The sequence below is a fragment of the Schistocerca serialis genome, chromosome 3 (genome assembly GCF_023864345.2).
Source record: "Schistocerca serialis cubense isolate TAMUIC-IGC-003099 chromosome 3, iqSchSeri2.2, whole genome shotgun sequence".
Lineage (NCBI taxonomy): Eukaryota > Metazoa > Arthropoda > Insecta > Orthoptera > Acrididae > Schistocerca > Schistocerca serialis.
In genome coordinates this window covers 197,067,772-197,959,142 of record NC_064640.1, presented here as the reverse complement: position 1 = coordinate 197,959,142, position 891,371 = coordinate 197,067,772, and the positions used below count along the sequence as shown (strand labels likewise).

The 891,371-nt window shown below is 41.3% G+C and overlaps 1 protein-coding gene and 1 pseudogene across 9 annotated transcripts; both read right to left on the bottom strand.

The window, feature by feature from the left end:
* Positions 1–77,663: 77,663 nt before the first annotated feature.
* LOC126469904 (bestrophin-2-like) lies at positions 77,664–745,965 on the bottom strand. 9 transcript variants are annotated; one of them, XM_050097253.1, is made up of 12 exons: positions 745,858–745,965; positions 531,588–531,771; positions 374,165–374,299; positions 302,925–303,091; positions 292,726–292,883; positions 292,506–292,583; positions 264,646–264,798; positions 253,614–253,694; positions 211,305–211,456; positions 179,910–180,068; positions 122,221–122,376; positions 77,664–79,782 (listed from the first exon to the last, which is right to left on the bottom strand). In XM_050097253.1, the coding sequence occupies exons 2-12, from the start codon at positions 531,764–531,766 to the stop codon at positions 78,258–78,260; spliced, it is 2,943 nt and encodes a 980-aa protein (XP_049953210.1). In that variant the 5' UTR covers positions 531,767–531,771; positions 745,858–745,965; the 3' UTR covers positions 77,664–78,257. The 9 variants fall into 9 exon arrangements, with proteins under 9 accessions (XP_049953210.1, XP_049953211.1, XP_049953212.1 ...); XM_050097254.1 differs by having other exon boundaries at positions 531,588–531,804; positions 745,858–745,959; XM_050097257.1 differs by having other exon boundaries at positions 79,646–79,782; positions 179,920–180,068.
* On the bottom strand, positions 736,221–736,338 carry LOC126472087 (5S ribosomal RNA; annotated as a pseudogene).
* Positions 745,966–891,371: the final 145,406 nt, after the last annotated feature.

The following is an 891,371-nucleotide window of genomic DNA, read 5'->3' as shown; positions in this document are numbered from 1 at the left end:
TTTACTTAAAGTCTATGTGTGATACTGTTGTGAGATATTTATAAAAGTATTCAGTGATTAATTTAGAAAACATCAATTTGTTTTTGTGCCTGAAGAAACATTTGAGTGTTCATAAACTTTCATTCAATTGTAAAACTTCCATATTTAACATTATATATATATATATATTATTTTGCAGTATAATATGCATGTGATTATTGTGGCAATGCTAGTGTTTCATCTGTTGCAGTCATTGTATTAGTAAAAGAAACATAGAATAGTGGTCATATTGTGAAGGGCATTTGCATTGTGAGACATATGAATGTTTTTTTTTAATTGTGCCTTAATGAGGGTACAGAAATTGACACCAGTGCCTTATTAAAAAAAAATCTATGCAATATATTTTATATTCAACAATGTGGTCTGATAGTAACCCACTGCATCAAAACTGTACCATGTAGTTAAAGAAAAACTAATAATTTCTTTATAGACTAACAAATTTAATTTTCTTACATCACAATACCCATGTTAAATATTTTACAGTTGTACTCTTTTTAGCCTTCTTTGCATAGTCATATCCATGAGTAAACCAACCTTGCTTTTAATTTTGTGGTAGTTTAGTTCAAGAAAGCATATTTTCTGCACTATTGGACCATTTTGTGGCAATTTGGTAAAGTATGTAATTGTTAAATGAGTAATATCCATAGCAGCTGAGAAGCAGCTTAAACACAGAAATGATTTTGTCATCGGAGAGTTACCGTGAGTTGATGTCCTTGACACTAGTAGTACTGTGCTAGCTGTAAACTTCCATCTTTATTATTTCTAACACACTTAGTGTCACACCAGTAATGAGGCATTTTGAGAAAAAATCTAAAAATTGTGTGCAAACTTTTAATGTGTTCTAATTTTGTCATAGTCACAAAAGTTAATAAAGCTATATTTTGTCCTATAGATTGTGTAAACTGATCAATAAGAAGTTACTCACAAGGGTTTGAATACAGAGTATAATAAATAAATAAAACATTACTAACCATTGCTAAATTCTGTTAGCTAGGAATTGACACTTGAATTTTAGAGGATGAGAATATTTAGGCATTTGTACTCAACCAAGAAACTTGCCTGGCAGCAGTTAATGAAAATGTATATTGAATTTAGAGAGTAGAATTTAGAAAAAAAAGAGATTAGGTTTTTATTTTTGTGTGTAGTTCCTCCTGTTGCCAACTACAGTCTTCCATGCCTCTTTTGTCAGTTCTTCGTTAGTGTTGAGAAGGTTTTATGTCTTGTCAATTCGTATACCATGTGGAATAATTTTTTATTTTTGTCAAGAGATGGAACATTATGAATGAAAATAAGAAAATGGCATCCCGAGTGAAATGTGTACATATATGGACAGCTGTGTTTATAAGCTTATTATGAACTTCCTAGACTGAATAATCGTTTCACAGCACAGTTGTATTGGTATATATGTATATATATATATATGTAATATTCTGGATAATTTTCTCAGTTGTATGGCTACATGTGTAGATGATAATAGACAGTAGCACATGCTTTTGTATGTGTGATAGCTGTTTGGTTTATGAAGAAACTGCTGACAACAAATTTTTTTAAAAAAATTTTTTAAATTTTTTTTTTGAATTTTGTTAATGCATGCACTTTTCAGTTAGCAGGACATATAGTGCATACTCAGTAACAAGTCTCCAACGTATTGAGAAATGGAGACAGCAAAATTTTAATTTCTATAACATTCCAAAAATGCATCAGAAATAATTATGGATTAGAGTGTGGTCTACACTGTTTAAGTTGGCACTATATAATATTTAACTATATCATTTTACACCTTTCACTGCTATCGGTATGGAATACAAGTTATGCTGCCTTCCAGTAAAACTATATTATCACATAACTAGCTTTGTTTTTTCTTTCTATTTTGTGGCCAAAAGTCTTATAATGCTGTAATTATTCCACAAGTCAGATTTATGTGTATAATATTTACCAGCTGAAATGTCATTTCAGAATGCTGCTATTCTGAAATATAACACTGTTACTGCTAAAAGTTTGATATAATAAAATTTTATGACACACTTAAAATATTCTGTGTTAATAACCTCTCGGACTCATTGTGCATACCTGCTCAGTTCTGTCTAATGAAAATTCTTCCAATTTCTTCCTAAATTTCGATTAATTTTCCTCTTTCAGTCATAAGTCATATGTATCATATTGATCAGTATTAACTCATTTCATTATTTCATTAATCATACTGTACTTATCAATGCAGTTTGAAATGTAAGAACACTGAATAAAAAATTAGTTACCTCCAAGATATGTCATGCTAATATCATGTAACACCACACTAGGTTTGATAATGGTCTCAATTTGGCGAGCAAGAAAATTTCTCCAGGTATGCTACGAGGTGCGACAATAGAGTAATGAAACTGATTTTCTTTGCAAAATATGGCAACCCTGCAGGCTTGTAGGCCCAATATCTTTGACCTTGGTCTCTAAGCTGCTTCTAGTCCAAGCGGCACATCTATGCAACCGCTCAGTTGTGAGTTGTGCTGTAATACGTTAACACGTGCTTGTGTCACTCGTCACGGAAATGGAACCGCATAATATTGTGCAACAGTATGCCATTTCTTTTTGCGTTAAATTGGGTGAAAACACGATGACAACTTACGGTAAGCTCCAGAAGGCTTTTGGAGAGAAGGTGATGTCAAGAGCTCAAGGTTTTCATTGGCATAAAATGTTTAGTGAAGGCAGAACAAATGTTGAAGATGAAGACCGTAGTCGACAACCATCAACCTCACAGATGGATGTCAACTTGGCCAGGGTGCGTGAACTCGTATGATCTGATCAAAGATTATCCATGAAGATGATTGCAGAAGAACTGAACATCAATTGAGAAATGGTTCTTCTAATAATAACTGAAGATCTTGGTATGAGAAAGATTTGTGCAAAAATGGTCCCCAAAAATCTCACACCACAACAGCGAGAAACACGGAAAAATGTGGCAGCTGATCTGTTAGATCAATCCAGAATCGTTGAGCCGTGCTATCACTGGTGATGAAAGTTTTTTTTCAGTACGATCCAGAGACAAAACACCAAAGTTGGCAATGGTGCTCAAAGGGATCACCCAGACCAAAAAAAGCTCGCATGTCAAGTCAAAAGTGAAATGCATGCTTGTGTGCTGCTTTGATTTTAAGGGAATTGTTCATAAAGTGTGGGTGCCTCCTGGACAAACAGTTAACCAATATTACTACAAAGAAATTTTAGAAAGACTTCGTAAAAGAGTTCTTCGTGTCTGTGCCAACATTGCTGATTATTGGATTCTGCATCACAATAATGCGCCATCCCATACTGCTCTGCCAGTACAGCAATTTTTAACCTCAAAACAAATTTCACCAGATATCGCTCCATGTGACGTCAAGAGTCAAAACAGTGGTCAAGGGACATCATTTTCAAACAACATATGATGTCTAAAAAGCTGTGACGATGGTCTTTGAGGATATTACAGAAGATGAGTTCCAGAAATGTTACCATCAATGGCAGAAGTGCTGGAAAAAGTGTGTGCAATGAGAAGGGAATTACTTTGAAGGAGATAACACTAAACTTGACTAAAACGGTAAGCAACATTTTTTTTTTTTTTTTTTGCCCCCACATCAATCTCATTACTTTATTGCCGCACCCCATATATCAAACTGCAACCACTCGTTGGATCCCATAGTGTTACAAAACTGCAGGGTGTTGATTGCTTTGTTTCATCCACTATTATAAATAGTCCCAGATATTTTCCGTCTAATTAAGATCAGGTGATTTAGTGGGCCAGTTGAGGTGCAATATTTTTTAGCATTTTGGCACCATCTGTCTTCAAGTGGCATCATGTCATACTTCCTCAAACTCCTCAAGAAAACACCACCACTCAGATTACAGACACTTTTTTTCCAAAACAGAGGCAGGCAGTCATTTGAGCACTTGTATCATGTTCAGTGGATATGCCCCAATCTTGAGGAAGCCTGACTGTGGATTTCTCTCCTTGTTTTCCATGCTCTCCATCAATTTCTTAAAGAATCAGTGGTCATCCTTTGGTATTGATAAGCAGCGACTGTCGCTTAGTTTCTTTTCAGTGTCACAAAACTTTAGCAATAACATTTGACGGAGTGGAAAAATGCTACATCCAGGGGTTGGAGCAGATGTGTGGCATTGGGATGTTGTTTTTGTATCCAGTCGGAAGACTGGTTTGATGAAGCTCTCCATGCTTGTCTGTCCTGTACAAACCTTGTTATCTCTTCATAACTACTGCAACATACACCCATATGAACCTGCTTGCTTTATTCATGTCTCAGTCTCCCCAACGATTTTTCTCCTCCACACTTCCCTCCATTAGTAGGCTGGCAATGCCTTTATGCCCCAGGATGTGTCCTATCAAACAATGGCCTCTTTTAGTCCATTTGTGACACAAATTTCATTTTTCCCAATTTGATTCAGCACCTCCTCAATATTTAATCAATTTACCCAATCAATCGTCAGCATTCATCTGTAGCATCCTAAGAGCTTCCTTTCTCTTCTTGTTTGGACTGTTAATTGTCCATGTTTCACTTCTGTAAGGTTACATTCCAAACAAATACCTTAAATTTATATTTGATGTTAAAAACCTCCTCATTTTCAGAAATGCTTTTCTTACTATTGCCAATGTGCATTTTATATCCTTCGTATTTTGGCCATCGTCAGTTACTTCGCTGCTCAAATAGCAAAACATGCCTACTACCATTAGTGTCTAATTTCCCAATTTTAATCTGATAAGTCTGTTGACCCTAATTCTGATGTTAATTTTGTAATGTCTATTCAACACATTAGTCATTCCATTCAACTGCATTTCTAAGTCCTTTGCTGATTGAGAGAGAGTTACAATGTCATTGGCAAACCTCATGCTTTTTATTTATTGTCCCTGAAATTTAATTACTTTGTAAACGCAAAGCCATTCAATCTAATGTTGAGCTTAAATGAACCCCTATCAGAATTTTGTCCCCCCTTGTTTCTTCAACAGTGAGAAGCAAAGTGAAATGAACCCGTCTTCAAAATACTAGTGATTGAACCATCTGGATTTTGAGGGAGTATATTTTGTGCCTTCTGGCCCACCCTGAGTCCATATAGACAAGAGCTTTCATGCCTTGTAATTTGCATACAGATGTGTCAGATTATTGAATCATAATAGATGTAGAGGCCTTTGTTGCAGTGTGTATTTGCTCCAGTTATTTTGTCTCTCTTTAAGTCACTATCTTTTTTTTCTCTGGGTCATCCACAAGACTTGTTTCATTGTAATGCCATATACTGTATGTATGAATGCTCTCTGCTATTTTCATGAGATGGTCAAACAACATAGTCATTACTTCTTTATCTGTCGCAGCTCTGGAATAGTTTGTTTCTGGCAGTAGGGTTGAGACAATTCACTCTTAGGCTGATTTAAAAATTATTCTGCCCAGTCACATTCAGCAAAATTGTCCCAAAAACATGGTGCACACATACAACAGTTGTCCAATTATGCCTTAGCAACAAACCTCAGGTCAAACACACTTATGAGGAGTCTGTATGGCAGTGTTTATCAACCTTTTTGAATATGTGACCCCTTTCCAAGTAAAAATATTCTGGCGATCCCCAGAACCATAATAAAAGTATGATAAATGTACCAGATCTGAACGTGAGCAAATTTGTAAGGTGGTTTCAAAACACCTTGTCACTTCTGCATGACATTTATACCATAGCAGATGATCATCATGAAACATACCTTACCAGCCATGCTGTGACTGCTTTCTCCTGCGACCACGACCCCTGAGCAAGGCTTTGTGACCGCCAGGGGGTCGCAACCCACAGGTGGAAAAACACTGCTGTATGGGATACAAGAATTGCAGAGGCTGTAGGACATGTTTCTTCTGTATCACTGAACACTTCCTGCCCACCTACTGTCTTTGACACTCTCCCATTAAGTTTCAGCCATACAGTGTTTGCATGGGTGCCATACCAGTGAAATGGAGAGAAAGGGACTATTATATACACGATTGGTACACAAGTAGTCCTATGATTTGAAAAATTCGACAAACCTGTTGCCTGTTTCTCAAAGAGTGATTTGTTTGAACTTCACGGCATTCGCAGGATTCTCGTGGTGGTGGTGATATACATAATATCTGTATCAGCAAGTACCCAATCTTGTACGTTGGTAGCTATAATAGCCAGAATTCAGAAAAGAAAACAGGTGTCCCTTTAAATGGTGTCAGTATGTGACGTTGTCACTACAAAATGAAGGAAGAAAGATTAGGATTTAATGTCCCATTAGCAAGATCATTATCGATGGAGTGTAAGCTTGGAATGGTCAAGGATGAGAAAGGAAATCAGCCCCGCCCTTTTAAAGGAACCATCTCAACATTTGCCTGCAGCAGTTTAGAAGAATCACAGAAAACCTGAATCTGGATAGCCAGACATAGAATTGAACTGTCAACCTCCCAAATGTGAATCCACTGTGCCACCTGGCTTGATCCACCCCACAAAATATTGAGTTTATGGAAACATTTCGGAATGTTTGATAAATGTGAACATCAGCTGATTTAGGAGTAAGTTCACAATGAATTACAGTCTGTGAAAACTTACACAGTTGCCTTCAGCAGTTTATGAAGTGAGCTACATGGTGAAAAGTTTGCAATGTGCAACAAAAAACCCCACCAGGTTGACAATTCGTACACATCTGAGTAGCAGCCATGTCCCATAGATTACCAAGTTTCAAGCGAATTTTTGTAGTGCACTAATAACTCTGTTCAAGAGTGCTGACCTCTGAGCTAATTCGAAGAAAGTGTTCGATGAGGGGAAGCAAAAACATGATTTTGACAGTGCAGTGCCACTAGTCACAAAGTAGTACTCATTTATGCTTGCCCTGGCTTCAATTGCTGATACTGCCAGGGATTTTTCCTTGGTGGGAGGACTGGGATGAAGTGCACTCAGCCTCATGATGCCAATTGGTGAGCTACTTGACCGAGTAGCAGCAGGTCCATATCACAAAAACTGACAATGGCTGGAAGAATAGCGTGCCGAGCCCACACTTCTTCATACTTTATCTTATGATACCATTTGCACAGGATAAGACTGCATTTGTTTGGTACTGATGCTCCCTCCAGAGTCTGTGAACAGAGTTCACGTTTTAAGTAGATTAGAATATAATGGTGTAACAGGAAATGCTGTAAAACGATTCATATTGTATTCTGACACGATACAAAGGATGTCAGTAGGAAAGAGTCATGCTATCAATCATCATCCAGCTTTAAATTAATTACATGTAGTGCGCCACAAGGTTCCATTGTATGGCCCTTATTTTTTCTTATGTATATTGATGATTTTTCATTAACGTTACTAAATGTCAAGTTTCTTTTGTTCATTGATGATACAAACATTGCAATAAATAACAAACAAAATATAGTTATTTTTTCTTATGTATATTGATGATTTTTCATTAACATTACTAAATGTCAAGTTTCTTTTGTTCATTGATGATACAAACATTGCAATAAATAACAAACAAAATATAGTTTCAGAAAAATCAACTAGTAAAATCTCCATGGCCATTAATAAATGGTTCTTAACCAATTCATTGTCACATAACTTTGAAAAAACACTATATACAATTCCAGACTTGTAAGAGCCCCCCTTCCTCCCCCTCAAACAGTATATCTTCAGAATCTGATGACAAGCAGAGAGAAGATATTGACAGTGTTAAATTGTTAGGTTTGCAACTTAATAATAAATTCGATTGGGAAGAGCACATTATAGCACTGCTGAAGCTCTTAAATAAATCATTATTTGTAGTGGAGATGCTGTCAGACATAGAAGATTGAAAAATAAAAAGCTACTTTACTTCACTTACTTTAATTCCATAATGTCATATGCGACAATTTTTTAGGGTAATTCCATCGAGCCAATCTAAAATTTTCCATTTCCAAAACTATGTAACACGAATTATTTGTGGTGTGAATGCAAGAGCATTGTGCAGAGACCCATTCACAGAACTTGGAATACTAACTACTGCTTCCTAATATACACGGTCCAGTCACATTAATGTGACAACTGCCTATGTTCAACATCAATGTGCAGTAACCATTCACAGACAGCACTAGCAGTAAAGGGTATATAAAGTATGTTAGGGGACATGGAAAACAATGCAGCTGTTGTCATAATGCGAAAATGGAGCAATTTATATGACTTCCTAAAGGTCAGGTAACTGACTTTTGGGACAAGGGTGGAAGCATTTCTGAAGTGGTTAACTCTGTAAACTGTTCACTTGCAGCCATGGTTAAAATATACAATGCATGACAAAATGGCACTATCCGAAACGTGCACCAAGAGAACTGTGATGCACCATATACCATAGATGACAGGTATGAACAACGGCTGTGGAGATATGCAGGGGTGAATAGATGTGCAACTTTTGAGCAACTGACCGCCCAGATGAACCAAAGGGCTACCAGCCATGTCTCCTCAGTGACCATTAAGTGAAAATTGCTGCATATGGCTGCCCACTGCAGGTGCCTGGCTGATGCACCATACTGATTATTATTCGCCATCGATGCAAGCTGGAATTTGCACTCCATTACCACAACTGGACATCCACTGAGTGGAAACACATGGTCTTTTAGGGTGAATCGCACTTTATGCTCCATTGGACAGATGTCTGGAGGTATGTATGGCATCAAATGTCTGAAAGCAAACACCTTCAACAATCGGAAGGCTCAAGGATGGAAGAGGAAGCATTATGATCTGAATGCTTTTGTGGCATTCCCTCGATGAACTCATTACTCAGGAAGACATAATGTTTCAACACATGTACGCATCTATCCTTACAGATTATGTCCACCCCTGTTTATTATTCCTCGGCACGATGTCATCTATCATCAGGACAATGCAACATGTCGCACAGCTTGCAGTGTACATGTGTGGTTTGATGAATACGAGTATGAGTTTACCATACTCTGCCAGCCATCAAACTCCCTGTATCTAAACTCGACTGCAAATCTGTGAGATCACCTTGATAATGCTGTTCATGCCATGCATTGAAAAGCGAGAAAGCTGGCCATGGCCCTGGAGTCCATGTGGCTCCACATTCCTGTTGGTACCTTCCAGAACCTCTCTGACACTCCTCTTGCACATCTGGCAGCGGTCTGTGCTGTGAAAGGTGGTTATTCAGGCTTATGGCAGGTGGTCACAGTAATGTGACTGGAGAGTGTATTTATTCATTAATGAAATAACACAGAAGTCAGTAGCATAACTAACACCTCATTATGTTGCTAAGGACTTTGAGATTGCAGCAGTTCAAATGAACTTAAATTGCAACTGTGTACCATTTCTGATTGAGAAACTCTGAAGCATTCTACGAAGACAAAAAGTAAGTGCAATGAATTGTGATATAATAATTTGTGGTGATATGAACATTGACATCCTCATTGAAAATAGATAAAAGCACACATTATTATACTTAGTAAAAGCATATAATCAGGAAACAACAGTAGATGTCCCAACTAGTCACACAAACTCATCTAAAGTCTTAGACCAAATAATGATTAAAAAGGATGACTATACTGTCTCAGTACCCACAGTCCAGTGGAGACAAGCCCATAATACTCAGAATGGATAGTAAAGAAACAAAGTCATAAAATATGAAAAATGAGGTGAATATTGTTCAGTGAGGCTAACATAAATCACTTTAATGAATTATTGAGTAACTAACATTAGTCTCATTTGTATCAGACTGTAAATAAGTTCAGTTTATTTTTAGATACTATAGTAATATGTTTTGAATCTGCCTTATCTTTAAGCACAGTATCATCAATATGAGGAATGCAAATAACTGGATTATCAAAGCAATTATATCACATGCCAGTAAAAAAGGATACTGCATGAAACATGTAAGGAAAGAACTCTTCCAACAGGTACACCGAGATACTAAGAAAAATACATTAAGAAAAGTTATTAAATGAGTTAAAAGAATGTACAGTAATAATTATATCTGTAATGCAACAAATAAAGTAAATGCTATGCGAGAACTCATCAGGAAGGAAAAAAGAAATAATGAAAAAAGTGGTAATATTGTTTTGTCACATAATGGTGATATAAGCAGCGACTATATCCAACAATCAAGTTACTAGAATAATAGAAGATATGATACAGTGAACCAGAAATGAATCTCAGTCCTACAAAAATTCAAAGTTTATTGTTTTGAAGAGGGAATGTCGATATCGAACCTTACATGTCAGTTGTGCAGTGAGCTGGCTTCACTGCCACACCCATGTGCTTTGCTCAGGAAAGAGGCTAGGTGACATTATGGTGATGGGAACTGATAAAATACATGCTTGCCATAAGTGTATTTATTCTGCAGAAGTGAGTAAATGACAAAAATGAAATCTAATGACCCTGTCCGTTAACTGGTGGTCATGATAATGGTGTCTGCATAATAGTTCCACTCAAACAATGATCCTTGTGGGTATACACTTCTCAGTGATGGGCATATTGTCTAACCGTGTGAATGCAGGAGAACAATGGATGCATGCCTGGAACAAAGGTAACTTTCTTCAGAATCCATAGGCTGTCACATATTTCATGACAAAATGAAAATAAATGGAGATCACCAAATAAATTTTCGTGTGCAGTGGTGGGGAACTCACGTTGAGCTGGTCCGTAGCTTGGATAATCAGACTCCAGAATACATGCCTGCATGGTACTGTAGTCCTTGCTCCCATGCGTGCCACAACATTGCCAGAATTTTGGCATAACAGTAAATCTACTCGTCAGTGGATGCTGGGTGTCACATGTTTTCTGCTGACAGTAACAGTCATTCTGCAGTATCGCTAACACACAGATCCCTCCTTGGTGAGCAGAGCTCAGGAGCTGCAAGAAAGCACAGGCTTCTAGCCTTTGGCTGGCTTGTGTGACAGATTTTTGGGTTTTAAGTGCTTCATATTGACTTAGTGTGATGGTGGTGCTCTGGTCAGTGGGGATTGGACAATGGCACATGACGTCAGCATGCGGGGCTGGGCAGGTTCACAGTGGATGTATCCCCATGCAGCTGACTAATTTGAGCAGCAGCAGGCAGCACTGGCGGTGAACTCTTCCCTTATAACATGTGGCTGGCCTTAACGGTGAGAGTCACGTGAAATGATGTCCTCTTGAAGGACACTGATGCACTGATAGTTAAAACAAAATAATGCGATAATGCATTCATGAGGTGGCTTGTTCGAAATGACACAGAATAACATAGATGTTCCAGCATTCATGAGTTGCACTGTTTAGAGTTCACTGACACACAGTCACAGAAACACAGTGCAGGATTCAATCCAGCCTTGATGCTTTGACACAGCAAATGCAGAGAGACTACTCAAAGTGTCTATACTTGCGGGAGCATGGTGCCATTGCAACATGAATGCGGATTTTGGAACTGTGATGGACAAGCCTGGCTGCACTGAGGTCAATGTCCAGAGCTTGATGGGAAAGCGAACACAAAAAGTGACAGAGAAGTTGATCCGGCCTCGACATCCGATGTGGTGGAGGCTCCTGGACACAAATCCTAGTCCAGGAGCTGCTATGGAGAAGCAGCTGGTTATACAGTAGTTGGTGTCTGTAGCTCAATTGGAGACAATTTGCTGGTGAAATGGCCTGCTGGAGACAGGATCTCCACAGCAGGTGCTACATTGTAATCCATTCAGTGGCTGGGACATGGGTGGGCTGTATCATGCAGCAGGACAGTGTTATGAAGGAACACGGGTGTCTGAGGACGACGCAGTGGCCAGCACATGTGAGGTAGTCTGCTGGTGGCTGTGGTGGGGTTCGCCCAGGTGCCTGTGCTGGGCATAGTCTGCATGGCTGTGCCAGCTGGCTGGATGAGATGGGATGGGGCTGAGATGCATGTGGTGCTGCAAGGACAGTTTGTGGGATGCGGCATCACTGGTGGCCGTGGGTGTGCACTCTGTCTGACTGGAGGTGGAGGAAGTGTCATCTGTTGACAGGTATTCTGCTGGTTTGAAGAAATGGATGGGGACTAGAGCACTTAAGACATAAGCCAGCTTGATTCAGTTGAATGGCACCTTGGTCAGCTTGCTGTTGTACTCAGTGTCAAGTGTTCTCTCTCCACAGCTGATGACATAGTGTGGCCCGAAATAGAGTGGCCAAAGTGGTGGCTGTACCATGTCGGTATGTTATATGACACACATACAGTGCTGTATGAACATTTTTCCTGTGCCATGCCATGTTGGTGCATGTGTTCGGATTCTGCCCACTTGTGTGCAGATGTTCTGCCAGTGGTGGGGCTGAGGCATCATGAGGCAGTTAGCCTTCAGCCACCGAGCAGTGTTTCAGCATTGCGCAAGTAGCAGCAAGTGGCTTATTTAGCGTTCATATAAGTGTAGTAGTAAAGCTGAAAATTTGTTTGAGTGTTCTTAGCGCAATTGTTTAGTTAAATCCGTCAAATCATTGTGTAGTTTAGTAATTATCAGGGGCATATTTGCATTTTAATATCTGTGACGTGTAAAGTTACGTAATCGTCTGTCATTTGTTTATTTCTTTCATATAGTTCAAAAAATGGTTCAAATGGCTCTGAGCACTATGGAACTTAACTTCTGAGGTCATCAGTCCCCTAGAACTTAGAACTACTTAAACCTAACTAACCTAAGGACATCACACACATCCATGCCCAAGGCAGGATTCGAACCTGTGACCGTAGCGGTCACGCGGTTCCAGACTGTAGTGCCTAGAACCGCACGGCCACTCCGGCCGGCTTTTCAAATAGTCCTTGTATGTTACCGACAGTACAGTTAGCCTTCTGGCGCTGAGCAGTGTGTCAGCAATGCACAAGTAGCAGCATTACTGCATTTACTTAGGCAGTCTCGTATTTTAATAACCATTTAAATTTTGTGTCGAATTGTTTGGGCTCTCTGAAGATTAGTTCAGACGTTCTTAGCACAACAGTATTTAGCATGGATAGGGACTGACTGCGACTGCTGTGTTTGGATGTGGTCTGAGTTGGCATCCCTTTGCTCCCATCTTCAGGCAGTGTTGGCTTCGGCCACACAGCTTGAGGCTGTTGCCAATGGGCATCACTGTGGGGGTCCGGACGGGGGTATGTTGGGGATGGCCAGCTCGTCCCACGCATCCCCTGATCGGACTACGGCTGTGGCTGCCCAGGATACTGCCCACATTGAGGTTGACCCCTCACCCGTGGTAGAGTGGGAGGTCGTCTCAAGGTGTGGCACGGGGCGAAAGACATTCTGGAGGGCTGAACGGAAGGCCTCTCCAGTTTGTCTGACAAGCCGGTTCCAGGCTCTGTCTCCGGCTGATACTGATCTTCGGCCGGACATGGCTGCTTGTCCTGTTCCAGAGGTTTCCCTCAGTCTGCAAGATCCGGGCGATCGCAGAGGGTGGGCTTACTGGTAGTTGGGAGCTCCAACGTCAGGCGCTGCAAGGGAGGGGAAGAAAACCAATGTGCACTCCGTGTGCATACCGGGGGGAGTCATTCCAAACGTGGATAGGCTCCTTCCAGTTGCCATGAAGGGTACAGGGTGCACCCATCTGCAGGTGGTCGCTCATGTCGGCACCAATGATATGTGTCGCTATGGATTGGACGAAATCCTCTCTGGCTTCCGGCGGCTATCTGATTTGGTGAAGACTGCCAGTCTCACTAGCGGGATGAAAGCAGAGCTCACCATCTGCAGCATCGTTGACAGGACTGACTGTGGACCTTTGGTACAGAGCCGAGTGGAGGGTCTGAATCAGAGGCTGAGACAGTACTGCGACCGTGTGGGCTGCAGATTCCTCGACTTGCGCCATAGGGTGCTGGGGTTTTGGGTTCCACTGGATAGGTCAGGAGTCCACTACACACAGTACGCGGCTACACGGGTAGCTGGGGTTGTGTACCATGGACTGGGTAGTTTTTTTTTTAGGTTGTAGTAGTTTATCCTGCAGTGAAATAGAAGTGGATAGTTCCTGTGAATTATTATGGGTGGTGGTTATACTCAACAAACGAGCTGGGTTAATAATTGGCTCCTTTTACCGACCTCCCGACTCAGCAGCATTAGTGGCAGAACAACTGAGAGAAAATCTGGAATACATTTCACATCAATTTCTTCAGCATGGTATAGTCTTAGGTGGAGATTTCAATTTACCAGATATAGACTGGGACACTCAGATGTTTAGGATGGGTGGTAGGGACAGAGGATCGAGTGACATTATACTGAGTGCACTATCCGAAAATTACCTCGAGCAATTGAACAGAGAACCGACTCGTGGAGATAACATCTTGGACCTACTGATAACAAACAGACCTGAACTTTTCGACTCTGTAAGCGCAGAACAGGGAATCAGTGATCTATCATAAGGCAGTTGCAGCATCTCTGAATATGGAAGCAAATAGAAATATAAAAAAACAAGGAAGGTTTATCTGTTTAGCAAGAGTAATAGGTGGCAGATTTCAGACTACCTAACAGATCAAAAAGAAAATTTCTGTTCTGACCCTGACAATGTTGAGTATTTATGGAAAAAGTTCAGGGCAATCGTAAAATCCGTTTTAGACATGTACATGCCGAGTAAAACTGTAAAACTGTGATGGACAGGAAAAACCCACCGTGGTTCAACAACAAAGTTAGGAAATTACTGCGAAAGCAAAGAGAGCTTCAGTGCAAATTTAAACGCAGCCACAACCTCTCAGACAAACAGAAGCTAAACTATGTCAAAGTTAGCGTAAGGAGGGCTATGCGTGAAGCGTTCAGTGAATTCGAAAGTAAAATTCTATGTACCGACTTGACAGAAAATGCTAGGAAGTTCTCGCCCTACGTTAAATCAGTAAGTGGATCGAAACAGCATATCCAGACACTCTGGGATGATAATGGCATTGAAACAGAGGATGACATGCATAAAGCTGAAATACTAAACACCTTTTTCCAAAGCTGTTTCACAGAGGAAGACCGCACTCCAGTTCTTTCTCTAAATTCTCGTACGAACGGAAAAATAGCTGACATCGAAATAAGTGTCCAAGAAATAGAAAAGAACTGAAATCACTCAACAGAGGAAAGTCCACTGGACCTGACGGGATACCAATTCAATTCTACACAGAGTACGCGAAAGAACTTGCCCCCCTTCTAACAGCCGTGTACCGCAAGTGTCTAGAGGAACGGAAGGTTCCAAATGATTGGAAAAGAGCACAGATAGTTCCAGTTTTCAAGAAGGGTCGTCGAGCAGATGCGCAAAACTATAGGCCTATATCTCTGACATCGATCTGTTGCAGAATTTTAGAACATGTTTTTTGCTCACGTATCATGTCATATCTGGAAACCCAGAATCTACTCTGTAGGAATCAACATGGATTCCGGAAACAGCGATCGTGTGAGACCCAACTCGCTTTATTTGTTAATGAGACCCAGAAAATATTAGATACAGGCTACCAGGTAGATGCCATTTTTCTTGACTTCCGGAAGGTGTTCGATACAGTTCCGCATTGTCGCCTGATAAACAAAATAAGAGCCTACGGAATATCAGACCAGCTGTGTGGCTGGATTGAAGAGATTTTAGCAAACAGAACACAGAATGTTGTTCTCAATGGAGAGACGTCTACAGATGTTAAAGTAACCTCTAGCGTGCCACAGGGGAGTGTTATGGGACCATTGCTTTTCACAATATATATAAATGACCTAGTAGATAGTGTCGGAAGTTGCATGTGGCTTTTCGCGGATGATGCTCTATACAGAGAAGTTGCAGCATTAAAAAATTGCAGCGAAATGCAGGAAGATCTGCAGCGGATAGGCACTTGGTGCAGGGAGTGGCAACTGACCCTTAACATAGACAAATGTAATGTATTGCGAATACACAGAAAGAAGGATCCTTTATTGTATGATTATATGATAGTAGCAGTTACTTCTGTAAAATATCTGGGAGTATGCGTACAGAACGATTTGAAGTGGAATGATCATATAAAATTAATTGTTGGTAAGGCAGGTGCCAGGTTGAGATTCATTGGGAGAGTCCTTAGGAAATGTAGTCCATTAACAAAGGAGGTGGCTTACAAAACACTCGTTCAACCTATAATTGAGTATTGCTCATCATTGTGGGACCCATAGCAGGTCGGGTTGACGGAGGAGGTACAGAAGATCCAAAGAAGAGTGGCGCGTTTCGTCACAGGGTTATTTGGTAAGCGTGATAGCGTTACAGAGATGTTTAGCAAACTCAAGTGGCAGACTCTGCAAGAGAGACACTCTGCATCTCGGTGTAGCTTGCTGTTCAGGTTTCAAGAAGGTGCATTTCTGGATGAGGTATCGAATATATTGCTTCCCCCTACTTATACCTCCCGAGGAGATCACGAATGTAAAATTAGAGATATTCGAGCGCGCACGGAGCCTTTCCGGCAGTTGTTTTTCCCATGAACCGTACGCGACTGGAACAGGAAAGGGAGGTAATGACAGTGGCATGTAAAGTGCCCTCCACCACACACCGTTGGGTGGCTTGCGGAGTATAAAAATGTAGATGTACTTCCTCCATGAAACTGCGAGGGATGGTGAATGGTTGTCCATAGAACAGATTAGCAGGCAAGATACTGATCTCTTCTTTTGGTGTTATCTGGAAGCTGAATGCTTCCTTCCAGGCGTTGTTGTGGCAAGTTTGGGAGGATTTCAGTGTTTGGTGGAGCTGCTCAACCATGCCATTAAACGCTGGGTTCTAGCTAGTAGTTCTGTGCAACTGCATGCCACACAGTTAGGTGATATGTGTGAAGAGCACACACTCAAACTGGCAGCTGTGTTCTGTTGTGATGTGGCTGGAGCAGTTAAAGCACACCACCCAGGTGTCAATGAGGCAGTGGCGATCCTCTTGGTGGTGATGTTCAGTATGGGCATTGCCTCTGACCTGAAAGTGAAGTGTTCTACCATCATCAACAAGCAATACTTGACATAAGGTAGGGGAAGCGGACCCACGATGTCCATATGACATCAATCCTGGCCAGATGAAACGAGTAGCCATGAGCGACACAATGTGACATTCTGTGTATGTAGTCATAAGCACTGTGCAAGAATTTCTCTGGAAGCGATGATCTGTGTGTGCCCATTGAAATGCCACACAAAATCTTGCAAACAGGACCGGGAATGGGCATTATGTCGAGTAGTAGGCCACCAGAAGTGTCGTGGCAGAGGCTGTCCAATTGTTCGTCACTTTTCTGACCCTGGGCTACATCCTCAAAATTCACAGGAGGAAAGGTAATAGCGCAAGTGTGTGACAAGCAGTCGATATAGTACATATTTTATGGATTATAAGACGCACTTTCTTCTTACAAAAATTGTCTCCAAAATTCAGGTGCATCTTATACTCAAAATTAACATAAAAATGTTCATTGTTTGATTTAAAATTCCTGCCAGTCCTAAAAACGGCAGTATATTCGATGCCGGAGGCAACATTGGATTCAACTGGCAGCAGTAGTGCACCGATGCGACGAACATGGATTAACAAGCTTGCTAACATGATTGCCTCCCACCACGCCATCACAGACCCAGACACTGTCTAGCCTATGGTGCATCATTGCGGTCTATGGTACCAGTGAACTTGCATTGAAAGTGATTTGCAGTATCAGTAAGAGCACAATATTTTTGTTAGTAGCCAGTTTCGTAATAGAAAAAAGTAACGCGTATTCTATGATGCTGGCTATAAATTGAAGGTAATGGCACATGCAGAAGAACATGGAAACAGTGCAACTAAGCGACATTTTGGCTTTCCACCAACGGAAAAAAACCATTCGCATTAGTGGGTTAGTAAACAAGAACTGGAAAAAAATGCGCAACACTAAATGTGCAAATGGAAAACAGAATGCAAAATAGCTTCAAAGGCACTGTCAAAATGGCATTGGGATTAATACAAAAATGATTCAAATACATACTCATAAGCTAGCACTACAGTGTAACTTAACAGACTGTAAGGATGGAACTGGTTGGTGCAATAGGTCTACGAAGTGTGAACTAAAATTAAAATTTCTCAGAACAGCCAGAAGACTATAAAGAGAAAATAGTATCTTTCGATTGCATTATTATTCAACATGGAAAGAAAATAAGTGTGAAACTAACCAAATAGCGAATACGGACGAAACTCCTCTGACATTTGCTGTGCCGAGTAACAGAACTTTTACCATGAAAGGTGCTAAAACTGTAACTATAAAAACAAGTGGTCATGAAAAAATGCATTACACTGTTGTCCTTTCATGTTGTGCTGACTTTATTAAATTTAATCCAATGATCATTTTCAAGTGCAAAACAATGACAAAACCTTCTGAAATAGCTCCAGGTGTTATTCATATGCATGACAAGGGTTGGCGAGTTGAGGCTGGTATGAAATTATGGAATAACAGAGAGTGGGAGAGAAGGAAAGGTGCTTTGTTGAAGAACGGTTCTATTCTTGTGCTAGATCAGTTTAGCAGTCATTAGAAAAATTCTGTGAAAGAGAAACTGAGATAGGGGAATACAGAACTTGCTGTTATTCTGGGAGGACTTACTTCACAAGTGCAACACCTCTTGATATCTCGATAAATAAACCATTTAATGTGTATATGAGAGAGGGATGGCACAAATGGATGATGGATGAAACCCAACATAAATTCATGCTGAAGGGAGGTTTAAAACGACCTACAATCAAACAGGTGTGTCAGTGGATAAAACAGTTGGGCTCTAGAGTGAGAAAGGACATTATTGTTAAATCTTTCAAGAAGTGTGACAAAAGCAGTGCTCTTGATGGCTGTGAAGACTATCTTATATATGAAGAGGACAATGATGATCACAAAGAGGAAGAAGAAGAAACCAATTCATGGGTTTAATCCTGAAGTAAGTGATCTGCCTTCACTGTCCTGCTATCTTCAAAGTTTTTGTCAAATTGATCTGTTGGGAATTTGCAATATCGGCTAGCAGCTTTTAGTGGCTGAGGAAACCCACATTCAAAATTAGCTCATTGACTTCAGCCACAGTGAAGGTCCGCAGGAACGTGCAGCGTAGTTTGAGGTCCAGATTTTGGTGATATGTGCCGTATGTTTTACGGTAGAATTGTTCACATCCGTAAGACATCAGCCTGGGACATCAGCCTTGCTCATGGGGATAGTGAGACATCAGAACCAATGTCAACAAGGTATTTGACACTGCCAGCCCATTCTTCCACGAAGATGTGCTTTGAAACAGCACCACAGTGTGGTGCATCTAGGCCCAGTTGCAAGCGTGATACCAGTAAAATGCAGTCGGCTGCTGTTCTGACAGTGGTAGGGAACTGTTAGAATGGCTGGCGTTGCATTGCTGGTCATGCAAGCCCGGTCGCCTGTAGCTGGATCAGCTTCTACTAAGGTGCCTCCTACTACCTGTCAATGTGTGTCCAACGAATTGAGCTGGTGCTGAGTGCTGCCCCCTGGGTGGCCAGATTGTGGACTAGGTGATGTATATCAGCGTCCTCAGTGGGAGATGCAGAAGGCGTGTACTGCCAAGGAGTGAAGGCTGCTGGGGCTGGGGCTTTGCAGGCTGTCACAGCTGCAGTATTGGGCATCGTCACCAGCATGTCATGCACTCAATCAGCCCACTTCACAGTGGTATCCAGTTGCATTTCTGTCTATACTGTAATAACAGCTTGTCCTTGGACTGGAAGGGTGTGCACCCAGATTATGCACAGCAGTGAGTCTGGGACTGTGTCGGACTGTGCCACGTTCCACAGATGGTGCAGGAGCTGAGATGGACACCTGTCACTGCAATCCTGTTGGCACAGCAACTGATAGACCCATTGTTCCTGTGATGATTAAATGCCCTGGATTAATTCCTCCTCCAGTAACTTGTGCAATGACTTCAATGGTGAGGTGGTGACTATGTCCCTCACTTTGGCAGCGTACTTCTGATCGAGATGACAAACAATATGTATGAATTTGGCAAGGTCACAGTTGATGTTATTGCTAAGGAAAACTTTTCAGATTTCCTGAACTGCTTGAATGGGTCATAGAATCAAAAGGGAGGTAGCTCAATCAGCACCCAACCCATGCTTTTCTCACTGCTCCTGCTATAGTAGTATGTATCAGTATGGCAGCACTCTGCGCATGTAAGGTTTCTTGAACTTTCTCTGGGTGGGAAGGTTTGTGCGTGTGGGGCAGACCTGCACCTCTCTCTCCGGCCTCTGATTGTACACTAGCAGCACTTCTAATGTCTTTTGGAGCTCTGCTAAGGTCGATATCTTGCTTTAGACCAAAGTTCTCACAGCAAGGGGAAAACCCAAAAATAATAAAACACAGCAAGAGAGAACACTAAAAAGTTCGCAAGTGAGGCATACACAAGAAACAAGACAAAACTGCTCATACCAAAAATTTGATGATTTGTCCACTTGCAATCCCATATCACACATCAATGAATGTTTATCACCACATGTTACAGTCCAATAATGTCGAGGTCACCAGTGAAGTAGGAACATGTAGGTATCGCCTATTGCATGTCAGTCGTGAACTGGGCTGGCTTTATGTCACACCCATGCACTATGCTCAGGCTACAATGATGGGAAGAAATGAAGTGCATGTTTTTGCTATATGTGTATTTATTCTGCACAAATAAGTAAATGAGCAAATGAAAAAACGAAATCTGATTGCCCTATCCATTAGGCCTACCTGGCGATTATGGTGCTGGTGATTGTACAGTAGTTCCACTCGAACATTGATCCTGGAGTGTATACGCAAGCACATTCCCTGATCACCTGACCACACGAAAACAATGGACATGTGTCCGAAACAAAGTAAACCTTTCTCGCGACCCATAGGCACCATGTACTTCGCAGATGTGAAGAAACGATATGCAAAACGAGCCGAAAGTGCCAAATAAACTTCCGGGCACGTCGATGGGGACTGGCGCGAATTGTGCCCTCCGCCACACACCGCTTGGTGGCTAGCGGAGTATATATGTAGATGTAGATGTAGAGGTGTATGCAAGCTCCTGACCTCTACCGGGATGAGCTATTAATTACACTGTAGTAAGCAATTGCCATATAGTGGCAGAAAGACAGACGAATTACCAGTTCAGGGGTAGCAACTGCAGCATGGTGTCAACCGGCGGCCGAACTTGAAGCCAGTAAATTTTTTTTATGTAAATATAGTATGAGCAAATAATTGTATTAACGTCTGAATATTGTGAAAGACTATCTATACTGTTATGAAATTAACTATGTGGAAAAGTGTTTTTGGGAAGATTGGCTTTAAGCAACATCATAAGGGGAACCCAGTCATTCAAAGTACATTTGTCGTTGTCGCACATATTTTAGCGCAAAGACGACACTTACAGTATGGACACAGTAATGAGAACAGTGATGAGAACAATGTTGCTAGTAGGTGAAATTTAGTGAGCAAGTACCGATGTACCTCGGGCAACATGATTGTTATTGCTACTAGTAACGACTCAGAAAGGCTGTGTTTCGTCGAAAGATAATGTTGGGTTCATTCTCAATTAACGGTGTGGTTTCCACACTATTATGCAACATGGACAACACATGTTGTAAGCTTTGCTTTTTTGTGATCAACTGCTTGTGATTACGGCAAGTAATACACTGAAGAGTCAAAGAAACTGGTACACCTTCCTAACATCGTGTAGGGCCCATGCGAGCATGCTGAAGTGCCGCAAATTGACGTGGCATAGACTCGACTAATGTCTGAAGTAGAGCTGGAGGAAATTGACACCATGAATCCCGAAGGGCTCTCCATAAATCCGTAAGAGTACAAGGGGTGGAGCTCTCTTCTAAACAACATGTCGCATGGCATCCCAGATATGCTCAATAATGTTTTGTGACTAGTGGAAGTGTTTAAACTAAGAAGAGTGTTCCTGGAGCCACTCTGTAGCAATTCTGGACATGTGGGGTATCGCATTGTCCTGCTAGAATTGCCCAAGTCGGTCGGAATGCACAATGGATATGAATGGATGCAGGTGATCAGACAGGATGCTTACATACATGTTACCTGTCAGAGTCGTATTTAAACTTATCAGGAGTCACATATCACTCCAACTGCACATGCTCCACCCCATTACAGAGCCTCCACAAACTTGAACGGTTCCCTGCTGACATTTAAAGTCCATGGATTCATGAGGTTGTCTCCATACCCATACACATCCATCCGCTCGATACAATTTGAAATGAGACTCGTCCGACCAGGCAACATGCTTCCAGTCTTCAACAGTCCAATGCTGGTGTTGATGGGCCCAGGTGAGGCTTAAAGCTTTGTGTTGTGCCATCATCAAGGGTATGTGAGTGGGCCTTCAGCTCTGAAAGCCCATATCAATGATGTTTCATTGGATGGTTTGCACGCTGACACTTGTTGATGGCTCAGCACTGAAATCTGCAGCAATCTGCAGAATGGTTGCAGTTCTGTCACGTTGAATGATTCTCTTCAGTCCATTGGTACCATTCTTGCAGGATCTTTTTCTGGCTGCAGCAATGTCAGAGATTTGATGTTTCACCAGATTCCTGACATTCTCAGTACAATTGTGAAATGGTTGTACGGGAAAATCCCCACTTCATCACTACCTTCGGAGATCAAGAATCAAGAATTTTATTCACCATAGATCTTTTACAATGACATTGGTTTCGTCATACAGGATGTACTAGTACATACAGAATAATAAAATTAACAAGTGTCAGTACATTATAGAATACATTTCAAGCATGGCAGTGTATCAAATTTCACCAGGATAGCTTCTAAAAGTTAATGCAATAAGCTGTACTATAATCTAATATAATATACTATTGTATTGTTTATTGTATACACTATGTAATTACACACAACACACAATAATATGTTTAACTACAGACAACTTTTAAATGCTAATATCCTCCTCAGGCATCTCAAAGAATTCTTTAATGTCATAGAATGTATCATCTGACAGCCAGCTGTACCACTTAATTAAAAAAAAAAATTATCAATAGACTGAACATGAATTGGTAGTTAGTTGAACATTTTGAGTGGGTTAACTTTGTGGGAATTTCCTGTTCTTGCTAATCTGTGGCGTGGTATGCCTAAATTACCCTTAGTCCTGGTGTTGTGTTAATGTATTTCCCCTCTGGCAACGAATTCTGAAATATTATTTTTAATATAGAGTACAGACACATAGAAGTATAAATTTATAATTGTGAGTATTCTGAGTCTGAAAAAAAGAGGACGACAGTGCTCCCAATGACCTCTTTTACATATTATGCATAAGACTTTTTTTTTTTTTTTTTTGTAATTTCAAGACGTTCTTGATGTGAGGGGAGTGCCCCCATATAACCAGACCATTTGAAATATGTGACTGGAATAACCCAAAGTATGTCACCCTATGGTACTCTAAGCTCACTACCTCCCTTAGTTTCAAGATAAGGTATGCCACCTGAGCTATTTTTTCACATAAGTGATTGACATGTTCCTCCCAATAGAGTTTAGAGTCAATGTGAATACAGAAGAGTTTTATCGACTTATTGCCTACTTCATTTGATGTTCCCATTAAAAGTTGTTGGGCTTTATCACGATTGCACAGGAGCTTATTGGCTGCAAACCAGTCCAGGGCCTTATCAAGTGTTTCTTTTGTTAGTTTATTCAGATCTGAAATGTTCTAATGTGTGGTAAGTAGTGTTGTATCGTCAGCATAACACACAACGGGGTGGGCTATGTTTTTAGATAAATCATTGATAGCTACAATGAAGAAGAAGGATCAAAGGATAGACCCTTGTGGTACACCTGTGCTAATTTCCATTACACAAGAATTTTTCATTTCTTACAGAAACGATTTGTTTTCGGTTACTTAAATAAGAATTTATCATAGCTAAAGTGCTCCCTCTCACTCCATAAATTTCTAGTTTCCCCTAGTAGTACATCAACAGGAATGCAATCGAGGGCTTTGCTTAGGTCACATAATACCAGTGACACTATATTATTGTTTTCAAAAGGTGTTAAGGTTTGGTCAATGATTTCCAAGATGACCCCTGTTGTGTTTTTCCCTTTGCAAAAACCAAACTGATTGCTATATAGGATATTTTGTTTTTCAAAGAAGCTACTTACTTGTGTGTGTATCAGCGCCTCAAATATCTTTGAGAATATTGGAACACTGGAGACTGGTATGTAGCTTTGGGTAAGATGTTTGTCCCCTTTTTTAAAAACTGGGACAACTTTTGATACCTTAAGTACATCTGGAAAAACTCCAAATTCTACACATTTATTAAAAATAAAAGCTAATGGTTTGGCGATTGAGTGTATTGTCTTTTTAATTATGTTATTTGATAACCAATAACAGTCCATACTTTTAGAACCTGAAGATTTGGATACAGATTTTATAACATCAGCAGGTGTGACTGCTCTCCATTGAAATACCAGGTTAACAGGCAGTGGTGTTCCAACGAGGTCCATTGCAGATGAATTTGTTGCTTTAATACTGTTACTTATTTCTTTAACTGAGTTTAAAAAGTATTGATTTAATTCCTCATGTTCAAGCAGAGCTGATTCTGTACATTTTGGTGTATTCTTTTGTTTTATTATTTACCATGCTGCCTTGCATTTATTGGGAGCCTTTTCTATATAGTTTTCCACTGCTTGCTTTTTTGCCAGAAGAAATTTAGCTTTGCAGTACTTTTTGCATTTCAGATATGACCTATGAATGTTCACGTACTGTTCTGCTCCTTGGTTAATGGCTTGCTTATGTATCTGGTACAGCATATGCATGTTTCCTCTAATTTCTGCTAGCTCTTCTGTAAACCAGTTTAGCCTTTTCTTTTTCATTTCACTTGGATATCTATTTTTTTTTTTACTGTTGAACAAGAATGCCATAAATCTGGGTACTTTTTAAAGAAGCTATCAAAGGTATTTTCAGCTTCCTTTTCCAGATTGACAATTATATGTAAAATCCCAATCTGCACTTCCTAATCTGTCAACAAATATACTTACGTATTGTTCCTTTTGTCCTTGTACCATTACTACTTTAGGTTCTTCCGTTTTAACTGGCTGCCTCTTACAGAGTGTAAGGAGTATTGGCTCATGATCTGCAAGTCCACTTCCTGCAAGTCTGACTGTAAAATCTTCCCTATGGAAATTCACAACAATATGGTCTATGCAGGCATTCTTACATGTGGCACAGTTATTTGTACAATAGAGGTCTAATGACCTCAGCATATTCAAAAATGTCCTAGCAACTGGCCTCTGTGTGTTTACTATTTCTATGTTGAAATCACCACATATAGCAATTCTTGTTTTACTCTTCAATATCTTTTAATCTATTAATTCACATTTTTGAATAAACAAATTTAAATCACCATCTGGCAACCTATATAGACTAACTAACACTATATTTTCATTCATTGGTTTTACAGAACTAAACTCCCCATCTAGTTCAGTGGAGTACATAGATACATCAATTCTGGAAAACTTTATTCCTTCTTTGACAAAAATTCCAGCACCACCATTCTTTCTCTGTTTTCTACATATCATGTCTCCCACAACATACCCTTGGGGAAAAAACATATTTACTTGTTCCTGGGTTAACCAGTGCTCAGATACACATATAACATCTACATGCTCAGTGTTACATAAATGTTCTAATTCTAAAATCTTACTTCTAATACATTGGATGTTAACTTGTAGAAAAGTAAGTAGTTTGTCTGTATTCCTCTGAGAGCAATTTGAGTCTATACTTGAAGTTGCAGATTCAGTTAATGTCTTTAATCTGTGTTATGATTGTCACATACCTGTTCATCCACTTGATTACTCACTTTGTTAACTGCTTTCTTCTGTGAAACCACTGCTGATCCCACCAAAAATCCTGATCCCTTGGTTGTGGTTTCTTTCTTCAGGTTGACTTCCATATTCCATCTGTTGGTATACTCACTCCTTGAGCTTGAGTTGGTATTCTTCTTTTTGCAAGTACTTCTGTCTTATTATAGGGTGTCTTCTTTCCTGCCACATCATTTGCTGCTTCTTCTAACTTTTGCACTGATCTCTTGGGTGAATTTATTTCTTGGGTAATTGTCCTCTCCACACAGACAGAATTCACTTTTAAGGATTCTGCTGTTATTTGTGCTGGAGTTGTGTCAGTAACAATTCTCACTGATTCTTTATCTGAGACTGCAGTATCCTTCCATTTAAGTTCTATTGCTGTTTTGTACACTTCCCTGTTTGTTTCCACTGATTCATAAATCCTTGTGGCAATTAGTTCTTTACCAGTTGCATTTAGGTGCTGCCCATGTGCTGTATATAGCTCCTTGTTACTAGGAGTATTAACAAAATAAGCCTTTCACTAATTTTTTTTTTAGTTTTCTGTTTGCGCATTGAATTTCTTGGTTTACACAAGACCATTCAGGCAGGTCATGCCTGTGTAGTACACCAACTACAATCACCTTTGTATTTGTATTTTGTAATGCTGACAAGGCTTTATGTAGTGAACGAATTGCCAAGTTGGTCTCGTTCTTTGCTACGCCATTAGCCCCTGCCTAAATAACTGCAAAATCTTCATTTGTCAGTTTATGCAGGCCATTGCATTTTTTAAATATTACACTAGTGGGGGCACCTGGTTTCACCTTCCCTTCAATAACATATTTATTTGAAGCTAAGTTTAAAATGTTTTTAGATTGCTTTCCTTTTTGAACTTCATTCTGTGTTGTGGTATGCACGCAGTGTTGTGAATCATGTTCTATGTAGGATGCCTCAAATCTGTTGTTTTTACACATTTCTTTCTTGGATGATTTTCGCTTCTGTAGTTCGTTTGTTAGTACATGTATAATTGTTTTCGAATACTTAAGTTTCTTTCTTGCTATTGTGCGTTCATTCTTTAACTTTTCGCACACACACGTTTTAACAGGTCTGGTGCTGCGGCCCATCGCTCGTGCCCCGACTATAACATGATAACATCACATTCAAACTCACTTAAATCTTGATAACCTGCCATTGTAGCAGCAGTAACCTAACTTAGTATCTGTGCCAGACACTTGTTGTCTTACATAGACGTTGCCGATTGCAGCATCGTATTCTGCCTGTTTATATATCTCTGTTTTTGAATATGCATCCCTATACCAGTTTCTTTGGTGCTTTAGTGCATGTGTGAACCCAAACTACATAGTACAGCTTTGGAAGAGTGTAGCAGTCTACAGTGAGGCACACAGTAATGCTCACAGAAGTAGCAACAGACTTATGTACTACTTTTAGTTGTGTTTGTGAAAGTGGCAGATGTATCTGAGACACCATTACATACAGGATAATTAGGCAAAGGATTATTTACAATTGTGCAGCCATGTTTTCTCCAGTTTTCGTATTATTTGTATTAATAAATAATAATTTGTTTCTGAAAGATGAATTAACATCGTCTTGTCATTTCATACAAACTGTGTCTATACTGTTCCTGTGTCATAAGATGTACTACTGTGTATCCAATTTACAGTGCTACTAATGTCTGTCCATGGAATGGAAGAAAGCATGCAATGTTAAACAAGTCAATGCCATAAATTCTGACTAATAAATCTAGCTCTGTCAACATGATCATCTACAACCAGACGGTCTCGCGAGGTGCGGTATACACAACGGCATATCGAAAAATAAACAATACTGATTAATGCCGCATGTCTGGTTCCTGAAGCTCTGTCAACATCTAATGGAGAACATTGTCAAACTGTCAATACTTGACCTCATACTGTATGTATTGACAATACTGACAATATTCTGAGGTCCATCAATACTGATCATAGAATGAAGGCTTACACGGCAGGTGTTGTCTTAACTTAACATTTCTAGGCTGAGGTGCCGTGGTCCGTACATAAGACTCTCCCCTGACGTTTCGCCTTCGACTGCGGAAGGCATCCCCCGAGGACAATCGGCGAACTGCAATGAGAGCAAAAAAAATAGAGATGGGGCCCCTCCACGCCCGCACCAACGTGGTGACCAAACCAAAAGTTCTACTGTCACCTCCGTAAACATGTTAGTTATCTAGTAGGTGGATCACAGGAAGCTGGGCTGTGATGTTGTCCGTGCGTCTGGGTAAGGCTACGCATTAACACGGTCCATCAGGTGATAGATAGTGGACGAAATGAGAGTGAGGGTAGCGATTTGAAGAGCAGAGGGAAAAAAGTGCCATGGCTCGTGCCGTGGGAAGAAAACCTCTGCGACAGTGGGATGGGTAGTAAGAGCAGTAGTGGCTTACTAGCTGCGATAGCTCATGCAAGGTTGGATTTGTTAGTATAGGTATCATGCATCATTACCGTGACAAGCGATGGCGATGTGTCCCAGTTGCTGCAGCTGCTACATTCCTGGAACAATCAAGATCGTCATACAGTAGTGGGAGATCGGCCATAGATCATGTCACTGTGTGGGGGATGTGTGGAGCTTGTTTGCATGCAGTGTACGGTACGGCTTCCCTGTGTGGTGCCAGTTATTCGGCAGTGTATTTCAGCTGGATATCCAGTAAATGCGTCTGATTAACAGGGGTTCGCCTGTGCCGTTATGTTTGCGTATGCTTGGCCATAGATGTTATGTCCTTGCAAGTATGTCTTTTGGTCTTTTATGTTTCCATCTATGGTTGTGGTCGTAGTTCCCCAGATTCAGAATAAACGGGTTCTGCGAATGTCTGGAGTTTCTGTATAGTCTTGTGGTGAGTTTGTGGATTACCTCCGTGAGAGTCTCAAGTCGGTATTCCCGGTGAAGGTCCGCGATGCGTGTGTATCGTGGAGCATTGCTTATGATTTTGAGTACTTTGTTTTGTATGAGCTGCAGACGGCGCAGGCATGTAGGTGCAGCGTATCCCCAGACAGGAGCTGCGTACGTCATCAGGGGTCGGATAAGTGTCATGTACATGGACCTCGACACCCTTCTGTTCAGTGTGCTACGCCTGTTGAGCATAGGATAGAGCTGTTTGAGCCTCGCGCTAGCTCAGTTGGTCATGTGTTGTATGTGGTCCCCCCAGAGTAATTTCCGGTCCAGCCAGACACCGAGGTATTTGACTTTCTCGCGGAAACGTATTGGACGTGCATGTAGATTTATTGGTCTGCAGTATCGGTGTTTGCGCAGTTGCTTTGGTCTTCTAGTGAACAGAACGGCTTCGCACTTGTCGATGTTCACTCTAACACGCCATTTCTCCAACCAAGGCTCGGCCACTCTGAGTGCAGTCTGTAGGCGTGACGTAATGTTTGATGGTTACCAATCTTGCGCAAGGATGGCGGTGTCATCCGCGTAGATTGCCATCATTGTGTTGTGTGTGGTTGGGAGATCGTTTATGTAGAGGTTAAACAGTAGGGACCCTAGGATGCTTCCCTGGGGTACTCCCGCGTGTATACCGTGTCGTGTTGATTGTTTTCCCTGTACGTCAGTGTTGAAGCTCCTGTCTGTGAGGTATGAGTGTATTAGACGCAGCAGCCCGTCGGGGAATCCCGCGTCGCTGAGTTTGCGGATGAGGCCGTTGTGCCATAGACGGTCGAAAGCCTTTTCGATGTCCAGGAACACTGCCCCTGTAGCTTTGTTTATGTTGAAGCCATGTGTTATATGTTCAACGACCCGTAGGAGTTGTTGTGTTGTGGAGTGGTGATTCCTGAAGCCGAATTGCTCCGGTCTCAGGATGTCATTTGTTATGCAGTGCCTAGTGATGCGTTTGAGAATCACCTTCTCAACAACCTTACTGAGCGAGCTCAGAAGGCTGATGGGTCGGTAATTTTGTGGGAGGCTGTGGTCTTTCCCCGGCTTCCTGAACATCAGGACCTTGGCCGTCTTCCAAAAGGCGGGCAAGTGTTGGTGTTTTAGTATGGCATTCGTTATGTGTGTTAGGTACTCAGTTGCTTTATCCGTGAACTCCTGGAGGACACGGTTTTGAATGCCATCATGACCAGGGGCTTTCCTAGCAGCGGAATGCATTATAGCCCAGGAGACTTCGGCTGTGCTAGCATGTCGAATGTCGTCGCGCGATGGTTGGGCTAGAATGAGTGTAACCTCTTGGTCAGTAGCAAGTGTGAACGCTGGATCTGATGGTACCAGGTTCGGTGTGAATGACACTGCGAGTGTTTGGGCCATTAGTTCTGCTTTCTCTTCCGCTGAGTATGCAGGTCCGTCAGGCCCTTGAAGTGTTGGGGTGTATATTTTCTCCCTGGTGAAGTGTCGGGCTAGTTGCCACACGCCAGGTCATGTGGTGTCGAGCCCTTCGAGTTTTTGGTTCCACTGTTCTGTTCTGTGTGTTTGTATTTTATCGTGTGTGATGCCCTATAGTCTGTTAATGTGCCGTTTGAAGTACGGGCACCTGGTGCACTGCCATTGTCTCCTGAGGCGATTCCTCATTGAGATTAGGCCCAGGATTTCCTGGGGCAAGGCCGCACTGCGTTGTTGTGAGGTGCGATCAGGTATGGTGCCTGCCATTGCGTCCTGGACGGCGTTGGTGTGGGTTTCTACTGCCTCGTCAATTTGTGCTGTTTCGTTAATTTTGTGTATAGGTGGGATGTGGCTATCAAGCGTTTGCTTGAACAATGTCCAATTCGCACACCCGTAGTCCAACGTCTTGCGTTGTTCCGTGTGCTGCAGTGTTTCCTCAATGTATAGTATTACAGGTTGGTGGTTTGAGGGCAGATCGTTTTCAACGGCGACGTTGATGAGCGCCGTATATATAGGCCATCCAGAGGGCGCTGCTGTCAATCACGTGATCTCGGCTGTGCTATGATCTCTGATATTGCCAACTTTCTCAATTGAAACTAATCGATTGTCACACTGTTGCTCCAGTGTTGACATCCATATCTTATCCAGCTTAATGCCTTCATCTTTTATATTAAAATTATTGCAGTGTTTGGCAATCTCAATGGCCTATCTGTACATCTGCACATAATAACGCGGCGTCTTTGCTATGACGGTCGTCTCACTAAGCTTTATTTCATGATCACCTCCCTGAAACACATGTTCCTCTACAGCCGATTTATCAATATGTCCGAGGCGGCAGTTCCTTTTATGTTCACCCAGACATGTGTTGACGCTTCTTTTTGTTGTGCCTATATAGACCTTTCCACAACTGCACGGAATTTTCTAGACACCTGGTGTAGGTAGAGGATGTCGCTTATCTTTTGTGGATTTTAAACATACTTTTATTTTCGTCGTTGGTCCGAAAACAGTTTCCACATCGTACTTGCTTAAAATTTTTCCAATACGATCAGTGACCTTACTGATGAATGGTAAGAACTCTTTCCCCTTGGGTTGGTGTCAATCCTCATCTGTCCTGGTTGTCAGTCTAGGGCATAGTGCACAATCTATCTCTCTGTTGGAATACCCATTCTTCTTGAAGGTCGCTCTAAGGTGTTCAATCTCTTCATCTAAGTGAGCTGGTTCACATATTTTGTGCACCCTGTCTATTAATGTTTTAATCGCCCCTCTTTTATGTCTTGGGTGGTGGTTAGAATCTTTCTGCAGGTAACTATCAGTGTGAAAACCTTATGACACAATGAACCATCCTCCCTTTTGATTACAGTTACATCTAAGAAGTTCAGGTGACCATCGATTTCCTTTTTCATAGTGAATTGAATTCTTGGATTAATACTATTCAGATGTAACAGGAAGACATCCAGTTCCTCTTCCCCATGGGTCCATATAACAAATGTATCGTCTTCATAACGATACCATCTGACAGGTCTTTTTCTAGCTGTTTACTGCGCACATTGTTCAAAGTTCTCCATGAACAAGTTAGCCACCGCTGGACTAAGAGGACTTCCCATAGCCACCCTGTCAATCTGTTCATAAAAAAAACATTATTATATTGAAAATAAGTTGTTGTAAGGCAATGTGTGAATAACGCCAAAATATCACTAGGAAAAATGTCCGCTAAACATGTGATTGCTTCATTCACTGGGATCATGGTAAACAGCACCACCACATCAAAACTGACCAGGATATCATTAGACCCACACTGATTTCCCTAATAATATTGATGAAGTAATATGAATTTTTAACATGACTGTCAGTTCCACCAACATGAGATTTCAACAGAGAGGCAAGGTGTCCAGCTAATTCATGGGTGGGAGACCCTATTGCGCTGACTATAGGTCTCAAAGGTACCAGCGGTTTACGTACCTTGGGTAAACCATAGAATCTGGGCGATTAAGCTTCTGATTTAAAGAGCTGCTTCTTGTCGACTGAAGAGCGGAAGGACGCTTTCACCAATTGATTGGTCATTTTTAAAATCCTCGATGTCAGATCCTTCTGAAGTTGTTTGTAATTGTTGGGATACAAAACGTCCATGATTTTTTCATAATAATCTTTACTCTTCAATACGACAGTAGCGTTGCCTTTATCTACCGAAAGCACGATAATGTTCTCATCTGCGTTGATGTCCCTCAGTGTCTTCCTTTGTGCCCGTGATAGATTACTATTAGGTGGCTTACAAGTGCGCAAGATTCTAGCTGTTTCCATTCTTATAATATCAGCGGACTGCTGCGACAGCTGACAGATACCTGCCTCAACATTAGCCACAATATCTTTTGTTGGAACCCTTCGGGGCGTCACTGCAAAATTTCCACCCTTAGCAAGTACTGAAACTTCATCTACAGTCAAGACTTTGTCTGACAGGTTTATAACTGTCCGAGAATTATCCTCTCTTGTGCCTCTTGACGTGATCTTTAGTAAGCTATCGAACTTCCTCTTTTGTCTAACCACCAATATTTCTGCACTTACTTCCATAGTTCTAAATGTAAGGTTATCAACCTTATTCCAATCGTCACACTGCATGGTATTAATAATGAGAATATGAAGTTGAAATAGCTTACTATTGGTTTCCGCCAGCGTTCACCGCGTCTGGTGAATCGCCTCTCGTAACATTGCTGATTCCATACGGCTGTAAATTCGATGAGCGTGTGCTGAGCGGAACGTCCTCTTCACTTGCAGAAATTTCGGAACATTTGATGTGTCCCTGCAGCGTAACAGGAAAGTGAGCGAACACAGTTGTTGCGCCTTCTTCTTACGTATGCTCTCGAAGCGTCGAACCGCTGCTGACATATCCTCCCCGTAGAGGCGTTTGATCATAGAATGAAGGTTTTCATGGCAGGTGTTGTCATCACTTAACATTTCCGAGCTGAGGTGGCGTGGTCGGTGCATAAGACTCTCGCCAGACGTTTCGCCTTCGACTGCGGAAGGCATCCTCCAAGGACAATCAGCGAACTGCAACGAGAGCACTAGTGAGCGCCGTATACGCGTGGATGTACAGAGAGGCCATTGAGATTGCCAAACACTGCATTAATTTTAGTAAAAAAGATGAAGGCATTAAGCTGGATAAGATATGGATGTCAACATTGCAGCAACAGCGTGCCAATCGATTAGTTTCAATTGAGAAAGTTGGCAATATCAGAGATCATAGCACAGCTGACGTCACGTGATTGACAGCAGCGCCCTCTGAATGGCCTATATATACAGCGCTCACTAGTGCTCTCGTTGCAGTTTGCCGATTGTCCTCGGAGGATGCCTTCCGCAGTCGAAGGCGAAACGTCAGGGGAGAGTCTTATGCACGGACCACGGCATCTCAGCCCGGAAATGTTAAGTGATGTCCATCAATACTGTTCGTCAATGTTTCTGGTCTTGACTATACGTCAACACGCGCCCTAATACAGCCAAAATATTGACAGTTTGACAATATTATTGAACTTATGAGTGTCCCTTAAGCGGTATGTTTGCAGTTTCCGTACAAAGAGCACAGCTGGATGGTGGGGAAAATGTGCACTGAGACGAGAGGGGGCGGCCAGAGTGCCAAAGCGCCGCCCGGCTGCCTAGTTTCCGGTCGGCCCTGATTTTACAGAATAGTACCATAACAACAGACATTGCAACAAAACTTTTTGCATGTATTTTTGATTTTATTAGTAGTGGATGCAGTAGAGTCTATCAGTACGAATCGGCAGCCAAAGAGAAAAATCTATTTGCTGACTATAAAGATAATTCCCAAAGGAAAAGAATTCGCAGCGTGCATATCACTTTCTTTGAAGAATGGCCAAAAAAACTTTTCTGTCTATAATCAACACAAAGGGTGTTCAGTTAAAACTAATCAATTCTGACCAGTTGAGAAAAAGCTGCAAAGAATTTGCAGAATTTTATCACGAAGACATTAACGCTAATGAGCCCATGACAGAATGTTTTCATTTAAGGCAGTATTCGAAAAATATTCTAAATGAATCTACGGAATTGAGTATTTCAGTCTTACAGTCTCTAATAAAGGCGGATAAAATAGAAGAAAATTTCTTTGTCTGATAGTAACCAAATCAATGGAGAGCATTCATTTTCACAATTAAAGAGAATAAAAAAAGAATTATGAACAGCTATGTTACAGGAAATACTTACTAGTTTGTCAGTCATGTGCATAGAAACAGTTGGACTTTGAGGACACAACAGAAGATTTTACACTTCAGAAATCTCAAAAGAAACCATTAACTCCTATGTAAGCCCAATTCGCAAAACAATAATCACTTGCATTTGATTTGCATAATGTGAACTGTAATAACCAGTAAAGTCGATAAACAAATGTACATTCTGATGTGTTCATCAAAATTAACTATTTTTTGTTGCAGTCTCCCATACTGTGTGTGTCAGTCATGTGCATACAAAGTGACATTTCACAAAAACTGGGTGTTCAGGAATAACTGAAGATTTTGCATTTCAGAAATCTTTAGAGAAACCATGAATTTGATTGTAGCTCATGTTTGCAGAATTAATCACTTGTAGTTGACTTTTATAATGCGTACCAAAAAAGTCGCTAAACAAATGTACACCATTCTGAGGTTTTAATTATTTTTTTAGGTCCCTATACCTTGTGTGCGCAGTGGCCTCATACTCTGTGTGCCCAGGGTCTCCTGCATGGCTTAAGACAGCCCCGATTGCTGTTGACTGGAATCAGCAAGATCACTTTATTTGGCATCTTCACTAATTTCCTGCCACTCTCCACCAGTTTCTTGTATAAGGTCATTGGCATGGCCATTACTTCTAAACCACTGTCCAGGCACTTCCTGGTCTGTATCCCTTCCGCAGATACTTTTATGAGGGGACACCAGTTCTCTGCTGTATGAGGCATCATGGGGTTATCACAGTACTGGTCAATATAACCCTGTGGTTGTGATCTCCAGTATCAAACGCTACATATGTGATTCTCCCTGCTGGATGAAGCACTCTCTGGGAAACCACATTGTCCCTGGTCACACCTTTTATGTATATTGTATACCTCCACCTTGGGCAAAGCCTGTGTTGGTGTACTTGTTTTGTTTCTGCAGTGCACCAAGTTTTGTAATGTTCAAACTCGATCTTTCACTTCATTCATGAAGTCGACTCCATTCACAATATGCACCTCACATTTTGCCATTGTGGCCCATCAGTGCTCAAAGGAAACACTTGTGGCCTCATCTTTTGCGGCATATGCTCATCAGTTGATTTTATAGTCTCACCCAATTCTTCTTGTACCATGTCAAACAATCTCGAAATCTCAACAAATTGCTCCTTCAACTGTGCCCCGATGAATGAATGGTGCACATGGCCTGGTAAGTGTGAACGCAGAAAACTTCATCACTCCTTGTCCACCATGTTATCATCGAGCACAACATAACATGTGACAAATCATGAGCTGTCATAATTGTGCTGCATACTGCCCTCAGTAAATATTAGTGTTTGCAGTTGCCTGTGCGCAGGGATCCAAAATCTACCCAGGTGCATATTTCATACAGGAATCTTCATATATGCGACTTTCACTGACGGTAACATGATAGCAGGCAGCCTGCTACAGGTCTAGTATCATCACATTACATTTGACCAACCCTTTCCCACATTTCCACATAGATATGTATCTAAGCTTCTTAGGTACGCCTTTGGGGGAATAATCTGATTCTGGTCTAGCCTGGGCAATGTTATACTGATCCCCTGCATTGAGATCATTTCGCCAGCCGGAGTGGCCGAGCGGTTCTAGGCGCCACAGTGTGGAACCGCGCGACCGCTACGGTCGCAGGTACGAATCCTGCCTCGGGCATGGATGTGTCTGATGTCCTTAGGTTAGTTAGGTTTAAGTAGTTCTAAGTTCTAGGGGATGATGACCTCAGAAGTTGAGTCCCATAGTGCTCAGAGCCATTTGAACCATTTTTTTGAGATCATTTCAAGTGAACATGTTGGTGAGATTTGTGTCTCAGGGCTGTTTTCTTGTGGCATTGCTGAAACTTCATGTTCATCTACTGGTATCCTTTATCACGAGTTTTCATGTAATTATTAATTCCCATTAAACGTGAGTGAGTGACTCCTTTTCATGGTCAAAGTGGCTGACAATCTCTACTATTTTCAAGTGGTGGTGACTGTCCCACCTCACCCAGTCTACTTCTGCCCATAATTCTGCAGCTTCTGCCTCTAAATAATGCCTCGATTTTGCGAACTGTTCATCTATTTTGCAGTTATACTGCCTTAACTCAGGTTCCTTTCTTGAAGACACAGTGTGGCTTTTCTGCCTCATTTTTGGGAGTAAGCCAGTCAGGCTCTCAGCTGTCACCTATTTACATCTCCACAACGGAAATTTATATATTTAGCTTTCACTATGTTTTCTTAGTACTTTATGTCCTAATTTGAATGCTTGTTTTTCTGTTTAAGAGGTTTCATCCCGTTCAAAAATGATTCAAATGGCTCTGAGCAATATGGGACTTAACATCTATGGTCATCAGTCCCCTAGAACTTAGAACTACTTAAACATAACTAACCTAAGGACACCACACAACACCCAGTCATCACGAGGCAGAGGAAATCCCTGACCCCGGGAACTCGGGTGCGGGAAGCGAGAACACTACTTCACGACCACGAGCTGCGGACTTTCATCCCGTGTTTTTAGCTGTAAGTGTAAATTTAAGAAGTCTGCAACACAGTTTTCACTTCTTCTGAGCAGATAGCTACACAGCTCATTAAGGTATTTGTGTCCCTAGGTGACATGTCAGGACAGTAGCAAGTTGCATAACTAGGTTTATGTCTGCTTTTAAAGTCTACTTCCTCAGTTAGTCTTGCTGAGATGGGTAGGATGTGTGCATACTGTCTGCAGATGCAGGAGTAGCTGGCGACAGTGTGTGAACAGCTGAATGTGTTTTTGGCTGCGGTCAGTCGTCTTCAGGCTGCTGCCTCGAAGTGTATCAGTGGTGAAGAATCTGGAACGTTACATGTGGCATTTCAGGTGTCACTTGTTTTGCCCACAGTCTCTGCTGCCGAGGCACCACCAAGTGTACCTTGTGTAGTGCATCCGTCCTCACAGGAGGATGAGTGGTGGATGGTAACGTGTTCGCATCATTCAAGACAGAGAGCTAATTCGGATGCTGTCTGTCTGGCCTTGACTATTTGCCTTGTGAGTGAACAGATGGCTATTCCTTCAGCAGGGCCTGAGCAGGTAAATATGGACAGGAGCTCCAACATTTGGTGCATTGCGGAGCCCCTTAGTAAGATAACATTCAAGGCTGGAATGAAAGCTAATGTGCACTTGGTGTGTCTGGTTTGCCATGGGAGGGGGGGGGGGGGGGGGGGAGAGTGGGGAAGGGGCCTCATCCGAGATGTGGAGGCAGTTATTGAGCATGCAGGGTGCACTCATCTGCAAGTTGTGCCTCACGTCGGCACCAAGGTCACATGGGTTCTGAGTCTATCCTCAGAGTTCATACAGGTGGATAGCAGAGGAGGTGAAGGCTGCTGACCTCGTGTGTAGGGGGCTAACTGAGTTTGCAATTCGCAACATTGTTCTGAGAGTTGTTGGGGATCTTTGATTTCGAATGGAGTGGAGAGTCTCAACCAAATTCTTCATTGAATCTGTGATGCTCTTGGCTGCAGATGTCCAGACCTTCGTTATCGAGTGGGGAATTATAGGACTTTCCTTAATAGGTCAGGGGTGCATTACAGAAAGGAAGCAGCTACTCAGGTAGCAGAGTACTTGTGGAGGATACATTTCTTTTTTCTAGTCTAGGCGATATTTTGAGGTACTCTGATTAACACTCATCATTTGACATGCGTTCAGAGCAAGGATACTTCAACTGCCAAAATTCTATCAGTAAAATGTCAAAATATTGATAACGAAGTTCCCAAATTTACTGCCCTCTAGGAAAGTTCTCACACTCAAATTATTCTTGGGACTGAGGGCTAGCTGAAACCAAAAGCTTCGTGATATTTAACGAGTCATGGGATGTGTATTGGAAAAACAGATTAAACACCACAGGAGGGGCAGTATTTATTGCAGTTGACAAAAAAAGTCTCTATTGAGGTCGAAATTGAATGTGACAGTAAAGTTACCTCGTCACGTATAACAGGTTTAGATGAAACCAAGTTATTTGTTGAATGTTTTTACCAGCCACCCGATAGTGCTGTGACGGTTCTAGTCATTCAAATAAAGTCTATGGTCAGTAGTGCGTAAATATTCAGAACATGCAATACTAGTTGGAGTTGAGTTTAACCTATTAAGTATGGACTGGGATGTCTATGGATTAATTGTGGAGGGTACTGACGGTCTTGTAAAGTACTTTTGAACACGTTTTTCGAAAACTGTCTTAAGCAGCTCCTTCAGTAGCCCACATGCAATGGAAATATCTTAGACTTTGCAGCTATGAACAGCCTGGACCCTATTGACGGCGTCAGTGTAGGGATGGGTATTGGTGGGCATGATGTAATCATAGCAACTATAGTTACGAAAGTTAATAAATCATCCCAGAAACCTTGGAGACTGTTTCTGCTAGAAAGAGAAGAAAAGCAGTTGTTAGCGTCTCAATTAGATAATGAACTAACATTATTTAGTTCCTGTATGATGGAGACAGAGGAATTACTGACAAAGTGTAAAAAGACTGTAAATCGTGCTCTGGATACGTGTACGCCTAGTAAGTGGACAGAAAAGACCCACCATGGTCTAACAACGAAAACTGAAAAATGCTGAGGAAGCAAAGGTTGCTACATTCTCCCTGCAAAGGGAACACACACATGACGACAGGCAAAGGTTAGTAGAGATTCGTTTGTCTGTGAAAAGATCTATGTGTGAAGCATACAACGACTACCACTGTCATACCTTAGCAAAATATCTGGCTGAGAACCCGAGAATACTTTGGTCCTATATAAAATCGCTAAGCAGGTTTAAGACTTACATCCAGTCACTCGTTGACCAGTCTGGTGTGATAGTAGAGGGTAGCAAAATTAAAGCCAAAGATTTAAATTTCGGCTTTAAGAAATCGTTCACGTTGGAGATTCATACAAAACCTGACCACCGCACAGAGTCCCGTGTGGACGACATAGTAATAAGCATCTCTGGCATAGAGAAACAACTGAAACAGTTGAAAGCAAATAAATCAGCAGATTCGGATGGAATCCCGATTCGGTTTTGCGAGTACTCTATGGGATTGACCCCTTAGTTAGCTTACATTTATTGCAAATCTCTCGCCCAGTGCAAGGTCCCTAGCTGTTGGAAAAAATCATAGGGGACTCTTGTATACAAAAAGGGTAAATGAACAGATCACCAAAATTACAGACCAGTAACCCTTACATCAGTTTGCTACCATATATTATGAGTCTGAATATAATAAATTTCCCAGAGACCGAAAAGTTTATGTCTAATAATCAAGAGGGTTTGGAAAGCACCACTTGGATGAAAACTCAGCTTGCCCTTTTCTCACATGATTCATACAGAAATGACAGTAGACAAGGGATAGAGACATGCACTTCTACAGATGGTCATAGTACCGCGTACATAAGGTATAAAAGACCAGTGAATTAGAGGAGCAGTCATTTGTACTTAGGTGATCCATGGAAATGGTTTCCGATGTGATTATGGCCGCACTACTTGAATTAACAGGCTTTGAACATGGAAAGGCAGATGGAGCTGGACGCATGGGACATTCCACTTCGGAAAACTTTAAGGAAGTGAACATTCCGATACCCACAATGTCAAGAGTGTGCCAAGGATACAAAATTTCAATCATTATCTCTCACCATGGACAATGCAGTGATCGACGGCCTTTACGTTATGAGCGAGAGCTGTGGCGTTTGTGTAGAGTTGTCAGTGCCAACAGACAAACAACATTTTGTGAAATAACAGCAGAAATCAGTATGGTACATACAACGAATGTATCCGTTAGAACAGTGCAGCAAAATTTGGCGTTCATTTCCTGTGGTAGCTAGTGATCGCTGCTAGTGCCTTTGAAACAGCTGGACATTGCCTGTGGCTCCTCTTCTGGGCTCATGATCATATTGGTTGGACCCTATACGACTGAAAAACCGTGGCCTGGTCAGATAGGCCCCAATATCAATTGAAAAGACCTGATAGCAGGGTTTGAGTGTGCTGCAAACCCCACGAAGCCATAGACCCTGGTTATCAACAAGGCATTGTGCAAGCTGGTGGTGGCTTCATAATGGGGTGGGCTGTGTTTTCATGGAATGGACTGGGTCCTCTGGTCCAGCTGAGCTGATCATTGACCGGAAATGGTTATATTCGGCTACCTGGAGACCATTTGCAGTCATTCATGGACTGCATGTTCCCAAACAAGGATGAAGTTTTCATGGATAACAATGTGCCATGTTACCAGGCCATTATTGTTTGCAATTGGTTTGAAGAACGTTCTGGACAGTTCCCATAAATGGTTTGGTCACACAGATTGCCTGCCATGAGTCCCATCAAACATTTATGTGACATAACTGAGAGGCCAGTTCGTGCACAAAATCTTGCACAGGTAACACCTTTACAATTATGGACGGCTATAGAGGCAGCATGGCTCAATATTTCTGCAGAGAACTCCCAAAGACTTGTTGAGTCCACATCACGTCGTGTTGCTGCACTATGCTGGGCATGCTAGTGCGACTTGTTCTTGAGGATTGCTCAAGTATTTGGGATCCGCTACAGGTCGGATTAAAGGAAGACACTGAAGCAATCCTCAAGTGGGCTGCTGAATATGTAGCAAGTAGGTTTGGACAACATGCTAGTTTTATGGAGATGCTTCAGGAACTCAAATGGGAATCCCTGGAGGGAAGGCGACACTTTTTCCTAGGAACACTATTGAGAAAATTTAGAGAATAATGATTTGAAACTGACTACAGGATGATTCCACTGTTGTCCACATGCAGTACAGTAGCTTGCGGAGTATGTATGTAGATGTAGTGATGTAGTGGCGTGGACTGGGCTTTTTTTTTTTTTTTTTTTTTTTTTTTTTTACCAGAGCTCCAAGAGCTAATAGAAAGCACTACTGCTGAAATCGTTTTAGGCACTGAAAGCTGGCTAAAGCCGGAGATAAGCTCAGACGAAAATTTGCAAAAAATTTGATCTGACAATGTTCCGAAAGGATGGGCTAAACACAGTTGGTGGTGGTGTGTTTGTTGCTGTTAGAAGTAGTTTATCTTGTCGTAAAATTGAAGCAGATAGTTCCTGAGACTTAGTATGGGCAAAAGTCATTCTTGGCAACATGAATAAAATAAAAATTGGATGTTTTCACCGACCTCCCAGTTCAGATGATACAATTTCTGAAATGTTCAAAGAAGGCTTGAGTTTAATTTCAAACATGTACCCGACTCATACAATTATAGTTAATGGTGACTATAATTTACCCTCGATATGTTGGCGAAAAGACATATTTAAATCCTGAGGTACACATAAAACATCATCCTAAATTATGTTAAATGTATTCTATGAAAATTATTTCGAGCAGTTAGTTCATGAGCTCACGCGAATAGTAAATGATTGTGAAAACAACACTTGACCTCTTAACAACAAATAATCCTGAGCTAATAACGAGTATCAAAACGGATACAGGGATTAGTGAACGCAAAGTTATCGTAGCGAGATTGAATATTGTAAACCCCAAATCCTCCATAAATAAACGAAAAATGTACCTATTCAAAAAAGCAGATAAAAATTCACTTGACGCCTTCCTGAGAGACAATCTCCACTCTTTCCAAATTAACAATGTAAGTGTAAACCAGATGTGCCTTGAATTCAAAGAAATAGTATCAGCAGCAAAAAGTGGTTCAAATGGCTCTAAGCACTATGGGACTTAACATCTGAGGTCATCAGACCCCTAGACTTAGATCTACTTAAACCTAAGTAACCTAAGGACATCACACACATCCATGCCCGAGGCAGGATTCGAACCCGCAGCCGTAGCAGCCACACTGTTCTGGACTGAAGCACCTAGAACCGCTCGGCCACAGCGGCCGGCAGTATCGGCAGCAGATAAGAGACTGATACCAAATAAATTAAGGGGACATGCCCCTGAACAGGCTGCATTTTTAGCATTATCTTCACCCTCATAGTGCAACTGATCTATAAATGAGAGATAGCTCAAAATCATTACATGCAATATGGGTCATTAGTCAAAGCATTTCCCAAAAAATCATTGAGATATTTATTATATTTCGCTACTGACAACAATATTTATAATAGTATAAAAAACGGAACGCTATTTCACTGCGCTACCATTTTCTTTGGAACCACTGACTGCACAGCTTGCAAAAAGAGTCAGAGTACAGACAACATTCACATAAGTGTTTTCTGCCTACAGTTTCCTTCCCTGATGCTCATCTGTGAAAAAGAGAAGTAATTTATTTTACTACAACAAAAATATTTAAAAATGTAGCTCAAATATCACCGACATCATCATTATCATGTTATAAATTTTTCAGGAAATAGTTGGCAAGGGAGGCAGAGGAGGTCATTCTAAATATCTGTACCAATTTTTGTTAGTTAACTTCAGTCATTTAGGAGAAAAGTGTACCTGAATGACGAAAATTCAAGTTTTTGGTAAATCGCGAAAGAAGATATATAGATTTATTAACTTACCACTATGCTCGTTCCAGATATATAGATTTATTAACTAACCACTACGCTCATTCCAGCTGCACACTCCAGTTGTTCTCCTGTTTCCTTATCCTCCTTACTCTTTCTCTTCATTCTTTTCTTTATTCGTGACTCCTTGGTAGCAGCTTCGTCAGCTGTCTCTGCTTCAGTTAGCTGCCACTTATCAATAGCAGATAGAGTTGAAGCCATATTTCTTCCCGTCCGGATGTTCAATTTCTTCATGACATTGATCCTTGAAATTGCACCATCATTTAATGTTATTACTGCATCCATTACACCAATCTTCAGCTCTGTCAGCCCAACAAATACAGTTTTGGGTATTCTCTCCCATATACAGCTGTTGAAGCTTTCATTTGCATTCTGAGAGAGACCATGCGCCGGAGCTCTTTGAATGACGAAGGTCTGGGTAGGTTTAGTATTGTTTGTACTTTTTCAGGGGGCGGTGAAATGCCGTCGGCAGAGACCCAAAAACCAAGAAAACTGATGGCGGGTTGATGTAGTTGGAATTTGTCCTGGTTGGTCTCGATGCCTGATGCCACGAGAGTGTTCATAACAGTTTGCACATGTCGAATGTTGTCCTTGATGGAGGAGCTGAACACAAGCATGTCATCAAGATATGCAAAGCAGAATTTTAGCTCGAATAGCACTTCGTTGATGAAGTGTTGCCAGGTCTGGATTGCGTTTTTCAGAACGAAGGGCATCAATTGAAACTGAAATAACTCGATTGGGGTGGTGATTGCTGTCTTCTCGATGTCTTCAGGAGCCATGGGGATCTGGTGGTAGGCCCGTTTGCAATCAATGACAGAGAACGTGGTCACACCTGCGAGGGAACTGGTAAAGTCGGCAATGTTGGCTATGGGGTAGGTGTCCATAATTGTTTGTGCATTTAGTGAACAGTAGTCTCCGCCCATGCACCAGGACCGTCTTTCTTGGGTGTCGTATGAATGAGCGTAGACCAGCTACTGGCAGAGGGTTCAATGATGTTGGAGCTTAGAAGTTCAGAAATCTGCTTTTTAAGGTCGGAGAGGTGCCCGGGTCAAAGTCGACGTGGTTTACTGGAGATCGGGGGCCTGGTGTGAGGTGACGCTTGTGAACCGTGCTGTTGGTGACGACGGAAATGTTGCTGGCGGCACGGGAAGTGGTATGTTTACAATGTGTGACAGGTGGGGCAGGCGAGTCGTGGTCGTGGTGTTTGGAGCCACTCAGCGGATCCAACGGCAGCCGAGGCGGCGAAGTGTCCCAGGAGTCAATGTGACAAGATGGCCGCCGTCCCGAAGCAGTGGCACCGTGGTCGGGTGAGCTCGGTAGAGCTCGTGAAACGTTAATGAGTCCATTGTCCGAGGGCGCGGCCTGTGGCAGCACGGTCGCGGGCGAAACGCTTGGCGCGAGTGCTCCGTTTGTGTTGTCAGTAGCGGTGGCCGAGGTTCGGTGCCCACAGCAGGTTCAGTTGCAGGAGGGGGGGTGACCGCGGGAAGAGCCAGTGACGTCCCAGTTGCTTGTTTACTGCTTCCCGGGGTGAGCAGAACAGTCGGCACACTACGGCCCCGGCCGCGTTCGGCTGCAGGGCGTTGAGTCTGAACGCGAGACTTGTCAGGTAGGCGGTGGCTGGCGAAATGGAGCAGTGATGCATCTTGTAGCTTGTCAGCAATCGTCATTCTTTGCTCGACAGGTTCAGGAGGCCTTTGAGCCAGAGCAAAGCGGATGTGAGGAGATAGTTTATCTGACCAGATGGCGAGGAGAGGTGAGTCAGAGAATAGATCGACGCTGACGAGGGCACGTAGCCATCTCCAGAGCTGGGAAGGTTTGTCGTTGCCTAGTTGCTCAACGTGGAGCACTTGCCGTACTGCTGCCTCAGTTGAGCGTGCAAGCCGACGTAGAACTGTCTCTTTGGTAGAGTGTACCGGGTAGATGAGTTCTGGGCATCGACCAGGTCAGCAATCAAGACCTCCTGGTCGTGCAGGTGGGTGATGAGGCACAGAAACCTGGTTGACTCATCGAGTTTGTAATGGTCGAACACTTCATCCACAATTTTGAACCAGGTTATTGCTCTGTCGGAATTAAACGGCGACAGGGTCGGTAAGCATTGTAGAATGTTCAGAAGAACAGGCTGAGTTGAGTTCTTCATGGCACTGCCTGAATCGAGCTGTTGTTGCTGTAGTATTTCAGGAGAGTGTGCCTCCAGGGGATGTGGCAATGACAGACGTTCAGGTGGTAGCATGAAGGTGACACGTTGTGATTGAGTGCGATCCGTAGCGACGCAGAAGGCCGACGCGGGTGAGACACCATAATGTGTCGAGAATGGTAGCAGAAGCTCGACTGGAGCTGGCGCGTGGGCGACAGGTGAGAAAAAGTTCAAAGTTTTAGTCCACAGAAAGCTTGACGTTTGATCAGACCCAGGGCCACCTGTGTTGCAGGGAGGCTGCGGAGGTGTGGGCTATCCAGAAGCACAGTGTGGGAAATCGGCATAATCGTTGAGTGAGAGGCATCGTGTTGCAGTCCTGGCAGGTGTACATTGCTCGCAACATGATGCATGTCAATCACAAAATCCGGCATTAGGCGTTGGGCCAAAGTCATTGTTCGAATGTTGTGCTGATGTAATACACGCGAAAATAACCGACGCGGAGGCCGCGGACACAGTAAAACGGCGAAAACGGAAGACCTTACAACTCGGGGTCACCAGTGAGGAGGAAGTTCGAGTTGGTTACACCAAACAACACTCCCATTTTACAGTAGTTCATTTATTCACCTCTTTACACAAGCAAGGATTACAAAGAACTGGATGGGGGAACTGTACAAAGATAATGTTTAGCCTAGTTCAAAGATGATACTCAGATTGATACTGGTGTCGGCCTCATTGGCGCCACACACCCATTTTTTTCATTGGCGTCAAACTTAGTTCAGCTCAGTTCGAGTCATCATGAAAATATTATGCCATTGGGATGTCTATAGAGTATTTTAATTTTCACTTTGCCCAGTCCTTCTTTTATCTTGACAATGGTCTATTTTGCAAGTAGCATTTTATCTGGACTTGACCTTTGTTACCTGTCATACAATTACACAGGATCTGTTTTTGAGATTTATTTTGCCCTACCAGATTAATATAGGTTTTCATCACCTTCACATATTGTTTGCTTTGTCCTTTTACGTCCATCGGTTAACTACATTTTCTTTATTCCAGACTTCCATTATCAGAATGACATTCCCTGAATTCCGCCACATTTTAACTTAACTACCGACTTCTTGGATTGATAAACATTTTTATTACAATTGGATAGAGAATGTTGGGTCGTCTCCTGATAGTCACTTGAACTAATTTATAAAATAAACATGACTCCATAATTTTATTATTAATTCTCATGTAGACTTCAACTACATTTTGCTGTAGTTTATACACAGATGTATCCTTGAAAATGTGGTTCTATTGCCATGAAACTAGCTGGATTATAAACAAATATTTTCATACAGCTGAAGTGGTGGTTCTCATCATGATATATTGTATTATACGTAATTATTGAAAATGTGTGCTACCATATATATTTAATTTTTAATCGCGTATATCATATCAATGTATCATCAAGATCTTAAATATAAACATTTTGCTAAATAAAGTATTGTGTGCTCAGTTTCTCAAATGTCAGTTGTTGCAGATATGCAGCATACCCAATTATACCTCATCCTTGACCTTATATGCTCTATTACACTTCATTACTGGTTAAAAAATGTTTTTGATTTTCTTTATTCCTTCATTCAGGTAGCAACCGGTCGTAAGTGCAAAGTGGAAAGAATAGAAATATCTTATATCACAGTGCTCTCAATACCACAGTTAGTATGCCACATAACTTGCTTTAAAGAGATAAAGTGATTATAAGATGTAAGATCTACTGCACCACAATGTGAATAATTTTCCTTGTGACACACAAAGGGTGAATGGGAAAGTGTGCTTAGTTTCTCAATAGTAAAGGAAAAGTTTAACAACTTCATACAGATTTTGCAACATTAATTTGCTGGTCGCTTTCCAAAAGAAGCAAAATCCATCACTCAGATAAAGTAATGTGCCTGGATCTCAAAGAGAACTAAAATTTCTTTATGAAAGATTACTACACAAATTCAGTGACATGATGGTAGAGAACAGTGAAATATTTACCTCTTATTACAGAAAATACAAATACCTTCACAATAAATTAATTATCTGGTATTGTAATTATGTACATGATTTTTCATTTTCAGCTGTAGTGGATTATTTACAATAAACTTCATGAGGGAATAAATACACTGTGGATCAATAGTCAGAATGCCCAACTCCTTAAACAGAGGTGTACAAGGTGATTGTGGGTGAGCTCCACATATTATTTTTACAGCATGTTTTTGAGCAATAAAGACTTCCTGTCTCAAAGATTAGTTACCCGGAAAATTATTCCAAATATCAACTTACTGATCTATCTCTCCCTAAGATTTGTAATGATTCTAATAGTAAATGTGACTTAACTAAGTTGTTTTTGCTTCTCTGGTTTAAATTCTCATTAATATGGACTTCTAAAAATTTTGAAGTTTCTTCCCCATTTATTATTTTGTGGTGTAATACCCCTTTCACTTCTTTATTAGATCACAACCAACCAAAAGTAGGCATATTTCTCGATCAATCAATAGTATTCATCATGATAAATTATACATTGCTTCTTAACAAACTTGAACAATATGCATTTTGAAGTATTGCTCACAATTTGTTGAAGTGAGTTGTAGCAGTCATCTTGTCGAAATCAGTAACTCTAAATGAGCCACATCTTACAGGTCAAATACTATCAGCACAAACATCATCGGAGAGTTGTATTCATGTATTTTGATAATGTTGTATCTTGACACTGTCTGTCCAGCTGTGGCTGGTGAACGACATAGAATTGGTAATAAAGTAATAATAATAAAGGTAATATGGTGTCCTCCTGTGCTCTGTGTTTGGCCTGGGCCTCTTTACATAGTTCTTTAATGACCTTCCAAAAAAATGTTCAAATGTGTGTGAAATCTTATGGGACTTAACTGCTAAGGTCATCAGTCCCTAAGCTTACACACTACTTAAATTATCCTAAGGACAAACACACACACCCATGCCCGAGGGCGGACTCGAACCTCCACTGGGACCAGCCGCACAGTCCATGACTGCAGCGCCTTAGACCGCTTAGCTAATCCCGCGCAGCAATGACCATCCAGAAAACATGCCAAAAACTGGTTAATTTTTGTATGCAGATGACACAAATGTATTAATAAGAAGTGCTGACCATGCACTGCAACAAATAGTCCAGGCAGAAAGTTCACTGATAAATACACATAAAACAATCAACAAGATCTTCCACACATGATAAAATGTCACTCCACCAGATCAGTGAAACATTAAGCTGGAAATTGCATACAGACATATTTCAGAAAAGCTTAGCAAAATCAGTTTTTTACTGTGATCAGTAACAGATACAATCAGAACTTACACAAAGAAGCTGGTGGAGCACATGATATTTCAGTTTCTTATGAATTATAGTGTGATTTTATGGGTAAAAAGACCCGCATCACATCCCATTCTTAAATTATGAGAAGCAGGCAATGAGAATAATGTCATTTGAAAGAAATATGAATATTGTATGCCACTCTCCAAACAGTTAAAAATCCTGCTCCAAGCAAGCCTACACATAGTTATGTTGACATGTGGAGTCTCAGCACAATAACCTCAATCAATAGCCTCTATGACACCGGAAACAAAAGCAACTTACAGATCAACCCACACAATAAAAAATTAAATGACAATAGCGTAAAATGCATGGGAATCGAACTATGTAAATGTCTTCAGCAAACCTCAAATCAGTCAAATCAAGAACAGAAATGAAAGTCAAATTGAAAGAACTATTACATCATTGCTACTAGCCTGTTATGAAATTTCTGTAAATGAAGTTCTAATGCTTTAATCACCTGCTGGCCTGTATGTAACTATTAAGGGTATGTGTATTTTAAATCCAGATGAGTCAGTATGTTCTCACTCTCAGTTATTGGATTCTGTTATTCTGTAATGTTTGTTTATTCTGTGGATAGCAATGTATGTTAACTTCTGTTGTTCTATGAATGACTTATCCCATATCAACCACACAATTATGTACATTAGTGAGCTACAGGATGAATAAAGAATCAGTCAGTCAGGTACGCAGTATTAGGATCAAAGCTATATATTATTAATATGGATATAGTTGCTTTCTAGCTCCATTCTGGCTCTTCTGAAATTTCTAACATTGTCTTTAGCATGTACCACTTGTGTTACTATTTAGTTGGTTTAGCAGATTAAAGTGTTTATCAAAACAGCATCCCAACATGGCAGTGATGTGGAGTAATAGGCCCTTTAATGATACACTTACTAACTAGGTTGGGTGCAACAGAAAAATGCCTTAAAAATTGGCCCCTGTTGTTGGTCCAGTCACATCAGCCACAGCAAACATTGATATTGAATAGAAACTGTCCTCAAATTCCAAAGCCGAAGTTTCCTTACTAGCCTTTTGAAAGGTGAATTGTTCACCACTATGAAGACAGGCACCTTGATATTCCTTTGGTATATGCTCTCTGATCGTGGAATTACACTATTTTCAGGTCCTGTGTCAATTAAGAATAATCAGTTAGTCTTCTTGTCTGTGGCAAAAAGTCTTGCAGAACCAGTGGCATCAGTCACCATTGCATTCAGTTTGTACTCTTAATTGCTGTGAATGATTCTGATGAGTATGTGTGCCTACTGACACTCACTGATTATGTTTGAGTGAGTGTAGGGCCTTGCGCACTGCTTTTTTCACTGTCCCAAAACGTTTGTGATACCAGTACTATTTTGTTACCAATTAGCAGCATTCTCCTCCTGTCTGGTCAGTCTCCACTTCAGTTGTGCAACCTCATTGGCTAAGTGCTCAATAGATGGCTCTGTTGCTGTGAGCTGCTTCATGCATGACTCAATGCACCCCACAACATTAATGCTTGACTAGGAGCCTCCATCCATAACCTCCTTTATGGCTACACATAGACCTGTAAAAGGTGACAGAACTACTTTCACATGTTTTGGGAGACTTTTCATCCAAAATATTTTTAAAGATGTGTCTGCCAGAAGTTTGATACCCATCAGCATGTGTAGTGACCAAAGGCTCTGAGATGGGGTTTCACGTGAATACGTCTCACTGTCAATGATTTTCTAGAGGCACGATTCTGGTGTTAACACAAACCACTGGAGGACAGCCTCTTTTAACACTATATAAGACTGCTGGTGCAAAATTTCATCTAACTGTTCAAACACATTTAAGTCCAATTGAGAAATGATTAAAGTAAATTTCTCGAGTCCAACACAAGACAATGTAACCTAAAGAAGGCCCCAACTTGATTAAATCACAACTGTGCTCTTGTAAGGTAAAAGGGAGGCAACTTTATGTTGAAAATCCTGTTGATGTTGCCAAAGGCAGAGGTGGCAGAAACAGCAGCTAGTGGAGAAACAATGTTGCTGACTGTAGGCATGGAGGAGACTTCCGTCTTCATGGCAGTGTGTGTGATGGATTCCATAGTGTTACTCTGAAGATGCCGAAAAGTTAAGCACTGTTCAAAAATGAAATCATCATTTTGGGGACTTTATCACATCCACCCTGAAACATAAACTAGTTGATAATACAGCACTTTATTAGCAATCTAAAACAGCATTCTTCAGAGCCCAAATCATGGGACATCAACAAACTCACAAGGAACCAAGGAACCTCAGAACATTCACAAAGATGCCTCATTTTAACCTTAGTCATCCCTGATTTAGCTCCCGGCACTTGACTCAATTAATAACTTGGGTCAACCATAAGATTATAAATTTAATGAAATTGTTATATACGGTCTATAGGTATAAATTCTCATACATCAGAAAAACAATATTATTATGATAACATTTTGGCATTCTTAAAAGTGTATCATGGTATTCAGTGTCAGGGTTTGTAACACGTCTTCTTATGTTATTAGGTCTATGTTTTGCTGTTGTTATTGTTAGAAAAATCTTTGTTCAGTCAGTCGTTGAAATTTTGAAATAAAAGTTATGTGGATGTCGCATAATAAATATTGATTGATTGATTGATTTCTTTATTAATCCATGTAACAATTTACATTGTGTGGATTTCATCATCAAAATCATATACAATACAATATACCTACAATTTATACACATAAAATTAGTATTTACAGACATTTTTGAGGTATCTTACATTAGTTATATATCCTTATGTAATTTTCTTATAGTACTGTACAATTCTGGATTTCATATTATAATTATTTCCTCATGTATTACAATGCAGGCTACTTTAATTACACTACATGTTTTAATTCAGATAGTCCGTTTCCATACATTTTGAGTGCAATCATCCCCCGTGGCCTGGATAAAAAGAATTACAGGTAAATGCATTTATTCATCTTAGAATGTAAATGTGCGGACTTCAAAATTAAATGAAAAGAAAGACTGCATGTTCTGAATGTCATGGTAAATATTTTGAAATTGATGGTAGCGGCTACGAAAGGAAAAAGATGAACACATTCACGTACCTCTATTGTTGAGCAGTGTCGCCATGAAGATCGTTGTCTCCATATAAAGTGTCTGCATAAAATTAAAATAATAGTAATAATTTTACAGAATTTAAGGAGCTGGGACCCATGGTATCACAAAAGACGAATTCGCTCTGCTTCAAAATCACTTTCATTATTTAACCCAATATTATCAGTAAGAAATGGCACAATACGTCTTAACACTAGGACAAGATAACAGCGAAAGGTAACTTATTCTAAAAGTAATAAACAAAGAGCATAAAGCTTCGTTTGCTCAGCAAATGCTTTACGCATTAATCTCTGGTAGTTGAACTAGTGTCTATACATTCATAAAACATTTTTTTTATATAATTCCTTTACAGGTTGCATGTAAAGTGAACACTTGTTGGTTGCTTAACCCTTGAGTGGGCCACCGATTTTCATAACATGAGTGGGTGTGCAGCTTCTTTCGTTCACATGTAGAGAATAGCTGGCTAAATGTTACCAAGTGTGGAAAAAAATCACAGTTCAATCTTAGTGTAATAAAACAATGTGCTAAATCACTGTTTAATTAAACAATAATAAAATAAATTTTTGTATCAATCTGTTGCCAGGTTCAATTGTTATCCCACATTAATGACCCACTGGGAGCTTAAAGAGCACTGTTGCATTGGATCCCAACAAAATTCTTATTTGATTACTAATTATCTCATTGACCTCTGCGTCAGTGCGGGATTCTCCTGCTAGCTCTGAATGTGAGGAATTTTCTTTTTTTATTACCATTTGTTACCATAGCTAAATCATTCTCCAATCAATACTGGACAGACTGTATCAGTGTTACAAGATTAAGATTACACAAGCATTATGATATAGGGAAAAATTAGCATAAGTATGCATAATAATACAGAACAAATTTGCATAAGTATAGCATAACACTGGACATATAGAGCAAGAACTTTTTAACAAGTGCAGACAACCTTGTAGCTAGGGCAAGACAGACATGAGCAATCTTCTTAGATATTAATAAACTGTTTCACATGTATTTAGCACTACATTATTTTATCACTACCAGTTTTTTGGTACTAAAAGCCATATCTTCAGGTGAACATATAACTAAAACATTAAAGCTAAAGAGCTCGGAACTTTGTTCCGAACATTCATTGCCTGTCAGAACAAAACACTACTAAAAGGTGGCATGTCATGGAATAAGACAGCTGTATTTAAATACAATATGGTGGATGGTTCTACTTCTCTGGTTTAAATGTAACAGGAAACAGGGTATGTGACCGTGTGCTGTGTCTTACTGTTGGCTATCAGTTTCATATGGCAGTGCATTGTTTAGGTAGCCCAATTTGCTGTTTCATTGTCAAAGAGCTATTTAAACTGTACAGTGGTTTTTGGTGTAGATTTTGTGAAATCTTTCCTTGAAATTTAACTGAGTCCAAGGTCTGCATTTTAGTATTTAATGGTTGAACACTGCAATAGCTACTGTTGGAAAACTGTCACTTGTCATGGAGAGAGGCTTTACAGTTCCTGCACTTTTTAGGTATCCTTTGCCACTGAGGCTACATACCAATATTTGATTTTTTTCTTCACTTATTTTCATTTTGTTTATAACAAACCATTCCTCTGTAGCATCAAACAGAGCATCTACCTCTTCTTGAGCTTTGCTTTTGGGTGCAATGTTGTATCATCTGTGAATTGCAAGAACTGTTCATGAGAGCTTAAATCATTTACACTAGGAATAGGAGGGGGCCCATTACTGGTCCCTGAGACATGCCATATTCCAACTTCCATTGACATGATAGTGCTGCTTGAACTGACACAGTCTGCCTACTTCCATTGACGTGATAGTGTTGCCTGAACTGACACTATCTGCCTACTGTTTTCAAAATAAGACTTGAGGGTTGCCAGAACAGTGCCTCCAACTCCTCATGTATTGAGTATGTTCTTCCTTTGTAGCAAAACAAACCATCTACATCTTTTTGAGCCTATCTGGCATCAATACCTTTTACATACAGAGTTGTGTCATTGTGGATTGCAAGTACTGTGTGTGAGAGCTTAAATCATTTGCATACAATATGAACAGGAGGGGCCCATTACCAATCCCTGAGGCATGCCATATTCCAACTTCCATTGACATGATAGTGCTCCTTCAACTAATTCAATCTGCCTTCTGTTTTCACCATACCGGTAAGATTTGAGGGTTACCAGAACTGTGACTCCAATCTGTACTTATTGTGGGTATTTAGGAGTACCCTATGAGGACCTTACTGAGGTCACAAATTGTCAGTACTACAGATTCTTTTTCCTCAAAACTCTGCCTTATCCTAGTAAATAGATCTAGTGCTGCTGCTGTGGATTTGCCTTTCCAGAAACCACGCTGTGCATCTGTGAAGATTTCATCAATTTCAATGTAATTTTATATTTGCTCTTTCACTTAGAGAAGACTGGAATGATTGAGATTGGTCCGAAGCCTACTACCATGTCTGGGCCACATTTTTACAAGATTCTGCTGTCCATGCAAGATTCAGAAAGACTGGAAATATGCTAGGAGTGAAACACGTATTAATTACCATAGTTACTGGTTTAGCAGTTTCATAGATAATTTTCTTGAGGGCATTGGTAGATAACACAACAGAAGGTTTATAAGATTTTGAAGTCTTTATTATTTCATTTTTTTGTAATTCCCTCCAGTTCATCATGGTGCATCTTTTGTCATTTATTACAGTAGCTGCAGGGTCTATTTTGAGGTCTGGGATTGTACTTATAGTGTTTTCCACAATGCTAATGAAACAACTACTGAAGTCATTTGAATCACACAAGCTTAAGGGAGAGCTGGTTTTCCTCCTGTGTTCATTTCACTTCATTTATTATCAAGTTATACAATATGATACTGGGCAAGTCATTGTGATTTACAATACACATGTTTAAATTATACAAGAATATTTACATTTATTTAGGATTAATAATATCACAGCTGAAAATTCATCTTTCATACATAATACTTAACACAAGTAATTCAATCAGGTTTTTTTTAAGTAAAACTTTTGATTAACATTTCATTCATTCTGTTTTTAATGTTTGGCAACAAATCTTTATGTTTCAAGATATTAATCTATTTTTAGTGTTGTGTATGTGTGTTGAATGTGTATGTCCTGCTTTCTCCTTGTGTTATACAGATGGAGACTCTGGTTAGTTGATAGAAGACTGTTGCTATTTTCTAAGATTTTCCTAACAAATACTATTACTTGTAAGATATATGTACGTGGTAGTGGAAGGATGTGAAGTTTCTTAAATAAGGTCTTGCATGAGCTTCTTGAGACAGCATTTTCTACGGCTCTTACAATTCTCTTTTGGCATATAAAACAACTTTTGCTGGCAAATGCATTTCCCCAAAATATTATACCATAACACAGTAAAGATTCTGCTGGGTGAAGTATACATATTTTAGTGTCTCTTTTGATGTGCAACCAGAAAGAATTTTGAGAGTGTAACAAATGATATTCAATGTATTTGTAAGAAATTTTGTAGAGCTTACATCTTCAAGGGTTCTGGTAAACCACTCTATGTCTGGTGTTAGTGGACATTTATTTTGCACTGTGTGTAAGCGCATTGTAACTGTTTTACTATGTTTATTACTAAATTGCTTCCAGAAAACCAGTCTGTAATGTGGATGGTGCCCTTTTTAATCTCATGCAATAATTCTTCTCTGGCCCTTCCTTTTATTATCACATTTGTGGCATTTGCGAATTTTATGTAATTATGGCGTGGACTGTTCAGTTCCAAGTCATTTACAAAGAGTAGAAACAGTATTGGTCCTAGAATGGAACCTTGTGGTACACCGTACTTAATGCTCTGTTGTTTTTCTGAGCAGTAGAACTTTATCTTGATCCCTTCTTGAATAGGAAGCTCAACTACTTGCTGTCTATTTTGGAGCTATGATTTTATCTATCCATAGTTTCTTGTATGAAGGTGTAAAACTGTATAATAAACTGCCACAGAAAATGAAGAAACAGATAACATGTACTGCTTTAGGAAAAATCTTAAATTGTATTTGCAGGAACACTGTTTTTACACAATATGCGAATTCCTTAGTAAAAATGATTGTAAATAACTTTTGTTTCACAATGTTTAACTATATGTAATGTTTTGAGAAGGAGCAAAAAATATTGTAAATAACTTATATCTCACAATGTTTAACTACATATAAAAACTGTATAAATATTTGAATGTACACAAACGGACAACATCCACCCATTTTACAATGTCTATGGATGGATAAATAAATAAATAAATAAATAAATAGATGAGTAGGCTGGGCCCCTAATACCTACAGATTCAAGTTCCTCAAGCAAGACGTTGTGACTGATGACATCGAATGTTTTAGAGACGTCTATAAATATGGCTGAGATATGCTCTTTGCTGTCTATTGCATTTAAGACTTCACTTAGGAATGCAAAAATAACAGACCCAGTAGATTTAGATTTTCAGAATCCATGTTATTTGTTTGAGAAGTAATTATTTTTTTCTATGAAACTGATTAGTCTTATGTAACAGATTTTTTCAATTATTTTGGAAAAAACAGATATTTGTGAAACAGTCCTGTAGTTTGATACTTCTGTTTTTATTCCTTTCTTAAAAAGAGGTTTTACTTTTGCTGTCTTCATTTTTCTGGGAAGACCCCTTCTGAATAAAGAACAGTTACAGACGTCAACAAATGGCCTGGCTATGATTGGAGCACATTTCTTCAAGAATGTAGTCAGGGATATTTTCAGTCTAACAGAGAATTTGGGTTTCAGTTCTTTGATTATAGCAGGCATTTCCTTTTCATTGGTGGGGTATAGAAAAATAGATTTATTATTTATAGGACATCTGGACTGATTTCTGGGAGTGCACTGTAAATTCTGATTTATAAGACTTTCATCTATCTGTGTAAAGTAGGGATTAAATTTATATGCAATTTTTCAGGTTCAGTTATCACAGCTGAATTCTCTGTTAGGCAGTTAATATTATGGAAATCTGTCTGTTCTGCTGCAGTTTACTTCGTTACAATATTCCATATGGCCTTCATCCTACTGGTTGAATATTTTTTATGTATGTGATTGAATATGATGCTCCTTCAATGAACCTATCATTACTTTTCTTTTTGGCTTCTTCCACAATCTTTCTATAATTTGTTGTTGATTGTAAATATCTGTTGTAAAACATTTTCTTTGCACTGGGGGGATTTGTTTCTGTTTTGTAGTCATCATGTAATAGCAGTAGCATACATTTTATTTTTTTCAGTTCATCAGTGCATTATATTTTTTTTCTTTCACACTGTGGTTGTGTTGTGACGTGCTCACAGGGCATTTTTTGGTCTCCTGTGGATAGTTGTAGTGAAATATGGCTTTGATGATCTGGAGAAACTGTTTAAATGCATCAGTCACTGCCATTTGCTGCAATCCAGTCTGTCAGTTTAGTGCAGATACTGCTGTCTGAAAAGCATTTAATGTTTCCTTATTTAGGACCAATTTTGTGACTATTTAATTAGAATGCCGGCTAATAGCTTGTTTACTTTTATCCTTTTTTGTGTATAATTTCATTGTAAATTTTTTCTCTCCTGGCTTGTTTATTTTATATTACTGCTGCTCACTTGGACATATGACAACACAACATAACAGAGTGTTGGCTGAAACAATAATGAAGGAATAGGTATGGACTTGCCTTTGTAGAACAAGTTAAACAATCCAAGACAATATTATTTGTGGTTGGCAAACTTTATACACAGTCATGCCTGCTTGAGGGTTAAGTTCTATTATTGATTTCTAACTATAACATACTGTGTTTATTTTGGTTACACTAAAACTCAATATATTTTTTTGTAATTTAGATTCAGTTTTTTATTGCTAAACCATGTATGTAGTTGGCTTGGAGAATTTTCAGCTTCATTCAGATTCTTCTCCTTGATTAACATATTTATATCTGCAAATAGGATGGATTTCTTGTGAAATCCTCAGTAAGGTAAGAAAAGTAGCAACTCCAGAACACTTCCTTGTGTATGTTGTATTGCATCTTCTTCATGTCTGGGAGGTATTTCATCTGATACTCCTACTTTCTAGTGCCCTGTGATGTTCGCCTACTTTATTTCCTCCTTGATTGTCCTCGGTGTCGACGTACTGCATTGCTATACTGGCAGAAGAATGGAGGGTAGAAGTTCAGCACTGACTACTTTAAATGATGTAGCCAACAGGTGCACATTTGCATTTCACAGTCATTTAGTTTCACTGTTTACAATCCCCCAATATAAAACAGTTATATGGCCAGTTAACTATTGGCAAATTTTTATAAGAATCATTAATAGTTTGCAGACATATGATAGCACTGAGACGGGTGTTACGATTAATCAAGGAAAACCCCCAGTTGGGAAATGGGTCCAAAATTAGTTGGTTACTGTCGAGTTGCAATTTACAATTTCTTTATTGATTACTTCAACCATTAAAAGTCATTTCTTTACCACTTGACCAGGAAAAGATCCAAAAAAAGGTAGCAGGCATGAGTGCCTTTTCAAAACAATTTACTTTACAGTTAACAGCCAAGCCATTTACTTAAAACCGGCTTTGATGAAACATTTGATAACAAATCAAAATTTTCCAAGTAATGAAATTAAAAACTTTACTTTACCGTTAATAGCCAAGCCATTTTACTTAAAACAGACTTTGATAAAGCATTTAATAACAAAATTAAAACTTTCCAAGTAATGAAACAAAAACACCAATTTGCATACAATTTCGCTACCGAACATGTAGGGAGCCACTTCTTTTAAATTTTGGCACAACAAGATATTAAATTACAAGGGCTCGCTAACAGGGAGGCAGAACTAGCATTTTCAAAGGATGCCAAGTAGATTAAAACAATCAGAGTAAAGATACAGTCATTCACCTTTTACAATAACTAACAATTTTAAAGCCACTTAATTTTAGAAAACCCACCAATGAAAGGCAAACTTAACCTTTTTAAACAGTGGCCAAAAACAATCAGAGTAAAATACAACCATTTAACATTTTACAATAACTAACAACTTTAATACCATGTCCTGCCACAAAAATGTCCTAGGATAGAAATAATTAACCGAACAGGTGTAAGGGCAGCCACAATTGTCTCCCAAAGGATGCTCAGGCTAGAAGCGGACTAACGGGCCCACAACGCCTCACATTCAGCAATCACATTGACCTCACGTGAGGCCAGGGGAGGAGGAGGAATCAAATCAGGAACCATAATCCCTGCCCAAAAATACACTTCCTCCCAGACAGAAGTCAAAAGATCACTATCTATAATTGCACCATCAACAGGGACAGGAAATCCAAACGCAGGAGGCCACAAGGCAGAAAATATAATCTAAAACAATAATACCTGCCCAAAAATACACTTCCTACTGAGCAGTACTAATAAGAAGCGAAAAAGATCACTGTCTATAAATACACCAGCAACAGGGACAGGAAACCCAAATGCAGGAGGCCACAAGGCAGAAAAGATGCTGGTTTCACAAACCAAAATTCTTCAATTAACATCTAAACCTCTAACCAACTTAACTTGCAGTTTATCAGAGAAGCAGCAGGTGAACTCCGATGCAAAGGTTCCTCACACCCGACCATGTCCACATCGCCAGTGTACCCAACTGGGCACAGTCACGCAGCCACGCGCTCTGTCACCAGAGCCCTCGTCTTCTCTGCACCCATGGTGGTGAAATAAGACTCCTCAGGTTAGGCGAATTACTAGTCCATCATTCCCACCTCCGGATGGACAATTTAAAGACACCCGTTGCTGCTCCCACCAAGTAGTCACTCAGAACCACAGCCATGGCCCCTGGGTGTTCACAGCAAGTGCTTACAGCCTTGTCCCGTTAACTCATCGCACACGTCTTGCGCCGTCAGGATAGACCACGCGGCTTCTTGGAACAACAGCCAACTCTCCACCGCCACGCCATGCCATGGTCTTATCGTACGATATTCTCTAATTCCCGATTTTAAAAACCGACCGACCGACTCGTCACTGCTAGGCAACCAACCGGCCATCCCCCCCAAAGATCTTATTATCTTACATAAGACTAACAGGAAGCAACAGCTTGAAGATCGATAAGACCAGACACACCGCCAGAGGGGAATCTCAACAGAATCATACCCAGCATAACGATAAATATGAAAGAATCAATTAATGATGGAATGGAAGGACTCGGAACAATCTTAACAGCGCGATATATGTTGAGAGCCAACACACGGCTCAAGCATACTGCTACAGTAGTTTGCTGTTGAATGTCTATGAGCAGCAAAAACCTAACCACCCAGTTCTCAGTTCTTGCAGAATAATATGGTATGTATTGAACAGACACTGTAATTGTTTTATGGCCTATATGTATTGCACTTTAAGTTGATGCATTGTTATTGATCTAACCAATATAGGTTCCTCGTCTGAAACTCGGCCATGGACTGACTGTCTCGGGACCAAAAATTGGGCCTTTATATATCATCACAACAATAGGTACTGAAACTACACATTCTATAATGTTCAATTTACATAAATTATAATTAAAACGATACTCAGTAAATTAAATGAATACATAACAAAATTGATTCTTTTTAACAATTTCTTCTACCATGAGGGTTAAGCCGAATTCATTGTTTAAATAATGAAATGAACAGATATATACTTATACAAACAATACTTTTGACAAAACTGGTAATTACTTTGGAATGAATTAAGAGCTGGCTTTGCTAAAATGTTTTTGAATAGAGCCAAATAAATACTTTAAGAATCATAGTTATTCTTTTCCAAATATTTATCATAGTTATACAAATGAAACTTTTGACAAAACTGGTAATTACTATGGAATTAATTAAGAGCTGGCTTTGCTAAAATGTTTTTGAATAGAGCCAAATAAATACTTTAAGAATTGTAGTTATTCTTTTCCAAATGTTTATCATTGTTATACAAATGAAACTTTTGACAAAACTGGTAATTAGTATGGAATTAATTAAGAGCTGCCTTTGCTGAAATGTTTCCGAATACAGCCAAATAAATACTTTAAGAATTGTAGTTATTCTTTTTCCAAATGTTTATCATTATGACAGAATTTATATTTGTTTATAAGTCAACAATAGAATTTAAGCTACAAAACAATTACTGCTTTCACCCTATAACAAAAGGTATTAAATAGGAATAGTCAAAATAAATTAGGAAATTGATGACATACACAGAACTAAGCACAAAATTAGATCTGGTTTTATATTCTTTAAAACTGAATGCCAACCTTTCTCTTTTATGAAAATGTAGATTATACTTACATATGTTAATGATAATTAGTCAAAAATGAAAAAATGAATTTAAGGAGGCAGATAGCAAAACAAGAGGGGATGTAACATGATCCCCTTTTGCTTCGTCACAACCTGTCTCTGAAATAAGATTTAATCAGTTGGTATGCATGACTTCTAGAACCACTTAACTGTAGCTTTTCCATAAAAATCTCACAAATTATTAAATCAAAAGCTGTTTACAGGTCACAGAATGCCCAAATTGTTGTCTCTTCCCAGTTAAGTGCTTTTAGTACATACCAACAAGTTCTTGTGGATTTATTTTTTTTAATCCATGTTGACTTCTAGATGTTATGCTGTGAGCTGTAAAAAACTGTATTTGTTTTGTGTACACTATATATTCAAAGACTTTCACTATCACTGATAAAATTCTCATTGGTCTGTGGTTTTCAGATTCATTTTGATTAGCGTTTTGAATAGTAACAATATCCCTGCAATTTTTAGATTAGCAGGAAACATTCCTTCTGTCATGGATTTGTTAGTCTTGTTGATCAATGGCTTAGCAATAAAGGTAGATGCCAGTTTATTTAATGTATGATAAATACCACACATGTCTCAGATTTTAGTATTTTGCAACCTATTTATTATGCTATTTACTTCTGCCTCATTATTTAGAAATATATAAGTGGAATTTATTAGTGAGCATCTTTTCTCTTTTGAACAATTTATTGCAAGATATAGAAAGACAAACACCATCTAAATTACTTTTTTATTTTATTGGATAATTAGTTATGAGCATAATGTTCATCATACTCACTCAGATCCATTAATTACTAAAAAGGAAAGAAAAGGAGTATAATATGACAAAGAAGTGTGTTAGGACAGTTACTGTTTACAATGTGTATAAATGATGTAGTAGAAAGCATCAGAACCTCTTTAAGACCTTTTGTAGATGATGCAGTTTTCTATAAGAAAGTAACAATACCAGAAGAAAGTATCAGTTTGCAGAATGACCTACAAAGGATTGATGAATGGTACAGACTTTGGAAGTTGACGCTGAATGTAAATAAATGTAACATATTGTGCATACATATGGAAAAGTCCACTACTGCACCATCTTGCTATTGATGACAAATTGTGGGAAAGTATTCAGGAGTAACTATCCAGATGAACATTAAGTGAAATGACCACATAAAACAAATAGAAGGAAAAGTAGATGCCAAACAGAGAGTCAAAGGAAGAATCTTAAGGAGATGTAACTCATTCATGAAGGAAGGCATTTGTTTGAACAGTTCATTTGTATTGTTCATTGTCTAGAATCCTTATCAGATAGGAATGATAGAAGAGATACACAAGGTCCAACAAAGGATGGCACATTTTGTCACTGGATGGTTTGGCCAGTGCAAGAGAGGTTTGCTATTGAAATTATGAACAAGCACTTTCCAGGAAGATTTGGACAACATACTACTTCCTCTCACAAAGCCAGTTAGTTAGTTTCATGTTCCATGAGTCGTTTTGCATGATGAATCACAGTGATGTAGAATGAGTCACTTTACATTCATATTGCAAATCGATTTGCATATATGGTTACATCCTGTACATTGCTAAGCTTTTTTTCCAAATAGAGAAAGATGTACAGATGTTTTGAGTTAGTAAGTCTTACCTACCACCTTTTATGCATCACAATACTGGAAATTCTTTTACAGAATAGGAGGAGTTGTCAAGGAGAAACTATCTCAATTTGTTTTCAAATTTTACTTAACCATCTGTCATACATTTTACATCACTGGTTAAATGTTCAAACACTTTTGTTGCAGCACTGTGCACACCATTTTGTGCTGAAGACAACATCAATGTGGAGTAATCAACGTCATTTTTCCCTCTGACATTGTAATTATGTACATCATTGTTCCTTTCGAACTGTGGTGAATTATTTACAACAAATGATATGAATCAATAAATATACTGTGAAGCAGTAGTCAGAACGCCCAACTCCAAAAAGCAGCTGTCTGCAAGACAATCATGGGTGACCACCACATATACTCCTTACAACATGTTTTTGCACAAGGAAGACTTTTCTTAAAGATGATTTATACTAGAACATTATTCCGTATGACACTATTGAATCAAAACAGGCAAAATACATCAGCTTACTGATTTGTCTTTCCTCAAGATCTGCAATGATTCTAAGTGCAAATGTGACAGAACTAAGTTATTTTAGGAATTCCAAAACATGCTTATTCCAATTTAAATTCTCATCTATACAGACACCAAAGAATTTTGAAGTTTCCACCCTATTTATTATTTCCATATCATATGCTACACCTATCAGTGGTATAGTACCCCCAGCCATGCAGAACTGAATATGTTGTCTTGTTTTAAAATTGAGGGTGAGACCATTTACAGAAAACCAGTCAATGATACTTTTAAGAACTATGTTGACCATTTCTCCTGTTTCTGTTTGTATGCTCAGACTGATTACAATATATGTGTCATCTGCAAGAAGAACTGCTTCTGCTTGTTGTATATTGTATTGTATATCATTTACATATGTGGTGCCTAGAAGCCAAGGGGCCCAAATGACATTTTTGTCAGAATGGAGTTAAGTGCAGAAATGGATAGTAAAAAATCATATCTGTTGACTGGAAAAGAGATCCAAGCTCATATCTTGACAGGTGCTGCTACCTAGCATGGTTCCCCTAAATCAACTCAGGATAGTAGTTAGTCATTTGGAGTGCTAGGGGTCCAAGTTGTCATTTGGATCCCTGCACCACCAAGATAAAGGAGCAAATTGTTTTGTTGTTGATAGGTAATGCGCATTAGTCTCACACGTTTTTAGTCAAATTTATGAGTGTTATTGAAATTTAACAGTTGTTTTTAAAGTGCATTTTGGTGTTTACATTAAAACTATGATTTTTCATTGTTTTGAACCAGTTCATTGTTTTTTAAACTGAAAGAGAATTGTTTAAAACATCAAAAGTTAAAAGTTCATTGCAATATGAGTGACAAATGTGAAGATTCATCTGAGTCAGGTTAGTAACCTTTCTAGATATTTGTTTTTTTTGCTGACTAAAAAATATTTAAAAAACTCTTCTGTTAATATAGTTTGAATTTCTTAGATGCTGCTTTGTTTGGAGATGGACATGACAGGATGCAGATCCCAATTTTGTTACCAGAAGTGATGATGAAACTACAAGTGAAAGCGATGAAAGTGGTACCCCGATACTGAGAGGTTAATATTGCTTTATAGGCCTTTGGTATGAAAAATTCACAACAAAAACATGTTTTACTTTACCAGCATGTTTTGCTTTATTCATATTCCTATTCTAACCTAATGTAACTCCCTGCCTAACTTAAACCAGACTGCTTACTCTAAATGTAACTCACTTTTCTATCCTTCTATTTTCCTTTTTAGTTGGACTACCAGAAGATGAAGAGGCTGGGGGAATTATCAAGGATTTACCGGACAATGCAATAGCACCACCAATGCAGCCTGGAAAAAAATGAGTTTGGAGAGCATGACTCTGGAAGTGAGAAAAAATTAAGAAGTTATGAAACTCCGACAAGTCTTATCGTGACCACAAATCGAAATATCGTGCATCTAAGGAGTTCTGTGAGTACAACTATAAGTGTCATTTTAAGTACAATGAAAATATTCCACAAGAAAAAAGCAAAGTCATATTTGAAGCATATTGGAACCTAGCCGATTGGGAACTACAAATGGACTACATACACAATGCTGTAGAATTGAAGCCTATAGAAGGATGAAAAGAATTAGCTGTAAGTAGAAAAGACATGCTATTTACATATGAGGTGTAGAGCACCATAAATATCAATATTTGTTCAGTGTATAAGTGTGCTATCTTTGAGGAGAGGGCTTTAGGGAGGGTGTTGGCCACTAAAGGCAGTTAGCCTCCGGACTGGTATCTGTGTAGAAGCAAAGTGCTAATAAATCTGTATCTGAGAGAATTCTAGTTGTTTACCTACAACTATATCCTATTCCCTCACTGGTGACCCTGTTTTTTTGTGTAATATGCATCCGAGTTACCACCCGAAGGTTATTTACATGCCTACCATGTCGGGTTTCTTCGCGATCGCGAGGGCCGTTGTTCAGCTTCAGACAATGGCCTTTCAGCACTCACCGTCGCCCGAATTTCAGCAACATCTCTCCAGCACTCCTGCCATCGTAGTGGACATGCCGCAAGACTCTTCGGAATCCTTCAGCCCGAACATGCAGTGGAATTCATCGAGTGCCGCCAGTTTCTTCCAACCGCCAACGGTCGCGGACTCTGGCTTTGCCAGCCTAGACTTTTCCACGTGTTCTCCACAGAGTGTTGTTCAGAACATTCCTACTTCTGTGTTGAACACACAATTCAATACAGTTCATGGCATCAAGCGAAGTTTTGCTACTTTGGAAAATCCAGTAGTAAATTCAAACTCAAATCAGTTCCCGCCACGTGTGTAGCCTTCCGCGCCGGCTAGTCAGCAGGTGCTCAATGCTCGTCAAACAGCAAATATCACAACGCGTGTGCATCCTAGTGGACATGTGTGGGATCCTTGTGTTGCTTCTAATCAAGTCAACAATTCTGTGCTGGACAGTAACTACCCAGACATCTACAACCAGCCCCACCACTCACGGTCGAGTGAATACAGTGTGCATAACGGACATTCACCGGTGTACTTAAGTACTTGTGGCTTCTCTCTGAGCTACCACATCAATGAGAATGAACATTTTGACTACGATCCTCACACTGTTCGAGCGTCCGTCGCTTCTCAGCCGCCCCCCTGCGTCAAGTGAATTTCGCGATACCCGCATTACAGGACGCCAATAATTCAGACTCGCTATCTTCTGCATGCTCTACTTCCGTCCGAAGAAATAGGTGCACCTCTGCAGTGACTGCAGTGCCGAATCTACCAGACTTCAAACCCACTCACCCGGAGTTCTGGTTTAACCTGGTTTAGCAAACATTCAATGTCTGTGCTTTGGACAACGCCGCACGCTTTGCCTGCCTCATGAACCATCTTCACACCACTTCGATTTAATTTATGATCTAGTCAAAGCACCCCCCCCCCCCCCCCCTAGGAGGGAAGTATGCTGTGGCGAAACAGCCCATACTGGAGTGCGTCTCGAACACCAGGAAAGAAAAGGTGCGACAGCTCATCTACGAAGAGCATCTCGGCGACAGGTCTCTCTTCCAGCTGTGGCGGTGCATCCTTCTTCTCGTCGATGAGCAAGTTATGCCTGATGACACACTCACAGAAATCTGGACAGAAAAGCTGCCTTTGCCTGTCCAGACTGCAATCTCTGCGTATGAAGATAGGCCAGTAAATGAATTTTTATATGCCACCGACAGAACATACTCCCCCAGGCAACGTGAGCTGCGTGCACTGCATTCTGGACGTTACTGCACTAAGAAGCTTTCTGACACCACACCCTTGTCTGGTGCTGCTAATAACAAGTTTGTTGAACTAGCCGCCCTGCCTGCACCTTCAACTCCCCGCAACGACAGTGCATCGGCCCCTGTGGAAGACTCTGGGCACATACTCCATCACCTAGCAACTACCAACAGGAGCACAGGCCTGCCCAACCTTACTGTTTCTTCCACACAAGATTCGGGGAGCAAGCTCGCAAATGCCAGTCACCGTGTTCTTACCCAAACTCCAACCACAGGTAGGCTGCAGTGCCACATCCTGCGATGTAAACAATGGGTACCATCCAACGTTGCATTCCATTTCAGACAACAGCAGTAAGTGTGGTCGAGTCTATGTTCACGATTTACAATCAGGTGTACGTTTTCTGGTAGACACTGGCGCAGACGTCTCTTTGCTGCTGGTTTGCTTAGCAACCGATGAAGTGCAACCACACAAAACAGTACTTCGTGCTGTGAACTTGTCTACCCTACAGTGTTCGGGTTCTACTCTGTATACAGTGAAACTTTCGCCCTAGTGCAAGCTGGAGTGGACGTTTTTAGTGTCAACAATTGAAGAACCTATTCTCGGAATTGATTTCCTCAAGCACTATCAGTTGTCACTAGATTTTTTGCAAAATACTGTGTTTTACACCCCACTAAACAAACATATTCCTTTCGCTCCGCCGAGTGACAGTTCGGCTAACACCAAACATGTGTGCTGTGCTAAGAAGTGTTTAAACCTATCCTTAGAGCTGCAATCTTGGACAAACAAGTGGCTAGTGGAGTGTGCCAAGTCTTTGAAGTTGCAGATGGAACGTATGGAAATGCTGCTGCATCTCCGCAACATACACCATGAGTTGGCCTCCACACAACAACGCCTCGTAACACTACAAGCAGACGACTCGTTGGCTACAGACAAGGTCAGTCCATGCCAATCTGGTGTTTCCATGCCCACACACGTTAATGACAATGTTGTGAACTCTGTAAACTGTGTCAGCACCCCGTCTTGCAATGACAGTGTGTGCCCAAGTGCTCATGTTCCTCGCGTTCCGAAAGGACAATTAACTTCCCAAGCTCGTGGCAATGAACTACGGCCATCTGCTGTTTGGCCACGCCCACTCTTGGCTACAGCGCTCGTAGCGGCACGGCCCGCTACCAAGAATCAGTATACCAACCTCGCCCATGTTAACATGCGTGTTACCTTTCGAAGTGTACGAGAGGTTGGCACACACGTACTTCCGTGCCCTCAGCACCACAGCTTTGCCCATCTGCCACTGCCTGCTCCGCTTCACGGACATCTGACTATGATGCCATGCCACGTATTGAAGTAGTCACTAATGGCACAGTTCAATGGTTGCGTTTAACCAATGGGCCGCCCATATGGCAACGCCCATGCTGCCTCAAGTCAGAATTTATGAAAATTGCAAAAGAACAATTAGATTATATATTACAAAAGGGAATAATTGAACCTTCTTCTGGTTGCTGGGCTAGTCCTACCCTGTTTGACCAAAAGAAAGATGGTACTTGGCGTATGGTCAGAGACTATAGACATTTAAATGCCCGCACCATCATTGATAAATACCTGGTCGCACACATTGCGGACTTCAATCATGTGCTCGCAGGTGCATAGTACTTCTCTGTTTTGGACTGTAAGCACTCATTTCATCAGATTCCTATGGCTCCAGAGGATATTGAAAAGACTGCCGTAACCACTCCCTTTGAGCTGTTTCAATACAAATTTATGCCATTTGGGTTGAAAAACGCCCCCCAAACGTGGCTGCGTTTCATCAATCAAACATTATCCCATCTAGACTTTTGTTTCATATACATGGACAACATATTGGTTTTTGCTTCTACTTTGGATCAGAGTGAGGAGAGTGTTCAAGTCATGACAGATATTTTAGCAGCCGCTGGTATTGAACTGAACAATAAAAAGACTCAATTGCACCAGTCATCCATCACATTCCTAAGTTATGTTGTGTCATCGGATGTTCTAACACCACCGCAGGACAAGATCAAGCCTGTTCTTGAGATGCCACACCCCCAGACCTATAGGGAATTACGCAGGTTCATCAGAACAGTTAATTATTACCGTAAACATTCGCCAGCCGCTTCTGCGGTGCAGGCTCCTCTCACAGATGCTCTAGCTGGCCCACAAACTTCTGACACCCGCCAGGTCCCATGGACACCAGACATGGACAAGGCATTTAACGAACTCAAACAGCTGTTGGCCTTCGCTGCCACTATTGCTCACCCATGCACAGACACCAAAATGTTTATCACTACTGACGCTAGTGATAATGCTGTCGGCGAAGTACTGAGTCAGACATACAATGATGTTATGACCCCCTGCAGTTTTTCTCAAAAAAGCTAAACAACGTGCAGAAGAAGTACTCAGCATTCGACAGAGAATTACTTGCAGTTTACGAGGCCATAAGACACTTCAGAACTGCTGTTGAGGGACAAGATTTCTATGTGCTCACTGATCACAAGCTGTTGGTTCCTGCCATAAAAAATCCTGCGGCTGATCCACCCCCACGATGCTTTCATCACATTGATTACATCTTGCAATTTACAAATGATACTCGCTACATCCTAGGAGTGGACAATGTGGGTGCTGATTTTCTCTCGTGTGTTGGTGCTGTCACAACCTTAATTGACTTAACAGACCTACCTCGGTTGCAATCGGCAGACCCCCATACCATGCAGTTAATTCCGGACCACAGCTCCTCTCTCCAACCGGTACGCTCTACTTTCCCTGGCATATCTGACTTAGTTTGGTGTGATGAATCGACTGGTACATTGCGGCCATTCATTCCTAACCCCCTTCCATGCCAGGTCTTTGACAAATTACACACATTAGCACACCCCGGTGTCAAAGCTTCCAACCATCTGGTATCTGAACGGTTTATCTGGAGAGACATGCGCCGCGACTGTCAGTCTTGGGCCAGGGCATGTGTGTTGTGTCAACAGAACAAAGTTTCGAGGCACACTTCCCCACCTTTTGGCTGTTTTGCCCAACCGCCAGGCTGGTTTCACCATGTTCATGTGGACCTCGTAGGCCCTTTGCCCCCCTCCGAGGGTTTCCGTTACTTGTTTACAGCTACTGACAGGATGACTCAGTGGGCTGAGGCTGTGCCTATTCTGAACATTACCTCTGAGACAGTAAGTCGAGCATTCTTAGATTCGTGGATCTCTAGATTTGACTCACCTGTTTACCTCACCACTGACCAGGGACGACAATTCGAGTCTTCAGTTTTCTCCGACTTATGTAAAATGTGTGGTATTGTCAAAATTCATACTTCCGCATACCACCCACAAAGCAGTGGGCTTGTTGAGCAATGGCATCACACCTTAAAGTCTGCCTTGCATTGCCATGACTCACTATGGACAGAAGCACTGCCCTTCATGCTTCTTGGCCTTCCTGCGACTTTCAAGGAAGACCTCAAATGTTCCGTAGCCGAGTTTGCGTATGGCCAACATCGGGTTTTGCCTGGAGAATTAGTCACTCCCACCCCACTTCCATGGCCCTCTGAACTCCTTTCACTTCTTGAGCGAGTGCTCTTGCACTGCAGCAAAATTCAGCCGCCACCTCCGGCTACTAATACACCTCCGCACATGTACGTACCGCACACGCTAGACTCTTGTGAGTACGTGTTTCTCAGAGATGACTCAATCAAAGCCCCACTTCAGTCGCCCTACACAGGTCCTTACAAGGTCGTCAAACGCTCCAAGAATAACATGGATCTTCTCATAAAAGACTCTGTAACCACGATCTCCCTCAACCGAGTGAAACCAGCTTTCATTGAGCCTCAGGTAAGCCTCCCTGATTCTGCCCCTATTTCTCCCACTCCTGCTTCGAGCGGCCATCCATCTTCTCATACCATACATTTGGGTATTGATTCTCCACAACTTGCTTCTCTGCCGAGCACGGGTCCTTCTCCGCGTTCATCTAATTCGAGTGGCCAATCTTTTCGAGGTTTCATTCCTCATAGCCCTTGCAATCGAACTGCCAACCACTCGGATTCTACCATTGTGTTACCATCTTCATGCGACAGCTCTTTGTCACGCCGTTCAATCCATGCTGGCTCCTCGTCGCCTTCAGTCATGCTCCCTCATCCGTCAGCTGATCGCCCGAGGTTGTCGCCTGCGCAGTCCAGTGGTCCTGCCACCCCCCCCTTCGCAGATGCTTCCCCCTGCCATGGCTTTCCCACACCTCCCTGCCTCCCTACCATTGCTCGTACAGGTGCCACCCAAGAATTCACAACACATGTACACCCTGATGACATACATAAATTATCTGTTGTCGTAGATGGTGATACGGTGTGTGTGGTACTCACGTGTGATGATGTTGAGGAAGGAAGTGCAGAAACTCGTGCAGTGAACCGCTTTGAATTGAGCACAAGTGCTGCATATGGCAATTTATGTGCCTTTGTTAGGCCTTCTGGCAAGGTGATTCTCCGCCTGCCTGCTGACGAAGTGCTACACCTTCACTCCAGGACGGGACGTCGTCTTCAGCCACCGGCGTCGCTTGCTGACTTCGCCGTCGACGTACTGGGTTTCACCCCCTGGTCTCCTACCAGTCGACCGCTTCCGCCTGATGTGGAAGAACTGTATGTTACCTTCCTAACTTCTCACCCTCCCATTCACAGGGAGGTACTCCATACTATGGGGGGGGGGGGGGGGAGGGGGGGGGGCTATGTGGTGTAGAGAACCATAAATACCGATATTTGTTCAGTGTATAAGTGTGCTATCTTTGAGGAGAGGACTTTGGGGAAGATGTTGGCCGCTAACGGCAGTTAGCCTCCAGACTGGTATCTGTGTAGAAGCGAAGTGCTAATAAATCTGTATCTGAGAGAGTTCTTGTTGTTTACCTACAACTATATGCTATTTCATCACATACAACCGTAATGGCAACAGAGTTTGCAGAGATTTTTTTGAGAACCCTTGATGTATCAAACAAAAAAGTAAGAAATATTATTCTAAAAAAGAAAGAAAACCCATCAGGTGTGGCTCTGCGAGACAAAAGAGGTAAAATTGAACCTGCAAACAAAATTTCAGCAGAAAGAGTGGCAGTTATTGAAGAACACATTAGTAGCTTCTCTAAGTAACAACTGTCAACAAAATATTCCTTAATTCAGACTTGAACCTAACAATTATGTACAAGCTGTACAAAGAGTCACATGAGGAAAGAGGAATCATGCCTGAGAAAGAAAGCTTCTATGGAAAATTTTCAACACAAAGTTTAATTTGGGTTTTCACAGGCCTCAGACAGATATCTGTGTCACTTGTGATAGGTTCCAAATAAAAATGTTGCATGGCACAGAAGAAGAAAAAAAGTTGGCAACGAAACAAAAAGAATTGCACTTAAGAAAGGCTGAAGCTATAAAAGAATTAAAAGGAAATAGCACCAAAAACAAGGCAAAAGATACAGCATCAATCTGTTTTGACCTTCGAAGAATGATGCCAATGGCTGCAGTTAAAAACTCCAAAGCGTATTATATGTGACAACTGTGACCATATAACTTAAATGTCCATAATCTCAAAGACAGTGCTGGAAACATGTACATGTGGCATGAGCGTCGAGCCAACAGGGGGTGTCAGGAAATATTGAGTTTCCTTCTACAACACATTAAGACCCTACCTAGCTACATCAAACACACTGAGATATTTGCTGACAATTGTAGAGGTTAGAACAAGAGCCACTTGATCTATAAATTTTGGTTGTATGTAGTAAGAAACACAATCATTGAGACAGTCACTCAGCATTGCTTTGTACAAGGCCACTTGTACAATGAATGTGACCGAGACTTTGGGCACATAGAGATCAAAAATAAAAATAAAAAGAAAAGAAAACAACAGAGACCTGTACGTTCTGGATGACTGGGTGAACCTAGTAGTATCAGCAAACGGAAGTTTATTGTAACTAAAATGTAACTTTGTTGATATTGATGCCCTGAACAATTTTTTCCCCGAAAAGGTAAAAGACACCAGAATAATGCAATTTCTTAAATTTAAGAAGAGTACTCCAGGCATGCTACACTACACTACAAGTATTCAGCAGGATACCTAGAGCCATACAGTCAACATAGCCTGAAACAAAACGCCACTGGAAGACTACCTGCAAAGCTCCCAACTCCACAACCAACAACAACAAAGCCTACATTAAAATCACAAAAAGTAAAAGACCTGATTGAGCTGCTCCAGTGTGTACCACCCATCAATCATCCCTTTCATTTGGAGTTAAAAAATGTAGCTACTCAGCCTCAAGCCTAAGCAGCAAATCAGTGTGATGAAAAGGCAGAACAAAGTGATAGAGATGAAGAAGATGAAGGTCTGGACAATGTTCATGGAAATGAAGAGGATGAATGAAAATGAAAATTATTATTTTGTTCTGCCTTTTAGATTGTATGTTTCTTGACTGAACTTTATTTTTTTGTAATACCAATTTTTAATTCTTAAAAATAAAAATAAGTGATTTTCTACTTTCAAAATAATTTCATTATTGACCTACAGTCAGAAGGCAAGGGGTTCAAGTGCAGGTGCACAAGAGATCCAAGTGCAGCGTGAAAACATGGTGAACTTTCAGTATACAAAAATATGTTTATATATAATTAAAATAATGTTTTAATATGCTTCTGTGATGGACTATATCCTTGAGAAACATGATAATGTAAACAAAACTACCTAACTCCTAACATGACCTACTGGAATTTTTCTGAACTTTAACTTCAGTCTCAGAAACGGACATATGGCTGGGAGAGCGGTATACTAACTGTGGTGTCACCGCCAGACACCTCACTTGCTAGGTGGTAGCTTTTAAATCGGCCGCAGTCCGGTAGTATATGATGGACCCGCATGTCGCCACTGTCAGTAATTGCAGACCGAGCGCCGCCACACGGCAGGTCTAGAGAGACTTACTAGCACTCGCCCCAGTTGTACGGATGACTTAGCTAGCGATGCAACACTGACGAAGCCTCGTTTATTTGCAGGGAAGATAGTTAGAATAGCCTTCAGCTAAGTCAATGGCTACGACCTAGCAAGGCGCCATAGCAATTGATAGTTATCGTATGAAGCATGTCTCATCAAGAACGATGTATACAAATGATGGATTAAAGTTAAGTATTCCAGAAGCTACGTACTTTTCTTTATAGCATTCATTATGTATCCTGTTTCAGACCTCACGCCTTCCTGCGTGAGCTTATAGCGTGCATTTCGGCCTTCTCTAGCTGTATAACACTAACTACATTCCCCTCCATATGCACATCCAGTGATGACTATGGGCTGAGGATGACACAGTGGCCGGTTGGTACCATTGGGCCTTCATAGCCTGTTCAGGAGGAGCTTTAGTTTACTTTTTCAACATATTGCTATGATTTTTCTCTTGAATTCTTTGTTCCTGTGCTTTCTACAATATTTAAAAAATAACTATTAAGTAAATTTGTTTCCTCTACATCTCATAAAATGCCGATGATGAGAAAATGTGAGAAATTAGAGTTAATACGTGGACTTACTGACAATCATTCTTCCCATGTGCCATTTGTGAATGGAACAGGGAAGGGGGGATCAGTTAGTGGTGCCAGAAGTATCCTCTACCACACACCATTAGTGGATTGTAGCGTATGATGTGGATGTAGATGTAGATAGAATTTATAATTTATAACTTTATAGCTTACGATTTACATAGCATTAGTTGCAAGAGGTGAGAAGGTACTTGTAAGATTTTTATAAACATTTATGCAGTAATTATTAAATGAATATGCTACTGCTTCTGAAATACTTTGTAGAACATGTTTCCATATGATTTCTTTGGGATTATTGTTTTTACTATTTACCTGTCCTGTTTCTGAATTTGTGGTCTGACTCAATGTTTTAATCTTGTTTCCTGATTTGCTAATGGCATTTTCAATAGCCAGTTTCTTTGTTCATTTTATTACTTTCCCGTAGATTCTCTCTCTCTATTTTTTTTCTTCTTTTTTTGTATTCCCAGTAGTACTATTTGAAACTTAAGTAGTCTATTTAAGTTTACTGAGTCTTTTTATTCAATATAATGTTAAAAGATTTTATTTAAAGTTACTTATATTATTCTCATTCAGTTGTTGATACTTAATAGTGAGGTTCCCTGGTTTTGCTTTATGGATATTTTTGTTCTTTGAGATCAGACAGATTATTTTCATCTACTTTTACTCTGTTATGTACATTTGTATAATATAATCTATAGATAAAGCACAATTAACAGTGCCTATAATGTGGGCATTGACTGTATTAAGTAAGTTGTGGAAAATTAGTAGTGATTGACCTTCATCTTTCAGTTTTGATTTCATATGGCAGTTAATATTAAAACAGCTACACAGAATTATTATTTTTTGTTTACCACCATATCTGCTCACCTCACTCTCTCAGTAATTATACTCTACTAATATCAGGTAATTGATAAATATTGATGTTTATAAATCATGTACTGTTTATTACTGTATCTGTGGATCCAAATTTAAAGTATTCATCAGTACTTAATTTTACTAGATCAACTCAATTCTTTACCATACTTGTTAACCATTTTTGCAGAGATATATATAGTTATCACCATATCTGTAAACTGACCCACAAAAGTATGATGCTAGTATATAGTTCCATAAATTACTAAGAGAGACTTTCTGTTCCTGAAGCCAATGTTTTGCAAAACATGGAGCTATTGGCCTGTCCTTTATTGTTGGATATTTTTGATGCATGGCCGTCGGTTTATTTCTAGTAGTGCCACAGGTAGTTACCTAAAACAAGGCTCTCGGCTTTTTATTTTCAATGGGAATAAGTTCCTTGTGACGTGGTTATTGTATTTAATTATGTCTGTCATTTGTAAGTTGTCACTTAAACCTGTGTGAATTAAATCTATGCTGTTGCTATTTTACAATGTGTTTAGCATCTTCATCCTAAAAAGATTGTTAACACCATTTAAATGTAAAATTTGTGACCAGTACAGTTTACATCTGTCACACTAATTTTACTGAAATGCTTACATATTTTCTCTAACTGAGCATTTGCTGCATTAATTTCTGTGTTTATCCATGTGGCAGGTCATAACAGTGTGGAATATTGAATAACAGAATGTTTGTGTGTTGACTTAATCAAACACTTATTCAATTCCCAGTAGGCTGTGATAATTTTGTTCTTGCAGACATCATTTACTCTGCCAAAATGCTCATTAAAACCATTCAAAGATAACTTATTGATTTCTGACAGATTTATGTTTTCCAAGTTCACCAGATGATGCTTTTACTTTATTTTCTTACTAAAACAGCGTGCTTTAACAATAAGTTCAATAGCTAAAATTCTTCAGCTGCTAGGTAGATACTAACTTGGTTAAACAGCCAAATATTGTATGAACATAGATGTAAATCTGTCCCTCATTACACTTAGCCTTTAAATTTGGAATATTGTATGCAGTATATGAAATGCCTCATAAACATTAGGCAGGCTGTGAACTACTCAAAATTATTGAAATTGAAAAAAATGTAAATGTCTATAAGATAAAATATACTCAACATTTAACGTTCAAAATATTTTTCTTTTTCTGATGTCTACAGCTGATTTACATTTTTTCCCCCCAGATCACTATTTATTTTTCACACACTATATGCAACAAAAAGTATATTACTCTCATGTAGAAGCCTGTTGTGTGGCTATATCTGCAGATTTATATTTTAGTTATGGTAAATCAATTTAAGTCATTAACAGCTGAAAATCACCTACAAATTTCCTGAATTTGATTATTTTTCTTTTCCATGCTGTGGAATTCTGTCATTGCCACATTAGGAATAATGATGATTATTGTAGAGATATATACTGATCAGCCAGAACATTATGACCGCTGACCTACTATCAATATAAACCTATCCAGGTGACAGCAGCATCACCTGGCAAGGAATGACTGCTAATTAGACACATGCATGGTGCAAGTAGTATCAGTGAGCGTGCTGTCCATGTGTGGATACGAAAGATGCGTGATCTATCTGAGTTTTACTGAGGGCAGAGTGTCATGGCCCGGAGTCTCAGCACAAGCATTTCAGAAACTGCATGACTTGTCAGGTCTTCGAAGAGCATTGTGGTGAATGTCTTTAACATGTCACGATACTAAGGTGAAACCTTGTCCAAATGTCATAGGGTTGTGTGGTCACCCCTCATTACAGATGTTGGACATTGTAGGTTGGGCAGACTGGTAAAACAAGACAGGTGACAAATTGTGGTGGAACAAACATCACATTTTAATGCTGGGCAGAGTAAAAGTGTGTCTGAATGCACAGTGCACTGCACACTCCTAACGATGAGCCTCCGCAGCCGACAACCCATGCATGTGGCAATGTTAACACTATAAAATTAGGAACTATGACTGAAGTGGGCACATGACTGTTGGCACTGGATGTTGGTGCAGTGGCAGAGTCTTGCATGGTCTGATGAATCCCAGTACCTTCTTCATCATGCCAATGGGAGGGTGTGAATCTGTCACCTTCCAAGGGAACGGCACCTTGACACTTGTAGTGCAGGATGAGAAAAGCTATGGCGGCTCCATTATGCTCTGGAGAACATTGACATGGGTATCCATGGGTCCAGTGGAGCTTCTGCAAGGCACCATGATGGCCAAGGAGTATCGCATACTGGTTGTAGACCAGGTACACTCATTCATGACCATCACGTTTCCCAACAGTAGGAGCATTTTTCAACAAGATAATGCAACATATCACAAGGCCATGAATCTGATGGAGTGGTAAGGTGAAAACAGTGGTGAGTTCCAATTGATGTGCTAGCATCTCAGCTTGCCAGATCTGAACCTGTTCGAACACATCTGGGATATGATTGAACGTAGCATCAGAATTCATGGCCCTCTTCCCTGAAATTTATGGGAATTAGGTGACTTGTATGTGCAGATGTGGTGCCAATCCCTCCAGTGACCTACCAAGGCCTCACTGCTTTGATGCCATGATGTGTTGCTGTTGTTATCCATGGCAAAGATGGACATACTGGCTGTTTGGTAGACAGTCATAATGTTCTAGTTGATCAGTGTGTGCATACCTGGAAATCTTTCAGACATAGCAATTGTGTAATAGTATTTTTTGTAACATGCATAAATCAGATAATCACTCTTAAAATAGCTTAACAATCACACATAGTTCAAATACTGTCGAATAACAAACAGTTATTTTAAAAATTAGAAGGAATGGCATTAAATGATGCCATACTTTTTTTGTATCTTGATTAACTTTAAAAAAGAGAGAGAGGTATACAAGAGATAAACTGGTAGCATTTTCATTTTGATAGGGTGAACATACTTTCTGGAGAGTAAAGTAGACACATAAATGCAAACTTCATTTCCTTGTGATAAAAGTGTTCTGTAATGTTTCTTTCAATACATGAAAATTATTGTGAAGGAAATCACATAACAGTAAATCCATACTACTGAAAATACTTTTATTTGCAACTGATTGTAAATACCAATTCACAATTCTGCATGGTATGCAACTGGAACATTCCTAGACCACACACACACACACACACACACATATATATATATATATATATATATATATATATATATATATATATATATATATATATATATATATATATACACACACACACACACACACACACACACACTGGAAAGAGAAGTCCTTTTTCCACAAATTGAGGAATTTCATTTTGTAGTCTACTTCAATTTCTATTGCCTACCTGTTACAGTTTGCAATAGATATGGTGTTAATTTGCATTAGCTCATTGGCAATGTACCATAAAAATACCAGTTACAACAATGTAAGAATACATTCTCTGAGATGGTGTTATATGTCTAATTAGTAAAATTTTATTGTTGTGTACCCAATCAAACTTAAGAGATTCTGGAAGTAATATGCTATAAAATATCATGTTTGTGTGCCAGGTAAATATTTAAATTACATTTACTATCACAAAGCACAAAAATGTTCACAGAGGAAATTAGCACAGAAAGATTATCCAACGTACAATTTCTTCAACATGTTATCAGTCTTGATCTCTTTTGCTTGTCCTGCCCAAACAGTTTGGACAAGTAGAATGTACAAGTAGTAGAACTCCCAAAACTACAGGATGTAACTTACAATGACTGCTGTAAACATTGAATGGATGTCTGAGAGTCTTGAAGTAAAAAGCCATGTACAAAGTGTACATAAGTAAAAAAATATTTTAACATTATTTAATCATTGTTATGTATCTCCTGGAATCTCCTCATGTGACTTATCAATAACCACTTCTTCCAAGGAAATGTTTGTTGCTTCTCTTCCCAAGAAGCTGCTCGTATATTGTGGTAGAGAACTCTGACTAGATTTGAAATCTTTTAATAGAACTGACCAGTCAGCTGATCTCCAGGATTCTGAATCTTCAGAAACTACAAATGAAGAAGCTGCACTATCTCTTCTACTGACACTACAGTCTTTAGCAGCTGGCCTGATATCACAATCAGATTCAGACACACTTTTATGGAGGCAAGATTCACTATTATTATGTCCTACTGTGGGGCATTTTATCTCATTACTGTGGAGTTGCAACAAAGATGAAAACAAAAAATGACAACTTTGACTTTCTGGAGCTGAAGTAGTTCCAGTTTCGACAGAAGATTTTATTTTATCATTCTCTCTGATATCTGAAAATAATTCACTATTTCTTGAATACAATGTAACATCTGGCAAACTGTAACACTTTCTGTTCACTAGAAATGATTTTCCATTTCTATACTTTCCTTCAAAATCTGAAATTCTCCGAAGGAAACCTGAACAAAATACATGATTCTGATTAGCGGTAGTGTCTATATTTTTACATTCTGAAATGTCATGAGTTGTTTTGATAATACTTGGAACACCCATACATTTAGTGACAGAGTTTCTAATAGAAGATTGCCCTATCTCTTTTATTTCATTTGGCAGTAACTGAAACCCTTGATCATCTTGGCTTGCAATACATTTGGTTGTCACTAATAGATTTGGTGTACTTTTTGTCATTTTTCTGAAATAATTATCCCCACTGCCTTGAAGTAAATTAAATCCTCTTAGCTCATTTGATGAATGAATAAGTTTCCTTTGGCAAAATGTACAATGTTTGCAATGTTTGCAGACCAAATCAAAGCTGGAATCCATCTTTGATTCACTATCTTGACAACTGCTCGAGTAACTATATATTTCAGAGATGTTAGGAACTGTATCCACAGTTCTTCTTCTGGGATTAGATCCTGTTTTTGATCCATCTTTATCTAGCATAGGTTTCCAACGAACACCTTTCTTTTTTGAACCTTCTGAAGAACTTTGTCTTCTTACTGGAATTAATCTTGGACAGCTTTTGATTTTTGGGAGGTGACTTGGAGCCAACTTTTTGCTGAAAATTATGTCACCTATTCCTTCAAAATTAGAAGGGATGGAAGAGTGAAAGTTTTTCTTGGTAGTAGAGCAATGTTCTAATGAAGACTCTGATGCCTGTGACCATAACCTTTGAGATTCAGTTGCAGTGTACTTATTGATGTTGTCAGTTGTTACAACATTTGCAGCACTCGCCATGCATGTGCTACATTCCTCTGATGGTTCCTGATAGTGAAGACTGATGTCAGAGTGTCCCAGAGTTGATGAACTTGGCCAAGACAGCAGTGCTGCAGATGAACTGTGTATTGGCTTGGCAGATTGGCCACTGCTTGAAGTTTGGTGGTGTTTGGTGATGCCCAACGGACTAAAACTGCTGCTACCTCTGGAAAAGACAAAGTTGCAGATCAGTTTATGGCATTCCTTTTAGTGATAAAAAAGTTACAGTGGAGTTAGAATACCTATATAATTTTATGGAGGACAGTGGGAACATCTTAAGAGGTATGTAATACCTCTTTAAGCCACTGAATAATTAACACGCTGAATGTACGTACAAAATAATTAAAAAAGTGACAGTTTCCTTTAATGTAAGTGACATCAATAAAGAGGATTCAAAGTCCAAATTTTGTTTATAGTTGAGTATTTTGCTGAAGGAGAAATTACTGTCTGAATGCATCTGCACAAACTCTAATTTCTCTTATCTTGTCTTCATGGTGTTCACTTGAAATGAATATTGGTGACAGTAGAATAACTCTGCACTCAGTAATAAATGTCTGTTTTCTAAATTCTGTCAACAGTGTTTCACAAAAACATCATCGTCTCCCTCCAGGAATAGCCATTTGAGTCCATGAGGCATTTCCATAATACCCAAGGGTTGATTAAACCTACTGGTGACAAATCTAGCAGCACATGTCTTCCTTTAATCTGACCTGGTGATGGTCTCAAAACCTCAAGCAGTACTCAAGAATGGGTAATGGGTTGCACCAGTGTTCTATACAAGGTCTCCTGTATACATCCACTAAACATTCTTAAAATCTCCCAGTAAACTGAAGCTGATCATTTGCATTTCCTTGCATGCTCATTCCATTTCATATTGCATTGCAACATTATGCTGAGATGTTTAATCAATGCAACTGTGTCAAGCAGCACACCACTAATACTGTCTTTGAACATTATAGAGTTGTTTTTCCCACTCACATTAATTTACATTTTTCTACATTTAGTGCAAGCAGGTATTCATCACACCAAATATAAATTCTATCTAAATCATCCTGTACCTCCTGCTGTCAGTCAGTGACAATAATTTCCCATATACTGCAAAGTCATCAGAAAACAGTCCAGATTACAGCTCTCTGCATCCATCAGCTTATTTATGTACATGGAATGTTATAGACAACCACTTCCCAGATGTACTCATAATGATACCCATGTTGTCATTTAGACAAGGCTGGACACTACCAAGCACATAAAAAAAAGAAAAAAAAAAGGCAAGCGACTAGAAAACACTGAGCTACTCATTGACACTAGTTCACTACACACTGGCAGACAAGCAGATGGGAGTATAGATGCTTATGTTACTATACACAAAACCACATGACTGTGGTGCCGCAGTCAATGCTGAGCAACAATACAGAAACTGCAAGCTACAAAGAATGAAAACAATAATAACAAATGAGCCCTGCTGTATTTTATACAAGGATTTGTGCTAAAAAACTTGTAAAATAATATGAACACAAACTACTAGAAAACACAGAGCCTCTCACTGTCACTAGTTCATTGTTCACTGGCAGATAAGCAACTGTACTCCATGTGATCTTAGAAAACTCATGTGCAGCACATTTTTAAATTTTAATGATGTGATAAGAATGCCCACATAAAAGCAAGCCATAGTAAATTTTGTGAGTACAGAAGTCTAAAATCTGCCACTCACAAGCAATCACTGCTCACTACATCTCTTAATTTTCACATGAGGTATTATAACTGAAATATCTCTTTAGAGATGTGGTTGCCATGTTCCTCTCAATGGAATTTGAGCTTTATCAGAATAAAGATTTTGTTTCTGCAAACAGAGATTCCTTAGCAACTTACACAGGAAATGTTATGTTTTTTCTGGACTATATAATAGAAATGAAGAAATAATTATGTTGTTGATACAGAGCTAAAATGTGTCATCAGTGTAACGTATCACAGAATAAGTTAAGATACTGCTACACATTATCCCAGATGAAGAATTATCTACAAACACAGAAGTAATATTATTGCCCATGTTAATGACTCAGAAAGTAATGAGAAAGTTCTGGCTAGCTGTGCGGTCTAACACACTGCTTCCTGAGCAGGAAAGCATGCTGGTCCCTGGCACAAATCCCCCTGGGGGATTTGTGTTGAGGTCTGGTGTGCTGGCCAGCCTGTGGATGGTTTTTAAGGCAGTTTTCCAGCTGCCTCGGTGAATGTGGGCGGGTTCTCCTTATTCCACCTCAGTTACCTGTGTCGGTGAATGCTGCACAAACACTGTCTCCACATATGTGTACGCTGTCATTACTCTACCACAGAAACATTTGGGGTTACACTCGAGTGGTATGAGACATTCCCGTGGGAAGGGAAGAGGGGGGAGGGGGGCAGTGGTGGGGTGGTTGGACAAAGCCTCTCCATTGTTTCTAGGTTCCCGGTTTCAATACACAATACACACACACACAATGAGAAAGTTCAATAAAAAAATTGTATCAATATACAGGTATAACTTGACCAAATATGAGAGTAACAACTACATCTTAATGGAGATTACTGTAAACTTGCACACTTTAGAAAGTTCAAAATGCAGTACCATTGAACTATATGGCTGATGGATCACAACTAATCTCTGCTATGTCACGCAACTACCTAAGAATGATACAGTTTAGAGATATGAAATGCAATGAACACATAAGTCTAGTTGTTGAAAACAACTGACAGGTTTTAACTGGCAGGATATTGAGATACGAGAGTTAGAAGTGAAAAGAGGGTGCTTGCAGAATGTATTCGTGACTTATACTAGAACACTGATCCTGTTTGTGAGGTACATATCATGTCATGCAGACATTTTATATTTAATTTTTTATTTATATTTATTTTTATGTGTGGTCATCAAATGGCGTCTTTTGCAAATGTCATGTTGTTACAAAGGTGTAGTACATACCATACCTATGTACAAAGGTTTAATAGATATTTAACTACAAATGTTAATACATAATGTATATACCTTAGATTTTTTCCAGTGAATACATACATTTATTTCTAATAAAAGTTTTTAATTTTGTTTTAAATGAATTCCTAGTAAATACTTTTATTGATTGTGGCAACTTTTTGTATCACATTGAGTCACTGATATATGAACTACGTCTGTTACTTTTATTATTTCTTGGGTTGTGGTTATGTACATCACAGCATTTAGGTGTGCCACCCTGATGGCTTAAAAAAAGCATAGTGAGATATTCATTTTTGATAAGGCCATCGAGACAGGTTTCCCTGTATCCCAGACCATGTTGCAGCCTAACAGCTCCCTGTTGTGGCACTAGTACTCTGTTTGAGTGCACATTACTGACACACTCCTGTATCTCTATCCCATAACTTAAATATGAGAAAATTTTTCTATAGTATACTGTTTTATTACATACAACTTTGGACAGTTAGAAAATCATATACAATGTGCTGCTTATTTTTCTGCTTACATAGTTAACATGGTTTTCCCACTGAAGAGTGTCATTCAGGTGCAGACCAGAACATTTACAGTCTTCGTTGTTTCTGTACAACACAAATATCTCCTACATACCTATGGTATGAGTTGCCTGATTTGAACTCCAGTAACTTTGATTTTGTGGTATTTACTTTTATGCCTTCATTAGTAAACTATTTAGACACTTCAGATATTCCATGTGTTGAAAAATATGTTGTACGCTTCTCGTTGTCACCATAAAACAGGAGAGAGGTGTGCGGATCTGCATCTAGAATTATAGTGCTAGCTGGGGACATAAAACATTTGTTAAAAATGTTACAAAAAATTTTTGGCCTTTTCTGTTAAAGACATCATCTTCACTGTTGACTGCAGAAGACTATTTATTTCACTTCACTATTGCAATTTTGGGCTTCCGGTCATCATCAAGTGGAACTCCAAAATATTTTGCATCAGCACATGTTAGACTTTCAAAATCTTGCAACATGTAGGCTAAACATGTCATCATCAGAGCTAAGCCTTTTCACTATAGGAATACAGTAACATGAAACAAGCGCAAAGCTCTGAACATTGTGAAAGGATCTAAATGTATCAAAGCTGTTACCAATATTAACATCCTTAAAACAAATCACTATGAATCGATTTTCCAGCACATTATTCAGATGTGAGTTTGCGTGAGGTAGGTGTGGAGCAGGGGCTGGTGGAGACTGTGGCCAGGAGGATTATGGGATCAAACAATATGTTGCTATAACACTTCACATCTATGGAAGTCAAAGAAACTGGTGTTGAAGGATTGAAACGGCAAAGTTTTGAAGCAGTCATTGAAATTGAGCATGTTTTGCCCTTGTTGGTGAAGTATATTCTTGGCAACAATTAGGCAATGGCATTTCACTGGTGTGGACAGCTGGTTGCTGTCATCCTTACGTAAAATGCTTATGCACATTAAAACGAAGCTCGTGTATGATATGATTGCTTTTACAGTCTGTAGCCACAATGAGTTCACTGGTTCTACATTCATATTGTGTGTTCCTGCAACATCATCCTCAAAGACATTAATCATACATTCAAAAACACTCCCTCCTGCTCCCCACTACATTTCTCCCCCAACTTACCCCAAACAATTCATCTCAAAGCTGGAAACATTCTCATTCTTGTTTATGTGCCTTTCAATGACACTACATCTCAGTTATACAGTGAGTTGTTACCTTTCCTTTAAATGCCAGCAGAAAAGTGTATAAGTCCTGAAATGAATTAGACAAACAGAATCATGTAGGAATGTGTTTAAAGAATTTAAAACCCTAACACATCCATGAACAAAAGAATATTTTTTAAAAAGCTGCATCAGGAGCTACCACCACCAAACAATAACATGCCTAAAAGTAGAACAAGTAACCCAGATGATCCCTACAAGAGAGACACATAGAGGGCTGAAGAATATCGATAGATTTTTCATTTAATATTGGGTCTTGAAACTTTGTAAGCAGACTTTCATGTGATAACTGGAGTATACCTTCAAGGGTCAGCTAATTCAAATTTTTTAACATTTCCATGATGAGCTTCTGTGAGCTAAACAAACTTTTAACCACCTTCTTTGTACATGTTCAGTATACCCTCATAATCCTGTTTCATATGGGTCCCACATACTTGAACAGTTTCTAAGCTGGTATGTGCAAGCGATTTTTAAGCAGTCTTCTTTGTATGCTGACTACATGTTCCTAGTACTCTGCCCCGTGAACCAAACTCTGTCACCTACCTTTCCTATGATTGACTCCATGTGATCATTGTGTTTCATATCCCTACAAATTGTAACACCCAGGTATTTATATGTGTCAACTGAGTCAAATTGTGGCTTAATAATCTTATAGGTGATAATATATTATTCCATATAGTGAAGTACACATTTTTAAATTTATAAATATTCAAAACAATTTGACAGTCTTTGCACCACTTTGAAATCTTATGAAGACATGATTGACCATTGATGCTGCTTTCTTCAGATGTTACTTGGTGTAGGTAAGTGCATCATCTGCAAAACATCTGAGGTTACTAATATGAATTATTTAGGAACAAAGGAGATGACTCACAGAAGTGCTGCATTGTTGATAGGTACGCAGTCATAAGGTACTGAGCTTTGCTAGCTATTGAAATGAAATTCCTTTATCAAGCTTGTACACACACACACACACACACACACACACACACACACACACACACACACATTGGGGGGATGGGGGGGTGGGGGGGGGGTGGAGTGAAGGATGTGCTGTAATGATACCTCTGATCTGCGCAGCTCAGAAAAGCTGGTGGTGGGTGGATGTGTTGAGGATCCAGATGGCACAGGTTGTAAAGGAGCCATCGAAATCTCATGTGTTGTGATCTGCTGCATGTTGTATCACTGGGTGGTCCACCTTCATTTTGGCAACAGTATGGCAGTGGCCATTCATTCTAGTTGATAGCTGGTTGGTTGTCAAATCAATGTAAAATGCTGTGCAGTGGTTGCAGGCAGAGATGGTATATAACATGGCTGCTTTCAAAGGTGGCCTGGCCTCTGATGATGTAGGATAAGCCTGTGACAGGAATGGAGTAGATGGTGCTGGGTGGGTGGGTTGGGCAGGTCTTGAATCTTGGTCCCCTGTGGCAGGGGACTGGCAGTGGGAGGCCGCTATTAATACTATATGTGAGTTAATTAACGTACAAAATGACAAAAGGAGTCCAAATACATCCTTGGGTACCACTAAAGTTGCCTGCTAATGATTCCCCCCTTGACCAATTAGGAATTAGAGGTATATCCAATGAGTCATGTGGCCACAAACAAGTGGTTGAAGTGCAATATACTGTCCATAACAAAATCAGCTACTACTATTCAGGATATGAAAAAGTGAAATATGGCATCCCTCAAGGATTGGTATTACGACCCATTCTGTTTCTCCTCCAATTTGCAGATGATATAAGCTTCCTTATTAGTGGGAAAACAGAAGAAGAACTCTCCTATCCAAACAATGAACAGCGTAGAACAGTGGTTCGGCTATAAAAAGCTAATTATAAACAAAGAAAAGACAGCACTGAACTTCTACAATCTAAAAGGAAGGCACCACCCAAACATACAAATAGAACTAAGAGACAGAGTTCTTGGAGGTGTTGACAGCACAAAATTTCTGGGACTCTGGCTCCAGAACAACACATAATGGGAGGTTCATACTGAAAATCTGCAAAGAAAACTAAGCAAAACCTACTACATGATAAGGATCTTAAAATGTTGCTGCAGCAAAGCCAGCCTGTTAAATGTATACTATTCCTATGTGCATTCTGTAATTAAATATGGCATAATATTCTGGGGCAATGCAACAACAAACATTAAACTTTTCAGGGTGCAAAAGAGAATATTAAGAATTATTGAAGGGTAAACAATAGGAAATCATGCAGACCCATATTGAAAAAGACATCAATTCTTCCTTGCATTTTTACCAGGTTTCATAAAACAATATATTGATAGACACTCAGATATCTTATTAAAAATTAAGATGTATATGCATACAATACAAGACAAAAATCTGATCTTCATGCGAAACAGGTGAGAACATCATTTAATCAAAAAGGCACTCTACATATTGGGATAAAAATTTAGAATAATCTGCCTAACCATATTAAACCAGTAAGTAAACTCAGTAGCTTTAAGGCTGAACTAAAGGCATATTTAATTGATCATTACTTTTACAGTCTGACAGAGTACCTAGAAACCAAACAACAGAAATAAATATGCATTATGAATATTCTACTTCGCATGTTGTTTCTAATGTTTGTTGTATACGTGATTCTTTGCTAAACTACTCAAGTATCTAGTACTTAGGGACGCAATACAAATTGTATTTTATTTTGTAAAGAGTTAACCATGTCCAATATCCTTGTATATTTTTATACATGTAGGATTAGAAGTACTAAATAAACAAATAAAGCATCCTCCCTATGAAAAGATACTCAATACAGTCACAAATTTCGTTTGATACCCAAATGATCATACTTTCACCAATAAGTGTTGGTGTGTTACCAGCTCAGCTGCTTTATGGAACAAGAAATTCTGCATCTACTTGCATGCATTGATTGATGACTTTCAAGTCAGTATATGAACCTGCACAAGAATTAAGATCAGAAAGAAGATTTACAGTGACATATATGTGTCATTTTTATTAGTTAGTTTTATGTTCCATAGTTTATTTCCACAATGTCTATCAAAAATACATGGAAGAAATTGGTCTGTGGGTTACAGATTCATGACTTCCTTGTGTGCATGGTTTTCTTTTAGGCACACAAGGAATTTTGAATAGTATAGTAGCTCAAATTTAACAAAAATTAACATATTAATATTTGTAACTACCCGTGTTACAAGTGAAACACAAATTTTACAATAAAGTAAACATATTTTGCTACTATATACCTTCTTCACATTATAATGCAATCGAGCCAATAATATTATAAGAAATGTATTATACCAGTGGGTATGGATATGTTCAATTTGATAAGAATAATTTCAATACATTGGAGTGCCAAAGAAACTGGTATAGGCATGTGTATTCAAATACAGAGATATGTGAAGAGGAAGAATATGGCTCTGCAGTCGGCAACACCTATTTAAGACAGGTGTCTGGCACAGTTGTTAGATCAGTTACTGCTGCTACAATGGCAGGTTATCACGATTTAAGTTAGTTTGAATGTGATGTTATAGTCAGTACACGAGTGATGGGACACAGCATCTCTGAGGTAGATTTTCCCGTATGACCATTTCACGAGTGTACTGTGAATGTCAGGAATCTGGTAAAACATCAAATCTCCAACATCACTGCGGCCAGTAAAAGACCCTGCAAGAATGGGACAAATGACAACCAAAGAGAATCATTCAATGTGACAGAAGTGCAATCCTTCTGAAAATTGCTGCAGATTTCAATGCTGGGCCGTCAATAAGTGTCAGTGTGCAAACCATTCAAAGAAACATCATCAATATGGGGTTTCAGAGCCAAAGGACCACATGTGTACCCTTGATGACTGCATGACACAAAGCTTTATGCCTTGCCTAGGCCAATAAACATTGACATTGGACTGTGGATGATTGGAAACATATTGCCTAGTCAGACAAGTCTTGTTTCAAATTATATCAAGCGGATGGACATGTACGGGTATGGAGACAACCCCACGAATCCATGGACCCTGCATGTCAGCAGGGGACTCTTCAAGCTGGTGGAGGCTCTGTAATGGTGTGGGGCACGTACAGTTGGAGTGATATGGACCCCTGATATGTCTAGATATGACTCTGACAGGTGACATGTGACATGTAAGTAAGCATCCTGTCTGATCACCTGCATCCATTCATGTCCATTGTGCATTCTGATGGACTTGGGCAATTCCAACAGGACAGTGCGACAGCCCACACATTCAGAATTACTATAGAGTGGCTCCAGGAACACTCTTCTGAGCTTAAACACTTCTGCTGGCCACCAAACTCCCCAGACATGAAGATTATTGAGCATATCTGGGATGCCTTGCAATGTACTTGCATCCAATGTAAACTGGTTGAAATGCCAACAAATGACAGTCATAAATAGGTTCACCACAAGGCTTCTAACATGATAACTTACACACAAATGCAAGTGTTACACTGTGCACCAATTAACACTGTACTCCACCTTCTCCTACTCAAACATTCAGAGCCTTTTACCTTATTCATTAATTCCTGTTCATATCTACATCTACCTATATACTCTGCAAGCCACTGTATGGTGCATGGCAGAGAGTACACTGTAATGCTACTAGTAATTCCTTTCCAGTTACAATCACAAATAGATCAAAGAAAAAAAACTCTTATAAGTCTCCGTACAAGCTTTAATTTCTCTTATCTTATCTTTGTGGTCCCTATGCAAATGGTACAACGGCAGCAGTAGAGTCATTCTGCAGTCAGTTCAAATGCAGATTATTTAAATGTTCTCAATAGCATTTATCAAAAAGAATGTCACTTTCCTTCCAGGGATTCCCATTTGACTTTCCAAAGAATCTCTATAACACTAGCATGTTATTCAAATGAACTGGTGACAAATCAAGCAGCATGCCTCTGAATTGATTTGATGTCTTCCACTGATCTGACCTGGTGCAGGTCCCAAACACTTGAACAGTACTCAAAAATGGCTCAAAATAGAGTCCTATATGTGGTCTCCTTTACAGATGAATCACATTTTCCTAAAATTCTCCCTATGAGCCATTATTACAAATCATCATCTCTACTTGTTATAACCTTTAATCACCAATAATTGCATGGATATTCAAACATACTCACTTAGAAACAATAGCTGGTTACATGATAACAACTCAGTATCTCTTACTCGACTGCCATGCCATGACATGTGGCCGGCGCCGTTCGTAGCTAGGTGGCGCTCCCGCGCTCAGCCGAGCTGCGGAGCGCCTCTATCGCCGTTTGCGCATACTGTCGTGGCGGCACTGTTAAATGTCATGGCACTGTCACAACACTTTTCCCCCCTTGAAAAAAACACTCACTTCCTTGGAGACATGGACAGTGCGGAGACATCCATGGCCTCTCGTGAGGCCCCGAGAAGATCCCGCGGAGAGACACGAGAGTATGGTCGAATATGTCCAGGACGGAAGCTCATGCGTGGAACGTGCCTCCTGGATGAGATGGTGGGTGAAAGCTTCGGAGCAGCATCCATAGGTGTCGTGGACCTGGGGGTGTGCTCCAGCGAGATGGGTCCCGGAGAAGGCGGCGTCGCGACTGGGGCCGGTTCCGGCATACTCGGAAGCGGTAGCGACGTCGGCTGCATCAACACATACGGTAGATCGTCAGCAGCAACAGGACTGGCTTCACGGGCTGGTGGAGGCAAAGGAAGGGGCTGTGGCACCAGCATGGCCACCACTCGTGGGCGCATCTGGTTGTAATGGCAAACAACCATGCCGCCGTCCGTACGTATTTCACAAAGCCCGTAGCCGCGAAAAGCCTTGACCACCCCTGGAATCCATTTAGGGCGAGATCCATACCCTCGTGTCCACACGTCGGCGCCCACCGAGTATTTTCCCACACTAGGGGACACAGCACAAGGCCTGACAGGGTGAAGCAGGTGTAGTAGAGTGCGCGGTTGGAGGCCATGCAAGAGTTCAGCAGGGCTGCGATCACCCAGAGGCGTGAAGCTATAAGAACTCAGAAATTGCAGCAGAGCATCATCTGTGGAAAAATCACTAAGGAATTTTTTCATCTGGCTTTTTAAAGTGCAGACAAGGTGCTCGACCTCCCCATTCGATTGTGGATGGAAGGGCGGTGCTGTAACATGATGAATCCCTCGTCCAGTACAAAAATCATGGAAGGCCTGCGAAGAGAACTGAGGGCCATTGTCCATGATGATCGTGGATGGAAGACCTTCTAGCGCAAAGATTTTGGACAAAGCCAGCGTCGTCGCCGCAGTGGTCGGCGACGGACATCGAACAACAAACGGAAACTTTGAGAATGCGTCAATCAACAGTAGCCAATAAGTACTAAGGAAGGGGCCGGCAAAGTCAGCGTGCACCCGTTCCCATGGCTGTGCCGGATCAGGCCACGGAGAGGGCATTGTACGAGGTGCAGCCAGTTGTTGAGCACACTGACCACACACAGCAACCATGTGGGCAATGTCCGAATCAATAACGGGCCAATAAACATGCCTGCGGGCCAGGGACTTAGTCCGAGAAATACCCCAATGGCCTTCATGCAACAGTTTGAGAACATCTTTGTGAAGAGGGGCTGGCACCATGACCCGTGGAGATGCACCATCCATGGCCAAAAGAACAACACCATCACAAACAGACAAAGGCGCAAGGCATGGTAGTTGTGAAGGGGATCCAATGCTTGGCCCTTGGTCCTGTCCGGCCAACCCCATTGAACAAAACCAATCACCTGACGCAGGACCGGGTCCCGCACAGTAGCCAACGTGACCTGTGAACCTGTAAGTGTAAAACCCTTGACCGCATGATGTTCTTCCTCATCAATGTGGAAACAGAGTAGTTCATCACGATCGAAAACCGGGTCGGGGCCCATCGGCAATCGCGACAATGCGTCAGCATTGGGATGCTGGGCCATCGGGCGATAGTGAATCTCATAGTGAAAATGAGACAAGTATAAGGCCCAACGTTGCAGGCGGTGAGCTGCCTTATCCGGAAGCGATGCCGATGGGCTGAACAGAGAGACCAGCGGCTTGTGGGCGGTGATGAGGTGAAACTTAGAACCATACAAAAAAACGCTGAACTTTTTTAGAGCATAAATGATAGCGAGCGCCCCCTTTTTAATTTGAGAGTAATGCTGTTGCGCATCATTGAGGGTCTTGGAAGCATAGTCAATGGGTCGTTCCGACCCATCCTCATACCGATGGGTGAGAACAGCCCCTAGGCCATACTGTGACGCGTCAGTCACCAGAACCAAGTGCTGACCCGGATGGAATGTGGCAAGACAAGGCACCGACTGCAAATGAGCCTTCAGGTGGACAAAAGCCTGCTCACACTCGTTGGACCAACAGAAAGGGACGTATTTGCATAACAGCTGATGCAGAGGATGAGCTACCGCTGCCGCGGATGGAATGAATTTGTGATAATAAGCAATCTTGCCTAGAAATGCCTGAAGTTCTTTGACCGTAGATGGCCGGGGTAGAGCGTTAATGGCCGCAACGTGCTGATGTATAGGACGTATACCCTCAGGGGACAAGTGGAAACCAAGATACACAATGGAGGGTTGGAAGAACTGTGACTTGTCCAGATTGAACCTCAACCCAGCCGAATGCAAAACCTGAAACAGTGAACGCAAATTGTGAAGGTGCTCCTCAGTGGAGGCCCCCGTGACAACAATGTCATCCAGATAGTTTATGCAGCCAGGAACGGAAGCCGTGAGCTGTTCCAAAAACCGCTGAAAAATGGCCAGCGCGCTAGCGATGCCAAATGGTAACCGCTGGTACTGATACAACCCACAAGGATGTTGGTGACGAGAAATTCCTTGGAAGAAGCATCCAACGGCAACTGATGTTACGCCTCCGATAATTCAAGTTTGGAAAAGAACTGGCCCCCATCGAGCTTGGTAAATAACTCCTCAGGACGGGGAAGAGGATAAGTGTCAATGAGGCTCTGAGCATTGACGGTGGCTTTAAAATCACCATGCAATCGCAGACTCTCATTTGGTTTAGAAACCACCACGATTGGCCATGCCCATTCGCTGGAGCTAACAGGAAGGAGAATCCCTGAAGCTGTTAACCTGTCTATCACAACCTTGACAGGTGCATGCAACGCCACCAGAATAGGGTGTGCCCAGAAAAACTTTGGGTGAGCTGTAGGTTTAAGAGTAATGTGGGCTTTAAAATCCTTGGCATGACCCAGACCAGCAGAGAACACGGACGAAAATTCAGAACACAATCCATCCAGCTGTTGATACGGAATATCCTCAGATATGAGGTGCACATCATCATCAATGGAGAACCCGAACAACTGGAAAGCATCATAACCGAACAGGTTTTCAGTGCCCGCATGATCCACCACATAAAACGTGAGGGGCCTAACAACAGACTTGTAGGCAGTGGAAGCATCAAACTGGCCAATGATAGGAAATTTCTGTTTATTATAAGTTCTCAGATTTCGTGTAACTGGAGACAAGGGAGGGGAGCCCAACTCCAAATACGTGTGAGAATTAATGAGAGTTACTGCAGAGCCAGTGTCCACTTGCATGCGAATGTCTTTATCCAGAACACGAACAGTAACAAACAACTTATTTGTTTGAGAAAGCACACAGTTAACATCCATGTCCGATGCCTCGTCCTCGTTGACAGGAACGTTAGGGGACTGACACGCAAAAGCAATGTGGCCTTTTTTCCTACATGAATTACATGTGGTCCAACGTTTTGGACACGTGGCCCTGTCATGCTGTACGAAAAAACGTGGACAAGAAGGAAGTGCGGAACGAACCTGCTTCTGTGGTTGCTGTTTTCGCTGCTAGCGTTGTGGCCCAACGTGATGTTGTTTACGTGAGTGAACTGCCGCCACATCTTCGTTCTCCTGTGAAACAGGCAAATTGTCCGTGTCAAAAGTTGACTGTACAGCGCCTACATCACACCACTCGTCTATTTGCGCGCCAGCAGCGTGAGACACTTCAAAGGATTGAGCGATGATTAGAACTTCCGACAACGATGGGTTTGGCAGTAGTAGGGCACATTGCCGAACTTCTTTATCAGGAGCAAGCCATAGAATAGCATCCCTAACCATTGAATCAGCATAAGACTCATGATGAGTGTCAACGACGAACTGACATTTCCTACTCAGACCGTGTAGTCCCGCCGCCCAAGCCCGGTAAGATTGATGGCACTGTTTACGACACCGATAGAACGCCACACAGGTGGCAATGACATGGGTGTTTTTTCGGTAGTAGTTAGACAATAAGTCACACATTTCTTGGAAGGACAGAGAGGCAGGTTCCCGCAGAGGGGCTAACTGAGATAGCAGCTGAGAGATCCATGGGGAAATCCAAGATAGAAATAACGACTTACACATAGGAGCGCCAAAGGCCAAGAAGTGTTGCCGCAAACACTTCTCATAATCCTCCCAGTCTTCAGCGGCCTCGTCGTAAGGAGGGAATGGAGGCGGAGAAGAGGAAGACAGATGATGAGTAAGCGACATCGACAACGCCTGAATAGCAGCCGTCACCTGTGTTTGTTGTGCCTGAATAGCAGCCGTCAGCTGTGTTTGTTGTTCAATGAGCGCTTGCATAAGCTGTTCCATGTCTGCCCCGTCACGAACACACAAATCCACAACGCAGTGAAAATATGCCATCCTCGTCGCCAAAAAGTGTTATAACCTTTAATCACCAATAATTGTTTGGATATTCAAACACACTCACTTAGAAACAATAACTGGTTACATGATAACAACTCAGTATCTCTTATTCGACTGCCATGTTGTGACATGCGGCTGGCGCCGTTCGTAGCTAGGTGGCACTCCCGCGCTCAGCCGAGTTGTGGAGCGCCTCTATCGCCATTTGCGCGTACTGTTGTGGCGGCACTGTTAAATGTTGTGGCACTGTCACAACACTACTACAACCTTTACATGCTTCCAGAATGAAATTTTCACTCTGCAGCGGAGTGTGTGCTGATTTGAAACTTCCTGGCAGATTGAAACTGTGTGCTGGACCCAGACTCTTACTCAGAATCTGTGTCTTTCGCAGGCAAGTGCTCTACCATCTGAGCTACCCAAGCACGGCTCATGACCCGTCCTCACAACATTACTTCTGCCAGTACCTCATCTCCTCTCGGTCTGGCACACAGTTTTAATCTGCCAGGAAGTTTCTTACATGCTCGTTCCATTTCATATCGCTTTTCAATATCACACTGAAATATTTAATTGACGAGACTGTGTCAAGCAGTAGTAACATTGTATTGAAACATTACTGTTTTATTTTTCCTACTCATCAGCATTAACTTACATTTTTTTTACATTTAGAACTGGCTGCCAATTATCACACAAACTAGAAATTTTGTGTAAGTCTTCTTTTATACTCCTAGAGTCACCAATGATGACATCTTCTGAAAAACCACAGCATAATCAGCAAACAGTCACAGGTTGCTGCTTACCCTGTTGGCCAGAACATTAATGTATAAACAAAATAACAGTGGTGCTACCACACTTCCCTTGGGCTATAGAAGTTGTTGATAATATTTGATATGTTATACAGAAATGAACATACAGTGCTTTCCTGAAATTAATAGAGATTCCATTTGGAGAGAAAAATTTATTAATTCTTTGATAATAATTTCTTCTATTACTGCCTGTCTAACTGGATTAATTATTCTGTAGGTTAACTCTCCTTGATGTATGTTAAATGGGCAACATTTACATAATTTGTGAGGTGATTCTACATGTGAAAATCAATCAAAAAATTGCTACAAACATGTGTCCAATTTTCGATCATTACAGAACTGGAGTAGGTTGAAGACTATTTATATCCATGAATGAATATGAAGTCAAGTGTGAATATTACTTATCAAAATGCAGTGTAGGCACTGTGGTGGACAGAGTAATGATTGGACAGGTGACTGATCCATGCTACAAAAGGTATGGGGGTTTTCCAACATACAGTAGCACTATGGTATTGCACTGAGCAACAGCTACAAATGTACCCAGCGTGCAGTCATCGGTGGGACCTTTGAAAAGTTGTGACTCTGTGTGCATGTGGTGCTTGAGTGTTATTTAATTGAGCAAGTCCACTGTGTCCGTGAACAACAACATGCCACATATGTTGACCCATGCAGAGTACGCAGACATTGTACTTGTGTATGGGTGTTGTAGTGGCAGTGCTCATTTGGCTGTGACAGAATGCCAGGCACATTTCCCTGTTTGACAAATCCCATGGTGCCATTGTATTTCCCATGGTTTCCAAGACATTACCATCCAGTCAATTCAGGAAAGGGAAGACATTATTGCAGTGGTACAATGGACTCCCACCAGCATTACATGGTGCATTAGCTGTCAGCTCGATATTCCACAAATGCAAGTGTGGTGCATATTACATTCTGAGAGCTTTTACCCATTTGTTGTGCAGACCATGTAACATCTGCACCCAGCTGACTCAGTAATCCTACAACAATTTTGTAAATGGTTGGTTGTGCACAGAGGCATCATGCAATACACTTTATTTACAGATTAGTATTTACTGATATGACTAATTCCATAAAACTGAGGCTTTTTTTAAAGAGTGTTATGATCTGTAGTATTAGATGGTTTGGAGAGATTACAGAAAATATCAGCTAGTGATATCTCTTTATTTAAGGCTTGTAATATTTATGAGTAAACATATAGTTGGCAATCTCTGTCCTGGAAGGAAAATTGTGAGGTACAAAGTAAATTATTGCTACTTTAGTTGTAACCATGAGTACATTATATTTTCCAATACTTTAGAAAAAAAAGAAATTATTTAGATTTTTCTTCTCATCTTTCTCATATAGAACTTTAACAACTGGATATTTTAATGTGTCTAGAAAAATTCCCTGTGCTAGCGATACATTCCTTCTTCCTTTCATAAAATGTTTTAATCTCTTTACTTGTCCATAATTTATTTATTTTAATGGATGATATGTGTGTGTGTGTGTGTGTGTGTGTGTGTGTGTGTGTCTGTTGTCTATTTTTGATGGCCTTACGGGCTGAAAGCTTTATCTGTGACAGTCTTTTTGTTGTGCTTATCTATGACTCAGCACCTTCACTATATGGTGAGTAGCAACTCCCTTTTTCATAATATTATTTATTTTAATGGAAATTATGGACAATTTTTGAGACAATTGACTCTCAAATATTATTGCAAATGTGTTCTAAATACATTGAGTTTCACATGATTAAATTCTCAAAACTATACAGTGCTACCAGGTGGCTATAATCGAAGTGAAGCTACACATTGAGGTCCAGCATGGTTTGTAATTACCATATGGCAGCAAAACTTGTAGATATTCTAATGCATTAATGAGAAACTGATTTATGCTAGAAAGAAATTGGTTCCAATTTTGACCAACAGGTGCAAATCCAGCACTGTAAATGCACAAGACATATAGAAATATTTCCACATGTAATGGATTAGGAATGGGATGCAGTCAGAAAAGGTCCAAGTGAAAAGACATAATGTTGATTTTATTATTAACCATTGCTTATGCAATTTATTCAATATGAGCACTAGAGGCATTGACAAGGCACTGCATCCATAAAACATCATTATCAACAGTTGCTTGCAGTAGTTCTGGTGAAATCTGAGCAATGTGTTCCTGTACACTGGCGTTCAGATAAGGTAGAGACACAACATGCCCCTGGTGAACACATTCTTTTAGATATCTCCAGAGTCAAAAGACACATGGGTTCATATAAGGTGACCTTGCAGGTGATCTTACTTCTGAAGCAATATGTTTGCAGAAGGTTATTTAAAGCAGATCTTTCACTGGGCCAGCAAAATGAGTGTTACACCACTTTGCATTAAAACAGTGCTTTACACACAGTTGCTCTCTTCCAGAGCAGGAATCACAGGCTGTACAGTGAGGTCTTAATAACATGCAGACATGTGTATGGTACACCTGACAGACCCTCTGGGTGGATTCTCTTCACAGAAGAATGAACTGGGAATAAAGGTGCTTGTGAATCCACTCCACACAGTCACATACAGTGAGTACAAGGGTCTTTGTGCACAACATACATTTTAACAGTGCCCGAAATTGGCAGTTCTGTGTATTCACTGCATCCTGTAGTGTCACTAGCAGCAGATGGTCCTTCTTCTTGATAACCATACTGTTCACTCACTTTATGGCTTATTAATTGACACTGTGGATGTCATACCATCATACAAACAGTATACAATGCCAAATTTGCACCTCGTGGCAACAACTGGAATTAATTTTTTTTCCAGCGTAAATTAGTTCTGTATCAACACATTAACATATCTATCAAGTTTCACTGCCATAAAATAATTACAGCCCATGCTGGACTTCCATGAGTAGCTGCACTTTAATTAAATCTCAAATATATTTTTAGTTTATTTTAGTTATCCAGGATGGTCTGATAGTCCATTAATAATGGGGAAAAACTTTTTTGGACTAAATAATACCCATGAAAAAAATATCACTCAGCACCCTGCTATCTTACAGTAAAAGAGTTAGAAAATTCACTACTAAAATCAGATTTAACAATTAAATAACATTTCTATCTTCTTTTTAGTCAGAATCTTTTAAGAAATCTACATTTAAAACTCAATTGACACTTCCTGTGTTACAGCCAGGTTAACAATAAATCTAAATTTATCATAAATTGCTGAGAGCTGCTTCATTGGGTCCTACAGGCTATTAAATTTATCAGAAATATTCTGCAATATAAATTCACAGCAACATGCTTCTATTTTCTGATGACTGTGAAAACTCATTTTTTTCTATACTCTTGGCTTTTTGTTCAACTTTTACATATGTGCCAAATTCTAGAATGTTGATGCAGACAGTTTGGTAGGATGAAAAAGTGTAGTAACTTGTAAGTATATTCAATTATTATTGTCAGTTTGTCCATCTGAATTTCACTGCAATTACCAAGCAAGGTGGCACAGTGGTTAGACACTGGACTCGCATTTGGGAGGATGACGGTTCAATCCTGCATCCAGCCATCCTGATTTAGGTTTTCCGTGATTTCCCTAAATCACTCCAGTCAAATGCCAGGATCGTTCCTTTGAAAGGGCATGGCCAACCCCCTTCCCCTTCCTTGCCTAAACCAATCAGACTGATGACCTCACTGTCTGGTCTCCTTCCCCAAACAACCCCAACCCTCACTGCAATTAAAGAGCAGTTTTCACCAGATGCATTTTGATTTCATTCATAAAGTATCTTTTGTTGTCACAGGTGTTTTTGCCTATTTGCATTGAATTGCACCCATAGGAGTAAGGGAAATTCTGAGCGGGGTTTGGTTGTGGTGGTGGGTCATGGCAAAGGAGAAGGACATCCACAGCTTAGACAAATAGCGTCAAAAGTCAAATCATTTTACTAGCACCCATGTGACTGCACTCATAGTGTGGTGTCAGTGACTATACGCCTCCACAACATGTGGTGAGGACAGCATGCAGTAGCAATTAACTGACGCACACTGTACTGCGATGTTGGCACCCAGGAATGCTGACTCTAGTAACTTATGCAGCAGTGTGTGCCCAATTAGTGTGACACAGCCACTCATGGATGGAGCCAGAAGTGCTGAAGACTGCTGGGTTACTTGCAGGAAATACCAGCCTCCGGGGGTGGATCTTACCTCTGTGAGTGACAGTGCATGGCATTTAGGTGCTTGCATCAGCATGGAAAGGTATGCAGCTGTACCAGTCGGTGTCATTCTGCTGCCCTACAAGGCAGGAGTATGGCCACTGTGGAAGTGGGCCAGGAGGAAGCTCATTAGTGGAGAACTACCAAGTCCAAGAAGGAGGACCTTACAGAAGCAAGTGGCATGGTGGTGGAGGCCCAAGCTTGTGGCAGCTGTGTGCTGTCCCGTATTACTCAGTCACCTAGCATAGTCCGTTAATCCCAAAAGTTTTTGCTGGGCTGCTGATCACTCTGCTAAAATTAGTTGTTATTCATAATGGCTCATGGCCCACCTGATGCTCCAACGTGCTGTTTTCAGCTGCTTGTGGGACTACACATCTGTGGTCTTGTGATGTGGATTGTCTTGGCTCATCCTGCAAGAGCTCTGTCTTATTGCTGCATTCCAACCTTGTGGTACTTGGCCTAGTTATGTTTGTGACATATAAACAGCCTCATTGCTGCAACCAGTATGCCAACACTTCAGCACCCATCAGCTGCCTTCAGTAGCTGTGTCTGAAATGTTAGTACCCACAGTAGCATCCAAAAAATAGTGGTGATGCTACATTACCCCCACCTCTGGATGACTTGGCCCCTGGGTCTCTACCCTAGCTAGGCAGCTTGAACCACAAGGTTCAGAGACTGTGAATTACAGTTTTTAGCTCTCTGGTTCTGATGTTCACCTGATTCTTCCCTTCCAAATAGTAAGTTAAATTTTGCACTCACACATCAACAGACACACAACAGACACACATGAAATTTTTGCAATACAACTCACTACAGCTAGACATGTCTCCATGGAATCTCTCCGTGAGTCCCTTAACATATCTCGCATCTCTCAAGGGCCTCATTCCTCTCTCTTCAGTGTTTTACACATCTTATAGAGTAGTCACATCTCTCAAGGGCCTCATTCCTCTCTCTTCAGTGTTTTACACATCTTATATAGTAGGAAATATAATTTTTATCATTACTCACACTTACATACACAACAATTATTCTTTACTTTGCACTTACAAACTGCAAAAGGACCTGAAATTTCTTCCTGTGTTAATAAATTATCCTTGAAAAAATCACCTTTAACAGTGCATGATCTGACTTCACTAATCTACATCTACATCTACATCTACATCTACATCCATACTCTGCAAGCCACCTGACGGTGTGTGGCGGAGGGTACCTTGAGTACCTCTATCAGTTCTCCCTTCTAATCCAGTCTCGTATTGTTCGTGGAAAGAAAGATTGTTGGTATGCCTCTGTGTGGGCTCTAATCTCTCTGATTTTATCCTCATGGTCTCTTTGCAAGATATACGTAGGAGGGAGCAATATACTGCTTGACTCCTCAGTGACGGTATTTTCTCGAAACTTCAACAAAAGCCCGTACCGTACTACTGAGCGTCTCTCCTGCAGAGTCTTCCACTGGAGTTTATCTATCATCTCTGTAATGCTTTCATGGTTACTAAATGATCCTGTAACAAAGCATGCTGCTCTTCATTGGATCTTCTCTATCTCTTCTATCAACCCTATCTGGTACGGATCTCACACCTGTGAGCAATATTCAAGCAGTGGGCGAGCAAGTGTACTGCAACCTACTTCCTTTGTTTTCAGACTGCATTTCCTTAGGATTCTTCCAATGAATCTCAGTCTGGCATCTGCTTTACCGGCGATTAATTTTGTATGGTCATTCCATTTTTAATCACTCCTAATGCCTACTCCCAGATAATTTATGGAATTAACTGCTTCCAGTAGCTGACCTGTTATCTTGTAGCTAAATGATAAAGGATCTTTCTTTCTATATATTTGCAGCACATTACACTTGTCTACACTGAGATTCAATTGCCATTCCCTGCACCATGCGTCAATTCGCTGCAAATCCTCCTGCATTTCAGTACAATTTTCCATTGTTACAAACTCTCGATATACTACAGCATCATCTGCAAAAAGCCTCAGTGAACTTCCAATGTTATCGAAAAGGTCATTTATATATATAGTGAATAGCAATGGTCCTACAACACTCCCCTGCAGCACACCTGAAATTACTCTTACTTCAGAAGATTTCTCTCCATTGAGAATGACATGCTGCTTTAAGTTTTCTAGGAACTCTTCAATCCAATCTCACAATTGGTCTGATAGTCCATATGCTCTCACTTTGTTCATTAAACGACTGTGGGGAACTGTATCAAATGCCTTGCAGAAGTCAAGAAACACGGCATCTACTTGGGAACCCATATCTATGGCCCTCTGAATCTCGTGGCCGAATTACGTGAGCTGGGTTTCACACGATCGTCTTTTTCGAAACCCATGTTGAATCCTACAGAGCAGATTTCTAGTCTCCAGAAAAGTCATTATACTCGAACATAATACGTGTTCCAAAATTCTACAACTGATCGACTTTAGAGATATAGGTCTATAGTTCTGCACATCTGTTTGACGTCCCTTCTTGAAAACAGGGATGACCTGTGCCCTTTTCCAATCTTTTGGAATGCTACGTTCTTCTAGAGACCTATGGTACACCACTGAAAGAAGGGGGGCAAGTTCCTTCACGTACTCTGTGTAAAATCAAACTGGTATCCCATCAGGTCTACCGGCCTTTCCTCTTTTGAGTGATTTTAATTGTTTTTCTATCCCTCTGTCATCTATTTCGATATCTACCATTTTGTCATCTGTGCAACAATCTAGAGAAGGAACTACAGTGCAGTCTTCCTCTGTGAAACAGTTTTGGAAAAAGACATTTAGTATTTCGGCCTTTAGTCTGTCATCCTCTGTTTCAGTACCATTTTGGTTACAGAGTGTCTGGACATTTTGTTTTGATCCACCTACCGCTTTGACATAAGACCAAAATTTCTTAGGATTTTCTGCCAAATCAGTACATAGAACTTTACTTTCGAATTCACTGAATGCCTCTCGCATAGCCCTCCTCACACTACATTTCGCTTCGTGTAGTTTTTGTCTGTCTGCAAGGCTTTGGCTATGTTTATGTTTGCTTCCATAGCAGTTTTCTAACTTGGTTGTTGTACCATGGTGGCTCTCTTTCATCTCTTACAACCTTGCCTGGCACATACTCATACAATGCATATTGTACGATGGTTTTGAATTTTGTCCACTGCTTCTCAACATTATCTGTACTTGAGATAAAACTTTTGTGTTGAGCCATCAGGTACTCTGAAATCTGCTTTTTGTCACTTTTGCTAAACAGAAAAATCTTCCTACCTTTTTTTACTATTTCTATTTATGGCTGAAATTTCTGATGCTGTAACTGCTTTATGAGCTCTGATTCCCTGTTCTGTGTTAACTGTTTCAAATAGTTTGGGTCTGTTTGTCACCAGAAGGTCTAATATGTTATCGCCATGAGTCAGTTCTCTGTTTAACTGCTCAAGGTAGTTTTCAGATAATGCACTTTAAAAAATTTCACTGGATTCTTTGTCCCTGACACCCATTATAAACGTTTGAGTCTCCCAATCTATATCTGGTAAATTAAAATCTCCATCCAAAACTATAACATGGTCAGGAAATCTACTCAAATTATTTTCCAAATTTTCCTTCAGGTGTTCTGCCACAACAGCTGCTGAGCCAGGGGGCCTATAGAGACATCCAGTTACCATGTTTGAGCCTGCTTTAACCGTGAACTTCACCCAAATTATTTCACATTTCGGATCTCCACCAATTTCCTTTGATACTATTGCACTTTTTAACACTATTAACACGTCTCCCCCTTCACTGTCCTACCTGTCTCTGCGATACACATTCCAATCTGAGTTTAGAATTTCATTACTGTTTCCATCTGGTTTCAGCCAACTTTCCGTCCCTAGTACTATGTGGGCATTGTGACCATTTATTAATGAGAACAGTTCTGAGACCTTTCTACAGATGCTCCTGCAGTTTACTATTAGCACATTAATATTGTCATTCCCTGGCCTTTTTCCCTGACTTTTCCACTATTTCCCTAAGGGGCTGCATCACCCACTTAACATTAGAGCTCCCAATCACTAATAAACCCCTCCCCATGTGTGCCTGCTCGGATCTTGCTGAAGGAGTGGCCACATGTCCAATCACAGGCAGAGCGAGTGATGTCACATGGCCAGCCTCCACATTGACCCTCTGCCTCATGCAACGGGAATGCCGCTGAACCCATCACTCCCCTTGGGGATAGGGTGGCCCAACCACACCCAGTACCTCAGTACCTGCAAAGATGTCTCGACAGCAGGGACTGTGGGTGAATCATGTGACATCTGGGGTGTACATGTGATGCACCAGACTCCCCACTGCCGCTACACTCTGAGGCAGCAGCCTGAAGATGGCTGACCATGGCCATCAGCACGTTCAGTTGTTCGTGAACAGTGGTCAGCTCCTCCTGCATCTGTACACCACAGTCACACATCCTATCCATCCTAAGAAATCAACAATTTACTGTAGAGAGTTAAGTAATCAACTTTTAACTAGATTGGTAATTCACTAAAGGCAGCTGATAGCTGACTAAACTGTGGATACTAGACACTATTACTAGTACTCGAAAAATTAAAGCTTCCTAAAAGCAAAAACATGTGGAAAACGAAGTGACAAGTAAGAAAAACAAAGTTAATACTTAAATTTACGTAGCTTGCTGCACAGGAGACGTGAAGCAGACGGCAGTTACAATGACACTGGCAATACTGGCACTACAGCTGACTAAAGGGACTCTCTCTGACTGTATTCAAAACAAACACGAAATCTATGGAACACTATTAGTAGCACTCAAAAATTAAAGCTTCCTAAAAGCTAAAACACATGGAAAAAGAAGTGACAAGTAAGAAAAACACAGTTAATACTTAAATTTACATAGCTTGCTGCAGAGGAGATGTGAAGCAGATGGCAGTTATGACGACACTCTTGTGCTCAGCATCTCTTTGGTCTAACCAGCAATTTTTCAACCTGTTATTTTGAAACACCATTCAGAACTTTGTTCCTATGGCAGCAGTTCTCCTTCTGCTTTTCCAGAAAACATATTCCCAAATCTATCATAACACATGAACCACATATGGTACTACCACTCGCAATACATTGACAGGTGGTCCCAATTAACTCCACCACTGTAGTGCTAAACACGAACTGAATTCCTCTCTAAATGCTCATTTTCCTGGTACCCCCACTCCCCCAAAGCAACTTCCTGGTCCCTAGTCGCACTATATCATACAAATTAAGCCTTAGCAGTTTTGTTCATAGTGTAATTGGCTTTTCCCTTAAGATGGATGAACCTTGTGACTGTACTTCACTGGTGACAGTTTCCTCTAACTTGAATTTTGTTCCTTCAGGTTCCATCATGCATTGCCTGAGGCTAATTTTGGCATGATGTTTGGGCAGAACACTTACTTTCAGATTTGCCTCTATCCTTCACCTACTTTATGATCATTCCACACATCAGACTGCAGCTGCATTGTAAACATGTCACAGCACATGTTGGCAGCTTCCTCTACAAGGCTGTGACCTAGTGCTCATACTACTGTAACATTCTGAACCTCAGGCAAACACTCTTCAAAAGATACCACCCTGTCAGTCTGGTCATTAACTTCTCTCTTTCTACATTCACTCTGCTTTTGAGGAAATGTGTCTGTACTATTTCTTCCAAAACATTTATACCACAATTATCAATGTCAACAGCTTCCTGTGAATTCCTATAGTACCTATAATGACATCATCATCTGCAGTCTCACTCAGGACAACACAAAAATTGGTGTCATGTGTATCTCCCTGTATATCTGCCCAGGCTCCATGGCCTCTAAACAACACACATTTTCACCCAGTGGGGTAGGTACTATGCACATGAATCACCCATGTTGCTATCCACAATCTATTCACTTTGATACACTCACTTCATATGGCTCTATAGTTGCTTCAGACTCCACAATTCCACATGATATTGGAAATGATACTACTACATTATTCTCCTTACAGCCAACAATCTTAGTGCCTTGTGCACTGAGCTAACTCAGCACAATGTCATTTCCTTCTTCATTCATTATCTTTATCTTCCCATTCATGAGATTGTCCCACCAGTTATTAAATTCTGGACTATTCCTTACAGGGTTGACAGGCTTAACTACACTGGTGATAGTTGGACATGTTGTGGGAGCATGTAAACTAGACACTGTCTTGTTTCTATCCCTTTTGACTCTCTTTTTTGCCCTCTGGTCTGCCTCCTCCCTTTTTAATTTTTTCTTTCCTTATCTCCTTCTTCCTTTCTTCAAATCTCCTCCACAAATTTTCCTCATACTCAGGAGAATTGTGAAAAGCTGTTTCCTTCTCCATAGCCTGAAGTGCTTCCTGTTTCTTAGAAAATTTTACATTGTCCACTCATAGCTCTTATTTACTTCATCTCTTACAAATTTCAATACATCCCCTGTGGTAGTCCCCCTGAGGCACTGAACACCCCAACCCTGCTGGTACTGACCATGACATGTCTACCCTTAATCAATTGCACAAGCTTCACCTTCTGAATTGCTGTACATGGTTAACATCTTATACAGGGTTTCCCAGGAGGAATGTTCACCATACAGAGGTATGTCAGGAATGCTCAACTGAAGCAAAAAACTTTGGACATATGCCCTATTTTGTATGGTTTTCCGTGATAGAATGCATTTGATGTACTTTTGTTTTTGGGCTAATGGAATACACATACGTGTTTACCCACCCAAACTCTTTGACATTTTATTCTATCAATGTCCCATGAACTTGTGTATGGCAAACATTATGTGCAGAAAATTTATATCCATTTCACATACACCATGTCCACAATTTTTACATTGGCAAAAATGAGACATGACTTTAATTTTGTCACTGGTTAAATGACAGTCATCATTTGCTTCCATTAATAATACTCACTGATGAAGCCATATTTACACAGAACAGAATCAACAACACACATAATAACAAAATCCAATTGCCACAGTGGAAACCAATTTCCACGTTCATTTTTTGACTGGTGAGACATGGTTGGTGACATGTTGATAAGGCCTGTCATTTTAGAAGAGACAATAACAGGACAGAATTACAAGAATTTTTTTGAAAATTTGTATGTTGAACACCTTGAGGACATTCATTTGGCCATGTGGACTGCAATGTACTTCTCGCAAGATGGAGCCCCTACAAATTTTACCAGACATCTGATGAACATCTCAACCACACCTAACCTAATTGCTGCATTGGTCAATATAGCACAAGTATCAGACCACCAAGATCACCAGTTCTTACTCCATTAGATTTTGGTCTGTAGTGTACAAATGAAAGATGAATATGTGAGACAAACTGCTTGGACACATCATGGATGCTGCTGCCCTCATTAAGGAACATGCAGAGGCACTCAGACAAGAAACACAATATGTTCTCCCAAGAGGGCACAACTACATTGAAGCTAACAGTGGGATGTTAAAAAATTATTGTGAACTGTATAACAGATGTAATGTGACATGTACAATAATGCTTACAGGTGAATGTTTTAAAATACATATTTTTCAGTTGATACTTCATAAAAGAAATGTTGTAATGTTTATTAACTGTTTTACATGTATATGAGTGAAAATCTGGCAATGTATAGAATAACATGGAAAATATATAACAATGTACAGTCGTGGACAAAACGAGCGAGACCCCTCGCCTTTTCGTTATGCTGATCCGCACAGCTTTAAAGTCTGCTACACAGCATAACAGGCAAGGTGATGAAGTGCTACCAACATACTATGCACAGGAGTGAAATTGAGAAATTATCCAAACTTTGTCAGACTATTTTCAATCATATCTAAGACTATATTAATGCTGATTAGTGTGTTAAACACAATACGTAATTATGAGATATAAATGAAAGAAGAAATGCTAATTAGTATGAACAGTACTAATAAAAATGAATTTCAGCTCATTGAGATAACATAACTGTTTTAGTAAGACAAAGTACCCCAGATCATTATGAATTAGCAAAATATTATGCGCATTCAGCCGCGAAACGGTCTGTGTCAACGTTCAGACCAGTCATACTGGATTACCGTTGAGTAAATTTTCTTTACATAAACAGCCATATCTTTAAATTGAATTCACATAGAAGCTCACTTTTTTACAGCATCAAGGGACCGTATATTGCAGGAAGTGCCATACATATCCGCTTATTATGTCTACCTGTACTCGAGGTAAATGGGTTTTAAGGGTTGGGTAGACAGACAGACAGTCAAGAAAGTGAGACTAGTAAGGTTCCATTTTTCTGATTTAGGTGACTAAATCCTAACAATGAAAATAGCTATGACAGTTACTGAAGATAAAGGCCGCATAAATAATAATTCCCACTACTCTTTATTCGAAATGTTGCAGTCAATACATCAGCATATTAATCGTAGCTACCCTTTCGATCCAAATCATGTTTACAGGAAAGCAAATAAAATCCATTTGCCTATACATGTGGTAATTCAGATCCTAGTATTAATGCCACCACATTTTAGAAGTGCGAGCATTCCCATAGCTTAAGGAACACTTCGGCTAATGAACATTTCCTGGGTGTCGCGAGTCTAATGGAGAATTCGAAACATTATAGAATACATTTTGCAGCTAAGTCGCCGTTTATTTCCTGGGGTGGTGCATAATTATCCTACTAAATTGACTTGCTAATAACAGTATTTTGTATTTCGATAAGCATCCCAAATGATTGTCACATAAGCGGTGACATAAAGGTAGAAAATTCAAGGTTTTATGTCCAGAAAGCTCTATGCGACAGAAACTGCAGATCATTTTGCAAATTTCCTTGCAAAATTGCCAGCTTATTCATGTCTGGGGTAATAATAGAGGGCTATTTGCCTGGGTTGTCTGTTAGGTGTTTGCTACTGCAAGGGAGGTCTGGTTTGTTTTCAGTTCTAATCTCGACGGAGGCAGATAGACTATAAATAAAGCAATTTTAAGAAATTCTCGCACCCCAAATACGTTTTTTGCTACCTTTATTCTGTACTGGCGCCCTGTGGATGTCAATATGAAACTCTTGTAGAATCAAATACTTGTCACTGCCTACATTTCCACTTCTGTCAATAATGGAATTAACTTCAGTGTGGCACTGAATGATTTTTAACTGAATTTAGTTTTGAATTTTCACACATTGCTAATTTTGCACACTTTCATGGTAGGTCAGCAACGGTAATCCAGTATCACTGGTCTGAACGTTGACACAGACCGTTTCGTGGCTGAAAGCACATAATTTTTTGCTAATTCGTAATGATTTGGGGTACTTTGTCTTACTAAAACAGTTCTGTTATCTAGATAAGCTGAAATTCATTTTTATTAGTACAGTTCATACTAATTAGCATTTATTCTTTCATTTATATCTTATAATTACGTATTATGTTTAACACACTAATCAGCATTAATATAGTCTTAGACATGACTGAAAACAGTCTGACAAAGTTCGGATAGTTTTTAAATTTCACGTTTGTGCATAGTATGTTGGTAGCACTTCGTCACCTTGCCTGTTATGCTGTGTAGCAGACTTTAAAGCTGTGTGGATCAGCATAACGAAAAGGCATGGGGTCTTGCTCATTTTGTCCATGACTGTACATTAAATGTGTTCTATATTGTAAATCATTTGGAATAAGGCATATGTCTATATGAAGGTTATAGGTTATTTGCTCAAAATAATCATCCCTGTTATATCCCTGAATGTTGACTATTCCTTCTGGGACACCCTGTATACTCCTAGACAATGAGTCACAACCTTTGCTTGTAGTAACACATACTCAACCACAAATAGCAGTTGTAGGCATTGTCAATCCTACTTCTGACACCAAGTGAAGTGGATCCTGCAGTGTAGGGAAACTCGTGTGGCAGATTGGTTCATGATGGTGGGTCACAGCGAGGGAGTAGGCTGTTGGCACCTTAGATGATAGGTGTCAGAGGCAAAACATTTTATTAACACTCACGTGACTACACTTATAGCATTTCAGTGGAAGTGGTGGACACACTCCCTAACAGCACATGGTGAGGATGGAGCACAATTGCAGTGAGCTGACAGCCACTGGGTGGTGATGTTGGTGCCCAGTAATGCTGACTCCAGTAGCTTATGTAGTGGTGTGCACCCCAATGCCAGCAGCTCTGAGGACTGTCAGGTTGCTCACAGGGGATGCCAGCCATGGTGGTGGAATTTTACCTGTGAGTGGTGGCACTGGTGCCTAGGCTCCTGCACCTGAATGAAAATGTGGGTGGCTGCACCACTCTGATCATATTCTCCTGCCCTCCAGAGCAGGAGTCTGGCCACTGTGAGAGTGGGACAGGGAGCATTCAATTGGTGGAGAAGTATCAAGTTCGAGAAGATGGACTCGGCACTAGCAGATGGTGTGGTGGTGCAGGCCAGAGGTCACGGCAGCCGTACACTGTCTTATATTGCTCAGTCACTTTGCACAGTCCTCTTGACCCCACAGGCACTGCTAAATTGCTGAGACCTTTGCTAAAATGAATGGTTATTTATACTTGTTCACTGTGCACTAGTTGTGCTAATGAGCTGTATCCATTTGCATTCAGAAAAAACAAACATATGGCCTGGTAGTGTGGAAATGGCTTGGCTCATCCTGCAAGAGCTCTGTCTTACCACTGCATTGCAATATTGCAGTGTCTGGCCTACTCCACCCCATGATATGTAAACGTACCTCTTGTTGCAACTGGCATGCTGATACCTTAGCAGCTGCTGGTTGCTTTTGACTGCTGCAGCTGAACTGCTAGTTTCCACAGTAATACTCAAAAAACAGTGGTGGCCCTTCTGAAGTCCACTGTTTTTCCCATTGCTGATAGTGGAGGTCAAAATCACAAACAACCTGGTTAAAAATTCACTTTTCGCAATTTTGTCGCATTTTTGGACACCCTTTTTTATGCTGTATTCATGTTTTTTCCACTTCATCCCACTTTTGTAAACTTCACAGCAGAAACAGTACTTTATTTTCACAGTCTCCATGTTTTACAAACTGATTGTAATCCATAAATTTTATCTGTATCTCTTTAAAAACTGGAAAATGCTTGTCAAGTGTTCAGTTTTATTTTCAGTCATGTTGTTGATTTGTATTCATTATTACTTGCATATAATTAAATATGATAGTTACTTCAATTATGCTGCATATTGAAAAAAAAATTAATAAACCAGCACCATTTATTTGGTGACATAGGTAATACATGAATACAAATATACAAATCTTCCTAGGCAAGTTGGTGCAGTGAAAAGTTATGTGTAATATTATATGTACAAATTGTTATGGTAATGGGAATTTCAGAATGAAAATATTAAACAACAATCGGGTTAGGCAACCACTCACCTGCACTCACCTGTATTGGAGAAATGTGTGGAACATAGGTGCATGTAACAGGACAGAAAATTTTGCTTCCTTTACAGTCATCATTCTTTATCCTATATATATATATATATATATATATATATATATATATATATATATATATATATATATATATATATATAGGGAGAAGAATGATAACTGTAAAGGAAGCAAAATTTTCTGTCCTGTTACATGCACCTATGTTCCACACATTTCTCCATTACAGGTGAGTGTGTGTGTGTGTGTGTGTGTGTGTGTAAAAAAAAAAAAAAAAAATATATATATATATATATAAATAGAGGGAAACATTCCACGCGGGAAAAATATATTTAAAAACATAGATGATGTGACTTACCATACGAAAGTGCTGGCAGGTCGATAGAAACACAAACAAACACATACATACACACAAAATTCTAGCTTTTGCAACCAATGGTTGCTTCATCAGGAAAGAGGGAAGGAGAGGGAAAGACGAAAGGATGTGGGTTTTAAGGGAGAGGGTAAGGAGTTATTCCAATCCCGGGAGCAAAAAGACTTACCTTAGGGGGAAAAAAGGACAGGTATACACTCGCACACACACACATATCCATCCGCACATACACAGACACAAGCAGACATTTGTAAAGGCAAAGAGTTTGGGCAGAGATGTCAGTCGAGGCGGAAGTACAGAGGCAAAGATGTTGTTGAAAGACAGGTGAGGTATGAGCGGCGGCAACTTGAAATTAGCGGAGGTTGAGGCCTGGCGGATAATGAGAAGAGAGGATATACTGAAGGGCAAGTTCCCATCTCCGGAGTTCTGACAGGTTGGTGTTAGTGGGAAGTATCCAGATAACCCGGACGGTGTAACACTGTGCCAAGATGTGCTGGCCGTGCACCAAGGCATGTTTAGCCACAGGGTGATCCTCATTACCAACAAACACTGTCTGCCTGTGTCCATTCATGCGAATGGACAGTTTGTTGCTGGTCATTCCCACATAGAAAGCTTCACAGTGTAGGCAGGTCAGTTGGTAAATTACGTGGGTGCTTTCACACGTGGCTCTGCCTTTGATCGTGTACACCTTCCGGGTTACAGGACTGGAGTAGGTGGTGGTGGGAGGGTGCATTGGACAGGTTTTACACTGGGGGCGGTTACAAGGGTAGGAGCCAGAGGGTAAGGAAGGTGGTTTGGGGATTCCATAGGGATGAACTAAGAGGTTACGAAGGTTAGGTGGATGCCGGAAAGACACCCTTGGTGGAGTGGGGAGGATTTCATGAAGGATGGATCTCATTTCAGGGCAGGATTTGAGGAAGTAGTATCCCTGCTGGAGAGCCACATTCAGTGTCTGATCCAGTCCCAGAAAGTATCCTGTCACAATTTGGGCACTTTTGTGGTTTTTCTGTGGGAGGTTCTGGGTTTGAGGGGACAAGGAAGTGGCTCTGGTTATTTGCTTCTGTACCAGGTCGGGAGGGTAGTTGCGGGATGTGAAATCTGTTTTCAGGTTGTTGGTGTAATGGTTTAGGGATTCCGGACTGGAGCAGATTCGTTTGCCACGAAGACCTAGGCTGTAGGGAAGGGACCGTTTGATGTGGAATGGGTGGCAGCTGTCGTAATGGAGATACTGTTGCTTGTTGGTGGGTTTGATGTGGACGGACGTGTGAAGCTGGCCATTGGTGTAATGGTTTAGGGATTCCGGACTGGAGCATATTCGTTTGCCACGAAGACCTCTTAGTTCATCCCTATGGAATCCCCAAACCACCTTCCTTACCCTCTGGCTCCTACCCTTGTAACCGCCCCCAGTGTAAAACCTGTCCAATGCACCCTCCCACCACCACCTACTCCAGTCCTGTACCCAGAAGGTGTACACAATCAAAGGCAGAGCCACATGTGAAAGCACCCATGTGATTTACCAACTGACCTGCCTACACTGTGAAGCTTTCTATGTGGGAATGACCAGCAACAAACTGTCCATTCGCATGAATGGACACAGGCAGACAGTGTTTGTTGGTAATGAGGATCACCCTGTGGCTAAACATGCCTTGGTGCACGGCCAGCACATCTTGGCACAGTGTTACACCGTCCGGGTTATCTGGATACTTCCCACTAACACCAACCTGTCAGAACTCAGGAGATGGGAACTTGCCCTTCAGTATATCCTCTCTTCTCGTTATCTGCCAGGCCTCGACCTCCACTAATTTCAAGTTGCCGCTGCTCATACCTCACCTGTCTTTCAACAATGTCTTTGCCTCTGTACTTCCGTCTCGACTGACATCTCTGCCCAAACTCTTTGCCTTTACAAATGTCTGATTGTGTCTGTGTATGTGTGGATGGATATGTGTGTGTGTGCGAGTGCCCCCAGGTTGTTGGTGTAATGGTTTAGGGATTCCGGACTGGAGCAGATTCGTTTGCCACGAAGACCTAGGCTGTCCTTTTTTCCCCCTAAGGTAAGTCTTTCCGCTCCCAGGATTGGAATGACTCCTTACCCTCTCCCTTAAAACCCACATGCTTTCGTCTTTCCCTCTCCTTCCCTCTTTCTTGATGAAGCAACCATTGGTTGCGAAAGCTAGAATTTTGTGTGTATGTATGTGTTTGTTTGTGTTTCTATCAACCTGCCAGCGCTTTCGTATGGTAAGTCACATCATCTTTGTTTTTAAATATATACAGACACATTCGTATAAACAGCTTAATGCATCTGCTCTCACCTGCAGCAACACTGACATTTGTGAGTGGTTGCATAGGCTGACAGAAAATACAATTTCACCCCAGTTAGATGAAATGGCAAACTTGTTTAAATCACTTGACCTATATAAAGAAACGTTTTGTTTGCTGTTCTGTAGGTAAGACTTAAACCACTGATATGCTGTTCCATTTATACCATAGAATTGTAATTTCTGTAACATAATGTCATGGTTCACACAATCAAATGCTTTGGAGAAGTCACAGAAAATTCCTATTGGTGACATTTTACTATTTAAAGACTCTATTATGTAGGCAGTGAAATTGTATATTGCTGCCTCAGTGGAACAGCATTTTTGAAATTCGAACTGTGATTTACTAAGTATCCCATTACTGTTGAGATGGATAACCACTCTTGAGTACATTATTTTCTTGAAGATTTTTGAGAATGCTGTAAGCAAGGATACTGGCCAATAATTATTGACATCTGTAGTGTCCCCCTTTTTGTAGAGAGAGGAAAAATACCTTGAGTTAGTGATGCATTACATATGTGATTCAGAACATCAGCTGTAATTGCTCCACATTGTTTTAATATCTTATTAGAGATGTCATCTACTCCACTAGAACATTTATTTTTCAAAGATTTAATAATTTTACTTATTTCACAAGAAGTTGTAATTTGACTAAAATTTTTCAAAACTAGCTCTTCCATGTACTGCCTGGCTTTTTCTTTTGAACTATTTATTCTCACCAATTTTTTCTCCTACACTTAAGAAATGGTTGTTAAATACATTAGCCACTTGTGTACTGCTGGTTAGGATGGTGTCATTCTCTTTAGTAGTAATACTACCTACCCCAATGGTTATTTTTCCTGTCTCCCTTCAAACAACATTCCATATTGATTTTATTTTATTGCTGGAGTTGTTAATTTCTTCTCTAATATACATATTTCTTGATTTCCTTACAAATTTTCTCAGTGTGTTACAATAATTTTTATAGTGTAAAACTACTTCTGGATCTTTACTAGTTCTTGCTGTCTCATACAGTTTTCTTTTTCTTTCTGAAGGCACATTAATACCTGTAGTAATCCAAGGTTTCTTTGAAAAGTGTGTGGTGTTACATTTAGTAATTTTCTTTGAGAAACAATGTTCAAAAAGGGATATAAATTTATCAAGAAATATGTTGCATTTATCATTAGCATTTGGCTCATTATATACTGGGTGTTCAAAAAGTCAGTATAAATTTGAAAACTTAATAAACCACAGAATGATGTAGCTAGAGAGGTAAAAATTGACACACATGCTTGGAAGTATATGGGGTTTTATTAGAAGAAAAAAATAAAATTAAAAAAACAAAGTTCACAAAACGTCTGACAGATGGTGCTGGACAGCAAAACGTCAGTGACTATGCATGACAATCGTGTATAAAAGGAGGTGTAATGAGAGAGAGAATCAGATGCACCAGCAGTTGCAGCATGATGACGTTACCTGAAAAGGCGCTTTTAGTGAAGCTGTATTATCAGAATGGGGAATGTGCTAGTTCAGCGTTACAATCCTATCACCATAGGAATGGGATTCAAATGGGTAAAGGTCCGTTGACCGTGGCGAGAATGATTTCGAAGTTCGAAGCCACGGGTTGTTTAGATGATAGACCCCGTAGTGGCCGACCGAGCACAAGGCGTAATGCTGCTGAGACAGTTCAGGAAGAAATGGAGACTGTAGTGGGTTCGTCTATGCACGGGGAAGTCAGTGCTCATGCAGTCGCACGTCGCACCGGCATTCCATACACTACTGTTTGGTTGGCACTTAGGCGTACCCTCCAATGCTATCCGTACAAAATCCATCAGCATCGTGAACTGTCACCTGGTGATTTTGTGAAGTGGAGGGCATTTGCGGTGTGGGCGTTTCAAAAGATGGCGGAAGATGACGATTGGTTGAGTAACGTGTTGTGGACCGACGAAGCTCATTTCATGCTCCGAGGGTCTGTCAATGCCCACAACTGCAGAATTTGGGCTACTGAAAATCCTAGAACTGTCGTGGAAACTCCACTGCGTGACGAGAAAGTCATGGTATGGGTTGGATTTACCACATCTACCATTATTGGGCCTTTTTTCTTAGAGGAAATGCGTGATTCTGGTTTTGTAGCTGCTACCGTGATGGGTGAGAGGTATGCCGATATGTTACAGAATCGCATCATCCCCAGCCTGACTGATAAACACCTGCTGGAATGTACAATGTTTATGCAGGATGGAGCTCCACCCCTTATTGCTAGATGCGTGAAAGATCTCTTGTGCACATGGTTTGGTGATGATCGTGTGCTCAGCTGCCACTTTCATCATGCTTGGCCTCCCAGGTCCCCAGACCTCAGTCTGTTCGATTACTGGCTTTGGGGTTACCTGAAGTTGCAAGTGTATCGTGATTGACCGACATCTCTAGGGATGCTGAAAGACAACATCCAATGCCAATGCCTCACCATAACTCCGGACATGCTTTACAGAACTGTTCACAACATTATTCCTCGACTACAGCTATTGTTGAGGAATGGTGGTGGACATATTGAGCATTTCATGTAAAGAACATCACCTTTGCTTTGTCTTACTTTGTTATGCTAATTATTGCTATTCTGATCATATGAAGCGCCATCTGTCAGCCATTTTGTGAACTCTTCCCCCCCCCCCCTCCCCCCCTCATATAACCCCATGTCATTCCAAGCATGTGTGTCAATATGTAGCTATCTACATCATTCTGTGATTTATTCAGTTTTCAAATTTATACTGACTTTTTGATCACCTGGTACATCTCCTCAATTAACATTTCTTAAACTTCCTCTGAAGTGCTCTATAGATACCGGGTTGAGCAACCTCACACTTTTACTTAATGGTTTCTGAACTGTACACCCTGTTAGGTGTTGTAAGTTAATCAGTTGTGCTTCATGGCCTGACAATCCATTTACCACAGGGAAAGCATGGGTTTGTTTTACATCCTCTTTCTGTACAAATACATTATCTATTACAATGCTACTGTCTTGAGCTATTCATGTGGGGAAATTGACCACTGATTCTATGTTATATGTTGTTAATAGCACTTGTAGTTCACTTTTCCTATCAGAATTTCTTAGAAAGTTTACACTGAAATCACCACAGATTAATAACTTTTTCTTTTTGTCTGACAGAAAGCATAATAGGGAGTCAAACTTTTTTATGAATAGCTCCAAGTCTCCTAATGGAGACCTGTACACTGTTGCTAATATCAATACTACATTGTCTATCTAAAGATCACATGCACAAACCTCAAAGTGCCGATCAACACAAAATTTGCTTACTTCTACAGTTTTGTATTTATACCCTTGTTTTATGAAAATGGCAACTCCTCTTATATCCATCCTAGATCTACAAGTATAAGATGTTAAATTATACCTATTTATACTGACACTATCCATCCACACAGTTACATGGTGTTCAGACAGACAAAGTATATCAATCTCATTTTTATTTTTGAGATCGTCTAAATGCACTAATATCTCATCTACTTTACTTTTTATTCCCCTGATATTTTGATGAAATAAGTTGACACTGCCCTTAGCTTTGTCCCTATTTACTGTACACAAAATTTCTTTTATTCTATTTATCTTGATTGTTGTCTGTCTGGACTTTGGATTTATCCTAAAAACCTGTCTGCCTGGACTCATTAACCACTGGGATCACCCCTTGTGTGACTGACTGTGACCTTTCTTACAGTTTCTGCTAATAGAGAAGCTAACTTATTTTTCCCCTTCCTATTTAGGTGCAGGCCATGTGTAGTGTGTCCCCACCTACCAATAGCATTAACTGGAACAAAACGTATGGAGCATCCTGTTCAGCTCAGTGTTAAAATGCATTACAGCAGTGTTTACCCAGGGCTGATCATGATGCAGAAAGACCTCCACAAACCCCCGTAAGAAGACTGACTCTGGCTGGCCATATGGTGCTACTGAGAGGGAAGATTGTCACATTCATCATATTGCTGTTGTGCATTATACTGCATCTGCAGCAGCAATTTGAGCACCAGTTGGCAACACAGTGATACAATGAACTGTTCCAGATTGGTTACTTCGAGGTCAGCTCTGAGCCAGGCACCTTGTAGCATGCATTCCACTGACACCAAACCACTGCCGTTTGTGACTTCAGCATTGTCAAGCGAGAGTTCATGGGAGGGTGGAGTGGAGACCTGTTGTATTTTCTAATTAAAGCCCATTCTGCCTCAGTGTCAGTGATGGCCATGTATTGGTTAGAAGGAGGCTAGCTGAGTGCCTCCAACCAACCTGACTGTGACCTAGACACACTGGACTTACACCTGGAGTTATGGTCTGGGATACAGTTTTGTATGACGGCAGGAGCACTCTCATGGTTATTCCACACATGCTGACTGCAAATTTATATGGCAGTCTGGTAATCTGACATGTTATGCTGCCATTCATGAACAACATTCCAGAGGGTTTTCCCAACAGGATAACGCTCACCCACATGCCACTGTTGCAACTCAGTATGCTCTATAGAGTGCTGACATGTTGCCTTGGCCTGCTTGATCACCAAATCTGTCCCCAATAAAACACATATGAGATATCACTGGATGAAATCTCCAGCATCATGCAGGACCAGCATTTACTGTCCTTGTACTGACTGACCAAGTGTAACATGTATGGAACTCCATCCCACAAATTGATATCTGGCACCTATATGACACAATACAAGCACATTTGCATGCTTGCATTCAACATTCTGGTGGTTGCACTGGCTAATGATGTACCAGCATTTCAGATTTGCAATTACTTTTCTCGTGCTTACATTAACTTGTGAACTTGCAATGTTAATCACTTAAATATGTTACCTAGACAAGTGTTTTCCAGAAAACACATTACACTACATTAATTATTTCTTTGTGCTGGGGTTTTTCCTATCAGTTGATTCAAGGGTTCTGGAGGAATTCATTCAGATTACAAAAGTGGTGCTTAAGTTAATATCCTTTCAAGGCTGCTTTGAATTTTATTAGGTCCATCATTATCTTGATTTCTTTTGCCAGTTCACTGTAGATAATTTTGGCATCATGTAATGCTTTTTTTTGGCAAAGACACACTTTTACTTGGTGCATGTGAGATTTTGTTTTTGATCTTGTGTTATGATAACATATCTTTCTCACAGAAGAGGAAGAATTCTCATCCTTTTAAAGAGCCCTGTGCAGGGTTTGATATTTTTGATTACTGTTATGATTCTCACTATCTTTTTTGGATCCTAAAGAGTTTTAGGCAGGATGATGAATTATATGTAAATTGAAGAGGATCACTGCTATCAGCTGCAGCAGGACATTACACGGAATCAGCAGTGATGAGTGAAAATGGGTACCAGACAGGGATTTGACCAGGGATATCCTGCTTATGAAGCAGGTGTGTTAATGACTGTGCCATCTGGGACACAGTGTTATCGCAAGTTCAAAAGAACAGTCGCCACACATTCCCATAATTGATACGCCTAGTTGGGTAATGGATCAAACTTCTTCAGTGCAGATGCAGAAATACGTCTGATCTCCCATGGGAATCTCAGAGTAGTGAACAAGAGAAGAATGGACAGGAACTATGAATAGGTGGCATTTGATGGGAATGTGGATTAGCTTTGAGGGATGTTGCGATAGTCCATGCAGTTGCAATAACGCTGTGTCCGGATGGCCAGATGTTAATGCACCTGTCTAGTAAGCAGGAGGTCTCTGGTTCAAATCCCAGTCCAGTACACATTTTCACTCACCAATGCTGATTCTGCAAAATGTCCCACTGCAGTTGTCAGCTGTGATCCACTTCAATTTACACATAATGTTTCACAACTGTGGATTCTGCATGGTGTCTGTTCTTTTGGACATGTCCAAACAGATGCCATGCAGTCCTATAATTGATACATGCATCTGGGCAATAGATCCACCTTCGTCAGTGTGGATGCACAAATATATCTGACCTCCTGTGGGAATCTCAGAGTAGTGAACAGGAGTAAAATGGACAGGGACTGCAGATAGGTGTCACTCGGTGGGAATCTGGGTCAGCCATGAGGTAGTCTGCACAGTTGCAATAATGCTGTGTCCTGGGTGACAAAGTATTTAACACATACATACATACATACACATAGGTTAACCCTTGTTCCACAAATCATGAATACAACATTTCGTAATGATGTGCAATGTGTCACTTTAATATAAGTTTTCTCCTGCAACTGCAGGAGAGCTTCTGTAATGTTTGGAAGTTAGGAGACGAGGTACTGGCAGATGTAAAGCTGTGAGGACAGGACATCAATTGTGCTCAGGTAGCTCAGTTGGTAGAGCACTTGCACATGAAAGACAATGGTCCCCAGTTCGAGCCTTGGTCCGGCACACAGTTTTAAACTGCCAGGTAGTTTCAGCATAGCTATTGTAAAACTGCTGCTATTCAGTCTCACAGTATGTTGTGCAAGAAAAAAATGTAATTCATACTTTTAACTGATGAAATAAGCTGTAAATGTACAATATTTAATCAAATTTGTAATTATTAACTGTATACAGGGTGGTGCTCAAAATGTGTTACCAATTGTTTCTTTCACAATTTACGACGCACATTAGATATACCGCTGGGATCTCTACAGTAGTACCAGCAGAGCTTGGAAAAACAAATGAGTTATGAAATGATGTGTAATTCATGATGCTGCTGCTAGGAGACTAGTAAGCAGCAATGGCTGACAATGGAAGACTGACAACACAGCAACGATCGGCAATTGTGTTACTTTTTCATGAAGCGAAAAGCCTTGTTGTGACCCAGAGGCCTTTTCGACAACAGTTTAACACACGATGGGTCCCTTGCAAGAAGACCATCCACAGGTTGTATGATAAATTTGTACAGGAAGGAACAGTATTGGAAGCGAAGCGACCTCGGCCTAAGCCTGTTTGTTTGTCAGAGAACATTGAAGCGGTACGAGTTGCTGTACAGAGAAGTCCCAGGAAATGGTGTAGAAAGGCAGCAGTGCAACTGGGAATATCCAGATGCTCTGTTCAACGCATTCTTATAAGTTACCTCCGTATGTACCCATACAAGATGACCTGTGCACAGAAGCTCACTGAAGAACACAAGCAGCAGAGACTACTGTTTGCTCAGTGGGCAGAGGATAGGGAAGAAACTCTCAACAACATTTGGTTTTCAGACGAGGTGCATTTTCATTTAGACAGTGTGGTTAACAAACAAAATGTGCGCTTTTGGGCCGCTGAAAACCCACAAGTGCTTCATGAACAACAACATTATGCTCCGAGGATTACAGCGTGGGCAGCAATTTCCAGTCACGTACTTATTGGACACTTTTTCTTTGAAGAAACTGTGAACAGTGAGCGTTATTTGAGCATGTTTTGCAATAGCTTCATTCCACAGCTTCTTGCTACTGCCTTGCCCTTCAACATGCAGTGGTTCATGCAAGATGGAGCAAGGCCACATACTGCAAACACTGTGTTGGAGTTTTTACATGAGCATTTTGACATGCGGATCATTTCACTCAGGTTTCCAGGTCACTTCAATGACAGACAAAATTGGCCCCCGAATAGTCCAGACCTCAATCCATGTGACTTTTTTCTTTGAGGGTACCTAAAGGAAAAAAATTTCCCGAAACGTCCACGTGATTTAATGGAGCTCAGAAGACTTATTCTTCAAGCTTGCAGTGAAATTATGGAAGACATGTGCCGTAGGGTAATCACTAACTTCAGTGTTCATTTAAAGGAAGTTAGGAAATGAAATGATGGACATATATTGAGCATGTGCTGAGTGAGAACAAATCTCCATGGATGGCTCTTCATTGTAGTATATGTTCCATTCGGATTGTATTGACAATAAAGTTTATATTCAAAAACAAAATGGTAACACATTTCATGTGCCACCCTGTAGATTCAATTTGACATAAAAACCTAAATGACATACATTCAATGGTTGTAAAATAAACAGCAAAAAAGGTTTTCTGCTCAATGTCTTTTGTATAATATATGTACTGGAAACGAAATTTATGTGTACAAATAAATAAATTAATTAATAGCACATTGCACTTAATCCTTTAAATACGCTCTATGCCATCTTAGGTTGTCTTGGAACAAGATCCACAGAAATTTTGTACTGGATATACTTTTAATGTCTGTGCCTCACAACTGAATGTTTACGTCCTCTTCACTATTCTCTTGATGTTTTGGAGATACAATGTTACTGTTTTATTTATATTTATTAGCTTCTTAGGGGTGAGCAAGTTTACAATACTACGAAGTGTTTCTGATAGTGTTTTCTGAAACATTTCTGCCAGTGTACCAATGATTAAGGTGATTGTGTTACCTCTGAATCAAATAGTCTTGTACAGAGTTTGTAAAATGTTAGATCACTTACATAAATTAAAAATAGACTGTTCCCCAGTGCTAATCTTTTTGGAACACCATACTTACCCTCTCTGTAATCCAAATAGCAACTGGTTAATTTATTATTTCCATGAAACTGTATTTCTACTATTTCTTTGTGGATAGTAAGATATGATCTCAGGAAGTCATTAGGAGCACTCCTGATGCTGTCACTATCACATTTCTGCAGCAGTAGGTTATGGTCTATAATATCAAAGACCTTGGATAGGTCAAGGCTTGTACTATCAAGTTTTTGGATTACTTTGTGAAGAAATTCGAATATTACATTTTCTGTATAAACAGACACTACACTGGGCTGTGAATAAAATGTTGCATTTCTCTACAAAAGCTAACGCTCTCTTTTGGATTTGTTTTCAAGTAAATAGGATTCAAACATTTCTCACAATTGACAAGCATAAATAAAGACACTGGGATCTCCAAAAATTAGAAAATACATTATAAATTATCAGTCAGTTCTTCTGACATTTACCTGACTACTACAGTTATTATTTCATAAAATTTGCTCTCAGTTTCAAAAGGACACTAAGATACTCAAACATCACTTTCGGTGCCCGCTACAGAACCTTTCTTCAGCTCATAGCAAAGCATGCTATTTGATGACATGCTTAGTATTACAATATATATGAAAGATGATAAACATATTTTCAAAATATTTTTCCTTAAAAAGTGCACTGTAAAATTTAACTAATATATCCACAATTGATGAGAAGCAATCATATTTGTGTTTCATCTTCACAACTATTGCTTCAGAAGCATATATCAAAGCTAAACACTCAGTAGTATTATTAAGTGTTCACATTCATTGTCGAAACAGTACAGTGTTACTTATTACTACATTATTAAGAGAATTATTTGACTGCATTGGTGAAGCAAATTATTACCTCACTGTCTGTGCAGCTCCTTTTGATGAACTGTTTGTGACGTTTTTGAGTGCTGAGATATCAGTCTCCAAATGTTTACCAGGTGAGTTGTCACCCTCATGTTCAACAACATTTTCAGGCAATTTAAGATTCCCTTTCGAAGTCTGGCCAGGCAACCTGAAATAATAATGAATATTTAAATCTAGTTTAACGAAAGAAACTGCTAAGCACCTCTTGTCATGTTCTGCATAAACCAAAAAAGATAGTTACCTGCACAATTAGATTTGAAAGCATATATTATGTTGACATGAACTTATTCTTTAAAGTATATAATATTTACATTATGTAAAATTGTTAGCTGTATCACTATAAAAGCAAACATGCCTCATTTTAAAAGCAATAACACACAAATGATGATATAATCAAGCAGGTATTTGGTAAATAGGGTGCTTGCATGGAATTAAAGGATTGTTTCCACAACTGCTAAATTATTCTGTTTATCTATAATAATAAGTTTGATGCAATTATGTCAGTGACTAAAATTACTGAAGATAAAAACTGTAGATTTCTATACTCCATATTTCACTAACATATGGGATAATCACAACTTAAAGATAAATGATTAGTTTTACAGAACTGTACATGAACTCTGACTCTGATTATTCAGTATGATCAGCAGCTCCCATTTGCTACAATCAGGGACTGTAAATATTGTGGCAGGGAGTCAAAGGAAACCTGAATGTCCCCGCCACATGGCTTGTATGCATAGCCACAAGGCATTAACAGTATTTGCTGGAGGTTCTTGTTGACCAAGCTAGCAACCATCTGTATCACAGGTGTATTCGATAGGTGACAACAAGGAAAACATACAGATTAAAGACAGAGATTCAGCAATTATTCCTCGTAAAATGCTTCCACGTTCCTTGGCACATGTGTCTACTGAAATATGGTACTGGGAGTTGCCTCAAGGAGGGACTGTACCATAGGCTCTAACATTTACCTAATGCAGAGACTACTTGCTATTCACATTATCCTCTTTACAGAGTGTTACAAAATGATACTGACAAATTTTGAGGGCTTGTAGAAAGTGTCATGAGAAGAAAATTTAGGGCAACAGGTGGAACATCTCACTATAGACCAGTGTTGTATGTTATTCAGTGATCACAACTGGTTGCCACAGTAACCAGTGCAGAAGATAGAGCTAGCTGCTATGTAGACAAGCCTTGTCTCCTATGAATGCAATGCTCTAATTTCTTGGTGGATGATGGTTTCAGACACAGGTTTCCACCCACAGTTTATTTTTCTCCTGGAATCCTTTAAAATTTCCAACGTTTACTGGTATATACAGGATGAAAGAGAAAGAAACAAATGGTGCAAAAATAACAGGGGCTAGCTTTTGCCTATGCAGCAGCTATCACTATCTACTCTGCTGGGGTTTGCTGCAATCAGTTGCTTTCAATAAATAATGGCACGGTTTTAAAGAAGTCAGTGCTTTTATTTAATTTTAAAGAAAGGAAATGTGAATGCAAAGAAAAGAGTACGAAACACAAGAGTATTCACTGTGGCAGACAACAGAAAACATATTGCAAGGAGGGGGCATAACTATTTACTCTGTTGTTACAAGAAATGAAATGGAATTAGAAAATGTGTTCAAAATGTCTGCCTCCAGCTTTGCTGCATGTCTGACATCTGCATACCAATGCCTGATGGCCTTACTCAAATACACTGGGTATGGTGTGAACATCTTCACATGTTGCATGTATCCTTGCAATTACGTTTTCCACTGGATCCACTGAGGTTTCATACACCACATTTTTCAGATGACATCATGAGAAAGCATTCAGCAGGTTGAGGTCAGGTGACCATGGTGGCCAAGTTATAGGGCCACCTCGACCAATCCAGCAGTCTTCAAATGTATGTCTGATCTGAGCAGCTAGACTGAAGTGTGTGGATGCTCTATCATGCTGGAACCACGTATGTTGCTAGACTGCGTGCATTCTTATGATTTTTTCAGTTTTTTAATATTTGACACTAGCCTATCATAGAACCCAACACAATTCTTACACTTAATACACATATAACAAAAATTCACATTAATTTGATTATATATGTAATTATTATCATTCAGATACAGATTTTTGGGTAGTCTGTGTTTAGCTTGGTACTTCTGAAGGTTGCTTGATTGCACAATTGAGAGTGTTGTTGACATACTTAATTTCCAATTCTGATGTTGTATGCATGTTTGGAAACTTCACTGCAGTGATAATTTGTTGAATCATACACTATATACCCTAGCTTTTTTAACATATTTTTCTTCAAGAATTGTAATGAGTTCACCAGTGAAAAAGAAATGCTACAAGTAACAGCAGTACAGGGAAGTCTACTTACAGAAACAGGAAGATACTTTCACATGGGTTATACCTGGTTTAACTTCCAATAAACATGCTTTTTGTACATTGTGCATGAAAGAATTCAGCATTTTGCATGATGGGCAGTCTGATCTCAAGCAACATGCCCAGTACAAAGGACACCAGTTAGAGGAGAAAACAAGTAGTAAAACCAAGAAGGTGTCTAAATATTTTGTGAACAGTAAGAAATATGAAGCCAAAGTTGTCACAGCCTGTGAATTAGAACTTTTTTATCACACAGTCAAACATGACTTATGGGAGTTTGAATTGCAGCAATAAATTTATGTCATGTATATCTGCAGATTCAGAAACAGCTGTAAAACTTTCCTGTGGGAATACAAAGGCAGAAATGTTAGTGAAAAACATATTAGCACCTGATTTTGTTAATATTCTAAAATCTCCTGAAAGTAGTAACTATTTCTCAGTAGCAACAAATGCTTCCAATTGAGGCAACAAAAAAATATCCCCAATTTGTACAAGCTACTTTGAATCATTTGTAAGCACACAGAACAAACTGTTGATATTGAGTGAATAGCCTGATGAACCTTCAAACACAGTGGCAAAGTTAATTGTTGTTAGTTTGGGAACCATTCATTAAATATCAACAATTTAACATCATGTAGTGCCGCTAATGCTGATGTAGGTTCTTGCAGCAAACAATCTGTATATCAATTGATACTTTCTAAGAATCCCAACCTGCAGAAAGATAGTTGTTCAAACCACATTGCTCATAATGTAATGAAGCATGCCATGGAAGACCTGGAAATGGATGAAGATTTTGTTAATATTTTAAAATCTCCTGAAAGTAGTAACTATTTCTCAGTAGAAACAAATGCTTCCAATTGAGGCAACAAAAAGATGTTCCCACTTTGCACATGTCTCTGTGTCAGCTAAAAGGTGTGAGCAACTGAAATCATTTTTGAATTTATGGATTTTGAGTGGTCTGAGAGAGTAAGGCATGTGCCAACAAGATGGCTCTCCTTAACTCCTGTAATTAAGAGATTGATTGAGTATTGGCCAGCTATAAACAGTATTGATGCCTGTCAAAACATTTTGCATTAGTATTTTTAGCTAATGACACAGAGGAAGGAATTTTTCCTGAGATATATTTGCATTCTGAGTCAAATATACAAGATCAAATGCAATCAGTATCAAAATGCCTGAAAAAAAGGGAGCTAAGTGTTATTGAATCACATAACTCCCTGTGCATGATCTATAAGAAGATCACACAAAAAAAAGAGTGATAAATTCTATGAGAGTAAAACCAAGAAATAAATGAGAAGGATTTCCTCCACATCTCTTAATAAGATTTTGCATGAACCTGATTGTTTCTATGACACATTGTTGCAATATCTTGAAACCTATTATGACCTCTCAGCTAATAATAAGTATGCAAAGTTGAAACCTCTTTCTTTGAATGGAGAAATACAAAATTGTGACTTTGAACTTGCAATGGAAATACTCATTCTACAAGTTAAAGTCAACCTGGATCAGCTATATGAAGAATTTTGTGAGGTGAAAGATAACATTACTGACTGTATCACTAAGGATGGTGATGTTGCATATAAGTGGGTGAAATTCCTCTCACTAGTGCTTCAACACAAAGTGATAAATATCACTCAGCTCATATGCATTATCTTAGCGTACTAGGTTTAAGTACATTTGTGCAATGAGTGTTTTGGATGATGAAGAACAAGTGGACAGTTGTTCACAAGAACTCATAAAATCAGAGCTTCAAATTTGAATAAATTTTGATATGTCTCACAAAGACTTGTTTGATCTACTACAGAATGAAAGTAAATTCCTAGATAAAATTAAATCAGATACAAAATACCACAATGTTATGAAGCAATAGGGTTCAAGATGTAAATGTGAGTGATTTTTTAAATAAAAAATGGTACTTAATAAAAATATGAGTGCGTGAGTCATTAAAAAATATTTTCATGAAAAATCTTCCTTTCTTTGTGAAGAAAGTGGTAAGCCTAATGTCAATGGAGTGCATGTGACATCTCCAGTTATTCCAACAGCACTTCTCCAATGAAAACTGCTTAGCTATCGCCTATGTGTCAGAGAGTAAGTGTTTAAACTCCTTTGAAACCACCTACTTCATCCAGATGCTGATGAATAACTGCAAAACTAGAGTGTTGTGGCTGATGCAGATTTTGATTTCTTTGCCCAAAGACACATAAAGATATGTGCCCACTTCCTCTTGCCTCACCATATACAAAATGCATATCACACTGCGCAGACCTAGTGAAGTTCTCTATGATGCAGCACAACTGCATGAGGCAAACTAGGAATGAGCACTGTGTTTCTACCACCTATATTTGTCTTTCCTCTCTGCTGCCACTGCTGTCAGGGAGTCTCTACAGTGTTATTGTGACAGGTGTGGACATGTTCAATGCCATCTAATGTTCAGAATGTTGTCAGATCTATTGCAAGATGTTTCATCTGCTGTCTCTCAGTGTACAACATCATGTTTTCGGCCAAATGTGTCCTAGTGGCAGGTGCCAGAACCTATAACTTTCATGCTCTTTATCAGCACTGGATGAAGTTTCCAGACATGGCTTCCTATCCTCAATTTGTCCCTCAAGATACGCTTTACAACCCCATGAAGTTTGTTGATATCATTTTGTAATGTGCCGTATGTAGGAGTGTCTACATCTCACGTTTTATACAGTGATGTCCCAACCATCATATTTGGAATTTATGCATTGTCATTCAGCAGTTCAAGCTGTCAGAGTGTGGTCACCATAGCAGCGCCTCACACACATGAAGTCAGACTGTAGGACAGATTGCATCCTGTAACATCTGCATTTTGCCATTCAACCCACCAGTGACGATGTACACATGCCCACTGCAGTTTGAAAGATTTGTAACTTCTGGAGAAGCAAAGCAAATGTAATGGCACATTTACTAGTTCTCTACCCTGTAGCAGACAGCAATGGAACCTCAATACAGATAGAACCACAAGTTGACAGTCCTGCTTGTAGGCAGGTCCACAACCTTGATACAGTTTTTGCAAGACAACATTGTCCACTGTAGGCTGTAAAATTTTTCTGCTATTGGCCAATTTTGACCGTGAAGTCATTATCAAACATATACACAGGCTATGTGCCATGTAATTTAATCTATCAGTCCACATGTGGAACCACACATTAACATTAGCATGGTCTGTATCAAACAGGAATGAAAAGATTGTTCAGCATGTCGAAGAACAACATACAATACAGTTTAGAGATGAACTTGACACCCATTCACTGAAGAACCACATTTTAACATAGGTAAATCCTATCTTATACACTCATTACATCCATAAGCAGACTGCTTACGGATGTAATGAGTGTATATGTTGACTGCTTATGAATGTAATAGGTGTGTAAGCTAAGGTTAATATGTGATTTTTTTTTTTTATTATTTTTTTTTCCCCAATGAATGGATGTCAAATTCATCCCTAAGCAGTAGTGTACTTGGTTCTTTCACATATTTTACAGTCTATCTGTTCATATTCAATATAGATCGTGTCAATGTTGGTGTGTGGTTCCACATCTGTACTGACAGATTAATTTACATTAACTTCCTTAGGCACATTGCACAGACATACTATGTATGTGTTTGATAATGACTTCACTGTCAAAATTGGCCAATAGCAGCAAATAAATGAAAAATTGTACAGCCTACAATGAACAATGTTTCTTTTGAAGAAGAACCACAAGTGCTGGAGTGTATCTAGCCGATACCATGGATTAATCTGTATGTTCTGCTGCTGTCAACTGAAGAAGATAGCGGTCATCTCATGCTATGATAAAATTGCATTGCCAAGTACCAGTCTTTGTTAGCTATGACCCTCTTCTATCCATTGGTTCCACACAAGCTTCACTGTCATAGGAGCAGGTCCTGTACAATCCAAAATTTCATGACATTTACTAGAGCAAAATCAATCTATCCTGCTGAGATGCTGACAAGAAATACTGATATTTTCTTTCATGTTTCCACTTCATTTGACAGTGCTTCACCACCTGAGTTTGGTATAAAACTGACTTTGTTTATGATAGATGATATTGTGTGACTTATGGCATATCTCTGTGCTCTTAATCTTTCTGCTAGACTGTTATACGCATTCTCCAAGGTTGGGTGGATTTAGGTCAGTCTTTCTAGGTGTTGCAGTTTTTACAGATGTTAGTGTACCAAGGTCCTGAAAGCTTTAAGGAAATGATAAAATTTTGACACATGAGTCTTACTGTTGAAGGCTAAACTGTTGAAGGCTAATAGCTTACCTATATCCTTTGTGATGTATGAAGATATATTCTTGAACTTCATAAGAATATCATTAGCAAGAAGATTCTACAACATTAATACATCACAGACAAAATCAAACACTGGGAAAACCAGGATGGAATGTAACAATATTATGAAAAGGGTAGTTGCTACTCCCCCATGTAATGGAGATGCTGAGTCACAGGTAGGCACAACCAAAAGAAAGACTGTCAGAAAGTGAGCTTTCAGTCAACAAGGCCTTTGTCAGAAATGGAGAACATACACATGCACATGCTCATGCAGTCTCTAAGTCTGACCCCAATGGCCAGAGACTGTGGTCGTGTGTGTGTGAGTTGCATTTTGTGTAAGTGTGTGTATGTTATCTGATTCTGACAAAGGCCCCTTTGTGTGAAAGCTCACTTTCTGACAGTCTTCCTTTTTGTTGTGCCTATCTTTCTTTTGTTGTACCTAACTGCGACTCAGAATCTCTGCTATATGGTGAGTAGCCACTATCCTTATCATACTATTGTTAATATGGCACAGACATTTACAATAATAAAAAATCTTCAGTATCTTTGTCCTTGTTAATCAAACTATATCAGCTATATGTGAGATACAAGTATTTTTAGATACTTGAATTATGAAACATCATATCAACATTGTATATGGTGTGAGAATATGATGAAATTTAAAACAGGCTTCTGAAAACAAAGAAATATTTATTATAAATTTTAATAGTCTACATCAAAATAAAGTGCAATAGAAACTAGATAACCAGGTTTGGCTGACCAACAACCATCTTCAGTTCTAGGAAACAAACAGGAAACAGCCTCTCAATGTGGTAACGATAAAGAAAAACCTCCAAAAGATTTTTAAAACATTATATTTTCAGAAACATTGTAATATTAAATAAAATAAAATAACATACCATACTTTCACTGTAATTGGTACCTTAGATGCCAAACAGTGTTAGCCAGTACAAAATTAATACTATGAGTTGTTGTTGTTGTTGTTGTGGTCTTCAGTCCTGAGACTGGTTTGATGCAGCTCTCCATGCTACTGTATCCTGTGCAAGCTTCTTCATCTCCCAGTAACTTCTGCAACCTACATCTTTCTGAATCTGCTTAGTGTATTCATCTCTTGGTCTCCCTCTACGATTTTTACCCTCCACGCTGCCCTCCAAAACTAAACTGGTGACCCCTTGATGCCTCAGAACATGTCCTACCAAGCGATCCCTTCTTCTAGTCAAGTTGTGCCACAAACTTCTCTTCTCCCCAATCCTATTCAATACCTCCTCATTAGTTATGTGATCTACCCATCTAATCTTCAGCATCCTTCTGTAGCACAACATTTCAAAAGCTTCTATTCTCTTCTTGTCCAAACTATTTATCGTCCATGTTTCACTTCCATACATGGCTACACTCCATACAAATACTTTCAGAAACGACTTCCTGACACTTAACTCTATACGCGATGTTAACAAATTTCTCTTCTTCAGAAATGCTTTCCTTGCCATTGCCAGTCTACATTTTATACCCTCTCTACTTCGACCATCATCAGTTATTTTGCTCCCCCAAATAGCAAAACTCCTTTACTACTTTAAGTGTCTCCTTTCCTAATCTAATTTCCTCAGCACCACCCGACTTAATTCGACTACATTCCATTATCCTCGTTTTGCTTTTGTTGATGTTCATCTTATATCCTCCTTTCAGGACACTATCCATTCCGTTCAGCTGCTCTTCCAAGTCCTTTGCTGTCTCTGACAGAATTACAATGTCATCGACGAACCTCAAAGTTTTTATTTCTTCTCCATGGATTTTAGTACCTACTCCGAACGTTTCTTTTGTTTCCTTCACTGCTTGCTCAATATACAGATTGAATAACATTGGAGAGAGGCTACAACCCTGTCTCACCCCCTTCCCAACCACTGCTTCCCTTTCATGTCCCTTGACTCTTATAACTGCCACCTGGTTTCTGTACAAATTGTAAATAGCCTTTCACTCCCTGTATTTTACCCCTACCACCTTCAGAATTTGAAAGAGAGTATTCCAGTCAACATTGTCAAAAGCTTTCTCTAAGTCTACAAATGCTAGAAACATAGGTTTGCCTTTTCTTAATCTCTCTTCTAAGATAAGTCATAGGGTCAGTATTGCCTCACGTGTTCCAATATTTCTACGGAATCCAAACTGATCTTCCCCGAGGTTGGCTTCTACTAGTTTTTCCATTCGTCTGTAAAGAATTCGCGTTAGTATTTTGCAGCCGTGACTTATTAAACTGATAGTTCGGTAATTTTTGCATCTGTCAACACCTGCTTTCTTTGGGATTGGAATTACTATATTCCTCTTGAAGTCTGAGGGTATTTCGCCTGTCTCATAAATCTTGCTTACCAGATGGTAGAGTTTTGTCAGGACTGGCTCTCCCAAGGCTGTCAGTAGTTCTAATGGAATGTTGTCTACTCCCAGGGCCTTGTTTCAACTTAGGTTTTTCAGTGCTTTGTCAAACTCTTCACGCAATATCATATCTCCCCCTTCATCTTCATCTACATCCTCTTCCATTTCCATAACATTGTCCTCAAGTACATTGCCCTTGTATAGACCCTCTATATACTCCTTCCACCTTTCTACTTTCCCTTCTTTGCTTAGAACTGGGTTTCCATCTGAGCTCTTGATATTCATGCAAGTGGTTCTCCTTTCTCCAAAGGTCTCTTTAATTTTCCTGTAGGCAGTATCTATCTTACCCCTCATGAGATAAGTCTCTACATCCTTACATTTGTCCTCTAGCCATCCCTGCTTAGCCATTTTGCACTTCCTGTCGATCTCATTTTTCAGACGTTTGTATTCCTTTTTGCCTGCTTCATTTACTGCATTTTTATATTTTCTCCTTTCATCAATTAAGTTCAATATTTCTTCTGTTACCCAAGGATTTCTAGCAGCCCTCGTCTTTTTACCTACTTTATCCTCTGCTGCCTTCAGTGTTTCATCCCTCAAAGCTACCCATTATTCTTCTACTGTATTTCTTTCCCCCATTCATGTCAGTTGATCCCTTATGCTTTCCATGAAACTCTGTACAACTTCTGGTTTAGTCAGTTTATCCAGGTCCAATCTCCTTAAACTCCCACCTTTTTTCAGTTTCTTCAGTTTTAATCTACAGTTCATAACCAATAGATTATGGTCAGAGTCCACATCTGCCCCTGGAAATGTCTTACAATTTAAAACCTGGTTCCTAAATCTCTGTCTTACCATTATATAATGTATCTGAAACCTGTCAGTATCTCCAGGTTTCTTCCATGTATACAACCTTCTTTTATGATTCTTGAACCAAGTGTTAGCTATGATTAAGTTGTGCTCTGTGCGAAATTCTACCAGGTGGCTTCCTCTTTCATTTCTTCCCCCCAGTCCATGTTCACCTACTACGTTTCCTTCTCTCCCTTTTCCTATTACCGAATTCCAGCCACCCATGACTATTAAATTTTCGTCTCCCTTCACTATCTGAATAATTTCTTTTATCTCATCATACATTTCTTCAATTTCTTCATCATCTGCAGAGCTAGTTGGCATATAAACTTGTACTACTGTAGTAAGTGTGGGCTTCATATCTATCTTGGCCACAATAATGCGTTCACTATGCTGTTTGTAGTAGCTTACCCGCACTCTTATTTTTTAATTCATTATTAAACCTACTCCTGCATTACCCCTATTTGATTTTGTATTTATAACCCTGTATTCACCTGATCAAAAGTCTTGTTCCTCCTGCCACTGAACTTCACTAATTCCCACTATATCTAACTTCAACCTATCCATTTCCCTTTTTAAATTTTCTAACCTACCTGCCCGATTAAGGGATCTGACATTCCACGCTCCGATCCGTAGAAAGCCTGTTTTCTTTCTCCTGATAACGATGTTCCCTTGAGTAGTCCCCACCCGGAGATCCAAATGGGGGACTATTTTACCTCCGGAATATTTTACCCAAGAGGACGCCATCATCATTTAACCATACAGTAAAGCTGCATGCTATGAGTAACTTGCTAAATTTTCAAAATATTACCAGAGCATGTCTGGTAGTGTACAGAAATGGAATATGACTGATTGCTGCATGTGTTTGCCCACCACCATCATGATTTGCCAGCTACAGTCAACAGGTTGTGCACAAGGATATACATTTATAAATTTAAGAACCAAACAGAAAGAACTATCATCATGAAAACACTTTAAAAGTAATGGACCTAATTAAAAAATTGTACATAAAATACTTAAAAGCTGTGTCAGGACTATATTGGGACAGGCATGAGTTTCAGCTCAGATGGCAACCACCTACAATATATAAAAGGCAAGAGCATATCACAGGGTAATACCAAGAAATATGATAATTATATCTTAAATAAATGAAAACAAATAATGGCAGTGCTTCATATAATATGGGAATTGGTATCAGTTTCCAGAGGTCAACCACCATACCTGCTCAACAACATCCTTCAAGAATGCTTAGCAAAGCTGATGTCATAACATGAGTGCAGCAAACGGGGAAGACAGCAACTCTGCATTGGCAGTTTTCCATCTAGAACACATCCAAAAATTGGATTTTCCTACCCATTGCTACATTAATAACATTAAAAACACAATGCTTCCATTATTTAAAGTATTTAAAATCACTGGAGAAGACTGAAATTTTTACAAAAAGGAAGTGTCTCCCTATCTATCCTGAAAGAGGCACACAGGCTCAGTCAGAACTATTGTTTTAATATTGCACAACACAGGTTCAGTCAGAACTATTGTTTTAATATTGCAAGTGCAAGTATGTTCTGCTATCCTACCAACATAGAGAGTACTCACCCTGGTGAGTTCTTTAGAAAATATGGACTGCTCTGAATTGACATATAATATTCTTCAGCTACTAAAAGGTGCAAAATTTAGCTGCCCTACACAGGTCAACAGGGTGTATAGATATAGTTAACTATACTATACTGTTAAAGTGAATTAACTTTATCAAATCTGGCTGTAACTACCAAATGAAGAAAAATCCTTGCATTAAAACGTTTTTTTTTTTTTTTTTTTTTTTTTTTTTTTTTTTTTATACACACACATTTGCTTCAAAGTCTGTTCTAATATACAGTTCCAGAAATGAAAGAATGAAAACAAACACACATATATGTGGTGTTCGTCCTTTTGGACATGTCTGAAAGAACACACACCCCTTTGATCCTAGAGGCAGGATGAATCAAGACACACAAAGGAATTAATGGCATTATTTGCTAGTGGGCATTGATTTAAATCAATGGGGAAATTTGAAATTTTGTACTGGACTGGGGTTTGGACCCAGGTCTCCTGTTTACTAGGCAGATGTGCTGACCATTACATCATCCAGACACAGTGGCCATCAACTGCATGGCCTAAATTAGAATGCCTCCTGTGAGAGCCAAATTCACAACTTACCACACACTACTGATGTAGTGCCATTTTCCCATGATCCTCATTACTCATGGCATTTTGTCTATTTCCATAAGAATTTGAGTGTGGTATGCCTCTGTGTGTGGTGTGCATCTGTACTGAAGTGATCATTGGCCATCCTCACCTTAATTATATATGTGGTGTCTGTTCTTTTGGACATGTCCAGAAGAACAGACACCACATACATAATTAGGTGAGGACGGCCAATGATCACTTCAGTTAGATGCACACAATGCTCAAACTCTTATGGGAATTGGAAAAATGTGGAAAGTAATGAGGATAATGGGCAAGGGACACTACATAAGCTGTGTGTACATAAGCTGAGAATATGGGTCTGACAGGAGGCATGCTAGAGTAGTCCGTGCACTTGCAATGGTCACTGTGACTGGATGGTGCAGTAGTCAGAATGTCTGCCTAATAAACATGACAAGCAGGTTCAAATATGTTCCAGCACAAATTTTCAACTTTCCCCATTGATTTAAAGCAGTGACCACTGGTAGCTAATATAATTAATTCCTTTGTGTCTTGATTAATAATAGCTGCAGGATCAAAATGTTGTCTGACAGCCAACGATCACTTCAGTGCAGATGCACAACATTCTCGAACTCTTATGGGAATTGGCAAACTGCTGCAAGTAATGAGTATAATGTGCAAGGGGCACTAAATCAGTAGTATGTGGATAAGATGAGAATTTGGGTCTCATAGGAGGTTTGCGAGAGTAATCTGTGCAGCTATGATGATCGGAGAACCGGATTTGAATCCTGATCTGGCATAAGATTTCAGATTTCCTCATTGGTTTAAATCAGTGTCTACTGGCAGCTAGTGCATGTAATTCCTTTGTGTCTTGAAAATAAACATTGTTTTCAATGAGCCTTTCTCACTTACAATACTCTCCCTCTCTCTATCAGCCAGTTTAAGGTTTTTAACTCAGACCTGGTATGGAAACAACTGTTCATCAGTTAGTAAATGGTTTGTCAAAGACATATGGTATTCAACAGTATCAAATGCTCACTCAAATATTTTACAGATCACCTTCGGATTTCAAAAATTCCTGGTTATAACTGCACATTGCACCATACGGAATTACAATGGTGAGCCATAATATTCGGACCACCTGCTTAATAGGTTGTTTGTCCATCTTTGGAACAAAATACATCACTGATTCTGTGCATACGTGTTGATGGGGTCTGATAGCAATCCAGATGGATTCCATAGGAATTTGGTCATCAAGATATCACCATGAATTCACTATAATGTTCCCCAAACCAATGTAGCATGGTTCTGACTCTGAGACAAGAACAATTATACTGCTGAAAGATGACATCATCGGGGAAGGCATCAAGCATGAAGGGGTGTAGATGGTTTGCAGCTACCAGTGTGTGTTCAATTACTACCACAGGTCCCATGCAGGTGGAGGAGAATCTCTCCCATAGCATAATCTCTCCCATAGCATAATATTGCTCTCATCAGCCTTTGACTGTAGTGCACTGAAAGTTTCAAGCCACTGTTTACCTCAATGATGGCATTTGTGGAGATGACAATTACCCGAGTGTAGCAAAAATTCACCCGAAGAGCTGACATGTTTCCAGTGATCTATGGTCAAATCCCGATGGTTCATGCCAACTGCAGTCATAACTGATGGTGCTGTTGGGTCAGCATGTGAACACATTGGGGTGGTCTGCTGTGGATCTCCATGTTAAACAATGTATGATGAATGGTGTGCTCCAAAACTATTGCACGTGCACCAACATTGTGCACTTTCAACAGAGATGCCACAGTTCACCATCTATCCTACTTTACAGTGCAGAAAGCCTCCAAAGCCCATCTTTGTTAACAGTAATGGATGTCCAACCACTTAGTGCCTCATGGCAGTTTCACTGTCCTTCTACCAGTTTCTGTAGATTCTCATGACAATAGCAGATGAAAATTCAACCAGCTCCATGGTTTCCAATATACTCATTCATAGGCTCTGTATAATAATATTCTGCCCTTTGTCAAAGTTGCTTATCTCAGTGGATTTCCCCAATTGCAGTCCATATCTTTGCTAGTGCGGTCCCTGTCTGTGTCTGCTCTACTTACATACTTTTGTTACCACGTCACGTGCCCAAAGTGCCACCAGGCGGCATCAAACATTGAAGTGGGCAGTGGTCATAATGTTTTGCTTGTCAGTGTATACCTTGAATAAGAAATGCACAAATCTCTCAAAAAATTCAAAATTTTCATTGGCATCATGCATGAATGATCATGTACGTTTACCAAAAAATCAAATTCTCTGCCAAATCACTATTACTCCATTCTAATGAAAATCCATAGAACTCTGGGCTATAAGACATCTCATCACAAGAGCTGACCACAGACTCCTGACTCATGCCTAAAATTCCTCTCCCAGTACCACACTGTGCAAAATATCATTTATCTAATGGGATGCATAACAAAGTAGTCAACAATAACAATAATGGAAATCCCTGGATCTAGCAATATATAAAATAATGGAAAGGCAACCACTCACATAGAGCTGATCAATGGATGGAGTCCAGTAACACATAACAGAAAACAGCATTCACACTAGTTTTGAACCACTAGCTCTTTTTCCATCAATAGTTCACATATTGACACAGACAGCCACACAGACATCAAATGCACACTGGCCAAGACAAGACTAGTCATTGATACTCAATTATTAAAAGCAGTTGCCTGTGATGATGGAGTTGGGGAGGTCACAGGGAAGGGTTCAAGGAGGTGGTGGTCAAAAAGATGTAGGTCTTTGGACAGATGACTTAATGGTAGGACATCAAGGCAAAAAAGTATGGAGGATGAAACAAGAGATGTACGAAGACTGGGGCACTCAGGGGAGGAGGAGTGAAAGAGGATAGAAAGGTGAAGATGAAGAGGGAGAAAGGGAGGGGACAGAGAAAGGAGATGGGTTGAAAAGAGGGATAGGGGTGAGAGGTGATGGAGAGGGAAGAGTGGAAAAGAGAGAATGCCCACATGGGGAGGGGAGAGAAAGAATTGTGGGGGAGGGCAGTGCATGATCTTGTTGGAGAAGTAGTGGTATGAATGGGAGATAGAAGGACAAAGCCAGGTGAGGCAGAGGGAACATGTTAGTGAAGGTTAGGCCAGGGGATTGCAAGAGTGCAGGATGTGTTGGAGAGACAAATCCCATTTGCGTAGTTCAACACATGTTTCTCTGAATTACATGGATACGAATTGTCTCTCCAATACATCCTGCACTCTTGCCATCCCCCTGCCCTAAACCTGCCTTCAACGTGTTCTTGTTGCCTCACCTTGCCACCCCTTCTCTCTTCTGTCCATACTACCCCTTCTCCAACCAGATCATGCACTAACTTCTCCCACCACTTTTCCTCTTCCACCCCTTCCCCATGCGGGGGTCATTCTTCTTCCTCTCCCTCCTTCCATCCCTCCCTCCCTCTCTCCCCCTCTCCCCCCACTCTCTCTCTCTCTCTCTCTCTCTCTCTCTCTCTCTCTCTCTCTCTCTCTCTCTCACTCTCTCTCTCTCTCTCCCCCTCACCTCCACCGATTTTTTGGTCTCTCTCTCTTCTCTGTTCCCTCTCATTCTCTCTCTTCATCTTCACCTCTCTATCCTCTTTCACTCCTGCCCAACATCTCTTGTTGGACCCTCTGTACTTTTTTCATTTTGTTGTGGGGCACCAAAGTCATTTGTCCAAAGACCTGCATCCTTCACTGGCCCCTACCCACCACCATCAACTCAGGCAACAACTTTCAATAATCAAGTGCCAATAATTAGTCTTGCCTTGGCCATGGGAGTGTGCATTGGCTGTCTGTGTGGCTGTATGTGTAAAAGCATGTATTACTGCTGGAAAAACAGCTAGTGCTCAAAAGCTAGTGTGAATGCTGTTTTCTGGTATATTTTTCTGTGCTCCATGTATAGATTCACTATAGGTCAGTGGTGCTTTCCCTCATTTTACAGAAAGAAGTCAATCACCTTCATATTTCGGTCACTTAATATGGTACTCTCCCTCTTTGGATCACTCCGCATTCAGATATCACTTTACATGAAATTACAAAATAATACATCAACAAAATGCAAATATACACAGTTTAACTCCATCCTTGATCAACTGATGGACTGAAGTAAGTTTTACTTCTCAAAACTCCCAATACTGGCTGCTTTACAGCTATCATTGTCCCCCATGTATGTTACTCACATCAAGGCTCGACAATGTGATTTACATGCTCACACATACTTAGCTATTCACAGTTTCAGTCAATAATTTTTTTCATATATGTCATATTCATTCACTTATTCATTCAGATAATATTTTCCAGGAACAGTCAGGTGTTGTTTACTCCACAATTTAAAAACGAAACAGTAGTTGACATTATTCAGTTTTTTTTCTACAAAAAAACATATGAACATGTCAGGAAGTTATTTTTCAAGAAAAGTCATAAATACAGTGTTTAAGCTGTCTGTAAAAATGAACCGCTGAGTTGCAGACAGGAACAATGAGACACTGTTACACATTATAGGTTCCAGCCAAAGTCTTCTTCAGCACAGTAAAGAAAACACACATAGATTCACACAAGCAAGTACACCTCATGAATGCTTGGCTGCTACCACACGCAGCTCTGACCAGTTGGAGCTGTCAGTGGTACTGGTCAAGTGTTCATGAGGTGTGCTTGCTCGTGTGAATCTTGTTCAAGGAAATAAATCATGTTAAGATTATTTATTTCTGACTAACTAACAGTTTCATTACATACTTGAACACCAACATATAAAAGATAGAGAAGAAAAAAATAATCTTAACAGGTTATGGGCACAGACTACATATGACAAGCCATGAAGTGTTTATTTTCACTCACCCGTGAATTTATAACAAATAACCTTAACAAATCATAACTGTGTTTCCTCTCCTCTGTTATGGTGGTGCCTGGTTCTGTGTTGTGAATTTCTTTGCTCCTAAGAGTTTCTTTTGTTTTTCATGTTTTTGTTTGAAGTTTTCATGTTGCTAGTAGCCATCTTTGAGATATTAAATGAAGATCAGTATTACTAAAAGTGTTGTGTTCTTGCTATAAAATTATATCCTAAGTTCATCCACAACAAGTTATGGTCCCATGTTTGAACACTTCAGGCTCTGAGAATTATAGTATTTGTTCATGAGACTATTTTTCTGTTTGCTAGGATTTCGTGAGACTGCAAAACTTTTGGAATGACAGACACAGTGCTTCAGTTGAGTGATGATATTAGTCGTACAAACATTTGCAAACTGTCAAGTGAAGATCAGTGGGAAACATGGAATTGGCAGATTCAACTTTGTTTAAAGGAAGGTTCTCTTTATTTGATTATAGATGGTACACATATGTCCATCATTATTGGAAGGAGAAGAACCATCCAACGCACATCAGCTCAGGCTACGGGACAATGCTTGGGCAGCTTGTATCATTGGAATGGCACTTGATGAGGAACCTGCTATTCATGTAAGAAAGAAGACTGATGTAAAAGAAATTTGGGATCCCATATGTCAGTATATGAACAACCTTCATTGCAGCGACTATATACATTGTACGATTGTTTCTTTGAAATGACAAAAGATGATTTCACATCTATAACAAAAAACACATCGCTACTTGCAAACATTTTCCATGAATTGTGCAGTGACCTGAACAAAATTAATCCAAATGCAACTTTGCACCTTTTGCTGCTCCACCATCATATTTTCAAAACATTAGGACCAAAATATCAGTTTTACAGGTCAACCTAGTATCATGTTCCTAAAGCTGAGCAAATGACACAGCTTCCAATGGAGAATTTGCGTTCAATTGAGAATTCGCGAGCTACACAGGCAGCTGCTGCTTTCTACACAAAATCGAAAACAGAAGAAATTTGCAACAGAGGGGAGTAAGTCAAAGAAGAAAGAAAGTCATATGTGTCTGCATTGGAAGAAAGCTGGACTTATTACCGCAAACTGCCAAAAGCACATGGCTGCAAAAGAAGCAAAAATGACAGCTAACAACAATAATAATTCGAGTTCCAGTCTAAAAGTGAGCAACAAACCAAATAAATTTCTAGCCACTAGCTTGTTGTCTCATGTTAATTTTGATAGTCCAGATTCTTGGATTTCGGACTCTGGCACGACACATCATATTTCACCAAATAAATGGCATTTCGCTACATTTGAAATGTTTCCAACTCCAACATGTGTGTGCAGACAGCTGGCAAAGAAGTTATTTTTGTACATGGGACTGGCAGTATTGATATTGAAATATTGATAAACAAAAGGTGGACACCTGCTTTGCTTGAAAAGGACTGGTATGTACCTGATGTCAGACACTAACTTTTCTCTGTCCGTCAAGCTACACAACGTGGATATAATGTGACTTATGATAATAAAGGTGTTGTCATTTGGCAACATAGTGAAATAGTCGCAACAGGAAGACTATTTAGCTCAGTATACATTATGAACCTGTGTGTTTGTCCTCCCAGAATCACAAGTAATGATTAATTTAGCAACTTCAGAAGAACAACTACAGTGTTGGCATGAGAGGAGAGGAAAAACCTGAAGAAGACAAGGCAAATGTGTGGGGTTTCTGACACTTGCTGGACCACCAACAGCCAAGATAGCAAGAATATTAAAGAAGCACGAAATAACGACCACCTTTCACGCACAGAAAAAAGTCAAAGATATACTTGGCTCAACCAAAGACCAACTGGGGTTGCTGACGCCGGGCACTTACAGCATTGAGTGCGAATGTGGGATGGAATATATTGAGCAGACACAACAATGTATCTCCCAGTGCTGTACTGAACACATCAAGAACGTATGACTAGAACAGTCAAACAAGTCCGTGGTAGCAGAACATAGCATTATTGAGGGACACACAGACGAATTCGAAAAAACGAAAAAGCTGCACAGCGCCAATGGTTTCTGGGACTTGATCTTCAAAGAGGCAGTGGTGATATGTCTGCACAACAATTTAGTAAACAAGGATAGCAGTTTGAAGCTCAGTGCAATGTCGAAACCCACAATTGAAAAATACATCAGGAACGCTCCGATCTTAAGGCAGCAGCATCCGCAGACAGATTGGATAGCCACCGAGTCTCGACACTGGTCCACCACTCCCCCCCCCCCCCCCCGCCCCCCTCCCAACTACTGACACGGTAGCCCCTTCCAGAGGAACATGATTGGCCAGCCTACAGTAGCGGACGGCAGCCAAGCAGCTATATAGATATGCAGAACACTGCATCCTGACACTTCGCCAGAAGGTGATAGGTACAAAACTCATTGAAATGTTGCAACAAGACAACACCAGCACTCGACTGATTACTCAAGAAGAATTCATCAGTGGAATACACCAAGAAAGACTGCAGTCGCAAATATCACACCTCTACGAGGAGGATGTCCAGGGTAACTACAAGATGCTGCAGAATCTACAAATCAAGAAGAGAAAGCTGCTCAGCAGACTAGCCTTCTTGCTGGGGTGTTGGGATGAGGAAGTGATGCTGCAGTTTACAAACTTGTGGCATCCTGTCAACACGGTGAGGACAAAATGCATATTATGACGGGCTGGTTCAGCCTTAGTACAGGAACACATACATGTTACCAGAATGGAACTCGACAAGAATGCCAAGACTTTGCTCACTCACCACCTGTACCTAGCTTCCACTCTCCCATCACACACCTGGAAATGGCTGGACAGGAACTGGTATGCCAGCAGTGAGCTCCAAAAGAAGAAAGCCACTAACAAACAGTGCCAGAAGCTCCTCAGACTTCCGGGCAGATGTCAACAGGAGGAGAAAGCCAGCAATATTCTACATCTAAATCTTCATCCATAATCTACAAGCCACCTGATGGTGTGTGGCGGAGGGTTCTTTGAGTACCTCTATCGGTTCTCCCTTCTATTCCAGTCTTGTATTGTTCGTGGAAAGAAAGATTGTCAGTATGCCTCTGTGTGGGCTCTAATCTCTCTGATTTTATCCTCATGGTCTCTTTGCAAGATATACGTAGAAGGGAGCAATATACTGCTTCACTCCTCAGTGAAGATAAGTTCTCGAAACTTCAACAAAAGCCAGTACTGAGCTATAGAGCGTCTCTCCTGCAGAGTCTTCCACTGAAGTTTATCTATCATTTCCACAACACTTTCGCGATTACTAAATGATGCTGTAATGAAGCATGCTGCTCTCCGTTGGATCTTCTCTATCTCTTCTATCAACCCTATCTGGTCCGCATCCCACACTGGTGAGCAATATTCAAGCAGTGGGCAAACAAGTGTACTGTAACCTACTTCCTTTGTTTTTGGATTGCATTTCCTTAGGATTCTTCCAATGAATCTCAGTCTGGCATCTGCTTTCACTGACGATCAACTTTATATGATCATTCCATTTTAAATCACTCCTAATGCCTACACCCAGATAATTTATGGAATTAACTGCTTCCAGTTGCTGACCTGCTATATTGTAGCTAAATGATAAAGGATCTTTCTTTCTATGTATTCACAGCACATTACACTTGTCTACATTGAGATTCAATTGCCATTCCCTGCACCATGCGCCAATTTATTGCAGATCCTCCTGAATTTCAGTACAATTTTCCATTGTTACAACCTCACATTATACTACAGCATCATCTGTAAAAAGCCTCAGTGAACTTCCAATTATATCCACAAGGTCATTTACATATATTGCGAATAGCAACGGTCCTACTACCCTGCGGCACACCTGAAATCACTCTTAAGACCATCATCAACCTGACATTTGGTGAACCAACAATCTCCATGCTGTCAAAAGGCCTGAACTATGCTCCGACTCCAAGAACGTTCCCAAAACATGACATCATCTGCAGCGTCGAGCAAGCCATAATTGGACTCCCACTGAGAGCAGCCGAGGAAGTGAGGAGGGAGACCAGCAAGCAAGAATGCCAAAGAACAACATTACGGCAGAAGAGCGCAAGGCACTGTTGAACCTTCGCGATGACAGGGGTATAGTGGTCTTAGCATCATACAAAGGGAATGCAACAGTCCTACTGAAGTCAGAAGATTAATGGCAGAAGATCAACACCTTACTACAAGATCCAGCATACAAAGAAGTGGGGAAAGACGCAACTGCTTCTGTTACACGTAAGACCATCGATCTTCTCAATAGCTCAGGACTTAACAGAAACACCATTAGGAAGCTTTACCCGAAGGCACCGGCTCCACTGTGACCGAATGGCCTCCTGAAGATCCATAAGGAGAATGTCCCACTACATCCTATATCGAACACCATAAATTCTCTGATGTATAGTGTAGTGAAGCACCTAGCACAGCTGTTAAAACCACTCATGGGTCACTGCCCTTACCATGTCAAGAACTCAACCAAATTTGTTAAGGTACTCCAAGGGTTATGCCTGGATGAGAAGGATCTACCAGTCAGCTTTGATGTCACTTCTCTTTTCACCTGGGTGCCACTGGATGATTCCTTAGCCCTACTTGAAGATCACTTCAATGAGGACACACTCAGACTCTTTTGTTTTGTGTTAACCACAATGTACTTCAAATTTGGTGGGGAATTCTATGAACAAAATGTTCAAACGTGTGTGAAATCTTATGGGACTTAACTGCTAAGGTCATCAGTCCCTAATAGAGATGGGTAGTTCGCGAACAAACAGGTGCAATGGAACGGTTCACCAAGATGAACAAAAGGACCAAGGAACATATTCCAAGGAACGATCGATTCATAGTTCACTTTGGTTGCAGCGGTCTACTTATAGTTCCCGGGAATGAAGAACGATCGGTACATAGTTCACTAGTTCACTGCGGTCGCAGCGGTCACTTCGGCAGTTCTCGTTCCAGCCTTGATTGCATGCTCGTCTCAGTCTCGGTCTCCCTTGGCTGCACTCGTCATTCTTCACATGACCACTTGTCTCAGTTCCACTGCTGACTCCTCCTAGTTAGTTCAGTATCCAGTTGTTCATTTCGTTCACTGCGCTTGCCTATTTCAGATGTGTACCAAACTGTTCATGCACTTGGTTCTGGCTATTTAGCGCCCATGACCAGTAATCAAAAAGTATTTTATAGTTACATAAATTACATATAAATTATGTTGTATGTAATAGGTATGTCTTTTCAGGTAACAAAAGGGCATATCAGCTCACTTCATTATATCGATGAACAGCAGAAGACATACTAATAACATGGCAAGTTTTTTTCGTTATTCGTATATTATTTGGTTTCATCAACTTGATATAGCAGCTAACTTTCAATAATTTTCTTAATTTTTAGTGTAATAAAATTCATATAAAACGATTTTCGTGTATCTTTCATATACAAAACATTACATTTAGGAAGGCTCTAATTATTTTTAAGTTTGGTTGTTTCCCATTTGCATTACCTGCTAGTTTAGTCTCTTTGAAAAAAAAAAAAGAAAAGAAAAAAGGGTTGTGGGTCATTTTGGCTCAGTAGGAAAAGCGGTGCCCCTTTATTTGAAAAGACATAGATTGTCATAAAATTGTATTTACTTATTATCTCAAAAACATTTGTTCAGAAGAAGCTTTCAAACCAAAAACTTTATTACTGTGAACTTTATTATTATTATTATTATTGCTGCATTAACTTTAATAATGCAACATAAAAACCTAATTTTTACTAAGTGTGTGATGCAAGTATGAGAAAACCACATTTTATTTTACATTCCATAAAGTCTACTTCACCTACGAACTCAGAGACAATGTGAAGTACATATAGGGTGTAAACGATTATTGTTTACAACGTAGCATAGCTATGTAGTGGAAGTTGAAATGAAGAATTTTATACAAGACGCTTGTGGTCTATAAAGTTGGGAAACAGCCACCAACAGGTTTACAAGACTACATGAGCTATAGCTCATGTGTATCACATGGGATTTTCATGTTCTCTTCCCCAGCTCTCTACACATCAGCATCGATTGTTCCGCAATTGTTGCTTGCATTAGCTTGTTATTTCTTCACTGTCTAATTATTACATGTTTGTCTGTTTGTTGTATCTGTTTGTAACGGGCAACACATTATCCATAATTGGCGAGTAGTCTGTACTCGATGCCGGTTTTCCGTGCGCCACCCTATATTATTTCCCTGCAATCAGCCACACAAGGCTACAGTTGGCTAAATGAGAGGTTCTACGGAATCACTGAAATTTCTTCTAAAAGTGTGTGAGAATTCTGTAATGCATAAAAACTCTGTATTCCAGGGGGGGGGGGGGGGGCAAGTGCCCCCTCCTGGTGCCCTCCATCCTTCAGTCACCCACACTACTAGTTTTCAGTTTTTCATAAGAACCATATACCGAGCATAAAAGAACAGTGAACGAGTAAAAATGAATGGTTCCCAAAAAAGTATGATCAGCAGTGAACTAGTTACCAAGGATGAATGAGTTTGCCCACCTCTAGTCCCTAAGCTTACACACTACTTAACCTAAATTATCCTAAGGACAAACACATACACCCATGCCCGAGGGAGGGCTCGAACCTCTGCCGGGACCAGTCACACAGTCCATGACTGCAGCACCTTAGACCGCTCGGCTAATCCTGCGCGGCTTTCTATGAACAAACAAATGGTGTTGCCATGGGTTCCCCCCTGGCCACAGGTATTGCCAACTTGTACAAGGAGCACTTTGAAGACGTGGGACTGAACATCACCCACCATAAACCAAAGGTGTTCTACCAATACCTAGACGACACTGTTGTAGTGTGGCCCCATTGCAAGGAAAAACTACAGGAGTCCCTACGCCATCTCAATGGCATACATTACGTATAAGAGAATGGCTGCTTTCCTTTCTTGGATCTTTCAACCACGAAAAATCTGGATGATACATTGGGACACTCGGTCTACAGGAAGAAGACACACATGGACTTATATCTCAATGCTTGGAGCTGCCACCATCCAGCACAATGTAACTCAATACTGAACACCTTAGTGCAAATAGGCAGGTTGATCTGTGACAGCAAGAGTTTGCCGCATGAGTTAGCACATCTGCGGGAATCCTTCTGTAAGAATGGCTACACCGAGACACAAATAAGACATGCCTTGCATGCAGACAAGAGGTGGGAGGAGAAACCAGAAGAAGACAAAGCAAAACATGTGGCATTTCTGCCGTTTTATGGACCACAAACAGCCAAGAGTGCAAGAATATTAAATTAGCATGAAATAACAACCATATTTCATGCACCGAAAAAAGTCAAAGATATACTTGGGGTTGTAGGCACAGGGCATTTACAGTACTGAGTGCGAATGTGGGACAGAATATACTGGGCAGACACAATGATATATCTCCCGGCACTGTACTGAACACTTCAGGAATGTACGACTAGGACAGACAAACAAGTTCGCAGTAGCAGAAGACAGCATTATCGAGGGACACACCTTTGAATTCGAAAAAACAAAGAAGCTGTGCAGTGCCAATGGTTTCTGGGACTCAATCTTCAAAGAGGCACTGGGGATATGTCTGCACAACAATTTAGTAAACAGGGATAGCAGTTTGCAGTTCGGTGCAGCATGGAATCCCACAATTGACAAAATACGTCAGGAACACTCCGATCTGAAGGCAGTGGCGTCTGCAGACAGATTGGATAGCCACCAGGTCTTGATGCTGGTCCGAGAAGAATTCATCACCATGAGAGACTCGGTCATCAAGATAAACATCAGGTACAAGATGTGCTCTCTCATTTCAGTATATCAGTTAAGTCCCATGATAGGACATCAAAAAATGGTTCAAATGGCTCTGAGCACTATGGGACTCAACTGCTGAGGTCATTAGTCCCCTAGAACTTAGAACTAGTTAAACCTAACTAACCTCATAGGACATCACAAACATCCATGCCCGAGGCAGGATTCGAACCTGCGACCATAGCGGTCTTGCGGTTCCAGACTGCAGCGCCTTTAACCGCACGGCCACTTCGGCCGGCCGATAGGACATCATTTTGTGATGGATGTGTTCTTGGGAAATCCCACCGAAAATCATTTAGCCATCGCAGAGATTGTCCACAAACTGTCGGTGAGTTGGTCAATGCAGACATTAATGGACCCATGTCTATTGACTCTATAAATGGTTTTCATTACTACGTGATTTTCAAAGATGATTTTTCTTGTTTTGTTTAGATATATTTCATGGGAAATAAATCTGAAGTGACTAACAATTTGAAAATATTTTTGAAGGAGTATGATGCTATTGGTCATAAGGTAAAAGTATTTCAGACTTACGGTGGAGGAGAGTTTAATTGTAACGTGGTAGTTGCTGTCCTACAAGACCGTGGTGCTGAGTTTCGTCTTACGTGTCCAGACAGTCCTGAGCAAAATGGTGTTGCTGAACAAGCAAATCAACATATAGTTGAATTAACCCTCTCAATGTTAACGTCTAGCAAGTTACCTAAATCATTTTGGGCTCATGTAAGTGACAGCCGCTTTTCTACTCAGTCGTACTGGAAAGTCAAGTACTGATGGTAAAACACCTTTCTAATTGTGGACAGGCAAAGTTTTTTAACAGTTTGAACTACACTCCTGGAAATGGAAAAAAGAACACATTGACACCGGTGTGTCAGACCCACCATACTTGCTCCGGACACTGCGAGAGGGCTGTACAAGCAATGATCACACGCACGGCACAGCGGACACATCAGGAACCGCGGTGTTGGCCGTCGAATGGCGCTAGCTGCGCAGCATTTGTGCACCGCCACCGTCAGTGTCAGCCAGTTTGCCGTGGCATACGGAGCTCCATCGCAGTCTTTAACACTGGTAGCATGCTGCGACAGCGTGGACGTGAACCGTATGTGCAGTTGACGGACTTTGAGCGAGGGCGTATAGTGGGCATGCGGGAGGCCGGGTGGACGTACCGCCGAATTGCTCAACACATGGGGCGTGAGGTCTCCACAGTACATCGATGTTGTCGCCAGTGGTCGGCGGAAGGTGCACGTGCCCGTCGACCTGGAACCGGATCGCAGCGACGCACGGATTCACGCCAAGACCGTAGGATCCTACGCAGTGCCGTAGGGGACCGCACCGCCACTTCCCAGCAAATTAGGGACACTGTTGCTCCTGGGGTATCGGCGAGGACCATTCGCAACCGTCTCCATGAAGCTGGGCTACGGTCCCGCACACCATTAGGCTGTCTTCCGCTCACGCCCCAACATCGTGCAGCCCGCCTCCAGTGGTGTCGCGACAGGCGTGAATGGAGGGACGAATGGAGACGTGTCGTCTTCAGCGATGAGAGTCGCTTCTGCCTTGGTGCCAATGATGGTCGTATGTGTGTTTGGCGCCGTGCAGCTGAGCGCCACAATCAGGACTGCATACGACCGAGGCACGCAGGGCCAACACCCGGCATCATGGTGTGGGGAGCGATCTCCTACACTGGCCGTAAACCGCTGGTGATCGTTGAGGGGACACTGAATAGTGCACGGTACATCCAAACCATCATCGAACCCATCGTTCTACCATTCCTAGACCGGCAAGGGAACTTGCTGTTCCAACAGGACAATGCACGTCCGGATGTATCCCGTGCCACCCAATGTGCTCTAGAAGGTGTAAGTCAACTACCCTGGCCAGCAAGATCTCCGGATCTGTCCCCCATTGAGCGTGTTTGGGACTGGATGAAGCGTCGTCTCACGCGGTCTGCAAGTCCAGCACGAACGCTGGTCCAACTGAGGCGCCAGGTGGAAATGGCATGGCAAGCCGTTCCACAGGACTACATTCAGCATCTCTACGATCGTCTCCATGGGAGAATAGCAGCCTGCATTGCTGCGAAAGGTGGATATACACTGTACTAGTGCCGACATTGTGCATGCTCTGTTGCCTGTGTCTATGTGCCTGTGGTTCTGTCAGTGTGATCATGTGATGTATCTGGCCCCAGGAATGTGTCAATAAAGTTTCCCCTTCCTGGGACAATGAATTCACGGTGTTTGTATTTCAATTTCCAGGAGTGTATATACAAAGTTTTGGATCAAAATGCTATGTTCATTTGCCAAAGAAATTTCGTTCTATGTTTGATGAAAAGGCTATACCTGATCATTTCATTGGCTGCGTGAATGACAAAGATGGTTACTAAGTGTGGATTCCATCAAAAGATCGTTTGATGAAATCAAGCAATGTTGATTTTCAACCAGAAAAGCTATGTATGACTGGAAATTTGATTGAATTGGAATTTAATTCCGTACCTGAAGAAACAGAAGAGAAAAGTGAATCTACTGTTGATCAGATTGAAACTAGTGACCAAGAATATTTGAATGAGTTACCAAATCAACATCCAGTTCGTGAAATACGTCCCCCCAGGAAAATTTGGTGACTACGACTTAGGATACCACCCTCATCACTCTCAAGAAGCAAATGCATTAGTTTGCCTCACAAAAGCAATCTATGAAGAGCTTGTACCAACAAACTTCAATGAAACTATGGAAGGTAGTAATTCCCGTGAATGGTTTAATGCAATGAAAGAAGAAATGAAATCATTTGAAGAAAATTATACTTGGGACTTGGTAGAACTGCGTAAAGGAAAACGTGTTGTCAATGATCGATGGGTGATTCTTATTAAATATACACCTGATGGATCAATTGATCGATACCATGCTTGCTTGGTTGTGCACAGTACGTTTCAATTGCCAGACTGGATCATGATGAAACGTTTAGTCTAGTTGCTCATTATGATGCTATTCGTGCTGTAATAGCGATTGCAGCTGAAGAAAATTTGAAACTTGCTCAGTTTGACGTTAGAACTGCATTTGTATATGGTGACTAGGATACAGAAATATACTTGGCTCAACCAGAAGGTTTTGATGATGGGTCAGGTTGTGTTTGTCGACTCAAGAAATCATTGTGTGGACTTAATCACATCGTTGCTGGAATAATAAGTTTCATTCATTGATCACAAAAAATGGCTTTATTAGTTCAACAGGAGATATTTGCATTTACATTTGACAAAGCAAAACAGAAAAAATTGCTGATTGCTATTTATGCCGATGATGGACTTATCATAGGAACAACTGAAAGTGCAGTGAATTCATTTTTAGACATGTTAAAGTCTGAATCCAAAATAACAGTGGGATCCTTAGACTCATTTTTAGGTATGCAAATAGAGCAATGAGACTCTGGCTTGTTTATTTCACAGTGAGCAATGCACAGAAATTCTACATCATTTTAACATGGCTGATTCAAAACCATTAAAAACTCCATGTGATAATGAACAATTAGACACTGAATATGGCAATGTTCTTGACAACAACGTTCCTTATTGTTCAGCTGTGGGATCATTAATGTACATGGCATGCTTGATTCATCCAGATCGTGCTTATGCTGTTTCAAAAGTTTCTTGATCTATGGCTAAACCCAATTCTTCTGATTGGAACGCTGTAAAATGTATTTTCGGATGTCTTTGTGGTTCTTCAGACTTAGGTCTCTTCTGTACTTCATATTGCGGTAAACTTTGTGCCTGTGCTGATGCTGACTTTGCTGGCAACACTAAAACAAGACGATCAACAAATGGTTTTGTTTCAATGATTGGTGATACGGCTGTATCGTGGACATCTCAACTGCAGAAATCAGTTGCACTATCCACCACTGAAGTGAAATTCATTGCTGCAAGTGAAGGAGCCAAGGAGTTAGTATGGCTCAGCAGACTACTGTTGGAGATCAGTGGGAAAAGAAACATTGACAATGGAAGTACCATTAAATTAGTGAAAAACACAGAGTTCCACAAACGTTCTAAGCACATACAAGTATGGTATTACTTTGTGCATGAACTGTATCAATATGGAGATATCAATGTAGAATATGTGTGTTCTGAAAATCAACTTGGTGACATGTTTACAAAGCCATTAAAATCAAACACATTTAAAGCAATGTGTACCAAGATAGCACTCTGTAACGAATGTGTTTTGGCCACTTATTAATTTTTTAAAGTTGTTCAGTGAACCACAGTTTGATTTGGAAAGCTATTATGTGTACCAGTCTTTTTGTTGTTCCTGTCTGCAACTCAATGGGTCATCTTTGCAGTGAGTAGCAATCTATCCTTGTTGATATTCCAACCTAGAGTCTCCAATGTTTCACAGCAATGTATGTAATATTTGCTCACTGTTCAGAGCATGCATGTAGTTTGAAGAGCTGGCTGATTCACATGAAAACATATGTTACTCTCAGTGTGAGAAAGTAATTTCTGGGGTCATGATGCATTGTGTGTGGCTAGAAAGCTTCTATCATATTCCCTATGGCTGATGTAAATTGCTACAACTCAGGCATATTTGATGATATACTTTGTAGTAGAATCTTTGTGTTTTTAATCTTATTAATATGCCAGTAGATAGAAAAATCCAAGTTGTGGGTGTGTTCTACATGTAAGACTGTCAACAAAGAGTTGCCACATTCATCATGAGCTGCTGCACTCAAACTGTAACATTGACTTTGCATGCAAGAAGCTGGTGCCAGAGTACAGTGGTTGACTTCTGGTAACTGATATCAGTTTTAGTATATGTTGCACATGTTGCTAGGTGCAATCTGATCTTTGATCATTAATAAGAATTTTTGCAGCTTAGTTCACATGCTGAAATATTTTTATTTTATCAATGACTAGTTTTGACAAAGTATAGCTGTCATCTTCAGACCTTCTGCAAATAATATTACTGTGCACAAATTGCACAACCATAACAAGAGCACACTCCATTTATAAAACAAAGGTGTCATGTTGGCTTGTCAAATACATAAAATAGGGTAAATAAAAAGTCAATAGTGGCAACAGTGTGCCCTGGTGTGGAGGCAAGTTGATCCATGAAGCCATAATAGGTGCAGCCCATCAGGAAAGAAAGCATTTATTTGTTTTCATTCATTTAAAGTGTAGCAACTTTATTTCTTGATATTACCGTGTGTAATGCAAGTGCCTTTTATACCTTTTATGTAACTATCATCTGAAAATCGAAGTTTGTGTAATTTTTATATTTATATTGGGATTATGATTTTTCTGTACAATTTTGTTGACTCTATAACTTCATAAGTGTTACAATGATACTTCTTCCTGTTGGGTTTATAAATTTGTTGATGTATGTCTTTATGTACAGCCTATTGACCATAACTGGCAAAACATGATGGTGGTGGGATGTACATGCTGCAATCATTCTTCTTCTGGTTCTGTACACCATCAGAAATGGTGTGGTTGCATTCTGAATGTTTTAACAAGCTACTCATAGTAACAATTTTCTGATGGTTAACACTGTTTGATGTCTCAGACACCAATTACTGTGAAGATATGGTACATTGTTTTATTGTATTTAATGTTTCAATATTTCTTAAAATTTAATATTTTAAAAACTTTTTCAAGTTTGTACTTATTGTTATCAAACTGAAACACTATTTTTATTTTTGTTTCCTAGATGTGAAGGTCAACTGAAACCAGTTACTTAGTTACTACTGGGTTGTACTGCAATCAAGGCTACTAAAATATGCTGTGAGGCAAAAGATTATTGTTTCCTAGCTAATAGCATGTTGGTCCATCTTTGGGATGTAATACAGCAGTAATTCTGCATGACATGGATTCAAAAAGTCCTTGATAAGTTTCTAGAGGTATGTAGAACCAAATGTCCATGCATGGTACACAATTTATCTACTATATTTGGGCCACATGTTTGTGGACACAGAGCTGACACCAAAAAACATCTACATCTACACCATACTCCACAAGCCACCTAACAGTGTGTGTTGGAGGGTACTTCTGGTACCAGTAGCTACTCCCCCTTCCCTGTTCCACTCACAAACAGCATGTAGGAAGAATGACTGTCAGTAAAGCCTCTGTTAGAGCTCTAATGTCTCAATTTTTGTACAATCATGTTTATATTGTGAGATGTTTGTGAGAGGAAATACTATGTCATCTGACACTTCCTGGAAGGTGCTCTCTTGAAATTTTAATAATAAACCTCTGTGTGATTTACAAAACCTCTCTTGTAATGTCTGCCACTGGAGTATGTTGAGCACTTCTGTAACACTCTCACACATACAAATAATCCTGTGATGAAACATGGTGCTCTTCATTGGATTTTATCTATCTCTTCTATCAGCCATATCTTGTAAGTATCCCAGATTGATAAACAATACTCAAAAATCTGTCAAACAAGTGCCTTTTAAGCCACTTCCTCCCTGGATGAGATATACTCCCTTAAGATTATTCCTATGAATCTCAGTCTGGCATGTGTTTTTCCTACTATTTGTTTTATATGGTCATTGCACTTAAGGTCACTCTGGATAGTTACTCCTAAACATTTTATGGTAGATACTGTTTCCAGAAATTTGTCATCAATAGTATAGTTGTACAGTAGTGGATTTCTTTTCCATTTTATGTGTAATATGTCACATTTATTTTTATTTATGGTCAACTGCCAGAGCTTGCTCCATTCAACAATCCTCTGTATGTCATTCTGCGAGGTAACTGTCTTCTGGCATTGCTACTTTCTTTAGACAAACACATTATCTGTGAACAGTATTGAACAGCTTCTGATGCTTTCTGCTAGACCATTTACACACACGGTAAACACACAACAGTCCTATCACACTTCTTGGGGTGTAACTGAAGTTACCTTTACTTTGGTTGATTTTGTTCCATTAAGAGCAATGTGTTGAGTTACATTTGCAAGGAAGTCTTGAATCCAGACACAGTCCTTGTCTGATACTTGGTAAGCTCATTTTTTTTCCACTAAATGGCAGTGCAGGACGTTGTCAAATGCCTTCCCAAAGTCGGGGAACGTAGCGTCAACCTGAGCATTATTGTCTGCAAGTCTATGGATCTCATGGAGATACAGAGTTAGCTGAGTTTTGCAAAATCTCTGTATGCAGAATCCATGTTTATTTTTATAGAAGAGATTTTTGGTCTCCAAAAACGTCATAATTCTTGGCATAAAACATGTTCCATAATTAACCAACTGAATGACAACAATATAGGTCTGTAATTATGAGCATCTGTCCTATGACCCTTCTTGAAAATGGGAATGACCTGCATCTTTTTGCACTCACTAGATACCATTTGTTGCTCCAATGATCTACAATAAACTTCTGCTAGAAGGGGAGTAAGTTCTTTCGCATAATATTTGTAGAATCTTAAGGGTACCTCATTGGGTCCAGATGCCTTTTCACTACTAAATGATTTTAGATGCTTTTCTATTCCATGATATCACAGTATCCACCATTGTGATATTCATACAATGATTGAAATGAGAGACCATGTTATGATCTCCCACACTGAAACAATTTCAGGAGACTGAATTCAGTATTTCAGTCTTCTCTCTGTTATCTTCTGTTTTGGTGCCAGTTGGTCACTGAGTGAAAGAACAGAGGATTTCAAACTGTTTTCTGATTTTATGTAAGACCAAAACCTCTTAGAGTTTTCATTCAGATTGATGGACAAAGTTTTATTTTAAAATTCATTGAATGCTTCTCTCTTTGCTCTTCTTATGCTCATTTTCTCAGTTTTTGCTTGTCAGCTAGGTTTTGACTTATCTTTATTCTGTAATGAAGCTCTCTTAGTTTACATAGCAGTTTTATAACACAGCTATTAAGCCATGGAAGTTCTTTTTTACCCTTTAAGATCTTGCTCGGAACATACTTACCTAAGACATATTGAACATTGCTTGTGAATTGTTTCCATTTGGACTCCACATCTTCACCCTCAGCACCAAATATTTGATGTTGGCTACTCAGATACTCTGTTGTTTGTATCCTGCCACTCTTGCTAAGCAAAATTATTTTCCTACCTCTCCCAACTATCCTTATAAAAGCCATAGTCATACTTGCTGTCGCAGCCATATGATCACTGATACCTTCCTCTTAATTAACTGATTCAATAACTTGCTAGGAGGTCTAAAATTTTACTTTCATAAGTTGTTTCTTCAATTATATGCTCACAGTAATTTTTGGGCAAGACATTAAGAATAATTTCAGATGAATCCCTGCTTCTGGCACTAGTTTTGATAGTATGACTCTCCCAAACTATACCTGGCAAGCTGAAGTCACCCCTTATGACAAAGGCATGATTAGGAAAATTACTAACAATATTCTGCAACTTCTTTGTGAAGCACTCTACCACTACAGCTCCTGACTTAGCAGTCCAATTATCATTTTTGACTCACCTTTGATGCTTATCTTCACTCAGATTAATTCACACTTGGAATCCATGATAACCTCATTAGATATTATTGGATTCTTTCCTATGATAAATATGCTGCCACCATTGGTGACTAATTCATGACAGAGATACCAGTCTGAACTTGCTATTCACAATTTTGTGACTATTCACTACAAGTTTCAACTAACTTTCTGTTCCTAATACTATCTGGGCATTATAAATTTCAAGAAGTGATACTAATTCTGGAATCTTTCCTTGGATGCTCCAGCAGTTTACTAATACTATATTAATCATATATATATCCAATCTGTGAGGATGAAAATTCTGTGATAACGCTGTGGCTGATGTAACTTCAATTTTGGCAAGCAATTCATCTCTGATCCCAAGGGGAGATTTTTGGTGTGTTATACTAGTACCTAGTTCTTGCCTGTAGTGCATGTCTGACTTACTGAGGGGAACTGTGTAATTCTGCACCCAATAGTAGAGGTCACAAAATTCACATCTGATGCCATCGCAGAGTTGTCTGAGCCTCTGGTTTAGATCTTCCTCTTTGCTCCAGAGTAAATGACCATGATAAACCCTGGGTATGATGCTACAAATAGTCAACTTAGCCTGCACCCCACATGTGTTGCTAGTTGCCTTGACCACATCAGCCATCTACCAAACTAAATTGAGAATAGCCTCAGAACCCAAGCTGCAGTCATTGTTGGTGCTGACATGTGCCATTAATTGAAGCTTGTGCACTTGATAGCCACTGGCAGAGCTTCTGCCATGTCACAGGTGAGATGCCATGGCTAAACATACCAAGTGCACACTGGCAGTCTACTGCACCCTGTGCGCTATTTCTCTGTGGAGCTCCATTACCCACCTAATGTTGGAGCTCCCAATGACTAGCTTACCCACCTTCTGCCCTTGTCTAGACTAGGCACAAAAATCACTGATGGCCCAATGGGAGAGGCATCTGATGCTGGCACAGAAGTAATATCAACATGTAGCATCTTGTACCTATTACTAAGGTGTAAGGAGCCAGCTGTCAGTCCATTCCTTCTTTTTCTTTCCACCTAGTGACATGTGAACCCACCACTGTCCATCAACCACTCTCAAGTGAAGATGAAGTGTTCAAATTTTGTGTATCAGAAGAGACAGAGACAACCAGGTCATCAAGGGATTCCAATAGCACCAAGGCTGTTGCATGTCTCATCACTGATGCCCTGCAGCTTTGAGCAGCAGCCAGCCTCTAGCTGGTTATGGACAGCAGCAAATTCTCCCTGTATCCACTCACAACAAGAACAGTCCTTAACTATATCATACAAGGTAAAATAAAACTGAATAGGGTTTCAAAAATACAAAAAAAGCAGTGAGGAGTAACTCAGGAAGTACAAATAGCCACCAACAAGAGAGAAAATTTACCCAACAGTGGCGCTACTTAGGTTGGAACATATGCAAAATCTAAACGAGGTGAATAAATAAACTACACCATAAGATCACAACATCTGTTGGTTCTTAACACAGAAATAAAACTACCTACTGGAAGTAGATGGATCAACAGTTACTTTCTAATAGAAACTCTGCTTACACAAAAGCTACTGCAGGAAGTAACTATGCTGATTCGAAAGCACAGGTTTAAGCTATAGGCTGTGTACTAACATGAGATTTAAGTCTGGAGTGATAATGTGGCTCTTTAGGCTGCAGTCACCTCACACAGATGTGCTCTTTATTTATGCAAAAGAAAATGTTTAGAGTAAGTTAGTAAACTCTATACTACACAGTAGAATGCACACAATCAACTTCTTTGTGGAAATAAATCACAAACACAAAGTAAACTAAATTATTGTTTATCAGACAAACTGGTACAGCTCAGGCACATTGTCTCTGCCCCACAACTGCAGCTATACTGAGTGTACAAATACTGTATCCAGTGGTCATGAGATTTAAACAGAGTCATGTGATGTGGCACTTCAAGATGTGGTCATCTCACACAGCTACATACTAAAATTTATGCAAAAGAAAAAACTTAGACTATGTTAGTAATCACTAGTCTACACAGTTAAAAAAAATGCATAGAATTCACTTCCTCGTGGTAATACATGAGAAACACAAACTAAGCTAAATTAGTATTTATCAGACATACTGGCACAGCTCAGGCACATTGCTTCTGCTCTGCAACTGTGGCTACACCATAACATACCAGATGTGTTCCATCAGGTTCAGATCAGGCAAATTTTAAATGTCAAGACATAAATGTGCATTCAGTACATTAGATAGCTTCCTACAAGTATCTGTGATGCTTAGTAGCATCTGTACCTGGTCCCTGTTTTCATATATAAATCCAAGGTCTATGATTTGTATCCAATACAAATAATATTGAATATAATAAAGAATAGGGATACGTCAAAAAGGACAAATAAGAAATGAGTACCAAATTAGTACATCTGTTAAGTACCTATCATCATTAACTATTATCACCTATTAATTACTATTGCATCATCATTCAAAGTACACAGGTATTGTTTTTATACTTGATTTGATTCTTTGTCATATATTAGTCAAGGAGTTATATAATTGTCTGATAAACTGATGGCTATTTATCATTTATTGTTTAGTATTTCTGCAATAATGTAGAAATACCACTGTCTGACATCTTTCTTCAACAGTGCTGGAAAACTGTACCACTATTTACGTTCTATATGTTCTTAGTATTGTTTTTGTCTTGGCACAGTTTTGAAAAATGTTTTTTGCACTATGTTGCACTGTACAGAGCAATGCTGATGTTATACTAAATAGTATTAATCAATGGCAGCTGCAGTTGTTGAGGGCCTTCCTTGCTTCATTTCTTGCCGTAAAGTTTTGAGTGAGGGGAGATAAGTAGCAGCAACTGACAAATTTGGTTTTAGATCAAACTGACTTCGATGGTTTGGCTGTAAAAGTGTCAGTGATGGTGAAATGTTAACAATATAAAACTTAGGTTTCAGTTAATAAAGAAAATATTGAGTAGCTTAATTATAAATAATGATTCTGATGATCAAAATTTTACATAAAAAAGAATTATGTAGTGTATCTCAGTGGCTCAGCAGTAAAGTGTCAGACTGTGTATTCACAGGACTTTGGTTCAACCATGCATTGGTAATAAGATTTTTAACCATTATGTCCATCTTCTCTCATCTCTGGCAATGATTATTAATGTAAAAAATGCTGAGTTGCACTGTGGTTCGTAACCACATTAAACTGTATGTCCCCTCATAACTGATTAGGAAAGTCAGTTCAAAGGTCAGAGGAAGTCAAAGCCATACAATGAAGCCAAATGCATACCATTTTTAATAGGACCATGCCTAATAAATCACTGTGGTGTTCATACAAATCTTTTGGTAGATGACAGCTGTACTTTATAGTAGACAATGTTGAGATAATTTAACATATAATTTAATATATCCTAGCAACAATTCATACCCATTTCACTCTAAAATGTACTCCTACGAGCTGTGGTTTATGCATTGTGATGTAGTGGTTAGCATGACTGGCTGGTATGCTGTAGGCTGCCAATTTGAGACCGAACACTAGAAATTACTGGTTATTTAGCATTTATCATTTCTGGGAGGCTCTCAAAATATTGTATGTTTGTAATGTTCATATAATCTGGAATATCTGATGTTAGTATAAAGAGCAGCATTGTGGAATATTGGATGCTTGTATAAATTGTAGCATCCCCAGTCAGTAGATCAGTTCTCTTCTGGCTCCACATTGACATTCATAATAAATGTGCTTTCAGTGCTGAATGCTCTGTTTCATTCATGACCATTCCCAAAGAGCTAACATGTGCTCAGTGGAACATCTTTGAGCTGAGTTAGAACATTACTTCACGTCGGATCCCAGCATCCAACATTATTTTCTCTTAGCCTCTTGAGGAAGAATGGGATGACATTCCTCCAGAGACATTTAGACATCTCACTGAAAGTGTTTCCGTCAGAGTTCAAGCTATCAAAAAGGCAAAGGGTGAACAGACCCAAAACTAATATCCACTCACAGGTGTCTGGATACTTATGATCTGGTAGTGTATGATGATGCAACTATTACTAAAACAATGATCCCTCAAACTATGAGTAAGAGCTTCAAGTAAAGCTAGAAGGAGGGACTCCAATACATTACTGAACATGTTAAGGGAATTAAAAATAAGCAAGTGTTATGAAAATAGTCTAAAAGGATTATGACAGAAAAATACACACAATAGGAAAGAATATCAATAACATAGGTAAATTCAAAACGTCTAATGCATTTATTTGTGTTTAGATGAATATTACATTTCAGTCAGCTCATTAACGGTGTTGTCTTATAATTTTCATATTTCATTCACTGAAATCACACCTAGATGTGGTATAAGATAATCAATTCTCCAGAACTTCATCCAGGATATGTGTAATGATATTATAATATAGGGCTACTATTTTTCATACGTAAAATTTTTCATATGCAAAATTTTATCATCCGCCCAGTACTCTCCACTGGAAATATTCACATAGAGCCCACATTTGAGGTATATATAAATTGGAAAATGAATCAGATTCAGTGGTCCTCCATGTATTCAGCAACATAAGTTGTTTTTTGATTCCATAGTCATTTATCTCTACATTTGTCGAAATTGTGTCCTTGCAGTGATCAAAATGAGGTACTGTAGAATGCTCTGCTTTAGTGAAACAACTTAAAAATTGCCATTTCCTGCACCATGCACCAATTTATTGCAGATCCTCCTGAATTTCAGTACAATTTTCCATTGTTGCAACCTCTCATTATACTACAGCATCATCTGTAAAAAGCCTCAGTGAACTTCCGATTATATCCACAAGGTCATTTACGTATATTGTGAATAGCAACGGTCCTACTCCCCTGCGGCACACCTGAAATCACTCTTAAGACCGTCATCAACCTGACATTGGGTGAGCCAACAATCTCCATGCTGTCAAAAGGCCTGAACTATGCTCCGACTCCAAGAACGTTCCCAAAACATGACATCATCTGCAGCGTCGAGCAAGCCATAATTGGACTCCCACTGAGAGCAGCTGAGGAAGTGAGGAGGGAGACCAGCAAGCAAGAATGCCAAAGAACAACATTACGGCAGAAGAGCGCAAGGCACTGTTGAACCTTCGCGATGACAGGGGTATAGTGGTCTTAGCATCATACAAAGGGAATGCAACAGTCCTACTGAAGTCAGAAGATTAATGGCAGAAGATCAACACCTTACTACAAGATCCAGCATACAAAGAAGTGGGGAAAGACACAACTGCTTCTGTTACACGTAAGACCATCGATCTTCTCAATAGCTCAGGACTTAACAGAAACACCATCAGGAAGCTTTACCCGAAGGCACCGGCTCCACTGTGACCGTATGGCCTCCTGAAGATCCATAAGGAGAATGTCCCACTACATCCTATATCGAACACCATAAATTCTCTGATGTATAGTGTAGTGAAGCACCTAGCACAGCTGTTAAAACCACTCATGGGTCACTGCCCTTACCATGTCAAGAACTCAACCAAATTTGTTAAGGTACTCCAAGGCTTATGCCTGGATGAGAAGGATCTACCAGTCAGCTTTGATGTCACTTCTCTTTTCACCTGGGTGCCACTGGATGATTCCTTAGCCCAACTTGAAGATCACTTCAATGAGGATACACTCAGACTCTTTTGTTTTGTGTTAACCACAACGTACTTCAAATGTGGTGGGAAATTCTATGAACAAAATGTTCAAACGTGTGTGAAATCTTATGGGACTTAACTGCTAAGGTCATCAGTACCTAATAGAGATGGGTAGTTTGCGAACAAACAGGTGCAATGGAACGGTTCACCAAGATGAACGAAAGGACCAAGGAACATATTCCAAGGAACGATCGATTCATAGTTCACTTTGGTTGCAGCGGTCTACTTATAGTTCCCGGGAATGAAGAATGATCGGTACATAGTTCACTAGTTCACTGCGGTCGCAGCGGTCACTTCGGCAGTTCTCGTTCCAGCCTTGATCGCATGCTCGTCTCAGTCTCGGTCTCCCTTGGCTGCACTCGTCATTCTTCACATGACCACTTGTCTCAGTTCCACTGCCGACTCCTCCTAGTTAGTTCAGTATCCAGTTGTTCATTTCGTTCACTGCGCTTGCCTATTTCGGATGTGTACCAAACTGTTCATGCACTTGGTTCTGGCTATTTAGCGCCCACGACTAGAAATCAAAAAGTATTTTATAGTTACATAAATTACATATAAATTATGTTGTATGTAATAGGTATGTCTTTTCAGGTAACAAAAGGGCATATCAGCTCACTTCATTATATCGATGAACAGCAGAAGACATACTAATAACAAGGCAAGTTTTTTTCGTTATTCGTATATTTTTTGGTTTCATCAACTTGATTTAGCAGCTAACTTTCAATAATTTTCTTAATTTTTAGTGTAATAAAATTCATATAAAACGATTTTCGTGTATCTTTCATATACAAAACATTACATTTAGGAAGGCTCTAATTATTTTTAAGTTTGGTTGTTTCCTATTTGCATTACCTGGTAGTTTAGTTTCTTTGCAAAAAAAAAAAAGAAAAGAAAAAAGGGTTGTGGGTCATTTTGGCTCAGTAGGAAAAGTGGTGCCTCTTTATTTGAAAAGACACAGATTGTCATGAAATTGTATTTACTTATTATCTCAAAAACATTTGTTCAGAAGAAGCTTTCAAACCAAAAACTTTATTACTGCGAACTTTATTATTATTATTATTATTGCTGCATTAACTTTAATAATGCAACATAAAAACCTAATTTTTACTAAGTGTGTGATGCAAGTATGAGAAAACCACATTTTATTTTACATTCCATAAAGTCTACTTCACCTACGAACTCAGAGACAATGTGAAGTACATATAGGGTGTAAACGATTATTGCTTACAACGTAGCATAGCTATGTAGTGGAAGTTGAAATGAAGAATTTTATACAAGACGCTTGTGGTCTATAAAGTTGGGAAACAGCCACCAACAGGTTTACAAGACTACATGAGCTATAGCTCATGTGTATCACATGGGATTTTCATGTTCTCTTCCCCAGCTCTCTACACATCAGCATCGATTGTTCCGCAATTGTTGCTTGCATTAGCTTGTTATTTCTTCACTGTCTAATTATTACATGTTTGTCTGTTTGTTGTATCTGTTTGTAACGGGCAACACATTATCCATAATTGGCGAGTAGTCTGTACTCGATGCCGGTTTTCCGTGCGCCACCCTATATTATTTCCCTGCAATCAGCCACACAAGGCTGCAGTTGGCTAAATGAGAGGTTCTACGGAATCACTGAAATTTCTTCTAAAAGTGTGTGAGAATTCTGTAATGCATAAAAACTCTGTATTCCAGGGGGGGGGGGGCAAGTGCCCCCTCCTGGTGCCCTCCATCCTTCAGTCACCCACACTACTAGTTTTCAGTTTTTCATAAGAACCATATACCGAGCATAAAAGAACAGTGAACGAGTAAAAATGAATGGTTCCCAAAAAAGTATGATCAGCAGTGAACTAGTTACCAAGGATGAATGAGTTTGCCCACCTCTAGTCCCTAAGCTTACACACTACTTAACCTAAATTATCCTAAGGACAAACACATACACCCATGCCCGAGGGAGGGCTCGAACCTCTGCCGGGACCAGTCACACAGTCCATGACTGCAGCAACTTAGACCGCTCGGCTAATCCTGCGTGGCTTTCTATGAACAAACAAATGGTGTTGCCATGCGTTCCCCCCTGGCCACAGGTATTGCCAACTTGTACAAGGAGCACTTTGAAGACGTGGGACTGAACACCACCAACCATAAACCAAAGGTGTTCTACCAATACCTAGACGACACTGTTGTAGTGTGGCCCCATCGTAAGGAAAAACTACAGGAGTTCCTATGCCATCTCAATGGCATACTTTAGGTATAAGAGAATGGCTGCTATCCTTTCTTGGATCTTTCAACCAAGAAAAATCTGGACGATACTTTGGGACACTCGGTCTACAGGAAGAAGACACACACGGACTTATATCTCAATGCTTGGAGCTGCCACCATCCAGCACAATGTAACTCAGTACTGAACACCTTAGTGCAAATAGGCAGGTTGATCTGTAACAGCAAGAGTTTGCCGCATGAGTTAGCACATCTGCGGGAATCCTTCTGTAAGAATGGCTACACCGAGACACAAATAAGACATGCCTTGCATGCAGACAAGAGGTGGGAGGAGAAATCAGAAGAAGACAAAGCAAAACGTGTGGCGTTTCTGCCGTTTTCTGGACCGCCAACAGCCAAGAGTGCAAGAATAATAAATTAACATGAAATAATGACTATCTTTCATGCACCGAAAAAAGTCAAAGATATACTTGGCTCAACCAAAGACCAACTGGGATTGCAGACACAGGGCATTTACAGTACTGAGTGCGAATGTGGGACAGAATATCCTGGGCAGACACAATGATATATCTCCCAGCACTGTACTGAACACTTCAGGAACATACGACTAGGACAGACAAACAAGTTTGCAGTAGCAGAAGATAGCATTATTGAGGGACACACCTTCGAGTTCGAAAAAACAAAGAAGCTGTGCAGTGCCAACGGTTTCTGGGACTCAATCTTCAAAGAGGCACTGGGGATACGTCTGCACAACAATTTAGTAAACAGGGATAGCAGCTTGCAGTTCAGTGCAGCATGGAATCCCACAATTGACAAAATACGTCAGGAACACTCTGATCTGAAGGCAGTGGCGTCTGCAGACAGATTGGATAGCCACCAGGTCTTGATGCTGGTCCGAGAAGAATTCATCACCATGAGAGACTCGGTCATCAAGATAAACATCAGGTACAAGATGTGCTCTCTCATTTCAGTATATCAGTGAGTGCCATGATAGGACATCATTTTGTGATGGATGTGTTCTTGGGAAATCCCACTGAAAATCATTTAGCCATCGCAGAGATTGTCCACAAACTGTCAGTGAGTTGATCAACGCAGACATTAATGGACCCATGTCTATTGACTCTATAAATGGTTTTCATTACTACGTGATTTTCAAAGATGATTTTTCTTGTTTTGTTTAGATATATTTCATGGGAAGTAAATCTGAAGTGACTAACAATTTGAAAATATTTTTGAAGGAGTATGATGCTATTGGTCATAAGGTAAAAGTATTTCAGACTTACGGTGGAGGAGAGTTTAATTGTAACGTGGTAGCTGCTGTCCTACAAGACCATGGTGCTGAGTTTCGTCTTACGTGTCCAGACACTCCTGAGCAAAATGGTGTTGCTGAACAAGCAAATCAACATATAGTTGAATTAACCCTCTCAATGTTAACTTCTAGCAAGTTACCTAAACCATTTTGGGCTTATGTAAGTGACAGCCGCTTTGCTACTCAGTCGTACTGGAAAGTCAAGTACTGATGGTAAAACACCTTTCTAATTGTGGACAGGCAAAGTTTTTTAACAGTTTGAACTACACTCCTGGAAATGGAAAAAAGAACACATTGACACCGGTGTGTCAGACCCACCATACTTGCTCTGGACACTGCGAGAGGGCTGTACAAGCAATGATCACACGCACGGCACAGCGGACACATCAGGAACCGCGGTGTTGGCCGTCGAATGGCGCTAGCTGCGCAGCATTTGTGCACCGCCACCGTCAGTGTCAGCCAGTTTGCCGTGGCATACGGAGCTCCATCGCAGTCTTTAACACTGGTAGCATGCTGCGACAGCGTGGACGTGAACCGTATGTGCAGTTGACGGACTTTGAGCGAGGGCGTATAGTGGGCATGCGGGAGGCCGGGTGGACGTACCGCCGAATTGCTCAACACATGGGGCGTGAGGTCTCCACAGTACATCGATGTTGTCGCCAGTGGTCGGCGGAAGGTGCACGTGCCCGTCGACCTGGGACCGGACCGCAGCGACGCACGGATTCACGCCAAGACCGTAGGATCCTACGCAGTGCCGTAGGGGACCGCACCGCCACTTCCCAGCAAATTAGGGACACTGTTGCTCCTGGGGTATCGGCGAGGACCATTCACAACCGTCTCCATGAAGCTGGGCTACGGTCCCGCACACCATTAGGCTGTCTTCCGCTCACGCCCCAACATCGTGCAGCCCGCCTCCAGTGGTGTCGCGACAGGCGTGAATGGAGGGACGAATGGAGACGTGTCGTCTTCAGCGATGAGAGTCGCTTCTGCCTTGGTGCCAATGATGGTCGTATGTGTGTTTGGTGCCGTGCAGGTGAGCGCCACAATCAGGACTGCATACGACCGAGGCACGCAGGGCCAACACCCGGCATCATGGTGTGGGGAGCGATCTCCTACACTGGCCGTACACCGCTGGTGATCGTCGAGGGGACACTGAATAGTGCACGGTACATCCAAACCATCATCGAACCCATCGTTCTACCATTCCTAGACCGGCAAGGGAACTTGCTGTTCCAACAGGACAATGCACGTCCGGATGTATCCCGTGCCACCCAACGTGCTCTAGAAGGTGTAAGTCAACTACCCTGGCCAGCAAGATCTCCGGATCTGTCCCCCATTGAGCATGTTTGGGACTGGATGAAGCGTCGTCTCACGCGGTCTGCAAGTCCAGCACGAACGCTGGTCCAACTGAGGCGCCAGGTGGAAATGGCATGGCAAGCCGTTCCACAGGACTACATTCAGCATCTCTACGATCGTCTCCATGGGAGAATAGCAGCCTGCATTGCTGCGAAAGGTGGATATACACTGTACTAGTGCCGACATTGTGCATGCTCTGTTGCCTGTGTCTATGTGCCTGTGGTTCTGTCAGTGTGATCATGTGATGTATCTGGCCCCAGGAATGTGTCAATAAAGTTTCCCCTTCCTGGGACAATGAATTCACGGTGTTTTTATTTCAATTTCCAGGAGTGTATATACAAAGTTTTGGATCAAAATGCTATGTTCATTTGCCAAAGAAATTTCATTCTATGTTTGATGAAAAGGCTATACCTGATCATTTCATTGGCTGCGTGAATGACAAAGATGGTTACTAAGTGTGGATTCCATCAAAAGATCGTTTGATGAAATCAAGCAATGTTGATTTTCAACCAGAAAAGCTATGTATGACTGGAAATTTGATTGAATTGGAATTTAATTCCGTACCTGAAGAAACAGAAGAGAAAAGTGAATCTACTGTTGATCAGATTGAAACTAGTGACCAAGAATATTTGAATGAGTTACCAAATCAACATCCAGTTCGTGAAATACGTCCCCCCAGGAAAATTTGGTGACTACGACTTAGGATACCACCCTCATCACTCTCAAGAAGCAAATGCATTAGTTTGCCTCACAAAAGCAATCTATGAAGAGCTTGTACCAACAAACTTCAATGAAACTATGGAAGGTAGTAATTCCCGTGAATGGTTTAATGCAATGAAAGAAGAAATGAAATCATTTGAAGAAAATTATACTTGGGACTTGGTAGAACTGCGTAAAGGAAAACGTGTTGTCAATGATCGATGGGTGATTCTTATTAAATATACACCTGATGGATCAATTGATCGATACCATGCTTGCTTGGTTGTGCACAGTACGTTTCAATTGCCAGACTGGATCATGATGAAACGTTTAGTCTAGTTGCTCATTATGATGCTATTTGTGCTGTAATAGCGATTGCAGCTGAAGAAAATTTGAAACTTGCTCAGTTTGACGTTAGAACTGCATTTGTATATGGTGACTAGGATACAGAAATATACTTGGCTCAACCAGAAGGTTTTGATGATGGGTCAGGTTGTGTTTGTCGACTCAAGAAATCATTGTGTGGACTTAATCACATCGTTGCTGGAATAATAAGTTTCATTCATTGATCACAAAAAATGGCTTTATTAGTTCAACAGGAGATATTTGCATTTACATTTGACAAAGCAAAACAGAAAAAATTGCTGATTGCTATTTATGCCGATGATGGACTTATCATAGGAACAACTGAAAGTGCAGTGAATTCATTTTTAGACATGTTAAAGTCTGAATCCAAAATAACAGTGGGATCCTTAGACTCATTTTTAGGTATGCAAATAGAGCAATGAGACTCTGGCTTGTTTATTTCACAGTGAGCAATGCACAGAAATTCTACATCATTTTAACATGGCTGATTCAAAACCATTAAAAACTCCATGTGATAATGAACAATTAGACACTGAATATGGCAATGTTCTTGACAACAACGTTCCTTATTGTTCAGCTGTGGGATCATTAATGTACATGGCATGCTTGATTCATCCAGATCGTGCTTATGCTGTTTCAAAAGTTTCTTGATCTATGGCTAAACCCAATTCTTCTGATTGGAACGCTGTAAAATGTATTTTCGGATGTCTTTGTGGTTCTTCAGACTTAGGTCTCTTCTGTACTTCATATTGCGGTAAACTTTGTGCCTGTGCTGATGCTGACTTTGCTGGCAACACTAAAACAAGACGATCAACAAATGGTTTTGTTTCAATGATTGGTGATACGGCTGTATCGTGGACATCTCAACTGCAGAAATCAGTTGCACTATCCACCACTGAAGTGAAATTCATTGCTGCAAGTGAAGGAGCCAAGGAGTTAGTATGGCTCAGCAGACTACTGTTGGAGATCAGTGGGAAAAGAAACATTGACAATGGAAGTACCATTAAATTAGTGAAAAACACAGAGTTCCACAAACGTTCTAAGCACATACAAGTATGGTATTACTTTGTGCATGAACTGTATCAATATGGAGATATCAATGTAGAATATGTGTGTTCTGAAAATCAACTTGGTGACATGTTTACAAAGCCATTAAAATCAAACACATTTAAAGCAATGTGTACCAAGATAGCACTCTGTAACGAATGTGTTTTGGCCACTTATTAATTTTTTAAAGTTGTTCAGTGAACCACAGTTTGATTTGGAAAGCTATTATGTGTACCAGTCTTTTTGTTGTTCCTGTCTGCAACTCAATGGGTCATCTTTGCAGTGAGTAGCAATCTATCCTTGTTGATATTCCAACCTAGAGTCTCCAATGTTTCACAGCAATGTATGTAATATTTGCTCACTGTTCAGAGCATGCATGTAGTTTGAAGAGCTGGCTGATTCACATGAAAACATATGTTACTCTCAGTGTGAGAAAGTAATTTCTGGGGTCATGATGCATTGTGTGTGGCTAGAAAGCTTCTATCATATTCCCTATGGCTGATGTAAATTGCTACAACTCAGGCATATTTGATGATATACTTTGTAGTAGAATCTTTGTGTTTTTAATCTTATTAACATGCCAGTAGATAGAAAAATCCAAGTTGTGGGTGTGTTCTACATGTAAGACTGTCAACAAAGAGTTGCCACATTCATCATGAGCTGCTGCACTCAAACTGTAACATTGACTTTGCATGCAAGAAGCTGGTGCCAGAGTACAGTGGTTGACTTCTGGTAACTGATATCAGTTTTAGTATATGTTGCACATGTTGCTAGGTGCAATCTGATCTTTGATCATTAATAAGAATTTTTGCAGCTAAGTTCACATGCTGAAATATTTTTATTTTATCAATGACTAGTTTTGACAAAGTATAGCTGTCATCTTCAGACCTTCTGCAAATAATATTACTGTGCACAAATTGCACAACCATAACAAGAGCACACTCCATTTATAAAACAAACGTGTCATGTTGGCTTGTCAAATACATAAAATAGGGTAAATAAAAAGTCAATAGTGGCAACAGTGTGCCCTGGTGTGGAGGTAAGTTGATCCATGAAGCCATAATAGGTGCAGCCCATCAGGAAAGAAAGCATTTATTTGTTTTCATTCATTTAAAGTGTAGCAACTTTATTTCTTGATATTACCGTGTGTAATGCAAGTGCCTTTTATACCTTTTATGTAACTATCATCTGAAAATCGAAGTTTGTGTAATTTTTATATTTATATTGGGATTATGATTTTTCTGTAAATTTTGTTGACTCTATAACTTCATAAGTGTTACAATGATACTTCTTCCTGTTGGGTTTATAAATTTGTTGATGTATGTCTTTATGTACAGCCTATTGACCATAACTGGCAAAACATGATGGTGGTGGGATGTACATGCTGCAATCATTCTTCTTCTGGTTCTGTACACCATCAGAAATGGTGTGGTTGCATTCTGAATGTTTTAACAAGCTACTCATAGTAACAATTTTCTGATGGTTAACACTGTTTGATGTCTCAGACACCAATTACTGTGACGATATGGTACATTGTTTTATTGTATTTAATGTTTCAATATTTCTTAAAATTTAATATTTTAAAAACTTTTTCAAGTTTGTACTTATTGTTATCAAACTGAAACACTATTTTTATTTTTGTTTCCTAGATGTGAAGGTCAACTGAAACCAGTTACTTAGTTACTACTGGGTTGTACTGCAATCAAGGCTACTAAAATATGCTGTGAGGCAAAAGATTATTGTTTCCTAGCTAATAGCATGTTGGTCCATCTTTGGGATGTAATACAGCAGTAATTCTGCATGACATGGATTCAAAAAGTCCTTGATAAGTTTCTAGAGGTATGTAGAACCAAATGTCCATGCATGGTACACAATTTATCTACTATATTTGGGCCACATGTTTGTGGACACAGAGCTGACACCAAAAAACATCTACATCTACACCATACTCCACAAGCCACCTAACAGTGTGTGTTGGAGGGTACTTCTGGTACCAGTAGCTACTCCCCCTTCCCTGTTCCACTCACAAACAGCATGTAGGAAGAATGACTGTCAGTAAAGCCTCTGTTAGAGCTCTAATGTCTCAATTTTTGTACAATCATGTTTATTTTGTGAGATGTTTGTGGGAGGAAATACTATGTCATCTGACACTTCCTGGAAGGTGCTCTCTTGAAATTTTAATAATAAACCTCTGTGTGATTTACAAAACCTCTCTTGTAATGTCTGCCACTGGAGTATGTTGAGCACTTCTGTAACACTCTCACACATACAAATAATCCTGTGATGAAACATGGTGCTCTTCATTGGATTTTATCTATCTCTTCTATCAGTCATATCTTGTAAGCATCCCAGATTGATAAACAATATTCAAAAATCTGTCAAACAAGTGCCTTTTAAGCCACTTCCTCCCTGGATGAGATATACTCCCTTAAGATTATTCCTATGAATCTCAGTCTGGCATGTGTTTTTCCTACTATTTGTTTTATATGGTCATTGCACTTAAGGTCACTCTGGGTAGTTACTCCTAAACATTTTATGGTAGATATTGTTTCCAGAAATTTGTCATCAATAGTATAGTTGTACAGTAGTGGATTTCTTTTCCTTTTTATGTGTAATATGTTACATTTATTTTTATTTATGGTCAACTGCCAGAGCTTGCACCATTCAACAATCCTCTGCATGTCATTCTGCGAGGTAACTGTCTTCTGGCATTGCTACTTTCTTCAGACAACGACATTATCTGTGAACAGTATTGAACAGCTTCTGATGCTTTCTGCTACACCATTTACACACACGGTAAACACACAACAGTCCTATCACACTTCTTGGGGTGTAACTGAAGTTACCTTTACTTTGGTTGATTTTGTTCCATTAAGAGCAATGTGTTGAGTTACATTTGCAAGGAAGTCTTGAATCCAGACACAGTCCTTGTCTGATACTTGGTAAGCTCATTTTTTTTCCACTAAATGGCAGTGCAGGACGTTGTCAAATGCCTTCCCAAAGTCGGGGAACGTAGCGTCAACCTGAGCATTATTGTCTGCAAGTCTATGGATCTCATGGAGATACAGAGTTAGCTGAGTTTTGCAAAATCTCTGTATGCAGAATCCATGTTTATTTTTATAGAAGAGATTTTTGGTCTCCAAAAACGTCATAATTCTTGGCATAAAACATGTTCCATAATTAACCAACTGAATGACAACAATATAGGTCTGTAATTATGAGCATCTGTCCTATGACCCTTCTTGAAAATGGGAATGACCTGCATCTTTTTGCACTCACTAGATACCATTTGTTGCTCCAATGATCTACAATAAACTTCTGCTAGAAGGGGAGTAAGTTCTTTCGCATAATATTTGTAGAATCTTAAGGGTACCTCATTGGGTCCAGATGCCTTTTCACTACTAAATGATTTTAGATGCTTTTCTATTCCATGATATCACAGTATCCACCATTGTGATATTCATACAATGATTGAAATGAGAGACCATGTTATGATCTCCCACACTGAAACAATTTCAGGAGACTGAATTCAGTATTTCAGTCTTCTCTCTGTTATCTTCTGTTTTGGTGCCAGTTGGTCACTGAGTGAAAGAACAGAGGATTTCAAACTGTTTTCTGATTTTATGTAAGACCAAAACCTCTTAGAGTTTTCATTCAGATTGATGGACAAAGTTTTATTTTAAAATTCATTGAATGCTTCTCTCTTTGCTCTTCTTATGCTCATTTTCTCAGTTTTTGCTTGTCAGCTAGGTTTTGACTTATCTTTATTCTGTAATGAAGCTCTCTTAGTTTACATAGCAGTTTTATAACACAGCTATTAAGCCATGGAAGTTCTTTTTTACCCTTTAAGATCTTGCTCGGAACATACTTACCTAAGACATATTGAACATTGCTTGTGAATTGTTTCCATTTGGACTCCACATCTTCACCCTCAGCACCAAATATTTGATGTTGGCTACTCAGATACTCTGTTGTTTGTATCCTGCCACTCTTGCTAAGCAAAATTATTTTCCTACCTCTCCCAACTATCCTTATAAAAGCCATAGTCATACTTGCTGTCGCAGCCATATGATCACTGATACCTTCCTCTTAATTAACTGATTCAATAACTTGCTAGGAGGTCTAAAATTTTACTTTCATAAGTTGTTTCTTCAATTATATGCTCACAGTAATTTTTGGGCAAGACATTAAGAATAATTTCAGATGAATCCCTGCTTCTGGCACTAGTTTTGATAGTATGACTCTCCCAAACTATACCTGGCAAGCTGAAGTCACCCCTTATGACAAAGGCATGATTAGGAAAATTACTAACAATATTCTGCAACTTCTTTGTGAAGCACTCTACCACTACAGCTCCTGACTTAGCAGTCCAATTATCATTTTTGACTCACCTTTGATGCTTATCTTCACTCAGATTAATTCACACTTGGAATCCATGATAACCTCATTAGATATTATTGGATTCTTTCCTATGATAAATATGCTGCCACCAATGGTGACTAATTCATGACAGAGATACCAGTCTGAACTTGCTATTCACAATTTTGTGACTATTCACTACAAGTTTCAACTAACTTTCTGTTCCTAATACTATCTGGGCATTATAAATTTCAAGAAGTGATACTAATTCTGGAATCTTTCCTTGGATGCTCCAGCAGTTTACTAATACTATATTAATCATATATATATCCAATCTGTGAGGATGAAAATTCTGTGATAACGCTGTGGCTGATGTAACTTCAATTTTGGCAAGCAATTCATCTCTGATCCCAAGGGGAGATTTTTGGTGTGTTATACTAGTACCTAGTTCTTGCCTGTAGTGCATGTCTGACTTACTGAGGGGAACTGTGTAATTCTGCACCCAATAGTAGAGGTCACAAAATTCACATCTGATGCCATCGCAGAGTTGTCTGAGCCTCTGGTTTAGATCTTCCTCTTTGCTCCAGAGTAAATGACCATGATAAACCCTGGGTATGATGCTACAAATAGTCAACTTAGCCTGCACCCCACATGTGTTGCTAGTTGCCTTGACCACATCAGCCATCTACCAAACTAAATTGAGAATAGCCTCAGAACCCAAGCTGCAGTCATTGTTGGTGCTGACATGTGCCATTAATTGAAGCTTGTGCACTTGATAGCCACTGGCAGAGCTTCTGCCATGTCACAGGTGAGATGCCATGGCTAAACATACCAAGTGCACACTGGCAGTCTACTGCACCCTGTGCGCTATTTCTCTGTGGAGCTCCATTACCCACCTAATGTTGGAGCTCCCAATGACTAGCTTACCCACCTTCTGCCCTTGTCTAGACTAGGCACAAAAATCACTGATGGCCCAATGGGAGAGGCATCTGATGCTGGCACAGAAGTAATATCAACATGTAGCATCTTGTACCTATTACTAAGGTGTAAGGAGCCAGCTGTCAGTCCATTCCTTCTTTTTCTTTCCACCTAGTGACATGTGAACCCACCACTGTCCATCAACCACTCTCAAGTGAAGATGAAGTGTTCAAATTTTGTGTATCAGAAGAGACAGAGACAACCAGGTCATCAAGGGATTCCAATAGCACCAAGGCTGTTGCATGTCTCATCACTGATGCCCTGCAGCTTTGAGCAGCAGCCAGCCTCTAGCTGGTTATGGACAGCAGCAAATTCTCCCTGTATCCACTCACAACAAGAACAGTCCTTAACTATATCATACAAGGTAAAATAAAACTGAATGAGGTTTCAAAAATACAAAAAAAGCAGTGAGGAGTAACTCAGGAAGTACAAATAGCCACCAACAAGAGAGAAAATTTACCCAACAGTGGCGCTACTTAGGTTGGAACATATGCAAAATCTAAACGAGGTGAATAAATAAACTACACCATAAGATCACAACATCTGTTGGTTCTTAACACAGAAATAAAACTACCTACTGGAAGTAGATGGATCAACAGTTACTTTCTAATAGAAACTCTGCTTACACAAAAGCTACTGCAGGAAGTAACTATGCTGATTCGAAAGCACAAGTTTAAGCTATAGGCTGTGTACTAACATGAGATTTAAGTCTGGAGTGATAATGTGGCTCTTTAGGCTGCAGTCACCTCACACAGATGTGCTCTTTATTTATGCAAAAGAAAATGTTTAGAGTAAGTTAGTAAACTCTATACTACACAGTAGAATGCACACAATCAACTTCTTTGTGGAAATAAATCACAAACACAAAGTAAACTAAATTATTGTTTATCAGACAAACTGGTACAGCTCAGGCACATTGTCTCTGCCCCACAACTGCAGCTATACTGAGTGTACAAATACTGTATCCAGTGGTCATGAGATTTAAACAGAGTCATGTGATGTGGCACTTCAAGATGTGGTCATCTCACACAGCTACATACTAAAATTTATGCAAAAGAAAAAACTTAGACTATGTTAGTAATCACTAGTCTACACAGTTAAAAAAAATGCATAGAATTCACTTCCTCGTGGTAATACATGAGAAACACAAACTAAGCTAAATTAGTATTTATCAGACATACTGGCACAGCTCAGGCACATTGCTTCTGCTCTGCAACTGTGGCTACACCATAACATACCAGATGTGTTCCATCAGGTTCAGATCAGGCAAATTTTAAATGTCAAGACATAAATGTGCATTCAGTACATTAGATAGCTTCCTACAAGTATCTGTGATGCTTAGTAGCATCTGTACCTGGTCCCTGTTTTCATATATAAATCCAAGGTCTATGATTTGTATCCAATACAAATAATATTGAATATAATAAAGAATAGGGATACGTCAAAAAGGACAAATAAGAAATGAGTACCAAATTAGTACATCTGTTAAGTACCTATCATCATTAACTATTATCACCTATTAATTACTATTGCATCATCATTCAAAGTACACAGGTATTGTTTTTATACTTGATTTGATTCTTTGTCATATATTAGTCAAGGAGTTATATAATTGTCTGATAAACTGATGGCTATTTATCATTTATTGTTTAGTATTTCTGCAATAATGTAGAAATACCGCTGTCTGACATCTTTCTTCAACAGTGCTGGAAAACTGTACCACTATTTACGTTCTATATGTTCTTAGTATTGTTTTTGTCTTGGCACAGTTTTGAAAAATGTTTTTTGCACTATGTTGCACTGTACAGAGCAATGCTGATGTTATACTAAATAGTATTAATCAATGGCAGCTGCAGTTGTTGAGGGCCTTCCTTGCTTCATTTCTTGCCGTAAAGTTTTGAGTGAGGGGAGATAAGTAGCAGCAACTGACAAATTTGGTTTTAGATCAAACTGACTTCGATGGTTTGGCCGTAAAAGTGTCAGTGATGGTGAAATGTTAACAATATAAAACTTAGGTTTCAGTTAATAAAGAAAATATTGAGTAGCTTAATTATAAATAATGATTCTGATGATCAAAATTTTACATAAAAAAGAATTATGTAGTGTATCTCAGTGGCTCAGCAGTAAAGTGTCAGACTGTGTATTCACAGGACTTTGGTTCAACCATGCATTGGTAATAAGATTTTTAACCATTATGTCCATCTTCTCTCATCTCTGGCAATGATTATTAATGTAAAAAATGCTGAGTTGCACTGTGGTTCATAACCACATTAAACTGTATGTCCCCTCATAACTGATTAGGAAAGTCAGTTCAAAGGTCAGAGGAAGTCAAAGCCATACAATGAAGCCAAATGCATACCATTTTTAATAGGACCATGCCTAATAAATCACTGTGGTGTTCAAACAAATCTTTTGCTAGAATAGAATTCTCCCCAATTCTATTCAATACCTCCTCATTAGTTATGTGATCTACCCATCTAATCTTCAGCATTCTTCTGTAGCACGACATTTTGAAAGCTTCTATTCTCTTCTTGTCTAAACTATTTATCATCCACGTTTCACTTCCATACATGGCTACACTCCACACAAATACTTTCAGAAATGACTTCCTGACACTTAAATGTATACTCGATGTTAACAAATTTCTCTTCTTTAGAAATGCTTTCCTCGCCATTGCCAGTCTACATTTTATATCCTCTCTACTTCGACCATCATCAGTTATTTTGCTCCTCAAATAGCAAAACACCCTAATCTAATTCCCTCAGCATCACCCGGGTTAACTCTACTACATTCCATTATCCTCATTTTGCTTTTGTTGATGTTCATCTTATATCCTCCTTCCAAGACACTGTCCATTCCATTCAACTGTTCTATATACTCCTTCCACCTTTCTGCTTTCCCTTCTTTGCTTAGAACTGGATTTCCATCTGAGCTCTTGTTATTCATACAAGTGGTTCTCCTTTCTCCAAAGGTCTCTTTAATTTTCCTGTAGGCAGTATCTATCTTAGCCCTAGTTAGATAAGCCTCTACATCCTTACATTTGTCCTCTAGCCATGCCTGCTTAGCCATTTTGCACTTCTTGTCGATCTCATTTTTGAGACGTTTGTATTCCTTTTTGCCTGCTTCATTTACTGCATTTTTATATTTTCTCCTTTCATCAATTAAGTTCAATATTTCTTCTGTTACCCAAGGATTTCTAGCAGCCCTCGTCTTTTTACCTACTTTATCCTCTGCTGCCTTCAGTGTTTCATCCCTCAAAGCTACCCATTATTCTTCTACTGTATTTCTTTCCCCCATTCGTGTCAGTTGATCCATTATGCTCTCCCTGAAACTCTGTACAACTTCTGGTTTAGTCAGTTTATCCAGGTCCAATCTCCTTAAATTCCCACCTTTTTGCAGTTTCTTCAGTTTTAATCTACAGTTCATAACCAATAAATTGTGGTCAGAGTCCACATCTGCCTCTGGAAGTGTCTTACAATTTAAAACCTGGTTCCTAAATCTCTGTCTTACCATTATATAATCTATCAGAAACCTGTCAGTATCTTCAGGCTTCTTCCATGTATACAACCTTCTTTCATGATTCTTGAACCAAGTTTTAGCTACGATTAAGTTATGCTCTGTACAAAATTGTACCAGGTGGCTTCCTCTTTCATTTCTTACCCCCAATCCATATTCACCTACTACGTTTTCTTCTCTTTCTTTTCCTACTGTCAAATTCCAGTCACCCATGACTATTAAATTTTCGTCTCCCTTCACTATCTGAATAATTTCTTTTATGTCATCATACATTTCTTCAATTTCTTCGTCATCTGCAGAGCTAGTTGGCATATAAACTTGTACCACTGTAGTTGGTGTGGGCTTCATGTCTATCTTGGCCACTATAATGCATTCACTATGCTGTTTGTGGTAGCTTACCCGCACTCTTACTTTTTTATTCATTATTAAACCTACTCCTGCATTACCCCTATTTGGTTTTGTATTTATAACCCTGTATTCACCTGACCAAAAGTCTTGTTCCTCCTGCCACCAAACTTCGCTAACTCCCACTATATCTAACTTTAACCTATCCATTTCCCTTTTTAAATTTTCTAACTTACCTGCCTGATTAAGGGATCTGACATTCCACACTCCAATCCGTAGAACGCCAGTTTTCTTTCTCCTGGTAACGACGTCCTCTTGAGTAGTCCCCGCCCGGAGATCCAAATGGAAGACTATTTTACCTCCGGAATATTTTACCCAAGAGGACGCCATCATCATTTAACCATACAGTAAGCTGCATGCCCTTGGGAAAAATTACAGCTGTAGTTTCCCCTGGCTTTCAGCCGTTCGCAGTACCAGCACAGCAAGGCCGTTTTGGTTAGTGTTACAAGGCCAGATCAGTCAGTCATCCAGACTGTTGCCCCTGCAACTACTGAAAAGGCTGCTGCCTCTCTTCAGGAACCACACGTTTGTCTGGCCTCTCAACAGATACCCCTCCGTTGTGGTTGCACCTATTGCACCTACGGTACGGCTATCTATATTGCTGAGGCACGCAAGCCTCCCCACCAACAGCAAGGTCTATGGTTCATGGGAGGGGGGGGGGGGGGGGGGGGGTAATCTTAGGAACTAAAAAAATACTGTTTTAGCAAAAAAAGATTTTGCATGGAATTCACTGAATACTTCTTCATAACTGTTTCATGCTTATTAGTGCTTTTTTCAGATTTTATTTCTTACCAGTTCTTTTGCTTTGTTAAATCTGTACTGAAATTCTCTTTGAATTTGTAGTAAGTTCCAAACTTTGCTTCCCCTTCCAAACTTCACTACTGCAACATGGATGATTATTACCATCCATTTGTATATTGCATTGTACAAAACCATCTAATGTATGGTGTAAGATACATTATCTGAGTAATTAAACAGAACTGATGAGAGGATTATTTAGGAAAGAATTCTATGAGGAATATTTTTTACGTAAGGTCCAGTTGTGAATGAGAATGACAATGATGCATATTCACCACAGTGCATTGTGTGTTTGCTACACACTATCTGCAGCTATCATCTTCCTGTGTGCTGAGCTGTTGAAATTTATAATGTTTAAGTAAACTAAGTCACCCTCTGAATGTGAGATAGTTTTGCAATTTGATTCTTGAGTACAAGAATATCTGGTGTGCCATACTGTAGCAGTGTTGCCTACAAGCAACGTTGCCTGCTGTCATGCACTGTGATGCTGCTCCATGACAATGCAGGACCACATGTTGCTGCTCAAACATAAGGTCAAATCACATAGTTTGGAGGGGAGTAATTGGATCATCCACCTTACAGGCCAAATCTTGCACCAGAAATTGTCACTTGTTTTGATACTTAAAGGGGTTCCTTGCTGTTCAACAGTTCAAAATGACAAAGGAGTGAAGACTGCAGCCACAAACTGGGTTTCTTCACAGGTGGCAGATTTCTCTGATGTCACAATTCAAAAACTTATTGAGCAGTGTGACAAATGTTTGAACAGCTATGGAAATTATGTAGAAAGTTAGATAAATATGTCATTAGGTTAGGATTAGTTCTGTAAGGCAACAGGAACAAACAGAGAATGGTTATTAACTGTAAAGGGGACTCAGTTATAGAAAAATGCTCAAGAGTGAGGAATTGTTGTGCAGCCATATGTCTACCTCAAATATTCATATGGAACCTAGTGTGGGGAGAAGTTATGTCTGGTAGAGTCAGGATATGAAATGTTATTACCAGTTTAGACTTTTGTGGTAAAATATTGTCTTTTCAGAGCAGATATGTGTGATTTTCATGACAGTATTTTTGTTTTAGTATTAGCAAACCAACTGTTGTGCCTCTTCAAAGTTAAGTAATCTAGCACAAATGTGAATTATTATTCATTGGAAACAGTATATTAGACTGACAAGCTATTAATCATCTGGAGGAATTGCTGGTCAAAGAAACAGATTGGTGAGATTTATTTATGTAGGAAAATAATGTGTTGTTTCCATTGAAGCTGTAGGGTTTTATTTTGATATGACTTTCAGACCTTCATGTCTTGGAATGGCCATCCTGATACTTTTTCTTTCCTGAAATTGTGAAGGATATTGGAAAAGGCCATTTGGAGATTAAACAGACAGTGTAAGAATTGTATGTTTCAGAAGCAGTGGTCGGATCTTAGAAATCTCAGTGTTGTTGCAGCTTACCTATCTGTAAAAGATGACATTTGCCATGAATTCTCATTTTGTGTACCTGTCGATGAGTTTGGTGAGTGTTCCCCTTGCTCCTAAATTATTTAGCTACATTCTACCAGAACTTTCCTTAATATACATTCACCACTACTATAAAGAATTTCTGAGAAGTAATAGCTATAATAATAATAATAATAATAAAATGATTAACTTACAGACTCAATTTTATAATGGTTACAAATAAGATTCACACTAGCAATCCACAATATATAACAGATTTTCTAATGATTTATAAAAAAGTAATATCCATGCAGCTGGATTATGGAAGGAGAGTGGGGAAAACAGGATGGGAAAGGCTGCGGAAATCTTACCGCCAGATACCTGCTGCTGGTGATGTGGTTGGTGTATTTAATCCACTCGCACTGGATGATGTGTGCAGATTTTGAAGAGAGGCTCTTGTTATAGATGCACGATCTTCATCTTCTTCAATTATTTCAGGTAGGAACATCATATGTTTCTCCTCTGGCACCCTTTGAACATAGCATCACAAGAAAATTAGCAGGGTATATTAATTGCCAAAATTATCACAATAATTTATAAAATGAGACTTAAAATATGGTATTCAAAAGAATAATTATGTAGTGTTGCAGAATAGGCTATCATGTTAATAAATTTTCAGATGAAGATGGATTTCATTAGATTAAATAAAATGGTAACATACTTCCTGTGCAGTTATGAGGATATGTACTGAAGATATTATATGGAAAGAAATGGATTAAGTGCTACAGAATGGCATGACTTTGGCTTGGAGGAGGAGGAGGAGATTAGTGTTTAACGTCCCGTCGACAACGAGATCATTAGAGACGGAGCGCAAACTCGGGTAAGGGAAGGATGGGGAAGGAAATCGACCGTGCCCTTTCAAAGGAACCATCCCAGCACTTGCCTGAAGTGATTTAGGGAAATCACGGAAAACCTAAATCAGGATGGCCGGAGACGGGATTGAACCGTCGTCCTCCCGAATGCGAGTCCAGTGTGCTAACCACTGCGCCACCTCGCTCGGTTTTGGCTTGGACATAGCAGACTTATTCTGCTTAGCCATTGTTTGTTCCAGTTGTCAGATCCATTTTGTTAAAGTACACGTCAATCAAAATTTAAAGAGCAATTATTTTTCCTTATCATAAACGGATGTAAGGAAACAAAAACAGTTGTTCATTTCTAGAGGCACTGTTCAAAAATGTTATTTTTCATTTCTGAAAGGAGTTCCATTAATCTAGTCAGAAATGAATTGCTAGAATATGACGTGATTCATATTTACAAGTTAGAATTACAATGATCTAACTGAAATGATGTGAAGTGGAAACTTATGAGTAGTTATGACATAATATTTACCTTATTTAAACATCAAAATATTGTAATTATGAAATGTATTTTATGTTTCATTTGCTCACACTACTTATGAGAAGTAGGAGCAGCGAATAAGGCAACCTCTCTGATGTTCAATGAATACAGATTGTTGGAATGTGGCTTCTATATCCCAGTGTAGGCCTACAAAGACAGCTAACGTGTAAAGTTCTTTAGGGCAACAGCACCTAGTGTCATGACAATGACCATAGTTAATGGTAACACCCGATCAAAGAGGATAATGATATACAAAATTAGCTATAAATAACCAGGATGATCAAACCTTGCAAAGGATTGTCTTAAACAGAGAAACACACATAAACAAAAAGTTTAGTAAATCACAGACTATATTTTACATCTACATCTACATGATCACTCTGCAATTCACACTTAAATACCTGGCACAGGAATCATGGAACAACTTTCAAATGATTTCTTGAATGTTCTATCCTCAAATAGGATGTGGGAAAAATGAAAAGCTAAATATTTCCACATGGCTCTGATTTCATTTATTTTATTGTGACAGTCATTCCTCCCTATGCAGTTGGAAATAAAAAACCATTTTGGTATTTAGAGCAGAAAGGCAATGATTGAAATTTCAATTTTCCAATGTCATCTCCCAATCTTGTCTCACAAAGATCCCATATCATACAGCAGATAATGATGGACAAGTATAGCGTAGGCAATCTCTTTAACAGACCTGTTGAATCTTGCAAATATTCTTCTAATAAAACACAGTCTTTCGTTTGCATCCATCACAACATTTTCTATGTGTTGTTTCCAGTTTAAGTTGTTCCTAATTGTAATGATTAAGTATTTAGTTGACTATAAACCCTTTAAATTTGTGTTATGCCTTGTGTAGCAGAAATTTGGTGGAATTTTTAGTACCTACTTACATGAGATCCTCACAATTTTTAGTACTTTAGGGCCAACTGGCAGTTTTTACACGATGCAGTTATCTTGTCTAAATCATTTTTCAATTTGTTTTGACTTTATTATGACTTTATAAGATGGTAAACAACAGCATTATTGCCTCCTAAGCCATTTATATACCCCTGTTCCATGTACTGTAATTATGAATATTTGCATGAACATCTTTATTAACTTTGTGATCCTCTATACTATCCATTATAAATATAGTTGTCAAACACAGTGATCACATTTAATAAATTATAATTTATGAAGCAATTTGTAGAAGTTTGACATTCACTTATTGCAGCAATTATTTTAATGGCTCTCTCCTGAAGCATGACTCTGTGCAGCTTGTCAAATGATAACTTGGTAATGATACCATTTGTGTGATCTGAGGCTGAAATATAAAACAATTTTTTTTCTAAGACAGTATGCTTAGTCTATGTGAACAATTAATAGCTTATATGTTTTCAACACATCTTTCTCAGAAGATATTAACAGAAAGATAGTGAAGAAACATTATTTGGTTGTTGAAATATTATTTCAAAATTGAAATTTCCAATTTGTGTGTAACAAGACAGCAGGATCCTGACTGGTAGCATTTTCAAAGACAGCACTCAGACTGAAAAAAATAATATTTACTTATTGTTAATCTACTGTCTAATCATTATGCACAACTAAACAAATTAACAGTGTTCATACAAAACAGTGAGACTTCTTGTTGAGTCTGAGATACCTTATTTCAAGAATAAGTTAAAATTAATGAAATGGGATGAGGTATGCATGAAAAAAGATGTTCATGTGAAATACAATATAATTCATAATGAATTTATGTCAATATTTGACAGTAACTTTTCCAGAACATGTACTGAAAGAAAACCATGAATAACAAAAAGGAATTAAAATATAATGTAAAAGGAAAAATAGGAATGTACATAAAACTAAAACAAATAAAGATCATGTAATATGTGAAATTCACAAAAAACTCTTTTTTATTCTAAGGAAAGTTACTAAAAGAGTCACAAATATGCACATATGAAGGACTGAACAATAATGATAAAATAATTAAAGCAATGTGAGATGTGTGATAGCGCCACTGGCCAGTGCACAAGAGACTATCACAATTACACTGAATGACAATTTTGTGACTAATGATTCAGAAGTTTCAAGTATTTTACTAATCACTTTCTATGTTTAGCCTTAATGGCAGGACCAAGTAATTCATTTGAAGAAGCAAAGGAATACACTTTGAAAATTTATTCCACAAAACTTTAAGAAATTAGAAGTATCACCAACATCCTGCACTCAAAATATTAGAATGATAAAAGTTCTCAAAAAAAGTTATGATAATTATGGTGTTGATGTTATTTCAACCAGAATTATGAAGAGTTGTTCTTAATTAATAAATCAGGTCTTTAGTAATATATGGCATGAATCACTTGCAGAGGGAATTTCTCCAGAGACATTGAAATGTTTCCATGTTAAGCCTCTTTATAAGAAAGGCAATACAAAAGATCTAAATAATTATCACTCATTTTCATTTCTGATATCTTTTTTACAAAACTTTCAAGGAAGTAAGCCACCTGTACTGATACTTGAACATAGAGCACACATGAATATAAACTGTTGACTTAATGTGTTACAGCTCAAATTTAAGGAGAGCTGCTTATCAGTTGAGGAAGGCATTACACACATTTACTCACCAAATATTACAAGCCTTAAACAACAAATGTCACCAGGTGGTATTTTTGTGATCTGGACCAAGACACTCTCTCAGAAAACCTCAAGTTTTATGGGGTTGATAGTTTTACAGAAAACTGATTTGATTTATATTCAACTAAAATAATCTGCAACAATATGCTGAACAATTCAAACAATGCTGGGAGCAGAGAATATTTTAGTGGCTGGGAAGAATACATGTAGGGAATCACTAAAGGCTTAGTTTTGTGTTAACTTTTATTTAAAGCTGAGTTATTAATTTTCAGATGACAAAAGCATTATAATTAATTATACTGGAGAGAAAGTAACACCAGAATTTGTTAACAATGTTTTTCAAACAATTAGTAAGTCGTTCTCTCAAAATCTATACTAGATTAATTTTGAAAAAAAGGTCACAATATATCCAATTCTATACAACAAACACAATGACACTACAAATTAATATTCCACATGAACAGGAGTCAGTTGATAAGGAGCAATGTTCAAAAATTTGGAAGCACATTTAAGTGAATACCTGAACTGGAGGAAACATATTATTGGGCTGCTCAAACAAGTAAGTTCGGCAACTTTTGCTCTTTATGTAACTGCTAGTTTAGGAAACATAAATCAACACATCTTGCATATTTCCACTCATTAATGTCTTATAATTTTATGGTGTAATGTATCTCTCAGAAGTAATGTATTGATTGTATTACTCAAAAAGAATTTATTGGTTGCACAAAAGTTTGTGGTGACAATATTGTAGGGTGTTCACACACAATCTTCTTGTAGGCACATTTTCAAGGCTCTAGTAATTTGAACCTCTCATTCATAATATGTATTTTCACAAGTGAAATTTATCATAAATAATCCATCACAATTTGAGAAGAATAATGAGGTCAACAGTTAGAGAACTAGAATGAAAAAATGGCAGTTATTATTCATTACTGAAGCTGTCAGTGGCTCACATTTGGATATGCAGATATTAATGTCTGTTTATTTATTTACACGTCTAGTTCCATAGGACCAAATTGAGGAGCAAATCTCCAAGGTCATGGAACATGTCAATACATGAAGTTACGACGTAAAAGTAATAACTGATGAAAAATAAAATGTTTATGGCCCCAAAAAACGTCAAGCCATTACTTTAAGTAAACGCAATCAACAATATAACATAAGAACCAGCTTGGTTTTTCAAGGAACTTCTCAACAGAATAGGAGTGACCCATGAGGAAACTCTTCAGTTTCAATTTGAAAGCACATGGATTACTGCTAAGATTTTTGAATTCTTGTCATAGCTTATTAAAAATGGATGCAACAGTATACTGCACAACTTTCTGTACAAGAGTTAAGGAAGTCCTCCAAAATGCAGGTTGGGATTCTGCTGAGTAGTAATTGAGTGAAAGCTGCTAATTTTTGGGAATAAGCTGAAATTGTTAGCAAGAAACAACAGTAAACAGTATATATATTGAGGGCCCAATGTCAAAATACCCAGACTAGTGAACAGGGATTGACAAAAGGTTTGCAAACTTACACCATTTATTGCCTGAAATGTCCATTTCTGAGCCAAATATATCCTTTTAGAATGGGATGAGTTACTCCAAAATATAATACCATACAACATAATTGAATGAAAATAAGCAAAGTAGACTAATTTTTACGTTGAACGATCACTTATTTCAGATACTGTTCATATGGTAAAAATGGCACCATAAAGACTTTGAACAAGATCTTGAATGTAGGCTTTCCACGACAGTATACCATCTATCTGAACAACCTAGAAATTTGAACTGTACAGTTTCACTAATCATACACTCATTCTGTGAAATTAAAATGTCAGGTTTTGTTCAATTGTGTGTTACAAACTGCAAAAACTGAATCTTACTGTGATTTAGTGTTTGTTTTCTACAAGATATGAACTTATGTCATGAACTGTACTATTTGAAACTGAACCAGTGTGGTACACAACATCCTTTACTACCAAGCTAGTATCATCAGCAAACAGAAATATTTTAGAATTACTGGTAATATTACACTGATCCCTGGGGCGCCCCTCACTTGACTGTACCCCACTCAGACCCCACATCACAGCCATTCTCAACATTGTGAATAATGATCTTTTGCTGTCTGTTGCTAAAGTAAGGGGTGAACTAATTGTGAGCTACTCACTGTATTCTGTAATGGTCCAACTTCTGGAGCAATATTTCATGATCAACGCAATCAAGCACCTTAGTGGGATTCCCTGTGAAATCTGACAAACAATTTTCTGTTCCTGATGTTATTACTATCCTTTGCTTTCACTCTGTTAAATATTATTTGATCTATTTTTAAGCACTGCTGTTAATTTTGTATCTTTCCAATTTATGGAATAGAAGGGCATGACTTACACAGTCAAAACCTCTGTAAGGTCACAGAAAATGCTTGTGAATTTTTTAACTTGTAAAACATAAGCAAATTTTCTCAACAAATTTGTTTATAGCATGTATTGTACTCTTGGCTTTCTTGAAGCCAAATTCAATGTGAGATGGCAACCTATTTTGGGTCTTTCTCCTCATGTTTACTCAATTTGTTTACTGAATTTGCATATGAGGTTCTCTTGCTTCATGTATTTTATGATTTGGTTTTTATTTGTGGACTTTTCACCTGTATGTGCCAGATTACATGAGCAGTCAGGGGATTGCATGTAACAATGTAGGTAACCTACCCCTATGTACCTAATCTAACATTTCATTTCTGTAGTAGCTTCTCCCTTAAATGAATCTGGCCCCAACCCATGCAATTCTTTTCTGCTTGGGTGAAAACAGGTGAAACTTTTGCATTCCTTGGAAGAGCTTCCAGTCACTCAGACTGCAGGTCTCACACCAGCTGACCAAATGGGCTTTTCAGTGAGCCTTTGAGGTATTATCCTCTTGGTTCAGCTTCTGCAGACAAAAAGTGAGAGAATGGAAGACTGGTGTCCTGTAGAGTAGAACAGGAAACCATTAGTGTAAAGGGGTGAGAACTTTGCTTGTTAGTAAACTTTGGGTGGAGTCCTCAGCTCTCCGCTTGCCATTATCCTTCTGTGTGTGGTCTTCAGACAAATTTCTCTAACAAAATATATAGTCACTGCAAATTTCCAAATTTTGCCCTAGCCATGGGAGTGCTGTGTGAAGCCTAACAAAATTTCCAGAATATCTGACAAACAAGTCTGGATGGAGGAATGATGCAACACTCTGTTCCTTTTCTCACATATACGTATCTCATTAATGGCTACATCTTTAATTTTATAGTGAGAGCTAGTGCACAGAATTATAGAACACTCATTGGAAGAGCACTTATGCTCTTTCTGGGATGGATAGAAAAGACTATGCTAGGTGCCATTCTTAGTCTTAAGGAAAGCTATGAAAATGGAGATTGGCATTTGTATTCTAGTTTGAGCTTCTACTAGGTGATTTTTCTCTGGCCTCTATGCTCATATGTGTTTTTCTTGACTTCAATATCCTACCAGGTCTTTGAAGTTTCACTTTGGGACTTACTCACATCTGCTTCCAGTAATCAGGAGGATGATGAGATCCACAATTTGCAGTCACTTCACATTGGCTCAGCCCAGCAACAATTCAGTACACAAAGACTTACCTAGAGCCTCCTTGATGGCAGTCACAGTAAGACTGCATTTGTAATGTGCACTCTCTACTTCAGAAATCAGAAAAGAGGACGTCATTCCTGGTTTCTGCTTTCAATCTTCCTATCTTAATCTATGTGCTTCATGCACTGGTATGAAAGTTTTTCTGCAATCTAGTTCTTGCTTCAAATGGATCTTTTCTTTTTTGTTTCATTATTGAGTTAATTCATTGGAGCTCTCCTGCCTGATGAAGTTTCTTTCTGATTCTTTCTTTATTCACTGATCTGTTGTGTTCTCTTTTGGGTTCACACTCCTTTCTTTGTGTAGTTACATAGTTTTGCAATCATGGTTGAAAATTTAATTGATGTCCTTCATATGTCTGGGCATCACCTCAATTATAGTGACCCTAAAAGCCATTCATTTTCGTATTTCTATTATAATTATTTAAATTCGTTCTCAAATTGTTTTATAACCCCAATGTTTATGTGTCCCAAGTAATTTCACACACTGTTTGTACAAACATTATTTTACCAATTCAAATTCTGCCATTCAGCAAGCATTAAAGTAAATTATCCATCTATGCACAGGTCCTTCAACCATAAGCAATAGGCAGGACCCCTGATGCGTTCAGAACTTATTGAATGTATGAAGTGTCTGTTCCCTTGGACATGTCGAAAAACACACACACGCACACACACACACACACACACACACACACACACACACACACACACACACACACACGCACAGAGAGAGAGAGAGAGAGAGAGAGAGAGAGAGAGAGAGAGAGAGTAAATGTACCTTCAAGTGTGAAATCCCAAAGAGAGTGCAGCTTGTGTTCCTGACAGTTGACTAAGCTGATCAGCTGACCAATGACATAGTTGCGTTCAGAGTGGTATCAGAAACACCTCACAGAAGTTGTGTGAAGAAATCTGGTGTTTCTGAAGAGAAACAGGTAAGAATCACTTTTCAGATTTCTTGATGTAGTTCTGGTACTCTGTTGCATAAGTTATACACGGAATACACAAGCAATAATCTTTAGTTCTTGATTGCATTTTGAAAGGCTGGCTTGCAATCTACCATACAGCATCCAGATGTTTTGCAAATGTGTGTGCAACAATTTGTTGACTTCTCTTGGAATCATTGTTTCTGTACAAAAGTTCGCACATATAATGTTCCCAAAGAGTGCATGCATTCTCACTAGGATTGAATGGTTGGCTGATTTGGGGGAGGGGGAACAAACAGAGAGTTCATCATACCCATCAGATTAGGGGAGGATAGAGAAGGAAGTGGGTCATGCCCTTTCAAAGGAGCCATCCTCGCATTTGCTTGAAGTGATCTAGGAACTCATGGAAATCCTAAATCAGGATGGCCGGACGTGGGTTTGAACCATCCTCCTCTTGAATCCGAGTGCAGTGTGCTAATGACTGTTCCACCTCATTCAGTTTCTCTTTAGGGCACAACTGCAGATTTGTACCTCTTGAGTGTACTGTTGAGTCTGATGGATAGGTTTTGTTTCTGAATGACTTCAAATTAAGTTCAAAAATTGGACACAAAGCCCAAATAAACTGAAGGCCTTCTCAGCGAGGCTATACAATGAATTGAAAATGGAGAAAACAAAGAAAGGTTGCCACTGCTCTTGGTCAAAGGTTCTGCCTTAAGGAAAAGACTAAAAGCTGTGAGGTGAGAACATAGATTTTGGCATTTCCAGAAGACTGGATCCAGTTCATTAAGTGTGGAAGATGGTGGCACAAAGAGTTTTCTTCATTTGAGGGTGCTATTGCATTCATTTGTGAACTTTTGCTAAATGGGTACTCTTTGAGTACGTTTTGCATACTCTTAAGTGCAGGTGAACGAAAGAATGTGCATTTCCTGTTTTTTGTATTTTTGAAAATTTTAATAAAAGTATTACCTCTTTGCTGCTGTAGTTTTCTGAGTATGTAAATTTTGTGTTAATAAATATAAACCTAAAATGATTTTGTTTTCCTATTGATAATAACCCAGATATTTACGGTTATTCCTTAACTGTGCATTCTTAGGTATGGTTCCCGCAAGTGTTATGGTCTTCAGTTCAAAGACTGGTTTGTTGTAGGTCACCATGCTACTCTATCCTGTGCAAACCTCTTCATCTCCAAGTAATTACTGCAACCTTCATCCTTCTGAATCTGCTTAGTGTATTTACCTCTTGGTTTCCCTCTATGATTTTCACTGTACATGCTCCCCCAATACTAAACTGGTGCACCACATTTCAAAATCTTCTAGTATCTTCTTGTCTAAACTGTTAATATATTCAAGGCCAATGATCTCTTCAGTGCAGATGCACACCAAACTGGAACACTTATAGGAACTGACAAACTGCCATGAGTAACGAGTATAATGAGCAAGGTGCACTACATTAGTAGTTTATGTATAAGTTGAGAATTTGGGTATGACAGGAGGCATGCTAGGGTAGTCCATGGAGTTGCAGTGACCACCGTGTCAAGAGCACTTAGTCATCAGAGCATATGCCTAGTAAGCATAAGACCCAGGTGCGAATCCTGGTACAGCACAAATTTTCAATTTTCCCCATTGATTTCAGTCAATGCCTACTTGCAGCCAATGTCTATAATTCCTTTGTATCTTATCAAATAATGTTTTCTAAGGTGTGTGGAGGCTCATTTTTCAAGTTGCGTATTAGTGCCATGAGGCTAATGTATCATTTTGTAAGATCTGGGGTGACAGATTCAGCATCAAGCTAATCTGCATACCCACAGAGCAAAGGTACTGGGAGATGAAGAAACTTGCACAGGATAGAGTAGCATGGAGAGCTGCATCAAACCAGTCTCAGGACTGAAGACCACAAGAACAACAACATAACTAAGCTAATCATTTGATTAGAATACAGGAGACATGTAAAAATATGGTTTATACAATTTCACTGATATAAAACTATGGTTAATAAGATGATTTGAACATTAATGTTTAATGAAAAGATAACTTCAAATATTTACATAATAAGACAATTAATAAACTACATGCTGCTCAAATATTCAGTTCATCGTTCATGTATTCTTCAACTGTGTAGTAGTATCACTGAAGTAGTGTATTGTGCAGCTTTCTTTTCAGTGAATAGACACTCATGCTCATAAATTAAGGATAATGCTGATACATGGCGAAACAACGCTCTTGTGGGTGGTTTGTAGGTTTAAATCGCCTTGGGGTATGACAATGCAGTGCATCTGACCTGTGGTCATCGCACAGTGTTGCTGGCAGCAGTCCACATACGCAGAGGTGTGTTGGTGCATGTCAGATTACGGTACAGTGAGTAAGTGTGCAGACGTTTTCAGATGTGCTAATGGTGACTGTGTGTTGAAAATGGCTCAAAGAACACATATTGATTACGTTATGATGAGTAGAATACTAGGGTGACTGGAGGCTGGTCAAACACAGCAGGTTGTAGCACAGGCCCTCCGTGTGCCACAAAGTGTGATCTCAAGATTATGGCAACAATTCCAGCAGACAGGAAACATGTCCAGGTGCTACATTATGGTATGTCCACAGTGTACAACACCACAAGACGACTGATATCTCACCATCAGTGCCCACAGATGGCTACGGAGTACTGCAGGTAGCCTTGCTTGGGACCTTACTGCATCCACTGGAACAGTTGTCTCCAGACTCAGAGTCTACAGATGACTGAACAGACATGGATTATTCATCTGGAGACCTGCAAGTTGCATTCCACTGTCCAATGACCTCTGGTCACAGGAGAGGCTGTAAAGCCTGGGGTCAAGAACACAGTACATGGTCATTGGAACAGTGGTCCCAGGTTATGTTCATGGACGAGTCCAGGTATAGTTTGAACAGTGATTCTCGCCGGGTTTTCACTTGGCGTGAACCAGGAACCAGATACCAACCCCTTAATGTCATTGAAAGGAACCTGTTTGCAGGTCGTGGTTTGATGGTGTGGGGTGGGATTATGATTGGTGCACATACACCCCTGCATGTCTTTGACAGAGGAACTGTAACAGGTCAGGTGTATTGGGACGTCATTTTGCGCCAGTATGTCCCCCTTTTCAGGGGTGCAGTTGGTCCCAACTTCCTCCTGATGGATGATAACGCACGGCCCCACCAAGCTGCCATCATGGAGCAGTACCTTGAAACAGGATATATCAGGTGAATGGAGTAGCCTGCCTGTTCTCCGGAGCTAAACCCCATCGAGCACGTCTGGGATGCACTTGGTTGACGTATTGCTGCACATCTTCAAACCCCTGCGACACTTTAGGAGCTCCGACAGGTACTTGTGCAAGAATGGGAGGCTATACCCCAGCAGCTGCTCGACCACCTGATCCAGAGTATGCCAACCAGTTGTGTGGCCTGTGTACATGTGCATGGTCACCGTATGCCATATTGACGTCAGGGTACGTGCACAGGAAACAGGGGCATTTTGTAGCACATGCGTTTTGGGATGGTTTTCTCAGCTTATCACCAATACTGTGGACTTACAGATCTATGTCGTGCATGTTCCCTATGTGCCTATGCTATTAGTGCCATGTTGTGTGGCACCACATTCTGCAATTACCCTTAAGATATGAGCATGCATGTAGGTTCGTACTCAGAATGTTCTGTCGTAAATTTTCAGTCCCATATACTGGAAAGTTTGAGCATATAATTTTAAATCATGAGCAGGCAGCATAAACCTTCCTTTATTTACTGTATTTTAAGTGTGATCAAAGCAGTCCTCCTAGCATAATTCTAAATTGTTGTGTAAAAAAATTATAATATACATATGTAGGGAGGGCACTGTTAATAATTTCAGATTTTTAAATAATGGGTGACATTATTTTCTTGGATGTACAGTACACATCTTTCTAATAATTCTTTTCTGTAATTTCAGTATGCATATTAACTTGCTCGAATTTTCCCAAAAATGATACCATATCTTATAACTGACTGGAAGTTGCTATGGTATGCAATTGTCCTTGTGTCCATATCAATGGCATTAGCTAATATTTGCATTGCAAATGCAAAGCTACATAGTTTGTTTAATAGATATTCAACATGTGTATTTCAATTTAAATTCTTGTCTAGATTGAATCCTAAAAGTTTCACAGAATGCACTTCTTCTAGATTTTGATTTCTGTGATTTATTTTAATTTCCTGGGATGTTGGCTGTTTTGTTCTGAACTGGACCACATGGGTTTTTGGGGTGTTTAGGGTTAATCCACTGATATGAAGCCAAGTTTCTAAATGATCTATTGCATTGATGATGGTAATAGGAATAGTTTCTGGCTCCTGTTCTTCAAATAATACAGTCATGTCAACGGCAAATAAGACTGATGGGGCATTTATATTGATTTATAGGTCATTAATGTAGAATAGAAACAAAATAGGTCCTAGAATAGAACCTTGAGGGACACATTGTATTACTGCCTTTCATTTGGAAAAGTAATTTGCTGCATTTATAGCGACAAGCACTCTTTGTTTCCTATTGCATAGATATAAAGTAAGCCACTGTAAAGCAGTACCCCTAATTCTGTACTTGGCAAGTTTGTGGATAAGAAGTGCATGATTTACTGAGTCAAAAGCATTTGTGAGATCACAAAAATACTCTTATATCTTTCAATAAAATTTTGAATCTGGATGGCAGCAGCTTTTTTGAATACTTTTGAGAGGACTGGGAGAAGAGATATTGGATGATAATTTCGCATATCCTCTGTTGGCCCTTTTTTGAACAGTGGCTTTACTTCTGCATACTTTAGCACCTCTGGGAAACCTACATGTTTAAAAGACTGGTTTATTATTAAAGATAGGTGGTGTCCTATTATTTTATTTTTGATCTTTTGTGGGTATCCCATCTAAACATGAAGAATTTTTGTTTTTCAATGTTGATATAATGTTTTCTACCTCTGTCGCTGACACCGCTTTAAATTTTGTGAAACATTTTGACATTTGACCAAGTCCAAAGGGATGTACTTTGTTGTCATAATCTGCAACACTGACATCTGTTTTGGTACATTAATGAAGGATTAATTGAAGTATTCTGAAATTTGAGCTGGATTCACAATAGCCTTATCTTCAATCTTGATTTTATAGATTTCATGGCTAGATGCTTTAATACCTAATTCAGATTTCACAACTGACCACACTGTCTTTTATTTATTCTCATGTCTTAAAATTAAACTATTATTTGCCATTTCCTTTGCTGCCTTGACAACTTTCTTAAATGTAATTTTGTATCGTCTAACATATTCAACAAAGTCGGTATTTTTATTATATCATAGTTCATTTGTAGCTGCTTTTTCTTAGCGCTGGAGATTTTTATACCTTTGGTGATCCATTTCAATTTTTTTGTTGCTTTATTAAAACAAGTTTTAGGTGGAAACATTTGATTGAAATCATTTAAAAAACTATTTAAGACTGCTTCAAAATTTGCAGTTTTTGAAGTACTTTTGTCGAAGTGCCATTCTGTCTCAATCACCCTGTCCTGAAATGAGATCATGTTTTCCTGATTTAAGTTTAATTTTACATAGACATTTTTACACAGAACTCCATTACTTGATCTCGCCAACTCAGTGAATGGCGTTGAATGATCAGAAATCTTTTAATCTAAAAAAAATTTATGTACATCGTCAAAAACATAATTCATTAAAATATTGTCAGTACATGTTGCTGACTGAACATTTTCCCTCATCCATTCTGAAAAATTCAATTTGAAACTATTTTTTATTAAGTCAGTGAATTTTGATGCATCACCATTTTCACTCAACACATTGATATTGAAATCAGCAGCAATTACAGTTTTCTTTACTTATGTGTTGTAGCAAAAACTGAAATTTACATTGGAAATGCTCAGTTGTGACTGTCTCTGGGATTCTGTAAATTGAGATTATAACAACATTTAGGTTCCTTAATTCGACACAGCAATCTTCAAAAATACACTCTTCATTTATACAGTTAAAGTCACTTCTTACATGGTAATCTAAATGTGAATGAATAAATATGCATGAACCTCCACATAACTTACTTTTCCTACAAAAGGTGGTAGCTACCTTAAAGTTTCCAATTCTACTTAAGATTTTTATTGTACCTTCTCTAAGCCAGTGTTCATTTAAACAAATTACTTGAACATTTTTAAACTCAGACAAAAAATTTCAAGCTTGTCTATTTTAGATCTTTTGTCACCAGAGTAGTAAGCATTTAATCTATTTACATTAGAGTGCATGATATGTGCACACTCAATTCTATTTATAATTTTAAGTTTACTATTGGTTGGAAGTCGTTTAGGTTCTTTAACATCCCCATCAGCACCTTTTAGTTACCCTTGTTTCTTATGATATGACAAGTATCAGCAAGCATTTTGCTAAGTGTTAAGATGTAAGTCATCTTTCCCCACACACTTATTACTCAAGAAATTATTGGGATCTATAAATACAGCTCCTAACCTTGCAATGCTCTTTGCTACAAGAATTTATTCTTGCTATGTACATTTTGCTCACTGACCTTCTGTATATTTTGCTGCTTATTACAATCCTATAAGATTTGTAGAGGTGTCTTGACATTCAGATCATGTTTCTTGTCTCAATGACAATTTCTTCCTCACTGCTGCTTCAAAGAGAATTCGTCCCCACATGTAGGAAAACAGCTTTATAGATCTGGCTGGATTTGTCTCTTGAAGTTTCTTCTGAGCTTGATAAGTTATTCAGATATTTCTTCATTTGCTGAAACTTGATTCCTGGATGAACATCAATTTTTATGTCTGACACTTTGATGTTTTTCAGCATACTATAACCAGTAATGAGGAACTCTTCTTTGGGAGGATTCATTTCACTACTGTGCTGTTTCTGTACTCTTTCACTGTATGTATGTCACTTTTGTCCATTTATATTTATTCCCTGTTTTAAAGTCTTCAGTTTGTTCCAAATGTGTTTCACATTCTTTTGAGGATTGTGGAAGTGTATCACTCCACCCATTTTTGCAACTTTGTCTATTATTAATATTTCGCTCATTTCCTTGTGTATGCTCCACAGCCTGCACTGCCACATTAAGAAAGGCTGCGACAGTGGCTGGTGTGATGATAGTTGGTGATGCTCCAGATGTCATTTCACTATCTGTGTCGATACTATTCTCAGTTACAAATGAGCCCATTACCTAACTCCAGGTATGTGATCCGGCTGCGTGATCATGCAGGGCTGACTGAACAGTGTTCACATCTTATCAGGTGTTACTTATTTGGAGTCATTGAGATACTGTATGGAACCTAGTATGTCGTGCAAACATGGAATCAATCAGTTCAGGAAAGCCAGTCATGGGATCCCGCCTAATGAAACCAGCAGTATTGTGGTACAATAAACCATAGTCTCAATAGGTCCCAGTCCTGCCAATGTTGAATTTTGATGTGCCAGATACAATTCTCAAAGCATTACACAGTCTTTGCACCCACAAACAACATTCTAATACAATTTCTGAATGAGAATCCCAGTACACAATTTCATTTCTACTTATGATGTAGACGATGATACTGCTATCTACTTTGTGTGTTGAACTGAAATGCTAACAATTTACATATCTGAGAATCTAGTACTCTTTACAGCAGTTTAATTTGTTGCAGCCATTGTAAATGTGTTAAAATGTTAACAGCCATCAGTGTAGATTTAGAAAAAAAGGTTCTTGTAATCGTGACTGGAATACACTTTTCGGAATATGCAGAACATCAGGAATAAAATACGAGGATGGAATGGTTGTCAACAATTTGTATAGAGCCCACACTGTGTATTACTACTACGCTATTGACAAATTGTAATTGAGAAGGGAGTATAGCCCAGTATACTATTCAGTCTGTCCATTGATCAAGCAGTGAAAGAAATAAGGAAGCAATCTGGGAAGGAAACTGAAGGGAGATGAAATAAGACATTATGTTTGCTGATGACATTTTCATTCTGTCACACTCAGTAAAAACCTCAGATCACTTTAATGGAATAAAGGTTATAACATTAACATAAATAAATGTATGAAATAAGGGTAAAATAAAGTGTAGTCAAATTAACACAGGTGTCACTGAGCATAACTGGATTAGGAAATCAGATGATAAAATTATTAGATGGGTTTTGCTATTTGGGTGGCAGAATAATTGATGATGAATAAAGTAAAGATGATCTGAAATGTAGACTGGCAGTAGTAAGAAAAGCATTCTTCAAAAAGCCAAATATGTTATCATTAAATATAAATTTAATTCTGAGTAAGTCCTTAATGAGGGTATTTTTTATAGCAAGGGCATATGAATATAAATGATCTAGTAGAAAGTCTCAGAAAGCCCTTAAGACTGTTTACAGATAATGCAGTTGCCTATACAAAAAGTAGCAACACCAGACAACAGTAATGATTTGCAGAATGACCTGCAAAGGTTTGATAAATGGTGCAGACCCTGAGCATAAATAAATGTAACATATTACTCTTACCACAGGCACCAACTCCATGGGGCTTGATGGGGCTCGAGCCCCTCTCAAAAATTTGTTTGGGGGGGGGGGGGATGGGGGGAGGGTGGAGTGACCCAGTAATTTAAGAAAATTATTGGTTGTATTATCCTTTGTAAAATCATCACAAAATTATGTTGGAATTTTTTATTTTCCTTGTTTAATGATAGTCACCTTTTAAAATACATTATGTAATGAGTTAAAACAAATACTTATTATGGTAGTAAGTAGGTTAACTGAAAATGAGTGGTGCGAATCATGATAGCGTTACTGTGCTGTGGGCACACTTAGAATTTGTCCCAGTGTGCGAGCCTTTGGGTAAAGTTTGGTGCCAGCGGGCCAGCGCTGCAGCCACAGTGACATCAAAAGGACTGGGGCAGAAGTGCCTGGAGCCTTCCACCTCACATTGTCTTGACACTTTCAGACATTACGATGCTGCGGCTAATATAAAGCCCACCCTGCTGCTGCAGTCATTCAGTGTGGATAGATTCGTTCAGTGCATGCTGCAGACATGTTTAGTGTTCTGACTTTAGTGTCTAGTGGACTATTTTATATGACTATATTTTATTTGTTTACTTTAGTCTCTTAATGTATTGTGAATTGAGTTTGCAATGGATAAATTTATTACCAAAAAGGTGTGCTTGGAATTTGATGATACTGCAAGTCAACCTCCAACAATTATTGTGTCATCAATTGCTTCGTTGTCTTCAGATGAGAACCATTCACAGCCGAAACCTGGACAATCCGGTAGGGGAAGATCATTTCAGAAGTCTTGGTTGATCAAATATACATGGCTAGAATATGAAGCCTCTGCCGAAAAAGTTTTTTGCAAAACCTGCAAAGAGGCAGATGCTAGAAATCTATTACAACTTTCTAAATGGAAAAAGGCTTTGGAAAAATTGTATCTTCATCAAAATACATTTATGCATAAAGAAAGTATTCTGAAACTAAATTCTATCACTAACTGAAGTGTGGCCTCCCAATTGAATGAACAATTAGATAGTGATATGAAGAAAGGCCGTTTAGCTCGATACAATTTTTACTACCTTGCAATTTCTATGCCCAAAAGGACTAGCAATTAGAGGGCACAAAGATGTAACCTCAATTTTTTTTCAACTGTTGGAACTCCAAAAGAATGACATATTTGAGTTTAAAGATTGGTAAGGGCATTCGGGGTATAAGTGGATGTCCCATGATATTCAAAACAGTATCATTTATCTACTAGGAAAGTCTGTGTTGAGAAAGGTATTGGCTTCAATCAAGAAGACTGAACATTTTTCTATTATGGTTGATGATACAAGAGATTCTTTGATTCACGAACAAGTGTCATTTTGTATTCGTCCTGTCGATGATTCCTTTATCATCAACAAAGACTTTATTGGCTTCTACAAGATCCCCAACACTGAATCACAAACTCTGTTTAGTATTTTCAAAGAAGTTTTTGCTCATCTTGATTTGTCAATGGATAACTTAAGAGGACAGTGCTATGATGGTGCCTCAAATATGAGAGGTAAGTTCAAAGGACTAAAAAAGTTTGTTTTGGATATACAACCAAAAGGACATCATGTGCACTGCACTGCTAACAGTTAAGACTTGGCAGTTGTAGACAGTCTTCGCCATCTTACATCTATGAGGGATATTATGGCTTTAGCCAAGGATGTAATAAACACTGTAAGGGAATCCAACAAAAGGATGGGACTTTTCAGAAGCATATGCTGTGAGAGCGCCAACGACCAAGCTGATCTATGACCCCTTTGCCTGATTTGATGGACTATGTGAGCTTCTAGTATATTGAGAATATTGAAAAACTTTGAAGAACTGCTTGAGTTTTTTGAAACATTTTCTGCAGAGGACAAAACAGAGGCAGGTTACAAAAGTGCAGGCTACCTTGAGTCAATGTTACAATTCAAGACTTGTTTTTTTTATGTCTTTATTGCCATGCAATGAACCCAGTAGCGAATGTCAATGAAAAAACTCAATGCCCTCATCTAAGTGTTGCTGACCTGGAAGAAATACTCGTATGAGGGCTTGATTTGCATATTGAATGGAAGGCATGATAGTTTTGAACACTTTTGGGAATTGTGTTTAAAAGAAAAACTTTCACAAGTTGGTGATCCTTCACTTTCTCAGAATTGAAGTATACCAAGGAAGTATGAAAACAATGAAACCAGCTCACCACACACTTTCAAAACCCCTAAGGAATATTACAAAGATATTCACATTGAAGTTTGTGAAATGGTGCAATCTTGCATTACTGAGCGGTTAGCTTCAACTGGACTCACACAGGTCATTGCAGTTGAACAAGAGTGCTTGCTTTTAGTAAACAGAGGTGAAACAAATTTGGAAAAATCAACTGAGTTTTTCAAAAATGACCTAGACATTGAGGGACTGCACTTACACTTAAATATGTTACCCGATATTGCTAATAAAAAACAACTGGTCTTAAAAAATTAGTGTGATGTAAGAAAGTGCATTACACAAGAGCCTGCAGTTGGAGAAATGTTATGTGAAGTAGTGAAGTGCATTAAGCTTCTCCACGTAGTTCCAATCATGACAGCAACAGCAGAATGGTCAATTAGTGACCTTAGACATCTGAAGTCGTATCTCTGATCAACAATGGGACAGAAGCAATTGAACAACTTGGCTGTTCTTCATGCCCACCAAGATGTTTTGGATGAATTGGATATCTGACCAGTCATCAACGACTTCATATTCAGTTATCCAGTCAGACGGTCAACAATTGCACCTTTCTAAAGACACTAGCCCTAATAATCGCATTTAGAGCAATATTAAAAACCTTTATAAAATAGAGAATTGAATACTTACATAACATTAAATTTTCAGTTTTTAAATATTAATACTAGTTTAGTATTGTTTGCACAAGGTGACAGTGCTAATTATTTTGAACTAGACCATCACTGTGCCTAGTTTCATGAACAAGTTAATTTCCTCTTATTGTACAGTAATATGGCCATACAGCAGCTTTGCTGGCAATGAAAATATCAGCTATGGAAAAAAATGGATGGGATGTGAAAAGCAAAAAGAAAAGTCAATATATTTATAGACTCATCTTTCCCTGATAAAGAGAAGGCAGCATTCAGCAGTATCAGATGGTTTAAATTACTTGGTTACATAATTGCATATAATTACTGTACATGACTTTCCACTTAAGTAAATAATGTAGGTTGTGCTTCTAATGAGTCCTTGGATCATTGAAATAGAAGTTATGTGAAAATGAGAACTTCCAAGTAGTTCGTAATTTAAATTTAAACCACACAGCAGAAATTATATGTTGCGCTGGTATACTTCAATCAAAACATTTCATAGTAGAATTAAGTTATAAAGATGTTTAGAACATCTGCAAAGTAAGTCATTATTTTATTATGAAGACACCATTCAATTTCGATCTTTGTAGTGCCAGACAGGTATCTGTATGTCTCATATTTCGAGCAAAGACATCATTAAATGAAGGGAAAGGGGTGAAGCTGTGCCAAAAATGGAGTTATTCCTAATTATGTAATCTGATAGCATGTCATAAATTAGTACTGATTTTAATTTTCTGTGCTTAAGAATAAAATTATGTATTAAATGCAGAGTGAAACTAGTGTAATGCAAAATGGACATGAAAGTACTTGTTTTGTGTTCATAGTTCTGTTGCATAGTGTTTTGTTTTTTTAATTGCAACGAATTATAAAATTATGTGGTGATAAATGTTTGCAAAATTATATAATGTATTTAGGTTTAAGTATTTAAATCTTACAAAATTGTAAACAAATTGTGGCCATGTTTAGGAATTATTTTGATTAATGTTGTGTCTTGTGACCTGACTCAGGACTGGGGATTTGAGTGAGAGAATTAGGTCTTTTGTCCATTGTCCATTGTTGTGGTAAGTTTGGAGCAGCAAAGTGCTGAGGGTGTGAGCATGGACACCAGTGTATACGAATAATCTATGAAGGAACAAAGTGAAAGTGTGTAGGTGAGAGGCAATAAACCATGTGTTCAAACTGCACTAATTATTATTTATCCAGACCTGGATTTATTTGTGAACTTAAAAATGCATGGCCACAAAGTTAGAAGTGTTTCTTTTTTAAATATATAAGTTTCAATCTGAACCTGTATGGTGTACCTCATTTTCACAAGGTTGTGGTATAGACAATTGTGTATTCAGTTCACTACTGTTCAAAGGCTAGCCAATATATGACTCAGTATTAGGGGTGCAAATGCAACCATTCACTACCAACCCCCTCAGCAGATGAGCCACGTGTAAAAAATAGGCAGTGAATGAGCCCAAGTACAGTTGCTTTATAACATTCTGGACCGCATGTCAGATACTATTATAATGAATCAGATCATGTATTGGACAGTACAGTACTGTTTGGAGTGTACCAGGTACTACATTGACACTTTGCATGCTCAAATATTGGAAACAGCATCTGTAGATGAAGGATTACACACTGGAATACTATCTTAGATATGTATACTCATATACAATGTCAACCTCTGCTCATATAATTTTATAATGTCCTGTTTATATTGGTAAAGAAAATAAATTTTTCTGATGAAAGATAATTACCACTGTGTTTGTGATACATATGCCTTCTTCTTCTTCTTTTCATTATCATTCACCCCACCATTGATGGACTCTACTCCGATCAAATCTTGGCAAATATATTTCATGTTAGTTCACAGCCAGATACACTTCCCAGTCATCAGTTACGTAAGGGAGGATTTGATTCACATCTGGCTCCCAGAATATTTCCCCAAATCCATCTCCATCCTCACCCCCCATGACTCCCCATATAGCCACCTTTAGCATACTTCCAAAAATCCATAAAACCATCACTTCTGGAAACCCCAGTGTAGATGTTTACAGTGTTCCCACTGAAAGAATCTCCACTCTTGTTGAAGAACACCTCCAACCACCTGCTCATTGCCTAACTGCTCATGTTAAAGATACAAACCACTTTCTTCATCAACAGTTGATCATTCCACCCCATTATATTCAGGATCCCTACTTGTAACTGTTGATATGACCTTCTAATAAACCAATATCCCTGATGTCCATGAAATTGCTGCTATTGAACACTAACTTTCATAATGTCCTTCTGGCTCCAAACTGCAACCTCATCTGTTAATAATATAATACATAGAGACTGTGAAAAGAAAGAAGATCATATAATAGACTGCAAAACTTCGGAAGACTTGAGCACAACAAATAATGCTTTTACTGTATATATACTTGCCGACAGTTTCGGAAAAAGACTGGCAGAAACCCTATATAACTCAGGATGCAGTGTTACTCGCGTAATAAAACCTGATGCTCCACTGAAAAAGATCATCAATAACTGTGAAAATCTGAGTATCAAGATAAAGAAAAATGATTGTGTTCTAATCCTAGGGGGCGGAGTAGACGTCTGCTGCAATGATGTATTATCAGCAAGACGAGCACTAAGAGAGACGCTCGAAAAGCTCAAAAATGCACATGTGATGGTAACCAGCATTCCATATGATTTTTTAAAGAAATCTTGTGTTAACAAAGAAATAAAAAAAACTAACAGACTGAGTCCCAAAATAACAAAGTGCTACCCAAATTCAACATTTGTCCAGCTAGATTTCAGAAAACAACATTTCATAAACAGTGGAGATCTCCTAAATAGAGCAGGACAACTGTATGTCTGTGCTCAAATTATGAAAACAATAAATAATCTCAATGATCAACACAAACTGACTGGTATCCTCACCATAGCAGTAACTGAGCAAATGGAAATTTGCAAGGAAACATCTAAGATGAGTGAGATACCTAACATACCAGTACCAGTATCTAAAGGAGTGGTAGAATATGGGGTACCAGCAGATGTGTCAGGAACATCTAGCAGAGTTGAAGAGGAAACAATTTCTTCAGATGAGAAAGCCTACGAACCTAGTGTAAACTCATGTGCACCTGAAACCTCCAAGGATCAAGTTGTCAGCACATTCGACACACTTAATGCCTCATGCTCACCTGTAACTAGGACTGCAACCACACCAACAGCCAAGAACCATTCTAAACTCATCAGCTGCTCTGCAGACATCTCAAAGGAAGAGCCTCAAGATAAGAAGAGCTGCTGTGCATAGTGACTATTTTTTATGGGATCTTCGCAATTCGAAGAAGAAAAGGCAGAATCTTTACAGTGTCAGCAACAAGAAAGTACAAAGGTAAATAGTGCAGCAAATCCACTACATGAAACTTTAACAGTTGTATACCAAAATGTGCAGGGACTAGAAAGTAAATTAGCTGAAATAGAAGTTCTATTAACTGACTATCTAAAAGACATTAACATACTATGCATAAGTGAGCACTGGGTAAAAGAAATGCAAGCGTCTAGCATAATTATTCCAAATTTTGAAATGATTAGCAAATTTTGTAGAATCAGCCATAAAGGGGGTGGGACATGTATTTATGTTAGGACAGGGGTAGAATCAAAAGAACTTAACCCTTGAGGGATACTGAATGAACTTAAACATAATGTAATTATTCTTGGTGATTTTAATGTTAACTTTAAGAATGATTGTAGTAAACAACAGCAACTGTGCAATCTGTTTTTGTGTCATAATATGATGGCAACTGTAAATGAAGTTACCAGATGTGGAAATATGTCTGAAATTATAATAGATCAAGTATTTATAAACAAGGACAAGTGTGAATATAACACTAAAGTAATTGACCATGGTTTCTCGGATCACAAGGGTATAAAATTGAGTTTCAATGTCACACCTTACAAGGACCCTGTTATCAATAACAATTACAGAGAAAGGAGATTTATAAATGATGACAGCATAAGAATTTTTAATTACATTCTGGAAAATAACAACTGGGGTAGTGAATCAAGAGGTGATGTCAACACAAAGTTTGACTCATTCCTTGAAAGCTACAAACACTGCTTCGATGTTGCCTTTCCTATAAAAAGAGTCAAAACTAAACATAAAACCAAAACATGGGTTACACAGGGGATTAGAAAGTCATCAGACACTCTCAGAAAGTTAAATAAATCAGCCAGGAAGAATGTAGCACTGAAACCACATGTGAAATGTTATAGAAGCCTGTACAAGAAAGTAATAATTGCAGCTAAGAAGCTTGATAATGATTCATATATTGAGAAAGGTAACAACAAAATGAAGTCAACTTGGGAGATAATAAATAAAAATATTGGTGGACACAAAAGAAAAGATAACAGCTTTATCATTAAAAGTGGGGGTAAAACTGTTAAGGACCGACTTCAGATTGCCAACATACTTAACAAACATTTCAGAAATATAGCCATAAATTTAATTAAAACTAAATGCAATTCCAATAGCAAGGTAAAAATCCCCATGAATAACATGACAATGTTCCTTTATCCAGTAACTGAATCAGAGGTACTAAATGCTATAAATAAGTTAAAAATAAAAGTCATGTGGGTGTGATGAGATTCCTGAGAAAGTCATTAAGCAAAGTGGAAGAAAAATAGCCTCACATCTCACTGAAATTATAAATGAATCTTTTAAGACAGGGGTGTTTCCATCAAAAATAAAATGTCAACTATAAAGCCACTTTACAAGAATGGTGATAAACATGATGTTAGTAACTTTAGGCCTTTATCAATGCCATCAGGTTTCTCAAAAATAATAGAAAGGATAATGTATCATAGACTATACAAATTTCTTATTACGAATAGAATATTGGTTAATGCACAAAATGGTTTCCGTAAAGATAAATCAACTGAAACAGCTATCTTCAATTTTTTGCAACTTGTTCTAAATTCCATAAATAGAAAGGAATTAAATTGTGGATTGTTTTTAGACTTATCAAAGGCCTTTGATGTCATCGACCATAAGTTACTGCTTAGGAAGTTATATGCTTATGGGATGCGTGGAGTTGCCTACAAATGGTTTGAATCATATCTGTCAGACAGGTATCAGAGGGTGGAGATAAGCCATGCAGATAGGACATATTCATCAAGATTCGAGAGAGTTTTGTACGTAGTACCCCAGGGATCTGTATTAGGGCAATTACTGTTTTTAATATTTATCAATGACCTACCAAGTCAACTATCTGAAGTAGAAGCAGTACTGTTTGCTGACAATACAAGTTTGCTTGTTAAAGCAAATAGTGAAGCTGACTTACAGGAAAAAGTCACATTAGCAACAGATGAACCAGACAGATGGTTTAATGAAAACAGACTCATTGTGAATGGTTTAATGAAAACAGACTCATTGTGAATGCCAAAAAAAAAAAAAAAAAAGAAAAAAAAGAAGAAAAACGTGGATCAACTTCAGACATATTACAAATAAAATAAAAGCTAACCTTACAGTAGAACTGGGTAAGTGTAAGATTGAACAAGCATCATACACTAAATTCTTGGGAGTATGGTTTGATGAACACTTAAGATGGGAAAAGCATGTAATATCATTGAACAAAAAATTAAGTCAAACATGTTATATACTTAGAATGCTTAAAAGCTCATGTAATATTAAAACAGTGTTATGTGTTTATTTCTCATTCATGCACAGTTTATTAAGATATGGTGTACAGTTTTGGGGGAACAACAGTCTAACAAAACATTCATTTAGACTACAAAAGAAGGCAGTCAGAATAATAAAAGGTATAGGATATAGAGACTCTTGTAGGCATGTTTTCAAAGAGTTAAAAATCATGACACTACTATCCTTATACATATATGAAAGCATATGTTTCTTAAAAGAACACGAGGAATTTTCTACATTAAACAGAGAATTTTACAACTACAAAACGGGGAATAGGAATGATTTCCACAGAGGAATTCATAAAACAGCTATGTATCACAAAAGTGTACTATACCAACCCAAAATCCTCTACGGTGCTCTCCCCAAAGAACTAAAAATAATACCAAAACTGCGCATATTTAAAAGAGAATTAAGAAAGATGCAAAGTGGGGTGTGATCCTGAAAAAGTAGAAAATGAGTGTGTGATCTTAATAGGTGGCTCAAACAACGTTGCCTGCAACGAAGGGAATGATGTCATACAGTCGCTCAGGAAGAAAATATCGGCGCTTCATCAGCATAAGGTATTTGTTGTGAACATTCCAGAGAGACATGACTTAATTCCACAGTCCTGTGTAAATGAGGCTATCTCACAAACGAACTCTAAGTTAGCAAAGTTGTGTAAACGTTTTAAAAATACTTGTGTTGAAGATATAAGCAGTTTTGGACGAGAATTATTTACAAGACATGGTATGCACCTGAACAGATCAGGAAAAAAAGCATTAGGTACCCTTTTAAAAACAAAAATATTGGAAGAAGTCCACAAATGTACCCCAAAGTTGGAACCAATGGCACTTAAATGGCTCCAGCCATCAAGTCAGACTTGGCTTCAAACTCAAATGTTTCAGGAAATTGTTAGTAATGAACATACTGTGTCTGTAGCTACAGATAATTTTTTAGGCAAAAGTTTACATCTGTCTCTAATTCCAAAGAAATGACGATTTTTCACCAAAATGTGGGAGGACTTGGTAATAAAGTAAATGACATTACTGTTCTGTTAGAGGAACCACAAGCAATAAAAGATACCGATGTATTATGTTTTAGTGAACATCATGTGAAAGATATTGAAAGGTTACAGCTAAGTGGTTACTGTCAGGCAGTGCATTACTCTAGAACCATCATGGAAAAAGGTGGAGTGGTAATTTATTTAAAAAACAACATATCTTACAATGCATTAGATTTAAAGAGCCATTGTATAGAGCAACAAATTGAAGTATGTGGTGTTGAGATTACTGTAAATGACTTCACGGCTGTAGTGTTAGCACTGTATAGATCTCCCTCAGGGAATTTGAATGTATTTCTTAAGCACTTAGATTCTTTATTATCCATACTGTACTCAAAGTCCAAGGACTTGATAATTACTGGTGACTTTAATGTTGATTTCCTAAATGAGAGCAATAGTAAAGCTGATTTAGTACATTTAATGGAGTCTTATAATCTGATGGCAATAGTAGATTTCCCAACTAGGGTTACTGTTAACAGTAAAAGTCTGATAGATAATATATTTATAGATAAGTCTAAATGCAATGAGATCACTGTGCATCCAATCCTTGGCCTTTCTGATCATGGTGGTCAATTTCTTAGGCTCAATTACATCAGTGTGTGCAACAGTTCCGAGCATTCTTGGAAATCTTTTAGGATAATAAATGAACAGGGCCTTAAAAAATTCAATGATAGCCTAAAAGAGATAGATTGGAGCCCACTTTATAGGGAAACAGATGTAAACAAAAAGTACAATTCATTTTTAAATGAATTCATGTCTGTATTTGAGTCCATCTTTCCCAAAAAAGTAGTTAGAAATAGTCATATAGGCAATGCCAAGAAGTCTTGGATCACTACGGGGATAATAACATCTTGTAGAACAAAGAGGATGTTATACAGTTCTCTCAGGACTTGTAATGATTCAAAGAAATGACAACACTACAAACTTTACTGTAGCATTCTCAAGAAGGTTATAAATAAATCTAAAAGTATGTGCATAAAATCAGAAATTGAAAGCTCAGAAAATAAAATTAAAACTATATGGAATGTAATAAAGAGGGAAACTGGCAAGACAACAGGGAACATGTCTCAGGTAGAGATTAAAACAGGGGACAGTATCATAAAGAAACCTGAGTTGGTTGCAGAAATATTTAATAACCACTTTTTGAGAGCAACAGAGAAGACAGGCTGTAATGGTTCTATGGAAGAATCATTGTCCCTCCTACAGAAAGCTATTAGCAACAGAATCCCACAGTTATCCTTACCTCCAGTTACTGTAAGCGAAGTCATAAGAGTAATTAGATCATTAAAAAATAAAAATTCTGCTGGTGTGGACAATATTTCTAGTAAAATACTGAAACACTGTTATAAATTTGTTAGTCCCGTCTTATGCAACATATACAATGCATTCCTACAAGATGGGATTGTCCCTGACAGACTTAAGTTGGCTGTAGTGATTCCTCTCTTTAAAAAAGGTGATAGAAGCATTGTTACAAACTATCACCCAATATCCCTATTAACTACCTTCTCGAAAATTCTAGAAAAACTCATGCACAGGAGGATTGTAGACCATCTCAACTTCCACAGTATCTTAAGCAAAAATCAGTTTGGTTTTCGTGCCGGTCTTTGTACTGAACAGGCAATATTCTCTTTCAGCAACCAAGTTTTGGAAGCCATTAACAAAAAAATGTCTCCAGTGGGTATTTTTTGTGATCTTACGAAAGCCTTTGACTGTGTAAAACACCAAATTCTTTGGAAAAAGGCAGAATACTATGGTTTAGGTGGTACTGTTGGCTTGTGACTACAATCATATCTACAGGATCGGAAGCAGACTGTAATGCTAAATGGCTCTTCTGGAGAACCTGCCTCGTCTGAATGGGGCACGATAACATGTGGTGTGCCTCAAGGCTCTGTTTTGGGCCCACTGCTTTTTCTCATCTTTATTAATGATCTTCCTCTTTGTTCTGAGACAAACAGCAAATTTATCCTGTTTGCCGATCATACCACAATTCTAATTGACGATTTGATTGATAATGATCTTGAACAAACTACAAATACTGTTTTTAAGGACATCTTAAATTGGTTCTCCTCAAATGGTCTCTCACTCAATGCAGATAAAACTCATTATATGAGGTTCCATACATCACAAAGTAATCCCAATGAAATTAACATAAAATGTAGAGATCAACCAATACAGAAAGTTGAAGATACAAAATTCCTGGGTGCTTACATAGACAGTAAATGTAATTGGTCAGTTCACATTCTTCATCTATGTAAAAAACTTAGCCCGGCAACATTTGCATTACGGGTAATTTCTTCAGTGGCTGTAGTTGACACTATTAAGGTTGCCTACTTTGGCTACTTCCACTCATTGATGTCATATGCTATCATATTCTGGGGGAACCAACCACTTGCAAAAAAAGTTTTCACCATCCAAAAAAAAGCAATCAGAATAATGTGTGGGGTCCATCAAAGACACTCTTGCAGGCACTTGTTTCGGAAGATTGGTATCCTAACAACTGCCTCACAGTATATTTTTTCCTTGCTGACCTTTGTGTGCAAAAATTATTCCATCTACCAAGACAACAGTAAATTCCATGGTTATAACACCAGAAACAAAGACAATCTACGTTTCGAAGTGAAACGTCTCACTCTGGTACAAAAAGGAGTTTACTACTCCAGCATTAAGGTGTTCAATGCTCTACCACTACATATCAAATGTGTTCATACAGAACTGCCAAAATTTAAACAAGTTCTCAAAGATTACCTGACAGAGAAATCTTATTATACTGTGGATGAATATCTGAAAGAAAATGTATACCATCACTAAACTTATTGTGTCTAGAAGTAGTTCAATTGATTCTATTGTGCATTTGGGCATTAGCACACTTTTTGTAACAACAGATTGGCTGTACATGTATTTACCCTTGTAGGCCTAATATCTGATTTAACTTTGTGCTCTTATCTTTAACCTTTATTTGAAACTCCTTTTCCTGTTAAATGGTTGTTATGTTATCTAGCTGACATTGTATCTGTTACTGTATTTATAGTATGTCTTACTTAAAATATGTACAATTTGCCATTGAATTGCCCTTGTATTTATTGTAAGTTTAAATTGAAACCTGTACAATTTGACACGTTCCATATCCTTGTGATTGACTCACTAACTGGATCTACGGAACAAGAAATAAATAAATAAATAACTAATAAATGAGCAATAGTTTTTACAGTATTGAACAGTTTATGAATTATTGACAATAAAAGTGCAGTTAATATTTCCCTGACATGATAAACATGTGTAATTGCTCACATTTAAATACTTGCTGTTTCTATGAAATTGTGAAACAGTGTTAATGTAATCTTTGATGTGAGAATCACTAGCTTTTTTTTTGTATGTTGTTATCCTACTTGTATATTTTTATGTTAATGGTCTTATAGTTCTATTAAAATTGTAATGTCTAAGTGACAAGTAAATTCGATTATAAATTTTCATGTATGTGTATTTTAAATTGTAATGTTTATTGACAAGTGCTATGTCATTTTGATGATGTACTACAAGGACACTAATAAATTGAATTGAATTGAATTGAATTCCTCATACATTGAACCAATTTCATCCTCACGTATAACTACATCTCTTTTGAGAGGGAGATATACAAACAAATCTGCAACACTGTCATGGGCATTCATAGCTCCTTCCTATGCCCATCTTTTCTAAATTATTTATGTTTTACCAGAACTTTCCATACCATATTAACTTAGGGAGTAAATCAGTCTAAAAGACACTCAGAGTATATTGCACTGGCTTATTCTTGGTAGTGTAAAACATCAGAATATCGAAGAAACAGTGTGGATCTGAAGGCCTGATAGCTATGAAGCACCTTCAGGATGATCTCAATCTAAGCTGGGTGGCCTCATCATTATCCCCCTCCCTTTTTTCCCCTTTTTCCTTCCACAACCAGAGATGTAAATTAGTCACAGAAGGCAACAGCAAATCCAGTTTAGACAATCTGTAAATTAACATTGTAGCATTCTTGTTTTCCAAATATTTTCAATGGGCATAAAAAATTATATAGATGATGTTTTCATAAAGCATTACTATATTCAATATGGGATGGAAAAAAGATGATTTGGATTTAACATCCCATTGGTGGAGAGGTCCATATGGGCACACAAGATGAGATTTGACAAGGATGGCTTTGTTGATCATGTTGTTTTCAATGGTATTATCCTAGCATTCACCTTGGGCAACTTAGGGGGGGAAGAAATTAAATCTTTATTTGGTTGAATCAATCTATGGTGTTGCTCAATATCTTATCAAGAGGCTTCTCATGCATTGCTCAGGTTTTATATATATCTCTTAAAATTGTCATTTTATGTATACAATGTATACAATTACATTAACAGACTTTCGCATAAGATATGAAACATTTATTTCATCAGTAATTTCATATTAAGATTATTCATTAAGTTTTGGGTGAATTAAAGTACTACTGTTGTTGTATAATAAAAATTTAATTTGTTGTTTAACTTATACTTGGCACAGTTATTAATTAAAATGAGTGTTCTTGATTTTTGAATACAGTGGTGGGCCTTTGAGAGAAGAAAGTCGAGTTGCCCAACTGTGTTTACAGCCTGTTAAGTAAATGAACTTAATTGTTATTGGAATTAAGCCATAATTGGTTAGGAAACAATCTATTTTTCATTACTCCAATTCCAAAATTTACGTAGTCTCTGAGGAAAGGGGTTTGTGTTACATATTTCCAAAACTTGCTTCAGATGTTGTAATCATTGCTTTGCTGTTTGCACAGCTCTTCATTAGCAGTTAAAGTAGAAGTGGTATCACTGATACAGTCTGAAACTTGTAACTGTCAAATAATAAGCATACAGTACTTTTAATCACTAAATGACAAATGACTACATTGAAAACTACCATACCATGTATTTGAAACATTACTCAACAAATATCATAAACAACAGGAGTTAAGCTGAAAAAAGTATGAATATTACAAACTGAGTGAGTAGCAAAGTGTTAATTTATGGTAATGTATTGATTTACTATTACATAACTAATAAATGCTAAAAGATAATTTCAACTTAAGTATGAAAATGTTACATCCTTGACACATTTCATTCTAAAATTTTAACAGTATTATCTATGCCATTACTGCTATTTTACTTACTGCATGTTGTGAACAGATCCACGATATGTCTTTTTCTTGTATGCTACAGAAGCCTCGGTGTAAGGCAGTATCAAGTCCACCTGATCAAAATACATATCTTTCACTAGTGGTGGAGATTTAGCCATTAATGTGTCCACTCCAAGATATGAAACCTGTGGACAATGTGTAGAGCTGAACACAGACACTGCAAAAAGAAGATTCTCATTTACAATAATACAATGAATGAATTGCTTCCTTCAGTATGTGTTTAAAATATGCATTCATATTTTTAAGTTTGTACACACACTGAAGACTAAACATACGGTCAGTACTGAAAGCTTCATTTCAAATTCATAATTAGATTTTTGCAAAGGAAAAAAAATGTTGTGCTGTCTCTAAAACATTTATTTCTAGAAGTAACACCTAGTAATTTCCAAGCATTCTGTTTTTGTAACCATATTTTGAAACTGGAAGTGCTAACTGTGGAATGTACATTCAGTGACTGAACTGACACAGAACTGATCTTTCCATTTGAAGATGGTATCCAGCAACTTCCAGTGCCATGAATTTAATGTAGTTCTATCGAATAACTGTCCATGGATGCATAAATATTTTGACAGGAAAGTCACTACACTTATTGTCTTGTGTCTGCAGTATATGATAGAGAAATAACATAATGATTTAGTTATAATTTGGCACAGTGGATAGGCCTTGAAAAACTGAACACAGATCAGTCGAGAAAACAGGAAGGAGTTGTGTGGAACTATGAAAAAATAAGCAAAATATACAAACTGAGTAGTTCATGGGCAACATAGGCAACATCAAGGTTGATGAGGGCACAGGAGTGCCGTGGTCCCGTGGTTAGCGTGAGCAGCTGCGGAGTGAGAAGTCCTTGGTTCAAGTCTTCCCTCCAGAAAAAAAGTTTAAATTTTTATTTTCATACAATTGTCAGAGTTCAGGCACTCACACATAATCAATTTCACTCTCAAAAATTCCAGGACATGTTCAGATTTGCTTGGACATATGCAGGATTTGACAGTCTACACACAGAAAAATTTGAAAATGTTAAAAACATATGTTTTGACAGAGCACAGAGAAAACTGTGCAACTGTGAAACTGCTGCATTCATTTGTTGCAGTTTATGTGGCACACTCTTATGTTTTCATCACTTTTTTGGGAGTGATTATCACATCCACAAGAAAACGTAAATCGGGCAAGGTAGAAGAATCTTTTTCCCATTCGCCAAGTGTGCAAGTTAGGTGGGTCGACAACATATTCCTGTCATGTGTCGCACATGCTGTCACCAGTTTCATATAGAATATATTAGACATGTTTTCCTGGATCAAATGTTTTCGGTTCCCATTGGAGAGGCATGTCCTTTCATCTACTAATCGCACGGTTTTTTGGTGCGGTCGCGAAACACAGACACTAAACTTATTACAGTGAACAGAGATGTCAATGAACGAACGGACAGATCATAATTTTGCAAAAATGAAGAAAGTAAACTTTTCAATCGAGGGTAGACTTGAACCCAGGACCTCTCGCTCCACAGCTGCTCACGCTATCCACGGCACCAAGGTGCTCCTGTGCCCTCATCAACCTTTATGTTGCCTATGAACTACTCAGTTTGTATATTTTGCTTATTTTTTCATAGTTCCACACAACTTCTTCCTGGTTTCTCGACTGATCTGTGTTCAGTTTTTCAAGGCCTATCCACTGTGCCAAATTATAACTAAATCTGAGGGGGGTGCCATGGGGAGGTTCCCTTGTTAGTTGGATAGCCAAATGATCAAGTAGTGTTATTAACTGTTAATAAAATTTTACTTGATATAATTTCACTGTCCTTGTTGGTGACTTGAACTAATATAAAACTCTTGACTTTTCATCTGGTTAAGATCACTGAAGTAATGTGACATTTTGATGCGTGTCACTCCCATCATGCTCTGGTGAGGTATTGAAACAGTGACTTGGTCATTTTTATACAGGTGAGGTGGTGGGATGGTCCACCCCACTTTTATGCCACAGTGTGGGTGGAAGTAGGGATGAAACTGCACTTGAGTCCCAGTGTGGTCAGTTTGGCTCCATCCCATCTGAATGCCTCTAGCTGGCAGTGAGCATGGGCTTATTGTATGCCTTTGAATACCATCAGAAAATATCCATGCTGCTGCTAGATCCAGCATGCAAGGAAGTCATCAAGGTTGTGAAATTAGCTGTAATAAAGAAGAGTACTGCTCTTATGAGGAGCTCAGACTTGTCACCAGAAATGATGAAACAACTACAACCGAAAGTGCCAGCACCTCCTCGCTTATAGGGGCTTCCAAAATTACATAAGGAAGAAGTGCCCTATGCACAATGGTAAACACCATCATATAGAATGGCTAAATATTTGGCAGAATTACTGAAGTCCTTAGTAAACACTGTGTCCATCATGTGGAGAACTTATATGAGATAACAAAATTGTTGAAACATGTCCAACATGACTAAGGCCACCTCTGCTGGAGAGTTATAATCTAATGTCACTATTCAGCTAAATGACTCTTAGAGACCTTCTGGAATTCCTGGAGCAACAGTTTGAGCCACAAATGGTTAGACATTTTCAATGCACTCTGACGACCACGTAAGATCACTGCAATGGAATTTCTTACAAGCGAGTGGATACTGTGGCTTCAGGTCCCCCATAGAACCAAAAATAGTCAATATATGTTTATGCACAATTTTCAGAAAATTTCTATTGCTACTGCAGATCTCAAACCTAACTGTTTTTATAGATGAATATATGACATCATCACAGTGTAGCCACATTGTAAGGAAGCCCCTGATAAATTTCTTGGACACACAAACTTGAATTGTGAGGATATAAAATTTGTCATAGAAGTATGGAAAGATTGGTTTCCTCCATTCCTTGATATTGTCTATGAAAGAAGCTAGATGGTTCATTAAGTGACTCTGAATAGAGGAATCTGACATAAGCAGATCTGTATTTGTGTGATCTTAGGATCTCCTTCTGGGCCACAGATTGTACTGTTCTTGGGTGTGATTTTAGTTGGCTGAGCACTGGTTGCAAGTTCTGTGGCCACTGTCTAGATTGATTAGCCCATCAGCCACTCATATTTTGACAGCCACCTTCAGAACACAGTCATAAAATGATTAGAACTGTCTTAACACTTATGTTTCTATATATTTCGTTGAGTTCCCTGTAGCCATGTTATGTTCTACAGGTGCAGATTTTGTTGGATACTTAATTTCACTGTGTTTTCTGTGTTCCTTGCATCTTTCTTCAGCTGTCTGCACAGACTGGTCAAAGAATGCCTTGCCGCATTTACATAGAATATGGTAAACACCCAAATTACAGAGCCCCATGTCATATTTCACTGTACCTAATTGGCACATTTTCTGGAGGTGGATGGAAAATGCATTTGACATTATGTCAATTCTACCAAGTTTGTTCAATAATTCACCATCGTATGGCAGATATGCAATTGTCTTATCCTCCTCATTGTGTTTTATTTGCTGGTCACATAACTTCTGCCTGAAGTCTTGTGCTACGTGCATTTCATTTCAACACATCTTTAATGTGGTTGAGTTTCCTTCATAGGCTTTATTCATTGAATACTGCATGGGCCCTGTGTACTAGTGTATGTAGCACACCCTCATGCTTTGAAGGATGATAGCAGCTGGCAGTGTGGGGATACAAACCAATGTAGATGGTTTTCCCTTTAAACACTGTTGAAATAACCATTTCAGACAGCAAGATGGAGTTACCACAACTGTCCAAAATCGATCCATACTTGCAGCCCGCACCACCGATGGTGCTGCAAGTGGCCACTATGAGATTAATGCCAGGCAATCATTGTATTACATAGTGGGATCCTGTGGATGAGCCTGATATAAGTGGGGGCTCTGCCGAGGAACAGCAGTTCTCTTTGGTGCTCTGTGTGATCTGCATATTATGCTGGCTGCCTTGTAATAACAATTACCAGCTCAGACCTGGAATGCTCTTAGACTGTTTGATTCTGTACATCTGGTTAACTGTTTGTCTATCCAGTAAATATGGAATAAAGAGTGTTAGTAAGTGTAAAAATAAACAACTGTGTCCCAAAGTGCTGTCTGTTTTGTGCTTGACTAAGATGTCCAAAAAGAGGAGTTCAACATTCTCTCCCATCTCTAAGATAAATTTAATTCTGAGGTGCAGAGAACTCAGATGTTGAAGAACCGCCTGAAGTTTTTCACTTCCACGTGGCCACCCCACAAATGTGTGATCAATATATCTGAAAGAGGGCGTAGGTTTCAATACAGCTGCTGGCAACACAATCCATTTGTTCGTAATAGTCACTATTCAAGAGAAAGAATGTTGTCAGGACAAATTTGAAGAGATTAGTCACTGTCAGGTTGAATTTCTCCCTGATCAACTTGAGGGAACAAAGGCGTAGTTCTGGTGCTGAAATTTATTGACATAGGGGCTTAATACTGCCATTTTGATTTTTTTGTATTTCTAGCTGGGACATAGGTGTGCCCATGTTGCTCACAATTGGACATAGAGGAATATCTTGTTTGTGAATCTTTGCTATGCTGTTGATATTTCATGGTGCTACGTCTCATTGTTGAAGCTTTTGATGATTTCCCTCTGTTGGTCATGTCTCCCTTCAGTTTTCTGTATGTTGGATCCTCAAGTGGGTTGTACATTTTGTGGTTGTACACTGACAGGGGAAGTAGTATAGTGGCATTTCTTTAGTCAGTGCCCCACAAAGAATCAGGTAAGAGTAGAGAATCTATCTCTAAGTGGACTATGAGGACTTGTTAGATGTTTTGTCCAGTCACTGATGTTTGTTCTGGGTCCTTTCCATTACTATTACCAAACTAGATCATCTTGTGATCTGGTCAATAGCCATGGATTTTACATGATGGGCAATCCTCATGAGTGTTGGTATTGTACTACAGTCATGGTATCTCACTGAGAAGGTGAGAGAGCTGAGTAGATACCCTTTTGTGTCGCAAAACTTATCCAACTTATCCAACATAGAGGAATCAGATGTGTGCTATTAAGGATTCCCAGTGAATGAATTGTACTGTTCTTGGCCATCCAGCTGGGTGCAGTTGTCTTCATAATACAATATTTTGACTTCCTACCTTGCTGTGTTCTCCATGTCATATGTGTAGAATGAGTGTCATCACTACCTGCAGCCACCTTTATACTGGGATTGCTCCACAGCCCTTCCCCCACTACCCAGTCACATACTGCATCAGGTGGGGTGGTGGGCGGGAGTGGATCACCCAAATCTGAGTGTGAAGCACAGTCTGTCAGTGAATGCGCAAGTGGCTCTCAGCTGATGCTGTCATTTTAGTTGGCCAAGTGCAGTGTCCTAAGCTTTAGTTGTGGTGTAGCCACTGTCTCTGTTGATCGGCACATCAACCACTCATATTTCAACAACCTTCTTCAGAACAAAATCACAAAATGATGAGGTCAATCTTAAAACCCACATTTCTTCAATACTTAATTGAGTTCACAGTAGCCATGCATTGTTTTGCAACCACAGATTTTGTTAGTTGCTTAAATTCGTTGTGTCTTCTGTGTTTCTTGCATCAGAATATGTGGTTGCAAAACGTTGCATGGTTTAAGGGGACTTCATGAAGTATGAAGAAAGGAAGTGTTAAGACAAACCTTGTCATTTTGGGACTGTGTTCTAAAGGGGGCTATCGAAATACAAGTGGCAGATGGGCTGATAAATAGCGACAGTGGCTGCAGCCTAAGCAAAGATTGGTACCTAGTGCTCAGCCAACTAAAATCACTTCTGCACCCAGTGGGGGCTACAAAAATAATGGGGGATCAGGATTCAGACCCAGATTTCAGCAATTCCATCCTCCCACCACTCTACCCAATGCAGTGTGTGAGCGGCTATTGGCTATTGGGGGAAGGGGTGGGGAGCAATTACCATATAAAGGAGGCAGGATGTAGCAAAGACCCTCATTCTACAGGCATCACCTGAAGAAGACAGCAAGGTATGATGTCAAAATATCACACTATAAAGACAGTTGCACCCGGCCTGACAACTGAGAACAGCACAAAATAGTTGATCTGCTCATAAAGCTTAAGATCACACATCAGATTCTACTATGGAGAGGAGATTTAGCAGAGAAGTGTCTTCTCAGCTCTCTCACTCTCCTAATGAGTTGCTGTCCTATAGGACAATACCAACATTTGTGAGGATCACCTATCAAATAAAAACTGTGTGCTGCTCATTGGATCACAAGAACAGCTTGTCTGGCAGTAGTATGGGGAAAGATCTGATATATATGTAGGTAACTGGACCTAACATCTAAGGAATTATTCACACTCCACTTAGAGATGGCTTTTCTACTGTTGCATAATTCTTTGGAGTGCATTGATGCTGTCTTTGGGGCTCAGGCGGGCAGATTTTGATGCAGTGCTGCTTCCAAACAAGCCTTCAAGTTTGAATGCCTGACCAAAGGAGAGTAACAGCCCCAACAAGAGCAGAAATGGACCACAATAAACCTCATATGGAAATAGATTGATAACATAGCAAAATCAGCTCCGGAAAAGGGACTCAACTTCGCACCAACACTGGCCACTATACTAGTTACTTATTTCATCACTGCTATATAACAAGTAATTTCCACCCTCCACAGTGAGATGTCAGGAAACATATGCATTCACTAGAACCATTCCACTGGTTATGAATATCATGAAAGAGGAAAGAACTAGGGAATGATCCTGAAATAGTTATTCTATCAGCAGGTGAAGGAAATGCCACTGTACTAATTCTCCTGTCAGAGTACAACCACAAAATGGAGAGCCTACTGGATAATCCAGCATACAGAAAGGTGAAGGGGGACCCAACCAACAGATTATAGGTGAAGAACATTGAGCTTCTACAGCAGTCCCTTCTGGAGGTAATTGTCAGGAAGCTTTGACCACGAGCTACAGCACCATCAAGGCTGAACAAGAAGTTCCTCTACATCCAATTATGAGCAACATAGATGCACCTACAGACCAGTTGGAAAACACATCTAATGGCAGTGTTAAGCCCCTATGTCAGTAAATGTCTGCACCACATCAGGAACTCCTCAGTAAATTTCATTCAACAGTTACAAGAACTATGCCTTTATGGCCAGGACCTTGTGGTGAGCTTTTATGTGGTCTCCCTCATCACCAGAGCATGACTTGCTGATTCCCTCAAGTTACTCAAGCAGATTCAACCCAAGAAAAACTAATCTTTCTCTTCAATGGTGACTATGATGAACAAATGGATGGCACCACCTTGGGGAGCCCTCTGTCACCAATTCTGACAAGCTTTTTTTTATGGAAGATTCCAAATAGTAAGCTCTGAAAATAGCTGCATAGAAACTATTCAGATATGTTGATGACTCATTTTTGGTGTGGCCACACGGGAGTGAAAAACTGCAAGAGTTTCTCAAACACCTGACCTCTTTGCACCTCAGTATTAAATTCACCATGCAGGTGGAAGAGAATGTCGAACTCCCCTTTTTTCTCTCTGGCCATCATAGTTAAGCACAAAATGGACAGTGCTGTGGGACACAGTGTGTACAGGAAAATCACCTACACTGATTTGTAGCTCCACGCTGCCAGCTGCCATCATACTTTACTGCCAGAGGGTTTGCTGTGTAGACTGGTACATGGGGCCCATGCAGTATTGGATGAAGAAAGCCTACCAAGGGACCCAGCACTCAGCCAACTAAAATCACAGGGTTGCTTGAGTGCCACTTTCATGTGCAACAGGGCTACAAAAGCACTGAGGGACTGAGGTTCTTGACCAGCTTTCAGCTATCACATCCTTCCACCCATCCACCTCATGCAGTGTGAAATGAGTAGTGGGTTAGGGAGTGGAGAACAATCACTATTTTAAGGTGGCAGTATGCAGTGAAGATGCTCATTCTACAGATATCACTTGAAGAAGACACCAAGGTATTCCATCAAAATATTGTGTTACAAAGATGACTGCACCTGTCTGGACACCCACGACAGTACAAAAAGATCTGTATTAACACACATCTAGTTACTGCCACCCAATCCAATATGGCGTGGCCTTGAGAACTATTATTCAAAGGGATAGGGCATAAATGTCCACAAAAAAATTCCAGAAAATTGTAACACTTGAGGGAGGTGTTATGAAAAAATGACTACAATGATACACAGATTACAAATTTCCAGCAAACTGTAACACTTGAGGGAGATGTTATGAAGGAATGACTACAATGATACACAGATTATGAAGGCAATGTAAACAGCATGCAGGGTTGAAATAATACAGGAACACAGAAGGAAACTGGTGTTTCTGCTATGTGTAGGACTTCTGACAGTCAAGACTGGAATTATTTTGAAGAAATATAACATTAAAAAGATTTTCTAAGCACTGCAAGAGATTGGAGATTGAGTTGGCTTGGTGAAGGAGCAAGTGGGACTGTGCACAACATAGAACACTATTCAGTGTAAATGATGGCTGCAGTATATCAGGTAGACACAACACTGTACTCTACAGCATTTCTCAAAGCACATCACGTATATATGCTTCATGCAGCAAGCAAATTTGAAGGTGGTGGGGGACAGTTTGGAAGATAATTGTAGGTTGATTATGATCTGGGTACAGTGCTGTGCAAGATCAGAGGATTTTGGGACAGTATAATAGAGGAAATCATCAAAATTGAGACTAATTGTGGCCTCAGCCAGATATGGGGACTACTAATGGACTTCTGGTTACAACATGGTATTGGTCACAACATGCTTCAAGCACTCATAGCTGAGAGACATCCAGATAGCATGTGACCTGAAGCTTGACTAACTATGCCAGGACTTGAATGTGGTCCTTCCACACATCCATCTCCCCTGCGGCACTACCAGAGGGGAGGCCAGCCCACAGCATGGCTTATTGAAAAGGACAAACATGTTACTTCATCACTGTACCAGAAGTTGATGGGACTGACACCCACTCAAATGTCATGCCATTCTTATGAACTCCTTCACCTGGAAACCCAAGAACTTTTTATTGGTAAAATATTACTAACTGCTTGCAATGTATAGAATTCCTGTAGCTCTTACTATAGAAAAAATGCTTCATTATCTTTCTTGATAATAGAGGATAGTTATTACATCACACTTATTTGTATAATATGAATTAACAATACATCTCAAATAGCAGAAATTGCATTTAACTTCATTAAGAAAAAACAAAATAATGTACAGGAAGTTCTCGTTGAGAATTATGAATTATTCAAGAACAAAGGAGATGTCTCATCAAAAGGCAGAAGTGCCACATCATCAGTAGATACACAAACGAAAGATACAGAGCTTAGGTAGCTTTTGGAATGCACTTCCTTTTTCAAGCTTGTAGGAAAAAAAAATGCACACCACAAACACATTCACTCATATGCACAAACCTGTATCCCTACAGTGTGGTCAGTCAACCGCTAGATCTTTACTGGCCCACAGTGAGTGTACTGGGGTGAGGTGGGGATGTGGGGTGGGTAAGGGATGGTGACTGTTGAGAGGGAGGGGGAAGGGGGGTGAGGAGGAACATCTAGTGGCTTGTGGGAGAGTGGGGTGTCCACTGTGAGCTAGCTAGGGATGCAGTTAGAGGGAGCAGGTGGCAGACAGCTGGGCACATGATTTCATAGACTAAGGTATGAGATAAAAGCACACAGCTAGTTACACAGCTCAGAAAAGCTGGTGGTGGTGGGCAGGGTCCAGATGAAATATGTTGTGAAGCAGCAATTGAAATCTCGAATGTTGTGCTCTGCTGCATGTTGTGCCACTGGCTGGTCCACTTGTTTTTGGAAACAGTTTGGCAGTGAAGATTCATTGTAGTTAACACCTGGCTGGTTGTCATACCAATGTACAACACAGTGCAGTGGTTGCAGCAGAGCTGGTATATAACATGGCTGCTTTCAGAGGTGGCCCAGCATCTGATGAGGCAGGATAAGTCTGTGATGCGACTGGAGTAGGTTGTGGTGGTGGCGTTTGGGTGGATTGGGCAGGTCTTGCATCTGGGGCTTCCTCAGGGGTACAATACCTGTGGCAGGGAATTTGAGGAGGGGTGGGGGTTCATGGAATAGGAATGGACTAGGATGCTGTGGAGGTTGGGTGGACAGCAGAACACCACTTAGGGAGGGGTTGGATATATCTTGGGCAGGATATCCCCCATTCTGGGGACACGGTGATAGGTAATCAAAGCCCTGATGAAGGACGTGTTGCCTGGGGTGATACTGGGTGACAAGAGGAAGGCACTTCTTTGTGTTTGGTTCTTGGGATGGGGATGAATGTGAAGATTGTGTTTGTGTGCATGTATGTGTGTGTGTGTGTGTGTGTGTGTGTGTGTGTGTGTGTGTGTGTGTGTGTGTGTGTGTGTGTGTGTGCGTGCGTGCACGGGCATACATGTGTGTGAGTGTGCGTGAGAGGATATGGCATGGGATATCTGTTTCTGAATTATGTCTGGAGGATATTGCCTGTCTGCAAAGGCCTTTGTGAAGCTGCAGCATATTGGGTGATGGAGTTCTCATCACTGAAGATGCATCTCCCATGGTTGGCCAGGATGTATGGGGGAGATTATTTGTTGTGAAAAGGGTGGTAGCTGTCAAAGTGCAGGTAATGTTGATGATTGGTGGGTTTGAGGTGGACCGAGATGTGGATGGAGCCATCTGAGAGGAGGAAACCAATGTCTGGAAAGGTTGCATGGTGGGTAGAGAAGGACCAAGTGAAGTGGATGGGACAGAAGGTGTTGAGGTTGTGGAGGAATGAGGATAAGGTGTCCTGACCCTGGGTCAAAATTATAAAGATGCCATTGATAAACATGAATCAAACCAGGGATTTGGGGTTTTGGGAAGATATGAATGTTCACTCTAGGTGGCCCATGAAGACGTTGACATGGGAGGATGCCATGGGGGTCACATAGCTGTGCCATGAATTTGTATACCTTCACTTTGAATGTGAAGTAGTTATGGGATAGGATGTAGTTCGTTAGGTGTATGAGGAATGAAGTGGTGGGTCTGGGATGTGCAAGGCATTGGGAGAGGTTGTGTTCAATCACTGAAGGCAACGGGCATGAGGGATATTGGTGTATAGGAAGGCCACATCAGCAGTGATGAGGTGGTGGGGATGGTGGAGAGCCGGGGCAGTTAGTGGTCGTTATCTTTAATGTGGGAAGCTAGGTTTTGGACAGTTGGTTGTAGACATTGATCACATGTTATATCACTGCTCAGTGTTTTACATTGGTATGACAACCAACCCACTGTCAACTAGAATGAATGCCCACCACCAAATTGTTTCCATCATGCAGCAGAGCACAACATGTGAGATTTCAATTGCTGATTCACAATCCGTGCCATCTGGAGCATCTCCACCACCTGCTTTTCTGAGCTGTATAACTACCTGTGCTTTTATCTAATGCCCTAGTCTATGAAATCATGTGCCCAGCAATCTGCCAACTGCCCCCCTCTACCTGCATCCATAGAGGACTCCCCACTCTCCCATAGGCCTCTAGATTCATCACTTCCACCTCGTCCCTGCTTCCCAGTGGTCTCCATCCCTCACCCCACCCCATCCCACACCTCCACGTCACCCTAGTGCACTCACCATGGGCCAGGAACGAGCTGGCAGTTAACTAAGCACAATGTAGGGAGACAGATGTGTGCATGTGAGTGTGTGTGTGTGTGTGTGTGTGTGTGTGTGTTTGCGTTTGTGTGCATGTTTTTGCTACAAGCTTGAAAAAGGAAGCGCATTCCAAAAGCTAGCCAGGCTCTGTACCATCTGTTTGTGCGCCTATTGGCGACGCAGCACTTCTGCTTTTTGGTGAGTCATCTCCTTCATTTGTGTATAATAAGGAAAGACAAGGATATTTTTAGACTAGAATACAATGAATTACTAAAAGTATAAGGCAATTTCTCATCCTTATTACGCTAAAGAGAACAAATATACTCACAATTTACTTGTCCTATTTTATACCTACAACCGTCATAATGAAATTTAAACATAAAAAACCATAGTCAAAAATTGTTAGTCACAATGCTTTAGACATTGAACTTTTCCTAAATATTGAACTGTATTCTATTGGTATTCTGAGTCTTACCGAACACTGTTGCAGACAGTTCAGATTTTTTCATGTGCAGCTCAAGGCTACACATTAACAAATAATTCATGTAGAAATAGTTATAAAAATGCAAAAAATGCAAAAAAATGCATATCAAACAAATATATACATATTTTTTGTATAAAATAGAGCATTACAGACACCAGAAACGTTGAAAAAGTCTATTTTTTGCATTTTATTTCCTGCTTCCCACTTTTGTGAAGTATTAGTTGTAGATACTTTTTAACCGATTTTTTTTTTTTTATACATCAGGATTTTCTCAGTTGTTCTGTTTCAGATCTTTAATTTCAATGTCAATCTCGTCTTCTTAGTACATGAATAAAAATATGTTTTCTTAAAATTGTCTAGATTTGTTTTCTAACTTGAACATTTTGTTGGATGTTTTCTTAAGTCAGTCATATGAAGATATAATTTCAGATGATTAGGATAATCCACAATCATTTTAATAACATAAAAATATGTACTTACTTTGCACTAATGAAATCATGTTTGCTTTTCAGTGTCAGTGTAATCTTTGTACATATATATCTAGCAAAAATAGCTTTCATTCATTATGGATATAATAAATTTACATCCCACGTGAAATTTAGTTCTTGGGGCACGCAATGCCTCCAAATTAGTCAACTCATTTACATAACTAAATAATATTTTTGGAATCCCTGCCTTCCACCACCATGAATAAATTTATGTTGATGACAATGAAAAAGAGGATTAAAATATAGTTTTATGCAAAAAGGGAGTAATACAAAATAGTTATACATGAGAGAGTCATTGTGCAAGTTGTATCACATTTATATCTAAAGGTTTCATGACATTTATTCACAGTGGAATTGGTAAGATGATCTGATGAGCAGCCAAAATGAGTGTAATAATCATCAAAATGGGAGACTTGAAGGGTACGCTGGACAGTCTACTGGAGTGATACCTCCAACCAGTGTTCAGCAATCAAAACTTAGATTAAAATGAATCCAGCACAACTTTCAAAGCATTAACAATAATCAGAATTACTTGAATACCACTGCATGGATTGATAACCCTAATATTTTAGTTGTAAGTGAACACTGGTATAAAAATGAACTAATCAGTATATGTTACCCACTCTCCATGATCTTTTATTCTGTTTTGAGCAGAAGAGAGAAAGATGGTGATGGGCTATCAATCTTTGATGCAAGAGGTAGTAACTATAATATAATAGATGTAAGTACTTTCTGCATAGGGGGTATAACAGAAACAGCAGCAGTTAAATACAAGTGGGAGAAGGGGAACTTAAAGTAATTATTAAAAGTCTATACAGACTTCTTTGGTAGCATAGATATTTTCTTTGAAATTATTAATGACCTGCTTGTTGATCTAGACAGTAAACACATCTATACAAGTGGCAGGAGATACAAACATTGACAGGCTGTCTACTGACTCCAACTTGAAAAAACTGACGTTAATGGATTCCTGACACATGAGCTCACTAGTGAGGACAATAACAGCAAACCATGCATTGACAACATTATTAATAACATGTCTCACTTTACGTCAACACATCAATTCTCAATCTTGGCATTTCTGAACACAATGCTGCTCAGGTACTGACAGAAGCTGAGAATCACCATGTCAACAGCAAAACGAAAAAAAAGTCACAAGAAGAACCACTCATGATAAAAATGTGAAGATCTCAACAGTATGCTGAAAAGATTACAATGGTATGAAAATAGCTGCATTACTTTCTGTGAATTTGCATCAGACTTTTATTATTGCTTCAAAGCCTTATGCCCAGAAATGACCTTTCCAGTAAATGACTGCCAAAAATACAAAAAAGTAATAGGATAAATCATTAAGTGAAAACATCCAATGTGCAATTCTAAAGGATGGCAATAATGTTAGACTGAAGCTACAATTGAAGAACTATTATAATTATTAAAAAGATCTACAGTTAGAAACTAGAAGTAAATATGTAGCCATGATGGTAAGAAACTTTATCAGCAGTGGCATAGCTGCTAGGAAAGTTATAAGAAGCTTTAGGGATTGTAAGGACAAATCAATCAGTGATCTTACCATCAACTATAAATGAAGTATCATCAAATTCCAATATCAAATTGCAAATGTTTTTAACGAGTAATTCTGTTGTGAGAGAAAACCTATCAATGAGCACTACAGTAATCCCCAGTACGGATATAAGGGCATTCCAGTTAACCACAGTGTGGACTTGGCTCCAGCTAACAGAAGTAGATAAAATACATAATAAGGCCACTAACAAAGTCCTGGATTTTCTGTTGCTTATTAATATCACAAAAAGATTCAAAATCAGCAGGCTATGATGGGTTGTCTATCAGAAAATTAAAAAGGTGCATAGACAACCTGGCTGATGCCATGGTCACAATAGTAAATGATGTAATTGCATCAGGCGTATTTTTTTCCAATCAGAAGTGTTCCTGTGATTGGAAAATAGTGCAAGTTACTCCGATTTTCAAGAAGCGCAGTTAAACAAATGCAAAAAACTATACGTCTTTACTCTGGCATAGGATTGTTGTAGAATTTATAACGTATTATATGCTTGTGTATTATGATGTTTCTGGAGGCCAAAAATTTCATCTGTATGAATCAATATAGGATCAAAAAACAACGATAATCTGCAACTCAGCTCATTCTGTTCATCCATAGGAGCCAGAAGACAGTAGATACAGGCACCCAGGTAGATGCTGCATTCCTTAGCTTTTGGCAGATGTTTAATGTAGTTCAATACTGCTGCATAGTGAATGAAATATGTATATATGGAACATCAGACCAACTATATGACTCGATTGAAGAGTTTCTATAAAACAGAACACAGTCTGTCACTCTGAACGAAGTCTTTAGATATAAAAATAGCATCAGGTATGTTCAAAGGGAGTGTTATAGATGATTACTTATCACAACATACATAGACACACACACAGTATATATAAATGGCCTAGTAGATAACATAGGAAGTTCCACGAGGCTTCTTGTGGATGATGCTGTAGTATACGGAGAAGTCACAATACAAAATTGTACTGAAATACAAGAAGACCTGCCAAGGATCATCTCTTGGTCCACAGAGCGGCAGTTATCTCTCAACATAAATAAATGTAACATATTGTTGAACAGAATGACAGAAAGACCCTTTACTGTATGATTACACAACTGCAGAATGGTAATGGAAGCAGTTACTTCCATAAAATATCTGCAAGTGATATGTAATTCATTAGCTAAGGAAGTAGCTAATAAAACACTTGTTGGATTAGTACTTGAACATTGCTCATCAGTCTGGGATCTGCACCAGCTGGAACTGATAGAGGCCATAGAGACAATTCAAAGAAGAGCAGCACCCTAAATTATAGGATCATTTGGTAAGCATGAAATTATCATGGAGATGCTCAGTCAACTCCAATGACAGATACTGCAAGGGGGCATTCTGCATCATGGTATAGTCTACTACTAAAATTCCAAGGGTGCATATTCATAGAAGAGCCAACAACATATTTCTTGCCCATGTATATATTTCACAAAAATCGCATGAAAATAAAATCAGAGAAATCTGAGTGCACACAGAGGCTTACTGGCATTGTTCTCCCCCTGAACCATTTGTGACTGGAACAGTAAAAGGGGAAGTGAAGTAGTATACAAAGTACCCTCCAGCACACACCATAAGGTGGCTTGTTAAGTAAGAGTGTAGATGTAGTAGGTAGTTTCTAAAACAATCTAAAAATGGCACAAGGGAATAAATAAAAAATAAAAAATTATCAAACCATTTCAATCTTACCAGTACCGCATCTTCTAAGGTAATTGAGAAATTTATTTACACCAGACTGATGACATTTCTGAGTCAACACAATCTAACATCTGATAATCAGAACATAAATTGAAAAAAGACAACTTCAGTATCTGCAAAACTGTTAATGCATGAAATAATAACTGCCATAGAGAATAAGAGGTCTGTTACTGGGGTGTTCCTTGATTTTTTTGGACCTTACACCATCTTGTAAAATCTACATCTATGTTATTTCTGTATCTAGATTCATGCAAATGGACATCTGTTCTGCAAGATAGTGTTTGTATTTGATTTTTTGTAGAGAAGACATGTTTTAATGTGAAGGGAAGGTACAGTCAAGATGCTGAGGTCTTTAAAATGCTTTCTACATGATTCTTGGTTTGTAATGCCTGTAATTGCTCTTATGGGTTTCTTCTGCCACATGAACACTGTCTGAGCACCATGAGAGTTTCCCCATAGTTTTATTGCATACTGGAGTTGACACTGAAAGAAGGCAAAGTAAGAAGTTAAAAGTTGTTGTTTGCTAACCAATTTTTTTAAATTTCTTTAACAAGAAGACTACTCTTGATAGTTTGGTACATAACTGTTCGGTATGGCAGTTCCAAGTCAGTGTAGGGTCCAGGTGGATCCCAAGAAGACTTACAGAGTCATATTCATTTAATTTTTCGTTAAGCTTGTGCAGGTAGAAAAACATAGTCTCTGTTTCGCTATTCTTTAGGATTAGCATGTTGCTGTGGAGCCATATCACAGCCTTTTCAAAACTAGCTTTTGTTTTTTGTTTCACCTCCTCCAATTTGTGGCCCACAGTAATCAGGGTAGTGTCATCGGCTTACATTATTGGCTTGTCACGCAAGAAAGTAGGGAAGTTATTCATGTATATTAAGAAAAGGAATGGCCCTAGCATTGAGCCTTGTGGCACACCTCTAACTACTGGCAGGTCATTTGATTGACAGTTACTTACCATGACAACTTGAGTTCTGTTAGTCAAATATGATCCAATCAGTGTCAGTTCATTATCCTTGATACCATAGCACTCCAGCTTATTTATGAGTATTTCATCTGACACAGTATCAAATGCTTTACTCAGATCTAGTAGTAAGACACACGCATAGGAATTGTTTTCAAAGCCATTAAGAATGTCTGTTACAAGAGGTTCTACTACATTTACTGTAGACAAACCTGGCCTAAATCTAAAGAGTGATGAGGAGATAAGATTATGATCATCAAAAGAGTTGCAAAGTTGTAATTTAATATAACATTCTATTACCTTTGATACTCTAGGTATGAGATATATTGGGCGATAACTTTCAGGTTTGTTTTTTCCCCTTTTTTATAAATAGGGACAACAATAGTGACGTCATATATCAGCAACAGGAAACAATTTGTGTTGCTGAAAACAAACAGTTGGTAATTCAAATCCAAAGTTAGTGATATCAAACACAGAGTGCCTCAAGGTACCATGTTGGGATCCCTTCTTGCCTTAATTTATGTTAATGACAGAAAGTACTGTTTTTCTAAATTTCAAGAAAAAAAATTTTTCGCATGTGATACAACAACTGTGTGCAAAAACAAAGCTAATGACAGTCTGGAGGTGCCACACACTAGTATTACCATGAAACGGACAAATATTTCAATGAATGCTGTCAAAATGTTAGCGCATCAAAGCCTCCAGTAATGGAATTTAACACCAGGAAACAGGTAGAATTTAGTATGAAATTATCCATAGGAAATGATGTTGTAAAAAAAGGAATCATTATCCAGGACAACCTCAAATGGCACATGAATATAGGTTCCTTAGCCTTCACGCTGTCTAAAAAAATTGTTATCATCATGATTAACAAATACTGTGAAGATATCTCAACTATGCAGTAGAAGTATGGAGTTCAATAACACAGAATACCCTAACCACATTACTAACACTTCAGAAAAAGCTGTCAGAATTATTTGGGGTGCAAACACAGATAATTATGTCAGAATCTGTTTCCAAAATTAAGTGTGCTTACAATGATAGGTATATAATTATTAAAGTGGATTTAGTGCAACACCCCAGATTAGCATGTCTCCTGTCACTGTTGAAGAAATGAAGAAGATAATAAGGACCATGAAAAACAAAAACTCAACTGGTATTGATGGTAAGTAACCAATTATTGTCCTATTTCACTCTTAACTTGTTTCTCCAAGATTCTCAAGAAACTTGTACACAGAAGGATTCTTGAACATATTAGTAAATACAATATTCTCAATAAAAGTCAATTCGTTTCCAGAAAAACATCTCAACAGAAGATGCAATATATTCTTTCACCAATGCAATTCTTGAATCAATCAATAATAAAATGTCTCCAACTGGAATTTTTGGTGACCTTTCTAAGGCGTTTGGTTGAGTGGACCATGAGATTTTTCTGAGAAAGGCAGAATTTTATGGCTTAACTGGAGAAGCAGGGATGTGGCTTGCCTCCAATTTAAAGGATCGGAAACAGAAAGTCATGGTAAACGACATTAATGGGGAATTAGTGTCCTCTTTTTGGGGCACAATAAACTGTGGAGTCCCACAGGGCTCTATTCTGGGTCCTCTACTTTTCCTTATTTTCATACTTGACCTTCCAATGTGTACAAGGGCTAAGGTAAAATTTACTTTATTTGCCGATGACACGATGATTCTGGTAGACAATTCAACAAATACTAATCTTGAGATCACTGTAAATGCAATTTTTCAGGAGACCTTTAACTGGTTTACCTCTAATGGACTATCACTAAATTTTGTAAAAACTCAATTGATTCAATTCCATATAAGCCAAAATATTGAAGGTGAGATTAATGTTAAATACAATGATGGGTATTTAGCAAGAATGGAGTCAACAAAGTTCCTGGATCTACTTGTTAATAGCAATCTAAACTGGTCCTTACACATTTCTTACCTATATAAAAAACTAAGCTCAGCAATTTACGCTATTCATGCAATTGCTTCCTTCAGTGACTTTAATACTTTGAAGCTGCCTATTTTGGTTATTTTCATGCCCTGATGGCCTATGGAATTATATTCTGGGGAAACCAGCAAAAAGCAAACAAAATCCTCATAGCCCAGAAAAGAGTCATTAGGATTCTGTGTGGTGTCAATTACAGACATTCCTGCAGGAAACTCACAACAGTATCTCAGTACATTTTCTCTCTCATGTGTTTCTTGTGTAAAAACCACTCCCTTTTTCAAATGAACAGCATGTATTATAACTACGACACTAAAGTAAAAAATGATCTACATCTTGAACAAAAGAATCTAAGTATGGTACAAAAAGGAGTACACTACTCTTGCATAAAAATATTTAATGCTCTCCCTCAGGCAATAAAAATGTCAGTTACTGATCAACCTACTTTTAAAGATCAACTTAAACAATATCTTCTCAGTAAAACCATTTTCTCACTGGACGAATTTATGTATGAGAATATGTGAATTGATTTTGATCTATTGTAAGTCTGTTCAATGTAATTTGTGACTTTTTACAAAAAACAATTCCTGTAAACATTTTTTTCTGTGTAATATATTATTCTTTGTAAAACCTATTACTATAAACAAATGTCTCAAATCCATGTAAATGACTCATTCTACACCCAAGCGATTTATTGCTAATGTGTCTACAGAACACGAATGAAATAAATAAATAAAATAAAATAAAATAATCTGCATAATGTCATGAAACTGCTTTATTTCTAGGAGTGGTATCTTATTATTCAATATTGAATAATAATAATAATAATTATTATTATTATATGAATTATCCCCCTACAAGGTTATATTTAGGTACTAACAAATGATCAACACTGGCATCTCAAATACCTTAACTTTGCTATGCAAGTGAGGGCTATTCTGCCAGTTCTTCTTGTGGTCATGGTTTCCTTGTGGCATATGTCTAAAGAAATAGTTTTAAAATGTCACAAATGGATACAAATGCGGACAGCAAACTTTGCCAAAGTTAATCCTCTAGACAGGTCAAGAAAGTGAACTGACCAATTTAGGTTATCATTAATGTGCAATCCTATGAATTTTGAAGGTTTTACTCTCAAAATTTCTTTTATCTCCAAGATTTATATTCAAATATTCCTGCATTTTTGGTATTGAGTGTCACTGAATAAACTGTGTCTTGTTGACAGTGAACCAGTCTAGAATCTATCTAAAAGTAGCAGTAATAAGAACTGGTTGTTGTTTTGTCATTGCTGTGGTGGTCTCTAAACTGAAGTTGGCTATCTTCATTATTATAATGATAATATTGTCAGCAAGTAGAATAAAACATGAACTTGTTTGTCCTGGTACCACAGCCACAGTAAATGTTTTCCAAATTAGAGTAATATGTTTTTTGGGTTGTAATCAATGGAAAGTAATTTACAAAAATCAGAAATAGGGAAAGGCAAAGCACATAACTCTGCAGATTCTAGGAGCTGGTTAACAATTGTAAATATAGTATATTTAGTTGAAATCTCTTTTTTGAGTCCTAACTGACTTTTGTTAACCCACTGATACTGATATGAAAGATGAGGCAGCCATGCTTTGGGTGCTGCATTGTTGCACCACTCACCATGAACTAGACATTATTTACTACCTCTTGTTTTCAAGATTCCAGCAAGGGCCAGGCTGGAATATTTTTCTTATTGCATAGATACTTCTTCCGACTGGCGTGCGACAGGTGTGCAACAGGGATCAATATTGGGTCTGCTCTTCTGTGTATGACTGAACTGCCATTATAGGCTATCTACAGGAAGCAGAAGTTGTTCTCTTTGCTCATGATGGAAGCATTATAACCAAGCCTAATGGAGAAGCTTCAGTACTTAAATGTGTAAATAATGCACAATACTCCATGTGAAATTCTGTCCTGCAGGAGACATGACAACACTATCTGAAGTAATGCATGAGGGTAAATCAATAAATAAAATAGAAAATTATAACTTAATAGGTTTCTGTAAGGATAAGAACATGAACTGGACACAGTATGTTGCAGAATTACTCAAAATCAAAGCTCTGTGTCTTTTGCATTAGACAATATCAGATTTGGGAGAGGAAACTGTCAAAAATTTGACTTACTTTTCGTATTTTTGTTCACTAATATGTTATGGCGTCATATTCTGTGATAAACTATCATCAAGAAAGAAAGTGTTTGTTGCAGAGAAGTATTTAATAAGGATAATATAGGGGGTCCAGTCTACAAACTCTTGCAGACTGCTCTTTGAGCAGTTGGCTGTACTGCCAACTGTCTCACAGTGCATTCATTCCCTTAGGGTATTTGTTGCCAAAAATAAATCACAGTTTGGAAACAATAGTAAAATTCATAAATATAAGGAAAAATGAGTTACACTGCACACCACATTATATACTTGTCTGATCTGGGCTTACTCTATCCTTCAATAACACATAGTGTGGCACAGAAAGGAGTGAGGTACTCAGCCTTAAATCAGTGATACAGTACCCAGTGACAAAAAAACTAACTCCAAGCAAAAACTGATATCATATTCGCTTGAAAACTCCTACTTCATACACTCCTGGAAATGGAAAAAAGAACACATTGACACCGGTGTGTCAGACCCACCATACTTGCTCCGGACACTGCGAGAGGGCTGTACAAGCAATGATCACACGCACGGCACAGCGGACACACCAGGAACCGTGGTGTTGGCCGTCGAATGGCGCTAGCTGCACAGCATTTGTGCACCGCCGCCGTCAGTGTCAGCCAGTTTGCCGTGGCATACGGAGCTCCATCGCAGTCTTTAACACTGGTAGCATGCCGCGACAGCGTGGACGTGAACCGTATGTGCAGTTGACGGACTTTGAGTGAGGGCGTATAGTGGGCATGCGGGTGGCCGGGTGGACGTACCGCCGAATTGCTCAACACGTGGGGCGTGAGGTCTCCACAGTACATCGATGTTGTCGCCAGTGGTCGGCGGAAGGTGCACGTGCCCGTCAACCTGGGACCGGACCGCAGCGATGCACGGATGCACGCCAAGACCGTAGGATCCTACGCAGTGCCGTAGGGGACCGCACCGCCACTTCCCAGCAAATTAGGGACACTGTTGCTCCTGGGGTATCGGCGAGGACCATTCGCAACCGTCTCCATGAAGCTGGGCTACGGTCCCGCACACCGTTAGGCCGTCTTCCGCTCACGCCCCAACATCGTGCAGCCCGCCTCCAGTGGTGTCGCGACAGGCGTGAATGGAGGGATGAATGGAGACGTGTCGTCTTCAGCGATGAGAGTCGCTTCTGCCTTGGTGCCAATGATGGTCGTATGCGTGTTTGGCGCCGTGCAGGTGAGCGCCACAATCAGGACTGCATACGACCGAGGCACACAGGGCCAACACCCGGCATCATGGTGTGGGGAGCGATCTCCTACACTGGCCGTACACCACTGGTGATCGTCGAGGGGACACTGAATAGTGCACGGTACATCCAAACCGTCATCGAACCCATCGTTCTACCATTCCAAGACCGGCAAGGGAACTTGCTGTTCCAACAGGACAATGCACGTCTGCATGTATCCCGTGCCACCCAACGTGCTCTAGAAGGTGTAAGTCAACTACCCTGGCCAGCAAGATCTCCAGATCTGTCCCCCATTGAGCATGTTTGGGACTGGATGAAGCGTCGTCTAACGCGGTCTGCACGTCCAGCACGAACGCTGGTCCAACTGAGGCGCCAGGTGGAAATGGCATGGCAAGCCGTTCCACAGGACTACATCCAGCATCTCTACGATCGTCTCCATGGGAGAATAGCAGCCTGCATTGCTGCGAAGGGTGGATATACACTGTACTAGTGCCGACATTGTGCATGCTCTGTTGCCTGTGTCTATGTGCCTGTGGTTCTGTCAGTGTGATCATGTGATGTATCTGACCCCAGGAATGTGTCAATAAAGTTTCCCCTTCCTGGGACAATGAATTCATTGTGTTCTTATTTCAATTTCCAGGAGTGTAGAAGAACTTCTGAATGTGTAATAGTATAATAGACCAGATGTGGCTTAAATTCAAAGAAATAGTGTCAAAGGCATTTGAGAGATACATATCAGATAAATTAATGAGAGATGGTACTGATCCCCCATTGTACACAAAACATGTCAGATCACTGTTGCAGAAGGAACGAAAAATGCATGCCAAATTTAAAAGAATACAAAACCTCCAAGGTTGGTGATTTTTTGCTAAAGCTAAAACATAGTGTGGACTTCAATATAAGATGTTTTTAATCACTTCCACAATGAAACTCTGTCCTGAAATCTGACAGAAAATCCAGAGAGATCCTAGTTGTGTGTAAAGTACAGATATGATCAATACACTCACTGCACAATACTGATGACAATATTACTGATGATAGCACCTTCACCAAATAAGACAAAGTAAATGTTCTAGAATTCTAAGGAAGTTCAGCTGCCAACATAAGTAAACCTAGAAGTAGATATCCTCATTGTGGTGAAGCAACTTAAATCAATTAATAAAGGCAAGGCCTTCTGTCCAGAGTGAGTACCAGTCAGATTCCTTTCAGAGTGTGCTGGTACAATAGCTCCATACTTAGCAATCACTTATGTCCATTCACTCAACAGAAGATCCATATGTTAAGACTGGAAATTTGCACAGGTCACACCAGTACTCAAGAAAGGAAATATGAGTAATTTGTTGAATTACTTACCCATATCACTAATGTTGATTTACCATAAGATTTTTGAACATATATATTATGATTATGATACATGCAAATAAGTAAATGAAACCATTTGAGGTGTAATATTTTCATGATTTCTCATAATGCAATACTTAACAAAGTTATTTACCACTGATAACTTGTTAGCAGATCATTTTGAAGTGCAGAAATGCCATTTCATTCTTAAGAATAATATTTATTTGAAACACAAGCTGTTGAATGTACAAGAAAGAAAAAAAATGTGGTGAGAAGCCATTGATAGTGACAATATTGGAACGACAGGTAAACTGTGAACAATGCATTGAAATAGCAGCAAATGACAAAATCTGGTGAGAGACCACTAGTAATGCTGCTATTAAAGTGCTACAAAAGTCAACCCCAGCTCAGTGATAAACAAGCATGAGTCTCAAAAGCAGTTGAGCACACCATGCACATGTGAGGCACAAACAGCTCCAGACACAACCCTACCAAGGCTAATTATCCTAACTGTTGCATCCTCCCCTTGCTAGAATTACTACTCCTGCATGAATCCAGTCATTCATACTTTTCTTTTTCTGCAAACTCATAATGAGGATACACTCACACAGTACTAGAGAATAAAGAGATATTTCAGAGACTTACTAAATGCGCATAATCACAGGACTTATGCTACACGTACTTCAGACATTACACTACTAACACCACTAACTTCAAGTATTGGAAAAGACTCCATTCACTTACTGGCATTAATTCCACATACATTACTTGCTGTTAATGCCACTGCCAACTGAGTGGTCCCAGCAGCATCCCTCCAGTGTGGCCTTACTCTCTCTTCTGTTCTGTGATTTTGTGTGATGAACATTGCATGTTATTGGGCTCATCCTGGGCTGATATTCTTCTGTTAATGTTCCCATGTGGCTGTGTAACTCTGGTTCTCTATCACTGCCTTTATACTTCTTGTGTATTTGGTAGTCACAATAAAGAACTGTAGACACTACAGTTTTTGACAATGCGGTTGTATCAGTTTGCACATGTTCTGTGAGTACAATGGATTTGGCACTGGTTCAGTTGTTGCAACAACAGTAGCAGCAGCTTACTCAGCAGCAACAGCAATTTGAACACCAACAACAGAAGTTTGAACAATGACAATGGCAGTTTGAACAATGACAGTACCAGTTACACTTGCTTCGTCAGTTGGTTACAGCATCACAAGATACCACAGTCCGTCAGCTACTGTCCTCTGCATGCCCACCCACTCCGCTGGCATTTAAACCATTCCAAGAGGTTAAAGAAGATTGGGACTCATGTGTGTGATGTCTGCAGTAGGGCTTCACAGCATTTCACATAGAGGACCCATCTTTACAAAATTCTTTCTTCTTGTCTTGAACTGAGGCTGCAACTTTTCATATTCTTTGGCACTTTGCTGTTCACAGGATCGAGCAGCATTGTTATTTTCTGCAATTTGTGGGTTCCTCAGCATTTGTTATCTAAAGTAAATCCACATTGTGCCTTTCCATATGGAGTTTCATCAGAGACAAAAGAAACCAGGACAGTCCTATCAAGCATGGGTAGTTGACCTCTGGACTTTAAGTAAGAAGTGCAGATTTATATGGTCAGACAAGATGGCTACCTAGTGATGCCTTCCTCTTTAACTAGCTTGAAAATAAGTAATTTGTGAGAGAAAAAAGTGAACATTCAGTTTAAGAAATGTAAAAGTGTTTTCATTACTACCAGCGCAGTTTCAATGGCAATGGAGTTTGCATCTTTTGTGTAATGAAATGGTGCAGCCAGCTGCAAAAGGAAGAACATAAAAAATTTGTTTTTTTGTTTTTTAATTACTGTAAACAGCTTGTGAAATTTCTTCAGCTTCTAATATTTACATCACAAATGAAAAGTGTGGACAAACATATTCATGAAAATGAAGATGCATGCAGATGCACCACAGTCAAGATATGTGAAGTGCAGTAATAGCGGGACGAGAAAACAATTTTAGCATTACACTTCAAATCTAATCCATACTACATGTCACATGAGAAAATATGGTCAGGATTGAGGTCATTACAACAGGATACATAAAAGACTGCTTTTGGGGGAATGAAACTGAAAATGAGAATATAAATTGAATAAAGGAAGAAATATTATATCTGAAATCTTTAATTACCAGGCTGAGTAGTGACTTGAAAGTTTTGGAAGAATATTTTTGTCATATGAACTATTATAGGCACTGCCAGGGTCCTGTAAAATACAAAACAACACCATATTAGAAAATGAGGAGTTCCATGGAAAGTATGCCAGTCTGAAACAGACAGAACATCTGCTTGGAAGAAACGATGAAATTTGATTTTCAGACAGCATTCAATCTATGAAGGCGTACTGAAACTCAAATGCGTGAATTTTCTTAGACAATATGAAAAAAGCTTCTACGCAAAAAAGGACATAATTTTACTAACAAGGGAACCTCCCCATCGCACCCTCCTCAGATTTAATTATAAGTTGGCACAGTGGATAGGCCTTGATAAACTGAATACAGATCAATCGAGAAAACAGGAAGAAGTTATGTGGAACGATGAAAAAATAAGCAAAATATACAAACTGAGTAGTCCATGCGCAACATATGCAACATCAAGGAGAATGTGAGCTCAGGAGCACCGTGGTCCTGTGGTTAGCGTGAGCAGATGCGGAACGAGAGGTCCTTGGTTCAAGTCCTCCTTCGAGTAAAAGCTTTGATTTTTTATTTACAGTTTATGTCACAAACTCTTATGTTTTCGTCACTTTTTTGGGAGTGATTATCACATCCACAAGAAAACCTAAATCGGGCAAGGTAGAAGAATCTTTTTACCCATTCGCCAAGTGTACAAGTTAGGTGGGTCGACAACATATTCCTGTCATGTGAAGCACGTGCCGTCACCTGTGTCATATAGAATATATCAGACGTGTTTTCCTGTGGAGGAATCGGTTGACCTATGACATTGCGATCAAATGTTTTCAGTTCCCATGGAAGAGGCACGTCCTTTTGTCTACTAATCGCACGGTTTTGCAGTGCGGTCACAAAACACAGACACTAAACTTATTACAGTGAACAGAAACGTCAATGAATGAACGGACAGATCATAACTTTGCGAAAATAAAGAAAGTAAACTTTTCACTCTAGGGAAGATATGAACCAAGGACCTCTCGGTCCACAGCTGCTCACGCTAACCATGGGACCACGGCGCTCCTATGCTTAGATTATCCTTGATGTTGCCTATCTTGTGCATGGACTACTCAGTTTGTATATTTTGCTTATTTTTTCTTAGTTCCACACAACTTCTTCCTGTTTTCTCGATTGATCTGAGTTCAGTTTTTCAAGGCCTATCCACTGTGCCAACTTATAACTAAATCTGAGGGGGGTGCGATGGGGAGGTTCCCTTGTAAGTGACAGCCATGGTACTGGTAGGAAGTGCATAAGGCTTCTGAATAACATTCTACAAAATAATTAGACTATAACTTCATTTCTAAAACCATGTACACATTATTTCAAAATTACAGTATATGTTAATTAAAAGACCAAATATCACAGAAAGAATGACAGTGTAGTGGTGATTTCTGGAACAAACAACAGCTACAATGAAGGGAAATCACACCTATTTTGTAAACCTATTAATGAAGTAATACAAAACACAGTTCAGGTGAAATTAATATTCTGTACAATCCCACACAGATGTGACATTCCAAGCAAACACCACTCTATTTATAAATTAAACAGCCAAATAATAATAATAATAATAGGGTAAACCAACCACTACCAGAATTTCCAGTAGCGACATCCAGCATGAAATTAACCTTGCAGCTACGGAAGAATATAGGTCCATTTAATATAACTGCTTGGGCTGTTCCATTCCCTCCAAGAATATAGGTCCATTTAATATAACTGCTTGGGCTGTTCCATTCCCTCCAAGTTTATCATTACTAACTTTTCTACATGAGTGTGTATACAAAGTAAATGGCATATTACTATACACATAACTAGGTCTACTTTGCGTCTTCGGGTCGATATCACAATGCCAGGTCTTGTAGGCGATAACATCTCAATCGGCGGAAGATTCAAGTCCAGCAAGGGAGGCATTTTCACAATGAACAATGTGGAGAAAAATTTCGTTTTAACCTTCTACTTATGATTCTAGATAACATCAGATGTCATGCACTTTTGATAAGCCAATTCATCTGTCTTCGAAGTTTTGAGGATTACCTTACCGAAGAGTATATAATAATTAAGTAGAAGTGTTAAAGTGTGAGCCATGATTTGTTGACTGATAATGAAGTTTTGTCTGTTTCAGAAGAAGAAAGGTCAGTTATTTCTATATTTGCAATTTTTATGTAAATGAACTTCAATCATTTGATGAAAGAAGACCCTAGAACTGATGGAAAAAGTCAGATCAACAGTGACCAGATAATATCAACAATGATGGACTGGATGATTTGAAAGGGGACATTACAGCTATGATGAAGGATATCAGAAAAGATATATACAAACTATCAGTGAATTATTATTATTACTATTATTATTAGTATTTTTAACTTGTGTGATAGCTAGGAAAATGTATAGAGATGAGGGTAGTGGTGTAGATGTGAAAGCTGTAGGACCCAGCTGAGTCATGTTAGCATCAAGTGAAAGTGTAGAAAGCAAAGAAACAGTCAATATGCAAAGATATTGTTGTTGTTGTGGTCTTCAGTCCAGAGACTGGTTTGATGCAGCTCTCCATGCTACTCTATCCTGTGCAAGCTTCTTCATCTCCCAGTACCTACTGCAACTTACATCGTACTGAATCAGTTTAGTGTATTCACCTCTTGGTCTCCCTCTACAATATTTACTCTCTGCACTGCCCTCCAATACTAAATTGGTGATCCCTTGATGCCTTTAGAATATGACCTACCAAGCGATCCCTTCTTCTAGTCAAGTTGTGCCACAAATTTCTCTTCTCCCCAATTCTATTCAATACCTCCTCATCAGTTATGTGATCTACTCATCTAATCTTCAGCATTCTTCTGCAGTACAACATTTTGAAAGCTTCTATTCTCTTTTTGTCTAAACTATTTACTGTCCACATTTCACATCCATACAAAAACTTTCAGAAAAGACTTCCTGACACTTAAATCTGTACTCAATGTTAACAAATTTCTCTTCTTCGGAAACGCTTTCCTTGCCATTGCCAGTCTAGATATTATGCAGTTGATTTTGGAAACACTGAATAGAAATAAAAACAGACAACAATAGCAAATTTAGTGCAGTCAATGATCACTTAATGGGAATACAAACTGAAAACAATGATAAAATGGACAGGGTACAATACCAAATAGACCAACCTAGTAATCAGGTTTCGGAGCTAAAAAATGGGTTGTCAGATGGATTAAAAAGTGTTAATGAAAAAGTTGATGTCTTAGTAAATAAATTTATTGCTTTGGAAAATGAGTTAGTTGCACAATCTTCACAACAGGAGAAGCATGTTAACTATGCCAAAGTTCAACAGAAGGCTGTAGAGGAAAAAAATGGAACAAAACTTTAGTAGATTAGATCAAAAAATTTTAAATGTTGAATGCTATTTAATTCAAAAGTTCTAGATCAAAAAATTTCAATAGTGCAAGAAAACTGTATTCACAAAATTCATTATTCAAACAATGGTATTGTATGTTTCAACATTCCAATGAAAAGTTTTCCTTCAGACAATTTACATCGAGTGGTTTTTCTACACCACTGTAGAGATAGTTTTGTGTCAGGCATGAGTGCTGACTAAAAGATTAAATTTGTTAAAAGATGTATTGAAGGCGAAGCTCTGTCTTGGGTAAATCTATATTTAAGTCAGTGGAACACATATCAAAGTTTTGAAAAAAGTTTTTTTAATACATTTTGGTCAGAAGCTGAATAAGGGAGAATTAAAAGTGAATTTTTGAATGGGCCAAATTATAGGGATAGGGACAGTACTCTGAAAGAGTTCTGTAAGAATCAGCTTAAGAAATTAACTCATCTTGACAAACCATTTGATGAAACGATTCTGATTGATGTACTCAAAAGGAGATTACCAGAGAGATTGCAGTGCGATTTAGTAGACGGACCTGACAAATGCCTTGAATAACTTTTACGATATGTTGCCAGGCTAGACAGAGCAGTAGAAAGAAACATGTACCATAACAATCAATATTATAGAAATCACAGTGGTAACAACTACCGAAACAGAGATAATGGTAATTTTTATTAGGGTCAGAATAACAATAGAGACAGAAATTTTGAACATCAGCAGAATAGCAATAATGGTAATAACCATGGGCAATTTAATAAAAGAAATAATCATAGAGGTGGCCATTCAGGAAACAGTGGCCGCCTCAATGAAGGTCCACAATTTTGGGGTGAGGAAACACAACAAGTACAGGACCCCAATATACACTTGCGTTTAGACAATAATGACAGTATTAATAATGTAGCACAGGTACCTGAAGTTGATCAGAAGGAACATCAGATTTCCCAATTATGTTTTGATCAAAAGTTTTGGAATATTATGTTTAATTATAATGATGTAGAAACTAACCACAAACCAGAATGTGAGTGTAATGAAAATTTTGATGTAATGTGTACTAATGATTTCTTCTCTTGGTCAGAAAACAGTGTTATTGATGTGTGGAAAACAGGTGATAACTGTATTGGATCTGAATTAGGTGGTATTTTTGATGTAGATTTGAATGAGAGCTTTGAAATGACAGGTTGGTAAGTCTGAGACTGGTGGCTTATTGCAAATGATTGTGGGTGAGCTATGTGACTTTGATGGTGATGAGGCTTGTGTTGTTAATGATGTTACTGATGAAGTAATTTTGGAAGATTATGATAATGATGATGGTGCTAATGATGATGAGTATCAGGTATTTGTGGAGTTTGATAGTAATGAAGTTACAGAGTTATTTGTGAATACAGGTAAGGTAAGTGATATACGTAATGATGTAAGTGAGAGTCATAGAATATCAAAGCAGTTTTTTCATTTAATGTCATGCAGAGTAATGATCCAAACAGTAAAGGTGAGTAATCTGTAAGCCTAGGGAATAAAGCTGAAAACTTTTTGAAATTTATTTGGAACCAAATTGATGATAATGTAGATAAATGTGCATTCTGGAGTAAGTTAGCAGAAGTTAGTCAAAATTTGTATCCATATTGGTGGAATGAAGTGAAAGATGATCTAAGTATAAAATATAGTTTTGACAGTAATATATTTTGTGTTCCTTCTATAATAAATAATATTAGTTGTGCTATGGAATGCATTCAATCTATTCAATTTTTACCTGAAAACACGTGTAACCAAAGTAATGCAATGCTGAAATTGAAAATGATCTTTTACATGAAGTGTATAATAACAGAGATGATGATTTAGATTTTGTATGTCCTTACATTAAGAATAAGATTAATCAGTGGGGAGGGGACTGTTTGACTGATACAGGTAGAGTGATTTGTGCTATATCTGAAAAATTTAGAAGCAAGATTAAGTATTGTAAGAATTTTGTGGAAATGCCTGTCGTATGTGTAAAGATAAGAGGAGCTACAGGTAAGCAAAGGCAATTGCATTCTTAGAAAAAATAAAATTATTTCTTCTGTTCATTATGGTTTACAAGAAAATAAAACCACAGCTGATGCAATATATGAATTTCTTGACATTACTCTACACCTCGTTGACAAGAAATGCCCAGCTATAGGTTTCTTTATTGAACTCACTAAAGGTTTCGACATGGTAAATCTCAACACACTTTCGGCAAAAATTGGATTCTTTCAGGGAAAGGGGAACCTCCCATAGCTGGCTCAGCAAATACATCGAAGACCAACCATGGTATGTTCATATAAATAAAGTCAATCAGTCAAGAATTCTAAATGGTGTGGACTCATCTACACAAGACATAACAAATGGAAAATCCAGGAATAAATGTAACAATATTATAAGAACGAAAGTTGCTACTCACCTTGTAACAGATATGCTAAGTCGCAGATAAGGCACAACAAAATACTCTCACAGTTAAAGCTTTCTCCCATTAAGGCCTTCGTCAACAATACACACACACACACACACACACACACACACACACACACACACACATTTGCATGTAACTCATGAAAATGCAATATACACACACAACTGCAGTCTCAGGCAACTGAAACCACACTGTGAGCAACAGCACCAGTGCATGATGGAAGTGGGGACCAGGTGGGGTAAGGAAGAGGCTGGGGCAGGGAGGGGGAGGGATAGTATGGTGGGGGTGGTGGGCAGTGAAGTGCTGCAGGGTAGACAGAGTGCAGGGGAGAGGTTGGGAGCCACAAGCGCAAGTCAGAAAGGCTGGTGTTGGTAGGATGGATCTGTATGGCACAGGCTGTGCAGCAGTCGCTGAAATGAAGGGTAGCATGTTTGGTAGCATGTTCAGCGACAATGTGGTCCACTTTTCTCTTGACCACAGTTTGACAGTAGCCATTCATGCTAACAAACAGCTTATTGGTTGTCATGCCTGCACAGAATGCAGCACAGCAGTTGCAGCTTAGCTTGTAGATCGCATGACTGGTTTCACAGGCAGCCCTGCCTTTGAAGGGATAGGTGATGTTAGTGACCGCACTGGAGTAGGTGATGGTGGGAGGATGTGTGGGACATGTCTTTCATCTAGGCCTATTACAGGGGACTGAGTCCTGAGGTAAGGGATTGGGAGCAGGGGTTGTGTAATGATGGACAAGTATATTGTGTAGGTTCAGTGGACAATGGAATACAGCTGTGGGAGGAGTGAGTAGGATGGTGGTCAGGACATTTCTCATTTCAGGTAATTGAAACCCTAGCTGAGAATGTAATTCGATTGCTCCGGTCCTGGGTGGTACTGAGTTATGAGGGGAATAATCGTCTGTGGCTGCGGCTGGACGGCGGGACTTTTGGAGGTGGTGGAAGACCAGAAAGATAAGGTATGGGAGATTTGTTTTTGTATAAGGTTTGGAGGATAATTATGGTCAGCAAAGGCTTCAGTGAGACACTCAGTATATTTTGAGAGGGACTGCTCATCACTGCAGATGCGATGACCGTGGGTGGCTAGGCTGTACAGAAGGGATTTCTTGGTATGGAATGGGTGGCAGCTGTCAAAGTGGAGGTATTGCTAGTGGTTAATAGGTTTGATATGGATGAGGGTACTGATGTAACCATCTTTGAGGTGGAGATCAACATCTAGGAAGGTGGCTTGTTGGATTGAGTAGGACCAAGTGAAGCAGATGGGGGAGAAGTTGTTGAGGTTCTGGAGGAATATGGATAGGGTGTCCTCACCTTCAATACAGATAGCAAAGATGTCATTAATGAATCTGAACCAAGTGAGGAGTATACAATTCTGCATTTTTAGGAAGCATTCTTCTAGATGGCCCATGAATAGGTTGGCATAGAATGGTGCCATGCGGGTGCCCATAGCAGTACCCTGGATTTGTTTGTAGATAGTGCCTTGAAAGCAGAAGTAATGGTGGGTGCAGATATAGTTGGTCATGGTGAATAGGAAGGAGGTTGTTGGTTTGGAATCCATTGGGCATTGGGAAAGGTAGTGTTCAATAGTGGTAAGGCCATGGGTATTAGGAATGTTAGTGTACAGGGAGTTGGCGTCAATAATGACGAGCAGGGCATCATGTGGTAAAAGGACAGGAACTGTGGAGAGACAGTGGAGGAAATGGTTGCTATCTTTTATATAGGAGGATAGTTTCTGGGTAATAGGTTGAAGGTGTTGGTCTGTGAGAGCATAGATTCTCTCAGTGCGGGCACAGTAACTGGCCACAATGGGGCATCCTGGGTGGTTAGATTTATGGACTTTAGGAAGCATGTAGAAGGTAGGAGGTGAATAGAGAGATGGACTCCAGGGAGAGGTTCTGGGATGGGACTAAGGATTTGAGTAGTGACTGGAGATCCTGCTGGATTACTGGAATGGGGTCACTGTGTCAAGGTTTGTAGGTGGAAGTATCTGACAGCTGGTGGAGTCTTTCTGCCAGGTAATCCTAGCAGTTTAAAACAGCAGTGGTGGAGTCTTTGTCTGCAGGTAGGATTACAAGGTAAGGATCAGTTTTTAGATGGCAGACTGCAGTTCTTTCTGCGGATGTAAGGTTACTTTGTATGTTGAGGGGCGTGGGGAATGATGGTGAGGCAACGTTCGAGGTTAAGAAATTCCGGAAAGTAAACAGTGGGTGGTTTTGATGGCAGTGGGGGTGGATCATAGTTGGATGGAGGAGTGAAATGAGGTAGGCAAGTTGTAAAATTGGTCTTTGGTTGAGTCTGAAAGGCAGGGTTGATGGCGAAAAAGTGTTTCCACTGTCAGGACCAGGAGAATGAGATAAGGACTTTAATAAGTCCTGCATGATTAAATTTGGGAGTGGGAAAAAAGGTGAGGCCTTTGGAAAGGACTGATGTTTCTGTGGGGATAAGGCTTCTGGCAGAAAGGATCATGACTGTATTGTAGGGTCATTTAGGTTCTGGATTCTGTGTGGTGGTGAGAGGGAGTTTTGGAGGGTGGGGTAAATGTAGTAGATCTGTGAGACAGGGTTTGTCAGCTATGAAGGGATGGGGATGAGGGGGAGGTTTGGAGGTTGTTGAAGAGGTAGTGGGCAGTGGTACTCCAAGGTGGGAATAGGAAGTGGGCAGGGTGGAGAGCTTTCTGAGTTGATGCTGTGCATGTTCCTGCTGGGCAAAGGTTTCAATGTGTGTTATGGGTTCCAGGAATTTGGGATTGCATAGCAGGAGAATTTTGTGGATGGAGAGAAGGTACTGCAAAGATCAACTGAATTACATTATCCACCAGGGTGCCAATTAGCTCTCATTGTGCTCTGCAATGAGAAATATCCTGCCCACTATCTTACCCCCCACAATGGTATTCTACCGTCAACTGAACTTACACAATATACTTGTCCATCCTTACACAGCCCCTACTCCCAATCCCTCACCTCCTTGCTCATGCCCCTGTAATAGTCCTAGATGCAAGACCTGTCCCATACATCCTCCCACCACCACCTACTCCAGTTTGGTCACTAACATCACCTAGCACACCAAAGGCAGGGCTACCTGTGAAATCAGTCATGTGATACACATGCTAAGCTGCAAACACTGTGCTGCATTCTGTGTAGGCATGACAACCAACAAGCTGTCTGTCTGCAGGAATGGCCATCGACAGACTGTGGCCAAGAAACAAGGGGAACTTACCCTGCAATATATCCTACATTGGTGTAGCCCTCCTGGCCTCAACCTATGTTAGTCACTGTCCTCCCCCATCCAGCCCCTTCCCCGTTCCAATTCCAGCACTACACAGCCGCCATTCCACCACCACACCCAGTCTTTTTAATTCTCTCCTTTTCCGCTACTTCCCCTCCCCCCTTCCCTCCCCACCTCTTCCCAGCACTCTGTCTAACCTGTAGCACTTCACTATCCACCAACCCCACCATACAATCCCTCCCCATGCCTGCCCACCCCCCCCCCCCCTCCTCACGCCTACCCATCTGCCACTCCAATTATGTACTGGTGCTGCTGCTCACAGTGTGGTGTCAGTTGCCTGAGAGTGCAGTTGTGTGTGTGAGTTGCATTTGTGTGAGTGTGTGTGTATGTGTGTCCATTGCTGACGAAGCCCTTAATGGCCAAAAGCTTCAATTGTGAGAGTCCTTTTGTTGTGCCTATCTGTAACTCAGCATCTCCTATATGTGTTGAGTAGCAGCTAACCTTCACGTACAGCCTTCAGCAATCTCATTTGCCTCTCTAGTTACACCTGAACCAGCACGCTCTCTGGTGCACCCAGTGACTCCTCAAGATGAATCCCTCCTAAATTCAGGCAATAATTTTAGGACAAAACACCTATAACTTCCTTCAGTCTGGACAATGAGATTTTATGCTAAAGAGGATAGCATATTGGAACTGAATGATATTTTAACCTTGGACATAGCAGTGCAATTCAAGTAAAACTGGAGAAAATATTTAGTTGGTATTTGATATGAATGCCTATTCTGCAAGCCAGAGATCTCTCTTCAGTTACCTCTTTCCAAAAGTAAAAAGAAAAAAAAAAGCATTTTGCCTGAAGTATAGAGAATAATAGGTAGATAGATTTACTCAGATATAGATTTACTCAGGTGTGGTTAAGCGCCATCAGTTTATCTGCATAATCACAAGATTGTTTTCATACTAGTTCTGGTCAAAAACATTACTCAAACAAAATTCTGAACTCTTCTGGTCTCTTAATAAGGCCAAATGTAAATAATCTCTACAACCAGTCAAAAAATTGAGAAATATTTCCTGAAAATATTTCTGAAGTCTGGAGATACCAAATTGCTAAATTTGGGAGAGGAGCAAGACAAGTTGTTGTATGTGTCATAAATTATTCAATGGGTGGAACAACTAACATTCTTGGCTGAGGTAGGGGGTATAGTGCGGTGTGGACATAGGAGCGGAAAGGTTGTGGGACACACACACACACATACACACACACACACACACACACACACACACACACACACACACACACACACACACACACACACACAAAAAGAGAGAGGGAATAGGGTGGGAAATAACATAAGTGTATGAAACATTTAAGTGGCTGCAGCAAAGTAACTGGCACCTACACAGGAAGTTAAGAGCACTGCAAGAAGACCATTAGGAAAAACACTGTGAAAACTGTATAACAGGATGAAGTAAAACTCTACTCAGGATCAACCTGCTACCCAATTGCAGAGCATGCTGCTCAGCATAATTTGGTGAAATTCAGTGGCTTCACAACTTGTGCTACTTGGATGTTTACCTTACCTCAACACCACATTATTTCAATTGTACATTCGAGAACTGTTCCTGAAACATATCATTTGTTAACACAATCTCCTTTGCCAGAATCTCTGCTGATTTTCATCCCCTGTTTGTCCATATCCCTCTTCTGGTCCCACTCTACTCATCACTCTCACACCAACTTCCTAATCAGCAGATGGTCTGTTTCATGATTTCCCCCATACTGTTTTCTCTGTGTTTCTCCTAGCAGTCCTCTGCCTTTGATCTCCCTAACTCTGATCTGAATGGTTGAAGAAATTACTGAGTTTATGTACACACACACACACACACACACACACACACACACACACAGATATATATATATATATATATATATATATATATATATATATATATATATATATATATATATATATATATATACACTCCTGGAAATTGAAATAAGAACACCGTGAATTCATTGTCCCAGGAAGGGGAAACTTTATTGACACATTCCTGGGGTCAGATACATCACATGATCACACTGACAGAACCACAGGCACATAGACACAGGCAACAGAGCATGCACAATGTCGGCACTAGTACAGTGTATATCCACCCTTCGCAGCAATGCAGGCTGCTATTCTCCCATGGAGATGATCGTAGAGATGCTGGATGTAGTTCTGTGGAACGGCTTGCCATGCCATTTCCACCTGGCGCCTCAGTTGGACCAGCGTTCGTGCTGGACGTGCAGACCGCGTGAGACGACGCTTCATCCAGTCCCAAACATGCTCAATGGGGGACAGATCCGGAGATCTTGCTGGCCAGGGTAGTTGACTTACACCTTCTAGAGCACGTTGGGTGGCACGGGATACATGTGGACGTGCATTGTCCTGTTGGAACAGCAAGTTCCCTTGCCGGTCTAGGAATAGTAGAACGATGGGTTCGATGACGGTTTGGATGTACCGTGCACTATTCAGTGTCCCCTCGACGATCACCAGTGGTGTACGGCCAGTGTAGGAGATCGCTCCCCACACCATGATGCCGGGTGTTGGCCCTGTGTGCCTCGGTCGTATGCAGTCCTGATTGTGGCGCTCACCTGCACGGCGCCTAACACGCATACGACCATCATTGGCACCAAGGCAGAAGCGACTCTCATCGCTGAAGACGACATGTCTCCAATCGTCCCTCCATTCACGCCTGTCGTGACACCACTGGAGGCGGGCTGCACGATGTTGGGGCGTGAGCGGAAGACTGCCTAATGGTGTGCGGGACCGTAGCCCAGCTTCATGGAGACGGTTGCGAATGGTCCTCGCCGATACCCCAGGAGCAACAGTGTCCCTAATTTGCTGGGAAGTGGTGGTGCGGTCCCCTACGGCACTGCGTAGGATCCTACGGTCTTGGCGTGCATCCGTGCGTCGCTGCGGTCCGGTCCCAGGTCGACGGGCACGTGCACCTTCCGCCGACCACTGGCGACAACATCGATGTACTGTGGAGACCTCACGCCCCACGTGTTGAGCAATTCGGCGGTACGTCCACCCGGCCTCCCGCATGCCCACTATACGCCCTCGCTCAAAGTCCGTCAACTGCACATACGGTTCACGTCCATGCTGTCGCGGCATGCTACCAGTGTTAAAGACTGTGATGGAGCTCTGTATGCCACGGCAAACTGGCTGACACTGACGGCGGCGATGCACAAATGCTGCGCAGCTAACGCCATTCGACGGCCAACACCGCGGTTCCTGGTGTGTCCGCTGTGCCGTGCGTGTGATCATTGCTTGTACAGCCCTCTCGCAGTGTCCGGAGCAAGTATGGTGGGTCTGACACACCAGTGTCAATGTGTTCTTTTTTCCATTTCCAGGAGTGTGTGTGTGTGTGTATATATATATGAGATATGGATATAATAGAGGGAAACATTCCACGTGGGAAAAATATATCTAAAAACAAAGATGATGTGACTTACCAAACAAAAGCGCTGGCAGGTTGATAGACACACAAACTGTGTCTATCGACCTGCCAGTGCTTTCGTTTGGTAAATCACATCATCTTTGTTTATATATATGAGGTTTCTGTAAATGAACCGTTTCTGATATTCATATTTGCTTTAGTTTGTGCACCAAGATGTGAAAATTTAAAAAAAGCTCTTGTACTATACATGAAGTGTTCACAGGTTGTCAGCTAGTAGTGTCATCATATTGTAGCAATGTTTCGATGGAATGCATCTCCATCATGTTCACCTGAAGATGATGGAGACGCATTCCATCGAAACGTTGCCACGAGATGACGATGCTACTTGGCTGACAACCCATGAAGACTTCATATATGAAATTCACCAAGAAAGCCTGCACTAACATATAACCCTTGCACTATACCTCATCACTTGAGCTTTATATTTTTGCCTCATAGTGAATATCATACGCCTATGACTTTAAATTGTCATTGAATAGAAGCAGATGAAATGAAAATGTTACCTTATATGATGTGTCTAACTTAAAGTTTAGTCTATGTTTCTAATAAAATCTACTTTTGAAGTATCTCATGCCTGCAACTTGAACATTCATCAAGTGTCTGCATGCTTCTTTTGTTTACATTACAAATTATGTTGCTAATGGCTGGGACAGTGTAACAACGTAAAACATACGCATTCAGTACATTAAAATGAATTAGCTTTCAAAACATTATTTTAGTGGTATCACAACTATGTGTGACTCATTTTAGTGTATCATATGAACTTGCTATTGGCTCACTAACACATTGAGCTTAGGCTGGTTGTCTCTGAAGTTTTTTTTCCATTTTTGACACTTCATTTAATAAAGCACTGGGTTCAACAATCATTTCTTAAATATAGCATCCACAAGAAACACAGAAATGCGAAGATATACAGAATTTGGGATTGTCTTCTGATATATTCATTCATGTGTGAACAATAGCTGACAAAATCACCAAATTTTGTTAGTTTGATGAACTTTACAGAGATGAATAGGAACGTGCTTTTACCACTGACTCCAGTGTTTTCGTTTATTTTTCATTGCTTGATGAAAAAGTAGAAAAATTTTTAAAAAATCTCAAGTCCAACAAAAAAGTGTGAACTAGTCTAGCAATAAAAAAAGCAGTATATACACTAGTGAGCAGAAACATTAAGCCCACCTGTGTAATGGCTTGTTTGCCTGTTGGTTGGATGGTTGATTTGAGGAAGGGGACCAAACACGGAGGCCATCAGTTCCATTGGATTAGGGAAGGAGGGGGAAGGAAGTCAGCCATGTACTTTCAAAGGAACCATCCTGGCATTTGCCTGAAGCAATTTAGGGAAATCATGGAAAACCTAAATCAGAATGGCCAGATGTGGATCTGAACCATCATGCTCCTAAATGCGAGTCCAGTGTGCTAACCACTGCACAACCTCACTTGGTTTGTTTATGTATCTTCGGAATGAAATACATCACTGATTCTGCATATCAGGGATCCAACAATTTGTTGTTAGGTTTTTGGAGGTATGTGACATTAGATGGCTATGCACAGATCATGCAATTCACATAAATAATGAACAACTGATGCATGTATGTGGTGATGGTGCCCGATAACAACACTGATAGGGTCTGTAGGATTTACATCAGGCAAATTTGGTCACCAAGACATCAATGTGAGCTCACTATAATGCTCCTCAAACCACTGCAGCAAAGTTATGGCTCGAAGGCACGGAAAACAACATCTGGGAAGGCATCAAGCATGAAGGTATTTAGGTGGTTCACAGCTGTCAGTATGTCTTCAGTTACTACCACAGGTGCCATGAAAGTGCAGGAGAATGTCTCCCATAGCATAATACTGCTCTCACCAGCCTGTGTCTGTCATGAGCTGCATGTTTCAAGCTGCTGTTCATCTTGATGACGGCATTTGTGGAGATGACCATTGACCTAGTATAGCAAAAATGTGAGTCACCGAAAGGGCTGACACATTTCCACTGATTGATGGTCAAATTTCAATTGTCCCATGTCCATTGCAATCATAATTGATGATGTTGTTGGGTCAACATGTGAACAATTCGGGTTGGTCTGCTGTGGAGCTCCATATTCAACAATCTACAATAACTACGTGCTCTGAAAATCCAGCATTGTGCTCTTTGAGCAGAGATGCCACAGATCATCATCTATCCTACTTTACAGAGCAGACAAGCCTCTGAACTGCATGTTCTGTGAAGAGCTGTGAACATCCAACCATTTAGTACCTAGTGGTAGTTTCACTGTCCTTCTACCTCTTTCTGTAGATATTCACAATGTAGCACTTAAACGCTCTACCAGCTTCACTGTTTTTGAGATACTCATTCACAGGGTTTGCATAATAATAATCTGCCCCTTGTCAAAGTCACATATCTCAATGGATTTCCCCATTTGTAGCCCATATCTTAGCTAGGGTAACCCCTGTCCATGTCTGCTCCACTTACATACTTTTGCTACAGCTTAATATGCCTGTTATACCACCAGATGGCATCCATTGTCACAGTGGGCAGTGGTCATAATTTGTTGGCTGATCTGTGTAAAAGGGCAAATGAAAAGAGTACTGGAAACTGGGTATATTATTTGTATTTACTACAGCTCCATAAATAGAGGTACGTAAAGGTCTTTTTAAAAAAGTGAGAAAAGGAAGATTAGTATTTAAACATAAATGAAATGAAATATGAAGTAGTAAGAATCATTTATAATGTTACAATAACAGAAAACCTACCATAGAATAAATAATGGCAAAAAATAACAAGAGGCCAGATTTAATAAGATCAGGAAGCTTTTAGTCCACAAAGGAACAGCATGTGTATAGAGTTTAACATTTAATAAGTTTTATCATATGACCAAAGTTAGGCATATCAATAGTGTTCTGGTATTGTTAATACTTGTTTGTTTTATTTACACATGTTGTGACCAGTTAAAAATTCAGTACAAGAAGTGGGCGATAATAGTATCTACAAGAAAGTTGTATTAACAGGCAAGAACTGACAAGTGGATGCTGTCACATACTAGTTTCCAGGCAAAATCATACCTGGAATTATTGGAACAGTTGTTGATGTAAGCCTTTAGCATGTTATATGATAGTGGAATATGAGGAAAATAAAACTAAAATGATGTACTTTGCAACGGGAAGAAACATAGTTGTATATGACTACAATATCAACAAGTCACAATTGGAATCAGTTAACTCACACAATAGATGGGAGTAACAGTCCGTAGGTACACTGAATGGAATGATCACATAGCTAAAGCAGATGGCAGACTGTGGTTCATTGGTAGGACACTGAGGAAATGCAGTCTATCTACAAAGGAGATTACTTGCAATGCCAATGTTGCTAGAATATTGCTTAAGTGTGTGGGACCTATATCATACAGGACTAAAACAGTGTATTGAAAGTATATGAAGAAGGGCAGCACATTGTGGTCACAGGTTTGTTAGGCTCACGGGAGAGTGTTATGGAGATGCTGTAAAATCTAAACTGGTGTACACTTTAAGAGAGATGTGAACAATTCTGTGAAAGCCAACTTACAAACTTTCAAAAAACAGCTCAGGTGAGGGAGCTAGGAATATACAACAAACACCTTTGTAGCCCTTCCATAGGAATCTTGAAGACAAAATTAGACTAATAGCAGAGAGCACTAAGGTCTTAAGGCAATCATTCTTCTCAAGCTCCATATGCTAATGGAATGGGAAGTGGCATGCTAAATGTCTCAGTAGTAAGTACCCACCGCCATGCATTTAAGAGTGGTTTGTAGAGTATAGGTGTAGATGAAGTGTGACAATATTCAGATAGCATTTGATAAATACATGGTATTTCATGACTTTTTTATCAGATGCCATTTATTGATAGATGCTTCCATGAGTAAAAAAGAAAAATTGTAGACACTATCATTTGTTTTATCAAGGTTCTGCACAGATATTGCATCTCATAAAAACAAAAATTAGTAACCAACACAGTTATGACAGTGCCAAATGAAAGACAAATACCAAGACACTTTATAATTAGAAATGCGTAGTTTTGGTACTAGAGAGAAATAAGATGCACAGTACCTTTGTGTGTCGATCAATAAGCCAATTTAATTCAAAATCTTCATCATCATCACCAAAGGGATTTATCAGCTGCTCTGCAACCTAGAATTGGTCAATTTACAAAAGTTGATAGCTAATCATATATAATGACAATTATTATTGTGTATAAGAAAATTTTGGAGAATTAAGTGGTGAAAAAGATAGATAGATAGATAGATAGATAGGTAGATTTGAAGTGGTGCAAGGATGACTGGTAGCATCTTAGAGCACTGTACTTGGATTACCTAAAGTTATGAATACTGTAAGAAGGTACTCCATGATGACACACAGGGTTTACGCTCATGGTAAAATTTCTGAACAGAACAGTGCAAGCAGACATTGTCACCTTTGGAAGCCCTCTGTCTGCTGTAACATCCAACTATTTTAACATATAATTAGCTGTGCCCAGCTTGCATTGCAATGCCTCTTTCTCTTTCTAAGTATATACACATATACAAAGCAGAGACAATTACAGTGTAAAAAATATATGAAAGACAATGACTATTGTGCTTGAAATTAAATTTAAAAAAGTTTTTGCAAGTGCTTTGGGATATACAATATTTTTGGTTTTTCTGTTTTCTGAAAAAAACAAATAAATGTGTGGCTGACCCATCTGTGAGGATTCATACAGGGTTAGATTAGGTTCATATAAAAGATTACTCTCTAGCATCTTACTCATGCAGAACTAGACTGACAGAAAAAAACTGCAACACCAAAAAATAATTGATGTAGTGTAATCAAATTTTGAGAATACATTTGCCTATGTAATGTATTTAAGTGATTAAAATTGAGGAATTGTGGTTAACATAAGCGTGAAACTAATGCAAATGTGAAATACTGGTATATTAATAATCAGTGTAACTGCCAGAATGTTGTACGCATTTTGGTGTAGAGGTGCTGGATGTCAGTTTGTGGAATGGAGTTCCATGACTGTTGCACTTGATTGGTCAATATAGGGGCAGTCATCATTTGATGATATCCAATATGTACTCGATTGGAGACAGATCTGGGGATTGAGCAGGCCAAAGCAAAAAGTCAACACTCTGTAGAGCACATTGGGTTATGACAGCGGTATGTGGGAAAGCGAGATCCTGTTGGAAAACACCCCCTGGAATGCTGTTCACGGATGGCAGCACAACAGGTTGAATCACCAGACTGATGTGTAAATTTGCAGACAGGATGTGTGGGGTAACCATAAAAGTGCTCCTGCTGTGATACAAAATTACACTCCAGACCATAACTCAAGGTTTAGGTCCAGTATGCCTAGCACACAAACAGATTGGTTGCAGGGTCTCAACTGGGCTCCTTATAACCAACACACAGCCATCACTGGCACCAAGGCAGAACCAGCGTTCATTGCAAAACCCAACAGACCTCCCCCCTGCCCTCCAATGAGCTCTTACTTGACATCACTGAAGTCATAAATGGCAGTGGCTTAGTGTCAGTGGAACACATGGCCTTGAAGTAACCACTTTATAACAGTTCTTTGTGTCACTGTGGTACCAACTGCTGCTCAAATTGCTGCTGCAGAAGAAGTATGATGTGCCAGAGCCATATACCAAACATGATGGTCTTCTCTCTTGGTAGTGTGTGTGGTCATCCAGAGCCTGGTCTTTTTGTGACCGTACATTTTCATGACCACCACTGCCAGCATCCATGCACAGTGGCTACATTTCTGTTAAGTCTCTCTGGAATATCACAGAAGGAACATCCAGCTTCTTGTAGCCATATTTTACAGACTTATTCAAACTCAGTGAGGTGCTGATAATGATATCTTTGTTATCTTAAAGACGCTATTGTCTACCATTGACTCACCATATCCAGTCTCAAAGGTAACTCTTATGCGACTGGTGCAAAATTTGAACAGACAACATCTTTCAGACGTAGAAACACACCTACCAACTTTCATTTATGTCACACAACTCCTTCTTGGTGTTTCAGTTTTTTGTCAGTGTAAGATGGGAAATGGAGGAGTTGTTACATATCTCAAGGAAAAAAATATTCAAATAAGTATATTTTGTAGTGATCTGCACACAGCAATGTGTGCTTGTGTAGTAATACTGGAAAATGGTTCACTTTTAATTGTAACTGATAAAGATCAGCACAGGGAAATTTTCAGCTGTTTATTAGGAATCTGGATTCCTTACTATACTATCTGTTACACATCAGCAAGCAGTTAATAGTCTGTGGTGACTTCAGTGTAGATTTTTTAAAAGCATTCTGATAGGGAAAATGAACAGGAAATCCTGTTTGGATCCCACAATTTGATTTCAGTAATTATCTTTCCAACATGGCTGGATAAAAACAATAGGAACCTAACTGGTAATGTTTTTTTTGGTGAAGCTCAAAGCAAGAAAATAACTGTTCACCCAGTAACAAATGAGTTCTCTGATTGTGATGCACAGCTAGTTAGGATAGATAACATAGGGCCTTACAGTATGGATACTCCTCAGTGGAAATCAATTAGAATAATTAATGACCACAAGACAGATGTTTTTAAGGATAATTTACAGGAGATGATCTGGGATGAAATTTATAAAGAGCCAAATGCTGGAATAAAATTTAACCTACTCCACAATAAATTCATATCACTATTTGCAAACAGCTTTCTGCATAAGCTAATCAGAAAGGACATTAAACAGCCATGTAAAAAACCAATGGGTCATTAGAGGGATTAAAGTATCTTGTGAAAAGCAAAGGGAAATATGTATTTGTTGGCCAGAACAAATAAAGATCCTACAGAAACCACACACTATAGAAGCTACTCAAAATTATGGAGAAAAGTTATTAAAAATCAAAGAACATGCACACAATGTCAGAAATCAGTAACTCTGACAACAAACTTAGGGCTATATAGAATATAGTGAAATGAGAGACATGACAGTGAGCCACAGAAGAGGATACCATCACTGTTGAAATGAATGGAAGGCCTATAAACAATCTATTCAATGATTACTTCTTAAATATGGTGGAAAGTATACGGACAAACATATGAAGAGAAAAATCATAACAGTATGTTGAAAAAGTAACTCTCATAAAATTCAGTCATGTGAGTGTATCACCAACTTCTCCTTTTGAAATTAAGAAAGTCATATATTCTCTCAAAAATAAAAGCTCATCTGGTTTTGATGGTGTTTCCAATAAAGTAATAAAGATTTGTTCCCATATAATAAGGCCTGCCTTATTTGAAATACATAATGTGTCACTAACTCAAGGCATTTTTCCAGAGAAACTGAAACATGCCATTGTCAAACAAACCCCTACTTAAGAAAGGTGATAGGAGATATACCAATAACTACTGACCTGTTTCACTGCTGATATTATTTTCTAAAATATTTGAGAAGGTGGTGTATTCTACAACAGTATTTCAATATAGTAACAGTAATATTCTCAGCAAATGATAGTTTGGGTTTCAGAAGAGTTGCTCTACTCAGAATGTCATTTGCATGTTCAGTTACCAAATTTTACAAGCATTAAATAATAAACCAGTGCTTGTTGGAATTTTCTGTGGGGTTGATGGTACAGTCAACCAATGGATAATGTAATATCTAACCAAAATTTTGCAGGAAGTTTTACTTAGTAATTCAGTTATTGTAGTCTGGGGACATTATACTGACTGGGGAAACTTCACAATGTGGTTTTCCAAGGCTCAATCTTAGGTCCACTCTGGTTTCTCACGTATGTAAACAATCATCCATCTAATACAATATAATCAGAATTAGTTCTTCCTGTACGTTACACTAGTATTCTAATCAATCCAAGCAAACATACAGCAACAGAAGAAATGGGAAACAATATTCTTAAGAGTATCAAAGATTTGTTTTTGGCAAACTGCCTCACCCTTAATTTTAAAAAGACACAACGTATCAGTTCTGAAAATCTAGGTACTACACCAATTGCAAGTGTAACACATGGTGAGAAAATAATAAATAGGGTAGAAACTTCAAATTTTTTGGTGTCCATATTGATGAGAATTTAAACTGTAAAAACACATTTTGGAACTCTTGAAACAACTTAGTTCAAACACATTAGTCCTTAGAATCACTGCAAATCTTGGGGAGAGACAAATCAGAAAGTTGACATATTTTACATATTTTCGTTCAATAATGTCATATTGAATAATGTTCTGGGGTAACTCATCTTTAAGAAAGAGTCATCATTACTCAAAAATGTGCTGTAAGAATAATATGTGGTGTTCACCCATGATCATCTTGGAGACGTATGTTTAATGAATTGGGCATTCTGACCACTGCTTCACAGCATATTTATTCCCACATGTTCAAAAGGAACAATGACATACATAAATGCAATATCAAAAGGAAAAATTGCTAAAAAAACTGAAAAAGTTTCTCCATGAGTACTTCTTATATTCTCTAGAAGAATTTCTATTATTGCAATGTGTGAAAGGTGGTGGGTACAAAATACTAACTTGCTTCTGAATATTTAATTTTTTTAAAAATCTTATAAATGTTCAGCATGTAGCCATATTTAAAAATCAATTTGTAATGTGAATATAAAATGACTCATTCCACACAATTGATCTGTGGAACATGAAATCAACTAACTAACTAACTGACTGACTGACTATGTGGAAAGGCATATATTTTCCAGATTTAATCCACACACTTGATGCAATTTGCCTGAAGCTTCATCTGATGCGCATATGTTGCATGTATTTCATGTATATTTAACATATTTCACACATGTTTATACACATATTTCATCCATATCTCTAGCAAATTTTGTCCTGTGGTGTAATTTAAATCCTGAGGAAATTTGTGAGTCTACCAGTAACTGATTGTTGTTTCGAGAAAGTGACTTTCACTGGCAATGTTCTGATTCTCTGCTCCACTGTTTTACACTGTGCTACTTTAGGGAGGATGTTAAATTTGTCTATGGTATTGAGCCATGTGGCATGACTGTTGCTTCTGAAACATGCTGGCAACATTATTGGATTGCTGCAATGCTCATTCTCAAGGTGTGGTCTATGCACTAAGCAGTTCAAATAAGAGACAGGCTGTGTTTAGTAATTTTATAGTATTCCAGACAATTAACTGCCAAAATGAAATAACAACAATTTTTTTGGACGTTTCTACATGTCTCATCCACACCCAAATCCTAATATTAGTAAGGGTATCTTATTATCACATTATTTTTATGCAAATAATGAGTCATGTATATGCCAAATCTGGTTGAAATTGCTTCATATGTTCCTGAGTTATGCTTTCATGCCATCCCTTTTCGCCACAAAACCTCAGCTATAGGGGTGCTAGGGTGGTCATGCTGTCACAGTAAATATTTCCAGATAGCTAGTGATATATGTGCCAATTTTTGGTAGAAATTCCTTCAGGCCTTATAGAGATATGTCAATGTGTCACTGTATTTGCACCCCACTCCTACCCCCAACTCTAGGGGTGAAATGTCTGTGTAATTGCCACCAATAATTCTAGTGACCCCAAAAACTATGGACTTGACACTAATATTGGTCATTATCGAATATTTTTACATGTCATGTCTTCTCACCCCCTCAACAAAAGGATATTATGAGCAAAAAAATTTTATACAAATAGCCATGCATACACAAAATTTGATTGAAACTGTTCCAGATGTTCCTGAGTTAAGTTTCTATGTTACCCCTTTCCATCCCCATCCCTACAGTTGGTATGTGGTTTTACCTTCTCGGAAACTTTTGCAGGCATGTGTGCAACAACTAACCAAAGTTTCATCTCAGTCAGATGAATGGTGTAGTAATGCATAGAACATGAACAAATAAATATTCATTTTTACATATTAGCATCTGAAGTGAAAGCACTACAGTCAGAAGTCTTAAAACCCTCCTTCTGGCAGTGCATGGTTAATACAATTGTACTGTGTCCTTATGATATAGAAACATTACTTGTTTCATGAGCATCTAAATTCACTCCATTCAAAAATTCATTTTATGGTGCAGGCAGAAAAACATGGCACATTACCCATCATGGACATTTTGGTAGGAAGGAAAGCTGCTGGAACATATTGTGTATTGTAAACCAGCTCAAAATATCTATATTTTGAAGCTTAGAGTTATAACTAGCTTTCATGGCATGTTGGTACAATGTACACTTATTTCAGATAACACATGTTGTTTTTAGCATCTGTGGTTGATTTTCCAATAGAACTGGTACACAGAGAAACAATTTCATCTTGTATTTTGGCCAAGTCTAGTCTGGTTCTGGAAAAGTTATAAAGAAATGGGGGAATCCTTTATTGTCACCATAGCCGGCTGTCATTCTTGATGAATAGGAAGAATACTCAACATACACAACATTATCTGTCTTTTTCCACCTACAAAAACTGAGGATTTTCCTGGAATCTCTCATAGGAAATCTTGGCTTTGAGAATGAAACAAGCACTGCCAGACATTAAATTTATGACACCCTGAAGACGATATATAACAAATGTCAAATTAACACAATGTATACTGTATGCTTGGAAATGCAAATAATTGGCATTCCAGGGTAATTGTGCAAAGTAGGTAGGTGTAACCCCAGCTACATTCTGTATATAAAGAAAGATTACACTGTGGATTTCTCATTCAGAAATCATATTCGAATGTCAATGATCATGTTATGTCTTGTACGAGATGGAGAAAGGTCTCCCCACACATCTGAGAATTTGACAGTGGTAAGACTGTGGACTATTAGTAGTACAGTTTATTGTTCCACAATACTGCTGTTCCCGTCTGTCAGGATCTCATGACTGTTATGTGAATATGTAATTGACAGATTTGGGAGACCCACCTTGGGACTCATTGCCACGTCAGATATCAGATGAAAAATGCCCAAGAGGATGGAGATATTGTGTAGTCAAAAGTGTGAGATTGTGTACAGCCTAATTGTGCCTCAAGTTAGGAAATGGTTTCATTTGCCTCAAAACAAGTATCCACATGGGCAGTCCATACGCTGACATCTGGAATCCCACAGACTGTCAGTACATTGACTGTCACAGCCGTTTCCCTCAAAGCAGTGACAGAGTGAGGCCCATTGACAGTGGCGCACCCACAGACCACACTGGATGTAGGAAATGCTACCGTGTCACCTTTTCAGAAGGTGAGTTCCAGTTCCAAGTATACAATCTTGCCTGATGTATCCACATGTGGAGGCTCCAAGGAGAACACACGTTGCTGTACTGCAGCTGTCACCATCAAACAGACCTAGTTTTATAGTGATGCGGTCACATTTGGTGCATGTAGCCAGTAAACTGGACATCAGATACTACACTTCTTATGTGTTAAGGCTGACAGCTGACAACTGACAGCTGTGCCACGTCTTTGAGGTCTCCATGACATTATGTTTCAACAAGTTAACCTGATGTGCCTATGCTGTTCTGACCTAACTCCAACACAATGGGTGTTTGTTGCCCCAACCAGGATGTTATCCAGATCACTCCCTCACTGAAAACGTCTGCTCATGGGCTGCCGAGACACTTGTGTGCCACCAGCCAATATAGTTATGGGGTCTTGCATAGAGCTGAATCAGTATGAAATGATGTATACATATATGTCATCCAAGGTCCGGTTCACTCTGTGACCAGTCAGGTTAACGCCATCATTGCTACCCAGGTAGTTATTCTGTGTAGAAAATTTTACCCTCCATATACCCTCAAATTGACTACATATTTGATCCTGTATTCTTCCTACTATGCTGTATAGGCACAATAAGTAAAACTTCATTATTTGCTATTCTTTCTGATATTGGAATTTTAATGGCTGGCAGTGTACAAGATTCTGTGGCAGTGTGGCAAGACATCTCACACACAGTAAAAGACTGTTGCAATAAGCTACCCTTCATATGCATAAAAGGCATGTGGTCCAGATGGCAAAGATCGAGGAACTTCTTCTTCTCCTGATGTATGGGGTCAATGTTCATTATTGCTATCTCTTGCATATTTGGTCTGACATTTCTGGCTGCCATACACTGATGTATCTCTTCTCTTGCTATCTGGAGAAAGTGAGAAGTGAGGTCATGACAGTTCTACAACTTCCAAAGGGACCACATTTAGAATTCAATTGTACTTCTTTAATCTGATTCTTTTTCTATCATGTGTCCTCAATGTGCTGGAATTGCTTGACAAACTTTTTGTTGTTGTGTCATTCTTTACCAGAAGAGCTTGGTACAAGTGGTCTGTGTGTCCTTTTATCAGATGTGAGACTTTTGTCAGCTTCTGTCATATTCAGATTTACTATGTCGCAAAGGACCAAAACATCCTCTTTGTACAAGTGCATCATTTCACCATGACAATGAGTGCTGTTCTTCAGTGCTTCCTCTGCTAAACACATGTGATATTTGTTGTCACCAAATGTTTTGTTTAATATGTCCTCAAATTTTTTCCAGGTTTTGAGTTTCTCTTCACTGTTTTTGAACCACTGCTGGGCTGCACCATCTGAGTAAAAGTACACATTTGACAAACACATATTTTCAGCCATTTTGTTGGGCCATGACCAGCATTTCACATAAACACCAATGGATGCCTAATGTGCAGTTGACTTACTACTTGTTTGAAATATATTCGTCTGCCGAGTATATGGACTGTGGAAATAATGAAGTGCTTGTATTCCTGTTCCTGTCCATGCCTAATCGGAGCCATAGTGTATAATCTTAATTTCCATCAAAGAGAAAGGTTGGTTCTCAGTTTTAAAGAATATAACACCAGATCTAATTTTGCAATTAGTTTTATGTATGTAATTGATTTTCTAATTTATTTTAACTTGTCCTAGTTAGTATCTTTTGTTATAGGGTGAAATCAGTAATTGTTTCATAAGTTAAATTCTGTCGTTGACTTATAAAGAAATATAAATTCTGTAGTAATTTGGAGGAACAACTAATAGTATTCTTAAAGGATTTATTTGGCTCTATTTGAAAACATGTTAGCAAAGCCATCCTTAGTTAATTCAAAAGTAATTAACAGTTTTGTCAACAGTATTGTTTGCATAATGATATCTGTTAATTTCATCATGTAAACAAATAATTCAGCCTAACCCTTGCAGTAGAAGAAACTGTTAAAAAGAAGGAATTTTTTGATGTATTCCTTTAATTTAATGAGTTAAGTGTTAATTGTAATTTTTGTAAATTAAACATCACACAATGTGTAGTCTCAGTGCCTATTATTGTGCTGATATATAAGGGGCCGATTTTTGGTCTTGAGACAGTCAGTCCATGGACGATTTTCAGACAAGGAACCTGTGCTGGTTAGAACAACAACAGTGCATCAACTTAACCATGAAATAAGTGTGATAAAATAATGGCAGCCTCTGTTAAATTTATTTGAAAGATTGTGAACTGTGTGGTTAGGTTGTTCCTGCTCATAGATAGTCAACAGAAAAGTATTGTAGCAATATGTCGATGTCTGCCTGCTAACTATTAATGAGTTAAACAATAGTGCACTGGCCATATGGCTGTGTATTATTGGGGAAGGGGGGGGGTGTGAACAGTGAAAGTAAAGAACTGTTAAACACTAATGTGCACCTGTCGGCTACATCATTTAAAGTAGTCAGTGTTGATCTCCCCCCCCCCCCCCCCCCCCCCACATTTTTCAATTTTTCAGCCAGTGTAGCAATGTGGTATGTCAATATTGAGGACAATCAATGAAGAAATAAAACAGGCAAAAATCACAATCACCTCTGCTGAAATTTCTGCACAACATTTTACATAGGTATAACCACCACCCAGCTGTCCACACAAATGAATAGCCACTGCCAAACTGTGGTCAAGAAGAAACTTGACCATCCAGCAGCAGAACATGTTGCTGAGTAGAACGTGGTATATTTCAATGGCTACTTCAATATCTGTACCATTTGTTTACTTCCCCACAACACTAGCTCTTCTGAACTATGTAGACAAGAGTTGTTCTTGTATCACATCCTTCATTCATTTAATCCTTCTGGTCACAATCTCTGCTGGGTCCCAGCACAACACCAACATCAAACCTGCTGAGGGTCCCTAACTTCATTCACATCCTGCATCAACACCCTCTTTCCCAAAACAGAAATGAAACTGAGGATGAGCTTAACATAACTTCAGACCACGTAATAAATGAAGTGAAATGATTAAGCTACATTAGAAGCCAAATAATGCATGGCAGATGAAGCAAGGAGGACAAGTACACAAACTAGCTCAGGACAAGAAAGTGCTTTTGCCAAAATAAGTTCACTAGTATCAAACAAGGATCTTAATTTGAGAAAGAAATTTCTGAAAATGTATATCTTGAGAACAGAATGGCATATAACAGCATCACAGACTGTAGGAAGGTGGGAAGATAAGAGAACTGAAGTATGTTACAGAACGCACAAAATGTTACAGAATGATGCTAAAAATTAATTGCTGTGACAAGGTAAGAAATGATGTGGTTCTCCATTAAATTGTTAGAGGCTGGGTTATGCAGAAAATATACAAAGGGACAAGGTGATAGGACATGCGTTGAAACATCAGGGAATAATTTTTACAGTACCCAAGAGAGCAGTAGAGAGCCAAAATTGCAGAGAAATCCAGAGATTGCAAAATGTGCAGCAATCAGCTGCAAAAGCAGTCTGTGGTAATGATTTATTTAATAAGTTTAGCATGAGAAGAAAGCAGGAAATCAAAATTTTATATATCATTGTTCATGAAGATCGGATTTTATGATGAGCAGGCAAATGTATTCTCAAGGTCCAAATGGAGATGTAATACACATTTCATTTTGACCACATATGTGATAGTCACCAATGAGATAATGAACATCCACAATTAACATGCATTTCTGTAATAATAATAATAATAATAATAATAAAAGCTAATGTAGTTCAGCACACTTGTAATTTTTCTTATCTCTGTACTGGTAAAACCTACAGACTGCATCATTAGCTCATGCTGAAGATAATTTATTTTTTTAAATTCCAGTGTTTCAGTTTTTTCCAATTGTGAAAAATTTATGAATGTTCTTTTAAATAAAACTTTACAGTAACATAACAAAATTCTAAATCTGAAGTATCATACATCACCTTTAACAGACCCATGAAGAAGAAAAACTGTAGTATGGTGAACACTGGAATATAAATGTCAATTTCCATTTGTAAGGGCTTCTTTGCATCACCAACATATTGCCTCCCAACCAAGGCCGCAAGGAAAAATGAATATGTGGCAATAGTGACAACCTGACACATAAATAATAAAATAACAATTAATAGGATTCTTTAATGCCTTGTCCACATCATGCATTTTATGTTCTACAAACATGTCATGTCAGAGCTGGAAGGAACAGCAATTAATTAAATTTCATTTTCTTGGGAAATATAAAATATTAACTTAGAGATTAAACACACATGAAAAAAATGAATTCATTAATGATAGTTCATAAAATCAAAGAAAGGCCGTTACTCCACTTCATTCAAAGTCTGCTTTGCCCAAAGACAACTGCTATTTGCATACAATTATGCAAGAACTATTGAAATGATATATATATAGAAATGATAAATGTTGCATTTTATTGAGGCTAATAATAAAGATCAGTTTCAGATGAACTGCAGCTTACACATTTACCATACACATTATAAAAATATTTTTCATGTAAGCTTTGAATCTTTATCTAGTATACACTACAGAGTTCTATAAATTGGTACATGGAACTATAACAGTAAGCAGATACAAAGCAGGAAATTACAGATATATTCAGATGCAATCAAAATTAAAAACACATTCTTAGCTGGTCCTCCTCCAAATTACTTGTATTCAATGATTTAAGATTCTTGTTAATAAAATGACAAGTAAAAATGTTGATCATACATAGGCCTCTGTTCTAATAGCATGTAGACAACTAATGGTGTAGTAAAATAAATATAAAGTTAATAGTAGATTATAAACCATTATCTATTTAATCCAATTTAAAAGGCAGCAGTTTTTTTAAAGTACTGATTTTTCCTGCCCCATTTACTGTTTTAATTTCAGCTTGTGTAAGGCCTAATGGTACATAGTACCTCAGTGATAGTTAATTGTTACTACTGTGCACATAATTAGTTTGACTCTTGCTTCATTTTATTAATGTACACCTTGACACATTCCACATCCATGAAGATTCCCTTTTGTGAGGGTATCTGAAGAAAATGATGAATGAGTCAGTATTGATAATTTTGGAAACAGTTAGGCACAACAAGTGCTGTATTATTGTAAGAGGAACAGAGGTGAGCAAGTGTGTTGAGGCTTAACACAGTTCACTTCTACCAGCATTGTGCCATCATAATGTGCCCGTGCTTAATATGCAAAGGATTGCACCATAGTCTAAGAGTGACATTAAAAATTAATATAACTTTTCCAAAATTTCTCAGTGTATGCTTAAGTATATTAATGCTAACATTGTAAAGTCTCAGAATGATCAAATGAATATGTTAGGCAAAATATATAGTCTTAGGTAAAAAAAGTGGTGCTGAATAATAGAACTAAAAAGCTAAAAACTGATCAGTATATGCAAAAGAATGTCACAATTAAATGTTACAAGTCTCAACTGGATCAGAGCAATATTTTATTGGAATTTTTATGAAAAATTGAAGCTACTAAATATTAGACTCATATAGCTGAAAATTTGTGTGTAGCCTCACGTTCATGTAATAACATTAAATATGTGACACCAATAAGCTACCTCTATCAGTTTTCATGTTATCTACCAAAAAACCAAATTTGGAATGAAACTACATTTATTCATGGTAGATTAAGTAACCTATGTATTTCTAATAGAAAGTTTTAATTTCAGTACTTGATTACATTCATGCAATAATACAGCTGCACCAAGTTTCAAGACTGTACTGTATATAACAATGACTACAAGGAATCTTAATGTGGCAATTTAGAGGTCAAGTTCTACTGTCTGCCCCATTCTAAAAATTCTATCCTGAAAGTTTAAAAGCAGTTGAGTTAAAAATTTTTCACGAACTAAAGCAACTCAACTCTGTCTTTATAAAAAATTAAGAAGATTGTAAATTGTTAATTTATAGATCTATTAATTAATACATAATCAAGAAAGGTGCCATTTAGATACTGCTACCTGAACTTAGGGTGGTTGATAGCATATATTCCATTTGGCAGTCCACTGTGCCCCTGTATAAATACAACCAGAGAGGCACCACATCAGTGAAAAGACAATGAAGGCCCTAAACCTAGACGAGGTCATCTATCCACTATTCAGTAGCAAAAATATGAAAATAAAAATGAAGAAAATCCTCTACAAAACAGCTGTGCTGCCCACCATGACCTATGAATGTTCATGATAGGCAGCTGCATACCATACAAGAAGATATGAACTACAGGTGGTGCAGAACAAAGTGGTCAATTGGAAATGGACATACTTGATTACAATCAGGATACTAACAACAAAAATGTTCCACAACATAGATAATGTAAGAGACAGCTGCCAGCATCTAACAGAAGTAGGCACCCAAAAACCTAAAACTCATCATGAACAGAAAGTCTCTCCCTCCATTACTGAAGAACCATCACAATAATAGACATGAAAACTTAGGACAATTTTACCCATTATTCCTCAGTCTAAAGCAAAAACCCACAACTGAAACTAGGACAAAATAAATGCACCACAATGACACTGGATATATCACACATTCGATTAGGCAATAAACATTTTGTTAGAGTACAAAAATTGTCAGGAAAGTTCCGGAGCAGCAGCCAGACTACTCAGATATGTCTCACCTATAGAAACAAAACTAAACCAGCACTACCACCACCGAGTTAAATGCCCAGCATTGGAGACAACCTAGTTATGACGACAGCCACTGCAAAAAGAAGACCACTTAAGAAAGGTGCAACAAAACAAAGCCTTCTCACAATGCACAGTATCCCACCAAGGATGGCGGATTGCCGAACACTACAACATAGAATCCTGACCCCCAAAGTTTAAAGTAAATAAATGGTACCACCACAGGACCACCTAACCAGAAAGTGGGAAGAGACACCGTACACCAAGATATCAATCTGTTTGTGTCAGTTAAATGCCTGTGTGAACAGTGCCTCAGATGACATCAGAGCTGGGCAGACTTGAATGCATTTTCGGTAAAAGTAGGAAGTGATCTTGCAAGGCCACATACCATCCTGGACCAATTAGACTTCATGGAAGTAACTGTTAGTGTGCTACCCATCATGTTGACAAAACCAGTTTCCAATTTTAAGGTGAGCAGTTAACTTCTGGTGATTAGAAGTCAGGGTGATGGACTATTTTATTTGGAACTTCCAATAGAGATCGCCTCTGAGCCATTAATAGTATTGTTTCAGATAAAGATATTATTATTATTATTATTATTATTATTATTATTAAGGATACTATTATATGTTGTGGATGTGAACTTTTACAGAATATATCAGTTAAAACCCTGAACTTTTATTTACAGTCATAGTTCCTGATCCTACTGAGTAAATAGCAAGTAAGAACATTTTATTTGAGTGAGGGCAAAGGGTAACATGGACTTGCAGGCTGGAAATTATGGACAGTAAGTTCTCCATCACTTCTTGACCACAAAAAAAAAAAACTGTTTTCAGGCTTTTGTAAACAGTAAAGCATGCACAAACAATTTAAGTGTCTTTCCATAAAGAGCTAATAATATAACAACCATTTGATTAAGTACTCACAACAGGTCACTCAGGAAAGTAAATATTTACACCCAGACAAAAATACACAGTTATATTATCAATTTATACAGCTGCCTGAGTAAAATACTGTGAGGTAGTAGGGAACAAGGTTTGCAGTTAGAAGTATGTCAAATATTTCTTTAAAGAATTTGGTCAAGAAACAAATTTTATATGACTGTTGTGACAGAATTAATCGATAAGTAAGGAAAAATCACTGAAAGAGCGAAGTATATAATATATTTTGTATTTTTTTCTGTCTTCTCACCTTTTGTGTCACTTCTATGCAGTTGATTCTCGGTATTGTCTCGTTTTATGCATTTGAAAATGAGCAATAATAAATTGTGATATTTTACTATTAGCAGATACATACTGTTTCTACTGTGGATTACTTTTCTCACAAATGGTGGCACACTGAAAGCTATGGACGATGAGAAGCATGTCAAGTGTGAAATTACAACACCAGTTCCAACAGATGCAGTCTCACTGGAATACTTACTGAATGATTCAGACAGTGAGACTACTAATCCTGTTCTTCAAGACAGTGCTGTTCATCAAGATCAACAGACACCTACAGACCTCAAATATTCTGCTGGTTAGCTACAATGAGTCTTCCACACCAGATAGCAAAATCATAATTCTGCCATATATGCTGCAAAAGCCAGACTTGTGGTTTAAAATACTGGAAGTTTCATTTATTGCCTATGATGTATGTGACAACATTGTGCTTTGGATAATGAGATTGACATTACTCATGACACACGTGCTTTGTGTAAATATGAGCAACTGAAAGACCAAATGCTTCACCATGTTCAGAAATTGAGATACATGCGTAATCAACAAGTGTTACATAGTGAGGTTATTCTTGATAGTGTTACCTTCAAACACAAAATACAGAAACTGAAGTTTTGGATGCAGCACTATGACTGCATATTTTTTGTATGTCCACCCTATAATTAGTTATGGCATATCCTTCTGGGGATCAACAGAGCAGAACAGACAAACAATATATAAGTCGCAAAAAAGGGCTGTAAGAATCAGAATGAAAAGTAGCAATAGATCCCACTGCACAGAGTTATTCAAATCTTTGGGTATATTGACAGTTCCATGTGAATACATTTTGAAGACAGTAATATACATAAAAAAACACATTGACCAATTCCCTATAAACAGTTCCATACATGCACATGCAACCAGACACAGATAACACCTACACCTCTACAGGAAAAAGAAATCAAAAACTCAAAATAGCATGTTATATAATGGAATTAAATTGTACAACATTTTTTCACAATAGATCAAAGACATAAGTGAAATAGATAATGACAGGAAATTGCTAAAAAAATATCTCTTGGAAAAGTTTTTTTTTACTGTAAAGGATTACTTGGAATGATGTAAATATATAGTTATATGTAAAAATTATCAACTGTGTTATTATGTGCTTTAACAATGTATCTTTAGGTTACAATATTCATGAATTGTGATTGTGATAATTATAAATTTGTGTACCTATTGTATATACTTATGTTGACAACATCCATACAATCCTTATTGTCTATGGATGGATAAATAAATAAATAAAATGACATGTATGGTTTAATCAGCTGCCTTTTGCAGTTCTAACTGCTGTGAGTTCTAGTTACAGGGATGACTTGTCTTTGCAACTAAACATGTAATGCATCAACCCTAAACATACATATACATATACCTGCTTGTATTTATTTTTTCCTTGTTTTTTCTTTATGAAAGTTTTTGCACAAAATGTTTAATGTAATTTTCAAGTCATGTAATGGTTGTAAAGTTGTATTTTAATTGTGTTTAGTTTTTACTTACACCTGTAGCAATAGAAATGTATAGAAATATGCCAAAGAAATTAATATTTTAAAACATTATATACAATCACATCCTGGTTAAGATTGACATCTATGGACCTCTGATATGGCAAAGAATTTTGGCTTGGAGGGGATGCCAGTTAAGTGCACACACCACAACATTTGAAGAACGGCAGCCTATCGAGCCAGAACATTTAGTCAGTAGCAGTTTGTCTCTTATGGTATTAGTATGGAGCTAGAAGTGAACAATTTTCAGTTTGTCATGGTCCTTGTATGGAATGAGCCATACGTGTAGAGTGGAAGACTGAGCAGTGCTCTGTGATAATAAATTTGAGTATAACATTAGTTTGTAATAGGTTTCATATGAGCGTAGGACATGGCTGTTTTGTGATGTGAACCAAGGAGAATATTAGAGCAGATGAACTGTTGAAGCCTTCTGGATTAAATACAAATTAATAGACTCAAACACAGGCTTAGGAAGCTCTGTGGGGAACTTAAATAATAAAATTGGGTCTATTGGAAGAGTGAACTGCAAAATTTGGGACTGTGAAGCAGAATCACCTTACAAGAACTGACACTGTTGAGACAGGACTGACGGATGAGATTGGCACAGGGAATTAATTGTCAGGAATGAGGAGATGAGGCAGGCTCTATCAGATGAAGAAAAAGATTAAAAGATCAGAGCCAGTGATGATAAAATTAAAACTTTGTTGATAGGTGAATTGAAAAGCACAGCAGGTAATCTAAGAAAAGGGATGGAACAGCAGTCTGCTGTGAATAATGTTGTAATTTAACAGTTTAATAATTGGTTAAGTACCCTAAAATTATGCAGTGTTTCTAGCAATTTTGTGTGGTCTGTAATTGAGGAACCTAGTGGTAAAATGTTTTTAGGTGAGAGTAGGTACCATGCTGTGAATTTTCTTACAGTTTGAGAAGACTGTTCATTCCTAGTATATCTGACGAATGTAACGTTAACTTTGTGAAGGGATTGCTAGAAGACTCTGTCCATACATAGGCAAGTCAAAGTTCGAAGCAGTTTACTTCAAATGATGTATTTGAAAAATTGTTTTCAAAAAGATATTGGAGCCTAGCTAAGCACAGTAGGTTGCAGAATGATTTTATGAATGGCCCAATGGAGGTTGTGGTGTCACCGCCAGACACCACACTTGCTAGGTGGTAGCCTTTAAATTGGCCGCGGTCCGTTAGTATACGTCGGACCCGCGTGTCGCCACTATCAGTGATTGCAGACTGAGCGCTGCCACACGGCAGGTCTAGAGAGACTTCCTAGCACTCGCCCCAGTTGTACAGCCGACCTTGCTAGCGATGGTTCACTGACAAAATACGCTCTCATTTGCCGAGACGATAGTTAGCACAGCCTTCAGCTACGTCATTTGCTACGACCTAGCAAGGCGCCATTACCAGTTACTATTGATGCTGTAAAACATGTACCATCAAGAGCGATGTTCACCATTTATGGATTAAAGTTAAGTATTCCACTGCTACATCCTTTTTTGCGACAGTCTAATTTCCTTCTCCTGTTCCAGACCTCACGCCAGCCTGCGTGAGCTAAAACGCGTGCCTTTCAGCTTCCTCTCAAACCCGGGTTGGCTCTCTTGCCAATCCACAACATTTGGCGACGAGGCCACGCCACATTCGTAACTATACTGCCCTGATTTACTTGTGTACTGGCTTCGCCACAATCTCCAGATGTACTGTTCGTATTTTATCGCTTACAGAATCAGCAGACGCAGGCCTTACTGGATGCCCTTGGACAGCTCGTCCAGGGTCAACGTGCAATGCAAAACGATGCGGCAGCCGCCGCTCCACCGCTAAAGCAGCCACAAAACGCAGTTGCACCACCTTTTCGTCCTTTTGATGCTGCACTGGAAAGCTGGACGGAGTGGTCACGCCAGTTTGGATTCCATCTCGCCGCCTACAGAATTCAAGGTAATGAGCGGCAGCTTTTTCTCCTTTCCTCTTTCCTCCATTGGGGTGCAAACGTACCATGTGATAGTCAAATTACTTCCCCAACGCGACATCGCAACTCTGTCCTACGACGAAATTTTATCTGCATTAGATGTATATTTCAAAGAATCAGTCAATGTAGTTGCCAAACGGTATACCTTCTTTCATACAAAACGTACGGCCCGTCAGACTAATCGAGAGTGGGTTGCAACTTTGCAAGGCCTTACTAGGGATTGTGCTTCTGAGTGTCACTGTGGACTCCGTTATTCAGATACTATGGTACGTGATGCAATTGCACAGAATGTTTCTGATGTTTGTATAAGGGAACAGATTTTGAAACTAGTCAATACCTCCCTTCAACAAGTGATGGACATATTGGATCTGCAGGACTCACTTGACTTTGCTCAGGAATCATTTGAAACTTCGCCACCCGTGTGTCAGGTTAACCGGCCCGCCAGGCGAGCTGTACGGAACAGTAAACAGTCCTCGCGCCCGGCCGCGCCAAAGCTGCCTGGCTCTCAGCCACGTGTACCATGCCGGCAAGCAAATGCAGTGCTAAAATCATGCCCACGGTGTGCTACTAGACATTCGCATGAGAATTGCCCGTCATGCCAAGCTCTTTGCTTTTTCTGTAATAAAAAAGGACATATTCAAAGTGTTTGCCAGAAAAAGCTCAGATCGGAAGCTCAAAACCATTCCAGGCCCTTTGCTTCACGCCGGAATCGGAATGGAAACAAGGATACTCAGGCCCACGACACTTCGCCCATGGAAATTCATATAGTTCATGCCACTCCGCTCAGTGCCACTCTCTCTAACAGTGACTGTGTTCGTCCCACAAACAGTGTGTGTCGACATCGCTGGAACTCTAGTCAAGTCGCAAGTGATTTTGTACCAGTGTCAGTTCACGTTGCACGAGACAGTCGCTCTTTTCATCAGCAGGACAATAAACTTTTTGTGGACTTGGACATTAATGGCACAGTGATACCATTCCAGCTCGATACCGGAGCTGCAGTTTCACTGATCAATCAAGAGACGTACAAACAGCTGGGCACACCTCCGTTGTGTGCCGCAAATGTTAGGCTTACTAGCTATTCTGGTCAGCATATCCCTGTGTTAGGACAGAGCAGCCTTCTTGCAACATACAAAACTTGTGTCATTTTACGTCCTTCGTTCTTCTGCTGCAGTGAACTTGTTTGGTTTCGATTTATTTCAGTTGTTTAACTTGTCTATAGTAAATCAGGTCCTATCAGTGAACCAGACTGTGCCTTCAGATAGTGTTTCTCGTCTATGTGAAGAATTTGCAGACAGTTTTGCACCGTGCCTCGGTTGCGCTACGAACTATAAAGCACATTAGGAACTGAAAGTAAACGCACAACCGAAATTTTTCAGAGCGCGCAATGTTCCCCACGCATTGCGTGATGAGGTTGCAAAAACGTTACACGTTTTGGAATCACAAGGTGTAATTGAACGTGTGCAGGCTTCTCTCTGGGCATCACCCTTAGTAATTTTGCAAAAACCTACCGGAAAATTGAGACTTTGTGTGGACTTCAAGGCAACAGTGAATCCACAACTAGTGACTGCAACTTTTCCTTTACCCCACCCGGAAGATCTTTTTGACAAACTGTGCCTGGGTAAATATTTTTTGAAGTTGGACCTCGCAGATGCGTACTTGCAAATACCGGTGGACGAAGAATCCCCGCGCGTTTTGGTGGTTAACAAGCATCTTGGTTTCTATCGATTCAAACGACTGCCGTTCGGGTGTGCATCCGCCCCTGCATTGTTTCAGCAATATCTACAAACTGTTTGTGCGTCGGTCCCTACTGCAGCAAACTATCTGGACGATATTGTGATCTCCGGACAGTCGGAAGAAGAACATTTAGCCAATCTCAGAACATTATTTCAGGTCTTGCGACAAAATGGTCTTCGCTTGTGGAAGGACAAATGTGTGTTTTTTGCTCGTGACTTACCCTATCTGGGACATGTACTCAATGCCCAAGGCATACATCCCAGTCCAGAGCACCTCCGTGCCATACAAGACTTGCCTTCGCCGCAGAATTTGAAGCAGCTACAGAGTGTGCTGGGAAAAATTAATTATTATAACCGTTATATCCCAAACGCCTCTTCTATTTCAGCTCCGCTTGATCGCTTACGCCGTAATGGTGTTCCGTTTGTCTGGACGACGGAATGCGAACGCGCCTTTCGCCAGTTGAAATCGGCGTTGATTTCCAATACTTGCCTTACGCCATTCGATCCCCGGAAGCCCCTTTTGTTGATGGTGGATGCATCGGATTTCGGGATCGGTGCTGTGCTTGCGCACAAAGATGGTTTGCACGATCGCCCTATTGCCTTTGCGTCCAAATTGCTTTCGTCTGCGCAAAGAAATTATTCTCAGATCGAGAAAGAAGCATTGGCTCTTGTATTTGGCGTTACAAAGTTTAATGATTTCTTGTATGGTCGTCACTTTACCATCATCACAGACCACAAACCTTTGACATCACTTTTTCATCCGACCAAGCCTGCACCTCCACATACAGTGCAGAAATTCATTCGCTAGTCTATTTTCCTCTCGCAGTACCGCTACGATATCTTGTATCGGTCCACTGCTAAGCACGGAAACGCCGATGCGTTGTCCCGTTTGCCTGTTGCTGAGGATAGAGCATTCGATTCCTCCGAACTTGCTTGCATGTTCATTGATTCGGAAACCGATGACGTGGTTGAATCGTTTCCGATTGATTTTCGTCGTGTAGCTACAGCCACAGCTGCCGACCCTGTCCTTGCTACCGTTCTGCATTTTGTTGCTACGCAATGGCCCTTGTCAAAGTCACAGATCGGGGATCCGTTGGTTCGCCGATTTTTTGCTCACAAGGAGAGACTTTATGTACGACGTGGTGTTTTGCTGTTGCGTTCTGATAATGATCAGTCCAGGGTCGTGGTCCCACGTTCGTTACAGTCCTCTGTCTTACAGCTTCTCCACCAAGGACATTGGGGTATAGTGAGAACGAAACAACTTGCTCGTCAGCACTGTACTTGGTTCGGAATCGATGCCGCGATTACGAATATGTGCTCTTCTTGCATGGTGTGTGCCGAACAACAATCAGCACCACCGCGGAAATTCTTTGCATGGCCAAAAGCCACTTCCCCTTGGCAACGCTTACACATCGATTTTGCTGGTCCATTCTGGAATGCTCGATGGTTGGTTGTGGTAGATTCATTCAGTAATTTTCCTTTTGTTGTCCGGATGTCTTCCACGACGTCATCTGCCACCATCCAAGCGTTATCTGCTATCTTTTGCATTGAAGGTCTTCCACAGACTATTGTTTCCGACAATGGCCCACAATTCATGTCCGCAGAATTTTAGCCATTCTGCAAGGCCAATGGTATTCAACATCTGACGTCCGCGCCGTTTTCGCCACAGTCAAACGGTGCCGCTGAACGATTGGTCAGGACTTTCAAGTCACAGATGTTGAAGTTGAAAAAGTCGCATTCTCGGGAGGACGCGTTATTGCTCTTTTTGTCATCGTATCGCTCTCAGCCCCGAGATGGTCGCTCACCGGCTGAGTTGCTCCACGGCCGCCCTCATCGCACCTTGATGTCTTTGCTACATCCGCCGCATCAGGTTCCTGTGCAGTGGCAGACACCTGCTTTTGCCCCAGGCGACGTTGTCTACTACCGCAACTATCGAGGTTCATGGCGTTGGCTCGAAGGGCGCATTCTTCGCTGCCTCGGCAGCGCTATGTATCTGGTTTTGGGGGCCTCTGGTGAGTCGGCATCTCAATCAGCTGCGCCTCTGTCGTCGCACGGGATCTGCCGCTCCCCGTCTGCTTTCAGCGACAGTGCCGTCTGGTCAGCGCCCTGGGGACCCATCTACTGGCTCGCCTCAGCCCCAGGTGTTACCGACGCTGCCTTGCATTTTGCCCCATGGGGACGCGCCGCCGCCGCCGCCGCCTGTTCTCCCGCCGGCGACGCCTGCAGTGGACGCGTCGCTGCAACCGCCGGGCGCCTCCCTGGGTCACGCGCCACCGATCGCATCCCATGACCAGTTGTCCTCCGCCATGGAACTCTTGCCCGCTCCGGACCATATGTCTTCTTCGCCCGTCGGGTGCCCCGGCCCGATGAAGGTCGGCCCTTCGGCCCCTCCTGTTTCTCTAGGGGCGCATACACCGCATGTTGGCGTGCACCCTGGAGCAGGTTTTCAGGCGTTTCCTAGCTCCCCTCGGTCCGAATGGCAGGGTGCGGGTGGCACAGCCTCGCCTGTTTTTAGGCTCCCCACCTCGTCGCATACGTCAACATGGGGTCCTCCCCACGGCGGGCGGAAGCCTTATGCCACAACCGTCCGCCGACTTGCGGGGGAGGAATGTGGTGTCACCTCCAGACACCACATTTGCTAGGTGGTAGCCTTAAAATCGGCCGCGGTCCGTTAGTATACGTCGGACCCTCGTGTCGCCACTATCAGTGATTGCAGACCGAGCGCCGCCACACGGCAGGTCTAGAGAGACTTACTAGCACTCGCCCCAGTTGTACAGCCGACTTTGCTAGTGATGGTTCGCTGACAAAATACACTCTCATTTGCCGAGACGATAGTTAGCACAGCCTTCAGCTACGTCATTTGCTACGACCTAGTAAGGCGCCATTACCAGTTACTATTGATGCTGTAAAACATGTACCGTCAAGAGCGACGTTCACAATTTATGGATTAAAGTTAAGTATTCCACAACTACGTCCTTTTTTGCGACAGTCTAATTTCCTTGTCCTGTTCCAGACCTCACGCCAGTCTGCGTGAGCTAAAATGCGTATCTTTCGGCTTCCTCCCAAACCCGGGTTGGCTCTCTTGCCAATCCTCAAGAGAGGTACTTACTGAAATTGCCACTTTATGAAGGAGGTTGCCAGAAAGACTGCAGTGGGAGTTGATAAATTGTGCTACTGATGCCATTAAAAAAATTTTAGATTTCATTGAAAGAATGGGTCAGATAATGTGCTACAATCCAAATTATTGGGGGAATAACTGAGGAAGCAATCAGAGGAATCATAATGAGGATAGGAATAATAGGGATTGGGGTGGTAACTACATTACTGACCATTAACATTGCTACACCATGAAGATGAGGTGCTACAGACGCAAAATTTAACTGACAGGAAGAAGATGCTGTGATATGCAAATTATTAGCTTTTCAGAGCATTCACACAAGGTTGGTGCCTGTGGTGACACCTACAACATGCTGACATGAGGAAAGTTTCCAACAGATTTCTCATACACAAACAGCAGTTGACCGGCATTGCCTGGTGAAACGTTGTTGTGATGCCTCATGTAAGGGGGAGAAATGCGTACCATCATGTTTACAACTTTGATAAAGGTTGGATTGTAGCCTATCACGATTGCAGTTTATCGTATCACAACATTGCTGCTCGCGTCGGTCAAGATCCAATGACTGTTAGCAGAATATGGAATTGGTGGGTTCAGGAGGGTAATACGGAACGCCGTCCTGGATCCCAATGGCCTCGTATCACTAGCAGTCAAGATTACAGGCATTTTATCTGAATGGCTGTAATGGATCGAGCAGCCACATCTCGATCCCTGAGTCAACAGATGGGGACGTTTGCAAGACAACAACCATCTGCACGAACAGTTCGATGACGTTTGTAGCAGCATGGACTATCAGCTCAGAGACCACGGCTGTGGTTACCCTTGATGCTGCATCACAGATAGGAGCGCCTGCGATGGTGTACTCAGTGACAAACCTGCAAGTGGCACAAATGGCAAAACGTCATTTTTTTGGGTGAATCCAGGTTCTGTTTACAGCATCATGATGGTTGCATCTGTGTTTGGTGACATCACGGTGAACGCACATTGGAAGCATGTATTTGTCATCACCATACTGGTGTATCACCCAGTGTGATGGTATGGGGAGCCATTGGTTACACGTCTCGGTCACCTCTTGTTCGCATTGACGGCACTTTGAACAGTGGACATTACATTTCAGATGTGTTACGACCCGTGGCTCTACCCTTCATTTGATCCCTGTAAAACCCTACATTTCAGCAGGATAATGCACGACTACATGTTCCAGGTCCTGTACGGGACTTTCTGGATACAGAAAACGTTTGACTGCTGCCCTGGCCAGCACATTCTCCAGGTCTCTCACCAACTGAAAACGTGTGGTCAATAGTGGCCGAACAACTGGCTCATCACAATATGCCAGTCACTACTCTTGATGAACTGTGGTATCGTGTTGAAGCTACATGGGCAGCTATACCTGTACACACCATCCAAGCTCTGTATGACTCAATGCCCAGGCATATCGAGGCCATTATTATGGCCAGAGGTGGTTATTCTGGGTACTGATTTCTCAGGATCTATGCACCCAAATTGTGTGAAAATGTAATCACATGTCAGTTCTAGTATAATGTATTGGTCCAATGAATACCCATTTATCATCTGCATTTCTTCTTGGTGTAGCAATTTTAATGGCCAGTAGTGTAATAGGATCAAAGTAGAGATAGTAACCTGGATGAGAACTGAGGAGAGAACGAGGGGAGGCTGAATGGTGAAAATGGGAACCAAAGGGGTTCATGGGGAATAATCACAGAAATGAACCAAGACCAGTGCAAAAAAATGGAACTAGGAGGGGGGTACAGAATATTAGAGCCAACAGGGACAGATTTCAGAAAACTAATAGTCGTTTCAAATAAGGTCCAGTTTGGAACAGGAAATAATACAAGAAATAGGACCAACAGACAGGAATATAAATATAGGCAAAACAGCAGAGGTTTTTCAGGAGTAATAATAACAGTAATATAAGTAAAGAGACAAGGGAAGAAAGAATTTGTGGAAAGGATGCAGTTTTTGGGTAATTAAAGTTTGTTTGAAGGTTGGTCTATGCAGCATGACAAGAGGAATGCAAATAGGAAAAAAATTGGTAGAGAATCAAGGAGTCAGAAGGGAGAAAGTAACATTGAGGGTTTATTTTATGAAGAAGTTGACAGTGTTGTGAGTGTTGAAAAAAATTGTATTGGTCTGACATCTGTTTTTAATGAATCAGGACCAGCTGTACAAAATGAGAAGATGAATGTGATGTTGAAAATGAGTGTGTGATTGGTAACAGAAATAATATTGATTTGGGTGCAACTGAATAAGTTTCAGTGGAAGTCAATGTTGATAGTATAGAGGCATAGTGCCTTTGTGGATGGAGATAATGATGTGGAGGCAATAGAACCTGGATCTAGTGTTTTTGTAGGTGGGGATATACCAGGGGGTACGTACTCCAGTAATATGGGTGAGGTTAACTATAAAAAGGCAGAAATTCCTGAGTGAAATGAGTTTTGTGAGCTGGTTGTAGAACCTGTCTCTACTACTTCTGTGGAGGGTGTTTGTGGTTTGAAAAATATGGTGTGGAAGTAAGGGGGGATTCTTTCCCATGACACCAGTTTCTCAGGACTCCACAGGTGAGAATTGGCACTAGAACATGTCCTTGGTTCTTGCCACGCACCTGGTCTTAATTTACATTGATATCTTCAGTCTCAGCATTTTTTTCATGATAACAATTCCTTGCTTCACTCCCATTTAGGATTCTACATCTTCATTTTCTGACCTGTCTATTTTTTGGCCAGCCATGCTGGCCAAGCGGTTCTAGGTGCTACAGTCTGGAACCGCGCGACTGCTACGGTCGCAGGTTCGAATCCTGCCTCGGGCATGGATGTGTGTGATGTCCTTAGGTTAGTTAGGTTTAAGTAGTTCTAAGTTCTAGGGGACTGATGACCACAGCAATTAAGTCCTATAGTGTTCAGAGCCATTTGAACAATTTTTTTTTCTATTTTTTGCTGTCCCCGTCCCGCCTCTATCACATACAACGCACTTAGCTTTTTGTTCATACTAACTCATGTATGATGTATTAGCAGTAATCTCTGTCTTGCATATTACCCTTATATACCCTACAAGACCTGACAACAGCACTAAACATGAACAACACTAATGTACTGTGGTGGTCATTCTTCTGGTCACAGAGAACTGCGAATCTGAATATTCGCATATCCACCAATGGTGTGTATGCGTATCAAATTACATTGACATTATGTAACAGAGCAAGCTGGGATCATCCACTTGTTCTTACACCATTCCTGACTGTAATACATACATGGTCCAGTAACATTAATGTGACAAACACCTATGTTGGATGTCAGTGTGCAATAACCACTCACAGACAGCAGGTGGCAGCACTTGCAGTGGAGGGGATATGTGGTGTGTCAGGGAATCATGGAAAACAGTGCACTCCTTGTTGTAATGCAGAAATAGAATGATTTATCTGACATAAAAAAGGCATGGTGTTTGGCTTTCAGGCCATGGGTGGAAGTATTTCTGAAATGGCTAAGTCTGTAAACTGTTCATGTGCCACTATTGTTAAAGTATACCATGCGTGGCAGAAAGGTGCTATCCAAAACTGGCACTGAGGCAACTGTGGTGTACCACAGGTTATAGATGATGTGTGAACAACAGCTATGGAGATATGTATGGGAGAACAGACATGCAACTGTAGAGCAACTAACTGTCCAGCTAGACCAAGGGCCTGCCAATAGTGTCACCTCGATTACTGCTCAGTGAATGTTGTTGCATATTGGCCTCACAGCAGGTGCCTAGTTCTTGCGCCCATTCTAACTGCTGTTCATCAATGACAAAGGCTAAAAATGACATGTCAATATCATAACTGGGCGTCCACTAAGTGGCAACAGGTGGCCTTTTCAGATGAGTCACATATTATGCTCCATTGGACAGATGGCCATTGGTGTGTATGGTGTGAAACATCTGAAAGCAAACACCCTTCATACATTTATGGTCTAGGACATTTTTTGCTGATATTCCCTTATCTCATCATTGTGGCAGGCACAATGGATCAACACAAGTATGTGCGTATGCTTGTGCACCGTGTCCACCCCTACAGGCACTTTGTTTTTCTTTGGCATGTTGGCATCTATAGAAAGGACAATGCAACATGTCACACAGCTTGCAGTGTACATCCATGGTTCAAGGAGCACTAGGATGAGTTTACTGTACTCCCCTGGCCACCAGGCTCCCTGGATTTAAGCCACATTGAGAATCTGTGGGACCACCTCAATCAGGATGTTCGGGCCGTGGATCCTCTACTGAAAAACCTAGCACTGCTGGCCATGGCGCCAGAGCAATCCTGGCTCCACATTCTTTCCAGTACCTTCAAAATCCTCACTGTCTCCCTTCCTGCATGCCTCACTGTGGTCCACACAGCAAAAGATGGTAATTCAGGTTTCTGACATGTGGTCACATGAATGTGACTGGACACTGTACATATATAGTAATTCTTGTCTCCTCTGTGGATAACTCCAATTTCAACATGTGTAGAATAGCTCTTAATATTGAAACTGAGAGACAAATGAGGTTCCATTTTAACCTAGATGGGTTGCATATCAGCAAGCTAGGTAAGAAGATTTTTTCCAGGTCTGTGCAAATAATGAAATATATGACAAAGCTCAGTCAACACAGAAAGATCACAAATCCTAACTCCATGAAAAGAATCAAAACACTGCAACTAATAAATCTGAACAATGCAATCTTGATGAAAAGAGAGGAAACATTAAGAAAAGAGGCATATCTCAAGAGGTGCCATGCAAGAAGCCAAGAAAACCCTTTTTTAGGCAAAACCTAAAGTGGGTAATTGGTAATGTGAAAACCAGTATAAAGGATCTACCAATCATGCATCAGAATATTCAGTCCCTAAGATGTAAGCTTGTAAATGTAGTAGTATGGTTCAGTGATGGTGTTACCACATTAGTGGTGTCATTTACTGAACACTGGCTTCATGAACAAGAAACAACTCTGGACAACCTAGCATCACACTTTTGTAGGTCAGATCATAGAAATGGTGGCAGCTGTATACATGTGAAAAAAATGGCTTACAAACTTGATAAAGACTAGGGTTGATCTCATAAAATTCAGTGCTGAAAAAAGTTATGAGTGTCCAACACATGAAATTGTAATTGAAAATACAAAATATATCATAATCAATGTTTACCATTCACCTGACAGAAGTCCCAAGTCCTTTTTAAGAAAACTGGATACTGTGTTAAAATAGGCTAGCAATTGCAAAGGACAAAGCAAAATTGTACAATTTGGTGACTTTAACATTGATTATAGTAAGATATGTAAACTGGAAGAGGATCTATACTCACTTCTGACCTAATACAATTTACATAACACAGTCTATGACTATACTACACTGAAGCACCAAAGAAACTGGTACAGGCATGTATATTGAAATACATAGATATGTAAACAGGCAGAATATGGCGCTGCAGTCGTCAATGCCAATGTAAGACAACAAGTGTCTGGTGCAGCTGTAGATCAGTTACTGTTGCTACAATGACAGGTTATCAAGATTAAAGTGAATTTGAACTTGGTGTTACAGTCAGTGCACAGGCAATGGGACACAGCACCTCTGACGTAGCGATGAAGTGGGGATTTTTCCACATGACCATTTCACAGATGTGTTGTAAATATCAGGAATTTGGTAAAACATCAAATCTTTAAAAAGATCCCGCAAGAACAGGGCCAATGACGACTGAAGAGAATCATTCAGTGTGACAGAAGTGCAACCCTTCTGCAAATTGCTGTAGATTTCAATGCTGGGCCATCAACAAATATCAGCGTGCAAACTATTCAACAAAACATCACTGATATGAGTTTTTGGAGCCAAAAGCCCAATCGTGTATCCTTGATCACTGCACAACACAAAGATTTATGCCTCACCTTTGCCCATTGTAGAGGACCAGGGGTTATTTTTAGTAAATATGGTGCAAAATTGTGATTTAGTGTGTTTCAGTGTGCGATGTGCCAGCCTCACGGCAGACGGCGGACAAAGGCTGGCCAGCATGTTATGCAGGTGACACAGTTTTGGAACGAGCGTTGGTATGTGTGTACATGTGCAGCCTGCCATCAACAGCCGGAATGCAGCATTATTATGCAGGCATTAGCCAACTCACCGAGAACCTTCTAATAAACACGTTACCGTGTATCCGGTGGATTCAGCAGTGGCCTGCACTATTTAACGGCATCAGATGTGGGCGTTGGCATTTGGTTCAACTGATTAGGTGTTTGGTCGCTGTCACATCATCGTCATCAGTGTCGCTGTCCCCGAGGACTGGCTGGTGGAGGGCGTTGCTCACTGCTGCACTGGTGACTCCCGGCGTCATCACGAGCCGTCGCGTCTGCAGGGTGTGAGCTGGGCGGGGCCTCGTGCTGCTAACATCCTACCGACTGCGCAGCCACTGACCGAGCACGGCGTCACGTTCCCCGGGCTGTGTGCATCAGCATGTCTCCACCACAACACGAGTGGTGGGGCTGAGCTACCGGAAAATGTATTGACAGAACCGACAATAAAGAGGAAGATTGGTAAAAACAGCCACCTGTTCCAGAGGTTGCCCCTCAGTCTGCAAGATCCGGGCGGTCGCAGAGGGTGGGCTTACTGGTAGTTGGGAGCTCCAACGTCAGGCGCATAATGGGGTCCCTTAGGGATATGGCAGCAAGAGAGGGGAAGAAAACCAATGTGCACTCCGTGTGCATACCGGGGGAAGTCATTCCAGATGTGGAAAGGGTCCTTCCGGATGCCATGAAGGGTACAGGGTGCACCCATCTGCAGGTGGTCGCTCATGTCGGCACCAATGATGTGTGTCGCTATGGATCGGAGGAAATCCTCTCTGGCTTCCGGCGGCTATCTGATTTGGTGAAGACTACCAGTCTCACTAGCGGGATGAAAGCAGAGCTCACCCTCTGCAGCATCGTTGACAGGACTGACTGCGGACCTTTGGTACAGAGCCGAGTGGAGGGTCTGAATCAGAGGCTGAGACGGTTCGGCGACCGTGTGGGCTGCAGATTCCTCGACTTGCGCCATAGGGTGGTGGGGTTTCGGGTTCCGCTGGATAGGTCAGGAGTCCACTACACGCAGCAAGTGGCTACACAGGTAGCAGGGGTTGTGTGGCATGGACTGGGCGGTTTTGTAGGTTAGATGGCCTTGGGCAAGTACAGAAAGGGCATCAGCCTCAACGGGTGCGGGGCAAAGTCAAGACATGCAGGGACCAAGCAGCAATCGGTATTATAATTGTAAACTGTCGAAGCTGCATTGGTAAAGTACCGGAACTTGAAGCGCTGATAGAAAGCGCCAAAGCTGAAATCGTTATAGGTACAGAAAGCTGGCTGAAGCCAGAGATAAATTCTGCCGAAATTTTTACAAAGGCACAGACGGTGTTTAGAAAGGATAGACTGCATGCAACTGGTGGTGGCGTGTTTGTCGCTGTTAGTAATAGTTTATCCCGTAGTGAAGTAGAAGTGGATAGTTCTTGTGAATTATTATGGGTGGAGGTGACACTCAACAACTGAGCTAGGTTAATAATTGGCTCCTTTTACCAACCTCCTGACTCAGCAGCATTAGTGGCAGAACAACTGAGAGAAAATTTGGAATACATTTCACATAAATTTTCTCAGCATGTTGTAGTCTTAGGTGGAGATTTCAATTTACCAGATATAGTCTGGGACACTCAGATGTTTAGGATGGGTGGTAGGGACAGAGCATCGAGTGACATTATACTGAGTGCACTATCCGAAAATTACCTCGAACAATTAAACAGAGAACAGACTCGTGGAGATAACATCTTGGACCTACTGATAACAAACAGACCTGAACTTTTCGACTCTGTAAGTGCAGAACGGGGAATCAGTGATCATAAAGCCGTTGCAGCATCCCTGAATATGGAAGTTAATAGGAATATAAAAAAAGGGAGGAAGGTTTATCTGTTTAGCAAGAGTAATAGAAGGCAGATTTCAGACTACCTAACGGATCAAAACGAAAATTTCTGTTCCGACACTGACAATGTTTAGTGTTTATGGAAAAAGTTCAAGGCAATCATAAAATGCGTTTAGTCAGGTACGTGCTGAGTAAAACCGTGAGGGATGGGAAAAACCCACCGTGGTTCAACAACAAAGTTAGGAAACTACTGCGAAAGCAAAGAGAGCTTCACTCCAAGTTTAAATGCAGCCAAAACCTTTCAGACAAACAGAAGCTAAACGATGTTGAAGTTAGCATGAGGAGGGCTATGTGTGAAGCGTTCAGTGAATTCAAAAGTAAAATTCTATGTACCGACTTGACAGAAAATCCTAGGAAGTTCTGGTCTTATGTTAAATCAGTAAGTGGCTAGAAACAGCATATCCAGACACTCCGGGATGATGATGGCATTGAAACAGAGCGTAAAGCTGAAATACTAAACACCTTTTTCCAAAGCTGTTTCACAGAGGAAGACCACACTGCAGTTCCTTCTCTAAATCCTCGCAAAAACGAAAAAATGGCTGACATCGAAATAAGTGTCCAAGGAATAGAAAAGCAACTGGAATCACTCAACAGAGGAAAGTCCACTGGACCTGACGGGATACCAATTCGATTCTACACAGAGTACACGTAAGAACTTGCCCCCCTTCTAACAGCTGTGTGCCGCAAGTCTCTAGAGGAAGGGAAGGTTCCAAATGATTGGAAAAGAGCACAGGTAGTCCCAGTCTCCAAGAAGGGTTGTCGAGCAGATGCGCAAAACTATAGACCTATATCTCTGACGTCAATCTGTTGTAGAATTTTAGAACATGTATTTTGCTCGCGTATCATGTTGTTTTTGGAAACCCAGAATCTACTCTGTAGGAATCAACATGGATTCCGGAAACAGCGATCGTGTGAGACCCAACTCGCTTTATTTGTTCATGAGACCCAGAAAATATTAGATACATGCCATGTTCCTTGACTTCCGGAGGGCGTTCGATACAGTTCCACACTGTCGCCTCATAAACAAAGTAAGAGCCTACGGAATATCAGACCAGCTGTGTGGCTCGATTGAAGAGTTTTTAGCAAACAGAACACAGCATGTTGTTATCAATGGAGAGACGTCTACATACGATAAAGTAACCTCTGGCGTGCCACAGGGAAGTGTTATGGGACCATTGCTTTTCACAATATATATAAATGACCTAGTAGATAGTGTCGGAAGTTCCATGCGGCTTTTTGCGGATGATGCTGTAGTATACAGAGAAGTTGCAGCATTAGAAAATTGCAGCGAAATGCAGGAAGATCTGCAGCGCATAGGCACTTGGTGCAGGGAGTGGCAACTGACCCTTAACAGAGAGAAATGTAATGTATTGCGAATACATAGAAAGAAGGATGCTTTATTATATGATAGCGGAACGAACACTGGTAGCAGTTACCTCTGTAAAATATCTGTGAGTATGCGTACGGAACGATTTGAAGTGGAATGATCATATAAAATTAATTATTGGTAAGGCGGGTGCCAGGTTGAGATTCATTGGGAGAGTCCTTAGAAAATGTGGTCCATCAACAAAGGAGGTGGCTTACAAAACACTCGTTCGACCTATACTTGGGTATTGCTCATCAGTGTGGGATCCGTACCAGATCGGGTTGATGGGGGAGTTAGAGAAGATCCAAAGAAGAGCGGCGCATTTTGTCACATGGTTATTTGGTTACCGTGATAGCGTTACGGAGATGTTTAGCAAACTCAAGTGGCAGACTCTGCAAGAGAGGCGCTCTGCATCACGGTGTAGCTTGCTCGCCAGGTTTCGAGAGGGTGCGTTTCTGGATGAGGTATCGAATATATTGCTTCCCCCTACTTATACCTCCCGAGGAGATCACGAATGTAAAATTAGAGAGATTCGAGCACGCACGGAGGCTTTCAGACAGTCGTTCTTCCCGCGAACCATACGCGACTGGAACAGAAAAGGGAGGTAATGACAGTGGCACGTAAAGTGCCCTCCGCCACACACCGTTGGGTGGCTTACAGAGTATAAATGTAGATGTAGAAGTACCCAGCCATGCCCTACAACCCAGACCACGTCTACATCTACGTCTACATTGATACTCCGCAAGCCACCCAACGGTGTGTGGCGGAGGGCACTTTACGTGCCACTGTCATTACCTCCCTTTCCTGTTCCAGTCGCGTATGGTTCGCGGGAAGAATGACTGTCTGAAAGCCTCCGTGCGTGCTCTGATCTATCTAATTTTACATTCGTGATCTCCTCGGGAGGTATAAGTAGGGGGAAGCAATATATTCGATACCTCATCGTCAGCCGCTCCTGTCATCCTATTACACCATTAACACAGACATTGGACTGTTGATGACAGGAAACATGTTGCCTGGTCAGATGATTCTCATTTCAAATTGTATAGAGCAGATGGACATGTACAGGTATGGAGACAATGTCATGATTCCATGGACCCTGCATGTCAGCAGGGGACTGCTCAAGCTTGTGGAGGCTCTGTAATGGTGTGGGGTGTGTGCAGTTGGAGCAATATGGGATCCCTGATATGTATAGATATGACTGTGATAGGTGACACATATGTAAGCATCCTGTCTGATCACATGCATCCACTCTTGTCCATTGTGCATTCGGACAGACTTGGGCAATTCCAGCAGAACAATGCAATTCACCACACATTCAGAACTGCTACAGAGTGGCTCCAGAAACATTCTTCTGATTTTGAACACTTCTGCTGGCCACCAAACTCCCCAGACATGAACATTATTGAACATATCTGGAATGCCTTGCAACATGCTGCTCCAAAGATCTGAACTGCTCGTACTCTTATGCATTTATGGACAGCCCTGCAGGATTGTGTCAATTCCCTCCAGCACTAATTCAGATATCAGCCGAGTCCATGCCACATTGTACTGTGGCATTTCTGTGTGCTCAGGGGGGCCCCTACATGATGTTAGGCACGTGTACCAGTTTCTTTGACTCTTCAGTGTAGAATTACTACAAACAGTGCTTCTATTATAGATTATATTGTCACCAACAGACAGGCAGAGAACTATAAAGCAACAGTCACTGAAAACTATCTATCTGATGACAAGAGACAAGTAACCTCAGTAGAACAAAGTTTGAAGCCCAAGAATCTCTATATTAAATGCCAAGAAGTGCATTACAGTAACATAAGTACCTTCAGTCACAATCTGGATAAAGAAAGCTGGGCTGAAATTCAAAGTGACACAGGAAATGCATACAGTTTGGCTTCTTCATAACCAAATATTGTGAAGGTATTACGGAGGCTTCCATATCAAAAATACATGTGTAACAAGTAAAGTAAGACAAAACAAATAGATTACAAGGGAAACCAGGATTTCAAGCAAAAGGCTTAAAGTACTGCACAGAATCATTAAATATAAAACTAATTGCTCACATTTAAAATGGCACTACAAGGAATATAAAAAAAATCTACACCAAAGTAAAAAATATGTCAGGAAAATGGATGTTAAGCAGGATATAAAAAACTGAGACAGCAAGGAAAACACAGTGTGAATGATCATAAATACAGATATAGGAAAGACAATGTATAAAAATAATAGCTCCAAGGAAATCAGATGGGAAAATTCACTACAGAGAAACCCAGAAATTATAGCTGAAGGATTTAATGACTACTTCATAAATGTATGCAGAAATCTGACAATGGATATGTCAAATCCAATAACAAAGGCTATGAATACTTTAATAGAAAAAAATTCACTATGAAATTCTATATACCTGTTTCCAAGAACTGAAGAAGAAATACCAGAATCATAAATAATTTGAAAAACACAAAGACCTAGGGAAAGGAAGAGAAGAGAGAAGGAAGAGGGGCAGAAAAGGGGGAAGAGGAGAGGGGTGGGAGGGGGAGTGAGAGGGGAAGAGAGAGAGAGAGAGAGAGAGAGAGAGAGAGAGAGAGATAATGTTCACTTTGGGAGGGGAGAGGAAGAGGAGGATGGAGAAAGTGGTGCATGATCTGTATGGAGAATCGATTTTTACATTTTTGATACTCTCCTACAAGAGACAGAAATCAGTGGACATGACATAATGAAGAGCAAAGACTCAAATCTGTATAATAATGCAAACAATCCTGTTGGAGGATCATCCACAACTGAGCATTATACCAGAGGTCGAAAATACCACTTCAGTTGTAAATTTCTTTTATTATCACGACCAGTTTCAGTCTCTCATAAGCCCATCCTCAGGTGTCATACTGGAAATAGAAAGATAATTTTTGCACATCACAACACATAAAAAAAACAAAAAAATTCATAAAAAAGTTTTAAGAATCTTTTAAAAACATTTCAAAACCGCTGGTCGGGCTAGGTACTGTGGAAGCTATGTGAATGCAAAAGTGACACCAGACAGTACCACAGATGACTATGTGGGTAGGGAAATATATAAATAACACCAGGACACTTACAATGTGTTGTGACCCCAGAGTGCCACGTTTGTCATGTACTAGGTGTGGTGTGCTACTTATGAGTGCAGAACAGAGAGTAGCAGAAGCAAATGAGGAAGCAAATTGGTGAAACAGAGTGGTAAAAGTGCTGCCATCTATTGATGGAGAGAAGAACGAGGGGCCATTAGCCCAGCTGTTCACAATTTGAATTAGTGGTTTGCACTTAAAACGAAGAAAAAAAAGAAATAAAAAACAAAAAAAAACAAAAACATAAAAAATACATGAGGAGCTGCTTCAAAAACGAAAAGTTTCAAATCTGCTCTCACCAACCACCTGAAGGATTATAACTACTCCATTTCAAATATAAACACAAATTGCAACAGTCTACATATTCAATGTAAGGGCCCTGTTTTTAACATTTTATAAGAAATAGAAATCATCTGCAGCATTTTCCATGATCCGTCTGGCACTTTGAATGAGCAAACTGCACTTAAGAATGCAGTCCTGCTGAATAACTTTTCTAGTTTGAAGCAGCGTCCAGCCTCAATGCATGTTTCCTATAGTGAGGTCCACAAGGTCCACCTAGTTCATTTTACATAGCTGTAAAATTGACCCCTCTTAATGAAAGTTTGCATGTTTTTCGTTTTATCTATGACTATGGCACATTATAGTACTGTGGCATTATCTGTGCCCTCACTAATTAAAAAATTTACCTGTCTTTCATTATGTAAAATGCCTCTCGGGTCTTATCTCATGTAAGCCTCGATTTGTTGTCGACTGGTGGCTAGCAGGTTTTAAACTGACCTCACTTTTAATGTGTCCTTTTAGTGCTATTGCTGCTAGCTGTCAATTGGCCTATTACTTTCTGACAGCTTAGACTGTAAGGTTTCACTACTTTTCCTGTTGATCAGTAATGAGAGCTTGTAAATTGGAGTGGCACATGCGTATGGTTTTTTTTAACTGATGACTGTGGTGGGTTGTTCCATGATGCCACTATATATCCCCCCTAAATTCCAAACTTGTTTGAACTTGTTTTTCACTCATGTAAAAGAAAAGTTTCATTATGCTTTACAGTTTATATAATAATCTTATACCACAGCTTTCATTCAGTTTTTACCACATCACTGTAACGACCTGTTCCATAAGCTCCTTTACTATGCCAATGCAGTTTTAACTTATGTCACATATTTTTTCTTCATTTTAAATGTAAACCACTAATTCAAATTTTGAATGGCTGTGCTAGTGGCCCTGCATTCTTCTCTCTGTCAGTAGATGGCAGTACTTTTGCCACTCTGATTTTCCAATTTGCTTCCTCGTTCAGTTCCAATTCTCCCTGTTCTGTACTCATAGGGAGCACACTGCATCTAGTACATGTCCAGGGCAGTGCTAGAGGGCCACAACACAGTGTAAGTGTCCTGCTGTTATTTGTATATTTCCCTACCCAGGCAGCGATCCGTAGTACTGTCTGGTGTCACTTTTACATTGACATAGGTTTCACAGCACCTAGCCCGACCGGCGGTTTTGAAATGTTTTTGAAAAGTTTTTTTAAACTTTTTTATGAAATTTTTTGTTTTTTATATGTGTTGCGACATGTAAAAATTATCTACCACTTCTTGATATTTCCAGTGCAACATCTGAGGATAGGCTTATGAGATCCCGAAACTGGTTGTGATAATAAAAGAAATTTACAACTGAAGCATTATTTTCAACTTCTGGCTGTATAATAATGGAATGGTGCATAAAATAAGGAAAAGGTTGATACTCAGTTCTTGAAAGCAGTTGCCTGAGCTGATGGAGGTGAGGAGGAGGGAGGGAAGATGCAAGGAGCGGTAGCAGGGAAGAGGCAGGTCTTTTGAGATATGGATCCGTGGCTGCATAACAAGATGAAAGGTAGGTTTGTTGGGCAGCAGAACACTCCCCACATTCCTCAAAGTACGTTCTGCCACTCACCCAATCTACAGAATATCCTTATCTACCCCTGTTCCAATCCTGCAACCCCCGAGTCTTTCTATTGTGGTTGGCCAAGGAGCAACACCTGTCCCATACACCCAGCACACCTCCTCCAACTGCAGTCCAGTCATGGATGTTATCTACCTAATAAAGGGTAGGGCCACATGAAAAAGCAACCATGTCATATATCAGCTGTGCTGCAATTACTGCATTCAGTGCGAGCATGACACTTAACCAACTGTCTGTTCCCTACTGCCAAATTGTGGCAAACCACAAACTTGACCAGCCAGTTGTCAAACATGTTGTATATCCCAACACAAATGTCTTCAACAGTTGCTTCAGTATGCAGGCCATGTGGATACTCACTTCCAGCACAAGTTTATCTGCACTATGCAGATGGGAATTGTCTCTCTTGACTCTCACAATTGCCATGGGCTATGTCCACATAACTCCATCTCCATCCAAATCAGGATCAGGTACTGCTTTCTTCTACCCCTTGCCCTCCCTCTCATTTCCTGCAACTTTTTCTGGTACATCCTCTCTACTCTTCTCATCTTGTTGTGTGGTCTTGGAGTCTGTCCAAAGACCTCTCTCCTGCTACCCCTACTTACATTCATCTGTCTTCCCCACCCCTATCAGCTCAGGGAACTGCTTTCAACAATTTAGTATCCATAATCAGTCTTGTGTGCGATTGTGTGTGTGTGTGTGTGTGTGTGTGTGTGTGTGTGTGTGTGTGTGTGTGTGTGTGTGTGTGTGAATGTGCTTACTTCAGGTAGAAAAAGAGATGTGATGTGTTATTTGCTCTGCACATGGGCCTGCTGTAGGTGAATGGTTACCTTTCTCTTATTTTACATACCAATCTATTGTTAGACAGACTTGATCCCACTCCTCATGATATCATGTCCACTAATTTTGGTCTCCTGTAGGTGAATATCAGAAACATAATAATGGATTTTGAGTTTTGTTACTATGTTTTTCTATAAATACTTGTTGTATTGGACAATGCTTATTGAGACTCAGCAATAAGAGAACAAAGATTTTAAAGACAGTATTTTCTTCACTGAGAAAGATAGATATTGCCATTTTTAAATCTGAACAAAAAGATGAAAAGATTAATCATAGTTAAAAAAGAAACTTATGTGAAAGTTACATTTTGTGAACACATTCAGATATATGCTACAGCTGCTGAAAAACTAACAGCTATGAATAAAATAATCAAATAAAGATTCTTAAATATTATCTTACTTGTGTGTAAACAAGTGGTATGCTGACCCAATCATAACTCCATAGAAGCCCACATTTAGAGCGGAAATCATTGAACTCCTGAAACAATGATAGTTGTGAGAGAGTTTGATTATCTAATAATAATACTATTAGAGCATTTTAGTATCCTGTGATAAGAAGAGAATTACTTAAAATATGTAAACAATTTATTTAATGGGATGTTAAAATACCTATCAGTTACCTCCATTATTATTTTAAGACCCTGAGCATCATTTATCCTGCCAGTTCTCCTTGTTTCCTTCAACAGGCTGATAAACCAGGTACATGGTATCCAATATGTATTAAACTCAACACTTGGAACTGACTGATACATTTCCAGCTCAACAGGTGTCATGAAACCTGCAAAAACATTATAGCTTTAGGTGTGAGATGACAATAATGTTGATAAGCAAGATGCAGATGATGAAAAAATTTCATTTATTTTAGAGAATACAGTAGCAGTAATTAGTTATCTACATAAGATAATCAGATAACTAAGGACAGCAAGGTCTGGGAATGTGTAGCTAACAAATTGCTAGGAACTGCCTGTTTAGTGGATCAGATGGAGTACTGTGAATGTACGGGAGCTGAAATCCTTGTCAAGTTATATAGATTATGAAAGTTTGATTTTGGGTGAAACAGAAATATAACATAGTAAATTTAAAAATGAAACAGAGAAAATGAGGGCAAGACCTACTGAGAAAGGAAGGAATAGTGAATATTTATAATTACAGTAATTACTAATTCAGTGAAATTATAGTTAATAATCAAAGAAACAATGAAGTTCTTAAATGCTCACTACAGCATAAAATTTGTCATGGAACATATCTAAATGACCAAGCAAGGAGAATCTATAATAGTGAGAGTGAACAGAGATAGCTCCATTGATACATAAAGTGGACATTTCTTTCTTTTTGATAGCTGAATCAATACTGACTGCATCAAAATACTGGAGGAGTTGCACACTAATGAACTGGTTTGTTGCTAAATGTTCAGATACACTCCAAGGACACTGTAAAGGTCTGTAAAAATGTCATGTGGGTGGCTGCAAGAACACAAAACGTACCACATACAATAAAAAGCTTGGAAATTAAATATAGTATCACCAATTACTGCACTAAATGTAAGACGACAATAGCAAGCAGGGAAAAAAATCACAGTCATTCATTATTAAGCAAAAACTTTAAATGTTTACTGAAGAAATGATGTCTTCAATATAGAAGATGGGAAAACTTACATAAACAAAACATTAAATTAACAGAATTTAAAGCAGTATTGTTGCTCTACACATGCATGAAAATGGCTTTTGTAAAACCATGTTCACATATCTTGTGATTAATTTGTGATAACACATGAATTCTGAAAATTAGATTTGAAAGTGATATTATAGCAAGACCAGGTTATGATGTTCAATTTTTTATTTTTAAATGCAGAAAAATCAGATGTAGATATGCCAGACTACCAAGACAACACAAATTTCATAATCTTGGAATACAACAAGAACACGCATTTTAAACAATTTGATACAATCACCCATAGATAATAAGACAATGAAATATTGTCTTCAGTCTTCACAGATGAATGTAAGTACTTTTAGAAGCTCCCATCGGGGAAGATCAGTTTGGATTTTGTAGAAATGTTGGAACATGTGAGGCAATACTGATTCTACAACTTATCTTAGAAGATAGATTAAGGAAAGGCAAACTTACATTTCTAGCATTTGTAGAGTCAGAGAAAGCTTTTGACAATGTTGATTGGAATACTCTCTTTCAAATTCTGAAGGTGGCAGGGGTCAAATACAGGGAGCAGAAGACTGTTTACAATTTGTATAGAAACCAGATGGTAGTTATGAGTTGAGGGGCAGGAAAGGGAAGCAGTGGTTGAGAAGGGTGTGCGACAGGGTTGGAGCCTATCTCCGATGTTATTAAATCTGTATATTGAGCAAGCAGAAAAGGAAACAAAAGAAAAATTTGGAGTAGGAGTTAAAATCCATGGAGAAGAAATAAAAACCTTGAGGTTTGCCAATGACATTGTAATTCTGGCAGAGACAGCAAAGGACTTGGAAGAGCAGTTGAACAGAAAGGACACTGTCTTGGAAGTAGGAAATAAGATGAACATCAACAAAAGCAAAACGAGGATAATGGAATGTAGTTGAATTAAATCACGTGATGTTGAGGGAATTAGATTAGGAAATGAGACATTATGATGCCACGGCTATATAAAGCCCACCCCGCTGACACATTCATTCTGTGTGGATAGTTTTGTTCAGTGCATGCTGCAGATGTGTTTTGTGTTCTGACTTTAGTGTCTAGTGGACTATTTTATATGACTTTATTTTATTCATTTACTTCAGTATCTTAGTGTATTGTGAATTAAGTTTACAATGGATAAATATGTTACCAAAAATGGGTGATTGTAAGTTGCTGATATTGTAAGTCAACCCCAGTAACTATAGCGTTATCAATTGATTCCTCATCTTCAGGCAAGAACTGTTCACAGCTGAAACCTGGATAATCCAATAAGGGAAGATCATTTCAGAAGTCTTGGTTGGTCAAATATACATGGCTAGAATATGAAGCATCTACCAAAAAAGTTTTTTGCAAAACCTGCAAAGAGGCAGATGCTAAAATCAATTACAATTTTCTTCAAAAAAAGAAGATGCATTTACTTCTGTAGGGTTTTCTGACTGGAAAAAGGCTTTGGAAAAATTCTGTCTTCATGAAAATATGATCACGCATAAAGAAGGTGTTCTGAAATTAAATTCTATCACTAACCGAAGTGTGGCCTCCCAATTGAATGAACAGTTAGATAGTGATATGAAGAAAGGCTGTTTAGCTCTTGACACAATATTTACTACTGTGCAATTTCTATGCTGACAAGGACTAGCAATTAGAGAGCATGAAGATGTAAACTCAAATTTTTTTCAACTGTTGGAACTCTGAAAGAATGACATACCTGAGTTTAAAGATTCGTTAGGGTGTTCGGGGTATAAGTGGACATCCCATGATATTCAAAATGGGATCATTGATCTACTAGGAAAGTTTGTGTTGAGAATGGTATTGGCTTCAATCAAGAAGACTGAACATTTTTCTATTTTGGTTGATGAAACAAGTGATTCTTCGATTCATGAACAAGTGTCATTTTGTATTTGTGCTGTCAATGATTCCTTAATCATCAACAAAAACTTTATTGTCTTCTACGAGATCCCCAACACTGAATCACAAACTCTGTTTAGTATTTTAAAAGATAATGGATACCTTAAGAGCACAGTGCTATGATTATGCCTCGAATATGAGAGGTAAGCACAAAGGACTAAAAAAGTTAGTTTTGGATATACAACCAAAATCAAGTTATCTGCACGGCACTGCTCATAGTTTAGACTTGGCAGTTGTAGACAGTCTCCACCATCTTATGTCTATGAGGGATATTACGGCTTTAGCCAAGGACTTAACAAACACCATAAGGGAATCCAACAAAGACGCATACGCTGTGAGAACGCCAATGACCAAGCTGGTCTACAACTCCTTTGCCTGACTCGATGGACTATGTGAGCTTCTTGTATATTGAGAATATTGAAAAACTTTGAAGAACTTCTAGAGTTTTTGAAATATTTTCTGCAGAGGACAAAACAGAGGCAGGTTACAAATGTGCAGGCTACCTTGAGGCAATGTTACAATTCAAGGCTTATTTCTTTTTATGTCTTTATTGCCACACAGTGAATGCAGTAGAGGATGTCAATGAAAAAATTCAATGCCCTCATCTAAGAATTGCTGATCTGGAAAAAATATATGAGGGCTTGATATGTATATTGAATGGAAAGCGTGATATTTTTGAACACTTTTGGGATCCTTGGGATTGAAGTATACCAAAGAAGTATGAAAACAACGAAGCCAGCTCACCACACACTTTCAAACCCCCAAAGGAATAATACAAAGCTATTTACATTGAAGTTTGTGAAATGGTGCAATCTTGCATTACTGAGCAATTTGCTTCAACTGCACTCACACAGGTCATTGTAGTTGAACAAGAGTGCTTGAATTTAATAAACAGAGGTGAAACAAATTTGGAAAAATCAACTGAGTTTTTCCAAAAAGACCTAGAGATTGAGAGACTGCACTTACACTAGAATATGTTACCCGATATCGCTATTAAAAAACAACTGGTCTTAAAAAACATGCATGATATAAGAAAGTACATTACACAAGAGCCTGCAGTTGGAGAAATGTTATGTGAAGTAGTGAAGTGCAATCAGCTTCTCCAAATAGGTCCAATCACAACAGCAACAGCAGAATGATCATGTAGAACACTCAGATGTCTGAAGTCATATCTCTGATCAACAATGGGATGGAAGTAATTGAACAACTTGGCTGTTCTTCATGCCCACCGAGATGTTTTGGATGAATTGGATATCTGACCAGTCATCAACAACTTCATATTCAGTAATCCACTCGAATGGTTGACATTTGTACGTATCTTTCTTAAGACACTCAAGCCCTAATAATGGCATTTAGAGCAATATTAACAATCTTTATTAAATACAGAATTAAATACATACATAATGTTAAATTTTCAGTTTTGAAATATTAGTACTATTTATTACTATATTAATATAGTACTGTATTAGTTAATTTCACATACTTAAATATTTTTAGGGTGGAAGTCCCATTTAAAACCCGCTATTTACATACTTTTTGACAAAGGCATATTGTATTAAATTTATTAACTGTATTAAGGTATTAACTTTGAGATATTGTTTTTATGTAATGTACCCTGAGCCTTATTCAAAGTAAGCTTAAATTAGTAATTTCACTTTTTAATCAAAGTGCTATTACTGTGCGACAGCAATATTTGATGTTTTATTCTTTTAATGATAGTTTAGGATTTATTTAAATATGATTTCAGTCTCTTCAGAGCTATACATTCATTGCTCTGTAATTGTCTATAAGCATGATTATTACTGTAAATTAAATTAGATTTTTACGAAAATACTGTGCATGTTTATGTTTTGTTTCTTTTCTCAAAGCCAAAAATGTGTCAGGCTTGTTGAATTATCTAGAGTCCAGTTTTTGGGGTTCTAATGTTGATCATATGACTCTAAAATGCTTTAAAAACTTTAAAAATCACCATTTTTCATCTAAAATTCAGAAAATTTCCCAGGGCAAGAGCCCCAGTATGCCCCCCCCCCCCCCCACAATATTTTTTGTAAGTCAGTACCCCTGCTTGATACCCCATATGATTGTACTTTTGACAATAAGCATAGGTGTCATACTGAATCAAATGTTTCTCAGAAATTAAGAAATACTGCATGTACTTGACTGCCGTAATCTGAGCTTTCAGTGTGCCATGTGAGAAAAATGATGGTTGGGTTTTACATGATTGATGTTTCTGAAATCCATGTTGGTTGGCATGGAGGAGGCCATTCTGTTGCAGATACCTCACTGTGTTTGAGCTCAAAACAAGTTCTAAGATTCTACAACAAATCAATGTCAGGGATACTAGAAAGTAGTTTTGTGGATCATTTCTTCTACCCTTCTTGCAGATGTGTGTGAGCTGCACTTTTTTTCAAGAACTAAGCATGGTTTTTTGTTTGAGGGATCTATGATAAGATTATAATTAGAAGAGGGGCTAACTCAGCTGAAAATTCAGTACAGAATCTGATAGGGATTCCATCTGGCCTTGGAGCTTTGTTCAGTTTTAATTATTCCAGCTGTTTCTCAACACCACTGACACTAATAGTTTTTCACTCATATTTTCAGTGGTATGAGGATAAAATTGGGGCAATCATGGGTTTTCCTTTGTAAAGGAACATTTTAAAGCAGAGTTAAGCATTTCAGCATTCACCACTCTGCTAACTTTGTACATTTCTCAGCCACTTGTGGCTCCAAGATATGGATGCTATGATCAGTTTTGATGTAGTCTCCCTCTTTACAAGTGGTCCACTTTCTGACTACTTGGAATTAATAATGAAAAAGTGTTGCAGTACTCTTTGGGCACATTCTGACATCAGCTTATTTTCTATTTGATGGAAAATATTATGAACAAGCTGATGATGTGGTGATGGGTAGTCATTATTTCCTATCATTGCAAAACATATAAATGGAACACTTTGAAGTAAAGTCACTAAATTCTGTTATGGCACAATCAATGTGTTTCTATGTGGACCATACATGTGTGGTAAAGCAACATGGAGTAGAAAATCTTGAAGAGATCCTGGTACATTTACACTCCAGCCATTTCAGTATCAAACAGAGTGGGTGTTGCCGTCAAAATTAAGAACATTTGAGAAAAAGGCTGGGATTGAAACAGAGAAAGAGAAGCCAAAAACCACTTATCTACCTTATTTGAGAAGGTTGGTAGACTATTATGGAAACATGACATGCAGTGTATTTCATTCCCATCAATTAACAAGATAATAATTTTCCTTTTTAATGGTAAAGACGATCCAGACTTCTGAAAGCTGTAAGTGTATTGTCTTTCATGAGAAAGTGGAATGTCTCACCTAGGGCTGACTATCAGAACAGGACAACAAATCCTCATTCATTATACAGGATGGTAATATTATAAAAGAACCAAAATCATTATGTAACTTCTTTAATAAATATTTAATATCACCAACAGGAAACCCAACATATACTTTAGAAATGTACCAAGAGATACCAAATCACACCCCTCAAGCAGTGAGTTTTAAATTTGATAAGGTTAAAGAAAATGAAATAAGCAAGACACTCTTCACATTAAAGAACAAATACTAAGCTTGATGGGATGGTAAGTTGAGTGCAGTAGCTAAAAAATGCATAAAAGAAATAGTGAAATCACTAACGTACCTCATAAACTATAGAATCAGAATCAGAAGAATCAGAATTTTTACTGTCCCATAATATACAGAGTTAAATCACAAGTTTTAATGTACAGAGGACTCTTCAATACTCCAATAGTATTAAAGAAAGCATTTATCCTAGAAGTCTAAAAATGAGCATTGTTAAACCAGTGCATAAGAAGGGGAATACAAAAAAGGTTTCAAACTACTGCCAAATATAATTTATCCCTACCTTTTGTAAGGTTTTTGATATGGTGTTGCTTTCTCAGCCCTCTGTTTATTTTACAAAGAACAAATTGTTAATAGGAACACAGTACAACTTTCAGAAAAATCAGTGTACAACTACTGCAGTTGCTGAATTTCTCCATAAAGTGTACACTGTTATAGACCAAGATATGAAGTCATCAGGCAAATTCATAGATCTTTCCAAAGCCTTCAACTCAATCAACCATGGGTTGCTCATCAAGAAATTGAAGGCTTAAAACATCAAGAACTCATCTATATAATTACTTACTACTTATTTGACAAATCACAAACAGTGTACTGAACTTTCATGTAAAATAGATAATAAGATAATAGATTTCCAGTCTTCTAGAGATACAGTAATCCTGTGGGTACTGTAGGGATCAATCCCTGGTCCCTTTCTCTTCTTGGTTTATAGCAGTGAGATGACACAACCCTTCAACTCACATCTAGTAGCCTGTGTTGATGACACTGCCCTCTTATTTTATGATAAAGACTTTGAGATATTACACCCAGCTGCAAATAAGGATGGGATGGAAGTAACCACATGTTTTCTACATCAGGGTCTAAACATTAACATCAGTAAATCCCTGCTACTAACATTTAAAACAACTGGTTTTCATGAGGCTAAAATAAACAATATTTGTGGTATTACATCAGCAGAAACAGATAACATTTAATTTATTGGTGTGCAAGTGGACAAAAATCTCTGTTGAGTAAACCACATTACTTCTGCACATGAAAAAATCAGCAGTAACTTGTATCTGATAAATCAGCTCTCAAAAATATTCCCAAGTCAAACACTAAAATTTGTTTACTAAGGAACAGTTTATCCATTTCTTAATTATAGTACTGAACTGTCAGGTTGTGTTATAGACTTGCACATAAATAAAACATTAGTATTGCAAAAAAGGGCCATTAGGTTAATGCATGGACTAAAGCCGCAGCATCGTGTCATGAAATCTTTGTCCAACATAAATATTTAACAGTATATTTCTTGTATTTTTATAAACTTATTATAATATTTCTGAATAGTAAAAACAAAGTAAATAAGTGCAGTGATACACTTAATTATAACACTAGAAGTAAGGGTAACTATTTCAAGCAGAGGGCAAAACTAAAAATTATTGACAATAGTCCTTATACACTCCTGGAAATTGAAATAAGAACACCGTGAATTCATTGTCCCAGGAAGGGGAAACTTTATTGACACATTCCTGGGGTCAGATACATCACATGATCACACTGACAGAACCACAGGCACATAGACACAGGCAACAGAGCATGCACAATGTCGGCACTAGTACAGTGTATATCCACCTTTCGCAGCAATGCAGGCTGCTATTCTCCCATGGAGACGATCGTAGAGATGCTGGATGTAGTCCTGTGGAACGGCTTGCCATGCCATTTCCACCTGGCGCCTCAGTTGGACCAGCGTTCGTGCTGGACGTGCAGACCGCGTGAGACGACGCTTCATCCAGTCCCAAACATGCTCAATGGGGGACAGATCCGGAGATCTTGCTGGCCAGGGTAGTTGACTTACACCTTCTAGAGCACGTTGGGTGGCACGGGATACATGCGGACGTGCATTGTCCTGTTGGAACAGCAAGTTCCCTTGCCGGTCTAGGAATGGTAGAACGATGGGTTCGATGACGGTTTGGATGTACCGTGCACTATTCAGTGTCCCCTCGACGATCACCAGTGGTGTATGGCCAGTGTAGGAGATCGCTCCCCACACCATGATGCCGGGTGTTGGCCCTGTGTGCCTCGGTCGTATGCAGTCCTGATTGTGGCGCTCACCTGAACGGCGCCAAACACGCATACGACCATCATTGGCACCAAGGCAGAAGCGACTCTCATCGCTGAAGACGACACGTCTCCATTCGTCCCTCCATTCACGCCTGTCGCGACACCACTGGAGGCGGGCTGCACGATGTTGGGGGGTGAGCGGAAGATGGCCTAACGGTGTGCAGGACCGTAGCCCAGCTTCATGGAGACAGTTGCGAATGGTCCTCGCCGATACCCCAGGAGCAACAGTGTCCCTAATTTGCTGGGAAGTGGCGGTGCGGTCCCCTACGGCACTGCGTAGGATCCTACGGTCTTGGCGTGCATCCGTGCGTCGCTGCGGTCCGGTCCCAGGTCGACGGGCACGTGCACCTTCCGCCGACCACTGGCGACAACATCGATGTACTGTGGAGACCGCACGCCCCACGTGTTGAGCAATTAGGCGGTACGTCCACCCGGCCTCCCACATGCCCACTATACGCCCTCGCTCAAAGTCCGTCAACTGCACATACGGTTCACGTCCACGCTGTCGCGGCATGCTACCAGTGTTAAAGACTGCGATGGAGCTCCGTATGCCACGGCAAACTGGCTGACACTGACGGCGGCGGTGCACAAATGCTGCGCAGCTAGCGCCATTCGACGGCCAACACCGCGGTTCCTGGTGTGTCCGCTGTGCCGTGCGTGTGATCATTGCTTGTACAGCCGTCTCGCAGTGTCCGGAGCAAGTATGGTGGGTCTGACACACCGGTGTCAATGTGTTCTTTTTTCCATTTCCAGGAGTGTATTAATGGGCGGATATAGTTCAACAAGCTGCCACATGCTTTGAAAACTTGTGAGCCACAGCTGTTCCACATGGATTTAAAAGCCTTCTTAGTAAATAAACGTTTATTTTCACTCAGTGAATTTTAAGTTACTTGCCCTCCATTGTAACATGTAATATAAGTAGGATATTGAGATGAATGTATGTACCACTGTATGTAAGTGTTATCTACATTAATCTACTCATACTATGTATGACATTTGCAAAAATCATTATCTTGATAGTCTAACACAAAAAATATAAATAAATAAAGAATGCTTTCTATTAAACTTTTGTGTGACCTGTAACAGAATACTACAATATCTGTAAGATAGAAAGTAGGTAATCATATCAATGGTAGACTCCATCCAGAATAGTAGTAAGTTATGAGACATACTGGCCATTACTTCCCTTCATGAGAGGAAATGTCTAATAAAAGCAAAAATTTGAAACTATTAGTTCCTTCCTTGAGTCGGAGAGAGGGATGGTTAAAAAGGAACGGCAGGTACCCCGACCTCTTAATAACAGGGGCTCACTTGTAGTAAGGTCTAGGATAGTGCTGTCACTTCTACTTTTATAAGACTCTGCTGACAGTATTAAGCATTTTGCCTCCTAAAGCTAAGCAGTGGGCTGCAATTCTACCTCACAAAGTAGGTAATCATTAAGTTGTATATGTTCAGAAGTAGATGGTCATTAAAATTTAACAAAACTCTCATGAAATATGTCTTTAAGCTGTGTATTTAGGATATAAATTTACCTGATTCTACCACATGTTCAAGAGTAGGAAACCTTCTTTTCACTGCAGAGCTTATTGATCGCAGTACCAGAATCAAAGTGAGATTTAAATACCTCATCAAGGTTCTCCTTACCATTCGACCTTGTTCATCATTTCCATTAACATAGAGAGCAATGGAATGCATAATCCTGAAAAGAAGTAATCACATTGTGAACATATTTAGTCACCCTAGAGAAATAAAATAATAATTTCATTCTAATGAAGTGATTTTAATGACAGAAAATATCAAATTATGTTATACAGTAACCATACAACAGTACTTTACTGTGTACAAAAGTGCAGTAGCTCAGCTATTGATATTAATCTATAATATTACAATTAATAAATTTATAGTGTATGTCATAGACTGGATGAGCAACTGACTAAGCACACAATTTTTCCTTCAAACATATATAGGACTGCTTTAAACAAGATAAGAAGCTTATTAAGTCATAGGTTTTTAATGACACTCACTTTTTTTGAGTCTGAAACAAAACCTGGTTTAAAAATCTTGACTTCATGGGGCTCCACAACTTTCAGATATATATTAAAAGATATATTCTATACACTGTGAGCTGCATTACGAATTTTTATTTGCCTAACCTGGTTTCCCAGCTTATAACCCATCATCAGTGGCATTTTATGCACTCCTTTAGCAGTGACATGCTTGTCAGTTAGTAAAACATGAGTTACATGTTTACTCTATGTAATTTTACAAAATTAAATTCATCTGTATTTTCTGTAGCTCCAATGACTGCATCTACAACATACATTCTTACCTTCTAGGACACAGTTTTTAATAATATGGCTGTACCATCATCAACAGTAACATTTAATTTCAATGTTTGTAATTAGTTTTTATTGCTATGTTTCTCACAATAACCAATGTTCCTGATTTGTTAGTTCAGTGAATTTACCAAGAGTTACATCAACACTGTTACATTATTTGTGCATGTCCTTCATTATTACAGGGGGTATCAGCAATTTTGATAGTTAATTTAAATTTTTTTTCCAACTAATGTTTTTGCTCTCACTACTCATGTACTGACTCTTGTGGCTTACATGCTAATTAGAGGCATCACATCAGGAAAGGGTGTTTGTACCCACAAAATATGTTGAATAACAAGTTGCCACATGCAGTGTCTGAATGACCAATGGGGAGTATGGAAGAAAATCGTATGTTGATTGTGGGACATGCTGGAGTGTTGGATGACAGTTGGATTCTCTCTCTGACTCTGGCTCTCAGTGAGGCATGATATCTTTCCCCTCTTCTCTCACTTGAATGTTGTTGGACTTTGTTCTGTGACCAAATGAGACCTGCCATGACCATCCTAACTGGCTGGTGGTCTGTTCTGTGACTCCAGGGTGTGCCAGATTCTACACCAAACCACTGAATACAATGGAAAATGTTTTAAAACTTAATTTACACTTGAACCACTCCCTCTGGATACCTGCACTCCACAAAATCTTGAAATTACCACTCTACCCCAGTACAAATGGGTGTTAGAATTGTGACCCACAACCTTTCAGTCTGTAAGGGAGGCAGTAATTATTGTGGCAATATGTGCCAGGTACCAGACACCAAACCTAGTTGAGTCAAGCTGGCAGCCAAGCCATGCCATGCAAGCACCATTTTCCCAAGCCATTACTGCTTACATCAGCAGATTCTAGTGTGCTTGGTTGCTGATGACAATGGGCCTGCTGGCAGATTCTGGTTCATACAGCTCATCCTCTATACCACTGAAGCAGCCTGCCTCACCTCAACACTGCATGCCATCTTGACTTTTTGCAGCCTACCATCATGATATCCACTGGCTGCTGTGAAGAACCTCTGTTTGTTCTACATCTACATCTACATGATTACTCTGCAACTCACATTTAAGTGCTTGGCAGAGGGTTCATCGAACCACAATCATACTATCTCTCTACCATTTCACTCCCGAACAGCGCATGGGAAAAACGAACACCTAAACCTTTCTGTTCGAGCTCTGATTTCTCTTATTTTATTTTTATGATCATTCCTAGCTATGTAGGTTGGGCTCAACAAAATATTTTCGCATTTGGAAGAGAAAGTTGGTGACTGAAATTTCGTAAATAGATCTTGCCACGACGAAAAACGTATTTGCTTTAATGACTTCCATCCCAACTCGCGTATCATATCTGCCACACTCTCTCCCCTATTATGTGATAATACAAAATGAGCTGCCCTTTTATGCACCCTTTCGATGTCCTCTGTCAATCCCACCTGGTAAGGAAACCCACACTGCGCAGCAATATTCTAACAGAGGACGAATGAGTGTAGTGGAAGCTGTCTCTTTAGTGGACTTGTTGCATTTTCTAAGCATCCTGCCAATGAAATGCAACCTTTGGCTTGCCTTCCCCACAATATTATCTACGTGGTCTTTTCAACTGAAGTTGTTCGTAATTTTAACACCCAGGTACCTAGTTGAATTGACAGCCTTGAGAATTGTACTATTTATCAAGTAATGGAATTTCAATGGATTTCTTTTGGATCTCATGTGGATGACCTCCCACTTTTCGTTATTTAGTGTCAACTGCCACGTGCTACACCATACAGCAATCTTTTCTAAATCGCTTTGCAACTGATACTGGTCTTCGGATGACCTTACTAGACGGTAAATTACAGCATCATCTGTGAACAACCTAAGAGAACTGCTCAGATTGTCACCCAGGTCATTTATATAGATCAGGAACAGCAGAGGTCCCAGGATGCTTCCCTGGGGAAAACCTGATATCCCTTCAGTTTTACTCGATGATTTGCCGTCTATTACTATGAACTGCGACCTTCCTGACAGGACATCACGAATCCACACGCACAACTGAGACGATACCCCATAGGCCCGAAGCTTGATTAGAAGTCGCTTGTGAGGAACAGTGTCAAAAGCTTTCTGGAAATCTAGAAATATGGAATCAACTTGAGATCCCCTGTCGATAGCGGCCATTACTTTGTGCGAATAAAGAGCTAGCTGCGTTGCACAACAATGATGTTTTCTGAAACCGTGCTGATTACATATCAATAGATCGTTCCCTTCGAGGTGATTCATAATGTTTGAATAAAGTATACGCTCCAAAACCCTACTGCAAACTGACGTCAATGATATAGGTCTGTAGTTCAATGGATTACTCCTACTACCCTTCTTAAACACTGGTGTGACCTGCACAATTTTCCAATCTGTAGGTACAGATCTATCGGTGAGCTAGCGGTTGTATATAATTGCTAAGTAGGGAGCTATTGTATCAGCGTAATATGAAAGGAACCTAATCGGTATACAATCTGGACCTGAAGACTTGCCCGTATCAAGCGATTTGAGTTGCTTCGCAACCCCTAACGTATCTCCTTCTAAGAAACTCATGCTAGGAGCTGTGCGTGTTTCAAATTCTGGAATATTCCATTCGTCTTCCCTCGTGAAGGAATTTCGGAAAACTGTGTTCAATAACTCCGCTTTAGCGGCACAGTCGTCGGTAACAGTACAATCGGCACTGCGCAGCGAAGGTATTGACTGCGTCTTGCCGCTTGTGTACTTTACATACGACCAGAATTTCTTCAGATTTTCTACCAAATTTCGAGACAATGTTTTGTTGTGGAACCTATTAAAGGCATCTCGCATTGAAGTCTGTGCCAAATTTCGCGCATCTGTAAATTTTAGCCAATCTTCGGGATTTCGCGTTCTTCTGAACTTTGCATGCTTTTTCCGTTACCTCTGCAACAGCGTTCGGACCTGTTTTGTGTACCATGGGGGATCAGTTCCATCTCTTACCAATTTATGGGGTATGACTCAATTGCTGTTGCTACTATTTCTTTAATTTGAGCCACATCTCATCTACATTTGCATACTCAGTTCGGAAGGAATGGAGATTTTCTCTTAGGAAGGCTTCTAGTGACACTTTATCCACTTTTTTTACATAAAATTATTTTGCGTTTGTTTCTGGTGGATTTGGAAGAAACGGTATTGAGCCTAGCTACAATGACCTTGTGATCACTAATCCCTGTATCAGTCATGATACATGCAGTATTAGCTCTGGATTGTTTGTGGCTAAGAGGTCAAGTGTGTTTTCGCAACCATTTACTATTTGCATGGGTTCGTGGACTAACTGCTCGAAATAATTTTCAGAGAAAGCATTTAGGACAACCTCGGAAGATGTTTTCTGCCTACCACCGGTTTTGAACAAATGATTTTTGCCAACATATCGAGGGAAAGTTGAAGTCCCGACCAACTATAACCATATGAGTGGGATATTTATTTGATATGAGACTCAAATTTTCTCTGAACTGTTCGGCAACTAAATCATCGGAGTTGGGGGGTCGGTAGAAGGAGCCAATTATTAACTTAGTTCGGCTGTTAATACGAGAGCTATCCACAAAGTACATTAAGTTTTGGAATTAAAAATAAATAAAGTATTGGAATTTTTTTTTATTATATACAGATGAAAGTCACACTTAAATACTACTTTTATACATAGTTGCCATTTAAATTAAGGCACTTATCATAGCGATGGACGAGGTTGGAAATTCCTTTGTCGTAAAATTTGGCCCCCTGCACCTTCAACCACGTGGTTACCTCTTCTTGAAGCTGTGGGTCATCATCAAAATGCTGCATAGCCAACCACTTCTTCATTGCTGGGAATAAGTGGAAGTCGCTCGGTGCCAGGTCGGGACTGTACGTCGGATACGGAAACAACTCCCACTTAAAAGATTCGAGAACTTCACGAGTGGCATTTGCCGTGTGGGCCCGGGTGTTGTCGTGAATCAGCAAGATCTTTGAGCCCAACTTTTCCCTGCGCTTGCTTTGTATTGCTCTTCTGAGGTTGTGCAGAGTTTGGCAATACCTTTGAGAGTTTATTTTAGTGCCTCTTTCCACGAAACCCACAAAAATCACACCTTTTCTGTCCCAAAAGAGGTAACCCCTATTTTCAGGTGCTCAATCTGGGCGAATATTCTTTGTTCATCTGTAATGCTTTTGATTCATTATAAGTAAATTTTGTATTGATCTTGAACAGATAAAATACCCTCTACAAGTTTCCAGGTGGAGTGTAGCATGGAGGCAAGTGGTAGTGATTCATGCAAAGCTTTTCAAGAGCAGATAATGGCTCTTACCCTTTAAAATCTGTTATTAAACAAACAGATAAAAAAAGAGCTGTCATTTGCTCAAAAATAAACTCAAATGTTCAGGTAACACTTGTTGATTCTATGAGCCATGCTGATGGACCTCTTCACGCATCACAACCCAGTACAGTTAACAGTTTTGTTGCAGGTACTTTCATCCCTTCCTTTTTGTGGAAGGCATTTGAGAATGTTGTCACATTTTTGCAGAATGTTTGTGATCTCAATCAAATGTGTCTATGACCAGAGAGATTTAAGTTAAACATTGCATGTCTAAAGTTGAAGGAGATGTAAGAAACTAAGTAGAATCAGTTAAGTATCTGCAAAATGCCAGCAGTTTTGATGTGTTGGCAAAGGGGTAATCTGACCTATACTCTGACAATAAGAATGTAGAGACAAGACCTAAAGACTTATTTCTCAGGGGGATAAAGTCACAGATTGGAAGAAAGATAAAGATGGCTTCACCTTCATCTCTAAAAGATGCTGTGTTTCTTGCACTGCTGAGAAACAAGACTAATAATTAAGTCTCAATTTTTCTCATGACAATGATTTTTACCACATGTTCATGTAAGAAAAAAATTGCACACCTTGCAAGTGCTTGGGTCATATTGCCAATAAGTGTCATGCCCTTTGTTGCACTTAATGTCATGAGATCAGTCACTTCAGTGTCGAATGTGCGTGGTATAAAAATAGGCCATACCCAGTGCATGCAGGATTCAGGAGAAACATAAGTAATGGAAGATCTGGAATGGGAAATGGGATGAGAGCCAGTGTTGTCACTATGCCAACTCCCCATTAAAGTCTGTCAACCCAGTACATTTTGTAGGTTAATGGATATGGAAAATGTGATTGTGAGAGGCAACATTAAAAGGTCAGTTAATATTTTAATGGATACAGGAGCTTAGGTGAGTTTCTACTTCTACCGACTGATATAAGCAGGCACTGAAGCTGCCTCTCACTCACATCATAGAACTGGGGGCAGAAACTATGAATCCCTGGGGAACATGCAGTATTGATCTGAAGACTGATACACAGAAATATGATTTTGATATAAAGGTGCTTAGAAAAAGGGATTGTAGATTGTATTTTATTGGTCCTGTTGTCTACATAGCAGCTTATGCATAAGACATTGGACAAGTCAAGTTATAACAGGAATCTGATGTCCTGGTAATGATTTCCTGCACTATTTTTATTGAGTCATTAACTTTCCATTTCAAATTGTCCAATACGGTGATACAGTGTATCAATTTTGCGGCAACACCACTAGAAACTCATGGAAAAAAAGGCTATTCTATAATTCTACACTACACCAAGTTGTGTTGAAGGTCAGTGCCCCTGAAACTCTCTGTGGTGTAATGGGGACAGTTTTCTGGGTAACAACTGCAATCCAAGAAATTACAGAAATTATCTTTCTAGTTGAACTGGTCATCCAAAATGAAGTTTTGGATTGCCTCCAGTGTTAATCATAAGAAACCTTTATAAAGACAAAAACATAAATGGAGAAATATGCACACCAGTTTGATTAGATAGCTTCACAACATTGGACTTTATAGTCATACGTAGAACAGTACTGGCCAGTGTACAAGATATAGCAGCAGTACATACTGAGCTTTTTTAGACCACAAATATGAAACTATGATATCAGAGAATGTTCTCAATTTGAGAAATGCATGCAATCATGTCACCCCTTAGAAACCAGTTGAAAGAATTGTGTGGCTGTCTGAGGAAATACAGCATTTATTCAACATAGACAAAATCCTAACAACAAATGTGTAGCTGATAGTTCAGAAACCTTAGCACATTCCCTACCATTTGCAGGTGGTTGTAGACAAAAGCTCTCAACAACTACTATATATGGAGTAATTCAGCATTCCTCAAGCCTCTGGGTCTCAATTATCATTATCACAATTAAAAGGAAACATTAATTATGAGAAAACTATGTGTAGACATGTGGTTGCCAAACAGCGTAACCAACATCCAATACAACCTGCTCCCTTACATCGATGAAACACTCATCTGACAGGTAAATTGCAAATGTTTCACCACCCTAGATGTGAAGTAAGGTTATCACCAATTCCAATAATGCCTCAGGACAGGCTGATGATGGCATCTGTTATATCTTATAGACTATATGAGTTACTCAGGATGCCTTTTGGTTTAAAAAATGACCCCCACTACGTTTCATCAGTTTGACGATTCATTACTGCATGGCTCAAAAGTTGAAGCCCAACACATGCTTAGTATGTGTTGATGATATTGTCTTTTCATGGACACTCAGAGAACATGACCAATGGTTAAGAATCATATCATTATATTTACAAGGTGCCAACTTAAACTTAAAACTGGAACAGTGTTCATTTGTGGAATCTTAGGTACAATACTTGGTCCAACAGGTATACAACTACATGCACATCTCTTTGAAGAAGTTAACAGTTTTCCAGCACTAAAAAATGTGAAAGAACTACAACTATTTCTAGTCCTCCCAGTTATTACCATAGATATGTGCAGGGTTAAACCACTATCACAAATCCATTAACTGTTGTTGTTGTGTTGTTGTGGTCCTCAGTCCTGAGACTGGTTTGATGCAGCTCTCCATGCAACTCTATCCTGTGCAAGCTTCTTCATCTCCCAGTACCTACTGCAGCCTACATCCTTCTGAATCTGCTTAGTGTATTCATCTCTTGGTCTCCCTCTATGATTTTTACCCTCCACGCTGCCCTCCAATACTAAATTGGTGATCCCTTGATGCCTCAGAACATGTACTACCAGCCGATCCCTTCTTCTGGTCAAATGCCACAAACTTCTCTTCTCCCCAATCCTATTCAATACTTGCTCATTAGTTATATGATCTACCCATCTAATCTTCAGCATTCTTCTGTAGCACCACATTTAGAAAGCTTCTATTCTCTTCTTGTCCAAACTATTTATCATCCATGTTTCACTTCCATACATGGCTACACTCCATACAAATACTTTCAGAAATGACTTCCTGGCACTTAAATCTATACTCGATGTTAACAAATTTCTCTTTTTCAGAAACGCTTTCCTTGCCATTGCCAGTCTACATTTTATATACTCTCTACTTCGACCATCATCAGTTATTTTGCTCCCCAAATAGCAAAACACCTTTACTACTTTAAGTGTCTCATTTCCTAATCTAATTCCCTCAGCATCACCTGACTTAATTCAGCTACATTCCATTATCCTCGTTTTGCTTTTGTTGATGTTCATCTTATATACTCCTCTCAAGACACTGTCCATTCCATTCAACTGCTCTTCCAAGTCCTTTGCTGTCTCTGACAGAATCACAATGTCATCGGCGAACCTCAAAGTTTTTATTTCTTCTCCATGGATTTTAATACCTACTCCAAATTTTTCTTTTGTTTCCTTCACTGCTTGCTCAGTATACAAATTGAATAACATCAGGGAGAGGCTACAACCCTGTTTTACTCCCGTCCCAACCACTGCTTCCCTTTCATGTCCCTCGACTCTTATAACTGCCATCTGGTTTCTGTACAAATTGTAAATAGCCTTTCGCTCCCTGTATTTTACCCTTGCCACCTTTAGAATTTGAAAGAGAGTATTCCAGTCAACATTGTCAAAAGCTTTCTCTAAGTCTATAAATGCTAGGAACGTAGGTTTGCCTTTCCTTAATCTTTCTTCTAAGATAAGTCGTACGGTCAGTATTGCCTCATGTGTTCCAGTATTTCTATGGAAGCCAAACTGATCTTCCCCGAGGTCAGCTTCTACTAGCTTTTCCATTCGCCTATGAAGAATTTGTGTTCGTATTTTGCAGCTGTGGCTTATTAAACTGATTGTTCGGTAATTTTCACATCTGTCAACACCTGCTTTCTTTGGGATTTTCATCTTCATCTACATCCTCTTCCATTTCCATAATATTGTCCTCAAGTACATCACCCTTCTATAGACCCTCTATATACTCCTTCCATCTTTCTGCTTTCCCTTCTTTGCTTAGAACTGGGTTTCCATCTGAGCTCTTGATGTTCATACAAGTGGTTCTCCTTTCTCCAAAGGTCTCTATAATTTTCCTGTAGGCAGTATCTATCTGACCCCTAGTGAGATAAGCCTCTGCATCCTTACATTTGCCCTCTAGCCATCCTTGCTTAGCCATTTTGCTCTTCCTGTCGATCTCATTTTTCAGACGTTTGTATTCCTTTTTGCCTGCTTCATTTACTGCATTTTTATATTTTCTCCTTTCATCAATTAAATTCAATATTTCTTCTGTTACCCAAGGATTTCTACTAGCCCTCGTCTTTTTACCTACTTGATCCTCTGCTGCCTTCACTACTTCATCCCTCAAAGCTACCCATTCTTCTTCTACTGTATTTCTTTCCCCCATTCCTGTCAATTGTTCCCTTATGCTCTCCCTGAAACTCTGTACAACCTCTGGTTCTTTCAGTTTATCCAGGTCCCATCTCCTTAAATTCCCACCTTTTTGCAGTTTCTTCAGTTTTAATCTACAGGTCATAACCAATAGATTGTGGTCAGAGTCCACAGCTGCCCCTGGAAATGTCTTACAATTTAAAACCTGGTTCATAAATCTCTGTCTTACCATTATATAATCTATCTGATACCTTTTAGTATCTCCAGGGTTCTTCCATGTATACAACCTTCTTTCATGATTCTTAAACCAAGTGTTAGCTATTATTAAGTTGTGCTCTGTGCAAAATTCTACCAGGCAACTTCCTCTTTCATTTCTTAGCCCCAATCCATATCCACCTACTACGTTTCCTTCTCTCCCTTTTCCTACACTTGAATTCCAGTCACCCATGACTATTAAATTTTCATCTCCCTTCACTACCTGAATAATTTCTTTTATCTCGTCATACATTTCTTCAATTTCTTCGTCATCTGCAGAGCTAGTTGGCATATAAACTTGTACTTGTATTGCTTCGTATCTATCTTGGCCACAATAATGTGTTCACTATGCTGTTTGTAGTAGCTTAATCCATTAACTAAATTATTAAAAAAACAGGATTACATTTCAGTTGGGTCACACAATGTGAAGCAATAATGAAACAAATTAACGATGTCCTGATAAACCCCCCCCCCCCCCCTATTAATTTACCTGGACTTCGAAAAATGATTTATACTTGATGTTAGTGACTATGCCATTACTTGTGTCTTAAGTCAGGAGCAAGATGGTGTAGAGAATCCAAATGCTTATGCATACCATCAGCTGAACAAAGCAGAAATTAATTACATTACAACTGAGAAAGAGCTGTTGGCTCAGTTATTTGGTGCGAATTACTTCAAGTGCTACCTTTACAGTGGAAGTGTCACAGTAGTCACTGATTATGCTGACTTATAGTGGCTACTAAATTTAAAATATCTGAGTGGTCAAATAATGCAATGAGCCTTGAGGTTGAGTGAATATGATTATGAGGTCTGCCACAATTCCATAAAATTGCACCAAAGTGCCAATGCACTGATTGTGAGCTGAAAATGTCGTGTATTAGAAGCAGATGAGGTAGTTATTGCTGAACTATTGGAGGCACAGGAACAAGATGAAGAATGCCAACAATTTGCCTCTCTTAAGGATTTTGATTCGAAAATGGTATTTTATAATGCAAAATGCAGCAAGGAAACCAGCTAGTAATACTGAAAGTGTTCCAGTGCTGTATTATCACACAATATGATGAAAATGTGTGAACTTCTATGAATGGAAAGTGGACAACAGATCCAGAGTAACAACAAGATACTGGTGGAAGAGTCAGTAGTGCAGTATGGAATATTACATTCACACTTGCATTTGTTGCACAGTGAGCACAACAGACTACACTCTGAATTTCACTGTGGACACTATCTCAGATCGCTGTACTCTTTGAAACAGCAGCTTTGGGCATCCTAGGACAGTTTACACAAATACAGCAGGAAAATGAGTGTATGTTATTGACAGCTGATCACTTCTCATCCTATGTTATCTCTACTCATCCCTGAGATGATAGCAGAGATGGTAGCAGAACCTTTTTTGTTTTTACACATTTGGTTTTATCACTAAAAATTTTGATGCAATAGTTATAGACCAAGAGATACTGCTACCAACCATGATTACTGTTGCCCCTCCATGAGCTGAACACAGTATCACCCAATGCCTTGATGTAAAACGGTCCCCCTCCAGATGCATTGCATTCTAAACACCTATATGGATTATAGTGAAGAGACTGAGTTTTGTTTTCTAAAAATAACCCTCCAGCAAGTCCAGAATTAATGGAGAACAATACATTCAATAGCACAGTTCTTTCAATAATAAAAAGACCATATACGTATCTGCTCATTCTGCCATTCTACATTTTAGCAATGGTGAGCAGCTGTGATCAGCCCCCATGCCACCATCCAATTAGTTTTGTCCACTTTTATTTGTTCTCACCATATTGCCACACCACTGACACTATTCCAGTTTCCTTTCCTTCTGCCTTGACCAGGACTGAATCTATAATCTTTCTCACAGTTGCATATTGAAGCATTGTGTTTCCCTTCATTTCTAGTTCTTCCAGTAAAAGTTCCTCAGCTCTGCTGTTAGAAGTGGGCCTTTTTGTCTCCCCTAAACTTGACAGGTGATATTGCTCCAACCTATAACCCCTGAATTCCATTCTCTAATATCTGTCTGTCCCTTATGAATTCCTGGTTTCAGTTATAATCAAGGCCTGTGATTTATAGAGAAACCACTATGAAATGATCAGGTAATCATGTCCTTTCAGATCCTAGATCCTCTCATACCAATTTCTATTTTTACTTCCCTTCTTTAAACCACAGTCAATGTTATCTGCACAAGCCCATCAAGTTAGCATGCTATATGCAGCACATGGGCCACACACACACGCCCGAGGTTAAGGACCCAGTACCACACCTACACCCCCCCACCCCCACCCCCTGCAGGTGGTAGCCTAAAATTTTTACATGAGGAGTATAACCCTCTCCTTGCTAGTCATCCTGGCTGCCATTGCACTGTTGTGAGGTACTGCCAGCAGCTTATCAGCATGTGCCAGCTCGATGACTTCAATTTAAATCCCATGGGGGTTCAGTGCACCATGGAATTGTGTATTATTGACCTCTATCAACAAAGCAACACACACAACTGTGATTCAGCTCCCTTCCTCTTCATTGTTTCCTGTATTCCTGCTAGGAGGAGTTGCAGGATTTTTTTTTACATAAATGAGGATATAGGAAATGATTTCATTCATCCCCTCTCATGGTTTAACTTGAACCACACCCATAATCTACTTCACAACTCTGAAGTTCACATCTGAGTGCTTGGCAGAGGGTTCACAGAAGCTCTTTCACACTATTTGTCAACTTTTCCATACTCAAATAGTACATGGGAAATGGGAGTCAACAAAATATTTTCGAATTTGGCGGAGAAAGATGATGACTCAGATTTTGCGAAAAGATTTTGCTACAATGAAAATCTCCTTTGTTTTAATGATTACCATCCCAACTCATTTATCATTTATGGGGCTCTCTCTCATCTGTTTTGCCATGATACAAAGTGAGCTGTCCATCTAAGAACTTTCTCAACGTCCTCCATCAATCCGATCTGGTAAGGATCCCATACTGTGCATCAGTAGGCCTGTATTCTATGAGAGGATGGACAAGAATAGTGTAGGCAGCCTCTTTAGTAGATTTACTGCCAATAAAACACAGTTTTTGGTTTGCCTTCCCACAACAATTTCTATGTGATGCTTCCAACTTATGTTGTTTGTATTTGTAATTCCTAGGTATTTGCTTGAATCAGCAGTCTTTAAATTTGTGTTATTGAAACTGAAACTGAAATTTAATGGATTCTTTTCAGTAGATGCCTTTTATCGTTCAGGGTCAACTGCCACATTTTGCACCATGCAAATAACTTGTCTAAATCATTTTTTAATCTGTACTGATGATCTGATGGCTTTAATAGATAGTAAATGACAGCATCATCTGCAAACAATCCAAGGGGGCTATTCACATTGTCTCCCAAATTGTATACATAGATTAGAAATGGCAGAGAGGATACAACACTTCCTTGGGGGCATGCTAGATATCATTTCTGTTTCACTTCACAACTTCCCATCATTTACTACATACTGTGTCCTTTCTGACAGGAAATCATAAATCCAGTCACACAACTGAGATGATATCCTATAGGCAGGCAATTTCATTAGAAGGTGCTCATGAGTAATGATAACAACACCATTTTGGAAACCTATAAATATGGAATCAACTTGATATCTTGTGTCAGTAGCACTCATTACTTCCTGCTAACCAAGGGCCAATTGTGTTCTGGTATGCATAATAAATAAACTATCAGAAATTTGTGTTGCTAATTTAAAAATTTTTTCATACTTAAATTATCAGTCTCAGTACTCACATGGCCAAGTAGAAGCATTACATCAGCAGAACATCTTACAAAATACACTTTCTGATAAGCCTCCTAATGCTACATCTGAGTGACCAATGTGGAGCATATGAGGAAAATTATGTGTTGATTGCCAGACATGCCTGGAGCATGAGATGACAGATGGACATTCTCTCTGGCTCTGGCCCTTAGAAAAGCATGATGTCTTCCCTTTATTCTTTCTAATCATTGTTCTTGAAGATCGTTCTTCTACAAAATGACACCTGCCATTACAACCTGACTGGTGAGTGGTCTGTTCTGTGCCCCAGAAAACATGGTATAGTACATTGAATCACTGAATACAGCGGAAAATGTCTTAAAACTTAATTTTTCATTTAAAACACACCCTTTGTATGCTCATTTATATCCTGTTATTAACAGAGTGAGCCAATGCATCAAAAGATTGTGCAGGTTGCTTCATATAGTAAAATTATTGATGAGTATTGCCAGGCAACTGTCATTTTTCCTTTGCAGCACACTGAAGGAACCAAATACTTCCAGTAATAAGTGACAAAGAGAACATTAAGGAAACATTAAGGAGACACATTTTAAAACAAAATTCATTTTTAGGGAAACCAATAATTAAAGCATTCACCAGTATAAAACACTTAAAAAGATGATTTATGTTAATGTAAATCAGTCAGCTATGATGTGAGTACTACAACTTACTACAGGTCATTTGGTGATGTTATGTAGCCCCCTGTAAGAGAGTAAAAATCATATTGAACTCTAGGACAAAAAGAGTTCACTTGGAATGAACATAACTTCTACTTAATGATGCACTTAATTTAACACTTTCCAGTCCTACGCACTGTAATTATACAAATTTGCAAATGTCTGCTTATGATATACAAAGGAGTCAAAATTACTAGGTGAAGTTATTTTAGTGAACTTTTTTCATCACAACTGTATACTACAATTTATTCTCAGTGCAGAAGTAGACAGATTTAGAAAATTTTGAAAAAAAAATATGTTTTTGAATCAAAAACTAATTTTTTATCAATGTCAAGAAATAAATAACTTCAGAAATATATTTTTCTGCTTTCACTAAATGAAATAATTTTTCTTTGTGTAATATAGTCTGAAAAAAATTGGAATAAACAAGCCTACTTGATGTTCTTCAGGCTATCAGGTCTCTTTCATCTCTTTTTCTGGTTGGTTCAGCTCCTTTTCTGAACAAATAAAGTATCATTAACTCAGGAGATATATGCGCTCCAGACAGTGACTCTAAAGTGTAAAAAATCAGTAAAATATCATAAAACTATGTGAATAATATTAGGTATAGTGGTGTTCTTGAAGCACTGAATCTATCTACAGTGAGAAGGCCCCTGTGTTTATGACAGACAACTGACTTATTCTGTTCAGATAAAGTGTTTAACACACATGTGCTACTTACATAAAGTAAAATATTTCCAATAAACTATCATACAATGAGGGAAATCCTTGTAAAATCTGCTGATGATTTTAAATTGAGAAAACGCATGTAGTGATTATATGATCAGACAGTGTCTTGTTGTTGTTAAATATATTAAACAGCACATGAGAAACACAAGAAATGGAGTATCCAAAGCAGATAAAACCTGAGAAACAAAATTCCAGAACTCCATAAAATCAGTTAGTGGTCTTAATTTTCCATTCAAACTGTGACAGATAAAAATGTCACATAGATCTTGGTTAGAAAGAATTATTATGCCATTAGGTAACATGGAAAAGACCTTTGGCAATATGTATTAATAAAAACTTCATTTCAAACTCCTTTGTAGATTTCTTCTGGAAACTCATTTGGAATTAGCTGTAAGAAAACAGGAAATCCATAGTTACCAGAGAACTGTAGAGCAAATTTGTATACCAGAATCATGTACAAAATTAAACCACAAATCACAAGCTAAAAACAAAACAATCAGAAAGCTGGTGCACTACATGCGGCTAGTAACACACATAATGCCAACCTGTTAGATACATTAAGTCATGCAAACTACTTGAAAGTCAGATATGACAATTCATTTCATAGAGAAGTAGAAGGTGTGCAAACCATATTAAATATAGCATTTGATGACTGAATACCTACAGATGGTTCTCCCTCATGAGTTTTTAGATTACAAATTTGCCAAACTTAATAGATTTGAAATCAGTTGTTTGTAATAAATATAAGGCACCAGGAGAAAAATAATTAAGTGTGAGATAGAATAAATGTTTTAGTACATTACACAAGTAGCACACGCATTTAATTCAATTCAATTCAATTCAATTTATTAACGTCCTTGTAGTACATCATCAAAATGATATAGGACTTGTCAATAATTATTTATTAAATGTAATAGAAAGCATAGGGACAAACAGAGCAAGAACAAAAGCACAGCAGTATGTTGAAAATGTTTTCTCATCAAATTGAGTCAAATGAATGCATCACCAAATTCTACTTCTGAAATTAAGACAATTATACATTCTCTCAAAAATAAAAGCTCATGTGGTTTTGATGGTGTTCCCTATAGAGTACTAAAGTTTTTTCCCTTGTAATAAGCCCAGTCTTATCCAAAACATGTAACACATTACTAATTCATGGCACTTTTCCAGACAGACTGAAATATACAATTCTTACACCCCCTACAAGAAAGGTGATGAGAGAGATGTCAATAAATATTCACTCCTGAGATCTGTTTGCAAAATTTTGAGAAGGTGATTTATTGTAGAATAGTATGTCACCTGAGCAACAACAACATCCTCAGCAAAGCACAGTTTGGGTTTCAGGAGAGTCGCTCTACTAAGCATGCCATTTGTACATTCACTCAACAAATTTTACGAACATTAAATAATAAAATAGCACTGGCTGGTATTTTCTGCGGCCTCTCTAAAGAATTTGACAGTGTAAATCACAGTGTTCTCCTAGATAAATGGATGTCTTGTGAGACTCATGGTACAGCCAACTAACGGATAATGTCATATCCAACCAAAAGAATGCAAAACGTTGTACTTAGTAATTCAAGCAGTATAGTCCAGGGACATAATTCTGACTTGGGAGGAATCACATATAAGGCTCCCCAAGGTTCAGTCTTAGGTCCACTACTGCTCCTCATATATGCACACAGTATTCTGTTTAATATACAGCAAGCAGAATAAGTTCTTTCTGCAGATGACACTAGTATTATAATCAATCCAAGAATATGTACAGAAACAGAAGAAACGATAAATACAATTCTTGAGAGTATCATTGAATGGTTTTCTGCAAATGGTAAAAAAGTGCTGGTGCTGGTGCTCCCGTATGATCATCTTATAGATATATTCAATTCAATTCAGTTTGTTTGTATATTTAAAGAGTTGGGCATTCCGACTACTGCTTTGCAGTATATTTATTCCCTCATACAATTTGTTGTAAATAATCCACTGCAGTTTGAAAGGAACAATGATGTACATAACTGCAAAACCAAAAGGAAAAATGACATTCATTAATCAACAATAAGGTTAATCAAAATATCCACAGGTGTACTGCCGGTCTACAGTGTCCAACGGGCTCAATATTTCGGCAATCATACATGTCGCCATCATCAGGTGAACTGACGGACTGAGCTCCTGTGAACGTACCGGCATGGAGATCCATACGCTTTGGCTTTTCAGAGGGAACTGGGTTTGGTCATGGCGGCGGCCGATTTAAATACCCTCCGCCCGCGGCATGCTCCTTCCTCCGTCCGCGCCACTGTTGCGCTGTGGAACAGATTGCGATGGCATCTGAGATGACGTCGGTGTGATGGCTCTGTCCGCTGTGGTCGTCACAATTTCACTGTGGAAGGAGCGTGCCGCGGGCGGAGGGTATTTAAATCGGCCGACGCCGTGACCGAACCCAGTTCCCTCTGAGCAGCCATAGAGTACGGATCTCCGTGCTGGTTCGTTCACAGGAGCTCAGTCCGTCAGTTCACCTAATGATGGCGACATGTATGATCGCCGAAATATTGTGCCCGTTGGACACTGTAGACCGGCAGTACACCCGTGGATATTTTGATTATCAAATGCGCCGGGAGAAACTCAAGAATCACAACAATAAGGTTGTCTTTAGCACAAAAAGGGGTGCACAACGCTGCAAAAATTTTTTTGATCACTTGCCCAGTGATATAAAATATGTGACAGACGGGAAAATAAAATTCAAAAACCAACATAGAAAATTTCTCCTTGACAATCCCTTCTGTTCCACAGGAGAATTTATATTACTGTGACGTGAAAAAGGTGGTGGGTAGGAATTACTAAACCACATATGTATATCTTTTTTTTCTTTTTTAATACCAAAAAATACAAAAAACTTAGAAATATTCAGAATGTAAAATGGTTCAAATGGCTCTGAGCACTATGGGACTTAACTTCTGTGGTCATCAGTCCCCTAGAACTTAGAACTACTTAAACCTAACTAACCTAAGGACATCACACACATCCATGCCCCAGGCAGGATTCGAACCTGCGACCGTATCAGTGCCCCGGTTCCGGACTGCGCACTTAGAACCACTAGACCACCGCGGTATTCAGAATGTACCCATACATACAAATTAATTTGTGATGTGAATATAAAAGGCTAATTTCACAACATTGCAATCTATCATACCAAATGATCAATGGAACATGTAAATAACTAAGTAGAGAAAGCATGCACATTGAATAATATAGGTCTCTTGAGTAATATGTGAAAGCTGGGCTATGAGGAATGACTGATTGGAATAATTGGTCATGAAAATTCTTCTGGGCTGTTGACCACATTGTCAATATATAAAAAACTGTCCGACATTTCAGTCACTATTGCAAGTGGGCTTCCTCAGGGCTTTGTTTTGAGCTGACTGCTGAATGAGAGCGACTTTAGATCTTGTATAGTAGTGGAGGAAACTGTTTCTATAATTTGATAGGATATTTGAAATATGAGGAGGGGTGTTAGGTATTCTTTATTGGTATTATCATTTGTGTGATCCTGTGAAACCTCCTGGTTTAAGTGTGAAGGGCGGACTTCTTCTGCATAGGATGATGATGGGAGGAGGTCTGGAGGTACCTGCTTGTGCTGGTGGTTCTTCTGTATACTCTGTGGCCAAGTTTACCATCAGGCTTTCCATAAACATCCAATTTGAGGAATGACAGCACCCCATTCTTTTCAATCTCCATAGTAAATTGTATTTTACTATGTTGTTGATTGAGATATTGGTGGAACTTGGGTAGTATTGGAGCCAGCAATTAGGGCATAAATGTGCAGATTGACATGATTTTGTTGGTATTAATAGATGGTGAAAGCATACTTGAGGTAGCATTCAGTCTATAAAGCTTGAAGGATCCTGATCTAAAACTAAATAGAATAAAATACATTTTGCATTGTGTTTTGTGGATATGTATGAGGGCAAGGTGAAAATTTCCTGTTCTGCCACACAGATGATATTGATTTATATGAAGTTTCACCTTCATGGAAACACCAAGGAAGTACTGTGCAATCAACACATAAAGTGTGTGAAATAACTGATACCATGGGCATATCAAAATATAGAGCATGGCATATTTCATATGAAGAATTAACTATGAGAATGTTTTGTTTAGGGTAGGTGCTGAATTTTTTGAATGTATATGTACGGCAAATATGAAAGTGTATTTCTCAGTACAATTAAGAGCATTTTGAGAAGACATCAACTGATTTTGTGGACTTATTTGTTACCATGCGTTCATTGCATCACATAAAAAATAAAACAGCAATCAGAGCAGTAAATGGTACTGTTGTTCTAGCATCAAAAAATGTTTAATTTATTTTATATATTAGAAAGATTAACAATGGTGTTTTCTGGAATAAAAAATATATTCTACGGACCGACTTTCCTGCAAAGGGTAAAACAATAGCTGATGAGTACTATGATGATTTTATGGACCAAATGGAAAAACTACATTAGAAGAGGCCTGGATTGCAAAATAAAATGCTAAATCTTATTCTTCAGACCAATAGACACTTCTATGAAAATGGGACATGTGAGAGATTTGAATTATGAACTGTTTGTTATATCCAGTTAATTTGGCACAATCTGACTACCATGCATTCACATATTCACATACATTTGTAATGGTAAATGTTTTGAGTCCAGTAAAGCTGCCAGTCTTTCATTGCCAGGACATTTAAGACACCTTCCCTCTCTATAATGAAATCAGTATGAGTGTCAGTCTGAAACTTCCAAGAAATTGATGCAAACTGCTACTTTTCTGAAAGTACACATCCTCAAATTATGTCCACCTGTGAATTTCACAAAACTACATAATGAGGTATGCAACAAGAGTTTTGGAAGGTTTTACAGGAATGTCCCATAAATGGATAAAAATTGTTCTGAAAAACCAAAATGATGCTTGCAAATGGTTTCTTTTGCTTTCAGTAAGAGAAAGATGCGGTATGGTGTCTGGTACTGGATGCAAGGCTGATGCAAAACTATCATACTAACTGAATTTTGGATTTCTCAATAAATGATTGTGTTGTCTATGTCATGTCTAGAATACACCAGATTACTAATCTGGAGTTGATGTCCAATCTCTTTTTACTACTATTATTCACTTAAAACAAAGAAATGGTAGACCACATTTTTGTTCATTTTTCTTGTTATATACAAACAATGTTCCATCATCAAGTCAAAAAGCAGAAATAGTTCTATTTGTTGATGGTATAAATATTATATACAATTCTAACAGAGCAACTTCAACACTAGAAAATGGAAATAAAATTATCTTAAAAATGAACTGTCACTGAACTTAACTAAAACATGACATGTGCAGATCAGTACTGTACAGTGTCTGTCTGCACCATTAGAAATAATGCACAAGGGTGAATCAATAAATGAAACAGAATATTCTACATTCTTATGTGTTTATACTGACAAAATTCTGGACTGGAAGCCACATGTTACAGATCTTCTTAAATGTCTAAGCTTTGTAGCTTTTGTGTTAGGGATAATATCAGATTTTGGAGATGAAAATGACCAACATGTTGACTTACTTTTCATATTTTATCCACTAATGTCTTATGACATCACATTCAGAGGTAACTTGTCAAAGACCATGGAGGAAGAAAGCGAGTATACTAAGGATAATATGAGGCATCCATCCTATAACCTTTTGTAAATATCTTTTTAAACAGCTGGGCATATTGACAACAGACTTGTAATGAGTTTACTCCCATGTGAAATTTGTTATCAACTAATACCACAATTTGAAAACACTAGTGACATTCATAAATCACTACAAGACAAAAAAAAATGCACCCTGAAGCAATTGTCCAAATAGGACAGAAATCGGTAGTCATGATGTATGTGTACAAGCAAACAATTTTCAAAAAAATTTATTTTTATTTTTTCAAGAGAAAGAGCTTTACAAACTGAGCAAGTTAATGAAGCATTGGTCCATCTCTGGCCCTGAAGCAAGCAGTTATTCACCTTGGCATTGATCAACAAGTTGTTGGATGTCATTCTGATGGATATTGTGCCAAATTCAGTTGAGCTAGTGGGCTAGATTGTCAAAATCCTGAACTGGTTAGAGGGTCATGCCCATAATGCTCCAAAATTCTCAATTGGGGCGAGATCTGCCAACCATGCTGGCCAAGCTAGGGATTAGCAAGCATGAAGACAAGCAGTCAGAACTCTTTCCATGTGTGGCCGTCCATTATCTTGATGAAACATAGTCTTAGGATGGCTTGTCACATGGGGTAACAAAACAGCACTCCTGGCTGTCAGGCCACATGGTGGATGACAGTCAGGTTGGTATCCCACAGCTGTTCAGGGCATCTGTAGACACATCTTTGCAGGACATCAGGGCTCAGTTCAAAGTGGGACTCATCACTGAAGAAAATTTCACTCCAACCAGTGAGATTCTGGGCTGAAGACATGTCTGTGGATGCCACATATAGCGGTAGGCTACCAGTCTGGCTGACACCTACCATATGGCCTGGCAACAAGGAGTGATTGTCTGAGATGCTTTTTTTTCAGAGCAAGACCTCTTTGGTTGTCATCTGTAGCAGTATGTTGACCATGATTTAAGATGCCAATTGAACAGAATTTGGAACAATATCACTAAAGAGCACATCTAACAACCCTGTCAACCAATGCCAAGCAAAATAACAGCTTCCATGATGGACCAATGCATTACTGACTCGCTCAGCTTGTGAAACTCTTTCTCTTGGATAAATCATCCAATTTTTCTGAAATTGTAACAGAACAGAACAGAATTGATAGTGTCTTGAAAATAGATTACTCATCAAGTGCCATGAAATGTGGTCAGATTAAATCAAGCTATGATGAGACAATGAGACACTAAAAGTAATAGATGAGTTTTGCTATTTGAGCAGCAAAGGAAATGGCAATGGCTGAACTAGCGAGGATATGAAATGCAGACTAACAATTGCAAAAAAAGAATTTCTGCAAAAGAGGAATTTGTTAAAGCCAAATACAAATTTAAGTGTTAGAAAGTCTTTTCTGAAGGTATCTGCCTGTCTTAGGGCCTTGTATTGAAGAAAAATGTGGATGATAATAAGTTCAGATAAGAGAACACAAACCTTTGAGTCATGTTTCAACAGAAGAATGCTGAAGATTAGATGAGTTGACTGAATAATTATTCAAAGGTATAACAAACCACGAATATAGGGTTCCTAAGTCAATCAAAATTTCTGATTCCATCCTGAGTTAACAAAAGTTTGCAGTTCTATTAGTTTTTTTTGTCAATGTTTATTCTGAAAGCCTTATTTCAGAAAATGAAGAGTCCAGAAGACAATTTCTTTTGGTTGAAGACTTCAAGAAGTTGCTCAGTGCATTATTAACAGTCCTGTTTTCACTACATTCAAATAAGTGTTTGGTCAATTATTCCATTTTTTATAAAAGTACTATGATTCTACAGCATATGACTTTCTTATATATCTAGGATATAGTTGGGACAATGGAAATAGGATGATAATTGTTTATATCATGACTGACCCCCTTGTTGAAGATTTGAATTACCTTTGAGGTCTTTAATACTTCTGGGAAATGTCCTCTGCTTGTTAAACTATTGATCATATTATATTGCAGTGCAATAGTCTCTACATATATATTCTTTAAATCCACATGAATCTGATGATTTTATGGCTCTTGTGGTTATCAGCACCTCTTTCTCAGTTACTGGTGTCATAAAAATTGTCCTGTCTGATAATGGGAACATGCTGCAATGACATTCTGTAAAGATGTAGAAAAATTGGAACACTGTAGATTATACTGTAAAATTTTGAAGAAACTAATAAAGAAATCAAAATCCCTTTATTATGAGAAGTAAATAGATAATTCCAATAACAAAATAAAAACAATTTGGAGCATTGTAAAAACAGAAATGAGAAGAGACACAACAAGCAAAGAAGATGTAAATAAAATCAGATATGAAGTTACCCTAGTAGATAACCCCAAAACAGTGGATGAGATCTTTAATAAACACTTCCTATCAGTAACTCAACAGATTGGTTGCAAGCCCAATGTTGATGAACCTGTAACTCTATGTCAAGCAGTGTATTCAAACACAATTTCAGAAATGCACCTTAATCGCGTCAATGTAGAAGAAATTAAAAACATCATCATGTCTCTAAAAAGTACAAACTCTGCAGGGGTTGATAATATATCTAGTAATTTATTGAAATATTCTTGTGTGTGGATAAGGGACATTCTCTGTCATATTTTCAATGCTTCCCTTCAGAAAGGTGTTGTTTCCAGTAGACTTAAGTATGCCATTGTGAACCCCCTGTACAAAAAGGGCGGTAAAGCTGAACTAACTAACTATCGACCTATCTCTTTGCTGACAGCTTTCTCGAAAATTCTAGAAAAGCTAATACATGTAAGAATTACTGATCATCTAATGAAGAATGGAGTTCTCAGGAAGAGCTGATTTGGCTTTCAATAGGTCCGTTCAACAGAAGACGCAGTCTATGCACTTGCAAATGAAGTCCTAGAAACCCTTAATGAAAAAATGCTAGCATTTGGTGTCTTCTGTGAGTTATCCAAAGCATTTGACTGTGTTCATCACCAGACTCTCTTGCAAAAAGCAAAATTAGTAGGAATAAGTGGTGTTGCAGGCAATTGGCTACAGTCGTACCTCCAAGACAGAAAACAAAAAGTTGTCTTGAATAGCTCGGGTGGAGTATGTGACACTTCCTCAAATTCTGAATGGAGTTCCATTACATGTGGAGTGCCTCAGGGCTCAATTCTTGGGCCACTATTATTCCTGATTCTTATAAATGATCTGCCATCATGTACAAGCCTGCCATGTAAATTTACATTATTTGCTGATGATACCACAATTTTTATGAGCAGTAGAACAGACAACAATCTTGAGGAACTCATTAATCACATACTCTCAGATGTGGTTAATTGGCTCAAGGTGAATGGTCTCTCATTAAATTTCCAATAAGACCAGCTTTATTCAATTCTGTACAAAAACAGAAAAAGAGAGAGAGATAAGTATGACATGTGGTAATCAACCAATAGTAAGAATGGAAACAACTAAATTTCTTGGAGTGCACATTGACAAGAAAATGAGCTGGTCTTCACATATTATTGATCTCTGTAAGAGGCTTAGCTCTGCTACCTATGCTTTACGGGTTGTCACTACATGTGTTGAACCTAACACTGCAAAAGTGGCATACTATGGCTATTTTCATTCTCTCATTGAGTACGGAATTATTTTTTGTGGCAACCAGTCATTGTCAAGTAAAGTGTTTATTGCACAGAAGTGAGCTTTAAGAATTATAAGTGGATTGCGCCCAAGAGACTCATGTAGAAATAGTTTTCGTAAACTTAAAATATACACAACTATATGCCAATATATTTTATCTCTTGTGTTTTGTTTGTAAAAATATAGAGATATTTCAACCAAACAGTAATTATCATGAGCATAACACACGGAGGAAGAATGACATACACAGCGAGCTCAGAAATTTGAGCTTGGCACAAAAGGGTGTCCACTACACTGGAGCAAAACTCTTTAATGCTCTTCCTCCCGAAATAAAGACAGAGATTCATAACAAGAGTAAGTTTATGAAAGCACTAAAAATATTTCTGCTAGAAAAAGCTTTTTACAGTCTAGATGAATTTTTAACTAAATAAATTGTAATATTTTAATATTATATAATACAAGTTGACATAATGCCATTAAGAATGTTATTTAACCTGAACTCTGTATCTGTGTGTGCTCTGTATCTGTTTTCTGTAGTGTTTTAATGATTCTAAGAAAATATGTATTTTCTTTTTCTGTATTGCTGGTCAAAGAATTTACTGTATAAATTTTTATATAATTATGTACTCAAATTTCTGTATATGCTATAAGATTATCAGGTTGTATTTGTAAAAAACTGAGTCATTCCACGTCCTTGTGTATCCAACACAGTTGGACCTATGGAACATGAAATAAATCAAATCAAATCAAAATCAAATAGATTTGTGTGGTACTGCTGGCATAATGATTTCTGACATTAGATTATCAGTAATCTTTGAAAAATGAAAGTTAAAATGTTCACTAATCTGTTTTGCATCAGAGATTTTTATTCCATTCAGCTGGAGATATTCAGGTGAGTCCCATCTGGCTTTGGTTCCTATGAAAAAATCTGGTGTTTTGAGATCTGTTTTGAATTGGCTGTGGCCTTCTAGAAGAATCTTTTATACTTTTTCAAGTATCTTTGGAAGTTTGGAACACTGTCTGTCTTACTTACTATGCATAGTTTTTTTCTTGGTTACACAGGAAGTAATTATTCCCTTGGTGACCCATCATTTGGGAATGGCTTTCCTGGATTTTTTCAAGAGGGGAAAGGCAATTTTAAAATAATGTCACTGTTTATCAATGAATATTTTTGTTTTCATTTCAGTTTCATCCTCAATATAAACATTTTCCCATTTTCTCAGGTCTCATGCTTTAGCAGGTGGTTAATTAACATTAAGCTGTTGGTAACCTTAATATCTCTTCTGTAAGTGATAGTTGATAACATAGGTTTATTTACACCCATTTGTTTAAGCTTAAATCAAAGTCTCTCATGGTTCAAAAGGCCACTGAGTAAGTTTTGTAAACTGAGTACTGATAGAGAATTAGTGTTTATAAATATAGAATCTATTGACATGCTGGATGTGACTGTTATTGAAAAAAAAAACATCTCAAATGACTAGAGATAGGAAGTTCATATTCACAGGACACGTACATGAGAATGTTCTGCAGAAATGTTTAGCATTTGAACCACGCAGGCCCACTGATCCTAGGTCAACATCGAAATCGTGGCATGACACCACCTACTGGTAAAATGTGCCTGCAGCTATTGTTGTCACTATAAATGGAAAGTAATGCTTCAGTGTGACTTGAGCAGATATGCAGGATGCCTAGCAGATGCATACACAAACTGCAGTGTCAAACCAGAGAGTTTGAAAGAGGGCAAATTTTTGGTATGAGAGAACTTGGTGTCAGACTGAAGGTCACAGCAGCAGCAGCAGCAACAACAACAACATATATTGTAGAAAGTAATATGTTTATGATCCACCAATGGTTGAAAGAAGGGCCAAAGTTCATGAATGGAATTAATTACCAGTTATCTGAGAATGAGAGTGTCTCAGTGAGTGAAGGTACCTGTGAAGAGACAAGTCCAAAGTGAATATGGAATTCAGTAGTTCAGTAAGTTAAGTATTTATAAATTTACACACAAATCTATTTGAAATTATAATGTCAGAAGGATCTATTACACATTCAGAGCTGATAGTTTTACATATATTTTGGTTACCTAAGCTACATGGAAAAGAGCAGGCAACAGACATCTCATGATACTCATGCTGAATGCTTTTTACCTCTATGCTAAAACATTGGTTTCTAACACAATAGCATTAAATTCAGGCTATTTTAGACCAGTATGTTTTAACTGAAAACCATTCAAAAAATAACCCTTGTGTTTGACTTGTAGGTGTCAGATATACAAAATCGCTCTCAGGAGGTTTCTGGATGAAAAGATGAAATGATGAGTCTGACTATACCAACTTTAAAAACAATTCAAATGGCTTGGCATGGATCATTGTTAAATTCAAAACTGGAATTGTGGAGTGAATGGTCAAAGAACACTTTAATCAAGTCATTGTGTATCAAATCCTTGATTTTGTTCAAGATACTCTGACAGAAGACCAACCTACAGGGAATTAAATTAAACAGGCTATCGCCATATGTTTATAAAAGAGACCCTATTACAGAATAAACTTGTTTAGAAGAAAATATCATTTTCTCATCATACTTTCCTCTCAGATGGTGCATACAGTAGCTTTATAGATTGTATTAATTATATTGATACAGCAGTATTAATAATTAAGTTAAAAGTCATAAAGTCATTGGTTAATCAGATACTTATGCATAATGTTCTTCAGAAAAAAAGATTTTTATGCAGTTTTTGTTCAAATTAGGAGCCACGGACACTTTCCCCCTTTCACTATTGAGGCTAAATTTCACACAATTCATTTTTTTGTAGTAAAAACCAAACTTCACAAAGAAGTGTCACCCCAGTATACACCCTTTTTGGTGATTCTGTTCATCGATTGGTAATCAGTGCAGAAAGGCCATGTGCCATTATTCTTTCTCACAAGGAAGACAGTGAGGACCAATGACTCAGAGCATCTTCTCTACTTTCTATACATCCTTCTGTTTGTGACATTCTGTATGAGCAATGACTAATGGATGATGGTCCCCATTGTTGGTACCATGTTTCACATCCAGCCATCAGGTCCATAGCTCCATTCCAGACTTGAATGCATCCAAAAATTGATGATGGATGGTCAATTTCCTTTCTCAGTCAAGCTGGGTAGTAGATTTCTCTAGTACGCTGTTGTTATTGTTAGCATAGTTTAATTTTCCATTGATGGATCTGAGTTCGCCTTGATAGACAGATTTGGCAGTCCCTTTACACTTAATATAGTGACGAATTATGGCTGTTCATGACAAATGGTAACTCAGAGCTCTCCTTGTCCACATTTAATGGCTATGATCATTGCTGACATGTAGGGACTGGCAAGAAAACATGGCTCACTGCAGGAATAAAAATATCTTGCAAAACAAAGAGGATCATATATTGTGCTCTCAGTACTTGCAATGACCCAAAGATATAGGAGCACTGTAAACCTTACTGTAACACCCTAAAAAAAGGTAATACATAAATCTAAGAGTATGCACATAAAATCTGAAATTGAGATACCACAAAACAAAATAAAAACCATTTGGAATGTGATAAAGAGGGAAACTGGCAGAAAAATGGGGAACACAAAACACATAGGAATTGAATGAGGTGACAGTGCTGTAAAGAAACCTAAAGCAGTTGCAGAAATATTAAACAAACATTTTTGACAGTATCAGAGAAAGCTGGCCGTAAAGTTTCTGTGGATGAAGCGATGGCTCTTCTACAGACAGGTACTGGCAAACAGAACACCACAGATATCTCTATCTCATGTTTCAGTAAATGAGATTGAAAGATTAATTAAGTCAATTAAAAATAAAAATAAAAACCTGTCTGGGTAGACAATATTTCTAGTAAAATATTGAAATATTATAAGTCCAGTGTCAAGTAACATATTCAGTTCATCTTTGCAAGAGGGAATTATCTCTCCTAGACTGGTTGTGGTGGTACCACTGTTTAAAAAAGGTGACAAAAGTAATGACACAATTATTAACCCTTCTTCCTTTTAACTATATTTTAAAAAAATTTTTGAAAAAATCATGAACAGAATGATTTTCAGTCATCTAAACTTCCACAATATCCTCAACAAAAATCAGTTTGGGTTTCAGTCTGATCTTTCTACAGAACAAGCAATATTCTTTTTTAAAAACCAAGTTTTGTTAGCCATCAACAGAAAAATGTCACCAATAGGCATTGTTTTGTGATCACTTGGAAGCCTTTTGAAAAAGCCAGAGTATTATGCTTTAGTAGGTGGTGTTAATTTGTGGCTTCTGTCATATCTAAAGAATCAAAAGCAGACTGTAATGTAGAATGACCTATCTGGAGAACATGCTTCACTTGAGTGGGGCACATGAAGTTGCAGTGTGTGCCACAAGACTCTAATTTAGGTCAAGTGCTATTTCTTATTTTCATTAATGACTTCCCACTTGGTTCTGATACAAAGAGTAAATTTACCCTTTTTGCTGATGATACCACTCTCTTCACTGATGAACTGTCAGAAAATAGTCTTGAACAAATTGTGAACAAAGTTTTCACTGAAATGTTAAACTGGTTTTCTTCAAATGGTACCTCATTCAATGCAGATAAAACCCATAACATGAAATCCAATACACCACAAAAATCCTTGAAGGAATTAACTTAAAGTGTAGAGGTCAACCGACACAGGAAGTTGAGGATAAAAAATTCGTGGTTGCTTATGTAGACAGTAAATATAATTGGTCAATCCACATTCTTCAGCTTTTTAAAAGACATAGATTACCACTTTTGCACTGCAGGTTATCACTTTAGTGGTTGAAGCAGATACCAATAATTCCTACTTTGACTTCTTTCATTCATTAATGTCATATGCTTTACATTCTGGAGGAACCAACCTCTCGAAAATAAATAAATTCACTGTGCAAAAGAAGCCATTAGAATAATGAGTGGTGTCCACCATAGGTATTCTTGCAGGTATCTGATTCAAAGGATGGGGATCCATACCACTGCATCACAATACATTTCTTCCTTGCTGATTATTGTCTGTAATAACTTTTCTCTGTACAAAGACAACACTAAATGTCACAAATATAACACAAGAACCAAAAACAGTTTGCATATTGAACTAAAAAGTCTTAATCTGGTTCAGTATAAATTTATTACTTCAGCATTAAGCTGTTTAATGCAGTCCCATCAAATATTAAATATCTTCATAAACAATTACCCAAATTCTCAAAGTGTACCTAATAAAAAAGTCTTTTTACAAGATTGATGAATTTCAGGGAAAAAATGAATGTCACTGCTAAACTTACAATTATTTTAGAATTAGATTTTATTAATTTTATGTCAGGATATCTATTTTAAAGATGGGTACAATGCACTGACCAGCCAGAACATCATGACCACTGACCCACTATTGATATAAGCCTGTCCAGATGATAGTAGCATCACCTGGTGAGGAATGACTGCTAGTCAGACACACATATGGTGCACGTAGTATCAGTGAGTGTGCATTCTGTTTGTAGAATAGGAAAGGCGCATGACCCATTTGAGTTTGACCAAGGGCAGATTGCAATGACTTGGAGGCTTGGCATGAGCTTTTGGGAACTGCATGACTTGTCAGGTGTTCAAGAAGTGTTTCCATAAGTGTCTTCAAGAAGTGATGAAACCAAGGTGAAATCACATTCAGAAGTCATGGGTTTTGGGGGCCACCCCTCATTACAGATGTTGGCTGTCGTAGGCTGGGCAGACTGGTAAAACAGGACAGGCAGCAAACTGTGACAGAACTAACTTCAGAATTTAATGCTGTGCAAAGTACAAATGCATCTGAAAACATGGTGCACTAAACACTCCTAATGATGGGCCTCCACAGCCTACAACCCACACATGTGGCAATGTTAAACCATGACATCAGCAACTACTACTGAAATGGGCATGTGACCATCAATCCTAGACTTTGGTCCAGTGGCAGAACATTGCATGATCTGATAAATCATGATGGCTTCTTCATCATGCCAGTGGAAGGAACAAGTCTATTGTCTTCCAGGGGAACAGCTCTTTGACACCAGTACTGCAGGATGGAGACAAGCTGGCAGCAGCTCCATTATGCTCTGGAAAACAGTCACATGGGCATCCAAGGGTCCAGTGGAGCTTGTGCAAAGCACTATGATGGACAAGGAATATCATACACTGGTTGCGGATCACGTACACCCCTTCTTGACAATCACGTTTCCCAACAGCAGTGGCATTTCTCAACAAGATAATGCGCCATTCCACAAGGCCAGCAGCATGATGGAGTGGTTCAAGGAACACAGTGGGGAGTTCCAATTGATGTGCTGGTCCTGAACTCACCAGATCTGAACGCCACTGTACATTTCTGGGATGTGATTGAACATGGTGTCAGAGCACTTGCCTGCGAAAGGCAAAGGTCCCGAGTTCGAGTCTTGGTCTGGCGCACAGTTTTAATCTGTCAGGAAGTTTCATCATCATGTGAATTTGCTGAAGTAGCTGTGCCAATTTGGATCAAAAATTTTCCACGGCCTATGACTGCTTGTGATTCCTGTGAAAAGTTCCATGTAAGGATAACATTATGGCTGCATTGATAAAACAATAAATTTGAATAGCTCTTTTATGTAACTGATAGTTGTTTTTGTAACACAGTTTCCCTTAGCTGAATGCATTTTATATTTGCAATATTCAGCACAATGGCCTCTCAGTGTCAGATCATAATATTCTTCAGCTGTTGATGATAAGAATTGATACAACAGAAAATGATGCTTGGACAGACTGGTCATCAAGGATGATGTCAATGTCATTTCCTGACATCTTAGTGACAGTAATTCTTGAATTTTCATTTGTTGTGGTTCCACCTCCATAGACTGTTGCTCATTAATTTTACTTATTTCAATATGGGCAAGTGACTGGAACCTCTGCATAGCAATGTAGAGTGCCTACAGCATGTTGGTTCTACTGATAGGCTTTGTTCTTCAGGCTGCCTGCAGCCATCTTCCTTTCTTTAGACTAGCATACAACATACCCAGGGTGTCTATAATGGAAACATACTAGTTTATTGTCCTCCATTTTCCAAATGTCTCTTTTTCTGCTTACGGATTGAACCGGTGAAGGAGTCAAATGTATCTGTGTCCTCAAGAATATCAGGTGCTGTCTGATTGTAGCCACATATGCCCAGAGTTTCTGACTGCATTTCTCATTGTTGATCTCCCTTGTAGAGATCAGTTAATATCTTCTTGAGTTGGCGATGGAGTCTTCTACTGTGGTTCCATCCTTCAAAAGAATAACTTGATAGACATGCTGTCCCACTCCATTCGTTAAGTTTGACACTTTGTTGGGTTTCATCATATCCAAGTTCACTACATGAGATAGTGCCAAAACGCTTAATATATACAAAAGTGTCATCTCCCTCTGACATGAGGCTCTGTTCTTCAAATTTCTTTGGCTACAAGGATCTGCTGCTGGTTGACACCAAATGTTTGTCAATTTCTGCCCATGACTGTCACAGCCCTTTAGCTTTTCATTATTGTTCTGTCAATTATTGTACCATCCAAGTAAAAGTAGATCTTGGCAAGGCACATCTTGTCATCACATCTGTTGTGTACAGCAAGACAACTGAATCCAATTACTCATTTCATTGGATCCTGGCCAGCAAAAAAGGGGGTAAAAATCATCATATGCATTGGTCTGATGGTTGAGCATAGCTCCAGGTCTCCCAGGGCCAGAACTGCAGTGAAACTCATTCCATCTACGCCTGCCCCCTCTAATATTGCAGATGAGTTCACACTAAATTTTGTTGTATTGTACACTTTCTCTTCAGAAACGTAAAACACTGTTGACAGTTTTATTATAGCTAGCTAAAAATGAGATAATGATATATTTAGCTTAAGCTCACATTGCAGATAATCCAGAGTGATGCACTCTATGAGGATATGAGACATTGTTAGGGGTGCTCCACACATACAATATGAGGGTCCTCTTGTCGGAAGACGATTTCATGTTCAAGTCTAGTATGGCTGATACGTAAGTAAAATATATAGATGAACTGTTTTCAAGAGGCTCAGAGTGAAGCTTGATTCTCCTTAATAGTCCCTTTTTAATTTGTCACAATTTGTTGGGGAGCAAGGCAGTTTTGTGAGTAGTATTGTTCTATTGTCTGTAGTCCACTCAAGGAATCACTGCATATGAGAAAGTCTGGTTTCTGATGTGCTGTATAGCTTTGGATATGGCTGTTGGTACTGCAGTGAATACAGTGCACATTCACACACACACACACACACACACACACACACACACACACACACACACACACACACACACACACACACTGGAGAGTGATGCTCATGTCCACCAGTGTACATATATGTATAGCCAACACAATCACTGATGAGGTGTCCTAGCATTTGATCTTTTATTTTGTTGGGTCTTGAGGGAGTTCAAAAATGGTTCAAATGGCTCTGACCACTCTGGGACTTATCATCTGAGGCCATCAGTCCCCTAGAACGTAGAACTACTTAAACCTAACTAACCTAAGGACATCACACACATCCATGCCCGAGGCAGGATTCGAACCTGCGAGCGTAGCGGTCGCTCAGTTCCAGACTGCAGCACCTAGAACCGCACTGCCACCATGGCCAGTTCTTGAGGGAGTATGAGAACATAAAGCTAAAGTGCTGTTGAGCATTCCTTTCACTAAAATGGAAATCATAAGTTTATAGGTGTTAAGAGCAGAACGATGAAGTGTCGCATTCTACCACACATTAGAAATTTTCAAGAGAAGGGAGCGATTGTTGGAACCATACATTGCTGCAAAAGTGTGATGTTGAAGTTCAGAAAATTCTGGGGGTCAGTGTCAGTGTCTGCACTGGCAGAGATACCAGAGTTTCTCGCAGGCATACAGTGGGCACAAATACAGTGTAAATGAGCCAGTACTTGAGAGGATGGGGTGTGTATCTTCACAGAAAACACATATTGTTCCTAATATTCCTTTCTTTATTAAAAATATTACTTTTCTTTAGAAACATTTGAACAAAGTTAAGTCATTCATTAATGAGTGGTGTTTATGACATTTGAGTGCTCCTATACATTTTCTAATCATTTCTCTCATCTCTTGAAGCCACCATGTTACACATTTCCACTAGAGAGGAGCCAAAAAGAAGGGGATTGTGGTGTCTGCAGTGTGTATGATCACAGCAGTAGCATATTGTACCAACCCATCAATTATGTTCTCCTGGTGCACACTGAAGTGCACTTTGGAGGTGTTAGCTTACCATTCAGCTTACCTAAGAGTCCAGCATAGCACAAATTTTTTATTGCTCAACTCGGGAGGAATAGTACAATAGGGAAGTAGTTGCTATCACAGACCTCCCCACGAATGTTCCATTCAGTTACAGGAGCCCTTCACAATGCTTGACAATTCCTGTCTGTCAGTACATTAGGTCTGACTGGTCTTGGTTTAGCTGCATTTGTTCTTTTGCTTTTCCACTTCACAATCATATCACCAACAGTTGGCTTATTCAGCTTTAGAAGTGCTGAAATGTCCCAGATGGATTTATTACTCAGGTAACTAGTCCATGTTCAAAACCACTGAGCTTTCATGATCAACCCATTCTGCTGCACTAAAATTTATTATAGCTCCTGTGTTTAGCAAGCAGAGATCAAATTCAGAGAGCTGTCTTTGTAATGATTGACCTCTTGTTCATCTTAGTGATGCTGCTCACAAGAGACTTTGAGGGTTAAAATCACCCAATACATAATCTAAAAGATGAGGATAGTTGTTCCATAAGATCTGCTGTCTCTTGGTAAGTGATTCTCTGTCAGGAGGAGGTCAGTGTTATGTGTTGTTATTCTGACAAACAGTTGGACATAGATGGCTACTGCTTCTAGTGTGGTGTGAAGCAGCATTTATTCAGATGCTCTCTTGCTACTTCCTCAGTTTTTGCGAAAGCCACAGTAACTTCTTGCACATCTGGACAACTTCAACACTTATACTGAACACACACAGTGGGGTAAATGACCTTCAGTGGACAGAGCTCTCCTAGGTTGTGATAATAATAATTATAGTTCTATTGAAGTACTTTTGAAAAATGGGATTTCAAAGGCAGCAAAAGTGTGAGAGGGTATTATTAATTTGCTGGTTATTCCTGCATCTCCTGTGAGACAATATGCTATTTGGTTGAAAGTACATGGATACTCCTTTGTAAATGTGGAACTGACCATCACATGTCACAAGAGGTGGACCCAACTGTATATAAAGAGGCTGGAAATATTGTGGGGTTAGTAGAGAAGCAGAAACAGCAGAATGGGTTGATCATGAGAGCTCAGTGACTTTGAACATGGACTAGTCACCTGAGTAATAAATCCATCTGGGACATTTCAGCACTTCTTAAGCTAAATAAGCCAACTGTTGGTGATATGATTGTGAAGTAGAAAAGCAAAAGAACAACCAAAGCTAAACTAAGACTAGTCAGATGTCATGTACTGACACACAGGAACCATCAAACATTGTGGAAGGCAACCATAAAAAATTGCATAAACCTACTGAAAGGAATCACTCTTTAATGCCAAAGTGTTAAAGGTAGACCAACTAGCACAATAGCCATGTGTAGTGACTTACAAATAATGGATTAAAATGGTTGAGAAACTCCTCATACACCACACATTTCTGTAGTCAATGATAAGCGATAATTAATGTAATGTAAAACTCAACAACACTGAACTGTGGATGACTATAAATGAGTTATTTGGAGTGATGAATTACATTATGTCATTTGGCAATCTAATGGAAGAGTTTGGGTTTGGCAAATTCTCAGAGAATGTTAACTGCCATCATGCTTAGTGCCAACAGTGAGTACAGAGGAAGTTGTGTTACAGTATGGGAGTGTGTTTCATGGTTAGGGTGTAGTCCCCTTATTGCACTTAAGAAAACGCTAAATGTGGAAGGATATGAATACATTATAAAGCATTGTTTATTGTCTACACAAGAGCACCAGTTTCGAGATGGTGATAGCTCGTATCAGCAAAGTCAATGCACCCTGTCGTAAAGCAACATGCGTGAGGCAATTGTTTGTGGACAATAATGCTTCTGAAATGAATGGCCTACCATGAATCTTGACATGAACCCAATGAAACAGCTTTGGCATGAGTTGCAATGTTGACTTTGCCCAAGACCACTGTGTCCAACATTACTACCTTCTCTGGTTTCAGCTCTTGATGAAGGAAGGGCTGCCGTTCCTTTGCAGACATTTGGACATCTCACTGGCAGTGGCCCCAGAAGAAGTCAAGGCACCAGAAAACCAAACTGGCTGGCACACCCCATCTTAATGTTCACTACTAGGCATCTGGATACTATGAAACAGATAGTGTTCATAGGTTCATCTGCATACGGAGAGGAAGGGAGTGGATTAGTTACTTCTGTCAGATCAAATTTTGGTTTATGTTACTTTTTCCATTTCTTTTTTCTTTTTATCCCTATGAGATTTTGGTTCTTGGATTTTTTCAGTTTTAAATTCATGGTAACAATGCTGTTCTGTAACCTGATGCCTGGGGCTTTTTCAGCCACTGGCTGATATTAGGCTGCAGATCTGTTTTGTTTTGGGAGGACACCTTGGTTATTTGCCCCCCTCTGGTTATGGAAGAGGAAGTCAGGATTTCTCTGGCCACATCAATATGGAGGTTGGTTGTTGGTTGTTTCTCCATGGGATGAGTAGTCTGAGTTTATTATACAGCTAAGACGAATGGTACTGTATCATCTGATAGATTAGATAAAGTGGTTTCAAAACTAGTTTCCATGTTCAGAATGTGGATTCACTCATACTTCCTTCTGGCTTCAAAACAGGGTAGTCGATCAAATGTTTTAGTATGTTCTGGTAAGTTGCTGTATTTGATAAACAAGTAAGTATTAGAACCTTCAATAAATCAGAACTGTTAATTTGTAAATAATTGCAAGACAGGGAATCAAACTAATGGCTCAAGTATTCCCAACCAGCTAATGCAACCACTACAAAATTACATAAAAAGTACAGCATGCAGGAATATTATTCTTTGAATGTATGTTGTTGTGACAGACAGATCTGTAGCTTAGTTTGAGGTCTAGGTTAGTTCAGAAGATGATGATTTAGTCATGACTTAGCAAGGCCAACAGATATGAGTACAAAATCTGGTTGTGGTGACCTACTGTTCTGTAAAAAGTACTAAGTTCTAGATTAGAGTGAGAGGTGACAGTTTGATTATGAGTTGAAGAAGCCAATAAATGTAACATCAGGAGAATAAATTTTTTTATATCTCATATTTTAGGCATACTGGTTTTCAATGAGTTACATATGTGCACATTTTTGAACAATTAGTTGGCTAAAGTGGACAAGTGACACTGGCAGATTCCATATGTCCTCATTATGTTTTGCTTTTGCCAACACCACCATCCTTTACAGGTTATTGTGTGGCTAGCTGTTGCTGGTGCTGATATCAGTCTTGATTCTGTAGAAATCTCGCCATCCCATCCCACAAGAGCCATCAGTCTTATTCTTCAGCTGTGGACTTTCCTTTGGGTTGATGTAACTGTACGCCCAATGACCCACTACACCAGATTCTTGCCCATAATTTATGGGATGTCATTTACCTGGTCATGATTTTGCCATGAATCCTGACATCCACTTGGCACGTCCTGTAAAAGTGGTACACCACCTTTTCCCTTGGCCTTCATGGGTAAGGGTTTAGGTTTGATGACCGGTCCAGCACAGAGTTTTAATCTGTCAGGAAGTTTCACAAAAATGCACACACCACTGCAGAGTGGAAAATTCATTCTGGGAACACAAACAATATTTACACATGAGAAAAATTATGCATAATTTGTAGTCATGGTAACAAAATTAAAAGTAAAGAAATTCCAGCCTTTAATAAGAATGGTATTGTAATTTGTTTCCATAGCTATGAGAGAGTAGTTACAGGAACTTGCAATATCAGCAAGAATTGTAATCTACAGGCTTTATAAAACAAAATGCTTGCGTGCAAAATAGTTCGTTAACAATGAAGTGTTCAGCTAAATTTGGTTATTGCCAGGAGAACCTCAAAACTATGAAAATAGTCAGCTGCTGGTATTTGAACCAAAATCTTTCCTAGTAGATTAGTTAGAAACAACATTAATGAAAGTATATTGTTAACCATTAAAATTGCAACACTGTGCAGGTGTCACAGAACACATGTCAAATTGGGACAAAATGTATAAGATGTTTGGATATGCAAATGATTGCATTTCAGTGCACCTGCAAAAGTAGGTGAAATACAAAGTGAAACATTATGCAGTAGGTTTCTCATTCAGAAATTAAATTTGCAAATTGTAAGATCTGTAAGAAGATCATGTTATGGCTAGTATAAGGAGGAGTGACATCTACCAGCAACTGTTGATTTGGACCCTATGATTTTCATGCAAATGTGGGATCCATGGGTTCAGAAGGCCATACTCAACACAATGTGGGATCTGAATGGCCACATGTGACAAGTGTCTAAAAGGAGAGATATTGTTTGCTCAGCCATGTAAGATGAAAACACCCACATCAGATATTTGAGTCAGAAAATGGACTTCTTTGTAGCTTTACAAGTATCCACATGTAGAGTGGTACAACATTTGAAGTGCTGTACAACTGCAGCACTGTGTCCACTGTTGTGGCTTCCCTATATACAGCAGTGCAGAGACATGACAACACTGGATAAAGGAACAGTAGAATGTCATCATTTAAAATGACTCTCAGTTGTACATACAGCATTACAGTGCCTTTTTCTGTGTGCAGAGGCTCAGGGGTGAACAAATGCTAGCAGAAAACATTCATTATCACTGTACAGCTGCAGCATCTTGAGTAGTGCTACGGGTGGTGTCAAGTACGTGAGTCAGTCACCTCTGGTTTCAATAGCAATTGCATTTTTGGTGTTAAGAGCAGTGGCTGTGTCCTATCTTCAAGGTTTCTGTGGCATTGTCTTCCAGCATGATAATGCAAACTGCATGTAGCTTGTGCCATACTGACTTATTTCGATAGAAAGTGTGTGCAACTTTTTTCTGCCCAGTACATTCTCCACATATTTTACTCAGTGAAAACACCAGGTCACAGGTTGTTGACAGACTGACTTATGACCACTCACCAGCCACTATGATTGATGAACTCTACCATGGAGCTGAAGCAGCAAGGAATGACATAAAAACATTTATCAATAAGGCTCAGTCAGATTCGATGTTCAACTGGGTCAGGGCCATTGTTGATGTCAGAGGTGACTTATTGTACTAAATCTCACACTCTGTATGTCTCTGAGTCAATAACAGATTTAATCATGTAATCTTTTTCCTATATTTAAATGTATAACAAATAAAATTTGGTTGTTTACTATCCTGCCTGGTGTGGCAGTTTTAATGGGCAGCAGCGTAGTTAGCAGGAGCAGCAGTATCTCCATCACTAGTGGATGAGTCACTAGTTTCTGCAGGAGAAGCAGTATCAACATCCTCAATGTTAGTAGTAATATAAACATCCTCATAATCAGCAGTGACAACAGTAATACCAGAAAAAGAGGAGGAGAATGCTGTACTGGAAGTAACAATCTGTAGTGTAGTAACCAGGTGAAAAACACAGCTCCATTATAACCAGAAGGATTTTTTAGTAAAAGATCCAAAGATAATGAAGTTACCAAGACGTAAAGCATTAGCTCAACAGCCCTCAAACATATTAGAGTATGACAAATAGAGAGCCAGTAACCATAAGCTGAATTTGGATATACAGACAATTGGTGCATCTGACTCAGTGAATACTGGTGCAAGGGAACTGATTGAATATATAGCTTTAAATTAATATGAACTAGCATGTTAATATAGCAGAACATCCTTTAAATGTGAGTCTCGTACGTTTACTGAAAGAAAGGTACATATTTAAAGTTAAGAATCATTTAATTCATTGAATAAAGAAAAAATATTTTGAGCTACCAGTACTAGACATGAAACAGCAATATACTCTCAGAGCATTGTTTGTGTTGTGTATATACAAGTCTCTTGCTGCTGAAATCATCTTTTGAAACTAATCCAGATTATTGTGAGGTACCAGGAAATAGGCCAAATTGACAAAATGAAGAGACCAATATCATACTCATTTCCTAATATTTTATATAGTTTCAGACTTGTAATTCATGATACATTGATACTGAAGAATCATTGGAATCTAGACTACTGCAGAAACCACACTACTTTTAATTCAAGAGTAAACGTTTCAGGAGGTAAACTTTTCAGTAGTGGTTTTTTCAACAAATGTATACATAATATTTCGTAATGAAAGGTGTCATCCTATTTGTCATTCTTTGAATACAAAAAAAAAAAAGAAAAAAAGAAAAAAAAACAGGAATAAATAGATTCTACCTGTGTCTAGTAGCTTTGGTTTTCTTTTAGACTTTGTAAGAAATACAGTCTGAAAAATTTGAAATCATTCAAAACAAACAATACCTTATTTGAAAGATAACTAGAGAGAATTTATTATGATTTACCTCATATTCACTTTGTTGATTACAGTTCAGCAGGAAACTTCAATAAAATTAATATATGTAAAGAAATCTACTTGAAAGTAAGAATGAAAACAAAATTAGAGATTCTGGAAGGTTCCATCTTCAATCAAAACTTAATTTCAGAAAGCAAAACTGCATTTTTGGCTACATTTAAAATGTTACTCACAAATATACACTGAAGTACCAAAGAAACTGGTATAGGCACGCGTATTCAAACAGGTAGAATAAGGCACTGCGGTCGGCAATACCTATATACAACAATATGTGTCTGACACACGTGATAGGTCAGTTACTGCTGCTGCAATGGCAGGTTATCAAGATGTAAGTGAGTTTGAACTTGGTGTTATAGTCGGCGCACGAGTTATGGGACGCAGCATCTCCAATGTAGTAATGAAATGGGACTTTTCCCATATGACTATTTCACAAATATACTGTGAATATCAAAAAATCCAGTAAAACATCAAATCTCTGACATCACTGTGGTGAAAGAGAGATCCTGCAAGAACGGGACCAATGATGACTGAAGAGAATCGTTCAACAATACTGAATTGCAACCCTTCAACAGTTTCCTGCACATTTCAATTCTTGGCCATCAACAAGTGTCAGCATGTGAACTATTCAACAAAACATTGCCAAATGGGCATTCAGAGCCAAAGGCTCACTCGTGTACTCTTAATGACTGCATGACACAAAGATTTACACCTTGCCTCGACTCATCTACACTGACATTGGACTGTTGACGATTGGAAACATGTTGTCTGGTAGGACAAGTCTCATTTCAAATTGTATTGAGTGGATGGACATGTATGGATATGGAGACAACCTCATGGATCCATGGACCCTGCATGTCAGCAGAGGTCTGTTCAAGCTGGTGGAGGCTCTGTACTGGTGTGGAGCATGTACAGTTGGAGCATTATGGGACCCCTGATAGATATAGATACAACTGTGATAGATGACACATATGTAAGCTTCCTCTCTGATCACCTGCATCCATTCGTGTCCCTTGTGCATTTCAACAGACTTGCGCAATTCCAGCAGAACAATGCAATGCCCCCCACATTCAGAATTGCTACAGAGTGGCTCCAGGAACATTCTTCTAACTCTGAACACTTCCACTGGCCACCAAACTCCCCAGACATGAACATTATCAAGCATTTCAGAGATTCCTTGCAACATACTGTTCAGAAGAAATCTCCACCCCCTCATACTCTTCTGGATTTATGGACAGTCCTGCAGTTTTCATTGTGTCAGTTCCCTCCAGCACTACTTCAGACATTAGTTGAGACCATGCGACATTGTGTTGTGACACTTCTGTGTGTTTGTGGTGGCCCTACACAATATTAGGCAGGTATACCAGTTTCTTTGGTTCTTTATTGAGTATACATTCACTACAAATTATTTTTGTTTTGAAAATTGTCTGTAGTTCTAGAGGATTGTTTTCACTGAACTTCCATGTCCAAAAGGGAGGAGGCTATTCAAGTCCAGAAGGCACACCAATACTACCTCAACTGTCTCATAAGTGTCAAACATACGTTTCCTTCATCACACCTGTTGCAATTTTTATTGAAATTTCAAATGTGCAACATGAATGTCAGTTGTTTTAAACACTGTGTACTCTCGCTGACCTCTTTTGTTACAAGCTACTATGGTGAGGAAGAAATATTTAGTCCTATGTTGTATAGTGAAAATTAAGTATTTTGTTTGGTGCTTTCTGAAAATGTTATCATATGAAGAAATAATAAATGGAGTTTTGGCAAACAGTGTCTTAATTTCATGAATAATGACCAAAAATTAACATGACTGGGCCTACAGGAGAATTTTGAGTTTTCATTAATGCAGATAAGTACCAAAACTTATCACATTATAGCAGTCTCTTTTCAATTAGTTTATTTGTGTGCTAAAATAGCTGTAAATAATGCCAAACAGCATAAACAGTTTTAGATAAATGTATCAGATTTGGGGAGTTGGGATGTTGTTATTGGTTTTCTGAGCCAGGAGTTCATGTCTTGGATGTAAACTGGAAAGGTACAGAGACATTATACCATGAACAATATATCTGTGCCTAAATTAAATATCTTTATTTGTGAAGATCTTCACTAATGTCAAATTAGATCACTGTGCATGTTTATGGCATATCACCATCAATTACCTATGTTTCAAGAGTAACAAAGCATCCAGAAATAATTATTGATCAGATACTAACAGGATAGAGGGAGGGAATCTATGATGTAGCTGTTAAACCATTTTTGTTACTAGGCTATTTTGACTGAATTGTGGAATTACAAGACTCTGCAGAAGAGCAAAATAAAACTGACATTTACTGAACTGAAAATCATAGGAACATGTGAATAAGAACACAGTAACACACATCAATAAGAAATTTGGCACTCAGTTTTATGTCATTAATAAATAAATATTTGAAGAGAAGTCTCATCTACTTCAGTTGCACATTCCATTGAAGTAACTCATTAAAGCAATTTGATGACTAAAGGAATCAGAAATTCTGCTCTGATTTTAAAGCACCTCAATTCCACTATACACAATCATGGGATTCAGCAACCTCCAGTTTCATCTGACTTACAAAATGATGGATGGGAAGGTGTTATTTGTTTCAAAGAGACTTCACCACATAAAAATGGTGGAGAATTCTGAGAATAGATGTAAAATAATAATCAGTATTAGAAATAAATAAAATGCACTGAGATGAAATGAATGGAACACTGGGGATGAAATCAATGAATATGAAATGATATGAAATTACACTGAAGAGCCAAAGAAAGTGGTACACCTGTCTAATATCATGTAGGGCCCCCATGAGTACACAGAAGTGCTGCAACATTATGCGGCATGGACTTGGCTAATGTCTGAAGAAGTGCTGCAGGGAATTGATGCAATGAATCCTGCAGGGCTGTCCATAATCCCATAAGAGTGTGAGAGGAAGGAGATCTCTTGTGACCAGCACGTTGCAAGGCGAATCAGATATGCTCAATAATGTTCATGTCTAGGAAATTTGGTGGCCAGCAGAAGTGTTTAAACTCAGAAGAGTGTTCCTGGAGCCACTCTGTAGCAATTCTCTACATGTGGTGTGTCAAATTGTCATGCTGGAATTGCCCAGGTCCATCCGAATGCACAATGGACTTGAATGGATGCAGGTGATCAGAGAGGATTCTGACGTATGTGTCACCTGTCAGAGTCACATCCAGATGTATCAGGAAACCCATATCACCCCAACTGCATGTGCCCCACACCATTACATAGCCTTCATCAGCTTGAAAAGACCCCAGCTGATATGCAGGGTCCATGGATTCATGAGGTTATCTCCATACCTGTACACATCCATCCATTCATTACAATTTGAAACGAGACTCGTCCAACCAGTTCAATGTTGGTGTTGACAAGTCCAGGCAAGGTGTAAAGCTTTGTGTTGTGCAAATCTTCAAAGGTACATGAGTGGACCTTCAGCTCCAAAAGCCCATATTGATGATGTTTCATTGAATGGTTCACATGGTGACACCTGATGGCCCAGCATTGTAATGTGCATACAAAGGAAACTTAAATTGTTGATGGAATGATTATGGATTAAGGTAATTAACAGATTCTGGAGCAGTGTTTAATATTGAACCTCACAAGAAATGAGACAGACTAACATAAAAAGAAACCTATAGACTTATCAGCCTCCTGTCAGTAATGTTCAAAAGATTCACAGAGTGATAAACATTGAGGTCACAAAAGTCATGGGATAGCAATATGCACTTATACAGATGGTGGTAGTATTACATACACGTGGTGTAAAAGGTCAGTGGATTGGAAGAGATGTCATTTGAATTCATGTGATTCATGTGAAAAGGTTTCCGACATGATTGTGGCTACACTATGGGAATTAATAGACTCTGAACACAGAATGGTAGCTGGCAATAAATACCTGGGACATTCCATTTCAGAATTCATTAGGAAATTCAATATTTTGAGGTCCGCAGCATCAAGTGCGTGCCAGGAATACCACATTTCAGAAATTACTTCTCACCACGGATAACATAGTGGCTGATGGCCTTCACTTAATGACCAAGAGCAGCAGCATTTTTACAGAGTTGTCAGTGCTTTCAGACAAGCAACACAAAATCTACAGAAATAAATGTGGGATGTATGATGAACAGAACATACCCATTTAGATAGTGTGGCAAAATCTGCCATTACTCAGCTATGGTAGGAGATGAGCGACACAAGTGCCTTTGTTAACAGCACAAATCTCCTACAGCACCTCTCCTGTGTTTGTGACCATACTGGTTGGACCATAGATGACTGGGAAACTGAGGCCTGGTTGTATGAGTCCTGATTTCAGTTGGTAAGAGCTGGTGGTAGGGTTTGAATGTGGCACACACACTGTGAAGCCATGGACCCAAATTGTAAACAAAGCTCTGTGGAAGCTGGTGGTGGCTCCGTAACTGTGTGGGCTGTGTTTACATGGAATGGGCTGGGTCTTGTGGTCCAGCTGGTCTAATCATTGGCTAGAAATGGTTATGTTCAACTACTTGGAGACCATTTGCAGCCATTTGTGGACTTCATGTTCTCAAACAATGGCAAAAATTTTATTGGCGATAAAGCAGCATGCCACTGGACCACAATAGTTTACAATTGTTTTGAAGAACATTCTGGAAAATTTGAGCGAATAATTTGGCCACCCAGATCACCCAACATGAATCCCATCAAACATTTATGGGAGATAATCAGAAGTTCAGTCTGCAGACAAAATTGTGCACCAGCAATGCTTTCACAATTATGGAAGGCTATAGAGGGAGCCTGGATCAATATTTTTACAGGGGACTTCCAACAACTTATTGTGTCCATGCCACATCAAGTTGCTGCACTGCACTGTGAAAAAATATTAAGAGATATCCCATGATTTTTGTAAGCTCAGAGTAAATTTAGTAAAGAAAGTTCTGTGAATAATTTAAAAATATAGGAGACAACTCACTAAATAGTGGAATCAGAGATTGTTGAGAGGCACACACAGGAGAGAATGGAAACCCAGCTAGCACTCAAGCTTATTTCAAGGTGGATATTGAGTTTAGGTTCAGTTGAAAATTCAAGATTGAAAAGTCATCCTGTTACACAGCTTATTTCAAGGTGGATATTGAGTTTAGGTTCAGTTGAAAATTCAAGATTGAAAAATCAACCTGTTACTCAGTTTACATCAAGCTGTAAAAATTTAGCTTGAATTAAAATAATTTTCCCAAGCTTGAAATAAACTGTAATTTCCCTGGAAGGCTGTACAGCAGATGCGCGCGCAGCATAGCTTCCATAGATGTCCACGGGAAGCACCACAAGTGTTTATAAGCCTTGCACTGACTCTGCTAGGTTTACGGCCATTTTACTTTTGTGACACACGTTAATGATTGTTGTCTGTTGTGAAGTTTGTTTTATACTGGAAAATAGTTTGGAAAGTGTGTGGCGTCCCCTGCCTTACTGCTACACTGGGTCTGAAGAAGATATATAGTGTATTACAGGTACGTTGGTGCATTTTTCTCTAGTGGTATGTTAATATTACAAATGTTAAATATTATTACGTAACATAAAGAAATATCATATTCTTTTATGTAGAAAAATTGAGCCTGGATGAAAGTGAAATGGATTACCAGCTAAGAATACATATTACAAGTTGTTCAGCACCAATAAATTAAAACTTAATGTTATTTTACCTTTTTAAAATCTCGCCTTTTTATATATATCACCCTATTACATTTGTTTACTGGTAAGTACTCACGTGTGTCACGCCATGAATGAATAATCGTGAAGTGTGAAAAGTGTCTTTGCGAATACAAATAGTAATGACATGGTGAACGGGAAAAAGTGCTCAAGAACCAGTCACTACATAGGCGTCAGTCTTTTTTATTTATGTAGCTTTGACTGCTCTTCATCTGCTCTTAATTTTGTTGTTCCCTAGGTGAAATAATACTGCAAGGCCTACAGGTACTTTTTAATTTTATTGTTATTTGTAATGTGGCTGAAATCTAAAAAAAGGCAATATTAAAATATGACAAGGAGAACATTTTTTGTTCTTTTACATTTCAGTTCCACTGAACTGGTAATTTCTTAAATTCATTTCGATTTCATCTTTTATTTCATTCTGATTCAGTTTTACTCACCAAAAAATAATTGTGGATAGAATAAAATGTCTACATTTTTCTAAGCCGTAGTTTCCTTATGAGCTTACAGTATGAGGTGTATATGATTTCAAGTAATTGTTTCTTTATAATTCAGTTTAAATGGCCCTGAAACTGTTAGAAATAGTGATGTGTGGCTTCTTCATGAAGTCATCGCAAAATTACCCAAATATCATCTTTACTTTAAAAACTTCAAACAAAAAGTTATTTCAAATTACTTCAAAAACTCTTTGGAATGAAGTCACCAGAAGCAGCTGCTTACTCAATGACGTTTATACTAGTTAATGATTTTTACTGCATCAGTGAGTTTGAAGTTATTTTGCTAATCTGTGGCATAAATTATATTTAGGTTGATCAGTTTAAACTTTTTACATTTTTTATGTTTAGGTATGGCTAACATTTTCTTTTACCTTTTACAGGATCATTATACCGGCAGAAGTCAGCGATATTTGATCCTGCTCTGGTCTGTGTGCTGGGGCCGGAGGGGCTTCAGATTAATTAAATTTTAAAATAAAACAATTTTAAACACTTTGAAAATAAAAAAAATTAAACATACATGTCTTGATAATTTTTTTCACACCATTTCCATTCTGGTATTTATTTAATTAATTAGGTTCAATAAATTCAGATTAATAATTATGTGGCTTAAAACAAGCTGTAAATACCAGGCTGTATTCCACGTGTGTAGATACAGCTGGAGCCAAACTTGATAAGTCAAGCTTGAAATATAGCTTGAACTCTGCCAACTTTGAAGTTTGTTTCAAGCTTGAATCCAACTAACAGGCCTGAATATTACAGCTTTGATCAAGCTTATATACTTGAACTTTACATCTGGAAACAAGTTTGAAACCGGCTTACTGTGCTATCTGGGAACTCTTTGAAAGCTTTCAGAGGAAATCTTTTGATGAGCTAGATACAACACACACACACACACACACACACACACACACACACAAGTACCTACAGTGAGCCAGCTGCACTCACAGTGCCAGGGTTGCAGTTTGACAGATGAATTGGGGAGAGGGTTGTGTCAAGTGGGGTGGGTAGGCAGGGAAAGAGGCAGGAAGCATGAGGAGGTATTCAGGTGGGTTGCTATTAGCTGAGAAGGAAGCAACAGCCACGGGTGGTAGGTAGGCATGTGTGTGTGTGTGTGTGTGTGTGTGTGTGTGTGTGTGTGTGTGTGTGTGTGTGTGTGTGTGTGTGTGTGTGTACTTTAGCCTCAGTATATCTCCTTCACTCCTAAATTATTAAGAATATTTACTGAAATTATCACGATTCACATGGAAAAATGGAATTTAATCAAAGCAACAAGCTGCCTTTTAAAGTCTACAAAGAAAAATAAACCATTTGCAAGTCATGAACAAAATTCTTTGATGGAATAATTACATTTTATCAGCACAGTGATGAATTCAAAACTGAAAGAGGAGTTAAGGAAGGTGATTCCATGTCACCAACTCTATTCTCTACCTTTCTGGAATAGATTTTCAAGTCCTTAAACTTCTTAAATGAAGAAGTAATACATGTAAACCACCTTCTTTTTCTACATGACATTATATTGTTTCCTTCCAGTGCAGATAAACTTCAAAAATTAATAAAAATCTTAATAGCATAAATTTTAAAGCAAGCCTGAAGGTTGTGGATTTATTGTCTATCAAGGCAAATCAGTTATATGATTGTGTGGTGCTGTTCTTTTGGACATGTCCTAGAGAACAGGCACCACACTTTCATATAACTGATTCACCTCAATGGACAATGAATCCACAACCGTCAGTGTGGATGCACAATACTGTTCGACTTCCGATGGGAATCTAAAATTATCAAGTGTGGAGGACATGGGCAGGGACTGCAGATGGGTGGTGCTAGGTGGGAGTGTGTTTCAGCCAGAGAGTGTGTCAATATTGTCAATGCAATTGCGATAAACACTGTGTATGGATGTTGCAGTGTTTAATGGAACTGCCTATTAAGCAGGAGTACCCAGGTGGGAGTACCAGTTCAGCACACATTTTCACTCATCACCACTTATTCCGCATAAAGTCATAATGCAGCTGATGTCATCAGTATCTTCCCTCTCCTGTTCTTCCTCCCCCTCCACCGTCTGTTTATGTAATTAAATTAGTGCCTATTTACAGAAATAAATGGAAATCTTGTAAGACAGCATGATAGAGGGAAACAAGTAGGAAACGGAATAAACAAAACTACCATTTTTGCACTTGAGAAAGTGAAAAAGGTGTTAATGGTTGCCAGTAAGCTAAAACCAAAGTTCTTATTTGTGATTAATAACGCCCCTGATTGTATTGTAATGAGGTGTGCAGCAAAAATAGTGAAACCCACTGTTGACACCTGAAATACTTTCTTTTCTTTCATAATATTACTTGAAAAACTGAAGGTGGTGAAAGTGAGACCCCTGTTCAAGAAAGGAGATAAGACATCTTCAGAACTTTAGACTGGTATTGCTGTTCTCTGTGTTCTCTAAAATTTAAAAAACAAATTCTACAAAAGAAAAATAATGGTTTTCTAGTTTTCAGTATGTTTATGAGAAATGTAAGCCAACAGACGGTGATATCTTTGGTTTCATAAATGAAAATTTATGTTATGATCTATGAGATATCACTAAAAACTTGGAACTTCTAGGTATACATGGAATAGCACAAAAATGATTAAAGTCTTTGCTTCAAATAGGAAACTAATAGAAGACAATGCAGAAGAAGGAAATATGATTTACCCCAGGGTTCAGCCCTGTTATTACTTTTCATAAGTGATTAAGAATCATCCAGTCCATTGCAAAAATATAATAAATTTACAGTTGATACAAATCTACTAATTAGACAGAAGATTGCAGATGAGCCACAGATGTAATAGAGGTTTGTGTATCACAGACTGCAGAGTGGTTCTCCAAAAACAGCCAGATAATAAATTCAGAATAAATAGTTGTAGTGCATTTACATGCCTCATGAAGAAAATACCAACAAACTCCGCAAATAACTCTATCTAGAAAGAAATTAGAAACTGTGTATGGTAGTAAATTCTTAAGTTGTGGGTACAAGATAATTTAAAATGGGATGAATGCATTGACTATGGTATGTAAACAATATATTGAGTATCACATATTATAGCATCAAAATTATAATGGGATGAAGAACCCTTTAGGTTATGCAAAATTGTGTGCTGTGAACAGTTGGTATCACTATTAAGATCGAGTATGATTTTTCAGGAAAACTGTTCTGCAAATAGAAGATGCCTTATATCACACGAAAATGGTTATTAGAGCCACTGAAAATACACCTTTTAGAAATGGAAATGGAAATGAGTGTTTGGCGTCATTGCCCGGGAGACCCCTTGCGGGGCAACCTTTTAGAAATGAATATAAGGCACTATTTAAAAAACTGCAGTACCTTACACTGCCTTGCTTATGCAGGGTGACTCTTCTAAGAACTGTCAGGTGCATTTCCTCTGGTGTTTCAGCACATGTTTGTAATTTTGTTTTTGCACTGTAAGCAAATTCAGTTCATCACATATTGCATTTGATGCCCAGTGTCAATGAAATCTAAATGTATTAACAGGGACAATAAAATACAAAGTGCAAATCCTCCAGCAGCGAGATAGCAGTGCTGCTGCATGATCATAGCAGTCAGTGCAGGTCACAGCTGTGCTAAGATGCTGCTTGAGTACTTGTTACCTTCATGTTTTACTACACCTGTTATAGACGATGACAAAATAAATATTGCACTAGACTAAGTTTGGAGTGATCTATCAAATGGGCATGTGTAATTCAGCTTTAGAAATCATTTTATTTATAATGGGAAACAAACTGGCACTTTCTGTCAACACTGGGCATCACATGAAATATGTGATGACCAGTGTTGGTTTGGAATGATCCAGATGCACTTTGAAAGAACAAAATTGCAAACATCTGCAGAAACACCAGACAAAAATCAAGCAAAATGTACCATTGAAAGAAGGGATAAAGCTCTACATCAAACTGCCTAACAGCATTAAATCAATACAAAATATCACATGCTGTAAAACAACTCTTAAAATGTATTTTCTGGTCGAATGCCATGACAGCATAGATGAATTTGTTATTGATACTGATATTTTAAATATTTTTAAATATTTCTTGTTACCAAAAGTACATTTTTCCCTTGTGATATTGGTATGTTAGTTCTAAAGTGGTAACATCAAGTATTCCCTACTCATTAACAAAATACACTGTTATTAGGCATAGTAAATAATATACTGTACAACATTTGTGAAGTGTTTGACTTTGTGTAAACATGTATTCATAAATTTATGAGAAAACTTCTACCCCTTATATCAATTAACTTGTCCTATATTTTCAGTGCACACATGTACATAAAAGAAAGCAGAACAACTAAAGTATCACACTATCCTAAACTAAGTCTTCATAGCACAAAAGTGTACTCATTCTCAGTCATCTAGTAGCTGACTGGTTAAGAAGTTTGGCTGCTAGAACCACAGAATACCAGTACATATTTTCTCTCATGAAATTTGTTACAAGTAATCGCTTAGATTCATCATGAATAACGACATTCATAATTACAATACGAAAAGAAAAAATGATCTTCTTTAATCTTCATTAAAACTGACTTTAGCTCAAAACAGAGCAAATAATGCTGTTATCAAAATCTGTGGTCAGTTACTCGCTGGTATTAATATCTGGCAGATTTATTTATTGTTTATTTATTGTATTTTTTTTTTTTTTGCATGGAGATACCAACTGGTGTCTTTTGCAAACGCCATAGCATTTTTTTACAAGTTAAGTACAGTCATATATACATATGTGATTACATATACATGATACAAATGTACCATTGTACCTAGTAAGGCACAATATTGGGTGTTACATCATATATATATATATATATATATATATATATATATATATATATATATATATATATATATATATATAATCTTAGTTTAATATTAATAGTCACTTAAACAATATAAACACTTGTCAATCAAGAAATATTTCAGTTTCACTTTGAATAAGTTCCCTTTGTGGCACCTTATAGAGCTCGGTAATCTGTTGTACCATATTTGACCACTAATGCATGGACTATGGTCCGTTGTTTTTAATTTCGTTCTTTGTCTGTAGTAGCAGTCTTTATTTCTTGTATTATAGGCATGCGTATCAGAGCACTTTGTTGCTTTGTTTTGATGTGTCACAAAAAATATAATTAATTTGTAAAGATACAGTGAGGTATTTATGATGAACAAAGATTTCCCTGCATGAATCTCTATACCCTAATCCATGGATAATTCTGATTGCTCTTTTCTGTAGGGTTAATATTCTGTTCATATGTATGTCGGCAGCACAACCCCATATCTCTATCCCGTAATTAATCTGTGCAAAAATGGTTCCATAGTAAATTGTTTTTAATGTCTGATGTGGGACTACTTTTGATAACTGGCTGATTAGATGTAACGAACTGCTGATTTTATTGCATAAAAATTTGATATGGTTTACCCATCTTAGATTTTCATCTAGGTGAATACCTAGAAATCTGCAGCCTTCTGTGTCCACTACTTCAATTCCACCTATGTCACTGATAGAGGTTTGGTGTGAGTTTGTAAGTTTAAATGGCAATAACTGAGATTTACTGATATTAACTTTCAAACCTTGATCTTGGAAATAAGTAGTTATTTGACGTAGGCCCTCAGTTGCTACCAACGTTAACTCATCATTTTGTTTACCAAGAAATAACAGTGAGGTATCGTCTGCATAGGTTACCAATTGGGAGTTGAAAGGTTGCCCTGTATCATTTATGTACACTAGGAAAAGGAAAGGGCCCAAAATTGAGCCCTGGGGTACACCTTGTGTGACTGTCTCATATTTGGACTGGAAATTAATGATCTGATTATTGATTTTGGAAGTCAGCTTTGTACACTGCTTGTGGTTAAATAAATATGTAGCCAGCAATTGCATGGATGCAGCATTTACATTGTATGACTCAAAAATGGTTCAAATGGCTCTGAGCACTATGGGACTTAACATCTGAGGTCATCAGTCCCCTAGAACTTAGAACTACTTAAACCTAACTAACCTAAGGACATCACCCACATCCATGCCCGAGGCAGGATTCGAACCTGCGACCGTAGCAGTCACGCGGTTCTGGACTGAAGCGCCCTAACCGCACGGCCACCGCGGCCGGCTGTATGACTCAAGTTTACTTAAAAGTAACTCATGGTTTACCGAGTCAAAGGCTTTAGTGAGGTCTAGAAATATGCCAGCTGTTTGCATTCCTTGATCAAGGGCACCATACGTTTTGTGAAGAAATTCCGTAATTGCTGTGATAGTACTATGATCCTTTCGGAATCCATGTTGTGTGTCTGTTAGGAACTTATTTTTCAAGAAATAGTCACTAAGTTGTGTCAGGAGCACAACTTCAAATACTTTGCTGAAGATAGGTATTAATGATATGGGCCTGAAATTTGAAGCCTCTTCCTTGGATCCTTTTTTATGCACTGGTTTAACTGTGCTCCATTTCAATACATTTGGAAATGTATGTTCTCTAATACTGCAGTTTACCAGGTGGGTGATTATTTTAACTAATTCCTTATTACATTTTTTAATCACGATACTACTCAAACCATCCCATCCAGATGAGTACTTATTCTTTAGGTTATTTATTATCCTGCCTATTTCTTTTTCACTTACTTGTTTGAATTCAAAAGGTGGCTCTTCAAAGGGGCAGAGCTTTACCTCACTACTCACAATTGTGTTATTAACTGGACTAACAGCTGCAGATATAAAGTATTTATTGAAAACATTGCCGACTTTATTAGGATCTTTAATTGTGTTTCCTTCATGTCTTATATTTACAATTTCAGTTTCTGGCTTCGGTGTGGCTTTGTGAAATTGATTTAGAATTCTCCATGAGGTCTTGGCTATATTGTCTGACTGAGCTACTTCACTGCTGTATATCTGTTTTCTTAGGTTTGAAAGCTCTTTCTTAAAGATTTTCTTGGCTTCATTGTGCTTGGTCTTAAAAACCTGCAGGTTTGTTGACTTGTGTAACACATCCAGGTCCTGGATGTTTTGCCTGAGTTTTATCATATTTGCTGGAAGTATCAGTCTGTTGGTTTTTGCACTTTGGTTATGGGTGACACTCTTTGTATTTTTTTAACAGGGCAGCATCTGTCAAAGTGTCTTAGCATAGTATCATAGAATTTGGCCCATTTGTTTTCAGATCCTTCAGTCTGGTAAACCAGATCCCAGTCCTCTATAGCTAATTTATTTCTTAGGGCAAGGATGTTACCCTCTTTTAGGATTCTTTTATTTGCGGTAACTTTTGTCATTTTTGGGATGCTTGTGTTTACATGGATAAGCTTAATTTGAAAGTAAACTGGAAAAGCCCCTTCTGGGCAACTATCTTCCTATTCCATACAAGAATTTTTATTTAGAAACTTGTAGGTTATTTTGTGTAAAAGTATTACATGCTTACTTGTTTTGTTTACATAAACATGTTTTCTATTATGTGAATGCATCTGTAAATGGTCAATAAGCAGCCTTATTAAAAAAAATCATACCCACCACCTTTTACATACTACAGTAAGACAAATTCTTCTTCATAGCAGAAGAAATTGTCGAGGAGAAACGTTTTCAGTTTACTTTCAAATTTCACTTTGCTCCCTGACAGAAATTTTAAATCAGTGGGTAAGAGATCAAAAATTTTGGTTGCAGCATTGTGCATCCCTTTTTGTTCTAAACTATCTAAGACTCACATGATGCAGTTCAAAACCAAACAGTCAAAATGTCAGCAGATTGAGAGTGTACACAACAACCAAGTTATAGAAGAAGTTGATTCAGTTAAATTCTTAGGTTTAAATGTAGATAAAAACTTGAGCTGGTAGGCACACATTCAATACCCGGCAAACAAACTGAGCATCTTTGCATTTGCAATGTAAATATTATCAACTGCAACTGACATGGCCACACAAAAAGTAGCATATACAAGCTACTTCGAATCCATTATTAGATATGGTATTGTTTTTTTTTTTTTTTTTTTTTTTTTTTTTTTGTGGTAACTCAACAAACATAGTTCGGATATTCAAAATACAGAAAAAAATCATTCAAAATATGTGCACTGCAAATCATAAAGAACCATGTCGACCATTATTTAGAAAACTTAAAATATTAACTCTGCCAACCTTATACATATGTGAAATTATTATATTTTTGTACACTAGAGATGAATAATTTGAAGTAAACCATTTTGCCCATTCACATGATACTAGAAACAAAGAAAATTATATGCTCCCCACCCACTGCCTCAGACTGTATGCCGAGGGACCTCAATACATAGGAATGAAAATTTGTAATGAATTAAAAGAGAAGAAGTTGATGCAGATGAATTCAGGTTCACTTAAAAGGATGCTATATGAGGTACTGACACTGAAGTGTTATTATTCAGTGGATGAATTCATGAAGGGCAAACTGGAAATTTGAGCTGGATACAATATGTATATCCTTATGGTGTTATTATTTATTGTAGTGCTATTATTTATTAATGTAAAAATCATTGTAATTGTATTATAAATTTGTGACATGTCTCCTGTACGCAAACCAAATGGATTGCAAATATACGTCACGAGATGAATAAAACACAATCCAATGAAAAAAGGCAACATTAATGTGATGTAACGAATGCCATTTCCTCCTCCGGTATTGTAATTATATACATCATTGGTCCATTTGAACTACAGTGGATTATTTACAGAAAACTTCATGAAGGAAAACATATACTGTGAAGCAGAAATCAAAATGCCCAACTCCTTAGACAGATGTCCACAAGATGATCATGTATGAGCAGCTTGCTCAACTCACTGCTTGAATGGCTCGCAGCAGTATTAATCCATGGCTGGTCATGGTGCTGCAGGACCTCCATAAAACTCATATTTGTGTCTGTAGTGCTATTCCCATTTAATCCACATCACCCCTAATGATGTAATTTCTGTTCATAGTCAGTTTATTCCCAGTTCCACCTACTGTAATAACCTAATCCTCTTTGTCAAAACTTTTGCGCAAATTCCATCCATATATCCTATGCCACCTGGCTCAGACTAGCAGTTTGTTTCACAGAACTTGTGACCTGGTACTCTGTTCTTAATTTGTCCATCTAGCCTTCAGCCCTGCAATGGCTATTACCTACCTTCCTATTCTCTCCTGATAATGACCTGAACTTAGTTTCTTTGCTAGATATCTGCTGCGCCTTACTGTGACCTACAGCTGGATGAGGCTCTCCCCCTCTCCCTCCTTCATGTAACAAGTCCAATTTATTCAACACTATAAGCTGAAATATAGATTACAAAGTTCAAGAGGTATTTCCCTTTTGCTCATTGCTTGTTACCTATTCCCAGTTCCCACAATCTTTTCCCCTTTTCAACATATCTAGACCAGGTCTCATGTGTTGTAATGGAGCCTGAAGAGGAAAAATCCTTGTCTTTTTTTGCAGAATCTACTCTTGCATGGCAGTACCTCACCAGTTTCCCCATTCCATTCCTCACTACAGTAACCACAGTGAAACTCCAACCCACAATCTTTTATTTATTTATTCATTCACTTATCCCTTGATTGCTGTTTTGAGTGGTTCTGGATATGTCAGTATACATTTACAATTACAGCTACAGGGTAAATTACCATTTGAGCACATAGATTGCTTTACACTATACTTATACAATACATGAATACATAGAAAAAAACTGATAGAATGCTCCAGGGCATACGTCATGTGCAGCAACTTACTACATATCACAAAACACATTTACTCAATTCAAAGAAAGAATCTCATTGACAAGTTACAGTGGTCAGTTTGATGCTGACAATAATCATTCAAGTGAAATTTTGAATACAAAAATGTTTGGCATTGTATGGGTAATAATCATACATAACTTAAAAATCTCATAATTTCTGAGCAGACACTGACATGGAGCAGCAAAATCTCATGGTAAAATGAAAACTGTTACTAATGATCTGGACTACACACATCAGGAAATGGTTTCTTGCAATGTCTATAGCAACTGATCTCTTTGTTTTCAGGATCAATGTAGGTAATTGACCTTAACACACAAATTACTAAAAGCTATTCACAGAAAATTATTGTTCAGTGGATAGCATCCATCAAATTGCTCAGTTATTAATAATTCCTAGTCCATAAATCTGTAATATTGTCATTGCCCTGTGCACACATTTAAGGACCTACTTAATACAGCAGGTGCACCTGTTTGTTACCATGTCACCTCTTTACCAACTGATGCAAGATTTAAAATGAAATTTGCACCACTAGTTCTGTTTAGTGGACTCTGATTATCAGATGCTCCTTGCACATAATCAAATGGTTCAAATGGCTCTGAGTACTATGGGACTTAACATCTTAGATCATCAGTCCCCTAGAACGTAGAACTACTTAAACCTAACTAACCTAAGGACATCACACACATCCATTCCCGAGGTAGGATTCGAACCTGTGACTGTAGCAGTCACGCGGTTCCGGACTGCAGCACCTAGAACTGCATGGCCACCACGGCCGGCCCTTGCACATAATTCTTAGTTCTTTTTGAACATTTTTTCTGCTCACATGAAATCACTTAGAGCCTTTCGTTTATCTACTGCCAGTCTCCATGGGCAAATGCTGGGTGCCATTACGCTGCTATACATTATCAAGCTGACTTACCCACTCATTGTCTTCTGACTTGAACCTAAAATGATCACACAGCAAGCCACTAAATGTCTGATATCACACAAATGAACTTATTTTACTGTCACTAACAAAACTTGGGAGAGTGTGCCCATCATGTGCATTGCTAGGAATCTCTGCAGGAAGTGCCACAGAGAAGGATGCCTGCTGCCACATGGCTTTTTGGGAAAAACCTCATGCCCTAATGTTTTGCAAAGAGATAAGGGTAAAATATAATACTGCTTGATGCTAGACATGGTCTGCGTTTCTCTGTGCATTAGTTGATGTGTCATTTGCTTGTTGCTAGCCCCTCTGTCATGGCAGACCGATGGCGCCTGTGAAAATGGATTTGCACATCATCACAGTTTCAAGTTTACTTTTCACTGATTCTCAGGATATTGCATTATCAGTGCAAATGCTTTCAAATTATGTTTAACTTGACTCAAAATATTCCTTAAGACTATTTCTAAGTACTCTCTTAGTTTTCTTTTCAAAACTGGTAGTGTATAATATTTTTTAAACTTGCTTGGTAGTCTGATATGTAATAAGCAACCTACTTTAGTAGTCTTTATCAGCCACTTGTACTCACAAGCTGTTGATGTTGTAGTCATCTTTGACTCTTGTGCTATAATTGTGTGGTTCTCTGTTTAGTATTGGTGTACAGTTTAATATGAGATACATGCTAGTTTCAAATATGTACACAGAGGGTACTGTCAAAATTTTATATTCATTGAATTCTATTTTACAGGACTCTTTTTGTGATAGTCTTTCAATATAAAGAATATTTTTTGACAGTTTCATCAGCTTGTTCATATGAAGATTTGTTGCCCTACCCCACATTATTATACAGCATGATAAATGTGGATGAGAAAGTGCAAAAATTACATCTTAAACAATGTATCAACATCCACTGTGTGGGACATTTTCTTCATCGAAAATACATTGCTGCTTATATTTGAGCAAATTTTCCATACAATTTTACCAAGTCAAAAATGTGTCTATTTTCAGTCCCAGGAACGTCTGCTTCAGAGCGTCCCTAAGTCTTATATTTAGTTGCCCTTCATTTACTGTTCTCTTTGCAAAAATTTTAATGTAAGTTTTTATCTATTCCTTTATATATAGATTGTTTTCAGTTAAATATTCATTTGCTTCTTCTATATCCATGTTCTTGTTTCTAAATCATTTAGTGAGTTACTACTTACAATGATAAATGTATCATTTCTTTTACTGCTGCTACAGTGTCATTCACTTACAATATAAATGTTGGTAGACTAAGTATTGAGCCTTGTGCTACCCCATACTTTACCACTTCAAAATCAGAGCAACAGGTTTCCACTATATTATTTACACTGTATCTTAATTCTACCCTTTTTTCTCTGTTTTCTACAAATTATTTTATTAGACTGGTTGCATTCGCACTGATACCATATATACGCTGTTTATCGAACGGAGCCGTATGGCATATACTATTGATGGATTTTGAGAGATCAACAAGTACGCTACAGACTTTCTTCTGTTCCTCCAGAGTTCAGATTATGTGTGTCATGAAACTTTACACTGCTATATTTGTGGAATTCCCTTTCTTAAATCCATACTGTGCTTCATCCAGAGTATTTTGTTTCCCTATGAATTTTATAACTGTTTTTTTAATAGCAGTTTCTACAATTTTTGATAATGTGTGTGTAAATGTTATAGGTCCAGGAACCCCCTTGTCACTGTCTTTATAAATTAGCAATATTTTACTCTTTTTGAGACATTTTGGGAACAGTGCCAGCTCCATTACTGAGTCCACTACTTCCAGTGGAATGATACTCTTTTTAGTTAATGATTCATTTTGTTTCATTAGCTTCTGAACTATATGTATATAATACTGGTTCAAAGTGGATGGCACTTCTCATGGAAGAGTGGAATGGATGGACAAACTCTACTTAAATTAGTGGAAAGAAGAAAAGAACAATTAAATGGGATTCTCTAAGCTTACTGCAACAAAACATAAACAATATTATGAATACATACCAACTTTATAATATTTTTGTATTTTCTGAAATAATACTTAAAGAAATGTGAAATGTTTAATAGTAATCTCAAAACAAACACTAATACATCTAGTGAATGAGTAATCTGTACTAAAGTAAATGTTACTACAATCTCAATATTGCAGTGATAGGTCAGAATTATGGACACATGAATACTGTAGCTGCTACGTAAACAGTGACAGTTTTTGAGACACAAGACAAACATTCTGAGCACCAATGGCAGCAGAAGCTCATTTTTAAGGAAGCATCTGAATGGCATGTGAGGTGTGTTTCCAATTTTTCTTTCTTTGCTTTCTTCTTCTCCTTCTCTGTTTTTACATAATAGGTCTTTTTACTAAGAAATCAAAGCAATTAGTATGGAACATCAATGCTTATCCTATACATTGATAAGGAATGTCATTTATGTGTGATTATTTTACAAATTTAACTCATGTGAATGTTGTGACAGCGCCCATTTTGAAAATTATTTAATTTATTTATTGATTCATTTTCATCTACAGCTGCAAAAGGTGCAAGAGACATTTGGACTGTACGTTAATATTAACAATTTTATATATAATTATACCTTTGCACATAATAACACAAATCACTAAATCAGTTAATGACGAATACTTACATAAGTGTTGTTATGCTATACACAGAAAGATAATATACAAATGATCTTCTATATGAGACTACATTGGGTTAACACAGAAAAACTTACTTTTATAGATACTCATTTACTGTGTAAAAACAGTGATGAACCAAGTACGACTTCAATTTAGATTTGAAGTGACCAATGTTTTGCATGTGTATAATAGTATCTGGTAAGGTGCTGTACAGTTTGATATTAGGATGGATAAGACTGTTTCAAAATAACTTTGTATTGGCACTTTGAACATGTAAATCCAGTGTTTTGTATCACAGCTGTGTACTGTGTGATTTTGAGTGATGAGTCGTCTTTTTGTTTGTAAGTTTTGTTTTAAATACATTATATTTTCAAGTACATATATACAAGGAAGAGGCAGGATCATCTTTTTTGAAACAATTGGCTACAGTGGCATTTGTAGAATTTTCTCAGAACATAACCCCATACCAGAGGTGAGATTGTATGGCTGCATAATATACACACTAAAGAGTGTTGTAGCTGGTACAATTTTTTAATGTACACAACACAAAACAAGAAACAGTTAATTTTTTTGTTCATTTGCTCAATATATGCTTTCCATTTCATGTTGTCTTGTAGGTGAAGTCCAAGAAATTTGGTACAGGGTGTTTTGGTAATTGTCTGCCCATATAGCTCTAGATTGGGTGACATAAGATTTTTTGTTTGTGCTATGTGTATATCAATAGCTACAGTTTTTCCAGTGTTTATTATTAAGTCATTGTTATCAAAGTAAGATGTTAGCCTGTCAGTGGCTTCTCTTATGTTTTTTTACAAGGCTTTCTCATGAGTTTCCTGTAATCAGAATGTTTGTATCATCAGCAAATTGAAATATTTTACTGCGGTCATTGCTTATATTTAGGTCATTTACATAGAGTAAGAACAGAACAGGACCCATTACTGATCCTCGTGGCACATCATATTTAACAGTCAGTAGCTTGTAACTATATTTCCTAATGACATTATTCCTTTCCTGATCTGTTTCCACATATTGTTCCCTGTTCTTAAGATAAGAGCTGAGCCAGTTGTTAGCTGTTCTTCTTATGCCAATATTTTCTTTCTTGTGCAGCAATTTGTCATGATTTATGGCGTCAGATGCCTTTGACAAATTTAAAAATATGCCCATGGTAAGTTATTTGCTGTCTAAAGCTAACAGCACCTCAAATAGAAAGGAGTGAACTGCTGATTCATTTGAGCAGTTTGCTCTAAATCCATGTTGAGATTCTGACAGTATTCCATTATCCTCTAAGAAGTCTGTTAGTCTCTTATTGAAGAGAGTTTCTAATAATTTTTAGCAAACAGAAAAAAGTGCCAGTGGTCTGTAGTTGGAAACATCATCTTTGTTTCCTTTCTTGTACAATGGCTTTACTCTTGGCAGTTTCAAACATGAAGGATAAGTTCCTGTAGCAAAAGATAGGTTACATATGTGAGTTAAGGGCTCAGTAATCAGGTTAATAATGAAATCAGGTATATCATCTACTCCTGCAGAGTGTTTCATTTTGAGAGTTTTTATTGTAACCTGTACTTCTTCTACATTTGTTGGGTACAAGAACAATGATTTGCTTGAGACTTTTTTCCCTGTTTGTGAATACTGTTTTCTATTGGAGGTCTGTTTCAATAGTTTCTCTGTTACTTTTATAAAATAGTTATTAAACATATTAGCTACTCCCTACAGGTTGTTAATGTTTTCCAAGCCAGTCTTTAGTACAACATTATCAACTCTATTTTTGTCAGATTGGGTTTCTTTCTCCACAAATTGCCAGATTGCTTTGGTTCTGTTTGAAGCATTTTCTATGTATTTGTCATTGTCTCATGTCTTTCTCTCCTTTATTACATTATTTAAGGTAGGTTTATATTTTTTTAAGTAACTATCAAATTCCGTAGTTGTGTTGTAACTTCTTGCAGTGTAGTGTAGGTACTGTTTTCTAGCACAAGATTTCCTAGGAATCCACTTGTTGCATTTACAGATTTGGTTGTTTTGGCTTTCAATGGAAAGGCAAGATCAAAATAATATTTGAATATATTCATGAATGTCTATAATTTATCAGAAATATTTTCTGTACTACACACTAGCTGCCATGATTCTTGTTGGAGGTAATTCTGGAATGTTTGTACTGCAGCATTATTGAAAGTTCTGCCCATGTGTGTAGTCTTCCTCATATAACTATAGGATAGGAATTAGTGTTTACACAAAAGCTTATAGCCTGTGCATGATGGTCTGCAGTCCAGCTTTAATTAAAACTGCTTTATATTTTGTTTTGGAGCTAATTATTATTTGGTCTATAGTAGTACCAGAATGATTCATTTCACGTGTAGCGAAGTGGATAGTAATTGTTTTGGTTGGCAGGAGAGCCAACACCGTGTTACTAGAGGAGGCCAAAAGGCACGCGTTTTAGCTCACGCAGGCTGGCGTGAGGTCTGGAACAGGACAAGGAAATAGAATTTAGAAAAAAGGACGTAGCTGGTGGAATACTTAACTTTAATCCATTAATGATGAACGTCGGTCTGGACGGTACATGATTCACAATATCAATAGTAACTGATAATGTCGCCTTGCTAGTTCATAGCAAATGACGTAGCTGAAGGCTATGCTAAACTATCATCTCGGCAAATGAGAGCGTATTTTGTCAGTGAACCATCGCTAGCAAAGTCGGTTGTACAAATGGGGCGAGTGCTAGGAAGTCTCTCTAGACCTGCCGTGTGGCGGCGATCGGTCTGCAATCACTGATAGTGGCGACACGCGGGTCCGACTTATACTAACGGACCGCGGCCGATTTAAAGGCTACCACCTAGCAAGTGTGGTGTCTGGCGGTGACACCACAGTAATCACCACTTTGGTCATTCTTCTTGTGTTGTTGAAGCTGATGTGGTTTCTGTTGTTGCTGCAAGGACTGCTACTGGAGGTGTTGTTGATAACTGCACTATTTACCCTAATTTGGTCTTGAGGCCTTTTGGGAATAAAAAAATCTTTCAGATGACGTTGTCGCCTTACATTTCTTCTCACTGGAATTACTGGAGTTCCTCCTGTTGCTGTGGTGGTGATAGTTGATGTTGGTGTTTTTACTGCTGTTGTAGGTGTGACTTTTACTCTTGTAGGTGATGCTGGTAAACTGTCAGTTAGTGGTGGATTTTCAATTGCTACTGCTGTTGGTGTTGGTTTTGTTGAGGTTTGATTTGGCACAGAAGTTGGAGTGGACATTTCCATGTCTGCAGAGGTGCTTGCTGTTGTCGGTGCTTCAGTGTCTATTTCCTCTTCATTTTCTCGTGTGGGCATTATTTTACAAATCTTTTGGCAGATGATTCTCTTGCCTTTGCCATTCATGTGCTGACCAAGCTTACTGTAACAGTCCCTCTCTAAATAATCAACATTTATATAAAACACATCATATGTTTTTCTTATTTCAGTGAACAATTGATTTGCTTTCTGTATTTCTGTGTTTAGGCATGATGTAGGGATTAAATCATACCTTTGTGGAATTCTTACAACCATCACATGCATCTTTCCCCTGAGTTTTAGTAATGATACTAGGCTATATGTCACTCTACTCAGGTCATTTTTATGGACAAAATTCCCTCCTGCTATGATTATGTGTCACTGTTTTTCTTCCCATATGTTTTTTGCTGTTTCCCACATTGGTGCTCTCGATTTCACGTATGCACAGGCTTGCAGTTCATGTTCATTATATAAAATTTTTGTCATGCCTCGTCCATGCTGATCAGAATATGCAAATATTTCGTTTTTATCAGTATTTGTAGTCACATTTTTACCCTCTAACATAGTCTTGTTGAATGTACAGGGCTATTACAAATGATTCAAGCGATTTCATAAATTAACTGTAGCTCCATTCATTGACATATGGTCACAACACACTACAGATACGTAGAAAAACTGATAAAGTTTTGTTCAGCTGAAGCTGCACTTCAGGTTTCTGCCACCAGAGCGCTCGAGAGCGCAGTGAGACAAAATGGCGACATCAGCCGAGAAAGCGTATGTCGTGCTTGAAATGCACTCACATCAGTCAGTCATAACAGTGCAACGGCACTTCAGGACGAAGTTCAACAAAGATCCACCAACTGCTAACTCCATTCGGCGATGGTATGCGCAGTTTAAAGCTTCTGGATGCCTCTGTAAGGGGAAATCAACGGGTCGGCCTGCAGTGAGCAAAGAAACGGTTGAACGCGTGCGGGCAACTTTCACGCGTAGCCCGCGGAAGTCGACAAATAAAGCAAGCAGGGAGCTAAACGTACCACAGCCGATGGTTTGGAAAATCTTACGGAAAAGGCTAAAGCAGAAGCCTTACCGTTTACAATTGCTACAAGCCCTGACACCTGATGACAAAGTCAAACGCTTTGAATTTTCGGCGCGGTTGCAACAGCTCATGGAAGAGGATGCGTTCAGTGCGAAACTTGTTTTCAGTGATGAAGCAACATTTTTTCTTAATGGTGAAGTGAACAGACACAATGTGCAAATCTGGGTGGTAGAGAGTCCTCACGCATTCTTGCAGCAAATTCGCAATTCGCCAAAAGTTAACGTGTTTTGTGCAATCTCACGGTTTAAAGTTTATGGCCCATTTTTCTTCTGCGAAAAAAACGTTACAGGACACATGTATCTGGACATGCTGGAAAATTGGCTCATGCCACAACTGGAGACTGACAGCGCCGACTTCATCTTTCAACAGGATGGTGCTGCACCGCACTTACATCATGATGTTCAGCATTTCTTAAACAGGAGATTGGAAAACCGATGAATCGGTCGTGGTGGAGATCATGATCAGCAATTCATGTCATGGCCTCCACGCTCTCCCGACTTAACCCCATGCGATTTCTTTCTGTGGGGCTATGTGAAAGATTCAGTGTTTAAACCTCCTCTACCAAGAAACGTGCCAGAACTGTGAGCTCGCATCAACAATGCTTTCGAACTCATTGATGGGGACATGCTGCGCCGAGTGTGGGAGGAACTTGATTATCGGCTTGATGTCTGCCGAATCACTAAAGGGGCACATATCGAACATTTGTGAATGCCTAAAAAATCTTTTTGAGTTTTTGTATGTGTGTGCAAAGCATTGTGAAAATATCTCAAATAATAAAGTTATTGTAGAGCTGTGAAATCGCTTCAATCATTTGTAATAACCCTGTATATTGATTTCTTTTACAGGTGAACTTGATTTGGTCTGTATGTTGTTGTTTTTCACTGAAGTTTGATTGCAGTCTCTCTTGTTTACAGTTAAGTTGCACGAATACAGCTTTTTAGCGTCTGGTGATGTGTTTCTATTTATACTATTTTTCTCCACCTTTTGTTTCCAGTCGTCTTTCAACATCGTCAGAGGCTGGAATCTGTTTGTTAATTCTAAATTAAAACTTGAATTATAAGGTTTCACATGATTTGTACTTTTAGGGTTTGTGTAATCATCAGTTTCCATTCTTTCCCCAAAGAAAAAATTGTCACTGAGATGTGTCATTTGCAATTCAATGTGGCAAACGTATTTCATAATTATATAAATATCTTTTGATTCTACTGCATTCATAAGAATTTTGCATTCATAAAAAACATAATTTTATTTAAATCTGTTCCTGAACCTTTTAAATATTCTGGAAGGAGTACTGTTTTATATGTATCATGAACTTCACACAAAAGACATCACTTCAGTTCAGTCACTTTGGTACTGTCACTTCTTGTAAGTTTTTAGACTGCTGATATACTGTGCATTTAGTCTTTGTTTCAATATCATACGAAAGTGTGTGTTGTGAATCGCCGATCTTTCAAAGCGCGTCCTCTACATGCGGCGCTGTCTGCCAGCCATGCAGCAGCAGCGCCACCTAAGAGGCCAGCCAGCCAGCCAGCGGCCGCTAGACTTGAACTCAGTTATGATTTGACTGTTAAAGTGTACACACGTCTTACTCTGTTTACTTGATCTGTGACTATGTATTGCATCTTCCTTGAAATATATTTGTTCAATTTGAAGTTATAACAATTGTCAACGAGATAGTGATTTTTCTTTTCCACCGTTGACCCACTAGTTTCCATGGCTACTTTAGAGCAACTATTGTAAGGTCTCATAGAACAGCAAACGCTTCTCACAAATGTGATTCGTGATTTCGTCACGGCATCAAATGCGGGGCGTCTCTCATCGCTGTCTCTACCTACTTTTCCTCCTTACGACGAGACGGCGGAAGACTGGTCTGACTACGAAAAACGTCTTCGACAGCACTTCTTGGTATTTCATGTCGCAGACGAACAAACATGTAAGTCTCTGTTCCTTTCGTGGATTTCACCTCAAATGTATCGGTTGTTGTCACAATTGGCTCCTTTGAAAGATCCTGCATCTTTGTCCTTTGCTGAAATGTGCTCACTTCTGTCCGTCTATTTTTAAAAGCGAATGCATGTGGTAGTCTCTCGTGCTGCCTTTTATCATTGTCAAAAACAACCGAATCAATCCTATTGCACTTGGGCTGCTGAACTTCACGGCCTCAGTAGAAAGTGTCAATTTGTTACTGAAGTTCACAAAGAATCCTATGCCGATTCCATGGTACGGGATGCTATTATCCGATCGGCACCCGACAAAGAAGTTATGCAACGTGTCCTTCAGTTGGTAAATCCAACTCTAGATGAAGTCCTATCCATCGCTCAGTCTTTTGAAATTTCTCGCGCCGCTCGAGAGGCATGGGGTGACGTCGGGGAAATACAACCTCTGTGCGATGTTGACGAAGCGTGTGGCGTGTGGCTCCTACGTGCAGCCTCGGCCTAACCGTAAACAAACCTCTAAGAAACTGCAGCAAAACCCACAGCAACTTCCTTCATGTCTGCGGTGTTTTATGAAATATTCACGAGAAAGATTGTCCACAGCGTTGGGCCATGTGTCACAAATGCAAAAAAAGAGGGTCATGTGTCATCCGTTTGCAAATCTGACCGCATACATGATGTTCATGAACATGACGCTGATTCTGATTCTGTGTTGTCTGTCAATTGTACTTCTTCCCTTTCAGGGAAGTTATTCATCACTGTCCAAATACTTGGTCGAGATGTTCGCATGCAGGTGGATACTGCTTCTGCTACCACTATCATCAATTCCCAGACGTATCTTCAGTTGGGTTCTCCAATCCTGTCACCTGTCACTCGGCAATTACGGACTTACAATAAACAGAAGATTTCTCTCTTGGGACAATTTGATGCTGAGGTATCTTACAAATCTGTCGTTTGCACTATTCCCATATTTATGGTCGACCATAGTATCGTGGAGAATCTTTTTGGTTTCGATGCCTTTCGTGTTTTTGGGTTCTCCATAGGTGACTCTGTCAATATCGTCTCTGATGCTATTCCTTATGCTCAATTGGATTCCTTGGTGATGACATTTTTGTCCCATTTTTTCTCCTGGGTTAGGCCGTGCAACCGACTTTGAAGCTCATATCATGCTCAAACCCACTGCTCCGCCTAAGTTTTTTCGGGCTCGGCCCATTCCTGTGGCCCTTTGTGATCAGGTCAAATGGGAGCTGGATCATCTCAACTGCTTCAGGGGTCTTTCTTCCTGTCACTTCCAGTGAGTGGTCCTCTCCTGTCGTTGTTGTTGCTAAGCCAAATGGTGATATTCGTCTCTGTGGCAATTTAAAAGCCACTGTAAATGCTCAATGCCTTATCGACACTAACCCTATGCCTCGACCTGAAGAATTATTCACTAAAGTTGCTGGAAGCCAGTATTTTTCTAAACTTGACCTGTCAGAAGCTTATCATCAACTTCCTCTCGACGCTGCTTCCCAGCAGTTTCTGGTCCTTAACACGCCTTACGGCCTCTATCAATACCAACGATTGCCATTTGGGGTTGACAGCGCCCCTGCTCTCTTTCACTGATTCTTGGAACAATTATTGCTCACTGTCCCTGGGTGTATAAATTATGAGGACGACATTGTTGCCACTGGCTCCACCACTGACGAATATCTTCAAAATCTCTGCACACTTTTTCATGTCTTACAGACTGCCGGGCTTAAGTGTAATCTTCAGAAATCAAAATTTTTTCAGGCATCTATCACGTACTTGGGGTTTCAACTCTCTCAGGATGGTATTCGTCCACTTCAGCAAACTGTCACTGCGATCGATGCCCTTCCTTGCCCTACATCTGTTAAGGAACTGCAGGCCTTCTTGGGGAAAATAGCATACTATCACAAGTTATGACCGTCTGCTGCTTTGGTGGCTCAGCCATTGCATCACCTGTTGCATAAAAACGTGCCTTTTCACTGGTCCGCATCATGCGATGCGGCTTTCCAGAAATTGAAGACTATGCTGAAACAGGCCCCATGCCTGGCTACTTATCGACCTGGCCAACATCTTGTTCTTGCCATGGACGCCTCTCAATATGAGGTCGGTGCAGTCCTTGCGTACTGTTTTTCTGACGGTTCTGAACAACCCATTGATTATGCCTCCAAAACGTTCACAGATGCCCAACAAAAGTATTCTCAAATTGAAAAAGAAGCTTTGGCCATTATTTATGCTCTTCATAAGTTTGGCGTTTTTCTCTATGGATCCAAATTTCATGTTGCTACAGAGCACAAACCACTTTTTTCCTTGTTTCATCCACCAACGTCACTTCCCGACAAGGCTGCACACCGCGTCCAGCATTGGGCTCTTTACTTGTCTTGTTTCAATTATGAGATTCATTTCCGGCCGACGGCTCAACATGTGAATGGTGATGCACTGTCTCGCCTTCCCATGGGTTCTGATCTGTCATTCGATATGGACAAACTTTTGTGTTTCCACCTGGATGTTGCCAAGCAGCGGGTTTTGGGGACCGGCTGGCGGCTGCTACGGGTCCTGACCCTACCCTCTCCCGGTTTGATGCTGTATTCAGAAGGGTTGGCCAGATCGTCCATCTGCTAAGACTTCTGATCAATTGCGGAACTACTACGCTTTGCGTTACCACCTCACAGCTAGGGATGGTGTTATCTTCCTTTCCACCGACAATGCTTCGCCACGTGTTGTGGTACCTGCATCTTTGCGTGCTTCGGTCTTGCACCTCCTTCACCAAGGGCACTGGGGTGTCTCTCGCACAAAATCTCTGGGCGCTGTATGTGTACTGGCCCGGCATCGACTCTGAAATTGCACACATGGTCGCTACCTGTGGCCCTTGTGCATCACAGGCTGCTGCCCTGAAGTCATCTTTGTCACTGTGGCCTTCACCTGAGAAGCCCTGGGAGCGTATTCATGCTGACTTTGCGGGACCTTTTTTACATACTTATTGGCTTCTCGTTATTGACGCCTACTGTAACTTTCCTTTCATTGTCCGTTGCATGTTGCCTACCACCATGGCAACCACCAATGCAGTAGCTCGCATTTTCTCTTTGGAAGGCCTTCCCTCTACTCTTGTTACTGATAATGGTCCGCAATTTGCCTCTTCCGATTTTGCAGATTTTTGTGCCCGTCACGGCGTCATGCATGTCACGGCCCCTTTGTTCCATCCACAGTGAAACGATGAGGCTGAACGACTAGTCCGCACATTTGAGGCTCAGATGAGGAAAGTCCTGACTTCTTCTGCTGATGATGCACTTCTCCACTTTCTGGGTTCTTACCATATAATCCCCATGGGCGACCACAGCCCGGCTGAGCTCTTACATGGCCGACAGCCCCGCACACTACTTCATTTTCTGCGGCCTTCCACCTCACGGCCGCGGGTGCCTTCGCTTGGCCGGTTCACTGTCGATGACCTTGTATGGGTACGGGGATATGGCAGGTGGTCAAAATGGAGTCCTGGCCACATCTTACGACACCGTGGCCAATGCCTGTATCAAATCCAGACGGACACGGGTATTGCAGTGCATCATTCGGACTAGCTTCGGCCGCGTGTGCTGGCAACGCCTGTTCCGGATGCTGCCACACCACCTTCGGCTCTACCTGATGCTTGGGATCTTGGATTCTCTCATTACTCACAACGCAGTCCTCTCGCCATCATCTCAGTGCCAGCACAAGAACTGACGCCACCAGGAGACATGCCCATGCAGGAACCAGATGACCATCATCTGTCGGAGCAACTCTACTCGCCTCCTTCTCCTACGGACGCGGACACATCGCCCATGTCTTCTGTTATAACAACCGGACTTGCCGCAGTGGGCAGATTGGTGCATGGGGCCGCATCAGATTCGACCCCCATGTCTCCTGTCATCTCGACCCGTTATCATCGGGGACACTTCCATCCGTATGGGAAGCCTCCTCCTTGAGACTTTACAGCCAGTCAAACAACACCTATGGATGTTAGCAATCTACAGGCCACCTCAATCAAGTCCTGTGCAAAAAATTCAAAGGGGGGAAAAGTGTTGTGACTCACCGATCTTTCAAAGTGCTGCCGTGCAGTTACGCACGAATTCTACATGCGGCGCTGTCTGCCAGCCATGCAGCAGCAGCGCCACCTAAGCGGCCAGCCAGCCAGCAGCTGCTAGACTTGGACTCAGTTATGATTTGACTTGTTAAAGTGTACACATGTATTACTCTGTTTACTTGATCTGTGACTATGTATTGCATCTTCCTTGAAATATATTTGTTCAACTTGAAGTTACAACAGTGTGTATGAAAATATTTCTGACTTGCATTAAAACCATTATGGTGCAATGTCATATATGAAGTTTGTGATGAGTGAACATACAAATAAAGAGTGTTGAATCTAAAAAGACAGCATTATACTTCAGTCTCATCATTAAAAAAAAAATAAACAACCTATATTTTTATTATCAGGACTTTCAATGGAAGCAAGCCCCTAGATGCAGATGCCATATATGAGGACATGCTGAAATGTAATGTCTCTGAATTTTTTATTGAAAACAGCTTATACCTTCTAAAATAAAACAAATGTTTAATAACATTCTACATCTTTATTTTTCTTGTGCCTACATATTTATTCCCAACATACCCATCCTGGCCACAAACACATTTCTCCCAATCATTAACCAGTTTGTTGATGCTGTCACTGTAGAATAATTGACTGTGTTGATGGAGCCACAATCTCACCTCAGCTTGTGTGACATCAGTATCAAAGTGATGTCTCCAAAGGTGTTCTTTAAGTTTGGAAAACAGATGAGAATTTGATGGGGTCAAGTTGTACCTGTATGGAGAATGATTGATGACAGTGAATCCAAGGCATCAGATTGCTGCAGATGTCACAAGGCTCATGTGTGATCTGAAATTATCATGCTGAAGGAGAGGGTGCTGCATGTGTGGATGAACTCTTGAAATTTGGAGCTCGATTACAGCATGCTGCATCTCATTCATCGACAGTTATGTTACACACCACAATATTAAAGCCTGCAACTCAGAGTACTCTAGTGGCAGAGGGCTGCAAATATGCAGACATGAATAACAAAGATGTAGAATGTTAATAATGCTTGTTTTATTTAAAAAGCTTTAAGAGTTTTCATATAAAAATTTGGAGGCATTTCTTTTCAGAATGCCCTCATACAAGATAAGTAGTAGTAAAACTTACTTCCTTAGAATAATAAAACATATATAGCAGAAAAAGTAACTGGCACTAAAATTGCATGAATAAATTAATTTTATGCCTAAGTGGGAGTTTATAAAATGGCCATATCATTTGGTTAACGTGTTAATGAAACAGGATGCTTCACATAACATGCATCTGGATTATACTTACATCAAAACAAAATATAAAACTACACATTTACTTGAGTCTCTTTCTCTCTGATTCTGTCAAAATATCTGTATACATTCACTTGAGGATATGGCAACCTAAATTCAAGTAACAATCACTTTCCAATACCAATAATTTTTAATATTGTTGTGTGAGATTAGGTTACACTGTTAATAAAATCAAGTTACTATCACATGCAGCTTTAATTGATTAAATTGATTAAAAGAAAAACTAGTGTCATTTTTCATGATTTTGTCAAATGGGTACCTTTTAGTAAATTATTATATTTGGTGTGGGAATCAATTTTTGTTAGCAGTTACACCCATACACCAAATACGACTTTATCGTACTTGTCGGGCCATGGTATTGCCATATACTGCTGCCACCATCTCCCAGCCACATATGCGACGTAGAAGCCCAGTACAAATGACAGTGGAATCAGATTTATGAATGTGTCACAGTAAATAACCATCTTCTCAAATACTCTGTAACACATAGAAACAAAACACATATATTACTCACATTTACCTGATATTATAATAAAATTTGTTAAAAGAAATATCAGGTACATCCTAATTTAAAATGTGTGAAAATTAATTCACATTTAATATGTACTCATTACCCATCACTTATAAATACCTGCTGGACTAGCCTCTGGACAATTTGCACAATCAACCAGTGACAAACTGAATGAACATGGATGTCAAGGTAGAAGCAGTACCCACTGTTCAAGTTAGACTTACTGCATAATCAAAGTGACAGTTTTGCAGGAGGTATTCTGCTAAAAATAATGCTAGGACAGTGTGGCAGATATGTCATTACCTCTGTCAGTTAAATAACGCTCAAAATATAGCTGAGCCAAGAGAGATAAATTCCTACATTTGAAATGTGATTGAAAATGCTACCTAATGGCTGCATAAATTTTAAAAATTAACAATAGGACAGAGGGATACTAATTAATTCATTCATGTTATTGTTTTTGCTCTATTCTTGAAAATGGAAGCATGATGGTGCTGTGACAAATTTAAGCACAGTATATCTGAAAGATGATACTCTATGCCATGAAATTACAAACATAGAGCCACATATGCCATTTGTTTGAAAAATTCTTACCAAAAAGAACTTCAGTCATTATTCTAAATTCATTCATTCAGTTTTTGTGCTTTCCCATTTCGTCAGACAAATGTACAAGATTCCTAACAGATGTATTAGTTCACAAATCTGCTTTTGGGTTGAAAATCAGATATTCTTATGCTGCACCCACACAACAACTTGTGGTAACTGTACACTTCCTTGTTAAATGTTTGCTTGTAGTCATGCGTATTTGATTTTGTCACTTTCTCAACCAAAGGATCTGTTCTCGGAGGCCCTAGTTCCTTTATGGCTAACATTTCCTGGTAATTTACTTTTCTGTTCCCAGAATGAGATTTTCACTCTGCAGCAGAGTGTGGACTTCCTAGCAGGTTAAAGCTATGTGCTGGACCGAGACTTGAACTCGGGACCTTTGCCTTTTACAGGCAAATGCTCTACCGACTGAGCTACCCAAGCATGACTTGTGACCCATCCTCACATCTTTACTCTTCTGTTAGTATTTAAAACAAATTCAATATAGTTCATGTTTACACAGTACACAACAGCTGGTTCCTACACAGTAAACTACCAACTCCAAACACAAAGTGTTGTTTATGGAAATGATTAAACTCAAGTAGTAATGTCTACCAACATAGTCACTTGACTAGAATACAAATGAAGTGCTGAGATCCATAAGGCCCTAAAGTACATTGCTGTTGATCTCATATTTCAGCAAAAATATCAGAGAAACCAGTGACACAACTTTTCAAGAATATGCATATATACAATGTGGGCCTAAAGCATAGACAACAAAAAGATCAACAGATTTTAGAAGCATGAATAAATGCTACAATCTCATAATTGATGGTGATGTGCTTTAGGTTATTATGATTCTCAGCGCTTCAGATGGATTACTGTATGATAAAATTCACAACTTAATATACTATAACTCATTCAGGAACCCACAATATAGGTTTACTGTCAGTTCAGCTTTAACATACACTGATATCTGGTCTAATTTGACTATAGTATGTAGTGAGAGAATTAGCATATCTATAAGGGGAACTCCCTATTGCCACCCCATCAGGTTTAGTGTAAACATGGCACAGTGGATAGCCTGTCAAAAACTGAACACAGATCAAGGCTGAAAACAGGAATAAGGTGTACTAAACTGCGATAAAAATAAAAATAGAAACAGTGAACAGTCCAAGAACAAGAAGTGTAATAAAGAGCAGCCTCGTGCAGCAATGGTGTGTGGGTGAGAGGACATGGTGTTTGATAGCTCAATGGGTGACACATATTCAAAACTCCCTTATGCCATTTTGTGTTGTTGTTTCTTTTTCCTTTCTTTTTTTTCACAACAGTATGAACTGTCTGTCTGGTCATCGAAATGTTTGTTCTCTTGGCAGCTGTCCCAGTATACGTAGGTTATAGTATATGAGTCATGTGGTAAGAATACATTACCGTCACAAGTAAATGTGATGAATAGTAAGAGCAGGTGAGATACCAGACAGATGTCTCACAGAAATGAAAACAATAAATACACAGATGTGAACTATGTTACAACAAAGGAATTCAAGAGTCAAGACTTCTAAAATGGAATACAACTTCAAAAACGCTAAAAACATATGTTTTGACAGAGCACAGAGAAACTGTGTGACTGTGAAATTGTTGCATTCATTTGTTGCAGCTTACATGACAAACTTATGTTTTCATCATTTTGTTGGGGGTTATCACATTCATATGAACACCTATATTTGGCAAAGATGCCTATCTGACTGAGTTAGCAGCCATACAAATTAGGTTTATCGATAAGAGATTCTTATCATATGACACACATACTGTCACTAGTGACATGCATGACACACCAGACATGTTTTGCAATGGAGGATCCGGCTGACTTGTCACCTACTTATCAAATGTCTGCGGTTAACATTCAAAAGTCACTTCCTTTCAGCTGCTAATAGAGTAGTTGTGCAGAATCAATTGTCATTATAGGTCCCTACCTTACACCTCACCATTGCAAATGGACGTTACACCATGACATGGAGACAAATTTGAATGAAGTGAACAGTGAAAAAAGAAAAAAAATTGACAAATGAGGTTTGAATACAGCTTGCCCACATAGCAGTGGAACACCCTAACCACTTAACTACTATGTCACTGCTGTTCTGACTGCTCTATATTGCACTTATTGTTCTTGGCTTATTCACTGTATCTATTTGCCTTTTTTCACAGTCTATTACACATTTGTCCTGTTTTCATGCTTGGTCTACATTCAGTATTTGACAGGCTGTCCACTGGGTCCTCTTACCATCAAATCTGAGAGGGTGCAATGGGGAGTTTCCCTTGTGAGATGTGTGCTACCATGTATCATGATTTATGCTGACCAAACAGGGATGAAAGTCAGCCCCAGTGTGCTACCATCTGGTGACACTGACATAAACTTCTCGTTGAGTTGCAAGGGCCAGCTGTGCACATCTTGAACCATGTGCATTGTTTGTTAAATCCATATGTATTTCACCCATAAGGCAATTACACCAGGCGAGTTGCGCATGCACAAAAGCACAACTGAAGGTGTGCTGATGACCCTGTGCCACGTTTCACAGAATCTAGAGGGGCAGTAGTGTGGTAGATTTAAGTATCTTTCAGACTGCATCATCTATGTTAAATTTAACAGAATTCAAAGAAAAATAACCAACAAATATGCAAGGTGTCCAAGGTTAGGGTGTTCACATGCACTTGTGCTCTTCCACAGCAGCCACCACTGTGCATACATACCACCAAAGAGTGCTAAATTGACATGACCTTACCGCCTGCAACTCTGACTGGCTGTGTGTCTTTTTAAGCAGTCACACTCAAAGCTCCATCCCTTACTAAGTGAGTCTATAGATGCGTATCAACATTAGTGTGGGAGATTACAGAGAGAAATTAATCAAGATAGCATAATGCTACTAAACATTACTGCATGTCACTGACTTAACAGATTATATCAGCATTCAAGAATATTTGTTACTATCAGGAACCTTACTCTCACTGTGTATAACTTAGCACCAGTAAAGTGCCGAAAGTACTTCAAAGTTATGTATATTTCAAATATTAAATAATAAATATTGTAAATGAACTTGTTAATACATTATCTTTTTGTAGATGCCTGACTGTCTTTATGGGCAATTTCTGCTACCAACACACCAGACATCCATTAGTGAGACAGATAGAAGTTAAACCCATGTGTGCTAAGCACTTGCTCCTGCCTTTTGCTGAGAAGGTTTGCCACAAAAAATTGTTTTGGACAATGATCTACAATTTTCTTCATTGGAATTTCAACAGTTTTCTCTTCTCAGTCACAGGATAATCTGAACATTTATATTGCACTTTCAGGCTCTGATGTCCACACTTCATGCTTTCCACTCGAGGGAGTATGGATTGTTATTTTTTCCAAGCCTCTACTGCACTATGCCTGCTCATGATCCTTCACTATTAGAACTCTTATGTGATCTTTGCCAACATGCTCTGCTGCCTCTCTTTCACCCTCACCTCTCTGTTTCCAATGCTAACTTCATAACAAAGTTCCCCACAGAGAATAAAGTTTTGTATTGTGTCTATAACAAGCCTCACAACTGAGAATATGGGGTCATCACTCAGACATCTACCTGTGCTTCTTATATAATTCATGGTGCTTTGGGCACCTATAAACTGCACTAAAACCAACTGCATTTCCATGATCATAGTGATCCTGCAGCAGATTTTCATTTTTCAGACATGCTGTCTGCAACCCAATCTGTTGCCCCTGAGCAGTCCTTGTCAGGGCATGACGTGTGAGTGCATGAGTCTTCCAATGATTCTGCCACAGAAATCAACCCCTGCCCACCTATGCCATTACTGCCACCTCTACAGGCACTGCTGCTGCACTCATCACAATTCTCAGTGATGGTGGTCATTGTCATTGACCCTCCATCAGCTGTACGGCCTTCTTTGTCCTCAGCAGAGGCAATGCTGCATCCATGTGTGGTATTGGATGGGCATCATACCTTCTGCTTTTCATCAGATGTTCCTGGTGGTTCACAAGACTAATGACTAGATGCAGGTTGGTTGGTGCCACCTTCCATCATGCCACAACTAATATCATCAACAGCACCACAGCACAGATCTTCCCTTCATCATTGTCTACACCATTAATATGTGATGATGGTGCAACATTTTGCGATGGGGTGGGATGGGGGGATGATGGTGAGGGAGGAATGCGGTAACCACAGTGTTTCTGTAAAACACAGCTGGCACCTTGCAAGTCTCACACAACTACACATGTGATGACAGCCCACATCTCGTGGTCGTGCGGTAGCATTCTCGCTTCCCACGCCCGGGTTCCCAGGTTCGATTCCCGGCGGGGTCAGGGATTTTCTCTGCCTCGTGATGGCTGGGTGTTGTGTGCTGTCCTTAGGTTAGTTAGGTTTAAGTAGTTCTAAGTTCTAGGGGACTGATGACCATAGATGTTAAGTCCCATAGTGCTCAGAGCCATTTGAACCATTTTTTTGTGATGACAAATTTAAGTTTCCCTCCAGTGCACTGGTGGCAACCTCACCTTTCCATCAATCACTGTCTCTGATGGGGTGTGCCACTCATATGTGCCACCAGAGGATGCTATATCACATCACCTCACTGCCTGTGACTGAGTGTCCAGCATGTCTTTTTAAGCAGCCACTCTCAGAGCTCTGCCCCGCTTCAGTGAATCCAAAGACTTATATCAGGATTACAGTGGTATCGAAGACTGCAGTGAGAAATTACATCGAAATTGCACGGCACCACTAAGCATTACAACAGGTCAGTGACTTACTGGACTGTATCAGCATTCAAGACTATTTGTTACAATCAAGAACTTTACTTTTGTTGCGTATAACCCAACACCAGTAAAGGATCTATTATATTTCAAAGTTAAGTATATCATAGTTACATTGTGTACATATTGTAAATAAACTTATTAATGTGTCATCATTTTGTAGATGCGTGATTGTCTTTATTATATCATCATCAATGTCACACTCCAGAAGCCACTTAATGATGTGTGATGGAGGGTACATCTGGTGCCAATAACTGATTCCCCTTTTCCTCTCCCACTTACAAATGATACATGGAAAGAATGATCATTCGTAAGTCACTGTATTAGCTCTAATTTCTTCAATTTTGTACTTCTGGTCATTTTGTGAGATATGTGTGGGAGGCAATAACATGTTGTCTGACTGTTCTCAGAAAGGGCTCACTCGAAATTTTGATAGGAAACCTCTCAGTGATGTACAACACCTCTCTTGTGATATCTGGCACTGGAGTTTGTTGAGTATCTCTTTAATGCTCTCACACAGCTTAAATTAATCTGCTTGGTGCTGGATCTTCTCTCCCTCTTCTATCAGTCCTACCTGGTAAGAATCCCAGACAAATGGACAGTTTTCAAGAACTGGTTGAACAAGTGCCCTATAAGCCACTTTCTTCATGGATGAGTTACATTTCTTCCTATGAATCTCAATGTGGCATCTGCTTTTCCTACTATTTGTTTTACGTGGTCATTCCACATAAGGGTGATCTGGATAGTTACTTCCATATATTTTATGGTAAATACTGTTTCCAGCAATTTGTCATCAATTGTGTAGTTATACAGTAGTGGATTTCTCTTCCTGAGTAAGCACAATATGTTACATTTATTTATATTCGGGGTCAACGGCAAGAGACTGCACCATTCATGAAACCTCTATAGGTCGTTCTGTAAGCTGATACCGTCATCTGACGTTTCTACTTTCTTATACACAGCCACATTATCTGTTAAAATTCTCAAGGAGCTTCCATTGTTTTCTACTAGGTCATTTGTATACAACTGCAGAAAAAAATGGTATACCCTTTTAGAGGTTTCTAAGTCACTCAAGATTTATGTGGTGTACATGAAATGATTACATTTATAGATCAATAGCACAAGTGGTTCTGAGGAACCATGTGTCAATCCATGCTGAAACATCCATATTCATATATGGTGCAGCCTCCACAGGCAGCAGTGCAGGCACTGACTATACTGAATGCCACACATGTTCGACCTGTTCATGTAGATCTGTAAAAGTTATTGGTTGATGAGTTGCACAAGCCTATCATATGCTACATTTACTTGATTGGAGACAATTCCACAGTGTGTGCTGACCACAGAAGTTGCTGTATGTCTTGCAGAGCAGGATGAGTCTCATGGGCAGTGCGCCAGTACAAAGCATCACCTTTCTGTTGTAAGAATGGGAAAAGAATGGGTCTAACAACATTCTGCGTGTACTGAGCACTGGTTAGCACCCCCCCCCCTCCCCCCAGAAGCATCTACATCTACATGATTACTCTGCAATTCACATTTAAGTGCTTGGCACAGGGTCCATCGAACCACAATCATACTATCTCTCTACCATTCCACTCCCGAACAGCGCGCGGGAAAAATGAACACTTAAACCTTTCAGTTCGAGCTTTGATTTCTCTTATTTTATTTTGATGATCATTCCTACCTATTTAGGTTGCGCTCAACAAAATATTTTCGCATTCGGAAGAGAAAGTTGGTGGCTGAAATTTCGTAAATACATCTCGCCACGACGAAAAACGTCTTTGCTTTAATGACTTCCATCCCAACTCGCGTATCATATCTGCCACACTCTCTCCCATATTACGTGATAATACAAAAAGAACTGCCCTTTTTTGAAACCTTTCGATGTCCTCCGTCAATCCCACCTGCTAAGGATCCCACACCGCGCAGCAATATTCTAACAGAGGACGAACGAGTGTAGTGTAAGCTGTCTCTTTAGTGGACTTGCATCTTCTAAGTGTCCTGCCAATGAAATGCTACCTTTGGTTTGCCTTCCCCACAATATTATCTATGTGGTCTTTCCAACTGAAGTTGTTCGTAGTTTTACACCCAGGTACTTAGTTGAACTGACAGCCTTGAGAAATGTACCATTTATCGAGTAATAGAATTCCAACGGATTTCTTTTGCAACTCATGTGGATCACCTCACACTTTTCGTTGTTTAGCGTCAGCTGCCACCTGCCACACCATACAGCAATCTTTTCTAAATCGCTTTGCAACTGATACTGGTCTTCAGATGACCTTACTAGACGGTAAATTACAGCATCATCTGCGAACAACCTTAGAGAACTGCTCAGATTGTCACCCAGGTCATTTATATAGATCAGGAACAGCAGAGGTCCCAGGACGCTGCCCTGGTGAACACCTGTTATCACGTCAGTTTTACTCGATGATTTGCCGTCTATTACTACGAACTGCGACCTTCCTGACAGGAAATCATGAATCCAGTCGCACAACTGAGACGATACCCCGTAGGCCCCCAGCTTGATTAGAAGTCGCTTGTGAGGAACGGTGTCAAAAGCTTTCCGGAAATCTAGAAATACGGAATCAACTTGAGATCTCCTGTCGATAGCGGCCATTACTTCGTGCGAATAAAGAGTTAGCTGCGTTGCACAAGAACGATGTTTTCTGAAACCATGCTGATTACGTATCAATAGATCGTTCCCTTCGAGGTGATTCATAATCGGTATACAATCTGGACCTGAAGACTCGCCCGTATCAAGCGATTTGAGTTGCTTCGCAACCCCTAAGGTATCTACTTCTAAGAAACTCATGCTAGGAGCTGTGCGTGTTTCAAATTCTGGAATATTCCATTCGTCTTCCCTCGTGAAGGAATTTCGGAAAACTGCGTTCAATAACTCCGCTTTAGCGGCACAGTCGTCGGTAACAGTACCATCGGCACTGCGCAGCGAAGGTATTGACTGCATCTTGCCGCTTGTGTACTTTACATACGACCAGAATTTCTTCGGATTTTCTACCAAATTTCGAGACAGTGTTTCGTTGTGGAACCTATTAAAGGCATCTCACATTGAAGTCCGTGCCAAATTTCGCGCGTCTGTAAATTTTAGCCAAACTTCGGGATTTCGCGTTCTTCCGAACTTCGCATGCTTTTTCCGTTGCCTCTGCAACAGCGTTCGGACCTGTTTTGTATACCATGGGGGATCAGTTCCACCTCTTACCAATTTATGAGGTATGACTCTCTCAATTGCTGTTGCTACTAATCTTTGAATTTGAGCCACATCTCGTCTACATTTGCATAGTCAGTTTGGAAGGAATGGAGATTGTCTCTTAGGAAGGCTTCTAGTGACACTTTATCCGCTTTTTTAAATAAAATTATTTTGCGTTTGTTTCTGGTGGATTTGGAAGAAACGGTATTGAGCCTAGATACAACGACCTTGTGATCACTAATCCCTGTATCAGTCATGATGCTCTCTATTAGCTCTGGATTGTTTGTGGCTAAGAGGTCAGGTGTGTTTTCGCAACCATTTACAATTCGCGTGGGTTCGTGGACTAACTGCTCGAAATAATTTTCAGAGAAAGCATTTAGGACAATCTCGGAAGATGTTTTCTGCCTACCACCGGTTTTGAACAAGTATTTTTGCCAACATATCGAGGGAAGATTGAAGTCCCCACCAACTATAACCGTATGAGTGGGGTATTTATTTGTTACAAGGTGAATGAGAGTTGTAGCTTCTCACATTTCAGAACCTAAGGCCTGGGGTGGTGCCAGTGCTTCTTGGATGAATTCACTCTATGGGACAGTGTTCACCACACCTACATCGTATGCACAGACAATCATCACTTGCATACAGAAAGAAGCTACTTTCATCGCTGAAGACTGCGGTGTGCCATTCCATCTTCCAAGTGATACTCTGATGACTCCAGTCAAGCCATGCGGATCAATGATGTGGCATGAGTGGAAGATGGACTAGAGATGCTCTTGCCCATAGTCCCACTGCTAATTACTAGTTCGCGATAGTTCGTGTTGATATGTCTGGGCTCACAAGACTGTATTATCTGCCACTGCAGACCTTACAGTACTATAATCTTTAGATTAGATTAGATTAGATTTACTTTCATTTCAATTGATCCGTAGTGAGGAGGTCCTCCAGGATGTAGAACATGTCAGAAAAACAATAATACATGAAAAACATTTACAACTAAATCAAATAAGCTAATGTACCTTCCACAGGTCTCAAGTGGAATGACCGTATTCTTCTTCTTCTTTTTCTTCTATTTTTTAATGAACACTATATGAAAGGATTATTTTACACCACTCATTTACTAAGATCGCATTAATGCACTGAATTTAAAATCTAAAAAAAAAAAGTTTTTTTATAAGGTAATAAACATGTAATAGAACTACTACAATACCTATTTACAATGAAAACACAAAACACACACACACACACACACACACACACACACACACACACATACACACACACACACACGCACACACAAATCAGTTGGTTCTACTGAGAAATTCATCAATGGAGTAGAAGGAGTTGGCCACCAATAAATCCTTTAGGCTTCTCCTAAACTGAATTTCATTGATTGTTAAGCTTTCTATAGCTGCTGGCAAGCTATTGAAAATGTGTGTTCCTGGACAATGCACACCTTTTTGTACAAGAGTAAGTGACTTAAATCCTTGTGAAGATTATTCTTATTTCTAGTATTGATTCCCTGAACTGAGCTGGTAGTTTGAAAAAGTGATATATTTTTAATGACAATTTTCATTAAGGAATAAGTATATTGGGAAGCAGTAGTTAGTGTCCCTAGTTCCCTAAACAGGCCTCTGCAGGATGTTCTTGAGTTTACACCACATATAACTCTAATTGCGCATTTTTGGGCCCAGAAAACTTAAGCTTGCCTTGATGAATTACCCCAGAAAATAATCCCATATGACATTATGGAGTGAAAGTAAACATTATCATATCCCCTATGTCTGATAGAGTTTGCATCGCAAATAGAGATTTGTTCAGACATTTCAGCAGTTCTGTGGTGTTCTCCTCCCAGTTGCATTTATTATTAAGCTGTAATTCCAAGAATTTAACACTGTCCACTTCTTCTATCTGCTTGTCACCGTATGTCAGGCATATGCTTGTGGGACACCCCTTACACGTTACGAGTTGCATTTAGTGCGTTTTTTTCAAAGTTTAATGACAAAGAATTGGCTAGGAACCAGTGATTAATGTCCACAAATATTTTATTAGATGATCCCCCCCATGAACCATGGACCTTGCCGTTGGTGGGGAGGCTTGCGTGCCTCAGCGATACAGATGGCCGTACCGTAGGTGCAACCACAACGGAGGGGTATCTGTTGAGAGGCCAGACAAACATGTGGTTCCTGAAGAGGGGCAGCAGCCTTTTCAGTAGTTGCAAGGGCAACAGTCTGGATGATTGACTGATCTGGCCTTGTAACATTAACCAAAACGGCCTCGCTGTGCTGGTACTGCGAAGGGCTGAAAGCAAGGGGAAACTAAAGCCGTAATTTTTCCCGAGGACATGCAGCTTTACTGTACAATTAAATGATGATGGCGTCCTCTTGGGTAAAATATTCCGGAGGTAAAATAGTCCCCCATTCGGATCTCCGGGTGGGGACTACTCAAGAGGACGTCGTTATCAGGAGAAAGAAAACTGGCGTTCTACGGATCGGAGCATGGAATGTCAGATCCCTTAATCGGGCAGGTAGGTTAGAAAATTTAAAAAGGGAAGTGGATAGGTTAAAGTTAGATATAGTGGGAATTAGTGAAGTTCGGTGGCAAGAGGAACAAGACTTTTGGTCAGGTGATTACAGGGTTATAAATACAAAATCAAATAGGGGTAACGCAGGAGTAGGTTTAATAATGAATTAAAAAAATAGGAGTGCGGGTTAGCTACTACAAACAGCACAGTGAACGCATTATTGTGGCCAAGATAGACACAAAGCCCATGCCTACTACAGTAGTACAAGTTTATATGCCAACTAGCTTTGCAGTTGATGAAGAAATAGATGAAATGTATGACGAGATAAAAGAAATTATTCAGGTAGTGAAGGGAGACGAAAATTTAATAGTCATGGGTGACTGGAATTCGTCAGTAGGAAAAGGGAGAGAAGGAAACATAGTAGGTGAATATGTATTGGGGGGAAGAAATGAAAGAGGAAGCCGCCTTGTAGAATTTTGCACAGAGCATAACTTAATTATAGCTAACACTTGGTTCAAGAATCATAAAAGAAGGTTGTATACCTGGAAGAATCCTGGAGATACTAAAAGGTATCAGATAGATTATATAATGGTAAGACAGAGATTTAGGAACCAGGTTTTAAATTGTAAGACATTTCCAGGGGCAGATGTGGATTCTGACCACAATCTATTGGTTATGAACTGCAGATTGAAACTGAAGAAACTGCACAGAGGTGTGAACTTAAGGAGATGGGACCTGGATAAGCTGAAAGAACCAGAGGTAGCAGAGAGTTTCAGGGAGAGCATAAGGGAACAATTGACAGGAATGGGGGAAGGAAATACAGTAGAAGAAGAATGGGTAGCTCTGAGGGATGAAGTAGTGAAGGCAGCAGACGATCAAGTAGGTAAAAAGACGAGGGCTAATAGAAATCCTTGGGTAACAGAAGAAATATTGAATTTAATTGATGAAAGGAGAAAATATAAAAATGCAGTAAATGAAGCAGGCAAAAAGGAATACAAACGTCTCAAAAATGAGGTCGACAGGAAGTGCAAAATGGCTAAGCAGGGATGGCTAGAGGACAAATGTAAGGATGTAGAGGCTTGTCTCACTAGGGGTAAGATAGATACTGCCTACAGGAAAATTAAAGAGACCTATGGAGAGAAGAGAACCACTTGTATGAATATCAAGAGCTCAGATGGCAACCCAGTTCTAAGCAAAGAAGAGAAGGCAGAAAGGTGGAAGGAGTATATAGAGGGTCTCTACAAGGGCGATGTTCTTGAGGACAATATAATGGAAATGGAAGAGGATGTAGATGAAGATGAAGTGGGAGATATGATACTGCGTGAAGAGTTTGACAGAGCACTGAAAGACCTGAGTCGAAACAAGGCCCCCGGAGTAGACAACATTCCATTGGAACTACTGATGGCCTTGGGAGAGCCAGTCCTGACAAAACTCTACCATCTGGTGAGCAAGATGTATGAAACAGGCGAAATACCCTCAGACTTCAAGAAGAATATAATAATTCCAATCCCAAAGAAAGCAGGTGTTGACAGATGTGAAAATTACCGAACTATCAGTTTAATAAGTCACAGCTGCAAAATACTAACACGAATTCTTTACAGACGAATGGAAAAACTGGTAGAAGCGGACCTCGGGGAAGATCAGTTTGGATTCCGTAGAAATGTTGGAATACGTGAGGCAATACTAGCCTTACGACTTACCTTAGAAGAAAGATTAAGAAAAGGCAAACCTACATTTCTAGCATTTGTAGACTTAGAGAAAGCCTTTGACAATGTTAACTGGAATACTCTCTTTCAAATTCTGAAGGTGGCAGGGGTAAAATACAGGGAGCGAAAGGCTATTTACAATTTGTACAGAAACCAGATGGCAGTTATAAGAGTCGAGGGGCATGAAAGGGAAGCAGGGGTTGGGAAAGGAGTAAGACAGGGTTGTAGCCTCTCCCCGATGTTATTCAATCTGTATATTGAGCAAGCAGTAAAGGAAACAAAAGAAAAATTCGGAGTAGGTATTAAAATTCATGGAGAAGAAGTAAAAACTTTGAGGTTCGCCGATGACACTGCAATTCTGTCAGAGACAGCAAAGGACTTGGAATAGCAGTTGACGGAATGGATAGTGTCTTGAAAGGAGGATATAAGATGAACATCAACAAAAGCAAAACGAGGATGATGGAATGTAGTGAAATTAAATCGGGTGATCCTGAGGGAATTAGATTAGGAAATGAGACACTTAAAGTAGTAAAGGTGTTTTGCTATTTAGGGAGTAAAATAACTGATGATGGTCGAAGTAGAGAGGATACAAAATGTAGACTGGCAATGGCAAGGAAATCGTTTCTGAAGAAGAGAAATTTGTTAACATCGAGTATAGATTTGAGTGTCAGGAAGTCGTTCCTGAAAGTATTTGTATGGAGTGTAGCCATGTATGGAAGTGAAACATGGACGATAAATAGTTTGGACAAGAAGAGAATAGAAGCTTTCGAAATGTGGTGCTACAGAAGAATGCTGAAGATTAGATGGGTAGATCACATAACTAATGAGGAGGTATTGAATAGAATTGGGGTGAAGAGAAATTTGGGGCACAACTTGACTAGGAGAAGGGATCGGTTGGTAGGACATGTTTTGAGGCATCAAGGGATCACAAATTTAGCATTGGAGGGCAGCGTGGAGGGTAAAAATCGTAGAGGGAGACCAAGAGATGAATACACTAAGCAGATTCAGAAGGATGTAGGTTGCAGTAAGTACTGGGAGATGAAGAAGCTTGCACAGGATAGAGTAGCATGGAGAGCTGCATCAAACCAGTCTCAGGACTGAAGACCACAACAACAAAAACAACAGATGATCTTTCTAAAACTACACTTGTTTTGCTATATATTGCAATATTTGTATCACTGTCAAAGAAAACAAACTTGGCATCTGGTAATGTTACTGATGAAAGGTCATTGATGTACACAAGAAAAAGTAAGGGCCCTAAGATGGAACCTTGTGGGACCCTACATGTAATTAGTTCCCAGTTGGATCATGCCGATAGTTTTATGCATGTCTCTTTCCTTATAACACCCTTTGTTTCCTGCCAGAGATATATGAATGAGCCATTTTGCAGCATTTCCTGTTACACTACAATATTCTAATTTAGTTAAAAGGATATTGTGATTTACACAGTCAAATGCCTCTGACAGATCACAAAATATCCCAGTTGCCTACAATTTTTTGTCTGATGAATAAGTACATTTTCACTGTAAGTGTAGATAGCCTGCTCAACATCAGAACCCTTTAGAAATCTGAACTGCGACATTGACAGTATGTTATTTGTGATAAGATGGTTATACAGCTGATTGTACATTACCCTTTCCAAAATTTTTGAGAATGCTGGCAAAAGTGATGCTATTTATTTATCTCCCTTCTTAAACAGTGGCTTAACCTCAGCATATTTCAACCACTCAGGAAATATTCCACTGATAAATGACTGGTTATGCAGATAGTTTAATATGTTACTCAACTCAGAGTCACATTCTTTAATTAACTTTGTTAATATGTCATCATACCCACTTGGTGTTTTTTATTTTAAAGATTTTATGATGGACATTAGCTCTACCGGGGTAGTGAGGGTCAAATTCATATTATGGAAGTTACTTGAAATGTCTGGTCTGAGGTATCCCATGGCAACATCTACAGAACCTGACAACCCCATATTTTCAGTAACAGTTATAAATGTTTGTTGAAAAGTTCTGCAACACTATACACATCTGTCACCAATTTATCATTTACTCTTAATGCAATTTGCCCATCTTCATGTCTGGTTCTACCGGTCTCCTCCTTCACTATATCCCATATTGTCTATTTTGTTATCTAGTATGACTATCTTTTCCTTGTAATATATTTGCTGTAATGCCCATATTACAATCTTTAATATTTTGCAGTATTTCTTGTAATCTGCTATAACATCAACATCAGAACTGTTTCAGATTGATAGATACAGTTTTCTTTTTGTTTTACAAGATACCTCTATTCCCTGAGTAATCCATTGCTTCTTAGTAGACTTTGCTCTAACCTTGGTTAGTTTTGGGGGAACCAGTGTTCACTTTATTAGCAAAGGTATTATATTTTTCATTCATGCCATGAGGACTGTAAACATTACTTCGGTGAATGTCGCTGAGGAGTGTCCTAAAATAATCAATTTTTTGGCTTATTGATTACCATCTTGAGTTCAGATTTAACAGATTTTATATTCTGTTCAGTATTAACATTTAACAGAAGGAACTGCATGTCATGGTCTGAGAGGCCATTGACTATTGGTTTTGTAATATAGTATTGTCCATTGGACTTTTCTATAAATATATTATCAATGGCTGTTTTTGAGCAATTGGCTACCCTAGTTGGGAACGTTACAGTGGGAATTAAGTTGAATGATAGTGTTACTAACTCAAATACATTCTCAACCACTAATTCTTTGGTTTTGGTTGTTAAATTTTACTGTAGATGGTTGGACGGCCCTGTTGCTAATGCTCCAAACATTCTCAATTGGGAAACGATCCGGCGACATTGCCGGCCAAGTTAGGGTTTGACAAGCATGAAGACAAGCAGAAGAAACTCTCGCAGTGTGTGTGGATGGGCAATATATTGCTGAAATATAAGCCCAGGATGGCTTCAAGAAAAAGAAGCGTACAATATCGTCGACATACTGATGTACTGTAAGGGTGCCGTGGATGACAATCAAAGAGGTCCTGCCATGAAATGAAATGACACCACAGACTATTACTCCTGGCTGTCGGGTCATATAGCGGATGATAGTCAGGTTGGTATCCCACCACTGTCTGGGACGTCTCCAGACACATCTTTGCTGGTCTTCGGGACTCAGTCCAAAGTGGGGCTCACGACTGAAGACAATTCTACTCCAGACAATGATATTCCAGGCCTCTACCTCCTCGTCTTAGAAGCATCAGGCTCTGAACTGTACTCTGGTATGTGTTTTACTATTTAATAATGATTTTTTGTTAATAAGACTGTATGGGTATATCCAACTGTTCACAGACGTGTAATAAAAACAATTTTAGCACGTTTTTAGTGATACAGTGTCCACTGGGTGCTTCAGCCAGTGACATGCTGGTAGCTTTATCAAAGAGCTTCCTGTGATTAGAGACATGTCGCTAGGGTGTGAATGCTGCTCGGCTACTGCTTCATTTAAAGGTCACTATGTGGTGTTCCTATTCTAAGTGTTGCAGTCACAGACAGTGGGCTAGGGGAGGAATTTCTTGACCATTCATTCTATCGACGCGCACATGCAACGCAGATTCTCAGATTCATAGGATGACTTCCCACAGTTACTTGGAGCCAATGAGTTGGGTGTTCCCTTGGACTAGCAAGAGAGTTGTTGAACAGCTGAGGTCTGGTCATTATTCCCAGGGCTGGCTGCAGGCTTGCAGTGTTGATGTCAGCCCACGTAGTACATTCCTGTGGCAGTGCTGAAAGAGATGTGTAGTATTTTATCATAAATATTGTACCAGTATTAGGTATGTGTATCCCATTTCTTTTCCAGCAGTCATCGTTTGTGTCTTGCTCGCAGTTTGAATCCACATGATGATGGGTTAATTGCAACTGAGTCTTTGGAGTAATGGTTTATTGGCAGAAGATGTGCGAGCTTTGCAGCACTCTAAGCTTGCATTTTATAGTATAGGAAGGGAGGTGTTATGGCCTCTGTGAGTCCATGGCTTTGTGTAAAGCATGCATGGTATTATTTCGTATACATTATGCATGGTACTATTTTTGCAGAACTGTTGTCTTTTCTCAGTCTCGTTTGTGTGCGGTGACGGCATAAGTGTATATTTTGGATTTTTTTCCACATCTATTTATGAGTCTTATAGCATCACCATAAACTATTAATATTACAGAGTTTATTTGTATAGATATCATATTCTGGTAAGTTAGTGTTAATGCCTTGGCTTAAAACCGTACACACACACACACACACACACACACACATATATATATATATATATATATATATATATATATATATATATATATATATATAGTCACTCATTATTAATGAACAGGTGAGTTTTGGTAGCAATACTTTTTTAGATGCTGTCTGGTGTGTGTCTTTGGAGTTCAGTTGGTCAGTCGAAATTATGTTAATAGCGATGGCCATACTTGGATTTTTCTCTAGTTAATATACGAGACTTATAGTAATATCTCATATGCTAATAGTACTGCAGGATTTATTTATAATTATGTCTCTTCATTCCATCTGAGAGTGCAGCCCGCTTGAAAATAGGGTCGTCCAAGCAAATTTCAAAAGCGTGATGGTAGGGGAGTAGAGGAAATTTGTTTCTCATTGGTCCAGAGGGAGAGGAGGGGTGAGGGAAGTGCTTGGCACTTAAACAGTTAGCAACATTTATCTGAATAGTCGTCAGGGAGACCAGTTAGCTGTGGTGGGATGTCTCTTCCCTGAAAGATTGAGCACCTTTTGTGTCAGCCACCAGTTCAAAGATGGTTATGCCTATAACTATACAACTTTCTTGACCATTTCTGGCTCAGTGTACATGGCTGTGCTATATACATCAGACTTCGACGGAGACTACCTTGCAGGCTACTTGAATGGTTATTTAATATACTGCTCATCTCTCTACATGTGTATTTTTTTGTAGTGCTGTGCTGTATCTTTGGTTGGAAGAATCAGAATTTTGCTATATCATTAATTCCACAAATATGATATTGAGCTTCTTGTAATACCCCCTGGTCCAATGGTCGCGCAACTGTTTACATATCGAGGTGCAGTATTTCTGCAAGGTTTTCCCCCCAGGATAACCTCACAGAGGAAATGGATACACACAATTCACCAAGATGCAAAACATTTAATAACTCCCAAGAAACATATTTAGAAACAACAGTGTCATGGTCCCTAGATGTGCATTTTGTAGTGCTGTGCCACAGACACAACATATTTGATTGGAAGCATTAGAATTTTACTATGATGTCACACAGTCTAGTGATGTCATGGCGACTTAGCAAGGGTTTGTCTATGACAGTGTGGTATTTCTTATACTTACAATATTATTGATTAGGAAATGGTAGCGCTTATAAAAATGGCTCTGAGCACTATGGGACTTAACATCTGTGGTCATCAGTCCCCTAGAACTTAGAACTACTTAAACCTAACTAACCTAAGGACATCACACACATCCATGCCCGAGGCAGGATTCGAACCTGCGACCGTAGCAGCCGCACGGTTCCAGACTGAGCACCTAGAACCGCTAGACCACCGCGGCCGGCAGTAGCGCTTATAGAATTTTGCTATGACGCATTATTTCTACCAATGTGTCTGTTTATAACACATACACTATGGCATCACACACACACTAGTAATGAAGTGATGGGTAGCAGTGATACAAAAATCCAGTGATGCTGCAGTGTGATTGGCTGAGCACTCTGACTCCTGGTAAGAAGCTACATATTATTTTTAGTAGGTAGTCTGATAGGACAAGGGTTGTGACTGAAACAATTTTGCAGGAAAAACCACTTTAGTTTAATCATTGTTGGAATTTAGGTACATTTCATAGCAGCAGCACAAAATTCGGAAAAGAGCTGACATCTATAGGCCATGAACTCGGCTTGTATGGTGATCAGGCCAATACACTAAATCACCCACGTAGGAATTCCCTCTGTGAGCTCACTCACAACAGTCTTTGCAGGGTCTACAGTTACACACATTGACCAGGGGATGTACAGACATTGATACACCTCTCCGTTTGGCACAGGGTAACAATATTTTTGCTCAAGTAGTCTACAAACTCATAGCAAGTAACTCTTACATATGACTGCCAATGGCACAATCTCTCTGTAGCAATCGATATTGCACAATACATATCATCTAATTTCACAACACTTGAATATTTTAAGTATATGCTTGTGTCCCTTAATTCTAACATGGCCTTGGTGTGCATATCAACTATTGAAACTTTATCTACAACCTAACATATGAACATCAGTTGGTTTATGGGATGTATCATTGTATTATATTGTATTGTATGTTAACCGGGGATCTAGAAACGATGGAGAGGCTCCATCCCCGCCGCAGCCGCAGTAGCTCACAACCCCATGATGACTACTGCAGACCACTTCACCCCTCCGCCGCCCCACACCAAACCCAGGGTTATTGTGCAGTTCGGCCCCTGGTGCCCCCCCCCCCCCCCCCCCTCCAGGGAACGTCTCACACCAGACGAGTGTAGCCCCTATGTTTGCATGGTAGAGTAATGGTGGTGTACGCATACGTGGAGAACTTGTTTGCGCAGCAATCACCGACATAGTGTAACTGAGGCAGAATAAGGGGAACCATCCCGCATTCGCCGAGGCAGATGGAAAACTGCCTAAAAACCATCCACAGACTGGTCAGTGGATGGTTTCGTGCCGGGGACCAGGTGCTCCTTCCCGCCTGGAAAGCCATGTGTTAGACCGCACGGCCAACCGGGCGGGCTGGGATGTATCATACTCATCCATCATCTTATTATTTATATAATGCATCACATTACATAAATATTAACACTTGTACCATGAGTATTGAACTCTGCTACCAATGTTCAACTACCGTAACCACAGAGAAGTCATCGTCTGGTGATAGACCTACATTTATTTGTTTAGATCCACATGCAGTAAAGATATATGTGCTTGTGAACAGTAGTGCTCTCGATGGGGAACTTTCATTTGGCTCTGTGAGTTGTGGCAACTCCCACAGTTGCTGGAGCACTGGTATGCTATAACTGAACGATGGTGGCTATTGTAGCAGTGGTACAGTACAACTGAACGTCACCAGATCAACAGCACAAGTTCTGTCTTTTGTCTTCGTGATAAATAAGAGGAAGCATTCGTCCGTGAATTTTGTTTTCTTCTTCTTCTCCTTCTTCTTCTTTATCGTCGCCTTGTCCCACGTCACGTAGGGTCGGCGCTGCTCTTCTGGATCCTTCTCCTCCATAGCACTCTATCCATTGCCTCTTCCTTCTTCCATCCTTTCTCCCTTAGGTCCCCAGATACCTTATCCTTCCACCTCATCTTCAGTCTTCCTCTCCTTCTCGCTCCTTCAATCTTTATATCTTCAACTCTGTTTCCGATATACTCTTCCCCTTTTCTCTGTAAGTGTCTGTACCATCTTAGTCTTCTCTCTTGTATCTTTGTCCTGCTAATTTTCATCCCTCTTTCTTCTAGTGCCTTCCTCCAATCCTCCAGCTTCTCCTCAAGTCTGTCGATGATCTGCTCACAAAGAACCACATCATCCGCAAACATCATATTCCACGGCATTTCCTTCTTCTCATCTTTCACCAGCACATCCATAATCAGGTCAAAGAGGTAGGGACTAAGCGCAGACCCTTGATGTAACCCTAATTTTACTGGAAACTCCTTTGTCATGCCCACACTACTTCTCACCTGTGTCATTGCTCCTCTGTACATTTCCTTCACTAACCTCACATACTTCTCTGGCACACACTGCTCTCTCATGCTTCTCCATATTTCGTCCCTTGGGACTCTGTCATATGCTTTCTCCAAATCAATGAAAGCCATATGTAGATTGGCTTGTAGCTCTCCATGTCTCTCACCTATCCGCCTTAAAGCATGTATTGCATCAGTCATTCCTCTTCCAGGCATGAACCCAAACTGTTCTTCACACACCACAGTCTCCTTGCATAATCTTGTTTCTTTAACTCTTTCCCAAATTTTCATTGTGTGTGCAATCAGTTTAATACCTCTATAGTTACTGCAGTCCTGCACATCACCTTTCCCCTTAAATATTGGGATCAGTACACTAGTTCTGCACTCATCTGGCATCTCCTCCTGTCGCCAAATCTTCTTCATTAAATCCCAAAAGAGCTCAATTCCCTTTTTACCGAGACACTTCCATACCACAATGAGGGTCTGGTCTGGGCCAACTCCCTTCCCATTTTTCATCTTTTCAACTGCCCATTTGACTTCATCTCCACTTATATCAATCGTTAATCCTTCATTTGCTCTCCTTCCTCAGTTTTCACTCTTACATTTTCTTCACTCAGAAATTTCTCAAAATAATTCCACCACCTTTGGATTATTTTTCCATGGTCATGCAGAATTGTTCCTGTTTCATCTTTCATTTGTTTTATTGCTGTTAGATCCTTAGAAGCTTTATCTCTTGATTTGCCTATTCGTATCAGTTGTCTCATATCCTGATTTTTCTGTAGTTGCTCGTATGCCTCCCTTACAGATTCAGCTATAGCTTTAGCCACGGCTCGTTTTGCCTCCTTCTTTGCACTTTTGTATGCTTGCCCATCCTCAGCACTTCCGGACATATCCCTCTTCCGCTTAGCGTCTTTCTTTTCCTTCACAACCTTCTGCACCTCTTCATTCCACCACCATGCTTCCTTATCTTTTGGCACCCCTCTCCCAGATCTTAACCCAAACTCTTCCTCCACGGTCTTCCTTATAACAGCACTATTTATTTTCCACCACTCCTGCACCGTCTCTGCCAATTTTACCTTTCCCAGTACTTTTTCACTAAACTCCTCTCTCAAATTTTTATCCTTTAGTCTCCACCACTTAATTTTCCTTTCACATTGATTTATGTGCCTCTGTCTTTTACATACTTTCATCTTCCAATCCGCTACAATCAACTTATGTTGTGTTGCTATTCCTTCACCGTATATGACCTTAGTATTTCGCACCTCCCCACTATTTTTACTTCTACATAATATGTAACCAATTTGGCTTTTATTTTCGCCACTCCTGTATGTTGTTAGTTTTTCTCTTTTTCTTTGGAAGTAGGTATTCGTAATCACTAGATCAAAAGCCACTGCAAACTCCACTATCTTTTTTCCTTCCTCATTTCTCTCACCATAGCCCCATCCTCCATGCCACCTCTCTTCCCCACCTTCCCTTCCGCCAACATGACCATTTAGATCCCCTCCGACTATCACTCTTTCATTCTCTTGTATTCCGACCATTACTCCATCCAAATCTCTCCAAAATTTTTCCTTCTCGTCCTCCGAACATCCCGCTTAGGGTGCATAGGCTATCAGCACTGTTACCATTTCTTCGCCAAACATCATCTTAACATACATGATCCTATCATTTACTCTGCTGACTTCACATACCTCTTCCGTGAATTTTGTGTGACTATAAATAAATGGACTGACATCTTAATTTACTTCTACATCTATACGCACACATCACAAGTCAGCATACTGTGCATGGCGGAGTGTCCTCTGTACCATTACTGGTCATTTCCTTCCCTATTCCACTCACAGATAGAGCGATGGAGAAAAAGTCTATCTATATGCCCCCATACGAGCGCAAATTTCTCGTAGCTTATATTCATGGTCCGTACGCGAAATGCATATTTGCAGCAGTAGAATCCTTCTGCATTCAGCTTCAAGTGTCGGTTCTCAGTAAAGTTCCTCAAAAAGAACATAGCATTACCCCTAGGGATTCCCATTTGAGTTCTAGAAGCATCCTGCCTCGTGATGACTGGGTGTTGTGTGATGTCCTTAGGTTAGTTAGGTTTTAGTAGTTCTAAGTTCTAGGGGACTGATGACCATGGCTGTTAAGTCCCATAGTGCTCAGAGCCATTTTTTTCTAGAAGCATCCGCCGACTAGTTTGGCGGGAGCCAGTAGGAACACTTCTACAAAGCTGTATTCCAACAGAAACCTAGTACTGCAGATTCATACACGTTAGATATTGGGCAGTCAGCAGATAGGAATTCTCCTATTTTCCTATTTCTCACCGGGTTAGCCTTTCCGGGACGTGTCGAAAACACATCTCAGAATGTTTCGGATTGCTGGAGGGATGAGGGGAAGCATATTATTCAATATCTTCGTATTTACCTCAGCGACACTAAGCGCCCAGTCTTTCTGACAAGGATAAGACAATTTTTGCGAGACTGGAATCACTAACAGCTGTCCGGCGTGGCGAGCCGTGGCTTGTCGGCTGGGAGTGGTACAGCCCTGCCAAGTAGGCGGAGGTTCGCGACGCTGTGGTGGCGATGGCAGTTGTTCACATACGACTCAGTGGAGGCAGTAGGGATGCGGGCAGAGGTGTCACGGGCATAGAGAAGGGAGTGAAACATCCTACCGCCCGCACTGACGGACAAATGTCAGCAGTACACCAGAAAGCTAAGTGACTTACTTCCACCAGCATGACAAGCTAACCGAGAGACTGAACTCACTTAGTGTTGCATATCTTCAGTTATTATACGACGGTTACCAGCCATTTTGGTATCAGTTGAAGTGATTCCCTAGCCTGTGGAAAACTTCAGAGACGTCACGGCAGCGTCTGTAATGGTTACTTGGCGAGTGCCATCCGACTGCAGGAAAAAAATTGCTCATCATGCAAAGTCTCATGATCAATGTAATCAATTATTCAATCAATTTGATATCAGTGAAACTCCGCCGGGCGGGTGGAAGCGAGGTAGAGACTAACACAGATAAAATTAGCGAGTTGGAGTTGTAATCAGGCGTTTCATCTTTGCAGCGATATCTTATAATTGAATTTCAATCTCCCACCTACACAGGGAGGGACGTCATCCTAATAAAATCGCCTGTATTACCACATTTACAAAGTGATACGTAGTATAAACCTGATATTTGCAACTCCTCTGTGGTACTACCTTAAGAGACGTCGTACATGAGGAGTCATTTGGTTACTTTAAAAGAATTCTAAAGTGAGCAGTCATCCTGTGGCAGAGGTGGAGCATGCTTTCAGCACTCAGTAATGAGCTAAAAATGAGTTTAATATTCCAGAACTGTGATGAATAACGTGGCAGATATTAAGCTGATAAGAACTGTATTTTCTTCATGATGAGAGGATACTTAGAGGAAATATAGCCTAAGCTTTAACGTTTTACAGGATTTTCACAACACGTAACGATACTTTAGCTATTTGAAAACACGTGAGTGGTCAGAATTCTTTTGTCTTCGAAAATAGCTCTTATAAAAGGGAGTAATCTACATTTCATGTAAGAGATTCAGGTGTATTGAAAAAATAATAGCTCCGTTTCGGATTGAGTAAAGTGGATTTCTTAAACTGGGGAGTCTATTTTGAGGGAATAATTACAGTTACAACTGTATGTCCAAGTAGTGCCTGTTTGTCTAACATTGTGCCAAGGCCAGAGACAGGAATTATCACGGAAGGTCGGCGGATCGGAAGCAGCAGCTTAAACCTGTCACGAGCAGCAGTTACAAAGAAAAGTTCTCGCTGGTCGGCTCTTCAGGTACACTAAGATAGATGGCGCTGAACTAGACTGGAAGTGATTGGTCAGTTTTTTCGTCTTGAGATGCCGTGTTCAAGTAAGATAATGAGCACTACATTTGTAAAAAATATCGTATGGTGCATTTCCCATGTTTCTATTGGCTAGGATGCCACTGGCGACTCGTAGATGGGTACTAGGTGACACAGAAAATGGCAAACATTTCCACAATCCAATAAGACTAGAAGTGATGAAGGAAAGAAATTGCATTCATGGTAATTGAAACCTTAGGACTTTGCCATTTACGAAACGTTGGTGGCATTTATCATTTTTTAAAAATTACGTCCTTTAGATGGCGTCCTCCTGCGCGAATGCATTCGTGAAATCTGCTGTTGAGATTTCTCATTGATCACTGCAACATCTCAGCTTGGATACTGTGAATTGCATCCCGAATTCTCTGTTTTAACTCATCCGGTGTTCTTGGTCCAGTCGAGTAGGCTTTACTTTGAGGTAGCCGCACAAGAAAAAATCACTAATGGATAAATCTGGCGACCTAGGGGGCCAGGGAATGTTACCGAATCGTGAGATCACACGGTTGCCAAACAATTCTCTCACATATGCCATTGATTGGAGTGCAGTGTGTGATGTCGCTCCGACCTGTTGAAACCACGCTTCTTGAACTTTTGTTGTTCAATGCGGGTGTAACGAAAGTTCGTAACATCTCCACGTAACGATCAGCATTGACAGTAATTATGTGTCCCTGTTCATTTGCGAAGAAATACGGTCCTATAACCCCATGTGATGAAACACCACACCATACTATCACTTTACTAGCGTGTAAAGGGCGCTCATGAACGTCATTAGGATTTGTGTTTGCCCAGTAATGGTAGTTCTCTTTATTCACATAACCTGTGAGATGAAAATGTGCCTCATCTGACATCCACAACTTGTTTATAAATTCATCGTCATTGTTTATTTTTGTTATCATTTGTTGACAGAATCCTAATCGTAACCGGTAATCGTTTTCCTTCAATTTTTGCACTATCTGTAGTTTGTACGGATGAAATTTTAAATCAAGATTTTGAATTCTGCAAACACTCTCCCAGGACATCACAACCTCTGCTGCTTACTTACGAATTGAACGCCGAGGGCTCTGTAAGACAGAGTCGCGTACAACATAAATGTTCGCTGGAGAACGCACACTTCTTGGTCGTCCTGTTGGTTTCTTCTTGAGGGCAGATCCAGTCTCTTCAAAGTTATTAATACAACATTGTATCCCGTGTTTCGACGGAACGGCAAATTATAAAAACGTCTAAACTTCCTCTGCACCGCTACCAAACTCTCATTGTTTTTATAAAACATTTTTATGGCTAGCGCACACTGTTCTCCATTCCACTGATCCATGATTACTGAAATGGCAGACTGTTTACTAGCTGTCACGAACTCGCAGTGCTGCCACCTGCCCATGGCTGCCACTACTAATTTCAAACATTCCCGTTATTCTGTGTCAGCCTGTATAAAAGTGTTTCATTCTCCAATGATGTTACTACTGGAGTCCTATACATAGGCGCTGGAATTTAGAGCCTCGTCCTACTACTAGTATCAATTGGCTAGTGTTAATCCTACAAATAATTTGCTTGTTGCTACGCTTTATATAGTATAGAATGGTAGGGGTAAGTCTTCTACCCTATTTTGTCCAACCCTATCTTATCCTATGCTTTGCGTTTGTTTTTCTGTGTGGTTTATTGTGCCTTTGAGACCTCATCCTTGTGTGTGCTGGTTTATTGTCAGCTGATTCTGCCTTCGAGACTTGTTCTGTGTGTGTGCCTGCTCATCGTCACTGTCGCCACCTTCATCTCGCTGCTTGTCTCGTCGCTATTCAACCACAGCCGCCGGCCGGTGTGGCCGAGCTGGTCTAGGCGCTTCAGTCTGGAACCGCGCGACCGCTACGGTCGCAGGTTCGAATCCTGCCTCGGGCATGGATGTGTGTGATGTCCTTAGGTTAGTTAGGTTTAAGTAGTTCTAAGTTCTAGGGGACTGATGACCTCAGATGTTAAGTCCCATAGTGCTCAGAGCCATTTGAGCCAACCACAGCCGCTGCTGCTGCGGCTGCTGCCTACGCTATCGTCGCCATCGCTACTGTCGCCGCCACCGACTTTGTGACCTGTCCATCAACTAGTAACTTCATTGCCACCATGCCTTCTCCAACTACTACCACTTTTTACACCTGTCCCTCCCAATCCCCTACTGCCATCACTTGGAGCAGTTCCACCTGCCATCAGGCCTGTCCCCTTTCCCAGTCCCCTCCTCTCCAGGCACGCCATCCTCTGTAGCACCCTCTTCAGACTAGCACAAGCACCAGCATCATCCAGTACAGCAGCAACACCGGAACTGCCACCAACGCACGTTGATCCACCGACACGATCACCGTCGACTCAGCCAGATGTTTCCACAACAGGTTCTTGGACTGTGGTACCGTGTTCATCCAAACCTCCTTCCAAGCAACCCCCTGTTGTGCCGACCACACCCTCCTTATCTACACCCAGTCTGCAGCCTGTGGCCTAGTGGCTAGCGTTGCAGCTTCTGGATCACAGGGACCCGGGTTCGATTCCTGGCTGGGTTGTCCTCATCATTTAAGCATCATCATTCGTGACAATGGCTAGATAAGAGTGTGTAAAAAACTGGACTGTGAAAAAATTTGGGACTTTGTACGGGTGCTAATAATCGCCCAGTTGAGCGCCCCACAAATCAGACATCATCATCATTACCTGCACCCAGACAGAAGACTGTCAAATGCATCAGCACTTCTGCTGCTCTCACCCCCGACTCCTAAACAAACGGAAAGCTCAGACTTCATGGACTGCCTGACCATTTCGTCTGCCACTACATCTACAGAACAGCGTACCTCCCTCCTCTACCATCCTGACTCTAACTTCCTTAAATCCAAAACCCTCCTTCTCGAAATCGGAAAATATATCCCCTCCATACCCATCAATCAGATCATCTCTCGAAGAGACTCTATCCTCATTAAATCACCTGGTAAAGAATTCTATGTCAAACTCCTCCAGAAGATCCTCTGTGTCGCTTTCAGTCCCTATGCACACATTACACCCAGTTCAAGCAACCACAACCTCCTCACCGTCCCCACCACCCTCACCACTGTGATCAGAGTGGTCGACCCTGAGACTATAATGGAGGAGGTGGAGTCTGAGCTCAACTCTCATCCTGAGCTCGAAGTTTTGAAGGCGCTTCATATCTTTGACGATTCTGTCTCAACCTTCAAAGTGCGAGCTTTAACAGAGTATCAGACAGATTGCTCTACCAAGGATCCGATAAAGTTGAAATGCCTACTGAGGAGGATAAAATCTTGAGGTTTAAGAATTTCCTCCTCAAGGAGCGGGTACCCTTTGGTGTATACGCCGACTCTGAATGCCTTCTCGCTCCTGTACAAGGTGCATTCAAGTTCTAAGGCCTCCGATTTTTTTTCTCCGGACTGGAAAGAGACAGAAACATGCGCATTGTTTTAAAATGAGGCCGCGTTCATTGTCAATACGTCCCAGAGTTGGAAGCACCGTACGGCAGATGGAATTTTACCGCCAGCGGCGAGAATGAGAACTGTTTTGAATACTTAAAATGGCGACGTTTTCCTTACTTGAACAGCGTGCAATCATTCGTTTTCTGAATTTGTGTGGTGTGAAACAAATTGAAATTCATCGACAGTTGAAGGAGACATGTGGTGATGGAGTTATGGATGTGCCGAAAGTGCGTTCATGGGTGCGACAGTTTAATGAAGGCAGAACATCATGTGACAACAAACCGAAACAACCTCGGGTTCGCACAAGCCGGTCTGGCGACATGATCGAGAAAGTGGAGAGAATTGTTTTGGGGGATCTCCGAATGACTGTTGAACAGATCGCCTCCAGAGTTGGCATTTCTGTGGGTTTTGTGCACACAATCCTGCATGACGACCTGAAAATGCGAAAAGTGTCATCCAGGTGGGTGCCACGAATGCTGACGGACGACCACATGGCTGCCCGTGTGGCATGTTGCCAAGCAATGTTGACGTGCAACGACAGCATGAATGGGACTTTCTTTTCGTCGATTGTGACAATGGATGAGACGTGGATGCCATTTTTCAATCCAGAAACAAAGCGCCAGTCAGCTCAATGGAAGCAAACAGATTCACCGCCACCAAAAAAATTTCGGGTAACCGCCAGTGCTGAAAAAATTATGGTGTCCATGTTCTGGGACAGCGAGGGCGTAATCCTTACCCATTGCGTTCCAAAGGGCACTACGGTAACAGGTGCATCCTACGAAAATGTTTTGAAGAACAAATTCCTTCCTGCACTGCAACAAAAACGTCTGGGAAGGGCTGCGTGTGTGCTGTTTCACTAAGACAACGCACCCGCACGTCGAGCTAACGTTACGCAACAGTTTCTTCGTGATAACAACTTTGAAGTGATTCCTCATGCTCCCTACTCACCTGACCTGGCTCCTAGTGACGTTTGGCTTTTTCCAACAATGAAAGACACTCTCCGTGGCCGCACATTCACCAGCCGTGCTGCTATTGTCTCAGCGAGTTTCCAGTGATCAAAACAGACTCCTAAAGAAGCCTTCGCCGCTGCCATGGAATCATGGCGTCAGCGTTGTGAAAAATGTGTACGTCTGCAGGGCGATTACGTCGAGAAGTAACGCCAGTTTCATCGATTTCGGGTGAGTAGTTAATTAGAAAAAAAATCGGAGGCCTTAGAACTTGAATCACCTTGTAGTAGGCCTCCCGTCCCTCGTAGAACGGCGCATATTTTTTTTCAACCACTTATCAAGCTGCATGCTCGTACGATTCAAGTTTTAATCTTTTCGATTTGTACATTGGGGAGAAACCTGAGAATTGGTTGCTCTCTGACCCTGAAAAACTTGCAAGGAAGGTTCACTCTATTTATGATAACATCGTTCCTATGACTGAAATCCAGGAGGATAAATTACTATACAAGAATGCAGTTGATTGTTATATTCGTGACCAGCCGCTGAAGCAGAAATACCCCATAAGGATCATTGCCATCTAATTGGCAAATTCCACAGTGCTGCACAAAATGCATGCAATTGAAACTACCAACTTCTGGAACACAGGCCAGTTTTAATTCACATTTTAATCGGGTATGACACGATTCTCTGAGATTCATCCAGGCACAACTACAGAAAATTGATGAAACGATACATCAGAGGGACTTACGTATCACTTATTGTATTGTATTGTATGTTAACCGGGGACCTAGAAACGACGGAGAGGCTCCGTCCCCGCCACAGTCGCAGTGGTCCACAAGCCCACGACGACTATCACAATCCACTTCACCCCTTCGCCGCCCCACACCGAACCTAGGGTTATCGTGCGGTTCGGCCCCCGGTGGACCCCCAGGGAACGTCTCACACCAGATGAGTGTAACTCCTATGTTTGCGTGGTAGAGTTAATGGTGGTGTACGCGTACGTGGAGAACTTGTTTGCGCAGCAATCGCCGACATATTGTAACTGAGGCGGAATAAGGGCAGACAGCCCGCATTCGCCGAAGCAGATGGAAAACCGCCTAAAAACCATTCGCAGACTGGCCGGTTCACCGGACCTCAACACAAATCCGCCGGGCGGATTCGTGCCGGGGACCAGGCGCCCCTTCCCGCCCGGAAAGCCGTGCGTTAGACCGCACGGTCAACCGGGCGGGCTACGTATCACTTCAGTTGAATTTTCTTAAGATGATGCTAAGTTTCAGCTCGCAACGAAGAAAGGGATTTTCCCAAACGAACATCTGGATTCGTGGAAGGAAATCAACAAAACTACACTGCCTTATATAAAAGCATTCCCCAGCAAACTTTCAGACAGTGCCATATCAGCTGTGGAGCATGGTCATGCGGTGAGTGTGTGGCAAGAGTCCGACATGTTTAATTTAAAGGGAGATGTGGAACTTAACATGGAAAGGCTGCAGCAGCCGGCCGAGACATACGCTGCAACAGGAAATAAGCGATTTTGTGACTTATACGAGTTCCTAACAAGGGGCTAATTTTATAATGTCATCTGTGTGCTTCAGTAGTTTAGTTTCTTTAGTTACTGTGTGTTAATTTAATATCTAATAGCCACAATTCTCGCGTTTTCGTTTGTGTCGGAAAGTAAACCCATCTTCTGACATATTACAAGTACCTAATCAGGGGGTAATTATTTTGTTTCACCTGAGTTCTTTGATTGTTAAGTATTTGAATCTCTGCATATTAATCTGCGTTTCCGTCAGTGTCTACAGTGGAGTTCTGCAGCACATACCGATAGTCCGTTTATCTGGATAATTTAGTTTTCCACGGTCTTTAGTATGGACAGGGACTGTGATTGTTGTGTGCGGATGCCAGCCGAGTTGGTGGCACTTCGCTTTCAGTTCCAGGTTGCGATGGCTTCAGTTACACAGCTTGAGGCTGCAGTGGATGGGCACTACTGTTGTGGCCGGCCGTGAGGATCCAACAAATGTCCAGCACGTTCGAATTCGTTTCCGGTACAGGGATCCTTACTTCAAATTAATACATTTATCGACCTCCATCGTCCCAGGAAGTCTGTAACATCATCACGGAATCATCCCGTGTATACGTACATTTACAGACGCCCGCACCTATAACTTTAACGCTCTGTAGTCTCGTTGGATGACGTTTCCGACCACCCTGTATAAAGGATTGCACCATGATGTTAGAATGAAATTAAAAATTAAAATAACGTTTCCAAACTTCGTCAGAATGATCAAATGAATGTGTTGGGCAAAATATATGAGCTTAAGAAAAAGTGGCACTGAATAATAACGCTAAAAGTTGGTCACAACAGGCAAAAGTATATCACAATTAAAAATTACAAGTCTCAAGTTGATCAGAGCAGTATTTGGCCAACATCAGCATATTTATGAAAAATTGAAGGCGCTAAATATTAGACTCAGAAAGATTAAGATTACCATGTAGCCTCAGTTTGAGATAAAAATATTAACAATGTGACACCAATAACCTATCTCTATTAGTTTTCGAATTATTTACTAAAAACCAAATCTGGAACGAAAATGTCCTTATTCACGATAGATTAAGTATCATCTGTATTTATAATAGAAAGTTCTAATTACAGCACTCGATTACATTCAGGCAATAATACAGCTGTACCAAGTTTCAAGACTGAATCGTAAATGATAATTATTACAAGCCTTAAAGAGACAACCTTAAAGAGAGTGAGATCATGTTCCACTGTCGGTTGCGTTCTAAAAATTATATCTGGCAATCCTTAATGCAATCGAGTTAAAACTTTCTCAGATACTAAACTAAACTTAACTCTATTGATATAAAACTAAGAAAATTGTAAATTGTTAAACGGCAGAGATCTTAATTAATACGTGTCCCAGAAAGGGGCCGTTTAGATACTGCTACCTTTGTCTAGGGCGGTTGATAGCAGAAGTCCCGTTTGGCGGTCCGCTGGGCCCATGTATAAATACGACCAGAGGCAGTGAGAAGCGACACTTCGCACCAGCACATCAGTCTGTCCGCGTCAATCAAACGGCTGCGTGCGCTGTGCCTCAGATGACGTCTGAGCCGGCCAGCTGCCAAAGACGATTCGGTTAAAGTAGGAGGGGAACTCGCGAGGACTGTACACCGTCCTGGATGGCATACATTTCACGGAAGTAACTGTTTCTATGCCGCCCACAATGTTAACAAAACCGCGTGGCAAGTGTCGAAACTATTTGCCTCTTTTAAGGCGAGGAATTAAATTTGGTGATTAAAAGTCAGGGTGATAGACCAATTTTTTGCAACTTACCATAGAGGCCACCTCTGAACTGTTAATAATGCTGTTTCCGATAGGGATATTATTGTTATTATTATTAGGGATATTATTATATTTTGTGCGTGTGAGCTTCTACTGAATGTATCAATCAGTTCAAACTCAAAACTTTTATTTATAGTCATATTCCCTGATATCACTGAGAAAATAACAGGTAGGAACATTTTCTTTCAGTAAGTACAAAGAGTAAGGTGGACTTGTGGACTGAAAATTATGGTCAGTATGTTCACCATCGTTTCTGGCTGACTAAAAATAGTTTCCAGGCTCTTGTAAACGGCGAAGGTAAAACACGCAGACAGCTTAAGTCTCTTTTCATAGCGACGTAACAGATTTTTGGATTGTTTGGGGGAAGAGACCAAACAGCGAGGTCATCGGTCTCATCGGATTAGGGAAGGAAGTCGGCCGTGCCCTTTCAAAGGAACCATCCCAGCATTTGCCTGGAGCGATTTAGGGAAATCACGGAAAACCTAAATCAGGATGGCCGGACGAGGGATTGAACCGTCGTCCTCCTCCCGAATACGAGTCCAGTGTGCTACCACTGCGCCACCTCGCTCGGTCTGTAGCAGAAGTAATGACAATTTTGATTATTTTCTCGCTGCCCTATAAGCGAAATAACTTAAAAGTTCATTTCTTCGTAGGCATTTCGATGTGAGGCAAGACAGGAGGAATGATCATCAGCCATACTGATCAGAGTCGCACAATATCCCGTTACTCTCTATTTTGTTGCAGTTAACACATATCTAGTGAAACACGCTTCCAGAAGAAAGCAGGTGCTGACTGGTGTGAATCTTATCGAACTATCAGTTTAATAAGTCATGGTTGCAAAATTCTAAAACAAATTCCTTATAGAAGAATGGGAGAAAATGGTAAAAACCAACCTAGGGGATGCTCAGTTTGGATTTTGGCGAAATATAGGCAGTACTGACCCTTCCATTTATATTAGGAGATAGGTTGAGGAAAGGCAAAACTACGTTCATAGCATTTGTAGACTTAGAGGAAGCTTTTGACAATGTTGACTGGAGTACTTTCTTTGAAATTGTGAAGGTGTTACCTCAAATACAGAGAGCGAAAGTCTATGCAAAATTTGTACACAAACCAGACGGCAGTTACAAGAGTCGAGGGGCATAAAAGCGAAGCAGTGGTTGACAAGGCAGTGAGACAGGGCATAGCCCATCCCCGATGTTATTCGGTCTGTTCACTAAGCAAGCGGTAAAGGAAACAAAAACACTGTGTCAGGAATTAAAAATCAGGGAGTAGAAATAAAAACTTCGAAGTTTGCCGATGGAATTTTAATTCTGTCAGAGACAGCAAAGGACTTGGAAGAGCAGTTGAACGGATTGGCCAGTGTCTTGAAAGAAGGATACGAGATGAATAACAACAAAAGCTAAACATAGATAATGGAATGTGGTCAAATTATATCAGGTGATGCTGAGGGATTTAGATTAGGAAAAAGAGACACTTAAGTAGTAGACAAGTTTCGTTATTTGGCCAGCAAAATAGCTGATGATGGCTGAAGTAGACAGGATATAAAATGTAGACTGGCAATGGAAAGAAAAGCGTTTCTAAAGAAAAGATCAAATGTTGGCGAGCTGATGATAAGCAAATATGCTATTTGGCCGCAGGTGTCCGATTTTTACCGAATGCAGACTGGAGAGAAACTGTTTGAGCTAATGCACTTTAGAGTGTTTAACAGAATAATAAGTGCAATGGGAATCACACTCGCAAATATGAAAATATCTCATCTGACTTTAAATTTCCTGTCAGGAATCGCTTTAAATGAAAGCTCTGTGTCTTACCTTCAAAAACAAGCAGCTGATTTTGATGCCAGTTATAGCGGAGCCATTGACACAGCGCAGCTAGTTAAAGTAATAGCTGATTTGAAGTTTTACGTGAAGGAGTAGATTAAGGGCATTGAAACGTATTCCCATTGGGATAGTTTGATAGTTTTACAAAGTATGGGTTAAAAGTCGCTTATTCCAAAAGTCGAAATATCTTTGTAAGGAGCTGCAGTATTTTGGGTGAAAGCAGACTGGAAACTCTGACATCTTGCCAACAGGATACAACACAGCTGTAAAACTTGACTTCAGTGACTTCATGAGTTTTCTGCGCAGAAGGCAAAGAAATGTAAAGTAAAATTGTAACAGTTCTTGAAAGGAATTTGTCTCAACTCTTAATCAGGTCCCTTTCCATCTACTACTAATTAGTAATGTATGTCCTATTGATAATTTATAAAAGTCAAATAAAATCTGTTCTTTGTTATTATATTATTATTACTACACTGAAGCGCCAAAGAAACTGGTATAGGCATGCGTATTAAAATATGTAAACAGGCAGAATACGGCGCTGCGGTCGCCAACGCCTATGTAAGACAAGTTTCTGGCGCAGGTTATTAAGATGTAAGTGAGTTTGAACGTAGTGATAGTCGGCGCACAAGCGATGGGACACAGCATCTCCGAGGTAGCGATAAAGTGGGATTTTCTCGTACGACCATTTCACGATTGTACCGTGAATATAAGGAATCCGGTAAAACATCAAATCTCGGACATCACTACAAGCGGAAAAGGATCCTGCAAGAACGAGATCAACGGCGACTGAAGAGAATCATTCAAAATGACGGAAGTGCAACCCTTCGGCATACTGCTGCAGATTTCAATGCTGGGCCATCATAAAGTTCCAGCGCGTGAACCATTCAACAAAATATCATTGATATGGGCTTTCGGAGCCGAAGGCCCACTCATGTACCGTTGATGACTGCACGACACAAAGCTTTACGCCTCTCCTGGGCCCGTCAACACTGACATTAGACTGCTGATGACTGGAAATATGTTGCCTAGACGGACGAATCTCGTTTCAGATTTTATCGAGCGGATGGACGTGTAAGGGTATGGACACGGTCTTATGAATCCATGGACCCTGCATGTCAGCAGGGGACTGTTCAAGCTGGAGGAGGCTCTGTAATGGTGTGGGGTGTGTGCAGTTGGAGTGGTGTGGGACCTCTGATACGTTTAGATACGAATCTAACAGGTGACACATACGCAAGCATCTTGTTTGATCACCTGCATCTGTTCATGTCCAGTGTGCATTCCGACGGACTTGGGCAATTCCAGCAGGACAATGCGACTCTCCACAGATCGACTTCCGCTAGCCACCAAACTCTCCAGACATGAACATAATTGAGCATGTCTGGGATGACTTGCAACAAGCTGTTCAGAAGAGCTCTGCACCCCCGTACTCTTACGGAATTGTGGACAGCCCTGCAGGATTCGAGGTGTCAATTCCGTCCAGCAATACTTCAGACATTAGTGGAGTCCATGCCACGTCGTGTTGTAGCACTTCTGCGTTCTCGCGGAGGCCCTACACGGTATTAGACAGGCATACCAATTTCTTCGGCTCTTGAGTGTATTATTTGTACGTGGATCCTATTTGTTCACGCAATGCTTATTATCTCCGTAGTTTTTTTTTCAGTCCACTAGCTTAATAGATTCCAGTCTACTTCTTCCACTGCTTCAGCCTGGGCTTTCTTGAAGGCCGTTTTAACTTCTTTGAGCTATGGTATAAATTTTAATATTTCGATGTTTGCCATAATCTTGTGTGTAAGAGTTATTGTTGGGAGTCCTTGAGCACGTCCACAAAATTTAAAACCTCGTTTTCTACTATCTGTTGCCAGGTTTGACAATTTCTCAGTTGCTTTACAGGATTTCAATCTCTATCGGTCCTCCTTTTTTCCTACGCCAAGAATTTTCCGTATAATTCTTCGTTCTTCTTTCAGAATGCTATATGGATCGCCTTTTCTGTTGATGATTAAAGTTTAGCCCACGTATAGAGATTCAGAACTGGTCTCCGTGTTGTAATGCCAGATCTCTTTGCGTGTTTATGTCCACTTTAGTTTGCAGATGTCATTCATTCTCCCGTACGCTCACGTGAGTTTTTGTAATTGAACTCACAGTGCTTCCTTTAATACCGTCGTTTTTTCTGTGATCTCACCGACATTGTCTGACGATTTTGATTTACCGTACTTCGCGTTTGATTTCTGAATGTTGTATTTAGTGCAAATGAACTCAGCTGTCTTTATTAAAGAAAAGGAATTTGTATGCCAGCCATTTCAGCGCATTCTTTCAAGACTTCTATCTCACTACTCTGATTTCACTGCCCGCTGGTATCGCTGAATCGGATGCGAAGACTAAGCGACAGATATTAATGCCATCTCTGTTCGAAGCAGAGTAGGTTTCCAGAGAATTTGATTTTTTAATTCTTTTTCCCATTCCATGAGGACTTTATCTAAGATGAGATTGAAGGTGAATGGTAACAGTCCACGAGCACTTGTTTTAATTTCAAAAGGGTCAGATATTTGGACGTCGTGTTCTTAAGTATTCGGTTAATTTGGGTCTAGTCCATGCCGTTCGATAGTGATGCAGCTTAGAGAAGTATTGAAATATAGGGCCTCAAATTTTGGAAATTTGAGGTAAGGTCTTATGGGACCAAACTGCTTATCCACTACTTAATCTAACTTAAATTAAGTTACGCTAAGGACAACACACACACCCATGCCCGAGGGAGGACTCGAACCTCCGACGGGGAAAGCCGCGTGGACCGTGACAAGGCGCCCGAGACCGCGCGGCAACCCCGCACGGCTATAGGGCCGATTCAGGGCCCTAGCAACACAAGGAACAGCTTCGAACGACAAGCTAAATGGCGCATCAGAGGCATCAGGGCCGCTAGAACTGTAAGGTTTCTTTTATGTGAATGCATGGCGTCTGTTCTTTCGATATGTCCGAAAGGACAGACACAACGTGGGATCCACAACTGTGATACATATTATGCAAATGGAAGGTGGAGGAGGGAGAAAGGAAAGGAAACAGAACGAACTAATGGTGTTAGCTGCATCAGGTCTTCAGGCGGAATCAGTAGCGATGAGTGAAACTGTGTGCCAGACTGAGACTGTAGCTCGGGATCTCCTTCTTACTACGCAGTTTCGTTAACCGCTGTGCGACCCGGACAGTGTTTATCGTAAAGGCGCGGACTATCTCGGCATGTTCCCTGGCCGAACCGCAGTCCCACCTAGAAATGCGTACTCGCACTGAAAGTTGTCGATTCATTGCCCATGGAGGCAAATCGATTATACGAATGTGTGGTGTCTGTTCTCTCAGTCATGTCCGAAAAAACAGACACCACCTATGATCTGCAGCTGTGATACGTTATACGAATGCACTGGGTGAGGGTGTGCTTCACACAGGGAGCATGCCTATTTAATCAGTGCATTTACGACGAACACTGTGCTCGGGTGGCACAGTGGTTAATACGACTACCAAATAAGAAGGATAGACAGTGAATCTACAACCTTCAGTTCAGATACACGTTTACGTTCGACCTCCAGCAGGAAACAAAAAATTGTGAGCGTTGAGGACGGACTGTGGAAAGGTGGCGCTAGGTTGGAGTAGGGTTTGGGCAGGGGGCATACCGAGTCAGTCCGCATATTTGCGATAAACACTGTTTCCGGGTTTCCCAGTAGTTAACACAACTGTGTAGTAAGCAGGAGATCCCCGGTCTGAGTCCCAGGCTGGCACACATTATCACTCGTCGCCACTGCATCCGCACGAAGTCCCGATGCATCTGATGTCATTAATTCCTCCCCCTACCTTTTCTTTCTCCCCCCTCCACCTACAATTTACCTGATATGTACATTTCTAACCGGGACGTACCGTAGTCAGTGGCGAGCACTTAGGGCGCCAAAGTGTGACGGGCTCCAGGCCCGCCAAAGTGCGAGATTTGTATGCAGATGCGGATCACAATTAGTGGCGAAAACTGAAACTCGTGAAAAGTGTATAAGGGAAAACGTGGTGAAGAGCACGAGGGGATGGTAGAGGACGCCAAATGATAAGGCGCTTGTGTGCAAAAATGTTCTAGAATTGGCCCTACAAGTTGTTACAATTTTTCAGACAGAGTTTACCGTGCTGCATTCTCAAACATAAATTCTGTTGTGTGTATCCACGGATTTTCCCACTGAACATGCTGTAAAAGTCAAACGTGTTGTGTTCCCTAAAGTTATTTTTAATAATTTAATATTGTTCTACCATGTGTGCTCCTCTTTGTGTGTCTGATTAATGTTGACACCTGCTTTCCGATCTCGAAAAAGTGTTGTTTAGTCTGGGATAATTTTTTACTGTTTTATTACTGGAAGGCTCTCTTCCGTTCTTCCAAAGCGTCTTCACATATTTAGTCCCACGAGGACTCTTTAGTGTTCTACTTCTGCCGGTTAGCTTTTTGCCTTTCTGTATAACCTTGGTTTGGTGCTCTTCTTAGGTGACTGTCATTTCTTTCTTCCATTCCTCTGTTATATTAGTTTTTTGGATCCTTTTTGTGTCAATTTTCTGCTCTTGCAGATTGCTCTTTTGGGTCAAGATAGTGCTCCGGGTTGACGTTTTGCACCTCCGCGATTTTGTACATAGTGAACTTCTTTCTGAGAAAAGTATGTGATAGCAAAGTGATTGATATCATACCCATCTAGCAAATGTATGGGTCACCAACAGGTCTTTCGCTTTCAACAATATTTCCTCAGGAAGGTCGACGCGATTTTCAGATTTATTTGTTGACAGAACGCAATGAATCCGGCCCGTTCCGAGTGATGAATTTAATAGCTGGTAAGTTGATAATGGTTTTTTGGTATTACTTTATTTTTGCCAATTTGTGCGCTGACGTCACCTAGTAGGATTCTTATATCGGTTCTTAATTATACATCATACTAAGACCAATGTAGAGTAGCTCTATAAACAGTACAATATAGTTTTACTTTAATTTTTTTAGAAAGTTTATACTACCAGTGATTTATTTACTACAACAATATATTTAATTTCTTGTGTAATATTTCATATCAATACATTTCAGTTAAGTACAGTGACGGAAAAAATCGCAATACCAAAAGTAATTAACGTAGAGAAATGAAATTTCTGGAACACATTTGTCTAGCTAACATGTTTAAGTTCTTAACATTGCTAGATCATAGATTAATGTGTGAGATATGCCACTGGAAATGTGAAGCTATGGTATATGAATAACTGGTGTAACACCAGAATGTTGAATGGAAGCATGCAAAGATGCATGCACTGCATTGTAAAGCTGCTGGATTTCAGTTTGTGGGACAGAGTTCCATGCCTGTTGCACTTGGTCCGTCAGTACAAGGACGGTTAATGCTGTTTGTGGATGACGGTGCAGTTGTTGCCCGGTGATGTCCCATATGTGTTACATTGGAGACAAATATGGTGATCGAGCAGGCCAAGGCAACTTGTCGACACTCTGTAGAGCATGTTGGGTTACAACAGCGGTATATGGGCGAGCGTTATCCTGTTGGAAAACACCCCCTGGATTGCTGTTCATGAGTGACAGAACAAAATGTTGAATCGCCAGGCTAATGTGCAAATTTGCAGTCAAGGTGCTTGGGATAACCAAGAGAGGGCTCTTACTGTCATACGAAATTGCACGCCATACCATAACTCCAGGTATAGGTTGATTGGTTTGGGGGATTAAAGGGACCAGACTACTACGGTCATCGGTCCCTGCAGGTATAGGCTCACTGTGTCTAACACACAGACAAGTTGGTTGCAGGCCCTCGACTAACATCCTTCTAATCAACACACGGCCATCACTGGCACCGAGGCAGAACCAGCTTTCGTCAAAAAACACAACAGACCTCCTCTCTGCCCTTCAATTAGCTCTCACGTGACACCACTGAAGTCGCAAATGGTGGTGGTTTGGAGTTAGTCTGGCTTGGAGGTGTCCTTGAACTAGCCGATTTGTAACGGTTAGTTGTGTCACTGTGATGTCAACTGCCACTTGAATTGCTGCTGCAGATGCAGTACGATGCGCCAGAGCCATACATCGATGACGATGGTCTTCCCTCTCGGTAGTGCCACGGGGCCGTCCAGAGCCCGGTCTTATTGCGATGGCGCATTCTCGTGACCTCCGCTGCCAGCAGTCGTGTAGAGTTGCTACATTCCTGCCAAGTATTTTTGCTATATCGCAGAAGGAACTGCAGCTTCTCGTGGCCCTATTACACGACCTTATTCAAACTCAGTGAGGTGATGATAGTGACGTCTTTGTGGCCTGAAAGACATTCTTGACTACACTTCAGCCCATCACTCCCAATCTCAAAAGTAACTAACGCTCACGACCGTTACAGCGCCTATTTAAAGCAACCCTAATTTGCGTCCTCATAGTGGCGCTATTAGCTCCGCTCTTACGCGGCTGGCGTGCAACTTGAATAGGCATAACCTTTCAGATGTAGAAACATGTCTACCAACTTCCATTTATTTCGCACAACTCCTTGTTGTTGTGATTTTCACCTGTCAGTGTATTATTTCTGAATTATAAAAATAGTTTAATATAGGTAAGAAAAATGCAGAAATGTAGTTTTACAGGAGACGCAGGGTCACCTCAATAAGGCTCTCAGTAGCCCCTACTAGCAGAGACGAATGATACAGGACGCAGACTGGAGGCAGAGACATGTATATATAAGAATGTAAGGAACATATTCAAATCTGCGTATGAATAAACACAAATCAGAAAAACAAAACTAGACAGAAATATTAAAGAATGAACCAACCATCAACAATTATTAACCAAACAAAGAGGGATCAAAAAAATAGTTATAAATAAATACTTTAACATAAAGATAAACCAAAAGAATTAAAAAAATCATTCCCATGAGAACGAATTATTGAAACTAAAATAGAAAGACCTAAAGCACCTTCCCAAACAGAAAAAACCAAAAAAATAAAAGGAAAAAAATAATCGTAATCAAACTCAATAAGAAAAACAATAACTAATATAAATAAAGAAAGAACAAGATATTCTAATCTCAAAAGAACCATTAATAAATGCTTACGTTTAGAAGAAAAAACATAAACACCAGCAAAATAAATCAATAAAGAAGTAAAGACAGAGAATATAAACATTAGTTTTAATAGTTAAAAAAAAAAAACGCCGGTCTTGTAAACCGGAAACAACGACCTAATGGAAGGTGGCTACTTTCAGAAGTTGAAGAAACTGGCTGAAGTGATGATATTGGGAATTCTACTTAATAAGCGGGGAGTGGAATAATTTTCATAGATTTCGTTCTGAAAAGCGTTTCTTGGTATGCATGGAGTTAGTTCGCGCGAGAAACAGCGCGTCTCTCTTTGAGTGTTTGACAATTAAGCTTTTTCAGCATTTCTGTTACAATTTTCTGGGCTGAAAGAAAATTTTTGCGGTTATTTTCAATAAAAGGGAACCCTTCTTTAATCGTCAAACGCAAATGTTTTATTAACTCCAAAGTACATGCATAACACAGAACGAAATCTCGCAGTCAATGAATGTTTATATATGCTCTTTAACTTCATAAGACTGCATTTTGAATTCTAATGTCTAACACCCCCCACCGGAATGCAAACCCATTTTGTTAGCATAATTCAAATATTTTTCGTACGTTGTTTCCCTAGTCAAACAGTCAGCCACCATGTTACACCTTTTAAGAAACACGAACTCGATTCCTCTACTTGTAAGATTTTCCCCGAGGAAGTGCAGACGGGTATCTGTATGTTTTGTCATTGGTGATGGTGGTAAGTTCCTATGGGACCGAACTGCTGAGGTCATCGGTCCCTGGGCTTACACACTACTTAATCTAACTTAAACTAACTTACACTAAGGACAAAACACACACCCATGCCCGAGGGAGGACTCGAACCTCCGACGGGGGAAGCCACGCGAACCGTGGCAAGGCTCCCTAGACCGCGAGGCTACGCCGCGCGGCGTTTTGTCATTGGATGGTAGCAGTTTGCACATGCCAGCTTTGTTGCGCTTCGTGTTTCTCAGTGTGTGACAAGAGCATTATTTGCTCCTTGATCGCGTTCAGTTGTAGCTGTCGAAGTCACAGAACTTCCTGAACTACCGATGCCGTCGCCATGTAGTCTGTTTCTGTCGTAGACAGCACTACAGTACTCTATTTGCACATACTGCCTTCCTGGAACAGAGAAACATACCCTGTACGGGAGTTCCTATCTACAAAGCGGATTCACGTACAGGCCCACAAGGCACGGGCGTCGTGGCGGCAGCTTAAGAGGGCGGCATTTTTTGCACTGTAATTGTTTTAACGTTTAACGGTTTTATTTAACCTCACAATTCGGTAAAGTAATCCAAAGTACCCAATTGATCAGTTGTCGTGTTTAACATAAAAAGTTTTGTGCTAATGTGCCGTGTGGTACGATTGGATACTGTTTGATTACAAACTTATTTTCTTTTGTATTGTTGTGTCTTTAACATGAATAAGAGTGACAAAAATAAACGTGAAAAATTAAGTGGGGCGGCATTTCGAAGGAAGCAAAAGCGAGAACGAGAAAACAATGTTCTAAAAACGCTTGGCAGACTAGACAAATTTTTCACAAAATACCTCTCACTAGCACGGCAGGATGCCGACTGAGCGGCGGAATGCCATGACAACACCAAGATGGCCGCGCTAGCCCCGCCCCTAATGGACACAAACGAAAACGTAATGTACTTTGTGGATAGCCCTCGTATTACGAAAAGAAATAACCCTGTTAACGATGATCCTGCGGAATGAGATATTAGTGAATCAACAATCGACATTCTTTTACAGCTTGGCATTAATCATATTTGTAAAGGCGATTGTTGTAAATCGCGAAGGTCAATAGGCAGTAAAACCAGATATTAGAACAAAAATTTATTTTATCGTACTCTTTTAAATGGTGAATAAACTTTGCGTGATTACTTAGTATACTGCTGTAGCAGCGGTGCTATTTTTTGTGTACCATGTAAATTGCTCGGAGCTAAGACTGCGATTGGTCCTATTGGTATTTCAGATTGGAGAAATATTTCTAATATCTTATCTTATCATGAAATTTCAACACAAAATTTTTGAGCTATCAGTTTTTACAAAAGAAAAAAAAATCGTTTGGGACGGTAGAAAACCATTTCGAGTCAAATATTGAGACAAAAGAAACGTACTGGCACAGTCTGTTGAAAGGGTGTTTGCAGTCGTGAAGAAGCTAACAACTCGTCGACTTCCCACACATGGACACGTTGAAAAATCTCAGTCATTACGTAACGGTCAATTCACGATGTCTCTTGAACGTATAGCCGAGTGCAATCCTTTTCTCGCAGAGCACACTGAACGATATGGGAATACGGGGCGGGGACCCGAAATAATAGAGCTGCTTCCTGAGCGAAACAGGTCAAATATTTCTCTTTAATAGTAGATTCTAATGCAGACATTTCACATATTGATCAATTATCTTTAGTATCAAGATACGTGAACGAGAAAGGTGAGTCTGTCGAACGTTTCCCTCTGTTTTTACGAAACCCGGAACACAATTCTGAAAATCTAGCTGAGGTCGTACTGGAAGTCCTGTCTAGAAATTCCATTGATATTACTGACTATGGAGGCCAGTCATATGATAACGCAAGCAACTTGTCAGAAGCGTACACTGGTTTGCGCGCATATATTGAAGCACGAAATCAGATAACGCATTACATGCCTTGTGCGGCACATTCGTTAAATTTACTCGGCACTAGCGCTGCAAGCTGTTGTCAGGAAGCATGTTCATTTTTCAATTTAGCGCAAAGCATTTATGATTTTTTTCTCTGGTTCTGCACAACGCTAGGATCAACTTCATTTCATGATACCAGGAAGCAAAACAGTTAAAAGTTTATTAAAAACACGTTGGTCAGCAAGAGAGGAAGCGTGTGTAAGTCTAAATGAAAACTCGGAGAGAGTTTTCAGTATCCTCACACATGTTACCATTAATACCTCTGAGAAACCACCTGCGTAATATGAGGCTTCAGCTTTACTGAATCAACTCAGTAGACTAGAAACAGGAGTCATGATGACAGTTTGGAAGGAAATGCTCCAGAGATTTAATAGTGAAAACGTGCAATTGAAAAGTGTAAATATTTACACTACTGGCCATTAAAATTGATACACCACGAAGATGACGTACCGGCCAGTGTGGCCGAGCGGTTCTAGGCGCTTCAGTCTGGAACCGCGCGACCGCTAGGTCGCAGGTTCGAATCCTGCCTCGGGCATGGATGTGTGTGATGTCCTAAGTTTAGTCAGGTTTAAGTAGTTCTAAGTTCTAGGGGACTGATGACCTCAGATGTTAAGTCCCATAGTGCCATTTGAAACTTTTTTTTTTTTTTTTTGAAGATGACGTAATACAGACCCGAAATTTAAGCGACAGGAATAAGATGCTGTGATATGCAAATGATTAGCTTTTCAGAGCATTCACACATGCTTGGCGCCGGTGGCGACACCTACAACGTGCTAACATGAGGAAAGTTTCCAACCGATTTCTCATACACAAACAGCAGCTGACCGGGGTGCCTGGTGAAACGTTGTTGTGATGCCTCGTGTAAGGAGGAGAAAAGCGTACCATCACGTTTGCGACTTTGATAAAGGTCGGATTGTTGCCTATCGCGATTGTGGTTTATCGTATCGCGACATTGCTGCTCGCGTTGGTCGAGATCCAATGACCGTGAGCGAAATATGGGATCGGTGGGTTCAGGAGGGTAATACGGAATGCCGTGCTGGATCCCAACCGCCTCGTATCACTAGCAGTCGAGATGACAGGCATCTTATCCACATGGCTTTAACGGATCGTGCAGCCACTTCTCGATCCCTGAGTCAAAACGTGGGGATGTTTGCAAGGCAACAACCATCTGCACGAGCAGTTCGACTACGTTTGCAGCAGCATGGACAATCAGGTCGGAGATCATGGCTGCGGTTACCCTTGACGCTGCATCACAGACAGGAGCGCCTGCGATGGTGTACTCAACGACGAACCTGGGTGCACGAATGGCAAAACGTCATTGTTTCGGATGAATTCAGGTTCTGTTTACAGCATTGTGATGGTCGCATCCGTGTTTGACGACATCGCGGTGAACGCACATTGGAAGCGTGTATTCGTCATCGCCATACTGGTGTATCACCCGGCCTGATGGTATGGGATGCCATTGGTTACACGTCTCTGTCACCTCTTGTTCGCATTGATGATACTTTGAACAGTGGACGTTACATTTCGGATGTGTTACTTCCCGTGGCTCTGCTCTTCATTCGATCCCTGCGAAACCCTACATTTCAGCAGGATAATGTACGATCGCATATTGCAAGTCCTGTACGGGCCTTTCTGGATACAGAAAATGTTCGACTGCTGCCCTGGCCAGCACATTCTCCAGATCTCTCACCAATTGAAAACATCTGGTCAATGGTGGCCAAGCAACTGGCTCGTCACAATACGCCAGTCACTACTCTTGATGAACTGTGGTATCGTGTTGAAGCTGCATAGGCAGCTGTACCTGTACATTCCATCCACGCTCTGTTTGACTCAATGCCCAAGCGTATGAAGGCCGTTATTACGGCCTGAGGTGGTTGTTCTGGGTACTGATTTCTCAGGATCTATGCACCAAAATTGCGTGAAAATGTAATCACATGTCAGTTCTAGAATAATATATTTGTCCAATGAATACCCGTTTATCATCTGCATTTCTTCCTGGTGTAGCAATTTTAATGACCAGTATTGTATTTATTTTTTATTTACACGTCAAGTTCCGTAGGACCAAATTGAGGAGCAAATCTTCAGGGTCATGAAACGTGTCAGTACATTAAATTACAACATAAAAGTAATAACAGATAAAAATAAATGTTTATGAACCCGACAAAAGTCTGTCAATAAGTTTAAGTAAACGCAATTAACAATACAATAAGAATCAGCTTAATTTTTCAACGAACTCCTCGACAGAATAGAAGGACTGACCCATGAGGAAGCTCTTCAGTTTCGATTTGAAAGCGCGTGGATTACTGCTATGATTTTTGAATTCGAGTGGTAGCTTATTGAAAATGGATGTAGCAGTATACTGCACACCTTTTTGCACAAGAGTTTAGGAAGTCCGATCCAAATGCAGGTTTCATTTCTGCCGAGTATTAACCGAGAAAAAGCTGCTTATTCTTGGGAATATGCTGATATTGTTAACAAGAAATGACAGTAAGGAATATACACTCCTGGAAATGGAAAAAGGAACACATTGACACCGGTGTGTCAGACCCACCATACTTGCTCCGGACACTGCGAGAGGGGTGTACAAGCAATGATCACACGCACGGCACAGCGGACACACCAAGAACCGCGGTGTTGGCCGTCGAATGGCGCTAGCTGCGCAGCATTTGTGCACTGCCGCCGTCAGTGTCAGCCAGTTTGCCGTGGCATACGGAGCTCCATCGCAGTCTTTAACACTGGTAGCATGCCGCGACAGCGTGGACGTGAACCGTATGTGCAGTTGACGGACTTTGAGCGAGGGCGTATAGTGGGCATGCGGGAGGCCGGGTGGACGTACCGCCGAATTGCTCAACACGTGGGGAGTGAGGTCTCCACAGTACATCGATGTTGCCGCCAGTGGTCGGCGGAAGGTGCACGTGCCCGTCGACCTGGGACCGGACCGCAGCGACGCACGGATGCACGCCAAGACCGTAGGATCCTACGCAGTGCCGTAGGGGACCGCACCGCCACTTCCCAACAAATTAGGGACACTGTTGCTCCTGGGGTATCGGCGAGGACCATTCGCAACCGTCTCCATGAAGCTGGGCTACGGTCCCGCACTCCGTTAGGCCGTCTTCCGCTCACGCCCCAACATCGTGCAGCCCGCCTCCAGTGGTGTCGCGACAGGCGTGAATGGAGGGACGAATGGAGACGTGTCGTCTTCAGCGATGAGAGTCGCTTCTGCCTTGGTGCCAATGATGGTCGTATGCGTGTTTGGCGCTGTGCAGGTGAGCGCCACAATCAGGACTGCATACGACCGAGGCACACAGGGCCGACACCCGGCATCATGGTGTGGGGAGCGATCTCCTACACTGGCCGTACACCACTGGTGATCGTCGAGGGGACACTGAATAGTGCACGGTACATCCAAACCGTCATCGAACCCATCGTTCTACCATTCCTAGACCGGCAAGGGAACTTGCTGTTCCAACAGGACAATGCACGTCCGCATGTATCCCGTGCCACCCAACGTGCTCTAGAAGGTGTAAGTCAACTACCCTGGCCAGCAAGATCTCCGGATCTGTCCCCCATTGAGCATGTTTGGGACTGGATGAAGCGTCGTCTCACGCGGTCTGCACGTCCATCACGAACGCTGGTCCAACTGAGGCGCCAGGTGGAAATGGCATGGCAAGCCGTTCCACAGGACTACATCCAGCATCTCTACGATCGTCTCCATGGGAGAATAGCAGCCTGCATTGCTGCGAAAGGTGGATATACACTGTACTAGTGCCGACATTGTGCATGCTCTGTTGCCTGTGTCTATGTGCCTGTGGTTCTGTCAGTGTGATCATGTGATGTATCTGACCCCAGGGATGTGTCAATAAAGTTTCCCCTTCCTGGGACAATGAATTCACGGTGTTCTTATTTCAATTTCCAGGAGTGTATATATTGAGAGACCAATGTCAAAATACCCAGACTCGCGAACAGGGGTCGACAAAATGTTCGTGAACTTACACCACTTATTACCCGAACCGCCCGCTTCTAAGCCAAAAATATCCTTTTAGAATGGGAAGAGTTACCCCAAAATATAATACCATACGACATAAGCGAATGAAAATAAGCAAAGTAGACTAATTTTCGTGTGGAACGATCACTCACTTCAGATGCCGTTCCAATAGTAATAATGGCTGTATTAAGTCTTTGAACAAGATCCTGAACGTGGGCTTTCCACGACAGTTTACTATCTATCTGAACACCCAGAAATTTGAACTGTTCAGTTTCACTAATCATATGCCCGTTCTGTGAAATTAAAACGTCAGGTTTTGTTGAATTGTGTGTTAGAAACTGTAAAAACTAGGTCTTACTGTGATTTAGCGTTAGTTTATTTTCTACAAGCCATGAACTTAGGTCATGTACTGCACTATTTGAAACCGAACCAATGTTGCACACAACATCCTTTACTATCAAGCTAGTGTCATCAGCAAACAGAAATATTTTAAAGTTACCCAGTAATACTAGAGGGCATATCATTTACATAAATAAGGAACAGGAGTGGCCCAAACACTGATCCCTGGGGCACCTCCCACTTGACAGTACTCCACTCAGACCCCTCATCACAGCCGTTATCGTCATTGTGAATAATGGCCTTTTGCTGTCTGTTGGTAGTGCAAGAGGTGAACCAATTGTGAGCTACTCCCCGTATTCCGTAATGGTCCAACTTCTAGAGCAATATTTTGTGATCAACACAATCAAATTCCTTAGTTAAATCAAAAAATGTGCCAAGCGTTGGAAACCTTTTGTTTAGCCGATCCAGTACTTCACAGATAACAGAGAATATAACATTTTCAGTTGTTAAACGACTTCTGAAGCCGACATAATGCATGAACTACATGAATCACTTTTAGGTTTTATTAACTCTATTCGTGGCATGTTGACTGCTATGAAAATAAATCCATAGAAGGTATGACTGATACGGACTACGAATGTATCTGTAAAAGTTCAAGGAATGAAAACTTCATGTTGATGAAAATGGGACACTGAAGAAGTTCTGAGTGGTTGGGAGAAATTTAGAATCGAAGCATTTTTTCCAGTACTCGACAACTTATATGCTGGATTAGTGAGGAGGAATGACAGTTATAAAACACTGTTAGACTCCTTCATAGGTTTCAGTAAACTTAAGAGTAGTTCACCATAAGTTCTACATCTACATCTACATTGATACTCCGCAAGCCACCCAACGGTGTGTGGCGGAGGGCACTTTACGTGCCACTGTCATTACCTCCCTTTCCTGTTCCAGTCGCGTATGGTTCGCGGGAAGAACGACTGTCTGAAAGCCTCCGTGCGCGCTCTAATCTCTCTAATTTTACATTCGTGATCTCCTCGGGAGGTATAAGTAGGGGGAAGCAATATATTCGATACCTCATCCAGAAACGCACCCTCTCGAAACCTGGCGAGCAAGCTACACCGCGATGCAGAGCGCCTCTCTTGCAGAGTCTGCCACTTGAGTTTATTAAACATCTCCGTAACGCTGTCACGGTTACCAAATAACCCAGTGACGAAACGCGCCGCTCTTCTTTGGATCTTCTCTATCTCCTCCGTCAACCCGACCTGGTACGGATCCCACACTGATGAGCAATACTCAAGTATAGGTCGAACGAGTGTTTTGTAAGCCACCTCCTTTGTTGATGGACTACATTTTCTAAGCACTCTCCCAATGAATCTCAACCTGGTACCCGCCTTACCAACAATTAATTTTATATGATCATTCCACTTCAAATCGTTCCGTACGCATACTCCCAGATATTTTACAGAAGTAACTGCTACCAGTGTTTGTTCCGCTATCATATAATCATACAATAAAGGATCCTTCTTTCTATGTATTCGCAATACATTACATTTGTCTATGTTAAGGGTCAGTTGCCACTCCCTGCACCAAGTGCCTATCCGCTGCAGATCTTCCTGTATTTCGCTACAATTTTCTAATGCAGCAACTTCTCTGTATACTACAGCATCATCCGCGAAAAGCCGCATGGAACTTCCGACACTATCTACTAAGTCATTTATATATATTGTGAAAAGCAATGGTCCCATAACACTCCCCTGTGGCACGCCAGAGGTTACTTTAACGTCTGTAGACGTCTCTCCATTGATAACAACATGCTGTGTTCTGTTTGCTAAAAACTCTTCAATCCAGCCACACAGCTGGTCTGATATTCCGTAGGCTCTTACTTTGTTTATCAGGCGACAGTGCGGAACTGCATCGAACGCCTTCCGGAAGTCAAGAAAAATAGCATCTACCTGGGAGCCTGTATCTAATATTTTCTGGGTCTCATGAACAAATAAGGCGAGTTGGGTCTCACACGATCGCTGTTTCCGGAATCCATGTTGATTCCTACATAGTAGATTCTGGGTTTCCAGAAATGACATGATACGCGAGCAAAAAACATGTTCTAAAATTCTACAAGAGATCGACGTAAGAGATATAGGTCTATAGTTTTGCGCATCTGCTCGACGACCCTTCTTGAAGACTGGGACTATCTGTGCTCTTTTCCAATCATTTGGAACCCTCCGTTCCTCTAGAGACTTGCGGTACACGGCTGTTAGAAGGGGGGCAAGTTCTTACGCGTACTCTGTGTAGAATCGAATTGGTATCCCGTCAGGTCCAGTGGACTTTCCTCTATTGAGTGATTCCAGTTGCTTTTCTATTCCTTGGACACTTATTTCGATGTCAGCCATTTTTTCGTTTGTGCGAGGATTTAGAGAAGGAACTGCAGTGCGGTCTTCCTCTGTGAAACAGCTTTGGAAAAAGGTGTTTAGTACTTCAGCTTTACTCGTGTCATCCTCTGTTTCAATGCCATCATCATCCCGTAGTGTCTGGATATGCTGTTTCGAGCCACTTACTGATTTAACGTAAGACCAGAACTTCCTAGGATTTTCTGTCAAGTCGGTACATAGAATTTTACTTTCGAATTCAATGAACGCTTCACGCATAGCCCTCCTTACGCTAACTTTGACATCGTTTAGCTTCTGTTTGTCTGAGAGGTTTTGGCTGCGTTTAAACTTGGAGTGGAGCTCTCTTTACTTTCGCAGTAGTTTCCTAACTTTGTTGTTGTACCACGGTGGGTTTTTCCCGTCCCTCACAGTTTTACTCGGCACGTACCTGTCTAAAACGCATTTTACGATTGCCTTGAACTTTTTCCATAAACACTCAACATTGTCAGTGTCGGAACAGAAATTTTCGTTTTGATCTGTTAGGTAGTCTGAAATCTGCCTCCTATTACTCTTGCTAAACAGATAAACCTTCCTCCCTTTTTTTATATTCCTATTAACTTCCATATTCAGGGATGCTGCAACGGCCTTATGATCACTGATTCCCTGTTCTGTACATACAGAGTCGAAAAGTTCGGGTCTGTTTGTTATCAGTAGGTCCAAGATGTTATCTCCACGAGTCGGTTCTCTGTTTAATTGCTCGAGGTAATTTTCGGATAGTGCACTCAGTATAATGTCACTCGATGCTCTGCCCCTACCACCCGTCCTAAACATCTGAGTGTCCCAGTCTATATCTGGTAAATTGAAATCTCCACCTAAGACTATAACATGCTGAGAAAATTGATGTGAAATGTATTCCAAATTTTCTCTCAGTTGTTCTGCCACTAATGCTGCTGAGTCGGGAGGTCGGTAAAAGGAGCCAATTATTAACCTAGTTCGGTTGTTTAGTGTAACCTCCACCCATAATAATTCACAGGAACTATCCACTTCTACTTCACTACAGGATAAACTACTACTAACAGCGACGAACACTCCACCACCGGTTGCATGCAATCTATCCTTTCTAAACACCGTCTGTACCTTTGTAAAAATTTCGGCAGAATTTATCTCTGGCTTAAGTCAGCTTTCTGTACCTATAACGATTTCAGCTTCGGTGCTTTCTATCAGCGCTTGAAGTTCCGGTACTTTACCAACGCAGCTTCGACAGTTGACAATTACAATACCGATTGCTGCTTGGTCCCCGCATGTCCTGACTTTGCCCCGCACCCGTTAAGGCTGTTGCCCTTTCTGTACTTGCCCAAGGCCATCTAACCTAAAAAACCGCCCAGCCCACGCCACACAACCCCTGCTACCCGTGTAGCCGCTTGTTGCGTGTAGTGGACTCCTGACCTATCCAGCGGAACCCGAAACCCCACCACCCTATGGCGCAAGTCGAGGAATCTGCAGCCCACACGGTCGCAGAACCGTCTCAGCCTCTGATTCAGACCCTCCACTCGGCTCTGTACCAAAGGTCCGCAGTCAGTCCTGTCGACGATGCTGCAGATGGTGAGCTCTGCTTTCATCCCGCTAGCGAGACTGGCAGTCTTCACCAAATCAGATAGCCGCCGGGAGCCAGAGAGGATTTCCTCCGATCCATAGCGACACACATCATTGGTGCCGACATGAGCTACCACCTGCAGATGGGTGCACCCTGTACCCTTCATGGCATCCGGAAGGACCCTTTCCACATCTGGAATGACTCCGCCGGTATGCACACGGAGTGCACATTGGTTTTCTTCCCCTCTCTTGCTGCCATTTCCCTAAGGGGCCCTATTACGCGCCTGACGTTGGAGCTCCCAACTACCAGTAAGCCCACCCTCTGCGACTGCCCGGATCTTGCAGACTGAGGGGCAACCTCTGGAACAGGACAAGCAGCCATGTCAGGCCGAAGATCAGTATCAGCCTGAGACAGAGCCTGAAACCGGTTCGTCAGACAAACTGGAGAGGCTTTCCGTTCAGCCCTCCGGAATGTCTTTCGCCCCCTGCCACACCTTGAAACGACCTCCCACTCTACCACAGGTGAGGGATCAGCCTCAATGCGGGCAGTATCCCGGGCAACCACAGTCGTAGTCCGATCAGGGGATGCGTGGGACGAGCTGGCCGTCCCCGACAAACCCCCATCCGGACCCCCACAGTGATGCCCATTGGCAACAGCCTCAAGCTGTGTGACCGAAGCCAACACTGCCTGAAGCTGGGAGCGAAGGGATGCCAACTCAGCCTGCATCCGAACACAGCAGTTGCAGTCCCTATCCATGCTAAAAACTGTTTTGCAAAGAACGTCTGAACTAATCTACAGAGAGCGCAAACAAATCGACAAAATTTAAACGGTTATTAAAATACAAGATTGCCTAGTAAATGCAGTAATGCTGCTACTTGCGCACTGCTGACACTGCTCGGCGGCGGAAGGAGACTAAGCGAAATTACACTATTCAGGTACTAAAACACGATGCTACACTCTCAAATACTATAATACGCCCGAAATTTATGAATTAAACAATGCAAGAACCAAAAACACGCAAAGAAATTAAGAATTAAACTATGTAACAAAGTAAGTTATTTCAGAACGCACAGCAGACCTCCAAGCGTCATATGAAACTTCTTCCCCAAGCGAATGTGAACTTTTCATGGCATTTTTGAAGTCTTCTGAGATTAATAATCTGCCAGCCGAAACGATTAAATTTCAACGAAAGAAGCGATTACAGTCCAAGTTTCCGAATGTTGCCATTGTTCTTGGAATGTTTCTGTGTGCAGCACTTACAAATTGTTCAGGATAACTCTCGTTTTCGGCTCTTAAAAGGGTGAAATGATACCTACGTTCTGCCTTGTCTGAGGAGAGATTGAACGCCTCGTCCATTCTTCACATCGCAGCTGACCTCCTAACTGACGACCGTCTCAGCTATGAAGATTGATTAGCGAATTTGCTGCCACCAAAGCCAGACGCAAACTTTGCTGACTGGTTAGTTATTATTTATTTTCTCATATTAGTTTTAAAAATTTCAGCTTATAATGTGATTTTTGATAGGCTGTTTTGAGCACATTCATTGTGATTTAAAACATATTTTTGGAGGGGTGCATATATTACATTGTACCTAGGGGCGCCACTGCCGATCTTTATACCAGTCTGCATCGGCATCGCAATTTCTGTGGATCCTTGGTCCCCTGAAGGCATCTGAGAACTCGTTTCACACCGAGGCAGTATCGGTTCTGTGGGTCTAAGCAGAATTAACTTATTCTGTTCACAGAATATGAAATATCCGTTCTTGTAACCTGTGCAAGATATAGCAGACATCCTATCGCTTATCTATACAGTATATTGTCTCTTCTGTCAGTAGAATTTTTATCGTTTGCATCCGCTTCAATGCAGTCTGACATTCGAAAAATATCCAATACATGACTGGTGTACTACTTCTGATTGAGCTGAATCTACATCTACATCTACATCTATATCATTACTCTGCTATTCACAATAAAGTGCCTGGCAGAGAGTTCAATGAACCACGTTCAAGCTGTGTCTCTACCGTTCCACTCTCGAACGGCACGCGGGAAAAATGAGCACTTAAATTTTGCTGTGTGAGTCCTGATTTCTCTTATTTTATCGTGATGATCATTTCTCCCTATGTAGGGGGGGGGGGGTGCCAACAGAATGTTTTCGCAATCGGAGGAGAAAACTGGTGATCGAAATTTCATGAAAAAATCCCGTCGCAACGAAAAACGCCTTTGTTTAAATGATTGCCACTCCAATTCACGTATCATGTCTGTGACACTATCTCCCCTATTTCGCGAAAATGCAAAACGAGCTGCCCTTCTCTGTACTTTTTCGGTGTTATCCGTCAGTCCCACCTGACGTGGATCCCACACCTCACAGCAATACTCCAGAATAGGGTGGACAAGCGTGGTGTAAGCAGTCTCTTTAGTAGAGCTGTTGCACCTTCTAAGTGTTTTGCCAATGAATCGCAGGCTTTGGTTTGCTCTACCCACAATATTATCTACGTGATCGTTCCAATTTAGGTTATTTGTAATTGTAATCTCTAAGTATTTAGTTGAATTTACAGCTTTCAGATCTGTGTGACTTATCGTGTAATCGAAATTTAGCTCATTTCTTTTAGTACTCACGTGAATACCTTCACACTTTTCCTTATTCAGGGTCAAATGCCTTTTATCGCACCATACAGATATCTTATCTAAATTATTTTGCAAGTTGTTTTGAACATCTGATGACTTTACAAAACGGTAAATGACAGTATCATCTGCAAACAATCTAAGACGGCTACTCAAATTGTCTCCTATGTCATTAATATAGCTCAGGAAATATAGAGGGTCTATAACACTTCCTTGGGGAACGCCGGATATTGTTTCTGTTTTACTCGATGACTTTCGGTCTATTACTACGAACTGTGACCTATCTGACAGGAAATGACGAATCCAGTCGCACAACTGAGGCGTTACTCCGTAAGCACGCAGTTTGGTTAGAAGACGCTTGTGAGGGACGAGTCGAAAGCCTTCTGGAAATCTAAAAATGTGGAATCAGTTTGACATCCCCAGTCGATAGCATTTATTACTTTATGAGTATAACGAGCTAGTTGTGTTTCACAAGGACGATATTTGCTGAAACCGTGCTGACTATATGTCAATAAATCGTTTTCTTCGAGGTACTTCATAATGTTCGAATACAGTATATGTTCCAAAACCCTACTACAAATCGACGTTAGTGATATAGGCCTGTTTCACGTTTCCTGCTTATTTTCGTGCCAACACATCGCTTCACTTCACCAATATCTTTAATGCAAAATTTTTCTTGTACACTCTAAGGAGAAAAAAAGGAAAGCTAACACACCACGAATGAATTATCCGATGGGACGCGGAAAGCAGTAGATGTACACGCACAGACAAACGAATGATAACAATTTCAGAAAAACGGAATGATTTATTCAAGAGAAAGAGCTTCGCAAACTTGCCAAGTCAGAAACGTGTGCATCCATCTCTGGTCCTTATGCAAGAAGTTATTCGGCTTGGCATTGACTTGAGAGATATCGTGCCAAACTCTGTCCAATTGGTGCGTTACATCGTCAAAATCCCGAGGTGGTTGGGGAGCCCTGCCCATGATGCTCCAAACGTTTTCAGTTGGGGAGAGATCCAGCGACCTTGCTGTCAAATGTAGGGTTTAGCAAGCTCGAAGACAAGCAGTAGAAACTCTCGCCGTGTACAGGCAGGCGTTATCTTGCTGAAATATAAGCCTAGGATGGCCTGCCATCAAGGGAAAAAAACAGGTCGTATAATATCGTTGACGTACCGCTGTGCTGTAAGAGTACCGCGGATGACAACCAAAGGGGTCCCGCTATGAAAAGAAATGCCACCCCAGACTATCATTCCTGTATGACGGGCGACAGTCAGGAAGGTATCCCACCTCAATCCGGGGCGTCTCCAGACACGTATCCAGCCTGGAATCTCATTGACTGGAGTAGATTTGACATAACTAATAAGTTCCGCTTCGAACTCAGCCCGGACGGCCAGCGACGACGCCCCGGATACCAACCTTCTGAGTGCAACTGTGGTAGTGACGTACAAATTCTCGTATCAGTGTCCCTTTACAGAAATGCACTTACTGCATCCACCTGATCAACGTCTAGGTTGTGCTTCTGTAGCCAAAGGAAATAGATAGCGAACCGAAGTGTATCTTACAACTGTGAGTAGACATTATCATAATTAACACCTTTTCTCTGAACTCATCCTTTAACCATTAATGTTGCCTTCTACCAAATTATTTCTCCCGTCTCATTTGTCTTCGTTTTTAATACCGACCTACAAGGTAAAACCCTTTTCTTGGGGAAGATACGTGAGGCAATATTGACCCTACGACTTATTTTAGACGCTAGATTAAGGAAAGGCAAACCTATGTTTCTAGCATTTGTAGACTTAGAGAAAGCTTTTGACAATGTTGACTGGAATACTCTCTTTCAAATTCTGAAGGTGTCAGGGGTAAAATACAGGGAGCGAAAGGCTATTTACAATTTGTACAGGAACCAGATGGCAGTTATAAGAGTCCAGGGGCATGAAAGGGAAGCAGAGGTTGGGAAGGGACTGAGACAGGGTTGTAGCCTCTCCCCGATGTTATTCAATCTGTATATTGAGCAAGCAGTAATGGAAACAAAAGAAAGATTCGGAGTAGGAATTAAAATCCATGGAGAAGAAATAAAAACTTTGAGGTTCGCCGATGACATTGTAATTCTGTCAGACACAGCAAAGGATCTGGAAGAGCAGTTGAACGGAATGGACAGTGTCTTGAAAGGAGGATATAAGATGAACATCAACAAAAGGTAAACGAGGATAATGGAATGTAGTCGAATTAAGTCGGGTGATGCTGAGGGAATTAGATAAGGAAATGAGACACTTAAAGTAGTAAAGGAGTTTTGCTATTTGGGGAGCAAAATAACTGATGATGGTCGAAGTAGAGAGGATATAAAATGTAGACTGGCAATGGCAAGGAAAGCGTTTCTGAAGAAGAGAAATTTGTTAACATCGAGTACAGATTTGAGTGTCAGGAAGTCGTTCCTGAAAGTATTTGTATGGAGTGTAGCCATGTATGGAAGTGAAACATGGACGATAAATAGTTTAGACAAGAAGAAAATAGAAGCTTTCGAAATGTGGTGCCACAGAAGAATGCTGAAGATTAGATGGGTGGATGACATAACTAATAAGGAGGTATTGAATGGGATTGGGGAGAAGAGCAGTTTGTGGCACAACTTGACTGGAAGAAGGGATCGGTGGGTAGGACATGTTCTGAGGCATCAAGGGATCACCAGTTTAGTATTGGAAGGCAGCGTGGAGGGTAAAAATCGTAGAGGGAGACCAAGAGATGAATACACCAAGCAGATTCAGCAGGATGTAGGTTGCAGTAGGTACTGGGAGATGAAGAAGCTTGCACAGGATAGAGTAGCATGGAGATCTGCATCAAACCAGTCTCAGGACTGCAGACCACAACAGCAACATGTACCAATGACCATGTTTCATTTTTTATCAAGGAGTAATGTTCTTCATCCATCGTTTTCTTCCGCTGATCACCGTAAGCAGATGATACAGCTTCTTCTACATTATGAGTATCATTCAGACGTGGAACTGGACAAAGTAAACCACGGTCGTCTTATGATTTCTCTCTGTACCGAATAATGTCTTTTCTTGGACCTAAGCTGTAATCTTGTATCGAAGTACAACCTTCTCCCATGCAGGCAACATCACCATCATTTTTATCTGAATGACATTCAACATCATTGGTCATACTCATCGTGAAAGTGCCATCGTGTAGAATTACTGTTTGCGTTTGTTCTATGTTCTCTTCTGATTTCTTCTGTTTACTTTTTTCAGACGGTACAATGCTTCTCTCAGGTTAACAGCGTTACCATATATTATCACAGTTTACAGCATTCTGTAAAATTACCACCATTCTACTCTTAATGATGTATATATCAATATCAACCAGACGATATCCAATGTTAGACTCACAATAGCCAAACAAATACGAGCTTTCTGGACTTGGATTCTCAGTTTCGTGTTTTTCCTTACGAATTAAAGTCATAACTTCTGACCAGAAAATGCGCGTATGTGATTAATCAGATATACTGTCTGACCTTACTTCCAAAGACGTGCTTCGATGAATCTTTTCGGCAGGTGATTTATTGGTAACGTAAGGAGTTGTCATTTTGCCTCTGCCCAGAACTGTTTAGGTACACCAGAATCACAAGACACTCACTTTGGTCTTTCTACCAATGTTCTGTTTATGCTCTCGGCAAGCCCATTCTGCTGAGGAGAGTAAGGAGTAATCGTCTGATGCTTAATGCCATTTTTGTTCAAGAATTTTTCGAAATCTTTGTTATAGTACTCCTTAACGTTATCTGAGAGTATTGTTATTATTTTATTCTCCAGTTCATTTTGTACTATTTTTTGTAAGCCTTGGAAGCTACCAGTACACTGAGTTTGCCTTTTAGAAAATACACATGCACATTTCTGGAATGATCATCTATGAAAGTAATGAAAAATTTCATACTCGCCAGTGATGTAGTTTCTATGAGACCACATATGTATGTGTGAATCAACTGTGATGGTTGTGAAGCTCTTGAATCAGCATTATTGAATGGCAGTCTGGTTTGCTTCGTTTCGAGAAATGTGCATGTGACAGGTTCTTTACTGCTAGCAGAAGACCAACATAAACCCTTGGTACATCTGAGAGTCTATTAACTTCGTTAAAATTCAAATGTATCATGCACCAGTTTCGTGGAAGGATCGAATTTAAATCATTAGGACACGTTAGATTAGCGTTTACTTCTCTGCATGTGTTTCGAAAATACAGATTCTTTATCAATGTTGCCGATCACACAAACGTTTCCTCCCTGTTGTATATATCGCACACGTCATGCCTAAAATTTACTTAGTTTCCGTTTTTGGCTCTTGCGCTAACTGAGGAAAGATTTGCGCATTGGCTTCAGGTGACAGTTAGCAGTATATAATAATATACTTGGAAAAATGCTTGACACAATGTTGTCATGTCATACTTCTTATTACGACCTTTCCCTGCCACTGAACACCCTCTAGGTAAGAAAGAATACTATCACAACATCACATGTCATGCAAATCTTCACATATGAAGAACAACTTAAGCATAGTCAAAATGTGTAAAACAATGATCATAAGTTTGCAGTAATAAGGCAGAGTGGTTCAGTCTATGGAAAGCGATAAACTTGCTGTCCAGAACTATCTAGGAGTAGTACCGCACCCCGGAATGGAGGCAACTCAAATTTCGTTGAACAATCTTCAAAAGTCAAATCTTGTGATCAGTACCTCGTGACTCACGATAGGCAGTCATCCTTTTACACGCGTATGAAGTGCTTATTCTGTCGCAAACAAGGCCACAAGGCAGAAGTTCCTGTAGAGAATCAACGGCGCACGTCAAGCACTCTACTTCCAACGGCGGTGCCGAAAATATGACGAATTGGTTTGATTCTAGCGTTGATAATTTTGAAAATAATATGTACAGGATTCTTTTTGAAGGTGATGAAGCAGTACTAGCGACTGTTGAACTCAATGGACTCGTAAATCAATTTCAACTTGACCCTGATTCCTCTAAAACTTTCATGAACAATGCTACATACGCATTAATTGACGCCACACAATTGTTCATATTTCAAGGGACAGTAACGAGTTATAATGATCGCAGAATTAAATTCAAAGGCAGTTGTATTTTAGACGTCAATTATAAAAATAAAATAGTGTCGGCTCCGCTGCCAAACTCATGTGATTGGACTTTTTCCTAGCGCTGCGTTTCTCGGTTTAAGATTCGGCAGCCACATCCAGGTCACAGACGTCAGTGTGAACTATGCACTGCCGTACTCTTACTCGTTGGCTCCACCTCCAATACACCAGATCTCACATCGAGAAAAACTGGCTCATTCTTGTGGATATCCACACAGGCTACACTTACATCGTGAGGATCAACAGGACAGGGACGTCTCAAACGGTCCGGCCACTGAAACATTTTTCCGCTGTGGAGTGTCTTTCCCTCGATTTCGTGACGGGCAATGAAACCCAGTTTGCGAGTCGAGAGTTTGAGTCTTCATGCACGGCCTGTGGAATCCAGCCCCTATGCAGTGGGCCGTTTCATCGTGAATCGAATGGGGTCGCTGAACATTTAATTCAGATATTCAAGTAGCGAATGAAAAAGCTCGTGAATGTTTACACATTGGAGGGCATTTTACTAACTTTTCCCTCTTCTTATAAAAGCGCTCCACACAAACATCGGATTCGGAAACAGAAAAGAGCAACTCGCAGTCGGTGCTAAATGTCGTGTGCAGTGGATCTGAAAGGAAAAAGGGAATGGTTTCCAGGGACAGTGGCTTGTTGTCTGGGCAATACAGTGTACCTCGTACTGACAGCAGACAGAGACACACGCTGGATACACGTCAATGGAGTCCGACCACTTGTGGAGATGATTCTTTCTTCCAGAAATTATAGTTCTCTATCAGTTACAGGTGCCAGCGATGCATCTTCCCCGGAGGGAGAAGGGGGAGCTTCAACGCCGCAACAGCCTACCAACCCCGACGCCCTGTCATCACCTGATCTGCAAAGCCCAGCAGTATCAGCGAGGAGACAGACTACGAACAACGATAGCGGCTGAAGAAAGAGGGGGAGGGGGTGATGTTGTAGCGTACACTTCTACCCTTGCAGGGTAGGCCTCCCTTCCATCATAGCGGCGTTTGAGGTAGCGAGATCAGAAGCAGCGTGAGTTCCGGTGGATGTTCATCTGGACTGCTTTGCTACGTCAGTCACACGCAATGAAGACATTATTCCGCTTGGAGGGCCAACGGGCAAGGAGCGTGTGATCTCCAGCAGTGGCAGCCGGTCACAGGTATTAGGCATAGCAGTCCGTGCGGCGATATAAAGCGCGGCCTCAGTCTGCAAGACAGTCTTTGATGGGCAGTCCTCAGTAATCAGTCTTCAGTCCTCAGTCTTCAGCGATCTCAGTCTACAGTGAACAGTCAGCTGGCTTCAACTCAGTCCCTCGGAAAAGATCGTCTGGAGTTGGCAACTGCCATACTGGAACACCCCTCACAGTCTGAAAGGACTGGAACCACCACAGCCCATAGCGCAGCGACATGCCTACGGACTTGGTCTCTGGGCATGTGTCTACTACTGGAAGTGACTACCAGTTATGGAACTCGGTTCTCAGTCTGTACATCTCAAATGTTCAACTAGAGTTTGATGTTAAGGTAGTAGTGAATTATAGTAAACAAGTGTTCTTGTACCTGGTCTAATTTATTTGGCACAATCGTTGGAGTCCAAACACATCTGTAGTTCGATCAATAGTGTGACCCTTATATATACATGAGATGGATGTACGTATGTTTGTTTGTTTGTTTGTGTGAGTGTGAGTGTGTGTGTGTGTGTGTGTGTGTGTGTGTGTGTGTGTGTTGTGTTTGTATGGTCGACATCTCCTCCTAAACCACTGGACAGATTTCAATCGAATTTGGTACACATATACCTTATTGTCAGGCAACAATCGCTGTGAGGGTGGAACCACCTACGTACCAAAAGGGTGGAGTGGAAGTTAAAGACAAGCGTAGACCATGAAGCGTGAAAGCCTAAAATTTATTCCATGATGCAATAATTTACCAACAGCCGTATGTATTGTAGAAATTTATTTTATGAACTTCTTATGTGCTACCAGTTTCGGCATTACATTAATGTCATCTTCAGGCCCCACAAGTCATAGTTGTAAAATCGCTATACACGGAAGGAGCCATATAACTGGGTCCGTTAATCCAATCTCAATGCAACAGCTCTTGGTCGCCTGGCCACAAAGAGCTGTTGCATAACGAATTGATTCACGGATCCAGTTACATGGCTCCTTACGTGATAGCGATTTTACGACTATGACGTGTGGGGCCTGAAGATGACATTAATGTTATGCCGAAACTGGTAGCACATAAGAAGTTCATAAAATAAATTTCTACAATACATACGGCTGTTGGTAAATTATTGCATCAAGAAATACATGCCAGCCGTTGTCCCACAGTCCATAATGGATCAACAAAGATTAAAATTTATTCATCCAGTATCTGAGAATGAGAGTACTTAGTGACTTGCAACAGATTTTATACAAAATTTCAAACCTTTACGAAATTTTTCTTGCTGCCAACCCTACAGAATGATGAAAGGAAAAATGTTTATCGTCTACCACATTTCCGCTCTTCATGCAGTAAAAGTACTGGATGAGGCATGATGTTATAATATAAATTTAGACAACCTTGCTAATGGAGTGCAGCGATCTGGTGCAATATTTAGGCTACAATCAACACTCGAGATAGCAATAATATTTGTTTATTTACCGGTTTCGGCTTATGTTTAAGCCATCTTCATTATTTTTAGCCCCGTATGGCTGGTGCTGACGGCTCCTTGATTTACCACAATCGTACATGTCACGAGAAAAGCGACCACCCGCCAGCACCACCCATACGGGGCCAAAAAGTCTGAAGATAATTTAACAAAACCCGAAACCTGTTCATAAATATTAGTGCCATCTCGACTGTTGATTGTATCCTAAATGACGTTATAATTTATCACTTCTTTACTAATAACTGTATCCGCAACACATTTTACAGAACGTATGCATAAGTACCACCGAATGTAAGTGCAACATTATATCATTGGACGATACGTAGTGCTGGAGATATGATGTTATAATTAATGAGATGTGTGAAAAACTGCCGCATCATGCATGACGTTTAAATTTATTGCTTCTTTGCTACTGACCCTCTTAACAGTAAATTTCGTACACTGTATCCACATATACCGCTGAATGTACCTACAAAATTTTGTCATTGTACAACACATAGTTCAGGAGATATGACGCCATAAATATTAAACACAAGGCCAGACGCTGCGTGGTGCAAGTAAGAACCTACGTCATGTAATTCCAGGGGAAGTTTTATTTCGGCAACCGCGTATATACACATCAGCATCGCGTTTGTATTCGTCACTTAGTGTAGCAGTCATTTGCAATGACATTGTAGCCGGAAAAAATGGGAAAATTTCTAAACTAACTTTCTTACTTAGTGCTGTTTAAATGTCTGTCACGTTCTCAGTAACATTCTAATGTCATGGTGTGGAAAAGCAATTTTAAAATTTATTTCGTCTGTGTCCATTGGTGTGTGTTCAGGGCATCATAAAGTCTATCATCATAATCATTCAGTGTACTGAATGCTTAGTGTTGTGACCTCATTTCTTCTTACATGTCTTCAATAACTGAAATTTTGACAAGACGCTCCAACCACAGGGCTCTTCAGCTACTCTAAATATAACGCGAAGAGGTAGGCCGTTTACCGGCTTCACTTGACTCAGTCATCTACTTGCTGCTCTTCCTCATTGTCTTCTGCCTTTGATCTTGCCCTCCAAGATGATCTTTTCTAAATTATGTTTTCTCTGTTGAAAATGTGCCCTAGGAACTGGAAGTAGCTTTGACTTACACGGGAACCTCTCGTGATACTAAGTTCTTGTATAATGGAAGCGCCGGTCCTTCTTTCTGTCCCTGGTGCACGTAACATCTTCCTCCAACGCCACATCTCAAAGGCATCAGTTTGGCTTTTGCCATTGACTTTCATGGTACAAGTCTTGCAGCCGTACGAGAATCAAAGGAACACCAATGATTCCGCCAAGCGCATCTTCAATGTTTTGGATTTTGCCCGGTTCTGCCAGGTTTAAATGAGTCTAAGCATTGCGGCTGGGGTAGTGATGATTCATCGTTTCATGTTTTTTTCACTATTTAATATGTCATTGATCAGAGTTCCTAGACATACATAAAAATTCACTACTTTCACACCGAAAATATGGCTGATATTAGGTGTAGCACTAACAGATAACATAATATAAATATTACCGTGACTTTTTGCGATATGTATGTTCCCTCTGAAATTTACAAACATACACATGCAGTAATTATGTCCGTACAGATATAGATACCGCAGTCACTAGACTGGCGATTCAATTTTGAAGAACGTCGTCTTTTATAAAAAAAATAACTGGTGTCATTATAATCTGCTGTCCGCCCCGATAGCCGAGTGGTCAGCGTGACGGATTGCCGTCTTGCGGGCCCCGGCTGGGTCAGGGATTTTCTCCGCTAAGGGACTGGGTGTTGTTCTGTCTTCATCATCATTTCATCCCCATCCGGCGCGTAGGTCTCCCAATGTGGCGTCGAATATAATAACACCCGCATCAAGGTAGCCGGACCTGCCCCACAAGGGGTTCCCAGCCAATGGCGCCAAATTCTCATTTCCATTTTTTCCCATTATAATCTGCTTATGAGTCTGCAATTAGACTCTTGCAATCATCAGCTACGGCGTATAAAATGAAGGTACGCGTGGAAGTTACAAGCAACGGCCGGCCGGAGTGGCCGAGAGGTTCTAGGCGCTTCAGTCTGGAACCGCGTGACCGCTATGGTCGCAGGTTCGAATCCTGCCTCGGGCATGGATGTTTGTGATGTCCGCAGGTTAGTTAGGTTTAAGTAGTTCTAAGTCCTAGGGGACTGATGACCTCAGAAGTAAAGTCCCATAGTGCTCAGAGCTATTTGAACCATTTTACAAGCAACGGACTTATATTTACAAAAACCTCATTAAAATGCTGAACGTGGTGAAGTGTGAGGCATCAAACTCATGCTGTCATTTTCGTTGCGTACTGAATGCACACAGGCACCATTGTTCATCGTAGACTACAGGAACAGAGCGTGTTTTATGGTTTGATCTATAGGTTAAAGCACTCCTAAACTGCATGAGAGGATTTTGCAAGCCTCTTTAAAAACTACCCAGCAGCGGCGATCCGACTTCCACTTAATTTTTGGTGTCAACATTAGCCACATTACTTTCATAAGCCATTGAATCAAAAACAATTATCCTAGTAGGCATGACGACGGCGGCAACGTATCGTGGCATGGGCTTAACGAGACAACTGTGGTTTTGGGGATACAATATCATTCAACCACACCACGTACAGCGAGATTAGTACTTAATGGCCTACCTTTTGATGTTCGCGTATTATCACCTATCTGGATATCAAAAATCTCCGTTGTAGGAATGAAAATGGATTCCGGAAAACCACGTAAAACCCATTTCATTCTGACAGTCACCGAAACCGGATACCGGCGCCAAAGCTGATGACGTATTCTTCGATTTCAGGATGGCATTCGATACAATTTCGCACTGTCGCCTAATGCGTGTACAGACTCGCTTTGTGAATGGATTGAAGAGTTTCTTGCAAAAACAACTCAGCATGTCACCTTTCATAAAACGAAGCATTTAGACGGATAATTAGTTTCTGGCTTGTCCCAAGGGAATGTTTTGGGACCATTACTGTATACAACATATGCTAATGACACAAAGGATAACGTCACAAGCTCCATGAGACTGTTCGCGCTGCATCCAGCAACGACATATCGCACTCAAAAACAATTTTCGAACACTCAGACTGGCTACACCGAAGAACGTTCTGTTTTGATGCGGGATAGTACAGGATTCCATGTCCCGCTAATAGGAAAACCATTATCTCTCTTAACCAAATTGTCTACCAACCTAATTTCAATTGCCTCATTATAAACACTGTTCCAAAAATCGTCAGTATTGGTAACTATCACAGTCTCGTCAAATTTCATCCCGTGTCCCTCGTTTGAGCTACATTCTGCTACCGCCGATTTCTCCGCCTGTTTGAGCCTCGTATGACGGCGATGTTCCACGCACCTGCCTTCAACTGTGCGAATCGTACGGCCGATGTAAGCCTTCCCACACTGGCAAGGAATTTTATATATCCCAGGCTTTCTAAGCCCCAAATCATGTTTCATAAAGTCGAATAGTGCCCTAATCTTGCAAGGTGGACGGAATACACTTCTAATGTAAAAACTTCTAAAAATTCTTCCAGCCTTCAACGATATACCCTCTGCATAAGGAATAAAGGCCACAGATCTATGCTCCTCTCTATGCACCTCTGTGGATGGTCCAAACTGTTTAGCCCGACGAACCTGCTTCTCAGAGTATCTACATTTCTTAAACATAGCCATCAAATTTGCAAGTTTCTCGGTTAAACGGTCCACGTCATAAATGGCATATACTCTAAGTACCAGTGTCCTACGAACACCACTGCGATGGTATGGTGGATGGCAACTCCTTGCATGCAGGACGACGAATTGCTCCCTTGGCATCAATTTTCGGGGGGATTCAGCAGCAGCAGCTTTCTCCTGAAGATAGCGGACAGCTGGATCGCCGAAAGATTGAATCAAATTGACTTTAAGATCCGGCAGCAAACATAAGGAGACTTTAAATTGTTATTCACTTAAGACGTTGTCTTTAGTCAAGTAACTCATAATTTGTTTTTTGTAATTGATTCCGTTAATTTTGAGAATTAGAGGTATAACTTTTGCCTTTATTAAGTACTCTGGAAATTTCCTTGATGTGAGGGATTCGTTTATTATGTTTATTAAGGGAGCTTGTATACTCTCTATGCATTAAAAAATTTGTTTGCGTGGAGATCCTCCTCAGAAAGCAAAGAAATACTTGTTTTGTAACTAAAACCGCCTTTTCCTGCTGCCGTTTAATTTATTTTTCCCAGGCGCGTTTCGCTTTTTTCTTGTTTTAAGGCAACATGAGTGGGATGATTTGCTGTGATCTGCGTTTCCTCTCGCCTGGTCTGAAGGTCCCATTGCCACTTTATTACCGACATATAAGCACAGTTTTGAGTTCCGAACTTTTTCACACTGCTCACCATGTTTCTCCTTCTTTTCTGTGGTGTACTATTGTCCTTTTGCCACTCGATATAACTATTTCTTCGGACACTGCGCTTTTAACAACGTAAATAGTGCAACCTTATTACGTGTTTCCTCCTCTTTGGTGTGTTTACCTACTTGTTGCCAACCTAACGAAGTACGAGTAAATGTTCAAAACCAACTTCTATTCATGATGTTTATATCGTGTGTGTTTATGAGAGAGAGATTGAACTGAAGTGTGTGTATATGTATTTTTGAGTGTGCGTGTGTGTGTGGGGGGGGGGGGGGGGTGCGGAGGGTTGGTGATTTGAATTGCATGGTGTTGAAAATGAATGTACTAGCTGTTAGCGAGTGGCTGAAAGCTTTGATGACAGCTGATTTGACTTTTCGTTTCAATGTTCTGTGGAGGGGTTCGGGGATAAGTGAGTGTAAAGATGTTGGGTGATCCTATTATTACATTCGATGGTATTATTATATTAATCCTCTTTGGGCTTGTGGTAAGCACACCGCTCTCTCAGCCGGATGTCAGTTTCCGAGACTGGATCCGCTACTTCTCAATCAAGTAGCTCCTCAGTTTGCCTCACAGGGGCTGATGCACCCTGCTTGCCAACAGCGCTTGGCAGACCGGATGGTCACCCAGCCAAGTGCTAGCCCTGCCCGACAACGCTTGACTTCGGTGATTTGACGGGAACCGGTGTTACCACTGCGGCAAGGCCGTTGGCTGTCTGACGTTATGGTAACAAATTAATTCAAGTACCTCCATTTTTTAAGCAATTTCATGGCTGCCTCTAACACAGTTAGGGGCATGGCCCCCACAGAAAGTATAACGTACTATTACCACTTACCAAAAGGCCCATGTAATATAGGGGAAGTGGTGGTAATGTGAAACAGGATTGTAATATGAAACACCGTAGTATTTTGAGACTAATAATGCCATCTGGCGACAGTTTCTGTTATCACAATCGTAATGTTCTGTTTCCTCCGCTAGAGGCAGCAGAGATCAGTTCTCATTGTTTATAGCCGTGAGTTCTTTTCCAATCTCCAGAAGTATTTGCAAGGCTAGATTCAAATATATTTTGTGCTACCTCTATTTACAAGTTAGCATACTGTTTTTACTTTATGACTCAGTAATAGAATTTAACCTACAAATGATAATTTTATTTACTTGAAATTGTTTATTGAAAGTCTAGTTTCACTGGTTAGTTTCGAAAATGGCGTTGGTGTAAATACGAAACACGCTGTTCCATATTACAACCACTCTTTTGTTTTGTAGGTGTCACCCTGCCAAGACTGAGCTTATGGCCCGAAAAAAGGGGAATGCGACAGAAATGGTGCCCTGAAGACATGATTCAAGCAATAATAGCTTGTCAGGGATAAAACTAAAACTATAAATTAAGCAATAAGCTGTTTCAATATAGCAAACGCCATACTCTTTAGAAAGGTGGCTAGAAACGGTAGAGATTTATATACTGTGACATATGAAAAATTAGGTAGAAAAACTGTCCTTCCCCAAGAAATTGAAAGGGACCTTGTTTAGTATTGCCTATTGATGGAAAAGAAGCCTTATGGACTCACTCGTAATGATGTGAGGCGAATGGCTTAGCAGTTGGCAGTAAGAAATGGAATCATAAATCTGTTCACTGACTTTATGGCTGGAAGGGCATGGTTCGATCACTTCATGAACAGACACAAGGATCAGCTTTCAGTACGAAAGCTTGAAGGGACATTACTTGCTCTAGCCGCCGGTTTTTACCGAGAGAGTGTCACGAAATTTTTTGATCTTCTCAAAACTGAATACACGAAACATAGTTATCCTTCGAACCGGATCTTCCATGTTGACGAGTCTCGTCTTAGTCTAGTGCAAAACAAAAATTCCACATCTAATTGGTATGAAGGGAAGAAAACAGATAGGAACCCTCACTGCTGCAGAAGGAAAGTCTAGTGATGATCACAGCCTGCATGATTGCAGGTGGAAACTTCGGATGATGATTTTTCCACGGACCAATTGGACAGACAGATTGATGAAAGTATCACCTCCTGGAAGAATTGGAAAATGTCATCCTTGAGACTGGGTACAGCCCTAACTATTCACCGAATGGTTTACCCACTTCATTAAACATACGAAACCTACAGCTGAACCCCAGTCTTGCTCATATTGGACATTGTTCTCACACCTGGAATATAGACGTCACAATAAAAGCAAAAGATAATCATGTGACCATTCTCTGCTTGCCACCTCATACTACACACAGACTACAGCCTCTCGATAGAACTTTCATGGGCCCCCTAAAGACATACTACAGCGAAGAGATTAGGCAGGCACTAAGAACAGGTGGTATGGACACACATGATATTGCGGAGAAGTCCAAAGTAGTGCAATAGTAGTCATGGATACAAATGTACCGGCATTTATCCACTAAACAGCGGTGTTTTCAAAGAAGCTGATTTCACTGCAGCTGAACATGAAGCAGAACAGGTTGCTTACTCTGGCAAAGCACTTAGTGATGATGAAGATGATGACCTACAAACTTCTGGAATTGATACCAGAGGCGCTTTGAAGGAAGGCAGCGGGGGGTGGAAGGAAGAGCAGACGGCAAGCCCATCATCTGTAGGCTATTTCATGCCAAAACACATGTTTCTAGTCCCAAGTTCAAAAAAGAAGACATCAGGCAGAGGTCGGAAAGTGCTTTCGGCTACTGTCCTAACCAATTCGGCCTATAAAAACTCATTAAAGTATTCCAAGGACAACAAACAAATTGAACTGACTCTGCAGAAGAAACAGCCATCCATACAGGTATCTCCTAACGGAGGTCACCAAGATGAACCAGGAACCAGCAAAGAGTCAAACAGACCTACAAGAGAGAATACTGTTGACACTGGGAATCGAAGACTGTTTCCAACAACAAAAATAAATGCGGACGAAAGTTCTAGCAAGGAAGAGAAAATAGAACTATCTTGTGTAGTTCAAACCTGATGGAATCTGTTGGGAAAGAAGTTCCTGAAAATGATGATCCAGACTGTATGTTTTGTGGTGAGGCATTTAGAAAGTCAAAATCTGGAGAGCTTTGGGTTTAATGTGCCATGTTTCAGGAATAGGCTTATATGTTGTGCAGTGGGTGTGAGACTGAAGTGTTCATTTGCGAGTTTTGTTCATGAAGAACTATAAATTGTGAATCGTAATTGTTATTTATAGCTAATAAAAACAATTTTACTACAAATTTGGACTGTAAATTGCGATTTTTTTCCATCTGACGTCAAAATACAATTTTATAATTTCATTAATATAAATGTAAATGAGATAGAGACCAAACGCACATCTATACATTGGTAGAAAAATCGAGCCACTTAACACAGAATTAAAGGGACTGGAAAATCTTATCAAGATAGTAACTAGAAAAGGTGAGATATTGAATGACAAAAATTAAAGAAGTCACCACAAGACTAGTGAATATGGTCAGCTTTACCCACACAATACGTATGGAATTTGCATCTCATCACCAGAAATAGTCTCTGATATATATATATATATATGCATGCTACCCCAAAAATAGTTTAGTATACGACAGCATGTTGAGAAAACGTAAAATTATCAAAATGTGAAAGGTTATTCTGTGGAAATTACGATTGCTAGAATGAGGACAGCTGGGGTGGAACCGTCTCTATCAAGAAGTTTAAACCAGCAAAGTTTTAAAAGGTTCAAATGGTTCAAATGGCTCTGAGCACTATGCGACTTAGTTTCTAAGGTCATCAGTCGCCTAGAACTTAGAACTAATTAAACCTAACCAACCTAAGGACATCACACACATCCATGCCCGAGGCAGGATTCGGACCTGCGACCGTAGCGGTCGCTCAGTTCCAGGCTGCAGCGCCTAGAAGCGCACGGCCACTCCGGCCGGCCTTAAAAGGCTCTCACAGAATACAGATAGAGGAAGATATAAGACGACTTAGACAAAAATTGCAGTTGGTGTGATGAATGGCAGCTAGCCCTAAACGTGGAAAAATGTAAGTTAATGCGGATAAGTCGTATGATAAAACTTGTAACATTCACATACCCTATTACTAGTGCCCTACTTGACACAGTCATTTTAATATTTGGGCGTAATGCTGCAAAGCGATATGAAGCGCCTAGAACCGCTCGGCCACCGCGGTCGGCCCGTACGGTAGATTGCAGGATATTTATGTAGATGCACATGTAGATGTAGAGGCAGAAGAACATAACGAGAAAAAGAAGAAGAAGAAGAAGAGCAGAAAGGAGAAGAAGGATGCGCTGTTATTACCGATTTGATTATCCGTCACAGTGACAGTGAGCGAGACAGAACATACGGGGTCTGTAAAAATAAACCCTATACGCTGAGTAAGCACTCTGTACATTTAACTGAGTACGCAATATAAGGATTTGAGAGAACATCTGGTTTTTTGAATTCAAAATACTTAAAAACTTCGAACAGAGGCAATTATTCACCAAAAGAGATAAAAGCGCATGGTGAAATATTACATATTACATGACTAATGCACATGGGCAACACAAAACCAAGAGCAGACAAATGAAAGGCTCAAGAAGTGATACCAGAAGTGTATTATTGGAGCTGCAATAGCTGCTGCACATAGTTTGGGTGAAGGCAGTGACATTCAGCATAAAATATTGAACACTTTACCTCTGGAGTATATATACTACAATTAGCTGAATGACACCATAGAATGACTATCACTACTCACAGAATCGGCCACAGCATGGAATACAGCCCACACAAATGAAACCATATCAGGCACTTCAGAGCTTTGGGAAAGACATATCATTGAGTAATTATGGAGACAGTCATTCATGAGTTCCACAAAACTGTGTGCAAAACGTCCCCTCACAGACACATCATAATACAAGGTTTAGATTACCTATGGCAGGCCAGTTTCGAAGTTATGAAACAATATTCACATTCAAATAAAGATGTCAGATATATTTTAATGTTCATAGATATGTATTTTAAATATGACTAGGCTCTGCCCTTTAAGGCAAAGAAAGGAGTGGCAGTTGCACAGGTGTTTGAACAATTGCTGCAGACAAGGACAAATCGATGTCATGATAATCTTCAAACTGATTACAGAGGCGAATTTTCCAATAGACTTTTTAATTCAGTAATGGAACGTTTTGGAATAAACCACAGCTGATATTCTCCTACTGTAAAGCGAATATAGTGGTACATTTGAACAAGATGATAAAAAACCGTATGTGGATGAAATTTAATCTCTGTTTGTCATACAAGTGGCTAGATATTCTCCCACAGATAACTGAGCAGTATCTAACTAGGCATCATACGGTTAAGGTAAGACCTGTTGTTGCACCTGATAATGAACTTTCAAATACTGCGTACAGTCGTATTAAATTGGTGGGTCTGTGCAAGGGGAAATTCAATGCAGGTGGTTTGGAGCATATTTAGAAAGAAAAAATGCATTTGAGAACTCCTACCTCAGTAGGATGGAGATATTCACAGCTTACAAAGTGCAATTCAGAAACCTGAGAACTTACATATTAAGGGACGTCAAAGGTGAAGAAATTCCCGGAAGGTTTTGCACATAGGATTCACAGGAAAGCTCTAAACCAGACATATTTCTCATAGAATGTGTTATAAGACACTGAAGGAACAAAGCTTCAGTTAAGTTGCTAGGCTTTCCATCAAGGAAGAACAGCCGGGTGAATGACCATGATTTGGTACAAAAGCAGGACACATAAAACCTAACCCATATACATATACAATAGGTTGACTTGAGTGCTAGCAAGTATATCAGCGGTGATGGTGTTATTTTTTATAAGCTACCATTAGAACTGCATATTCTTGGATACAACAACTGTAGGCCTAGACTGAAGCTGAGGAAGCATCTAGCTCATAACGATAAGGGAATTAATATACTGGACAATGCCTGTAAGTAGCATGATGTTGCTTAGACTACAAATAAAGATCGTCACATTGCAGAGCGAACATTAGCTGATAAAGCCAAACAAATACGATGGAGAAAGTTCATAGGCTTAGAAAACTGTATTGGACTATTTGTAGTTGATAAATCAACGTAACCAAAATCAGATTTTGTGCTGGAATTAATTTTAAGCAAATTATGAACACAGCTCATCATACAGTACAGAAAAAATCTGCAGTGTGTTTAAAAAATCTGAATCCAGACATCATTGGCGGCAGCTAAAAGAGACCTGAAACAGAAAGAAGTAGGAAGAGGGAAAAGTCGAGTTAAAACGTCTAGGGTTCTACCAACACCTAAAATTTTAGGAGGAATCATCCCATTTCTAATTCTAGCACTTGCAGGACTATCAACAGTTGGTTCTTTGGCTGGAGGATCCGCCGCCTAGCTCGAACAGTGAAGAACACACAAAATACAGAGGAGCAACTATAGGTGATTAAAAGGCACAATAGGACAATGGAGGTCATCACAAATGGTAAAGGACTATATTCAAAACTGTGCAAGAAAGGGCTTGGGCTGTTCATAAAAAAGAAGGTTATAGCAGTATTACTGGGCAGACTGCTTACAAATACAGATCTGCTTAAATTCGTCAGAAAACTCGTGGAGTGTTTATGCAGAATACATTGCCAAAAAGGATGTGTAAATCCAGAGAATGTATTCTTGTCAATTCTGATGATGCATGAGCATACGACACTCACTGATTTGCATATATTAAATAAAGCGAAATACCGTCTACTATTTTGACTTGTATGGTGATTTACGATCACTTGAATAATTGCACCAACACTTTATCGACAAGAACCAGTCGTTCTACAAGACGCTACCAAGACTTCGATTGATATCTCTGTGGTCACTTCTGTCTAATGTTTCTCCTGTGGCTTGCATAAAAACAAGCAGCATCCAAATCACTTCATCATTTCAGGTTTAGATGCGATGTCATATACTCTTACTTTAATAGAAAATCTGTTGACATTAAGAGTGGACTACTTTCCCATTATAGATCTACGCAAGGTGAAGTACAGTGTTGCATTGATCGATCTGGAAAAATATAACAGCATATATAATATCAGCTTTCCATCTATAGGAAAGGTTAAAGTTGTGGAAATACCTCCTGATTCATATGAAATCGACGATTTGAATGTGTATCTAAAACATATTTTCCAAGGCTATGAGTTATGTGCAAACTTTAATACATCTAAGGCACAAATAAAACAACATATTTTATCTATGAAGTTTCAGTACGATCACTACTAATTTTCTTGAGGAGTCAAGTGTTGAATAATAATGCTGATAAAATCTGTGAGTTTAATTAACAAGGGATATTCTACTTGTCATTACGATCCATCTTGAGTGTAACATCACTACGAATAATTCATACCTTAACGATAGATTACTTCACACTGATCAGCCAGAATATGATGGCCACCTACCTAATAGCCAGTATGTCTAACTCTGGCACGGATAACAGTGCCGACGTATAGTGACATAGAAGCAATGAAGCCTAAGTAGGTCGCTGGAGGGAGCTGGCACCACACCAACACACACAAGTCACCTAATTACTGTAAATTTCGGGGAGGGAGCGATGGGCTCTGATGTGTTTGATCGGGTGCAGATCTGGCGAGTTTAGGGGCCAGGACATCTACTGGAACTCGCCACTGTTTTCCTCCAACCACCCCATCACACTCCTGACCATGTAACATGGCGCATTATCTTGTTAACAATACCGCTGACATCTGGAAACATGATCATCGTGATGGTGTGTATATAGTCTGCAACCAATGTACCATACCCCTGCTTTGAACGAGCTCCATTGGAGCCATGGATGCCCACGTGAATGTTCCCCAGAGTATAACTGAGTCACCACCAGATTGTCTCTGACCCACAGTACAGGTGTCAAGGAGTTGTTCTCGTGGAAGACGACGGATTCGTATCCTCCCATTGGCATGATGAAGAAGGTATCGGAATTCATCAGACCATGCAACGCTCTGCAGCTGCGCCAACGTCCAGAGCCGATGGTTATGTGCCCATTTCAGTCGTAGTTGCCGATGTTGTGGTGTTAACATTGCCTCAGGCATGGGTCGTCGGCTGCGGAGGCCCATCGTTAGGAGTGTTCGGTCCATTGTGTGTTCACACACACTTGTACTCTGCCCAGCATTAAAGTCTGAAGTTAGTTCTGCCACAGATCGCCCCCTACCGTGTTTTACTAGCCTGCACAGCCTATGACGTTCGACATCTGTAAAAAGAGGCGGCCGCCCAACCCCATGACAACTGGATGTGGTTTCACCATATGTTGAAGTAACTCACCACAGAACTCTTCGAACACCCGACAGTCGTGTAGCTTCCAAATTGTTCGTGCTGAGCCTTCTAGCCACCACAATCGTCCCTCTGTCAAACTCAGACAGATCGCGTGCCTTTCCCATTCTACAGGTGGACATCACACGCAGTGATACTACATGTACAATGTGTGTGTGTGTGAGTAGCAGCCATTCCTCGTCGAGTAACGCTGCTATCTCCTGGATGGATTTATATCGACAGTAGGTTGGTGGTAATTATGTCCTGGCTGATCAGTGTATAAACTGTGGATTTTTTCCCTACAGTGGGCCAAGTTACAAAATTGTTTAAGTGCCTAGCAATCCAATTACCTTCCAATGACTGTTCAGCCATTAGACCATCTCTAACTGAATATTATAGATCAGAACGAGAATCTAGTCGATTTTCATAGTGTTGAGATTATAATGTCCCTTCACCCAAAGCAGCAACATGGGCATAAAGTATAAACACAGTGCACACAGCAGTCAGAAGGCAACTTCGCAATGGAAGAAAAATGCGATAAGCATGAGATTTGCGAGTTTCTTAAATCAATAGGATTGAAGCCCTGCCGGCCGGAGTGGCCGTGTGGTTCTAGGCGCTACAGTCTGGAACCGAGCGACCGCTACGTCGCAGGTTCGAATCCTGCCTCGGGTATGGATGTGTGTGATGTCCTTAGATTTAATTAGTTCTAAGTTCTAGGCGACTCATGACCTCAGAATTTAAGTCGCATAGTGCTCAGAGCCATTTGATTGAAGCCTCGCAATGATTGGCGTTAGATATACTAGGATGTGCTATAAAGCCATGCCTCCGAATTTTTATGAAAAAGCTTGTAAAGCTTTTTAAACAAAACAACCGTTATTAACATTCTACTACATCTTTATTCTTCATGGCTACATATTTATTAATCAACATAGTCACCCTGGTGATGAACACATTTCTTCCAACGAGAGACTTGTTTGTTGATACAGTCACTGTAGACTTTGTTGGCAGTGCCACAACCTCACCTCTGCTTGCACCATTTCATCACTATCAAAGTGAAGTCTTTGAAGGTGTTCTTTAACGTATAGAATATGATCAATGACAGTGAAATCAAGGCAGCAAACTGTTGCAGATGTCGCAGTGCATATTTGGACGAACTCTTCGAATTCATGCTCTCAGTTTTCTCAATTACAGCATGCTGTTTCTCATACACCGACATAGTTACATTACACACCACCACGTTACACACTACACGTCGGAGTCCTCCAGTGGCAGAGGGCTGCAAACGTGTAGACACGATGGAAAAAATGTAGAATATTAATAATATTTGAATTATTTATAAAGCTTTGAGGGTCTTCACATAAAAAAATTCGGAGGAATTACTTTTCAGCACGCAGTCAGTATGACGATCGAATCATTTCTCAGGAATATTTCTACCTCAAACATTTTGTTTTGAGGGACTTTAATAATAACAACGAGAAAGAAATCTCATTCAGCATTAAGATGAGTTGATACTTCCAAGCAACAGTTTCCTGTAGTTGAAGGGAAGATTTATGGCCACAAATAAGGATGGAAGCAGTCCACCACCAACATCATAGTGGCTTACACGTAATGGTTTTGCCATTCAAGAAATGAGATACGAATTTGTGGCCTGGAGACGAAAAAAAAAAAGAAAGCCAGGACATGATGATGAAGAGCACACTGTGAAGAAAAAAGTAAAGTATAAAGAAGTCAGACCTATCCACTTTTCCAAAATAGCTGATCGTGTCCCAAACGCTAAATTTGAGTGCTTACTACACCGTCCAGTCACATTAATGTGACCACTGCCTATGATAGACATCAGCATGCAATAACCACTCATAGATGGCAGGTGGCAGCACTAGCAGCAGGGTGATATATAAAGCATGTCGCCGGCCAGTGTGGCCGAGCAGTTCTAGGCGCTTCTGTCTGAAACCGCGCGATCACTACGGTCGCAGGTTCGAATGCTGCCTCGGGCATGGATGTGTGTCCTTAGGTTAGTTAGGTTTAAGTAGTTGTAAGTTCTAGGGGACCGATGACCTCAGATGTCAAGTCCCATAGTGCTCAGAGCCATCTAAAGCATGTCAAGGAATGCAGAAAACACTGCAGTCGTTGTTGTAATGTGGAAATGGAGCGATTTATCTGATGACTAAAAGAGCATGTTTATTGGTATTCATGCCATTGGTTCAAATGTTCAAATGTGGGTGAAATATTATGGGACTTAACTGCTAAGGTCATCAGTCCCTAAGCTTACACACTACTTACCCTAAATTAACTTAAGGACAAACACACACATCCATGCCCGAGGGAGGACTCGAACCCCCGCCGACATCAGCCGCACAGTCCATGACTGCAGCGCCCCATACTGCTCGGCTAATCCCGCGCGGCATGCCATTGGTGGAAGCATTTCCGTAACGATTAAGTTTATAAACTGTTCTTGTGCTGCCATGGTTGAAGTATATACCTATATGCCATACCATATAGTGACTTGTGGAGTACGTACAGGGTGTTTCAAAAATGACCGGTATATTTGAAATGGCAATAAAAACTAAACGAGCAGCGATAGAAATACACCGTTTGTTGCAATATGCTTGGGACAACAGTACATTTTCAGGCAGACAAACTTTCGAAATTACAGTAGTTACAATTTTCAACAACAGATGGCGCTGCGGTCTGGGAAACTCTATAGTACGATATTTTCCACATATCCACCATGCGTAGCAATAATATGGCGTAGTCTCTGAATGAAATTACCCGAAACCTTTGACAACGTGTCTGGCGGAATGGCTTCACATGCAGATGAGATGTACTGCTTCAGCTGTTCAATTGTTTCTGGATTCTGGCGGTACACCTGGTCTTTCAAGTGTCCCCACAGAAAGAAGTCACAGGGGTTCATGTCTGGCGAATAGGGAGGCCAATCCACGCCGCCTCCTGTATGTTTCGGATAGCCCAAAGCAATCACACGATCATCGAAATATTCATTCAGGAAATTAAAGACGTCGGCCGTGCGATGTGGCCGGGCACCATCTTGCATAAACCATGAGGTGTTCGCAGTGTCGTCTAAGGCAGTTTGTACCGCCACAAATTCACGAAGAATGTCCAGATAGCGTGATGCAGTAATCGTTTCGGATCTGAAAAATGGGCCAATGATTCCTTTGGAAGAAATGGCGGCCCAGACCAGTACTTTTTGAGGATGCAGGGACGATGGGACTGCAACATGGGGCTTTTCGGTTCCCCATATGCGCCAGTTCTGTTTATTGACGAAGCCGTCCAGGTAAACATAAGCTTCGTCAGTAAACCAAATGCTGCCCACATGCATATCGCCGTCATCAATCCTGTGCACTATATCGTTAGCGAATGTCTCTCGTGCAGCAATGGTAGCGGCGCTGAGGGGTTGCTGCGTTTGAATTTTGTATGGATAGAGGTGTAAACTCTGGCGCATGAGACGATACGTGGACGTTGGCGTCATTTGGACCGCAGCTGCAACACGGCGAACGGAAACCCGAGGCCGCTGTTGGATCAACTGCTGCACTAGCTGCGCGTTGCCCTCTGTGGTTGCCGTACGCGGTCGCCCTACCTTTCCAGCACGTTCATCCGTCACGTTCCCAGTCCGTTGAAATTTTTCAAACAGATCCTTTATTGTATCGCTTTTCGGTCCTTTGGTTACATTAAACCTCCGTTGAAAACTTCGTCTTGTTGCAACAACACTGTGTTCTAGGCGGTGGAATTCCAACACCAGAAAAATCCTTTGTTCTAAGGAATAAACCATGTTGTCTACAGCACACTTGCACGTTGTGAACAGCAAACGCTTACAGCAGAAAGACGACGTACAGAATGGCGCACCCACAGACTGCGTTGTCTTCTATATCTTTCACATCACTTGCAGCGCCATCTGTTGTTGAAAATTGTAACTACTGTAATTTCGAAAGTTTGTCCGCCTGAAAATGTACTGTTGTCCCAAGCATATTGCAACAAAAGGTGTATTTCTATCGCTGCTCGTTTAGTTTTTATTGCCGTTTCAAATATACCGGTCATTTTTGAAACACCCTGTACATATGAACATGCAGATGTAGCAGGCATGGCAAACTGGAGCTTTCCAAAACTGTCGGGTTGGGGGGTGGGGGGGGGGGGGAGGGAGCTGTGGTGCAAAGAAATGGTTTAAATGGTTCTGAGCACTATGGGACTTAGCTTCTGAGGTCATCAATTCCCTAGAACGTAGAACTACTTAAACCTAACTAACCTAAGGACATCACACACATCCATGCCCCAGGCAGGATTCGGACCTGCGACCGTAGCGGTCGCGCGGTTCCAGACTATAGCGCCTAGAACCGCTCGGCCTCTCCGGCCGGCGGGTGTGGTGCACGTTGAGCCATAGATAACAGAGGTGAACGATGGCTGCAGAGATGTGTATGGGTGAACAGACATGCAACTGTTGAGCAACTGACCACTCAGATGAATCAAGGGGCTACCTACAATGTGTCATCAGTGACCATTCAGCGAACATCTCTGATTATGGGCCTCCGCAGCAGGTTCCTGGTTCATGTGTCCATGCTGACTGTTGTTCATTGGCGAAAAAGGCCGGAATCTGCAAGCCAATACCGTAACTAGACTTCTACTAAATGGTGACCGGTGGCCTTTCCAAATGAATCACGCCTTATGTTCCATCACACAGATGGCCGTTGGAACGTACGGGCTTCTAACAATCGTTGGGGGAGGGGGGGGGGGGGGTCCAGGCCAACGAGGGAGCCTCATGGTGTGGGAATGTTTTGTGGCATTTCCTGGGGGATCATGAACAATGGGATCTTTCCTTACAAATACCTGGATTCGATGGAGAAACTACACGAAAACACATTGCTTGATATAATCACATTTATCAGGAAACTCGCAGGTAGTGCCATAATGGATGTGGAGTATAGGCTCGTCTCGATTGTTCGTCAGGTGTTCAGCATCTCTCATTTAGACCAGTATGCTAAATTGTACATGGAGACAGACGTTTTTGATGAGTTATGGAGCATATGCCTGAGCACAGAAACTCTGGATGATACCTCCTACTACACTGTGCCAGGGCTTACTTGGGACACAATGTTAAAGCAGACATGTATCAACATTGAGCTTAATATTTTATCCACCTTCAGCAAATATAGTTGTATTTATCGAAATAATATTGTTGACACTCGCAAATAATGCCATAGTCATAAACTTCTCAAGGAGTTTACTAAGTGCCTGAAACCGGTTAAGTAAATAAAATTTATTTCATGCTGCTAGTTGCGGATTATTTAGACAAATATAACACTAATCTGTTGACCAGTGTTGAATAGCTGCTTTTTTTTTTTTAATGCAGGATTCGCAGAGACTTTGCCAGTGCATGCCTAGGTACGTCAGGGCAAATAACTCGCCTGTGAGTGAGGATCTAACGATCTTACGTATGATTTTGAAATCACATACTTTTGTTTGGTTTTCTACATTTTACACGTAAATGGACAGTTCCCATAATTTTACGAATGTAAGATTCAGCTCTCTATTTCATTAGCAAGTATATTTCCACATAAAACTAAATTCCAGGGTTTAAATTTGCACATAATTGTTCCACTCGATGGATACAGAAAGAAAGTTTGTAAAACTGCCATTCAGTACTGGGATGTACATTTTTCTTATCACCACTCAGGGCACACTTGATTTTAAGTAATACTTTAAGTATTTTATTGGAGAAACAGACAACTCCTATCACAAGTGTCCTGAAATTCTTCCTCAGAATGATGTTCTTGTTCGATAGTGGAGCTGTAATCACTGGCTATTGAAAATCGTCGTCTTTTCTTCTATTTCTTTATCTATATCACTGACACTTTCTTCCATCCACCGGGTAACAATTTCATCAAACTCGGATAAGTTAAAACTGTTACTTTCCTGTGGACACTTCTGTATTATACAGTACTGTAGTGAAGAAACCAGGTGGTGGTGGTAAGTTCCTATGGGACCAAACAGCTGAGGTCATCGGTACCTAGGCTTTTTTTTGTTCTCTTCGTCATCAGTCTTCTGACTGGTTTGATGCAGCCTGCCATGAATTCCTCTCCTATGCTAACCTCTTCATTTCAGAGTAGCACTTGCAACCTACATCCTCAATAATTTGCTGAATTTATTTCAATCTCTGTCTTCCTCTACAGTTTTAGCCTTATACAGCTTCCTCTAGCACCATGGAAGTCATTCCCTCATGTCTTAACAGATGTCCATTCTTCCTGTCCCTTCTCCTTATCAGTGTTTCCCTTTCCTCTCCGATTCTGCGCAGAACCTCCTCATTCCTTACTTTATCAGTCCACCTAATTTTCAACATTCGTCTGTAGCACCACATCTCAAATACTTCGATTCTCTTCTGTTCTGGTTTTCCAACAGTCCATGTTTCACATCCATAGAATGCTGTGCTCCAAACGTACGTTCTCAGAAATTTCTTCCTCACATCAAGACCTATGTTTCATACTAATAGACTTCTCTTGGCCAGGAATGTGGATTTTGTCAGTGCTATTCTGCTTTTGATGTCCTCCTTGCTCCGTCCGTCATTGATTATTTTGCTGCCTAGGTAGCAGAATTCATTTATTTTGTGATAATCAATCCTGATGTTAAGTTTCTCGCTGTTCTCATTTCTGCTACTTCTCATTACCTTCCTCTTTCTCTGATTTACTCTCAGTCCATACTCTGTAGTCATTAGGCAGTTCACTCCGTTCAGAAGATCATGTAATTCTTCTTCACTTTCACTCAAGATAGGCCGGCCGCTGTGGCCGAGCGGTTCTATGCGCTTCAGTCTGGAACCGCGCGACCGCTACGGTCGCAGGTTCGAATCCTGCCTCGGGCATGGATGTGTTTGATGTCCTTAGGTTAGTCAGGTTTAAGTAGTTGTAAGTTCTAGGGGACTGATGACGTCAGATATTAAGTCCCATAGTGTTCAGTGCCATTTGAACCATTTGAACTCAAGATAGCAATGTCATCAGCGAATCGTATCAATGATATCCTTTTAATTTGTATTTTAATTCCACTCCTGAACCTTTCTTTTATTTCCATCATTGCTTCCTTGATGTACAGATTGAACAGTAGGGGCGAAAGGCTACATCCTTGTCTTACACCCTTTTTAATACGAGCGCTTCGTTCTTGGTCGTCCACTCTTATTATTCCCTCTTCGTTGTTGTACATATTGTATATGAACCGTCTCTCCCTGTAGCTTACCCCTACTTTTTTCAGAATTTCGAACATCTTGCACCATCTTACATTGTCGAACGCTTTTTCCAGGTCGACAAATCCTATGAACGTGTCTTGATTTTTCTTAAGTCTTGCTTCCATTATTAACCGCAATGTCAGAATTGTCTCTCTCATGCCTTTACCTTTTTAAAGCCAAACTGATCGTCATCTAGCGCATCCTCAATTTTCTTTTCCATTCTTCTGTATATTATTCTTGTAAGCAACTTGGATGCATGAGCTATTAAGCTGATTGTGCGATAATTCTCGCACTTGTCAGCTCTTGCCGACTTCAGAACTGTGTGGATGATGCTTTCTCGAAAGTCAGATGGTATGTCGCCAGACTCATACATTCTACACACCAACGTGAATAGTCGTTTTGTTGTCACTTCCCCCAATTATTTTAGAATTTCTGGTAGAATGTTATCTATCCCCTCTATCTTATTCGATCTTAAGTCCTCCAAAGCTCTTTTAAATTCTGATTCTAATACTGGATCCCCTATCTCTTCTAAATCGACTCCTGTTTCAGAACTGTGTGGATGATGCTTTCTCGAAAGTCAGATGGTATGTCGCCAGACTCATACATTCTACACACCAACGTGAATAGTCGTTTTGTTGTCACTTCCCCCAATTATTTTAGAATTTCTGGTAGAATGTTATCTATCCCCTCTATCTTATTCGATCTTAAGTCCTCCAAAGCTCTTTTAAATTCTGATTCTAATACTGGATCCCCTATCTCTTCTAAATCGACTCCTGTTTCTTCTTCTATCACATTAGTCAAATCTTCCCCTCATAGAGGCTTTCAATGTATTCTTTCCACCTATCCACTCTCTCCTCCGCAGTGGAATTCCCGTTGCATTCTTAATGTTATCACCCTTGCTTTTAATGTCACCGAAGGTTGTTTTGAATTTCCTGTATGCTGAGTCTGTCCTTCCGACAATCATTTCTTTTCCGATGTCTTCACATTTTTCCTACAGCCACTTCGTCTTAGCTTTCCTGCACTTCCTATTTATTTCATTCCTCAGCGACGTGTATTTCTGTATTCCTGAGTTTCCCCGAACATTTTTGCACTTCCTCCTTTCATCGATCAATTGAAGTATTTCTTCTGTTACCCATGGTTTCTTCGCAGTTACCTTCTTTGTACCTATGTTTTCCTTCCCAACTTCTGTCATGACCCTTTTTAGAGATGTCCATACCTCGTCAACTGTACTGCCTACTGAGCTATTCCTTATTGGTGTATATATAGCCTTAGAGAACTTGGACCGTATCTCGTCATTCCTTAGTACTTCCATATCCCACTTCTTTGCGTATTGATTCTTCCTGACTAATGTCTTAAACTTCAGCCTACTCTTCATCACTACTATATTGTGATCTGAGTCTATATTTGCTGCTGGGTACACCTTACAATCCAGCATCTGATTTCGGAATATCTGTCTGACCATGATGAAATCTATCTGAAATCTTCCCATATCACCCGGTCTTTTGCAAGTATACCTCCTCCTCTTGTGATTTCTTAAACTGAGTATTCGATATTGCTAGCTAAAACTTGCTACATAACTCAATTAGTATTTCTCCTCTCTCATTCCTTGTCCCAAGCCCATATTCTCCTGTAACCTTCTACTCCTTCCCCTACAACTACATTTCAGTCCCCCATGACTATTAGATTTTCATCCCCCTTTACAGACTTTATTACCCTTTCAATATCCTCACACATTTTCTCTATCTCTTCATCTTCAGCTTGCAATGTCGGCTTGTATACTTGAACTATCGTTGTCGGTTTGCTGTCGATTCTGATAAGAACAACCCTATCACTGAACTGTTCAGAATAACACACTCTCTGCCCTACCTTCCTATTCATAAGGAATCCTACTCCCGTAATACCATTTTCTGCTGCTGTTTATATTACCCTATACTCATCTGGCCAGAAATCCTTGTCTTCTTTCCACTTCACTTCATGACCCCTACTGTATCTAGATTGAGCCTTTCCATTTCCCTTTTCAGATTTTCTAGTTTCTCTACCATGTTCATGCTTCTGACATTCCACTTCCCGGCTCGTAGAACTTTATCCCTTCGTTGATTATTCAATCTTTTTCTCATGGTAACCTCCCCCTTGGCAGTCCCCTCCCAGAGATCCGAATGAGGGACTATTCCGGAATCTTTTCCCAATGGAGAGATAATCATGACATTTTTCAATTACAAGCCACATGTCCTGTGGATACACGTTATATGTCTGTAATGCAGTGGTTTTCCATTGCCTTCTGCATCCTCATGCCGTTGATCATTGCTAATTCTTCAGCCCTTACGGGCAGTTTCCCAACCCTAGGACAAGAGAGTGCCCTGAACCTCTGTCCGCTCCTCCCCCTCTTTGACAAGGCCGTTGGACTGAGGGAGACTTCTTATGCCGGTAGTCTTCGGCTACCAATGCTGATTATTAATCAAAATTTAAGCAGCGGCGGGATTCGAACCCGGGACCGAAGACTTTCTGATTTTTTTTTGGTTCGGTATTGGTCGTTGCGTTTGGTTTGGTTTGATCGTTGATTTCTTTTACTCAGTTTTTTATTACAGAGGACGAGGAACCCCTAAACCACGGGTGCAAGTACTTAGGCTTACGTACTTCTAAACTGAACTTAAACTAACTTACGCTAAGGACAACACACACACCCATGCGCGAGTGAGGTCTAGAACCTCCGACGGGTGGAGCCGCGCGATCCGTAGCAAGTCATCCTAGACCTCACGGCTACCCGCGCGGCAAGAAGGCAGGTACGTAGTTCTCGAGGAGGAGGAGATTAGCGTTTAACGTCCCGTCGACAACGAGGTCATAAGAGATGGAGCCCAAACTCGGATTAGGGAAGGATGAGGAAGGAAATCGGCGTGTCCTTTCAAAGGAACCATCCTGACATTTGCCTGAAGCGACTTGGGGAAATCACGGAAAACCTAAATCTGGATGGCCGGACGCGGGTTTGAACACTCGTCCTCGCGAATGCGAGTCCAGTGTGCTAACCACTGCGTCACCTCGCTCGGCACTTAATTCTCGAGATGCGGTCTAGGAAACCCTAAAGTCTGTCAGTAACATGTGTCAACAGCAAACAAAAAAAGTAATAACGTAGCCGACACTGAAACATTGTAGAGTTGGCAGTTGAAGGAGGCTAGGCGGCTACAGAAACATTCCGCCACAACTGACCTTGAAGAGTGAGTTCGAAAATTTTCGCGTGGTCTGAGATATCACATCTCGTGAGTTAAGGGTTAATAGTTGAATATTGATTACTGCCAGCCACGAAGTTCGAGGTGAGTGCTGAGACGCATCTGTCTAGTCACTGGGACAGATGCTGTGCCTGCTGCGAAGTGCGCGCAGCTGCTGTGTGGCACTTGGTGGCGATGGCCATTACTGTGTGACAGCCCAGCCTTTGCGGGAATTATTTGTCGTGTGGGCTGGCGGATGGAGGTGCAGGGCTGAGGGTTTGTCAGGGGTTAGCTATCAGCTGGAGGACACGGGGCCCACGGTGGCACCACTGTGGCGGTAGGTCTGGGTACTTTTCAGTCGACGCGAGGGCTGCTTAATGGGACCCTGGCAACAACGGCGATGCTGGAGGTTTGTGAGTAAACACTGACTCTCTCATCTAATTGATACGATTCGGATGGGGTGGGACAATAAGAACAAATTTTTGTAGTTTCTTTATTTGCATATATTAATTTTACACTCGTTGTGTAGAGCAATATTTTCCAAACAGTTACTTTCTAAATGCCTGAATTCAGCTTGTATAGTATTGACTCCAACAGATACTCCAATGTACACATGATGCATGGATTCAGCTTCAATGGACTTAATTTGTATGGAGTCCACATTTATACACTTTCGCTCTGGGGGAGTACATGTATTTATACACTGCTGTTCAAATGGTTCAAATGGCTCTGAGCACTATGGGACTTAACATCTTAGGTCATCAGTCCCCTAGAACTTAGAACTACTTAAACCTAACTAACCTAAGGACATCACACACATTCATGCCCGAGGCAGGATTCGAACCTGCGACCGTAGCGGTCACGCGGTTGCAGACTGAAGCGCCCAGAACCGCACGGCCACCGCGGCCGGCTACACTGCTGTAATTGCTTCATATTTACACTGCTCTCACACAAATACTCTACAAAATCATAGTAACTTCAATTATGTTTGAAACTGAAATTTATTCTTGAGTACCAGACATGTTTCCCTATTCATGCTACGCATCTTCAGTGGTCTATAATACATATAAAATTATTTAATTATACATACTCTGATGTGAGATTTTTCAATGATTCCTTGGCAGTTTGTTTAGATCTATCTATTTCTACTTAAAATTAAATGTTTGTATTTTTTATATACATTCAGTTTTGTGTCTAGTTAATACAGACACTTGTTGTTCTATATGTGCTGAAGGCACATATTCTTGAAGTAAATGTTTCTTTAGACATAACCTATAACGTAAAAAACTGCACATGCTTGTACTGCTCTTGGTCACATATATTAGAGCTGACTGTGGGATCCTGGGACAGTGGAGTGGGGGATTTGGGGTGAGGATGGAGGAAGGGGGGCGGTGAGCCACTGTCTCTCTCTCTGTCCCTCTCTTTCTCCCTCGTGTGTGTGTGTTCTCAAATTGAATATTTGAAGTTGGTCCGCCATCATTTTTATCTTTATCTTGAAGTTGCACATTAACGATATTTAACTTTTCGGTGGTGTCTGCGGGGAAACCAAAATCCTGCAGCCAAATCGGATCTTCGGTAGTATTAGCCTCGTTCCTTCAAAAAATTCTACAAAAGCAGGAAGCAGATATTTAAAATGTTGTAAAACTCTGCTTCTACGAAACTAACGAACGTCTCTATGAAGTAGCAGAACATACTGGGTTTTAGCTTCCTTACATTTTATATCCATATAGCAGAATCGAATGGGTAATCCTTTTCAATTCCTGCATGGACGGTTTGTAGTTCCATTTCTTAGCAACTCATACGCTTGTGTACCACAGTAAACACACGCATTTGTCCTTTACCTGCTAAAGAAGTAACCGGTTTCCCATTCTGAATGAAAATGATAAGTTCTTTGGTTTTCAGTCGAACACGCCTTCATTAGAACAATTCTAACTTTGCATCAATGCGTAAGTCACAACATTGAAAGTTAGCAAATATGTGATGTAAGCACGGAAAACGTAATGTGCACGGCCTCACGCATATGCAGTCAACTATGTGGATGACAACGTAATATCCTTGACTGAGAAACGCAGTTGCGCGGGATAAACAAGCAGCTGTTGTCGTGAGCGTGGTGTGAGCACACACGTCACTGGAACAGTCCAGGCTTGCCACACGGAGCGTTACCGCGATCTCCCAAAAAATCAGCTCGTGATCGACCGTCTGCCGATCCCTACACTAGATCACTTATACACTACTGGCCATTAAAAATGCTACACCAAGAAGAAATGCAGATGATAAACGGGTATTCGTTGGACAAATATATTATACTAGAACTGACATGTGATTACATTTTCAGTACCCAGAACAACCATCTCTGGCCATAATAACGGCCTTGATACGCCTGGGCATTGAGTCAAACACAGCTTGGATGGCGTGTACAGATACAGCTGCCCATGCAGCTTCAACACAATACCACAGTTCATCAAGAGTAGTGACTGGCGTATTGTGACGAACCAGTTGCTCGGCCACCATTGATCAGACGTTTTCAATTGGTGAGAGATCTGGAGAATGTGCTGACTAGGGCAGCAGTCGAACATTTTCTGTATCCAGGAAGGCCCGTACCGGACCTGCAATATGCAGTCGTGCATTATCCTGATGAAATGTAGGGTTTCGCAGGCATCGAATGAAGGGTAGAGCCGCGGGTCGTAACACATCTGAAATGTAACGTCCACTGTTCAAAGTGACGTCAATGCGAACAAGAGGTGACCGAGACGATGACGAATGCACGCTCCCAATGTGCGTTCACCACGATGTCGCCAAACACGGATGCGACCATCATGATGCTGTAAACAGAACCTGGATTCATCCGAAAAAATGACGTTTTGTCATTCGTGCATCCAGTTTCGTCGTTGAATACACCATCACAGGCGCTCCTGCCTGTGATGCAGCGTCAAGGGTAACCGCAGCCATGGTCTCCGAACTGATAGTCCATGCTGCTGCAAACGTCGTCGAACTGTTCGTGCAGATGGTTGTTGTCTTGCAAACGTCCCCATCTGTTGACTCAGAGATCGAGACGTGGCTGCACGATCCGTTACAGTCATGCGGATAAGATGCCTGTCATCTCGACTGCTAGTGATACGAGGCCGTTGGGATCCGGCACGGCGTTCCGTATTACCCTCTTGAGCCCACCGATTCCATATTCTGCTAACAGTCATTTGATCTCGACCAAAGCGAGCAGCAATGTCGCGGTACGATAAACCGCAATCGCGATAGGCTACAATGCGACCTTTTGATGTTACGCATTTCCCCTCCTTACACGAGGCATCACAACAAAGTTTCACCAGGCAACGCCGGTCAACTGCTGTTTGTGTATGAGAAATCGGTTGGAAACTTTCCTCATGTCAGCACGTTGTAGGTGTCGCCACCGACGCCAACTTTGTGTGAATGCTCTGAAAAGCTAATCACTTGCATATCACAGCATCTTCTTCCTATTGGTAAAATTTCTCGTCTGTAGCACGTCATCTTCGTGGTGTAGCAATTTTAATGGCCATTAGTGTAAACAGTGTAAGCAATAGGGACTTCATAGCAGCTCACGGTGTAAATCCGAAGTTACTTTTACATCTGTCGATTTCGTACAGTTGAGAACAATGTGGTCAGTTCAGTCTGACAGGAAGTCCTGAATGTTGTCAGAAGTCCGCTCCAACACTTATTAATTTCGTATTTTGTTCACTAAAATACACTGCGGAACTGGATCGAGTGGCTTCCGAAGACTGATGTTAAAGGACTGCACATTCCATAGCATAAGCGGTACAGAATCGTCCAGGTATCCAACAAGCCAGTCTTTCGACCTTAGCTTTTCTACTCCGTGTCCGCCAGGCGTTGAGCCTGGAAATGTATGTGAAGCAGGGAGAGTGTCCGCAATGGTCGAGTGAGAAGGCACAAAGAAGCGGTTTGACGAGCGCGCGGCCAGGGCCAACAGCCTTCGCCCTCGGACACGGTCGCCGTGCTGTGGCTGTCTGGCGTGTATAAATAGGGGCCGCCGTCTGTCGCCACAGCCTCTTCTCTATACTCGTACACTCACGCCTGCGTACGCACACCTACGACAAAGCCACGGAATGCAGCCGTCGTCGTCATAGACATCGTCGTCCTCTACGCAGGAAAATGTTGGCCTCTAGCAAACCTCTCCAACACTCTGAGAAGTTGTCGTTTTCTTTTAACCTTATTACCACCTCACTTATTCGATTACAATTGTAATAACGACCAGAGTAAATAACAGAAACTTTTTCACCCTACAGATGCGAAAGAGTCAACAAACTATTTTAGACAATAATCTACGCAATTTCGATCGTCGAATATCCGTGGCTGTAGATTCAATCACTTGCAGAGGCGGATTTACATTTAGCCCCGCTAGGCAAGAGTCTAGGGGCGGCAGCTTTAGAGGGCAGCATATTTTTGGACTGTATTTATTTTAACATTTAACGATTTTATTCGTAACACAGTTCTGTCAAATAATCCAGGCTAGTCGATTGATCACTGTCGTGTTTAAAGTAAAAAGCTTTGTGCTCATGTGCCATTTGGTACGATTTCATACTGGATACTTTTTATTTACAAACTTATTTTCTTTTGTGTTGGTGGACTGTCACGTTCAAAGTAAAAAGCTTTTTGTGCTCGTGTGCCTTTGGCACGATTTTGAACTGGATACTTTTTATTTACAAACTTATTTGTGTTTGTGTTAGTATGAATGGTTCAAATGGCTCTGAGCACTATGGGACTTAACATCTATGGTCATCAGTCCCCTAGGACTTAGAACTACTTAAACCTAACTAACCTAAGGACAGCACACAACACCCAGCCATCACGAGGCAGAGAAAATCCCTGACCCCGCCGGGAATCGAACCCGGGAACCCGGGCGTGGGAAGCGAGAACGCTACCGCACGACCACGAGATGCTGGCGCGTTAGTATTGGTGTTTCGTAAGTCACTTTAACATCAATAAGAGTAACAAAAATAAACACGCAAAATTAAGTGCGGTAATATTTCGGAAACTAGCGAAGGAGAAGTGAGAACGAAAAGCTAATGTTCCCAAAATGCTTGGCAGAGAAGACAATTTTCTCACAAAGAATTTTGCTGGTTCGATTTCGAGTTCAGTTAGTACCGATGATAGCTTTACCACTACAGCTGTAGCGAAAGAAGTAAATCGAACAAACCATAGTTAAAACTGAAGAAAAACGAATTGTTAATAAATTCGAGTCTCACAAAAACCTAAGTGTCGAATCAGATATTTCGAAAAGAAACTAGGACCTAGTCACGATTTTGTCAAGGGGAGGGATGCCATTTGTTAAAGAGGACCTTAAAAATACTCATGGTTATATTTATTCTGTAAACAAATTTATTTACAACTTAATTTCATGAACATAATTTGCTTCTGGGATTGCTTCACACAAAATAAAAATAAAATGAAACAAGTAAAATAGGTTGAAAGGTCCTGTTGGATTCCTTTCATGTTAATTTCTTAAATCTGTTGTCATTTACGGCATAAATTCCTCTTCTAAATTCACTGTGGTGTTTCTGACTATCTGGGAGGAGACTGAGCAGTGAAACGTGTTATTTTTACACATGAGCAAGAACGATCTGTCACACTACTACACTTTAAAACACAGTTTATATGTAATTCATGTCACACAGTCTCATACGGAACGTACATCCGCTTTCTTTTATATACTGTATATGATAACATACTGTCATCCCCCTTCCCTTCTGTGTGAGAGGATGAATGAGCAAATGTATTTCTAGTTGCATGCTTGATGGTAGCAGACAAACCTGTCTGCTAGAGAACAGTAGGATCAACGTCGGAACAGGTAGCTACGCTTTCTAAAAGCAGAGAGGTTTTTATTCTTAGTATGGTCCTGTCCGTCCCTTGTCATGTTGGTATAGGAAGCTGCCTCTCTGGTCACTTCCGTTTGTATCGGTTAAGCACGCTCGGTAGCGGCCCAGGTCAGTCTGTCCGCGGCGAGCATCAGAAGTGGTAAGATCTCCGGCTAAGCGCGTGTCTGCTAAGTCCATAGGACAATGGATTCCTTAAGTTCAGCCTAACTGAAAATTTAATCACCTTTATTTCAGGTTTAGCTCTAAAATATCTAATGTTATCTTAAATTGCAACGCAGTGTAATTCGAGTGTGAAGTTCAGAATATATTCCGGTAGTTGCTTTGTCACTACTTTGTGAGTAAAGTGGAACCACGTGTTGATCAGTAACTCTAACTAAGATCATCAATCTTAAATGCGAATGTGCGTGAGATTATAACGTCTCGTCTTGATAATATTTTTCAATATAGCAACTTTTCTATATGTTCAACCAACGTGGGGTGTACTTTGTGAGACCAGTACCACGTGCTTATACAGTTGTTTGACCCATCAGGTTAATAGTAAGACGATAAAAACCAGTTCGAGGCTTTTCTTTTGTAAATTGCTTTTCGATCTAATTTATTTTAATTATCAAAATTATTGTGGAGTTACACTCTTTGTGTAAACCAAGTTGACCACGTGAAGCATGTGGTGTAATCATCAAAGTAGCTCTCAGCTATTCTATTCGGGAAGATTTCACAGAGAGTTAGTATGAATTTAGTATACCAGTGTGTGGTAATTACATGACGGACAGGATTGTGCTACGAACGTAACTTCTTTGGGTGAATATTGAATCGGTTGGTTGTGGTTAATTTCCTCTTGCATATGTTTCAACGTTCTTTGTGTGTTATTTTATGAATGCAGCGTTGTATGCGGTCTCCCAATCTTGGCTCCATATTTGATGTGTTCCGTAAAATTACAATCTCACATTTTCACAATCCTAAATAACGCACCACTTTAGTTATGAATCAAGTTTAATATCCTGAAATTTCAATGATCAATGTTAAAATAAATTTCCAAATATAAACTGATTTATTTGTTTTTATTTAAATTCTCTTTTTTATATATATATCACCGGTTGTCGTATGACTATTAAAAGATTATAATTAATGTTAGTCTGGTTGGGAATTTGGTTAGCTAGACTGGATACCTGGTGAGACAGTTGCGCAGTAATGCAAGGTTAACTTCCTCAGATAGCTCACAGCTTTTAACCCGCTTTTATTGTCTATCAGCACCGTTTTCATAACAAATTAAAGCAACAACATTACAAGGTTATAACGCATATATTAACTTCACTTTATTGCCAAACGAATTAGAACTCTAGGAGTAGAGTACTGCCTTTTTGTTAACAAAAAACAGCTCAGTCTTCTAATATAAGGTTCACTATTGCAGATGAGAAGAATCTTACCATTGGGCTGAATAACATACAATGTTAAAGGGTTCAACCTCTTTCGATAATAGCTATCTTTCTCCCACTACAATCTTGTATTTAAATTTCCAACTTACTTGAAATCAAGTCAAAATTCCTTCAGCATGTCGAAGCATCCCATGTTCCTTGATTCAGTCCCAAATGATGTATCTTTCACTTCATTAAAATTCTTCAATTTTATTAAGTTCTCAAGATTTTCTTTTTAAATTATTATTGCAACAGTCAACTTGAAACCATAGCAACCAAATTTTATTTATAAAACAAGACTGTATACACCAATAGTATGAGCTACAGTTTTGGAATCTTAAAATTTATTTCAACTAGAATTGTAATGTATGCAACGTCACAAACGAGTTTGTGTTTATCCATGACAATACGGTTATACAGTCTTTGATGCTAATAAACTCATCAGTGATTTACAACATACGTTATCACTTATACGACGTTTATTTACAATTAAGTTAGAGTTGTGACTATTGATTCAGTGTTCCAATGATCTTAGGAGTAAGACATTCCACAGTAGAACATTTTTCTTGCTGCAAAACTTGAAAAGACGGTATATCGCCTTTCCACAAGGGAACTATCTTCATGCACAAATACATCGTCCAAAATGACGATTGCTACGTGTTTTCAAATGTAAACATCGCTGAACTAAGAATATTGTCGAAATCTTACGCAAACCAACATTAAAAGTAAATACTGTCTGCCTGAGAAATGAATATCTATTCCCCAACTCAAAAAAGTACTGCTACAAAAATAATGAAAACATTATTTTTTATGTAATTGTTTCTACAACTTAAAAACATCACAGTTTGAAGATAACCGCAGAAGATCTGGAAGCATTATGCGGACACATAGCAGTTTTAGGTGGAGAGTTTGTTATGTAAGATACCGGTAGAGGTGGGGCCTGAACTACCACTGCCAACCGCAGCAAACAGCTACGCTGTAGCCTCTGCCAAACGATTTGTGTACTTCAACTTGCTTTGAGTTTTAGATTGCTTGTTTTCTTTTTCTTATTTTGAAATCAGTGAATAGACTAATCCCAGTACATAAAGGGATACGGATGTGACTCTCACCACAACAAAAGGAATCAGCAACCCCTGTGACTATTATGTCAGTTCTGCTTTCGCGGACGTAGAATGGTAGCCCTGAGAGTGAGAGGCGGGGCTTATTCCCCTGCACCACTCCTCTCCCCTGAGACAGTTATGATTCTCGTTTCATTACGGTCGCGGTCGAGTGCCGCCATATCCTGTCCGTATAAAACAGGGTGAACATAAAGTCTAGGAACACTTTCAATTATTTATTGCACAATAACTAAACATTGTACAGATGTAATACATATTGCATTTTGAAGAGAAACTCTGAAAGTTTTTTTATAAACATTAAATATGCGAACCATGAGTGACCCGGCAGACATCAATACGGTAATCGAATTCATGCCATACCCGTCCCGGTATCGTATCGTCGACTGTGGCAGTCACTTCCCGTATCCTCTCCCGGAGATCTGCTACATCACGTGGTAGAGGCCGTACATACACCAGATCTTGAATGTGTCACAACAGAAAAAAATCACACGGAGTGAGAGCTGGTGATCTGGGGGGCCATTTCATTAAATAGCTATCCCCTTCTGTAGCACGGCTGATCCATCGATGTGGCAGCTCCGTGTTCAGGTACCCACGAACTTCACGATGAAAATGGGGTGGAGCCACATCCTGCTGAAAGATGAACGGAGAGTCCAATTGCATTGGAGGCATCAGACATTGCTGCAACATGTCCAAGTAGGAATATCCAGTGACAGTGCTCTCGGCGAAGAAGAATGGCTCGTACAATTTTCTACGTGCCAAGGCACAAAAAAACATTTACCTTTGGGGAATCGTACTCAAATTCAATGTATTCGTATGGATGCTTTGTACCCGAGATTCGATAATTATGTCTGTTCACTTTCCCATTAATGTGAAAAGTGGCTTCGTCGCTAAAAATTAAGCGATCAACAATGCCATCCCCATTCTGATTCAATTGTTGCAACTGAGAACAAAACTCAAAACGCGTGTCTTTGTAGTCGTCATTGAGCTTCTGCGCTAGCTCCAGTTTGAATGGTTTCATGGACAACTTCTGTCACAGGACTTTCCACACTGTCATTGGAACCCTTTCGAGTTTACGGGATGCACGACGCACCAATTATAATAATGTTACGGGAGCGTAAATGGTTTATGGATTAAAGGGTAAAGGGGAGGGGGAGCGAGGGCGGGGATTCTGGACGCACTCGGCTCTGACGAATTCGAGCAACTCTTGAATACATCTTTTAGAAAAGAACAAACTATAGAATGTGTTGTCACCATATATCCCATCCACTCTCCATAAACCCTTCCCAATAATACCGTATCGGAACTGATTTTCATAACTGAGAACCACCTGTGTGACCAGATTGTGTGATATTTTGCCATTTGGGCTAGTAATGATAGAATTTCGAGCAAATTTTTTAAAATAATTGCAACTATCACCGTTTGGGCGATATTTTTGTTGATCAATGCGATTTTTGGGCGATGAAGGCAAATCCAAGCGAAATACTGAAATATTGCTCCCCCAGAGTTGTACCAGCCTCCAAATAAGGACCCAGTGCTAACATGGAATTGCTATAGATAGGTAATTAGGCTATTATAGTAGCAAAAAATGGCTCTGAGCACTATGGGACTTAACTTCTGAGGTCATCAGTCCCCTAGAACTTAGAACTACTTAAACCTAACTAACTTAAGGACATCACACACATCCATGCCCGAGGCAGGATTCGAACCTGCGACCGTAGCGGTCACGCGGTTGCAGACTGAAACTCCCAGAACCGCACGGCCACACCGCCCGGCTATTATAGTGGCACATACATATTTTTAACTTACCATAATGCTAGAGGAAAAGTCAAAACTGGTTTTTCTCTTCTTTCTTGTTACCATCTTACCTATAATTAGGAACTATTGCAAACTATTGCAACAGCACACAGAACAAAGGCAATAAACGGCAGCACTTACATTAAACTCAACTGTGTGTAAGTACGAACTGAACTGATTTACAAAACAACAACAGAGCTCAAGTATGGCCAACAATGTGCAGTAGTTGCTCTTGGCTAAACTATATGGGAGCGAGAGCTGTAGTCAACAAGGCCACTGATAGATTTAAATTATCGGAAGTACTACAGGCAGCGCGATCCCCTTTTCGTCGTATGACTGAAAAATCCAAATTTCTTTCAGTTTCACTAGACAGAAAATAGGTCGTTTGTAATTTCATAGGTGATGGGAGTCCCGACCCCCAGGACCACCCCTTTGGCTATGTCCTTGAAAGAAATAAGCTCGTTAGTGCTGATCCTGCGGAATGGTGTGTTAAAGAATCAACAATCAATATTATTTTATACCGTGGCATTAATCGGAATTGTAAAGGTGGTGTTTCTAATCCACGAAGGTCAAAAAGCAGTAAACGTGATATCTGAACAAAAATTTATTTCAATGGTGAATCAACTTTGCTTAATTACGTAGCACACTGCTGTAGCACCGGTGCTATTGTTTGTGTACCATGTAAATTGTTCGGAGGTGTCCGTCTGCTTAGCTGGGTAGTAATGTGCTCGCCTCACGTGTAAGCGGGGCCGGGTTCGATTTCCGGCGGGGTTGGAGGTTTGCTCCGCTCGGGGAGTGCGTTTTTTGTTGTCTTCATCATCATTTCATCCTCATCACCGGCGCGCAAGTCGCCCCATGTGGCGTCGAATTAAATAAGACTTGCACTTGGCGGCCGAACTTCCCCGAATCGGGGCCTCCCGGCCAACTATGCCATACGCTCATTTAAATTTGTTTGCTGCTATTGGTATTTCAGATTGGAGAAATGTTTCTAAAATTTTATCTTATCATGAAAATTCACTTGAACACAAAAATTTGGAATTATTACTTTTTACAAGGAAAAAATCACTGGAACGGTAGAAACCCATTTCAAGTCATATGCTGATACAGAAGAAAAATACTGGTGCAATCTGTTGAAAAGGTGTTTGCAGTAGTGAAGAAGCTAACAAGTCGTGGGCTTCCCATACGTGGACATCAATTACATAAAAATTTATGATGTCTCTTGAAGTTATAGCCGAGTTCGATCTTTTTCTCGCAGAGCACATTTAACGATATGGAAATCGAAGGCTTGAACAGACAAGTTATCTATTTTCAACAATTTCTATTAAGAGCTGCGCTCTGAACGAATAAAAAGTATTGTCATAAGTGATATCAAACAGACCTAATATTTCTCTCTGATAGTAGATTCTACTAAGGATAACTCCCATATTGATAAATTATCTTTCGTATTAAGATATATGAACGAGAATGGTGAGCCTGTTGAACGTTTCCTTCTGTTTTTACCAGTCTCGGAACACAAGTCTGAAAACCTAGCTGAGGCCATACTGACAGTCCTGTCTACAAATTCCATCGATATTCCTGACTGTGGAGGCCAGTCATAAGATAACGCCAGAAACTTGTCAGAAGCCTACTCTGATTTGTACGCACATATTGAAGCACGAAATCCGAAAGTGCATTATTTGCGTAGTGCAGCACATTCTTTGAATTTAGTCCAGGAAGCATATTCATTTTTTTGTCCGCAGCCCGTGGTCGTGCGGTAGCTTTCTCGCTTCCCACGCCCGGGTTCCCGGGTTCGATTCCCGGCGGGGTCAGGGATTTTCTCTGCCTCGTGATGACTGGGTGTTGTGTGCTGTCCTTAGGTTAGTTAGGTTTAAGTAGTTCTAAGTTCTAGGGGACTGATGACCATAGATGTTAAGTCTCATAGTGCTCAGAGCCATTTTGCAAAATGTTTATAATTTTTTCTCTCGTTCTATACAACTCTAGGGTCAACTTCTTTAGTTCGTGAAACCAGGAAGCAAAACAGTTGAAAGTTTATCAAAAATACATTATTCAGCTAGAGAGGAAGCGTGTGTAGGACCGAAAGAAAATTGGGAGAGCGTTATGAAAGTCCTCACACACGTTAAAAATAATACCTGTGAGAAATCACTTGTGCGAAATGAAGCTTCAGCTTTACTGAATTACCTCAGTAGACTAAAACACTATTCATGATGAAAGTTTGTAAGGATATGGTTCAAAGATTTAATAGTGAAAACGTAAAATTGCAAAGCGTAGATATTGATACTAAAATAGTGCATCAATTATATAAATCACTTGTAGAGTTTATAGCTCAATTCATGCCGTGTTCGACAGTTATGAAAATAAATCCATAGAGAGTATGACTGATGCGGACTACGATTTGTAATCGTACCCTCCCACACATCACCATTAAATTTCTCTGCCTCTGCATAAGTTTCAAAGCTACGCGAGGCGTAAGATACACAAAAGAAAAACTTTTTACTTATCCTAATTTTCTTTTGTTGTTGCCTGCAGTTATTGCGTGGTGCGGCTGAAATTTTCATTTATAACGTTGTCGGTTCTTGATGACTAAATAACTATGACCATTTGCCTGTATTATTCTTGAATTTTTTTCTTTGTCACATTTTTCCAAACCACCCCGTCTTTTCAGTTTCCACTTTTATCACACCACTAATTACTTTATTAATGACACAATCAAAAACACGTCTGGCTCCATCAGAGGCCTGCCCACTACGCCTAACATTCTGCGATGCTCACAATATTCCAAAGAGTTTACAAAACAAAAGAACTTACAAACTTTCTTGACAAAAGAAGAATCTTCTAGTTATATCGTTATTTTATAAATGAGACCAGAAATAAATTTAATAATTTACGTTAGATTGTGCAGCTAATAATATGAATTTTAAGTATGCCTGATATTTCGTAATTTCAAATATTTCTACAAGAAGAATAATTTAAACTGTATCGATTGTAAAAACTTTAGTACTTTTCATACATTTGATCCTGAAATATAATACATCGTGCACAGAATCAAATGAAATTCTTCCAGTGAAACAGCCGAGATGTTCACCTATATCAGAGTCGTGATTAATCCTGGTATCGGCTACTTCTATATAAAAAGGTAATGTTAGAGGAAGGTGTCTCATTACAGATTACACCTATAAAATATCAGGGAAATGCAAACTTCATGTTGATGAAGAAGCGGACACTGCAGTTCTGACTGATAGGCAGAAATTTATAATCGAAACATTTTTTCCAGTACTCGACAACTTGTTCGCTGAATTACTGAGGAGGAAATACAGTTATAAAACACTGTTCGACTCCTTCATAGTTTTCAGTAAACTTAAGGGTAGTTCACCAGATATTATTTCTGAACGCGCAGCAGAACTCCAAGCGTCATAAGAAACTAATTTACAATCTTCCTTCCCAACTGGATGTGTACATTTCGCGGTACTTTTGAAATCTTGTGAGATCAGTGATGTATCAGTTGCAGTGAGTAAATTTCTGCGAAAGGAGCGGCTACAATCCATTGTTGTTAGAATGTTTCTGTGTAAAGCACTTACAAATTATTCAGCAGAGCTCTCGGCTCTTAAAAGGATGAAATCATACCTACGTTCTGCCTTGTCTGGCGAGAGACTGAACGCCTAATCCATTCTTCACATCGAAGCTGGACCTCCTAACATAACCGTCTCAATTATGAAGCTGAAATTACCGAGTTTGCTGCTGCCATCAAAGCCAGATGTAAACTTTCCTGACTGGTAAGATTTTTTAATTTCTTCATATTAGTTTTAAAATTTTTTCGTTATAATGTGATTTTTGATTAGCTGCTTAGAGCACATTCATTGTGATTTAAAGCTGTAAAGTTATTATGTAAAATATATTTTTGGAGGGGCGGTGTGCCCAGGGGAGCAAAAATTAGAAATCCGCGACTGATCATTAGAAAAAATTCGGCAACAGCCACTGTAACTTAATTTATGCCAATTTCCCATATCTATAGTTGGGACAATACTGTTATACATGCAACGTTATTGTGTTTTTGTACATTCACCGTTATTGTGTTTATGTAGACTACATTTTGATTGCTCCTGCTGCGGTGTGATATGTAAAAATTTCCTTAGCTACGACGTTTTTCTAAATCGTGTATTTACTTAAATCTAAGAAAGTAACTGCCTTCAGAAGCAGTTTCCGAAGATATAAGAAAATCTGGTGATTAGTTATAATTTCCGACATTAAAAAATGCGTGAGTCAATAACATAGTGAAGCTGAGCTGGAACAGTATACCAGTGTATATAAAAGTGTGCAGGGTATGTGCGGAAAGCCGAAACAAAGAGCTACAGGATAAAGAATCAGCGTGCACCTAACAGCAAATTAAACGTAAACATATGACTTACAGAAACGTGGTAGCTAACTAAATTCTTATATCCCACACGGCAGATGCAGTATTTAAATTCTGTCGACATAAACACAATAACAACCAATATACAACCGTAATGCGCAAATTAAAAATACGTGAACACCTTCAACCCGTCTTGGCATTAATAAAATTGTAGAAAAAACCGCTACTTCTGTTTTTTAAAAATGGTTTTGTTACTAAAATTCTGTCTTCTGTAAGTAGTGCTCCTCAGCTTGTATGAGTTAAAACATTACGTCTACCACTAAAGCCTTATTTACCTTTACTAAGGTTTATTCACATAACAACTGTGGTCGTAAATTCAGTTTCGTTTCTTAACTAATATTTCGGTTGCGAAACTTGCAGCGATCTTCCTTGTGAAACAGGGGCTATCGCTGTTGTCCAGCTGTCGACCACTCACACTGTACATCAGTGACAAAGCGCAAGACTCAAAACTGCACATAAAATGCAGAGATGTTAGTGATCAGATTCAAAGATGTTAACAGTTCGACATTCTGTTATAGAGGCCATGATGTCTTTCAACAGGATGTAGCACGATGATTTCGGTTGGCACTTGCCGATCTGGACTGACTAGACTGCCCTGCCTATGTATGGGGAACTCTTCTGAGGAGAAAAGGGATTATCTTTGGAACAGGGAGACTTTGAATGGAGGAAGATACGTGATTTTGAGGAGGGAGGACGGATGCACGGAGACGGAACAGAAATTTGTGGTACGTTCCTATGGGACCAAACTGCTGAGGTCATCGGTCCCTAGGCTCACACACTAAGTAATTTAACTTAAGCTAACTTACGCTAAGGACAATACACACACCCATGCCCGAGGGAGGACTCGTACCTCCGACGGGGGTAGCCGTGCTAACCGTGGCAAGCCGCCTAAGACCACGTGGCTACCCCACGCGACGGAACGAACCTGGGGTTGTGTGGAAAGGGGCGCCATGCAGCCGCTAGATTAATGGAAAGTTTGCAAAAGGTACTGTCATTCGCCAATATTATGGGCTCATCTTCTTGGTAGAACATTAACCTATGCTGCGTCGGTATTATATTGCTCATCCTTGTGTTCAAGGTCTTGCAGTCTGTGTATTATGTAACCTTTGACTCAGAGACTAAATGGATGCTCGAATGTGTTGTGCTAAGAGGTATCTTGAAGAGGTGGTTGTCACTAATTGCGGAATTAGTTTATGTACATTTGTCTCTGCTTGTTTACTTATCACCCTGATAAGTGCTGCTGATGGTGACTGTGGTAACAAGTGGCTGCAGTTGCACAATTTCGGCGTTTGCTATCAATATTTGGTGGACCATCGGACAGATGTAAATGGAGGAAGTTGGGAATGGATATAGAGAAATATGTTACCGCGTATATATGGAATCTGCGTGTAAAGAGAGTTTTATAAATTAAGGTTGCGACTGATAAGCATGCCTAGAAGATTAAGGTGAGGGTATTTGAAAATTTTGATATGGAATGTATCTTACGGGCTGATTTTTTTGCCAAGCTGGTAATGGTGCACTAGGTCAGAACAACAGTTTTACTTTAAATTTAGACCTCGGGAGCAGTTCAAGTTTCGTAAGCATGGTCTGTTAGGAGCTGTGGCAGTAACCGATGACAAATATTACAGAGGAAAAAGTAGTGCAGGAAACTCAGATGCGTTGGAGACACAGCTGGCTCACCTAGATGGTTTCCTTAGGGAGAAAACCAAAAGCGTATGCATGGAGTTTCCTGATGTCTTGAAGAAGGTTCTGGGGCTGTCCAGTTTGGTTGAATATCGTGTTGAGTTACCTAATGAGATCCCTGTTAAGAAGGCGCCATACAGGTTATCACCTATCACCTAGGACGAAAATACTGAAAGACCAGGTAGAAACGATGCTGGATAAAAGCGTTATCTGACCACCAAAATCACCTGATGCTACTCCCATATTGGTGGTACCCAAGCCTAATGAAGTGTATCGTCTGATAGTAGATTATCATGATTTCAATAAGAAAGTGACACTGAGATCGGTGCCATTACTGGACTTGTACTCCTGCTTTAGGTGATTTAAGGTGAGAGGCACCCACATGCCTTGCTCATACTGTGGCATCAAGCAGTCAGGCCTGCAAAATGAGTGGTCTGCCAAGCGAGTGGATTCATTCTTAATTTATCGAGTAACATGAACTCTCGTACTCACAATTTAAGTTACAAGTTATCCTCCTATATGATTAATACGCAACGGAAATACGCATCTGACTATCAGTAATTTACAGAACTCTGACTGTACACTAGGCACTGGCAATACCACATTTTCTTTTTGTCTTTTATTTAACGGCTTTTGTCAACACGTGGCCACCGCACTGGATATGAATGGCGCACACATTATAAATTCGGGACATTATGGCAACATACAATTCGAAGGAAAAATCCACCAATCTTTTTCTTTCCACTATCTTATTTATTCCGATAAATTCTCTAACCTAAACACACAAATTCTACAACCTACAACAATAACACATGAGAAATTCCGCCCAGTGGGCATGGCTTTACAATGGTGAATCTCTATATTATGGTCTCGTAATTATTTTAACGCTACTGTGCACTTTCTGGATAGGATGGTGGATCTTTTATTATATCTCACACTTCGACTCCCACAATCATCACCACGAAACTTTCCTCCAGACCGAGCGGTACCGAAGGAGCAAGCATAACCCACTAATCTTTTGAAACTATCTCGCTACTCTCCTATGCAAACCACACATACCCAAATTACATGACATACACCACACTACAACATGAAATACTACACAGAGAATGGTCACAACATTATCTCTTTCAGCTTTCCCACTTCAATTAATATTTATCCCAGTTCCACACGACACTGCCCCACTTCGTAATTCTACTTTCCTACTGTGAACTCTGGAGATATATGCACGTCTTCCTGTGCAATGCAAGTCAAGTGGCGTTGCTGGATAGACGGCCGACTCACCTTGATTCTCTCTCAGAGTTTAAATCTAGCGTCACACGGAATCATATCATGCAAAGTAATATTAAGAACATCACACACACGAGTCCTCAACTGATGGACGAGTACTTCTCTTTATCCTTTGTCTCATACACAGATTGAGACTCACACAGTACTCACCACGTGGAAGTACTCGTCTCTAATTTCAAGTCCTGCACACGCCATTTCTTAAATATTTCAACTTATGGTACACACGCTATTTCTTAAATATTTCAACTTATTGTACACACGCTAGTAATTCAGCTTAACTTAAGCACACGGAAGTATTTCAACTTATTGCTACATGTGGTTTCATTGTGACCGTTGGTCACTTCCGAAGATTACTACAATCCCTTTAATATTACCTGCCTGACATTTAATTCTCCCCACAAAAGTTCCTGAAATAGAGAAATTATTATTTCAAACTACTCTTAAATATTCCACATGCATACCATGTCTCCACTCTTTCGTCATTACGGAGCACAACTAAAACAGGTCTTAACAGCACAAGATCCAGCGGCAGAGTGCCGAGACATGGCCGTTCTCTAGGTCCTCTCCCATCTCTGTCGAGGTGGGGGAAGCACCTTGCTATCGTATTGGTCAGCCACATTTCAGGCGCTCAAAGCTCTGGTAAATTTCATCTCTTTGGTCCCACCAAAGGTGGCCAAAGGATCGACTCAAAGATGATCATATATTCACATTCACTATCTGCGGTTAGCAGACGACCATACATTCATTCATTTCACAGATCTCACCAAACTGGATGTAGGGATTTATTTTGTGGGAGTGCACATGTGATCAATTAAATAAATAAATTGTCATTCTTTCCCACACTGGTATCCGGCTTCACTGTATTAATTGAAATTGAGTTAATTTTACAAAAAAAATGTGTTGTTCTGACAAAAATAATGAAGTATGTTGTACCTATTTTCAATGTTGGGCGGTACTGTACCCTTTCAAAGGAAGTGAAAGTGCTTACAACCTTAAATTTGAATCAGGTATATAAGTAAGATTTGAGGCCAGTCACCACATTCAGCACGGATTGGAACCTATTCAAATTCAATTGTGTGCCTTTTGGATGAGCAACGGCAGCTGCTGTCCTATGTGCACTGACTTCTCTGACATCAAATTTAAATATGTGTATTATTATCGTGATAGTCTGGTGATATACACTAGTTCCACTTACGAGCATATCCAACATCTGAGGGCAAACTTTTAAGATGGGCGGGGCTCACCGTTAACCGATGGAAGTTGGTGGTTGTCTGCTCCTCTATGATATTTTTAGGGCATGTGGTGTAGGGTGAGTGAATGTGGATCGATCCAGAGCAGATGCAAGTGATTAAGCAGTTCCCTCAGCCACTCAATGTTAATAAATGGCTAGGTTTATTGGCGTAGGTGATTTATTGAGATAGTTTGTCTGGGTCCTTTCGAGGAAGTCTCCTTTTTGGCTCTGAAGGAAGCCTTACGATCAGCTCCAGTGATACCTTACCGGATTTTAATGCCGACTTCATATTAGAAATGGACGCCTTGGTCCTAGGAATAAGAATGGTTTTATTACAAGACCAAGAAGCCGGAATTTGAGGTATTGCATGTGACTCACGTGCGTTAAATCTGTTTGAAACGAGATCTTCCATTTACGAACTATAGTCGAGACGACGTAAGAATGTCCCTGACAGCTCGCAGTACTGTTGCCAGCAGTCAACTGCGAGGCAATAACGGCTGCAGACAGAAACAGTAGCCGTCTACAGAGCCGTGACAATACTGAGGTGTTGTCATAGAGACGTTTACGAAATTGCGTTATGTTACTGGTTGAGTCAGCCGCGTGAAGCTGCTGCGCCCAGCCCACTGCAAATGTCAGGGATTCAACTATAGAGGCGCTAGCAGTCTTGTTTAGAACTGAACAATTTAAATTTTATCTCGAACACTGGCATTTCACCATGGAGACTGACAATGTGGCCCTCAGTCGGGTGCTAGCTCGACCAAGGAAAACAGGACGTATTTGCCAGACGGCTACATGAATTTTAGCCTTCATAGTCGTCGTGATTAATTTTAAGGGAACTGAAAATGTGGTCGCTGATGAGCTGAGTCGGATGTTCGGCGATGATGAGGAGAGCAATGACCGTCAAAGGGAAGAAAACGATTCGACTTATCTAGTAAATTCTACACTTACTCAGGTACCACACCTATCCCGAGACATAGCTGAATTCCAAGATGAGACAGGCAGATTACGGAGATTAAAGGAAGGTGTAACACCTATTTTCGATCTATTTTGTATCTCTATCGATATTTCTATTTCAATTTGTAGTGTTGCTTGTGTAGACTGTTGTAGCTAGCATGGAAATTCTTTGAGTTATGTGAACTTTTGAACGACGTTGTTTAAATAATGCTTGTGGATTTAAATAACTACTGGAATGATTGTTATACGTATAATGTACAGTAAATGACTTGGTCCATAGTTAGGGAACGTAGGGTTGAACGTAAAAGATGTGGGGAAGCCCCGCAGCTACGGAAGTAGCCTGGCGGAGAGGAAAAGATGTGGCTGGCTCGAAAGTGGCAACTCGTCGTTTGTGACGGGAGAGGACTCTGTGCTGATCACTGTTGTGGTTAACAGCTCGCTAGCAGCGGCGGATCATTGTGGCTCATATTCTTGGAGTTCTGAGGCCAGAAGAGCTTAAAAACAGTACTTATAGCCCTCGGATACTGCATTTGGTGATACTATTATCGTGGCATGGTTTTGACCCAATAAAAACATAATTCCGACGCCAAGAAGATCGGTAACGGGGGGAGGCCAATAGTACTGCCATGACTGCATCGCCGCCATATTACCAGCCACTGGAAATTGCGCCACCACTGCCACCAGCTTTCCAGTAAACTGTTTATATTTAGCACTCTGTAAATGGACCAGGTATTTGTGAAATTTGGTTGATTTTAATAATAATCGTGGTGTTGCTAAAAACTTTATCTTATGCCAGTGATTATCCCAAATCATAAACCTGGACAGGAATCCTATACTAGTGAATTTAATTCCGAGTGTCCAAATTTGTTATGGAAAGACTTATTCGGCAGCTGTAAAAATAGTTGTGATTTCTTTCTAATGTGTGGAGTTATAGTGTTAAAAGTTCAGTTTTATAGTTTGTGAATACTCCTTTTCCAGAGCAATTTTAAATCAATCTGCAGTTATTTTCTTAAACAATTTGCCTTACTTGAAAAACTGCCTGACAAGAGTAAAGTTAATCTTTAATTGTTGCATTTATGAATTTTTGTCAGGATTACGAAGTTTTATCAGTGTTTATTTCATGAGAAAGTGTTTGATCTTGAATTTAATGTTGTGCTGGCATTTGCACAGCCAACTATATTTTGAGTAGGTTAAAAGACTGCTTATCAAAACACATTTGTTATAGTTTGTTGTGCTTTACATTATTAATAATGAAGCGAAGCAAAGGCTCCTTCAAAGCCAGTGTAGTTAGATTTGCATTCTGTTTAAGTGCTTCAAACCGAACTTAGAGCAGAAATATTTACTCCGTTAGCTATTCTAATGCAAGTTGTTTAATGCACAAGCATAGAGACACTATACTAAGCATTGATGTTACAGAGTATGATCATTAACAGACTCCCCGATTTAAATCAGAATCATTTCACGTTCTTTCCTGTTTAGTATTACTACTACTTTCACGTGTGTTGGTAATTGGTTCTAGTTCATTTAAGGTACATGTTGTGGAGGGGTATGTGTTACTGCTTACTATCTCATTGGCCATTTGTTTGTCTGACGTACTAGTTAGTAGCACATTTATCTGCAAGATTAGGTTACTGTGTTGTATTGTGAACATATATAAGGAAAGAGTTTAGTGTGTGTGTGTGTCAAGTAGGGTTAGGTTAGCCTTAGCACTGTCGTCTGCTGTATTATATTGCTTGCCACAAAAATGCCTAATTAGGTTGGCAACCGATAATAATATTTAATGTTACAACTTGCTTTTGTACTGGGAGAACGTCTGTTCCCTCACCCACTTGTTTACTGTTAGTTATGCTCTGCTGGAGTGTTTCGGAAACGAATCCCAGTTTGATCGTTCTGTTTCCATTAGGTCATCTCACAGTCACAACTTTTCAAAAATTCCTCGCCGAGGTATAACGTTAGCATCTATTGTCGTTTAAAGTGGTTGGTGTTACCGTTACAAAAGCCCATCAAGGGAAAGTATCCTGTAAGAGATAGTTTGCTTTGAGACACGGAGTAGAGGGGAACTGAAGGTCATCGTACACAGAGAGTTGATCCCATTGTTATTCAAGTTATAAGGTAACTGGCGAGTTGTGGCGCCCTGAAAATTTTCTAAGTTCGGAGCTGGCGTGACCGCAGGGGCCGCTCGGCAAGCTGGGGCTCGTCACCATCCGCGTGGTGCCGAACGTTAGCCAGAGCAAGAGGGGTAGCCCCAGCGTGTGGTCCAGGCCAACCGCGTGGCTGGGAATTCCATGTTGACGCTGTGTCGAGGAATGGGCTTTGTGTCGGTGAAGGAGATCTGTATGCCGTGAGTGCCAAAGATGGCTGACTTCGTGAAACCATAATGGCAAACATTTCACCGTTCATGTAGAAATTAATAATAGCCAGAGGAATCATGATACCTTAAAAAGAAACATGTACATTACCATTATTTGCACGACGATTCTGATGGTGTAATCAGATTTTCAATGTCTTTATTAGTTTAAAGCTTAGTATCTGACTAAATTATGCTAGTAACACTCAGCAACGAATTTTCTAAAATCTAAACAGTTCATCCGATTTTGTCTATCGACGTGTCTTTGGAAAACTATTAGTGTAAATCTAAATTGGAATGAATTACAGGCATGTAACTTGAATAGTACATAAGTTATTAGAGGTCAAAGTGGCCAATTATTATTGATCGCGTCAGGGCATAAGTACTCCACAGTTACACAAAAAACGGTAGCAGCATGCTTATAAATATATTTATTCGTGTATGTCTTTGTTTATACCCGATATATACTATTCATGAAGAAATTAGTTAAATATTTACTGTGTTTTAGAAAGCACAGAGGCATTAGGCTACTGGCCTACTTTTGTTTCTGTTCCTTTGATATATGTTTATTTAATCTGTTTATATATTAATTTCAAGTTATGTAAATGTGAATTCAGTATTTTTTATGTGTTTCAATAAATTTGTGAGTGCGCATTGACTTGGAGGCATGGCGAGAGCATTCTAGCCAATCACAGCGCTCGTTACAACAGTACGCGACTACCGAAGTCAATGGAGAGACTGGATGGAAGGGAGGACGGAGCGACGGCCGGCCGGCAGGACACGGGGAGTGCTGGACGGGAAGGCGAAATACTTGGGAGAGTGGTGAGCAGTTTGCGCGTGGTCGCGGGAGCGCCGACTTGTGCACTTGTGAGATTTCCATGGCTTCTGCAGTGATGACGTAGTATGCGTTTAGAAGTGAACATCTCGCGAGCTATGTTGTTAATCAAAACTAATTACGTGAACTAGGAATCTATTGTTTCCCTGTTATTCAACTTACATTTTATTTAATTGCTGGTCCATCGCCACCAATAAGTATTTGACAGTAATAAATGGCATTCTTAAAGGTTCTTCTGCTATCGTACTCATCATTTAAAGTCGTTAAAATAGTACTTGCAGATTTTATTTAATTGCAATCTTTCATTTATAAATTTCTATGTTAAATTCAAAATTCGCAATTGCCAAGTGATAGGAACTTTCGACCATTCAATTCATGTGTATATTCATATTGTATACTGCAGACTCAGCAGTATTTGGCTTGTAAAGGGGCAACTACATATCCCAGCCCCTAGACAACGAAACCAGCCAAAATTTTTAATATTTCAACTCTGAGTCTGAGGGTACGTAGTTGAGGGCCACCTTTAAATTTTTTGAAAGCCCGCAAAGTACTTCCATGAGTCTCTGGTTGTGGGTCATCTAGGAGATTTTAAAACTATAGAAAAAATTAGAAAACAGTTTATATGGCCAGGTACTGACAGAGATACGAAACAGAGTAAGGCTCCAGCTCTCAACTGATACACGTCTACAGAGCGGCAAGTTAAGTGTTTACCTTTTCCTGTGTTTTAAACGTAGTATATTTACTAAATTTCGTGCACGCTTCTCTGTTTAAAAGGTTTGTAAGTGTAAATTCATTCAGTCTGTAGCGCAATAGTTGCTCACTGGGCAGCCAGCTACAAAGCTCATTAACGCTTCAGCGTCCATTGGTGACACGTCAGGAGGGTAGCAAGTTGCATATTGAGGATCGTCTGCTTTTATAGTTCCCGTCTTCAGTTAGTCCTGCTATGATGGATAGGATGCGTGCATGCTGTGTGCAGACGCAGGAGGAGCTGGCCGCAGCTAGCGAACAGTTGAATGCGCTTTTGGCTACGGTCAGTCACCTTCAGGCTGCTGCCTCGGGGTGTAGCTGTGGCGGAGAATCTGGCGCGTTGCACGGAACACCTCTGGTGTCACTTGTTTTGCCCACGGGCTCTGCTTCCGAGGGACCTCCTAGTCCACCCGACGCAGTGGTGAGTGGATGGGGAAACGCGTTCTCGTCGCTCGAGGCGGAGGGCCAATGTGGAGACAGGTCGCCGGGCCTCGCCCATTCACCCTGTGAGTGGACAGGTGGCCGCTCCTTCAGCAGGATCTTAGAAGGCACACGGAAGGAGGGATTTACTAGTTATTGGCAGCTTCAATGTTAGGCGCGTTATGGAGCCTCTTAGGCAGACAGGGTTCAGTGCTGGAAAGAAAGCCAGTGTGCCCTCGGTATGTCCGCTAGGGGGCCTCATCCGAGATGTGGCGGCAGGTTAGAGGTCATAGGAGAGGGAGTGTTTATTGCAAATGGTTCAAATGGCTCTAAGCACTGTGGGACTTAACATCTGAGGTCACCAGTCCCCTAGACTTATAACTACTTAAACCTAACTAACCTAAGGACATCACACACATCCATGCCCGAGGCAGGATTCGAACCTGCGACCGTAGCAGTCGCGCGGTTCCGAACTGAAGCGCCTAGAACCGCTCGGCCACAGCGACCGGCTGTTCATTGCAGTTGACAAATAAATTGTCTCTGTGAGGTCGAAGTTGAGTGTACCAGTGAAGTCATCTACTCGCGTATAACAGTGTAGCTGAAACAAAGTTAATCGTTGAATGTTTTTACTACCCACCCGATTCTGCTGTGACAGTTCTAGAGTAATTCGAAGAACTACGGTCAATAGCGCGTAAATATCCAGATCATGCAATACTGGTTGGAGCCGACTTTAAGCTGCTGAGTATAGACTGGGGTGTCCATGGATTCATTGTGGGGTGTACAGACAGACAGACATGCAAAATATTTTTGAACATGTTTTCTGAAAATTATGTTGAGCAGCTAGCTCGGTAGTACACACGCAATGGAAATAGTTGGGAACTTGTAGCTACAGATAAGCCAGACCTTATCGACAATGTCAGTGTAGGAACGGGGATTAGCGTTCACGATGTCATTATAGAGACTATGATTACGAAAGTTAATAAATCAGTCAAGAAGGCTTCTGCTAGATAGAGCAGATAAACTGTTATTAACATTACACTTAGACTGTGAATTATCATCGCTTAGTTCCAGTCAGATGGATGTAGACGAATTATGGGCAAAGTTTAAGTAGATTGTAAATCATGGTCTGGAGAGTTATGTGCCTAGTAAGTGGATAAAGGATGGAAAAGACCCACCATGGTTTAATAACTAAATCCGGCGGATGCTGAGGAGACAGAGGCTGTTGCACTCTATTCAAAAGGGAACGCATAAATGACGGCAAGCGAAGGTCAGTAGAGATTCGTGCCTCTGTGAGAAGATCTATGGGCGAAGCGTACAAGTACCACCGTGACACAGTAGCAAAAATTCTCGCAGGGAATCCTACAAAATTCTGGTCGTATGTAAAACAGCTAAGTTGGTCTGAGGCTTACATTTTAGGAAAGAGTGGTTCACCTATAAAGCAGACGTATATGGGACGCTGGTGTGACCTATTCTTGATTGCTGCTCGAGTGTTTGGGATCCGTGCCAGGTCGGATTGAAGGAAGACGCAGAAGCAGCTCAGAGGCAGGTTCGAACAACATGTAAGTGTTACGGAGATGTCTTAGGAACTCAAATGGCAATCCATGGAGGGAAGGCGACGATCTTTTCGAGAAACATTATTGAGAATCTTTAGAGAACCTGCATCTGAAGCTGATTGCCGAACGATTCTCCTGCAGCCAACATACACTGCGCGTAAGGACCGCGAAGATAAGATATTAAATAATAGAGTTCATACCGAGACATAAATACACTCGTTTTTCCCTTACACTGGAACAGGAAAGGAAATGACAAGTAGTGGCACAGTGCGCCCTCCGCCACGCACCGTACTGCAGCTTTCGGAGTATCTATGTAGATGTAAAGTAGCTAGTTGCGAGGGTTGCGTTGTCAGAACACCTCATACGAACAGAAAGACAGGGTTCAAATGGTTCAAATGGCTCTGAGCACTATGGGACTCAACTGCTGAGGTCATTAGTCCCCTAGAACTTAGAACTAGTTAAACCTAACTAACCTAAGGACATCACAAACATCCATGCCCGAGGCAGGATTCGAACCTGCGACCGTAGCGGTCTTGCGGTTCCAGACTGCAGCGCCTTTAACCGCACGGCTACTTCGGCCGGCCAAAGACAGGGTATCTTGCGACGAAAACCGAGAATAGGCGCTTACAAAGAATGTATATTGATTTCAGAGGAACGTTGACCAGCTCCAAGGCGGCAAATAAGTTCATCCTTGTTTGTTTAGATGCATTTGCTAGGTTCGTTTGGTTATTGCTGACCACTGGTACAACCACGTAGGTCGTACAGTAAAAATTACGAAGTGCACTCTTGGAAACAAAAACCGCAGCACCAAAAAATTAATAATGTTTTAACGTTACGCGGATGTGGGCGAGCGATTTGGCCATCTCGAATTGGTAGAAGGTAAGGTGAACTTGGGTGTGGGGGCCTGCGGCTCAGGGCGCAATGTGGTGTCACCGCCAGACACCACACTTGCTAGGTGGTAGCCTTTAAATCGGTCGCGGTCCGTTAGTATACGTCGGACCCGCGTGTCGCCACTATCAGTGCGCCACACGGCAGGCCTAGAGAGACTTCCTAGCACTCGCCCCAGTTGTACAACCGACTTTGCTAGCGATGGTTCACTGACAAAATACGCTCTCATTTGCCGAGACGATAGTTAGCATATCCTTCAGCTACGTCATTTGCTACGACCTAGCAAGGCGCCATTACCGGTTACTATTGATACTGTGAATAATGTACCGTCCAGAGCGACGTTCACCATTAATGGATAAAAGTTAAGTATTCCACCAGCTACGTCCGTTTTTTCTAAAGTCTAATTTCCTTATCCTGTTCCAGACCTCACGCCAGCCTGCGTGAGCTAAAACGCGTGCCTTTCAGCTTCCTCTAGTAACACGGTGTTGGCTCTCCTGCCAACCACAACACGCAGCGTGGCCGCCTCAGCCAAAGTGCCGCAGCTGGGCAAACCACAGCAACCGGTACAGCCAGCAGCAGCGTCACCAGAAATGGATAAATCACAAAGCCAGGAATTTGGACGCCTATTGCTAGCATGGCGTTTGTGTAGGAGATGTACCAAAAGAAGCGGAGCATCAGACAAACTGAAGCAGCTCTTTGAGAATCTGTAATAATTTACAGTTAAGTATTAAAGCATATCAGAATACATCTACAGCCTCAGAAAAATGAGGCGCATACAATGAATCAGTAATGTTTCAGTATCGTTAATACTACAGAAGTAAAAATTTCACTACAAATATACATCGTTCAAATGAACCACTGCATTAAGAACTTTTAAATGCTTCACGCTATTTCAACATACGGTATTTCAGGTGATAGCATTGTAACATAGCTACCATCTCTGAATGCTACATATCTGTATCTATTTTATTTCTTGTTTTATTACGTTTTTATATCTTTTCATTACACAAACGACTGTCAGAACATCATATTCTCCACAATTACACAGAAAATGAACGCATCATGAATGCCTCATATGTTGTCATACTTACGTACTTATTTGATGAAATGTTTACTAGGGGACTGATGACCATAGATGTTAAGTCCCACAGTGCTCAGAGCCAGAGCCAGAAATGTTTACTATTTTGCCAGTAAACTTTACTGAAATTTTACTTACAGTTGATAATACGAAATCATGGTTATATGAAGTGGTCAGTCGCATCTGCTAGCTGACAACAACATTGTAAAGAGTGCCAAAAGACGCTTCTGATAAGCAAGCCTAAATAATTGTTTAAACAATATTTAGCGACAGTCTGTTGTTATTTATCATGAACACAGTTGTGCGAGGATACTGGATTATTTATTGATAAACAAACCTTTCTTTATATTTATTGTGAATGGTCTGAGTTTGAGGAAATGTTTATAACAATTTGTTACTTAAATATTGTTTTAACGTATTAGTTTAATCCAGAAAGTGGTCACGTTGAGTCAAATCATGCCTGCAGTACTTAAAACAATGAACGTTTGGTAAGGACGGCTTCCAGGCAATGGGAAAGCAGTCAGTAGCAGAACACTACGAGAGTCAAGTGGAGACGGATTTTTCGAGGGAAGACACCTTATGTCGAGTGCTAGAAGAAGGCAGACCTACCTATACTAACGTGTGTGATTCAGATGTATAGGTGCTTGATTCTGCGCAGTGAATGGCTGCTACAATACTCTAACTTTTGAAGGGACTTTATATTTCGAGAGGTCTTAATGTGCTCTTTAGTAGGACTCTTAACTTTTTCTACTTATATCATGGATCTGAAGATAGAGTAATAGTTATTCATCTTTGTATCGCGTGTGTTAATTTGTAAATTATCATATTGAACTCTGAACTGTTTTGAGCTGGTGAATATTTCGTGTACTGTGATTACGAAATGAACTTAGTTTTTGTGTATATTTCATGACTATTTAGCTTGGGTATTTTTGCCACCATTCTCGAAATGCTTTCAATGTTACTTTGCTGCACTTGATAACTGTATTATCTGTCTGTATTTTAGAATGAGATTTTCATTCTGCAGCGGTGTGTGCGCTGATGTGAAACTTTCTGGCAGATTAAAACTGTGTGCCGGACCGAGACTGGAACTCGGGACTTTTGCCTTTCGCGGGCAAGTGCTCTACGGGGCGTGAGTCGTGCTTGCGTAGCTCAGATGGTAGAGCACAGCTCAGATGGTAGAGCACTTGCCCGCGAAAGGCAAAGGTCCCGAGTTCGAGTCTCGGTCCGGCACACAATTTTAATCTGCCAGGAAGTTTCATGTCTGTATTTTAATTAAATATCGTAGGACCACTTCCCGTTTAAGATGCCCTGCCTTGACTAAGCAGTATTCAACATAATTCTTCGTCGTTTACATCAGTTACAGATGTTAGAATAGGACTTTTATAATTATATTATTAATTTAATTTGTGTCCTCCATTTCCGAGTATTTTATTAGCGCATAGTTCTAGTCAATGCATAGACTATTTGACTGCAGGATCACAGCTGCAGGTTACTATTGACAGCTAATTAGCTACAGGGCATGAAAGCAGACGTGCGAAGCTCAAGCCTATGACTACATGGAGCTATTCTTTTTAAACAGAGCCGTGAATAGTCCAGGTACCTAAAGTACGAGTAACTGCAGGTAAAGACACAATTGGTTTGCTAGTAAAGGATGCTGTTTAAAAGAGCAACTACTCAAGCAGCAACCTTTAGGTGCTGTCATAATTGGGGTTTGCTCGTCGGGGATATGAATTTAATCCATTTAGAATTGCAACTGTCGTTCTAATACTTTACCATATTCTGTGGATCCAGGTCCCAAACCTATTACAAGATAGGTAGTTCGAGTGGGGGCTCTGAGCATAAGATTTTGCAGCAGTTAACTGCATGAGAATTGGTTGTAAAAGTTAACTGTGGGGAAGTTAGTTGCGGAACTTCAAGAAAGAAGAAGAAGGCTATGCAGACGCGTATTGAGTTCGAGTCTGCAGTGGCTAGCAGCAGCGGGGATTGATGACGGGAATGGGTAGCGCGGGCCAACTGCGGCGACTTCGTCCATCAGCGTTAGCATCGGCATTGGCAGCATCTACACGTTCGGCACCAGCAGCACAGCAGAAGGAACCAGCATGACCGACGAGTTAAGTACTTGTGCCGATAGCGTTAATACGTGTGAACCCGCAGGGCTACCGTCAGTGAGTGAGCTCCCAGCGATTCAGCAATCACCTAGCATGTGTAGTTCAGACAATTTTAGTGGGCCAATTAGTCCAAAACGTGCACGTGGTGATGTTGATAGGGACGACATTAGTGGGGCAGATAGTGTAAAATCACAGAGGGGAAGCAAGCTTTCAGACGCTACATCCACACAATTAATGAAAATTTTGCTGGAAATGCAGTTGAGTATGGGGGCGCTGGTTACAGAGCTAAGTTCAGTGGCTACAAAACCTGAGAGTGTAGAGACAAGGGTAGCAGAAGGTGGAAAGTCTGAGGTGGACAAAATTAGATCTCATATAGAAGGTGTAGGGAAGGATCCTACTCACGCCGTATAAAATTCACATCAGTCTTCCCATTGTGTGCTAGCCTAGTCCGCTATAACTAGCTCTGACGTCATAAATGTTGCGCAATACTTTAAAAATCAAGTAAATAACCTGAAACGTTTCTAGCATGTCAGGAGTAATATTAAATCAATATGTGTTGAATGTAAGTTCAATAACTTTAACCATTTTCGAAATTTGGACATTTTTCTGTAAAAATCATTGGCGCGACAGAAAAGAGCTACAAACTTAAAAATTTGTATTTATATTCCTTTTGCATAATAATTTAGTAGAAACAGTATTCTGGATCTCACAAATTAAAATTTTAGTTGAAATTCATGATTTTCTGGTTTTTGTCCAAAAAAATTAAGGAAGCAAGATAGTTTAAGTAGCGAGTAAATAAGTCTAGGATGCTTAAGTTTAAGTAGAAGGGAGATCCGCTATAATCATAAAGATGTGAGAAGTTTCAACTGAATAACTATAAAATTATAGTGATAGCGTATCTCCAAAGGGCAAGTTCAGAGCTTGTCTACTGCGTGTAGTGTAATTGAATTAATTCTCTCGCCCAAAATATTTGACTTAGCCACGTCAGACTTTTATTATGATTACTTACCTGTGTGCTGATTGCACATTTAAATTGAGAGCTTCATAGACCATCAGCAAAGGAAGCGATGATTTATTCAATAACTTAAAGTGGTGCATTACTAGCCTAGCGGCTAGTCGGGAGAACGGAATTGATCAGGCGTTCCCTTAGCCGTCCGCACCGCGGCTTTATACAGGGCTATTACAAATGATTGAAGCGATTTCATAAATTCACTGTAGCTCCATTCATTGACATATGGTCACGACACACTACAGATACGTAGAAAAACTCATAAAGTTTTGTTCGGCTGAAGCCGTACTTCTGGTTTCTGCCGCCAGAGCGCTCGAGAGCGCAGTGAGACAAAATGGCGACAGGAGCCGAGAAAGCGTATGTCGTGCTTGAAATGCACTCACATCAGTCAGTCATAACAGTGCAACGACACTTCAGGACGAAGTTCAACAAAGATCCACCAACTGCTAACTCCATTCTGCGATGGTATGCGCAGTTTAAAGCTTCTGGATGCCTCTGTAAGGGGAAAACAAAGGGGCGGCCTGCAGTGAGCGAAGAAACGGTTGAACGCGTGCGGGCAAGTTTCACGCGTAGCCCGCGGAAGTCGACGAATAAAGCAAGCAGGGAGCTAAACGTACCACAGCCGACGGTTTGGAAAATCTTACGGAAAAGGCTAAAGTAGAAGCCTTACCTTTTACAATTGCTACAAGCCCTGACACCCGATGACAAAGTCAAACGCTTTGAATTTTCGGCGCGCTTGCAACAGCTCATGGAAGAGGATGCGTTCAGTGCGAAACTTGTTTTCAGTGATGAAGCAACATTTTTTCTTAATGGTGAAGTGAACAGACACAATGTGCGAATCTGGGCGGTAGAGAATCCTCACACATTCGTTCAGCAAATTCGCAGTTCACCAAAAGTTAACGTGTTTTGTGCAATCTCACGGTTTAAAGTTTACGGCCCCTTTTTCTTCTGCGAAAAAAACGTTACACGACACGTGTATCTGGACATGCTGGAAAATTGTCTCATGCCACAACTGGAGACCGACAGCGCTGGCTTCATCTTTCAACAGGATGGTGCTCCACCGCACTTCCATCATGATGTTCGGCATTTCTTAAACAGGAGATTGGAAAACCGATGGATCGGTCGTGGTGGAGATCACGATCAGCAATTCATGTCATGGCCTCCACGCTCTCCCGACTTAACCCCATGCGATTTCTTTCTGTGGGGTTATGTGAAAGATTCAGTGTTTAAACCTCCTCTACCAAGAAACATGCCAGAACTGCGAGCTCGCATCAACGATGCTTTCGAACTCATTGATGGGGACATGCTGCGCCGAGTGTGGGAGGAACTTGATTATCAGCTTTATGTCTGCCGAATCACTAAAGGGGCACATATCGAACATTTGTGAATGCCTAAAAAAACTTTTTGAGTTTTTGTATGTATGCGCAAAGCATTGGGAAAATATCTCAAATAATAAAGTTATTGTAGAGCTGTGAAATCGCTTCAATCATTTGTAATAACCCTGTATATAAGAACGCTGCGCGAGAGAAAAAGGCCCCAGTTCGCTCCAGACGCTGAATAGCACACCACCTGTGCCGGGAGTCGCGTCGCGTCGGTATCATTGCTATAAACAGCCTCGGATGCCGTAATAAGTTACTCGGGATACGCATAACCATGAAATCGTTTTCGAGTGAAGTGTTAATTCTGGGATGACTTTAATGATCTATCTTCAGTTTGCGTATGTCGTATTTTCACGTGCCACAGCGGGACAGACATTCTACCATTATTTAGCGTGGCGTTTGATGAGCATTTTCATCAAATTATGGCGAGCATTCACTTAAACATTTAATTTGAACAGTTATAGTTGCATCAGCGCATTAGACTCTGAACTGCTCTGGTAGTTGGATTGTGTGGATTCTTTTTGCTCTGTGACTTTCAGAATATAGTGAACATTTTAGAGAGAATCGTTTTTGATTATGAATCCCAGACAATCTCCTAATTCCTCAGAGCTATAAGCTGTAGCTATAAATGTATTTCTCAGATGAAGTGGGCACTAGGAATTCTAATTACAGGATTCACGTTTTGCTAATCACTTTCTGGTTGACAATATTGTAGTTAGAGAACCAGTGTTGAGAACGGCAAACCACAGCAATAAATAAATAATAGGAACATTTTTATAACAATAATTCCACCCTCCGTACCACATATGGTGTTAATCGGCCGGGAAATTCATCTTTTCTACATTACACTCTACATTTAAATAACAACATTAATTCCACCCGCCGCCCCACATATGGTGCATATTGGCCGGGAAAAACAAAACATTAAACATTTTATATTAACAATTATTCCACCCGCCGCCCCACAAAGGGATGGTTGATTCAGAGTTTTAAGTTACAAGGCCAGACGTGGGAGGTTGGCCTGGTTAACAACAGAGTCGATACAGTAGAAAAAGATTTAGGCGACAAGCTGGAAAAGATACAGGATGAGCTGAAAGGTCATGTTAAAAATCGTATGCTGAAGCAAAGTACTCTTGAGGAAGTGACCACTAAATCGGTTAACAATTTATTAGATAGAGTAGTAGAATGTAAAATGGAGGTGCTTGAAAATAGAGAACATTTTGAATTGGGGTTAAATAAAGAACCTGTCCAGCGTGAACAGCAGATTAAAGATGTACGGGCAGAATTAAATTCTTTAGCAGCAAATCAGGCTACTACTGTGATAGGTGTCCCGTGCGTTAATTCAGGAACGACAAAGTGTTTTGCAAATGATGGAAAAAACCATCTAGTTGATTTTATTGCCACATGTAAGCACGGTTTTGTGAGAGGAATGTCGGTAGAGGCAAAAATTAAGTTCGTTAAAAGAGATCTTGAGTGTAATGCACAGCTATGGGCAAATTTAATGAGTGCTGTATTTACTACCTATGAAGTGTCTGACAGTTAAATGATAATGAAATCGAAACCCTTAGCTGCCGACAGGTGTTGTTGATATACATCAATGTGCACAGCTGAAAATGTGTGTCCCGACTGGGACTCGAACCCGGGATCTCCTGCTTACATGGCAGACGTTCGATCCATCTGATCCACCGATGGCATAGGGGATAGTGCGACTGTAGGGACTTTTCCCTTGCACGCTTCCCGTGAGACCCACATTCCCAACTGTCCACAATCTACATTCGTAGTGTTCCTAATAGATATTTGCCCATTCACTCACTACTCGCGCCAGACTAAGCTGACGTGTCCCGTAAGAGTTCGGGAAACGCGTGCGCATTCGCACAGAAGAAGGTCAATGGCAGTGTAGCCTTTAACTATATGAAGATGGTATCTGTTGCCGAAAGAACAGACACAATTGATGACCGTGCAGCTTCTCTACAATGAAATGGTAATGAAATCGAAACCCTTAGCTGCCGACAGGTGTTGTTGATATACATCAGTGGAAACAGCTGAAAATGTGTGTCCGACCGGGACTCGAACGCGGGATCTGCTGTTTACATGGCAAACGCTATATCCAGCTGAGCCACCGACGGCACAGAGGATAGTGCGGCTGCAGGGACTTATCCCTTGCACGCTTCCCGTGAGACCTACTTTCCCAACTGTCCACAACGTACATTCGTAATGTTCCTAATAGATATTTGCCCATTCACTCATTACTCGCGCCAGACTAAGCTGACGTGTCCCGTAAGAGTTCGGGAAACGCGTGCGCATTCGCACAGAAGAAGGTCAATGGTCGGGTAGCATTTAACTATATGAAGATGGTATCTGTTTCCGAAAGAACCGGTTGGGACACACATTTTCAGCTGTCCCCATTGATGTATATCAACACCTGTCAGCAGCTAAGGGTTTCGATTTCATTATCATTTTGTTGTAGAGAAGCTGCACGGTCATCAATGGTATCTGTTCTTTCGGGAACAGATACCATCTTCATATGTCTGAGAGTTGTTTCTTGAACAAATTCTGGAGCAAATGAAACAATCGCGACTTCAGAATGAGTTCCTAAGCGGTTCAAGTTTCAGACTCGGGAGTGGGTTGAAGCACGATTTCTGAGTACGTGAACTGGCTAAATTGATGCTGGGAGTGTTGACGGAAATTACGACGCTCAAGAGAGGACTATCGGAATTTTTACAACGGGATCTTGTCCACAGCCCGACAAGTTCATTGGCGAGTTTTTAGACAGAGACTTGAATAGGCGTTAAAATTCAAGGCACATGATGAGAACAGTAGATTAGGGAAATGGGTCCCAGAATGGGAATCATAATGATCATAAAAGAAGTAATTATCACCATAATAATAACTTTCAAATGGGAATTCACGCAACGGAAATAAAGACAGGGAACGTAGATTTGAGGCGCAGGGTCCTCACGAAAAGCATCGCCAGAATACGAGGTCGGGAAATTAGTGATCCCCGCATCTCAAGTCCGGAGATGGCGAAATAAACCGGCGCTGAAAAGAATATGTTATTTTAAAAAATCTGTAGGTTTCCAAAATTCGGTAAATAAACTTCAAATGTTGGAGATGGATGTTATAAGAAATTAAAATAAACTGGGGAATAATTCTAAACAGTGCAACCATAAAGAGGGCGCAAGGAGTATTGCTAAACGTATAAAGAAGTTTGATAGTGATATGTGGCTAAGAAATTTATTTTGTGAAAGATAAGGAAATGATGGGATGAATGTACGTTTGGAGCAGAATTCTGTTATCTGAAGAGAGGCTGAGGTGGATCTGAATTTGGTGGAGGTGGAACGTATGACGAATTCTGATGAGACACTAGTCCGTAGCAACAATTATAGTAATGTGGGTGAAAGTAATGTACATAATTTTGTATGTCAGGAGGTAGATGAATCAATCTGTGAAGGTGGCGAAGCTGTAGTCTTGTCAGAAAGAATAAATTCTGTGATGTATCGTCGGAAGTATGTGAAGGTATTTGTGAAAGCGGCGCGGCAATAGTCTCGTCAGCTGGTAATGAACTGTATCGGCTGAAGTTAGTGATTTATTGTTAAAGGGTGATGTTTTATGTGCTGAAGCTGCGAACGTTGAAGATACTGGTTTGGATCTCTCGGAGGATGAATTTGTGTATTTATTTCTGTTGGTGGAGTGATTGGTTGGTTGATCTGGGGGGGGGGGGGGGTGGAGAGGGGAGAGACATAAAACAGTGAGGTCATTGATCCCATCGGAGTAGGGAAGGATGAGGAAGAAAATCGGCCGTGTCCTTTCAAAGGAACCATCCCGGTATTTGCCTGAAGCGATTTAGGGAAATCATGGGAAACCTAAATCAGGATGGCCGGACGCGGGCTTAAACCGTCGTCCTCCCGAATGCGAGTCCAGTGTGCTAACCACTGCGCGACTTCACTCGGTGTTGATGGAGTGAACCGATGGCTCTTGCTGAAAGCGTGAATGAAGAGTGGATGTGGAAGGATGAATGTGAAAGTAATGTGTTAGATGGTAGATCAGAATCCAAAGTGATGGATAAATCTGAGAGTAGAGAAAATGTGACGGAGACACACTGCTATCCGAGTTGGCGGAACTCGAGTGTTTTGTGGATTCTAACATGGAGCGATGCAGTAACGGGAATTTATATGGTGTATCGGCAGAGGTTGACGGAGTTATTGGTGGTGATTTCTACACTCCTGGAAATTGAAATAAGAACACCGTGAATTCATTGTCCCAGCAAGGGGAAACTTTATTGACACATTCCTGGGGTCAGATACATCACATGATCACACTGACAGAACCACAGGCACATAGACACAGGCAACAGAGCATGCACAATGTCGGCACTAGTACAGTGTATGTCCACCTTTCGCAGCAATGCAGGCTGCTATTCTCCCATGGAGACGATCGTAGAGATGCTGGATGTAGTCCTGTGGAACGGCTTGCCATGCCATTTCCACCAGGCGCCTCAGTTGGACCAGCGTTCATGCTGGACGTGCAGACCGCGTGAGACGACGCTTCATCCAGTCCCAAACATGCTCAATGGGGGACAGATCCGGAGATCTTGCTGGCCAGGGTGGTTGACTTACACCTTCTAGAGCACGTTGGGTGGCACGGGATACATGCGGACGTGCATTGTCCTGTTGGAACAGCAAGTTCCCTTGCCGGTCTAGGAATGGTAGAACGATGGGTTCGATGACGGTTTGGATGTACTGTGCACTATTCAGTGTCCCCTCGACGATCGCCAGTGGTGTACGGCCAGTGTAGGAGATCGCTCCCCACACCATGATGCCGGGTGTTGGCCCTGTGTGCCTCGGTCGTATGCAGTCCTGATTGTGGCGCTCACCTGCACGGCGCCAAACACGCGTACGACCATCATTGGCACCAAGGCAGAAGCGACTCTCATCGCTGAAGACGACACGTCTCCATTCGTCCCTCCATTCACGCCTGTCGCGACACCACTGGAGGCGGGCTGCACGATTTTGGGGCGTGAGCGGAAGACGGCCTAACGGTGTGCGGGACCGTAGCCCAGCTTCATGGAGACGGTTGCGAATGGTCCTCGCCGATACCCCAGGAGCAACAGTGTCCCTAATTTGCTGGGAAGTGGCGGTGCGGTCCCCTACGGCACTGCGTAGGATCCTACGGTCTTGGCGTGCATCCGTGCGTCGCTGCGGTCCGGTCCCAGGTCGACGGGCACGTGCACCTTCCGCCGACCACTGGCGACAACATCGATGTACTGTGGAGACCTCACGCCCCACGTGTTGAGCAATTCGGCGGTACGTCCATCCGGCCTCCCGCATGCCCACTATACGCCCTCGCTCAAAGTCCGTCAACTGCACATACGGTTCACGTCCACGCTGTCGCGGCATGCTACCAGTGTTAAAGACTGCGATGGAGCTCCGTATGCCACGGCAAACTGGCTGACACTGACGGCGGCGGTGCACAAATGCTGCGCAGCTAGCGCCATTCGACGGCCAACACCGCGGTTCCTGGTGTGTCCGCTGTGCCGTGCGTGTGATCATTGCTTGTACAGCCCTCTCGCAGTGTCCGGAGCAAGTATGGTGGATCTGACACACCGGTGTCAATGTGTTCTTTTTTCCATTTCCAGGAGTGTATAATAAATCTACGGATATAGTGGATGTATTAAGCAATGAAGAGTGTGGGTTATCGGCGGATGTTAATGGAGTTAATTGTGATAAAGTTTGTTGTGAATCGGCGGAGATAGGTAAGGTTTTGTTTAAGGGACACGAAGTTTTAACATGTGTGGTTAATTTTGTGAACGTTCCAGCTACTGATGTCGTTACTTCAGACGGGCGAAACAGAATATTTGATGCTTGCGAATATGATGATACGAAAGATTTTGAGGGATTGAAAGCCTACTGTGATTTGGAAGTGGATCGGGAGAATGTAGAGGTGGATAATGGGAAAAGTATTTGTTTAGGAGATGTAGTTAGTACTGAATGATATGGAATGGAAGAAAATTGACAATGCTGTAAATGATTGGAAATAGTATGGGAAAATATTGACGTCTTTACTGATTCACTGGTAGACACGGGAGAAATATAAAGTAGCAAGAGTCTTGAAGGGAGGAAAGACTAAACCTGGGCGAATGAAGCGTATAATGAAATGTTTGATGGTGATAATAAAATTGAGGGTTGGTCTGAAATTATAATGAGTACAATAAACTTGGAGGGGAAAGGAAGGGGCGATGAAAATGATCATTTGAGAGCTCATTGTTTAGAGAGCGGTGAAATTAAAAATATGCAGCCTGAAACTTCCAGGCACATTAAAACTGTGAGCCGGACCGAAACTCAAACTCGGGACCTTTGCCTTTCGTGGGCAAGTGCTCTGCCATTTGAGCTACCCAAGCACGACTCACGGCCCGTCCTCACAGCTTTACTTCTGCTAGTATCTCGTCTCCTACCTTCCAAACTTAACAGAAGCTCTCCTGCGAACCTTGCAGAACTAGCACTCCTGAAAGAAAGGATATTGTGGAGACATGGCTTAGACATAGCCTGGGGGATGTTTCCAGAATGAGAAACAGTTTTAATCTGCCAGGAAGTTTCATATCAGCGCACACTCCGCTACAGAGTGAAAATCTCATTCTGGAAACATACTCCAGGCTGTGGCTAAGCCATGTCTCCGCAATATCCTTTCTTTCAGGAGTGCTGGTTCTGCAAGGTTCGCAGGAGAGCTTCTGTTAAGTTTGGAAGGTTGGAGACGAGGTACTGGCAGAAGTAAAGCTGTGAGGACGGGCCGTTGAGTCGTGCTTGGGTAGCTCAGATGGCAGAGCACTTGCCCGCGAAAGGCAAAGGTCCCCATCGTTGCGCATGTCGCCGAAGTGGCGTCAAATCAAAAGACTTGCAGCCGGCGAACGGTCTACCCGACGGGAGGCCCTAGTCACCTGACATTTACATTTTAGTTTCGTTCCTTGTACAAGGAAAGATGCGATCGCATAATGCAATGCTAGTGTTGCTTCTTAGAATACATGCAGTGTGTCAATGTTTTAAGGTGTCCTAAATGCATGAATGAATATTTTGAACAAACGTTCCATGTCTCCTGTGATTTTACGCACACGACTCGAATTGGTCACATAATGGCAGATTACAGAAAATTACTCCGGCAGGACATGTACTGTTGGCTCAATATTTTAAATTTTTATGACCTTTTTATTTTTAGTGGACCAAGTTAGTGGTAAATTTACATGGCATATGTACTGTCATTTCAGTATTTTAATGTTTTATATACTTTTTATTTTAATTTTTAGTGGACTGTGTTACTGGTTAATGTACATGTCGTATGGTCATATGGCGGCATATTAGGGTAATGTGGGTATAACTTTAATATACACTCCTGGAAATGGAAAAAAGAACACATTGACACCGGTGTGTCAGACCCACCATACTTGCTCCGGACACTGCGAGAGGGCTGTACAAGCAATGATCACACGCACGGCACAGCGGACACACCAGGAACCGCGGTATTGGCCGTCGAATGGCGCTAGCTGCGCAGCATTTGTGCACCGCCGCCGTCAGTGTCAGCCAGTTTGCCGTGGCATACGGAGCTCCATCGCAGTCTTTAACACTGGTAGCATGCCGCGACAGCGTGGACGTGAACCGTATGTGCAGTTGACGGGCTTTGAGCGAGGGCGTATAGTGGGCATGCGGGAGGCCGGATGGACGTACCGCCGAATTGCTCAACACGTGGGGCGTGAGGTCTCCACAGTACATCGATGTTGTCGCCAGTGGTCGGCGGAAGGTGCACGTGCCCGTCGACCTGGGACCGGACCGCAGCGACGCACGGATGCACGCCAAGACCGTAGGATCCTACGCAGTGCCGTAGGGGACCGCACCGCCACTTCCCAGCAAATTAGGGACACTGTTGCTCCTGGGGTATCGGCGAGGACCATTCGCAACCGTCTCCATGAAGCTGGGCTACGGTCCCGCACACCGTTAGGCCGTCTTCCGCTCACGCCCCAACATCTTTCAGCCCGCCTCCAGTGGTGTCGCGACAGGTGTGAATGGAGGGACGAATGGAGACGTGTCGTCTTCAGCGATGAGAGTCGCTTCTGCCTTGGTGCCAGTGATGGTCGTATGCGTGTTTGGCGCCGTGCAGGTGAGCGCCACAATCAGGACTGCATACGACCGAGGCACACAGGGCCAACACCCGGCATCATGGTGTGGGGAGCGATCTCCTACACTGGCCGTACACCACTGGTGATCGTCGAGGGGACACTGAATAGTGCACGGTACATCCAAACCGTCATCGAACCCATCGTTCTACCATTCCTAGACCGGCAAGGGAACTTGCTGTTCCAACAGGACAATGCACGTCCGCATGTATCCCGTGCCACCCAACGTGCTCTAGAAGGTGTAAGTCAACTACCCTGACCAGCAAGATCTCCGGATCTGTCCCCCATTGAGCATGTTTGGGACTGGATGAAGCGTCGTCTCACGCGGTCTGCACGTCCAGCACGAACGCTGGTCCAACTGAGGCGCCAGGTGGAAATGGCATGGCAAGCCGTTCCACAGGACTACATCCAGCATCTCTACGATCGTCTCCATGGGAGAATAGCAGCCTGCATTGCTGCGAAAGGTGGATATACACTGTACTAGTGCCGACATTGTGCATGCTCTGTTGCCTGTGTCTATGTGCCTGTGGTTCTGTCAGTGTGATCATGTGATGTATCTGACCCCAGGAATGTGTCAATAAAGTTTCCCCTTCCTGGGACAATGAATTCACGGTGTTCTTATTTCAATTTCCAGGAGTGTACTTTATTATTTGATGACGTAGCTCATCGTTAATTTCAGCGCATTGTTTACGATACAGTACCTGTTATGTCTTACTCATCTGCGCAAGAGAATCTGAATGTTTTCTATCAACTGACTATCCAAGAACTTGGACATGGGTCACCTTATGAATAGGATGCTGCGACCTGTTAAGCAGGTGGCGTTAACATACAGCTGACATTTATTGCGTAAGACCAGTGTCTCTTTCTCATGAGCGACACATGTCCACATAAGATCTTTTCTTTATTTGTGTGTGAGGAATGTTTCCTGAAAGTTTGGCGTACCTTTTTGTAACACCCTGTATAGGATAAGGCCGTGGACATTGGGATTCTTTCCATCCCTGAACGCAATTTCCCTTAACATTGGAGTGCTTGCTTGGACCCCGCTGAAAGAACGAACACCTGTCCACTGACAGAGTGAATGGGCGTGGCCAGACATCCAGTCTCTGCCTCTAGCGTCAGTGTGCATTACAGTTGCAGACAGGTCTGGACAAAGTGAGCAGGACGTTACTCGTAATAATGTTTTATCAAAACAAGAGGATTAGTCCTGCTGCTCTCTGCGATATCGATGTATTAAGGGGAAATGGCAGGGTGACAGTCGAAAAAAAACTGAAATATTTTTTTGTTACCATATTATAATGTACATCAATTGAAGAACTGGTCCCCAAAATATCATGCGGGAAATCCAAAAACTAACAGTTCTGTGAGAGTTGAAGCTGAGCGTGCTTACTGCATGCCTCGGCGTTAGAGAACCGGTTACCGCAAGTCTTTATCGATGCCATCACACCTCTTTATACAGATTAGAGTAAACCTGATTTGCTGGACCGTTTTTAGGGTGGTTTTACTCAAAACGTGAATGAAAGTTTCAATAGTGTCATTTGGAGATACGCTCCAAAAATAGCATCCGGCTGAAATGAAATTCTCAACATTGCTTCAAATTTGGCCGTATGTCTATTCGATGTAGGCCATACCGCATTAAGCATGTAGCAGATGCCTTCAGATCAAAATCGACGATGAAATGCGCCGATTATTTCAAGACAGAGACGCCAACGCGATGCGTTCAGCGATGAAAAGTGCTCTGAGGACGAAAATGAGGGCTTTTCAGGTCAAAGTAGCACAAAGCGGCCATCCACTAGCTGGGGCAGTAGTTATTAAGGACCAGGCATCGTGATATCCCGTGAGTTTCAAGCTTTGTCCCTTTTTTATATGATAAATACTTGTCAAACTTTAAACGCATTTTACGCAAAAAATGGTTCAAATAGCTCTGAGCACTATGGGACTTAACTTCTGAGGTCAGCGGTCCCCTAGACTTAGAACTACTTAAACCTAACCAACCTAAGGGCATCACACATATCCATGCCCGAGGCAGGATTCGAACCTGCTACCGTAGCAGCAGCGAGGTTCCGGACTGAAGAGCCTAGAACCGCTCGCCCACAGCGGCCGCCGGCCGGAGTTGCCTAGCGGTTCTAGGCGCTACAATCTGGACCCGCGTGAGTGGTTGGTGGGTCACGTCGTCCATAAACAGCCCTTTTCAATCTATCCCAGGCATGTTAGATAGGGTTCATGTATGGAGAACATGCTGGCCACTCTAGTCGAGTGATGTCGTTATGCTGAAGCAAGTAATTCACAAGATGTGCACGATGGAGGCGTGAATTGTCCATGAAGACGAATGCCTCGCCAATGTGCTGCCGATATGGATGCACTATCGGTCGGAGAATGGCATTCACGTATCGTACAGCCGTTACTGCGCCTTCCATGACCACCAGCGGCGTACGTCGACCCCACATAATGCCACCTCAAAACAGCAGGGAACCTCCACTCGCTGGACAGTGTGTTTAAGGCGTTCAGCTTGACCGGGTTGCCTCCAAACACGTCTCCGACGATTGTCTGGTTGAAGTCATATGAAGAGAACGTGATGCCAATCCTGAGCGGTCCATTCGGCATGTTCTTATGCCCATCTGTACTGCGCTGCATGACGTTGTGGTTGCAAAGATGGACCTTGCCATGGACGTCGGGAGTGAATTTGCGCATCATGTAGCCTACTGCGCACAGTTTGAGTCTTAACACGATGTCCTGCGGCTGCACGAAAAGCATTATTCAAGATGGTGGCGTTGCTGTCAGGGTTCCTCCGAGCCATAATCCGTAGGTAGCGGTCATCAACTGCAGTAGTAGCCCTTGGGCGGCCTGAGCGAGGCATTTTCTCCGCCATGTGCAAACAACATCGCTTTGGCTCACTCCCAGACGCCTGGACATTTTCTGTGTTGAGAGTCCTCCCTGGCACAAAGTAACAATGTGGGCGCAATAGAGCTGCACTGTCGACAATCTAAGCATTGTTGAACTACAGACAACACGAGCCGTGTACCTTCTTCCTGGTGGAATGACTGGAAGTGATCGGCTGTCGGACCACCTTCGTCTAATATGCGCTGCTCAAGCATGGTTGTTTACATCTTCGGGTGGGTTTAGTGACGTCTCTGAACAGTCAAAGAGATTGTGTCTGTGATACAATATTCACAGTCAACATCTATTTTCAGGAGTTCTGGGAACCGTTATGATGCAAAACTTTTTTTGATGTGTGTATATAGCGAGGCTTAGAACGTATATCGAAAAGACAGACTAGACGCACAGGAAGGGGGAGGGGGGGGGGGGGGGGGGAGGGTGAGGGAAGGTGTTAATTGCTATCGAACAAAACATTTTATCTATCGAGGTCGAAATTGGGTCTGACTGTGAAGTTATCTGTACACAAGTCTGCTACTGAAGTAATATATTGAATATTTTTATTGGCCATATGAATCCGCGGTAAGAGTTGAGGAACCATTCAAGAGAAATCTACGCTCAGTAGCGCAAAAGTACACATATAATTCAGTATTAGTTTTTGGTGACTTTACTGTACCGAGTATAGACTGGGGCGTCGCTGGATTCATTGCAGGTGGTATGGAGAGACAGTCTTGCGAAGTACTTCTGTATATGTTTTCCGAAAACTACCTTGAACAACTAGTTAGACAACCCACAAGCAATGGAAATATTTAAGACCTTGTAGGTACAAACAGGCCTGACCTTATCGATAGTGTCAATATAGAGACAGGAACTAGTCATCATGATGTGATCATAGCGACGATGGTTGTTCAAGTTAATAAATACGACAAGAAACCTAGGAGGGCTCCATTATGACGGACGTAGAGGAATTACGGGCAAAGTATAAATTGATTGTAAATTGCACTCTGGAGACGCATGTGCCAAAAAGTGTATTAAGGATTGAAAAAACCCACCATGATTTAATAATCAGATTCCGAAAATGCCCTGGAAACTGACATTTTCACACTCTCGGTTCAAAAGCGAATGCACAATTGTTGACAGGCAAAAGTTGGTAGAAATTCGTGCGTCCGTAAGAACATCAATGCGCGAAGCATGCAACTTCCACCGTCATACCTTAGCGAAAGATCTTGCTAAGAACTCGAGAAAATTCTGATCATTCGCAAAATCACTAAATAAATCAAAGACTTCTATCCAGTCACTAGTCGATCACTCTGGGCTGCTAATAGAAGACATCAACAGGAACGCTGAAGTTTTAAATTTCATGTTGAAGAAATCATTCACGCTGGCCATACCGTCGTTTTGCTGTCGTACAGCCTCCCTCATGGAGGACACAGAAACAGGCATCGGTGGCGTACAGAGGTAACTGAAAGATTTGAAAACAAATAAGTCACCAGGTCCAGATGGAATCCCAAGTCGGTTTTACAGACTTCTCTACGGCATCGGCTCCTTACTTAGCTTGCATTTGTTGCGAATCTCTCGCTCTGCGCAAGGTCCCAAGAGAATTGAAAATAGCGCAGGTGACTCTTGTATATAAGAAAGATAAAAGAACGGATCAGCTAAATTATCGTCCAGTATCCTTAACATCGGTTTGCTGCAGAATTCTTGGACGCAATCGGAATTCTAATATAACGTATGTCCTCGAGTTAGAAGAGCTTCTGTCCACAAGTCAGCACGGACTTAGAAAGCGTAGCTCGTGCGAAACTCGGCTTGTCATTAAATTCCATATCCCAGGATTTCCAGAAAGCGTTTGACACGATCCCTCACCCCATACTGTTGATAAATGTACGGTATGAGTGGTTTGAAGACATTTTAAGTAACAGAACGCAGTACGTTGTCCTCGATGACTAGTTTTCATCAGAGACAAGGTTATGGTCAGAAGTTCCCCAGGGAAGTGTGATAGGACCGCTCTTATTCTGTATATACATAAATGATCTGACGGACAGAGTGAGCAACAATTTTCAGCTGTTTGCTGATGATGCTGTGGTGTACGGGAAGATGTCATCGTTGAGTGACTGTAGGAGTATATAAGATGACTTAGACAGAATTTATAGTTGGTGTGATTAGTGGCAACTAACTCTAAATGCAGAAAATTGTATATGTAGGAAAAACAATCCTTTAACGTTCGAATACAGAATTAACAGGGTGCCACCTAACACAGTCATCTAGATTAAATATCCAGGCATGACTTTGCAAAGCGATATGAAATGGAATGAGCACATCAGATTGGTTATAGGGAAAGCGAATTGTCTACTTCGTTTTATTGGGATAATTTTGGGGAACTGCTGTTCATCTATAAAGGAGGTGGCGTATATGTCACTAGCGCGACCCATTCTTGAGTACTGTTCGAGTGTTTTGGATCCCAACCAGGCATTGAAACAATTCAGGGGCGTGGTGCTAGATTTGTCATAGGTAGGTTCGATCAGCGTTCAAGTACTACAGAGGTACTTCGTGAATTCGTATGGGAATACCTAGAAGGAAGATGACGCTCTTTCCGCGAGGAACTATTGCGGAAATTTAGCGAACCTGAATTTGAGGCCGATTGCAGAAAGATTCTACTGCCATCAACATATATTTCGGGTAACGACAACGAAGATAAGGGACGATAAATTAGGGTTCGTACGGAGGCTTTTAGACAGACGTTTCTGCCTTGCTCTATTTGCGAGTGGAACAGGGTAGGAAATGACTAGTAGCAGTACGTGGTACCCTCCACCATACACCCTAAGTGGCTTCTCGAGTATATAATGAATATTAATTTTTTTCCGTTTAGCGGTGTACATTTATAAGCGAATGGGATCCATGTGATATGGACAGAGCAATACAGGTAGTGACGGAGGGTATGACTTTCGAAATTGCTGCAACCATTTATCGAATTCTAAGGAATACCTTGAAGAGGAGAATTATGGAGAAAAATCTACGGGCTATTAACAACAAGAGCGCAGTTGGAGGGTTTCAGTCATTTTTACCTCGAAATAAGGAAAGGAAGATCATGATCCGCTGCTGTTGTTGAAGATATGATTTTTCGACGCAGCAATCAAGGATCTGCGATGCGCAGCATTTCAACTGTCCGAGAGAAATACTCTTCCCCATAATTTTAATAAAGAGACAGGGCGCTCGGGGTAGCCGCGCGGTCTAGGGGTTTATCTCACGGTTCGCGCGGTTCCCCACCTTCGGAGGTTCGAGTCCTCCCTCGGGCATGAATGTGAGTGTTGTCCTTAGCGTAAGTTAGGTTAAGTTAGATTAAGTAGTGTGTAAGCTTAGGGACCGATGACCTCAGCAATTTAGTCCCATAAGATCTTACCAAAAATTTCCAAATAAAGGGACCAAAATGCTCCTACAAGTGTGGACTACTGGTTTCCGGAAAAGATTTTCAGTATTTTGTGCCTTGTGGTGGCTTAATAGCCGAAAACTGGCCTGTGAAATAAATAATAAATACTGTAGAGTATAGCACCTGTGTCGTATCTGTCTTCATTCATTAAGTGTAAAATATTCTGCCTAGAACCGACAGAACAACCAATCGATGGAGTTTTCGCAATATGTTACTTTTATTTACGTTCAGTGTCATGTCAGGGAATGCGCCATTCCATCAGTCCTCTGCAGGTCATTCTGCAAATTGATAGTGTCTTCTGGTGTTGCTGTATTCTTATGGACAAGCGCATCATCTGCGCACAGCCTTAGAGACCATCCGACGCTTGCTACTAGATCATTTATATACATTGTAAACAGTAACCGTCCTATCATACTTCCTTATGGTACTCTGGAAATTACCTTTCCATCTGTCGATTTGATTCCGTTTAGAGTGACGTTTGTGGAATCCATGTTGATTTTTATAGAGGAGATTTTCATTCTTCAAAAACTTCATAATATATGAGCATAAAAAATGACCTGTAATTCTACAACAGATGGACGTCAGCGATACAGACCTATAATTATGTCCATCTGTCCTATGAACCTCCTGAAAACGGGAATGACCTGTGCTTTTTTTCCCAATCGCTGTGTACCCTTCGTTGTTCCAGCAACCTACGATATATTTCTGCTAGAAGGGGAACAAGTTCTTTCGTCTAATCTTACAGGTATCTCATCTAGTCCTGATGCCTTTCCACTGCTAAGCGACTGTAGTTGTTATCCACAGAAAGTAACTGAGGATGACGTCAGAACCCAAGTGGCAAGCATCATTCTTGTCGACATGTGCCACTATTTGTTGCCGGGTTTGTTCTCGATAGCCGCCAGCAGAGCTGCCTCTACCACGTCTCGCACCGGACCCCGCCAACAGCCGGCCGGGGTGGCCGTGCGGTTCTAGGCGCTACTGTCTGGAACCGCGTGACCGCTACGGTCGCAGGTTCGAATCCTGCCTCGGGCATGGATGTGTGTGATGTCCTTAGGTTAGTTAGGTTTAAGTAGTTCTAAGTTCTAGGGGACTGATGACCTTAGAAGTTAAGTCCCATAGTGCTCAGAGCCATTTGAAACATTTGAACCCCGCCGAAAAACATTGAGTGCACTCTGACATTGTTGCTCACCCCGCATGTTATTTCCCTGAGAGGCTCCATTAGCCGCGTAGCGTTGGAGCTCCGAATCACTAGCATACCCATCCCTTGCACTCGTCTGGCCTGAGCAGGAAACTCCTACAGGAGAGGCATCCCGTGCTAGCTCAGAAGTATTGTCAACACGAAGTAGCTGCTCGTACCCATTGCCATGGCGTAAGGAGCCAGCCGTGCGGCCTGTTACCTCTTTCGCCTGCTGCCCAGTGACCCACCACTGCCCTCCACTTACTCTCGAGTGACGTAAAACCGGCCAGACGTTGCGTATCAGAAGATGGAGCGACAACCTGGTCACCAGGGCATCGCAACGACATCGACGGTGTTGCAGGTCTCGACACTGGAGTCCTGATGTCGCCGCAGCTTTGAGCAGTAGACAGAAGACATTGTAGGCTCCAGCTATTTACGGACAGCAGCTAATTGTCCTTGTGCCCGTTCACAAAAAGCACAGTCGATACCTATATCGTACTGTGTGTGTGTGTGTGTAAAAAAAAAAAAAAAAAAAACAAAAAAAAAAACAACTGAGTAATATCTCAAGCAGTGAGGAGTAACCGCGGAAGCACAAACAGGCTCCCGCAAAAGAGAGAATTACCCGACTTTGGCGTTACTGAGGTTGGAATGTACGACAAGTATAAACGAGAAGAATAAACAGACACTAAAATCCGTTGTGGAGAGCTGTCACTACACCCTAAGACTGCAAGATCCGCTAGCTCTCAAATCAAAAATAAATTTTTCGACTGAAAATATTTGTATCAACAGTTACTTTTTACTAGAAACTCCGCTAATACAAAGGTTGCTGCAGGAAATAAATACACTACGGCGATCGTCTCACACAGAGATGAACTAAAATTTACGCAAAAAGAACTTAAGAGCAAGTTAGTAAACGCTAGTCTACGCAGTAAAATAAACAGGTAAAATTCACTTTCTCTAGGAAGTACGTGCCAAACAGAAACTAAACTAAATTAGTGTGTATGACACACAGACTGGTACGGGTACAGGCGTCCTCTGTGCTCCACGACTCCAGTTACACTCCAATGGCAAACGCAACAAGATTGTTGGTTTGGGGGAGGGGACCAAACAGCGAGGTCATCGGTCCCATCAGTTTAGGGAAGGAAGGGGGATGAAGTCGGCGGTGCCCTTCCGAAGGAACCATTCCGGCATTTGCCGGAAGCGATTTAGGGAAATCACGGAAAACCTATATCAGGATGACCAGACGCAGGTATGAACCGTCGTCCCCCCGAATGCGAGTCCAGTGTGCTAACCACTGCGCCACCTCGCCCGGTAGGCCCAACACGAATGGGGTTATTCATTGTAGAAAATTTTACCGTTAAGCTCCCGAGATCACAACGTGCAAGAAGAGACAGCAACATACTACTTCCCCTCGCAAACACCTCTCGAAATTAGCATGATGGTGAAATCAGTGAAATTATTACTCATCTGGGGAGTGGGGGGAGGGGGGGAGGGGTGCTTACAGTCGTTCTTCTGGCGGACCATTTGTGAGTAGAAGAGAAAAGGGGGAAAAGAAATTGCTACTTTAAGCGCCATCCGCCACTCGTTAAGCTGGCTTACACAGATTAGCTGCAAATGAGCTAGTGAGGCCGCACCATCACACAAGGCATGGCATTGGTGACGTCCGCTAAGGAAGCGGTGAGCATGAAAGAACAGTGGATAATTTGCTGGAAACGAAAATGATTTATCATCATTCTGATTAGTATTTACGTACGAAAATAATTGATGACATCATGTACACATGTTAAATAAAGCTCCTTGCAGACGGAGAAATAAGTAAATTTGGAGTATAAAAATGTCTTTTCAATTGATAATCAAATTCTGTAGTCATAAGGAAATTTCTAGTGTACTCGAAAGAGAGAGAGAGCGTACTGCCGATCCTAACGCACGGCCGTAAAATGCGCAAAATCATTCGAGAGTTGCTGGGTCGGCAATATAAATAAGCACGTTGGATTAACGTCAACCAACAGGACGACAAATAAAAGTTTAAGAGAAAAGAATGACACGAGTTGAGATAGTCATAGTGAGTGTTATAAAACTGAAATGCAGGTTATAAGGACATAAATTTTGCGTCCAGTAAGTACTGGAACTTATCTACTGGACAAACTACTAGTACTCCCAGGTTCAGTATCGACTGGGAACAGACACTTCCTTTTGTTCCAGTCCGTCCAGGTCCACTCAGTCTCCTACCCTCCTAGTACTGCGGCGAAATAAGTTTGTACTCTTGCTAAACTCAGGCCAGTAGGCCAGTGTCGGACTTCCGCCCTTAAGTACGGGAACTCATTCTCAGGTCAATAGCAGTCTCTATGAGCGTGATTAGTGGTGGGTGGTGGTGTTCTGGAGATCCAGCTCAGTTGCCGCTGAACTTTTATGGAGACTAGATCTCGCTCGTGGTAAACGTGCGTTTAGTTGTCACGTCGAGAGTCAACAAGCGAATCTTCGATTAAAGTAGTGTCATCTAATGTTGTGTTAAACCGAAAAAAAATCATCAACGGAGATAAGTTTCTCGAAGCTTATATGGATCCTGGAAGCACGTTTTGGGGAGATCAAGGTGGTCCCACAGGCTTCAACGGAGCGTCTGAACGACTTTCCGGTTTCCGACTACTAGGGGGCGCATTAAAAGCGGGAAAAGCGCTTGCAGTTGTGAATTCATGCAGGAACATTAAACAGCTGTAAATACATCTCGAATAATTCCATTGAACTCAATAGCCACTTGGACTTCAGCACTGCAATGTCTTTTTGCATACTATTGCAGTTTTATATGTTTGATAAATCATGTGCTACGGCACCCAAAGGCGTTACCAGTTAGGTCTACGTAAGATGAGCCAATGGTGACTGAAATCGACGCTCTTGAGGTCTGCATCTTGGATTCCACGTTTATTTATTTATTTATCGTGGAAATATTAGTGCCATTAAGTCCTCTCTTCCATCTCACCCGATATTCTAGAGAATTTGCATTACATCCATTACGAACCATGAGTTATAAGAGGTCTTACTTTGAATATGGAATTCAACACGTGGAAATTATTGTCGCATAAATAGTGAAGTAACAGTTACATTGGAAAATACCACAGTTTATGTTCGGATGTGTAAGCCATAAAAAATATAAAGGTAAGTTGCAGGCGAGTACTCGCAGTAATAAATTGTAGGATCACGTCGGCGGACGTGTGGGAAGAGGTGGAACAGCGAGAGAAACGTGATAGAATTATGTGTTCAAATATGTGTGAAATCGTATGGGACTTAACTGCTAAGGTCATCAGTCCCTAAGCTTACACACTACTTAGCCTAAATTATCCTAAGGACAAACACACACACCCATGCCCGAGGGAGGACTCGAACATCCGCCGGGACCAGCCGCACAGTCCATGTTTGCGGCTAATCCCGCGCGGCAACGTGATAGAAATGCAAGTTATGAAGCCAGGTGAAGATTGACTGACAAACGACAAGAGAACTAATCCAAACTGCGACAAAATTTGAGCATTTTACAGGGACTAGTGACAATTTACATCGGTTTATTAGGGAAAAATTATGAATATACGACTATATCGTTTCGCGACGATATATACTGATAAAATGTTCTTGGGCTTCCAGCCACGTCCAGTGGTTTAAAACCCATGACCTTTCGGCCATTGTCAAGTGGTGACTCGAATGATTGATGCTGCCGCCCTTATATAGCCGCGCTGTCTTCAGTGACGTCACTGGTGCTCGCTCCAGCGTCATATATGGTAATGTTTTGATTGCGCGCTTGCCGTGCCCGCTTCAGCTCTCAGATCGCCGGGTTCCAAGCTGTGCTTAGCTGCAGGCCGCCGTATTTATTGAGGGTCTCGATCGCTTTTGTAACACTGTTCCTAAAACTGGGAGTCAATGTAGTAGCAGACGCCTCGGCAAATACAATTCAGTGTCAGTTTTCTAAAGCACGTTCCGCCACCGCTGATTTCTCAGGATACCGTAGGCGGAAACATCTCTCGTGTTCCACACGGTGCTGTTCAATCGTACGTACAGTCTGTCTGAAAAAATGGTTCAATTGGCTCTGAGCACTGTGGGACTTAACTGCTGTGGTCATCAGTCCCCTAGAACTTAGAACTACTTAAACCTAACTAACCGAAGGACATCACACACATCCATGCCCGAGGCAGGATTCGAACCTGCGACCGTGACGGTCGCACGGTTCCAGGCTGTAGCCCCTAGAACCGCTCGACCACTCCGGCCGGCAGTCTGTCTGATGTAGAGCTGTCCACACCCACACGGTATTTTATATAGGCGTACTCCTGGTGTTCTGAGTCCAACATTGTCTTTCACGTGCCTCATTACCTGTCGAATCTTAGCCTGTGCCCTAAAAAGCGTATCGATTTTATGGTTCTTTAGAAGCCGGCTGATCTTTCCTGTTATTGCGCCACATGACACCGGCTAAAATTCGACAGCCAGTGAGGCTTGTGAAAGGCGATGCTGGACTCAGCACGCCAGGAGTAGGCCTATATAAAATACCGTGTGGGTCTGGACAGTTCTACATCAGACAGACTGTACTTACTATTGAACAGCATCGTATGGAACACGAGAGATGCATTCGCCTACGTTATCCTGAGAAATGAGCTGCAGCGGAACGTGCTTTAGAAAACGGTCACCGTATTGCATTTGCCGAGACATCTGTTATTACGCGGACTACTAGTTTTTGGGAAAGTGTTATAAAAGAAGCAATCGAGTTAAAAATTTCTGACAGCACCCTCAGCAGAGATGGCGGCACAGCTTGGAACTCGGCCATCGGAAAGTTGAAGCGGGCACGGCAAGCGTGCAATGAAAACATTGCGATATATGGCGCTGAAGAGAGCACCAGTGACGTCACTGGGCGGCAGCAGCAATCATTCGACGTCACCACTTGACAATGGCCGAAAGGTAGTGGGTTTTACCCCACTGGGCGCGGCTGGAAGCCCGAGAAAATTTCATCAAAAATTATGAGATAACAACAAGAAGTACACTTCTAAGTAGAAGCATCTGGGAACCTTTTAGTGGATATTAACGTGGGTTATGTACACCCTCCGATTTTATGACGGCTTGATCTCTCCTGGGGACATTTTAAATGTGTGCTAATGTCTGTGTAGAGATTGCAGCCCATTCTCCCTCGAGAGCCGCAGCCAGAGAATGTAGTGATAACATGTGTTGTGGTTTGAGCGAAGTCGACATACTTCCCCTGTTCTCTGCTGTCGTCGCTACACGCGATGGCAGGCCACGTTCTCCAGGCAGTCGTCAAATCCAAACCATTCCATCGGACTGCCACAAGGTAGAGGCTGATCCGTCACTCCAGTTCACTCGTTTTCAGTCATGCCCTGTGCTCTGTCCAGTGGAGTCGCCCTTTTCGCCCTTTACACCACCTCAAGTCACTCAGCTTTGACTACAGAAAAGTGTTTGGCTTATGAGGCGCTGCTCGACTGCCGTACCCCATTCCTTGTAACTCCCCTCACACAGTTCTTGTGTTCCCCTTGACCATCGCCTGACCTGGACCCCCCATCTCCGGACGATCCAAGCCAAGGCACGCTCCCGACTCCACCTCCTCAAGCTCCTTACTGGCCACACTTGGGGTCTGGACCCCTCCACAATCCTCCACACCTATAATTCCTTCATCTGCCCCATTCTCTGTTATGCCCATCCCGCCTGGATCTCCACCCTTCCTACCTTCTACAAGTCTCTTCAAATCCTCGAACGCCATGTGCTCTGCCTTGCCTATCGCATCTGCCTCCCATCTCCCACATGGATCCTCTACAACTTAATCCCTTTCCCACACCTCCTCCTCTTCCTTGAACAGATACAAATCCTTTAAACCTCCTGTAAACTTGATCCCCCTCACCCTCTTGTCTCTCCCATCCATTCCCACCCCCATCCGCTGCCGCGCCTGTGCACCTGCATCCCACCCACTCTCCATCTTACCACACTCCATACCCTTGCCCAAGCTGGCTTCCGCCAACTTCCCCTTCCGGAAGATGCCCTCGTCCCCTCTGTCTACCCCTCCTACCAGATTTAATCCTCCCCTTCCGCCTCCTGTGTTTTTTCTCCAGGGCACCCTATTTCTCTTCTCTCCTTCCTCACTTCCTCCCTCCTCTCTCCCTCTCCTCCCCTATCCGCGGACTTCCACACCCCCCCCCCCATACCCTCTCCCCTCTCCCTCCCATCTTCTCTCCACCAGGCATCTTTCCCCCCCTCCCCCTACCCACCTGTATTTCCCTGTGGCAGCCCCCTCCCCTTTTTTTCGTGCAACAGTGTGTTTATAGTGCACCAAAGATCGCTATCATTGTGTTAGTGTTTCTCTTTGTCTTAGTGCAACAGTGTTTCTTCGTCAGTGCTCCTACGTTCAAGTGTTCAACTGTCTGTCTACGATTGTGCACTGAGCTGAACTTCGCTGTGCGACCAGTGCCTTCATTTCTCTTTCATTTGTCTGTCTCCTGTTTTTATCCTACTTGTGCATCTGTTTTATGTTCAAAAATGTTCAAATGTGTGTTAAATCTTATGGGACTTAACTGCTAATGTCATCAGTCCCTAAGCTTACACACTACTTAACCTAAATTATCGTAAGGACAAACACACACACCCATGCCCGAGGGAGGACTCGAACCTCCTCCGGGACCAGCCGCACAGTCCATGACTGCAGCGCCCGAGACCGCTCAGCTAATCCCGAGCGGCTGTTTTTATGTCTTCATGATTCTTGTATGTTTTCTTCTGTGGCCGAAGAGTGGTGTGGATAGGCCGCTGCCGGCCTACCTTCTGTAAAGATTTAAAATAACAATAAAGAAAATGTGTTAGCCCGCATCTCGTGGTCGTGCGGTAGCGTTCTCGCTTCCCACGCCCGGGTTCCCGGGTTCGATTCCCGGCGGGGTCAGGGATTTTCTCTGCCTCGTGATGGCTGGGTGTTGAGTGCTGTCCTTAGGTTAGTTAGGTTTAAGTAGTTCTAAGTTCTAGGGGACTTATGACCACAGCAGTTGAGTCCCATAGTGCTCAGAGCCATTTTGAAGAAAATGTGTTAGCTGGATTGGTGGAAGCACTTTGGAACGCACGAGTCATTCCTCCCGCTGATTTCATGCGATTTTTTACAACCATCCTCCGCAATACTCGAACGTTCATGTCCGTCAGTATATGAGGTCTGCCTGATCTTGGAGGAGGAAAAGGAGAAGGAGGAGGAGGAGATTAGAGTTTAACGGCCCGTCGATAACGAGATTTTTAGAGATGGAATAAATTTCCTTTCCTTCACATCTATGGTCACAAATTTCTCTGCCATCAGACTACCGGTTTCGGTCTATAATGACCATCTTCAGATCTGTAGCATATTAGGACATGTTTTTATAAAACAGATCTGAAGATGATCATTATAGACCGAAACCGGTAGTATGACCACAAAAAAAAAAAAAAAAAAAAAAAATTGTGACCATAGACGTGAAGTAAAGGAAAGTTATTCTATATTCGGGTCACTGTTCTTTTTGCGACCCTGTCGCAGTTTGTGACATTAGAGATGGAACACAAGTACGAATTAGGGAGGGATGGAGAAGGAAAGCGGCCGTGTTGTTTCGAAGCAACCATCCCGGCATTTGCCTTGAGCGATTTTGGGAAATCAGGGAAAACCTGAATCAGGATGGTCGGATGCGGGTTTGAATCGTCGTCCTCTCGACAGCGAGTCCAGCACTCTAACCACTGCGCTACCACTCTCGGTCTGGTCTCGGGTTAGCTGTGGTTCATCCTCTGTGTTTCCACTTCACAGTCACATTATCATCATTCGACTCGGTCAGCTTTTGAAGGGTTGAAATGTCCCTAACAAATCTATTACTCAGATGCCGTGCAATGACTGGTACACTCTCCAAATCACTGAACTCTCATTACCAACCCCTTGTGGTGCTACTGTTTCTCTGCTGACAACTTACTGTTCCCCGCCTGACGTGTCTGCATCTCGCGACATTTGCAGTAAGCTCCGCAAGACATACGAGTGACCGTATATCTTTGGTCACAGAGTGTAGATTAGCTTTACCTTAAAACAATACTGTACTGCACGTGCAGTGTGGGATAGCTTGTTCCACGGGCAGGCAGCAGCAATGGAGAAGGCGTTTTATTTTACAAATGGGAAAACATATTTAAGAGCCGTTGAATTAGACATAGAGTATACTACTCACCTAACTTGCACGACCGCATCCGTCCAAACTGCGGATATGAATCACTGACACATTGAAATAGAAAGATGTTGCAGTTATAACCAACACAAGCATTCGTTGTTAGATCTAACCATTTAGAGTTTTCAGTACTCGTGCAGTTGTGGAGATTCAGCAGAATGAATTTACTTTTCACATACTGTATACATATTTTCTGCCCAACTGATATGCTCGTCCAGAGCTACAGCCCAGTTCTTCACCGTTTTCTTACACAGCGTTGGGATACCGTCCAGAAGAGCAGTGGACGATCGTGGATTTCTGGACTAATTAATTTTTGGTGGGACACTGAAGTTAATTCGGAGTTCTTTGCATTTAGTTTTAGTCCTCGGTTTGGCGTCGTTCTGAAAACTGAAGACAAACATTGCATCCCAGGGCTCTGTAGTTGTTAGACCGTAGAGCGTATTCTCCAGTATTTTGTCCAGATGTATCACACAGTGAGCTCTAAAGCAGGGCAGGTACACAGAACGAGTGTGACAATACACTAAGTGGATTGAGGTGGGGAGCTGAGATGGCAGCACCGTGAGCGCGCTGTGACAAGGCTGGCTTGCCGCCAGTATAAAGAGAAATGAACGAGAACCACAAGAGGTGCCAAAGCGTGTCGTGGGTAACAGAACCCAGCTCTCAACCGAAATGCAATAAGCGTACAAGAAAATTCCGTGAAGCGAATATTCAACAGCGAAATACAGATTAGGCACATTCTTCGCAGCATTCTTCGAGAATTTCGACTACTGTATTAACCTAATTGCACGGAACCTACTTGCGAGGCTGTGACATACTGAGAGAAGACAGAAAAGGCTCGCTTTTGAAATACGCGTACAATTTATTCCTGGAAGCTGTCGCTGTGGGTAGACTAGCTAATCCGGTCGAAATAATTATTATTCCGCTTTACCGGAAATTGGCCGCCTCCGTGGCTGAATGGTCAGTGCGGCTAATTTCCTCGTGGAGGATCCGGATTCGACTGCTGGTACTGGCAGGGATTTTTCCTCGGTGAGAGGCCTATTGTGGACCTACTTGATCGAGTAGTAGCGTTCCATGGTCAAGAAACCCGACAACGACCGGGAGGGGGGTGTGCTGATCACATACCTCTCCATAACGTATACAACGACGCCACTGACAGAGGATGACACGGCGCTCGGTCGTACCCTACTGCTCCGTCTAGGACCACAACGCATCAGCTGCTGTTTAAGTAGCACAGTACAAGACGAAGTGTGGTCTGCCCCAGGAAGCAATGGTACAACCTAAGAAGTCGCTTCACTCTGCTTATTATTTCCACAGCGAGACGCAATTTATATCTGGCCCGGTGTTGTCGAGTCGTGACAGATTGCATTTCCTTCTATACTCTTTGAATTACAGTCGAGTGAGTAGTAGAAGGTACCATATAATACGGAAACTTCTCGTCCTATTCACCTATTTACAGGTACAAAAATAACTGTACTGTATGCCATAGCAATGTCGTCTGCGCTGTCTCTATAGACTGGTACGTAGGAGGCTGCAGAATATTCGTAGTTCAGCTTAGGGACTGATGACCTTAGCAGTTAAGTCCCATAAGATTTCACACACATTTGAACATTTGAATATTCGTAGTTTCTGCATGAAAGTTGGTTACAAAATTTTGGAAGGAAGTTCTCGGAAGAAAGTGTGTGTGAATTCCTAAGGGATCAAACTGCTGAGGTCATCGGTCCCTAGCCTTACACACTACTTAAACTACCTTAAACTTACGCTAAGGACAACACACACACACACACACACACACACACACACACACACACACACACACACACACACGCCCGATGGAGGTCTCGAACCTCCGGCGGGAGGGGCCGCGCATTTCGTGACATGGCGCCTCTAACAGCGGGGCCACTCCGCGCTGCTCTCTCAACATGTACAGTGTTTATCTCTGCATATCTGCTAGTTAAGATTGTTCAACAATTTTGTTACACAGTCTCGTTTATCATATAAGCATGTTTCCCTTAGCATCGTCCCTAATTGTATACACTCGGTGTTCTCCGACAGCTGACCTGACATAGGTCCGATACACTAGCACAGCATTCAATTGGGCTGTGAAAGCGTTTTTTGTGCAACCTCTTTTGCAGACAGACCACAGCTTTCCAGTATCCCAGGGATGAATCGTAGCCCCCTATTCGTATTTACTTTATCTACAAGTGAGTGGTGGTAGTACTTCATACAGGGTGGGCAAAATGACTCGCCTGGCAAATATTTGCCGGCCGTTGTGGCCGAGCGGTTCTAGGCGCTTCAGTATGAAACCGCGCGACCGCAGGTTCGAATCCTGCCTAGGGCATGGATGTGTGTGATGTCCTTAGGTTAGTTAGGTTTAGGTAGTTCTAGGGGACTGATGACCTCAGATGTTAAGTCCCATAGTGCTCAGAGCCATTTGAACATTTGATAAATATTTTGTGAGCTTTGAAAAAAATGGTTCAAATGGCTCTGAGCACTATGGGGCTCAACATCTGAGTCATCAGTCCCCTAGAACTTAGAACTACTTAAACCTAACTAACCTAAGGACATCACACACATCCATGCTCAAGGCATGATTCGAACCTGCAACCGCAGCAGTCGCGCGGTTCCGGACTGAAGCACCTAGAACCGCTCGGTCACACCGGCCGGCGTGCACTTTAAGACAGGCAACTCAGCTTAAATCATTCACGAGTGGGACAGGTGAAGTAAGCTGCTCTGCTTATCTTAAGTTGCACGATATATCTCCCGGACCAGTCTTATTTTGCTCACCCTATATATCTACACGCCGTTACTCCAAAGTTGGCCTATTTGTATCACTTGACTGACTGATTGAGACTGTTTAATCCTGGGGTCAAATGATAAGATAACTTACATGAAAAGCTAGCTCGTCTGCCTACGTAGTGTCTCTGGTTGGTACGTGGAGGACCCAGGTTTGAGTCCCGGTACTGCCAGGGAGTTTTTCCTGGTAGGACTACTGGAATAGGGTGCACTTAGCCCTGTGAGGGCAACTGAGGGAAAGTAGCGGCTCCAGGGTCAAAAAAGCCGACAATGGCCGGAAGAGGTGTGCTGACAACACACCCCACGCAACCGATAACGCCATTGGCAGAGGACGACACGATGGTCGGTCGGTCACGAGTGGATGATCAGGGCCAGAACGCGTAGCTTTGCTTCCTTTGGAGGAGGATGAAATTTGCACCAAACTGACATTTTGTCTAGATATTGCTGGATACTACTGCAAACTTTAATGGGCAAAATTTACTGAGAGGTAACTGCATGAAGTGCGAAATACCTGAGACTGCAACTGGTGATACTCACCAAATCAGTAACATGTGTGTCTTTAAACGACTCTCCATCCAGGATAACGTGCTGCGCCCAACCTTCCAGGCAATTTCGACTCAGTCGTAAACCTGGTTAAATATCTCATATTACAGTACTTTTTTTTAGAAGGCATCCATGTGGCACCGAAAATCTAGAGACCCCGAATCTGTAATATCATTGCCATAGATACTACTACAACGCCGCGCCAATACAAGGTTGGCAGCCCGTCGTCTGCCGAGCACAGCGCACTCTAGCGGGCTGTGCAGCTCGACGGAACTGGAGTGTGCCTCGTTCACTTCTTAGCTAGGTTTCAACCTAGGCAGACGCACTTTCATAATCGGCCCTCAGCCAGTTCTGTAATGTTTGCATTGATTCTCTGAGGAGGGCCCATCAGGCTTAGTCCCTGAGAATATGTTGTATTAGTTCATGGTATTCCATGTTACGTGCTTGTCAGTTCATAGCCGCAGCTGCAGTCCTACAAACTACTGAAGATAAGTAATTTAATAGTACTATGTGTTTCTTGAATAATAATCCTTCTCTCCAACAGTGTGCCGTACCGTATATTATTGCAACCTGGACTCCTTCACCTCCTATTTATTTGCGTTTAGTAACGAGCTGAAAACACCCACGCGTTTTGTGCTTCTAAACAGTGAGACACAATAGAATCGACATCGTTTCGGCATTGAGGATATATCGTGTGAAGAGAACTCGTGTTCAGTGCCTCGTGACCGACGTTTTTGCGACCAATACCAATTTTCATGGAGAAAGTTATTTTATTCCAGGTAGCTTATAAAGTTTTGACGTCATGGTATGTTCTACGATTTTGCTACGAATAGATGTGGGCATTGCAGGAGGGTAGTTCTGTGGATCAGCTGCAGTTCCTTTTCGTCATGGGTCGGTGTGACCTGTACTCTTCCATTTATCGTCTCGTGGGAAGGAATTTCTTTACCAAATTCGGAACAGAGTTCGACATGGACTCCGTTGATGATAAGAGCCTGACTGAGTTTTAGTTCTGTAAGCTGCTTTACACTTCAATTCATGATTACAATGCCACTATTATTCGCAGCGGTACGGCTATTGATTGACGGAAACATTCCTGATACTTATATTCCATTGTGAAGAAAAATTTGAAGACAGAAGTCTGCTTGGAGTAATTACCAGAGGTGAGTGGTCCTCAACCTCTACTCCATGTATCTCTGAGATCCGTAAGATTTTAGTGAGGTTTCCCGTTAATGCAGATACACATAAGAAAGATATTATCACTTTTAAGCTGAGTTTCGATAAGTTTTTGATTTGTGACCATGTCAACTGGCGATCATTGTAGCTTGCAATACGTTATGAGAAATATGTATCTTGAATGTCTTTCTCGAACGTTCAGACGTTTGGTTTGTGTCACCAGTTTTGCCAACAAGCCACATCGAACATAATCCCTACCCTATTCTCGAGAAGTGAAACGAAAAAGGTACTGGGGATGCCGAAGAAGAAAAGAGGAAGAAAGGAAGATTATAGTTTAACTATCCGTCGAAAATGAGGTCATTAGAGATGGAACAAAAGCTCACATTACGGAAGGATATGGAAGGAAATCGGTTGTGGCCTCTTCGTAGGAACCATCACTGCATTTGCCTTAAGTGATTTAGGAAAATCACGAAAAACCTAAATCTGGAAGACCGGACAGGGGTATGAACCGTCGTTCTCCCAATGCGCCACTTCGGTCGGCGGCGTGGTGGCACAGAGGCTGACCTCAGACTGCATTGGAGTTAGAGGATTAACTGTTATGATAGAATTGAGAAACGAAATGTTAGTTATGATAAAGACATTACAACTACGAGAACGATGTTTCTCAAACGGAAACTAAAATTCATTCATTAATCTCCACATTGTTGCTTGCATATACAAAACGACTTTAGTATCATCTCACATTGTTAGACATCAAGCTCGACATTTCCACGATTTACGACAAAGTTTCTTTGAATATTCCCCAAAACCCATCTCAGATAAAAATTTTATAAGAGATTCATTTTCTGTCGATGTTAGTCAAATGCAATAATTTAATTCCGTTTAAGCGGACAGTTTTAGAAAATTTTCTACAGATGTAGTTACGTAAAATTTTCAAGGAACGAAATATTCTGAATTTTTGGTCCTCTTTACTTGATGATCATACTGATTTAGCGAAGATGGCAGGGAAGAAAACGACATCACTTTCCACAAGTGACATCTGTTAAAAACCGCACTCTGCGCCAATGTACGCTAAAAATAAACACAGAAATAGACTAAAGCGTACAGGAATTCGTCGTGGTGTTAACAGGCTCTTAATGAGATTAATGGTCGCGCTAACTGCCTTAAAATTTGTCTTGCAATTGTATTGTTCCTAAAGTAACTATGGTTTTTAATTAAGAGACATATTACAAATAAATAAATAAGTATCGTTAATGACCTTCATCAGTTGGATAGTTAGTTAGCCTCATGTTCTATGGATCATCCTCCACAATAAAACTTAATGATATGGAAAAAGCCATTTTACATTCTCATTGTAAATTAATTTATAAATATAGTTACATGCTGAATATTTGCAAATTTCTTTATTTTTTATTTTTTTATTTAGTTTATTTATTCATTAATTTTTTTAAACATACAGATGTGAGTTAGTAATTCCTACCTACCACCTTTTACACGTTACAACAATAGACATTCTTCTGCTGAAAAGAAAGAGCTGTCAAGGAAAAACTTTTTCAGTGTCTTTTCAATTTTTAATTTGCTGTCTGGCTGGCTCTGAGCACTATGGGGCTTAACTTCGGTGGTCATCAGTCCCCTTTGCTGTCTGTGAGACATTTTATAGCCTAGGGTAAGTCATCAGAAATTTTAGTCGCAGAATTGTGCACCCCTTTTGTGCCAAAGACAACCTTAATGTGAAGTAATGAATGTGATTTGTCTTATGGTATTATAATTATATACATTACTGATTCTTTTGAAGTGCAGTGGATTATTTGCAACAAACTTCATTATAGAATAAATATACTGTGAAGCAGTGGTCAGAATGCTCTACTCATTAAACAGATGGCTACAAGATGATCGTGGATGATTATTCTGACAGCACATTTTTGAGCAATGAAGACTTTCTTTCTTAAATATGAGTTACCCTAGAACATTATTCCATATGAAGGTAATGAATGAAAATATGCAAAATATGTCAACTTACTGATTTGTCTCTCCCCAAGATTTGCAATGATTCTAAGTGGAAACGTTGCAGATCTTAGTTGTTTTAGGAGTTCCAGAATGTGCTTCTTACAGTTTAAATTCTCATAAATGTGGAGACCTAATATTATGAAGTTAACACCCTATTTACCACTCCATCACCATGTGTTCCATTTCTTATTTATTTATTTAATCCAGACTCTGTCTGGGATGCTGCCTCCCTGTCTGATTTCATACTACTTCGCGCTTTCCTATCCATATTATTGAATGTTGCCATGAGTAACTTGACAATATATCGTACTGGTATAATTAACGCGGTATGATTTTTTTAAGGTTTTCTTGTACTAGCTGTCATTAAATTTGGAATTAAATAGCTTCCGCTTTTAAATAAAAGCCCTTATGAGGTCAGTCCGCGACTGGGAGCTGACCTCTCGAAATACGGAAAAAAGCAAATAAGCAAATGAAGATGTCTATCACTGTAACATGTCCGCAAAATTGTACTCGTTTATCACCAGCGGTCTGTTTGAAACACGAATTTTTGCTTATAGTTCTCACCGAGATGAACATAAAAGTGTAGTAAAATTTTGGTCTAGGGGCGATAGATCGTTTCACAAATCAAGTTAGTTTCGTGAATGAGCTGTGTGATTGGTATTAACATAGAGAGTAGCTGCCGCTGTTGAGCAGGAGAGATTAGCGCTTAACCTCTCGTCGATCACGAGGTCATTAGAGGATGAGAGGATGAATTCTGATTAGTGTGCTCGTACTTAGCCTTGTTCGTATACAAAGATCGGCAATGTAAACTTTTCTTCAGTTCGCTTCACTAACAGCTACAAGACAGACAGAAAATAGATTCCTGAATCTCGTCGTTTTGAAGAGTGGGCCAAGAAGACAAAGAAGAAAACGTGGCTACCGGCACCTTGAATGTAATACCTCCGAACTACATACACTACTGGCCATTAAAATTGCTACACCACGAAGATGACGTGCTACAGATGTGAAATTTAACCGACAGGGAGAAGATGCTGTGATATACAAATGATTAGCTTTTCAGAGCATTCACAAAAGGTTGGCGCCGCTGGCGACGCCTACAACGTGCTGCCATGAGGAAAGTTTCCAACCGATTTCTCATACACAAACAGCAGTTGACCGGCGTTGCCTGGGAAACGTTGTTGTGATGCCTCGTGTAAGGAGAAGAAATGCATACCATCAAGTTTCCGACTTTGATAAAGGTCGGATTGTAGCCTATCACGATTGTGGTTAATCGTATCGCGAAATTGCTCCTCGCCTTGGTCGAGATCCAATGACTGTTAGCAGAATATGGAATCGGTGGGTTCAGGAGGGTAATACGGAACGCCGTGCTGGATCCCAACGGCCTCGTATCACTAGCAGTCGAGATGACAGGCATCTTATCCGCATGGCTGTAACGGATCGTGCAGCCACGTCTCGATCCCTGAGTCAACAGATGGGGACGTTTGCAAGACAACAACCATCTGCACGAACAGTTCGACGACGTTTGCAGCAGCATGTTCAAAAATGTTCAAATGTGTGTGAAATCTTATGGGACTTAACGGCTAAGGTCATCAGTCCATAAGCTTACACACTCCCTTAACCTAAATTATCCTAAGGACAAACACACACACCCATGCCCGAGGGAGGACTTGAACCTCCGCTGGGACCAGTAGCATAGTCCATGACTGCAGCGTCCGAGACCGCTCGGTTAATACCGCGCGGCTCGGCAGCATGGACTCAGCTCGGAGACCATGGCTGCGGTTACCCTTGACGCTCCATCACAGATAGAAGCGCCTGCGATGGTGTACTCAACGACGAACCTGGGTGCACGAATGGCAAAACGTCATTTTTTCGGATGAATCCAGGTTCTGTTTACAGTATCATGATGGTCGCATCCGTGTTTGGCGACATTGCGGTGAACGCACATTGGAAGCGTGTATTCGTCATCGCCATACTGGCGTATCACCTGGCGAGATGGTATGGGGTGCTATTGGTTACACGTCTCTGCCACCTCTTGTTCGCATTGACGGCACTTTGAACAGTGGACGTTACATTTCAGATGTGTTACGACCCGTGGCTCTATCATTCATTCGATCCCTGCGAAACCCTACATTTCATCATGTTTCAGGTCCTGTACGGGCCTTTCTGGATACAGAAAATGTTCGACTGCTGCCCTGGCCAGCACATTCTCCAGATCTCTCACCGATTGAAAATCTGGTCAATGCTGACCGAGCAACTGGATCGTCACAATATGCCAGTCACTACTCTTGATGAACTGTGGTATCGTGTTGAAGCTGCATCGTCAGCTGCAACTGTACACGCCATCCAAGCTCTGTTTGACTCAATGCCCAGGCGTACTGGGTACTGATTTCTCAGGATCTATGCTCCCAAATTGCGTGAAAATGTAATCACATGTCAGTTCTAGTATAATATATCTGTCCAATGAATACCCGTTTATCATCTGCATTTCTTTTTGGTGTAGGAATTTTAATGGCCAATAGTTTACTTTCATCTCAACTATGTGACGTATATTTCTTGTGATAAAAACTTTTCTGAAGCGATTCATAAATACAAGAGAGTCAGTTGGCCAAAATGGTGAATTAAGAGACTGAAAGAACATTTGCACATACAAGTGTTTGGTCGGTTGTTTCTGTCACTGTCTATTGCAAACATAAAAAAGCGACGTAACCAGTCACTGACTTAAATTTTTTATTTGCAACGTGTGTCGGTGCATTTTTTTCTCCATAATTAGGTGGATGGTTAGGTTTGTAGCTCAGGTGTTATCACGAGCAACCAACGATGTTGAAATATGTAGAATGTTTTAACTTTATGCCTTCGATCGCGCAATGTTTTTGGTTGATTAGTAGGAAAAAATTGCTTGGAACTGATGTGCACAAGTAAGAAATATGTGGCCGAGTCCGTCACAGAAATGAAAGAGCCCTCGATAATCTCTTCTATCTGTCTTCAAACAAACTCCTCCCCCCCCCCCCCTCCATCCGCCAGACGCTGGTTAGAACCGAGGATAACCTGAGAACCCAGTCATTAGACAGTTGTTGACGTCGCCCTTGTTTGGCACTTCCATATTTCGTATGACGTAATCCATTTCTTAAGGTACAGTTTAGTGTGGTTCATTTGCAGATACCGTCGGTCTTGTCGATGATATCTTTCTATAGAGTGAAACAAGTCAACAGGTTCACAGATATATTACATAACTGTAGTGAAATTTTGGCTACATGCTGTCCATTGAAATGACCGGATTATGCATTAATCTCAATCTAAAATTAAATTTAGTAACCGCAACCAACTCACATGGCTGCATACGTTGGCCATTTCTGTGGAACAGAAAATTTAAGTTGTGTATAATGAAGATAATTATTGTTCCGAGAACTAAATTTATGAATTTGAGTGATTGATAGCCACAAAATTCACGACTTAATAGATGTATTGTGAGACTGTTGTTAGTATGCCTAGGATTTTAAATGGTGGACTACGTGAGGGTTACGGATTTACACCATCTAATACCTTGATAGTCAAAGTATTGATTACACAGAAACATGTTAAATGTGGAACTGTGTCAAAATACTACTGGATGTGATATTTATGAATGGGAAGGAAGTAAGGAAGCCTACACTTTAACATGCTTACAGAGGCTGATTACGCTTCTCGTATCATCAGCGAGTAGCACTATTTCTGTTTGATCGGCCGCAGAAATAGGAGCAAACTCAGTATTGAACTTCGTCGATCATCAGTATTTACTTGTTTCCCGTCAGAAGTAGTGTCCTCATGCAAACCACCTGGAGTGTTTGATATGACTCTCTGCTGTCTGTCAGTTATGTGTGAAATTAACCAGTTATTGTTCGTTGAAAACCACAGAATTTAAATTTCTCTAATAGGATGCTGTAATGTGTAGAGTCAAATGTCTTCGACAGATCACAAAAATTTGTGGATGGTCGAAAGATTCTTCTAAAATCCAAATTATTACTGACTGAGAATATTATATTTGCTGATTTGTTCAACTATTTTTAAGTGAATCACTTTATATAGAAAGTAAGTAGTAATATCTACGCGATAAAGATACTGACAGTACAGGAGTATTCATCCAAATTTCATAGGTTGCTCCATGTCCCACGTAGCTTCCACTAACGTAAGTCATACCCCACGTGCACGCCCGTATTCTGTTGAAGGAGCAGCCGCAGCCACCGCAGTAGAGGAAAGAGGTGCTTGCACATGCTGATTTCCTGTCACGTGGCCTGGTGTCCAGATTCATTCTGCGGTAAACCCGATTCGGCACTCTCCCCGAGGAAAGCGAGCTACGATTGATTCGAGCGAAGTCGAAGACGTTCCAACACGAGATTTCAACCCACACATTTTCTATTACGTCCGCCGGTTTAGCTGGGTGGTCACGTGCTCTCCTCCCATACAAGCGGGCCCGGGTTCGATTCCCGGTCGGGTTGGAGACTTTTCTCCGTTGGGGGACTGGGTGTTGTGTTGTCCTCATCATCATTTCATCCTCGTCACCGGCGCGTAAGTCGCCCAATGTGGCGTCGACTGAAATCAGACTTGCACTCGCCGGCCGAACTTCCCCGGATGGGGCCTCCCAGCCAATGATGACATACACTCATTTCATTTCATTTTTTTCTGTTATCCGTAAGTACTGCACCCCAACGAAACAACTTAAAATCCGTTAATCATAACAGACCGGCTTCCAGCTCGACCACATCATTCCGCATCCCAGTATAGGATTCCCAATTCATGTCCAACTTCTTCTGTAGTCATCAGTCCGAGGATTGGTTGGCAGCAGCTAAGTTCGCAGCGGATCTCCACTCTTCACGTCTTTCCAATTTCCTCTTAATTTCTCAATGGATCTTACGTGACACATCCTTTTTACTCTGAGCTTGAACCATCAAAAACTCCAACGAGTAAACTAGCACAGAAACTAAGTAAGATCGCGTAACTTGCCACTGGTTGGATCAAATGCTACAACTATGGAATTACAGTAGAGGAAAGAGAGTGACTTCCAATGCTGAAGTCAATTCACAATGGCAATCCGTTCCTCTCCCTGATTAACCTCGATATTCCACAAACTGTAAATTTTCGGAACATATTGCTTTGAAAGACTAACGAAGCTTATCCACGAGCCGCGCGGGATTAGCCGAGCGGTCTGTGCCGCTGCAGTCATGGACTGTGCGGCTGATCCTCCATCGGGCATGGGTGTGTTTGTCCTTAGGATAATTTAGGTTAAGTAGTGTGTAAGCTTAGGGACTGATGACCTTAGCAGTTAAGTCCCATAAGATTTCACACACATTTGAACTTATCCGCGATAATGGTGGCTGAAATTCGCGGCAGTGGATTAAACGACTTTAACAAAAACACCGGTTATACGCTTTTTATATAAATTTATTCATGTCAAGACGCGTTTCGGGTTGTCACCCACCTTCAGTTGGCGTAATACACTACTGGCCATTAAAATTGCTACACCATGAAGATGACGTGATACAGACGCGAAATATAACCGACAGGAAGAAGATGCTGTGATATGCAAATGATTAGCTTTTCAGAGGATTCACACAAGGTTGGCACCAGTGGCGACACGCACAACGTGCTGATATGAGGAAAGTTTCTAACAGATTTCTCATACACAAACAGCAGTTACCCGGCGTTGCCTGGTGAAACGTTGTTGTGACGCCTCGTGTAAGGAGGCGAAATGCGTACCATCACGTTTCCGACCATTGAGAAGTGGCAGACTCTGCAAGAGAGGCGCTCTGCATCGCGGTGTAGCTTGCTCGCCAGGTTTCGAGAGGGTGCGTTTCTGGATGAGGTATCGAATATATTGCTTCCCCCTACTTATACCTCCCGAGGAGATCACGAATGTAAAATTAGAGAGATTAGAGTGCGCACGGAGGCTTTCAGACAGTCGTTCTTCCCGCGAACCATACGCGACTGGAACAGGAAAGGGAGGTAATGACAGTGGCACGTAAAGTGCCCTCCGCCACACACCGTCGGGTGCCTTGCGGAGTATAAATGTAGATGTAGATGTAGATGTAGATATAGGTCGGATTGTGGCCTATCGCGATTGCGGTTTATCGTATCGCGACATTGCTGCTCGCGTTGGTCGAGATCCAATGACTGTTAGCAGAATATGGAATCGGTGGGTTCAGAAGGGTAATACGGAACGCCGTGCTGGATTCCAACGGCCTCGTATCACTAGCAGTCGAGATGACAGGCATCTTATCCGCATGGCTGTAACGGATCGTGCAGCCACATCTCGATCCCTGAGTCAACAGATGGAGACGTTTGCAAGACAACAACCATCTGCACGAACAGTTCGACGTCATTTGTAGCAGCATGGACTATCAGCTCGGAGACCGTGACTGCGGTTACCCTTGACACTGCATCACAGACAGGAGCGCCTGTGATGGTGTACTCAACGACGAACCTGGGTGCACGAATGGCAAAACGTCATTTTTTGGGATGAATCCAGGTTCTGTTTACAGCACCATGATGGTCGCATCCGTGTTAGAGGACATCGCGGTGAATGCACACTGGAAGCGTGTATTCGTCATCACCATACTGGCGTATCACTCGGCGTGATGGTATGGGGGTGCCATTGGTTACACGTCTCGGTCACCTCTTGTTTGCATTGACGGCACTTTGAACAGTGGATGTTACATTTCGGATGTGTTACGACCCGTGGCTGTACCCTTCATTCGATCCCTGCGAAATCCTAAATTTCAGCAGGATAATGCACGACCGCATGTTGCAGGTCCTGTACGAGCCTTTCTGGATACATAAAATGTTCGACTGCTGCCCTGGCCAGCACATTCTCCAGATCTCTCGCCAACTGAAAACGTCTGGTCAATGGTGGCCGAGCAACTGGCTCGTCACAATACGCCAGTCACTACTCTTGATGAACTGTGGTATTGTGTTGAAGCTGCATGGGCAGCTGTACCTGTACACGCTATCCAAGCTCTGTTCGACTCAATGCCCAGGCATATCAAGGCCGTTATTATGGCCAGAGGTGGTTGTTCTGGGTACTGATTTTTCAGGATCTATGCACCCAAATTGCATTAAAATGTAATCACATGTCAGTTCTAGTATGATGTATTTATCCAATGAATACCTGTTTATCATCTGCATTTCTTCTTGGTGTAGCAATTTTAATGGCCAGTAGTGTATATATGTCTCTTCATTAATACTGCGATTTTGTGGACTGCATTTTGATCGCTGCAACTGCCTTTTGTTCTGTAACTCGTAGCTCTTTGTTTCACATTTATGTGCATGATACACGTACTTTCAATGACGTTACCGTCTCGGACGGCGAGATGGAGCTATCACAACTGTCCGAAATCGGTCCAGACTTTCCGCCCTTACCGCTGATGGCGCTGCGAGCTGCGAATGGTCGCCACAAGACAAACGCCACACCCTCTAGGTGATCGCCGCCTAACCTGTCAGGATCCTGTGGCCGAGAAGACAACTACCGCCTCTGGCCCGGACTGTTTTTGGACTATGTTATTCTGTACTTCTTGTTCACCGTTTGTCAACCCAGTGAATACGGAATAAAGAGTGTTAGTAAACCTAAACCTTAACATTTAGGTTTATTCGTTTACTGTTGCAGCACAGCCTTCGCTACATCCCATGTCACGATCAACAATGCTGCGAGCTAACTTTCAGTAAGTTGTTAGGTTTTTATGTGAATAAAAAATAACTGGATGCTCATTTCTCACCATTGGTTCGTTACCTCGAAGCACTCTGTTTCATATCAACTACGAGGGTGAGTCAAATAAAAACCTTAAATTTGTAATAACAAATCAAAATTTCGCGCCGTTATCCTGTAAGTTGGCAAGCGTGCTACAAACAGCGTGCAAAAACGCCTGTAGGTGGCAGCCTAGTGTAGATGCACGCATACTGTCGCAGTATCAGTATAAAGATGGCTGCCCCACTTGCGACTTGCACCAAGGAAGAACAGCCTTTTGTTATTCGGTTTTTTCGTAGTGAAGGTGTGAAACCTATTGAAATTCATCGACGAAAGAAGGTACAGTACGGTGATGCATGTTTGTCACATCAGGACGCCTACGAATGGAGTAGGAAGTTCGCAAATGGTGTGACTTCAGTGGAAGATGCTCCTCGTCCAGGCCAGGCACAACGAGTTGTGACTCCACAGAACATTGCAGCAGTTGAAGCCAAAAAACAAAACAAAAAAACGCCGAGTGACACTGAATGACATTGCAGCATGTTTACAGATTAGTCATGGGTCAGCACCCACATTGTGCATGATGTGCTCCAGTTTCACGAAGTGTCTGCAAGATGGGTGCCACGGCAGCTGACTCCTGAAATGAGAGAACCACGTGTTGATGCTTGTGAAGAACTTCTTCGGCGCTTTGAACGAGAAGGTGATGGCTTCCTTGCAAGAATCGTTACTGGGGACTAAACCTGGGTTCACTTCCATTCTGAGTGTCTTCCGCATCCACCATACTCACCAGACCTTGCCCCAAGTGATTTCCATATGTTTGGACCACTCAAAGACGCAATGGGAGGAACGAAGTTCCGTTCTGATGAAGAGGTACGCCACGCGGTGCATGAGTGGTTGTGCGGACTACCAAAAGAATTTTTTCTAAAGGAATTTATGCACTTTGTAAGCGCTGGAGGACTTGCATTGACGGTGGGGGAGATTATGTTGAAAAGTGATACAGCTTTGTACTATTTCTTCACAATAAATAATATTTTAAAAAATATTTAAGGTTTTCATTTGACTCACCCTCGTACATCTGTATCTCTCTATAAACCGTGGACCTCGCCGAGGTGCGCTGGCTTTCGTGGCTCGAAGATACAGAGAGCCGAATAGTAGGCGCAACCACAACGAAACTGTATCTGTGAAATGGCCAGATAAACATGTGGTTCCTGAAAAGGGGCAGCAATCCTTTCAGTAGTTGCAGGGGCAACAGTCTGGATGATTGACTGGTCTTAACCAACGTTTCGTTACTGCGTCGGTTTTGCGAACGAATGAAAACGACGGGAAACTGCAACTGTTATATCCCCCTAGGACTTGAAGCTATACTATACGGTTTAATGTCGATGGCAACCTCTCGGAGAAAATATTCTGGAGAACAAATAGCCCCCTGGCGGGGGCTACTCGGGAGAATGCGATAATCGAGAAAAACAAAACTGTCGTCCGATAGGCTTGCGAGGAGGCGAAGAGAGCTTTGTCAAACCAGTCTTCGAACTGAAGACCACCACTACCACAACAACAACAAAAACATCTGTATAATTTTGAACCCAAATGTATTGGGCACTCTGTATAGTGGTGGCCCAAAGCTATTGTTAGATGTAAAGAATTAAGAAAGAAGGGAGAAGTGCGTACTCACGTTCTCTGGTCCTTGGTGAAGGCGTTCCGATAGAGCGCACTCAGCAGTCCGAAGGAGACGACGAAGAGCAGCAGCTCGCGGTAGATGAGCTTGTAGAGGCTGCCGCGCCACATGAAGAGCAGGCGCGTGAATCCGCCGCTCGTCGACGACGCCACCTCATACTGGTAGCTCACCGTCATCTCACCTGCACAGCACCACGCCCACTCAGAGTCGCCTCCTACCGACATGAAGCCAAATTTGGGTCTGTGTTAAGGGTTTCTCCGTAGGGAGAACCGCGCGGGGTAGCCGTGCCGTCTTAGGCACCTTGCAACGGCTCGCGCGGATACCCCCGTCGGACGTTCGAGTCCTCCCTCGGGCATGGGTGTGTGGGGTGTCGTTAGCGCAAGTTAGTTTAAGTTAGATTACGTAGTGTGTAAGCCTAGGGACCGATGACCTTAGCAGTTTGGTCCCATAGGAACTTACCACAAAATTTCAAAAATTTCTGTAGGCCGAACTCAGCGTGTTATCTCGGATGCAGTATCATCGATAGATAGACACTTCAGGTGCGCCCCAGGGAAGTGTCGCAGGTTCGAATCCTGCCTTTGGCATGGATGTGTGATGTCAGGTTAGTTAGGTTTAAGTAGTTCTAAGTCTAGGGGACTGATGACCTCAGATGTTAAGTCCCATAGTGCTCGGAGCCATTTGATTTTGTTCTTGTTGTATGTTAAGACCTGACAAACAATATTAGCAGTAACATCAAACTTTTTTTTATCTGTAACTAAGTACCACCAGAAAAATGCAGTACAAGTTTATGTTTACATCTTCATAAGATTTCAGAGTCGTGCGAAGATTTTCAACTTGCTTTAATTGTTCCTAAATGTAAAACTGTGCACTTCACAAAACGAAAAAAATGCACTGTTCTCCCACTATAAAATCACTGAGTAGCAACTGCTGTCGGTGGACTCATACAAATACGTGGCAGTAACGGTTTATGGAGATACGAAACGTAACGATCACGAAGGCTCATTTGTAGGTAAAGCAGGTGGCCGACACCCATTATTGGTTCAAAAAATGGTTCAAATGGCTCTGAGCACTATGGGACTCAACTGCTGAGGTCATAAGTCCCCTAGAACTTAGAACTACTTAAACCTAACTAACCTAAGGACAACACACACATCCATGCCCGAGGCAGGATTCGAACCTGCGACCGTAGCGGTCGCGCGGTTCCAGACTGTAGCGCCAGAACCGCTCGGCCACCAACAGCCGGCCAGTATTGGTAAGATGCTGCGAAAATGCAAGCTGTCTACAAAGGAGACTTCTCACAAAACACCCTGGCGACCCATACTCGAATATTGCTCAAGAATATTGAACTATACAAAGAAGATCACCACGTGTGGTGACAAGTTCGTTTCACCCGTGGTAGACGCTACAGAGTATCATGTGCCAGCTGACTCAACACAGACGCTAAGTATCGGACGAAAGTCTTCTTAAAAAGTTTCAAGAACCAGCATTGAGTAAGGAATGTAGGAATATACTGCAACTCCCACTACTGCAGCCGTAGAATCGCGAAGACAGGGTTAGATTACTTACAGCGCGCCAGAGGCGTTCGGGCAGTCATTCTTCCCGCGCTACATACTGTGGTTAGTGGTATAATGGGAATTACCCGCTGTCTCGCAATTCACAGTGCATTGTAGATTACGGATGTAATCTATATATATAAAACAAAGTCGGGTTTGTTACAACACTTATAACTCGAGATCTGCTGGACCAATTTTCATGGTTTTTGATTTGTTGGATTTGTCTCCGCCCCGAATAGCAGAATACATCTTAAAAATAATGAAAAATTGACGAATAAAAATTTTCATGGTTTTTGATTTGTTGGATTTGTCTCCGCCCCGAATAGCAGAATACATCTTAAAAATAATGAAAAATTGACGAATACTTGAAAAATGCGTTATTTTCCCTAAAAGTTCTTTAGTTTCGGAGCTGTCAAAGTTTTTTGTCAAAATCTGTAAGTAATCTATATATATATAAAAGAAAGTCGTGTTAGTTACACTATTTATGACTCAAGAACGGCTGCACCGATTTGGTTCAAAGTCTGTGGAGAGGTAGCTTAGAACCAGGAGACGGACATAGGATACTTTTTATCCCCTTCGACCGCTATAAAACGTGGCATAACAAAATCGCATCTGGCATGGAATAACAAAACGCAAATGTCAGCTAAACGTCACTATAAAACGTGGTATAACAAAAACGCATCTGAAATGGAATAACAAAACGCAAATGACAGCTAAATGTCTATGGTTAAGTATCAGTCTATATCATTAATTAAAAATTTAAAGAAATAATTTGTATTTTCTTTGAATCATCATTAACAATGTAGCGACCAAGACGATCGAATATATCTCGACAAAGCCGTAATGCAAGAAGGATACAAAAAAAACACTGCTAATGAAAGGACTGAAGAAGACCAACAAATTGCCCGTGAAGAGCGCCGCGTTAGTATGGCTCGACTTCATGTTTCTCAATCACAAGAGCAAAGTGAGACAGCCCGTGAAACGGTTCGGTTACCAATGCGAAATCGTCGAGCGAACAACAGAGATCAACATGCAGATAATTTTTTGTAAAATTTGCCTCATCGAAAGACAAACGTATCAACAAAGTATTCCCAAACATCACTACTAACTACAAAAGTAATGAATGGTTGAGTGAGCGAGCTATTTTGGCGGCTAAGAATAAAGATGTAGATGACCTAAACTACATATTTCAGAATGAGATCATTGGTAAAATGCATTCATTCAAATCTATTGATTGTGTAACAAATGAAGATGAAGCCACCAACTATCCAACTGAATTTTTAAACACCTTGGATGTGCCTGGCTTACCTCCGCACAATTTACGCCTAAAAGTTGGCTCCGTAGTACTCATTCTTCGAAACATAAACCAACCAAAACTGTGCAACGGTACGCATTTGGTGGTAAGTAAACTGATGAACAATGTTATTTACGCGACGATACTCAAAGGAGAATTCGAAGGTGAGGAAGTTCTTATTCCGAGGATCCCGATGATCCCAACCGATATGCCGTTTAAGTTCAAAAGACCAATTTCCGATCCGTTTTGCATTCGCCATGACCATTAAGAAATCACAAGGCGAATCCTTGAAAGTTTGTGGTTTAAATCTGGAATATCCATGTTTTTCACATGGTCAATTATATGTGGCATGTTCACGGGTCGGAAGACCATCTGCGTTGTTTGTTCTTGCGCCTGATAATAAAACAGAAAATGTCGTGTATCACAAGGTACTTACTTGAAGAGTGGAAGCTATGCACCAAAAAACATAAAGAATCATTAAAATACTTAACTTTTTTATTTGTATTTCCTAATAAAAAATTGAAGTTAACATCCAAAATCTGATTATTTATTGGCTTTAAGGCGGAACAGAGTTCGCCGGGTCAGCTAGTTGTAGATATAGCACTACGGGATAAAGGCCCAAGTCATTGCCGATTCAAAAAAAGGCGTCGGACGGTTTTACATAATTGTAAGCTTATATCACTGACACTAATAAGTTGCAAAATCATGCAAAAAGTTTTTTGGCAACTGTTACGTCCAGTTTGGGGAAAAAAACTCGCCATACGGATTCCGTAAACGAAGTCTTCTGGGACTAAGCTCTCTCTGTTCATCATTAGATCCAACACGCAGTAGATAAAGTCACCGTTGTTAATGCCATATTCCCCGACTTCGCGGAGGCGCTCGATACAATTTCGAATTGTGACTTGGTGAATAAAGCACGAGTTTACGGAGCATTGGGGCAGATTTTTGATTATATTTAGCACTTTTTAATCGACAGGAAAAAACATGTCGCTTTTAATCGTCAGATCTAAATTTGAGAATACAACAAGCGACTGTTAGAGCCGATGCAATGGTGCCGTTCTATATAGCAACGATTCAACTCTAGAAAACGGAAGCGACATGCAGGATGACCTGCATAGGGTGGCCGTTTGGTGTGAAGATTGACAAGTACCCTCAACGCTAATAAGAACTATGTAGTGTGCATAAATAGACAGAAAGAAGTATTACTATTCCTTAACAACATTGACCATATTCGACCTGTTGTGCAACAGTAAGACGAAGTAACATCTGAACTATTACGAAACTGAAAAATTATGCTTTCTCTGCGTTTTCAGATAAATTAAAATGGTTCAAATGGCTCTGAGCGCTATGGGACTTAACAAAAATGGTTCAAATGGCTCTGAGTACTATGGGACTTAACATCTGAGGTCATCAGTCCCCTAGAACTTAGAACTACTTAAACCTAACCAACCTAAGGACATCACACACATCCATGCCCGAGCCAGGATTCCAACCTACGACCGTAGCAGTCGTGCGGTTCCAGACTGAAGCGCCTAGAACCACTCGGCGACTCTGGCCGGCGGGACATAACTTCTGAGGTCATCAGTTCCCTAGAACTTAGAACTACTTAAACCTAACTAACCTAAGGACATCACACACATCCATGCCCGAGGCAGGATTCGAACCTGCGACCGTTGCGGTCGCGCGGTTCCAGACTGAAGCGCCTAGAACCACCCTGCCACACCGGCTGGCGATAAACTAAAAGCCGACCAACTAACAGGACATGTCGTATGCGAAAAAAAGGCAACAAACAGAAATTATTTTAAAGTAAAAAGAATAAACAAACCACCGATGGTGGTGGCATTTTGCTGGAGCTAGTTTGGGAAAATAAATAAACAAAAAGTATTCGTATCAAGGGTGGCTTACAATCTCATATTGAGTAGTATGATACTTGTAAAAGCTTCTGCTACATGCGATAATGATGGAAGTTGAAGAAATGAGTTAAAATTTCTGCGACAGCCAGGAGCTGAAACTGCATCTCCTTGCTTCCCACTCAGGCATGCTGGCCATCATACCACCTTAGCAGTTTAGATAACTCACCTGTACAGACTACTCTTGTCCAATCCCCTCCCCCTTCCCCCCCCCCCCCCCCCCCCGCACACACAAACTTCAATTCACGTCCTCAACTTGTTGTGTTACTTAAACTGTACTGTTGCTGTGGTATAATGACTAGCACCCTTGTCTAGTAAGCGAGGAGTCTTTGGTTCAAGCCCGGGCTGTGGAATAAATTTCTAATCATTTCTTCAGCTACCGTCATTATCATAGGTTACGTTGAGATTCATACACACATCAAAAAAAGTTTTGCATCACCCCGGTTCCCAGAACTCCTGAAGACAGACGTTGACTGTGGATATGACATCACAGGCACAGTCCCCTTGAATCTTCAGAGATGTCACTAAACCCGCCCAAAGATGTAAACAACCATGCATGAGCAGCGCCTATTAGACGGACGGGGTCCGACAGCCGATCAGTTCCAGTCATTCCACCAGGAAGGAGATACACGGCTCGTGTTGTCTGTAGCCCAGCCATGTCTAGATGGCACCCGCATTATTACTTTGTGCCAGGAAAGGCTCTCAACAAGGTCAGTGTCCAAGCGTCTCGGAGTGAACCGAAGAGACGTTGTTCGGACATGAAGGAAATACAGAGAGACAGGAACTGTTGATGACATGCCTCGCTCAGGCTGCCCAAGAGCTACTACTGCAGTGGATAACCGCTACCTACGGATTATGGCTCGGAGGAACCCTGACACCAACGCTACCATGTTGAATATTGCTTTTCGTGCAGTCACAGGACGTCGTGTTACCACTAAAACTGTGCGTAATAGGCTGCATGATGCGCAAATTCACTCCCGACGTCCATGGCGAGGTCCATCATTGCAACCACGACACCATGCAGCGCGGTGCAGATGTGACCAACAATATGCCGAACGGACCGCTCAGGAATGCCATCACGTTCTCTTCACCGATGAGTGTCGCATATGCCTTGAACCAGACAATCGCCGGGGACGTGTTTGGAGGCAACCCGGTCGTGCTGAACGCCTTGGACACACTGTCCAGCGAGTGGAGGTACCCTGCTGTTTCGAGGTGGCATTATGTGGGGTCGACGTACGCCGCTGGTGGTCATGGTGGGCGCAGTAACGGCTGTACGATACGTGAATGCCAGAATGCCATCCTCCGACCGATAGTGCATCCATATCGGCAGCACATTGGCGAGGCATTCGTCTTCATGGACAACAATTCGCGTCCCCCAACGTGCAATTCTTGTGAATGACGTCCTTCAGGATAACGACATTGCTCGACTAGAGTGGCCAGCATGTTGTCCAGACATGAACCCTATCTAAAATGTCTGGGGTAGATTGAAAAGGGCTGTTTATCGCGTCGTGACCCACCAACCACTCTGAGGGATTCATGCCGCATCGCCGTTGGGGAGTGGGACAATCTGAACCAACAGTGCCTTGATGAACTTGTGGTTAGTACGCCACGACGAATAGAGGCATGCATCAATGCAAGAGGACGTTCTACTGGGTATTAGAGGTACTGGTGTGTACAGCAGTCTGGACCACCACCTCTGAAGGTCTCGTTGTATGGTGGTACAACATGCAATGTGTGGTTCTGACGAGCAATAAAAAGGGCGGAAAGGGTGTTTATCTTGATCTCTATTCCAATTTTCTGTACAGTTTCCGGAACTCTCGGAGCCGAGGTGATGCAAAACTTTTTTTGATGTGTGTATATTTCAAGAAAAAATTAATTGTGTGAATTCTTTCGCTATATGTCACAGCAATAAACTCTCCTGTGTTTCTAATCACGTCAATACGCGAGAGTCACACGTTGTACCCTCGTTGGGGTTACTTGTACTCCACTGAGAATGGGCAATGTTGTAAGCACCCGAAAGTGTCCTAGTATAGCAGGGTGATATCACGCACGTGAGCTCTGCTTTGGTTTTTCTTTCGCTGGGTCGTAAATCCGTCCAGCGAGCTGAACTAGCTTTGTGAACAAAAATAGGATAGATAAAGGCTTCACCAACGACTGTTTGTAGTGAGTAGCACCATGCTGTCAATACTAAGCTTACTATTTAGCTCACTGGGTAGCTTAGAACTTACATGTAATTGTAGGAGCAACATTCAATACACTGTGATACAGTTTTCTCACCATTTCCTATTCAGTGAATTCGTTTTCTATTGCACGTTTGATTCTCCGCACCGTCAGCTTTCAAGTAGGGGTCTATCAGAAAGCTTTGTAGCTTAGCCATCATGCTCGGACGATATCAGCTCGTGTGTGTGTTCTGGACTCGTAGGACAGAGTGGAGGGGTGCGGTGGATCGTACAATTCAGGCTATTTTGGTAAGATGGGCATTAGGCCGTTGTTTACGGAATGTATCTGCGCCTAACGTTTCGACTCCTAATACTGGAGGCATCCTCAGCGGTTATAAAAACGAAGCTAATTTTCAGACAACGAGAAGCTCAGTAAGCTGAAGTGTTTAAATGAAACGGCGCAACACGCGGGTCGTGACATTTTGCTTCAATGTGCAGAAAGCCCAGAGAAATTCAAAATTCAAAAATAGCGTTAACAGAAAAGAAGACGCACTTCAAATGAATTCACAATTGCGAATAAGGACTACCGTCAGCTGTAGAACGGAATGACGACAGTGAAAATCTGTGCCGGACCGGGACTGGAACTCGTATTTCCATCTTATCGCGAGTTGTCCCCTCACCATTTGGCGATCCGTGCACGACTCACGGCTAGACCCAGATTTCCATAAGTCGTTAACCTTGCGTCTACGACCTGTACTCGTACATCCATTACGTATATTCCCGTAAAGGTCAGACGTTATACTTGAAAGTCGCTTGCCTGGTATCGGCAGATAAATACGATATTGCAGTGCCTGTGTTATTCTGTTACGATGCAAAGTTCCTTTGCGCATGCAGAATAACACAGGCATTGCAATATCATATAAATGCTCAATATGTCCACCGTTATTTGTCACCTACACCTGTAGTCGAGGGACAGTGTTGTGAACAGCACTGCACAGCATATCTAGGCATGGCGAAAAACTGCCGTCTGATGTTGTCTTTTGGCATCCGTAATGAAGTAGGACGATCGCGGTAGACTGCGACTTCAGGTAACCCCACAACCAATAATCAAACGGATTGAGGTCTGGGGACCTGGGAGGCTAAGCAGGACGGACGTCGCTACTCAGCACGCGATCCTCAACAAACGATGTGCGCAACGTATCTTCCACATTGTAGTAATATTGGGTGAAGTGCCATCCTCCATGCTGACAAAGACCTCCCAGCAGGTATTTGTCAGCCAGGTTAGGGACGATCTGACTCCCTCTCTTACTAAGCTCATTTTTGTACACGATTCTCATGCTATGTCCCTGATTTGTTGCTGTCCAGCGTCGTCTGTTGGCCAGTTTTCGTGTTCGTTTTTGGTTCCACAGAAACCCCATGCCATTTTGGGCACGTGCGTCAGTTTTCACCTATCTACCTATACTATTTCGTGAATTAGTACATTTTCAAATGTTAACGGACTTGTAGGTCACCCTGGACACTGTTCTGCAAAAGTGAAGGACAAAAGCAACTTTCAAATGATGTCTCACTGCCAGGTAATATAGCTCAAAGAAACTTGGAACATACATAGAAAGTACTGCTACATTGCGGTACAAAAGATAACTGAAAGAAGTACACAATGAGACGAATGGAAGTGGTGCGGTCAGTATAGCAAGGCAACGCTATGCCTCCCAACACCATAACACCTGGGCCACCAAAACCATAATGTTCGATAATGTTCCTGTGTTCATTATGTGTTTCGACCGCTCGTCATATGGGGGTACGTCCAACATTGTCGAACGTAATCATTTTCGTGGTTCAGGTGTTACAGTGCGATGAGGAATAATGTTAATGCTGCATGAGCGTAATAATCATCCCCCCCCCCCCTCCAAATCACTGAATCGACGTTATAGTGACACTTTAATCTCTTCGCCTGTGCATCTCTTCAGGTTCGCATTCGACTCTGACCTTTCTTTCAGTGGGCAACCGTATCAAACACTGCCGGTGGAGGAACGCTTGAAACGAGGCGATATCGGCGAATGGAATGGTCAGCCTATTAACCCGACTTAAATCTCATGGAGCACGTGTCGCATGCTCTGGGGAGACGTATTCTACATATCTACATACGTACTCCGTTAGATACCAAGCGGTGTGTAGCGGAGGGCACAATTCGCGCAAAAGTTATATTTCACCCCCCAACCGTTATTCCATTCGTGGATCGCACGGGGGAAAAACGACTGTCTGAACGTCTCAGTGCGAGCTCTAATTTCCCTTATCTTGATCATTACGCGATTTGAAAGTTGGTGGTAATAATATTTTCTCTACATCCTCGGTGAAGATCAGATTTCGGAATTTAGCGAGCAGCCCCTTCCGTTTAGCGCGTCGTTTATCTGCAAGTGTGTCCCACTTCAAACTTTCTATGAGATTTGTAACGCTCTCGCGATGGCTAAATGTACCAGTCACGAATCTTGCCGCTCTTCTTTGGACCTTCTCAATCTCTTAAATCAGACCCAACCAGTAAGGGTCCCATACAGACGAACAATATTCTAAGACTGGACGAACTAACGTATTGTAAGCTATTTCCTTTGTTGAAGGACTGCATCGCTTCAGGATTCTACCAATAAACCGCAATCTAGAGTTCGCCTTACCCGTTACTTGTGTAATCTGATCATTCCATTTGAGATCATTTCGAATAGTCACACCCAGATACTTGACGGATGTTAACGGTTCCAAAGACTGGGCATTTATTTTGTACTCGTATATTAATGGGGATTTTCGCCTTGTTATACGCAGTTGGTTACACTTACTAATATTGAGAGATAACGGCCAGTCATTACACCACGCATTTATTTTCTGAAAATTCTCATTGATTTGTGTGATACTACTTTCCTGTAGGCTACAGCATCATCGGCAAACAGTCTAATGCCGCTGTCAATACCATCAACCTGTACGCAGCTCGTGGTCGTGCGGTAGCGTTCTCGCTTCTCGCGCCCGGGTTCCCGGGTTAGATTCCCGGCGGGGTCAGGGATTTTCTCTGCCTCGTGATGACTGGATGTTGTGTGATGTCCTTAGGTTAGTTAGGTTTAAGTAGTTCTAAGTTCTAGGGGACTGATGACCATAGATGTTAAGTCCCATAGTGCTCAGAGCCATTTGAACCAGCCAAATACCATCAACTAGATCGTTTATGTAAATCGTAAAAAGCAGCGAAGCTATTACGCTGCCCTGGGGCACACCTGAAGTTACGCTTTCTGTTGAAGTAACTCCGTTCAGAACGACTGTTCTGTTCTATTAGAAAACTTTCTATCCAACCGCATATGTCATCGGATAGACCGTAAGCGCGCACTTTTTGGAGCAAGCGACAGTGCGGAACTGAGTCGAACGCCTTTCGAAAGTCGAGAAATATGGCATCAACCTGGGAGTCGGTATTTAGAGCCTGTTGTATATCATGCACAAAGAGGGCCAGCTGTGTCTCGCATGACCGCTGTTTCCTAAAGCTGTGCTGGTTTCTGCAGGTTAGCTTCTCAGAGTCTGGAAAGGTCACTATGTCTGAACACAAAATATGTTCCATGATTCTACAACAAATCGTTGTCAGTGAAATTGGCCGGTAATTATGTGCATCCGATTTTCTATCCTTTTTATAGATTGCTATGACCTGCGCCTTCTTCCAGTCCCGTGGAACTTCCCGCCGTTCCAATGATTTCTGATAGATGACGGATAAGAATGGTGCTATATTTGTAGCATAGTCAACATAAAATCTTACGGGGATACCGTCTGGGCCAGATGCCTTGCTGACGTCTAAGGATCTTAACTGTTTTACAATCCCAGATATACTAAACACTATGTCAGCCATACTTGTGTTTGTTCGATAATTGAAAGGGGAAATGGTGCTGCAGTCCTCTACCGTAAACGAGTTTTTGAAAGCTAGGTTCAGAATTTTGGCCTTCTGTTTACCATAATCAGTTACATTACCCGTACCGTCAGCAAGAGAAGGTATTGAATTATTTGTAGCCGGCCGAAGTGGCCGTGCGGTTAAAGGCGCTGCAGTCCGGAACCGCGAGACCGCTACGGTCGCAGGTTCGAATCCTGCCTCGGGCATGGATGTTTGTGATGTCCTTAGGTTAGTTAGGTTTAACTAGTTCTAAGTTCTAGGGGACTAATGACCTCAGCAGTTGAGTCCCATAGTGCTCAGAGCCATTTTAACCATTTGAATTATTTGTAGCGTTCATAGATTTTACGTACGACCGAAATTTTTTGGGGTTATTTTAGAATCTGCAGATAAAATATTGTTTTCAATTTCGTTAAAAGAATTTCTCATTGTCCTGCTGACAGCTGATTTCATTTCGCATATTTTATGTTTGTCAGCGAGGCAGTGACAACGTTTAAAGCGACTGTGCAAAATTCTCTGCTTTCTCAGCAACTTCCTAATATGTTTGTTGTACCAAGGTGGATACTTTTAAATGGTTCAAATGGCTCTGAGCACTATGGGACTCAACTTCTGAGGTCATTAGTCCCCTAGAACTTAGAACTAGTTAAACCTAACTAACCTAAGGACATCACACATATCCATGCCCGAGGCAGGATTCGAACCTGCGACCGTAGCGGTCTCGCGGTTCCAAATTGCAGCGCCTAGAACCGCACGGCCACTTCGGCCGGCGTGGATACTTTCCCTCCTCTATATTTTTGCTAGGTACATTGTAGCCCGTCAAGAAGCACCAACTACAATCCAGCAATTGTCAACCGCATTGATGGAGGAATGGAACGCCCTACCACAAGAACTCCTTGTGACCAGCGTGGAAACAAGTTGCAGAGCATGCGTTGCCGTCTGTGATGAAAACACACCCAATTAAGAACTGTGTCCCACTGTTTGTAATGTTCACGGAACCATCGTAAATCGCGGTAACTTCAGTGGAATTATTGTCTTTGAATAAAAATGTCATATCTGTTCGTCCCACTACGTATTTCTTTCAGTTCCCTTCTCTACTGTGCTGTAGTATACTGTGCTATACTGTAGTAGGTGTTTCCATATACGGTACAAGTTTCATCGAGGTGTGTTACTTGGTAATGATATCTCATTCGAAAGTTACTTTCGTTCGTAAATTTAGCACACCAGTGTATTTAAAACGTACTGGCCTTCCATTCCAGAGTAGCAGAATTGATTTCCTTCCGGCTATTCAGATTTATATCTTAATGTTTCCCCACAACTCGCTAGGAGAACTCCGGGATCTTGCCTTAGAATATGCTTTGGCCGATTTTCAAACTGATCCTTGCCCAGCATTAGCTTCTGCCTGATGGGAGGGAAAGCGGACTGCTCCGACTATATTCTCCGAAAGACTTGCGGCTGCACCAGCGTTGTGCTTGAAGTCAGTTCGCCGCCTGCCCTGCTTTACAGAGCGGGAAAGCCTCCGATCTCCACGTTCTGTGATGAGGCGTGGACTTCCATTCCAACGTCCTGTCGCCTACACCCTCCATAAATGCTGTCGACAGCGGAACACGAGCAGACGACCAAGTCTGCCGTTTTCGAGATGTCCCAGGCACCGGGCCATTACCATCTACTCTTTATAACTGTCGTTTATGTCAGTGGATTTCTTCGTTTGCGGTTCTTATCGTCAAAGGAATATTTACTTAGAAACGCAAACGTTACTCTTGCTGCGGAGGTATGATCATAGTTTATTTATTTATTTTTCAGAAGGCTTCAGCAACGAGTTACAATTTTTTTTAAACTAAAATGTTGTTTCTGTTCTGTCGTGTAGCTTTAGTGTACAAATGTAAATCAAATATAAAACAATTTTAATTGCCTCTGAGAGAATGCCATACCTGCTCTGATATGTTCTCACGAGTCCTGCATTTTGTTTTGCTGTAATGTGAAGTGAGCCGCCGAATCCGTGAAAAAGTTTACGTGAGATGCCAGATCTTTTTCCGTGTGTGTGGTAGCGGTAACTGGAGCCTTACTAGACCCAACGCGTACCAGGTACGCAGTTAAAATGGCTCTGAGCACTATGGGACTTAACATCTGTGGTCATCAGTCCCCTAGAACTTAGAACTACTTAAACCTAACTAACCTAAAGACATCACACACATCCATGCCCGAGGCAGGATTCGAACCTGCGACCGTAGCAGTTGCGCGGTTCCGGACTGAGCGCCTTAACCGTGAGACCACCGCGGCCGGCACGCAGTTAAGGTATCACCAAATAAGATTCACGTAATAGAGTAGAGATTAACTTTTGCTACATTAAAACTTTAATAATCACCCATTCACTCAGCAGAAAGTGCTCTAAAACTACTCTAATGCATCATCTCAGATAATGGGGACGCGCAGTCTGTAAGCGCGCAGTCTGACGGAAGATATATAGCCTCGAGTCTTTTTTGACGTCTCTAACTAACGCAGATACTGTGACTTTTGGCCATCTCGGTGTGCTTAAAACAAGGTAACGGTACAGACGATGAGTTATTGCACGAGGTCGACTTTTTCTGTAGTGCCATTGGGTGTTTCCTCGCTTCTTGAATATTCTGAACAATTGTAAAAAAAAAAAAAAAACTGTCGATTACGTTCTACTTCTGGCCCACTGCATACAGATTGTTGCCATCTTCCAATCTGACAATGACCTGGTCGTGTATAACGTCATCCAACAGTGTTGTCTATTCCATCCTGTTCACCTACGACACTAGAACTACGATCCAAAAGAAGGCATGTGCTGACAGGGGTGAACATTACAGTACCATCAGGTAAAAAAGTCGTGGTCGCAAAATACTGACACGAACTACTTAAAGAAGAATGGAAAACTCGTATGAGCGGACCTCGGGGAAGATAAGATTGAGTTCTGGAACACGCCAGGCCATACTGAATCTACGACTCATCTTAGAAGATGGAATGAAGAAAGGCAAACCTATATTTGTTTTAAGTTTAGATTTAGAGAAAACTTCTGACAAGTTGATTGGAGTACACTCTTCGAAATTCTGAATGTAGCAGGGAGTGGAACGTTATCTAAATTTGTAGAGAAACAAGACGGCAGTTATAAGCGTTAAAGGATATGGAAGGGAAGCAGTAGTTGAGAGCAGAGTGAGGCAGAGTCGTAGCCTCTCCCTGATGTTATTTAATATGTACAATGAGCAGGAGTAACCAAAACCAAGGAGAAATTTGGAAAGAGAATTAACGTTGAAGGAGAAGAAATTAAAACTTTGAGATTTGTCGATGACATTGTGTTTGTGCCATACACGGCAAAGGATTTAGATGAACAGTTGTATGGAATTTATAATATACTGGAATAATGTTGAGAGAGGAACAGGAACAGGCACAGGGTACCCTTCGCCACGCACCGTACGGTGGCTTGCGGTGTATCTATGTGGATGCAGGTATAGATGAACATAACAAAAGCAAAACAAGGGTAATGGAATACCGTCGAATCAAGTCAGACGATGCTGAGGGCACTAGATTAGAAATGGCTCTGAGCACTATGGGACTTAACATCTATGGTCATCAGTCCCCTAGAACTTAGAACTACTGAAACCTAACTAACCTAAGGACATCACACAACACCCAGTCATCACGAGGCAGAGAAAATCCCTGACCCCGCCGGGAATCGAACCCGGGACCCCGTGCTCGGGAAGCGAGAACGCTACCGCAGGACCACGAGCTGCGGACCTAGATTAGAAAATGAGACACTAAAAGAAGTAGCAATTTATGCATAATATGCAACCAGCCGGTTTTTTTAAAAAAATTTATACAATTTAGAGTACCGTTAACTAGTTTTCGAGCCACTGCGGGATCATGATGAGATGGAGGTACTACAGGAACATCCCCTTGACCATGTGCAACTAGACTGTATGGTCGTGGTGATTGTTCTGTCTCGTGGTGTCCTTAACAAATTCATTCTAATTATGTACATTTTTCAAGCACACACACACACACACACACACACACACACACACACAGTACGTAGCTGCGCACACACAATATTTACCTACACTTGGTTTACACTCGAGTGAGTGTGAAACCAATTGTAACAAAATACTTTGTGTGCAATAATAATAATACAAGATCTGCTCGACATCAGCTTCAATAATATATTTGAACTCTGAAGAGAAATCAGCACTAACCATAGATAAAGGTATTTCGAAATGAGTTTTGTGGGAGAATCCGGGAACAGCAAGAGCGCATTTATTACAGATAATCCTCAGAGCACATCGGTAGAGACCGTGGCGGTTGTACAGCCTTATTACTTAACAAATATTTCCTCTGTGCCAGTTGCGTCAATTTTTTTTATTTCTTATCTTAGAAATGTGGGCAACTGTTTGCGGTTTATGTTTAAATATATCAGCAAAATGGCCATGTCTTCTCGTATTTTGTTCGTGTGTATTTCATATCTCATTAAAAGCAAACGTAAATCAGTTCTCTTTCGTTCGCAGCGAAAGGTAGAGAGGCCAGCCATTGTCTAGAAGAGTTAAAAATACCCACCATTTTCACGTCTAAATTCGATCGACCTCGTAAAGTGTGACCGGTACAGGCTCTCATGTGGTTTCGAGTCGTGGGATCTGTTTTCCTTGGGAACAAAAACAGCCCCTTGTTGACGCCGAAAACAAGATTCGTGCTGAGGCGAAGGAAGAAATGAAATACACGGTCGCGGTCAGTTGAACGCAGAAAGTTTTTACACTTCTACGAATTCTCTCAGTTCTTGGGTTATCAGTTACTGTTGTTGCTACAAAAGTGTTTGATTATGACGTCTGTGGTATGAATGTATTTGATTAAAGCTATTTTGGCAACAGGTGACATGTTGAAAGTGAGCGTGGCTGTGTGGTAAGATAAAAACACTGAAATAAAAACTACCAACCATATATTACGTATTCAGATCATTTAATTGTCCATCGCCATTACCATTCTTCAATAAACTGTTATCTTCAGGTGGCTGCCACACATTTATGAAAAAGATAAATCATTTCTAACCAACCAGTAAACCCCCGATTCTTTAAAGAATCGAACTCCCGCGTATAAAACAGCTTGAAACGTCTAATTATATATGATTTAATGCGTCAATTATTTGCTTAAAGCGTGTAAGCGAGAGGAAGTTTAGGAAAGGTTTGAAATTATGCTTAAAGTTTGTTAGTAGTCGCTGCGTGGTCTCATTATGAAACACTGGATGAATATAAACTCGGTAACACGCGCTGCATTTCAGACATAAGCTAGTTTATCACACAGCTCAATGTTTACTGCGTCATGTCTCCTGAACTATATGTCATACAGCCATATAATTTTGCAGGTACATTTAAAGATACATGTAGATACCGTCTGTAAAATATGTTACCAGTAGAACTAGTAGTAAAGAAGTAATAAATTAAAACGTCACGCGTGATTTCCAAGTTTTACTGGACCCAATTTCAAGCAACCGTATGTTTTTCACGCATCAAAATTTTTATGACTTCATATCTTCTAAACTAAGAGTCGTAAAATGATATGATTATTCAGGTACATTCAGTGGTATATGTGAATACTGTCTGAAAACTGTGTTGCGAGTACCATTAGTGTTAAAGAAGTAATTCACTTAAAACGTCATGTGTCGTGCTGAAGTTCCACTGCACGAGCAGCGGAGACATAGTAAGCGATAAACTTTTTTCCTTTAACCATTTTGTGAGAAGGAAGAGGGTCTAAGGGATAAAAAGTTTAGAAAATGTTTTACGGTGTGTAAAGTTCTTTGGAAGTCACTAACTGCCCTCATTCTCAGATTCTGGACGAATAAAATCCGGGCATTTGCGAACCTCCACTTACGTTGCCTCGAGACAAACACAGTTTTTAACCGTAATACTTGTCTTATAGTGTTAAACTTTTAACATAAGAGTCTACCTCTAAAGGAGTAGGTTACGACGATATTTTTAATTTTTAAATTAGTTCAACAACTACGCGGAATACTGAAATAAAATTTTTGTAGCTCTTGGAAGCCTTGACAGGTTACCTGCTAGCGGATCTGGGTGTCGTGCCTTCGATACGAAACACAGCGTGATTCCGCCCTACAATGAGAAACAATTTTCATAACAAAAATAGAGTACGCATATATTATTTTCTAATTCTCGTTTTTGTTGTATGTAGCCTTGTTAATAATATGGATTTACTATTTGGCTACTTGTATGTGACAACTCACAAATACAGGGTGCAGGTTTGCTCTGTAGCGTCTCTTAGCACCTGCTGCGGTTCATATTCGGACCCACATACTTGGTGTCATTGTAATGTTCATTTCTTGATCTGCATGTTGTGCTTCGCTTAACATAATAGTTTACAAAATGCATAGCACCATGCTGTCTGTGATAATGACATTTATCCTGTTACAGGTTTCGATCTTAAACCGTCTTCAACGGCAGAAAAATTGTCGCAGATTTATCACATGTCATACATATTGTGACATACGTTACTACTGAAAACCATAACTGCGAATAAAAATGGAAAATCGTAGCAAGATTAAAATACGATGGCCTTTTGTCAGTGGGCCATCGTATTGTGATCTTGCAACGATTTTTCATTTTTATTGGCACTTACGGTTTTCGGTAGTATCGTATGTCAAAGCATGTATGGCATGTGATAAATATGGGATAATTTTTCTGCCGTTGAAGATGGTTTAAGACCGAAACGGGTAGGAGAATAAAAATCATGATCAGAGACATTTTGTAAAATTCTTACATGCTGTTGACCAGCGCCTAAACAAGATATAATATTTTAATCGAAAAAATGTGTGATTGGGCTGCTGTGAGCCGAAAATACAATGAAATGGAATTCAGCATCACATACTGTCGCTATAACGCTACGTATTTACCTCAGGATTCGCAAGACCTCAGTCAATTTCAGTCTAAGGACATCAGTCACACATTTACTCTAGAGTACTTGCGCAAGAGTGTTTTGTTTATAATTTTTACTACAATTGTTCTTACTGTAGGTCACCGTGAGATTAACTAGTACAAAAAATATTAGTGACGCTTTCTCCTGCTCACAAATACACTGCAGCCATTTAAAGATGAGCTGTCTCAGACAAAATGGCTCTGAGCACTCTGGGACTTAACATCTGAGATCATCAGTCCCCTAGAACTTAGAACTACTTAAACCTAACTAACCTAAAGATATCACACACATCCATGCCCCAGGCAGGATTCGAACCTGCGACCGTAGCGGTCACGCGGTTCCAGACTGTAGCGCCTAGAACCGCTTTTTTGTTGTTGTTGTTGTTGTTGATCGTTGTGTTTGGTCGTTGCGGACGCCACATGACATCCGTTCAAGTTCGTTTGTTGATCCTTCAACTCAGTTTTTTTATTACAGAGGCCAACCGGCTCTCTGACCGAGCACGCTGAGCTACCATGCCGGCGAACCGCTCGGCCACATCGGCCGGCTGTCTCAGACAACAGCCGGTCATAACATGACGATGGAAGATTAGATTATTCAAATTTCGCACCAATTTAGTGGCTCTTGACAGTTTTTGAGATTCCTGATCTTTGACTGGATCTGCGGGACTGTAGTTTCTATATTCTTTTGTGTGATCGAATGTAGTTTTACAAGAAGCGCTGGCTGTACAACTAACAGGCACGAAGAACACCTATGAAGTGAAGGGAGCATGGGTTTGTACAGTCATTTGAAACTATGGAAACCTTGACCGATATGTAACTGAACGGCATATGTAGTCTGATTGGAACGCTGGGCAGTTAACAAATGCTGCCCAACGTAAACTTACCGCGCTTAACAAGTGTTCCACAAAACATATGGAAGCTGCAAAGTGGTAAACTGTTGTGTTCGCTATCCATCCAATCCTGATTCAGTCGTCTGGCAGCGCCATCGGCACACAGTTAATGGACTGACTTATCGTATAAATCTCAAATCATATCTTCTAAATTATTTACTGTCTTTCTATCTGCATTTACTCACTTGAAGCATTGTAAAAAACTTTTTATTTGAGCAAAATTTGATTTAAAATAACCATCTTCAGAGCAATCACATGCTTTACATAACATATTTAAAGCTTCTTACTTCGATTGTGGATTCTGAAGATAGGTATTGTGTAGCCGAAAACGGTAATGTTGTTTGAAGGACCTCGCGACCGAGGCAATTAAATAAAAAACCTTTCATTTTTCGTGATCGGTACTAAAACCGTAGCTCGCTTGGCTATTTCCCTATTGCTACTATAACGTCCTCTCATATTTAAATAAACACCAATTTTCACGTATACGATTACCGTTAAGTACCTTAAGGACTTGAGATACTCTAAACTCCTAAGTATAAACGGCCTTAAACTTTATTGTATGTACTTCTGAAAATATGGAACCCATGCGATTGGCTGACAAGAGACACCAAACCTACCCCACAGTCTGTACGAATATGGACCCCATTTTGCTTCATTTCCAAGCTGTCATTCTGTAAAGATGATTCGAGTAATGATTTTCTTTACTCTAGGTTCCATTGTTGTTGTTGTTGTTGTGGTCTTCAGTCCTGAGACTGGTTTGATGCAGCTCTCCATGCTACTCTATCCTGTGCAAGCTTTTTCATCTCCCAGTACCTACTGCAACCTACATCCTTCTGAATCTGCTTAGTGTATTCATCTCTTGGTCTCCCTCTACGATTTTTACCCTCCACGCTGCCCTCCAATACTAAATTGGTGATCCCTTGATGCCTCAGAACATGTCCTACCAACCGATCCCTTCTTCTGGTCAAGTTGTGCCACAAACTTCTCTTCTCCCCAATCCTATTCATTACTTCCTCATTAGTTATGTGATCTACCCATCTAATCTTCAGCATTCTTCTGTAGCACCACATTTCGAAAGCTTCTATTCTCTTCTTGTCCAAACTATTTATCGCCCATGTTTCACTTCCATACATGGCTACACTCCATACGAATACTTTCAGAAATGACTTCCTGACACTTAAATCAATACTGGATGTTAACAAATTTCTCTTCTTCAGAAACGCTTTCCTTGCCATTGCCAGCCTACATTTTATATCCTCTCTACTTCGACCATCATCAGTTATTTTGCTCCCCAAATAGCAAAACTCCTTTACTACTTTAAGTGCCTCATTTCCTAATCTAATTCCCTCAGCATCACCCGACTTAATTCGACTACATTCCATTATCCTTGTTTTGCTTTTGTTGATGTTCATCTTATATCCTCCTTTCAAGACACTGTACATTCCATTCAACTGCTGTTCCAAGTCCTTTGCTGTCTCTGACAGAATTACAATGTCATCGGCGAACCTCAAAGTTTTTATTTCTTCTCCATGAATTTTAATACCTACTCCGAATTTTTCTTTTGTTTCCTTTACTGCTTGCTCAATATACAGATTGAACAACATCGGGGAGAGGCTACAACCCTGTCTTACTCCCTTCCCAACCACTGCTTCCCTTTCATACCCCTCGACTTTTATAACTGCCATTTGGTTTCTGTACAAATTGTAAATAGCCTTTCGCTCCCTGTATTTTACCCCTGCCACCTTTAGAATTTGAAAGAGAGTATTCCAGTCAACATTGTCAAAAGCTTTCTCTAAGTCTACAAATGCTAGAAACGTAGGTTTGCCTTTCCTTAATCTTTCTTCTAAGATAAGTCGTAAGGTCAGTATTGCCTCACGTGTTCCAGTGTTTCTACGGAATGCAAACTGATCTTCCCCGAGGTTGGCTTCTACTAGTTTTTCCATTCGTCTGTAAAGAATTCGCGTTAGTATTTTGCAGCTGTGACTTATTAAACTGATAGTTCGGTAATTTTCACATCTGTCAACACCTGCTTTCTTTGGGATTGGAATTATTATATTCTTCTTGAAGTCTGAGGGTACTTCGCCTGTCTCATACATCTTGCTCACCAGATGGTAGAGTTTTGTCAGGACTGGCTCTCCCACGGCCGTCAGTAGTTCCAATGGAATATTGTCTACTCCGGGGGCCTTGTTTCGACTCAGGTCTTTCAGTGCTCTGTCAAACTCTTCACGCAGTATCATATCTCCCATTTCATCTTCATCTACATCCTCTTCCATTTCCATAATATTGTCCTCAAGTACATCGCCCTTGTATAGACCCTCTATATACTCCTTCCACCTTTCTGCTTTCCCTTCTTTGCTTAGAACTGGGTTCCATAGCCGGTAAGAATTTGTTGAAGGTTAAAACTATGGTTTCGTAAGAGCTTAAAACTTTTCGTCAAAATCACAAATTTATTGACATTCCCTATAGGCGTGTTTCGGCTCTTACGCTATCGCTACTTGAAAATACATGTGCATGAACACCATTTCTGCACTGACCATTCATTTTCCAATTCGGCGCGTGTACGCTGCAACGGACGCATCAGCACGCGCACATGATGGGAAATGCGTCGAAGGGCAATTTCTATACTGACAGTCTAAACCTTCTCCTGCATTATTAACCGCCCTCTGGCTCATTGGGCGCTGGTTTTCCATCCAGACGAATACAATGCAGAAGGGGTGAAGCGATTAGCAAATACCTTGTCCAGCAGTGTATCAATAGAGTGCAGTTATTAACGAGTTGATAAATGAACAACATAAAAGACAAGTCAAATTAAGTGTTAATATTAATGTTGATACATATACATGGATGATCGTAAGAAAATGCAGTATGACGTAAGACACACTTTCCACTTGCCTTACTCAATGACAACCCTTCTTAAGGTAATAATCAACTGCACTGTATTCGTTAAGTAAAACTGTGTATCCGTTTCAGTTTTCAGTGGGATATTGGACCTGTGTAAACGACTGGAAAGCAAATGTGATTTTCTGGCTTCTGCAAAAAGCTCAGCAGTCAGCATGACATTAGCAGTTGTCATTATAGTCTATATCGCTACTAGGCGAAAATAGCTGCGATTACGTAAGCCAACAACACTCATTTTGCCTGTAGATTTTCTCTTCTGCCACAGAACGAAACTTTTCCTTTCGAGATGGCACTATAGGAGAGGAAGTATCTTCAGAGTACATAAATTCAGCAGTGAGAACTGTATTCACAACAACTTGCCAAGCGTTACTAGATCTGTCAACCTTCTCTATGTTCAGTTGTGATGCTCGCCACAGGTAATGAAATCACTGCAGTTATGGCAGTACGGTTGTAATACGATCCAGATAGTTTACTGTAACAGCAGAGCTGCAAATGTTCCGTGACTAAAAGTAAATTGTCCGCTCTCCACACTAGATTAACACGGACGATTTATTGACCTCTTCACGGACATACACAGTGCTGGGACAGTTTTCTGGTGCGTTCTACAAACAATCTGCCCTCTGGCTCATTGGATGCTGGTTTTCCGTCCAGACGAATAGAATACAGAAGAGGTGAAGCGTTTAGCAAATACCTTGTACAGAAATGCATCAGTAAAGTGCGGTTAAGCATAGGAAAGAACTTTCGTACCATTTATAATAATTCCTGGTCCTGTATTCGTTGCAGTACGAATGTGAGAGAATACAGACAGCTCTTTATGCGAACTGACCACTGGCGCTGCAGAGGACAACTGTGGCTTTCACACGCGTCTCTTAGAGCTTCTTCGAACTATTTCCGACCTTATATCCAACTTGAATTAGCCAGATTATTAACAGATAGTTATGTTATTGATGGTAGCATATCTGGGAACTTCTATTGGTAACAGTATCAGGTAATTCTTTTCGCAATTCCGTCTCTAATGAACTTGCCGTTGATGGGGCGCTAAATCATAATCTACCTTCTTTTGAATATATTTTGTATCGCGGGCAACCACGTGTGTAAGAATGCGTTCTTTTTAAACAGAACTGCAGCAGCTGTTGAATATCCTGAATTAGGGCAAGAGGTTTCGCAACCTAAAGTTGCATCATAGGGCACATCTGATTAGAAAAAACAAATTGTAGGACAAATTAAAATTTTTGGCAGGAGGTGCAGTGAAATCAATATGCAACTTAAGTGATATTTAGACAGTAAATACACCACGAAATGGATAACAACCCTAAAGGGAATCGGGCTCCCAACAAGCAGAATACTGTACTGCTTGCCTCGTGGAGCAGAACTTGTGCGATAAACTTTCGTGAAAATGAACTTTATTTACCACGAAAAAACTTCGTTACGAGTTATAAAGTGTCAAAAACTGATAATGACGAACTTTTTTTACAAAAACATTAATTAAATGTGTCATGACCTACAAAGAACTGTTATATGGGAAACTAATATCTATGGTCTTAGAACAAATGCTCTAATAATCAAAATATCCACGGGTATGCTGCCGGTCTATAGTGTCCAACGGGCACAATATTTCGGCGATCAAACATGTCGCCATCATCAGGTGAACTGACGGACTGAGCTCCTGTGAACGTGCAGGCACGGAGATCCGTACGCTATGGCTGCTAAGAGGGAACTGGGTTCGGTCGCGGCGGCGGCCGATTTAAATACCCTCCGCCCGCGGCGCGCTCCCTCCGCCGTCCGCGCCCAGCGCCACGGTCGCGCGGTGGAACAGATTGCGACGGCGTCTGAGATGACGTCGGTGTGATGGCTCAGTCCGCCGTGGTCGTCACAACTATACGCCTGCTCGATTTACTCTTGATTAACCCGATCGCTGGTTCCCAAGCCTTGCTAAGATTATAGCCACAGTCACGGTTTATGAGGTCGTCATTGGTGCGAATTTCGATGGCCTCTCTAACAACGCTGTCCCAGTATCTCGACGTCTGTACCAGAATCCTCGTGCGGTCATACTCCATGGCGTGATTTTCCGACAAACAATGTTCAGCGACCGCCGACTTGCTCGGATACATCAGTCGAGTGTGCCTCTGGTGTTCACGGCATCGATCCTCGACGGTACGCATCGTCTGACCAATATACGACTTGCCACATTGACACGGAATCTGGTACACGCCGGCCTTCCTCAAACCGAGGTCATCTTTGGCGCTCCCCACCAGTGCACGAGTTTTATTTGGAGGACAAAACACAGTTCCGACCCAGTGTTTCTTCAGAATGCGGGCGATTTTTCCCGAGAGTGCGCCTGTGTATGGAATAAATGCAGTGCCTACCTCCTCCCTCGTGACTTCATCCATCTCAACAGGTTGTGCTGCAGTGGTTGGGCGGAGAGCACGTTGAATCTGCCACTCTGAGTACCCGTTTTTTCGAAATACAGTTCTCAGATGTTCCAATTCCTGGGGTAGACACTCTGCGTCAGAGATAGTGCGCGCCCTATGTACTAGAGTTTTAAGTACCCCATTCCTCTGTGAAGGGTGGTGGCAGCTGTCTGCATGCAAATACAGATCAGTGTGCGTACCCTTCCGATACACCCCATGACCTAGGGTGCCGTCAGCCCTTCTCTTGACCAAGACGTCAAGGAAAGGTAATTTACCCTCCGTTTCAGTCTCTATAGTGAATTTGATGTTGGGGTGTATGGAGTTTAGATGTGTAAGGAAGTCAAGGAGTTTATCCATACCATGTGGCCAGATGACGAACGTGTCGTCAACGTAACGGAAAAAGCAAGTAGGTTTCCATACGGATGACGACAGGGCTTCCTCCTCGAAGTTCTCCATGTACAAATTCGCTACCACCGGTGAGAGTGGGCTACCCATGGCGACTCCCTCCGTTTGTTCGTAGTATTCTCCATTAAAAAGAAAATACGTGGAAGTCAAGACATGCCTAAAAAGTTCAGTGGTCTTCTCGTCAAACTTCTGACTAATCAATTCTAGTGACTCTCGCAGGGGTACCCTCGTAAACAAGGAAACGACGTCAAAACTCACCATGATATCTGACTCATCCAACCTGAAGCTATCAAGGCATTTAACAAAATCCACGGAATTACGGATGTGATGAGGGCATTTACCCACATAAGGACTTAATATTCCCGTCAGGTATTTGGCCAACAAATATGTAGGTGCCCTGATGTTGCTGACAATGGGGCGTAATGGTACCCCCTCTTTGTGAACCTTCGGGAGTCCATATAGTCTAGGTGGTACCGGACCTTGGGGTAACAATTTCTTAGCGTCACCCTCCGGTAAATCTGCGTCCTTGAGAAGCGCCCTCGTCTTGTTCTCCACCTTCTTTGTAGGGTCAACGCTGATCTTCCGGTAGGAATCGTCATTTAGCAGGCTCTGCATCTTATCAGTGTAGTCCTTATGGGAGACAACAACTGTAGCATTGCCTTTGTCAGCCGGTAAGACAACAATTTCAGAGCGCTTCCTCAGATCACGAATGGCCGCCCTCTCTTTACTGCTGATATTTGACTTCATCGGCTTGGATTTCGTCAACGCACGACAAGTTTCACGACGTATTTCCTCGGCTGATTCTGGCGGAAGTCGAGCTGCAACCTGTTCAACAGCACTAACAATTTCTGCGACCGGAGTGAACTTGGGGGTGGGAGCGAAGTTGAGACCTTTCTGCAAAACCGAGACCGCATCATCACTCAACACCATGCCACTCAAATTGATGACAGTCTTGCACGGAACCTGCAGGGATGGTTTGTCAAGGAGGCGTGAGAACTTAGCTGTTTGACGTCCCGTAGCCTTCTTATGGGCGGAATCAGCTGACACCCAGGTGACACCATCAATCCAATCCCAGGAACAAGAAGTGAACTTACTAGCCAGTTGCAAATGTAGTTTGAGTAATTCCTGTGAGATAAACTCAAGGCTCCGGCGGGTGAATTGCACTCTCTCACGTACCAATGCGTGGCTGGCTCGTTTCTTGATTCTCTTAGCTGCTGCAGAATCGATGTGATGCATAACCTTAGCGAAATTTGGAACAACATTCTCGGAACGACATCTCTTTAGAAAGGCAAGAGTACTTAGCAAACGACATCTACGGTGGCGCAACTTTTCAAATTTCTTCATGCTGCGATACATCTCCTCCCCGTAAAGGTGTATGATGTGATTCTTGAGTTTCTCCCGGCGTATTTGATTATCAAAATATCCACGGGTATGCTGCCGGTCTATAGTGTCCAACGGGCACAATATTTCGGCGATCAAACATGTCGCCATCATCAGGTGAACTGACGGACTGAGCTCCTGTGAACGTGCCGGCACAACCTGTTGAGATGGATGAAGTCACGAGGGAGGAGGTAGGCACTGCATTTATTCCATACACAGGCGCACTCTCGGGAAAAATCGCCCGCATTCTGAAGAAACACTGGGTCGGAACTGTGTTTTGTCCTCCAAATAAAACTCGTGCACTGGTGGGGAGCGCCAAAGATGACCTCGGTTTGAGGAAGGCCGGCGTGTACCAGATTCCGTGTCAATGTGGCAAGTCGTATATTGGTCAGACGATGCGTACCGTCGAGGATCGATGCCGTGAACACCAGAGGCACACTCGACTGATGTATCCGAGCAAGTCGGCGGTCGCTGAACATTGTTTGTCGGAAAATCACGCCATGGAGTATGACCGCACGAGGATTCTGGTACAGACGTCGAGATACTGGGACAGCGTTGTTAGAGAGGCCATCGAAATTCGCACCAATGACGACCTCATAAACCGTGACTGTGGCTATAATCTTAGCAAGGCTTGGGAACCAGCGATCGGGTTAATCAAGAGTAAATCGAGCAGGCGTATAGTTGTGACGACCACGGCGGACTGAGCCATCACACCGACGTCATCTCAGACGCCGTCGCAATCTGTTCCACCGCGCGACCGTGGCGCTGAGCGCGGACGGCGGAGGGAGCGCGCCGCGGGCGGAGGGTATTTAAATCGGCTGCCGCCGCGACCGAACCCCACGGCAGAACACGTGAGTCGCTGAGATGTGCAGCCGCGAGAAGGACGTACCTGCGCCTGCTAGCGACGCGAAGGGTGTGGCAGATCGCCGTTCGGCCGCGCTTGCGCTGTCGACGGCCCCATCTGGCCCCCCACCTATGACGACCACTGCTACGGCTATGGATTTGACGGACACTGCTACGGAAACGTTGAAGACTGCGCTGTCTGCTCCGCTGCCCGATTCTGACGATGAGAGCACTGCCGCCCCTCGGCCACGCGGACGCAGCGGGAAACAGAAGAGGAGGGCACCAGCTGCGACGGCTGCTGCTCGCAGCTCGCCGATTGAGAAGAGGGCCAAGCAACACTTCGCCCCTGACGCTGACGGTTTCGTCCCGGCCCGGCGCACTGCAAGACGCATGCTGTCATCGACGACGCCACCAACTGTCGTCGCCAACTCCTTCGATGCGCTTGAGGACGCGCCGGACCCGCCGCCGAGCAATCCTGCGCCGAAGACAGACTCCCATCTTCCGCCGGTGGTTCTTCAGTTTCGGCCGCCCTATGGAGAACTGCAGAAGCTGTTGCGCAGCTGGACAACGGCCGTGTACACTGTGAAGCCTGCGGGGCGAGACCTATACAGGGTCACACTCCGCACTGCTGATGACTATCGCCGGGTCACCCAGGAGGCGTCTGAGCGTGGTATCCCTTTCTATACCCACGCCTCCGCACCTGACAAGGTCCTGAAGATCGTATTTCGCGACCTTCCGTTCAACATGGAAGCCGATCACCTGCATCGAGAACTCGCAGACCTGGGCTTCTACATACGGGCAGTTGTGAAGATGAAGTCGCCAAAATCACGCGAAGATATGCCGCTCTTCCTGGTCGTCTGCTCTGACACCGTGGAGAACCGCAAACTCTACCAATTGACGCGGGTCGCCGACGTTCCGGTCCAGACCGAAGATCTTCGTTCCCGGAGAGGCCCTGTGCAGTGCTTTCGCTGCCAGGGAATCAACCACGTCGCGCGCCACTGTTCTATGCCGGACAGATGCGTTAAATGCGCCGGCGCCCATGCAGGAAGTGCGTGCCCCCGTCCGCCCTCCGAGAAGCCTACATGTGCACTCTGTGGCGGTGCTCATGTGGCCAGTTATCGTGGGTGTGAGGTATGGAAGCGTGCCATTGCTCGCCAGCGTGGCCAAACACCAGCGCCACATCAGAAGAAGCTCGCAACGAGACGGCCAGGCGTCTCTTTCGCGGCGGCAACGTCAGGGACGTCCTCCGCCGCCCCGGCTACGTCGGTTCCTGCTCCCGCCGCATCCGAGGCCGTACAGACTCCGGAGGCTCCTGCGCCTCCACCACCGCAGCCAGTGGCGGTACCGGGTACTGCCTCTCCCGGGCCGTCGGCCGGACCGCGCCCCACCAACCGCCGGCGCGGGGGTCACCGCCCAGTGGGTACCCAACGCTCAGCACCGTCCGTCGAGCAGCCCCAGGTGGACTCTCACAGCGAAGCAGCCACGCCCCCCCTTTCCTGCGCCGGGGCCGCGCCGGCTGTCTCCACCGCTGACCTGGCCACCCTCGTCGCGCAGCTCACAGCCCTGGTGACCAGTGCTACGAAGTTGATTGACGTCCTGTCTCAGCAACTCACCGCTGCAGTGCCGATGGCCTCTCCGGCCCCAACCGCTGCCAACACTCAACAGCCGCACCATGGGCAGCGTTAGAGGGCTCACGGTCGTCGCGTGGAATGCCAACGGCGTCCGCACCCAAGCTGGCGAACTTCGCCAATTTCTCCGAGATGAAGCCGTCGACGTCTGCCTTATCAATGAAACACACCTGAAGCCTGGGGTAGACGTCAGGGCGGCCAACTACTCAAGCTATCGCACCGATCGACTGACGGCGGGTGGGGGGACAGCCGTCTACGTCCGCAATGGCATACGTCACCATGTGATACAACTTCCACCACTGGCGACGCTGGAGGCCACTGGTGTCGTTGTTCACACCTCGGCGGGCGCCATCACGTTCGTCGCGGCCTATCGGCCGCCGTCTCGTCCCCTGGACCCTGATGACATCGATGCTCTGCTTTCCTTGAGGGGGCCAGTGTTCGTCGCCGGGGACTTCAATAGCAAACATGTCTCCTGGAACTCCAGGATCACCAACGCCGCTGGCCGCTGCCTGCTCCGGATAGCGGAACGTCACCATGCGCTTGTGGTGGGGCCGTACGACCCGACCATTTTCCCTGCTCGTGGCCTCCCAGATATAATTGACATCGCAGTCGTCAAGGGCATCCCTCATCAGATCACCGCCACGACGCGGACTGCACTGTCGTCGGATCATGTCCCTGTGGTTTTTGACATCGACCTAGACGCCCTCCAGCAGCCCCGGCGCGGTATCTCACTTGCTGGCATCGACTGGGACAGGTTTCAAGAAGCCGTGACGCACTCACTAGCCGCCGCACCGCCCCCTGCGGAAGTTGGAGCGGACGAAGCACTTTTGCACTTCGCGGCAACCACGATCGACGCTGCCACCATAGCGACGCCGCCCCGACCACGCCCCCCGCCTGACTACTCCCGACAGCTGCCGCCGGACATCCTTGCGGCCATCACTGAGAAGAACCGGGTCTACCGGGAGTGGCAGAGGACGCGAAATGCCAACACCAAGCGCCTCCTCAACAGGATGCGTCGGGACATCCGGGCCGCCATTGACGATCATCGCAATCGCGACTGGAATAACAAGGTCGCCGCCCTTTGTCTTGAAGATGGCACAGCCTGGCAGATGACGAAGCGTTTCCTACGCCGCACGCAACGTATCCCCCCGCTGCTGGTCCAAGGTCAGGCTGTCTGCGAACCAGCTGCGAAGGCTGATGCTCTTGCTGACGTCTTTGAGGCGGCGTTTACGCCTCTCGAAGACCCGACTGACGCTGTCACCGACGACCTGGTTGCTGACCGGCTCCCACGCTACCTGGAGGCGCGTGACGACGATGACGTCATTGAAGAGACAACGGCGGAGGAGGTGTCGACCATCCTGCGTGCCCTGCACCCCAGGAAAGCTGCCGGCCCAGACGAAGTTTCCAACGCCCTGCTCCGGAAGTTGCCGCCCGTGGCTGTCACTCATCTTGCTGACGTCTTTAATGTCATCCTCCGGTCCTGCAGCTTTCCTCAGTCCTGGAAGCATGCGGAAATCGTGGCGATTCCGAAGATGGGGAAGGATCTGCGGCAGCCCGTGAACTACAGACCTATTAGTCTCCTGCCGGCCGTCTCTAAGGTCTTTGAGAGGGTGTACATCAGGCGGCTGCAGCGCCACGTCGACGAGGAAGGCCTCCTGCCCGAAGAGCAGTTCGGATTTCGCAGGGGCCACTCAGCCGTTCATCAACTCCTTCGGTTAGTGGAAGATGCGTTCGTCGCCCTCGAGCAGCGCGAGTTCTTCGGCGCGGTGTTCCTGGACGTGTCGCGTGCTTTCGACAGCGTGTAGCACCGCGGCCTCTTGTTCAAGCTTTTTGAACTTGGGGTCCCGACGTCGCACGTGCGTCTCATCGCTTCCTATCTTGCTGATAGAACCTTCCATGTGAGGGCCGCGCAGGGCTTGTCCTCCGTCCGCCGCATCAACGCCGGGGTGCCGCAGGGCTCGGTCTTGGGGCCACTCCTGTACTCGCTGTACACGTCTGATGCGCCGAAGATCGACCGTGTGCAGCTCGCCCTGTACGCGGATGACACGGCTCTCTACACTCGGAGCCTCAATGCCGCTGTCATGCGCCGCCGTCTGCAGCTCGCCGTTGACACCCTGGCAGCCTGGGCAGTCAAGTGGCGTCTCCTATTCAATGGTGCCAAGACTCAGTTCCTGATCGTCACCAGGCGACTCGTTCCTGCAGGTTTGCAGCCGCTCGCTGTCGGTGGAAGCCCTGTCCCGTGGCGCCCAACGGCGCATTACCTCGGCGTCACCATTGACCGCCGACTCACGTGGGCTCCACACATTCGCGACGTGAAGGCCAAAGTGCGGAACAGGCTCCGCACCCTGTACCCTTTGCTGAACCCTGGTTCCCAACTACCACCGCGGCTGGGCATCATCCTGTACAAGGCGCTGCTCCGTCCTGTACTCCAATACGCCGCCGTCGTCTGGGGGAACGCCGCCGACACGAACCTGAAGAAGCTGGAGACTCTGCAGAATCGCATCCTTCGGCTGGCCTTACACCTGCCTTACGATTTTCCCACTGCTCATCTTCACGACGTAGCGGAAGTACCTCTACTCCGTGACCTCTTCCAGACGACCGCCCGCACCTTTTACGACAGTGCTGGTCGGTCGCACAACGCCCAAATCCGGACGCTGGGCCACAAATTGCAACGCAGCGTCACCACCCGCTGGCCACACCTGCTAGCTATGTAGCTGGCTCTGCCGAACTGTGCTGAGGAGACACCCAAGAAGACATCCCACATGTGAAGACGCAACATCAGCATGCATGGGAGGCAAAGCAATAACTGCTGCGAACTCCATCACACATCGGAGGAAAAGTATCTCCGTGCAGATCCATGCGACCGAACCCAGTTCCCTCTGAGCAGCCATAGCGTACGGATCTCCGTGCCGGCACGTTCACAGGAGCTCAGTCCGTCAGTTCACCTGATGATGGCGACATGTTTGATCGCCGAAATATTGTGCCCGTTGGACACTATAGACCGGCAGCATACCCGTGGATATTTTGATTATCAAATACGCCGGGAGAAACTCAAGAATCAAATGCTCTAATGATTTTTTTTGTTCTTACTTCTTCTTCTTTCTCGATTTATGATGTATCTTGAGCGTGCTGGAGGCCAGACGTGATTGCTGTAAGAGTAATTTGGTAATTTCAAACAATAGATGAAATTTTACCTAATTTTGTACTCTCTTATTGTAGTATTTACTAAAACCACCAGCCTACGCTTTAAGAAGTGTCTGTGAATATTTTAAATAACGCGCGAGAAGCACAGATGCTATTCATATTGTTGTCGGCCATCTTAAGAGCGATAACGTTATTTCACTATATTTCTGAACTGATTAATAAATTTCAACTCAGACTTGTTTTTTATAAAATAATGCTAATAATACTTATTCAAAGTGGATAAGTATTTTGCTTAATTTCAAGGAATTTTGCATGAAAACATCGTGATTGTGTGTGCTGATAGAATCTGTGGCAAAGACGATGTTTTATCAATACTTAAAGAAAGCAATGTTTATCGAGAGAAGTTTCAAATATTGCGAGATGGTACATAAAGATTTTCATGCTAGGACTTAACCTATGATAGCTGGATATTTTATTAGAGAACTATATTTGGTATTTAATAAAAAGATAGCTCTGAGAGCTTACTAGCCGGAACTTACTGCTCTACCCACCGAAGACAGTTTAATGCCGTGTGGTGTAGTTTGTGCGTGTAGGTGAGATGTATTTTCTGATAAAGCAGAAGAACAATTCAAGAAAAATTGTTCAAATGTCTCTAAGCATTATGGGACTTAACATCTGAGGTCATCAGTCCCCTAGGCTTTGAAATACTTAAACTTAAATAACCTAAGGACATCACACACATCCATGCCCGAGGCAGGATTCGAAACTGCGACCGTAGCAGCAGCGCGGTTCCGGACTGAAGTGCCCAGAACCGCTCGGTCACAGCGGCCAGGATGAACAATTAATAGAATCTTACCACCAACGAGAACTGCTATTACTTACATGCATGCTGCTTCAGTTTACAGGCAGTATCAGAGGTAAAACTAGCTACCTGTATGTTAATACATTCAACATCCTCGCAGTTTGCTTTCAGTGTATATTATGAAAGTTTCACATAATATATTACGCAAACAACATTAAACTTGGCCCAAATCCGAAGATTTCCTGTATACAAACAAACTTTATCAGATTCGTACGGAACATTTCACAGCGTATGCATGTCTTTACAACACACCAATACAATAACACGATTCATGCAGACAGACATTCTACACGCCACGTCACGGTACACACCACAATACAGTCGAATCATTTACAGCGAAACGTAGAGATTATTGGACGCCCCCATCACTTTCAGTCAAGTTGTATGAAAACGTCTTTAAAAGGACCGGTAGTCAGAATACAAGTGGCAGAACGAAGGAGACTGTAAACGTGGAGCGTAATTAGGTAAAAGTATGTCAACCGTACCAAAGAATGGATAAAACTCGTAAAAGATGGTTGTATCATGCCCACCATGAGGAAAATAACCTTATTATCGTGTGGGGCCATGAAACGGACGGTACTGTAAAAGTACTTAATCGTATAAACTGTAGTGAAATACATGCCACATAGCCGGCCGCGGTGGTCTAGCGGTTCTAGGCGCTCAGTCCGGAACCGCGCGACTGCTACGGTCGCAGGTTCGAATCCTGCTTCGGGCATGGGTGTGTGTGATGTCCTTAGGTTAGTTAGGTTTAAGTAGTTCTAAGTTCTAGGGGACTGATGACCACAGATGTTAAGTCCCATAGTGCTCAGAGCCATTTGAACCATTTTTACATGCCACATAATGAAAATAAGACGAGCAGAGAATAAAAAGAGTGGCAAGGAGAACAAAATAAATAGAAGGATAAAAAATCCTGGGTGTTACCGTATGTACGCGACGTAGTCTGTCACGGAGATAACCGTCACGGGCGGATGCCAGATGAGTATTGAGCGCACGGACCAGTCTCAAGTTGACAGGGAAGGGCGAAGCAGATCCGGAAACAGGCGGCGTGGCAAAATGTAACAGTCAATAATAAAAACTGCCTAACATTGTTGAGACTCGCCCTCACATTCATGATGACGTATTGAAAAAATAAAACATACGAAATATGATAAGTGAAATATGATAAGTTAAAAAGGCCAAAAAGCAAAGAAGACAATACATAAAATTAGCAAGTACATTGCGGTGTCTTAGCTCCGTTTGACTGTTGACTGTATACAGCAGGTGGCGGTTCCAACACTTAACTATGACCTTTATTCTGGCGATGGAAAAATTTTCAATTGTTTTAATAGACTCGTAATTGGTGCGCATTTTAACAAAGGTGTATATTTAGTGCTGATTTCGAGTTCGTCAAATTTTAGCGCACACGAAACCTGATCACAAAATTCCTACCGGTCTGACCAACGTATTTCACGGGCCAGTTATCGCACCTTATGCAATATTTTCAGTAGTTGAATATTCAGGGTTTGTGACATTCTCCTCGCGCTTATACTTATCTACGACATTATTAGGAATGAAGTAAGCTGGTTTTATGTTTTTTTTCTTTTAATGTGTCACTAATCTAATCGGAAATATTGCCCAAATACGGAATTCTGTGACACATCATCCGCAATAACGTGTTCACTATTAGTCAATGTAGTTGTACGACGGCTATGACTATGTGGCCTTAGTTTTTTAAATACTATTGCAAATATTATTTACAAATTTAGTCATATCCGTTGCTGTGCGCTGTGTATTGGATCAGGCTGTATTATTTGATAAAAACCTTCTTTGACATGGGAAACTGATGCATCGTATAGACAAGAGGTCTAAAAGCGGTCATTTTATGTGCTGAGGGATGGTTAGATGTGCTGAGGGATGGTTAAATGTGCTGTGGATGACGAGATCCGACATGGCAGTCTTTCTGTATACAGGGTGTCCATAATAAAAGTTCCAGTTTCTAAACGCTGTAGAAAGAGAACCATTGCTCAGAATGACGTCAAATTTGAGGAGCATGTTCCGCGGCGCACGGCTTTTCCTTAGCTTGCAGCCGAGGCGCCAAACATGACTGTCTCCTTGAAGGATCGCGTGCTGCTGGTAAAGCTCTTTTACAAGAACAGTGACGGTCCACCAGCAGCCCTGCAGATGTTCCGGAGACTCAAGGGTCCAAAGGTTCCTAAGGGTGTGGAGAAAATGATTACAAAATTGGAAAAGACAGGTTCTATTGAAGTACAATGAATTATCAGCCGTCATTTCTCTACAGCCAGGCCGTCAAGATCACCTGATCTTATTCCGTGTGACTTCTGGCTGTGGAGTTATCTGAAAAATATGTGTGCTCCAATTGCGAACAGAGCTGAACTGAAGGCACGCACTGCGCAACGCATTTATGAACGTGGTTCCGAAGACACTCAGATCTGTTGTGGAACATACTGTTTCTCGATTTCAACTTGTGGCAGAAAACTGTGGACAGCACATTGAACCCGTAATAAAATGAAACATCCACAGCCGTCGTTTAGATGTTATTTTATTATACTGCGACAAGTTTCGGTGACTCAATACACTATCTCCAGGACTTAACTGATGCTGGGAGGCGTTTCATTTTATTACGTAAGAGAACGGCCGAAATCCCGTAGACCACCAATCACAAGGGTGGACATGAAAAAAGGGCATAAAGAGAATGTCTTGCGCCAGTCTCACGATAGTTGGAAATCGTCATTTTTCTTTTTTTTGCGGTTTTTGGCCTAGGACATTTAAAAACCGATGTCAGTTTGCTTGTTACACAGTTTCTGGTCTCAGAACAGTTAAAAACCGATTTTCCCCATCCCTGTGGTACGACCTTGTCGTTTTCGATGGACTTACCTAATTAACAGTGCTAAAAATGTTGACTGCCGAACATGTGCAGTCATGCGCATTGAACAGTATGGATGTGTAATATGCAACTCGAGCCATAACCGTCGTATTGCGATTCATTTTCATTTGTAGCCGACCCCGTGTACTTTAAGACGCTTACACCGCCATATATTGGTTTTTCTTTTCTTTTCATGACGTTTCCCCCTGCGTCAGTAATATGCTGTTCAAATTTAACTTCATCCTGAGCATTAGTTCCTTTACTACACCGTTATGAAACTGGAACTTTAATTATGGAACCTGTACATTCAGCGGCATATATGGACGCTGTCTGCGAAATGTGTTGCGAAAAGAAGTATTAGCGAAGAAGTAATTAATTTAAACGTCATGCATAATGCACCAGGTTTTCACTCATTTCAGTGCTTATGACGTCATATCTCCTGAACAATATGACGTACAGTGATATAATTTTGCAGACACATTCAGTGGTATATGTGAATACTATCTGCAAAATACCGTTAGTAGTAAAGAAGTAATACCTGAAGCGGCAATTTTACTGCACGTACAGCGAAAATGTGCTAACCAATAAACTTTTTTCCTTCCATCATATAATGGGGATTGTCAGCGACAAAAAGTTTCGTAAAGATTTCAAATTACGTGTAAAGGTTGTTGCAAGTCACTAAATGTTCTCAATCAGAAATACTGTATGAATAAATACTGGATACTCGCGCATCGAGGACTAACATATACTTTATATTCCCGTTCTAGGACTTTATGCCACGTAACCCGTTCTGACTCGCGTAATTCCCATCTCTTTCTATGTTACGACTGACATATCTTTATGTGGAGGTTCAGAGAAGAATAAAAGTCGTCAGGTTGTATTCATCATCGCCATACGGGCACAGCACGTGGCGTTATGGTATTATTGGTGCATACTTGGTCACCACTGGCTTTCACTGTCAGTAATTTACGGGCGCTGGCTGTGCGTTATCTTCGGGGTCTCAACCCTCTTCAACACGATAACGCAAGACCACATGTTGCCCTCAGTATCGTGACTTATCTTTTACGGCTCAAATCACCGTACGGTTACCCAGATTTAGCTTTATTTGTGATTTATCTAAGTCGCCTAAGGCAAATACCGGGATGGTTTCCTTGAAAAGGGCACGACCGATTTCCTTTCCTGACCTTCGTTAATTAGATCTTGCGTTCGACTCTAATGACTTCGTTGTCTACGGGACGTTAATCACTAATCTTCCTTCCGCCCTTCCTTTTGATTTACAAAGAGCGATTGACACGCATCACTCGCTAGCCAGTACAATTGCTGAAGTGTGGAGTTGAGCTGAAGCAGTGTGGGATGACTGCCAATCTTTGCCATCCAAACTCAGTTCAACGCAGTGCCCTGCTGGGTTATGGTGGCAGGATGTCTCACCCTGTGTATCACCAAATCATCTTCAATAATTTAATCACAAGTTCTTCTTACTATACTGTATACATAACGTAAGTAAAATTTCGTTATTTGCTATCCTCGCTGGTGTTGCAATTTTAATATCCAGCAGTGTAGGTGAAACTAAACACATTCCAAGTAATATGCGGCACACTTAAATTCTGTAACATTCTGCTCATAAATCCTATGGAATAAGAGGAATTTTTCAGAAAAATTTTTCTAATTTTCCCTCCAATTTTATTGCTGCAATGTGTCAGGCTTTTAATCGCAGATAAGTGACGTGCATCTGTGATATGTATTTTTCTCGATACAGCTGAGGATGGTTTGCACTAACAAACATCCGATTTAAATAATAGCCGACGAAGTACATATTGAGCGTTTTCACCGGTAGTCTATCTAAATGTTGTCTTCCGCTTTTCTAATTTGCGACTGAGAAGTGTTAAGTTTCAGAGGCAATTGCTCTTGGCCAGAGTAAAAGTTGAGCAGTCGACACGTCAGCGTTCGCGACGAAATTCCTCGCCGCGCAAGTATATTTAGCTGGCGATTTCTGAAGACTCTGTGGTTGTCATTCAGAGCGCGCGAGTATTCGCGACCGGTGCTCTGGGCTTTTAGATATTAATAACCGCCGCGCACGTGTTCTCGCCTCGGGTCCCGTTGCCCGTTTCGCACATGATTGATTGCTCGCTTCGTTTTTTGTCCCGTGTATTATTAATTCTCCCTCGATTTCTCGCAGCTCTCTCCTGGTATCTTGATTTAGGTTTTCTGCGTTTACTGTAAATTCCTTAAGGTAAATGCTAGAAAAGTTCCTTCAACTCGGCTGCAGATGAATTTAGTTACCATGTTTGTGTACAGAACTCATAACGTAAGAGTTTAGCGGATGAAACAAAGTCAAAAGCTTTCTCAGTTTTTCAGTTTTGAGAGAGACATCAGACTACTAGATCTTCAGTATGTACTTCCATAAATGGAGGTTATGACCAAACTCAAATAAAATAGACGTTGCACGTTTTCATAGATAGGCACATAGAGTCCTCGATGCCTATTTTGAGGGGGACAAACTTTTTCACAATACCTTGGGACCCCATACGGCAGGAGCACTTGATTCGAACATCTGCTAAGCTCAGAAGCAGAAATAATATCTTAAATAAACTCTATGGCACTAGTTGGGGATCGTCAGCAGACACTCTTCGAGTATCAGCACTCGTATTGGTACACTCAACAGCGGAGTGTTGTGCATCTATCTGGCTTACTAGTCCGCATGTGAAAAAGTTAGACATACAACTTAACGAATCCATACGCATTCTTAGCGGGCCAATACAATCTATCCCCACACACTGGTTACTTACCTTGACTCACATTCTGACTCCTGATATCAGGCGATAAAGTGTGGATGAAGCAGCCCCTCCTCCCACTCACTTTTATAACTGGGAGGTATTCACTCTGCCCCTGGGAGGATAGGGAGAGGATCAGGCTACGTGACAAAATACATTAAGTCAAGTCACTTCATTTCTGTTTAACTTTAAATGCGAACATTTTAGGTTAGGCTTTACCGTGACTGTTATTGACATGAAATGAAACATCAAGTTTACTGTTACCAGTCACTGTTTATCTCTACGACGCGTTTCAAAGGTTTAAACCTCCATCTTCTGGTGGATTTACATTTGTTAATATGACATTTGTGTGTGTGTGTTGTGTTACGATTTTTTGGAGGAACGTGTGGCACTATCTACTGGAGAAACAAAACACTATTTCAGAACATGGTTTTGAATTTCTTTTGACAAAACATTAAACATGTATCTAACGGTAAACATAAAATAAGCAAAATAAAGTACCTCCAGTGGTCACAGGTTCCTTCCACTTCTGTTTGTTAAACGTGAACCATATTAGACATATCAGGGAAAACGTAGTGGCAAAATATAATCCTGCGAGCACGTTGACGATGGGCGAGATATCTGCCGGAGTTTCCAGGTAATATTAGTGTGCAATGTCACTATAAGACTCGTAAATAGATATGGAGTGTACACAAACGTCCCCGCCACCAAAATGAGAGCCAGCGATGGTCACAGTGCAGCAAAAATAAGCCATTCCTACATACAAAGTCATAGACCCACAGAGATCACAGCACCTCTTACGCTACAAGATAAACTGCGATCTTAGAGGGCTGCAGAGGTCCCGCACCGTCAATTGCCAAGAGTATTCTCCTAAGATCAACTGCAGTTAACCCACCATCAACGAAATTCAAATTTCGAACAACACACGCACAATCACTGCTTACGCTACAAGATAAACTGCGATCTTAGAGGGCTGCAGAGGTCCCGCACCGTCAATTGCCAAGAGTATTCTCCTAAGATCAACTGCAGTTAACCCACCATCAACGAAATTCAAATTTCGAACAACACACGCACAATCACTGCTGGAAGACAGTGCTGCACATATCTGATAACAGTTGAATAGTCACCACTTCTTCCCAATTCCTGCAACTCTGTAAGCTTCCAGGTAGCTCAGAGGTACTGTCCGCATATATGAAACGGCTAGCCACAGGTAAGAATAGTAGATACCTCAATGTGCGGTCACTGGCTAACAGAAACTGCCGTAAAACGTTCTTTGCAAACAGATAAATGGGGGGAATCACTGACCAGTGGCTTTAGCACTAGCAGGAACGGTCGAGAACCCCCCCCCCCCACTCCTTGTAATGTCCTGCTGCCGATCTGCGACCGTTAAAACGAAACAAAAGCCGAGGAGTGACCAGCCCACAGCCCACACACTGCCCAACAGTGGAAGACGTCACCTGATAAGACACATACATGTACTCTATACAATCATCAGTTGTAAAGTGTTGGACGTTATGATTTTGCCACGAATCGACGTCACTCTTTGTCCTAATGTACCGTTAAAGCTGCTACAGAGCCCAATCTACGACATCGTCGTTGATGACGAACCATTAAACAGCTAATATTGAAGCCAAGTTCAGAGCCGATGCGGCCGAGAGAAGAAGGCTGTAGGTAGGATATCACTAAAGCTTTTTTTCTTCATTCTCTTGCAAGGTGACAAATACGAAAAAACATCTGGAAATGCCCAAAATCCTTTCATGTAACGTTTTCCCCTTATAGCAAATGGCTCTGAGCACTATGGGACTTAACTTCTGAGGTCATCAGTCCCCTAGAGCTTAGAACTACTCAAACCTAACCAACCTAAGGACATCACACACATCCATGCCCGAGGCAGGATTCGAACCTGCGACCATAGCGGTCGCGCGGTTCCAGACTGAAGCGCCTAGAACCGCTCGGCCACACTGGCCGGCGTGGATAATACTCTTAACTCTTGTCTCAATAGAAGTATTGAAGATCCGTATTACTGACATCGATTCGCATTGGAATATGTACTTTGTTCTAACAGTATCAAATACCTCGAAAAAATGATCTACTGACATACCCGGCACAGATTAAAAAAGAAATCGTTGTTGTGAAACACAACTGGCTCTTTATCCACACAAAATAATGAGTACTATCGACGGGTGGTCTTACGTTGACTCCATATTTCTGGGTTTCCAGAAGGTTTTTGACACCATTGCTCACAAGCGGCTTCTAATGAAATTGTCTGCCTAGACCCTCTGTCGTTGTTAATCTGTACCTAAAATATTTAGGTGATTATCTGAGCAGTCCTCTTAGATTTTTTGCAGATAATGCCGCCGTTTGCGGTCAAGTAATCATCAGAATATCAAAAGGAACTGCAAACTGATTTACACAAGTTTTCTGAGGGTTGCGAAAATGGTAACTAACCCCAACCAGCATAAATTATAAGGACTTCCACATAAGTAAAAAAAGAAATCTATGAAATTGCGATTACACTATAAATCACACAAAATTAAAAGCTCTTGCTTCAACTTAATTTCTATAGATTATAAATACGAACAATTCCAGTTCGAATCATCACACAGAAAATGTTGGAAGGAAAGCGAACCAAGATTGCGTATTATTGTTAGAACACACAGGTCATAAAAGATACAACAAATGTACCAAGGGGACTACACTACGCATGTCTGTCTTGTTCTGGAGTACAGCTGCGCGGCATGGGATTATTAGCAGACAGGATTAACGGAGACCATCGAAAAAGGTCGATGAAGGCCAGCTCATCTTCTGTTAACACGAAATAAGTGAGACATTGTCACGAATGTGAGGAGTCAGATGGGAGGCATTCATGAAAAAGACATTTTTTGATGCGGCAAGATATTTTCACGAAATTTCAATCACCGACTTTCTACTCCGAACGCGAAAATCTTCTGTTGACTCCCATCTGCATCGAAATGAAATAAGAGAAATCGTAGCTTGTACGAAAAGATACAGACGTGGAACGATTGAGAAATAGTCTGAAAGGTGTTCTTTGCACTCTCTGTCAAGCACTTAAGTGTGACGAAGTTTGGTTTGTAGGACATCCGCAACTGAGAGACATGATAAAAAGATTGACATCTGCTTCAGTTGTAATAATTATTTGTTCAATCCACGACCGGTTTCGCAATATTGTAATCTCATCTTCAAGTGTATTTAAACTGTAATACACAGAACGAGAGTAGAAGAAAATATGATGTAACATATTTTGAAAAACCAGAAGAGCAGACTAATGAAACAAGGCGACCAATTTATTGCATTTGCTCACGCATAACATGCGGTCGGGTCAGTCAGTGCAAAAATGCCTGTTGCTTAAAAAGTGCCATAAAAATGTCAGCTGTTATTGTCGACAAGGAAGGGTCCATAGAAACACCGTCAGACTGTTCGTAAAATTCTCTTCTATATTTAAAATAGCTCGATCGGAGTCAAAATTTGTTCAAGTCACATGGAATATTTTGAGCTACAAGGATAAGGTAATGGCCGGCCGGTGTGGCCGTGCGGCTCTAGGCGCTTCAGTCTGGAACCGCGTGACCGCTGCGGCCGCAGGTTCGAATCCTGCCTCGGGCATGGATGTTTATGTTGTCATTAGGTTAGTTAGCTTTAAGTAGTTCTAAGTTCTAGGGGACTGATGAGCAGAGATGTTAAGTCCCATAGTGCTCAGAGCCATTTGAACCATTTTTTTGTTTTTGGATAAGGTAATGCACCTATAAAGCATTCCTGTTGGATCCGCTATGTGGAAGAGGCATTTGTTATATGGCCACGCAGCGAAGAAGAGTTTCATGGGGCCCTCTATTTCTTTAGCAGGATTCAGTCCAAAATCAGCTTTACCTTGGAGGTCGAGAGTGATGTCGTTCACTCGCTCCTAGATGTGTCGGTATACAGAAGATCTGACAACACTCTAGGAAACAGAGAGTATAGAAGGCGTACTCAAACAAAGAGGTATTTAGATGCCACTTCGCACCACTACCCAGACCAGGAGCAAGCAGTGCTGAACACTGTATCAGCGATGACAACAACTTGGAATCGGAGTTGGATTTATTAAAGAATGCAGTGAAGGCCAATGTCCATGACAGGTTGTCCATAGACAGGGCTTTTAAGTGAAACATTATTTATGTTAATAGGAATGACGAGGAACCACCTTCTCACTCTGTTTAGCTACCCTTTCTTTCTGAGGTCAATGACTGCATAAGAAGGGTTCAACGGGAAAATGGTATTCAGGCATCCTTCTTCAGCAAAAACAAAATAAAAGCCTTTTTTCGACGTTCAAAGGGTGCACCTGATTACCTCGACAGTGCGAGCATCCATGAGACGACTTTTGTCTACGGCAGTGTTGGAGAAACGGGAAGGATTGTCAAAGAATGTATTAGGGAACACGAACGTCACATGCGGGTAAAACAATGTGTGGAATCTGCGGTATTGAAATATGACGAGAACTTTGCCTTGACATTGATTTCAAAAATATACATTCGCTGTCTAAGGAAACTCACATTTATAGAAGGAAATTCCGAGACGCTATTGAAATTTCAATCGGGAGAATCCATGAAATTTTTTTATACAGGAAGAAAACAGCGAAAGAAATACAGTTTCAAAATTTTAGCTTCTAATACACATTGCAACTATTTTTAAAAAATTTTGAAAACTGCCATATTCGTTGCTTGCGAGGTGGCTGGAGAAATGTACATTCCTGCCAAAGCTGTAGCAGACAGAGCATACGGAACAAGACCAGCATATATCCTTGGTTGACGGCATATCGGTAAACACATAACACAGCACTTTGTGACTGTAATTTGTTAAAATGAATTTCAGTTTCCGTTGATAGTTTCTCTGACACAATTGTTTGCAGTTACTAGTCACTCGAATTCGCAACTCACTTAGTATTCATAATAATAAGTAGTGGTTGCTAATTGCATCTGCCTTCGCACACACCTTCCCGAGCATGGGGTCCCGGGTTCGATTCCCGGCGGGGTCAGGGATTTTCTCTGCCTCGTGATGGCTGGGTGTTGTGTGATGTCCTTAGGTTAGTTAGGTTTAAGTAGTTCTAGGGGACTGATGACCATAGATGTTAAGTCCCATAGTGCTCAGAGCCATTTTTTTGCCTTCGCACACCTTCCAGAGATTCACAGTAATGTGGACTCCAGTTAATATTTTAAACCTTGGCCGGCCGTGTGGCCGAGCGGTTCTAGGCGCTACAGTCTGGAACTGCGCAACTGCTACGGTCGCAGGTTTGAATCCTGTCTCGGGTATGGATGTGTGTGATGTTCTTAGGTTAGTTAGGTTTAAGTTCTATGTTCTATGTGACTGATGACCTTAGAAGTTAAGTCCCATAGTGCTCAGAGCCATTTGACCATTTTTTGAAACCTTGAAAATATGAAGTATGAAGATAGTGGTGTGTAATCGAAATCACCTACTCCTCCTGCAGACCTACATATGTGTTATTTATTAGTTAATTTCTTGGACGTTCATTCGAATGGTGTCGACATTTCGTTACAAATCATAGAAACATTAGAAGAGACGATAAATAACTCGGACGAGTCCATGAATTGTGATTCGAACGCTGATTTATGAGTTAATTGAAGTCCAGAGCAAAAACTGATTACCTTTCAAGCCCAAAGGAAACGTGTGTAGCAATAGCTTTCAGTGACAAAGGAAAAGCTGCAAATTTTTTGGTTAAATGAAAAGGGAAAGAAAACATTTAAATTTAAGCAATGTGCAAAGCCGGTTTCACTTCGTAAAATCTCAACACGAATTAAATAAATGGAGGACAGATTTACACGAAGTATGTGCCAGAATGAAACTCGCGGAAATGTGAAAGAAAAACTATTTGAAAGAGTTAGAGTTGCTCGTGGCAGTCAGTGCAACATTACTGAGGGAGATGCGCGATATCGGGTGCTCAAAAGTACAGGTGAGATGAAAGTTATTGGTTTCCAGGTTTGTTAGACCTTGTCAAACAGATTCAGGGAATTATACGGAAAAGGAAGTCGCAACGTTACCAAGTTTGCATCAAGTAAATGTGTAGAGGAAACGTCATTAATAGGAAATACTACAGAGAAGTCCGCAGCTGGCGTGAATACGAAGCTTATCGTTTTCCCCCAAAACATAGTGTATGAAGCCAATCAGTCAGGTGCCGTGCAAGAACTGCATGCAATCCGCACTTTATCAATTCGAACGAAAATACGACAGAGTAGCTTGTGCAGTTGATGAATGCTGTTATGCATTAATATACAACAGTGCCGGAATAAGTACCAGTGGATTACTGTTTTCGCAGCTGTATATCTGTCTTCAGAACACCAATGAAAACCAGCACAAAAAATTAAAAGAAAGTAAGGTTTACTTGCAAAAATCTTGTAATCTTCATAGCAAATTCTGGAAAAAGGGGAGAGAACAACTGTCAGTGTTACATCCGAAACGTCCTCTTACCATACGCAGAAAATAGTTCATTGCTTTTGTTGGACTCTTTGCCTGGACATAACATCACCTCTGTCTTTATGAGGACGACATATTTGTTTTCGTCATCCAATAGACACTTCGCATTTTGTGACGATTACAGGGGATAAATGAGGAACTGTTTCATTCTTAGTAAAATACACATTGTGCAAAACTTATCGTAAGAAATGTACTAGAGGAACTGTTATAAAATACTTAATGCTAACAAATTAAAGCCCCGATTGATGGAAGTCGTTTGTAATGTAACATCATACACTACATTGATTTTCTTTCCTCTGCTAGTCACGTATACAAAAATTACATCTTCTAAAGTTTAGCTGTTGGTATGAACTGCAAGTTATTCAAAAAAATTAATGACTTGGGATATGTTCGGTATGGTTTAAGTGCTTAAAACTCGCGTGTGTGCACTTTGGACTTAGCGCTACACTCCGCTACGTTCTCTGTGACGGCTGCGTCTGCTAATTTGCCGATAGCGTGCTAGGCAGGAAGGCTGTACAAACTGGCACTATAAGCGGTTCTTCGTGTGGCAAAAGTGAGCAGCTTTAACTTAAAAAAAAGAATACTTGCAGTGCGCCTTTCCTATGTGACCATTCCCTTGTAAGAACGCAGGTAACCGCAGTAGAAAGGACGGCTACCGGCTACCGACTTCGAGGCTCCCCGCCATCAAGGAAGTGAACATACGCGGCCGTATTGTGCTAACATACATAGATCGTCTGCGGACAATGATACTTCTGATAAACAATCCCCCTCTCTTGCTGTCCCCATCTCACTTCTATTCAATGACGGTGGCCCACCAATAGCGCCAGGAGGAATTTTAACCAATAACTGTTCTCCAGCACAAGTGTGGGGGAAGAAATCCCTTTCTATCGAATGATGATGGACCGCCAATGGTAGCTACAAGATTTTCAGACAGTAACCTCATTTATTCAGCATTAGCACGCGAATACTTCAATTACTATCCAATGACGATGGCCAGAACATTTTAGCCAATAATGCGACTTCTGCAGCATAAGCGTGGGAAGAAGCTCACCTTTATAAGAGAACACGACAGTGGTTTGTGACAATGTTCAGTCAACCGTGGACACCACAAGATTCTGAAGGCGACCACAGTATACGTGTCGAAAAGTCTATTGTACAGAATAAATATGACGCAGCCTAACAATCCAAAAGAATTTACGTTTAGATAATTGTTATTCGAGCTAGATTGTGGAACAGTGATACCGTTTCCAGTATGTACCTAGCGCAGGGATCATGAAAATCAAGAGATTAAGCCTTCTGTACGACCGTGTTTCCAGAGGCATGGCAATGGGCATTCAAAGATAATATAGCATTCTTATTGAGCGAGATAAGGTCTGATATGCATACTCATGGGTTCGAGTCTACCTTGCGAAAAACCGCATGCTGGTGGGTCCTCTTCTCTAATAAGGTATTTGTTGGTCACTGGGCAATAACCATTATTATAAACCCATTACATTCAAATTCAGTACACGATTAGCAAATCGTATAATAAGGCATTGGTAAGCCACTTCCATCCCGTATTAGCAATGTTTGTATACTGCTGCTCATTATGTCATGTACCAAAGATGGGGAAATAACTTTAGCAACGCTAAACTAAATTTCTGTAACATTCCAAATATGTCTCATAAAATACCCTAATATCTGATGGGTTACAACTGTTAAAATCTTTTCCGAAGAAGAATTGTTCTTTCAAATTACAAAATTTAGCTTCTGTTTGATATTATCTGCCTATACATTTGGTATGTCTCGAATGCAAAGTTAGACAGCAGGTACCGCACTACAAAGATGGTCTCGTTTCGGGGATGTCTTGTTTCGAAACTCTAAATGGCAAATTTGATACATTATTCCTATAATTTTATTGAAATACATCATGTGATTACCGTAATAGCCACAAAGAAACGCGCCTAGTTTAAAGCTAGAAACAATGTGAGAAGATCGTCTTCTGAATTAAACGTCTATCCACTGAACGTTTGTCCTGTCCTGTACTTAGTAGTAAAAGTGGAGTGAGTAATTTAAATTCCCAAATTGGCTCTTTACATTATTTTGCTTCCTGGCATCATTCAACTGATAAAATTTTAGTTTTTGTCAGCACAGTTATTGTGAATACATACAGATTATTCAAAAATAGTTTTTTAACTCACTTCTTCCTCAGCAGATCTTGTAGTTATGCACTTTTAATTAATGACTGCGACAACTGTTCGTTTTTTTTCGTAAATAACCGTACATACGCGATCTGGTCCCTATAATCAAATGCAGGTCTGAATAAACTAGTTGCACCAGTGCAGAAAGGCAAAGATGGTAATTAAGAGCAGCGAATATATTATGAAAGGAGTGATATAACTAAATCTGTGAAAATGTTGAGGCAGAGTGCTTCCACAGTTGCAAGTATTAAGTAAAAAAATTTTCAAATGTGTGTGAATTCCTAAGGGACTAAACCGCTGAGGTCATCGGTCCCTTACACACTAACGTAAACTAACTTCCGCTAAGAACAACACACACACACACACACACACACACACACACACACACACGCATGGCCGAGAGAGGACTCGAACCTCCGGCGGGAGGAGCCACGCGATCCGTGACGTGGCGTCCCTAACCGCGCGGCCACTCATGCGACAAGTATTAAGTGAGTGAGCATTGTACAGCCTTGAATGCGGAAATATTTGGTCTGTCACACTATAATGTAGAATAATGAAATGTAGAACTGTGGAACATGTTTTAGGCTCATAAATTATGATACTGTTGGAGAACGAAAATATTCTCTGTAAAAATCAACACGGATTCCTCAATCAGAGATCTTGCGAAACTCAGCTCGCTCTGTTCCTTCATGGAATCCATAGCGCTGAAGACATCGACGCTCAGGTTGATGCCTTGTTTCTAGACTTCATATAGGCATTTGACACTGTTCTACACTGTCGATTAGTGAAAAAAATTCCAGTTTATCGAGCATCGGACCAAACTTGCTACTAAATTCAAGACTTCCTTGCAGGTAGAACTCAACACGTCGCTCTTAATGGAATAAAATTCTACAGAAGTAAAGGTAATTCTTGTAGCACCTCAAGGAAGTATGATAGTACCGTTACTGTTTACAAATGATCTATTAGAAGGCGTTGGAAGCTCTTTACAATTGTTTAAAGACGACGCTGCTGTCTATAAGTAACTACCGTAAAATATCTAGGAGTATCCATCAACAGCGATGTTAAGTGGAATGATCACACAAAACAAATAGTAGGAAAATAATATGCGAGACTCAGATTCACATGAAAACTCTTAAGAAAATGTAGTTCATCCACTAAGGAAGTGGCTTAGAAGTTGCTTGCTCTACCGAATCTTGAGTACTGTTCAGTAATGTGGGTAACATACTAGGTGGGACTGACAGAAAGGAAGGAAGGAAGATTGGGTTTAACGTCCCGTCGATCTCGAGGTATTAGAGATGGAGCACAAGCCGGGGTTAGGGAAGGATGTGGAAGGAAATCGGCCGTGCCCTTTCAAAGGAATCCTCCCGGCATTTGCCTGCAACGATTTAGGGAAATCACGGAGAACCTAAATCTGGATGGCCGGACGCGTGTTTGAACCGTCGTCCTCCCAAATGCGAGTCCAGTGTGCTAACCACTACGCTACCTCTCTCGGTAGGAGTGACAAAAGAGATAGACAAGGTCCAACGACGAACAACGCTTTTTGTCACGGGTTCGTTTAGTCCACCTGACAGCGTTACAGAGATGTTCAACCAACTCCAGTGGTAGACTCTACGAGAGAGGCTTTGTGCATCACGGAGAGGTTTGCTGTTGAACTTTCAGAGAGTCCTTTTCGGGAAGAGTAGGACAACATTCTACTTCCTCCCACTTACATCTTTCATAGTGACCACAATGAGAAAATTCGAGAAATTAGAGCTAACACAGGGGCTTACCGACAGTCCTTCTTCCCACGCGCCATTCGCGAATGGAAGAGATAAGGGGGGGGGGGGGATCAGTTAGTGGTACCAGAAGTACCCACCGACACATACCTTCAGGTGGCTGTAGATGCAGATGTAATATCAGTGTTTCCATACGTAAAAATGCAGCCGGAGCTTAAAACAGCCTCTAACATCGTTGTACAATAAGATACACAGGCATGCATTTCGTTCCAAAGCCACGATGTACTGGGACTGAAATTGGTGACCGCACAAAAACGGGCACTACTTGAAGAAAAACATGTTGTGGAACACAACTTTCTCACTTTGCCTGGGATCGTGGATTCAGTCACATAGGGTTGTAACTGAAGTTCAATTTCAGGAAAAGATTCGCATGATTCCGCAGTTCCTTCGCGGTGATTACCAGATAATTTTGACTGGAAAGCGAACGCCGAGGTAAGATTTCTCTCGACTGCTCCAGATGCGGTTCACTTACACGCAAAGAGTTCTGCCTGAAAGCATAGATCTGCACTTGAACATTCTATCACATGATTAACTTAAATGTGGGCTATCATATCAATAGCAAGCCAGAATGTTGATATTTCATTAGACTCACTTTGACAATATATTCTCGTTATATGGTACCACATAACGATTTACAATCCTGTTATAGAAGCTCGTCGAATTTAGCATAAATTATTTGACTCTACTTTTCAACTCTATTGCATCTAAGAACCCATTTTGTTCCTTTCACAGATAACACTACGCTGTGCATAGGAAATGAGCTACACATGACAAGAACAACAACAGCGAGAGCAACAGTGATAACGAAAGTAAGTATTGCAGTAACCTCAACCCCATTAAAATTTTCATAATTACATTTCTCACAACATAAATTTGCTGCTAGATGGGAATAATGACACGCAAAGACAACAGGAATGGCAGGGAAAAAAGTAGAGTGAAAATGAAGCACAAGTTATTTGGTCTGGAAAAGAGTCATTAGAAAAATGTGAAACAGGAAAATAATGGCGACGGAAAAAAAGGAAGGAGACAAGTGGTTAGTGATGAAGCAAGCTGGTAGAGTGTTGACGATGGTAAAGAATGCCTGGTTCGTTGTTGGACAAGAAGAGGATAGAGGCAGTATACCGGCAGGGAAGCTATGCCTGTAATAACACGATAAGTTTGAGTTCCTCTTAAAAGAAACGTGCTTTTGGATCACACGCAGGTCTCCTGGCAGTTTTTTCTACAGATGTAAGGCTGAAATGTATCCGATCACGTACATTGTAACAGGGCAAAAGAAGGACAAATACGATCAAACAACTGGATATTATACTCGTTGTACGCAAGAGCTCATGTCTAGTTCGAGTCGTCTAGGGTTTTCATGATTTGTGCTGTGTTGAACTAGTAACAATGTGACACGTCTTTATCACCGAAGTAACTTTTGTTTTATGCCATTTTGTCGAAAATTAACATGGTGAGAGCGTGGTTGTGTGAAAATACAGGCTGATTCTTAGAATAGAGTAAAAATGGATACCAGCCACTGTAAGCAATGTGTTATTACAATTCACTGCTAGGTTTTTTTTACAGATAAAATTGTCAGTTTTTTTAGCATCGTTCTTTTTCTGTACGGCAGAATCACCTCAATGAAGTTTCGCCGTAAGTAGCGAACACCAAATGTACAACATTAAGTAGTTTTAAATGCGACAAGCCGTCAGAGGGATCTTAGCGGTTAGAGACCAGTAAAGACGCAATTTCTTTTCGTAATAAATAGCGTAGTTAGCTGTAGATGGTGTCTATTTTTACTTTATTGTAAGAATGAACCTGTAGATTTTGTTTTATTTCACCTGAAAATATGTATTTTGTCTTTGGATTTCATAAAGGCAGGAGAAAAATCGACTATCTGTAATACAGCAATGGGTCATCAACATTTAACTGCTAGTAACAAGAATGTAGTAAAGAAAGGGAGAAAAGCAACGGACCAAGGAGTGAGCCCAGAGAAACTCCTGAGTTCCGTCCCACAGTTGCTATAGTTTCCAGACATCTGATGAAAGACATGAGTATACAGTTTGAAAAATTAAACTGTTTCTTTTTTCATCAGGACGACACTGGAGAGACGAAAGTGTTAAAATGGTAGCATCGCGTCTGTGAACGGCTTGTATGAGATCGTAGGTCACTTTAATGGAGTAATTGTATTATCGGCCTAAACATCGGCAGTTTAGTTGCTTTAGTAGTTTACAACGACGCAGACCAGTACCAAGAATTATTTTATCCAAAACTGACCGTCTTATCTCACAGTGGGATAAATGAATTAACACTTTTGGCGATTACTTTTGAAATAACAAACAGTTTACTTACTTCTTTTATTGGTCTCATTTTCATTTGACAGCTCTTTATGGTTACGGGATTATCGATTGATTTACCTTTTACTTGGCTGGTGTGCACAACAACGGGCGATACAGCTATGCCGAATATAAGAACAGCGCTCCAAATAGTTCACCAGCAAGGAAAGGACAGAGCAGTTAACACATTCGATACATGATCGAGAGCAGCGGGTTTGAAACCACCGATCGACCATGCAGATTACCGTTTGAGTACTCGTTAAGGTCAGTGCTGGGGTGGATCATTTGAAAAGGATACAGCTGATTTCCTCCAAATTAGTCAAGTGCGATGTTTGTTTAGTCAGTGTGTAGTAACATGGACAGTAAAACACGAAGAATAACGTAGTCCTTCAATAGTGAGCGAGCAGCAATGCATGGTGGCAGCAATGAGCGCGAGCCATGGCGAGGGTTGTCATCCCCTGTACGCTACTTGGGTCTCCGGCACTAAACGGCTGCACTGGGGCAAAGCGAGTCACAAACAACCGACGTGTGGCAAGTTTGAATGCTGTACGTTCAGAACGTCTTAACTTCGTGACATCAGAATTATGGCCCACATTATCGTGCAGGATCAATTACTGGGGATAATACACTGACGGCTGGAGTGGCCGAGCGGTTCTAGGCGCTACAGTCTGGAACCGAGTGACCGCTACGGTCACAGGTTCGGATTCTGCCTCGGGCATGGATGTGTGTGATGTCCTTAAGTTAGTTAGGTTTAAGTAGTTCTAAGTTCTAGGGGACTGATGACCTTAGAAGTTAAGTCCCAAAGTGCTCAGAGCCATTTGAAACATTTTGATAATACACTACTGGCCATTAAAGTTGCCACACCAAGAAGAAATGCAGATGATAAACGGGTATTCATTGGACATATATATTATACTACAACTGACATGTGATTACATTTTCACGCAGTTTGGGTGTATAGATCCTGAGAAATCAGTACCCAGAACAACCACCTCTGGCCGTAATAACGGCCTTGATAAGTCAAACAGAGCTTGAATGGCCTGTACAGGTACAGCTGCCCATGCAGCTTCAACACGATACCACAGTTCATCAAGAGTAGTGACTGGCGTATTGTGACGAGTCAGTTGCTCGGCCACCATTGACCAGACGTTCTCAATTGGTGAGAGATCTGGAGAATGTGCTGGCCAGGGCACCAGTCGAACATTTTCTGTATCCAGAAAGACCCGTACAGGACCTGCAACATGCGGTCGTGCATTATCCTGCTGAAATGTAGGGTTTCGCAGGGATCAAATGAAGGGTAGAGGCATGGGTCGTAACACATCTGAAGTGTAACGTCCACTGTTCAAAGTGCCGTCATTGCGAACAAAAGGTGACCGAGACATGTAACCACTGGCGCCCCATATCATCACGCCTGGTGATACGCCAGTATGGCGATTACGAATACCCGCTTCCAATGTGCGTTCACCGCGATGTCGCCAAACACGGATGCGACCATCATGGTGCTGTAAACAGAAACTGGATTCATCCGAAACAATGACGTTTTGCATTCGTGCACTCAGGTTCGTCGTTGAGTACAGCATCGCAGGCGCTCCTGTCTGTGATGTAGCGTCAAGGGTAACCGCAGGCATGGTCTCCGAGCTGATAGTCCATGCTGCTGCAAACGTTGTCGAACTGTTCGTGCAGATGGTTGTTGTCTTGCAAACGGCCCGATCTGTTGACTCAGAGATCGAGACGTGGCTGCACGATCCGTTACAGCCATGCGGATAATATGCCTGTCATCTCGACTGCTAGTGATACGAGGCCTTTGGGATCCAGCACGGCGTTCCGTATTACCCTCCTGAACCCACCGATTCCATATTCTGCTAACAGTCATTGGATCTCGACCAACGCGTGCAGCAATGTCGCGATACGATAAACCGCAATCGCGATAGGCTACAATCCTCTTTATCAAAGTCGTAAACGTGATGGTACGCATTTCTCCTCCTTACACGAGGCATCACAATAACGTTTCACCAGGCAACGCCGGTCAACTGCTGTTTGTGTATGAGAAATCGGTTGGAAACTTCCCTCATGTCAGCACGTTGTAGGTGTCGTCACCGGCGCCAACGTTGTGTGAATGCTCTGAAAAGCTAATCATTTGCATATCACAGCATCTTCTTCCTGTCGGTTAAATTTCACATCTGTAGCACGTCATATTCGTGGTGTGGCAATTTGAATGGCCATTATTGTATGTAGCAAGTGGGCAACTATCTCCTTAAAATACGAGGATTAGTTGGTGACGCATCCTTGTTAGCTTTAGCCAAAATATATTCTTTCGAGTGTTGTATCTAAACTTTAATTTATGGTTTTTTTGTTGCTGTAATAAAAGAGTGAACATTAACATTGTACTAATCATTTGGTAGTGGTGTTTCAGACACCGCACTATTGAACAGTGGTGCAACTGAAGAGGAATTTACACCTACACAGCACTCGCATTCGAACAGAAATTTTGACCCAACAAGAGCAGTTACCATCGTTAATAGAAGTCGACATACATTATAGGCAGTCGACATGGAATTTAAAACCTCCTCAAAATCGCAATCGTCGAAGGACTGTGCCGACCAAGTATTTTAATTCTTTGATGGTACGCGATGCGGTGTATTATTCTATGGTATACTGAACAAGAGTTTTGTATTTGACGAAGTCAGTGGTCGTAGTGGGCATTGATACCATTATAATACGAACTCAGGTACTTTATGTGCCACTTACTATTGAAACTTTTCATTAGTATTCTGTATCGTTGAGTTTGTCTAGGGAGTCTGGCTGAGAACATTAATCCGCGTTAAGCTAATTTCACATAGCGAGAAAATTGACCTCACAATAAAAATCTTATACCTCTTATGAATGGGACCAATGCCAAGAGCAAGTCAGGCGGTCGCCGCCGACGTTCCACCCACTCGACGTGCTGAACGAAACTTCGTCCAGCTAAATCTCCAGACTGTAGCAACGCTTCACGGAACACAGGGCAACAGCTGACGTTACCAAACGTGCTTTCTTATTATTCAAAGCTGTTGATCATATCTACGTGCTTGTGCAACAGGTGTTTCTAGATAAAAACCAATGTGTGTTACGTTATACAGAAATGGAGGATAGAGTGACTGAATATTCTGAAAGTAAGAGCCTAGTGGCGGCGACACACCACTAGCGATTGTAAATTCAAATGTGAATCTGAGGACTGTAATGTTTCCCATGCCGACACAGCGGTCAGGGAGATGCTTGTCGAACATGCACCAGACGGAGGACTGCGGATTTAAGTTATCTTCTCAAATAAACTCACCCTGGAACAATATTTCTCTTCTATTCAGGCGTCTTAACAAACACACAGAGCGGGCTCTCATTCACGGAGGAACCAAAATTTTCGAGACGAAATTTCATAGTGGCGACAAATCTTTCAGTCGTAAGGGTGGACACAGTGACAAAACCGGCCAAACTGCCGGGGGTAGTTCCACCCCACCCTTAAAGCTAAATCTTGTGTATGTGTGTGTGGGTGAAATCTTATAGGACTTAACTGTTAAGGTCATCCGTCCCTAAGCGTACACACTACCTAACCTAAATTATCCTAAGGACAAACACACACATGCCCGAGGGAGGACTCGAACCTCCGCCGGGACCAGCCGCACAGTCCGTGACTGCAGCGCCCCAGACCGCTCGGCTAATCCCGCGCGGCCTAAATCTTGTGCTCAGTGCTTCGTTACTCATGATTCATGATAGTGTTACTACAAAAACTTGAAGTGTTAACATTGTCGAAAAAAGGGGCACAACTCAGAGGTTTGTCTGCAGAAGCAACGTCACACTGTTAAGTAATCTAGTTTCATGGGTGATACTGAACATATGTATGATGACTTCGAAAATAGTGTTTATAGCACTATTTCTGAAAGTACTAAAGGGACTTTTGTTGATGGAGGACTCAGACGTGACATTTCAAGTTTATGCAAGTTCTTCTACAACTATTATCACCACTGCGCCTTAGTAATTTATTAGTTCTCCATAAGTGACAAAATTTCAAGGCACTCTGACGAATTACAGTGATTAACCGATCCAAATCAAAGGTCGTTGTATTGTGATTGCTTGATTTTAAAAAAATCAGATTGCAGACAGTGCTGCCATGCCACAGATAAGACTGTGGAATGTAAACAGAGCCATATGCCAGGTATCACGCCACACCACTCATGTCTTCCTTTCCTTTGCCTATGACAATGGAACCTTCGAGTCGACTCCATCTAGGTTACACCAAACCACTTCTGGACGCAAACTGGCTTATTTTTGTGGACGTTCGCACGAGTCATCATTACGTCACCAGGCTGGATCTGCACCCTGAAATAGGTCTTAGCAGTGGAAAGCCTCCCAAAAGCTATGGTTACATGTAAAGACACCCAGACTACTGCTTAAGAATCTGAGTCTCTCCAATTGGGTCATGGGATTCAGCACCTCTGCAGCACAGCAAATCCCTACCCATAAGAACGTATCTAAAATGGCTCTGAGCACTATGGGACTCAACTTCTGAGGTCATTAGTCCCCTAGAACTTAGAACTAGTTAAACCTAAGGACATCACAAACATCCATGCCCGAGGCAGGATTCGAACCTGCGACCGTAGCGGTCCTGCGGTTCTAGACTGCGGCGCCTTTAACCGCACGGCCACTTCGGCCGGCTAAGAACGTATCTCCTGATGCTGCACACACACAGTAGATGAGGACTCTCCTGTCCCTCACTGCATCTTGTCTTGGAGGAAGCACAATTGCCAGTGGGTTTGGAAGCAAAGGAAGTCATCCTGAAGTTGATGCCAGTATCTCCTATTCCAAGTTACGGAATGGAAAGAATGAATGGTGTCGTGGACCGGTGGTCTCTTTCGAGGGCGACATGATGTATGTCATACTGATGGCAGAAAGGGACACTTGACGCAAACATGTGGATCAGCTCCAGCTGTGAGTTACTTTTTCTCCTTACGGAAATTATAGCTCTGCTTCACTTTCAAGAGAAGACAGAACTTTAGCCCAAGAAGGGGAAGGGCAGCCGCAGAACCGTAGCAGCCTACAAGTGCCGATGCCCTGGCAGTACCAGAACCGACGGATTCAGAGCCCAGCAGCGATGGCGCGGAGACCAGGATGGAGGTGACCTTTGATCAAAACCCACAGTAGCAATCGAAGAAGAAGCAGACGCTTTGCCTCCCTCCCTTGGGGAAAAGGGGGGAGGGGAGATGATGTGTCCCTACACCGACATTGCCAGGTAGTCCATCGTCCTGTCAGTGGTGGAGTGTGGGCTCGGTCTACATCGCGGCGAAACCAGAGTTGGGAGTATCTCTGCGGCCTTCAACAGAGACCGCTAGCGGCGGCTGTACTACTTTGCACGTCTCTGTTACGAACACCAGTCGGGCAGAGGAACGACATCACTACCCGAGAAGCCGACGAGCGGACAAGTCGTATCACATGGCAGCTACAGCCAGTTGTACCTATTTCCGTTATCAATACGCGCAGGTATTTAACTCTTACCTGCCTGTTGGCAGCAACCTCGTCGCAAATGGCAATCTACAGTCTCCATCAAGAGTCTGGGGTCCACAGCTACAACAGCTACCACAGCCACGACCCATCGGTGGCGTCGGTAACTGATTTAGCTCTGCTCTGTGTTTTCTTCTGGAAAGTGACTATGTTGTGTATTTGACGTAGTCTCAGCTAGGACATGTTCTTACTAGTGTTATCCATGAAATTGAAGTTACCGTTGTGTGTTCTAATAAGAATTTTCATTAATATAGTACTAATGATTTGATATTGGTGTTTGACACACTGCTACTGAACTGATACGATAGTTTTTTTTTTAGTAATCCTTCGATCAAAAGCATAAAGTATCTAATGTATTCATGCACAGTGATTCAAGGCGGAAAGATTACACATAGCTAGTTGTGGGGGTGGCAGCCGCAAGACACATCAATGGAGAAATTCTAAGGGAATTTAATTCCTACAAGAAGAGAGTTGGTTAAAACTTCTGATCAGAAAGATTCTTGAGTATTACTCGCTAGTCTGAGGCCCAGCGTGCAGTTTTATGTGCCTCTGTGAGTAATGGTCTTTTGCGAGATCCATATCCCAGGTGTTCATTGCATTTCTATCCGAAACTGGCTCAGATGGGCCAGAATCCACTGACAACAGCAAATTCGTGACGGGCTGGAAACCGACTGTCATTGACAAAGCGTGACATTTGTCTCCAGTCCCCATCTTACGATCATTAAACGTACACCTTGTGACATGGGCCGAGTGGTACATCATTTCTTGTAGACCCATCTACATCTACATCTACGTGATTACTCTGCTATTCACAATAAACTACCTGGCAGAGGATTCAATGAACTACCTTCAAGCTGTCTCTCTACCGTTCCACTCTCGAATGGCACGCTGGAAAAACGAGCACATAAATTTTTCTGTGCGAGCCCTGATTTCTCTTATTTTATCGTGATGATCATTTCTCCATATGTAGGTGGGTGGCAACAGAATGTTTTCGCAATCGGAGGAGAAAACTGGTGATTGAAATTTCATCAGAAGATACCGTCGCAACGAAAAACGGCTTTGTTTTAATGATTGCCACTCCAATTTACGTATCATGTCTGTGACACTATCTCCCCTATTTCGCGATAATACAAAACGAGCTGCCCTTCTTAGTACTTTTTCGATGTCATCCGTCAGTCCCACCTGATGCGGATCCCACACCGCACAGTAATACTCCAGAATAGGGCGGACAAGCGTGGTGTAAGCAGTCCCTTTAGTAGACCTGTTGCACCAGCTAAGTGTTCTGCCAATGAATCGCAGTCTTTCGTTTGCTCTACCCACAATATTATCTATGTGCTCTTTCCAATTTAGATTGCCCGCATCTCGTGGTCGTGGGGTAGCGTTCTCGCTTCCCACGCCCGGGTTCCCGGGTTCGATTCCCGGCGGGGTCAGGGATTTTCTCTGCCTCGTGATGGCTGGGTGTTGTGTGATGTCCTTAGGTTAGTTAGGTTTAAGTAGTTCTAAGTTCTAGGGGACTTATGACCACAGCAGTTGAGTCCCATAGTGCTCAGAGCCATTTTTTTTCCAATTTAGATTATTTGTAATTGTAATCCCTAAGTATTTAGTTGAATTTACAGCCTTCAGATTTGTGTGACTTATCGCGTAATCGAAATTTAGCTGATTTCTTTTAGTACTCATGTGACCCTTATTCAGGGTCAATTGCCACTTTTCGCACCATACAGATATCTTATCTAAATAATTTTGCAAGCCGTTTCGATCATCTGATGACTTTACAAGACGGTAAATGACAGCATCATCTGCAAACAACCTAAGACGGCTACTCAGATTGTCTCGTATGTCGTTAACATAGATCAGGAACAATGTTGTTGTTGTTGTTGTTGTGGTCTTCAGTCCTGAGACTGGTTTGATGCAGCTCTCCATGCTACTCTATCCTGTGCAAGCTTTTTCATCTCCCAGTACCTACTGCAACCTACATCCTTCTGAATCTGCTTAGTGTATTCATCTCTTGGTCTCCCTCTACGATTTTTACCCTCCACGCTGCCCTCCAATACTAAATTGGTGATCCCTTGATGCCTCAGAACATGTCCTACCAACCGATCCCTCCTTCTGGTCAAGTTGTGCCACAAACTTCTCTTCTCCCCAATCCTATTCAATACTTCCTCATTAGTTATGTGATCTACCCATCTAATCTTCAGCATTCTTCTGTAGCACCACATTTCGAAAGCTTCTATTCTCTTCTTGTCCAAACTATTTATCGTCCATGTTTCACTTCCATACATGGCTACACTCCATACAAGTACTTTCAGAAATGACTTCCTGACACTTAAATCTATACTCGATGTTAACAAATTGCTCTTCTTCAGAAACGCTTTCCTTGCCATTGCCAGTCAACATTTTATATCCTCTCAACTTCGACCATCATCAGTTATTTTGCTCCCTAAATAACAAAACTCCTTTACTACTTTAAGTGTCTCATTTCCTAATCTAATTCCCTCAGCATCACCCGACTTAATTCGACTACATTCCATTATCCTCGTTTTGCTTTTGTTGATGTTCATCTTATATCCTCCTTTCAAGACACTGTCCATTCCATTCAACTGCTCTTCCAAGTCCTTTGCTGTCTCTGACAGAATTACAACGTCATCGGCGAACCTCAAAGTTTTTATTTCTTCTCCATGAATTTTAATACCTACTCCGAACTTTTCTTTTATTTCCTTTACTGCTTGCTCAATATACAGATTGAACAACATCGGGGAGAGGCTACAACCCTGTCTTACTCCCTTCCCAACCACTGCTTCCCTTTCATGTCCCTCGACTCTTATAACTGCCATCTGGTTTCTGTCAAATTGTAAATAGCCTTTCGCTCCCTGTATTTTACCCCTGCCATCTTTAGAATTTGAAAGAGAGTATTCCAGTCAGCATTGTCAAAAGCTTTCTCTAAGTCTACAAATGCTAGAAACGTAGGTTTGCCTTTCCTTAATCTTTCTTCTAAGATAAGTCGTAAGGTCAGTACTGCCTCACGTGTTCCAGTGTTTCTACGGAATGCAAACTGATCTTTCCCGAGGTTGGCTTCTACTAGTTTTTCCATTCGTCTGTAAAGAATTCGTGTTAGTATTTTGCAGCTGTGACTTATTAAACTGATAGTTCGGTAATTTTCACATCTGTCAACACCTGCTTTCTTTGGGATTGGAATTATTATATTCTTCTTGAAGTCTGAGGGTATTTCGCCTGTTTCATACATCTTGCTCACCAGATGGTAGAGTTTTGTCAGGACTGGCTCTCCCAAGGCCATCAGTAGTTCCAATGGAATGTTGTCTACTCCGGGGGCCTTGTTTCGACTCAGGTCTTTCAGTGCTCTGTCAAACTCTTCACGCAGTATCATATCTCCCATTTCATCTTCATCTACATCCTCTTCCATTTCCATTATATTGTCCTCAAGTACATCGCCCTTGTATAGACACTCTATATACTCCTTCCACCTTTCTGCTTTCCCTTCTTTGCTTAGAACTGGGTTTCCATCTGAGCTCTTGATATTCATACAAGTCGTTCTCTTATCTCCAAAGGTCTCTTTAATTTTCCTGTAGGCAGTATCTATCTTACCCCTAGTGAGATAGGCCTCTACATCCTTACATTTGTCCTCTAGCCATCCCTGCTTAGCCATTTTGCACTTCCTGTCGATCTCATTTTTGAGACGTTTGTATTCCTTTTTGCCTGCTTCATTTACTGCATTTTTATATTTTCTCCTTTCATCAATTAAATTCAATATTTCTTCTGTTACCCAAGGATTTCTACTAGCCCTCGTCTTTTTACCTACTTGCTCCTCTGCTGCCTTCGCTACTTCATCCCTCAAAGCTACTCATTCTTCTTCTACTGTATTTATTTCCCCCATTCCCGTCAATTGCTCCCTTATGCTCTCCCTGAATCTCTGTACAACCTCTGGTTCTTTTAGTTTATCCAGGTCCCATCTCCTTAAATTCCCACCTTTTTGCAGTTTCTTCAGTTTTAATCTACAGGTCATAACCAATAGATTGTGGTCAGAGTCCACATCTGCCCCTGGAAATGTCTTACAATTTAAAACCTGGTTCCTAAATCTCTGTCTTACCATTATATAATCTATCTGATACCTTTTAGTATCTCCAGGGTTCTTCCATGTTCTTCAGGAACAATAGAGGGCCTATAACACTTCCTTGGGGAACGCCGGATATTACTTCTGTTTTACTCGATGACTTTCCGTCTGTTACTATGAACTGTGACCTTTCTGAAAGGAAATCACGAATCCAGTCGCACAAGTGAGGCGATACTCCGTAGGCACGCAGTTTGGTTAGAAGACGCTTGTGAGGAACGGTGTCGAAAGCCTTCTGGAAATCTAAAAATGTGGAATCAATTTGACTTCCCCTGTCGATAGCACTTATTACTTCATGAGTATAGTGGATAGTGCGCGTTGTTAAACCAACTACTCAGGCAACTTCATTCACAATGTGGTCCAAATACGAGAGCTCATTCCTGCCATTCTGTCACGTCTCTACTTCGACCCATCTTACTGCTATGGACCCGTACAACCGACTGACAGGTGAACACCACTTCTCTGCTATGACTGGAGTGTCACATGACCGCCTGGTACCAGTTCTACACCAGGCACTGCAGTACAAAGCTATGAGCATTCTCATTACCCGCCTCCATAGCTAAGGTGCTGGCGTGGAAGCTAAGCCATAGGTTGTTAAAGCAGGACTGTGCGGTGGCGCTCGACTCTGAGATAAACCGGTTTTTAAGCCCGACGGTAGGTGGAATTTTCGCTGACAGTATCTGGCCAGCAAAGTCGAATGGAGGTGATGGCGTAAGGTTCCTGTCTATCAGTCATTGAGCCAATGTCCTGTATTAAATTCCAGCTCTCTCCGTGACGGCAAATTAAGCTCTGCTTCCTCCTCGGCGCTGAACGAGAGTAAGACGCTACGTGGCGGAAGCAGTTTTCACTTCCTCCCTTCTCTCATCATCATTACACAACGCGAACATAGCACTACACTATACACGCGTCCAATACACTTACCCAAGCTCTATAAATACACCTTCGACATATTCTCAGCTACTGCTGTTTTTGCTGTCTTCAATCCTAAAACTGGTTTGAGCCAGCTCTGCACTCTATCTGTGCAAGCCTCTCCATATCTGAATAGCTGCTGCAATCTACATCCATATGAGTCTCCGTACTGTATTCATCCCTTGGTCTCTCTCTACAATTTTTACCCCCCCCCCCCCTCACACACACTTCCTTCCAATACTGATGATCGCTTGATATTTCGGAATATATACCCTCGCCCCAATTTCTATTATCTGCTTCCTCATTAGTTATGTGATCTTCCCATCTAATCTTCAGCATTCTTCTGTAGCATCACATTCAAAAGCTTCTGTTCTCATCTTGTCTGAACTGCTTATTGCCCATTTTACACTTCCAAGCAAGGCTACACTCCAGACTAATACCTTCAGAAAAGACTTCGTAACTTTTAAATTTATAGTTATTTTACAATGTCTGTTCCTTCAGACGTTGATGCATGTCTGAGATAACAAATACTGTGAAATAAGCATTAAAATCTTAGACGGGCAAAACGACAATAATAATGTTGAACATTTAGTTTCATTCTCCCTACTACGGAGTTATAAGTTATGTTGCGAGCATAAGGGGATGTAGACAGCGTGGCACCTGGCGGCTCGGAGAGTGTACATGGATAGCCGAAATGGTTAAGGCGAGGGCTCGCGAGACGCTGGAATTTCCGCAGCTCGTGGTCGTGTGGTAGCGTTCTCGCTTCCCGCGCCCGGGTTCCCGGGTTCGATTCCCGGCGGGGTCAGGGATTTTCTCTGCCTCGTGATGACTGGGTGTTGTGTGCTGTCCTTAGGTTAGTTAGGGTTAAGTAGTTTTAAGTTCTAGGGGACTGATGGTCATAGATGTTAAGTCCCATAGTGCTCAGAGCCATTTGAACCATTTTTTTTTTGATACGCGGGAAATCCGGGTGCGAGTCCCTATACGGCACATACACTCCTGGAAATTGAAATAAGAACACCGTGAATTCATTGTCCCAGAAAGGGGAAACTTTATTGACACATTCCTGGGGTCAGATACATCACATGATCACACTGACAGAACCACAGGCACATAGACACAGGCAACAGAGCATGCACAATGTCGGCACTAGTACAGTGAATATCCACCTTTCGCAGCAATGCAGGCTGCTATTCTCCCATGGAGACGATCGTAGAGATGCTGGATGTAGTCCTGTGGAACGGCTTGCCATGCCATTTCCACCTGGCGCCTCAGTTGGACCAGCGTTCGTGCTGGACGTGCAGACCGCGTGAGACGACGCTTCATCCAGTCCCAAACATGCTCAATGGGGGACAGATCCGGAGATCTTGCTGGCCAGGGTAGTTGACTTACACCTTCTAGAGCACGTTGGGTGGCACGGGATACATGCGGACGTGCATTGTCCTGTTGGAACAGCAACTTCCCTTGCCGGTCTAGGAATGGTAGAACGATGGGTTCGATGACGGTTTGGATGTACCGTGCACTATTCAGTGTCCCCTCGACGATCACCAGTGGTGTACGGCCAGTGTAGGAGATCGCTCCCCACACCATGATGCCGGGTGTTGGCCCTGTGTGCCTCGGTCGTATGCAGTCCTGATTGTGGCGCTCACCTGCACGGCGCCAAACACGCATACGACCATCATTGGCACCAAGGCAGAAGCGACTCTCATCGCTGAAGACGACACGTCTCCATTCGTCCCTCCATTCGCGCCTGTCGCGACACCACTGGAGGCGGGCTGCACGATGTTGGGGCGCGAGCGGAAGACGGCCTAACGGTGTGCGGGACCGTAGCCCAGCTTCATGGAGACGGTTGCGAATGGTCCTCGCCGATACCCCAGGAGCAACAGTGTCCCTAATTTGCTGGGAAGTGGCGGTGCGGTCCCCTACGGCACTGCGTAGGATCCTACGGTCTTGGCGTGCATCCGTGCGTCGCTGCGGTCCGGTCCCAGGTCGACGGGCACGTGCACCTTCCGCCGACCACTGGCGACAACATCGATGTACTGTGGAGACCTCACGCCCCACGTGTTGAGCAATTCGGCGGTACGTCCACCCGGCCTCCCGCATGCCCACTATACGCCCTCGCTCAAAGTCCGTCAACTGCACATACGGTTCACGTCCACGCTGTCGCGGCATGCTACCAGTGTTAAAGACTGCGATGGAGCTCCGTATGCCACTGCAAACTGGCTGACACTGACGGCGGCGGTGCACAAATGCTGCGCAGCTAGCGCCATTCGACGGCCAACACCGCGGTTCCTGGTGTGTCCGCTGTGCCGTGCGTGTGATCATTGCTTGTACAGCCCTCTCGCAGTGTCCGGAGCAAGTATGGTGGGTCTGACACACCGTTGTCAATGTGTTCTTTTTTCCATTTCCAGGAGTGTATTTTCATGTGTCAATGATACGTAGTACACCTATTCCTAATAGATCTGATATCGAATAATTAGCAATCAAAGAATAAGTTTAATACTTTTTAAATTTATATTGTATGTTAATAAATTTTTCTCCTACAGAAACGCATTTCTTGCCATTGCCAATCTAGATTTTATATTCCCTTTACTACGGCCTTAGTCAGCTACTTTACTGCCCACGTAGCAAAACTCTTCTGTTACTTTTAGTGTGTCATTCCCTAATCTAATTCCCTCAGTATCGCCTGATGTAATCCACCTAAGTTCTGTCACCATTGCTTTGGTTTTGTTGATATTCATTTTATATCCTCCCAAAACACTGTCTATTCCGATCAGCTGCTCTTCCAACTCCTTCGCGGTCTCTGGCAAAATTACTGTATCATCGGCAAACGTCAAAGTTTATTTCTTCTTCCTGGACTTTAACTCCTTCCCCAAATATTTATTTGGTTTCCTTTACTGCTTGCTCAACGTGCAGATTGAATACCATCTGGAATAGACTACAATCTTATCTCACTGCCTTCTCAACCACTGCATTCCTTTCATGCACTTCGACTCTCATAACTGCTGCCTGAGGTCTGTATAAGTTCTAAATAACGCTTAGGACCCTGTATTTTATGCTTCGTACCTTCAGAATTGCAAAGAGTGCTTTCTGGTCAACGTAGCCAAAATTTTCAAAAGTTTTCTCTAAATCTACAAATTTGTAAACGTAGGTTTGCTTTTCCTTAATCTATCTTCTAAGGTAAGTCGTAAAGTCAGTGTTGCTTCGCGCGGTCGCGCGGCGTAGCCGCGCAGTCTCGGGCGCCTTGTAACGGTTCACGCGGCTGCCCCCGTCGTAGGTTCGAGTCCTCCCTCAGACATAGACGTGTGTGTTCTCCATAACGTAAGTTAAAGATAGATTAAGTAGTGTGTAACCCTAGGGACCGATGACCTCAGCAGTTTGGTCCCATAGGAACTTACCACAAATTTCCAAATTTGCTTCGCGTGATCCTACACTTCTCCGGAATCCAAACTGATCTCCCCTGAGGTAGGTTTTTACCATTTTTTTCCATTCTTCTGTAAATAATTCGTGCTACTATTTTTCAACCATGACTAATGAAACTAATAGTGCCACAATATTCACGCCTGTCAGCACCTGCTTTCTTTGGAACTGGAAGTATTACATACTCTTCGAAGTCTGAAGATATTTGACCTATCTCATACATATTATACACCAGGTGGAATCCTTTAGTTATGGCTGACTCTCCCAAGTATATCAGCAATTCTGACGGCAAGTCATCTACTCCATGGGCCTTGTTTCGGCAAAGATCTTTCAATGTTCTCTCAAATTCTTCTCGCAGTATCGTATCTACCATCTCATCTCCATCCACTTCACCTTCCCTTTATATAATGCAGCCTTGAAGTTCATTCCCTCCGAATAAATTCTCTATATATTCCTTCCAGCTTTCAGCTTTCCCTTCTTTGCTTAGTACTGGTTTTCCATCTAAGCACTTAATATTCACTCAGCCGCGTATCTTTTCTTCAAAGACCTCTTTAATTTCCCTGCAGGCGGTACCTATCTTTTCCCCAGTCATACGAGCTTCTATAAACTTGCACTGGTCCTCTAGCCATTTCCGCTTAGGCAATTTGCATTTTTTCCTCATTTAATTTTTAGAAGTTTGTAATGCCTTTCACCTGTATCCTTTGGTGCATTTTCATACTTCTTCTTTCATCAGTTAAATTCAGTATCTCCTGTGATACGCAAACATTTCTACTACGCCTTGGATTTTTACCTGTTTGATCCTCACCTGGTTTGACTGTTTCATCTCTCAAGGCTACTCATCCATCTTCTACTTTATTCCACTCTCCTATTTCAGTCAATCGTTACCTCATAGTCCTTACGTAACTGTTAACAATCTCTGGTTCTTTCAATTTATTCAGGCCCTTCTACTTAATTTCTTACGTTTTTCCAGTTTCTTAAGTTTTAATCTATAGTTCATAAAAAATAAATTGTGATCAGGGTAAACATCTGCCCCTGATAAATTTAAAACCTGTTTCCGAAATATCTGTCTAACCATAATACAACAAATATGTAAGCTTCCAGGGTCTCCAGTTGCCGTCCGCATATACAGCAAACTTGACGATTCTTAAATTAAGTGTTAGCGATGATGAAATTATGCTCTCTGCAAAATTCTTCGAGGGTGGTTCTTCTTTCACTATTTCCCCCAGTCCATATTCTCCAACCATTTTTACTTCTCTTCCTTATCGTATTCCAGTCCCGCCCCCCCCCCCCCCCAATCCCAATCAAATATTCCTCTCTCTTAACTATATGAATAATTTCTTTTATCTCATAATACATTCTTTAAATCTCTTCATTATCTGTGTTGGTAGATGGCATAAGGGCCTTTAATAGTGTGGCGAGTGTTGGCTTCGTGTCTATCTTGGCTATGATAATGCATGCACTTTGCTGTTTATAGTGGCCTATTGGCATTTCTATTTTCTTATTCATTATTAGACTTACTCCTGCATTACCGTTAATCGGTTTTGTGTTTATAACCCGGTACTTACTTCCAGAAGCCCTGTTCTTCCGCCGGTCGTTATGGCCGAGCGGTTCTAGGCGCTTCAGTCCGGAACCGCGCTGCCCGCTGCTGCTACAGTCGCAGGTTCGAATCCTGCCTCGGGCATGGATGTGTGTGATGTCCTTAGGTTAGTTAGGTTTAAGTAGTTCTAAGTCTAGGGGACTGATGTCTCAGACGTTAAGTCCCATAGTACTTAGAGCCATTTGAACCTGTTCTTCCTGCCACCGAACTACACTAACACTCACTATACAGGGTGTCCCAGCTATCTTGTCCACCAAAAATACCTCTGGAACAATAACAGCTATTGGAAAGCGACTTTCACCGGTATCAATGTAGGGCTGGGGCCCATGAATGTACATATTTGGAAATATTCTAAAACGAAAGCATATGTGTTTTTTAACACAAACTTATGTTTTTTTTTAATGGACCTCCTATATTTTTTCTTCAGCAATCCATAGCACGACAAAGCACATACACAGTGGCGTTGATTGCATCGCAATATTCCCATTACATCCCGAGATATTGAGACGCGAAGTTGACGCTTGAAACACCCGACATGCGCTGCTAGCGCACGTCCTGAGGCTCAGGCGTGAACCCCATGCTGCCCGTAATCGCGATGTGATTGACATGTGTAATCTCACCTCCATACTTATCAAGAGGTCCGAAACGAATAATACGGTCTGCTGCCATCAACTCTCATAAGCACATAATGGTTTCCCTCTTGCACGTTTTACGTATCTACGTACACAATATGAACCAGTACCGATCGGTGTACACCCGTCAGGTTGTCATATTTATCCTGCACACCCAAAATAAGGTTTATCTAATGCGTTATATGACCCAATTTTCCATGTCGCGCAGGGTCTGGCTATACCTAGTCAAGTGTCCAACGTAGTTCCCACTACTGCCACAGTTACCACTTCGCCTTGTTTATGATTTGCGACCCATGCAAACTCCTGTACTCCACCACCCTCCGAGCATCCCATTTGTTGTTGCTTTGGCGTGCAGTACACCGCTTGCCAGTGTAGTCGTGCATCAGAGTAATCTAGTGACGGCACGGAGGTAGTACACATTGTGAATAAACGTTGTGTTGTAGAACTTATACTGTACAGTATAATGTACACACATGAAGATATGGTAGAAATGCTGCTGATCTATGGAGAATGTACGTTGACGGGAAATACGTTATGAGATTGCTTGTTTGTTGATAGTACTGTTAGCGAACATTATGATTATTAAGTTAATATGCCTGTTTTCTACCCTACTCTACATACCTGTACTGTACCCTGTTGTAGGTGGACGAAATGCTGTTCAGGCAGAACGACTGTACAGAAGACAATTCCCTGACAAGCCATCGCCTTCGCGCCGGATGTTTGGTCGTCTCACATCTCGTCTACGTGAAACGGGAATCTTAAATCCAAGACCTCGACATCGTCCTAGAACACGCACAGATGAACGTGCTGAAGTTGCTGTGCTCGCTACCATAGCTGTGAATCCTCAAATCAGCACACGTCAAACTGAACGTGAAGTTGGTGTGTCGAAATCAAGTGCACAGCGTATTCTTAAACGTCATAAATTTCATCCTTACCATGTTCATTTACACCAGGATCTTCATGGAAATGACTTCCGCAATAGGGTAACATTTTGTCGGTGGGCTCAGCAAAAACTTCTGACTAATCCAAATTTTTTTTGTTCTCTTTACTGACGAGGCATCATTCTCCAACAAAGGAATTGTCAATATGAGGAATATGCATTATTGGTCCGCAGAGAATCCAAAATGGCTCCGTTAGGTAGAGCATCAACGTCCGTGGAAAGTTAATGTTTGATGTGGGATTATTGAAGATACCATTATCGGACCTTTCTTTATAAATGGCATCCAAAATGGCAGACAATACTCCAGATTCATACGACACAATCTTCCTGTTCTCTTGGACACCGTACCTCTGAACCGGAGAATGGTCATGTGGTATCAGCATGACGGATGCCCTGCACATAACGCCTTACGAGCACGGTGACTTCTGAACCGTAAGTTCCCTGGTAGGTGGATTGGACGAGGTGGCCCAGTTAGGTGGTCTGCCCGATCTCCGGACCTTACAGCGCTGGATTATTTTCCTTGGGGAGCAGTGAAGGATGCTGTTTACCAACATGAACCAACAACACCAGAGGACATGAAGCAACGCATTATTGATGCTTGTACAGCCATCAAAGAGGAAACAGTAGCACGAAGTAGGGCATCCTTCATCCGCAGAGTGACCCTATGTATGCAAGCCAATGGACATCACTTTGAGCAAGAGATGTGAACGCTGTGTTTAGTATGTAGTGCTGGTATCACAGTGGAAGTTTCTACAAAGGGCCATTTTACCCAGTGATGTTAAGAAACATTTGTTTGCAAAAATTTGTCATTCAACGCATTAGATAAACATAACATTGATAATTATGTGATAATAAAATTAATTGGTTAAACATGTTTACATTCATCTTCTATGTCCTATCTGAACTTCCCAAATCAAAACATTTTTACCTAAACAACGGTAAAACTTTTAGTCCACTTGCTCGTTTCACTAAAACCATCAACATGAATTTTACTATTACGAGTGAATGATTAACTGTCGCTTGCGCTAGTTCTACAGTAAAGTAAAGTTTTAAAGTTGAACGGCATTACCTTTTTAGTAACGGATTAACGATAAGCGAAGTTAACTTTGTGACTAACGTTGCGGTACACAGATATGTTACAGAACCGCATCACCCCTAGCCTATGGGATAAATACCTGCTGGAATGTACGACGTTAATGCAGGATGGTAGCAGGCCGTATTATTCGTTTCGGACCCCTTGATAAGTATGGAAGTGTTATTACGCATGTCAATCACATCGCGATTACGGGCAGCATGGGGTTCACGCCTGAGCCTCAGGACGTGCGCTAGCAGCGCATGTCGGGTGTTTCAAGCGTCAACTTCGCGTCTTAATATCTCGGGATGTAATGGGAATATTGCGATGCAATCAACGCCATTGTGTATGTGCTTTGTCATGCTATGGATTGCTGAAGAAAAAAATAGGAGGTCCATTTTAAAAAAAAGTTTGTGTTAAAAAACACATATGCTTTCGTTTTAGAATGTTTCCAAATATGTACATTCATGGGCCCCAGTCCTACATTGATACCGGTGAAAGTCGTTTTCCAATAGCTGTTATTGTTCCAGAGATATTTTGGGTGGACAAGATAGCTGGGACACCCTGTATATAACTTCAACTTACCCACTTGCATTTTTTAATTTTCTAATCTACCTACACGATTAACGCTCTAATACTCTGCGCCCCGACCTGTGGAATGCCAATTTTGTTTTTCCTGATGATGACGTCCTCTTGAGTTCTCCCGCCCAGAGAGATGAATTTAGAACTATTTTACCTGCGAAATTTTTACCCAAGAGGGTTCCATCACCATTTCGCTGGTCATCGGGGCTCAGTTCGAAGCGGAACTCATCACCGAATGCAAATATATTGTAGTCAGTGAGATTCCAGACCGAAGAGGTTTCTGACTCTCGTCCGCCATACGGACCGACTACCAGGAGTTATGGTCTATCATGTCATTTCTTTTCGTAGAAGGACGGACCCTTTTGGGTGTCATCCGTGGCAACCTAACAGAACGGCGGTAGCCGACGATTATCTACAGCTACACCCCGTTTTATTGTCCTTCATGGCAAGCAATATTGGGCTTACGTTTCAGTAAGATAATGTTCGCATGCACACACCGAGAATGTCTACTACTTGTCTTCCAAATGCTAACCATTACACCACCGCAATACGACGGTCTATATTGCTCCACGAACTGCCTAAGCTGAGTACCCTTCCCCAACACAAACTTCAATTCATTTTTCCCTTACATATTGTCACTACTGCCACGGTTCTCCGATATTGGCAAGCACCCCAGTATTGGACGTAATGGGACGTCCTTGTACCATTGGTGATCTTATATATCTTATAATTAAATGTTTCCCTGAGGCATTTAAGTCTCTTTTTATTATCTACGATAATGATCGAAGCAGACGTCCAATGCTGGGGTACTTGCCAATATCGGAGCGCCCTGGCAGTAGTGACAATTTGTAAGGGAAAAATGAATTGAAGTTTGTGTTGGGGAGGGTACTCAGCTTAGATAGTTCTTGCAGCACTGTTGACAATTGTACTGCGGTGGTGTAATGGTTAGCATTTCTGTCTAGCAAGCAAGAAGACACGGCTTCGAGTCGTGGTTGCGGCACGAATTTAAAAAACTCATTTCGTCTGCTTCGATCATTATCGTAGATAATAAGAAGAAACGTTTAATTACAAGATTTCTTTGTCTCTTTCTGTACATCGTATCTACCAATTCCCGTCTCATACGGATAATTCCTTCGTGGTGATTCCTTTTTTTTCCCTTAGAATATGCTACCGCACTCTTTTTCGAATGTACCTTGTTTAAATTTCAACAGTAAAACACTCTGCGCTGCACAATGTCTCTCATGTAGCGTCTTCCACTGGAGTTTGTTGAGCATCTGCGCCGAATAAACGATCCCATAGAGAATCGTCCAGCTCTTCGTTGGCACTTCTCTAGCTCTTCTATTAATCCTACTTGGTAATGGTCCCAGGCTGATGAACAATACTAAAAAATTGGGCGAACTATTTATGCACAATACGCTACATTTATTTACGTTCGTGGTCAACTGTCAGTCGCTGGAAAAATCGTCGAGCCTATGGAGGTCGTCCTGCACTTCACTACAGCATTCTCAATTTGAACTTTACTATTGACAACAGCATCGTCCGCTAATAGCCTCATGCAGCTTGAAAACTTTATCCACTGGATCAGTAATATAAATTTCAATCTATAACGGTGCTGTAACGCTTCCTTATAGTTTTTCCGAAGTTACCTTAAAATCTGTTGTTTTTGTTACATTAGAAATGGTTTTGTGTGCTCTACGTGCAAGGAAGTCTCGAATTTAATCGTAAATTTGGTTCGATACTGGGTAAGCTCGTATTTTGTGTACTAAACGGTAGTGGGAACTACATCGAAAGCCTTCCAGAAGTCTAGATACACGGTATCAACCTAGGCACCTTTATCGACGGAGTCTTGGATCTCATAGTTGTACAGAGCGAGCTGTGTTTCGCAAGATCTTGGTTTGAGGAATCATTATCGATTTTTGTAGAGAAAATTTGGCGTCCACAAAAAGTGTCGTATGCGTGAGTGTAATACATGTCCTATAATTTTTCTATGGATAGACGTGAGCAGTATATACCCGCAACTATGCACATGTGATTAGATTAGATTAGTGCCGGCCGGAGTGACCGTGCGGTTCTACGCGCTACAGTCTGGAACCGAGCGACCGCTACGGTCGCAGGTTCGAATCCTGCCTCGGGCATGGATGTGTGTGATGTCCTTAGGTTAGTTAGGTTTAATTAGTTCTAAGTTCTAGGCGACTGATGACCTCAGAAGTTACGTCGCATAGTGCTCAGAGCCATTTGAACCATTAGATTAGTACTTGTTCCATAGATAATGAATACGACACTTCGTAATGATGTGGAACGTGTCAGGTTAATAAAAGGTGTCTATACAAGATATTACATTAGACAAAATATTACATGACACTCAATATTTTGAATTTCTTTTGTGGGGTTGGGAAATTACCCTCTTACTATATCCAAAAATTCATCTAATGAGTAGAAGGAGTTGCTATTAAGAAATTCTTTTAATTTTCTTTTAAATGCTATATGGCTATCTGTCAGACTTTTGATGCTATTAGGTAAGTGACCAAAGACTTTTGTGGCAGCGTAATTTACCCCCTTCTGAGCCAAAGTTAGATTTAACCTTGAGTGTTGAAGATTATCCTTTCTCCTAGTGTTGCAGCCATGTACACTGCTATTACTTTTGAATTCGTTCGGATTGTTACTAACAAATTTCATAAGTGAATTAAGTGTGCCCGACAACAACCCGTAAAAACGAGAATGGTCTGCGCTTTTCTCCAGTCGGTCTGTACTCTTCGTTAGGCCAGTGATCTACGATGAAAAATGGCTTCGCAGTGTATTTACTGCTTTGCACAATCGGTAAATGGATTAGTTAGAGTAAACAATGGACCACACATTGTAGGTATATCCTGAGGCGAACAAAAGTATTCAGACACTGGGAGTAATTAGAGAAGTAAACCTTAAATGCGTTTTTAACTCAAAACATATATATTTTATTACTTACAAATGTGTTCTGAGGCATCAAGGGATCACCAATTTAGTATTGGAGGGCAGCGTGGAGGGTAAAAATCGTAGAGGGAGACCAAGAGATGAATACACTAAGCAGATTCAGAAGGATGTAGGTTGCAGTAGGTACTGGGAGATGAAGAGGCTTGCACAGGATAGAGTAGCATGGAGAGCTGCATCAAACCAGTCTCAGGACTGAAGACCACAACAACAACAGCAACAAATGTGTAATACATATATCAGTCCGAACATGCGCAGAACAACAAGTAACAAAACACGCCTTATGTAAAAAAAAATCCAAATATACAATGCGTTAAAGTATTCAGCAGTCAGTACTTGGCAATGTGTCCCTTTCTCTGTATGACAGCCCTCAGTCTTTATGGCATGGAGTAAACGATTTTTTCCTTACATCCGAACCGATATTCACCCATTATTCTTCTATTAATGCACGCAAATGTGTCAAACTGCTTACATGTCGTTTGTGTAGTCTCGTTTTCATTCCAGATGTGTTCGAAGAGATTGGGGTCCGCAGACTGCTGTGGGGTAATGAGGCGATAATGCGTTTTGTATAGGATCCACTGTTTGACGGTTTCCGCCGTATGCTTAGGATCATTGTCTTGTTGGTAAGAGAAGTCACCTCCAAGATCCAACTTCGGAGCAGTTTTCGTCAGGTTTTGTTTGAGTATATCGAGATAGACAAATTTGTCCATAGTGCCTTCAATAAAGACAAGCTCGCCAACATCTTTGGAAGACATGCATCACCGCACCATCACACTGCCCCTCCATGTTTGATGGCTATTTGCATGTTTTTCGGCTCCCATTCTGTTTTTCTTTGACGCCACACTAAACTGCGACCATCCACGTGGCTCAAAATAAATTTGCATTCATCACTACACAGAATCTTGTCGCAAAAGGTCGCATCCTTGCCAACAAATTCTTCTGATGGAACCATCCGCTTTTTTGCGTTACACTTACTGACGAACGGTTTGCGCCTTGGCACTCGGGCATTGTACCCAGCCAGCACTGTTCAGGCATCTGCCCAATGTCCTACCTCTAACTTCGGTACCAACGCCTTCCGCCACTTTTGCCGCTATAAAAAATGGTTCAAATGGCTCTGAGCACTATGGGACTCAACTGCTGTGGTCATAAGTCCCCTAGAACTTAGAACTACTTAAACCTAACTAACCTAAGGACAGCACGCAACACCCAGCCATCACGAGGCAGAGAAAATCCCTGACCCCGCCGGGAATCGAACCCGGGAACCCGGGCGTGGGAAGCGAGAACGCTACCGCACGACCACGAGATGCGGGCTTTGCCGCTATAGCAGGGTTCGTTGTCCGCAGGTCGTTTTTCACCATTCGAACTCTCTTCCTCTTGTCTCTGTTAGTGAGTTTCTGAGGACGCCCCTGTTGTGGACGATTGAACTGAGTTTTTTCTTCTTTCCATGTCTGGACGATACTAAATATAGTTTTTCGGCGTCGGTTGACGACCTTGCCTATTTGTGAGTACGATTTTCCCTCACTATGCAGCAGCACAGTAAACCTTCGCTCTTACACTGTCGTTTCCCTACCTTTACGGGGCATGGCGCTACGTTGGTCTGTTTTGATGAGATCTGTGCTTTCCTGTAGTACAAGACAGTTGTATTGCGTACACTGACTGCTTGCTGCCGCCGAGTTGTGCCTTCAGACTGCGGTTACCTTGTCTAACGGGGCGGTGTCTGACACTTTTGTCCCGCGTGAAACATACCCCTGTGATGATAAGGCAGAAATAATCGTTCCTGGTAGAGGGCATGGTCACATTCGCATAGTCGAAATGTTCAAATGTGTGTGAATTCCTAAGGGACCAAACCGCTTAGGTCATCGGTCCCTAGACTTACACACTACGTAAACTAACTTACGGTAAGAACAACACACACACCCATACCCGACGGAGGACTCGAACCTCCGGCAGGAGGCGCCGTCGCATAGTCGACGTCTTTCGAAATATTCCCTGCATTATGACACATACGCAGATACACATACCGTGTATGCATCTGTCACAACTGACCGTGAGATACGCATGTGACCGGTGTCTGAATACTTTTGTAGGCCTCTGTATATCAGAAACAGGTGAAGTTTCTTCGGCTCGGTTGTTGAGTCCGGCGTTGAAATGGGCTCTCTGTTCTCGGTGTCCGAGTTGCTGGCTGAGGTGGTGGCGGCTGCGGCGCTTCCCTGTGTTTTTCCGGAAGGCGCCGCATCTGATGAGCATCTCGCCGTCCGCCACTTGGCAGCTCGCCATCTGGGATCCTCGGGAATGAAAGAAACGAGGTGTCCGAAAATTTATTTACTTCGACGAAAGAAACGTTGACACCACAGAAGGCCGTAATTTACACTGAAGCGCCAAAGAAATTGGTATAGGCATGCGCATTCAAATACAGAGATAAATAAACAGGCAGAATACGGCACTGCGCTCGGCAACGCCTATCTTAAGACAACAAGTGTCTGGCGCAGTTGTTAGACCCGTTACTTCGACTACAATGGTAGGTTATCAAGATTTAAGTGAGTCTGTAAATGGTGTAAAAGACGGCGTACGAGCGATGGGTCACAGCATCTCCGAGGTAGCGATGAATTGGGGATTTTCTCGTACAACCATTTCACGAGTGGACCGTGAATATCAGGAATCAGGTAAAACATCAAATCTACGACATCGCAGAGGTCGGAAAAAGATCCTGTAAGAACGGGACCAACGACAACTGAAGAGAACCGTTCAACGTGACGCAAGTGCAACCCTTCCGAAAATTGCTGCAGAATTCAATGCTGGGCTATCAACAAGTGTCAGCGTACGAACCATTCAACGAAACATTATCGATATGGGCTTTCGGAGGCGAAGGCCGACTCGTGTACCCTAGATGATTGCACGAGACAAAGCCTTACGCCTCGCCTAGGCCCGTCAACACCAAAATTGGACTGTTGATCACAGAAATTTAATAATACACGCTGATTATAACCCTCCTTTTTGAGACGTATCTTCATATTATTTGTGGTGTCACCGCCAGACACCACACATGCTAGGTGGTAGCTTTTAAATCGGCCGCGGTCCATTAGTATACGTCGGACCCGCGTGCCGCCACTGTCAGTGTTTGCAGACCGAGCGCCGCCACACGGCAGGTCTAGAGAGACGTACTAGCACTCGCCCCAGTTGTACAGCCGACTTAGCCAGAGATGGATCACTGACAACTACGCTCTCATTTGCCGAGACGATAGTTAGCATAGCCTTCAGCTACGTCATTTGCTACGACCTAGCAAGGCGCCATAGCATTTGATATTATTTTATATTGTGGGTATAATATGTACCGTCAAGAGAGATGTTCTACAATTGTGGATTAAAGTTAAGTATTACATCAACTACGTACTTTATTTGCTACTTTTAATTCCTTTAACTGTTCCAGACCTCACGCCAATCTGCGTGAGCTTAACGCGTGCCTTTCGGCTTCCTCTCATTGTGACTTGGCTGTCTTGCCAAGTCACAACATTATTTTTGTTGGTTTATATTCTCTTATTACTCATAAAGGCACTGTTAGATAATGTCAGTTCCATCTCAACTTTTTTGGACGTGTTTAATTGAATATGAGTATCAGACTCAAACGGATTATTGCTGTGTAACCGTACCGCAGGTGATTTGATCTCTAGTCTCATCTAATGAAATTTTCAGACACGATGAATGAGCAATTGTATTTGTTTCATATGTTAACTGGTTATCAGCTCCCATGGCCATAATCAGAGGTCTGAAGAGAGACGATGCATGGTGGTATAAAACGTCGGATAACAGTTATTACCGCTGCATGGTGAGTTTATTAACATGCAGAGCATTATCTTTGATGATGCAACGACAGGAGTAAAGCAACCAATGAATTAAACGATGCCGGCCGAAGTGGCCGTGCGGTTAAAGGCGCTGCAGTTTGGAACCGCAAGACCGCTACGGTCGCAGGTTCGAATCCTGCCTCGGGCATGGATGTTTGTGATGTCCTTAGGTTAGTTAGGTTTAACTAGTTCTAAGTTCTAGGGGACTAATGACCTCAGCAGTTGAGTCCCATAGTGCTCAGAGCCATTTGAACCATTTTTGAATTAAACGATCATAGGAACACAGGTGAAGAACTGTACAGTACACTACTGGCCATTAAAATTGCTACACCAAGAAGAAATGCAGATGATAAACGGGTATTACTTGGACAACTATATTAAACTAGAACTGCCATTTGATTACATTTTCACGCAATTTTGGTGCATAGATCCTGAGAAATCAGTACCAGATCAACCACCTCTGGCCGTAATAACGGCGTTGATACGCATGGGCATTGAGTCTAACAGAGCTTTAAAGGCGTGTACAGGTACAGCTGCCCATGCACCTTCAACACGATACCACAGTTCATCAAGAGTAGTGACTGGCGTATTGTGACGAGCCAATTGGTCGGCCACCATTGACCACACGTTTTCGATTGGTGAGAGATCTGGAGAATGTGATGGCCAGGGCAGCAGTCAAACATTTTTTGTATCCAGAAAGGCCCGTACAGGACCTGCAACATGCGGTCGTGCATTATCATGCTGACATATAGGGTTTCGCAGGGATCGAATGAAGGGTAGAGCCACGCGTCGTAACACATCTGAAACGTAACGTCCACTGTTCAAAGTGCCGTCAATGAGAACAACAGATGACCGAGACGTGTAACCAATGGCACCCCATACCATCACGCCGGGTGATACGCCAGTATGACGATGACGAATACACGCTTCCAATGCACGTTCACCGAAATGTCGTCAAACACGGTTGCGGCCATCATGATGCTGTAAACAGGACCTGGATTCATCCGAAGAAAAAGACGTTTTGCCATTCGAGCTCCCAGGTTCGTCGTTGAGTACAGCATCGCAGGCGCTCCTGTCTGTGATGCAGCGTCAAGGGTAACCGCAGCCATGGTCTCCGAGCTGATAGTACATGCTGCCTGAAACGTCGTCGAACTGTTCGTGCAGAAGGTTGTTGACTCAGGGATCGAGACGTGGCTGCACGATCCGTTACAGCCACGCGGATAAGATGCCTGTCATCTTGACTGCTAGTGATACGAGGCCGTTGGGCTCCAGCACAGCGTTCCGTATTACCCTCGTAAACCCACCGATTCCATATTCTGCTAACAGTCATTGGATCTCGACCAACGCGAGCAGCAATGTCGCGATACGGTAAACGGCAATAGCGATAGGCTACAATCCGACCTTTATCAAAGTTGGAAACATGATGGTACGCATTTCTCCTCCTTACACGAGGCATCACAACAACGTTTCACCAGGCAACGCCGGTCAACTGCTGTTTGTGTATGAGAAATCGGTTGGAAACTTTCCTCATGTCAGCACGTTATAGGTGTCGCCACCAGCGCCAACCTTGTGTGAATGCTCTGAAAAGCTATCATTTGTATATCACAGCATCTTCTTCAAAAAATGGCTCTGAGCACTATGGGACTCAACTCCTATGGTCATCAGTCCCCTAGAACTTAGAACTACTTAAACCTAACTACCCTAAGGACAGCACACACATCCATGCCCGAGGCAGGAGTCGAACCTGCGACCGCAGCAGTCGCACGGTTCCGGACTGCGCGCCTAGAACCGCGAGACCACCGCAGCCGGCGCATCTTCTTCCTGTCGGTTAAATGTCGAGTCTGTAGCACGTCATCTTCGTGGTGTAGCAATTTTAATGTCCAGTAGTGTATATTATCTGTGGCAGCTAAACAATTTAGCAGACATCCTATCGACCCCTAATGCCAATAGCTTACTGAGAGGTCGCATTTGTAAGGTACCGTATGGTGTAGCAGTAGGTAATCGATATATCTTTAAGTGTCAGTAACGTGTGTTGTCTGCCCACACATATTACAAAAATGGATGTACGTATATACAGTATCTATGTAAGTATGTATGTATGTATTCCACAACTCCTCCTAAACCACAAAACCGATTTCAACCAAAGTTGGTACTCATACCACCTCCTCTTTCCCCGTCCCTCTGTCCATCTCAACCTTCACCTCCTTTCTGTATACTTCCTCCTCCCCCTCTCTCTGTTCATCTACTCCTCCCCCCCCCCCCATCCTGTTCATCTCCTAATCTTTCATTTCCCTCTATATATCTCCTTCGCTCCCCTCTCTCTGTCCATCTCCTCCTCTTCCCTCTCTCTCTCCGTCTCTCTCTCTCTCTCTCTCTGTTCACCTCCTCCTCCCTCTCTCTGCGTATCTGTTCCTTGCCCTGTCTTTGTTCATCTTGTCCTCCTTCCTTTCTCTGTCATTCTCTTCCTCTCCCCTCTCTCTGCCCATCTCCTTGCTCCACCTACATCCTATCTGTGTCCATGTCCTTCCCTCTCACTCTCTGCCCATCTCCTTCTCTCCCTTTCTCTCCACGTTATCACTCTAACCCCAGTAGAACGCTGGTGATTCTTATTCCCATAGCATTTCTTTCCAGTTCGTAACTAATGTGTGTACCAAATTTCGCTGAAGTCGTTCCGGGGGTTTAGGGTGAATTTTTCACTTGTGGTCTTGCCCGCGTACATACATCTCAAATACATTTGACATATATTTAACATATTTCGCACGCAACTGTACATTTATTTCGCCTGTATCTCTAGCAAATCTCGCCCTCCACTTTCATTTTCACACAGTTTAATGTTTATGATGTATCTCTTGAACTACGTGCTGTAAAACGATACAATTTTGGAAGTACATCCAGTGGTAAATGTGGCCACTGTCTGCGAAATTTGCTGTGAATAGAGTTATTAGCAACAAAGTAATAAATGAGAACATCTTATATGATGCCGCAGTTTTTCGCGCAACTCAGTGTCTGACGTCATATCTCCTGATATATGTTTCGTACAACAATACATTTTTGTAGGTACATTCAGCGATGTATGTGAATGAAAAGCGTGTCGCGAATACAGTTAGTAGTAAAGGAGTAACAAATTAAAACGCCATGCTTCACGAGGCAGTTTCACTGCATTAACAGCGAAATTCTTTTCATCATTTTGTGGGGGCTGTCAGCGTGAAAAATTTTCGCTAAGGTTTGAAATTATGTGCAAAATTTTATACGAATCACTAAGTGCTCTTATCCTAAAATACTAGATGAATAAAGTACTGCTATTCACGCGTCGTGCGCTACAATGTTTTCCACCCCCACCGCCATCCCTTAGACACAGGTAGAAGGTTCTTACACCAACAGCGATGATATCCAGACAGAAAATGATATGCGTACCAAGTTTTCTTGGTTCAAATGGCTCTATGCACTATGGGACTTAACATCTGAGGTCATCAGTCCCCTAGACGTAGAATTACTTAAACCAAACTAACCTAAGGACATAACACACATCCATGCCCGAGGCAGGATTCGAACCTGTGACCGTAGCAGCAGCGTGGTTCCGGACTGAAGCGCCAAGAACCGCTCGGCCACAGCGGCCGGTTTCAAGTTTTCTTGAAATAGATTCAGCGGCTTAGGAGGAGTATGGAACGAACATACACATATACACGTATAGATATATCCGTTCTTATAATATGTATAGATACACCGTCATATTTTACTTATTTAGCATTTGTTGATATGGAAACAGCTTTCGATAACGTTAACAGAGAAAAACTTTGGGGCGTAATAAACTCCTTAAGAAGTATATAAGAAAACACAATACTCACGTTAGATATTAAAAGAGAGCTGCGATCACTTTCGTCACCGTCAGGGGGCTAGGAATTACTGCGTGAATGGCAAGCCAAATTTGAAACTGGTATTAAAACAGAGAGGATGGCACTGGACTGTGTTTTATGTGCAGATGACACAATTTTAACGGAGAATGACCGTCAAAGAGGATTTTACCTTCCAACCACAATACCCAAAGACTGAAATACTGCTATATCCATAACGAAAACTAAAATAAAGAAAAAAGGCTTTTGTAGGACGGGACCCGATAAGGAAAAAATATTGGTGAGCAGTATGGAATATGTTAATAGAAAAGATCAAGTGTGAGATGTGCTATCACATCCGAGTATGACAAAGATTTAAACAAGGAAGTAGCAAAATATGGAACAGGTACTTCAAGAACGAGACTTAAAAATAACACGAATGAAGTTACATAAAGTAATGGCCGTCCCCATATTACTCTACGGAAGTCATTCACAAATTGCAAGAAAGTAACATCCAGGCAGCTGAAACAAGATTATTTTACGGCTGTGAAAGGCTGTAACAGAAAAATAGTTACATTACGATGGAACTAGACGTATTTAAACTTAAAAGTAACAAAACCGAAGATAACAGAAATGGAACTTCTCGTCAGACTGAACTGCGCCAGACCGCCGAAGAAGAGTAGTTTTCAAAACTCCTCTGCAAACTTTCGGAGAAAAAAGTAAGACGAAACTCGAAATCTTAAAAATTGCAAGGAATTCTAGAAATGACAACGTACGTTTCACAGGGAATACTGACATGAGGGCTACCCAAGTGGCTGCGCTTTCGGCCTCACCGGCTGCAGAGAAGATCTCAATCAGGAAGAAGGAGCCATTCATAGCCTAACCATACTTGCCGTCAAAAATCAGTCTGAAAGCGTTCGTTAGAGCACAGCTAGAAACAGTAAACCACAAGAAGTCGAGTAAGGCAAGACAGAAAAGGAACATCTTAAACTTAAAAAAAAAATAGGAGGGAAAACTGAAAGAAACATTATTCCAACCTCCCTCCCCCCCCTCCCCCCCCCCCCCCCCCCCCACCCATTTACACGCTCGCATAGTATTTGTCCTGTTTACAATCACAGTGGTGAGCAAAAAACTAATAACGGTGACTGAATTTTATGTTGTGAAAACTATTACACTATCACAGTTCGAGTTTGTTTGCTAAAGCGATGTACCGCGTCAGTCCAAAAAGTTTCGAGACTAGGTTAATAAAAATAGGGAAATGTTAAGATAGTGATTTTAACGTTTCAGCAGTCCTTCATAGTCTCCACATGTACGAACAACGCACATAATATTTACACAACCATGTGAAACTATCAAAGAAGTCTTTCTTGGAGATGTTGAACATCAAGTCTCGTCGGCCATTGCTGAAAATAATTGCCCACGTTTTGAGGTTCAGTGAAGCCGCGGCAGACTTCCACGAGTCGTGGTTTTTGACCTGCAGTCAAGAAGTGTGAGACACACTTTTCTCTACTTCAAAACACTCATGAGAATGTCTTGAACACTAGACTTAAAGACATTGTTCCAGTAAGATTTGTGGCTCAACAACGTTGACGCGATACGGTCACAGGTTCACTTCATAAAACTGCCTGTTCACAACTGACAGACGCAATGCACACCTGTGGTTTACAGTAGATAGTTCAAGCTCCCGTCGTAATTATTTCTCTGATGTCGCCAGGAATAAAATCAGTCTCGGAACTTGTTGGACGGATGGTGTACTAGCTTATGGTATAAACCAGTTATTATTACACTGAAGACCCAAAGAAACATGTACTCCTGGCTAACATCGTGTTGGGCTCCCGCGAGCACGCAGAAGTGCCACAACACGACGTGGCATGGACTCGACTAATGTCTGAAAAAGTGCTGGAGGGAACTGACACAGTGAATCCTGTAAGGCTGTCCATAAGTGCGTAAGAGTACGACGGGCGGAGATTTCTTCTGAACAGCACGTTGCAAAGGCATTCCAGATATGCTCAGTAATGTTCATGTCTGGGGAGTTTGGTGGCCAGCGGAATTGTTTAAACTCAGAATATTGTTCCTGGAGCCACTCTGTAGTAATTCTGTGTGGGTTGTCGCATTGTCCTGCTGGAATTGCCCAAGTCCGTCGGAATGAACAATGGACATGAATGGATGCAGGTGGTCAGACAGGATACTTACGTACGTGTCACCTGTCAGAGTCGTATCTAGACGTATCAGAGGTCGCATATCACTCGAACCGCACACGCCCCACACCATTACAGAACCTCTACCACCTTGAACAGTCCCCTGCTGTCAGGCAGAGTCCATGCATTCATGACGTTGTCTCGATACCCGCTCGATACAATTTGAAACGAGACTCTTCCGACCAGACAACACGTTTCCAGTCATCAACAGTCCAGTGTCCGTGTTGACGGGCCCAGGCGAGGCGTAAAGCTTTGTGTCAAGTGGCTCTGAGCACTATGGGACTTAACATCTGAGGCCATCAGTCCCCTAGACTTAGAACTACTTAAACCTAACTAACCTAAGGACATCACACACACCCATGCCCGAGGCAGGATTCGAACCTGTGACCGTAGCAGCAGCGCGGTTCTGGACTGAAGCGCCTAGAACCGCTCGGCCACAGCGGCCGGCAAAGCTTTGTGTCGCGCAGTCATCAAGGGTACACGAGCGGGCCTTCGGCTCCAAAAGCCCATATCGGTGACGTTTCGTTGAATGGTTCGCATGCTGACATTTGTTGATGGCCCAGCATTGACATTTGCAGCAATTTAAGGAAGGGTTGCACTTCTGTGACGTTGAACGATCCTCGCCAGTCGTCGTTAGTCCCGTTCTTGCAAGATCTTTCTCCGGCCGCAGCGTTGTCGGACAATTGATGTTTTTCCAGATTTCTGATATTCACGGTACACTCGTGAAATGGTTGTACGGGAAAATCTCCGCTTCATCGCTATCTCGGAGATGCAGTGTCCCACCAGTCGGGAGCCGGCTACAACACCACATTAAAACTCACTTAAATCTTGATAATCTGTCATTGTAGCAGCATTAACCGATGTAACAACTGCGCCCAACACTTATTGTCTTATATTGTTATTATTATTATTATTAGTGTTCGTAATAGTATTATTAGTACTAGTATTAAGTATTGATGTAGTCCAGTTTTACTATCATTTACTATCATTTTTACTATAATTAAAATCGTAGGCATACCTGGCACGTTACAAGTGAACTTGGCGGCAAGTTATATTGGTGGTGTGGGTTGAGGGGCGACGGCGGCCGAGAGGACGGGTAGGAGGCGTGGGGGGGGGGGGGGGGGGGGTGAGGGGAAAGAACTATCTGTGACCGCCGTCCACAGAACGGAACCGTAGATTACCCTCCCCCCTTCCCCCCCCCCTTCCGTTCCTACATGCATCTCTCGAAATGACGATGACAAGAAAATCAGTGGACGTGTGGAGACTTCCCGCCACATTTCGCAAAATGGCTTGCGGGGTGCAGATGCTGACGCACCACACTCCAGCCTGAAGTTGTGCCAGAAATATTTCAAATTTTATATGAGGTTTATGATTATGTACGTGATGTCGACCTTTGTCTTGCTACGCCTGTAGAACACACCATGGGGGCAATACGTTGCTCAACATCCACGTTGCGTGCACGCAAACAGGAGAAGCGCGTGCTTCTGAAACTCAGTAAAGACTGCTGTCAGACAATCAAGGGCGGAGAAACTGGTGGGACTGTAAAAAAGGAGGGAAACAGGCTGGCCGCCTGCCAGGGAAGTGACGCCGCGCCGTCTAACCAGACAGCAGCAGAGGGAGGAGTCGAATGAAATCAATGTTCTCTATCTAGCTGTTATACATCACTTTGTTGTACTGTCTGAAGCAGATAAACAAAACTGTTTGAGAGAATGGCAAAAAGGACTAGATCTAAAATTTCTACTGGGATAACTAACTGACCCAAATATCAAAGGTGCTCCAAAATACATAACCATAGGAATAGGTAAAATAGAGAAACAACGATTTTTTAATAGCTGTGAGGCCATCATTTAAAAAAAATGGAAAAGAAAGAGCGACAAAACAAGAAATAATTAGCAGTTTGGTATGAAGATATGTGTCTAGTTTATGTAGTAACATCTATGCTGGACGACAAAGGACATGAAAAATCAGTTGATCGGAACAGACAGTGTGTTGAAAAAAGGTTGTAAGAGTAAAATAAGACTAATGGAATCCCGCCGAAACAGTGATACTAAGGGAATTGTATTCGGAAATGAGACCCTAAAAGTAGTAGATGACTTTTGCTTTGGACGGAAAAATGAGTAACAGTGGCTGGATTAGAGAACGGATGAAAGGGAGATCGGCAACAGCGAGAAAAACGTGTGTGAAAAAGACAAATTTTTTAACATCGATAGTAAGTTTAAGAGTTAGGAAGTTTTTTCTGAAGGTATTTATCTGGAGTGTAACATTCTATGGACAACAGTTTAAGAAGAGAATATAACGTTATGAAACGGGTGAGTCGAATAACTAATGAGGAGGTACTGGATCGAATTGGGGAGAAAGAGATTTATGGCGTGACTTTGTTCAAGTGAGCGATAGATTAATAGGGGACACCTTGATGCATCAAAAGATTGTCAATTTATAACGAAGGCAAGCGAGAAGAGGGGATATTAATTGTTAAGTGAGAGCCAAGTTCAGTACAGTAAGCATGTTACAGTAGTTGTGCAGACATGATTAGGCTTTCATAGGAGAGACTAGCATCAAGAGTTGCATCGAACTCGTCTCCGGACTGAAGACGACGAAGGCGACAACAACAACAACAACAACAGCAACAACCACGGATAAATATGAAATATTATGGATGCAAAATAAAAAGTATACAGGGTCATGGAAGACATCTGTAGAAAGTATGATGGCAGGTCAACGAATCTATTCCAGTATTTTTGGAAAAGAATCGATAGCAGCTTTGATCATGGAAAAAAGCGATCGAGAAAGAAACGGTATTAAAAGTTTTGAAATAACGACGAGAAATTCCAAATAATAAAATACTATGTTTCGGTTTCCCACACACAAAAAAATTTGTGTAGTACAGACGAAATAGTGTGAACTACTAAATGGGAAGAAGGTAAAACTAAATAGTATTGTATATGCAGACAAGAGGGAAGGAAGAAGAAGAATCGACGTTGGAACGTATTCGTTGCCAAACAATACAGAAATTAATAAAAAATATATAGCTTCAGATAGAGATGTTTTCACTCAGAGGCAACAAGTTTAAACATACGTAAACTTACATAAAATCTCCCTAGCACGTTATGAACGTGAGACTTATGAGCGTGTCAAAAGCTGCTACTCTATTTAATTTTCAATCGTTATATATTCCTCAGGCATATTAATTTGACTGCTCGTTTTTCCCGTTTCCTCTTACGAAGTCGTTCACCTTGTTACAGTAATTTCCAATACAACGTCTCACGGTAAATATTGTTTAAAACGGCGTATGCACTTTTCTTAAGGATTGCCTAATTGAAAATGGTGTTCTGTTATGCCAAAATCTCAGTGGTTACTCCCTTGTCGTTACCCGGAAGGGGTTTTACTTTTCCATTCGTTGTAATCGACGCCTAGGTGCACTTTGCTTATCTTTTCACTGCTTCTATACTTGGTATTCCTGCAGGCAACCTTCTTTTCACTCTTTCTCTTCTACTCTCCTCTGTGAATTGAAGCAATTGGTCTGCGTGGAGCGTTTATTATGTTATTGACGAACAACCATATTAGTTGTTTCACTTCTCAAGGCCTTTACTTTTTCTACATTTCTTTCACGATACGAAACTGTGTGTAGTTTGCAAATTTCCTTGGTGTTGACCTCAGTCCTACGCTCCCCAGTATCTGAAATGGGCTTTGACTTTCATTTGATTCTCTTCATCACCCTTTCCATCGCTTTCCATATTAACTTCGCCTTCCTTCTCCGTCCTAATTCTCGTCCTGGTTTACAGTTCCATGCTAGTCATAGAAGTGTCTTACTTTAGTTTCTTATACCAGCATTTCTCGTCTGTTTGAAAACGTATTCCCTTTGGGCCTTCACGGTCCTTTACTGTCGCTTTCTCGCTGAATTCCATTTATCTCTATCTTAAACATCTTCTAGGAAGGAAGGATGACTAGAGTTTAAAGTCCCGTCGACAGCGTGATCACTACAGCCAGAGCTTGAGCTCAGATTACGGAAGGATGGGGAAGTAATTCAGCCGTGCCCTTTTCAGGTGAACAATCCCAGCATTCGTCTGGAGCGAGTTAGGGAAATCACGAAAAACCTAAACTTGGATGGCAGGCGGGGATTTGAACAGTTTTCCTCCGAAATGTGAATTCAGTGTGATAACTACTACACCACCTCGCATGGTTATTCATGCTCTGGGTTTACGTGCTTTCTTGACCAATGTCGTCTGCTTCTTTATTTTAACACTTCTGGAACAGTTGCCTGACTGTCTCTTTTTGACTATTCTTCCCATTTCCTTCTGGGTATTTAACATTATTCGCCGTTTGTCTGCCTTTAGAAGTCGAACTGCATCAATTTCATTTCGCTTGAGTCTGGGCAAAATATCGTTGTTTTCTTTCTTTCTGTTTACTACGCTTTCCATTTCATTTAAATTTAATTTACTTACGATTAAAGTGTTTTTGAAGTACATTGGGAGCTCTGGTTTTAATCAGTTAATGTAAAAGCAGGTGTTCCTCGTTCTTATCTCTGTACCACACCATCTCACTGGACTTCTTCTTCTTTTTCTTCACACCAAAAAACAATAAAATCTTTCTTTCTTTCGTTGTACACCTTCTCTGTCAGGATACTGCCGCTAAGAATAGAAATGAGGTTATGTAATTGTTACCTCGTCACAAATTTTTTTTGCAGTAGCTAATTTAAAATAAAGCATCAGTTTGGCTATCCCAAAATAAAATTACATGTCAAAATTTAGAGATGACGTAGGTGAGACTCTTGGAACAATGAAATATGTACGCCAGTGACGCAGATTTTCACGGCTTGTCCAGTGCCACATCTGCCAAAAGTTAGTCGTGTCGTAGCAGCTGCTTCGTCTTGAGCTGCCACCGTGCAAGACATCTTCGAGTGGCAGCCGTTTCATTTCAGCACGGAGGAAGTCCGTCAGTGACGCCAGCAACCTGGAGGTAGCAGAAAGACCTCTGCGTAGACATCCAAGGCAAGAATTCTATTTAGGTCAGAGCGTGACACCTCTTGGTAACTATCAGTGTTCGAGAAAATCCAGTCTCACTCGAAACAAAAAATCGCTGCATTTTAAATAACATCGCTTAACGTAGAAATTTTCTGTAGCTATACCAAAATTCCTTTAAAGGGATCGAAATGACATACATCGACCCAAGCATGTGGCGATGAGGATTGCTCATAGGCTACGATTTCAGGCAACGGTAATGGTCTTTGCCATGATTCTGAAATGTGTTGCAGGATGTGAGACCCAAAATGCAAAATTACGAGGACTATTTTTATTTTCAATCTCCGATCGGTCACGAAATGGAAACTGCAGTAAAAATAAAAAATGTTTTATTTGCGACATTTAGCTACACCTTCGAGCTATTTCCCTACAAAGTCGCCACTCCGTGATGAACATTTGTCATGGCATGGTATCGACAGGCCAACACCCTCGTCGTAGAAGGTGGCCGCCTGTTACTTCCACCAATTCCCTACGCTGGTCTGCAGTTTGTTCAAAATGGTTCAAATGGCTCTGAGCACTATAGGACATAACTGCTGTGGTCATCAGTCCCCTAGAACTTAGAACTGCTTAAACCTAACTAACCTAAGGACATCACACACATCCATGCCCGAGGCAGGATTCGAACCTGCGACCGTAGCGGTTGCGCGGTTCCAGACTGTAGCGCCTAGAACCGCTCGGCCACTCCGGCAGGCTGCATTTTGTTATTTGTGCAGAAATGCTGTCCTCATAGCTAACGGTTCATGTCAGCGAAGAGATGAAAATCAGAGGGAGCCAACTCCAAGCTGTATGGTGGTGATGAAACACTTCCCATCGAAAAAGGTGTAGGAGCTCTTGGTTGCACCTGCAGTATTCGGCCGAGAAGAGAACACGTGGCATTCACGTTATGTAGGCTGTATGAAATCAGGCGAAATCCGTCACCAGGATTCCACCCTTCAGGGGAAACACTATTTTCTAGGTATCTCTACGCGGTCTCTGTGCAATCATAACTGAAAAGCTATAGACACGCATACTAGAGACACTGTTCAAAACATCTGTGCCGAGCTTCACCAGTGATTCGCGACCGATCGGAGGTTAAAAAAATAGCCCTTTTGTAAGCGTTCGTTAGAAATTGATTAATGAATAGTTAACCTATTATTAGACGGTTTCACATATGCCATACATAAAAAAGTCTGGGATAATGGTAAATGAAGTTCGTGTGTGGAAAATGATGGGAAGTTCTGACACGTTGGTTGAGGAACTGGACTATCATTTGGGAGGAGCAATGTTCAGATTTCGCCCGGACTTCTGTATTTAGGTTTTACTTACTTTCACTACAGCACTTGTGGAGAATAACTAGATAATTCCCTTGGAAGGACCACAACATATTTTGTACCCCATGCAATCCCAATCAGTTCTCGTCCTCTGCCACAATGGTCTTGTTGTCAACAGATCGTTATACACTGATCATCTTCTATTTCTTTTGAAAGTGCAGTGTAAGTGCGATTCTTCTTCTTTTCCTAATATATTTGTCCCGCATCGGCTCAGAGTCTACGTTTTTATTAACGGATTGCCACAGTTAATTTAAGAGGTGACTGGATGCCATTCCTGTCGCTACCCTCTTATCTCCCCCCCCCCCCCCCCCCCAAGTAAGAGATATGTGTATCCCAACTGTCTCCGTTTCTGAAAATTTTCTAAATGTTTGCGATTCGTGTAATTCAGGCGGCACTTTGGTAAAAGACCGATATTCATCTGCTGAGGTGTCGAAAACCGCCTAAGCACACCGAGGCTGGCCGGCACACCCACCGTCGGTGTTAATCGGCCTGGGGGATTCGAGCGGGAGCCAGCGCACCACCCCAAGCCGGAAGCGGCGCTTTAAAACGAATGACTATCTGGGCGAGTCAGTGGAAGTGCGATTCTCATAAGAAAAAAGAAACGAACAGTCAAAAATGTAAAACAAAGGTAACTAATTCTCTCTGAAAAAATTTTATTAAATTAAAAGCGAAACGCAGCTTGCTTGAAAATTATTTCACCATACAAAATATTAGTCACCCTCTTGAATAGAGTGGTCGTTGTAGAGCGCTATAGTTGGTGTGGAACACTCATCCTCGACCGCTGCCGTAAGTCACGACACTGAAGTGATGTAGATCTGCCAGTTGGTTGTATACCGTAAGCGCAGTAACATGGTACGACGTGGAGACGTGACAGGATGGCAGAAAAAATGGTTCAAATGGCTCTGATCACTATGGGACCTAACATCTGAGGTCATCAATCCCCTAGAACTTAGAAATACTTAAACCTAACTAACCTAAGGACATCACACACATCCATGCCCGAGGCAGGATTCGAACCTGCAACGGTAGCGCTCGCGTGGTTCCAGACTGAAGCGCCAAGAACCGCTCGGCCACAGCGGCCTGCAATGGCAGAAAAGAGTTATCGTGTTTGGTCGTGTCCATTACTACAGCGTGTTGCTGTATCAAGGTGGAGTGTTCAACATGGCAACAAGGAATTATATTGCGGACGCCGTCATCTAACCGTAAGAACAGAGAAAGACTGGATCCGAGTGTCACGCCTTGTCGCTTTCATGTTCGAAGGAATTAATGCTGTCTGTCAATGTAGATCTATCTCAATCACATACATGTGGAATTAGAATTATATTAATACCGTCAGCTGCTCACGGGCGATGATATATATCAATGGGGACAGGTGAAAATGTGTGCCCCGACCGGGACTCGAACGCGGGATTTCCTGCTTACATGGCTGACGCTCCATCCATCTGAACCACCGAGGGCACAGAGGATAGTGCGACTGCAGGGACTATCTCGCGCACGCCTCCCGCGAGACTCACATTCTCACCTTCTATATCCACACACTACGTCTGTAGTGTCCCACCCCAACACACTCATTACTCGTGGAAGACATGCTTTCCAAGTCGGGTAAGAGTTCAGGGAATATTTGTGCATCCGCACAGAAGAAGAAGGTCATGGCCGGTATTGCCAGAACTATATATGTATATGGATATGGAGTCTGAGTCTGTTCTTTCGGACATGTCCGAACAGACACCATATCCATATACATACATACATGTGGCGTCTGTTCTGTCGAACATTTCTGAAAGGACATAGACCACATTCATATACAGGGTGGTAAATCTGAAGTTTCGGATGAGATTATCTCGAAAACTATACATCGGGTAAAAATAGTGGGTAAGACAAGTTCGTAAGCTCAAAGGGGGACATCAAATGATACTACACGTAACCTCCAGCCCCGCCCTCTTGGGTGGGTCGGAGGGCAACTTTTAAATCTTAAATGGAAACACTCATTTTTAATTGCAGATTCCGATTCTCCATAAAAAAGTAATCAAGTTTTGCCTGAAACATTTTTTAAACCGTTGACAGATTGCGCTGAAATCGAGAAAAAAGTAAAATTGGGGAAGAGCTCTGATTTAAGCCTATTTAGAATTATCCGAGAAAGACGCATCAAATCGATAAAAATGTGCACCAATTCTTTCGTTACGCCAAATTAAGCTATTTTTGTACGAAATGTACTCTATCCTACTTTTAGCGTTTCCCAGGAACAACGACATGGGCGTAGTAGAATGATGTTCCCATGGGGTGCTTCCTTAGTGTGAGTTCCCTTGCCTCTCATATGTTGGGGCGCTTCATTAGTGTGAGTCGCCTTGCCTCTCACAATTTGGGGTGCTTAATTAATGAAATTAGCCACGAAGAAATTGTTTAAAATTATCCCCATTTGCTTCAATGCATAAAGTCCATCGTCTGCAAAAGTTGTCCACAGTTTTGAGCAGCACATCCCATGGTATGGCTGCACACGCTCTTCTAATGCGTTCCTCCATGCCGTTTCTGGTTGTGGGCTGTCTTTCATAAACAATATTTTTTTTAAATAACCTCACAAGAAAAAAATCAGGAGATGTTAGATCTGGTGAACGTGGAGGCCACTGAATTGGTCCGCCGCGTCCTATCCACCAACCATGGGACCGTAAATTTAAAACGTTCCTCACCTTTTTAACGTAATGGGGAGCTGCTCCGTCCTGTTGGAACCACATTCGTTGCCTAGTTTCTAAATCAACATCTTCCATTATCTCCAACAAATCATCGCGGAGAAGTTTTAAATAAGATTCCCCAGTAACATTTCCGTCAAAAAATACGGTCCTATTAAATAACCGTTTAAAATTCCACACCAGACGATTAACGACCATTTGTGTTGATTGTTCAAATGGTTCAAATGTCTCTGAGCACTATGTGCCTTAACATCTGAGGTCATCAATCGCCTAGAACTTAGAACTAATTAAACCTAACTAACCTAAGGACATCACACACATCCATGCCCGCGGCAGGATTCGAACCTGCGACCGTAGCGGCCGCTCGGTCCCAGACTGTAGTGCCTAGAACCGCACGGCCACTCCAGCCGGCGCCTTGATTGTCAACGGGTCTGTGCCAGTGTGGATTGACAGGGGACCAATAATGACAGTCATAACGATTTAATTCGCCATTGTTTTTTAACGTGGCTTCATTGGTGAGCATAACGTATCTCTCTACTCATTGTCACCTCTTATCATTGCCAAGGATCATTGGCAAAAATGCATGCGTATTTGCTTATCTTTTGGCGTTAATGCCTGTTTCAGTGTGATATAACTCAAATGATATTTATGTGCCTTCAAAATCCTCAAAACAGTTGATTTCGGTATTTCAGTTTGTCTCTGAATCGCTCGACTACTAGTTTCGGGATCCAGTTGAACACAGGTGAGAACGGTAAGGGTACGAGCGTCATTCGCGATGACGATGTGGACGATGCATGTATCCATTTCGAGCTCGTTGAGTGCAATTTCGATTAATGTTTTCACTTAGATGTTGTCTGTTCGGCAAACGATCCGCATACACTTGCGCAGCTGCAGCGTAATTGGCATTCACCTAAAGTTAACATCATATCAACAATCTCCGTAGGACGATAGTGAGCCATGTTTTGCTAAAGAATAATTTTCTTCCGTCAGTTGATGTTTAAGGTTCACAATCTGAAAGTGAAGTAACGTCTGATCGCATTGCAATGACCTTTATACTGAGCCACAGTTCTCAGTTTGGCCACCGTAGCGCCACAGTCGGGTGAGTAATGCGATTGTGAAGAGTTCCCTAACGAGATTTTAATACCATTCCGCCTCCCTCCATCAAAAACTGTGGCGGGTAGGATACGTTTTGTGAAAAAAATTGGCGTAATGAAAGAATTGGTGCACATTTTGTATCGGTTTGAATCGTCCTTCTCGGATCATTCTAAATAAATCGGAGTTTTCCCAATAATTTTTCTCGATTTCAGCGCCATCTGTCAATAGTTTAAAAACATGTTTCAGACAAAACTTGATTACTTTTTATGGAGAATCCGAAGCTGCAATAAAAAATGGGGGTATGCATTTAAGATTTAAAAGTTGCCCCCCACCCCACCCAAAGGGGCGGGGGCTGGGGGTCACGTGTAGTATCATTTGATGTCCCCCTTTGAGCTTACGAACTTGTCTTACCCACTATTTTTACCCGGTGTATAGTTTTCGAGATAATCTCATCCGAAACATCGCATGGACCACCCTGTATAACTAGGGCGAGACGGCCCGATGATCCCTTTAGCGCTGATGTACAAACACGCCCTAACTGTTACGGGAATCAGCGAATCGCTGTAAGTATTGAGGATAATGGACAGAGGCAGTATGTTAGTAGTGCGTGAATAAGTTGAAAATTTGAGTCGGCCGTGAGCCGTGTCTGGATGGCCGAGGTGATGGGGAGATCTTTCGCGAAGAACAGAAATTTTCAACTTTTCTCACTGATATATTTCAATGCCCACTAGCAGCTAATGTCATTTTTTACTTTCGATCACCATCTCAACCAGCTTTCGAGAAACATTGCGAAAGGAACTGCATCGAACGAAAATTCGTAGACGTGTACCTGCGAAACGCCGTTGCTCACAGGACCATATATCGCTGCACATCATCGAGGGGGCTGAACAGCACTTGACTGTAAACGTGTAGTGTGCTCCGATGAATCGTGATTATGACTCTTTTCAAATAACGTAATGCTTCAAGTGCACTGACGTGCCAATGGCCGTTTTACCCGCAGTGTGTGGTCCTGATGTTTTCGGGGTGTTTTTCGTACCATGACTTGGGCCTACATATTCAAGTTACCGTCAATATTAACTAACATGTTAATATCGGCATCCTCGGTGACCAAAAGTTGTCGTCAAGATGAGTACACTACTGGCCATTAAAATTGCTACACCACGAAGATGACGTGCTACAGATGCGAAATTTAGCCGACAGGAAGAAGATGCTGTGATATGCAAATGATAGCTTTTCAGAGCATTCTCACAAGGTTGGCGCCCGTGGCGACACCTACAACGTGCTGACACGAGGAAAGTTTCCAAACGATTTCTCATAAACAGCAGTTGACCGGCGTTGCCTGGTGAAACGTTGTTGTGATGCCTCGTGTAAGGAGGAGAAATGCGTACCATCACGTTTCCGACTTTGATAAAGGTCAGATTGTAGCCTATAGCGACTGCGGTTTATCGTATCGTGACATTGCTGCTCGCGTTGGTCGAGATCCAATGACTGTTAGCAGAATATGGAATCGGTGGGTTCAGGAGGGTAATACGGAACACCGTGCTGGATCCCAACGGCATTTTATCCGCATGGCTATATCGGATCGTGCAGCCACGTCTCGATCCCTGAGTCAACAGATGGGGACGTTTGCAAGACAACAACCATCTGCACGAACAGTTCGACGGCGGTTGCAGCAGCATGGACTATCAGGTCGGAGATCGTTGCTGCGGTTACCCTTGACGCTGCATCACAGACAAGAGCGCCTACGATGGTGTACTCAACGACGAACCTGGGTGCACGAATGGCAAAACGTCATTTTTTCAGATGAATCCAGATTCTGTTTACAGCATCGTGATGGTCACATCCGTGTTTGGCGACATCGCGGTGAACGCACATTGAAAGCGTGTACCCGTCATCGCCATACTGGCGTATCGCCTGGCGTGATGGTATGGGGTGCCATTGGTTACACGTTCGGTCACATCTTGTTCGCGTTGAAGGCCCTTTGAACATTTCAGATGTGTTACGACCCGTGCCTCTACCCTTCATTCGATTCCTGCGAAACCCTACATTTTAGCAGAATAATGCACGACCGCATGTTGCAGGTCCTGTACGGGCCTTTCTGGATACAGAAAATGTTGGACTGCTGCCCTGGCCTGCACAATCTCCAGATGATCTCACCAATTGAAAACGTCTGTTCAATGGTGGCCGAGCAACTGGCTCGTCACAATACGCCAGTCACTACTCTTGATGAACTGTGGTATCGTGTTGAAGGTGCATGGGCAGCTGTACCTGTACACGCCTTTAAAGCTCTGTTAGACTCAATGCCCATGCGTATCAACGCCGTTATTACGGCCAGAGGTGGTTGTTCTGGTACTGATTTCTCAGGATCTATGCATCCAAATTGCATGAAAATGTGATCACATGTCAGTTGTAGTATAATATATTTGTCCAACGAATACTCGTTTATCATCTGTATTTCTTCTTGGTGTAGCAATTTTAATGGCCAGTAGTGTATAGCGGGCCGGTGTGGCCGTGCGGTTCTAGGCGCTTCAGTCTGGAACCGCGTGACTGCTATGGTTGCAGGTTCGAATCCTGCCTCGGGCATGGATGTGTGTGATGTCCTTAGGTTAGTTAGGTTGAAGTAGTTCTAAGAGCCATTTGAACCATTTGAACCAAGTAGTGTATATAACGGACATTGCCGTCTTCCAACATGACAATAGCCACGTTTAAAAGAATACACACATACGATACTGGTTTGACGAACGCCCACACCTCGACTGGCTCGCTAAATCACCCTAATCTTTACATAAAAAAAAGGTTCAATTGGCTCTAAGCACTATGGGACATAACATCTGAGGTCATCAATCCTCTAGACTTAGGATTACTTAAACCTAACTAATCTATGCCCGAGGCAGGATTCGAACCTGTGACCGTAGCAGCAGCGCGGCTCCGGAGTAAAGCGCCTAGAATCGCTCGGCCACAGCGGCCTGCCTCCAATCTTTATCCTACGCAAAATGTCTGCGATTATTTGGAATAGCGGGTGAAACGCAGCATTCTAAATCTCCGTAATTTTGTAGTTTTACAGAATTTAATAATATCCCTCTGAATATTCCACATCTGAAGAAACTTGAAGACTATCTTCCCCAACGAATTGTGTGCATTTCCAATGCTACAGAGTGTGATTAGCTTCTTGTCTCCTGGGGGCGATGATTTTCTTGTCCTGTGTACTTAGCTAGAGTGCAGCACGTAAAAGATAATTTTTGCAGTTATCAGTACAGTAAATTTAAGAGTTCTGACTGATAAACTCATATCAAAGCTTTTTTTATATACAGGATGTCCGAAAACTTTAGGATCAACATTTTGCAGTAGCAAAGGATTCTACAGCACACAATGACATATGAAATTGATGACTAGTAATAAGTGTGTGATTTTTATTAATATGAACAAGTTATACCTTGCAGCAACAAACTTAGCTCCATAGCAACCTTTCAAAATAACGTCCAAGAGCCTCAGAGTGAGAATTACAAAATAGTAACTGAATAGAACTGACTCTCTTGTTCAAAATCGTCTGACCCCTTGTTTGCAAGCGTTCTTCATAGTAGAGATATAACCTCGCTCTACCTAGTCTCTCTGCGTTGTATCATTCGATGTTTTCATTTCGCAGGCGAGTTGGCGGCTGACTGTTGACGAAGCTTCTTCTGCACGACCCACCACCGTCTCCCCAAGCTGTTCTGTGCCAACAATTCTTGTTTCAGATCTTTATTTAACTCTGTGTGGCTCGATCGAGACGTTTTCTCGTAATTTTCGGCCGATAGCGATACATTGATTTCTGTTAGGGTGATGCATGTCGCACAATTTCTCTATACACGTTTGTTCTGCTTCGCTATCTACGAAGCTCACGTCTACAGCTTCCTGTAGCGAGTAATGCTAAGTTTTCTAAAAGCATACGCAACCTATAGATACTGATAAGCTCCACCGCGGGCACATGACAGAAGTGTCGACGCGGTATTAATTGTTTGTTATGAAGCACACGCAATTTACAAACGCGTAACTTAGAAACGTTGATCTTTGAAGAGCCCTCACTGCTTGAAATATTAATTTGAGATCATTGGCTTCTTACTTGAATACACACGGTTGACCTCTTCTCCAGTCCGGTTAATTTTGACCACAAAGGTTTGAGAAACCAAGTATACTGTAAAGCTTTTTAATGAAAACTTCGCTAGCCGCCATAATGCGGTAAGTAAAGCTTATTTTATATATTTTTTAAGAGAATGGAACATTAGAATCGTATTTGGATAACTTGAAATGTCTGTAATACACGAACTGATAGTGGTGTAGCTACGTGTATTGTCTTTCAACAGACGAAACTGATTTGACAAAGATCATGGTGTGGTACACTGTCGTATTTCATGTCTTGTTACTCTTCGCACTTGAGGTAAATTTTTATTCGCTTTATGTTAAACTATGTCCATCTAAGTACCACGTTTGCAAGATGACAAACAAGGGATCTTTTAGAGTGCGTGGATTACATTATGTGTAAATAACTTGGCAACGTACGGGGGGTTTATTGTATAATTATCGATATATCGAAAAATATCTATTGTTAGTCTTAGTCGACCTTGAGTTGCTATCTGACTTACGTTGGCTCTGTTTAAACGCGCGGTTATGCCCCCTGTATCATTTGCATCGAAATTATCATGACACTCTAATTATTAAACAAAAATATGGTTATTGCTAGCTACGAAATCAATAATGCGGTGATTAGCATATTTTCCAATTTAAGATTTATTTAGAACAGGATGAACAATATTTCTAGCATAACATGACAATACAATACACTCGCTAACCTAAATGGCCTATCATTGGCACAATGTATCCTCTTTTCCTAACTACTTAAGTCAACACTGAACCCGCAAGTGACTCTATTGCAGTTCTGCCTGAACGGACACAGACTCAGAGAGCACCAGTCAAAGAGCTAGCGGAATACGAACTCATTTAGAATTGCAGTGCCCTACTTTGGCTGATGATTGCTAAGATCACCGTCATTCTCCGTGATGATTACGACGGTCGGCCTAGCCAACGTCGTGATGCCATCTTTCCCGTGAGCGAGCTTGGCTTTATTCTCCAAAGTGGACGTGGTTTGCGCCCGTAAACTCCTGTACGTAAGTGTTCAATTGCGGAGTCCATCACTAGTCAATACTCAAGCTACTTGCACATATGCCAAGAGTAGTTGGTCGACTCAAGTGCGCGGCAGCAAAGGTACACTTCAGATTGCATATGAACACCACAAGTTAGTACAAATCTGTTTCTCTCCTCAGAGGAACAGATAATGCTACGTGTGTGGAATCGTATGCTCTAAACTATTCAGACTTGGAGAGTAACCACTCGACTCAATGCCGGTAAGTTCTCCAACCTACTTCTCTCCACGCTCTCTAAGCAGGGCAGCCAGACACCGCGACTGCTCTCCTCCACAGCCGTCCCCAGAGTCCACCTTCAGAGTTTTTGCAAACCTGGCCGTTCTTCGCCGCATGGATCCGAGCGCGTTGGTAGCCAATCACGACACAGACTTCCATGTATCCGTGCGCGTTTGTACCCAACCACGACACAGAATTCTCCCGCGGTTACTGTTGCCGCCAAACTTTTAACACGTATCTCTACGCGCTCTGCGCCAATCCCGTCACAGTCTGCCGCAAATTTTCCACTGTGGCGCGAAATCGTCTTTCTCTCTTTCGCAGCTCCTTCTCGCTTCTTGTTGTGATGGCCCATCCTCTCCGAACGTCTTTAGTGGTCTAAAGTGCCAGCCGACAAAGGGGTCCGGCCACGGCCATCCCGTTGGTTTGACATGATATAAACACCTTCCTTAGGGGTTCCGGCCGTGTTCCAGCCTCTGAGCCCATCTCTTTAGTCTGACATGACACACACAACTTCCTTTTCTGTGTCGATTCTCTCCTACCGGTGGGCCAATTATCAATTATTATTCGGTGTATTAGTACTGATTTAGCGTCATGTAAGGTGCAAAATCTGCTACCTTACAACTTTTATTTTTGCCCATAATTTCGTATAATTTACTTAACTCCGTATGTTTACAGCAGCGTCTAGCTGCACATGGTAAACAATGTAAAGTTCCGAGAAATATCGTTTGATGATGAGTCAATAGTGGCTCGTGAGCTGAGTAATGTGACACTCAAAAATTTTAATAACTTGATAAAGCGACTGGTTACAGATTAAGATCATCAGTCACGTTGTTTGTCATCCAAAGTGTATAAGATAAATTTTCTTATTTTTCTCCTGAAGAATCTAGAAGTAAAATAGTAAATTAATGATAAACAATGGTGGAGTATTATCCTGGAACATAAGACCAATCGTACGTACCGAGACTATGTACAAATTTATATCGAGAAATGTTATCAAAGAAGAGAAGAAATCTATGACACAACTACTCTATTTGAGTATGAGTGATTGGTGTTGGTCAAGAGCGGCATTCGGTTTGCATGTGCTCATGTGCTCCCTACGCAGAGGCCGAGTATGCCCAGCTGCGGTGGGTGTGTTGGTGGTCAGCACCAACGGCCGGCCTAGACATGTGTTCAAACGAAACGGACATGGCGTCGGGTCCGCCGTCCATGCGCACAAAGGCATTATTTATATGCTTCACATCTGCACATGTGCAGCGCAAGCTATTGTAAATACAAAGGAGAACAAAGAAATAAAAGAGCAGGTGAATACTATTCTGTTAGTATGCAGATATGGTTTGCAATGAACTTGTGTGGGAAGATACAGGACAGAGAAGATTTATCTAACTAAATTAAGTAAATGATTAATAACTTTTGTAATATGTATTGTACAGAAGAGTTCAAGCCATTTCTACCTGCTCGATACAATTTGAAACGATACTCATTCGACCAGGCAACACGTTTCCAATCATCAACAGTCCAGTGTCGGTGTTGACGGGCCCAGGTGAGGCGTAAAGCTTTGTGTCGTGCAGTCATCAAGGGTACACGAGTGGGCCTTCGGCTCGAAAAGCCCATATCGATGATGCTTCGTTGAATGGTTCGCACGCGGGCACTTGTTGATGGCCCAGCATTGAGATCTGCAGCAATTTGCGGAAGGGTTGCACTTCTGTCACGTTAAACAATTCTCTTCAGTCGTCGTTGATCCCGTTCTTGCAGGATCTTTTTCCGGTGGCAGCGATGTCGGAGATTTGATGTTTTACCGGATTCCTGGTATTCACGGTACACTCGTGAAACGGTCGTACGGAAAAATCCCCACTTCATCGCCCCCTTGGAGATGGTATCTCCCATCGCTCGTGCGCCGTCTGTAACATCACGTTCAAACTCACTTAAATCTTGATAACCTACCATTGTAGAAGCAGTAACCGATCTGAAAACTGCGCCAGGCACTTGTTGCCTTTCATAGGCGTTGCCGATCACAGCACCGTATTCTGCCTGTTTACATATCTCTGTATTTGAATACGCATGGCCATTCCAGTCTCTTTGGCGCTTCAGTGCGTGTTCGTGATTGTGTTTTTCAACCGATTCTTCGCTAATTTGTCTAGTTTCACTCGTAACTTAAAAAATATTAAAGCTACATTAAGTCTGAGTACGATAATGGAAAGAACATGAAAATTCCTAAAAAAAAGTGGTGGCATGTTCATTTCTATTGTAATAATTCATGGCACAGAGATTATGCACTGATTTTCATGACTGAAACAAATCTTCGCATTTGTTGAAGATTAAATTACTCGCTAACTACTGAACGTGAAATTAAGTGTGAAGTATCAGTTTTGTTCAGAATCTTAGCGTGCAGCTAATGGCGAGTTCAGATTTTTGATATCATGTATATGTAACAAGTTGTAAATCAGGCTGGTGTGGTCTCTTCTTGCGTACTACTCGAGTGTTTGGCATTCCCGCCAGGTCGGATTAAATTAAGGTATCGAAGTAATTCAAAAATGTTCTGTTAGATATGTTACCTATAGATTCGATCAATTCGTGAATCCTACAGAGATGGTTCATGAACTCAAATGGGAATTTCTGAAGCAAAGACGACGTTGCTTTTGCGGAACAATATTGAGAAAATTGAAGAAGTGGCATTTGAAGCTCACTACAGAACGATTCTACTGCCACCAACGTACATTTCGCGTAAGTACTATGAAGATAAGAGAAATTAGGGATTGTACGGAGGCCTACGAGTATAGACAGTCGTTTTCCCCTCGGCGGGTGGAACAGGAAAGGAAAAGACTAGTAGTGGTACAAGTTACCCGCCGCCATGCATCATACGGTGGCTTGTGGCGTAACATGAGGATGTAACACGAACTCATGGAGTGACGTGGATGCAGGAAGTTTCCGGGCAGGGGCGAGCTGAGGCATCCACAGGGCGGCGTCCATCTTCCTCTTTGGGTTGGACCCGTGCTGATCTGCGCGATGATCCAGCAGTACGTTTTTTTTTTTTTTTTTTTTTTTTTTTTTTTTTTTTTTTTTTTTTTTTTTTTTTTTTTTTTTGCTGTGATAGAAATTCTTCGCGTCGTCGAGATTTCGTATGAAATCACTGGGAACTTTGCGTTATTCAGCTGAGGTCAGGCCTCTTTTTTTATTTCTTCTGGCTGTTCAGCAGATCTAGTCATCTGTGTGTGAAGTCGATTTGGTCTCTGAATGACTTGCACTTTGCACTTTGCCAGTGTGGGACTTTGAATATTTTCTGATACTAATCGACACTTAGACTTAATGCATTCAACGTCGATTGGACTCCTATTAACTCGTATTTTATTTAGTGTGGAGTTAAACATTAGTTAAGTTTAGTTGTGAGTGCCACCTGCGCTTTCCAGCTACTTTATTTATTTAATTTTTATAATGATTTCTCCAACCACTATATTTGGGGCTTGACATGTTTCAATTCACTTAACCACATAGTAGCTTGTTACCAACCTACGAATTATTGCATGAATTTACGGACTAAACACTACGTTAGTTCAACTCAAACAATTGTAGTTGGGAGACGTTATTTAACACTGAATGCAGCTGTGTTGAACCTAGCAATTATTTGTTTATTTGATTAAATCATCAGAGGCAAGTTTATTAGTGTAGTTTTATTTAAAAAACGGTCAATAATGAGGTAAATACTGTATCATCCCCAGAATACAAAACGAGATGTTACATCAGAGTCGTTTCAGGCGAGTACTGTTGTTGCAAGGGATCTGTCAGAAACTACTGGTACAGTCGTAAATCACCGACATCTATATTCTCCAGCTCCCCGTAAAGTATGTAACAGTGGATATTTTTCGTTATAACATATTTTAACGTTTCCTGTTGGAATGGTATGTAGAAAAAATGACTGATTATCTAGAAGGAAGATTAGGATTTAACAGTCAAGTCGACGACTATGTCTTTACAAATTGTCTATAAGTTAGGACAAGACAAGTACGAGGCAGGAAATCAGCTGTGGACTGTTAAAATGAACTTTCCCAGCAATCGCCTTTTAAGATTCAGGAAAACCATAGCAAACTTAAATATCGATAACCGGACGGGGATTTGAACACCGTGCTCTTTGGAATGCTAAACTATTATGTTCATCATTGTCTCTCATCGCTCAATAACTGCTCATAAACATCTTCGGGAGCTGTTTTTAATTTCACGTTTCACAACGAGTAATTGTGAAGAGCACTGCAGAATAACGTATATTTTGGTACGGAATGAGTTCTTGGAATGTTTCAAGAAAATTTTCGCAAGATATGAGACGTCAAACATCGTGTCAAGGATTCTTACTGTAAGACTTCGTTCCTGCCCGCATCTGCAGGCTTGTCTCTGCGCTAATGTGGATGCGAGTGACAGCTTCCTGTATCCCATGGTAAAGACGGGCAGAGGGGCGCGGGTTCTCAGCCGGGAGGTGGTGGTTCAGGCATTCTGCGATCCTTCTGTGTGGGTTGTGGACACAAACGTTAAAAAGCCCTGACGGCAAGCAGCTCTTTGCTGAAGAGTGTGAAGGGAGGTAGAAGGAAATGGTTAGTCCAACTGCCTGAACTTTGTCCCTGAGGTTCATCGGTTCACAGATTAATTTTTTTCTTTCTTTTCTTTATTGTTATTCCATCCCCCCCCTCACCCTGTCCAGTATAGGCAGGGGAGGGTTGTCGCGGATACAATTTGCCGTTCTTGACCGGCGCGCAGGTCGCCCAATGTGGCGTCGAATGTAATAAGATCTGCACCAAGAGGCCGGGCCTGCCTCGTAAGGGGCCTCCCGACCAATGACGCCAAACACTCATTTCCATTTTGTTGCCGTTCTTCAGCCACATTAGCGTAGTTTTTTAAAAAAAAGAAACATAAAAGCTGGACGTAGTGTTTGACAAGATAAACATTTTGTACAATAAGAAGACAGATCGTCAGTCGCATAAGTTAAAACATAAAAGGTTGTTTTCCCGTCGGAGGTTCGACCTCGGGGATGGATGTGTATGTTTTCCTTAGCGTAAGTTAATTTAAGTTAGATTAAGTAGTTTGTAAACCTAGAGACCCATGGCCTCAGCAGGTTGGTCACATAGGAATTTGTCACAGATTTCCAAATTTCTTAAATAAAAGGTTGATTTGGTGATTAATTAAAATAAAGACCACATGAATGGTAAATGAATGTCGCACACGAATATAAAAACAGATAGACAGTGGCATAAAGAAAAACGGAAAGACCGATGTGTTGACTGATTAGAATAGATACATAGATGAGTGAAGAGATGAGTGGATGTAAACGCCCAGGAAGAAGGGTAGCAGGGAAACGTAGCATTTAGAGGTAGTGCGAAGGAGGAGATTTGTTTGGAGGAGGGATACGGTTCCGAACCAAGACGTAGGAAGTGGGTGGAGAGGACCGGAGGGAAAGGAGCCATGTCAAGGGATGGGTTGTAGGGATCTCCCAGATCTGATAGGACGGATATATATCAGGGCGGATTTCATGCTCAGGTAAGGAAAGGCGATTAATGTTCCTTTGGGAGAGGATTTGGAGGGTGTGTAGGTGTAATGTTGGGGGAATGTGGCGGTAGAGGCACGGCAGAGTGTCAGGTGCATTGAGTAGGAGGGAAACCAGCGAGCGGTAGTGTCGTGTTTACAGGTAAGGAAGGATATTCGGAAGTGTTCAAGATGGAAGAGTAGGCTGGGGAAATTTATAAGTTGGCACAGGATGTAGGTGGGGGAAGGTAAGCGGATCCGAAAGGCTAGGCAGAGTGCATGGCGTTCGAGGACCTGTAGGGAGTGATTAAAATGAGGGAGGAGCGGAAGTCAACGCCACACCGGTATAACGGAGCATGGGTCGGATCACGGCTTTATAGGTGTGGAGGATCGTGGAAGGGTACAGTACCCATGTTTGCCAGTTAGTAGTTTTAGTAAGTTTAGTGTATTGTGGGTTTTCTGTTGAATGGTTAGTAGGTGGGGGTTCCATGTTAACATTGTGGGGCTTAAAAGAGTTCTCGTGTATGGGCGTGATATCACTGTCCATCACTCCCGATTTCGTAAGAGTACAGTGCGCCTCCTGTCGGCGAGTAGCGTTTGGGAGTTGACGTAGTAGGAAATACATAAGCCTGGGACGTGAAAGGGTTGAGGGAGAGGGTAATCAGAACAAATAAAAGGAAGAGAAGTCTCCGTGGCGCTTCAGTACCTCAGGAAGTGCGCGATACTGATGACAAGCTACTTTGTTCAAATATTTCACAAAGTAGACGCGACAAGCTGCAGCATACCGAAGTAAAAATTATACAGAATGGAAGCTAGAAGCTTTTTGTATATATTTCTTATCAAAATGATATGGACCTGATAGAAGATTAATGGGCATATAGTTCTCATGTTCCCTGGTCGCTTTCTTGTTACAACAATTCAGTATCGGACTTTCACACAAATATACTGTGATAACAAGGCAAGTTTTGCTTTCACCACTTCTACACAGCTTTATTGTTTCCACTTTCAGACTAGCGTTCCCAGAAGATTTCCCTCTTTCCATGTACCGAACGGTTTTCTCTACTTCTTCTGGGAGTACTCCCAAAATTCTTATTCCCACAGTCTGTTATCTGAGTATTCCTTTCCTTAGGTGCACAGCGCAGAATTTTGAAGAACGCTTGAAAAATACGTAGCATGACCTTCGTGTTCGTTGTAACAGTGTCATCTAACATCCTGACTGGTATGATATGGTGTCAACCCGGCGTAAGTGCCTGTTTCATGGACATACAGCAGCAAATTCAAAAGTCCAAAACATTAATTTCATTGAATAATTGGATACCCCTTTCGACACTTCATTGGACCGATGAGTACTACTAGGCTTTCCCATGTACAAATGTGATTGTCAGCATGGTGAGCTCAAGAAGTCCGCGTTGGACATGCAACGATTCGCATTATGTGAGGCAACGGCCGACAGCAGTCCGCAGGACAATGCAGCTTGCGTGTGATGATCGGTAGAAGTGTGCAATGGTTTATCTTGAGCTGAGTAACGGCCGAGAAGATCGGACTGGGTAGTCGCAAATCGTTCACACCGTGAGCATTGCATGCTTAGGTGCAACGGTGAAAGATCGATCGGTATGTATCTCAGAAAGCTATTTTCCTGCTGCTCTGCACACGTTGAAACGGTGTTTACGATATCTTTCACGATTTCTCAGGGAATCTATAGGTTCCATGTCGGTGGATGCCCAAGTAGGATGATGTGCGCAAAACGCACATTACAGCAGGAATAGAAATCACATTCCGCAAACAAAAACAAGAAAAAAGGAACAACAAAAACATGAACACTAAATCTGTCTTATTGATTGGAAATAACAAAGGTTGAAATACGAGACGCGTATTTAGCTACACAACAAACATCGACGCATGAAAGTTGAAAAGTTGCTCAATGATGAAACATGTGCGAATAAGAAACGAGCAGGAAATCAGTACCACGGACGAAAATTCCAACGAAATGTTCTCGTCGTTCTCATTGTGATGTAATAGGTGAAACGCATTTCAGTAGCAAAAGGTGACAGAGTATTTATTGTCTTAAGAAGACTGAAAACTTTTAACAGTTCTCTGGGTTTAAGAAGAGCAGGGTAAATGTTCCGTACCTCCCTGACGTGTTTAGATGTTCGAAGGTGTGACCAGTGTTGGCAACACAACGTAGGTTTTCAGGTGTGGGGATTTCATTAGAATTCCTCACTCTGGAAACACACTACTTTTTGTAGCTAAGCATCAGCGTCCCGTCGACTGCGATGTCATTAGAGACGGAGCATTTGTTCTGGCAGAGGTTGGTGCAGATGGAGCTGAAGTCAGTCGTAAGAGCCACTCCGCTGATCGCCACGATTCATCCGGGAAACAACACGGGTAGCGAGGGCTGTGTGGCGTGGACTGGACGGTTTTTTTAGGTTAGAAGGCCTCGGGAAAGTACGGGGTGTGCTGCAATCCCAAAGGCTGCATGGCAAATACAGGACGTGCTTGGATCAAGGAACAGTCGGAATTGTAGTTGTAAATTGTTGTAGTTGTGCTGGGAAAGTCCGTGAGCTTCAAGCGCTAATAGAAAGCACGGGAGCTGAAATCGTTATAGGTACACAAAGCTGGCTAAAGCCTGAAATAAGTTCTGTAGAAATTTTTACTACGTCTCAGACGGTGTTCAGGAAAGATAGATTAGGCAGAATTGGTGGTGGAGTGTTCGTGTCTGTGAGTAGTGGTTTATCTTGTAGTGAAGTCGAAGTAGATACTCCGTGCGAATTGGAATGGGTGGAGGTTTTACTTAACAGCCGAACTAAGTTAATAATTGGCTCCTTCTACCGACCCCCCGACTCCGATGATATAGTTGCTGAACAGTTCAGAGAAAATTTGAGTCTTGTAACAAATAAATACCCCACTCATACGGTTATAGTTGGTGGGGACTTCAACCTTCCCTCGATATGTTGGCAAAAATCCTTGTTCAAAACCGGTGGTAGGCAGAAAACATCTTCCGAGGTTGTCCTAAATGCTTTCTCCGAAAATTATTTCGAGCAGTTAGTCCACGAACCCACGCGAATTGTAAATGGTTGCGAAAACACACTTGACCTCTTAGCCACAAACAATCCAGAGCTAATAGAGAGCATCATGACTGATACAGGGATTAGTGATCACAAGTTCGTTGTAACTAGGCTCAATACCGTTTCTTCCAAATCCACCAGAAACAAACGCAAAATAATTTTATTTAAAAAAGCGGATAAAGTGTCACTAGAAGCCTTCCTAAGAGACAATCTCCATTCCTTCCGAACTGACTATGTAAATGTAGACGAGATGTGGCTCAAATTCAGAGATATAGTAGCAAGAGCAATTGAGAGATTCATACCTCATAAATTGGTATGAGATGGAACTGATCCCCCATGGTACACAAAACAGGTCCGAACGCTGTTGCAGAGGCAACAGAAAAAGCATGCGAAGTTCAGAAGAACGCGAAATCCCGAAGATTGGCTAAAATTTACAGACGCGCGAAATTTGGCACGGACTTCAATGCGAGATGCCTTTAATAGGTTCCACAACGAAACATTGTCTCGAAATTTGGTAGAAAATCCGAAGAAATTCTGGTCGTACGTAAAGTACACAAGCGGCAAGACGCAGTCAATACCTTCGCTGCGCGCCGGCCGTGTGGCCGAGCGGTTCTAGGCGCTTCAGTCTGGAACCGCGCGACCGCTACGGTCGCAGGTTCGAATCCTGCCTCGGGCATGGATGTGTGTGATGTCCTTAGGTTAGTTAGGTTTAAGTAGTTCTAAGTTCTAGGGGACTGATGACCTCGGATGTTAAGTCCCATAGTGCTCAGAGCCATTTGAACCTTCGCTGCGCAGTGCCGATGGTACTGTTACCGACGACTGTGTCGCTAAAGCGGAATTATTGAACGCAGTTTTCCGAAATTCCTTCACCAGGGAAGACGAATGGAATATTCCAGAATTTGAAACTTGAACAGCTGCTAGCATGAGTTTCTTAGAAGCAGATACCTTAGAGGTTGCGAAGCAACTCAAATCGCTTGATACGGGCAAGTCTTCAGGTCCAGATTGTATACCGATTAGGTTCCTTTCAGATTACGCTGATACAATAGCTCCCTACTTAGCAATCATATACAACCGCTCGCTCACCGATAGATCTGTACCTACAGATTGGAAAATTGCGCAGGTCGCACCAGTGTTTAAGAAGGGTAGTAGGAGTAATCCATCGAACTACAGACCTATATCATTGACGTCGGTTTGCAGTCGGGTTTTGGAGCATATACTGTATTCAAACATTATGAATCACCTCGAAGGGAACGATCTATTGATACGTAATCAGCATGGTTTCAGAAAACATCGTTCTTGTGCAACGCAGCTAGCTCTTTATTCGCACGAAGTAATGGGCGCTATCGACAGGGGATTTCAAGTTGATTCCGTATTTCTAGATTTCCGGAAAGCTTTTGACACCGTTCCTCACAAGCGACTTCTAATCAAGCTGCGGGCCTATGGGGTATCGTCTCAGTTGGGCGACTGGATTCGTGATTTCCTGTCAGGAAGGTCGCAGTTCGTAGTAATAGACGGCAAATCATCGAGTAAAACTGTAGTGCTTTCAGGTGTTCCCCAGGGAAGCGTCCTGGGACCTCTGCTGTGCCTCATCTATATAAATGACCTGGGTGACAGTCTGAGCAGTTCTCTTAAGTTGTTCGCAGATGATGCTATAATTTACCGTCTACTAAGGTCATCCGAAGACCAGTATCAGTTTCAAAGCGATTTAGAAATGATTGCTGTATGGTGTGGCAGGTGGCAGTTGACGCTAAATAACGAAAAGTACGAGGTGATCCACATGAGTTCCAAAAGAAATCCGTTGGAATTCGATTACTCGATAAATAGTACAATTCTCAAGGCTGTCAATTCAACTAAGTACCTGCGTGTTAAAATTACGAACAACTTCAGTTAGAAAGACCACATAGATAATATTGTGGGGAAGGCGAGCCAAAGGTTGCGTTTCATTGGCAGGACACTTAGAAGATGCAACAAGTCCACTAAAGAGACAGCTTACACTACACTTGTTCGTCCTCTGTTAGAATATTGCTGCGCGGTGTGGGATCCTTACCAGGTGGGATTGACGGAGGACATCGAAAGGGTGCAAAAAAGGGCAGCTCGTTTTGTATTATCACGTAATAGGGGAGAGAGTGTGGCAGATATGATACGCGAGTTGGGATGGAACTAATTAAAGTAAAGACGTTTTTTGTCGCGGCGAGGTGTGTTTACGAAATTTCAGTCACCAACTTTCTCTTCCGAATGCGAAAATATTTTGTTGAGCCCAACCTACATAGGTAGGAATGATCATCAAAATAAAATAAGAGGAACCAGAGCTCGAACAGAAAGGTTTAGGTGTTCGTTTCTCCCGCGCACTGTTCGGGAGTGGAATGGTAGAGAGATAGTATGATTGTGGTTCGATGAACCCTCTGCCAAGCACTTAAATGTGAATTGCAGAGTAATCATGTAGATTTAGATGTAGAACACAAACCTTCCAGCTGACAGCTTAGAGCGATTCTTCCAGCCACACGTACCCATTACTTCGTCTTTGCTTCAGTTTTTCTTTGAAATGTTCATCATCGTCACGAATTCAAAAATCCTAGACCCACTTTTATTATGGCTTGGCGCAACTACTCGAGTCTCCCAGAAAAATAATATCATTCAATCAAAACGAGTCCTAGAATCTGACACAGAGGGTTTTCCCACATGAGAGCATGTATATGGTAGTACATTCAATGATTAAATCTTCGTAGACTAATATGTAGCTCTATTCTACAGTTGAGGGGCAACTGCATAGTATTAGATCGGACCATGATATACGAGGGGAAGCCAAAAAGGAAAAGGCCTTTTGGGGAAAGGAATATTTATTCTAACGATACAAAACTGAAACATACATCATTTTTCTACATAACTTCCATGCTCTTCAATGCAGATTGTCCAATGTTTCACAAGTTTTTTGATTCCGTCGGAAAAAAAGTTTTTTGGTTGCACCTGTAACCAATTTCGCTCCGCATCAACGACTTCTGCGTCGGTTGCAAATCTTCTTCCCCTGAGCGCTTCCTTCAATGGTCCAAACATATGAAAATTGCTTGGAGCGAAGTCTGGACTGCATGGCGGGTGTTCCAGCAATTCGAGTCCCAACTTCTTTCTTGTTTCGGCAGTCCGTGTGGCAGAATGTGGCCGATAGTTACCTTGCTGCAGGGTGACAGTTTTTCGCGACGCTTGGATCTGGTTGCAAGTTTCAATTTAGTTCGCAACACATCACAATAGTTCTCACAGATCACGCTTTCGATTCTTGCGGTGAACACGTTCCATGTCCCAGAATAGCGTTACCATAATCTTACAAGATGATGGTTGACTTTTAAATTTCTTAGCTCAGGTTATGATGGGTGTTTCCAAACCATGCTAGCAGTCTTACTTTCCGGTTCATGATAATTCATCCACGTTTCGTCTACGGTAACGATTTGCTGTGGTGGTAAGTTCCTATGGGACCAACTGCTTAGGTCACCGGTCCCTAGGCTTACACACTACGTAATCTCACTTTAACTTACGTCAAGGACAACACTCACACCCATGCCGGAGGGAGGACTCGAATCTCCGATGGGGGAGCCGCACGAACCGTGGCAAGGTGTCGAGACCGCGCGGCTACCCCGCCCGGCAACAGTTTGCTTTAAAAACCCATCTCCCTTGCGATGATAACAGGCTAAATGTTTATGAGAGCTGTCCATCCTTTCCTCCTTATGCTGAGCAGACAGTTCTTTCGGTCCGACCCTGGACACACTTTCCGAAAATTTAGCATGTCGTGTAAGACAGAATACGCTGAACCACTACTGATATATAAAGTATTGGCTATTTCGTCCACTATTATTCGTCTGTTTTCAATCACCATACCCTCAACGAGGCCGGCCGCGGTGGTCTCGCGGTTCTAGGCGCGCAGTCCGGAACCGTGCGACTGCTACGGTCGCAGGTTCGAATCCTGCGTCGGGCATGGATGTGTGTGATGTCCTTAGGTTAGTTAGGTTTAAGTAGTTCTAAGTTCTAGGGGACTGATGACCACAGCAGTTGAGTCCCATAGTGCTCAGAGCCATTTGAACCATTTGAACCCTCAACGACTTCCAGATTGTCTTCAGTTGTTGATGTCGATGGCCTACCCGATCTTTCCTCGTCACAAAGAGAAGTTCTTCCCTGTTTGATGCGCTATGTCCATTCGTAGATTGGCCTTCGCGATAAACAACTGTCACCATATTGCGCTTACATTCGACGAATTATTTCCGCAGGCTTAACATCTTCCGCAAACGAACAGCTAATCACTGCCCTCATTTTTTCCTCGGTGCAGATCGACAATGGAGCTGCCATGTTTCACAGTCTGCTACAGTACAACGAATAATGCAGGACTAAGAGTATATAGAATTGTTGCAGACGATTATACTTCAGCCCTGGATAGTAGATGTGTTACCAAGCCCTACGGCGAGAAATTGCAAAAATCCCTTTACCTTTTGACTTCCCCTCGTGCAAACACAAATATTGCATAAAACTAAGGCAGTCGTATCCCATTGGCATTAACAAAAAGGTTAGATATGTGCAGCACACCCAGTGCAAATATTGACACCGTAAATATTTTTGTTTGCGGTCCGCTGGGTAGAGTTATGAATAAAATCTAAAGAACAGTCTTAAGTAATTGAATATCGTCACTTTCGTGTAACTTACGCGATGTAAGCAGCGCACGCCAGGAAAGTATCTGGAGATTTGAATGTGTTCCATACTGAAATGGTGTTTTTAGTGACATCTCATGGCAATGATGGGAGCACATCGTAATGTAAGTTCAAAAATGGCTCTGAGCACTATGGGACTCAACTTCTGAGGTCATCAGTCCCCTAGAACTTAGAACTACTTAAACATAACTAACCTAAGGACACGTAATGTAAGTAACATGTTTACAACCAAAGCAGATATTGTATGCAAATCGTGGGTGTGTGTGAGTGACTCAATATGCATCGCATGCTGGCTGAAATGACACAAATAGAGGAAAAAAATGAGAAAAATAACGCATGATCTACCTGTTCAGCTCGTGTTACAGCACTCCTCTCGTGAATTTAGTACACACTGGATGCATTTCTGATGCTCAGTGCCGCAATTTTTTGTCGTAGATTCTCTATGGCAGACCTCTCCGCCATGCCACGCAGACAATCGTCCCTATAACTATGTTTGATTCAAAGAAATAAGAAAACTGAAAGTTGAGTCGCCTGTTGTAGTGCTAAAAGAACGTTCAGTATGTAAACGAAGCAAAGTTGCTGAAACAGTTATCGGAAAACTTTTTACTTGCAGTATAAAAAATAGAAGACCTCATTTTTGGATTCGTGTGTTTTTCCCGTATGCAGCTGTTATTAAACGGTTTCAAACAAACTGTTGGTTACAAATTTTTGATTCGTTCAAACTGTAAGTCTCACATCACAGCCTGATGATGATGTGGTTATCTTTTCGTTATTTGTCATATTTATTACGATGCTTCAAAGTTTAGAAGCTCGCTGCCCACTATTTGAAGAATTTGCACAGAATTAAGATTGCGAATTGAGATTGATGAGCTCAAGGACGCAGAAATTGGCAATCTGAAATTGACATCATATTTCGAAATTCCTCTGTCAACCACTTGTAGATGAATTTCGAAATCTTCTGTATTCCTATTCAAGAAGATCGTTCTCGTGACTTTAAGAACTTTAAAAGCACTATACCTCTTTCGCGTCAGAGGAGATTCGTTTACCAGTCTTCTGTATAATTTAAAAGTGTACAAAGAAATAATATATGAAAACGTTATGGTTCTTGTACACTGGCGTCAGCACGTATTGTTGGTACATGACAGGAAGAGTCGTTCCACGCAGAGCTGTGCGTCCAAGGAGTTCTGCCATTCATCGCTAGATGGCAGTGGCATCGTTTCCAGTACGGCGGTTCACTACCTTTTCATAGTTCAGCAAATTTGCCATGAAATCTTTACATCTTATATACACAAACATTACCCACAAATCAGTTTACATATTAATAAAAACACATCGATATCACTGCAATAGTTCCTGAGACTAACTGGGAATATGAGAGCGTGCTGAAAAGCAATGCTTCCCAAATTTTTATTCTGTCCTCAGTATCTGTGAGGTATTACATTTCATGGATATTTGGTCGACGCTTCCGTTTCGATTTCTACTTCACCATTTACGACCGTCCTATCCACCTCACTCCTATCCTCACCCTCGACTGCCACCTCATGTGGACCCCCCCATCTCCTTACCATCCAACACAAAGCACACAGCAGACTCTGCCTCCTGAAACTCCTGTCCGGCCAGACATGAGGTCTGCATCCTTCCACCATCCTTCACTCCTACAAATCCTTGACTGCCCCATCCTTTGTTATGCTAGTGTTGCTTGGATTTCCGCCCCTCCCAGGTTCTATAAAGCCCTCCAAATCCTCGAACACCATGCACTCTGCCTCGCCTTCTGCATCCACCTTCCATCCCTCACACACATCCTCTACGACCTCATCCCCTTCCCCCACCTTCTCCTTTTCCTTGAACACATCCGGACCCTGTATATTGTCTGCCGCCTCGATCCCCCTCACCTCCTGGTGTCTCCCTTCTTCTCCACCCCTAGCCCATTGCTGCACCTTTGCCATTGTGTCCCACCCTCTCTCCATCTCCACACCCCCCACCTCCTTTCCCAATGCAACTTCCAGCATCTACCCCTCCTGGATGATGAGCTTCGCCCTGATGTCTACCCTTCCTACCAACTCTAACCCCACCTTCCTCATGCCTCCTTCTCAGGGCTCCCTCTCATCCCCTTCCCTTCTCCTGAGTGGCTTTCCCCTCCTACGCCCCCTCCCTCTCCTGTGCTCCCCTTCAGTGTCTCTGCACTCCCTCCTGCCTTGTCTTCCCTCTTCATCTCCCACCCCACCTGTCTTCTACCTCTTGGTGCACCCTCTGATGCCCCTACTCTTTTCATCCCACCCCCTCTCCTGCTGCACCTTGCTCTCCCCTCCTTTTCCATCCTCCCAGGCCTCTCCTTTGGCAGGTCCCCCCTGGCAGTTTTATTCTTCGTCGTGTGTGCTTCATCTCTCCAAGTGTGTTTAAAGTGTCTTGTTGTGGAGTGTTTTTAATACTGTAGCCATCTTTTAACCTGTGTGTGTCTTTTTTGTGCTCTACGAATCGCCAACTGTGTTTTTTAACTTTACTTTTTTAATTGTCCCCCCAAGAACGTCTCCATGTCAGTGTATTTTTACCTCCATTATCTCCCCTTACTCTGTTTTTATGTCCCCCTTTTTATCAAAGAATATATGTATAATATTCTTCTTGTATTAGCTGTCACGTCACTCAGCTGAAGAGCGGCGGATTGTGCCGCTGACAGCCCTCCCCTGCCCATATGGGGCAGGGGAATTAAATCACAATAAAGAAAAAAAATCCGTTTTGGTGACGCAACTTGTATCCTTGTGCCATAGGAGGGCTCTGAATTGTAGCGTGTAACATGGCGGTGGGTGAGAAAGTGCTCAGAAAACTAAAAGTACGAATTCGGAGAGTTTATCCACACATGGAAAACCTTCTCCTTCAGCATGACAATGCCAGACCACATACGAACATTGAGACATCTGCAACAATCCGACGCCTTGGGTTCACTGTCATCATTCATGCTCCATACACTTGGCCTCATCCACTTTTCAAAACTTAAAGAACACCTATCAGGACTTCACTTTGATAGTGATGAAGCGGTGCAAGCAGAGGTGAGGCAGTGTCACCTTCAATGAAGTCAAACATTCTACAGCGACGGTATCAACAAACTGGTCTCTCGTTGGCAGAAATTTGTTCTTCGCCAGGGTGACTACGTTGAGAAATAAGTATGTACTGGAAAAATAAAGATGTAGAATCTTAATAAGTTTATTTTATTTAAAAAAATTAAGAGTTTCACACAAAAAAATCGGAGGCATTACTTTTCAGCACGCCCTCCTACAAAAAGAACCGAGCAGCGGACTTCAGTGTATATATGTAGAGAATATTTGTAGCGAATAATGTACTGGGAGCTAGCTGAGTGGCCCATGTGCAAAGGCCTCAAGGAAAATAAAACTAAAAAGAAAAAAAATTGCCGTTGATGTAGCTGTGTAGATCGTGATGGTTCTCCTATTGTAAAGCTTAGCACGCACAGATACAGTGTTGAGACTCACTGCCACAGTTTTGTGTCGCGAACCCTTTGTGGCAGAATATTTTGCCCCGCCACGCAAAGGATCGTGTTCGTATCTATGCGCCACTCACTGAGAGCAGAAAGCTGAAAGCTGAGTCCTCTGCTGCGCAGCTGCAAAACTTCCTTCTTACGACCGTAAATGAAGTGAAACTACACCCCATGCTCAAGTAGATTTTCGGAAAACATTTACTTTGTGAATGAAAAATGGAAAACTACATGTTTTGGATTCACATGTTGCTTCGAAACGGTTGCAGTTGACTGGATGTCATTTGGGCGACTTACATGTCGCTAACCAGTTATCCAACCACGAAAGTGGAGCTACAATGTAACGTGAAATCCGAGCCACATTTCGTTTCTGACGAATCCCCACATCATTGACAGGTGAATGCTAGGTTAAAAGTCAGAGTGAGAGAAAGTGACCTAGCCAGAGCACAATCTTCTGGTTTGCAGCCACACCGTTCACCACTCTTTTTCCTTTTTATTTTTTTAGTCATTGCTCTCGGCATTTGGTCTGGACAGACGTCACATGACATTCCTTGGAGTTCATCGTTGAATACTTCACCGAGTTTTTTTATTACAGAGGGCAGCCAGCCCTTTGACCGAACGCGCTGAGCTACAGTGCCGGCATCACAAGACACTACACCAGATACAGTTACGTTCACACTTGCTGCTCTCCCGAGTTAGTGCTGCTCTCTCGAGTAATGATAGCTATTTGCTAGGTGGCAATGGCATCGTTTTCACAGTGGCGAGGAACTTTAATTCTTCATTATTCAGACAGTTTCCACCAAATATTTATAAATTACACACACAAACCTTGCTCATCAATCATTGTATCTATTAGTCAAAACCCGAACAAAATCCCTACAGAAGTTGCTGAGATTAGAAAGCATATAAAGATAGAGGTGAGCAAGTGACTTCAAATTATGTACACAAATAATAAAATGAACGTCATTTTTATCTGTTTTCCGTCTTTCCCTTAGTTGCTCTAAATTCGTGGATGTATGTACCGTCTACGCAGCTAAACGAAACCGGCCAGCTGGAGTATGAAGACCAACAAATACATCTCCAGGAACACATACATGTGTTAACAGCGCTGGAAATCGTAAGTAACACCGAACGATGCATTCACAATACTGAACTTGTGCTACAAAAGTTGCTTCTAACCTAAAAAGCAAGAGAAAAACACGACAAAATGTAATATATCAGCATATTATATCTATTACGTAATAAGTTTATTGTACGTATAAAAAGAAACATGTCTTTTAGGCCACTGATGATGTTTCACAAATAAATGAGGCGAAACGCATGTGGCAACAAACAAACTGCCTTCATTTAGTTGCATAGACGATACATACCTCCACGAATTAAAATGAAACTGGAGCTGTATCAAGATATTAAGGACACTCATGGCCCAGTACGAGAATTTTCCTGTAGTACTAAAGGATTTCATAAGACAGGTTGCAATGACGCATTATGCTGAGAAAACAGGAAGCATCCAGAAAAAAATTACAACTACATGGTCTGACATGAAAGACTGTTGAGAGAAGAAAGAAGGACTCGTCTTATGACACTCAGTAAGAGAAAAAAGAATTGGTAGCAATGTGTCAGAGGTACATAAAATAGTTGATAACGATTTCCGATCAACAGTCACTAGTTTAAATTAAAATTTTTCTGGGTCTTTAAAGCGTCAGGTAACACATCTCCATGTGTGTTGTTTGTTGTTCGACTCACATGATTGCCAACAAATAGTGCAATTCATTCTTTTGCTTTTGGAAGCACTTGCACTACTAAATGAGAAGTTGAGGAGAACAGATATATTACTCGATGTAACAGAATTTAAGTGGAGCAGACACGTACGGAGGATCACCCTAGCGAAGACATGGGCTGCAACTGGAGAAATCCATTGAGATAAACGATTTTGACAAAGGGCAGATTATTATTACGCAGAGATTGTGAACGAGTATCTCGGAAACGATGAAGCTAGTCGAAAGTTCACGTGCTATTCTCGTGAGCGTCTACGGAAAGAGGTAGAAGGACAGTGAAAGTACCACTAGTAGCCAAATGGTTGGACGTCCATGAAACTTCACAGAACGGTGAGTTCGGAGGCTTATCTACCCTGTAAAGTAGGATAGATGGTGACCTGTGGCATCCCTGCCTAAAGAGCACAATGCTGGTGCACGCACATGTGCGACATCGACATCGTCAGTTACGATTGCAATGAGCACGAGTCCATTGAGTTTCGACAGTCTATCAATGGAAACGCGTCGGCTCTTTGGGTGAATCACATTTTTTCTACTCTATGTCGCTGGTCGTCTCCACAAACGCCGTCATCGAGATGAACGGCGGCTCGAAACGTGCAGCGTACAACGGACGCAGGCTGGTAGGAGTAGTGTTATCCTATGGGAGACATTCTCCTGCCCTTGCATGGGACCTGTGGTAGTGAACGAAGACACGCTGACAGCTGCGAACCACCTGCATCCCTTCATGCTTGATGTCTTCCCCAATGCCGGCCGCGGTGGTCTAGCGGTTCTAGGCGCTCAGTCCGGAGCCGCGCGACTGCTACGGTCGCAGGTTCGAATCCTGCCTCGGGCATGGATGTGTGTGATGTCCTTAGGTTAGTTAGGTTTAAGTAGTTCTAAGTTCTCGGGGACTGATGACCGTAGATGTTAAGTCCCATAGTGCTCAGAGCCATTTGAACCATTTTCTTCCCAATCGCGATATCATCTTTTAGCAGTATAATTAGTGTAATTGTCCGTGTCTCGGAGACAGAACCGTTCTACACTGGTTTTAGGAGTATTGTAGTGAACTCACGTTGATGTGTCCGCAACCGAATTCGCCTGATATAAGTCCCATGGAACCCATCTCGTTCACAATCGGCTACCATCACCATGTAAGGAAATCAGCGTCCGGTTATTTACGCGAAGTACATGATCTGTGCGTGGACATCTGCTGCCACATACATCCATAAACCTACTAAGAAACTATCGGACTCCTGATACGCAGAATAACTGACGTATTTGGTTCCAAAGACGGACAAACCAGATATTAAGCATATACATACAAGGTGAAAAGTATTTAAACCGACAAACTCTGGGAGGTTGTAGGGGACATCAAAACAAATATTTTTCCCTAATGTCATTTTTTCCTATGAGAATTATTTAAACCGGTGGAGGCCGTATTACACTCTTCAGTTGTTAGAGGCCGTATTACGATCTTCAGTTGTTGGAGGGCGTATTACGCTCTTCAGTTGTAGGCAAATGCTGTCCACCAGTGTAGTAGTGCATTGTCTCTGTTCACTAATGGAGCGATACACCTGGAGTGAGAACACTGACATGGTTGGTGCGTACTACGTAGCGCACCACAACGGACGAGCTGCACAGCGGGTTTATCAACAACAATATCCTAATCGCCGTATCCTGCATCATACGACCTTTGCTGCTGTGTACCAATGTCTGCGTGAGACCGGGTCATTTAGCAGATTACCTGGACAGGGACGCCGTCACACGGTAAGAACGCTGCAATTTGAGGAAGCTGTCTTGCAGCATGTGGAGCGGGATCCTTCAATCAGCACTCGTGCAATTGTACGTAACATGGGGACGAATCGGACGAATGTAAGAACAGTCCTTCGAGAGCAGTTGTTACGTCCATTTCACTTACAGCGTGCCCACGACCTGGAACCAGTTGATTATCCATCCAGAGCACAGTTTTCGCAGTGGTACCTGGAACAGTGTGAAATGCATCCTACATTTCCATCCTCTGTGTTGTTTACCGATGAAGCAACGTTCGGGCGTGATGGAGTCTTCAACATGCACAATTCGCATGTTTGGGGCGAGGGTAACCCACATGCCACAGTTACTAGGGCTCATCAAGTGCGGTTCTTCGTTAATGTGTGGGTCGGTGTTGTTGGGGACTGTTTAATTGGGCCGTATCTGCTACCTAGGCCATTAAATGGCAGGTACTATTACAATTTTCTCGCCAGAGCATTGCCAAAATTGCTGGAAGACGTCCCGCTCCCTACAAGACAAGGCATGTGGTTCCAACATGACGGGACGCCGGCACATTCCAGTCGTCGTGTGCGTCGATTCCTGGACCGACGGTTCCCAGAAACGTGGATTGGCAGAGGTGGTCCTGTACCATGGCCTGCTCGATCCCCAGATATGTCCCCTCTGGACTTTTTTTGTGTGGGGAGAGATGCGCAACCTTGTTTACGCAGCCCCTGTTGCATCAGAAGAGGATCTGGTTGCCTGGATAGTAGCAGCAGCAGGAACAATTCAGGATACTTCTGGGGTTTTTGCCCGTGTCAGACAGAACGTGATCCGACGGTGTAACCTTTGTTTACGTGTCAATGAGGCATTTTAGAAAATCTACTGTAATTGAAATTGGGTCGTGTTAATGTGTTGTCTCTTGGTCATAAAAAAATGGAAAAGTGTTTGTTGGTTTAATTAATTTGCCGCCAGAGAAATCTTCCTCTAACGGTTTAAATACTCCTCATAGGAAAAAAATGACATTAGGGAAAGTGGCTCAGATGGATAGAGCGTCTGCCATGTAAATAGGAGATCCCGGTTTCGAGTCCCGGTTGGGGCACACATTTTCAACTGTCCCCCGTTGACTTATATCAACGCCTGTATGTAACTAGGGGTATTCATTTCATTGTTATTTCAGATATTCAGCAGCTGGTCATAACGTTTTGGTTCATCAGTGTATAGTCTTTAATGCAGAGGGCTTGTAAAAGCGACACTTTAGTATCGCAAGTGGTTCAGTCAGTGAAGTTGAACATTTTCAATTTATATGACAGAAGACGGGTTGAAACTCTTTCTGGTAAGTTTCACACAGAAACTCAGGAACTAGATATTGCTGTTTTCACTCTCACAATTTTCTCCACCACCATTGACACTGAAATTAGAGTTCTTTTTTAATTTTCTTAGTTTTCATCTTATGATATCTCATGGTATCCTATTCTGAGGTAGCTCTGTGGACTCCCTTGCGACTCCCTAGAGAATACACACTGGATTTTTTCCGAATTTTCACCGCCAAACTAAATGTGGGAAATGTAAGAATGGGGTATCAAGTATCAAGCTGATCAGCATGAGAATTTAGTGATTTGATGTAACACTGAAATGCTTAAGGAACAACTGCTGCTAGCAGTTTAAATTGTGTAAATGAAGTGTGAAAAATATGAAATCACAACACAACTTGAAATTTCTCCACTATATGATCTTAATAATAGCAGAATACTAATCTATATTTAACTATACTGTTGTGCAGCAGAATAGTTTTATTGTAAATGTTTAAATATTTTAAAGTCCTGACAGGCAAGCTGAGAACAGAGAAAGTTATCCCCGTGCCAGTGTGCCAATCGGTATGTCACGAAGGCTTGCCGCCAGTGTAACAGACGTCAGGGCAAGAGTCAAGCATTGCCACACAACCTCAGACTGTGACAGGCAGAAATGCAAACGTTGCCGTACTACATGACAACGCACTGTGAGGTAATACTATCTAACTTCAACGCCCAAGCACCAGTGAAAAACCAAAATTCTGCGGAAAGATCCGAGCTCGGCGACTCGGAATAGTCACTGAATTACCACAGCGAGGCAGAGTGCTGACGGGACCGATAAACGAGGGCAAATGCGCTTTTACACCTAGAGTCACCAAGTCATAGGCATGGGCTCAACTCTTCAAGTAACAAGGCTTTCGTGGCTCAAAGGCATATACAATAGTGCTGCTATTCTGTCAGTGTCGCTAGAGCCAGAGAGAATGACAGTCTATTGAGTTTCAGTGGAATCATGACACGCTGATCGATGTTGATCTGCTTGCTGACTTCAATACTGGTATGCAGCCAGTTTCACACCAAAGCCACGGTCTGCTGTTGCTGTGTACTGGGTCATCACAGATGAAGAGACTAGTGTGTGGCCAGCCTTCATCCACTACAGGTCGTCGTGGATGATCTGCATGCTGCCATCTCTTCACTGACCAAGCGGGGTGAGTTCGTGCAGACTCTTGGCCGACTCGCGAGCATCTGCTGCAGTCTCCGTCTATCCGAGGTGGATGACCGGGGTCTACTCTTCACAACAACTAACAGCCTTAACCACAGTTGGTAATTTCCACTTGAGAGCGTGATGGGTTGCCTTCGAGAGCACTGACGAGGGGGTTACACCGTATCGTGAAACGCTTGGCAGGCGACACCTCCTTGTCCGTCCCTTCGCCCCCACTACCACAGCACGTGGCTTTGGGTATGACCGGCGGGGCGACAACATGACCCACTCGTAAGGCATGAACACTTCTTCAGGCACTTCACGCCAGTCCACCGACTGCGCTGAAGACATATACTCGTACAACTGTGCACACTTTACACGATAAATATATGTTATTGCAGATATCGATGAGTCACTGGCTCCTCTGGGGGGCACCACTCACCCACATTCAGCTCTCAGCCTCCTGGTCACAACGTGACCCCAGTTCTCCAGGTCGCAACACTGGAGTCAGAATTGGTGGTCACTTCGATTTCGGTGGTAGTGAAGCTACCTCTACGGCGTCGACCATCTTCTGCCAGTAGCAGCACAGTGTTTCATGGTGACTGATTTTTTTCTTCATTTGTTGATTTGGGGGAGGAGACCAAACAGCGAGGTCATCAGTCCCATCGGATTAGGGAAGGCTGGGGAAGGAAGTCAGCTGTGCTCTTTCAAAGGAACCATCCAAGCATTTGCTTGGAACGATTTAGGGAAATCACGGGAAACCTAAATCAGGATGGCCGGACGCGGGTTTTTTAACGTCGACCTCCTGAATACGAATTCAGTGTGCTATCCACTGCGCCATCTCGCTCCGTCCTTTTTCTTTGCTCAAGACCTTTTCAGTATATATGAATACCTGTTCTGGGCCATGGAAAATTGCAGAGACATCAGTAGCACCATTAAAGTGTCATTTTTAAAACCACAAGAGCCTGTGGATTTGTCATTTTCTAGATGGAATACGAGTGTTAGCGAAATTTACTTAACACCAGTTCGGTGTAAGTTTTGTAACCTGTCAGGGCATGAGCTGCCTTGCACCAAGGTTGTGTCATTCACGTGTAGTACCAACATACGATATGAGTATTTGGCACAGAAATATTCTGAGTCCCGCTGGGTGATGATACGGCAAAAATGTTAGCGTGTAATTACTGTTTATGTGTCAGATTTCCAGTTTACCTATTTTTTGTTGTCCTTGTCACCGGCAGCGGGAAATAACGCAAAATGCTAGACACACGTTCAGCTATAGGGGGTGAGACTGTTGCCACTTTGACTGAGCATGTACTATCGTGCGCAAAAATATCCGAACGACCTGAATTGTGATCCGACGGATTTGTATGCAACAAACATAACGTAGCTGTCTAGCGGGTCCTCTAATCGCTTTGCGGTACAGACGTTCGACTATACAAAATGGATACCATGAGAGACCACTAGACAACACTGTTCTTCAAGGCAATCAGTGCGATGTAACATCACACCATGATACTGCAAACACTAGAAAAACACGTAATTAGTGATGAGTTAGTCCCTAACGCTTGTGCAGGTTACAATGATTTCCAAAAGTGTTAGCATCTCATTACAATCTGAAACAACTAACTATGGCACATAAACTATGTAGCAATCCTCAAACAAAGTAAATGTTTGCATGAACAAGATATTCTGAGACAATGTCTGCACTAATAAAGGTCTATGACAGTTCGAAGTATTTTTCCTCTGTATAAGGTTTTCCCGCACCTGCTAAATGCCCCAGTGACGATTGGTTTTTGCATAAACTGGTCGTTAAAGGAACTAGTTAAAGAAAACGCCATAAACAGCGGTAAACGCTCTTTAGAAACCGCAATATTAATGGAGTATAATCAGTAACGTCACTGTACTACTTATTCATGAAGAATTATTTGCCGCCGGCCAGGGTGGCCGAGCGGTTCTAGGCGCTACAGTCTGGAACCGCGCGATCGCTACGGCCGCAGGTCCGAATCCTGCCTCGGCCAAGGATGTGTGTGATGTCCTTAGGTTAGTTAGGTTTAAGTAGTTCTAAGTTCTAGGGGACTGATGACCTCAGAAGTTAAGTCCCATAGTGCTCAGAGCCATTTGAACCATTTTTTTTAATTTTTTGCCCACATGTTTGAACTATAAATGACATGACGAAATTTTTTGTTCTGGATCTGGACAGAAACCTAGCAGACATAGCGACTACTAACTAAAATTCACTTTCGCTCCTGCCCGGGACTTGATCAAGGCAACGATCATCAATGGTGACTAGCCGTAAAGAGACGTGAATTATAAAGGTTTTCAAATGGCTCTGAGCACTACGGGACTTAACATCTGAGGTCATCAATCCCCTAGAACTTAGAACTACTTAAACCTAACTAACCTAAGGACATCACACACATCGATGCCCGAGGCATTATTCGAACCTGCGACCGTAGCGGTCGCCCGTTTCCAGACTGAAGCGGCGAAAACCGCTCGGCCACATCACCAGTATTAGTTAACACATCTGAACCTGAAACGAATTGACGAAATTAATTCCCTGTTAACTAACCACGAAAGACGTTTAATATACTCTCCTTCACAAGTAACCAGGTATGCATGTGCTGAAAATTGGAATGCTATGATTTAAAACGTTGTGACGGGATTTTCTACCCCAGCAGGTCATCGGATTGTTAACTAAGTAAAATCAGATGTTAGAAATCGAATTTATTTACCAACAGCGAGCTGTATCAATATGAGATGAGGTTACAATTTGTTTTGCTTGCCCGGGAATCAAACCCGGCACTTACTGTCGTTGTTTCCCATCCATAAATAGACGTTAAGTATCAACTGCTTGCTCACCAGTAGTGAGATGCTCGCATGTTTCACCAGAAATAACGGTACCTATCGTTATTGTTGACTATTCATGAACAGACATTAAATATACAAATTATTTTTCGGTAGTAGGTCAGTGTGCACACGCTAGCGTGTAAAATGAAATTATGAATATGTTTGTGCTGGACCAGGATTACAACCCAGATACGCTCCATTCCTAGAGATTCGATTTCAAATTGCAGTCGAGGACCAAAAATTTCAACGTCTCAAGTTCAAATTAAATGCGAACACTGTGAACGAAATAAACATTCCTAAAATAAATAAAATAAACTTTTTAGGGCTAGTTTACTGGCTACAGAGTTTGCGCCTTCGGCGGCTGCCGCCTTTGTTGTGGCGCCATTTAAACAGGCTCTGACGTTGTTGGTAGTGAAGGGATATTGTGTTTAATGCGGATTCTGAACCACTATGCGACCTAACGTTCTGGACTTGTCGTTACCATAGGGGAATTAGATCTCTTCGTGAATGTTAAAAATGGGCACCATTAGTGAGAATCGAACCTATACCCCGCAATTATCGAACTGCGATCAACCCAGCAGACCACTGCAATTTACACTTGGCAACGTCCTGATTGTGTTGTGTCCGACGATGCGCCTAGAAGTTGTGAAAAAATCCAGCTCTCGATTAACTGGTTAATTACCTGCTAGTTTCTAATGCGGGTATTATTCTAATCTCATGACTGCGTGATATAAGGACCTTTCTAGTCTTCGTAGCTCCGATTTGATGCCAATATGTAATTCTTTCTGTGACAACTAATGTTTTAGTTCGAGAAATACAACTGCAGCGTGTGAGGTTACCAGATAATTCAATGATTACTGTCATGACTGCTATTATTATCTTCATTATGCTGCTACTACACATGTGATTGAAGGAAAGGTATATGCTCTTTGATCATTTTTAGAACCATCTGCCCAAATATAGTAATTACGTAGTTCCTTCCATATATAGGAAATACTTTTCTATTTAATATAGCAAATCTCCAATTCTTCGTTAATCACATTAAAATTAAATTAATTGCTGAGACCTTTATTTGAGAGCAGAAATCGTGTTGCTTTTCTTTATTTATTTGCGCTTAGCAACGATGCTCGTAAAATGCGAAATCTAGAGGTAAATCACTGTTCAAAACGCAGGGATGTTGATGTCTGCCGTTAAATGTGAAGTGTATACTTTACAGAGGACTTGGTCAGACTGTTGTGAATCATATGGGAGTTACATTGCTGCTGATTAATATCTCCCTCAATTTTGTGTGTCGTGTTTAATAAACTACCGAAAAGACCATACGCAGTATGCAATATAGTAATAAAAATTGATTACAACTTATCACGATAAAAGTACAAAAAAGTCTGCCTTCTTAAGGCAAAATACCCCAAATCATTACGAATTAGCAAGAGAAAGTTAAAAACATTCAGTGCCACACTTCAGTCAATATTATTGACAGAAGCAGGAAAAAAGGGATTAACATGTGTGCAATTCTGTAAATGTTGTGTCTATGCATCCACGGACTAGAGAATAGAGGTAATGATATGATGGCGGAGAGGTTTTCATTCGATGACTTTACTGATTGTTGATCTGCCTTCGAGATTCTATTTTACAGAGGAGGAAAACGTATTGTCACCACCAGTATTTGAACTGACAGCAAGCGCAGTGCGCAATTTCGTGTCCAAACCCTTTACCCTTACGTTAGCAGCCATCTGCAACAGGCCGTCCCTCGTTGTCGCCTCAATCGTAGATTCGTCAGCTAAACAGCGCCGTAAATCGCGAAACCAACTGCAGTTTCTGTTGAAACGAGTTTCCTGGAATCAAAATTATTCATTTGATACTTTCTATATCATCCTCTAAGCGAGAATAACTCAGGATTTTTAATGAGAATGATAAGATATTAGTGAGTGAATTTAGAAGGAAACTTCAGCACCAATCCAGGAAGTACACTCCTGGAAATTGAAATAAGAACACCGTGAATTCATTGTCCCAGGAAGGGGAAACTTTATTGACACATTCCTGGGGTCAGATACATCACATGATCACACTGACAGAACCAAAGGCACATAGACACAGGCAAGAGAGCGTGCACAATGTCGGCACTAGTACAGTGTATATCCACCTTTCGCAGCAATGCAGGCTGCTATTCTCCCATGGAGACGATCGTAGAGATGCTGGATGTAGTCCTGTGGAACGGCTTGCCATGCCATTTCCACCTGGCGCCTCAGTTGGACCAGCGTTCGTGCTGGACGTGCAGACCACGTGAGACGACGCTTCATCCAGTCCCAAACATGCTCAATGGGGGACAGATCCGGAGATCTTGCTGGCCAGGGTAGCTGACTTACACCTTCTAGAGCACGTTGGGTGGCACGGGATACATGCGGACGTGCATTGTCCTGTTGGAACAGCAAGTTCCCTTGCCGGTCTAGGAATGGTAGAACGATGGGTTCGATGACGGTTTGGATGTGCCGTGCACTATTCAGTGTCCCCTCGACGATCACCAGTGGTGTACGGCCAGTGTAGGAGATCGCTCCCCACACCATGATGCCGGGTGTTGGCCCTGTGTGCCTCGGTCGTATGCAGTCCTGATTGTGGCGCTCACCTGCACGGCGCCAAACACGCATACGACCATCATTGGCACCAAGGCAGAAGCGACTCTCATCGCTGAAGACGACACGTCTCCATTCGTCCCTCCATTCACGCCTGTCGCGACACCACTGGAGGCGGGCTGCACGATGTTGGGGCGTGAGCGGAAGACGGCCTAACGGTGTGCGGGACCGTAGCCCAGCTTCATGGAGACGGTTGCGAATGGTCCTCGCCGATACCCAAGGAGCAACAGTGTCCCTAATTTGCTGGGAAGTGGCGGTGCGGTCCCCTACGGCACTGCGTAGGATCCTACGGTCTTGGCGTGCATCCGTGCGTCGCTGCGGTCCGGTCCCAGGTCGACGGGCACGTGCACCTTCCGCCGACCACTGGCGACAACATCGATGTACTGTGGAGACCTCACGCCCCACATGTTGAGCAATTCGGCGGTACGTCCACCCGGCCTCCCGCATGCCCACTATACGCCCTCGCTCAAAGTCCGTCAACTGCACATACGGTTCACGTCCACGCTGTCGCGGCATGCTACCAGTGTTAAAGACTGCGATGGAGCTCCGTATGCCACGGCAAACTGGCTGACACTGACGGCGGCGGTGCACAAATGCTGCGCAGCTAGCGCCATTCGACGGCCAACACCGCGGTTCCTGGTGTGTCCGCTGTGCCGTGCATGTGATCATTGCTTGTACAGCCCTCTCGCAGTGTCCGGAGCAAGTATGGTGGGTCTGACACACCGGTGTCAATGTGTTCTTTTTTCCATTTCCAGGAGTGTAATTCGAAGGACACATTGCTGTCAAATGTATGCTGCAATGTTGCCAATTCTCCATTAGACTGGTGACAGGCAGAAGACGCCTGCTAACGCGGAAAGTCTCTTCAGCTTGTAACCATAGGGCAAGCTCGCGCATCACAGACGTGACTGCGCCGGCGTTGGCGCTAGCGCCGGTTGCTACCACTGTGACGGGGACCTGAATTAACAAACGTAAAGGCCAATTAGCTACCGATTGCAACTTGAAAATCAGATATAAATACCGGGGGAATAATTTACGGGGCCCTTCTTTTAAGAAGCTGTCGTAGCAATTTTTGTTATTATGTCTTATAGGAACTGGAAACTAAAAAAAATTATTCTCCAGAAGCGATTAGGTTCTGTAGTACCACCTGACGCCGTTAACAGAATGAGTAAATAATATTCTTTTCGCTATTAAATACGTGAAAATAATTTTTTTTACGTAGGATTTGTTTGGCACTACTGCTGACACATAACAAAACAGATGAAACCACAACATGGCACTGATTACGAAACGCGAACATCAACAAAGACATTTCATAAACTGTGATTAACACATTATTTCATCTACATATATACTTCACAAGCTACATTAAGGTGTGTGATACAGAGCACTATATACATCACTACAGCGCCGGCCGGAGTGGCCGTGCGGTTCTAGGCGCTGCAGTCTGGAGCCGAGCGATCGCTACCATCGCAGGTTCGAATCCTGCCTCGGGCATGGATGTGTTAGTTAGTTTTAATTAGTTCTAAGTTCTAGGCGACTGATGACCTCAGAAGTTAAGTCGCATAGTGCTCAGAGCCACACCACTATCATTTCCCCACTTTTTTTTACGTCAGGCGCGAATATTTCTTAGGAAGAACGATTGTTAGTAAACCTCTGTGTGCGCAAGAATCTCTCCAATTTTATCCCCATGGTCTTTCCGCGTGATGTCAGTAGGAGGAATCCATATATTAGCTGACTATTCATGTGTCGTAAGCTCTCGGTATTATACAGCTGTGCATATCGCTCTAGGCAATGCTACAAACAGAAGGTGTGGACACGTGCGAAAAGTAGTCCCCAGCTCAGAAGTTCATGTGTGCTGTAAGGTGGGCTCATGCTCTCACACTGGCACAGAATTTCACCAAAATTCTGTACAACAACACGGTGAACGTTTCACACGATGCGAAGGTCGTCACAGCCCCTCTTAGCCACTTTTCACCCCTTCTTTTGAGATCTCTGCAATGGAGGTCAGGACCGTGACACTGAGCATTGAAATCATGCGATTTTCTTATGGGTGACGAAGGAAAACATATCAGCCACACTGCCGCTCAGAGCCGACACGAGAAAGCCTCAGGAGGTGGCATAAATAGCGTCCATGAAACCACCCCTTTCACTGGGCCGTTGATGCCCACACATTTAGCTGCTGAAAACACTTCCCAGTGCGATGAGCAACAGGAAGATGTTCTTGTCCACCTGTGACACTGCTGAGACACTCGGACGTTCCAAACCTATTCTAAGGGCATTGTGGTGCTGCATCTCTATTAGACGCAGTCGCACCACTTTTAAGTGTAACGCGAGCGAAATTTTGGCTCTCATGTAGAGGTAGGAACCACTATGGACCGTTGAAACCCTTTCGACGAAATCTGATCGTGATTCGGTGCGGCAAAGGGCACTCATGCTTTTCCAGCCCTACTGTTCCCACCCTCCTATATTGTGATCACGCGGTAGTGCAACAAGTGCGTGAATAAAACGGCAAAGGGTCCTTGGCAGACTCCCGCATCTCCACAGTATATGCGGTGTCACACACGCACCTTTGATGAGCTCGTAAGAAACGTACCTTAAGAAATTTCGACATGAAATCAGTCTGGTGGCTGCTCTAATGCCTGAGGGTTAGGCAACCCTTTCACACGCCTTACGTGGGTTTGCCCCCCCTTCAGGCGCTAGAGTAACCACCAGGCTGAATAGGTGTAGAAGTTTCTGTTAAGTACCAGGTGATCAAAAAGTCAGTATAAATTTGAAAACTGAATAAATCACGGAATAATGTAGATAGGGAAGTACAAATTGACACACATGCTTGGAATGACATGGGGTTTTATTAGAACCAAAAAAATACAAAAGTTCAAAAAATGTCCGACAAATGGCGCTTCATCTGATCAGAATAGCAATAATTTGCTTTGTCTTACTTTGTTATGCTAAGATGATGTTCATTACAGGAAATGCTCAATATGTCCACCATCACTCCTCAACAATAGCTGTAGTCGAGGAATAATGTTGTGAACAGCACTGTAAGGCATGTCCGGAGTTATGGTGAGGCATTGGCGTTGGATGTTGTCTTTCAGCATCCCTAGAGATGTCGGTCGATCACGATACACTTGCGACTTCAGGTAACCCCAAAGCCAATAATCGCACGGACTGAGGTCTGGGGACCTGGGAGGGCAAGCATGACGAAAGTGGCGGCTGAGCACACGATCATCACCAAACGACGCGCGCAAGAGGTCTTTCACGCGTCTAGCAATATGGTGTGGAGCGCCATCCTGCATAAACATCGCACGTTCCAGTAGGTGTTTATCAGCCAGGCTGGGGATGATGCCCGCATCTCGTGGCCGTGCGGTAGCGTTCTCGCTTCCCACGCCCGGGTTCCCGGGTTCGATTCCCGGCGGGGTCAGGGATTTTCTCTGCCTCGTGATGGCTGGGTGTTGTGTGCTGTCCTTAGGTTAGTTAGGTTTAAGTAGTTCTAAGTTCTAGGGGACTGATGACCATAGATGTTAAGTCCCATAGTGCTCAGAGCCATTTGAACCATTTTTTAGCCATTTGCTGGGGATGATGCGATTCTGTAACATATCGGCGTACCTCTCACCCGTCACGGTAGTAGTTTTGCTGTCCAGCGCCATCTGTCGGACATTTTGTGAAATTTGTTTTTTTTTTTCTAATAAAACCCCATATCATTCCAAGGATGTGTGTCAATTTTTACCTCTCTATCTACATTATTCAGCGGTTTATTAAGTTTTCAAATTTAAACTGACTTTTTGATCACCCAGTATATGTGTTATGTGCTCAACACAGCCGTTCACGGGGGTCGAGCGGTTCTAGGCGCTTCAGTCCGGAACCGTGCGACCGCTGCGGTCTCAGGTTCGAATCCTGCCTCGGGCATGGATGTGTGTGATGTCCTTAGGTTAGTTAGGATTAAGTAGTTCTAAGTTCTAGGGGCCTGATGACCTCAGATTTTAAGTCCCATAGTGCTCAGAGCCATTTGAACCATTTTTGCTCAACATAGGTGCCTGGGTAGCACAGACGATGTGGACAAGTGTGCAGGTCTTGACGGGCCCTTTGCCGTTTTATGCACACACATGTTGCACTCCCACACGATCATGCCACAGGAGGGTGGAAAGCAGGAAGGCTGTGAAAGCATAAGTACTCTTTGCTGCTTCAGATCACTTCTAAATTTCGTCGAATGGCTTTGAACGGACCCTAGAAGGGCAAGAAAACGGGGCATAGAATATCGTCGACATACCGCTGGGGTGCTGTAAGGGTGCCGTGGATGTCAACCGACGGGGCCCTGCTATAAAAATAAATAGCACCGCAGACCGTCACCTCTGGTTGAAGGAATGTTTGAAGGGCCACAGTCGGGCTGGTGTCCCACCGATGACTGGGTCGTCTGCAGACATATCTTCGGTCTGGAATCTAACTGGCTGAAGCAGAATTGTCTTCAGTGATGAGTTCCACTTGGAACTGAGCGTCTATGACCAATGGTGAGGTGTCTGGAGACGCCTCGGACAGTAATGGGATACCAACATGACAGTCGCCCGCCTTATGGCCCGAAAACCAGGAGTGACGATCTGGGGTACCGAATCACTTCACAGCGGGACCCCTTTGGTTGCCATGCGCACAGTTCCCTTACAGCACAGCAGTACGTCGACGATATTCTACGTCCTGTTTTGTTGCTCTTCATGGCAAGCCACGTCTCTTACGAGTAAGATACGAGGAATGTTGTTGGCAAGGGTTTTTTTGATTCATGACAATGCGAGGCCACTTCCATCAGCACGAACACAACAAGAACTTCAGCGTCTTAAGTGGGGAATTTTTAGACATCCTACTTACAGCCCTGACATGCCACCAAGTGATTTTCACTTATTCCCGAACCGGAAGGAAGTTTTGGGTGGAAAACAGCAAAGGATGAAGGCCTCAAACAATCAGTGACGTCGTGGCTCAGATTTTTGGCCATAGAGGAGTACAACATGCAAACAGAAAAATTGCTTCACTTTACAGTAAATATCTTGTCAGCTATGGGGACTTCATTGAAAGATAAAGTAAGGTATTGTAACTTTGTAAATAAAGTTTTGCATTCATATCTTTCTTCTTTATTTGGTTCTGCCAAAACATTATTTACATTATGGACGACCAAGGGTAGTCCAGAAAGAATATATTACACCCTGTATATACTGTATATATATTTTGTGTCCACTCATCTACACTTCAACACCTGAACTGCTGCCTGTGAGAATATAAGCGTTAATGGCTTGCTCTTGGGTGGGGTTGTTTGTGGAAACAGACCAAACAGCTTGGTCATCGATCTCATCGGATTTGGGAAGGATGGGGAAGGAAGTCGGCCGTGCCCTTTCAAAGGAACCATCCCAGCATTTGTCAGGAGCGATCTAGGGGAATCACGGAAAACCTAAATCAGGATGGCCGGACGCGGGATTGAACCGTCGTCCTCCCGAATGCGAGTCCAGTGTGCTTGCTCTTGCCATATGTACCTGGAAGCACTAGCCATACTAAAAACATACTGCTCCTAATCGAAATAATTATTAGTCTCCAAATGAAGTAAATACTGATGTAATATTGTTCAGTACACCATCCTCAGTCACCAATAAAAACATCTGCACGTATGGGTAAGTCACGTAAGACGTAACACCCCTTTTATTTCGTGAACAGTTACACATACAGAAATGCGGTTTTCGGCAAATGTTAGAGCGTCGAGGGGCACGTATGTTTTTGTGTGTTTAATGTTTTTATCGCTGTTATTGACGAAGATATCGAAGCAAGTACGTTTTCTTAAATGGAACCGTATAATTTTTATAACTGCATTCGATAAGTCTTGAGAAAACAGTTACAGTGCTATAGCGTTTATTAACGTTGACATTGAAACCTGTCGTAAAAATATTCGAGAAATGTCCTAAAATTTGCGGGCATAGTGGCCGGAATGAGCATTAGGGGCGAGAACAGGGCTAAGCAGGCGTCTAAGACCACGCTGGATAGTTGTATACCTTAAGGTAGGACTGCGCTACGAGAATAAAGCTTTATTTCCCCTTGAACCAACTTTCGACCTAGATGCAGGTTCAACTGCGAATGTTGTATATGGAAACACGACATAGGCTAAAATCTAGCGTATCACAAACGGCTTAGGAAAGCTATTTCACATTTGTGTATCTTCCTATATTTACGTGAGCTGAAACAGAGAAGTCAACTGTTCATTCTTCAAAAATAAAGAGGTCTTACAAAAAGCAACTGTATTAAATATCTAAACATTAGAAAGAAGATCTGATCTATCGTTTCTGTAAGTGGCTGTTTTCTTCGTAGAGGTAAAATACGTGCTGTTGGTCAACTGTCCCTACCTACACTGCTATAAATTACATCATATGGAATACATTCCTTGAACTGAACATTTTATTAAAAATACTTTGATACCACCTGCACACCGCAAAATAAATATTCTTAACGAGAGTCGTCTCATGCTGAACTTAAGCGCGTAACGACAGTGTTTCCAGCGTGAAATACACGCTGTCGACTTGATTGACATTGGAATGCCGTTTCGTACACACGTATATGAAATAAACAATTTACTAACAAAGATTTGATAACCACCCAAACCACATCACAAACATTTTTTCTCCCAAAAAAATAACTTTACACTCTATTTAAGCATGTGTTCAAACTGTTGACTATGGACTGAAATGCACATTTGAAATCGCCGTTTGAAAGAACGATGAACAGATGTAATTACACTGGACGATATGGTAGAGCATGCGCTGGCCATTCGACGACACATATCGTCTGGCGTATTTGGTGCTTCCTCACAAACTGCATCTTTGGAAGATCCCCAAAGAAATAAATCAAGAGGAGTCAAATCCGGGTACCTCTTCTAGAAAAACCAGCAGATGATTTGTCGAAAAGTGTGCCTACGAATGTCCATTTAGAGCTCTTGAGATGAAGTAAGGTCCCACAATGCACACACAACAAGAAAAGTTTTGCATCACCCCGGTTCCCAGAACTCCTGAAGACAGATGTTGACTGTGGATATTGTATCACAGACACAGTCCCTTTGCCTGTCCAGAGATGTCACTAAACCCGCCCAAAGATGTAAACAACCATGCATGAGCAGCGCCTATTAGACGGAGAGGGTCCGACAGCCGATCAGTTCAAGTCATTCCACCAGGAAAGAGGTACACGACTCGTGTTGTCTGTAGTTCAACCATGCCTAGACGGTCAGTACAGCGGTTCCGTCGTGTCCACATATATTTTGTGCCAGGTAGGGCCCTGAACAAGGGAAGTATCCAAGCGTCTCGGAGTGAACAAAAGCAACGTTGTTCGGACATGGAGGAGATACAGAGAAACAGGAACTGTTGATGACATGCCTCGCTCAGACCGCCCGAGGGCTAATATTGCAGTGGATGACCGCTACCTACGGATTATGGCTCGGAGGCACCCTGACAGCAACGCCACCATGTTGAATAATGCTTTTCTGCAGCCACAGAAAGTCGTGTTACTACTCAAACTGTGCGCAATAGGCTGCATGATGCGCAACTTCACTCCCGACGTCCACGACAGCATGCAGCGCGGTACAGATGGGCCCAACAACATGCCGAATGGACCGCGCAGGATTGGCATCACGTTCTCTTCACCGATAAGTGTCGCATATGCATTCAACCAGACAATCGTCGGAGACTTGTTTGGATGCAACCTGGTCAGGTTGAACGCCTTAGACACACTGTCCAGCGAGTGCAGCAAGGTGGAGGTTCCCTGATGTTTTGGGGTGGCTTTTGTGGGGCCGACGTACCCCGCTGGTGGTCTTGGAAGGCGAAGTAACGGCCCTACGATACGTGAATGCCATCCTCCAACCGATAGTGCAACCATATCGGCAGCATATTGGCGAGGCATTCGTCTTCATGAACGACAATTCGCGCCCTCACCGTGCACATCTTGTGAATGACTTCCTTCAGGATAACGACATCGACTAGAGTGGCCAGCATGTTCTCCAGACATGAACCCATCGAACATGACAGGGATAGATTGAAAAGGGCTATTTATGGATGACGTGACCCACCAACCACTCTGAGGGATCTACGCCGAATCGACGTTGAGGAGGACATTCTGGACCAACAGTGCCTTGATGAACTTGTGGATAGTATGCCACGACGAATACAGGGATGCATCAATGCAAGAAGACGTGCTACTGGGTATCGCTGTGTACGCTAATCTGGATCACCACATCTGAAGGTCTCGCTGTATGGTGGTACAATATGCAATATTAGGTTTTCATGAGCAATAAAAAGGGCGGAAATCATGTTTATGTTGATCTCTCTTCCAATTCTTTTTACAGCTTCCGGATTCTCGGAGCCGAGGTGATGCAACACTTTTTTTGATATGTTCAACTACCTATGACGCCGCACCATACTTTTACGCTAGACGGCCGTTGATGTTGCATCTAACGAAGCCAGTGTGGATTTTCGTCTGCCCAGTAGTGCATGCGGTGTAAATTTACATTAGAGTGGTTAGTAAATGTTTCTTCATCGGTAAAGAGCACACGCTGGAAAAACTTACGGTCGTCTCTCAGTTGCTGAAGGGAAAACCAACAAATTTCTGTATGACATTCGAAATCACGGTCGCCGGGTGCCTGATGTAGTGACAGATGATAGGGATGAAAATTCTGTCGATGCAGGATGCGAACTACACTCGTGTGGCTGATTCCACATTCCTCGGCAATATGTCTCTTACCACTGGGAGGATTCATTATCGTCGTAGCTAGAACAGCTTCTCCGTGTTCTCCGTCAGTTGCAGTCTTCTTTCTTGTCCTCTTTCTGACGTTCAAGCACCCTCTTCTCACTAGCGTCTTCATAATTCTTGCAATTGCCTATCGCGTCGGACATTAGCGATCCGTATAGATAGTCCTGTAACGCAGTACTGTTTTCACGGCATTTCCTTTTACATTCATCATATAAAAGTAGTATACCCAACTTCTCCTCATTAGTGTACATGTCTGCACGTAAATAATGTTGAAGCACAGAAGAGCGGCCTGCAGTGTAGACAAGTAAACAAGCAAATGTGTTGACATTCCGACACTGCGTAGCACGATGGCTCTGCTTGGCGGTTTTTGCACCGCTAAGGAGCCGGCACGGTAGCTCAGCGTGTTTGGTCAGAGGGTTTAGCTACCCTCTGTAATAAACTGAGTGAACAGATCAACGAACAACCTGAACGGGTGTCATCGGACGTCCGCCACGAACAAATACAACGAACAATACCGAACAAAATGAAATAAAAATAAAAATTAAAAAAAGGCTGATTACAGCCACCGTGCTCTCAAAATCTAGGACATTTCTCAAATTTTTTACGACACTTTTCAACGTCTACATTAAAAAACGCTACGCCACAGTAATTGTCGTCTCAACAGCTATCGAATGTAGTTATAAAAAGTACACGGCTCCATTTAGGATAACGTATTTGCTTCAATGTCTCCGTTAATAACAGCGATAAAAACATTAACCGCACAAAAACATACGTGCCCTTGACGCTCTAACATTTGCAGAAAACCGCATTTCTATATATGTAACCGTTCACGAAATCTTTATGTAAATACAGATATACACTCCTGGAAATGGAAAAAAGAACACATTGACACCGGTGTGTCAGACCCACCATACTTGCTCCGGACACTGCGAGAGCAATGATCACACGCACGGCACAGCGGACACACCAGGAACCGCGGTGTTGGCCGTCGAATGGCGCTAGCTGCGCAGCATTTGTGCACCGCCGCCGTCAGTGTCAGCCAGTTTGCCGTGGCATACGGAGCTCCATCGCAGTCTTTAACACTGGTAGCATGCCGCGACAGCGTGGACGTGAACCGTATGTGCAGTTGACGGACTTTGAGCGAGGGCGTATAGTGGGCATGCGGGAGGCCGGGTGGACGTACCGCCGAATTGCTCAACACGTGGGGCGTAAGGTCTCCACAGTACATCGATGTTGTCGCCAGTGGTCGGCGGAAGGTGCACGTGCCCGTCGACCTGGGACCGGACCGCAGCGACGCACGGATGCACGCTAAGACCGTAGGATCCTACGCAGTGCCGTAGGGGACCGCACCGCCACTTCCCAGCAAATTAGGGACACTGTTGCTCCTGGGGTATCGGCGACGACCATTCGCAACCGTCTCCATGAAGCTGAGCTACAGTCCCGCACACCGTTAGGCCGTCTTCCGCTCACGCCCCAACATCGTGCAGCCCGCCTCCAGTGGTGTCGTGACAGGCGTGAATGGAGGGACGAATGGAGACGTGTAGTCTTCAGCGATGAGAGTCGCTTCCGCCTTGGTGCCAATGATGGTCGTATACGTGTTTGGCGCCGTGCAGGTGAGCGCCACAATCAGGACTGCATACGACCGAGGCACACAGGGCCAACACCCGGCATCATGGTGTGGGGAGCGATCTCCTATACTGGCCGTACACCACTGGTGATCGTCGAGGGGACACTGAATAGTGCACGGTACATCCAAACCGTCATCGAACCCATCGTTCTACCATTCCTAGACCGGCAAGGGAACTTGCTGTTCCAACAGGACAATGCACGTCCGCATGTATCCCGTGCCACCCAACGTGCTCTAGAAGGTGTAAGTCAACTACCCTGGCCAGCAAGATCTCCGGATCTGTCCCCCATTGAGCATGTTTGGGACTGGATGAAGCGTCGTCTCACGCGGTCTGCACGTCCAGCACGAACGCTGGTCCAACTGAGGCGCCAGGTGGAAATGGCATGGCAAGCCGTTCCACAGGACTACATCCAGCATCTCTACGATCGTCTCCATGGGAGAATAGCAGCCTGCATTGCTGCGAAAGGTGGATATACACTGTACTAGTGCCGACATTGTGCATGCTCCGCTGCCTGTGTCTATGTGCCTGTGGTTCTGTCAGTGTGATCATGTGATGTATCTGACCCCAGGAATGTGTCAATAAAGTTTCCCCTTCCTGGGACAATGAATTCACGGTGTTCTTATTTCAATTTCCAGGAGTGTATTTTCGACAAATGCTGCCTTGTCACTTACAATTGTTCCACTTGTATCTGTTAAGTCAACAGCAAATAATTTTCTTTATGTTTTTACAGTGATCACCAGCAATATAAACATATTCATGAATGTATAAACACCTGAGGATGGGCACAAGCCCGAAACCGGTCGTGTGACGAATAAATAATCTTTCATTGTGACTGGTAGCGGAAATTTGTCTACACTCACTCATCTGTTTGTAGGAAGCACGAATGGGTCTCCGTAGCATTGGTGCCTGCTTGCTTCACACGTTTGCGCCACATTGAGCCTTCTAGCTGTGAGTGTTCCCTATTAAAGGGTAGACACAGATGGCGCTCTGGTAGCATGCCACTACGCTATCTGTTGAAACCATTATCAGTATATCTGCTAACTCCCATGTGGCATGGGATCAAAACTGTCGTCGTATTTCCAGGTGTACTACTTTTTTCCGGTAGTATATACACTGCAGATAGCTGCAAAGATTTAAAAAGTGTCAAACATAAGATTACTCATACAGTGGATATTTTATGCTGTTTTCTGTAGTCCTTTATCAAAGTTTTAATTACTTTCCCACAAATTATAGTATATGTGGCTGCTTGCACCTGAAGAAGAGTAAAAGTAAAAATAAAAAGTAAAAGTAAAAATACCTTGAGTGGCATACCTTTTCCAGTGTTACTGCTATGGTACTAAGAGAAAAATACCCATCAATAGATAGAAACCGAAGGCAAGATCGTATTTACAAACCGAAAACTCTGCTATAGCTACAGCAAATCATGTAGCTAGTTACGAAAGGTAAGGTGTTTAGAAAGGTTGTGCCTTCAAAGCGTTAGCCATTCGAGAATAACCTCTGTCGCATCCAAGTGCCGTCGCGAATAACGGGCAATGTTCCAAGCGTCGTTCTAACAAAAGAGCCCAGAAAAACATGCCGTCTGCGGTACCGGTACAGCGATACAGGCCATATTTACGCGCCACCAGAAGTAGCTGCGGTACTAATACACTCGCTTCCGCTTCCATTGCTCATAAATGAGTGTTTCAGAGTGTTATCATCGCGCAGCGTACTGCTAAAAAGCTATTTGCGTAGATAACCAAAAGAGCAACATTTGAGGTTAACGTCCCGTCGACGATGAGGTCATTAGTGACGAAGGACAATCACGTATAGGACAAGTATGTGAAACGAAATCAGTCGTTTTCTTTTGAAACTTACCAGCCCAGCATTTGCCTTAAAGAACTTAGGAAAAACACGAGAAACCTAAATCTCTCTACACGGTGCTAGTACGGTACCTTAATCACTACGTCACGTCTCCTTTACCGTACTGAAATCTCCATTTCATCGCGAAACTGGTTTTAGTATACCTATGAAGCCCTAGAAGATGAAGCGGGAAAGATTACTTCCGAGATAGTGTTGTCTACCTCATGTATAAATTCAGAGACATTGGATATCAACACATATGTAACACACACCGCTTTATCGGATACTGATATTGATCACCAAAGACCTGCTTGTGTCGCGTAGCGGGCCGCACCTCGACTCGCGAGCTAGGCAAGTGAACCAGACTCCGATCGAATCGGCGCTGTCGATTAACGGCCGTGGATGGCGCACTGGCCTGCGTACGATTTTTAGGCGGTTTTCCCACCCTCGTTGAGGCAAATGCTGGGCTGATCCCTAATATCTGCCTCAGGAAATACCTTACACAAACAGCTGAAACACGATGACACACTAAGTATAATTGTATAGGTTGTTCTAGAAACAGTGCTCAGTATTTCAGATGACGGTAGTAATAAATGACACGCTCTTATCAGTGTGTCTAATTCTTCATAGCTGCAGATTTACACCTGTGTGAATTTTATGGATAAATGAAACCACACAAAACAATTATAAGTAGACCACCATTTTGTTGAAACAGTTACCGTTTGATAATGCTAGCCACACTTATTTCCGTGCTCGCCGAGAAAAACTGGCGGGAAAGTTTCGCGACTCACTGTTAATTCAATTTTCCTTCACTGATCGTACACCTTTTAGCATTTTCTGTGTTTCATTCAGTGGCCTGTTATTTTATTTCCCAAAATATAACCATACTTAAAACATTTAATACTGAAAATATCTCCATCGCCTTCTGTTGTTATTCAACTTTTGCGAAAAAAGCACTTTCCATAACATACACATATAATCCATCTCTTGTATTAAATGTTTTCTCCGTAGACTTTACTTTTCATCTATGCCCACAGACATAAATCCTTTGCACTAACGTTGGCAGATCTTAGTGGCCAACGTGAAACTCTTACAAGTTCTGAAGGTTGTAACAAGAACTGTTCGTTGTTTGAATTCAATATTTCCTTTCAAATTTTGTTAACCCATTTACAAAACAACAGTTCAATACACAGACTAAATAACTGGAATAAGTTCAATCCAATTGTAGGGAAGCAGCCTACTCACGCCGTAGTAAATTCACATCAGTCTTTCCATTGTGTGCCAGCCAGTCCGCTGTAACTAGCTCTGACGCCATAAATGTTGCGCAATACTTTAAAAATCAAGTAAATAACCTAAAACGGTTCTAGCATGTCAGGAGTAATACTAAATTAATATGTGTTGAATATCAGTTCAATAACTTTAACCATTTTCGAAATTTGGACGTTTTTCTGTAAAAATCATTGGCGCAACAGAAAAGAGCTAGAGACTTAAAAATTTATAATTAGATTCCTTTTTCATAATTATTTAATAGAAACAGTCTTCTGGATCTCACAAATTAAGATTTTTGTTGAAATTCATGATTTTCTGGTTTTTGTCTTAAAAATTAAGGAAGAAAGATAGATTAAGTAGGCTAATTAATAAGGCTAGAATGTTTATATTTAAGTAGAATGGAGATCCGCTATAATCATAAAGATGTGAAAAATTTCGATTGAATAACTACAAAACTATAGCGATAGCGTATCTCCAAAGGGCAGGTTCAGAGCTCGTCTACTGCGTATAGTGTAATTAAATTAATTCTCTCGCCCAAAATATTTTACTTAGCCACGTCAGACATTTATTATGATTACTTACCTGTGTGCTGAATGCACATTTAAATTGAGAGCTTCATCGGCCATCAGCAAAAGAAGCTATGATTTATTCGGTAACATAATGTGGTGCGTTACTAGTCCAGCGGCTAGTCGGGAGAGCCGATTTGATCAGGCGTTCCCTTAACCGTCCGCACCGCGGCTTTATACACTCCTGGAAATTGAAATAAGAACACCGTGAATTCATTGTCCCAGGAAGGGGAAACTTTATTGACACATTCCTGGGGTCAGATACATCACATGATCACACTGACAGAACCACAGGCACATAGACACAGGCAACAGAGCATGCACAATGTCGGCACTAGTACAGTGTATATCCACCTTTCGCTGCAATGCAGGCTGCTATTCTCCCATGGAGACGATCGTATAGATGCTGGATGTAGTCCTGTGGAACGGCTTGCCATGCCATTTCCGCCTGGCGCCTCAGTTGGACCAGCGTTCGTGCTGGACGTGCAGACCGCGTGAGACGACGCTTCATCCAGTCCCAAACACGCTCAATGGGGGACAGATCCGGAGATCTTGCTGGCCAGGGTAGTTGACTTACACCTTCTAGAGCACGTTGGGTGGCACGGGATACATGCGGACGTGCATTGTCCTGTTGGAACAGCAAGTTCCCTTGCCGGTCTAGGAATGGTAGAACGATGGGTTCGATGACGGTTTGGATGTACCGTGCACTATTCAGTGTCCCCTCGACGATCACCAGTGGTGTACGGCCAGTGTAGGAGATCGCTCCCCACACCATGATGCCGGGTGTTGGCCCTGTGTGCCTCGGTCGTATGCAGTCCTGATTGTGGCGCTCACCTGCACGGCGCCAAACACGCATACGACCATCATTGGCACCAAGGCAGAAGCGACTCTCATCGCTGAAGACGGCACGTCTCCATTCGTCCCTCCATTCACGCCTGTCGCGACACCACTGGAGGCGGGCTGCACGATGTTGGGGCGTGAGCGGAAGACAGCCTAACGGTGTGCGGGACCGTAGCCCAGCTTCATGGAGACGGTTGCGAATGGTCCTCGCCGATACCCCAGGAGCAACAGTGTCCCTAATTTGCTGGGAAGTGGCGGTGCGGTCCCCTACGGCACTGCGTAGGATCCTACGGTCTTGGCGTGCATCCGTGCGTCGCTGCGGTCCGGTCCCAGGTCGACGGGCACGTGCACCTTTCGCCGACCACTGGCGACAACATCGATGTACTGTGGAGACCTCACGCCCCACGTGTTGAGCAATTCGGCGGTACGTTCACCCGGCCTCCCGCATGCCCACTATACGCCCTCGCTCAAAGTCCGTCAACTGCACATACGGTTCACGTCCACGCTGTCGCGGCATGCTACCAGTGTTAAAGACTGCGATGGAGCTCCGTATGCCATGGAAAACTGGCTGACACTGACGGCGGCGGTGCACAAATGCTGCGCAGCTAGCGCCATTCGACGGCCAACACCGCGGTTCCTGGTGTGTCCGCTGTGCCGTGCGTGTGATCATTGCTTGTACAGCCCTCTCGCAGTGTCCGGAGCAAGTATGGTGGGTCTGACACACCGGTGTCAATGTGTTCTTTTTTCCATTTCTAGGAGTGTATATTATAACTACTTATGAGTGCTTGTGTACATTATTTCTGCAACATCAGGCTTTTTGACCATTTCAGTTTCTCATACTTCCAGTTACGATGGTTCTGACCAAATGAATTACGTGACTACCAGACACTATGTCTATTCGTCGCCTTCCCAGTGTGCATGCAGTCAGTACATCGCGTCACAGACGAAGCAAATATCATCTTATCGTAATCGCAATACAAGACCCCACTTATCTTGTGACCCAGTTGTACCCACCCATCACACAAAACATTCTCCCATTGCTGTTGTCTACCTCTGAATAAGCTATCATACACTCTACGCACAGTTCAATTCCCTGTTGACAAGATGAAGCACTTCCTTCCCCCATTCTTATGATTTTTTCTTAAAAATCGATATCTATCATCATAGCTCCCAGTCAAGTAGTGAAAATACGTTCATGTGTTCCATTCGCGGTACTTTCTCAATTAGCTTTCTGTCCCTTTGATTTCTTTGTCCCCTCTCTCTTCATGACTTGTGTTCTAACACTTCCCCAATTTCGTCTCTCTCCTTTTCCCACTCTGGCCCTTTTCTCAAGTCATTTGCTGCTTCAGTTGGTAGTACAATATGTACATACCTGAAAATTATCTCTATAATTCTACTATTTTTAAGATATAAAGACCTTGCCTTTTTTTCTTTATTGTGATTTCATTCCCCTGCCCCATATGGGCAGGGGAGGGCTGTCAGCGGCACAATCCGCCGCTCTTCAGCCGAGTGACATGACAACTAAAACAAGAAGAAAATGTTACATACATAAGGCGATAAAAAAGGGGAACATAAAACAGAGTAAGGGGAGAGAACGGAGGCAAATACCTTGTCTTTGTCTTTGTTCATATAAATTGAAGTCGCCTGTACGCTTCTGTTTGTAAATATAGACTAATCTCAGGAACTGCTGTAGGGATTTTTATACGGTTTTGACTAACAGATACACTGATTCACAAGGAAGGTTTGTGTTCATAATTCATAAATATTTCTTAGAATTGGTCTGAATTATGATGAATTAAAGTTCATCGCTAATGTGTAAACGATACCATTGCCACCTAGGGAACAGCTGTCACAGCTCGAGAGAGCAGCAGATGTGAACAAAATTGTATCTGGTGTGGTGGTCTAGTGTGTGTGTGTGTGTGTGTGTGTGTGTGTGCAAACCGAATGGATCGGATCACTTTACTTCACTCTGCGTTTTTAACCTAGCATTCTCGTCTCAGTTATGTGGAGATTTACTGGAAACGAAATGTGACCCAGATTTCACGTTACGCTGTAGTTCTCCTTTACCCCTGTTATATAACTGATTAGGGACTTCCAAGACCTCGAAGTGACATCCAGTTAACTGTAATCGTTCCTGAATTACTAGATAGCGAAAAAACATGTGAATCCAAAACCGTGGTTTTCCATTTTACATGCATAAAGTAAAACGTATTCCGAAAATCTACTTCAGCATTTGATACAGCTTTACTTCGATTATATACAGAAATTTTTTCAGTCGCGTAGCAGATGACTCGACTTTCAGCTTTCTGCTTTCTTTGAGTCACACATAGATGTGAACACTAACCTTTGCGTGGTGGACAAAACATTCTGCCATAAAGGGACAGCGACGAAAAATTGCAGCAATGAATCTCAACAATGAATGTGTGCATTCTAAGCTTTACAACAGGAGTGCCATCACAGGTTACACAGCTACATCAATACATCAAGGGTGTTTTTTTTCTTTTTTTCATTTTATTTTCTTTGTGGCCTTTGGATATGATCCAGTCTTCAGTACATGATATGCTACAAGTCTTCTCTACATATATACATTGAAGTAGTGATAGTAATTTTATTCGTCCACAGAACTCTTTTACAAGGGTATTGGACACGCCTCGCTATTAAAATTTAAGAACAACAAAAATAGATTAATTTACATATTTCCAGGATTACGGGTATTCTGTTGTGATCTTATTGTACGAACCATCCCGACATTTGCCAGTAATAATTTAGGGAAAGCGCATAAAACCTAAATCAGTATGGCTGGATGGAGACTGGAGGCTCTACCCTCCAGAATGGTAGGCCATTCTGTTTAAAACAGTGCTACCTCATTCGGTTTTCCCCTAGTGTACAATACTATTTTCCAAATAAGTTGTTTAGTAAAGATAAAGTCTAATATTACACTACATTCATTTCTCACTCCCATTGCTGACAATACCCAGACTACGTACACGCTGTTTGATAACCCCACACAGACTATCAACTGGTGTCAGAACCATTTTACGCCCTGCAGCTTCCCATTTGCTAACCTGAAAAACTGAGTCAGCATTCCTCTACAACGAGTGAGAAGCTAAATTCAGAAAGAGGGTAAGGTGTTAATATTATAAATTACATAGTTTTGGGAGTACATTTTTCCATTGATGGAATGTGAAAGTGTTATGTAGAATGTTAGATGCTTTATTATCGTTATTATTATTTGTGGTAAATTTTTTAACAAACCGCTACGCTATGCTATCTAAGCTATCCTTCAATGTGTATAATGTTTGACTTTTCAGGCACTTCTTAACTGTCTTCTAAGTAAGTTTGTTGTAGCAATTTCTTTAATATCCTTTGGTAATTTATTGTATGGTCTTGTTTCTCGGTAGAAAATACTGTTTTGATTTTTATGTTTATTCTTTCTTGGTAAATGAAAGTTCAGTGTAGACTTTGTTCCATGGTCATGGACAGAGTTGATTTTACAGTAATTATCAATGTACTTTTTATGTGTGCAACTAATTGTGAAAGGTATTCACATGGTGCAGTTAAAATAACAGTGTTTTAAGCCGACCCTAACAATGAGCTCGACTACTGTTTCTGGTTATTGATCTAATAGCCCTTTTCTGAAGTATAAAAGCTGTGTTCGTATTTTATGCATTTGCTCTTTAGGGAAGAATGCCATAGCTAAGAACTGAGTGTACGTCTGAATAGCACGTCCCTAAAAGACAACGGCTGTTACATACTGATGACAGGGCACTAAGCGCACAACATGCTGCTGATATTCTGTTTGCAGGTATTTTTGTGTGTTCACACCACTTCAACTGAGAATCAACATTCATTCCTGAAATTTTGCATTTGTTACATAGTATTTAGCTGCACCATTTACATTTAATTTAACAATGTCATTTTGCCCCTTCAAACTGAAATTCGTGACATTCGTTTCCCTTACTTTCGGTGTAATTTTATCGTTTATCGACGAATTGTAAACTTCCTTGAGGGTCTTATGTGCTTTCTCTACAAGATGTCCTCTTGTTTTCGTGGTGACTATAATATTGATGTGATCAGTAAAGAGAATTTTCGCCCACAATTAACATTACTGGGAATGTTATTGATGCGTGTCGGGAACGGTATTGGTCCTAAAACGCTACCCCGCAGAACCAGTATATTAACGTATTTTGGCTGTGATTAGTATTTTGCTAAAACTTTAGACTTATTTGAAGTATGTGTTTTCTTTACTCTTTTGTACAGTATCCGCTGCTTATGATCGGAACCAGGCGTAAGCTACCGCTCTTATTCCTACTGCTTTTGGCATTTTTAGGAGAATCTTGCGGTCAGCAGTATCAAAAGCCTTAGAAAGATCTAAAAATATGCCTGTCCCACATTCATCTTTATCAAGAGCATCAAGTGCCACTTTTGTGAATTCTACTATTGCTGACCCTGTATTTCTGCCATTTCAGAAATCTTCACTCAGAAGATTGTATTTATTCAAGCAATTTATTCATTTGTTTTTCATAACGGATGTCATTATTTTTTATAATGGTGACAGAAGGGATACGGGGCGGTAATTTTCAATGTCTTCTACATTACCATTCTTTAGTAATTTGCCTGTTTTAAACAGTCGGAAATTTCCCTGATGTGAAAGATCTGTTTATTATGTTTGTTAAGAGAATTGGTATATTTTCTATGCGTTATTCCAGCACACACACTGGTACTTCACCAAATCCTACTGAATTTTTGTTTTTTTAGTTTTTGTATAATTTTACTGATTTCATGTTCTATAGTTGATGACAATAACATTTTACTTAGTGCATAATTATTTATAGGTGTTATATTTATTTTGTGCAATTTTTGCAGGAACTTCTCTGCAATACATGAAAAACGCTCACTTAAATGGTTTGATAGGTTGTGTGGATCATTTATTACTTTATCTCCCTCCATTATCTGTTTATTATTATGCCTTTCTTTATCTCTCCCGGTTACCTTTTTTATTCATTTCCAGACTGCTTTGCTATTATCTTTTTGTTATCGAATGACTTTTTGCGGCTGTCAGTACCTTAGTATAAACCTTTTTGTACCTATGGTAGAAATTTAAGAACTCTGGATCATTATGACTAATTTTCATGAAACTGAGGTATTTAAGAATTTGAGTGCACTTCTTAGTACCTGCTGTTATCGATTATTTGGTTTTCTGATACATTGCTACGCATGTGAAAATGCCTTTCCAAAGTTTAATTTAAATAATGTTGAAAATTTAGAGAATTTCCCATTTGCATTGGTTTATCAATACACTTCATCCCAGCTTTTGTTTGCTAGTTGTTTTGAAAAACCTTGTATTTTGATGTCTGATCAATGCCTTTTGTAAGACTGCACTTTAATGAACTTTTCCATACCCGATTTTACTGTTGTTATTTGGCAGAGATTGTCCGATATCCCAAGATCCTTTATGACTGCATCGCTCTTATCCCTGTCAATTTTTATGGCTACGTGATCAATTATTGCTGCAGTCACTGTAGTAACCGTTGTTGCACTATTGACAAATAGCGACATGTCAACTCTGAAACTCATTTATGACGATGCTACTAGTATCATTTATGATGTTTGTGTTTATGTCTCCACTCAAATTTATGTTGACATTTGTACATGAGACCTTATCTAGAACTCCTGAAGTACTCTCCTCGCTTCTTTTTTTATATTCCAGCTAGTCTTAAAAACTACTGTAGGGATTTGATACGGTTTTTATTAATAGGTAGACTGAATTACGAGGGAAGTTTGTATGTACAATTTATCAACATTTCGTTGTAAATTGGCGCAGCTATGAACAAGTAGTCAACCATCTCTGTGAAAATTATGCCATTTCAATCTAGGAATGAATGACAAAACACCTAGGACCGCCGGCCGGAGTGGCCGAGTGGTTCTAGGCGCTACAGTCTGGAACCGCGCGACCGCTAAGGTTGCAGGTTCGAATCCTGTCTCGGGCATGGATGTGTGCGATGTCCTTAGGTTAGTTAGGTTTAAGTAGTTCTAAGTTCGAGGGGACTGATGACCTCAGAAGTTAAGCCCCATAGTGCTCAGAGCCATTTGAACCATTTGAACACCTAGGAGCCACAGCTCTTCACGTCATGAATATTCGTTTCATATTCCGACAATAGGTGCTCAGTGCGCACGCGCTCAACACATTCAGATATTATTTCTTTGTACGCTTTTAAATTATGCAGAATACTGGTAAACGAATCTACACTGACGAGAAAGCGATTTAGGATTAAAGATCATAAAAATATGGACACGATCTTTTTGAATGGGATTCAAAAATTTCCTGTGGATGAGTACGGAAGATTTCGAAATTCTTCTATAGATGTTTGAGGGACACAGTCGCAATTCGCACTCTTAATTAACTGCAAATTCTTCAAACAATGGGCAGTGAGTCCCTCAACCTCGAAGCATCGGAATAAATATTACGAATAACGAAAAAATAACCACTTCATCATCAGGCTGTGATGTGAGACATACAGTTTGAAATAATAAAAAAAATAAGTAACCAATAGTTACCACGAAATCATTTTACAAAAACTGGATAGCGAAAAAATGTGTGATTCGAAAAATGGTGTTTTATTATGTACGCTACAAGTAAAACGTTTTGCGAAAAGTTACTCCAGGAACAATACTTCGTTTCAACGGTGAAGCAAGACGAGACTCCACAGCCTATAGGCGGATTAAGATTGAAATCAATGGAGAAATATGGCTACCTAGGCGCCTACTCCACCACATGGAATGAATTAGAACTTGATTTAAATGCAAAAATATAAGCAGTAGAAAAATGCTTCTTCAGTTTCGGAAAATTCCCTGATCCAAGGCCGTGTAATCAAAACAAAAATAGAACATAAAACAGCATTATTTGCCCAACTGTTTTCTAACGTCCGGAAAGGTGAACAGGCAAGCGAAGTGGTTAGAAAGAATGTTAGGTATCGTCAAAAGAAGAATGCTGAGGAGCTCATGCAGAACTGTTAAGGATGGAGACGAACAGAGTAACCGGACGAAGAGAAGTTTACGATATTCTGGGTGCACATCAGGTTGCGAAAGTGATTGTGAAATGTAAGCGGATACAGCGAACTAGTCATGTAACTTGGATATAAGAAAATATTTCCTCCTGGAGTGTAATTCATGGAAAATTCATCCTTTGAGACTGCGTTGCCAGGATGAACTCGGAAATGATCTAACGCTGCTGGGTGACTCGAAGAGAGGCGCACTACACTGAACAGGTCCAAAAAAAGTATTAATCTCGGCATGTAGTGTTCAGAGTCTGTGGACTTTGAAATATGACGATGATGGAAAGAAGGTCGTTCAGAAAAATTAAGGTACTGATATCTGTAACATCCTCACGAAGTTCATTAGGAAACCGTCTACGATATATTGCAGGAAGAGAACCCTCACAGCAATGCGAATGAAAGGTACTTTGTCAGCATATGCAACGTGTGTAACGAAATGTGGCAGAGTATTAAACACTTTTATTACCTCAGGCGATTACCTTTTAAACACAGGATCATTTTAATCAGTTGGTAGCGTTAGTCATCTGTTTTACACTCATGTCTGGGCATCGGAGCTTTGTACATCAACTATAACCAGTATTATTTCCACTAATATTCTGCCAGAACAACGTTATTACAACACAATATCTCCACGGACCGAGTACGAATCAAGGTGCCGTCAGCAGCCAGACACTCGTTTGTTTATAAGAGATTGATTCAACAATTTAAGAACGTGCAGACGAGCTCTCTATTTCCGCCGAAACATTTACACTGTGCTAGTATTTGATCGCAATATGTTGATCTCCACTGTTGCCAGTAACTATGTTAGCCATTTCTGTCTGTTTGAATGAAGTCGACACGTACGATAGGGGAAGAGATGCAAGCTGCAATACTTATAACTTTTCAATATGTTCCTGTCTTTAATAAATACAAACTGGGTACTACTTTACCTCAGAATGAACAGTATAAAGCATAATGTTCGACATTTGGAAACTAACTCGTGCGGAGGACCAAAAAATGATTTTCTGTTCTAAAGCATGTAAGCAAGTTGGGAAATACTGCAAGACTCTAACAAAGAGGTACACATAGTAATAAGTGGTAATTTGAAGAAATTTTATTATTATTGTTGTATCCTGTCTACTCGTTAAATATGGAGCGCCTAGAAAATTAATTTCATATTAATTATTATTTTCATCATTACGGGCGATTTTTATTGCTTGTACTTAATAAATATTGTAATTAGGTGGTTTCTTGCCTTCTCTGGTTCCTGTCGCCCTGTTCCATTCTTATTTTATTTTTCTTAACTCTCTTTCTTACTTCTCTACGCCGCTTTCTTTTGAAATCTTGGTAATAATTATGTAATATAAAGCGGCTTTGTGAGTGTCAGCTGTGCAGTAATTTATCTTTAAAATAGCCAACCTACATCATTTATTGTGTGTAAACCATACTAACACACTACAGAAAAAAATAGTACGCCTGGAAAAACTTCTTGGATTTAGATCCGACGACAGGATATGCCTCCTAGGAGATAGTAAATGTACTGATAATGGTTACAACATCGACCACCAAAAGATAGTGTAGTTGCCTAGCTACCAGGGCGCCATCTGTGTCTACGCATTAATAAGGAGCGACCGCAGCCAGAAGGCTCAGTGTGGTGCAAACGTGTGAAGCAAACAGGCAACTACGCAACGGAGACGCACTCGTGCTACCTGCAGCCAACTGAGCGAATTTGAAAGGAGACAAATGTGGCCTTCTGAGTGGCAGGATGGTCCTTTTCAAAGAATTTCCACACAAGTTGGACGCGCTGCGTCATTTGCTCAGCGATATTATAGTATCAGTGGTCACGTGAACACTCTCACACCCGCAAACGAGGTTCCCAACGTCCACGAAAGACAGACACCCGGAAGGATCATCGTATTGTAAGGGAGCAGTGGCAGATCGTAAATCTGCCACAGCACACATAAGAGGGCTTGTGAACATAAATGAGTCAACACGAACTGTTGTAACCAGTTATCAGCTGTGGGACTACTGGCACGCACACTCTTCCACTCACGACATGGCATCGACGTGCACGGGGCGACTGGCGCCATCAGAGGATCACTTGAAAGACGGAATGCCGCACCGTGGTCTTCAGCAAAGAAAGCAGATTTTGCCTGCACGCAAATGCCGGTCGTTTACTCATACGATGCAGACCTGGTGAGTGCTGTCTCGCAGATTGTATTCGTCCAAGACACACTGGTCCCACCCAGGCCTTATGGTCGCGATTGCGATAAGCTACAACTCTCGCTCACCTTCGGTGTTTCTGGAGGGGACACTAATCAGCGCTCGGTCCCTGCAGAATGTTGTTAGACCCATATATGTTTTTGGATAGGGTCCGCCTTTATCAAAACACAATTTTGTTTTCTAACCCAAAACATGTTTCACTGCAGTTGCAGCATCTTCAATGGGCTTTTATTTTATGGCTGTTAAAGATACAGAATGTCCTTTACTGTTTGTATACATGACACTATTAGTTTTTAAATCGTAATTACAGATATTTGAAAAAACACATAAAATTATGAATTCATACCTTTTTCCCACATGGTGTGGTTTTTCTGATGTATCGTGTTTCTACAGTGACTGTTTTGTTCCAGACTGTCATCTGCAACCACTTACACCTTAAAGCAGATAAATTGTTTAAGCCAAAATTACGATTTGAAAATTGTTGTTTCTATGCCTAAAATTAATTAATTCTATGTGTGTGTGTGTGTGTGTGTGTGTGTGTGTGTGTGTGTCTACATTATGTTTCACTTACGTTTTCTTTTTCCTCATCTTCATCACTGTCAAACAATATATATTGAGCTGTCACTGACACTGTCACTGTTTCACTGCTTACCAGCTGTAAAAACAAACATGGCGAACAGTGAAACAGTTGAAGGTGTAAAAACAAGATGGCTGATGGTAGAGCAGTTGAAGGTGATCCTGGCGGTTGTTCTGAATCTATCAGAGGTGTCTGTACATTTTCTGTGGTTGTTAGGCCCGTTCTTTTGCCGATCTTGAAACAGGAAGGTGATATGTTTCTTGCCCACACACTGCCTGTGTAACTCAACGTGCTCTCCAAGACGTGTGGTAATCTCCCTGCCCGGTACAATCTCCGGACTTGTCTCCAATGGAGTACGTGAGGGATATGATGAGACGAAAAGTGACTCGTGCGATTCATCAGCCAACAACTACGTGGCCATGTCGAGCAGACGTGGCACACCGTGCCCCAGGACAATATTCGTCATTTGTACGATCGACTGGATGCGAAAGTCAGCGCCTGCATTGCCGCCTATGGAGCCTACACCACATACTAAGATGGGTGTTTCAGCATGGGTCGATACCTGGTTCCTTAGAACCCCCTTGTGGTGTTGATTTGTAAATGTAATCATTTCATGTACTCTGTATGCACTGTGGCAACAATAAATCTTGAATGAATTGGAAACATCTAAAAGGGTTTACTAATTTTTTTACGGCAATGTATTATAAAGTAACTTTGTCTGATACGTTTTCCCAGCTAAACCGCTGATGCGATTTTAGTAAAATTTGGTATGGAGATAGCTTGAATCGTGAAGAAGAACATACGCTACTCAACAAAATATATTTAAAAAAATCGGCTCCAAAGACGGTGGAGTGGGGAATGGAACATCTTTTTTTTTACATCTGTGAACATGAACCATGTTCAAAAATTATTAAATTAGTTGTATGAGGTAGACGCTGAATAACGTATAGCTACTCAGTAGCACAATGCACAGATGCGCACTCCTGCCCGCGCCCCTCTACACGCACTACTAGGCAGTGACACTTGGCGCGAAGGCGAGACCAAAACCGTTGTTTATAGATCTGTATTAAGATCGTGCAATAAATAATTTACAAGAAATCATCTTTTGTAGTTTTTAATAGATTTAACTAAGATTCAACTAACGGAAATGTAATAGAAGCAAATTCGTTATGTGTCCATATCACGACACTACACGTATTTGTACATACACACATATATATATTTTTTCTTTTATAGAGTTTCGACTCCCCCGAAAGGGGCGGGCTGGCAGCAGCTTAGTACGCCGCTCTTCAGCCTACAGATTTTTAAAGCAGAAGAAGAAGATAATAAACAATAAAAGCAGGCGATAAAAACGGTGACTTAAATTGTAAAACGGAGGAAAATTGTGGAAGCTAAAACAGAAAACAAAGCGATGGCGATGCTAATAAAATACACAGGTAGCAGACAGGGAAAATAGTAGACAGACAATTAAAAAAAACACGACGACAGTCTGGTTTCTGTTCGCAAGAGATATAAAAATCACCCCCAGCGACAGTATGATTTCTGTTCGCAACACTTCGAAAAGACGCACAACACTTCACTCTCTCTCTCTCTCTCTCTCTATTCGTTTTGTCGGTTCCGACTCTTCGTGACCCCATGAACCAAATCACGCCACTTTTTCCTGTCTTGCACTTTCTCCCGTAGACCTTCCAGGTTGGAACACATTGCTTCTGTAATGCCATCGATCCATCACATCCTCTGACGTCTTCTTCTTCTAGTTCCTTCAATCTTCCCCAGCATTAATGTTTTTTCCAGCGAGGCATGCCTTCGCGTTGTGTATCCAAAGTAGGTCAGCTTTTGTTTTAACATTAGACCTTCCAGGGAGAAATCTGGTTTTATTTGCTCCAATATTGGTCTGTTGGTTCTCTTTGCAGTCCATGGAACTCTAAGAAGTTTCCTCCAACACCACAATTCGAAGGAGTCAATTCTTCGCCATTAAGCCTTTCTAAATGGTCCAGGTCTCACATCCATAAATCACAACTGGAAAGACCATAGCCCTCACAATACGGATCTTTGTTGCTAGTGTTATATCTCTGGACTTTATAACTTTGTCAAGGTTTGACATCGCCTGTCTACCGAACAACAGGCGTCTCCGGATTCCATGGCTGCAGTCGCTATCAGCAGAGATCTGGGAACCGAGATAACTGAATGTGGTCACTACCTCCATGGTTTCTCCTGCTATATCCCACGAATTGGTAGGTGTAGTTGCCATAATTTTCGTTTTCTTTACATTCAGCCTAAGACCGGCCTTTTCACTTTCGCCTTTCACCTTCAGCAGGAGTGTTCTCAATTCTTCTTCACTTTCTGCCAACAGGGTCGTATCATCCACGTACCTGAGGTTGTTTACATTTATTCCAGCTATTTTAATTCCTGTTTCTCCTTCATCTAGCCTCGCATTCAAAATGGCTCTGAGCACTATGGGACTTAACTTCTAAGGTCATCAGTCCCCTAGAACTTATAACTACTTAAACCTTACTAACCTAAGGACGTCACACACATCCATGCCCGAGGCAGGATTCGAAAATGCGACCGTAGCGATCGCGCGGCTCCAGACTGTAGCGCCTAGAACCGCTCGGCCACCCGGGCCGGCTAGCCTCACATTCCTCATAACATGTTCTGCATACATATTGAATGAATACGGTGACAGTATGCAGCCTTGCCGGACTCCTTTCTGAATCTTTATCAATTTCGTTGTTCCATACATAGTTTTCACCGTGGCTTCTTGGTTGAGGTATAAACTCCGTATCAGATGAATGAGGTGATCTGGTACACCCATGTTTTTCAGTACGTTCCATAATTTGTTGTGATCGACGCAGACAAAAGCTTTGGCGTAGTCAATAAAGCAGAGGTACACATGTCTCTGGAATTCTCCTGCTTTTTCCATAATCCACCGAATGTTAGCAATTTGATCTCTAGTTCCTCTTCCTTTCCTAAATCCAGCTTGTTCTTCTGGTAGCTCTCGATCTAGATATTGGCGAAGTCTATTTTGTAAGATTTTCAACATGACTTTGTAAGCATGCATGTGAGATAAGTGCGATTGTTCGGTAATCTGAGCATTCTTTAGAACTTACCACTCACTTAAAACACTGCACTAAAAAGTTGGCACGAAGATGACACACCACAGCCAAGGGCTGATGGGGGGGGGGGGGGATACCTGGACAGATGAGGGGAAAAAAAGAAGGGGGAAGGAGCGAAAAAACGAAGTGGGGGGAAGGAGCCGACGGAGGGAGAGGACATAACCGTGGGGCAGGGGGGGGGGGGGGGGGCAGACGCGTGAGGGAATGTAAAAGGCCTCGGGGGAGAGAATACACACATGCATATCTACATCACTATATACCCATATACTAATAAATTACTAGCTTACTTACTCACCATCACTCAGCGTAACAAAGCTACTGGCACGTGAGTGCAGCCATAGGTAACAGTTACCAACAATACGATGGCGTGCTGGAAAGTAATGCCTCCGAAATTTTGTGTAAAAACTCTTAAAGCTCTCTAAATAAAACTAATGTTACTAACGTTCTACAGATTTATTCCTGACATCTACATGTTTGCAGCCTCTGCCACTAGAGTGCTCCGAATTGTAGCGTGTAACATGGCGGGGTGAAACGTAACTATGTCGGTGTGTGAGAAACAGCGTGCTGTAATCGAGTTCAGAAATCGAAGAGTTCGTCCACACATGGAGCACCCTCTTCTTCAGTGCGCAAATGCCAGATCACACACGAGCGCTGTGACATTTGCAACAATCCGACAAGGGGGTTCACCGACGTCGATCATCTTCCATACAGTACCGACTTGGCCCCGTCAGGTTTCCACATGTTTCCAAAACTTAAAGAGCAGCTTCGAGGGTTTCACTTTGATAGTTATGAAGCGGCTCCATAGACATAGTCAAACATTATACAGTTAACAGTACCAACAAACTGGTCTCTCGTTGGGTGAAATGTGTTCGTCGTCAAGGTTTATACGGCGAGAGGCAAATACGCAGACATCAAGAATAAAGATGTAGAATATTAATAACGTTTATTTTATTTAAAAAAACTTCAAGTGTTTTCACATAATAATTCGGAGGTAATACTTTTCAGCACGGTCTCGTAATAATTCATAGTAATAATAACTGTACTTACATTTCTCTTCTGTCGGTGTTTTTAGTTTCTTTTAAGTTGTATTATTAAAAATGAGAGAATAGAAAGTTAAGTAAAATAGATCAGTAATCCGTGAATTAAGGTGTAGTAGCACCATATCCAAATATAGTGGATTGTCTGCTATAAATTTTAACACCGGATTCAAAGAAAACAAAAGAGCATTTAAGATTTAATTTATCCACTTCATATACGCTGAAGAGCCAAAAAAACTGGTACACCTGCCTAATATCGTGTAGGGACCCCGCCAGCACGCGGAAGTGCCGCAACACGACGTGGCATGGACTCGAGTAATGTCTGACGTAGTGCTGGGGGAAACTGACACCATGAATCCTACTGAGGACATAAATCCATGAGAGTACGAGGGGTTGGAGAACTCTTCTGAACAGCACGTTCCAAGGCATCCCAGATATGCTCAATAATGTTTCTGTCTGCGGAGTTTGGTGGTCATAGGAACTGTTTAAACTCAGAAATGTGTCCCTGGAACCACTCTGTAGCAATTCTGGAAGTGTGGGGGGTTACATTGTCCTGATGGAATATCAGAAGTCCGTCAGAACGCACAACGGACATGAATGGATGCAGGTGCTCAGGTAGGATTCTTAGGTACAGGTCACCTGTCAGAGTCGTATCTAGACGTATCAGGGTCCCATATCACTCCAACTGCATACGCCCCACACCATTACAGAGCCTCCACCAGTTAGAACATTCCCCTGCTGACATGCAGGGTCCGGATTCATGAGGTTGTCTCCACCCCCTTACACGTCCATCCGCTTGATACAATATAAAATGAGACTCGTCCAACCAGGCAACATGTTTCCAGTCACCAACAGTCCAATGACGGTGTTGACAGGGCCAGGCCAAGCGTAAAGTTTTTTGTCGTCAGTCATCTAGGGTACACGAGTTGACCTTAGGTCCCGAAAGCCCATATCCATGATGTTTCACTGAGTGGTTCGCACTCTGACACTTGTTGATGGCCCAGCATTGAAATCTCCAGGAATTTTCGGTAGGCTTGCACTTCTGTAACGTTGAATATTTCTCTTCAGTCGTCGTTGGTCCCGTTCTTGCAGGATCTTTTTACAGCCCCAGCGATGTCATAGGTTTGATGTTTTACCGGATTCCTGATATTCACATGAAATAATAGCACGGGAAAATCCCCACTTCATCGCTGCCTCGGAAATACTGTGACCTGTCGCTCGTGGGTCGACTATAACACAATCGTTCAGACTCACTTAACTGTTGATAACCTACCATTGTAGCAACAGTAACTGATCTAACAACTGCGACAGACACTTGTTATCTTATATAGGTGTTGCCGACTGCAGCGCCGTATTCTGCCTATTTACACATCTCTGAAATTGAATAAGCATTCCTATACCAGTTTATTTGGCGCTGTCCGCCCCGGTAGCTGAGTGGTCAGCGTCCTAAGGGCCCGGGTTCGATTCCCGGCTGGGTCGGAAATTTTCACCGCTCAGGGACTGGGTGTTGTGTTGTCCTAATCATCATCATTTCATCCCCATCGACACGCAGGTCGCCGAAGTGGCGTCAAATCGAAAGACCTGCACCAGGCGAACGGTCTACCCGACGGGAGGCCCTAGCCACACGACATTTCCATTTTATTTGGCGCTTCAGTATATGTAGAACGTGTAAGACAAGAAAACCACCATCACACTGGGATGTAAATAGACATGTCAGTCTGATGTCATAATAGCGAAAGAAAGGAAATGCTCACTCAACAGAAAGAGTATTTAATGCAGAAAGATACAGAGGAAAATGAAAATGTGGTCAATGACCAAAAAGGTGCTAGCAGAAGGACAATACTCTCACAAGTTCACAACTCAGCATAGTAAATAAATAAAACAGCAAACAGAGTACGACAAAATACTACCTAAACAGTGGTTCGCGAGCGCGTGCGTGCGGGTGATCTGGTTCACACGTGTGTGTGTGTGAAAGGAAATAACCACTCAGTTAACCAACTAGCATGGTCAAGTGCAACGCCAAGAAGAATGTACCAGCACGGATATGAGTAGGAAATGCAAAATTGTGATATGCAGTCTACAAGAAACTTATATTGTGTTTCATCTAGTGCTTACATAAGAACTAATGGACACACGTAAAGCAGAGCAGACATAAAACTAAATGCTAAATCACAATCCTTTAATTGCGAGTAGTGTAAATATAAAGATAACATAAATGTGCTGCCAGGAAGCATCACATATATCACAATGAAATATTTACAGATAAAAAATTACCTATATTATTTCTTTGCAGACCACTGAAAATGCCTAATGTGTCTACACGGAAAGTTTTTGGTAAAAAAATAATAAAAGCTCAGTAGGAAACAACAGATAATATTTATTCTTATAATGATAAACATAACTGACGTAGCAAACGAAGAAGAATTGCAACAAATGTTAGTTATATAATTTTCATAATGGCCGTGGTATATCATAGTCTCTAGGTGGGGGAGTAACGAAGTAATTAAGTAATAATAGTGATGTACATGAAATGTATTCGCAGTTACAAGCATCAGCTGTACGAGGGAATGACAACAGTGAAAATCTGTGGCGGACTTGGACTCGAACTCGGATTTCCCGCTTTCGCCAGTGATCGCCTTAACTGCTTTGGCCGGTTGTGCACCACTCGCGGGTACCCCAGACTTCCATATGTCGTCGACTCGCTTTTTTAGGATTTGCCAGATTTTATTTTACTATTGAACTCTGTGGCTGGAGGTCTTCCGGAAGCCACAGTTGTCAAGGTAAGCTGAGTGGGAGGAGGTTATCTGTGGATTATGTATATTTTGTTCTGTGTCATATCGAATTTCAGCTGTTTGTTCATCACATTGTGGAAGGCGGAATTTGGGGACTACGGGGCGGCGGGTAAAACTTTATTCTGTGTGGTTTCTTAGTTCACAAGTTGAAATCTTCGGTAGTCTTGTGCGAGTATTGGATACCACAGCCTTTTACAGGCTCAGAATTATTTATGCGAACAGCTAGAAAGCAATGGAGATGTTCTGTTCATAGTTTTCAGTCTACAAATTCACTACTCAGCTTGCCGAAACTGAAATTATATATTATAACTTTCTAAGGATAATGCAGAGGAGTCAGGAACAAAACGAGAAGTAAAAGTATACTGTTATTTAACCGATCAGTATATTGTGTCTAAATTTCATACACACAAATATCAGTTCTGAAAAGCATTAAAGCTTGCCTTAATGTACCCAGCACTTGACACAGTTCTGAGACGATTTCTGCTCCAAATCACTTAAAGTTAATTGCTCGTCATGAAAATGGACAAGAATCTCAGACACTTGCGACGCGGTTTTTGATAATACAGCGGACGGCACACAAAAGGAAACACCGAGATCGAAACACGGGCTATCCAGATAAATTCTTAATCCATGTAATTTCACTCTTACACACTTTTGCAAGATATAGCGTATTGGGGAACTCTCGTTACAAATTTCTAGGACTTCTTTATGGGAGTGATTACATAATATTTTGAATAGGAACCCATGTCCGGAAACATACCGTTTCCTTTCTACGACGTTTTCAATTCTGATGTGTAACGCATCCACGTCCGCTGAGGGAAGAATAAAAGTCTCATTATTGCTCAAATGGCTCTGAGCACTATGGGACTTAACTTCTAAGGTCATCAGTCCCCTAGAACTTAGAACTACTTAAACCTAACTAACCTAAGGACATCACACACATCCATGCCCGAAGTAGGATTCGAACCTGCGACCGTAGCGGTCGTGCGGTTCCAGGCTGTAGCGCCTAGGACCGCTCGGCCACCCCGGCCGGTCCATTATTGCTCGTCCTGGTACGCAATAGGGTAGACAGAATGACGTGTGCTTCGTCAGACGGTGGCCTGATGCCACTTAACGTCTGCCTTGCTGTGGGACCTATTCTATGCCTGTGGATCTTCGATACAGTAAACATGGTTCGGTACACGTTTTTGGAATACGCAGACACGCTCCTTCTGTATGTTGAAGCTCGAGGCAAGCGAAGGGCTGCTAGTCGCCTCTATCACGAGCGTTTTCCGCAACGTAGCACGCAATCGCACAAACTTTTTGCCCAAAATACGCAGCGACCACGAGCAACAGACGCCTTCACCGTGAAGAGGCAGGGGTATGTACTCCACGGCAACGCCGCACGCCCGAATTTGAAGATGTACTGCATCGCGTTGAAGAGAACCCATCAACGAGTACTCGCACAGCTGTACATGCAATAGGTATTAGTCAAATTATCGTCCTGAACCTTGTGCGTGAACAACAATTACATCCGAACCACTTGCAAAGGGTACACGCTATGAATCCACAACACGATGTCTACTGCACGTGGTTCCTGCGGCACTGCACCGGCACAGCCCAGTTTCTTAGTTGAGCTCTATTCACAGATGAATATGAGTTTACTAGAGATTGTGTTCTGAATTCGCGAAACAGCCGTGTCTGAGCAGACGAAAACCCTCGTGCCACGCATCTTAAGGGATTTCAGCACCTGGTTGGTATTAAGGTGTGGGCAGGTATTCTGGATAGCTATGCGATTGGGCCATACGTCCTTCCACTCCAACCAGCTGGTTTTGGTATACTTGATCTTCCTGCGAAACTTACTATATCCGTTCTTGGAAGCGGTGCAAGTGAACGTCCGTCAGAAAATGTGGTTTCAGAATGACAGTGCAACACCTCATTTCTCCCGGGAGGTTCGAAGACATGCCAACATACGATGTGGTGAAAGATGCATAGACCGAGATGGTCTTACCCCGTGGCAGCCACAATCGCCAGATTTAACTCCCATGAACTACGTCTCGTGGGGTAGTATGCGAAGTTAAATTTACGATAATCCTGTAGAGACAGAGAAAGACCTGATAGCACGAGTTCTGCCCACTGCACTAGAAACTGAAGATACACAAGGTGGGCCGGCCGGGCTGGCAGAGCGGTTCTAGGCGCTACAGTCTGGAACCGCACGACTGCTACGGTCGCAGCTTCGAATCCTGCCTCGGGCATGGATGTGTGTGATGTCCTTAGGTTAGTTAGGTTTAAGTAGTTCTAAGTTCTAGAGGACTGATGATCTCAGAAGTTAAGTCCCATAGTGCCCAGAGCCATTTGAACCATACACCAGATGGGATGGAGAGTGTCTACCAGAACGTGCTACATAGATCCAATGTTTGTAACAACGTTGGTGGTCACCACATCGTTCCGCTGTTGTAATGCATCATTACTAATCCTTATGTGCAGTATGCTGGGTTCTGATTTGTTTTGGAATAACGTAAACACATAATGTTTAAAGTTTTAATACAAACAAATATACTTATCAATGGATGTTTCGTTATGTTTCCTTCCGAAATTTTACCTAATAATTTTACTGCGTTACTCCTGATTCAATACCTCACGCCGAAGTGGATGAGTTAAACATCTGAATTGAAACCCTCGTACAACGGAAACGGTATTTTGCCGGACGTGGGTTCCTAATCAAAATATTATGTTGGTTGGTTTATTTGAGGGAAGGGCCCAAACAGCGAGGTCATCGTTCGTAATGTTTTGCACTCACACCCTTTTATAAGTCCTAGAATTTTGTAATGGGAATTTCCGAACACCCTGTATAAAAGATGTATCATTCGACCGGAATACACTAACGTCTGTCATTATTAGAGCCATCCGAGGCTAAAGCGGCCACTTTCGAGGACAAAATCTGAGCGTATCACCTTTCTGTGTGACTGACATTGATCGAATAACCTGTCAGATGCAGGAACCTCGTTCTTTGTACAGGGTGCCCTTTTTAACTTGCGACAACTAAATCTTGATAACGACGCATCGTACAAAAAAAATGTTCTAGATGAAAAGTTCAAAAATGGTTCAAATGGCTCTGAGCACTATGGGACTTAACTGCTGAGGTCATCAGTCCCCTAGAACTTAGAACTACTTAAACCTAACTAACCTAAGGACATCACACACATCCATGCCCGAGGCAGGATTCGAACCTGCGACCGTAGCGGTAGCGCGGTTCCAGACTGTAGCGCCTAGAACCGCTCGGCCACTCCGGCCGGCGATGAAAAGTTAATATTAGTAAAGGGGCCATCTGTCTGTACTAGAATTGGCCATTTCCGAACAACCCCTCCTTCGTGGGCGGGGTCAACTTTGTATTTTCAAATGGGACCTCCCATTTTCATTACATATTCGGATTCTACGCCAAAAAAAAAAAAAAAAAAAAAATACGTATGGTTTACTCATACTATTGTTTTTCATTCGTTGTATATGGGGCTTCAATAAACAAATACCAAGTATGCCCGTTTTTGAAATTAAGAGCCGACGCATTTGATTCAACGTTTTATTTGTGATGTAAATGCAAACGTCTGTGTTACTTGAGTGTCACAACTGCGATTGTACAATACAAATAATATGGCTAGACACTGACATTACTGGCAAACGAGCTACTTGTATGACAACGTAGTTTCTTGTACTCTACTGCGTTGATTTTGATGGGTCAGCAAACCATCGGAATGCTTTACTTCGGTGGCTGCCCTTGAATTCCACCATCAAGGGGACTGATTTCTAAGGTCGTAACTCACGTGCGCGCCGCTACGGAGCTGCCTGCGGGCCGCAAACCACAATCATTGTAATAAGATAAAATCTCCACAAAGTCATAGTGACAGGCGCACTTGCCATAGATACTAACTGAAATCAAGCACCTCAAAGGTGAGAGGCATGGGTACTCACCTAAATCAAGCATACCAATGGTGAGAGGCAGAAATCAAGCATTACAGTAGGGACGGGAAACGATTACATCCACTTCGCTGTTCCTGGATCACACTTAACGTAGTTTCTAGCCAGAAATTGAGACGGCTAACTGTATCGTACTGTACAATCAAATCTGCAACACTAAAGTAAATTTCGAACATAAATATCAACTCTTAGAATACAAAGGTTTTCATTTACATCATAAATGAAATGTAGAATGAGCTTCGTCGGTTCTTAATTGCAAAACCAGACATACTTGGTATTTCTCGATTATAGCATTTACCTAAAGAAGTGTGAATAAATGCCTAAAGACGCAGTAAGGCTGACCCATATACAAACCCATGGTCGTTAATATGCCGTGTAGTTGTGATCAGTGTCTAAATATAGCGCCCAGTTAGCACCCTTTATGACTACAGAATTATTTATATAGTTGTTAGTTGAAGATTAACAACGATCTCAAATTATCACTAAGTAAATCTGTACTTTATTCATGTTCTGTAAAATCCTTACCCCAGTAACTCTTAAATTTTGGACTTCAGAATTTTTCAAATGGAACCGAGGGTAGATGGTGGCCCCTGAAGTGTCTCTGTTTTAATTCTGTGCCTTTTTAAAATTGTGATATTAACCTGAAACTTGGTACAGTTTCATCGTTACATGCAATAAATATAAAGTTGTCATCTTGGCTTTGTAGCTTAACAACAAAGGTTAACAAATTCTAGTTAAAATTGGTTTCTTATTAATAATTCAGAAAGTAGATGAGACAGCCTTATGAAAATTTCCACTGTGTGTTTTTATGATAAATTGATTCTAATTCAAGAAGTAGAACTCTGTAACTTTCATATTAATACATATAATTTCTAAAAAAGTGGAAAAATTTGAAAAGTGAAAGAGGTAGCTTCATGGAAACTTCTACCATCTGTTCTTATATTAAGCTGCATCTAATTCCAAGTAGAAATTTGTAACTTTAATATTACAAACCTCTTAAAAGTTTACAAAAGTTGGACTTTTGAAGTAACTAATTAGTGAACATTGTGAGACTCACAATATTTAACCTCTTCACAATCTTGCATAATTTGACCAAGTTTTGAAACAATATTTAAGTATTTAATTTTATTAAGTATGTGGTGCAATCTCTTTGTTAGTGGGTCAAGACATATGTTTGGCTCTGTTGTCTCGACCTTGGCCGACTGATCAGGGAAAATCAAATCTTCAGTCTCCTCTCAGAGCTTGCTTGCTTTTCAACAGGACCATCCGAGCATTTACCTAAAGAAGTGTGGACAAATGCCTAAAGATGCAGTAAGGCTGACCCATATACAAACCCATGGTCGTTAATGTGCCGTGTAGTTGTGATCAGTGTCTAGCTCACCTCTTTTTCTCAAAACCTTATGCACTGCACATTATTCTATACGAGCAGGTCACTATGTACAAGTGTTTCTGCTTAAAATTTATCAAAAATTAGGCCACGGCTTTTTAAAAGGGAGCAGATAGGTCTCACTCTGGCTATTACTTGGGGAACTTTGCATTCTAAGAATACAAAAATAATTAATTAACTAATATTTGAATATCACATTTGCAATGCATCTTAAACTGATTTCACAGTTACATTAACAAATAAGATTGGTAGGAGGGCAGTAGTCAATCTGGGCAGAAAATCGCTGACATCAGCATTAGCGCCGGCCGGTGTGGCCGAGCGGTTCTAGACGCTACAGTCTGGAACCACACGACCGCTACGGTCGCAGGTTCGAATCCTTCCTCGGACATGGATGTGTGTGATGTCCTTAGGTTGGTTAGGTTTAAGTAGTGCTAAGTTCTAGGGGACTGATGACCTCAGAAGTTAAGTCCCATAGTGCTCAGAGCCATTTGAACCATTTTTTCAGCATCAGCACTCCTGGAATTCTGACATCATCACCTCTGAACAATCACACCAAGGTTATGACATTATCACGTCACAGCCCTGTAAAGGCCAATCCCCCCAACACACCTCACGCTCCCACCACACCGCAGAACAAGGACCGCTGGCAATTAATAAAGAACCAGGCCACGCTCGGTCATAACAAACAGCGTCTCACATCGTAGCCTGCCAGCGAGCAGTACCTATAAACATACCAGTTCTCCAGTTCTGAATTCAGTTTGTCATTGGGATCGATGGCATTTTTACTGAAACACTTTATTCAGTGATTATTACAGTGTAGCAATATCTATGTATCAGATGTTCCAGCACTTTCCGTGAGCACGCTGCTTGCTGTTCCTGAAATGACAGCATCCAACTTACCATGACCTGCCACTGTTGGCACTTCTCATTGGTCATTTACTACATTGCTGGTGATGAAACTCAGAGTATTGTGTCATCAGTACACACTGTGGTGCTTGTTGCACTAACATCATCATCACTGCTGAATAAGAGGACCACTTGCTAGCGCTACTCCTGATCGAACTTGCAAGCATTTCCAGGTACCGACAGCCTACCTGTCTGATGGGGCCAGGATCATCCAGTTACATGGCTTCTGACAGTGCAGTACATTCCGATGGAACATCGCAGGTCACCATCATCTGGAGCAGGATCGAGGACACTCTAATCCAGTGTGAGCTCATACTCTCACACCACTGATTCGCCTACCAGATGGCGGCATGCCAGATTTCAGCTGAATTGCTGGAGCAACGATCTTGCAATCAGAAGCACTGAGCCGACAGTAAGAGTCAGCGGAATTTCTCCATGTCCCTGGCATGATGCATCAGCTGAGTGATGAGGAGAGACAGAACTGTAAATCTGAATGAATAAATAATAACTGGCTAACCATGTTTTATTAGTGCCAAAAGATGATTTACAGAATACCAACATCATCCTGATAACATTAAGGCATCTCTGCTCAGTACCCCTACAATCCATATGGACTGCAATGAGAGCTGGAGTTAAAAAGAATGACGAGATGAGCTACTTTGACATTGCAGTGCATGTGATATTATAGCATATTCTGCAAGAATGTCTGTAAATATTAGCATATGATACTTTGCCATTATGATGCGAGTGTGTGTGTATGTTTGAATTCCACAAAGAAAATCAATCCTGTAGGTGAATTGCGTGGGACTGAACCTAAAAATGGTAGCCAGTATTAGTATAATTAATGTCTTTTGTATCTATCATCAAAATGTGGGACGTTTTCTGTAAGAACTCGACAAATGTAGAGACTATGCAACTCATTTGCATTAAATATTTTGGTACTGTGAATAAGCATCAGCAGTCACGTATGTTAGAGTATTTGTTCAGTGTAATATATCTACAAATGCATTTCTAATGAGACATGATTGCCAAAAGAATTAAGTAAGTACTTTTGCATGCCCTAGGTAGCCAGGACGAACATTCTGTCATGTGCCATGTGTAAATGAGTCCCTATGCTACTACACAAGTGCTATATTAAAGCAGTAGCAGATAAATTTTTTTAGCACAAAGCAGTCTTGCAATATTATGTAGAAGGTATGAAGAAAAAACAACCATTGTGTCAAACAATAACTACTATTTGCCTACCTATGGTTATAATTATTTCACGATAAAATCGAGACACTGTTGTATCAAGTCTGACAGCATATGGTTGATCTATTCTGTAGGCTAAGGTTTGATTACAGTATTTACCCCACACACACAAATAAGATTTGTACTACTGCATTGCATGTGCCCTGAACATAGTGTTAGCATGTCCACATGTCGCTCTTGTCAAGAGTGACCATCTATAAAAAGTGGTGGAATAGACCAAAATGCAAGCGTAAGAACAATTGGTAGAATTAGCTGTCTAACGTTAAGATAACACAGATCCTTTTGAGTAATAGTGTGGCTACCTTTGACAAGATTAGGGAAACCGTCTCCACTGTAATATGCTCTAGAAAGAAAGACAAACTTTTACTACCCACCAAACAGTCGATGCATTTTCCGTAAGTACTACGAAGCATGACCACTGCCTATCTTTTACATCTTTGCACATTAAGGCGACACTTAAAGCAAAAAAAGTTCCATGGATGTGCAGCAACATTTCCCCAGCCACATGACTCAACCAGCGAATGCACATAACAAAAAAAAAAAAAATGGTTCAAATGGCTCTGAGCACTATGGGACTTAACTTCTAACGTCATCAGTCCCCTAGAACTTAGAACTACTTAAACCTAACTAACCTAAGGACATCACACACATCCATGCCCGAGGCAGGATTCGAACCTGCGACCGTAGCGGTCATGCGGTTCCAGACTGTGGCGCCTTTAACCGCTTGGCCACCCCGGCCGGCTGCAAATAACACACTTTGTTGACATCATGATCATCTCGCCCACCAAAACTGTCAGCTGAGCTACCAACTGTAAGTGTCTATCACGACGGGTAGGAAAAACGTCATCTTATAATTCATTTTTTTCCCTCAAGATTGTGGAACAATGTACAACCTGCATCCATGTGTTTGTCACCACCACATCTCGACACATACCTATAAATTATAGAGAAACTATACAGTGCCAAGATGTCATCCAGTTGGTCAGCTCTTTACTGAGTGCATTTAGCGAGACGCTACGTCCCCCCGTGTGTCTTAACTCACCAGTCGCGCTATATGAACACAGAGATGTCACTAACTTTGACAATACATGGCTGGCACGGTTCTTGACAGAGTGCCCCCTCGTTCCAATTTAGTGATATGCAAATCACATAAACTATAAATATTGGGACATTTATACGAGAACTAAATGTATTACTCGAATCGGGAAGCCTTTGATGCACTGCCTCCTGAAACACAATGCACTCGCAGAACATATGTGAACACCGCACAGGTGTCGTTTTTGGTTACACAGCCTGGCGGCTTGGCTAGAATGCATTTCCCGTGCCACCCTACACGTAGCCAGTAGTCAATAAACAGCGGACCTCTTCCAACTGTATGTCTGTGTAAACAATAGACTGTGAGCGTTGCTCCTTTAAATCAAAGTCAGAAGTCGCAGCTCCGTGTACAGAGATGTTGCATTCATAGTGCCAGCTCAACCACCTAATGTGAACAGCAGAGTAGTAGTTCACAGTATGCTGTTGTGATGGCTCCGCATCACAGTCCACATAAAACATAAAGAATTTGTGACAAGTGTGCAGGATTAGCTGGTGTTTAAATCTGATAGTTATTTAGATATATGTAAACACTGGACTGGTGTACTATCTCCACAGTGAAATGGACTTCCATAATATATTCTCCTGGTAATTATACCCCCATCTACCAATTCAACGTGGTATATGTCCGAGGCTGATGAATAAATCGCACATTTGACACGTAACACACTACGAAAATCCGAAATGTGTTATGCAGGTGATAGATAATTGTAGTTTGAACTGGATACGAAGGGTAATTGTGGGTATTTTGCGACTACATATTGACATAAGTGTAGCGTGATGGAACTATAACAGATTTGCAAATATAATGTTGCCTGTTGTAGCACTAGATCACTAAGCTAACAGATCGAAAAACGATGTAACGGTCATGTGACGAATTTAACACATAATTCGTCAAGTCTGCTTGACACATGGATATCTTTAGGTATCCATACCTTTGCCAGCAAGACGTTCAACTATCCAGAAATTTATGGCTATTCTTTGCATTCCTGTTACTAGATTTATTCTTAAAATAAGCAAACAAAACCGCTCGGAAGGTAGTCCTTTTGCCATCCATAGTAATTGCAAATAATAAACACATTTGTCAGTATCATCAATCTACCCAGTCTTGACTCTATAGCAGCTATTTGGCCCTAATAAAGTAGCTGACGAATTTATTTCCACGTAGACGAACTTTGAGTTCTACATGGAAATTCCGCAATGAATAGCGTTTACCAACTCGCTCCAGCCATTAACAAACGTTCCATTCAAAGCTGACAGTCTTGTACAGAATGCACATACCCTATCGAACACGTAATGTAATTTTCTTACAATGAATAGACAACATCAATAAAGAGAATGTAGTGTCAGTTTACCCATTTCCAGCTTTAGTGTCACACCAGTTTGCCAATTATACAGCCACTTTACCAATTTCTGGATTGGGCATCGTATCAAATTGCTAATTTTACGCTCAGTTTTTTACCAATTTCGAAACTTGGTGTCCTACTAATCTACCGGTTGTACAACCAATACTACCAATTTGTAGTATGAATTTGGAGTAGGAATTAAAAACCATGGAGAAGAAAAAAAATATTTGAGGTTCGCCGATGACATTTTAATTTTGTCAGAGACAGCAAAGGACCTGGAAGAGCAACTGAATGGAATGGACAATGTCTTGATAGGAGGGTATAAGATGAACATCAACACAAGCAAAACGCGGATAATGGAATGTAGTCGAGTTAAATCGGGTGATGCTGAGGGAATTAGATTAGTAAAGTAGTAAATGAGTTTTGCTATTCTGGGAGCAACATAATTGATCATGGTCGAAGTAGAGAGGATATAAAATGTAGACTGACAATGACAAGGAAAGCGTTTCTGAAGAAGAGAAATTTGTTAACATCGAGTATAGATTTCAGCGTCAGGAAGCTATTTCTGAAAGTATTTGTATGGAGTGTAGCCATGTATGGAAGTGAAACGTGGACGATAAATAGTTTGGACAAGAAGATTATAGAAGCTTTTGAAATGTGATGCTACAGAAGAATGCTGAAGATTAGATGGCTAGATCACGTAACTAATGAGGAGATATTGAATAGGATTGGGGAGAAGAGAAATTTGTGACACAACTTGACTAGAAGAAGGGACCGGTTGGTAGGACATGTTCTGAGGGATCAAAGGATCACCAATTTAGTACTGGAGGGCAGCGTGGAGGGTAAAAATTGTAGAGGGAGACCAAGAAATGAATACACTAAGCAGATTCAGAAGGATGTAGGTTGCAGTAGGTACTGGGAGACGAAGAAGCTTGCACAGAATAGAGTAGCATGTAGAGTTGCATCAGACCAGTCTCCGGACTGAAGACCACAACAACAAACAACTACAAATGTATAAATGCGATTCAGCTGACTGCCTCAAGACTCCTCTGCCAATAGTGTGTGTGGTATTATTGGTTGACTGGGCTGAAAATAAATGAAGTTTTGTAGGACATATTTATTCATCATCCATTTAAAACTGACAGTTTGAAAAGTCTCTGTTGGATTGCTTTCATGTTAATTTCTTAAATCTGTTGTCATTTACAGCATAAATTCCTCTTCTAAATTTACTGTGGTGTTTCTGACTATCTGGGAGGAGACTGAGCAGTGAAACATGTTACTTTTACACATAAACAAGAACGATCTGTCACACTACTACACTTTAAAACACAGTTTATGTGTAATTCATGTCACACAGTCTCATACGGAACCTACATCCGCTTTTTTTATATATTGTATATGATGAGATACTGTCATCCCCCTTCCCTTCTGTGTGAGAGGATGAATGAGCAAATGTATTTCTAGTTGCATGCTTGAGGGTAGCAGACAAGCCTGTCTGCTAGAGAACAGTAGGACCAACGTCGGAACAGGTAGCTACGCTTTCTAAAAGCAGAGAGGTTTCTATTCTTAGTATGGCCCTGTCCGTCCCTTGTCATGTTGGTATAGGAAGCTGCCTCTCTGGCCACTTCCGTTTGTATTTGTGAGCCACCCTCAGGAAGGGACCACGTCAGTCTGTCCACGGCGAGCGTCTGAAGTGGTAAGATCTCCGGCTAAGCGCGTGTCTGCTAAGTCCGTAGGACAATGGATTTCTTAAGTTCAGCCTAACTGAAAATTTAATCACCTTTATTTCAGGTTTAGCTCTAAAATATCTAATGTTATCTTAAATTGCAACGCAGTGTAATTCGAGTGTGAAGTTCAGAGTATATTCCGGTAGTTGCTTTGTCACTACTTTGTGAGTAAAGTGGAACCACGTGTTGATCAGTAACTCTAACTAGCATCATCAATCTTCAATGCGAATGTGCGTGAGATTATAAAGTCTCGTCTTGACAATATTTTTCAATATTGCAACTTTTCTTTATGTTCAACCCACGTGGGTTGCACTTTGTGAGACCAGTACCACGTGCTTATACAATTGTTTGACCCATCAGGTTAGGTAAGACGATAGTAACCAGTTCGAGGTTTTTCTTTTGTAAATTGCTTTTAGATCTAATTTATTTTAATTATCAAAATTATTGTGGAGTTACACGCTTTGTGTAAACCAAGTTGACCACGTGTAGCATGTGGTGTAATCATCAAAGTAGCCCTCAGCTATTCTTTTCGGGAAGATTTCACAGAGAGTTAGTATGAATTTAGTACACCAGTGTGTGGTAATTACATGACGGACAGGATTGTGCTACGAACGTAACTTCTTTGGGTGAAAACTGAATCGGTTGGTTGTGGTTAATTTCCTCTTGCATATGTTTCAACGTTCTTCGTGTGTTATTTTATGAAAGCAGTGTTGTATGCAGTATCCCAATCTTGGCTCCATATTTTATGTGTTCCGTAAGATTAGAAACTCACATTTTCACAATCCTAAACATGGCACCAGCTATGAATCTAGTTTCATTTGCTGAAAATTTAAATGTTAAAATAAATGTCCAAATATAAACTGATTTATTTCTTTTTATTTAAATTTATATATACACTCCTGGAAATGGAAAAATGAACACATTGACACCGGTGTGTCAGACCCACCATACTTGCTCCGGACACTGCGAGAGGGCTGTACAAGCAACGATCACACGCACGGCACAGCGGACACACCAGGAACCGCGGTGTTGGCCGTCGAATGGCGCTAGCTGCGCAGCATTTGTGCACCGCCGCCGTCAGTGTCAGCCAGTTTGCCGTGGCATACGGAGCTCCATCGCAGTCTTTAACACTGGTAGCATGCCGCGACAGCGTGGACGTGAACCGTATGTGCAGTTGACGGACTTTGAGCGAGGGCGTATAGTGGGCATGCGGGAGGCCGGGTGGACGGACCGCCGAATTGCTCAACACGTGGGGCGTGAGGTCTCCACAGTACATCGATGTTGTCGCCAGTGGTCGGCGGAAGGTGCACGTGCCCGTCGACCTGGGACCGGACCGCAGCGACGCACGGATGCACGCCAAGACCGTATGATCCTACGCAGTGCCGTAGGGGACCGCACCGCCATTTCCCAGCAAATTAGGGACACTGTTGCTCCTGGGGTATCGGCGAGGACCATTCGCAACCGTCTCCATGAAGCTGGGCTACGGTCCCGCACACCGTTAGGCCGTCTTCCGCTCACGCCCCAACATCGTGCAGCCCGCCTCCAGTGGTGTCGCGACAGGCGTGAATGGAGGGACGAATGGAGACGTGTCTTCTTCAGCGATGAGAGTCGCTTCTGCCTTGGTGCCAATGATGGTCGTATGCGTGTTTGGCGCCGTGCAGGTGAGCGCCACAATCAGGACTGCATACGACCGAGGCACACAGGGCCAACACCCGGCATCATGGTGTGGGGAGCGATCTCCTACACTGGCCGTACACCACTGGTGATCGTCGAGGGGACACTGAATAGTGCACGGTACATCCAAACCGTCATCGAACCCATCGTTCTACCATTCCTAGACCGGCAAGGGAACTTGCTGTTCCAACAGGACAATGCACGTCCGCATGTATCCCGTGCCACCCAACGTGCTCTAGAAGGTGTAAGTCAACTACCCTGACCAGCAAGATCTCCGGATCTGTCCCCCATTGAGCATGTTTGGGACTGGATGAAGCGTCGTCTCACGCGGTCTGCACGTCCAGCACGAACGCTGGTCCAACTGAGGCGCCAGGTGGAAATGGCATGGCAAGCCGTTCCACAGGACTACACCCAGCATCTCTACGATCGTCTCCATGGGAGAATAGCAGCCTGCATTGCTGCGAAAGGTGGATATACACTGTACTAGTGCCGACACTGTGCATGCTCTGTTGCCTGTGTCTATGTGCCTGTGGTTCTGTCAGTGTGATCATGTGATGTATCTGACCCCAGGAATGTGTCAATAAAGTTTCCCCTTCCTGGGACAATGAATTCACGGTGTTCTTATTTCAATTTCCAGGAGTGTATATATCAAAGGTTGTTGTATGACTATTAAAAGATTATAATTAATGTTAGTCTGGTTGGGAATTTGGTAAGCTGGACTGGATAACTGGTGAAACAGTTGCGCAGTAATGCAAGGTTAACTTCCCCAGACAGCTCACAGCTTTCAACCCGCTTTTACTATCTTGAATATCAGCACCGCTTACACCTCAAATTAAGCGACAACATTACAAGTTTCTGTAATAACCGCTCGTTGACATGCTATATTCATTCTGATTGCTTGGCAGTCTAAATAAACTGTCATGTCTTGAAGTAAAAGGCTACTGCAGTGGCTCAGGCAATACCACGTCATGGAACACGTCAGTGGTCTGGTCTGGCAGTTCTGTCAGCTTTGGGTTATGGGGTCTTTGGGCTGCGAATGGCTGCTGCTGCAGCTGTCCCACTTGCCAACACAATGACAACAGATCCAGCTGTTTGGGAAGACATCTTGTGGTCAGTGGTTGCTGCTGCTGAGGCAATAGTATCGCGCAGAACACATCTGTATCCCTGTCTGACAATTCAGCCAGTAATAGATCTGGAGGCTGTAACTATAACAACAAAACCTAAGTATAAACACATGAAATATATAAAGCATACATATTATATCATAACGTTTTTAATTTATCACGCCGGCCGCGGTGGTCTTGCGGTTCTAGGCGCTCAGTCCGGAACTGCGCGACCGCTACGGTCGCAGGTTCGAATCCTGCCTCGGGCATGGATGTGTGTGATGTCCTTAGGTTAGTTAGGTTTAAGTAGTTCTAAGTTCTAGGGGACTGATGACCAAAGCTGTTAAGTCCCATAGTGCTCAGAGCCATTTGAACCATTTTTTAAAAATTTATCACAACAGGTCAGTGCATCTGTGAAAGTTCACGTGCAGTATTTCATAAATACTTCCTGTCAGACTTCTTCTCTCCGACTGCTGGCTGCTGCTGGCCGCATTCCATAATGGAAAAAGTACAGACAGCAAATGATGGCACTTATGCAAAAGATTAATACAAATAAAAATTTGTTCGAGGGGTGTGGGGCTGAACTTGCACACCACTGGCTGAAACGTCAAAAGCCCAGCGCAATTGCCTGTGAGTATGATGACGTCGCATAGCGTCATTGACCTGTTTATACTGAGAACAACAGCTCGTCGTAAACTGTTAGTATGTGTGCAAGTTAATTAGAGCACTCCCATGACACACAGGTTGTGGGGATGTGGGGGCAGTAGGTGAGGGGTGTGGGTTGTGCGGTGCGCGAAATTAGTTTGACTTTCACAGGGCATCGACATGATGATGCTATGAACCTCAGTGCGACTGTCAGGTAGTGACGATGTCAAAAATGGTTCAAATGGCTCTGAGCACTATGGGACTTAACATCTATGGTCATCAGTCCAGTAGAACTTAGAACTACTTAAAACCTAACTAACCTAGGGACAGCACACAACACCCAGTCATCACGAGGCAGAGAAAATCCCTGACCCCGCCGGGAATCGAACCCGGGAACCCGGGCGCGGGAAGCGAGAACGCTACCGCACGACCACGAGCTGCGGACTGACGATGTCAGAATTCCAAGAACGCTCATGCTGATATTAGCGATTTTCTGCCCAGAAGGCCCACTGAATGAAATACTCCTTAACATGATATATATTCACATTATCACATATGGACTCCGTCGTTTTACGTCTGTCACGAGACAATGTCCTGCTACAGCCCTAAAAAATCTACGTCTGCAGCTGTATTTTGCTCTGTAGCTGCTATTTTGCTTTTCCTTTCTCTAGAAGTTGGTGAGGCGGAAGAACGAATGCCTGTGAACCACCATTCTCCACAAAAACCAAGATTTATTTCGTTGTACTGAAATGGTGTTTTGAAATGTGTATTTATAGGGCTGCGTATTTTGAAAGCACTTAAACGCTCTTGGAATATCTTTCACAGTCATTTACTAGAAAATGCTGAATATATCTGTGGCTTAATATGGCGTTGGTCCGAAAAAATATATTTATGTTTTCACCTGAGTAGCATTTCCTTGTACAAGAAGTGGATTGGGAGTCTTCCTTTTTCTGAGCTTCTATATGCGAGGGGAAAAAGGGACGAAACTCTAGATTTAAACATCACGTTGACGTCGAATTCCATATAATCGAAGAACTAGAGCTGCTAAAAAAAGAATTTGAGTCATATTAAACAATAGCCTTTTAAAAGAAATCATCACGGCATTCGACTATAATAATTTAAAATTTGGGCCACCGAACGTGCAAAAACTACAGATTAATCATGTAAATTCTTTTCCTATCTAAGGCGACACGAACATGTACTGAGGATGTGATACCAAAAAAACTCAAAGGTGATATGATTTCATGTCCGTCAATGTGGCTGATCAGAATACCTCGTACCTACGCTGTACTTTCTGCCCCTTCAGAATCTTTTCAAGCGCGAGTGACTGAAAAACGTGACAGCACGACATTCCGCATCCGTTTCATTTGTGGAAACATAATTTTCCCCTTGCACCCTAGTGCTACCTTCTCGCAGAAAACCTCAGTAAAGGTGGCAAACACTACATTGTAATAAAATTTTACAGTCTGCAATCATGAAGCCCACTTTTGCAACACGTAATCCAGAAAATACAGATTCTCCCCTAACTTTTAATGTTGTAAACATTGTTTCCATTTTTACTGATGTGCCCTTATTTAGAGTCCCCTCTTGTGGTTCAAATGCCGGCCGCTGTGGGCGAGCGGTTCAAGCCGCTTCCGTCTGGAACCGTGCGACCGCTACGGTCGCAGGTTCGAATCCTGCCTCGGGCACGGATGTGTGTGATGTCTTCAGGTAGGTTAGGTTTAAGTAGTTCTAAGTTCTAGGGGACTTATGACCTCAGATGTTAAGTCCCATAGCGGTCAGAGCCATTTTGTGGTTCAAATGGCTCCAAGCACTATGGGACTTAACATCTGAGGTCATCAATCGATATTTGCCTTGACAAATGTGATGAACCACTCAAATACCACATTTGCGTTGTGGCCTATCAGATAAGTTGTCTTTGAAACGATCCGCGTCTGACTGATTTCCTTGTGTCTCTAGCTAGCACGCTTATTAGTAAACGACATAAACAGGTTACATTGATATAATAATAAAGTTGTCCTTAACCAGAAGGCTTGTTGAAATAATATAACGCTTCGCCAATCCTCGTCCTATTGGGCTGGTACATTGTTGCCTTCCACCTTTTAACTTATTTCCTCAGCCAGTTATAAAGATACCTACAGTTGAACGTTGACTTCTAACCATAATTTCGTATGTACAAGTCATTGTCAGAGGTGAAAGAAGCGAGATTGGACAGAAAAAGGTGCTAGGTCCTACTGAGAACTGAACCCCAAATCTTTTGAAGTATAGTGTTAGATTACCCGTTTTAGCCACTGATCTCCACCTTTTTGTTATGTTACCTGGGCATAAAATATTATCGTTTCATTGTGCAAGTATAATCCATACGTTGCTGTGAAATAATACAAAGTACGTCAAAACTATCTGTCCATTGGTTACACGTGATACGAACGGCGCCATTTGACAACAGTTTGAACGGATAGGGGCTTAGTATTCCACTTTCCCAACCCTTAATGGCGAGTTTCCCAAACCAATGCCGCTAATTCTCATTCAAGCAGCTTTTCAGTTGTCCTCGTATGACTACGTGTCCCCTGTTCCAATCCTCCCACCGAGGAAAAATGTATTCCACGTATGTGACTCTGTCGTGAGTCTTCCACTTGCAAGTCATAATCGACTACCGTTCATCCACAAGAGCGGAGCCGGCCGCTGTGACAGAGCGGTTCTAGGTGCATCAGTCCGGAACCGCGCGACTGCTACGGTCGCAGCTTCGAATCCTGCCTCGGGCATGGTTGTGTGTGATGTCCTTAGGTTAGTTATGTTTAAGTAGTTCTAAGTTCTAGGGGACTGATGACCTCAGCAGTTAAGTCCCATAGTGCTCAGAACCATTTGAACAATTTTTTTTGTCCATTTTTAACAGACCAACCTGTGTCCCGCAACGTAGAAGGAAATGGACACTGTGACAATTTACTGCCTACTATAACGAACAAAGGTGTCAATACGTAAAGAAAAAGTAAACGGGTCATGGAACGTCCTGTTCACACTCTTCTTTTATTCAATTGTTGATATGACGCAAACATTTGGGCTGATATTTATGGCAGCTATGCCACGTTGTATTAGGCCCATTCACATGTATCCGAGAGAATTCCCTATACCAGAGAATTTACGTAAGCTATATACAAATGACCTCAGCACCTTTTCTGGCGTCAAACAGAGTCTCTCTCTGTGTCCAGTTGCCTTCACCCCAATAACAGGAAACGTGATGCGACGTATTAAACATATAGAAAACGGTACAAAATTTGAGAAAATAATAAAATAAAATTTCAGTATCGACTTAACTGAAGAAATAGCTGTTTTAAGAGGCATAAAAGAGAACTTACAGCTTTCAAACAACACCTAATCGAAGCCTCAGAGAAACTGGTTTGCAGTTAAATGTGAAAAAAAGAGAATATTTTGTGCCCACCCGTACTCCCAAACAGACTGACTGAAAGTCCAAACAATCATAGCTTTGTAACATCTCGTACACTATGTCGACGCTAAAGAAAGGAGACGTCTTATAGGTACTGCTGAGGAACTATTTACCATGGCGTATAAATACGCTAATGTTTTTCATCCCCTAATTGTGTCCTTAATGTGTGAAAAATTTCATCGAAATTGATCGTCCGAGTGGCAGTGGTAAAATGTAGCTACAGCGTCTTTGGCCCTCCAGCAATATACACTCCTGGAAATGGAAAAATGAACACATTGACACCGGTGTGTCAGACCCACCATACTTGCTCCGGACACTGCGAGAGGGCTGTACAAGCAATGATCACACGCACGGCACAGCGGACACACTAGGAACCGCGGTGTTGGCCGTCGAATGGCGCTAGCTGCGCAGCATTTGTGCACCGCCGCCGTCAGTGTCAGCCAGTTTGCCGTGGCATACGGAGCTCCATCGCAGTCTTTAACACTGGTAGCATGCCGCGACAGCGTGGACGTGAACCGTATGTGCAGTTGACGGACTTTGAGCGAGGGCGTATAGTGGGCATGCAGAAGGCCGGGTGGACGTACCGCCGAATTGCTCAACACGTGGGGCGTGAGGTCTCCACAGTACATCGATGTTGTCGCCAGTGGTCGGCGGAAGGTGCACGTGCCCGTCGACCTGGGACCGGACCGCAGCGACGCACGGATGCACGCCAAGACCGTAGGATCCTACGCAGTGCCGTAGGGGACCGCACCGCCACTTCCCAGCAAATTAGGGACACTGTTGCTCCTGGGGTATCGGCGAGGACCATTCACAACCGTCTCCATGAAGCTGGGCTACGGTCCCGCACACCGTTAGGCCGTCTTCCGCTCACGCCCCAACATCGTGCAGCCCGCCTCCAGTGGTGTCGCGACAGGCGTGAATGGAGGGACGAATGGAGACGTGTCGTCTTCAGCGATGAGAGTCGCTTCTGCCTTGGTGCCAATGATGGTCGTATGCGTGTTTGGCGCCGTGCAGGTGAGCGCCACAATCAGGACTGCATACGACCGAGGCACACAGGGCCAACACCCGGCATCATGGTGTGGGGAGCGATCTCCTACACTGGCCGTACACCACTGGTGATCGTCGAGGGGACACTGAATAGTGCACGGTACATCCAAACCGTCATCGAACCCATCGTTCTACCATTCCTAGACCGGCAAGGGAACTTGCTGTTCCAGCAGGACAATGCACGTCCGCATGTATCCCGTGCCACCCAACGTGCTCTAGAAGGTGTAAGTCAACTACCCTGGCCAGCAAGATCTCCGGATCTGTCCCCCATTGAGCATGTTTGGGACTGGATGAAGCGTCGTCTCACGCGGTCTGCACGTCCAGCACGACCGCTGGTCCAACTGAGGCGCCAGGTGGAAATGGCATGGCAAGCCGTTCCACAGGACTACATCCAGCATCTCTACGATCGTCTCCATGGGAGAATAGCAGCCTGCATTGCTGCGAAAGGTGGATATACACTGTACTAGTGCCGACACTGTGCATGCTCTGTTGCCTGTGTCTATGTGCCTGTGGTTCTGTCAGTGTGATCATGTGATGTATCTGACCCCAGGAATGTGTCAATAAAGTTTCCCCTTCCTGGGACAATGAATTCACGGTGTTCTTATTTCAATTTCCAGGAGTGTAGTTCAAATGGCTCTGAGCACTATGGGACTTAACATCTGTGGTCATCAGTCCCCTAGAACTTAGAACTAATTAAACCTAACTAACCTAAGGACATCACACATATCCACGACCGAGGCAGGTTTCGAACCTGCGACCGTAGCAACATAGTGAAAGAGATCTGAAGCAAAATTTGGAAAATAAAGACAATTAGGGTTTTTTGTTCCGTCAATATAGACGCAGCAGAAACTCGGGTTAGGAAAGGAAGCAGAAGGAATCGGCTGTGCTCATCCCAGCATTCGTCTTAAGAGATTTACGGAAATTGCGGTAAACACAAGTCGGTATTTGAACCGCCATTCTCCCGGATTTGTCTCCATTGTCTTAGCCACTGCACTACCTCGCTTGTTACAAAATATGCGAGACGGATGCTGAAATTTTGTGTACTTAGCAAATGATGCTTTATTACTGGTGGGCCGCGCGGGATTAGCCGAGCGGTCTGGGGCGCGGCAGTCATGGAGTGTGCGGTTGGTCCTGGCGGAGGTTCGAGTCCTCCCTCGGGCATGGGTGTGTGTGTATATCCTTAGGATAATTTAGGTTAAGTAGTGTGTAAGCTTAGGGACTGGTGACCTGAGCAATTACGTCCCATAAGATTTCACACACATTACACATTACATTACTGGTGGACTGCTTTTAAATAGGACCCATAGGAGTCCAAAATACGTCTACATTGGTTTCTTCCACAGTTCAAAACATTTCTACCCGTTTTCCCGTGTGACTGTGCCATTTTAGCCTTCTGGTGGAGTATAAGAAAACGCCTGCAGTAAACAGCGCGACAGCTGCCTGGGAGGCGATCGATTTTGATAGAACTCGTCACAGCATAAAGACACACTTAAAATTAGAAAAAGAAGTTGCGTATTGATACGCCATCACAAGGAGATAACTAGTAACGGAAGCTGTCTCGTAAACGTAAAGAAAAACATCTTAACAAATTGCTGCTGTGTTGCTTTCATTCGTCATGACGCATTTCCGAAAATAAACTCCATCTTCAGATGGACCGTGGAACTCCATAGCGTGAGTTACTTTGATGTTTCTCCTCAACAAAAGAAACTATTAAATATAGTTGGAGATACTAAAAGGTTTTCTCTATGCTTTTGGAAAACAAGGTATTTATAAAAAATGCTTACCAATCGAGGCTCATCAATGGCACGGGAGTAATCGCGACAACAACTCGCATACGTCGTGGCATCGAATCAAAGAGCCGTTGGAGACGGTCCTGGGATATCGCCTGTCAAGTTGCCGCGATCCAAGTCCAGCGTTCGGTGGTAGCTCCCTAGCGCACCGCGTCCTACACAGTCACACACATTTTTATGGTCACTTTACAATGCGAAACTACGGCTCACAGCTCGCGCGTCAGGTGATGCCTGCTGCAGCAGAAGCCTCGTGCAATGTTCCTAAACCCCCGTAGAGACTTGTAGAAGAAGCAAAGGGCCCTTGTCAGACGATAGTCTTAATATTATATACATTCGTAACAAACTATTACAATAACAATGGCCGAAGCTACCAGCTGTTATAATCGTGGAAAAAGTAATACCGAGTGAACAATTCGATACGTAAATTTTCGGTTTTTCTTTAGCGTTGGAAATACACTCCTGGAAATTGAAATAAGAACACCGTGAATTCATTGTCCCAGGAAGGGGAAACTTTATTGACACATTCCTGGGGTCAGATACATCACATGATCACACTGACAGAACCACAGGCACATAGACACAGGCAACAGACCATGCACAATGTCGGCACTAGTACAGTGTATATCCACCTTTCGCAGCAATGCAGGCTGCTATTCTCCCATGGAGACGATCGTAGAGATGCTGGATGTAGTCCTGTGGAACGGCTTGCCATGCCATTTCCACCTGGCGCCTCAGTTGGACCAGCGTTCGTGCTGGACGTGCAGACCGTGCGAGACGACGCTTCATCCAGTCCCAAACATGCTCAATGGGGGACAGATCCGGAGATCTTGCTGGCCAGGGTAGTTGACTTACACCTTCTAGAGCACGTTGGGTGGCACGGGATACATGCGGACGTGCATTGTCCTGTTGGAACAGCAAGTTCCCTTGCCGGTCTAGGAATGGTAGAACGATGGGTTCGATGACGGTTTGGATGTACCGTGCACTATTCAGTGTCCCCTCGACGATCACCAGTGGTGTACGGCCAGTGTAGGAGATCGCTCCCCACACCATGATGTCGGGTGTTGGCCCTGCGTGCCTCGGTCGTATGCAGTCCTGATTGTGGCGCTCACCTGCACGGCGCCAAACACGCATACGACCATCATTGGCACCAAGGCAGAAGCGACTCTCATCGCTGAAGACGACACGTCTCCATTCGTCCCTCTATTCACGCCTGTCGCGACACCACTGGAGGCGGGCTGCACGATGTTGGGGCGTGAGCGGAAGACGGCCTAACGGTGTGCGGGACCGTAGCCCAGCTTCATGGAGACGGTTGCGAATGGTCCTCGCCGATACCCCAGGAGCAACAGTGTCCCTAATTTGCTGGGAAGTGGCGGTGCGGTCCCCTACGGCACTGCGTAGGATCCTACGGTCTTGGCGTGCATCCGTGCGTCGCTGCGGTCCGGTCCCAGGTCGACGGGCACGTGCACCTTCCGCCGACCACTGGCGACAACATCGATGTACTGTGGAGACCTCACGCCCCACGTGTTGAGCAATTCGGCGGTCCGTCCACCCGGCCTCCCGCATGCCCACTATACGCCCTCGCTCAAAGTCCGTCAACTGCACATACGGTTCACGTCCACGCTGTCGCGGCATGCTACCAGTGTTAAAGACTGCGATGGAGCTCCGTATGCCACGGCAAACTGGCTGACACTGACGGCGGCGGTGCACAAATGCTGCGCAGCTAGCGCCATTCGACGGCCAACACCGCGGTTCCTGGTGTGTCCGCTGTGCCGTGCGTGTGATCATTGCTTGTACAGCCCTCTCGCAGTGTCCGGAGCAAGTATGGTGGGTCTGACACACCGGTGTCAATGTGTTCTTTTTTCCATTTCCAGGAGTGTATTTACCACATTAGTTAGCTGACTGTGAATGTAATAATTAGCAGAGGCACAGAAATTTATTAACAGGAATTGCTGCTGTGAGAGAATGCAGGTCCATCTCAACCAGTTTGCGAGTGAACATCGTGACATCGTGAAGGGAACTGCATGGAATGAACACTCGGAGAGAGGTGCCCCAAATAAGGCAGAAACTGGACATTAGCTAGACGCGCGTAGTCTGGTCTAACGAGCCGTAATATTCACACAATGCGAGGCATGAGGTATTTCTGTGATGTTTCGGCGCGTTTTTCTTACCATGAATCGGGTCTATTCCTACAGGTTTATTTCAACATTCTCGGTATCCAAGTATTGAACTTTCTTCTGCTGTGGTCACTCAAATCTTCCAAGATGGATACGTAGTTTTCACAGGGCTGCACGCAAACCCTCCTGGTTTAACGAACTCTCTGGCTCTCTATTGCCCCTCGAGTGCATCTTATGTTAACAAAATAGAAAATTTCTGGGACTATTTGAACAGAAAGCGTAATGAAGCAGTCAACATACTCGCAATCTGTTTTCTCTACCGGATCTAATCATTAATGACTGGCTTCTACTAGATATGGCGTACTTGAAGAAACCTCTGGAGTCTTTTCCTCGCCGACCTGAGGCGCTTATCAAGCTCGAGGATGCGATGTCCGGCGTGCAGCAAGTGAAATTCCCAGATTCTAAGTAAAGAGAATGAGGACGGAAGCTCACGCTTGAATGTCACATTGACAACTAGACCGTTAGAGACGGATCACAAGATCGGATTGGACAGCGATGGGGAAGGAATTCGGCCACGTCCTTTTCGAATGAATCGAAGTGGGAGCATCATTTTCCTTGAACGACTTGCCGAAATCACAGATGCCAGGCGGGGATCTGAACCACCGCTCTCCTGAGCGCCAGTCCAGAGTGCCTTAGTCACTGCGCCTATTTGCTCGATTAAAAGTGAAAGGGCCTTCGAGGATGTAGGATAATTTCATAATTTTGAACACATTTTAATTTACAAACCGATACAAAATGTGATACACACACACACACACACACACACACAGGCACGAGCGCGCCCGCGTGTGCCTGCGTGTGTGTGTGTGTGTGTGTGTGTGTGTGTGTGTGTGTGTGTGTGTGTGTGTTTTCTTCGAGGTGTTGGAAAGATGACATCGCAGTACCTGTGGCGCCTATAGGCCTTAATGAAGAAGACTGGAACGACCCCAAACGACGGAAATTGAAATACTAGAGGCGGCGGCACCAGTAGAAAACTTGTTGATATACAAGGTGGTCCATTGATAGTGACCGGGCAAATCTCTCACGAAATAACCATCAAACGAAGAAACTAAAAAGAACGAAAGTCGTCTAGCTTGAAGGGGGAAACCAGATGGCGCTATGGTTGGCTCGCTAGATGGCGCTGCCATAGGGCAAACGGATATCAACTGCGTTTTTTTAAAAATAGGAACCCACATTTTTATTACATATTCATGTAGTACGTAAAGAAATATGAATGTTTTAGTTGGACCACTTTTTTCGCTTTGTGATAGATGGCGTTGTAATAGTCGCAAACGTGTAAGTTCGTGGTATCACGCAACAGCCGGCCGAAGTGGCCGTGCGGTTAAAGGCGCTGCAGTCTGGAACCGCAAGACCGCTACGGTCGCAGGTTCGAATCCTGCCTCGGGCATGGATGTTTGTGATGTCCTTAGGTTAGTTGGGTTTAACTAGTTCTAAGTTCTAGGGGACTAATGACCTCAGCAGTTGAGTCCCATAGTGCTCAGAGCCATTTGAACCATCACGCAACATTCCTCCAGTGCGGACGGTATTTGCTTCGTGATACATTACCCGTGTTAAAATGGACCGTTTACCAATTGCGGAAAAGGTCGATATCGTGTTTATGTGCAGCTATTGTGATCAAAATGCCCAACGGGCGTGTGCTATGTATGCTGCTCGGTATCCTGGACGACATCATCCAAGTGTCCGGACAGATCGCCGGATAGTTACGTTATTTAAGGAAACAGGAAGTGTTCAGCCACGTGTGAAACTTCATCCACGACCTGCAACAAATGATGATGCCCAAGTAGGTGTTTTAGCTGCTGTCGCGGCTAATCCGCACATCAGTAGCAGACAAATTGCGCGAGAATCGGGAATCTCTAAAACGTCGGTGTTGAGAATGCTACATCAACATCGATTGCACCCGTACCATATTTCTATGCAACAGGAATTGTTGCATGTCGAGATTATGAACGTTGTGTACAGTTCTGCCACTGGGCACAAGAGAAATTATGGGACGATGACAGATTTTTTGCACGCGCTGTATTTAGCGACGAAGCGTCATTCAGCAACAGCGGTAAGGTAAACCGGCATAATATGCACTATTGGGCAACGGAAAATCCACGATGGCCGCGACAAGTGGAACATCAGCGACCTTGGCGGATTAATGTCTGGTGCGGCATTATAGGAGGAAGGATAATTGTCCCCCATTTTATCGATGGCAATCTAAGTGGTGCAATGTATGCTGATTTCCTACGTAATGTTCTACCGATGCTACTACGAGATGTTTCACTGCATGACAGAATGGCGATGTACTTCCAACATGATGGATGTCCGGCAAATAGCTAGCTTGCAGTTGAAGCGTTATTGAATAGCATATTTCATGACAGGTGGATTGGTTGTCGAAGCACCATACCATGGCCCGCAGGTTCACCGGATCTGACGTCCCCGGATTTCTTTCTGTGGGGAAAGTTGAAGGATATTTGCTGTCGTGATCCACCGACAACGCGTGACAACGTGCGTCAGCGCATTGTCAACGCATGTGCGAACATTACGGAAGACGAATTACTCGCTGTTGAGAGGAATGTCTCTACACGTATTGTCAAATGCATTGAGGTTGACGGACATCATTTTGAGCATTTATTGCCTCAATGGGGCATTTACAGGTAATCACGCTGTAACAGCATGCGTTCTCAGAAATGATAAGTTCCCAAAGGTAAATGTATCACATTGGAACAACCGAAATAAAATGTTCAAACGTACCTACGTTCTGTATTTTAATTTAAAAAACCTACCTGTTACCAACTGTTCCTCTAAAATTTGAGCCATATGTTTGTGACTATTACAGAGCCATCTATCACAAAGCGAAAAAAGTGGTCCAACTAAAACATTCATATTTCTTTACGTACTACACGAATATGTAATAAAAAATGGGGGTTCCTATTTAAGAAAACGCAGTTGATATCCGTCTGACCTATGGCAGCGCCATCTAGCGGGCCAACCATAGCACCATCTGGTTTCTCCTTTCAAGCTATACAAGTTTCGTTCTTTGTAGTTTTTTCGTTTGACGCTTGTTTCGTGAGATATTTGGCCCGGTCACGATCAATGGACCACCCTGTATATAAATCCTTTGGGATCGTTCCAGTCTTTTTCATTAAGGCCTATAGCCGCCATTGGTCCTGTGACGTCATCTTTCCAACATGTCGAAGGTCTGCTACTCTTTTTTCTTTAATGTGGAGTCGATTGTCATATTCGTTTTGGCCAACTTGTGTCTGGCATATGTTGTAAGTGACTGTACCGGAGTATGCGCTTCCTTACTATGCAGTCTAGAAAACTACGGGGTGTTCAAAAAGTCTCTCCACAGTGCCGTATGATTGTTAGCTGCGCGTGCCGTATGACTGTTCGCCTGCCTGGGTTTTTCAACGAAACAATAAACGCACAACGATACTGCAGTGATATTCTGTAGCCGGCCGCGGTGGTCTAGCGGTTCTGGCGCTGCAGTCCGGAACCGCGGGGATGCTACGGTCGCAGGTTCGAATCCTGCCTCGGGCATGGGTGTGTGTGATGTCCTTAGGTTAGTTAGGTTTAAGTAGTTCTAAGTTCTAGGGGACTTATGACCTAAGATGTTGAGTCCCATAGTGCTCAGAGCCATTTGAACCATTTGAACCACTAAACCGCATAAATAGTTATTGTTGTACAGTAACGCCTTCTTCCTTAGCGCGACTTCTTTGAAATTCGACATTATGGGTCTACGGCGACAGACGTGCGTTCGTCATGCCTTGTATACCTAGCGCAGGATAAGGGAAGCGTTTGCAGGCATCTGGATTCTTCCACTCGAGAAGAAAGTGCACGTTTTGTCGCTGCCGAAAAGCCGATTTCATTGATGGAGGTGAACTTTCCCTGGCGTTGGGAGCAGTCTGTAATTCAGAGAGCTACCCGGCCAGAAGAGTAACCCCTTGTTCACGCTGTCCGTAACCACTGGGCTGTGATCATTCCAGATGGTCAGCATACATTAGTCCTGTAGACGAAGGAAAATTAGAGGAATAAATTCGTCCATCTGCAAACTGCTGTACATTGCAATTACTTTCCGTGAATTCGGCTGTGAGTAACAGTCGTTTCTCCGCGGCCCAGGTCGTGGCGCACGCGTCGGTTTGCGAAACGTCAGCGCAGATTACATCAGCAGCTGCAGCAGCGGCAGCGGCAGCGCTGGTAGCAGCTGACACAACCGGCCACAGGGGCATCGGCTTCGGCGGCGTGTGACGTCGGCGACTGCAGAAACAGCAGACGCGTCAGCAACGACGGCCTCTGTATCTGAATAGCAACAAGTAAAATAGCAACACGGCCGCGAAACGGCATGCAACCGGCTTGTGACTTATTTGAGCCCTGCGTGTTCTGTTTTTGCGCTACAGCCTAATAGACTAGGAACTGACTGTTTTTTAAAAAAACAGAGCTGATATTTCTTTTTGTTAAAAATTAAACTCCTCCAACTGTACTTAAGATTTTATATTTATTTTGCTACTAGTTTCGACGTTGCGTCAACGCCATCTTCAGGCCCTATATAACAACACCACACATAAAAAAAACAATGTGAGATATCAGTAGTCTGTAAGCTAGTGTACAAAATAAATATAATATAAACATATTATGTATAGGAAGAATTCTTTAAAAGTAGTTACATTTCGTTCATTTTCACTAAGATGCAATTTACCTTGACGTTAACAATTTTTATGGGTCAAACAAGTACAAGTGATGTTAAATATACACTGTTATTTCCGTTATAGATCAATACCAGACATTAGAATAAAAATGAGGGTATATATAAGTTTAGGTGACATGCCATTACTGTTAGAGATAATAACATAGGCATAAAACAGTACTAAAATTGTGTTAAAAACGAACAATACTATCCTAAAACTCTTCTTTGTGTGTACAGTTTAACTAACAGGTAGGAAAATATGCGTTGGCAATCAGACATATATAAGGTATTATTCCATTGTTTATAATTCATTGACATATATTAAAAGGTAGTCAATGGTGTAAAATAAACGCATATGAGGCAATTTATTGACTCATATGCATTTATTTTACACCACTGACTACCTTTTAATGTATTAACTGGCTTCCGTACCATTCTTCCAGTTCCTCCTCACTTGTGTTTTCGTATCGTTATAAATGTTGCTGTTTCAGTAACCTGTCTCACTTTGTTACTTTATAGTGATGACGATACAGTGTTATGCAAACATAAACCCTTTCCACCTTTCCCACCATTCACTATTTATAAACAATGGAATCAAACCTTATATATGTCTGATTGGCAATGCATTTTTTCCTTCCTGTTAGTTAAACTGTACACACAAAGAAGAGTTTTAGGTTATTATTGTTCGTTTTTAGCACAATTTTAGTACTGTTTTATGCGTATATTGTTATCTCTAAGAGTCATGGCATGTCACCTAGACTTACATATACCCCCATTTTTATTATAATATCTGGCATTGATCTACAACGGTTGAACGGCCGGCCGAAGTGGCCGTGCGCTTCTAGGCGCTGCAGTCGGAACCGCGAGACCGCTACGGTCGCAGGTTCGAATCCTGCCTCGGGCATGGATGTGTGTGATGTCCTTAGGTTAGTTAGGTTTAACTAGTTCTAAGTTCTAGGGGACTAATGACCTCAGAAGTTGAGTCCCATAGTGCTCAGGGCCATTTGAACCATTTGAACGGTTGAACGAAATGTAACTACTTTCAAAGAATTCTTCCTATACATAATATGTTTATAATATATTTATTTTGTACACAAGCTTATAGACTACTGATGTCTCACATTGTTTGTTTTATGTATGGTGCTGTTATATAGGGCCTGAAGATGGCAAAACAAATATAAAATCTTAAGTACAGGTGGAGGAGTTTATTTTTAACAAAAATTATACCATCTGTGTCCCACCTTCATCAAATTTAAATATGGTTGTACGAAGAACTGATATTGGCTCTCAACATGTCACACTGTGAAGAACTTGGGTCACGCGCGTTGGGTCCCTTTGCACTGTCTTCGTATCCACGTAAGACCGTGGAGACTGGAGAAATGTACTTGGTCCCTGCTGGCGGCAGTGGATCACCAAAGCCAGTAATCGCGGTTACTTTAGAAGGAAAACGGGTGACAGCACACCGAGCGGCAGAAAAACAGGTGCTATAAACCAAAGTACCTCTGCCGAAATGGCATCGTCGGCAACACATTCAAATGCGTCGACTGCAGGAAAGCTCGCCGTGGTCGACGGTATTCTGACTGAACTACAGAACGAACTGATGCATAAGACAACCAAACATATACACCAGAAACAGTGAAAAACAAAATTTTGGCGCTCATCATCACTCAAGCAAAATTAGAATGTCAGAATGAGGAGTTAAGTAAAGAAAATCAGCGTTCAGCCCCTACATACAAAATTAGCTAACATCAATGCATCAGATGGGCTGGAACGAATACAGCGTCTGGAATCAGAAATAACAGGTCTCAAAGCAGAAAATCAAAGATTAAGAACAGAAAGTAAGTCAACTCCACTCTCTTCTGCGACAGTTGTTGCCACTGACACAGCTTCAAAACCAAAGAACACAACAGAGGAGAGCATACAGCAGACCAAATGGAAAGAAGCGACTGTTCTCTTTGTTCAAATCGGAGAACAATCGAGGCGCCAAGGCCATTCGTGAAACATTCGATGAAACAATCACGACAAAATAAAAATAAAAGCAATCAGATCCACAATAAACACAGTCGTTATAGAAACGGAAACACAAGCAAATAAAAGGAAAATCATAGTAGAGACAGACCCACTAAAAGATATTAGATCTGAAGAGCCGAGAAAATACCGATCTCTCCTTGCAAAATGGTTCAAATGGCTCTGAGCACTATGGGACTTAACATCAGTGGTCATCAGTCCCCTAGAACTTAGAACTACTTAAACCTAACTAACCTAAGGACATCACACACATCCATGCCCGAGGCAGGATTCGAACCTGCGACCGTAGCAGTCGCGCGGTCTCTCCTTACAGTGGATCAGGTCGCCACTACTCTAATTGATCAGGACTTCCTGGAGGAAGTACATGGAATCAACTTAAGCGAAAACATCTTTAAGGAAGAGCTCTACGAGAAAGTTAATACACGGTTCAGAATAGAGCCAGAAGGTAAACGAACAGTTAATAATTTCTTGGAAGTCAGACCAAGGGTTCGTCTTCTGCTGCTGCAAAGGGAAGAGTCTATATTCAGTTGGAGTTCCTATACATCAAAGATTTTGTGGCTGTTCAGCGATGCTTCAATTGCTGGAGCCTAGGTTACCCGCTGAAACGATTCGATAAAGAACCAGTCTATGGAAAATGTGCGAAGCCAGGCCACAAGAAGTCAGAATGTCGAGAGGATTATAGAAACAGGATATATGATAAGGCAGAGTGATCCGATTGCCCTACCTACAAGCAGTTATATGAAAAGCAAACAGAGTCCACCGAGTATGACATTCCGACAACGTTCACTAACACAGATTACAGCTACAGCGGTCAGACATTAACCCACTGCTTAAACACAGGCATAGATATGCAAAGAAACACTACATGCAGGCGCAAACATATGTCTCCATCAACTAAAACGAGAAGTTGACGGGGTGCGGTCGCCTGGCGGCAACACGTTATAGAACAATTAAGAGACCTAGAAACGAACGACATTTCATCGCTGAAAACATGTGCCATAGTACAGCCAAGATATTTTAACATAATTAACATCACCGATCACGCAGACGACATGTGTATGCAGGGAACCATTGACTGGCTCTGTGCACTATGGGACTTAACATCTATGGTCATCAGTCCCCTAGAACTTAGAACTACTTAAACCTAACTAACCTAAGGACATCACACAACACCCAGCCATCACGAGGCAGAGAAAATCCCTGACCCCGCCGGGAATCGAACCCGGGAACCCAGGCGTGGGAAGCGAGAACGCTACCGCACGACCACGAGCTGCGGGCAGGGAACCATTGACTACCACGCAGCAAGGCAATTAAAACACGATATGTTCCAGTGGGTGTTCTTCCAGACCGAACATCTGCTACGAGTGGAGGAGCTGTAAGTGGAGGTTTTCCAGCAATGTAGCGGGAATGTAATAAAACAATCAAAAAGCATACACGAAAAGATGCCCTAGAGCACTTCAGTGATACCCATACGTATGGATCTCACGACACCGAGAAACAAAGAACTGATAGACATATCGATACACCAGTACAAGAAGCAAAAAAAGATAAATACCTGTAAACAGTTCACTAGGTCAAAACACATAATTAAAATTACATTCAAAATATGACTATAGCAAATGCAAATTATACATAATGCCTATACGGTTCATATATGGTGGTACACGTACAGCGCAGATACACAAGGAAATAGCTACAAAGACAACACTCAGTTGCCATATAACCCGTTCTAGACAAACAGTATTCCAATAACATAGATAGCGGAAGCGTAATGCAAAATACAAATAATGTACCTCATAACGCAGTTACAAATACTTCATCCACTCAAAATTCCCACTGTAAGCTAACAACAGAGGAAGGCAAAAGTCGGGATGTGCCACAAGACACAGACAGAAACCCCAAACAGCACAAGAACGATGTAACTGATTGTGATTATCTAGACAGTCTAGAAGTAGGTTAGAAAATATGGAAATTTTTCAGACTGCTCAACGTTTGGTGATATGCCTCAATCACCCGGAAGGGGAAAAAATATGTTTGCCGACAACGGAGCAGACAGACAGAATGATAATTAGGCCAGAGAACCTTCTATTGCGGAAAGATGAAGATCTTGTGGTACTTCCGGCTGACAAGGGAAATGCCACGGTTGTTCTTAATACTACTGAATACTGAATGTCACACCGAGCTAGGTGGCGCAATGGTTAGCACACTCGACTCGCATTCGGGAAGTTAATGGTTCAAATCCGCGTCCAGCCATCCTGATTTAGGTCTTCCGTGATTTCCTTAAATCACTTCAAGCAAATGACGGGATGGTTCCTTTGAAACGGCCCGGCCGACATTCTTCTCCATTCTTTGCTATCCGATGGGACCGATGACCTCGCTGTTTGGTCCCTTCCTCCGAATCAACCATCCAACCAACTGAATATCACAGCAGAGTGGCATCTTTGTTGGAGGACGGCACGTACAAATGCCTACATCGGGAACCAACTTTGTTCTACAGCAGAAAAAAAGTGAAACTGCTGAAGAATTCTGGTCTGCCAGAGGATGTCGTGAAAAATCTTAGGCCCGCGCTCCTATACATCTCGGGCTGTACGGATTACTGAAAGTATTCCATTGAGCCCAATTGTTTGCACTATTGGTTTTCCTATTTACAGGCTAACCAAATATTTAACTAAGTTAATGACTCCGATGTTGGCCACTGCGAGCATCACATCAAAATCTCACAGGTGCACACTGAGAAAATTAAACAGATTAGAGTTGTCCCAAACGATATTTTAGTCAGCGTGGATATGGTTTCACTATTTACAAAAGTTCCCGTCGAGGACACATTGAAACTGTTGGTAGAACATTTTCCTCCGGAAACGATAAAGTTCTGACATATTATGATGAGCACCTACTTTTTGTATAGTGATAAATTTTATGAACTGAAGGACGGAAATGGCTATGGGTTCTCCGTTGTCCTCACCAGCAGCCAACTTTTTAATGGGACATTTTGAGGAGCGTGCCATAAATTTGACTCCCTTTCGTCCATCTTCATTTTATCGCTATGTGGACGACACGTTTATATTCTGGTCAAACGACGTAGTAGGTGTTGAGCATTTCCTTGAACATATGAACAGCATGCACAATCCAGTTCACTGTAGAGACTGGGAAAGAAGGAAGGCTGCCAGTTTTACATGATATGGTACAACGAAAGTAGAATGGACGCCTCTGTCGCTCAGTGTAACGCAAGCCGATGCACAATCATTTATATCTTAGCGCTCGCAGTTTTCATCACCCAGTTCAAAAGAGGGCAGTTTTAAATTCATTGGTACACGGAGCAAAAACTGTTTCTGACGAGGAGCACTTGAATTCTGAAGTTAATCATCTGAAATATGTGTTCTGAAAGAACGGGTATGGCTCACGTGATAAGAAGTTGAGCGTTCACCAAGTAAAGAAAACGTCAAAATGTTGCAAAATCGTGTGATGCGCCACCGACCGTATTCCTCCCTTTCTGCGACGCTATATCCAGCCCATATCTAACACCAGGACAGCGGAGTTTTGGAAAGGCGAGGTATAAGACGTATTTTCTGACCTAAGAAAATAAAAGAGGTGCTACGTCCTTTTACGGACGGTTTGGAAGTCAGGTTCAAATGGCTCAAATGGCTCTGAGCACCATGGGACTTAACTGCTGAGGTCATCGATCCCCTAGAACTTAGAACTACTTAAACCTAAGTAACCTAAGGACATCACACACGTCCATGCCCGAGGCAGGATTCGAACCTGCGACCGTAGTGGTCGCGCGGTTCCAGACTGTAGCGCCTAGAACCGCTCGGCCACCCCGGCCGGCTATGCATGTAACGACACAGTACAGAGCTACATCGCATCCACGCCACAACAGAAAATCAAAGTGGCCTCCGTGGCATGCAATGCACGCGTCCACACGTCGCATCAAGGATTGCCGCATTCTTTCGCACGTTCTGGCCTCTCTCCGGAGAGCGGGACAGGAGCCGTGATCACGCTATTGAACGATCTGCACATCAGGAAGCTGTTCAGCATACACAACTCTTTTAGACGCCCGCAGAAGTAAAAATCCACGAGGTATAAGTCCGGTGATCTTGCAGGCCAAGCTACAGGTCCTCCGCACCCCATCCAACGTGCGGGGAAAACGTCGTTGAGCTGCTGACGAACTGTATTGTGGATGTGGGATGGTGCTCCGTCATGAAGAAACGACATAACCTGTCGTACTACCAGATTCACATTCTCAAACAGCCCAGGTAGAATATTCCCCAGGAAGTCCAGATACGTCCCTCCGTCGAGGCGTTGTGAAATAATCACTGGTGCGCGTCATCATACAACTTGCAACACAAGAGCAACACACGGCACGTAGTCTAGGAACTTTCATTCGTCAGCGCCATCTACCGTGGCAGTGATGCATTTACGGACACATGTTAATAGGACTTTTTTCCTCCATTTCCAGCTAGGAATATGACCCTGCAGCTTGTCTGTTTTTTAATGTTCACTCTGCATATTTTCATAAAAGAACTTGGATCGAATTATTATTACAAATAATTGACATTTCACTAGATTTTTCCAAATGACAAACTGTTTATTGTTAAAAGCAAATTCGAATATCTGGTGTAACAGTCACATCGATCCTCTCATTGTGATGCGGCGTGAAACAGTTTGTGCACAAAGATATTTGACACATGACACACAGCAATAACGTGCAGCAAATTCCCGCTGTTAATCTATCGCGGGACTCATATATCCAAATGGTAGTGAAATGGTTACTGGGTATCGCAGATACTTGAGTAGTATTGAGGAATGGGTCGTACAAGCGTTCTGCTTGTGGCGTTCTTTATATATGTTCTAAGCCTTCGCAGAATTTCCTCAATAAAACATATCGACCATTTGGCTTCCCTGGAGCAGATATTACGTGGCCGTTCCCGTTCGTGTCGCTTGGATAATTGATCTACGTCAATTAGAAGGGAACATTCCCTAGTGTAAATAAACGATCTTGATGAAACCTGGCAGATGTGTAAAGGGGTCAAAATAATGCAATACGTATTATTTTGTTTTTGCCCAGTTTCACTTTCAAGGAGTGAAACGAACTCCGAAAGGTAATTTGGCTTATTAGGATTAGAGGGAACATCTCCGAATCCGTGATATATAAAATATATGTTTGATGTAAAAGCTGAAACGTAATTAACGTTCTTAAAAACTACATAACCAGCTTTTGTAATAATCTGAAATTTTGCAACATACTGCACCACCATTAATTAATTCTGAAAAAGAGAACTTACTACATAAATGAAAAAAACTTTCACGCTACACCCATCCATATGTAATATAGCTGGTTTCGGTTCGAGCTTACCCAGTGTAGGACCAGATTTGCGAAAGTATTCAGGACTTCCTTGCAGATAGAATACAAGACTTTGCTCTTAACGGAACAAAATCGAAAGGTAATTTCCGGAGTAACGCAAGGAAGTGTGATAGGACCCTTACTGTTTATGGTCTATACAAATGACCTAGTAGAAAGCGTCGGAGGCTCTTTAAGACTGATGATGCGATTGCCTATAAGGAAGTAGTAAGGCCAGGAGACAGTATCGATTTGCAGAATGACCTACAGAAGAATGTTGAATGGTGCAGCCTCCGGCAGTTGACTCTGAACGTAAATAAATCTAAAGTATTGCGCCTACATCGGAAAAGAAATCCACTACTGTACAACTACACTACTGATGACAAATTGCTGGAGCCGCTAGGAACTGTAAAGTATCTAGGAGAAATTAACCTAAGCGACCTTAAGTGAAATGACCACATAAAACAAATAGTGGGTGAAGCAGAAGCCAGACTGTGATTCAAAAGAAGTATCTTGAGGAAATGTAACTCATCCACGAAAGAAGTGGTTTACAGGGCGCTTTTTCGACCTATTATCGAGTATTGTTAATCAATCTGGTACCCTTCCCAGTTAGGACTGATAGACGAATTGTGGCGCGTTTCGTCACGAAATCGTTTAGTCGACATGAGAAAGTTAATGGTTCAAATGGCTCTGAGCACTATGGGACTTAACATCTGTGGTCATTAGTCCCTAGAACTTAGAACTACTTAAACCTAACTAACCTAAGGACATCACACACATCCACGCCCGAGGCAGGATTCGAACCTGCGACCGTAGCGGTCACGCGGTTCCAGACTGTAGCGCCTAGAACCGCACGGCCACACTGGCCGGCTGAGAAAGTTACAGAGACCCTCAACGATCTCCGGTGGTAGACGCTGCAAGAAAGGCGTTGTGCATCACGGAGAGGTTTATTGCAGAGTCGGACAACATATTACTTCATCCCACATACATCTCGCGAAACGATCACGATGAAAAAATTCGAAAAATTGGAGATTATACAGAGGCTTACCGACAATCATTCTTACGACGCGCCATTCATGAATGGAAGAGGGAAGGAGGGATCAGCTAGTGGCACCAGAACACTCCACCACAGAGCGAAAGTGGCTCGCGGAGTACTGATGTAGATGTAAATAATAATCAGTTACGTATTCTTTTCGATTAATTAAATACACGTATGTGAAACAGTACACTAAAAAGCAAAAACAAAAATAACAAAAATATGAATTTAAAACGTTAAAAAGAAATTTAAAATATAAAACGATCATAAAACTCCGCCAGTCTGGGTCCTAAAGGTTCCAAGTTTGCCTGTTACAAGTCAGGATAAACTTCGGTACGACGGAGCTGGCGACAGAGGCAGCCTCTTGTCCAAGGCTAAAGTGGACACAGGGCACGACGGTTCCACATGTTAGCGGCGATACACCAACAGCGTCTGTTCCACATGTTCTTGGCGGCTGAACCAGTAATATACCAGACTAACAACCCGATCTTATTTTGGGAATTCAAGGATGGCCCTATATTTCCTACTGCATACAGTTTACAACTTCAGATCGCAAAACCAAAAGTTCGCACAATGGATGCACCATCCCTGATAGCAACTCTGATGAGGAATCCACCATCACATCTTATAATGCATTGACACCTAGGGTTCTGGGGAGTCAGCATTTGCGGTGAAGAGCTGGACTGAAAATCCTTCTGAGCTGAAGTTCAAAAAGAAGCACTGCTATGGAATATCAAATGTAAATTCTCTTCTGAAAATCCGGAAACACGAGGAATTGAAATTATTTCTACAGAAGGACAATATACAAATCTTAACAGCGCAGAAAACGAGATTCTTAGATGAGAATGTAGTTGGCACACAACTTTACAGAATTTGCAAAGGGAAACCAGCAGTAATAATAATGGAAAGCACACCAATGTTTGGAACAGCATTTTGTGTAAACAAAAGAACTGCAGATAGTATAACAGAATTTTCGTCGGAAGAAGAAAGACTGTGTACGTTAACAATAAAGAACAAGAATAAAAACTGGTAGTATGAATTAACAAACGTCTTCAGTCAACACTTTTCGTGCATTTCGTGCATTTCGAACCCTGTGGGTCCATCATTAGGTGTAATTCGGCTTAAAACATGCTTTATTTTTTCTCTTGAATGAGGTGAAATGCGTATCCCTGTCATGAAAACTTCAAAACCCGTTTTTAAGAACACTTAATTGCTTTCAGGCTCTACCACTTCGAAAAATCAGTCATTTTACAACATATGCTGGAAACGAAACACGTCATCAACAATCTAGAAAACAATTTGATGGTATTACATAATTAAGCCAATGGTAAGACCCTAAATCTGCTACAACAACTAGAGATATACCTCCACAAAATCAGAAAACCAGAATCTATGTTAAATGAACAAACAGATTTCACAAGACACAGTTATTTCATTAATTTTAAAGACCTATTGTAAAGTTGTTTCCTGTATATGTCATTTGTTTCATTATTATATCTTTAGCATTACGAATAAATTCATCTTTGATCACGCCATGTACAAAAACATCTGTGCAGTGTTTACAAACATGTGTATGCAAATGTGGCTCTTGAATGAAGTGATACGTACAGAAACGATGGAGAAAAGAATGTATGCTGCTGCTCAAACGTTAAAAACGCTTTTCTTGGATTATCTGGTAAGTTTACACTGTTCATCTCTTCCAATATTTTGCACTTATTTTCCGCGTTTGACTTACGAGATTCACAACTTAGCACCAAACCTTTTCATGACAAGAATATGCATTTCACCTTATCAAGAGAAAGAATGAAGCATGTATTAAGACAAATTACACCTGATTATGGACCCACAGCGTTCGAAATGCATCGTGTACTTAATAAAACACGAAATGTTGTGATTGAAGGCGTTTGTTAATTCACACTTCCAGTGTACTGAATACAATCACGTCTGAAGCTGCGAAACATGGATAAAATTAAAAAGAATAAAAGATATACGCTTATAAACTGTCATGCACCTATAAATGATGATAAAAGAAGAAATCTGCAGAAGGTAAATCAGTTTTGGGAACTTTTAGAGTTCGAAATATCAAACATACCAAAACACAGCTTTAAAATACTTCCCGGTGACTTCAACATGCAGGCTGAGAAGGAAAGGAAATTTAGGAATGTTATAGGCGAATATCCAATACACTTCAGAACAAACAGTAATTGTGAAAGACTTATCAATATGCGTATAATGTTCTAATTAAAACTGATGTCCATATACATTCGAAAAGTGCCAAGAAAAGCCAAAACTTGGATATCTCCAAACCCAAACCTAGGAGAATTTCAACTGGATCACATAGCCATCTCTAAAAGACATATCATGGAAGTTATGAACTTCAAAGTAATCAGAAATTGGGAATTTGATTGAGATCATTATCTCTCTGAGACTGAAGTACTGTTTCTCCCATGTGAAAAAAAACTACAACGAAGAAAGTAAACAGATAAAACTCCACTACAGCTAATATTACAATAGAAAATATAGAAAAATTTAGAAAAGAAATTTAGACAACAAAACAAGGTGAATATCATGAACTCCAGGTACACATTACTAAAGCTGTAGGAAAAACTTTAGGCCTGGCCAATAATAAAAGGAAGACATAGTGGAATGAAAAATGTGAAGAAGCACTAGAATAAAGTTCAGAAATGTCGAAAATGGAGATGTTAAAAAAAGAACAACGTTTAGAAGAATTCCGAAAACAAAGAAAAGAAACGTTAAAAATCTGAAAAATCAAAAGAACATATGAAAAAAAACTCAGCGCATAGATATAAAAGAAAATTTTACCAAAAATAGTATATAAATCTTTACCAGACTTTTAAACACGTACTTAAATCGTACCAAGCAGCAGCTATTTGTTTCAAAGATGAAAATGGAAAAATACGATTCAATAGTAAAGAAAACAGTGACATACTGGCAACATTTTTTGACAGGCTCTTCAACTGAACAGTTTCTACAGTTAGATTGGAATTTCCAGGAATATCAAAGTCTGAGGGAAGACTTCCCATCAACAAAACAAGAAATTCATGACGTCACCAAATCACTCAAAAACAACAAACTAATGGTGAAGACCCCAATGCAACAGATTTATAGAAATAGTTCTAACCAAAGATTGTAAATGATCTACAACTGCTTTCTGAAGAAATATGGAAAACTGAAAAGATTGTAGAAGAGAGAAAAATAGCGTTAATACACCCACTACACAAAAAGGGAGGCAAAGTAAATGTCAACAATTACAGAGCAGTGTCCCTTCTCGCAGTGACATACAAGACATTATCAAAAATTCTCCTGGATAGAGTGATAGCAACTTTAGACAACGAATTGGGAGAATATCAGGTAGGCTTCACGAACAAACATATAACACATTCATTTATTGATTTCAAGAAAACATTTGGTTCGGTACACAGAAAGACAATAGATAAAATCATTATATAATTTTGTGTTACAGTAAAACTCTAACAAACACAATATCTAAAATTGAATTTATGAGAGAACTCTCTCGGAAATTTCAAATAAAAGCTGGTGTTACACAAGAGGATGGTTTATCACCTATACTGTTTCATTCCGTTCTAGAAAAAAATTGTAAGGATCTGTAAATTGGAATTTAAGAATCACAAATTGAACCAATAATTCTAGGGAGGAAAACAAATGGAATCAAGGCCTCGCTTTTGCAATACTTTCAGAAAATCTGACAAACAAAGTTATTCAAATAAATCTTCTGGAAGAAATATCAAATAGAACTGGTCTCAAAATTTCAGCTGAATAAAAAAAAACAAAATTCATGACAAACATAAAAAATGGACCAAAATTGATAGAAACACAAATAGGTAAAATAGAGAGAGTACGTAAATTCAAATATCTTGGGGAATCTATACAACAGCATGGACTAGCAAAATTTGTAGTACATTTAAGAGTTAACAAAATGGAGAGAACACATGGTTTGACAAAGAATATTTACAACAAGAAATGCTTAGGCGGAAAAACCAAACTAAAACACTATACCACAGTGGTACGACCAGAATGTTTATATGCATGTGAATGCCTAACAATGAACTATAAGCTGGACGGAATAGAGCTACTTAAAAGACGGATGGTTGGAAACATAACGGGTGCAATACAAACTGCAGATCGGTGGTAAGTGACAAGTACTGAGGAGATCTACAAAAATGGACACAAAATATCAGAAGTAATGGGGAAAAGAAAATTAATCATTTTTGGACACCTCCACCTTGTGAATGAGAACAGGCTCAAGAAAGAAACAGTCCTGCATTTCTGGTAGAAGGAATGGACAACAGCATGGATTACAGAAATAAGGAAAGATATAGTCATCATCATCATCATCATCATCATCATCAACATCATCATTTAAGACTGATTATGCCTTTCAGCGTTCAGTCTGGAGCATAGTCCCCTTTATAAAATTCCTCCATGATCCCCTATTCCGTGCTAACATTGGTGCCTCTTCTGATGTTAAGCCTATTACTTCAAAATCGCTCTTAACCGAATCCAGGTACCTTCTCCTTGGTCTGCCCCGACTCCTCCTACACTCTACTGCTGAACCCATGAGTCTCTTGGGTAACCTTGCTTCTCCCATGCGCGTAACATGACCCCACCATCTAAGCCTGTTCGCCCTGACTGCTACATCTATAGAGTTCACTCCCAGTTTTTATTTGATTTCCTCATTGTGGACACCCTCCTGCCATTGTTCCCATCTACTAGTACCTGCAATCATCCTAGTTACTTTCATATCCGTAACCTCAACCTTATTGATAAGGTACCCTGAACCCACCCAGCTTTCGCTCCCATACAACAAAGTTGGTCGAAAGATTGAACAGTGCACAGATAACTTAGTCTTGGTACTGACTTCCTTCTTGCAGAAGAGAGTAGATCGTAGCTGAGCACTCAAGAAATTTAGATAATTTAATTTAATATTTTAAAAATATTCCGACAGCAAGCTGTGTAGATTATATTTTCCAAAAATGAAAGATATAGAAAGAAAGAAAATCAAAGAATCGGAAATAGCAGACAGAAATCTTGTCAAGAACAAAATATAAAATTTAGAAGGCCTTCAATGCAGAAGAAATAAGAAATCGGTAACAACATGGACAGAACAAAGGAAAAGACAACATATGGAGAAGATAGAGTACTGGAAAAATTGAAGTCGTTACGTGATCCTAGTTGGTCAACATGAAAAAAAAAATAAAAGAACGGACATTTCGATAATTTAATTTAATATTTTAAAAATATTCCGACAGCAAGCTGTGTAGATTATATTTTCCAAAAATGACGTTTCCGAAACTAGCTTCAACCTACACGGATGAATGTGGCGTGAAAGCTTCTTTAATTTATGTAGTAACAAACGGTCCAGAATTAATAAATGGTGGTGGGATAGTTTTCAGAATTTCAAATTATTACAAAAGTTGATCGTACAGTTTTCGAGAACGTTAGTTACGCCTCAACCTTTACATGAAGCACATAATTTATATGTCATGGTTGCAAAGATATTCCCTCTGAACCTTATATGCCAAATTCCCTTACGGAGTGTGTTTTACCACTTAAAAGTGAAATTTGGCAAAAACCAAATAATAAGTACTGCATTATGTTGATCTCTCTACATACCCGCCAAGTTCCATGAAGATCATTTGTTTACAGCTGGGAATGTTCTGATGTAAGTCATCAGGGACCATACTTACCATAAAATTCTTTTTCCCAGGGATCATCTATAGGTGCAGCCCCGCTGTCAATTTTGTATTGCATAAATCCAACCGCTGCTTGTAAAGATAGTGGGCTGGTTTGTTCATTAGTGAAATTTGCATATGAACCGTTAGCCTCGGCCTGAATTACTTCTGAAGAAAGAAAAAAGCATATCCTGGTCGTTTTTGTGCTGAATTCCATTCTTTCCAAAACCAGTTTTACGAAGAACATGATTTCCCTAATTGTTTCTTCGCGCGAGTGTGGCAACTTCCTATGCGCCTTTGTAAAGCATGGATCATACTGGCGATCATCACTTTGAACGGTAGCTATGAGCCGAAATTTTTTTATAACGTCTACGTTGCTTATGTGAATAAAGAAACCCTAAGGATTTACATCACTCTTTATATTTTTTGAACTAAAATAGCCCCGTAAAATACCGTTTTTCGAACTGTGAAGGAAGTAGCAATAAGATACAGAGGAGTGAACATTACTATTTATTCTACTATTAAGAAATCAAATAAAATTAGAGAAGCCGTTCAAAATGCCTACATGTAGCATCGCAGCACGCCTGACATCTGGCTACCAATGGCTGATCCGCTCGCACATAGCTACCAGGAACGGTGCGAACATCTTTACAAGCTGCATGCATCCTTGCAACTAAGTCTTCTGCAGACTCCACAAGGGTTTCGTACACCACATTTTTCAGACGAACCCACAAGAAAAAATCCAGTGGGTTGAGGTCAGGAGGCCAAGTGACAGGGCCATCTTGACCAGTCCATCGATCTCCAAATATCTGTCCAATCTGGTTTGTGGCAGCTCGATTGAAGTGTGTGGGTGCTCCATCTTGCTGGAACCACGTAAGTAGACCGACTGCAAGTGTTACCTCACCAGTAATATCAGCAGCATTTCTCGAACGAACGTTGCATAGCTATTACCTGTCGATCAGGGATGAGGAATGTGGGGGCCAATCAAGTAATTGTGTACCATGCCAGCTCATACATCTATGGTTACTTTTGTTGAAGACATCATTCGCGGGTGGTGTGGTGAGTCTCTTCCGCCCCAGAATGACAAATGTGAGCGTTGAACATAACGTCACGGTTAAAGGCCTCACCCGTGAACAAGACAATACGGCTGCGTCGTGTATAGCTGCAAATACCACTGGCTGAACTCCTCACACGAAGAAATATATTTGGCCGTCACCGCATGTGCCTTCTGAAAATGTAATGGAAGCCTTCCGTCCTCATGTATCACCATCCAAACCGCTATGTGGTTGCTTTGATGTGTGTGCCGTAGGGCTACAGCTTGTAGATGGGTCCGCGTCAAATCTCTCTAATACATACTCTACAATTCGTAGTGTGCATTTGCTTCGCATGCAACCTCCACCGTTTTGACGTCTGAAACCAGCAGTTTCACCAAGATACTGATGAGTAGGCACAAACATAGATCGGCGTAGCTCATGCCTATTTTGATGTCTTTGCCGGCAGACACGCAAAGCTGTGTGCCTATTTACTTTCGCCTCATCATGAACGACATGCATATTGTGCTGCTCGGACCAAGTGAAGTTCTCCATGATGCGGTACAACAGCACGAGACAAACTACGAATGAGTGCTGTGTTTCTACCATGTTTGTTTGTTTTTTCCGTCTGCTGTCACTGCTGTTAGCGGGGTTTACTGTGTTGCTGTGACAGGCATGGAAACGTCCAGGGCCATCTAAAACCAGATGCTGTCAGATACATTGCGAGATTTTCTACCTACGGTCTGTAAAGTGCAAGATCATGTTTGCTGCCGAATGGCCAAGCGCTGGCTCCTATTACGTGGACGCTTTGCAGCGTCGTTGGATGACATTTCCGGACTTACGATTCCTGTTCTCAATTTGTTCCTCAAGACACTCTCTACAACCCCTCAAAGTTTGTCGCCATCGTTCTGTAACACCACGTATGTCTGATAAAGTAACTAACGTCACCCAGTGTATGTGTGTTCACAAAAGTCACTCCAAGAAGGTGGAAGGAGGGTGGGGCAAGACTCAAAAATTTCGATTTTTTATATAAATGAGCTGGTCAGATTTGATATGTGTCATGTCACATGAGCTAACTTTTATAGGTGACACATAAAACTTATTATGTCCCAGAGAGTTGATGGTTATCCGTGGTATATGAGAATTCTGCAATGAATAAAAACTCGATACTCCAAATTCCAGGGGAGGGGGCATGTGCCCAGTTTGGCCGGCCGGTGTGGCCGTGCGGTTCTAGGCGCTTCAGTCTGGAACCGCTGCGGTCGCAGGTTCGAATCCTGCCTCGGGCATGGATGTGTGTGATGTCCTTAGGTTAGTTAGGTTTAAGTAGTTCCAAGTTCTAGGGGACTGATGACCACAGATGTTAAGTCCCATAGTGCTCAGAGCCATTTGAACCATTTTTTTGTGCCCAGTTTCCCCCCCCCCCCCCTCCCCCCTTTCTTCCTCTTGCCAACTCCTGTTCTCCAACGGCACACAGTACAAAGTTGGGCATCAATGTTCTATGATTATGTGGACGAAACACGGGCATCAGATCAAATGCCTTGGTTTACAATTACATTTAACTTTCTTCCTAGTATTGAAATAGATAAGAATGCAAATATGGTTCCATTACAACCTTGTGGTCCTAGTATCATGTCTTTGAGGTTTCTAATACAACTGGGAAAAACTGTTTGCCGCATTTCTTTATGTAGCAGGTAGACAGTAAACTAAAGACAAATTTTAGAGAATTAGGCAAAGCAAACTGTCTTAGATATATTACCTTGAACCGTTAAATTTCAATTTTATAAACAGAAGCGCCATTTCTATCAACACTCTGACTCCCGCGCTAAAACGTACAAAAAATGTTCAGTTAGCGTAACAAACAGCTTGAGGCAGGATACATCTGTGACTGTTGACATTGAATTCACAGTAGATGTCACTGTGTTTCTGATGTAGCGCTTAGCGCGGGTTTAGGAAAATAAATCTAGGGCTTTCAATACGACAAACCACTTCTTTTCATATTGTAGTCTGTCGATGCTCTCATCCGCCCACAATGTCCTGGACGACTGAGATGATGAAGGAGCCATATGTCATGCTCTTTCAGACAAACGGAGATCTTCACCATGAACTATTTCTGTGTAAGAAATTTAACGATAAAGTAAGTGCGCGATTCTTACTACTTACTATGGACTGGCTGTACCTATTCCAGTGGGTGCACTGATTTTGTAGTCGAATAAGTTACTAAAACTGATCACTACAAAGCTCAACAATCAAACGGCATATCGATGTTTATATAAAAGGGACTAATACGATTTATACTAGAGTTTTAAATTCTGTGATGCGAGATAAGAGCTTGCAGAACGACACCATTGTTTTTGTAGAACAGAACGTAGAATATTAACAATAGTTCAAAAATGAAGACCCTACACAAGCAGTGATACCATATATCAAACAGCAAGTGACGTAAGCCCCCTGCACACAAAAAAGAAAGAATAGTAGGCAAACAACTACAATAGGACCAAACAGAGTAAGTAGCAACACCTTCTACAGACAAAACAACTTCTGGAAAAAATGAATTTAGATACCAAAGAATCAAGTTTACCCACCCATAAGACAGATTATCATAGTGCTGCAAACGCAAAGAAAATTTAAAACAATAGGGCAGCTTCGAGTGTAAGTTTTGAAGGGTGTGCCATTGCTGTAAGGCAGGAGCAGGGACTGAGCATCGGCCTTTCGCAAGCCAGATAAGGTAATAAGAACATTCCAAGACCACAAATACAAAAACTGTTACCCTCAGGAACGGGAAGGGAACACTGAATGAAAGCTCATAATGTAAGTCAGCCTTTGGTTAGAAGTAAAATTTATTGAAATACAGGCGACTCATTAAACTGTACAGACGCAGCTAAAGTTTGTTTCCCGTAATAATGCTAAGTAACGTTGGACCATGTTACATGGCGTTGTCCGTAAGCTAAACAATTTTAACTGGTAAATAAACTGTGATAAGCGGCCGGCCGAAGTGGCCGTGCGGTTAAAGGCGCTGCAGTCTGGAACCGCCAGACCGCTACGGTCGCAGGTTCGAATCCTGCCTCGGGCATGGATGTTTGTGATGTCCTTAGGTTAGTTAAGTTTAACTAGTTCTAAGTTCTAGGGGACTAATGACCTCAGCAGTTGAGTCCCATAGTGCTCAGAGCCATTTGAACCATTTGTGATAAGCGTAGAAGTTGGATATTTAAGCACCGTTATACAGAAAAATGGGTACGAACGATGAAAAATACCAGCATCCTAACGAAAGAAAGACTGTTTTGTGTATTATTTCTATAGTAGGAATGGTACCTTTTACAACCTTGTTACAGAACTCAGGGAATGTTATACTGAGACTATTCGCTCCAGTTATTTTCGCTAACTACTGATTTGATACATTTTTTTTTCGAACCCCCTTCTATTGCATTAAAGTGGTTCACAACGCAGTGATATTTTTGGGGAAGCATTTTAAACAAAGCACTACGTCTTCAGGCCACGAGTGGCCTACCGGGACCATTCGACCGCCATGTCATCCTTCGTGGAGGATGCGGATAGGAGGGGCGTGGGGTCAGCACACCGCTCTCCCAATCTTTATGATGGTATTCTTGGCCGAAGCCGCTACTATTCTGTCGAGTAGCTCCTCAATTGGCATCACGAGACTGAGTGCACCCCGAAAAATGGCAACAGCACATGGTGGCCTGGATGGTCATCCATCCAAGTGCCGACCACGCCCGACAGCGCTTAACTTCGGTGATCTATCGGGAACCGGTGTATCCACTGCGGCAAGGCCGTTGCTATTTTAAATAAAACAAACTTTATTAATATTTTACATTTTTATTCTTCATGTATACATATTTATTTCTCAACACAGTCCCCTTGGTGACGAACACATTTCTCCCAACGCGATACCACAGTGTTGATCCGTCACTGTAGAAAGTTTGGCTTTGTTGACGCAGCCACAACCTCATATCTGCTTGCATCGCTTCATCACTGTCAACGTGAAGTGCTCAAAGTTGTTCTTTAAGTTTTGGAAACAGATGAAAATCGGATGGAGGCAAGTCGGGACTGTATGGAGTTTGATCGATAGCAGTGAACCCAAGGCGTCGGACTGTTGTAGATGCAGCGCTTGCGTGTCATCTGGCATTGTCGTGCTGATGAGAGGGTGCTCCATGTGTGAACGAACCCTTCGAATTCGTGCTTTCAGTTTTCTGAGGGCGCGCAGTACCTTGCAGAGTTTATGGTGGTGTCTTTAGGCGTCAATCGCAAATGCGCCACACCTTGAACATCACAGAACGCTGCGTGCGTGACTTTGCCTGCTGATGGCACCTTCTTGAACTTTTTTGGCGTCGGTGATGTTTTGTGGTCGAACTGCATTCATGTTCTCTTGTTTTCGAATTCAAAATGATGAACCCAGCTTTCACAATCTGTCAGATTGTTGTTAATGAATCAGTAACCCTTACGTTCAAAACGCAAAAGTAATTGTTGGCAGATGTCCACTCTTCTCTGAGTTTTGGGGCACTTACTGTACACACAGTTTTCAGTACCGCGGTTCTGCAGTAATGGCCTATATACGCTCTCGTGATACTCCAAACTTACCTGAGAGCTGTGTCTATATTGTCCTATGATTTTCTCGGTTGAGTTTATCAACCCCATTTCGATGGGTCCTGTCGGTTGCCGGTCGCGGTCGTCCACTCCGAGCTCTGCCACACACTTTAACTTCATTACCAGCATGATCAACCAAAGACGCACGTTACTGATGTCGATACTATCATCATCGTTCACAGCTTTCATTCTCCGAAGGATTTAAATTCGGTATGTTACACGCTGCAATTCGGTGATATTCCTTGTCAGCACGCCCTCGTACTTTCGAATCAAAATTTGAATTGTAGCATTCACTATAAAATTATTTTCAGTGCTTTTGCTTCACAAAGGTAATCTACATGTTTTTGTGGGTTGTATATCTGGACTACAGCATCTATAGAACGCCGGTATACGACAAAATTGTTTAATGACAGTCGTGGCTCGGAAAGAAATTACTTATTTTTATTGCATTTCTCTGCTCATATGTATTCCAGACCCTGTGGCGTACCAAATTTAAATTAGTATATGAGGCATTTTACACATTTGATAAAATGACTTATTAGTCGATAGAAAAGATAACTGGTTGTGATAATGGTAGTGATGAATGAAGTATGCACTGGTATAATGGCATTTTTTTAAAAAAACAAGTTTCAGAGAATCTAAATCTGAAAACTGGCTTTACTGTGATCTAAACATTTATCAGTTCAATCAGACATTATTCAAATGTCTGCCAAGGCGTTTTTCACCTTGTAACTTATCATTACAAGTTTGGAAAAGAATATTGCCTATTATTATTATTATGCTATATTTTACTTCATGAGAGTATAAGCCTTAACTCGTATGTCGATTGAAAATTCTGACGTACCACAGCGAGGATGAGAATACAGACGACATATTTGAATCAGAAAATACTCTGAAAAACATAGTCCAAAGACCAATAAGACGAGCCCTTGTAGGGAAGGTGCTATCAGCTGTGTATGCACACTGGTATTTGGTTAAATCATCTGCTGAGAGAATTGTTTCATGATAAAAGCAAGAATTTTAACTGAATTTGCATAAAAATAGCTATGAAAGGCTTTTAAGTAGCTGTTGAGATTTCAGTATTTAGTTATTATGCCGTCCGCAGCTCGTGGTCGTGCGGTAGCGTTCTCGCTTCCCGCGCCCGGGTTCCCGGGTTCGATTCCCCGCGGGGTCAGGGATTTTCTCTGCCTCGTGATGACTGGGTGTTGTGTGATGTCATTAGGTTAGTTAGGTTTAAGTAGTTCTAAGTTCTAGGGGACTGATGACCATAGATGTTAAGTCCCATAGTGCTCAGAGCCACTTGAACCATTTGAGTTATTATGCCACATTTCCTACTTTCATGACCATAAATTATCTATGTATTTATTGACTGCTAAAAGTAACCCAGAAAAATTGGTAAGATGCTTTGCAATAAAAACTCCTACACTTCGACTTTTGTTGAAATCGATGTATTTATGCCTAAAGAATCTCTGCAACATTTACATTCGTTGCATCAATGAATGAAAGGTACATGGTAAAAGTATTGTAGTCCACTTCGTAAAAATAGATATTTATTTCACACTTCACCAGTTAAATAATCGTATACTGATTTTTAAATCAAACTAATGACGTATATTTTACTTAGGATACAGTTTTGTATCTTGTGGTTTGGTTCAGTGTGTGCAGCGAATAGAGAAAGATTTTTAAAAATCAGCATATTTTACGAAACCAAGTCTTGTTTTCTTGTTTCTCCTTAACTTACAAGTCATTGATAATTACATAATGTAAATTATGTGTAATTAAAAAATTAATAAAAATGATAATGTGGTATTTGACATGTAGCTACTGAAAAATGCTAGGACAGTTGTCTAATTTAAAAATATATGCAAATGTTTCCAAAACTGTTTAATGTGTCTAAAAATATGAACTCTACCAAAAATTTTTAAAGTGTAATCGGTGAGATTTTCCCTTATGGCTGTCATAAAATTTTGTTTGCTGTAATTACAATTTCTACTAACTGTTATTATCAAGTATACATAAGAGGTGCTGTAATAAACACTGATAATGTAAAATATCTACATGGATTCAGCCATACACATCATTTATAATTAACAGTTTGTGACAATGATAACTTGTCGAAACTGAAACCGCAACCAATTAAAATTTATTGACAGCCGTTAGCTGAAATGATTATGTTCAAATGTTATATGAAGACTGTTGACAGATTTCCCATCAAAATAGTTGTTAAAATTATTGTGATCAGTACCATATTGTATTCTATGTCTGTGTCTTTATTTAGCATGTAATTAAGTTGTGTAATTTTATGTCTGAAAATATCTCTATTTTTGGAATGTCCCGTTTACAGGTTATATGTTGTGCATAATGCAAATGCACCGTCACTGGAAGAATCCCAAGGAAATTCAATTCACCCACGGGGAAAGTAGCTTGCAATTCCTCGTTCAACCGTTTCTTCAGTACTGCTCATCAATCTGGAAAAATTACCGTTGAAGGGTAACAGAGGAGATAGGGAAGATGCGAAAAAAATCGATGCATTTCGTGATGGGTTTCTTTTAGCAAGCACAACGGCATCATGATTACGTTATTCAAACTCCAATGGTAACGGCTACAGAACAGGCATTGTGCGTGACGGGGAAGGTTTACAGTTAAAATTCAGAGATATGATGTTCCGAGAAGCGTCACGGTACGAATTACTTCATTCCACGTGTATGTCTAGAAATTACCATGAAAGAATAATCATAAAAATTTGACATCATATAGAGTCTTACTGTCAGTCGTTCTTCCGGCGCATCATTCACTGGTGAAATAAGAAAAGGGTCAAATCACAATGGTAGCAGAAGCAGCCTCCGCCACGCACCAACAGCTAATTTCTGAGTAAATACGCTGTTGTAAATTTTAAGATAACGGCAGAAAGCATTGAGAAGCAAATACAAACAGTTTCTGGACTTTTGTTGATAAAATAAATGAAACTTGGAAAATAAACAGTATAGATAAGATGCGAACAGAAGCTTTCGAAATAGTACAATACTGAGGAGTAGACGAGTAGTTCGGATAACTAATGAATTAGTACTAAAAAAACCGGGGAGGAAAGAAATTAGCGATACAACTTCACTAACAGACAGGACAGGTTGATGAGACACATCCTACGGCAACAAGGGATATCTAATGCGGCAATGAAAGGAGGTGTAGGTATTAAAAATCGAAAAGGGAGAAAAGTTTTTGTCTACTGTGAGCAAGTTCGAGTGGATATAGGTTGTAGTGGATGTATGGGAATAAAGAGATCTGTACAGGCAAGCCAGGATGGAGAGCAGCATCAAACCAGTCTTAGAACTGAAGACTATGACAGCAACGTATCATTTACCGAGTGAAACCACCATGGATTCGGAAGAAAAAAAAATTCACATCGTAGATCGTAGTTCTCTGAATTGTTGTTTGGTTACCTGTTACAAAGACAATAAATTCGAGAATCACAATAAATGCCAATTCCTGTATACAGGGGCGAAAGGCTATTTACACTTTGTACAGAAACCAGACGGTAGTTATAAGTGTTAAGGGACCTGAAAGGGAAGCAGTGGTTGAGAAGGGAGTGAGGCAGGGTTGTACCCTATCCCCAATGTTATTCAATCTGTACAAGGAAATAGCAGTAAAGGAAACTAAAGAAAATTTTAGAGAAGGAATTTAAGATCAGGGAGAAGAAATAAAAACTTTGAGGCTTGTCGATGACATTGTAACAACGGTCAGAGACAGAAAAGAGCTTGGAAGAGCGGTTAAACGGAATGGATAATGTTTTGAAAGGAGGATATAAGATGAACAACAACAAAACAAGAATAATTGAATGTGGTCCAATTAAATCAGCTGATGCTGAGAGAGTCAGATTAGGAAACGAGACAATTAAAGTAGTAGATCAGTTTTGTTATTTAGGCAGCGCAGTAACTGATGATGTCCGAAGGAAACAGGATATAAAATGTACACACGCAATGGCAAGAAAAGAGTTTCTGAAGAAGAGAAATTTGTTAACATCAAATGTAGATTTAAGTATTCGGAAGTCTTTTCTGAAAGTATTTGTGTGGAGTGTAGCCAAGTATGGAAGTGGAACATGGACGATAAACAGTTTAGACAAAAAGAGATTAGAAGCTTTCGAAATGTGGTAAGTAATGAGGAAGCATTAAAGCAGAGTAAAGAGCATTTATTAAGCTAATGTTATCCTGCGGAACCCAGTGGCTATACATAAATAAAATATAGATCCAGATAGCTGCCACCAGTCACCTATGTAACATTTCTTTATTATCATTAACTAGTTTTCAGGTTCATCTTCACATGATGAATGCTAAAGTCATATATATAACTTTTGAGCGTGATGCTGCGTTGCATATTCAACCTCTAGCACCCAGTACCACGCTACAAACGTGAATACGTAAGATTTACATGCATAGCCTGAAGATGAAACTGAACGTGCTCGGAAACTAGTAAACGGAAATACAGAAAGATATTTCCAAGTTGCCTGGTTACAGCTCTCTACATATATCTATGTATCAAAGAATATTTACTCTCGTATTCGAATATTTAAAGAATGCCGTTTGAGTGGATCATAAAATTACTTGGTGCATTTGAAAATTAGACGTATATGGTAAAGCTTTGTTTGCTGTACATTTTCGACAATAAAAGGCCATAGAGGGGGATTACACTGTAAAACAGGGGTGTCAAACCCGAGGCCCATCGGTTGCATGGGACCCAATGGAAGTATCAGTGCGGCCCTAGAGATCACACAATCGGTAAAAAATTAATAAAGTTCCGTTTATTAAAGTTATGATATATTGATTACTTCCAATTTGAAATTCCCGCGACACGACACACGCTACTTGATCTACACCATCTCTCTCTTTCTCTTTTTATTTTTGGTCAGCGGTTGTTGTTAGGGCCTCTCCCGCCGGAGGTTCGAGTCCTCCTTCGGGCATGGGTGTGTGTGTGTGTGTGTGTGTTGTTCTTAGCTTAAGTTAGTTTAAGTAGTGTGTAAGACTAGGGACCGATGACCTCAGCAGTTTGGTCCCTTAGGAATTCACACACATTTGAACATTTTGTTGTTTGGGTTAAGTATATTATGTGCGGCCCAAAAATACTCTTCTTCCAATGTGGCCCTGGTCAGCTAAAAGGCTGGACACATCTGCTGTAAAATACGCAGAAAGAAGGCTTCCAGTTTATCAATGTCTTCACAGCTTCATAGCTTCCTGAGTTTAAAGTAACTGGCATTCTGAATTCTACTCCTTACCTCGCCAGTTTCAGTATTTTCGTTAAGCTCAAAGGCTCAATGTAGGGTTGTTTTTTATTCGTTTCGAAGTATTTCATACTGTGCCTACACTATTCAAATGAGCTAGTTCTACGTTTCCAAAGACCTTGACGTCAGTGGTAATTTAAACGCTAGCCTTCCTTCTTTTTCTTCCATTTGAACAGAGACGGATCATAGGTTCGGCGAAGCCTGGAAAGTATTGCTGTCGAGAGATTGTTTGCATTCAATTCTGTAACACAGTTGTTCCACCAAGCGTGCAATAATACGTATTAACAATAGCTTGCCACTGTGAGTGATTAGTAGCGGAGGTTGCAACTAATGTCCCGGTCTTCATGGCATCCATTTACTTGCCGATGAGTTGACAGAGTAATTTTACTATTTAGTGAGGAAGAAGCAGTAGTCTGCGTCTAGTCTACACCCATAACGGCAATGGCTGTTGTATTGCTGTGACTATGAAGTAGCAGAGTTTTGCGAGTTGATTAGTATTTGGAGTTGCAAGAAGATCACATTGCACGTCGTCCGAGAATAGTGTAAAAGCTTTGGGTGCCAGCAAATAATGTGAGGAAGGACCCGTAAAACAAAATGTGGGAGGAGGGGCACTCAGTTACACCGACTGTTGTCAGTTTCTCAGCAATATTTTCTATTAAAATTAACTGCTACAAAAATTAGTAATTCATTAATCAGCCATTTGACAACTTTTAATCACCAGATGACAAAACTAATGATTCTGTGGGGTTGATTTATTACTCAGTACCAGTAAATAAAGTAGAACATACAGTAACAACAGTAATTTCAGATGCTCTGTATGCAATAGTGCCGTAAATGGTTTCAGGTGGTTCGGATATCCTTTGATTTGTAACTGTCAGTACACAAAATAAACCTCAGACTGAATTTTACTTTTGACATTAAATATTTTGAAGATCCGTAATCTGTCTTTTAAGAGCGAGAATTTTTAATCATAATCTATATTTGGAGCGTCTAATGGTACTGACACTTATTACAATGGCCAAACTTAATATCAAGTATTATTATCATTCAAAAGAACCATTCCCCCACTTTCTCCTTAAACTGTTCTTCAAAATTCATTTACTCCAAGTAAAACTATATTCTCATTTATTAGTGTAAGATATCGTTTGGTTGAAGTTTATTAAGGTTGAACGGCTGTTAAATTACTGTCACATAATCATTGTATCATTTACTAACGCTCAATAATGATTTAAATTTAGGACAAACACGTCTCGGGTCAAGTAGTATATAATACAAGACCAGTGCGGACAAAACTATAACTAACAGAACATTAGAAGCAAATTCCTACACAGACGCACATATTTACATTTAGCTTTAAAATATTCTCACTTATCGCAGTTATTACTATTAAGTGGATGGAATATAAAATAAACAGAAGCTGAAATATGTTGTTGGTAGGTTATTAAGAAATCATCCATTCGCTGCCCATATTGAGATCTGCTTCGTATCAATTTACACATGAAACCAGACGATATACAAAATACTTATACCTTTCCCTATCATATACGTACTGTGGTAATTATGGGATTTTATGTTGTTCAGTAAGCTAATTGTGTTATTATGTCGTTTACACACCCGCTCGATAAATAAGAATTACGAAACAGAAGATAAACAGTTGAATCAATATTACGCATGTAATTTAGCTTAAAGATTATTTCATTTACAGTTGATGAAAGTGACACAGTAATCATGTCCCTTATATTAGCAACGTGTTTCTAGTTCCAAAAACTTAATATGTCACTCTACTATTTTCACAGATGCAAACAAAAGTAAATTGCACAAGTGAATTTTTATGTGCAAATACATGAACATAAATGTGGATCGAGAATGCAATGGCCGGGCTCTTAAGAAATTATCGTCAGCCAATGAAGCACCCATTTGATCCAGTTTTGTGTAAGTGAAATTACGTACGTCGAATTATTTTGTAGTAAAATATGAAATGTAGCAGTATGTATTCATTAAAATGTTCCCATAAAAGTGTTTTTACGTGTAGAAATTTCCCTGAAACGAGAAAAGTATAAGTCAGGAAAACACTTCAGAACGTTATCCACATCGACAAAAATTTGCCTAATCGACACTGAATGAACCGTTTTACTCATGGCGATATCAACTGATCTCACTGTACTGTTCTGTCTGTTAGAAAAGGTTATCGATTATTAACCAACGATCTGCCACACGTAAAAATCGCTTAATTTTTGGTATTTGTATAGTTCCCTTTTCCATCACCATTTTGATAGACAATTAGTGCTTTAGCATATTAAAATACAATATATGATCATCTTCCTCTCTGATACCGCTGGTACATCAGATTTTTAGCTTTTCTAAATTACACACACACACACACACACACACACACACACACACACACACACATGCACGTGGGGTCTGGTTATTCGTATTTGGTATTAGTCTCCTGGTCTATGGTCTGGGTACGTCCATTCCACTTGTTTTTAACCGTTTCTGAGCAAGTGTACAGTCATTATTGGTTTCTGAAACTAACTGCAGCTGCGGGTCTGGAAGGTGTTCACAGAGATTCATTTTTATATGTAAGCAAATAAAGTGAAACCTTGGGAAACGCATTTTGCGGAAATAAATTGAATTCTTCTTCGTCAGTCATGGTATGTTCGCAGTAAAGAGTGCATCTGTATTATTTTCAACTGACGATAAATGCTACTGTTATCAGTCAAATCTTAATGATAAATTTATCGTGTCGAGCATGATGTATTTCGAGAGATAATTCTCATTCCCAAGAGCTTCAATTCCAACAGTTAGTGTCTTCACTCAAGTAACATTCTGAATGTTATACAAAATCTCAGTTTCGTTATAGTGTCAGTACAATAAAACCACATAAGGCAGATTATTCAGTATAAGACACAGACACGTAATTTTTATTTCTGCAGTAAACTGACGCTTCATCGAACACATTAAAGAAAGTATTCATTCACGCACCAACATTTCACTGTGTATACTTCGATGATCAGACAACAGGTAACCAATCCTCGATTACCACGCCCGTGGTGGGTCGAATTAGAGGCTCAGGGGGTGAAAAATGCAACACTTTTTACGATTCGTCCTTCAGGTGAGGCCAATAAGCTCGACACCACACTCCACGTTGCTCGAAGGGCCCACGCCGATGGACGGTTTGTGCAGCTTCTTTCACTCTATTGCCTTCATTAACACAAAACACGACTCTGAACTCCAGATATATTCGACGTCGTCACCTAAGCGAAGAAGTTCGTCTTAAAACACGATACACTCTTGTCACTGACTCGAAGAGTGGTATATCCGATTTTGGCGACTGAATCCTATAGGACTTGGCAGAAGCGACACGAATCGCGCATATATTTTTAGTAATAAAAGAGTGAAGGTAAAGATAGGAGAAGTAGGCAGAGGGTGGGTACTCACCAGGTGCCGGCGGTCGGCGGCGCGCGTGCAGACGGGCAGAGTAGCTGGCGCTGGGGCGCGAGACCTGTGCTGGCGCGCGCGGGCTGCCGCCACTGGCGACTGCCTCTGGCGCCCATGTCTGCACTGGGCGCGGCTGCGCATTGCCGCGGACCCCTGCCAGCGCCGCGCCACACAAATGAACACAAATATACCCGAGGTCACGCTACGGCAGGTGTACGGCGCGTCGCGCCCATTGTCTACCGCCGCTCCGAAAAATGTGAGAAATGCGCCACCACTCCTCCAGTGTCCCGCTTCCTCTGCCTCTGCAGCGCTTTTGCAGAAACTGCCCGATCGGGCCTGGCCCGCTCCCGTCAGCACCGGTCTGCCGAGATAGTGTCCCTGTACGTCTATATCTACGGCGGGTACTCGCGGAATCTTTGTTTTCACCGAGGAAAAAATCGAGCTGCGACCGTGCAATGACGGTATTGTGAGACCTTAACTTTTCCCGGCGAATCGAATGTTCAAATAACTTACGGGTTTGCTGCCGGGTGACGTCGTCGAACACCGCCGATATTTCGACAGGAGCACACCCTGCCATTCTCAAGGCACAAATGCAAGGAAGAAAAAATGTACAAGCAAATTTAATAGCTCGGTTCACAGAGGAGAAACAAGGAAGGCACCACACACAGAACAAGTGTCAACGCAACCATAGAGTAAATATCTCTGCCGGCCGGAGTGGCCGAGCGGTTCTAGGCGCTACAGTCTGGAACCGCGCGACCGCTACGGTCGCAGGTTCGAATCCTGCCTCGGGCATGGACGTGTGTGATGTCCTTAGGTTAGTTAGGTTTAAATAGTTCTAAGTTCTAGGGGACTGATGATCTCAGAAGTTAAGTCCCATAGTGCTCAGAGCCATTTGAACCACTTTTTTTTTTAATATCTCTGGAGTGAGCAATCACATGCGCAGAACAGATTTCGTGTTGTCAACTTACATTGCCGGCCTGGTCACGTGATCTCGGGACGGCGCGTGTTTGTCCGTATAGAGGCCTGTATATTTAGAATGTCACTACATCCCTAATACAGACGGATTCTTTTCGTACGTGTCATGCATTATTTATATATGTTGCACAGACATTTTAACAGTATCCATTTGATTACGGGAATAAACCAGCTACGTAACTTTTAAGGGCAAGTGATATTGCATTCTGCTTCTTTGCAATAGGTGTCACAGCTCAGATGCACTCGATTTTTGGTAATTTCCGGTGTGATACGGTACTTTATAGTATTACAGAGCCTGACGTACATTTTTGCAGTGAAAGTCTAACAAAACGACTTGACAGTACGCCAGTACTTTTGCAAGTGTCCGCAAAACACCGAATTTGCCACATATTAGCGATTATATCTCTGCTAATTCGTCCTGTTTTCTGCTATTTCTGTGCATTTATTTTCTCGTTTTTACGATCTAAAGCACAATTTTTCTTATTGGTGACACTTTGAAGTATTTATTTAACGCATTTTACGTACTTGCTTCCAGCTTATTAAAAAAATAGTAGACTGAGTAATCTATATACACAATCGACAAGTCACTCATAAATGCATTGTTGTGTTGTTGTTGTGGTCTTCAGTCCTGAGACTGGTTTGATGCAGCTCTCCATGCTACTCTATCCTGTGCAAGCTTCTTCATCTCCCAGTACCTACTGCAACCTACATCCTTCTGAATCTGCTTAGTGTATTCATCTCTTGGTCTCCCTCTACGATTTTTACCCTCCACGCTGCCCTCCAATGCTAAATTTGTGATCCCTTGATGCCTCAAAACATGTCCTACCAACCGATCCCTTCTTCTAGTCAAGTTGTGCCACAACTTTCTCTTCTCCCCAATCCTATTCAATACCTCCTCATTAGTTACGTGATCTACCCACCTTATCTTCAGCATTCTTCTGTAGCACCACATTTCGAAAGCTTCTACTCTCTTCTTGTCCAAACTGGTTATCGTCCATGTTTCACTTCCATACATGGCTACACTCCATACAAATACTTTCAGAAAAGACTTCCTGACACTTAAATCTATACTCGATGTTAACAAATTTCTCTTCTTCAGAAACGATTTCCTTGCCATTGCCAGTCTACATTTTATATCCTCTCTACTTCGACCATCATCAGTTATTTTACTCCCTAAATAGCAAAACTCCTTTACTACTTTAAGTGTCTCATTTCCTAATCTAATCCCCTCAGCATCACCCGATTTAATTTGACTACATTCCATTATCCTCGTTTTGCTTTTGTTGATGTTCATCTTATATCCTCCTTTCAAGACACTGTCCATTCCGTTCAACTGCTCTTCCAAGTCCTTTGCTGTCTCTGACAGAATTACAATGTCATCGGCGAACCTCAAAGTTTTTACTTCTTCTCCATGAATTTTAATACCTACTCCGAATTTTTCTTTTGTTTCCTTTACTGCTTGCTCAATATACAGATTCATAAATGCATGGAGGATAGTATTTGCTGAAACAACTAACCATTCCCTCTCCTGTTCCACTTGCAAATTTACGTGAGGAAGCGATTGCTTGTAAGCTTTTGTACGAGCCGTAATATCTATTATATAGTCATAAAATCGTAGAAAAATAGGTCTACAGAATCAAGCCTTAATTATAATGCGTCTCGAAATTTTTAAACATATACAGTGTCTCTTACTAATATGATAACTATAATTAGAGCTATATGGTATGTACCCATGAAAAGTTACTATCTACATCTACATTTATACTCCGCAAGCCACCCAACGGTGTGAGGCGGAGGGCACTTTACGTGCCACTGTCATTACCTCCCTTTTCTGTTCCAGTCGCGTATGGTTCGCGGGAAGAACGACTGTCTGAAAGCCTCCGTGCGCGCTCTAATCTCTCTAATTTTACATTCGTGATCTCCTCGGGAGGTATAAGTAGGGGGAAGCAATATATTCGATACCTCATCCAGAAACGCACCCTCTCGAAACCTGTCGAGCAATCTACACCGCGATGCAGAGCGCCTCTGTTGCACAGTCTGCCACTTGAGTTTATTAAACATCTCCGTAACGCTATCACGGTTACCAAATAACCCTGTGACGAAACACGCCGCTCCTCTTTGGATCTTCTCTATCTCCTCCGTCAAACCGATCTGGTACGGATCCCACACTGATGAGCAACACTCAAGTATAGGCCGAACGAGTGTTTTGTAAGCCACCTCCTTTGTTGATGGACTAGGTTTTCTAAGCACTCTCCCAATGAATCTCAACCTGGTACCCGCCTTACCAACAATTAATTTTATATGATCATTCCACTTCAAATCGTTCCGCACGCATACTCCCAGATATTTTACAGAAGTAACTGCTACCAGTGTTTGTTCCGCTACCATATAATCATACAATAAAGGATCCTTCTTTCTATGTATTCGCAATACATTACATTTGTCTAGGTTAAGGGACAGTTGCCACTCCCTGCACCAAGTGCCTATCCGCTGCAGATCTTCCTGCATTTCGCTACAATTTTCTAATGCTGCAACTTCTCTGTATACTACAGCATCATCCGCGAAAAGCCGCATGGAACTTCCGACACTATCAACTAGGTCATTTATATATATTGTGAAAAGCAATGGTCCCATAACACTCCCCTGTGGCACGCCAGAGGTTACTTTAACGTCTGTAGACGTCTCTCCATTGATAACAACATGCTGTGTTGTGTTTGCTAAAAACTCTTCAATCCAGCCACACAGCTGGTCTGATATTCCGTAGGCTCTTACTTTGTTTATCAGGCGACAGTGCGGAACTGTATCGAACGCCTTCCGGAAGTCAAGAAAAATAGCATCTACCTGGGAGCCTGTATCTAATATTTTCTGGGTCTCATGAACAAATAAAGCGAGTTGGGTTTCACACGATCGCTGTTTCCGGAATCCATGTTGATTCCTACATAGTAGATTCTGGGTTTCCAAAAACGACATGATACTCGAGCAAAAAACATGTTCTAAAATTCTACAACAGATCGACGTCATAGATATAGGTCTATAGTTTTGCGCATCTGCTCGACGACCCTTCTTGAAGACTGGGACTACCTGTGCTCTTTTCCAATCATTTGGAACTCTCCGTTCCTCTAGAGACTTGCGGTACACGGCTGTTAGAAGGGGGGCAAGTTCTTTCGCGTACTCTGTGTAGAATCGAATTGGTATCCCGTCAGGTCCAGTGGACTTTCCTCTATTGAGTGATTCCAGTTGCTTTTCTATTCCTTGGACACTTATTTCGATGTCAGCCATTTTTTCGTTTGTGCGAGGATTTAGAGAAGGAACTGCAGTGCGGTCTTCCTCTGTGAAACAGCTTTCCTTTCACATATTTTTCTTTGCATCCGTAGCAACAACAGTAATTCACGATCGTTTTTACACTATCAACAAACGGTGAAAACACAACAAAAACTCTTGATATCATAAACTTCAAACGCTGCGGAAAGCACACAGGCACAGCGAAGTCCCGAAAACACGTGACAGTCCTGGTTTAATGTTGACAACATGCGCAGAACGCAATGCTCACTCCAGACATATTTACTCTATGAACACAACCAAAGATAACCAACATCATAGTGTGGTTCCAACGTTTGCTAAGGTTGTGCATCATATTAATTCTCCCGCCGCCAATCGCATCAAGCAACGTGCTGGTTTAGCTCTTGTTCGTGAAAGGACCCACTATACTCGCCGTCAATTAGATTATGTTTCTAAGGAATTATTTCAGTTTCATTTAATGATGGCGTCTAATGTTTCTGAATTTTCTTAGGATTGGGTGGACGGTGCCTCTTGGTCGCAGTCTGGCAAGTTCAATCTGTAACTGCTCGTCATTCGGCGAAGTTTGAACGTTTCCTTGGCTCAGTGTCTAATTCTAATTCTCGACGTTCTGTGATCAATCTCACCGAGAAAACGTTTGACGACGCAGCTTTGTCTGTGCTGGGGAATGGTTTGAACTTCGCACCGACGCCTAAGAGTTTGCCAGTCGTTGATTTTATTAGTTCTATCGAACAGGCTGTTCCGAGGCTGCGGAAGAGGTTAGGAGGGAAGCTTGTCGTGTGTTGACTGGGGCCGGTCCACCCAAGTGTAACATTACAGCGGCTGAGGCGGCTGCTTTACGTTCACTTAGAATGGATCCTGATATTGTTATTTTACCTGCGGACAAGGGTAACGCCACCGTTTTGTGGAACAAGCACGATTACATTCAAAAGATGCAGTGTCTACTTTCTGATTCGGCGTATCGCAAAATCGGTGCTGACTCTACTAAGAGTGTTGAGAGAAAGACAAATAACCTCCTGAAGAAAAGTTCTTTGTCACAGGAGACTATCAAAAGTCTTAATTCTTACTGTGTCGTACCGCCTAGATTATATGGCCTCCCTAAGGTCCATAAAGAGGCTGTCCCGTTGAGGCCTATTGTTTCTAATATTGGTGCTCCGACATATCGTGTAGCTAAACATCTTGCTAGTTTGTTGAGCCCACTAGCAGGTAGGTGTGAACACCACATTAAGAACTCTGCAGATTTCTTACGTCGATTGCAGGGATTGCGTTTGAATGACTCTGATATTTTAGTCAGTTTTGATGTGGTTTCTCTTTTCACTCGCGTTCCTCTCTCTGTTTCGTTGCAGCTAATTGAGGTTAAGTTTGGTGTCGAGTTAGCAAATTTGTTTCGACATGTGTGACTTCCACTTACTTTTTATTCAATGGTTAGTACTACGAACAGACAGATGGAGCTGCAATGGGAAGCCCGCTGTCACCTATTGTGGCCAATTTGTTTATGGAGGACTTCGAGGAACGTGCATTGGAGTCAGCGACCTTGAAACCTGCGTGTTTTTCAGATATGTAGACGATACTTTTGTTGTGTGGCTTCATGGTAGTGAGAATTTAAACCGGTTTTTGGAACATCTGAATTCAATCCACCCAAATATTCAGTTCACTATGGAGGTGGAAAAGAATGGATGCCTTCCCTTCCTTGATGTGTTGGTCAAAAGGAAGACTGATTGTACGTTGGGACATTCTGTTTATAGGAAGCCCACCCACACTGACTTGTATCTGCGAGCTGATAGTTGTCACCATCCAGCTCAGCGTCAAGTAGTACTTCGCACCTTGGTTCACAGGGCCCACGTTATCTGAGACCCTGAAAGTTTGGCAGCTGAGCTAGCACGTCTTGAAGTCACCTTTCGTCAGAATGGTTATAGTGAGAGGCATATCAGACGTGCGTTGCCCCATCAGCCTTCTGTGCAACGGGTGAGTGACGATAGCAACGAAGTGGCACCTGAGTCTACGGCCTTTTTGCCTTACGCAGGAAGCATTTCCAACAGGATTGGCCGTATTTTGCGGAAATATGATGTGAAATGTCTTTTTCGACCACCTTCTAAGGTTAAGCCTTGTTGGCGTCCGTAAAAGATGATCTTGGTTTGCGTAAGGCTGGGGTCTATCGTATTCCTTGCAGTTGTGGCATGTCATATATTGGTCAGACAATCAGGACTGTGGAAGACCGGTGCATTGAACATAAGCGTCACACATGCTTACAACAGCCGCGCAAATCCGCTATTGCAGAACATTGCCTCGACACCGGTCATCCTATGGAACACAACAACACGGAGATTCTGGCTTGCACGTCCAGCTATTCGGATAGTGTTATCAAGGAAGCTGTTGAAATCAGACTATCAAGCAACCTTATTAACAGAGATGGTGGATTTTGTTTAAATGCTGCTTGGAATCCGGCTCTGTCTCTCATCAAAAAACAGAGGGACAGAACTAGTGCTACCTCACCTGTTGATTAATAGTAACTATCGATATTCTGATGTTGGTTATCTTTGGTTGTGTTGACACTTGTTCTGTGTGCGGTGTCTTCCTTGTTTCTCCTCTGTGAACCGAGGTATTAAATTTGCTTGCATATTTTTTCTTCCTTGCATTTGTGCCTTGAGAATGGCAGGGTGTGCTCCTGTCGAAATATCGGCGGTGTTCGACGACGTCACCCGGCAGCAAACCACTAAGTTATTTGAATGACGGTATTATTCGTATTCACTCTTCAAAGCAACTCATTTTTGGCAACGTCGGATGGAAAAAGGCACAGGTCATCCCCGTTTTCAAGAATGGACGTCGAACAGATGTGCAGAACTATAGACCTATATCTCTAACGTCGATCAGTTGTAGAATTTTGGAACACTTATTATATTCGAGTATAATGACTTTTCTGGAGACTAGAAATCTACTCTGTAGGAATCAGCATGGGTTTCGAAAAAGACGATCGTGTGAAACCCAGCTCGCGCAATTCGTCCACGAGACTCAGAGGGCCATAGACACGGGTTCCCAGGTAGATGCCGTGTTTCTTGACTTCCGCAAGGCGTTCGATACAGTTCCCCTCAGTCGTTTAATGAACAAAGTAAGAGCATACTGACTATCAGACCAATTGTGTGATTGGATTGAAGAGTTCCAAGATAACAGAACGCAGCATGTCATTCTCAATGGAGAGAAGTCTTCCGAAGTAAGAGTGATTTCAGGTGTGCCGCAGGGGAGTGTCGTAGGACCGTTGCTTTTCACAATATACATAAATGACCTTGCGGATCACATGGGAAGTCACTGAGGCTTTTTGCGGATGATGCTGTGGTATATCGAGAGGTTGTAACAATGGAAAATTATACTGAAATGCAGGAGGATCTGCAGCGAATTGACGCATGGTGCAGGGAATGGCAATTGAATCTCAATGTAGCAAGTGTAATGCGCTGCAAATACATAGAAAGAAAGATCCATTATCATTTAGCTACAATATAGCAGGTCAGCAACTCGAAGCAGTTAATTCCACAAATTATCTGGGAGTATGCATTAGGAGTGATTTAAAATGGAATGATCATATAAAGTTGATCGTCGGTAAAGCAGATGCCAGACTGAGATTCATTGGAAGAATCCTAAGGAAATGCAATCCGAAAACAAAGGAAGTAGGTTACACTACGTTTGTTCGCCCACTGCTTCAATACTGCTCAGCAGTGTGTGATCCGTACCAGATAGGGTTGATAGAAAAGATAGAGAAGATCCAACGGAGAGCAGCGCGCTTCGTTACAGGATCATTTACTAATAGCGAAAGCGTTACGGAGATGATAGATAAACTCCAGAGGAAGACTCTGCAGGGGAGACGCTCAGTAGCTCGGTACGGGCTTTTGTTGAAGTTTCGAGAACATGCCTTCACCGAGGAGTCAAGCAGGATATTGCTCCCTCCTACGCATATCTCGCGAAGAGACCATGAGGATAAAATCAGAGAGATTAGAGCCCACACAGAGGCATACCGACAATCCTTCTTTCCACGAACAATACGAGACTGGAATAGAAGGGCGAACCGATAGAGGTACTCAAGGTACCCTCCGCCACACACCGTCAGGTGACTTGCGGAGTATGGATGTAGATGTAGATGTACATGTAGACTTGACGGAGGTCAAATGGCTCTGAGCACTATGGGACTTAACATCGGAGGTCATCAGTCCCCTAGAACTCGGAACTACTTAAACCTAACTAACCTAAGGACATCGGACACATCCATGCCCGAGGCAGGATTCGAACCTGCGACCGTAGCAGTCGCATGGTTCAGGACTGAAGCGCCTAGAATTGGTCGGCCACCGCGGCCGTCGACGGAGGTCCACATTTAGGCTGTATGGAAAAAGTTTCACCATGAAAATCTCCTCCTCGTCGTTCTCGAAATGCCAGACACTCAGTGTGTAGGGCAGGCAGACGAATCTACAGCTGAGCTTATTACAGAATCGACGAAATCTCTGGTTTAGGATTTCCACTCGACCCACACCAGAGGACCCTGATTAATCCTCATAACAATGAGTCAAATCGACAGTCGTGCTGAGATCGACAGCGCCTTCTCTCAGATCCTCCGTGACATGTCGTCGGTTCCGATGTGAGCGACAATCTGTATCTGACTTCTGACGGTGATCTCTGCCGCTTCCGGGGTGGCCTGTTCCATATGGCGGGCGATTACTTATGGGATAAGTATCGACTGCAACTTTCGCTTCGTTTTCCTCCCGTAATGCCCTTTCCGGAAATGGACCCATCACTCGCCTGAGTTTGTATTTGTGTGTAACTAACGGCCACTTCTTTCTCCTCTGTGGGTGCCCAGACCTCGAAACAGCAGAGACCACTGCTGTAGTAAGAGAGTTAAGTCCTGCTTTTACTACCTTATCATGAGAGAGAGGCAATGCCTGAGGTCTCAGTCCCAGAGTAAGGTTCTCTGTGGACCGTGACGACAATTGGAGAAACTGGCGAGCTCCGTAGAGTGTTCACATCAGGAGGTCACCTCGTTACTCCACCGCTGACGATACACGCAGTGAACATACGGTGCCGGTCGACAGTTGCCGACACGGCATCCAGCCGTTCAGCGACAGTAGGCAACTTGGCCATCGGGATCCGACAGACCACACCATTCCTAGCCATAGCTACCACGTAGCTACATGCGAACCTAGTTGTGGCAAAGATAAAACCGTATAAATATTTAAAAACTAAACACAGTCAAAAAATAGCTTCTGTTTACGTCCACGCAAAAGCAAGTGAAAAGCTAAATTAAGTGCTAGGAAAAAGCTGCATCTGGTCTCATTTGGTAATTTGGTAATGACTCATTTGGTAATTAGTGCTGATACTGAGAGATACGACACACTGGTAAGGCAATCGACTTCCATCCCAAGGAAGACGGTTCAAATCCTCAACCGGCGATACATATCTGAGGTACCATTGTCGTTTAAGATATATGACAGATTGCTTCGTTTAAAAATACCACCAGCTCAAATGCGCGTCTTTCCATCCTGAGTCAGGGTTTCCATGATGTCCCTAAATCGCTCGAGGCAGATGCCAGGATGGTTCCTTTGAAAGGGCACGGAGGATTTACATTCTCATTCTTGAAACATTCCGAACTTGTTCTCCATCCTTATTGACCTCGATGTCGATGGGACGTTAAACCCTAATCTCCCTTCCTTCTTTTCCAACCCGACTCTGTACACCGTGACTAATGACCTTATCTTTGATGACAAGTTAAGCCAAGATCTTCTCCTTTTTATAGGAGATTATTAACAATTTTTGAGTTCGTTTTTCCATTGCCTACTTTGGTTCCTAAGTTAGTAATATGTAACTTGACACTAATTTTAGAGCCGGCCGCGGTGGTCTCGCGGTGGTCTCGCGGTTCTAGGCGCGCAGTCCGGAACCGTGCGACTGCTGCAGTCGCAGGTTCGAATCCTGCCTCGGGCATGGATGTGTGTGATGTCCTTAGGTTAGTTAGGTTTAAGTAGTTCTAAGTTCTAGGGGACTGATGACCACGGCAGTTGAGTCCCATAGTGCTCAGAGCCATTTGAGCCAACTAATCTTAGCGACAGTGGAAGCAGTAACATTTTAACATAATTCTTCGGTTATTGGGATGGATCCTGCGGTAGATTTCGCAGTTACTATTTATTGATTCGTCTTTCTGGTAGCTAGGCGTGTTTCGAGTAACGTCTCACAATATGATGTTCTGTGTACGACGGTTAAGTCACAAGAAGAACAAATTTCCCCCAGCAAATGTTAGCACTGGTACTGGACTCATTTTTACTGAGACTGCAGTCCGTCTGAGAATCGCATCCAGATCTTAACGCATCAGGAAGAACTGCACTTTTCTGTAAGCTGTACTGACATGATGTCTTCACTGCAAGTACCTTTTGTCCCAGCGCAGCGTCAGGCGAGGTGTAGGTTTTCGACCACGTGCTGTTGTCTCAATGTATTGTTGCTATGGGGTTCAAAATGGCTCTGAGCACTATGGGACTCAACTGCTGAGGTCATTAGTCCCCTAGAACTTAGAACTAGTTAAACCTAACTAACCTAAGGACATCACAAACATCCATGCCCGAGGCAGGATTCGAACCTGCGACCGTAGCGGTCTTGCGGTTCCAGACTGCAGCGCCTTTAACCGCACGGCCACTTCGGCCGGCGTTGCTATGGGGGTCAGATAGACTATAAAGTGACTTAGTCGCAATTTCTCAAGGGATACCAGTTACTTTATTCATGATATTGGCGGTGGTGAAAATAACAAATCCTTTATTACAAAGCCGCATGCTCACAACGATCAACGATCTATAATCTTCTTGCCGGGTAATCAACAAATGCTTAAAAGAACACCTTCCACACACAATAAACAGTAAATAACTTTCCCAATAATTTCGCTCCCACACGCAACCTCTCTGCTGTGGGAAAGGCACCCTCCCCACGACCGACTTACTGCTTGCAGGGCGAGCACACCCCGTCTAACACACCGCCAGCGCATCACATTCGTCAAACCCGATAACAAACGAAGTGGTACGGTTGTTAATTTGTTGTTTTATCATATTGAAGTTATACTTAGATCATTGTATTAGGTACATCGTAATGAGTATATTGATGAGAGACTTTTTACCCTTTTACAAAATTTCTTTCCACACCTATTTTAATTAATAAACGATATTGAAGTTCTCGATTTTGGAGCACAAACCATACCCCGGCGGCCAATGAGGGCGGAGCATTCTACACTGATTTCCCATCAGCTAAAATCAGGAGGCCAGCGAACTGTAATACCGTCTGCAAAACAACAAATGGCAACTTTCCTTGGTCACGAACACTGATCAGTGCTTTTGTGCGTCATTAGTTGCCTGATATAACACGTAATGTGCTTTGGATGACAATAAAGCAAGTTATAAATGTTACATTCAGTTACCTCACTACGTATTCTGTTGCAGGCGTTGTTTCTTAAAAAGACTTACGCGTGTTGATTACACATAAGATAAAAAAATTTCAGTCAACTGTTCTCCTAGGCACATGTTCTTGTGAAGATGAAATTATCATTTGCTACGGGTTCCAGTCAACTCATAGACCACCACGAAAAGTTCTTCATGACGTTTCATGCAACATCGTAGAAATCTGGGACAATGCGCACAGTATGTTAATCGATAAAAATATATAGGCCAAATATCGACCTTGAAAAGTTGTCGCACTGGTGTGTTTCTAACCATCCATTCGTCAGCAGAAAACCATTTCATTAACAAGCGTGCACAGGTGTTCTCACAATTAGCAGTTGAACTCGTTAGATACTGTGTGGCAAAGTGAACCCTTTGGCATTTGCGATAAAGTCTGAATGGTTTAGTTTTATTTATTTACAAGCTGACCAACCAGGCATTGCCCATGTATTCATTTTGCCAATCTTCTATTACAACCGAAACTGCATTTCCTGTGTAATATCGAAAAAATTTCATTTCCGTGTATTTATGACAACACCTACGAAATTATTAAAAAGTCGCACAAAGAAAAATGCATAATGTAGGAATGTACACTGATGAGCCAAAACACCTGCTTAATAGCTTGTTTGTCCGTCTTTGGAACGAAATACATCACTGAATCTGCGTGTCAACGATCCGACAGTTTCTTGGTAGGTTTGTGGAGGAAAGTGGCGTTAGATGTCTATGCACAGGTCATGTAATTCAGGTAAATAATGGGCCGCTGATAGGTGTACGCATTGATGGCGCCCGATAGCGACCCAGAATGGTTCCATAGGATTTACATCAGGCGAATTTGGTCGCCGATATATCAACGTCAGTTCAGTTCACTATAACGCTCTTCAGACCACTGTAGCACGGTTCTGCCTCCGAGACAAAGACAATTATACTGCTGAAAGATGACATCGCTGTCGGGGAAGACATCAAGCATGAAGGTGTACAGGTGCTTCGCAGCTGTAAGTATGCCTCGATTACTACCACAGGTGTCATCCAAACGCAGGAGAGTGTGTCTCGTAGCAGAATACTGCTCCCACCAACCTGTGTCCGTGTTGTGCTGCACGTTTCGAACCACCGTTCACCCCGATGACAGCGTTTGTGGAGACGATCATCGACCTAGTGTAGTGTGTGAGTCACCCGAAGAGCCGATACGTTTCCATTGATCGACGGCCGAATCCCGATGGTCCCGCGTCCACTGCAATCGTAATTAATGTTGTCGTTGGTTCATCATGTATACACAGTCCGCAGCTCGTGGTATAGTGACTAGCGTAGGATCACGGGGTCCCAAGTTCGATTCCTGGCCGGGTTGAGGATTTTCTCTGTCTGGAGACTGGGTGTTTGTGTTGTCCTCATCATTTCATTATCATTCGTGAAAGTGGCTATACTGTACTGTATACAGATTGGTAATTTGCACGGGCTCTGATGAACAAACATCATTATCACCATGTGAATACGTAGGAGTGGTCTGCTGCGGACTTCCATGTTCAGCAATGTAGAATGAACGTTGTGCTCCGAAACACTTGTGTGTGCACCAGCGTTGTTCTCTTTCTGCAGAGATGCCACATCCTACAGAGCAGGCCAGCCACCGAACCCCACGTTCTATAAAGAGTCATAGACGCCCAACCATTTAGAGGGTAGTGATAGTTTCATTGTTCTACTACCTCTTTCCACGGATGATCAGGACAGTGGCGCGTGATCATTCGACCAGCTTCACCGTTTTCGAGATATTCGCTCACAGGATCTGCCTAATAATAATAATCTACCCTTTGTCAAAGTCACTTATCGCAATAGATTTCCCCATTTAGAGGGTAGTGATAGTTTCATTGTTCTACTACCTCTTTCCACAGATGATCAGGACAGTGGCGCGTGATCATTCGACCAGCTTCACCGTTTTCGAGATAATCTACCCTTTGTCAAAGTCACTTATCGCAATAGATTTCCCCATTTGTAGGCCGTATCTTCGCTAGGGTGGTCCATGTCTGCTCAGATTACATGCTTTTGTTACCTCGTCACGTGCCTGCGACGCCACCAGGTCGCATCCAACGTCGCATTGGGCAGTGATCATAATTATTTGGCTTATCATTGTGTAAGTACAGTATCCAAATTAAGAAACATAGTGTGCAAAATACGGATTGTTTGTAATGTTTACTTAACTCCTGCAGTAGACTCAGTGTGAGATGACCCCAGACAGTTTCTCTACCGCAGTGGTTAGCACACTGGACTCGCATTCGGGAGGACGACGGTTCAATCCCGTCTCCGGCCATCCTGATTTAGGTTTTCCGTGATTTCCCTAAATCGCTTCAGGCAAATGCCTGGATGGTTCCTTTGAAAGGGCACGGCCGATTTCCTTCCCCATCCTTCCCTAACACGAGCTTGCGCTCCGTCTCTAATGACCTCGTTGTCGACGGGACGTTAAACACTAATATCCTCCTTCTCCTCCTCCAGTTTCTCTACGCTAGGTGAGCTGCTTTGCGTGTCTGCAACACGATTCTGTAAATGTATCTATGGCAGCTCCTCTTCATAGATCTATAGACGGCTTTTGTTCTCGCCTATAGCCGTTTGCGCTTCACAGCTGGAAGCTGTCAAAAGCACTGCCGGGTATCAGGGATTTCCTTAAGTTGACTTGGCTGTATGAGTGTCTTAGTAGGAAAGAATAAATGTATTAAAACTTCATGCATGATGCGGCATTTTTTCATGTATCTCAGTGATTATGACGTTATATATTTCGAACAATGTGATGTGCAATGATGTATTTGTGTAGGTACATTCAGCGGTGTATGTAGATACTGCCAGCGAAATATGTTGCGAATAGAGCTTGTAGCAAAGAAGTAATAAATTTAAACGTCATGCATGATGCAACAGTTTTTCACACATCTCGGTGTCTATGATGTCACATCTCCTGAACTATGTGTGGTACCATGATATGTATTTATTTATTCATCCATCTTTAAGCAATTACATGCAATCGATATCGTCACGAGCAATGTACAAGAGATTTTATAACGCATGATTAACATGTTAAGAAACATACTTACATACGCTGCGGTACTATACATACACTGGTGTCCAAAATTAAAGCAACAAACCGCTATTTCTCTGTCCCGTGTCTAATCCATGATATAATCATACAAACTGTCAATCAGATATCTGTACTGTCGTGTTCTGCGCGGAAGATGGCATTCCAGTCAACGGATAACCATGTCAACGATGACGTCAGGGTACCTATGAAACGAGGTAGTGTTTGCCTGGTAGCCCCACGTCCACAAGCGCTGTGTACACAGTCACAGACAGTGCAATATGGCACAGAGAAGATGCCTACCATACTCTCTGCGGTGGAGGGCCATAGAAAGAAAGGAAGCAGGACAGTCGCAAACTGGTGTGGCCTGATGGCTTTGTGTGAATCGTCATGTTGTTTCTCGGATGTGGTGACAGTTTATAGAGACAGAAATTGTATCTCGAAGACCAGGGCAGGGCCCACCACGTGTGACTTCAGAAGAGAGGACCGACATTTGGTTGTAAGGGCAAGACAGTACCTCCTTAGTACTGCACGGCAACTGGCAGGTGAGCTCACAGCATCCACTGAACGTGTTGTATCAAGGCAAACAGTGTGGGTTGGTTGGGTTGGGTTGTTTGGGGGAAGAGAAAAAAGAGCGAGGTCATCGGTCTCAACGGATTAGGGAAGGACGGGGAAGGAAGTCGGCCGTGCCCTTTCAAAGGGACCATCCCGGAATTTGCCTGGAGCGATTTAGGGAAATCACGGAAAACATAAATCAAGACGGCCGGACGCGGGATTGAACCGTCGTCCTCCCGAATGCGAGGCCAGTGTGCTAACCACTGCGCCACCTCACTCGGTCAAACAGTGTGCAGAAGGCTTCGGCAGAATGGCCTTTATAGTCGGAGACCTGCTGTATGTCTGACGCGTTGAAGGGAACGCCTACAGTAGAGTCATCAACATGCCACTTGGATGGTCGAACAGTGGGCCAATATTGTTTTCGCAAATGAGTTCCGATTTAGTCTGGAGAGTGCTTCTGGATGGATTCGTATCTGGAGGGAACTTGGAACACGATTTCGGGACCCAAACATTGTGGAAAGAGACCGAAATCGAGGAGGATCCCTAATTGTGCAGATAGGGATTATGTTTACCACACGAACTCCTCCTCATGGAATTGTACGGGCGAATCGGCAAGATTTAACTGCTGTCAAGTATCGTGGCGAAATCTTGGGACCTCATTTGCGGTTATTGCGAGGTGCAGTGGGCCCAGACGTTGTATTGATGACGGAAATGTTCGACCTCACACAATGTTAATGTTTTCTTGGAAACGGAAGATATTGCACGCATTGTGTGGTCTGCTTGCTCTCCTGATTTGAATCCCATAGAGCATGTACGGGATGCACTAAGGAAACGGCTTGCATCATGACAGCATCCGCCAACCACTCTCCAAGACTGCGAGCAACTATGCAGGAAGAATGTGCGTAACTGCCTCAAATGAGACTGATGATATCGTTCACAGCATGCCCCGTCGTTTTCAGGCCTGTATTGCTGCCAGAGGTGGTCACACCCTATACTGAGCACATTAACCAGTAGTCGGAATTTGTGTAACCGAGCGAGGTGGCGCAGTGGTAGGACACTGGACTCGCATTCGGGAGGACGACGGTTCAGTCCCGCGTCCGGCCATCCTGATTTAGGTTTTCCGTGATTTCCCTAGATCACTCCAGGCAAATGCCGGGATGGTTCCTTTGAAAGGGCACGGCCGACTTCCTTCCCCATCCTTCCCTAATCCGAGCTTGTGCTCCGTCTCTAATGACCTCGTTGTCGACGGGACGTTAAACACCAATATCCTCCTCCTCCTCGGAATGTGTGTCCAAAACCCGGTATGTTGGAAAAAACGGAGAACATTTTTGTCTACCGACATGTATGTTGCAGCTGTTTGCGTCCTGTATTCATTACATCGTTTCTGCTTTACTGTCACCTGCTTATACTGTTTTTTGGCAAAATAAACGCAACATTGCAAGATTTCCATTTGTTGCTTCTAATTTGGACACCAGTGTAATTAAAGTACACATAATAAAAGAACATACACGATAAAGCAACACAGGTGATACATAAAAAATTCTGCAGATATTAAATGGTTAAATATGGAACTAACATTGTTCGGTCACTAAGTTTCACGTAATAAAAGAATAGAGATCATATATAAAAATTTCCATTGTGCTTATTAGTAAAATGTAAGATGAACATTACTTAGTTACTTGCATATTCATTATATACAAGATACAAGGGGGGCGGGGGGGGGGGACAAAAAGTGCCGCAAGAAGGTGAAAATAAACAGTATTATGAGTTACTCATATTTAGTAAATGAAGTCTACTTTTGAAGAGTTTTAAAGTCCTTTAAGGGTGTAAAAATTTTTCTCTTTCAGCCATTTTTGGGTCTTATTTTTGAATATATTAACAAAGGCAGCATATGACTGCACAGGTCATGTGCTGAAGAACTTTAATCCTATGTATTCGTAACTGCCTTGTGTTCTTTTAAGTCTAGTTGTAGGTATGTATATCGTTAATTCTTGACGAGTATTACGATTGTGAAGGACTTCCTAGGTTTATAACTATTCGGGTTTTCTTTTATATAAAAAAAGAGCTCTATATAAAAATAAATGGGACTGTCATTATCTGTAATTCTTTGAAATAAGACCTAAATTATATATTACTTTATTTATCCCAGAGACGTTCCTAGTGGCTTTCTTCTGTCAAATAAAAAATCTTCCTGGCCCATAGAGAAATACTCCATAGAATAAAGCCATAGCTCAGATGGCAATGAAAGAAGGCACAATACGCGTTAATCAGTAGTTTTTCAGGAACAGGTGTGTATAATTGTTTCAGTAGATAGATAACTCATGAAACCTTTCAAGACATATAGTATATGTGATTCTCTCAAGTTGATTTTGTATCTAGGTATATGCCATGGAGTTTGGTAGAAGTTGACTCAACATCAAAATTGGATAAGCTGAGAGAAATATTTAGTGTTTTCATAGTTAATAGCTAAGACATTGGCTTCAAACCACTTAATGGATAATCTGAGGAAATCTTTACCTCGCTCCTTCAGTTTATTTATGTCTGTCCCAGCACTGCATAAAGTGCATATTGTGTGGCATGTTTCTGGGCAGGCCATTTATAAATACTGTAAATGGTTGTGATCCAAGCACTGATCCTTGGGGAATACCTCTAGTAACATTCAGAAACTGTGACTTTTGACCATTCTAGCTTCCAATTTGTTTCCTGTTACTGAGATAGGATTTAATGAGGGAGAGTTCCAGGTTCAAAAATGGTTCAAATTGCTCTGAGCACTATGGAACTTAACATCTATGGTCATCAGTTCCCTAGAACCTAGAAATACTTAAACCCAACTAACCTAAAGACAACACACAACACCCAGTCATCATGAGGCAGAGAAAATCTCTGAACCCGCCGGGAATCGAACCCGGGAACCCGGGCGTGGGAAGCGAGAACGCTAGCGCACGACCACGAGCTGCGGACAGAGTTCCAGCTCCCTAATGCCACAACACCGTAGGTTCTCCAGTAATATTCTGCAGTTTTCAGAATCAAATGCCTTGCTCAAGTCCACTAGTGTGGCTTCAGCAGTTAATGTGGATTCGAAAGAGTGTTTAAGAATATATGCAACATTTTTGACAGCTTTAACTATTGATAACTGGGACATAAGACCATACTGAGAGTTACTCAATATACAGGGTGCATCAAAAAGAATCATCCGATTTGGCACGTCTATATTTCTGAAACTAATAAACATATAAAGTGAATTTTGTTTTTTGATGAATGGGAAACTCAAAAAAATTTTTTTTCGTATCTTTTCATAGGTGTTCAACATGCCCCCCATGAGACGCACGGTATATGTCAATGCGGTATTCAAATTGTTCCTACGCTGCAGCGAGTATGTCCCGAGTTACAGGTTCCACAGCTGCTCTTATGCGATGTCTCAGTTCTTTCATTGTTGTTGATAATGGAGGCACATAAAGAGAGTCTTTTCTAAGCCCCCCACAAGAAAAAAATCACATTTAGTCAGGTCTGGTAAACTTGAAGGTGCAGGCTTTCAAATACGAAACTACGTACCCTCAGACTCAGTGTTGAAATATTAAAAGGTTTGGCTGGTTTCGTTGTCTAGGGGCTGGGATACGTAGTTGTCGCATTACAGGCCAAATACTGCTGAGTCTACAGTATACGATAAGAATACACACATGAATCGAATGGTCGAAGGTTTCTATCACTCGGCAATTGCGAATTATGAATGTAACATATAAATTTATAAATTAAAGTTTGAAATTAAATGAAATCTTAACGACTTCAAATGATGAGTACGATAGTAGAAGTACCTTTGAGAATGCTGTATATTTCTGCAAAACACTTATTGGTGTCGATGGTCCAGCAATTAAATAAAATATAAGTTGAATAACAGGGAAACAATAGATTCCTACAGCAAGTAATTAGTTATGAACAACAACACAGCTCGCGAGATATTCGCTTCTAAACGCACACTATGTCTTCACTGTAGAAGCCACGGAAATCTCACAAGTGCACAAGTCGGCACTCCAAAGTATTTCTATCTGCCGTGACCACGCGCAAACCGCTCCACACTCTCCAAGTCTCTTTCCGGCGACTCTGCCCGTCGCACCATTGCGTCCAGCACTTGGCGTGTCCTGTCCCCCGAACTCGCTTCCATCCTGTCTTCCCATTCACGAGCGCTGTGATTGGCTAGAGCGCTCGCGCCATCTCTTCAAACCAACGCACCCACACAAACATAATGAAACACATTCGAAATACTAGATTTACATTTAAATAACTTGAAATTAAGTAAATATTCCTACAGTTGGACTATAAACACGCTTTAACACACATTATTAAATACCTAAACAAATTAAATAAACATATATCAAAGGAATAGTAACAAAAGGTAGGCCAGTAGCCTAATGTCTCCGTGCTTTCTAAAACACAATAAATATTTAACCAATTTCTTCATGAATAGTATATATCGGATATAAACAAAGACGTAGATGAATAAATATACACTCCTGGAAATGGAAAAAAGAACACATTGACACCGGTGTGTCAGACCCACCATACTTGCTCCGGACACTGCGAGAGGGCTGTACAAGCAATGATCACACGCACGGCACAGCGGACACACCAGGAACCGCGGTGTTGGCCGTCGAATGGCGCTAGCTGCGCAGCATTTGTGCACCGCCGCCGTCAGTGTCAGCCAGTTTGCCGTGGCATACGGAGCTCCATCGCAGTTTTTAACACTGGTAGCATGCCGCGACAGCGTGGACGTGAACCGTATGTGCAGTTGACGGACTTTGAGCGAGGGCGTATAGTGGGCATGCGGGAGGCCGGGTGGACGTACCGCCGAATTGCTCAACACGTGGGGCGTGAGGTCTCCACAGTACATCGATCTTGTCGCCAGTGGTCGGCGGAAGGTGCACGTGCCCGTCGACCTGGGACCGGACCGCAGCGACGCATGGATGCACGCCAAGACCATAGGATCCTACGCAGTGCCGTAGGGGACCGCACCGCCACTTCCCAGCAAATTAGGGACACTGTTGCTCCTGGGGCATCGGCGAGGACCATTCGCAACCGTCTCCATGAAGCTGGGCTACGGTCCCGCACACCGATAGGCCGTCTTCCGCTCGCGCCCCAACATCGTGCAGCCCGCCTCCAGTGGTGTCGCGACAGGCGTGAATGGAGGGACGAATGGAGACGTGTCGTCTTCAGCGATGAGAGTCGCTTCTGCCTTGGTGCCAATTATGGTCGTATGCGTGTTTGGCGCCGTGCAGGTGAGCGCCACAATCAGGACTGCATACGACCGAGGCACACAGGGCCAACACCCGGCATCATGGTGTGGGGAGCGATCTCCTACACTGGCCGTACACCACTGGTGATCGTCGAGGGGACACTGAATAGTGCACGGTACATCCAAACCGTCATCGAACCCATCGTTCTACCATTCCTAGACCGGCAAGGGAACTTGCTGTTCCAACAGGACAAAGCACGTCCGCATGTATCCCGTGCCACCCAACGTGCTCTAGAAGGAGTAAGTCAACTACCCTGGCCAGCAAGATCTCCGGATCTGTCCCCCATTGAGCATGTTTGGGACTGGATGAAGCGTCGTCTCACGAGGTCTGCACGTCCAGCACGAACGCTGGTCCAACTGAGGCGCCAGGTGGAAATGGCATGGCAAGCCGTTCCACAGGACTACATCCAGCATCTCTACGATCGTCTCCATGGGAGAATAGCAGCCTGCATTGCTGCGAAAGGTGGATATACACTGTACTAGTGCCGACATTGTGCTTGCTCTGTTGCCTGTGTCTATGTGCCTGTGGTTCTGTCAGTGTGATCATGTGATGTATCTGACCCCAGGAATGTGTCAATAAAGTTTCCCCTTCCTGGGACAATGAATTCACGGTGTTCTTATTTCAATTTCCAGGAGTGTATTTATAAGCATGCTGTTACCGTTTTTTCGTGTAACTGTGGAGTACTTACGACCGGACGCGATCGATAGTAATCGGTCACTTTGACCTCCAATAACTCATGTACTATTCAAGTTACATGCCTGTAATTTATACCATTTCAGGTTTACACTAACAGTTTTCTAAAGACACGTCGATCGAAGAAATGGGATGAAGCGTTTATATTTTGGGAATTCGTTGCTGGGTGTTACTTGTATAATTTACTGTCAGATACTAAACTTTAAACTAATAAACGTATTGAAAATCTGATTACACCATCATAATCGTCGTGCAAATGATAGTAACGTACATGTTTCTTCTTGTGGTATCATGATTCATCTGGCTACTGTTAATTTCTATATGAACTGTAAAATTTCTGCCATTAAAGTTTCACGAAGTCCGCCATCTTTGGCCCTCCCGGCGCACAGCGTCACCGAGGAATTCCCAGCCACGTGCTCGATGGACCACGGGGTCCGGCCGTCGTGCGGCATCACGCGCTTGCTAACGAGCCGCGCCTTGCCGAGCGGCCAGAGCGGTGGCCGCCAACTCTGAACTTAAAATATTTTCAGGGCGCCACGACTCGCCCGTTACCTCACAAAGGCCAGTAATGTAAGGCTGAATCATTTGGTCCAGTGCGATCGATCGATCGTTCAGTCATCCTTTGATTTAAAACTTCTGCAGATGCCAGTGTGGCAGTGCCCCATCATGTTTGTAAATGAAGTCGTTCGAATCAGTCTCCAACTGTGAGAAAAGAAAGCTCTCAAGCATATCGAGATATGTGCTTCTTGTAGCAGTGTTCTTGGCAAAGAAAAATGGACCACACCCCTTTTGCCATGAAATTGCACAAAACATATTGAATTTTGGAGAGTCCCTCTCATGTTGTACAACTTTATGTGGTTCCTCCGTACCCCATATTCTCACATTATAGCGATTCACCTTTCCTATTAAATGGAATGCTGCCTCGTCACTAAACCCTAAACGTGGAAGAAAACTGTCATCCTCCATCTTGCCAAGAACGAAATTGCAAAAAAATGGTTCAAATGGCTCTGAGCACTATGGGACTTAACTACTGAGGTCATCAGTCCCCTAGAACTTAGAACTACTTAAACCTAACTAACCTAAGGACATCACACACATCCATGTCCGAGGCAGGATTCGAACCTGCGACCGTAGCGGTCACGCGGTTCCAAACTGACGCGCTTAGAACCGCACGGCCACACCGGCCGGCAACGAAATTGCAGAACTCTATACATTGTTGTTTGTCACCTTCACGAAGAGCTTGCAGTAGCTGGATTTTGTAAGGTTTCATGTGTAAAAGTTGATGCAATATACGACAGACGGACATCGGGAGCATGTTGAGCTGTCGAGCTGCACGGCGAATGGGCGAATGGATTTTTGCGGACGACCTTGTGAAACTATGGCGGATGCGTTTGCTGTCTGTGTCAGACACTCGGGGACTGCCCAGCGATTTGCCTTTACACAAACAGCGCCTTTTTTCGGAATTTTTCATGTCATCGTTTAATGCTCTGTGCTGTAGGAGGATCTACACCATAGACAGTACGAAAGTCATGCTGAACAGTTATTACTGGCCCGCACAGCGCAAAATGTATAACACCAAACGCTTTCTGGTGTCCCGACACCATCTTTACTAGAACTGAAGCGGGCACTCACTGCTACTACCTAGCGGGAACCACGTAAAACTCGAGAGTTTTCTATTTCCACCAGTACATTGTTCACGCACATATTTCAAATAATATAACAATTATGAGTTTTTTTTAGTTGGATGATTCTGTTTGATGCATTCTGCACTGTTTTCTGACAAATGTTTGCAGATTTGTTTTTGTGTACAATACTCAATTATTTTTGAGAAAATAGGTACCAGAGATACTGGACGATAATTTTTAGTGCAGGATTTATCACCGTTTTTGTGTAATGGGATGACAACTGATTATTTTAGACATTCTGAAAAATACCACTAACAAACATCCACTTTATGTGTGTGTAGTGTAGGAGTTATACGAAGTCTACTCTTTTTTTATCACAGAATTTGAAAGGTCATAAATATCTTCTGATTTGGAGCTACTTAATTTTTCTTCTGATTTAGTTACATCACATACTTGCTCTTTGTTACAATTTCATGTTGGCACAGTGGCACAGCACCAACAAATTTTAAAAAAGACTGGTTTGTAAAAGCAGATTGTGAATTAGGTTTCACTTCAGGTTTCAACCTCTTGTTGGAAGAAGGTGAGGAATTAGGGTTTCCAGCATTGAAAAAAAAAAGAAGTTGAATTCATTTGGGCTGACATTAACATCATTCGAAACTTTTACACGACGCCTGTCAACACTACCACTTTTTACATTCTCATGGCAGTTCAAAACCATTAATCTTAGCATCTTTAAACATGGTGTGAACCACTTATGTATAGTTGTTTGTCCATGTGTGCTTGCTTGTTTGCTTGATATAGTTTTGTTTCGTTTGGTGTCCATTGGACAGAAAGTGTTGAAAAATTTTAACAGAGTACTAATAAAACTGCTACAACCCTGCTCAACATAGCGCGAAGCACATATTACATCAATCCAGTTTTGTATCTTAAGCTTCTCCCTGAAGCTATTTATACTTTTATCATTTTATAACTTGACACATTGAGTTGGTTCACGATCTCCCTTTGGTTCATTAATTGCTAGATTTCCCCATACTCCTTTGCGACCTGTCAAATAGTCAACATTCAGTAGCCCCAGTTCAAAATTTTCTTTATGTGCATTTGTAACAATATTGTCAAGACAAAATATAATTACACTACTGGCCGTTAAAATTGCTACACCAAGAAGAAATGCAGATGATAAATAGGTATTCATTGGACAAATATATTATACTATAACTGCCATCTGATTACATTTTCACGCAATTTGGATGCATAGATCCTGAGAAATCAGTACCCAGAACAACCACCTCTGGCCGTAATAACGGCCTCGATACGCATGGGCATTGAGTCAAACAGAGCTTGAATGGCATGTACAGGTACAGCTGCCCATGAGGCTTCAACACGATACTGCAGTTCATCAAGAGTAGTCACTGGCATATTGTGACGAACCAGTTGCTCGGCCACCATCTGAAACGTCCCCTTAGAAAAAGTAATTAATTACTATGCTGATAAACCTCTTACATTATTTGCTTTTCAAACAGCTGAGCAAAACTGAACGTACTCAAACATTCACTAAAGTGACACACAATATTTTTAGCGCAACGCAGTCTCACTTTCAAAAATCCCTACAAAAGAATGGCCCTGACTAACATTAACCTACACGTTTCACAAATCACTTACCTCACAAAAATCTTGGTTACTCGAACTACTGCAATATAGCGAGCGCCACTACTGCCAGCTAAAAAAAAGATTCAAACTACGGAAGGCACTAACTACTGATAGGCATAGTTAGCAAATGAAAGATTTTTATAGAGAACAAACAATGTGTTTACCTTAATAGTCATCAAAAGTCATAATATATATAGCAGTTCATGACAGCCAGTCTTACAAATTTCAAAACTCCGCCATTTCTCTCCCCACATCCACCACTGCTGGCGGCTCACCTCCAACTGCGCAACGCTACGCGCTGTTCACATCCAGCTACCCAACACTACAATGCCCAACAACAATGCAAACCAGCCACAGACTGCACACAGCACAGCCAGTGATTTTCAGATCGCTACGTGGCGTTACCAATATAAGAACCTAAACAGCCTACTTACGTAGCCCCCATGCTCCCCACAAAAAATTTTACAAATTATTTTGGGCAGTGGCCAATACAGATTTGAAAAAAATTTTCATAATTACAATAACAAAGAAATCAAAGGCACACACTTATTGACACGATGTTCGTCAAAAGCTAAAATTTTCTCACAGTCTATAAAGACAGTCCTGATCGTTCATCACAGTAAAATTACAGTGTTTTTTTTTTTCTCAAAGTCTGAGCAGTAAAAGAGAATGCACACGGAAGTAGTGGATTTCCATGCAATCTTGAAGAATTAGTGTTGTCTTTCCAACAGAAAGACAGTGCTGACTCTTGACATGCAGACAGGTAATGGGCCACAACAGAGCAAACCCACTGCAGAGTCAGTCGAAGTTTTGAAGAATATTGGTAGGTAGGTCATCACAGAGCAGACCCACTGTAGTCCTGGTAGAGAGTATGGTATTGGTGGGCCACCAGAGGTGCAGACCCACTGCAGTCCTTGTAGAAATAATGGTATTGGTGGGTCATTAAAGGGGCAGACCCACTGTAGACCTTGAAGAGACAGCCAACAGCCATCTGTTGCGACTGTGCAGGTGCACAATCACCATCGAAGAGTCTTGCGGAGAATATAGCAAGTCCATAAACCACCACTTGTGCACTCACAAAGTTTTTGATTTGTCCTTAGAACCAGCAAAGCTATTAACCAGTCCCTTGCTGAATTATCAACACACGTCAAAACACTAACAATCCTCTTTTTTTCACATATTGTGCATATACTATGACCAACAGAAATGTGTGCAGTGAAATGAATGCTTACAATTTACTTAATTTGATGAACTGGTGTCAATTACAATATTATAACATGAGAATACAATAATAATGGTACAAAATACATCATTAAAAACGTAACAGTACAGATAACATTTGCAGTAACACAGACTTTACAAAAGAATAGAAATAAACATATACATCAGTGTTACAAGAATTATGACATAAGTAAATAAATAAAATAATGAGAATAGTTTTCGAAACATTAATTTCACACATGAGAATTGAAACAGAAGAGAATTAATAATGTGTAAACATCTTTACAAAGAAAACGACATATTATAAATGCAAATTATATTTGAGTATAACAGTATTCCTCGTCATAGTGAATGTAGCTTAGTAACAGAAAAATTCTACAACATAAATCATATTAGCTAAACACATAAAGACAGGAAGAACACAAATACACAAGAGTACACAAACACATAGCAGAATACCACAGGAGGAAAGGACAGGGTTTGTTTTCAGTGTAAAATTTGATACTGCAGTCCAACCCAAAACTTCATTCCATAGATCTTTCGTCTTATTTCAACATTTGTTTCCACCAAAAAAATCCTATCCAAGCATGCTTTCTGTATTTATATGTTCACATATTTCTTACCTCATTATTTATTTTCCATTATCTTACCTCATCATTTATTTCCAAGAAAATCCTACCTAAACCTGTTGTCACTAAACCCTACTTTTTTTGTTCATATCCTCTTTCAAAATACTTTTTTGGCCAAACCATTTCATTATAGCTTCTCAATGCATTTCTTCCAATTCATCACAACTAGTTCTCTTATATAGCCTACCCCATCTTAAGCTAACTTAAATCTACTGAGCTCAGATGCTAAACTAAGGGACAAGGCAATGCAGCAGCACAAAACAATTAATACAAACAGCAACGAAAAAAATGGAAATTGTCAAAGCAAGCTACAGTAAATCTAAATTACCAAGCAAATGCAACATTACAACTAATATGAGCCAATGTGCAGCAACAAGAAAAGTAAATCAGTAGTAAAACTGGCTTAACAGAGTAATACAAAGTGACATTTAGTAGCACTATGCCTGGCAAACGGCAGCAGCAAATGCAATAACTTATATCTAAACATGACAAAGCTCAATCAGAAAGAATATTACAGTAAAAATGGCCATTTTAATACCTATGTCACATCTTAACACTAGAGTGATGCATCACAAGAACTTACTCTGCAAGAAAGTTACCAAGTCATTAAAAAAATTATTTATGCAATTCCTGCAAAGAGAAATGTCTATTTGTGCTCTCTTCTCTAAGAAAGTCCATCATAAACGTATTCTTTACTGGGTCTGTAGAAAGAAAACAGTGATATTAGTACATCTACTAAATTTTATAATAACCAATGCTGCAGTGCAGCTAGAAACTAGATATTAAAGAAAATGAGCAAATATGTAAAAAGGAAGGCATGAAACATCATTCATTAGCCATATGGCATTTCATAAGGTAGTAAAAAAATCTCTCAACTAGAAAGACAATAGTCATAATCATGTGTATAGACATAAACATATTTCTCATCATTTCATTAGGCATTTCAGTAAATATCATAAATTAAGAGCTCCACAGTGTAATCATATGTTTTCAAGTTTGAGCGTGTCGTATTTGTGATGCTTTCTACAAAGGAATGTCAATAGCGAGGATAATCGCCCCTTTTTTTTCCACCTGTGCCTCTGAAAGGCACACACTAATTTCCCAGGCGACTGTCGCGCAGCTGGGTGCCCACGATGCATTACGTGAAGGTGGTCACTTAACTTTCTTACCGAGATATTTACGACACCAGTTTGTATTACAGTGACAGTCTCATATAAAAATTTCACAGGTCGAGAATTTGCGTTGCAAATGTGTAGAAACAAAATCCTGTGAATATAACAGTGTCCAAAAAAATTTTCGCTGGCATTGTGATACATTCACGCATTTACACACATTTCATAACTCTTAAATTACGATTCTTGGATTCCAACATCCTTTTCCACAAATCAGAGTCCCTAACCACTACTCATTATTCATATATGTATTCATCGACACTTCTTCAATATTTCATGATAATAAATACGTAGCATAATCAAATTCCTCATATATGGTAGCATCATCTTGTTGATCATAAACATACCTCAACAGCATAATACACATTGTCGTCGTAAAAATAACATCATAACACCTCAGTCAAATCTCAAAAACGACGTAGCTTTCTGCAATAATGTCAAAACCTAAAAAAAATTCTCTGCTCATTTCAAGAGTGTCATCTACCTCAAACGTACTTTAAAATCATGATCCCATACCGAATACGACATTCAAAGCTCTCATCACAATGGTTCCGAAAAAATATGAACAGTTCACAAAGTACAGACAAAATACAATTTCATAAGTGTGAAGTTACCCAACTGTGTAATTGTGTAAACATGTGTCACTGATGTAGTAAAAAAAATGTTTATCTCTCAGTTAAATGATCAGATAGCTGTGTAATTTATGTGTTAGAGGAATATGGTACCGATGTGTAAAGTTGTATAAGCAAATACCATATTAGCTAGGGCTCCTTGTGCTTGCCAAACACATGATACACAAAGTAGGCGTGTACCCCCCTGAGGATTAATATAATTATACCCTCAGGTGTTACAGATTACAGCAATGGTATGAAATGTATCACAGAAAACTTTCTTGGTAATTCAAAAATCTTGAAAAATAAATGGTTCAAGTACAAAATTAATCACTCAAATGCGTGTCCTGTAGCGCTAAATGTGCGTCTTGCTGTGTGGAAGTGTCGTAGTTATTGTCCTCCGAAAGCTAAGTTCTGCAGAAGCCAATGTACTTACCTCATGATAAACAAAAGTGAAATGCTTTGCGTGTAGATATCTTAGTTATTACGCTTATTGTCGTGATGAAGAAAGTACTGTGCTGTAACGTATTGTTGTGCTACGGAAAAGGCAGTCTCATTGTAGCTATATCACAAAAGTTACTACTAAAACATGTTTTACTTTCCAGAATAATACAGAAAAACTGTGCAGATATGAAACAGAAACACCGCAAAAGCAACATTGTAAATTGTCACTCATTAGTAGCGTCGTGATAAAATCGTGTAGCTGTCACATAAACTAACCACTGTGTCATCTGGTATCTCACAGAAAGTACTTTAAATCCAGAATGTATTTTCAAGTAAACCAAAATGTTGCATTAAAATCTCATTAGCAGCACCAGTATATGTTCTAAGTATGTAAGCCTTATAGTCGTTACATAATCGTGCAACTAACAAGCAAGAATGTACACACACAATAACACTGTGATGTCTGTTCACTATAACAATGCATTCGTAATTTCTGTTTAAATAAGTTCTCTTGGTTCTTGATTGGATATTTAACTTCAAACATTGTTGCATGGTAACAGTTTCTAAGTCTGACAATGCATACTAGATTTGTGAAGTGAAAAGTTTTATGGCAAAGACAAAGTTAAAAAGCAGATTATCTTTCAATAAACGGTTTTACATGTGAAATGTGGTGCAATCCTTCACTCTTCATAGTACTCACAGTTTGAACTTGAATGCAATTATCATGCGGTGTACATCGGTAAGGATGACGCAGGGTTAGCGTCTATTTTATTTTTCTCTGAGCCAGCCGGCGCACGTGGCTGCCTTCGGTGTGAGTCATTGTCTGTCTCTTTGTTGGCGCACGTCGTTATTAGGATTAGGAGACCTAACTTCTACAAATTCACCTTGTCGGGAGTGCCCTGCTCTGTTTGAATCCCGCCAGTTCTGATGGAATTCAGGTCTGTCGTTTTGTCAGTAGTTTACCTAGTTTCTTGTTTGTCGGTCATGTGGTGGAGAATTTCTCCCAGAATCGTAGCTGCGCACTGAACTGTTGCGTCTGAAGTTATTCTGTCTCCCTTGATAATAATTGTTTTGGTTTCCATATTGTCTGTTTCTATGGTTATAACTGTCATATTCATCATTACGGAAGTGATATCTTTTTCTGTAACTAATACTCTGCCAACGGTTGTCATATGAGTGGTGTCTGTTTTGGTCACAATTTGTATTGTGAGAATAGCCTTGTCGTGTCCAGTTATTATTTCTTTCATTGCGAAATTGCTACGGATGTGACCTGTAATTGTTGTGTTCCTGTTTTCGCGTTTCGCGATTGTCAGTGCCAATTTCTAATTCTTGTAAGAGTCCCTGAAAAGCTTCAATGTCGTCTTTGCAACGTCCTGCCAAAATAATATGTCGTAAATGTTCAGGTAGTTTGATTAAGCAAATGCGGATGAGTTCTGAGGGGCTGTATGGGTTTGACAGGTACTGATTCTTGTGCAACATGTCTGCAAAATATTTCACAAGACTGGAAAATTCAGATTGTTCGAAATGTTTCATCACTATGATGCTATGTTTTACTTGGTCTTGTGTAGCTTGAGACCAATATGCTGAGAGGAAGGCATGATAAAATTCTCCTTCACTGTGACAATCGTGAATGACCGATCGCATTCTTTCAGCTGGTTCATTCTCTAAGTAGCCACACATAAATTCTAATCTGTGCTCTAATGACCAGTTGGGAGGAAAACAATGAGAGAATTGATTCAGCCACGCTTGTGGATGAATGTCGTTGCTAGAATTCATAAATGGTTTGAATTTACATGTAGTAATGAACAGCTTATAGTCAAAATCATCGTGTCGGCGAGTAGCATATCGGTCATTGTTACGTCGTGTCGGCGGTTCCATCTCAAAATTCGGTGCACCTTGCCAATTTCTTTCATAATTTCCGAAATGCCCTGTGTTATTATTTTGTGGCTTTTCCATATTTCTAAGTTCCTCTTCCCGTGTTGGAGGGCGAGCATCCTCTGAAGTATGAAATTTTTGTATTACTTGTGCCAACTGATATTGTACTTCCCGGATTTCTCTTTTGTATTGCGTATTAATTTGATTCTGATTTTGTTTGAATTTCTTAATTTTTTCATACTCTTCTGTGTCAGTGATGGCTACAGGTCTTGTGTCATTCAGATCATCATCTACCTTTGCAGATAAGTTAGTGAACTGATCCGAAAATTCGGCTACTTTCTCCAATAGTGTACTTATTTCCTCAGTGTGATTTTCTGAACCAAGTTTCAGAGTGTCCATTTGTGTTGAAATCGTATCTACTGTGTTCTTTAAGTTTTCCTGAGTTTTTGAAAGTAGCGTAACAGAATCGGTAGATGCAACTGAGTTAATTTTAGCCCACAAGGTCTCATGATTTTCATGAACAATGGTTTGCAGTTCTTTTATGGCTGCTTCGTGATTCTGTAATGCATTTTCATGCCACGAAAAAATAGGTTGAAAATGCTCACAAATTTGTGTTTTTACGTCATTACAGACTTTTTGACATTTCGATTCAATGTTATGTAACTTAGCAGTTAAATTTTCACGTGTTTGTTCAAGCGTGGTGTCTACCTTCCGAAGATTTTGTTCCATTGTGTCTAACCGTTGCTGTGTTTGTCTCTGGTGTTGTTCCATTGTGTCTAAATTTTGAAGATTTTGTTCCATTGTGTCTAACTTTTGAAGATTTTGTTCCATTGTGTCTAACTTTTGAAGCTTTTGTCCCATTTGTTGCATTAATTGTAATAACAATGCACTGGTGTCTGAAACATGTTCCTCAGTGCTATTCACCAATGCATTTGAATCGGCAATATTCGCATTTTGAAAAGCAGAAAATGTGTCTTGACTTATTTGAGAAAACGACGAGGACGCAAAACCTGAATCTACAGTATTTGCAATATTGTGTCCTGTCATTTCAGATTCCTAAGGCAAGCTGCTGCCGACCGATCGATCGATAATGTTTCCCTGTTCACTAATTGTTTCACTGCCTACACCATTATTTGCAGCCCACTCCATTTCCCTATGCACAATTACCAAATTACTACTTTGAACATTAGTTAATTCATTACACGGTGGTGCTAACACACTGCTTTCATCTTCACTGTCATTTCTCAATTTACTTTGGAGCCTAGTATTATGTTTTTCACACGCCATTATTGTCACAATATTTCACACGACAAACTACAAGAAAAAAATCAGAAGATTCCAGTGAGGTATCCTGACAGGGTCGCCATATGAAACGTCCCCTTAGAAAAATTAATTAATTACTATGCTGATAAACCTCTTACATTATTTGCTTTTCAAACAGCTGAGCAAAACTGAACGTACTCAAACATTCACTAAAGTGACACAATATTTTTAGCGCAACGCAATCTGACTTTCAAAAATCCCTACAAAAGAATGGCCCTGACTAACATTAACCTATACATTTCACAAATCACTTACCAGACGTTTTCAATTGGTGAGAGATCTGGAGAATGTGCTGGCTAGGGCAGCAGCCGAACATTTTCTGTATCCAGAAAGGCCCGTACAGGACCTGCAACATGCAGTCGTGTATTATTGTTGTATACATAGTTCCGCGTAGTCAGCACATACACAACTTTCCCACTAGAGCGCGCCCCGCTAAGCACAACAGCACAGGCGCAGCGCTCGTCCGTCTCCGCACTACGAGATGGCGCTGTCTTAGAGACGGACCAAATTCTGCTTCCGCCGATCCGCGTATTAATATGTAACGCAGCCAATGAGATTGTTGCTAACATAGAACCTTTTCTCCTCACGGATCACACTCGCACAGTGATACCTGAACGCTTGAGCTATTATAATGAGTGTACAGACCTCCGATTAGTCAGTCTGGAATCAGTCTGCATTTGTTTGCATTAGTCTGCATTAGTCTGTAGTCAAGTTTCAGTCTGCGCCTAATAAGATTATCATATTCCTGTACATAGCCATGAAGAGGAATGTATAGACATTTTGTCAAGTATTAGAGATATGTGAGAATAAGATTAACGTACCAAGACCAAAGGAACTTCAGATTGTCAATTGTAAATAGCACCCAGAACCAAGTTAAGTTATTTTATGCTTGTTATTGTTTTAATAAATGTATGTGAAAATTAATCAAGTTCTGTTTAATGTTGGTCACCGTCAATCTGCTACTCTAAGCGTGCAAGTGGCATTTCTATTGTCTGACCTAACGGCAGAAGATAAACACGCCACTATAAGACCACGAGACATGTTGCTGACACTCGCCTACTTCGCTAGAGCGACAGGTCAGATAACCTGATGGTGTGTGTACCGAAGGTCTTACAGTACGCACAACGCAATTACCCTGCTGAAATGTAGGGTTTTGCAGGGATCGAATGAAGGGTAGATCCATGGCTCGTAACACATCTGAAATGTAACGTCCACTGTTCAAAGTGCCGTCAATGCGAACAAGAGGTGACCGAGACATGTAACCAATGGCACCCCATACCATCACACCAGGTGATACGCCAGTATGGCGATGACGAATACACGCTTCCAATGTGCGTTCATCATGATGTCGCCAAACACGGGTGCGACCATCAAGATGCTGCAAACAGAACCTGGATTCATCCCAAAAAATGACGTTTTGCCATTCGTGCACCCAGGTTCGTTGTTCAGTACACCATCGCAGGTGCTCCTGTCTGTCATGCAGCTTCAAGGGTAACAGCAGCCATGGTCTCCGAGCTGATAGTCCATGCTGCTGCAAACGTCGTCGAACTGTTCGTGCAGATGGTTGTTGTCTTGCAAACGTCCCCATCTGTTGACTCAGGGATCGAGACGTGGCTGCACGATCCGTTACAGCCATGCGGATAAGATGCCTGTCATCTCGACTGCTAGTGAGATGAGGCCGTTGGGATCCAGCACGGTGTTCCGTATTACCCTCCTGAGCCCACCGATTCCATATTCTGCTAACAGTCATTGGATCTCGACCAACGCGAGCAGCAATGTCGCGATAAGGTAAACCGCAATCGCGATAGGCTACAATCCGACCTTTATCAAAGTCGGAAACGTGATGGCACACATTTCTCATCCTTACACGAGGCATCATAACAACGTTTCACTAGGCAACGCCGGTCAACTGCTGTTTGTGTATGAGAAATCGGTTCGAAACTTTCCTCGTGTCAGCACGTTGTAGGTGTCGCCACCGGCGCCAACCTTGTGTGAATGCTCTGAGAAGCTGACCATTTGCATATCACAGCATCTTCTTCCTGTCGGTTAAATTTCGCGTCTCTAGCACGTCATCTTCGTGGTGTAGCAATTTTAATGGCCAGTAGTGTATGTAAGTGCAAGTGCTGGTTTGCAGATATGATGATACTGACTGTAGTGCGCCAGGCATGGGGGGCAGTGTGTGGTGACAGCAGGCCATGGGGACTGAGGAAACTCTGTTAAAAATTACGAAGAGCTATTTTCATCTTGATACACGGCTTATGTGGACAGGCATACCTCTCCTTGTTGATCCTGGCTGGAGCTGTTGTAGGAGTGGCTCCTGGCGGCTTCTGTCTGGCTGTGCTGCTGACCTGGTGTCTTGTGCTGCTGACGCCAGCAGCATCTGTAGGCCATGGACATTGGCGTCAGCGATGTGTGTTGTGCAGTGATCGTCCCGCTCAGTAGACATCCCCTCGGCTGCACGTTTGGTCATGGTGTCAGTATGAGGAGACTACTGCACCTCGAGTATAATCTGCTGCCCTTGGACAGAAGTCAACTGGGTGGTGCCCAGTCCCACCAGGAACTTAGCATCGGAGTCAGCTGGCGCAGATGGCAGATCGACAAGAGTGTCCTGTGAAGGAATTATGCGGATGGCAGGTGCATCGCAGTCTCAAACCCACGGCTTCAGTTGGCGGAGCCGATTCGCTTACTGTCTGGTGTTATTTTGGTGTCATGATTGTACTGCTGGCTCCTGGCAATGATGAGTGATCCCGGCCTTCAGATACAGACTAATTTATATGCCTCTGGTGCCCATTTGTTTCACTAAAATCCGGCACCTAGTCATGTTGCCACAACAAGACTCACACTTGTCCAGTGACACTCCTTCCTTTGCCACACGGCTATTGTTGCGCAGTGCCTTTTGGCACTGAGTCCGACAGTTCTCAATGCGCAACCCTCTAGCGTGTCTGTTACTGTGACCCACATGTTGCCACATGATGGCTACGGACCTGCAGCTGTTAACACAATGCTCTATGGCGCTTATGTGCTACTTCTCCTTATCTTTGTTAAACCATAAAAATGTTTTGACCAAAGACCAGGTTGTGGCGCTACACTGCCCTCCGCCACAGAGAAGAGCTGTCCCTCGAGTCTTGCCCTGTCCTGGATCTCTATTTGAGTTACTTCTACCCTTAATTCACAAAAAAGTATCCTACATGAAATTGGCTATTCTCAAGTACTACACAAATTATTGTGTTAATTTCTGACTCTGTAAACCCATATTTCATCTCTCGCTATGTGTATCCGGTTTATGGTAACTTGATTAGCCCTAGGTTGGCCTTGCCTTCCAAATGGCTCACTGTTTTAAGTGCATGAGAGCTAGGCAGAGCAAAATTAGAGTCACTTCGGTGCTAGGAATTGGTGTTATTCTAGGTCATGGTCATTCTTACAGTTATCTGACTTCAACCAATCTGCTACTGTTCCAAATGTTGCAACAATCGCTCTGCAGTGGTCTGCCTCTCCTGTTTAATTATCGTGGTGCTTAGCAAATGGTCCAAGCGAGGTTTCCAGGTGTTGTTAAAGAAGGTAAAGTTTGGCTTGGACAACATGTGTAGAGGTGACGGCACGGTAGCTCAGCGTGTTCGGTCAGAGAGCTGGTTGACATCTATAATAAAAAAAACTGAGTGAAAGGCTCAATAAACGAACTTGACCGGATGTCATGTGACGTCCGCAACGACCAAACACAATGATCAAACACGACCAAAAAAAAAAAAAAAAAAAAAAGGGTAACTCCCGTCATAGTAGCTGGGAAATGTAGTTCCCAAACTATGGCGTGTAGTGATGTTGATCAACAGTCCTCTAACTCGTAATTCTAAACGTCTCGCCCCCATGAGTTTTCACTGCTCATATCAGCTAGCAACGGCGACTACTCCAGTGTACATGAGTACATCCAATGTAAACTTGCTTTTTGAAAATATGGTTCCAGTTTGTTCATGTCCTTTTAGCAGAGATATCCCTCTGTTTTACTTCTGCTAACACCACCAGAACATCGCGTGATTGCCCGCTGCTGCCACATTCACCGATATGTACAGTCCATTGTTACACCTACTATAGCACCATGATAGTAGAACGGCAATTTATGGCTGCTTGGCTCCACCACCAGCTGCAATTCTGGCGGTAATTCTCCTTGTACCTTCATCAGTCCTCTTAAACACTGCTCACTTGACAGCAAGACAGGGCCTAACTGTTCATGTAGCACATGATGAATGGCTTCCCGTGAGCCCGTTAACTTCACCCTGAATCCAAGATACTGTCCCCGAATGACTGCAATAGTCTCGTCAACGCCAGTCTTGCACCAAGTACATGCATTCGAGGTTGTACTGCTTCAAAATCCTGGTCAGACTGCTATTCACAACTTCCTCTGTCAGCTTCCAGAACAGGTGTGTGTTGTTTAACGTGCAGGTCTACAAGTTCGTGATCTGCGTAGAATGCCGCTCCACAATATCAATATTTGCCGACGCTAACCTCTTTGTGGTCTCTGTGGTTTCGTTCAACTTCCTTATATCACTCGCATCTGCCATCCCAAAGATTGTAACGTTAAGCTGATGTAGGCAAGCGATTAGGCAGCCTAGAATTGGTACCAATTTTCTACTTTGAGTTATTTGTATGTAATTGCAGAAACTTTTCGGTAACTTGTAATAATGTGAAATACGTCTTATCAAAGCTTGAGATTCGTAAAGTTCTAATTTCAGAAGATTGCCGTTAAGAATTTGAACATATTCATTTCTTATTAGCCCAGTAAATAGTCGTTTGGTACTATTAAAAACCGAAAGAAGCAATCATCTCCACTTATCTTGTTAGTGCCCAAATACGTTAGTAAAGACCAGTAAAGCTGTGGCGGACAAGAAGGTCTGTTTGACCAGCGCAGTCCTGTACCAGGTATGTACTGGAGGTGGTATGCACTCGACTGCTTTACCCACCCTTTTACGGGGGACTACACTTTAACGTTAACTCCCAAACACAGTGTAAGACATTGACCAATAATTACGAAATTGATTTATTTGTTGCACTACATGTCATACGCAGTTTCGTTATTTCACGCAAGAAATAAACATCACGACACCTAAAATAGTACGTCCGTATACCTGTGAGCACTCGCTTTCTAACAAGCGCAAAAGGCAAATATTTCTTTGCTCACTGTACACTAATCGCGCGAACATCTCTGAGCAGGCATCAACATATTTTTTTCAGCTTCTTCAACTTTGGCATATTTCCGTTCATAAGATGAGGGAATGCTAGAATTTGTCTTTCAGATGTCAGTAGGAGTATGAGGAATGGAAATTACCATATCACTCTGAATGAACCCATCCCAGTATTTACTCGAAGTGAACCACGGAAAACCTGATTGTCAACTGCCGGTCATAGATTTGAAGATCACTCTTCTGCTCTTGCCGAATTTGCCGGCCTTTGTGGCCCAGCGGTTGTAGGCGTTTCAATCTGGAACCGCGCGCCTGCTACGGTCGCAGGTTCGAATCCTGCCTCGGGAATGGATGTGTGTGATGTCCGTACGTTAGTTAGGTTTAAATAGTTCTAAGTTCTAGGGGACTGATGCCTTCAGATGTTAAGTCCCATATTGCTCAGAGCTGCTACACAAAGATCAACAAAAAAAAAAAAAAAAAAAAAAGGGAGGTTTGTCTGGCCAGTACAGCTGTGGCTGTACCATTTTTTTCTTGCCGAATTCGCGTCAAGTTCCACACAGAAAGTTATTTTCTAATCATACTTTTTTTGTGTTCTCCTTCTGTACATGCAGGTGGACAAAGAGAACAGTCTATTGAATTAGCACATTCAGTCAAATAACATAACTCTTTATTTAATGCCAAAATACACCTGTGTTTCATAGCTCTCCGCTGCTGAGACTGACGAGAACACACGTGGAATTACTGATACAAATATAACAGACGATTTCCCGAGCAAACAAATAAGCATCTGAAGACATTTAGCTACATAGTATGACAAGTGTACAGATCTCGTGCTCTAAATGTTCTAAATGCAGTTACTACAAACACTGTCCGTTAGATACAACTAAAGACTCTAAATATACAGGTCTGACGTAAGCTCGGCCGAACGATGACACAACGAATCCGTGGACTTCTAACTGTATTTCAGTGCAACCGAAGACAGAATTTCGGGCCTTCCCTTCCGTCTCAAGCCTCATCCGGATTGGCGCCGCCAGTGACGCTGCGTTGGCAATACAGGGTGGTCCATTGATAGTGACCGGGCCAAATATCTCACGAAATAAGCGTCAAACGAAAAAACTACAAAGAACGATACTTGACTGGATTGAAGGGGGTAACCAGATGGCGCTATGGTTGGCCCGCTAGATGGCGCTGCCATAGGCCAAACGGATATCAACTACGTTATTTTAAATAGGAACCCCCATTTTTATTACATATTCGTGTAGTACGTAAAGAAATATGAATGTTTCAGTTGGACCACATTTTTCGCTTTGTGATAGATGGGGTTGTAATAGTCACAAACATATGGCTCACAATTTTAGACGAACAGTTGGTAACAGGTAGGTTTTTTAAATTAAAATACAGAACGTAGGTACGTTTGAACATTTTATTTCGGTTGTTCCAATGTGATACATGTACCTTTGTGAAGTTATCATTTCTGAGAACGCATGCTGTTACAGCGTGATTACCTGTAAAAACCACATTAATGCAATAAATGCTCAAAATAATGTCCGTCAACCTCAATGCATTTGGCAATACGTGTAACGACATTCCTCTCAACGGCGAGTAGTTCGCCTTCCGTAATGTTCGCACATGCATTGACAATGCGCCGACACACGTTATCAGGCGTTGTCGGTGGATCACGATAGCAAATATCCTTCATCATTCCCACAGAAAGAAATCCGGGGACGTCACATCCGGTGAACGTGCGGGCCATGGTATGGTGCTTCGACGACCAATCCACCTGTCATGAAATATGCTATTCAATACCGCTTCAACAGCACGCGAGCTATGTGCCGGACATCCATCACATTGATTGTACATCGCCATTCTGTCATGCAGTGAAACATCTTGTAGTAACATCGGTAGAACATTACGTAGGAAATCAGCATACATTGCACCGTTTAGACTGCCATCAATAAAATGGGGGCCAGTTATCCTTCCTCTCATAATGCCGCACCATACATTAACCCGCCAAGGTCGCTGATGTTCCACTTGTCTCAGCCATCGTGGATTTTCCGTTGCCCAGTAGTGCATATTATGCCGGTTTACGTTACCGCTGTTTGTGAATGACGCTTCGTCGCTAAAGAAAACGCGTGCAAAAAATTTGTATCGTCCCATAATTTCCCTTGCGCCCAATGGCAGAACTGTACACGACGTTCAAAGTCGTCGCCATGCAATTCCTGGTGCATAGAAATATGGTACGGGTATAATCGATGTTGGTGTAGCATTCTCAACACCAACGTTTCTGAGATTCCCGATTCTCGCGCAATTTGTCTGCTACTGATGTGCGGGTTAGCCGCGACAGCAGCTAAAACAGCTACTTGGGCGTCATCATTAGTTGCAGGTTGTGGTTGACGTTTCACATGTGGCTGAAAACTTCCTGTTTCCTTAAATAACGTAACTATCCGGCGAACGGTTCGGACACTTGGATGATGTCGTCCATGATACCGAGCAGCATACATAGCACACGCCCGTTGGGCATTTTGATCACTATAGCTATACATCAACACGATATCGACCTTTTCCGCAATTGGTAAACGGTCCATTTTAACACGGGTAATGTATCACGAAGCAAATACCGTCCGCACTGGCGGAATGTTACGTGATACCACGTACGTACACGTTTGTGACTATTACAGAGCCATCTATCACAAAGCGAAAAAAGTGGTCCAGCTAAAACATTCATATTTCTTTACGTACTACACGAATACTTAATAAAAAATGGGGGTTCCTATTTTAAAAAAACGCCGTTGATATCCGTTTGCCCTATGGCAGCGCCATCTAGCAGGCCAACCATAGCGCCATCTGGTTTCCCCCTTCGAGCTAGACGAGTTTCGTTCTTTGTAGTTTTTTCGTTTGACGCTTATTTCGTGAGATATTTGGCCCGGTAACTATCAATGGACCACCCTGTATATGTTGACTACTGGTGTGAATTTATCGATGATCGATCATATTGCAGTTTTAATCTTCGTGTGTTTTTGGCCAAATTTTGAAAAATGTAGCGAGGATTCCTTACCTGTGAGCCGATGTGCCGGGTTCACCGCTAAGTATCTCTACCACACACTGTGTTAATCAGACGGCCAACTGTTACCCGTGCGAAAGCATTTGTCACATCGATGTGCTTGTTCTCGTAAACGCTGTTTCCCGTGTTAGAAGATTTGTCCGTTTCCGATATGGCAGAGCAATGTAAAGCCTTTTACGGAAATAAACAACGGAAACGAGCCCACATGATGAGGCTTCCGCTTCGTCATCGCAACAACAAAAATAATTACCAAATGAGCAGCAACCAGTCGCAAGATCATGTTTTCTTTATTTACTTTCGCAAATCGATTTCAACTGATTAACAGCCATCATCGGTGCTTTCGACATGTATGTTCCCTGAGTAATAACACTGTCTTAAACACACGTCAATGTTTGATGTTTGACGTCTGTTTAAGACAGTGTTATTACTCAGGGAACATACATGTTGAAAGCACCGATGATGGCTGTTAATCAGTTGAAATCGATTTGCGAAAGTAATTAAAGAAAACATGATCTTGCGACTGGTTGCTGCTCATTTGGTAATTTTATGGTTTACGGTCGCTGCACAACTTGGGAACCATATGGAGCCCCCCATTCAGAACAAAAATAGTGGAATCCACGTAGACTCTTTTCTATGCAGTGTGTCTCATTTATCTTGATCACGCCAAACACCTTTTTGTACAGAAGCAAAACTAAAAATGCGAGGAAACGTTGTTTAGATACCTGGCGTACATTAATCATGATGACTGCCTTTCTTGTAACTTCACAAAAATAACTTTGGCTGTACTCTACTAGCCCACAGTGCACGTAACTGGGAAACATTAATCGTCTACTTGCTGGAGTTGACAGTATCCAAAAGATAAGAAAATCAACAACAATCACTTGAGACATGAGACAGCGTAACTTGAAAAACTATTCCCATCTGTGGGTATAATAATTTCGTGGATCTCAACAATTTAGCGAAAGTCTATCAACTGGGCGCCATTTGGGCAACTGTCCATTACAATTATCCGGGCTGTTATGCCGTGGTCGGTTGATGAATTTTGTCTCAATTCCCAACGTTTCGTTTCCGACTGCGGGAGACATCTTCAAGGGGGTCCGTAGGTCGATGAAAGGTCCAACACACCCACTGGCTCGCTACTGACTGCCGCTAAATTCCGTGTCCGCGCGTTCCCGCGCCGCGGTGTGACGTCACGTGTTTTGAAAACGTCAGTGCAATTGGCCGCTGTCCGTCGCCGTCGATCGTCGTTGCCATCACCCAGTAGTGGACGGGTGGTACACATCTTCTTTAACACCGGCATCCATATACCGTTTAATTTGACGCCCTCCTCCTTTCGGTTGAAATTATTTGGGTGTTTAGCGATTTCGATTGCCTCCCTGTAGAGCCTCTCGTAGTATCCGCTTGTGGCCGCTAGTACTTGCGTCTCCTCGAAACGAATATTGTGGTTCCCTGGCTGGAAAGCATGCTCCGCAACAGCTGATCGTTCCGTTTCTCCTCTTCTACAATTTCCCTTGTGCTCTTCCAAACGTTTAGAAACAGTTCTTTTAGTTGTACCCACATAAACATCACCACAGCTGCGTGGGATCCTATACACTCCAGCTTTTTCCAAAGGTTTGCGAGCGTCCTTGGCAGGCTTAAGGTATTCCTGTATCTTCCTGGTGGGCTTGTAAATTACGGTAATATTCCGCTTCGTCAAGGTCCTCCCTATTCTTTCCGTTACATTTTTAACAAACGGCAGGAAAACCTTAGATTTTGCAGTAGCCTGTACGTCAGTATGATTACTGCGTGGCTGCCTCAACGCACGTTTTATTTCGGCGGACGAATATCCGTTCTTCACTAGTGATTGTGGAGATGTTCCATCTCAGCGTCGAGCAACTCAAGTTCACAAATATTTCTAGCTCTGTCCGCTAACGTCTTGATAACACCCCGCTTCTGTTGCGGGTGGTGGTTCGAATCCCGGTGCAAATAACGGTCCGTGTGCGTGGGTTTGCGGTATACTGAGTGGCCCAAACTACCATTTTCGTTTCTAAAAACAAGCACATCGAGGAAATGTAATTTGCCGTCTATCTCCTCCTCCATTGTAAACTGAATTCTCGAGTTTATGCTGTTTAGTTGTTCGTGGAACCGGCTTAGTTCCTCCCTACCATGTCTCCACAGCACAAACGTGTCATCCACGTATCGGAACCACACATTTGGTTTTTTGCTGGCAGTACCTAAGGCCTGTTCTTCGAATTTCTGCATAAAGAAGTTTGCAATTACGGGACTTAGAGGGCTTCCCATAGCCACGCCATCCGTTTGCTCATAAAACTGTTCATTCCACTTGAAGTATGTGGTCGTCGAACAACACTTACACAGTTCTGAAATATCGGCAGGAAAAATTCGATCCAGCTGTTCCAATACATCATTAAGTGGAACCATGGTAAACAGCGATACCACATCGACGTTGGGAATTGAGACAAAATTCATCAACCGACCACGGCATAACAGCCCGGATAATTGTAATGGACATGATATTTCCGGCCGTGAAAGTCTACATTTTAGTATTTGGGCAACTGGTGCGTCCTTAAGCTAGTCGTGCGGTTGAAGGCGCTGCAGTCTGGAGCTACGCTACGCTACGGTCGCAGGTTCGAATCCTGCCTCGGGCATGCATGTGTGTGATATCCTTAGGTTAGTTAGGTTTAATTAGTTCTAAGTTCTAGGTGACTGATGACCTCAGAAGTTAAGTCGCATAGTGCCCAGAGCCATTTGAACTAACCTAGTCTAGTAATCGTACTGGGGAAAGAGGACGTACAGCTCATCGTGGAATCCCAACCAGGTGTCGCTCCTGACGAATCGTCATATCATTCAGAAGTGAAGGCTGGCTTCAAGACAGAATGAAAAATTTCCATGATTCATTCGGAATTCGATTCCGCGATCTCTCTGTTGAAGAGCAGGAAACTAGTTCCTTATGCTGATGGACACAATTTACAATGTGATGCAATTTACTAAATGTGCTGTGAGATACAAAAGTCTCATTAAATAATTATTATTAGTTTCTCGTCTCCCCCTCGTATATGCCATATCCATATAGCAAAATACTGCTGGTCATGGAGTGCAATTCGCGATTCATTTTCTTTTTTTTTCCGAGGGCATTGAACGTATATAATTTCGCTGCGTAATCGCTACCAGTCTACAGCGAGAAGTACTTGGGTAAATGCCAGTTTTACGGGAGCGTAAACAAGTGCAGTTATCATGTGATACACAGCCAAGGTAAGTCGGGGACGTGGATCGATGAAGCTTGCAAATAAAGGATGAGCGAAATATATTCGCAATCTGCGAATACGACTATACACCGTGTGTACAAATAATGAGTGACAGATGAAAATTTGTTCCCCACCAAGACTCGAATCGGATTTCCCGCATCATACGACCAGTCGCCTTAACCACTTTGGCCACCCATTCACACTTTCCAGACTCACCCAAACTTCCATATGTCACAGTGTGTTTGTTCCATGATCACACGTATTGCTGTGACTCCCGCACAGAAAAGAAATTGTTATTCTCGTCTTTTGTCTTGTCGCGGCATGCAATATAGGTAGGCAATGTATGCATTATTCAGTGTTGGGTTGGGGTTGTTTTGGGGGAAGAGACCAAATAGCGAGGTCATCGGTCTCATCGGATTAGGGAAGGACGGGGAAGGAAGTCGGCCGTGCCCTTTCAAAGGAACCATCCCGGCATTTGCCTGAAGCGATTTACGGAAATCACGGAAAACGTAAATCAGGATGGCCGGACGCGAGATTGAACCGTCGTCCTCCCGAATGCGTGTCCATCCTGCGCCACCTCGCTCGATCGTTATTCAGTGTCTGTGTAGTCTACTGCAGTGTCCTTCAAACATGCTTGACATTATATCGACATTGCTACCCTGTAAATAAAGAATGCTATAATTAATAGCAACGAAAGATCAAGGACAGTGACATTAATTTGCACAATTCTGTGCCATATCCAGCATTAGGAACACCACAGCTTTCTAAATCTTAGGCTGTGAAGGTTTTCGTATAGTAGATCTAATTTCGTCCTGTCGAAGATGTCACTGTTGTCTATCAGGACATACTAAAAAAAGTGCGGTAATATTATCTTGTCAGAAATTAACAAAATATCAGCCTAGTTCAGATATGAGCCACTTTTTAAAATGTAAATATTTAACGTTGTACACTTCACAAAACGCATTGGCGTGGCTTTGCTTACACGAATAGTGATATCACTTGTGCCTCAGCCACGTTACATATGTATCAGGTAGCTATATCCAAACTAATAGAATACCTAGAGCGCTTGAGCCACACTATTTAGCGCTGCTTGGGGTACCATTCTGTAGTATTAGGTGCCATGCTTTATTTAGTCAACCTGTGGGGCAGTTAGTGTATGAGTTTTCAAGGAATGTAAGTGTTAAGTATTAAATACGATATGCCTCTCGTGCTCTCTGCATACAGCAGCACACAGGGAAACAACGAAACTACGAAATTTTCTTATTTTGAACAATAGATTTAGACCACCCCGACATGAACCTTGGACCTTGCAGAGGTGTGATGGTTTCCGGCCTTCAACGATACAGTTAGCCGTTCGGTAAGTGCAACCACAGCGGAAGGGTATCTGTGGAGAGGGCAGATTAACCCGTGGTTCCTGAAGAAGCGCAGCAGCCTTTTCAATAGCTCCACGGGGGAACAATCTGGATGATTGACTGATCTCGCCTTCTAACATCAACCCTTTTGGTTGCCGTGCTGACACTGCGAACGGCTGAAGGCAAGGGAAACTACAGCCGTAATTTTTCCCGAGGGCATACAGCTCGATGATATTGTGTCCCCTTCAAAACGACTGGCTACAAATTTGATTTCTTGCTGTTCTGTCATGTTGTCAGATATGATGCCCTCAAACGGACGAATGAAAGCGGCAGGATGTATTCTACCTTCAATAGAAAAGTTATGAAATTTGTAAACATTGGAATTGGTTCAAATGGTTCAAATGGCTCTGAGCACTATGGGAGTTAACTTCTAAGGTCATCAGTGCCCTAGAACTTAGAACTACTTAAACCTAACCTAAGGACAGCACACACATCCATGCCCGAGGAGGATTCGAACCTGCGACCGTAGCGGTCGCGCGGTTCCAGACTGTAGCGCTTACAACCGCTCGGCCGCCCCGGTCGGCAAACATTGGCATTACTGACCACTTCATTAATATGAACAACACCCTTACGTTTTCTATTTCTCTCAAACGACCCTGAATCGTATTTGTATTACCATTACAAACAGGTTCTATTCGTGATACTTTACGGCTAAGAGCTGCATTTTCGCCCTTTAAATCTACGACCTGTTTGTTTTGCGTATCATGGGTATCTATGCAAGTTTTGTTTATTTTACACTGATCATTACTTAATTTATTGACCTCATCCCTAACTGACAATACACAAGTATCTTGAGCTTGCATGAGATCATTTATTTTCGCTACTACATCATCAATCGTATGATTAACCTCTTGCTTACATTTATCTAATTTTTGATCCCATTCTTTACTCTCATGTTCCATGCTTTCCTCACAAGCCCCTGTCCTAGCTTCATGAGAATCAGCCCTGGTCTTTAAATGTTTGAACTTACGATTAATTTTTGCTATCTCCTCGTTTGTTGCTTCTACTTTACCACATGTGGTTTTTGCCCTTTCTTTAATTCATTTGAATCCTTTTTTATTTTTTATAGCCCTGTTCTATCTTTTCTTCTAGCCCTATTTTTAATTATTTTTTCCCCTGTTCTATCTTTTCTTCTAGCCTTATTTTTAATTCTTTTTTTTCGTGTTCTATCTTTTCTTCTAGCCCAGACACTAACTCCATTAATGTTTCAACCATACTTTTATTATTATCTTGTGCAGGCAATGTATCAACTGATGCAGTTCCAAGGTTGAGTCTACTTGTTCTATTTGTTGATTGATTAGCAATGGTGGTGTGGGAGTCAGTACTTCTGACATCACCATTCACCTTATTTAACTTATCATTAACATTCATGTCATCTACATCAGAATCCACCTCTCCAGCTTCACTACTGCTACTCTTTGAAATTATGTTTTCTTGGAAAACTTCAGTTTCTACATCGGATGACTCTGGTAAATAGCTATCACCCATTTGATTTTCTACACTTTCCTCTTTACTTATATTACTAATTTCATCTGGTGTGCCCTGTAATTGGCTTGCCTCTTCAGTTTCATTACCCTGAGGCTGCACTGCCTCTCTAGTTCTAAGACTGTACGGCGTTCCGCTTTCCCTGACATTTCGTTATTGATGAGATGGCTCTGAGCATTATGGGACCCAAACTCTCAGGTCGTCAGTCCCCTAGAACTTAGAACTACTTAAACCTAACTAACCTAAGGACATCACACACATCCATGCCCGAGGCAGGATTCGAACCTGCGATTGTAGCGGTCGCGCAGTTCCAGACTGTAGCGCCTAGAACCGCTCGGCCACTCCGGCCGGCTACATTTCGTTATTAAAGAAATTATTACGAAACAATTTAACAATATTCTTACAAATCCCTGTGGTTGTCAATACTAGCTTCTTCTCGCTAGCAGTAAAGTGATTAGCGTACACGTTACCTTCTTCTCCTGCGCGATGTTGCTGTTCACCGCATTAGTTTTGGCGTGTTGGGTGTTTTCAGCTGCCGTAGTCGACCACAGACTCGTATCTCTGACGTTGGACTCCAGCTGATGGAGGCGACAGGTGTTGCTTCAAAGTCATTCGCCTCACCTGCTGTACGCTGCTCTGCTAACTACTCCCTGAAGCGTTGTTTCTCGTAGCGGTGAAATAAAATTTAATCTGGACGGCGCACACACTTATAACTTTACACTTCGATTTGCGTTTTCGCGTTTTCACTGTCAACTACGCGACGCTGATTAATTAGCGGCATTTATAGATTTTGCTGCCTAACATTCCAAAGAAACTTACAAAAGTTCAAACAGGATATAATCACACAGTGTCGTTCTTTTATCTTTATCACTGTTCATACAAAATTGATTCTGGCGTTTTATGACAATCATTACAGTCCACTGTTCTCACTATGATTTTCACGTCTTACCCAGTCCACAGTTCTCGTTAACGGATAGTAGCCTCTTCTTTAAATAGACGTTCCCCACCAGGGATTCCATGTATAAACTATGCGTGATCTTTGGAAGTCAGATCTGGAAGCTGGAGAGATCTGGAAAGACTGAATAAGAGGCTCTAACAGTTCTTTCCACCAACCTGTCGTCTTCTAAAGTTGTGTCCCCAGCGCAGAAGACAGCTCGTCGGTCGTGGGATTTTCTTCGACGGAGGCTGCTATGCTGTCAGCTTGAACCTCTTATTGTGCTTTTTATGGGATGCCACTTGCCCAGGTTAGTCTCCGTATCTACAGCGGGAAAGGTCTGTAGTACTGACCATGACGGTAGGCGACACTTCTCATTACTCTATCCTGTTTTGTTATGTTTTAAATCACACATTTTACACTGTCTTTTATTAATTGTAAGGTGACTATTCTGACAACTTCCGATATAGTGTACGACATGTACATTCCTCCTGAACGACCAAAGCAGAGTTACGCGTCCGTCCCGCTAGAACGCCCCAAACAGTGTGACTAGCGCAGCCGAAGTACTTCGTCTCCCAGGTCGGGTCCGAAGCACTTCTATTGCAATATCGTTGCCCTTGTGTTTCTCAAAACTAGTGAAATTTAATAAACAAAAGCGATAGACTCATATGGTAACCATGAGGGAATGTCATACTCAAAATTGGGATAAGTAATAAGAGATGTTAGGTGTTTTGGCGCCTAACACCCGAATGTGCTGACGAATCAGAAGCAAGTTCAGTACAATTGGCGGACTCTCCCACGGGACTGTTATGTACTGTACCACCTGTTGCTTGTACCTCACTCCACTTTTGTACCATATGCTACTTCGCGTGTATCAAGCTGCACCAAGGCAAGCTTCTAGCAAAATAAAAAATGGCGGCCACAGCCAGGAATATCACACACGGGCTCAGGCGAGGCGTAAAGCTTTGTGTCGTGCAGTCACCTTCGGCTCCGAAAGCCCATATCGATCATGTTTCGTTGAATGGTTCGCACGCTGACACTTGTTAATGGCCCTACATTGAAATCTGCACCAGTTTGTGGAATGGTTGCACTTCTGTCACTTTTAACGATCCTCTTCACTCGTTCTTGCAGTATCTTTTTCCGGCTGCAGCCATGCCGGAGATGTTAAGTTTTAACCGGATTCCTGATATTCACGGTACACTCGTGAAATGGCCGTACGAGAAAATCCCCACTTCACCGCTACCTCAGAGATGCTGTGTACCATCGCTCGTGCGCCAACTATAACATCATACTCAAAGTTACTGAAATCTTGATAACCTACCATTGTAGCAGCAGTAACCGAGCTAACAACTGCGTCAGCCACTTGTTGTCTTATATAGGCGTTGCCGACCGCAGCGCCATATTCTGTCTGTTTACATATCTCTATATTTGAATACGTATTACTGTACCAGTTTCTTTGGCACTTCAGTGTATATGTCCTCGTTAACAGGCTCCATAAAATATTGTATAATCCTCAAGATCGACTTCCACCGTATATGGAGACGTAGAAAAAGCTTTTAGGTGTTGACTGGACTACAATCTTCGCAGTTGGATGGCAGCAGAGGTAAAATACGGGGAGCGAAATATTTTATACAACTTGTACAGAAAGCACACTACAGCTATAAGAGTCGAAGGACGTGAACGGGAAGACGCAGTTGACTATTGAGTGAGAGAGGGTTGTAGTGTTTCCCCAACATTATTCATCGAAGGACCAAGGAGAAGAGGAAGACCGAGACTGAGATGGAAGGACATGGTAGCATGGGACCTACGGCAGAAAGGGTGGCTCAGAGAAGAAGCACTGGATAGGCATTTATGGAAGAGAAGGATCCAGCAAAGCAACGCCGACCCCACATGATGATTCTGAGATGATGATGATGATTCAATCTGTATGTTTAGAAAGCTGTGAAGAAATCTAAGGAGAAATTTGGAAAGAGAATTGTAGTTCAGGGATAAGAAATAAAAATTTTTAGATTATTCGATGCCATTATAATTCTCCCAGAGTCAACAAAAGATTTGGAAGAGTAGTTGAAGGGGATGGATAGCCCCTGAAGAGAGATTGTAAACTGAACATTAACAAAAGTAAAACAAGGGTAATGGAATGCCGACGAATTATATCAGGTGATGTTGACGAAAAAGCTTACAATGCGACACTAAAAATAGTCGATGATTTTTTCTGTTTAGGCAACAAAAGAACTGCTGAGCGCCGAAGGTGACGGGTTATAAAAAAGCAGACTGACAATAACAAGAAAATTATTTCCGAAAAAAGGTAAATTTGTTAACCAACATCTAGTATAAATTTAAGTTTTAGGAAGTATTTACAGAAAGTATTTATCTGTAGTGTAGCCTTGTATGGAAGTGAAACGTGGACGATAAGCAGTACCGACCAGAGGAGAATAGAAGCTTCTGAAATTTGATGTTGTAGATGAATGTTAAATATTAGATGAGTAGATGGAATAAGTAATGATGAGGTATTGCATCGGATGTGGGAAAACATAAATTTATCGTACAATCAGACTAAAAGACGAAATTGTTTGATTGGACACAACCTGAGGCGACAACGAAATGTCAGTTTTGTAATAGATGGAAATGTGGAGGGTAAAGTTTGTAGAGGGAGACGAAGGCTTGAAATGTAGGTTGCTATCGTTATACAGAGACGAAGAGGCTTGAACAGAATAGACTAGCATGTAGTGCTGCACCAAATCAATCTTCGAACAGAAGACGACAACAGCAACAACTGTAACTCATTACTCCTAAATATGTTCTCATAATCTACATTCCTGGCAACTTGCCTGAGGAACATGTATCTTCCTAGCTTTTTATGTACGTATATTTAGCATCTTACAAGTCTATGGTCATTTGCAATTCGAAAGTAATTTGGGACCTTGACAGTATATAGGGTTTCCTTGTAGTTTGATTATTTGGAATCAGTTTAACTTCTAATTCTATGCGTTCCTGATCACTCCATCTTGTACTTATTTTCCGTCTAAAATTTGTGCTAAGGACGAACATGTTTCCCTGCTGGGAATTTCTACTAATGTGTCACCTGTGATTTCTGGTCCGAAGCGATTCTGACTACGAACTTAAATGGATAAGAGTAGCCATTTTGGATAGACTTACAAGAGAATGGTCCAGTCCGACATGTCGAAACTTACCCCGAAATTTTTCGCACAGAACGAATACATCGAAAGAAATGCACGGTTAATTTTTTAATGTTAAATTTACTTGTTTTTGCCGCACGGAGAAACGCTTAAAACGGCTGTTTGTGGAGCCTTTCCTGCAAAAAATGGTTCAAATGGCTCTGAGCACTATGGGACTTAACATCTGAAGTCATCAGTCCCCTAGACCTAGAACTTCTTAAACATAACTAACCTAAGGACATCACACACATCCATACCTGAGGTAGGATTCGAACCTGCGACCGTAGCAGCAGCGCGGTTCCGGACTGAAGCGCCTAGAACCGCTCGGGCACATGGCCCGGCACCCTTCCTGCCTACAGCCAGAAGGTTTTAATAAACAGGCGCAGCCGTGACAAGAGGACGTAGCGCTAAGTCCAAAGTGGACATTCTACATTACTGGGAAACTCTGGAACCTGCAAGGAGACAGATGCTATTAGCGAGCACATACGAAGAAAACACGAAGAAAATTGGCCGGCCGAAGTGGCCGTGCGGTTAAAGGCGCTGCAGTCTGGAACCGCAAGACCGCTACGGTCGCAGGTTCGAATCCTGCCTCGGGCATGGATGTTTGTGATGTCCTTAGGTTAGTTAGGTTTAACTAGTTCTAAGTTCTAGGGGACTAATGACCTCAGCAGTTGAGTCCCATACTGCTCAGAGCCATTTGAACCACGAAGAAAATTAATTCAGTTTTATGTCTATTGTCAACACTTAGCGATACCGCGAAGGCAACTGCTTATTATTATGGATATTAAATGCGTTGTATATTCGAGCAAATAGCGACTGTGAACAATTGTTTCAGAGAAACTATCAAAGAAAACCCAAATTCACCTTACAAATTACGAACATGTTGTGTCAGGGGTCCGCCTACCGCCGTGTAGACAACCAAGGCTATTGGCCTTCCGTGTTTTGCATGCACTGTCTACTGAAGCTCTGGTAGGGATGTACATTTCTCCACCTGCCTGACGAGCTACGAATTTGGAAATTTTCAAAATTTTTCTTACAATTCTTGCAATGTCCCTTGGCAGGTAAAATTTAGACATTGTGTTTGTTTGAGTGCATTCTTCCAGTAGGAAAAATATCAGGGCAGGATTGGATATTCCCTTGTTAAATCAATAATAGAATGTTTCTTCCAGATTTACACCCATCACGCACAGAATCTTTGCAGAAACTAAAAGTGATCCACACTTCTGAGAAAAGTGAATCACTCAGAAGTGTGAGTAAAAAAAAAAATGGTTCAAATGGCTCTGAGCACTATGCGACTTAACTTCTGAGGTCATCAGTCGCCTAGAACTTAGAACTAATTAAACCTAACTAACCTAAGGACATCACACACATCCATGCCCGAGGCAGGATTCGAACCTGCGACCGTAGCGGTCACGCGGTTCCAGACTGAAGCGCCTTTAACCGCACGGCCACACCGGCCGGCTAGTGTTAGTCACTTCGCCTTATAAGAAAGACGTAGCCAAGCTGAGCACTGCCTGTGCACAAACAAAATGATTGAATTTATTTGCTGCGGTCGCAGGTTCGAATCCTGCCTCGGGCATGGGTGTGTGTGATGTCCTTAGGTTAGTTAGGTTTAAGTAGTTCTAAGTTCTAGGGGACTTATGACCTAAGATGTTGAGTCCCATAGTGCTCAGAGCCATTTGATTGAATTTATTTATTCAGATTTGAGTGCCAAGTCGTCTGGAGTTCTATGGATTTTAATCGATTATTAGCGATACGCGCTACCCTAAAGAGAAAACTGCACAACGGAATTTTAATTAGCGAGCTCCGTAACAACCGATCAGGGCCTACACTTTGCTAAATTTATTAAGTAATTTTCACAGACAGGGTACAAGACGCTAACGATTCCAGTGCATGGATAAATGTGCCGCGGTGCACTATGGAACGAATTGTAATGAACTAAGCAGCTGCATTATTAACATTTATTTCACAAATGAAACGTACTCCCGAGACTATATTTACGTGGAACACACATACAGGCGAATAATACGAACGTACCGATCATCTTCCAGTAAAAGGACGAGTGGGATAGGGGAGCGCAACATGTACGCGCAATTACTCACACACAAAGATTCGAAAGCAAAATGCACCGCTTTCCACTACTAACTGAAACATAAAAGCCGGCTCGTGACTCATAGCAAAAAGAAAGATGGTAATCAATTGGGCAAACGTTCGCATGAACTGCTTCATAACTGAAACTTTCTGGCAGATTAAAACTGTGTGCCGGACCGAGACTCGAAAGTTGTGAGGTTGCGGTGTGAGTCGTGCTTGGGTAGCTCAGTGATGGAGCCAATTACGCGTGACAAAGTCCACGATGCAATCAAAAAAGGCGCTCTGAATAAGTCACCTGGTGTCGACGGATTGCCGATAGAATTTTATCGCGCTTTCCTCACACTAATGGCGTCACGGTGGACAACGATGTTTCATGAACTGCTGTCGATGGGGAACGCCGTACCGCCGTCCTTCGTCACGGGAATTATTATACCCATCCACAAACCGACACCACGTGTGACGACAGCACATTACCGTCACCTGACTCTGCTTAACGCAGACTATAAAATTTGTACACGCCTACTGGCAACGCGATGCCGCAAGGTCCTGCCTAGCATTCTATCCCCGGAACAGACAACTCCGGGCGGCTCAGTTAATATACAAACGGCCACAGGAGAGTGTTGCGATTTAATTGCACTGGCAGCAGCGTGCAGACTCCGCGCCGCAGTGATAGCCATTGATTTTGACAGCGCATTCGACAATGTGCGGCATCTTTTTCTGTTCTCAGTGATGAACCGCATGGGTTTTCCACCAGCCTTTATCGACGTTATCCGGCGCCTGTACGGCACCGCCGAATCGCTGATTCAGGTTAACGGCCGTGTGGCGGGACCAGTGGCGATCCGGCGTTCCGTACGGCAAGGCTGCCCACTTTCGACCCTGCTCTATGCCATAAGCCTGGAGCCACTCATCGGGAGTCTGACGAGCCACCTTTCTGGTCTCACTTTGCGACAGCACAGTTTTCGATGTTGTGCGTATGCGGACGACCTCCTCCTCTTGATCCGCTCACGGAGTGAAACACACACGGTACTTGATTTGATATCAACGTACGGCACTGCAGCGGGCAGTAACATGAATGTGGCTAAATCCGCGGCCTTGTCAATGTGCGACTCCGAGCGGCGTCCTTGTACATGACCACCATGCACAAGCAGTGGCACGGGGGCACCTCCCTTAGGCGCAGCTTGCTGGAAACTCTTGTACCCGCGACCATAACACCACCAGTACCAGTCGGACACCTCAAGCATCATCTGACGCACATTTCTGGTTTCATCGTCGACTTCAGTTATGCTCACACACACTTACCGACCACGCGTTCTCCTCGACCTAAAGATTTTTACACCCCACTGCTTTGTTCCATATCCAGCAACAATGTTGAACTGAGACATCCGTCCAAGCGGTGACCCACGGTTTGGCGTCATATCCACCAGCCTTTTCTTCCCTCCAACGTCCGGGCAACATGGTACCAAGTCGCAAATGAAAAATTCGCCACAAATCATCGTCTTCACGCCATCGGACTAACGGACTCTCCACTTTGTTCTATTTGCCACCTCGTGGATGACGATGTCCATCAACTGACTTGTGCTGCCACCAGTGACGTCTGGAAACTAGCCCGACAGTTCGTTGCCTGTTACCTCCGCGTTCCGCCGGACTCGGTTGACACCTGGACTTTTATCCATCCTGAGAATACTCATTTCCCCGCCACTAAAAAATCATGCGATTGTATGGGTCAAGGGATGGACTATCACCTACATGTACAACGGTGGCGACAAATCACGCCTTGATCTCTGGCAGTACTTACAAACCGCCCACAGTGAAGTCTAACACCGACCACGCTACCGCGCCTTCTTCGCCAATTACCTACATGCGATCTTTACGTCACCCCCGCTCAGTTGGATGGTGCCACATGCCGACAGCACTCCCCCCCCCCCCCCCCCCCCCGCCCCTGCTGACATCTGAGACTCCCCGCGCTACTTTCTATATTGTAACCCACAGTGGAGTAGGCGCATGGATACGCGCCTCCTTTCTTTTATGCACTATACCAGAACACACTGGTTTTTCCCTCACTCCACTGTATATTGCTTCCCACCTCTTGGCTTACATCAGTATTATTATTCTTTTTTTTTTCCTACGCCTTGTTCATAAAAAAAAAATTGCTCGCCTTGTACGAGTATAATGTCTTGAGTTATTTTCGCCGGAAGGATGGCATTTCTGTTGTATTTAAGTTTGTACCAATTAAGATCTTTTGTTCATTTACCCTGTTCCTGGTAAAAAAATCATAATAATAATTTAAAAAAGTTGGTAGAGCACTTGCCCGTGAAAGGCAGAGGTCCCGAGTTCGAGTCTCGGTCCGGCACACAGTTTTAATCTCCCAGGAAGTTTCATATCAGCGCACACTCCGCTGCAGAGAGAAAATCTCATTCTGCTTCATAACTGATCAAACACCGAATTCGATTCCACCTCAATTTACGTAAAACCGATTATGAAATCTAACGCGTGAACTGCGCACTGCTCCTAACGATGGAGATTCATATATCATGATGTATCATTGTATACAGTACACATATCAGTTTTTGGCAGCTAAACGCATCATGATTTAATTTTCCTGTGTAAACCAATGTAAATATTCTATGTGAGTCTTCTGTGTATGTCGGCGTATGTGTGATGAACATGATTGGGTTTAAATTGTAACACATTTAAATTGCAACATATCATGTACTGGAAGCTGGCTGAGTGGAATATATCCTAGAGCCACAATAAAGAAAAATAAACTCGAGGAGAAGGAGGAGAACATTAGTGTTTAACGTCCCGTTGGCAAGAGATCATTAGAGACGGAGCAGAAGCTCCGGTGAAGGAAGGATTGAGAAGGAAATCGGCCGTGCCCTTTCAAAGGAATCATCCCGACATTTGCCTGAAGCGATTTAGGAAAATTGCAGAGAAATCTGAATGGCCAGACGCGGGTTGAACCGTCATCCTCCTGAATGCGATTCCAGTGTGCCAACCACCGCCTTACCTCGCTCGGTAACCAAACTCTAAATCGATCGAATTCCCATCCAAAAATCGCAACTTATTTGATCACGGAGTAGCGCCTGCTTGCTGCTGCTGTTCTCGACCACGTCCTGGTAAATTCTTTTGAACTTCCTCGCCTCTGCATACAGAGAGCGACATAGTATGGTGGGGGCATTCTGGTTAATGCCCAGACTGCTTCTTTTAGAAAGAGCAGACATTTCCCCCAAACAGAAGACAGGAAAAGAACACCCACTTCTCTCGGCCTAAAATTTTCAATTTCATTCAACAGCTGAATTTCTGAAGACGGCGTCCCACTAAGCAGATGCGAAACGGCCAACCACGCGGCCCACGCCCAAGGACGCGCGCCCGCCTCTCGAGAAATAGTGTTGCGCCGACTTGACGTCACCGGAACTGACTTCGAAAATAACGTTCACTGCATTCCCAGGCTGATACTGCAAAGCTAAACAAAGGGCCTCTAACTTAATTTGCTTAGTTACATGCATATGTTTCCAAGACCACATTCATTCAAAATGAACGGGCATCGATGTTTGGAACAGGGGTAACAGGTACACGCTGTACTGACTGTCTCTTCTAATTAAGGGGAGAATAAAGACGCACAAACTCTGGTTCCCAACGTGATCCTCCACCTTGGCACGGAGAATATGAGCATGAAATATACTAAGAAATCCAGACAGAGGAAAGGTACTTTGCCGATCTTGATAAAGCGAAACCACCAAAATCATATGAGGGGTTGAATGACTGACACCTTTCAAAACTTTAACAGTTTACAAGCACGTACCTCAAACGTGTTGGTCAGTCAAGTTACAAATCGCCTGACGTATTCATTTCCGAAAATTGGTCCCCAACAGGAAAATTCCCAATTTAGAATACTCTACCGCTTATATTAATTTGATCCTGACGGTTTCGGACTCCATTTGTACCATAGTGAGGCCTATTCTATTATACGAACAGCAGACATCGGAGGAGTACAGAGGCACAGTCTAAGATCGTAACAGGTTGGTATAGCCTATTACGAAGAGTAAAAAAGTTATATAGGGAACGAAATGGGAGTCTATGGAATACACCCGAAATCCTTTAGGGGGAAATTGGAGAAGTAATGCTTGAGTTAGTCTGTACAACAATTCTATCGCTTCAAATCTCATTGAAACTGAAGAACCAGCGGCAAACATTAGTACAAAGCACTTAAGCCTTCTGCGATCAGTATTCGATGACATGCGCTACCAGTGTCTGCAGGGAGAACATGCTATGAATCGAATTGGTTCCAAGTCTTCTTCCTTCGAGTATATAATAGCAAATATATGTGTCCATCGGAAATCGCCCAAAAAATGATAACTCGCTGACGTTGGATAAAGTTATACCTGCTTAGATGATATCTAGACCTTCCATCCAGAACATGATCTACGAAAACTCCTTGTCCTCCGACGCCAGGAAAGTAAAACTAATCCGATAACACCCTGCAAAGAGGTATATAGGCTGTTATTCTCTCCACACTCACACAGTGGATGGAAACTGCAATTGTCAAAAGCGATGCTGTATATAGCGAACTGTGGAAGACACTGCCGAATCATTAAATTCACGTAATGGCTTTTAATTTTTGACATCTGTGTGTGCACTTCATTACAACAGCAGAATGACCCAAGTAAGATACTGCAATTGTAAATAAACAGTACAGTCAAAGGCGACAACAGAACGTCATTTAAAAACTTCGATATGACTGTTTACTTGAAACAAGAGAAATTATTCACAGTTATCTGTCCTTTGATGCCCATTTTGTTAAGGTGAACCAACAATAAGTAGTGTGTCTACTCTACAAACATGATGAGGGGATTCTATAGCACATACAGTTAGACATTCATATGAGTAGAGGTTAATAAAACCCAACAACAAGATACAAAATTATTTCCATAAAACCATCGCCCAGGTTAGTTTGGAAATCTGTGCTATAGTGCGAAGACGTAATTACCTGCCCCGTCGGACATTTGATAATGATTTAGGGGTACACCTTCATTTCGTGTAGCTGTGTCCCTGGTTAATATTTATCAATTTATATGACTCTGTTGTACGTATCACTTAAACTTTCGTAAACTAGCGATGAAAGGAATCGATTATATCAACAGACGTGTCAAGCTGTTCTAATATTAACAGAAATACACTCTTTAAAAAAATAATAATTTAATTATGTAGATTCTTGACTCAGGCTGAAAATGGAATACTATGAACGTAATTTAGCAAATCGCTTGATGGTATTAATTTCGTCATCCTCTTAAGACAATAAACATAAAAATCTTTCAAATATTCGCTTCAGCAAGACGTTTCTTGTAATGGTGATTTTCAGCAGCAGATATGTAATTTGTATGAGTTAAAACGTTTTTTACATGCTTCAACTTAATTTATTTAATAAAACAGACGCGTTCTGCCTTCATTAACAAAGTATCATCAGTAAATGACCTGTAATGTTACATTATATTTGTTTACCGATGTTGATTTTAGATTCAGACCACTTCACATTCAATTTTTAAAATAAAATTCAGTGTACTTACAGTTACAAGTGTGTCTCATTTCTTGACCACTGTATTGCTTTCATTCATGTGGCAACAAGCGGACAGTCCCAATTTTTCGATATTAACATGATCCGGTATTAACATGCTCAATTCGAAATTTCCAGGTTTCACTAAATTATTTGCATATGGTAAACTAAAGCACCATCTATAGTTCATTACCTCTTTCTTTTTTGCAAGGTTGTTCAAAGTTCAGAGTATTACATTACATTAGTCCTACTCCATGGATCACGTGGAGAGTGTGTCAGAGACGAGGAAAGAAATCAGATATGTACATTTTATTCAGTTTAACTGCAATACTGTAAAATAACTTAACATCACTGAAGACTACTGTCTTAGTAAGCTGAGCTCCCCCAAACATGACTCCATAACTAATCAGTGAATGGAAATATGCAAAATAAGCAAGTTTCTTCATTTTTAAATCACCTGTAGCAGTATATGTGCGTATTGCAAACATCACTGAAGTATAGCGCTGAATTAATTCTAGGTAGCGAGTTTTCCAGTTAGGGTTGTGATGGATTTAGTCCTAAAAACGTAAGATTTTCTACTTCTTATATATCATCGTTTGAGAAACCTTTTCTTATAGCTTGTGTAATTCTATGAAAATTAATGGACTATATATTGATTCTTCTCAAATTTCAACGATAATCCATTTGCCATGAACTATCTGTTAATGTTTTCGGATACCAGCCACCTTTTCAGTAAGGGGACTGGTACCACTTTTTATTCCCATACTTGTATCATTTGCAGAAAGGGTAAACTTTCCTTCTTCTGAAATTGATAGTGGAAGATAACTCATGTGTGTGAGAAATCACTGTGATCCAAAATCAAACACGGTGGAACAACATATCTGGCGGCTTCAAATTCTGAGTACCTATTACAGTGTGGTTGATAGGGAACTGATACTACTTTGTGTCGTTCATGTGAGATAAGAACCGTGAATCTGTTGTTTATGCAATTTCATAATAATTTAACTTTGACATTACCATATCATGCTTCACATACTTAAAGGACTCCGCTATATCACAAAATATATCATCAGCCAAAAGAAAATATAGCCTCTTCATTTGACAGCCGGTTTTGGAATCCAAACTCCTTGCTACAAATTATGTTTTCCTAAGTGTTTGTAAATTATATTTTCAGTTTTTGAACTCTTTCAGACATGAATTTTTTCTGCACGAAGAAACATTTTTCCTTATGTGATGATGCTCTTAGGTGATTTTTTAATGATTTTGGATGCAACATTTATACAATAATATGTACCAGTTTTCGAATATGCTTTGTATACTTGGCTTCATTTTGTGGATTAAGATAACTAGTATGAAGTATTCTCTATTGTAATAAATAGTAAAAGGATCATTCAATAATTATTATGCAAAATAATTATAACAATATTCGATTATACCGTGGAATATAGCGAACCAACCACATACATATATTCTGGTGGTCATTAGCTGTTGTGCACTGCTACATTGGCTTGCTGATACTTTCATAGTGATGCTCAACGGTTATCAACTCTTGAGCATGATGATAAGTTTGAACATTCAAAAATGTGTACCTCACGTTTTCATTGATAAAAAGTGCTTCTGTTCCAGCTAAGACACATTAAAATTTAATGTATACAGCTATAGCCAGAGGGCCTGAAAGGGTTGAATATTAGTAGTAATGAGCTCGGTTTAAGTCTCTCTGGTGTAGTACCAATGTGAAAACATTCATTACATAAATAACTCAAGTAACATACTAATAAATTCAACAAAACAACATTTCATTATTTCATTACAACCACTTTTACATTTATTTTTAACTGAAAACTTCTTTTGGAAATGTGGGATGAAGTTGAATTGTACCAAACGTCTTTTGGAACTCTTTTCTTAAGGAAACTGCTAAATAAATTTCCAGTTCTAAATTATCCGTTAATGACAAAAAGTTATTAAAAGTTCCTGCAATTTTGTGGCTATCTTTGATCCGTTCATTATTTACTTTTAAAGAAATTTCTTAATTTTTTCATTCGTTATACATGTCTCATTTTGTACTACAGTCTGAATAGTTCTTATCATTTTTTTAACACCACGCCTTTGGATGCTCTGATAACTTTATATAGAACTTTAGAGTACAATTTGTACGGTGATTTAACCCTGTCATCGTCCCTGTCCCTTCATGTCAAGCCTGCTTTTAGTTTTTCGTGATATTATGACTCCATTGAAACCCAGGGTGTAGGTGCATTTAGTCTGGTCAAAACAAACAAATTTCACAGTAGCTTATGACTATGTTGCAGTATATGTTGTGCTACTGTCCAAATCTTTCTTGTCTCAATGTCAAAAACTCTTCCTTAATTTGTCAATTCGTATTTCACTTATAACCCTTGTTGTATCACAAATATTTTTATCTGTATCACGTACTCTGATAATTGTTAGCAACTGGCCATTGTGGCCCGAGAGACTGTGAGCTATGAGAATTACATTATATCTCAATTGTCTTTACGCATCTTGCTGGTTGACATAACTCTTGCTGCAACCTATATAATGTATGAAAGGGCAAGGCAATAAAGTTGAAAGTCGTCTGTCAGTAAATGTCATTCATATCATTTATTTTTACGCAAGTTGTTAGTTGCTGATGAGCTTGCAAAGACTGTAGGTGATGTGACAGTAGTTGAGGTGGTCAATAAGCACAATCACACATTTACAAAAATGTAACGCACTAATAAGTTTATTTACAATATGTACATGTCATAATTGAGATATATGTAACGTTGAAGAGATATAGGGCCCTCCTGTGGTTCTGAGTTATATACAATGCAAGAAATGCTCTTGATAATTAGAAATAGGCTTTACTGTTAATACACTCTGATACTGCACTGACACGCAGTACAGTTTAGCTGCGTAGTGCTACGAAAGTGTATTGTCCTCACTGCAGTCTTCCGTACTAAGTCTGATATGAATGACGCTGTTGTCGCCTGGGTGGGTTTATATCGGTAGTAGGTCGGTGGTCATAATATTCTGGCTGATCAGTGCACACTAAGGTGACAAAAGTCATGGAATATCTCCCAGTATCGTGTCGGTCCTCGTTTTGTCTGGTGTAGTGCAGCAACTTGACGTGCCATGGAGTCTAAAAAGTCGTTGGAAGTTCTCTGCAGAAATATTCACCCCTACTGTCTCCATAGCCATCAAAAATCGAAAAATTGTTGCCTGTGCAGGATTTTGTGCACAAACTGACCTCTCGATTATGTCCATAAATGTTCGATGGGTTCCATGTAGGGCGATCGGGGTGGCCAAATGACTCTCTCGAATTGTCCAGAATGTACTTCAGATCAACTGCGAACAATTGTGAGGTGGTGTCTGGGAACATGAAGTCTATGAATGCCTGAAAATGGTCTCCAAGTAGCCGAATATAATCATTTCCAGTCAATGATAGGTTCAGTTGGACCAAAGAACCCATTCCATTCCATGTAAACACAACCCACACCATTATGGTGCCAGCACTAGCTTGCACAGTGCCTTGGTGACAACGTGGGTCCATGATGTCATGAAGTCCCGTCACGCTCGAGCCCTACCATTAGTTCTTACCAACTAACATCTGGACTCATATGACCAGATCACAGTTTTCCAGTCGCTTAGGGTCCAACGGATATGGTCACGAGCCCAGGAGAGGCGCTGTAGGCGCTGTCGTGCTGTTTGCAAAGGCACTCACGTCGGCCGTCTGCTGCCATACCAAATTAACGCCATATTTCGATGCACTGTCCTAACGGATACGTTCGTCGTATGTCGCACACTCATTTCAGCGGTTATTTCACGCAGTGTTGCTAGTCTGCTAGCAGTGTCAACCGCTGCTCCCGGTCTTTAAGTGAAGGCCGCCAGCCACTGCTTTGTCTGTGGTGAGAGGCAAAGCTTGAAATTTGGTATTCTCAGCACCCTCTTGACACTTGCGAGCTTTCAAAAAGAAAAATGAAATGATGTGATGGCCGTCAAGTACGTAAACTCAGATTCAAAGTTGAAATATTAACAGCTTTGGCTGGTTTCGTTGTCTAGAGGCTGGGATACGTAGTTGCCACATTACAAGCCAAATACTGCTGAGTCTACAGTATAACATACGAGTATACACATGCGAATGTAACGTAGAACTTTATAAATGAAAGAGTGCAATTAAATAAAGTCTGCAGGTACTATCTTAACGACTTTAAATGATGAGTACGATAGTAGAAGTACTTTTGAGAATGCGGTATATTTCTGCAAAACACTTATTGGCGCCGATGGTCCAGCAATTAAATAAAATATAACTTGAATAACAGGGAAACAATAGGTTCCCACTGCACGTAATTAGTTATGAATGACAACATAGATCACGAGATATTAACTTCCAAACGCCTACTATGTCTTCACTGCAAAAACCACAGAAATCTCACAAGTTCACAAGCCGGCACTCCGAAGTATTTCTATCTCTCACGACCACGCGAAAACCGCTCCACACTCTCGAAGTCTCTGCCGCGAACATGCGTCCGTCGCGCCGTCGGGTCCAGCCCTCTCTCCGTGTCCTGTGCGACCCGTACCCTTCTCCTGTGTCCTCTCAGGAAACGATGCCCCTCCCCACCTCCATATGTCTCTCCACGCGTCCTTTTTGGAAACGATCACTGTGACTGGCTAGAGCGCTCCCACCCTGTCTCCAAGCCAATGCATATTCACAAACGTAATGAAACACTTTCGAAATGCTGAATTTACATTTAAATAACTTGAAATTAAATAAATATTCCTACGGCTGGACCATAAACAAGCTCTAACACACATTATTAAATACATAAACTAATTAAATAGACATATATCAAAGGAATAGCAAGTAAAAGTAGGCCAGTAGCATAACGTCTCTGTGCTTTCTAAAACACAGTAAATAATTGATCAATTTCTTCATGAATAGCATATGTCGGATATAAACAATGCCATAGATGAACAAATATATTTACAATCATGGTGCTACCGTTTTTTCGTGTAACTGTGGAGTACTTCTGGCCTGACGCGACCGATAGTAATCAGCCACCTTGACCTCCAATAACTCATGTATTACTCTAGTTGCATGCCTGTAATTCATACCAATTTAGGTTTACACTAATAGCTTTCTAAAAACATGTCGATCGACTAAATCGGATGAACTGTTTACATTTTGGAAATTCGTTGCTGGGTGTTACTTGCATAATTTACCGTCAGATACTAAACTTTAAACTAATAAAGGCATTGAAAATATGATTGCACCGTCAGAATAGTCGTGCAAATAATAGTAATGTACATGTTTCTTTTTGAGGTATCATGATTCATCTGGCTACTATTAATTTCTATACGAACTGTGAAATGTCTGCCATTAAGGTTTCACAAAGTCTGCCATCTTTGGCACTCCCAGCGTGTCTCCTTCATCGACGCAACGTCACCATGGAATTCCCAGCCACGCGGCTGGACCACGAGCTGGGGCTACCCCCCATGTTCAGCTAACGTTTGAAACCACGTGGTTGCTGCCGGCTCGCGGCCCTGCCAGAGGCTCCAGCGCGGCCACACCAACTCCGAACTTTGAAACTTCTAGCGCGCCACAACTCGCCCGTTACCTCACACACTATAGATCTCGGAATATTGAATTCTCTAACGATTTTGCGAAATGGAATGTCCCACATGACTAGCTCCAACTACCATACCGTATTCAATACCTGTTACTAATTCTCTGTGTATGGCCATAATTACGTCGGAAACCTTTGCACATGACTCACCTGAGTACAAATGATAGTGCTGCCAATGCACTGTTCTTTTATACCTTGTGAACATGATATAAATTCTCTGTTTTATTAAACCAGATATTGTTAAAACGTTTAATACTGTTGATGGGTGCAGTAGCTGTCAGTAATGTGATACATGAGTATGTCATATCTGTACTGACGTGACCTATGTAAATGTACTTCATACAGTATTTATCTTATCCCGTTTGAAAGCGAAAATAAGATTTGTATTGTCATGAATCAATTGTTTAGGTATTTTCGAATATGCCTGCAAAATATAAAATACATCCTTATTTTTATGTCTCCCAAAGAAAAATTATTTTTTGTCTGATTCTACTTCTCACATGGAACGTGGCCAAATATGAACACTGAGTTTGGTTTTTTCCTTCATCAGATGGTGGTACTGATATGTTACCATTACGTTATTTAAATGTTATTCTTTCAGTTTCCATCGCTATTTCTTTTAATATACGATATTTAGACTGGAAAAGTGCTTTGTAGAATCTATATATGTATTCAAAATTGAACCATTCTATATTGGTTAATAATGTCATAAGAGGATTTGTTTTTCCACAGGCTGAAGGGACTATATTAATTGAACATAATTATGTTATCAGGTAAGAAGGGACCAGTTCTGTTCAAATTGTTTTTCATAGTACTATCAAATGACTAGTCAGTTACAGTAAGTTCTTTGTGGAATGGATGGTTTGTCCACGTCGACATTTTGCAGCATAGGTTGTTTTATTACTTTCGAAGTCTTCTACATATAGTAGAACAGATATACTGCTCTAAATAAGATCTCGATTCAGTTCTAGTGTCTTGTATGTATGGCGTCCCATACGAATGCACAACATTTAACATATTGTTTAGATATAGAATCGCCATTGGCTTGAAAATCACAGTGGGCAAGTTCTGTGATGTTTGACAATAACTTTTCGTATGTATTACTTACACATGGCTGCCAGATAGCTCCCAGGTTCATAGCTTTTTGAACAGCACGACTACAGTACATCAGATTTTGAAAAGTATTTCTCTCCACGTGAATACTTAATTATTGTGAACCAGTTTTATACAGTGTGGGAAGTCGCCGCTGCACACTGTATGATTTTCCCAATTGAGTGTAAGAACTCCCATATTCTGAGTAAACATTTCAGATATTGTGGTGAAATTTCTGTAACTTTTCCAACTTCAACGTAATGTTAATTACTGTTAATTTAATGCCACTTTACTTTTAAAGTATTACAGGTTTACGAACACAATCACAGGCTTAAAACTATAATTTCAAGATAACATTGTAATCTCTTGTTTCATATCAGTGTTGCCTGCATTATGTGTAGTAGTGTAGAGTGGACGTTCCGAATCATTACTGTTTAAACAATATCTAGTGGGTCGAGTAGAGCTGGTTCAACGTGACGATCTGCACCCGTTGTCAACGTATATCCACAACATTACGTGTAATAATAACAATGTTACTTATAAAATCAATGTTTTACAGTCATATAAATATGATGGTAGATTGTATATACCACTTATGACTCTGACGGGCAGCTCTCTCCATGTTAACGGTTTAACGTATAATGTTCTACTGACGATGTTTGTTGTTTGTCATAGTGATAGACGTGTTGTAATTATTTTATAAAGCAACATTTGGTGAGCTCAGTGTCAAACATTTTCTCTGGCCTTAAGACACACAAGACGTTCTGCCAGTGCTGTGTAAAAACAGTTTCTAAATTGGTGTTCGAACCGTCAACCCTTAATTTAATCATGCAGGTAAACGCGACGACCATTAATGAGAGCTACTAGTTTCACTCCCACCAAATAGGCGGAATGTAGTGAACAGTTTTCTATAAAACGTTGAAACCTGAGAATGTGTCACTAAAAGACAGCAACGAGTATTCCCACTGTGTCATCACCCGTGATAGTTTCGACAGGACACTGAAAACTGGGAGTGTTACTAACAGATAGCAACTGAAATTCACATTGTGAATTTCTGCATGATATCGCGTTTCATGCAAAATATCATGGCTTCACGTACTATTAAGAAAATGCAGCTTGTATAACACTGTATGGTTATTCATAAATTGAATAAAAGGGAGTATGCATATCGTGTTGCATGTATCGGTCCATTGGAAAAGACAGTGTGTGGTAGGGTTAGATTTCATAGGTGTTTTGAAGAGGTTCGGAAAATCTCAGCGCATGTATCAGAAAGTCTCACTGTTGTAATGTATCGATGCTCTCAGAACCTCGAAGTCGTGGCTTTAACGAAATACACGTTGTTACACGCACGCAGGCACTGAAGCTTATAGCACTTAGCACAAGTGCATACACCTCATACAAAATTAGTAATGAGAAATTACGTGCCTAAGACTAGAAATTAAGATCTGTCGTGAAAATAAATGCAAAGTAAGTTATTTACATATGCAGGGATTTGAACTGAAGACTTTGGGGCTGTAATGCATAGAAAGTCTTTAGTTGAACCTAAGGCCTGGAAGGCAGGGGACCTGGCTGTAGGCTGCTTGAACCTACGGCCTTAGGAGTAGAAATTTGGGGGACAGGGTGCCTGGAAGGTAGGGGGCAAAGATTAGGGCTTGGGCCCTCGAACCTAAGGCCTGTGGGCTATGAAGCTTAGAGCACTTCGCAAAACTGCTTACACTAAGGGTTGTTGTGAAATTTGGATTAAATTACATGAGAATTAAAATATTTGCACATGCCAGGGGTCAAACTCTCTTCCATCTGGCTCCAGCGATAAGTGTTCTTGTGAAATAGTTTGTGACGTCATATGCTCTTGAGTACTCTTCGCACACTTGTGCTATTAGATTGCATAACACTTAAAATTTTGTATTTGTGGGGGTCTACAGCCTCCAGATGCTCAATAAACGTAAACATGATCCGTAGTAGACTGTAACATTATAGCCTACTAAGGACCATGTTAACGTTTATTATGCATAACGGTTGTTACGGCAGTGAAGGGCAATGGATTAAATGCGAAAGTGGTCATAGGAATTAGGATGTGACCTTGAGGAGTGGCTGTGTGCCCAATCCCACCATGCTGCCTTACATTACATCCTAAAGAGAAAACGGTACAACAGAATTCTAATTATTGAACTCCAGAACGACAGATCGGGGATGACACTTTCCGAACACATTAAGTAATTTTCTCTCATATGGTAGGCACAGGACGCTAAACATTACAGGTCATGGGAGCATAGGCTGGTGTGCACAGTGAGGAAGAGTTTTATGAACTAAATGGCTGCGTCATTAACAATTATTTCACACACGGAGCATACTCCTGAGATTACATTTAAATGGAACGCACATAAAAATACTAAACTTACGCTTCAATACAAGCAAATAGTACTAACTAACGGATCATTTGTTTGCAGAAGGACGAGTGGGATAAGGAAGCACAACATGGACGTGCAGTTACTCATGCACAAAGAATCTAAAGCAAAATTCACGACTGTCCACTACTAATTGAACCGTCAAAGCCAGCTCGTGACTCACGCCGAAAAGAACCGTGGTAATCAACTGGGCATACGTTACATGAAGTGCTTCTTAACCAATCAAACAACAAATTCAGCTCCATCTCAATTTACGTACAAGCGATTCCGAAATCGTCAGTCGCGGGAATTCCACACTACAATGTTAGGGAGAAAACTAACTCAAAATTTATCTACTTCCCATTCAAAAATCATTACTTACTTGATCACGGAGCAGCGATTGCTTGCTGCGGCTGCTCTTGTTCACATTCCAGTGAATTATGCCTAAAACTCGAATTTCCTCACCTCGGCATACTGATAGCGACAAAATTTGTTGACGACATATTGACCAGTCCCCGGATTGCTTCTCTGAGAAAGAGCAGGCGTTTACTCCAGTCAGCAGGCAGGAGGAGACACATCCGCTTCCACCGAGCGGGGTGGCGCAGTGGTTAGACACTGGACTCGCATTCGGGAGGACGACGGTTCAATCCCGCGTCCGGCCATCCTGATTTAGGTTTTCCGTGATTTCCCTAAATCGCTCCAGGCAAATGCCGGGATGGCTCCTCTGAAAGGGCACGGCCGACTTCCTTCCCCATCCTTCCCTAATCCGATGAGACCGATGACCACGCTGTCTGGTCTCCTTCCCCAAAAAAAAAAACCAAAAAAAAAAACACATCCGCTTCTCTCGTCCTAAAATTTTCCAGTCTGTTCAACGACTCAAATTCTGAAGACGGTCTCCCAACTCTCGGATACGAAACGGCACCACGCCTAGGGAGGCTGAACAGCATCTAGCGACTCTGTAGCGCCGACGTAACGCCACCGGAGCTGGCTTCAAAGGTAACGTTCAACAGCCTTCCCAGGCTCCTACTGTACAGCTAAACCAAGAGCCTGCACCTGAATTTGCCTTGCTGCATACATTTGTTGAGACGCTCACATTCATTCAAAATGAAAGAGCATCCATTTTTGGGACGGTTCGTAATAGGTTCATGTTTTTCTGCCTGTCTTTAGTAATTAAGGTGATCTGCGTCCCTGGCACGGAAAATATGAGCATGAAAGACACTAGCAAATTCAGGCAGAGAAAAGATATTCTGCCGAACTTAATAAGGCAAAACCACCAGAAGTATATATGAGAGGCGGAGTGACTACCACCTTCCGAGGTGACAGCGTAGTTAAGTTACAAGTGTGGGATCCTGCCCACTCGTGTAATATAGGGTGCCTAGGAAGCTGTTTTCTCGGATAGCTAGACAACATGCAAGCAAAAAATACTTAACTTTGAAGCAATTGGCGACATGCAAATAACCAGTGTCCTTCGATATACAATTTCCACGCAAGCAATTTATACAGGGTACAAGTCTCAGCTAAACAGTTAGGATGACGGCTCGTCTTCTAGTTCCACAATTCTAGTGCATCTTCTAGTGTGGGTCTTCTACTGCGGCCGAGGCTCGCTGGAGCTGCGCTTATATTCTCTTCGGATAGAGGCCGCTACTGTCGTGTTGTGGTCCTAGTCAGCGTATTATTGGCTGCCGTCGTCTCACAGCCTTCTTGCGGTTACGTTGCATGCCGACCTGCTAGTGCTCGATGTTACGCCGGAACAACAAGTTGGTATTTAAACTCGAGATACTAAAGCATCTGATGGCTTCATGTGTGCCTTGGCTGTTGTAATACGTTTACTATGCTGTTCATAGTAGCTAACAGCGTTCCTATATTTTTTAGCCATTTTAGAACTACTCTTTCATTACACCTACTTGATTCTGTATTTATAACCCTGAATCCGCCTGACTAAAAGTCCTGTTCATCCTGCCACCTCACTTCACTAATTCTCACTGTATTTAGCTTAAGCTGATTCACTTGTCTGTAACCTACTTACATGATTAAAGGATCTAACATTCCAAGCCTTGGCCGTAGAATGCCATTTTTGTTTTCCCTGGTGACAGCGTTCTCCCAAGTAGTCCCCATCTGGGTATTCGAATGCGCACTATTTTATCTCTACACTACTGGCCATTAAAATTGCTACACCAAGAAGAAATGCAGATGATAAACGGGTATTCATTGGACAAATATATTATACTAGAACTGATATGTGATTACATTTTCACGCAGTTTCAGTACATAGATCCTGAGAAATCAGTACCCAGAACAACCACCTCTGGCCGTCATAACGGCCTTGATACGCCTGGGCATTGTGTCAAACAGAGCTTGGATGGCGTGTACAGGTACAGCTGCCCATGCAGCTTCAACACGATACCACAGATCATCAAGAGTAGTGACTGGCGTATTGTGACGAGCCAGTTGCTCGGCCACCATTGACCAGACGTTTTCAATTGGTGAGAGATCTGGAGAATGTGCTGGCCAGGGCAGCAGTCGAACATTTTCTGTATCCAGAAAGTCCCGTACAGGACCTGCAACGTGCAGTCGTGCATTATGCTGCTGAAATGTAGGTTTTCGCAGGGATCGAATGAAAGGTAGAGCCACGGGTCGTAACACATCTGAAATGTAACGTCCACTGTTCAAAGTGCCGTCAATGCGAACAAGAGGTGACCGAGACGTGTAACCAATGGCACCCCATACCATCACGCCTGGTAATACGCCAGTATGGCGATGACTAATACACGCTTCCAATGTGCGTTCACCGCGATGTCGCCAAACACGGATGCGACCAGCATATTGCTGTAAACAGAACCTGGATTCACCCGAAAAAATGACGTTTTGCCATTCGTTCACCCAGGTTCGTCGTTGAGTACACCATCGCAGCGTCAAGGGTAACAGCAGCCATGGTCTCCGAGCTGATCGTCCATGCTGCTGCAAACGTCGTCGAACTGTTCGTGCAGATGGTTGTTGTCTTGCAGACTCAGGGATCGAGACGTGGCTGCACGATCCGTTACAGCCATGCGGATAAGATGCCTGTCATCTCGACTGTCAATGGAAAAATGGAAAACGTTACGTTCGAAACATATTTGTGCTAACGAGGACAATATGACTTCGAAATTAGAGAGGAACTCGTAATACGATATTCTTAATTATCTCGTAAATGGCTCGGACATGTTACACGGTATACTGGAAACATTTCCCGCCTGTTATCATATACTTTCACCTATGTCAGTATTAATTATGGTATACTGTATTCTCAGAAAGGACAGCAAATAACGAAATTTTACTCTTTGTTCCTATTCAGTATAGCAGCAAGAAAGTATGATAAAAATATGGTCCATTTTGGGTATACAGCGTACGAAATTAGGTATACCCAGGGCAGTGGAAAAGGGGGGGGGGGGGGGGCTATAGCCCCACCCCCTCCCTCAATGGAGTATCACACTAATCATATTACACTGGATAAAACGACTTCAGAAATCAGCGAATATATTACTCCAACAGATTCAATCATTTTTTAAATAATTATCTAGCAGTATAGGTTACAATGTGTTTTAAACACATTTTAACAAAAGAATAAGAGTGTAAAATAGCTTGCCTTCTAAACCAATAAATATCATTTAATTTAAAATAGGCGTCTTATTATTTATTAAAACACATTTTTTTACCCTGAACTCCAAAACAGTTACCAAAGACTACTTTAAGCAACACTAAATTTTATCAATTTGTCGGTAGAGGACCCAAACTCTCCTTTTATTGAAAGATATTCCATTCCCCTAAACCCCCTTCCCCCCCCCCCATTAGCCCCCCCTTGACCGACTTCTAGAATCGCCCCCGCACCCAGCTGGAACCTCTGTCAGCAACAATGCTTCTAACCGGGCTTGGCACCGATTCGAACTGAGCTTGGGTGACAGATACGGGAATGCAATTCCGTGCTGCTTTAGCTCTATGACAGAGCTCATGAAGCTGGGGTGACAGTCTTTTGCAACCCACGGCCAGCCGTTTTACTGGTGTCACAGAGATGTAGAATGTGCTCGCTGGGACTACAGTCTGTCTACGTATCACCGTAGGTCATGACAATGCAGGCACTGTGCAGTTCGTGTTACCTTTTTCAAAAATAACGTGACTAAGACCTCCTAGATAGGGCTCACCTGACGACCTTAACACGTCGCGAACATAATGCCCACTCTCCAAATTATAAATTATCGGCTATGAACCAGAGGTGATCGTCTTATGTACCTTCCTGCCGTTAAGCCAGATTGTGCTCCCACATGATCGTGAATGCCATCTGGCGACTTTCGTTTCCCTCGAAACCTCCTGGCAAGGTTATTTCTTTCTTGACACCATGTGGAGAACCAGGACTCGTGATTAAAAAGACAACGTGGTGCCACCCTTATGTCCAATGCTGTCGGCAGCAACACTTTCTTCATTCCGCTATCTGCTGGAAGTCGCAGCAACGGTGACCACAATGACACACCGTGTTGCTTCAGACGACGTCACACTGTTATGCTCGACTTGCTGAAAACCAGCTCGTGTCCTGACCCAAGGCACGTGCCGTGGTTAAACGATCCTGCACAGCCCAGTGAACAATATGTCTGTCAGGCGCTGGTCACATGCACCGCTGAGACCCTGCATGGCGCCGAGTATAGCCCTCCTGAACCCAACAATTCCATATCTGTACAACAGATGTGAGATCACGATCAACGACAGCAGCATTATTGTGGAACTATAAATCGTATTATCCATCCATAGACAAGGACCCTGCTGCTATCTAATGTATGGAGTGCTGGTAGACGTATTTCCTTACACGGCGTATAACATTACCTTATCACAAAGCATCAACCCTCAAATCCAACTTCTTAATGAGAAACCCACTATACCCACTGGTATAGGCATGCGTATTCAAATACAGAGATGTGTAAACAGGCAGAATACGGCGGAGCGGTCGGCAACGCCTACATAAGACAACAAGTGTCTGGCGTAGTTGTTCGATCGGTTACTGCTGCCACAATGACAAGTTATCAAGATTTAAGTGAGTTTGAACTTGGTGTTATAGTCGGCGCACTAGCGATGGGATACATCTCCGAGGTAGCAATTAAGTCGGGATTTTCCCGTACGACCATTTCACGAGTATACCGTGAATATCGGGAATCCGCTAAAACAGCAAATCCCTGATATCGCTGACGCCGGAAAAAGATCAACGACGAGTGAAGAGAATCGTTCAACGTGACAGAAGTGCAACCCCTCCGACAACTGCTGCTGGTCCACCAAAAAGTGTCAGTGTGTGAACCATTCAATGAAACGTCACCGATATGGGCATTCGGAGCCGAATGCCCACTCTTGTACCCTTGATGACTGCATGAAACAAAGCTTTACGCCTCGTCTGGGCCCATCAGCACCGACATTGGACTGTTTATGACTGGAAACATGTTGCCTGGTCAGACGGGTCTCGTTTCAAATTGTATCGAGCGGACGGACGTGTACGAGTATGGAGACAACTTAATGAAACCACGAACCCTGTGTGTCAGCAGGGACTGTTCAAGATGGTGGAGGCTCTATAATGGTGTGGGGCGTGTGCAGTTGGAGTGATACAGGGCTCCTGATACGTCTAGATACGACTCTGACAGGTGATATGTACGTAAGCCTATGATCACCTGCATCCATTCATGTCCATTGTGCGTTCCGACGGACTTGTGCAATTCCGGCAGGATAATGCGACACTCCACATATCCAGAATTGGTGCAGAGTGGCTCCAGGAACACTCTTCTGAGTTTAAACACTTCCGCTGGCCAGCAAATTCCACAGACAAGAACATTATTGAGCATGTGTGGGATGTCTTGCAAAATGCTGTTCAGAAGATATCTCCACCCCGTCGTACTCTTACAGGTTTAGGGACAGCCCTGCAGGATTTATGGCGTCAGTTCCCTCCAGCACTACGTCAGACATTAGTCGAGTCCTTTCACATCGAGTTGCGGTACTTCTGAGTGCTCTCGGGGGACCTACACGGTATTAGGCTGGTGTAACAGTTTCTTTGGCTCTTCAGTGTAAATCGCGTTACTCCTACCTACTTCTTGCAGTTGTTCTGAAATAATGTGGTACAATTCATGCCCATTTGACGTTTGTTCCATGCTGCCTTCGTGATGAATGGCCAGCAGTGTATAAATTCCCGTAGTAGATATGGAACGACAGTAGAAGACGGAGCGAGCGTGGCACAGGCTAACACTAGAACAGTTTATATTTACTATCCATCACTAAAAGCACTGCAGCTAAATTCGGGCAGGCGACGATGGATGGACCTTTCCCTGCAACAGACTATGAAGTCTACCTGCCGGAGACCAAAGACTGGCACCCCTTTGACATGTGAGCCGCCACACGTGGAGCTGTCTCCTTCTCCGTGTCGGTGTCTCTCAGAGGCAGTACTCGCAGTTTTGTCCAACATCCACAGCTTTTAAATCGAAAGTTACGTAATTTACCCAACATTCTTGAAACAGTAGTAAAAAAAATTGCTACTTTTAACTTTTCTTTTCTAATACCTGTTTGACTGTTTGATTCAGTAGGCTCGTTAACAGCGTGTCGAGTAAAACAAGAATTACTTGCTGATGTAAAATTTACATCATTTGTAGGGAATGAAAAAACAATGCTAACACAACTTTTTGGACTCTTTTTACCTACACTAGTGTATAATGAAAGTTTAGCGCATTTTCTTCTTCTGTTATCATTATTATTATTTGTTGTTGTTGTTATTGCTTTTTTTAATCGTTATGACCCGCTATCGAGCGCATTTGAACTTATTTCACTGACGTAGTTTACCCAAAATCTCTTCATCTTGGCACTGTGATTCCCCTTACTTTCTTCTGTCAATATTCCCTTAGATGTAACACTTGGTTTAGCATTGAACTGATGCCGCTCAGTTAAAGTTATGAGTGTAGCTCTGTCCTGTAGAATTTTGTTTGTATGGCCTGTTTCCTGAAGATCATTTTTAATTTCAAGCATCCAATTATTTTTACCTTCATTGAAAGAACAAGGTAGAGAATCCTTCTGGTCGGAGTATTATCATTCATTCTGAGAATGTGATTGTGGCCATAAAATTTCAGTCTTCTTTCCATGAAATTGTCCGAGAGTTTCTCCAAATTTTGATACAACTCGTTAGACTTCGTCTCATCCAGATTACCTAAACACGTACCGGACCAATAATTTTGCTATTTTTTCCTGTCTCCTTTTTCTATATCTTTAGTTAATGACCTATCTCCAATGATTACATTATTTCACAGATGTAGCGCTACAGCTTTGACCACTGTGATGAAATGTTTTAATGTTAGATTACGATGTATTGATTTCTTATAGTACCTTTTTAACGTAATTCTATGAGCTTTATATAGCTTGAAGATTCTGTCGTTGTTTGCTTCACGATTTAATCCAGAGGGTTGGGTGATTTCTCCTAGGTATTTAAATTTGGATACTTGAGATATTTTAGATACTTTGCTAATCTGTCTAAACACGGGTTGTTCATTCAGGTATCGAGGAGAACCTTCCATGCATTAGCTTTTTTTCATAAGAAATTTTCAATATATATTTAACTGTTATTTCATGTAGTTTTTCAGTAGAATTAATCGCCTTTTTGTTGTTTTAAAAGCTCACAAGATCGCCTACATATGCTAAATACCGTAAATGAATTTGAGCTTCTCGTAGTCTGCCAAAGGTTACTCCTTTTATTTCTTTCTGTCGGGTCCTAATTACTTTTCTCAATACAAGACTGAATATTAAGGGGGATAGTCAGTCTTCCTGTCGGACCCCTGTTTTTATACGAACAGGTTCTGTCGCTTCGCCTTGGAATTTAACTTTTGAGCCGGCAGTAATTTATGTGTCTCTAGTCAACTATCTTGTCTTTCTATCCACTTTAAACTCTTGCAGTATATTAAACAGTGCACATCTGTCTATTGAATCACATTCTTTTATTTGACGTCTACATAATGATCACCATTCACCAGCCCTACGGATTTGTAAGACCGTCATTAGATTGAGAATTTGTTCCGCACAGGATCTACCTTACCTAAAACCTGCTTGATATTCGCCAATTCAAGGGCCCGTTTGTGCTTCGAGCTTTTTAAGTGTGACATTTGGAAGAATTTCTAAACAACTGGCATCAACGGCATTCCTCTGTAGTTATCTATATCAGTATTATCCCCTTTCTTGTGTAGTGCCCATTTAAGGCACAAGCGACACCGGCCCTGGGCGCAGTGCCATTCTCAAATTTTTAAATTTTCAACATGAAGCTTTTATCACACTACCGATTTTCCACAGTGCTGCTACATCCCATTTTCCCCTGGTGCTTTATTATTTTAAATTTCATTTATTGTTTTGTCAGCTTCTCCTATCGACGAGGGTCCTGATTCTGTATTTGGTTTAGGTTTTTCAAGTGTGAATTCGACTGTAAGAGATTCACAATTTTAAAGAGTTTTAAAGTAGTTTACAGTTCTCTTTATCATTTTTTTCCCGAGTCCCAATTGGTCTTCTAAAACAAAGGCTGGGTGTCTGACATGTTGACATTTCTTCTCTAAAAAGTCTATAGAAATTCCGCGTGTTATTTTTTTAAACTCATGTTCTATTTCTGCTTTTATAGATCGAATGGTGCTTGTAGTCTGTTTATAAACTGCAGTGAATTCATATTACTTTTGTGAGGTTTTATGGGAATTTCAGTCTTTTCAGGCTTTAATTCTTGCTCTATAGGCTTGTCACACATATTATTCAACGCGTATGTTTATTTTTAATATTATAAGAGTAAACACAGCAAATGAGATCACTGTGCTAGGACTGCGTGACGTATGGGCGGATAAAAATGTAAATGTCATGTGACTAGGACCTCTCGTCGGGTAGACCGTTCGCCGGGTGCAAGTCTTTCGATTTGCGCGTCGATGGGGATGAAATGATGATGATTAGGACAACACAACACCCAGTCCCTGAGCGGAGAAAATCTCCAACCCAGCCGGGAATAATTCGTGCAGATACCAGTAGCTTTTTGTAGTTGCTAGAAGGATGTTTTATCAGTGCCAGCGGTTTTTAAATGCTCACTGGTATGTTTTGGCGCTGCACCAAGAACGCCGAGAAGCACTAGAACCACTTTCAGTGGTTCACGCCCGAGCCGCTGCAGTGCCATTTTCAAGTCCTCTTAGCTGGCAAGTTCTTCACGTTGTTTCTCGTCAGTTCAGTTGTTACCTGGGATGGCAGTGTCAATAATCCAGACACTTTGTTCTACACTATTGTGGTGTATGATGTATGATATATAAAATAATGAAGATAAAATTAAAGAGATTCGGGTCCACACCGAGTCTTACCGGCAGTCTTTCTTCCGGCCAAATGTTCGCAACTGGAACAGGAATGAGGGAAAGTGACAGTTGGTCACACAGTACCCTAAGCCAGACACCGCGAAGTGGCTTGCAGAGTACAGAGGAGATGTAGATGTATTATTTTCCGGTATTCGATCTGTCTGCAGTCAGAAATGTCACAGTAATTTGGTGTGTTCGATGTCGACAACTTTTTCTGGGTTGTGGTTTCACCGGTAATATACCCCTGATGGATGGTATTGGCAGAAGTTACAGTGTAGCATTCACGCTCCATCATTGTACCGCTGCTTGTAATTAGTCTTTTTGCAAAAGGTCTTATTATTGTTAACAGTGTTATTACTATCTTGCTTCTGAACATCTGTGGAGCAACTAAGGCATCACTATCCAACTGGTCTCCATTTATTTCCTCATTTTCCAATAGCTCTTCGTTATTCCAATTTGTGATTTCCTCCTTGTTTTCGTCTTGCAATTGCGGCTTTCTTGGATCCGTAGTTTTAATTTATTTATGACAATTAGTTAAGTGAGCGTAAGTGAGCATAGAACCTAACTCGTAAGAGCGTACCCAGATCTGAGGGAGTCGGAGAGGGCCACAAATCAAATTGTTTTCCCATTCAATGGGAAAATAATTTGAGGTTACACGACCAGTGGTTATGCGCGCACAGATTACTAGTCGTACCCATTACATGATCGACTTTTCCTCCAAATGAAACTAAATTGCTACGTGATACGACTGCCTTAGTGGCTAGGCACGATGCGACTATGGTTTGTGAAGATTATAACATTTTACTCTTTCACAATATTATTAGTACTGTCGCAGAAAATAACCACGTTTAACATTAAAACGTCCTGTCATCCAGAGACAGGTGTAACACTACTCAACGTGCAAACTCCTTCTAAACGTGGCCTCCTGTTGGAATGATCGAATCACTACTTTTTCTAAAAAATTCTATATAAGTTATTCCCAAAGTAGATTCTAAATCTAACATTTCCCAAGGTAACGTTACGCCCTTTACAGGAATTTTAAAAGTTTATTTGACCATGTAGTGTATGTCTAATGGATACAATCAGCAGACTATTATTTCTTATTCTGAAGGGATTCCAGAATGGATAAATAAAACAGGTAATCAGGGATCGAACCAGTAACCTTTTTGTCCCAGGCCTTATCAGCACGAAGTTACCTTCATTGGGTTATTCTGAAGAGTAATTGTAATTTGCTATTTTGTATATACTTTACTATACTTAGACAGCAGAACCAGTTTCTCTCGTACAGCACAACAACAAACTTTCATTCTTACTTCGTCAGCTCCAGAGGAATTACACTACATCACCCAGATACATTAACACTCTCTATTCCTTGTGTTGATAGTATTATTCAACTGCAGGCAAAGAAAAATCGGCCATGAGCGGTCACTATAACTGAGGTTTCAAGAAGCAGTTATTATTCTGAGTTAGTTAAGCAAAATTGCAGTGCTATGATACAAACAGAGTATTAAAACACATACTTTGAAATTATCGTTCTTTCACTATGAACCATCTCAGAAAGTGACCAATTAGTGGCCCTTAAACTGCACTTTGTCTGAGAGTTGTAAAAATTTTCAACTCTTATGAAATCTTCACTAAACACTATTCAAAAAATAAGACAAATTGAACTGATTAACTTCTATTTTGACTGCAGCGCTTAAATTAAGCAGCTAAATCTTTTATACAACAGTATAGTATCTTTTACTGTAACCACTTTTATTTATTTATTTATTTATTGTTCCGTGGGACCAAATTAAGGAGAAGTTTCCATGGTCATGGAACGAATCAATACATGAAATTATGACACGGTAGTAGAAACAGATAAAATGAAATATAAGAAACATATTCAGGCAACAAGTCGTAAATTTAAATAAAGAAAATCAACAATGTAACACTGGAATTTGCTTAATTTTTCACCTCTTCCACGAGCTCCTCGACAGAATAGAAGTGAGCCTCGAGGAAACTCTTCAGTTTAGACTTAAAATTGTTTGGGCTACTGCTAAGATTTTTGAGGTCTTGTGGTAGCTTATTGAAAATGGATGCAGCACAATACTGCACTCGTTTCTGCACATGAGTCAAGGAAGTGCGTTCCACTTTCAATTTCCAATAATTTCATCATACCACTTTGCTTTATATGATCAGAATTGCAGTTATTTATCAAAATAGCAATATATCTTATCTTTAGATAAATAATTTTCTTTCGCACTGTTGTTTTGTTAAGCAGATCTTTCCTTTCATTTCATAACTAACACTTTGAGTTCAGCAAAATTGTAACTTTCAGAAAACTTTAAATTTCATGTTCCACAAACAACATTTACTGATTATATAAAAAAAATTTCAAAATAGTTTACTAGATTAAGTTTGCAAAGTTACAGTTCTTTACAATTTTAGGAAACTAGGAGTCATTTTTCCTTGGATAGGACCCTGTCTAAATATATGTCTTAGGAAAATACGATTTGTATGACAGCTAACTCTACATAACCTTCCCAATTCTCTGACGTAGTGTACCACAGGATCACTAGATTGGTGGTAAGCTGATATGTGAGTTAATTTTACCTCATATTTCTCTATGCCCTCTGACCATAGTTTAACAATAAACTGAGCTCCATTGTCCGATAGCACTGTTTTTGGTGTTCATATTTCATTAAAGTATTCTAACATTTTATTAAACACTGTTTTATTCTAACTTTAATGATGGAATACAATTCTATAATTTTTGAAAATACCTCCAAAATTATATGGGATTGCCGCCGGATCATGTTGACTTCTTGCCACAATATTTCGGCTGGCAACCGTTCAGCCATCTTCAGGTGTCCGCCATTGGAAACTGCTAGTTCACGGTGTCTTCTTTATAGCAACAACTGAAGTGAAGACGCATGCGCATCGGCGGCCGTCACAAGAGCGTCTTTTATCGATGTCGGAGCCCTCTGCAAATACTGTCCCAACTGTGGCGCACCTTTACGCATGTGGCTGCGCGCCACAGATGGAACAGTATTTGCAGAGGGCGTGGACTTCGATAGAGGATGCTCCTGTGACGGCTGCCAATACGCATATGGTTTGCTATAAAGCCGACACCGTGAACTAGCAGTCACCAGAGGCGGACAACTGAAGATGACTGAACGGTTACCAGACGAAATATTGTGGCAAAAAGTCAACATGATCCTGGTGCAGTCCGGAAACCTCATAGAATATTCAGTACTCCGGGAAAATTTCAAGAATCACGCCCCAGAATTACTTATATGTAAGTCAAATTACCCAAAACTTTGGGATGAGATCAATAAGTCTACTGATACTAACTCAAAGTTATCATTTGGTCTTAAACCCTGCATAGTGCCTCTGTTAGTGTTGTTAGTTACCTTAGTTCTTTGGCAATTACCACAAGATTTCAGCTGTTCAGACACTTTTTTCAGAGCGTTATTACACGTCCTGACAACAGTTGCTACTTTCTCATTACACTTTTTTAGTCCACAATGTCCGCAGGCTAGATGAAAATAATCTGTAAGTTCTCCTTCAAACTGAGAAGGTTAGCAAACTAGCCATTCCTCACTACCATTCCATCCTCCTGTACAGCACACCTTTTAACTTTATAATACTTGTGTTCGAAATGTTCATACGTGTGTGAATACCTAATGGACCAAACTGCTGAGGTCATCAGTCCCTAGACTTACACAGTACTTAAACTAACTTATACGAGGGCTATCCGCAAAGTACGTTACATTTTTGTTTGTGTCCGTTAGGGGCGGGGCTAGCGCGGCCATCTTGGTGTCATGGCATTCCGCCGCTCAGTCGGCATCCTGCCTTGCTAGTGAGAGGTTTGTGCTGTACTCCGCTGAGTTACTGTGACAGTTTGAAATGTCAGCGTTAATTGAAAATGCCGCGAAGTGTGAAGTGCGTGCTGTAATAAGGTTTCTGACTGCAAAAAACTGTACACCGATACAAAGCTACCGACAGCTTTGTGAAGTGTATGGGGACAACACAATCACTGAAGGAGGAGTGCGTCAATGGGTCATAAAATTTAAAAATGGACCAACTAACGTTCACGACGAAGAGCGAAGTGGAAGACCCAGCATAGTGACTGCCGAACTTGTCGAAAACGTCGATGCTGCGGTCCGTGAAAACCGTAATTTCACAATAACGGAACTCTCTATGAGTTTTCCACAAATTTCACGAAGTTTGTTGCACGAAATCATTACCGAAAAGCTTGGTTACCACAAGTTTTGTGCAAGATGGATACCAAAAATCTTGACAGAGATTCACAGAAATCAGCGAATGGCTGCAGCATTAACGTTTTTGGACGCTTACGAGAAAGATGGCGACTCATTACTCGATCGCATCATTACTGGTGACGAAACATGGGTTAAGCATGCGAAATGCGAGACAAAATTGCAGTCAATGCAGTGGGGGCACACAAATTCCCCCCAAAAACCCAAGAAATGCATGCAGACAATGTCGGCAAGGAAGGTGATGGCGACTGTCTTTTGGGGCAGAAAAGGTGTGATTTTTGTGGATTTCCTGGAAAGAGGCACTACAATAAACTCTCAAAGGTATTGCCAAACTCTGCACAACCTCAGAAGAGCAATACAAAACAAGCTCATGGGAAAGTTGGGCTCAAAAATCTTGCTGATTCACGACAACGCCCGGGCCCACACGGTAAATGCCACTCGTGAAGTTCTCGAATCTTTTAAGTGGGAGTTGTTTCCTCATCCGCCGTACAGTCCCGACCTGGCACCGAGCGACTTCCACTTATTCCCAGCAATGAAGAAGTGGTTGGCTATGCAGCGTTTTGATGACGACGCACAGCTTCAAGAAGAGGTAACCACGTGGTTGAAGGCGCAGGCGGCCGAATTTTACGACGAAGGAATTTCCAAGCTTGTCCATAGCTACGATAAGTGCCTTAATTTAAATGGCAACTATGTAGAAAAGTAGTATTTAAGTGTGGCTTTCATCTGTATATAATAAAAAAAAATTCCAATACATTATTTATTTTTAATTCCAAAACGTAATGCACTTTGTGGATAGCCCTTGTACTAAGAACAACATACACACACCCATATCAGAGGGAGGGGCCGCACAATCAGACAAATGGCGCCTCTAACCGCGGGGCCACTCCGCGCGGCAGTAGGCCTACTTGGGTATTTCAGAACAGTCTGAACCATCAAATTTAACTGTAATAAATTTCCAGACATCATCTTCATTCTGAAACATTCTTACGTTACTACAAATGTTATCCATACTGTTGCTATCTGGTACATCTTTTAAATAAAACATGATAAAAGTTCCTTCTTCATTATGTTCCTGCATAAGTTGATTTTTGTCTTCTGGGGGCTTAGAAAGTGCATCTGCAACGTGGTTCTCTGTGCCCCTTATCTAATGTATTTCGTAATCAAACTGTTGGAGATATAAAGCCCAATGGTATAACCTTTGGCATAATAGTCCAGAATCCTTGAATATGGTAACTGCTTTAAGAAATGTATGTATTATTACCTAGTGACCCCATAAATAACTGAGAATTTTTTTCAGTCCCCCAGTTATGGGTAACGTAGAAATCATACAATTTCATTCATACTTCGTTAATTCTTTGTGGATTATTACTCCTAGCTTTTATATATCTTCCAAAATTTCAACCACTGCTCCATAATTAATGCTATCACTGCTCATAGGAAACGCAAAAGGAAATCTGGATGATGAAGAATGTTGTTTGTTAACAATTCTCGCTTTATTTCTTTAAAATCCTGTTGATATCCAGTAGTTGAAATAAATACACTGTTTTTTCTCAGTAAATGGTTTAAAGATAGACTGTTGAACGCTTGCCCTTTTACGAATTTTCTATGAAATCCACATAATCCAAGGACAGCTTTTTAAATGTTTCTTATTTTTCGGAGTAGGACACTTTCCAGTGGCTTTAAGTTTCTCAGAGACCTTTTGTGTTCCAGGTGTCGTAATGATATGGCCTAAGAATTTCATTTCTTTCCTCACTAATCCACACTTTTTAAATTTCAAAGTCATTCCCCTTTTTGTAGAGCAATAAACACTTGATCTAAGAATTCGCAATGTTCTTCCCATTGCTGCATAGTGGTTAATGGATCGTCTATGTAAATTGTGAGTTTTGTACTTAAAGTTCTTCCTAAAACTCAATTTAATGCACATACAAACATTGTAACTGACATATTTAAACCGAGCAGTACTACTTTGTAATGATAACACTTTCCAGCAATGAGAAAAGCGGTATATTTTCTAGATTGAGCATCAAGGGCGATTCGCCAGGACCTGGCTGTCAGATTCAGAATGGTCAAATATCTGACATTATAGAATCATTGCAACACTTCATCCAATGAGACTTTTATCCATTGTGGATGTGGAACACTGCGACTGTGGTGTGAAAAGGTTTTCAGAAATTACTGCAACCAATCGCCTTTTATGTAGATGTATTTTATTTAACCATGACCGGTTTCGAGCTGCCTAGCAACTCATCATCAGATGGTATATACATTTAGTGCTTTTTCGTACCCATTGTGTGGGTGGTTGAGTATCTGTGGAGATAAATCTTTCTGCAGGTATATATATATCTCTTTTAGGACGTATTTTTGAAACCATTGTGTCTTGTTTTTCACAATTTCACAAGTTAAAACTTTCACTAGATGTATATTACTTTTATGAGGCACTGTTGGAAACATATATCTTGTTTTTCGTAAACATCGCTGAACACATGTTTACGAAAAACAAGATATATGTTTCCAACAGTGCCTCATAAAAGTAATATACATCTAGTGAAAGTTTTAACTTGTGAAATTGTGAAAAACAAGACACAATGGTTTCAAAAATACGTCCTAAAAGAGATATATATATACCTGCAGAAAGATTTATCTCCACAGATACTCAACCACCCACACAATGGGTACAAAAAAGCACTAAATGTATATACCATCTGATGATGAGTTGCTAGGCAGCTCGAAACCGGTCATGGTTAAATAAAATACATCTACATAAAAGGCGACTGGTTGCAGTAATTTCTGAAAACCACTTCATCCAATGATTCTGTCCAATCTACTTCTCTTTTCACAGTTTTGTTCTGGCGTCAATGACTATTCTCACTCCTCCATCCTTCTTGCTTACAATAATCAGGTGATTACAGTATTCACTGATACTACATTCTATGATTCTCCATTCAATTATTTTGTCAGTTTCTTCATGAACAGCTTGTTTTTTCGCCAACAGTACCGAATATGGACAAAGAAAAAAAGGTTCATGTGGTAGTATTTCCATGTGGTATTCAAAATTCTTTACCCTTCCAGGTTTACCTGAAAAGACTCTATAGTTTTGTTCAAGAATTTGTAACAGTTCATCTCTCTGAACTGATTCTAAATAGGGTATTTCATTCTTTAAGCGTTCCACCCAAGCTTTCAATGCTTCTGATGTGGTAACCTTCAAATACTTCAGATAATCCGTCATTATCTACACCTATATCTAACACCATAGAGGTAAATTCCTGCCATAGGCTCTCTTCTACTTCTTCAAAATCTACATTCATAGTTCCTTCTTTCGGCTGATAATTTTGTTGGAACAATTAATGATTACTTTCTGTTTATGTAACCAATCAATACCATGAATTATTTCGGTGCTTGATTGTGAAAGCACTAAGGAATCATGTGTAAATGTTTGATGTTTTTTTTTAATTTCAATAACACTTGTGTTACATTAAGTTTACTTCTTTTGCCTGTAGTTCCTATAATCCTGACTACTTGAACAGTCATAGTCACTAATCCTGGTTTGAATTTTATAAGCCATAACACTTACGGTCGATTTTTGTAAAGATATTTTTAAACAGAAAATTATGTATGCATCAAGGACAATTGTGTTACAAGATGATGATTACTTTTTGAGGAATGTAGCTGCCCTAATTGCCCCCCTTCCCATCGGACTTGGGCATACTTGACTTCTCTTCGCTAATGCAGATATCTCCAAGTCTTCTATATCTGAGAGTACCTATCTATCCCTGGCCTAGATTTGATTCTTGACGACTTTCAAAAGTGTTCAAATGTATGTTATTTCTTAAGGGACCAAACTGCTCAGGTCATCGGTCCCTATACTTACACACTACTTAAACTAACTTAAGCTAAGAACAACACACATACCCATGCCCGAGGGAGGACTCGAACCTCCCACGGAAGGGGTCGCGCAATTCGTTACATGGCGCCTCAAACAGTGCGGTCACTCCGCGCTGCTCAACGACTTTCTTTAATTATTTTCTGTTTCTCGAGATGTTACCGAAAAAATACATTCTGCAGGACATTAGCGAAAATTAGCAGATAAGACTTGCATGCTCATACGGCTTATTCTTCCTACTTCAGGAATAAAATTATTTAATAAGAGCTTCCATTTACATGTGCCAGTTTCCATGAGCATCACAACATTTGCGATTATCTGAAAGTTTTCCCCGTAAAATCAACTATATAGGTTGTCATCTGAGGTTAACGCAGCTGAGTCTTATAAGCTAACATACGCACATAGATTTTTCCAAGAAGAAAAATATTTCGCGACTGGTTGCTGTTTCTTCAAGAATTCAGCGGAATGTTAACCATAGTTCATTTTAAATTTATTTTCGTATTCACATTCACTAAAGTCTATACCAGAAAACAGAAAGTAAAACCTATGTGTAAAGGTTTTCACTATATTGCGTTTTGAAGCTCTCAGATACTGAAGAGAAGGCACTTTTCGTTGTTTGAATCAGTTTAAAACAAGATAATGAGTACACATAAACTAAAGCGAAAATAACCTTTCTGCTTTTGGCACGTATCTCAGAGACAATAAACAGTCCACAGTAAATATAAATAGAAATCTCATAATTGTGAGTAACGCCTCCAAAAGGACAATTAATGCATATTCCAGAAGAAATACAAATTTACATTGATGCGACTAAGCACACAGAACAAATACTAAAATAAAAATCAGAACTGTGGAGCCAAAAAATTGTACAAAATCTAAATATCACCTTAAGCAGCAAACAAAATACGCTCCATTCTATATTAATCGCCAAATACAGGACTAAAAACGATTCAAAGGACCCTTCTACAGCGAAAATCCCATGGTAATGGCGTGAAAATAGTAGTAACATGAAAGGTAGAGAGCTGGGACATTTTTATCTAAATTACGATCATGACCCCTGACCCCCGATAAGATTAAACCTTGATTAATTGGTCTCTAATTTGTCTGTTATGTAATAGCGCTCTCTGTCTGCTCTCCTCTTACTTCTTCCCTCTTTGCCCCCTCTCTCCCTCTTCCCTTTCCGCTTTGTGTTTCGGAGAGGTCCAATAGCGTTTGAGTATCTCTGTCTTTCGACCAATGACGCTCCTGAGCCCAGAATCCTGGTGGGGTAGCAGTTCATACTGCTGACTTGTTGGACGGCACCAGCGCCGGTCGTCGTATAGCACCATCAGTAGCAATAGCCACATAAATTCGTAAAATTCCAAAAATAGTCAGTTTGAGCAACAGCAAGCAGCAATTAAGTATTATTTGTGAAATTTATTGGTGATATTGTTGCTATTATAATTGTTTATTATTGTTTCAGATTGATATTATTGCTGTTATAATTGTTTCTCAGCAGTGTTGCTTCCAGCAGCAGCAGCAGCACGACGTTAGAGCATGGAGCATCGGCAATATAGTCGAGCCAGTTACGAGTTACATTGCCTGCAGTTAACTTTCTTGCCAGCACGCAGTGGTAAGCAGGTAGTTGAAAATACACTACTGGCCATTAAAAGAAGATGCTGTGATATGCAAATGATTAGCTTTTCAGAGCATTCACACAAGGTTGGCGCTGGTGGCGACACCTACAACGTGCTGACATGAAGAAAGTTTCCAGCCGATTTCTCATACACAAACAGCAGTTGACCGGTGCTGCCTGGTGAAACGTTGTTGTGATGCCTCGTGTAAGGAGGAGAAATGCGTACCATCACGTTTCCGACTTTGATAAAGGTCGGATTGTAGCCTATCGCGATTGCGGTTTGTCGTATCGCGTTGGTCGAGATCCAATGACTGTTAGCAGAATATGGAATCAGTGGGTTTAGGAGGGCAATACGGAACGCCGTGCTGGATCCCAATGGCCTCGTATCACTGGCAGTCTAGATGACAGCCATCTTATCCGCATGGCTGTAACGGATCGTGCAGCCACGTCTCGATCCCTGAGTCAACAGATGGGGACGTTTGCAAGACAACAACTATCTGCACGAACAGTTCGACGACGTTTGCAGCAGCACGGACTATCAGCTCGGAGACCATGGCTGCGGTTACCCTTGACGCTGCATCACAGACAGGAGCGCCTGCGATGGTGTACTCAACGACGAATCTGGGTACACGAATGGCAAAACGTCATTTTTTCGGATGAATCCAGGTTCTGTTTACAGCATCATGCTGGTTGCATCCGTGTTTGGCGACATCGCGGTGAACGCACATTGGAAGCGTGTATTCGCCATCGCCATACTGGCGTATCACCCGGCGTATGGCATGCAGTGCCATTGGTTACACGTCTCGGTCACTTCTTGTTCGCATTGACGGCGCTTTGAACAGTGGACGTTGCATTTCACATTTGTTACGACCCGTGGCTCTACCCTTCATTCGATCCCTGCGAAACCCTACGTTTCAGCAGGATAATGCACGACCGCATGTTGCAGGTCCTGTACGGGCCTTTCTGGATACAGAAAATGTTCGACTGCTGCCCTGGCCAGCACATTCTCCAGATCTCTCACCAATTGAAAACGTTTGGTCAATGGTGGCCGAGCAACTGGTTCGTCAGAATACGCCAGTCACTACTCTAGATGAACTGTGGTATAGTGTTGAAGCTGCATGGGCAGCTGTACCTGTACACGCCATCCAAGCTCTGTTTGACTCAATGCCCAGGCGTATCAAGGCGGTTATTACGGCCAGAGATGGTTGTTCTGGATACTGATTTCTCAGGATCTATGCACCCAAATTGCGTGAAAATGTAATCACATGTCAGTTCTAGTATAATATATTTGTCCAATGAATACCCGTTCATCATCTGCATTTCTTCTTGGTGTAGCAATTTTAATGGCCAGTAGTGTATTATCGTCTGTCGGTTGTGATGTGGTACCTGTGGTGTGGGCAAGTAGTTGAAAAAAAAATAGTACTTCCCTACCTTTGATGATGCACCAGTGGTGTGGACATCTAGTTGTAAATTAATTAATTAATATTTCTGTACCTGTCATGAGCGGCAACGCCAATACACACAGTGCTGTAGGTCGACAAAAAATCATAAGCGTGTGGGATAATAACGCAATGCGAATGCTGCATTATTGTTACTATTATTTGGTGTTCTCCACTGCAGTTGTGTGTCAGTTTCGAGTGAAGCTGCAGACCATTCGACAATATTATGGTAACAGGCACGAATTACAAGCATTAATTGCTGTTACGCTCCAGCTAAAAGGACAGTCTGGAGCATGGCGGCATGTGGGGGTGGGGGTGGGGGGGATCAGACTGTGTTTGGCTATAACAAATTTGGTCCCTCAAGAACTAATACGCCATTCAAGGTGTAGGTAGATATGTAAGCAAATTCCACAATTTTTATCCATATTTTCCATCGGCAAGCTAGCTGAACAGAGACTGCCACCCCAAAGTAACGTCACTTGAGGTCTATTAGATTAGTTGAGGTACCAGCAGAGACCACACCCATGCAGATCCAACTGCTCGATAATACAGTGGCACTAGCCATGAGTAACTAGCGGTAATGGCTTTCACACTCTACCTAAAAGGACACTCTGGAGCAGGACGGTGCGGCTATAAGATATTGCGTCACTTGAATTCTACCACGTGATTCGAGGCACCAGCAGATAAGTAAATACTCTCACAATCTTTACCCATATTTTACAACGTCATGATTCTCTCAGTAAATCACAGTGCAAGATTTACACTCCTGGAAATGGAAAAAAGAACACATTGACACCGGTGTGTCAGACCCACCATACTTGCTCCGGACACTGCGAGAGGGCTGTACAAGCAATGATCACACGCACGGCACAGCGGACACACCAGGAACCGCGGTGTTGGCCGTCGAATGGCGCTAGCTGCGCAGCATTTGTGCACCGCCGCCGTCAGTGTCAGCCAGTTTGCCGTGGCATACGGAGCTCCATCGCAGTCTTTAACACTGGTAGCATGCCGCGACAGCGTGGACGTGAACCGTATGTGCAGTTGACGGACTTTGAGCGAGGGCGTATAGTGGGCATGCGGGAGGCCGGGTGGACGTACCGCCGAATTGCTCAACACGTGGTTCAAATGGTTCAAATGGCTCTGAGCACTATGGGACTCAACTGCTGTGGTCATAAGTCCCCTAGAACTTAGAACTACTTAAACCTAACTAACCTAAGGACAGCACACAACACCCAGCCATCACGAGGCAGAGAAAATCCCTGACCCCGCCGGGAATCGAACCCGGGAACCCGGGCGTGGGAAGCGAGAACGCTACCGCACGACCACGAGATGCGGGCTACTCAACACGTGGGGCGTGAGGTCTCCACAGTACATCGATGTTGTCGCCAGTGGTCGGCGGAAGGTGCACGTGCCCGTCGACCTGGGACCGGACCGCAGCGACGCACGGATGCACGCCAAGACCGTAGGATCCTACGCAGTGCCGTAGGGGACCGCACCGCCACTTCCCAGCAAATTAGGGACACTGTTGCTCCTGGGGTATCGGCGAGGACCATTCGCAACCGTCTCCATGAAGCTGGGCTACGGTCCCGCACACCGTTAGGCCGTCTTCCGCTCACGCCCCAACATCGTGCAGCCCGCCTCCAGTGGTGTCGCGACAGGCGTGAATGGAGGGACGAATGGAGACGTGTCGTCTTCAGCGATGAGAGTCGCTTCTGCCTTGGTGCCAATGATGGTCGTATGCGTGTTTGGCGCCGTGCAGGTGAGCGCCACAATCAGGACTGCATACAACCGAGGCACACAGGGCCAACACCCGGCATCATGGTGTGGGGAGCGATCTCCTACACTGGCCGTACACCACTGGTGATCGTCGAGGGGACACTGAATAGTGCACGGTACATCCAAACCGTCATCGAACCCATCGTTCTACCATTCCTAGACCGGCAAGGGAACTTGCTGTTCCAACAGGACAATGCACGTCCGCATGTATCCCGTGCCACCAAACGTGCTCTAGAAGGTGTAAGTCAACTACCCTGGCCAGCAAGATCTCCGGATCTGTCCCCCATTGAGCATGTTTGGGACTGGATGAAGCGTCGTCTCACGCGGTCTGCACGTCCAGCACGAACGCTGGTCCAACTGAGGCGCCAGGTGGAAATGGCATGGCAAGCCGTTCCACAGGACTACATCCAGCATCTCTACGATCGTCTCCATGGGAGAATAGCAGCCTGCATTGCTGCGAGAGGTGGATATACACTGTACTAGTGCCGACATTGTGCATGCTCTGTTGCCTGTGTCTATGTGCCTGTGGTTCTGTCAGTGTGATCATGTGATGTATCTGACCCCAGGAATGTGTCAATAAAGTTTCCCCTTCCTGGGACAATGAATTCACGGTGTTCTTATTTCAATTTCCAGGTGTGTATTTATCATTACTCTAATACAAACAACACCGATATACTCGAAGCACAGCATGGCAAGATAATACACACTACCCATGTTTTCCCTGCATTATTCGTCACAGAAACACATCACCCGTCGGACCTCATTCTATTTCTACCTGCGTAGTTCTGACTGTCGCATCATACCTGGTTCTGTGAACCACTACGTATCTCCCCAGCCATAGCACTGACGCTTCATTTAAAAACAAAATACTTCTGAGGCGACTCTGTCAACAGGTTAGGCTAAGAAAAGATTTTTGCTGCTGCAGTCTCCACCTGGAAACAAGGAGCACAGTCTCGCAGAACAATACGCACTTACTATGTTCTCCTCAGATCATACATCACAGAATCAACGTTACGCGACAGGTCGTCTGCCCCTCCATAGCTGTAGGCACACCACTATGGTTCCCATGTCATAGTATTGGACATGAGACTCATTTTATTTAAACAACATACGTGCGTCTTGCCCTCACCAGCTGCCTGCAAGGAGAGAGATAACTGAGGCTGCTTGCTGGCTCGGGCGAAGATCCCTGGCACACGCGGATCACTCGCGTGCCGGGGCCGGTCCGCAAGCAAGCAGGGCAGCCCGCTTCCCACGCTAAGGAAAGAAGCGAGCAGTGGACTCAGTATCGCAAAGAGGCCCTAACTCTAGAGCAAAATGAAGCATTAATAACATATTACTGCCGCTAGGCATCAGTCTTACTGATTTGAAAATTTGCGTATCATTGTAACACATCCGTTTCTCAGTTATAATCACAGGCCACAGAGGCTTCTTGTTGACCATCCTGTGATTCAATGACGAATAAAGTACCTCTCCTTCAGTAATCCGGAACATCTCAGGCTGTCGTATGAAGACTTTTAAAAAGGATCTGTCTAATAAGTGTTTTCTGTAAGCCACTTCTGTCCTACATAACGAAGTGCATTCCTGCAAGCGAAACTGTATCCATAATATGCTTCACAAATCTACATTAGGTCTTCTCGTATCTTCGCTATGCCAAATACTTGATGGAACCACAGTCCACGTTGAATGTATTTTCTCTCAATAGTGTTTCGTGATAAATACATCTTCTTTTTTCCCTCATATGCATGACCATCGTTATTAACGTAATTTCGTATCATTCGTAGCATTCCGAGACACACGCCGTCACTACAATACTTGCTATGAAATCTTATCCGCGCATTAATAATAGTGACAAACATGGCATATATATGTATGGTTTCAACGGCAGAAAGCCAAAACATTACTATTAACCCACCACAACACGATACTTACGCAAATAAAACCGACAATATTATTAGTTTGCAGCGATGGTATAAGACTAGTAAATACGAGGTGCATTCAAGTTCTAAGGCCTCCGATTTTTTTTCTAATTAACTACTCACCCGAAATCGATGAAACTGGCGTTACTTCTCGACGTAATCGGCTTGCAGACGTACACAATTTTCACAACGCTGACGCCATGATTCCATGGCAGCGGCGAAGGCTTCTTTAGGAGCCTGTTTTGACCACTGGAAAATCGCTGAGGCAATAGCAGCACGGCTGGTGAATGTGCGGCCACAGAGAGTGTCTTTCATTGTTGGAAGAAGACAAAAGTCACTAGGAGCCAGGTCAGGTGAGTAGGGAGCATGAGGAATCACTTCAAAGTTGTTATCACGAAGAAACTGTTGCGTAACGTTAGCTCCATGTGCGGGTGCGTTGTCTTGGTGAAACAGCACAGGCGCAGCCCTTCCCGGACGTTTTTGTTGCAGTGCAGGAAGGAATTTGTTTTTCAAAACATTTTCGTAGGATGCACCTGTTACCGTAGTGCCCTTTGGAACGCAATGGCTAAGGATTACGCCCTCGCTGTCCCACAACATGGACACCATCATTTTTTCAGCACTGGCGGTTACCCGAAATTTTTTTGGTGGCGGTGAATCTGTGTGCTTCCATTGAGCTGACTGGCGCTTTGTTTCTGGATTGAAAAATGGCATCCACGTCTCAGCCATTCTCACAACCGACGAAAAGAAAGTCCCATTCATGCTGTCGTTGCGCGTCAACATTGTTTGGCAACATGCCACACGGGCAGCCATGTGGTCGTCTGTCAGCATTCGTGGCACCCACCTGGATGACACTTTTCGCATTTTCAGGTCGTCATGCAGGATTGTGTGCACAGAACCCACAGAAATGCCAACTCTGGAGGCGATCTGTTCAACAGTCATTCGGCGATCCCCCAAAACAATTCTCTCCACTTTCTCGATCATGTCGTCAGACCGGATTGTGTGAGCCCGAGGTTGTTTCGGTTTGTTGTCACACGATGTTCTGCCTTCATTAAACTGTCGCACCCACGAACGCACTTTCGACACATTCATAACTCCATCACTACATGTCTCCTTCAACTGTCGATGAATTTCAATTGGTTTCACACCACGCAAATTCAGAAAACGAATGAGTGCACACTGTTCAAGTGAGGAAAACGTCGCCATTTTAAGTATTTAAAACAGTTCTCATTTTCGCCACTGGCGGTAAAATTCCATCTGCCATATGGTGCTGCCATCTCTGGGACGTATTAACAATGAACGTGGCCTCATTTTAAAACAATGCGCATGTCTCTATCTCTTTCCAGTCCGGAGAAAAAAAATCGGAGGCCTTAGAACTTGAATGCACCTCGTACAATCCTGCATAGACGCTGATTGTAGGCAAGAACAGAAGTACGTGAATAGGAAGACATGTAACTCCCACAATATTAAGCGAATGGCTGCTTGCCAGCTTACAACCTAGCAGAACTCTCTTCCTGAGAACAGAAAGGACTGTGGAAATTTAAGATACGCCTCTAAGCAGTATTCAAAATGTTCGGAAGAGATACTGTGAGTTTGTAACTCAACAGAGTGCCGACATATTAGTTCCTTAGTGTATAAAAGGAGACTTCACACAACCAATCTGTCTTCTGCAGTGGTGGGAAGTATCAAGTTGGATTCCCCCAAAGCGCTAAACATCCCTCAGCTACTAGGTAGGAGGAGAAAGAAGACAAGACCAATGGCCGACTGCTTTCGTTTCTGGTTATTACTGGGCAATCTTGCTACTAAGAAAAACAAAGTTCTGCAAAGTTCTTTATTAATGTTAGAGACCCGATTTATATCATGTAAGTACATCTGTTCCTTATATCAGGGTGAATATAAACTCTGGAGGAATTCGACGTAGCAAGTGGCCAGGCAGACTAAGGTTATGATAATAACTGTCAGGCATTAAACCTTAATTTAACGCTCAGTCTTCAACCGATAGTGTTGAGACACCGTGCACAGTCACGGTGGGACATGACCCTGAGTCATAGACACGTTATCCACGCCATCAGTTTTAAACTCTGAGAACGTGGTTCTGTTGCTAAGTGCACGTCATCGAGGCCGTAAAATTTTTAGGAAACAACGTAACCATCCATTTAAAAGCTGCTCCAAAAGGTGTGGAGCTTTATAAACAGATATTTCGTGTATCCTTTAATGTAGTACACGCTCTCGATTCCACTGATTTCGGCCGGTACTCCAATACGTGACCAGTCTCCATTGCTCCTATTGCAGTTTCATATATTCTGTACTCCCTAATCGTAGTCAGATATGTCCGCCCCCGGCAGCTGGATGGTCAGCGTGACGGATTGTCAATCCTCTGGACCCGGGTTCGATTCCCGGCTGAGTCGGGGAATTTTCTCCGGCCAGAGACTTGGTGTTGTGCTGTCCCATCATCATCCTATCATCCTCATCGACTGCAGGTCGCCGAAGTGGCGTCAAATTGAAAGACCGGCACCCAGCGAACGGCCTGCCCGAGGGGGCCCTAGCCATACTATTAAATAAATAAATAATATCTACGTACGCTGTATTTGAAGCGCTATGTAAACCGCGCCTGCACATCTGTAATAACTGCCGCTTTTTCCTGTTGCAGCTTATATTCATCCTTTACGGCATTTATTGTCCGCCTGCTTAGCTGGGTGGTAACTTGTTTGCCTCCCATGCACTGGGCCCGGGTTCGATTCCTGGGTGGGTTGGGGATTTTCTCCGCTCGTGGACTGGGTGTTGTGTTGTCCTCATCATCAGGTGCATGTCGCCCAATGTAGCGCCGACTGAAATAAGACTTGTACTTGGCGGCCGAACCCGAATAGGACCTCCTGGCCAACAATGCCATACGATCATTTCATTTCACGGCATTTATTCTAGACATATACTCCAGCTTTTGCACATGTAACACATTAACTCGAGGAATAACATTGTTTGGGGTTACCAGTCCTAATTCGGCGTTGTCTACATTTGGTGGTACTGTAGATGGAGGTCTGCAAATGGGGCGTTTCGCTCGCTCAAACTCGCTCGAGCCCACAGCGCGCGGACATGACTTGCCCGAGTACGAACACTCGAAGCGGGCAGACCGTGGTCGAACGATGCGCCGTCGGATGTACGGGGAAGAGGCCACCCAGTCTGACGCGCTCGTCACGCTGCTGTAGCGACCGTCATACACTGAAGCGCCAAAGAAACTGGTATAGGCATGCGTACTCTAATACAGAGATACGTAAACAGGCAGAATACGGCGCTGCGGTCGGCAACGCCTATATAATACAACAAGTGTCTGGCACAGTGTTTCCCCCGTCCCCCTCCCCTCTTTTTCCCTCTTCTCCGACCTCCAGTCCCTCGGCAGGTCCCTACCAGCGGTTTTTATTCTTTGTGAATGTTCCGTCATTTCCAGTGGTTTTGTTTTTTAAGTGTCTCGCTCTATGTGATTTTGTGGCCGACTTTTAACTTGTGTTTGAATCCTGCGATTTTAAGTGCGCTACGAATTGCCAGCTGTGTTCTTTTAACTTCATGTCGACTTTTTAATTGTCCCCTCTGTGCATTTCCCCGTATTAGTGTATATTTTAAACCCCATCATCTTCATTTGCTGTGTTTCTTATGTCCCCCTTTTCAAAAATGGTTCAAATGGCTCTGAGCACATCTGAGGTCATCAGTCCCCTAGAACTTAGAACTACTTAAACCTAACTAACCTAAGGTCATAACACACATCGTACGTAATAATCATGTCTGATCACCTACATCCGTTCATGTCCATTGTGCATTCCGACGGACTTGGGCAATTCCAGCAGGACAATGCGACACCCCACACGTCCAGAAGTGCTACACAGTGGCTCCAGGAACACTCTCCTGAGGTTAAACACTTCCACTGTCCACCAAACACCCCAGACATGAACGTTATTGGGCATACCTGGGATGCCTTGCAACGTGCTGTGCAAAAGAGATCTCTACGCCCTCGTGCTCTTACATATTTATGGACAGGCCTGCAGGATTCGTGGTGTCAGTTCCCTCCAGCACTACCTCAGACATTAGTCGATTCCATGCCACGTCGTGCTGCGGCACTTTTGGGTGCTCTCGGGGGCCATACACGATTTTAGGCATGTGTACCAACTTCGTTGGCCCTTCACTGTAGTAGCAGCTCTGTGTGTCTGCCACCTGGTGTCACTTCTTACATACTCCCACCAGCTGACGGACCTATCACTTTAGTTATGCTGTAGACGTATATTCCACGGCGGTAGTGTCTAATAGCGACACCATTATGATCCATAAGAGGAAATAGCTTTATGTAGTAACGAAAATTTGGAAACGATTTGGAGTTTCACTGGAAAACTATGCAACTACCAACATTCGTCGGTCTCATAATGAAAAATCACATTGCTGTTTTTTGTAACACCATCTGCTTTATCGATTCAACTGTATGTATGTGTACTTGACAACCTAACAAATTAGAAATCTAACAAGAACGAAATTGTCTCCAAATTATTCCCTTTTGGTGTAATTACAATGAATCGACTCGTTCCGGATCAATTTTGCTTCGTCCATTCGAAATAACGTCCCAAATCGCAGTGAAGTTGTTTCTTTTGCTATTCACATTTGAGGCTGGGCTACAAAACATTGTTCTTGTTAAATTTGGTGTGGGAAAGAGACTACGGTTACGCTTTCACCCCTCAAGCGGATCTTCGTCTTCACGACTACCCATTCTGGTTGAACTGAGTGAGACGTGGCCCACAATCTAGTCATTCCGAAAAAAGAGACTTCATTTTTTGGCTGCTGTGTGTGGCTGACATTCTCTCAACAAAAATAAATAAATATTTTTGGCTATTACGTCCACGCTTTAATTTGGTTCTAGCTTATCAGTAACTGATATATGATCACACATTTGACGCACGATATTTAACGTCTCATCTCTATCAGAAGCAGATATCGTTCCCTAAAATCGGAAGGGTGACCTCAGAACTGTTACTATCCTGTGCAGCGTCGGAATTTCGACTCTCATTTGCGAGACTGAGGCAGCGATGTTTCAGTACTCGTAGTATCGACAGTTAATAGCTGATTATACCACCGTTGTACTGTGCTGCCAAAATACCGTTGACACTAAAACCAGCGTTTTGCAAACGAGCGCAGTTTCCATTTGCTGGACAGGCGGTGTGCTGCAGTAATCTAAACGTGTGTACCTCTGTATCTCTGGGCCCTATATTACAATGGCTTTTCAATTTATCCATCCATAATAAAACAAACTGAATTGTTGGAAAAATGTCACCTTCCAGCATTCGTATTGCATGTTTGAATGGCTCTAAAATGTCACGAATTTTTTCGCAGTGTTTTTGGCGTAACCAGTAAGTTTTTCAGAGACGCCTATCTCCGGAGGCAGTTCCATGATTTTGTAGCACTGCCTTACTACATAGTGTAGCATTCTAAACAAAGCGTTCCACTTACGCTCCGTTTCTTGCTTCAAGCATGTCTACATCGAATTCACGTCACCAGTTTTCTTCGTGAAACGGGCTCTATCTTTAGCAGCACAAGTCGTTGGATAAACCACTCCAAGCCCATTTATCAAAACACGTGTAATGCATGCATAATGCTGAAGGGATTCCAGTACCTTTCATATATTGGTGCCTTGATCAGTGGCAAATCTTATTAAAATTCTAAGGATTTACCCCTAACAATCCGAATAATGTTTCCTCAATGTAGTTCTTAATAAATTCGGCATATTTTTTTTTCTTCTGAGAAAAATGAGTTGTCACCAATACCGTATTTTGCAGTGCCTAATCTTGCTAAGCAAAGTGCTCAGAAATAGACAGGTAACACACTTTCCGATATGTATCGGTCCATATACCCACTGTACATCATGCATTCACGACTATGGCCCCGATTTTGCTGGACGTCATACTGGCTCGAATTTCATCGGCTTTTATTTCACTGTTTCGTGCTACTATCACAAGATGAGGCAAAATGTTGGAAACGTCTAAATGTCCCAGTTCTAAACCGACATTTACAACCTCCTGACACAAAGAAAGAAATCCTACACGTAATGTTAATGCAAATGGACAGTGGCATCTGGCACACATTTCTACACACCTTCTCAATTACTGTAGCTTTCACTGAAACTGCTATTGCTTCAGAACATAAACTTTGTCGTGTTCTGCAGATATGTGCCTTCAGATGTGTGGTAGCGGATCTGTAAGACAGGAGAGCAGAGCACTTGCTCCGTAAAGTACATGTAGCTAACATCCCCGTAAGTCACCAATGAAAATCTGTTCCAAACATTGTTTCAACCACTGTCTTTCGCACTCAGGACATGTTATTTCGAATCAAATTTCGCTTTCACTACCTCCTTCATCCCAAGTTCAGGCGCCATAATCCTACTTGGGTAACTATAGCAGATGGCCTGGCAATTCGGGAGTGCGACGGTCGAACGAGAGTCGTGGAAGTCGAGTGCGGTTGCCCTCTCAGTCCAAAGCGGTCGTATTGACATCTGACGGACTTAACGTGAAACTACATGCACCGAGCAATTCCAGCGAGCTTAAACGTCAGATGCAGACCTATTGTAGAGAGCAATGTCCTGAATTGAGAAATATGTGTTTCTCCAGCTTTCATATAGTGCTTCTGTGTAATACTTATATTGTCTTTGTTGGAGTCAGTGTTAAGAATCTCCACGTAGTTTACATGTAAATAATTAAAGTGAATGCAGACAGAACAGAATTTATAAGCTTTCCTCCATCTTAAGAGAGTCTGGACGGTTTATTTTGTACACCTGTCAGTTTTCAGGTATTCTTATTTTCCCTCCAGAACGTTACTGAGCGCCATACGGCAAATGTTAGTAGTAGTGCAACCATCATTTTTGCGCATTTTGTTAATAGCAGGTTGCATAATTTGAAGGCAAGCAAACACTTAGGGGCAAACTTGACTGATTTATGACCCCCTTCACTTATCTTATTGTTCAGCTAAGAGGTTTTTCATGTAACCCCTCCCCTTCTCCTTAACCTGATTTACGACCCCCTGGAGATAGTCAGTCCTTTTGAGAAACCCCCTCCCCCACCTCTCCATCTCTCATCCCTTTGGGAAATCCCTTCGAAGATACACCTTTGGTATCAAAATTAATTGACTGATTAATTAAATCTATAAATTTCCTATCCCCCCCCCCCCTCTGCTAAATCCTGAAGCCCCCCTCTCCTCCTCCATCTGGAAATTGGTGGGAAAAAGATTCAGTGTGTGCTTACAATACCAAATTCAGATCAATGTAAATTACATAGCAATTGTTATACTGTTTATTTATAAAATTCAGTTCACAAGGCTTGGATCTTTCTTTTATTTGGTGGGAAAAGCTCATTATTGTCTGCTGTTTTGGAAGATGCAGGTCTTGTAAAATATATCGAAAAGAAGTAACTAAATAAATATTTTTTCCGATCATGCAAGGAATACCGTCACGAAATCGACATCAATATAACTCGTAATTACACTGTTAAAAATCTTCTAATCACATCTTTGCACCAACTGCAGGGTAGATGTGACAGGACCTAGGGCAGCTGGGACAATGTGTCTTTGCATGCCCATGCACCAGTCACTTTGTTGGGCTGCACCACACGGCGGTGTCCAAATTAGCCGAGAGGCTGCTCTACACCTGCTCGGGCCTGTGACTACTGTCGGCTGCTGCACTGCTCTGTGAAAGACCACCAGCTGTCTTACAGTATTAGCACACCTCGAATGGCTACTTCCTTTTACATACTACACTTGGGGGAATTCCAACCAACCAGTCCAAACCAGCAGATCGTGGTGTCTCAGAATACTGTATTCATTTTTTTGTGACCATCTAGTAGCCAGATCACCCCATAGCCATGGTCCTCTTTGTTTGCAGTGGCATCCTTTGCCACCTCAACTGCCTACATTGTGTTTGTGCATGTGTGAACCAACCCTTCCAAACCTGCCGACCAAGGTATCCCCGAATGCTGATTTCTGATTGTTTCCCACCAAATTAGTGGGCAGACCTTGAGTCCATATAAACCCTACCCCCTCCACCCACGGCCTCATTCTGTTCTTGTTTGCAGTTGCATAGGCTCGGTTTGATTCCCCTCTCGTGTGTTAGTAGTCTTGTTTCCTTTGTCATCGTCTTCTCTGCACCAACATGAAGCATTCTGCAGCGGCATCAGGCAATAGCAGCAGCAGTGCCAGCGGCGGTAAACGTCCAATGCAATAGGAATTACCTGGTAAGTTAATATTCAAATCAGCAACTGTAACTTCTTCTTCCACTAATAATTTCATAATAGCTATATTAGATACATTTCATCTAATTGTTCATTCATAAATCCGCCAAATTGTGAACAAGCTGGAGGCAGATAGGTTGCAATGGCAGCAACAATGTCATAAGTAGTATATATATTCTCCTTCACATAAGTAGTATCATGCTGTTATTTAGTGGTCAGTCAGTGAGTCTTTAATGTTGTACATGATTTAGAAAATCAAATTCGATAACTGTAACTTTTCACCAAGAATTTAGCAGTGTTGAAAACATACTGTCTTATTGTTTCAGCATATTTTCAATATATAATTGGTGAGCAGGCTGCTGAAAGCCAATAACAGCACAGCATCAGCAATGTAAGTAGTACATGTACTCTTCTTCTTCATAGTACTGTGTATATATAATATGTTGCTGTTTGATAAAAATTTCACCATATATGTAATATGGTGAATATTCTTTGTCATTGTTGTTGTAGACAATTTCCTGACAAGAGAAGAGGAACAGGCAGGGGTGTGTGTCGAGGATAAGCAGGAGCCATTGCAGATCTCCTGTAAGTGCGTATTCTAAAAAATATTTTTTTTTCTCATAGTTTTTTTGCGTATGTATATGTTTTTATTATTAAAAAATTTGTCTGTGTTTTTAGGTGATATCATTGAGAGGGATAGATGGCTCTTCCCCAATTCAGATGAGAACAAAATGCCACAGTGGGTGGACGAGATGGAAACAAACCTTCGCTGCCTTAAAGATGTGTTGGATGACCTGAGAGAGATGCCAAGGAGCCACAGCGAAATAGGTAATTTATATACATGTAGTCATTCTGCTTACAAATAATAATAATCTGTATTCTTTCTGTGCTTTGAACAACAGCAGCTGGTGATATCTGGAAGTTGTACTTAATTTTAGTTATTCTCTCTCTCTCTTCTATAGTGGCTGCACCAGAGGAACAATTCCTGCAATACGTTTTGGCGCAGGTACTGGGGGCGGCGAAGCCTGCTTCGCCAAAGCAGGGCCCGGTGAGGCATGTATCGCAGGCAAGGGCGCCGCTAGTCGCAGTGCAGGAAGCCACCGCCACTGCTGCCAACATCACTACTGCTCCCGCTGCCACCCCTGCACAACTCTGGCATCTAGGGGCCACCATCTCTCTGGCAAGTGGGCATGGGCTGCAGCATTAGCAGCTGCTGCTGCCAGGCTACTCGCACTCGCCCAGTACAGCAGCGTCTCCTGCTGTTCCTCCTCCACCATCTCGTTCTCGCCGATCTCGCAAGGTGCGGCACATATCCCTCAGCTCCATTCTGCTTCGTCATCGCCGTCAACTGGTTGCAGTTATAGAATTAATTATAGCAACAATCCTGTGGCTAGCGGCAATTCCCTCTCTCATCCTTTTAGTCAAGGACATCAGATCAATGGTACCATTCTGCAGTTAGAATACTCGGTGATTGTGGACATCTTTGAGGAGTGAATCATGTTCACTAGAATTGAGAATCTGGCAGGACAGTACCACAACCCTGTTTGATTTTTATATCATGTCCTCTTAACGTGGAAATGGACATCCTCAAGGTTGTCAATAATCCTTATGCCATTAAATGTGGTGCAGTGCTGTGTATTGAACTGTCGCACCCTCCTTGCCAAAGTTGCCTCTGGCGTTGAAGAGACAAATCTTCATTATCTTTGTGGAGGGGGTGATGTCATGATAATGCGGAGCGCATCAGTCACCAAGTGGTTTCGTGAATCCACCATGAGAGTTACACTGGCCCAGTTTTCCGAGATGGAAGTTAGGGGGTCAGCTAAAGCACTTAGCCAAATACTAGTCCTGGGCCGGCCGAAGTGGCCGCGCGGTTCTGGCGCTGCAGTCTGGAACCGCGAGACCGCTACGGTCGCAGGTTCGAATCCTGCCTCGGGCATGGATGTATGTGATGTCCTTAGGTTAGTTAGGTTTAACTAGTTCTAAGTTCTAGGGGACTAATGACCTCAGCAGTTGAGTCCCATAGTGCTCAGAGCCATTTTTTGAACTAGTCCTGGACATCCATACACATGTCTGTGGTCCACTAAATGGAGGATCTAGCTATATAAAGGTACCTAACGATATAGATGATAAGAAGGCATGCATTAATATCATAAATCAGAAGGATCAGGCGTGTTTTGCACCAATCTCACTGAACTCGAAAAACTTTCATGGCAGGTTGATAAGCTTTACAGCAACATTGTTCCCATGACCATATCGAAGGAGAATGAGCATTTGTAAAATAATGTGGGTGACTGTCATATTTGTGGGCTGCCATTAGAAAGAAAAGTGGGAACTCCTCGTAGGATCAACTGTCAGCTTACAGGGAAGTTCCATGGTGCAGGCCACACCACATTCAATTTGAATACCATTTACCATGGCACATACCCGTTTTCTTCCATGATTTAAGATGGTATGACACTCACTTTCTTGTTGAGCACGTGACTGATTTCGAGTTGGGGAAAAATCAGGTTTGTGTCCTGCCTGAGAGCGTCAATAAATATATTTAATTCTCCAAACGATTGACGCCAACAATTATGCTTCACCTCATTGACTCACTACGTTTTACACAAGCATCACTCCAGAAACTTGTGAAACTCTACCTTCAGAGGATATGCACATCACTCGATCTTCATTTCCTGAAGATGAAAATTTTCCACTTGTGACTAGAAAGGCCGTTTTTCCATAGGAGTATCTGGATAGTTTGCGAAAACCTAACGAAACCAGGCTACCTGACATAACTGTATTCTCCAGCAACCTCACAGGCAATACCTTATCGCATATAGAGTATAAGCAAGCTGTGAATGTCTGGTGGGAATTCAACATCTCCACTTTAGGAGAGTATACACAGCTTTACATGGGCACAGACATGTGCTTGCTTGCGGACGTTTTCGAGAAAATCCAGAGTCCATGCATGACCACACATTCTCTGGATTCCATCTTCTATTACATAGCACCTGGGTTGTTTTGGGACGTTATGCTCAAGAAAGCGAAGACAGTATCGAACTATTCACCGATCCCGACATGCTTCTTTTGTTTGAACAAGGAGTCAGTGGGGGACTTTGCCAATGAGTCCATAGGCACACCAAGGCCAATTACCAATGAATGGGTGACAGGTTCATCGCATCCCTTGATTCGAGTTACATCATGTACCTGGATGTAAATAACTCATATGGGCGTGTCATGCAACAATCTCAGCCAATTGGTTAGTTTCGAAGGGCGTCTGTAGACGAATGCTAGGGATTTGGTGGAAAAATCAAGGGGGGCTTGGTGGCTGATACTGATGTGTGGTATGTGGTGGAGGCAGAATTCACATAGCCTATTAGTCTGCATGCTGTGCACGCCAGTTTGCCTCTGCATCCAGAACAACTAGTACCGTTAGGAGGCTCTACCCCAACACTGATGACAACGCTGGGAAATAAGCGGAGAGATATTATTCATTATAGCAGTCTCCAGCAGTGTCTCAGCTTGGGGATGGAGCTGGTTAGAATCAATCGGACTATCTCCCTCAAGCAGTCCCCCTGGTTGAAGCAGTGTATGGATTTGCATATGAGACAGAGAGCTTCTGCGAACGATTTTTATAAATTAATGAATAATCCAGTTTTCAGCATAACAATGAAGGACTTGAGGGAACGGTGTGAAATTTTGATTAGAACCAAATTGGATGCGTGTTATGGCGAAAGAAAACGCACTGCCGCACCAAATTTTAAGTAGGTCAGCATATTCAATGACAACTTCGTTGCTTTGGAGATGGCGAAGACTGCAGTAGAGATTACAAAGCCAATTTGTGTGGGGATGTGTATACTAGACTTATCCAAACACCACATCTACCACTTTCATTATGAGTTTGCGAAAATTCGTTTCACAGATCCAAAGATACTTTATATAGATACAGATAGCTTCATCCATTGGGTGAAGAACTGAAATCTGTATGAAGTAATGGGGTACCATGGTAATGAATCTGACATGTCCTCATACACAGTCGACACTTCTTATGGTATTGTTCCACAGAAAAGAAGATTATTGGCCATATGAAAGACGAGGCGAATGGATTGCCAGTTGGGGAGTTTGTAGGTTTGCAATCAAAAATGTATGCGTATCGCACATTGTGAAACGGAACTTGTTGTACCATTCCAATGTTTTATTAAATTTCTAGCATGCAGAAATTATTAGCAAGAATTTCTTCTCTTGTAGGTAATACCTCAGCTGGTGTCCAAATGGAGAGAATGGACTAAACAGTGTTATTTATTGAATTTTTTTCTGTTGTGTACCACGTTTCCCATTTACGTTTCCTTTGTGCGGCCTGGACGGTATAAATGAGGGAGTGTGTGAACTAGCAGAAAGCTTTATGCAGAGATTGTGACACTTCATGAATGGTCGTTCTGTGATAGGGTAGTACCAACCACCAAGCGTGAACAAGTTTAGCAGAGACCAAGTTTGCAGGTCAGGGCAAAGATGACACGTAGGCGCACGAATTGGCTCTGTCAGGCTGGCGCGCCACCCCCTCCACGTTTGTAAGCGGTAGAGGTGGGCCAAACGGTTATTCTGGAGTAACCGTTATCACAGTTCCAGTTATTCTTTGATAACCGTTATCGTTAACGGTTATTAATAACTGCCAAGTTATTTTTCGCTAGCGAATACCGATAACTCCGACAGTTAAATAACGACATAGTAGGAATCCATCAGTTTAGTTATCAGTATAACTGCGAGTAGTGTGAAATAGCAGGAATGTCGTATGAATCGTGTCATAACCTCAGCTTATTAACTCCGGGTACATTTTAGTTGATGTTAGAACGATTATTAGTGTTTCAGATTATATGTTTGTAGGTTATCGGTCGCTATTAGAAATATTATCTTCGCAGCTGCGACAGAAAGTACGCGGAACTTCGCCAAAGCACTGTTTAAGTAAAATGTTAACAACGTGCGTTTTTAAGTATGAAGTAATATGTAAACTGAGTACTGTAGGTTAAATTCGAAGCTTAATTTCTTGTGCTGCTCACATAATAGAATAAAGTGTACAGCCTTGTAATACAACAAAAAATATACGTAATGTGACAGATTCGTTTACTCCTGTGCTGTAAAAGCTAGTCCTATTGGGGAAAGTGTGAGTACGCTAATCCAAGTTTTATGTCAGATTTGCAAACTGCTCGATTTCTCCAGCGACAGCATGTTTATAACATATGAAGACATGCAGATCGAAAAGGTTGACAGTGTTACATTTCTGGGACTACAACTCGATAATAAATTCAGTTGGGAAGGGCATACCACATTTTTTCATTCTATTATTTCATAAGGGAACATATTCTGTGGTAACTCATCAAACGTAGCAAAAGTTTTTCGCATGTAAAAGCGTGTAATAAAAATCGTTTGTGGTATCAATTCAAGAACATCATGTAGGAACCTGTTCAAGGAACTTTGTATTCTAACCACTGCTTCCTAGTATATTTATTCCTTAATGAAATTTGTTACAAGTATTTCCAACCAATAGCTTAATACATAATATCAGTACTAGAAATGGGAACAGCAATCTACATAAAGACCTAAAATTACTTACCTTGGTCCAAAAGGGGTCCAATATTCAGGAACATGCATTTTCAATAAGCTGCCAGCAAGTCAGCAACCATTAAAAACTTGGTTTCAGATAAGGCACGGTTTACAGTGTGTTTGAATGACTATTTGATACATAAGTGTCTGATTCCACCCATCATCAATATGCCGGAAATGTCTATTTTAAGTGTGTCTATGACGTCACTACATACACATGGCAACAAACACAAAGATACATATAAATAATACAATAACATTTCCCACCAAAAATACAATCAAACCAATGGGACAACTGCGGGAAGTTGGGGGTTTTAGGGTGAGGACAAGCTAGTAAAAAAAACACACCATGATCCCAAAACACAAAATGAAGAACAAAAAGAAAAAAAATACAGCATTCTGCTACACCAACAAAAATCTGCAGGAATCGGACACTTCCCTTGAACAATATAGGTCAACTATAGGTGACCATACCAAAACACCAATACCCACAACTAAAAGTACGAAAATTGGAATCAGACATTTCCCTTGACCTACATAGGTCAACCTCAGATGACGATACTAAAACATCAACACACACAATTATGAAAATGGGAATCGGTCATTATCCGGTGACCTATATAGGTCCACCACAGCTACTGATGCCAAAAAACCAACACTTACAACTGCGAAAAATAAAACCACAATCCCAAAAGTCCACAAATCAATCATCCCTACATAAATTAAATCACATTCAATACTTCGTAAATACACAAAACATCACAGCTAGAAAAAAAATAAATAAATAAATAATTAATTACCACCAGCAAATGCCGGCACTGCAACCTAGATCGACAGCCCCCCCCCCCCCCCCCCCACACACACACACACAAAAACCAACTCATAAACACTGTGCCGTAATGACATTCACACACCACAACACCTTTACGTCGAAGCAGACGGGTGGAATCAGACGCTTCCAGTGACCCCTCCTTCTACTCTGTAGATGAATATCGCAACAGAGACTGATAGACCAGCTTAGGTAAAAATTCTGCTATATTTCAGTTTTGACAGCACTTGGTTGCAACAGTCAAGATCGGGTATTCTGTGTACGATAAATTTATTAAAAGTACGTAACTGTGTTTTATTCTGTCAGTGTACCAATTCTGTAAATATTAGCAGTTACTGTGATATATTCACGTATTTTGACGATCTCCTGACAAATGATGAGGATAATAATTATTATATTCCACTGTATTATGTTATACTTTCTGACATGTTATTTGTCATTCGTGATGGCCAGCGGCTATTTCCGTAGCAGTACGAAAATATTTGTTCGCTCCAGTTACTATCCTCTCTGGAAATATCACCTGGAACTACGACCTTTAACTGGAGTCACCGAGTCAGGAACGTCTAGGCACACAGTTATTCCGTTACCAGCTTCCAGGTTATCTGTGGTGGTAGCCCGATAACTACCAGAGAACTAGAACTACGAGCCAATAACGATAACTGCCAGAGGAGAATACCGGCTCTGACAGTTATTTCCATAGTCGCTCGAATTCCTTAGTAACTTTCCTTGTACTACCCGTCCAAGCTAAATTAACACGTAAGGCGGTGGCTTAAGGGAACGACCGTACTTGTTAATGCCTGTACTGCAGCTCCTATCAGCCACGGCTCGGACATTAACTTTATTTAATTGTTTATGCTAAAAGTAACGAAGGCCCACGAAATAGTACACAGTTCTTATCAACAGATGGCGCGCAGTCTCACAGTTATTCCCATGGTCTATAGAACGCCTCCAAATGCGCAGTACGATCTTCGGTCAACAGATGGCGCGAGGCACTGTTGACACTAAACAGTTATTGAAATAACTGCCAGAATCAGAGGAACGGTTATCGCAGTAACCGTTACTTCTCAGTAACCGGTTATTTCTATCAGTTACGTTATTTTTTGCCACCTCTAGTAAGCGGAACGGTTAGGCGAATTCGGTTGGAAGAGCACTTGATCCTCGGCATCGGTGCGGTACAGATGCAGAAGTTGGAGTTCTGCACTTTGCAGTAGTATGATGTAAGGTATTCGAATGTTTCAAAACCGCTGCTGATTAAGGTCAGGATGTTGGAAGCAGGTGTAACATTACCAGCAAACCCCCATAAGGGAATTTATTTCACTATTTGCTTTAAATTTCTGTAAGAACTTTGGGTTAGTTCTGCACTTTACAGTAGTATGATGTAAGGTATTGGAATGTTTCAAAACCGCTCCTGATTAAAGGATGGTGGAAGCAGGTGTAACATTACTGGCAAACCCCCATAAGGGAATTTATTTTCACTATTTGCTTTAAATTTCCGTAAGAACTTTGGGTTTGTGCTTTGCACAAGCGTGGACCATGGGCCCTAAACTTACGGTCGTATTTTGGGTCTAAGTGAGAAGATAGTTATTTCATATCGTGCCTTTTTGTGTGCTCTCTTCTGTATAGTAAAGTTTTGGGGGATTTTTATGATTTTTTCGATGTTTTATTTGTGTACACAGTTTCCCGCCATGTGACCAGTTGGAGTAACGGTCATGGCGTTAAAGCATAGACCGGTTATCGCTTAGATGTTCTATTAGCTTCAGTACAGTTTCGCTAGTAAATTAGTTCTGTGATTATAAATACGTGCCTAAAATTAAATTTGATGTTAGGAAATGCGCGCGGGCTCATTTTGGCTCGAAACGGTATCAACGGCCATTTATAAGAAAACAGGCCACATTTATCAATATGAGACCCAAATGAATAATTAAACAGTAGTGCACGACTGCAACGAACGGTCGAGTTAATCTGGTGTGTCAAGATTTCGTGAATGCTTAGCCACGTGTAAGAGCTGGGACCAATGTTAGTTGGTAGATGTGCGTGTGTCCTCCTCTTTAAACATTTTGCCTTGCAAAGAATGAAGTTTACTTTGTAACTTGCGGAGTACAGTACTGTTTACCTGGTAATGAGCTCCGATTTTGCCGGCATTAATACTCGTGTGATTTTGGCACCACGTGGTAATAGGTAGATGTTCTTGAGTTTCTTTAATCACTTTGCTTTAGAATAATGGAGCTTGCCACGAAATGTTCAGTGCGCGATACAGTTTATTAGAGAAATTTCCGTTTTTCGGTATAATTTGTGCTTCTATTAAGACTTGCATAACTCTCCCCGCCACGTGGTACGAGGTAAACGTTATTGAGCTCCTTCAACCACTTTGCTTTAGAATAATGGTGGCTGCCACGCAACCTTCAGTGAACGATACCGTTTATTAGAGAGATTTCCGATTTTTTATGGATAATCTGCTATCATTAACATTCGCATAACTTTACTTACTAGATAAGCGTTCTCCCGCCACTTTACCTTTTGCTTTATAATGATGTTTACCGTGAAACATGCATAGTAAGGTACTATTTATTTGAAAGAGCTCCGATTTTATGTATAGTTTTGATGGCCCTGATAATTGCATCATTTCCCAGCCGCTTGGAATTTAGTAAATGTGCGTGTGTGCCCCATTTTATCTATATGTGAACAATAAATGTGTCTGAAAATTATTTGCTCCAATTTACGGGTTACAATGAAGCCAGCTACGTTTAATGGGGAATGCTGGGTCCTGGAATGTGATAGTGTATCTGTGTAGTCTTAACACATAAATGAATCCGAGTAGCCAAACCAAATATAAGCAGACAACTTGCTATATCCTTATGAAACGCATGTTAGCATATCGTGCATCCTGTTTGTACTGACGAGTATACTTGAGTTCTCGATAGCTGGACTTGATCTGCGTTTCAGTTGTAGTACTTAGTAATAATACCAGAGCAAACCATGGGTCTAGGCAGGACTGTATGGTTGAATATGTACTTACACTGAATCCAGGTCAGCACTCCATCCCCCCTACCCACAACTGTGTGGTCATAGCCATACGCTAATTTTGTTAGAGAGACCTTCTTTGGGAGTAAATAGGGCTGATGCCCTTGCAGTTGTATGACTTTGGTTCTTGCTTAGTACTAATGTGTTAACAGTTGTGTTGGTATCAATTAGACAATAAATCCCAATCATGTATAGAACTGCCAATAGTTTTCCTCAAACCTGTCATCAATAATTTAAAGCCATAGTCAAATTTCAAACAGCTCAAATGCCCCAGTACAGAAAATTAGAAATTAATTAATCTTCCCTAAGAGATGAGAGACAAATGAATCCCATTAGCTATTACATGTTTGATCTAATCAACAAATATTGAAAGATCAGATGCCCCTTAATAAGCTCTGTTTAGGTGCTTTCTGTAGCGGCTTTTATAGATGCGTTATCCATTGCCTTTATAATTTGGTGGGTTAATTAAACCACCTTGTTGAAGCATTAACACCCCAGTATTAAGTCTCGGGCCTATTGTTTCGTGAACCACACGAATTTTGAGCCAAAGCTACAGAGGGCAACTTGCATAAGATCTGGACTCGTTAAGTAACGGTAATCCTCCCACTGGGTAGTGTTCTGCTGATACTTAACCCAACACACACTCTGAGGGTTTCATTGCAATTGGAAGGTGCCACCCAGAGGCCGGCTAGTGGTGTGTGTTGGAAGGCATTGAGAGCCTCTCTAAGACTATTTGCACTCCCTGTACAGCAGTGTTCGTGGTGCTGCACTGCAGGCGCTGCATATGGCAGAGCAAACTAGTAATACTGATATTTGATCAAGAGAATATGAGGTGTACATTGCGTTGCAGTCTAAAATCGGCCTGGCGCCTCATGACGATGTAAATATTTATGTGTACTGTGTACACACATCTATACATACAGGTTGGTCCATTGATCGGGACCGAGTCAAATATCTCATGAAATAAGCGTCAAGTGAAAAAACTACAAAGAACGAAACTTGTCTAGCTTGAAGGGGGAAACCAGATGGCGCTATGGCTGGCCCACTAGATGGCGCTGCCATAGGTCAAACAGATATCAACAGCGTTTTTTTAAAATAGGAACCCACATTTTTATTGCATATTCGTGTAGTACGTAAAGAAATATGAATGTTTTAGTTGGACCACTTTTTTTGCTTTGTGACAGATGGCGCTGTAATAGTCACAAACGTATAAGTACGTGGTATCACGTAACATTCCGCCAGTGCGGACGGTGTTTGCTTCGTGATACATTACCCATGTTAAAATGGCCCGTTTACCAATTGCGGAAAAGGTCAATATTGTATGGGCACACAGTGTCGCAGCTGGTGTGGCTCCTGGCTCATCTGCCCTGTGGTCAGTGTGGAGACATCATAGGAAGATTTGTAACAGTGTAATTAAGTGCACTGAGTTATGCTTACTTCGATTTTGTGATGGTATTCCTTGCACAATCAGAAAAAAGCGATCTATTTAATTACTTCTTTTCGACATTTTTTACAAGACCTGCATCTTCCGAAACAGCATAGAATGATGCGCTTTTCTCACTAAATAAACAATATATCGTTTGCTATTTAATTGACATAGATTTGAATTTTGTTTCAGGAGATCCTTCCTCTCCAGTATAGACTGAGTCTTTTTCCTGCCAATTTCCAGGTGGGGGGGGGGAGGAGGGTGGGGGGGATTTATCAGAGGGAGAGGGGTTCATTAATTTATTTATTTAATTAAATAATCAATTAATTTGATATCAAAGGTGTACTTATATTTTTGAGGGGATTTCCCAGAGGGGTGGAGGAGGTGAAGGGGACGGAGGGGAGAGATGGTGGGTTTCTCAGAGAGATGGATTATCCACAGGGGTCATAAATCAATGAACAGAACAATAGTTTAAAGGGAGGAGGAAGGGGAGGGGTTACATGAAAAGCTACCTAGCAGAAATGTAGCTTAAAGGGAGGGGGCCATAAATCAGTCAGGTTTGCCCCTGAATGTATGCACCCTGCACTAACAAAATGCATCAGAACTAAGGTTGTCCTACTACTTCTGTAAGGCATTCGTTAACTGACACCACATGGAAGCAATTGGCTCAAAGTACATTGCAAATACTGTTTGCTAGAGTTTCATACACTTAAACAGTCTTGTACAGGGTACAGCACATAGTCCATTCTGCAGCTGTATATTGTAGCCTCCAGTTAAATAACATCATGTTCTTTTTAGCCAAAGAGGAGATAAAAGTTTCTCTTAATCGAACACTTATAAAAGTATCAGGTTGCTACCCACAATTTTATTCACCAGTGGACATATGATTTGACATATAAATTTGCTATACACCTTTACTCTACAGTTGGAGCTTAACCAAGTTTCGCAACTGTCTAACCATTGTCCACAATCACTGTGCTGTTTCCCTGGGAGGCCTCTTCCATGCAGAAAACGTGGTCTGATATTAGGCAGCACTCATCTGCATTTTGTTAAAAAAGTCCATCAAAATTTTGAGTTATGCCCAATTCAAATGGTATTATCCATCAATAAGTAGCTGCTGCTGCAACACTCCAGACAGCTCTTCCAGTAGAATGTCTATTTTAGTGTCAGCTAATTCCACTTTATATATGTAGCCAAAGGATTTCTATATTTCTCCAAAATATTTTCCAGTGCTTCCTTGCCAGTTATTCCCAAAATTCCTCTTGCTGTCACTTTGTCAGTCGCATGTAGGGGAAATTGTGGCTTTGCCTTGACACCATATCTCACAGTGACGTAAATGATAGTTAACTGACAATCCCTCTCTAAATGCTCCTGACACTCCACTTGATCAAAGTTTTATCAAGCAAGCATAATGTTGAAACTTCCTGGCTGATTAAAACTGTATGCTGGACCGAGACTCGAACTCGGGACCTTTGCCTTTCGTGGACATAGTTTTAATCTGCCAGGAAGTTTCATATCACCGCACACATATCACCGCACACTCTGTTGCAGAGTGAAAATTTCATTCTGGAAGGATAATGTAATCATAAAACAGTTCTTTAATGTGTGTAAGCATTTTTAAATTCTTCTTGCTAAGGAGTGGACCATTTTTAGCGGAATTTATGTTGTCAGTGTTAGTAACAAGATTTTCCAGTATAACCACAAACCAAAGCGGTCGTCTGTCAGTCTTGTCTTCCCTCTCCTCCTCCCTAATAGCTGAGGGGTGTTTATAACTTTAGAGGAATTCATCTTGATACTTTCGGCTACCACAGAATACAGATGGGTTGTAGCTGTCAAGCTTCCTTTTATACTCTAAAGAACTAATATGCTGGCACTCTGACGACTTACCAACTCACATCGTCTGTTCTGTACATTGTCAATACTGATTGGTGGTTTCTAATACATTTACACAGTCCATCCTGTTCCCAGGAATAAGGATCTATTAGATTGTAAGCTGTTAGCCAAATATTAACGTAATACTGTGGAAGTTACACGTCTTTCTGTTCTGCCTGGGAGCGTTGGCTGATCTCATCCACAATCAGCATTCTTGCAGGATTGCATTTACGAATCTTATAGCATCATCGAAAACTAATAACATTGTCGGAATTATATGTGTAAATATCATGTTGTGGTTGGTTAACAGGAATGTCTTGCCTTTTCCCCTATTAAAACATACATGTATATGCGATGTTACTCATTATTATTAATGTGCAGGTATGTTTACAAAACAAATACTGTAGTGTCCATTGTTTGTGTTTCGAATTCTATGGATCATTAGAAATTACGTTAATAACGATAGTCATACTCAGATGTGACGAAAGAAAAGACTCTGTATTTATCACAAAATACTAGTGATAGAAACTATATTCAACATGGACTGTGATACCATTATGTCGTCACCATCATATATCTGGCGCAGCAATCATACGAGAGATTCACGGCGATGTATTGTTGAATCAGTAAAGCATATTCTCGATTCAGAATCGCTTGCAGTAGTACACTTAGCTATATAGGTCGTTATTGGCTTACAAAAAGCACCTGTAGTGGCAGCTTCTGACATCGAGTGTAACAGTAACACAAAATGTAGCGGGATGAGGCAGAAGGCGCCATATTAAGACGCGTCTGAGCTTTCCAAGTGATTTACTCTTTCCAACTACAGTGTCGCACACCAGGTTCCGCAATGCTGAGGACGCCACTTCACTGTCTGTGAAATGGCTTGGTGCGGAATGGCTACCTCAGCAACCTGTGCAACACCTCACTGTGTGTCAGTCTTGTATGGCCACAGAGTTGCGTCGGCATCAGGATGCGCCGACAGCCAACTCAGTGGCCTTTGCCTCTGCCGTCTAGCGCCGCCTACTGCAAGGCGACCCGCAGCATGCTCCCTTGCCAGCGTGGCTAAGAAAACAGTGACAACGAGTGCCTGCAATCGAGCAGCTGAATCTGCTGCCCTCGCCCTGGATGTCTCCACTGCATGTTGGGAGCCAAGATGACTACTCATGGCAGCGAGCTGTGGAGTGGCCCACTACTGGCTGGCTACAGATCCCACGTCAGCCACAGAGGGTCGAACCAGCGACTCACCGTGGATTGGAATGCTGGCGCCCCATCTGCTGCTGTGTGTAGCCGCTGGTGTGACACGCCCTGCCGTCCAGTAGAGCTGCCACACTTGAATGCTTTCTTAGTGAACTGACACCTATTTATATGTGGCTGTGCGCCTCTGTTTTGTCAAATGTGCTGCTCTGTGTCATGTACTCATAACACTTAGGTTGGCCATTGGGCCCCTTCTACATTTGACTTGCGCCATGCAGACTGCTGCTTGTACTTTTTCCAGCAGTTCTATGCTCCTGTGGCCTCTATTTTGCTTCGCAACTGCTGGTGAGCGTAACTCACTGTAAACAGGCCCGCACCTGGCTGTAACTCTTGTGCTCAGAAATATTGCACCGAAACTGACTTTTCCTACCCCAAACGGTAGTGCCGCTACATTATTCCCCCTATGGGGAAGACCCGGTCCTGGGTCGACCTTTAACTAACCCTTAACCTGTTTAGGTCGGAACTTATGACATATTTCCTTACTTTTAGAAAACATAAATGTGGCCTGGTGCCCCTTAAAACACATGACATGAAACCAAACGTAAAAATTCTTTACTGGACGACCACAGCTCGATCAACCCCTTACCTATTCGTCTCATGCCCTCAGTATCCAATCCACTGGGACTTGGACTGCCGTTTGTTCCCTCTTGGAATTGGCTCTCCACCTGATCAGAATGAAAACAACATATAAAAAAAAATTAAGGCTGCGAAGACACTTGGCACAGAAGTGCTCAAAATGATTGTTATTTGCCATTGCCTTTCCCTGCATTGAGCGACATGCTGCACAAGCTGTTCAGCTGATATGCGCCCCTCTTGCTCTAAAATGGACTGGTTTACAGATCTCAACAGACGTGGCTCCAGAGTTTGATTTATCAAGGTCAGATTCTGCCTTGGCAAAAAATCTAAAGTGATTTCTGCCCAGTACAATTGTGGCCGCATAACATTCTATTGTGTGATTCCTGGAATTGATGCTGTCAGATGGAAGGTTGGTCCTATTATGTTACACGCAGTTCCACTGATTAAAATTCCGCTCCCCTCGAGCCCTATACATTTCGCTTCTGCCAATACTCCCCTCTCAAAACAACTTTCTACTACTACCAAATTCTCGTAGGTGGAGAAGATCCAATGCATCCCGACCTGTTGCAAGCTCAATTTTGGCTCCACGATGTCTCTTGGACAGTGTATTCATTTCCCCCTACCTAAAACTAAAGGAGAAAATATAAAAATGCAGTAAATGAAGCAGGCAAAAAGGAATACAAACGTATCAAAAATGAGATCGACAGGAAGTGTAAAATGGCTACGCAGGGATGGCTAGAGGACAAATGTAAGGATGTAGAGGCTTGTCTCACTAGGGGTAGGATAGATACTGCCTACAGGAAAATTAAAGAGACCTTTGGAGAGAAGACAACCACTTGTATGAATATCAAGAGCTCAGATGGCAACCCAGTTCTAAGCAAAGAAGGGAAGGCAGAAAGGTGGAAGGAATATATAGAGGGTTTATACAAGGGCGATGTACTTGAGGACAATATTATGGAAATGGAAGAGGATGTAGATGACGACGAAATGGGAGATAAGATACTGCGTGAAGAGTTTGACAGAGCACTGAAAGACCTGAGTCGAAACAAGGCCCCGGGAGTAGACAACATTCCATTAGAACTACTGATGGCCTTGGGAGAGCCAGTCACGACAAAACTCTACCATCTGGTGAGCAAGATGTATGAAACAGGCGAAATACCCTCAGACTTCAAGAAGAATATAATAATTCCAATCCCAAAGAAAGCAGGTGTTGACAGATGTGAAAATTACCGAACTATCAGTTTATTAAGTCACAGCTGCAAAATACTAACGCGAATTCTTTACAGACGAATGGAAAAACTGGTAGAAACGGACCTCAGGGAAGATCAGTTTGGATTCCGTAGAAATGTTGGAACACGTGAGGCACTACTAACCTTACGACTTATCTTAGAAGCTAGAATAAGAAAAGGCAAACCTACGTTTCTAGCATTTGTAGACTTAGAGAAAGCTTTTGACAATGTTAACTGGAATACTCTCTTTCAAATTCTTAAAGTGCCAGGGGTAAAATACAGGGAGCGAAAGGCTATTTACAATTTGTACAGAAACCAGATGGCAGTTATAAGAGTCGAGGGGCATGAAAGGGAAGCAGTGGTTGGGAAAGGAGTGAGACAGGGTTGTAGCCTCTCCCCGATGTTATTCAATCTGTATATTGAGCAAGCAGTAAAGGAAACAAAAGAAAAATTCGGTGTAGGTATTAAAATTCATGGAAAAGAAGTAAAAACTTTGAGGTTCGCCGATGACATTGTAATTCTGTCAGAGACAGCAAAGGACTTGGAAGAGCAGTTGAACGGAATGGACAGTGTCTTGAAAGGAGGATATAAGATGAACATCAACAAAAGCAAAACGAGGATAATGGAATGTAGTCAAATTAAATCGAGTGATGCTGAGGGAATTAGATTAGGAAATGAGACACTTAAAGTAGTAAAGGAGTTTTGCTATTTAGGGAGTAAAATAACTGATGATGGTCGAAGTAGAGAGGATATAAAATGTAGACTGGCAATGGCAAGGAAATCGTTTCTGAAGAAGAGAAATTGGTTAACATCGAGTATAGATTTAATTGTAAGGAAGTCGTTTCTGAAAGTATTTGTATGGAGTGTAGCCATATATGGAAGTGAAACATGGACGGTAACTAGTTTGGACAAGAAGAGAATAGAAGCTTTCGAAAAGTGGTGCTACAGAAGAATGCTGAAGATAAGGTGGGTAGATCACGTAACTAATGAGGAGGAATTCAATAGGATTGGGGAGAAGAGAAGTTTGTGGCACAACTTGACTAGAGGAAGGGATCGGTTGGTAGGACATGTTTTGAGGCATCAAGGGATCCCAAATTTAGCATTGGAGGGCAGCGTGGAGGGTAAAAATCGTAGAGGAAGACCAAGAGATGAAGACACTAAGCAGATTCAGAAGGATGCAGGTTGCAGTAGGTACTGGGAGATGAAGAAGCTTGCACAGGATAGAGTAGCATGGAGAGCTGCATCAAACCAGCCTCAGGACTGAAGACAACAACAACAACAACAATGTCTCTTGGACAGTGTATACATTTCCCCCTACCTAAAACTAACTGCACCGTGCACGTGTCCGGATTGGTGCTTACTATCCTGGCTGGACCTTCCCTCTATGGCAGCTTTGTAATTCCTCCCTTGTCATCTCGGCGTACCGGTTGCTAACTGCCGAGATCAGCAATACCTCCTCAGTTTTTACTTCTACAAACTTGCTCAATGCTCCTCTTTCGGTGACCCTTCCTCCCTCTTCAAAAAGACTGCTGTCCGTAGCAGGCTCACAATACTCGAAAACACATACAACATCTGAAAATACAATGCCTAATTAATCTACAAAAACTCAATGATACATAACAAGAAAACAAAAAAGAACTACAAATACTCTACTACTTTCTGGATCGCAAAGCATACAGTACTTCATGCTGCACTCTATCTTCCAGGTTTTCTCTGTTCTTAGCACCTCTCTTCACTCTCGCTTTCTTGCTCTTTCTTCCTGTGACACGCCTGGAATCACATTTGGGCAACCCTTAAATGGCTATAACCACCTGATGGTTACTATCGTTGTTCTAGTTGGCAGCTGAAGCTTAACATTAACTGGGGATATGGTTTCAACGACTTGGTATGGCCCTTGATGCCTCGTGAGAAACTTCTTCATTTTCCTTTTTTGCATAAAGGGGCTGGACAGCGTTACCCTTTTCCCCACTCTATACTGGTGTAAACTTCCTTTCCACTTCACTGCGTCTTCCTGCCTTTCCAAAGCCTTCGTATTCGCCTTTTCTACCTGTTTCCAAACATCCAGAATTGTTCTCACGAATTGATGTACAGATTCACCGGTCCTTCCTTTCCGTAGCTTAACTAAATCAAATGGTGGTGGCATTTTCCGTCCAAACACAACCTCATATGGAGACAAACCGGTATTTGTATGGATTTTTGCATTATATGCACATACAATACACTTCAAATACTCATCACACTGACGGAGATAGGAATCCACAGAAAAACTCAGCATCTTCCTGATTGTTCTGTGTACCCGTTCTGTCCTTCCATTGGCCTGTGTATGCAATGCGCTCATCCTCAACTTCTTTACGTTCAACAATTTACACAGTTCCTTCATTAAATCCGACATGAAGGTGGTCCCTTGGCCAGTAATTATTGTCTCCAGTACACCAAACTTCAGAATCCAGTTGCTTACTAATGCTAGCGCGACCATTGCTGCCTGCTGATTTGGCATAGTCACCATCTCCACATACCTCGAAAAATGGTCTACTTTTGTGAGAACGAATCTGTTCCCAGATGGTGTTTGCCTGAAAGGTTCTAAGACATCAATCCCCAACACAGAGAATGGACAAATCGCTTCCGGCAATCGTTGTAACTATACCTGTTTCCGACTCAAATCTGCTCTCTGCGCACATGGTATACTATTCTTGACATACTGATCCACATCTACTTTCCTACCTCTCCACTAATACCTCTCTGCCACTCTCCTATTCGTCGCTCTACACCCGCCATGACCAGATAACACATGATCATGTGCTTCCTTTAAAACCTCATCTCTCAGTTTCGCTGTCACTACTACCCTTGACCCTAACTAAATTCCGTGCACAGAAGACCATCGTACATGTTAAATTGTGGCTGTGGCTAATACAATTTAGAATCGTTGTCTGCGTCCTATAATTCTTGCCATGTCGCTAGGTCATAACCTATGACTTCTACTTTTGCCACCTTCCTACTTAGTGCAGCCACATTACTGTGCTTATTCCCAGGCTTGTGCACCACCTCGTAGTCGAATTCACTAAGCCTCACAGCCTATCTAGTGAGTCTAGTGGATGGATCCTTCAACCCCAACAACCACTCCAAAGCAGCATGATCTGTCACCACCCAAAATCTTCTCCCATATAAATAACATTTCAAATATGTGATTCCATAGATAACGCTAAGCATCTCCCTCTCTGTTGTTGAGTAATTCCTCTCTGCTGCATTCAACTGCTTAGATGCATAGGATGCATAGGATGTTCTTTCCCATCAATTTCCTTACTAAGAACACACCCTAATGCTTGATTCGATGCATCGGATGCTAGTATAAACTTCTTTTCAAAATTTGGAAACACAAGAATCAGACTTGTTGTTGACACTTCTTTCAGTTTGTCAAACGCTTTCTGACACACTTCTGTCCACTCAAATTTCACACCCTTCTGTAACAATCGCGTCAACGGCTGTGCTAAATTTGCAAAACCCTTCACAAACTTTCGACAGAAATTGCAAATTCAGATGAATGACTGCACTTCCTTTACTGTTTTCGGTTCCCGAAAATCCCTTACAGCCTGTACCAACCACGGATCTATTCGCACTCCGTCCTTACTGATAATACGACCCAAATATTTTACTTCTTCTAATGCAAAATGCCAATTCTCCAGGCTCAGCGTCAAACGAGCTGCTCTTTAACTTCATAAAGACTTCCCTTAGCCGCTGAATATGTTGCTCCACACTGCTTGAAAACACTATAATGTCGTCCAAATAGACAAGACACTGTCGTGATTTCAAACCCCTCAAGACACTGTCTAGCAACCTCTGAAACGTTGCCGGAGCGTTTTTCAAACCGAATGGCATTCTGATGTACTGGTAATGGCCTCCAGGAGTAGAGAAAGCAGTTTTTGGACGATCATCCGGAGCCACCTCTAACTGATGATAACCACTTGTCAAATCCATCGTAGAAAAGTACTGGCACTGTCCTAAGTGATCCAAAGTCTCCGATATGTTTGGAATGGGGTATGCGTCCGTTACTGTCTTATTACTGAGGTATCGGTAGTCACTACAGAACCTGTATTTCTTATTAACAGAATCTTCCATCGGTTCTTGGTAGAACAACATTATAATAAATGAAAAAATGTCTGAAGATGGCCTTGTAAGCCGAAGACCGGTTAACAATAAAAGTAATATTGTAGAACAAAAGCAAACTGTATTTCTTAGTTCCATCCATAGATTTTTTAGCACAATGACAGTGCCTGATCCCCAGCAGCTATTACTCATACTCTATAATACCGTCCTCAAGCTGCTGATCAATGAAATCCCCCACAATCGGCTGCAAATACTTCAGTATTCTGTATGGTTTATGGTAAACAGATGCTTCATTCCCTGTTAGTATCCTATGTTGAAGTAATGGAGTTGCTGGCAACGGCCCTTGCACAAAAAACAAATCCTTAAATTCCCACAATAATTCTTCCATATGCTCTTTTTCTCCTCCTTTCAAATGCTTAATTTTGTCATGCAATGAAGTTCTATCGGCAGTTAGTGGTTGATCGCTTCGCCTACCTCTCGAACACCAGTCTTAGTCATCTGGCACATCCAAATTTGCTACTAAAATTCCTTTTCTCAAATTCGCGTCAACAGCGCAAAATTATCCACGTTCACGGGAACTACTCGCCCGTCGTTTACCACCTGTGCGCGTACAACACTACGTTTCATAATACAACCCAATGGACCCAAAACTTCATTATCCTGCAATGGTTCAATAGCACATACTGTATCCACAGACAGATTCGACTTCACACTTACCCAAAGCAACTTCCCAGTGCCACCAGACACACACTCATGCAAATTAAGCCTTAATGCTGATGTTTGCACTTCTATTGGTTTGTTCATTACGTTGAACGCCCCTCGTGACAGCTCTACATCGACAACAGTTTCCCCTAGCTGAACTAACATTCCACCAGGTTCCACAGTTCGTTGTCCAAGGTCAATTTTAGCATGATGTTAAAGCAAGAAATCTACTTCTAGAATCATGTCGTACCCCTCGCTTACCCATGGTACTACCTCCATGCATCCATCAAATTGGACTTTCTCTATGCGAAAGTCAACTGTCACTGACCCCAAAGGTGTAACCTCCTTATCCCCCACTCCATGAACCCTATAACATGGTGGCTCTATCTTCCTTCGTGCCATTAAACTCTTAGTAGCTACTGACACTTGCGCCCCTGTGTCCAACAAAATCTTAAACCTTATAGTTCCTATGGATCTTACCACTGAACATTCCACCTCTGCATACGTATTTGCAGCACTGAAATTAACCAGGAGCTCCCTTAGGTGTGTCTTGGGCTCCCTCTGCCCTTTAACGATTGTCCACCTCTACTAACTCCACTTCTCCATCCTCCACGCTGCTGATTTCCACTCCTTCCTCTGTTCCTCGGTGACTGGATACATTGCCTCTGCACATGTCCCGTACGACGACACATAACATTTTGCCATCTGTAAACACTGTTTGTCTATCATGAACCCCCGTTGCCATGTCTGTTTCCTCACATTGGATCGCCAGCTGAATGGCCGAATACAAATCTTTTGGAGTCCGTTCACGCACTTTCCGCGATATATGCGCCGGTAACCCCCTTACAAATACATCAAATGCCCTTTGCTCGGCCTCCTGCAACAGAACACCATTCGCTTCATCGCTCTGACCCATCTCGTAAGTTTAGTCGTTAATTTCTCTTATTCTGTCACCAAATTTCTCTACCGTCTCCCCCCGTCTCTTTGTCATTGTACTCAACCTCTCCCTCAAGTACAGAACGCTATTCTGTTTCTTGTACTTCTGTAAAAGCCCCTCCTTCAACTGCTTAAAACTGTCCCATCTTCCTTAAGGCCTCAGAACACCTTACATATGTCTTCGCTTCACCTGTTAATCTAAGCCGGCCGAAGTGGCCAAGCGGTTCTAGGCGCTACAGTCTGGATCCGCGCGACCACTATGGTCGCAGGTTCGATTCCTGCCTCGGGCATGGATGTGTGTGATGTCCTTAGGTTAGTTAGGTTTAAGTAGTTCTAAGTTCTAGGGGACTGATGACCTCAGAAGTTAAGTCCCATAGTGCTCAGAGCCATTTGAGCCATTTGTTAATCTAATCTTGGCTGTATGTAACAACTGTTCATCAGACCAACCATTCATCACATCTGAAGTTTCCAAGTCCTTCACAAACGAACGCACATCCTCAGATGCCTTGCCAGAAAACGGAATAATCAAACTCACGGCGTTCTAGGCAATGACGACTGATCCGATGCGGTTTCCCACTCACTTCTAGATGTTAATTCACTCCTCAACTGCATATTGTCTGCTGTCAATTGTGCTACCTTTTCCAACAAAATCCGTACCGCTTCTGATTCCAACACACCTCGCGTACCTGACTCTGCCGTTGTGTTGCTTTTGTTCCCCATTAATCCCGAAACAAAACAATTAAGTACAAATATAACCCAACTTCCTACACTTCAGTATCATCACACTCAGTAACATCATACTCAAACCAAGACAAAAGTAATTAAATACCACTAAAACAAAATAATAAATCTTACTGCCCCAAATACACTAACACTTACTCTGACAACAAAAAATTATGTCCACGCAAAACATCTACAATGGCCTTCTATGAACCGTACTCAAAAACACAAAAAGAAAGAAAATGTCCGACACTCAAAAGAAAACTGGTCAAAACTAACCACATCTTGTGACTGTAATGCAGGTGGTGGGCTCGAACGTTGTACTGTACAGATGACGACCGTTATTCCGACAACAAATGTTGTGGCATCTTCTGACACGAAATGTAACAGCAACTCCAAATGTAACAGCAACTCCAAATGTAGCGTGATGAGATAGAAGGCGCCGTATTAAGACTCGTCCGAGCTTTCCAACTGATTTATTCTTTCCAATTACAGTGCCGCGTTCCCCTTGGTCTGTGTCACTGGGTCCCACAATGCTGAGAACACCACTTCACTGTCTGTGAAACGGCTTGGCGCTGAATGGCTGCCTCAGCGACCTGTGCAACGCCTTGCTGTGTGTCGGTCTTGTGTGGCCGCAGAGTTGCATCGGCATCAGGATGCGCCGACAGCCGACTCAGCGGCCTTCGCCTCTGCCGCCTAGCGCCGCCCACTGCAAGGCGACCAGTGGCGCGCTTCCTAGCCAGTCTGGCTAAGAACACGACGACAACGAGCGCCTGCAATCCAGCAGCTGAATCTGCTGCCCTCGCCCTGGATGTCTCCAGTGCATGGTTGGAGCCGAGACGACTGCCCGTGGTAGCGAGCCGTGGAGTGGCCCACTACTGGCTGGCTACAGACCCCATGTCAGCCACAGAGGGTCGAACCAGCGACTCGCCGTGGATTGGAATGCTGGCGCCCCATCTGCTGCTGTGTGTAGCCGGTGGTGTGACACGTTCTGCCATCCAGGAGAGTTGCCACACTTGAATGCTTTCTTAGTGAACTGGCACCTATTTATATGTGGCTGTGCGCCTCTGTTTTGCTAAATGCGCCGCTCGTGTACTCATAACACTTAGGTTGGCCAGTGGGCCCCTTCTGCATTTGACTTGCGCCATGTAGACTGCTGCTTGTACTTTTTCCAGCAGTTCTATGCCCCTGTGGCCTCTATTTTACGTCGCAACTGCTGGTGAGCGTAACTCACTGTAAACAGGCCCGTGTCTGGCTGTACTGTATGCAAATTGCATTTCCAAATCAGTAAGACAGACGTCTGGTGGCGGTAATACGTTATTAATGCTTCATTCTTCTCGAGAATTTTGAACCTCTTTGTAATACTGATCTCACTGCTCGCTGATTTTCTTAGCGAGGGAGCGGACTGCCACGCTGTTTGTGGCCTGGCCCCGGACACGCGGGTGGCCCTAGGTTATGCACGGGATCTTCTGCCCGAGACGGCCAGAAGCCTCATTTCTCGTCGACTGATCGCTGGTGACTGCAAAACACACATATTTTGTTTAAATGAAATCAGTCTCCTACCCCGTGCTCTTGTATGCGAGACATAGTGCATGCCTACGGCTGCTGTTCAGCACGCGGCGCTGGGCAAAGTGGCTTATTCGACCTGAAGGGTAATGCTTTCCTGTCACGTATAATCCAGGGAGAATGTATCAAGTCCGTTTTTTTATGTTGTGCTTCTTGTTTAACGGTATTTTTTGTTGTTTAAATAATGATAAATAAATCCCGCATTGTGATTGGGTTAGATGATGATGACGCTGGAAAATATAGATAACAAAACTGTGAGAGCACTTACTTATCTGCTGGTGCCTCGAATCACGTAATTTGTTATAGCCACACAGTCTGATCCTCCCCCTACACCACCCTCTTCCAAAGTGTCCTTTTAGGTAGAGTGTAATAGCTATTACCGCTAGTATTTCGTAGTATTCATATTGTCGAAAGGTTGGATCTAACTGTGTGTGGTCTGTGCTGGTGCCTCGAATTATGTAATAGAACTTAAGTGATGTGACTTTGGCGTTTCAGTTTTTGCTCTGCTAACTTGCCCATGGAAAACAGTCTAAAATTTGTGCCTTGAATGACATAATAGAACTCGAGTGACGTAATTTGCTGTAGACACGGCGTCTTACCCTATCTCACTTCAGCTGTTCTGCTCCAGAGTAACCCTCTAAGTAGAGTGTAACAGCTATTACTGCTAGTAATCCGTGGCTGCAGCCACAGTATTGTTGAATGGTCTGCAGCTTCACACGAAACTGACACACAATTACAGTGGAGAACATCAAATGATACTAATAATAGCAACAATAATAATAATGCAGCACTCGCATTGTGTTATTATCACACAATTATAATTTTTCTGTCTACAGCACTGTGTGTATCGGCATTGCTGCTCATGACAGGTACGGAAATATTAAGTATTCATTTTAAAACTAGCTGTCTACGCCAGCGGTGCATCATCAAAGGTAGGGAAATATTAATTCTTCTTTCATTTGTCCGCTCACACCACTGTGAACACATCAAGACCTACACACGGTAATATTTTCAACTATCTGCCTACGCCACTGTGTGCTGGCCCAAAAAGTTAACAGGCGGCAGTGCAACTCATTACTGGCTCGGCTATAGTACCGATGCTCCATGCTCTAATTTCGTGTTGCTGCTGCTGCTGGAAACAACACTGCTGAGAAACAATTATAATAGCAACAATATCAATTTGAAACAGTGATAAAAATTATAATAGCAACAATATCGCCAATGTATTTGACAAATGCTTACTGGCTGCTCGCTGCTGCACGAAATGACATTCTCGAAATTTTGTGAATTAATGTGGGCATTGTTACTGATGACTCTATACAACGTCTGGCACTGGTGCCGTCCAGCCAGTCAATAGTACGAACTGCTGCAGGAGCTGTATTGGCCGAAAGACACCTATACTCAAAAGCTATTGGACCTCCCCAAAACATCAAGTGAGGGGAGGAGGGACGAGGAAAGAGGGAGGGAGTGAGAGGACAGTTTACAGATAGTGGTATCATGTAAGAGATTAATTAATTAAGTTGTAATCTTAGTAGGAATCAGGGGTCAAGGTCGCAAATTAGATTAAAATATTCCAGCTCTCTCCCTGTCCTATAACTTAACGCTGTCGTACGTGGCCTCCTTTGAAATGCAATTGAAATAATATGTCTATTATTAAATAACTTCAGAAAGAAAATGAACATTTATTTTATAAATGTAATGTGCTGGAACAATGTGTCTGACAACGAAAAAAGTCGTTAATGTTCATACAGTCTCTTAGTACCTGAATATTTCAGATATTATGTAAGACTCTGTGATAAAATTCCTTACATCAACATCTGTCAGATTTACGATAATACTTTGAAAAATATGACACGCTGAAGAAAATAATATACTATGCTCATTCATTGACTTACTTCAGTATGGTATATGTCCTGCTGTAGCCCTCAATGGTTCACAACTCCACAACAGGCCACAGCAGTTCACCAATGCCACCGACACCCCACACTGAACCCAGGGTTATTGTGTGGTTCAGCCCCTAGTGGACACCCCCCCTCCCCGGGAATTGTCTCATACTAGAAGAGTGTAACCTCAAATGTTGATGTGGTAGAGTAATTATGGTGTGCCGGCCACTGTGGCCGAGTGGTTCTAAGTGCCTCAGTCCAGAACCACACTGTTGCTATGGTTGCAGGTTCGAACCCTGCCTTGGATATGGACGTGTGTGATGTCCTTAGGTTAGTTAGACTTAAGTAGTTCTAAGTGTTGGGGACTGATGACTTTAGATGTTAAGTTCCATAGTGCTTAGAGCCATTTGAACAAAAGTAAATTAAATTAAAAATTTCAATTTTTATGTCTACTATCGTTCCTAAAATGTTTCAGAAATGTATATCAGCATGAAGTTAACACTTTTATAAATTTTTTAAGTTTTTCATTGATTTATACAGAATCAAATATTAATAATTAATAATTTTCAATAAGCAATGTATGTTGTGCATCGTAAGTGAGATTTTTCTTTCTATACATTATTATATAAGGAAGTGTATCATCTGGATTAGATTAGATTAGATTAGATTAGATTAGATTAGATTAGATTAGATTAGATTAATTCTAGTTCCATGGATCATGAATATGATATTTCGTAATGATGTGGAACGAGTCGAATTTTCCAATACATGACATAATTAGGTTAATTTAACAACATACTTAAGTTAATATAACAACTTTATTTTTTGTGTTTTTTGTTTTTCTTTATTTTTTATTTTTATTTTTTTTATTTTTTTTAATATTTTTGTTTTTTTTCTTATTTTTCTTAATTTATATCTAAAAATTCCTCTATGGAGTAGAAGGAGTTGTCATTCAGAAATTCTTTTAATTTCTTCTTAAATACTTGCTGGTTATCTGTCAGACTTTTGATACTATTTGGTAAGTGACCAAATACTTTAGTGCCAGTATAATTCACCCCTTTCTGTGCCAAAGTTAGATTTAATCTTGAATAGTGAAGGTCGTCCTTTCTCCTAGTATTGTAGTTATGCACACTGTTATTACTTTTGAATTGGGTTTGGTTGTTAATAACAAATTTCATAAGAGAGTATATATACTGAGAAGCTACTGTGAATATCCCTAGATCCTTAAATAAATGTCTGCAGGATGATCTTGGGTGGACTCCAGCTATTATTCTGATTACACGCTTCTGTGCAATAAATACTTTATTCCTCAGTGATGAATTACCCCAAAATATGATGCCATATGAAAGCAATGAGTGAAAATAGGCGTAGTAAGCTAATTTACTAAGATGTTTATCACCAAAATTTGCAATGACCCTTATTGCATAAGTAGCTGAACTCAAACGTTTCAGCAGATCATCAATGTGTTTCTTCCAATTTAATCTCTCATCAATGGACATACCTAAAAATTTGGAATATTCTACCTTAGCTATATGCTTCTGATTAAGGTCTATATTTATTAATGGCGTCATACCATTCACTGTACGGAACTGTATGTACTGTGTCTTATCAAAATTCAGTGAGAGTCCGTTTACAAGGAACCACTTAGTAATTTTCTGAAAGACAGTATTGACAATTTCATCAGTTAATTCTTGTTTCTCAGGTGTGATTACTATACTTGTATCATCAGCAAAGAGAACTAACTTTGCCTCTTCATGAATATAGAATGGCAAGTCATTAATATATAATAAGAACAACAAAGGACCCAAGACTGACCCTTGTGGAACCCCATTCTTGATAGTTCCCCAGTTTGAGGAATGTGCTGATCTTTGCATGTTACGAGAACTACTTATTTCAACTTTCTGCACTCTTCCAGTGAGGTACGAATTAAACCATTTGTGCACTGTCCCACTCATGCCACAATACTTGAGCTTGTCTAGCAGAATTTCATGATTTACACAATCAAAAGCCTTTGAGAGATCACAAAAAATCCCAATGGGTGGTGTTCGGTTATTCAGATCATTCAAAATTTGACTGGTGAAAGCATATATGGCATTTTCTGTTGAAAAACCCTTCTGGAAACCAAACTGACATTTTGTTAGTACTTCATTTTTACAGATATGTGAAGCTACTCTTGAATACATTACTTTCTCAAAAATTTTGGATAAAGCTGTTAAAAGGGAGATTGGACGGTAATTGTTGACATCAGATCTATCCCCCTTTTTATGCAAAGGTATAACAATAGCATATTTCAGTCTATCAGGGAAAATGCCCTGTTCCAGAGAGCTATTACACAGGTGGCTGAGAATCTTACTTATCTGTTGAGAACAAGCTTTTAGTATTTTGCTGGAAATGCCATCAATTCCATGTGAGTTTTTGCTTTTAAGCAAGTTTATTATTTTCCTAATTTCAGAGGGAGAAGTGGGTGAGATTTCAATTGTATCAAATTGCATAGGTATGGCCTCTTCCATTAATAGCCTAGCATCTTCTAATGAACACCTGGATCCTACTATATCCACAACATTTAGAAAATGATTATTAAAAATATTTTCAACTTCTGACTTTTTGTTCGTAAAGTTTTCATTCAATTTGATGGTAATACTGTCTTCCTCTGCTCTTGGTTGACCTGTTTCTCTTTTAATAATATTCCAAATTGTTTTAATTTTATTATCAGAGTTGCTGATTTCAGACATGATACACATACTCCTGGATTTTTTAATAACTTTTCTTAATATAACACAGTAGTTTTTATAATTTTTGATAGTTTCTGGGTCACTACTGTTTCTTGCTGTCAGATACATTTCCCTTTTCCGGTTACAAGATATTTTTATACCCTTAGTAAGCCATGGTTTGTTACAAGGTTTCTTACGAGTATATTTAACTATTTTCTTGGGGAAGCAGTTTTCAAATGCATTTACAAAAATGTCATGAAATAAATTATATTTTAAATTGGCATCAGGTTCACGGTGCACCTCATCCCAGTCTAACTGCTGTAGGCTTTCCCTGAAATTTGCAATTGTTAAATTGTTGACTGAACGTACTACTTTGAAGGACTGTTTAGTATTGCTGAATGGAGCTATGTCATATATTGTAACTAGCTGTGCACCATGATCAGAAAGACCATTCTCAACAGGCTGAGCATTTATCTGGTTAAACTTATCTTGGTCTATAAAGAAGTTATCTATCAGTGAGCTGCTATCCTTTACCACCCGAGTAGGAAAATCAATAACGGGTGTCAAATTGAAAGAACTGAGTAATACTTCAAGGTCATTTTTCCTATTACCCTCTTTCAGAGAATCTACATTGAAGTCCCCACAAATAATAATTTGCTTCCCCCTGTCTGACAGATAGCACAACAAAGAGTCCAAATTTTTCAGAAATAGATGAAAATTTCCTGATGGGGACCTATATACAGTTACAATTATAAATGCGCCTTTATTTAATTTAAGCTCACAGGCACATGCTTCTATATGTTTCTCTACACAAAACTTTTTTGTTTCTATACTTTTTGCACAATGATAACTTTTGACATATATGGCAACTCCTCCTTTCTCCATATTTTCTCTCATTACATGTGCAGAGAGCTTATAACCACTTACATTTACCTTATCCATATCAGTAACAATGTGATGCTCAGACAGGCATAGTATATCTATTTCATTCTCAGCTTCTAAATCTTCCAAACAAACCAGAAGCTCATCTACTTTATTCTTTAAACTCCCAATATTTTGATGAAATATACTTACATTATTTTTAATTATACTTTTATGAGAACCTTTCCTTATTCTAACATTTGCAGTACTCTCCTGTCTGAGTTTCTCATTGTGCTTAGGCCTAGTTCCTATACCAGTGGTCACATGGTGTTCAGAGAGGCAGATTATGTCAATTGGGTTGGGTGACTTTAGTTCATCAATGCAATTACCTAGGACTGAGATACAACTTGGTGGAGATAAAATTTCTGGTGATTGGTGAAAATTTATAATTGATAGCTGTGATTGGTGATCCAATGTGCTAGAATTGTGCTGTTGAATTTCTTTCCTAAACTGAAGATTTGTTTCAATCCTGACCTCTCGTAGAACTTGACATCTTTCTGTCTTACCTATCCTAAAAAAGGTGCTGCTCCAACACCTGTAACCACTGGTATTTTACCATTCATGGCAGTGCCTCCCCCCCTTAAATTTCCTGCTATTACCCAAGCCAGTTTCCCCTTCCCTTTCCTGTTGAGATGTAGGCCGTGCCTGGTATAGTCCCACCTACTGAGATAATCAACAGGAACCACACCAATATGAGCCCCCGCACCTGACACAAGCAGCCGTTCCAACTCCAAATTAACTCTCCCAACAGAAGAGTTCAGATGAGGCCGGTCATGGCGTCTCAGGACAGATACAAATTCAACATTGGTGTGTCTCGATGCCGACGCAATCTTTACCAGGTCACACTCTATACTGTACCCAGGATCTCTGTCGATGCTGTTCCCTGGCCCTCCCACAATAACCACGGTGTCTTCCCTGGTAAATCCTTTACAGAGTGAACCTAAATCCTCTGTCACCTGATCCAGACTAGCATTTGGTTTGAAAAAATTTGTGACCTGGTATTCTGGTCCTAATTCCTCCTGCAGAAGTTGGCCTACACCTCTGGCATGAGAACTGCCTAACAACAAAACTTTCTTCCTTTTCGATGACTTTCCTACATTCTTTTTCAATTTCCTATTGAAAGTTTGTTGTGTCCTGTCTACACCTACCTCTGCTTGAGGCTCATCAGTTTCTAACTGAAGCAACAGGTCAAACTTATTTTTGACATTCACCACAAAACTGTCAGACTTAGTTCTAGGCCTGTTCCTTCTGCTACCTGTTGCCACTTCCCACCTCTCTTTGCCCTTCTCCCTCCTTAACCTGTCCAGATCTTCCCTAGCCTGATCTAGCTCAGCCTGAAGGGCAGCAATTTTCCCCTCCTGTTCCACTATCTTCCTATCTCTGCTGCAAATCCTACATAACCACTGATGAGCCTGATCCACTTTCCCAACACCCACGCCACTGCAGTCCCCCCAGTGAAAAAAACTACTGCATCCATCACACCAAACCCCGGAACTAACAATTCTACGGCAAGTCAGGCACTTCTCACTCATGGCAAAAATAATACTTTAGCTAGAATAAATCAATTAAATTACCGAAAATCAAAAAAGACGTTACAAGAATTAAGCCTATTCACAAATGTATATAAGCAAGTTTCTGATTTAAAATTCCGCTGGTTTTCTGAGATTTGTATTAAAACAACGAAGGTATACGCTATTTATTATATATTTCACTCGATGGAATGAAAAAAGGGCAATTAAACGAGATACTTTAACTTTGATTCTCCAAAAACGTTACGAGAATAGGCCTATAAACAAACGTATATAGGCAAGTTTCTGATATAAAGTTACGCTGTTTTTCTGAAATCTGTATTAAAACAATGAAGTTATACGCTATTTACGGTAGTTTACTTATTTGTTACCGAGAAACTAGTTAAATTACCTTGAAACAAGAAACAAACACGTTTACAAAATTTAAGCCTAAGCACGACTTCGCGAAGTTACGATCTTTTCGTGTTTTCTGAAAAAATACGCAAATAAAAGTCAAACCTTTAACGGCAAGACTAAACGATACACTAATGCACGTATTTAATTTGTTGTCAGCGTTAAACTAAATTATATTCCTGTCTAAATCACTTAACTTTCTGGAATTTTATCATTAAAAGTTGCACAAAATTTCATATTTGTTTTTTGTGTAGATATAACCTTTTTTTCTATGCATCATATTCATTACATAAATCGGATAATTAGTTATAAAACTAAATGGATTAATTCCAATATCTGATTTTAGAAAAGTAATTCTTTTAAAAATAAGAAATGCATCATATGATTTTAGAAAATTATTTTGTGGATTAATATTCCACATTTCTTCATTTTTGCTATTTTTAAATATATATTCTGCAGTTTAACATAAATAAATAATGATGAATCAACTAATTGATTGTTTTTATGATTTGTCTGAAATACATCGAAAACTAAATGTGGCAAATTAAATTCTATAGAATTCTAGCAATTTGTTATATCTAGTTCAAAATTATTTTTTCCAGATAATCCAACAACTTCTTCTGTTTGAAGTACATAAAAAGAAATAGGAATTTTAGGATTCTTAAAAATATTTTCATGTTGTTCAAGTTCATAATGTGGTTCATATTGAACAACAGGGACACAAATTGCCATAGATTCTATACCTATTTTTCCTTCTTTAAGAAGTGTATCTTCTATTTCAACACCAGAATTATTTTTATCAAACCAATGTAAAACTGTATCTCCAGAAAATTAACTATGAGTAAAATCTACAGTTAAGTTTCCTTCAAATATAATTACTTAATAATATTTAAAAAATCCACCAAGCATTAACAAAGGATAAAGTACTTTTTTTGCTATTTATTTTTCCTGTATTAAGAATATGTCTTTCTAAACTTACTTTATCAGAAACAGATGAAGTTAGAAGTAGTAAAACTGTTGATAAAATAAAAGGATGTTCAATTCCAAATAATATATTATTTCATCTTTCTTGTTATCGAGTCTAACAATTTATTTACACGATTATCAATTAATTTTTTACTTGATTTTCCCCCATAAGTTGGATAATCTAATTCCCAATAATACTAAAATTCATGTATACTTGTGCATGATTTGGATGAAGCCAACCATTACCAATGTTTGAGTTTCTGTATCTTTGTTAGGAACATTTAAATTATTTTTAGTTCTTTCATTAACAGGAAATGAAGAAAACTGATAACTTTCAATTTTATTCATTATTATTTTAGCAATAACTCATTCATTAAGGAAAAAATTATTTACGATATTTTTAAAATAACTGTTACAGTAGCACAATTAAAGTCAATTAAATTACTATATTCATTGGTTATACTAACTTCTAAATCTTGAACTGTATTAAAAATAGGAACATTTATAGGATAATTTGGTTCATAAATTATTGGTCCACCAAATTCTGCATTATGTTTAAATGAAGCAAAAATATTAGTTTCTTTATGAAAATGGCCATTATGTTTTGTATACATTCCATCAGCAAGATTAAAATTTATATTAATCAACGCAAAAGGAATTATTTTATGAACGTTTTAGCTACAGCTTTTTCATTAGCTTGATCAATTTGATTATTAAAACCAAGTACGCTTCCAACACTATCTTCTTTATCCATATAGAATTTTACATCACTTTCAATAACAATTCTGTTTAAAATTTCATCTTAAAATGAATAAATTTTTTTTATTTTTAAACTACATTGAGCTAAAGTAATTTCTATTGTTTCTCCAACACAATAAAATTTATTATATTTTGTTGTTATATTTGGTGTTAAAAAGTTGAATAAAAACCAACTAATGAAACATTAGTGTAATTATCACGTATTAGAACAGTTAATCATTTTCTAAGTATAGCAGATTTATCACTAAGTCGAAATAATCTACTCATTTACTACTGCAAAAAATATTCATAAATGAAAAACCTATTAATAATGAAAAAATTATTAATAAATGAAAAAATATTAATAAATGAAAAAAATTATTAATAAATGAACAAATCAGATTGGGAACCTAAATTAAGAGTTCCAGAAATTGAGCTAAAAGCAATTATAGAGAAATTTTACCAAATTGTATAAGATGTGCAATAATTGGACCAAGTGGTTGGTAAAAATCAACATTAATGATTGACAACTATAATTTAGCTACAGGATGGTTAAATTGGAATAAATTAAAGATCTGAATGTTTATTCAAAAAGTTTAGAACTACCAAAATATCCAAATATATAAAACAATGTAAGAAAATTGCAGATAAAATGAATAAACAAATTGTTAGACGAATGTGAAGATAATTCAGTTGTTGTATTTGATGATTTTATTCTAGAAAATCAAGATATTGTTAGAAATTACTTTACTAGTGGTAGACATAAAGGTATAGATTGCTTTTATTTAGCTCAATCTATTTCAAAAATATCAAAATACTTAGTTTGAGACAATTTTAATCTTAATTTTTTTTAGACAAGATGATTCAAATTTAAATCATATTTATCATAAGTTTCTTGGTGGAGATTTAAAGTTTAGTTATTTTCAGGAATTGTGTAGTAAATGTTGGAATGATGAATTTGGCTTTTTAACAATAGATATGTCTAGAAAACCAAAGAAAGGTAAGTTTAGAAATAAAATACAACATTTCTTAACAATATAAACATTAACATTAACTTTAACAATAAACATAAAGATAACTATTAAATAAAAACATAAACATAACAATTAAATATAAACAGAAACATAATTAATGTTTTTTTTCTTTAATAAACGTTTGCAAAGTGTTGTGTACATATTTCTGCATAGTCAGCGCGTACACAACTTTCCCACTAGAGTGCGCCCCGCTAAGCACAACAGCGCAGGTGCAGCGCTCGTCCGTCTCTGCACTACGAGATGGCGCTGCAGTAGAGACGGACCAAATTCTGCTTCCGCAATCCACGTATTAATATGTAACGCACCCAATGAGATTGCTGCTAAACTAGAACCTTTCTCCTCGTGAATCACAGTCACGTAGTGATACTTGAATGCGCGAGGTATTACAATGAGTGTACAGACCTTCGATTAGTCAGTCTGCATTTGTCTGCACCAGTCTGTACCAGTCTGCATTAGTCTGTACCAGTCTATAGCCAACTTTCAGTCTGCACCTAATAAGATTATCATATTCCTGTACATAGCCATGAAGATACATGTATAGACACTTTGTCAAGTATCAGAGATATGTGAGAATAAGATTAACGTACCAAGACCAAAGGAAGTTCAGATTGTCAATTGTAAACAGCATCCAGAATCAAGTTACGTAATGTCTATGTTATTTATTATTTTGATAAATATGTGTGAAAATTAATCAAGTTCTGTTTAAAGTCGGTCACCGTCAATCTGCTACTCTAAGCATGCAAGTGGCATTTCTATCGTCTGACCTAACGGCAGAGGATAAACACACCACTACAAGACCACGAGACATATTGCTGACACTCGCTTAGTTCGTTAGAGTGACAAGTCAAATAATCTGATGGTGTGGGTACCGGAGGTCTTACAGTACCCACACCACACAAAGTATGATGAAAAAGTTGATAAACAAGCTAAACAAAAAAAACAGAAAGCAGCAGAACTAGAAGAACAATTTAAACTTTGGAAAATACAACCAAGATCGGAATATGAGTAATATAAAAAGGAAGTTCAACCTGTAACCGATGCTACTGAAAAAGTAAAACATGGTATTGAAGGTTTAGATGATAATGTTTTAAAAGCTATTGAAGAAAATAGAGATGTTGAAAAACAAATGATTCCATATCCAGATATATCACCAATTAACAAATTAACAGATTGGTCTGATGCTATTCCTGGAAAATATTATTATACATTAAGGGAAACTGAAATTAAAGACACATTTAACAAATACGAAGAAGAAAAAGAAAGTAAATAGGTAAATTAAACTAAAAAGTGAATATTAGTGAAATAATGTTAAAATATATAAATTATATTGAAGATAAAGTATTTGGTTTAAAACCTGTTGGTATGTTTAAAAATGTTGGTAATTTACCTGTAGAATTTAATGGTGTTAATTAACACTTGGTTAAAAATATATCAATGTACAGATAGATTAACGAGACTTTTGACTGAAAACCAAATTACTACAGATGATTTAAATAAAAAGTTTGAGGGTGTAGATTTATCAAATTACGCAGATATATTATTAAATTCTGGAGAAACCTCTTCTGATAATAATCCAAATAAAAGAAGCTCAGTTAGAGGTAATACATATAAAGATTTAACAAAAACAATTGTTGAAGATTATTTTCCAAACATAAGAAGAACTATAGATGATTCAGACATTAGTTTTCCTCAAAAAATTGGTGAAGGTTTAGTTAAAAAATATGCAGATAAGTCAATTGAAAATGTGTGGTTAAATGGTGTTAGACAATTGTTTGACAGATTAGCAGTTATTCATGGTGAAGGATTAGCTGGAAATAAAAATTATCATAGTTAAAAAATTTGTATTGCACAATTGTTAATAAATAAATCTAGTGATTTTATAATTGATAATGTTAAAGGAATTCCATATTTAATTAGACTTTAAATAATCTTCCATATACATTTTGGAAAAGTGATAAATATGGAAAAAATTGGTAAAAACTTTAACTAACAAATTGCCATTTGAAATGCATTTTCTGGCCCAAGTACAAAATTAGAAGAAAAATCAACTAAAGATGAAAACGTATAAATCCATTAGATGAAGCTTGTAAAAAACATGATACTGCTTGTAGAGATAATAAAGATTAAATAAAGACATATAGCTGTTAAAGAACTTTAGTTAGCTGCAAAGAGAACGAACATACGCAAATGATGCTAATGTGGTGAAAAGTTACAGCAGTTAGAGGAATAATGTATGGAAAAAGAAAACTGGGAATGGGAATTAATGTTAATATTGTTGAAAACGGTTGACGATTATAAAAATCTTTAGAAATTTTAAAATTATATAAAAAATCTTTATAAATATTTAAACTATATAAAAATCTTTATAAACTTTTAAACTATATCAAAAATCTTTATACATTTTTAACTACACAAATTTTTAAACTATATAAAAAATCTTTATAAATTTTTAACTGTTCAAATGATTAACTTTACAATGGATTATACTTTGCTACCTAGTGGCAAAAGTAAACCAAAATCAATGAAATTGAAGTTAATAATGAACAATTAATTGCAATTGAACCATTTTTAAGTGAACCACAAAAACATAAGAAAGATAAGAAAACTGATGGAAATTTACTTATAACGTTAGTAGTCCTATTGTTAAAAAATTATTGAATATTTAACAAAAGAGAAAGATGGTAAAGGATTAACACAATATGAAGGTAGATGTTTACCATTATTATTAGCTGAATTGCCATATGTAGCAACAAATGATTCATTACCTGGAGGATGTAAAGCAATTGCAAATGCTTTATTAAACAAAAAGAAAAATGATAACGAATTAGAGAAACAAAATAATAACAATTTGTAGATGGAAAAAACTTGGTATTGGAATAAAGACAACAAAATAATGTCAAAAAGTCTTCCCAGTACTTCTTCATTTTCTCGACAACTGCTCGTGTCTGCTCATCTGTCCACACTCTCTTGGGTCGAGGTTTTGGCTCATCTTCTTCATAGTTTGCGTTTTCTATAAGTAGCCTAAAGTGATTCCTGTCACGTATTATTTCTTCTGTAACACCTATTTTGTTGGTGTCTTTCTTTACTGCTTCTATCCATCCTGCAGTTTTTTTCAGCTTACTAAGGTAATTAAAAATTTTCTTTGTAATCTGCGTTTCTTCCATTCTTCTTAAATGTCCATAAAATTTTAGCCATCTCTTCCTCATTGTATCTGTGATCTTTTCTGTGTTTTTGTATAGGTCTTCATTTCTGCTTTTAATCCACCTATTTTCCTTGTTTTTCTCAGGACCTAGAATTTTTCTTAGTATTTTTCTCTCTCTTTTTTCTAGTTCTTTTATTCATCTTTCTTATTCAATGTTAAGCACTCTGATTCATACGTTGCTTTTGTCCTAATAACTGAATTATTATGTGTAATCTTCGCTTGTATGAATGTTGATTCCTTATTGTAGTAGTTTTGTGTTAATTTATATGCAAATTCTAACTTTTTTATTCTTTGTTTATTTATTGTGTTATCCAGTACATTGTCTTGGATCCACTCCCCAGGTATTTCAATCTATCAACTCTTTTAATTTTTCCATACTTTGTTTTCATAAACTTTTCTGTATTATGTTTGTGTTCTATGTACTCGGTTTTGTCATAGGATATTTTTAGCCCAGTATTTTCAGCAATCTCTTGTAACAGATCAAGCATAACTGTTGCGTCTGTTCAGTTTTCAGTTATCAATGCCATATCATCTGCGAAGGCTAAACATTTCACTTCAAATTTGTTCTTTCCTTGGCCCATGCTTATAACCTTTGTGCCTCTGTTTTTTAATGTGCTTTCCCATGTTTTTACTATTTTATCTAAAACAAAGTTTGTTGAACTCCTGTTTTGATTTTGAATGGTTCAGAAATTTCGCCTTGAAACTTAATTGTTAATGTTGTACTGGTTAGCATTTGTTCAACAAGTCATCTGGTGTTTTTATCTATCCCTGATTCATTAAGTATCTGGAATAGTGATCATCTGTCAACTGAGTTGTAGGCCTTCTTGAAGTCTACTGTATTTTTATTCTGTATAACTCTCACTCTCAAAATTGTTTTTAATTAAGAATCTGTTCTGCACATGATCTACCTTTACTAAATCCTGCTTGATAATCTCCTACATTAGGTTCTTGTTTGGTCCTCTATTGTATTGAAAAGTGCATTAGGAAGTATTCTGTATGTCACTGGTCACAAGGATATGCCTCTGTAGTTGTTGCTGTCTGTTTTATCTCCTTTCTTATGGAGAGGGTGGATCAATGCTTGTTTTCAGTCATTGGGTATCATTCCTTTTGTCCAAATGTCTTTAATTACTTTGCGAATTTTCTGCCATGCGGATCAGCCCCCCAGTTTCCACATTTCTGCTACTATCCCATCCTCACCTGGTGCATTGTTATTCTTCAATGCTTTGATAATCTTTTCTATTTCTTCTACTGTAGGTGGCTCTGATGGTGGATTTTCATGTTGTGGTTTTTGAAATTATAACCTGTCATTAGGCTCCTCACAATTTAATAGATTTTCGAAGTATTCAGCTAAAAATTGCTTAAAACCATTTTTCCATTTTTATCTTTAAAATGTAAACTACGTGACTGGAATCCTGTTAAAACCTCTCTGAAAGTATTATAGAAATCTTTAGTGTTGCTCCTTTTATAGTCTGAATCCATTTCTCCTAATCTGTCTTTGTCATATTTTCTTTTCACTGATCTGGTGATTATTGCTGTCTTTTCCTTTCTTCTTTACACTCTTCCCAATATTCGTGTTTCTTATTACTGTTCCATTTTTTCCCTGCCTTTAGTCGATTCATCACACAGCTCATTCCACCATCTGTGTTTTGGTATTCTTTATGGCTGTCCCATGTCTTTAACTGACTCTAGTATTGTTTCTTTAATTTCTTCCCAATTATCCATTTTTCGTCTGTTTAGTATATGACAGAATTGGTCCTGATTTTGCATGAGAAATTTAGTGTTTACTCTTGGAAATCTTCTTGGTTTTGCTTTAGTTTTGTTCAGTTGGAACATGGTCTTTATTTCTGTCAGATAATGGTCTGAGTCTCCCTTCTTCACTCTGACATACAAGGTTTCCTTGTAGTTGCGAGTTGTTATTGCCACATAGTCCAAATGATATTTACCTTGATTTGGATTAAGTGATACCCACGTTTTTTTTTCTTTCTTGCAAGTTTCCTGAAACATCTCGGCGTTAGTTTTAGATTAAACTGTTTACAAAAGTTATGAATTTATATATATATATATATATATATATATATATATATATATATATAAACATGAAAAAGATAAATTCACATTTAGTTCTTAAACAGGATCATATTTATTGTCCAGAGTGAAAAAAATTTACAGAAACACGAAATTCACACAGAATAACATCTAAAAATGGAAAACAAAGATTTGAATGTATTTCTACAATTTGCAAATCTAAAAAAGCAGATTCATCAAAAAAATTTTGTAGATGGTGGAGGTTTAAATAATATTCATGAAAATAATATTCATGAAAATATAATTAATAAACTGCATAAATGCATTAGAAAGAATTTTAAAGAAGAAATGTTGTTTCCTTTAATATAGATGATATATGGCAAGCTCATCTAATTGAAATCCTGGTTATTCAAAACGAATTTCGTAAATAAACAAAGGTTATAAATATTTAATAACAGTAATGGTTTTTTTTCAAAATATGCATTTATTGTTCCTATTAAAGATAAAAAAGCTAAAAACATTGTAGATGCTTATCAAAACATTTTAATAGTATGAAAACCAAATAATTTGCAAACAGATAATGATAAGGAATTTTATAACAAAGAATTTAAAGATTTAATGAAGAGATACAACATTAATCATCATTCAACTTTTTCAGAATTAAAGGCATCTGTTGTTGTAAAACTCAACAGTACACTTAAAGAAAAAATGTGGAAGAAATTTGCTTTACAAGGAAATTATACATGGTTAAATTTAGGTAAAAATCTAATTCATGAATACAATAATAGAAAACATTCTACAATAAAAGTGATACCAATAGAAGTTAGTGATATAAATTTAAAAATAAGTAACATTATACTTAATGAAATAGCTGAATTTAAAAAAGGTGATAAATTTAGAATTAGTAAACTTAAAAATCTTTTTGAAGAAGGTTATACAGCTAATTGGTTAATAGAAATCTTTGAAATTGAGAATGTTAATTATTCTAATCCAATTACATATAAATTAAAAGGTATAAAAGGAAATTTTTATGAACAATAACTAAAGAAAACTAAGTATCAATATTTATACTTAGATGAAAAAGCTTTAAGAAGTACGGTAATAAATTTTATGTTAAATGGTTAGGTTTTAATAATTCACATAACAGTTGGATAAATAAAGATAAAGTATATTTATAAAGAACTAATTGACTATATAGTTTAACAATCTATTAGTTGTTAAACAATTAGATTTTACAAGAATTAGTATAGTATTAACTTTAACAATCAATTAGTTTTTAAATAAGTATCAGCTATTTCCATCAAATTTTGAATTTGAACATCTTGTGCGTATTTAATTAATCTTTTACTTGAATTTAATTGTTTATTGTAATTCTATCATCTTTTATTTTAATTATTTCACTCTTTATTTTATTCGATGCTTATAGATTTTGTATACAAAAAATTTTGTCTTTTCTTTGACTTTTGTAAAAAGTTTCCATTTACATAGAAGAATTTTATATATAAAAAAATTTTATTAATTTTATATAGAAATAATTCTATTAATTTTATATATAAAAATTTTATTACATTTTTAATAGCGTATAATGACCTTATAGTAATGTATTACTTTTATTTTCCAATACATATCTATTACTATCATGAGGACTTAGTGCTTTTTGTTTACTTGAACTATATATATCATGTTTTTCACTTTTAATTAAATTAATTTTTATATATTGTTCTATATTCTTAAACAAACAATATTTATAATCTTCTAAAATTATTTTGTTTTTAATAACACATTTTTAATTCCTATATTAGTACCAACTTTATAAGCATACATTTTTGCTCTTTCACCACATAGTTCTTCAACCACTTTTCCACTACAAACATCTTTCATTTTACCATCCACTTATTTTGTTTTATTTGTGGAACATTATATGTAATATCCTCCCTCAAGAACCATGGACCTTGCCATTGGTGGGGAGGCTTGCGTGCCTCAGTGATACAGATAGTCGTACCTTACATGCAACCACAACAGAGGGGTATCTGTTGAGAGCCCAGACAAACATGTGGCTCCTGAAGAGGGGCAGCAGCCTTTTCAGTAGTTGCAGGGGCAACAGTCTGGATGATTAACTGATCTGGCCTTGGAACTCTAACCAAAACGGCCTTGCTGTGCTGGTACTGCGAACAGCTGAAAGCAACCGGAAACTACAGCCGTAATTTTTCCCGAGGGCATACATTTTTACTGTATGGTCAAATGGTGGTGGCGTCCTCTTGGGTAAAATATTCCAGAGGTAAAATAGTCCCCCATTCGGATCTCTGGGCAGGGACTACTCAGGAGGATGTCGTTATCAGGAGAAAGAAAACTGTTGTTCTACGAATCAGAGCGTGGAATGTCAGATCCCTTAATAGAGCACATAGGTTAGAAAATTTAAAAAGGGAAAGGAATAGGTTAAAGTTAGATATAGTTGGAATTAGTGAAGTTCGGTGGCAGGAGGAACAAGACTTTTGGTCAGGTGAGTACAGGGTTACAAATACAAAATCAAATAGGGGTACTGCAGGAGTCGGTTTCATAATGAATAAAAAAATAGGAGTGTGGGTAAACTACTACAAACAGCATAGTCAACACATTATTGTGGCCAAGATAGACATGAAGCCCACGCCTACTACAGTAGTACAAGTTTATATGCCAGCTAGCTCTGCAGATTACGAAGAAATTGAAGATGAAATAAAAGAAATTATTCAGATAGTGAAGGGAGACGAAAATTTAATAGTAATTGGTGACTGGAATTCGTTAGTAGGAAAAGGGAGAGAAGGAAACGTTGTAGGTGAATATGGATTGGGGCGAAGAAATGAATAAGGAAGCTGCCTAATAGAATTTTGCACAGAGCACTACTTAATCATAGCTAACACTTGGTTCAAGACTCATAGAATAAGGTTGTATACATGGAAGAAGCCTGGAGATACTGACAGGCTTCCAATAGATTATATAATGGTAAGACATGTGGGCTCTAAACACAATCTATTGGTTATGAAATGTACATTAAAACTGAAGAAACTGCAAAAAGGTGGGAATTTAAGGAGATGGGACCTGGATAAACTGAAAGAACCAGAGGGTGTACAGAGTTTCAGGGAGAGCATAAGGGAACAATTGACAGGAATGGGGGAAAGAAATACAGTAGAAGAAGAATGGGTAGCTTTGAGAGATGAAGTGGTGAAGGCAGCAGAGGATCTAGTAGGTAAAAAGACGAAGGCTAGTAGAAATCCTTGGGTAACAGAAGAAATATTGAATTTAACTGATGAAAGGAGAAAATATAAAAACGCAGTAAATGCAGGCAAATAGGAATACAAACATCTCAAAAATGAGATCGACATGAAGTACAAAATGGCTAAGCAGGGATGGCTAGAGGACAAATGTAAGGATGTAGATTCTTATCTCACTAGGGGTAAGATAGATACTGCCTACAGGAAAATCAAAGAGACCTTTTGAGAAAAAAGAACCACTTGCATGAATGTCAAGAGCTCAGATGGAAACCTACGTTTCTAGCATTTGTACACTTAGAGAAAGCTTTTGACAATGTTGACTGGAATACTCTCTTTCAAATTCTGAAGGTGTCAGGGGTAAAATACAGGGAGCGAAAGGCTATTTACAATTTGTACAGAAACCAGATGGCAGTTATAAGAGTCGAGGGGCATGAAAGGGAAGCAGTGATTGGGAAGGGAGTGAGACAGGGTTGTAGCCTCTCCCCGATGTTATTCAATCTGTATATTGAGCGAGCAGTAAAGGAAACAAAAGAAAAATTCGGTGTAGGTATTAAAATTCATGGAAAAGAAGTAAAAACTTTGAGGTTCGCCGATGACATTGTAGTTCTTTCAGAGACAGCAAAGGACTTGGAAGAGCAGTTGAACGGAATGATCAGTGTCTTGAAAGGAGGATATAAGATGAACATCAACAAAAGCAAAACGAGGATAATGGAATGTAGTCGAATTAAGTCAGGTCATGCTGAGGGAATTAGATTAGGAAATGAGACGCTTAAAGTAGTAAAGGAGTTTTGCTATTTGGGGAGCAAAATAACTGATGATGGTCGAAGTAGAGAGGATATAAAATGTAGACTGGCAACGGCAAGGATAGCGTTTCTGAAGAAGAGAAATTTGTTAACATCCAGTGTTGATTTAAGTGTCAAGAAGTCGTTTCTGAAAGTATTTGTATGGTGCGTAGCCATGTATGGAAGTCAAAGATGGACAATAACTAGTTTCGACAAGAAGAGAATAGAAGCTTTCGAAAAGTGGTGCTACAGAAGAATGCAGAACATTAGATGGGTAGATCATATCACTAATGAGGAGGTATTGAATAGGACTGGGGAGAAGAGAAGTTTGTGGCACAACTTGACTAGAAGAAGGGATTGGTTGGTAGGACATGTTCTGAGGCATCAGGGGATCACCAATTTAGTATTGGAGGGCAGTGTGGAGGGTAAAAATCGTAGAGGGAGACCAAGAGATGAATACACTAAACAGATTCAGAAGGCTGTAGGTTGCAGTAGGTACTGGGAGATGGAGAAGCTTGCACAGGATAGAGTAGCATGCATCAAACCAGTCTCAGGACTGAAGACCACAACAACAACAATATATAATATCTTGTGGATAATCACTTGAATCAAAATAATCAATGACTGATATTTATCTTCATACAAAAATTCAGTTCTAGATTATAGCTATAGCTGTCTGTATGTTGAAACTTCCTGGCAGATTAAAACTGTGTGTCCGACCGAGACTCGAACTCGGGACCTTTGCCTTTCGCGGGCAAGTGCTCTACCAACTGAGCTACCAAAGCACGACTCACGTCCGGTACCCACAGCTTCACTTCTGCCAGTATCTCGTCTCCTACCTTCCAAACTTTACAGAAGCTCTTCTGCGAACCATGCAGAACTAGCACTCCTGAAAGAAAGGATATAGCGGAGACATGGCTTAGCCACAACCTGGGGGATGTTTCCAGAATGAGATTTTCACTCTGCAGCGGAGTGTGCGCTGATATGAAACTTCCTGGCAGATTAAAACTGTGTGTCCGACCGAGACTCGAACTCGGGACCTTTGCCTTTCGCGGGCAAGTGCTCTACCAACTTTTTTTTTTTATTTATTTATTTTTTATTTTTTTTTTTTTTTTTTTTTTTTACAAAGTGTATATCATTGCTAGGCTGCCGTAGCGCAATATAAGAAATGAAAAGTCTTCTTGAGGTTTTTTTTTTGTTTTATTTTTTTTAATTTATTTTAGCATTTGCGCCAATTTGTAATAAGAAAGAATGAACAAAGTGTATATCATTGCTAGGCTGCCGTAGCGCAATATAAGAAATAAAAAGTCTTCTTGAGGTTTTTTTTTTTGTTTTGTTTTTTTTTTTTAATTTTTTTTAACATTTGCGCCAATTCGTAATAAGAAAGAATGAACAAAGTGTATATCATTGCTAGGCTGCCGTAGCGCAATATAAGAAATGAAATGTCTTCTTGAGGTTTTTTTTTTTTTTTTTTTTTTTTTTTTTTTTTTTTTTTTTTTTTTTTTTTTTTGGCCAAGTAGTAAACAGAAATTGTTATGGTGCACAAAAGACTATCACTTCATAATTGAAGGAAGGTTGCTCCGCTCGCTCTGCGAGAGAAGGGAAATGTGAAAGCGAAAATGGGAAAGAAAAAATGCCTTCTGCATTGGTGACCATCTGAATAGTATCGTAAAATTGCGGCAAGTGCTAAAGTCCCAGGAAGCAAATGGGAGTCATACATACAGGTCACTGGCAACCTCTGCGATCCGAAAGATTGTATTTGAAGCATTTAACCGTTAATTATGATGTTCAGCATATTTCCAAATATCCTCCTGCAGTCACAGTGTTGTCTCATTTTAAAGTGTTCAATTTCTATGTAAGAATAATAGTCGAGGAAAGTAGCATGCCTATTCTGCATAATAAACGATGCTGTGTGGCCCATGATCCACGTTGCAGCGTTGTTTTTTGCTCGTGGATATCTCAGTTTTTGTGGCTGAATGATCTCTAAAAGATCTACACCACAGGGCGTCGTACGGTCTATCACCGACAATCGTTGACGAAGAAATGTAGTAATTTCTTCTGCATGTCCGCACGTGAACCTATGAAGAAGCGTATCGATCCTTCCGCATGCGTCACAGTTGGGCGTTGGATGAAGGCCAATTTTATGTAGCTTTTCATTCGTTGCTACTTTATCGTTGACTGTTAGATACCAGTCGGCTATGACGCGTGACGGTAACACGTCGCTGTGCACATTCCGCCATACTATACTCCAATGTGTATGTGGATGTTTTTCTTCGAGACGATTCCTGTGGTTTGTTGTCGTGAGAAGGCCATAAAGCTTCCTGTTCGTCAGGCTTCCGTTATCGACGATGTTGTGTCGAATGTAGCTCATTTCCATGTAGTACATTCGCACATGTCGGTGAGAAAGTGGAATGCCGGCGATATTAACGGGTGGGTCAAGGCTATGAGGCTTCCACCGCTGAATGAGGTTTGTGATGATACTGGTCCTCCGGGTACGGAACTCCTTCCTGATGCGATTTAGGAGCAGGGTGACACATTTTTTGTGTACTTTAATGAGGTTAAGGCCACCTTTGAACGAAGGTAAGGTTAAGGTATCGAATTGAACTTTGAAAATGTGCCCCCTAAAAAGAAACCAACATAACGCTTGTTGTATACTCTTGGCTAGATGGTCGGAGATTGGAAGAATTTGCGCCAAATAAGTCATCTTGCTCGTAATGGCGATC

What these genes read in the sequence shown, in the direction of transcription:
- LOC126469904 (XM_050097253.1), bottom strand. Translation starts at nt 531,766, where the DNA reads ATGACGGTGAGCTACCAGTATGAGGTGGCGTCGTCGACGAGCGGCGGA. An exon ending in TGAACATGTGGTAGAATCAG is followed by an intron (nt 292,884 to 302,924) that starts GTAAATTTATAT and finishes ATGTTTTTGCAG; the next exon opens with GTTTCATGACACCTGTTGAG. An exon ending in TTATTGATCGACACACAAAG is followed by an intron (nt 211,457 to 253,613) that starts GTACTGTGCATC and finishes CATTGTCCACAG; the next exon opens with GTTTCATATCTTGGAGTGGA.